This window comes from Saimiri boliviensis, chromosome 14, assembly GCF_048565385.1.
Source record: "Saimiri boliviensis isolate mSaiBol1 chromosome 14, mSaiBol1.pri, whole genome shotgun sequence".
Classification (NCBI taxonomy): domain Eukaryota; kingdom Metazoa; phylum Chordata; class Mammalia; order Primates; family Cebidae; genus Saimiri; species Saimiri boliviensis.
In genome coordinates, this window is record NC_133462.1 from 87924954 (window position 1) to 88757177 (window position 832224).

The following is an 832224-nucleotide window of genomic DNA, read 5'->3' on the forward strand; positions in this document are numbered from 1 at the left end:
TCTCGTGTGTGATCTGTCTCAGTGAACAAAGCCACTACTCATTCAGAAACCCAAGTTCATCTTTTGACGTGTTACTATCATAAACGCACACATTTGTCTGCCTTTTCTGTTAAAGTCGTAGTTCAGAACGCTCATTAATTCCTTTATTAACCTACTCATTGTTCTCATCTTCCAAGATTTGCTCTGCAACATAATTTTAAAATTTGAATCCAACTTTTTCTGAAACACAAATCTGCTCGTCTGAATTTCCTACTTAAAGCATTTTAGTAGCCACATAGACTAAGATATGTGGCCTCAAGATATTATCTAAAACTTTCATGTAGCTGACAGAGTCTTGAGTGGTGCCTCCTTACCCTCTGAGTATAGTCTCTTGACTTAACCTACCTTGAATTCCAGCCTCCAGCCAAACCAAAATCCCACTAGGCTAATTTTCTCTCAACTGTATGTCTTTCCACATGTTTTCCCTCACCTTGAAACATTCTCAACATTTGACTGATTTACTAATAATTGCATCTGAGTTGAGAAGGCACTTGTTCCAAGACATCTCTTGATACGGCTCTCCCCTGGCTCCTAGCATGTAACAGAGACTCACTACATATTTACTGATGAAGTCAAGTGAGGAGTGTTAACTACGCCAGATGCTTCAGGATACAAGCAGGTTGAAAAATGGAATGAAGTCCCTTGTTTGCTGGAAAAGGGTAGTGGTAAAAACTTCAGAGTAGTGTCAAGGAAGGAAGCAGAAAGGGAGGTTCAGTATAGATGAATTATAATGAAGACATTCCAGTAGCTCTATACTTGGAAGACTTTTCTGTCATTCAAGAAACCTTGTGCTGTGAGTTAAGAATTTGGATTTTTTTCCTTTGTTTCCAAGTAGAGAAATAAGACAATATTTTTTCAAAAGTACAGATGCGGGGTGCAAGAGAGTACATGAACAGCAGGAATCTCTGTGGAATACAGAAAAATGGATCATGCCTCATGTGTAGAGGGCAACCAACCCAGGATCCCACCTGTGAGGATGCACTGGGAACAGCTGTAGAGGATGCCACGCGATGTGGCAAACATTAGCCCGCCATACACAGGGCAGCGGGAGGAAGCAAACCACACTGGGCCAGCTACCTTCTGGGCCACGTCTGCACCTGCCGTGTCTCCAATGTCACTGACATGCAGGAACCCAGTGCCACCAAGAAAGCCAGGTTCTGGACTCGGAATGGTGGACAGGATGGAAAATGACCAGATACAGAAAGCGAGGAGAAGAAAAAGACCGTGAGCACCCTCTCAAGACACCTCTGCAAAACACATATCCAAAGCATGCGAGGAAAATTATTCAGGAGAAAGAATAAAGCAACTCAATAAACAGCAAGATGAATTCACCTATAAATAACAGGCCGGGCATGGTGGCTGACGCCGGTAATTCGAGCACTTTGGGAGGCCAAGTTCAGCGGATCACGAGGTCAAGAGATAGAGACCATCCTGGCTAACATGGTGAAACCTCATCTCTACTAAAAATACAAACATTAGCTGGGCGTGGGGGCATACACCTGTAGTCCCAGCTACTCGGGAGGCTGAGGCAAGAGAATCGCTTGAACCCGGGAGGCGGAGGTTGCAGTGAGCCAAGATCACACCACTGCACTCCAGCCTGGCAACAGAGCAAGACTCTGCCTCGAAAAAAATAAATAAAAATAAATAAATAAATAAATAATTTAAAAATGCAAATTACAGGGCAAACAAATAACTATATTTAGAATCTGCAAAGGAACTTGAAATATATAATCATTGAGACAGAAAAATATTATAAACTAAATGAATTCTAGATGGGCACAAATTAAGCAACAAGTGATTTGGAAGGTAGCGCCAAGCCATTTAGTGAGATCATGCAGCAGAGAGAGAAAATGTGTAAGAGAAGTTGTGTAAGAAACTTCTAAATGTGTAAGAAACTGTAAATGTGTAAGAGAAGTTAAAAGAGATACAGGATAAACTGAGAGACTCTGGTTAAAGAGGCATTCCATATGGAAAAACTAAAGGAAATAGTAGAAAAGCCAAATAATGGCTTGAAGAGAAAAAAATAGCTGAGAATTTTCTAAAGTTAAAGACATATCCTCCGTTTAACACCTATCAAGTGCCAGGCAGATAAATAGCAATACATTTGCACCAAGAAAGGTCAAAATGAATCTCCAGCTATGTAACGAGAAAATTTGAAAACTTCTCGAAAAGTCACTTTGGCTGGGTACAGTAGCTCATACCTGTAATCCCAGCACTTCGGGAGGCGGAGGTGGGCAGATCACCTGAGGTCAGGAATTCAAAACCAGCCTGGCCAACATGGTGAAACCTTGTCCCTACTTAGAACACAAAAGTTAGCCGGATGTGGTAGTGGGCGCTTGTAAACCCAGCTACCCGGGAGGCTGACACGGGAGAGTCTCTTGAACCTTGCGGGTGGAGGTTGCAGTGAGCTGAGATCATGCCATTGCACTCCAGCCTGGGTGACTGAGCAAGATTCCGTCTCAAGAAAGCAAGGAAAGAGAAAGAAAGAAAGAGAGAGAGAGAGGGAGAGAGAGAGAAAGAGAGAGAAAAGAGAAAGAGAACAAAAGAAAGAGAGAGAGAGAGAAAGAGAAAGAGAGAAAGAAGAGAAAGAGAACACAAGAAAGAAAGAGAAAGAGAGAAAGGACACATCACTTACAATGAAATGACAGTTATCCAGAAAGCAGATTTGTCTTCAGCAACAATGTATGTTAGAAAATAGTAACGTCTTTAAATTGTGGAAGGAAAGCAGTAAATTGAGACCATTATACCCACTTGAAATATCATTCGCATGGAAGGGGAGAGAGAGATTTTCAGACATACGAAAAGTACCAGAGGTTACTACCCCAAAGCTTCACTGAAGCATCTGCTGTGGGGCACATTTCAGCAAGGAAAAATGCAAACAAAATGAGTGCCTGGATTTAAGAAATCACAGAAACCATAGAAACGTGAAATAAAATCAACCCTAGAATGTAAACAGTAACAACTACAACTCATTTTTCGTGTTTACAAAGGGCATTAAAATTTTAGATAATAACACGGGTGTGAGAAATTCAGGGAATAATTCAAAATTGCTAAGGGGCATGTGTTATTCTCTTCATTCATTCCATTCAGCAAATATTTATAGAGTGGAAAATGTGTGCCAGTAAATGGTGTAGGCTTTGGGAGTCATGGACAAATAGAAAATGTCTTATCCTCATGGAACTTATGTTCTAATGAGGGAGACAAGCAATGATGTAAAATAATGTCAGGCAATATAATATTTAAGTAGGGTGACAAATAACTTATTCTTCAAACCAGAACACCATTGAGAGTAAAAGTGAGCCTACTATGCCCAGAAAATCTCCATAAATTGATACCACACCTAGTCAAACTCTTGTCGCCCTACATATAAGCACATGTGAGCTTTAAGTGTTATGAAGAGACATAGAAAGACCCTATCTCTTTAAAAACACAAACAAACCAAGGCCAAGTGCAGTGGCTCACAGCTGTAATCCTAGCACTTTGGGAGGCCAAGGCAAGAGGATCCCTTAAACCCAGGAGGCAAGCCTGGACAGCTTAGGGAAAGCCATTTCTATAAAATAATAATAATAATAGTCAGATGTGGTGGGACTTGCCTGTGGTCCTAGCTACTCGGGAGGCTGAGGTGGGAGGCTGACTCAAGCCCAGGAGGTGGAGGCTGCAGTGAGCTGTGATGATACCACTGTACTCCAGCCTAGGTGATAGGGTGACACTTTGTCCAAAAACAAAAGAAGGAGAAGACGGTGATGGTGAGTATGTTTCGAGTTTGTTACAAAAATATGAAAGTAAATATAGATTAAAATTTTAGGGATATTCATTAAAAGAATAAAAAGAATTAAAGAAATAAGAGAAAACTTTATCAAGTAAAGGTCAATCCAATCCAACTAAAAGCCAGAAAAGTAAGAAAAAACAAAGCAAAAAAAAAAAAAAAAAAAAAGTATGGTAAAAATAGAAGTGACTGTGGATGGTAGGTGAAAGAACTCAAGGGTAAGTGGAGGGGAAAAAAATGTTAGAAGCTCTGAAAATCCTGTGCCATCATTCCTTGAACGACACCAGCTGTCGTTAGCATTGCTACTTCCCAGCTAATCGGTGAACTTTTCCCACAAAACACATCTTTAGTTAAAGAATCAAAAGCAATAGGAAGGGGTTTAATGTTTTAAAGAGGTGTGAGAAAGAGGACATTTACCCGCTTCTCTCTCAAAAATCATTCCAAAGCAACAAGAAACAAAAATGCCTCATCTTTGATTTATCTTCAGTTAAAATTAGAGGTATCGAAAACCCAAGCCACAAGATATACAGATCTCCCAAATGTGCAGGTATGGAAAAGGCAGAGAGGATGTCCACGAAGACACATCTCAGACAAAGCAAGCAAAGCCTGTTTCTCCAAGGTGAAACCATCCCCTTGGGAGGTGTCTTCTCCATCTCCTGTGTTTGCAGTAATGGACCTCATTACTCATACCAGTTGGTATGAGACACTCCCCTGAATGTAGCTTACTATTTTTTTTACAGCAGGAAGGATGCCCACATGAGAAATCAGACTGACAAATCGTATTTGCAGGAAGATGTCTATCAATAAGACAAAGGTGAAGGAAGAGACCCCGGATTAGAATAGTAAATACTAGAACAAGACATGCTCTCCATCCTACTCCATAATGAAATATTTTCTAGCTTGAAACACAACCTTACTCTCTCCCCAACACAAACTATTCAATATTTGCAAATAACTGGCAAATAACATTAACACTGCTACCAAACTCACAAAGATTATTCAAGTGAGAATACTATAAGCCAACTTAGTGAGGGATAGCAGTGCAAAATACTAAACAGATTTAGCAAACATAAGAAGGACCATGGAGGAGTGGCGGTCATTCCTGGAAGGCTAGAATAAAATATGTGTATCGCCTCACATATTATGACATATATGTATTTAAGAATATGCATGTATGGAGAAAAAAATGATTTCCTCAAAATTCTAAAAAAATTATTTAAGTAATTTTTGAAGAAAAAACTCTGAATAACATAAATATGTCCTTAAATGATCAAATACCTCAAGGTAAAATCAGCCTGGGGCATACAGGGGAAGCTTTAGAACGATTTCTATTAAAAATCAGGGACAAGAGGCTGGGCACAGTGGCTCATGCCTGTAATCCCAGAACTTTGGGAGGCTGAGTCGGGTGTATCAGGAGGTCAGGAGTTCGAGACCAGGCTGAGCAATACAGTAAAACCCTGTTTCTACTAAAAATACAACAAATTCATGGTGGCACATGCCTGTAATCCCAGCTACTTGGGAGGCTGAGGCAAGAGAGTTTCTTGAACCCGGGAGGTGGAGGTTGCAGTGAGCTGAGATTGTGCTGTTGCACTCTAGCCTGGGCAAACAGAGCAAGACTCGGTCTCAAAAAAAAAAAAAAAAAAAAAAAAAAAAAAAAAAATAGGGACTCCATGTTTGGGTCCCCTTCCACGAACACTCCTTTCGTGGAAGCCGTCTTTCCCTCTCCTGGGTTTCCCCTCTGGAGTCCCCTTCCACACTCTCTCGTGGAAATCTGTCTTCACCTCCTAAACTCCATCTCTGTTCCCTTCCACTCAGTGTGGACGCTGCTTTCCTCTCCTGGATTCATCTTTCTGGACTTTCTGGATTCTCTTCCTCAGTGTGAGAGTTAGCTGTCCCTTTCTATCTCCTTCTCCTGTTTCTCTCTCTCTAAATAAAATCACTTTCTAAAAAAAAAAAAATAATAGGGACAAGATCAGGTTGCCTACTTTCACCTCCTATTTATCACTGTTCTGGCAATGAAACAAAAGGTATACAATAGAAAAGAATGAGGTAGAGCTTATTTTTATTTGCTGTTTATTAGATTCTGTACTCAAAAAATAAAATAATCAAACAACTATTAGAGATAATAATAGAATGACATAATCGACTAGACTAAAAATTAATATACAGATATCAAGAACCTTCACGTAAACAAACAATACCCAGTCAGAAGACAAAATTGGGAAACATCCCCACTTAAAATAGCAACCAAAAATTTCAGATAACATGGAATAAGTGTAATAAGAAATGTGTAAGATCTATATGAAAATGGCGGAGAGACTCACAAAAATAGAAAGCCACTGACAAGGCCAGTACTCCCTAAACAAACGACAAATTTAATATAAATTCAGTGCAAGCCAATACATTTAATGGGATCCAAATAAAAATACCAGGACGATGTTTCGTCAGGGGAAGAGGGAGGGTGAGCACTAAAGAAGTTTACTTCAAAGTTTGAACACAAAAATAAACAAGAACAGTCAAAGTTTGGGGGAGAAAAGACTAGCAGAAAGAGAAACTGGCCTAACGATATTTTTCACATGTTAGAAAGTGACAGTAGTGTCTGTAATAGCAAAACACTGGCAATGTCTAAATAATGAAGTAATATTTAGTCTTTAAGAGAGGAAAAACAGCCTGTGCGGCTACTCACGCCTGTAATCCCAGCACTCCGGGAGGCTGAGGTGGGGGATGACCGGAGGTCAGGAGTTCGAGACCAGTCTGGACAACATGGTGAAACCCGTGTCTACTAAAAATAAAATAAAAAAATTCACCGGGCATGGTTGTGGGCGCCTGTAGTCCTAGCTACTCGAGAGGCTGAGGCTGGAGAATCTCTTGAACCCAGGAGGCAGAGGTTGCAGTGAGCTGAGATCGCACCATTGCATTCCAGCCTGGGTGACAAGAGTGAAACTCCATCTCAGAAAAAAAAAAAAAAAAAAAAAGAAAAGAAAAGAAAAAACAGGCCCTGTAGGTACTGATGTAGATATACAACATTTTGTTAAGGGGAAAAAAAATCCATAAAATGTTTGTATCTTTGTCACTGGGGGAAAAAAATCAGGAAGGAAACAGTGTTCGTAGTGCATTCTCATTTATGAAAAAACGATGGTAGCATGATTACTGAATTTCTAGAAATTAACTTACATAGAATATCTCTGGAGTCATTGACAAGAAACTGATTATCAGTTGCTTCTGAAGAAGAAAAGCACATAGAATTTGGGATAGAGGAGAGAGAGCTTTAACTGTCATTTCCTTTAATTCTTTCGGATTTTGTATAACATGAAAAATCAGTCAATATAGAAATATTTTATAATTAATTTTGTGGAATTTATCTCATTTCAAATATCAAATGACACTCAGCTGGTCAATTCTGTTGAATCAAGGAGATAATACGCTTTGGGTGGTTTACATGTTCCCATGTCGCTATAGAAACTCTATCAGATGTCCTATCCAAGGAAGATCAGCAACTGATCAACAATTCTCACTCTAGACCACTACAGAGAGCTGTTCGTAAGGGTGGCAAGCCAATCCTAGTTCTCTGTTGCAAGAATGAAAAAAACGTCAGGGTTTTCTGTAGGCCACTGGCCACATTTTCTCCTATGGTGGTCTGATTGTTACAGCAACACTGGGCTTTTTATTTCACAATAGGCTCATTTTGGTGCTACTTATGCAAAACTCCCTTTCACTTCAATTTTGACGTTGCTTCATACTGCCCTCCTGGACTATGTAAATGTTTCTGATTTACAGCTCTAGTCCTGGCATGCTCTAAAGTTTTCCAGAGATGAACATCACTTTCTAATCTAGGCAATGGATCCTAGGACAATTTACACTTTACACGTTAATCAACAATGAGAATTATCTGTTGGCTTTGGATTTTTTGAAATCAAAAACTGGCAATATGCTTAAACATGTCCCAACAAGCCCTATGATAATGAAGTTCAATCAATCTAAATTGGGCCCTGTGATACTTCTTATTTCCTATCCATATATTTTACCTTATAAATGCTGTCTGTAATTTGTCAGCATACCCTTAAATTAGGGAGCTCATATTCTTCAAGCCAAGAGTGAATATCAAAAAAAAAAAAAAAAAGATGATTTAGTTTACAGAATTTCAGGATAAATCTAGAAATAGACCTCATCCACATAGTTTCTTCTAGCACAGGGAAAACCAGATGTGTGGTTCCGATGGTAACACAAATTGTATATTCTTTGGCTCCTCAAATAAAACAAAAATTAAAATATATATATACCATGGTGAAAAGAAAAACAGAAAGCAAGAAACTCCAGCTGTAAATATTTGGATAACTCTCAAACCTTTTTTCGCTAGCCTTTCAAACATCAAATTTAAAATTTCCAGCTTTGATTAGACACCCAATTCATAATTTGGTATCCAGTATCTCCTTCCCACAAATTAGCAATTGCAGCGTGTTAAGCGACCAGAATATGACAGGTAAAGGTGGTGGTTTAGAAGGTTTCATGTGTGCCTCGTTTATTAAACACACTCTCCTCACCTTCAGGAATGTGAGTTGAGGATGGGGTTCAGACCATCAGTGCGTCATCAGGAAGGTGTGGCATGGCTCCAAGAGCAGAGCAAGGAAGGTTGCCACCAGGAAGGTGAGGAGGAGCTGGAATGGTCTATGCTAACAGATACGCATGGGAGGAGGGGAAGTTTAGAAGCCTGTGCACAGCCAGAGGAAGGCACTGAAATGAAGGATCAAAAGGGTCCCACTTTCGTATCAGGCAATGGGCAGGCATTGTCCAAGGAATGCCTCATTTTCTCTGATGTTTCTTGGTCTCTGTACTCTTTAAAATTTTTTTCAATTGACAAATAATAATTGTACATATGTATGGGGCACATAGTGATGTAACATGTAGTATATGTTACATATATAGTATATAGTGATCGGATCAGGGTAATTAGCATGTCTATCATCTCAAATTTTTATTATTTCTTTGTGTTGGGAATATTTAATATCCTCCTTGTAGCTATTTAAAACATATATAACTATAACATATTATTGTTAACTTCCTATTCTTCTAAAGAAGCATTTTCTAAGGTTACTTGGCCCTGGGTTCCTCCACTGTTCCTATTAGAAGTCTCGTATATGGGCTGGGTGTGGTGGTTCACACCTGTAGTCCTAGCATTTTGGGAGGCTGAGATGGGCAAATCACTTGAGCCCAAGAGTTAAGACCAGCCTAGGCAACATAGTGAAATCCCATCTCTACAAAAAACAGAAAAATTAGCCAGGCATGGTGGCATGCACCTGTGGTCCCACCTACGCAGGAGGCTAAGGTGGGAGAATCACTTGAGCCCAGGAGGTTGATGCCGCAGTGAGCCGAGATTGTACTACTGTAGAGGACAGAGTGAGACTGTGTGTCAAAAGAGTGAGAGAGAGAGTTGGAGGAGATTTGACTGATTGGGACCGGAGCTGTGATCCCACCACTGCACTCCAGCCTGGGTGACAGAGCGAGACCCTGTCTCACAAACAAAACAAAAGTCTCATCTATGTTCATGGATTTAGTTACAATCTTTTTGCTTCAATATCAGTTTCTCCAGATCTAGCTGCTCGCATAAATTTCAGTCCTATTTCTCCAAACAGGGAAAAAGTTTCACTTAGAAATGTTTCGCTATCACCACAGACCCAACATCTACAAAAACCCACAGCAGTATCTCCTATGACCAGATCCTCGCTGATACCGGGCTCCCCACCTCTTGCACTAACATCCTTCTCTTTCGTCACCACATTCTGCGACCACTTCACATACTTGTCTCTTCTTTGATATCCAATTCTATTCCCTGGTCTGGTCCTAACCTTCAGTTTTTGTGTTGTTGCAAGAGCCCCGAGCTGGCCCATCTGGACCAGATTCTGTTCCCTCCAATCACCTTGCATGTTATGACTTGATCAAATCTATCCGTGATTTTCTATTTCCTTTGATGTCAGGTGGAACTTACTCTGCCTCTTTCAAGGCCTCCATGTTCTTTCTTCTCTGTCTCCTCCTTCCCCCAATGCTCCAGCCCCCAAGCCTACCACTAACCCACAGAGAAGGATGACTGTTATGGTGCTCTGCCAGATATCCTCTTCAGGGCTGATGCACCCATCCTATCTCACCTGGCTGCTGACCCTCACTGAAACTAACGGCTATAGATCCTCACTGAGATTGGCCCTTAGTGGCAATGCATGCCCTCTCTTAGGGATGGCTTGTTTGCAGTGACTGAGGGATGTGGGCTGCAAAAGCCTGTCTCTCTTTCTTCAATTTGGCACAACTCTAAAATGCTGCCTCCCAAACCAGCTCCCGAGTTCCCTACAGGATCAGACTAGTCCTCAGTTGTGACCTGATGGCTTTTCCTGCTGCACAGTTCTCATGTGCTTAAGGGTCTCTGTTCTGCAAGCATTCCCCAGTAAACCTCCTGCTCGGAACTGTGTCTCAGAGTTTGGAAAACCAATCTAAGGTAAACAGTTCCAGTTCCTAGAGAAGGATACTCTAACACGGGATTTGGAGAAAGCTCAGTCATTGGCCAGCTGCTGAGTATAGTCCCAGCATGCTGTAGCAATGCATCGTTAAAACTCTTCCCAGATGTAAATTAGGATGGGATGCTGGTAGGGGGACTCATTGGCTGATGCAATATTGATACAGGAACTAAAATAAAATTATTTAGACAGATAGTGAGGGTAAGAGAGTCCTTAATAAGTTTCCCTTTTAATAAAAAGCAGCCCCCAAATCATTTTTTTTCCTAACAAAGAGCAGCCTGAAAAATCAAGCTGTAGATGTAGAAAACCAAGCCAGAAGCTTGCACAGGTGAATGCCGGCAGCTGTGCCAATAGGAAAAGGCATCTGGGGGCCAAGCATGTTTCACATGGAGGCTCCATCTTCCCTTTTCTTTGTCACCTGTGCACAGTCAGGGAACAGGCAACGTGGTGACAGTCAGGTAGATAACCCGTTTGCATAATAAAAAATTAGGATGGTGCTAGCTTTTTGGCATGCTATGTAAATAGCACACCTAGTCCAACCAACGCTTTGCACCCTATGTAAATCAGACACTGCCTCCTCGAACTCATCTATAAAACCAACTGCATCTCTCTGCAAATGGGGAGATCAGCTCAGAATCCCCTCCCTCTGCACCAGGGAGCTTTTCTCTTTTGCCTTCTAAAGTACCATTCTTAAAACTCACTCTTTGTGCATCCACACCCTTGATTACCTTGGCGTGAGTCAGCAAACCTCAGGTATGACCCCAGACGAATGATGCTGCTTTGATATCTTCAGTGCTTAAAAGTTGTGAGGGGCGGTGTGATCATAAGGACTTTGGGATTGGATACCTACTTACAAGTGGCATTGATTTGTTGAAGAGTTAATAAAAGACTCAGGGTGATTAATCACTAATTCAAACAGAATGTGAAAGCCACAGATAAGGTCTCCTAGGCTGCATTCAATTAAGCCCTAGTCGTCTGCAGTCAGAAGAAGACTCAATTGTAAAAAGGAGCTCTCTTTCAGAGAATTTTGGATTCTCAGCTTCAGCAAGTCTCCTGTCCCAAGATTAGAACCCTGATAGGGAAATAGAACCCCTAAAACTGGGAGAGGAGTGCTTGGGTAGATGTAATTGGGACTCGGAAACTCCCCTGAACCTGCAAGGCTTGTTGTTGAGCTGGCCCATCTGGACCAAACTCGTCTCTGCTGGGGATCTGCTGCGTTGGCTAAGGGAGGAAACGCAGTATACCGTGAAGTCATAGCAGGATCCAGGAGAAGCAGCATGGGGATGTGTCCCAGGACTGCTGTATCAAGGAGGAAGAGCAGGACATTAAGTTGGATAATGCCTATCACCATGGGAGTAGCCTCCCGTGATTTGGGATTTAAGCCTATGGAAGAATCCCCCAGGGATGATGATAATAAGCTACTAGGATGATTCTTGAAGTGTCTCAAACACTCGGATTCACACTCCATGAAATAGAAATGTAGAAACTTCCGTGGTACGTGATGGATAAAAGCATCCTAAGGCTCAGAGAAGTGGGCATGCTAAAGCTAGAAAAACCAAACCACTCGCCAACTGTGTTCCCAGGAAAGTCTCTAGTTATGAAAGCTGTGATGCCTGTGCTTGTGAGAGACGTAGAAGCTCTAGTGCTCCGTAGTGCTGGCCTCTGTAGGCCAGGGATAATTGTCGGAAGAGATGCTGGTATAAAACTAGGTTCCCTGAAGGACACGAGAATAGCGAGTTCTCAAAAGAATGTGGGCCAGGTTGTAATGCTTAGCTTTCAGAAGTGGCCATGGTTATTGCAAAGAGGGGTAGGACTGTGGCAGCATCCGTGGACTCCCAACTTGATGGTCACTAGAATATGATGTTCCTGAAGGCAAGCTAGATGGGAGGTCCTGGGGGAGGGCAACAAGAGCATTGCTTAGTTTACACAGTCAAAATAAATCAATGAAGGAAAATTAGAGGCAAAGGGCAGAATCTCAATGAAAATCACAATCCCTTGTTCAATTTCCAGGTCAGATCCATTCTAAGTCAGACCCACTGGCTGAAGCAGTGGCTGATTCCTTATGAGCTGGCAATACCAGGGCAAATCTATTCATTTATTTCCCTACTTCTTAACCAAGGAGCTCAGGACCACTTTATTCAGGTAAACGTGGTTTGAGAGAGAAGAGGAATACTCCATTTTTGAGAATTATTGAACACTGGGTCTGAACTGACGCCAATACCTGGAGATCCATTGAACCACCATGGCTCCCTACTAATGTGGGCTCATGTAGAGTCTACTAGAGCCTCCGAGGTCTGGCTCTCAGTGGGCCCTCTGGTCCACAGACTAACCTGGTGCTCCTTTTCCTCATTTCCAAATACACAATTAGAAGGGACACTCTTGGTAGTTTGAAGAACCTTCACATTGATCCTTGAGTTCTTAGTTAAGAGCTATTGTAGTGGGAAATGACCAATGGAAGCCCCTGAAGCTGCTCCCACCCTAGAAAAAAGAGTACATCAAAAGTGATGCTGAATTCCGGAAGGAATGGGGGGAAATTAATGAGCCCCTCAAAGATTTCAATACTGTAGTACCCCTGGCTGTATTTCCATTTACTTCACTATGCTGGCTCCTGCAAAAATCAAATGGAGCATGGCAGGATGTTCCAGCAGTAGCCCCCGTTACATCTACTGCACTCAGTGTGATTTCTTCATGAAAGCAGATTAAAACCACTTCTAGAACTTTACCGGGCAAGTGTGTTTTCTGTCATGGCAATCGATGAGAGGACCAAAGGTAGCCTGCATTCCAATGGGATGGACAGTTTATGTCTCTGGTCTTGCCCCCAGACTATGTAAGTTATGATGCTATTTGTCAAAATGTAAACTGAAGGGACATTCTGTAAATCACTACACAGATTCCCCCTATGATTGACCTCATGTAATAGGACCTGATGAGAGGTATGGAGCAAGTTATGTTGGAGGACTTAGTAGGTACACACTCCATACACCTTAGAAAGTGGGTAATAAACCTTATAAAGATTCAGGAAACTGGCTGGGCACAGTGCTCGTGCCTGTAATCCCAGCACTTTGGGAGGCTGAGGTGGATGGATCATGAGGTCAGGAGTTTGAGACCAGCCTGCTCAACATGGTGAGACCCCATCTCTACTAAAAATTCAAAAATTAGCCGGGCATGATGGTGCACACCTGTAATCCCAGCTACTCAGGAGGCTGAGCCAGGAGAATCACTTGAACCTGAGAGGTGGAGGTTGCAGTGAGCCAAGACGCACCACTGCACTCCAGCCTGGGGTGGGGCGGGGAGAGAGAGAGAGAGAGAGAGAGAGAGAGAGAGAGAGGAGAGAGAGAGGAGAGAGAGAGAAAGAAGAAAGAGAGAAAGAGAAAGAAGGAAGGAAAGAAAGAGAGAGAAAGAGAAAGAAAAAGAAAGAAAAGGAGAGAAAGAAAGGAAGGAAGGAAGAAAGAAAAGAAAAGACAGACAAAGGAAAATTCAGGAAACTTCTGATTCTGGGTAAGATGCAGCAGACATTATTTTTTTCCTATTCCCTCCACTAAAATCTCCAGATAATATGTGTGTGTGTGTATATACACACAGTATATATACTATACACTATATATACACCATTCTTTACCTTTTTTCACACAATATATACACTATACACTATATATATATTGTGTTTATATACACACGCACACCCACATGTAACATGAAGCTCTAAAAGGTGGAGAAAAGCAGACAAACAAGGTAGAAAACTCGGGATTCAAGGAATAATGTGGCAGTGATTTCTCCGTTTTGTTTGTTTTGCCTTATATGCTAGACTAAATACTAGAGAAGTCAGTAACATCAAGAGATAAAAACAACAACAATAAAAATGGCACTGTTTCTCCTGTTTTGTTTTTGGTGAATTGAATGGGCATCTACTGTGTGTGAGAAGTTGTCGCAGTGGAATCAGGTGAAGGGGGTGCAAGGTTGGGGATTAAGGAGAACTCAGAAGATAACATGATGAATAAGACATTTTAGGCTGCTCTGCCTATGAAGTAGGCATTCTTTATTCCTTTGCTTTCTTAATAAACTTGCTTTCACTTAAAAAGTTCTAATTGCATTATTATTATTATTATTGCTCATGCAGACAATAATCAGTGGTGATAGCTCAATCATTAAATAAGCTTTCTGGGAATATATACATTCTAAATTGTTCACACAATAGCAAAAGTCATTTTCATTGATTTTATAACTTAAAAATCAGTTGGCCAACTTCAAAAACAAGTGGGTTGAAATATGTTAGCACACAGTGAACTAGTCTGTCCCATTTAATAAACTAAGATGAATTATCTACTAGGAAGTGGAGTTTAATTCCTTTGAAGTCTACACAGTGAATCAACCATGTGCAATTTGATTATGGATTTTATTTTTTATTGATAATTGAGTTTTCTTGAATGGCAGATTAAGTCAATTAATAGAAAAATGGAGACACTGTAAACTAAGAAATATTTAAATTAAGAAATGTTGGCACTCATGAGAAGTAAATGTGAAAATAAACAGAACTCAGGACAAGTGCGTCCCTGCTGTTGAGACTGACAGTGGACTTCCCTTCACAGCTGTTTCTCAAGGCTTCCTTGCCGAGTGTTTCTCATTCAGCCAGCATAGTGGGAATACTCTGCCGTCAGCTGGCAGGGATCTGGAAGAGGCTTGGAAGCTCCCAAAGACCAGGACTGGGTGCCACCTCCATCACTGCTTCTCCTTGGATGCCTGATTCTAATTTTCTTAGAAGATTCCAGACCCCAAAGGAGATTATGTGACATAAGCTAGGGGTTGAACTCACCATGGTTGAACAAAAACACTCTGAATGCACAGTGCTGCATTACGGCTCACTGAAACAAGTTAAAAATTCCCTCTTTTATGGCACATCACACCGGGATCACATAGAATCCTAGATTATCTTTATTTGTTCTATAATTTAATAGTATACCTATAAAATAATTACATTATACTTATAGCTTTTCTTCATTTATAAACAAAACAAAAAAATTAAATACAATGAGCCATTATAAGGTAAACTTTGTACATATGAGAACCCCCAGAAGGAGCTTCACACTACACCGCAGCATATCGTATTGCTTTCATTGCTACACCCACAATTGGGTTCAAAGAGAGTGTGCTCGTGTTTGCATTCTGTAAGTTCTTAGCTTAATCCCTCCCCTATCTGTATGGGTTTCATGTTAATAAATGATAGGGGTTGACTCTGCAGCTGGTCAGAGACTCTCCTCCACTCACCTCCCAATTCACCCCATTAGCCTCCATTACAATCACATAATTTTTCTTCCTTCACAGCTTTTCTGCTGCGTGTTCTGCCACTGAGTCTGACTTGAGGTTTTCTGCTAAATGCAAAAATCAATCCTGACCTTGAACACACTTCTCTACATTTTCTTCCCATCCTCAGATTCCAGCCCTCAAGGATTTCTTTTGATTTCTGCCTCCTGCGTTCAGGCTGTATATGCCCATTTACAAAACCAAGATCCCCTCTGCACCAGCACATTCTTGCTCAGGTCTCATGGTGTTGCAGAAATGACAGAAATGAAACTTGTTGTGCAGTGGCCTGAAACAGATTCACCAACCCAACCCACCCCAATCCTTGCTCTCCAAGTGAATGCCTCTAGATCCACCGTCACCACCCAGCGTCAGGAAGCTAAGTCCCCCCAGCAGCTTCCGAAAGGTCTCTCACATACTAGGGAATGGCCCCTCCACAGGAGCACTTCCTGGGGAAGCATCAGTGAAAGGTTTTCAAAGTGTACTGATTCCCACCAATGGCAGCTCATTCACATTTGTCAGATTCCATAAGCATTACTCACAGGGAAGCCTTCCAGGACAGCTGAGCAAACGGAACCAGAGGAAGTATAATTTGGTTGGAAAATAAGTTACGTCTACTTCCTTTCATCAAGAGACCACAACATAGAAAGTTACAATTCATTATAAAAACAAAAGGTGGCTGGACACGGTGGCTCATACCTGTAATTCCAGCACTTTGGGAGGCAGAGGTGGGTGGATCACGAGGTCAGGAGATCGAGACCATCCTGGACAACATGGTGAAACCTCGTCTCTACTAAAAATACAAAAATTAGCTGGGCGTGATGGCACGTGCCTGTAGTTCCAGCTTCTTGGGAGGCTGAGGCAGGATAATCGCTTGAACCAGTGAGCTGAGATCGTGCCATTGCACTCCATCCTGGGTGACAGAACAATAATCCGTCTCAAAAAAAAAAAAAAAAGGGACCTAATGTTTCTTCGTCTCCTTTGAAGTCTATTCTTTGAAAAGGAAGCATGTTGTTTTGGGCAGAACAGATCAGCTAGATTACTATTCTATATATTTTATTCCTTACTCCCTCCTATACCACAGAGCAACTCAACTCCTTATATTTTTAAATATCCCTTTCTCTTTCTCTTTCTTTTAACAGGAAATACTTTTTGCTTAGTGTCATGGCAGTGAGAATAGTATACCGTTTCAGCCCACGTATGCATATTCCGCATTAAAGGGGTTTTCGAGTTTCTGGTCATCAATTTCCCAATGAATGCTTCTCCCTGTACCTATCTATCCCAAACCAATTTCTACTTTGTGCTGCAATGCTTTAGTACCTTCAGTGAAATAAAATTCAAAGTAAAAAACACGACTCCGTCCATCTCCCTGCCCGATCTAAAATAGGTGCATGACAGTGAATTGCTGACCACCAGGCTTTTTTTTTTTTCTGAGTAAAACACCTTCTGGGCAGATCATCCCCTGCTCTCATCCTTACTCAGAATGGTGCTGCAAGACAGAGTCAAAATCTGTGAAATAATACATGAATAGGTCTATAATACTTTTAAAACAGCTCTTTACAATATACGGTCACTTGTAAAACCAGCGTTAATACAGAGACCTTTGTGTGTGTGATAACATTCTAATTGCAGCAATAATAGCATGCACACCAGAGTTCATCTTTAGTCCACAAATCGGGGGTGGGGATAGTGAGGAAGAAGAGGTGGTGGTGACGGAGGGTGGGGGAGAGTGTAGCCGCTGTGCTCAGGGTTCCCCGGGAAGCCCACTTCGGGATCCAGGCGGCTCGCGTTGTCTTCCTGGTACCGGTTTATTAGGAGACGCCCCCATCCCCGTACTTATTTATGGAGGTCGTACATATCCGCCTCACAGCAGCAACCGAGGGCAGCCTGCCGGTCACAGAGTGAGCGCCCCCAGCCCGAGGTCCAGGGGACCAGCAGGAGAGGTCTGAGGGGCAGCTCGGGAAAGTGCGGCATCCTCCACTTCGCGCGGGAGCCGGGCGGGCTGGCGTGCAGGGGGCGGGCAGGGAGATCCTCGCTTTTCCACATGGTGGAAACATCCCTGCGGGATCTGCAGCGCGCGACCTCGAAAGGTCCTCTGCGACTGCTGGCGGGGCGGGTGGCGGTTTCCAGCATTTGCCTTCGGGCCCGATCCGCCACCTGGTGTGGGAGGCGCGGGCGGGGCCCGGGGTCGGTCAGGAACGCGTCGGCGAAAGCGCCACTTGCGATCCACGTTGTGTGACAAGGACACCGTCAGCCCTAAGAGACGTGCTGGCTGCTGAGGGGGGCACCGGGCAGCGTGAGAGCGGGCTCGGAGGGCAGGGACGGAGGCGGCGGCGGCGGCGGCGGCCGGGCGCGCGGGGCTGCGCTGCGTGGGGCGCGGCGCTCACTGCTTGTCCGGGTCGCTCAGGTTCACGGACATGCATCGGCACTGCTTCACCTTCTGGATCTTCTTGAGTCGGAAGGGCGGGTCCAGGCCGGGGCACTCGAGCTCCACGAGGACGGAGGTGACGCGCTGGGGCTTGCAGAAGGCGCAGGACTGGAAGGACTCCTCCTCCTTCTTCACGTGCCGCGGGATGTAGAAGGAGTTGCACTGGCCGTAGCAGAAGCGGTTGAGGATGGTGCGGCTGCGGCAGCCCTCCTCGCTCACCGTCTGCCGCAGCGGCTGCGTCTTGCACCAGTCACTCTTGAGGTACTTGCGCTCGGTGACCACCAGGGCCTCCTGGCTGGAGGCCAGCACCTCCTTGATCTGGTGCTGCCATCTCTCCGAGTTGTTGCTGCTGCCGTCCTTGTAAGGCGAGGGGATGGCGCCCGCGGGCCGGTTCTTCCGGGCTTCCGCCACCTTCACCAGCACGGCCACCAGGAACAAGGACAGGGAAAGCTTCCAGAACATCCTGCAACGAGAAACGAGAGGGCTTGGCTGTGAAGGGCGGTAGAGGAAGGGAGCAGTCCTCTTTTTGACATGGTCTGGCTCTGCTGCCCAGGCTGGAGTGAGGTGGCACGTGGGTCGCTGCAGCCTCAAACTCCGGGATCCTCCTGCCTCAGCCTCCTGACTACAGGCATGCACCACCACGCTAATTGCTTTTTATTTTTTGTAGAGACGGATCTCCCCATGTTGCCCAGGCTGGTCTGGAACTCCAGGCCTCAAGTGCTCCTCTGCCTCAGCCTCCCAAACCCCTGGGATTACAGGCAAGAGCCACCACGTGGTTTTAATGCTGTATGGATTAGCAGTGACAGATGGGGCGTGGCTGACTGATGGCTGCCCAGGGGCAGCTGGAGGTGAAAAGGGATGAAATAGTACAAGTGTAGACAGCTAGGACTGCACCCCAAATAATGCCTGAAGGCCAGGTCAAGGACAAAATGGTCAGCAATGTGTGCAGTAAATGCAGTTAGAAAACACAGGCATGTCAAACAGTTACAGAATTACAAAGCGAGTGCTGTGAAGAGATATCTCAAGCCAGTTTGCAGAAGTACCAATAATAGTCAATACTTGACACTGTGTTTTACTATGTGCCAAGTGCTGTCCTAAGTGTACAGCTCATTTACATGTATGTCACATTTCATCCTAAAAATAGCCTTCTGTTGGAGGTGGTATTATTACCCCTAGTTTACAGTGAAGAAAACCAAGGCTAAGCCCTGCAGAAGTTGAGTCATTTACCTGAGGTCACACAACCACTGAACAATGGTCCAGGCTTTGAAACCAGCCATCTGCCTCCAGAGCCATCAAAGTTAACCAGTGGACGTGGATATGATTACAAAAGTTAGTAATACAAAGGAGAGAGAAGATGGGTGTGGTTCACAAGTTTCTTTAAAAATGAATATTAAAGATAGAACAGGATGGCTGGGGGAGGAGGCTCATGCCTGTAATCCCAGCACTTTGGGAGGCTGAGGCAGCTGGATCACGAGGTCAGGAGATTGAGACCATCCTGGACAACATGGTGAAACTCTGTCTCTACTAAAAATACAAAAATTAGCTGGGTGTGACAGCAAGTGCCTGTAATCCCAGCTACTTGGGAGGCGGAGTAAGGAGAGTGGCTTGAACCAGGGAGTCGGAGGTTGCAGTGAGTGGAGATTGCGCCACTGCATTCCATCCTGGGCGACTGAGTGAGGCTCCGCCTCAAAAAAAAAAAAAAAAAAAAGATAGAACTGGACATAGGCTAGAAAAATTAATAGCTGCATCTATATTATTACATATGAATAACATTAGCATTTAACATCTACACACAGATATTCAAATCATTCAAATGAGTCTCCTAATAGAAACCAATTCCCAGTTGTGAATTAAGAAATTTCCCAAGCCTGTATTAAAACTGCCTGATGACCATGCAAAGTGTCATCTCATTTGTATTAGAAGACTATGACACAAATTCAACAGGAAAGGGAATCAAAGAGAAATTATTCTTATTCTATCTAAAACGTGGCTTGCAGACGGCAAGCCGAAGTCTGACTGAAGTAAAAGACAGGCTTCAAAGTGTAATTCTCATATTTTTATGAGTAGCCCCAAGGAACACTAATATAGAGGACTCCCATCTATTTTTACACCTGCAGCTACCAATGCAGCTGTTATCAGCATCACCATCATCTTTATGTTTATTCATTTTCTCTCTCTGTTTTACCATCTCTAGGACTCCATGAATTCCCGCCCCCCAACTCGTTTTTTTGAGACGGAGTCTCACTCTGTTGCCCGGGCTGGAGTGCAGTGGCGTAATTTTGGCTCACTGATACCTCCACCTCCCAGGTTCAAGAGATTCTCCTGCCTTAGCCTCCTGAGTAGCTGGGATTACAGATGCCTGCCACCACACCCAGCTAATTTTTTTTGTCTTTTTATTAGAGACGAGATTTTACCCTATTGGCCAGACTGGTCTCGAACTCCTGACCTCGTGATTCACCCACCTCAGCCTCCCAAGGTGCTGGGATTACAGGTGTGCGTCACTGCGCCGAGCTAAGGCAACATTCTTACGGGGACAGACGAGCCCCTACAAGCTCTCCTCCCTCCCCCGCATCTCACCAGCCTCCTCCATCTCTCTCCCACTTGCTCACTCTGCTCCAGCCATACTGACCACCTATCTGTTTCTAGAATGAGCTTGGCATTAGACCCTTACCTTGTCTTTCTCCCAAATGTCTACTTGGCCTTCTTCCTCAGTCTTCAAATCTTTGCTCAGTTACCACCTCTGTAGCAAAGGCTTAACGTTACCTTCACCTCCATCCTGGACTTCACCATCTCCTCCTTCCCTGCTCTATCTTCCTCCAGGGTACTTATCATCTAATGAAACAGTATTTAATAACCACACCTTCTTTTTATTGTTGGACTTTTCTCCTGGGAACGTAAGGTCCGAGAGAGAAGGCCTCTGTTTTGTTCATTGCAGTGTCTCCTGCTCTCAAAACAGTGCCTGGTGTACAGCAGGCACTCAATAAATGTGTTGAAGCCAGCACAGTGGCTCACCCCTGTAATCACAGCACTTTGGGAGGCCAAGGTAGGCTGATCCCTTAACGTCAGGAGTTCAAGACCAGCCTGGCCAAAAGGGTGAAACCCTGTCTCTACTAAAATACAAAACAATTAGCCAGCTGTTGTCCTGTGGTCCCAGCTACTCAGGGGGCTGAGGCAGGAGAATCGCTTGAACCCAGGAGACAGAAGTTGCAGTGAGCCAAGATTGTGCCATTGCACTCCAGACTGGGCAACAAGAGTGAAACTCTGTCTCAAAAAAAAAAAAAAAGTGTTGAGTGAAATATGAATACCACGCATGTCATAGCCTTCAAACAGCTTGCAATTAGGAAGCTAGAGAAAGCATGCCAATGACTGCGTGACAAAGGTATATAGGAGCAACGGCCTGGGACCTCGTGGTGGTGATTCTGTGACCAATGACATCTGAATCACCTGCAGTACTTTAGAGTGCACATTCCTAGGCTTGAGAAGCCTTCTTTTTAAAAAAATTTTTAATGAAAATTTTTTTTTTTATTTTTAATTCTTGTAGGTACATAGTAGGTAAATATATTTATGGAGTACATGAGATCTTCTGATGCAGGCTCCAAAGCATTCTGAATCGGTAGTGTTGCCATGGGGTTTCAGATCTATATTTTAAAAAATTCTAATGGGATCCAGTGGCCACAAAGAAGAACAGTGAGGGTAAGAGGGAACAGCATCGGTTCTACCTGGAGAGGGAGCAGGAGCCTAGGAGGTCAGAAGGAAACGGGTCCCTTAAATCTGAATAGGATCCTCAGGGTGATGATATGGGCAAAACCACAGAGGCTTGGTAATGTCGATTCACTGGGCAAAGGGAGTAGAAAGGAGAAAAAAAGGAAGGTTTTTGCTTTTTGGGTTTTTTTTTTGCAAAAACATTTTACCCAACACAATTATTAAAATTTTAAGGCCTCATTTTCAAAGGGTTTTTCTCATGCCTCCTGAGTTCCACACATGAAATGTCATATGAAAATGGCCATACTTCCAGCTGGCTCACGGCTGGTGTCGAGTATTGGACTCGCTCGGCTTACATAGCTTATTATATTTGTGGAATGATTTGTGATCTCAATAGCCTCTTAAAAAGAAAGTCTTTTGGTTCCCTTTTAATAATTTCCGAAATTATTAACATTCTGAGTAAACACAACCAAGAGTTTGCAAGTCCCAGCCAGGAAAGATTGACAGAGTCAGTCTGGTCCTCAACTTGGAGTTCCAGTAACGGCTTCCATGCATGCTTGATACGCTCGAAAATGCTCGCTGTCCTTCAACAGGCCCTAGTTCTTGTCAGAGAGAACAGAGCTAAGACAGGTTCAGATCCATCTGGGGCAAAAGCCCTTACAGCCAGCAGTACTAGATGTCATGATGAACATGCATTCTTTGAGCTTAACGAACGTGTTTTCAAAACATCTGGCCATCATCCTTAGAAATTATGTCTCACAGGAACCCAAGAAGAAATGCAAACTTTCAATTTTCGAGAAGGGGGAAAGAGGCTGATGAGGCCTCCATGACTGGGGCCAAGGCGGTTTCTTCGCTTTTTCTTCTCCTACATCTCATTTCTTTTCTCCTTCACATACAGCAATAGTAACATGCCAGGGATCTAGCATCTCACTGTCAGACAGGGAAATAGACAAAGGTGTTTTGCCATGGTGACCCACAGTGAATGTGAAGCTGTATCCTCCTACTTCAGAGTCTGAAGGCAGTTAGTTGTGCCCACCACTGCTAACGGCACCGTCACTGCTGGCCCTTGGCTGTGCAGAGTTCAGCAAGGGAGAGAATGTGCTTGTCTCCGTCAGTTCACTAACCATCCCTGCACATGCATGTCAGTGGCCCCGCCAGGACCTGAATTTAGCACGTTATAGAGAGTCCTGCTCTGTTCTGAACCACTCTGCTACTCAGAAAAATGGCTGGCACACAATTAACCTCTCAGGAATGTTGCCACCACTGCCAGTAACGACAGCACGAGGATACTTCATTTTTTTCTCACATCTTGTATTTGGCTTGTATGAGAAGAAACTCATAAACAAATCCAGTTGGTTTTATTAACCATCTTTCTGGCCTGATCATGTTCTCAATTTGCAAGGGGTGCCAGGACCGTAAATGCTGATGGTCTAAGCAGACTGGGTTGGCCAAAGTTGGTTGTGCAAAGAGAGGTAGTGGGAGTACTTTCCTCAAGTGAACGCCCTTGGGCCTGGCCTCTGTAGATACCAGAATGACACAGGCCAAAGTGAGCTAGTATTTAGGTTAGGCAGCTAAAAAGTCCATCACAGGCCCCTTCTATCAGCCGCTCCTGAAAGAGTCAAGACCTGAAGAGGGGTTCTACAATAACAGCTTGAACAATAAAAGTTCCTGATTTCTAGGAAAGAACACAGTAGCGCTGAATCACCCTTCCTGACAGGTGAATGCAAGTGAACAATGGCTAAGGGTACAGCTAAGCTGATGAACTCACTCCCAGAATGGCCTTCTGGAGTTTTAGAAGTCAGATCAGGGTAGTCCTGGGCTGTGCAGGGGTTTAGTGGAGATGGGGTTTCACCATGTTGGCCAGGCTGGTCTCGAACTCATGCCCTCAAGTGATCCACCCACCTGTGTGGGAATGGTGACTGGGATGGGGCTGAAGCTTTTTCTGCAAGCTGAGAATTTGAGGGCATTCTTGGAAGGTTGACGGGAAGTCTCTCGGGCTGAATACTGATAGGTACCTCTGGGATAAATTTGCTCCCACCACCCAAGTGAAAAACGTCTCAGAACCAAACAAAAGTTCTCCAAAACAAAACTCCCCACAAGATTACACTTCAGAGGTCATCTTTATGATGTTTAGTACTGCCACAGCCTCAACTACTAAAGGCACTCCATTGATCACTTGGATTCTTAGGCTGGGAGGGTGGTGGTCTGACTTTTCAGTTAAACCTTTAGAGACACATGTCATTGTTTCTTGGCCCCGGGATCATTCTCGTAGCCAAAGATTGCTTGCTTGCTGAAACCACTTACCTCCAGCATCTGTAAACTATGGCTCACAGGCCAAACTCAACCTGAGGTCTGTTTTGTAAATAAGGTCGTGCTGGAACACGGCCACACCTACTGGTGTAGTTTATGGCTGCTTTGGCACTATAAAGGCAGAGTGACTGGTGGAGACATGACAAAAATGCCCAAGGTCTAAAATATTTACTTTTTTGGCCTTTTACGGAAACACTTTGCTAAGTCCTGCTCCAAGCATTTTCTATCCAATTCAATCTTTGCCTTCCCTTTAGTGTTGAACTCTTTTGCTGGAAAAGTAGCTTTCAATTTTAAAATTTCTAACTATGAAACATTTCAAACAGAGAGCAAAACAGAACGTGTAACTAACTGTAGGTACTTACCAGAAAGATGAAAAAAATATGGACATTTCCCATTTTTATTTTGCAATCTCTCTTTTTTTGAGATGGAGTCTCACTCACTCTGTCACTCAGGCTGAAGTGCAGTGGTGCGATCTTGGCTCACTGCAACCTCCGCCTCCTGGGTTCAAGCGGCTCTCTTGCCTCAGCCTCCCAAGCTAGAGCCTGGGACTACACGTGCACACCACTACACCCAGATAATTTTTGTATTTTTAGTAGAGACGGGGTTTCACCATATTGGCCAGGCTGGTCTTTAACTCCTGACCTTGTGATCCACCCACCTCAGCTTCCCAAAGTGCTGGGATTACAGGCGTAAGCCACCACGCCTGGTCTCTCTTTCAGTTTTGAAAATGTAATATAAGTAAAGATAAAATGCTCTCCTCCCATCTCTTCTCATCCCTCACTGAAATGACCAGCATCCTAAATTGACATTCATCATTCCCGTTGATGATTTTGTTGCTTATGTTCTGTGTATCAGAGTATGCTTTTGTGTGTGTGTGCATAATTTTTTTTTTTTTGAGACTCAATTTCACTCTTGTTGCCTAGTCTGGAGTGCAATGGAACCATCACGACTCACTGCAACCTCTGCCTCCTGGGTTCAAATGAGTCTCCTGCCTCACCCTCCTGAGTAGCTGGGATTACAGACACCCACCACCCAGCTAATTTTTTTGTGTTTTTAGTAGAGTCGGGGTTTCACTATGTTGGCCAGGCTGGTCTCAAACTCCTGGCCTCAAGTGATCCGTCCACCTCGGCCTCCCAAAATGATGGGATTACAAGCATGAGCCACAATGCCCAGTCAATAATCTTTACATAAATTATATCACACAAAAAATCTTTACATAAATCTAAACACAAAAATATGCACATGGAGATTTGTAGACGGAGCCTGTTTATCCCCACCGCTGAATATTAAAGCACAGCCTGTTCATTCAGCTTACGGAGGAAGAGTTGAGTTGCTTCTAGTTTTTCACTATTGCCAATAGTGCGGCACTGAACATTTTTGCATGTGTTTATTTGAGCCCATCTGTTAGAGTTTTTCTAGAGGAGACACCGGGCAGTGGAAATGCTGGGTCATAGGATATGTACAACTTGAGCTTGACTAAGTTGTGCTAAGTTGCTTTCCAAGTGCTTGTCCCAGTACCCTTTCCCCTGGGTAATACGTGAGTCCCTGTGGCTGCACGTATTTGCTGACTCTTGGTGTTACAGATTCATCACCTTTTGCCTACCAGAAACATGTGGGATGGCCTCTTATGATTACTTTCATTTACATCTCTCCGATTGTACATCAAGCTCAAATGCTGTGGCTGTGTGACTGAAAAGAAACTATTACAACTTACCCGAAGTGAGAGAAATTAAAATATGAGAAAAGGAAAAATAAGACGTTCTAACTATCAATCTTCTGAACTGTCATGAAAAGAATAGGAAGTGATTTGAAACTTCAAAGCAGAAAGACCAGGACATCCCACATGACTCAGAAGTTTGAAATCCAAATGGATTCACTTACTTTTCCAAGTGACAGTGCCTGAGTGGAACACTGACTATAATTTTGTTCCAGGAGAAGCTTACTTTTTCATCTGGAAAAATTAGAGTATGGTTTCTTAAAAAGGTTTTCAACCAGGGAAGAAATGATACTATCATTACTTACTTTGACTTCTGGACAGCAAATGCATCATTAGGGAATTTGTAATTAACGTTCTAAAAATCTTTGAAGAAACTGTTGGGATAAATTCAGGATAGGAAATGGGATGCTGAAGCAAGATGGCAGCAAAGCATTAGATTAAATAAGGAGATGAGTGAGGAAGCGCTTGGAAAGCTTTGAGTTTATACACACATGGGCTGCTTCTCTCTAGGTCACATTCAGTGGGAATGGGAGGGAAAACGTGGTTTCTGGGCCCCGAGCTGCCCATGCTGTGGCCTCTGTGACTCACTCCCAGGCTTTTCCAGGTTCTCCCCTGTAAAATGGCGTCAATGGCATTTGCCACCCTCTGTACCCTGTTGCTGTCAGGAGGAATGTGGCACTGAAATCACATCAAAATCCAAGAACCCTCTGAGCAAAAAGGATCATAAGTTTTATTTGAAAGAAAGGAAGAGGGCCAGGTGTGGTGGCTCACACCTGTAATCCCAGTATTGGGAGGCCAAGGTGAGCGGATCACCTGAGGTCAGGAGTTTGAGACCAGCCTGGGCAACGTGGAGAAACTCCGACTCACTAAAAATATGAAATTGGCTGGATGTGGTGACACATGCCTGTAATCCCAGTTACTCAGGAAGCTGAGGCAGGAGAATCACTTAAACCAGGGAGGCGGAAGTTGCAGTGAGCCGAGATTGTGCCACTGCACTCCAGCCTGGGCAACAAGAGTGAAACTCCCTTGGGAAAAAAAAAAAAAAAAAAAGAAGAAGGAAGAAATCATAAGCCACCCATTTGAATTTTACAGCCAGTGACATTGTTCTCTGCAGTCATTAGTGGCCACCTACATTTTTTTTTTTTTCAGATAAAGATTTTAGACTGCTGCCCGAAAGACCAGTCACGCTGCCATGATTCCACACTCCCCAGACCCCTTCTTCCACCTTCCTAGGACAGGATTCTGTGTCCAGGGAGAGCTAAAATAGCTGGCATCCACTTCCCTGGAAGCAGAGTGTAGATTTTCTGTCTATTTTCTGTATACATAAAAATTAGAGAGGCCTGTCTGAAATGCTTTCAACAAAATAAAAAACGTCCTGCCCTCGCAACCCACCAACTTCCTTGTTCATGCTTACTTCAACCTACTTCATTATACTTGCTGTATGATAATTTGTAGGAATGGTCAGAGAGCACATAGCAAAGCCTGGCAAAACTATCACTGTAACCCCTTTTTCCTCTGGAACTCATGAGAAAATATTTTTTATTATTTTGCTTCACCCCTTCAATATCTTTTTGTGATTTTTCTTTCTGTGATCTCCTTTTAAAGGTTGATGTTCCCCAATAATTTTTCCATAACCCCATCTTCTCATTTCTAATATTTCTACTAAGAATTTCATTCATGCCTATGGCTTCAACTAGCTCCCTGCTCAGTAGATCCTCTGCTCAGCTGCCTATCAAACATTCGCCAAATGTCCTGTAAGCACCTCAAATTCTATGTGTTCCAAATCTCATCATATCTGCCCGCTCATCTGCCCCTCCTCTGACAGATGCTATCCCAATGAACAGGACAGCATTGATCCTTTCACCTAAACCAGAAGGTTGAATCTGAACAGACTCTGCTCATTTACTTCCTGAGAGTCAAGATCTCCATTCTTCCTTACTAACAGAACCATAATTTTTTTGGTATTGGATTTCAAGTTCTTCATCGACCTTTCTACCCTCCATGGAGTTGAAAGTTGGTTGGTCCACACCAATTTGTTACTCCACTATCCCTGCAAGTGATTGATTTAGGCATGGGCAATAATGTAACTGTGAGGCAAGGTGCAGCCTCCTTGGAAAGATTTTTATTCCCTGATAAAAAGAGACATGCCAGGAGAAAGTACTGTTCAGCTTTTTATTGTGGTTAGGCAAGGATGTGATGGCTGAGGCTATGGTAGGTTCCATGGGTTGGGGGGTGGGGGGAAGCATGGGATAAAAGATCTTTGCAGGATAGAGCGCAAAATGGAAAGCAGCTGGATATTCTTGATGATGTTATTAAGTCACTGTACTCAGCAGCCCCAGAACTGCTTACCTCTGGACTTCGCGTTCGTGAATGAAATTCTTTAGTATTTAAATCACTTTTACATAGTTACTGGAGAGTATCCCACTTTATCTTCCCATATATTAAATCCATCAACAGGACGTCCTTTTCCTTCATGCCTCACTTCTTAATCCCACTGTTACCACTCTGGTTTAGATCCTCGTCATCTGAACATTGTGATCGTCTCGTCACTGGCCTCCCTTCTCCCTTCAGACTCACTCTCTCAAATCCATCTTCTCAACTCCTATCGGAGTGGACATTTTCACATGCAAATCTGTCTGTTATTCCTTCACATTAAACCCTTTAAAGATTTCTCATCACTTACAAACAAGTTCAAAGTCTTTGGCAAAAGGCACAGGCGTTCTGCATTCTTTGTCTTCTTCCAGTCCCATCAGATAGTATCCCTTCACCTCACACCTTGTGCTTGAAACACACAAAACTACGTGTTCTATCTACCACATGCAAGGCGGCTTTCCCCTTCCAAATAGCTGTTGCTTTAGTCTGAATTATTATTTCCCTGACCACTGTTAGTCACTTAGATTTCATTAAAATGCTATTTCCTTTGTGAAACCATGCATGTTTCCTGTGCTCTTTATTTTTGCCATTGTCATAACAGACTGCCTTAATACAGCCAATAGACACAGTGTAGCTATTGTCGGCATATTTTCTCTCCTACTGGAGTCTAAGGAATTGGAAGAGAAGGGTATTTAATCTTTGTTTCCAAGGTTGCTTAGAGTGTGTCTAGAGAATAATGTTGAATGTTTATGAATTTATGAATGAATGAAGGACTGGATGATTGAGCAGGTTTAACCTACACTGGTATAGATGCGATTTTTTTTCTATTTTTAGAAACTATAAAGAAGAGCTTGAAACTGGCTTAACTTCTCAGTAGGAGTGATACTTTCTGCATAAGCCTTTAATCACAATAATTCAATGTATATTTAGTTATCAAAATCAGAAGTGAACATAATTATTAAAAATAGAATGTTTTAAAAATGGAAAAAAAACTGTTCAGTAGTAATAATTTTTCCAGGTCCTTATTTTCCTTTTATTTCAAAGCGTTTTCTACTCCTCTTCGTTCCTTCAATCACTGGTCTAATATTCTTTATTGTCTCCCATCTTAACTACTACAGCAATTCTCCTGGGTAACTGATCTTCCTATCAGCATATGTCTAATCCCTGGGGGCTACACGTAGGCTTTCCGAGAGGTCTGTGTACAAGGGTAGTTTTAGGTGAATCACTATTGAAATCCTCAACTTCCATCTGTGCCTTCTCTTCCAAGAGATCTGTTTGAGGAAGTGCCTACAGTGGGGCAGACAGATTACCCTTTCCTGCCTCTCTTCTTTCACTTGACAGAAGAAAGAAGTGAGGCAGGAAACCCACTCTAACTGTGCGGTATCGCCTAAAATACAACAAAGGCTCTAGGGCACCAAGCAAAGGGACAATTCTAAATATCGTTATCCTCACTAAAAAATAAATGAATAATTAATTCCTTTTGCAAGTCAGGCTGTTTCCCATAATTTTCTTTAAATCCAAACTAAAGTAGAATCTAATGACATTAACATCAAAAATAATTTTTTGATAATGACTGCGGTTTGATTTTATTTCACATCTAAGTTTGAAGGATTTTAAGAAAGCAAGACATTGCTATTAAGAAAATACATTATATTATACGCTATTTATGTGACACATTTCCTTAGTATAGATTATATATGTAATAGATAATACAGTTTGGCTCTGTGTCCCCGTCCCAATCTTACGTCAAATTATAATCCCCAATGTTGAAGGTAAGACCTGGTGAGGAGGTATCTGGATCATGGGGGAAGTTTCTAATGGTTTAGCATCAGTGCCCTAGTGCTATGCTCATGGTAGAGATGTCACGAGATCTGTTTGTTTAAAAGTGTGTGGCACCTCCCCCATCTCTCTCTTCCTCCTGTTCTGGCTATGTGAGAAGTGCTGGCTCCCACTTCAACTTCTATCATGACTGTAAGCTTCCTGAGGCCTCCCCAGAAGCTGAGCAGATGGCCAGCATCATGCTTCCCAAGCAGCCTGCAGAACTGTGAGCCAGTTCAACCTCTTTTCTTTATACATTATCCATTCTCAGATCTATTTCTTTATAGCAGACGAATACAATATATATTGCATACATGATTCTACTATATAATCAGACACACACATAGTAGGGAATTTCTGCTGAGCCCTGCCTCTTTTTAGGAAAAAGACAATGAAAAACAATAATAAAAACACCTCCATTCATGGGGCATCTATTTCAGAAATAAAAATAATTGAAATTTACCTTTTTGTATTGAATAATTATTTACTAAATCTATAACATGTTTATGCTATTTTGTCTTCTTTTTTCAGTGTTGCTGGGTACATTTATGCTATTTTTACCAAATTCTGTCCTTCACTCTAATGTGTAATCAATCCAAAGATCCAAAAAAATTAATCCCCCAAATTTAAATACTTAAAACTGACCACAGAATCAAAATCAAAATCTACATGCATACTTTTTGTCACAGAAAAGAATGACAGGAAAAAAAGAAAGAAAGATAGAGTGAAAAGCCTTTTATACATAAAACCTATTAGAAAATAGTTCTATGGGTAGAATTACAATGAAATATAAATTAAGGAGAAAAAGAAATAGCATACAATTTCCTTTAAAGGAGTATTTCTACATGCATTTTTCTTAAAAAATGTATAATAGTGGGTATAAAATAGCAATGGTATTTATATTCCTCTGGAGACATTTTAAAACATGGTGTAACCATTTTATTTTAAAAGATTCAGTTTGCAATACTCTTTAAATAATATCCACTGCAAATTTTAGATGTCAATTAAAAAGTGTATAAGAGGTCATAGATTTAAAACTAAAAATGTTTGGCGAACAGTACACTGAAGTATATTAAAGCACGTTATTATATTATTATTATTTGCAAGCATGAGAATTGCATTAATGATTCTGGGCAAGAAGAATAAGTCATTCTTGAACTCTTTGATACATAAAAATTTTATGTCCACATGTAAATGTTATAAAGAAAGACCTCAGGCTTCATTCCTCTTCTACTCACTCACTCACGTCTCTTGAATTCTGCAGCCTCTCTTTCCTGACAGTTTTTCAAAACAGTCTATTAGCTAATGGGTCCACAGAGGACTGGAAAGTCCCATATTAAGTAGTTTAATTGAAACAAGAAGTTTGGTTTCGTCGGCGTAAAGTCTTACGCACCCTGCCTTTTTCAAGTTAGCTTTATTGACAACTGATGCTGAATTCAGACAAATTAGAGTGCAAATTCAAGGCTCTCGACCAAGGAAAACAAACATAATCAGAGACAACCAGGAGACTTAAAACATGCCAGTGGATATGGAGTTACGGAAAAAGTGAAGAAAAAAGTGTTGAAAATGTATTAAAAATGAATGCCAATACTCCATTTATAAGCCTATCACAGGCAGCACTTTTATTAAAGTTGTGCACATTAATTTATTCATTCACTCCTTTTACATGTTCCATGAACCTTCCTAAGGTTTGAGGTACAAAGAGGAACAAGACATTGACTTCATCCCTGGAATAAGACAAAGAAATAAAAAGGGACAATACACCTGGATATAGGAGGCTAGGGAATTGGCTGTTTGAGTAAGCCGGGAAAAACAGTGTGAGCCCCAGCTAAGCAACCATGGGGCTAGGGGTGAAGGAAACGTTTTAGATGTTTGGGCTTTAGCGTGTTGTAGCAATTAAGTGGACACAACAATGATGAAGTGGGATCTCTACGTAGCTGCTTCAGGCAACTGGATGATGGGGCTGGAGCTGGGGCTGGTATTCACCACGATAGAGACTATCAGAGGAAGAGCTGGTTTGGGTCAGGACAGGGGGCTTCTTTTCTTTTCATTTTTTGAGATGGAGTTTCGCTCTCATTGCCCAGGCTGGAGAGCAATGGCGCGATCTTGGCTCACTGCAATCTCTGCCTCCCCAGTTTAAGCAATTCTCCCGCCTCAGCCTCCAGAGTAGCTGGGATTATACAGGCATGCACCACCACACCTGGCAAATTTTGTATTTTTGGTAAAGATGGGGTTTCAGCCTGTTGGCCAGGCTGGTCTCAAACTCCTGATCTCAAGTGATCTGACTGCCTTGGCCTCCCAAAGTGCGGAGATTACAGGCATGAGCCACCAGGCCTGGCTGGAATACCAGCTTTTCAAGGAAGTAAGGAAATCTACAAAGGACGACGAGGAAAAGCAGGAATAGCAAAGACTATAACAAGCCAGATGAGGGAAAGGCCAAAAAGTCTTCATTAAATGGAGAGAGATCACCTTGATGGAAGAATTTCAGAGAAGGGGTGGGGTGGGAGGGAAACAAGGTTGCGGTGAGGAGGAACGGAAGGCAATGTGTACAGAATCCTGCTGACTATGCTTTAAAATGTTGCTGATAAACCGTAATTCATCTGTCCTTCCAAATATTTAACGATCTGCTCTAAATGAAGCACATGAAATAACTAGAGAGGATGGAGAGTGTTTTCTGAGCCACAGCATTGGGAACCCAAGACACTCCATCTTGAAAAGCTAAACATGATGAGATATGCGCTAAGCTGGTGCCTGGATTCAAAGTTCCCTGTACTTTTTCTGAGATTTTGCTTGTTTCTCAAATAATTAATCTTCTCCAAATACCTAACTTACTAGCTCCCTACAATGGAAAACTTCATCAGGGTAGAGACTGAGTGGGTTTTATTCACCACCGTATCCCTGGATTTTAGCACAGGCCCTGGACACATGTAGATGACCAATACATACTTACTGAATAAATGAAGACATACCTAATGTTTCAGAGAAACTATACATGTTGTATTTGCTAATATTCCAGCAGCCAGAATATAACTGATATTTGAGAAGGGGAAAGTCTGGGAGGTTAGAAGAAACATTCCTTGGCCTTTTTATTCTGGAAATAAAGCAAATGTAAGTGTGTCATTCATGCAGCAAGTATTTCCTGAGTGCACATGTGCTCATGATGTTTCGTGTCCACTCTGCCTTTTATAACTCTGTTTAGATCTTTCCTAGGATCAGCCTAATTATAAATAATGTAAATAAAAAGGACTTCTACTGAACTTTTGAAGTATTGGTAGAGAATGTTTTTTGTTAACATCAAACAGAACCAGTTATACCTTAAGCCAAGCTTATCAAGTATTTTTAAATACACTGTTTCCAAACACAAGTATTGGCACATTTTTCCAAAGAGCAAGTTTTATCAACAATCTATTACATGTATGCAACACAAATTCAATGAAGGACTCTCTTTTTCTTTTATAGCTGGATCTCAAACTTCATTATGAACACAACACACCTGGAAATGCAGATTCCAGGTCCATATACTTCCAGAATTCCCTGACTCAAGATCTGAGATGGGACCTGAGAACGGATATTTTTAATAAGCACCCCACGCTCTGAAAAATAAAGCCCAAATGATCTGTCTAAAATGTAATTATTTGGGCTCTGGTACATTACCCAGGGCAAAACCTCATTAATAAGGACGGGAGATTAATGCAGTGTTACACAGCAATCAGTGTTAGAGTTAATTGAAATTTAGATCTAACATCTCTTCTTTCTTTGAGCAATTTCCCTATGTTTAGAGTAGAGGACTTCTTTAATGATTTGTGACAGGAAGATGTGAGGGAGATGATTTGAAAGTAATTGTGATGTGTGTTTCCAATTAGGATGCCTTTCTTCTCGAGCCTGTAGCTGTGGTTTCTGCAGCACTATGGAGGGTAATGCTGAGAGAGGCCCCTGCACTGGGCCCAGGGTCTGAACCAGGGACCTGGCTCACTCCAGCTCACATGTAGTGAAGGTCAGCATGCATGTCCATGCAGAGGCCTGCCCAGGAACTAGCTCATTTGATTCTTATGACCTCCCTGCCGCTTTCTTTCCCCACTTTCTCATGAGGTTTGAATGGAAACTTAAGAAGCTGAAGAGAATCCATAGGCAGGTGAACTGTATGGTGGAAGGGGTCATGTAAGGAATTCTGCATATTCAGTATGAAGATGATCATATATGTATTTGGTGGAAGTAAGTACTGGAGAGGGTAGTGATGGGGTGTCAAGAAATCATGATCCCTGAGAATATTGCTGTCAAATATTTGAAGGACTGTCATGTGCAAGCTACTGGGCTACTCCAGAGCAAAGCTAAGGCCAATGAGCAGAGGGACAGGAAGAAGGATTCTTACTCAATGCAGCCATTTACAAAAATAGTTAGAGCTCTTTAAAAAGTGAATGGTATCTGGAATATGTAAATCCATAGGGACTGATTGCAGGTTAGTGATTGCCAGGGGCTGGGGGTAGAGGCAAAAAGGGAGCACAGCCCTTTAATTAGAACAGGGTTTCTTTTGCGCGCAATGAAAATGTTTTGGACTAGCTAGAGCTTGTGGTTGCAAAACTTTACAACACTTTTCGGTGCTAAAGGCTACTGAATTGTACACTTAAAATGGTTAGTGTTATGTTACATGAATTTCACTTCAATTAAAAGAAATGAATTAGCAGAGACATTAATTAAAATGGAGACTTTAAAATTCCACTTGTTTCAAAACCATTTGATGAACAAATTCGGTTTGCGGTTAACATCTAAATTAATACAAATCAAATATTGTTTTTTTTTTCTCTAAGAAAAGACATAAATGAAGTTTTTATGATTATTCTTCAAGGAAACAAAAAAGAGGCATCTGCATTAAGTAGAAAGTGACACTATGTATGATCCAAGTTAACTAGCTTTTCTTTTTAAAAAACTTAATCCTTTTCTCTTTAATTTTATTTTGGTTACAAAAATTATTTACTATTCGTAGACATTTTGGAGAATTTAGAAAACATTAATGACAGCTACAAGTAACTTTCAGTGACTATATAATCTAACACATATGTGTGTTCAAAGTATTTAATTCTTCTTCTATTTAGATTGTTTCCAGTTTTCAGGTTTTGGTTTTTGTTTCTTTCTTTTCTTTTCTTTTCTTTTTTGTTTTTTTTTGGTATCTTTAGTAGAGATGGGGTTTCCCTACATTGGCCAGGCTGGTCTTGAACTCCTGACCTCATGATCCACCCACCTCGGCCTCCCAAAGTGCTGGGATTACAGGTGTGAGTCACTGTGCCCAGTCGAGTTTAAATTTTCTTACTAAAGTTGTGCTAAATAATTTTTTTTTTCTTTTGAGACAGAGTCTCATTCTGTCACCCAGACTGGAGAGCAGTGGCACAATCTTGGCTCACTGCAACCTCCACCCCCTGGGTTCAAGCGATTCTCTAGCCTGAGCCTCCCCAGTACCTGGGACTACAGGCACGTACCACCATGCCTGGCTAATTTTTGTATTTTTAGTAGAGATGCGGTTTCACCATGCTGGCCAGGCTGGTCTTGAACTCCTGACCTCAGGTGATCTGCCTGCCTCAGCCTCCCAAAATGCTGGGATTACAGGTGTGAGCCACCGTGCCCAGCATCAGTTTTCAGTTTTACAAGTAATACTGTTTTGAACACTAGTATACATACATATTAATTTTGGATTGTTATAATAAGTTAGGTATCTAGAAGTAGCATTAGTTTCTTACTAAGAGACCTTGAACTCTAACATTTGATGAGTTTGAGTATAGCCAGCCTTCCATATCCACAGTTTCCACATCTGCCTATCAAAAATATTCAGGAAAAAAACCCAAACGATAAAAAATAATGCAAATAAATATACAGTAGAAATGCTATTTACATAGCAGTTATGTTGAATTATTATAAGTAACCTAGAGATGATTTAGAGTATACGGGAGAATATTCATAGGCTATGTTCATGTAAGCCTTTTATGAAAGGGACTTGAGGCCTGGTGCGGTGGCTCACACCTGTAATTCCGGCACTTTGGGAGGCCGAGACAGGTAGATCACCTGAGGTCAGGAGTTGGAGACCAGCCTGGCTGACATGGTGAAACCCCGACTCTACTGAAAATACAAAAAAATTAGCCAGGTGTGCTGATGGGCACCTATGATCCCAGCTACTCGGGAGGCTGAGGCAGTAGAATCGCTTGAACCTCGGAGGTGGAGGTTGCAGTGAGCTGAGATTATGCCACTGCACTCCAGCCTGGGCGACAAGAGTGAGACTCCATCAAAAAGAAAAAAAAAAAAGGGACTTTAGCATCCATGGATTTCGGTATACTTGGGGGATCCTGGAACCAATTCCTTTTAGACACCTAGGAATGACTTTATCTGTTTAGGGAATCAAGTGTCTGTGGTCCAGGGAACGATGGATGAGGTAGCTGCTGCAACCCCCATACCCCAATAAGAATAAGTGTGGAGACTGATACTTCAAAACTCCTGACCAGGCCAAGGAGCCAGCAGACCAGGCGGAAGCTAAGCAGAAGGAGGGAAAAGAACACGTGCTTCCCATCTTCTCTGCACACTTGTCAAATCAGTTTAATTGTAATGTTTGTTTGCTTGGGCAAATGGTTTTTAAGTATAATAGATTTATGTTGAAGATTCGGTTACTATTTCAATGCAAGGAAATAGTGAAGGACAAAGGAAAATTATTTAAGGGAGATTTTTTTTTTCTCTCAAGAAAAATGCAAGAGAATAATTTACTGGCAAATAATAAAGAATATATGTGACTAGCACGTCAGTATGAAAACTTCTAATAGTGTGTTAAATACCTATTAATAAAAGTCTCAGCATGAAGTGGGACAATATCCTTCAATATTAATGGAAAATATAAAATTTAAAAATAAAAAGTGACTTGTCTGGGTAACTCAGCACGGGCTAGTAGAATTATTCTAGAGTTCTAACTAAAATTCCACCTATTTTCCTACTACTGAGGCTCTTTTCTTCTTTTCACAATGAATTACTTATTCATCTTGATCAGTTTCTTAAAGTGAGGTTCTCAGACCATTAGTATAAACGTCACCAGAGATGGGGGATGAGGCAGATGGGGATCAGATCGTGCATGGTCTTATGGACTATGATAAAGTGTTTGGATTCTATTGTATGTTTGGTGAGAAGCCAAAACAGGATTTAGACTAGCAAAGTGACATCATCTAATTTTATGTCTTGGAAATTTAATTCTTACTGCTTTATAGAGAACAGAAGGTATATTGGTGAGAATGGAAGTGGAAGACCATTTAAGAATTACTGGAATAACCTACAAATGAAAAATGATAATGATTTGCATTAGGGTGGTAGTGGTGGAGAGAAAGAGACAGAAATGGCTTTAAGAGTGTTTCAGAAATAGTCCAGGTGCGGTGGCTCACGCCGGTAATCCCAGCACTCTGGGAGACTGAGGCAGGCGGATCACCTGAGGTCAGGAATTCAAGACCAGCCTGGCTAACATGGTGCAACCCCATCTCTATGAGAAATACAAAAATTAGCCAGGCATGGTGGTGCACACCTGTAATCCCAGCTACTTGGGAGGTTGAGGCAGGAGAATTGCTTGAAACTGAGAGGTGGAGGTTTCAGTGAGCTGAGATCATCATCGTACTCCAGCCTGGACAACAAGAGCGAGACTCCATCTCAATAAATAAAAAGAGTGTTCAGAAAGAAAAACAACGTGTTATAGAGGTGAGAGTAGAGCAAAGTTTCTGAAGTAAGCAAGACTAGAGGAAGAAGAGGTTTGGGGCAGAACTCAAGGGTTCAATTTTGGCCATGTTAAGTTTGAGATGTCTATTAAATGTACATTGGAAAAACTCAGGTTTTCTAAAGTTAGGTGAAAGGTGAAAGTGACATGTACACACTGGGGTAAAAACAAGGCTTAAAGTTAGGGATATGGATGAACATATTTAGACAGAAACTAGAGAAGAACAGAGGTAAGAAACAACTCTGTGGTCCTCCAGCCTTGAAAAGTACTATCAACTTTAACAAGAAGGCCGGGAGCAGTAGCTCACACCTGTAATCCCAGCACTTCAGGACACCAAAGCAGGAAGATGGCATGAGGCCAGGAGCCCAAGACCAGTTTGGGCAACATAATGAAACCCCATCTCTATTAAAAAAAAAAAAAAAAAAAAAAAAAAAAAAAGTAAAAAGTAGCTGGGCTTGGAGATGCACACCTGTATTCCCAGCTACTCAGGAGGCTGAGGCAGAAGGATAGTTTGAACCCAAGAGATGGAGGCTACAGTGAGCTCAGTCGCCACCGCACTCCAGCCTCTTCGCCTCTGCACTCCAGCCTGGGCTACAGGGCAAGAAAAACAAGAAACAGAACAAAACAAGGCAAAGCATACTTCAACAAGAACACTTTCAGTGGAAATGTTTTGAAAATGAAGCCACATTAAATAGGAAGGAGGTAAGGATGTAGAAACCATACCGATAAGCCAGACTTTTTGGAGGTTTTGTGAGCACATAGGACTGAAATCACAGCTGGAACGGGGTGGGGGATTGATAAGGTTAAGGAAGAGTTGTGGGTGATTTCAGTCCAAGTGATGCGCAAGTGTGCCATTAGGCTGGCTCTTCAATAAAACAACCACAAATGATTCTAACGAATCCTGTAAATCCTCAATACATACACTTTTACAAGTCTAATTAATGGGATATTAATTTCTTCCATTCATAGTTTTGATTATTTACTAAAAGATTTTTATTAAATGGACCTACCAGTCCGACTGCTTTTGCCTCACTTTCCCTCTCCATAGTTAAAATAATCTGTTACTTTCTTCCCCTTTAATGAGACCAAAGTACATCAGAATTAGATAATATCTCAGAAGTGCTTTAAGCCTCTTGGAGGTATTCAATATCAGGGAGTCTTTTATTATTTTTCCTCATTTACTCATTTCCTTTCTCTCTCTGGGAGGGCACTTCTGAGATTACATGAGGTTGGAATTTATGAGTAAAACAACACAAATACTTAACCCAAGCACTAGCACTTAAAGTAAAAGGGATAGGGGTCATTGCAAAATATTGTAAATTTGAGGACTAACAATTTGGTTTTGTGGGTTTTCCTCCTGAGGCTGTGTTCCAGAGAGGGCAATAAAGGGTAAAACTCATTAGAGCATCATTATCTTTTGTCTGAGGGAAACAATGTGTGGTTTCTGGGCAGCCCACTTGGTGTTTGCATTGGTCCTGGAAGTATTTCAAACCAACTATATTGTTTGAACAATTCTCCCTCTTGAACATAAAAAGGACCACCACTAAACCACAGAGTTGATGCTAAATTACTAGGTGATGACTCCTCTGGCTCCTAAAGGTTTCTAGATCTCAGTCATTGAAATCATGGATCTTTCTTCTAATGAGAAAGAGCTAAGCCTTTATGGTAGACCTCCCATGCAGTCCCCTGCCCCATGCCCCAAGTATACGCCGTGGACTTCTGAGAAGTTTGGTTTGGAATCAAGGTCATTGAGTTCTCTCCAACCCTGACTTTTTTTTTTTTTTTTTTTTTTTTTTTTTGAGACGGGGTCTTGTTATGTTGCCCAGGCTGGCCTTGAACTCCTGGGCTCAAGCAATGATCCCACCTCAGTATCCCCAGTAGGTAAGCCGAGTGGCATGTGCCATAGCATCAATTACTACTAAGAGTCAAGCATCATTCAACCTCGACTCTTAGTAGTAATTCTTGAGGAAGTGCAAAATGATCTCAGGTCAGATCTGCAAACTCACAACTATGAGCAACCGTATAACTGATGAATAGATCTGATGTTGAAAATTCAGTCTGTTTTCTCTTTATCAAAACAAGGCATTAAATGGATATTGATGATTTTATTTGTATTCTGTTGTTCCCTAAATTTATTTATCTGCCTTGGGGATTTCAATAGACCTTTCTTTTTGAATGATAGTATTAAAAGAGCATTTATGAGGAGACCTTAAAAACATATTTGGGGGCATCTGGGAAGAAAACTTTCATAGGGGCTTCCAGTAAGTAGAATATCATATACTGTGTCTCTCCAAAAGAATGTTACTTGATTTGCTGTTTCTCAGGTTGTAATCTCTTACCTAGATTTAAACAACAATGACAAAAATCACCTACCTCCTGGTTTATATTATTTCCCAATTATGAAATAATTTCAGGGTTTTAGAGACCTAGAAAATTCTAAGTGCCAGAAGAGTCATCACATAGCAGGTGAGCCTTAATTCTGAGCCAGAATTGTGGGTTTTCATTTTTGTTGTTACTATCATCAAGTGCCCAGTATGATCCAGTGATGTAACATATACTGGAAGATGGAGCTAGGCCCCCTAAGCTCCATCTCCAATATTTATCATTAGTGAACACTTCAGGAAGTCTTAAAATCTTGGGCCGGGTGCAGTGGCTCTTGCCTGTAATCCCAGCCCCTAAGGAGGCTGAGGCAGGCAGATCACGAGGTCATGAGATTGAGACCATTCTGGTAAACATGGTGAAGCCCTGTCTCTACTAAAAACACAAAAATTAGCTGCGTGTGGTGGCACATGCCTGTAGTCCCAGCTACTTGGGAGGCTGAGGCAGAAGAACTGCTTGAACTCGGGAGGTGGAGTTTGCAGTGAGCTGAGATTGCATCACTGCACTCCAGCCTGGGTGACAGAACAAGACTCCATCTCAAAAAAAAAAAAAGGCCGGGCGAGGTGGCTCACGATTGTAATCCCAGCACTTTGGGAGGCCGAGGCGGGTGGATCACGAGGTCAAGAGATGGAGACCATCCTGGTCAACATGGTGAAACGCCGTCTCTACTAAAATACAAAAATTAGCTGGGCATGGTGGCGCATGCCTGTAGTCCCAGCTACTCAGGAGGCTGAGGCAGGAGAATTGCTTGAACCTGGGAGCCAGAAGTTGCGGTGAGCAGAGATCGCGCCACTGCACTCCAGCCTGGGTAACAAGAGCGAAACTCCATCTCGAAAAAAAAAAAAAAATCTCTGTGTGCCAGAGTTCCCTCATCTATAAACTGGGGAAAATAATACAACTTGCTCATAATGTTATGGTGAAGATTAAATAAGTTAATACATACAAGGCTTTCATAATAAATACTTGTCCAAAAAAGAAAAACCATGAAGTCCCATTTTCCACGTGAGAAAACTGAGTTTCCACCATTATTAAGAACCAGAATTCAACCTTAATATTTTAAAAGTTCCAATGGGCACAGTGGCTCACGCTTATAATCCCAGCACTTTAGGAGGCCAAGGTGGGCAGATCATCTGAAGTTTGGAGTTCGAGTCCAACCTGGCCAACATGGTAAAACCCTGTCTCTAATAAAAATACAAAAATTAGCCGGGCATGGCAGCATGTGCCTGTAATCTCAATGACTTGGGAGGCTGAGGCAGGAGAATCACTTGAACCTGGGAGGAGGAGGTTGCAGTAAGCTGAGATCGTGCCACTGCACTCCAGTCTGGCGACAGAGCTAGATTCTGTCTCCAAAAAAAAAAAAAAAAAAAAATGTTTCTTGCTTTTCCCAAATATATCACAATGACTTCCCTTTACCTTTACTTATTTATAGTTTAACAATGTTTCTTTCCAATTGAATCATCTTAAGTATCTAAAGAAAACCACAAAATAACATTTAAAACTTGTAACAACCCATTGTTGGATCATCTTGAAATTCTTAGAAAATTTTGTACAAGGAGTCTCACATTTTTGTTTTCCACTGGGTCTTACAAATTATGGAGCTGGTCCTTTATGCAGTATTATTTATTTGAAAGTATCTCAAAAATACAAGAAGAACTGGACTTCTCAGCCCTCAGGATGGGAATTACAGTAGTGATGCTATGATAAACCGTAGTATGGATTCTTACTCCTTATTGGGCTAAGAGCTTCACTGAATAATATTTTAAGAAATGGCCCTGGTGTGGCATTTATAGCAGGTAGCTCCTTGCAAGTCACTGTTTGGATTGATTCTACTATCACAAGTTACTTCTAACTTCGCTAGTTTTCTTTTTCCTTTCTTTTTGCCACTTTTATTTTCTCATGTTTTGTTTCTATCCTGGTAACAGGACTTAGTCTTTATAACCACAATTTTCCAAAACTAAAATGGCCATATTTCCATTGATAAACCAAGCAGTAATACTAAGTTTCAAAAATTCTTTTTCGACTCTTGGTCAAGTTAGATATCAACATATGTAGTATTCACTTGACGTTTCTTTTAAAATGTGAAAGTGTATTTGCTTTGATAGAGATTAAATACTCTTTCCTCCTCCATCCTTTTATTTCTCAAGTTTTCTGAAACGAATCCTTATTGTCTGTCTAATCTGTACTGGGAATAGAAACATACATTTTGTTTGTTTTTTTTGAGAGCATCGTCAATTTATTGCTATCATCCACAAAAGATATATAAAGCAGAATAAAGAAGACTTAGCAATGGCGTAAGAAAAGGCTATCAAAACTGTAATCAGAAATTGCTCTCCCACTTATAAAAGCCAGCTCAAACTCACTTCTTCGGTATACATTTTTTGTGTATGAGTAAGCACATGGTAAGCAAATTACCCTAATTTGCTCTTAAAGCCTTTGAGTGTAGGAGTCATGTGTGAGAGTTGGGATGAGCCCTGGTGGTCAACTAGTCCATTCTCTTCAAACACAACTCCAAGATGCGAATTTGGGGGGACAATAACCACCTTGACCTTTACTTTCTCTTTTCACACAATGGTCATGGCTGAATGAGACTCTGGGACAGTGTGGACTCTGCTCATAGATAAGTAGCTTTGAGGAACAGGAATAAAATAGATGTTTCATGTGAGTGGTTTTTTTCTCTCTTTCATTCAGATTAGAAATTCACTAAGTGCAGAAACCTTTTTTTTTGTTTGTTTTGTTTTGAGAGTCTTACTCATTACCCAGGCTGGAGTACAGTGGTACAATCTCAGCTCATTACAACCTTGGCCTCCTGGGTTCAAGCAATTCTCCTGCCTCAGCCTCCCAAGTAGCTGGGACTACAGGTGCCCGCCATCACGCCTGGCTCATTTTTGTATTTTTAGTAGAGATGGGGTTTCACCATGTTGCCCAGGCTGGTCTTGAACTCCTGACCTCAAGTGATCCTCTTGCCTCTGCCTCCTAAAGTCCTGAGATTACAGATGTGAGCCACCATACTAGGCCAGGAATTAATTTTTTTTACATATGTTTATCTTTTTAAGGTTTTTTTTTTAAATTATATTTTGTCTTCTTGGGCAATAAAAAGCATTTTAGTTTTTGTTTGTTTATTTTTACAAAGTTTAGCTTAGAACCAACAATCTGGTTCAGTATCCCATCCTTTAATCATTTGTTTTTGTTTTTGTTTTGCTTTGTTTTGTTTTGCCTTGTTTTGTTTTGTTTTTTGGAAAAGCAGAAAGATAGAATCAAGTACCAAAATACACTCTTTGTATAACCATGGTTTAGGTGAAATCTGATTTTGATGCCATTAAATTCCATCTGGGAGTCCCCTGCTCTGTTCCATTCCCTCTGCTGTGAGTTACAAAGGCTATATATTTTCCTGGTTCTGTCTTGTGAACGATGGAAGCAGCTTATAGATGTCCACACACTAAGACATTAGTATGGTCTCTTTTTCCCCTGATATCTCACTGTTCTGTATTTTAAAAAATGAAACAGAAAGAGGCAGAAGGGCAAATGGGAAAATGTCAGGTGAAAACGACATCTGTTAGGATATTTTCTATTCACAGTAGAGAGCTTTCCTGGGATCTCCCATATTGTGCCTTAAAATGGTCAACTCTTTCTACCTGTAAGGCCACCAATATTTCATACACATGGGTGGCCACATATGTGATGTATTTTTTCTGTGTTTTTAAAATGTAGTTTCAAATGTAGGCCGAAGTCACTGGCTCATGCCCATAATCCCCGAACTTTGGGAGGCCACGGGAGCCCTGGATTTTGAGACCAGCCTGAGCAACATGGTGAAACTCCATCTCTAGAAAAAGACTTTTTAAAAAATTAGCTGTGCATGGTGGCAGACACCTGTAGTCCCAGCTACTCAGGAGACTGAGGTGGGAGGATGCTTGAGCCTGGGAGGTTGAGGTTTCGGTGAGCCATGATCACACCACTGCACTCCAGCCTGGATGACAGAGCAAGACCCTGTCTCAAAAAACAAACAAACCAAAAAAACTAAGACAATAACTGAAATTTCAAAGATAAAGCAATCAAAAAAGAGATTATACTGAAATGAAAAAGCAAATATAGAGCACAAACTTGAAATGTAACTGAGAAAGCCATGAATGATACTCTGGCAAAGTCCTACCCTGACAACAATGTGTTTGGCTTCTGGGACATTCAAGTCCCCATTGAATGCTCTACCTTGGCAAAGCAATTTTGGAACAGTGGAAATTAAAACAGAGAGAAGAGATTTAACAGTAAATGCAATTTTACCACCAACATCTAGGGGCAAATGGAGCTGGAGCCATTAATAATGAAAACGTACAGTAGATTGATAAAAATGATTCTAGGGAAGTATTTAAAGGTCCCTAGAGAATGTTATTGTTGTCAGGAATAAAAGGCACCTCTATGCTATCAGTTCCTTTTATAGGAATGTTTGCCCTTACCCCTGAAAAAACATTGACTTACACATTTGTAACTTTCAGTAATTTAGATTACAGTTTTCTCCGGGGTTTGCTAAGACCAAAACCTGTTTGGTCAGGTACAACACATTGCCATTTCATGCTCCTGTGTTGATCTCTTGTTTGGAGTTCCTTTCCAGGAAAGAACACTTCATCTCTCCTGAAACAACCAGTGTAGATGTCCTTGAGGTTTATTCGCAAAAGGACAGGGGGCCACAAAGGAAGAAAAATCACAAGCAAAATCAAAGGGTTTTCTTCACATCACCGTAAAAGACCTTTTTTAAAAAAGATTCAACCATGACTTTGACAATAAAAAAGAAGACAGTGCTATTTACGTATTTTTGAATTAATCACACATGTACATACAGGTACATAATTCAACAATTACAAAATGGAAGACAATGAACACTTTATACCCGTCCCTGACCCTTGGCTCAATAAGTATGTTTCAGGATTTTCTTTGAAATTTAAATTATTGTCTTAGGTTTTTTTTTTTTTTTTTTTTTTTTTGAGACAGGGTTTTGCTCTGTCATCCAGGATGGGGTGCAGTGGTGCCATCATGGCTCACTGAAACCTCAACCTCCAGGGCTCAAGCAATCTCCCCACTTCAGCCTCCTGAGTAACTGGGACTACAGGTGTGTGCCACCATGCCCAGTTAATTTCTTAAAAAATCTTTTTGTGATGTTTCTTTCTTTCTCTTCCTTCCTTCCTCCCTTCTTTCCTTCCTTACTTCCTTTCTTTTTTTTTTTTTTTTTTTTTTTTTGACAGAGTTTTTGCTCTTTCCCAGGCTGAAGTACAGTGACACGATCTTGGCTCACTGCAGTCTGTGCCTCCTGTGTTCAAGAAATTCTCCTGCCTCAGCATCCCAAGTAGCTGGGATTACATGTAGCATGTGCCACCAGGCCCAGTTAGTAACATATCAGTTTCTGATCATCACTCTAGAGCAGGGTTTCTCAACTTCAGCACAACTGATATTTTGGGCTGGACCATTCTGTGCTGTAGGGGGCTGTCAAGCGTACTGACAAATGTTAGTAGCATTCCTGGGTTCCTCCCTCCCTCTCCAGATGTGACACCAAAAATGTTCCCCAGACATTCCCAAATGTCCTGTGGAGACACATTTAACAGTATAATTAAAGAAAACTCCATACGAATACAAACGAGTGTTCTCATTGTTTTGCGGGGAGCTGCATCGCCATTAATTAAATGTACTGTAAGAGTTTATTTAATCAGTAACTTATTGATGATCCTTTAGTTTTGGGGTGTGTGTGTGTGTGTGTGTTATTTGCCACTACATGCAGGATTGCAATGAAAAATCTTACACATTGGTTACTTAGATACAAAAAAAATTACCTTTAATATAAACTCCTAGAAGAAAAATGGCTACGTCAAAGGCTACGTGTATTTATAATTTTGATAGCTATTTCCAGTCTTCCTTAGAGGCTATGGCAGTTTATATGCTTAGCAACAACATATTTTTGCCAACGTTGTGTGTTACTAGCATTTGGATTTTTGTCAGTCTCATAGGTGAAAGTTGAGGTCTCAGTGTCCGTTCAGTCTTCATTTCCACATTAAAAGACTAAGTAACTTTTGATTTATTTAATATCTATTCAGATACTGTCTGTTTAAACCCTTGTCTTTTATTCATTTTGATTTTTTTTTTTTTTTTTTTTTTTTTTGAGACAGAGTTTTGCTCTTATTACCCAGGCTGGAGTGCAATGGTGTGATCTTGGCGCTCTGCCTCCTGGGTTCAAGCCATTCTCCTGCCTCATGCTCCACCATGCCTGGCTAATTTTGTATTTTTTAGTAGAGACGGAGTTTCTCCATATTGGTCAGGCTGGTCTTGAACTCCAAACCTCAGGTGATGCACCCACCTCGACCTCCCAAAGTCCTGGGATTATTGGCATCAATCATCACGCCCGGCTGAATTTTTTTTTTTTTTTTTTAGAGACAGAATCTTGCTCTGTCACCCAGGCTGGAGTGTGGTGATACAATCACAGCTCACTGCAACCTCAAACTTCTGAGCTCAAGCAATCTTCCCACCTCAGCCTCCCAAGCAGCTAAAGCTATAGGCACATGCCATCATGCCCTGCTAATTTTTTATTTTTTGCAAAGGCAGAATCTTGCTATGTTGCCCAGGCTGGTATGAACTCCTCACCTCAAGTGATTCTCTCATTTCAGCCTTTCAAAGTGTTGGAATTAGAGGCATGGGCCACCATACCCGGCTCAATGAATTTTTTAGAAGTTATTTACATAGTATACTCTTTCTATTGCTATTTTTTAAATCCATTTCATTGTCTTTTGATTTGCCTATGAGATAGAATAGGGAGTTCAGAAAAAAAAAAAAAAAAAAAAAAAACATAGATACATATGGGAATTTAAGAAGTGACTTATGGTCGCATTTTGAGTAAGTGTGGAATTACAGCTTATACAATAAATGGTGTTTGGACAACTGACAAGTGATCTGTATAACATAAGGTTGGTTAATGGCTCACAGTACACCAGTACAAATGCCCCAAGGACCTAAGATGTAACTGAAAAGAAAAAGCATTAAAAGAAGCCATAGAAAAATTATTTCTTAAGATAATCTAGTTGTGGTAAAGGCCTTCCCAAGTATGAAATTTAAAAAAAAGCCATACTAGATTGAAATGTGTTTATTTTGTGATGACCTTTCTTTTGCACACTTTTTTCCTACCACGGTTTTCTGAACTATTTCCAAGACAAAAATAGACATATCAGCAGGGCCTCGGCCCCTTTAGCGTGAGCCCAAAGTGACCTCATGATAATGATGTTGAAGCAATGAGATTTAACAGCAAGGCCAGTTGTGGAAAGCCCACGAGCTCTGGGGTCAGGCAGGCCTAGTTCTCACCTCCTTTCCCAGCTACTGAGACACCATGACCTTGGGCAGTTCACATGTCCACTCTGAGCCTTAGTTTTCTCTACTTTGTCAGGAACCTCAGCAACATTCCATGTGAATATAAAGCACCTAGTGGGTGCAGGCCCTGAACAACTTGTACTCACTTCCTTTCTCTCCCTTCTCCCTTTCATTATTATCATTATTATTATTATTATTATTATTGAGACAGAGTCTCGCTCTGTTGCCAGGCTGGAGCGCAGTGGCATCATCTTGGCTCACTATAACTTCTGCCTCCTGGGTTCAAGTGATTCTCCTGCCTCAACCTCACGAGTAGCTGGGACTACAGGCACGTGCTACCACACCTGGCTAATTTTTGTATTTTTAGTAGAGACGGGATTTCACCATGTTGGCCAGGATGGTCTCGATCTCTTGACCTTGTGATCCGCCCACCTCAGCCTCCCAAAGTGCTGAGATTACAGCTGTGAGCCACTGCGCCCAGCCTCCCTTCTCCTTTTAACACTGGATTCTGTACGAGCTTCTGCCCATTTCCTGATTACATACTTACTGGGCAGGAAATGTCCTAATTTCTTTGCTTAAGATTTGTTAGCTGTGCCCCAGTGCTATGTCTCCATGTAGGGATTGTGCTGCTGGTAGGTCTATTGTTTCTTGTTTATTTTCTCTCTGGAGAGATAGGCAGCAGGCCTCAATGATGTTTCTTTTTTTTTTTCTTTTTTTTTTTTTTTTTTTTTTGAGACAGAGTTTTGCTCTTGTTACCCAGGCTGGAGTGCAATGGCGCGATCTCGGCTCACCGCAACCTCCACCTCCTGGGTTCAGGCAATTCTCCTGCCTCAGCCTCCAGAGTAGCTGGGATTACAGGCGCGCGCCACCATGCTCAGTTGATTTTTGGATTTTTAGTAGAGACGGGGTTTCACCATGTGGACCAGGATGGTCTCGATCTCTTGACCTCGTGATCCACCCGCCTCGGCCTCCCAAAGTGCTGGGATTATAGGCGTGAGCCACCGCGCCCGGCCAAGGATGGTTTTCCTAAGGCTCTCCTGGCTGTCAGCCTGGAGCCATGAGGGGCTTTTCTGGAATAAAGGGAAATGGCGAGGGCTCTGCCTCTGCATCCTGTAATCCTCCTGGATTTGTTTTCTATGGCAGCCATAGCAAAAGGCCACACGTTTAGGGCTTAAGACTACATACATGTAATTTCCTTTTTTGTTTTTTAACAGTGCTGCAGTGGTGCAGCAACAACCAGTCTCACCGCACCCTCCACCTCCCGGGGTCAAGCAGCTCTGGTGCCTCAGCCTCCTGAGTAGTTGGGATGACAGGCGTATGCCACCACACCTGGGTGATTTTTGTATTTTCAGTAGAGATGGGGTTTCACCCAATTGGCCACATTCATCCTGAACTCATGACCTCAAGTGATCCACCTGCCTTGGCCTCCCAAAGTGCTGGGTTTATAGGCATGAGCCACCTTGCCCAGCTAAAAGCTTACTATCTTACAGTTCTGTCGGTTAGAAATCTGATGTGGGTCTCACTGGGCTGGAATCAAGATATTAACAGGGATGTGTTTCCTTCTGGAAGTTCTAGGAGAGAATCATCTCCTTGCCTTTTCCTGCTTCTAGGAGTTGTGTACATTCATTGGCTCCTGGTATTCTTTCTCTGTCTTCAAAGCCAGGAACATTGCACCTCTCTGGCCATTCTTTTGCAACTACGTCTCCTTCTGACCACAGACAAGAAAGGTACTCCTCATGTGTTTATACGGAGCCCACCTAGATTACCCAGGATAATCTCCACATCTTGAGGTCCTTAACTTAATCACAACTACACAGTCTCTTTGGCCAGGTAAGGTGATATATTCACAGGTTACAAGGATTAGGATGTGAGCATCTTTGGAGGAGAGGATTATTTTGTCTGTCACACCTCTCTAACATGATTCGGGGACCCAGGTGGTGGGCAATTCATCCTGAGACATTAGGAGTCTATTTTATAATCACGTCATGACAATAGATACAATGGATGGGTAGTTTGGGGGTGATTATTTTGTCAAAATTAAGGCCTTTCTTACAAACACCCACACAAGCTTCACACACTGGTTTCCACAGAAATCAAAGCAGCTCAGTCTTCACTGTGCCGTCAACTCTAATCCAGCAAGCATTTAAAGCTGTGTTCTCCCCGGCTGGCTCAGACATCCAGCAGAGGCCTGGTACAGCTGCTAGCCTCGGTGCCATGGCCTAGATCAGGTTACTCCTGCCTTCTTCTCTAACTTGGCTTTCTCCCAAGAAGTACTGTGATTTAAATATTCTATTACTGATCTACCAGGCACTCTCTGACCCTCATCTGTCTTGGGGAGGCAATTCCAAATCTCCGTGCTTACGTGGACGTGCCTTCAAGAGCATCTAATAGACAGATGCACATTGTTCTTTCGCTGTTACAAGAAAAAAAAAATCTGTGCTCTAGTGAGAGTCCTTCAATATTTACACTCAGCAAAAAATGGAATTTGGATGTTGCCAGGCTAAAAATTGCATTTCTAAACTACTTTTCTGAGCATATGAAGAGATGGCCTGAGGACAGTGGCTGGAGAGAAACTTGAACCTCTAGGATGGGGTCAGTGATCTTGTTACCTTTTAACCCAATTAGCTGATGTTCTACTAGCTAAGCAATACTTACTAACAGCAATCTTCAAAACCCAGACTAGTGAGATGGTTGAGAAGTAAAGGAAGAGAAACAGAAAGAGCTAATGAGCAGGAAAGAGGAATTAAGTCCACGTGGGGCAGAGCCTACATCTTCAATGTCAGTAATTTGTATCCATGACATGTTGATTAATTCTGCTCTAAATCTGTTGGTATGTTTTCTACTTACCTCAGCAGCCCAGATATAAAATGCCATTAATTTGTGTTAAAGAAAGGGAAATTTAATCTTGATAGATTTTACAAGAGGCACAGTTGTTTATCATCATATATCACTCTGTATTTGTAACTTAAAACTATTTATAGGACTCACAGGGAGTCTCTAAAATAATACTGCATAAAGCTAATTAGGGCAATTTCATATCATTATAGTAGATTAGTATTAATTTTAGTGTCTTTGCTTTTGAACCAACTTCTTAGTGTGTACTCAGATTTTACAAAAAATACCTTGTTTAGGACAATCAAGGAGGACAGGGAGAAAAGAAAAATACTTTATAATTCTGTTTCTCTGCTGACACGAGAAAACATTTAGTGTGTTGTAAGAGGCCTGAGGATGGAGAGGGATAAGGGATACAGGTAGGAGTGACAGAAAAGACAGAGGGAAGAAGGAATGTGACTGAAACAAATTCTCCTTTATTTGATGTGCATTACACAGAATATAATGTTCACAATCTCTAATCTCCACCACAGTATGCAAGTGTGGTACTGTTACCCCTACTTTGTATATAAGCACAAAAAGTCTTTAATTACTTGTCTAAGGTCACACAGCCATGGTGATGTGAATACAAAAATTAATCTGTCTTATTTCTGTCTTTGCTTATTCCACCATGCAATATGTAAAATTACAAAACAAACAAAAAATGTTATGCCCTCATGATTGCATTCTGGTTTTTTAGTACCAGAGGAATATGAAATTATAGAAAGAAAATTTAAAAAGGATTAAGTAAAAAAAAAACAAACAAAAAAAAACCAGTTAACTTTCAGAGATACAGAAAATTTGGGTTAAAAAAACAACACTGGCCAGGTCTGGTGGCTCACGCCTGTAATCCCAGAACTTTCGGAGGCCAAGCCAGGCAGATCACCTGAGGTCAGGAGTTCGAGACCAGCCTGGCCAACATGGCAAAACCCCTTATCTACTAAAAAAAAAAAAAAAAAAAAAATTAGCCAGGTGTGGTGGCGGTCGCCTGTAATCCCTGCTACTTGGGAGGCTGAGGCAAGAGTTGCTTGAACCCAGGAGTCAAATGTTGCAGTGAGCTGAGATAGCACCATTTCACTCCAGCCTGGGCGACAGAGCAGGACTCCATCAAAAAGAGAGAGAAAAAAAAAAAACCCACTTATAATAGATAAGATAATCCTCAAAGCTAAGCTATGTGCCAGATACTGTGACACACATTATCTCATTTAACTCTCACAATACAATACAGTAATCTTATTCCTTTGTTATATTTGAAGAGACAGAGGGTCATAGACGTTTGAGTTCTATTTAAATATCCATCTGAGTATCAGATTTTACTTTTAAATAATGAAATTTCTTATAGGACTTTTTTTTTTTAACTATGCGAATTTCATGAAATAAGTGCTCGATGATGTTTATTACATTCATCCACTGAAACCCCAAATGGCCATGATTTCACTAGCCAGTCACTCATTATTCACCTGTCTCCAATGCCTAATATTTTAGAAACATTATTGGCCACAAGAAGGAAGTTGTATCTGGGTTGAAAAAAAACTATGTATGTGTGTGTATGTGTGTGTGTGTGTGTGTGTGTGTGTGTGCACGTGTGTGTGTGTGTATAAAATGGGAGGTACTATATATATATATGTATATATATTTTAAATGGGAGGTATTGTTTTCTGTGGATAAACCCATAAGCCACAAAACAACTGAATTGAATTATTTAATTATGTAAGTAATTAGTACCATGCCCACTCTCGCTGTGCTTGGTGAGTGGCTGAGACGAATCTGCACTTGAAAACGTATCTCACTGGCCCCTCAGCACAGGTCCAAGCGCTCTGGCTTCTCACTTGCAGGCTTACCAAAGCCTTGCCAGGGAAATGATGAACAGCCTGCCTGCTGGGGTTTTATGACTTTCTAGCCTTAGAACAGTCCTTTATATCCAAGTAGAGCTTTGGATTTAGCATCCAGCTTTGCCAAAGCCACATCAAGGAGAATCGCTTAACCTGAGCGGTTTTCCATCTGTCTCCTACATCCCCGAGAAAGGGCTCTCAGGGCTTTCTTGAAAAGAGCACTTGATGAGTCTCTATGTTCCGCAGCCAGAGTTGCCCTAAGGTGAAATACGATCAAAACTGTATGGATTGTATTTGCTTTATTATCTGAGGCTCACATGAAACTTCTAGCCTTCATTCAGTAGCTCTATAAAGGGTAGGAATTTTTCTCCAGGACTTTCTGGTGAGGCTGAGAAGACACGTGGATGAGATCTTAGGACGTTTGGACCCAACGATGTCATTGAAATCCATCTTGTGCTTTTTGATTGACTCATTTGGACCAGTGGATAGGCTTTTTTTTTTTTTAACTGCCTATGATTATGCTTTTTTTCTTATGATGTTTGTAAAACTGGTGATTGCACATTTGCAACAAAGAATTTAAGAAACGACAACAGGGAATGGGAAGTTGGAATCCGAATTAACAGAGATGATAACAGCTCATTGAACAAAATCTCGGTCTTCCCATATTGCCGTTCTCATGGCCTCAGTTCAAGAACCATCTCATTGTGAAATGACTTCCCAGAAGAATAACCTATGTGGGTATCTACTCTCCAGCAAACTAATAGAAATATACACCTGCTCTATCTATTATGGCAAGTAAAGAGATATGTCAGATGAATAAAAAAACAAAAACAGAAACAACTTAAGTTTGCTCAAAACTCTCTTAACCATGAAATTCTAAGATTAACAGAAAGTCCTACAAATACATTTTTTTTTTTTTTTTTTTTTTGAGACAGCGGCTTGCTCTGTCACCCAGGCTGGAGTGCAGTGGCATGATCTCGGCTGACTGCAACCTCCGCCTCCCGAGTTCAAGCAATTCCTGAGTAGCTAAGACTACAGGTACACGCCACCCTGCCCAGCTAAGGTTTTGTATTTTAGTAGAGATGGGGTTTCGCCATGTTGGCCAGGATGGTCTCGATCTCTTGACCTCATGATCTGCCTGCCTCAGCCTCCCAAAGTGCTGGGATTACAGATGAGCCACTGTGCCCGGCACAAATACGTTGTTAATGATTTTTTCGAATGGCAGTAGGGTGAGCATATTAGTTCTATAAATTGCCCCCAAATTTTCTGAGAGTAAATCCTTTGGTATTACACTCCCAAGTGATGTCAGTGTATCCTTAATCCCTTTAGATTCCCAGGTTTATTTCATATACTCTAGGACACTGACATTATCATTGCTGCTTGAATAAGAATGACTTATTTAATAAGCAAACAGTGGGAGGCCTTACTTTCGGCACTCGAGGACTTTGAAAAGGTATTCTTAGGTCATCGGTTATCCTGAAATTCTGGTTTGCATTTCAGCTCTATGTATGAAATATTGGGCTTGATGTCAGAAGACTAAGCTTCCAGTTTTAGATACTCATTGACCATTTGACAACATGACTGGGCACCCGGTTTTTCAAGAAAAGGGAGGAGCCCAACATTCCCTAAAACATCAGTCTCTGAATGCTAGCTTCGTGGTACAATAAGAAATTCTGTAACCATATAAATTAAGTCAACCAGGGTTAAAAAGAGCTATAGAAACCCCTTTTCTATTAGACTTAAATGTGACTAATGTGATATGTGAGTCTCTAAAAGAGAGTTATAATGCGCAGGATTTCCTGAATTCTCAGACAATGGAAACTGTGGAGAAATATCTCACTGGACTGTCATTACAAGCAGGGGACGTATTTTGGAACCTGCCAAACAAGGTGATTTCTAAGAGCCTTTACTGCTTTAAATTCTCCCATCATTTTTGGTTCACACACAAAAAAACAAGCTATTCTCCAGAAAACGTTCTACACACCTAGCTCTCAACATTCCTCTCTAAAATATATGACTCTATTTACTAGTATAAGGATCAAAGGGATCACATGTGGCTTCCATGAAAAGAAAGGTATCTTAAAATTGTAGTGCATAAAATATACAATTCAAAGGAAGCATTACATAGAGTTATAAATAACAGTTATCGTCACTAACCACTCTAACATAGGACCATCCCAAATGAAACCATTCTTTTAGAAAATAAAAACATCCATGGTCCATAAGGTAACGCAATGATAAACCACCAAAAAGTCCTGAGATTCTTTCTACACTAGCCATGTATGAAGAACTCCATGCCAAAGGCTATTCATTCTGTTGTATTTTTTCCTTGAATATAAAGGACAAAAATAGGGCCTCACAGTTTGAGAGGATCATTCACTTTGTCTAGGAATCAAATGCTTGTGAACAATAGCAAAAAGTGAAGGAAATAAATGGAAAATCACAATGCTTTCTTGAGCTAACTTCTGCAGTTTTTAAGAAATTCAAAAAAAAAAAAAAAGTCCAGGCACAGTGGCTCACGCCTGTAATCCCAACATGTTGGAGGCTGAGGTGGGCAGATCTCAAGGTCAAGAGTTCAAGACCAGCCTGGCCAACATGGCGAAACCCTGTCTCTACAAAAAAAAAAAAAAAAAAAGAAAAGAAAAAGAAAAAAAAAAGAAAGAAAGAAAAGAAATTACAGAGCAGAACTAAAGCATCCTACAAACTTTCAAATGATGACAGACATTTAGGAGCCTGTCTTATTAAAGGCTTTCTTTTATTACATCTTCAGTCAGATTTGGTGACAAATTGAGATCATTGAATTCATTACAAAAAACTCATGAAATTAAGAAACTCCCTTAACCAAGGAAGACTCATTTAGAAGATCCCATTGGGATTTCCATGAAAGGAAGAAACATTCTCAGCCATACAGCATTTTCTCCCTTTCTGGCACAAACTGATATTTTTATTTCATGCTCTCTCCATTGTGTTCACCTCTATTTATGTGGATTTTCTTTCTAACCCACTGGAGTATCTCAAACAAATTAGTGATATAATTAAAATTTTAAATATTTCTGGAAGATCACTTAATAGGGGAAAAGCAGCTAGACAGAAATGCTGGAATTAAACACGATCAGTGCTGCATGTCAGCCCTGGGAAATGTGACCGTCTCAAGTTAGGGTTTACGGTTGCTACAATTTTAATCAGATTTGCATGTAATAGCATTTCAGAATTTTCCACTGTGTGCTGCTTCTTTTCATTGGAAAAGAAAAGCTTCCCAAACAAAGGAAATTAAGAAATGGTATGTGGTATGTGGTAAGGCCACTGCTCTGCCCATTACCTGGAAGGCATCTGCCTGCTCCCTAACATGGACTCAGCTCTGAGTGTTCTCACCTTCCTTCCTTCCTTCCCTCCCTCCCTCCCTCCCTCCCTTTCTTCCTTCTTTATTTGCTTCCTTCCTTCTGTCCCTCCCTCCCACCTTCTCTTCTTCCTTTCTTCCTTCCTTCCCTCCCTCCCGGTCTTCTTCCTTCCCTCCCTCCCTCTCTCCTTCCTTCCTTCCTTCCTTCCTTCCTTCCCTCCTTCCCTCCCTCCCTCCCTCCCTCCTTCCTTCCTTCCCTCCCTCTCTCCTTCCTTCCTTCCTTTATTTCTCTCTCTCTCTCTTTCTTTCTTTCTTTCAGAGTTTCATCCTTGTTGCCCAGGCTGGAGTGCACTGGTGCCATCTCGGGTCACTGCACTCTCTGCCTCCCAGGTTCAAGCGATTCTCCTGCCTCAGCCTCCGGAGTAGCTCGGATTACAGATGCCTGCCATCACATCCTGCTAATTTTTTGTATTTTTAGTAGAGACAGGGTTTCACCATGTTGCCTGGCTGACCTTCGGTGATCCACCCACCTCAGCCTCCCAAAGTGCTGGGATTACAGGCGCGAGCCACCGTACCTGGCCTTAATAGTTTCTATTTTAAACCTCCCATATCAGTATTTTTTTTTTTACCTTCCATGAATTTTAGTAAAATAATTAGGCTAAGTTCCATAAAATATTTAAACATCCATGAATGCTTCCTGTCATAAAGATGAATAAAAGCTCTCATGGAAATGTGCTGGAGTTTGGAAAATATCTGGAATTTCTTTTCTGGGCAAAGGAGATGTGGAATGGTGCACCCATGCGGAATAGCTGAGGACCAAGGAGTCAGGCTTTCAGTGTGATTTTTATGAATACCTTGGGGTTTCATACTATGCTTGGATATGCCTTGAACCCTTCTGTGAGGGGTATTAATCACCAATCACAAACAATCAAATAAATGTAAAATTAAAGATTTCACCAGAACCAAGAAGTTTAAAATATTTGTGTGTTTTTTTCATTGTTGTTTTTGAGATGGAGTCTCACCATGTTACCCAGGCTGGTGTACAGTGGCACCATCTCAGCTCACTGCAACCTCTGCCTCCCCAATTCAAGCGATTATCCTGCCTTAGCCTCCCCTGTAGCTGGGATTACAAGCATCCACCACCATGCCTGGCTACTTTTTGTATTTTTAGTAGAGACAGGGTTTCACCATGTTGGCCAGGCTGGTCTCAAACTACTGACTTCAAGTGACCTGTCTCCCTTGACTTCCCAAAGTGCTGGGATTATAGGCATGAGCCATCCCATCTGGCCTTGAAATATTTGTCAACTGATGTATAAAATTCCAAATTTAGCTTAGAATAGGTGGCTAAGGATGTCTACAGGAGAAAAATTGGTATTATATAAAAGTACTCAAGGCATGATTAATACTTGGAGCTGAATCTGGAAAACTCTCCAATTGAGAAGCCCTTGGTATCTCATGCTAATGTTGTAGAACTCTATCCTGAAGAAATCAGGGAGTCCTTTGAGAGTTTTAAGCATAATATATTTATGTAATAAGGGAGTCCCAATGGAAGCAGTGAGGAGGACAAGGGGTCAAGGGGAGAAGGTGGCCCTGCATAGACGCAGGAAGAACTGACTGGCATCTAGCAGTACACACAGCCTCTCCCAAAGTCAAAGAAACAATCAACAACTGGGATATAGAGAAACAGTTGGATCTGAGAGATACTGGGAGGGTGGTGGGCAAAATAGAAAGGGTTTTGGTGGTTGAACACACACTGAGATACCATTGACTGTGCCTCCAGGGTTTCCAAGTTGGATGATAGAAGGTGACTGCTTCCATTATTGGGAAACTAGTCTATGGAAAGAGGGGCCAATTGTGAAGAGAGGCTCAGCTCAATTCAATCTCGAGTGTGTCATTTTTGAGTTGCCCGTGATGTTTAGTTCACATGAAAAAAGGTTACTCCTATTAAATATGCCATGTAAGACCTGGTGCTACTTTTAGATAACATGTATTTGCTGGAAAGGCGGAGTAGCAAACAGATAACTTCAATAGAATGTGGAAAATGCACCAAAATAGTTATGCATGGGCTAGTCCTGAAACTGCAATTAGCTTAACTTTATGGTGTTGAGTAAGGAAGCAGAGGCAAACCTAGAAAGGTCTTACAGAAGGTACAGATGATGGACAATTCAGGAAGAGACTGGTGGGGTATCTCAGGACAGCACGAGCAAAGAAATAGAGCATACAAAATGTGAGAAAAACAATCAGTTACACTGAAACATAAAAGGGAAGGCAGGGACAAGGTCATGGAGAAATCTACATATGTGCTACTCAATAGATTGGATTTTATGTCAATTACGAAGACGCATGGAAGGGTTTTGCTCTGAGAAGTGAGACTGCACATCTGCAGTTAAAAGAGTGCAATAGTATGGAAGATGAACAGAAATGAGGAAAAGCTAAAATGCAGGAGACTAGTTAGAAAGCTACTGCAATCACCCTGGTAGGAGAAAGAGACGGCCTGAACAAGGCATTGGTATATAGGTGGGAAGAAGAGACAGGAATGTGTTTAGGAAGTTAGAACCTCTGAGCTGGGAAAATTTGGTGAAGCCAGATACTTAGCTTCCAACTGAGGGAAGAAACACAGCAGGATGAGTGGGTGTTGAGATGAAGGGAGAGATGACCTGTCTGTTTCTGTACATTGCATCATGGAGGTACATCTGAGTACAGACACCTAGTAGTTATTACATAAATCTGAACTCCGAGAGAGGACTCTGTTTAAGATGATAGATTTGAGTCTATAACATAGAGCTATTAGTTAAATATAATTATAAAGACAATAAGAATAATAAAGCTATAAGCACTTACTAAGTACAAGCATTAATACTTTATATTACTGAGTATATCAATTAACAATCAGAGTTGATATGAACACTTCCCTTTACAGAAGTAATAATACTTAAAGAGATTATGCAACTTATCCACAGTTGTGTTATTAGTAAAAGTGAGTAGAGAGCTGAGCTTTGGTTAGGTTCTCAAAACCAGTTTGTTGTTGTTGTTGTTGTTGTTGTTTTTGAACTACAACATTTCTTTGAGTTTGTAAAGAAGAAAGATAGCACAAAGGAGAGATTGTAAAAAAAAAAAAAAAAAAAAAAAAAAAGAATGAGCACTCTTGGGAAAACAATGTTTCAAGGATGAATGTGAAAAAGAAATATTGCCTGTGTATGATGATGATGGTTCATGCCTATAATCCCAGCACTTCAGGAGGCCCAGGCACGAGGAATCTCTTGAGGTTAGGAGTTTGAGACCAGCTTGGCCAACTGCTGAAACCCGGTCTCTACTAAAAATACGAGAATTATTCAGGTGTCATGGCACATGCCGGTAATCCCAGCCACCCAGTAGGCTGAGGCAGGAGACAGAAGAATCGCTTGAACCTGGGAGGTGGAGGTTACAGCGAGCAGAGATCACGCTATTGTACTCCAGCCTGGATGATGGAGGGAGATTTGGTCTCAATGAATGAATGAATGATTGAAAGAATGAATAATGAATGAATGAATAAATAGAACTATCTATACCAGATACCTTGAGTAAAAAGAAAGAAAGCAAAGCCTAGTCAAGGCTCACATGAAAACCAACAGAAAGACAATTCCAAGAAGAAGGGAATGAGCCAGTGTCATCTGAGTCAAGTGGAGTAAGATAAAGACTCTGAGTTTGGGATGCATAGGATCTCAGTGAGAGCAGCTTTCACTGTAGCAGGTGTCACCAAAGCCAACTTGCAGGGAGCTGAAGACTGGTAAGCTCGAGAGGGACTGGAACCCGGAGTGCCTTCAATTTCAAGAAATTTGATTAAGAAGAAAAGACCTCCATTATGGTGGTTAGAAGGTAGGCAACTCCAGTGGAGTTAATGTATTATTCATTCGCTTGTTTATTTGGATGAGGTATGTTTAAATGTGTTTTTAGAGCTAAGGATGGAAACCCAACTTAAAATGTCAGGTTTAAATCATATGAGTAAGGAAACATAACAAATTCTGAAGTGAGGTCTGTAATTTGATGGGAAGGAAGGGCCATGCAGCCAAGCACACAGGTGGAGGTGCTGACCTTGAATTGGCCAATGGTTAATTTGTCTCTGACCCTAGAGAAAATGTGCAGGGATGGAAGAGTAAATTGGGATGAAGAGGGATGAGCAGTTGGTGTTTAGAACTGGGCAGTGTGATTTTATCAATCCAGGAGGGGGTTGGTCATTGTTCCTAGGATCAGGGAATATGACATGTCAAAAATATGGGTCAGGAGTTTAAGACAAAATGGCAGCTGGGGCTGTGGCTCTGGAAGCCATCTGTAGTTATGCTCATGAGGGTAAGATCTCTGAGGCATAATGCGAGATTTAAAAGGCGGCAAACATCGAATCTTGAAGAAAAGTGATATTTGGGCCGAACAGCAGATAACAAACCTTCAAAGAAGACAGGGGGCTTTGGGAGGAGGAGCACCACAGAGTCCAAGCACAGCAAGAATACTAAGCAACCAAATGCTGACCAAAGTGAGATGCCACATCATACTAAAGAAGATCACTGGGAATGATCAAGTAATTGCTAAGAGTTAGATATGTTTGTGAAAGCAGTTTTAGTTGTGCTGTAGTAAGATAAATTAAATGAAGATTTTTTTTTCCCCCAGAAGCCAGAATAGACCTTAGATATTCTAGTCTCCCTTCTTCCCTTCCTTTACCTTTCAAATTTTAAATTTAAAATGGAAGCTATTTGAATACATTTAAACACTGAGAGCAAAAAAAGAAATAAATGAACAAAAGCAAAGAATAGGCCAGGCGTGGTGGCTCACGCCTGTAATCCTAACACTTTGGGAGGCCAAGGCGGGTGGATCACCTGAGGTTGGGAGTTCAAGACCAGCCTGACCAACATTGAGAAACCCTATCTCTACTAAAAATACTAAATTAGCCGGGAGTGGTGGCACATGCCTGTAATCCCAGCTACTTGGGTGGCTGAAGCAGAAGAATCGCTTGAACCTGGAAGGCAGAGGTTGCAGTGAGCCAAGATTGTGCCATTGCACTCCAGCCTGGGCAACAAGAATGAAACTCTGTCTCAATAAAAAAAGAAAAAAATAAGAGAAATGTAAAAGTAGAGGAATGAAAGAAAATGCTGGACAAGATTAGATATCTTTCTTTGAGACAGAAAATAAGGAGAAAAATATCTTTAGTTGTGGAGGGAGATAAGGATTACGGAGGAGGGAATTTTTGCCTGGTAGCCTCTCTGTTCTCTGCAGTTGTCTATCCAGAGAACACAGAGATAGACACTTAAAAAGTGGAGTAGATGCAAGAAACAGCACTGACAAAAAAAAGTGGGGGAGGGAGGAGTTAATGTCTAAAGAAAAAAGAAAAGGAGGCTGGGCGCGGTGGCTCACACCTGTAGTCCTAGCACTTTGGGAGGCCAAGGCAGGCGGATCACCAGAGGTCAGGAGTTCAAGACCAGCCTGGCCAACCTGGTGAAACCCTGTCTCTACTAAAATATAAAAATTAGCCAGGTGTGGTGGTGTGCGCCTGTAATCCCAGCTACTCCGGAGGCAGAGACAGGAGAATTGCTTCAACCCGGGAGATGGTTGCAGTGAGCTGAGACCACACCACTGCACTCCAGCCTGGGTGGCTGAGCGAGATTCTGTCTCAAAAAAAAGCAACAAAAGCAGTTCAGTAACTTCTGCAAAAAGTGAGGGGCTATTACTCCATTATACAAATAAAAAAAAAGCAATCATATAAATCATGCAAAATATCCATCATTTGAATGATAACTTTCCTAATGTCCTGTAGAACCTTGCTTCGGATGTTGAACCCTGAAAATGACTGGCAGAATGCCAGGCCCATTTTAAAAACCTGAGTTTCGCTTTATTAAAACCAAAGAAATACTGAAGCTCATTCAAATTCATGTTTGAAACAATAGAATTCAAAGTAATGAAAATCAATAGAGGAACAATCAAAGTTGGATTGTCTAGAAAGCAAAATTTCTTGACCACATTGAACTTTTTCTCTTTTTTTTTTGAGATAGAGTCTTGCTCTGTTGCCCAGGCTGGAGTGCAATGGCGGGATCTTGGCTCACTGCAACCTCCGCCTCCTGGGTTCAAGTGATTCTCCTGCCTCACCCACCTGAGTAGCTGGGATTAGAGGCACCTGCCACACCTGGCTAATTTTTTGTATTTTTAATAGAGACATGGTTTCACCATGTTGATCAGGCTGGTCTTGAACTCCTGACCTCAGATAATCCACCTGCCTCAGCCTCCCAAAGAGCTAGGATTACAGGCATGAGCCACCACATCCAGGCTGACCACACTGATCCTAAATTTCATTACTTTTATCATCTATAAACTAACCTACAATGTTCAGGAGTTCAGATTACATGCACCCCTCAAATGCTATGATTGGTGGCTTTGTCTTGACTCACACTTTTTAGCCTCTTTAAACTTTCTTCTTATCTCCTTCATGACTGATTACTTCTCTAATACTGACAACTCTTTTAAGATAGAACTAATATAGAATATCTGTCTTCCTTGGCCTTGGTAACCTGGGAAAAAGGTTTAAAACAGCATGGAATCACCCAGTCATTTCACGTGCCTGCATCTGTATTAAAGACATGTAAAGCCTTTTTAGAAACCAGGTGCAATGGCTCACACCTGTCATACCAGCTGTTGGCAAGCAGAGGTGGATGAATCACTTGAGCTCAGGAGTTCAAGACCAGCCTGGGCAACATAGTGAGACCCTTATCGTTATATAAAAAAAAAAAATTAGTCAGGCATGGTGGTGTGCACCTATAGTCCCAGCGATGTGGGAGGCTGAGATGGGAGGCTCACTTGAGTTCAGGAGTCGAGGGTTGCAGTGAGCCAAGACTGTGTCACTGCCCTCTAGCCTGGGCAACATAGCCTGATATTCCACCCCCCCCACAACAAAAAATCTTTTTATAACTATGTTTGGTAAACTGTATGTACTTGGCTAATATTAGATATTTACAAAATATTAAATTGAGTGAAATACTATGTGTGGGTGTCTCTCCCAAAATGAATCAGAAACTTGGCACACTGGCTACAAATACTTTGAAATATCTCTCAAATGAACAATTTCTAGATATTGCATCTTAGAAATGAAATAACAGCATCAGATCATTGGCAGCCAAGTCATTTTCCCAAGTCCTGATGCCAAGCACATGGCAGACATCCACTATGGGTTGATGGAGATCAAAAGGGGCTGAGACACCACCTCATGCTTATAGAATTTCAGAATTAGAGACATTAGGAAAGGGAAAGTCAGCATCATTTGCCACGTCAAAGCCAAGCCTTGTGCACTAAGCAGCTTTTCCTCACTAACCAGGCGCCCGTCATTCCATCTCATTTGCCGTCCCCTATGGATTTCTTATAATAGCCCTACACATGCCAAATGGGTCAAAACCAAATGCCTCACTGCAGTAATAATGCCTGGCTTGGGGTCTTCCTGTTGGTAACAAGTCTCTTTGCTATGATGTGCCTAACCAGCCAGGGTTTGTCCCCTACTCAGAATCCACCACCTGAGCTTGCATGAGTGACCCATCTAAAATTAAAGAAAAGAGAAAATCATGTTTCCACTACTTTGAGATGAGGAGGGAGCCATACATCTCTTTCTTTTCCTGGACATCCCCTTCCCAAAGCCCTATTTTTTCTCCTGTTATTAGATTTTACTAATATTCTTTGATCATTCAGAACATGAGACTTCTTTTCTTTTCTTTTTTTTTTGAGACAGAGTCTCGCTCTGTTGCCCAGGCTGGACTGCAGTGGCACGATCTCGGCTCACTGCAACCTCCGCCTCCGGGGTTCAAGCATTCTCCTGCCTCAGCCTCCTCGGTAGCTGGGACTACAGGTATGTGCCACCACATCCAGCTAATTTTTTGTACTTTTAGTAGAGATGGGGTTTCACCATGTTAGCAAGGATGGTCTCTCATCTCCTGATCTCAAGAGCCACCTACCTCGGCCTCCTAATGTGCTGGGATTACAGGCGTGAGCCACCACGCCCAGCAGAGAACATCGGGCTTCTTAACAAAATAAATTTCTGAATTGAAACATAGTTTTACAAATGGATGAGCACTTCTAGGACTTTGAAAGACTCGAAATAACATATCCAGGCTCCCAGGAACACATAGTCCACATACACATGAAGAAGTGACTTGGCGCTAACAGTAGGTAGGAGAGGAAAAGGGCAATTGACTCCTCATGTTCAACTCTGGGTAACACGGATTTTAAACTGCAATGTTATTGTAAATTTTCCAGTAATCTACATCTCTGAATTGCAAATACTGGAAACCAATTCTGCCTTCCTGCTTCACACTGACAGCAACACTTTGCTTGCCCACATCTGAGACCTTGTGGCTTTTGATTCACTCCGTTGTTGATGCCTCCTTTTTTGTTTTCTCAAAATGTAAATATTTGTTCTGTCTGCATTCTAATTGCTAGTCTTGGTGCCTTATTGAGTATGAGGGCTGCGGTAACTCAGATGCCTCAGGAGCCCTTGCTACGTGCTGGGATTTTCTGTCTTATGACATTAGCTTGGCATAGCTGACAGCCACCCTGCTCCTATACCCCTGACTAAATTGCAGTTATGTCTTTAATTGAAACCCAGTATTATTTTATTCCTCTCTGCAGAGAGGAAACCCAGAACTATCATTCTGTACACACACCAAACCACAGGAGCCTGAGTGAGGGTCTGTAATGACAGGGCCTCCTACACAGCACATTTTCAAGCTTTCTACTAATTGCCTTAATTTTCTTTGTCTAGACTAACTTATTGCATTGAAGAGCTCCTTCTCCAAAAGGGGGCACAAAGGAGCATCGTAAGTCCTTCAATTGCTGCCAAGTGAAGAGGGGACAAAAACATGGCCAGGACCAAAAAAACAAACACCACAGGATCAGGGGATTTGTCCTTGAATGGGCTGTTTCCTAGGGCCCATTTTGATTTAAAACTGAACTGAGAGATTGTGTTCTAGTAAGACTGGAGTCACTACCAATAACAGCAGAGAACACAAACCACATAAGCCGAAAGAATGGTACTCCTTAAAAGAAGACAGTTACTAAGGAGGGAGATGGCCCTCATCAATCAGTTTGTCACCTCTCAGCATTCTGGGTCTTACCCAACAATGACAAGGACTCTCATATGTTTGTTTTTCTGTTTTTCTGCCTTTGTGGCATCTTCCTAGTTTGGCTTTCCAGATTGAAAGAATCTGGAAAACCCTGTAGAATACCCTGCCTTCTCTTTGGCTCACACCGATGGTGAATACTAAGAGAAATTTAATATCTTGGCCACGAACCCTTTTGAAACTTTCCTGGGATATAAGGGTGGGATCAGCTTGACTAACAGCAGGTTACATTTTCACCATTCTTAAAGGTCTGAGTCGAAAAGGAATGTTGATGCTTCCAGATTGCATGACCTCAGAACTAGGGAGAGGAACCCCACAGGGTCCATGGATTGACCCCGTGGATCAAAAGACCACAAGGCAAGGCTGGGCTCTCCTGGGCTGGAGCTGCCCTTCAGTTCGACATGCCAAAGGCTTGGGAACATTGGGACTGGCCCGGGGCCCGAGAAAAAAGGCCAAGAGCCCTTTGGTTGTGGGACATTCTCTTCAGCCAAATTCTCCAGTGCCTCCTGGCTAACTCACTTCCCACTTCTCTTCTGTTCACTATGTTACATTTTCTCCTGTACTTGCCATGTTCAAAGACTGATTGGTTTCCTAGAATATGATGACAGGTTTCATTTTACTGCTGTCTTTTGCATCAATTATGTTTCCTTTGATGGATACGCTTTTCTGTTTGGTTGCTCTAACTCTCAATGGGCCAAAAATTTCAAGGGTTTTTTTTCTCTTGGATTTTTTTTCATCTTTACACATTGTACATGGTAAGAATTTTTTTTTCTTTTTTCTTTTTTTTTTTTTTTTGGAGTAAGTATACTGATGAATTCTCAAAATGGGTATAAATTGAAGAACTGATGCAATGTATTCTTCCCAGCAAGGCAAGGAAGTAGCTTGGATTTCTGTTTCTAAATCTGAGGGAACCACTGAGACAAGGGACATAATGGGCCCAAAGTCCAGTTTGTGTCACTGGTCCTAGGTTGGGTGCAGAGAATCCAGAATGGGCAGTGCACAGCTGGCTGTGAGCAATGCCACCACTGTCCTTATCACTCATATCTCCATGTCTCTACTCTGGACTTCATTTCTGGGAGAGGAAATGATATATTGATGACATTAGTGGTTTTTAACTGGGTGTGGTTTTGTGCCTCAGGGGACATTTGTCAACATTTGGAGGCATTTTGGTCATCACCGTTGTGAGGGCTGCTACTGAAATCTAGAAGGCAGAGGCCAGGGAGGACGCTGAACATCCTGCAAGGCACCAGACAGTCCTCCACAACGAAACACCATCCTGCCCCTTGTCAACAGTGTCGATGTCGAGAAACCACTGTTTATATGTGCTACCTGATCACATCTCTCCAGACCTGTGGAATTCAGAGGCATCGCTCACAAATTTACAGTAATTGATTCAGCATTTTAATTTCTAAGGAGCTGATATATTTTTCTCATAAGGCTTGATCACGCTTTGGGTTTTTTTTTCACTCACTTCTGACAGAATTTGAATTATCTGATGGTTTGGCATAAGAAGATTATGAATCAAGCTCATCTGTTGTAAAGCTTTGCTATGCTTCCAATTTGAGACAAAGATACTGTAATGTTTTGTGCTTAGCAGGTGTTTATTTTGCAAGGTATCTCCACCTGGCCCTGCCCTTGAAACATGGGGATTATTACAATTCACTGTGAGATTTTGGAGGGAACATGCTAAACCATATCAGATAAGAAGTCTAGCAATTCCCAGAAAAAATTCAACTTAGTTGTAGGAATAAAGCATACCTTTAAAAAAAAAATTGATGTAAACACAAAGCATATCATCAAGCAACTTACTATATTAAACCTACCTTGACATTGACCTTTTATAGAAATTACAAAGTAATTATATTTCAAAAGAGATTGATATATAGGCCTAACACTATTTTTGAAACTTGGTGTCTTAAGAGAAATACCATTTGTAATGTGAAACTATTATAATTTTAAAAGTATATTATGTGTTTTTCAATGGAAACAAGAACAGAACTAAAGTGTGACTGTCCATATCTATGGGTTCAACATTCTTGGGTTCAACCAACCTCAGATTGAAAATATTCAGGAAAATTCCACAGTTATAAAAAGCAAAACTTGAGTTTGCTGTGTGTCAAGTACCTTGAATCCATGCAAATGAAGTGATGTACAGACACTGCATTATTAGGTATCATAAGTAATCTAGAGATGATTTAAAGTAGAAGAAAAACTGTGCTGTGCATAGGTTATAAGCAAATACTAGGCTATTTTATATGAAGGACTTGAGAATCTACTGATTTTGGTATCATTGAAAGATGAGATCCTGGAACCAATCCCTAATGGATACAAGGGACAAATGTATTCAAAATGCTCCAACTGTGTCTTGAAAAACTCTTTATATTCAATCAAGGTTATGTGATTTCTACTTATAAGAAAAATAATTTCATTCCTCTGTTTTTAGCCATTTTCGAAGCCATCCATACCTCTTCACACATCTCTTTCACTTCATTTCTTTTGTGATCTTTGGAGTTTCAAATTATGTGTTTTGTTTATTTGTTTGGTTTTCCTGAGATGGAGTCTTGCTCTGTCACCAGGCTGGAGTGCAGTGGCATGATCTCAGCTCACTGCAACATCTGCCTCCCGGGTTCAAGCAATTCTCTTGCCTCAGCCTCCTGAGTAGCTGGGATTACAGGCGCCCACCACTGCACCTCGCTAATGTTTTGTATTTTGGTAGAGATGGGTTTTCACCATGTTAGTCAGCTGCTCAAATGCTACTACTCTATTCTCTTCTCTATCTACAAAGCCAATTTTTTTTTTTTTTTTTGAGACGGAGTTTCACTCTCGTTACCCAGGCTGGAGTGCAATGGCGCGATCTCGGCTCACCGCAACCTCCGCCTCCTGGGTTCAGGCAATTCTCCTGCCTCAGCCTCCTGAGTAGCTGGGATTACAGGCACACGCCACCATGCCCAGCTAATTTTTAGTATTTTTAGTAGAGACGGGGTTTCACCATGTTGACCAGGATGGTTTCGATCTCTTGACCTCGTGATTCACCCGCCTCGGCCTCCCAAAGTGCTGGGATTACAGGCTTGAGCCACCGCGCCCGGCAAGCCAATGTTGTTTTATGTATAATCTACATAAATGTGTTACAAAGAACTCAACTACCAAACATCTCTGGATCTTCTCATTCCTCCAGTCTGTGAAAAGCTATACAACTCTCAAAGCTCAAAACTAAAGTTACCCATACTGGTTCATTTCATAAAGAGAAACAATAAGATCAGATGTTATTGTGATATTGTGAAATATGTATTTGGTCTTCCTCCTAGTTTCTTGATGCATAGCTCCTAAAATCCTTGGGCTCTCCAAAATGGTAAGCATCTTTTTGTCTGCTGATGCTGTCTGGTGGCTGGAGACTCCTGGATAGCTTCAGGATGGTGACTGGTCAGTGGAAAGACCACAGCAGGATTAGAGGGTTGGGACTCTCAGCCCCATCCTCCAACCACTGGAAAGAGGAGAGGGGCTGAGCGTTAAGTTGATCACCAATGACCAGGGACTTAATCAATCATGCTTATATAATTAACCCTCTGTAAAAGCCCCAAAAAGGGAGTCCCAAGAGCTTCCGGGTAGTTGGACATGTGGAGTTTCCTGGAAAGTGGTACCCAGAGAGGTCATGGAAGCTCCACGCCCCTTCCTGCATGCTTTGTCTTATGTGTCTCTATATCTATGTTCTTTAGAATAAACCAGCAAATGTAAGTAAAATGTTTCCCTGAGTTCTGTGTGCTGCTCTAGCAAAATTAGTTGAACCCAATTTATAAATGATGGGTCAGGAGCACAGGTAAGACGACACAGGGCTTATGCCTGGCATCAGAAATAGGGTATAGTCTTGTGGGATTGAGCCCTCACCCTGTGGGGTCTGATGCTATCTCCAGGTAGATAGTGTCAGAATTGAATTGAGTTAGAGGACACCCAGCTGGTGCTCACTGCAGAACTGACTGCTTGTTTGGTATGTGGGGAAAAGCCCCACACATCTGGTGTCAGAGTATAACACTCAGCAGGTGAATGAGAGTAGAATAGAAAGAGCGTATTTTGGTTGTTTTTTCCCTGTATCCTTGGAATTATATATCCCTATGGTGCATCCAGAGCATGCCTGTTTTGCACAAAATAAAAGAAAAAACCATAAGCTGGCTGGGCATGGTGGCTTAAGCCTGTAATTCCAGCACTTTGGGAGGCCGAGGCGGGGGAATCACGAGGTCAGGAGCTGAAGACCAGCCTGGCAAACGTGGCAAAACCCTATCTCTGCTAAAAACACAAAAACAAAATAAAATTAGCTGGGTGTAGTGGCGGGTGTCTGTAATCCCAGCTACTTGGTAGGCTGAGGCAGGAGAATCGCTTGAACCTGGGAGGTGGAGGTTGCAGTGAGCCGAGATCTCACCACTGCACTCCAGCCTGGGCAACAGAGTTAGACTCCATCTCAAAAACAAACAAACAAACAAACCCATAATTTGTTTCATTAACCAGGTAATGCATATTAGCTATTGTTTTAAGGATGATTAAATAATGTTTAATACAGAACGGATAAATTAACAACTGTTTATTTTCTTGCCAATTTATCCACAAACTCTAACAATTTCTCTAAGCAGAATTTGTTGCTGGCCAGGCATGGTGGCTCATGCCTGTAATCCCAGCATTTTGGGAAGCTGACCCAAGCGGATCTCTTGAGCCTAGAAGTTTGAGACGAGCCTGGCCAACACGGTGAAACCCCATCTCTACTAGAAAATACAACAAAAATTAGCCAGGTGTGATGGCACACACCTGTAATACCAGCTACTTGGAAGGCTGAGGCAGGAGAATCTCTCTTCAACCTGGGAGGTGGAGGTTGCAGTGAGCTGAGATCACGCTACTGCACTCCAGCCTGGTCAACAGAGTGAGACTCTGTCCAAAAAAAAAAAAAGAAAGAAAATTTTGTTGCTTAATCATTTGCATTAACCACTTTGTGTATGTCTCACAACTCCACTCACACCCAGTGCTAGAGGGTGGGAACACGCACATGTCACTACCAGTTCATCTCCTCAGGGCATGACTTTATCATATTATCTCTGTTTCCCCCACTTTCCTACATAGAGTTTTGCACATAACAAGCACTTTATTTGAAGTTGTTAGATTGAACTAAATTCTGTAGAGGTATGGACTACAGAGAAGCTTGCAAATGATACTAATTGTATCTGTATCTGAAAGATGTACCTCATTTTCAGAGTTTTTAAAATATACTGCAATGTGTTGACACTGTCCATGGTATCTTTTGGGAATGAGAGAGAAAATGAAATTTTTATTGATTGAAAGAGTTGTCAACACAGGCAAGGGTATTAAACCTTACTAAATGCTTTTAAGTAGCATCTTACATGTCAGTAACACAAAGAGGTAACTTGTTCTTCAAGGGCTTATAATTTAGTTTAAAAAAGAGAATGTTTTCATAATGTATAAAAATACATTGTAACAGGGGATATCACATGGAAATTGCCAGTTGAAGAGAACAGACGATTAGTGCTACAGGAATTCAGACAAGAGAGAAGACACTAAGACCGAGAACCTTGTAGGTGGCCAAATGAGGGATGTGTTGACTGGCCTGGCCTTAACAGGAAGAGAGGGATTTATAGCAAAGCCTACGCTAGATGGAGAAGGGTATTCTTGGCAAGAAGGGTGAAGGAATGCTTTGGAAGCTTGCATGTACATAGCACAATTACAAAAGAAAGTAGATGGGAGAAGAGTATTTTGACGTAAAATATGAATGAAAGTTAGAAAGATGGATGTGAAGAGGGAGTAGGGTAGAAAAGATGGGATTCAAACTTTCAAGAATCTCAAATGCCAGACAAAGAAGTCTGGATTTGATCTTCATAAATGCAAAGCTTTTTAGCACAGCATTGATGTGCTTGAAAAGGTGTCTTAACATTAATATAGTAGTTTAGGGGGAAATCTGGGAACAGAAAGATCCTTGGGAGAAAACGAAATCTCTCCACTCATATGTATTAGAAACCACCCCACAGAAGTCAGACATAAGCATAGAAAATGCTTACTAGCTGGCTATTGAATAGATAAGTAAATGCATGAGAGAATACTGAATACATTATCCCATGGGAGAAGAAAGAGAAAGGAAGATAGGAGTAATAAATCAGTGGAAAGAAATACTTGGCTGGGTGTGGTGGCTCACACCTATCATCCCAGCTCTTTGGGAGGCTGAGGTGTGCGGATCGTCTGAGCTCAGGGGTTCCAGACTAGCCTGGCCAACATAGTGAAACCCCATCTCTACTAAAAATTAAAAAAATAATAATAATAATAACCAGGCATGGTAGCATGCACCTGTAATCCCAGTTACTTGGGAGGCTGAGGCAGGAGAATCACTTAAATCCGGGAAGCACAGGTGGCAGTGAGCCAAGATTGTGTCACTGCACTCCAGCCTGGGGTACAGAACGAAACTCTGTCTCAGAAAAATAATAATAACAAGAAAATAAATAAATAAAAGGCATAAAAATAGGATCTCGGCTGCTCAATCTTACACGACTCTAAAATTTTCTTCTTAAACAACTCCCCATATCTTTTCCAATTCTTTAATTTCTTAGTCAACCATGTTCCTTAGAACTTTGCACATGGTTCTCTTATCATACTTAAGTATCGACTGTATTATTTTTGAGCAGAAAGATTTTGTTCAAAATCTTTAGGTTTGGGTTGATGGAACAATGATGTTTTCAATTATATCTATAAAGTATAAACTGCTTTTGGCTAAAAATATGAGTCCAGTTTAAGATAGTGACAGTTTGAAGTAATTACAGGACTTTTAGTAAGAGATATGTAATTGCAGATAAAGATGAAGAGTCAGTTCAAGACTGAGGATTTGGGAAAGGTGTTCTTTTGAGCCATGTAAATAGATGAAATTCCTGAGACAGAGAAAAGGGGAAGTGGGGGAGGCTGTGAATAATGAATGCCCTGGTTGAGGGAAAGAACGAGGGGGAAAGAATAAGAAAAATGAACAACCTTCATTTAGAAAGAAAATTTCAAGGTAAAAAGAGAACCAGGTCCGTGTAGAATCCTAGAAACTAAAGAAAGAAAGGGATTTTAGGAGAAGCTACTGAGTAATCCAGAAGAATAATGGCTAAACAGAAGATCTTTGGGTTTGGTATTTAAGAGCTCATTGGTAACCACTGAAAAAAGATCCAGTCAAGGAAGCACCCCAAGTCAGATCAGACTGTTAAGAAGTAAAGCAGGCCAGGAGCGATGGCTCACGCCTGTAATCCCAGCACTTTGGGAGGCTGAGGTGGGTGGATTACCTGAGGTCAGTAGTTCGAGACCAGTCTGACCGACATGGAGAAACCCCTGAACCCCTGTCTCTACTACTACTAAAAAAAAAAAAAAAAAAAAAAAAATTAGCCAGGCATGGTGGCTCATGCCTGTAATCCCAGCTACTTGAGAGGCTGAGGCAAGAGAATCACTTGAACCTGGGAGGCAGAGGTTGCAGTAATCCAAGATCACGCCATTGCATTCCAGCCTGGGCAACAAGATCAAAACTCTGTCTCAAAAAAAAAGAAGAAGCAGTAAAGCAAAAAGTGTGCAGATAGAGAACAGGAGTAGGGTGAAGATAATACATTAACTAATTGGTTAAACTAAAAAGAGATAAATCCCAGCAGAGCTAAGGAAAGGGACTTTTTGTTTTTAGATAGAAGGTTTGAGCAGATTTACAAGGTAAAACCCAATACAGAATCAAAGATTAAAGATAACAAAAAAAAAAAAAAAAGATACAAAAACCTGTGCAGTAGAAAGTGTAGAATTCAAGAGAAGCTGGGGATTCCATGGAAATGAGACATCTGGAAAGGCCTTGGTCTTGGAGAAGAGGAGCCACACCTTCTTCTCTGAGATAACACTGAAGAATGAGAGATCCATGAAGCACGGTGACCTTCTTGGAGACAGTGAGATAGATGGAGTTCTGAGTCACACAGAGGTGGGAAGGGGAGGGGCCAGATTTCCATGTATGACAAGCAATGTGGCCATCAGGAGTGGAATTGCCTAGAACAGACTCTGTAGGCAAGATAAGGAATGATTAAGGATGAATTAGAGCCATGAGGAGGGGATAGACAGTTCAGCTGGTTCCGGCCCCTGCTTCTACCATGAATGATGCAAGTACGAGTAGAAAAAAATGGAAGGAGAAGTCAAAAGCTTCTATTCTTTATTCGAGGGAATACCATGTCAGGGGTACTGATTATTAGGGGAACTCACCAGTTACTGAAACTCCCAGTTAACTCAGGTGGATTTACAGATCAATGATTTGTTAAAAAACAAACAAACTCGTGGCACCATTTCCTGCTTTTCTCCAGCAATGCTTGGAACACTGAGTGAATGTGAGTGTGACCCAGGACGGAAGATAGCATAACAAAGGTAAAATGATCAGATTCTGTGCAGGGATACTTGGGGAGTAGTGGGGAATTGAACAGGATGAAACATAGCATCAATTGTTCTGCATTAAAAATGACAGGTAGAAACAGAACTCTTAAGTGTCTTCAGTAGTCAATTTCTACTCTTTGATTTTCTTGCTTTATAATGACGTTTCCTTTTCTATATTCATAGTGGCTCCTGATCTGTTGGGTCAGTATGAAAAGATTTAAATAATATTTGTGTGACAGGTTGACTAATTCAAAATGTCTTTCATTGAATATTGCTATTGTGAATGATCAAAAGCAAACATTGTGCTGACATATGCCATAAATGGACATTTTTCAAACATCCCCAGCCTATATTCTTTAAAATACATCCTTCGTTATTTAGACAGATTGCAGTTACTATAGCAAAATCATGAAGATCGATTAGGATGGAAACTTGGAATTCAAAGGAATAATTTTGGAAAAATAATCTTTTATGGCCAAGAAGAACCCATTTAAAGTTTTCTATCGTGAGCTAAATATTTCTGGATGTTCTTAAATTTGATTTATTCTGTTGCAATCTGAAATTGAGCTGGTTTCTCGTCTTCCCCATGCTTTCTGTGGAGCTGATCCAAGCACAGAGTATACTTTAGCACTGGAATAGACTCTGCATTTGGACTTTCTCCATCAGGGTTCAAAGTAAGATGAAACACTGGTTCTTGGGAATGGAATGACTGTGGATCTCAAACCCCTGACATCTGAAAACAAAAACTGATTTGCGTGGAAAACTGAATTCAGTGAAAAATATGCATTTTCAGTACTGAGGTCTAGTTGTCATTAGGCTTACCTATCAAATAGGTTTACCTCTTTTTTTTTTTTTTTTTTTTTTTTTTTTAATATGGAATCTTGCTCTGTCGCCGAGGCTAGACTACAGTGGTACAATCCCGGCTCACTGCAACCTCTGCCTCCCAGATTCAAGAAATTCTCCTGCCTCAGCCTCCCCAGTATCTGGGACTACAGGCACATACCACCCTACTGAGCTCATTTTTGAATTTGTAGTAGAGATGGAGTTTCACATGTTGGCCAGGCTGGTCTCAAACTCCTGACCTAGACCTCCCGAAGTTAGGACTTCAGGCATGAGCCACCATGCCTAGTCTAGTTGACCTATTTTTTTTTTTTAGATTATCTATTTTTTAAATGAACTATTGAATGAGGTGAACTTAAAATGCGAGCACAAACAGGAATTTAAAAACTCACAGAAATAAGATTTTCTGTTTCTTTTCTTTCCTTTTGCCATCTTAAATGCTGAGTCCGGCTTTCGGTGAGGATGTTGAAGGTGAAAATGTGCTGAATTAATGGAGAGGGGAGGAGGAACCTCAGAAAGTCATGGTTTCTTAGAGGAAGAAAGGATCCTAGAGATTATGCCAACCTTCCTTACAAATATTATAGAAAGGGAAACTGTAACTTCTGCAAATAAGAGGGTGTGTCTAAGATTACACCTCATTTTAGTGAATAACTCAGGACTCTAAGCCAACACTCTCCATTGAATCACAGTGTCTCTCGTAAATTTCTCTTACTCTACATACTTCATATATTGGATGACCTTCCATAGAGAACAGAGATTTTTCTTGTAGCAGTAATACTATAATCCTTGGGTACAAGTGATAGTGAGATGATACCTAATTCAGTCCTCTGCCTTCAGCAATCAGCTAAATCAAAGACGCTCGACTAAAGGAATTTCTTACTGCTACCTTTGAAAGTCATGTTCAGTTTTTAGGGAGCTTTCATTTTCTACAACACACATTTCCCTCTATAGAAAGACAGTTTTGGCTGGGCACAGTGGCTTGTGCCTATAATCCCAGTGCTTTGGGAAGCTGAGGTGGGTGGGTGGGTCGCTTAAGGCCGGGAGTTTGAGACCAGCCTGGGCAACATAATGTGACGTGGTCTCTACAAAAAAATTAAAAAGTAAAAGAGTAAAAATTAGCCAGGCATGGTGGTACATGCTTGCAGTCCTAGCTACTTGGGAAACTGAAATGGGAGGACCGCTTGAGTCCAAGAGTTTGAGATTACAGAGAGCTGTACTCAGGCCACTGCACTCCAGTGGAGCAAGACCCTATCTCTAAAAATGTTTTACACTCAAAGGCAGTTTTTGCTGGAGCATGGAAAGCTTTAGGGCAGGTGTCAGGAGACTTGATCTTGTAGACCTGCTGTCTAGAACAGGCGTCCCCAAACTACGGCCCGCGAGCCGCATGCGGCCCCCTGAGGCCATTTATCCGGCCCCCCGCCGCACTTCAGGAAGGGGCAACTCTTTCATTGGTGGTCAGTGAGAGGAGCACAGTATGTGGCGGCCCTCCAACGGTCTGAGGGACAGTGAACTGGCCCCCTGTGTAAAAAGTTTGGGGATGCCTGGTCTAGAGACTGTGATGCAAGACTCGAACTTTCTGAACCTCAGATTCATTAGGTATAACTACAGAATAATAATGTCCTTCTAACCGATTTTGGTGCGGGGATGCATCTTAGAAGATGCTATAGTTGAAAGTTCTTGAAATATGCATACATAAGGTGATATAACATTAAAACATTCTAATTATTAAGCTCTTCTTCTCTTGTGTAGTGTTCCATAAATATTATGAGTAGTTGATCACATTCTAAATAACTGAAGGCTCTTAATCTCAATTTTTTTTTTTTTTTTTTTTTTTTTTTTTGAGACAGAGTCTTACTGTCACCCAGCCTGCAGTGCAGTGGTGTGATCTTGGTTCACTGCAACCTCTGCCTCCCAGGATCAAGCAATTCTCCTGCCTCAGCCTCCTGAGTAGCTAGAATTACAGGTGTGCCCCATCATGCTCAGCTAATTTTTGTATTTTTAGTAGAGACGGGGTTTCACCATGTTGGTCAGGCTGGTCTCAAACGCCTGACCTCGTGATTCCCCCGTCTTGGCCTCCCAAAGTGCTGGGATTACAGGTGTGAGCCACTGCACCCAGCCTCTTAATCTCATTTTAAGCCTTTCCTCTCTTTCTTTTATATTACTTGCCTTAAGTACCAGGAAAATATCTTAAGAAAGGAATTCAGTGGTATTTCTGTCAGAAACTCTGTATTGGAAATTGTATATGGCAACCTGATCTCAGCATGCTTTGATCAGGAGCATCAGGAGTCTGTCAGAAATCACAAAGACTTTGAAAGTAAACCCAGAATTAAAAGTGAGACAGCTGGTCTTTCCAGACATCAGGTGAAGCTACGCAAAGTCAGTGGGTTTTATCGAGAGTGTTAGCGTAAGTACAAGAAAGGTTTTTACAGCTTGACCATTCTACTGCTTACAAAAGGAAGCCAGCCTGAGTATGGAAAGCTAAGCTATCCTCCAACTCTCTTGCATGTGAGCTGTGTGCAGTTTTCAAGATCATGGGGCAAATAATATAGGCAATTTTTATTGCCATTTCCCTACTCCCTAGGAGTCAACTTACACAAATTTCTTTTGATATCCTCACCCATGTTCCCTACGTACTCATCAACTTGTCAGATGCGTAAAAATCTCAACTCAACATGAAATATGGATGTTGACACAATCTGACGGGTCTCCACATTTAATTAGGCACAAGATTCCAATTAACAATCAGAGAAGCTCCCACACTTTATTAACACTTCATGTTTAACACAGTGTTAGGTCTCAGGTTTGCCATTGCTTATTTATATAACAACTACTTCTAAGACCCATTGAAATGAAACATAACGCAGGGAAATATAAAGAAATCCTGTGAATGCATGTATAAATAATCCAAAGTAGAATTCATATTTCTCAATGGATAACATCTGAACTCTTATCTTTACAGTTCGGTTATCTTAATTCTCCTCATACATTTCCATGGAAAACACAGATTTATGGCGAATGAGAATCTGATTTAGAATACACAGACCAAGGGGGGAAAAAAGTGAAAGTGAAAAGTAAATCCTAGGTATGTATGGATGAAATCTCTAGTCAAGAGTGGGCCATCAGCTGTGACTGGTTGAGGGCTTGTCCGTGTTCTGCGACCTCAGCAAAGCCTCCAGCTTCTGGAGTTGCTTGGATCACCAACTCCTGACTTGGATGCTAGATGCATTAGGATATTGCCTTCCTCTTTGCATCATTTTGTTTTCCTCTTTTATGATTTGTTTATTAATAAAGACAAGGTCTCTAGGCTGGGCTCAGTAGCTCACACCTGTAATCCCAGCACTGAAAGGCCGAGGCGGATGAATCACCTGAGCTCAGGAGTTGGAGACCAGCCTGGCCAACATGGTGAAACCCGATCTCTACTAACAATACAAAAATTAGCCAGGCATGGTGGGGAGCATCTGTAATCCCAGCTACTTGGGAGGCTGAGGCAGGAGAATTGCTTGAACGCTGGAGACAGGTTGCAGTGAGCTGAGACAGCACCATTGCACTCTTGCCTGGGTGACAAGAATAAAATCCCATCTCAAAAAACAAAACAAAACAGTAAGGATGATGTCTCACTATGTTGCCCAAATATTTATTATTTGGAGCCTTCATTATTTGGCTGGAAGTGGTAGCTTCCAAACCTAGTCGAACTAATCAAAGTAAGCAATGATTTTTCATGAGTAGATGTTGACATGAACCAACACATTTTCACAGGCAGAGTACCAGCAATTATTAAATTGTACCTTGAAAATTGCAAGTTTTATATTGTCACAAAATAAACAGAACTGGGATTTACATTTCACAATTTGCGCAATGGTTTTCAGGTATTCTTAACAGTTTTTATCTCATTCTGACAATTACAACATGTTTTCTTTCTTTGGGAATTTCAGTTAGCATATCTCCTTCCTTCCCTACTTCTCCTCATTAGATATGCTGATGTTAAGAATCTTTTGTAATTTAACAATTGTGACCATATTCTGGGAGGCCTTATTTTGTAATATTGAAGAATGAAGGATCTGGAGGCAGACAGACCTCAGTTTAAGTCCTGCTTTTATTCTTACTAATTAAATGACCTTGGGGAAGTTATTCTGCCTCCTTGGGCTTGGTTTTCACATCTGTAATACTGGATTATTGTAAGGGTTGAACATAGTTAATATACATAAAACCTTTAGCACAGGCCCTGGTGCAAAGTATAAGGCCAAAAAGCATTAGTTATGTTTATTGACAATGTGGAAACGAATGCGTAGATTTGGTTTCTAAAATTGGTGTCAATAATTCAAATATTTGTAAAAAATAAAACTGTGGCCAGGCGCGGTGATAATCCCAACATTTTGGGAGGCCAAGGTGGGCAGATCACCTGAGGTCAGGAGTTCAAGACCCAGCCTGACCAACGTGGAGAAACCCTGTCTGTACAAAAAATACAAAAGTATCCCGATGTAGTGGCGCATGTCTGTAATCCCAGCTACTCAGGAGGCTGAGGCAGGAGAATCACTTAAACCTGGGAGGTGGAGGTGGGCTGTAGCGTGACATTGCACTCCAGCCTGGGCAACAAGAGCAAAACTCAGTCTCAAAAAAAAAAAAAAAAAAAAAAAAAAATGTGTTTAGGACCAAGTTAAATCAGAGCCGAATCAGACGAAATGAAAGTATAGCAGTGATCAGTGTGCCTTCTTACGTCTTACGGCCTCTGAGGACCAAGATGAAAACTGTGCATTAGCTAGTATTGAGTGTTCACGCTGGGGAATGTTGGTATCGTGCATATTTTGGATGTAGATGATATAGTTAAGAGAAATTTATCAGGAGATCAAGAGATAAGTGAAAAATGGGCCTTCAATAATTTGAGAGTTTAAAAAATTTGTACTGGAAAGATATTTAAAGTATGTTATCCATTAGCCACTCACCCCAACTATCCTTGGAGAATAGCATGATTGGAAACAGATGCAAAAACTGCAGTCAATTCACAATTCCCACAGAGTAGGCAGATTTTAATTGCCAGGATATTTTAGTCACCTTTGATTTAATAGCCTTTGGCTCTTATCTTCCCTTTTGAATTTGGTTTTGTAAGATATGACAAAAATTAGCTTTCTAACACCTCTTCACAGTTTTTAAGAGTTTCTAGTAGAGCATATCCTAATAATGTGGACTCAGTAAATACTGAAAATAATGAGAGATTGCTGTTAGTCATTATTTATTATAACACTCCATTTCTCTCTGTTATTAGATTCCAATACCCTCAAGTAGCTTTATAAAGAGTATTCACCTATGCCGGGCACAGTGGAACGCAGGACACCAGTTAAAAGTGAGGCCATGTGCTAAGGTAATTGAGTGAACATTTGAACAGTGAAATCCCCAGACTTCCTCCCCAACTCAGCCCCCAGAACTCTGCAGCTAGGCGTATACTCCCAAGCCAAGATAGGATGAGCCTTCCTTGGGAAATCTACTAGCACCGTGAGGGGATAAAAAGGCCTAATGATACTGGCTTTGGAGCCTTCCCAAATAAAGAGCCAAATTAGATCACTCTGCAGTGCATTCCACAATCAGGAAGTCTACTTATTAGTCTTGCCCTTCAAGTACAATTTTGAGTGCTCTAATTTTGAATACAAGCCACAAACTGCCAGGCATCAATCGGCAAACATCTGAGGAAATCCTCTAAGATTAGAGACAAAGCCTCGAGCAAGCTAACCAAAAGGCAAAACAACTCAAAGAGAAGAGAAATATTCAGGCAGAAAAAAACTTCAAAATCTTACAAGAGATAAGAGAAGCATTGTTCCTAGGAGAAAAGAGAAGATGATTCTAAGAAAGCATTTTTCAGAGAATAAGAGCTCTTTGAAATTAAAAAATAAAATGCAAGAAATAAAAATAACAAAAATTGGAAGATAAACTTGAAGAAATTTCCCTAAAGTAAAACAAAATGACAAAAATACAAAATAAGAGAAAAATGCTTTTTTTTTTTTTTGAGATAGAGTCTCACTCTGTTGCCAGGTTGAAATGCAGTGGTGCAATCTCAGCTCACTGCAACTTCTGCCTCCCGGGTTCAAGCAATTCTTCTGCCTCAGCCTCCTGAGTAGCTCGGATTACAGGTGCACGCCACCTTGCCCGTGTATGGCTAATTTTTTATATTTTAAGTACAGACAGGGTTTCACCATGTTGGCCATGATGGTCTCGATCTCCTGACTTGTGATCCACCCACCTTGGCCTCCCAAAGTGCCGGGATTACAGGCATGAGCCACTGTGCCCGGCCCGAAAAATGCTTTTTTAAAAAGTAAAGTACCAGTGCAAAAGCTCCAATATCTGATTAAAAGAAATCACGGGAGGAGAGACCTGAGAAAGCAGCAAGGACGAAATCATCAAATAAAATGCGTAGGTGCTAAAGACTGCACCAATATCCAGATAGCAAACTGGAATACGGTCCCAAAGCACACTGTTACTAATTTTCAGTAGTGGGGTCAAGAAGAAGATCCCAATTTTTTTTTTCTGAAAAAGAAAACAAACCACCACCAAAATAGTTTTTGTACAGAGCACCAAGAATGAAAACAGCATGGGTCCTCTCAACAGCCATACTGAAAGCAGAAGACAACAGAGCAAGGACTTTAAATTTCGGAAGTAAAATGATTTTAAAACGGAAATTCTCTTTCAAATTACTAAATCTATGTTTTTTGTCTATTCATTTACAATGCGTTAATCCACATATTTTTAGGCATATACAATTTTTGGAAGTCTAATCTTCCATGTACCTTTCTGGGGAAGCTACTAGAGTGTGTCGCAACAAACTAAGGAGGAAAACAATAAAGGGAATGACAAGGGACCAGCACCAGGGGGTGAGTCCCGGTGAAGAGATCCAAGATGGCCGCCACACAGCTGCCTGGAGAGCAACCACCCAAGACCAAAGTAAGAGAACAGCTAATGCGATTAAAATATCACCAGCAGATTATGCAAGTAAGGGAAAGTTTGAGGCTGAAAAAAAGGTCAGTAGCAAGAAAATGAAAAGTATAAATCAGGAGAAAACAAAAAAATGAGCAAGAAAAATTGATAACTGCGCAAGATGATTTTATTGTGAATCGGGCATCCATCGTTATAATAATGTACGCAGTTAAATTTTATTTAACTGAAATGCTGGTTTGGGGAGAATGAGGACACGGGGAGGGTTTGGAAAAGGAGAGTGGCTGGTTTAGGGACCAGGAGGTGAAAGGGAGCTCAATTCTCATCTTCCACGTGGGGAGTGAGTAGATAGCATGCTAACAATTGCAAAATTAAGACTTCACAACATAGGTGGGTTATGAACTTAGGTGTATTAAAAGATTTAGAGGAAAATACCCCAAGAATCAGCTGGAAACTTTGATAGTAATGGCTTTTGGAGGCTGAAAATTTGAGGGTGGCTTGGCAGCTGAGAGTGATCCAATTTCTTTGTCGAGTTTTGTAGAAAGTTTGCCTCCAAACTATGCAAAAACAATTTTGATAATTTTTTTAAATATTGAAAAGAAAAAAGCCTGCAAAGCATATATGACATTGAAATTAAATAAATAGAATTAAAAGGGAAATATATGACTTAAAAATGGCAGACAGAGGAAGCTTAGCAAATTCTGAGTTATAACTGCACTATTTATAATCAGTGAGCTTCACTGTTAATCGGAAGATAAAAGGAGTACCTGAAACATGGAAATAGCCTTCCCTGGATGCCCTATAACTGGTTAGACCAGCAGTTCTCAAACTTGTTAGCATCAGAATCCATTTTGCCCTTAAAAAAATTAATAAGGACCCCAAAGAAGTTTAGTTTCTGTTGATTCTATCATATTAGGAATGAAAAGTGAAAACAATTTTAAATATGTATTATCTATTTTAAAATAATGATAATAAACTCATTACATTTTATGAAAAGAAACTATATTTTCCAAAACAACAAAAATATGAGTGAGAAGAGTAGATTTTTTTTTTTTTAACCCTTTGGCAAGTCTCTTACATCTGGATTCCCTGTCTCTGCATTCAATCTGCTATGTTGTTATTTTGGTTGAAATATACAAAGGAAATTTGGCCTCCTACATATAAGATTATGATCTTCCCTTTCTGCATAATTATTGTGGGTATTCTTTGTTAGTTCACCAAAACTTGACATAAAAAAGTTTCTTATGGGTTAATTAAAATGTGGCAATGAAAACTATATTAATGAATTTCTTAAACTCTGTTACATTGAAATTCATTGGTCTACAGTGCACTTGGAATGGATCTTTTACTTTACGCATGATTTTATAACCTCACACATTGACTTAATGAATTGTGCAGATCTATAGAATGTTGACACATCTATTGTACACTACATACTTTTTTAAATCAGTCATTAGTATCACCTCCAATCTCATCATAAAGTCTTTTTTTTTTTTTTTTTTTTTTTTTTTGAGACAGAGTCTTGCTCTGTTGCCCAATCTGCAGGGCAATGGAGCAATCTCAGCTCACTGCAGCCTCCACCTCCCAGGTTCATGAAATTCTCCTGACTCAGCCTCCCAAGCTACAGGCACCCACCATCATGCCTGGCTAATTTTTGTATTTTTAGTAGAGACAGGATTTTGCCATGTTGGCTAGCCTGGTCTTGAACTACCCGCCTCGGCCTCCCAAAGTGCTGGGATTGCAAGCATGATCCACTGCTCCCAGACAAAAAGTCTGTAAGTATTTACAAGCTGACAAATTACTGGTGGCAAACAAATATTTCCAAAATTCTAATATTTTCCTAATTTGCAAATATTTTCAGTTGCTTTCCTCAAAGTGATAGCTTCATTTTGTTAAATTTTGAGAACGTTTCTTCCAGATACTCATATTGGACTAATTGTAGTTTGACATTTTAATAAAAATGTTCCATGAAACATGGTGTTCAATGGTGCCTCAATATGTTCAATTCAAACAATGGCACAGGCACCTTTATCTTGAAACAGGCATGGTGCCTCAGCATGCAGCAGGAGTGCTTTATGCAGTGAGTCACAGTAAACATCAAAAAGACATCTGAGTCACTGGATGCCGGTAGTCCCAGCTACTTAAGAGGATGAAGAGGTGGGAGGATCCCTTGAGTCCAAGAGTTCAAGACCAGCCTAGGCAACATAGTGAGACGTCACCTAATTTATTATTATTATTAAAAAGAGACACCTACTCAAAGGTTAAAATTTAATAAGGTTAAGAATTTTTATTGCTGTATGGAGAACATTCTTTTTTTTTTTTTTTTTTTTGAGACAGAGTCTCACTCCGTCACCAGGAGCCAGGCTGGAGTGCAGTGATACGACCTCAGCTCACTGCAACCTCTGCCTTCCAGGTTCAAGCAGTCCTCCTGCCTCAGCCTCCCAAGTAGCTGGGACTACAGGCGTGCACCATCACCCCCCAGCTAATTTTTTTGTATTTTTGGTAGAGACGGGTTTCACCATGTTGGCCAGGATGGTCTCAATCTCTTGACCTCGTGATCCACCCACCTCGGCCTCCCAATGGAGAATATTCTTAAGCGAAACTTAAGAACAATTTTTTTTTCCTGCCATTGCCTGACAAAATAATATGACAACCAGTACAGGTGGGTAACACTGTCGCCATGGGTGCTCAGTTGCCAGCAGCTGTCCCCATTCCTGCTTTTGTGCTATCCAGGTTTATGGCAAAAGGACAAATAAAATACTATCATGATATTGTGGACACCCAGAAAAGTCTTAGGACTTTTTCTGGGCTACAATGTAAGCTCCTGGAGAGGTCAGATTGATTCTCACTTTTTGTTTCTGTAGGACTGTGTTTAGCACATCGTAGGTGGTCAAAAAGTAAAATGAATTGGACCAAACTGAATGAAGAGGACAGTTAAAGTGAAAGTTACTTGAGTGGGGAAGACAGTGGGTAAATTAATAAGAATACAAGGAAAGAGGTGGACCCTCAATAAACAAATTAAAATTTTTGTATGGATCTTACTGTGTTTACTATTTTCTTTTAAACCTCTTCCCTCCAATTCTTTTTCCCCTAACTGGCACCATAATAGCACACAGAATGAAACAGCACAAAGCCCAGCCTTGTATTCAAGCCTTTCTCATCCAGCTAAAGCCAATGTCTAGCCATACCTTCTCCTCCTTGTTCCCAAATTAATTGTCTGGCTCTGTATAAATATCTGGTGATCCAGTCTGCCCACCAGTAATACGCTTTCACTATTTCATGGCTACTCTTTTTTTTTTCCTTGCCTTTAACATCCGCCTAAAATGCAAACATTTCCATGATGTATCTTCTGGTGACCCAACCCCTAGTGATATATCCCATCTATGGCCAACTATTTAAGAACATTTAGGTCACATGACTTAACCCTTTGTAAATAGACAAGCATTAACTGCTTGCTAATTGTCTAATGTGAGATAATCTTATTTCCCGAGATTTCAAGTCACTAGAGTGTGGAAATTTCCTTTTTCAAGGTGAGACTAAGAGGTAAGGAAACAGATTCTACTTGTGGTTTGTGAACCACTAAGTACTATGTAATCTGTCATCATTTATTTTTCCTGCATACCCCATGGTGTTTAATATGGCACAGCCTCACTGGAAGTCTTTAATAAATACTTGTGGATTAATTGAATGCAGAAAGCTAGGGCTGTTATTTGGGAGAAAGATCACCCACAAGGGAGTTAAAAGACATGAAGGATTTTATGTGGGAAGTTTGAACAGAGCAAAGCCAAATAAAATTTGCTGAATTCCAATTTTTCAATTAATTTCCACTGCATTTTATTTGTCCAATCTAACAGACCCAGGCAAAATGTGGCACTCTAACAGAGAATACAGTTAAAAAGAAGACCTTTTGGTTCCATAAATAAGCTACTTCATATTACATCGCTCTTTTAAGAATAATGAAATTAAATTTTCCCAGAATCAATCATTTTAATGCCTTGATAAGATGCTTTCATGGGAAGAATTATTTGAGACCTTTGCTGAAATCTTAGGAAATTTTGTCATTAGTCACGCAAAATAATCCTGTGCACACGCACAAAACTAGGCCAGGCACAATGGTTCACGCCTGTAATCCCAGCACTTTGGGAGGCTAACGCAGGTGGATCACGAGGTCAGAAGTTTGACATCAGCCTGGCCAATATGGTGAAACCTTGTCTCTATTAAAAATACGAAAATTAACTGGACGTGGTGGGGGGGCGGCACCTGTAGTCCCAGCTACTCAGGAGGCTGATGCAGAAGAATCGCTTGAACTCGGGAGGCAAAGGTTGCAATGAGCCAAGATTGCACCACTGCACTCCAGCCTGGGCAATAGAGCGAGACTCCGTCTCAAAACAATCAATCAAACAAAAAACCTGCCATAGGAACTGCAACATGGAAATATCTATTGTCTACTTATTATCCGTCAGATATATGGATAGTATTTATTTAATCCTCCCAACAAACCTCCAACAGAGATGTTCTTATTTCCATTTAGAGAAAAAGTAACTGACACTTAGAAAGAGTAAGAAGCTTTTCCAAAATTACAGAACCTTCAAACTGAGGATTCAGCATTGGGAACTAGAGTCGTCTGAATCTGAAAGCCATCCTCTTTCCTCTTCACCTTGTAAAGCCAGTTCTTGTTTCAACAAGACGTCAAATAAGTAGCCTGATGAAGAATTGACTAAGTGCATTACAAGCTACTATCTGAATATTAAATAATATGCAATGCTGCTTCTTGTTAGTTCAAAGATTCTTTACACAAAGGGGAAGAAATGAAACATTTTTGGGATGAAGTGTGTGTTTGGGGTGATAGTGGTTATTTGGAGGGCAGATGATGCAATTGCCTGCTTGTTGCTGACTCAGAAATGTAGAGAAATGGTAACTACAAACAGATGGCCTCAGGGCTCCATTCCTTTTGAAAACTCTATGACCCAGATTCGACAAATCTACGGTCGTGGCACTGGACGTCCTTTCACTGCAGTCCTTTTGCCTTGTCATCCTAACAAAATGACCGAAATGTAAAAATGACAGGGTCGCTTGTGAACTTCACTAGCAGTCCTGCCTCTGTGCCATTTTGTGCTCTCAGGGTTACGATTCTTACACCAACAGGTGGTGTCAGAAATCAAAACCTAATCCTCCAGCGGCTGCCTTGGTGTTCAGTTTCACCTTTCACTGAAGGTGTAATCCACGCCATTAGTTTAATATTTCTCTGTGGGAAAGACACCAAGAGACATGATCTTGGAGAATGTCCTGGGATTTCCAATATCTCCAGAGGAAATTATTTATATTTGACATGGATTTTTCTCTGTAGCATTTACTATATAGAAATTCGGGACAGTACAGAATTTCTGCGTGTGTGTATGTGTGTGTGTGTGTGTTTATGTGTATATGTGTGTGTGTATACCTGTGTGTATGTGTCTGTGTGTGTCTGTGTGTGTGTGTATGTGTATGTCTGTGTGTATGTGTATGTGTGTGCCTGTGTGTATGTCTGTGTGTATGTGTATATGTGTGTGCATGTGTATATGTCTGTGTGTCTGTATGTGTGTATGTGTGTCTGTATGTATGTGTGTGTGTGTGCACAGGAACATATTTGTTTTTAACTCAGTGTCTCTTTACAAACTCATTGCAGTGTGCTTAAAAAAAAAAAAAAAAAAAGAAGACTTGTGACGAGAGAATGCAATGCTCCTTAGGCTGAGTTCATGGTGGATGGACTTCTGTCTGTTTGTTACTGCATATGGAAGGGCAAGACGTTGGCAAAAGTTGCTGTATGAATACATTCTGTAACACAATGGCATAACAAATTGATTTAGACAAGAAGAGAATAGCTGAGGATGGAAAGAATGTTCCAAGCCCAGCTATTAATCCAAGTATGGGATAGGGTTGCTACCTTTTGTCTGGGTTTCCCAGGAGGTTTAGTCAAGGGCACCCGTCCATGTGAACCTTAAGTGGTCTCCATAGCAACTGCTTAGGTGGTCAGGGACTGAGTCAGTGGATGGAGCTAAGAGGGCTGGGTAGACCTGGGATCCTGGGGCACTTTGTGAATCTCTGTGCTAGCAGGACCACATATCTAGGTGACATCCTCCAGTCCATCTCCCCATTCTCACCCACTTGTTTCCTTTAACCTTCCTTTTTATGTTCCTGGTTAAATAAAACCTATAGGTAGACATGTACTCAATGGCCTTTGAACTTTTCGTGTTTAGGGGTGTATTAAAGGCAAGATCCCCATAAGTGCCCAATGTTACAGGTTTTTTTTAAAGTTACCTGTTTAGACCTGGCCCAGTGGCTCACACCTGTAACCCCAGCACTTTGGGAGGCCAAAGTGGAAGGATCACTTGAACCCAGGAGTTCAAGGCCAGCCTGGACAATATAATGAGACCGTAGCTCTAGAAAAAATTTAAAAATTGGCTGGGCATGGTGTAACAGCTTCTTGGGAGACTGAGGCAGGAGGACCCCTTGAACCCAGAATGGGAAGGCTGTAATAAGCTGTGAACATGAAACTGCACTCCAGCCTGGGTGACACAGTGAAACCCGGTCTCAAAAGTAAATCAATAGGGCTGGGTGTGGTGGCTCACGCCTGTAATTCCAAAACTTTGGGACACTCAGGTAGGTAGATCACTTGAGGTCAGGAGTTTGAGACCAGCCTGGGAAACATGGTGAAATCCCATCTCTACCAAAAATTACAAAAATCAGCCAGGCACAGTGGCATGCGCCTGTAGTCCCAGCTACTCAGGAGGCTGAGGCCGGAGGCTGAGGCAGGAGGCTTGCTTGAGCCTGGGAGGTGGAGGTTGCAATGAGCTGAGATTGTGCCATTGCACTCCAGCCTGAGTGATAGAGCAAGACCCTGTCTAAAAAACAAAAACAAACAATTAAAATAAATAAATAAATAATAGGCTGGGATCGGTGGCTCACACCTGTAATCCCAACACTTTGGGAGGCTGAGGCGAGTGGATCACGAGGTCAAGAGATCTAGACCATCTTGGCCAACATGATGAAACGCCAATTCTATTAAAAATACAAACATTAGCTGGGTGTGGTGGCGCACGCCTATAGTGCCAGCTACTCGGGAGGCTGAGGGAGGAAAATCACTTGAACTCGGGAAGTGGAGGTTGTAGTGAGCTGAGATTGCACCACTGTACTCCAGCCTGGAGAACAGAGCAAGACTCCATTTCAAAAAATAAAATAAAATAAATAATAAAGTTACTTGTCGAAGAGAGATGATTGATTTTAAGTTGTTCCAGTCTTAACTTCCGCCAGGTTCCCTCCCTTACTTTTCTCATAGGTGGGGTTAGGAGAAAGCTAATGAAGCATCACCTCAGGTACTCCAGGACCGGACAATACATGCACGTGGCATATTGTTCTGTAACAACTGCAATAGTAAGGTATATTAACTGCAATAGATTAATACTGAATGTCTTCCCATTCCCATTTGCCTTTCTGCAGTTTCCCTTGCATCCGCCAGGTGGCACTGGTGTGGCCACAGACATATTTTGTGCTTTTCATCTCAGGGAGACTCGACTTGGAGCTACGTTTTGTTTGCATTGGGTACGATGTATTTATGTAGTTTATAGCTGCTCCTGTTTATGGATAACTCAGTCTTCCAGGACTGGAATGCTTTTCAGGAATACTGTGTTGACTTTCTTTTTGTAAGAGTTCCATATTCGAAATTTGGGATTGTGTTCCTTAAGGAGAACTTTCAAACTGGGTATGTTTTAGGTTCCAGCAAACCTGGATCTGCCCTTAAATTTCTTTTGTGTCTCTGATATTTACCTTATGTGAATATTTTATTTTACATGGATATGGGATATCTTATTGTTGAATGTGTGATTGTGCATTTGGAGATTACCTTTACGGCACTTTCTATCATTATTACACATTTTTCATTAGGTCAGGACAAAGTTCTATTCAAGAGTTATTCACGGTTGTATTCTCTAATGTCATATCTTCATTTACATATGAAATGGTAACATCAAATTAGCAATATAAATTCTTAAAATTAAGAGCACACTGAATTTGCCAAAATTTGAGTGTAATATTTTTTCAATGTACTTCATAAATTGATGTGAAGAAGGCTTCAGATAATAAATAATATTTTACAAATGGTTTTATAAGCTATGTTTTTATCAACTGCAGTAACTATCATCAATTAAACCAGTGATTTAGGGAATTCATACCTTTACTTTGATATGTTGGATACATTCACTCCAAATAAGTATTTAAGAAGTTATTCCTGGCCAGGCCAGTGGCTCATGCCTGTAATCCTAGTACTTTGGTAGGCCAAGATGGGTGGATTGCCTGAGCTCAGGAGTTTGAGACCAGCCTGGGCAACATGGCGAAACCCTATGTCTACCAAAAATACAAAAAATTAGCTGAGCGTGGTGGCAGGTGCTTGTAGTCCCAGCTACTCGGGAGGCTGAGGCAGGAGAATTGCTTGAACCCAGGAGGCAGAGGTTGCAGTGAGCCAAGATCATGCCACTGCACTCTAGCCTGTGTGAAAATGAGACTCCATCTCCAAAAAAAAAAAAAAAAGAAGTTATTCCTATTTATTGTGTCTTCATTAAACTCAGTTATTTTACACTTTAGGGTAGAGTCATGTTTAACTAAGAAGAGACCCCTGAATCGTCATGTACAATTTTTTTTTGCAGTGGTTTGCATTAGGGTCACAGACAAACGCTAAATCATTTAACCTCTGAGCTTTTGTGTTTTTCTTTGAAACCAGGGATCTTTATTTCCTCTGTGTGATACTTGTACCATTAAGCTTTAAATTACTGTTTAAAATGCTGAGACAGATAAATATATAAAATCTTTCAAAAAGAAAATGTTGACTAGTTTTATTACAGGTTACAAATTAAATTGAGGACCTCTGTTTCTGGCCAAAGTGGAGTAAAGGCATTTAAGTTATGCTTTTACCTGAAGCAGCTAAAACCAATGCCAAAACCCAGACTGAACCAGAACAAACCAGACAAAATATTTGAAACCATGGCTTTCAAGACACCAAACACCAGGAAAGAACAATGATCTCTGGAAGATGGAAAACAAAGTGAACCTTATGATTGCCCCCGCTTACTGCTTTGAGAGAGTTTCTAGGTTGCATTACAGGAAGCGGAAACTCAGGTGGAGCCTGACAAACTTCAGAGTTGAGGAGATGAAACCAACTCTGAAGAGATCAAGGCAGCTGGAGTTCTCAGGACAGAATTTGTGAGATGAGAGAGAGCTGCAGCGATCTTCAGAAAGCCTTCCTCTGGTATTCAGCTGAATCTGACCAAAGAATGTATATGAGGAAACTACTCAATGCCAGGAAAAGAAATAATCAAATGGATTAGAAACTTCGAAGGATCAAAACATTTTCATGTAATTTAACTGATCCTGAGAACAAAACTCAAGAATATTTAAGGGTTACAAAAAATATTCAGTACCCAACAGAGTAAAATTCACAATATCTGGCATCCAATCACAAATGTCCAGGCATGCATAAACAAACAAACAAACAAAAAAACAAAACAAAAACCAACAAAAACCCCAAAAAACAAAAAACAAAACAAAACAAAAACCCAGGAAAGTATGAACCATAGTAAAGAGACAAAGCAATAGATCAAAATGAAATAAGAACCAACAGAAATGATAAAATTAGCATAGCACTACATGAAAAGTTATTATAATGATATTCCATTTATTCAGAAAGTTGAGACATGGAAAATATTAAAAGATGCAAACTTCCAAAGACGAAAACTGTAATAGCTGAGATTGAAAATACACTGGATGGGATTAATAGGAGACTATGTGTTGCAAAATAAAAGTTTAATAAACTTGAAGACATAGCAACAGAAACTATTTAAAAAGAAAAACAGAGAAAAAACTTTTAAAAATACAAAGATCATCGTGAGATGTGGGATAACTTCATTTGGCCTGATATATGTATAACTGAAATCCCCAAAGGAATAGGGGAAGAAAATAATTGAAAAAACAATAGCCTGCTATTTCCAAATTTGGTAAAAATTATAAACCAACAGATCCAAGAATCCCAATAAATCTCAAACACAAGAAAATGAAGCACATCACATCAAGAAACACCATCATTGAACTGCTCAAAATCAGTGACAAAAAATAAATCATGAAAGTAGCAAGATTTAAAAAAACATTATATACAGAGAAATAAAGACAAAAGTAAATTTTTCTTTGAAAAAATTACAATAAAATAATGTCTTTAAAGTATTGAAAGAAAAAAACGCTACAAACCTAGAATTCAATACTCAACAAAATGATTTTTCTAGAAATAAAGCTATATATATATATGTATCTTTTCATGTATATAAAAACCAAAAGAATTCATCAATAGTAGGTTAACACAATAAGAAATGTTAAAGGCAATCCTTCAAGTCGAAAAGAAATGCTATTAGGTAAAAATGTACATCGGTACAGAGGGATGCAGAGCAACAGAGATGGTAACAAGTGAGTAAATCTGGAAGTCCTTTCCTTACTATTTGAATTACTTTAAAAGATAACTGCCTATTTAAATAAAAACAAGCCAGATGCATTGGCTGAAGCCTGTAATCCCAGCACTTTGGGAGGTCGAGGCAGGCAGATCACTTGAGGCCAGGAGTTTGAGACCAGCCTGGTCAACATGGCAAAACACTGTCTCTACTAAAAATATAAAAATTAGCCAGGTGTGGTTGGGTATGCCTATAACCCCAGCTACTTGGGAGGCTGAGGTATGAGAATCGCTTGAACCTGGGAGGTAGAGGTTGCAGTGAGCTGTGATGGATCACATCACTGCACTCCAGCCTGTTGACAGAGTGAGAGCCTGTCTCAAAAAAATAAATAAAAATAATGTATTGTAGCATTTATAACATATATATAAATACAATATATGACAATAATCATGTGAAGGCCAGAAGGGAAGAAATGAAAGTGTACTTCTTTGAGGGCTCTTATATTATACATAGAGTTGTATACCATTGCTTGAAGATAGACTATAATAAGTTTAAAATATGCACAATAAATTTTAAAGCAAAGACTAAAATAATAACGAAGAGTTTTATAGCAATGTGCCAACAAAGGAGATAAATAGGATTCATAAAAAAATTCTCCATCCAAAGAAGACAGATGATGAAGTAAAGCAGAAAAAAGAAGAGATGGAAAAAATATGAAGTAAATTGTAGGATAATAGACTTATTCCTAACTATATCAATAATCACATTAATTGTAAATGGCCTAAAAAAAGATATTTCTAGATTGGATTAAGAAAAGCATATACCATCTATAATAAATACACTCTGAATATAAAAACTAAAATAGGTAAAAAGTAAACAGATGAAAAACAGTATACCATAGCTAATCAAAAAAGCTAGAGAGGCACCTCGCCTTTCTTTCTTGATTGAAAGCAAGCTAGATGAAGGAGTAACATATTGTCTATATTCTCAAACGAATGACCCAATTGTCTATGCAGGAAATCTAACGGAATTTATAAAAAGATACTAGAAATAACATATAAATGTAGCAAGGCTGCAGGATAAAAGGTCAATATGTAAACAGAATTGTACTTTCATATACTAGAAACAAACATTTGGAAGTAAAAATTTAGAAACCAGCCAGGCACAGTAGCTTGCACTTGTAATTCCAGCTACTTAAGAGGCTGAGGCAGGAGGATTGCTTGAGCCCAGAAGTTTGAGGCTGCAGTGAATTAGGATTGTGCCTCTTCTGCACTCCAGCCTGAGTGATGGAGTGAAACCTCTTGAATTAAAAAAAAAAAAAAAAAAAGCAAGATCATTTAACAATTGCAACAGAAATATGAAACGCTTTTGAAGAAAACTAGAAAACTGACAAAAGATAAACAAATACACCCGCTAAGAACTACAGATTATTGCTGAGAGAAATTAAAGAAGACTTAAATAAATGGAGAGAGACATATCTCGTTCATGATCTGAAACATTCAGTATTGTTAAGATATCAGTTCTCCCCAGATGGATCTACCGATTTGATTCCATTTCAGTAAAAATTCTAGCAGTGCTTCTGTAGATGTTCACAAGATGATTCTAAAATTCATGTGAAAAAAATAGAATAGCCAAAAACTATTTTGAAAAAGAATAACAAAATGGATAGTCTTAACACTGCCTGATTAAAACTTCTTAAAAGACTACTGTAAACAAGAAATGTTTAATTAGTGTCAAGATATATACATTAATCAAAGAAAAAGAACAGTTTGCCCAGAAGTAGAACTACACATACCTAGACCACTGATTTTTGACAAAAATGTAAAGGTAATTTGTTAGAGAAAGGATAATCTAGCCAACAAATGGTATTGGAACAACTGGCTATCCATACATGGGGAAAAAAATATGCACTTTGATCCATACCTCATATCACATACAAAAATTTACTCATGATGGATAAGAGACATAAATGTAAAACTTAAAAATATAAAACTCGGCCAGGCACAGTGGCTCAAGCCTGTAAATCCAGCACTCTGGGAGGCCGAGATGGGTGGATCACGAGGTCAAGAGATCCAGACCATCCTGGTCAACATAGGGAAACCCCGTCTCCACTAAAAATACAAAAAATTAGCTGGGCATGGTGGCGCGTGCCTGTAATCCCAGCTACTTAGGAGGCTGAGGCAAGAGAATTGCCTGAACCCAGGAGGTGGAGGTTGCAGTGAGCCGAGATCACGCCATTGCACTCCAGCCTGGGTTACAAGAGTGAAACTCCGTCTCGAAAAATATATATATATATATATATATATATATATATATATATATATATATCTCATAAGAAAAAGAAAGGAAAGGTTTGCAACCCCTATATACCCAAAGCACAAACTATTTAAAAAAAAGATAAATTAGATTTTATCAAAATTTATAACAATGTGGAAATGGACTAATACACATAGTTTATTGCATGTCAATTATGCCTCACTAAAATTTTTTAAAATGCAGGAGAAACGTACGTTGATTCTGTATTGGGCTGTTGTTTGCCTCCTGCTGGATTTCTACTGTTTTTACAATTCATTTGAATATATCTTCTATTCTGTGGATGCTTTAAGTAATTGATGTATAAACAGAGATACTTATTTGATTTTCATAGGTATTAAATTTTTTTTCATGGAAAGCTAGGTTGTTAGGTTCATGCTACTGTCTTTTTAAAACAAAATTAACTAGAATATGGAAGGTTGTGAACAAGTTTCAGAAAGTTGAGGAAACTAGCAAAAAACCAGTATGGCCCCACCCCCCTCGTTTTTTTTTTTTTTTTTTTTTTTTTTTTTTGAGACAGAGTCTCACACTGTCACCCAGGCTGGAGTGCAGTGGTACAATCTCGGCTCACTGCAACCTCTGCCCACAACAACCTCTGGCTCCCAGGTTCAAGCAATTCTGTCTCAGCCTCCCAAGTAGCTGGGATTATAGGCATGCACCACCATGCCAGGCTAATTTTTGTATTTTTAGTAGCTATGAGGTTCCATCATGTTGGCCAGGCTGATCTCAAACTCCTGATCTCAGGTGATCCACCTGCCTCAGACTTCCAAAGAGCTGGGATTACAGGGATTACAGCCACCACACCCAGCCACCCCTTTTCATAAACGGACTGAGACACTTATTGTCCACACATGACAATATGATAATGTTCATATGTAGACAATAAGAGCACCAATCAAATTGTGTTATGCGCAGAGGGTCTTTAAAGTGAGGAGGGAACTCATTTGGTACAGACAATCTTCTATTAGTTTCACTACTTTGTTCATTACCCCCAATAAAGTCATTCCAAAAATGATGGTGTCAGGCGAATATGATCTAAGTAATCAGGCATTTGTAGGCCGTGCCATGAATACTTCTACCATCATAACAATGTTAAATTCCTTTCTCTCTTATTACATTCATCATCACTGTACTGAGCTTAGGGCTGCTTACCTGTGGACTGTAATGAACAGAGACTGCCTCTGTGACTCAGGCAGTAAACAGGGTATACATGAGAGAACTGGCATATCCAGGTTAAATACCTGCATATTGCAATCATACATGATTTCAGCATTTGGAACACTTTAAAAGTATCTTTGATAAGAATGATTTTCATATTGAACTAGTATGTCTATAACATAAACAACCAGACATGTTTTTCATCTCAAATTCATGTGTAGTTTTTCTACTTCATGTAAAAAAACCTTCCAGTTTTATTCCATAATATTCTAACTACATTCAACTTAACAAAGAACATTTCCTACAACAGGTAAAATCAACTGGTAGAAATAACACCAGTCACAAAGGGAAGTCTATAAATCTAGGTTTATTCTAAAAGATTGGATGACCTTGAACAAATTTCATTATCTGTAAAACAAGAAGTGTTTGAATTGGATGATTTCTAAGATGCCTAACAAATCAAAAATGTCCGATTGGAACTACGCTATAGAAAAAGACAGTGGGCCCAATGGCTCACGCCTGTAATCCCAGCATTTTGGGAGGACAAGGCCGGCGGACCACCTGAGGTCAGGAATTCGATACCAGCCTGGTCAACATGGTGAAACACTGTCTCAACTAAAGATACAAAAAAAAATTAGCCAGGTATGGTGGCAGGTGCCTGTAATCCCAGCTACTGGAGAGGCTGGGGCAGGAGAATCCCTTGTACCCAGGAGGCAGAGGTTGCAGTGAGCAGAGATTGCGCCACTGCACTGCAGCCTGGGCAAGAAGAGTGAAACTCCATCTCAAAGAAGAAAGAAAGAAAGAGAAAGAAAGAAAGAAAGAAAAAGAAAGAGAGAGAAAGAGAGAGAGAAGGAAGGAAGAAAGGGAAAGAAGGAAGGAAGGAAGGAAGGAAGGAAGGAAGGAAGGAAGGAAGGAAGGAAGGAAGGAAGGAAGGACAGACCTGGGTCAATTTCGTATCTGGCATGTATGGTAATTCCTGCCTTATGATAGGCTTTTCACGGGTGTTCAGTGGACCGTCAAATGGCATTACCAGTCACTTCCTAGCATTCAAATCGAGGAAATAGAAACTGCTGATTTTTTTTCTTTTTTGAGCACCAAGGAAATAAAGAAGCCGAACACCAGAGCTGGGCTGTCCATCAGTTCTCCCATTTCAGAGACATTCTGACTGCCAGGACCAGCCACCTATGTCAGTCAGCATGACCACTTGGAATTGACCAATTCCAGCAGGGAGTCTGATTACACCCACAGGGCCTCATGAGGATTTTGGCACCTTTCAATCCAAGATGTAATTGACACTGAACGAATGAAAAATAAGCATCTTCTTCCCCTTCTCTTGTGGTCTTCTCCAGCTTTAATTATAGCTGGAATAGTCCAACAGATTTATTAGGTCAAAGGAAGCCCAGCTTTTTTTAATACTAAAAAGATATGTTTGTGTCTGAATATTCAGACAAATCCTTTACATCGCCCATGGTTTGCAAAAGTGATAGAAGGGATTAGTGATAGCTAATCATGGAATCAAATTTATCCCACTGGTGTGTTTCCTTCATTTTAATCACCTCTAAAGTGATACTGTAAACATGTATTCCTGGAACAGTAATGAAAGTCGTTGTCATTACTTGACAGGTAAGACACAGAACAACTTTTCTAAGTCTTACTTGTTTGCATGCTATGAAATTAGACAAACCACCAGTAACTCAAATTACTTTAGAGAGTACAAAGTCTTCCCCATCTGCTAACAAATTATGTCCCTATGTCAACGGAGGGGAAACATTATCCATAACTAGTCCATTTTGTCCCCTGCTGGACTTCAAGCTAATGATTATAGAGAGTTAAAACCAAACTATTTTCTTTCAGTTGTGAGGTACGCATCGTCCATAAATTCTTGTTCCTTATAGATAATGCTCTATTTTTCTTAGTGGATTGGTTGTTTGGGAAACCACCAGTTCAACGGTTTTGATGGAATCGCCTAAATATTTCAGGCAAGCGGCTGACTGAAGTGGCCAGTGCCAGTGGTTGAATGGTTATTGGCTTAGCACTCATTTTACCTGCTTGTTAGAAAGGAATATGCAGAGAGACACTCTGAAAAGGGATGATCATTGTGATAATGCAGCCCAAACTAACTCTCCACTGGTTTTACAGGTAAAATAAAATGTCTTCCTTACTTGAATAATAAACTCTTTAATCTTATAGTAGAATTATTCACTGGCCTACGGAATTAAAACTATGAAAATAATGCTAAATACAGCTGAGTCTGGAATAAGGCCAAGTGAGGCAGTGGGCTTCAATTCAAATTTTAAGTGACGGCAAAAAGTACTCAGTAATTAAGATAAATAATACTAATAAAATATTTTAAAAAGAAACAGCAAGTCAATTAGAAAAAAAAAAAATTGTGATGAATGAAACCCCAAAATTGAGCCAGGTACGGTAGCTCACGCCTGTAATTCCAGTATTTTGGGAGGCCAAAGAGGGAGGATCGCTTGACCTCAGGAGTTTGAGACCAGCCTGGGCAACAAATGAAACCTCTTCTCTCTCTTTTTTTTTTTTCCCCCAACTATTAAAAACATAAATATAAAAAAAAATCATAATGCAAATAAGGACACAATCAGTATTACCCATTTTTTTTCTTTTGCTCAGGCTCCATATGTAGAACTCTACACAGCATTATTGCTGCCAGTGTCTTTACTTAAAATTTTGATATTTTGTTCACCATGGATTTTTTTAGATTTTATTTATTATCTTTACTACTTAGGTTCAGACACCCTCTTAAGCCTTATGCCAGAGGCGCTCTGGTCTCGCCCTGGCTTCCTGCAATCTTGATGCTTAATTTGAGGTATAAAATTCCAAAGTCACACAACCAATACTTGGTGAAGTCTGGATTTAACACCAGTCCTCAGGAGGCCTTCCTTTGAGGACTGTACTATTAATGCTTTCCAAGTGGCTGTGGAATCTAACAGCTCTGAAAGACATTGCTTTGTTCCTTTCCAGCCTGGGACCTTCCATAACCTGAGTTGCGGGTAGAGGATGGAAACCCTGTGCTAAGGGGTCTCAGAGCTGGGATTCAACTTTGACAGGGATCCAGGAATGAGTTAAGGGCTTTACATAAGAGATAGGCTTAAAATTTCTTTTTTGTTGGATGGTATTCAGTTTTAAAACGACCTCCCTACTCCTTAGAAAAGAAATTTAAAAATGAGTAATGCAAAAAGGTATCATCTAAGAACTAAGTTCTCAGAAAAGAACCTACTGGTAATATCAAAATAACTTCTCTCATGTGGCACATGTGCTTTGCTTACATGACCTTGCCTGTTTATTTATGTGATGCAATGAAGTTCTGAGACACATGTGTACATCATAGAACAGAAAAGGGTGCTTTTCCTCTAAGAAGGGACAGAAGGAGGAGACGATTGATAAAAGTAAGGATGTTTGTTTGCAGAAAAGAAGAGGAAGATTAGGCATTTGCAGATGGGTGAAGTATACTTAAAGGAGCTCTTGCTAATTAGCCTAGAACTCAGCAAAGTAGGACCCCAGAATTACTGGTGGAGAGGTGGGGGTGTCAAGGGTGTGGAAGAAGAGGGCAAACATGAGTGAATGATTTTGGAATAGTCTTTGTGATCAGTATGCCCTGTAATCAGCAAGATATGGACACAGACAGGAATTCTCTAAAATGTAACGATATATATTGGCAGAAAAGTCCAAAATTAAAGTAATATTTTGATCCTTATGCTGCTACCCAGCTCCCTAATCTGTCCTTAATGTGCCTTCTCTTTTGTTTTGTTTAACTGTGATAGTATTCACCGCTCAGCCTTAGCTGGTAGTGGTATCAGAGTACATGTTGGTTCTACCTCTTCTTTTAGCTTTCACAGCCAAAAGCACCAAGTCTTGACCCTTTTAATTCTAGACTGAAAGTTGCAAAGCCAAATAGTTCTCAAGAATCAGGCTGGTAAACCAGGCTGAGTTGCGGGAGGGAGGGGAAGGGCACTGTGTAAGGGTAACTCTCATCTTTCATTTAATGTGTTGTTGCATTTATATGCTTAATAGGTTGTTCATTCCAAATACATTGTAGCAAGATTTGCTTTTTAATTTAGTTGATTTTTTTTTTTTTTTTTTTTTTTTTTTGAGAGGGAGTCTCACTCTGATGCCCAAGCTGGAATGCAATGGTGCAATCTTGGTTCATTGCAACTCCGCTTCCCAGGTTCAAACAATTCTCATGTCTCAGCCTCCTGAGTAGCTGTGATTACAGGCACCCACCACCACACCTGGCTATTTTTTGTATTTATAGTAGAGACAAGGTTGCACCATGTTGGCTAGGCTGGTCTCGAACTCCTGACCTCAACTGATCAGTCCACCTCAGCCTCCCGAAGTGCTGGGATTACAGGCATGAGCCACCGCGCCCAGCGCAAGATTCACTTTTTAATAAAGCTTACACAGAAGAAGAATCAAGAACAACATCAGAGCTTGGGTACTGTGTGCTGTGCTGAAAAAAAAAAAAAAAAAAAAAAAAGAGGAAAGAACAGAATCTTATCTGTTAAATCACAGAATGCTATCAATGGTAAAACCCAAGAAAGAAAAGATATGGACCCAAAATAAGAAGAAAGATTAATCAAACTGCTATCCATTCTGTGAAAGTACTTTAAAAATATTCTTTCCAACTTTCTCCTACGGCAAACAACCACATATCTTGCAGAAAATGAATTCTCTGGAGAATACAAGCAACAAAGAAAATCTGTGAGCTCAATGATGTACACCAGCTGATTCATCGAGATAGCATAATGTCTTAATTAGGAATTTGAATTTATAGATAATTCAGTTTAATGTACTAGGGCCAGCAATAGAATTGTCTATGTTTTCTTTGCACCTTGGTTTGCTGCTCCACCTCCTTTCTCTCAAATGTAGCCTCTTACTAATCTTTTTATTTTTTATTTTTATTTTACTAAGGGGATCTTCCTTCTCTCTCTTGATGAAGCTTCCTGGTTTTGCTTAGAGAGTGTCAGGAAGTTTTTGTGACAGCTGGTCATGTTACTAGCATCACCAGTCCATATTTCCTGTTCAGATTTCAATCAAGCCACAAACCCTTGAGAATCGTAGCTTTGGTTTGGTTTGGCTACAAAACTTTTTTTTAAGAAACCATGAAACCACACAAGGAGTCCATAATCCCAAAAGCCGCCAAACAACCCTGGCTGATCTAGTTAGTACTCTAGTGGAAAATGGGGCAGGGGGCAGTCAGATAACATAATTCTAATGAAAATATTCAGAAAACTAAAACTTATAAACTTAACTCTTTGTTTGGAGTAAAAACAGCCAAATATTGGGGCCTGATAGACACTATGTCAGAAATTAACACAATTTGCTCTTTAAATTTCAGATACTCCAATTAGAATGAAATTAAACTCAATGAGTTTAAACTCTGAGTTGAGGTTTATTAATGTCTGCCAGTTCTTTTTGCATTAGTTTACAATATTTTAGATTTAAAACAACTGCATAATTAATACTGCAGAAAACAGTATATGATAAGAACTTACTTGGGAAGTTTTTTTTAATCTTGTTTCCAGTGTATATTTCTTAGTAAAGTGCTACATGTGTTTCTTACCATTATTTAAAAAACAGATCAATGAGATTCATATTTGTAACATTTACGCAAATTTTCCAAATTATTATTTGTCTCTACTTCCAGTGAGTGCCAAAGTAAGTCTTGGATCTTTATATTTTCTTTTACCAAGTCATGCAAAGCAAGGATCTCTTATTTGACTGAGCTTTAAAAACATTTCTGGCCGTGTCAAGATCAAAATAAATAGAAGTTCCATTCCTGAAAACTAACATGGGATTGAGTCGACCATAAAAGTGATGTTGTCGCAACTTATTTCAACAAAGAAAAAGTCCTCAAATTAAAAACATGTTTCTTCTGTCATGTGTCATATAAGAAAAAAAATGGAAAACAAGGAAACCTTAGTGTGTTCCTAATTTAGATTCTTCTTCTTTACTATAAACATAACCTTCTTCAACAATGACACACACCAATATGTTGTGCCACTCTTGAGAACTGAGGACATGTCTTTTTTCAGTTTGGGTTCTCACCATTTGGACATTAAAAAATGAAGTTATGGCTGGGTGCAGTGGCTCACGCCTTTAATCCTAGCACTTTGGGAAGCCGAGGCGGGTGGATGACGAGGTCAAGAGATCGAGACCAACCTGGTCAACATGGTGAAACCCCGTCTCTACTAAAAATATAAAACATTAGCTGGGCATAGTGGCACGTGCCTGTAATCCCAGCCACTCAGGAGGCTGAGGCAGGAGAATTGCCTGAACCCAGGAGGCAGAGGTTGCGGTGAGCCGAGATCGTGCCATTGCACTCCAGCCTGGGTAACAAGAGTGAAATTCCATCTCAAAAAAAAAAAAAAAAAAAATGAAGTTACAGATGTGTTTAAGAGTGACTGATGATGGAAGGTGGGTCTGCTATTTACATTCATGTTTTCTGAACACAGTTTTGGTCTTAACTTGCAAACCTCAACTTGGAAAGTATCAAGAAACGTATTTCTTTGGGAAATTATTACAGTTTGGGAAGTTAGTCTTAATGTCAAGTTGAAGATGTTTTGATTAATTCACAAATGAGTAAATTGACTAGTTCACAGTATTAGCGATTTTTAAATCATAACTTATGGTTACTTACATGTATCGTCTGAATGAAATATTTTATAATTTTAGCCAGTAGGTTTATGGAAATTCACAGTGAAAAGAAATCAAGCTCAGACACATCTATGTGAGCGAATCTATATTCCTAGATAACTAAACTACATAAATCACTCATTATAGACAAAATATCTTAGAGTTCAAAGTCATCCTTTCTTGAGACCAGTTTATTAATTCTTGTAGGTATGTGGCATTAAACCCAAAGAGTAAGAAGCTGAAGATGGATCAGAGGGCTGTAAGGTGTGGAGGCAATAGGATTACTGTTTTCTGTTTGTTTGTTTGAGACTGAGTCTCACTCTGTTGCCCAGGCTGGAGTACAGTGGTGCAATCTCAGCTCACTGCAACCTCCGCCTCCTGGGTTCAAGCTGCTATTCTCCTCCTGCTTCAGCCTCCCGAGTAGCTGGGAGTACAGGTGCCCACCACCACACCTGGCTACTTTCTGTATTTTTAGTAAGAAGGAGTTTCTCCACATTGGCAAGGCTGGTCTTGAACTCCTGACTTCAAGTGATCTACCCACCTTGGCCTCCCAAAGTACTAGTATTACAGGTGTGAGCCACCATACCCAGCCACAGCTTACTCTTTTTTATGGCTTCTTCACTACAAGATCTTCTGTAAGGCAATTCTTTTTTAGTTTGCTCATCAAAAAAATGGGCATAGGCTGGGCGTGGTGGCTCAAGTCTGTAATCCCAGCACTTTGTGAGGCAGAGGTGGGCGAATCACTTGAGGTCAGAAGTTCAAGACCAGCCTGGCCAACATGGTGAAATCCTGTCTCTACTAAAAATACCAAAATTAGCCAGGCGTGGTGGTGGGTGCCTGTAATCCCATCTACTTGGAAGGCTAAGGCAGGAAAATCACTTGAACCCAGGAGGCAGAGCCAGATTGCACCACTGCATTTCAGTCTGGGCAACAGAGCAACACCCTGTCTGGGGGGTAGGGGGGTGGGTGGAAAGGCCGGGCATGGTGGCTCTTGCCTATAATCCCAGTATTTCAGGGGGCTGAGGCGTGTGGATCATGAGGTCAACAGTTCAAGACCACCCTGGCCAAGACCCAACTCTACTAAAAATACAAATAAATAAAAATAAAAATAGAAAAAAAATGCAAATTTCAAGACTCTTCAATAGAGCCTAATGAATAAGACGCCCTAGAGCAGAAATTGGGAATGTGCATTTTGGAACAGATGCAGGTGGGTCAGTGAATCTGATATCCTGCATGATGAGAAGGATTGGAATTGAAAGGAAATATCTTTTCATTCAGGTAGGGATCCTTGCGCTGTTTGGCATTTTCTAGGTCAGAAGATTCTTTCTCTTTTCCCTTCAGACACTCATTGTCAGGTCCTTCTCCTTAAACCTTTAGGGCAGGGGTCCCCAAACTTTTTTTACACAGTGGGCCAGTTCACTGTCCCTCAGACCGTTGGAGGGCCAGACTATGCAAGGTGTGACACCCTTCACAGCCAGCGCTGCTGCCTCCACTATCCCAGACAGCGGTATACAGTGTCACAGGCCCAGGACCACCTCCAGTGCTGTAAACAGGGATGGCGGTGATCAGCCTGTGACACTGTGTATACAGCGTCCTGGACATCTGCAGCAGCGGTGGGCCTCTTCTGTGGGAAGCCCACTGCTGCATGTTTCCCCTATTATAAGACACCTCCTAAATAAGACAGCCCCTGTCTTTTGGGGGTAAAATTAATATAAGACAGGGTCTTATAACAGGGGAAACATGGTGTATAGTAATGTGGGGGGAGACTTTTGGGCAAAGGGAGGTTATAGGAGCCATTATGTTGTTGTACATTTAGGGGAGTATGGGGGCCATTGTACTGTGTAGTAATGGTTATAGTGCTTTGCCTTTCTTCCTACTTCTGCTGTTATTTCACACTGCTTCCGGTGATGTGGGGAGCCACAGCCGCAGACCGCTTCCGGAGCTGTGACGCATGTGTCCCGCGTCACCGGAAGTAGTACTGTACATGAGCAATGCCATGCTTTGCGGCGCCGCCACATACAGTACTCCAGGAGCACAGGATGTGGATGCATCCTCTGCTCCTCTCACTGACCACCAATGGAAGAGGTGCCCCTTCCTGGAGTGCAGCGGGGGCCGGATAAATGGCCTCAGGGGCCCACATGTGTAGTTTGGGGACCCCTGCTTTAGGGTATGGGAGATGAGCTCCCCAGGCCACATCTGTCAGATTCTACATGGCAGTTACATTCCATACCCATTCTCCCTGTCACCAGTGTCATGGGGAAGCTTGGAGATTTGTGGAGAAGTCTAGAAGGTTGTGGTGAAGCCGTGGAAGGTTGTAACATCAGCTTTGCAGTAGAATCCCCGACTCTCCCCAGAACTGATTAATTAATCTTTAAAATTTGTCATTTCATTTAACAAATATTTGAGGGCAAATATGTACTGGAAGGAGCACAGATTTGGAGTCAGGAGAGAGAGAGTGGCATTATGCAAAACACCTCCTCAGTCTTATTCTCTGATTCTTTTTTTTTGAAACGGAGCCTCGCTCTGTCACCCAGGCTGGAGTGCAGTGGTACAATCTCAGCTCACTGCAACCTCCGACTCCCTGGTTCAAGCAATTCTCCTGCCTCTGCCTCCCGAGTAGCTGGGATTACAGGCACACACCACCGTGCCCAGTTAATTTTTGTATTTTTAGTAGAGACGGGGTTTCACCATGTTGGCCAGGATGGTCTCGATCTCGTGACCTCATGATTCGTCCACCTCAGCCTCCCAAAGTGCTGGGATTACAGGCGTGAGCCACCACGCCCAGCTCTGATTCTTTGTATATTACAATGAGATAATAATCATTCCTGGTAGAGGTGAAGATAAAGGGAGAGTCTTAGTGAAGACACTTTGTAAACCATAAGAGAGCAAGCATTCTTATATTCATGTTCAACACGCTGTGACAGGTGGAACGCAAAGGTGTTTAGTTCACTTCTCTACTGAATTTGCAGTCTCATAAGGGTGTGAACATCTGCATGAGTGACTGCAATGTGAATATCATGGGATTGGATAAAATGCTCAGAGAATACCAACGGATTCTGCCTGGGGTCATCAGGAAAGGTTCATCACAGAGCATGAAGGCACAGCATTTGGGCTTTGAAGTGTGATGGATTTCAATTGGTAAGGCTCAAACAACAGGGCATTCCTGGGGGAGAGAAGGATATGAGGAGTGGTATTCAGCTTAAAAGATGGAAGACATGCTTGGCAAAATATACATAAGTAACTTTGCTCGTGATTCTTGCGTGGGGCAGTATGAGAGAGCAGATATTCGAGTGGAGTGGCTGGTGTCAGCCATACATATGTGTTTGTCCTCTGCAATATGCACATAAATCTAAAACCAGAACACCTGTAGAAATGTAGAATCCTTTTCTGGATGCTGAAAATTGGAGCAACTTTAAAACATGATAAAAAGTGCATGTCTGGCTGGGTGCAGTGGCTCATGTCTGTAATCCCAGTACTTTGGGAGGTCAAGGCAGGCAGATCGCTTGAGCCCAGGAGTTCAAGACCAGCCTGGGCAACATTAGGGAGATCTTGTTTCTATTTAAATAAAAAACATAAATCCAAATTTTTAAAAGTGCATGTTATTCCTAAAGTATTTCACAGTAGCATGTACACAAAGATGAAACATGAATAACTGCTAGGCTTTTGTTAAATTTCTGTTCTTAACCAGTTTATAACAACAATGGTTTGAACTTTCATAAGCTTTTCTCTTCATACCAATAATCAACTAATATTTTCACTTGCTGACATGCCTCATCAAGGTATGAGTTCTTGTTTAAACAATTGATGACTTGCTTTTACAAAAAGTTTACGGAGACATTTGACTAAACTTGTTAATTACTACTGGTACCTTCTGTGCAACATTTCGTCATAACATATACAATATATTCTTCCTTCCTTCCTGACAGGGTCTCACTCTGTCACCCAGGTTGGAGTGCACCCAGTGGAGTACTCACAGTAACCTTGAACTCCTGGGCTCAAGCAATCCTCCTGCCTCAGCCTCTCAAGTAGCTTGAGACTATAGACATACCACCACACCTAACTATATTTTTATTTTTTGAAGAGATGGTGTCTCACTATTTTGCCCAGGCTGATCTTAAACTCCTCACCTCAAGCAGTCCTCCTGCCTTAGACTCCCCAGGTGCTGGGATTACAGGCATGCACCACCATGCCCAGCCTAGATATCCAACATATTGCCGATTTAATATGAACATTTGTGTTTAATAAATTGTAATAATGGAGGGTGTAGCCTGTTCATTAAGAGCATAAACTCTAGAAACAGCCTAAGTTTGTAACCCAGCTCTGCCATTCAAGTGCCTGTGTGATCTTGAGCCATTACTTAGCCTCTCTGTCTCAGTTACCATCTGTAAAAATCAGCTGCTAGTACTCATCTTACATGGTGGTTATGAAGGTTAGCAGGGCCGGATATGTGGTAAACTCTCAATAGATTGTAGCTCCTTTTAAGTTTGAATATTTTAAGTTAGAATAACACCTATCTTAATATTTAGATGGGGTTTTATAACTTTGTAACAAAATCATTAAAATCAAAATGAGTAACTTTCAGTTAATTTATATGGCTGGGCATGGTGGCTCACAACTGTAATCCCAGCACTTTTGGAGGCCGAGGCAGGTGATTGCCTGAGCTCAGGAGTTCACTGCCAGCCTGGGCAACACAGTGAAACCCTGTCTCTACTAAAATACAATTAGCCAGGCGTGCTGGAATGCACCTATAGTCCCAGCTACTCGGGAGGCTGAGACAGGAGAATCACTTGAACCAGGCAGGTGGAGGTTGCAGTGAACAGAGATTGCGCCATTGCACTCCAGCCTGGGCAACAAGAGCAAAACTCTGTCTCAAAAGAGAGAGAGAGAGAGAGAGAGAGAGAGAGAGAGAGAGAGAGAGAGAGAAGAGAGAGAAATTTGTTATACATTTTTCTTCTCATTGATCCAATAAGCAACATTTTTTTTTTAAGTACATACCTTTTAGATTCTAAAAGACAAATAAAATATTGGAAAATTTACTTCTCAGAAAACTATTTCTGGATTCCATGGCTGATTTTACTTTTTTCATTTTAGATTTGCCCTACTGAAATCCCTTATATTTTCTTTCTCTTCTTTACCACACCTTCTTATTTTGATGGTAATGACAATCTTCTTTTATGGATTTTAGGATTCTGTTTTGCCTGGGTGAGTCCTAAAAAAATCATTCCTTGTATCTGTCTGCACAATGCCTTGTAATCTGTAATTACATTAAATCATCATTTGAAAGTACAGTTTCTGGAATGCGACACTTTGGAAATAATCCTTAACTGTAGAAAATGTTGCTTATGTGGCATAATATACACTAATCTCAAGGAGGAAAAAAGGGGCAAAAAAAAATACCCAGCCCCGGGAAACATCTAAATTACCCAACCACATAAACATGCAGACGTTACTTAGAAAAAATACAAAGATGTGACAAATAGCTAATGACTAATGAACAACCTACTTAAATAATTAAACTTTGCTACTAGAAACTTTCCATTCATGTAACAGCACCAAGTGAATCTGATGTCAGTGCCTTTTTTCAAGGCAGTGCTGCATTCAGCCAGCTGGACTTGTCTTCGGCCATTTGCTCTGATGACCAAATATGCTCTATCTAAATTCTGGTTTCTAAATCACCTTCTTCTCTTCCCTTTCTCCCACCTTCTCCCTTCATCTTGCTCATCTCTATTTTATTCTGTGTTATATCTATTTCTGAAATTAGCCTCTGCCAGTTGAATCCTTTAGGTTTATGCCTGTAATGCCAGCACTTTGGGAGGCTGAGGTGGGTGGATCACCTGAGGTCAGAAGTTTGAGACCTGCCTGAACAACATGGTGAAACCCTGTCTCCACTAAAAATACAAAAATTAGCCAGGTGTGGTGGTGGGTTTCTCTAATCCCAGCTACTCTGGAGACTGAGGCAGGAGAATCGCTTGAACCCAGGAGGCAGAGGTTACAGTGAGCTGAGATCGTGCCACTGCACTCCAGCCTGGGCGACAGAGTGAAACTGTCTCAAAAATAAAATAAAATAAAATAATAAAAAAGTTTAAAAGAAATTAGTGGGGCATAGTGGTGTGCACCTGTGGTCCTAACCCTAGCTACTTGGGAGGGTGGGGAAGGAGGATTGTTTAAGCCCAGGAGGACGAGGCTGCAGTGAGCCACAATTTCACCATTACCCTCTAGCTTGGGTGACAGAGTGACACCCTGCCTCAAAATAAACAAATAAAAAGCAATGCAGTACACCAACTATTTACATAGCATTTACACTGTATTAGTGTCGTAAGTATCCTAGAGATGATTTAAAGTATATGGGAGGAAGCTCATAGGTCACATGAAAATACAACACCATTTTCTATCAGGAGTGTGAGCATCCTCTGATCTTGGTATTCACAGAAGACGTGGAAACGATCCCTGACAGAAGCTAGGGATGACTGTGCTGCTATCCTTTCTGTGCACCCCTTGCCATTTTTAGGATTTCCCTTCTGTTTTAGGGGAAAAAAAAAAAAAAGGAGCAGTTTACTACAGAGAGGATGATGTTAAAATAAAGGTCTTGGTCCCAGTCCTGTTGTAAGACCTTTACCTTGAAAATTCAGGCTCCTTATCAACCGGTGAAGAGAGACTCTTTAAGTTTGTAGTGAGATTCAGTTTAGGCAATGTAGGTAAAAGTGCTTTGTGAGCATAAGCCACGTGTCAGGGCCAAGACTAGGGTGAAAGAAGGAAGGTACGTAGGCGGCAGCGTTGAGGGAGGCGCCCCTCTCAGGACCTGTGACTATTACGGTCATCTGCAACTCAGCTGGGACCATGGGTTAAAATATGGCATTAAATAAATTAAATACCCTATTTCTCTGACGGGAGATGTACTTAACACAGACTGCAGTCTTGGGATTACAGAAATAAAGTTCCGATTGGGTGCGGTGGCTCACACCTGTAATCTTAGCACTTTGGGAGGCCAAGGTGGGAGGATCACTTGAGGTCCAGAGTTCAAGGCCAGCCTGGCCAACATAGTGGAACCCTGTCAGTACTATAAAGAAAAAAATTAGCCGGGTGTGGTGGTGGGCGCCTGTAATCTCAGCTACTCAGGAAGCTGAGGCAGGAGAATCACTTGAACTTGGGAGGCGGAGGTTGTACTGAGCTGGGGTCATGCCACTGGACTCCAGCCTGGGTGACAGAGCAAGACTCTATCTCAAAAAAAAAAAAGAAAGAAAGAAAGAAAGAAAGTTCCAACCTGGTGGTGGGTCCCCTCAAAAGTTCACATGGAGACATGGTAACCTACTCAACCCACAAAGGCCAATCCTTGGTTTAAAGAACACTGAGTTAAGACCATGAAAGAAGGAAGCTTGTGCATTTAAAAAGAACTTGCATCCAATGAGTTCTTTCTCAGAATGATTTTCCCACTTGGGCCCTCAAAAGAATTATTAGAAATCTTACTACATTTAATTCAGAACCCATGATAGAACAACAACAAAAAAAGACAAAACTCATATACAGAGCAGAAAAGCCCCTTTGGTGACTTACTCTAGAAACTATTATGCTTCACAAGCAAAAATTAAAAAAAAAAAATCTCTCTGCCTCAACATAAGATTAAAACAAAGATTACTACATAGTGACAAAGCTAAATCACCTCCGGAGGATGGAGTTACTTGCTCACTAATGACTGTCATCTGCCAAGAACGAGTATGCTATTAATACTTGCAAAGCTCCCCGGACTAGAAATCCATTGCCAGCAAAAGTACAAGTCCATTTTATTCCAGGTAATTAATCTAATTTGACTTCCTCCTGATCACTACTTAGCAGAAATGGATGCTGACTCCTTTCTCTGTGAAGACCAAATAGAGCTTTAGAGAGACTTCTCACTGAGTGACCTTAAAGGAATCGTTCTCCATCTTGCTCATGCTGCTTCTGGGTTTAGTGAATTCTCCAAGTGCAGAAGCTTGTCCAGGACTAAGCTTCTTAGCAGAGAAGAGACCCAGTAGTTGATGCTGGTGTGAAAGGAAGGAAGTGGACCCTGGGAGAAGAACTGAGGAGAGACAGGTGAACCAGGCTCCCAACCCCAGCAGAAAACAACAAATAACCAAACTCCATGTACCCATGATATTTGTATACAGAGAATACAGAATAGCAGTCAATCAGGTTTCACCCTCTTACCTCAGTTACTTCCTTCAAAGAGAGCTGCAAAAGGGTTTATCTCACTATAAATACAACAGTTCTTAAAGAATGAAGTTCAAAAGTGTTGATTTCGGTTTTTTACCCAAACTCTACTTACGGTAACTTTGGCAAAGAAACTCCATGTTTAAAGATGCCTATTAGGGATTCTAGTTAGTTCTGTTTTTCTACTGAAAGTGAATTAAACTGGAAAAATGAGAGACCGCAGAAGAGCAAGGAAAGAACTTAATATACATGTCACCAAAGCAACCAGGAGAGAATTCTTGGAAATATATATGATATACATTGTAGACATTTCTGGATCAAATTGACTTTACCCTCACGAAGGCCTTATTTGACTGATCCTACTCTTGGGTCTGATTATTTTTTTCCTGTTCTGAAGTTAAGTCTTTGTAAATCATATGGATCAATTAGAGAAAGATGAGAAAATACAGATCAGCAGAAAATTAAAATCACGGAGAAGCCTACCACCCAAAGGTAACCCTGTTGAAATACGCACTGCCTATATAAATGTGTACTTCCAGATTTTAGGCATATTTATATAGACTTTTAAAAAATTATAACTTGCATTTTCTCCTTTCTTTCCTTCCTTCCTTTTCTCTCTTTTTCTTTCTCTCTCTTTCTCTCTTTCTTTTTCTTCTCTCTGTCTCTCTCTTTTTTTTTGATGGACTCTCACTCTTGTCTCCCAGGCTGGAGGGCAGTGGTGTGATCTTGGCTCACTGCAACCTCAATTTCCCAGGTTCAGGCAGTTCTCACGCCTCAGCCTCCCAAGTAGCTAGGACTACAGGCATAAGCCACCATGCCTGGCTAATTTTTGTATTTTTAGTAGAGACAGAGTTTTGCCATGTTGCCCAGGCTGGTCTTGAACTCCTGGGCTCAGGTGACCATCCGCCTCAGCCTCCCAAAGTGCTAGGATTACAGGTGTGAGCTACTGTGCCCAGCCACTTTCCCTTTCATGAGCATTTTTTCATGTAAATAACTTTAATATATTATTCTCATTAGCTGCATGATGTTACATTGTATAGATATAATTTATGCATTGATTAGGTAGAAATATACTATAATAAATGACTCTCTTAACTATACAGATAGACCACACAATGCTTAATTTTATTTTTTTTAATGGGCAAGAACACCCTACCTATACTAGATTTTGAACCCACTCAGGTAGTGCTATCTCTTGTCTTTGGCCTCATCTGTAGGTCTGTTGGGGCGCATGTTATGAGAGCTCTGCCCTATTCCCTCCAGCCCCTTACCATTTCTGTGCCCTCCAGCCTGGCTGTCAAGGACCTGCACCATCCCCCCTGATGGAAAACTGCTGTGAAACTGCCCATGGAACCCGCACTGCCTGCAGGCACAGGGAGCTGGAAGCGCCTGGGAGTTCATGTCCTCACAGGGGCACGTCTTAACCAATGTTTGGCAGACGTGGAGTATAAATACCTCAGTTTTGTTACCTCTCGGCAGGGACGATTCTGAGGTGTATGTTTTGTACTGTTTTTCAGTGTTTTCACATTGCATTAACAGCCATTTGCCTATTGAGATTACTGGCTTAGAATGCACTTTTGGCCGGGCGCAGTAGCTCATGCCTGTAATCCCAACACTTTGGAAGGCTGAAGTGGGCAGATCACCTGAGGTCAGGAGATCGAGACCACCCTGGTTAACTTGGTGAAACCCCATCTATGCTAAAAATACAAAAATTAGCCAGGAAAGGTGGCAGGTACCTGTAATCCCAGCTACTCGAGAAGCTGAGGCAGATGAATGGCTTGAACCTGGGAGGTGGAGGTTGCGGTGAGCCAAGATCATGCCACTGTATTCCAGCCTGGGCAATAGAGTGAGACTCCATATCAAAAAAAAAAAAAAAAAAAAAAAAAGTAGCGCCTCAACCAGAACCTACGTTTTTTTGACCAGACAATTGTACCTCTACAAAATAACATTAAGATGTCAAAAGTGAAGTTGAGTTGAGATGAATATGCTGCTTGAATTAAGTTTAGCAAGACTTAACCTTAAAATATAGTCTTTGAAGCATTTTCAAAGCATAGTTATTTGTTTTAATAAGCATGTTTCCGGCTAGGCTTGGTGGCTCAAACCTACAATCCCAGCACTTTCAGTGGCTGAGGCAGGAGGATCCCCTGAGACCAGGAGTTCAAGACCAGCCTGGACAACATAATGAGACTCACATATCTATACATATTAAAATTAAAATTAAAAATTAGCTGCACTGGGAGACATGAACCTGTGGTTCCAGCTACTCGAGAGACTGCGGTGGGAGGATTGCTTGCACCCTGGAGGATGAGGTTGTAGTGAGCTGTGACCAGGCCACTGCATATCCACCTAAGTGACAGAGCAAGTCCCTATCTCTTTAATTTAATTTTAAAATGAAATTAACTTAAATTTCAAAATTGTTTCTTTCCTCATCCTACTCTTCACCTTTCATTGCCTTATGTTTCTTTCTCAGAATCTCTTCTACTTTCTTTGATATCTAGGGATGCCTTGCTCCTGCGAGAACAATGGGATCTCCTATGAGATCTGATCATTGGCACCCAGCTGAACTTGAGCAGGTTGTACTCATGAGGGAAGGTGATGTGCATAAATAGGTATAGTTCAAGGCAGAGTGCGGTAAGCACTCTAAGAGAGGTGTGAAGTCCTTTGGGAGGACAGAGGAAGGAAAGGAAAATTCTGGCAGAGAGAGAAAGGGAAGGCTTGCTGGAACAGGTGGCCTTTAAGCTGGATCTGCACAGATGGGTAGGATTTCAACAGGCGGATGCTGGGCTTGGGGAGGAGGACAAAGGAGCAGCATGAGCCTAGAAAAACGCGGTACGTATTCAAGTGGAGGGGGCAATTGGCTCACAGGGCACATGCGGGGAGGCAGAGGGGATGTGTGTACAGTGAGAGGGAGAAGGACCCTCTCCTCAGGGCCTGGTAATTTCCATTTTCTTTGAACAGTGATCTGTGAGCAGGAAAACATCATAACTACATCTGCATTTTTTTTTTTTTTTTTTTTTGAGACAGAGTCTCGCTGTGTCCCCCAGGCTGGAGTGCAATGGCGTGATCTCAGCTCACCGCAACCTCTGCCTTTCAGGTTCAAGCAATTCTCCTGCCTCAGTTTCCTGAGTAGCTGGGATTACAGGTATGTGCCAGCACACCCAGCTAATTTTTGTATTTTTAGTAGAGACGGGGTTTCACCATATTGGTCTGGCTGGTCTCAAACTCCTGACCTTGTGATCCACCTGCTTCAGCCTCCCAAAGTGCTGGGATTACAGGTGTGAGCCACCATGCTATATTTTAAGAACCACGTCTGTATTTTAAGAACATTTATTTGAAGATGCACTTACTTTGTTATTAGATGCTATTCACTGTGCTGTGTTCAGCCGTGCTTTTAATGTAGAATAACATTCACATAGAATAACATCAGAGCTCTTTACCCTGGCTATGGGCCTGCAGTATCTTGATAGCTTGCTAGTTTTTGCACCTCAAATTGTTCCACTGTCATTTGCACACTAAGTTCTGAGCACAAGTATCTTCTAGGAGTCTCCAGAAAACACCTGGTCCTGTTCTTTCTGGGTTTGAGGATTTCTTTTTCTGCTTTCTTTTTTTTTCTTTTTTTTTTTTTTTGAGATGGAGTTTTGTTCTTGTCACACAGGCTGGAGTGCAATGGTGCGATGTCAGCTCACTGCAACCTCTGCCGCCCAAGTTCAAGCAATTCTCCTGCCTCAGCCCCCCACCTAGCTGGGATTATGGGCATGCGCCACCACCCCCAGCTAATTTTGGAGTTTTAGTAGAGACAGAGTTTCACCATGCTGGTCATGCTGGTCCCGAACTGCTGAACTCAGGTGATCCACACCCACTTTGGCCTCCCAAAGTGCTGGAATTACAGGCATGAGCCACTGCGCCCGGCCTTAGCTTGAGGATTTTGTGATTGTTCTTCTCCAAGTCTCATAACCGGCTTCTTAACTGCCTTCTTCTTAACTGACGTTTCCTCAAGGGAAATTTCCCTCTCCACCAAATCAGAAGAAACACACTGTTTTCTGCGCAGCAACTAACACAATTTTTATTATTTCCTTGTTCACTTTTCACTCTCTGCCACTGTGATTGGCTCCATGAAGGCATGAATCATACGGTTATGATCCTCCAGGGTAGCCCCAGAGCTTGACAGATTGACTAACATATGCAAGGGACTCAATAAGTGTTTACTGAAGGAACATATCGAATGAAGCGGAATTAATGTTGTTAGAAAACTGAAAAGAGGTTACGTTGCTTAGAGATACACCCAAATAAATTATTCAGCATTTGATGACGGAGGCTGGTGTTGAGGGAGCCCACGTGTACAGAAGAGCTGTGACTTTGGTATTCTGTCCTCATTCGTGTTAAGTCAATGCTCATGTTCAGGTGGAATTTCCTCTTGGTACATTTGTTTCTTCTTGCCCACATCTCCCTCTTTCAACTTTTCTGGCCTTTATTTCAACTAAGTGCTAGGTTTGGGAATTTTCCTAATGATCTGGAAATGGATTGCTCTTTCACAGATGGCCATGGATTGGGTTGCCCAAGACCTGGTCATAAGTCATGACTTGCTGAAAAGTCAGGGAGTTTTTTGAAGTGGAAGGGGCCTTTGGAGGTCATCCAGCAGCTTTTGAAACAGCTCCAGCAGCCGAGCTAGTAGGCCCAGTACCTTCCCTGGCAATCTGGTTTTCTGATTTACTACAAGGTATGGAGCTGTTTATGATGCTTTTGATAGAAAATAAATGGCTCTTAATTCTACCGTAGGATGAACTTCATATTTGAAAGGTTTGAATAGGTTTTTCAGACCACGGTTCTACAATTGGCTATAAAATTTTACAGTCTTCTTCCAAGAATATAAAAGTCTGTGATGGGAGCCTCCACTCCAGGCTACAATTGGAAGAATTCTAAAGGCTCAGGCTATACAGCTGAGAGACACTCCATCTTGGGATTGGAACTAAAAATACATTTAACAAAAGAGTCAATGTAGACAGGTAGGAAAATTTGCTTTGAGATTACTTCTAAAATTTAATTTCACCTGGAAGGTGAATAAAATATTGCTAGTTAGCACATCTCATGATTTTTAGAGTGAAATGCAATCAGACCTGTAAGACACAATTCATTTGTAAGGCAAGTTTATATGTAAAGAGACTGTCTTATAACTTTTTATTTTGCCAGTGGACACACCAAGATACCATCAAACAGTGGCCTTTTGGGTAATTGGGGGAAATAATAGTTTTCAAAAATATTTGTGCCGAAAAATATTTAAATGTTAAGAAAGCCATTAAAATGTTCCTTTTTAGTTATCTTCAGAATTCACTTAGTCCAGCATTTGATAACCTCTGACAAATAAGGTTTTCTGAAGGCTTTCTTGACGTATTCTTTGGCTGGATGCTTAACAGAGAGTCTACATTCCTGACAAGTGATAGAAACCACTTGCTAGGCCCCTGGGCCGGTCGCAGTGGCTCATGCCTGTAATCCCAGCACTTTTGGAAGCTGAGGCAGGCGGATCACGAGGTCAAGAGATCGAGACCATCCTGGCCAATATGGTGAAACCCCATCTCTACTAAAAATACCAAAAAAATTAGCTGGGTGTGGTGGCGCACACCTGTAGTCCTAGCTACTCAGCAGGCTGAGGCAGGAGGATTGCCTGAACCCAGGGGGCAGAAGTTGCAGTGAGCCGAGATCCTGTCACTGCACTGCAGCCCGGCAACAAAGACTCCATCTCAAAAAAAAAAAAAAAAAGAAAAGAAAAAGAAAAGAAAGAAACCATGTCCTAGGGGCCATACAACTCTGCACGTGATCATGTATTTATGTGTCTCAAAAATGTTGTCAACTTGGGGCCCTTTTCTGCTCTCTATCGCGGAGACAGGCAGCCTTCAATACACAGGTTCCACGTCTGCCACTTACATACTGTGTTACAGGGGAGAAAACTGCTCCCCTGGCCCATGCACCAGCCCGTGAGGTTTGGACTGGGCCTGGAATGTCTCCACTCTGCCTCTTTGCTCCCTGATGAAAGTCTTGGTAATCTTTAAGGCCCATGTCAAATGTCGTCTCCTTTATAAAGCTTTCCCTCCTCTTGTGCTCCCCATGTATGACAGAAAGGGGGAAAAGGCTGCTTTGCAATCCACTGTCACTTGGCTCCTATCTCTACCATGACATTTATCTTAGTGTCCTGTGCAGGGAATCAGCAAAGCACGCAGCTATGAGCCCAGGCCTTCAGATCCCACACACTGACTCCTGAATCTTGTTTCCACAAGTTATGAGTTGGGAGACCAGTTATTTGTTGGAAGACCAACATATAAATTCCCTCTCAGAGTCTCAGTATCCTGATTTAAAAACCCAGCACAGGCCAGGCACAGTGGCTCATGCCTGTAATCCCAGCACTTTGGGAGGCCAAGGTGGGCGGATCACGGGGTCAGGAGTTTGAGACCAGCCTGGCCAACAAGGCGAAACCCTATCTCTATTAAAAATACAAAAAATTAGCCAGGCATGGTGGCACGTGCCTATAATCCAAGCGACTCGGGAGGCTGAGGCAGAGAATGGCTTGAACCCGGGAGGCAGAGGTTGCAGTGAGCCGAGATCGCGCCGCTGCACTCCAGCCTGGCGGGTGACAGAGTGAGACTGTCTCAAAAACAAAACAAAACAAAACAAAACAAACAAAAACCTGTTGAGGACGTTACTGTACTGAATAGTATAAGGAAACAGTAACACAGTGGTAGACATTAGTGTGATAGGAATTTTTCAGCTCCATTATAGTCTTACGGGACCATGTCATATATGCAGTTTGTCTTGACCAAAATGTCGTTACGTGGCACACGACTGTATAATGCATATAAACAAGGCAATCTAACACCCAGTGAGTGAGCCCGTAGAAAAAGTGAAGCGTGTGCTTTCTCCACTGGCTCTCAGGGCTCCTCTTCTTCAGTCCTTTTGCTCTCTTGAGGCTGCGCCTCCTCCCCTCCGTCTGCACCCTTGCTTTGTGTCCCTCTTCCTGTGCAGCCCTTGGCAACCCAGAGCTCTTTGGGTCAATCTTCAAATATCCCAGGAGTATTTTGCTTTTCCAGTAATAATGCAAATTATAGAATGGAAGGTGTTATTCTGTAAAAAGGGAATTTCAGGGGTGAGCAAAGTCACTGGGAAGGCAATCCGAGAATGAGGATGATGCCCTGGAACCCATCTGGGAGCACCACATTGAGTGGACAGAAAGCCCGGGCTTTGGAGCCAGGCTGAGGTGGGTCTGAATTCTGTCTCGCTGCTTTTGACACTGGATCTCTGAACCTTCATTTGTTTGAAAAAGGATAATAATAATACCTGGCTTACCCTGAGAATTGAATGAGACTGTGTTTATAAAACACCTAATAATATGCCCAGGTCTTCTGCTAGTGTGAAGATTAAGAGAAAGTTTTGGAGGCAGGCAGAGAAAGAGCCTAACTTTTCCTCAATGGGAAGTGACCGGATGATCTGGTTTCTGGAGAACAGGGATGACAATGCTCTTCTCACAGGATTGTTGCTAAGGCCTAAATGCACCAGAAGATTTATTTGCATCCTTGGCATATAAGAAATCCTAAATAAGGTGTGATGACTATAATATCAGTTCTTAGAGTAGAACACTTGCCGAGCGCAGTGGCTCACACCTGTAAACCCAGCACTTTGGGAGGCTGAGGCAGGTGGATCATCTGAGGTCAGGAGTTTAAGATCAGTCTAACCAAGCTGGTGAAACCCTATCTCTACTAAAAATACAAAAATCCAGTCTCGTGCAGTGGTTCATGCCTGTAATCTCAGCACTTTGAGAGGCCAAGATAGGGATCACCTGAGGTTGGGAGTTTGAGACCAACCTGACCAACATGGAGAAACCCCATCTCTACTAAAAATACAAACTTAGCTGGACTTGGTTGGTACATGCCTGTAAACCCAGCTACTCAAGGGGCTGAGGTAGGAGAATCGCTTGAACCCAGGAGGCAGGGGTTGTGGTGAGCCAGGATCATGCCATTGCACTGCAGCTTGGGCAACAAGAGTGAAACTCCATCTCAAAAAAAAAAAAAGAAATACAAAAATTAGCCGGGTGTGGTGGTGCGCACCTGTATTTCCAGCTATTCAGGAGGCTGAGGCAGGAGAAACGCTTGAACCCAGGAGGCGGAGGTTGCCGTGAGCAGAGATTGTGCTATCGCACTCAAGCCTGGACAAGAGTGAAATTCTGTCTAAAAAAAAAAAAAAAACAAGGTGACTCAATCTATTTTTAATGTCATCTCAGGCTGTTGAGAGCAGTTTAGAGCATTCCAGGTAAGCCTATGAAGCAGGATTTCAATTCAGTTGCCGTTAGTCACGTAGACATACCCAAAATTATGCTCTGATAGCAAAAAAAAAAACATTTGGTTATCTCCTTGTGCATATTTGGGGGACAGAAAAACAACGGATCTGACCTTTTGATAGTCACTTTCTCCATCCTGCATTCTGGCCAGTGCACAAGTAAATAAAAGCTGGGAACTATGGGCCTGCTCTGCCCTTCTTTCTCATGAACTAAAATCAGCCAATGCCAGATATGAAACCAGAAACAGAGTATTACTACTCTTCCGTGGCACATTCCCTTCCTAGGATCATATTTTTCCGAAGAACTACACCTGAATGTGACTTGCTTGGATTCCAATAATCCTTTTTAATGACCGTGGTTATGATCCTTTAGAAAAAAAAAAAAAAAAAAAAGCCAGGAATAAGCCCACTGCCTCTGGTATGCAGCAAAGCCCAGAAGCCAGGGCTGTCAGAGCACGGGTTGCCGAGGGGCACTTCTGAGCTACCAGCAAGCAGATCAGTGGGATGTTTAGATGCCACAAACTGTATGCCTGTCCTTATCGTTCCAGAAGCTGGGAAGAGACTTCACAGCAGAGCTGCTATGCTGTCACGACAACAAAACGAAGCTGCTAAGAAGATGATGTGAGAGCTTGGAAGTGCTAAGAAAAACAAGCACACCGTCTCTTCTACTATGACATGGGCTCCAGAATGCCTGCTGAGGAAAACCAGTGTTTCAAATGTCCGTTTCTGCCTTGCTCCTGTCTCACTTTGCATGGAGGTCACTCTTAATATTGAATGTGGCTGTTTGTTTACATGTTTGTCTCTCCTAGTGACCTGGGAGCCTCTGGGAGGCAAGGACTAGATCTTAACTCTTTTTTACATTCCCAACGCCTGGCACATTATAGAAACTCAATAAATATTTGTCAAATATACACAAATCAGAGCTCTGATGAAATAGGACTAAAGTTCTAGGCAGATGGCTGATTTGTTGGTATTATCTGTGTCTTTGTTATATTTTAAAAATTAACAGATCCTTTCTTTCAAATCTCCGTGTCTAAGTTACTCCTTTTTTTCATGCACCCCCAAAACGTCTTCTGAGCAACTCTCCCTCTGCCAGCTACTGAGGGGGTTACACAGATGGAAAAAATCTTTTCCCTTCCTTCGGTGAGATTACTGAGTGTGTCATGAGCTACACTCTATATATTCAGAAGCCACCCTAATAAATATTTTTGGATTTATTTGATAGTTCTGGCTGTCATTTGAAACAGAAAATCAGTTCAACACCACTGCAGTTAGTATCGACTAAACGGCTCCAAACCTCAATTGGCCAATGTTTTAATCATATGGAGACAATTTGAATTTTACTGCCTTCAAGAAACAATGGGAATATTTAATGCAAAAATTAGGAATGCATACTGGTTTTCACAGTGCAGCCTGATAATTATGAAAGCACACTTTCTTGTTGTTATTGAAGGGACTTTTGGTAGCCAAACTATTGTTCTGGTGTGTGGTTTGTCTGAAGACCCCAATGGCCTCTCTGCCTTTGATCTTTTGAATGTCTGAAGTTGTGGGATTTTGCATGCTACACTGATAATCTGGGAAAATGTACAATCACTATAAAAGGAAATTTTTCTATTAGTCCAAGAGTAATCATTTCTAGCAAAACCACCTGACAGAAACATGTGGGTGCATATCACCCTTATGAAGACCAAAGATATTTTTACAACTGAGGATTGTTTTCTTCCCTTTGTACAAATCCATATGGTGCCTATTCAGACATCAGTCATCAGCAATGCGGTCTCATTCAACCCCAAGAATAGAGCTCAGAAGTTTTGCTCCAAATTTGGATAAAAAGAACTTGGTATTAGGGTAAGTTTTTTAAAATCTTCCCTGGCCTAATTACTCAGTCAGTGGCATGTGAACTCAACTGGAGTAGAATGGCAAGCATAAGTGAGCAGCCATGGAATATGGCTCTTCTGCCCTGGGCAGGGCATACTCTGCTTGATCTACACCATGCACTGTGCTGCTGTTTCTTCTGGAGTCAAATGTCTGCTTATCTCTTTAAAGGATAATACTTGGCCCCATTGTGAACAGTACATCTGGCTACTGACTCTCATAGTGCTCTCAAAATACCATGGGTAAGAGTGGCTACATTTTATCCATTCACTTATCCATCCAGCCAGCCAGCCATCCATCCACTGATTCATCCAATAAAGATTAACTGGCTGGACATGGTGGCTCATGCCTGTAATTTCAGCACTTTGGGACACTGAGGCAGGTGGATCACTTGAGGTCGGGAGTTTGAGACCAGCTTGGCCAACGTGGTGAAACCCCATATCTACTAAAAACAAAATTAGCCAGGTGTGGTGGCACGCGCCTGTAGTCCCAGCTACTTGGGAGGCTGAGGCAGGAGAACTGCTTGAATCCAGGAAGCGGAGGTTGCGGTGAGCCAAGATCATGCCACTGCCCTTCAGCCTGGGCAACATAGTGAGACTCTGTCTCAAAAAACAAAAAACAAAACAAAACAAAAACCAGCAAGTGAGGGCTGTGTCTACTACTTATTGGGAAGTCTGTCATCCCAGGTGGCTGCCTGGTTGTGTGCATGTGCGGTTCTAGACATAAAAAAGGGGTGAGTGAGCAGAGGAAGAGTTGTGCCAATGTGATCTGCCTAAAAAAGAACAGGATGTTTTCCTCCAGGGAGTAACTTTTCTCTGATAAACCAAAGGGAAAAAGTTCTGGATAGACAGACTCATTTCTGTCCCTGAGTCCTGTCCAGAGGCTGCATTTGTTGGTTAAAGCTCTAAGTATGACCAAATAAACCAGTCCAAATGGGGTATTTGGACTAGAAGAAATACCGGTTTGGGGAAGGAGAAAAACCTGAGCACATATATCACAGAGAAGATCCATTCTAACTCCCCACCAACCTTTTGGTCCAGACAGAAGGGAAGAAGAGTCACAGCTATTACTTCGATAAGCCAAAATGTACCACAACACTTGAAAACCTGGGAAGGGTGGTCAATGGCCATAGCTGCTACTTAATCCATCACACCAGGTGAAGGCATCATTGGACTTCTAGAAATGATTAAGGCTATTTCAATGGACCCTAACTTTGGAGTGTCCAAGCTCCAGGATAATTTAGTAGTGCAGTGAGCACTAGGGAAAAATAATCCTAAAGAAACAACAGCAAACTTCGTTGCATTTATATGAAGTCCTTCTATTGCCCCCAAAGCAAATGATTTCTCCCCCATCCTGGCACACAACCTGCAGCTGTACCTTGGACCTTTGTGAAATCTGTCTTGCAACACCTCATGTACTGTTGATTTAGGCTCAGCCTCATGGTGGAGGCTCAAATGGGAGCATGGTGTAGTAGAAAGAAGGGTAGACTGGGAATGAGGAAACCCGGGTTCTAGTGCTAATTTGACAACAAACTACTTTGCAGTCTTAAAACCCACAACTTTGGCCAGGTGCGGTGGCTCATGCCTGTAATCCCAGCACTTTGGGAGGCCGAGGTGGGTGGATCATGAGGTCAGGAGATCAAGACCACCCTGGCTAACACAGTGAAACCCCATCTCTACTAAACAAACAAACAAAAAAAATTAGCCCAGTGTGGTGGCACGTGCCTGTAGTCCCAGCTACTCAGGAGGCTGAGGCAGAAGAATCGCTTGAACTCAGGAGGTGGAGGTTGCAGCGAGCCAAGATCGTGCCATTGCACTCCAGCGGGTGACAGAGTGAGACTCCATCTCAAAAAAACACACAAAAAAACACACACCACTTTTTTGGGCTGTCACTTCCTTAGGTATAAAATGAGGAATTATACCACTTTTTCCTTGTATCTTGGAAACTCTTCAGTTGGAAGGCATCAAACATGTAACATATATCATGGAGTGGAGAAAGTAGAAAGAAAATTGTGAAAAGTGGCACAGTGTGATTTTCCCAGACCTTTACAGCAGCCCTCAGAACATCTTCCCCGGAAATAACACTTCACTAAGCCAACACTCAGAGTACCTATGTGTCCATGTCTTTACCAGTTCTATCCAGTTTTTACCTTGTGTTTTTATTTTGTTTTATTTTATTTTATTATTTTTTGAGATGGAGTCTCACTCTGTCGCCCAGGCTAGAGTTCAGTGACACGATCTCAGCTCACTGCTACCTCTACCTCCCAGGTTCAAGTGATTATCCTGCCTCAGCCTCCCAAGTAGCTGAGACTACAGGCGTGTGTCACCACGCCTGGCTAATGTTTGTATTTTTTAGTGGAGACGAGGTTTCACCATGTTAGCCAGGATGGTCTCAATCTCCTGACCTTGTGATCTGCCCATCTAGGCCTCCCAGAGTGCTGGGATTATAGGCCTGAGCCACCATGCCTGGCATTTTTTTTTTTTTTTTTTGAGACAGAGTTTCACTCTTTTCACCCAGGCTAGAGTGCATGGCTCACTGCAACCCCCACTTCCTGGGTTCAAGCAATTCTCCTACCTCAGCCTCCTGAGTAACTGGGATTACAAGCGCCCGTCACCACACCCGGCTAATTTTGGTATTTTTAGTAGAAACGAGGGTTCACCATGTTGGCCAGGCTGGTCTCAAACTCCTGACCTTAGGTGATCCACTGGCCTCTGCCTCTCAAAGTGCTAGGATTAAAGGTGTGACCCACAATGCCCAGCCATGTTTTTATTGTTGACATGCATGTCTTGCCTTCCCCCTGAGCTATTAGCTTCTTGAAAATGTGGTCCATCTTTTGATCTCCTGCTATTTCTAGCTCTGGTTCCATAAATACTTGTTGAATGAATCTACGGCTTTGTTAAGAGTGCTTGATTAGCTCTTCCTCCAAATAATTATTATTTCTTTCCATTTCAAAGATAAAATTGAGGCCTAAATATTTCAATTTATTTATCTCAGTTCACAAAATTGGATTTGAAGCCTCAATTTCAAAGCAGTAACAGTAATAAACTGTTCTTTCAGCAACCTTCGCAGATAACATTCTGAAGACCTTTGCTTCTCAGCCCCAATCCACTAATATCAACAGTCTGCAAAATAATAATAATAATAATAATTGAGTTTTTATGCCCAAGAAAAAAGCATTATCTCACATAATTCTTTTCTTTCTTTCTTTTTTTTTTTTGTGAGATGGAGTCTTACACTGTCGCCCAGGATGGAGTCCAATGGCATGATCTCGGCTCACTGCAACCTCTGCCTCCCAGGTTCAAGGGATTCTCTTGCCTCAGCCTCCTGAGTAGCTGGGACTACAGGTGCCCGCCCCCATGCCTGGCTAATCTTTGTAATTCAGTAGAGACTGGATTTCACTATGCTGGTCAGGATCACCCCGCTCTGAGTGTGACTTCCCACCCAACACAACCTACCTGGAGTCTTATGCCTGTGTCTCCAGTTTGAAACCTAAGTTAATGTGAGGAGACAGAGCCAAAGTTATTCCAAGGCAATGCTTTGGAGTTGTGTAACGAAATGGCAATGAGTGAATGTTCTTTGGCATTCTAAGTCCTCAGTCTGGATGCTTATTTAGTCTCTAGGAAGAGGCTGTATGAAGTTAGGAAATTTACTGGACCTCAGTGAGCTTCAGTTCTTTGTTGGTAAAATGTGGACAACAGCATTTACCTTAAAAAGATGTTATAAAAACTTATTAAGATATTGTGTGTTAGGCTGAGCACAGCGGCTCACACCTATAATCCCAGCACTTTGGGAGGTCAAGGCGGGCAGATCACCTGAGGTCAGGAGTTCAAGACCAGCCTGGTCAACATGGTGAAACTCCATCTGTACTAAAAATACAAAAATTAGCCAGATGTGGCAGCAGGCACTTGTAATTCCAGCTACTCAGGAGGCTGAGGCAGGAGAATTGCCTGAACCCAGGAGGCAGAGGTTGCAGTGAGCTGAGATAATGCTACTACACTCCAGCCTAGGAGACAGAGCAAGAATCCGTCTCAAAAATAATTAAAAAAAAAAAGATATTGTGTGTTAAAATATCTGGAACATATAGTAAATGCTCAATAAATCCTACCCTGCCCACCTCCCTACACTTCCTTTCAGCTAAAACAGTACCTTCTAAAACTAGTTCCATAACCTTAGGAGAATGAAGGACACTTGTAGGAATATCTGGCATCTTTAATACAGAGAAGTTCTCAGCTTAGGTCCCAAATAAAATACTTTACCTCCCTAGAAATTTTCAGAGCCTGTCTAGGCCCCAGCAATCCTAAAAGATTTTTGCTGTCAATACTTGCATTAAGCAGAACAGGAGAGAGGTTCCTTGTCTTACCATTAACCCAATTCTTTTTTGAGGTTTGTATTTGGGTACTTGGCGGCCCAGAATTTAACATCATGACCCCATCCCATGATACTTAAGCTGTGTAAAGTCAGAAGTAGTCTTTCTTATATGTTTAGTTATTTATTTATTTATTTTGAGACAGAGTTTCACTCTTGTTGCCTAGGTTGGAGTCGGACAACCAACCTTCGCCTCCTGGGTTCGAGCCTGGCCAATGTATTTATTTATTTTTTTGTAATGGGTCCATTGGTTCTGTAACAATAGTGACCTCTACAGGGCCATTTATTCATTCATTCACCAAACACTAAGCATTGTGATTCCCTGTAATATACCAGATAAAAATAATTGTGATTCCTTAAAGAGCTCACATCACAGCAGAAGAGAAAAGAGCATGAAAAGAGAATTCCAATGTGGTGGGGAGTTGTCAGTGGGAACTCAAGCAGATAGGCTCTGACTCCAGGGCACAGCCACCTCTGATCGTCAACTGTGGCCTTCAGCCATTCAATCTACTCATCCAACAAGTATGTACTGGTGCTTGAAACCATCCAGTTTCAAATACAAAGATCCGTGGCATGAGGTATGCCTTCAGGGACTCTTCCCTCTTTATAGAAACCATCTAGCTCAAACTAGAGCAAATTCCAGTAGAGGAAAGAGATAACATCTCCTTTCTCGCCTTTCCATTTATCTTGAGCCTAAAGAGTCTCAGTGTTGGGTTTTACCATCAAGGCCCACTCCATATCAGATGCATGACTCCTCTCCCATCAATCTCTCCTCTATCTCCCCTCCATTTCCCCTCTATCTCCCCTCCATCTCCCCTCCATCTCCCATCCATCTCCCCCTCCATCTCCCATCCGTCTCTCACCCATCTCCCCTCTATCTCTCCTCCATCTCCCATCCATCTCCCCATCCATCTCCCATCCATCTCCCCCTCCATCTCCCATCCATCTCCCATCCATCTCCCCCTCCATCTCCCCCTCCATCTCCCCTCCATCTCCTCCATCTCCCACCCATCTCCCACCCATCTCCCCTTTATCTCCCCTCCATCTCCCATGCATCTCCCCCTCCATCTCCCCTCCATCTCCCACCCATCTACCATCCATCTCCCATCCATCTCCCCCTCCAGCACAAGCTTTATTGGCTCACATGGTGACCCATTCCATTTAAGACAACTGAAGGTGTTAGAAAGATTGGCATCAAATTTATGGCCCTACTGCATGAGATTTTCTACTTTATTCCCCATGAACCCCCTTAAAGTCTAATGAAACCTAATGACTCCTTTTCAGAATAATGTTTTTAAATTGAGAAAGTAGGCTGAGGGGTGGTGCCTCATGCCGGTAATTCCAGGACTTTGAGAGGCTGAGGTAGGCGGATCACCTGAGGTCAGGAATTCGAGACCAGCCTGACTAACATGGAGAAACCCTGTCTCTACTAAAAATGCAAAATTAGCCGGGCGTGGTGGCATGTGCCTGTAATCCCAGCTGCTCAGGAGGCTGAAGCAGGAGAATCGCTTGAACCTGGGGGGTGGAGTTGGCAGTGAGCCAAGATTGCACCATTGCACCCAGCCTAGGCAACAAGAGTGAAACTCTATCTCAAAAAAATAAATAAATAAAAATAAAATAATGAAATGAAATAAAATCAGAAAGTATACAATATTACAAGGGAAATGCTTATATATACATATACATATGCTACTGTATTAGTCTATTTGCACTGCTATAAGGAATGCCTGAGGAGACTGGGTAATTTATAAAGAAAAGAGGTTTATTTGGCTCACAGTTCTGCAGGTGTATAAGAAGCATAGAGCTGGCATCTGCTTGGCTCTTAGTGAGGGTTTTAGGAAGCATCCACTCATGGCAAGAGGTTCAGGGGAGGCAGGGGTGTCACATGGTGAGAGAGAGAGCAGGAGAGAGAGAAGGGAGGTGCCAGGCTCTTTTTAGAGAATGAGCTTTCGAGTAAACTAATTGAGGGAGAACTCAATTATTACTGTGGGGTAATTCATCAAGCCATTCATGAGGGATGAACCACCAGGATCAAAACACCTCCCACCAGGCCCTACCTCCAATATCAGGGTCACATTTCAACATGTGATGTGGAGGGGACAAATATCCCAACTATATCAGCTTTATACAAGTATATGTGTGTGTGTCTGTATGTTTGTGTGTGTGTATATATATATATAAAATCTTACTTTTATATATGTGTGTGTGTGTATATATATATATAAAATCTTATTCTTTTATATATGTGTGTGTATATATATATATATAAAATCTTACTCTTTTATATGTGTGTGTGTGTATATATATATAATCTTACTCTTTCATATATGTGTGTGTATATATATAATCTTACTTTTATATGTGTGTGTATATATATAATCTTACTCTTTTATATATGTGTGCATGTGTATATATATATATAATCTTACTCTTTTATATATGTGTGTGGTATATATATATAATCTTACTCTTTTATATGTGTGTGTGTGTATATATATATAATCTTACTCTTTTATATATGTGTGTGTGTATATATATATAATCTTACTCTTTTATATGTGTGTGTATATATATATCATCTTACTCTTTTATATATGTGTGTGTGTATATATATATAATATTACTCTTTTATATATGTGTGTGTATATATATAGACACACACACATATATACACACACACACATATATATACACACACACACACACACACATAAAAGAGTATAATGTACAATTGTATGGTCTTCTTTACAAGGCACTAAATAATGAGATCTAGAAGCAGGTATGAGGACTTCATAATTTTGAAGTAGTGTTAAGTACTAGATAAGTGTAAGTGATATTATGAGACATTGGTATCAACAGTACATGCTATGAAAATAATTCTGATTTCTTTTTTTTTTTTTTTTTTTTTTTTTGAGACGGAGTTTTTGCTCTTGTTACCCAGGCTGGAGTGCAATGGCGCGATCTCGGCTCACCGCAACCTCTGCCTCCTGGGCTCAGGCAATTCTCCTGCCTCAGCCTCCTAAGTAGCTGGGATTACAGGCACGCGCCACCATGCCCAGCTAGTTTTTTGTATTTTTAGTAGAGACGGGGTTTCACCATGTTGACCAGGATGGTCTCGATCTCTCGACCTTGTGATCCACCCGCCTCAGCCTCCCAAAGTGCTGGGATTACAGGCTTGAGCCACCGCGCCGGCAATAATTCTGATTTCTATTGGTGGCAGAGCAATGGCTCCATTAATAGTTTGTTACAATCATAACTAAAAAGAAGGTGATAGTTCAGTTACAGGTAAGTGGAAATCAAGATGCAAATTTTTTTTTCATCAGATTTCAGATTCTCCTCCATTCTTACAGAACGCCAAAGTATGCTGGGCATGGTGGCTCCCACCTATAATCCCAGCGCTCTTCAAGGCCAAGGCAGGAGGTTTGCTTGAACTCAGGAGTTCGGGACCAGCTTGCGAAATGTGGTGAGACCCCATCTCTACAAAAAATTTAAAAATGAGCCAGGCATGGTGGCACATGCCTCTAGTCTCAGCTACATGGGGGGATCACTTGAGCCTGGGGGGCTGAAGCTGTAGTAAGTCAAGATCATGCCACTGCACCACCGCACTCCAGCCTGGGCAACTGAGTGAGACCTTGCCTCAAAAAACAAACAGACATACTCACCAAGGTAAAGTATCCTTACAGAGATGTTTTAAAAACCTTACCTCTGAAAACCACATAGAACAAATTAGTCCTCTTAAAAACTCTCCTGCGTCTCCTAAATTAAGACTTCTGATCCAAAACTGACAGTGTTTCCAGAATTTTCAGTAACCTCATTTTCTTCTGCTTGAGCAAGAATGTTTTGATTTCCAAACAGAAGCGATGAGCCCAGAAATTTAGCATGCATTCCACGTTGTTAAGACCAGCCCATCCCAGGGGAATGAAAGATAAATTTGCAGGAACACCTTGGCATTCGCTAATAATAACTAAATAAATAAATAAGTTTTCTTTCACTTGGGAAAACAAAATCTGTCAAAATGGCTGCCTTAGTATTTTAATGTCTGAGCAGTAATTTTAAAAAAATAATTGATTTTTAATGACATTTTAATTTTCTCACAGAAATGATCATTTTAAACAGGAGTCGATAACACAGAGGATAAATAACATAAGACAAAAAGAAAAAAAAAGTTCCCAGGACAAAAGACTGAGCTTGTCATTTGCTTGGCCTGTGGTAGATGCGTGTGTTTAGAGTTTTTGAGGACTGTATCTTTCCGCAGATAAGCAGCCGTCTCTGAGCCTAGCTCTAAATTAGCTGCAGCTGGAACTCAAGAGTCAAATAGAAAATAGTTCCTTAAGCATCAGTTTTGTGCAGAGAAATAAAAAGAGGAACAAGAAATAGCATCTGCCCTGAGGAGGGCTTGAAAGTAGTGACAGAAGGAAACATGTTACAAAAATAGTTACACAAGGAAGACTAAAACCATATCATATTCCAGCGGAAAAAATATCTGAAATGATGTAAAGAAAACAATTGAGCTATCACAATGAATAGACCGATGTTGTCAAATGGCTTTTTTGTTAGTAAGGCCAAAACAATGCCACAGTTTTTCAGAGGAGCCTGGCTATAATGCCCAGCAAACACCATTGTAATTATTAGGTTATTCTTGGTCATTCATACTAGTATTGAGCTGTTTAACGTACCTTATCTGTCTTCTTCACTATTATACCCTATAATCTTGCATAGTTATCTTCTCAGTACTTATAAGTGAATGAGGGCACAACATGCTACAGAAAGTATGGAAGAGGTGGGGTTGAAATAATTTTGTTGTTGTTGTTGTTGTTTTGTTTTGAGACTGTCTTGCTCTGTCATTCAGGCTGGAGTGCAGTGGCACGATTTTGGCTCACTGCAACCTCCACCTCCCAGTTTCAAGTGATTCTCCTGCCTCAGCCTCCCAGGTAGCTGGGATTACAGGTGTGCACCCTCATGCCTGACTAATTCTGTGTTTTTAGTACAGATGGGATTTCACCATGTTGGCCACCCTGGTCTCGAACTCCCGACCTCAAGTGATCCACCCACCTCGGCCTCCCAAAGTGCTGAGATTACAGGCGTGAGCCACCGGGCCTGGCTGGATTGCAACAGTTCTAGAGCATGCTTGATTGTGCCACTTTTTGAAAGCTCTAAGTCTTAGTACTGTCATCTGTAAATGAGGATACCACTATTAGCCAAGATTTTTGTAAAGCGTATATGATAACCATAAAATATTTAGCAAATAGTCATTCTTTAACAACTGTCAGCTATTTCATGGAAGGAAGCATGTAGAACTGATGTTTACAGCTGGAATGAAGCCCAGTGATCCACTTCCGCCTTCTCATTGTAAAGCGGAAACTCCAGAGAGACTGTAGACTTCCCCTAAGGATGTGAAAAATGGAAACAGGTGCAAACCCAGGTCTCCTGAGTTTCTTAGGTTAATGCTTTTTTTTATTTCATAATTACCAGATAACTCTCTTCTAGGTCAAAAATGTCTTAATACTGTTTGACCCTCTGAAACAAAGTGATGCTTCTTGTCTGTTTCCTTAAAAGTTCACATTCGCTGAGTTCACAGAAATGACATCTTAAGTGTATTTTCCATACCACTGATCAAAAGTTGAAGTCTTAAATATGTATGTTTGAGGGTCAGGCATGGTGGCTCAGGCCTGTAATCCCAGCACTTTGGGAGGCTGAAGCGGGTGGATCACGAGGTCAGGAGTTCAAGACTAGCCTGGACAACACGGTGAAACCTCGTCTGTACTAAAAATACAAAAAATAGCCAGGAATGGTGGCTCATGCCTATAATCCCAGCACTTTGGGAGGCCGAGGCCGGCAGATCACCTGAGGTTAGGACTTTGAGACTAGCCTGGCCAACACAGTGAAATCCCGCCTCTACTAAAAACACAAAAATTAGCTGAGCGTGGTGGCAGGAGGTGCCTGTAATCCTAGCTACTCGGGAAGCTGAGGCAGGAGAATCGCTTGAACCTGGGGGAGTGGAGGTTGCAATGAGCCGAGATCGTGCCATTGCACTCTAGCCTGGGTGACAGAGCGAGACTCCATCTCAAAAAAATTAAAAAATAAAAAACAGCCGGACGTGATGGCAGGCATCTGTAATTTCAGCTACTCAGGAGGCTGAGGCAGGGGAATGGCTTGTACCTGGGAGGCTGAGGTTGCGGTGAGTGGAGATCGTGTCACTGCCCTCCAGCCCGGGCCACAGAGCAAGTCTTCGTGGGAAAGAACAAAACAAAACAAAGTATGTATGTGTGAAGATACATGTTTCTGTATTGCTCCAAATTTTCATAAGGAACAATGAAAGGTGGTCTCTGCAGGTCTTTGGGATGGTTCTCCCAAACACTGAGCACGCTCTTAGCAGAGAAGTGAAAGTTTACAGAGATCTACTTTGCTCTCAAGCAGTGGGCCTGAGGGTGAATATTTTTCATCTGTGTATATTCTATTAGATGGATGATAAACATCTGATCACATACACTCCTGTGGACCTGAAAGGAAATCAATCAATATTCCATCATGACTGAAATCATATATGTAAATTCAATCATTTAGTGATGAGCTAGTGCTATAGAAGACGTCTGTGGTTACTGTTTTTGCATATGTGAATAACTGGCAGGAATTCTATGCAAGAGGGTATGAAATAAACACAAGAATGTATGCGAAGGACAGGAATTAAATGCAAGAATGTATGTGAAAATATAATGTAAAGGACTATCCTAGTAAAAGCAACTATACTGTTTATAATTATTACCTTGTAATTATACAAAGGGACTCAATAGATATCTGTTAAACACACGCCTGTAGGACTGACTGACTCAAGGAATGTTCTCAGCTATCAGATGTTATGATTCTAAGAAATTCTCGGCCAGGTGCAGTGGCTCATGCCTGTCATCCCAGCACTTTGGGAGGCCGAGACAGGCAAATCACTTGAGGTCAGGAGTTAAAGATCAGCCTGACCAACATGGTGAAACCTCATCTCTACTAAAAATACAAAAATTCGCTGGGTGTGGTGGTGGCACCTGCAATTCCAGCTACTCTGGAGGCTGAGGCAGGAGAATCGCTTGAAACTCCGGGGGGGATTACAGTGGGCTGAGACTGCGCCACTGCACTCGAGCCTGGGCGAAGGGCTGGAACTCCGTCTCAAAAGAAAGAGAGAAAAGAAAAACGAAATTCTCTTAATCATTAAAACTTAAAGACGATAAACTCCTAGGACTGTGGTGAAGACCGAATTAAATAATATGTGGGATGTGTCTACCCTCATCTGGTACATGGTATGCATTCAACAAATGTAGGAACACTTTTAATTTTTAAAAATTATTAAGAAGGTGGTTTGAAATGCTGTTGAGATTTAGATTCCTAGCAAGGGCAGGAAAATCTCATTATAGAGCTGCTGGATTTTTATTAACTATTAAGTATAATGTCGCACATGTACCAACTGTCCCAAAACATAGCTACTATAATCAGAAAATATAATACATATCCAGGGTTCGTGTTATAGCGGCATAAAAGCAGAGAGAGGCGGCAGTTCTCCATAGATGATAAGATCAGCTTCCTCTCAGCCTTCAGAGTCTCAGCTGTAGGACCCGGTTGAATAATATTTTTAACGCAGACAACGTTTGTACTAGACAAAGCCAACTTAGCATTTCATAGGAGCTGGTCAAGTGTTCCCCTGAGCAGTGTTCTCTTTTTCCCTGCTCTTCTGCTGCTTAAATAAATTATAAAGAGAAGAATTTTAGCATGGAATGGCTACTAATCCATAACATGAAAGTTGTGTTTCAGAGTATTTGTGTTCTTGGCCTCACGTCCTCCAAAAACTGTCCTTTAAGAGAACTTTTCTACAAGTCATATATTTCTTTTGTTTCTAAATTGCTTGCATTCATAATGCAGACATGGTTTCTTAGTGAAACACACCCTTCTAGTGTGTCTTTTTGTTTGTTTGTTTTTAAGACAGAGTCTTGCTCTGTCACCCAGGCTGGAGTGCAATGGCGTGATCTTGGCTCACTGCAACATTTGCCTCTTGGGTTCAAGCAATTGTCCTGTCTCAGCCTCCGGAGTAGCTGGGACTACAGGCTTATGCCACCACGCCCGGCTAATTTTTTGTATTTTTAGTAGAGACGGGGTTTCACCGTGTTGGCCAGGCTGGCCTCCATCTTTGCGATGAGGGTTGTGGCATATGCCAGAATCTTACCCCTCCTGTTGTATCTCTCAGTCAGGTAAGCACCTTCAAAGAGATTTCTCCTTCAGCTATTACAGTTTTTTCCATTGGAAAGTAATCTGCAAAAGAGAGGTGGAACCTGGGGTTTCTCTGACTATATTAAAATAATTGGGATGTGCTACATTAAAATCTGCAAAAGAGACTCTTGGCCTTAGACTTTAGGTAATAAATCTTACAACTCCTCCCCACACACCTGCCTCTAGGACTTATTTTCCCCCTCATTTGTTACTACACTACTATTACAGTATTGTGTTTGATTCCATGGAGACCCTGGAATAATCTCTCATACTCATCCATGCTTACCTTGCATCAAAGCACTGTGTAGTTCTAGATAGTACATGGGAGTGCAGCAGAGGCTCATCTGGCTGAAAATGGAGGGGACAAACAGTGACCTCCCTGTTCCTCCTAGATACCAAGGAATCTTGACTTTGTCCTTGTAAAAACCCTTTGCTTTGATTCAAGGCCACCACACCTCCCAGCAGAGTATGGCGGCACCAGAGAGAAGTGGAGATCAGCACTTTGTGTGTGTCTATGAGCACACATATGCACACAAGCAGCTGAGACCTCGATGGGCATCCTCCTGAGCCTCCTGGAATCCTTCACAGCACAAGGGGCAGAATCACTCTTTCTCGACACAGATGTCTTTACAGTCTTGCCTAATGAGTCCACCCCCAGCTCAACATCTCCTTTTTTTTTTTTTTTTTTTTTTTTTTTTTTTTTTTTGAGATGGAGTCTCATTCTGTCGCCAGGCTAGAGTGCAGTGGCACAATCTCAGCTCACAGCAACCTCCAACTTCCTGGTTCAAGAGATTCTCCTGCCTCAGCCTCTCAAGTAGCTGAGATTACAGGCATGCACCACCATACCCAGCTAATTTTTGTATTTTTAGTAGAGACAGGGTTTCACCATGTTGGCCAGGCTGGTCTCAGTCTCCTGACCTCATGATCTGCCCGCCTTGGACTCCCAAGGAAAGAGAAGGCAGAAGAGATGTTGGGGTCAGGTATGGTGGCTCATGCCTTCCGAAGGATTACAGGCATGAGCCACCGCACCCGGCCCCAACATCCCTTTTGCCTTCTCTCTCCGGAGTAGCCACAGTTTCTTCCTCCAGACTGCTTTTACTCTGGCCTTCTCAGATGTTGTTTAAAAAGTTCCCCTCTGAATTTCCTCCTAGATCCCTCATATTTAGTAGTGAACTGTGCAGCAGCTGAACCAAAGACCCAAAGAGACAAGGATGCCCGTGAAGCTAACATCTCCAACCTAGCGAAATTATGATGAACCATTCAGAAGTCCTCGCTGCCAGTCACAGGACACCCACTTTAAGAGGGACTATTCTCTCTTCTATGTGCAATTATATTTTGCCCCTGGAAAATGACTCATCTCTGATGGCAGCAACTACACAAGGAAACAGCAGATGAGCCATGAGTTTTAAAACGTTTTAACTGGCTGGGCATGGTAGCTCACACTTGTTAATAATCCTAGCACTTTGGGAAGCCAAGACAACTGGGTTTGAGACAGAGAGTTCGAGACCAGCCTGGGCAATGTGGTGAAACCCTGTCTCAACAACAAATACAAAAATTAGCCAGGCATGGTGGTATGAGCATGTGGTCACAGCTACTGGAGAAGTTGAGATGGGAAGATCCCTTGAGACCAGGAAGTCAAGGCTGCAGTGAGCTGAGATTGCACCACTGCACTCCAGCCTGAATGACAGAGTGAGACCCTGTCTCAAAAAAAAAAAAAAAAAAAAAAAAAAAAAGACTAGATTTACAATGGACTAGTCTTAATCATTTTTAAAATTCTAAGAGGTGGATACACAATTCTAATTTTTTAAGCATATGTCTTTAGATTCTGGGTACAATCAAGAGAAGCTAATCCAGCTGTTTTGCTTTGAAACCAAATTTGCTAGGATTCTGATTGTCAATGGACAGAATCGATCCCGTGGCCCTGAACTTGTATTTGAGACATGCTTAAAACAAAGCCTGGGTCTACGGACGAAGCAGCTCATAAACATTTTCCCTGGAGAAACAACTTGAGAAATCCCATTCCTTCTGGTCCCCTTTTCCTTGCATTCTCTTTGCTTTCTCTCACCCGTCACCTAACAGAGTAAAGATCAAGACTGCTTGAATAGGTTCAAAGGGCAAAGCTAACTAAAAGAAAGGGAAATTGGGTTTCCTGTGAAACATGCTGCTGCTTTTCTGATTTTGCCATGTGACACCGATTCTGGAGGCCAAAATAGAAACAAACTCTTCTGGATGGTGTACCTTTACTAAGACTCTAGAGTTGGCTCTCCAAAGGGAAGAGGGCACTTCAAGTTGGAGAGACATTTTTTAGCCATTTGGAGACGGGAGTCTTCCTCATGGTCAAGGGGAGGGATCAAATAATTTTTTTGGAGTTTGCATGCTGCCCTCTCCTGGCCTGTATAGACAGGAGTGTTACAGTACATCAAATGTATTTCTTTTAATTCCATACCTGTGTGTGAGATACCTAAGAACACATGAGAGTTTATTTAAAATATTTAGGATGTCTTATCACAAATGTATATTTGAAGCAAATTAGAGGAAATAAATTCATTTTCCTTTGGCTCCTGGATTTATACCGAAGCATGTCAATCTTTTGATTATTATTTTATTATTATTTTTTTGACTGAGTCTCGCTCTGTCGCCCAGGCTGGAGTGCAGTGGAGTGATCTTGCCTCACTGCAACCTCCGCCTCCTGGGTTCAAGCAATTCTCCTGCCTCAGCCTCCTGAGTAGCTGGGACTACAGGCACTTGCCACCACGCCCAGCCAATTTCGTATTTTTAGTAGAGACAGGGTTTCACCGTGTTGACCAGAATGGTAGCGTGTCGATCTTTATATCATCTCACTCTATACCCTGTGGCTACCACCCTCTCATTTTCCATCCCCTTAACTTCTATGTGGCTCTGGGACTCTGTTCTGCAAATCAGTGCTCCAGTACTGTCTGGGTCCCATCAACATGCTGGCCACTTAAAGACATCTTTCCAACTAGAAGTGGTGGCAATGGGAAATTTACAGAAGTCACTGGTCAGTGTTGAGTCTGACATGTAATCAAAATTAATTCTACATATTATTAGGTCTATTATATCTAATATTATTAGAAACGAACTATCAAGAAGCAGCTAATCCAAGAAGTCGATGGCATCATAGGTCTAATTTTTAGTTGAACACCTTGTCCTTCAAAACGATTTGTCTTTTTTTTGTGGGTGCTTTGTGTGACCCGTTTTAAGCCCAATGCTAGGCACGTTTTCTCTGGTTGAAATAATTCTTTTTTTTTCCCCTCGATATTTAAAGGAACCTGATACCGAGCACATGTCTGCAACCTGGCACATCGCACAGGGGTGACTGCCGTAGCAACACCGAAGTACAAATGTGGCTGAACTAATCTGTCGTGTACCTGTGCCTTTGCGTTCCTCAGTATCTGCCTTTGACCCAGACAGGCCAATCCTCTCCATATCAATGAGAACTGAGAGTCTAATACCATTCCTTTGCATTTGAAAAAGAGGTGTTTACTTTAAAGAGATTTAAAGGCATGTACTTTGTTTAAACTTTACCAAACATATAACTCGAGGGTATGTGAAACTCTGGCTGGCTCTACTAAAATTCATAGAGAATGCTTGCTTGGGTGGCGCATATACTAAAACTGGAAGGATACAGAGAAGATTAGCATGGCCCCTGAGCAAAGATGACATGCAAATTCATGAAGCATTCAATATTTAAAAAAAAAAATCAAGCAGTGCTTTTAGAAGAAAAGATACAAAACAAAGAAGAAAAAAGAGAATGACTTGATTACCTCTCTCAATGAAAAACGATAGCACAAAACAATAATCACAGCATTATTTATATCTATCTTTGAAAAGCCTTCAGTGTCTCCTAGTCTATTCAAAGTGAATATAATCAGTCTCACACTCACAAAGTTGCTACCAACATGCCCAACATTACCTTAGACTTTGAAAATTAAGAGGGAAATAGGTACCAATTTATTGCAGCTCTTTTATTTATAAAAGATTGACAGATGCTCACAATCAGACAAAATAATCCTTAACTACTAATAGAATTTGGTTGGGTCGATTAATTTATATTTATTTGAACAGCGAAATTCTTTACAGTTTCTTTCTGATGTAAAAGGAAAAAAAAAACTCATCTCTAAAATCAAAATGCCTTCTCCTATATTTAGTATTCACTTGCCATGTCTATACTTTAACCCATTTTTTTTTTAAAAAAAAAAAACCCTATTAAATCATTCAGATCAATCAATGCGCAAAAACTATGAAGTTTTCTGACTCCATGTAGAACTAAGCATGCCTTTCCTTTAATGAAAGAACACGTTCATCTGATAGAAAAAACAACAAACAAACAAAAAAGGTCAATGTAACTTCTCCACTGTGATATAAAACACAAATACCTTTCTTATAACTTTCTTATCTTCCTTGGTCAGGCACCTGCCTTGGGACAAGGACTACCTTGAGAACTAGGCACTACTGAATGTTGAGTTGATTGTGAATTATCGGTGGGTAAATAGCCCTCTTCCACCGGGAAGGTAACGTATGCGATTACCCCTGCACCTGCTGCAGAGCCATTCCCTGGCTGAATTGGAGTCCCAATTTCTTCCACTGCAGAAAAAGCGTTTTTCGTAGGGATTCAGAGACACATGAATACCAGCCAGCACTTGAAGACTGCAAGGCAAGACCAATCTTTTAACTGAGACTTTGTGCAGTTCCCTCTGGCTTTTCCCGGGAAGGACTGAACTCATTAAGCAATGCTAATTTAATCACGAGTAATCAACAGCAGGGGAAAGTTATATAACCATCTTTAAAATTTCAAATCAAAGGCGATAAAATCTCAGGAAATAGATTTTTTTTAACAAAACTCACACCTTGAAATAAAAAAAGAAAAAAATAGGTAGAAGTCTGAGTTTTAGGATGAAACCAAATAAAATAAAAAATCAATATTTTCTTACAAATATCACATCTACTAGATGGTTCTAATTAATGACTTTTTAATGTAGCAACACATAAGATCCTGAAACTGATCGTGCCTGGCATGCAGAATACAAATGCACTTTTAAGCTGGTAAGATAATGTAGAAATAAATCAGGTACACAGGAAGGATCACTGACAATCACTAAAAAACATCTACCACCCTTCTCTCTTTTTCTCCTTCAACCACAGCATAGTGATACAGTGATATTCCACTCATAAGGTTAGTGCACCTTGGCCATATGCTTTTAAAACCAAAACTATGCTGAAGTCCACAGTGGTTCCTATTCCTCTAGGGAGGATATCAACCTAGAGGTAGGTTGAGAAATGTTCATAGCCTGCTTTCTAACCATCAGATGGTGTTTGACTCCCCATAGTCATAATTAGAATGGCGGTCACCGAGAGGTATTTTATTGGTTGCATGACAACATATTGATATTGAGGTGATTTAAAAGAGAAAGAAAGAGAGATCACGGTCAAGTTTGAAGGTCCTTACTTTCCACCCACGCATAATTCAATAGGTGAATAAACCGTGTGGCCCCCAAGCACACGCCAACAGCTTTAATTCCCCGTGGGGGAGCCGGCGAGACACCCGCTCCGTGCTTTCCACCCCGGCCAGCCACGGAACAACAATGTCAGTTTCATTCTAAGTGCCTCGTGAAGGCAGAAATCAGAAACCGTGTCTGTGTCACATTAGCCGTGACAAGCCGCGTACCTGCAATGACGTGGTGGAAGCTTCGTCCTCGAGTCCCTTCTCTCTCTCTCTCTCCCTCTCCCTCTGCCTCCTCTGAGCTCTATAGTCCACAGCTGGGTCTAAGTTTGGCCTCCCGCTGCCGCTTTCCGTTCGACCGCAGCCGGGCTGCAGCAGACGCCCATACGAGAAGCGCGCCGGCTGGGGGTGCAGGAGAGGCGAGCGCGCGCCCCGCGCCGCGCGGTCCCAGGCTGGCTGCTCCTGCAGATGTGAGAGGAGCCCGGAGACTTAGCTCTGAATCCCCTCGGCGCTGCACGGGGATATTATGACAGTCTGGGATTTCTATTGGCTCTGAACGCCAAACAAATCACACTAGCCACCCCCCTTCTCTGTTTCACTCCGCGCTTGTTTCTCATCTAACCCGCAAACATTGCAGCCACACACACTTCAGTCGCTTGCAATGTTTCTCTTTTCCTCCTTCCAGTCAGTGGATTTACAACCCTGTGGTCAGCTCTAACATTTTTTTTTTAGCAGATTTCCAATGCTAACCTTCTTGTTTATATACAGAAATTCTCCCTCCATCCCTTAAACCAGAAAAAGAAAGAAAGAAAGAAAACACTCATTCCCTTCAGATCTTCTTCTTTTTGTTGATGGGTTTGCAATGTGATGAATGTAGAAAGCCTGTCTGTGATACGCCTGACATTCTCACACACACACATACACGTGCTCTTACACACACACACACACACACACACACAGAGCAGGCTCCTTTTGTTTGGAGTAATTGAAGCCAGTGAAATAAAATGCAAGTTGAGCCTAATAACCTAAGTGAGAGCTTAACTAATAAAATCTTGAATGAATTCACTGCAAAACACCAATTGCTTGAGTTTGTTTTCTGTTCCAAATAGTACTTTGGTCATTATTATCCTGATTTTTGTTTACTGAACGCAGAGGTTTCTAATGCAAATCAGACTCTTCAACATCCAGAAAACATAAAACAGTGACGCCAGACCAATTCTTGTGCTCCATGGACTTGGTGTGGCGTATCAGAAGCGTATTGTCATGCCTGTATGCTTTCTCTTTTTATTATTTTTTGAACTTCTCACCGCTGATCATCTCAGGACTGCGACTTTCTTAGTGGGATTCAGTAGCCAAAGGAGATAATTCAGACTCTGCTGATAGAGGTTCCTGGATGAAAATTTTTAGTCTGTATGTGTCAATAGAGATAAACCTTTGGCCCCTTGGTAGGGAAAGGGCCCAAGAAAAATCTGAGATCTTACAAATTTGGCTGGGAAAATTCAGAATAAAATAAAGTTTCACTGTGTCTTATAAAACAGACCCTCCCTTAGACTTTTCCCCAAAATCAATTTCACTGGTGCTTATGGAAATTTTAATGACAGTTATTCTTGACAAGAAGCCATTGCTTCTGAAATCACTGAGCTCTGTTTTGATTTTTGACTTGAATTTTTTTTTTTGCAGTGTTATCCCTTTTGTATACTATTTGTTATTTGATATTCCAGCTCCAACTCAACTCAGCATGCTGTGTTGCAAATTCACAGGAAATAACAATTAGTTCTTGAAATATATCATCACCAAGCAGACTACCTGCCTTCTTTTCTTACGTGCGCACATTCCAGGAATTGTGAAATACAGCCTTATTTTCAGAATGGGCCAGCCTGAAATCAGCTGAAATTGACAAAGGAAATACAAAACAAAACCACATTTGGCTGTTGGTTCCTGCTAACCACAGTCTAACCTCAAATGGCACATCCTTATTACTTTAACAACTCCAGCTCATTCCCTTTCTTTAAGTAGGCAGTTTAAAAAAATAATGCTGTCATAAATCTTTGAATGTGTAGAGTGTATTTCTCCTAAAGATCTCAACAGTCTCAGAAGGAAAGGAGTTATAAGTACGATACTCCAGATTTTCCAGGTGGAGAAACAAAGTGGGAGAATGATAAAGTGACTTGCTGAAGGCAGACAGCAAATAGAGCTGGGAGAGTGGATGACTGCCCTATTTGTTTCATACAAACTATTTGACTCAAAGGAAAGCGAGGGGTTAACACAGCAGACTCTCATTCCTGCCTGCCTTTGCACACAAGAGCTAACAATTCATGAAATCATAACAACTTGGTAAACAGTCATTTCACATGTTATTTCAGAACAGGTCATGATATTTTCAGGTAAGTTACCAATAATTTGCCATAGAATTGCCTTTATAGAAAAGAGAAAAACAGTGACTGATAAAAACGACAAGCAGACCATTATATTTCCTGCTTGTTATTTTCAGGGCTTATTACAGCTCTTCATATCCTTGGAAAGACAGTGTAAGTAAAATTATGGATGACTTAAAGTCATAAATATATCTTAAACTTCATGTTAGATAATAATTCAAGCCCTCTGTCCTTCAGTTAGTGAAGAGCAAAACTGGATGATTCAAAGGACATCTCCTATACCCAATCAGTTGTGTGGTTAAGGGAAAATAAATCATCAGTATTTATTCTTCTACATTTAGTCTTCCAGTCATTTTGCTACCTTTAAAACAGTTTTTCAAAGATATTTCTTAAATCCTTTATAAGTGACACAGACGTTGGTAATAATAAAAACACTTGCATCGCATCATACACAGCAAGTGGACAGCCACGAATATTCATGACAGGACATCATTTTCTTTTCCACTTATTCACCCACATTAGGATCATCCTGCTTAGTTCAGTGTGGCACTTTTTACGAGAGACATTCACAAATTGGCATGTATCCAGAGGATTTGATAAGACGATGATTCTGAATATTATAATTTATAAGAGATGCAGGACAGAATCAGGCATCTTTTCTTGGAGCAGGCACTGAGGTGAAAATGATAACGTTTTCAAATAGTAAATGTAAAAGAAGAATGTTTAATTCCTCCTAAAAGGAGGAAGAAGAATGATGAATAATAATTAACTTAATGAATAATAAGTTAAAAACAGGGATGAATAATATGTTTATTATTCATATAATGCTTAAAATGTATTCTCATTTTTATAAATATTTTCTTTCTTGATTTTTTTTAAAACAATGCTGTGAGGAATATAGGATAAATGCTACTAGACTAATGACATAGATTAAAGAAGTTTCTATAGTAAAATCGCCCTGATGTAGTCATAGTTACAATGCCAGAGGATGGGAATAAGTTGAAATGGATTCTGAACCCACTGCTGTTCTGGAGAGAAAATAAGGGTGGACAAAAGTCAGGATAGCAAAAGACCTCTCAAAATTAAAGCTTTTGGAAATTGGAAGAATTTCCTGGCAAATTGATGATTTGCAGATTTTTATATAGGTCACTGAAGTAGTCAAGAAAAAGGCCCAAAATCCTTTGGAGAGATTATAAAGGCATTGTTATAAAGGTCAGACTAGGTAACCTAGAGTTTGCTTCAGCTCGAAATCAACTTTGATGCTATTATTGGCCTCTAAAATATTACAGAATAATTTGTAATGTTATTGAATAATTTTCAGAGTATGTCACTAAATTTTTAAGAAGATTATAATTATGATCTACGTTTATTTCCAAACTATAGATGACTACAGATGGTCTTTTACCCTTCTTTTGACATATCTGTGTGTTTTATGATGAATACGTATAATTTATAAGAAAAAAAGTAAAAATGAAAAAGTAGAAGAGCTTATAATTCTTCCTCTACTATACAAAGATACAAGATTTCTATATGACTAGTTTGCTGAAGACTGACATTGCATTCCCAGTGTGATAAGCACAAGATCACATTCTTGATCTTGTCTGTACTTGCTCATTTGTTTTCTTTCTAACCTAGGTTGGACGCCATTCTAATGCTAATGTTTTCCCCTTGGTTATCTCTTTATTTATCTTAATAGCTTCCTTTTAACCTATGCATTTATTGATAAATCCATAAATGCTTGTTTCGTCCTTTTATATCTATACTTCTTTCTTAGATTCTCATAGTTTACATTTTAAATTGTTACAATGATTTTGATGCATGAAGTTTGCAATTTCTTCAGTTTACTGGTTATTAAATACTTATTCCTCCATCATATAAAAACCTTTATTTCCTAGAAAGTCATAAACTTTGTTTATTAATGCTGTATATTTACATCAAAACCTCAAAATGATTCACTGATACGTATGAATCTACACTCTGATGGTTCACAAATTTCAACTGCTCATATGTATTAAATAACATTTCTCTCTCTGTGCCACAGCAATTCTATCCAGAATATATGACTGATTTATAAGAGTTTTATAGTAAAACATATAGCTCTCACTGTGTCGCAGAATAAACTTCTTGTCCATGAGAGAGCCATCTGTCATGTTTGTGTCACCCCAGTGGAGCAGAGAGCACAACCCACAGATGAGCTGCGGAAATTAATAGAAAAGGGAACGACCATGTATTCAGCTCAATCCCTATATTTTCCCTTAAGACCCAGGGAGCAGGTGGTTGTGGGTTTTTTGATTCATTAGCCCATGCTTATTAGATGTCAGCAAGGCCTCTGCGCTGTACTCTTAGTTCTGAGATATGGATGGGAAGAGGTGAAGAGGGCAAAGTGAGAGTGAAGAGAAGGCAGAGCCACTTTGACCTGTGTGTGATTATGACATAATCTAAGCGGTGAACACAGAAAATGGTTAAAATAAGATTCAGGTTGACAAATGTAGCTGAAGGAATGGCCAGAATGGCTTCATCGTGGCGCCTGCTACTTCCATAGCTCTTTCCCAGACCAGATAGCCCAAAGAGGAAGGAGACCTAGGTAGCTTAGCAGTATCACATTCATCTGCCCCTACGGCTACAGACACCAGGCTAGGAGAGCACATTAGATTCAAAGGGAGCCAATCTGTCACCCATGCAGAGATAATGGTCGTTGGCTGTCGATCAGATTTCCTTTTTGGAGGAGCTTGAACTAGGCCTATCTATCTATCTATCATCTATCTATCTATCTATCATGTATCTATCTATCATCTATCTATCATCTCTCTATCATCTATCTATCGCCTTGAACTAGGGCTATTATCTATCTATCTATCTATCATCTATCTGTCTGTCATCTATCTATCTATCGCCTTGAACTAGGGCTATTATCTATCTATCATCTATCTATCATCTATCTATCTATCTATCTACCTACCTACCTACCACTTTGAACTAGGCCTATCTATCTATACCTAGTATATGCTCTCATCTCTGATTTTCTAAGTTTATGTTATTGCTATCAACTGACAAAGTTAGATAGATACACAGAGAGGCAGAAAGCTGTCTTTCTATAGATAGATAGAGATGATAGATAACTATAGATAGTTATCTATAGTGATAGAAATTGATAGATAACTATCTATAGCTCTCTCTCTCTATCTGTATCTAACTTTGTCCAGTGATAGCAATAACGTAAGCTTAAAGAGTCAGAAAATCAGAGATGAGAGAGTATACTAGTTATGGTCATGGTTATGATAGGTGTCTATGAAGATCTAACAGACATCTAATGTATGTCTTGCATATGAGCAAGAGAAGATGAAGTGCAGTTGTTTAATCTTTCTTAGCTTCTACGGGCCCTGCCTATGTTTCCTTTGTGTCTGTATGCATCCAGACCAAATCTCTCAGTGTTTGAGGTCAGTTGGGTGACGTTCTCCTCTTTGAAGACTACATAAGGGAAAAAGTCTAGTAGAAAATCAAAGCAGGTCCCATAATTTAAGAAGTTTGAAAATGGGCCTCAGGCTAAGTTTCAGATGATTAACACTATTTTACTTTATTTTTTTGAGACGGAATTTCACTCTGTTGCCCAGGCTGAAGTGCAGTGGTGTGATCTCGGCTCACCGCAACCTCTGCCTCCTGGGTTCAAGTGATTCTCCTGCCTCAGTCTCCCGAGTAGCTGTGATTATAGCTATGCGCCACCGTGCCTGGCTAATTTTATATTTTTAGTAGAGATGGGATTTCACTGTGTTGGTCAGGCTGGTCTCAAACTCCTGACCTCAGGTGATCCAGCTGCCTTGGCCTCTCAAACTGCTGGGATTACAGGCGTTAGCCACCGCACCCAGCAGATGAACACTATTGTACTGTAGTTCACGATGTCAACACTGAGTTTGAACCCTGTGTCACTTACTGCTTGGATATCCTTGCTTTTTTTTTTTTTCTGGGATTTCAGTTTTGGGGTATATAAAATAGAGTTTACATGTCTACAATGTAAATTCCAGGAGGATTAAATTACTTTTTGGTTTAGAAGGATTACACAGTGTCTGGTCCAGAGAAAATACTTTGTAAAATTCAGGGTACAAGCTCAATAGAGCAGGCATTTCACGTGCTGGAAGTAGCAAAGGCTGCTGAAACTCACTGACCAGCATTTGAATGTGGAGGGAACAGAGTCTAAGCTGTTCAAGACGGTTTGGGGGACTGTCCTCTCTGGGATTGTTCTGGGCACCCATAGAGTAGAATACTGATTTGACTTTTAGAAATAAGTCCAGATCATTCAGAGCTATTTATCACTGGGGAGACGAGACTGGCTATTTCCATTTTAGAGTAGCATTAAAGCAATGTGGCCAGGCACGGTGGCTCACACCTGTAATCCTGGCACTTTGGGAGGTTGAGGTGGGAGTATCACGAGGTCAAGAGATTAAGAGCATCCTGGCCAACATGGTGAAACCCGCTGTCCACTAAAAAAATACAAAAATTAGCTGGGTGTGGTGGCATGAGCCTGTAGTCCCAGCTACTCGGGAGGCTGAGGCAGGAGAATTGCTTGAACCCAGGAGGTGGAGGTTGCAGTGAGCCGAGATCGAGCCACTGCACCCTAGCCTGGTGACAGAGCAAGATTCTGTCTTAAAATAAAATAATTAAAGCAATGTAATATATGAAGTCTCTAAGGTCTCTAAGGGCAGAAAGTGTATCTCATTTGATTTTTTTCTAAACAGTGCTTACCACTCACTATTCTTGGTACATAGCTGGCACTCAGTAGAGGTTAGTTGAATAACAATTTACAAATTAATTTATAAAAAGCCCGGGCGTGATGGTTTAGGTCTGTAATCCCAGCACCGAGGAGGGTGGATCAAGAGGTTAGAAGATCGAGACCATCCTGGTGAACCTGGTGAAACCCTGTCTCTACTAAAAATACAAAATAAATTAGCCTGGCATGGGGCACATCTCTGTTGTCCCAGCAATTAGGGAGGCCGAGGCAGGAGAATTGCTTGTGCCCAGGAGGTGGAGGTTGTAGTGAGCACCAATGTACTCCAGACTGAGCAACAGAGTAAGACTCTGTTTCAAAAAAAAAAAAAGAAAGAATTAACTACCGGGTGAGATGACTCATGCCTGTAATCTCAACACTTTGGGAGGTTGAGGCAGGCAGATCACTTGAGGTCAGGAGTTTGTGAACAGCTTAACCAACATGGGGAAACCACATCTCTACTAAAAATAGAAAAATTAGCCAGGTGTGGTGGCAGGTGCCTGTAATCCCAGCTATTTGGGAGGCTGAGGCAGGAGAATTGAGTGAACTCGGGAGGTGGAGGTTGCAGTGAGCCAAGATCATGCCACTGTACTCCAGCCTGGGTGACAGAGATAGACTACATCTCAACTAAAAACAAAATAACTGATTGGTGAATTTATTAAAGGAAAGATGATTTCCTTATGTGGATTGTAAACTGGCATAGAGTATAATTTTAAAGAAGGAATCCCAGTCTGTTTTATCCAATAGAAATATTGTTTGAATTAAATGTTTCATGGTGGCCGATTGTATTATTGCCCAAAATATTCACTTCCCTGCCCACAAGACCCATTCCTAAGAAAGGATAATATATGTCTACTCTCCTGGCTGAGGCTTGGTAATTTGGCTTATTGTAGCCATTAGAGTATGTCCAAAAGTTCTATGTGTGCTTCCAAAACAAAGCTTTAAAAGTCATTGTGTGGTCTACCACTTCTTTTTTTTCTCTTCCAGAAAACAGTCGGTGGTTCCCTGAATAAGGACGGCAGAAACAGAGCCACAGGTGATGGGAGGCAGACACGTCCCATGGATGAGAGGTAAGACCTAGCTGTCATAAGCCACAGGGATTTGGCGTCACCTCTTGACTGTAACACAATGCAATCGAAACTGACAGATGCTATACATTTCTGCAGTCACTTTTTTGGAGACCAGAGCTCTTTTTTCATTTCTTTTTTGAGATGGACTCTCCCTCTCGTCCCCCAGGCTGGAGTGCAATGGCACGATCTTGGCTCACCACAACCTCTGCCTCCCGGGTTCAAACAATTCTCCTGCCTCGGCCTCCTGAGTAGCTGGGACTATAGGCCTATGCTACCATGCCAGGCTAATTTTGCATTTTTAGTAGAGATGGGGTTTCTCCATGTTGGTCAGGCTGGTCTTGAATTCCTGACCTCAGGTGATCCGCCTGCTTCAGCCTCCCAAAGTACTCGAATTACAGGTGTGGCCCACCGCACCCAGCCTGAGACCAGAACTCTTACGCATAGATAAGATCCAGCACATTTGTTAATAGATACATGTACATTTATCTTAGTTCTACTGGATATTGTATAATTGTATATGCTATGTTGTGAAACTCCCATCCAAAAAACTAACAAAAAGTTTCAGGGTTGGCTCCTAACTTCCTTTGGTTCCCAGTTTGTCTTCAACCCAGTGCATATTCTCTCTGAATATAAAGTTCTTAAGAACCCATGAATCACTTGGTGACTATGACCAAGGCTCACTTCCCAACTGGTGGCCACAAAGGACAAGGTGTGGGAGATACAGGAAGCAGCCCGTGATTGACTGGCATGTTGCCTGATGCTACAGAAGATCCATTGATCACATCTCAAAGCAGTTTCTGGAGAAGCAGGAAGAATTTAAAATGCTCTGCAGAAATTATTTTCAGCATTTGTGCTTTTAAAGAATAGGACCTATTAATTTTTCATTGATCTTGTTAATCATGGCAATACACAGTGCCATTATTTCTTGAACTCTGGTTCAGGTTATTTACAAAATAGGTCAGGTCACCCCTTTCCAGCCCAGAGCCAAAATTAAAATAAAACAATCCTCACTCACACAAGCTTCTGTTCTCCCCCGCACCCATTCCTGCCATCTGGAAGGACCCGAAGCAAACGTTCCTGATATATTTAGAAAGGAACAAAAGTTAGGATGGAACAGCATTTGACCTCTGTCTTGTATTAATGTGAATCTTAGGCTGCCTTGCATGCACTTCCGAAAGTGACATATCTCCCTTCAGGATCAGTGACAGGGAGACAGCTGGCTGGCCTCAGAACGAGCTCAGCCCCATAAGGACTGCAGGGCTGCCCTGTCAGAAAAGCAACGGTGAGGGGCTCCTTCCCAGCTGATGCCTTTGTGGAGACTTCCTCATCAAGTCGTTACATAGCCAGGGTTGTGGAGTCACATATCCATGGGGATTTGGTAACAATGAGATTCTGTCATGTGAGGCTCATGAATTCAGGAATTCATGAATATTGAAGAAATGCACATGGCTCACTGCAAGAAAATATCGATTAAACTTCTTTACCCAAATGTCAGCATACTGGAGTTAATAAAGTGAATGAAATTGATAGGTAATGTTGATCTCTAACTCAGGCAGTAGAATTAGTCCCTGGGTGGGTAAATAAATCAAAGTTAGTTGAAGCACCTGATGTCCTTATGAATGGCTCTAAAGTCAGTCTATTCTTTGGTTTCACATTATCAAGAAGACTCTTTAAGATTTATTTCTTTATCTATGTATATGTATAATGTATTTATTGGAAATCACTTTTTTTTTTTTTTTTTTTTTTTTTTTGAGACAGAGGCTCACTCTGTTGAGTGCAGTGGTGGGATCTTGGCTCACCGCAACCTCTGCTTCCCAGGTCAAGTGATTCTCCTGCCTCAGCCTCCAGAGTAGCTGGAACTACAGGCACATGCCACCATGCCAGGATAATTTTTTGTATTTTTGGTAGAGATGGGGTTTCACTGTATTAGCCAAGATGGTCTCGATCTCCTGACTCAGGTGATCCCCCTGCCTCAGCTTCCCAAAGTGCTGGGATTACAGGTGTGAGCCACCACGCCCAGCTGAAAATCACTTTTAAAAGATGCAAAACAGAGTGAAGCTTGCTATGAGACCCTGAAGTCTTCATATAAATTGTACAAGCCCTAGCACCTTGGTTCTTTGCAATTCTGAGTGGTCATACCACTCCTCACCTTCTTCAACCAGAAGAAAACATTCCAGATATTTTGCAAGCTTCACCTCATTCCCAGACAGACTTTCCTATATATTTCAGGCCTTAGCGATCTCACTTCATATGTCCTATCTTTTGGCATTACCTCATTTTAAAATGTTTGCTATTACATAAACATAATATTAACATCCAACTCTGCCTGCCTTATTAGCCCGACATACCATGACCTTGGGAGGCTGTGGTCTCATGTGCCAGGTGGAGTGTTTAAGACACAAATTGATGAGTTATTCCCTAAGTATTATGTCTACCAGCTGCCATCAGATGTAGAATACCAGCAACACTAAGACAGCTCCAGAAACTCCAAAGCTAGAGTTTCATGCTCTAGCTTCCTTTGGCCTATTGTACTTTCTTTAGTATATGAATTTCCTAATTCATATACTAAATGAATATACTATGTGCTAGTGCCATAACAAAATACATATCACAAACGGAGTGCCTCAGTTGGGGGGATTGGGGAGGGATAGCATTAGGAGAAATACCTAATGTAGATGACAGGGGGATGGATGCACAAACCATCATGGCACATGTATACCGATGTAATAAACCTGCACATTCTGCACATGTACCCCAGAACCTAAAGTAGAATTAAAAAAATTAATAAATGCTGTCACAGAAAAACAAACCAAAACACAGAAACTGATTCTCACAAAGTTCCAAAGGCTAGAAGCCCATAATCAAAGAACTGGCGGGGCAGCACTCCCTCTGACATCTTAGGGGAAGCTCCCTTTGCCTCTTCTGGGCTTTGGGTGGTGGCTGCAAGTCCTTGGCATTTGCGTCTTGCAGCGGCAGGGTTCCAGTCTGTGTGGTCACATGCCATTCTCCTCTCTGCGTATTTCTATCTTCTTTTCTTCTTACAAGGAGGCCAATTTTATTAGATTAGGGTTCACTCTACTGACCTCATTTTAACTTGATTATATTTGCAAAGACCTTCTTTCTCTTTTTCTTTTTTTTTTTTTTTTGACGGAGTTTCGCTCTTGTTACCCAGGCTGGAGTGCAATGGCACGATCTCGGCTCACCGCAACCTCCGCCTCCTGGGTTCAGGCAATTCTCCTGCCTCAGCCTCCTGAGTAGCTGGGATTACAGGCACGCGCCACCATGCCCAGCTAATTTTTTTGTATTTTTAGTAGAGACGGGGTTTCACCATGTTGACCAGGATGGTCTCGATCTCTTGACCTCGTGATCCACCTGCCTTGGCCTCCCAAAGTGCTGGGATTACAGGCTTGAGCCACCGCGCCCGGCCCTTCTTTCTTTCTTTCTTTGTTTTTTTGAGACAGAGTTTCGCCCTTTTCACCATGCTGGCACGTGGTGGTGCGATCTCCGCTCCCTGCAACCTCCTACTCCTGGGTTCAAGTGATTCTCCTGCCTCAGCCTCTTGAGCAGCTGAGATTACAGGCACCTGCCAGTTTTTGTATTTTTTTAGTAGAGATGGGGTTTCAGCAGGTTGGCCGGGCTGGTCTGGAGCTGCTGACCTCGTGATCCGCCCATCTCAGCCTCCCGAAGTACTGGGATTACAGGCCTGAGCCACTGGGCCAGGCTCAATGACCCTATTTCTAAATCAGTTCTCATGCAGAGAAGCAAGGAATTAGAATCTCAACATGGCCAGGGGTGGTGGAACACGACCCTCTCACTTGTACTCCCTAAGACTGACCCTTTAAAAGAGGCCAGGATTTTCTAGTTGGGGAGCTCAGTTCTTGAGACGCGAGTCTGCTGAAACTCTCTGCTGAATAAAAAGCCACTTCCTTCACCAATCTGCTGTCCGAGAGGTTTTGTCTGCAGCGTGTCCTGCCACACTGTAATCCCAGCACTTTTTGGGAGACTGAGGCAGGAGGACCACTTGAAGCCAAGAGTTCAGGATCAGCCTGGGCAACAAAGCAAGACCCTGTCTTTACCAAAAATTTAAAATAATTTAAGAGGCTGCAGTGGCAGGTGTCTGTAGTCCCACTACTTTGTGGCTGAGGTAGAAGGACCCCTGGAGCCTATGAGCCCAAGATTTTGAGGCTGCAGTGAGCTACGATCATAACAATGCGCTCCAGCCTGGACAACGGTGAGACCCTGTTTCTAAAAAAAACTGATCAAACAAATTAAGAACAAGAGGAAAAAGAAAGGAAGAAAGAAAAAAGAGAGAGGAAGGAAAGAAGGAAAAAGAAAGAAAGAAAAAGAAAAGGAAGGAAGAAGGGAAGGAAGGAGAGAGAGAAAAAAAGAAAATGTGGGCACTGAGTATTTAGACAGAACGTGGAAGTAAGGAACAGGCAGAATGGCTTGACTGGGCCGGTGGGGTGGCTCAGCACTTTGGGAGGCTGAGGCGGCTAATCACTTGAGGTCAGGAGTCAGAGACACCCTGGCCAACACTGTAAAACCCTGTCTCTACTAAAAATACAAAAAATTAGCCAGGCATAGTGGTGCATGTCTGTAATCCTAGCTACTGGAGAGGCTGAGGCAGGAGAATCACTGAACTCAGGAGACAGAGGTTGCACTAAGCCAAGATCACTCCACTGCCCTCCAGCCTGGGCAACAGAGGGAGACTCCATCTAAAAAAATGAAAAGAAATGGCTTGACGGGTTGTAGTGAGGTATTTGTCTTACTTAGACAGGGCCTGATAAGTTGGTTGCCTTTCCCTGGCTGAAGTTCGGCACTTGTGTTTGGCTGAGACTCTTGCCGTCTGCTATATTCCTAAATTAGGTTTGCAGTTTGTTTATGTTCTAAATTAGGTTGCACTTTGTTACCTAGGAACTGAAGGTACACGTTCAGCCTCATGCCAGATTACATAGCCACAATCCCACCACCACATGCATCCCTTATCTGAAATGCTTGGGACCTGAAGTATTTTGAATTTCAATTTATTTTTCCTGGATTTTGGAATACTTGAGCATCCCTAGTTCGAAAATCTGAAAGCTAAAGGGATCCAATGAGTATTTTATTTGAGTATGTTAGTGCTCAAAAACATTTTGCATTTAAGATGTTTGCATTAGGGATCTTCAACCTCTACTATCATGTTAGTATTTCCTTTTCAGTCAGTTCTTCCTTTTTGTTTTTGTTTTTTTCTTTGTCTGCTTAATTGAGATCATCTACATGTAAATTTCCTATTGCTTATTTAATAGTATATCTGAAATTTTAATAAATTATTTATAAATTATTTAATGACTATATACTATTCCAGATTGTAGATACATTTAACCAACCCCTCTTATTAGACATTTCAATTATTGTCAGAGATGAAGTATTGTAGCCAAAGATGTAAATAAATTCATTATGTAAAAGCATCTGGGCCGGGCGCGGTGGCTCAAGCCTGTAATCCCAGCACTTTGGGAGGCCGAGGCGGGTGGATCACGAGGTCGAGAGATCGAGACCATCCTGGTCAACATGGTGAAACCCCGTCTCTACTAAAAATACAAAAAATTAGCTGGGCATGGTGGCGCGTGCCTGTAATCCCAGCTACTCAGGAGGCTGAGGCAGGAGAATTGCTTGAACCCAGGAGGCGGAGGTTGCGGTGAGCCGAGATCGCGCCATTGCACTCCAGCCTGGGTAACAAGAGCGAAACTCCCTCTCAAAAAAAAAAAAAAAAAAAAAGCATCTGTATATTCTGAATATTTTCAAAACTAAGACCAGGCATGGTGGCCCACATTTATATTCCCAGTACTTTGGAAGGCCAAGGTGGGAGGATTGCTTGAGTTTAGGAGTTCAAGACCAGCCTGGGCAACATAGCAAGTAGGGAGACCCTATCTCTATTTAAAAAAAAAAAAATCTTGATGTGGTGGCATGCACCTGTGGCCCCAGATATTCATTAGACTGAGGTGGGAAGATTCGTTGAGCCCGGGAAGTCGAGGCTGCAGTGAGCCATGATCATGCCACTGCACTTCAGCCCAGGAAACAGAGGGAGAGGAGACCCTGTCTCCAGAAAAAAAAAAAAAAAAAAAAAAAAAAAAAAGATAAATTATGAGAGATGGCCCTAGAGTTTTAGATATTCGACTTTTATATAATACTAATTTTCTCATGTCGACATCCTTAGCCACCTATTCTAAGCTAAATTTGGAATTTTATACAGCAATTGACAAATATTTCAAGACTGGATGTGATGGCTCATGCCTGTAATCCCAGCACTTTGGGAAGTCAAGGGAGACAGATCACTTGACGTTGGTAGTTTGAGACCAGCCTAGCCAACATGGTGAAACCCTGTCTCTACTAAAAATACAAAAATTAGCCAGTCATGGTGGTACATGCCTGTAGTCCCAGCTACTCAAGAGGCTGAGGCAGGAGAATCGCTTGAAATGGGGAGGCAGAGGTTGCAGTGAGCTGAGATCCTGCCACCGTACACCGGCCTGGGTAGCACAGTAAGACCCCATCTCAAAAACAACAACAAAAAACCCACTCAAATATTTCAAGCTTCTTGGTTCTGGTGAAATCTTCTTTAATTTTACATTTTTTTGATTGTTTATGATTGGTGATTAATACCCCTCACACAAGGGTTCAAGGCCTATCCAAGCATAGTATGAAACCCCAAGGTATTCATAAAAATCACACTGAAAGCCTGACTCCTTGATCCTCAGCTATTCCACATGGGTGCACCATTCCACATCTCCTTTGCCCAGAAAAGAAATTCCAGATATTTTCCAAACTCCAGCGTATTTCCATGAGAGCTTTTATTCATCTTTATGACAGGAAGCATTCATGGATGTTTAAATATTTTATGGAACTTAGCCTAATTATTTTACTAAAATTCATGGAAGGTAAAAAAAATACTGATATGGGAGGTAGAAAATAGAAATTATTAAGGCCAGGTACGGTGGCTCGCACCTGTAATCCCAGCACTTTGGGAGGCTGAGGCGGGTGGATCACCGAAGGTCAGCCAGGCAACATGGTAAAACCCTGTCTCTACTAAAAATACAAAAAATTAGCCAGGCATGGTGGCACGCGCCTGTAATCCCAGCTGCTAGGGAGGCTGAGGCACAAGAATCTCTTGAATCAGGGAGGTAGAGGTTGCAGTGAGCTGAGGTGGTACCACTGCACACTCCAGCCTGGGCAACAAGGGTGAAACTCTGTAAGAACGAAAGAACGAAAGAACGAAAGAACGAAAGAACGAAAGAAAGAAAGAAAGAAAAGAAAGAAGGAAGGAAGGAAGGAAGGAAGAAAGAAGAAAGAAAGAAAGAAAGAGGAAGGAAGGAAGGAAATAGAAATTATTAAATATAGCCAAACTGCCTAAGATACAAATTAATGAGTTATTCCCTAAGTATTATGTCTATAAGCAATTTTTACCTCTTATTCTGATCCTTATCATATTTCAGTTATTTGACTTTGTGCTTAATAATAAAAACTAAAATCAACAGATGTGTGAAATGCAGAAAATACATTGTAAAAAACGTATCTGAAAAGTGAGGTGTAATTTAGGGATACTACATCATTTTAGCAATCTGATAATAGAAACCTCCTCTTAGAACTATTTATTAGCAGCTGGGCATGGTGGTTCACACGTGTAATCCCAGCACTTTGGGAGGCCGAGGCGGGTGGATCACAAGGTCAGGAGTTCAAGACCAGCTTGGCCAAGATGGTGAAATCCCGTATCTACTAAAAATACATAAAAATCAGCCAGACGTGGTGGCTGGTGCCTGTACCAGCTACTCAGGAGGCTAAAGCAGAGAATTGCTTGAACCTGGCAGGCAGAGGTTGCAGTGAGCCAAGATCGCACTACTGCACTCCAGCCAGGGCAACAGAGCAAGATGACTTCATCTCAAAAAACAACAACAACAACAAAAAAACTATTTATTAGCATGGTGCCCTGTAGCCTGTCTGCCTCACGATTACCTGGGGTGCTTTCCAAGAATGTAAATTTCTCTGCCACAACAGAGATAAGGGCTGGAACCAGAAATCGTATTTAAAGAAATTCCTCAGACGAACCTTAGCCACTTTAAAATTTGAAAACAACTGCCCTTATTTTTCTAGGGTTCAGTCTTTACATGTTTGGCTTTTGAGTGGATTTTCAGAAACATGTGATAGATCAAGGGATGTATATGGTACATAGCACTATTAAAGGCTATTCATATACAGCTCCAAATCACTTGAAAATGTGTTTTCCCACATTCCATCATATATGAGAAGCCCAGTAATAACATTTATTGAAATGGAAGCTTCCTCATTCGCCCAAGTTAGGATTTGTTGTTGTTTTTGTTATAGTTTTTTCGCATTTTTAATGAGAATGCCTTGACAATTAAGTGTGCGTGTTTCAAAGAAAAACAATGACTATGTTTTGCCAATAGATTTGCTTATCATTTCCTCTTGCCATCAACTCTCGCATCCCCGAGGAGTGACAGCGTGGATGCTGAGGTTCAGATGCACACTCTAGGCTGGGCGTGGTGGCTCCTGCCTGTATTCCCAGTACTTTGGGAGGCCGAGGCCGGTGGATCACCTGAGGTCAGGAGTTTGAAACCAGCCTGGCCAACGTGGTGAAACCTGGTCTCTACTAAAAATACAAAAATTAGGCAGGTGTGGTGGTGGATGCCTGTAATCCCGGCTACTCTGGAGGCAGAGGCAGGAGAATCGCTTGAACCTGGGAGGTCCAGGTTGCAGTGAGCCAAGATCATACCACTGCACTCCAGCCTGGGCAAGAAGAGAGAAACTCTGTATCAAAAAAAAAAAAAAAAAAAAAAATCAGATGCACTCTCTAACACCCCAAGGGAAGACCCTGGGCAAGCTGCCCCAGGTTAGCTGTTTGCATCAGCATACTGGAGCGTTTTCTGCAAACTTTATCTTGGCCATCTGTTTGCTATCTGCAAACTGTTTATTTACTGTTTATTTCTGTATACTCTACTCCTTTAACTTTTAAGATCTTAGTATTTTTCCCGAATCTGAGAAGCAGCTCTTTTTTTTTCTGAGACAGGGTCTCACTCTATCACCCAGGCTGGAAAGAGAGCAGTGGTCTATCATAGCTCGCTGCAGCCTAGAGCTCCTGGGCTCCAGAAATCCTCCCACTCAGACTCCTGAGTAGCTGGGGCTACAGGCGCATGCCACCATGCCCAGCTAATATTTTTATTTTTGTAGAAACAAGGTCTCATTATGTTGCCCAGTCTGGTCTCAAACTCCAGGGCTCAAGTGATCCTCCTGCCTTGGCCTCCCAAAGTGCTGGGATTACAGGCGTCAACCATCATTCCTGGCCATACAGCAGCTCTTTATATCATAGTATTAACTTTTTGCCACATGTATTATATTTTCCCAGTATACTGCTTCTCTATAAATTTACTTACGCTGAATTGAAAAGACAGCATTCAGGTTTTAAAGTGTATGTTGTCAATATATTGCTATTTTTCTTTGTTGTTTATTTCATTGTTTTACAATTTGGAATCAATTTCTCATCCAGTATTGAAATCAATTTAAGCCTATATTTTCTTCTATTTACTATTTTAATTATAATGTTTAACAATTTAATAAAAGTAATTTATTATGGTAAAGTAGATTTTAAGTAATATTTAGTGTAATGTTGAATGAATTTGGCCAGCCGTGGTAGCTCATGCTTGTAATCCCAGCACTTTGGGATGCCAAGGTGGGTGGATCACCTGAGGTCAAGAATTCAAGACCAGCCTGGCCAACATGGTGAAACCCCCATCTCTACTAAAAATACAAAAAATTAGCTGGGCATGGTGGTGCATGCCTATAATCCCAGCTACTCGGGAGCCTGAAGCAGAAGAATCACTTGAACCTGAGAGGCAGAGGTTGCAGACAGTCAAGATCACGCCATTGTACTCCTGGGTGACAAGAGCAAAACTCCGTCTCAAAAACAACAACAACAAAAAAAATTAATGAATTTAATTTAGGTGAAATGTATTTTGTAACTTAGTATAAGGTAATAGTGTTGTATCATGAATGATACTTCACCACTGATTTATAGTCGATTAGGTTTTGTTTTCATTAGTTATCATTTATTATAAAAGAGAGATATGGAAATTATTTACATGATGAAAAATTTCAGAACTTCAGTGGAATGGGCAGCTTCACGTTGATGCCATTTCAGTAGTGACTTATTTCAGTCTATGTACTTTCCAAGAATGTCACCATCTCTAAATAGGAAATAATCCTTGTCATCTAGAACTACTTTGGTGCCTCCATATTCTGGGAAAACTTTATCTCCAACTCTCACGCTGACTGGTTGAATCTCTCCACCCTTTCCTTTAGAACCTGATCCAACAGCGACTGCTGTTGCTTGCAGTACTTTTCCTTGAGTTTTTCTGGAAGCATAATGCCTCCTTTGGTTACAGTTTCAGCAGAACTCCTTTCAACCAATACTCGGTCAAAGAGTGGAAGAAACTTTCTAAACGCCTGTCCTGCCACGACTCCCTCCGCCTCAGACTCCTACTCTGCTCAGACACAGCATCGCAAGGAGAGCCGATCAGATTTTTATGTATGTGGTAGATTACGTATAGAGTACATAAAAATGTGTAAAAACGATCTAACTTTACAAATAGATAGATAGGTAGTTTTCCTGCTTTAATTAGCCCTTATCTAACAAAATACTGGTCCTGATCCCATGGGTCATGAGGACTTAACATTATTTTTTGTTGTTGTTTTTTTGAGAAAAAACCCCAATAAATTGTAAAGAAAATCTTGACATTTTCACAGTAATGAATTTCAAGGTAGACTGAATTATATCAGGAAACTTCAAATTTATACTTTATCTTACAAATAGTGAAACAAAGATTCACTCGGTCAATTATGAACTATAGCTAGAATTCTGAGTCTCTGAGTCCTAGTCTAGTGATCCAGGCTGTTTTTTGTTTGTTTGTTTGTTTGTTTTTGAGATGGAGTTTCACTCTTGTTGCCCAGGCTGGAGTACAATGGCACAATCTCAGCTTACTGCAATGTTTGCCTCCTGGGTTCAAGAGATTCTCCTGTCTCAGCCTCCTAAGCAGGTGAAATTATGTTTTTTGAGACAGAGTCTCGCTCTGTTGCCCAGGCTGGAGGGCAAAGGTGCTATCTCATCTCACTGCAACCTCCTGGGTTCAAGTGATTCTCCTGCCTCAGCCTCCTGAGTAGCTGGGATTACAGGCACCTGCCACCATGCCCGAATAATTTTTGTATTTTTTTAGTAGAGACTGGATTTCACCATGTTGGTCAGGCTGGTCTCAAACTGCTGACCTTGGGATCCACCTGCCTCGGCCTCCCAGAGTGCTGGGATTATAGGCTTGAGCCATCGCACCCGGCCTCTTGCAGTTATTACCCTGTTACTATGAAGGTGACAGAACAGCCGAGACGAAGTGTTAGGCCCAGGAGGCTCCAGTGGGCTCTCGAGGGCCAATCCTGGTGCTGGGTGGCATCAGAAGCAACCAATGGAGAGAGGCCCAAGCATGCCAGGAAGCTCCCTGATGCTTCTTGGTTGGAGAACAGGAAGATGAGGTAGCAGAGGCACTCCTCTCCCGTTTTTCAGTAGTTGTCAGTCTTTCAGTGGATCATGACCCCGTTTGAGAGTCTTTTAAAATGTATAGACCTTGACTTGGCACGGTGGCTCACACCTGTAATCCCAGCACTTTGGGAGGATGAGGTGGGCAGATCATCCGAGGTCAGGAGTTTGAGACCAACCTGGCCAATGTGGAGAAACCCTGTCTCTACTAAAGATACAAACATTAGCTGGGTGTGGTGGCGGGCATCTGTAATCCCAGCTACTCGGGAGGATGAGGCACTAGAATTGCTTGAACCCAGGAGCCTGGGCAACAAGAGTGAAACTCTGTATTAAAAAAAAAATGTACAGACTTCAGGTGAGCATGGTGGCTCACACCTGTCATCCCAGCAATTTGGGATGCCAAGGTGGGAAGATAGCTTGAGCCCAGGAGACTGTGATCAGCCTGAGCAACATACGGAGACCCCGTTTCTACAGACAAACACAATGTATAGACCTGCACTGTTCAATATGTTAGCCACTAGCCACATGTGGCTCTAGGGCACTCGAATTGTGGTGGATCCAAATTGAGCTGCGCTGTAAGTGTAAGATACACGGCTCATTTCAAAGACCACATATGGGGGGATGAAAAGGGGATGTAGGCCGGGCGCGGTGGTTCACGCCTGTAATCCCAAGTTTGGGAGCCTGAGGCAGACGGATCACGAGGTTAGGAGATCGAGACCATCCTGGCCAATATGGTGAAACCCCGTCTCTACTAAACATACACACACACACACAAACACCCACACACACACACACACACATATTAGCCGAGTGTGGTGGTGTGTGCCTGTAGTCCCAGCTATTCAGGAGGCTGAGGCAGTAGAATCACTTGAACCCGGGAGGCAGAGGTTGCAGTGAGCAGAGATTGCTCCACTGCACTCTGGCCTGGTGACAGAGAGAAACTCCGTCTGAAAAAAAAAAAAAAAAAGAATGAGAAATAAATTATTAATTTTTAAAATATTGATTGAATGTTGAAATGATAATGTTTTGAATATGTTGGGTTAAATAAATTATTTAAATATTATTACAAATTTATTTCATCTATTTCCTTTTTTCTTTTTTTTTAAGACAGAATCTTCCTCTGTCATCCAGGCTGGAGTGCAGTGGTACAATCTCTGCTCACTGCAACCTCTACCTCCCGGGTTCAAGTGATTCTCCTGCCTCAGCCTCCATAGTACAGGCACCCACCACCATGCCTGGCTAATTTTTTGTATTATTAGTAGAGACGAGAATTTACCATGTTGGCCAGGCTGGTCTTAAACTCCTGGCCTCAAGTGATTCACCCACCTCAGCCTCTCAAAGTGCTGGGATTACAAGCATGAGCCACCACGCCCGGCTACGTTTCCTTTGATTTTTAAAGTAGCTACCAGAGGTTTAAAACTACTTGTGTGGCACATGTTTTTGTTGGACAGTGTCAGCACAGACTCTTTCTTCAGATACACACACAGTCACATACACAACTTACATTTATATCTAATTGTTCGTGCCCATGACTTTATTCGAAATTGTTGGAATGCAGGTAGAAAACCATAGCTCTCATCTGTTCTCCAGAAAACTTTCTGACAGATTGTTCAAAAAACAAATATCAAACTTTCACAACTGTTGCTTAAAATTTTGAATGAATACCTCATTGCCAAAACGAGGTATAAATTTCTGCAACATTATATTCAGAGCTCTTCTCAACATGACTCTAATTTACTTTGCCAGCCTTCTTTCCTGACACGTCCTGACCACACACACGCATCTGTTCTCTGGCTTCTCCAAACAATTTGACCTCCTCTCAAACAGGCACACACACAGCTTCCGCCCTTTCCTCATCCTCTTCTCTCAGCCTAGGTATGCCCTCTTCCAATTTTTCACCTGTCTAAATCCTCCTCATTCAACAAGGCCCTGTTCAAATATCATTTCCTCTGTTAATCCCTTTCTGTCATCAAAGATTGAATTGATTTCTCCTCTCTGGTTTGTCCCAAGGCAGTTTGCTCAGATTACAGTTATATCCATTTATTTCATATTGCAGTGAAATATACACATGCATGCGGGTACTTCACATAGACGCATACGCTTGTCTTCCATACTCCAATATGAACGCTTTTATGCAATGACCTTATATGTCTTATTTTTGCTTCTCCAGTGCCTTGTATATGATGGGCACACCAGAAAAGTTTGTTCGCTGAATTTTTAAAAAAAAGAAATTGTAGAGAAAAGATAACACATTAGATTCCTAGATAAATTAATGAAAACCTAGGCTATGTCAATAGAATAGTAGAATTGGAAAAAGGGAGAATTAAAGGAGATTGTGTCATGATTTGGATAGAGGAAACAAGAGAAACAGGGCCCAAAAGTCCTTCGGTACCCACGACGGGAATGAATGGTGGTACTGGAAATGGGAGGAGATGGGAAGAGCATTGCTGAGAAGGTCAAGATGGAGTGGGCGAAGGCAGGTGTGGAGTTCTGCTGGGTGTCAGGTGACAGCAAGGCAGACAGAAGAGGTCCCTGCAGGTACAAAACATGTGAGTCTGGGGATTGAGTGACATTGAGAGATATTTGTTCAAAATTTGTGTATGATGTCCTGGGAGATGAACTCAAGAAAGAGAACATGTGGAACAAAAGAAGGGTATTGAAGCCAGAGACTTGGGTGATAACACTTAAGGGTTGGAAGGAAAAAGTAAACCCAACAAATAAGATAAAGACAGCAAAATCAGAGGGAGAATTTTGTAAATTGTACCTAGAATTCTAATTATAAAGAATCCTGGAGGCCGGGCATGGCGGTTCACACCTGTAATCCCAGCACTTTGGGAGGCTGGGGTGGGCAGATCACAAGGTCAAGAGATCGAGACCATCCTGGCCAACATGGTGGAAGCCCATCTCTACAAAAAAAAATACAAAAATTAGCTGGGTGTGGTGGTACACACCTGTAATCCCAGCTACTTGGGAGGCTGAGGCAGGAGAATCACTTGAACCCGGGAGGCGGAGTTTGCAGTGAGCTGAGATCGTGCCACTGCACTCCAGTCTGGTGACAGCAAGACTCCGTCTCAAAAACAAACAACAACAACAACAAAACCCCCCCCCCAAAAAAAAAACGGAAAAAAAAAAAGAGCCAGGCATGGTGGCTCACACCTGTAATCCCAGCACTTTGCGAGGCTGAGGCAGGTGGATCACCAAGTCGGGAGTTCGAGGCCAACCTGACCAACATGGAGAAACCCTATCTGTACTAAAAATACAAAATTAGCCAGGCATGGTGGTGCACACCTGTAATCCCAGCTACTTGGGAGGCTGAGCCTGGGAGGCGGAGGTTGCGGTGAGCCAAGATTGTGCCATTGCACTCCAGCCTGGGCAACAAGAGCAAGACTCTGCCTCAAAAAAAAAAAAAAAAAATCCTGGAAATTCCAGTTTTTACCCTTTCATCCCTTGAAATACTGAGTTGGCTGGATGTACAAGGGGAAAAATGTATACCAAATGCCAATTGATCTTATCCAGTGTTTTGGAATTAAGAGGTTACATTTGGCCCACACGAGAGAGCAGTTTTCGTAAGGTGGGAAGATGAAAAAGCAGGTTGAATAGGTAAGAGATGAAGGGTAAAAAGGAAGAGAAACACTAAGGGTAGTCTGTCCTTTTGCAAAGGTCGCATCCTTTTCTTGAAAAATCTATAGAATCTAAGGATTAGGAACACAGCCTATGGATTTCAGTCTCAGCTATGCTACCGATTAACTGTGTGATTACAAGGGAGTGTGGCAAGCGCTTTGATTCTCCGTTTTCTTATATGTAAAGTGAGAATAACAATACTGCCTGTAGGATTTACTGTGAGCGTGGATTGATTCAATCCAAGCTTAGTGCTCAGAACAATACTTGGCAGCTTGCAACATATAAGGGAGTTTCTGCTCTTATCAATTTTGCTCCATGCCTTTTTGAGCAGACATCCCTGGTTAAGCATTGATTTGATTTTTTTTTTTTTTTTTTTTTTTTTTTTTTTTTTATAGATGGAGTCTCGCTCTGTCCCCAGGCTGGAGTACAGTGGCTCTCTGCTCACTATAACTTTCACCTCCCTGGTTCAAGCAATTCTCCTGCCTCAGCCTCCTGAGTAGCTGGGACTACAGGTGTGCGCCATCACACCTGGCTAATTTTTGTGTTTTTCGTAGAGACGAGGTTTCACCATGTTGCCCAAGATGGTCTCCGTCTCTTGACCTTGTGATCTGCCCCCCTCGGCCTCCCCCAAGTGCTGGGATTACAGGCGTGAACCACCTCACCCAGCCCCGATTTCAAAATTTGGTGTCGTATAAGTTTTATCTTCATTCGGTGAGGTGTGGTGAGGTGTTGTGTTGGTTGTATTGGTTTGCTGGGGCTGCCATAACAAAGCACCACAGCTGAGTGGCTTAAGCAACAGAATTGGCTTTTTCACAATTCTGGAGGCTAAAATCCGAGATCACAGTGTCAGCAGGGTTGGTTTCTTCTGAGGCCCCTCTCCTTGACCTGTATGTACATGGTCATCTGCTTCTTGGGTCCTGACGGGGTCTTTTCTTCTGTGTCTCTCGGAGTTCTAACCTCCTCTTCATGTAAAGACATCAGTAATATTGGATTAGAGCCCTAATAATCTCATTATAACTTCATTACCTCTTTAAAGACCCAATCCGCCAAAATGGTCATATTCTGGGGTGCTAGGGGTGAGGATTTCAACATACAAATTTTTGCAGTTCATCCCATGACAGGTTTTTTGTTGTTGTTGTTGTTTTTGAGACAGAGTATCACTCTGTTGCCCCAGCTGGAGTGCAGGGGCATGAGCTCAGTTTACTGCAGCCTCTGCCTCCCAGGTTCAAGTAATTCTTCTGCCTCAGCCTCCTGAGTAGCTGGGATTACAGGCGCCCACCACCGTGCCTGGCTGATTTTTGTATTTTGGTAGAGATGGAATTTCACCATGTTGGCCAGGCTGGTCTCAAGCTCCTGACCTAAAGTGATCTGCCTGACATGGCCTCCCAAAATGCCTGGATTATAGGCATGAGCCATCTCACCTAGTCCCATGACAGGTGTTTTTTGACCAAAAAAAAATGCACCCTGTTTATATTTTATTCTGTAAAAAGGCAAATTTTGAAGCATGTTAAACGACTAAAAGTTTTCATTGGAAGAAGAACTCAGAAACTCAGAGTGGTGAAACAGAATTGCTTAAGTTTAGGGTTTTTTTGTTGTTGTCTGTTTGTTTGTTTATCTGTTTTGAGACAGAGTCGTCCTCTGTCACCCAGGCTGGAGTACAGTGGCGCAATCTTGGCTCACTACAACCTCCGCCTCCTCAGTTCAAGCGTTTCTCCTGCCTCAGCCTCCTCAGTAGCTGGGATTGCAGGCACCTGCCACCATGCCCAGCTAATTTTTTGTATCTTTAGTAGAGACAGAGTTTCACTGTTTTGGCCAGGCTGGTCTCCAACTCCTGACCTCGTGATCCACCTGCCTCGGCCTCCCAAAGTGCTGGGATTACAGGCGTGAGCCACTGCACCTGGCCACTTGCTTAGGTTTAGAGACTAATGAGTGGTAAGGGATTCTGCTGAGTTCTAACCCAACATTCTTCTCTCCTTCCCCCCATTCCTCAGCACTACTTCTGCATGTCATTCTAAGTCTGCATGCCTTCTGGCGATTGGATGCTTTATTGAATAGTGCTGTTATTTCCCTGGGGCTGAAAGGCAGAGGCATAGGCAGTTTTACAAGAGACTGAAAAATACAACAATGACACAAAAGGGTGGGGTCGTCCCACTAGGACTGCTTGCTACTGTGTGCTTGCTTCAAATCTCCACCAACTCCTCGTAAAACCTGGGACTGGAATTCTCCAGGCCCCACAGCCGCTATCACAGCTGCCTGTACCACACATGTGCCTCCCTGATGTGGCAAGGGTGGCCATATGCGGCTTATTAATAAACTTTCTCTGTCTTACAGATTGCGTCGAAGATGCCAGATTTCCCCAACGACTGTGTTTGCTGGACTCTCCCTCATCAAGTCTCGGGTAGCTATAAACACAGCCATCTCTGATTCCTTCTTAATGACTGGAGGTAAAAGATTCTGCTGTCATGCATTTATTTTAAACAGGTGATCTATTACTACAAGGGATTAAATTAAACAACACTGTTGTATCACTTCAATAAGGTTTGGCTGTGTCCCCACCCAAATCTCATCTTGAATTATAGCTCCCATCATTCCCACGTGTTGTGGGAGGGACCCAGTGGCTGGTAATTGAATCATGGGGGCAGTTTTCCTCATGCTGTTCTTGTGGTAGTGAATAAGTCTCTTGAGATCTGATGGTTTGCTAAGGGGAAAGCCCTTCCTCTTGGCCCTCATTCTCTCTTGTCTGCTACCACGTTAAGATGGGCCTTTCACCTTCCGCCATGATTGTAAGGCCTCCCCAGCCATTTGGAACTGTGAGTCCATTAAAACTCTTTTTGTTTGTTTGTTTGTTTGTTTGTTTGTTTTTTGAGGCAGAGTCTCACTCTGTTGCCTAGACTGGAGTACAATGGCAATATCTCGGCTCACTGCAACCTCTGCCTCCTGCCTCAGCCTTTTGAGTAGCTGGGATTAAAGGCATCCACCACCACATCTGGCTAATTTTTTATATTTTTGTTAGAGATGGGGTTTCACCATGTTGATCAGCCTGGTCTTGAACTCCTGATCTCAGGTGATCCCCCCACCTCGGCCTCCTAAAGTGCTAGGATTACAGGTATGAACCACCACACCAGGCCTAAAATTCTTTTTCAGATGTCTCATCCATTTTCCTAGCTCATCCTTATTATATGAATGGGTTTGATATTTCTTTCCCATTTTTGCCATGCTCTTTTTATTATTATGAAACAATTCTGGCATATAAAAAGTATAGAGAACAGTATAATTAGTAAGCATGTACCCATAGCCTGCATTACACATAGTTAAAACATAGTTACAAAACATAATCAAAACCCAGAAGTTTCTATGCACAATCCCCTAAACTTCTCCCAGGCCATAGATCTAAAAAATCCTACACACCTTTATTCCACCTTAAAATGAAAATTTTGGCTGGACCTTACCATTTGGACAAAACTTCAGAATGGTAGTTCTGTTTGGGAGCTAATAAAGGAAAAAGGCAATGAATAAAGGATAGAAAAATTTACAGCTGGGCCTCAAACGCTGAAAATTTTGTGTTTTTCTAATTAGGATTGTTCGTCTATCCATTAGCTCCGAGAGAAAATGGCAGCCACCATTTTTCTCTCATCCACAATAATCAGATCGATGGTTTTCAAACTCTATTCCCTGACCCCTTAGTAAATCATGAAATCAATTTGGCAGATTAGGACCAGCAAGATTAAAAGTAACAAAGCACGCTGGGTGCAGTGACTCTTGCCTGTAATCCCAGCACTTCGGGAGGCCGAGGCGGGCAGATCACCTGAGGTCAGGAGTTCAAGCTGAGCATGATGGGGCACACCTGTAATTCTAGCTACTCAGGAGGCCGAGGCAGGAGAATCGCTTGATCCTGGGAGGCAGAGGTTGCAGTGAACCAAGATCACACCACTGCACTGCAGGCTGGGTGACAGTAAGACTCTGTCTCAAAAAGAAAAAAAAAAAAAAAATTGAGATTAAGAGCCCTCAGTTATTTAGAATGTAATCAACTACTCATAATATTTATGGAACACTACACAAGAGAAAAAGAGCTTAATAATTAGAATGTTTTTTTTCTTTTTTTTTTTTTTTTTTTGAGACAGAGTTTTGCTCTTGTTACCCAGGCTGGAGTGCAATGGTGTAATCTCAGTTCACCACAACCTCTGCCTCCTGGGTTCAGGCAATTCTCCTGCCTCAGCCTCCTGAGTAACTGGGATTACAGGCACGCGCCACCATGCCCCGCTAATGTTTTGTATTTTTAGTAGAGACAGGGTTTCACCATGTTGACCAGGATGGTCTCCATCTCTTGACCTCGTGATTCACCCGCCTTGGCCTCCCAAAGTGCTGGGATTACAGGCTTGAGCCACCGCGCCCTGCTGCTTGAGTCTTATTTATCCTTGTGTTCTCAATCCCTCCTATTGCCCAGTGATTTTCAAAGCCACATGCATAAAGTCAGCATTTCATTAAAGGTGTTTCAAGGATACCCGAAATTGTGTTTTAATCAGGTGTGGTAAGGCATGCTGACGTGGAAATGACTGTCACGAAGGAAGAAGTTATTTGTACTCACGGATCCCTGAAAGCAGGGGCTATGACACAGCACGCAGGGCCACATGGGAAAGCGCTGGGGTCTGTGGAGATGCAGAGGGAGCGAGAGGTAAATAGGGGCAAGAGTCTTTACTGTGGTTCTGCAGGAAGGAACAGGCTAGGCAGGGTAAGCAGGCTAAGCAGGTTTAGGGTTAGCAGCTAGTTTGAGTAATTTCAGTGGGCCTTGGGGTTAGGGGAGATGCCCCTAGTTTTGGTATCTGGTCCTGAGGTCAACAGGACACATGGTAGATAGTGGCCCTGAGTGTGAGGGCTTTGCGAGAGGTGAGGCAAGAGGGAGGAAGGAGATGGTTTGGAGTCTGGGCTCTGGATTGACCAGTTTGCATATGCAAGAGGTGCTGCAAGGCAAATTGTTCCTACCTCTAGGAATTGGCTAGCCCTGAGAGGGGGCCTCTTTCTAGGGTCAGCAAGGCCCCAGGATGTTCAAGCATCAAACATACGGAAAAGAATCGCTTGACGCCAGGAGTTCGAGACCAGCCTGGGCAACACAGTAAGGCCCCCCACCTACTCAAAAAATAAAAACTAAAAAAAAAGTAAGATTAAAACAGTTTTTGAAGTGGAGATAGAGTATCTGATTGATACAGTTATTCTGTGCAAGTTCTGTTGTGAGGCACAAAGTAGAATATTTGCCCATAATTCATATTCTCTCTCTCTCTCCTTTTCCTCCTTATATGCCTAGTTTGGAGCTTGGTATGTAACGGGTATTCAGAAATGTTCGATTTTCTTCCCCTTACATTTAAATATCATAATTTTGGCCAAGTGCAATGGCTTATGCCCGTAATCCCAGCACTTGGGGAGGCTGAGGTGAGCGGATCACTTGAGGTTAAGAGTTCGAGACTGGCTTGGACAACATGCTGAAACCCTGTCACTAGTAAAAATACAAAAATTAGCCAGGTGTGGTGGCACATGCTCGTAATCCCAGCTACTTAGGAGGCTGAGGCATGAGAATCGCTTGAACCTGAGATGCAGGTTGCGGTGAGTCAAGATCACACCATTGCACTTTGACCTGTGCAACAGAGTGAGACTTTATCTCAATAATCATAATAATTTTGAATTAGTAGATATAAACTAAAGTAGTTTCTATGTGAAAGTGGACTCATTAGAACGTAACTTTTCATCAAACCAAAATATGTCATATTAAACGACTATCTTTGCCCATGTGGAAATGAGCATCTCTGGCACACTAAAGCAAAGGAAGTATGGTAATAGTGGATTATATATATCAGAGTTGTCGGGTAAAAATATAGAATGCCCAATTAAATTTGAATTTCAGGTAAACGACAAAAATGTTTATATATGTCCCAAATATTGCATAAGGCATACTCAGACTAGAAAGATATTTGTTGTTTTCTTGAAATTTATATTTAACTGGACATTCTGTGCTTTTATTTACTGACACCTTAATGTGGTGGGCAGAATTCTAAAAGTAGACCCCCAGGAGTCCCTATGCTAATCTCTGGAGCCTGTGAATTTGGGAAGCACCCTGCTGGAGAGGCCACGGCATAGCTGTGGGGAGGCTCAGGCTTCAGTTTTTCCATGCCCACCATTTGCCCCTTTGTCTTTGATGGAGTTTCACCAAGTTGGCCATGCCGGTCTCGAACTCCCGACCTCACGTGATCCTCTGGCCTCGGCCTCCCCAAGTGTACTTTGACCAGCAGGGCATGTAGGTGCCCATGCTCCCCATCCTACATGTTCCCAGGTTCTGTCCCACGGCGCAGGCGATGGTCTCCTTCTGAGCTCTGTGTCCACCCCCCGCCCCGCCCCACCCCGGCCTAGTTCTCCAGCATCTGCTCACAGGTTCGAGCCACATCACTGAGCCTGAGGCGAGCATAGCCCACTGGCTTCAGAGCCATCTGACAGTCCTTCCTCAAAGAGCAGCTGGAGCCCTCATGGGGCTGCCCTGTGGCCACCCGGGTGAGGTGGCGGATCCGGGCTGACAGCTCCGCCTCCACGTGTTGCATGGAAGCGGTGAAGGCCGCCGCCTGCAGCTCTAGAAGCCGCTGGTTGGTTTTTGCCTTGGACAATTCTAGGATCACCGTACCTGCATTCTGAAGGATGGCGCTGATTTCCCGTTCGATGTCTTCCAGGGCGCGTAGTCGCTCGTGCGCCAGGCTGTAGGTAGCCATTGTCACTCGGGGAATCCTCCTCAGGAGTTTCCCCTGAGAAACGCAACGCTTGTTCCGGAAGTGGCTGTCCGGAAGTGGCTGTCCGGAAGTGGCTGTACGGAAGTGGCTGTACGGAAGTGGCTGTACGGAAGTGGCTGTTGGTGTGCGCCTGCGCAGAGGGCCTCATCGTTGCTTTAAAGCTAAATGACAGACCAAATTGCTCCCATCCTTAGCCTGGCCAATGCCCAGTGGGTTCAGCCAGCCTGTGAGCTAGCAGCAAGGTGGAATCCGCCGTACTAGACTTCTCTCACTGTTAAGATCTTTGCAAAGGTGTTTACACTAGAGGGCTACTTGGGCTGGCCCAGGGACCCACACTGCTCAGAGATGATGGAGATTGAGCCAGGTCGGGTGGCCATCCACACGGGCCACCCAAGTGGCTCCTCAGAAGGAGGTTCACACCATTTACCCCACCCAGCTCCCTTTAATTCCACAGGAAAATTCCCCCTTACTTCCAAGATCAGGTCCATGATCCAGGGAGTCAATATCCAATTTTCTCTGTGCTTTCTTTGACCTAGTAGTTAAAAATCATAAGCTCAGCCGGGCGCGGTGGCTCAAGCCTGTAATCCCAGCACTTTGGGAGGCCGAGGCGGGTGGATCATGAGGTCAAGAGATCGAGACCATCCAGGTCAACATGGTGAAACCCCGTCTCTACTAAAATACAAAAAATTAGCTGGGCATGGTGGCATGTGCCTGTAATCCCAGCTACTCAGGAGGCTGAGGCAGGAGAATTGCCTGAACCCAGGAGGCGGAGGTTGTGGTGAGCCGAGATCGCGCCATTGCACTCCAGCCTGGGTAACAAGAGCGAAACTCCGTCTCAAAAAAAAAAAAAAAAAAAAAAAAAAAATCATAAGCTCTAGAGGCAGATAAACTTAGGTTTCCTGGTTCTAGAGTTAACTGCCTCTCTAACTTTCAACAAGTTGTTTAATTTCTCTACACCTCAGTTTCCACATCTGTAAAACGAATTATAACCAAATTCACAGTGTATTGTAAGAATTAATTAATGTAGGTAAGGCGTGGCAGCTCAGACCTGTAATCCCAGCACTTTGGGATGCTGAGGTGAATGAATCATTTGAGGCCAAAAGTTCAAGAACAGCCTGGCCAACACGGGGAAACCCCATCTCTACTAAAAACATAAAAATCAGCCGGGCGTGGTGGTATGTGCCTGTAGTCCCAGCCACTCGGGAGGCTGAGGTAGGAGAATCGCTTCAACCTGGGGGATAGAGGTTGCAGCGAGCCAAGGTCATACCACTGCACTTCAGTCTGGGAGGCAGGGCAAAATCCCATCTCAAAAAATTATGAAATAATGTATAAATGCGGTCAGCCTCATGCCTGGCATGTGTTACATTTTTAATAATTGCCACCCAATATCATTGATGTGATCATTACTTTGTTGTGTTGTTATTGTGTTCCTTGATCTTTCTTTCCTATAAGGCTATGAGCAGCTTTGGAGAGCAGGGACCATATTTTATTTCTATTAATTTTCCTGAATATCTACCATGATGTCTGGCACATAATAAATGCTCCATAATTGTTTGTTGAATGAATGGATCGATGAATCAGCAATTGCTTTGAAGTATCCCTGCTGGAAAATATGTTTCTATGCTTAAAAAAAAAAAAGAAAGAAAGAAAAAGTATGCAATGGGTTTGGGGTAAGGCCAGAGGTTTTTCTTTCATGTAGGTCTGAGACAATTGTTAGCATCCTTGTGAACTTGGAGAGAGAGAACTGGATGACATACCTTCCAGAGATAGCACATTAGGTGTCAGAAAGCCAGCTGTGCTTCATTCTTATCCCTATGTAGTTTTTAAAAAAACAATTAATCAGCTGTACAACTACCCTGTCCGACGTCTTGCCTTGTCTCTGCTCATCGTCTGTTTCCCTAATTTATCCCCACCACCAAAGCAAGAAGACTGATCTTAAACTCATGGCTCTGTGGACCTGCCAACATGGAGTTAGTTCACATTTTGCCTGAGGTGTTATAGCCATGTGGATTCACTTGAACAACAGGAAAGCCAAAACCATTCCCAAAGGATTCTAGAAATGACTTTTGGAAGCACATTTAAAAAATTCCCAAATGGATGTGCCCGGAGTAAGAAAAGCCTACAAACAAGTATAATCACCTTCAAAGTGAAAATCTCTCCTATCTCAATTGCATTCTTGAGGGGTTGGTGTTTCCAAGTGTCTGCTAAGACCCCCTACATTTTGTGTGTATTATCACATCTCTAAATATTTAAGCACAATTCTCTATCTAAAAATGTTCCACATTTGCCGTGGAAACCCTCCAGTGTTTCTAAATTCACATGTACTCTTTGTGTGTGTGTGTGTGTGTGTGTGTGTGTGTGTGTGTGTGTGTCAGACTCTCACTCTGTCACCCAGGCTGGAGTGCAGTGGTGTGATCTCAGCTCATTGTAATGTCCATCTCTCAGGTTCAAGTAATTCTCTTGCCTCAGCCTCCCAAGTAGCTGGGATTACAGGCACACACCACCACACCCGGCTAATTTTTTGTATTTTTAATAGAGATGGGGTTTCACCATGGTGCCCATGCCAGTCTTGAAATGCCAGCCTCAGACAATCTGCCTGCCTCAGCCTCCCAAAGTGCTGGGATTACAGGCATGAGCCACTGCGCCCAGCCCACATGCACTCTATGAGGAGAGGGTCCTACATTACTATCCTCAGAAAGGAGTGAGTTTGCATGTGTACACACACGTGTGTGTGAGGTGGGAAGCTAGAGCTTATGGGTGGATTATCAAAAGATTTCACAGATTCTAGAAGCAGGTCACGCATCTCGTGATCTTCATGCTGGAAAGATTTGTTTGGTTCCTGAAAAACCCATCACCTATGCTTAAAGGGATATTCGCTCACCAAATATCCATTGAGCACTGCTCTACACAGGACTCTGATAAACATTCTAGAAAATAAAGAAGCCACCGGATAGGTAAGAGTCCAGTTGAGTATAATTATCCAAAGTACAAGAAAAGGCAGAAATGATGCTGGTTATAGCGTTGAATAGAGAGTGATTATTTCTGGCTTGAAAGATCTGGAAAGGCTTCAGAAGGAAGTGAAAGTTGAACTCAGTCTTGAAGAATGGGTAGTTTTATCATTAGTGGAGGAGGAGGGATATGGTGGAAGAACATTCCCAGAAGGTAGATCAAGAAAGAACAAAGGGCAGAGCTGGCAGGTGACTCAGGGATACACTCAGGCCTGTTTGTTCCAAGCAGAGCTTCTACATTGGGAAGTAACAGGAGGAAATTTGCAAAGTGGACATGAGTGTCTAGGAAAGGACCATAAAGGCCGTAGTACTAAACAGGACTCATTAGTTTGTGGTGTGTAAAAATAAAATTAATTAATAATGACTTAGTATCCTTCAGGAAAACAAAACAGAAACTCTCAAGCTTTAGGAAAGTAAGGGGAGGGGGGACTCACTTAGCTTGGAAACACATAGAGGCAGTTCAAGGTATCAAGACAACCCTAAGAGAGGGTGTAATAGGGGCCAGTGTGGTGGCTTACGCCTGATCCCAGCACTTTTGGAGGCCGAGTGGGTGGCAGGCAGATCATGAGGTCAGGAGTTCAAGACAAGACTGGTCAACATAGTGAAACCCTGTCTCTACTGAAAATACAAAAATTAGCCAGGTATGGTGGCACGCACCTGTAGTCCCAGCTACTCAGGAGGCTGAGACAAGAAATCACCTGTACCCATGAGGCGGAGGTTGCAGCGAGCCCAGACCATGCTATTGCACTCCAGCCTCGATGACAAAGTGAAATGGAAAGGAAAAAAAGAGAAAGAGAGAAAAAGAGAGAGAGAGAGGGTGTAACAGGGGTTCAGTGGCTCTAATGCTCCCTACTCTCATCTATTTCTTTAACTTTCTTCTGTTTGGTTATTTGTATTCTCTTTTAATACACCAAGTCTTTGCCTGTAGCCCCAACTTTTAAATTTAATTTAATTTTTTATATTTTATTATTTTATGTTTTATTTGAGACAAAGTTTCACTAAGTTGCCCAGCCTTGTCTCAAACTCCCGAGCTCAAGCAATCCTCCCACCTTGGCCCCCCAAAGTGCTGTAACTATAGGTATAAGTCACCTCACCAGACAGTCCCAATTCCATAGTCCGCTATTAGAGTGATTTCAGAGGCAAAATTGCCTCTTGCACAGCTCCAAACAAAAAATACAAGGGTGGAGTTCTGATTGCTGTGGCTTCAGTCACGTGACCACCCTACTTGAATCACATGACAATGGGATAGGGGCATTATTATGTGATTGGTCAACCCTGTGTCACACGCCTACTCTGTGAGCCAGGAGAAAGCTTTGTGGTTAGGTGGGTGCAATAACCACCAGCCTTCATTGCACCATGCTAAGAGTTTTATTCTTTCATGAATTAATTCACTCCTTCACATAGTCATTTCTTCAGTTTTTTTCTTTTGAAAAAGGGTCTCCTCTGTTGCCCAGGCTGGAACATAATGGCACAATATGGCTCACTGCAGCCTTGAACTCCCAGGATAAAGGAATCCTTCACCTCAGCCTCCTGAGTAGCTGGGACCACAGGTGTGTGACACCACACTGGCTAATTTTTGTATTTTTGGGAGAGACCAGGTTTCTCCCTATTGCCCAGGCTGGTCTTGAACTTCTCAGCTCTTACCTTGGCCTCCCAAAGTGCTGGGATTACAGGTTTGAGCCACCACACCCAGCCTAACTTTCATCTTATAGACAATGGAAAATTATTAAAAGATTTTTCGGGGGCTGGGCGCGGTGGCTCAAGCCTGTAATCCCAGCACTTTGGGAGGCCGAGGCGGGTGGATCACGAGGTCAAGAGATCGAGACCAGCCTGGTCAACATAGTGAAACCCCGTCTCTACTAAAAATATAAAAAATTAGCTGGGCATGGTGGCACGTGCCTGTAATCCCAGCTACTCAGGAGGCTGAGGCAGGAGAATTGCCTGATCCCAGGAGGCGGAGGTTGCGGTCAGCCGAGATCACGCCATTGCACTCCAGCCTGGGTAACAAGAGCGAAACTCTGTCTCAAAAAAAAAAAAAAAAAAAAAAAAAAGATTTTTCCGGGCTGGGCGAGGTGGCTCACGCTTGTAATCCCAGCACTTTGGGTGGCCGAGGCAGGCGGATCACCTGAGGTTGGGAGTTGGAGACCAGCCTGACCAACATGGAGAGACCCTGTCTCTACTAAAAATACAAAATTAGCCAGGCATGGTGGCACATACCTAGTCCCAGCTATTTGGGAGGCTGAGGCAGGAGAATCGCTTGAACCCAGAAGGCAGAGGTTGCAGTGCGCAGAGATTGTGCCATTGCACTCCAGCCTGAACAACAAGAGTGAAATTCTGTCAAAAAAAGAAAGAAAGAAAAGAAAAAAGACTTTTTATCTAGTAAGTAACAGAGATTGTAGCAGTCTCCAGGATGCATTAGAATGGAGAAGAAAGCCACATGACAACCACACAAAACGTGAGGAAGCCTGAATCAAGGTAGGACAGGGAGGGAAGGAAGGAGGCGATGAACTAGGTGCTGAGAGGTGGATTATCACCTCATGAAATGGCCCAATCGCCCTGTCTTCAGTGAAGGTCCCATGTATTCCGTAAGATTACTGGGGCCTTGGCTGAACTTCAAAATTTTTTTTTCTTTTTTGCTTAGTGTCTCTTGCCTAGAACTCCAAAATTTGACCTCTGCACTAAGCTGTTTTAGTATCCAAAACATGACACAGTGAGGAATGGAAAGTGTTTTATACAAGAACTTTTTAAAATGTCCATGAATGTCTAATGCAGTGTACAGACTCATCAAATGTCAGCAAATTCGTGATGACCTTGTAGCCAGAACACCCATCTCCTGTCCCCATGCCAGGAATAGGCACAATTCTGGCTGGACTTTACCCAGCAGCGTAAGTGTAAGCTGAAATTCACCACCCTCAGTATGCCCACAATCAAGGATTTTGAGTTGTACTTGAGACGAGGCCAATACGATGGTGGAAATGTTAGGGAAACAGGAACGTAGGAGAGCCAGGGTGACATCATTTTCAAATCAAGTCCATCTTAAAACTAGCAAGGCACATTCCTTGCCAGTCACGACCTGTGGTCATAACATGTTTACCACCACGGAAACAGCTTAATCACGCCTGCAAGGACAAACTCCTATGACAACAAAATGTCCAGATGTCCCGATATTGCATAACAATGTATGCTTTTAAGGTGACTGTAGTTATGCTTTTGATGTTACTTACGCACTAAAATGCCAAGGATAACTTTCTTTAAATCAACAAAGTAATAAATGTTTTCATGGCGTCAGCCCATCCGTGTGTAGATACAACTTAGCTTAGCTTTTACATAGATAAGATCCCTATATAAGAATAGTTTAAAACAAAGATGGTGCATTCCTTATCTTGCTTTCTGAGGACACTCTCACTCTGTAACTGAGTAGCTTTCAATAAACTATCTCTTCTCGCTATACTCTGCAGCTCACTTTGAATTCCTTCCTGCAAAAGATTCACGAACTTGAGGCCTGAATTGGAACCCTTTTTCCCAATTGGAATGTTTCCTCTAGATACAGGCATTTCCTTTATGAGGAAAGAAATCCTTTTATAGCTTAAAGCTTAGGAAAGTGAATGTCTGTAAGGTAGTTTCCTTCAGTTTTTGTTCATGTCACTAGAGAATGACATGATTGGGAGGTGAAGGCTTTCTCCTGAGTTTTCTGCAAAAAGAAAAGGTTTGTTACCATTTGCAATGGTGAAAGTCCCACTAGCTACGTGACTGGGCGAGTCACTTCACTGCTCCAGGGTACAAACATCTCTTACGTAAAATAAGCATCTCTGGGCAGGTTGACCGTATAATTAACTTTCTAGAGTGAAAGCCGGTACCTTTGAAATTACACCAAGACAACAGGCCTAAACTGGGGCTATCTGGAAAAACTGGAACATATGGTCATCTCTCTCTAGGAAGTTTTGAAGCTCTAAAGCGATATGGTTCTCAGGTTCATTGTCTGCACCCAAATCTCTTCCTTGGAATGGTCTTGATGTTATAAACTGTCCTCTGGGCAGGATGAGCTTATTGTGTTTTAAGGACTAGTTTAACTTAGTGGCAATGCTCATCTCTCCCTTAGCTACAGCAGAGGCACATACTCGGGTTTGGGTTGCTGCTGGGGAATAGTCAGCTCTGCCATGTCTTATCTGAGTAAAATCAAACTCCAGACGTAATCTCCCACAAGGGCTGATATTCAGATCCTGAGAGAGAATAATTTTTCTCCACAACTGGAGACCTGGGTGATCATGAGCCAGTTCTAATACTTTTCTATTCTAGGAGTGATCTTCACTGAGCATAGAGGCTGACACCTGCAATTCCATCATTTTGGGGGCTGAGGTGGGAGGATTGCTTGAGCCCAGGAGTTTGAGACCAGCCCTAGCAACACAGGGAGACTTTGTATCAAAAAAAAAAAAAAGGTCATCTAAAATATCAAAATAGCCAGGCGTGGTGGCTCAAGCCTATAATCCCAGCACTTTGGGAGGCCGAGGCGGGTGGATCACGAGGTCAAGAGATCGAGACCATCCTGGTCAACATAGTGAAACCCTGTCTCAACTAAAAATACAAAAAATTAGCTGGGCATGGTGGCACGTGCCTGTAATCCCAGCTACTCAGGAGGCTGAGGCAGGAGAATTGCCAGAACCCAGGAGGCGGAGGTTGCGGTGAGCCGAGATCGAGCCATTGCACTCCAGCCTGGGTAACAAGAGCAAAACTCCGTCTCAAAAAAAAAGAAAAGAAAAGAAAGAAAATATCAAAATTAAAGAAAAAAAAGTGTTTAAAAAGATTGTAGTAAAGTCTGGCTGGGTGCAGTGGTTTGTGCCTATAATCCCAGCACTTTGGGAGGCCGAGGCAAGTGGATCATGAGGTCAGGAGATCAAGACCATTCTGGTTAACATAGTGAAACTCTGTCTCTGCTAAAAATACAAAAAAATTAGCTAGGCATGTTGGCATGTTCCTATAGTCCCAGCTACTCAGGAGGCTGAGGCAGGAGAATAGCTTTGAACCCAGGAGGCAGATGTTGCAGGGAGCTGAGATCGCGCCACTGCACTCCAGCCTGGCAACAGAGTGAGACTCCATCTCAAAAAAAAAAAATTGTTGTAAAGACTGGTGTGAATTGTGTGCATATATCGCTGTCTTTTAATTGTGACAATGATAATAACCACAATTTAATAATTGTGGTTATTATCCATTATTTGGTTATTATCTATGATAATAACCATGATTTTTGCTCTCCCTATGGCAAGAATCATGTTTCCCACTGGAGGAATTATGGAAGAATCCTATGAGCAGCCGTCTTTTTTACCTGCATGTTGACGGCAGGAGCTGCAATTTTCAAGTTAGGGCTAACATATTTCACTTATTAATACATTCATTCAGCAAATACTTTATGATTATAAACTATGCACCAAACATTGGGTGGGAGACCCTGAATGAAGTGGGAAATACAAGTGAAATAAGTGGTCAAGACTGGGCGTGGTGGCTCACGCCTGTAATCCCAGCACTTCAGGAAGCTGAGGCCGGCTGATCACCTGAGGTCGAGAAATGGAGACCATCCTGGCTAATAGGGTGAAACTCTATCTCTACTAAAAATACAAAAATTAGGTGGGCGTGGTGGCACATGCCTGTAATCCCAGCTGCTTGGGAGGTTGAGGTAGGAGAATCCCTAGAACTCGGTAGGTGGAGGTTGCGGTAAGCTGAGATCACGCCATTGCACTCCAGCCTGGGTGAAACTATGTCTCAAAAAAAAAAAAAAAAAAAAAAAAATTGAGTAGTTGATCGATAATCACAATATAACATTATAATTGGTGGAATAGAAATCTCAACAAAACACTAAAGGAACACATATTTTGTGAGATAGTTTATTTCTGTCTTTAAATAGTTTTCTTGTCTACATCATTTAAAATGACCTCAATTCATGAAAATGCAGGGATATAATTAACCACCTGGCCATCCATTTCTACCGTGCTTTACAACCCAGAGGAGTTGGGTAAGATTGAATTTCTTGTTGGTGGTACTGGATTGACAGGCAATGTAGTCACACCAAAGTGACATCATATACGTGTGAATCTCATCTTGCTGGAAAGAATCTCAGTCTCATCCATACTTTGTGTCTCTTTTCATTTATTTTATTTATTTCCTTCTCTGTTTGTTCAAACACACACTTAGTCAGACATCGGGTGCCTTTCTGGGACACATTTTCATCCGTCCTTATTCACTGTTTCACACGCTTGCTGTCCCGAGCACATTCACACCCCTATCACTCATGCTGTCGAAGTCTCTTCCACACTGGATTTCTCACTCTTAAATACACATGACCTCAAGTCTGTAATTTCCTACAGATGCTCTCTGTCCCAGGAGACAGATTCTCTCTCCTCTGAGCACAGGGCTATTCTCCAACAGTCTCGCTTTCAAAGGCACACACCCACATCTGCAGGCACTCACGCTTTTGTCGACAGCCCCTCCCACACCTCAGGCGTCTCACTGGTGATCGGAGTAGGGACAGGAGACAGGATGGGTGGAGGAGATACCAGTAAGTCATCTGTCCTCCACCCACATTTTCTTTCTTAATTTGTTTTCTTGAATTTCTTCCTTCCTTTCTGGTAAGCAGGGAGAGGACTTGCTGAGTAGCACCGTAGGACTCTTTCCAAGTGTCATTGTGGTGCTAAGGATGAGTGAAGGGGAGAAGGTGTCTCTTAGAGGGTATCATTGGAGGAGGCAGAGAAACATTTCACTGTCCCCAAAGAGAAAGACCAGTCTCCCTAAACAGCTACTCTTTAAGAATTCTTATCACTGCGCCATTTTGTTGACATAAGGCACTGTGTCGCTATGAAACACTAGCAGAGAAAACATATCAAATTATTTGAAAGCCTAAACATTTTAGGCTTTGAAGGCCATAGGATCTCCGCTGCAACTTCTCAATTTGGCCATTATAGAGTGAAAGCAGCCATAGAGAATATATAAATCAATGTGTGTGGCTGTGTTCCAATAAAACTTTATCTGTAATGCTCTCATTTTTCTTCAGAATGAATAATTTTTATTTTTGCCATTTACTAAAAGTTTCCATGAAGAGGAACAGTCTGAGCTGGTAACCAAATTTTTTGAGGTCTTGCTTAGGCAGGGATAATACAATTTTTTTTTTTTTTTAAAGCTTTATTTGCCAGGCACAGTGGCTCACGCCAGTAATCCCAGCACTTTGGGAGGCTGAGGTGGGCGGATCACGTAAGGTCCAGAGTTCGAGACCAGCCTCTGGTGAAACCCTGTCTCTACTAAAAATACAAAAATTAGCCAGGTGAGGTGACGGGACCCTGTAATACCAGCTACTTGGGCGGCTGAGGCAGGAGAATCACTTGAACCTGGGAGGTGGAGGTTGCAGTGAGCCGAGATCACCTCAATGTTCTCCAGCCTGGGGAACAAGAGTGAAACTACGGCAAAAAAAAAAAAAAAAAAAAAAAAAAAAAAAGACACCCAAAAAACAAAGAAAAAAGTAAACTTTATTTATAAAAAAGGCAATGGGCTGAATTTGGACCACGGTCTCTCGTTTGCAGACTCCCAATCTATGTAAATAACATCCCGTTTTGCTCTATTTTTTTTTTCTCTTTTTTTGTGTTTATCATTTAACTTGAAAATGGCAAGATAACTTTTTCGTCAATTTTGGAAGATTTATTTATGATGGCCAGACATAAAAAACTGGATATATACTTCGAAAACAAAATACTCTTTTGGTGACCCTAGGTAAGAGATCATTGTCTGACAAGGTCCCGTGACACCTGTCGCGGCTGCCTCCAGGGGCCGGGGTGCAATGAGTGCCAGGGTTCCGCTGCCGGCTGCCAGAGACACTTGGTATAACAGACCCAGGGGCTCTTTGGGGCCCGGGGAGGCAGAGGTGCCCGCGACAACCAGAAAATTTCAGGAGACAGGCTGATGCGCTAGGCGGGAGAGGAAGAGGCAGCGGCCCTGAGCGGCCCGGGAATGTGGTGAGCGTGGTATTTGTAGACCTGTCAAGCCCAGTGAGCCGTAGAGTCAGGGACAGTATTGTCCACCTGACCCCATGCCTTGGGGGTGGACCTGGAAGGTGCCTGTGAAGCCTTCCTAGCATGCTCCACCTGCCATGTGCATGTGAGCAAAGACCACCTGGACCTTCTGCCTCCTGCTGAAGAGAGGGAAGACAGCCTGCTAGACGTGGCCTCCCTCCTCCAGGCGAGCTCGCTGCTGGGCTGGCAGATTGTGCTGACCGCGGAGCAGGAAGGGGCAGAATTCACCCTGTGTGGACTGCCATGTCCCCAAGCTCCACTGACATGGACAGCTGGGCCTTCCCGGATTGTCATAACCCCAGGGTCAAGACTGAAAGAACAGCCAAGTGTCAGCCCAGCCCAGCTCAGAGCACATACAGACCGGAGAGAGAACAAAAGACTCCAAGAAGGACAAACTCTCCTCCTTGAGAGAGATCCCATGTCCAAGCTCTGGTGGGGATAGGGCTCTTAGTGGGGTGGCTTTCCCCAAACCCCTGAGAATAGAGTAGAGTCAGATTGGAGCTGCAGTAAAACTATGCCATGGGCTTCAAAAAAAAAAAAAAAAAAAAAAAAAAAAGAAGAGAGAGAGAGACATTATTTTCTAGAGTATGTAGTGACTATCACGTGACAGGAACAAATAAACAACTTACCCAGGTATGAGCCGCAGTTGTGTTTTCACCAGAATCAGGCTGCTGCTTCTTAGGTAGGCAACTCTTCTGAAAGAAGCTAACGTGCCGTGGGAACGTGCCCCAGGACAGACGAGTGGGGATGCTGGCAGTGGGTGAGACGTTCACTGCTCATGTTCAAAGCAAGGCTGAGGAACAACTAAAAGTCTAGTTCTGACTCTAGCAATCGATGGTCCAATTAAGGTTTTTAATTTTTTTCTGCTCCAGGAAAATGTCATCTGAAAGTGTCTGCTTCTTGAGCCAACTAGCTCTGGGATACAGAGACCGACACTAGAGAAGAAAGGCACTAGAGATACACAGTATGGGTAGTTTCAGATTTGCGTGTTGTTCCACCCTGTTAAATTTATTTTGCTCTTGAAATGCTATTTAAGTTTGGTAACCATTTTTAAATAATAGAATAGAGGGAACTCTTACAATGAATTGGCTAGATACATGCATCATGACATATTTCAATAATATATTGTTAAATGAATGAGAAAAGCAGACTGCAGAGAAGTCGTTATAGGAAAATCCTGTATTTGTGTATGTCTGTGTGCACATATTTAGACACACATACACATTTGCCTAGAAAAACGTTCATGGAAATACATGCAAATTTTGAACAGGGATCATTTCTGGGCAGCATGGGAGTCTACTTTCTCCTTAACCGTTTTGCTTTCTCTCTTTCTCTTCCTCTACATGAACAAGTATTAGAATTTTAATTCAAAAGGGCAATGAGGATTTTTCCATTTAAAGTATTTGTGAAAAGTTTAGCAGTTATGACTTCGATTCTAAAAGGAGGAATTAGCCATATGTTGAGACTAGGGAAAAGAACGTCTTACTGTTCCGTGTCCTCTTTGCCATTTCTGCATGGGTTGTTTGGAGTACAGCACATTTTCTTTCTCTTTTTTTTTTTTGACATGGAGTCTTACTCTGTCGCCCAGGTGCTGGAATGCAGTGGCATGATCTGGGCTCACTGCAACCTCTGCCTCCTGGGTTCAAGCGATTTTCCTGCCTCAGCCTCCTGAGTAGCTGTGATCACAGGTCTGCACCACCACAACCGGCTAATTTTTGTATTTTTAGTAGATACAGGGTTTCGCCATGTTGGTCAGGCTTGTCTTGCATCCTGACCTTGTGATACCCCTGCCTCGACATCTCAAAGTACTAGAACTACAGGTGTGAGCCACTGTGCCTGGCCTCTTTCTTTCCTTTTTTATTTCTTCCTTTATTTTTTTTTTTCGAGATGGAGTCTCACTCTGTCGCCAGCCTGTAGTGCAGTGGAATGATCTCAGCTCACTGCAACCTCCGCCTCCCAGGTTCCAGTGATTCTCCTGCCTCAGCCTCCCGAGTAGCTGGGACTACAGGCACGTGCCACCATACCGGGCTAATTTTTTGTATTTTTAGTAGAGGCAGGATTTCACCGTGTTAGCCAGGATGGTCTGGATCTCCTGACCTCGTGATCCACCCACCTTGTCCTCCCGAAGTGCTGGAATTACAGGCGTGAGCCACCGCGCCCTGCCAGGAGTACAGCAGATTTTCAATGACGATTCAAAAAGTGTGTTTTATCAAGCAAAATGATAACTTTCTCCTTGCAGTATACATTAGCTGTGAATGAACAGGTGACTCATCATATTAAGTAGAAAAAAGATAGATTTTGAAAGCAGTGTCCTGTGCAGTTTTAGGTAAATCACTTAACCTTTCTGAAAGCCGGCTTCCTCATTTCTGTAACAGTATTAATAACACATACCTTCCAAATGTATGAGGATTGAATGACAGTATATGTAAAACACCTACCAGAGCTTGACATATGGTAAATGCTAAAAAAAAGTTACTTTCTTTCCCATTCTCACTTCTTTTTTTTTCTCCTCCAGCAACAGCTTTCCCAAACAAGAAGCAGCAGCCCTGGGTTCTGCTGCCATTTCAATAAGTCCCATGGCGTATTCTTCTCCACATCATAAGCCATTTGCCTTCGCTTTCTTTTTCTGAGAAGGCAAATACCCAGACGGCAAGAATATACTGGAGCAGGAAACAGATGGCAATCAGTCTGTGCTTTGAATGGCCAATATAACTTTATTTTAAAATGAAACTCTAGAAATAACATTTGAAATAATCCAGTTACTCTTGATAATATCATCTTCGAAAAGGAAACGAGTCAGGGAGGTCTTACTTTAAATCCAAAATTTGGCTTACTGTATGTAATAGCATTTCCCCATTATTTCCCAGTTTCTCACTGAATCACCACCCCCTGGCCAGGCTCTCCTATACCCAAAAGACTGCCAAGATTTTATTAAGTCCTGTTTCTTTCGATCAATGAAAGATTGCCATTTTGATGGGTGCGTATTTCCTGATTCTTTGTTTTCTACGTGTCACTGTCTTACGGTGTGCGTCGACATGTTATATCTCCCTACCAGGGATGGTGGGACTTTAATTGTAGATGTAAGGGTTATTGCCGAGTTTAAAATGAGGAAACTGAGGCCAATATAAGAAAATTAAATGCCAATTTATTCAGCTCCCTGGCGAGGTTCTAAGGTCCGGGGAAAGGGGGTCAGAGAAGTCGCGCTGACTTCTTGGGGTGGGGGTTTTTTATGGCTAGGAGGAAAGAGCAGCAGCTGGGTGCTCTGACTGGGTCCAGGGGAGCGGGATTGGGACGGGGCGGCCGCTATTGGTTGGCGGGTTGGCGGGTGGGTTCAAGAGCCGGCTAGGGTTGCATTAGCCAGAGCCTTCCAGGGGCGCCATGCGCAGAGCTAGGTGCCCATTGCAGTCAGGTGCCGGGTGCAGAGTCAGGTGCTGAGAGCAGAGGTGGGTGTGTCCGGCTCCCCAGCGAAGCAACCAGCTTTACAGTAGATAAAGGTATTATTACCAATTACGTGATTTTTCTTTTTCTTTCCCTTTTTTTTTTTTTCCTTTTTCTTTCTTTTTTTTTTTTCAGATGGAGTTTCGCTCTTGTTGCCCAGGCTGGAGTGCAATGGTGAGATCTTGGCTCACTGCAACTCCCGCCTCCCAGGTTAAAGCAATTCTCCTGCCTTGGACCCGAGTAGCTGGGATTGCAGACATGTGCCACCACGTCCGGCTAATTTTGTATTTTTAGTAGAGATGGGGTTTCTCCATGTTGGTTAGGCTGACCTCGAACTCCCAACTTCAGGTGATCCGCCCACCTTGGCCTCCAAAGTGCTGGGATTACAGGCGTGAGCCACCACACCCTCCAAATGGTCCTGTGAGCTCCCTGAGGGCATATAGTGTTTTATTATGCCACTGAAGTGTGTTACAGAGATTGAAGGACTGTGGACTAAATAGGCACTTGTTGAATCAATGAGTTAGTAAATGAATTAATTCATGGGTAGTCTATTAATTATCTATTGCTTCAAAACAAATTAACTCAAAGCTTAAAGGGATACAACAACAAACGTTTATTATCTCCAATAGTTTCTGTGAGTCAGGAATTCAGGAGGAGCTTAGCTGGGTGGTTCTGCTTCAGGGTGTTCCTGGGAGTTTGTAGTCGAGCTGTCAACTGGGGCTTCAGTAAACTGGGGGTTTGGCTGGACTGGAGCATCCCATTGCAAGCTCACTTGGATGGCTCTCGGCAGGAGGCTTCCGTTCATTTCCACAGTGGTACTCATGTCATGGCAGCTGGCTTCCCCCAAGTAAGCGATCTGAGAGACAAAGAGAAAGTGCCGTCATGAGCAAGCCGTGGTGTCTCTTTTTTTGAGATGGAGTTTCCTCTTGTTGCTGGAGTGCAATGGTGTGATCTCAGCTCACTGCTAACTCCACCTCCTGGGTTCAAGCGTTTCTCCTGCCTCAGCCTCCTGAGTAGCTGGGATTACAGGCATGCACCATCATGCCTGGCTAGATGTGTATTTTCAGTAGAGACGAGGTTTTACCATGTTAGGCTGGTCGCCAACTCCTGACCCCAGGTGGCCCACCCACATTGGCCTCCCAAAGCGCTGGGATTACAGGCATAAGCCACCGTGCTGGGCTCATGGTGTCTCTTATAACTTAATTTCAGAAGGGACATGTCATCACTTCTGCTGTGTTCTCTTGGATACACTGACCGACCCTGGCCCAATGTGGAAGGAAAGTTACGCAGGGTGTGAGTATCAGGAAGTGGAGACCATTGAGGGTCATGTTGGAGGCTGGTGACTGCCGGCAAGTGTTCTCTTAAGTAATATTCTCTTTTATCTACTTATAAGGACATTTCTGCTCATACGTGAGTTATTCAAAGAATGAACAAGAGCGAATCATGCAGGGTCTGGACAAAGCATCTCTAATTACTGGAAATTATGTTATTTATTTATTTTAAAGAGACAGGGTCACGCTATGTTGCCCAGGCTGGAGTGCGGTGGCTATTCACAGGTGAAATCCCACTACTGATCAGCACAGGAGTTTTGACCTGCTCCATTTCTGACCTGGGCTGGCTCACTCCTCCTTAGGCAACCTGGTGGGCCCCCGCTCCCAAGAGGTCACCATATTGATGCCAAACATAGTGCAGACTGATCAGCATAGCACACTACAGCCCAGAACTCCTGGACTCAAGTGGTCCTCCCACCTCAGCCTCCCGAGTAGCTGGGACTACAGGCAGGCACCACTGCGCCCAGCTGGAAATTATTTATTTAGTTATTTATTTTAGACAGTCTTGCTCTGTTGCCCAGGCTGGAGTTCAGCAGTGCCATCTCAGCTTATGCTGCAGCCTCCCGGGTAGCTGGGACCACAGACATGTGCCACCATACCTGGCTAATTTTTGTATTTGAGGTAGGGTTTCATTATGTTGGCCAGGCTGGTCTGGAACTCCTGACTTCAAGTGATCCGCCCACCTTGGCCTCCCAAGGTGCTGGGATTACAGGCATGAGACTCCCTACCTGGTCTTTTTATTGTATAATTAATGAGAAAAGTGTGGTGTGTGTGCGTGTGTGTGTGTGTGTGTGTGTGAGAGAGAGAGAGAGAGAGAGAGAGAGAGAGAGAGAGAGAGAATTTTCTTAGTGAGGGAGATTAGAAGAGGGAAAGACACATTTCTATTTGCAGTATTGATTTAGCAGCACTGGATGGTTGGTCCAACAATGAGATACTTATTTATTTATTTATTTATTTATTTATTTATTTTTTGAGACGGAGTTTCGCTCTTGTTACCCAGGCTGGAGTGCAATGGTGCGATCTCGGCTCACCGCAACCTCCGCCTCCTGGGTTCAGGCAATTCTCCTGCCTCAGCCTCCTGAGTGGCTGGGATTACAGGCACACGCCACCATGCCCAGCTAATTTTTAGTATTTTTAGTAGAGACGGGGTTTCACCATGTTGACCAGGATGGTCTCGATCTCTCGACCTCGTGATCCACCCGCCTCGGCCTCCCAAAGTGCTTTCCCACGTTTTGCTGGACTTTCACTTTCTCTAGTCTCACTTTCCCTGTAGGGCTTATCTTTATCTTTCCAATCCCTTCCTTAATAGCTCTTAAATCTCATCACTCAGTGAGATAATAAATGTCTTCAATTCGATATGGGTGAATCTTCCCACATGAGAAGGTTTGCATAAATATCTCAAAGTGTTTTATTTTTCTGAACAATCCTAGATTTTGGGGGAAAAAAATCTCAGTTCATTTATCAGGTAGTTTCTCTCAACTCAAAAACCTCTGGTTATTTTAGAGAAAACAATTCATTTATCCATCTGATTAATTTACACATTCAGTGACCCAGATTTTTAAAAAATCAGTATTATCTGATAACCACAAATTCAAGAACTTTTTAAAAGATTTATAATGAATGATTCTTTACAGTAGATATAAATAATTCCTTAATATGTAAGCTGATTGTCTTCTACTATAATGTTCATATATATATATATATTTGTTGTTGTTGCTGTTGTTGGAGAAGGAATCTCACTCTGTCGCTCAGGCTGAAATGCAGTGGGGTGATCTTGGCTCACTGCAACCTCCGTCTCCTGGATTCAAGTGATTCTCCTGTCTTAGCCTCCCAACTAGCTGGGACTACAGGTGCACACTGCCATGCCTGGCTAATTTTTTGTATTTTTTTTTTTTTTTTTTTTTTTTGGTAGAGACAGAATTTTACCACGCTGGCCAGGCTGGTCTTGAACTTCTGAGCTCAGGAAATCCACCCGCCTCGGCCTTCCAAAATTCTGGAATTACAGGCGTGAGCCACTGCACCCGGCCATCGTTCATTTATAAACACTGTATCGACCAAGGCAGTGTTTCTGGTAGGATCTAGGAAAACAAAAATGAATAAGGCATGATTTTTCTTTTCTTTATGGAGTATCCCTTTCCTTTCTTCTTCCATGGCCTTTTAAAATACACATTTCTCCTCATTTGCTCACAAGGTAGATCTGAAAAAATGTACCAGAACAAGTATCATTTAAAATTATTAGTTTTTAAATCGAGTGTGTTTCTGATGCTTGGAAAAGTCTCAATCTGCAGCTCCACCACACACTTCAATTCTTATGTACGTTTCAGGGATGGGCTTAGAGGTTGATTTCTCCCTGGCTAGATGCGCGTTTCTCATGCCTCACATTTCTAACAAGGGGCGACGCTCTCCACTCCCAGAAGAGAATGATATTTTTCATTCAGATGCTTTCTCTGTTCCTTGCTGGCTTCCCTCCCCAAGGGAAGTAACTTAGCTGGTTGAAAACTCAGGGTTAAGGATGAGTGAGTGTGCACCTCTCCAACTTTGGCTTTCCCTGTGTTGCTGACCACCCACGTGCTACACCTGTTCTGGATTTCTGCTTTCTTCAGGCAACAAGCCCAGCGCAGGGAGCACTAATTGTTTAGCATCTCTGTTTCCACTGAGTGAGTAAATGTAATTTGTGATGAGCAGGAGTTGGAAGTCATTTTGCCTTTGGGTCCAAGCCACTTTCTCTGAACCATCTCAGCAACAAAGCTGACATGTTGAAACCTAATTGATTTTTGTGTCTGTTTTTCAATGGGTCCTGAACACACTAGAGAAACCCAGGTTCCATTAGATCATTTGGTTACACACTCTCATTACATCCCAAGTCTTCATGACTCTCCTTTCCCCATTCATTTTCCTGTCCTTCTGCTATTCCCATTACACACATGTTGCATCTTTTGAAATTGTCCCAGATGGGCGCAGTGGCTCACACCTGTAATCCCAGCACTTTCGGAGGCTGGGGTGGGTGGATCACCTGAGGTCACAAGTTTGAGACCAGCCTGCCCAACATGGTGAAACCCCATCTCTACTAAAAATACAAACAATTAGCCAGGCATGGTGGCAGGCACCTGTAATCCCAGCTACTTGGGAGGCAGAGGCAGAAGAATCGCCTGAACCTGGGAGGCAGAGGTTGCAGTGAGTCGAGATTGTGCCATTGTACTCCAGCCTGGGCAACAAGAATGAAACTGTTTCAAAAAAAATAAATAAATAGAAAAGAGAAAAGAAGCAAGAGCATAACATGGAGGTCAAAACACAAAGGTAATCAGTCTACAAGGACCACATTTTGGCTCTAAAATTTCCAATACTAACTCCTAAAAGGGGAGCCTGATTAATCCCAAACTTCGTAATTAATAATCAGAATAAAACACATCAAATACTCTGAAGAAAACCACTACAAACATCCCTAAAAGACCGGAATGAAATGTCTGCCCGAGATTATCCTGAAGATTGTCCAGTGTGATATAGCGAATCACACTGCAGCATCATTTTTAGCATCAGTGTGCTGATTCAGACCTCAGAACACTCTTCTGACACACCTCGCTCTCATTGGTGGTCTCGCATAAACTGAAATTCAGTTCGTGCAGTTCAGGCCATGGTGATACAGCTCAGAATCCTTATCTTCTGGCAAGCCTGCCTCCATAAAGGGGTGAATTTCAGAGAAACTAGAGAAATGATTGAGCGTGTAGTCTTAAAACTACATGTCTATCCTGAAAATTGCTTCTCTCCACAGTTGTTTATAGATGTGTGAGCTGAGATGGCTCAGGAGTGAGCTGAAATCAATGAGGCAGTACCTAGTGACTAGTGACAAGACAGTGGTCCTGTATTCCTCACCTTATGTGCGTGTCATTTGCCACCACCCCTGTGGAGAGCCACCTCTACACACTTATTCTATTTTATTAAATTTCTTGTGGGCTTTTCGGCCTCCAATCTGTCTGACATATTCCTCCTGATGAGCCTCACAAAACCTCCCTTGATTATGTCTTCCTGTTTATAGTGCTCAAGTAGTCTCCCTGTTGCTTGAATAATAAAACTCGCAAATCTTGCCAGGAGCCGTGGCATCTGCCTGTAGTCCCAGCTACTCAGGAGGCTGAGGCAGGAGGATCGCTTGAGCCCAGGAGGCAGGGGTTGCACTGAGCCAAGATTGTGCCATTGCACTCCAGCCTGGGTGACAGCGTGAGACTCCTTCTCAAAAATAATAAATAAATAAATAAAGCTTATATCAGCAGATGTCCCTCTTCATTCTTCGTTTTGACACTGTATAACTCTTTTCCTAATGTGTAATTCACAATGTCATTTGTTTGTCTACTTATTACATCTTTCTCCTATAGATTGTGAATGTCAAAAGGTAGCTTATGAGAAAGTTTAGTTCAGTGACTGAATAACAGATATCATGCATGCTCTTAAATTAAAATGTTGAAATTGTTTTTATTAAGTATCGCAACTCCTCTGTGCCTAGCCCAGTATGACACATAGATGATGACTGGGAGTAAAGATGATTGTTGAATTTAGTTGACTGTGTGGCTTGTCATGCTTCATGATTTGTAAAACTCTTGAGGGCAGCAGTGGCACCTTTTTAAAAAAGTGTTTTATTTTGAGACAGGATCTTGTTCTGTCACCCAGGCGCGAATACAGTGGTGTGATCTTAGCTCACCGCAACCTTGAACTCTGGGGCTCAAGCGATGCTTCTGCCTCAGCCTTCCGAATAGGTAGGACTATAGGCGCACACCACCACACCCACCTGATTTTTAATTTGTTTTAGAGATGGAGTCTCACTATGTTGCCAGGGCTGGTCTCGAACTCCTACCCTCAGACAGTACTCCCTCCTGGGCCTTCCAAAGTGTTGAGATTACAGGTGTGAGCCACCGCACCCACCCAGTGATACTTTTTTTTTTTTTTTAAGATGTAGTTTTGCTCTTTGTTGCCCAGGCTCGAGGGCAGCAGCATGATGCACCCTCCGCTTCCCAGGGTTCAAGCGATTCTCCTGCCTCAGCCTCCTGAGTAGCTGGAATTACAGGTGCCCACCACCATTCCTGGCTAATTTTTTTGTATATTTAGTAGAGACAGAGTTTTGCCATGTTGGCCAGGCTGGTCTTGAATTCCTGATCCTCCTGCCTTGGCCTCCCAAAGTGCTGGAATTACAGGCATGAGCCACAACGCACAGCCCCCAGTGGTATTTTTATGCTGTTCTATATGACACAACTTTCGCAAAATGGCACACATTATAGTGCATATTATTTTTATAGAATCAATGGCTAGAACATTGGATTATGGAAGATACTTAGCTTTTATATCTTCTGGGAAACTAGTAGATAAAATACATATAATTGAAATTACGATATTTTAGGACAGATTTTCACAGTGAGTAATTATGCTATCACATATAATAAAAGCAACAACTTATGCACTATAAATATGAGGTGTGTTTATAGAATACTGTATTTTTTTTTTGACAATTACATTCGTTTGCAATGTTGTCAGACCAGTTATCCTCATTTACTTCTAAAAGGAGCATGTTGTTATTTCTACTCTCTCTTTTCTGGGATCCAGTGAGTATTATACTTATTGGTTATTTATGCCACACCCACAAAAGTATTTATATAAAAGATGTAAGCCGGGCATAGTGGCATCTCACGCCTGTAATCCCAACACTTTAGGAGGCTGAGGTAGGTGGATCACAAGTTCAGGAGTTTGAGACCAGCCTGGTCAACATGGTGAAACTCTGTCTCTACTAAAAATACAAAAATTAGCTGGGCATGGTGGTGGACACCTATAATCTCCGCTACTCAGGAGGCTGAGGCAGGAGAATCACTTGAAAATCGGAAGGTGGAGGTTGGCGTGAGCTGAGATCATGCCACTGCACTCCAGCCTGGGCAACAAAAGCAAAATTCCATCTCAAAAAACAAAAAAAAAAAAAAAACAAAACAACAACAACAACAACAACAACAAAATGGTGTTATTTTGGTTATTACAAGGTCCAAATTGGAATACCAGCATGGTTAGTAGATCAGTAAAATGATTTATTGGAAAGAGCTTTGCCTTGAGCTTATGACTGAAGTAGTTTTAAGTTGTGGCTTCACTATAGACACATTTTGATTTTGGTTTTCAGGTGAAGCGTGCAATTTTGTTACATGCATAGATTTTAATATCGTCAAGTCAGGGCTTTTAAGGTATCCATCATGCAAATAACACATCAACTAATGTCTCACAATCTTCCCGCTTCCACTCCTTCACCCTTCAGGGTCTCCATCATCATTCTGCTCTCTACGCGCACCTGTACACATTTTTTTAGCACCCACTTAGGAGTGAGAACAAGTGATGTTTGACTTTCTGTTCCTGGCTTGTTTCACTTAAGATAATGAGCTCCAGTTCCCTCCATGTTGCTGCAAAAGACATGATTCCATTCTTTTTTATGGCTGGATAGCATTCCATTGTGTATATATACCACATTTTCTTTATCTATTCATCTGTTGATGGATATTTATTGTAAATAGTGCTGTGATAAACAAGGGAATATAGATGTTTCTTTCATATACAGAATTCCTTTATTTTGTATGTATGTCCAGCAGTGGGATGTATGAATCCCTTGGAAGTTCTATTTTGAGGATTTTTTTTTTTTTTTTTGAGACGAGTCTTGTTCTGTTTCCAGGCTGGAGTGCAGTGGCACGATCTCGGCTCACTGCAACCTCCATCTCCCAGGTTCCAGTGATTCTTCTGCCTCAGCCTCCCAAATAGCTGGGATTGTAGGTGTGCGCCACCACACCCAGCTAATTTATATATATATATATATATATATATATATATATATATTTTTTTTTTTTTTTTTTTTTTTTTTTAAAGGCAGGGTTTCACCATGTTGGTCAGGCTGGTCTTGAACTCCCGACCTCAGGTGATCTGCCCACCTTGGCCTCCAAAGTGCTTGGGTTACAGGTGTGAGCCACCATGTCCAGCCTAATTTTTATATTTTTAGTAGAGATGGGGTTTCACCAAGTTGGCCAGGATGGTCTCAGTCTCCTGACCTCATGATCCACCCACCTCAGCCTCCCAAAGTGCTGGGATTACAGGTGTGAGCCACGGTGCGTGGCCTATTTTGAGTTTTTTGAGGAATCTCCATACTGTTTGACCATAATGGCTATACTATTTACATTTCCACTGACAGTGTATAAGAGTTCCTGTTTCTCCACATCCTCATTGGCATTTGCTATTTTTTGTCTTTTTGGTAACAGCCATTTTTAAATGGGGTGAGATGACATCTTATTGTGATTTTGATTTGCATTTCTCTTATCAGCGATGTTGAGCATTTATTCACATACTTGTTGGCCATTTTTATGTCTTCTTTTAAGAAATGTCTATTCAAATCCTTTGCTCACTTTTTACTTTTCTATTGTTTTTGGTTTTATTTCAGAAGTTTTTGGAGGTACAGATGGTTTTGATTACATGGGTAAGTTCTTTTAGTGATGATTTCTGAGATTTTAGTGCACCAGTCAACCAGGCAGTGCATAAATGCACCCTATATATAGTCTTTTATCCCTCCCCTCCCTTCCCCAGAGTCCCTGAAGTTCATTATATGAATCTTATTTCTTTACATCCTCATTGCTTAGCTCCAACTTATAAGTGAGAACATTCAATATTTGGTTTTCCATTCCTGAGTTACTCCTCTTAGAATGATGACCTCTAGCTCCATCCAACTTGCTGCGAAAGACATTATTTTATTCTTTTTAATGGCTGGGTAATATTCCATGGTGTATATAAACCACATTTTCTTTACGTATTTATTGGTTGATGGGCACTTAGGGTGGTTCCATACCTTTGCAATTTTGAATTATGCCACTATAAACATGCATGTGCAAGTGTTGTTTTCATATAATGAATTATTTTCCTTTGGGTACATACCCAGTAGTGCAATTCAGATTGAATGGTTGTTTTACTTTTGGTTCTTAAAGGAATCTCCATACTGTTTTCCATAGTTTTGTTTTGTTTTGTTTTGTTTGTTTTTTGTTTTTTGAGATGGAGTTTTGCTCTTGTTGCCCAGGCTGGAGTGCAGTGGTGTGATCTCGGCTTACCACAACCTCTGCCTCCCAGGTTTGAGCGATTCTCCTGCCTCAGCCTCCTGAGTAGCTGGGATTACAGGTGTGAGCCATCGTTCCGGGCCAAATGATTAGAGTAGTAGGTAAAAAACAAACAAACAAACAAAAAAACATCACCTCTGTTTTCATGTCTAGTGGACTCCATTCTTGGCCCATAAATGCACATGGAGCAATGGTTTGATCTGCAAACTAAAAATCTGCTTGATTTTTTTTTAAAAAATAAAAAGCTCTTTGTCAGGGGACTATTATTAAAAATAGTCAGCAAGCATTAGATGCGTGGTTCAAGCTCTAGTCAGTCAAGTAAAGTAATTTTCAGTCACTTGTCTAGCGGTTAAGCCAGGAGATGGTAAATATTTATAGGTTTATCCAGGGGTGCCAGTGAACAGAGTGCCTGGACTGCCTTTTAGAGCAAATAAATAAGAATCTCTGGTGGTTTAAACCAGTCCAGTATTTCTCAGCCAGCTTCTCTCCTCTTCACAGTGATTATATACCACTCATTTCCAACCACATTTTGATTGTTCTGCTGTTAAATTATAACAATTAATTTACAGGGAACAAGAGTTGTTTTTTTTTCTCCTGACCACATGTTTAGCTTATATGAGCCATTGTGTTTATACCATTTTTTGCTCCTTACTTTGCTTATTTTATCCCAATAGGTCACCACAATGTTTGCTTTTGTTCATTAAGCTTTTTGAACATCATTCAAAACATTGTAACAGACAAACATTTAAACAGTAGAATATATACACTGATCAAGTCATTTCATCTGAGATCAAATATCTAACTCTCAAGAGACTTGAATTTGAGAGACAATGGATTTTATGAGATTCTGAGAACTCAAGAGTTTAACTTCCTGTTTAAATACTTCATTGATTATGTTAATAAAATCATGCCTGTTGCAAGGCTATTATAATCAGCTCTCTTGTTTATTTTATTTTTTTAAAGTTTATGTGTGAGTCTTCAATACTAATCCTACAATTTTACAGCTGCGAGTGATCTAAGAATTCATCTTTCTAGTCCAAACTTCTTATTTTACAGATAAGGAAACCAAAGTTCTGGGAGGTTGTAAGAAGTAGGGACTGTTAGCGATCATGTGGTATGTTTTTCCAAGATGAATCTCTTAGCTTTTCTGATAACATTTAAGTCTTTGGCTTCATGAGTACTGGGTTAATCATTTCAAAACAATGGGGGATGGAGAGGAAATGTTATTAATATATATCTTTAAAAGTCCCTAAAGCATGATGTTTAACCTTCTTTTGGTCATAAATCCCTTTAAGAATCTGTTGGAAACTCAAACTCTCTTGATTAAAAAAAAAGCTCACATACACTCAGAAATTCACAATCCATTTTGTAGAATCCATAGACTCCTGAACCCTTAATTCTAGATTCCTTTATGTGTTAACAATATTTATCAGAACAATGTTGCCTAATTATATTTCTATATTTGAATCAATTTAGATAATCAATAACATTTGAAGTAATGTGGTAGTTATTCAATAAAGAATATGATTTATTGAATACATAAAGATGTATGAATATTATGAAGATAATTACAATTGTTACAAATAACTGGCTTACAATAAGAGTAAAATTAACTCACTCTGCAAAATATTATTTTTGATTCCTATTACACCACTGTCAACACTGTCAAAAATAATGCAACTTTTCCTATTAATTTTTTTTTCTTTTTTTGTGGGGGAACAGAGTCTCTCTTCATTGCCCAGGCTTGAGTGCAGTAGCATGATCTTGACTCATTGCAACCTCTGCCTCCTGGGTTCAAGTGATTCTATTGCCTCAGCCTCCCAAGTAGCTGGGATTACAGGTGCATGCCACCACGGCTGGGTAAGTTTTTATATTTTTAGTAGAGATGAGGTTTCACCATGTTGCCCAGGCTGGTCTCGAACTCCTGACCTCAATGATCTGCCTGCCTTGGCCTCCCAAAGTGCCAGGATTATAGGCGTGAGCCACTGCATCCAGCCAATTGGTTTTTTGTTTGTTTGTTTGTTTTTAAGCAGAGTCTCTCTCTGTCACCCCAGGCTGGGGTGGAGTAACACTATCTCAGTTCACTGCCACCTCCTCCTCCTGGATTCAAGTGATTCTCCTGCCTTAGCCACCCAAGTAGCTGGAATCACAGACATGCACCACCATGTCCGGCTAATTTTTGTATCCTTAGTAGAGACGGGGTTTTATCATGTTGACCAGGCTGGTCTTGAACTCCTGAGCTCAAGTGATCTGTCCGCCTTGGCCTCTCAAAGTGCTGGGATTACAGGTGTGAGCCACTGCACCTGGCTCTCTTTCTTATCAATGTGAATTCACTCATGTAAACAGGTTTTGTTTGACATAATGGGATGCTTTATAGATAACACAGAATATAGATTCAGGAGATTCCCTATCTGAATCAGGAGATTCCTTATCTCAGATACATATCTGAGAAATTTCAATAGCAGATGCTGCTGACCAACACTTAGGGATAGGAGAGCAACCCTAGATCAGAGCGATGTGTGTCATCCGATCCTCAGTAGCTAAAATGAAACTGTTACCAGGTTGTGAGGAGACTTCTTTTGAGGTTGGGAGGCTGGCTTGAATTTCTCATAGTGAGGCTATTTCTATCAAGTTTGCATTGATCAAATATTTGTGCTTCAAATATCAGCTGTGGTATTGTCAGGGCAGTTATAAGGGAACATATTCACACTTAAAGACAGGGAGAGAGGGCCAGTCGTAGTGGTGGTTCATACCTGCAATCTCAGCACTTTGGGAGGCCGAGGCGAGCCGATCATCTGAGGTCAGGAGTTCAAGACTGGCCTGACCAACATGGTGAAACCCCATCTCCACTAAAAATACAAAAATTAGCTGGGTGCCATGGTGGGCACCTATAATCCCAGCAACGCAGGAGGCTGAGGCAGAAAAATTGCTTGAACCCAGGAGGTAGAGTTTGCAGTTAGCTGAGATTGTGCCACTGCACTCTTCAGCCTTGGCAACAGAGCGAGACTGTGTCAACTGAAAAAAAAAAAAAAAAAAAAAAAAAAAGGCAGAGAGGCTTTAGGTTAAAAGGACCTATATTAGCAGTCTCTAATCCAGCTGTTCCTGATGGTCATCCCATCAAGATACCAAAGAAGAGGTAAAAATTAGCATACAAGAAAAAATACAATTCTGGATGAAATTGCTACCTGAAAAATAAACTACATTAAATTAATTGAAAAATGCTTAATTAAAACATGCATCTGAGAGGCCGAGGAAGGTGGATCACTTGAGGCTAGGAGTTTGGGATCAGCCTGGCCAACATGGTAAAATCCCGTCTCTACTAAAAACACAAAAAATCAGCTGGGCATGGTGACACATGCCTGTAGTCCCAGCTACTCAAGAGGCTGAGGCACAAGAATTGCTTGAACCCAGAAGGTAGAGGTTTCAGTGAGCTGAGATCACGCCATTACACTCCAGCCTGGGTGACAGAGCAAGACCCCAGTCACTGCATTTCAACCTGGGTGACAGAGTGTGACTCTGCCTCAAAAAAATAAATAAAAATAAAAGGTATGCAGATGCTAGAGTTATTCCACCAAAACAGACCAAGACTGATTGCCTGAAATTAGGGTGGGAAAAATTTTATCTCTCTTTATTAAAAACAATTTATTTATTTATTTGTTTGTTTGAAATAGAGTCTTGCTCTGTCACCCATGGCTGTGATTTCGGCTCACTGCAACCTCGGCCTCCGGAGTTCAAGCTTATTCTCCTGCCTCAGCCTCTTGAGTAGCTGGGACTACAGCTGTGCACTACCAAGTCCGGCTAATTTTTGTTTTTTTTTTTTTAGTAGAGATGGGGTTTCACCATGTTGGTCGGTCTTGAACTCCTAACCTTCTGCTCTGCCCACCTCGGCCTCCCAACCCTGTTAGGATTACAGGCATGAGCCTCCGTGCCTGGCCTAATTTATTTTTTAAATGGACACATTGTAATTATATATATATATAAGGTACAACTTGATGTTTTGATACATATATATGATGTATGATGATCAGATTAGGGTATTTAGTATGTTCATCATCTCATGCATTTATCATTCCTTTGTGGTGAGAACGTTCAAAAGCCTCTCTTCTGGCAAATTGGTAATATGCTGTCTCTTCTCTCAGTGCTTTTCTCCCTACGCCCGACCAGGGACTCTCAGAGGAAAAGCAGGCAGAAAGATGAAGGCAGAGGAGACGTCCGTGCATTAGGTTGCCTTATAGGGGCAGGCCTCCCATGCAAAGAACAAGAAATAGATGAAGGAAAATGTTGATGGATGTCCTTGTTGAGAATGATGGTTGTTAAGTACTTAGTATTTTCTCAGGTCACCAGGCAATGCATTAGAAGATCCGCTGTCATCCCAGCTGAGTGAAAGTTTTCCAGAGTTTGGAGATGGTTGAGAAATTTTCACGTCAGTCCACCTTCCCTCAATAAATAGGAAAAGTGGATTCAAAGTCAGCATGAATCGAATGAGCCGAGTCATCCAGGCAGCCCGCTGACTTCGAAGTGGTGAGAGGTTTTGTCATTCTAGAGTTAAGGGGGAAAGAAAGGGAGGGATATGTGATAAAGTGCTTCAGAGCCAGGGATCGGCACTATTAGCATCTTACAGAATTTGAATCAGAGCCCACCTCTGAACGGGCCTTACTCTAGGTCCAGGAAAAGTTTTTGAAAAACTGCTGAACAGTTTGGCAGAGTGTAAGAAAATACAACCTGTATGTAACAGAAGCAGAAAGCCATAAGGAGTGAGTGATTTAAAATGAGCAGTTGCAGGTTAAGATTAAAAAGCTACGTGAGAGTACTAAGAGAGACAAGAAACTGAAGGTCCAATATTGGATTGAAATCTATATTGCAGCTAGAAAGACAGAAACGAGACTCCAGAGAAACAAATCAATGACGTAGAGGACAAGTTTTTCCCTTCCATGAGGCAGAGAAAAAGCAAATGGGCCAGGCGGTGGTGGCGCATGCCTGTAATCCCAGAAGTTTGGGAGGCTGAGGTGGGCAGATCACTTGAGGTCAGGATTTCGAGACCAGCGTGACCAACATGGAAAAACCCCATCTCTACTAAAAATACAAAATCACCCAGGTGTGGTGGCACCCACCTGTAATCCCAGCTACTGGGGAGGCTGCGGCAGGAGAATCGCTTAAACCCGGGAGGCAGAGGTTGTGGTGAGCCGAGATTCACCACTGCACCCCAGCCTGGGCAACAAGACCAAAACTCCATCTCATAAATAAATAAATAAATAAATAAATAAATAAATAAAGGACCGGACACGATGGCTCATGCCTGTAATCCCAGCACTTCGGGAGGCCAAAGCGGGGTGGGCAGATTGTCTGAGGTCCAGCCAGTAGTTGTTGACCAGCCTGGCCAACGTGGTGATAGCAAAGACAATACTAAACAAAAAGAGCAAAGCTAGAGATATCACGTTACCCAACTATACTACAAGGCTATATTATAGTATATAATATGGTATATATAATATATAACTATACTACAAGGCTATATTATAGTATATAACATAGTATATATAATATATAACTATACTACAAGGCTATACTATAGTATATAACATAGTATATATAATATATAACTATACTACAAGGCTATACTATAGTATATAACATAGTATATATAATATATAACTATATTACAAGGCTATACTATAGTATATAACATAGTATATATAATATATAACTATACTACAAGGCTATACTATAGTATATAACATAGTATATATAATATATAACTATACTACAAGGCTATACTATAGTATATAACATAGTATATATAATATATAACTATACTACAAGGCTATACTATAGTATATAACATAGTATATATAATATATAACTATACTACAAGGCTATATTATAGTATATAACATAGTATATATAATATATAACTATACTACAAGGCTATATTATAGTATATAACATAGTATATATAATATATAACTATACTACAAGGTTATATTATAGTATGTAATATATTGATACTATATTGTAGTATCAAACTCTACTCCAAGGCTACACTAACCAAGACAGCACGGTATTGGTACAAAAACAGACACATAGACCAATGGAACAGAACAGAGAACCCAGAAATAAGACTGAACACCTACAACCATCTGATCTTTGGCAAAGCTGACAAAGATGAGCAATGGGAAAAGGAGTCTCTATTGATTCTCTATTTAATAAATGGTGCTAGGAGAACTGGCTAGGCATATGCAGAAAACTGAATCTGGACTCTTTCCTTAAACCATATACAAAAATCAACTCAAGATGGATTAAAAAGACTTAAATGTAAAACCCAAAACTACAAAAACCCTAGAAGAAAACATAGGCACTACCATTCGGGACATAGGCATGGGCAAAGGTTTCATGGTGAAGATGCCAAAATCAATGGCAACAAAAGCAAAAATTGACAAATGGGATCTAAAAGAACGTCTGCACAGCAAAAGAAATATCACCAGAGTAAACAGACAACATGCAGAATGAGAGAAACTTTTTACAATCTACCCATCTGACAAAGGTCTAATATCCAACATCCACAAGGAACTTAAACTTACAAGAAAAAAAAACAACTCCATTAAAAAGTCAGCAAAAATCATAAACAGACACTTCTCAAAAGGAGACATACAGGCAGCCAGCACACATTCCAAAAGAAGCTCAACGTCATTGATCGTTAGAGAAATGCAAATCAAAACCACAGTGAGGAACCGTCTCGCACTAGTAAGAATGGCTAGTGTCAAAACAAAACAAAATAGATGCTGGTACTTGTGGAGAAAAAAGAAGGCTTTTACACTGTTGGTGAGAGTGTAAATTAGTTCAACCATTGTGGAAGACAGCGTGGCGATTCCTCAAAGACCTAGAGGCAGAAATATGTTTGACTCAGCAATCCCATCACTGGGTATATATCCAAAGGAATATAAGTCATTTTATTATAAAGATTCATACATGCATGTGTTCATTGCAACACCACTCACGATAGCAAAGACGTAGAATCAACCTAAATACCCATCAATGATAGACTGGAAAAAGAAAATGTGGCACATATATGCAATGAAATACTATACAGCTGCGAGTGATGGAGAGGCTGGATTCCTTTGATGACCTGATGCAGCACACGCACATCCAGCCCTGGTACCTGCGGGTGGAGAGGGCCATCATCGAGGCCTCCCCAGCGCACTGAGTGTCTCCATGAGCAGCAGGGGGAAGGCAGTGGAAGATGCCAGCTGCCAGGGCCTGGGGCCACTGGGCCAGCGCCTGGCAATACTGGTGGGGGCAGGATCATTCTGGCTCTTGTCCGCCCACCCCCCTACCCCTCTTGCTTCTAACACAGGGCACCTGCTGGGGCCCAGGGGACGAGTTCCAGCCCTGCCCCTGCCCTGGGCCGGACCTTCCCTGTCCTGGCCTCGCTACTCTGCCGCCTGTCTCCCAGGCCCTCAGTGGCTGTCCCGTGGCTACATCCTGTGGGTGGGGGCCCTGGCAGGACAGCAGGACAGTTCATTTTTGGTGGAATCCCATCACTGGGTTTCCCTGGTTCCCACTCTTCCCAAGCCTCCTGGGACTGGGACACGTTTGCAATAAAGGAAAGGTTTGTGGCCCCTGTCACAGCAGGCAACGCTTGTAAAAAAAAAAAAAAAAAAAAACGAAAAGAAAAGAAATACTATACAGTCATAAAAAGAAATAAGGTCATGTCCTATGCAAGGACAAGGATTCTTAGCAAACTGAGGCAGGAACAGAAAATCAAATGTCGCATGAACACATGGATGCACATGGAAAGGGAGCAACACGCACTGGGGCCTGTCAAGGTTGAGGGTGGAAGGAGGGAGAGCATGAGGAAGAATAGCCAATGGATGCTGGGCTTAATACCTAGGTAATGGGATGATCTCTGCGGCGAATCACCGTGGCACATGTTTAACTATGTAACAAGCCTGCATGTCCTGCACATGTAACCCTGAACTTAAATAAAAGCAGGAAATAAAATAAATAAAAGTAAAATTTAAAATTAAAACATTCATTTTCAAAATGCTCTTTCTTATTCTTTTATAACGGGAAAAAAATTTTTTTTTGTTTGAGACGGACTTTCGCTCTTGTTGCCCAGGCTGGAGTGCAATGGTGCAATCTCAGCTCACTGCAACCTCCGCCTCCCAGGTTCAAGTGATTCTTGTGCCTCAGCCTCACAAGTAGCTGGGACTATAGGCATGCGCCCCCAAGCCTAGTCAATTTTTTGTATTTTTAGTAGAGACGGCGTTTCTCTATGTTGGTCAGACTGATCTAGAACTCCCGACCTCAGGTGATCCGCCCACCTTAGCCTCCCAAAGTGCTGTGATTACAGGCATGACCCACCGTGCTCGGTCATATAACAAGAAATTTTAAAACAAATTTACAATGTCTTAAATGTGCTTCATTTGCCCCCTTCCGCACCCCCCACCAAAAAAAACCACAACAAATAGCCAAACCTGTGTAGGCCTGTGTTTTATTGTTTGATTTTTTTTTTTTTTTTTTTTTTTTTTAAATTAAGTCCAAACTCTTAGGATTCCTGTGGGCCTGTTTTGTATTTGAAATCTCTGTTTTGGCAAAAGCACTAGATTTCTTGGAGGAATACTGGGGCCTGTTGTGAGCAACAATCTTTGTCAGAGATTCTGTGATTGGCACCCTGAGTCTTCAAATAGGAGATTGTTATGATATTTGTAGTACCATTTAGTCTTTCCAATTCAAGAAACCTACTAGAGTTGAAGTCCCGTAATACTGTGACTTTTCTTTTTTTACATATACATATCATGGCAATGCTGCCCTGTGGTTTCATTGGGTTGTAGGCAGTTCACTATTTGCACTTACGAGAAACAACTTGATGTTCCTTTTTCTTCTTTGAGAGGGAGTCTCACTCTGTTGCCCAGGCTGGTGTGCAGTGGTGCAATCTCGGCTCACTGCAACCTCCATGTCCTGGGTTCAAGTAATTCTCCTGCCTCAGCCTCCTGAGTAGCTGGGATTACAGGAGCTTGCCATCATGCCCAGATAATTTTTGTATTTTTAGTAGAGATGGGGTTTCACTATGTTCATCAAGCTGGTCTTGAACTCCTGACCTTGTGATCCACCCACCCCCGCCTCCCAAAATGCTGGGATTATAGGTGTGAGCCACCGCACCCGGCCCACAACTGGATGTTTCAAGGTATGTCAGGCTATTCTCAGACATGCTATAAGCATGAGAATGTGTCCAGATTTTTGGTTTGTGTTTTTCAACATCAGTGGCCTAAAATTGGACTTGTGTTAACATAATTAATCTCTATATATGTGGAATAAGAATTGTCATATTATGTTCGAACAATAACTCTTCTCATCTCAAAGTTAGCAATACTAAAGATTGCCTTGGGGTCTTTTTGTCAAATTCATTTGTTTTTCTAGTGTTATATAGAACTGATGAACTTGACTATTGAGTCCAGCTTTCTCCCTTCATTGAGAACAAATTGATTAAAATGTCTGTGTTTGTATTTGCGTCACTGGAATTTATGCTGCCAAAGAATAACTAATGCTTTTCAGTATTGAGAGAGAAAGAGAGAGAGAGAAAGAAACTGAGTGTGGAGCTGTCAAACTTGTACGTACCCTTGACCTCACTGTTCCCATTTTCTTTTTGTTTTCTCTTGAGATGAAGTTTCGCTCTTGTTGCCCAGGCTGAAGTGCAGTGATGCGATCTCAGCTCATCACAACCTCCGCCTCCCGGGTTCAAACAATTCTCCTGCCTCAGCCTCCCAAGTAGCTTGAATTACAGGCATGCACCACCATGTCCTGCTAATTTTTGTATTTTTAGTAGAGACGGGGTTTCTCCGTGTTGGCCAGGCTGGTTTCACACTCCCAACCTCAGGTGATCTGCCCACCTCAGCCTCCGAAAGTGTTGGGATTACAGGCATGAGCCACAGTGCCCGGCCAACTCTTCTCGTTTTCTAAGGTGATGGTGTGTTCGCTGAAAGCTGATTATGCTGTAGGTGGGAGGGAGGGCAGTTACAAGCTGTTAAGAGAAGTCCTGTATACCGGTTAGTATTTTTGTCTAATTGAAATAATGGTACATAACATACACCCCCCCGAATCAGTACCTTAAAGCCACATAAATTATTTCTGCAGGGCATGCTGGTTGGCTCTGGTGACTCTGCTGTTTGTGGCTGAGCTCATTCATGAATTTGCGGGAAGGCTTGAGTTTCTTGGTTTAGCTGGGGCACAGCGGGGCAGTTCTGCTTTAAGCTGTAGGACTGAGGATTGGTCAGGAAATTGTTCCACATGTTTCTCATCCTTCTGGGAGCAGCAGGCCAACTAGGCAAGCTCTTCCGACGGCACAGCAAGAGACCGAGAAGGCTGCAGAGCCAAGCAAATGCATCTGAAGTCCCTGCTTGCCACGTGTCTGCTAATATCCCCAAAGCCAAAGAAAGCCACAAGGCCAGACTCAAGGCCAAGAAGGAAGGGAAGCAGCTTTCTCCCGTAGTAGTTAGAAGCCTAGGAGAGGGAGAACTTTTGGAACAAGAATTGAATCTGTGACACTTTGGTAGGTTTAAATGTTGGTTGAAGAAACTACTTCTGCCAGGCCTGGTGGCTCACGCCTGTAATTCCAGCACTTTGGGAGGCCAAGACAGGTGGATCACCTGAGGTTAGGTGTTCGAGACCAGCCTGGTCAATATGGTGAAACTCTGTGTCTACTAAAAATACAAAAATTAGCCGGGCGCGATTGCACATGCCTGTAATCCCAGCTACTCGGGAGGCTGAGGCAGGAGAATCACTTGAACCCAGGAGGCGGAGGTTGCAGTGAGCCGAGATTGTGCCACTGCACCCCAGCTTGGGCGATGGAGTGAGACTCCATTTCAAAATAAAAAAAAAAAGAAGAAATTACTTCTAGCCATGATGACATGGCTTCTATCAAACTTTATATCAAACTAATTCCCATATTGGGAACTACTATAAGATCTGGATAAAATTAAAAAGAAAACACTGGCCAGGTTCAGTGGCTCACGCCTGTAATCCCAGCACTTTGGTAGGCCGAGGCAGTCAGATCACTTGAGATCAGGAGTTTGAGACCAGCCTGGACAACATGGTGAAACCCTGTCTCTACTAAAAATACAAAAATTAGCCAGTCATGATGCCGCATGCCTGTAATCCCAGCTACTCTGGAGGGTGAGAGAGGAGAATCACTTGAACCCAGGAGGCAGAGGTTGCAGTGAGCCAAGATTGTGCCACTACACTCCAGCCTAGGTGACAGAGTGAGATCCTATCTCAAAAAAAAAAAAGAAGAATATTAAAAGAATGATAATGAAAAATGATGCATAATGTGTGGGATGCACCCGAAGGCCTACAGTAAAATATAAATGCACATTTTTGAAAAAAAAAATCTAAAAAATGTCTAATATTCATCAAATAAGCTAGGAAAAGGATAGCAAATTAAACCCAAAGAAAAATAGGAAATGAAATAATCCCAACAGCAGATACCAAACAGAAAACATAATAAAAAGAAAATCCATAAAGCCAAAGTTGAGTTTGAAAATTCTAATAAGATATAAATTACTAGAAAAACTGATATCATAAACATAGAAAAACACAAATTGACAAATCCTGCATATATTAAAGCAGTTAATAAGAGAATCTAATGAGTAACTTACACCAGAATTTAAAGAGTTATTGTCAAATGGACACAATTCTGCAAACAAAAAGGGTAATTAGTAAAATCAAAATAAGAAGAAAAATAAAATCTGACAAAGCTTTCCACAAACTACTGTCATTCCCTCCCGCCAAAAAATTCTAGGCCCAGATATTTTTACTCATCAATTCTTCCAACATTAAAGGAAGAATCTCCTCCAGTTAGTAGAAAATGTGGGTATGCTTCTCTTTTTCTATGAGCTAGTGAAGATGAATAGACATGAGAAAGGTTTCTAAGGTGTTATTAATATTCTCCATCTTGATCTGGGAGGTGATTTCACAGGGGTATTCACTTTGTGAAGTTTACTGAGCTCCTGGCCAGGTGCGGTGGCTCATGCATGTAATCCCAGCACTTCAGGAGGCCAAGGTGAGCGGATCACCTGAGGTTGGGAGTTCAAGACCAGCCTGACCAACATGGAGAAACCTCATCTCTACTAAAAATACAAAATTAGCTGGGTGTGGTGGCACATGCCTGTAATTCCAGCTTCTTGGGAGGCTGAGGCAGGAGAATCGCTTGAAGCTGGGAGGCCGAGGTTGTGGTGAACTGAGATTGTGCCATTGCTCTCCAGCCTGGGCAACAACATGGAAACTCTGTCTTAAAAAAAAAAAAAAAAAAAAAAAAAAAAAAAAAAGCCGGGTGCGGTGGCTCAAGCCTGTAATCCCAGCACTTTGGGAGGCCGAGGTGGGTGGATCACGAGGTCAAGAGATCGAGACCATCCTGGTCAACATGGTGAAACCCCGTCTCTACTAAAAATACAAAAAATTAGCTGGGCATGGTGGCGCGTGCCTGTAATCCCAGCTACTCAGGAGGCTGAGGCAGGAGAATTGCCTGAACCCAGGAGGCGGAGGTTGCGGTGAGCCGAGATCATGCCATTGCACTCCAGCCTGGGTAACAAGAGCGAAACTCCGTCTCAAAAAATAAAAACAAAACAAAAAACAAAACAAAACTAAACAAAAAAATTTACTGAGCTCTGTTTTGCACTTAAAATTTGTGTACTTTGTGTGAGTCATATTTCAATCAAATTTTGCCAAGATATGAGTAATATAGGATAAAATTATATATAATTTCATGTATATATATGAATACATAACATTTTTATGTATTATGTATATATATATACATGTAATATGATTATATATGTGTGTGTATATATAACATATAGCAACATATATCTGTACCTATAGGTATAAAATATTATTTTAATGTGTTTTTTAAATATTTTATACACACACACACACACACACACACACACACACACATAATGGCCTTTTTTTTTTTTTTTTGAGATGGAGTTTCGCTCTTGTTACCCAGGCTGGAGTGCAATGGCGCGATCTTGGCTCACCGCAACCTCTGCCTCCTGGGTTCAGGCAATTCTCCTGCCTCAGCCTCCTGAGTAGCTGGGATTACAGGCACGCGCCACCATGCCCAGCTAATGTTTTTTGTATTTTTAGTAGAGATGGGGTTTCACCATGTTGACCAGGATGGTCTGGATCTCTTGACCTCATGATCCACCCACCTCGGCCTCCCAAAATGCTGGGATTACAGGCTTGAGCCACCGTGCCCGGCCTCCTTTTTTTTTTTTTTTTTTTTTGAGACAGAGTTTTGCTCTTGTTTCCCAGACTGAAGTGCCAACAGTGGGATCTCGGCTCACCACATCCTCACCTCCCAGGTTCAAGTGATTCTCCTGCCTCAGCCTCCTGAGTAGCTGGGATTAGAGGCCACCACGCCCAGCTAATTTTGTACTTTTAGTAGAGACAGGGTTTCTCTGTGTTGGTCAGGATGATCTCAAACTCCCTACCTCAGGTGATCCACCCACTCAGCCTCCCAAAGTTCCAGGATTACAGGCGTGAGCCACTGCACCTGGAATAATCATAATGTGCTTATAAATAGTAGCAGAGCCATTTTTTTTTCTCATGCTACTTCAAAAGATGTGATTTTTATTTCCTTATATGACGTCACTGCTAAATTAAGGGCAGGTCCCTAAATTACATATATAAATATATAATTATTATTTTTTTAGAAATAGAGTCGAAGTCCCGCTATGTTGCCCAAGCTGGCCTCAAACTCCTGGCCTCAAGTAATCCTCCTACCCTGGCCTCCCAAAGGGCTGGGATTACAGGTGTGACTCACCATGCCCAGGCCAGTCCCTTAATTTGAAAGTGCAATTCTTCCCATAGTCATCAGATGATATGATTACTACCACACCTGTACATCACGTTATCCTCTAGAAATGTTTCTTGATTATAGTCTGAATATAAAAATTGGATCCTATATTCTTAGGCATAACTGGAATCAGCGAAGAATACGGATGCCATTTCACTTACCCATGTCATCCATATCCACGTGCAGATCAGCTCAGGTGTTGGTAATGACCATTGTGTTAACAGGAGCTCCAACATAAGTGCCAGTAACAATCAACATACAGGACTGTACATAAAAACAAATTGTTCATGCAACAAACTTTACGGGAACACAAAAGAATTACAGGAATTGTTTCTTATCGTCAAACGCATCACTGTCCTTTGAAATCAAGGGGTTTATTGTTTAATACCTGAACTGTTTATTTACCTGTCTAAAAAGCAGGTCACAGTTTTGTTTTATTTTTTGTAGTTTTGCCAAGCAACTTAGGGTCACTAAATTTCTTAAGTACAGATCACCCTCTCTAAAGAAGGCAGGGCAAAGCAGCCTCTCTCTAACACACAAAGGACATTCCCAGCTAAAATGATGCTCTCGTTACACTTTGGAATGAAACAAAACGTAAAACAAGAGTCTCTATTCTGAAGGTGGTATACACACTTGGAATTCAGATCAAATGTGTGAGCTATTTATATCTCTTCTGATAAACTGAATTTTTCACAATTTTGAATCTAATACTTTCCTTGGGTGGTACAAAGAGAAAAGACTGGGAAATATCTTAACTGGCAGTCAGAACAAGTCTCTGAATTGGTCTGAAGGCCATGTTTTTTTCTATATCCGGCCAAACAAAATATTTGCTTTTGCGTGCAAGCAAGCCACATCAAATCCCAGCCATCCAGATCTACCATGCTGCCTGCAGTTAGCCTTTGTCCTTAGTTTTAACTCCACAGAGTGTCAAGGAAACAGACATAACTCTTTTGATCTCAGTTTTAACATGAAATCTATGCCCACAGAACGGCACTGTCGAATTTGTGTTATTAGCTGTTCTGACTCTATTCACCAATCTACAAATGATAAACATTCCGACTTTGTTTCCTTTCTTGTGTCAAAAAGCTTTCCCCAAGTAGCATTTACATTGAAATCTGGAAATGTGGCTAAAAGTCTGTGTGTGTTTGTGTGTGTGTGTGTGTGTCTGTGACTGTGACTGTGTGTGTGTTTCTGTATGTGTGTGTATCTGTGACTATGTGTGTGTTTCTGTGTGTGTGTGTTTCTGTGTGTGTGTGTTACTGTGTGTGTTTCTGTGTGTGTGTTTCTGTGTGTGTGTGTGACTGTGTGTGTGTTTCTGTGTGTGTGTTTCTGTATGTGTGTGTATCTGTGACTATGTGTGTGTTTCTGTGCGTGTGTTTCTGTGTGTGTGTGTGACTGTGTGTGTGTGTTTCTGTGTGTGTGTGTGTCTGCGACTATGTGTGTATTTCTGTGTGTGTGTTTCTGTGTGTGTGTGTGTGTGTGTGTTTGACAGGGTCTTGCTCTGTCACCCAGGCTGGAGTGCAGAGGTCCTTTGAGGCTCACTGTAGCCTCGAACTCCTGGGCTCAAGTGATCCTCAGCCTCCCAGTAGTCTTTGTAGACAGTCCGATGGAGTCTCATGGCACAGAAGATTAATTAAACAATGTCTTTTAATTTTAATAAATTTTTGCAATTCCTCCTCCTGTCCAAAAAAAAAGCCTCATTCAACCACAGTAAGGAAAAGATGACAGGATTGTCCAGCGGCATTTCTACTTGACTTTGTTGTATAGTCATTTAGGGTGAGGAAACTTGGAGAATCAAACTGTTGGTGTTAACTTGGTTAAGCTTATCATTTTAGGGAACTCCATTCTGATCTTTAGTAAGGAAACCGATCTGTCCACGGGGAACTCATTCATAGGAGAGACAATAATGCCAACTTGAGCATTAATTGCCTAATGTTCCGAGCTCAGGCCCATTCCCTTTTGGTTCTGAGGTTTTGACTGATCTGTACATTCTGGCTTTCAGTAAAGGCCTGTCACAGCAGAAAGACGGAAAAAGGATGCTGAGTATGAGGTCAGTTATAAACTAAGGGGCTCTCCAGGCTTGTGCTGGTTTGCCATGAAATTTGCATCTTGTAAAAACTGGATCTGTGCTCTAGGCACAACAGATGCTTCATATTTGCCAAATAAAGTTTCGGTACCTCTGCGTCTTGTTCACTGACGTTCTGTGATGCGTAGCTCTTCCCTGACTGTAAGCCACAGCGCCCTTCCTGTTCCGACTGTCATCTTAAAGTAACTGGAACTCGCTGGCTTCAGAAATGGTATTTTTTTTTTCTTCTGCTTCAGGAACGTGATCAGATGAGATCATTCCTATAGCAAAATAGGATTGAGAAATATTTTAGAGGCTGGGAGATATTGCTTCATGCCACACCAGGTAACTGTCTTAAATAAAAGACATAAGAAAGACACAATGATGTGATGCTTTTCCAAGATCTTAACGACTTAAATGAATGCAACTAATAAGTAGAGATGGAAGAAAAATGTCCGTGTGTTTACATGTCAGTTTACACGTTCTTGGTATGTCATTGTAATCTCTTCGATTTTTTTGTTGTTGTTTTTGTTTTTTTGAGATAGAGTCTCGCTCTGTCCAGGCTGCAGTGCAGTGGTGCAATCTCAGCTCACTGCAACCTCCGCCTCTTGCGTTCAAGTGATTCTTTTGCCTCAACTTCCCAAGTAGCTGGGACTACAGGCGCACACCACCATGCGCAGCTAATTTTTTTATTTTTAGTAGAGATGGGGTTTCACCATGTTGGCCAGGATGGTCTTGATTTCTTGACTTCATGATCTGCCCATCTCAGCTTTTCAATGTGTTGGGATTACAGGCCACACCACCACACCCAGCCCCAGATATTTTACTCATCCATATTTTTCCTTTGAGGTAGGATGGGAAAGAAATTATTCACCATGACTACTATTTCTTTAGGACACAGTTAATCACCTTCCCTCACCAATAAACTTGCGTCACACTACGTTCTCAAGGTTTGCAAAACTCATTACCAAACAAACAAAAAAAGATGAAAAACAAAACAAAGGCAGAAACTCTATTCTGTATAAGAGTTACTCACCTGTCATACATGCAAAATAATTATTACAGTCTTCCCGACGCCCAAGATGACAAAAGGAAAGAAAACCAAGGGGAAGAAGGTGGCTCCGGCCCCTGCTGTCGTGAAGAAGCAGGAGGCCAAGAAAGTGGTGAATCCACTATTTGAGAAAAGGCCGAAAAATTTTGGAATTGGACAAGACGTCCAGCCCAAAAGAGACCTCACCTGCTTTGTGAAATGGCCCCGCTATATCAGGTTGCAGCGACAAAGAGCCATCCTCTATAAGCGGCTGAAAGTGCCCCCTGCAATTAACCAGTTCACCCAGGCCCTGGACCGCCAAACAGCTACTCAGCTGCTTAAGCTGGCCCACAAGTATAGAACAGAGACGAAGAAAGAAAAGAAGCAGAGGCTGTTGGCCCGGGCCGAGAAGAAAGCGGCTGGCAAAGGGGACGTCCCCACTAAGAGACCACCTGTCCTTCGAGCAGGAGTTAACACCATCACCACCTTGGTGGAGAACAAGAAAGCTCAGCTGGTGGTGATAGCCCACGACGTGGACCCTATTGAGCTCGTTGTCTTCTTGCCTGCCCTGTGTCATAAAATGGGAGTCCCTTACTGCATTATCAAGGGGAAGGCAAGACTGGGACGTCTGGTCCACAGGAAGACCTGCACCACTGTTGCCTTCACACACGTGAACCGGAAGACAAAGGTGCTTTGGCTAAGCTGGTGGAAGCTATCCGCACCAACTATAATGATAGATATGATGAGATCCGCCGTCACTGGGGAGGCAATGTCCTGGGTCCCAAGTCTGTGGCTCGCATCGCCAAGCTTGAAAAGGCAAAGGCTAAAGAACTGGCCACAAAACTGGGTTAAATTGTAAATTTTTTTTGTAAAAAATAATACAAATTTTCCTTCAAAAAAATAATTATTACAAGTGAAATTTAATGAACAAAATGGAAAATCATGCATTTATATTTGGGGGAAGAGAATGCATAGCTTTCTCAAGGCAATTCAATGCTCCCGAAAGGTTAAAAGCCACTGCAACTCCAACTGCTTTTTCTTCAGACACCTCCAATCTCCATTTTCCATGTAAAGTATTGAAGCTTTTGGCTTCTGCTGCTTGCCTACACTGGAATCTTTTCCTTTTATTCTCCAAGTTATCAAAATAAAGGGATCATGTTGTTCTACGTTTCTTGTTATTCTTGTCTATGTCTGGGTAACTTTCAGAAAAGCAGAAATGCGTGTCTGGCCTCTCATCTGACTCTTCTGGGGCTGGCAGAGCACTGTCTGCCCTTCCCACTTGTTAACAGGATTTTCTTCTTCTTAAATCTTACCTGTTTCTGGGAAGCTTTAAAATATTCACTTTTCCCCTTCTCTTTCAAATCTCCCCAGCTTCCCTAGCTCAAGGGGATTCATGCAAATTTTGTGTTCTCTGGGAGATGCCTGCTGGTAGATTTTGAAAACTTCTCGGCTTTTATCCTCCCATTGTGAAATACAGTGATAATTTCAGGCTTATCTTAAAGGGTGGTTTGTTTTCATAATTCACTTCAGTTGTGGAAGCGGAATATCTTTTAATGTAGAAAACATTAAATGTATGGAGAATTTGCTCGGCAGCTCCAGAGAAGTTTTTAGGATGTCAGTAATTGGAATTGCTATATTCCATCTACTAAAGAAAGATCCAGTCTCCTTAATCTATCCCCCGACTTTGATTACATCAGACCACAAAGCCACCCAGGTAGCCGACAGCCTGGCCAGATTCGCCAAATGTATACTCGATTGAGCCAAAGATACCAGCCGAGGGCCACCCATGGTTTTCTCACCAGATCCCCTCCGAGATGATTTGTCAACAATTGGGCAAGAGGACAATGGACTGGGATAAATTTCAAACTTTGAAATTAAGATTTTTCAAAGCATTTTAAAAGCATTTTGAAGGACTGTAATGAAACATCTCTCGGCGACTGTAAATTTTTCTCTTTTTTTTCTTTTTTGCCAGTAGGTTCACATTTTGAATTGATAAAAATTGGTATGATGAGTGTGATTTCACAATTTATGTATTAGAGTAGATGGAGATTAATTGTTTAGCTAATCCTATTCATCTTCCTAATCAGTTAATGTTTGCTAGTGGGAAACCAGAGGCAGCCAAACGGCTCACTTACCAACGAGGCAGGGCAGAAAAGTTGCTTAAGAGAAGGTTCTTGCTTACTCCCATGTTCTGCTAAAACTTTAAGTGACTGTGAACCCCTTAACTTTGCTCCACTTGAAAATACATTTGAGGTAGGGCATGGTGGCTCGTGCCTGTAATCCCAGTGTTTTGGGAGGCTGAGGTAGGCGGATCACCTGAGGTCAGGAGTTCAAGACCAGCCTGGCCAACATGGTGAAACCCCATCTCTACTAAAAATACAAAAAAATTAGCTGGGTGTGGTGGTGGGCGCCTACAATCCCCGCTACTTGGGAGGCTGAGGCAGGAGAATGGCTTGAACCCGGGAGGCGGAGGTTGCAGTGAGCCAAGATCATGCCATTGCACTCCAGCCTGGGGGACAGAGTGAAACTCTGTCTCAAAGAAAAAGAAAAAAAATACAAAAATTAGTTGGGTGTGATGGCATGTGCCTACGATCCCAGCTCCTTGGGATGTTGAGGTGGGAGAATTGCTTAAGCTCTTGAGCCCAAGAGGTCGAGGCTGCGGTGAGCTGTTAGTGTGCCACTGAACTCCAGCCTAGACAACAGAGCGAGACCCTGTCTCAAAAAAAAAAAAAAAAAAAAAAAAAAAAAAAAAAAAAGAAAAAAAAAAAAGAAAGAAAGAAAGAAAAAGAAAACATATGTGAGAGTTTTTCTCAAGCCCAGTGTTCTTTCTATGAACAAAGCCAACATTTGGAAACCTATTGGCCAGGTTTTTGGTAAGATGATTGCCCGATTTCTAAGAAGAGACAGCCAAAGATAGTCAAGGCTGACTGCATGCAAGTCTGAACTCCGTGTCAGTGAATCATCTGGGAGAATGTAAAACTTATAAATGCCGTTCAGTATTGAAGTTACTTTAATAACCTTGAACTCAGGAAGTTAAGTGTTAGGACCTGTGATCCTAATTTCTGATAGGGCTGATTTCATGAAAAATATAAACGTAGATAACCCAGCTTTGTAATATTTGACCACAAAACTGAATGATCAGCATAAGTACAACTTGCTGGTTATGAAAAATAAACCCGGTTAACAACCTGTTAAATTATGGAAAACACAAAAGAACAAATGTACCTTTTAGGTTTTAGCACAAAGGTGAAAGAATACAAGTTATCTAGTACGTCAAGAAGATAAGACCAAAGACCTCACCTCGCACCCTCTGTTCCTGTTAAGTCACTGGAAATCCAAACCTAATCAAATCCCCAAATCCCAACATCACTGACAGTGCTTATGGCTTACTGACTTCAACATAGATAAATGGCCCCATTAATGTCAGGGTAGTTACGTTTGTCTGAAGAATATATGTCTGTATTTTAAATTGCATTATCCAGCTTATCCATGGGATAAGAGTTGTTTACCTTTGCAAATTCCAGGCTTCTGAGCTGAACTAAACAGGGCAAGTTTAAAGGCAGGAGCTCAGAGCAGTCCATAGCCTTTTGACAGCTCTGATGTGATCTGCCAAGTCTGAATTGGTAAAATCCAGGCTTTTATCTCTCAGCACCACGCAGTTCACCCTCAGGTCTTTTCTGCTACCTGCAGCCCCGGTGAAGCCCCTACAAAGCTGGAAGCTGCAAAGTGGATGGAATAATTCTGCAAAGTATTGGTGTGGTGTTGGATTAGCATTCACAGATGTGCATCCAAGGAATTGCTCAACAGCCCAGGGAGGCCAAAGAAGATCTGCCACGACATCAATGCCACGCCTGACTAGGTCACTACAGGCTTGAGTCCAGTTCAGTCTGTCCAGCCAAGCCCCAGCTTTCTCTCCTCCTCTCGCTTCCAGTTTGCTGTGCTTTTGTGAAATGAGGTGTCTCTTTATCACCGGGCAGGCCACAAAGGTAGAGACGGAACAAGAGATGGAGGACAGGGGACTCTAACAAATCAGCATCCATCTTTGCCTCCAGTCAACCAGCCTCGGGCTGGCTTGAAAACGTTGCTGATCAAGGTTTGAAAAGTGCAGCAGCTGCTTGCTGCCATCTGCTGTACTTTCTGTTGCTAGCAAGCATGGGACCACGGCTGGCTGCAAAACAGGAAAAAATGGAAATGTGATGGAAGCAAGAGATTGGCAGCCTCCTCTCTACCCAGGAACCCCCCACAACAATGCAGCTATTGATTCATGTCTCTACAGCGGCCACCTTTTCCACTGTGTGAAGGAACCACAGTGATTTTTTCGGATGTAGAATATATTTTCCTTTATACTAAGGTGATTATGTCTTCCTTATTGTAACTATGGAGGGAAAAATTGTGTGTGCAAATAAATACAGATTCGGCTTAATGGAATTTAAGTTGTCTGCCCACTTGAACTACTTATTGATCTTGAACTATTTCTGGATAAAGATTAGATCAAAATAGAGGGTAAAGAATTACTGGTATGGCCAGGCTTGGTGGCTCGCACCTGTAATCCTAGCCCTTTGGGAATCCTAGCACTGAGGTGGGTGTATCACATAAGGTCAGGAGTTTGAAACCAGCCTGGCCAACATGGTGAAACCGTACTAAAAATGCAGAAAAATGAAAAATCTCTACTAAAAATACAGAAAAATTAGCTGGATGTGGTGGCTTGCACCTGTAGTCCCAGCTACTCAGGAGGCTGAGGCACAAGAATCACTTGAACCTGGGAGACAGAGGTTGCAGTGAGCCGAGATCGTGCCTCTGCACTCCAGCCTGGGTGACTTTCTAGAGAAACCATCACATTCTCCTTTTCTTCCAATAGCTCAATGTCTTTATTTTTGCTCATTATTAGATTCCTTAAGTAATCCTACTTCCTTCTGGTGAACTAACTTCCAGATGCCCACTGTAATGTGTCTTCCAGTACCAACGCTCAGATGAAATGCATGAAATGAAATTCACCCATGGTCTACTTAGCTCTTGACTTGGAATTAGTCATCTTGGACTTATTCCAAATCTAATTTCTGAAACAACATCTGTTGCTTGTCTCCTCAAAACTCTGATTTCTTCCTTATTTCCTTTATTGGCCTTTTCACTTTTTTCCCCTTCCTACTAATTTTGGAAATTCAAAAGGAAGGCTCAATTTTTAAAAATTCTAATTGTAGGTAATAGGAATAAATCTGAGCTTGGGCACGAGTAATTTGTTTTTCTAACTCAGAGCTTGTTTTGCCTTTTCTATTCATTTATTTGGTTTCAATCATAATGACTTTGCTAGTGACATCCATAGAACAATCTTAATTTTGCCCCTCTCATTCTTGGATTTCTCACTTCCTAGCACTGTTCCGTGAGATAGAGACCTTTTATCCCATAACATATGTAACATAAACAATACAAATTGTTTAAGAGAGACTACAGAGTAAGTTGAAGAAAATAACCATGCATTGGTGACATCTGACCTTTGGGAAATCATGATTTGTATGACATTTAGTGTCAGGTTAACATCCTCTGGCCACATACCCAGTATCTAGCAGCATCTGGCAGGACACTTTTAAAAGAATCATACCATTTTTCGATGTTTAACTTATGGTGAGGATATGTTCTTTTTATTCTCAGTCTCCCATAGGATGGTATAAAATATTTCTCTCACTGCATGTGGCCGTCTACCCCCTGAAAGTTCATTGGTGGCTTGCCAATAATAAATAGGCACATTGAAGACAAGATACTAGTAACCTAATGGGCAATTGATCTGTCTGTAAAAGCTGGTAGGCAGTGTTATGGAGTAGAAATGAGAAAACTATGCTGGGATTGGCAGGTTCCTGCAATGTGTGTACTTAGTGATAAGAAGGTGTAGCATGTGCCCTGAACTACACGTCCACTTGTATTCAATAATGTACGTCTTTAAAGACAATCTTTGGAAAGCGCACATGGGGTTTCTGCTTCTTTCAAAGAGTGCCAGCAGCATAATAGGGACTGATGGGAATAGAATGATAAAATCAAAACAGCTTTTACTTCCTTTGTGAAACTTTTCCTTACTACAGCCACGTCACAGTACAAACAATTTCTCATTCTTCTGCGCCCTCACAGTACTCCGTATAGACTTCCGCTGTGGATGTGTAATAACTGTTGAACTCTTTGCTTTCATACTTCTCTTACAATTTGACTGGAAACTCATGGAGACGAGAGACTGTTTCTGTCATTATATATTTTCAGATCCTATTAACTTGCATATAGCAGATGCTTACTACATGTCCACTGAATTAATCAATTAATGGTTTCCAATCTTAAACTAGATGGGCAGAAAAGATTCAAACACAGAAATTATAAGGATAGCAACAATATGTGTCCAATTCTGTAGACAGTGTGTGTCAAGATTGGAACCCCAAGATAAGTACTATTGTATTTTCGTCCCCTGTCTAAAGGTCACTGAATCTTTCAGCAAGAAGGAACAAACTGGTCTAATATCTTTATTCCACAGAAAGAATAAGAAAGTCATGTAAATTTATTGCTTCTTAAGTGCTACATGTTCACTGCATAGTTATTCTTTATAAAGTTTAAAAGACTCATCCAAGATAAACAGATGCTTTATCTATTTAGAGTTAGCACTAAAATTTCCTCATGCTTCAAAAATTACATGCACTTTTCATGTTGCTAATTATGTACTTGCAACGTGATATTTATCGTGGCTTTTCCTCTATGATTTGTTCTTTATGTATTGTGTGAAGTGTGAATACATGTCATCATTACTTAAAATAATCAATTATTAACTAATCATTAATTAAAATTGTGTTTTTTATTAAATTAAAAATAATAAAATTATTGCTATGACATTCATTGACATAAAATAATAATAATAATTTACCTTACATAGGGCTTATGTATCACCATGTGCCAGGTACTCTTCTAAATGTTACACATATATTAATTTTTTTTTTTTGAGACGGAGTTTCACTCTTGTGACCCAGGCTGGAGTGCAGTGGCGTGATCTCGGCTCACCGCAACCTCCACCTCCTGGGTTCAGGCAATTCTCCTGCCTCAGCCTCCTGAGTAGCTGGGACTACAGGCATGCGCCACCATGCCCAGCTAATTTTTTGTGTTTTTAGTAGAGCAGGGTTTCACCATGTTGACCAGGATGGTCTCGATCTCTTGACCACGTGATCCACCCGCCTTGGCCTCCCAAAGTGCTAGGATTACAGGCTTGAGCCACCGCGCCCGGCCACACATATATTAATTTATTTAATCCTCCTAGTAACCACTCAAATATATAAAGGTGAGGAAACTGAGGCACAGGGCAGTTATGTGAATTGGACAATACAGCAATCTCATAAATGTCAGAGGAGGATTTGAATCTAAATCATCTCATTCTGGAACCCAAATAATTGACTCCTAGGTTGTACTTTCCCTCAAATCAGACATAGTTTTCACCATCAAAATGAAGAAGGTGGTACATAAATGAACACCGCACAAGGCAACACGTCCTGAAGTTTAGATATTCGGTAAGTCAGAGGATGGAATAAACAGGTAATATTCATTAGGCCTCTAAAGGTGGCCACGGACCAGCGTGTATGCACGGCCATTCATGAAACTCGCAGGGTGATGACACCCAGCACTTGACCACTCTCACTGGAGTCCGCACCCTGATCTCCTCTCGCGCTTCACCAGGCTTGGTGTTGAAATGTCACTTGATCCTGAAAGAAATGCTACCTGTTATGTGTGCCCTTTAGTCTCTGCCATACAGATTCACGTTCACTAGTAAAGGGCTCTGGCACTTGGAAACAAGGGGAAATTAGCCTGTTTCTATTCCTCTCCGGATGTCTCTATTTGTGTTTCTCTACCCATTATTGCGCCATTTTCAAAACTGCCAGCATATCACAGTGATTAAGAAGTCTTCTTGTAATCCCAGCACTTTGGGAGGCCGAGGCGGGTGGATCACGAGGTCAAGAGATCGAGACCATCCCGGTCAACATAGTGAAACCCCGTCTCTACTAAAAATACAAAAAATTAGCTGGGCATGGTGGCACATGCCTGTAATCCCAGCTACTCAGGAGGCTGAGGCAGGAGAATTGCCTGAACCCAGGAGGCGGAGGTTGCGGTGAGCCGAGATCGTGCCATTGCACTCCAGCCTGGGTAACAAGAGCGAAACTCTGTCTCAAAAAAAAAAAAAAAAAAAAAAAGAAGTCTTCTTGGCAGGAGATTGATCAATATTTATAGGATTTGATTTAGTGTACATTGAATTTAGCAACAATACTAATGTATTCTAACACATCTTAGAATTATTCTGTAATGTAGTTGAGGCCCTGGTAATCTATTTACCATGAGGTTGCTTTGAAACGTGTCCCTGAATTCTCCCACCAGGTGATGCCATTGTCAATTTTCCCTTCATTTGAATTCGCTTAGTGGAAACTGTAATTCCCTATCAGTGCAGTCAGCTGGGAGTTTTTAAAAAAGAGAAACTGTAATTCCATGAACACTTGAAATGTATCAGTGAAATGACTATGTAACACAACTGCACCTGTGTTGAAAGAACAACGACACGTTATTGAAAAAAGCATTATTTGCTTGCTTGTTCTTCTTCTGTTCTCTGTCCATCCCTGAGTGGAACTGTGCCAGCGGCAAGGTTGGGTTAAAGAGACTGGCCTTGTAGAAGCTGGGCTAAATGTATTCTAGATAGATGAGCTAAACTAAGAGTTAATATTGATATAAGGAATCAAGGCATCCCATAGCAGACACGGTATGCTGATGTTAAACCCAATGTAGCACTTAACCAAACTATCAGATTAAATTAATTTATAACTCTAATTTTGCATTTTACAATAACATAGCATCATGATATAATGGAGGGGCCTTGTAAATCTTTCTTAGAAATGCTACTCAGAGGCTACAGGGCTTTGAATACATTATTTAACCTCATTGTACATTATTTCCCTTTCCATCAGCCAAAGGTGTCGGTAAGGGATGATTTCTGAGGATTCTACTAGCTCTCAGATTATGTGTCAAAGGACATGAGGTGTTTAATAAAGCATTCAGAGTGAAATACTAGGGCAATTATGTTTTTGTTTTGTTTTTGAGATGCAGTCTCACTCTGTTGCCCAGGGTGGAGTATAATGGCATGATCTCAGCTCACTGCAACCTCTGCCTCCCAGGTTCAAGCGATTCTCCTGCCTCAGCCTCCTCAGTAGCTGGGATTACAGGTGCACATCACCATGCCCAGATAATTTTTGTATTTTTAGCGTAGATGGGGTTTCACCATGTTGGTCAGGCTGGTCTTGAACTGCTGACCTCATGATCTACCCACCTTGGCCTCCCAAAGTGCTGGGATTACAGGCATGAACCACTGTGCCTGGCCTTAATATTAGAAAATTTTAAGTACTCTGTTAAAGACCAATAAATCAGCCAAGCACGGTGGTTCACACCTGTAATCCCAGCACTTTGGAGGCCAAGACAGGCAGATTACAAGGTCAGGAGTTGGAGACCAGCTTGGCCAACATGGTGAAACGCTGTCTCTACTAAAAAAATACAAAAATTAGCTGGCCATGGCAGTGTGTGCTTGTAATCCCAGCTACTCAAGAGGCTGAGCCAGGAGAATTGCTTGAACCAGGGAGGTGGAGATTTCAGTGAGCCGAGATTACACCACTGCACTCTAGCCTGGGCGACAGAGTCACACTGTCTCAGAAAAACAAAACAAAACAACATAAAACAAACAATAAATCAGACAGTAGGGATATTGTGACTCATTTTCAGCAATCCAACAAGTAATCGAGGTGACAGAGTGATAGTAGCACAACTGTGATTCAAACAAACCTGGGTTTAAGCCCCATTCTGCCACTTTCTGACTGCGTGAACTTAGACACTGAATTTCATATTCCTGAGCCACAGACTCCTCTATAAAATAGAGTGAGTCCCTTATGCAATTCTATCGCCATGTATATTGAATAAAGGATACACGCACAGCCCTTAACACGTATGGATCTGACATATAATTAATTCCAAATAAATGACTGTTTCTTTTTTCTCAGAAGCCTTTGGGCAAATTATTCTTCTTACAAATGTAGCCAATTATACAGTCATCAACAAAGAGTCCATATCATTGGTTTTATTTCTAATGACTGGAAAACATTCTCTCAAGATTTAGGTATTCATGACTTTTGGTTAAGCAATGAATCCCATGACATCTGAACCCAGCAAGGTATAATGAACACAAAGCAGAAAACTGTTACATAAAGAACATCATATGGATTAGTTTTATTCAAATTTGTTTTTAAATATTTTATAATGAAAAATTAAAGAAATAGAAATATTCAGATACTACAACAAACACTTAGATACCCACCACTAGTGCTCTACACTGACACTTTAAGATATTTTAATATATTTTCTTCTTCACATTTTTATCTATCTCCTTCTCTCTCCATCTATAGGGTGGGGACTTACTGTTCAATTAAAGTAAGTGGCCAGGTGCGGTGGCTCACACCTGTAATCCCAGTGCTTTGGGAGGTCGAGGTGGGTGAATCACATGATGTTGAGAGTTTGAGACCAGCCTGACCAACACAGAGAAACCCCGTCTCTACTAAAAATACAAAATTAGCCAGGCGTGGTGGCAGATGCCTGTAATCTCAGCTGCTCGGGAGGCTGAGGCAGGAGAATCACTTGAACCCGGGAGGTGGAGATTGTGATGAGCCAAGATTGTGCCATTGCACGCCAGCATGGGCAACAAGAGCGAAACTCCGTCTCAAAATAAATAAATAAACAAAGTAAGTTTACTTTTGTCGAAATCCTAAGAACAAAAATAATAATAACTATTAGGTTGGTGCAAACGTAATTGTGGTTTTTGCCATTGAAAGTAATAGCAGAAACAACAATTACTTTTGCACCAAACTATTAAAAATATGCTTCTCCCAAGAACGAGACGAAAGAGTTGGCAAGTTTTCAAAACTCTTTGAAAGTAATAATGAGATGCTCAATGTTTCATAAAATTTGTAAAGTTTTTTAACCTCTCTGGTAACTACAATACATAGTAGGATAGTGGATAGTGAGAATTGCAGAACTGAATGACATTGTAAAACTAGAGGGCTTAGCAGTCACAGCATAGTACACATGTGTGTCTTATTTTTCTAACTTGGGAATCGAGCTAATTAATTACATACTTTGGATTCTATAAAAATTATCTCTAAAAAGTATTCTTGTATAAACTGGAAATATCATCTTCCAAATGACATATTTTGACACTTACATAATACAAATATTGGGTGAAATGATCTTCTGGGAAAGCCTTTCTCTGCCAAGTTCAGGTCCAAAGGGTTCTTTCTGTTCAATTATCCTATTGTAACCCTTTGCAATGAGTGCAGCTAATGAAAATTCCAATGGGCTTTCTGTTAAGATGTATACATGGAACGCTCCACATTTCAGTTCGTTATATTTTAAAAACCTGGCTTTTCAGCCTCCCTGGTACTCCCTTGAGTCAAACATCCAAGGGCATTTTTTATTTTAGTTAAAACTGTCTTTGTGCACACATTGTTTCCATATGATATTTCTTGTCTTGTCTTTCCTTTCCTTCCCTCCCTCCCTCCCTCCCTCCCTCTCTCCTTCCTTCCTTCCTTCCTTCCTTCCTTCCCTCCCTCTCTCCTTCCTTCCTTCCTTCCTTCCCTCCCTCCCTCCGTCCCTCTCTCCTTCCTTCCTTCCTTCCTTCCCACCCTCCCTCCCTCCCTCTCTCCTTCCTTCCTTCCTTCCTTCCTTCCCTCCCTCCCTCCCTCTCTCCTTCCTTCCTTCCTTCCTTCCTTCCCTCCCTCTCTTCTTCCTTCCTTCCTTCCTTCCCTCCCTCCCTCTCTCCTTCCTTCCTTCCTTCCTTCCTTCCTTCCTTCCCTCCCTCCCTCTCTCCTTCCTTCCTTCCCTCCCTCCCTCCCTCTCTCCTTCCTTCCTTCCTTCCTTCCCTCCCTCCCTCCCTCTCTCCTTCCTTCCTTCCTTCCTTCCCTCCCTCCCTCTCTCCTTCCTTCCTTCCTTCCCTCCCTCTCTCCTTCCTTCCTTCCTTCCTTCCTTCCTTCCCTCCCTCCCTCCCTCCCTCTCTCCTTCCTTCCTTCCTTCCCTCCCTCCCTCCCTCCCTCCCTCTCTCCTTCCTTCCTTCCTTCCTTCCTTCCTTCCTTCCTTCCTTCTTTTCCTGCTTTGTTGCCCAGGCTGGAGTGCAATGGCACAATCCTGGCTCACTGCAACCTCTGCCTCCCAGGTTCAGGCAATTCTCCCTGCCTCAGCCTCCCGAGCATCTGGGATTACAGGCATGTGCTACCACACCCAACTAATTTTTGTATTTTTAGTAGAGACAGGGTTTCATCATGCTGGCCTTGAGCTCCTGACCTCAGGCGATCCGCCTGCCTCAGACTCCCAGAGTGCCGGGATTACAGGTGTGAGCCACCACGCCTGGCCCTAAACGATATTTCTATGCTAGCTCTGCTCATCTACAAGTAAAATCTTCTGGGATCTGAGCCTTGCTCCAGCTAGTTTTAATTTCATTAGATGCACTCTTCTCTTTCTCATCACAGTGCCACTGACTATTCCTTGCTTCCTTGCTCTCTCAGAAGTCTCTGCCATGGTGAAGTGTGGCCTCTGTTTCTCCAGAAAATGCTCATCCAACATTGTTTTCCTTTGATTGTTTTCATTGTTTGCCTTCGGTGGGAAGATATTCTGTTGCAGTAGAAATAATAACACAGGCTTTTGAGTCAGTTACTCAAAAATGTCCACTGTGTTCTTGCAGAGTGTCAGGCACTGTCCGGGGAGCTTGGGTTACAGGAGTAACCATGCCTTGCCCTCATGAAGCTTACTTTTATTCAAGTGGGAGAATTAAGAAGGGTGTAAAAAATGGCTAAAATAGACTGGGCTGGGTGGCTCACGCCTGTAATCCCAACACTTTGGGAGGCCAAGGTGGGCAATCACAAGGTCAAGAGATTGAGACCATTCTGGCCAGCATGGTGGAACCCCTACTAAAAATACAAAAATTAGCTGGGTATAGTACATGCCTCTAGCCCCAGCTACTCAGGAAGCTGAGGCAGGAGACTCACTTGAACCCAGGAGGTGGAGGTTGCAGTGAGCCGAGATCACGCCACTACACTCCAGCCTGATGACAGAGTGAGACTCCACCTCAAAAACAAGAAAAGAAAAGTTGCTAAGATAATTTTTGGTGCTAATAACTGCAGTGAAGGTGGTAAAGCAATGTGAGGAGGAAACTCTTCAGGATAGCTGGAGAGGCATCTTAGAAAAGCTAACATTAGAATTTTTGCGGAATGATGAGAAAATGCAGTTGTGGGAACGTCTGGGAAAAGCACTTGGCAAACGTTGAGGAGGGATAACAGTAGTCAAGTGTCTTATGAAGGTAATGTGGACTCCAGTGCACAGGGTAGAGAGGCTGGCCTTAGACAGGAGCGGGGAGGCTTATTCCTCTGCAGCAGGAGGTCAGACAGGTGTGGTACTGACTGTGGTTTAAGGGACTGGATAATGTTACAATGGAGGTCTTCTGGATGAAGTATGAGATGTGGCCAACATCTGACAGTAGGGAGCGGAGGTTCTGGAGATTTGAGAAGAGACCGGGGAAGCATGGAAGGATTATATGACTTTGTTGAATTCCTGTTTCATACTTGTGGTTTTACATTTGAAAGGTATTCAGTTATCCTGGTTGAGTAACTTTTCTCAGACTATTTTCAGCTGGTCTGGGGAGGATATGGAGTAAATAATATTTGGGAATTCTAGACAAATGTGATTGTGGGAAGGAGAACCAACCTAAGAAAATGATGTTTATAAGATAATGGTTTTCGAGCTGTATCATGGAAGCTAGGCTGGGTAAGGAGGGAAGGGAAGAAACACTTGGGGTGATAAATAGCAAAAACAGTGGTAGAGCAAATGGACTAGAGTGATCAATGCAGGAGGATATTTGATACAGGGTGAGAACTAGAGTAAATTAGCTGAAATGAGTGGAGAGTGATGTTTACGCATGGGCTTTTTCTTTTCTTTCCTTTTTTTTTTTTTTTTTGAGACAGAGTCTCACTCTGCATCATTCTGACCAAGCTGGTTTTGAACTCCTGACCTCAGGTGATCTGCCTACCACGGCTTCCCAAAGTGTTGGGATTAGAGGCATGAGCCACTACACATGGCCTTGAGAAAGTTCTTTATCTTTTTTGTGCACTAATTCCTGTTAGTGGAAAATAATTATATGCCTCGGAGCCTGTTGTATTGACAGAAAGAGTAGATAAGAGAGTATCTATAAATTTAAGGGTACATAATTAATATCTGAAAATGTTTATTTTTATACATGTGTATAAAGATGTATAAATGCATATAATAATGAAATATAAATTGTTGAATTTAAAAATGAATAGTAATCACTGGCCACCAAAGTGCATGCAGTGATTTCTTCTTCTTCTTTTTTTTTTAAATTGAGATAGAGTTGCCCAGGCTGGAGTGCGATAGCACGATCTCAGCTCACTGCAACCTCCACCTCCCAGGTTCATGCGATTCTCCTACCTCGGCCTCCCAAGTAGCTGGGATTACAGGCGCCCACCACCACACCTGGCTAATGAAGTGCAGTGATTTCTAAGGTGAAATGACAGAGTTGGTATTTTCTTTCCCAGTGGCACAGATAATAGGTTTCTTTGATATATAAAGTAATGTATGTGCCAGAAGTAGAAATAGAAAAATACTTCATGACCAAAATGCCAAAAGCAATGGCAACAAAAGCCAAAATAGACAAATGGGACCTAATCAAACTCCACAGCTTCTGCACGGCAAAAGAAACAGTCAGTAGAGTGAATCGGCAACCAACAGAATGGGAAAAAATTTTTGCAGCCTACCCATCTGACAAGGGGCTGATATCCAGAATTTACAAAGAACTAAAGCAGATCTACAAGAAAAAAACAAACAAGCTTATTCAAAAATGGGCGAAGGATATCAACAGATACTTTACAAAAGAAGACATACAGGAGGCCAACAAACATATGAAAAAATGCTCATCATCACTGGTCATCAGAGAAATGCAAATCAAAACCACATTGAGATACCATCTCACACCAGTTAGAATGGCGATTAAAAAATCGGGAAACAACAGATGCTGGAGAGGATGTGGAGAAATAGGAACACTTTTACACTGTTGGTGGGAATGTAAATTAATTCAACCATTGTGGAAGACAGTGTGGCGATTCCTCAAGGACCTAAAAATAGAAATCCCATTTGACCCAGCAATCCCATTACTGGGTATATATCCAAAGGATTATAAATCATTCTACTACAAGGACACGTGCACACAAATGTTCATTGCAGCACTGTTTACAATAGCAAAGACCTGGAACCAACCCAAATGCCCAACGATGATAGACTGGATAGGGAAAATGTGGTACATATACACCATGGAATATTACGCAGCCATCAAAAACGATGAGTTCACGTCCTTTATAGGGACATGGATGAACCTGGAAACCATCATTCTCAGCAAACTGACACAAGAGCAGAAAATCAAACACCGTATATTCTCACTCATAGGTGGGTGTTGAACAATGAGAACACATGGACACAGGGAGGGGAGCACTACACACTGGGGTCCGTTGGGGGGAAATGGGGGAGGGGCGGGGGGGTGGGGAGTTGGGAAGAGATAGCATGGGGAGAAATGACAGATACAGGTGAGGGGACGGAAGGCAGCAAACCACACTGCCAAGTGTGTACCTATGCAACAATCTTGCATGTTCATCACATGTACCCCAAAACCTAAAATGCAATAAAAAAAATAAATAAATTTAAAAAAAAAGAAAAATACTCATACTTTCCAACAAAGTAACAACCAACAAGTTAGCATGAAGATGGAAATGGAGATCAAATAACTCAGAAAATAAGGAAAGGAGTAAATACAGAAAAATCAGAATCCTGGGAAAATTCATGGAAAAACAGACCATTAATGGCAAAAGAAAAGAAGGGAGGTGATGCATACTGCAAAAGGAGGAGATCGCAAAACAGTCTGGCACAATGAGACGAGAAAGCATGTCTAAGAAAAATGGAATGAGGCCAGCAGAGACCGGACTCATGAAGTAAAAACTGCTGGAACAGGATAATTGGGTAAGAATAGGGTTCAGAACAAGGATCAGAGGTAAAAACACAATTTAAAATATGGTGCTAATAGAATAAACTGCCTTAACGGTGGAAAATTAAAATGTTTAAAAAACGTAGACCATCAAGGTTTTTTTTTTAACATTTTTCTTTTTTAAAGAAATTTCTGGAGCCCCACTGAGGATGTACCTGGATGAAAAGTTAGATGCAGCGCTATCATCCACAACCATTGTTGCTGTTTGATGTTTGGACTCTCTTGAGGTCAGAGAGTTTCATAAATTTTTAAATTTTAGTTTGATAATTTGGATGTAATTCGAGTATTGGGAATTACTTTAGATCAAGTTTGCCTGTTCTTATTTAATCTAGTTGCCAATGATTTCAAAGGTCCTTGACTGCCAAGAGAAGATGCCAGCACATTTTTCCTGGCTTGGCCCTTTCAGAGTTTATCCCTCTTTATAGACATAATCTTGGAGGGAGCCAAGCACAGCAGAGAGCCACATCTCTTTGCTCTCCCCCATGCAATATTTAATCACTGGACTTACTGAAATCACTAGACGAACTTACTGCAGCCAAGATCCAGAGATGGATGGCTGCTCCAAAGGCTAGTGCTTTGAAACTGTTTTTTTTACATGATGTCAGAAAGCGTTTTGACTAATGGTGGATTCTTAGGAGGGCATTCATTCCAGACTCTTTACAGTTCTTTACCTAATTTCCCCTCATCTTTCAAGTCTCAGTTTAAGTGTCACTTTATCCAGGAAGACTTGTCTGATCCCCCTCGGCTAAGTTAGGACCACCTGTTTTACCCTTTCTTAGCAGCCTGCTTTCTTAGTAATACACATATTCTTATAATTAACTTACTCAGTTTAGAAATTCCCAGCCCAATTATAAGCTCAACCGTAAGATGCATAGTATCAGATTCTGTGACTTGGTCAATGCTGAAACCCCAGTACCTAACACATCTGACTGGCAGATGTTCAGTCCTTAATAAGTATTGATTTAATGTATGAATTAGTAAATGAGTGAGCAACTAAATGAATAGAATCAGAAGAAAGATTTGGTAGTGTTATGAATTACACGGAAAATCTTCCAAGTCCTTTTAAGCACTCCCTGGAAGTGCTGTGAAGCTAATGAAATAGGAATATATGTCAGTCTTGCAAATGGGGAAGTAGTTAAATGACCCTATATTTATGTGGATCATATACTTCCTACCTTTGCAAAAAGGAAAATGTTTATTTCACAGAATTTACGTCAGTTCATTAGAATATATGATGACTGTAAAGCTATCTATGTTCACTTTTGTTTGACTTCCAACATAAGTAAATCTCATATCAGTTCCTCACGATTGATTTCTCATTTTCTTTTCTTTTCTTTCTTTCTTTCTTTTTTTTTTTTCTCAGATGGAGTCTCACTCTGTTGCTCAGGGTGGAGTGCAATGACACCATTCCAGCTCACTGCAACCTCCACCTCCCAGGTTCAAGTGATTCTCCTGCCTCAGCCTCTCAAGGAGCTGGGATTACAGGCGCCTGCCACCATGCCCGGCTAATTTTGTATTTTTAGCAGAGATGGGGTTTCACCATATTAGCCAGGCTGATCTTGAACTCCCAACCTCAGGTGATCTGCCCACCTCAGCCTCCCAAAGTGCTGGGATGATAGGCGTGAGCCACCGTGCCCGACCTGATTTCTCACTTTCTAAGTTTAGTTTGATGTTAGGTCAGGTATGCTGCCTTTTAACCAGCACACAACGAAAAGATGGCTGAACTTTCATAAATCCCAAAAGATACTGAGGACCTTTCGGATTGATACAAAGGACCAAGGTTTAGGATACTTAGATATAGCCAGAGTTTATTCAGTGAAGCTTCTTTGAACATGAACAGAAGAGAAAACTGAAGAGACTGAGAATAGTCATTGTTATCACCCAAACCAGGCAACCAATTATATTGCCTGGAAATCCCAGCAGATGCTAGAAGTTTTAGTCACAAATAAATATCTGAATATCTGTTGGAAACCATCAGCTTGACTGTGGAATGAAGTCCTTAGCTCAGTGTACCAGATCTTTCTCAGTATCCTTAAAACTTACCTTAGAACTTATCTTCGGAGAGCGATCCAAGATGGCTGATCACTAGCAGCTCGGGATTGTAGCTCCCAGTGAAAACGCAAAGAGCGAGAGGACGCCACACCTTCACATGAATTCTTGTTGCTCACGCACCAGGAGATTCCCAGCGGAGGAGCCCCACGGGTCGCCAGCGCGACTCTTGTGACCGGCGAGGCGGTTTTGCTGGCGCCTCGGAGCGTCGGTTCTTGGTGCAGAGTCAGAAAAGCACCATCAATCTTAATGCCGCTGATTTAGTCGGAGCAGTGGGTTGCTCAGATTTCGGCGCTGAGAATCAATAAGTTAGACGTCCACTCAGAAACCCAATTACAAAGACGGTAATTATAAAGACCACAGATGGATAAATCTACAACGAAGGGAAGAAAACAGTCAAGAAAGGCTGAGAATACCCAAGATCAGAACGCCTCTTCCGCAGCAGGGCATCCCAGTTCCTCATCAGCAACGAAACAAGGCTTGATGGAGAACGAGTGTGTTCCAATTACAGAAGCAGGCTTCAAAACGTGGATAATAAGAAACTTCTGTGAATTAAAAGAACTTGTTCTAACACAATCTAAAGAAACTAAGAACTTTGAAAAAAGGTTTGACGAAATGTTAACAAGAATACAAAATTTAGAGAGGAAAATAAGTGAATTGATGGAGCTGAGAAACACAATACGAGAACTACGTGAAGTATGCACAAGTTTTAACAGCCGAATTGATCAAGCAGAAGAAAGGATATCAGAGGTCAAAGACCAACTCAATGAAATAAAACTAGAAGACAAGATTAGAGAAAAAAGGATAAAAAGGAACAAGCAAAGTCTCCAAGAAATATGGGACTATGTGAAAAGACCTAATCTATGCTTGATAGGTGTACCTGAATGTGACGAAGAGAATGAATCCAAGCTGGAAAATATGCTTCAGGATATTATTCAGGAAAATTTTCCCAACTTAGTAAGGCAGGATAATATTCAACTCCAGGTAATACAGAGAACACCACAAAGATATTCCTCAAGAAGAGCAACTCCAAGGCACATAATCGTCAGATTCACCAGGGTTGAAATGAAGGAGAAAATACTAAGGGCAGCCAGAGAGAAAGGTCAGGTTACCCACAAAGGGAAACCTATCAGACTTACAGCAGATCTCTCAGCAGAAACCCTACAAGCCAGAATAGAGTGGGGACCAATATTCAGCATCCTTAAAGAAAAGAACTTTCAACCCAGAATTTCACATCCAGCCAAACTAAGCTTCATAAGTGAAGGAAAAATAAAGTTTTTTGTGAACAAGCAAGGATTCAGAGAATTCATCACCACCAGGCCTGCTCCTCAAGAGCTTCTGAAAGAACCACTACACATAGAAAGGAACAAACAGTATCAGCCTTTTAAAAAAATACCAAAAAGTAAAGAACATCAATACAATGAAGAATTTACATCAACTAATGGGCAAAACAGCCAGCTAATATTAAGGATATTCATTCAAGGATACACAAAGACTCAAAACAAGGGATAGAGAGAGACTTACCAACCAACCAGAGAGCAAAAATAAATAAATAAAAAGCAGAAGTTACAATTTTTGCCTCTGATAAAATAGTATTTAAAGCAACAAAGATCAAAAGAAGCAAAGAAGGACATTATATCATGATAAAAGAATCAATGCAACAACAAGAAGAGTTAAAGGTCCTAAATATATATGCACCCAATACAGGAATACCAAGACATACAAGACTTATAAAGAGACTTAGACTCCCACACAATAATAGTGGGAGACTTCAACATTAATATTAGACAGAGCAATGAGACAGAAAATTAACAATGATATCCAGGACTTGAACTTAGATCTGGAACAAGTAAACGTAATTAACATTTATAGAACTCTCCACTTTACACAAAATATATACTCTTATCAGTACCACACCATATCAACTTAGAAGTTTAAACGAAATATTGGTTAGCTCCTTGTTCGTTACTCTCTTCCCTCATTTTTTTTCATGTCTCCATTATTAATGATAATTATAGGCATACCCATATTTAGACTGCATTCTAGCCCGGGCAACAAAGCAATACCCCCATTCTCTCTCCCTCTTCCTCTTTCTCTTTCTTCCTCTTCTTTATTCTTTTTCTTATTATTCTTTTTCTTAAAAAAAAAAAGATTGTAGAACTTATCTTCTCATAATCAGCTTGTACCTTTCAAGCATCCTGCAGTAAGATCAACACAACACACACTTCTCTATTCCGAGTCTTTGCAAGAACTCTTCATTTTCCCTTACAAATTATTTTTGCAATATCCTGCTCTCCAGAGAAACCCATCAGCCTTTAAGATCCATACTGAAAGCCTGGGTGCTGAGAAAAGGGTCATTCTATGATTATTGGAGAGGTGCAGTTTTCATTGGTTTATGCAGGATGTGACATATTGACAGAGAGGACAGGGTACTGCAAATGGATAATCAATGAAATGACGAGACAAGAACCAAGGTCCATGCAGAATGAGAAGCAACTGGAGCAGAGAGCACATGTTGAATGCTCAACTACAGAGGAACTGTTGTTTAGTTTTGAGATGGAGTTTCGCTCTTTTTGCCCACGCTGGAGTGCAATGGATGCAATGGCAATGGTTGCTTATCACAACGTCTGCCTTCCGGGTTCAAGCAATTCTCTTGCCTCAGCCTCCCTAGTAGCTGGGATTACAGGCAGCTAGGGAGCCCAGCTAATTTTTTTGTATGTTTAGTAGAGACAGGGTTTCACTATGTTGGCCAGACTGGTCTCGAACTCCTGAACTCAGCCTCCCAAAGTACTGGAATTACAGGCGTGAGCCACCATGACTGGATCTAGTAACAACACTTCTTAACAAACAGACAAATTGGGCTGGGCGTGGTGGCTCAAGGCTGTAATCCCAGCACTTTGGGAGGCCGAGGCAGGTGGATCACAAGGTCAAGAGATCGAGACCATCCTGGTCAACATGGTGAAACCCCGTCTCTACTAAAAATACAAAAAATTAGCTGGGCATGGTGGCGCGTGCCTGTAATCCCAGCTACTCAGGAGGCTGAGGCAGGAGAATTGCCTGAACCCAGGAGGCAGAGGTTGCGGTGAGCCGAGATCGCGCCATTGCACTCCAGCCTGGGTAACAAGAGCGAAACTCCGTGTCACAAAAAAACAAAACAAACCAAAAAAACCAGACAAATTGAAAAACAAAACAAAACAAAACAAAACTGACCCCATACTGGAGTGACATACCCTAATTAGAGATCTTTCTTGGCACTCTAAGCATTGACTAGTAATGCCTTGAGGTACTTAAAAGTGCAATAGGCAGGGACTTATAGTTAAAAAAAAAAAAAAAAAAGTCTTGCCCCTTACTCCCTGGAAAGTCAGTGGCAACTTTCCAGAATGGCAACCTCAGGATCCCTCATGGTACTGAATCACCAAGTACATAAACTTTCTAGATTTAAACCCCAAACCGACAGATCACCCCTTAAAAATCCATAGCAGTAAGTCTGAGAAGAGGTGTGTGTTACCTGCACACCTTCCTCGCCTCTCTCTGGCCTTATTGCACAAACCCCAATTTTATCTCCTGGATATGAGAGAGGGATTCAGGGGTCTCATTCAAGGCTAGTCCTGTGGATTGCAAGTCTTTAGTGAAAGCATGACTGAGAGATGTTGGTGTCTGCATGGACAGCTGGGTACAAGTTGTCACATATCAAGCAATGAATTTAAGTTGTTATTGGGAAACGGATTCTCTATCTCCAAGACCAAAGTAAATTGTGTTCACAAAATCAGAAAATCCCCTAAGTCAACTATTAAACCCATCTCTAGGGGAAGAAGTTATCCAGGATAAGGTAATTCTGTTTTGGAAGTTTTTCTATCCTTGGAATAGACATGCAAGGAAAGCTTCACGTATCTTCACTTGATGGTGTCTTGAATAAAATGAACAAAAAACAGACATAATTTTTAGAAGGCAAAATTTCCATTCCATTCCTTTCCAGACAGGCTTTTACTAAAAACATTGATCATGAAGGCACCAGCCTTAGTTTTCTAAACTTCAGAATTTAAAATAAACAACTATCAGTCTCCTCTCTGTCTCTCTTTTTACCCTTCCTACTGAAGAAAGTTAAATAGCACATTCTTTCCCACTAAACCAGAAGCAACATAACACAGAAATTCTACTCACAGCTTTAAAATAAATTACTGGATACAAAAATAACAATAACAATCCTTTGGTTCAGCCAACCAATCAAATGTTTTGCATGATTAAAACATGCACACTGCCAAATCCCAGATTTAAAAGAAACATTTAGATGCTATTAGAGTTTCCATTTCATAAAGTAAATCCAGTATACTAGCTTTTATCTTCAGCAACTGAAGCTTTTCTCAACAGCCATTACTATGGATCTGTGCAGAGTCAGCCTCTCATCATTTCATGACTAAATTATTGTTTTTTTCATTCCAGTCTGGAGTCCTGTCCCCAATCTTTCATCTTTTCCATTTTTTTTTTAAGAGACAAGATCTCTCTATGTTGCTCAGGCTGATTTTGAACTCCTGGGCTCAAGGAATCCTCCCGCTCAGCCTCGTAAGTAGCTGGGACTACAGGTCCATAGCACCGGCCCTGGTTCCACTTCCACTCTGAGTTTGGTTAATCAATACAGAACAATGGCTACCTACCTTCAATTTCGTGAAGTCTGGACGTGAAGGCTCCTCATTCTCTACTACTCATGCTGCTGAACCTTCTCGCTCCGTGCCTCCAGTCCCCACACCTTCCTGTCCCCACACCAGTGCCCTTTCACATATCTAGGGCTCAATCACCTACACACTCTTGCTCCTGTCTTTCTCTGGTCCACCACGTCTTTCATGCTCAGGTGTGCTCTGCCTCTACTTTGAAGCCATCCCTGGGAAAGAAAGAGGTTCTGTTAACTTATTTCTTACTTCTTTTGCAATTGTTATGAATTCCTTTTTTCTTATATTTTATTCAATGTCCATACTTTTCTTCTCTCTTATGGTCACTTTATGCTTATGTTTGCCACATGAATTAGGTTCTAAAAGTTTTTGATTTTTAGTTTTTGTGGGTACATGGTAGGCACGTATATTTAAGGGGTATATGAGTTGTTTTGACAGGCATGTAATTCGTGATGATCACATCATGGAGAATGGGGTATCCATCCCTCAAGCATTTATCCTTTGTGTTACAAACAATCCAATTATTCTCTTTTAGTTATTTTAAAAATGTTTTTAAATTTTAATTTTTTTTTCTTTGAGACTGAGTCTTGCTCTGTCGCCAGGCTGGAGTGCAGTGACTCCATCTCGGCTCACTGCAACTTCTGCCTCCCAATTTCAAACAGTTCTCCTGCCTCAGTCTCCTGAGTAGCTGAGACTACAGGCATGCCACCATGTTCAGTTACTTTTTGTGTTTTTAGTAGAGACGGAGTTTCACCACATTGGTCAGGATGGTCTCGATCTTTGGACTTTGTGATCCACCTGCCTCAGCCTCCCAAAGTGCTGGGATTATAGGACTGGGCCACTGTGCCCGGCCTTATGATGTAATATTCTAAAAGATTATCAACATCTCTTCATTTTCTACCATATTTCTTGCTAATATGTGGAACTTTGTGGACTATGTGGAAACAGGAAAATATAGGACAGGTATCACTGTGTTAAAAAGCTTGGATAGAAACCATTGGTTGGGCTGGTGTGGTGGCTCGTGCCTGTAATCCCAGCACTTTGGGACGCAGAGGCGGGTGGATCACTTGAAGTCGAGAATTTGAGACCATCCTGGTCTACATGGTGAAACCATGATCTCTTGACCTTGTGATCTGCCCACCTTGGCTTCCCAAAGTGCTGGGATTACAGGTGTGAGCCACCACGCTGGGCCTCTTTTAGTTATTCTTAAACGTACCATTAAATTATTATTGACTACAGTCACCCTGCTGTGCTATCAAATAGCAGGTCTTATTCATTCTTTCTAACTATATGTTTTGTATCCATTAACCTTCTCTACCTCCCCCTTTACCTCCACCCCTCTTCCTAGTCTCTGATAACAATTAAGAGATGTATTGATTTCAAAATAGTTTTTTTTCCCCTAAATATATGTTATACATATAAATTGCTTGATTCACTCTGGCTCAGCAGCGACGTCCGAAGCTCTTCTATGTCATTATTCTCAAACTTCACTGACCGACATCCAGGAACACCACAGATTAATTTTTCTCATCTCTCTTTTCCTGTCATTCTCTAAAACAAATTGTAATAAGACACATCAGATAAAAAGGAAGCAAACAACACACAGTGGAAATACTGAGGAGGAGGTGAGCTTTCCGCATTGCATGTCCTAGGATAAAGTAATCCACAAATATTGAGCTATAACAACAAACCTTAGTCATCAGCGCATTTTCCATGTTCTGATCTTCTGGAGAAGAGATTCCCACCCCCAACAGCTCTCAGGTGGTTTTGGTGATCATTCATGTTCGCCTCACCCTCTCTCCCGGCCAGATGTGTCCTTCCTGCCTGCCGTGCCCAGCCCCTCCATCACAGCACCCTGATCTGTAGACTTCTGCTGTGCGCAGTGCTCTTTGCTGTTTGTTCGTGGGCTTCACTTCCAGCATTCTCTGACCCTTCTCACTCTAAGGGCAGGCATATGGGGCTTTTGAGAGACTTTTCACTGTACGCTTGAAAGGTAGTCAAGCATGGTGTCAACTGAGAGTGAGTTAAGCATTCTACACAGTCAACTTGGATAACTGACAAAGAATCTATTAGATCTGGATTTTTTTTTTCCAGAAGTTTGGGGAACCACAAAATATACTTTTATATTGAGAGGCAGGAACAGAAAAGAAAGCTGCCCCAATGGTGGGCCTCATTTAGTGTCAGCTTCTTGTTCCATAGGGTTAAGAAAGATTTTGAGGAAATAAAAGTTGTTTGGAAAAACCCCGGTGTCGTTGTTTTTCACATTGTGATGGGTAGAAAGGATGAAGTGTGAAGGCCCCTCCCCCCCTCCATCCTATCTTAAATTATGTTCTGGAACCCTCATTTCATTCCTGGAGAAAGTGCCATTTTCATTCCTGCTTCCTGGCATTGCTGGTGGCCACATAGCGACAGAGTACGACAAACAAGAAGATGGGCACGCCGAGCAGGCTGGCCAAGATGGCAGCACAGCGCGTCCCTGATCGACCTGATCAGCTTGGTGGGGCTCCGATGCTGTCTGCGCACAAGCTCTTGATCTAGACCGACCTTCCTTCCTTCCTTCTTTTTTGTTGTTCAGATGGAGTCTTGCTCTGTCACCCAGGCTGGAGTACCGTGGCATGATCATGGCTCACTGCAACCTCCGCCTCACAGGTTCAAGTGATTCTCCTGCCTCAGGCTCCCAAGTAGCTGGTATTACAGGCCTGTGCCACCACACCCTACTAATTTTTTTATTTTTAGTAGAGACAGGGTTTCACCATGTTGGCCAGGCTGGTCTCGAACTCCTGACCTCATGATCTGCCCGCCTCGGCCTTCCAAAGTGCTGGAATTACAGGTGTGAGACGCCGCACCCAGTCTTGATCTAGATTTTCCTACCAGTCTCTCTGTCACCTGGATGATACCAAATAATTGTGTCAACATCAACTTGACTTTGGGAGGCACAACACTAGATACATAGAGAGATTCTAGTCTAGTAGCAAATCCCACTGCTTTTCTCCAAATCAGATCAGCTTCTCTGTCCATTTGCAGGCTGTACTATTTCACCTATGTGCCAGTATCACCTTGAAGACATCATGATTTCCCATCCTTCCTATTAGTTTGTTAATTCTGGAAAACTAAAGGAAAGGCAGTCTTCGCTGAGAAAATTCTCACACTCTCTCCCTGGTCCTCCCAAAACCCATACTAATGAACCTTTGTACAAGCTGCTTTTAATCATACTTCTCCCATTCCAAGCTTGCTTTATCACTTCCTTTTGTCCCTCAAACAACTGTTAATTCCAAACTTTCACCAGAAAACATTCGGGTCAAATAAAAGATGTGATTACTTATTCTCATGCACTCTCATCCTGGTTCAATACATGCTAGGCTTGCATCGTTCTTTTCATTCCATAAACTTTTTTTGCTTGATAGAATTCAGGTGTAGCATTTTTAAATTTTGCTTTGTAATGCATTTATGGATTTCATAGGGAATTCATCTGTTTAAATATCAGTTCCCTCTCTTAGGTTATGGTTACACCAATCTCCCTAGCAAAAAGGTATGCTATAATAAATCTTGAAAAACTACTAGGCAGGGTGTGGTGGCTCACACCTATAATCCCAGCATTTTGGGAGGCCGAGGTGGGTGGATCACAAGGTCAGGAGTTCGAGACCAGCCTGACCAACATGGTGAAACTCTGACTCTACTAAAAATACCAAAATAAGCCAGGTGTGGTGCTGTGTGCCTATAATCCCAGCTACTCGGGAGGCTGAGGCAGGAGAATCACTGGAACCCGGGAGGCAGAGGTTTCAGTGAGCTGAGATTATGCCACTGCACTCCAGCCTCTGCAAGAGAGCAAGACTTTGTCTCAAAAACAAAACAAAACAAAACAAAACAAAATAACAACAACAAAATACTACTAAGTCCCAGGCCACTGTACTGGCTGCTTATATGTATGAATTATCCCCTTGGTTTCCATTGAATGGGACTATGCTCTTTTTTTTTTGAGTCATGGTCTCAAAAAAAGACAGAAAGGAGAATGAACATATATGTATATATTTTAAGGTGGGGGTCTCCCTATGTTGCCCAGGCTGGTCTCTAACTCCTGGTCTCAAGGAATCCCCTGCCTCAGCCTTCCAAGTAGCTGAGACTACAGGCGCCCAGCTTTTCTCAGTTTGTTTCGTACTCCTCACTGCTTTAAAGCAAAAGACAGAAAGGAGAATGCACAGAGAAATAGGCCTCAATTTCACAAGGGCCAGTCACCCTCAGAGCCCCTGTCTTTGCGTTTCAAGGCTAACAGAGAAATCGTTTTCCCCACAGCCTTTGTAAATAGAATCATTTACGTCTTGTTCACCTTTCAACGTGTCTTTCTTCTTCCTTTGCCTCTGCCTTCTCCCCCACTATCCTATTAACTTTTTTCTCTAAAGTTGATCATAAGACTTTGCGTCTTGGTCTTACGACGGAAGTCACATCAATTCCAAGCACAGCAAGCAGGCTCCCAGCCTTTTCCCAAGGGGAGGCTGTCAGAAGCAAGGCAGTCTACCTAGGAGAGCAGCACACAAGGGGAAGCCAATATTTCAGCCCTGGAGGGGCAGGAGCTTTGGCTCCAAGGTGATGGATGGTGGATCCACAGGCTGCTGAACAACATGGAGCTGGGTGGAGATTGCGCTTCACTGATTGGACATGGCACTTTGCATGTTCCAGCTGGACATTCACTCTCCCCTTCTTTTGCCATTGAAGCCAGTGATGAATGGTGGCATCCAGGGATTTGATGGCTATGCAATGCTCTGCTCTGTGGTCTCCGGGGAAACTGGTGCCAGTTCAATTAATCCATCACATGACATTGAGCCTCTGTGAGGCACTTGGAACTGAGCTAGGCACACTGGGGAAGGGAAGATACAAAAGAGGCAAATGATGTCATCTCTAACTTTCTTTTCTTGTCTTTTTTTCAAAGGGAGTCTCGCTCTGTCGACCAGGCTGGAGTGCAGTGGCGTGATCTTGGCTCACTGCAATCTCTCTCTCCCAGGTTCAAGCAATTCTCCTGCCTCAGCCTCCAAGTATCTGGGCTAATAGGCATGCAACACCATTCCTGGCTAATTTTTGTAATTTTAGTAGAGACGGGGTTTCACCATGTTGACCAGGCTGGTCTTGAACACCTAACCTCAGGTGATCCACCTGCCTCAGCCTCCCAGAGTGCTGGGATTACAGGCGTGAGCCACTGTGCCTGGCGTCATCTTGAACTTTCAAGATTACGATACAGACTAGAGACAATATATTAAAATTCTGTGATATGTAGCAGACACTCAGTAAAAGAGAGTTTGAAAATCTCAATGGTATATATGTGAACTAGGCTTATTCACTCTTTAGATACAGAGGGAAATATTGCTATGTGCCCTACAAAATGTGCAGGAAGAAAAAGAGGTGAAAGGGTGGGAACTAAATTTCACTTCCCAGGCACGGTGGTTGCAGCGAGCTGAGATCGTGCCACTGCACTCCAGCCTAAGAGATAGAGCAAGACTCCATCTCAAAAAAAAAAAAAAAAAAAAAGAAAAGACAAAGAAAATCTTATTCCAGATAGTCCAATGGGTAAACAACAGGCAAGTGGGAAGGAGGGCTGACAGAATTGCTTTCAGCCAACAGGAATATTTGGGATCATAGGCTTCAAAGTTGAATACAATTGGCTTCCAGATTGTGTCTAAATTACTCTCTGAGGCTCTGTTTCCTCATCTGTGAAAGAGGCAGTAACCAAACCTCACAGTGCTGTGGGGAAAATTAAACGAAATAAAGGCTGCCAGGGTAGCCCATTGCCTGCTAAGCTGTGATTCCTCTAACAGGAACACAATCCAGGAGTGAAAGAGGGAAGAGACGAAGGCCAGTTTAAGACACAGCACTTATAAAAATACCGAGACCTGTGTTCAAGAGCTCACATGTTGATACTTCATTGGGTGGTGGTGGGCAATCACCTCCCTCAGGATCAGTTTCTCACTCTGAAAAATATGGGATTAGTCTCCCAGGGATTATCCTATCGGGCAGTGTCCTTTTCAGCTCCAACCTTCGGAGATTCTTCAAGCTGATGTCATCATCCCCAAAATTCTCCCCTCCAGCTGGGTGTAGATGGGGTTCTGGGGGAATCATTGGAACATTTCAGAAATTGCAAGACTTCACTGATCTCCTGACTCCAATGAGTATTTAGTTCTGTTTTCCTGAGGAGAAGAAAACACTACAGTCTTTCCTAATGTCCTCACATTCTGCTGTGTGACCAGGCAAGCGTTATTATTATTATTCTTTGCTGTCTCTGCATATTATTAAACTGGAGCCAAATTCAACTTGGCATTTCCAGAAAAAGAGTTTCAGAAATGCAGACTGCTTTGGGATGTAAGACTTTTATGCAAATATAAAACATTATTATATTTCAAAACTTAAAATACTTTGGTCTCCAGGAGAGAAAGAAGCTTATTTTCAGATGCCCAATTCAGTGTTTACTTAATAAGTAAGTGCTTAATAGTTGTGAGGCAGATTCTTTAACCCCTCCCTTTCTGTATAACAGTAGGAAGTTGGGTGACGACTCTAAATCAATCTTCCTGAGATTTTGGTGGTGAATGAAAACAGAATTTCTTTCCTTCCCTCCCTCCCTCCCTCCCTCTTTCCTTCCTTCCTTCCTTCCTTCCTTCCTTCCTTCCTTCCTTCCTTCCCCCCTCTCTTTCTTTCTTTCACATTTTGGCTCTTGTCACCCAGGCTGGAGTGCAGTGGCATGATTTTGGCTCACTGCAAACTTGGCCTCCCAGGTTCAAGTGATTATTCCACCTCAGCCTCCTGAGCAGCTGGGATTACAGGCATGAGGCACCATGCCCGGCTAATTTTTGTATTTTTAATAGACACAGGGTTTCGCCATGTTAGCCAGGCTGGTCTCGAACTCCTGATCGCAGGTGATCTGCCCACCTTGGCCTCCCAAAGTTCTGGGATTACAGGTGTGAGCCACCATGCCAACCAGAATTAACTTTTTCTAGCAGCTGGTTGTGAGGAGCAAGCTTCCATTTAATGGCCTCAAGGTAAAGCTAATTATGGAATAGGGAGGGGGAGATGCCTAAGAGCTGTGTCCTACCTGTTACCATACCAACCACCATATCATCTTCTTTTCCTCTTCTTCCCCATCAACTCTATGGAAGAGCTTCTTGATTTATGTTGCCAAACCTCCAGAAACATTGTGGCAGAGTCCATGAACCTGGAGAAGACCAACTTTTTCCTTGAGAAAGTTGGAGAATGAAACAACAATTAAATTAAGAGAAAGCAGGAAATTTCATATGTCCTTTGAGATGCTCCCAAAAGATTCATGCTCATCACTAATGCATACAGCTGGACTCAGTGTGTGAGTGCAGAGGGGAAATGGAGGGAGGTTTGCATAAGCCCTGAAAAGTGGGCTTGGGTTTAAAATTTGGTACAAAATAAAAATGTACCTTGGAGTATCTCAGTCTGAGCTGGTGGTCTCATGTAACACAAAAAGTTATTTTTAAGCCAGGCACTGGGGCTCACACATGTAATCCCAGCACTTAAAGGCTGAGGCAGGCGAAATACAAGATCATGAGATCGAGACCATCCTGGCTAACATGGTGAAACCCTGTCTCTACTAAAAATATAAAGATTAGCTGGGTGTGGTGGTGTGCGCCTGTAGTCCCAGATATGGGGGAGGCTGAGGCAGGAGAAACATTTGAACCCGGGAGGTGGAGGTTGCCGTGAGCCGAGATCACACCACTGTACTCCAGCCTGGGCAACAGAGAAAGACTCTGTCAAAAAAAAAAAAGTTCATTTTTAAATAACATTTATTAATATATTTAATTAGTAAATTTTTTAAAATAGTGAACCTCACGCTGTTGCCAAGGTTGAAACGCAGTAGTGCCGTCTCAGTTCACTGCAACCTCTGCCTCCCAGATTCAAATGATCCTCTTGTTTCAGCCTCCCAAGTAGTTGCGATTACAGGTGCATGTCATCACACTCAGCTAATTTTTGTATTTTCAGTAGAAACGGGGTTCACCATGTTGGCCAGGCTGGTCTCAAACTCCTGACCTCAGATGATCTGCCTGCCTCCACCTCCCAAGGTGTTAGGATTACAGGCATGAGACACCACATTCAGCCTATTTCAGTAATTTTGAAAGTAATATAGATTCATTATAGAAGGCTTCTATGAAACAGAAAAACAAAAACAAAAAGGCACTGTGCAATCCTGACATCTCGAAATAACATTTCATTGATAGGCTTCTGATAGACACATATATTTCAGATTATGATTAGATAATAATTTAGATATAACCCATATATTTAATATATGTTTAAATTTACATTTTCCTTTTTTTTTTTGAGATGGAGTCTTGCTTTGTAGCCTAGGCCTGAGTGCGGTGGTATGATCTGAGCTCACTGCAACCTCCACCTCCTGGGTTCAAGCCACTCTTCTGCTTCAGTCTCCTGAATAGATGGATTACAGGTGCCGGCCACCATGTCTGGCTAATTTTTTTTTTTTTTTTTTTTTTTGTATTTTTAGTAGAGACTGGATTTCACCACATTGGCCAGGCTGGTTTTGAATTCCTAACCTCAAATGATCCACCCGTTTGGCCTCCCAAAGTGCTAGAATTACAGGCATAAGCCACCGCACCCAGCTCTTTTTTCTATTTTGTATTCTACTATAACAAACGTAGTAATAAATTGTAAACATTTACCCAGATACCAAACATTCTACTGTGATGTGGTAAGCAGCTTTTTCTGTAAAGGCACACAAAATTAATATTTTTGGCTTTTCGAGCCACAAGGTTAGCCACAACCAGTCAACTCTGCTGTCATTTTGAGAAAACGATCACAGATAATATGTAAATGAGTGAGCTTGGCTGCATTCCAATAAAATTATACTTACAAAAACAGGCAGCGGGACAGATTTGATCCTTCTAGTAAAATATCATTTTAGATGACAGCATAATATTTTACTTTGTGGATGTACACTAATAAAAAGAAAAAACTCATAATCCCCTATTGTTGAGTGCTAGACTTTTTCAGCATAGCAGCATGTTCATTTTTGTAAATAACGTCTTCCGTGTGTCTAGAAAATTCTTTCCTTAGAAAGGAAGCGTAATGTTTTGGCATAGGGACGGTGCAGAACGCTTCTGATACACTCTGAAAGAGTGTCCTTCAAAAAGGCTAGGATGCCTTTCCTGTTGGAAGAGAACAGTTTTGTGGAAGCCCAGGAGTCACAGGAAGCAGAGCTTTGATGAAAAGAAAGAGACTCACTACGACACAACCAAAGAGATCAACGACAGAAATGGCAGTAAAGCTCACCAGCTGTGTCACTTTTGCTGCAAATATTTATTTGCGATTTTTTTTTAAAATGTGGGAAGCTTGCAAGTTTTATTTAGCCAAATTAATCAGTCTTTTTCTTCATTGAATCGTGTTAAGAAAGTTGACCCCAATATGAAAACATCTTCTCTTATACTTTCTTCAAATGCTCTTTAGTTTTAGTTTTCTTTTCTTTCTCTCTTCCTTTTTTTTTTTTTTTTTTTTTTGAGACAGAGTCTCACTCTGTTGGCACAGTCATGGCTCACTGCAGCCTTGAACTCCTGCGGCTCAGGCAATCCTCCTGCCTCAGCCTCCTGAGGAGCTGGGACTGCAGGCACGTGCCACCACGCTGGACCTAGTTTTCATTTCTACATTAAAAATGTTACTGCATCTGCAGTTTACTTTGCGGCTGATGTTAAAGTCAGATTTTTTTCTTTCTTCCTGTTCTCTCTCTTTCCTTCCTTCTTTCTCAACTTCTCCTTTTCCTCCTTTTCTCATTTTCATTCCTTTCTTTCTTTCCTCTTCTCTAATAGCCAGTAATTACACAACCAATGATTGGATAATTCCTACTTTTTCTATGGCTAAGGAATGCCATTTGCTATGATCTGAATATTTGTGTCTCTCCAAAATTCACAGGATGAAACCTAACCCTCAAGGTGATGGCATTAAGAGATGGGGCCTTTGGGAGGTGATTAGTGCCCTTATGAAATGCTTGAGAGAGCCTGTTTGCCCTTTCTGCCCCGTAAGCATGCACAGAAGGCACTATCTATGAGGACTGTGTCCCCACCAGACACTCATCTTTTGGAGCCTTGATCTTGGACTTACTTCCCTCCAGAACTATGAGAAAACAGATTTCTGTTTTTATAAATTACCCAATCTAAAGTATATTATTATGGCAGCCTGGAATGAATGAAGATCCCACCTTTATGATTTAACAGGATGTTAGATATACATGGGTCTGTTTCTGAGCTACTCATGCTATTTCATTAATTTCTGCCTGTATCAGCATCAGTCCAATACTGAATACTGTCTTGATAATTATGGCTTTATTTATGTCTTAATATATATCAATCTGCCTTTTTGTAAGTTTCCATGATTTTTTTTTTTTTTTTTTTTTTTTTTTTTTTTTAATGAGACGGAGTTTCGCTCTTGTTACCCAGGCTGGAGTGCAATGGCGCGATCTCGGCTCACCGCAACCTCCGCCTCGTGGGTTCAGGCAATTCTCCTGCCTCAGCCTCCTGAGTAGCTGGGATTACAGGCACGCACCACCATGCCCAGCTAATGTTTTGTATTTTTAGTAGAGACGGGGTTTCACCATGTTGACCAGGATGGTCTCGATCTCTCGACCTCGTGATCCACCCGCCTCGGCCTCCCAAAGTGCTGGGATTACAGGCTTGAGCCACCGCGCCCGGCAGTTTCCATGATTATCTTCAGGAACTCATTCTCCTGGAGTCTGGGCAAAATTAGGTGTAAAAAGATATTCAGACTTTTACAATAATTGTATTGATTTATAGATGGGTTAGGGAAGGTCCCCCATATTTCCAGTACTAATTCATTATCTCTAATATATAGTATGGCTCTTCATTTATGAATGTTATCTTTTAGGAAATATACTTAATAAATGTATTTTATGTTACGTTGTTCTTATTTAATAAACATTTTTATTTCTAGAAGTTGTTCATAGTTTTTACACTTATTCACAAGAATTTGGTATTTTTTGTTATGCTTGTGAATTGTGTCACCTTGTCTTTTATGTTTTATTTATTTTTTCATTGTAGCAGCTGTAAAGAGAAAAATCACTGAGGTTTTAGCATATTTTTGTAATTAGCCAGCTTACCAAACCCTCTATTATTTATTGTAATAATATTTTAGCTGATTTTCATGGGCACTCTGTTACATTTCACTTCCTTTTGCATATGAATATTTTCATTTTTTCGCATTGTATTATGACATGATTTTCAGCAAAATATTAAGGTAGTAATATCAAGAATTCTTCTATTCTTCCTTATGCACTGAGGTTGGCTCTATTAATTTTGCCATTCAATGTAAGCTTGGCTATTATTTAATTCAGATATGCTTTATCACATTAAGAAAGTATCCTTTTGTTATGGTTTATGAAGATATATTTTAGAATTATGAGCGATTATTGAATTTAATCAAAAGAGTTTTTTCATCTTGCAAACTGAGCATATGATTTGTCTGCTTTGATTTATTGATGTGATGGAAAATAGGCATACGTTAAATCATATTGAACCATCATTGTGTTTTTCATTAAATTACACTTGCATTTTTTATTGTAGTACCTAATCCAGGTGTTTGCATCTATGTTCATAAGAAATGCACAGTTCTTGAACATTGTAATAAAGTTAAAATGCCTTTTGCTTCTACTATATTAAGTGAAAAAAAGCAGACTGTAGGATTATTTATCTATTTATTGTATGATTCCATTTTCCTTTTTAAAAAAATCCCTATAACATGAATATATATGCCTAAGTCTGGGAAGAAGTGGGGAAGGATGCATATCAAACCATTAATTTTGCTTACCTGGAGCTAAGAGAGAATTAGAAAGTAAAAGGGGGAATTTACTCAGGTATTTCATAATTGTTTGAATTGAATGAATATGTGACTTTGTGTATTACTTCTATAATAAAAAGCAGAACATATTTATTTAAGAAGAATAAAATTAAATAAAAAACTCACAACAACTTCATTTCTCCCCACTGAAGTATCCCAAATTCAGTTTTATTCTGGCACTTCTTGCTAAAAAAAAATTTAAAAACTTATTTTCTGTTAATCCAAGCCTCCAATATAGGTGGTATTGCCATCGTTTTACAAGACAAGAAAATGAACTGTTTTGTGTCTCTAACTATAGGTGTTACTGGCATTTGTGTTCAAGGTTTGCCCATTGCAAAGCTGCTTTCTGCCATTCCACACTGCCAAGATGGTCCTGCTGGGTTTCTCTCCACTGTATGTAAGCCAGATGTTGTTTCTATTAACTTTCTACGACTATCTTAGGTCTTCCTGTTTTATCTGTCTTTAACACCGTGGTCTAATGGTTTCAATCAAACAATCACATCCAGCGCTATTTCACATATAAAGGACAGAACATTAGTAATCCTTTGCCTTCAAGACATATAAAAAAAGCAGAATATCTACCCCAATAACAGTAACTAAATTATAAAGGTTTTCATATCCCTTCTCTTTTACCGATCCCTGTTTTCTGAGACAGAAGGGATAACTCTGAACTGTGAGGGATTCCCATTCTTTCCCCCAACCTGCTCACTCTTTCTCCTGCTGCACAACTCCCAGGCTTTCCAGTGTGACCCTCCTGAATTGCTTTGACCTCACACTACCCTCATTTGTTCCCTGGAGTATTGCCTTAGATCTGCAGATCACTTTGATTACTTCCACATCTGGGATAACCATGACCATGTGCAGAATTACCCAGCAGGACTTAGGAGACTGAGTAGTCAGAAGAATCATCCCTACTAAGAACAACATCTGGAGAGAATTAAGAGAAGATACTTTCTATTGAGAATCCTTTGGAAATATATTTATGATGTAGAGACAGACACTAGCACACAGACAGAAGCGGATGTCCTTTCTCTCTGGAAGGCTGAGGAAGAGTGATACATCTTCAGATTTGTGAAGTAATTATGCTCCATAAACATAAATGCCTGGCAATTTCCCGAATCAACAAGGGATTTTCTCACAGTCTTGTTTGGAAGCAGGCGTCGTCTCCAATAGAAATGAACTTTTCTGACGCCATGTGTTTGAACAAATAAAGATTTTATAAAAAGGAGAGGGGAAGTGGGCCACGCTTTCCTCAGTTGGATCATTGAACATCTCCAACTATTTTTCCAAAGCTTTGGGTTTGGACAAAGCCAAAATTCGCTTTGCCAAATATTTTTCCCTTAATTTTTAAATCCATGTGCATTAACGAAAATTTAATCCATATGTTTCTGATTCATTTACACTTAACTCAACAAAATATCATTTTGTTAGAGTCATTTGGCTCTCTCACTAAGACAGGAGTCCTCTTTGCAACACACAAATACACACATACACACACATGTAGATTACATGAGCACACACACACATTTTTCGTTCTTTAGACTCCAGAGTCACTTTCTGTCTCTAAACCCACATCTAAATGGCTGTGTCTTAGTAAATCACGAGCATTTAATTGCATTTTGTTGCCCAATTACATTTAGACTTAAATAAATAAATGACTATGCAATTAAAAAATACACACATCTTCTGATTTCGAATGAATCATTTCAGGATTCTACACGCATTAGGTGTTTATCTTGACTATGGGTGATTGTCTCCTTTAAGGAGCTGATGTCAGCCAGCTCAATTTTCTATGGTACTTCAGTGCAACATACAATAAATATTGCATTAATTTCTAAAAACTGAATTACAAGCAGTTCAGAGACCAATGATGATAATAAAGATATAAGAAAATGCAGATCAGGCTGGTCTTGAACTCAGACCTCAGGTGATCCACCCACCTCAGCCTCCAAAGTGATGAAATTACAGGTATGAGCCACTACAACCGGCCAGAATGTATTCTTAGGATGTAACCAAGTATATGAGGAAAAGCATCTCTGTGGAAACTGGGTTTGAGGGAAGGTGGGTTATGTACACGAAGGCACAGAATTCTGGGAGGTGGTGGGAAGGTTTTGTTATCTTTTAAAACCTAAGCAAGAAGAAATGATTTGCTTGCAGCCCTAGACCATGGTAAACATTTCAGTACAATTCCTAACATTAAGGTTGGACAGTAGCTGGGCGCGGTGGCTCACGCCTGTAATCCCAACAGTTTGGAAGGCCAAGAAAGGAGAATAGTTTAAGGCCAACCTGGGCCACATGGTAAGACTGTGTCTCTACAAAAATAAATGTTAAAATGAACCAACATGGTGGCACCTGTCTATAGTTCCAACTACCTAGGAGGCCAAGGCGGGAGATTGCTTGAGTCCCGGAGTTCAAGGGTGCAGTGAGACCTGCCCTGCCCTATAGCCTGGGCGACAGAATGAGATCATGTTTAAAAAAAAAAAAAAAAAAGAAAAGAAAGAAAGAAAGAAAGAAAAGAAAAGAAAAGAAAAAAAGAGTTGGCAAATAAAATATTAGAATGTTTTTGTTTGTTTGTTTGTTCGTTTGTCTGTTGCTCAGGCTGGAGTTCACTGACGCTATCTCGGCTCACTGCAACCTCTGCCTCCCGGGTTCAAGAGATTCTTGTGCATCAGCCTCCCTAGTAGCTGGTACTACGAGCACACACCACCATGCCCGGCTAATTTTTGTATTTTTAGTAAAGACGGCATTTCACCATGTTGACCAGGCTGGTCTCAGGTGATCCGCCCACCTCAGGTGATCCGCCTGACCTCAGGTGATCCGCCTGACCTCAGGTGATCCGCCCACCTCAGCCCCCCAGACTGCTGCTATTACAAGCATGAGCCACTGTGCCAGGCCAGAATGCATTCTTTCCTTCTCTTTTCTTTCTTTCTTTCTTTTTTTTAAGAAAGAAAGAGAAAGCGAAAGGAGGAGAGAGAACAGGAGTCTAGCTCTATTGCCCAGGCTGGAATGCAATCTAAAAATAGGTATTAAAAACCTCTTTTATGCCAATAATTGTGCTTAACAAGGGAGACAGGAAGGAATAGGGGAAGAAAATAACAAACAGCCAACCAATATTTCATTGAAGTCTGTGAAGTGCTATGCAAATACTGAAGAGTGATTTACTTCCAATTACGTGGTCACTTAATAGGTGTAATATGATACTGAGGAAAATGTATGTTCTGTGGACCTGGAGTGAAGAATTCTATAAATATTCGCTGAGTTTTCTTGTTCCAGGTCTGAGTTCAAATCGTAGATGTCCTTGTTAATTTTCTGTCTCACTGATCCGTCGAATATTAACAATGTGGTGTCAAAGCCTCCCGCTATTGTTGTGCGGGAGTCCAAGTCTCTATAAATCATTAAGAACTTGTCTTATGTATCTGGGTCTTCCTATACTGGGTGCATATATATTTATGGTCATTGACTCCTGTTGTTGCATTGATCCTTTTACCACTATGTAATGTCCTTCTTTGTTTCTTTTAGTCTTTGTTACTATTAAAGTCTATTTTGTCAGAGACAAAGTTACAGCTTTCTTTTCTTTTCTTTTCTTTTTGCTCTCCATTTGACTGGTAAGTCTTCCACCAACCCTTTGTTTTGAGTCTTTGTGTGTCCTTGCTTATGAGATGGATCTGGATACCGTGAACCTATGGCTTTTGACTTTTTATTCAATTTGCCTGTCTGTGTCTTTGATTGGGGCATTTAATCCATTTAAATTTAGGATTAATATTGATATTTGTGAGTTTAATATTGTTATTTAATGCTAGCTGCCTATTTTGCCCATTAGTTGATATAGATTTTTCATTATGGAGATACCCTTTACCTTTTGGTAAGTTTTTGGGATGACTGATACTGGTTGTTCCTTTCTGTGTATAATGCTTCTTTCAGAAGCTCTTGTAAAGCAGGCCTGGTGGTGATGAAATCTCTGAGTGCTTGCTTGTTCACAAAAAATTTTATTTTTCCTTCATTTATGAAGCTTAATTTGGCTGGATATGAGATTCTGGGTTGAAAATTCTTTTCTCTGAGGATATTAAATGTTGACCCCCACTCTCTTCTAGTTTGTAGTGTTTCAGCTGAGAGATCTGCTATGAGTCTGATAGGCTTCCCTTTATGGGTAACCTGACCTTTCTCTCTAGCTGCCTTTAGAATTTTCTCCTTTATTTCAACCCTGGTGAATCTAATGATTATGTGTCTTGGGGTTGCTCAACTTGAGGAATATATTTGTGGTGTTCTCTGTATTACCTGAAGTTGAGTATTTTCCTGCCTTACTAGGTTAGGAAAGTTTTCCTGAATAATAGCCTGAAGAATATTTTCCAGGTTGGATTCATTCTCTTCATAACATTCAGGTACACCTATCAAACGTAAATTAGGTCTTTTCACATAGTCCCACATTTCTTGGAGACTTCGCTCATTCCTTTTTACTCTTTCTTTAATCTTGTCTTTTCATTTCATTTCATTATGTTGGTCTTCGACCTCTGATATCCTTTCTTCTGCTTGATCAATTCGACCTTAAAACCTGTGCATACTTCACGGAGTTCTTGTATTGTATTCTTCAGTTCCATTAATTCACTTATATTCCTCTCTAGATTGTCTATTCTTGTTAGGATTTCATCAAACCTTTTTTCAAAGTTCTTAGTTTCTTTGCATTGGGTTAGAACATGTTCTTTTAACTCACAGAAGTTTCTTATTATCCACCTTCTGAAGCCTAGATATGTTAATGGAATTCACTCGTTCTCCATCAGGCCTTGTTCCCTTGTTGATGAGGAACTGTGATCACCTGTAGAGGGAGAGGCATTCTGATTTTGAGTATTCTCAGCCTTTTTACACTGGTTTCTTCCATCACTGTAAATTTATCCACCTGTTGTCTCTGTAATTACCGACTTTCAAATTAGGTCTCTGAGTGGACGTCCGACTTGTTGATTCCCAGTGCTGGAATCTGAGCAACCCACTGCACCTGCCAAAACAGCGGTGTTGAGATTCATGGTGCTTTTCTGCCCGGGAATCTCGGGTCTGGCTTCCTTCTTGAGTCCCTTTTTCAATCAGCTGAATAGCTGACTCTGCCTTCCTGGAGCGCCAAACGTCGACCAAAAGGGGACCCAGTCCCGTTTACTCTGCACCGAGAACCGCCGCGCCGGCCACAAGAGTCGCGCTGGCGACCTGTGGGGCTCCTCCGCTGGGAATCTCCTGGTCCGTGAGTAACACAAATTTGTCTGAAAGTGTGGCGTCCTCTCGTTCTCTGCGCTTTCACTGGGAGCTACAATCCTGAGCTGCTAGTGATCAGCCATCTTGGATCTCTCTCTCAGAATGTATTCTTAAGAGATGTAACAAAGTTTGTGAGGTTACCTAACAATATGTGTCAAAGGCGTTGGACAAATTCCAGGACCTCAGAAGGCCTATTCTCATCTGATATGTATTTTTAATTAGCCTCATTCTCTTATACGGCAGATGGATTTTGGAGTTGCAGTTAAGAGGGCAGAAGAGGGCTTAACTAGTTTCCTAGGTGGGAGAATGATGACCTTTACTGTTGTTTTTTTCTTTTTTTAGAGATAGGTTCTCGCTCGTCACCCTGGCTGGGGTGTAGCAACATAATCATGGCTCATTACAGCCTTGACCTCCTGGGCTCAAGCAATCCTCCCTCCTTGGCTTCTCAAAGTACTGAGATTACAGGTGTGGGTTACCACACCCTGCCCCATGGCAACCAGGAGAGGTTTGGTCGGCTCAGCTATCATGTTTTGCAAATCCATATTGGAAGAAACAGTCTGTGAGGGTGACAACATCTTTTACAAAAGGATGCATATTTCCTATCGTTAACATGACGTCATCATTTGTTTTCCCTCACTTCTTCATGATCACTATTTTTCTCTTCTCAGGGAAACGTCAATGGTTTAATTGTAGTTTTCTAATTCGCCAGCAGGTAATTTTCCTTCCTGAAGCTGCCTTTTCACTGTAGACGATTTTGTCAGACTCTAACAGATTTTACTTTTTTGAACGTTTGTAAGTTTTTCTTGGTAATTATTTCCAAATGAAATTACACTAGTTTAATTTTGCTTAGGATGAGATACTATTCATATTTCTCTTCTTTGAAAGCTTTGAAACAGAGTACTATATAATTGGCTTTATAAACCATGTACATTTAATAGCCAATTAGATTAATATCAAATCTGTTTCTGGAAAAAAAAGGAATCTGGTAATGGTTTGATTTCACCAAACTACTTTGTATATTTTGATTTTCTTTAAAAAATCCTATTTCCTGAAGTTTAAGTTTTGCAAGTTTTTTTTTGCTCCATTTAATTGAAACCACTATTTTCAAGGGAAATGGAATTAAAGAAAGATAAAATTTTCTCACTCAGTGGAAAGTTGTATTATGTGAATAACACAGATTATCCAATGATATAATTTTACCCTTATTTTTAGTATGTGTAATTTTGTTTGAAGCCATAGCATCCCCAAATCCTATCTTTCTTAAAGCAGAGATAAAGAATTCAAAACATTCAGTCTTAGTTTGCTTGCTTGTTTGTTTTTTTAAGATGGAATTTCACTCTTGTTGCCCAGGCTGGCGTGCAGAGGCACGATCTCGGCTCACTGCAATCTCTGCCTCTGGGCTCAAGCGATTCTTCTGCCTCAGCCTCCTGAGTAGCTGGGATTACAAGCATGTGCCATCAAGACTGGCTAACTTTTATATTCTTAGTAGAGATGGGGTTTCACCATGTTGGCCAGTCTAGTTTCAAACTCCTGACCTCAGATGATTCACCCACCTCGGCCTCCCAAAGTGCTGGGTTTATAGGCATTAGCCACTGCACCTGGCTTAATTCAAGGTTTTATACTTGGTTCTATTCTATTGATCTACTGTTATATCTGTTTTACATACTTGCCAAATATTAATTTAGTTATCATTACAAAACTTACAGCAATTACGTATTGAGTTATTATCCTTTCAAAATATCTTTTCAAGTTCATTCCTAAGTCCAAGACAGACTGATTCGACTTCACACGTTTATAATTTAGTAAACATTGGGTTCTACTGTTGTTTCACTGAAGAATTTTTTTGTGGCTCATACTTTCAGGAAATATTAGTTGAGCATTTGACTAGGTGCCAGGCACTGTTTTAGGCGGAGGAGAAACAGAGCAGAAGAACTCCTTGGTTTCATGGATTTTACATTCTATTGAGCTCCAAAGCCAGGCACAGTGGCTCACAACTGTAATCTCACTACTTTGGGAGGCCAAGGCAGGAGGATTGCTTAAGCCCAGGAGTTTGAGACCAGCCTGGGTAACATAGTGAGATTCCATCTCTACAAAAAATTTAAAAATAAAATTTAGCCAGGCACGGTGGTGTGTGCCTGTTGTTCCAGCTACTAGGGAGGCTGAGATGGGAGGATTGCTTGAGCCAGTAAGGTGGCGACTGCAGTGAGCAAAGATTGTGCCACTGCACTCCAGCCTGGGAGACAGAATGAGATCCTGTTTCCAAAATAAATACACAATTGGACAATAAATAAATTCTATAGCATATCATAGTTCTTACAGAGAAAAATAAAACAGGGAAAGAAGGAAACTAAATGCAAAGGGTGGAGAGCAGAGGCTTGCTGTACAGCAGACAAGGAAGGCCTCACTGATATACTGAGATGGGGAAGACTGCCGAAGAAGGAAGCAGGCTGCAGTGAAGGTTGTCAAGGTCATAAGCCCAAGGCTGGCCAAGGCCAAGGCCTTGTTTGGCTGGTCTTGCTGGTAAAGATATGATGAGCCATTTTTAGATTTGCACAGCTTATTAAATACACAGGTAGTGAACAGAGACGTAAGGGAAAGAGACCAGTCCCCCGGTTCTTGTCTCACACACCAGAATAATGACCCAAAACAAAAGGGACTGGCTGATGGCAGCAGGAATGTTGCCTCTTTGTTACTGAGGGGCCAATACTTGACTACAGTACATGGCCTCTGCAGCTCTCTTCTGAGGGTGGTTGGCAGGAAGCCCCACACTTCATCAGAACTAGAGAGCCCATGAGAACCTGTCTTCTGATAGCCTCCAAGGGAAGACACGGAGACAAGTGAGGGATGGTCTCATAGCTGTAACTTGTAGACCTTCCATCCTCATGTGTTCTGGGGAAACCAAAACTCAGATTTAGCTATGGTTCAAGCCTTCACCTACATGATGGATTCTGATAGCTGCAAAGTCAACATGGTGCAGCTGTTGCCCTATGAGAATCAAGAGTATGCATTTTGGATATGTTAGACATCCACATGGACAGTTGAGATTGGGATTTAGGGCTGGAATTGTGGGGAGTTTAGCCAGGAATTCATACATTTGACTCTTAGTGGATGTACATTTATTTTTTTAAAAGATGGGGCCTCACTATGCTGTCCCAACTATACTCGGAACTCCTGGGCTCAAGCAATCCTCTCACCTCAGCCTCCTAGGACTACAGGCACACACCACCATATGCAGCTTGAATACATACTTTAAATGAAAACCAGGAAACTTGGCTGGGCCTAGTGGGTCACACCTGTAGTCCCAGCATTTTAGGAGGCCAAGGTGGGAGGATTGCTTGAGCCCAGGAGTTTGAGACCAGACTGGACAACAAAACAAGTCCTTGTCTCTAAAAAATAATTTAAAAAATATTAGCCAGGTGTGGTGGCACGGGACTGTGGTGCCAGCTACCTAGGAGGCTGAGGTGGGAGGATTGCTTGAACCCAGAAGGTTGAGGCTGCAGTGGGCCACGATGGTGCCACCGAATTCCAGCCTGGGCAACAGAGCAAGATGCTGTCTCAAAAGAAAAGAAGGACGGAGAAGAGAAAAGAAAAAAGCCGGAAAACTTGATGATGTAGATCACCTAGGAATGAAACAGAAGGGAAGTGCTCAGTTCAAGCTTATTCACTAATTTTTATGAAATCAATGACACATTTACTTTCCTTATCGAAGGATATAAAGCAGGATAAGACTCAAGCTGCCTTGATTCTGCATATCTTAAATATTAGCTAGCAAAAGTAAGAATTAAAAGAACTTAGAATGCATAAAATGAAACATGAAGAAGGAAACACAAGGTGAAAAAAAAAAGTGTTAAGATCCTTTGTAGAAAGCAGGGGAAACTGGGGAGAAGTGGGAAGATAAAAAAGATGAACCATCTGCAAAAATCCAGACCATCCCTTTACACTGCTCTGTCACTGTGAAGGGGAAGAACGGATTACACCACATGGGAATTTTTCAATTTATCTTACTTTCTTCAAAGTATCTTTTTCCATCATTTAGTCAGGGCCACGGTCAGACATGCATGCCCCCAGAATAAAGGAATCCTAGGTACTTTAAAACAATTAACAGAAAAAAAAAAAAAAAGAAAATCATTTTAAAAACATCTCCAAGGAAAACAAATATATCTAGAGAAATATATTTTACATTTCTATTCCCCTCTCCTGAAAAGTTATTAGAATGCAAAACTTCTGACCCTGGGGTTTTAATTTCTATTCTCCACTCAAGTTGGAAGTTGAATGAAGTTAAATGGTGATTAGAATGGAAAACCTTCCCAGCTCTAGCTCTTCTGAGGGAGCATATGGGCACAGAAAGTTCAGAGAGGTGGCCGGGTGTGGTGGCTCACGCCTGTAATCCCAGCACTTTGGGAGGCTGAGGCAGGTGGATCACCTGAGGTTGGGAGTTCGAGACCAGCCTGACCAACATGGAGAAACCCGGTTTCTACTAAAAATACAAAATTAGCTGGGCATGGTGGTGCATGCCTGTAATCCCAGCTACTCGGGAGGCTGAGGCAGGAGAATTGCTTGAATCTGTGAGGCGGAGGTTACAGTGAGCTGAGATTGCACCATTGCACTCCAGCTTGGGCAACAAGAGCAAAACTCCATCAAAGCAATTGATTTTTTAACAGACACCTTGAAGGACCCTAACTATAATCCTGTTCACCCGCTTTAGGCATAAAATAAAACTTGTATCTACTTACATGGATATTTTCAAAGGGTCAGTCCCAGGTGTTACCCATTTTATTGGAGCAATGTCAGTGCTTTCACTGTTGTGGCTGTTGTTGCCACGTGGTCTTGTTAAAACCATCTCTGGCAGCCTGGCAGAGTCATTGTCCCCTAGGTTAGGCTGCAGATGACCTCATTATGAAGTCATCAAGACTTGGCTTTCTAGGGTGCAGAGGCCTGACTGCAGCCAAAAGCCGTGGGTGTGTTCTGACACTATTGGGCCAGCAATGAATTCTCAGCATGTCGCAGATGAAGAAGCCCCTTCCTATTGGTACTAAACTTGGTTGACATTGCTCATTGACCACATGCCTGGGCTTCCAAACCTAGCATATCTGGTTACCCGGTTCTTTGAGCACGTAGACTTCAATCTTTGTCTACAATGTACCACACGGAGAGTCAGGTGCTCCCCACCACCCAGAGTCCAACTCTTGGGTAAAGCAACATTAGACAAGGCCTTAGACAAAAAGAAATCCGAGGCCAGGCGCGGTGGCTCACGCCTATAATCCCAGCACTTTGGGAGGCCGAGGTGGGTGGATCACGAGGTCAAGAGATCGAGACCATCCTGGCCAACAGGTGAAACCCCGTCTCTACTAAAAATACTAAAAATTAGCTGGGCATGGTGGCACGTGCCTGTAATCCCAGCTACTCGGGAGGCTGAGGCAGGAGAATTGCTTGAACCCAGGAGGCGGAGGTTGCGGTGAGCCGAGATCGCGCCATTGCACTCCAGCCTGGGTAACAAGAGCGAAACTCCGTCTCAAAAAAAAAAAAAAAAAAAAAAAAGAAATCTGATCCCGGGCCTGTCCGTTTCCTGCTCAACATTTCTTTCAAGGACAAGTGGCCCAGCGTTAAATGACCAATGATTGCTGTAAGCAGTGAGAGTATGCCAGCTTTATGAATTTCTGTCACCTGCCCCTGCAGGCACCTCATGCATGTACATCACCGTCCACTTTCTTCCTTGTTTTCATGCATAGGAACATTTTCTATGTCACTTACTTGGTGTGTTTTTGGGTCCCGTTGCCCCTAGAATCCTGATACTGGCTCAATTATAGTAGGGGTATCTGACACTGACTCATTTATGCTAGGGTGTCCGACACAGACAAGGGATCTGGAAGCTCTGGGTAAGTGCCTAGACTACTGGAGGATTCAGAGGAGTTCTTCCAGAGACTGTGAGCTGCAAACTGAATAACGCCATAAGACATTTAGAGTGACATAAAAGTTAGCCTACAAAGTGGTGCAAAGGCCAGCCATGGTCATTGCCGGGGCTCTGTAATCTCCAAATTTAAAAATCTTTGAGCAGGTCACTGAATTTCTAAAGGCTGAGTTTAGGTTGGAAAGACACCTAAACCACTGTCCTTGGTTGAAAGGCGTCTCCAAGAGTGAAAGTCTGGCGGTATCAAACTTTCAAGCTATCTATGTCTGCTGAAAATTTGCCCTCTGACTAGAAAATGGGGTTTTGGAGGGAGTAAAAATCTCTTCAATTGCCGTTTCTAGTCTAATGTAATTGCCAGCTGGAAATTATAACATTCTAAGGGAAAAACAAAAGCAAACACGAAACAGGATCAAAGGGAGTCCAACATGATTCACTCACACACACCAGCTGAATAGCAAAAACGCTCAAGAACTCTGTATGAATGCTTTTTAAAAAATTTGCCTCTGGCTGGACACGTTGGCTCACTCCTGTAATCCCAGCACTTTGCGAGGCTGAGGCGGGTGGATCACCTGAGGTCAGGAGTTCGGGACGAGCCTGGCTAACATGGTGAAACCCCATTTCTACTAAAAATAGAAAAAATTAACTTGGTATGGTGGTGTGTGCCTGTAGTCCCAGCTACCCAGGAGGTTGAGGGAGGAGAATCACCTGAACCCGGGAGGCAGAGGTTGCGATGAGCAGAGATCACGCCACTGCACTCCAGCTTGGGCAACAAGAGCAAGACTCTGTCTCAAATAAATAAATTAAATAAATAAATAATTTGTCTTCAATGTATGGATGAATATGATGTCATAATGGTTTGTCAATTCAAAGCAGATAAATTGCTTTTGCCCTCTGCCTCTGCCTGTTCAATAATAGAGACAATATAGCATGTGGCTTAGTTGGAATGTAAAAGTTCTAGGATAGGCCAGGCACTGTGGCTTACTTCTGTAACCCTAGCACTTTGGGAGGCCAAGGCGGGAGGATTGCTTGAGCCCGGGAGTTCAAGGCCAGCCTGGGTAACATGGCGAAACCCCGTCTCTACAAAAAATTAGCTAGGCATGCTGGTGTGCACCTGTGGCCTCAGCTACATGGAAGACTGAGGTGGGAGTATCACTTGAGCCCAGGAGGTTGAGGCTGCAGTGAGCTTTGATTGTGCCACTGCCCTCCAGGCTGGGCAGCAGAGGGAGACCCTGACTAACGCTAAAAAAAAAACACACAAAAAAACCAAAAAACCAACGGATCTAGGATAGTGGTTTGGCTCTACCAAGTCTTGTTTATAAAAATGTGGGCAACTCAGCAAGTCACTTTGCTCCTTAGTTTCATCATTGATAAAGTGAGGATTATAATACTTATTTTACAAAGTTTCAGGAAAAACAGCAAGGTATGAAGCATTTAGTGTAAGACCCCTCATATAGCATCATGTCAAATAGCTATTATTGTGATTATCATTAAGAAACGTGCAAATATTCACTGCCTCAGACTTATTCTTTTTTCTGTCTCCCTTTCCCTTGTGAAGTGACCGCTCAGAACCCCCGGCTCTCGGTCTACCTGAATTATGTTATCTTAACATAGACAGGTGCAACAAACATCTGAGTAGCTTGCATAATAATTTCCATTCTTCCCTTTTTAACCCAGTCTTACTGACTCCGACAGTCAGAAGTACATTTACAATAGCTATACAATACTTGCATCACAATTCACTTGAATAAAGGACAATCCGTCTCCTTTAGCTACCTTAGAAGCACCAGTTGACCACTAGATGGCAGGCTTGTTAAATGGTTAGGAATGTGTTAAACCATTACCCTTAGGACTTGAAAACCATTTTTTTTTTTCCTTTTTTTTTTTTTTTTTGAGACAGGGTCTCACTCTGCTGCCCAGGTTAGACTGCGGTGATGCAATTACGGCTCACTGCAGCCTCGACTTTCATTTTGGAAGAAAATTCACCAGACACCATGTAAGCCTGGCCATGACAATACTCCGTATTTAATCCTCACTTAGTTACAGTGTGAAATTTTACAGCCAAAATGTCTGCATCAGCTTCATAAGGCGGGAAGCTTACAAATTCCCCTCTTAGGTTATGAGACTCATCAACCTCATCAACACAGGCAGGTGCCCCTACATCCAGTACATCGTCAGTGACACTGGAGAAGAAGTATGAGTCTCTCACTTCCATGAGAGTTTCTTCCCTACTACGGCTCTCACAGCTCTCTGGCATCTGTTTCTGCTGTGGTTTTGAACAACACAATGTGCTAACTGCTGTTGTCTCAAAGCACTTTCTCAGGACCTCTTCACCAGAATATATCCAGCATTCGAGCAGCGCTTCAACGTTATCTGGAGTGAAGAGAGCTTCTGGGATTTCACCAGCCTCATGTCCCCTCCAGAGGTATGTTTTGCTTTCCCATCAGAATCCAGATTTCAAATAGAGATTTTAGGTAACCTTTGTTTTCCTTCTCTTCAAGGGTTAGAGGTAGGATGTCCTCCTCTGACCCTTCACCCACGTCTTCACTGGAGTGCTGAGCCTTGCTGTTGCTGGTTTCTTTACGTTTTTGTTCCTGTTCGGAAGTTTCATCACCATTCTTTCATTCGTTTACTGTGTCTACTACGTGGGTTGTTCAGATGATTGGTAAGCTCAGAGACTGTTGGTATTGCATTATGGCCAAGAACCGTCCTGTAAGGACGTCTCAAAATGTCTGGCCCATCATCGATCATGTTTATTTAGCTGATCAGGTGTTTTATCTTCTAAGTCTGCTCTCCAGCAATTCAACCACTTCTGGCTAGGGCCGGATGCGTGCTCTTCCAAACGCAGTTGGGGGCAGTGCGTGGCCCGCCGGCCTCCTCAAAGTAATCAGCCCGCCCCCGTCGGGACCAGAGAAGGCAGCCATGCTTTCTGACGCAGGGGAGGGGCGGGCGGCGACAGGGGCCAGGAGGGGCGCCACCGTCTGAGGCTGGCTGGGGACGCGGCTCCACAGCGCTGTGAGCGGCCGGGAGGACTCACTGCGCCACCGCTGCTGCTGGTGCATCTCCTGCCGGCCAGGGCCGCTGCCGCCTCCTTCCCACCCTGCCTGTGAATCAATTTTTAAATCAAGAAGTATTTATGTCTTCCCAGCCTCTAATGACCTTTTTGAAAATGAAGTTGCAAACACATTGCACATTTCAGCTCCAGAAAAACTCCCCCAAATATCTGAGGGCATGTGCAAGCTTTTCTTCTAATCTGATTTCTAAATGGAAGCATCTTATATTTGATACATTATTTGATGCCTTTTAAAAAATGAGTTCTAGAGCATATTTTCCATAAAAATATACAAATATGTGGTTGTACAGTAAAATGCATAAGATACCTATTTGTGTATATGTGTGTATATAATACATGAATGTAGTTCCTCTCTATTCTTTTTCTTTAAATTCTTCATTATCACGTACCACTTCTTAAAATGGTGTAGGGGATGGATTGATAGCTTTGGCTGTTTCTGGCTGGTGTTTTAGAGGGCTACTAAAATGTGGAAAGAGGTAGTCACAGACAACAGTAAACCAACTAGATATTCAATGTGCTCTTTCAAATGTGTATTTAAGGACACAAAATCTTCTGTGTGGAGACAGTGCATGTAGGTGGACTAAATTCATGCTAGCCGCTAAGACTTGCCTCTCTCAGTAGACCAAAATTATTCATAAACCATCATGTAAAGAGAAGTGAGCAGTCAACCAGGAGACCCAAGGGCACAGCTGCGAGTCCTGAGTAGCGAGATCAAGTCTCACACTGCTCATTACGAAGAGGGAGAGTTTCTGCCTTCATTTATTTTAGGATGCAGCTTAGTAAGGTTGCTGGCCATATTTCTGTTACTTTGATTCAAGCAGAAAATCTTGTCCAGATCCACAGAACACATTACTGTAACATCGCTAAGAGGAGAATTGGGTCAATGAAATTTAGAGGATCAAAATAGCTCCGTACTGTGAGAGTAGAAACTCTGGTTTATTGGAGGGTAACTTTTTTTGACAGTTTCAAAGTTTAAAAAAAAAAAAGCCTTAAAACCAACTTTATTAAATAGAAACTTTAGAGATTTTTTTTTATTCTATGCCTTAGAGATCAAATGGTTTCAGGGTGGGGTGGGAGGCAAATGCCAAGGGCTTACTGAACTGCGTGGAACTCCAAAACTCTTCTGTGCTTCTCCTGAAAGACCCTTGCTTTGCATCTGAGTCTCATCTAGACCACGTTAAATGGAGTCATTAGGCTATTTAAATGTTTTATGTATTTGAACTCAGAAACTAATTTTTTTTTATTAGGAATTCCTGACTTGGGGATACTTGCCTGAGGGTTTCTCTTTTTCGTATGATTGAAAATGCCAGTAAGTATGAATTTTTCCATAATTTGGAATTGCCAGGGATGATGGACTTCTAAGGACTGAAATAACCAATCGTATTTGTGCAAGGCTCATTGTTTAAATACCATATTATTCTTATAGGATTACTGTTTTCCTTAAAATAATGTTTCTGCTAACTAGAGTTTTAATCTAACTTCAGTGCTGTCTGTCCAAGACTGTCCTGTTTTTAAGGGAGAAAGTCTATCAATTTAATTTATTTGCATTTTATAGATTTAAAAAAAAACTCAGCATATAATTAAATCTCTCCTATACTGTTTGCAGTGTTTAGATTATAGCTTATATATAAATTTCTCCTATCAAATTTCTTCCATTTTGTGACAGTTTTATTAACTAACCAACAGACTCCACTGCTGATTTATCACCAGTAATAGTCAATTTTTTGAGAATTTAAATTTACCCACAGCAAGTAACAGCCATTAGTAACTTGATCTCTTTTTTAAATAACCAGAGCCTTGGTGTAGGTGAAAGCAAACAGATCAGGCCCATCTCTGGGCTGGGTAACTTTTTTTTTGTCACTGATCCCACCCTTAAAGTGAGTTAGGTTATTTACTTGGGGTCCACAGATGAGCTATGGGGATTAGTCTGTGAATGTCCTAAAATTCAGTACCACTGTGAGTGTATGTGGATTTTCACCCAATTTTTATCAAAAGACATTTGTGGTATAATGGATAGGTGGGCAGTGGAGTGGGTCCTGCAGTGAGACTGCCTGGATTTATATGCTGAGGGGGTTTCTGAGTGCTATCCCAAATATGGTACCTTGACATATTGAATATTTTAAGCTGAAGAAATTTGAGAAATGGCAGGTTCAGGAGGACTCTCTGGCTTTCCCTTGAAGCAGGTCATAAGAGCCTCCTGTGAGAGACACTCTCCCTATACCCAGAAAAATGGACCATTCGTCTCCCTGAAGACGAATCTGAGAGGAATCTGAAGGAACAGGCCTTGCTCAGTTTCCCCCAGCTTACCACCCATAGTGCCTACCCCTCTGCCTTAGCACATTTTCCCATGACTTTTCCTCAAACCTAGGTCAAAAAAACACTCAGGTTTAATCCTTTTTAATGTATTCATTTCTTTACGAAGTCTCTTATGTCATGTAATATTTCTATTACATACATTTGTATGCTTTTCTCTTGTCTGTCTTTTGTTACAGAGCCACAGCTGAGAACTTAGAAGGGAAGCAACAAAAGAGCTTTTTCCTCTCCTATAATCCCAGTCCACTACTTAGGTAGGTGACTTCAAACAAGTTACTTCTTTCTGCCTCAGTGTTCTCAAAATTGCAGAAATGATCTTATAGGACTGCTATGACGATTAAATGTGAGAATTCTGTGGCCATGGAAAACTCTCAATGAAGTGGCAGGCACTTACTAAGCAGTCAGTAAATTTTACTAATTACATCACACAGTTGGCCTTCCGTATCCATGGGTTCTGTATCTTTAGATTCAAGCAACCTTGGATGGAAAATATTTGAAAAAAGTCAACAATAAAAATAGCAATACAACAATTAAATTTATATTAATTAAAAATATAACCACTATATAGCATTTAGGTTATATTAGATATTATAATAATAATGTAGAGATTATTTAGCATATGGGAGGATTTATGTAGGTGGTATGCAAATACTACGCCAGTTTTTATTAGTGACATGAGCATCTGTGGATTTCGGTATCTGAGGCGGTCTAGGAACCAATTTTCCAGGGATACCAAGAGGTGACTGTATTCTCAAAATAATCTGTAACCTCCAAAAAGTTAAGAGGCACTGGCCTATGATATTTTTAGAACTGTGTTTTAAAGAACAAATCAGTACTTGATTTAATAAGTCACAACTCAAGCCTAATTAGAACAGAAATACTAATTTGCAAAACATACAGATGCATATTCATCATGAGGCAGAAAGGCCTTATAAATAGCTTTGAAAATGTGGAAGGTCAATTTGCATTGTTCTTCCATGTGAGAAAAAGAATCTACCAAGTCTCAGGTAAGCCTCCAAAAAATTATTATCTTCTGTACTATCCAAGCTTGTCTTGAAACCCTGAAATAAATTTCAAGGTGACAACCTAAATTTAACTCTGCAGTTAAGTCCAACCCCCTCTGCGGTTGTGGGTTGTGGATTTCTCAGCATTATTGTCATTTTTTATTATTTTTTTTAGTTAGCATGGAAGTCAAAAGTTACGAAAGCAATGAGATTCTGCATCTTTTAATGAAAGATAAAACAACAATATAAACATACACAAATTTACAGAGAAAGGATCAGCTTTAATACATTTGGAGTAAAAGGTGTTTCCTCTTTAAATATGGTATAAAAATAAATGCAAGAAACATTAACGGAGAATGTACAGACAACAGACAAAGAGTGTGTTTCTGACTGTGGATACATTGGTGAAATGAAACTTTCTGTGCTAATTTATTGTTTAATAAATGTGAAGCCATATGTATAGTTATTGATAAATGCTTTTTTCTTTTATAATTCTTCCAGTTTGTGACTGACTGAATTTTCAGTGAACTGTGTGTCTAGCAGAAGCTTGAGAGAGAGAGAGAGGAGAGAGAGAGAGAGAGAGAGAGAGAGAGAGAGAGAGAGAGAGAGAGAGAGAGAGAAGGCAAAAAGAAAAGGTTTTACTTCACTTGAACTTGTTAAAAAGGAAAAGACACAGATCCAGCAGAGTAGAAGGAGAAAGAAAGCAGACAACGGTTTGGAATGGAGGCATCGAGATGGTAAAGAGTCCGCTGGAGATGGAATGTACACACAAAAATAACAATTTAGGTCCTTTGCTCATGCAACATCTTGGTCTAATGTCCTCTGCTCCAGGTCACAACAGCGAGCTACAAGGTATGTGCAGTGATTCCAGTCTGCATCCATGCTACAAATGATCCGTTTAGTAAGACTGAACAAGGCTCGTTAACCTCTTTGACGTGAGAGATTTCCCCTGAGAAAATACATAAAATAAGAAAAAAAAAAAACAAAGAAAATCAAGCATGATCACTGAAAACCTGCTTAGTAGTTGCAACTATTTATTGTAACTGGTTTTTGTGTAAGGGTCAAAACTGAACCCTTTAAGTCCATCTTAGTTCAAACTTCATGACCAACCTGCCTTCCCCTCTCCCTCTACCGACACATCAAACAAAACTATCCCCTCTCCCTCCACCGACACATCAAACAAAACTATCCCCCCTCCCTCCACCCTCCTACCCACCCAAGTCCTTCCGCCCCACTGCAAACAGACTGATGGTTTCACAGCACAGATTAGCAAATCATAAAACATATCCATAAATGTTCCATCAAGGCTTGGCAATGAAGCAACACCTAGGTTCCCAACTGGTTATAAACACGTCACAACAAATCTCAGTAAGCTGCTCTGAAAGGTAACAGTGGGAGTGCATTCTTGTTCAGTGGTGGAAATCAATGTCACATTTATAAATATCTAGAACTGTAGAAGGTATGTATGATTTAATTAAATAACCTGCAGTTTTTGAGGGTGTGATTCATGAAACTTAAAACGGAATCTGTCCCCTATCCCACGTAATAATGGAGTAAAAAGTGCCAAATATACATCCGAAGATAAACCTCTATTTGCTCCCTGCTTCCAGCTGTTGATGTCTTCCTGTCCTTTCCCACCTGACTTCTTCCAACCCTAATCCAAGAAAAAATCTCATCTATTCTGATTCCACATATCATATGGTTGCATAAAGGACATATTTATGTTTTAGAAATCTTGTAAGTCAGCACCGTTCCTGTTAATTACGAGTACTCTGGAGAGAGAAGAAAATTTGAAATGTTTGATTGGAATACAAAACTGGTGGGTTTGGTTCCATCTCTTATTTTTTATGTTCTATTACAAAAATACGCAGGCCAGTTATTTAATGGATTTTTGTATATCTCAGAAGATAAAAGAATAAGTAAAAATAAAAAACTGGAAAAATATGTATTAGTAATAAATTGCAGTCATAGCAATAGTCTTGATTTGCTACCTGAAGTGGCTCAGTTTTAGAAAGGGGTCAGTGGTGCTGGGAGACACATCATCTCTCATGGCCACTGTCTTAGTTTCTTTGGGCTGCTATAACAGAAAACCATAGATGAAGTGGCTTATAAACAACAGAAATTTATTTCTTATAGTCTCAAGGCTGGGAAGTCCAAGATCTGGAAACTTACAGATTCTTTGTCTAGTGAGGGCCTTCTTGATTAATCAATGATGCATTCTCTTGTGTCCTCAGATAATGGAAGAAAGAAATAAGCTCCCTGGGACCTATTTAATAAAGGTTCCTATTCATAAGTGCTTCATATTCATGATCTAATTACCTTCCAAAGGCCCTGCCTCATAATACTGTCACCTTAGAGGTTAGTATTTAACGCGAATTTGAGCGGGGAGGGGAACAAATAGTTCATAGCAGCCACGTTTTGGGAAAAGAATAACACGTTTAAGAAAAGATAAGTAATTCCATAACCAACCTTTCTTTACACACCGTATATTTACTGATAAGGCCCTTTGGCCGACACGAACAGCAGCAATGAAAATCATGCACCATTTTCTTTTAGTTTTTTCTTAATTGGGAAAAAGAGTCCTCAACTTAGCTTTCAGCAACTGGGAGTAGAAGATATCAAAGTTTAATGTTGGTATTTCCCAGTAGGCTTACGTTTATTCACTTTATTGGAGAAACAGCAGTAAGAGATATCATAGTTTATTAACAAGAGACTGCTTCATAAACAAAATATGCACTCCTGCCTGCTCTGGTCTGAATGTTATTTCCCCTCAAAGCCCATGTGTTGAAAACCTACTCCCCAGTATGATGCTATGAGGAGGTGGGGGCTTTGGGAAGTGATCAGGTATGGGGGTGTGGCTCTCACTAATGGGATTAGTGCTCTTTTTTACTTTTATTTTTTTGTGACAGAGTCTCATTCTGTCGCCCAGCTGGAGTGCAGTGGTGCAATCTCGTTTACTGCAACCTCCGCCTCCTGGGTTCAAGCAATTCTCCTGCCTCAGTTTCCTGAATATCTGGGCTTACAGGCATGCACCACTATGCCTGGCTAATTTTTTGCATTTTTAGTAGAGATAGGGCCATGTTGGCCAGGCTGGTCTTGAACCCCTGACCTCAGGTGATCCGACCACCTTGAACTCCCAAAGTGCTGGGATTACAGACATGCTCTTATAAAAGAGGCCCAATAAAGCTTGCTTGCCTCTCCCACTATGTAAGGGTACAGTAAGAAAATGGCTTTCTATGAACCAGGAAGAGGGCCCTCACTGAACACGGAATCTGCCAGCATCTTGATCTTGGACTTCTCAGCTTCTAGAACTGTGAGAGAAATTAATTTTGATTATAAGCTATCCACCCGGTTTACGGCATTTTGTTATAGCTGACTATAAAGGACTGAAATGCTGCCCCTACTTCTATGCCTACTTCCTCATCTGTAAAATGAGGATAATAATAGCATTTACTTTCAAATCTTGTTCTGAAGACTGATACAACTAAATTGCTTAAAACTATTCATGGCTCACTTTATGCACTCAGTTTACGTTGGCTATTACCGTATTATACTATGGTTATAATTATTAGTACTAGCACTATATGCTGTTTTCATTAGGATACCCAAATCCAGAGTCACTATTCGGACTGTGAGAAGGACAGAAAGTTACAAACAAATTGAAAGCTAAAATCATACTGCTTTTCTACCTGAATCCTGGGCAATAAATTAATCAAATGATGTTAAAATAAAAAATATTTAGTTCTTAAATACAATGCTATTTCCCGTGTTTACTACTGTAGTCTCTATGCTATGAATAGAATTGTATACACATGTGCATATATACCTATTCTGAGACTGAATAATTTATCTTTAAAAAGTGCTTACTCAGCTGGGCATGGTGGCTCATGCCTGTAATTCCAGCACTTTGGGAGGCTAAGGCAGGCAGATCCCTTGAGGCCAGGAGTTCAAGACCAGCCGGACCAACATGGTGGAGCCCCATCTCTACTAAAAATAGAAAAATCAGCTGCATGTGGCGGGGCACATCTGCGGTCTCAGCTATTTGGGAGGCTGAGGTGGGGGAATCATTTAAACCCGGGAGGCGGAGGTTGCAGTGAGTGGAGATCAGGCCACTGAATTCCAGCCTGGGCCACAGAGTGGGACTGTCTCAAAAAAAAAAAAAAAAAAAAAGTGCTCACTCTTTGTGGGATAAAGGCAGGTACGCATCAGTCAGTAAATGTTGGTTGAGGCACAGGAATAAATTTGTAGACAGTGGAAGACTAGGGTAAAGTTCCTAATATAAAACTGTTTCTTTTAAAACCACAGATGAATGTGATTTGGTTTAAAATTCTAGGAAAAAAAGTGAACTAGTTATATTGAAATTGGAAGCCATTTGAAAATCAGATACAGTCATTTTTAAAATTTGGACAATGAACTCTACTGTTGCCTTTATCCATTTAATAAAAAGAAACATGGTTCTCTTTCTACATGGTTTTGTTTGTTTTTATTTTTTCAAATATCCTCAAATCCTCAAAGCTACTGGTACTTGACCTGGTATGGACTTCATTAAAAATTGGATATGATACGAGTTAAGCCTGACAAGCTCTTGTCCCAGGAAATAATTAAAAAACACTTTTTCATAGAAGCCCATAGAGAAATATAGGCCCACAGTAAACCCAGAGCTTTGTGATATTAGCATAACAATGGGCAGAAATGAGACAAGTATATTTTAACAATAAAACTCTGGGTGGGCTGGGTGCCATGGGAGGCTGAGGTGAGCGGATCACCTGAGGTCAGGAGTTTGTGACCATTCTGGCCAACACGGTGAAACTCCGTCTCTACTAAAAATACAAAAATTAGCCAGGTGTGGTGGCACGTGCCTGTAGTTCCAGCTACTCGGGAGGCTGAGGCAGGGAAAACTCCTCCTACCAGGGAGGCGGAGGTTGCCGTGAAACGGGATCTCACCACTGCACTCATCCTGGGTGAGAGAGGGAGACTGTCTCAAAAAACAAACCAACCTCTGTGTGTGGCATAGATTTATCAAATGTGCAATAAGGATATTTGTTTTGTATACTGAGATGACTAAAAGGCAAACCAGGGTACAACTAACAGTTAAAAGATCTTAAGTGCAGCATTGAGGTCAAAGCAGACAGCATGAATGCCCAATAGGCCATCTGGATTGGAAGATTTCCATCACTCGGATCTATTTGCAAACCATGTGCAAATCCTGCTTTATTCACATACTAGAAAGGAAAATGCATAAGCCCTACTCCAGGGCACACGAAAAACGATTGTGTGTGTGCTTCTCTACTGCAATGTATGAAGTTAAGAAGAACGTGGGTCACTTCCAGGGAAGTACACACGGTACGGTATTTGCATGTCAGCCATTTTGTGACAATTATTTTCAGTGCAGTCCCTTGGATGCTGCATGGAACCAGCCCCTGCCAACGATCTTTTCCTAATTTTTCCAAATGGAAGAATCTGAGAAATAGTTTTTTCATTTTTAAAATTTTTGAGATAGAGTCTTGCTCTATCACCCAGGCTGCGGTGTGACCATGACTCACTGCAGCTTCAACCTCCCAGGCTCAAGTGATCCTCCTGCCTCTACCTCCTGAGTAGCTGAGACCACAGGTATGCACCACCATGCCTCGCCGATTTTTTATTTTTAGTAGAGATGAGGTCTCATTAGGTTGTCCAGTCTGATCTCAAACTCCTGGGCTCAAGTGATCCTCCCACTTCAGTCTCCCAAAGTGCTGGGATTACACGTATGAGCCACTGTACCTGGCCAAATCTGAGAAATTTTTATAGCTAAGTTTTAAACTCTTAATTCCAGAAATTAAAAAGGCTAAGAAACCCTCATCAATAGCACGTTTTAAAAACCAAGTTGCTTACAATAACGCAATCATTCTATGTGAATAATATTTATTTTTAATCCCATGATTACATGTTATGTGATTTAAATATTCCTGTCAGAGTCTAAGGGAAACAGATTGCAAAAATCTATAGAGAAAGATGAATATACTCAGAACATAACAAAAACTCAAGATCCTAGGAGATTTTGTGATATCTAGTTAACGACAATATGCTAGAAAAAGAAGCATATAATCAGTTTCAGGACAAAATAAAGCAGAGACTTCAGCTGGCAAGGAAGTGAATAGAGAGCATCATCCTAGTCTGTAATACAATAATCATATAAACAAAGAGTTCTCCAGCGTGTCACAGTCAAACTTCCCCTCCACCAAACCAATTCCTTTCTGTCCTCAATGGTTTGTAGAGACTTTGTTATAATCAGGGGAAACACCCTCAAAACAAAAATAACCTATGTATTTGCCCTTAACTTTTCCTAGTGAACTATCAAAGGCATACATTTTACCTAACTTTAAAAAAATCATTCCTGGCCCGGGTGCAGTGGCTCACACTTGTAATCCCAGTACTTTGGGAGGCTGGGGTGGGTGGATCACTTGAGGTCAGGAGTTCCAGACCAGCCTGGCTAACACGGCGAAACAGTCTCTACTTAAAAAAAAAAAAAAAAAAAAAATAGCATGGTGTTGCATGCCTGTAATCCCAGCTACTCAGGAGGCTGAGACAGGAGAATTGCTTGAACCCAGGAGTCGGAGGCTCCTAAGCCAAGATTGTGCCACTGCATTCCAGCCTGGGCGACAGAGGGAGACTTTGTCTCAAAAAAAAAAAAAAAAACCACAACACATTCTTGGTCTTAAAGTAGCAACAGGAAGTTGATGATAAGGAGCCCTGAGAGCCTGGGGCATTAGGGAGATGGAAGCAAATTCCTACATTCCTCTCCTGCAATCCTTTCTTCACAAAGTAAGTAGAGAGAAGCTACGTTTGCTTGAGTGACTAAGCCCACTTATTTTACTGCTGTCACAGTATGGCTGGGCTCAGTGGCTCACTCCTGTAATCCCAGCACTTTGGGAGATCAAGGTGGGCAGATCACCTGAGGTCAGGAGTTCACGACCAGCCTGGCCAACATGGTGAAACCCTGTCTCTATTAAAAAAAAAAAAAAAAAAAAAATACAAAATTAGCCGAGTGTCATGGCAGGCACCTGTAATCCCAGCTACTCGGCAGGCTGAGGCAGGAGAATCACTTGAACCCAGGAGGCGGAGGTTGCAGTGAGCTGAGATTGCACCATTGCACTCCGGTCTGGGCAACAAGAGCAAAACAACATCTCAAAAAAAAAAAAAAAAAAAAGAAAATCAGTAGTCTCTTCCAGTCTACAGGACACTGAAGAGATTGAGCAGAAATAAAGGGCAGATTTTTAGAGGGTGTCCACGAAACAGCTTACAGAGAAGAGAGTTCTCAACGTCTTTTAGATTTTTTTTTTTTTTGAAAAACAATTTAACCTCCATTGCTATCCTTTTACAATTCCTGCTTGTTTGTCGTCAACCATTGCCTCTGAGTCTCTGCCATATGCGGATGTAGACTCGGACGTATATTCTTGAGTGCCTTGCAGGCTGCAGAGACTATGGGGAGGGACTGGGAATAAGAAAGGTAAAATCTTGTCATTGCCTTTCCACTGGTTTATGTGATCCAACTGTCTGGCCAGATGCTCCACCCCACAGCCATGTTAATAAAAAGAGCTGACCATATGATGGCAAAATGAGATGCTACTGGACCAGAGACAGGGAGGGCTTCTAGGAGTCTGAGCTAAAGGATGTTATCCATTTGTTATTTTACTCTCATTTTGAAAATTGTCGCTGGGCATGGTGGCTCACGCCTGTAATTCCAGCACTTTGGGAGGCCAACACCAGAGGATCTTGAGATCAGGAGTTCGAGACCAGCCTGACCAGTATGGTGAAACCCTGTCTCTACTAAAAATAGAAAAATTAGCTGGGTGTGGTGGCATATGCATGTAGCTCCAGCTACTTGGGAGGCTGAGGCAGAATTGCTTGGACCTGGAAGGCGGACGTTGCAGTGAGCTGAGACTGCGCCACTGCATGCCAGCCCGGGCGACAGACCGAGATTCTGTCTCAAAAAAAAAAAAAAAAAAAAGCCCTTTTTTCCACTTATTGAACCAGGGATAAGGAGTGCTTTTAGCAGAGTCTAAACTAAGGGATGCTAGATGTTTGTTATTTTACTCTCATGTTGAAAATGCCTCTGTTTCACTTACAAATATAAACATCTTTGCCTGGATTTCAAAATCCTTCACTATCTGTGTTCTGTGGCCTTTCAACCTCTTTACAGTTACCCACAAAGTGGTTCTTTGGCTGATCTTTGCACCTCCTGCTGTCTCAGCTAGTCACCTGTCTGTGCGTGTCCTGTTCAGACTCTACTCACTCTTCAAAGATGAACTTCTTATCTATGTCCTTGCTGAAGCGTTCTAACTACCCCTAAACTCTGCCTGTTCCCTCTCTGAATTCTTCTTGCTTGTTGAATCTGCATTAGTGCTTTTCTATGCCTTCCTATATGATTTTGTAAGTCACCCAGACTGATGAAGTAATAACAGATAGCTGTTAAACATTACCATGATCGCAGTCTCCAAATAAGTACTTGATTATTTGCATGACGAAGCTCCTTGGCTGCAAATCTCATTATGGGAATGAACTTCTAGAAATCAGGGTAATGAGATTCCAAGGTCTTGGGAGAAGTAACTTTTAATTTGGGGGAGGCAAGGCACGGTGGAGAGAGGGATGGGGGTCATTGGTCACATCCTAATTGTTAACAGATTGACTAATCGAATCTGAATCTTTTCAAGTAGGCAGGTGTTAAGAAGAAATTGAAGCTAGGCTAGGTGTTTGGGAAGCTCTTCCACGATTTAAATGAAACCAGTTCTCCCAAGTAAACTTACAAGTGAGTTTACTGAAACGCAGTGACAAATTTTTACAAAACTGTGGAGAGTAGGTGAGTTCCTAGGATGTTAAAGATAAGCTCAAATTCTTGAGATTTAAGATGGAAAGGAAAAGGGAAAGAGGATTCTATAGTTAGTTTTAAAACCGTCATACTTAATGCTGAACGCTGCAAAAAATTCTAGTATTACGTACTAGTCATACTAGAGATAGCTTATGAACACACACACATTTAAGTACTGATCATTAGCTTCCTATGAGAATTGAGAAAGAATAGGTATAGACAAAAATTTTCATTTTCTTAGTAAAAATATTTTTCCATAATAAAAGCAGCACGTGTTCACTAAAGAAAATGAAGAAAACAGAAAAACAGAAAAGAAATAAGTATTAATTGAAATATGATCACTTACTTTCTACTATGTCCTTCTAACTTTTTATACACAGATACATGTTTAAAAATTTTTTTTTTACAAAACTGAACTTATACTGTGCACGGTACTCATGAGCAACATGTATATTAAAGAGATTACATTTTGTTCAATTACTCATGTTATGAATGTTTCTTCTAAAATAATATTGTTTTACCAACTAAATGCATTGTTGGTAAGGAAATAAATTTAGAGAGTTGCAACCAAAATTGAGAAAAAAATAGGCACATAATACATTTTAAAATTTCAGATTGCATTGCACATAAGGGAATGTATTGTTTGTTATCTTATTTCAGTTCTATGCATATATAAACACACACAAATACAGTTTATACAATAACCATATATATGTACACACACATATACAAACACACACAAACACATACATATAACGTGTTGGTCAAATGCAGCTAATCTGGGCACACTGCTCATGGCTTAGCCCTGCTCTGTAAGGAACAGTAGAAACATTAATATTTTTTTACAAATGTGTCAAATACGGGTATCATTAAAATATGAAAGCCACTGCTTTAAAATTTAATTTTTAATATTTGTATAATTTTCCAACAGTAGATATGTCTTGATAAATTTAAGAAATTCACAATTAACTATACTTTCAGATTGTGTTCCATATTTGACAATTATATGATGCAACAAATATTTTTTATATGTGAGAACATCTGGATTTTCAAAGGATTAAATCACTAGAAGTTGAATTACTGATTCAAAGTGAGAGATTTTTGAGCCTTTTGGCAGATCCTGTCAAATTCTATTCCAGAAAAGTGGTAATAATTCATACTTTTATGAAGAGTATACGAGATCACCTATATTATAATGCTAGATCACCCTTTCTAATGCTAGATATGATATTAACCAAAAAATCTATTTAGAGGAAAAAGTGATTTTGCTGCTTTCTGAATTGTACTTGGCTATTAATAACAGTAGGTTTTCTTTTTTGCCTTCTCATATGTGGATTTGCTATTTGTATTTCTTTTGTTAAAACTGCCTAAGTCCTTTCCTCATTGATGTAATGGAGTGTTGCTCTTACGGAATTTTATGTTTGCAAGGAACTCCCTGTAGACCCTATGTTAAATTTTTGTCTGTCATAGAGATGCTCATTTATTCATTTTGAAAAGGAGTTACCAGATTTGAGGACAGGAACTTGCTTTAAACAAAAGATCTTCGGCTAAGTAAGGCATGCAGCAGTATTTGCAGTATCTCTGTGACTGAAAAAGAGAAATATGTGCTTCATAACTAAACAACAATAACCTTCAAGGTGTGCTTTTAGGACAGTGGAATTCTGTCTTCCTCCTGTTCCTTATGGCATTTTAATCAGTAATTTGGATGATTCAACTGATGAAATTCTGATAATATGTATGTATGATCTATATACGATAACCTTGGTTAAAAGACTGAGTAACAAAGAAATACTTCAAAAATTATGTAAAGTTATAAAAATGAGCTATAATTAACAAGATAAATTTAGTAGAAAGAAGGGTAAAGGGCCAGGCGCAGTGGCTCACGCCTGTAATCCCAGCACTTTGGGAGGCTGAGGCGGGCAGATCACGAGGTCAAGAGATCGAGACCATCCTGGCCAACATAGTGAAACCCCGTCTCTACTAAAAATACAAAAATTAGCTGGGTGTGGTGGCGTGCACCTGTAGTCCCAGCTACTCGGGAGGCTGAGACAGGAAAATTGCTTGAACCCGGGAGGCAGAGGTTGCAATGAGCCAAGATTGCACCACTGCACTCCAGCCTGGCACCTGTCGACAGAGTGAGACTGTCTCAAAAAAAAAAAAAAAAAAAAGAAAAAAAAGAAGGGTAAAGAACCAATGTACACTAAAGTGAATAAGTAAACAATGAACAAAGAATGACAAATGACAAAATTATGGAGATGTAATCTCAGCACATGAGAAAAAACAATCTAATTTTTAAAATATTTTATTTTAAGCCCCAAATGACATTATATACTGCTCTGGTTAGGAACTACAGTGGGAAAGTTGATGCAATTTTCAGGTTAGATTTTAAAAGTCATAGTATACAAAGCCAAGGAGGGGATACTCCCACTTTATGCTGGCTGGGTCACATCTCAAATATTATGTTTGGTTACGATTAGGAGGCCTATTGATGATCTGGAGCATATGTACAAAGCGAGCAATCAGGATAATGAAACAACAGGAAATTATTAAATGAGAAAACATTAGAGGCTCACTTTCGCAATGTGTCACTAAGATTTCATTTGCTAGTCACACTTAAGACATCTTTACTTTATCAAGTCTTTTTGTGTTCAGGCTAGTTTTCACAGAAATATCTTTTTCTTTTTAGACTCAAATTTCAACAGCTTTATTTTAATAAAGTGCTTAAATGCAATATGCAATAAATTTAATTATAAACAGCTATGGGAACAAACACAATGGACTCTTACACCATATAATTCAGTGGGTGGTGGCAGACACGTGAGGACATAACTGGAGAGCGGCCTCTCAGCTGTGACATTCCTGTGCTCTTCACATTCACCATGGAGAAGGCGGGGAACACTGGTATGTCTAGGGCACTGGTTTTCAAAGTGTGGTCTTAAAATCAGGAGGGTCAGTGTCACTGAGAATTGGTTAAAAATGAAATTCTTGAATTGGATTCCATCAGAAAATGATTTAAGCAGACTTTCTGAAACATAGAGTCCAGCACTCTGTGTTATAATGAGCATCAGGTGATTCTGATGCTCCTCAAGTGAGAACCATGGATGTTTAGAAAGGAGAGGTCAGCTGGGAATGCTTCTATTTGCGTGATAAATTTTAACCTGTATGGTTTGGGGATGCTTATAGCCAATGCAGAGCAGAGAAGAAGAATAATTCTAACGTAATCAGAGATGAGGTTACAGAATCTGCATTTGCCAAGTCCCTGGTGATTCTGAGGCATGGTTAGTTGAACCACACTTAGAAAAATAATGAAGGAAGCCAGACTTGGTGGCTCATGCCTGTAATCTCAGCACTTTGGGAGGCCGAGGTGGGTGGCTCACTTGAGGTCAGGTGTTTGAGACTAGCCTTGCCAGCATGGTGAAATCTCCTCTCTACTAAAAACACAAAAATTAGCCGGGTGTAGTGGTGCATGCCTGTAATTCTATGGGAGGCTGAAGCAGGAGAATCACTTGAGTCCAGGAGGCGGAGGTTCCAGTTAGCCGAGATCATACTGCTGCACTCCAGCCCAGGTGACAGAGTGAGACTCCGTTGAAAAAAAAAAAAAAAAAAAAAAAGAAAAATAATGAAGTAGAGTTTTCTTTTCTTTTTTTAATTTATAAACTTGTTTTTTATAGAGAACAGGCCTATTTTGTTGGCCAGGCTGGTCTTGAACTCCTGGCGTTAAGTGATGCTCTGTCTCTCTCACCTGCAGTGCCAGCTGCCCCACTATTTAGTAGACAGGCCACTTGCTTAGGCCTCTTCCTCTCCCTGCCTACTCTGCACTGCTTTAAAAAAAAACTATCATCATTTACATTAAGGAAGTAAGTGGAAAGCCAGATGTGTTCACTGAACAGTTAACTTGCATAAGCAGAATGAACCAGCTTAGGCACACATGTTAGTAGTATCCCCAGAGCAGTAATTTGTGTTCATATCTGTCCTCTTGCAAAGTGTAAGCTTCCTATGAGCAGGGGCTTTGTCTTAGCTATCCATTCTGAGAACAGAGCCTGGCAAACAGTAGCTTCCCAATAACTGTTTTCTTTGTTGTTGTTGTTGGATAAAAGAATCTAGTAGTGCCTGAATACACGGGTGCCCTTGGGTTGTAAATTATCATACAGAGCCCCCAGGCTGGTCTCTGGCTGAGGTCTCATAGCTACTGGCATAAACCCAAGACTTCATATTTATTGGAAGAGTACTGTGGGAAATGTGCTTTGGGAACAGTACTTTGGGAAACGCTATAGACACTTATGTCCCTGGCATATGTAGCTGCAGGGAGGACATTTCCCACTTGCGGGGAGTGTGTACTCAGCAGTCCAACAACATTCCTTAGGAACCTCAGGGCTGCCCTGGACACTCTGTGACAAAAACTCATGATACAATTCAGGGCTCATAGAACTCAAGCAGCAACTTAAGAACTAACGATGTTACCAGGGGAAAAATGAAGATATATTGGCTGAACTAAATTAGGCTACATGGTCTGACACACTGCCCACCGATCGATTTACATCATGCTGCAGCGAAACGAAAATTGTTTTCTCAGGCAAGTCATCATCACCCCCAGTTTCAATAAAATAAGATGGATAGCCATATCTGCCAGCTACAGAATGACAAATGAGATGGTTTCAGGTCCACAGCAGAAGAAAGAAGAGAAAATAGTTCATCTTTGAGCAGACTTACTTCATGTACTTGCTGGTAATATCTACGGTGGGGAAACTCAACGACCAGTTTATAAATTATTTTCACTGAAGGTGTAGTAGGAATTTTTTTTTTTAAGACGGCATCTCGCTCTGTTGCCCAGGCTGGAGTGCAATGGCACAATCTCAGCTCACTGCAACCTCCGCCTCCCAGGTTCAAACAATTCTCCTTCCTCAGCCTACTGAGTAGGCGGCATCATAGGCAGGCGCCGCCACCACACCCGCCTAATATTTTTGTACTTTCAGTAGAGACAGGGTTTCACCATAATGGCCAGGCTGGTCTTGAACTCCTGACCTTGTCATCTGCCGGCCTCAACCTCCCAGAATGCTGGGATAACAGGCGTGAGCTACCGCGCCTGGCTGTAGTAGGCATTTTTCAGCAGAGTTTACCTATATTAGTGTATCTGTAATCCCAAGCAACAAAACCCATAACACTCAACCACAAAAGAATGTGTACAAAGTCTTTCTTTAAGATAAATTCACAGAGGCGGAGATATAAAATCAAAACTTCCTTCTCATAAGTTCCCAGTCTGCTTGTGTCCTATGATGAATGTTTTGCAAAGCCGATAACCTGATGTATTATGACAGTGTTTATGTAAATTGAGGGTCTGACTCATGCCTTGGAGCCCTTACCATGCCTACAACTTCATTAGTATACACATAACCTAAAAAATGACCTTTCTGAATACTCTAAGATTCTCTCTGCTTTATTGTGGTAGAAACTGATATCAAGAGAAGTGAAAGTAAGGACAGTCAAGTTGTCTTTTCTAAGCACAAAAGAGTATCACACAACCCGACACTTGGTCAAAACGGAATACAGGTTGATGAATGAATGATTTAGAAACTAGTATAATGGTATATAATAACAATGATATAAATGTAGCAGATGCCACCAGGTCAGTTTTCTTTATTGGTATTACTTATGGGGAAAAAAATCCAGTGGCAAGTTTATACGTTTTCTTTTTAGGTGTTCCAGGACCCTTTCCAAAACAGCCTATTTACACTAACGTGCGTGTAGGTCCAATTATAAAGTTCAAAGTGCTCAGCCAGGAGTGACATGGCTCAACCCCGAACAGAACCAAGGTCCAGCCCAAACGTGCCAGGAATGGGCAGCTGAGGGACCGCCCAAGAGGATTTGACACTGTACGACCCTGCTCCTAACCTGGCTCCATAGCTGGGCTGGGGCTGTGTTTCCCAAACGTGGCATCCGTATTATTCACAGTTTAACACTGCATGCAGAGGGTAGTAGTTCCCAGCTTAACAGTCTTGGTGGCTATTAGGATGGAGGGAAATTTCACACTAGATTTTACATTTAATAAAAACCAAGTTAAAAATCATTTGACCGGCTGGACGTGGTGGCTCAGGCTTGTAATCCCAGCACTTTGGGAGGCCGAGGTGGGTCGATCACGAGGTCAAGAGATCGAGACCATCCTGGTCAACAAGGTGAAACCCTGTCTCTACTAAAAATACAAAAATTAGCTGGGCATGGTGGGGCGTGCCTATAGTCCCAGGTACTCGGGAGGCTGAGGCATGGGAATCCTCAGGAGGTGGAGAGGTTGCAGTGAGTCGAGATAGTGCCATTGCACTCCAGCCTGGGTAACAAGAGCGAAACTCCATCTCAAAAAAAAAAAAAAAAAAAAATCATTTGACCAGGGTCTGGAAACCATCCTTAGAGTCTTCAACAGTGTTTTAAATTAAACAATGTAAGTTTCCCAAAAAGTAGCTACAGTTCTTCACTGACTAAAGACTAATTGGTAATGGAGGTCTGTTATTAATGGGTAACACACTGGTTTTGGAAATCAGGAATACAACATCTGATTCCCACCTTCCAGAATATGTTATTTTTCCCTCTAGTGTATGCTCTTGCATTAAGGAAAAAATAAAGATACAAAACAGAGAAAAAGAGACAGATAGCTCTTCTCTTGTAAATTTACATTCCATTTAAGTAAGCAGTTCAATGTTTTATGAAAAGAAAATCAATATATAACTTGGATTTTATCATACTATAACCTATAAAAGCAATGAATAAATACATAAGCAACAACCTAAATGCCCATTAATAGATGATAAGACAAATTATAGGGCATATCCATTCTAAGGAATTTTGCGTGGTTAATAAGTAGAATCTTGTAGGAGAATAGCCAATTATTTGGAAGAATTTACAATGCATTTTAAGCGAATAAAGAATGTTTCAAAAGAATATTTAAATATAATTAAATTCTTAAATATTTACATTTATTAATATACTTTCATATTAATAAATGCTAATTGTAGCTATGTCTGGGTAGAGAGAGTGGTCTAGAGGTGAAGAAACAGAGGTTCAGCAGTTTAAATGCTTTTTTGAAAATTGTTATTATAATTATTATTATTTTTGTAGAGACAGGGTCTCGCCATGTTGCCCAGGTTGGTCTTGAACACTTGGACTAGAGCCATCCTCCTGCCTCAGCCTCCCAAAGTGCTGGGATTACAGGCATGAGCCACTGCGCCCAGCCTTAAATAATTTTTTAAAATTCACATGGCAAGAAAACATAGGACTAGGTTTCAAACCCGAACAGAAACACATCAAATTCCTTCGCCCAGGCTCTTTTGACCATGTTACCACTTATATAATCTGAATCAGGTTGTATTAACCAGTGATTCCATAGTGGGCTTAGAGAAATCATTTAATTTTATGTAACCAAAGGAACATTCTAAAAAAAACTAATAAGCATTGTATCCTCTCCGTTTTAAATTTCAAAAAAGAGGATTTATATTTACATTTTCTCCTATCAACATTTAAACAATTGAGTTACAAAGTTAAAAACAGATTTGGGCCAGGCACAGTGACTCATACCTGTAATCCCAGTACTTTGACAGTCCGAGGTGGCAGATCACTTGTGGTCAGGAGTTCGAGACAACCCTGACCAACATGATGAAACCTCGTCTCAACTCAAAACACACAAAAATAGCCCAGTGTGTTGGCGGGTGCCTGTAGTCCCAGCTACTCAGGAGGCTGAGGCCAGAGAATTGCTTGAACTAGGGAGGTGGAGGTTGCAGTGAGCCGAGACTGAACCACTGCACTGCAGCCTGGGTGACAAGAGTGAAATTGTGTCTCAACAACAACAACAACAACAACAACAACAAAACAGATTTGATCCTAAAGATCAACTGACTTCAGAGCCAACGCACTCCTGTTAAAGTTCTCTCACGGAGTCTCCACCATTTCTTGTCATTCCCTGCAGTCTCCAGTACACAGTTAGTGCTCAATGCACTAACATCAATACACCAGGACAGACGGGATCGGACGGGCAAGGAGGCATCATCTCGTTTCTATTGCTTCTTCTTTTCTTATTTTTTTTGAGACGGAGTTTCACTCTTGTTACCCAGGCTGGAGTGCAATGGCGTGATCTCGGCTCACCGCAACCTCCACCTCCTGGGTTCAGGCAATTCTCCTGCCTCAGCCTCCTGGGTAGCTGGGATTACAGGCACGCGTTACCATGCCCAGCTAATGTTTTGTATTTTTAGTAGAGACGGGGTTTCACCATGTTGACCAGGATGGTCTCGATCTCTGGGGTTTCACCATGTTGACCAGGATGGTCTTGACCTCGTGATCCACCCGCCTTGGCTTCCCAAAGTGCTGGGATTACAGGCTTGAGCCACCGTGCCTGGCTTCTATTGATTCTTTTAAAGCCTCTACAGACAATTGTCTTCATTAAGAGAGGGTAAAAATATTTCCCAAAAGAGATTAGATTAGGTGAATCCCTGGGCGGTCAACATTAATACTCCCTAATATTCATTTTCACTTCACTACTTTTGTAGCCGAGAGTCAGGCTGATGTAACTTCCACTTCACGCAAAGTAAAGACAGGAGGTGAGTCACACAGTTGGCATTGATTGTGAATCTTGATTGAAGGTATGGCTGATCAGTCATCCTACCCTGTTTTCCCTTGTTTCCTATCTGTCCCTCTTTAACGTCTGTGTCGCAGCCAAACGTTATGGTTTTTCTTATCTTACCATCTTTTTTTTTTTTTTTTTTTTTTTGAGACAGAGTTTCGCTCTTGTTACCCAGGCTGGAGTGCAATGGCACGATCTCGGCTCACCGCAACCTCCGCCTCCTGGCTTCAGGCAATTCTCCTGCCTCAGCCTCCTGAGTGGCTGGGATTACAGGCACACGCCACCATGCCCAGCTAATTTTTAGTATTTTTAGTAGAGACGGGGTTTCACCATGTTGACCAGGATGGTCTTGAACTCTCGACCTCGTGATCCACCCGCCTTGGCCTCCCAAAGTGCTGGGATTACAGGCTTGAGCCACCGCGCCCGGCGATGCTATGATATTTTAATGGTTGAAAAAGTGGTGTCAGATTTGATGATGGTGATGAAGAAAATAATTTTCATAATTCTTAAAGCATATGAACTTTATCGAAAGAGAATAAAGTCAACTTAATAAGAATAACATTTAAAGGTAAGAAAGGACAGAGTAACCCTTGAAAACCAACCTTAAGAGACTTCTCTGACAGCAAGAAAAATAAAGACAGACAAGAGTAAACAAGAAATGAAAAGGAGCTTTCTTGAGACAGCAAACCACAATGAGGACATTACACAAATGTGAGTTATTTTTATCCTACCCATTTTAGGATTAATGAAAAGAATGAGAGTAATCTATAAAGAGTAATGGATTTAAAGTAAAAAAAAAGCTTGCTTCCAGTTCTGGCTATAACACTCAACAGCTGAGATACGGCAAAGGTGAGCTCACCTCACACTCCCCCATTTGTCTGTCTGTGAAAAGGAGGTGATACCTGCCTGCCTGCCTCCCGGGATTGTTGTGCATGCGAACAATGACCAGAACAACAACAAAACAAACAAAAAGGAAGCCATATTTTTTGGACAAGTGAAAGTGCAATGCAATCCTCAGATGTTTATTATAATTTTTCTCTAAAGTGCCAGTAACTGTTTATGAGTCTGGGTAACTAACAAAAGCTCCCTGGAATGGCTGACCAGCAAAATATTTTTGTCTCTGGGGTGAAACAAAAACAACAATGCCATTTTTCTAACCTCGGTTATAAAAACCCTAGTCTGGAACATGTAAACCAACTTACTAAAATAGGCACGAATTGGAAATGGATTCAGACTGGGGAGGAGGGTATCATCAGGTGTCAAGATTTATTTATTTTTTGTCAGTTGGGAGAATGTCAAAGAGCAGGGTGGATCCGTGGAAATAGCAACAGGGAACAAAATACATTTGGAGTCAGTCCCAGCTCCTTCACTAACTATGTGACTCTGAAAAAAATTATGCACCTCCTTTGACTTTTCAAATTTCTTACCTATAAAATGGGTAAAATAATGGGTATAATAATACCTACCTTACAGAGTCAGCCTATGGATGAAATTAAATTAGATAATACTATAAGTGCCCAGTGCAGAGCCTGGTACATGGCAGATATTCAATGAATGTGAGTTGTTAACTCATTTTCCCCCATTATTTTCCTAGACTACATACTTGTTTAGTAAATTTAAGAAATTCTATTTATTTCTTGGATACTGTTGACCATGTAACCTCCCTGTATGTCCTCGAGCAACCTGTGTAGAAGATTCCTTTAAAATCTTTACACAAATTCCGTCTTTACTCCATTAAGTCTATCTGATCATAATAAAAATCACTCATTCTTTATCTTATGTTAAATTGTTTTATTGAACCTATAAAGATGCTTCATAAAATTTAGGATGTAAAGACCAAGGATGCTTGATGCAGCTGCTGACCCTTAAGTTATAAAACATGGAACACTAAACCAAGGGGAAATTCAGAGACCCTTTCTAATTTCCTTACTCCATTTATTCAGAATAACACCCAAATAAAAGTACTAAGTAACAAAGATCACATTTTATTTTTCTGTATGGAAAAGGATTCATGCTAAACAACAGTGTCTGAAAATCTGAAAATTATTCTGGTTTGTGTGTGGGTATGGAAGGTACTTGTTTTCCTTCAATAATTCCATTTTTTTAAACCTCTCTTTAAGAAGGTGGTTGCTCTTCTTAGTCTACTGAAATTCTACAAATCCAGTTAAATATTACTTCTGGGAATTCTCAGATTCCATACTGGCCCTCCCTCATCACCCTAACACCCGATAGAAATTGTTTATCTTTCCCTTGTACCTCCTAAAATTTTGTTTATACCACTGGGTACCGTTGCAATCAAGCTCTATCCAGGATGTCCAACCTTTTGGCTTTCCTAGGCCACATTGCAAGAGGAATTATCTTGGACCACACATAAGATATACTGACACTAATGATAGCTGATAGTCTTAAAAAAAAGGTCTGTGTATAATTTTTATAATATCCACCACCACAGATAAGCAAAAAAGTCCTTGCATTCAAAGGGTTGGACATGGCTGCAAGTCTATGCTTTCTACATGGTCCCAAGACATAGCCCACGGTTTAGAATAGAGGTGGCATTTGGGTGAATTTTGATCGAAGGTGTGGATGAACAGTCCTCCCTTCCCTTTATTTCCTATTGGTCGTTCCTTGAAGTTTGCAGTGTGAGACTATATGGTGCTATTTTAAGAGTCTGTCAAGTGGGTTAGATATGACGTTGGAAGAAAGACAACCATTTGACTTCCCCTTTCCCTCTTCCCCAGCTTGCATCACTATTTTAAATTATATCACAGAAATTTTCCATTAGAATTTCGAGACCATACATTCTGTCAGCATTATGTTTGAAAAGGATTAATTTGAAATGCTTCTTAAACAATACACAGAGTATCTTACAATATCTGATAGTCACCTTCTCCGGCAAAATCTTGGAGAATTTTTTGACATTGTCCTTATTACCCCATGGTGGCTTATGAGGCATGCTTCAGAAAATTCTGTATTAAAGAACAGAGGTTCCAATCGCGCCAACCAAAATTTTGGATACAATGTGATTAATTCCTGGAGTCTGTCATTCTCCATCCCTTTAATTGATGCAATCACATTCAATGTTCACAGGAATAGATACTGTTCACAGGAATATATACTGTTCTTTCAAATACTCTGTGTATTGTTGCAATGGTAATTCACAAGTAGAACTGAATAACATTCCCACCACAAGGATCCTTGAAGGAAACTGAAAACAAAAGCCATATCTTTGTTGAATCCAGTTGGCTCACATTTCCACACACATAACTCCACTGAACTGGCCATCACAGCAAAAGCCACAACACACACATACAGCAGCATGGAGCTAACCACACAGCTCAACAGACAATGCAGACAAACTTGAGTATAAACCAAGATTTTTCTACCTCTTTTCATAACAGGTTAGAGCTGGCCCTCAGTGTTGGTGTACAGTTTTTATGGCATGGGAAAATAGGGATGTTTCTGCCCTATAAAAATAAATGTGTTGAAGGCTTTAGTTTGAGCTTACACAATGTCAGAAAGTTCCAAAGCTACTGGCACAATACAAAAAAAAAAAAAAAAAAAAAAAAGAGTCTTACAAACAAATATATATCATCAAAACACATGGCAAGATACTGAGAAAACACTGGTAGAGAAAACTAGTTTTCTCGGATGACTTATGCAACAGTTTTCAGCACCTTCCTGAAAAATAAGGAATAAGAAAGGCAGGCTAGTGGGTCTTTGGTGGGGCATAACTTGTCACCAACCACCGCTCATATAAAATCTTTAATTTTAAACTGCTCAGTAGATCATTTTTTCTCTGCAGAAGTAAAAAGCATACAACTCTCACTGTTCTTAATCTTTTAAGTCTCAGGAAGGGCTAAGGGAAAGAGCATAGAAATGCATGCACTATTTTTAATAAAGGAATATAAGGAATAAAAATAAAAATATAAAGAATAATTATTATTCCTTCCTTTTATATATCGTAATATAAACTTCCTTCCAAACTTTAGTTCTGTACAGATACTTGTTCTTCTATAACACCCTCTTCTACTCTGGAAAGGGATGCGACAGAAAGTTAAGTAGGAAACAGGAAGTTCTGAATTTGAATAAAAGAAATGCTTTTGCTGTTATCAAGAAATCAAGGTGGGCATCAGGGCTAGAAATAGGGAAATTGGAAAAATTTCACTGGACTTAATGATTCATAATTCCTCAAAAAAAAAATAAAACTTACCACATTCTGTGCAAATTTTTCAAAAGATGTTCTGCGATCCATAGAGTTTCCAGACTTAACGTGTGTGGGGTAGGATAGGGTGAAGGGAAATAAGGGAAGGTTGAAAACAAAAAAAGAAAGCAAGGAAAACAGAGCAGAAAAAGACAGGATAATGAAATGATGCAACACCAAATCCATGTTCTAAATCAGAGGGCCCACGGAGGTAGGAGAGCCGTCAAGGGAGGCTTCTTCTCAAAGCACATGGGGCTCTGCTTTCATTAATGCTAACGCCAAAAACTTTCCTTGTACAAACGAAATGGAGTGATTCAAGCAAAATCAAATTAAGCTGAAATGAAGTAGATATGTGAAGCCTTTATAGTGACATTTGCAAAGCCTAAATACTTAAAAGTCTGGCAGCATATCCTCAGAGTATCCTCAAAACTTTTATCAGAAAAAAATTTCTGTTGACAACATAATTAATTCTATAGAGCATTAATGTCTAACAGAACTTTCCAAAAGGATGGAAATTTCATTCTACGCTGTCCAATACAGAAGCCTCTAGCTGTGGTCCTTGAGCACTTGAAATTTGGCTGGAACTTTATATAATTTTAATTAGCTAAGATGTAAGCAGTCTCATGTGGCTAGTGACTGCCGTAGTGGATAGTGTTACTAAAAGCATCCATTTCCAGTTGTAAAGGCTTTTAAAAACCTTATTAGCCTACATGATAATCATGAATTACACAAAATTACAATTTAAACTCAGAATTTCAAGAAGGTATATGAACTATTTTAAGATAAAAAAATGATGTTGATATTGATGTCCAGATTTTCTCTTCCCTGTTATATTGATTACATAAGGAGTTACGAACAAGAGACATTGATTATTAACATTATTGAATAGTGAGGTCTACTATGATGCTCCTATAATCTGCTTTGCTACCATTCTGGGTATAAAATTCACCTAAGGGATATTAAGTGATTCAGGATAAATGCCAAATGAAAATATTCAGAAGCAAACATTCCTATATTTCGTCATCTATTATTGAAAAAGGTGAGTCTACTTTCAGTTATGAGTTCTGTGGTTCAAAACATACCTTCTAGCTTACTAAACAAAGAAACCCCTCTTAAGTTTTCGACCTAATGACATCGTTACTCTCTTTTCTTTATTGTAATTTTGATTCCATGAAACTAGGCATACAGAAGACTAACATGAAACATGAAAACAGCTTCTAATAAATTTTGCAAAGCATGAACATCTGCAGAAACAAACAAACAGAAAGTAATACAGTAAACAATAAACAAACAAAAACAAAAACAACTTAAATGGCCCTTATAAAATGCAAAGGTTTGGGGGAGGGTCTCGGAGTATGTTCACTTACCATTAGTCCAATACTCAGGATTCAGCAGAGGTAATTACTCCAAATAATTATAACTGAGAACCAGGTCAAGAGAAAACAACTCACAAAAATACAATACCTTTTTCTTTGCCTGTAGAAGCTCCTGATAGGCACTGGATCTTATAAAACGTGGGTATGAATCACTTTTCATCAGTTTGTAAATGTGCTCCTAGAAAGAAATAATGGTTGAGGTGCTTCTTTATTATTTCTTGGGAAAAGTAATAATAGAGACCAAATCTAGTAGCAGCTAAAAATAGTAACAGTAATAACAATGCTGGTTAGAATACAGGACATTTAGATCTTCAAATTCATTATCTCATTCATGGATCATTGTTTAAACTGGTTTAGGAGCTACTGAGGAAGGAAATCACATCCAGTCATTTAAAAAAAAGGAATTTGGTTAACAAGATGTTGTAAAATAACTTCAGATCAAGTTACTGACTTATATAGATCACTAGAGAATATAACTAAATTCGCTGTCTCTTAAAATTACTCTAGGCCTGAAGTCGGTAATGTGAAGTCAGACTGAGTAATCATTCTGGATGCCTTTGGCTTCTACATTTACTGGGAGGGTGCCAACTGCCCAGATAAATAAAATCATCTCTTTGATACAAACTGCATGGAAAATTGTCTTCCACACCCACTTTGGGTCAGAGCACAAGTCCCAAAATAAATTTTGTGATATTTAATTGCTAAATCTCCAAATTTGTGTGCTTTTTTATTACTTACTCAGTGACAGCTTAGGTAAATACTGGATCATTCACCCCTAAGAAGTTTGCAAAATTCTGTTTTGATGATGAATTTTGGTAGACAAAGAAGTCAAAGAAAGAAAAAAGGTACTCATTCAATTCAGTCTGGACCCAATCCAGGGAGATTCTACTCTCGTCTACTGCAGCTCAGGGAGCTTACATGTGCCTTGATCTTCCTAGTCTAGTGAATATCAGTTAGGTGTAGAGCTTCAAACTAGTGGAGAGTATTCTGGATGTCCCAATTTTTTTTTGTTGTTGTTGTTGCTTGAAGAAAATATGTTTTTTTTTTTTTTCTTTTTTCTTTTTTTATGAGACGGAGTCTTGTTCTGTTGCCAGGCTGGAGTGTAGTGGCATGATCTTGGCTCATTGCAACCTCCAGCTCCCAGGTTCAAGCAATTCTCCTGCTTCAGCTTCCTGAGTAGCTGGAATTACAGGCACCCGCCAGCATGCCTGGCTAAATTTTTGTATTTTTAGTAGGGACAGGGGTTCACCATGTTGGCCTGCCTGGTCTTGAACACCTGACCTCAGGTGATCCACCTGCTTCAGCCTCCCAAAGTGCTGGGATTACAGGCGTGAGCCACTGCACCTGGCACTAGAAAATATGTTTTAAAAAATGACTCCAGTTCTCTGGCCTTAAACATAACAGCATTCATTTGAAGTTACTCTAAACCTATTTAAAGACATTCAGGATTAAGTCTCAAGACCTAGCCCAAGGGTGAATCTTCAAAGAATTTTTTAAGTTTGGAACTATATGGGAATTTGTGTGAAAAGTAGGCAAATGGCTGGCTTTGGAGTTAAGCATTCTGAGATTCAGATCCTACCCTGCTCAAGAACTACCACTTACAAATAGGATACATTTAGGCCAACGTTTTCATCTCTCTGATCCTTAATTTTCTAATCTAAAAAATAGTATTGTTGTGATGATTAAAGGAATAATAAATGTGTAGCGAAGCATGGGGTGTTCATAGTAAGTGCTCAAATATACTTGGGTATACGACAGGTACTCTTTTTAAGTGCTTTCCGGTATTAGGTAATTTAACCCTTACACAGCATCTATGGGATTGGTAACCATTGTGCCCATTTTACAAGATGAAGAAATTTTGAGGGATGGAGAAGTGGTCACAGAGCAGAGCTGAAATCAGAACCCAGGCAATTTACCTTAAGATAGGATTTCTTTTAAAACCATACACACACACACACACACACACACACACACACAACTAGAATTAAATATCTGAGCTTAACTGAAAAATCTAGGGCCAAGTGGTAATGTTTTCTATAGACAACATATTTTTTCTTTAAGAAAAGAGGATCCTATTAGAAAAGAATATTTTTAAATGACACAAATAACAACAACAACAAAAAGTTCTTTTTTAAATCTCAGGAAGGACATTCCAAACATTTTACACATTACTGGCTCTACAAAGATGCTTGACATTTTATCTTGGACAGAAGGAAAGAAAAATCAGCAGAGAAGTGAGCAATAGGGCCAGAATTTCTGGCCTGCTCTCTGTCATGTGTCTCTCTAGAGTGTAATTATTTCTACATCGGAGACCATGGCTGAACCACATGTGATGGGTATCCAGCTAGCTGCTAAAATCCTTGTTCGTTTTCTACACAGTTGCTGATTTTTTTAAATGAAAGCCAAGGAGAAATATATTTTCTATAGAGAGTAGAAATAAGAAAGGATATTTGTGTTATCTCATTCTTCGTCTTCTGTATTTTATTTTAGTAATGTGTGTGTGTGTTTTTAAAGGTACTTTTTAGAATTAATATTCTTCTCCAAAAGAAGTTTAAGAAATTATAAAGTATGCAGGTTCTGATTTAAAAACCAACTTCAACACATCATTAGGGAGAGGGTACAGTGACTAATGTCTGCAATTCCAGCACTTTGAGAGGCTAAGGTGAAAGGACTGCTTGAGCCCAGGAGTTGGAGACCAGCCCGGGCAACATAGGGAGACCCACCTTCTCTCTACAAAACATATAAAAAAATTAGCCAGGCATGGTGGTGCATGCCTGTGGTCCCAGCTACTTGGGAGACTGAGGTGGGAGGATTGTTTAAGCCTGGGAGGTCTCAGCTATAGTGAGCCACGATCATGCCACTGTACTCCAGCCTGGGTAACAACGAGAGACCCTGTTTCCAAAAATAAAATAAAACATATATTTTAAAAACCACATTATTAGGAAACACTATCCCCTCGTTACAAGTTTATTTTTCTTCTTGAGTATCAATATTTTTTGAGAGACAGCAGAAATTCAAGTTGTTTCTACGAAGGGAATTAAGATCCAGTTTGAGAAAAGATTATTAAAAATTTGTCTTAGGAAGTTAGAATCAGTTTTCTTTTTTTTCTTTTTGTAGGCTAAAAAATTAACTTGAAAAATTAATAAATATCAGAATTTACTATTTGATTTTTTCACCACAGACAAAACTGGTTTGAGGTTGACAAAAGTTTAAACTAATTCAGTTTGAATAATTTATAATAATGAATAATTAGGAATGTCAGAGTCAGAATCTCTATATTGAAGATGCCTTAAAGATGATAAATCTTTAAAAAATATATTAATTTTTTTTTTTACTTAGATGGGGTCATCACAATAAGTGAGTGTTTGCTCACTTACTGGGGGACAAACAGAGTAGAAAATGAAGTAAAAGTTTTCAAATATTTCATATATGCCCCTTCACATAAAAATATTCAAACTTAGAAAATATTCCCAGGCTTGGCCAGGTGCAGTCACTCACGCCTGCAATCCCAGCGCTTTGGTAGGCCTGGGCGGGCAGATCACGAGGTCCAGAGATTGAGACCATCCTGGTCAACAAGGTGAAACCTGGTCTCTACTAAAAATACAAAAATTAGCTGGGCATGGTGGCCCATGCCTGTAATCCCAGCTACTCGGGAGGCTGAGGCAAGAGAATCACTTGAATCCAGGAGGCAGAGGTTGCAGTGAGCGGAGATCGTGCCACTGCACTCCAGCCTGGTGACAGAGTGAGACTCTGTCTCAAAAAAAAAAAAACAAGAAAAACTAAAAGAAAATATTCCCAGGCTTTAAGAAATTATTCAGTTTAATGTGTCTCTGTTCCTTCCTAGATCAGTGAGAGTTATTTTACAGTTATCTAAATTGAAAATCTTAGAAACAGCTGCCATTTATAATGAAAATAAAATGGATATATCCAACTATCAACTTCTCAGAAGCACGTCTGTGATGTGAGGCCCACCATGCACCCACCTGAGCATCTTCAAATGTGTATCGTCCAGGTTCCTTTACGTTCTGTGTGGTTTTGTCATAACTCTTCGAATCCAAGTTAATGGCACTGGGGGCTCCGGGAGCCAGAAATTCTTGCCATATTTCCTGAACTCTTGAGGGCACTTCTTTAATAGGCCTTTTTTTCAGGTCCTCCACTGCCAGCCAGAATCTATGCAAAATGTGAGATCCGGTGTTTACTCTGACGGCCCATCATCTGAAAATTCTTGTGACATTTATGGATCATGCAGTTCGTCGTGATGACTCCCAGCAAACTCACTTTCTCTGAGGGCTTCCAATATCAGAGTGGTACTCACTTATTTTTTCCTAGCAGTTGTATTCAAAGGTATAACCTTCTTTTGAAGGAATTATTAAAGACGATCTCTTCTAAGTGTTCATTGTTAAAAGCAGATCTGCCAGAGCTCTGCATGACTAATTTTACCCAAGGAAAGTGGCATTGCCAACTGTTTACTGAAAATGAGGAGGGGTCTGAAGGGCATTAAGGGTGCGGGGACATGGGCATCCAATCGTTTCTTGGATCTTCTGTTCATTTGAGCAATGAGGGCTCATAGGGAGAGGCTTTTCTGTTCTAGCTGGTAAGGAAGTTACAAAGAAGCTTTGCTGGAGTTAAAAGAGACCTGGACATAGATCAGAAAATGCCCTGGCTGGGAAAATAAGAACAATTAATGAATGTCAAGCTAATTTAACTGAGAGAGGTATGGAATGACCGAAGCAGCAGGCTTTCACATGTAATCACTGGAAAAGTTTAAATGTGTAGAGGCATCATTGCAATTCAGAAGCCACTGAATAATATACACGGACTCACTTCTGAATATAAACTTACTGATAGCATATGTAAACTGAAAAAACCTGGGTGTGTGTTTTGGTTAATAATAGTAAGTGGCAAAGTCTAGCGAGAAGGCGCCACATGGTATTAACGGGTTACATTTCTTCAGTGTTTTGCTCTAGGTTAGAGCTTACTAGTTAGATCTCCAGAAATACTGTTTAAAAGATAAATGGGTATATCATAATTTGTTAATAGAAACAAACACCATACGTGAAAAAGGAACTGCTAGGACTGTGTTATCCTCCCTCGGCACTTACTGCTCTAACAGTGAAGGAAGTCAGCCACAGAGACAGGAAACTTCGGGCTCCAGAGTCTTAAGAGGCACAGGTAAACAGCAGTACCTTCGCTACTACTAAGCTTTAACTTGAGCATTAATAAATAATCAGAAATCAGTAACAAAGCACGTGAGTTAAAATTAGAATATCAACTACCACTCGGTCTAGTGATTTCTGAGTTTTCATTTCCAGGTTTTGTTTTCTTATAGATATGTGTAACAGAGGATAATCTAACTTGGACAATGCCTTCCACAGGAAACTAACACCATGGCTTTTAGAAAGGAAGGCTCAAGACCATTCCCTCTTAAAACACAGATTTAGACACTGTGCACTCTAATAGGAATCCTATGCGTAATCCGAGGGAGCAGAAGTGTTGAAATTAATAAATGCTCAGTCAAGTTCATGCCAGCACACTTTGAACACATAAATCAAAACAAACTCTCTGTCCCCAAAGAATGAGTAAAGATAAACCATTTAGGCCAGACACAGTGGCGAACGCCTGTAATCCCAGCACTTTGAGAGGCTGAGGTGGGCAGAGGTCAACAGATCGAGATCATCCTGGCCACCATGATGAAACTCTGACTCTACTAAAAATACAACAACAACAAAAAAAATCAGCGGGCGTGATGGTGCACACTTGTAATCCCAGGTACTCAGGAGACCGAGGCAGGAGAATCACTTGAACTCGGGAGGCAGAGGTTGCAGTGAGCCAAGATTGCGCTACCACACTCCACCCTGGTGATAGAGACTCCATCCCCAACAACCCCCCAAAAATATAAACCATTTAAATGACCATACTAGGAAGCACATGAATGGCTCTCTAGGAAGAGAACAAACTAGACATTCAGGGAATGCCAAGCAGGAAAAAAGCTCCTCTGCTGGGGCAAGTGCTGGACTGGAAAAGAAGGATCTAGAAAAAGCTGTAATAAATCCAGTGACATCTGAAACGGGCCTGGAAATAAGCATCAAATATAAAAGGGCTGTGGGTTAATAACCACACCTACACTGATACGTAGGTGCAGGCACTGCTCTAAGTGATCCACCTCTGTTAACTCATTTAAACCCCCAGTAACTCTGTAACGCTGGTTCTATTATCTCCCCCATTTTAGAGAGGAGGAGACTGAGCATATGAAGATTAAGCTGCTTATTTAAGTTTGTTCAGTATTAGTGTCATAGCTGAGGTTTGCCCCCAGAAAATCTGCAGCAGATGACATGCTCACAGCTATCATCATCACTGCCTTTCTTACTCGCACCATGACTGTAATTATTGTAATAGCTTAGCAGAATGGAGGAGCTGGGTGCAGTGGCATGCACCTGCGGTTCCAGCTACTCAGGAGGCTGAGGTGGGAGGATCACTTGAGTCCAGGAGTTCAAGGCTGCGGTGAGCTATGACAGTGCCACTGAACTGCAGCCTGGGTATCAAAGAAAGATCCCACCTCTCTTAAAAAAAATCCCATATCCTTTATTTCATGGTAGCTGGAACCTAAGAAAGTATCTTTAATGTCTTTGATTCTTGATTTCCTCATCAGTAAAATGGGATGATAGATAGTGCTTATTTCACTGGGTTTCCATTGGATTAATTGGTTTCCATTGGACTAGTTGATTTAATTAATTCCGTTAACTTAAACTAATGATATAAATTATATAGAAGACACTGAAAAGCACCTGGCATATTTGTAGGCACTCAAAGATAAAAACTCATATCACTACATTTTCTTAGCACTTGCTCTATGCTATATGTTTTGCCTGAAAAAATGGATATGGGAAATACATTTTAGAATTTCAAAGAGCAGAAGGTGTATCTGAAGCATAAGTAGTTACCGAGAAGCAGTGTTTCTTATTTTTCTCCTGTCCTAACATTTCAAAGAAATGCTCAGATGAGTGACACACTCTCACTGCACGGAGAGTTATTTTATTTTAAGAGCTATTCACAACTCTGTTGGCCACTGGACCGTTTTGCCTCCTTCAGTGTATGACACGAAGCAGAGTAGGGCTCAGATTTGGGGAGCAGGGGACAGCAGCTTGGTACTGGTTTGTAGAAAACCAAGAATGCCACTTACTTGCAATCTGACCTCCTTAGCCATACTTTCTCAGCTTACCCTTCTCAGCCATACTTTTCTCATCTAAAAAATGGGGTACTATTTACATTTCATGTTTGTTTTGATGGTTACACGTGTGATGATCAGAAATAATGAATGCAAAATATAACATAGTATACTTAAAAGTAGTAAATAGAAAATATATTCTGATGTCTTGTAGGTATTCAAGAATTAATCTAATCTACATCTTTCATTTATCTACCTGTCTATACGTCCTAAGGAAACATAGGATAGGCATACAGTAGATACTCAAATATATATATGTATATATTATGTGTGTGTATATGTAATGTGTGTATATACATAAGATAGTACAGCATTGAATGACTAAGAAACAATTAAAGCTTAAACTAGAAATTGGCAGTAATTCAATTCATGCTTTGAAACCTAGAATCCACATGCTATTCTCTTTTTCTAAACGCATTTTCTGTCTCCCCGTTTTACCTGTTTATCTCCTCCCCATTGTGCAGCCCTCAGCCTAGAAGTGATTTCTCTCAGTATCCCTCTGCGGATCTCTAACTCTGGATTAGGCATCCTCTGTGCTTCTCCCACCTAAACACCCATGATATTGTGCTGTGATTTGTTTTCTTGTCTTTATCCACCAATTGGCTGTAATTTTAATGAGAGAAAGAGATGCCTTTATTTGGCTAGGTGAGGCTGGTAAGGCTTACTACTTGTTTATTTACTCATCATGATGCAAATGAGATCAGCATATTTTCAAAAACTTAGAGAATGAGAGGAAAACCCATCTCCCCAGCCACTAAAATGCCTAAAGTATTCTTTATCTCTGCTTTATTTTTAACGTGTTATGTATTCATTTATTTATTTGTTGAGACACAGTCTTGCTCTGTTGCCCAGGCTGGAATGCGGTGGTGTAATCTCAGCTCACTGCAACCTCTACTTCCTGGGTTTAAGTGATTCTCATTCCTTAGCCTCCCCAGTAGCTGGGACTACAGGTGTGTGCCACCATGCCCAGTTAATTTTTGCTTTCATTTCTTGTAGAGATGGAGTTTGCCATGTTGGCCAGGCTGGTCTCAAATTCCTGGCCTCAAGAGATCCATCTGCCTCGGTTCCCAGAGTGCTGGGATTATAGGCATGAGCCCCGACGCCTAGCCTATTAATGCATTCTTGCACCTGACAATGTGACCTCAATATAGAAAATATTATTAGTAGGCTCAGTAAATAACTTTAGCAACTTTAGCAGCAAGATCTTGCAAAAGCCCAGGCAGGAAGGGTTCCCATAAATTGTAAGAATAGGAAGCTGCATGCCCGCAATCCATGCTAGGCACACAAGGAGAGTTAAACCCCTCCAGGTTCTGTCTGCGGTCATCTTGCTCCATCCATGTGACAGGTGGCAGCATCCTACATCTTTCTGAATGGTTTGGGGTTGCTACCTGTCAAATCTCCTGAAAAGAATGTGACAATGCCTGGCACTACTTAGTTCCAATGAAAATAAATGAATGCTGAGACCTTTTGGCAAATGAAGTTTACAGGACTGCGTAAGTCACGGAAAAGTAAAAATTGGGCATCGGGTTTCAAAAGAACAATGAATGAAAGAGCTCATGGGAAAACAGTCTTACATAGTGGAAAGTTATCGCTCACTTCAATGATGTTAAATCGAGCTATTAAAATCCACGCTAATGTCTTATATTAAAAAATGCAATTTTCAGATCCTCCTTATGTTAGCTAATTTTAAAAATATATAAGGATGATGTTGACAACAGATGGGCAGGATGGCTGTCCCTGTCTCACAAACGGCTCAATGCTGTGCTGCTTTCAATTGCCCCGTGGCTATTATTTAAATGTGCAAAGAGAATGAGACAGCCCAATAGTTTGCTTTCAACTTATTGGATATAGCTGCCCGGTCTCTTCTCTAACTCTCTTGAGAGGCGATATACAGAGATAAGCAACACTGACAAAGAGGTGATATTTTAATGGAACTTCATAAATGTTACTGGCCAGTCTCCATTTTGCCAAACATGGTTCTCTGTACTACATTTCTTTACAGAGTGCATTTCAAAGTCACCAAATTTGTATAGTTAAAACCTCTGGAGACACAGAGACAGTGTAAAAATAAGTTATAAGAAATGGATATGCCGGGCAGCCTTTGCTTTGCTCATCTTTTTCTCCTTCATTAGGTGACAGAAATTCAGTGGGTTCATAACATCATTATGTTGGTGGAAGAAGAATCGAGCTATTACCTACAAAATAATCCGACACATCACAGACAGTATTTCCCTGGTGTATACGATCCAAGCAATGTGTCTTACCTTAAATTTTCTGAGCTGAATTCTGACTCTAGAAATTTAAGGAACTGTTCTCTCCCAACTGGGTCTTTCAATGCCTCGTCCATGCCAAAACCCCATCGTTTTACCCTCTGCTGGCTCGGTTCTTTGCTATAGAAGATAAACAAAGGCAAATACATTCCTTTCATTAGAATTCCCATTTTTTTGTTACTACATTCCCCTTCAAAGTCATGTGTGCCTTGAAGTTCTCATCTTTAACTTATCTTTCAAAAAATATATCTCTGATTAATGGCTCTGCATGAAGCCATGGCGTATGTTAGCATTAATAATAAAGTCCAACTTATTTTTTAAAATATATATTTCATTGCACTTTAGGCTTTGGGGTACATGTGAAGAACATGCAGGATTGTTGCATAGGTACATACACGGCAATGTGGTTTGCTGCCTCCATCCCCATCACCTATATTTGGCATTTCTCCCCATGCTATCCCTCCCCAACTCCCCACTCCCCACTGTCCCTCCCCTAGTCCACCCCAATAGACCTCAGTGTGTGATGCTCCCCTCCCTGTGTCCATTTGTTCTCATTGTTCAACACCCACCTATGAGTGAGAACATGCGGTATTTGATTTTTTGTTCTTGTGTCAGTTTGCTGAGAATGATGGTTTCCAGGTTCATCCATGTCCCTACAAAGGACACAAACTCATCATTTTTTATGGCTGCATGGTATTCCATGGTGTATATGTGCCACATTTTCCTTGGCCAGTCTATCCTCGATAGGCATTTGGGTTGGTTCCAAGTCTTTGCTATTGTAAACAGTGCTGTAATGAACATACGTGTGCATGTGTCTCTATAATAGAATGATTTATAATCCTTTGGACATATATTCAGTAATGGGATTGCTGGGTCAAATGGAACTTCTATTTCTAGGTTCTTGAGGAATCGCCACACTGTCTTCCACAATGGTTGAACTAATTTACACTCCCACCAACAGTGTAAAAGTGTTCCTATTTCTCCACATCCTCTCCAGCATCTGTTGTATCCAGATTTTTTAATGATCGCCATTCTAACTGGTGTGAGATGGTATCTCAGTGTGGTTTTGATTTGCATTTCTCTAATGACCAGTGATGATGAACATTTTTTCATATGTTTGTTGGCCTCATATATGTCTTCTTTTGAAAACTGTCTGTTCATATTCTTCACTCACTTTTGAATGGGTTTGTTTTTTTTTTTTGTAAATCTGTTTTAGTTCTTTGTAAATTCTGGATATTAGCCCTTTGTCAGATGTGTACATTGCAAAAATTTTTTCCCATTCTGTTGGTTGCTGGTCACTCTAATGACTAGTTCTTTTGCCGTGCAGAAGCTGTGGAGTTTAATTAGATCCCATTTGTCTGTTTTGGCTTTTGTTGCCAATGCTGTTGGTGTTTTGGTCGTGAAGTCCTTGCCTACACCTATGTCCTCAATGGTTTTGCCTAGGTTTTCTTCTAGGGTTTTTATGGTGTTAGGTCTTATGTTTAAGTCTTTAATCCATCTGGAGTTAATTTTAGTGTATGGTGTCAGGAAGGGGTCCAGTTTCTGCTTTCTGCACATGGCTAGCCAGTTTTCCCAACACCATTTATTAAATAGGGAATCCTTTCCCGACTGCTTGTTTTTGTCAGGTTTGTCAGAGATCAGATGGTTGTAGATATGTGGGTTTGCCTCTGAGTCCTCTGTTCTGTTCCATTGGTCTGTATCTATGTTTTGGTACCAGTACCACACTGTTTTGATTACTGTAGCCTTGTAGTGTAGTTAGAAGTCTGGTAGTGTGATGCCTCCAGCTTTGTTCTTTTTACTCAGAATTGACTTGGCTATGCGGGCTCTCTTTTGGTTCCATATGAAATTTAAGGTAGTTTTTTCCAGTTCTGTGAAGAGGGTCATAGGTAGCTTGATGGGGATAGCACTGAATCTATAAATTACTTTGGGAAGTATGGCCCTTTTCACAACATTGATTCTTCCTAACCATGAGTATGGAATGTTTTTCCATCTGTTTGTGTCCTCTCTTACTTCCTTGAGCAGTGGTTTGTAGTTCTCCTTAAAGAGATCCTTTACATCCTTTGTTAGTTGTATTCCTAGGTATTTTATTCTCCTTGTAGCAATTGTGAATGGCATTTCATTCTTGATTTGCCTCTCTATTTGTCTGTATTGGTGTATAGGAATGCCTGTGATTTTTACACATTGATTTGGTATCCTGAGACTTTGATGAAGTTGCTTATCAGTTTAACGAGATTTTGGGCTGAGATAATGAGGTCTTCTAAATATACAATCATGTTGTCTGCAAATAAGAGACAATTTGACTTCCTCCTTTCCTAATTGAATACCTTTTATTTCTTTTTCTTGCCTGAGTGCTCTGGCTAGAACTTCCAACACTATATTGAATAGGAGTGGTGAGAGAGGGCATCCTTGTCTAGTGCCAGATGTCAAAGGGAATGCTTCCAGTTTTTGCTCATTCAATATGCTATTAGCTGTGGGTTTGTTGTATATAGCTTTTACATTTCATTGATACCTAGTTTATTGAGAGTTTTTAGCATAAAGGCTGTTGAATTTTGTCAAAGGCCTTCTCTTTATCTGTTGAGATAATCATGTGGTTTTTGTCTTTGGTTCTGTTTGTGTGTGTGTGTGTGTGTGTGTGTGTGTGTGTGTGCGCACGTGTTTTTTAGATGGAGTCTCACACTGTTGCCCAGGCTGGAGGGCAATGGCGAAATCTTGGTTCACTGCAAACTTTGCCTCCCAGGTTTATGTAATTCTCTTGCCTCAGCCTCCAGAGTAGCTGGGATTACAGGCACACATCACCACACCCAGCTAATTTTTTTATATTTTCAGCAGAGACAGGGTTTCACTATGTGGGCCAGACTGGTCTCAAACTCCTGACTTCATGATCTGCCCACCCCAGCTTCCCAAAGTGCTGGATTACAGGTGTGAGCCACTTCGCGCAGCCGATAAACTCTAACATCTATTGAGCATTATATGCTAAGTGCTTTACACAAATTCTCTTTTAGTTTTTGCTAGTCACTTTATAAGATAGGCATTATTAATCTCGTTATTTTATAGATGAGGAAAGAGAGGCACAGAGTTATCACTTGCCAATGTCAGGCAAGTAATAAGGGGCAAAGATCCAGATGTTCTGACCCCAGTGCATACTCTGTCTCTCTTTCTTTTTTTTTTGAGATGGAATTTCACTCTTGTTGCCCAGGCTAGAGTGCAATGGCATCATCTTGATTCACTGCAACCTCTGCCTCCAGGGTTCAAGCAATTCTCCTACCTCAGCCTCCCTCCCAAATAGCTGGGATTACTGGCACCTGCCACCATACCCGGTCACTTTTTATATTTTTAATAGAGATGAGATTTTAGCACATTGGCCAGGCTAGTCTCGAACTCCTGGTCTCAGGTGATCCACCCACCTCAGCCTGCCAGAGTGTTGGGATTACAGGTGTGTAATCCCACATCGCTTAACCACTATACCACACAGTGTCAGAAAGGTATGTTGTACCAGGAAAAATGCATTGGTAACCAAAAGTCTCAATACTAGTTTATGATTCTGGTGTCAACTAAATCTGTGACCTAATCCTAGCTGAGTCACAACATTTTGGGGTTCTGGCTTTCTCATCTATAAAATCTTTAACTTGTGGATGAAGAGTTCTGGGCATGTCCAGTGTTCAAGATTCATTTCGATGCAAAAGAAAGAGATAGTCCAGAAATGCAATCTAGAGAACTGCTAGAAGTATGAGAGTACTAATCTTCTCTTTGTAAAGGGATATGCCATGATATTTTTATGACCCTGCTAAGACTGATATTTTCATGACCCTGTCACTAGACAAACTGGACACCCTCTCACATGTGCACAAATCTGCATGGAAAAGTACTAAAGTTTTAGACTTGGACTTGTGTACTTTATTTCCCCTTTCTAGTGTATTAAGAAATGACATGCAGTTTAATTTGCCAAAAGCAATGCTTGTATTCTGGCAGCAACATGCTACTTCTATTACATAGTAAAGTGAATACCAGAACTACAAAGGCAGGAGGTGTAAGTGAATTTTTATTGGGAAGGGAGGTTGTCAACTTAAACAGCAGCAATAAAGAGTGAATAAGGAAACTCCCTGTTGCCACAGATTTACATGACCTCCTTATGTGACACAGGAGGCATTTCAATTTGTTACCCCTAGCCAGAAATGGCAAGTGCTTTTCCACTCGGTCTAATACTTCTGGATTCCTACTAAAAAGGAATACATAAAGAGCATGGAAAAGTTGCTTATTGAAGGAAACCCCTGTAATTCATGACCCTGTAATTCTTCCCCTATATAGCTCATGAAAAAAACTAGGGAGTCCTCAGTGGTACTTTGCTTTTCTTAGGAAGTAAGTGTCATGCCAGTTTCTCTTACAGTGTTTTTGGTAAGCCCATTTGTTTTGAAATTGAATTTATAAACACATACTTGTGTTGGGCTTAAGTATGTATGGCTTTAGCATTCATTTTACTTGAATACATGAGCCTTTACGGCTATGTGGATTTTTCAGGAAGATAACAGCAATGAGCCAAATTTCAGGAACTGAAAATCCTAACTCTGACTAATGCATCCTGAAACTCCTGCACCTCAATTTTGGGACGGTCTTTCCAGCAATGCAAATCTTAATGCAAAAACAAATGTCTAAGGTTCAAGAGCCATTATCTTGAATAAGAATGCTAGATATGGGCCAGTGTAGACCAAGAACAAAATTACATTCACAATTAGCCAACAACAAAACCTTTCTCATTTCACGCAGACTCTGAAATAAAGCAACATATTTGCAAGAAAGATAAAGTGCCACCTACCTTGCTTCAAGCTCCCAGAAAGTGGTATCATCAGACAGCCATGGGTTAGAAGGGTCAGGTGGCAAAAGAAACGGGTCGTATTCTAAATACTGTTCCGTGTAACTTAGTAGACTAGGGAGAAAAAGACATTTCCACGTTCTTTAGTTTTCTGACTGGGGTTGCAGCCAATCCAAAGCAAGGGAAAGAATATAAACATGCGGGCCCAAGGAATCCTTGCTCACTCATAGAATGAAATCCAATGGCAATCTTCACATTTCAATAACTCGGATGTAACAACTGATTGTGCTTCCTGGCAGACAAATGTGGCTAAAGATTCCATCCCTCCCCAGGCCTAAGCCGTAGAAATCAACATCCCTTGGTTAACACGAAGCACTACGGAAGAGGTCAGTGTGTGAAGGGCAGTACCAACAGTTAGTTCCCATCTTTGGTTATCAGCCCACCCACAGCAGAACAGATTCTGGCCGACTTAGAGAAGAGCTTCAAAGGGAAATTTTGTTGAAAGTATTTACAGGAATTATGCAAAGTGAGAACAACTTATACATTTTTAAAATGAATAGACAAATTCTAAAAAGGGAGAAGGGAACGAAGTTGGAGAGGTAGGATTTGGCAATGCCCAAAAGTGACGAATATGAATGCCATTAAGAATAGATGTCAATGAAGAAAAGGAAAATATCTAAAATTTGAGTTTCATTCATATTCTGAAGTCAGGCAGTAACAGAGTCAATTGTTACTGTTAAAATAAGTTTACACAGAGGCTCCAAGATACCAAAATGTAATGAATAAATGGAAAGTTTCACGTCTTCCAGCAGGAGTGAAAAAGGCTAGACTGCAGAATCATCTTCCATATCCGATTCTTGGTTGCACAAGGATTAGATGTCTGGGCATTTAACACAATTATAATCACCCTGTCATTTAAACTACATCAAAAGAGTTCTTTGAAAGTTTTCTATGTGCAGAAAGGAAAACAGTATTACATTTACTTACATGATTCCAATTGTTTGTCTTGACTCCTGTCCCAACAGTCCTCTTTCATTTTTAAACACTTTTAATTGTCATGCAAAATTTTAAAATTTATATAGACATCTTGAAATACTCACCTGTCAGCGACTTTTGACATTTTTAACCGATGTCTGTCTAACTGTATTTGCCAGTATTTTATCTGAAAAGAGGGTTAGAGAAGTAGATACGTAAGTAATGACATTTTCACAATTTTCCACTCTAAATCATGATAGACCGGGCAATTCTGAACAAGAGTATATTCTAGGTCAGTACAATTTCAAAGCTGCTTAAAAAATAAAAGCAGAGCGCTCTTAGAAAGTTGAAAAAATGAAATGTCTGAATGTGAACACTATTGATATCACTTTAGAACAGCAATGAGTTTGACCATTCTGCCTACTTTAACAAAATGTCAATTTATTTTAAAATTGTAGAGATTTTGCTGGGTGCAGTGGCTCACGCCTGTAATCCCAGCACTTTGGGAGGTTGCGGTGGGTGAATCGCTTGAGGCCAGGAATTCAAGACCAGCCTGGTCAACATAGCGAGACCCCGTCTGTAAAAAAATATACAAAAATTAGCCAGGTATAGTGGTACAGCTGCTGTAGTCCCAGCTACTTTGGGGGCCGAGGCAGGAGGATCGCTTGGGCCCTTGAAGCAGAGGTTGCAGTGAGCCAAGATCACACCACTGCACTCCAGCCTGGGTGGTAGAGAAAGACTGTCTCAAAAAAATAAAAAATACAATTGTAGAGATTTTAAACAGTAGTTCATGGTGTTTACTTAAACATTCGTTCTAAATTAGTTATTACTAAATCCAGAATCATACTTCCCTCCAAATTTAGAAAATAAATGTATTTGTTACTATAATTTAAAAATAAATCCTATCTCCTAATACCAAGGAAGCATCAATGATATGTGTTTTGAGAATAATTTTATCAGCAATTCATGACAAATACTCACATGGAATAATCACACACAGAAAACCTTAATAAAAAACTCCCTGAATGACTTTTCCTTCGATTATTATAAATATACTAGAAAAGTATATATTACACTCTTGATAAACCATATGATAATAAAATATTAGAGGAAAGGAGTCAAAATGAGAATAAAGCCCCATGACTGAACTAATCAAGAAATTTAAACTATTATTTGATTTGAGACACTGGAGTTTGCTTTGAAATATTACTTGGAGCCATCACTATGGATCAAATGCTTAAGAAACGTAGTGTATACCATGACTCCATGACTGTACATCAGTGCTGATAAGAGAAAACTTCAAGAGGTAGAGAGAAATCAGCACTGCAGAGAGCAAGAATAAGCACTCATGTGAAGAAAATGTCATATCATTGGATATGGGAAATGTGGCACTCAACGTTCGCAACCTCTTGTCTCCTTACACTTTAAAACAGAGTTCTGGGGCACAAAGTAACTGCTGATGACGCGGTCATCTACCAATCAGCACATGTGATTTTTACAGTTGGCTAGAGGAAAAAGGATTTGGGTAAATACAGAGAGAGGGGTTCTGAAAACCATTCCCATGTGTTGATACATTTTCAAGTAATTGGAATTCTTAAAATTAGAAAATTTTATTATTTTTTAACTGCAGATCTTCCATATGAAACAGTCAATCATACAAATAACCTTAAAAATAGCCATGGTTAACATTTACCGTCTGGTCTTCACAGCTATTACTCTGTAAACCTTGAACAGGTCACCTCATAGGTTGACTCACCTGTTGCTGTAACTCATCTTCTGTTGGAGGTTTAGTCTCTGGTGTGGGTGTGTGGGTAGGACTGTGGCTTCTAATATCATTTTGTAAACCATAGACAGACTATATTAAAATGAAAAAATAAACATTTTAGGACAAAATACCATTTATAGTCACAGACGTTCTAAAAAGTAACTGTATCATAAATTCAGTAAGGTCACTCAAAAATTAGTTGATTAAGCTTCTTATCAAAATTCAAAAGGCACTATTTATATTTACCATAGCAATCTACAATATCATATGCATATAAAATACAAGTACAGCTCTGAAAAAATATATAGTTAGATTATTAACTTTGACAGAATAATTGACGATACGTAGAGAGCAGGGGGAGTGTGATAAAATTTGAGAGCAGGCTGGGATACGAAGTTGGAGAATGTCAACACTAACTAATCTTTCACAAGCACTGATTTAAGAAAATAGAGAGCTGGATATAAAATAGAATAGAAATGTGATAACCCAAAAGAATTGAAAACTAACTTGATTTTTTTTACATAGGAATGAAATGGGGGCACTGAGGAGAAGGAGAAGTCAAGAATTCTATTGCTGATTTGATTTCTGAAGGTGCAAGGGAAGACATCAGGGTATTCCTACTCTCCATACCAACAGTGGGTTATTTCCTTCACAATACTGGTCTTGCCATCGGGTGCCTTTGTAAACATCAGTGACCCCAGAGGCTTCAGGCATCTTTGGAATTCCCTTGTACTTTTCTATGAACTTGTCAAAAGGTCAGACTTACTACTCAGGAAGACTCTTTTTTGAGAAAGGCCCATTGCTTAGTAAGTATAAATAAAGATCTGGTGACTAAAGGGATAAAAAACTATTTGTAACTCAGAGTGAGACATCTCACATGTCAACTCAAGGAAGAGGCCAAATTATTTTTTCTTGAATATCAAAAGTATTTTTCCTTTAAAATAAAGAATTTAATGTGTGTTATTGAGCACTTTACTCTTGTTATGACATGTAATCACAGGAAATATTATTATAGTTCACTCCCAAAGAAATGAACAGTAGCTCTCCTGGCTAACAGCAGTATCTGTTTCCAAAGATTAAGCATGGTCCATGGGTTCCACTTCCTGAGCAGCCGCAGTATAAAGACTGAGGCCAACCACACAGCTGCAAAGAGGCGCTACGGAGACAGCCTAGTTATGGCGGAGGCAAGGGCGGCTTCCAGAGGCCACCGGCTGGCCTCTGCCATTTCTGTCTATGGTTTGTCATCCCACAGTGTGGCCCGCTCTGCAGACACAGAGCTGTGGACCCCTCGGAGGGGGCTGAGACAGCTTGCTGATTGCTGTCAAGTTATCCGCTTGGCAATTACAAGCACCAATCACTTAAACTCTCTTTGTGATATGTCATGGGCTGAGCTGTGTCTCTTCCCGCAAATTCTTAGGTTGAACCCTATTTCCCACTGTAGCTATATTTGCAGATGGGGCCTGTAAAGAGAAAGGGAAGTTTAAGTGGGTTTACAGGGTGGGACCGAATACAGTGAAACTGGTGTCCTTTTAAGAAAAGGAGGAGACACCAGGGTGGAAGTTCTGTGTGTTGTTCTGTCTGTCTCTGTGCACACCACAGGAAGAGCCACTGAGTATGCAAGAAGGCGGCGGCCATCCCCAAGCCAGGAAGAGACACTCCACAGGAGCTGAACTTGCCACCACCCTGACATTGGACTTGTAGTCCCCATTACTATGGGATAATACATTCCTACTGCTTAAGCCACCTAGTTTGTGATATTTTATTAAGGCAGCCTCAGCAGACTACATAAAGCTTAACAAAATCATCTACCTATGTACATGTACAGACATTTGTCTCCTTGCTCCGTATCGGTGCCCTCATGAGACCACGGACTGGGGAGCAGGGCCCTGACTGTCCCATTTACTGTGGAGCGCCCGAAGCCCAGGGTATGTCTGGCATGGGGTAGCAAAATTAATTTTGCTGATTGAATGGATCATTACAGTTCCTAAACAACTATAAGCTCAAGCGTCAGTGTTGCTAATTCGAAGAAAACACATCAGTATGCGGCTTGAGTCTTATAACGTTCCATGTAAAATAACATTATCATCTGCGAAGATTCTAGCAAATTGAACACTTCTGACTGTGAGAAGTTATATTTATCAAAAGGTGAGAAAACCAGGGTTCTTCATCCGTGGAAGTAAGGGTATACCTGCTACCTGCTGTCGGACTTTTAAAGACTTCTGTTTTCTTCCGGCAAATGTTAGCGCTAGACTCTGTGGTGAGGCCCTGTTGTTCTGTCGTTATTGATTCACAAGAAATGAGATGTTATCGAGACGAAGAGCTAGATCTCAATGATCCTGTTTCTTTACAATATTTCACTTTGCAGTGGCTCGTGAGCTTTTCATCATTAAGTGAGGGGTGATGGTATATGAAGGTATGTGACGGCATTGTAAACGAATCGTTCTCAAACGTTCAGAAGAAGGGTGCAGGTGAAACATGAGAAAGATGATCAATGCTGAATATGGTGCTGAAAAGAGAGTATCAATGATGTCCTTATTGTGTGTAAGTGCTATCTTGTTAATCCACGTGCTTTCTCTTCTGAATCACAGCGTGTCTGAGTTAGTGTCTGTTGGGGGAAATAGGACATCCGATTCAGTATTTTGAAGAGTAACTTCACTATTCAGAAAGCGGATAGAGGTGGCTTAATGCACTTTTTGGTGAGCTGATAGCATTTTTGAATCTTGTTCTGCAAAAATAGTTCTTGGTGCCCTCAGGATGTGCTGTCAGCCAGGATCAAAGCAACTGAGTAAGGCCAGCCACAAGAGAGACAGACCAGGCAGGCTTGCTTCCGTCCGGGTCTGCCTCTCAGAGAGTTCCGAGGGCAGAAGCATTTGCACACCACATCTGGATTGGTTTTGGGGTGCTTCGCTGCGGCTTCTTTATCCTAACATCAAGGTAAACTGCCTTAAAAGAAAGAAAACGTACTTGGAGCAGTTGGGGGCCTTTGAACATGATGCTGGGTTTCTAGGGATGGAAGAAAAAGGCCACACAAAAGACTGGAAAAAAAAAAATTGGGTGCTTACCGCACAGACACAGACTCTGGAAAACACGATGGTAAGGAAATACTAAGGAAACAGCTGCAGAAAAGAAGACCTTGAAGTTTGTGGAATGCAGAAATCCAGCAGCACCAATCCATGAGCTGTGTCCTCAAACAGACTACTACAGGCCAGAAATTCTTGTGTACATCAAGTTGTTTTATGGAATGAATAACAATGCCTTCTAGCTGTCTGCGTTCCTTTAAAAAATATGTAGAAACGACTGCCATACATTTTTAAAGGGTTACGTAAAGTGTCACTGAATTCGGGGTAGCTTCCCCCGCACGCCCCACAGATAGTCTCTCAGATAACAAACACGGTCTTACGGTTGGGTCACAAAATCCCCGTGTTAAGAGGGGGCCCTGCACTCTTTCTGTGATTAAGTATCTTTTAGAGGTCCCTGCTTTCCTTGGGTTTTAAAATGCCCTTCTCGCATCACTGTCAGGGTTTCTGAGGAAATCTCCATTTTCTTTTCCTCCTCTTCTGGGCTCTGAAGGACACACCCTTCTCTGGGAGAGGAGAGGGCTCCTTCACGTCCTGTCCCTCTCCTGTGCTCGGTCAGTACCACTGCTCTGTCTTCAGACCCTGGTGTGCTTGAGAATCGGGATGGGGCAGTCCTGAGGAGGGGAGGGCTGTGGAAGGCCGGGAAGAGTGGCGAAGATACTCCATAACATGGGAAGAAAGTGTTTTGATGGCTGACGAACTGTAAACAAGGCAATTCATCACCAAGATCAGCACAACAAATGTCCTTTTTACCTTCCGTGTTTTGTGGGGGTTTCTCATTCTGGATGACTTCTTAATGTCCACTTCAGTAGTATTTACACATCCAGGCTGGAAATGGAAAAACAGAGAGACAAATGAACCTTTGGATGTGAAATTTCTGACCAGGACAATCATTAATGACTCGCTCTCTGGAGCCCAAGCAAATGCTACAATGATACGAATCAAAGGCAGTGTTTCCCAGATGGCCACAGCCAGTCCAGTCCTATCAGCAGTGGCCAGTCCTAAAAGACATAATAATACCCCTTAACTCTTCACACTTAAAAGCCTTCAAATGCCATCCTCAAATAACTCCCAGAGAAACAAGAAAAAGCAGTACTTGTGTTGCATATGTGGAAGTGGCATCAATATTTATAGCAACAAACCCGAAAGACAGAGTGGGGGTGTCCCCAGACAAACGGGCCAATACCCTCTGCTGGTATCTGCAGACAGCCTCTTATGGAGTGCTCTCTTTATAAAAAGTGAAGCTGGGCCAGGCGCGGTGGCTCACGTCTGTAATCCCAGCACTTTGGGAGATTGAGGCGGGCAGATCACCTGAGGTCAGGAGTTCAAGACCAGCCTGGCCAACATGGTGAAACCCCGTCTCTACTAAAAACACAAAAAATTAGCCAGGTGTGGTGGTGGGCGCCTGTAATCCCAGCTACCCGAGAGGCTGAGGCAGGTGATTCGCTTGAACCTGGGAGGTGGAGGTTGTAGTGACCTGAGATTGTACCACTGCATTCCAGCCTCGGTAACAAGAGTGAAATTCCATTTCAAAAGAAACAAAAAAGTGAGGCTGCTTTTAGATGACTGGCTGGCTTTTCTCCAGTTGGAAAACTAAAATGCCATCTAGTTGAGCCAGCTCAACTTTCAGAATGAACTGTTTTAGAGGGATTATGAAACCCAGTGACTAGGAATCTTTGTTTTCCATAGACAGTATATGCAATGGAGTTCACGGTCAAAGTGTTGGGATTACAGTGGAAGATGGAGAAAGGTAAATCAGATACCATGCTGCTTCTGATAAATTCCTGACCTTCCTTTTCCTTAAGGGCAGGTGAACCCCTTTAGAATAGGGGAGCTGGAGACATACAGGCAGCCTGCTGTCAGCTTCCTGACCACCCCAGGAATCTCATCTTGTCAGATTTATTGTTCTGTTGTACAGAAACAAATAGCTGCCACCTTCTTGTATATTTGGATGAGAAGAGGGAAGGAGGGGGGAAGAAGAGAAGATGGGAGGGTATATGAATCAAGAAACAGAGAAGACAGGAGATAAAAAGATAGCAGCTTAAATCTAGGAAGGGCTTAGACATCACACATCCTTTAGAAGTGATCAGAAGTTAGAGGCCACATGAACTGTGTTTTCTTTACTTTTGGTGCAGGATTTAAGAATTTTTCGTATTAGTAAAAAACATCAAGTTGCATGTCTCTGTTCAATTTCTCTATTTCTTCCCACAGATTCCAAGAACATTAAAGCATTAGATGTTTCTAGAAGTGACTCCAGAGAAAATGTGAATGTGGAAAAGTCTTCTGTGGAGTTGGGATGGGGTTGGGATGGAAGGGCAAGAAGGCAGAGCTCATGTGATGGCAGACTCAGGTGTTCACTGCAGTAACAGGAATCAGCTCACTGTGTAATGAGGACATAGGGCACTTTCCTTAAAGAACTGTCTCCTGCTAGCATAGCCATTAGGACAAAACTCCACCAGAATATTGTAACGGATAAGGAAGTAAATGAGGAAAACATTTTTTCCTTTTCTTTTGTAGAATATGTATATACTACACATACATACACACACACTGTCCTACAAATATTAAATAAATTACGAGTTTGGTTTGCGTATCTATTCAGGAATAGAAATAACTGGTTCAGCAAAGTGGTCAGCTTGGCAGTACAGGAGGGAGGAAGGGCACCCAGTTGGGTGGAACTAATTTCCTAAGTGACACTAAACATTTCACTTAAACTCTCCAGCATCTGGTTGCTGAATATCTGATATTCTGATTTAATTTTTTATGGTTGGTCTAGGCATTTTTCTTTGTTTGTTTGTTTGAGATGGAGTCTCGCTTTTGTCATCCTGGCTGGAATGCAATGGTGTGATCTCGGCTCCCTGCAACCTCTACCTCCTGGGTTCAAGTGATTCTCCTCCCTCCGTCTCCTGAGTAGCTGGGATTACAGGCACATGCCACCATGCTGAACTAATTTTTTGTGTGTGTGTTTTTTTTTTTTTTTTTTTGAGACGGAGTTTCGCTCTTGTTACCCAGGCTGGAGTGCGATGGCGCGATCTCGGCTCACCGCAACCTCCGCCTCCTGGGTTCAGGCAATTCTCCTGCCTCAGCCTCCTGAGTAGCTGGGATTACAGGCACACGCCACCATGCCCAGCTAATTTTCTGTATTTTTAGTAGAGATAGGGTTTCACCATGTTGACCAGGATGGTCTTGATCTCCTGACCTAGTGATCCACCTGCCTTGGCCTCCCAAAGTGCTGGGATAACAGGCGTAAGCCACCACGCCCGGCCTCTCTCTCATTTTTAAAGAGCCAAGTATGATAAGAAACATCATGGAGATTTTCTTCTATATGTTAAGAGGTGGGAAAAATTAGGATATAAGATCCAGGAAAATGAAAGCATGTTTCTAATGACCCAGAGAAAAAGAAAGGTAAAGGTAAGATACTGAACTCAGCAGGTGCCTCATTTTTCTCCTCTGTGGAAGAAACTCCAAGAAGGAGAGGTAAGAGGGAGGGTTAAAAATCCCAGACAAGTATGAGGAAGCCTGTGAGGTAGTTAGTCCCATGCCCCTAAGAAAAGCACTACAAGTGATGAATCTTATATCACATGTGTGTTAGCAAGAAAGATGAGCTTAAGACAATGCTTCCCAATCCTCTTATATGGCCGTCAAGGCATCTGGAATTTGTTACATGCCATAGTAGTAAAAGGCACAGAAGATCTAAGACTAGTGGGTGGATGAGAGCCTGAGGCTGGGACAAAGCCCGAAGTGTGCAAGGATTTTATGCTGGAAGCAGATGTCTGAAACAGAGACCTCAGCAGTGAGTCCCAGGTGATGAGATGCTACTTGTTGCAGCTGTCCTGGGAGCAGCCCATGCCAAGCTGTCTACAGCAGAAATTGACAAGGACCTGGAAGATGTTTTGGGGATGCTTGGCCCTCGTGCCCCACTGCACAAGATTGTAAAAACAAAACCTCGAGACCCCAAACTCCCATCCCAAACCAATCTTGGATAGCAGCAGAGAAAGGCCAAGAAAACTGAAAGTGTGATCATTTATCCACAAATGAGAGAGTCATCTAAACCAACTATTTCAATCATGGCAGCATGCAGAGCACATGCATTGAAACCCATCCTTCAAATAGGTTTCGGAGAAAAACATGTCGATTAGAGAAAATACAGAAACTGTATTTTCTTTACACATCTGAGAAGGCTGAACTCATTTGAACTGTAAAACTCCTTCCATAACGAGCTAGGGTTCCAAATCAATTTTACTTCACGCCAGGCAGCATAATTAACAAATGGCCTTGGAAACTGTGGCAAGCACGGCAGGCATAAAGTGAAAAGATCCCCTCCCCAGAGGAACATCTCCAACTGGCAGGCCTAAAGGGAATTAAAAGTTTCATCCTCACATTTATAAGATGATGGCCTTTTAAATTTGATTAATGAACCATTAGCCTACATCTGAAATTCCCACTTGTGCCAATTATTAACACCATTAATCAGCAAATTAATAAAAAGCAATGATTTTAAAAGTCAATGTTTAATATTAGAGACTGAACTGTAAGGTATGTTTTATAACCCGGCTCCCATCTCCCCAAAATAAAATCTGCCTGTTCAAAAATTGTTACTAATGACTAAATGCTAAAATTAGTAAGCTGGATGGGGGATGCTTGTCTAAGGCCCTGTAATTTCTAAGGAGACTTGTGGGACAGTTACTGGTTCAACAGATCTGTGATATCTAAGTCAACCAGGAAATTTGTGAAGATTAAAAAAGCCTAGAGGCCCAAAGTTGTCTGGTATACTTCTGAAAAAGGTTATGACCCAGTGCTGAAAACCCCTGAATAACTGCTTTCATAAGTCATGCACTGCGGTAAGTGAAATATGGCAATAATTTTTCTTTAATCCTCTTATTTGTTCAATGAATATTTCTTTCTGCATCTAATTGTCGGATCTTGTGACAAATGGTGAGATGCAGAAATGAAGGCATGAGCCATACCTCAGTAACTTCCCGATACAGGAAGAATGACAGATACATGAATAATCAGAATATGGGAGCACAATGACTAAGTGGAAGTTGGCACAGAGCGTTATACAACAACAGAACATTTCAGACATCCATTCTTATGCACGGCCTGTTGGGTCTCCTCAACATGGCAAACGATATTCCTTTAAACATTGTTTTTAAGCATTTGTTCAATCCCAATAAGATCATGTTGTCTTAGGTTATTTTTAAAAAGTCAATTTTCTTTTCAATGCATATATAACAGGTACCACTAGCTGGCACTAGATCTACATGAAATTCATAAATTTGGTTTCTGTAGAATGAAACATATCTCTCTTCCCAATAAGATATAAATAACATTACCATTACCAAGTAGACTTTCCATTAAAATGTTCAAATATATACTATTTGCTGGATACAGTAGTAAGTACTAGTATTGTTGGATATAAGGAATAATAAAGTGCTATTTACATCAGCCTGGAAGAGAATTGTGTTATTTCTAGAGATTCAAAGACGAATTTCTTTTCAACTGAACTAAGCTGAGCTATAACATTATTACAATGTTATTTATTATTTATTATAAAGAAGGATTTAACATTATGGAACCTTTTTTTTTTTTTTTTTTTTTTTTTGAGACAGAATCTTGTTCTGACACCAGGCTGGACTGCAATGGCACGATCTTGGCTCACTGCAACCTCTGACTCCCTGGTTAAAACAATTCTCCTGCCTCAGCCTCCCGAGTAGCTGGGATTACAGGCATGTGCCACCACACCCAGCTAATTTTTGCATTTTTAGTAGAAATGGGGTTTCACATGTTGGCCAGGATGGTGTTGATCTCCTGACCTCGTGATCCACCTGCCTTGGCCTCCCAAAGTGCTGGGATTACAGGTGTGAGCCACTGCACCCGGCAGTAACCTATTATTGAGGGAGTAAAGGAGCACATCATTGAGAAATATTGGTATCATAATGTTTCGTGACTGTCCTCATGGTGTGTAAAAGAGAAGCTGGAATTCATGGTTTTGTTACTGACATTTTATTTAAAAGCGTCTAAGTGCCATTTACCTCCTTTCATGGCATAGTACATTTTTGTTAGTTACAGCAGAAGGCATACTTGTGTTCAGGACAACTCTCCAAAATTATGGCGATGGGTGACAGTGAGAGAGAGGAATACAGAAGAGCTGTCCTGAAGTTCAGTCGCTGCAACTGATGGGTACCTGGGAAAACAACGTCCTAGATGACACGTGAGTGGAGGATTAGGAATGCACTGTCAACTAGAGCTGATACCAAGATATCAAGTACACTCTAGAGATGCTTAAAAAACCATGATTCTGGGAAAAATTAAAGTTTTGAATATGCATAGTTCCCCCTTATCCTCAGGGGATATGTTTTACTACTCTCCACCCCCATAAAATAGATGCCTGAAACCAGGGATAGTACCAAACCCTATATATACTGTGTTTCTATGTATGCAGGCTCATCATAAAGTTTAGCTTATAAATTAGGAACAGTAAGAAATTAACAACAGCTACTATTAATAAAATAGAAAAGTTATAACAATATGCCAGCATCACCATGCTTGGGCTTTGGGGTCATTCTGAAGTAAAGTAAGGGTGACCTGAACACAAGCATTGTGGCACCAGGACAGTCGATCTCATAACCAAGAAGGCTACCAGGTACCACAGACAGCGTGAATCTGCTGGGCAAAGGGATGACTCATGTTTCAGGTGGGGCAGGATGGGACAGACAAGATTTCATTGTGCTACTCAGAATGGCACGAAATTGCAAACTTATGCATTGTTTCTTGAATTTTCCATTAATTACTTTTGGACTGCAGTTGACTATGGGTAACTGAAACTGCAGAGTGAAACCACACATAAGGGTGATCTACTACTGTATTTAGATGGTCCCTGACTCACAACAGCTCAACTTAAAATTTTTCACCCTTACTATGAGTTTATTAGAGTATTGAATGCATTTTTGACTTATAATATTTTTGGCTTCAATGGTTTTATTGGGACATAACCCCACTGTAAGTCAAGGAGCATCTGTATATATCATTATCAATTCAAATAGAAGTAAATGAATGATAAAGTCACCTCTTTGTAATACAGTACAAGCTTTAAAAATTGCATGCATGACCCATTGTACCCCAATAAAAATGACCCCTTATTCTTACATGAAGCAATTACAGATTTTAAAATTATAGATTGTAAAGTGTTCAATCTCAGGACTTTTTTTTTTTTTTTTTTGAGATAGGGTCTGGTTCTGTGGCCCAGGCTGGAGTGCAGTGGTGCAATCACAGCTCACTATAGCCTCGACTTCCTGGGCTCAAGCCATCCTCCTGTCTCAGCCTCCTAAGTAGCTGGAACTACAGGTGACTGCCACTACACCTGGATCATATTTTAACTAGAGACAGGGTCTTGGTATGTTGCCCAGGCTGGTCTCAAACTCCTGGCCTCTAGCAGTCCTCCCGTATCAGCCTCCCAAAGCTCTGGTATTACGGGTGTGACCCACTGTGCCTCGCCAGGATTCTTTTTTTAAAGATCCAATTCAAGCTTTTCTTCATTTTCTCACGGAGCTGTCACTGGATCCAGCCTCTGATTCTTTCAGCCTTCCTCCTCCTGACCCATCTACTTACTAAGTCCTACACACAAACTGAAGGAAGTTGTTTGAGGAAATCGCCCCAGGTTTCTTCCATTCACTCTCCTCTATAGTATTTACTCATTTAATTCCTATTGGGTCTCATTTGCTAGCTACAGATTCTTGGGTATGAGATCCTGCTTCAATGTATTCTATAAATGAACTCCACACGTCCAAGGGGCAGAAAGAAAGGGAATCATACGAAGTCAGCCTGGAGCTGTGGAAAGTGGTCAGGTTGGGTAGAAATCAGAGACCACGGTAAGGACTTTGGTTTACTTCTAAACATAATTGGAAGCCACTAGATAGTTTTAAACAGGAGAGTGACTTCATATCATTTATTTTGAAAAATTCATTCAGACCCTACACTACACACACACACACACACGCACATACACAAACTCAAAATGAATCACGGATCTAAATGTAAAATGCAAAACTATAAAACTTTAAGAAAATAACAGGAGAACATCTAGGTGACTTTGAGTTGGGTGATGACTTTTTAGACACAACATCAAAGGCACAATACATGAAAGAAATAATTGATAACTTGGATTTCATTAAAATTAAAAACTTCTGTTCTATGAAAAATACTGTCAAGAGAATGAGTAGATAGGCCACAAACTGGAAAACAAATATGCAAGGTTATTATCCAAAATAAGTAAAGAACTCTTAGAATCCAACAAGAAGAAAATACCACAACCCAATTAAAATATGGACAAATGATCTGAGCAGGCACCTCACCAAGGAAAATAAGCAGATGGCAAATACATGTATAAAAAGATGTTCCACTTTGTATGTCATTGGGAAAATGCACATTTAAACAATAATGAGATACCACTACTCAGCTATTAGAATTGCCAAAATCGAGAACACTGAAAATACCAATTGTTGGCAAGAATGTGGAGCAACACAGATTCTCATTCATTGCCAGTGGGAATGCAAAATGGTTCAGCCACTTTGCAAGACAGTTTGGCAGTTTCTTACAAAACACTCTAACCATTCGATCCAGCAATCATGCTCATTGGCATTTACCCAAATTGAGTCGAAAACTTATGTTCACACAAAAACCTGTACATGGATGTTTATAGCAGCTTTATTCACAATTGCCAAAACTTTAAAGCAACCAAGATGTCCTTTAGTAGGTGAATGTATAAACTGTGGTACATCCAGACAATGGAATATTATTCAGCATTAAAAAGAAATGAGCTAATAAGCCACAAAAAGACACTTTAAATGCATATTACTAAGTGAAAGAAGCCAATCTGAAAAACCTACAGATTGTACGATTCCAACCATATGACATTCTGGAAAAGGCAAAACTAGGGAGACAAATAGTTTTGCTCTTTCCAGATCAGCAGTTGCCACAAGTTGGGAATAAACAGGCCCAGAACAGAGAATTTTTAGGGTAGTGAAACTATTTTATATGATACTACAATAGTCATCTCACAGTTGTCAATACCCATAGAATGTACAACATCAAGAGTGAACTCTAATGTAAATTAGAGAGTGCAGGTGATAATGTTGTATCAATGTAGGTTAATTGATAATAGAAAAGGTACCACTTTGGTGTGGGAAGTTGATAATAAGGGTGGCTGTGGGCGGGGAGGGGGTGTTGCTGGGGAACTCAGTACTTTCCACTCAATTTCTCTGTGAACTGAAAACTGCTCTAAAAAAATAAATTTGATTAAAAACCAAGCAAACAAACAACTCGTTCAAGAGTAGTGAGTACTCTGAGAGCGGATTATCAGGGTGGGAACAGGGCAAAGCAGAAGCAAGGGGTCCAGTTTGAAGGTTATTCATCATCCAGGCAAGAGATTACGGTGATGTGCATTTGCGTGTCGTCAGCGCTAGAGATGGTGTGAAGTGGTTGCATCTGGGATGCATTTTGAAGCTATAATCAACACGTCTTGCTGATGGGTTGCATCTGGGGGCACGCTGAGGACAAGAGAACAGCCAAGGATGACTCCTATGCCATCTGCTGAGATGGGAAAGCCTGTGAAAAGAAGAGAGGAATCCAAAACGATTCCTGGGTTGTATTTACATACACAGTTTGTATTTACTGACGTCTCCAAATGGAATGCAGCCTTTTATGTAGTTGCTATCAAGATCACGAATCAGAGCACTTCCAACACAAATGCCTGTGTAATCATTTGCCCTTGGCCTGTCCTTTTGTGCCACTGCGATTTTGCGTTATCATTGATGGTATGAACATATCATTTAATCTGCAACATTAAAATATGATGATCGATTACTGAGAATCGGGTGGGGCTGTCTCTTGTTACTCAGTGTCTCTGCTATACTTTCCTAAATTCTTCTGTAGTCCTATCACATTCTATTAATCTGCTCTAGTTGAAATCAGGCCGCTTCAGCCTCACATCTAGGAACTTCAGTGATAGTCCCTTTTTACAGACTAGGAATTGTTTTGCAGGTAACATTCTCAAAGAGCAACCAAGAGGACTCTAATCAGTACATTTGCCAATAACTTCTTTGTTGTCACTGGGATTAACTGCGTTCAGCTTTAAAACACTTAAAATGTTACCAGCTAGAGATGCTTTCAAATAATAATAATAATAAAAAAAATCACTGGGTAGAAGCTGCCATAATTATCCTTAAAATAGGGGCTCCTCCAGGAAGAAACAAAAGATCTGAGGCAAGTGAGCACGGACACTTCTCTGTGACACTGGCCTGCTGGGCCCACATGAGTAATTGATCTCCCTCCCTTGCTATGATTATTTCCCTACAAAAAGCTGGCTGCAGTGTGAGGACATGCAAAGACTTTTCCATTGGAGGAGAAAAAAAGGCCCTCTTAGACTGGAGACTGAACATGTGTGCTCCAACTTATCCTATGTCCTGGGTTGGCATACAGGGCACTTTTATACCCATAACTGAAGTGGCATTTTGATTCACATGATACTGTTCCTCTGGTATTTCATGGGTGGGAGGGTGAGCAGCAACACAGAATTTTGGGATTCCTGGTCCATGGGCTGAGATGGGCCATCAAACACCTTAAACATTTTTACTTTAACTCTTAACATATTTTTTGAATGCAGAAATTAAGACATGAAACCTAGGCTGTGTCTCTGCTGACAACATAAATGTCCCCAATGGAAAAGTGAAGTGTCAAAAAATAGAAAAATGAACTAGCTACTGAACTGGAGAAAACAATCTGGAATTTTGTACACAGTGCTATTGTTAGTACTGGTGACAACAGTATGCTCTAAAGGCTAAAGAGAACCAAATTAAAACTTAGTATAGCATAAATAACTCACAGTAAGTTCAAAGGCTTATAATAATTTCTACAACAGGTAGCAATGTGACAACTTGAAAATAATAAGTTCGCGAAAATCATCACATATCAGAATTAACCTTGAATTGTAATAGCTGCCTTGACTTCAATAGCTTTGAATTACAAAGGATATGGGAGGGTTCTAAATCACGTTTCCAAATAGAAAAGGAGCGTACCTCCCTGTGTTAGTCTCTTCAGACTTCTATAACAAAATGCCATAAACCAGGTGGCTTATAAACAACAGACATTTATTTCTCACAGTTCTGGAGGCTGGGAAGTCCAAGATCAAGGCACTGAAACATTTTGTGTTGGGTGAGGGTCACTTTTTAGGTCATAGAAGGTTTTTTCTTACTGTTTCCTCACATGGTGGAAGCCATAAGAGGTTTCTCTTGGCTTCTTCAATAAGGCCACTAGTCCCATTCAGGAGGAAAAGACCTTCATGACCTAATCACCTTCCAAAGATCTTACCTCCTAATACCATCACTTTGGAGGTTAGGATTTCAACACATGAATTTGGGGAAGACACAGACATTCAGACCAGAGATTTCCCTTTACAGGACACATACACACAGAAAGGCCATAACACAAACCTCAGTGTAGCAAAATCTCTGTAAAGAAGATTAATTTCAAAGATCTACTTTATTGCATTCGACTTGGTTTCCAAAAAGAGAAAAGATTTAGTGCTATTAGAAAAGAGAGTTTTATATAAAGTTCTTTTCTAGATTTTATATTTATTGCTAGGAGCCAAAATTTTATTTTATTTTCACTTCTAGGGGAAAAAAAATTTTTAAAGTAATTCCCATGCATCCCCGAATTCTTACATAACCATATCCAAAACAACAGTCTTTCCTTGATGATTTGAGGTCATGATTATTTGAGGACAAGATTTACTTTGCTGTCTTTAAGACAGCAATGCCTGTGAGGCCAGAGGATCCCACTCCTAACGCCTTTTGAACTTTTATGTGATTTTATGTGTTTTTGGTTCCCTGCCTTACCCGAGTTAGCTGTCACTGTTGCTGCTCTCAGCATCCTTGACTCCAGCACACCCCACCATTCTCTAATTTGTTGCTCGGTTCTGATGTGGATCAGGAAACTGTACAAATGCCCTTTTGCCACAGGGTTTCACATTTTAGCAAACGAACCGATCAAAGTACAGGAGTTAGGGTGTGGGAGGTTAAACAGCTACTTTGGTTAAGACTTTTTGAGTTTATTTCTTGGCTGGGTTTTAGACAGAATTAGTCTTGGGGATATGTGAGGTAAGAAAAAGTCTAAAAACTGTAACAAATAAAATGTGGACAAGGTCTCAGGATACCTTTAGGAAAACTTACCAGTACATAAGGGGGTCAGAAGCAGATGACATCAAACATTTATCTGGAGTTGTAGGAAAGAGGATGGCATCCAGTTTGAGAGCTAGAATCTTGTTTTGTGCTCAGAGGGGTGGGAAGAAAAGCTAGCTGAGGCGAGGGGCAGCCTTCTAAGGTTGCATCTCTCCAGATCCCGAGTGAACAATGATGCACTCTCTTGTCTACACCCAGATTCTTTTGGAAAAAGCCTGCCAGATTCAGTGCTAATTTTGGTTTAGTTTCCCAAAAAAGGATAAAGTGTGCAAGCCAGAACTCTTAGTTTCTCTCCCCTCCTACCTATTCTTTTCTTGGTTTTCTTCCTTTCAGTGAGTGTCTCCAACCATCCATCAAGAAGCTCAAGCCATCGCCAAGGAGTATCACTGAGTCCTCTTTCCCCTCACTTCCCACACTTGACTAATCAGCGCACCTTGCAAACTGTACCTCCAGATAAACCTGGGATCTACTGGCTTCTCTCCACCCTCACTGCTACCACCCTGCTCCAACCTGCCATCACCTCCCACCTGGACTCTCAAAACAGCCTTCTTATTTGTTCTAATTCCTTTCTTGCTTTCTCCTCCCTTTCCCCAAGTTATTTTATACACAGTAGCCAGCGTTACCTTTTTAAACTACAGCAACATCACGTCACTCTCCTCTTCAAACCTCCAAAGCGTTCTCATCACACTTAAGATAAAAGGCAAACACCTTGCCGTGTTCTACAAGGTGCTGTACTTGGCCCCTCTCTGCTCTTGCTCGCTGCCTTCCAGCCTCACTGGCCTCCTTCCTGTACCGGTTCCTTGTCTCTGAACTAGCTGCTACTTCCTTCTCCAAACACTGTGTAGTCCCTCTCGTTCACACCACCTTGCCTTTATTTTTATCATAGCACTCACCTCCACCTGGAGGGTTTTGCACATGATACGTGTTTGTTTACTCTGTCTTTCACCACTGAAAGGTAAACTCCTCAAATACAGGGACTTTCTATGTCATGTTTAGTATCTGTCACTGGCATCTGAAATTTCCTGGTACCTAGTAGACATTCAATAAATGTTATTGAATGAATGAATGAATGAATGACTGAATGTGAAAGACTTTTTGAACACTACCCATCTATTAAAAATACAAAATGAGTTTTATTTTCTGCTTGTTGGTGTGTACGTGTGTGTGTGCATTTGTGTGTGCTTGAGAATGTTGGTATCTACAACTTAACCTCTTGGCCAACTGGTCATCATCTCTCATTATTATCACACATTTACTTAACAAGAAACAAATACTCCAATTCCCAGGCTTGCAAGAACCATTTCTAGTGCAGAGAAATTTAGCTCAAATGTTTTTTTCCTGTGCAATGTAATTAGCCCATCAGTTGATAAGTGTAAATAGCTGATAGCAGATTGCTTCCAGATTTGAAGGGGGTTAAGTAATTAAAAAGCAGGAAGACACTGAGAACTTACAAAGGCTCAGTTTTAGAGAAGTCAAGATGAAAATAGAGCAAGCCTCTTTGTCCTTGCCTTTGTAATTTGTTTAAAGTGGTTTCCATCTTGACCTACAAATATCCAAGGACAAACGAAAGCTGGGCCCCCGTGCATTTTCTTTGCCTGGGTGTGCAAAGGCACAGCAGAGTTTAGACAACATCTCTGAGCCATATTAGGCAACCAGCAATTCTGCTGAGGTATGTTATAAAGCTGAAGGTTAAAACCCCATGTGAGAAAAATCTGGATTCAAGATATAAGAAAAATTAAAGATAATAATGGCTGTCCTCTCACGCAGTACTTCAACATTTTCAACTATAGCCATCATCTGAGTTTCATAAGAATTCTCTCAACTATATAGATTGGTCACCATGAACCTAGTTTTCACTGAAGCATATCAAAGACGCATGCCTTGGAAGATAATATAAATATTATCTGGTCTAACCTAGCATCCAATTCATGATTTCTTCTGGAAACTTCTATGACAACAGCCATTCAATCTTAGCTCAGATGCTTGTTGCATAGCTTCCCCTAAAATAGCTACATCTGCATCACACTTGAAAGAAAATTTTTGAATCAGTCACTTATTTAAAGGGCCATGCCATTTAAAATAATGTTAATAATCGTACACAAAAGAAGACAACATGATGGCAAAATAGTTAAGATTCTTGGGACAGTAGCAACTTCTTTAAGCCTGGGTGTCACTTCTTTCAGAGCGAGTGGAATAAAAATAGTTCCAACCTCCTTGATGTATGAAATACTGCATATAAAAGGGCTCAGCAGAGTTCTTAACACCCAGAATATGCACAGCACATGTTATTTTCCCTCAGTATTATTAGCAGTATAATTTGATATAAATAAAATAATCCCATAGAAGCAAGGGATTGGGTCTTCTATGCTTTCAGATTATGTTTGTCAGGATTGATTTTTATTTTTTGAGACAGAGTCCCACTCTGTTGCCCAAGCTGGAGTGCAGTGGTGAGATCTTGGCTCACTGCAACCTCCACCTCCGGCGTTCAAGTGATTCTCCTGCCTCAGCTTCCTGAGTACCCGGGATTATTGGCATGTGCTACCACGCCCAGCTAATTTTTATATTTTTAGTAGAGATGGGGTTTCACCATTTTGGCCAGGCTGGTCTTGAACTCCTGACCTCAGGTGATCCACCTGCTTTGGCCTCCCAAAGTGCTGAGATTCAGGCGTTAGCCACCATGCCTGGCTGTTTGTCAGGATTTGAGGAAGTTGCTAATTAAAAATAAAGTTGAACTGTCCTGAATGGAGGAAAAGCAAAAAGCTAATAAACTTTAGTAATTTTAGACCAAATACCAGATTTAATTTTAAAAGAGTAAGCATTTTTTGGGGGGAATAAATATAGGGTGAGGGTGGAGGCAAGAATGTAAAACTTAGTTCACTTCAAAGTTCTTCTGATAAATCAAGCCAGACCAATAAACTGGAGTTCCATTTTTTTTTCTTTCTTTTTTTTTTTTGAGTTCAATTTTCTTAATGGCAGTTTTCTTCTTTTTTTTTTTTTTTCTCAAAGAGGCTAATTGCTGACATTTGAAAATATGTGGCAGGGTTCATGCCTATAATCCCAGCACTTTGGGAGGCTGAGGTGGGTGTATCACCTAAGGTCAGGAGTTTGAGACCAGTCTGACCAACATGGCGAAACCCTATCTCTACTAAAAAAAAAGTACAAAAAAGTAGCTGGGGGTGGTGCTGGGCACCTGTAATCACAGCTACTTGGAAGGCTGAGGCAGGAGAATCACTTGAACCTGGGGACAAAGGTTGCAGTGAGCCGAGATTGCGCCTTTGTGACCAGCCTGGGCGATAAGAGCAAAACTCCGTCTCAAAAAAAAAAAAAAAAAAAAAAAAAAAAAAAAAAAAAAAAAAAAAAAAAAGAAAGAAAGAAAAGAAAAAGAAAAAGAAAACATGTAAAGACAAATATATTTTTTCTTTTTTCTTTTTCTTTTTCTTTTTTTTTTTTTTTGACAGGGCCTTGCTCTGTGAGGCTGGAGTGCAGTAGTATGATCTCGGCTCACTGAAACTTCAATTTCCCAGGCTCAGGTGATTCTCCTGCCTCAGCGTCCCAAGGAGCCGAGACTACAGGTGTGCACCACCGTGCCTGGCTGATTTCTGTACTGTTTCTAGAGATGGGGTTTTGCTATGTTGCTCAGGCTGGTCTTCAACACCTGACCTCAAGTGATCCTCCTGCCGTGGCCTCCCAAGGTGCCAGGATTACTGGCATGAACTACTATGCCCAGCCTGAGCTTGGCATACATATCTTTATGTTGAGTTTTCTGTTAAAGAAATGTAATTTGTTTTGAAAAAATTTAGTTATTGATTGTGAGGATGTATATGAAATTACTGTGAGGGATATAGCAGTATAGCAGAGCTGAGGAGAAATCTAGAGTATTCTGTATTTGAGAGAAAGTTGTTTTTTTAAAATTAATCTAGATTGTTTTTAGTTTCAATTGTTTTTCTAAGGAAAGAGAAAATTCATTTGAATAAGATAGCTGATGTCCTACTAAGAGAAGACAGCCTATCTTTTCTTTTTTCTTTTTAAAAATTACAATTTGGGTATGGAAAAAGCAAATGAATAGAAAAAGTCCAGCCCAAGTAATGACTGCTCTGTATGAAATCAGAATCCATGCTGGTCCTGTCAGGGTTTTGGCAGATTGAGCCCATGTTGTCAGCTCAGCCAGCCCCTCAAAGACTGTGCACCTGCATGCCTGAGTGTGTCTGTACACAGTCTAAACCTCTTAATTTGCTTTGATTTGATTCCAAACCTAAGAAAAGGATTGCAAAAGTGGTTTAAAGAACTCCCATAGACTCTTTATCCAGGTTCCCCAACTGTTAACAGTTTGCTCCATTTTCTCTCCTTCCTTGTCTATATTTAAGAGATTATCTAGTGACCCTTTCTACCGGCAAACAGAACTTCAGCTATAGTAGGAATGGCCCAAAATGCTGATTTCTCAATAGAGTATCAGGGCTAAATGTTGCCCTTCCCCGCCCCCCTCAACACCTGCCCAGACACCCACAACTATGCAAGATACCATCAGTACTTGAGATCAATACTCTCCTCTATCCACTTCCCTGAAAGTTAGCTGTTGGCTTTCAAGACCTTCCTGCTAGCATCACCCCAATCCCTATCCACATCCTTATCATTTCAGAAGGAACAGGACAGAAATCTGGGCTTATCATTTTGAAAAGTCGCCAATCCACAAGCAATAGAAGCACCAACTTAATAATAGGGGAAGCAGTTTTTATTCTCATTCTACCCATGGCTCACATAAATAGCATCAGATATTACATAATAATAGGACACTGTATCTACAAATCTATTCAGGGATAGAAAGAGCAGACAGAAGATCAAAGATATAGCCAGGAAGCAAAAAAGAACAGTTTCACTCATAGCGGCTTGTGATAGCCAGATTGTCAAAATATTTTTCAATCCAAAGGAACAGATGGGAATAATAGACAGAAATGCTGTTCCAGTTTCAGAGCACAAAAGAAATATTTAAATTTGGATGAACACATTTTGAATTTTCTAAAACAGTTCAAGGTATCAGTAATGAGATCACGGACTATAAATAGAAAAGGCAGCATCATGAGTATGGGCTGATTTGACCTTAAGGACAAAAAACTTGCACAATTCCTATTGATTTCAACCTAATTTGTTTCTCATGAACACCACAAAACTGACGATGCCAAAGATTAAAATAGGTGTATCACTGATATCTTCCAAGGGGAATATTAGGGAAAATATTAGGGCTCTGCTATAACTTAAGCTCCAAATGAATGCATGAAATTCTGCACGTGGGTTGCACATCAGTTACAAAATTAAAAAGCAACCTCCTTGCAATCTATAGAATACTATACCTGCTGGCTCAAACCCAGAAGTAGACATGAACATTTCTAAGGAATATTCATACCAGTTGCATTTACATGACACCTTCCATGCTGTGACTCCTTTGCAGCAGCCTAGCAGGGCTGAGAACATGTAGCCGCCTCTTGGAGATGTTGGGACAACGGACATATACTGCCCTTTGCCTGCCTCAGAGTTCAAGTAGACATGCAAGGTGCAGTAGACCATCGAACACATGAGAAACTCAATTAATCATTTCACTACATTTCCCTAATAGGAAATAAAAAACAAGCACAAAGCCGGTCCTGGTGCAATATAATATCTTGCTGTGCATTATTAATCAACAAAGATTGCATCTTGTGCAATAGACATCGCATGGGGCTTTGGAACAAATGCTAGGTTTTTAGTCATAATTAGGGATTTGGCTCATAAACATATCAAAGCCAACAAAAACCAATCTTGCTTTCTCTTATGTATAAATTAAGGAAAATAGTTACCTACCCTACAAAGTCTTTGTAAAGAATAAGTGGTATAATGAGTCTAAAAAGCTTTTGCCGTCAGAAACCGCTATACAGGTTTTAATCAATGTTATTATTGTCATTGATAGTAATCCACATTCATTCTTGTTCTCTTACATTTTGTAGGAAGGAAATAAAGGTGGCATGCATTTATCATATGTTTTATTGTAATGTAATCTGAACAGAGAAACAGCTGGGACAGCTAAGGGTCAATGCTGGAAATTGACAAGCTTCTTGGTAACTGACAAAGTCCTGTTGGCTCGTCTCTGGCCACTTGTGTCTTGGTTGGTTCAAATATTGGAGCCCCGTAGGGGAAAAAATGTGTGCTTTTGAAACTAAGTCAGTGTGCACTTAACGTTAGGCAAAAGGGTATGGCAGGAATGAGGGGAATCAAGAATTATTAATTTACTCATGAAGTCAAAATCTATCCATTGAGTGTCCACTGTGTTTCTGGTACTTGACTGAGGTCTGAATACAGAGTCAGGGACCAGTGAAGCCTTGTCTCTGTCTTCTTACAGGGAACAGCTACTACCACATATTTACCAACTTAATCCCAGCATAAAAATCAGTTGTAGAAGGTGCTTTCATGTTCATCTCAAAAGTTTTAGTTTTCTCAATATTATGATAGAGATGATTAGCTCTGCTTAAATACAACGGAAGTTAACCTAAAATATAATGTGAGTGGTGAGAAACATCCTTTATTTTAGGAGGGAGATTTGGCAAAGAAATCATGAGCCACAGCTGTGAGAAGCATACAGGGATTATCCCCTTATCCTTGATCTAAGGCTTTGCGCCTCTTCCTCCTGCTTAAACGTGGTTCCAACAGCGTCTAAGGGTTCCTTTATGCTAGGGCTTGACCTAGTTTTATTTTTTCCACCACCCTTTCCAATTCTGTTTTCCCAGATTCTCCTGTGGTAGGTACCCTTCATAACAGTCCCTACAGACCTCCTCCTGGTATTCTCACTCTGTGCAATCCCCTCCCACACTGCATCAGGGTTGGCTTGTGCAACGAATAAACTATGACAGAAGTGATGACATACTACTTAGGAGATTAGGCTATTAAAAAAGAGGTTTTGACATGGGGTCTCTTTCTATTTCGGGATGACATGGTGGAAACTGTGTCTCGGACACCCTTATGGAGAGGTACGCGTGGCCAGGAACTGAAGCTGCCTGCCAACTGTCATGTGAATGAACTGAGCCATCAGCCCCTTCCTATGTCCATAGCCTTGGCTGACAGCTTGATTGATGCCTCATGAAAGAACCTGAGCCTGCATCACCAGGAAAACCACTGCAGGATTCCTAACTCTTAATAGCTATGTAAAATAGTGAATGTTTGTTGTTTTATGCTGCTAAGTTTTGGGACAGTTTGTTACATGGCAATAGCTAACTAATATACTTAACCTTCAAACGTCAGCTGCAACTCCTCTGATCCCCAAAAGTCTTTTTCTGATCCCCAGGTCATCACTATCTCCTCACCTTTTTATACTCCCTTCCTCACTGCCTCCTCATCTCCTTTCAAAAGCATGATTGTCAAAATAACTTCAGCTACCAATTACTGAACAGGGACTGTGTGCCAGGTATCATCCTAAGCAATGTACATACAGTATTTCCCTGTGTTCTCAAGGGTCCTATAGAGTAAGTATGGATTTTTCCCATTTCAAATGAGAAGTCTGACACTTGGAGACTTTTAGTAAAATCTCACTCAAGAAAGAAGTTGGTGTTTGAGCCAAATCTTTTTAGCTGCAGCTGCATTCCTTGAACACCACATCACATAAAACTGTCATAGCTGTGCTGGTTCCCTTTAAGCCTCTGTATCTGAGACAGGGAAAATGTAAATGGAGAGAAGCCACCACGTGTAGAGCTTGCGTGCAGTGGCAGGAGTGAGAATAGAAGTGATAATTTTTATGTAATCCATCATTTGGGCATGTAGCTCAAGATACAATGTTGTCCTCCCCAGCTTCTGTCTCATTGGATATCTTTAGATTAAAGAAATAACATAAATTCTGCAGGAGGCTTTTCTAAATCATGGAAGAGGTATGCCAAAAAATGAATAACATTACCATTCTTTATAGTAAAGTTCTGTGTTCTTATAGAAATCAATAAGAAGCCTAGTACAAGCCAATTTCACCTTTGAATATGCATGTCAAAATTCTAAATTAACATAAACAAACAGAATCCAATGTCACATCAAGAAAATATCACAACATGACACAATGGGGTTTATTTATTCTGGGATTTCAAGGATTACTCAACATTAGGAAACCTATTCACAGAATTCACATATTACTAACAGATGTAAGGACAAAAAGTATAAAAAGCTTTAGAAAATAGTTTATCAACCATTTCTACTTGTAAAAGCAAATACACTACAACAGTGGTTCTCTTTCAGGGGTTCTGCAAAATCAAAATTATTTCCATAAAGATACAAAGACATCACTGCCTTGTTCTCAAGCATATATGGTAGACTTTCCCAGATACTGTGATGACATGTATATAGCAAAAGAATTGAATGAAGAAAGAGCTAGGTGAAGGCAGCTGCCTTCTAGTAAGCTTAAGATGAAAGTGATTTGCAAAAGTATAAAACAGTTCCACTCTTTCCACTAATTTTCCTTTGGAAAATGTGCCAATTATTCATTAAAACTATGCTGATTATGATATTAAGTGATTGGTTTCCTATTGTTATCTTACATGAAAAAATAAATATTTAAAAATGCCTTGGTTTTACTGTTGAGTCTGATAAATAGATAAAACCTGTATTAGCAAAGATACTTCAGGACACACAATAGTTTTTAGGAGTGAAAAAGAATAATAAGACCAAAAAAGGCCCTTTTCAAATTTTCAGAATTTGAAAATGATAGATAGCTGTGTAAGACACAAATTTAAGGTTCAGTTTCTTAATTCTATATATAGTTTTTTAAAAAAAGATACAACAGAAAAGGAAATCCCATTTATAACAAGAGAGTTTTTAAAAAAAGAAACCTAAGAAGAAATTCATGAAATATGCTCAAGAAAGATCTAAGATGCTCCTGAATAACACAGAAATCGGTTAGAACAAATGCACAGAATGACTCAGCTTCAAAAAAAACTCCATTCTCCCAAGTTTTCTATAAATTTATAACATTCAAATGCCAAAATGTGTTATTTTCTGGTGCTAGACAATTGATTCCAAGGATCATACAGCAAAATAACTAGGAAAAAACCTTAAAATGAAGAGCAACAAGTGAAAGAGGTATTGGGACTGGGAGGGTCTAGACTGATGAGACATAAAACATACTAAGATCCAAACAGTCATGGATGGAAGGTGCTATCTCCAACCCAGATGATGCCTTTGAACCATTCTGTTGCCTGTGTGAGGAACTCATCATCCGTTTCCTAGTACAGGACTCTCTAGCACATTTCAATTATAATTCCCTAAGTCTTCTGTCCTTCCTTTCATCCTATTTATTTCACGCTACCATGTGGCGTGAGATTTCCAGAGAGGCATATTTCTTAAAAAGACCCATTCTACTTTGCCTTTAATTACATTTGTCTCATCAACAAGCTATCCCCTTCATTTTTCTTGGTTTATTATAAGTTCTGGTTATTCATCTTAATGACTTTCCTTTATGATCTGTCATGTTAACCTCAGGATCTGGCTTTGAGCAGCATCCTGAGTTAGAGGAAGGACTCCTAAACTGCAATTCAGAACACCTGGGTTCATCCCTGGTTCCTCTAAAACAAAGACAAATCCTAGGGGGAAATAAAACAAAACTCAGTCTCTCTACACTTCCATTTCCTTATTTATGAAATGAGGATAAAATTAATGCTAACTGATAGGGTTTAGATATTTGTCCCCTCCAAATCTCATGTTGAAATGAAATCCCCAGTGTTGGCAGGGGGGTGCAGTGGAAGGTGTTTAGTTCATGTGGGTGGATCCCTCATGAATGGCTTAGCGCCCTTCCCTTGGTGATGAGTGAGTTCACAAGAGGTCTGGTTGTTTAAAAGTGTGTGGTGCCTCCCCCTGCCCCCTTGCTCCTGCTCTCACCATGTGACGTGCCAGCTGGCCCCTTGGCCTTCCACTATGATTGTAAGCTACCTTAGGCCTCTCCAGAAGCAGATACTGGAGCCATAGCTCCTTTCTGGAGCTATTTCAGAGAAATGTCACATACACATTTTTGAGCCTGAACAAAGACAGTTTGATAGAGACAACTTAGATGATTGCTTTCACTATGTGAAAATCACACCCTGGTCTCACCAAATACCATATCACTGGCTAAAAGAGAATCAGAAATTAATTGCACATGCAAAATCACAGACTCTGATCATGGGAAAAGACAGTCTATCAAGGAGCAGGCTTCACTCTTGATAATGTAACTAGAGTTTAAATCCCAAACTTTTTTCCCTCCCTCTTGGTCGTCTATTCCCAGTTTGCCTAATAGCATATAAATCTGTATCCAATTTAAAATGTGAATTCAGAAAAAGGTGTTATGCACCATCTCTTTTTATTAAGTTGGTCGGAATACGATGGTCTCAAATTTCAATCTGAGTTCCTTTAATCAATAACCCTCCACTTTCACCCTCTCATAATGTGAAGCACTGAATAGTAGGGGAGAAGGTCCAAGTAATGACTCAGGAGAGGAGACACCATGCCTCGTCTGGACTTTCCAGATGGCAGAGATCTCCCTGCCATGTGATGCCACCCACTGGACAATCAGAAGGACAAAAACAGTTTTCATTAAGACAAAATCTGCCTCCTTTTATCCGAAGCAAAACAGGCTAATTTTACCCCTTTTTCCAATGACAGCTGCTTAAATACTTGAAGACAGATGAGTAACAGCATCTAACTTCTCTGCCTTAAGCTTAATTTTTCATATCCTCTCACTTTCATACTTCACATCCCCTTCCCGCCCCACACTGGTTATTCTGTTCACTCTGCTCAAAAGATGGGCAGAGTTTCTGCATGTTATCCCCAGTAGGCAGTGCCTGGGATGGGATACCATATACCTTATGTGTTCTGACTATTTCCAGGCACAGCAGAAGCATGCCTACCTTCATCTTGGATGTTATGGGTCAACCATGAGGATTTAAGAATATTTTATCCATGAATTTTCAGAGTACATACGTGACACCTTCTCTTTATAGAAAATTAAAATTGCTTACAATATCAAATATCCCAGAATAGTTACAATTAATATTCAGTATATTCTTTCCTGTTAGGTATCTATTTTTTATAAACAAAATTGGAATCATATTACACATGATTTTATATTTACATAATTTTTTTCTTTTTCTTCTTCTTTCTCCTTTTTTTTTTTTTTTTTTTTTTTTTTTTTTTGAGACATGATCTCACTCTATCACCCAGGCTAGAATGCAATGGCATGGTCACAGCTCACTGTGGTTTTATTTCACATTTCATCATGGTTTTTCTCCACACCTTTCTAATTCTTTAAAATTCTTCTTTTGAGTTATACAGTATACTATCTTGTGGGTATATCTTATTTAACCCCCCCAATAAGTTGAATAATTATGCCATTTCAAATTTTAGCTACCCCATGTTTAACCACTCTAATTTTATTGTATAGCTTGGGGCAAGATATTCTACTTGTGAAAAAGATTTTAACTTTTTAATTCATATTGTTAAGTTAATTTTTATACAAATAATACCAATGTACACACCCACCATAGAACTTAGAAACACTTGTCTTTCTAGCATTCTTGTCAGGATTGCATACAATTAATTTAAAATTTTAAAATAGAATATATTGAAAAAATTGTCATCTCTTTGTCTTAACTTGCTTTTTTATGAATAGAAAGATTGAATTCTTTTCCCAATTTTTAATAGCCATTTATATATTTTCTTTTATACATGGTCAGTTTAAGCCTTTTATCTATTTTATGTGAAATCACAGTATTTCTGAGTTGTTACATTATTGTATACATTCAGAATCTCAAAATGTATTTATCTTGCTCCAAGTATTTTCAGAGATTATCTCTATCCTTTCAATTATATTTTCAAACATAAAAATGATTTGTTTTTCTTTAAAAAAAAAAAAAAAGACAGGGTTTCACCATGTTGGCCAGGCTAGTCTTGAACTCCTGACCTCAGGTGATCCGCCTGCCTCGGCCTTCCAAAGTGCTGAGAATACAGGCGTGAGCCACCATGCCCGGCCAAAAATGATTTCTTAATAAAATTTATTAGCTGCTAATTTTGTGATTTATTCTGCTGCCTTTATGCATGAAAAGTTCTCTAGATCCTAACATTAGCTCAATGAGCTCAATGTAAACCTCTATTTATCAACAGCTATGTTCATAGCTCTACTACAGATCTTACCACAGTATTTGCAAAATAATTATTCATTTAAGCCTCTGTTCTACTTATTCTGGACTCTGAGTATCTTAGACGCTGGGGCAGTATTTCTCATCTTTTTGTCTTTAGCCTTTAGTGTGGCAAACTATAAATGTTGGTTGAAAGATATGCTAAATGAATAAGTCAATAATGTAATGCGCAGATTTTTTTTTCAGTGAAAATCAAAGAAATTTACCACTTTACTTCCCTTATTCTGTTTTTTTCTTGTCAAACTATTGTATGAATAGTGTAGTTAGAAAAATGTATTCCACAGGGGCAATGAAATGTTATCATATACTTGTTTGCTTAAAGTACATAATTAATATATAATCAATGCCTCAGAACAACGGGGGGGGCGGTGTCCACACAACAGCAGTGCAACTAATCCTTAAAAAGGGAAGTCTGAATTTTTAGGATTCTCCAAACAAATATTTTTCACGTATTCATTCTCATCCAGGAGAAATCACTGGCAGGATTTTCCATTCATGAAGAGAAAAATATTTCTCCTGTGAGGCATTAGTATCATTTTTTAGAGAAAAAAAAAATACCTGAGTCATTTTTGTGGGACTCTGCTGCTTTTTAAATCACCTTGATCGTGTCAAGAATGAACCTAGCCAATAAAACAAAAAAGCCAAGCACACTGAATAAAATAGGGAACCAATACGTGGCTTTGTATTTTACTTCAAGGTCTTGTCTATACCGCATACAAAGATACACAATGAAAGAACCATCAGCTTTTCCATATAGATGGACCTGATGTTAGGGAAATAAAATTCACTTTTATCTGCTCATATCACCACATGATACTGTTTTGTTCTTGTGGTTAGAGATTTTGTTGAGTTCATTATTCTCTCCTATGATGTGACCTCTGTTTCACTTAGTAAAAAATTTCTATCTCTATTTTTTTGTGAAGTCATGGACTTTATTTTTGAGTAGTTTAGGTTTATAGAAAAGTGTAACATAGAGTACAGAGAATTCCCATATGTCCCCTCATCCCACCCCAAAGTCCCCTGTATTAACATTTTATATTGATGTGGTACATTTGATTCAGTTGTTGAGCCAATATTGATACATTAATAGTAATTAAAATCCAGAGCTTAAATTGGGGTTGACTCTTGGTGCTATATGTGTTTCATAGGCTGTGACAAATGTATAATAATATGTATCCACCATTCAGGTATCTTATAAAATATTTTCACTGTCCTAAAAATCTGTGCTCTCCCTCTTCATCACTCCCTGCTTTCCTTTCAATCCCTCCTCTTTTTCCTGTCTCTGTCGTTTTGCCTTTTCCAAAATGTCGTAGAGTTGGAACCATATGATATCTAGCCTTCCAAGTCTGGTGTCTTTCAACTAGTACTATGCATTTAAGGTTCCTCCATGTCTTTTTGTGGCTTGATAGCCCATCCCTTTCTATCACTGAGAAACATTCTGATATGGTTTGGCTGTGTCCCTGCCCAAATCTCATCTTGAATTGTAGTTCCCATAATCCTCACGTGTTGTGGGAGGGATCTGGTGCGAGGCAATTGAATTATGGGGGTGGTTATCTCCACTTTTTTCTCATGACAGTGAGTGCTCATGAGAGCTGATGGTTTTAAAGGGGCTTCCCCTACTTTGCTCTGTACTTCTTCTTGCTACCACTATGTGAACAAGGACATGTTTGCCATGATTGTAAGTTTCCTGAGACCTCTCCAACCATGCTGAACTGTGAGTCAATTAAACCTGTTTCTTTTATAAATTATGCAGTCTTGGGTATGTCTTTTTTAGCAGCATGAGAACCGACTAATACATATTCCATTGTAAGAATACAGCACAGTTACCTCTTGAAGGACATCAAGATTGTTTCCAATTTTTTGGCAATTATGAATAAAGTTACCAGAAACATTTGTAGGTTTTTGTGCAGACAGAACTTTTCTACTCATTGGGGTATATCAAGGAGTGTGAATGCTATATCACATAGTAACGGTTCATTTAGTTTTATGGGAAACTCTCAAATTGTCTTTCAAAGTAGCCGTACCATTTTGCATTTCCACCAGCAGAGGACGAGAGTTCCTGATGCTCCACATCCTCACCAGCATTGGATGTTTTGGATTCTAGTCATGCTAATAGGTGTGCAAAGGTATCTCACTGTTGTTTTAATTTAGCCCTAATGACATGTGATGTTGAGCGTCTTTTTGCCCTTTGTGTATGTTCTTTGGTGCAGTGTCTGTTCAGATCTTTTGTCCATTTTAAATTGGCTATTTTATTATCAAATTGGCTGTTTTATTATTCCCTTTGGCTACTGGTCATTGGCTGACATAATAAAAACTCTGCTGGTGGAGTGTGCACAATAGGACGGTCTCTTAGATATGCACGTCTTCTTGTTGGGGGTGGTATGCAATACCAGGCACCAGGCCATACCAGATTAAGCCCTCTGGACAGTTTGAGATACTCTCTGGTATTTTCTTACACATGGTCAAGGATTCTAGATTGCTCAGGCAGCAAAAATTTGGTGTTAACAGATCCTGTCTAGAAGACACTTAAATTTTACAATGAATACTACAGGGTACCAAGAGTATTTCATTACAGCCACAGTTAGGACAAACTATGAAGAAGAAACTGAGCTATAGAAATACCTATTCAACTTTAACTCTGGGATACAGGATTTAGGGTCTAAATATATTAGGATTGATTATGACAGCTGCAGAATTCATTTCTAGGGACAAATGTAAAAGTATAGACATTCTTGGAAATTATCATGATATTGCTGTTTTTCTCTATACCACTTTTCCTTGAGGGGGCCAAGTTACCTTAGAAAGTTCTTGTCATTGCTTAGTTAACACCACAGCCAGCAAACAGAGATATACAGCTTATGTGTTTGGCTGAAGAAACAGCACTAGGTGCTCCCTTAGGAGAAACTTTCTGTTAATGTCCCTGTCATCATCACCTTTGTCAATTGACAGTAAGGACTCAAAATGCTAAGAACAAGATAAACACCAGCACCTGTATGGCAGACATGGCCTTTGGACAAGTATCAGCACTTCACAAGTGCCTGAAGTCACTTAAACATGTTTAAATTTTCAAAATGCCAAGAAGTATTACCTCTAAAGTAATACAAGAAGTTATAATGTAAGAAAAAGAAATACACCATGGAATATTATGCAGCCATCAAAAACGATGAGTTCACGTCCTTTGTAGGGACATGGATGAACCTGGAAACCATAATTCTCAGCAAACAGACACAAGAGCAGAAAATCAAACACCGTATATTCTCACTCATAGGCGGGTGTTGAACAATGAGAACACATGGACACAGGGAGGGGAGTACTACACACTAGGGTCCGTTGGGGGGAAATGGGGGAGGGGCGGGGGGTGGGGAGGTGGGAAGAGATAGCATGGGGAGAAATGACAGATGCAGGTGAGGGGACGGAAGGCAGCAAACCACACTGCCATGTGTGTACCTATGCAACAATCTTGCATGTTCGTCACATGTACCCCAAAACCTAAAATGCAATAAAAAAAAAAAGAAAGAAATGGTTGAAGGTAGGGTTGGTTTAGGTGAATGCCATTCTCAGAGGCACATGACAACCCGAAGCTCTATTTTCCTCTAGAAAATAAGTGATGACAAAGTAGAGCATGTCCTTTTCATTGCAAGTGATAGAAAGGCCCTTATCAACATCTTCAAGTTCAACAAGGGAGATGGCGCCAATAGCTTCTGGGTGGTTTCTGCCTCCAGACCCCACTTGGGATGACTTTCTAGTTGGAAGCCTAGTGAAGGATGTGGTGGAGGCCTCTTAGATAACACTCATATTTGCTGCTTGCTGACTGGAGATATGAAAGACTAGGGCCCGACTTGCCCTGGATAGAGGGTAACAGAGCAAGACCTAATCTCAAAAAAAAAAAAAAAAAGGAACGAGAAGAAAAAAGTACAGGGCACAGTGGCTCACACCTGTAATCTACAACTTTGGGAGGCCTAGGTGGGCAGCTCACTTGTGTTCTGGAGTTCGAGACAACCCTGGACAATATGGCACAATTTCTCTCTCCCAACAATACAAAAATTAGCCAGGTGTGGTGATGTGCACCTGTGGTCCCAGCTATTTAGGAGGATGAGGTGGGAGGATCGCTTGAACCCAGTAGGTTGAGGCTGCAATGAGCTGTGACCACACCACTGCCGGGTGACAGAGCAAGACCTAATCTCAAAATAACAACAACCAAAAAAAAAAAAAAAAAAAGAAGAAGAAGAAAAGAGCTGTGCATATTGGTTCATGCCTGTAACCCAGTACATTGGGAGGCTGAGGCAGGCAGATCACTTGAGTTCAGGAATTCAAGAGCAGACTGGACAAATGGCAAAACCCCATCTCTACCAAAAATATAAAAAATTAGCCCAGCGTGGTGGTGTGAACCTACCATCCCAGCTATTCAAGAAGTTGAGGTGGGAGGATTGGTTGAGTCCAGAAACTTGAGGCTGCTGCAAGCCCAGGCCTCCAACAAAGGCACACAAAAAGCTTAGGCAATGGAGTAGGGGGGTGTTTGAGGTGGGGCCAGCTGTCATCTCTGTGCGCATGAGCGTCTCAGAGCATAAAGCAGACGGGGGCGGTGCAGAGGAGCCGGCGTGGTGTAGTCCTCTTGGGTTGCCAGGAGGATCCAGGCCACGAAAGTTGAACGAGGCTAGCGATGCGCCCCCCAGATGTCCAGGGAACAACGTGAATAAGCATAGGAACATAATGTATTGACTCGTTTCTGGAGGTTGCTTAAAACAAACAAAATAAAAGTCCTCCTTAATGTCCTTGCAACAGCTATGCACATAACCTCATAATCCTTTTTCTCCATGAACAGTGAAACTCAAACTGAATTTTGAGTAGCAAAGCAAGTTAATTCTCAATTCTAATCTTTTCAGAATTCAAAAGAGAGAAAATTCAACATGGCATTTAACAATTGCATTGCTATCTGAAGCTGAAATATGTACGTATATAAACAAACCTTTGGAGACTTTCTATTTTGGTCTGACTCTGAAGGTAGTTGAGGATAAAATTGTACGGTATCCTTATCAATCTTGATTTGTCTTTCATGCTCTGAACCTATTATTTATTCTAATTATAGTTAAATAAATATTATTTGCTAGTGCCTTGTCTGCATTTAAATAAATCTACAGAAGAAAACAATATAGCATTCAAAATAGAAAGAAATATTTGAGGTTGTCCTATAGTTGCTGGTAACCATTGTTCAATTTCATCTACAAAGTTTTCTGGTGTTAATTAAGAATATTCATTAATGTTACTCTGAGGCACACAGTTTAACATTAATAAGGAAGAAAGCCAGCTAAATTATTACATGCAGCTCCAATGTTATGTCATTAAAAGTATGGGCTGATTTGAATTTCAGCCATAGGAATGTTAGTTAGTGAAAGTCAACAACCAAAGCAGGTAGGACACCGTGGCTCATGCCTATAATCCCAGAACTTTGGGACGCTGAGGCAGGCGGATTGCTTGAGCTCAGGAGTTTGAGACCAGCCTGGGCACCATGGTGAAACCCTATCTCTATCAAAAATGCAAAAAATTAGCCAGGCATGGTGGCACATGCCTATTGTCCCAGCTACTTGGGAGGCTGAGGCGGGAGGATGGCTTGAACCTGGAAGGCAAAGGTTGCGGTGAGCCAAGATCATGCCACTGCACTCCAGTCTGGGCCACAGAGCTAGATCCCATCTCAACTGCCCCACCCCCCAACAAAGAAAAAACGAGAAAGAAAGAAGGAAGGAAGGAAGGAAAAGAAAGAGAGAGAAAGAAAGAGAGAGAAAGAAAGGAAAATCAGAGCAGGAATAACATTCGGACTGACACCTTTACTATAAAGCTAGAAAAAGGTAAGCAATAAAACATGAAAAACTGTTTTGTTGCAGTGTTTTTTCTTTCAAATGTATACAGAAGCAGCAGGCACCTCAAATACCAAGACAGTAGGCAAGCGATGTCACGGTGGAAAAATGTATGGTTTTATAAATCAAGTCTGGTGCTGTCCAGGTCTACTCATCCTACCCCAAAGTGGCAATCTTTTCTTAACGAATTCACCACGGTACTGTGGGCCACACCTGGGGTCACTGCAGTCTTTCTCTAACTTTGGTAGGGCACCCCTCACTTCCCACGGATGGAGAAGATGGATTCAGGATGGGAGTGTGATGCTTGCTTACCACAGGCCTGTGCACATCCCAGAACGCTCTCTCTTGGCTGTCAAGGATCTTCCTTTCAATCTTGTCTCTCTTCTTGTCCACCCTGTCAACACGGTAACAATGGACAGCATTTAGTGTTAAAGGTAGTGCCTTTCTGGACAAAAGGCCACAACTTGAACAAATCTTCCAAAAGACTCACAAGGACTCACTTTGCTTGTGCTTCTGCTTGCATGAAAATGAACTCCCACTTCCGGGCAAATGCTCTCTGCAGCCTGGCCAGGCTCTCCTGAAAAACACACCTCAGGTGAAGACATTCGGGTGTTCATCTTCACTGCTCTCTTCTAGCTTAGTTATCACTTGTATTTGTCAAGGAAACAGACAGAGAATCTCTAAAGTACAAGTGTACTGTGGTTCTGAATGATAAGTCATGCTCCCTGAATTCAGCTCATCTTCGTATTGGCAGTCTTAGAGGAAGTAGAAAAACCTAATACAAATATGAATTTTTTGAATTACTGACTTTGGAGAACAGGACTAAAAATCCAGTATGTATCTGCAAAATACTAAAATTACCTGGCCCGTAAGGAGGTGCTCTAGATGAACCCATTGGCTTTTTCTGTATCTACTTTGTAGAGGAACAGAACAGCAATATACTCCTACTACAAATGCAATCAGTTTATTCAGTTCCTGACAGTAAATGTAACACCCTGGCAGCCCACAACCTATTCCTACACAGTGCTTTGAATTCAGTAAACCGAAACATAGCAACCATCTGCACAAATGACATCAGCTTACTTTTATCTGCTGATGATCACCATCAGCAGATAAAATTTTGGCAAAACCCACTCTTTCCCAGGGTAGATGGTCTTTAATCCTCAGAGTTTGAGTATCTTCACTATCTATGTATCTGACATTTCAACAGTTAAGTTGATTTTAGAAAATAAGATATGCTTCCCTCTTAGAGTTTATGTTTTTAGGGTTTTGACACATGCAGTGAGAAGGAAGAGAGGAAGTAAGCAAACAGGGACTCATGAACATAGAGTGCTGCCAGATCCCTGGAAATCTGACCCTTCAGATCCATGAATGAGGCTGGGCACAGTAGCTCACGCCTACAATCTCAGCAATTTGGGAGGCCGTGGTGGGTAGATCAACTGAGGTCGAGAGTTCAAGACCAGCCTGGCCAACACGGTGAAACTCAGTCTCTACTAAAAGTACAAAAATTAGCCGGGCATAGTGGCGCATGCTTGTAGATCCAGCTACTCGGGAGGCTGAGGCAGGAGAGTCGCCTGAACCTAGGAGGCAAAAAGTTGCAGTGAGCTGAGATCACGCCACTGCACTCCAGTCTAGGTGACAAGAGCGAAATTCCATCTCAACAGAAAGAAAAAAACAAGAAGAGGGCCAGCGCGGTGGCTCCCAGCACTTTGGGAGGCCAAGGCAAGTGGATCACGAGGTCAGGAGTTCGAGACCAGCCTGGCCACTATGGTAAAATCCCACCTCTACTAAAAATACAAAATTAGCTGGGTGTGGTGGTGCATGCCTGTAATCCCAGCTACTCAAGAGGCTGACGCAGAAGAATTGCCGGAACCCAGGAGATGCGAGGTTGCAGTGAGCCAAGATCGTGCCACTGCACTCCAGCAGCCTGGGTGACAGAGTGAGACTCCATCTCCAAAAAAAAAAAGAAAAAGAAAAAAGATCCATGAATGGAGAGTTAACAGCCTGCCAGCCTGCCCAGAAAAGCCCGTGGGCCTTACTGCTGTGCATTCTACGACAGTCTTTCCCAGAAGGTCCTTGGTACTTACAGCTTCGTAGTCTGCGAGCTCCAGCCGTGCCTTGTTTTGCATTGTTCTCTTGCACAGGTAAACAGCTGAAAGAAAAAAAATCAATAATTTCTTGCCTGCTTATCAACACCATGGCGCTGTGAGTACAAGTACAGCATCGTAAATCAAGACGCTGGCACCACTGTCCCACATGGCAATTTTCAATCATTTTCTTAGACAAAGAATAATGAGGTAATAACATTACTATTGAAATTAAAGCACTGTGCCATTTATGGTATCTTAAAAAAATAAATAAGCTAAGAAACTTGGTAACTTTCTTTTTTTAGAGACGGTCTTACTCTGTCACCCAGGTTGGAGTAAGTGCTGGGTAAGATCCTTGTTCACTGCAGCCACAAACCCCTAGGATCAAGTGATCCTTTCTCCTCAGCCTCCTGAGGAGCTGTGATTATAGGTGCGAGCCACCAAGCCTAGCTAATTTTATTACTATTATTATTTGTAGACAGGCTTCTCGCTTTGTTGCCCTGGCTGGTCTTGACCTCCTGAGGTCAACTGATCCTTTTACCTTGCCCTCTCAAAGTGCTGATATCAGACGCATGAGCCACCGTGCCTGGACTATTTATAAAATGTTTATTAAATGGTCATCACCGTTTTTAGCATCTTCGACAAATAAGGGGAGAAAATAAAACCTTTTAAAAGAGTCACCAAAGGAATTTAAAAATCCATATATATAAACAAAATCGTTTTGCAAAAAGGAAATGATGAATGAGTGGCACATTCAGTGGTTCCCAGATTCCACTGTCAACTGAAAGCCTTTGTTCGTGTACACTGAAGGCCTCCTGGCATCTTCTTTGCTTCATTTCAGAAGAGCCAATCTTCCATTGTTCTGTCACTAGGAGGAGGATATGACATCTTACCAACCTTCCATAGAATTTCTTTTTTCCTGAGGATTCAGTGGCCTGGGCTACCATGCAAAGCCCGTCTGGGAAGCAGATGTATAGAACAGTGACGACAGTGTTTCAATTGAGCAAATTTCTTGAATTATTTCAAGGTATTCTAGTGACCCCCACGGCAACCTCAAGACAGTCACAGCCCTCTGGTAGAGTCCTAATTGCCAGAATATTTTTGTCATTGCTCTCCACTCAATAGGTATGATATTTGAGTCTCATGAAACTCATGATAAATTATATCTGTCCCAGATGCTGAGTAAAGGCATTGGATGAGGATTGTAAGGTGACCTCTATGAGGCTGCCTTGGAAATATCGCCTTTGCATTACACTGCACCACCCTTAGTTTTGGATAACGATGTCCAGCTGGTATCATTAAGGAAACACCCAACACAGAAAATTTGAGATCAGTGCAAACAGGGATACTATTTACTCAAGTTCTCTAAGGTTTCCTGTATGAAAGTTAAAGCAAAGGAGACAGGCAACCACAGAATGATGCTGACATTCCTACAAACGCTAAGAACCCTGTGATTAGTATTAGAACACATCTTTCTATTTTTTTTTTTTTGAGACAGAGTCTCGCTCTGTTGCCCAGGCTGGAGTGTTACGGCATGGTTTGGGCTCACTGCAAAATCCGCCTCCTGGGTTCAAGCGCTTCTCCTGCCTCAGTTTCCTGAGTAGCTGGGATTATAGGCACCTGTCACCATGCCTGGCTAATTTTTTAAATTTTTAGTGGAGATGGAGTTTCACTATGTTCGCTAGGCTGGTCTCAAACTTCTGACCTCATAATCCACTCAACTTGGCCTCCCAAAACTCTGGGATTACAGGCGTGAGTCACGGCGCTGGGTCAGAACACCTCTTTCTGATAATTTTATTGTTCTACTAATATTAGTAATTATTAAAAGTTAAACTTCAAAAACAAAAGTGACATGACATGTTCATTTCCTTATTGGTTGTAACTGACACTCATTCCCGAAGGACCTTGTACTGTAGAGGCCACTGTGACTTGAATAAAATATCTAAAATGTTCTAAGCAGTTGTAAAAGAAATTGGAGCGTATGTGAGATACCCTGAGGGTGTCTCTTTGTGAGAGAAAGATCAAATCTTCTTAAACATCTAATTGAATAATTTCAGCTTTCCTGCGGAATTACCTCTAACGAAACTTCAAGCCCCAGCTATGCCTTCCATCAATCACCCCTCCTGTGCCCTCCTGCATTGGCTTCTCCTTGCTTTATTGGTTCTGCCCATCCAATCTTTGTTCTTCGCAAAATCAGCTCCCTCTGGGGAAATGTTTCTCACCATTAAGTACACTAATGCATTAAAGCAAGAGTGGGACAATTTTATTTTTTACATGACTGCTCACAAAGACATTATGCATCCTGTAATACCGGTGTCCTATGATGTGATTTTCTTTAATTCTCTAGGGAAGAAAATGAAGGTGTGGGCAGACAGTGCCAGGCATAAAGTAGTGGTGTCACATATAGTTGTTGAATGAGTGAATTAAAAAATGAAAGAATAGGATAGCTTCAGAAGGAGCTATTTTGAGGTCAAACCAACTTAAGTGATAAAATCTCCCTAAATGTCTACTTGATTCTTTGGCATAAAGAAAGACAAGAAGCTGGGCATGGTGGCTCGCTTCTGTAGTCTCAGCTACACTTGGGAGGCTGAGGAAGGAGGATCATTTGAGACCAGTAGTTCGAGGTTGCAGTGAGCTATGATTGCACCACTGTACTCCAGACTGGCCAACAGAGCGAGACTCTGTCTCTTAAAAAAATAAAAAAAGAGGAAAAAGGTACAACTCTGAGTTAACAGTGTAGAGAATCATCTGGTTACTGTTGAAGACAGAGCAGATATGCTCTTTACTGGAGAGGACCAGACCTCATCAATCTAGTCCAGATACAGTTGATGGATGTTGATAGGTACAGATAATACTTTTTATTCTTTATCGACAAAGAGTACTAGCATTGGTCAAGATGTGGATGAAGCAGAAGGTCCAAGTAGATCAAAGAGGATTCCAACTCAGGAAATTTCCCAGTTCATTCAAGATTGACTACGCAGTTATGCATAGTCAAAAACTATAGCTCAGGCCAAGGTTTTTGTGCCAATCCTAATTATTGAGGCACTGAACATGCTCTGTGTGGTGCTATATAATAGACCCAGGCCCAGATCCAAAAGAGTGAATCTTTTTTAACATAACCCTGAATATTTCCTGCTGTGACAAAATACTGAAAATATCAACTAATGATGCCATTTCTGGGGTTCTATTTAAAATGCTTTCTATTATTGAAAATTTCAATACCAAGTTTAAATATATCTCCTTGCAGTAGTTTTCTGGGAGATCATAAGGAGACAATCTGGAAGACTTAGGAGGTCAAACAAGTAATTTAACAGGAGGCTATGCCACTCAGTGGGAGAAAGTTTAGGAAGGCCGGAAGTGCCACTCCGGCTACAAATGCTGCAGAGATAAGGCATAGATTTTGACCCAAATGCAACGTAGAACTTAGATGGAAAAGTCAACGTTTCTGGATCACATCTTTGAGTAGAAACTGAATAGAAAGTAAGTGCTGACATCAGGTCTTCCCCTTTAATCTAATAAAGCTCTAGAGAAGCTGGAGAGGTCGCTTAGACAGACACTGATGGCCATGACGAAAGTGTAAAGGCACATCACACAGGCCAACGAGAAAATCTCTAAGCCCCAGTATCAAAAGGTGGAAAGAACAGGAATATCTCATTCACCAAGACTAGAACTACAAAACTCTAATAAATATTTCTAAATTACCCAACTTACAACCCAGGTAATCCAATTAACTTACATTGTCATGCCATTCTACTTTCTTTTTTTAATCACTTAATGTTTAGTTTGTGGCTAATTCTTCCCTTGTTCCTGAATTTTAAAGTCAGGCAGTTTGTACAACCTCGGCTCTCACGCTTGGGTAATTCAAAGAGTCCCAAGTTATTTGAGAGGCAGTTGGGTCATGAGGGTGGAGCCTTCCTTCAGGAGATTAGTGCACTTATTAATAGACTCGAAGGAGCTGGTTCACCCTTCCACTACGTGAGGACACAGTGAAACGGTGCCGTCCATGCACCAGAAAGTGGGCCCTCCCCAGACATCAAATCGGTTGACATTTTAATCTTGGACTTTCCAACCTCTAGAATTATGAGAAATAAACATTTGCTGTTTATAAACAAAACAAAACAAAAGGGTACCAAGTTACTATTATTATTATTTTGAGACCGAGTCTCGCTCTGTCTCCCAGACTAGAGTGCAGTGGCATGATCTCGGCTCACTGCAAGCTCTACCTCCTGGGTTCAAGCAATTCTCCTGCCTCGGCCTCCTGAGAAGCTGGGATTACAGGCACCTGCCACCACGCCCGGCTAATTTTTGTATTTTTAGTTGAGACAGGGTTTTACCATATTGGCCAGGCTGGTCTTGAACTCCTGAGCTCAGCTGATCCACCCAGCTCGGCCTCCCAAAGTTCTGGGATTACAGGCATGAGCCACCATGTCTGGCCGGTTACCAAGTTATTAACGAGAATGTTCATCTCAAGTAATGATCAAATAATCATGCAGCTTGAGGGTGAGAAGAAGTGTTAATGACTTTTTTCTCTCCTCCCCAACTCCTTCTGTGATTCCTGCCAAGAACCATGAACTGAGGACTAATCTTCCAGGGGCTGGAGTATAGGAGAGGAATGGGCAACACTGACTTTCTTATAATATTTTTCATTGAAATAGAACTTCATTATATTTGATGGAGAATTTGAATTTCATTGTTGAGATCATTAAATCTGGTGTGTAACAAAAATAAATATGTGCTTCACAGGAGCTTTCCTTTATTTTTATTTTAAAATTCTAAAAATAGTTTATTTATATTTTTCGTGGACAAACGAAAAATTGCACATATTTATGTTGTACTATGTGATATTTTGATATGGGCTACACCCTTTGGAATGACTAAATCAAGCTAATTAACATTTTCATCACTTTACACTCTTACCACTTTTTGTGATGAGAACTTTAAAAATGTACTCTGGATGGGTGTGGTGGCTCATGCCTGTAATCCCAGCACTTTGGGAGGCTGAGGCTGGCGGTTCACTTGAGCTCAGGAGTTCAAGATCAGCCTGGCCAACATAGTAAAAACTAATCTCTACTAAAAATACAAAAATTAGATGAGAGTCGTGGCAGGTGCCTGTAATCCCAGCTACTTTGAAGGCTGAGGCAGGAGAATTGCTTGAATCCGGGAGGTGGAGGTTGCAGTGAACTGAGATCATGTCATTGCACTCCAGCCTGGTGACAAAGCAAAACTGTCTAAAAAAAAAAATCTATTCTCTAGACAATTTTCAAGTATTAATGGTAACTATCATCATCCTGCTACACATCAGTCTTCCAGAATTTAGTCTTCTAACTGAAACTTTGCACCCTTTAACCCCTTTAACCAGTATGTCCCCACTCCCTGCTCCCAGCCCCTGGTAACCACCATTCTACTCTCTGCTTCTGTGAGATAAACTGTTTTTTAGATTCCACACGAGTGACATCATGCAGTATTTGTCGTTCAGTGCCTGACTTATTTCACTTAACATAATGTCCTCCAGGTGCATCATGTTGCTGCTAACGACAGGATTTTTCTCCATTTTTTAAAGGCTGAATCGTATTTCACTGTGTATATATCCCACTGTGTATATATCCCCCATTCACCTGCTGGTGGACCCTTGGGTTGGTTCCGTATCTTGGCTATTGTGAGTAATGCTGCAATGAATGTGGAAGTTCAGGTATTGCTTCAAAATACGGATTTTATTTTCTCTGGATAGATATCCAGAATGGGAACGGCTGGATCCTACGGTAGTTCTGTGTTTCATTATTTGAGGAACCTCTGTAGTTTTCCATAATGGCCGTACGAACTGACATTGCCACCAACAACAGTGTCCCAGGGTCCTGTTTTCCCTACATCCTCCCCAACGCTTGTTACCTTTCATCTTTTAGATCGAAGCCGTTCTTACAAGTGTGAGGCGATATCTCATTGTGGTTTTGATTCACATTTCCCTGATGATCTGGTGACAGGGAGTGCCTTTTCATATACCTGTTGGCCATTTGTAGGTCTTCTTCTGAAAAATGTCTACGTAGGTCCTTTGCTCACTATTTGACTGGCTTCTTCATCTTCCTGCTTCACTGATACCACTACGGTGATCTAGCTTCTAGGCTCTGGACTTGGCAAAAGCTTAAAGCTCCTTATGATTTTTATGGTACTTTTAGCTTCTCTCCATGATGCTGTTTTTTCCCTCTACTCTGCCATGTAGGACAGGACTGTCTCACACAGGGTTTAGAGGATGCCTAAGAGAAACATTTCCACATTTGATTTTTTGCCTTAAAAGAAGGCTGCAGAACATAGCCACCTCCCTTTCAACTCTTCCACCCATAGCTAGACAGCCTGCCTCTTGCCCTTCAAAATCCCGCGGCCTGCAACTCTGTGGTCTATTGTGTTCCCAGGAGTCCGTGACTCCCATCAAGCACTCTCAGCAGCCCCTTGAAGTCTCGCGTCAGGAGTGAGATGAGGGGCAGTCACCCCTGGCTCCATCCACTTAGGCTCCGAACATCCTATGAACTACAGAATCAGCCTTCGAGCCAATGTCTTGCCCTTAGACCCTCGATGTGAGCAGAAAGCAATTCCTAAGATCATTCTTAGGTCCATGAAACACAGCCCTTTCACACCTGATCTTGACCCACTTAACACTTCGGCTGGGTTTCCGTGTTAACATCCTGTTACAGAAACCATTTTCCACTCAGCAAAACAGCAGAGTGTTTAAAGGGGAATAATCCATCCCGGCAAAAGAAAAAAAAAAAAAGAGTGAACGAGAGCTGCTGGTGGGCAAATAAATAGGGAAAAATCTCGTTGGAAAGGGTTTGAGAGTGAGTAATAAAGCTTTAAGACATTCATGGCCATAGGCTGGGTGTGGTGGCTCATGCCTTCATTCCTAGTATTTTGGGAGCTGAGGCAGGCAGACTGCTTGAGCTCAGGAGGTTAAGACCAGCTTGTGTAACATGGTGAAACCCCATCTCTACTAAAATACAAAAAGTTAGCTAGGCATGCTGGTGCACACCTGTAATCCCTACTACTTGGGAGACTGTGGCAGGAGAATCGCTTAAACCCAGGAGGTAGAGGTTGCAGTGAGCTGAGATTAGGCCACTGCACTCCAGCCTGGGCAATGGTTGAATGAGACTTTGTTTCCAAGACACCCCCCCAAAAACTCAATGGCCATAATTCTAGGACTTGCTTTTCTAGGAGTATTACCCAAGGGAATAACAGGAAAGCTGGAGGCCTAAGCAGCCACCATATTAAATATGGAAACACACAGGAAATAGCAAGAAAATCACGAATATCTGTGCAACAAGATACAAGATCATCATTCAAAATGATGTGTACAAATTGTTCTACCTAAATAGCTGAAATAATTTGATTTTTAAAATCCTTAATTCCTTATTGTAAAAGTCTAGAAAATATATGTAAAGTAAAAAATACACAGTAAATATAAATACATAAAATAAAAAAGTATTTAATATATAAACTATATATTTATATATAGCTATATATATATTTATATATTTTTTACCTTATATATAAATATACAAGTTAAAATATATACAGAAAAATATATAAAGTAAAAAATCATTATAATATCATTTGTCATTATTTGGTATATATTCTTGATTTTTTTCTTATATAGATCTGCTAATATACATATGAATATCTATTTATATATAAAATCTATGTGCATATATTTAAGTGCGTTCAAAACTGGACCACACATGCTGTATTACAAACTTTTTTCTTTACTAGTATATTGTGGCTCATTTTTCATATCAGTAAGTGCTGGTCTATAATATTTTTTAAAAAATTATTTCATGGTAATCCAGTGCTGAGATGCAATATAATTAATTTAAATGAGCTCTTACTATTGGACATTTGGGTGATAGCCATTATTTTGCTATTATATACTCATGTAAACATATTTGCATGTATGCATATGTATCTTTATTTGTTTTTTGGAATTACCAGTTTCCTGAAAGTGTTAGTGCTGAGTCAGGGGGCATGCACCATTCAGGCTTCATGATGCTTATAACCAAATTTCAGAAAGTTTAGACATAAGCATATCTCAGCTGCTTTTTTTTTTTGGAGACAGAGTCTCACTCTTGACCAGGCTGGAGTGCAATGGTGCAATCTTGGCTTACTGCAACCTCTGCCTCCTGGGTTCAAGCGATTCTCCTGCCTCAGCCTTCTGAGTAGCTGAGATTACAGGTGCTCACCACCAATCACACCCAGCTAATTTGGTATTTTAGTAGAGATGGGGTTTCACCATGTTGGCCAGGCTGGTGTTGAACTCCTGACCTCAGGTGATCCACCCGCCTTGGCCTCCCAAAGTGCTGGGATCACAGGCATGAGCCACCTTGCCTAGCCTCAGATGCTTTTTAATTATAGAGTCTATTTTCAGCAAAGCCAGCAGAGTTATTCTGTTAAGACCAGATAGTCAGTGTACTCAAACCCTCCCTTTTATTAACTCCCTCCCATCTCATCTCTCTCTAGGAAAAGCCACGGTCCTTGCTTTCCCATTAAGTGACCCTCTGGATTTATTTCTCATTCGTCTTCTACCCTGCCTGAGCCTCATACTAGATGTCTCATTATGTCTTCTCTCCTCTCTGTCTCTGGAGAGCCCTGCCCCAGAGCTGAACTGAATTATCTCCAGAATATCTCCCCCTTCTCCACCCAGCCCCTTTCCTAGTTTTTCTCAACACAACTTTTCATCTCCTAACGTACAACTTCTGCATTCATTATGTAGTTAACTTCCTAGGTTTCTTAGTTTTCTCTACCTATTCTGCTTCCCTCCAGTGACCCGCTAGAACGTCAGCTCCACTAGTTCAGAGTTCTGCCCATTTTGTTCACCAATCAAACCCCATGCCTAAAAGAGCAGCTGGCACATAGCAGATGCTCAAAACATAGTTGGCGAATGAAAACATTTGTCTACTGTGGTCAAGTGAGATTTTGTGTTTTCTTTTCTTTTTTTTTTTTGCTTTGGTTGAATTTGCTGATTTTTCTATTGGGAGATTTAACTTTTTAAAATTAGACTTAAGGCCCATTAATATATTAGAGATGAAAACTAATGTTAGGTATATATGTAGGCAATATGTTTTTTCCCCAGCGTTTTGAAGAAAGGTTTATTAAACAATGCAGACAATATTCAACAGTACATGGTCTGCAATCTGCCTTTTTTTTCAATTAAAGTAACATTACTGAGATTTACACAGGTTACTACTAGAGATGTAGCTTATTTCTCCTAATTGCTGTGGTCTATCCTATGAATGTACCTCATACTGATTAGTCACATTCCTGTTACTAAATATGCAAGTTATTTTTCCTTTTTCTATTACAAAGAATGATCCAGTGAAAGTTTATCTAAGCATATATCCCTAGAAATGGTATCAAAAGGTTGTGATGATAGGTACAGTTTGACTTTTATGACACTCGCTGCCAAAATTATCCCATAATACTCATCCAGTAACGTACGAATATTCTCACCTTCATTCCAGACTTGAATTTTTGTCAATCTGGCTTGAGAGAGGTGTGTTAAAGTCTAACACTTTCTTAGATTTGCATCTGTTTTCTTTTTTCTCCAACAGTTTTCATATCACAGATTTTAATTTCAAAAATGTCTATGAATCAGTTGTCACCTTCATGAATATGGCTCAACTGAATATACCTTGGATTATTTTTTACTTGATCAATATTGCGACTTCAAATTGTATTTTCTACATATATTTGCCTGGCCTATCTTTGCCTCATCATTTATTTTAAATGAGTGTGTTTTACTTCTCTTTCTTCTGGAAAGATACTTGCGGATTTTATTTAGGATTGAACCTAAAGACGTGTTATTTGTACCGACAAATTTTAAAATCCCATTCGTTTTCGAAAGTTACATTTGGTGCATCTTTTCTCAAGTCTTCGTAGCTCTCTCTGTCTCTGACAGCATTTCTTTTGTTTTCTACCTTTTGTTAGATGGAGTGAGTTTTCTTTAATTCCTGCTGTTATAATTGGAAAGTGACAAAATTTATTACCATTCCATTAGTGGCCATTCTCAGATCTTTGTACAAATGCTTAAATATGTATTTCTTGAATTTTAACCTCAGAAATTAAACACTGCTTATTATTGCTTCCCTCCATAAATGATGGAGAAATTAGCATATCTTCACTCCCTCCAGTCTTTCCAACTTTTTTAATTACTAGAATTTATCATAAACTCTGTCATAGTTTTAAAAATTAATTATAGCATTCACATTCCATTCAGAAAATATTTTTGTCACAATTATTTAGATTCTGCAGGGCATGCAGAGAAAATTGGTGTCTTGGAAAATTAAAGCCAGAAAACTTTGTCTTGGAACAGTGTTTTCTTTTCTTTTTTTTTTTTTAAGTCTAAATTTGCTGAAATTATTTTATCAGGTCTCAGATGTTCCAAAATTGGGCATTTTCTATCTTATTTTATTTCATTTTATTATTTTATTTCAGACAGTGTCATCCTCTGTCACCCAGACTGGAGTATAGTGTGGTGCAACCATGGTTCACTGTAGCCTTGACCTCCTGGGCTTAAGTAATCCTCCTGCCTCAGCCTCCTGAATAGCCAAGACCCATAGCCACATGCCACCATGCCTGGCTAATTAAAAAAATTTTTTTTTGTAGAGGTGGGGTCTCGCCATATTGCCCAGGCTGATTCTGAACTCCTGGGCTCAAGCAGTTCTCCTGCTTTGGCCTCCCAAAGTGCTGGGATTGCAGGCATGGGCCATCGCTCCTAGCTCTAATTTTAAGTTACTCTTATTTCTGGTCTTTGGAGTTTGTTTGCTCATTTATGAGGGAGGCTGCTGCACTGGTGAAGTTGAAATAGAGACACATGTTATTAATCTTGGGTTTCCCATTACAGCTGTTGACCCGCAACTGCAACAATTCTTCAAGGCCACTGCACTGCTCTTCTCCCAGTGTCTCCCCTCTACCCTCGAGCTTGCTCCCCAGCGTCTGAGAGAACGTGTGCTGCTCTATAAACTGAGGTCATGAACAAGGCTTTCTCTTCCGGTACCACGTTCAAGCCTAGGAACCCTTGCCGTATGGGGTAAGCCTTCTGTCCTCCCAGGACCCACTCATTTCCAGCCCTAATGTATCAATAGGAAATTCCTATTGGAGTTGGTCAGAATTCCATCCAAGGCTAATTTCTCGAGAAAGTCTAACACCACCATGTCCCTTCCATTTGGCTAAATTCTATTAATCCCAGAGAAATGTTAATTTTTCAAATAAGTAGTGTGTGGTACCATTCTAATTTTCCCTCTCTTCTAATCATTCCTTCTCCTCTGGTTTTGCTTCTTTTTACTCTTTGCAGGAAGAGGGAAGAAAAAACTTTGGTAAACTTCTGGAAAATATGGTGTATTACTCAATTGTTATTTATAACATCTACCCTAAGACTCAAATATATTTTATAATAATATTTATGCTGAATAAACATATATTTAGAACCACAATGATTTTTGGATTTTAAAAAAACATATACTGCAATTATTCTTACTTTCACGTTAAAGAAAAAGATAATTATGTTCTTTAAAAACAGAATTTTCAAAATAATTCTTCAAATAAAGGTATTTTAAATTTAATGTTAATGGAGTACTTTAAAATCTAACATTCCTTTGAAGAGTGAGACATTAGCAATGCACTTCTTTTTTTTTTTTTTTTTTGAGACGGAGTTTCGCTCTTGTTACCCAGGCTGGAGTGCAATGGCGCGATCTCGGCTCACCGCAACCTCCACCTCCTGGGTTCAGGCAATTCTCCTGCTTCAGCCTCCTGCGTAGCTGGGATTACAGGCACGCGCCACCATGCCTAGCTAATTTTTGTATTTTTAGTAGAGATGGGGTTTCACTATGTTTACCAGGATGGTCTCGATCTCTTGACCTCATGATCCACCCGCCTCGGCCTCCCAAAGTGCTGGGATTACAGGCTTGAGACACCGCGCCCGGCCCAGCAATGCACTTCTAAGAGTGAAAAAGTGAAGAATAATTTGGAGAATTTTATTTTTAAAATTTATTATTCAACAGCAACTAAAATATTTACTAACTGCAAGGGAAACTGAATCTTAAAAAACAACTAGAGATAATATTATAAAAATTATTTTTAATTATTTAATTTTCTTACACACATTAATACTGAAGATTGTGCTGTCATAAAGTAAGAGTTGACTATTATAGGGAATCATATACCTTGATAAAAGAAGATGTACTAAGATAGGAAAGGTGTACTATGAAAATTGAGCACCTGGACTGTAAACATCTTTTTTATTTGTTTGTTTTTTGAGACAGAGTCTTAGCTGTCACCCAGGCTGGAGTGCAATGACGCAATCTCGGCTTACTGCAACCTCTACCTCCTGGTTTCAAGCGATTCTCCAGCCTCAGCCTCTCGAGTAGCTGGAATTACAGGCACGGACAGCCCTGCCTAGCTCATTTTTGTGTTTTTAGTAGAGACAGGGTTTTGCCATGTTGACCAGGCTGGTCTCGAAACCCTGGGCTCAAGTGATCCACCTGCCTTGGCCTCCCAAACTGCTGGGATTACAAGCATGAGCCACCATGCCCGGCCAAGGCAAATCTTTAAATACCCTCCTGGGAGGTGGTGTCCTTAAGGAGAAAGAATTCCTTTACCATAGCTCTGGAATAATGGCCAGGAACTATTAATATAAAAAGAATTAGACCTATAAATTTCCGTTTCTCCCGAAGGAAAGGAAAATGTCATTTAATGATTCTACCATGAGTTTGCTTATGATTCAGCAAACTCATAAGCAGAGTTTTATGATTCGGCTCTACCATAAGGTGGTTACGTGTACTATCCAGAGCTTTAAATTAATAATTAAGGAAAGAAGCTGTTGTCCTCTTTATTTAATTGATGGTAATGATGAAACCCAGACTGCCCAAGTCCTCTCTCGGAATAGTGTGTCGGCAATTCAGGGGTTCTTGGGTCTCAGTGGTCATAGATACGACACACAAAATGTGAAGGTAGTGGTAATAAACGAAACAATCCCACCCTGGTCTCAGTGCTGAAAAGGGAGAAATACGTTTCTGTTCTTGGAGAATTGTTTTCTACAAGGGTCCATTTTTCTTCATTTCTGAGAATGCCACTCCTCTAAGAACTGCTAACGTCATTCTAAATGTTTACTGGTAGAATTCAGCTCTCTGTACGTTCACCTCTAAACTACATTACAGATTGTATGTTACCTTCACTTCCACTGCTTAAATTGGTGAAGAAACAAAATAAAGCCATTTAATTTATCCTTTCATTGTAAATATAACGTCACTAGAACAAATCTAAAAAGTGTGGTTACTCATCTCACGTTCATGAGTTTTGGCAACTTGTAAGTCCTTCAAGTGTGGCAGATACTTCCTTCTTCCCAAATGTACTTTCTTCATCTCCTTTAAACCTTACATCAAATCCTCATTATTTGCTAATGCCCTGTTTGGAAATTGCCTACTTACTAAAATTTATTTGTAGCCCTCAAATCAATCACTCATGGAGCTTTCAGGGTTATTCATGGCCATTCATAGAGTGACAAAATCTTATCACTTGAGAGTCACATGACCAGCTGATGTCAAACAAGGCAATGCTCAGCCTCCTGTTCCAGCTCTCATTCTGTAAACAAATGTCTTTTCTGCGGGACATGTAGCACCACATTTTTTTGCATGTGTGGTTTTGGTTGATAATATTGCTATTTAAAATGACCCCTGGGCATGGTGGCTCACGCCTGTAATCCCAGCACTTTGGGAGGCCGAGGCAGGAGGATCACCTGAGGTCAGGAGTTCAAGACCAGCCTGGCCAATATGGTGAAACCCCATCTCTATTAAAAATGCAAAAATTAGCCAGGCATGGTGGTAGACACCTATAATCCCACCTACTTGGAAATCGCTTGAACCCAGGAGGTGGAGATTGCAGGGAGCCAAGACTGTGCCATTGCACTCCAGCATGGGTGACAAAAGTGAAACTCTGTGTCAAAAAAAAAAAGGGGGGCCTGAGAGTAGTACTAAAGTCTTGTCTAGTGTTTCCTAAGCACAGAAGGCTGCGATGTGCCTTACAGAAAAATTAACGTGTTTAATAAGCTTCACTGAGACATGAGTTATAGTGCTGTTGGCTGTGAGCTCAGTATTAATGAATCAACAATATACATTAAATACGATGTCTTTAAACAGAAACAAATATGCATGAAGATTGTGTTGATCAATTGACAAAAACAATGTGACCAGAGGCTTGCAGGAAACTTATCCTTATTTCCCCCTGGAGCAATGGTTCAGTATTCCCCAATTCAGCATTCAAGGCAACTTTATACTCTGGATAAAAGGAATCAAATATTTGTTTGCGTCTTATTCCTTCTGTTGGAGAACACTGATTAAAATGAATGATTTTGTATACTGCAGGGCTACAGTAACCAAAACAGCATGGTATTGGTACAAAAACAGGCACGCACATAGACCAATGGAACAGAATAGAGAGCCCAGAAATAAGGGGAAACTCCTCCAACCATCTGATCTTTGACAAAGCTGACAAAAACAAGCAATGGGGAAAAGATTTCCTATTCAGTAAACGGTGCAGGATAACTGGTTAGCCATATGCAGAAGATTGAAGCTAGACCTCTTCCTTACACCATATATAATACTCAACTCGAGATGTATTAAAGACTCAAATTTCAAACCCAAACTATAAAAACCCTGGAAGGCAACCTAGGCAATACCATCCTGGACACAGGAATGGGCAGAGATTTTATGGCAAAGACACCAAAAGCAATTGCAACAAAAGCAAAAATTGACAAACGGTATCTTATTAAACTTAAGAGCTTCTGCACAGCAGAAGAAACTACCAACAGAGTAAAGAGACAACCTACAGAATTGGAGAAAAAATGTGCAAACTATGCATCTGACAAAGGTCTAATATCCAGCATCTATAAGGAACTTAAACCAATCTACAAAAGCAAAACAAACCACCCCATTAAATATCGTGCAAAGGACATGAGCAAATACTTTTTAATAGAAGAGATACATATGACCAACAATCACATGAAAAAAAGCTCAACATCACTTATCATCAGAGAAATGCAAATCAAAACCACAATGACATACCATCTCACAGCAGTCAGAATGGCTATTACTAAAAAGTCAAAAAATAACAGATGCTGACGAGGCTGCAGAGAAGAGAGAACACTGGTACACTGTTGGTGGGAGTGTACATGGTTCAACAGTAGTGGAAAGCAGTATGGTAACTTCTCAAAGAGCTAAAAACAGAACTACCATTTGACCCAGCAATCCCATTACTGGGAATATACTCAGAGGAACAGAAATCATTCTCTAATAAAGACACATGCATGCGAATGTTCACTGTAGTACTATTTACAACAGCAAAGACATGGAATCAGCCTAAATGCCCATCAGTGACAGATCGGATAAAGAAAATTTGGTGCAGGTACACCATGGAATGTGACGCAGCCATAAAAAAGAATGAGATCACATCTTTTGAGGGAACATGGGTGGAGCTGGAGGCCATTATCCTTAGTAAACTCATGCAGGAACAGAAAACCAAATATCACACGTCCTCACTTATAAGTGGGAGTGAAATGATGAGAACTCATGAACACAAAGAAGGGAAAAACAGACACCAGGGCCTACTTGAGGGTGGAGGGCAGGAGGAGAGAGGAGCAAAAAAACATAACTATTGGGTACTAGGCTTAGTACCTGGGTGATGAAATGATCTGTACAACGAACCTCTGTGACATGAGTTTATCTGTATAACAAACCTGCACACATACCCTCAAACCTAAGATAAAAGTTCTAAAAAAGGATGTTTTCTATAACGATGACATGTACAAAACTCTCAGGTTCTATAACACCTAACTTCATTCTTTCATAGGTAACGTTATTTGCTCTTTTGCTTACGTATTATTTTTAAACCAATGCAATATCTATTTTAAAAAATGTAATAGAATAAGAAATACCATAATCTAACTACTGTGATCATTATAATTCTGAGCCACTGTTCCAAGCAAAATGGTTAAAATATTTTCATGTAAATCTCCCATAATACTAGATTAAGGGTTCTTAATTTCTTTCTTATTTTAAATGTATCAACCAAAGTGACGGGTTCTGAGAGTTTGCACATTTTTAGAGTACCACAATAATCCATCCAGTGAAACATGACACCCCATGGATAAGCCCAGGGGATCCGTGTAACTTTCAAAGGAATGTTCTGTTGTTCAAATATGTGTTCATTCTGCATGTTCTCACTCATAAGTGGGTGTTGAACAATGAGAACACATGGACACAGGGAGGGGACCATCACACACTGGGGTCTGTTGTGAGTTGGATGCAAGGGGAGGGATAACAGGGGGTGGGGAGATCAGAGAGGGAAAACATTAGGAGAAATACCCAGTGCGGATGATGAGGAGATGGAGGAAGCAAACCACCATGGCATGTGTATACCTATGTGACAATCCTGCAAGATTTCCACATGTACCCCAGAACTTAAAGTAAAATTTAAAAAAATGTGTTCATTGAATCTGGACTAAAAGAATTGTGTTTGAATTATTTGTTGAATAATTTGACAAATGAGACACTGACATAACTGTGTCCAACCCTGTGGTATGTCACTTAATAAAGTAACTGTATACAAAAATGTATAGAAATATAAAATTCAGACCAACATTGCTGGTCTCCTAATTCCTTGTGTTAAATGGAGGAAACAAGTAAGCAGGTAAACAACAATGAATTTTAATATTTTGTTATACATTTTACAGGTAAGTGAATAACCACCATGACTCAGCAATACAAATTTAATGTGTCAGACACTTCCAGATACATTATCTCCTTTGAACTTCAGAGTAGCAGTGTGAGTTAAGAAAAACCATACATTTAATTGATTGCTTTCTTATGAGACGTGAAATGTAAGGCTTGGAATGGAAAAGGGTTTCGTGAACATTTTTAGAGCTAGAAAGGGACAAAGCCAGGGCTGGAATAGAGGCTTTAGGGCAAGAAGATCCGAGAAGACCCCAGAGACTCTGAGAGGATGGGAGGATCTTATCTTCAATGAGTAAGATACTGGCCTAGGGGTGCTAGTTTGTGGGTTTCAGTCCTCACACTGCTTTCTTATTTAGTGTTCATCTAAGTTAATTAAATCAGAGTATGTATAATACATCATATAATTATATGCTAACGGTTCCCTTAGCATCTCTTATGTTTCTCTTACGTACTTTGCTTGTACTCTCTTCTGAGGCCCCTAGCAATCATGTGTCCTTTTAGAATATAAAATTAAAACCAAGTATTCTAAATTGTTTTCATCATTTGGAAATTTCGATGTATTTTTGACATCTTAAAATTACATCCCTTAAAATTTCTTTAGGGGTTCTAGAACAAGGACTATTTTTTTGTATGCTCACTTGATTGAAATTTCAAGCTACGGAAATAAGTGATCAATATTATTCTCCCAAGCCAAGAGCCCTGCAGGGCAAGCATAAAACTCCTCAATGAAATTCAGAAATAGTCATCTAAAATGTTGCTTTTCACAGCTCTACATTTTTTTTTCTCTTCCTATTGTTGAGCCTAAAGCTGCCTTCTTACATATTTTAGGATGGGCCTAGCGGTCTCTCCATACATAACAAACTGGAAGCTAAGTGTGTGTGTAAACAGACTGTAACCTACTCTTGTACCAATCACCGAGTTTCAGTCAATCAAAAGCAGCTCACTGTTTAAACTGTATTAAATAAGGAAAATGTCAAGCTCAACCAATCTGGCTGCGTGTTCCGCACTCTGTTTTCTGTAAGCCTTGTTCGCTTTTCTGTCCATAAATCTTTTTCAACCACAGTCTCTCTGAACCTATTCTGGTTTGGGGCTGCCTGATTTGGAAATCATTCTTTGTTTAATTAAACTCCGTTAAATTATTTATCTAAGATTTTTCTTTGAACTATCAATTTGAGTATAGATAATCAGTGTCTTTAGAGCTAAATATTTTGCCACTGGATCATGTAAATTTCAAGAATCAAGGATCTTCACTCATTTATTCACTTATTCATTCATTCAATACATCTTTTTGAATATCTAGTTAAGTGATACATGTCGTCTGAGGAACTGGGAACACTAAGGTATTTAAGATGTAGTTCTTGAATTCCCAACAGGATCACTCCAATGAAAGAGACAGCTGACTGATCCAGTCTTCATGACCACCATCTACTCTGGGGTCAGTGAAAGTCAATGAAGGCTTTCCTAAACTGGCAATATGGTTGTTGAGTGTTAAAGATCCGAGAGTGTTAAGCTAGCCATAAACTTTCTACATGCCTCAGCTTTTCTTTGATTATCTTGTCCACTGCATTATCAAGACAAATCCATTAATACGAATAGTTGCAATAAAGAAATCTTTAAGAAAACAATTTAGCTTTTAAGTGAAGAAGCAGGTGAGATTTTATATGGAAGACTCAGCAGGAGTTAATTTTCTTTCTCTTCCCTGATCCATTTAGCTTATGTTAAACCAGGCGTATTTCTCCCATAGTATTTAAAAAACAAATATTTAACCACATTTCTCTGAAAATTATTTAGGAATAGGTCTTAATATCCTTCTATTTTGAAATGATATGAGATCCTTCCCTTAATAAAACATCTTCATGGTGCTTAGAAAGACTGCATTTAAAAAAAAAAAAAAAAAACTCCAAAACTTGAGAATATACCAGTCCCTTAAATCTACAGTTCCACTAATCAACTTATAAAGTTCTCTGAATACTCACAGGGGAAAATGAAACCCAGTTCTACTGTGCAATTTCCATTGCAATTTCTTCCTTGAAATTTTTAATTATTTTGAGTGGTATAATAAGTTATTAAGCATATGAGATTTAAGAGCTTTTGGTAACTGATACATTATTGTTGTCTATCATTTTAATTCCACTTTGATTTAAACTCCAAAATTAATCATTTTAAACAATCAATGCTTATTTGGGTATTGATCAAGTTCTTTTTTCCAAACTGCTTCTCAAAATAGATTCCCTTTTTCTTGGTTTAATTTTCTTCTTATAGAAGGCTATCTTTAGTAGATCTCTTAGTGATGGTCTGTAAATGGGAAACTCTTCCAATATTGGTTGCCAAATTCAAATAATCTGGCTATACAATTTTAGGTTAACTAGTATTTTCTCTCAGTGCCTTGAAACTATTCTTCATTTCTGACCTTCATAAGTGCTTATACAATTTTGAAGATAGGATATATATTTATTCCTTTGCTCCTTTAAAATCCTCCTTTATAAAAGTAAAATCTCTTTTTCCTTGCGTTTCTTCAGTTTGGGGAAGTATGTCTATTGGTAGTCTTTAAATTTTCACCAGCTGTAACTAGCCATCAGTCTATTTCAGAATTTGAGAATTCATGTCCTTGTTCAGTTCTAAAAACTACCTCAACTATGATTTCAGTAAATACTGATGTTTCTTCTGCTCTCCTACTGAAACCCACTACCGTGTTTTCTTCTGGGTCTAACAGCCTTTTTCTCTATGCCTTTTAATCTCTCTTCCATATTTTCCATCTCCTTATACAGCTGTGCAGCATTCTAGATCCATCTTCAAATTTACTTGTTCATTGAGGTTTTAATTATAATGACCATATTTATTTGTATAATATTTGTATTATTACAAGGTCTCTTTGGTTGTTTATCAAATCTTCCTGGAATTTTTCCTGATTTTTTTTCTAATATTATCTAGCTTTCTTATATCATTTTTTGTGGGTAATTTTATATCATTTTAATGGTCTAAAATATTATTTAGATTATTATTATTATTATTATTATTATTATTATTATTATTTGAGAGGGAGTCTCACTCTGTCAGGCTGGAGTGCAATGGCATGATCTCTGCTCACTGCAGGCTCTGCCTCCTGGGTTCGAGCGATTCTCCTGTCTCAGCCTCCCGAGTAGCTAGGACTATAGGCATGTGCCACCACAAAAATTAGCCAGGCTACTTTTTTTTTAGTAGAAACAGGGTTTTACCACATTGGACAGGCTGGTCTCGAACTCTGATACAACTAGCAATGTGTTCTTACGTTTTTAGCCACTATTTCTTTGAGTCTAAAGAAATAGGGCATTTGTTTAGTTCCGACAACCCTTTATGTTAAGGGCCAATAGAGTCATCAAAATGTTTTTCTCTCCAGATTTTATTCATCAGAAATGCTGCTTTCCCTCAGGAAGTAGTCCCACAAAATGGTTTCCATAAATTCAATCAATTGGTAAGACAGAAGATCTCAGCTGAAAACTATTTCAAATGCAAACTACGAAAACCATCAGGGAGGTAGAAATCTAATATTTCTTGTCAACTATATAGAAAAGTATGTCTTTGTAAACAATTCAATTTAAACTACAAAAAACTACAAATAAGCCATTACAATCTTTAGATGTGTCTCTACTTACTTCAGAACCTTTGCTGTGAGGAGCTAATCTCATGCTAATATTTTGCTAAAGATGGTGAAATAAAATGTTAATTTAAAATAAATATATTTTATTTGGCTACCATTGTTATTTTTTTTTTTCCTGGAGTATACTATCATTGTATTTCTTTGCATCTTTAACAGGGAAATTTTAGGACATGACTATATGCATGGCCTCTAGGTCACATTTTAAGCCACAAAACCAGAAAGACAAGATGTTTCTAATGTTTGACCTTGTCCCTTCTATGCAATTGTCACATATGCTCATACATTCTTATTTTTAAAAAATAAAGACAGACTTTCACTGTGTTGCCCAGGCTGGTCTTTAAATCAGACAAATGCAATTACTTGATTCCAAGATTGTCAATTACTGGTTTGTTTAAAATAGGGAGAAACCAGAAAATAAAACTAAACATTTGAATGACTTTGGGTTTGTGGGACATCTAAATGACAGAATATTATGCAACTATTAAAACAATGTTTTTGTAGAGAATTAAGTGATATTAGTAACTTTGCATAACAATATCAAGCAAAAAATAGGACATATAATTGTATTTTGAAGAAAAAGTAGCAAAATGCAACATACTATAATTTTAGAAATGCAAATAATTCTTAGGTTTAGGTTGTCTTGTATTACCTTGCATTTTCTTTTCATACTTTGAAAACTTTCTATAGGGAATAAATATTACTTTTACAATAAAAATGCGGCTGGGTACAGCGGCTCACGCTTGTAATCTTAGCACTGTGGGAGACTGAGGCAGGCAGATCACGACATCATGGGATCAAGACCATCCTGGCTAACACAGTGAAACCGCATATCTACTAAAAAAAAAAAAAACAAAAAACAATTAGCCAGGCGTGGTGGTGCGTGCCTGCAGTCCCAGTTGCTCGAGAGGCTGGGACAGGAGAATCACTTGAATCCAAAAGGTGGTGTTTGCAGTGAACCAAGATCATACCATTGTACTCGAGTCTAGGTGACAGAGTGATATTCCAGCTCCAAAAAAATAAGCAAGAAAAACATTGGTGTTCTGATAGCAAACTTTAAATAATCATAAAGGCAGAGTTAAAACTTTTCAAGATCAAAAATATTGGTGTTCTGATAGCAAACTTTAAATAATCATAAAGGCAGAGTTAAAACTTTTCAAGATCACGCTGTACAGAATTATGAGTGATAAGAACATGGGTTATGCAACAAAGAATGATCTGTCAAAAGGAGGAGGAAACAAATGTATCAAAGTGGGCCAGAAGATTTGCTCATCAGTGCTATCTGCTAGAACTTTCCATGAAAATGGAAATGTGGTATGTCTGTGCTGTCCAATATGGTAGCCGTTAGCCACATGTGGCTACACAGCACTTGAAATGTGACTAGGAGATGAAGGAACGGAATTTTCAATTTAAGTAATATTTAAATTTAAATAGTCACATGTAATTAATGGCCTCCCTGTTGGATAGTACAAATCTTCTTGGTCACTTAAGGTTTATTGTCTATTCATTAGTGGGAAGAATAATATATTTATATCAATGATATGTTAATTATATATTAAAAATAAGTAATTATACATAATTATAGTTGGCAGAACTGGCCTAGTTATTTTCCCTACAACAATGCTGATCTTCCCATGATGAGTCCAAGATTTTGCAACATTTGGCTTTAGCTATGGTTTGGATATCTGACCCCTCCAACCCTCAGGTTGAAATTTGATCCCCAATGATGGACATGGGGCGTAATGGGAGGTGTTTGGGTCATGGGCGCAGATCCCTCATGAATGGCTTTATGCCATCCTAGTGGTAATGAGTGAGTTCTCTTTTTAGCAACCACAGAGCTGGTTTTTAAAGAGAGCCTTGCTATTTCCCACCTCACTTGTACTTCCTCTCTTGCAATGTGATCTCTGCACAAGTCAGCTCTCACCTTCGACCTTGAGAGGACACAGCCTGAGGCCCTCACCAGAAGATGCTGGCACCATGCTTCTAATACAGCCTACAGAACTGTGAGCCAAATAAACCTCTTTTCTTTGTAAATTACCCAGTATCTGCTATTCCTTCATAGCAACACTAAATGAACTAAGACAGTTTTTAACTACAAAGGTGGCATCTGTTACTACTATTCATCCTCATCTTCATTCCAGGTGAGTAAATTTTCAGTTTTGGCTTCTCTTAGTTCCAAGATACAACAAAAGTCATTCTCTGTTTTGGGGAGGAGAGAGTCAGGATGAAGAAAAGAATAAAATTCATTGAAATTTTAAAATTAAGATAATTAAATAGATGAACTAAAAGTGAGTAATATAATACCTTCTCCCAGAAAAGATCAGGGCTGGGAGTATTATGGATCTTTGACATTTCTTAAAGTACATTTTGCTGCATGTTGTATGTGACCAATGTGTAACAGCTCATCTTCACACACACACACACACACTCATCCTCAGATGTGAGAATAAAATTAAATTATTTTCTTATGTAATTTTGGAGTAAGTTTATTTAGAGTCATACGTTTTGTATTTTTAATTGAAATATATGCTTGTCATCTTCAGTTTTATAAAAGGATAGCATTCATTCTCTCTCTCTTCCTTCCTCTGTCTCTCTCAACTTGCCCAAAGGGATTAATCAACAGAAATCTAAATTTTAGAAAACCTGTTTTAAAAGAGTATGTTTTTTCTCTATTTTGGGTTTTTTGGTATAAATAAAACTGTTTTTTCAATGGGTGTTGGGCAAAGAAGGTCTGGGAAAGTTTATATGAATTGCCAAGCATAGAATATTGATCGTTAGTCAATCAAGCTGGATGATACTGAACATTAGACTTAGTCCATAGAAGAATAATATAGGTATATGGATATAAACATATTTTTAAAATGTTGAATGAGGGACAATTCCAGTTTTTTTTTCAATTTCAGTTCACAATGCATAGTATTTTCAATGTTGCATGCATGGCTAAATATACAAACATCATAAATGATTCTATAAAAGCATTATAGGGTGCCTGCTCTTAAAAATTACCAGTAGCTAACACTTTTGTCAGTTCAGGGTACAAAAGAAATAAAAGACCAGAAGGTGCTAAAATGATCCATATCACTATGGTTGTAAATTTTGAAACTTACAATGCACACCTTAAAATCAGCTTAAAGTTTCCAAGGAAACCAATGAAGATATTTTAAGACAAGAAGAATATGATTTGCAAATCAAAATCCATGTACTTTAAGATTGTTGCCACAGCACTATGTGTTAATTGTTGCTTGCCCGTATTTTTTTAGAATGTCAGAAAAAATGTCTTAAGTTCCACGAATCCAGCAATAACTAAGACAGCAACCCTCATTTTCTTACCCGTCTGCTTTGTTAACATGATATATGTCAAACATAATGAAGAATATGTAAAGAGAACCTTGTTACCGACAAAGATCTTGTAATATCTTAAACAGAGAGAACAGAAAAACCAGAAAGTAGCAGCAGTAGGTAGACAGAAAGAGGCAGGGAGGAAACTACTGACTGAGTAACTATGTATGACTGGAAATCAGATCTCAAAATCAGATCCCATTTTACACCCAACTGTAACTGAGAAAACTGAAGCTCAAAAAAAGTTAAGTCATTGACACAAGGTATCAACTATTAAATGCTGAGCCAGGATAGGAAACCCAGTTAGTCTGATTCCAAAACTTATATTCTTATACAGCCTACCGTATTGTGAGCCAAATAAACCTCTTTTCTTTATAAATTATTCAGCGTCAGCTATCCCTGCATAGCAACACTAAATGAACTAAGATAGTTTTTAATTACAAAGGTGGCATCTGTTTCTACTCTGTACTCTCATCTTCCTTCCAGGTAAGTAAATTTTCAGTTTTTACTTCTCTTAGTTCCAAGGTACAACATTCCTTCAAAGCACAACACCTTTTAAAAGATACAACAACTTTTAAAGTAGCAAATGGTGCTACTTGGCTGGTGGATCAGACAGAAGGAATGGGAGAATGCAATGCACTCAGGGTACTCACTGGAAGTGCTGGAGTGTGGAGTTCAAGTCCTGAGAGAATGTATTCATGGACAAAGAAGTAGCCATCAGGGGAAAGGTCATGCTGGAGCTATGGTGAAGGTACAGGTTGTTTCTCGTCTCTATTCCTCTCCTTGACTATGACACAGACCAGGGATCTTACCTCTACTCCCGCCTTTGCATAAACAGAATGCCTTGCACATCACTAGGTGCGCAGTAAGTGTTTGTAATTGTGTATTTTAAAAAATTGGTCATGTCAGCTATGATATGAAGTTAATCAGTGAAAATGCTAGTTGGGACTTTGAATCTAGAGCTGCTAATTTCCCAGGTTCCCTCTGACACCATCCGTCAGGCGTTTAGGCTTCAGAGTGCACTCAGCAATTGGAAAGTAGTGTGCTGGTGACTCCGTTCCCAGACGTCCCCCTTAATACACTGAACTCTATAGAGCGTTTCATCTGGTGGTTTGAACCAAGAATTGGAATAGTCATTTGGGCAGAGGAATTCTAGGTCCTCCATATAACCTAAGCAAAGACATTTTTTTTTTCCAAGCTAGAAAAACATGCCTAAAACAGAAATAGGTCTAAGCAGTTTGTGTGAGCCTCGCCATTTTCACCTCCCTCCAGGGAATCCAACCTGCAGGACCACATTGGACCTTGACAAATAGCACAATGATGTTGGAGTACAATGTGTTATCACTGTTGCTTTTATTCTAACAGCTGGGAGCTGGCCAAAGCTTTGCAAAGAAACCAGAAAGCCACAGCAGGGCACTGGGCTGCCTTAGAAAAACATTTCTTGGCTCAAAGAGGAACCTCTTTATCAAGAACCTGACCCCTCAGACTTAGCAAAAAAGCATAGCTCAGGTCAATCACATAACACACAGCTTGACAAAATTTGTCCCATAACAACGCTAGAAATACAATGGTACAATATATTTGGTATACTTAAGAGCCTGAGAAAAGGTACAAGTGCTTAAGAATAAGTTATAGAAAATCTTTGTTAAATACTCTAAGGAAGGATTCAGGCATCTTCCTACTTATCCAACTTTTTAGTGTATTCTAAACTTGGCCGGGAAGGAGAGGTGTGATTGGCTTGGTGATTCCGGTAGCTCTCTGGTCCTTGGCTGCTTTACCTTTGCCTGAAACTGTTGAATGGGATGACTCCTTAGACTTCCTCCAGCTCTGACATTCCATGACTAAAGAAAGTCTAGGTTTAACACTAGCATTGACTTCCTGGGGCAACGGAGAGTTTTAATGTATGCAGTTGTCATGCCTGAAAAAATTTCAAAACATGGCTAGGGTTCCTCAGGTTTATTCTTCCTTGTTCAGGAGAATAAAATCACATATTTTAAATATACTAGTATAAAGCTTATAAGTAAAATAGTATAAATCTCCCTTCTGTTAAGAGAATGTAGAAATAAAATACTAAAGTTCCCCCACTCCTTCTTTGCTCAAGGAAAGATGAACTTAGATATGTGTTTCCTTTTAAGCAAGTTTTAATGAAAGAATTTTTTTGGCAGGTCACTTGAGCTTTAAAGCAGTATTGTTGTTTCAGAAATAGCACAAAAAGCTGTTCTCCAACAAGCAATGCAGCAAGGGTGGAATGTTTTCCACCTAGGGTGTTAGTGAAAGGCCCTGTCTCTGAATGTCCCATGTTGAGATAACTTCAATGTTCGATCAAAAACTAAATCTTATCCTATAATAAGTGAGCAATGTTCTGTTTGCCCTCATCCCTCATTATTAAGCAGTGAAAAGACAAGGCCTTTCCTGTTGACGCATTTGTCAACCAAGTTAAACACAGCATCTTGTCAGCCTAAACTGTTAGACTTCAGGAGATGGAATTTTCATGAAATAAGAGTGCTGATTCATAAAATACATGCCATTAGTTTTAATTTAAATTATAAATAATACTGTCCATGGTCTTCTTTTATTTTTTTAAATTTCCCTTCCATTCTTTGATTTTTAGAGTCTTCTTACAAAGTCAGAACAGTTTGTGTTTTTAGCATGGCCATCATGGTTAACTTTCTTTTTCTTTCTTTTTCTTTTGAGAGGGAGTCTTACTCTGTCACCCAGGCTGGAGTACAGTGGCATGACCTAGCCTCACCACAACCTCCGCCTCCCAGGTTCAAGCAATTCTCCTGCCTCAGCCTCCTGAGTAGTTGGGATTACAGGCATGCACCACCACGCCTGGCTAATTTTTAGTAGAAACGGGATTTCTCCATGTTGCTCAGGTTGGTTTCGAACTCCCGACCTCAGGTGATCTGTCTGCCTCAGCCTCCGAAAGTGCTGGGATTACAGGCCTGAGCCACCACGCCCAACCACTAAGTCATGTTTCTACCTAAAACGTACCCAGAGTAAGATAACACAGTCATGGAATCTTCTACCCTACCTAAATGTGTCATAACCAAACGTCTTTGAAACTCAACTCTAAATGATAGCATGGATAGAAAACTCTGATCCGATTTACAAGGCTGGCTTAAAGAGCACAAGGAGATACAGTTATGAAAGGGCTGGACTACAATAAAAGTCACAGGCCAATAGATCTATATAGTCAGGTTTTTGTCACGTAATTTATTAACTATGATAGAAACACAATTAAGAATATCACGTATTTCTCTGGCTCTTGACACAGTTGACTTAACCTTTTGCTGTCTAAAGACTTGAGGTTTCCTGTTCTGGGTGCTACGGGCAAATGCTCTAGCACTTGCATTTGGGATGCACAATTTCAACCACCGGCTTATCGGCGCAGCCACCTGTGTATTGCAATTGGCCATTAAATTAAACACGGAGCCACCAGGCTTTAGTCCAGTCACTTCAGGAAGCATATTTAGCATTGGTAGTTGTGCTTTATTAAAGGGTGGCAGATGTGCTCTTCTGTCCCTTCCGTTTATGGTTCTTCAGGAAAGTTCTGACATTTGGTTTTGTTTTGTGTTTGCTTTTGTATTTTATATCTTGTATTTATCCTTGAATGTATTTTGAACACTTTTTTAAGGAATGACACTCTTTTGTGTATCTATAGACATTTGCATGCTATACTGTTGTCAGGGTTCAGTTCCTCAAAAGCTCTTGCTTCTGTCAGGTGTGATGGACTCTATCCATCAAAGTTCTATGGAACATAGTTTGTATGTAAATCAACGTGGGGCATTTGGCCCTTGTAACCGGAGGACATTATGGTAGGTGAAATAAGCCAGAAGCAGAAAGTTAAACACCGCATGGTCTCACTCAGATGTGGAAGCTAAAACACAAAGTTGATCTTACAGAAGCAAAAAGTAGAACAGAGTAATCCAGAGGCCAGGCTAGGTAGGAGGAAAAGGGGTTAGGTAGAGATTTGTTAATGGATAGAAATTTAGAGCTATGTAGGAGGAATAAGTTCCAGTGTTCTGTAGCACTGTAACATGACTATAGTTAACAATAATATATGGTTTCAAAGAGCTAGAAAGAGGATACTGAATGTTCCCAACACAAAGAAATAATAGTGTTTGAGATAATGAATATGCTAATTACCCTAATCTAATCACCATACATTATATGTATTGCGACATCACTACATACCCTATACATATGTACACAATTGTTATGTGTCAATTAGGTTTTTTTTTTTTGAGACAGAATCTCACTTTGTTGCCCAGGCTGGAGTGCAGTGGTATGATCTCGGCTCACTGTAACCTCTGCTTCCCAGGTTCAAGGGGATTCTCATGCCTCAGCCTCCCGAGTGGCTGGAATTACAGGTGTGCACCACAATGCCCAACTAATTTTTGTATTTTTAGTACAGATAGGGTTTCACCTTGTTGGCTGGGCCAGGCAGTGATCTGTCTGCCTCAGACTCCCAAAGTGCTGGGATTACAGGCCTGAGCCACTGTGCTCGGCCAATTAAAAAAAAAAATTTTTTTTTAAAGAATTCTCTTGTTCATTCTTACTATATTCTGGGTACAAAGCTAAACATCTGTGCCAGATACATTGACTGCCTTTCTCTGTCTCAGTCTCTCTCCTTTCATCAAAGTTTCTCTTTAATTCCCAAATACATCCAACTCCCTTCCATACTGAACACCATACCACTACTCAGCATCATTTCTATCTTGCAAGCAAGTTTTTTCTCTGTCTCTTTTTCCCCTTATCTATCCATCCACCCATTCATCCATCCATCCACCCATCCATCCACCCATCCACCCACCCATCCATCCATCCATCCACCCATCCATCCATCCATCCACCCACCCACCCATCCATCCATCCATCCATCCACCCATCCATCCACCCATCCATCCATCCACCCATCCATCCACCCACCCATCCATCCATCCATCCATCCACCCATCCATCCATCCATCCATCCATCCATCCATCCATCTCTTTCTCTCACTTCATTGCCAAACATTTGGGAAAGCAGTCCAAGCGTACTGCTACCTGTGCTTCTTCATCTCTCATCCTCTCCCTGAAATCTGATCTCCCTAACACCTCTCATTTTCTCTCATTGGTTGTTCTTCTGGTGATTTCTTCTTAAATGTTTATGTTCTCTAGGTTTCAACTTGGGCCCTCTTTTTGTCTCAGTCCACATGTTCCCTCTGACTGATCTCATCTGAGACCACGGCTTTAACTATAACCTGACTCTAGTGACTCAAAAATCTTTCTGTCCAACACCAATCTCTTATCGTTACTTTAGAATGGAATAGCTCCTGCATATGGGGTGCCTATAGTTAAACATCCAGCTCTCTCTAAGTCTTGTAAACAGAGCAACGGTATGGAAATCCAACTGAAAAACACTCATGTCTACTGGACCAGGAATGTAAGGCAAGTCTGACAGAGTGAGGAAAGCATAAAAAGCAGTCAGAAACCTTGGGTTTCAATCCCGGCTCTACTGTTTTTAGTCATAGGGTAGGTCCTCTATCTATCTGACTGTGATTTTCACTTGTAGAGTATGGCTTACTGTACTTTAAAGATTTTCTATAAGGGATTAAATCAGATAATGTATTAAAGGTGTGATGTAAGCTGTTAAGTGTTACTCCAATTTCTGATATACTATTATTTAAAATGTAGTTTGACAAGCAGGAATAACATTTAAAATGAGATAAAAAGTAAAACCACCAGAAATACAAATATCAAATTAATTTGTCTCAGTAAATGAAATATATAATGGTTTTTGCACTTTAATATACATCTGGAAGAGCTTATTAATAAGCCAATGCTTGAGCTAGAGTCCCAAATTCAACTGGCTGGGAAAGAGGCCAGTAATCTGTACTTCAAAATCATCCCCATTGTTATAGGAAAGTCAGGGCCACACTCTGAGGAAGAGTGAAATATAATGTACTTGAGAGATGGCCAGTCCTCAAAATATTCCAGTGACTTGTAAAGGCTTCAGAACTAGTTCCTTCTTGGGAAGCACATTGCTTCTTCTGCTTAGTTCAAATTGTAACGAATTTCAAGGCTTCCAGTTTTGGGCTTTATACATAAAGCAATCACTTCTCCCTCACTCTCAACACATGCATACATAATTTTATATATACATACATATATATATATATATATATATATATATATATATATGCATATTCTGTTTTCATTAATGGAATTTTTTTCCTGTATACTATATATGAGTAATCATGTAAAGACACAAAATAACAGAGACATTAATTAGGCATCCTTGAATATCTATTGCTATCAATTATTTTCTATTTCTCATTTCATATCTTTGCTGATGGGTTTACATGAAAAGACTACAAGCCTGCATACTCATGGGGAGGAAGGTGCCAAACCAGAAACCAGCAGCACAGGTTGGTAGGAATTAAGGTCCACACACTTACTTCAGCATTTGGAGAGACAACCAGCAGAACACTTCCAAGCTGGTGGCTCAGCTAACATGTGAAGCTATTTTTAGTACAACAGAGAGCATTTCTAGAGATTGAGATTATAAATCAGGGATACATCCCAAACATATAAATATGATCTTAATTTTATTTTACAGATACCATGTTTTGGAATGTTTTACTTTCCATGTGAATATTTTGTATTTGATATGCATGCACGATACAAGTATGTATACGATATATTTCTATGCATATGCACTATCCATATACATGTATACCTGCATGTAAACATTTGTGCAAGAGAGAAAATCAGATGTTTTAGGCCTTGTATAAATAAGGTAAAAGCCAGACCTTTTAATGATTTATGCAATTCATCAGGAAGTTCTGTGATTTGAAATGATAAAAACTTGAAATATTTTAGAAAAGGACTAGAATACTTTGGAACATAATTTTCATTTTTAAGATGCCTTAAATATTTTAGTTTCTTTTAATAAATAGTCTTACACGATTAAGTTGGTTCTCACTGTTATATTAGGTAAATGGGTTTTGTTGTTCGTTTTTTATGAAAATTAGTTTATGGTGAATATTTGTTAAAAGATTGTAATACCAATACCACCCTATCTAACTATATCAGTAATAAAAAACAAATGCAATCAATATGGCTCTTTTTTATTAAGAAAGTTACATAAAAGTCCATCACTTCCACAAATTAGGAGACTAGATTACTGCAATTTGGTTGAATCACTGGATATTTTTAATGTTGCTTATTTTGTGCTTTAAAATTTCAGTTATCCCAGGGCATCTGTAATTTTGAATGATGATGGGATATTCCTGGTAAGATGTAATGTTTTATTTTTCTTCCTGGATCTATCACTGATCTTGTTCCAGGGCACATCAATTTAGAAACATTCATCGATTATGTTAGCTTTGAGAACAAATACTGGAACATTAACATGCTAATTTTGTTCTTTATAGATCGACAGCAGAATATGTATAAAGTTTAAAAACATGCAAGTCTTACTAGCATTCTGCTTAGATAAATACAATCTTATTTGATTTCTCTCTCCTTTTATCCATGCCCTGCCAATTGAGAGTGCCAGGTTTCTCTCCTTTCCTGTTCCACAGTGGCTCCAAAGCTAAAGGGAAACCAAGGGAAAAATAGCTGCCTCCAAAGAGACATTTTCCATGACACCAATGGTTGGATTTTAGACCCTTTCCAAAGCTCACTGGAAAGGGAGAACTCATGGAGAAGAAACAACCAACTTTAAGTCTCCCATTACTCTCAGAGGTTGACTTAGAGACTGTTCCATGTAGAAATACTGAAGGGGGTGTAATAAAGAAAGAAAAGGGGAAACTAAATAAATAAATAAATAAGAAAGCATAGTCATGCGTTGTTTATCCTTCTTTCCCTGGCAAAAATCTGCTCTCTGGAGTGTGCTCTGGCATTTAAGGAGCTTGGGAGTCATTCTCCCATCCAACCTCACACACATACACACAGACACACAGACACACACACACACGAAAAAGCTGAAGACGTAAAAACCAATAATTCTTCTTAGATCCCTCAGAAGATTGATGTCAGAGGGCCAATCATTGACCCCATGATTGGAGAAAAAGACAGAAACGTACAGAGAATCATGACCTAGTGTAACAGAAACCTTTGGGAAAAACAACCTTGGGATAGAAAACAAACTGCAAATGACTACTTGTTCAAGGCTCAACTTGGACTAAAAATTCCTCTGGGGATCAGGGAGCAGTTTTTGTTGTTGTTGTTGTTGTTTTGAGACAGAGTCTCACTCTGTCGCCAAGCCCCAGGCTGGAGTGCAGTGGCACAATCTCGGCTCACTGCAACCTCTGCCTCCAGGGTTCAAGCAATTCTCCTGTCTCAGACTCCCGAGTAACTGGGACTACAGGCGCACACCACCGTGCCCAGCTAATTTTGTACTTTTAGTAGAGACGGGCTTTTACCATGTTGGCCAGGATAGTCTTGATCTTGACCTCATGATCTGCCTGCCTCGGCCTCCCAAAATGCTGGGATCACAGGCTTGAGCCACCACGCCCGGCCCAGGGAGCAGTTTTAAGGAGGCTACCACACATTTGTGACTTTACTTCCAGAAGCTCTACTAGGTTTGCACAGTGAGGGTCAGGGGAAAATTTCCTGATGCTTCCAACAAGGGAGACGGAAAAAGTAACCATTCTGAGATATACCCAGATCACTCTGTTCTTCTTAACAAAGGTCTGTCTCAAGAGAAACAATATTTCCTGGAGCCCAACAGATTGAGATTATAGCAGAGCCTAAACTACCTAGGAGTAGGGAAATACCCAGCTTCAGCTCCCAGCTCCCTCTATCCTTCCTATTGCACCTAAAGAGGAAAAATCCCCAAAACCCAAGGAGCACTTGTGAAGATCACGGCCCAGGGATGGAGGCTCACTGTGGGGCTGAGTCCTAATCATAAGATCGTATAAAGCATCCCCTTCCCCTGCACCTCACCACAATACCAGCAGGGCTCCTGTATAATAACAGATGAATGTAATGGAAAGAAGAGCATGTCCCATACCCTATTTAAGGAGAAGTCTCTAGGAAAACCCAAAGACAATAGCAGAATAAAAACAAGGACATCAGAGGAGATATTAGCCTCTAAAGCCTGTAGCTACAGCAAACAGTAAACACAGCTCAATTCTTAGCCAGGTAAACATAAAGCCTCATACTAATGGCCTGTATGCCTCATTTCTTTTGTTTAGTACATATGGCTCATCCTACCGTCAACAACAACAATAATTTTAAGGCATACTAAAAGACAAAAAACATAGTTTGAAGAGTCCAGAGGAAGTATGAGCACCAGACTTAATATGGAAAAGATATGGGAATCATTGGACATGAAATTAAAAGGAACTCTGATTAAAATACAAGGGCTCTAATGGAAAAGTGAGCAACTTGTAAGAACAGATAAGTAATAAGCAGAGGGGGGAAACTAAGGAAAAATCAAAAGGAAATTCAAGAAATCAAAAACATTGTAGTAAAAATGAAGAGTGAAAAATTAGTTCATCAATAGACTGGACACGACTGAGGAAAGAATCAGTAGAGTTTGGACATGTGTCAACAGAAACTTCCAAAGCTGAAATACAAAGAGAAAAAAATATGTAATGAAAGAGAGGACATGTCAGGTGTAGTGGCTCACGCCTACAATCCCAGCACTTTGGGAGGCCAACGTGGGTAGATCACCTGAGGTCAAAAATTCAAGACCGGCCTGGCCAACATGATGAAATCCTGTCTACTAAAAATACAAAAGAATTAGCCAGACATGGTGGTGCATGCCTGTAATGTCAGCTATTAGGGAGGCTGATCATAAGAATTGCTTGAACTTGGGAGGCAGAGGTTGCAGTGAACCAAGATCACACCTGCACTTCAGCCTGGGTGATAGAGCAAGACACCGTCTCAAAATAAATAGATAAATAAATAAATAAATAATAAAAAGTGCGAGAGAGATGACAGAATGTCTAAGAACGGTGGGGTAATTATAATATAAAAGGTATAACATACATGTTACGGGAAAATTAGAGAAGAGAGAAAAGAACAGAAGACATATTTGAAGCAATAATAACGGAGATTTTCCCCAGTGAACAATAGATATTGCTATGAGCTTAATTGTGTCCTCCTGTTCCCCAAGCCTCAATTTATGCCAAAGCCCTAACTCCGGGTAACCTCAGAATGTGACTGCATTTAGAGATAAAGCCATTCAAGAGGTAATTAAGGTCACATGAGGTCGTAAGGGTGAGGGCCTAATCCAATAAGACCGGTGTCCTTCTAAGAGGAAGAGACTGAGGAGATGGGCCTATACAAGAAAAGGCTCTGTGGGGACATAGGGGAAGGTGGCCTTCTAAAAGCCAGGGAGAGAGCCTTAAGGGCAATCAGTCCTGCCAGTACCTTGTTCTTGGACTTTTGGCATCCAGAGCACTTCTCCCCTCACACTTCTTATGAGAAAGTACATTTCTATTGTTTAAGCCATAAAGTTTGTTCTATTTTGTCATGGTGGTTCCAGTAATTGAATCCACCAAGCCACACAACCAGGAAACTCAAACACCACCAAACAGGATAAATAGCGGAGCCACCACAGCATACCATATTTTAACTTCAGAGAACCAAACATGAAGAGAAACCTTGAAAGGAGCAAGGGTGGATGGGGTGAGGGAAACCTTATCTGGAGAGAAACAAAGATAATAACCACTTTGAACTTCTCATCAGAAACCATGCAAGCAAGAAGACAATGGGGCGATGCATTCAAAGTCTCTAAAGAAAAAACCCATTAACCTAGAATTCTATAGCTTGTGGAATTATCAAAAGTGAAGGAAAAATAAAGACTTTCTTAGACAAACAAAACTGAGAGAATTTGTTGACAGAAGACCTGCCTTGAAAAGAATGTTTAAAAACAGTTCTTCAGAAAAAGGGAGAGAATGATATAGGTTGAAACTGCATAAAGGAAGGAAGATGATTAGAGAAGGAATTAATGAGGCTCAAACAAAATTTCTTTTTAAAACATTTCTTAATTGATCGAATGGACAAAAATTTGATCAAAATGATACCAGCAACAATGGAATCAGTGACTATAGCCTAAAGGAAAGGAATGACAGCAATAGTCTTAGGAGACAAGAAGGAGAAAGTAGGAATACTCTGTTATCGGATGCTTGCATTATGTGTTAGAGTACAGTATTATCTACAAATGGACTTGGATTAGTTGTAAATGTATACTGCAAACTCTAGAAAAACCTTAACACATTTAAAAGGAATTATAATTGATACTGGGCAAAAAGAGAAAACAGAATCATATAAAATGTTCATTTAAAATTAGAAAAGGCAGAAAGAGACAGGAAGCCAAAAGGAAACTAACATAAAACAGTTATAAACATCAATGTAATAGTTAACAGATATTAAATCAACTATGTTAATCACTTCAAATGTGAATGATACACATCAAGTAAAAGACAGGGACTATCAGAGTGGATATAAAACAGAACCAACTATATTCTGTTTATAAGAAGCCTGCTTTAAATACAAAGACACAGACATATTAAAAGTTAAAGGATGAAAGATATGCCATGCTAACATTGATCAAAACAAAGCTAGATTAGATAAATTAATTTTAGACAAAGACTCTAGAAAAAAATTTCTAAATTTTCTAAAGTTCCTTTATTGCATAACAATAGCGGATTCAATTCCCCACAAAGACATAACAACCTTTAATGTGTATATACTTAACAACAGATCATGAAAATACTTGAAGTTAAAACTGACAGATTACAAAGAGAAATGAACAGTTACTATCATTGGAGGCTTCAATACACATATATCTGTGGTTGACAGATCTAGCAGGCAGAAAATCAGGAAGGACAGAGTCGAACTGAGCAGCACCATCAACGAGCTAAATTTAATGGCCATTTGGAGAATAATTAACGCAACAGCAGCAGAACCCATAATCATCTCAAGTTCTCAAGACACGCACCAAGACAGACCACATTCTGGGATATAAGCCACACTTTAAAAATGTAAAAGAGTCGAAATCTTTCAAAGCATGATCTCAAACAACAGGATTAAAGTAGAAATCAATAACAGAAAGAAAACTGGAAAATCTCAAAGTATCTAAAAATTAAACAGTACACTTCTCAATAACACTTCCTCAAAGAGGAAGTCTCAGGAGAAATTTTAAAGTATTTCAAGCTAAATGAAAATGAAAATACATGTTATCAAAATCCACAGGATGTAGTGAAAGCTTTCTGCCGGTGGACAGAAAGCATCCTCTGAAGAAGCATCCTTAAAGTCTCTCTTCTCCCTGCGATCACGTCTAAGTCAGAGTCTCCCAGAGAGCCCAACAGCTGAGGAAGTTCCTCATTGGAGGGCTGAGCTTTGAAACAGCCGATGAGAGCCTGGGGAGCCATTCTGAGCAATGGGAACGATCCCCGACGGTGTGGTAATGAGAGTCCCAAACACCAAGCGCTCCAGGAGCTTTGGGTTTGTCACACAGGCCACTGTGGAGGAGGTGGACGCAGCCATGAGTGCAAGGCCACACCGGCGGAAGGAAGAGTTGTGGCGCCAAACAGCTGTCTCACGAGAAGATTCTCAAAGACCAGGTGCCTGAGTCTTCCTGAAATCTCAATTCTGTTTCCTTGACTTATTTATTTTTGTTCTTTTGCCAATACCATGCTGCTGCTGCTTTGGGTACTTTAGATTTATAGCAAGTTTTGAAGTTCAGTGGTGTCAGCTCTCAGTCTTTGTATTTCTTCAGTGTTGTGTTACCTATCTGGGGTCTTTTGCTTTCCACTTAATTTTGGGAATCAGCTTGCCAATATCCTCAAAGTATGCTGGGATTTATATTGAGATTGCATTGAATTCACAGGTCAAGTGAATGGGCAAATTATAATATCTGAACAGAAATCTCAACAAAGAAGATACGCACCTGGCAAATATGCATATGAAATGGTATTCAGTATCATACGTTGAGAATTGTAAATTTAAATAACAATGAGACACCATATCTATTAAATGGCTAAAATCCAAAACAGTGAAAACACTAAATGCTGGTGACAATGTGGAGCAACAGGAACTTGCATTCATCGCTGGTAAAAATGCAAAACAGTATAGCCACTTTGGAAGACTGGGAGTTTCTTACAATGCTAAATATACTCCTACCATATGATCCACTCTCCTGGGTATTTGCTCAAATGAATTGGAAACTTACGTCTTCAAAAAAAAAAAAAAATCTGTACATGAAGGTTATAGCAGCTTCCTTCATAATTGCCATACGTGGAATCGATCAAGATGTTTTTCAATGGGTGACTGGATAAACTATGCTATATTCATACAATGGAATATTCAGTGATAAAAAGCCATGAAATATCCTTCCATGCAAAGGCATGGAGAAACTTTAACACATCTTTGTGTTAAATTGTGCTCTTAAGTGAAAGAAGAAAAGGCTCTACACTGTAGAATTCCAACTGTATGAGGTTCTGTAAAAGATAAAACTAGGGAGACAGTGAAAAGATAAGTGGTTGCCGGGGGTTAGGGTAAGGGGATGGAGAACTAGACAGAACACGGAGAATTTTTAGGGCAGTGAAACTCAATGTCGGATAAATGAAATTATACATTTCTGAAAACCCGCAGAATGTATAACACAAAGAATTAACCCTAATAAAAACTATGGATTTTTGTTCACAATTATGTATTAATGTTGGCTCATGAATTGTAACTAATGTACCGTATTGTGGTAAGTTTTTAATTATAGGGGAAAGTATAGGTGGCACTAAGGCATTTTATTGGAACTCTCTTCACATTTTGTTTAATTTTCTGTAAACCTTGAGCTTCTCTAAAAAGATGAAGTCTATTAATTTTTAAAACTTTGCTCCCTAGAACATGATCTTAGGAGCCACTAACACCTGGCTTCAAAAACAGACACAGCAGGGATGGATTCATTAAAAGTCAATGACAAAGGCTTGGAAAATTCTTCAGAGGACAATAAAACAGAACTGTAGAGGCCCTGTTAAGGCTCTTATAAAACAAGTGACTGTGTAAATTAAATGCCAAAGAGAATCCAGATGAAAAGTAAAACCACACAATTTGTGTTAATGGAATGGATACATTTGGAAACACTGCAATGTTTTAGATAAACTAATAAATAACGTCTACTTTTAGAAAAATGAAGTTCTTCTGTTTTCCCCAAAATCTTAAGTTCTCAGTCTTCTAATATTATACATAACAGAATTATAATTGCAGTATGCAGATATTTAAGGCACTGTTATTTTATCAGCTATTCAAGGTTCAAGGCACAGTCCTAAAGTCATATAGGCTATTAATTTGGTTTTGTTTTACGTGTTTATTTAAAAAATTCCCTTAAACTAGTTCACAGCGTATTTGATCTCTTTTGCTGATTATAAATTCCTTGTCATCTCTAACCCAAAACAAAGCTTTAGATACGGCAAGCTTTCTACCAATGGTAACTGATAACTTAAAATCTGTCCCTGAAGGAAAAATTACTGTTTATCCCAAGGCTGCTGTAATTATTTTATGTCAGCCTACAATTGCTGTGGTTGGACAACTAGAACACTTTCTTTCTGCTGGCCTCTTATTACCATATATGAAGGATTTATTAATTCTCAATATCCTTTTGTTATTCCTTTAGTATGGTTTTGGCAAGTGGAACTTCATCTTGTATAGCTGTTTAGGGGCACTACGAACCATCTCTCTCCCCGGATCTGAAAACCTTCACAACATACTAAAGAAAAGACAGGCTCTCGGCTGAATATTTACTGAGGCATAAATCATCACCCTACAAGATAATGTGATGTTTTGAATGATATTCATTGTTTCAATTAGAAGGTTCTTATGTTGGGAACTAATTTTTCTTTATGCAACTGTCCTATGTTGGTTTTGCCATATACACCAGAAAAATCTGTCTCTCCCCACCCCACACACATCTCTCCCTTCCATACTAAATACATATATTTTTTTCTGGCTAAATTTTCCTTGTCCTTAAAATTCTGTTCACTTAATGTGGTTGCCATGATCTTGACAAAATCTACATTGTCATTAAGGTCTTTTAAGATGGCCCAGCAACCAAATGTAATGTTAATTGTATTATACTAGGATGGGGTGAGTGACAGTCACTTCAGGTGTAAAATCTATGAAGGGTGTCAAAAAATTCAGGAATCAAAATAAATAACATGTTAATGCAACATTTGAAAAAATAAAAAATTAATCGAAATAAATAATATTTTAGTGCAGTATTTGGAAAAAAAATGCAAAACGTTCAAATGGACAAAATATCAAATGGACTAGGATTTGGGCATGATGGGTAAGATGAGTCATACAAATACAGGGGCAGCTCCTGTCTGTACTGGACATTTCAATTTCTTGGAGTTGAAATCCTATCTGGACATTAGAGATTCAACCCTTGAAAGGAGACAGCCTAAAGACATTGTTCCCTTTGTACTCATTTTTTAAAAAAATAATTTCGGCCGGGCACGGTGGCTCAAGCCTGTAATCCCAGCACTTTGGGAGGCTGAGGCAGGTGGATCACGAGGTCAAGAGATCGAGACCATCCTGGTCAACATGGTGAAACCCCGTCTCTACTAAAAATACAAAAAATTAGCTGGGTGTGGTGGCGCGTGCCTGTAATCCCAGCTACTCAGGAGGCTGAGGCAGGAGAATTGTCTGAACCCAGGAGGCGGAGGTTGCAGTGAGCCGAGATTGTGCCATTGCACTCCAGCCTAGGTAACAAGAGCGACACTCCGTCTCAAAAAAAAAAAAAAAATAATAATAATTTCAACTTTTGTTTTAGATTCAGTGGGTACATGTGTAGGTTTGTTACATGGGTATATTGCATGATGCTGAGGTTGGGGTATAAGTGATCCCAATGCCCAGGTAGTGAGCATAGTCTCTAATAGGTACTTTTTCAGCCTCTGTACTCCCCCATCATTCCCCGCAAGTAGTCCCTCTTGTCTGTTGTTCTTATCTTTATGTCCATGTCTACCCAATGTTTAGCTCCCTGTTATAAGTGAGAACATGTGGTATTTGGTTTTCTCTTCCTGTGTTAATTTGCTTACAATAATAGCCTCCAGCTATATTCATGTTGCTGCAAAGGACATAATTTCATTCTTTTTCATGGTTGTGTAGTATTCCATAGTGTGTGTGTGTGTGTGTGTGTGTATATATATATATATATATATATATATATATATATATAACATTTTCTTTATCCAATACACCATTGATGAGCAGCTAGGTTGATTTCATGTCTTTGCTGTTGTGAACAGCGCTGTGATAAACATACAAGTGTAGATTTCTTTTTGGTAGAATAATTTATTTTCCTTTGAATATATACCAGTAATGGGACTGCTGGGATAAATGGTAGTTCTATTTTTAGTTCTTTGAGAAATCTCCAGACAACTTTCCACAATGACTAAACTAATTTACATTCACATCAACAGAGTATAAACATCCTGTTTTCTCCATAGCCTTGCCAGCATCTGCTGTTTATTGACTTTTTAGTAATAGCCATTTTGACTGGTGTGAGATGGTATCTCATTGTGGGTTTGATTTACAGTTCTCTGATTCAGTAATGTGGAACAATTTCTCAAATGTTTGCTGCCTGCTTGTATGTCTTCTTTTGAGAAGTATCTGTTCATGTCCTTTGCCCACGTTTTAATGGGATTGTTTCTTGCTTGTTGCATTAAGTACCTTATAGATTTTTTTATATTAGACCTTTTTCAGATGCATAGTTTGCAAATATTTTCTCCCATTCTCTAGGTTGTGTGTTAATTCTGTTGACAGTTTCTTTTGCTGTGCAGAAACTCTTTAGTTTAATTAATTAGTTGAATTCAGTTTGGTCCCACTTGTCAACTTTGGTTTCTGTTGCAATTGCTTTTGAGGACCTAGTGATGAATTATTTGCCAAGGCCATTGTCCAGTATGGTATATCCTAGGTTTCTTCTAGGATATTTTTTTTCTATTTTGAGGTTTTATATTAAACTTTAATCCATCTTGAGTTCATTTTTGTGTATGGTACAAGGCAGGGGTCCAGCTTCATTCTTCTGCATGTGGCTAGCCAGTTATCCCAGAATCATTATTGAATAAGGGATCCTTTCTCCATTGCTTATTTTTGTTGACTCTTCCAAAGATCATATGGTTATAGGTGTGCAGTTTTATTTTTGGGCTCTCAATTCAGTTTCATTGGTTTACATTTCTGTTTTTGTAATGTGTACTAAAATGGTTTAATATGTACTAAAATGGTCATTTCTAGAACCATTTGTGTGCAATGTGTATGCCCAGAGGTACCAGTAAAAACTCTGCCTTGGTTTCTGTTTTAGTTTGCAACAACTGACACTGTCTCTACTTCTTACCAAAGCTCTCTTAAATCTTCCTGTGCCTTTTTCTCCAGCCCTCACTGCAAGTCCTTTGTGCCAGCTCTCTCTTGATGATGCAAATACATCTGGGGAAGCCCATTTCTGACTCCACTTTAGCTGGCTTAAATTAGAATGCTTTTACTTGCACATAAAATATCTGAAATATTATCCAACTTGATTTTCAAAGAATGGAGTTTATAAAGATATACACCTTTTAGTCCATATTGGCTTGTCTTAGTTATTGAACAGAATCAAAACATCCCATTTTCCTTTTCTTTTTTTTTCTTTTCTTTTCTTTTCTTTTTTCTGAGATGGAGTCTCACACTGTCTCCTGGGCTGGAGAGCAGTGGTGCAATCTCTGCTCACTGCAACCTCCACCTCCTGGGTTAAAGCGATTCTCCTGCCTCAGCCTCCTGAGGAGCTGGGATTACAGGCACCCACCACCATGCCGAGCTAATTTTGTGTATTTTTAGTAGAGACGGGGTTTTGCCATGTTGGCCAGGCTGGTCTCAAATTCCTGACCTCGGGATCCTCCACCTCAGCCTCCCAAAGTGCTGGGATTACAGGCATGAGCCTCCATGCCTGGCCAACATTCAATTTTTCTATAAAGCCAAGATAACTATGAAAAAGTGGTTTTTCATATCAACTGACCTATAGAGGCTTATGTTCAGCAGAACCTGCTTGGTTACAGTATGCTAATAAAGTGAAATAAACTCTTCTTCAACCTGCTTTATGCAACAAAGTCCCTCTGCCCTAAAGTTGTCTTAGAAAAGACAGCCTAGGTAGTTACTGTACTCTGGGCCTCACAGCTCAAGTACATCATGTGATCAATATCCTCTTTAAAAGCCAGGGATGATGTTTTATAAAAGTATTCTTTAAACAAATGGCAGCAGGAAATTCAAAATTGGATAATTCATATTGCTGCTACAATTTATTTGCAACTAAAAAGAAAAATCATAGAAAATGAAGCATTGTTGCCTGCAGGAGGTGTATAGTGTCTGAGATTATTGTTATTCTCTTCCTCCCATATTTCCCCCATATCCTCTTAATGGAATAATTATTTTATGCCTTACTTGTACGTAATTCAGGCAAGCTAAGCCAACCAATATGTTTCTTCAGAGGAAAAAAGACTAAACATAATAATTAAAGAGTAAGTTAGTTATGTAAGTAGCAAGTATTTCAGGGATGGGGAGACAGTGTAAGGGATGATCCCCTTGGAAATGGACACCAGTGGGTGGTAACGTGTGTGGGAAGAAGAGTGATTCCATCTTAGATGCTAACCCACCATGTTGACTCCTGACTAACACTGAGTCCGGGAATGCCTCCAAGATGTCTAGCTGATGATTTACTCTCTATGTAGAAACACCTATTTACTCTGAGTTTCACCTTTCCTCCAAAACAACCCTTGATATTGTTGCCCACATCCCCCGTGGCTGTGACACCCATAGCATTCTCTCAGCCACTCACTCATTCCTTCCAGAGCAAATGTGTTTTCCCCAGGATCTATAAAGCCTGAGTCTGGAAGGTTGTAGTGTGAAGGCCTACCTTTCTTTTGGTCACTCAAGACCACGCTTGTGTCTGTAAGTTCCCCCATAAATCAGCCTTTGCAAACAAACTGCATTTTTCTGTTCTGTTCTTTGGTTTCTTGGCTCCTTCTGCGTTTGGTGGACACTTTGCATATGTGGCCCTTTCAGGAAACAATGGAAAACTTACAACATTCAGCATTTTGGTGTCTACTTTAAGAGATGTTTTGTAAATGATTTGTTGTGTAGGTCATGACATTTCCTCAGGCTCACCATCGAAACATCAATCTATATAAAATGATAAAACATGAGCTTTAAATGTGAGGACTCTAACATATTTATGAAAGACACAACAGATGGGCAGGAAACACTGAGAATGGGAATTCGCTTTTCTTTTTTTAATTTTTTTTTTTTTTTTTTTTTTTAGATGGAGTCTCGCTCTGTTTCTCAGGCTGGAGTGCAGTGGTGTGATCTTGGCTCACTGCAACCTCCACCTTCCAGGTTCAAGCCATTCTCCTGCCCCAGCCTCCTGGGTAAGCTGAGATTACAGGAGTGTGCTACCACGCCTGGCTAATTTTTGTATTTTTAGTAGAGACAGAGTTTTGCCATGTTGGCCAGGATGGTCTCAAACTCCTGACCTGAGGTGATCCATCCATCTCAGCCTCTCAAAGTGTGCTGGGATTATAGGTGTGAGCCACCATGCTTGGCTGGGAATTTGCTCTTCGACAGAGAAAAGAGGCAGTGTATCTGCCAGGCAATAATAATGATGAGCATGAAATGCTAATTTCAGTGTACTGAGTATGTGAGAAGACCAATACTAGTTTCCTTAGGTGTATTAATTTGAATTATTTTAACAACTTTAGAAAGTCAGTATTATCATTTCTGTTTGAAGAGTGAGCAAACTGAGGCTCGGAAGTGTTGTATGCCTTGCCTAAAGTCACACGGTTGGTGTGTGGTTATGACAGTGTTTGTGGTCAGATCTGTCTAGCTCCAATGCCTGAGTTATTCTCTACGAGCTCCCTCTTAGCTGTTCCAGTGTTCCTACCCAAGAATTCTTTAGTGAGACGTCTAAAGAATATTAGAATAAAGTGAGTATATTCTTTAGTGAGATGGTCTCCAGGCATTATCCTAGGTTGAATAAAATGCTCCAAAACATTCTCCAACTCAGATCTACACATCAGTAGTTGCTTTTTAAAAATAACTTTTCTCCAAGGACCTCAGTTTTGAGGAATGTGTGCCCTGGGTGAAGAAACTGGCATTTTCACTACGGGAAAGAAATACTTTTGTCTCCATATTAGTTTTTCAGTATTGGTTTTTAGATTTTTTTTCATGAGTTATGTTAGTAGTTTTGACTCTTTTGACTGGCCATTCTTGGATGATCTACTAAATTCAGGTTTCTGAAATGACACACATGAGAGATAGCTTTATTGGTTTTCTATGAATTTTCTTGTTTTCTTCTTACAATTGTTTTGATATTGCTCCAGGAGCAATATCAAAGGAAGCCAAGCTGCTGTAAAGCTTCTCACTGCTTCTGTGTGTTATGCCAGCTCCTCTGCCTCAAACACTTGCCCTGCCTTCTCAACTGAAAAATCATTCCTCTTAAAATCTAGCTCAAATGCTACCAATTCTTTTGCAAAATCATTCTGGAAGCCCCCAGAGAAAGCCAACTTCTCATTCTTTTAAACATTCATATAATTTTGCATATGCCACTCTCCTATTCACTTAACACTCTATGGTAACTCCTTCTGGATAATTCTACTTTCCCATCTAGCCTATGAGCACCCCAACAGTGTCAATAAACTCAGTCATCTTTGCAAACCTACCATCTTCAACTGCACCTGGCACAGGAAGAGAATGCTCAATAAACACTTGTAGAAATGACATTTAAAAACCATACAATCTTGTCTTTGAAAACTAGCATTCAGGAAGATCTAAGATGAGTACTTAATAGGGGCTTTTTTTTTTCCTCCTTGAAGAGCTTGACTGAAATAATAGTTACTGAACCAAGTTTCTTCTGAGTTCACTGAACTTGATTTATTAGCATTGAATTTCCTCTTTTAGCTTTTTTATTTTTATTTTTGCTTATAATTGGCCTCTTTATGTTTATCATAACCCTCCACTTATAAATATCATAGGATGCTTCATAGAACAGTGAGAAAAGCGGACCCTTGGGAAGTCAAGGGACTTACCAAAAATCACACAGCTAAGTGGGAGAACTGAAGTAGAACTCTGGTTCTATGGGCCTCTGTTTTTGTTCTTTCTAGTAGGCCAGGTTGCTATGTAAAAATAATAATAACCCCTTTAAGCTTCTTTATAGCTCTTTAACCTATTCAGATGGTTTTCTTTAATAGTCGCAGAGGGCACCATACCACAGAAAAAGTTGTCATGAGATTTAGTGACTTTTCAAACAAAACCACTTATAAATTCAATGTGAGAAATATTGGTCCCATCCTGAAGAATTGTGCTTTCTTTTTCTCAATGAAAAAAGCAATAAAATGCAAGTACACACCATCTGGACACAGAGGCTGTCAATAATAAAATGAGGAGAAATGGCACTGACCATAATCTGTGTTTTCCGGCTCCCAACAATTTGATGGCCAAAAATAGGGTGTCTGTGGAATGAAAAGAAGTGGAACCAGGTTAGACAAAGAAAAAATTAGTGGAGCTTCTGGCTTGCAAATGCATTAACCTTCCACAATTCTCTATATTGGTTTGCTATGTGTTTTCTAATACAGAACACGTTCCAAGAGACACATTGTAAACTCTTTGTCTACGTTTCCTCTCCTGACCAATTGCTCAGTTTGTAAATATGTGTAGTACCAGCAAGCAGGTATTTAAAATGTCATTCATTTGGTGTAATTTTATACCAACTGACATAAAGGTAAAAAGGTCTGATTGTATTATTCAAACAAAAAGTATTCATCCACAGAGAGGATGAAATCCTCTGAAAGAGAATTATATTCAGCAAGACTCAGGATGAAATGTATTTAAATATAACAAATTGTTTTCTATAAATCATGTATCTCAACCAACCAACAAACTCTTTCTCTGAGATCTGACAATCATTTACCTGGCCCCATTAGTCATATAATGCAGTTCTCAGCATTGTCCAATGAGATTAAAATAACTTTTTACTCTCACTTTCAAAAACATTTCCCAAATTTTTCTTGTAATTAATTTCTACAATTTGGTAATACTACAGGGTGACTAGGGTCAATAGTAACTGAATTATAAATTTTAAAATAACTAAGAGTGTAACTGCATTGTTATAGCACAAAGGGTAAATGCTTGAGGGAATGGATACCTCATTCTCCATGACGTGATGACTTCAGATTGCATGCCTGTATCAGAACACCTGATGTATTCCATATATTCCATACACAAATATGACTAGGAGGTACCCACAAAAATTAAAATTTAAAAATTTTCAAAAAATTGAAAATTAAAATTTAATTAAAAATTAATTTTTAAATTAAAATTTAAGAACCCACAAAAAATAAATAAAAATAAAAACATTACAAAGACACTTGCTCTAAAGTTTTAAACTGCACATATCAGAGGTCCTTTTTTAAACTACTAGTGTCTTTTTTTTTTTAACTGCATTTTAGGTTTTGGGGTACATGTGAGGGACATGCAAGATTGTTGCACAGGTACACACATGGCAGTGTGGTTTGCTGCCTTCCTCCCTTTCACCTGTGTCTGGCATTTCTCCCCATGCTATCAGCGGGGTTGGGGGGAGGTGGTAGGGAGTTGGGGAGAGATAAACTACTGGTGTCTTAATTGAGTGGTTTAATCTAGAATAGGCAGAATTTGGATTCTGTAGAATTCTAGAAACTGATTTTCTAAACTACAAATAAAATGATTGATCGAGAAAAACTTTATTCTTATCATTAATATTTATATTTTCTAAAAGGACTTTTCTAGTCCTTCTAGCTGAACACACTCGACTCCTGACCATGAGGAAACCTGATGCACCTGTCTCCTCATCAACCCCTGTTCCCTGGAAGGATGAGAACTGCAGGACTCACTGTAACAGTGATGGCAAATATCAGTACTGTGGGCTTACTTCTATCTGTTAGCTAATTATATTAACTAGCCATGTGCAATGAACATATTTGGAGTAATCTCTGAGTACCTAATAATGTTCCCCTGTAGAAGAGAGACTCTACAGGAGAGAAAATGGGGAAATGGGAAGAACGGTTTGAATCTCTACAGAAAAGTCTTTCCAAACTAAGATGCCCCCCGCCACCACCATCACCCAGGGATTTTGACTTACCCTTCGTTTTTTTTCTTGGAAATTATAGTAGTAAAATAAAGAAGGCTACTAATAGTAGTTTTGTGAACATGAGAACAAAATCATCGTAGGAATTTTGAAGAAAGAAAAAAGATTGAACCACTAGACAAAGGAGAATAGTAAGACTTTATATGGGTCACCTTCATCACCCCAATCTCACTTGACTCCATGGGAGATGAAGCTTTGAGAATTTGATTTCTTAAAAATAAAATTGAATCCGGATTCTAGGGGAGCCCTAGGGGGACAAAGTAATTAAAACTTTGCTTTCACGTAGGGTGTTATTTTTTGAGATGCTTCTTATGGAGTGCACAATTCCCTTTCGGTTGTTTCTGTATTTTGGTGAGTATGTATGTTTATGTATAGGTACGTGTGCAGGCATATCTATTTATCTAACCTTCAAATATCTGTTCTATTCAGGCCAGTGAGACATATACTTTTTTCCTCAAAAGCACAAAAAATACTCTCAGCTGCATTCTTGTATTTTTCTTCATTCTTCATCATTTACTTCAGAGAGAATTTAATGACTGTAATATTAAAGAATAAAGCATTTTTTCCTTGAGATATTATATGGAAATGCCACTAAGCCAACATTATTCACCAATATTGGAAGACTTTTTCTAAGAAGCAATGTTTTGATTTGTAGTGAAAGATAATATAAGAGAATAACAAACTCTTATACTTTTTTGGAATTTAAATACATATTTTATAGTTCTCCATACATTAGGACATTTTAATGTATGAGTTTCTTGGCTTTTCAATATTGATTTCCTTAGCTAGGATGAAACTCATCTGAAACTGTTCAACTGTTATTCAATAATTGTTGGAGCATATGCTAATGTATTAAGAGTCACGAAAAAAGAGCTAAAGAATCACAGCAGATCTCAATTTCAATTAGCTAAGAGAGGATTCAACAATTGTGACTTTATGGTAAATTATAAGAATCACGATTAAGACATGTACTACAAATTTGAGACAAATATGTAAACTGCCATGCCTATGAAATCAAGATTTCTGTTTGTCTCAAATTTATGCTTTGAAGATGCTTTAGATTTTTTTTTTTTTTTTTTTTTTTTTTTAACTGAGTCTTGCTCTGTTGCCAGGCTGGAGTGCAGTGGCGCAATCCCGGCTCACTGAAACCTCCGTCTCCCAGGTTCAAGCAACTCTCCTGCCCCAGCCTCCAGAGTAGCTGGGACTACAGGTGCATGCCACTATGCCCAGCCATGTTGGCCAGGGTGGTCTCCATCTCTTGACCTAGTGATCCATCTGTCTCGGCCTCCCCAAGTGCTGGGATTACAGGTGTGAGCCACCTTGCCCAGCCTAGATTCATAATGATCTTTAGACTCCCAACCATTCACTGGAGGATTTGTAAACATGGCATCCAAAGTTTTCTATTTTAATTTATGATCTTAAAATATCCTTTCAAGTAGTTGAATTTCCCTTCAGTGTAATAAAGAACTTTCGCTGTTTGGAACCAAAATAAAAATAGAAGTGAACACCTTGAATGATACTGGGTTTTCTATTATTAGAGCGCTTCAAAAATGTCTTGGTAGACATTATAGTAGAAATTCAGTTACTTCTGACTTTTCTGGTGTTTAAAAAAATCTTGGTTTCAGAATTCTAATATTATTAGATTTACGAATGTGTTATATTTAGACACTATTTCAAATATGGATGCATCATCAAAATATGTAACATTTAATATTTATCATTAATGTAATTTTAATGTGCATATGTATATTTTATATCTGCCTATCTATCTCAGCACACTGAACTTGACAACTCTGTCTATCCCTAGTAGTTATGTAAGTTCATTAGTCATTTGTACTCATTCCCTTGCATTGTTCTAAAGCTCTTTTAAAAATTCTCTCCTTTTCTCCCGTGTGTATGGTGATCTCTTCCTTCATATGGCTTTTATTTTTTCCTGAGACTGAGTCTTGCTCTGCCACCTAGGCTGGAGTGCAGTGGCACAATCTCACCTCACTGCAACCTCAGCCTCCCAGGTTCAAGGTCTTCTCTTGCCTCAACCTCCTGAGTAGCTGAGGTTACAGGCACATATCATCAGGTCCAGCTAATTTTTTGTGTGTTCTTTTTTTTTTTTTTTTTTTTTTTCAGTAGAAATGGGGTTTCACTATGTGGGTCAGGCTGATCTCGTACTCCTAACTTCAAGTGATCAGTCCATCTTAACCTCCCAAAGTGCTGGGATTATAGACATAACCCACTGTGCCCAGCCTCATGTGGCATTTCAGACCCATGAATATGAATAAGACATGTAAACCCTGTCTGCCTTCTACTTTTTTTTTTCTGGGAATAGAGATTTCTTTTAAATATCAGAAAGCATTAGTCACATATAAACAATTTATTTGCTAATCATTAATAATTCCTAGTTATTAAAAATTTAACCTTGGGACCACAAGTTACTTTAATAATATGCTCTTTTAAGCTACCATTAGTTTAAGTTAAGCTGTTTAAAGAATAAAGCTCCATTAATGTAAAGATTTTGTGGGTTAAGTAATTTAACTATGTGCTTGAATACTTAGGTCAGTATCACCGTTTCAGGAGACAACTTTATTTCCTCCTAGCTCTTAAGTGTAAAAATGTCCTATGATTATTTGCCTTGGGAGAAATGAGTCCTAAGGAAGGAGCAGTAAGACTGTTCTATGAGGACATTAATCTTTGAGACGATTTTTTAAAGCAAACGATTAAAATAATTCCTCTTTGTTCTCGGTTTTCCCAAACAAATCTTAGGCACTCTGATTACTATTCAGTCATTTACGTAGATATAGAGCATTTAATAATACTTAGAACAAGTGAGAAGGTGGCTCCAAAGTCTGAAAGTTGGACCATGGAGAGAACCCACGGTCCACAGACCATGAAGAGAACCCTCCACGTTGGAAATAGGTTAGTGTTTGACATTCAGCATTTTATGTGCCTTAATTTTGCAGGCTAGAATCTGCTAGTCAGTTATTAATGAGCCATAATGCCTACTGAAATGTAGAGTACACTTTAGGTAAATTAATGTGAACTCAAGTGTCAAATACACTTACGATGACTGAAATTAGAGTCCACAATCATGACCTGAAAGAATGACAGCATCTGTGTCATTTGCAAATGACCTAGAATGACTCTTATCAGTTTGCATATTATCGGAGGTATCCTGTTGCAGTTGAGTGCACACACACTACATTTCATCATGTCAGTCTTCACAGACTTGTAGAAGAGCCTTGGATGCTGAAAGTTTGTATAATCAGCTGAATCCTATCTTGGAGCTTCAAGCATTCCCATTAAAAGTTACTTGGGATGCAGATGGTCTGGATCACAGGCAAGGGTCAGACTATAAGCCACGGACTTGTACTTCTCCACTTCCTTTATCTTTTCTTTTCTTTTTGAGGAGGAGTCTCCCACTGTCTCCCGGGCTGGAGTGCAATGGTGTGATCTTGGCTCACTGCAACCTCCCCCTCCTGGGTTGAAGTGATTCTCCTGCCTCAGCCTTCCGAGTAGCTGGGATTACAGGCGCCCTCCACCATGTCCAGCACTTTTTCGTATTTTTAGTAGAGACAGAGTTTCGCCATGTTGGCCAGGCTGGTCTCAAACTCCTGATCTTGTGATCCACCCACCTTAGCCTACCAAAGCACTAGGATTACAGGCGTGAGCCACTGCACCTGGCCCCTTTCTAGTAACTTAATGCAACTTACAGAGGAAGACTCTCCGGTCTTTCCGAATGCCATTAAGTCACTTTCTGAATTTCCCTTAAGCTTTTCATATAAAATAGAATTTCCATCATCACACATCATCTTGACTAAGGATACTTCATTTTTCTCTGTTTATTGCTTTTTATGTGTCTAGTTGAACATTAATCAGTTTCTAACTAGCCTAAGTCAAAGTAAAATAGGTCATAGTTTTTAAAAGTTCTGTTAAAAAGAAACCTAACTAGCAAACAAAATGCAGGCTTCTAGTTGACTGTTCAAGAACATTCCTGTTAAACTTACTTGAAACCGGTAAAAGGTGCCATCATCCTTGAGTGTGAGGACGTGATCTGAGATTGGGAAGAAGTAACCATGGGCAGCCATTAACGTTCCCAAATGGAGCGCCTCCACTGTTTCATGGAAACAAACAAAGAACATATAAAAAGCCTTTTACATTTATTCATTTATAAGAATGTAACATTACGTGTGGTTCCTTTAGACTGCATTCTTGGCTTCACTTCGAAAAAACTTTCACTGCTTGGAACCAACATAAAAATAGAAGTGAACACCTTGAATAATGTGTTTTCTATTATTAGAGCTCTTCAAATACGGACTGGCTAATGCCTTGGTAGACATTATAGTAAAAATTCAGTTACCTCTGACTTTTCTGGTGTTTTTAAAAATCTTGGTTTCAGAATTCTATTATTAGAATTACACATGTTATATTTAGACACTATTTTAAATATGGATTAAAAACCTGGCGTTGTGCTTTTTTTTCTTTTTCAGCCCTTTCACACAAGATACTAAGGTGGTTCTAGTTCCTGGTAGCAGCTGCCATGACCAATGTCATTCCATGACAACCAGCCCATGAGAAGTTAAAGTGAAGAAACGTTAAAATGGGAAGGCTTTTCTGAATCTGTAGAATCTGTCTCCTTCATTGTGAAGACATGTGTTGGCTCTGTGTTTAGACATTTATACTGCAATTTAAACTTTTTTAAAAAAGTTTTCATGGCTGGGCGCGGTGGCTCACACCTGTAATACCAGCATTTTGGGAGGCTGAGGTGGGCAGATCACGATGTCAGGAGTTTGAGACCAGCCTGGCCAACATGGTGACACTCAATCTCTACTAAAGACAAAAAGAAATTATCTGGGCTTAGTGGCACATGCCTGTAATCCCAGCCACTTGGAAGGCTGAGGCAGGAGAATCGCTTGAACCTGGAAGGTATAGGTTGCAGTCAGCCAAGATTGCACCATTGCACTCCAGCCTGGGCAACAGGGAGACACTCCGTCTCAAAAAAAAAAGTTTTCACTTGCCTCACTTTCTTCTCCATATCATAGCTATTTAGTACCATCAGTAATGTTTCTAGTGATATAGATCATTATTTTGTGATGCTAATAGGAAATGTTAAGGCATCAATGATGGGCCATGTATGCTGCACTATTGAATCTACAGACTGGTGATTGTAAAGATTGCTCTAGCTTTTACTATTCTATACAGTGTTCTAAGTATGGAGTAGAAGTGATTTATTGGACAATGGAAACATTATAGTCTGAAAGTAAGGCTGTAATACTCATACTATCGATAGCTGCCACCAATTTCTTCCCACAAAAGGGTTAATAAAATTTGATCAGTAGTTATTACTGCATTTGTGCAGAGATGACAAAGTTTTCTAACTTAACGTCTAGAAAATATGAAACTATGCAAAATACTTTTCTACTCCGACATAAAAATATATGTAGAGCCGTCTCCTGGTATCCTCAGGGGATTGGTTTCAGGACCCGCACAGATACCAAACTTCAAAGACGCTCAGGTTCCCCGGTTTGCCCTCCCACATCTGTGGATTTTTGATCACCGGTGGTTAAATCCACAGATGTGGGAGTCGTAAATAGAAAGGGCTCACTGCATGTAGAAAATACCAAAAAGTTTAGATTTATTTATCTGTTTATGTATCTTTATGTACAATTCATTTATAAATTTATTTCTGTTTTTTTTTTTTTTAACAAGAAACTAGGATTCTTACAGCAGTTCCAGGACTACATGAATCTGTATCTCCAGCCATCAGTCAGGGGGAGCTTTTACACCTCAGAAAGAACTCAGCAGCAACCTATGGTACAGCTAAGCATGAGAATCTCATCCTTCTCCTACCCCTCACACCTACATAACTCATAAATTGGTTGTAAAATTTTTATCTGTTGTGAGGTATTATGATGCCCCTTGAAATTGTTATCCAGCATCTTGTGAACATTTTAATTGATAACTTCTACCTCTGTTCTCTCCCTGCATTGTTCTTGCTGATAAAGAACACCTGCCAACCATTCTTCACTCTTTGCCCTGGCTTTGAAAGACTGTTATTAAGTGCTCCAGCCATAATCCAAACTCCCAATCAAGTCTCTCTCTGTATAGAATGTTGTTTTTCTACAAAGGAGCAATTTTTTTTCATCAGTTTTGTGTGTGTGTGTGTGTGTGTGTGTGTGTGTGTTTCCACCATTTCCACATCTTTTCAGTTCAAAGTCAAAGTCTTTTCAAAGCCTGCACTGCTCAGAGCAACATGCCTACCCATCCTTGTTAAAACTTTGGTGCCAGGGTGGCATTGTGAAAAGAACAAGAACTTTGAAGACACCCACTGTCTTCTGTTACTTTCATTCTCTGTGCCTCCTCCATCTCTTAATAAAGGTCATAAACCCACCAGGCAGGATTGACGTGAGAATGACATGAGCACAATTCTAATGAAATTGGAATCGCGCTTCCAGCCTAGTAGATACTCTGCATATGGTAGCTACTGTGTTTCATTATGTACACACAAAATAATTTTTACTTTTCTACAAAGCACTTTCAGAGAATCGACTTCCATACATTTACCTTCCACTAGGTTGAGTGAATATTTTCAACACAAGAAAATCATAAATGTTTGAAGTGATAAAGTGATAGATATGCTAATTATTTTGACTTGATAATTGCACATTCCATGTATTGAAATATTACTCTGTACCCTAAAAATATCTAACAAAAATTTAAAAAAACTATGGTGAGTCAGGGAACCTGACAGTCCAAAATAGCCATGTTCATCATCATCATATTACTCTTTTTTTTTTTTCTTTCTTTCCTTGACTGTCTATAAAATTTAAATGGTAAGAGGATCCATAAGGATGGCTGGCCCATAACAAATGAGCAGGTGCTTAGAGACCTGGTTAAAGTCTGAGTCCCAAGGTACCCCTGTGGATGAGTGAAGGACATGCAATGCCAAAATACCCAAGACTAATATATTGATTGTTTCGAGTTGAAAACACTGGAGAAATTGTGGTTTTAGAAAGGGATACCTGGCTTATCTCTTCCTATATGCAGCAAGCCATAAAGATTCCTCTGGGAGGGGTATCCTCCCTTGACTTGGGCAAGAAAACAGCTCTTGCCATCAGAGACTGGGAATTGGGGGCTGCAATGAACCTGAATAAATAAATTTAATGAGGCCAGGCACAGTGGCTTATGCCTGTAATCCCAGCACTTTGGGAAGCCAAGGCAGATGGATCACTTGAGGCCAGGAGTTCAAGACCACCCTGGCCAATGTGGGAAGCTCCACCTCTACTTTAAAAAAAAAAAAAATAGCTGGGCATGGTGGTGGGTGCCTGTAATCCCAGCTACTTGGGAGGCTGAGGCACGAGAATCACTTGAATTTGGGAGGTGGAAGTTGTAGTGAGTGGAGATCACACCATTGTACTCCAACCTGGGCAACAGGGTAAGACTCTGTCGCAAAAAAATACAATACAATAAAATAAAAAAATAAAAATTTAAAAATAAACTTAATGAAGTAACCCTTACTTTCCACTAGTTTTATACTCCTCATATATCCCCTAGTGATTCTGCTAGAAAATTTACTGCCTGTAGCCAGATTTTCTTTGTTCTGTCAGTTTTTTCTTAAATTTATTATTCTTTGTCTAACAAGTATAGAAGTGTCTTGCTTTGGCCGTTTCTTCAGATTTTACTCTCTTGTGAAGATCTTCATGTACATGTAAAACTAATAAAGTGTATGTGCTTTTCTCTTATTAATCTGCCTGGTGTCCATTTGATCTCCAGATCCACAGAAGAGCTTAGGGAGGTTGCAGGTGATCTCTGACTTCCTTATACCTGTCAGGGAATATTGGGTGGGGCAACATGTAACATCCTTTGCAGGACTTCAAAATCTGTCTTCTTACAGCCATCTTGATTATTTTAGTTCCAGCAGTCTGTGGCCTGGGAAGATAGTGTCAGCACACTTTCCCGGAAGAGGAATTAAGTTATGGCACATAAGGAAATCTGCAGAGTATAGAAACAAGAAGGAAAAACTGAGATGCCCAGAAAGATAGACAGTAAGAGGAGTCTCCGTGTTCTAAGCATAGGAAGGGGTGTGACTAAAATCAAGTCAAGAAACAACAAAAAGCAATTGGATGTCAAAGTGTTGATGAAGGTTAGAAAAATATAGTGAAAGTAAATATAGAGAAGCTACAAGAGAAGACAAGAAGTGAAGCATCATAAGAATATTCCTGGCTCCTGAATCTCATTAACTACAAACTTACAAATTACACACTTTTAGAGTGCAAAGGGTATGTTGGCAGGTGCTTCTTTAGTTAATACTACCATAATTAGACATTAATAAATGCTTGCAAATGAGAACTACAGTGAATTAGTAAAATTCACCCTCCTTTTTTGAGGTACAATATCTATTTTCATTTGATTTGATGATAAGAGGATTGACCTTCTAACAATGCTTATTAAATGGTTTTAAGGTTTTTGGTCAAATAGTAATCTAGAAATACTGAGATAATAATAGATATTATGTGTTCATTACCGGATCTCCAGAAAATACAGCTCCAAAGCAAGATAAATGCTTAGATGAAAAATCAGAAAGTTGGGGTGAATTTTCTCCTTCATTTAAGATGACAAGTTTAGCATTGAGCATATCCATGGCAAAAAAGCGACTGAATTGGCTGGGCGCAGTGGCTCAAGCCTGTAATCCCAGCACTTTGGGAGGCCGAGGCGGGTGGATCACAAGGTCAAGAGATTGAGACCACCCTGGTCAACGTGGTGAAACCCTGTCTCTACTAAAAATACAAAAAATTAGCTGGGCATGGTGGCGCGTGCCTGTAATCCCAGCTACTCAGGAGGCTGAGGCAGGAGAATTGCCTGAACCCAGGAGGCGGAGGTTGCGGTGAGCCGAGATCGCGCCATTGCACTCCAGCCTGGGTATCAAGAGCGAAACTCCGTCTCAAAAAAAAAAAAAGCAACTGAATCAATATTTGCTGAATCAATGAACAAGGATCTTTATTAGTAAATAAAACATCAAAAATATTAAAAACCTAACACTGCATTAAAAAAAAAAAACGGACTAATTATTGCATGCTATAAGTTGTTGAGGTGGGCTGTTGTAGCTATTTTGTTGTCAGAAAACAAAATAGTGATATCACCACAATAAACGCCAGTAAGAGGTCTTAGAGTGGACTTGGGGAGTATTCTCAAGATCAACTTGTTTATTGTTAGGGACAAACATGGTGACACGTGGTCCCACGGCTCCTAAATCTTAGCGCCACCTTAATTTAATAAGCATCCGTAAAAGCACTGACGATCTTGGAACAAAGTGTTGAAAGAGTTTAATGAGTAATCTATCAAGATCACTCTCCCAATAACGACACGCCAGATGGCTCGGCAGCCTCATGCTTCACCGCAAAATAATCGCTAATTAATCTTCTCGTACATGTGTTATCCTCTCCTCCACCCACACAGCTATAGTTCAACAATAAACCTACTAAAAAATTCCGGTTTATTTTTTGTTTGGATATTCAAGCCATGAGCAAACTGAGAAGCAAAAATCAATCTCCAAACACTTCTGATTAGGTGAACAGCCTAGAACAGCTTTGTTAAGCCTGATACCATCATACGATGACTTAACTCCGAACTCTAAAGGAATGGAATTATCAACATCGTCTGATAATAAAGAGAATTATCCACAGCATAATTTGCTTTTAACCACAATGACTTCAAAAAGTTAACAGGATAAGCCGGGCGTGGTGGCTCAAGCCTGTAATCCCAGCACTTTGGGAGGCTGAGGCGGGCGGATCACGAGGTCGAGAGATTGAGACCATCCTGGTCAACATGGTGAAACCCCGTCTCTACTAAAAATACAAAACATTAGCTGGGCATGGTGGTGCGTGCCTGTAATCCCAGCTACTCAGGAGGCTGAGGCAGGAGAATTGCCTGAACCCAGGAGGCGGAGGTTGCGGTGAGCCGAGATCGTGCCATTGCACTCCAGCCTGGGTAACAAGAGCGAAACTCTGTCTCAAAAAAAAAAAAAAAAAAAAGTTAACAGGATAAAGAAAACCATAGTATAAAAGGGGCTTGAGGAACTCCAATGGTGTAGTCGGGTAGTGCACAGTACTTATAAAAGAAGCTTGAGTTTTTGAGCACAAAGTACTCTATGTTTACAATGTAATTTTAATTTTAAAACTCAGTAATACTTTCCTTACCCAGAGGCTCAACTTCTTGCACCCTCTTCTTCTTCCAAATGCAGCTCATAATTTTGAAATGATTAAAAAAATGCCTCTAAGTCAAGAAAATGATAATTAAACATTTCCCTGAATCCTACATTTTATCATCATCGTATGCTATTTACTCTTATTTATGTGCATATATTAAATTTTTTTCTTTTTCAACACACAGCATATATATGATTAGTATGTGGGGAGAAAAAATTTAAAAGAAAGTCTAAAAAGAAAAAAAATGGCAGATGATTATATAAGGGAAAATAGAGACGCTAAAACGAAGACAAAGGCAAGTTACTTAATGATAATAACAGGACAATTCTGAGTCATACAAAGAAGATATGTCAGACTTGTTATTTTCTGTTTAAGAAGACCTGGAAGTGGTCATTTTAGAAACCCTTCAAAATATTATACTTTTTTTTTTTAGAACTGGCATTTGGAAAGGTAAGATTAGTCATGTGGAAAAATCTCATATGCAGAACATTTTATTCTCTGACAAAACCAAATAAAAATGGACTATTACCATATTTAGAAATTTCTGAAGTGAGTTTATTTTCTCAATAGTAGGAGTTAGTGAAAGAAGTATCTGGGCTTTCATCTTTTTTTAAAAAACATCATTTCATATAAGAAAAATCAAGTGCCACTTTCTCAACAGCAATCATAATTTGGGATAGGGAGAGTGACATGGAATAGACAAACTAAAATAGATTCTATTTGGAAGAAATAAAAACAGATTCATAATTTGTATCGACACTGAGTAATGCAATAGGAAATTCATATAAGTAAATGCTATTTCCAAAAAAGGAGCAGAGAACAAGATTCCGTCAAGTGTCAAATTCAGAAGCACTTAATCTAGTCTAAAAGCCAATGGGAAACACAAGTAGCTAGTGTTGATCTGAGCTTCCCAGTTATGTTAAATACTTTCAGTTCAAATCTATTTTAAATGCCCCAGGTGATCAAACCAGAGACTTGTGTGTGCTGAAGTTGAGTCTGCCCTGAAATGTATTTGTGTTTTTCCCTACAGCAAAGAACAATAACAAAGTCCTAAAGAAAGTATCATAGGTATAGCGACAGATAAACAAAGACAGAATGTTCTGCCCTCTAGGTTTACGGAACCATACCATGAATATCAGATGCCAATGAGAAACCTGCCTGGTTTAGAGGAGGACTGATATGAGGTCACCCTGAATCTGAGAGTATAAGAGTAACAGGGACAGAGAGAGCACGGGGACAGCAATCAGAATGGAGATGAATTCTTAGGGAAGCATAATATTTGCCCAGGACAAAAAAAAAAAAATCAACATTAAAATAATAAAGCAATTGACAGTGACAGCAACAGATAGTCATAAGTCAACGATCTTTTTTGCACACACAGAGTAGACCAGTCTAGTTGCCTAATGGCAGTTATGACATCTTAGACATTCTCCATATACAGAAAATCATGCTGAAATTTTAAAAAATGATCCATGTAACACTGGTGTGAATAACTGGTTTCAGATTCACATTATACAGTCTATATGATATTAGCACGTTTATTCCCCAGATTTAGATAGGTAGTTCCATCAGTCAATCCTTTAACAGGACTCTGTTATACTATATACACGGGTTAGGCACATACAATAGTATGCAGATGAGATTAAAATCATGTTTACTTCATCTAAGTACAGTGTGAGGAAACCATACCAACTGCAGGAGCCAGGGCAATAATAAATTACAGTGAAAACAACATTCCATCTGAAATTCAGTGTACATTCTGCAAAATTTCCGTTAGTTAATCTGGCTGAATGAGCTGGAAGAAAGCAAGGCACTGAATTAACTATTTAATAGGCAGGCAGAGGAGTTTCTGCAGCATGTGTTGCTTCAAATCAGAGAGAGCACACACTGCCAAACAAGCACCCGTGGGAACCATGGGAAAAAGCCTCCACTGCAAGTCACGGGACTTAAATTCTAATCCTAGTGTCTGTAACTATGTGTCATGAGTAAGTCACTTCCTTTGGTAAGAGTTTGGCATCTATAAATGCGGGGGGGATCCCTAAAGGCTTTAACTCTGAGTCCATGACAAGGCGTGCAGTCAAAACACCTGCTAGGCTGGGCACGGTGGCTCATGCTTGTAATCACAGCTCTTTGGGAGGCTGAGGCGGGCGGATCACCTGAGGTCGGGAGTTCGAGACCAGCCTGACTAACATGGAAAAACCCCGTCGCTACTAAAAATACAAAAAATTAGCTTGGCATGGTGGTGCATGCCTATAATCCCAGCTACTTGGGAGGTCAAGGTAGGAGAATCTCTTGAACCTGGGAGGTAGCGGTTGCGATGAGCTGAGATCATGCCATTGCACTCCAGCCTGGGCAACAACAGCGAAATTCCATCTCAAAAAAAATAAATACATAAAAGTAAAAAACTTGTGACAGAGCAGCCTCCATCCTTATTTTGCCTTTTTGTGTCAAAGCGAAACTGATTTCTCTTTATTTTTCAGACATTCTTGCCATTGCCCATGCCATGTCCCAATACTCTAACACAGAACAAAAACACAGCTCACTACGAAATATAAGAGCAGGTTTTAATTTCAGTTGCTTATAACTCAATCCTGACGATGCTCAAAGGTTGCTATAGTATAGACTTTTGTGGACACAGCAAAAGAATGTTCATTTCAAATAGGAACTGGTTTTATGCATGTGTTCTATTTATACATTTTCAAAAACTGGTTGTAAAAATGTACACATGCTTTGGAATCAGCCAGTAACACATCCCATGTGCCAAAATACCCTGAATGTATTTTGTCTGAAAATCAAATGTCATTCTGAGGAATAAGCATATTTTTTTCTCATAATACCTGTTAATGGTATCTCTGAAAAATCACTATTCCTTAATATTTGAACCATGATGAATGATAAGTCTAATTTCAAAGCCACAGCCTTGGTTACAGAAACAGTTACGGTGTTTATGGAATCTCCAAAAAAACCCAGATGGAATGTACTTTTATCTATATTTTGCAGAAACAAATGTTTGAATTCAGCAAAGCATATAGGATGTTTGCAACTTCTGAATAATCTTAACAGCACAGTATCATTTAAAAAAATCCTAGTTTAAGCACAGATATCTAACAACTTTTATTTTTTAAATCTCTGTGTATATATGTTATTTTATGTATATGTTGTGTACGTATGTGTATATGTTGTATGTGTTTTAGTAATGAAATTAATCTGAAAATAAGTAACTTCTAGGAATATCTAGATTCTAATACACAAGTATTCCATGGACATAATGGATAGAGACTATCTCAAAATTAGACTGGAAACTAGATATGGGTAAATTTGTTAAATAAGTTCTCTAAAACATTTTTCTATTCGCTGTTTTAAAATTACTATAATCTTGCATCAACAATTTGATTTTAAATACTGCAATTAAAATAACTACTGCATAACAATCACAGTAAGGCAGGTTCCGAATCCATAATGAGTAAATTCAGATGAGCTATTAAAAGTGTTAACAACTTCTCCAATATCCCCCCTCTTTTTTTCACCATTTTGCTTGCCAATTTCACTATTTTGTGTAATGAGCCAGAATTTAAATATCAGATTTTTTAAAGAATTAAAATCAGGCTGGGCGTGGTGGCTCACACCTGTATTCTCAGCATTTCGGGAGGCAAAATTGAGAGGACTGCTTGAAACAAGGAGTTTGAGACCAGCCTGGACAGAACAGTGAGACCCCATCTCTACAAAATGTTTCTTAAAAAATTAGCAGGGCAGCTGGGCACGGTGGCTCACATCTGCAGAATCCCATCACTTTAGGAGGCCGAGGTGGGAGGAGGCCGAGGTAGGCGGATCACGAGGTCAGGAGATCTAGACCATCCTAACACAGTGAAACCCTGTCTCTACTAAACATACAAAAAATTAGCCAGGCATGGTGGTGTGGGCCTATAATCCCAGCTACTCAGGAGGCTGAGGCAGGAGAATCCCTTGAACCCAGGAGGTGAAGATTGCAGTGAGCTGAGATCACGTCACTGTACTCCAGCCTGGGTGACAGAGAGAGACTCTGTCTCAAAAAAAAAAAAAAAAAAAAAAAAAAAAAAAAAATATATATATATATATATATATATATATATATAAAATATTTGTTATATATAAAATTTAAATTGTTACCAAAAGGGTATAAATGTGTTGGTATCCCTGTAAAGTAGTTAACCACCTGGAATTATTATTTATTTCCTCATTCTTCATTTGCTGGGAAGAAATGGCATTTTGCTTTAATTTGACTTAACTGGAGTCATACTGAATTTTAGCTAAAATGCACAGTCTTCTAATACACAGTATAAGAGAAAGAAAAGACATTTAAAGTTGGCAGGGAAGGTTTCACAAAAGGTAGGTTAGACTAGGAATGGAAAAATTTTAGACTGGTGGTCAAGAGGATGGTCCTTCAATTGCTCTCCAATTCTGCAAAAAATGCTCTTTTTTTCTTATTTTTTCACCTTTCACTTTTGATTGTTTCCTATGCTTATCTTATGTAATTAATTAATAGAAAATATTCCCTTTTTATTTTTCCAAATTCTCTGCTCCATTATTTACTCATACCAGGTTTCATTAATTTATACTATTAATCCTGATGTCTTCATCCATTCATCCATCATCCATCCACCCTCTGTTTCCCAACTAACACATAATTATTCACTGTCTGCTTGCTTTAAGTGCTTAACTATATGTCACAGATGTAAAAGACAATCTCTCTCCCTCTACCCTCAAGAGACTCACAATGCCGTGAAGTGTCCTGTGCTTTAAAAAGCCAACAATGGTCCGGGTGCGGTGGCTCACGTCTGTAATCCCAGCACTTTGGGAGGCTGAGGTGGGCAGATCACTCAAGGTTAGGAGTTCGAGACCAGCCTGGCCAACATGGTGAAACCTCATCTCTACTAAAAACACAAATATTAGCCGGGTATGGTGGTGCACCCCTGTAGTTCCAGCTAAGTCAGGAGGCTAAGACAGGAGAATCACTTGAACCCGGGAGATGGAGGTTGTAGTGAACCGAGACCCCACCATTGCATTCCAGCCTGGGCAACAAGAGCAAAACTCCATCTCAAAAAAAAAAAAAAAAAAAAAAAAAAAAAAAGGGAATGATGACTTCTGGTTTTAACTGAGACATCCATCCTTTTCAACAGAAGAAAACTGAACAAACTGAAAATCAACTATTTTTCCTGGACCATTCAGAGAAGTGAAATTGTAGGTAAAACCTCCATTCCAAAATCTGCACAGACAGGCTCATCCCGAGACCTCACCAAGATCTACTTACTTGAAGCAGAAGCTTTTGGATCCGTAAAATGATAGAAACATGAAAATGGCTCTTTTGACAAAGAACTTGAAGCTGAGTGTGAACTAGCTTGACAATGAGGAACTTGAGGGGCTCATAGTGTTGGTGGGGAATGCGGCGCTGCCTTAATGAGCTACACTTCCAGAAATCCCACCAGATTCTCACCGTGAAGATCCAAGAAAGATCCCCCATGGCTCTGGCAGAGGAGGGAAAAGTACTCATTGCGGAAAAACGCCCGGAGCTCTCTTTATAACAAAGGCCTATACCCCAAGGGTAAAGACATTGTCAGACGCTATTCTCACTAGGGAAAAGGCATTTCTCCAACCACAGTGTGCTCTAGACTTTATCTCTCACCTAAGGGAGGGGAAAAAGCAAACAACATTAGCAGCAATAAGAGTTTCTATAAAATAGTTTGGGGTAGCTACAGCTGGGAAAGGAAGATGATGGTGGAGACAGCAGATCTATACCAACACTTGCAAAGGTCATAGCTCCACGAGACAGACTCTCTGAAACGCTGAGATTTCATTGAAATATTACATAATTCTCTCACTCCCTAACAACTATCCACCATGCCCACAGGCTATTGTATAATAACAGATTACAGCTAAAGAGCTGTTAAGACACAAACATTCTCTGAGATGAAATACTTGGAGGAGGGAGCTCAAAGTCACAGAGGAATAAAAAGAAAAGGGCTAGAGGAATTTGAAGCTTCTGTCATTTATAGCCACAGCAAACATTAAACGTGGTCCAAGTACTAAACACGGTCCAAGTACTAAACCACAAATTAACACACTAAAGGCCTGGGTTCCCATTACCTAATACAAGATGTTCATCTTTCTCTCTCTCTCTCTCTCTCTCTCTCTCTCTGTCTCTTTTTCTCAGACAGGGGTTTTACTCTACTGTCCAGCTGGAGTGTAGTAGTGTGATCATGTCTCACTGCAGCCTCAATGTCCCAGGCTCCAGCAGTCCTCCCAACTCAGCCTTCCGAGTAGCTGAGACTACAGATACGTGCAACCACACCTGAGTAATTTTTTGTGTTTGTAGAGATGGGGTCTCACCACATTGCCCAGCATGGTCTTGAACTCCTGGCTTAAGCTGTCTGCCTGCCTTGGCCTACCAAAGTGCTGAGATTATAGGCATGAGCCACCATACCTAGCCATGTTCAGCTTTCAATGTGAAATTACAAGGCAGGCGAAAAAGTAAGAAAAACAGAGTATGAAGAGGCAAAACAATCAGGAGAACCAAATTCGGATCTGACATGGAAATTGAAATTATCAAACAGGAAGTTTAAATAATTGTAATTAATATTTTAAGGACTCTTAATAGAAAAAGTGCAAAACATGCAAGAGTAGATAAATAATGTAAGCAAAAGATTCTAAGAAAGAGATTCTAACAAAGAATCAAAATGAAGTGTTAGAAATAATAATATAAAAGAAAGAATACCTTGCTGGGTTCATTAGCAAGCTGCACAACTCTAAGGAAAGAATAGTGAGCAGTGAGCTTGAAGATTAATCAATAGAAACCTCAGAAACTGAAATTCAAAGAAAAAAAATAACAAGGGGAAACAAAACAACAACAAAAACATCCAGGACCTGCGGGACAACAGCTAAGGTGCAGCGAAACGTAATTGGAATACCAGGAGGAGAGAAAAAACAGTGCAGCGGAAGAAATACTGAAATAATAATGGCTGAAGACTTTCCAAAATTAATGACAACTGCCACACCACATTCAGAGAACAAGGAAAGTAAATAACCAAAAAATCTAACTCTACACAGATTTTATTCTAACCGCAGAAAATCAAAGAAAATAATCTTGAAAAAAGCCAGAAAAATAACCTTACCTATAGAGAAACAAAAATAGGAATGACAGGGCATTTCTCATCATAAACTATGCAGGCAAAAGAGAGAATGCAGTGAAATATTTACGTAAAGTGATGAAGGGAGGAAACTCACCAACCTAGAATTTTACATCAAGTGAAATTACCCTTCAAAAGTAGAGGAGAAATTAACATTTTCTCAGACAAACAAAAACTGAAAGAACACATTACCAGTGGGCCTGCCTTGCAAGAAATGTTAAAAAGAAGTTCTTCAGGGAGAGAAAAAACATATAGGTCAGAAACCTGTATGTATGTATGTGTGTGTGTGTGTGTGTGTGTGTGTGTGTGTGTGTATATATATATATATATATATATATATATAAAGAAAGAACATCAGGGGAAAAATAAAGGTAAAACAAAATCTTTTCTTATTCTTAGCTTATCTAAAATATAACTACTTGTTTAAAGTAATAACAGTAACAGCATTCAGTGATGATGACGTATGAATAAGCGAAATGAACAACAGCATTGTTGAAAGAAAGGGATGGATTGGGAATATTTTGTTGTAAGGTACCTTCATGGCATATGAACCAGTATAGTGTAATTTGAACACGGAGTTAGATTAGTCACAATGTATATTGTAAATTCTAGAACAATCACTAAAAATTTTAAAAAAAATCCACAATTATCAACAATCACCTTAAATACAATGGACTAAATACACCAATTAAAAAGCAGAGATTATCCAAGTGGATTAAAAAGAAAAAAACCTGACTATACTTGTATATAATAAACTAACTTTACATATAGAAACTCATATATGTTAAAAGAGGGAGTAAGACAGGGACAAAGATAGATCATGCTCACATTACTCAAAATATTTTGAAATAGTAGCTAATACAGAAGCAATATTAAGTTAAGACAAGGCGGACTTCATAACAAGCAAGGTTACCAGGGATAGTGGAAAGCATTATGTAAAAAGATCAATTCTTTAACAACAATAAATTAATTATGAAGAACAGTTTTCTTTGCAATCCTAAATGTGTAAGCACTTAACAATAGAATGTTAAGATACATACGGCAAAACTATATAGGAGTGAATGGAAAAAGAAACTCATTATTACAGTTACAAACTTCAATACCACCCTTTTATCAACTGTCAGACCAAAGAAGCAGCCAAAAATCATGAAGTCAGAATATAGTTGACCTGGAAAGTACTATCCATCACTCACTATAAAGTGACATTTATATAGTGCTCTATCCAACAACAGCAGAGTAGCATTATTCTAAAGCATACATGAAATATTCATCAAGATCAAACACATCTTGTGTCATAAATTAGATCTTAACAAATCTAAAAGAACAGAAATCATCCAAAGTATATTCTCAGATACAAAGGAATTAAACTAGAAATCCATAAAAGAAAGATAGCTCCAACTATTTGGAAATTAAACAACATAATCCTTGGTAACCCACAGGTCAAAGAAAATGTCTAAAGAGAAACTGCAAATTATTTTTAACTAAATTAATATGTAAGTACAGTTGATCAAAACAGGTGGGCTGCAGCAATGGAAGTGGTTACAGAGAATCTACAGCATTATTAAGCATTAATGCATTTATTTAAAAAGAGAAAGGTACAAAATTAACAACCTAAGATTATAGCTTAGCAACATGAAAACCTAAAGAAGAACAATTTAAACTTAGAGTAATTAGAACAAAAAAAAATATAATTACATCAGAAATCAATAAAATGGAGAATAGGAAAACAACAGAGAAAAATGAACAAAATTAAAAGCCAGTTCTTGTAAAAGGTCAACAAAACTGACAAAGTTCTGGCCAAACTATGTGAAAAAGAAAGAAGACTCGAATTACCAATATCAGAAATTAGAGAGTGGTCATCATTAAGGATCCATATAATTAAAAGATAAAAAAGGAGTACTATCAGCAATACTATGCCCACAAATTTGATAACTTAGATAAAAATTGGACAAATTACTTCAAAGATACAAACTACCAAAACTTACATAGGATAAAAGGTCGCCTGAATGGCTCTATTTCTAGTAAATTATTGATTCAATCAATAATTAATAACCACCCTCTCAAAAAAGCAATGGACACAGATAATTTTACTGGTGAATTTTATTAAACATTTAGGGAAGAGATGATATCATTTCTGCACAATGTCTTCCAGAAAATTGAAGCAGAGATATCCCTTCCTAGCTTATTCTAAAGCCAGCATTAACTTAATACTAAAACCAGATAAATTACAAGAAAGAAAAATGACAGACCATTTTCTCTTATTGACATAGAAACAAAAGTTCTTAACATATTATCAAGTGGAATTTAACAGTCAATAAAAAGAATTATACACCACAACCAAATGGACTTATTCCACATATGCAAGCCTGATGCAGCATTTGAAAATCAATTAATGTAATTCACCACAGGACAAGATAAAGATAAAAACTTATATGATCATATCTATTTGTGCCAAAAGAATCATTAGACAAAATCCAAAACTCATTCATGTAAAAGACAAGAAAACTCTTAGCAATCCAAGGTCAGAGGAGAACTTTCTCAGGATGAACCTGGAAACCATCATTCTCAGCAAACTGACACAAGAGCAGAAAATCAAACACCGTATATTCTCGCTCATAGGCGGGTGTTGAACAATGAGAACACATGGACACAGGGAGGGGAGCACTACACACTGGGGTCTGTTGGGGGGAAATGGGGGAGGGGCGGGGGGTGGGGAGGTGGGAGGAGATAGCATGGGGAGAAATGACAGATACAGGTGAGGGGACGGAAGGCAGCAAAGCACACTGCCATGTGTGTACCTATGCAACAATCTTGCATGTTCATCACATGTACCCCAAAACCTAAAATGCAATAAAAAAAAAAAAAAAAAAAAAAAAGAAAAAACGTTATACAGATTGGAAAAGAAAAAATAGTTTAAATTGTCTTTGTTTGCAGATGATATAATTGTCTATGCAGAAAATCCCAAAGAATCTACAAAAATACGCCTGAAATTTAAAAGGTAGAATATTGGGGCCAGGCACAGTGGCTCACACCTGCAATCCCAGCAGTTTGGGAGGCTGAGGCAAGTGGATCGCCTGAGGTCAGGAGTTTGAGACCAGCCTGGCCAACATGGAGAAACCCTGTCCCTACTGAAAAGACAAAATTAACTGGGTGTCATGGCACATGCCTGTTATCCCAGCTACTGGGGAGGCTGAGGCAGGAGAATCTTGCTTGATCATGGCACATGCCTGTTATCCCAGCTACTGGGGAGGCTGAGGCAGGAGAATCTTGCTGGAATCCGGGAGGTTTCAAGGCTGTGGTAAGCTGAGATGGCGCCATTGCACTCCAGTCTGGGTGACTAGAGCAAAAATCCATCTCAAAAAAAAAAAAAAAAAAAAAAGATAGCATATCAAGTTTATAGGATACAAGTTCAATAAATAAAAGTTAATTGCTCTCTTATTTACCAAAAATCAACAATTGGAACTTGAGTTTAACAATACCATTCACAATAGCAGCAAAATTTGAAATAGTGATAAATCACAATATATACACAATCTGGTGGTGGGGGGAACTACATAACACTGATTAAAGAAATAAAAGATTTAAAAATGGAGACAGTCCATGTTCATGGACTGGAACACTCAATGTTTTAAAGATGCCAGTTCATCACAGCTGAACTATAGATTCAATGTTATGCCAATCAAAATCACAGAAAACTATTTTATAGACACTGAAAAAATGATTGTGAAGTGCAAATAAAAGGAAAAAGATTGAGAATAAGCAACATAATAACGAAGGATAAAAACAAAGTTGAAATATCCACACTGATTTCAAAACTTAGTTTAAGGCTGTAGTAATCAAGACAGTGAGTACTGGCAAAAGAACAGATAAATATGTAAGTGCAGCAGAATAGAGAGTCCAGATATAGACCCACAGGGTCAACTGATCTTAGACAAAGGAGCAGAATCAATTCAATAGAGAGAGGACAGTGTTTCTCATCATTATTTGTTGTTTTAATACAACATAACCAATTGTTAGGTTAAAAAAAGGAAACCTGATCCTATACACAGGCTTTATAGTTTCGGCAACAGTTGACTCCAATTGGATTATAGACCTAAATGCAAAATGCAAAACCAGAAACCTACTAGAAGAAAACACAGGAGGGAATCTGTATAACCTTGTAGCCCATGATGAGTTGTTAGGTACTGCACCAAAGTCACTAGTGCGACACGACCCTATATACCATGATGAGTTTTTAGCTGTAGCACTAAAATTGAGAATTCCCAGTTTTCCAAAATCAGTCTTTTATAGCCCACATATACATGTGTATTTCATTCTTGCCAGAAGAGTGGAAACACTTGCACAAAGCTAACGCAATTGTCTTCATTTCATTTGACGCACACGCTCTCTACCTGTGGCTCCCTGATGTGTAAGCAAGGACTGGCAATGAGAGCAACGATGGGTTGCCCTATCTGCCTTTCCTGTGGAAGAGAAGCAGAAGCCAACTGACAGAGTTCCCAAGGCCAAAGATAAAACCGGTTCAGAAAAAAAATGAATTAAGTAATTTTATACTTTGAGATTATATCCCAAAGTACTAAAAAAAACCAACAAACCAAACAAACAAACAAAAAAAACCCCACTATGAGTTCATGCTGATGTAAATAAATAATTGAATAAATAAACAGAGACATCTTCCTTGACAAAGAATTCCACATAATTTACGTAGATACTTCACCCTGAATGAGGTGGAGAATAACACTCCATAATTAGTAACCTTTTATCCAAAAAATATGACATGATAAAGGGAAAAATATGAGTCACTTTACAATATATTTGACATCAACAATGACAACATGTTTATAGCGTACCCACTTAAATGTGTATTATTAACTCTAAGAAGCCACTCTAAAATGCTTATGGAGTATGACTCCATTTACATGACACTCTGAAAAAGGTAAAAAGAGATGGTAAAAGGATCAAAAGGATCCGTGGTTTTCTGATGTGATGGCAATAGCACTTTACTTCTGTGATTTTCCTCCCCTAAACCCATAACCTCACGAGAAAAAAAAAGTTAAACAAATCCTAATTCAGGGGCATTTTACAAAATAACCAAGCAGAACTCCTCAAAATGGTCAAAGCCATCAAAACAAGAAAAGTTTGAGAAACTACTAGCCTAGAGGAGCCTAAGGAGCTGTGTTGATTAATATTGAGTGTCAGCTTGATTGGATTGGATTGGATTGAAGGATGCAAAGTATTGTTCCTGGGTGTGTCTGTGAGAGTGTTGCCAGAGGAGATTAACATTTGAGGCATGGACTGGGAGAGGCAGACCCACCCTCAATCTGGGTGGGCACCATTCAGTTGGCTGCCAGTGTGGCCAGAAAAAGCAGGTGGAAGAAAGTGGAATGAGCTGACTTACTGAGTCTTCTGGCCTCCATCTTTCTCCTAGGCTGGATGCAACCTGCCCTCGAACATCAGACTACAGGTTCTTCAACTTTTGGACCCTTGGACCTACATAGTGCTTTGCCAGGGGCTCACAGGTCTTCGGCCACAGACAGAAAGCTGCATTGTCCGCTTCCCTACTTTTGAGGTTTTGGGACTCAGACTGAGCCACTATTGGCTTCCTTGCCCCTCAAGCTTGCAAATGGTCTATCGTGGGACTTCACCTTGTGATCGTGTGATTCAACTGTCCTTAATAAACTCTCTGCCATATATACATCTATCCTATTATACCTGTCCCTCTAGAGAACCCTGACTAATACCGGAGGCATGACAACTAAATCTAACGTGATGTCTTGGATGGAACCCTGGACAGCAAAAGGATATTATGTGAAAATAAAGGAGGTCAGAAAGTAATGACTTCAGTTAATATTAATGTATGTTAACTTCTTTCATATTAACTGACTTTGTTTGTTTTGTTTTGTTTTGTTTTGTTTTGTTTTTTTGAGATGGAGTCTCACTTTGTCGCCCAGGCTGGAGTGCAGTGGTGTGATCTCAGCTCACTGTGACCTCTGCCTGCCCAGGTTCAAGCAATTCTCATGCCTCAGCCTCCCTGATAGCTGGGATTACAGGTGCATGCCACCGCATCTGGCTAATTTTTTATTTTTTATTTTTAGTAGAGCCAATACCAATATTGGTTCATTCGTTATGACAAAGTATATCATACAAATGTAAGATGTCCAATAAGGAGGGAAATTGGGGGGTGCGATATATGGGAACTTTTTGTACTGTTTTGTGATTTTTCTGTAACTCTAAACCTATTCTAAAATGAGATTTTTAAAAAAAGGAGCAAATTACAATTAAAACATTACCCTACTGCAAAACCTGTAATGAAGGTCTGGGCAGGAACTCGAGGAAACAAATAGGCTGAAGAAGCCAGAGACTGTTTACAGAGCTGGTGGCCCTTCTCATGGAGACTTGAAGAATGAGGAGGGGTCCAATGAGGAAGGGGGCATTGAAAGGCAGAAGAAGGCACACAAAGTCACCTAGGCATGTGGTAGCTGGGCACCCCTGAAGTGCAGTTCATCTGGCAGAACTACAAGGTAGGAGAGCATCAGGCTGGAGAGGTACATAGGGCTGTGTCCTTCCTGAAAGTTTTTACTGGCACTTGCTTCTCTGAGAAGGTGGAATCTTTGTACAGGTTTAAGTTGCAAAGTGACAAAACAGTAAGAGCCTCATTTATTTCTGCTGTGTTCTGGATGCTCTGTTAGATTCTTCAGCTTTGTTATCCTTGGTCCTTATGAAGGATCCTTGTATTTACAAGGTTAGGGAGAGTTTGTTCTTTAAGAGATCATTCTCCAAATCTGGAGAAGAGATTGAAAGGTAACAGGTTGGAGGCTCTTTGGGGAAGGTAATCCACACATCTTTACATCCCTTCTTGTCTGTTGGCTTTAGTCAGTGTGCTTGAAAACAATTTCACCTGTTCCACGTCATAGAATTAGATACGCTTCGATTACAGTCTCTGCTTTCGTGCTTTCACCCAGCACACTCCTTGGTGATGCTCTGCAGGACAACTTTAATTCTTCCTCTGGAAAGAAGCTGCCCCTCTGTACTCACCGTACTCAAGCCCTGCCTCTACATTATGTATATACGCATTCTTCCAGTCACACTGGATCGCTTAGTGCTCTGGAGCAGGAGCGGGTGGCAATCTCCTCCTTACCTTACCTTTAATATTTACGTATATGTAAAAATGCCTCTTTCTTGCTCTTCTTTTTTTTTTTCTTGAGACGGAGTTTCGCTCTTGTTGCCCAGGCTGGAGTGCAATGGTGTGATCTTGGCTCACCACAACCTCCACCTCCTGGGTTCAGGTGATTCTCCTGCCTCAGCCTCCCGAGTAGCTGGGATTACAGGCATGCATCACCATGCCCAGCTAATTTTGTACTGTTAGTAGAAACGAGGTTTCTCCATGTTGGTTAGGCTGGTCTTGAACTCCTGTCTTCAGGTAAATTGCCTGCCTCGGCCTCCCAAGGTGCTGGGATTACAGGCGTGAGCCACTGCACATGGCCTTGCTCGTCTTCACTGGATATAATTCTGTCTAATTCCCTGGGTCCACCCAGATATAGTCCTCCCTCATGAGACTTTTTCTGGCCCCCTAGAGCAAGCTCTTCTTCCAATGAGACCCAAATGCCTGATATATTTTACTGTAGCTAATTGTATGGTGTTACTAGCCTTTCCTACTCTTTCATAAAGATCTTGAAAGACAGGCAGGCACCCTGCTTAAACTCCGTCTCCCTGGCCATGCACCTTTTACACTTGGTCTATGCAGAACTTATCATTTCAATTGAAAATAAGGTAAGAGAAAGTAAATTTAACTTTAGAAGAAAACACTTATTTCAGAGTGGTTCGTTGATACTTATAATAAATGCTCACTTTGCTTTGATACTGAATATGATTAAAATTTGCTTTATTTGGACTGACATAATTACTTTTGACTGCTGAATTAAAAGAATCAATGCCTTGATTTAAGCTGTGCAGCTAACAGTAACTCTAGGAATAAAAAAGAGGAAAATACGGTCATGCATCTCATGAATGAGAGATGTATCTTAGATGATTTCATCATTGTGCAAACTTCATGGAGTATACTTATACAAATCTAGATGGCACAGCCTACTATACAACTAGACTATATGATATAGTCTTTTGCTCCGAGGCTACAAAGCTGTGCAGCATGTGACTGTACTGAATGCTGTAGGCAACTGTAACACAGTGGTGTTTGTGTATCTCAGCATATCTAAACATAGAAAACGTAGTGCATTACTCTACACAGTTATCATAGTCACAATATCACCAGGCACTAGGAGACTGTCAGCTCCACTATAATCTCATGGGACCACTGGCATCCATGCTGTCCACTGCTGGCCAAAACATTGTTATGGGATACATGACTATATATAGTTTTTATGTAGGGATTTTACATTTATTTTCTATTTTAGAAAGTACACTGTTCACCATACCATCTTGAGAGTTTATTAAATTTCAAATACAAACCAGGATAAAAAATTTCAAATGTTATCTTCTCTATTTTTAATTAATGCCTAGTGAGAGCAGAAACACGATTTCAACCTACCAGTAATTTTAAAATACAAGTACACACTTAAATACATTTAGAGTGAAAAATGTCTAAAGCAGCCTGGGCATGGTGGCTCACGCCTGTATTCCCAGCACTTTGGGAGGCTGAGGTGGGCAGATCACCTGAGGTCAGGAGTTTGAGAGCAGCCTGGCCAAACATGGCAAAACCTCGTCTCTACTAAAAATACAAAAATTAGCTGGGCGTGGTGACACATGCCTACAGTCTCAGCTACCCTGGAGGCTAAGGCTTGAGTCTGAGGGGTGGTGACTGCAGTGAGTCGAAATCATGTCATAGCAGTCCAGCCTGGGTGATAGAGTGAAGGAGGGTCTGTCTCAAAAAAAAAAAAAAAAAAAAAAAAAAAAAAAAAAAAAAAGTCTAAAATACTGATTTGCTTTTCTTCTACCTCTTGTTTTGCTTTTTGGTAGGTCTTGCTTTGTCATCCAGGCTGGAGATCAGTGGTACAACTGTGGCTCACTTTAGTCTCAACTTCCTGGGTTCCAGCCATCCTCTCACCTCAGCCTCCCAAATATCTAGGTCTACTGGAGCACACACCACGCCGAATTAATTTTTGTATTTTTTATAGAGCTAGGGTTTCACCATGTCACAGGCTGGTCTTGAAGTCCTGAGCTCAAGTGATTTGCCCGCCATGGCCTTCCAAAGTGCTGGGATTACAGGCGTGAGCCACTGTGCCTGGGCTGATTTTTCTTTCTTTCTTTTTTTTTTTTTCAGAAGTCTTTGAACTGAACTTTAAAAGCCAAGTGGCCGGGCGTGGTGGCTCAAGCCTGTAATCCCAGCACTTTGGGAGGCCGAGGCGGGTGGATCACGAGGTCAAGAGATCCAGACCATCCTGGTCAACATGGTGAAACCCCGTCTCTACTAAAAAAACAATTAGCTGGGCATGGTGGCACGTGCCTGTAATCCTAGCTACTCAGGAGGCTGAGGCAGGAGAATTGCTTGAACTCAGAAGGCGGAGGTTGCGGTGAGCCGAGATTGCGCCATTGCACTCCAGCCTGGGTAACAAGAACAAAACTCCATCTCAGAAAAAAAAAAAAAAAAAAAAAAAAAAGCCAAGTGAAAAGCTCAGAAAATGAATGAAACCTGAGATGGGACTCATGGAACTTGAGTCCTTAGCCACCCTACTTAGATAACATTCGTTAACCTATGCACAATCCCTTAATTCTGCCAATGAAAAGCAATGCTGCATTTCCTCACAGCTGAAAACACTTTGAAAACAAAGTAACGATAATAAATTCCGAAAGTGAAAATTTACAAAAGCAATAAAACTTGAGACTTAACTTTCGTGGGGAAAAAAATGCAGGTATCGTATTTCACACTGAAAATGTTACTGATGAACTTCAGTCTAATTACAAAGCAATCGGAATGAAATAGCATGCCAAGTGCAGTTACGAATAAAGATAAGTTGGATACTAGAATCCGTTTTAATTAAGTAAAATCATGAAAGTGGGATAAAAAGACAAAAACTCTGAATAACAAATGGTTGATTCCAGAAATTTTTATTCAGATAATCAATAAGACAGCTAATTATTTGGATCATTTAGTTTTTATTGATTAAAATGATAAAAGTAATAAAAATTGTAAAGTAATGCCTATAAATGTAGCCAATTAGGACAAAAAGGAGCAAAGTTGCTGGAAGAAATAATGGCATCAAAGAAATTAAAATATCACCATCTCTTTCAGCTAAAGATTATGCAATGGTAGAAAGACACACTACAAAAGAGAAATGAGTTTCACATCAATATTGTGCTACCTTCTTTCATCTCCTCTGCCACCTCCTCCTCCTTATCAGATAATACAGTGATGTCAAGCACGGGAGCCAGGTTGAATACATAGATGAATAACATCAATATATCCACCTTAATAAGGTATTATCAATTGGGAGCTCAATTTAGCTTTAACGGGGGTCTTTTAAAACGTACTATTACTACACACTGGGGTCTGTTGGGGGAAAATAGGGGAGGGACAGCAGGGGGTGGGGAGGTGGGGAGAGATAGCATGGGGGGAAATGCCAGATATAGGTGAAGGGGAGGAAGGCAGCAAATCACACTGCCATGTGTCTACCTATGCAACAATCTTGCATGTTCTTCACATACACCCCCAAACCTAAAATGCAATAAAAAAGAAAAAAAAAAGTACTATTAATATGTGCATGTTTATTTTTACTTACTCCAAATGAAAACTGCTTTTCAAACTATTGAGGTGTCAAAATATACCAGAAATAAACCAGAAATGTGTGAAGCAATATGCAACCTACTGCCATACTCTAGCTAACTTTAAATTTCTAACAACCCCTACGAGATCGACAACAGCAATGCATAATGGGGAATGCATAATGGCTCATGGCATTTGGCACTAATATCTTTCTGAGGGTAACAGTTTATAGGAGGAAGAACATTTTCAAGGACCTTAAAAGGCAGCAGAGAATTCCACATTCAGAAGTTTTATCTATATTGATTCTGAGATTCCACATTCTATCTTTGATTGATGAATATGTTGTCCAAAACTTTTCACTTTACGCAAGCTCAGAGAGAAGAAAGTGAGAAAGGCAGGGAAAAAGGAAGAAAGGAAGGAGGGAAGAAGGAAAAGAAAAAAAGAAGTGAAGAAAAGAATCTGCCCTTAATCTTGTTACCTTTCCAAGTATACCTTATTGCAATTTGCTCCCCTTCCTTTTGGGTTCATGCCTCACGGAGGAGTATCACACACGTACGTTCCTGACTTCCAACTCCCAAGCCCTTCCTTAGTGCCGTGTGCTTGTCGTCTTTCCGCAAAAGTCTGCTGAGTCTGTCCTCTCACAGGTCACCAACGACTTCCTGGCAGAAAAGTTCTACCACTTCCTCACTCTCTCCCAGTCTTCTCTGCCTAAGCTATGGTGACTCACCCTTCCTGGAGCCCTCTGCTTGGCTGCTGCCACACTCTGTCTATTCCGCTATCTCTCTCTCTGGCTCCTGGCCTCATCTTCCCTACCTTTTGACTCCTCTCTCTATGGTTAAAAGTCTCTTAAAAATCTATCTCTGCTGTAGCTTCCTCTCTCCTTTGTTTCTTTCTATATTCTTTCTTCCTTGGCAAGCTCATCTAATTTAAAAGGTTTGCTTACCAAGTGTGTACCTCAGTCGTAATTTATTCAATGTACTGGAGAACAAAAGCCACTAGACAAGGTGCCAACTCTGTCTGTAAGAAGCCAGTAGCCTATTTGCTAGGTCAGTCTGACAAATCAACAGACACTTAACTGCACAGTCTAATTTAAACGGGGGAAATGTAGTGAGTTCTGGCAACACATTAAAGGAAGATCCAATCCAATCTTGGGAGCTCAAGGAGACTTCCTAGAGGAGTTGATATTTAATTCAAGTTCTAAATAAAAAGACAGGAGTATGAAGCAAGAGAAGGTTCCAAGCAAAGAAAGCAGCATATGCAAATTATTGCGATTAGGGATAGAATGTCATTTGAGAAACTGCCACCAGTTGGGTGGCTTGAAGACACAGTGTGGGTTGAAAAGTGATCTGAGCAGATGATGCGATGATATAAATATGACTATATCAAAAAGGGTTTTAAATTTAAGCTAAAACGTCTGTTTGGACTTTATCCTGAGGACAATGCGGGGATCTATTAGTTATTGAACTTCAGAAGAGACGTGATTAGATCTGAGATTTGGAAAGATCATTATAGATGCAGTGAAATGAATTTACGGGTGTAGGACAAGGGGAAAGGAATATGAGGTAGAATGGAGCGGCAGTTCCCAGTGGGATGTGTCTAGGGTTGGAATGAGAGAGACAGTGTGAATAGAGAGAAGTGGCTAGATCTGATATTTAGGAGGCAAAGTCTGCACAGATTTGGGGAAAGAAAAATAAGGTCCATTCAGATTTGTTCAATCTATGAGATGCCCATGAAAAATCCAAGTATAGATGTATAGCCCACAGAGAGTTGGTCAAGCTCAGCAGAGGGTCCGGAGGTACGTGTGCAGTGGGTATCATACCAACAGTGGGCAAAATAAGGAAGTGCATAAAGTGCGATGACCCAAGAAATAAGATATCCCACGCCGGGTCTCCAAAACCCTGACAGTTAAGAGGCAAATAGAGGAATCTGTGGACGACACTAAGAGGGAGGTTGATGAAGTTACAGCACAACAGGGAATAGAGTAATGGAAGATAAAAAACAGTGAAAAATGCTGCAGTGAGGTCAAATGAAGGACTGAGAAGCAATCATTGAATTTAGCAACAAGAAGAATATCAGCGATCGCAGCGAATAAAGTTTCAGTGTGTAAGTGGGGGATACACACCAGATTCCAGTGAACTGAGAAATGAACTTGAGAGAGAGGAATGACAGAGTGAATGCAGCTGAGTTTATGAAAATAGGAGAGACGTAGGAGAATAGCCAGAGAGATCATGAATCAATGTATGAGTGTATGACGATGGGAGAGAACTGTGGTGGGTAAGAAAATACAGATATGGCTGGATGGACATGGGGAGGGGGCATCACACACTGGGGTCTCTTGGGGGGAACTAGGGGAGGGACAGTGGCGGGCAGGGAGTTGGGGAGGGATAACCTGGGGAAAAATGGCAGATACAGGTGATGGGGATGGAGGCAGCAAACCACATTGCCATGTATGTACCTATGCAACAATCCTGCATGTTCTTCACATGTGCCCCAGAACCTAAAGGGCAATAAAATATACGTATGTATTTTAAAAAAAGATATAAAAGTGAAATATAAGGAGTGAAATGCTTGGCATGGTGGCTCATGCCTGTAATCCTGGCACTTTGGGAGGCCGAGGTGCGTGGATCACTTGAGGTCAGAAGTTCACGACCAGCCTGGCCAACATGGTGAAACCTTGTCTCTGTTAAAAATACAAAAAAAAAAAAAAATTAGCTGGGGGTGGTAGCAGGCACCTGTAGTCCCAGCTACTCAGAAGGCTGAGGCAGGAGAATCACTTGAACCCAGGAGGCAGAGGCTGCAGTGAGCCAAGATCGTGCCACTGCACTCTAGCCTGGGTGACAGAACCGTGACTCCATCTTAAAAAAAAAAAACAACAAAAAACGTGAAATATAAGGAATGAAATGCTGAGTATGGTGGCTCACACCTGTAATCCCAGCACTTTGGGAGGCTGACACAGGAGGATGGCTTGAAACCAGGAGTTTGAGATCAGCCTGAGCAATGTGGTGAAATCCCATATCTACAGAAAACACAAAAATTAGCTAGGCATGGTGATGTGTGCCTGTGGTCCCAGTTACTCAGGAGGCTGAGATGAGAGGATTGCTTGAGCCCAGGAGTTTGAGGCTGCAGTGAGCTGTGATTGCGCCACTGTACTTCAGTCTAGGTTACAGAGTGAGAACCTGTCTCAAAATAAAAATAAAGGATGAAATAACACTGAGGGATTGAGAGAGGATGGGGTGACAAGCACAGGGAAGCTCAACACAGACAGAAAGAGAAGCAAGAGTGGGTGCACACAGAGTCAAAGTGTACTTGTAAAGCAGAGGGAGTTAAAACATTAGAGAAATTTCCTCCTTGCTTTCTATTTCCTCTGAAAGGTTATGGTGGGATGTTGAGAATGACAGAGAATGTAGCATGTTAGTAGATAAAGTGGAGAAAGCTTTAAATCATCATCCACTGAACAGGAGATAGATCCGATTACAAAAATGATTGCCAAGAAGTCAGGAGGCCTGAGTGAGGTTGGGAACCATGACATCTTGGTAGCAATAATTTATAGCGTTGAGTCACTTTTCAATCATGACATGCACAATCTCAGATAGACACAGGAATATAGTAAGATTGATCCAGGATCGGAAACTCTCTTGGTGGATGCATTGGAAAACCAAGATGAGAGAAAATTGAGAGCATTTGTGAGTTGTAGTGTCTGATTGTTCTTACTGTTGGTGTAATGATTTCTTCAACATCACCCCTGCCCTAAGAGGGGCAGCGATGGGTTTATTAATCATCACTGCACCTCCAGTGCAAGGATGGGAACATTTTGTGTGTGCATTAACAATTTATTAAACGCATGATAGTCACATCTGCAAATCTGATTTCTGTTGTTACTATTTTATCACTCTACAATACTGCAGAGAGAATTTCTAGGTGATTTACCTCATGACCAATCAAAAAGTACCTATTATTAAAACTTAAGGCAAGACATTTTGACATCAGAGATGAAGGATATCAAATCTATTTTTAAAAGATGTCAGGAAAACAACATTCCTTTGTCTTTCCTGATACTCCATGCATGTTAAATACATTTCCCTCGCAGACTCTTGTTCTGTTCTCTTGGGTAAGAGTCTCACATGTGGTCTAAACCCCAGGCTCTTCCTTCTCTGTGGAACTTCATCAGATAAGTTGATGGTGACTAAAGATGTTTCAACGTCAAGTTAACGTTTCAACTTCAGGTTGAAAAGATTATTGCATTGAACTGTACTGTTTACCTTTGCTTCTCCTAAGAAAATATTTATACCCTGATTTTCTTATTCTAGTATGTTTGCTGCTTAACTCTTTAATGACATCAGTGCCTCTCAATGAACTCTCTCCTAGGTCTCTACTCTCCCCATTAATTGCAGTATATAATTCCACAGAGGCCCCATTATGATGCTGGAGGATTTCCACATAACTTGTATGATAGAGCCTAAGTGATACCTATGTTTCTGTCCAACTCTTTGAAATTTTGCACCTCCCTGCCAATTTGCTTGCATCTTTTTCTCTGACTTTGCATGCCTGAAACTGATTATTTGGTACACCTTCCAGGTACAGAGGTGTCTCCAACCATACGACATTATTTAAGTTTTAGTAGCCGGGTGCAGTGGCTCACCGTCTGTAATCCCAGCACTTTGGGAGGCCAAGGCGGGTAGATCACCTGAGGTCAGGAGTTCAACATCAGCCTGGCCAACATGGTGAAACCCTGACTCTACTAAAATACAAAAATTAGCTGGGCATGATGGCAGGTACCTGTAATCCCAGATACTCAGGAGGCTGAGACGGGAGAATCACTTGAACCCAGGAGACGATGGTTGCAGTGTGCAAAGATTGTGCCACTGCACTCCAGCCTGGGCAGCCGAGGGAGACTCAGTTTTAAAAACAAAACAAAACAAAACACAGTAACTTTTAGTAGCAGTTCCTTAAGACAAGTCCCCAGTATTTCCTTACATGAGTGAGTGCTCCTGTAAAGCGAGTGACTATTTGTCAAAATCTGCAGGAGACACAGGTGGAGAGTAAATAGGGCTTAGAAGTGGCTGCCATCAGCCCTTCCTTCCCAGCAGGCAGCAGCGTGGAGGGACCGGCAGCTGCCAGGCACTTCACGCTCCGCTGTTTTCTCCCATTTCTCTTGTAAAGGGCTCAGTGGAACAGCAGGGGTGTGATGACATGACTCCCAGTGATGGAAATCTTAGCTCCTGTTGGCTCTAGGCTGGATAGACAAGTGAAGACATTGGATAAAAATTCTTTTTAATAATTTGTTTCCATTTACAGTAGCACATTGGTGACCAAAAATGTATTAGGCTGCTATTGGACATCTGTTAGTAAATCAGGCATATTCATCTAATGTGAGGCCCCAGATGGGAGCTGGAAAGCATTAATAAAACATAGCAAATGTTCACAAAAAGGCAAGCACATGGAAATTTACCTATTGCAGAGGGAGGTGGGGCTCTCTGTCTTTAATGGCTGTTCACTGCATATCAGACTGAGCAGAAATATCTGAGTGGAGCAACTCTGGGATTTATGTGATGCAACCACCTTACATCTTTGTCTTCTCTCTTACTTTTCACAGGCATGAACCTGTCATTCTAGAAACACTAACCTACTCATTCTCCCTGAACTATATAAAAAATGTCTAGAAATGCTATTTTTCTAAACTGGAAGTAAATGATCTGACCTTGAATTTGTGATTTTTAAAAAAAGATTATCTGCAGGGTGTCATGATACTTTCCAGTGGCTTAAGTGTTTTGAAAAACTCTTGGGAAAAAATTAAAGTATAAACCAAAACAAATGATATTATTTGAGGTTTAGAGATACATTTCCAACAGAAGAATTTGTCTTTTTATGATTTCTGTGAATTCTTGCTATGACCTTGCTATTCCTTTGCTTGGGATTTCCAGAAGGCCACACCATCTCAGTCAGTAAATGGTGGTTTGTTTCTAACCGGAGCTACTATTTGTTTATAAGACTCATTTTCCATGGAATAAATGCAGCCTCTTCAGGATGATTCAGAACCTTTACAACATTTTCCTGTAGTTGGGCAACCTCTCTCCTTGCTTTAGATTCATCTAAACCTATGGATGATAGCTTTGGGAAGTTTCATTTTCTGTTTGTAACTTAACTTTTTCTGCATTATGAAGAGTCATGGGAAACTAGCGTTTCTCACTTTAACGTAAAACTCCACTTACAGCTTAAACTATGAATGTGGAAATGTCTCGTCCATTGTTCAGTAAAATGTGCAAGATGATTTCCCAAGATGATTTCTTGGGACATAAACATTAAAAAAATCTGTTTTTCATGTTAATATTCTCTTTGTTAAGTGTATTCAATTCAACAATATTTACTGTTTACCTAATATGTGCAAAACACTATACAGGAGTGAGAGGTTACACAAGGAACAAAGTCCTTCTACTTATAAAGCTCATATTCCAATGAATATCTGGTTCAGACTTTGGGAAGTGTCTTGAAGTCAGACCATGATGTGTCAGTGTGGGACAGCCCATGCCCCTATCAACAGGGGTAGTGTTTGTAATGTCAAGATATCCTTGGAAGTGGCCCGTCTTAAAATGTTCTTGGAAGAGGTCAATCTGAGAGTCAGATACAAGACTTTAGAAAATGTGGGTGAGAGTAAAATGAAGAAAACGATTACTCTTTTCTTCTTCCATTGAGCCCAGACTCTGGGCCTAAATATACCTAGAAGATTTCAGTGATATTGGCCACTGTCCCAAGACACGAGGAGAGCCTCAGAGAAGTAGCTTCTAAAGGACACAAGGCTAGATCTGGGCTGGGAAAGGGCCATAGTTATCCTGTGTGCTGTGTTTTTCTTCTTCTGTCCCTGGAGCTCAAGAAGATCTTGTGAAAAGTTAGAGCCTGAGAGATCACAGGGGTGGTCTGTGATGCGGTACAGACATGCATAATATCCCAGGAACAAGCAGTGCCCTTGGCTAGGGTCAAAGTGATCGTGCCAAGAAGTGGGAAATCTCAAAAACACAATGTGGCAAAGGTGTGGGTCTCACAGGCCTGCGGGGGCAAAGAAACGTGACAGACTGGCTCATGAGGGGGTCCAAGAAAATGATCAAGAATGGGGAGCAGGAAAGAAACTGAGTGGGGCCAGTTCCAACGGTAAAGCCAGAGTGAGCTCAGGCCTTCAAAGAAGTCTAGACAGACAGATGAGCTAGAATTTAGCCACACCTATCTCAGGGAGCTTTTTATGAGTGCTTTTTATTCTCTTATTTTTTCATGTTTCCTAAATTGCCTATATTAGAGTTATTGCTTTTAAAGAATCCAAAATGTTAGGCCTGGCACAGTAGCTCACGCCTGTAATCCCAGCACTTTGGGAGGCCGAGGTGGGTGGATGACAATGTCAGGAGTTCAAGACCAGCCTGACCAACATGATGAAACCCCGTCTCTACTAAAAATTCAAAAATTAGTGGTGCGTGGAGGTGCACACCTGTAGTCCCAGTTACTCGGGAGGCTGAGGCAGGAGAATTGCTTGAACCTGGGAGGCAGAGGTTTCAATGAGCTGAGATCATGCCACTGCACTCCAGACTGGGCAACAAAGCGAGACTCAGTCCCCCCCACCCAAAAAAAGAATCCAAAATGTTTTAAGAAAAATCTGTGCAGTGTAAGTAACTACATGTGACACTTGATTCCTGTCCCTAGGCAGGAGTTGCTGAAACATCTACCAACCAATATCCAATATCCCAGGAAGACCTGGTGGATCATTTCGTGAGGGCCAATGATTCACTGCCAGTGCTGCCAGAAGTGAGAATAAAAGAAAGTGTGCACCCGTCATTTCTCACGCCAGAAGCCCATGACTATCCAGACCACGCCTACGTCCACGGAGAAGCCCCAGCAGGGGAAGAATCAAATGTCATGTTTGCTAAAACAAATGAGTAAGCCTCAGTCCTTTGAAAACCTGACACTCCCTCTTCCTATGGGCATTCAGTAGAAGCAAAATGCTACTGATGCCTGGCAGATCCCGTCCAAAATTTGGCTTAAATCAAAAGTGTAGTTTTTACCAGAAAATGACACAAATCACAATCTGAGCATGTGCCTCCTGTGAAACAGAAATAATCAGAATTCAATGTGGTACACATAATGTACTCTAATGAGTCTCAAAGCCCAGGTATTAGTGAGCACAGCAGGAAGCAGGAATTCTGGAAAATTCAAGAGGCCCCAATCACTTGAATTTAATATAACTGCAAAATTTAAAAAAAAAAAAAAAGAAAAAAAGCATTTTAGTCTCATTAGACTTGCAGACTCCCTGACTTAAAGGGGAATTTTCAAACTTAGAAAATCACATCAGATGTTGTAATTGAGGTTCTTAGGCTTGATATTTTTTAAAGGGTGACCTTTTCCTGTCCAGCAGGAACCTGTATGTGTGATTTGGGACAAATGACAAAGAAGAGATGGGTATGTTCCCAGGATTGGGTTTAGGTTATAAAACGTCTATCAGTGCTCTTATCACAGTTTCTGTACTGCTGCCGTCAGCGTCTTCTATCATTACCAGCTGGGATAAAAGAAAATGCTTCATGAAATAAGACAGAGCAATCGAATAAGCAGCATTGTTCTCAACTCAAACACAGGAGGCGGAAAACCGAACTCATGCCTTGTCCGGGAAATAAGAAATACTGTGTTATCTTTAATAAAAGATAAAGGGGCCTGACTTTTCAGACAGCTCTTATGTAACTATCTATGGCCCCTTCTGGGTAACAGATATAATCGTGTATTTCTCTGTCATTTTCTCAGTGGCTATTCTGATGAATAGGCATATCCTTAGATGATCTCCTGTGCTCTAAGCCTTATTAGTTTTATCCAATGCTTTTCACTTTTCTTTCCTTCTATTTTTCTTTTCTTCTTTCCTTCTCCCTTTTTTAGGAAAGTTGCTATGTCCTATTTCTTTGCCAAACAAAATTCAAGTTGGCTTATAAAAGGAACATTTTTATGCAGAAAGGAAGGCACAGCTCTAAAAGAAGAAAAAAGCAAAGAGGCCAACCAGGTACTGGAAGAATCAGACAGTGCCACAGGCCAATTGTGCATGTTCACTTGGCCTGTATAGTAGTCTTCATTTCTGTTTTTCTAGTGGATAGTGCAGAAATATCAAGCTCTGCTGTAACAAGAGAGGTTCCTACATGTAATTACACACGTATTCAAATGCCCACTGAACCCTGGCCTCATTATGTTTGTTCAAGTTCTGCAAGATAAAAGACAGAAATTCTAATTAGCTTTCCAGCTGCCTTTAGTATTTTCCTTCATCACTGACAACTCTCATAAATAATACATATTTAAAAAGCCAATCAGGTAAAAATGAGAGAGGTCACAAAACTCTGGGACTGGCATTTATAGATGCATGTGCTGTCCAGCAAAAACCAAAACTGGAATTAGGACAGACAGATCACCTGCTGGTCTCTAACAGATGTAGCGTGTTGGTATAATGCTGACACACCAGGTATGAATCCCAGCTCTGCTCCTCAGCTTGCTGAGAGTCTCAGGGGCTTCATCCGTGAAGTGAAGTTTATATTCCTTGCCTAGGGCAGAAAGTGTTCATTCTTTTAAATAAAACGTATCTGAGTTTGAATACTGGTTATCTCTCCTATTGGCTCCACGATCTGAGACACTTTTAAAAGTACAGTCTACTTCTTCAAATTTTCTTTCCTTTTTCTTGGGGTTCAGAATAACAGATACTGAGTTCTCAAAATGATGTCCAGCACAGAGTTGATGCTCAGTAAATGTGAACTTTCTTGTCCCCTTCCTACTTACAAGAAAGCAATGAGAGGAAAACATCCAGCATGGTACCTAGGGCCACCCAACTGATGAATGCTCATGTACGATCGTTCTTTTTTGCTGCAACTGCGATATAGTGACAGAGCTGGGAAGCGAAGGCAGCCAGAAATTCAAACCCAAAAAAGCCTTTGTCAATGGGAAAGATGGCCTGAAATAATGGCATACTTCCTGGGGAAAATACCCCTTATTTTGGCAATGAAAACTTCAATGTATGGACTTCATGCAACTGGATAATTATACAAATCAATGAAAACAACAGTCACTTGTTCCATTACAAAATGCAATATTTAAATGCAAATACAAAACCAAAAACAAATGAGGTGGGGAGTAAAAGAAAAGAGTATGGCTACCTTCTAGGTTAAATAAGACAGTTGGTCCCAACAGGCTGGATGTGACTGGGCTGCACTCAATGGCACTGATTACTTTGAATGGCAGACATCACAGAGGAACATGTGCAGTTTTCACTTTCTGTACACTAAAGCATTCCCAAGGTGTGAGGGCCACCAAAAGAGAGGTTCCTGGTGTTATTAAATGTACAAGACATGCTGGGTACGGTGGCTCACACCTGTAATCCCAGCACTTTGGGAAACTGAGGTGGGCAAATTACTTCAGGTCAGGAGTTCAAGAACAGCCTGGCCAACATGGTGAAACCTTGTCTCTACCAAAATACAAAAATTAGCCGGGTGCGGTGGTGTGCCCCTATAATCCCAGTTACTCAGGAGGCTGAGGCAAGAGAATCACTTGAACACGGGTGGCGGAGGTTGCAGTAAGCCAAGATTGTGCAACTGCATTCTGATACCGTAATTTTGGTGGACCTTCTGTAGAATGAATGTCTGTAACCCCCCAAATTCATAAGGGGGTGATTGGGTAATGAGGGCATGGTGCTCATGAGTGAAATTAGTGCTTTTATAAAAGAGGCTTCAGAGAGCTCGTTCTCCCTTTCTGCCATGTAAAGCCACAGTGAGAAGACAGCCATCTATGAACCAGAAAGCAGAGCCTCAGCAAACACAAAGTCCACCAGCCACTTCACCTTGGACTTCCCAGCTTTCAAAACTGTGAGGAATAAACGCTTTTGTCGTTTGAGCCACTCGGTCTATTGCATTCTCTTATAGCACCCTGAATGAACATTGATAGAGTACCAACAAAACATAAGCAAAAATAAATTCCTGTCTTCTGAAGAAAAGCTCCTACTACACTGAAATGAACACACAAAGAAAACTATAGCTCTTGCTCATCTCACATGAAATCAGCATAACTACATGTAAGATTCCCTGTGTACACAACTGTGAAGCTCTGGCTGCAGTAGCCAGGCGGTGGGTTGAAGAGCAGGAACCCAAAGATAGGAGGACTTTGCTAGTTTCTTAAGTATTATTCATGGTATAAAACACACATTTTCAAGATAAATGTCTGGGTAATACCTACTATCTCGAAACTAGATCAAACCAATCAATCTTGTTTGATTTATACTTGATGGCTCCAAACTATGACTTCTTGCATAGTATCATCAGAGTGTTAAATATCTTCAGAAACCTAGAATGCTTTTATATAGTGATTTATTAGCACTGGATAATAAAGCAGTCATTTTTATTTATTTCATATTGACATGACGGCTTGCTCAATGGACAATAAAATACATATTTTTATAGGTTTGTAAGGGTCTTGGTGATTATTTGCAAGGGGTGTCTTAAATGCTTCTACCCCTTCCTTCTGCTGAAGGAAGACTGTTGTTTGAACCAATCTGAAGAGCAAACAGAAAAGATCTGTTTTTATTTACTTATAATACGCAAGTTGAAATACATAGGAAATTGCTCTAACAAAATGGTTTACCAAGAATGCAATAGGTAAATATAACACCAAATCCAAGGAAATGCATTACTTTATTCCAAAAGACATTATGTAATGTGCCTTTGGGTCAGTTAGGTCCATGCCTCTCTTATGGTTGCCAGCCATTTATGGAAAAGCAGAATCTGGGTCTGAAATAGTTGTTCAAAAAGGTGCAGGAGTCTGGTACAATGGCTCATACCTGTAATCCCAGCACTTTGAGAGGCCAAGGCAGGGAGATCACTTGAGACCAGAGTTTGAGGCCAGCCTGGGCAACACAGTGAGATCCCACCTCTAAAAAAAAAAAAAAATTAAAACCAATGATGTAAATAAGTAGACATCAGCCAAGTGTGGTGATGCATGCCTCCGGTCCCAGCTATTCAGGAAGCTTACGTGGCAGAATCACCTGGGCCTGGGAGGTCAAGGCTGCACAGAGTCATGACTGCGCCACTGCACTCCAGCCTGGACAGCAGAGCAAGCTCCCAATTGAAAAAAAAAAAAAAAAAAAAGAGCAGGAACACAGGGTAGAGGTTGTAGCCTACTGTGCTTTTATTTTGAGATTTTTGTGTGACTTTGGACATTCACAAGTTTCCCTCCTGTTAATATTCCAGTTGTAAATTGATAAGCTGTATGCCTGGCTACTTCATGATATTGATGTGATAATCAAATAAAGTAATCTAATTAAGGCCTGGCATAGTGGCTCATGCCTGTAATCCCAGAACTTTGGGAGGCTGAGGCAGGTGAATCACCTGAGGCCAGGAGTTTGAGGCCAACAGGGCCAGAAAGGTGAAACTCTGTGTCTACCAAAAATACCAAAATTAGCCAAGGATGGTGGTGCACACCTATAATCCCAGGTACTCGGGAGGCTGAGGCAGGAGAATCGCTTGAACCCGGGAGGTAGAAGTTGCAGTGAGCCAAGATGGTGCCACTGCACTCGAGCCTGGGTGACAAAGTAAGACTCCTTATCAAAAAAAAAAAGAAAAGAAAAGAAAAGAAATTTGATTAAAATGATTTGGAAACGCACAAAACACTTCGTAAGTCCAAAACATTATCAAAGATAACAGAAACATTCTTTACCATCTTAGTTCTGATGCACCCTCCTGTTCCTAGGGCTGTAATTTCATTGGCAGTTGAACTAAATTCGTGGGATACAAAGTCCATTTGTAATGGCGTTTTATTAAATTAATTAACAGCATTGAGAGCACTTTCTTCAGAAGACTTGTGGCAGGCTTGGGAAGCAAATGACAGACTCTATACAATGACGCGCACAATGGACTGATTTAATTAATTCACTGATAATTAAGTTACTTGATCCAGCTGTTTCTTGGTGTGTAAGCAAAACATCTGCCTTATTTGCCTGAATCTTGATTTCCACTGGTATTTTTAAAACAGATATTGCTTCTAGAGGAAAAAAATTTTGCAGCTATTTGTCATTAAGTTTGTATCCTAGGTAAATTATGTTTATCCTTGATCTTATTCTTCTATCTGCATTTTAAACCATTTGTTTATGCTCGGTTTAGTTTACACAAAAAACAATTCATTAAAATTTCTTTCTCTTCACTTTCTCACATCCATTTAAGAGAGCACAAACTGAATCACCAGTTACTGTAAGTCTGATGCCACTTCAGTGAACTCCCATTAGGAAAAAAAGTCCAGTGATTATTAAGAACTGATCGAACTTGGCACCTCACTTGACGGCTGGAGAGGATACACACGTGTCCTCTGCCATTTTGTTGCTTAGATTCAACTGAAATGATAAGACCAACATACGTAAAATAAAAACTAAAAGATAATTAAATTAAGTAACAGATGAAGTAGTATCAAATGCAAATATTCTTCCAGCTCACAGCGAAGAAATGCCGCTGCAAGCGGAATTACGGAAGAAAAGCTTCATGGAATAGGCCGTATTTGAAGACTGGTAAATTGTATGCATTAAAAAGATTCGGTTCAGTTAAATGTGCTTGCACATATTCAGAGTTTTCAAAACGTGGCCTATACAAAAATAAAATTAAGATTCTGGCCCACGTGCATGTTGATTCATTTAAGCATCACACAACATAGTATTGAAAGCACTTTTCAGAGAAAAAAAAAAAAAAAAAACAGCCTCCTAGCACTGGCTTTTTACAAGGGTATCCTCCGGGTTACAAATACAACATGAGTTTCTGTTTGTGTTACATGGTATTGACTTTTTAATTAATAAAAATACACTTAATAAAAGTATTAATTTTTTAAATCAAAAAATTAATTTGCCCCATACCTGTAACCAGTAAATGCTTGAATCAGGATTGAAACTCAAGCATTTCTGCAAAGCTCGGGACCCTCTTCAATGCCAGGGTTCCTCTCAGGGAGTGCTGAAAACTCAGGAAGCATGGGATGATGAAGAGAAGAAAAAAGGATGGAGCAAATGGCTTCCACTCAGAGGATACAGAAATGCATAATGCTTCTTGATATCTAGCAGTGATAGCAAGACTCACTTCAAACTGTAGCTGCTCATTAGGCTGAGGGTCTTAAAGGACCCTTCTCCTGGGTCAGCGTCACTCCATGAGTGTGGTATGAATGACTCTTACAGTGAGAGGCGGCCAGGGGCACAAATGAGCAAGGTGATATCAAGGAATTACTGCTATCTGTCTATAATTTTGTGAAGGATCCACACTTTCTTTTAAAGCTTTGTATTTTGATAAATTTGCTCAAAATATTAATCCATAATTAATATGACATGATATTAGACATAAAGCATGTTTACTAAGAAAACAATAAATCTGTTCAAGATGATATATTTTGCAAACCCAAACCAAAGGATAGTAGGACATATCACAGAAGGGCAGGTTTAAAAGGCAGAGAAAATACAAATGTAGAAGAGTGTTGCAGTAATGGCCCCCATTTGTTCACACACCCGTGTGTCCATGCAACGTAGAGTCCTTCCCTACAGTGGCTTTGGACTTGTCCATGGGATTTGTCTTAGTGGATGAGACAGTAGCGAACGTGACACACACAGAAACTCATGTTGTACTTGTAACCCTTGAATGCCATTGCAAGAAACCAGTGCTAGAGGCTGAAGAGTGAGGGAATGAAAAATATTTAGCTGACAGCTTACCAAGTGCCAGATATGCCAAAAAAATCTAAGAAAGCAGTGGAGTTACTTTCATGCAACTAAGAGTAAAATAGCAAAATAGCATAGGGCTGGCCGGGCGTGGTGGCTCACACCTGTAATCTCAGCACTTTGGGAGGCCTAGGCAGGCAGATCACGAGGACAAGCGATCGAGACCATGGTGAAACCCCGTCTCTACTAAAAAATACAAAAATTAGCTGGGCGTGTTGGCACCCACCTGTGGTCCCAGCTACTCGGGAAGCTGAGGCAGGAGAACTGCTTGAACACAGGAGGTGGAGGTTGCAGTGAGCCAAGATCGCGCCACTGCACTCCAGCCTGGCACCTGGCAACAGAGCAAGACTCTGTCTCAAAAAAAAAAAAAAAAAAAAAAAAGCACAGGGCTTTAGGAAGCACAGCACAGTTTCCTACTTTGAGGTCAGATTAGTTGCTGTGTCTCCAAAGTGAGCTTAGCTAATGCACAAAGTGTCATTAGATAGGAAGGGGCTCTGCCAATGGGAACATGGAACAACATGGAAGCCACGGGGTGGACTGTCAGCAGAAGACATGCATGGTGGATGGTATGCTTCCTAGTGGGTGCTGTGATGATTAACTTTATATGTCAACCTGGCTAGGCCACTGTACCCGGATATTTGGCCAAACACCAGTCTAGATATAGTTATGAAGGTATTTTTGGGTGAGATTAATATTTAGATTAGTAGACTGTGAGAAAGGAGATTACTCTCCACGATGTGGGTGGACCTCATCCCATCAGCTGAAGGCCTTAAGAGAAAAGAAAATAATTTTCTCCAAGAAAGAGGGAATTCTACCCCCAGACCTCCTTAAACATGAATTCATGCCTAGGTCTCCAGCCTGCTGCCCTGCTCTATGAATTTCAGATGTATCAGTTCTCATAATTGTGTGAGCCAATTCATTAAAATCTCTCTCTCTCTATCGATCTATCTATCTAGTGTATCTATCCGTCTACACACACACACACACACACACACACACAGAGTGCTTTGTCCTGTTTCTCTGGAGAACACTGACAAGCACAGATTTCAACAATGTGAATGTGTGTTCACCAAGGACTAAATTCTTTCTTTCAACCTCCTGCCATTATCCAATGATGGCTGCACATTAATTTTCCCCTAGAAAATCAAAGCAGCCATTTTATTTAATCTGTCAGCCGCAGTCCAATTGTAAGACTAATGCAATTTACTGTTTTGCATTTGTCTGTGTAAATATATATGTATGTACATAAAACACAAACACACACATGTAAATACACACCTTTTAGATTCTTAGTGCTACTATTGAAAGGTACAAATCAAAATATCAACTTCTGGCATGGCGGCAACATGAAGTTGAACTCTCAATGCCACAAACAAATAAATAACACAAATAAAAATCTGCATTGGCACTATAAATTAGGGCAGCACATGCTCTGAAATTCTAACCCATATGCCATATATGAGACCAGATTGCAACATTCTCCTGAGAGCGCACCACAGTACTAAGCAGAGAAGCCTCTAGGAGATTACTCATAAAACCCTCAATGCTGGGGTGAAAACAGCCGAATATATGTGAGAAGGCAGCACACCACTATGAATCCCATCCACTGCGATAGATCAATAGCACCCAAAGGCAGCTGCAGAGGAGCTGCACTAATCAAACCACTGCAGACATGGTTCTCTCCCCACAGGGAAGGGCAAACACCACAGAAGAAATCAGGCATGGCTATGTCTTGGAGGCAGCTTGGCAGTGGACAAGGTTGAATATAGGACAGAAATGTGTTCCAGTGAAATAAGTCCACCACACTCAGAGACAATATGTTACCATGATGACACCCTGAGGCAAGGATTACTCACAGGTCCACCTCACTCCCCACCATACTTAGTCTGTCAAAGAGCTAAGGTATTAATGTGAATTTATATTAACCAGTACTCCAAATTCAGTTGCAAAGTGGAGACAATCCCACTGACACATACATACATGAAGTAACCTAAGGCGAATCCATCCACCCTGTCAATAACTAAAGATCAGTCCTACATAGAGTCCTTCCTCAGAGATAAAGTAAATGATAAAAATTCACAAAACAAATTCATAAATATTTCTAAGACATGCAATGACATGAAGGTTTATAACAGTAGCTATATATACCTAAAATAGTCAACATAAATGGCATGATGTAATAAAATAATAGGTGAAACATAACTTACAAGAGAATTTTATGCTTAGATTCTATGATTAGAAGAAAACCTTCTACAGGAAGGTAGAAATAGAGAACTAGAAAAAATAAGAAAATGACGAAAGATTAAAGATGCAATAATAGATATATTCTCTATTAGCATCAGGAAGGGGCTGAATTGGCAGTGATGAAAATGAGAATTCATGCTATGATGTAGAAACCTAAAAACAATCTGGAATGGAGAAGAGAGGGTAAGCTAAAAAATGAATTTTAAATCAGAGAAAACAATAATTGGGATGTAGAATAGAGTGAAGTGTATCAGTCAATATTGTTTCCAAAGAGAAAATGAGAACAAATGAGCAGGCAAACAATTAGTCACAATTACTATAAAAATCCAAAAATATCTACAATTGCCAATCAATATTTTCTGAACTATTAGGTAAGAGATGTAGTAGTAGCTGCTTTGTACTATATGTAACACATGTTAAATCCTCAGTAAAGCACTAAATAGTAGACATTATCATTATAATATGCATTTTATAAATGAAGAAAATCAGCTTAAATAACAAAGCAGGAAGAAGTTATCATCACCTAGGAAAAACCTGAATCAACAGATTTAAATAATTTACCAAATTTGTAAAAACATCACTAAATAAGCAATGAAGTGGCAATGGCCCATTTATATTTTGAATTTCAAGGAAAGACAACATTACAGGTGTCTAAGCAGGATAAAAAATCAGTTTAAAAAAACAGCATGTGTATATATAGCAGTCCTCCCTTCTCTGCGGTTTCACTTTTTACAGTTTCACCTTCTGTCAACCTTGGTCTGAAAAGATTACAGTATTCTGAGAGACAGAGCAAGAGGCCACATTCATATAACTTTTATTCTAGTATATTGTTATAACTGTTTTATTAGTATTGTTAATCTCTTACTGTGCCTAATTTATAAATTGAACTTTATTAAAGATATGTATGTATAGTGAAAAACAGCCTATATAGGGTTTGGTACTATCTACAGCTTCAGGTATTCATTCACTGGGAGCCTTGGAGTACATTTGCCTTGAATAAGGGGAGACTACTGTATGTGCATGTGTGCATACTTAAAGGTATATACGTAAATAAATACACGTGCGTGTATGCAGTGACATAAGAATAATACATATCATATTTTACCAGAATTTTGAAGGCATGAATGTAATAAGTCAATAACTACAGATTTTAAAGAAGAAATTCTATCTCATCTACTTTATATCTAGGTAAGATATCCACATATGCATAGGCAACAAAACGTACTGCCGAATAATTAAAGGCTTTGGACAACTACATATAATCCTAACAAACTGCTGGGAGGAGTACTGTAGTTTTCCCATAAGTTAGTTAATATTTCTTTTTAAAAAAGATAATGTAGCAAAGAAATTACATTTTAAATTAGCATATATAAACCCACCATTTTAATATATGTAAACAATAACAAGTTAGTGTATTCAGGAAGAAAAGACTCATATATAAGAATAACATATAATACAATAACCAGAATTAAGCAGAGTAAGAAATGTGCAAAGTCTGTATTTTAAAAACCTTAAAACACTCCTGAAAGACCACATATCAAAATTGAAGACTTGAAAAGATAGGGTATATTCTTGATTAGAAGACTCAACTCTGTAACTGAGGTTGGGATTACAATAATGAGTAGGTCTGAGAAGCGGAAAAATCGGGATCCCATTTTGGTTGTGTTGAGTTTGATCTTTCAGGGAAGAGGTCATGAGGCATCGGATAAGTGAGTGTGGGGTCAGCACGAAAAGTTATGAATTGGAGCGTTCTCAACATCTGTCACTTAGCAATAGTGTGTGAATGTAGAGAGGAAAGGAACCTAGAATAGAATCCTGAACCTTCCAACATTTACGGATTAACTCGAGAGTGAAAAGCCACCACAGAAGACTGAGACCAAACCAAATGGCCAAGGAAAGAAAAGGAAAAGTATGAGTGTGATATTCTGGAAGCCAAAGACAGTCAATTTGTTCAAAGAGGGAATATTCCTCCTGTATTCCCAGTGCCTGGCCCATGGTAAGAATTCAATAAATATTTGTTAGATGAACGAAAGTATGAAAGGAGAAATGCAATTTTCCTAGAAAGATATCTTTTATAAAAGTATACTCACGAAGTAGAAGAAAAACATTTTAGACTAATTTTATATGGATTATACATATATGTAAATTTTAAAAAATCCTAAATTTTCACTAAAAGTTCAAATCCATCTGTATTCTAAAATAATAACAGAATATGACTGAATGTCTAATGGTACCAAAATCTCTGGTAAAATATTCAGCCAAAGGTGCCCTGAAATGCTGTAACAGAAATGAAAGTTATTACGTGCTCATTGATAAAATACTGAACACTAAGTGTGCAAATAATATAGACTCACTGGTCTTAAGTACGGTCCTAAAGATCATTGAGTCTTCTCCTCTTGTCTCTAAATGGGCCATCAGAACCTGCTCCCATACCCAGAATTCGTCTCTTCTTCCATCTTGCCACAAAACCCTCTTTCAGCAAATTACTGACTTCTAGAACATCAAACGATCCCTAGAGATCCTCAAATGACCACTTGGCTACCAGAGAGCACATAGGACAGAAACTAGGCATGGGTGTCTTTCTTATTTTTAAGCATCTTCAGGGAGTTGTTGATAAGAGTTAAAACTAGATGTAGCATTATAACTACTTGGTCTCCCTTCGTGAGCAGTTTCAAAAGGTATAATTCATTTCATATATGCAGCCAGTAATGTAATTTTCATAATATCAGCTACATTGTTAACCACATCAAATTGGGATCAGAATAGCCACCAGATTGATTCATTTTCCATGTGTACAATCTGTTGTATATTCAGAACAATCATTAATGCTTCTTAACTCTTCTTAAAACCAGTACAGAGCCTTGTATTTTGTCTAAGGTGAATTACTTCATTCAAACAAATAAATAAATCAGAAACTAATTTTTCAGCCTGTCATAAATATGACTAAAGATACATGTATGTTCCTTCCTGGACACATTTGACTTTATCTCTTTAAAACACCTTCTAATGAATTTAAAAACTTCCTGAAAGTATTGAGCAAGCAAATAAAATCAGTTTTCCACATATATTATAGCTAAAAGGAGATCACACATGTAAATTATAAACAATGATTGTTTCTTACCAGCTTATGGTATCTGTGAAGATTTTTCTGGTTTCTCAGATTTTAATGAAGTACACCTTTGGACTTGACCTTACCAAAAAAATACTCTTTTAAATCTATTTCATTCTCTGATCCAGTAGTTTCCTGATTAGCCAGGACTGTGTCCATCTATTTTTTTGCACTGAGATTATTTGTCTGGTCCTATAGTTTAAAAAAAAAAAAAAACACAAAAACAGGCAAGCCACGGAGGTGAGGCTAAAATGTGAACTTGGTAAGACTGCAGCTTCCTTTCCTATTAATTATCTCCCCTTCTCACCTGGTGATAATATGATGCTGGCAATAGCTGTTTTACCTTTACGTAATTGTTTTAGTACCATTTAACCTGCTCCACTGAGTATTTTAAAAGGTCATGTAGCATATGAGCTGGGGGTATAGATAGGCCTTTATGGAAAGAATCTGAGCTGCATCTTTTGATGGCATAGTTTTATAAAGTTAGCTTAAAACTAGAAAAAATTAAAACCTTGCATCTTCATGTACTGCTAATTATAAACCATTTTAAGGTGATAATCACCACAGGCAGGAGCGAAAGCCATGCAAAATTCCTCTCTATTGATGGAAGGGTGTGTTACATATGTCAGCATATTACTGACTTTTTCTGCAGTCACTGGAATCCCAGTTTTTCACAGCTATTATTTTTTGTTTTCTCAGAATCTTCCCTGAACAATGTGCACCTTCTTTGAGATAGAGACCCTCTGTTGCCCAGGCTGGAGTGCAGTGGTGCGATCTCGGCTCACTGCAACCTCTGCCTCCCGGGTTCAAGTGATTCTCTTGCCTCAGCCTCCCAGGATCTTATTTTCTTTCAATGACGTGAATTGTTGGCCATGTGTGAACGTTTTTACATGATATTTTTAAAAAGTCATTAAATGCTTTGCATATGTAGGAACTTGTACCAGGCAATGCAGAGTGTGAACTCATAGAAATTATTCCCTTACTTTGGAAATTAGTTTTCTGTTGTGGGATAGACATTATGTCCAACACGGTGAACAACTTTATGACTTAAACAGAGCATTTCTCTCTCTCTTTCTCTCTCTCTCTCTCTCACATACACATCATGTAGGCATGATAAAAAATCAGGATTACAAATAAAGTATAGATTTCATACTGCATTTAAGATGCAGTTAAGGCAAAATTATGTTAATGAGATGTGTCTGATAAAGGTAAAATTCATTAATTCATAAACACTTGCCATAAATTATATGAACAATTATTTTATGGACATGTACACAGTTGATCCAATCTAAATGATCACCAATGACCTGAATTAAATAATATATAATGCAGAATTAAGGATGTGAAAAATGGTAAAAATATGCTAACTTTTCGTTAAATATGTCTTGACTACAATAAAATTTATATAAATGTTAAAAGCACAGTTCAAATTGAATTCTAATTTTTCAGGAGGTTTGCTTGCATGGCATATTAAAACATCCCTGAGGAAACATATTTCTTAAAACCACAAAGAAAAAAGTTCTTGCAATGGGAAAATGATTGATTTACCTGGATCTTCTATAGTTAAGTTCTTTATCAACCATTGAACAATGTCTGAACCTAGAAAGAGAAAAAAAAAAACCACAAATAGATATGAACAGTTTGTTTATACATTTTAACTTTAACAATTCTCCACCTTTGGTGTTCATATTAGAAGGACCTTTTCTTTTTTTTTTTTATTGCATTTTAGGTTTTGGGGTACATGTGATGAACATGCAAGATTGTTGCTTAGGTACACACTTGGCAGTGTGGTTTGCTGCCTTCGGTCCCCTCACCTGTATCTGTCATTTCTCCCCATGCTATCTCTTCCCACCTCCCCACTCCCCCGCCCCTCCCCCATTTCCCCCCAACGGACCCCAGTGTGTAGTGCTCCCCTCCCTGTGTCCATGTGTTCTCATTGTTCAACACCTTTTCTAATTGTTACAATGACAAGTTAAGGATCTACCCTAGATGGAGTGCTGAAAACACAGAGTGTGAATACTTAGCTGTCTTTCAATAAACCAATGTGTAAACTAGTAAATTAATAAATATAAAATATTTAAATATAAATAAAATTTACTGTACTAGTAGAAAGTGACTTGTTTACTAAGTATTTATTAAGCATCTACTACATTTCAGGTACAAATCTTAGTATGGCATAATCGGTACTTTATAAGATGGTTACTGTCTCATTTCTGGTTGTACCCACCTCATTCTTGTATCTCCTTTCAAGCCAAACCGAATTTGCTTTTGGTTTTTGAGCCCTCCAATGTATTTCAAGCCTCTACGTCTCCATACAGTATTCTCCCTGACTGAAATGTCTTCCCACAATTTTTTTTTTTTTTTAAACATTGTCTCGCACTGTTGCCCAGGCTGTAGTGCAGTGGTGCAATCTCGGCTCACTGCGGCCTCTGCCTCCAGAGTTCAAGTTATTCTCCTGCCTCAGCCTCCAGAGTGGCTGGAATTACAGGCACCTGCCACCGTGCCCGGCTCATTTTTTTGTATTTTTAGTAGAGACGGGGGTTCACTATGTTGGCCAGGCTGGTCCCAAATGCCTGACCTTGAGATCCACCCACCTCAGCCTCCCAAAGTGTTGGGATTACAGGTGTGAGCCACCGCGCCTGGCCTGTCTTCCCACTATTTTTAAGATACTCAAGATCCACCGACATGCCAGAACTTTCCTTGCCCCTTCCCCTTGTCCACTGAGTGTCCGACACTGTCCATGAAGCCTTGCTAGAATCCACGTAGTCTTCTATTGCAGTGTTAATCACACCATGCCCCAGCTGTTATCTGATGAATGCCCCAAAGTAAGTACCTTGAAGCCGGGTGTCATATTCATCTTTGATTATCTGGAGTGTAGTAAGTGCTTAACAATGTGTGACCAATACAAAATATGAGTGACTATGTTTTAATTCATACAGAAGAGATGAGAGAGTCTGCAGAAAACATAATGTTTGAGCTAGACTCTGAAGAGTATACTTTTGTCTGTGAATAAGGGAGTAATTTAGTGGCTGAAGGGGTCTACATAAAAATTAAAAGATGGTTTATAATCCAAGGACACGTGCACACGAATGTTCATTGCAGCACTGTTTACAATAGCAAAGACCTGGAACCAACCCAAATGCCCAACGATGATAGACTGGATAGGGAAAATGTGGTACATATACACCATGGAATATTATGCAGCTATCAAAAACGACGAGTTCACGTCCTTTGTAGGGACATGGATGAACCTGGAAACCATCATTCTCAGCAAACTGACACAAGAGCAGAAAATCAAACACCGTATATTCTCACTCATAGGCGGGTGTTGAACAATGAGAACACATGGACACAGGGAGGGGAGCACTACACACTGGGGTCCATTGGGGGGAAATGGGGGAGGGGCGGGGGGGTGGGGAGGTGGGAAAAGATAGCATGGGAGAAATGACAGATACAGGTGAGGGGACGGAAGGCAGCAAACCACACTGCCATGTGTGTACCTATGCAACAATCTTGCATGTTCATCACATGTACCCCAAAACCTAAAATGCAATAAAAAAAAATTAAAAGATGGAAAAACAATAATAGAAATCATTTACTACACACTGTCTATATGTAAGTGCTGGGAATAATGCAAACTTTGGAGTCATAAAAGAGTGCACAGTATATTAGCAGGTCTTGAATTCTAGGCTAAAGATTAATTTTTTTTTCCATAAGGAAAGCAGAGAAAGAGACATGCAATATTTTTGAGCGGAAGAATGACATTACCAAAGTAAGTTTAGGGAATATGACTGGTAATATATGTGAAATGCCTTAGTCACAAAGAAGGCAAAGCAGTCAGCATGTCTGCTAGTTGCAACCCAAGATTGAAAGGAAAAGGTCTTAGTTCAGTGTACAAATGAACTCCTTAAAAATTACAGACTTGTTAGACTTTACGACTAAGTAGGTTTAAGGGTTACAAGTGGAGAGATTAAAAAATAAGTCAAGGTTTCTAGCCTAGAAGCATGGATGAATAGAATGGTAAAGATAAGAGCAGAAATAGGCGATTTACTGACTGCTTTGCTGGAGACATTCACTTCTATTTAAAATTAGTGCTGCTCCCCGCACTCCCGGGAGTCCTGCCCACAGACCCGGTTCCCACCCAACCTGGCATAGAGCCGCCCACAGAGCCGACTCTACAGAGCAAGATGACATGATTGTATATTTAGAAGACCCTATTGTCTCAGCCCAAAAATCTCCTTAAGATGATAAGCAACTTCAGCAAAGTCTCAGGATACAATATCAATATGCCAAAATCACAAGCATTCCTATACACCAATAACAGAGAAACAGAGAGCCAAATTATGAGTGAACTCCCATTCACAGTTGCTACAAAGAGAATAGAAGACTTAGGAATTTAACTAACAAAGGACATGAAGGACCTCTTCAAGGTAACTACAAAACACTGCTCAAGGAAATAAAAGAGGACTCAAACAGATGGAAAAACTTTCCATGTTCATAGTTAGGAAGAATCAGTATCATGAAAATGGCCATACTGCCCAAAGTAATTTATAGATTCAATGCTATCCCCATCAAACCCCATTGACCTTGTTCACCAAACTGGAAAAAATCACCTTAAACTTCATGTGTAAACAAAAAAGAGCCCAAATAGCCAAGACAATCCTAAGCAAAAAGAACAAAGCTGGAGGCATCATGCTACCTGACTTCAAACTATACTACAAGGCTACAGTAATCAAAACTGCATGGTACTGGTACCAAAACAGAGATATAGACCAATGGAACAGAACAGAGGCCTTGGAAGTAATGCCACACATCTACAACAATCTGATTTTGGCAAGCCAGACAAAAACGAGCAATGGGGAAAGGATTCCCTTTTTCTGTTTAATAAATAGTGTTGGAAAAACTGGCTAGCCATGTGCAAAAAGCTGAAACTGGACCCCTTCCTGACACCTTACACTAAAATTAACTCCAGATGGATTAAAGATTTAAACATAAGACCTAACACCATAAAAACCCTAGAAGAAATCCTAGGCAGTACCATTCAGGACATAGGCATAGGCAAGGACTTCATGACTAAAACACCAAAAGCAATGGCAACAAAAGCCAAAATAGACAAATGGGATCTAATTAAACTTAAGAGCTTCTGCACAGCAAAAGAAACTATCATTAGAGTGAACTGGCAACCAACAGAATGGGAAAAAATTTTTGCAAGCTACCCATCTGACAAAGGGTTAATACCCAGAATCTACAAAGAACTAAAACAAATATACAAGAAAAAAACAACCCCATCAAAAAGTGGACAAAGGATATGAACAGACACTTTTGAAAAGAAGACATTTATGTGGCCAACAAACATATGAAAAAATGCTTATCATCACTGCTCATTAGAGAAATGCAAATCAAAACCACATTGAGATACCATCTCACACCAGTTAGAATGACGATCATTAAAAAACCTGGAGCCAACAGATGCTGGAGAGGATGTGGAGAAATAGGAACACTTTTACACTGTTGGTGGGAGTGCAAATTAGTTCAACCATTGTGGAAGACAGTGTGGCGATTCCTCAAGGACCTAGCAGTAGAAATACTATTTGATCCAGCAATCACCTTACTGGGTAAATACCCAAAGGATTATAAATCGTTTTATTGTAAAGACACATGCACATGTATGTTCATTGTGGCACTGTTTACAATAGCAAAGACTTGGAACCAACTCAAATGCCCATTAAAAATAGACTGGATAAAGAAAATGTGGCACATATACACCATGGAATACTATGCAGCCATAAAAAGGATGAATTCATGTACTTTGTAGGGACATGGATGAATCTGGAAATGATCATTCACAGCAAACTGACACAAGAACAGAAAACCAGACAGTGCATGTTCTCACTCATAAGTGGGTATTGAACATTGAGAACACATGGACACAGGGAGAGGAACATCACATACTGGGGTCTGTTGGGGGTGGGGGTTAGGGGAGAGATAGCAGGGGGTGGGGAGATTGGGGAGGTATAACAGGAGAAATACCTAATGCAGGTGATGGGGGGATGGAGGCAGCAAACCACCATGGCATGTGTATACCTATGTCACAGTCCTGCAAGATCTGCACATGTACCCCAGAATTTAAAGTAAAATTAAAAAGAAAAGAAAAAAATAAGAATTTTTCTGCATATTAAAAATAAATAAATAAATAAATAAAATAAAATTGGTTTTCTGCATAATTCTTTTCTACATAAAATTGGAAAAACATATATGTGAATTATTTGCATACATAATAAATGGTTTCATAGCTGCCTGAATTGAATGAAACTTCAGTGTGAACCAAGATTCTATTTCAACCTCTCCTGGAAGCTGATTAGAGCTGCCGTCAACCCACCTCAGAGATTTTGCAAATTAATTACGTTAATATTGGCAAAATAATTCCAGCCGCTTGAATTAAATCAGTTCAAATTCAATTTAAGAATAAATCTGATTACTAAACTTGAAAATAAAGTCCCAAAAGTTATGAGAACATTCATACTCAATGTCACTTTCAATATGCATGCATTTAAAAAATAACCAAGTATTGACTTGAACTTGCGTTCTTTTATAGCTGTTCCTTTTACAGCTGCCATTGATTTAACGCATTTGGGAAGGCAGATTCATCCAGATTCTAAGGGAAGTTATACTAAAACAGCTGTGAAGGTCTAAAGGAAAGGAGATCATTCTCCAGAAGTCAGTTGACAGTGTCCTGGTGTTGTGTTCATCATCCTCATAGGCTAAGTTATCTTGAGGCATAATTTTCCCTTTGAAAAAGAAAAGGGGAACTCAGCTTTTCACATATATATGTAATGATCCTTGACCAATGTTGAATCCCAGATCCACAAATCTTCCGTACAATCCCCAGGCACCCTGCTCATTTTTCAGAGTTGAGCATCTATTTGAGGAACATATGTGAGCAGCCACTGGAAATTTTCCATTCTTTTGAAGACAGCCAAACATTCATTCCAGGACTATATATATATATTTTTTTTATTGTGAAAAATGACTTTAAAAATGCTCTTAGAGACTACATTTTTAAAAAAATATTCTATTCTGTTTTGCTTTCTTTCCTTTTTTCTTGCTTTTTTTTTTTTTTCTGAGCAGAAAGGAATACAAAGAAGCCTAATTTAAAAGTATGTTTAATTCAGAGAATAGAAAACTTTCTTCCTTAGCCTACTTATGAGTATTTCTGCCACAAGTGTATTCTCCGTTCAGCTCTGAAGGAGTCAATTTAATTGGACTTGAGCAACTGTTAGTGTCACCTAGCAGATGCTATAGTAGTTTTTTATTGTGTGACCACCCCAACATATTTATGGTTTTAGTCTGAAACATTATGGATTTTAAAATTGTTAAATTCATGCCGAAACTCACCACCTATGCTGCATCTGTAAGAGTAAGACCTCAACTCCTTGAAGAGATAGGTAGAGAGAGAAGGAGGCAAAAAAACCAGTATCTTGTTTATTTAGTGAAACGTGCTCTTACAGAGTCATCTTGAGAAGCATGGTTCAAATTTAACACGGGGCATTACAGCCAGAAGTCTAGTAGGAATGCCACCTTTACAGCAATTTCCCAGCTTTATAGTAAATAAATATAAATGGCTGGGTCTGCTAATTTTTTTTTACATATGATGTATATGTAGAATATGACAGTGTTCTATTTGTCTTGATTTTGGAGCCCTCAAGGTAACTTGTGGAGTTTTTTGAAATTCCACTTTGACTACAGCCTATGGAACATTTAGCCCTGGTCAGTGACCGTACTCTGATTTTGAATTCTTATAGGCATATATCACTTTTAGAGTTACAGAGCTTTGTGCTCCCTCTACTTAGCAGAAGGCGTAGAGGTTTTATTACCATCTAGTCCTAGCAGCATATTACTTAAAATGAAAACAAGCAAAAACAAACAAGCAGAATTCTTCCTCATCACATCGCTCATAGTTTTCTACCTGCGATACTGTTTCTTCCTTCCGTGACTTTGCTAATGCTATTCCATCTTTCTCTTTTTTCTGTGGTGAATCTCAACTGAGTCTACAAAATTCAATTCAAACATTACCTACTCCAGACGGCCTGTTCTGCCCACTCCACCCTATCTTACTAGGTAAAGTGTTTCTTATTTATGTTCTATTAATATCTTTATCATTCTTTTTACTTATCAATGGTCTTATCATCCTGTCTTTATTTTTCTCTGTCTTCCCCTTGGCACTATAATTTCCTTGACGGCCAAGAGTATGCATTATTCATCTTTGGATCCCAAACACCCAGACCAGTGCCTGACATGTAAAAGATGATCAGTAAATGTCAAAAGAATGGATGAGTAAATAGCAAGACTCCCCTTCCCTTATTCTATCTTGAGAGAGTTTAAAAAGAATGGTATCCCTCATGTAAAGGATATTCTACTGGAATGTAATTTCAACATCAGTATTATTAAACACCATGTTAAATTGATCTTAAACTTCAACAATATGTTCTCACCCATGCCATGGACCTGAATGGCAAACGTACTTCCTTACGTTGACCCTGCGGAGTGGAAAGGACTGAACCAGGCCTGTTCTAAGCCTGTCTTACTCCCACTACAGTCCACGCCCCCGCCCCCACAGATTAGCCCCCATCTTCAGCTACAGGTGTTGCCCACAGCTATTCACAAACTGAATCTGAATTAGAGGTTCGCAAAAATATTAAGCTTCCATGAAAAAAAATGCAAAATATTTGTAAATATAAGATATGAGGACTTTGTAAGCAAAATTCAGCTAAAGATATTAGTGAAAACTTTAGCTTTTAATCACCATAGAAGGTGCACAAATTAATCCTGAGGCAAAGACGCTGATCTTTGCAGTGTTCCTCTTTCAGGGAAATGGATAGGCTCTTTGCACTGCCCAGATACCTTTGCTGAAGGCTCAGAACCATAAAGACACAGTGCTGACAATACAAATATTGTTTATTTAGTGAACACCATAAATCATCCTCCATGTTTCTGATGTTGTAACTCTTCTCCTTCTCCTTCTTTTTTGACAGGGTCTCACTTCAGCTCACCCAGGTTCAACTTCCTAGGCTCAAGCAATGCCACCTGCCCCAACCTCCAAGAAGCTGGGATTACAGGTGCAAGCCACCATGCCTGGCATTTTAAAAAAAATTTTTAGAGCGATAGGGTTTCACTATATTGCCTGGACTCATCTTGAAATCCTGGCCTCAAGTGATCCTCCTGCTTCAGTCTCCCAAAGCACTGGGATTACATGTTGTGAGCAACCATGCTCAGCTAACGATTCTTAAAACCTCTCATTAAATAGAAGACCTTCTATTCACTAAAATTCATTTTTCCAACATTATTCTTGGTTCCTTGAAGTAGGCACAGTAAATGTTAATCATCATCAAATAGCATGTAATAAACAGCTATCGCATTTCTGTAGAAGTTTGGCTGAGGATCTGCAGTTTCAGGAACAAGAAAGAAAGATGGTGGAGCAAAGCAAATTAACTGATCTGTCAGTCCCTTGAGGGAAGAAATGACATCATCTCATGTTTCCACTATTCTCTTCAAAGTGCCTCAACACAGACCATCGTTAAATGTTTACTGAAGGTATGACTCACTGTTTATAGACATATACTCTATACAGAAAGGACTCAAAGTGCTGAAAAAGTCAGCTCTAGCGGTGTCTCCATCTATTATGTTATGACACTCCAGTGAATTTCTCATTATCTATTTTATTTATTTATTATACATTTTTATTTTTTGAGATGGAGTCTCGCTCTGTGACCCAGACTGGAATGCAGTGGCATGATCTTGGCTCACTGCAACCTCTACCTCCTGGGTTCAAGCTACTCTCTGGCTTCAGACTCCTGAGTAGCTGGGACTACAGGTGCATGCCACCATGCCCAGCTATTTTTGTTGTATTTTTAGTAGAGGTGGGGTTTCACTGTGTTAGCCAGGATGGTCTTGATCTCCTGACCTCGTGATCTGTCTGCCTCAACCTCCCAAAGTGCTGGGATTGCAGGCATGAGCCACTGTGCCTGGCCTCATTTATCATAATCACAGTTTGAAATGGGATCAAACTTATGATAAAAAGCTCTTCTTCTAATATTCCATAGCTAATAACACCCATGAAATCTCAAAGGTCAATGGAAACAAAATAATCAAAACAGATATGTTTCCTTTCAGTAAATCTGAGATACATTTAAAGCATTTGCCTGCAAGACTTTAAAAACGTTGTTTAGCAGTCATTTAAATGCATTTGCAGATGTCATGGCAAAAAGCTAATTATCTAGCTGATTGCATTTTCTTTCCATGTTCTGCTCTTTAGAATTCTACGCCCCTTGCTCTAAGTGCAGAGTCACAGAAAATGTGGGGTTTTGTTAATATAACCTAAATTTGCAAATCAACGGGATGGAAGCCCGATATGCACTGCAATTACTACTAGTGTGTTCCAGGAATAGGACAAGTAAAACGATATCTCCCTACCTTCTGGCAAGGTACAATGAAAACAAGTTAGAGCTCTGGGGTACAGCTCCTTGGCGCTTCCCTGAGCAGATATTTCATCCAGATCATGGGAATTTAGCTAGATTTTTAATCTTTGTTGTGTAAATTCCAGAAATCATAAAAATATCTCTTTAGACACTAAGCAGGCATTTTTGTCCCTTCGAAGCCTAAGAAGCTTTAAACACAGGCAGCAGAAACAGCGAAGCAGCTAAGACGACAATGGGGATAAAAGGTAATGGAGGTGACCCTCTGGATTGTTTCGGTCCTCTGCATACATACATACATACGTACGTACGTACATACATACATACATACATGAAAAACAACCTGCAAAGTTCCGAGTCATGTATACACCACCTCAACTAAGATACAAAACATTTCCTTTGTGGTAATAACTTAAACACCCTCCTGATCTGTTCACATCAAGGTTACCCTATGCCCTGACAGAAAAAAACTAAAATTCTGATTTCTATCACTGTGTTTTAGTTTTGCCTTTACTAAATGAAATCTCACAGTATGCACCTGCTAGTGTCTGACTTCTTTTGCTCAACACACCGCCTTTGGTAGTCGTCCATATCGATACCTGTATTACTGTTTCTTCTAGTTGCCGAGTCACTTCCACTGGATGAATATACTACAATTTGTATATGGATCTTTAATTTTTTCCAGTTTATGGCTATTGTAAAAAAAATGCTATGAACGTTCTTGCACAGACCTTATTATAGACTTATATTTTCATTTATTTTAGTAAATCCCTTCCATCTGCCTTTGTTAGACATAGAATGCAGTATTGCTAAGCCTTAAAAGTTAGAAGGTTAGAATTAAAAAAAAAAAAGTGGTAAAACTGGATCAATAATTGTCAATCTGATTTTTAAGTGGCCTCAATTATAATCTTCCCTTGTCGCTCACTTCAATTAGAAAATGAAGGTTAGCAAATACTGCATCAGTATATTGCCTCTATACATATACATTTATCTGTCTTTAAAGGTCCTTTCTCTTATTTTCTGTCAGACGTTGAGGAAAAGGTTTCTGTTCTCCTGCCCGAGGCAAATCCCTCTTCAGCTTATTTTCTGCCTCCCCTCAGGAGCTTGACTGTACTTTGCCCTCAAGTCTTTTTCCTATTTAAAAAAATGTCTATATCAAGCTCCCTAGACAAGAACATGGCACACATCTGGTGGACAAGAAATACAGAAATAATCCTATAAACAATTACATAAAGTGAAAAGTTCCGTAAAGGAAAACTGGAGGGAACAATGAAAGATGAAACAACAGATGTGATTTAGTTTGGAAACTCAAGAGACCTCTCTGAACACTTGGATAGAAAACACTGAACTACAGATGAAAGAGAGTTAGAGGTAAGGAAAGTGCTACGTGAGATAGAATAGAATCAGAATCCGAGTACAGTTGATGCTTGAACAACATGGCGTTGAACTACATGGCTTCCCTTAGATGTGGATTTTCTTCCACCTCTGCCACCAAAGACAGCAAGAGCAAACCTTCCTCTTCATCCCCCGCCCCCCAAAAAGAAAGAAATGTGATTATGGGGCCCGTGAATCATATGACAGACAGCTATAACCTAGGCAGCTGTAACCTTTGTTTCTCTGATTACAGATTAGTCTATTCTTTACTGACATTGTTTTGTAAAATGTAGTAAAGGATTTAAGGGTGTTACAACACAAGCTCTGAACGAAGAGCCCCCCCCCCCCCACCTCCGCCTCCACCCCTGGCCCAAATAGGCTTTGTATGAGCAACAAGGCTGTTTATTCACCCAGGTGCAATCAGGCTGAGTCTGAAAAGAGTTAGTGGAGGGTGGTGGGATAGGAATTGGTTTTGTAGGTTTGGGGTAGGCAGTAGAAAGTTGGAGAAGTTACAGTTTAGGGTGTTTTTTTGTAAGCTGGGAAGGGGTTGTAGGTTTGCAAGCTGGGAGGGGTTCTTAGGGTCTGGAGTCAACAAGGTTGACCAAGGTCGGTTACAAAGTCCAATGGCCTTGTCAGTGGAGGCCAGAATAAGAAACAATAGAAGAATGTCTCAGGTTAGCTGGGGGCCGTAGGGGTTGGTCATTCTTCCATTTTTCATGATTTTCTAATTCCAGAAGGCCCTCCAGAGGTGTACATGCGGGTCACGGGGGTCACCATAGTGTCAATGGCACTGTCAGTCAGCCTAAAAGACTTTACAAAGGGCACCAGAGAAGACCCCTTGCCTCTTCACTGTTGATCTTCATTATAGATTAACTTCCCTTTCACTTCTTTTACACAAAGACCGCATGACTATCGCACTATCTGGAACACTAAATATACTCTTTTAAATTGGAAAAGGAAAATAAAACAAGCTGTAACTAATCAAATTGCTGTAACTCATAAGCCAGCTTTGCATGGGAAATATTAAAATCCTGTTACATTTCTTCATTTTCTGCCTGCATAAGCAAGACCTTAACTTTTCAGCTTGGGAGCACTGACCCCATTCCTTTGGAGTCTCTGTTACCTAGATGACCATTCTCAGATTTGCACATGAATAAACATTTTAACTTGGATTCTGATTCTTTCATTTATTTCAGGTTGACAGGATGTAGGACGAGAATCTGGCAGATCTCGGATAAAGAGCAAAAAGAAGACAGAAGGTCCTTTGGGTCTCTGTGGTGAAGGAGTCTACAGTGATCTGAATTATGAAACTGCCCCATAGTCTTGGAAGTTAGGGCTCCAATAGGAGGTGTCATTCGGATTTCCTAGCCATTACTGAGTTGAAAACTGGTGGCATCAACTGGCACCCTGTGGATAAACACACAACTGTAAACCCAGATATTGGAAGTGAACACTTCTCTCACTGTTATGCTTGAATGGGCATATTAGAAGGCATACTGCGACCAGGCGTGGTGGCTCACACCTGTAATTCCAGTAGTTTGGGAGGCTGAGGCGGGTGGATCAGGAGGTCAGGAGTTCATGACCAGCTTGTCCAAGATGGTGAAACCCCCATTTCTACTAAAAGTACAAAAAAGAATTAGCTGGGCATGGTGGCATGTGCCTGTAATCCCAGCTACTTGGGAGGCTGAGGCACAAGAATCACTTGAACCCAGGAGGCAGAGGTTGCAGTGAGCCAAGATTGCGCCACTGCACTCCAGCCTGGGCAACAGAGTGAGATTCCGTCTCAAAAAAAAAAAAAAAAAAAAAAAAAAAGGCATACCGCAAATTGTTGGAAGGAGAGTCAACAATGAGGGATAGACTAGAAAGCAGAAGAAAGAAGAAACAGGTCAGAGGAATGTTCAGTAACACAGCACTTAGTTGAGATGCTTTTTGGGGTAGTACCTAGAAAGACGAGGGAAGAGACATGGTAAAACTTTCTGGGCTTGTATATCTAAAGGAAATGGCTCTTAAGTGATGTCCCTGTTGGTTCTGTGAATGAACACCTGATCATAATACCAGTCCACACTCTGGATGCTTGGGGTAGAGCCAAAGAATTAGAATTTCTCTATGGATTGACATTGTCAACATAATACACATGGATTTAAACAGTTCAGGCAAAAGCATTTAGCAACATATGCTTTTATGTCACTAAGGGAAATACACCAGGACAAAGTCCCAAATGGAGCAAGAGCTCTGCTCTATGATGATCTCGCCCTGACATGTTAAGCATTCACAAAGGAATAATTTCTGATTATTTGTAACACGCCAAGAATGAAACTACATTTTTGGATACTTTATTTTGCCCTCCTCCCTAGAGGCCAAGAAATTAAATTAAAGCCCACAGATCAAAAGCATAACTTCTTGGCTAAAAATGCAGCTACACATTAGTTAACATTCATAAGAGCAGCCCCTTTGCGGTTTTGTGACCTTCAGCCCATGAACCAATTTCCTGCTGATCCTATCAATGGGTCTCATTTGGGAATCGCAGCACCTACCATGTCAACAGGGAGAATATGCAGATGGTGGAAGAGGTGATAAGCTCCATCAAAGGCTTGATCCCCTCATCAGAAAGGCTGTCACCATTTTTTTTCCCACATGGGTTTTCCCCTCTGTCAATGTGGCCCTGTGCCTGGCAAATCTGCATAATGAGACAGTTTTCATAAATCATGTGCAATCGACACACAGATTTTTTTGGACCTCTAACCAAGACTTTATGTGCTTTATTTTAACTACACTGAATACATAACTCTAGTGAAATAAAAGGAAAGTTTGTCTCGAGCAGACAAAAGCCTTTAAAAGACGGCTGTAGGAGTATGCTTCCCCAGAGAGCTAATCTGTCTGGGTTAGGATAAGAAATAAAATGATTTTGTTTTTTAAATTTTTAAAAAGTTCTTGTGGTTGCAATATCCCACAAAATGCACTGTTGACTGCCTCGAATGGACAGCGCCTATTCTTCCAGGATGGGTTTGGGGATTGACAGGCAGAAGGACAGACGTGCTCCTTCCTTTCTGGCTGCAGGGGAGGAAACAGCCTCATGGAATGGAGACAGGAATGAGGCCACGGATGCTGGCCACGCTTGCTGGAGGAGGCGGAAGAGATCCAGAAAGTTCCTCTGGCCCTCTGAGTGTTAGATATGAAAACCCAAGCAAAAAGTAATATTTAAGTTGTCTGCTGGGGACTCTCCACAGTATGGATTGAGGGACCTTTAGATGATGGTGTCAAAGGCATTCAAATAAGAGTGACTCCATCTTGATCAGTGGCTAGGAAAAAATGAGACTGGGACTTGCTGGGCTGTGTTCTCACCAAGTTATGTATTCCTAGCCTTTAGGTGCTCTCTGTGAAGAAAACAGATTGATAGTATTTACTAAACAGACCCAGAATTAGGAGTATCCTGATATCCCCATATCCTAAGAACAGAAGCATTCCTAATTTTGCTTTAAAGATAATAATATCAAAAATGAAAAATAAATAAAAAAAGATAATATCAATTATTGCAAAATATAGTCATTATGAAAATTAATCCTGTATCGTAAACCCATGTAGCAGAACATATCTCCCCATGATATTTTTAAAAATACATATATAAACTCGTATTGTACCTAAGATGGATGTGTTCCTCCCCTTACTTTTGGGAACGCCCTGCTCTGTCTATGGAGTAGCTGTTCTTTTTTAATAAAGCTGTTCTTTCTTGATAAAGTTTCTTAATAAACTTTTGCTTTGCGTGGTGGTCTTGCCCTGAATTCTTTCTTGTGTGATATGCAAGAAGCCTCTCTTGGGGTCGGGGTCTGGATTGGGACTCCCGTCTGGTAACATCAGTAGCCAGTTATAGGCAACACTGGTAACGGGGTGATGGGAGGAAGAAGACCTTACATTGACTATACCCAGAGAACAGACCATGAGCTGTATCTATGCAGGAATATTGAGGACAGAATGCAACTAGGGCAGAGGGCAACTGTCAAAGACACGCTAGGACATGCCGTCTCAGCAAAGGTCAAGACTAGAGAACCAAATGAGGACTAGAAGCCAGGGAAAGGTCCAAGGTCCCTCATGCAAACGTACGAGGGCACACAACCTACCTCCCTTACACCAGAGTGCTGCGCAAGGAAAGGAAGGCAGAGGGAAAGTGATCTGGGAAGAAACGTTCCCCAGATGACAGTAAGTCACCAGACAGTGGCAGAATAACCAGGAAGTGTTCAGTTATACAAGACAGGCAAGAGTAAGCCAAATTCCCAAAATCTCTCATTATCCCCCTTCCTGACCCTTCATCAGTCAATACAATAGGGCTCATGAGGATGTTCAGGTCTATACAGAGAGGGGGACCAAAAATATGTCACCCCAAAATATACTTCTCTGGCATATTTCGAAATGGCTATTCCAAAAGGCTGCAGGCAGGAACAGCCTTGCGAAGCCGCCTTTTGTGCAGGAGATTTGCATCTGTAGAGAAAATCTACATTGGTGAAATAAACACCCAGGCTCTCTTTAAGTCCCCCTTAACCTGCTCTAGGAAAGATTAACTCACAGTAAAAAGAGACTAGAAGTCTGGGACTTTTAAAGGTCTAGGAGAGAAACTTTTACTACTGGCTGCCATCTGTTCTTTCTGATGGCTGGGCTGCTACCCCTGAGGTTTCATCTGCATAACAAGATAGCCTTTGCTTGCGATGTATTCCTCTCTCACTCTTTCCATAACCTGTGATGCCACCTCCATCCAGAAGCCCCCAGCCCCTACTCCTTCTGTAACCTCAGGATGGTATAAAAATGTCAGTCATCTGACCCTTCCATTTCTCTCTCTCTCTCTCTCTCTTTTTTTTTTTTTTTTTTTTTTTTTTTAGGTGGAGCCTTACTCTGTTGCCTAGGCTGGAGTGCAGTGGTGCAATCTTGGTTCTTTTCACCCTCCATCTCCCAGGTTCAAGTGATTCTTGTGCCTCAGCCTTCCCAGTAGCTAGGATTACAGGTGTGTGCCACCATTCCCTAGCAATTTTTGTATTTTTAGTAGAGATGAGGTTGCACCATGTTGGCCAGCCTGGTCTTGAACTCTTGACCTCAAGTTATCTGTCCACCTCAGTCTCCCAAAGGGCTGAGATTACAGGTGTGAGCCACCATGCCGGGTCTAAACCCCTCCTTTGAGTCTCACACTTTGTGTATGGCTTCTGTGTCCATATATATGCTAATACATTTGTACACTGAAATACTATGTCTTTCGTTCCAAAAGTGTCCCAGCTAAGAATTTACGAGGGTTGAGAAAAATTATATATGTTTTCTCCCCTTCAACGGAAATAAAAAGATCTACCCTCTGCTAGTTGTCGTGGTGTTGCTGAGGTCAATTTTAAACGAGCTGCGCTAGGGATCTGAAAGGGCCACTCCTCCATTTCATAGCTCAGAGAGCCTGACGGCTGCCTTCCCTCTGCTGGTGAGAAAATCAGCTCAGCAAATACGTCTCTTCCCACGCAGGCAAAGCAAAAGGAAATGACCCCTGTCAATGAAATTGAAAAGTTGTTACCTAAAAGGGGAGCAATGAGGATATTCCCTCTATCTCCGTTTTCTTAGTGTTATGCTACATAATTAAAATGACTCTACCATATCATGTTAGTGAAAGACATAATGACAGGAAGGGACAAAGCAAGGTAATGAAGAGTGAGCATATGAATAGGGCCTTTTGGCTTGATAATGTAATTAACCTTCTTTTTTTTTTTTTTTTTTGAGACGGAGTTTCGCTCTTGTTACCCAGGCTGGAGTGCAATGGCGCGATCTCGGCTCACCGCAACCTCTGCCTCCTGGGTTCGGGCAATTCTCCTGCCTCAGCCTCCTGAGTAGCTGGGACTACAGGCACGCGCCACCATGCCCAGATGATTTTTTGTATTTTTAGTAGAGACGGGGTTCCACCATGTTGACCAGGATGGTCTCGATCTCTTGACCTCGTGATCCACCCGCCTCGGCCTCCCAAAGTGCTGGGATTACAGGCTTGAGCCACCGCGCCCGGCCGTAATTAACCTTCTTAGATCCTACTCTCAGTAAAATTCCAAGAAGTAGAAGCTACAAGAATAATTTCCTTTCTGAGAAACCTTACTAGCAACAGGGCACTCACTTGAGAAACGGTGGTGATGGTGGACTCCTGATAAAAGACTTTAAAATATTGTTTCTAAAAAGGTCTGGGCTGTCAAATATCAGATGCACATGACCAAGCCTACATTTTCATCTCCTCCTCTTGATGAAAATAATTTCTCCTTTCTTTCACAACCTTTCATTTTCTACATTTTATTGAATGTGAAGTCTTAAAATGCAAAGACTAGACAGTCCCATGATCTATTGTATAAAATCCAAATCATCTTCACTAGAAGCTTTATGTCCACGCCTTCACTACATAAAACATGAGTCTGTCCAACAACCTGGCATTGGTTAGATAGCAACTCTAAGTATTTATGATATTATTCCTTTTAAGCAATGTTACCTAAAGGTCAAATTTTAAACACTGATGGTACAGACAGCACTTCATCAATTTTAAATACACAGGACCGACGCGTTCTACGTTACTTGTCTACAGGTATCTACGGAACCAAACTCTCCAGTCATTTTGACTGTGGCCCAGTGAGGTCACAGGACTGTTGAGATAGCAGAAATTACTGGACAGCCATGTAACTAACCACACAGTCATCCCCTAAACATGGAAACTGCTCAACTTATTTATTAATATCCTTTGAATAGGTATTATGTTCCAGGAAGCACCATGATACTTAGATGCCTACAATCACAAGAGGGAAGTAAAATATTCCCATAAGTAACTACAGTTAAAAGGTTCCATATAAGTGGTAGAAACCACTATGAAATTCTTGAGAACAAATAAATCATTCATTCCTGGATCTGGTGATCGGAAAAGGCATTTCAGTTGGCCATGAAGAACAGGCTGTTTTTTTGTCAGACTGAGAGATGAGACCTTTACATATAGAAAAGCATTCTCCCTCACTTACACGAAAGGAAAGATTTTTAATGGGATTGACAAGTCATCCAGTTCAGCCTAGATACAGGAAAACAGTGGGAGATAACACTAAAAAAGCTGCCAGGTTTCAGAAGACCCCTTCAGTCTCTGGTGTGTTTATGACTATTGAAACACAAATTGAAAATTTCTCCCATGCTCACATTCGCAATTAAGGTGCTTCCAAATCTAAAGTTTCACAGTTTCAAAAAGCCTAATTGTTTTCATCTCCAGGCTCTCAAAGAAAGTTCAAGATCTTCTAAACTAATCATTTGGAAGCTGAGAAATAGCTATAACTTTGAATGACAGATTTTTATTGTACCTGAAATTTCAAGTTTCATTATGTTGATCTTTCGTGTACTTTCTGGGCTTATGGTTCTGCTGCCGCTTAGAACAAAATATAATGCAGAAATTTCAATAAAATCTCTCATTCTCACAGTTCTTACCATTTTTTTCTTGGTTACTAAAGAATATGTTTTCAATTTCCCCAATTTGCTTAAATTTGCAATTTGTTAGTAATTTGCATAACTTAGAAATCTAATATATAAACCTTTAACCAATGGACCATTATAACTTGATTTCACAGAAGTATTTATAAACAAAGTACATGCTCAAAGCTTAATTTGCCTCCCCAAAAGTTTAGTCTTGTATATTTTAGAGTAAATGATTGGTCTTATGCTGATTGATGGTACCAAATAAACATCAACTTCGATTTTTTATTCCAAATTTAAAAAAATTTTGATATATTGTTTTTACCACTACTATCAAGTGAATTCATGTAAATTAATCTAAGAAATGTCAATGATACTTTTAGGATAATTTTATTTAGACATTGTATTCTTTGAAAAACTAAGTATATTTTCTTCCCAGTGATCAATATATTATCTATTATAAGAATCAGGTCAGATCAAAGTAAGGCATTCACTTTTTCTGATCTCCTACATGTTAGTTGTCTAAGTTGAATATTTACCAAGTTCTGTGGCTAGCACTGCAGAACTATACACATTAAGATAACTCCCATTTAAAAAATTCACTTTAAGATCTAGTGTGTAATTTAGTCAATCTATTTGTTTAGATTGCAACCAGGACTTAATTTGTTGTTTAATTCATAGGTTACTAGAAAAATGCTCACCTAAAAATGATTAACCTAGAATTTGACAGACTTAACTCATAAGGATATTGGCAGAAATCCTTTATGGGGTGTGAGGTAGGATGGGGTAACATGGATATGAAAAATGATGATTTGGAGCCTACCTCACATCAAACCAGGTTTAAGTTACTTAGAAAAAATTTTACAAAAAAACTCATAGCAACGTGTGAACAAATAAGAATATAAGTTCCAGAAAATTTAGGTGACTGTGTAATCTGGATCAATTTAGGGAGAAAACTGGGAACACAGTACTACAGTCTCTACCGTAACACATCTGTCATGTAGCAATTATCAGGCTTTAAATGTGAAGTGGGTTTTTTTTAGAGACAGCATATTGTGGTCTAATTTTTTAATGCAATCTGCCAATCTCTACCTTTATATAGCATGTTTATACTATTCACTTTAAATTGAATATGGCTATATTCAGATCAAAATCTACAATCTTTGCACTTGTTTTCTCCTCATTGCATTAGTTGTATATTTTCCTCCTCTTTTACTGCCTTCTGTTGTTTTACTTGAGCATTTAACACGATTCTATTTTATCTCCTCTTTTGGTGGCTAATTTATGCTGATTTTTATAACTTTTTAAGGAGTTGCCATAGGATCAACAATAGGTATTTTTAAATGATCTACATCTACCCTCAGATAACACTGGACTCATTTATTACAAGTACCCAAGTACCTAATAACAAAGACTCCCTAATTACTCTCTTCCCATGCAGCATTGCTGCCATTTAGTTCACCCAATACATTGCTACTCCTATTGCTTTATACAAACTTATATTTTAGATTAATTAAGTGGATCGCTTGAGGTCAAAAGTCCGAGACCAGCCTGGGCAACATGATGAAATCCCATCTCTACTAAAATACAAAAATTAGCTGGGCATGGTGGCACGCACCTGTAATCCCAGCTACCAGGGAGGCTGAAGCAGGAAAACTGCTTGAACCCAGGAGGTGGAGGCTGCAGTGAGCCAAGATCACACCACTGCACTCCAGCCTGAGCGACAGAGCAAGACTCAGAGTCGACATCACCACAAAAAATGTGAGAAAAAAACCCATTTCACTTTACCTTCACTTATGCCTTTTTTAATTTGCTTCTTTGTGTATATACAAGTTTAGTCTTTATTTCTCTGCCACATTTAAAACATGTTAGCTAGGCATAATTATACGCTGGCAGATTTTTCTTTGAATACTGCAAAGATTTTTCTCCATTCTCTTCTTGATTGCATAGTTTCTGATGAAAAGTCTTCTGTAATTCTTATGCATGTTCTATAGTTTAGGTGATTTCCAACCCCCTCTGGTTTTCTACAAGGTTTTATCTGTCTTGATATGTTATACTGTAGCTTAAATAGGATAAGCCTAAGTTTTTATGGTTTTGTTTTTAATTCTATTTACTCTTTTGGTCCTTTATGTTGTTTATTTTTTTTTTCATTAGAGCCTTTAACATGGTAATCATAGTTATATTTAAATTCTCTGTCTATTGATTCCAACATCTGTTTCATGTGTTAGTTGGGTTCTGATGACTGCTTTGTCTCTTTACTTTATTTATTTTTTGAGGTGGAGTCTCACTCTGCTGCCCAGGCTGGAGTGTAGTGGCATGATCTCAGCTCACTGCAACCTCCGTCTCCCAGGTTCAAGTGATTCACCTGCCTCTGACTCTGAAGTAGCTGTGAGTACAGTTGTGTACCACCATACCCAGCTATTTTTTTTTCCTTGTATTTTTAGTAGACATGGTGTTTTACCGTGTTGGCTAGGCTGTTCTCAAACTCCTAACCTCAAGTGATCTGCCTGCCTTGGCCTCCCAAAGTGCTGGTGTTACAGACATGAGCCACCACACCCAGCCTCTCTTTGTCTCTTTAGACTGTGTTTTTTCCTCACGTTTTTGCATGCCTTGTAATCTTGATTGAAAGCCAGGTATATTGTATCAGGTAGTAGGGACTGAGGTAAATATGCCTTTAGTATGAAGATCCTTATTAATCTAGCTAGCAGTTGGGTTATGTCTAATGTTTGTTGCAGCTATAGGTACCAGAGGCTTTAAATTCGTCTAGTGTTTTGTTTTTGTTTCTATTTTTTGTCTTTTTTCTTGATTTGGGGAAGTCAAGACTAGTACCAATTATTCTTGGTACTAGTCCTCAAGAATGTGTCATGCAGGTCTTTCAGCTATAATACATTGTTACCATACTGGAGGCTTACTGGTGCGAAGGTAGGGTGGAGCAGAGGTGGGGGACATTCTATGGTTTTCAGCGTAAGTCTCATTTCGTGGGACTTTTTCTTGGGGCTGTAGCCTTCACAGGTGTTTCTGTCCCCCACTCCTCAAGGGGTGGAGATTTTTTCCTTGACTGTCCCTACTTCCATTCCTGGCTTCTGTGTTCCCAGTCCATTTCCTGGATGTCATATGCCCTGATAATTAGGGTTCTTCTTTTTTCCTTAGGTGAGATATACTGAAGTGGGGCAGAATTCCACTTCACGAGCTGGAATAAGGTTTCAAAATTGCCCTCAGGAAAATGTATTCCCCTGGAGAGTAGGCCTTTGGTAGGGACAAAGTGTGGGACACATTCTCTTTTCTTTCCCTGCCAAGGCTATGAGGGGATTTTTCTCAGAGCCTAACCATGAAAATCTGGTGCTGGTTTTGAAGGGAAAGCATATAACATGTGAGGCTATCCCATGGCCAGGGGGCCCAGAGGGACTCACTCTAATGCTGGTCTGCCCTTAGCATCCAGAAATTCGTCACATTCACTATTTAAATGTTTCTACTAATTTATGGTATCTAGCATCTTCTATGGTGCTCCAGGCAAGCAATTCTTTCTGTACTGCATCTCTCTGAAGGAGTCTGTTGCTAAAGATTTTAAAGTGATATGTTGACCTATGACTTCAGTTCTCTGATGCGTAGAAGAAAAGCCATTGAATTTTGGTTTGTCCAGATTTTTCTTGTTGTAACAAAGACTTTTAAGTCATGATTCAAAACGAATGATGACTTCTAAGCTCTTTACATATTGGAAATAAAAGTGGAAGTCTCAACTCTTCTAATCTGTGAGAATCTTAGCAAGTTACTAAATCTCTATGAGCATTAGTTTTTTTCATCTGAAAAAAAATGGGTATAAAATGTATTACCTAATATAGTTGCTACAGAGGATCTTTTTTTTTTTTTTTTGAGACGGAGTCTCACTCTGTCGCCCAGGTTGGAGTGCAATGTCATGACCTCGGCTCACTACAACCTCTGCCTCCCAGGTTCAAGCATTTATCCTGCCTCAGCCTCTTGAGTAGCTGGGATTACAGGCGCCTGCCGCCACACCCGGCTAATTTTTATACTTCTAGTAGAGACAGGGTTTCATCATGTTGGTCAGGCTGGTCTCGATCTCCTGACCTCGTGATCTGCCCGCCTCAACCTCCCAAAGTGCTGGGATTACAGGCATGAGCTACCGCACCTGGCCAGGGAAAACTTCTAAAAGACATCTACCACAAAGCCTGGTATGAAGTGAGGGCTCAATCAGTGCTATCCCCACTGTCTAATACAACATGCATCCATTAGCTTCCTAGGGCTGTGGTAAAAATTATTGCAAACTTGGTGGCTTAAATAAACAGGAATTTATTCTCTCAGAGTTCTGGAGTCCAGTAGCCCAAAATCAAGGTGTTGACAGGGCCACACTCCCTTCAAAAGCTCTTGGGGAACACCCTCCTTGCCATTTCCAACTTCTAGTGGCTGTAGACATTCCCTCCGGTTGCATAACTCACATCTCTGCTGCAGTCTTCTCATGGCTTTCTCTGTCTTCTAAGATCTACAGCCCACCCAGATAATCTAGGGGACCTCATCTTGAGATCCTTAACTTAATTCCATCTGCAAAGATAGAGTTATCCAAAAAGGTCACATTCGCAGGTTCTCAGAATTAGGATAAGAACAGATTTTTTTTTTTTCTTTCTTGAGGTAAAAACCGTTCAACTTTCTATGATGCACTAGTTAAGTTAGCTGCTGGCTGAAACAAACTTATCAGTTTGGCCAAACAATTAATCTTAAAGTTCCAGATAAAGTTCCATATTGCCCTAGAAGAACAGAGAGTAGTGTTTTAATTTTTTTTGTGTCCAAAATAATAGATTCCACAATACAAGCATCAGGGCCAGATATTCAAGAAAACATGATCAACTGTATCAACTTAACTGTTTTTCCTTCAAGGAGATCACAATATTTTATCCACAGAAGCAAGCTGGGATCCTTCCTTTGAATAGGGAAGAAGCAAATAATATGGTTCTTATGTTGTAAATGGGAAATTAAGACAGAAGGATAATCCAGTTAATGTTTATGTTTTAATTAAAAATGCTGACAGAAAGACTCGTGACATCGGTAGAGCTTCTTGTGTTGTCAACATAGCTGCACTGCCTCATCTTCTTATTTTCTTTCTCAAATTTCAATCTCTAGAACCAAAGAAGCTCTATTTTGCATGCATCAGTAACAATGAGCAATTTCCACTTAGCTTTCCCCTTCTGTCACACAACAGCAGCTGTTTGTGAGTCCTCATCCTACTGCCATAAGCAGGTTTGCTGTTTTATTCCTCACTGACTCAGGGCACATGGAAGCGGTGGGGTGGAGGACTGGGTAAAAAGGACAGCAAGGAGACAAGAACATATCATTTCCAAACAAACAAAAAAGGTTGTTTCAAAAAAATCCAGCTGACTGTTTTTATTTCCAGTCTGTAATTCATTTTCAAAATGTTTGGATATAACACTTTGGCTTTGCTTCTGAGAATATAAGCGACATTTAGATAGCGAACACACTTCTGATTGATGCACAGCTACGGGCATATGGCACAGCTTACTGGAAACACAAATTCACAAGAATATATATCCAGATTCAGAATCAGAACCAGGTATTTGCTGACCGAGTGACATGCAGACAGTTTTAAATTCTCTATCTATAACTTTCAAGCCTATTCTGTGGTGGGGGCGGTCGAGGGGAGAAGGTGGAAGGGTAAACTGTTGGCTGGAATCTAATGCTTTTTATTTTATTTTATTTTTTGGGGGGATGGAGTTTCACTCTTGTTGTCCAGGCTGGGGAGTGATGGCGCGATCTCAGCTCACTGAAACCTTCAGCTCCCGGGTTCAAGCGATTGTCCTGCCTCAGCCTCCTGAGTAGCTAGGATTGCAGGCATGAGCCACCATGCCCGACTAATTTTGTATTTTTAGTAAGGATGGTGTTTCTTCATGTTGGTCAGGCTGATCTTGAACTCTCAACCTCAGGTGATCAGCCCACTTTGGCCTCCCAAAGAGCTGGGATTACAGGCATGAGCCACTATGCCCAGCCTGCCTTTTCTGTACTATTAAAACTCTACGTGAAAACATTCCTAATGGGTATCGTAATATATCACTTTTGTACCTTATAAAAACCTATTTACTTAGTTTCCTTTACTAAATAAGCATTAATCACTTGGGGTCTCACCTTGATAGCCCTGGATTCCTTGTCAACATAGGAGACTGTGTTCTGTTCAACCTGAGAAAAACGGTGGGAGAGGACCAGCAATTGAGCACCTGGCCCATCTAAAGTGTGTACGGGCAAGAGTGATATAGAAGGTGACCAGTTGTCTCCTGGGTTTTCTGATCATTGCATGTTCAGCTGTGCTGCTCAGACAGCAGATTTAAATGCAGTACAGGGTCCCACGATGACAATATTATCTAACATTGATTGAAAATTGATTATATACAAGGTGTTTATTCAAAATCTCATTATTCCTCACGATGGCTCTATGAGGTAGGCCTTTTCAATCTCACATCATGTATTAGAACCGCCTTTGCAAAAATTGTAACTGATAAAATTATTACGGTGAAAGAGATCTGACCTAACCAACTCGGTCTTGCTTTGAACCTCCAAGCTGTGTCCTCGTTCATTCCTGGGTGTAGGGTGAACTCACTTTGGGCGCAACTTAATTTAGTTTAATTTGGAAACATACAGTAACAGTCCTTTCCCACAACCAACCCTCTTTTTGACTGGGGACCAAACTGCCTTTGTAGTAGTAACATATTAGCCACAGACTAGAAATTGTGGTTTAGGAGTCACTGTGGTAAAGCCTGAGATCGGTGAGATATTTTGCAGAGTCTACATTCCAATGCACCAGCTGATGCTACCTAAATTGATAAACTGACTCATCTGGTCTTGTGGTCCCCACCTAGGAACTGACTCAGCACAAGAAGACAGCTTTGACTCCCTGTGATCTCATCTTTGACCTATCCAATCAGCACTCCCAATTTCTGATCCCCTACCCACCAAATTATCCCTAAAACCCTGCATTTTTGGGAAAATCGATTAGAATAATGCCATCTCCCACATGGCATGGCCAGCATCACACCATTTAAACTCTTTACTGTAATGCCATAGTCTTAGTGAGTCAATTCTGTTTGTGCAGTGGGTGGGAAGAACCCATTGGGCAGTTACAATATGATCAAAGTGAGGCTTAAAAGGTTAGGTAAGCCTAGGTGTGGTTGCTCACACCTGTAATCCCAGCACTTTGGGAGGCCGAGGTGGACGGATCACCTGAGGTCAGGAGTTCGAGACCAGCCTGGCCAACATGGTGAAATCCTGTCTCTACTAAAAATACAAAAAAAATTAACTGGGCATAGTGGTAGGCACCTGTAATCCCAGCTACTCAGGAGGCTGAGACAGGAGAATTGCTTGAACCGTGGAGGTGGAGGTTGCAGGAAGCTGAGATCATGCCATTGCACTCCAGCTTAGGTGACAGAGTGAGACTCCACCTCCGGAAAAAAACAAAGGTTAGGTAACTTGCTGGTGGCCTTACTAAGCCTCATTAACCTCCATGTTCTCTATCATGGAGCTACTACTAATAATAACTAATGACAACTATAGTTGTTATAATGATTAATTGGGTAAAATTGTGTAAAATAACTATGAGATGCAGTTGTTAAGATTAAATGAGTAAAATCGTGTAAAACGGGTAGAATGATGTAAAATAACAAGTATGAGATATAGTTGTCATAATGATTAAGTGGATAAAATCGTGTAAAATGCTGACCAAACCAGCCTCAACGTTTTCCTCCGCCTGACCAAACTTTCAGATCAGCTTCTGGACTCAGGCCCCTGACCTCCCTTGTTTTAGAGCATTTACTTTAGAAAACTTGATAATTGTAAATGTTCTCTCTTTAAAAAGGGTGTAAACCTTTTTAAAAAGTCTTTTGCCAGTTTTGCAACTCGGCACGGTCTTTCCCAAGGACCCTTCGTCTGAAAAGTAATCATCAATGAAGACGATGCCTCCTGGTCTCTCAGGGAGGGCACAGGCTTAACGTGCTCCAGGTTGTAAAACTACCTCCTGTCACAGAGATATGGGAAAATTAACTTTGTTTTGGGGTTAGGCCGATTGGCAAACATGGATGCCCTGTAATATGCCCCACTGCAGTTCTTAAAACTCTAAAAACTCTACCATCTTTTATTCCTTGAGCTCTGCCTGAATTCTGATTTTTCTTCCCTATTGCAATGGGCTTAAACGTCTTCCTTGGCCGTGAACAATGTGGAGTACCATTTTTGTTTTGAAAATGCTTTTTAATAACTATTTCACAGATGAGGAAACAGAAGCCCAAAGAAATAAGCTAATTTATCCATCACATGACTGGTAAAGCCAGGACAATATCCCAGGCAGTCTAGTTTTTAAGGTCATGTCTGAATCATTATACTTCAAAGGGAAATGAAAAATATTCACACAGTGATAAGGAGGCATGCGAAGTCTAGCACTTTCACTTAACAGGTGCTCAAAAGCTGGAAGCTGTGATAATGGAGAGGAAGAAGGAAAACAGGACTCAAGACAAGCAAATCCATTTGGACCCAGGCAGTACCTCTTAGTGATCCTGTATCTTTGGGAGATCACAGCAATAGTAGCTGAGACTTGGGCTGTGCTATTTCCCTGAACCGAATGGAAGTACAAGTGTTCTCACTGCTTAGGTGGGCTATGCACCCACTGCTGATTATCCAGCAGGAAGCACAAACATCTTTGAGGGATGATGAGCTAATATGCCAGTGACATTCTGGAACAATATCTCATTATGTTATTACTAAGGGCAAGAAAGAAATGTGAATTGACTCTTTTAAAGACAAATCAAATAGAAATGTCATTAAATAGACTTAGGGACGCCAAAAGGAAGAGTGAATTATGGAGCAGAAACTAACACACATATAGAGAACAAAGGAAATTGTGGAGAGAGATGCACATTGATGCTCAAAAGACACTGCAGATCATTGATCTGAAATGCTTATGTATTAATTTTAACTAGGGATAATTTAGGCCTGTTTTGTATTGTGCCCACATTAGAGAAGCAGATGTGATTTCCTCCCTCATCAACAACGAGAGTAAGTCAAAGAGATTGCTGATTGCAAATTAAAATGTTAATTTCTATCCATTTTAATTTTTGATAAATTTTTATTGAGAGCTACTAATTTTAGAAACTTTCAAGTACGGTAATAGCTTTCAGCCTATTGAGTCCCTGGGAATTTGCTTCTGGGGCCAACTGCTTTCTGCCTCCATTATGAAGAAACATTAAATGCTATCAGGAAGAGTGAAAGCCACCTTGGTAGAGAGTACAAATTTCAGTTTATGAAAGGCAAAGTATGTTAGGTTACATAATATGCTCTCCAGTACAAACAAGGAGTTGAGGGTACGAGCTTTCAAGGAAAGTAGAAATGCATAATGGTGTTGAAGAGGATAGGTCAGTGATTAGCAGAAGTAGTGGCAGCAACATCAGTACAGCGGCAGTAGCAGTAATTAGACGGTGCTATCTAAGCTTTACTGAATGCTTATTAAGTTCTTATGAAGGATCCATGGGGTTTATATGTATTAGGCATTTTAATCCTTACAAAAATTCTTTTAGATATTATCATTACCCCTGGCCTACAGCCAAGGAAAATAAAACAAAGAGAAGTTCAGTCACTTGTCCAAGGTCACAGAGCTGGGAAGCTGAGATTTGAAGCCACACAATGACCACCACCCCCATTAACTACTTAGCATGCCTACTTCCCATCAGCTGAGCAGGGAGCTTTTCATATTCCACATTGCTGAAAAGTGATGAAACTAAATTATGGGGAAGGAAAATTGTCTTGTGGCTTTATCTATGCCTCAAGAGCCAAAGAGATGAAACATGTACAAAAATGAGAAATTCTAGCAGCTTTTTTTTTAAGTGGAGGATATCACAGTTCCTAAGAACAAAACTATCACAGGAATCATTTTCAATGGATTCAGATACCTGATAAAGGTACTGAGGAGAAATACAGAATCCAAATGCTCAGATATCTAACAGGTAATTCACAAAATATGATTGATAATGGACTAACTTTCTGGAAGTTAGGGCAGGCCGGTGCTAAAACTGAATCATGATAGAATGATACATTCCCTCAGGCGAAATATAGTCTAATTCTTCATGCTGTTTGTGCAGTGCATAGGATTAATAGCACATGAGATAATATAGACATAATTCCTAAAGGCAGCAATACTAAACGTATATTGGCAAATTGTCTCTTTAATATATTATTTAACTTTTTCGTAGCACTCAACACAATGTGTATAATTAACTGAGCAATTATTTATTTAGTGTCTGCTTCCAGCATTTGAATACATGCTCTGCGTGGGCAACTACACATTTTTCTTATTATATTTTGCCTTCCCAGTGTCTAGCGGTATTCCTCACATACAGAGGGAACTCAATAACATTTGTTGACTGAATACATGTTAGGTTTTTTCTACATAATGCAGACTTGTTAATTTATTCTACTATTAATAATTGCATTGCTGGGTGCAGTGGCTCACACCTGTGTTTCCAGCACTTTGGGAAGCCCAGGCGGGTGGATCACCTGAGATCAAGAGTTTGAGATCAATCTAGTCCAACATGGTGACACCCATCTCTATTAAAAATATAAAAATTAGCTAGGTATGGTGGCACATGCCTGTAACTCCAGCTACTTGGGAGGCTGAGGCACAAGAATCGCTTGAACCTGGGAAGCAGAGGTTGCAGTGAGCCAAAATCATGCCACTGCACTTCAGCCTGGGTGACAGAGCGAGACTCCATCTCAAAAAAACAACAAAAAAAATTTATTGAGTGCCATCTATCTGCCAGGCACTACACTGGGCACTGGACAGCTAACAGTGAACCAGCCAGGCAGGACCACACTCTGGGGGCACTTATATTACAGTGAGAGAGAGAGAGAGAGAGAGAGAGAGAGAGAGAGAGAGAGAGACAGACAGACAGACAGACAGACAGACATAACCTTGACCAATCTATACATCAAATGTCTCAAAAAAAAAAAAAAAGGAGTTTGGAACTCATATTCAGTTTGTAGAAATAAATACAATTATAGCTTGTGCCTATCCAAAGCTTAATGTTGCAATGGTATGCCTGTTACACAGCGAGAGACGACAGAGTTAGAGACGAGACACACAGTGTACAGCCCTATGTCACTGGGTTCATGTCATCATTAGATTTTGTTGGAGAAAGAGACTGAGATGCTGGTGAAACAGGGAGGAGGAGAGCCAGGAGAGCACAGGATGAGAAAAGCCCATCAGAGTGTTTCAGCTGAGAGATGCTGCTCAAGAGGCAGGCAAGACACAGGCAGAGCGATGGAGATCAGTGAGGGCCCCGGCGGGCACAGGGACTGGAGCTGAGGGCACAGACACCCTTAGGATAGGCTGAGAAGCGAAGAACGAGTCAAGAAACACCAAATAATCAGAAACAATATTCTTATGTTTGAGGGACTCACCATCTCGGTAGTGAGGCAGGATGAGCCACATCATAGCGACATAAATCATGAAACCGACGTGATGATGACGGCCAGTGCCACCAAAGGCTCAAAGGGAAAGCGGACTGGGACAGCCAGAAAGGGCTTCTTCAAAAGATACTGGTTTTGTATTTCAAAGAAACTAGGAATAAGATGAATGGTGAGAGGAAGAATGGACGTTCCAGGCCAGAGACTGGACCAATGTAGGCAGGAAGGAGAAATCAATATGATTGAAGAGGTGAAAATCAAAGGGACAAAGAGATTTCTGGAGGCTGGTATGACAGGGTTGTAAGGTGAGGCTGCTGATGGAAAAAAGAAAGACACAAAAACAGAAACTAGAGGAAGTCATTCTACAAAGCAGTACAACTCCAAGTATTTCCTGACACAAAATTACCAGGGTGGGGTGGGGAAGTATCGATCTAGCAAAATCCACTGTGCCCACTTTCTTTTAGCTTCAGGCACAGACACCGATACTTATTTTCAGCACCCTTTTATAAAAACTATAATCCCACATAATGATATTCATTCGTTTTAAACATAACCCCTCAAAATCTAGCTTTTTAATTTAAAAAATCTGACATGGGACTTGGAATTGTGGTTATAGATGAGTTTGGTGAGAAGTCAAACATTTTGGAAATGAGTTTCCACACATCTGCTAAAGAACCTGTTGCCCTTTGAGCAGAATATTCTGAGTGCAGTGACGTGCAAAATAATAAATTTAATATTTTTAAGATTTCAAGATGAATGTTATACCATCTGAACAAGAATAAATATCATGATTATTCAACTGCCTTGCATCCCAGGGTCTTATTTACCATCAGCTTTCTCAGCATGCTGATCTATTTGCTGCTAAATTGAATATTTCTGCCTAAAGGAGATAACATGCTCTTACTGACAGCCTGTCCCTCAACTCCCGGATTTCACAACATCGATACACAAATGTACAATATAGAAATGGTTGCTTATGTGAATCAGATCTCATGTAAACAGCAGCTGCCAAAAAGACTGAATTCACCTGATCTTATTTCATTTCTCTTCTTATTTCATTTCTTTTTGGTGATATTTGCCTTTTTAAAAATAATCAGTTGTGGCAATAAGAGAAGCGGAGAGGCACAGAGAGCAGGCACTTCTTTATGCTGATGATGGTTCTGCAGTTTTCTCCTGAAGGCTTTCTAGAATGACGCACAACACATCATAGCTTCCGTGTTTATTCAAGATTATTTGATTAAACTATTACACTGAGAGTAAAGATGACTCTTTTTAGGTTGCCACTTTCTCACCGCTGCTTGGCAATTTATTTAAAGGAATAAGCTGGGTGTAGGTTGCACCCCCTGCTCTGTCAAAACCATGGCAAATACTATTGGCAATAAACAAGGCTTAGAAGTGTTTTTCTTTTTCTTTTACATCAGCCATGGACTGTTGAGATAAAATAGGCGCAGCCAAAACTGACTGACAAATCTGGATTTCTACCCTCCCACAGAGCTTGGAATAAAATGATTGAATTGCTTTGTTTTTTCCAGAACTTACAGCATATATATATATAAAATATATTTTATACACACACACACACACACACACCCTGCTTAGATGGCTCCACTTCCCATCCAACTGCTCAATCTCAAATCTAGAATTGCCTTGATCTGGCTCTCTTTTCCTGTTAATCTAAGAATCTTAAAACTTGGCCCATTCTCATCTCCCCTGTCACCATTCTAATCTAAGTCACCATCATCTCCCCCTGGACTATACCACTGCAATCTGGGAACCAATGGGTCTCCTGGTTTCCATTTTTCCTCCTCAATCTTTTATCCGTATGGCAGCCAAAATAATCATTTTAAAATACCCCTCCTAAACAAAAAATCCTCCCACATGGCAGTACAGATGGAAACTAACAGTCCAAGGCTATGATCAAGTGATGGTAGGGTCAACTGGGCCAGTCTAAGGACATCCCTTTGAAAGAAGCATAGGGAGTGACCCCACCCCCCAACACCCCAAACACAGAACACTCAACAAATCCTTTTAAAAAATTATTTGCATAAATTTAAGGGGTACAAGTACAGTTTTGTTACACGGATATATTGCATAGCGGTCAAGCTTGGGCTTTTAGTATAATCATCACACAAATTATACACATTGTACTTACTAAGTAATTTCTCATCTTTTACTCCCCTTCCTGCTTCCTCTCGCCCTTCTGAGTCTTCGATGTCTCTAAGTTCTATACTCTATGTCTTCACATTGTTTAGCTCCTACTTACAAGTGATGACATGTGGTGTTTGATTTATTATTTCTGAGTCATTTCACTTAAGACAATGGCCTCCAGTTACATCCATTTTTCTGTAAAATATATTATTTTATTATATATTTTTAGGGCCCAGCAGCATTCTGCTGTATATATTATAATATACCACCTTTTCTTTCTCCAGGCATCCCTTGATGGATGCTTAGGTTGATTACATATCTTTGCCACTGTGAACTGTGCTGTGATAAACATACAAATACAGGTATCATTTTTACATAGTAATCTCTTTTCCTTTGGGTAAATTCCCAGTAGTGGGATTGCTGGATGAAATGGTAGCTTTGTTTTTAGTACTTTGAAAAATCTCTATACTGTTTTCCATAGAAGTACTAATTTACATTCCCACCAACATTGTATAAATGTTCTTTTTCCCTACATCCTCGCCAACATCTCTTATTTTTTTTTTGACATTTTATAAAAGCCATTGAGAATGGTGTAAGATGATTATCTCCTTGTGATTTTAATTTGCATTTATCTGATAATTAGTGATGTTTAGCATTTTTTCACATGCTTCTTGGCCATTTTTATTTCTTCTTTTGAAAAATGTCTGTTTGTGCCCTCTGCCCACTTTTTAATGGGGATGTGTTTTCTTTGTCATGGTTGAGTTATTTGAGTTTCTCGTAGATCTCAGATATCAGTACTTTGTCACATAGTTTGCAAATACTCTGTCCTATTCTGCAGGCTGTCTGTTTACTCTGTTGATATTCTTTTTCTATGCAGAAGTTTCAATGAATCTCATTTGTCCAAAAATCATTTTTGTTACTTGTATATTTGAGGTCTTAATCATGAATTCTTTGCCTATGCCAATATCTAGAAGAGTTTTCCCTAGGTTTTCTTCTAGTATCTCTGTAGTTTTGGGTCTTACATTTAAGTCTTTAATCCATCTTGAGTTGACTTTTGCATATGGTGCATATTTTTGTAGTTATTGTAAATGGGATTAACTTCTTCATGGATTCTCAGCTTCATCGTTACTTGTATATGGAAATGCTACTGGTTTTTGCATATCGGTTTTGTGTTCCAACAACTTTACTGAATTCATTTATATAATCTAAGAGTCTTTTGGAAGAGTCTTTAGGTTTTATAGGTATAAGAGATAATCTGACTTCCTCTTTTCCAATTTGGGTGCATTTTACTTTTTTTTTCTCTTGCCTGATTGCTCTGGCTAGGACTTGTAGTATTACATTGATGAATTCTTCTTATGGAAAAGTGGAAGTTCTGCTATATCAAAAGAAAAGGGGGCTGGATGTGGTAGCTCACGCCTCTATCCCAGGAATTTGGGAGATGGGGCAGATCACTTGAGGTCAGGAGTTTGAGACCAGCCTGGCCAACGATGGTGAAACCCCTTTTCTACTAAAAATACAAAAAATTAACTGGGCATGGTGGTGCAACCTATAGTCCCACCTACTCAGGAGGCTAAGGCAAAAGAATCTCTTGAACCCAAGAGATGGAGGTTGCAGTGAGTGGAGATTGCACCACTGTACTCCAGCCTAGAGTGACTCCATCTTAAAAAAAAAAAAAAAAAAGCTCAGGGTGGGGGAAGAAACATTCCATAGGCAAAACAATAAATCTCTATTAGGTATTCATGATGAAAATCTCATTGGTCCAAAATGAAATGAAAAATATAAAAATGATATATTGAATTTTTTATGAAGCTAAATAGGCTTAATTTTTAAATGTTTATTTTTAACTGCCCTTTACCATTTGTTTTGTTTTGGTGATAAAATGTCCCTTCATTTAATACATTACAGTGATATCAGTTTACAGTTATCTTATTACGTCTTTACTTGGCAAAATAAGGTTAACAACTTTAGGAGAGTTTCCTAATATATTGTTTAAATGTATTTGTTCACAATATCCAAACTTTTGGAATCCTTAATCTAGAGCACATATTTCCAAAATGCAACCTAAATTGCAACTGGAATTGCTTACAAGAAAGAAGGGTGGGAGAAGCCTACTGTCAAATATGCTCAGGATGCTAAGATAAGAAACTTACAAAAAAAAGGAACCTTACCACAGGACTTCTCACAGCCTCAAACACGCTAATTTACATGGTGAATGTCCAAAAGAAGATACAGTATACAGCATATCCCACAATTATTTAAACAAGAAACTCTCCACAAAGAATCACCTTAAAGCAGTTGTCCCCAAACTTTTTACACAGGGGGCCAGTTCACTGTCCCTCAGACCATTGGAGGGCCGCCACATACTGTGTTCCTCTCACCGACCACCAGTGAAAGAGGTGCCCCTTCCTGAAGTGCGGCGGGGGGCCGGATAAATGGCCTCAGGGGGCCGGCCGCAGGCGGCCTGCAGGTTGTAGTTTGGGGACGCCTGTCTTAGAGACTTGTCCTGGGAAGTGTTAATCTAGAGACTCACAAAACACTTCATCACATATTGGATATTGGCTGGTAAATATAAATGCATAATTACACTTCTGTAGAAAGAAAAATCCAAGACATAAAAGAAATATAGATGATAATTCAGAGATTTGTGCCACGTCATTCTGGACTACAGCCTTAGTATTTTCAACATACTCATTTCTTAGATTGGTCTGTATATTTATGAAAGAATAAGCCCCATACTTATGCTTAGATTTTCCCAAATGACTTTGAAATGTCAAGCCACTGTATGAATTTGAAATGGCATCTTTAGACCTTTGCTGAAGTTATGTTACTGTTGCCAGAGTAACTAACAAGTATCACAGGGCAGGGGAAGGCAGAAAAATATCTTCTCAAGTATCAAGCACTGAATAAAGCAAGAGGCTTAAATGGAACAGGATGTTACAAAGCTATTGTTCCTGTACCTGTAAATCAGAGGTAACAAGGTCCATTTGATGACAGAGTCATGAGATAGCTGCACAGCCTCTCTTCACAGGGAAACAATAAATACTTTTAAAATACCAAATAATACTACACTTTTTCCTCTAAAAGTATGCTGGTTACATAACAGAATGCAAGTAGATTTATAATTAGCACTTGTTTATAGATGTCTTATACTGTGTCATGTGTGGAGGGGCAAAGAGGTTCTGATGTATTCATTCAGATAGTTATCAAGGCCATATGAAGAAGTGAGAGAGCCATCATACTAATGTGAAATAGACTGAACAATAGGAAATTTACAACCAGCACAAGGATGAATCAGTTTATGTGTATTACATTGTTGACAGAAAATTATTTTGATAGAATGCAGCAAAACTTATTTAGGAAGTTAGAAGCATCTGTCCTATTCTCTTCTGCTAACCTTCTACTTCTCATGTTTAAGATTAATAGATAATTAGGGTAGAATGGATGCTCTTTCAAGACAGAAAGCGCTCAACAGGAGAGATTGTGAAGGATTTTTCATGCTGTGGACTCAGGATGCAAGAGGGGCTGTAGGTCTCAGGATACAATGAGAAGAGGCATCATCCTTTTTGGGGGTAAAGTTTGGCAGTACGAAGCTAGAATAGCAAGATTAAGGTTAGCAAGATTAACTGCAAGAATACAGGGATCAGGAAGTCTGAAGCTCAAAATGCTCTGAAATCAAGTGAAATGACGTAAAGAGAATATCTAAGTTCATTTCTATAATTTATAGGCTGGTTAAAATACGGAAGAAAGCAGGGATGCAAAATTTCTCCAGGTATATAAATAGTATAAGGAACCAAAAAAAAAAAAAAAAAAGTACTCTGAGATAATTTCAAGGAAACATCTACAGGAATTCAGAAAAGGGAACATCATTTCTGGTTGGGACAATTATGAAACTTTCAGAACTGGGATATACTCAAAATACACTCAAATAATTATGTTGTCGGCTTTCTCAATGACATCTCTCAGAGTGGCTGAGAATTCAAAGGTGTGTCAAAAATTTTACTAAATTTTGTGGCCAAATCAACTTATTTGATCAATACTGCCATTACCATCACCATCACCATTACCACCCCAACGCCAGGATCACCATCTTTACTACTGCCCCTTCCATGCTTATCAGCACCACTATCACCATCACTACCTATACCAGGCGTCCCCGAACTTTTTACACAGGGGGCCAGTTCACTGTCCCTCAGACCGTTGGAGGGCCGCCACATACTGTGCTCCTCTCACTGACCACCAATGAAAGAGGTGCCCCTTCCTGAAGTGTGGCGGGGGGCCGGATAAATGGCCTCAGGGGGCCGCATGCGGCCCGTGGGCCGTAGTTTGGGGACGCCTGACCTACACACTTATTTCCATCATCACCACCATCTCCGTCACCATGACCATCATCAACACCATCATCACTACAGCTAGCATTTATTGAATGCTCACTGTATGCTTAACATCATTCTAACCTGTTTATATGAATAACTATTTAAATATAAGCTTTCTTCAAAATTCCAGGTGAAATGCTCTTTTCTCTGGATATGTCCCACTTCCTTGTGTTATCTTCCCTTCAATGAAATTTTCTCATTCTCTGTAAAGTTCTTTAATGGAAAAATCACTTTCCACATTACACTATAGATATAAGTCATTTATTTACCTTCTTCAAGGACAAATTGTGCCTGATTCCACTTCAAGCCTCTCAAAGTACCCAACCCATTCCTTACTACTAATTGCTCAATAAACTTATTTGTGTTAATGAACAAATAAAAAGATAATTCCTGCTGGGTGCAATGGCTCATGCCTGCAATTCCAGAACTTTAGGAGGCCGAGGGGGGTTGGCAGGAGGGTGGAGTGGTGTGGATCACGAGGTCAGGAGATCAAGACCATCTTGGCTAACATGGTGAAACCCTGTCTCTACTAAAAAATACAAAAAATTAGCCAGGCTGACTTTCTCAGTCTTCTCCTCCCTGTCACTGACTCAGCTCTGTAGTACCGATTCCGTACTCGGAGTTTCTAAAGAGTTTTTAATTTCAGTGATGGCAATTACTTTCTCTTCAGTTTCTTTCCTTAATATGGCTAGCTCCCCTTAAAATGAATTCACTTACATTATCGTCTCATCTTTGATCTCTTCATTCAGAACATTAGATGACACACTTTAAATTTTATTAAATTCCTCCATGTTGGAAAACACTTGTCTAAAATTTTCTTCGAATTCCTTGAGTTTGCGTTCCTCCAAAATGTGTTATTGAACTAATCTTTTGCATGCTAGACTTTTTTTCTTTCACTCTTGGGATACCTTCTCTTTTGCATAAATTTAACATAGACAACATATTTTATGTCTAGGTATCTCTGTATTTATTTATTTATTTATTTATTTATTTATTTATTTATTTTTGAGACAGAGTCTCACTGTGTTACCCAGGCTGAGTGCAGTGGCACGATCTCAGCTCACTGCAACTGCCGCCTCCCAGTTCAAGAGATTCTCCTGCCTCAGCCTTCCGAGTAGCTGGGATTACAGGTGCCTGCAACCGTGCCTGGCTAATTTTTGCATTTTTAGTAGAGACAGGGTTTTGCTATGTTGGCCAGGCTGGTCTCAAACTCCCGATCTCATGTGATCCTCCTGTCTCAGACTCCCAAAGTGCTGGGATTACAGGTATGAGCCACCACGCCCAGCCTGTCTAGGTATCTTTGAGGAGTGAACACTATTGTATGTAGGCTTGCCTTTTGCTCAAACATAAAGTGGGTGGCTTCTCCTTGTAACTCCTTGTTTTCCCGTACCTTGCTTGAAAAATCTCATGTGAACAGTACCTGGAAGGATCCCTGTGGTTTCTGTTCTCTTTAAAGTATTTCACGAGGGAGGTTGTCAGGGAAGGCAAAGGGACCTGATGTTCTATTCAGGGCATTCTATGTCTTCTCTCCCCTTCCTCCATTGGTCTGAATCCCTAGTAACATGGGCCAGCTCCACAAAATTGAAGGTGGGCCCTGGTCTGTGGAAAGTACCTTTGGGATTTTGACTTTTTTTTTCCTCTTTAGAGTAGGGCTGTTATACTTCTTGTGAGATCCTTGTGGTTTATGAGTTTAGAGTTGCTGCTTTGTTTTTGTTTTTGTTTTTCATATTTCCTGCCAAGCATTTTCTTTTCTGCTGAGATTTGAGGTAGAGCCATTTTTCAAAAAATTTCAACTTTTATTTCAGGTTCAGTAATACATGTGCAAGTTTGTTACATGGGTATATTGCATAGCACTGAGGACTGGAGTACAAATGATCCCGTCAACCAGGGAGTAAACATAGTACCTAATAGGCAGGTTTTCAGCTCCGACCCCCCTCCCTCCCTTATCTAGTCATTCCCAGTGTCTACTGTTCCCATCTTTATGCCCATGTGTTCTGCAGGTACAGCTCCCACTTCCAGAAAACCAAATACCACATGTTCTCACTTGTGAGTAGAGCCATTGATCCTCAAAGATTTGTCTACTTACTTCGTTGGCTAAAGGGGAAAAGTGGCCATACTTTTGGTATCATTATAGTGAAGGCCTTAAAAAGCCATTTAACTTTGTGGGGAACAAGAACTTCAAGTGAGTTACTCCATATCTGTTTTGAACTGCCGACACCTCCATTCTTGGTCTTTCTTTCTTTTTTTTTTTTTTTTTTTTTTTTGAGATGAAGTCTCACTCTGTTGCCCAGGCTGGAGTGCAGTGGCACCATCTCAATCCCATTGCAACCTCTGCCTCCCAGGTTCACGCGATTCTCCTGCCTCAGCCTCTGTAGTAGCTGGAACTACAGGTACGTGCCACCATGCCCAGCTAATTTTTGTAATTTTAGTAGAGATGGGGTTTAACCATGTTGGCCAGGATGATCTTGATCTCTTGACCTCATGATCTGCCCCCTTTGGCCTCCTAAAGTGCCAGGATTACAGGCATGAGCCACTGCCCTTGACCTCAAGTTTAGAGTATACCAGTGATGATGAGTATCTGAATATATGTGACTCTCTCATGGGTAGGAAAACACTCTACCAATCTTTGCACTCCAGGTGCTATGTGTACAGATAAATTCTCCCTTAAAGGGTAATTTGAATGCCCAGTACCTCATCTGTAGACAGAAGATGTTTCTGCTTATCCTTAGCCACTTAGGCTTTTTCTCTTCTTCAATCTAGCAATTTCCTATACATGAAATGTACACCAGCCAGTAGTGCAATTTTAATTCATAAATGTTTTACTGCCCATAGAACCCCAGATGAGCTCATGAGGGGCTTAGAGTGAAATGAAATACCAACGGTCCTCCTCCAAAGGCTCGTTCTGCCAACAGCAGCAAATTCTGCGAGCAGTTCATGAATCCCAAGTCTGAGAGACCAGTCTCAGATTCACCTAATTGCAGGGGGCTACAGTGACTTAAAGCCTGCATTTATTATCTTAATTACCTTTTGGTCAGGGCAAAAGGAGATGTTACACAGACAACCAGTTGCTTTGAGGTTTGCGCTGAATCCGCCTTCTCCCAGGTTGCTCCCAGCCAATGAGGAAGCACAGCTCAATTATTAAAATGGGCTATTTCTGGGAAATACAGGGCACTCTCACAGTGATTTTAGCTTCCTAATTTCCCCCACAGCTTTGCTGAAATTTTCCTCAAGCTGTGCACAAATCTTAGACACTTCCATTCAACTCCCCTTTTTGCCTCCTTCTTTCTCTTTCCCCGCTTCCTGTCATCTTTCTTTCCCTCCCTACTTTCTTCTCGTGTTCACCTGGGGTTAGAACTGCACAATCATCTGTTGAACATGCTGAAACGTGCTTTTATTACAATACAGTTCAAATGCTTCAGCATCTACATTATATCCTTTATTATACTCTCTAATGTACTTCAGCATTATGAAATACAACGTAACGTACTTCAATAGGAAACTACCTTCAAATGTCACTATTAGGACTTCCTTCATTGAAAGGAAATGCTGTCCTATCAGCAAGTAAACTCAATACACGTGAATATTCATGCCATTGCAAGCTACACACTATTCAAATCTTCTCTGTCAAATAATTGTTTACAATTTTTTTTTTTTTTTTTTGAGATGGAGTCTTGCTCTGTTGCCCAGGCTAGAGTGCAGTGGTGCAATCTTGGCTCACTGCAACGTCCGCCTCCCAGATTCAAGTGATTCTCCTCTCTCAGCCTCCCGAATAGCTGGAATTACAGGTGCCTGCCACCATGCCCAGCTAAAAGTTGTATTTTTTTGCAGAAACGAGGTTTCACCATGTTGGCCAGGTGGATCTGGAACTCCTGACCTCAGGTAATCTGCCCGACTCAGCCTCCCAAAGTGCTGGGATTACGGGCGTGAGCCACCGGACCTGGCCTGTTGACAATTCTTAATTGCTTGTCAGTGGTGTACATGGGCATTATTATCAAGTTTAAAAGGAAAGGGTCTAGAAATAGTTCCCTCGACTCAGGACAAAAGTGTCCCAGTGTTGTCACTTGTTTCTGCTTTAGATCCCCCCATCTATGTTCATAACCCTGGCACATGATCAATGATCTGGAAACCAGGCTCAGCCTCCCCCAGCGAGGCACAGAAATAAAATATAAAGGTAAGCTCAATCCCAAATCTAAGACCGCCTAAGAAATATTAAGAATTGGAAAAAATAAATATTCTTTTATAAAGAGTGAAATGAACGTGTTTTCTTCATATTTCCCCCACCGCTAACCTTTAGTTGCAGCCTGCATAAACCTGGGGAGAGAAGCCCTCCATCAGTGCTGGGCCTCCCAGCCTCTCATCCGCAGGCCACGGTATCACTATGACTATATTATTACTAATAATACTATGTGGCGACTCACTTTTCTATTCCAACTCTCTGGAAGAAATTAAATAAATCTATTTTATTTAATACATAAATCAGGGCGGTAGTGTTCTCACACACCAATTAAGAAGCCCAGGGAAAATACTGCTGCTCTCCCTCAAAAGGGTGACGTACGGAAAGTTTTCTGTTTCCCTGGCTTTTCATCCCATTGTTATGCACAGTATGAGGGTATGAGATTTGTAGGGTTATCATGACAATGTGCCACAAACTGGGTGACTTAAAACAACAGATATTTGGCCAGGTGTGGTGGCTCACGCCTGTAATTCCAGCACTTTGGGAGGCCAAGGCGTGTGAGACTGAGACCAGCCTGGCCAACATGGTGAAACCCCCGTCTCTACTAAAAATACAAAAAAATTAGCTGGGCATGGTGGTGGGTGCCTGTAATCCCAGCTACTCAGGAGCCTGAGGCAGAAGAATCACTTGAATCCGGGAGGTGGAGGTTGCAGTGAGCTGAGATCACACCACTGCACACCAGCCTGGTGACAGAGTGAGACTTTATCTCAGAAAACAAACAAACCAAACAACAACAGCAACAACGAACAGATATTTATTGCCTCATGGTTCTGGAGGTTACACGTGTGAGACCAATGTGTCAACAGGAGCACCCTGCCTCTGAAATCTGCAAGGGAGATCTCCCTGCCTCTTCCTGGACTCACGCGGTTTGCTGACAATCGCTGAGGCTCTGGCTTGGTGCTGCAGCACTTGAGTCTCTCCCTTCATCGTCACATGGTGCTCTTCCCTCTTCTGTCTGTGTCTTTGCCTCCTTTTTGAATAAGGACACCTAGCTTATCGTGTTGTGGTCCACCCCAGTGAGCTCGTCTTAAATTTGTGACATCTTCAAAGATCCTACCTCCAAGCAAGGCCACATTCACAAGTACTCGGGGTTAGATCTTTTAACATATCTTTTGTGGGGACCAATTTAACCCATAGCACTAAGATTGAAAAACCGGCACCATTGACTTAAATATATTGGAGTATATTAGTGAAAACCTGGTTTTGGTACCTTTTACGCTAAATTGGACATTACTGATGTTATCTCATACACCCAGAGTTCCAAGTTGTCTCCATGAATTCTTATCTAATAACATAAATGCATTAGACACACCCAAAAAAACTTTGTTTCCTTTGAAAATCCTTGACCTCTGTAGTATATTTGAAGATGAAAGAACTATGTTGTCAACTCAAATCTTTAGAGACCTTATAGTCCTCATCCTTTTGCTTTTTTTGTTTTGTTTTGAGACAGAGTCTCCACTGTCACCCAGGCTGCAGTGCAGCGGCACAATCTCGGCTCACTGCAACCTCTGCCTTCCGGGTTCAAGCAACTATCCTGTCTAAGCCTCTTGAGTAGCTGGTATTATAGGTGCCACACCTGGCTAATTTTTTGTATTTTTAGTAGAGACGGGGTTTCACCGTGTTCCCCAGACTGGTCTCGAATGCCTGACCTCAGGCAGTCTACCCACCTCGGCCTCCCAAAGTGCTAGGATTACAGGCGTGAGACACCACGACCGGCTAGTCCTCATTCTTTTGTTAAACTTTCCTCATGACTTTGCTATAGTGGGTAATCAAGAGAAAGGGCTTTCCCCTACCTTAACCACAGTTGCCTGTGGACAAGTTTTATAATGTATTCAAATGCTGCAGGTTTCTCAGCTTGACCATAAATAAGATGCCAATGGGTGCACTGGACAAACTGTTGGTGCAGACCCACCAGGAACTAAGGGATCTTCCTGTAAGAAATTCTTGCAAGGAAAGACTGGCACCATGGACTCAAACAGAAATCAAGCTTTGGGCTTGTAAAAGCTGAGGAGCTGCTGAACATCTCAATAAGTTTAATGGATCTGCTTTGTCTCCAGGCCCTTGGGACATGCGTGGAATCTGTGGTAGTGGGAGTGGGTCACACTGTACTAACCTATAAAGGCTACAGCTACTTTAAAAACACCAAGAGATGCTCTATAAGACAATAAAACATAGAAAATACTTATTATTTGAGTGCCCCCAGCACTCTTCTCAAACCTGGGCAAGACCTACACTTTGTAGCACCTTTCCTAGCATCCTCTAGCTATAGCCTTCTGCAGGCATTAAAAGTTCTACGTAGCTGAAAGGCTGTGTCTACCTAGCATCTCTGCCCCCAACTCTAGGACACATTCTTGGAATCCAGAAACTTCCTTCCCTAAAGAACATGATCTCCTTATAAAGAATCTCCAGGTCCCTTCCCCAGGTTTTTTATCCTGAAAACAGATGGCTCAGCCAGTGGGTATATATCAGGCTCGAAGGATACCTGAGGGGTGGCTATTAGTGAGGATGGTGTGCATGGAGCTCGGGCATGCAGACTGGAGCAACTGTACACTTACCCATGAGGCTGCTGGGCATGCAAGGAAAATCCACAGGAGGAAAGGGAAACAGGAGTGGGCTAGAGGCTGGGGGCAAGGACAGGAGGCTGGCTCTCCCGGGCCACCATGTTCCATCATGGGACACAGAGGAGTCCAAGAATTCCAAATATGAATCTGGTTTTTCTTGTAATTATGAAGGTAGTCTTGTCAAAGAGGGAAGATGGAATGTATGTTATTGAACAGTTTCTTAGCTTGGTTCATAACTCTGAAGTACAAGCGACCCTTGAACCACATGGGTTTGAACTGCACAGGTCCAGTTATCCCTGGATCTTCTCCCACCTCTGCCACTCCTGAGATGGGGCAACGCCAACACCTCTTCCTCCTCCTCCTCTTTCTCTTCCTCCTTCTCCTTAGCCTACTCAACATGAAAATGAAGAGGATTAGAGCCGGGCGTGGTGGCTCACGCCTGTAATCCCAGCACTTTGGGAGGCTGAGGTGGGCAGATCACAAGGTCAGGAGTTTGAGATCAGCCTGGCCAATGTGATGAAACGCTGTCTCTACTAAAAATACAAAAATTAGCTGGGCGTGGTGGCACACACCTGTATTCCTAGCTACTGAGGAGGCTGAGGCAGGAGAACTGCTTGAACCCAGGAGGCGGAGGTTGCAATGAGCCGAGACTGTGCCATTGCACTCCAGCCTGGGTGACAGAGCGAGACTCCATTAAAAAAAAAAAAAAAAAGAAAGAAAGAAAATGAAGAGGATTAAAACCGTTATGATGATCCACTTTTACTTAATGGACAGTAAATATATCTTCTCTTCCTTATGATTTTCTTAATTTTATTTTTTCTAGTTTACTTTATTGGGAGAATATAGTATTTGATACATTTATAAAATGCATGTCAATCAAATGTTTATATTATTGGTAAGGCTTCTGTTCCACAGTAACTTAATTAGTAGCTAAGTTTTTCGGGAGCCAAAATTTATATGCAGATTTTTGATGGTGAGGGAGGCTGGCACTTCTAACCCCCACATTGTTCAAGGGTCAACCGTAAAAGCCTAGGTTATAAGGGTCTCTACTTGTACTCTTGCCCTACAAATGTTAGGAGCAGGTCTGGGTGCCTGTCCATCAAAGTATATTTCCAGAGACCAAGTGGGTGGGAGGCAGCAGCTGCAGATCCAAGGAGGCACAATGGAAGCTCCATGAAGTTATGTTACTTATCTGCCTGAAACCTTCATTCTGCCTTGTCATGGAAACTGGCATATTCATGGGTTCTGGGGATTAGGAAACAGACATTTTGGAGGGTGATTATTCTGTCTACTACAGGCTGTAATCACCTGCAACTTGGTTATGGAAACTCATTTAGATGCTTTATCGGGTAGCAGTGATTCAAATGAATTACACTCTGTAGTTTCCTTGAAAGGAACCCTGGAAAAACAGATTGGAGAAGCTAACCAGTTAATAATAAAGCACAGACTTCATGTCCTAGCTTTTTCCCTTGACTTCTTTATTTGGTCAAATAATCTCAATCTCTCTCTCTCTCTCTCTCTCTCTCTCTCTCTCTCCCCCCCCCCGCCCACCCCTTTTATCTCTCCTCTTCTCCTCTCTTTTCTTTCCCTTGCTTAACAACTGATTCACATGGTTTAAATAACTTCTGTGGGTAGAGAGAACTTGAAGTACAAAAACTAAACAGATTTTCTAAGTCACACAAAAAAATCTGAGAACCAAGATGCATGCCTTTGCTTTCCGAATAACAGATAATGGCTAACTTGCATTGAGCGTTTCTCTGTCGAAGATACTATACTAAGCATTTGACATGTGTTATCTTACTCATTTCTTCTAATTGCCTTATTAAGTGGGTGCTATAACTATTACTATCTCATCTCACAGATGAGAAAACTGAAGCTTGAAGAGGTTAAATAACTTTTCCACAACCATACACGTATTATGTGGAGCAGCCAGTCCTCAAACCCAGACTCCAGATTTTGCACAGAGCCCCTTCACCACTATGACTGTATCTAGGAATCTATGCTAAGCTTCCCCAGGGATGTAAACACCTTCCATAAACATATTATACACAGCAGGCATGACCACAGCTTGTTCAAATAAGTTGAACATTTTCCAAGAGCATAACATGTATTGGGCCCCATATTCAATGCTAGGGACACAAATCTTTCCTGGGGAAAATGGAAATAGAAAACGTTAATGCAGCAAGTGAAGTGCTATGGGAGAAGGCATTACAGACGCCCAGCAGAAGGGGACAAGCGATCAAGGTTTTTAGGAGAAAACAAACAGGCTAGGAGGGGAGCATTAAAACACTCGAGGTGGACTTTAATGGACCAGATGAAGAAGGCAGGGAAGGTCTTTCCAGTCAGGGATAAGAGCAATGTCAAGGCCAAGCAGTTCAGGAAGGCACGGCCCATGCATAGCGCCATGGATCCATTTACACTACACCCTACTACTCTGAACTCTTTGCCACAACACAATCTGGAATGCTGTATGCCTTACCCTAACCTTCTCTATTTCTATAAAAAGCAAAATCACTCCTCTCCTCTGATGTTCCATGTCAAGGTTGAAAAACCACCTACTGTATTTTAAAATGTTCTGAGTTGATTTAGTCTTAAGGATTCTCTAATAAGCCTGATATAATTCTTAACAATTCTGCTCCCCCTCCCCAGCCAAAGTATTGAACTAATAGCTATTCCCTGATGCAAAGCAATTTTCTCGGAGGAAATGATCTTAGAATTTTTCTGCAGAGTGTGGATGCTTCTTTTTTTTGACAGAACACTGATTTTTGAAAATGAATAGAAAGCAGCTGTATAGCTGAGCTTAAATGTAGCCTAATCATGTCATCTGTCTGCCAGAACAAGATAATTTTTCACCCTAATTCTCACCATCCTCTGCTTGATTTGAAAGACACCTACATATACTTGACTAAATTCTGTGTGTTTTGAAAATGTATACTGTTTCTTCCTAAAGGAATATGAATTTGGAAGAGGAATCCCTTGTCATAAAGCAACCACACTGAAAATATCTCTTGATATATATTTAGACTTTCAGGAATAAAATGAAGATTGATGTCACAGTGAAGTGGTTCACCAGAATTCAGTAAAACTTCAGGCCAAGGAAACTTTGCAATCAAAAAAAATCTATCCAGCTCTTCTTGTTCTTAGATGTCCCTCCTCATTTTTTGGCCATGCTAAACAAAATCTCAACTGTTATCTCAAATATCTGACCAGAAGTTATTCTGAACAGACACCCATGCTGCAGGCAAGCAGGTCTGTGCAGACCTTGCACTCTTAATTGTGGCCTTGTAGATCTTTGCTTAATTTGCTTTAGTACATATTGTAAATACTGACCCTCGAAGTAGGAGACTTTTCCTAGAGTTTCTCCTTTGGAGGAGGAAAGTCAAAAAGCTAATTTTGGCAATCTGAAAATTTTCATCACTATTTATCAATGAAGAATATAGTAATTAGTAATTTTTTTTTTTTTTTAGGTGGCGTCTCACTGTGTCACCCAGGCTGGAGTGCAGTGGCACGATCTCAGCTCACTGCAACCTCTGCTTCCTGGGTTCAAGCGATTCTCCTGCCTCAGCCTCCTAAGTAGCTGGGACTACGGGCATGCACCACTATGCCCAGTACTTTTTAGTAGAAATGGGGTTTCACCATATTGGACAGGCTGGTCTCAAATTCCTGACCTCATGATCCACCTGCCTCGGCCTCCCAAAGTGCTGGGATTACAAGCGTGAGCCACTGCACTCAGCCACACATTTTAATAATATTACATTGTGTCGTTTGACTACTTGTTAATTTCAGATGGTGAATATATTTAAGTGATTTTACTTTCATAAATCTTACTTAGCAATAAGGTGCTCACTATTATCATCGTAAGATTTTTGGTGCAAAAAGTATATACGAGACATCTGATATGGTTTGGCTATGTCCCCACCCAAATTTCATCTTGAATTATAGCTCCCATAATTCCTACATGTTGTGGGAGAGACCTGGTTGGAGATCATCGAATCAAGGGGGCAGTTTCCCCCATACTGTTCCCATGGTAGTGAATAAATCTCATGAGAGCTAATGATTTTATAAGGGGTTTCCTTTTTCACTTGGTTCTCATTATCCCTTGTCTGCTGCCATGTAAGACGTGCCTTTTGCCTTCCACCATGATTGTGAGGCCTTCCCAGCTACGTAGAACGGTGAGTCCATTAAACCTTTTTTTCTTATAAATTACCCAGTCTCGGGTACATCTTTATCAGCAGCATGAGAATGGACTAATACAACATCTATTCCTTTGTGGTCAGGAGTGCTCCATGACCTATGGCTGTCACACCCAGTAAATATGCATTGAATTAATGGCATGACAGTAAGAAAAGAATTAGAATGGAGTTCTTGATTACACTAGATTTATGATGAAGTTAAGGAGATAACATATAACAGTGAGAATTCAGAAACTAACCCTTAGTTGCTTATTAAAGGCAACTAAGGGTTAAACTGTGATAGTTCAGCAGAGGAGGGGACCAGTGTGCAATGGAAGAATCAAAGGAGCTACATTGAGAGATGATTTTGTCTACACTGTAAATTCCATAACACAGAAGGCAGCCAAACGTCTGTGCATCTCCTTCTAAGACAGACTTTAAATGCTGGGGTTTCCCAGGATTTGATCTTCATTTCTCTTTTCATCTCCATCTGCGCTGTCTCCTTAGGTGATGGTATCCAGTTCCATGGAGCTCACAGAATGAATGATTCCGAGGTAATATCATGGATACCAAACCTTTGAGCACCGGATATAAAGATCCAACCACCCTACTTGCCAGCTCAACTTCCATATTTAATAAGTAATTCAAATGTATAACATGTCCAAAATAAAACTTTTATACCCTACTCCCTGCTCTGCTGCTTTCTCAGTCAACATCCATTAAGAATGCCCATATTCACTGAGGTGCTTAGACCAAATCCTAGGAATCACCTTTGACTCTTCCATTTTCCTTCTTGACCATATCTGGTTTGTTGGCAAATCCAAAAAGTCTTATCTTTTCCACTGTTTCCACCTTTGTATAAGCCAACATCCTCTTTCTCCTGACCAACAAGTAGTTATTTTTCTAAAACTTATATTATTACTCTACTTAAAACACTCCAGTGGTCTTCCAGTGATTTTCCAATACTAACGGAACAAAATCCAAACTTTCTTACTATGATTTGAAAGACACCAGTCTAGTAAATCAATAACTATTAATTATGCAGTTTGGTTGATCATGACAACATTAAAAAAACAGAGTAGAATAAAAATGCCACAGTGCACCATGTGCAGTTAAGTATTTTGTGATGCCTTTTAGTTTTAAATATTAAGGTGTAAAAGACAGGAAAAACCAACACCACTCAACACAGCACTATTGATACCAAATTCTCCAGCTGAATGTCCTTTCAGTTCTGACACTATCTACCTGGTGGTAGCCTCAGATCCCACAGGTTAATGGCTTAGCCCACAAGACAGCCCCCACTTCTGATGGCAATCACAAGTGCCAGGTTGTGACTTGGGCTTTTGACTAATGGGTTACAAATTGGAGTTCCTACAACATTCTTCTCAGGTTTGATCAGCTTGCTAGTGCTGCTCACAGAATTCAGGAAAATGCTTTCACTTATGGTTATCCATTATTATAAAGGATATTACAAAGGAAAGACGAACAGCCTAATGTAAGAGATGCATAGGGTGAGACGTGCAGGAAGGGGCATGGAGTTTCCATGGCCTCCCCAAGCATGCCACTACCCAGGAACCTCCACATACTCAGCTCTCTAGGAGCTGCCCAAACTCAGTCATTTTGGATTTTTATGGAGGCTTCATTAGGCTTGATTGATTATATACCCCAGAAGTGGGGAGTTGAGATGAAAGTTCTAACTCTCTAATCACTTCTTCATTTCCCTGGAAACCAGTCCCCATCCTGAGGTTATCCAGGAGCCCCCAGCCACCGGTCATCTCCTTAGTACACAAAAAGACCCTTGTCACTCTGGAGATTCCAAGAGTTTTAGGAGCTGTGTGCCTGAAAACAAGAGGAAGGCCAAACATATTTATCTTACTACAAATTACCATATTAAGTTAGGTTATGTGTATATCTGTTTGCAACACAAAACATTTTTCTTTTTTTATTAACATTTTTCTTTATGTATAACATGCATACAGAAATATATGTACAAAACATTTATAAAATGCTTGATGAATTTTTTTTATTATACTTTAAGTTCTGGGGTACATGTGCAGACCTTGCAGGATTGTTACATAGGTATACACATGCCATGGTGGTTTGCTACATCCATCCCCCCGTTACCTACATTAGATAATTTTCCTAATGTTATCCCTCTCCAATCTCCCCAACCCTGCTGCCCCTCCCCAGCTCCCCACCCACCAACTGCCCCCAGCGTGTGATGCGCCTCTCCCTGTGTTCATGTGTTCTCATTGTTTAACACACACTTATGAGTGAGAACATGTGGTGTTTGGTTTTCTGTTCTTGTGTCAGTTTGCTGAGAATGACGGTTTCAGATTCATCACATCCCTGCAAAGAACATGAACTCATCCTTCTTTATGACTGCCTAGTATTCCATGGTGTATACATGCCACCTTTTCTTTATCCAGTCTATCATTGATAGGCATTTGGGTTGGTTCCAAGTCTTTGCTATTGTGAACAGTGCCACAATGAACATACGTGTGCATGTGTCTTTATAATAGAATGATTTATAACCCTTTGGGTATATACCCAGTAATGGGATTGCTGGCTCAAATGGTATTTCTATTTCTAGATCCTTGAGGAATCGCCACACTATCTTCCACAACGGTTGAACTAATTTACACTCCCACCAACAGTGTAAAAGTGTTCCTATGTTTTTTCTTAATTTGAGTTATGTTCACAAAATGTTTGCAAGCCCCTGACCTGTATGATCTGGCCCATGACTACCTCTCTGATCTTTATAAAACCAAACTATATCTTGATCACTGTGCTACAGCCTCACTAACATTCACTCCAGCCCTCAAGCAGACAAGCTCATCCCCACTCAGGACCTTCGCATACACTATTCTTTCTTCTTGGAAGAATTTATCTTTAGATATTTCATATGTATGCTTCTTTCTTACCATTCATATTTAAATTCAAGTATTATCTTCTGCTAGGCATCTTATCTTGAAAGTAACACCTTCCTTACTGTGCCTCTCACCGTGGCTATCCTATCACCCTGTTTAAGCTTCTTCTTACCCCTATACCCATCTCATCTCATTTACATTTGTGTGTGTGTCTTTATTTTCTACTTATTTCTATTAGAATGTAAGACTAATGTACATTTTTGTGCAGTGTACATTGCACACACTGTACACTGCACACGGGTTCAAGGACCACATCTCTCTGGCTTATTGCTGTATCTTCAGTGCAAAGAAAAATGTTTATCACACAACAGGTGCTCAGTAAGCATTTGTTGAATGAATAATGAAAACTGAAACTGTAATTCTCCTCTGCGGAGGTATAATGGGAAATCTTTGGTGTCTCCTGGGCTTCTCAGGACCCCATGTAGAAAAGTCAAAGCTGTGGAATTAGTATTCCAAACTCCTCCCTTTGGCTTTGTGTTCAGTCCAAGAGGCCATTTATTTCAGCACATTAAACTGTTAATTATGGAGTCTGGCTTCTCCTTTCTTTATGTGGAAAGAATAAATAGTTATTACGAAATAGTCATTTAATAGGCAGTGGTTTCTTTCAGGGCAACCATTATTAAAATTGCACAAACATATACATAAATAAAGCCATTTATTAAAAATTAGGACAGACTGACTTAATGGATTCCACTTTTCTTCTACTCACTGGCATGGGTACTACCTGCTTGGAATACAGAGTCCTTTTTTGCTCTTCTTCTCACTTTATTTCCTAACTCTTGCCAATATGCATGCCACTGATATGGTTAATATAACTTTTTCATTTATTTATGCTAATTTATTTCCAAGACAGTTTTTTTTTTTCTGGCATTACTGATTTAGTTAATAGTATTTAAAACACAAAGTGTATATATATATATAAATATATATATATATATATATTTTTTAATCTGGGGAGAGTTAGCCAAATTGATAATTTTGTATTACATATGCTGTATGAGTATGGCTTTCTCTGAATTTTCACTGAAGACCGATAGAACACAGTTTGTTAAGAAATAGGAACACCAGACTAGAAGTCAGTTATTTGATGTTTGAGTCCTACCTCTCACCTTCACCAGCTGAAATATTTGGATACATCATTTAAATTCCCTGAGCCTTGGATTTCTCATTTGTACAATTAGAGGGCCAGTTTAGGCTTTTAAAATTCCTGTTATTTATTCAGACTTATTGCATTCCAAGCATTATTATAAATTAATTCTCAGTTGATCTTTGCAAAAAATTTACAAAGTTCGTATTATTATTTCTCTCATTTCACATATGAGGTGAATAAGGCAGAGAGAGAATAAATAATACACATTGTGGTGGAGATGGTTTGAATCTAGGTAGTCTAACCCCAGAATTCACACTCTTATTCACCTATCTTACTGTAGGAGCTCTGTTCCTATTCAGCTCTAAGAGTTAAATTACAAAAAATTAGCCAGGTATAGAGGTATAGTGGCAGGCACCTGCAGTCTCAGCTACTCAGGAGGCTGAGGCAGGAGAATTGCTTGAACCCGGGAGGTGGAGGTTGCAGTGAGCCAAGAACACACCACCGCACTCCAGCCTGGGCGACAGAGCAAGACTCCATCTCAAGAAAAAAAAAAAAAAAAAAAGTTAAATTTATAGGTTGTGAATCCTTGGATCTCCCGTTGTTACAGTAGGTATCTAGTCAGGCATCAGCAGGGCCTGAGGCTTCCCCTCACCCGACTATGACTGTCAGGCAACCATCAGGTGATGGCCATACAGTTGTCACGCTGCCTCTCTAAAATAGTAATTCATCGCAGCTGGCACCAGGAAAAGCAGATTCCCTATAGGTAGAAAAAAAACCACCTGAAACTGGTGATCATCAGTTTCCTGATAAGATCTCAGGAACTGGGCAAGTGGACTCAAACACGTGCGTTAAGAGGCAAAATGGCACTTTCCCAGGTATAGGCCCCACTGGAGGCGTTCCACCAGTAAAGGGAAGAATCGTCAGGTGCGCATGCGTAAACTCCAGCAACTGCACTGCGCATGCTCACCTCCCAAGTGCTAGCAGGCTACTGGGTATGTGGGCAGCTCACCCCAGGGGAAGAAACAAGGGAAAAGGAACGCAAGACACCAGACACGTGCCGGCATAGAAAACCCTACATCCAAGGCCAAACAGGGCACCTGTCCTCCAGAATGCCCTCTTGGCCCTCTTCCAGGTGTAGTTGACTTTCTTTTCATTCCTGCTCTAAAGCTTTGTAATAAACATTCACTGCTGCTCTAAAACTTGCCTCAGATTCTTCTTCCGCCTTATGCCCCTCAGTGGAATTCTTTCTTCTGAGGAGGCAAGAATTTTTGCTGCGAACCTGTAGAATTCACTGCCAGGAACTCAGGTACCTACCACCACTAACATATTTTGTTGCCATGTGACTTGGATAATTTTCACCTCTAAAAATGTTAGCTTGTCTGTATACTTATTTCATTTTTCCAGCAGGCTGGAAACTACTTAAGCATAAAGACTATGCCTGTCTTTGAATAATCTGGGACAATTAGCTCCATGCCTTGCATGCAATAGGTATTCAATATTTACTTTTTAAATGGGAGGAGTTGAAATGCAACAGTTTTTAGCTTAACCAAGTGAAATCTAAGGTCCTTGCTGAGAGTCTGTGATTCAGGCATTGACTGAATACTCTTCTGGAAGGAACTGACTGTCTGTACAGATTCACCTCTGATTTGCTCCTTAACTCACGGCAATCTGGTTTTCAGCCCCACTGATGCCACTGACTCTGCTTGCCAAAGTCAACAACAAACTTTAAAAGGCATTTCTCATCCTAATTTATCATATCTCCTGAGAACATCTAATATTGTTAACTGTCCCCTCTTCCTTAAAGCACTCATTTCCTTTCAACTGGGTAGCACCATGCTCCTGACTTCTCTCCATCCATCTCTCAGGGTGCTATCTTTGGTCTTCATTTTAGGATCTGCTTTCCCTACCTGTATCTACAATGTGGGGATCCCTCAAGGGTCCATCACTGGACTTCTCCCCTCACTTTACAAGCTGTATTTCTTGGGCCTTACCATCCATACACCACGGATTTTAAAATCTATAGTTCCAGCCCGGATCTTTCTCTTGAGCTTCAGACTTGGTATCGTGGTACAAAGTGACAACTTACTATAAAATACTTCCATATAAACAGTATGATATGTGTAGAGTGGATTAGTCAGCATTTGAAACATCTAAATCTGGAGTCCACACTCTAGGAACGAATAGGAATTTACAGTACCTAATCAGGGATCCATATTCAAAACTGCCTGATACTTTAAGAGTCTCTCCCAGCAGGCTGAATTAGAAAGCAACGTTAGACACAATTTTTTGTTTGTAGATGAGTGGCACATGAACTATACGTTTGGCTATATGAAGGAGGTGTAAAGACCCAGGAAGCCCAGCAGGCTATGCCTTTGAGGCACCACACGAAGCCTGGCTTCCTGGTTCTGTGTCTCTCTCTTCACGAAGAATTCTGCTGCCTGTGGTTGACTGGTCCCACCACACATGAAGCTCAAGTCTCAGTGTATCTTGAACACCTATTGGATAGCACCTTACACACCAAGTTCAGCAGGTTCAAAATGGGACTGATCCTCTTTGCACAAAATTGATCCTCCTTCTATGTTCCATTTACATAGTAAATGGATCTACACTCACTCAACGGGCCAAGCCAGAAATCTGGACATTAGTCTTAGATTCTCCTATTCTCATCATAGCCAGTCAGTCAATTACCAAATTCCATCAACATCGTTGCCTAAATCCCTCTCAAATTCAACCATTTCTCTGTCACTCCATGGGTACTTCCCAAACCTAGACCACCAGCTCCTCTCTCCTGGGTTACTGCAACACCCTGTCCCCAGGCGGACCCCTTTTACTCTCTTCTCTGTACATCAGCCAGAGTGACTCAGGAAATGGAAATCTGTAGTTTAATTATTAATATATTATAATTACAGGAAACTAAGGATTATGGAGAAAATATCTAGCAACTATTAAATGGCATAGATACTAACAAGTCAAAATAAATGCCAACCCACTTACAATGAAAAATTATAAACCACCGCTTTAAACAAGCCAGGTTATTGCTGCAATTATGCAAACTTTGTTTTGTACATAAGGCATATCACTGTTAACCTGTTTCCTTTATACCAAATAGTGCTTGATAGACGGCAGGCTCTTGTTGAACAAATGAAAGAGTATGAATGGGGAAAAAAATTCAATTAATCAACCTTCCCCCGCCCCCACTTCCACTCCCAGTTTTCGTCTTAAGGATTGGAGTATGCCTCAAACCAAGAAACTGAGAAGTTTCCTTAAATCCTATTGATTGATATCCTGGACTTACAGCAACCAACTTCCTGATTTTCTACCAGGGTTTAGTTAACTTTATATAGAATATCATATTCGATGTATTATAGCTATAAGGTTAATGATAGTTATAGGGGTCAGTTAAACATCTCACAGGGCCAATACTGTGTGTCACTTAGCAGTATGATGCATCTTGGCCTAGGGATTTCCAACCTTGGCCTGGGGATCTGCAGGAGACAAGACCACCTCAGCACAGATGCAATTCTCATAAACCTTAAAACAAAGCTTAACGTTACAAGAATAGCTTAAATTCCCTTTGTGAAAGTAACACCTTGTAACTGACCCTGATGGAATACAGGCATAAGGAAAGGGGAAGAATCCCCAAAACTTAAAAATGGTCTCTGGATAGAAACCCTCCTGATCAATAGGACATCTGCCCCTCAGCCTGTACCAGGCTCATGCCACCAGCCTGGTCCCACCATCTGTCTTGTAAGGGCTCTGCCAAGAATAAACTGCAAGAGCATCAGATGGTGCCTAAGACTCAGCTTTGATGGGAATCGAACCAATGGAAAGAAGTTTCCACTAGAGAAGGTGGTTACCTAGAGTCAGCCAAGACACCCAAGACTGACAGTACAGCTCAACGAATGTTCATTGACAATCTCTTGCAATTACAATGATGAATGAGTCATGCCCTCTTTCTCTTGTAAAGGTCACTGTATTTTGGTGTAAATAAACATGAATTTGAGTCATTTAAGTACATACATGTTGAAGCTGTGGTATCCAAAGGAAGACTAAACTCATATTTAGGATATCAGCATAGCAGGACACTGAGGACATCAAAACAAATTTAGAAGAGTTTGACAGAATTGATATTAAAAAAAAAAAACAACAACAAAACACTGCCGGGCGCAGTGGCTCAAGCCTGTAATCCCAGCACTTTGGGAGGCTGAGGCGGGTGGATCACAAGGTCAAGAGATCGAGACCATCCTGGCCAACATGGTGAAACCCCGTTTGTACTAAAAATACAAAAAATTAGCTGGGCATGGTGGTGCGTGCCTGTAATCCCAGATACTCAGGAGGCTGAGGCAGGAGAATTGCCTGAAGCCAGGAGGCGGAGGTTGCGGTGAGCCGAGATCGTGCCATTGCACTCCAGCCTGGGTAACAAGAGCGAAACTCCGTCTCAAAAAACAAACAAACAAACAAAACAAAACAAAACAAAACAAATCACCAATGGACAATTTCAGAGCTTTATGGACTCCTTACCCTTATGGTAAAATTTAATATGATTTTTATAATGTGGGGTTACACAATAGTTTGGTGTCCCCAATAAAAGGGGCCTCTTAAATCTTAATCCATTCCTAATAAGCATTAAAATAGATACATAAATAGGATGCTTGGGAGCATATGGGAAGACAATTAAATAGGCTGAGGCAGGGGAGAGTAAGGGATAGGAAAGAAGAAGGCAGTGTCTAAGGGAATGATGTCTGAGCTAAGTCTTGAGGGGCAAATTAATCAGGTGAAGGTTTGGGAGGCTAGGTATACTGTCCCTCTGGTGGGACTCACTCACCACTCTGAGCTAGACCTCCCAATATTTTCAGCTAGCCTAGACCGTCACCTGTTAACTTTCTATTATTTATGAAATCTGCCACATTGAACTTTCACTCTCTGTGAAATTCTGAGTCTTTCCCTCCTAAGTGGACTACCCAGCTCCAAGCTCCATGCTTGGTCGTAACCTAGCATTCAAGAATCGTAGCATCTTTGTTCTATTCCAATAAGGCTCATCCGCTCACGGTTTCTAGTTGTTTTTCCTTCAGTGATTACCTACACTTCCATTAGTCATTAAACAAATGGCAGCTGGCATCATCACCAACTTCGAAACCTTATTCAAAAGTGATCTTCTATAGGAAATCTTTCCCAGTGGTTATATACTCACATAGAAATGGCTTCTTTCTACCGGGTGCAGTGGCTCATGCCTGTAATCCCAGCATGTTGAGAGGCCGAGGCGGGCGGATCACGAGGTCAAGAGATCAAGACCATCGTGGCCAACATGGTGAAACCTCATCTCTACTAAAAATACAAAAAATTAGCCAGGTGTGGTGGTGTGTGCCTGTAGTCCCAGCTACTTAGGAGGCTGAGGCAGGAGGATTGCTTGAACCCGGGAGGCAGAAGTTGCAGTGAGCTGAGATCGCACCACTGTACTCCAGTGTGACGACAGTGAGACTCCGTCTCAAAAAACAGAAAAGGGGCTTCCTTCTCATGAAAAGTGACCAATGCACATCGTTCGGTATTGTGTATTCATATATATTTATCCATTAAAAATAGAGATCTGTATGGCAAGTCACATAAGGGCGATTTAACCAAGACTGCAAACTTCTCAGCTGACCACATCCCATCTCCCTTTGCTTCACATCGTGCTGCTATCCCCTCGAATACGTGGCCGGCCAACACCCACACTGTATAGTCACAAAGATTCATCAAATCCTCACTTCGTTTTTATTTAACCTTATTCCCTAACAATTTCTCACCAACATCAGATTACCGGTAAAAACTTGATCAGATAGACTGAGGTACAGGAAACACAAATTATTTGAATCTCTCAACGGAAGTTAACGGTTTTGAAGAATTAGAGCATTTCATATGGGAGCGATGTCAAAATAGATGACCTAAAACTGAAGTCGTTTTCCCCAGACTCTGCAGTTACTGAATTGACTCCTAAAGCTGCTCATATTTTCCAGCTATTTCTGAAAAGAAAAATAAACAAATGCAATCTCTCCCCTTTTTTCCCCCCTAAAGGTCTTCGTATCCCTATAAATACTAAGGTGCTATTTCACATAGTGTGTTCCTTAACCCACACATCCTGTGAGATGCTCTAAACATGGCTTCTTGGGTGAAATAACTTTGGGAAACACTGTAGAATAAAGCCCAGGTTTGAAAATTCACAATGAACAGTAGCGTATTAAAGACCATAGTACTTCAGCACAGAGCCTAGTTTTACTGTTAACTTTTCCTTTCACAAGGGTATTTGAGCACAGATCAAGTTTCCCCCTCCTGCAATATTATCAACACCGCTCCGTACAAAGGTGAGTTGGAAAGAGCCATGCTACCCCTCCACTGGACTCACCCCCACACGAATGTAAGTGTTTTGTGGTCGGAGGCATTCATTTCAACCCTAGATAGTAATTCAGTGGAGCAGAGTTTTTTGATGTTTGCTTTGTTTGGTGGCAGAAAACAAGCACAAGGTAGACAGCTCTTCAATAATAGTCCTTTACTTGCATGAAGCTAGCATGGATTATTCCAACTTTTATAATGACAGTAGTTACCACTGGGATGCAAAATAAGATTAAAAAAAAAAAAAAAAGGAATTCTAAGGAGCAGGAGCATTCGCTTTGCACTACAGTGCTGTAGTCTAAGCGGACATTCCATTACTGGGTTGATGGTGAATACAAAGTGGAGGGTCTATCACCACACACACTTACTCAACATTCTCCTCTGAAAAAGGCAGTACATGTCTTGTTTTTGGCTTGGATGAAGGCCTATCAACCGTCAGGAGAAGTACCGGCTTCCACACAGAGATTCAGAGCAGAATTACAGCTTCTCAGCATGTGAATCCCAAGAGGCAGGTGACTTAGTCAATAGGCCCCAAGGCAGCTATTTTAAACATGGGGCCTGTTCTCTTTAAAGGTACAGGATTTATTTTTTTGAGGGCCATTTAAAATGTCCTGCTTTCACCAGCCTTTGATTTCAACTCACGTATTGTGTCTTGTCCTATTTTCCAACATGTAACAATTCCTTGAAATTATAATACTCACCCATCCATCATTTGGCAAACATTATTGACAGCCTGTTATGGACCAAGTACTGTTCTGTTTTTTTATTGCATGTAAAAATTGATGGTGATATTATAATGAATGAAATAAGCATTTGTTTTTGCAATCCAAGTACAATTTACCTGTACTGAAGCATCTAGAGGATCTTGTCAGTAAACCAAGGCCCCTGCTACATGAAAGAAAGAAAACAAGAGAAAGGTGCTGTGCTTTTTATAGGTCAGTGTTTTTCACAAAACATCTATATTGGAATCCCTAAAGGTGCCTGTTTAAAATGCAGATTCTGCTGGGTGTGGTGGCTCCCATCAGTAATCCTGTCACTTTGGGAGGCCGAGGCGGAAGGATTGCTTGAGTCCAGGAATTGGAGACCAGCCTGAGCAAGATAGGGAGATCCTGTCTCAGTAATAATAATAATAATAATAACAATAATAATAAATCAGCCAGGCATGCTAGCTCACGCCTATAGTCCTAGCTACTTGGGAGGCTGAAGTAGGAGGATCTGCTTGAACCCAGATGGTCGAGGCTGTAGTGAGCTGCGATTGCACCAGTACATTCACATCCAGTAACACGTTGAGGTCCTGTCTCAAAAACAACAACAACAAAAACAAACATTTGGCCGGGTGAGGTGGCTAATGCCTGTAATCCCAGCACTTTGGGAGGCCAAGTCGGGAGGATGGCTTGAGCCCAGAAGTTCCAGACCAGTTGGGCAACATAAGACCTCATTTAAAAAAAAAAAGAAAGAAAAAAATGTCAGGACCCAGGAATCTGCATCTTTACCAGAATTCTGGATGTTATTTGTGCATCCATAGTGCCATATTCATCCCTTTCATGAAGGAGGAGAAAAAAAAGGGCACACATTCTCTTCAGTAGAAACACCTCCACATTCATGTCTTTTATTTACTGGGTTTCCTGTATGATGTCTTCAAACAAAAAGATGCAAGAAAAATATCACTTCTTTTAAGTGTAGCATCATTAGAAAGTCACATATAAGAGACTCTTTAGCCACCCTGTCATCGTATTTTAAAAGTGGCCCAGCAGAGAATCCATGGGTTTTAGAATCGGGAAGATATACCTCTACCACTTACTAGTTATGTAAACTAGGCAAGATAATTTGTGTGAGTCTTGATTTTCTCAGCCATAAAATGAGGGCAATAGCATGAAATACTGATAAGACAGTCGGATTAAAAGATTTATGGATAAACACCTGGAAAGGATTGGGCTTACTCACACTGGGTACTCCCCAAAATTTACTCCTCACCCCTTCTAGATTCTGCCAACTATTATAACGTAGCTATATAAAAATTATTTCCATGTGTTTTCTTAAATGCTATTCTTAAGACATTGGCCTTTATGTTGTAGATAACTTGATGCCAGGTTGAAGTTCAATATTTAGGTTAACACATTATGTTTCTATTTTAAACCAGTGGGAGTCATGTAAATCACCATATTTCTTTTCAGCTTAAATTATCAGAAAATTTAGATGCAAAATTAATGTGCAAGTTAAAAAATTTCTTCTCTCTATATTATTTATAGTTATTTTTAAAAACAAATCATTCATTTACTTGTTCAACAAATCATTTTGGCCATCCAAGAAATTTATTGAGAGGGTCTATCATCAGGCAGAAGAGCTAAGTCTTACTGTCTGCATGTAAATACACTTTATTTGTTAACTGAGTGATGATAGACAAGTTATTATATAGCCTCAAACTCCTCAAGTGTTAAATTAGGCTAATAATAGTATCTCACAAGAATGTCATGGAGATTACATAAATCATATACTTAGAGCAATACCTGGCATTTGGTATGCACTTGAGCAATGTTATTTAGTCTTATTTACCAAAGAATACTCACTGAAGATGCATGCTAAAAAAGCATCTTGAAAAGGTAAAGAGGATATAAACTTACCTAAGTGGAAGTAAGTGTAATATAAAGTATATCTTATAAATGAATAATGGCATAAATGAAATTCTCATTTATCTCAGCTTTTGCAAGAAAACTCAACTACCAACATTATGTGATTTTGATTTGCTATCACTCCTAACTCTATTTTCACTCTCCAGGAAGCTGTTCCTCCTTTCTCCTCATTGAATCTGTCTATGTGTAAGAATAGATGGGCAACCAGAAATGTGTGCTCAATGATACGTGGATACAGACGTCTGAAGCATCGAGTCCATTCTAAGATGGTCCCCCCTCAAAGGGATCATGCTCTGATCTCCACAGCATAAGCAACGCAAATAAGAAACCATACAGTTCCAGGACTTGCATTAAATGGTTAGTTGAAGATTTCAATTTCTGTTTGCTTCTCCTTAGCCATATTCCAGGTTCATTACCATTAAAAATAAAACCTGTAATCTTGACTTAATATATACAGTTAGCAACACTGTGAGCTCGACCTATCTTTCTTAAGTTCTTGCAGATTTCTAAGAACACTCTTCTCTCTAGATGACCCCAACTACCGACACTCTTTCCTCTTGCTCCTCAAATTATAATCACCGTCACATCTAAGACCCACTAAAAGACACTCACTGAAGCTTTTAAATTAAGGTACTTGACTGACTTAGAAATGGAAACCACAAAACCAATCTATTTAGATGCATTTGTACAGAACATTCCTAGATGTTCAGGTAACACCGACCTACTTGACCCTTTGGCTCACTATGTAAGGAAATAAGATAGAATCTTCAAACAAACTTGGTTGTCAAGAAGTTTCTGGGACCAGGAAAACAAATGATTCATTTACAGTTTCCCTCTGGGCCTGAAATACAGCATCAAGAGGTTTGAATTTTCCAAAGGGCTTAACGGCTAATTCGCTGTGTGAAGTTGCCCATCGTGTGTCCGTAAGCCTAAACATTCCCAGTTCTCAAAAAAAGCTGTAATAGTTAGATGAAGCAAAAGAAATGCTCTCTACTATGTGTTTGGGACTTGTCTCTTTTGTGGCCTCCTTTTAACTTCTATTACAACACTTACAACATTCTGCTATGAAGATCAACTCTCTCCTCCCCACTACAATGGAAACTTTTGAAGTATAAGGACTGAACCTGACTTAACTCTGTACTCTACGATCCTCGCTTGACATGTAGCAGACTCTCAATCAATCATCAATGTTTGTCAGATAAGTGGGCTGGTAAGAAGATCACAGAGAGCTATCTTTCCCGGGCTTTAAACAACTCTATACACAGCTAATAGAACATTCATGTAAAATGCACAAACCTACTGAACAATGATTTTCTTGGAATAATGCCTGCAAATAGATTAATTATTACAGGTATAATTTTAATTAGAACCATAAAAATGTATGTTTTCTAAGAAGTTCTGGGCCTAATAGTTTAGATGCATAAGGATTTCCTCCCATCTGAATGTACACAGAGTATGGGATGGGCTGAGTCCAAGAAAATGAAATCATAAAACCAAAGTCCTACCTTTAAATTTTTAAAAAGCAACAAGACAGAATGGAATGGATGACTGAAACACGTAAGTTTTCCTGCTGACCACAAGCACCCTAGCAGTCAGAAGTGGAATGAAAGCTAATAACACAATACTTGGCTGCATTAATTCGGTGGGTCAGTATTTGTATCGGGGAGAGTAAACTTTGCTTTTGGGTTCTATCCATAAATTGTGTGTGTGTGTGTGTGTGTATGTATGTGTCTGTGTGTGTGTCTGTGTGTGTGTGTACGTGTCTGTGTGTGTGTGTGTGTGTGTCTGTGTGTGTGTATAATATTACTTGTATAGTCATGTTTTAAAGACCCGTATTTGGTTGCACTAAACAATCAACGCTAGGGAAATATGGATCTTGTGAGTTTCCCTTAGCTTCTTCTCCTTATTCTGCTCTATGATAGCTCATAACCACAGCTAAAACATCCTGAGCACCTTCCATCAGCAGTCAGGTACTACAGTAATACATTACCTGTATTAACTCATTTAAGATTTACAACAACTACTATCACTCTCTTTATTGCAGATGAGGAAACAGAAGCACCATAAAACTAGGGAACCAGTCCAAGTTCAAAAACCGTATGAATGGAGGAGCTGAGTTTGATCAAGAGAGTACGGCTTCTGCGTCTGAATCCTGATCCCTGTCCCACATCATCTTTTCTCCAGAAAGAGTCAGAAATGGAAGCAGAGGACAGTGGTGTACTTTATTTTAAAGTCTTGGCGAGTGGAGAAAGATGTTTAAAATACAGATATAGCTTAGATGTTGATATAGTTTGGATGTTGTCCCTGCTGAAATCTCATGATGAAATATGCACCCCAGTGGTACAGGTGGGGCCTGGTGGGAGGTGAGTGGCTCATGGGGGTGGATTTCTCATGAGTGGTTTAGCACCATCCCCTTATTACTGTCTTTGCAATTGGAAGAGAGTTCTCACGAGATTTGGTTGTTTAAAAGTGTATAGCACCTCCCTGTTCTCTTGCTCCTGCTTTTCACCTGTGTATGTCTGCTCTCCTCCACCTTTTTTTTTTTTAAAGACAGAGTTTCACTCTTGTTGCCCAGGCTGGAGTGCAATGCCACGATCTCAGCTCAATGCAACCTTCCCCTCCCGGGTTCAAGAGATTCTCCTGCCTCAGCCTCCCAAGTAGCTGGGATTACAGGCATGCATCACCACATCTGGCTAATTTTGTATTTTTAGTAGAGATGGGATTCTCCATGTTGGTCAGGCTGGTTTCGAACTCCCAACCTCAAGTGATCTGCCCACCTTGGCCTCCCAAAGTGCTGGGATTGCAGGTGTGAGCCACCGCACTCATCTGTCTGTTCCCCTTTTGCCTTCTGCCATGACTGGAAGCTCCCTGAAGCCTCCCCAGAAGCAGATGTCTCCATGCTTCCTCTACAGCCTGCAGAACTGTGAGCCAATTAAACCTCTCTTCTTTACAAATCACTCAGTCTTGGGTATTTCTTTAGAGCAAAAATGTCCTGCAGAGATGTGGATACATTTTTCCCCCCATTCTTGGCTACTATCATGTTCTTTAAGTATCAGAGATACACAGGTGTTTTCAAACTAGTGGTATATTTTTGTACAAGTAAGACATTAGTAATTGATTCTCACTTATTCCATTTCTCCAGAGATACAATGCGGACACATCCCTAATTTAAAAGCATTTTCCCACCTGTCGGTGGGTACCTTGAGAAGCTGCAAGATACTCCAATACCTCAGAGCAATAAGAGAAACGGGGGAAAATTTGCTAATATAAATTTATAAGTGGAACCATTTACATCTTGTTAAGTCTTCCCTATTTAAGTCAATAAAAGAAAAATAAAAGCATTATTGAATAACAATCATAATGAGAACAAATTATACAGTGATGTCAATCTCCTTGGTAAGGGTGGATAGGAGTATATCACCTTTCTCATTTATTTAGTTTTTCATATGTGGCTTTTTGTACTACTGAAATGGTAAACCATCCATGAGGGTGTGGCTGAAAGAGATGTTTAGTTCATGTACAAAAATGCAGGAGAAGCACACACTAGTCCCTCGCTGACATATTTCTGAAACATCAGAAAATGTTATAATCAAAACTACTGTTGATTGGAACAGGATAGCAGAAAATTGAATCAAAAGCAAATGAAAGAAGAAAAACAATCAAATTCTCTATTTTCTTTTTCTTTCTTTCTTTCTTCTTTTTTTTTTTTTTTTTTTTTTTGGAGATGGAGTCTTGCTCTGTTGCCCAGGCTAGAGAGCAGTGGTGTGATCTTGGCTCACTGGCAACCTCCACCTCCTGGGTTCAAACAATTCTCCTGCCTCAGCCTCCTGAGTAGCTGGGATTGCAGGTGCATGCCACCACACCCAGCTAATTTTTTTGTGTGTTTTTAGCAGAGATGGAGTTTCACCATGTTTATCGGGCTGGTCTTGAGTTCCTGACCTCGTGAACTACCCACCTTGGCCTCCCGAAGTGCAGGAATCACAAGCATGAGTCACCACACCCAACAGAGTCTCTATTAAGAAGAACTTATGTATCATGAATTCCTTATATTTTCCTGGGCACTTTATTTGATCATTTAATACTTGTGGCAATGTTGTAAGAAAGCTATTGGTATCCTCATTTTACTGATTAGAAAATTGGATTTTAGACACTATAGGTGCCCAATGTCACACACAGGCAGGTTTCAAAGAGGTTCAGATGACAAAGCCTCTGCCTTTGATGACACCTCATCTAAGAGGGACAGCGGTCACCTGCTCACAGGGAGATGATCCACACTTGTGCTCTGATGCCAAGTGTCAGATGGGACAGAGGTGAAGAGGGATATAACATCTGGAAACATGAGTAGAAGAAAGTTCACCAGGAGCTTCAGAGCTGATCACTTTCATGAAAGACAAATGGATGGGTAACTTGCTGATAGCTTGCAGTGCTATTCCAGATAGGCTGGTAACCCAAATAACTTGTGGAATTCTCCACAGCTGGGAAGAAATGTTAAAAAAAAAAAAAAAAAAAAAAAAAAAGGCAGCAGCCAAGAAGTCATTTGACTGTGCTGAACAAAATCAGTTCTTTCATGACCTTTCACTTTTGGAAGCTGGGGAATCAGTGGTTTCCTAATGTTCATCCAGCAATTGTTTTCTGGCCTCACTGCACAAGCGCTTTCTAAGTTCACCTTGACATAAAGGTGACCTTACAAAATGCTTTGCAAAGTTGGGAGAATGTTGCATTCCACATGGTTGTGAATACCGTAGAAAGAGCTTCTTGAGGTGCTGGTTAGGGCTGGGTGGAGCTACGCCTGAGACAGATGATAGCTACACTGCAGCCCCAGCCACCCTGCCCATGGACGCAACAGCAAACCCAGAGACCACGCAGGGAGGCTGGGGATGAGCCAAATTCAAATCAGGCCTGGGATTCGGCAAGCCACTATATAAGAATGTGACAGCCCAACAGAAGGCCAGGTTTGGGCAGCCAGCCGTCAAGCGCAATGTGGGAGGCTCCCTGTCTGGAACAGAAAATGGGAGAGAATCCCCCATTAGAACATGACTCAAAGAGATCAGTGACGGGCATAAAAATACATCCATTGCTTCTCAGAAATTGTGCCAAGAGGACTAGGTTTTTAATACAAGCAAACACCAAGAAAGAGAGTAGGAAGAGCATGATTGCCCTTCTTTTTCTGACATTTACTAAACCTGTAGCAAACACTAAACCTGTATTTTCTAACTATTTTTGTGGCAGGTAGCCTTTTCTTTAAAAACTTAGCATTCTCTAGTACTTTTACTTTTTTTCCGTCTCTATAGAGATTTCACCTTAGTTTATGGCTGGAGAAACTCACTCTTCATTTAATTTTCCTATCTGCCTTGCTGGGCAGGTGGTTTTAGACTGAACTGATTATATTTTAGGTAACAGGGTATTTCTCAGTGCCAGCATGTCTTGCTGGGTATTTTGAGATTCATCAAAAATAAAATGAAAAGGAATCCATTCACCTTTCATGGCAGTAATTTTGTAGACATTCTGTGGTCTCTGTTAGGGACTGACCTGGAAAAGTTAGATTAGCCTTAAAAAATGTAGAAACTGGTTTAACAAATTCCTCAATTCCTATCTTTATGCCTTAGAGAACATGCGTGAGTTCAAATATTATCACAAATAAGTAAAAATAGGCCAGTCCTATGTTTAAGTGTTTTTTTAAATTTACTAGCAGTGATACTTTCGTCAAAACAATTTTTATTCTCTGATCTATAGTCATTTTACCGTAAAATGAAGATAAAATCAGCCCTGCTCATCTCACAAATCTTTCGAAAGACTCCAGTAAAACACTGTGTAGAATCTTTGTTAAAGCCTTAGGCGCTTAGTTAATTTTAAGGTATAATTTTACTAAGAATATTGTACTTTCATAAGTACATATCAAGTCATGATGTTTCTTAAATTCCTATGTACTCCTTAATTCCCTTATCTGATTAAGCTCACCAGAAAGATGCAAACAGCAATTAATAATCAAGTCAAGTCAAGAAGTATAGGATGAATGTTAAAGTTTGAATTCTGACCCTTACTCTCTAATGTTTATTAAATCACATTACCAAACATGTCCATTCACAGATGAACATGAGACCATACCACCTACCCCATTGCATGCAAAGAGAGGGAAGGAAAGAAAGACGGAAAGAAAAGCAAGGAAGGAAGGGAGGAAGGGAGGAAGGGAGGAAAGGGAGGGAAGGGAGGGAAGGGGAGGAGAGCGGAGGGGAGGGGAGGGGAGGGAAGCAAGGGAAGGAAGGAGGGACTCCTGAGCCCAGGAGTTCGAGGCTGTGGTGAGCTATGATCACACTATTGCACTCCAGCCCGACAGAAAACAGAATGAGACCCTGTCTAAAAACAAAAACAAAAACAAAAAACAAGAAACAATGAAAAGGAAAGAATGTGCTAGATGATAGTGGTTAATTAGAATTTTATTTTGTCTTACTGAATAATTTCTTCTCACTTTCAAATTTACTAGAGTAAGTTGGAGTTATTTTTTCAGAAACGGAGAGAGCTAGAAAGCGATCTTTATGATATTCCTCTTTACAGAACAACTAAGTAATCTAACCGGTAAATCTACCTTGAAAGACATCTGACAGACACATAGCACATCTGATGAGTTAAGCCAGGTGGAGGTAAAAGCTAAATTTTTTCCTTCAAATACCACAGCACTAGAAATTTCTTGAAGACCTTGAGTGGTAGATGTAGGGGATGGCCTGGCTCATTTATCACAGGCATCTCCTTGTTGAGAGCTGGGTCGTAGCTCTATCCTTTCTGCTAAGGCAATTACTGCTCTTCTGTCACTTCCCCTATTCCAAAAAAAAAAAAATTCACATCTTTCATTCATTGTTTCCTTCTGTCTTGTTCTCCTTGTCCTTGTGGATTACCACCTTTTGAACATTTCTTTATTATGACTTCTGTGTGTCTGCGGAAGAATGGGAAACACTCTGTTGGCCAGTCTTCCAACTGTAATGAGAAATTCCTAGTGGATTTGGATGGACTATGCTTCCTTTTTGTATCCTAGGTGCACTTCACAGAACCTGACTCTAGAAGGTACTCAGAAGGAAATCATAATTGAAGAGGTGGCTAGATATAACAAATGTGCATTTTGACCACAAAGTTAGATTAACTAGTTTGTTCAGCAACCATTTTCAGAGCATGGTATTCTATACTAGGACCTCTGACACTGGATGCAAGGGTAGATAAAACACAATTCTTATTCTTCATTGTCAATAATGTAAAGAAACTCCCTTGGAATGGAGTGAATCTGCAAAATTTCAGTGGGAACAAGAGCATGCATTACCCAGGCTCATAGCCCAGTCTTTCTAGAATCTGAGAGGAAGAAAAAGTCACAGAAACCTGCTTACAGTCATATCATTAAGAAGTTAATGGACAACACCCTGTGGAATTAATTCACCTTTCAATATCTATTATAAATGCCATGTTCCTTCTTTGAATCCCTGCAATTGTGGTAAGCCAAGTTTATGCCATATCTTAGTGATAAAAGCAGAGACGTCTTTCTGTCTTTGTCTCTTCTCTCTCTTTTTTTTTTTTTTTTTTTTTTTTAGACAGACTTGCTTTATTGCCCAGGCTGGAGTGCAGTGGCACGATTTTGGCTCACTGCAACCTCCGCCTCCCAGGTTCAAGTGATTCTCATGCCTCAGCCTCTTGAGTAGCTGGGATTACAGGTATGTGCCACTACGCCTAGCTAATATTGGTATTTTTAATAGAGATGGGGTTTTGTCATGTTGGCCAGGCTTGCAAACTACTGACCTGAAGTGATCCACCCATCTCAGCCTCCCAAAGTGCTGGGGTTACAGGCATAAGCCATTACGGTCTCCTGTCTCTTAGTTTGTTTTTATTTTAAGAAGAAAGATGGAGCTTTGTTTTTTGCCACCCAAAGAAATAGAAGTATGCAACTTTAAAAGAAAATTTTCAGTCAAGGACAAAAAAAATAAAAATAAGCACACTGATGTCAGATACAAAGAATCCCTTAAAAATAGGTGAGGATTGAAGAAGACAGAAGAGTACTTCAGAGGGATCCATTACGTAAAACTCAGTTATGAGAAACCCAAGTTAAACTAAAGGAAGTGGGAATTTAATGTCTCAGTAGCTGTAAAGCTGGAGCCAGATGTTCAAATGCTATTGTTAACCTTCTCTCTTCTGTACTGGCTTCACTTTCAGAAAAAAAATTCATTCTCAGGTTTACACCTAACAGCTTAGTAATCCAGGCAGAGAGATTCTCTTTCCCCAACATTTCTAGTGAAATTACTGGCCACAAGTCTCTGGCTTGCCAAACCTGAGCCACAGTCCGCCCCCTCCCCCTCACTCCAGAGGACTGGGTTGCCCTGCTCAAACCATGTGAACCGAGAGTCAGGTCAGGTGGTTACACAAAGAAAATCCAAGGAAATGGTGCCAGGAAAAGGGATGAGGTCTTTTTTTTTTTTTTTTTTTTTTTTTTTTGATGGAGTCTCGCTCTGAAGCCAGGCTAGAGTGCAGTGGCACAATCTCAGCTCACTGCAGCTGCAACCTCTGCCACCCGGGTTCAAGCAATTCTCCCGCTTCAGCCTCCAGAGTAGCAGGGAATACAGATGTCCACCATCACGTCCAGCCAATTTTTGTATTTTCAGTAGAGACAGGATTTCACCATGTTGGTCAGGCCAGTCTCAAACTCCTGACCTCAGGATTCACCTGCGTCAGCCTCCCAAAGTGCGGGATTAAAGGTGTGAGTCACCATGCACAGCTGGGAGGCTTTTAAGCCAGTAAATGCAATAGTTACAATTAATACTGGCCTTGGAGTTTTGGCTGCATCACCACTTAACAAAATACATAATAATTATATTTGAAATAAGCCAAATTGCTTAGCACAGAGGGCTCGTTTGGAGTGTAGCTATTTTTAAATTATTTACCGAGCTTCCCACTGCATTTGCCCCCAGCAACTCTTAGCATCCACCTCTTGCTGAAAGGCCACCTGACCAGAAAGGTTAAGAGAAATATCCAGTAGCCTCTACAGAAAGAGTGGAGTATTTATTTTTAGTGTTATAATATTTGATCTTCAATGCTTTCAGCCTGGAATGACTTCAGTGAGATTTGTACATTTAAAGGCTGCCAAAAAAAAGAAGGGGAAAAAGTCAAATATTAAAGAAAATCTCACTTGCATCCAAAAGTGGAAGATTCTTTAAACTTTTAAAGAAAATGTTAGTTCTATTTTTAGCTCACTTTTGGGTTTTCTAAGGCTTAAGGCTAAGATAAGGAGAAATAGGTCAAGCAACAAAAAACTTGAAAACGAGAATATTTTATACTTGGGAATCATGAACCTTTTGTTAACCTTAACCCTTTTTTGATGAGGAGAAAAAGAGAGAGAAAGGGGACTCTTCTACAAGCAATCCAGGGCTCGGTCATCTCAGAATTTTCCGTATACAGGATCGGGGTGTCCAATATTTCAGCTTCTCTGAGCCACACTGGAAGAAGAAGAATTGTCTTGGGCCACCCATAAATCACACTACTACTAACGATAGCTGATAAGCTAAAAAAAAATCACGCAAAAAAGTTTCATGTTTTAAGAAAGTTTACGAGTTTGTGCTGGGCCACATTCAAAGCCATTCTGGGCCACATGCAGCCCATGGGCCATGGGTGGGACAAGCTTTCCCTCGTTTTTCTAAAAGAAAATTTGTTGTGAAAGAGAGAGGTCAGTAAAACCTTTCCACAATTTCATGGGGATGTCTGGGTTATGAAATTGTCCTACTAGGAAGAGCTACCAAGGTGGCTCATCACCTTAAGGTGCTGCTGTCTGTGAAGTGAAAGTGACCAGGTGCTTTACATCAAGTTTACACCCAGATTTGCTTTCCAAAGTTTTCAAACCATCAGTACGACTCCTTTTGAATATAACGTCTACGTTGACTCTTGGAGTGATACATCATCACCCTACTCTACTCCAAGTTCATTGAAATTGGCAACTTTCAGGTTCCAACTTGCAATGTCTTAACACTCCAGGCCTCCCTAAGATGCCACTGAACACAGGGCAGCCCACCTAGAGGACCCCATAGAGAGACCACGGAACATGAGAGTCAGCTGTACCTGGCATGACATATGCAAAGTGGCTTATTCCGTTTGATTCAGGTTTTACGTTTCTCTAATTGAGCCCCTTCTAGGATGCTAGCCATTTCTTTCTCTCTCTCTCTCTCTCTCTTTTCCTGAATGAGTCCTTCACTGGCTAACCCAGCCCTCCTGATGGCTTCCCTTCACTCTGCATTTAATAATAGACTGTCTTACATTCCTCCCTAATTAGTTCAAATTAAAAGTCTGCTCTCACATGTGGAATTTTAGTATGACTATGATAAATAGGGCGTGGTACCTCACTCAGAGCAATCTCTAAACAGAGGATCCAAAGCTAGATACACAGCATTCTCTCATAGCATTTGGTTTGAATCAATATCAAAGTTTAAATGACCAGGGATATTAATAAAAGGGGTAAGAATTTGTTGCTCCTATCAGTAAGAATTAGACCTAAAATCACACTAGTGATCTTTGGACTTAATTTAGTTCATTTAGATACAAACTGAGTGTATAGTTTCTGTTTAAAGGAAGAGTATTTTGTCTTTGATCACCGGTGCACCCAATGGTCAATTGATTTCTGTTTTCATTCTGATATTTCTTTGCTTATTAGATTCTTTCATATGAGAATCAAGCCCTCTGCAATAAGCAGTGGGAAAAATTTTACTCAGTGAGGGAACACCAATGTCTCAAGAGAAAGACTGTAGCTTTCAAAGTGGTCATTTTTGTTCACATGGTAAAACCTGACTGTGTCAATAATTCCCCAAATCTTCAGTTGAGAAAAGAGGTCATGTTCTACATTAATTCCAGATGACAAGCTAGAGAAACAAAACAAAAAGTCTAACCTTATAACTTCCCTTTTCTGCCTCTCCCTAGTCAAAACAAACCCTCTTATACCAACTATTCTTTTTGATCACTTGAGTGCTTTGCACAGGGTAAAAGTAGGACTACCTCAGAATAATAATTTTACACAGGATTTTTGTAAGAAAAGGTTTCAAGATAATACATTTAAAAATAAATAACTAGCCCAAATATTTCTCCATAACAAAATGTGACAAAAGGAAGTTAGAACAAAATTTTAATTTACACAGACAGTAAAACTGTTTCCCTGCAAACAAGCTGGGCAGTCATGCAAATTGATAAGGGTTCACAGAAATCTGACACCAAGAATAAGGAATGAATGAAAGACACAAAAATGGCTAAACGGATACAAATATGCTCTGTGTGATCAATAATAAGTCTTCAAATCATGGTATTTAGAGAGAAGGGATGGACATACTGCCGTGGAATTCTGGGCACGCCCAAGTCTGGCCTGGATTCTGGAAATATTGGATCTTTTTGTTTCCCTCTCTGCTGTTCAGGGACAGAAGAAGGGGAGGAAAAAGGGATCATGGGCCAGTGTACTCGGCTCAGGAATGGGGCCTCTGGAAGGCACAAGGGCCAGGGATATTCACACTTCTTCAGCCCTCCAGCTACTGTTCTCTGTTTTTGTTCCATTTTCACACTGTTGTCCTTCAGCACAGCTCAGTATGCTGTTTGCCTCTCCTCTACTGACAGCTACTCTCTGCTAAATAAGCATGCCACTTGCTCCCTGAGTAAAGTAAAAAAACTCTGTTGCTTATAAATAATTGAATCTCCAAAGAAAGAAAGAAAACAAAGCTTCTTAATCACCATCCATGCCACCCCTACCCTGAGAAGTCTTTTACTGGGCTGATTTCTCTGTAAAGAGCATTTTCCAAACTAAGTGCAGAATGAAGCAAAAACCAGGAAAGAAGTCAGGTGATGTTATGACGTCACATGGTGCTGAGTTACAGGGTGGAAAGAACCAGAAACACACAGCACTGACTTACTGGGCAGAGAAATATAGATCCCATGTATATATAATATTGTATACCATATATGAATATATTTAATTATATATAATATACATCTCCATGGCCTGTGCTTCTATGCAATCAAATTGTTGTGAATGCACACAGGGGCACATATAAAAATATTATAGTATAGAAATAATATGATATGTGTTATTTAGATGGAGGGAGACCAGAGGAGCACAGACTACGGAAATATGAATATGCAATACATATAAAAACATATATTTCTGTGATATGTGCTGCTGGTCTGTGTGTATGTGTTTGTGTGTGTGTGTGTGTGTGTATGCAGATCACGAAAATAGTATATATATGTATATAGCATTTAAATATATTACATAATATGTGGTCAATGGTCCTAGATATCTATATACACACAACGCATACCCACATACACAAACATATAAATTATATGCGTATATACATACAAGTACATATATATATATCCTATTCTGGTAGCACTGTTGCTGTTGTTTAGATTCGGGGAATATGTGTGCAGGCAGTCTGTATTCTTTATTCTTCCTTGTTCCAAATATATGAGATTAACCTAGAGTCAAATATTGGCGCTATTACTAACAGTAACACTTGGAACAAGTTATTTAACTTCTCTTTACCTATAAGACTACAAATATATAAATTCATACATTCAAGAATACTTACTAAATGCTGGTACAGCATAAGCAATCAATAAATGCTGGTAATTTCTGATAGCAGTTACAACCAAAACACATTCACAATCATATATGCATCAGAGCCAGGGCTGCTGTTTAAAATATAATGTTCTCATTTGCAACATGAGAAACGGCAAGAAAATCCAGGCCAGTTACCACAGTATGATCTCTTTCCACTATTCAGACAGAGGAATACTTACATTCAAGTGAGAATATCCAATCTTCTAAAAATTAACTGTCAACCAAATAATAAAATTTAAATAGAGAGTGTTTGGGGAGCTCTGGAGGAATTTGAAACTTGGATTTAATTTCCTGGCTCTTCATCCTGAAATGCATCTAAGCTAGTAACAGACAGCAAAGCCATGTTGCCATCTTTCTAGTGTTCCCTGCTGAGATAAAAGCAACGTACGGTACCGGATGCCAACAGAGCAAATAATTAAACTGAGTGCTCTTTCTACAGCCAATGAATCGGAAAGTGAATCATGTTGTGGACGCACCTGAGTGCTGTGGACATCAGCTGTCCTATGAGAAGTCATTAACATTTGCTGAATGTCTCCTGTGTGCCAAATACTGAGTACTACAGAGGATGCAAATTGAAATGAGAGATGATTCTCGTACTCCAGGTGCTTAAAGCTGCTATTAAGAATCATATCCTATATCTATCGAGAAAAAAATGTCAGGTAAGGTAAATTCCATGAAGAACAGAGTGCTAGGAAAATGCAAGAAAAGGAATGATTAATGCAAGCTAGCTTGGGGATGGGGACTATGATGAGGGCAAGGCTAAGGACAGGGACAGTTCTCTCTCCTGGAATTATCAGGAGGTAAAACTTTGGAGCCCTTCGACTGGTGTTCAAAGAAAAAGAGGCATGAGGAGAAAATCAAATGATGTCATCAGAATAAAAAGGCAGTGCAAAATAGTATATTACGCATGCACCTTGACTGTGCTGTGCGATAATTCAGTATTTTACAAAAACACATCCTGACTAGCAATTCAGTCATCAAGGTTTATTTATTCTTGAGGATAATGAAGGTGTTAGTGTCATCCTCACTAAATGTCTGTCTCTGGGGTTAATTTCAAACTCCTCTCAAAAGAAAGCTAATGCATTAATTCAAAGAAAGCAAGCCACTCCCACCATCACCCCATAGGCTTAAAAAATATATATTTTTTATTTTTAGCAACCTACAATCTCCAGGATTTAAAAAAAAAAAAAAATCTCGCCAATGAACAGAATTAAACTTCTCAGGTCTGTTGCTTTAAAGAATAGCCAATATTTGTGAGAAACAATTTCCAGAGAGAAGATGACTACAAAATAAAATTTAGCACATCTGCCTAAGTTAAATTTCCCAAAACAAATTTGCAGTAATGCCTCTGACTTTGACGATTTCATTCTTTCAGTAACAGTCCAGATGGTATCCACTGAATATTGATATCATCATCATAGAAAAAAATAGCTAAGAAAGTCAAAATGAATTTAAGACAAAAATTAATATCGAAAGATAATGATCTTAAATTTAAAGGATTAGGTGTGAAAAGACCAATGAACAAGTCTTTTATCTTTCTAGAAGACTTCAGTTTGATATGTACAGTCATTTGTTGTGAGGAATAAAACAAAAGACATTAGACATTAAAGAGCATAAAAGGCTATAAGGCACCTTGAGAATGTAGAAAATAATTATTATTTAATGAAAGTGATAGCTAAGAATTCAAAAAATACCTTTTGACTATCTGATAAGAAAACCTGTGTCAGATTCTATCGTATATCTAATGTAAGTAATTTTTTGGCCTTGCAACAGATTAACTACCTAGTAGGTAAGAAAATATCTAAACCTGGGTCTAATCCAAGCCTCTGGAAGTGGTAAGAAAGTCATTAATAATAATGGTAAAAATATAATAGGCTGGGCGTGGTGGCTCATGCCTGTAATCCCAGCACTTTGGGAGGCTGATGTGGGCGGATCGCGAGGTCAGGAGGTTGAGACCATCCTGGCCAACAGGGTGAAAACTGTCTCTACTAAAAATACAAAATATGGCATGTGCTTGTAATCCCAGCTACTCGAAAGGCTGCAGCAGGAGAATCGCTTGAACCCGGCAGGCAGAGGTTGCAGTGAGCCAAGATTGCGCACTGCCCTCCAGCCTAGAGACAGAGAGAGACTCTGCCTAAAAAAATAATAATAATAATGGTAAAAACGGTAATAATCTATTCAGTTATTGCTCACCTTCTATGTGCTTCATACACCAGTTAGAAATACTGAATTGTCCAGTGACAACTCCATCAAAAAATGAGGATAAAGTCCAAATATACCATTTTTTCTTGTTCATCTTTTATGTATGCATTGTCCAGAGTCACTTAACTCTTTTTGAACGACATGTATTTCTAACACATGACTGGTAACAAGTTCTACCTTTTAACTACCTATGTTAAGTAAATTACTAATACCTCTTTTATGCCTGAAAGCTGCCTTTTCCAGGAAAACCTTCTTATGAAACCCTCTCAGGCTCTGCAAAGTCTGCCTTGAGACTGGATTTAAAAATAACATAAAACGGTCCTAATTTAATTTATGGTCTGAGGAATCCACATTCATGCGTTTTTGAAAATGAGGAGGATTGTTTTCTGTTTCTGTCCGGAACCCTCCCACCTCACTCAAGACCTTGCCTGGTCTTATTGATCAAAGCAGCACATTGGGGCAGTGACTCTAGGGACTAGCCGTTCTGTGACCCTCGGTCCCTTTAATGGGCCTCAGCTGTTAGTGCTGAACCCACCCTCCCGAAAGTCACCTTTGCATTGTTTTTCATAAATGTATTATTTTCTATGTAGTTCAATTGGATCTCTCTCAATAACTTTCCGTTCTTCACATATCTCAATGTTCTCATCTTTTTTTCTTTCTTGGCTTAGATCTCCACTTTTTAGTACAGTCTGACATAATCTGCAAGTTTGAAAATTCCAGATGCCTATAAAGATAACATTTAAATGCTAACTTAGATAAAATTCAACACCAGCTGGGATTACCCAGACTTTCAGAAAGTTGTTTGTTTATGCGTGCACTATGTTTACTGCCTTTTATGTTGCTCCTTAGCCCTGCCAAAATAGTCCCACACACTGCCATGGAGAGTTCTATTTGGGGTAGAAATGTATTAGCGGTTTGGGAAAACACTAAAGTACATCGATTTTCCCTTTCCTCAAAGTCAAGAAACAAAGTTACGATCTTAGTAAAGTTCAATATTTCTTCATAGACTCTTGGCTCTGAAAGGATCACATGGGAGTCCCATGTAGGGATAAGAGAATAGGAAGTTCATTCCTATGGTTCTTGGAGTAATTTCCAGAGAGTCCTTAAGGATAGGCAGATAGTGTTCTGCAGGCACAGTGATACCTGTCACTGAAAAATGTGCATTTTGGTCCATCATTGATGATCTACTGTTGAGCACAGTTTACAATCTTAAGTAAAATAATCCATCTCCAAAGATTTATTTACAGCTTTTGGCCACACAGCAATAAAATGATTTGGTTGTATTGAGAAGAATCTCCCTTTACTGAAGCCATCACAGGGAGAAGGTGTGGTGCTCTAGATCAGGCGTCCCCAAACTTTTTACACAGGGGGCCAATTCACTGTCCCTCAGACCATTGGAGGGCCGCCACATACTGTGCTCCTCTCACTGACCACCAATGAAAGAGGTGCCCCTTCCTGAAGTGCGGCGGGGGGCCGGATAAATGGCCTCAGGGGGCCACAGGCGGCCCGCGGGCCGTAGTTTGGGGACGCCTGCTCTAGTTAAAGGATAATGTAATAGAACCATTCCAGTAAATCAGTACAGTTGGGAGTCAGAGAGAAGGCTTCTTTGTAGACTTTGATAGACATATTTATGTATTTGGAAATAATTTTCCCTTCATGGAATAGAGTTATTTGTATGACAAAGGATTCAGCTAAGTTTGGGAATAAGTCTATATACCTGAGCTACTTGTGTAGAAATATGTCAAGGTCATTATTATAATTCACACAATAAGTCAATGGAAGCTGTGAAGGTCTAAGTTTTCAATTTCCCACTCTAAAATCACCTCCAGTCCCAGTAATATTCACTCCAAATATAAAACAGCAAACTCACATGTTCAAAAAGCACTATACAGAAGCAGCACACAATTGGCAGCTATCTAGGAAGAGAAAACAGTCCCTGGGACTAGGATACATGGCTACAAAAAAAGCTAAAGGAAAAATCAAAGCATTTAGATATTTTCAGTCTTGTAATGTTCCTTTGAACATTCTAGTGAAAATAAGTCAGAGGTTGCTTTTCATCTTGGTCATATCACATGGATCTAACCACATTTTAAAACAAACCATTTCTCTAATCAGTATGATGGTTACTAGAGACTGGGAAGGATGGGGAGGATGAAGTGAAGTTGGTTAATGGGCACAAAAGTACAGTTAGATAGAAGGAATAAGTTCTAGTATTCAATAGTGTGTTACCAAAATTATAGTTAACAATAATTGTTGCATATTTCAAAATAGTTAAAAGAGAAGAACTGTAATGTTCCTGACATAAAGAAAAGATAAATGTTTGAGGAGACAGATATTGTAATTACCCTAATTTGATCATTACACACTATATATATGTAACAGTATGTCACATGTACTGCCAAAATGTGTACAATTATGATATAAGATAAATTATATGAGAACTTTGTCATTCCCCAGTAGGATTTAGCTATTAGAAAAAGAATTATGTTAGGCTGGGTGCAGTGGCTCATGCCTATAATCCCAGCACTTTGGGAGGTCAAGGTAGGCGGATCATTTGAGATCAGGAGTTGAAGACAAGCCTGACCAACATAGTGAAACCCTGTCTCTACCAAAAATACAAAAATTGCCAGGTGTGGCATGCTTTTAATCACAGCTACTTGGGAGGCTGAGGCATAAGGACTGCTTGAACCCAGGAGGAGGGAGGTTGCAGTAAGACAAGATTGTGCCACTGCACTCCAGCCTGGGTGACAGAGTGAGACTCTGTCTCAAAAATATAAAATGAAACAAAACAAAACAAAACAAAACAAAACAAAAAGAAAAAGTAGTGTGTCAGAGCTCAAGTAGCTGAGATTAGCATTCTTGACTATTTCTAACTACTTCAAGGTGCTATTTTACAATAAGAAAAGAGTAACAACCAATAGGGAATGTAGAATCTATTGTAGCAAAGTTAATTGAAGTGTCTATTTGACTATGCAGCATCTCACTTTCTCCTGTTCCTCAGTTTGATTGGCTATGAAGTTATTATGTGCAAGTTGTTTAGTTACTCAGTTCTGTCCGAGAGGGTGTGTGAAAGAGACGGAAAAGAAAGGACTAGCTTTTTGCAAATGGTCATGTTTCTTGCAGATCTAGTTAACATTTCCCTGTTTTCTGCAAGAATTACTTTTTTCCTAATTAAGCTTTAGGAACTGCCAATATTTTTAGTATACTTTTTCTTTCTTATTTATTTATACATTACCTGTTTGTATCTTGAATTTTCTTTGGGATGTTATAAAAGAAAAATATTGCAATCATAATTTCTGATACGATGTTTCATAACTGTTTTCAAAAGGAATCTATTTCTCTCTAAATTTCTATGGAACCCATCTGAGTCATTCCTATGATGAATGAAAAAAAAGTCTCACAATTAGTTGTCAGTTTCAGGAAGGAGTCTCTTACTAGAGTCTTAGAAGTATCTTAGAACTACCTAGGCAGTCTTAAAGGCTTCACAGAAAAATATTCTGCCTTACTTAGTCTTATCTTCTTCCAACTGACTATAAATATAAGCAGGCTAAGTCATATAAAGTTTCTTAAAAGTTGTTCTCAAAAACAATTAAATGCAGGCTACATCCTTAGTAAAACTTGCATTGGCCCAGTCCATTTTACCAAGCTTGCTCCTTCTTACCTGTACGACTGTCCATATGACAAGTTTAAGCCTACATTAAATAATCATCCTTCCCTGACACTGAGACATATTCATACAACCCTTAGAGGGATAAGGAGTAACAGGCAGGATCTATTCAAATTGTTACATTTAAGGTCAACTTGATTTTAAAGCTCATATATTGCTCAGTTTTCGTAAATGGCTGAAAACAAGTCATCACAGGAACTATTTACTGTTAGAGGAACAAAATAATAAAATATGAATAATTCTTCCATATCTAATGATATTAAATATAAAGGTTCCTATGTCTGTGCAATTGAAGTCATCATGTCACTAATTAAGGGTTCCCTTGTTATCAAACTTGCTAAGAGGAATAGAAGAGTGCAGGGGGAAAAAATAACAAGAGTGAGCTCTAGAGAATTAGACACTCTTATGAATTAAGACTTAAGGTCAGTCACGTTCATATGACATTTGTACCACTAGACAACTCCTCTGACAGCAAATTTTGCTCTTGCCAGTTGGTGATAATCCTTTGTTAAGACAGCATGTTAAAAGCAACCAAATCAGTTGAAGAATAGAAGTCAAATTTCAACAGAAGAGGGCAAAGAGACTCCATGCCTTAATTATCAACATTTTTATGATGAAGAACCTTCTTAAACTAATGAAAGATACATGACAGAAACAGATGAAACACAGGACTGGCTGATAAGAACTCCCTATTAATTTCTGACCATTTTCTTCCCTATTAACAGTGCTTGATGATCTGGAGTGAACACCTGCCTTTTTGGCTCCTGCCAATTAGTTCAGGAAGTTCCATCTTCAAACACATTCAATGACCTGATTTAATAGGGGCCTTTTTATTTGATTGCTGCCAACAGGCAGTCCTACACACTTTTATAATCACAGTGGGCTGCTTTACAAGCAGGTCAAATTCAAGTTTAATGAAAACCTACACCATTACAAGGAATTGAGAAGGGAATTCTGGTTTCTTTTCTGCTGTGGCTTACATTGGAAGCATAGTTACTTTGCAATGAATCCATGCAGGAGAATGGAACTCATCCAAAGGAGAAAGCCTCATTTTTCTCCATGCTACAATAGTTGAATTAATGAGTATCAAGACCATGAGAACATTTCGTAGCATCCTGCTGGTAAGTATGTTTCATTTTTAGCTAGGTTAATATGGATAGGTTGCCGGCAGTGGTGGTGGGTATTTCCAGAGCTATTACCTGAGGTTTAACCAAACATCGGTTTTAAGCTTGTACATCATGAACACAGAAACAGTTTCTCCCTTTTTTTTATTTTATTTTATTTTTTTGAGATAGAGTCCCTCTGTCACCCCACCTGAAGTGCAGTAGGGCAATCTTGGCTCACTGCAACCTCCGCCTCCCTGGTTGAAGCAATTCTCCTGCCTCAATATTCCGAGTAGCTGGGATTATAGGCACGAATCACTATACCCGGCTAATTTTTTATACTTTTTAGTAGAGACGGGGTTTTGCCATGTTGGCCAGGCTGGTCTTGAACTCCTCACCTCAGGTGATACACCCGCCTCAGGCTCCCAAACTGCTGGGATTACAGGCGTAAGCCACCACACCCAGCCTCCCTCACACTTTTTAATGCACCAGTCATGGCCCATTTTGAATGAGGCAGACGGTGGAAGGCTTGGACTTCATGTGCTCACTGGTTCTCTTCTTTAAGACTCAAAACCACTGGAGTCCTATCCACTGAGTGCCAGATCTCAAGACACAGCACAGCAGCATTACTGGTTACTTACAAGAGGTCATCATGGTTCTCCAGAATTTCTTCCCTTGAGCCTGCTTCCCTCACTGCTCCAAGTGAACTAAACCAAAGGGCCTGCTGGCCAGGAGCTAACAGCAAGCACACAGAAACTGTGGGCTCTGTGCTCCCCTTGGTGTTTCTGTTTCAGAAACCCATCATCTTTAGCGACTTGATTTTCTCCTTCCATACAAAACTCCACAAGGACTCTCATGTATTCATTCATTTCAAATATTTGGGTCAATAAACCCCCATAAATTTCAGACCTTTATATCCAACAGTTTCCAGGACACCGCATCTGGTTGTTCTATGTACACTGCCTTAAACTGAACATATCAGAAACTTATCAGGCCTTCATCATTCCCCCCAGGAAGAAAGAAAGGAAGAGAGAATCTCTTGTGCTTTCCAATGTGAAAGGGATAGTGGTGATTCATTGTCAAAGTCATTGTCATTGGTGTCATTGTTGGTAGTGCCTTCTCTTTTAACTCACCTGCCCTCTCAGTTTCCAGTACCACCACCCCTAATCCTCCCACTGAATTAGAATTGAGGTCCTGAGTCCTGAACGTCTCCCAGGCATTCTCTTTTTTCTTAAATCTCACTGGCCTGCCTTGGCTCAAGCCTTCATAATCTCTGCTCTGGACTACAGTCACAGTCCCCAGCCTTGTCACGCTTATCTACAATCTCATGGTTATCCTCTACATATTTTTTCCCCCAGAGGGATCTGTTTGGAATCAAAGAATGCCATTTCCCTGCTCAGAATTTTGTCAATGGCTCTTTCTTTACTCTTTTCAGGGTGAAATTTGAACTCCTCCAGATCCTGATTGTTGCCTTCTGCCTCCCTCTCTGGAGTCATGTCTCTGCACCCTCCAAACAGGTCATCCTGCGCCAAGGTCACCCTTCAATGTCTGGAGCTCCCAGAGCTCATCAGACCCTTCCACACCTGCAAGCTCTTGCAAAAGTGCTCCTCTTTTACCTGGCAAAGTCAGACTCATGGTTTTTAAGGGAGCTCTGATGCCACCAACTGCAAGAAAAGCCTCTGGCCCCAGAAGCCTCATTCCACACACTCCTGCAGCCTTCTGGGTTTACTTCTATTGTGGAAATTGTCATCTCGCTTTATTGATTTGCCTCTCTCCTCCCTAGACCGTGATCCCCTCGAGGACAGACAGCATGTCTTCATTCTCTGTATCACTAGGCCTGACAAAATGCTCACACACAGCAGGCTCCTGAGACACGTTTAATTTATTTGTAACAAATAGAATTCTACAGATCCTGAGGTACAGCGGACTTCAGAGAAACCAAGGGAGTAATGCCTAGGTTCCTACTCCTGTGATTTATACTGTGAATAAAATAATTTCAGAGAAGTTCCTTTATTCACCTGAACAATATTTAAAGGGCAAAAAAATCAACAAAAGTTCATTTCAAAAATTCAAATAATTTACATTAGTTGATAAAGCCATACAATCACAAAAGTGACCATATGAATGCAAATATTCCTTCTAAAAAGTGTAATTATGATTCACCCTTCTAACAAATATTTGATGAACACCTCCGATCTTAGATGTTCCTGATGGTGCTGGGGTTAGCGGAGTTGGCACATGGAAGCTTCCTGTAGTTTATACATCATCTGGAAGGCGATTAATCAAACACTACTTAGCGTTCATGAGTTCATAGTCATAAAATGGAGGAAAATACTCTGAAAGAAAAGAGTGTGGTTTTGTAAAACCATATGAGGCTGGGTGTGGTGGCTCATAGCTATAATCCCAGCACTTTGGGAGACTGAGGTGGGCAGATCACTTGAAGTCAGGAGTTCAAGATCAGCCCGGACAACATGGTGAAACCCCATCTGTACTAAAAATACAAAAATTAGCTGGGTGTGGTGGCACACACCTGTAATCCCAGCTACTCAGGAGGCTGAGGCAGGAGAATCACTTGAACCTGGGAGGCAGAAGTTGCAGTGAGCTGAGATCACAAGACTGCACTCGAGCCTGAGCTACAAAGCAAGACTCCATCTCAAAGAAAAACAAAAAAACAAAAAAACAAAAAAATCCACATATATGTACACACACACACACACATATGCTAAAATAATATATACATATATGGAAGGAAAATGGCTTAGGCCTAAGGTGAGTGGGTCTTGACTGGGCATGGGGAAAAGGAAGGGAAGCTGTTAAGATGGAGGAAAAAGCGAGCAGTGAAAAGTCTCCACGACCAGAGTGGATGTGGAAAAGTAACCTCTATAGCTAGAATCAAGAGAGCAAGGGAGGAAGTGATACCAGATGAGGTCGAGAGGCAGGGAGGGACTGAACCATGATGCTGCTTAAGGATGAAGGGGATCAGAACATGCCACCTTTTTGGCATATTGATTATTCTGAAGTAAAGGCAATTGAGAAACAATGCATTAAGGACTTCCACCTTTCCCTTTTCTGCTTAAAAGCAGGACATAGGTAAATGTGTGTGTGTGTGTGTGTGTGTGTGTGTGTGTGTGTACCCTTGCCAAACCCCAAAAACAAGAGGCTAAAATGCAACCCAGTCAGAGCCAAGAAATCATATTTTAACCATGAACGTCCCAACAGCTACCCCTTGATTGAATGTAATTTTCCTAAAAATCTTACGGTCCTCCTCCCAAATTAATCCTCTGTTTTGAATAATAAATATAATAACTAAACTTCCACCCTAATACTAATATAATACCTTGAGCATATCCCTCTGAAAATGTTATGTGTTTCTCTGGTTAATCTGTCTTTGTTGTCTGAATTAGTAAGAACCACACACAGACCATAAGAGAGAACATGAAAAGTTTTTTTTTCTTCTATAGGGATCTTGTTTGGAACTTTGGTCTTAATGCTAAAATATAGAAGATGGATTTTAACTGGACAGATTTGCAGTTTGAAAATAGTAATGTGGCTGTCCTTTGGAGAAAGACAGGATGAGGTGTGGAGTGAATGTGGAGACTAGTTGGGAACTGAAGAGACAGTTCAGGTGAGTGAGATCCTACTTTGCAGTAGAGAAATACAAGGGTAAATGGTACAAGCTAAGCTGACGGCACCCGTGGATGGAACAGATATGAGAAAAGGAGGATGAGAAGAGTCAAGGTGACTCCAGCATTTCTGACATGTGCAATTTTTACTGAGGCAGAAAACAGGGAAGGGGCCGAGGATAGGACAATGAATCTTACTTAGGACATGTTCCGTTTGAGACTTCTTTGAGATACCCAAGTGGAAATACTGTATACAAAGTTGAATTTACTGGAGTTCGGAGAAAAGGTCTGAAGTAGAAACATACATTTGGAAACACTTAATTAAAGCCACCATGGCACTGCCTTGAGAAAAAAAATACAGTGAGATTTCCATTGATGTGTTGCTATTCCAACTACCTTGTAAATAGTCTAGTTTATTACTCTCTTATCCTATTAATCGTTCTTCCACTCTTTCTCCTTCACTGGGTTCTCAGAATTATAAAATTTATGCAGAAAGCAAACTTGGAGATCATCACATATAATCTTGAAATTTTACAGGTGAAATAACTAGAGTGGGTTACTCAAGGTCATGTTGCTCCTTAGAGGTAAAATGGAGACAGAAGCTCAGGTGTGTTTGATGAGTACTCCATAGGGTTACATCTGGAACAGAAGCATGTTTGGAGATGAATGTAAGAGTCCTCGGTACCCAGAATCCTACCAATTCTGATGTCTGTGTGTTTGTCATGATACAACAACACAGTACATCATGTGAAGGACAACGCACATGGGGTTACCCATGGGGTGGTGAGAAAGAGAATGGGATTTTGCCTCAGACTAACCATGGTTTACATATCAGTAAACTGTTCAAAATGGGGCCAAAAGCTTGAACTCTTTGACCCTCTGTTTCCTTCTCTAGGAGATGGAGATTTGAAACAATAATTACCTTGAAGTGTTGAAAGCAATAAAACTAATGTATTTAAAGCCACTAACCACATAGTAGGTTTCCAAATTACTAACTAATATTTTTCTCCAAAGTAAATAAAAACAATAGATGTCATCAAAATAGTAAAACTGGCTGGGCGCAATAGCTCGCATCTGTAATCTTGACACTTTGGGAGGAAGACACAGGAGGATCCCTTGAGAGCAGGAGTTTGAGAGTAGCCTGGGCAATGTAGTGAGACCCTATCACTGCAAAAAATTTAAAAATTAGCCAGATGTGGTGGCACATGCCTGTAGTCTCAGCTACTCTAGAGGTTGAGGCAGGAAGATGGCTTGAGCCCAGGAATTTGAGGCTGGGGTGAGCCATGACTGAGCCACTGTGCTCCAGCTTGACTGAGACCCTGCCTCAAACCAACCAACCAAAAACCCAACTTTATTACTGAAAGAATCTCAAGGGCTCATTCAAACTATTTAAACATTAAAATATTGTTTAAAATATTAAAATATTAAAAAACAATTATTCTGGTCATCAGGGTTTAAAGCCTATTTATTATATAACGTACCTAAAATTTATAAAGCACCCATGATTATGAATCAATACATCTATATCCAAATAGTATTTGATATTATTGTAATGTAATATACTTTTTAGAATAGAGCACACAAAAAACCACGCACTATTTCAACACCTTGTTAAGCAACACTATTTCAACCTGTGTTGTCAAGTTTTAATTCATTAAAATATGCCTGTAGCCAAGGTAAATGGTATAGTTTAAAATAGTATCACAAATGGAGCAACTATCTTACAAATTTAAAATTAATCATTTCTTCTTTTATTCATAATTTTTTATGCTTCATCTGGATTTGTATCTCTATTCTTCTAAATTTAGAGTTTTAAGTACAAAGGATTTTTAGCTGGTATGAGTGTCATAGTTTGCTTTACCAAGGATGTTCAGATAAGAAGATGCATAAACACTGTAAGTTACAGGATATGAATTCTAGGGAAATAGCTATCATGCGAGAATAAGACTTAAAAATTTCATTTACAGAAATTCTTCGGCAAAATCTGCAAAAATATTTTTAGCTATATAGTTATTTTTTTCAATTTGAAGACATAATGGTGTAAATACTGACTGAGCACTTTTATGAAACTCTCAGGCAATAATATTTGAACTTCATCTTTTATTTTATATTGTGATAGAGTGCTTGTTCAAAGCCAAGATGTATCCCCACTTGAATGGGGAGGATTCTGGGCAAAACCACTCTTTAACACAAAGTAGACACTTCTCAGATGCCTCTTCAGGATTTATTCCTTACCTGCCTTCAAAACATGACTTGAAGCAATTTACAATATAGCCCCATCCCACAACAAAATTAAAAGAACAACAATAAAAGATAGAAAAAAACAATTAGAAGACAAAGAAAGTAAATATGTCAGTGATGAATCACATGAGAAAAAGTAAGAATGAAACATTAAATTTAGCAATTAACTTCTTGGCAACTACAGAAAAAAAGGAAAAGAAAAATATAGGTTATATATTACCATTTTTTTTTAAGTCAAGTTTACCTTCAAAGACACAATTTTCTTAGTGGTTTATTATAAAATACATTTATTTCATTGATTTTTTTTCATTAGAAACTTAGAGAACATGAAAGAAATGTCTTTTAGTACAACTTTGCAGAAGTCACAAAATAAGATACAAATAATCATCTATCTGCCTGCTCTAAAGGTTTTGATACCATTATGCTCAAACCTTAAAGGTTTTGTTTTTTTGGTTGTTTTTTTTTTTTTTTTGGTAGTTAAGGACAGACAATTCAAGATCTTTGTTGAAGATGAGATTATATAAAGTGATAGTATGTAAACAGTTCTGGTCCTACAACTGGCTTTTTTAACCTCTGCTAAAGGGACTTACCTTGGTTCATCATACCAGTTAAACATTTACTGCCAATGAATATGTAACCTATTTCCCCAGCAATGCCAAAATACTAGCCCTCAAAACCCAGTAGAGTTACTGAATATAGTGAGTATTGGATCAATGTTCATTGAATTGAATTAAAAACATAAAGAAAAACATAGCATGCACCTAATAACCAGCAGGTCACCAATCCTGTATTTTAAAAATCAGCTTAAAAATGCAGATTTCTACAATCTGAGCTATTTGATCAGGAGGAAAAAATAAAGTAAAATAAAAACAAAAATTCTAGATTCCCTGGTTCCATCTCAGCACTAATGAATTACCATATCTGCAGTTTGTGTTTGGAATCTGCATTCCTAAGAACTTCCCCAGTGAATTTGTTCCAGCCATACTCCAGCAGCATTAGATCAATCCCAATATTCTCCTTTTATGATATTTTTTAATGTGCACTCTTTTTTTGTGGCAACTGTAAGTACTTTGTGTCCAATATGTGTGCTATGGGGGATGAGTCCTAAGTATAATTAGAAGAAATATTGAGATGGGAAAAGTTTAAACTAGAAAAGGAAAGTCGAAGTTGAAAATATAGTGAAACAAAAGGTAGATGTTACTGTGGAGGACTGAAGGAGCTGAGAAAACCAGAAGGAAGTTTGTGCAGATTACAGGACCGTGCCTGCAAGACGGTGCCTGGGGATTGGGGCAGGAGCTGCAAAGCTACCAGGACCCCAGTACTCTCTGCTTCTCCTTCCTGACATGTTTTACTATTTTCAACTGCAGACAAGCTTCCTTTGCTGCCCTCTGCATGGAGTCACTATTTTACCCTGCCTCAGTGCCAGATACACACACACACACACACACACACACACACACACACACATACACTTCACCAAAGTTCTGGGAATCTCAATAGAATCCCAGGAGAGAGAGTTGTTAGCCATATTCTGGTCAGTGTACATACACCGCTGATCTCATTCCTTGGCCCTGAGACATCAGCTCACATACGACCTACGGAGCTGCCTGAGCTAACTCTGCACCTGAGAAGGTACTTCTGGAGAAAAAGGCAATGCTGTGATTGGATCCACTCAAGGACATTTCTCATCTCAGAATTCAAGGAACTGGCATAGAGGAATTATCCAAAGATATTTTCCCATGGTTTTGGGACTATGGAAACTAGGAGGTTGAAATAAACAACTCCAAAACCAAAAAAAAAGAGGGAGAGAGAGAGAGAGAAAAGTCTTAGCTATTAAAAAAAAAAAAGAGGGAGAGAGAGAGAGAGAGAAGTCTTAGCTATTTTACTGGACAAAATGCACTTAGCAGGAAAAACAAAAACAAAACACGAACCCTATTATTAGATTGATTCTATTTGTCATAACATTCTTTGACATGATTCTGGGTCTGGATCGCAGATGTTGCAGGGGGGATTGGGTTATATTGTCACTTTGTCAGCACAGCTGTTTTCACTTGAGGTGAATATGGGCATTACCTGGCCACCATGACCTATATTTTCCTTTGAAGCATGGGAGTTGTCCAGTGGAGTTGGATAGTGTCCATTCCTCCAAAAAGCTGTTGAAAGCTATCAATCTTAGGGGCAACAGAGACCCTCAGCTTGGGAGAAAAGGAAGGAGAAAGAACTAGATTCTTCTTCTTAACTGCTTTTTTCTTCCCCAAGTAAAATTAAAAAAAAAAAAAAAGTCATTAGATAGATTGGGGTGGCCTTGTTTGACACCATACTGCAGAGACGATTAGAGCCCTTCAGAGAAAGACTGGCAGAAGCAAGACGGTCAGTGATCCCAGAGCCCTCAATAAAACAAGCATGCTCCCAGAGCTGCCCAGCTTCTGTGGGTGCACTTTAAGGCAATACGTCTTAAGCTTTCGTATTCAATGTGAAGTACATCTGGGAATGGGTCCAGATACTGCATTTTCTTTTAAAATTAACAAATAATAATTGCACATATTAATGGGGTACATAGTGATATTTTGACACAAATAATGTATGATGGCTAGGCACAGTGGCTCATGCCTATAATCCCAGCCTTTGGGAGGCAAGGCAGGAAGATCGCTTGAGCCCAGGAGTTCAAGACTAGCCTGGGAAACATGGTGAGATCTTGTCTCTACCAAAAAATATATATATATATTTTTTAATCAGCCAGGTGTGGTGGCACGTGTGTGTGGTTCCAGCTACTTGGGATGCTGAGGTAGGAGTATCACTTGAGCCCAGGAGGGCGAGGCTGCCATGTTTGTACCACTGCACTCCAGCCTGAGTGACAGAGCAAGACTATGTCAAAAAACAAAACAAAACAAAAAACAAGAAACAAATAATGTATGGTGGTAATAAACGTTTGAGAAATGATAAACAATTTAACATCTTTGAGTAATCAACATATCCATCATCTTAAATACTTATCATTTATTTCCGTTAGGACCGTTCAATGTCTTCCTAGCTATCTGAAGCTACATAATATATTATTGTTAACTACAGTCTTTATTCAGTGGCATAGAACGCTGGAACAATCTGGCTGGGATTTTGCATTCTTGAACACATCTCTCCCTGTAAGTTTCCAAGTGATTCTGATACTAATGGTCCGTGGAAGTAATAAGCCTTTAAGGAGCACAGATTGGTAACATGGGAAAATTAGATAAACAACATTTGAGATCCTTCCTTCCCTATGGAACGGTTCATAGCACGGACTGACTCCGGTCCACGACTGCCTTGCCCTCCTTTCACATATCACAGGCCTTCACAACTGGTTTCTGGTTCTACGAAGGGCCATGAAGCTAGCGGATTCCTTGTTTCATTAGAAGCTCTGCAGTGGACCATGAAGCATGCTCAGGGAGAGAAGGGAAAGCTGAAAGAACTGGGAAAGCCAGCAGTCGGCTGCAAGCTGGGCCACAAAAGAACAGAAGAATTAACGATCCCCAGGGATTAGAAGAAATATCTGGGGAGGGATATTACTCGAAAAGACTGAAAACTTCTAGTAAAGTGGATGGAGCCTGAAGACATTATAACTTGGGAATATAAAGAAGCTGATAAGTGCTAGACATAATACTAGATACATCAACTAAATCCACAACAAAGCATCTAATTGAACCTATGAGGCAGAAAGCACCCCCAAAGTTTCCAGGGAACAAAAAATGATTACTTGGATCTAATTACATTAATCTATAAAATGTCATTGATATTTTCTTTTAATAGCTACCAATGTTATTTTATATCAGTAAACATTAAAACAATTATCAGAGATTCCCAGGTTAATTTTCAATCTATATGTCCAATCTTATTTTTCTATTAAAATCTTAATGTTGTCAACCAAGAATTCTTCCAACAGCTTGCTGTTGAGACATTGCTATCTGAAGAACTCAAACAAAAATTTTAGACTCCAATAGAGTGAATATCTCAAATGTGTAGCCAAGCTTAATCAGAGGAGCAAGCCTTTTTTGTTTAGCCTATGTATTTTCATAATTCCCGAATTAGAATGCTTCTAAATAGGCTGTGCACAGTTAAACTGACCATAATTCCCAGTGCAGGTTGGCCACACAGTGCATTTATCTGACTGAATTCTAAAGGAGATGAGTTCATCCCTTTCATTAGCTCATCAGTATATGAGTAACATTTTTATATATGTGCTTAGATGTAAAGTGAACTCTCTGAGTCCTTGACTCAATGGAGTATGAGGTTCAGCTAGAGATATAGGACATATACAAAATAACTCTAAGACAAAGTGGAGCATAAGAACTGCTTTAAGAGATGCAAAAATCCAAGGTCTTTGAGGGCACAGAGACAAAAGGTTGAGGACAGTTTTCACCAGAGCTCTCTGAACTGACGACTGAAGAATGGATGGAATTTAACAGTCAGAATGGCCTTTACATGGGACGGTGAGAGAGGAGAGACGGATCGAAGCCGCAGATGTGAAAAATACAAGGCATCATTAAGAAAAAGCAAGAAACTGGAACAAAGCGGGAGTGAGAGGGAGTAACAGGGAAAAAAGAGGACATATTTTGTTAGAGCAAAATGTCATTCCACGGTAGCTCTCGGCTCTCAAACTCCAGCACGGAGGCCTGTTTCCCTGTTATTCCTGTCCTGGTCTCCGCCTTCTTCCCAGGCTTGGCAGCCTCCTGATCACGAATCTTCCCTTGATCCCGGTCATGAGGAAGCAGCCCACAACCCTTGTACAGGAATCCCATCAAGCACCCTTCCCACCCACACTCAGCATCAGCCGCCTTTTCTCACTCCTCTCTGCTGAGGCATTGGGCTGTCTGATCTCACCTCCTCCCTAAGCTGTGCTAGGCCATGCCCCAGCACAACCCAGGTCCCAAAACCGGGGCTTTCACTGCCTCCTGGAGTCAGAGCACAGATGTTTAACTTATGACTCATCATTGTGTCTTGGGTTTCTATAGTCACTGCCAATCAAACCCGTGGGGGTTCCCCACTTTGGATAATGATTCCTTTATCTCTCAGTCTCTCCATTTAAAAATAAACCAACAGAAAAAACAAATCCATTGGTCTAGGTCTTTTATCCTGCATGCCCCCCATTCACCAAACCCCCATGCTTTTTTTCTCTATTCCTTCAGCCCTTGGATATCAGGACCAGGCACCCAAACTACACCTGCCAAAGACTTACCCTTGTCACGGTGGCTATTGCCCTTATGGAATGCCAGTTTATTCTGAGTATTTTCATCACAACATCCTCTATAAAAAATTTAAATGTCTCCATATTTCCCCTTTTATCAGAATTAGATTCTTTTGGCTAGCTTTCAAAGACCCTTATAACCTGACCCAAGTTCTCTGCCGTTCGGTCACTGTTGAGTTCTGTGAACACAGCTGGTGGTTGCTGTGTTTGAAAGATGAGACTCTTTCTCATCTTTCAAACAGCTCACCACTGCTCTGCAGAAACCCCTTCCTGACTCCCCATCAGTCAGGAAAAAGAAATCATTGATTTTTTTTCACCCTCCTAATCTCCATATAAAACCTTCATAACATTGGCTTTTACACATCTTTATTTATTTCAATATTGTTTTACTTCACATTTGTTCATTCTGCCCTTACAAACTAACCTACAGCAGGGTCATGATTTTTGGTGTTTTGTTCACTGTCATTTCAAATGTTTCACATGATGATAAACAGGTCATGGGCATTTTGTAAGTAGTTATCGAATAATGGATTAGAGAGAGAGTTTCAACCGTGAACAGCTGCGATCAGTTTTAAATAGTTATCTAAGAGTTACAGGAAAAAATAGAGCTATGCTCCACGCAGACTTACCAGAGAAAACGCTAGGTATCTTGGAAAGAAAGCTTTTGACCGTGCGAATAGGAATTCCATTTTTTTCATCTTGCATTCGTGCGATGACGTCTTCCATCTAAACAACAATAATATAATTAAAACCTTTATGAATTTGAACTTTTTTGAAAAAAATCAGCTCTCGTAACAATTTTGTATTTCAGTTTTGCCCAACTAAGAATAATGCCATATTCTTGCCTTTCTAGTTTTTGCCACATTAACAGTTTAAGTTCTGTTAAAAAGAGATGGAGGAAACGGCAAGAAAAATGGCCATGTTAGAGTCCATTAGGCTACCAATAGGAACTGTGTGCTTTGAATATTGCCTTTCTCCTGACTTCATGTACTTTGCTTATAAAGGTTAAGCTGAAAGAGTGTTTATTTCTCAAGTCTTTAGAAACCATTGTCATAGCAAAGTCATGCTTCATTAACGTTACCTCTACTGAAGTCAGTGCAAAAGAAAGTAGAGCCTTAAAAGCATCTGCTTGAATTGCTTCTTCAAGCAAGAGATTTTCCATGAATTTGTTTTACAATAAAGCTCTAAAACCTGCCTAGAAATCCAGGACTGATTGCCAGCAACTATTACATCTCTTGCCCAGGTACTTACTGAAGTGTGTTATGAAACACACACACATACACACTCTCATGCACATGCACACATGCATGTGCACATATTTTCCATACATGCACACATATACGCACAGCGGTACACATACACATACATGTACACACACACACACACACACACACACACATATATATATACAATAAAATTAATGTAGTACCACAGGCTTCTGCCCATTTACTAGATTCCACTTTATCTTTGTTTCCATCTTGTTAGTACACTCTTTTACTTTTACAAATTGCTCACAGTTCTAAAGTCCTGTGCTTCATAAAGCCAATGCAGAATTTTAGTTGTGAAGAGCATTAATTCATTCAAATCATAGCCACAGACTTTCCTCATATGCTTCTAAACCTGTGAGATGCGTAGACACACAAACACACACAAGTTGTAGTATGGGACTTAAAATCCATTCATCCATTTATTCATTTCACAATCACTGATCATTAACTCTAGACCAGATATACTACTGGGCACTGTGGATATAAAAATGCAAACAATACAGTTCCTACTCTCAAAAACTTCAGTCCATAGTGACAACCAAGGTGAAATCTGAGTAAAGTATGTAGTTTAGCTAATAGTGCTGTACCAATGTTAATATCTTGTTTGATAATTATGCTATGGTTATGTAAGATATTAACATTAAGGGAAGCTGAGTAAAGGGTATATGGGAATTCTGCTATCTTTATACCTTTTCTGTATGTCCAAAATCATTTCAAAGTAAAAAGTTAAAAAAAAAAAATCACAGTCTAAACTTTGTATTAATGAATCACCAAATTTCCATCAACACAGCTTTACAATGGTTTTCAGCTAAGAAATCTAATGTGCTTGGTATCAACAGATGTATTACGATGACAAATAACTAGGGATGTGGAAAGAATGGGTTTTAATGAAACACAGATTTGTATTTGACTTTTAACTCTTCTAATTATTATCTATGTTCTTTGAGTAAGTTAAATAACCTCTCTAAGACTCCATTTTCTGATCCATAAAATGGTGATAATAACACTTATAATAATTCCTTGCTACTGTTTTTCATGGGACTGCACTGGGCCTAGGGTGAGGTAAAGTATTTTAAGGGCAAATGACACAACATATATAAAGCCTAGTACATGTATAGAACAATAAATATTAGATCGAATGTCCGTGAACACTCATGATATCTGGGGATGCTTATTCTCCATCTCATGTTTTGTTTCATGAGGAAGGAGCACCATTACCCTAATCTGCCTGCCTGTCTGTCCCCCCTAATTTACTCCACAGGAGCTGAGCTGACTTATCGGACAGAAGAGCTGGGAATGAGAAACTGGCCAGCAGGGCCCATTCTTCTCTTGGCTAGAAGCCCACATCCAACTCAGCTGATGAAGAGATGCCTGCCCTAGTAGGTAAGTCTACTCAGGATTGTGTTTGAGGATTAACGTTGACTTGTGCACATTCTTCCATAATACCTGTATCAGCACTCAGGGTGACATTATGACCCCTACGTGCCTGTCTTTATGGTTGTGGTTCTCAGTTGGTTCAGAATTCAAGTATAAAAAGATGCAGCTGGGTGCTATGGCTCATGCCTGTAATCCCAGAAATTTGTAAGGCCAAGGTGGGCAGATCACCTGAGGTTGAGAGTTCCAGACCAGTCTTGCCAACATGATGAAACTCCATCTCTAATAAAAATACAAAAATTAGCCAGGTGTAGTGGCACGCACCTGAAATCCCAGCTACTTGAGAGGCTGAGTCAGGAGAATCACCTGAACCCCAGAGGCAGAGGTTGTAGTGAGCTGAGATTGTACCACTGCACTCCAGCCTGGGAGACAGAGTGAGACTTCGTCTTAAAAAAAAGATGCTTTTATCAGGCCTCTAAAAGACACCAACAATAACCAAATTTCAAATAGCCTACTTCTCATGTAATAAAGATCTCTCATGACTTTTTGTTACTATTTGCTCAAGACTGACCTGCCACAGTGTACAGAAATGCAGAATAAGCTGCTTTGTCCTGCCCCATGTCAGCCTCTAAACCCTTGTATTATCTGCTTAATGGTTTAAAGCAGGCTGGATTAGAGGGACATGGAAACCTCTCTGACTCCCACTTTGGTCTCAGCACCTAGAGATGCGGCAAGAGCCACCTCTGGTTGGGGCCGAACTGACGTGCAGAACTATGGGCGGCAGTATTTTCTTTGTATAGTCTCATCCCCTCTCAGTTCATTGGATCCCAAAGGAGTGAGAATAGGAGGCTGGAGAGTAAAAGTGATTTCTGTGGCTGTATTTCAAAATCTTCCATTTTTCTGAGTCATAATTTCCACAATAGAAAAAAGTTTTAACTTAAGTAAAAATAGGATTGGTGTTCTAGACTGAAAATGTGATAATGCACGTGCATTCAGCTGTTTGTATCTTTTTTCAGACATGATTTATCCATGATCTTTGCCATAGCCTAGAATGAGACAAACACAAACGAAAGAAAACAACAAAACAGCAAATGAAAAAACAAAGACATATACAAAAAACCAAAACCCTGCTTTCTAAAAGTTAAAATCTTAGAAGAACAAAAAATAAAATTCTAGCCCTCAAATGACTGAAGGGTTCCCCTGTTGACTGAAGGGACCCCAGGGAAACCCTGGAAGCTAAGTTCATGGCCATGATAGAATGCGGGTTGGGGCACACCTCGCTGTACCCCTCCCTCACTAACCACCATCAGGCTTTCTTCTCCAAGGGCTAAGCAGAAACCGACCCTTTTGAAAGATTCAACACTGATAATGTCCATTAACGACTTATCTTCCCAGTGTAGAACACAGCTAAAATGAGATTACGCATTCCTTCACTCCTGCTCAAGATGTCTGCTCCCTCCATTCCCTTTTTCTTCAAATGTTCACGTTATCTTACGTAAAACGTAAACGTACAGGGCCCTAATTAAAGTCTCACAAGTATGTAATCATTCCTCTCACTGTTGCCTTTTGCTTTTTAAGGAAGATGCGTAACTACTAAACGTTCTGAGAACCTCTTTGGGAAAAACAGCCACACAGGCATCCATAACTTGTCCTCAAGCTGGCTCAGTAAGCCTCAGTGATTGAGATTTATGTCCCAATCACTCATTTCGGTTGTCACAGTCACCAAGGTCACATAATAAAACACATCCATCTTATCCACTGACGTTTCCTTAAGCATTCACTCACAGTCTACTAATTTTGATATTAGGCATGACTTCAGCATGCTTGGTGGTCTGTTTTCTTATTAGCAAGAGCAATTGGATGAGAAAAAAATGCTAAAAGGAGGCAAAAAACATAGAGCAAGTTAGTTAGACAGTAAGAAGTATGAAAGATCGTAAAAAACAACTCCAATAAATATGAAAACATTTGAGACACTTTAAGGCCAAAAGACTCAGGTACCTCAAGTCTCTCTCATATATATGTGTCTATCTCTGTGTGTATGTGTATATATGTGTATATATGGGCATGTATATATACATACACACAAGTATATATGTGTGTATATATACATATGTATATGTGTGTATATATTCATGCATACACCTATATATATGTGCATGTCACACATACACACACATGCATATATTCATTAAAATGCCACTGAGTTGTGTGTTTTCACTTCATAAGCCTGTTTCTGAGGGTGAGGAAACTGAACATGCGGGAAGAGGACACTGGACTGTGGACATGGACAGAGCAGCTGGCATGCCTTGGGTCACCAGGGATTTTTCTGAGGGCTATTTTCTTTACTTTTAAAATAAAAAGTTTGAAGCAGGTGATCTGTAAGATTTCTTCTAGCTACAAAATTATTTAAGTCTGGAAATAATCATCAGCATTTAGAAGTAGGTAAGTTTCCACATTAAGTCAAAGAGCCAGTTCCCTGTTAGAGACAAATAGATGAAGCTATTAAATTAAACAAGGCCAGGCCAGGCATGGTGGCCCAGATTAGACCAGTCATCTCAGCACTTTGGGAGGCCGATGCAAGAGGATGACTTGAGCTTAGGAGTTTGAGACCAGCTTGGGCAACATGGCAAAACTCCCTCTCTACAAAAAAAATACAAAAATTAACTGGGCGTGGAGGCAGGCACCTGTGATCCCAGCTACTCAGGAGGTTGAGGTGAGAGGATCTCTTGAGCCTGGAAGGTCAGGGCTGCAGTGAGCTGTGGTCCTGCCATTGCATTGCAGCCTGGGCTACAGAGTGAGACTCTGTCTTAAAATAAATAAAATGAAATAATAAATCAAACAAGAGTGTACACAAATGAATTTGTTTCCAAAGTTTCAATACCAACTATAGTTATTGAAAGCATGCACGTAGGTCCGTTAGACCTGAGTCTGAATCCTGACTGTGCTACTTACAAGCCATCTAAACAGATGAGTTAATTTAATACTCAAAGATTCAGTTAACTCATCTGTAAAACAGAAATAATGATAAATTGTATACATCTTATCAAGGGTGAGAATTAGTGAGACAATGCTAATTAGATGTTTGCTATACTATAATGCCACCATCATCATCATCAACAACATAATTTTCTTCCCTCATCACTGTACTAAGAAGATACAGGCCTTTTTTCTTTTATAATTCAGCTGGCAAAGATGCTATAGTTAAGTGCAAATATTTAGTGCAAGCGTCCCCAAACTACAGCCCGCGGGCCGCATGCGGCCCCCTGAGGCCATTTATCCGGCCCCCCGCCGCACTTCAGGAAGGGGCACCTCTTTCATTGGTGGTCAGTGAGAGGAGCACAGTATGTGGCGGCCCTCCAACGGTCTGAGAGACAGTGAACTGGCCCCCTGTGTAAAAAGTCTGGGGACGCCTGATTTAGTAGATGCTATAAACTGTCAACCAATAAGCAGTGAGAGATGCCTATACATAAGCTCTGTCTTTGCTTTCCTGTAGAAAACTGAGTTCATCTTGGCCCCTGAAAAACAGGGGATTTGACTGGGAGAAATGTCAGGGAAAATATTTGTGCATATATGCAAAGAATATGTAAGCTATGAAAAAAATCATCCTTAAAGAGGAAATAAAATTGCATTCACTTTTAACAAAATGAGAATGTCCTTGCTTGCTCTCATCTTAATAAATCTGCCTCTTGAAGTTATTTGGAAGATTAAAAAATGAATTAAATTGATTGCTCTTGGCAAGACTCAAATTTTTAATGCAAACTGATTCACAATTTGTGATAAAAGTAAAAGGTAACTGTATTTTGCAAAGTAGTTTTGATAGTATCTGTTGCTGAATTCATTCAAAACTTTCTTATGCTTGTGTTACAGACCCCTCTATATTTCATTAACTAGTAAAACTGTTTTTCCTTAGATATAAACTTCTGGAGGAAAAAATTCTTACCTTACTCATCTTTGCATTGCTACTATATAAAGTACCTGGTCCATAATGGAGGCTCACTTTAAAAAGAGGAGAGGGGATTGGTGCATTTTTGTTTAAGGCATATGTTTGTTTTTTCTGAGAACCTCAAGCAAAAGTGGAAGTTAATTTAAGATTTAATCTTGAGATGTTTGTTAAGTTTTTTTTCTTTGTATCTAACTTTTGTGAAAGAATACATTATTAGCATCAGAAATAGTGACACGGAATAGCTAAATGAAGTGCAGTTTAAAACACTCTTATCCCTCTTATTCTTTTTGCTTTAATGCAGGGATTCTTCAGCTTACTTGTTAGAGGAATTTCTTCCTTTAACGCAAGAGAGTAAATCAGTGGCTGTTTATGAGGCTGTCTTCTTGTTTGCAGATGTGACACTCAAGTTCATTGCCATGTGTAAGCCCTCAAGATGAAAAGCACTATTGAACTTCAACACCCTGCTCTTTTCCCAGGAATTCATAATTAGCATTTCCTTTGGAATAGTTTAGATGTCACTTCAAGCTTATAATATATTTCAAACACAGCTCAGGTTAAACAGTCCCCGCCCGCACACTTGGCGGAATGAAAGAAGGAGCATATTATGCAGGTATATCTTCTTTGAAGAGAGTTAGTAATTATTCAAGAAGGGCCGCCAGACAGGGCTCCCACATATTGATGAAAACAAAATCACTGCCTTGAAGTCTTTCCAGTTCTCTAATGCCCTAAACAATTACGGGAGTTTAATTAAATTAACTTGTAGCTATATTTGCCAGCACTTTTCCACAATATCATTATTATTGATTTCATTAAGCCAATAGCTTTACAGAGACACCTTGACTGTAGGCAAAACACGTGTGTGAAGTAAAGCTAAAACGTTTTGTACTCTATAGTTCTGAAAAAGAAATGAATCAATCAAAATTTCAAAAGAAGTTTTCCAACTTTGCATTATAACCACCATTAAGCACAGGCATTTGGAGATGTGAATGGGAGCCTAAATGGGCTTCTTGAGTGGGTTTTTTCTATGTGTACATCCTTTCGAATTATGGTGTGTACTGTCATTTTAAGTGCTAGCTATGAAAATAGGAGAAATGATCACTAAAGTGTTTCTTGGATTTCTTGGGGAATTAGGTGGTGGCAGGTTTTCATAATTTAAATCCGCCTATAATTATTTTTACTTCAGGAAGCCTTTCTAATGAAGAAAATCATTTGCACTTCTTAATTCATGAGTAAAAGCAGAGAAAGTAGAGTCAGTCTCTAATGAAAGTTAAATAAGAATAATGAGATTAAAATTTGGAAGACAAACTGTTTTCTGCTGCAATAATTCATTAAAGTTGCTTCTAATGGATACAATTTTCCCCCATGTTACAGTTGATTGCAGTATCTTAACTCAGAATTAATTACTCTTTTCATATAAAAAAAGCTGCCATTTTTCATGAATAAGTATAACTAAAAATAGAAACTAGTAAAATCTTATTGCATGTAAATCTGTCCTAGTTCATCTTAAATACAGATTTATTTATTTAAAAAACAGTAACTCGTTCAGGCCCAGTGGCTCAAGCCTGTAATCCCAGCACCTTGGGAGGCGGAGGCCGACGGATCACCTGAGGTCAGAAGTTCGAGACCAGCATAGCCAAATTGGTGAAATTCTGTCTCTACTAAAAATACAAAAAAAATTAGTCACATGTAGTGATGGGTGCCTATAATCCCACCTACTCAGGAGGCTGAAGCAGGAGAATCCCTTGATCCCGGGATGCGGAGGTTGCCGTGAGCTGAGATTGCGCTACTGCACTCCGGCCTGGGTGACAGAGGCGAGACCCCATCTCAAAAAAACCAAACCAAAACAAAACAAAAACCACACACAAATTTGAAAGCTTAGATTAGAAATTTGAAAGCTTAGAAGCTTAGAAATTTTATCCTTTTGTGATTTTGCAGAAATAAAATACATGTATTTTTTTCTAATTTATAGATTTTCTTTCAAATAAAACATTTCTCTCGTTCATCTCAAGAAACATAACTTCTACTAAAAATAAACAAACATAAATAAACAATTATGCTCATTGTATTTGCCGGGGTTACTTGGGTTGCAAGTGACAGAGTCTTAAATTGTCATGAACAAAGAAATGTGTTGTAAGTACTGGATGTCTGCTGTAACTCGAAGACGGGAACATGAGTGGGTCTCACAGGCAGCCCGCCTTTGAGACATGCTCACTGCCTCCTCCACTCTGCTCCTGTGGTGATTTCACTTTTTATTCTCGGCCCAGAGTCTTCGTTCTTCAATGCACAGAACAGCAAAAATGGCTGCCCTTACAGCATGAGCATTATAGTTTGTAAAATTAAATAATTCAAACTTAAAGCTGCTGCAACTTTAAATCATTTGAGCTTTAAGAAAAATGTGGCTATATGGCCCGAGTCACAGAGCATGCAGCTGCAACTTCTCCGATTACAGATTACAGTCCATCTCTCTTCTGCTATAGATGATTATTAGGAAAGGCTGAAAGGTGCCAGAAATAAGAGTCCATTACCCCTCCTTATAAAATGTTGAATCAGTCTTCCTTGGAATGTAGTAAACTAGAACCAATCAAATTCCTGTAACATGATGTAAGAATTGGTGTTGTATGAAAAATGCTGCAACTCTGTTACATTTCACTGTCTCTGCCTGTGTAAGTGAAACCTTACCTTCCACACTTGGAAGCACTGACCCCATTCTTTTGGAATCTTTGTCACCCAGGTGGTGACAGCCTCAAACTTTGTGCTCAAATAAAATCTAGACTTAATCATATTTTCTGAAACTCATTATTTAAAGTTGACAAGTTTATATAAACCCAATGAGAAATTCCTTCTCTAATTTCCATATCTGAATTTTGGGGCCAAAACTTTGATATATAACACTGGAGGTGGAGTTGGAAGGGGTGCTGGGCAGAAAAATCCAAGATGTTTGTTAACACCTTATTCAATATGCAAACCCGCTGAACGATACAAGATTATATAGCAGAAAAAAAGTGTAAGAAAAGCAATCTCAAAAAATAAGAGTGGAGGATTGCTGAATAATGAGGAAGAGCCGAAAGGGCATCACGGAGGTTCCTGCCTGTAACCCCAGCACTTTGGGAGGCCAAGGTGGGCGGATTCCTTGAGGTCAGGAGTTCGAGATCAGCCTGGCCAATATGGTGAAATCCCACCTCTATTAAAAATACAAAACCTAGCCAGGTGTGTTGGTGTGGCTCTGTAGTCCCAGCTACTCAGGAGGCTGAGGCTGGAGAATCACTTGAACCCAGGAGGCAGAGGTGGCAGTGAGCCGAGATTCTGCCACTGCACCCTAGCCTGGGTGACAGAGCAAGAATACGTCGCAAAAAAAGAAAAAAAAAAAAAAGCCAAAGACAAAAATTGACGCAGAAAAGGATGGTGGACAGACAAGCCAAACAACTGAATGAGTCTTCACAGACATGGAAGGCAGAAAAAGGAAGTAGCATGGCCAAATAATTCACCTGGTTAATTACATATAAGTCCCTGGTTAATTACATTGTACCCTTTGGCTATGATAGGTCTTTGCCGCTGAGGTAGAAAATGCCAAGGGTGCTAAATGTGTGTGACAGAGTAACTTAGGTTTCCAGATTTCTTTTGTGTTCCTAGGAGGTATGAATTCTTTAACTCTCAAAAGGAGCCTCATGGCTAATTTTTATTGCAGTCAAAATTCAAACAGGAGAGTTCTCAATGTCCCCTGAACTGTTTGTGAAATTAGATGGCAACCAACGAGCAGTGATTAGCAAGTACTGGGGTATGTTTGTGTTTACATCAAGCTTTAAAAGGACCTTGAAATATGTATTCAACAAATATTTCCTGAGTGTATGAATGCTACTTCAACATGGACAGGGCACCATAGCCACTGTTTGAATGAAAAAATTAATACCACACAGTTGTTGCTCTGAACAGAGTGGTTATAATCTGTTTGGTGTAAAGGTAGGATTGGCAGAAAAATCTTTTCTTCCACAATTTGTCATGTAGCACTATTTAAGAAATGTTGGTCACCTTGAAGCACATTTTGGGAAATCTCTGATCTTTTCGGCCATCTAAAATTTCTCTGTTATAGTCTGAATGTCTGTGTCCCCTCCAAATTCGTATGTTGAAATTCTAACCCTCAACATGATGGTATTGGGAGGCCAGGCCTTTGGGAGTGATTAGATCACAAGACAGAGTCCTCATGAATGAGAGTACTGACTATACAACAGGCCCCAGAGAGATTTCTAACGTTGTCTACCATGTGAGGACATAGCAAGAAGGTGCCATCTATACATCAGGAAACAGGCTTTACCAGACACCAAATCTACTGATGTCTTGATCTTGAACTTCCCAGCCTCCAGAAATGTGAGAAATAAATTTCTATTGTTTAAGTTACCCCGTATGCAGAGTTTTGTTATGGCAGCTTGAGTGGACTAATATACCCTCTTTCGTTAGATCTATTAACATTTCTTGGGTGTTTTTCCTGTTTTTAAAATTATTCAGTATATGCAGACAAACAACAGGATACCAGATAGGATGATTACACCTCTGTCATGAGGTTTAATGAGATTAAACCTCATTGTAAACTGAGTCACAGCCCATGTTTTAGTCTCCATCTACTTTCTCCAGTTCAAATTTCCAGTCTAACATTCAACATACTCTTCACCACTGTTCCACTCGATCCAACATCCATCTCCATTACAAAAAAGATGGTCAATGTTTAATTTTTAAGAGCACCATCGATCAGACCCTTGGCATCTGTTAGAGTGGCTGCTTTGTAAAGTACCATGACTGCCATTTATATCTCCAGAAAGATTGGAAAATCTACTGCAGTGACTACAAGGCTTCACGGGAAAGGTAAGATTAAGCTGATCCTAGAGGGTAGGCAGGATAGAGAGCTATAAAGGAAAGGAGGAGGCAGAGCATGTGAATACTTTAATCAATTGCTTCATCTTTGGCGTCAAGATGGGAATGAGTAAGACTCTTGCATAGAATAATGAATTCTGTCAGAATGCTTCTCCTTTTGCCTCTCCAACTTGACAATTTGAACCTCTCTGGAAGGTATCTCTGCAGTTGTTCTCAAACACATCTCTACCTTTGCTATCACCTTAGTTCATATACTGCCTGCTTGAAATTCTCTCTTGAATGAGCTCATTACCTCCTGATCCCATTTGAGGGATTGAGGATTCACATCAGTTTGCTCAAGTAGTAAATCCAAGAATTAACTTGGAAACATGTATAAATATTTCATCTACTGTCTAAAACTTTCATTGTCCTGACTACCCCATGAATTTTCTGTAAGCTAAATGATCACTCAAATTTCTCCACCGTAGGATGCCAAACTGTCATTCTGGCCTTATGATTTGCGCTCTCCAACTATACCTCATGCGGCCAACATGCTCAGCAATTCTTTTGCCTGCCTCACCTTCTCACACACTCTTCCAAGTGCCCCTTGCGCCCTTCCCTTTTCCATCTATGCCTGTGTAAATTCAGTTATACTTCAAGGATCACTCCACATTTTAATTTCCTATTGACATCTGTCTTTATCCCTTCCCTTATATCGCTCTCATGCCAATTGAATACAATCATAGTCCTTCTTAAACTCCTTGAGATCTCTATTTTTAAATTGTTTAACCTCCTTACTTTACATGGCTTATATATAAGTTATTTATCAACATAAATATTCCCTTTAGATTATGAAGACTTTGGTAATTTCCAATGGCACAATCACTTTCTCTCTCACTTTCTCTCTCTCTCTCTCTCTCTCTCTCTCTCTCTCTCTCTCTCTCTCTCCCCCTCGCTCTCTCTCTCAACAACCCTTTGGGTCCACAATATTTATGGAGCGGTAAGCTCACTGTGCCTCCAGGACCCCTTTCCCCATTCTTATGGGTTAGAGTGGCCAAGAACCTATGAGCTTTGGGAGCTGGGTACACCCCTCTCCCCCTTACAATAGTTCTGTATAGAGCACATGCTCATACAATTGTCTGCCCCACTTGGTATTTGTAAGGGGAAGCTGGTCGAGGCCAGGTAGGTGGTTCATGTTGTAATCGCAGTGCTTTGGAAAGCTGAGGCAGAAGGATTGCTTGAGGCCAGGAGTTTGAGACCAGTCTGGACAACATACCAAGACCCTCCCTCTCTACAAGAAAAATAAAAAAATGAAAGTGTAAAACAACTTGGTTCTCTGATGGCCACTGAGCATCACAGACCCGTTTCCAGATACCTCTGTTACAGATATTCTCCCTCCAACACCTTCACGCAACTCCAGGACTAATGGTGGAAAGAACAGCGATATGCATGCTTATTTCCATCCTACTCCTACACTGCAAACCGGAGAATAAGACCGATATGCGCTATGATCTAAAAGCATCTCCGTTATTCCCATAAATGGATTGAGAACAATAAACATAATCGCTGGTGAAAACAAGGCTCTCTCATCATGCGTTTCACGATGCAGAGCCTAGAACACTGCAGAGTATGAACTGAGAGAACTGCTCTTCTCTCAGTTCTTTCAAGGTTGGTACAGGACTAGTGGCATTCCAAATGCATAGGAGAAAGAGAGAGAGAGAAAGAGAGAGAGAGAGAGAGAAGAGAGAGAGAGAGAGAGAGAGAGAGAGAGAGAGAGAGAGAGAGAGAGAACAGCTCCCACGCTGTTATGGGAGGGGAACCCAGAAGAGCGGGAAATCCATTTCTGCAGCTGCTGAATCTGACCTTTTTCTCTGTGTGACACTCTTGGTTTACTTATTTTGTACAATGTTTTTTAAATTTCCAGTTCCTAGAATTCCTTTGAGATCAATGAGTAAACTGTAGAAGGGCAAAAGGAAAAGATTTCTACTTTAATTGTACCTTTGCTAGTGTTGCTGATTCAAGGCACTACAATGTGAAGACAGATTTTATTTTTCAGAAGTATTTGAACAGTAATACCAATCTTTCTAACCCACTGAATGGTTAAAGCAGGGAAAATTCAATGTGACTTTTCTGATTTGCCCTTTTGTATGGGGATTTGGAAAAAACATCTCCTTCTTGCTGGTCCCTCTATGAAAGGTTCTGCACAGGACCTAGTTTCAACTATTCATTCATTCCACTCTGCTCTCAAGAGAGAAATTGGAATGAATGGTGTACTAAATCAAACAAAATCTCAAGGCACAGTAGGTCCAGGGCTTGGCACACAAACATATAACTTCTAGTCCAATAACTGGCTCTTTTATATCCACTATAAATTTGCTTTCCTCAGGAGAGCCAAGAAAATCAGAATGTCTAGTTGCTTTCTTCCTGACAGCAATTCTCAATGATCCTATGAGGAAATGAATAAAAAATTTAAAACATGCCTTACTTATGACTAGGTATCTGTGACTATTCACTTATGGCTAGAACACAAACATCAGAAGGTCATGGCAGTGATGTTGAATTATTTAAAACTATTTCCCCGTTTCGTAAGTGTTAAAGTCTCACAGAGACACCTAGATAGTTTGAAATGCCCTCCACTGAAAGCCGACAATTTCTATGTGTTTCCACCAGCCAAGAGGACCCCATAGAGCTTTGCTTTCTATAGCTGAAATAATAAAAAACAATAGCTTTGTTTTTTATTGTTTTAAAGAAAAAATAAAAATACTGACTATATTTTTAGAACTGCAGCTGCTCCCTTAACATTTTGATACTTGCATGGATAAACAACTTTGAGAACTTCTAGTGGAAAGAGTATGGTCTTTGTTCCCTAGCAAAGCCACGTGCAAATCTCAGGTCTGTCATTTGATGAATGATGTCAGGAAAATAATTTAGCCTCTCTGGGCTGGGTCTTTGTACTCCTTCCCGATAACATGAGAATGCTACTTCCTTAATAAAACACGTACTTTATAGCATCTGTTCCCCTTCTTCCCTCCTGTGCAAACTCTGAGATGACACTATTTCTGAGAGTGCAACATTTGAAAATGTGGTGTCTTTTCTCTGTAGCCATTATGACTTTCTCTATTCCCCTCTTATGACACCCGCTCTATTACATTATAGTCATATATATATATATATATGTCTTATTTCTTCTGTTCTCTTTCACTGAAAGTTTCCTCAGGTTAAATATTAGTTTAATCACATCTGTATTCTGAACAATACCTTTTGCGAGACTGGATATACAGAGACAATAGTTAGACCCCATATGAGCACACAACTCTGACCCACAGCCCCTCCAACCAGCCTGGGAAGCCAAACCACAAGCTCAGCAGCAGTACGTCAGACCAAAACTGTCAAGACTCAGGCAATGACAACCAGCTGCCCTAATTTTTGCCTCTGCTTATAACTCTAGACAAACCAGAGAAGGCTAGACACTCCCCAATCTAGTCATGTAAGATATTCACTTTCAGCTTCCCCATGCAACAACCTCCAATCAGAGCTTGCTCTCTTATCTCTCTCTGTCTCTTTCTCAGTCTCTCTCTCTCTCTCTCTCTCTCTCTCTCTCTCTCTCTCTCTCTCTCTGTGTGTGTGTGTGTCTGTCTGTCTTTTTATTATAAAGCTTTCCCATTCCTCTGCCTGCATTTGAGTCTTTGCTAGACACAAGTGGTGGTGGATGATTCTCTTGTTACAGCAAGAGCTGAAAACATATCCTTTCTTTTTTTCATTTTGGTGACCTCCATTTATTTCTGCACTTTAAAAAATAATTCCTGGCCGGGCGCGGTGGCTCAAGCCTGTAATCCCAGCACTTTGGGAGGCCGAGGTGGGTGGATCACAAAGTCAAGAGATCGAGACCATCCTGGTCAACATGGTGAAACCCCGTCTCTACTAAAAATACAAAAAAAATAGCTGGGCATGGTGGTGCGTGCCTGTAATCCCAGCTACTCAGGAGGCTGAGGCAGGAGAATTGCCTGAACCCAGGAGGCGGAGGTTGCGGTGAGCCGAGATCGCGCCATTGCACTCCAGCCTGGGTAACAAGAGCGAAACTCCGTCTCAAAAAAAAAAAAAATAAATAATTCCTGTACATCTCACTACATTCCCAAGAAGAATTTAGGGTAAATCCTTACCCAAAATCATCTGTTATAGTAGCAAAGTTCCCTTCCAGTTCTAATACTCTATGACTGATAGATGTTGAGGTCAAATAAAATGCTGATTAGGTAACTTGTTGAACAACTTTTTAGAAATAGACTATGCCTGTGTATAAGAATTCTCAAAATAAGTAATTCAAAATCTAAACTGTTGAAACTTTATCTTATTTTGAGCCCTAAAAGAATATGATTATGGGGCCTGAGCCATGTGATGGGCAGCTGTAACCTTTGTTTTTGTGATTATAGATTAGCCTTCTTCCTATATTGTTTTGTAAAATGTTACAAATGACTTAAGGGTACCAAGGAAGGCCCCTTCCCTCTACACTGTTGATCTTCATTATAGGTTGACTTTCTTCTTACCTGTGTCACACAAGGACTATATGACTATCACATTGTCTAAGAATGCTGAATATACCTTTAAATTGGAAAGAAAATAGAAACAAGCTTTACAGAAAAGAAAACAAACTATAACCAAGCATGACATTGCTGTAACCCATAAACCAGCCTTCTATAGAAATCGCTGTAATCCTGTTCAATTTGTTTTCTGCCTAAATAAGCAAGACCTCAACATTTTACTTCTGAGCACTGACCCCATTTCTCTGGAGTCTATTTTCCGATGGCCATTCCCACCTTTTCACTGGAATAAGCTCTTTAAAACAAGATCTGATCCTTGCAGTTATTTCAGGTTGACAGAATGGTTTATGCTGAACCTCTGAATTATGATGTTGGTTTAAATTTTTATACCTTACAAGTTCTCAAAGACCAAATTAAACTCCCACCACATCATACCCAGCAATATTATACTGCCGAGTTAAGAGCCATGATTTCTTTCAGGAGACGTTTATCCTTCTGCTAAATACCAGTTCATTTTTTTCAAAAATCCACTTTTTGTGGGCACTGAACACTCAGACTTCTCAACAGGGGAAGAAACGACTGTCCCCCCACTGTATGTGTATTGATATGTAACATAACATGGGGCAAATGGCTTGAGCCTGGCTTCTCTTGCTCTTCTTGCAGCCCTGGTCCCCTGTTTGGGATCTGTTTCTCTTTTAGAGTACAAAGATTCTTTACCCTGCTTCTTGAAAGGCCATCCTTGTGTCTTTCTAGTTTGTGTGAGGGATGAATTGACATGGACAAAAGTGACTATGACCTATGCAGAAAATCCGTGAACTGAGTAAGTAGCCATACGAATCCAAATCTTATGTGACGTATCGATATGACTTGGATTTGCGTCCCCACCTAAATCTCATGTTGAACTGGAGGAGGGCCTGGTCAGGGGTGACTGGATCATGGGAACAGATTTCCCCCTTGCTGTACTTACGATAGTGAGTGAAGTGGCACAAGATCTGATGGTTGAAAAGTGTATGGCACTTCCCACAACCCTCTTGCTCTCTCCCGTCACCATGTGAAGAAGGTGCTTGCCTTCTGCCATGACTGTAAGTTTCCTGAGGCCTCCCAGTCATACTTCCTGTGAAGCCTGTGAAACTGTGAGTCAATTAAATTTCTTTTCTTCATAAGATACCCAGTCTGAGGTAGTTCTTTATAGCAGTATGAGAATGGACTGACACACCTATACTTAGACTACTCTAAAACTTGCATTACAAATGCAATTTTAGAAATTTTTATCTTGGGAAATCTTAAATAGATATGAAAATAAACAGAATATATTGACCTAAGATACTCACCACCCACCTGTAAAAATCTTCAGTTTATTATGCCAATTTATGTTTTAAAAGGAATACTAACTCTCTTTATGAAAAGTATTCCTAAGGAAAACACACCATAAACTGTTTTTTCTATGAGTGTAAATCTCTCATGTATTATGAGGTTGGTCTCTCCCAGCAGGCTCTGGCTGCTGGCTTCCCAACCTCTCGTAACGCTGTAGATACCTGTGGCACCAGATCTGGCTTTCCTTAATGCCTTTCTAATGTCTTTATTTCCTATGAGACTCCAAACTCATGAAAAAAAAGAGGGTAAGAGACAATAGTTCACATACTAATAAAGTAAATTTGACCTCTACTTTTATATATATTCTTTTTTAATTCTTATTTTTTAATTGACAAATAATAATTGTACCTAGTCACGGGGTACACAGTGATGTTTCAATACATGTAATGTATCGTGATCAGGATAATTAGCATATCCATCATCTAAAACATTCATCAGTTTTTTTGCATTGGAAATGTTCAGTATCCTCTTTCTAGTTATTTGAAATTACATAATAAATGTTATTGTTAACTATAGTCATCTGACAGTGGTATAGAACACTATAACTTATTTTTCCTTATATACATCATTTTACTCCTAACAACCATGTAATATAGATAATGCAACTATTATTAATTCCTTTTTAGAGATAACAGAGCTAGGGTTCTGAGAATTAAACCTATAGATTGAAGGTTACACAGTTGGTAAGAAGGGGACCCTCTGTGAGGTAGTATACAGAGGCATACTTGCAAAGCATTACAGTGGAATATTATATCTCAAAAAAACACTGAAAAATGCATGTCAGCTTACTTTTAAAATAAAATATAAATGTCCTTGAACACAGTCTCCTTTCAGGGGAAATTTGAGCAAAAGACATCTCATACTGACTATGTTCCATTTGATTGAACACAATGATACAATTCTTTACATTTCAACCACGACACTGAAATGCTCTTACTTCAATTTCTGATTGTTCCTGTGCATTCTCTGGGAACTGCTACCTGGAATGATGGGATTTTTTTCAACTATGCAGAACCTACATCATTTAATCCATATGGCAGTTATTGAAATAAACTTTTAATAATTCTGAATACCTCACTAAAGTAGCTAGTATTTATTGTGAATCTACTATAGAAATGTTGAATGCCTATTGTGGATTGTGAGATGATGACAGGAAAGGAGGTCAGAAATGACTTCCCCCGAGAGAGATCTTTGATTTGTGCTTCGAACACTGAGTGCAAATCAGATACACTGAGTGGAGGGACTTAAGCAGAACTGCAGCAGTGAGAAAACTCCTGGTAATCTGACGGAAGCAGATTGTCTGCAGAGTGATCTCTGTAGGATAAAGTGGAAGACCATAATGTACAGGCTTCAGTGAAAATAAAATGTGAATGACAAAGAAGAAACTACCCTAGAAAAAGTAAAGCTGCAATATAATTCATATCAGCTTAATCTCAGATCAGTGTGGAGAAGCCGAGAGAGACATAAATCAGAAAAATCAGACAACAGCACTGGGGACAATAACCAGTGATGCCCAGAATCAAGATAAGCACGAAGTCAGAATCCAGGCACAGGCTGGACTAACACAATCCTTTTCTGTGAAAGCTGTCAAACTTTTTATAGCAATCTACACTAAAATAAACATGTCGCATCATAACCCAGCACATACGTGTGCACTCCTACATACACAGATTTAATTGAAACAAATGTTTTACAAAACAATAGGTATTCTTTCTATGGTAGTGAAATCTACTATTTTTATTCTATTACATTAAACAAAAATTAAATTATGAGTTACAACCTTCTTAAATGTTTTCACAACCCAAAATTGGAACATGATTCAACCAGCAGTTTGTAAGACATTATTCTATTGGGTATATTCCATGAGGAAATAAACATATGCAAGAAATTTCCATCCTTAAGATCCACCCAATTAAACAATTAAACCAGCCAACTCCCAGTCCTCCTCTGGCAACCATCTTATCTCATTTTATTTAAAGCCAGATCTCTTGTCTTCCACAACAAGCTGTCTAACCTCATAGCTCTAAAATTTTTCATCTCGGGATGCCTTTACACTTTAAAAAATTATTGAGAATTCCAAAGAGGTTTTTTTTTAAAAAAAAAAAAAAAAAAGAAAGAAAGAAAGAAAGAAATCAAATAGGCTGTACCCACTAATATTTACCAGTTTTGACTAAAAAGAAAACTATCATTTGACCCAGCAATCCTACTACTGGGTGTTTACCCAAGGAAATCATTTTATAATATAAAAAAAGACACTTGCACTCATAGGTTCATCACAGCACTACTTACAATAGCAAAGTCATAGAACTAACTTAAGTGTCCATCAACAGTTGACTGAATAAAGAAAATGTGGTATATAAACATCATAGAATACTACGCAGTCATTAGAAAAAGAACGAAATTATGTCCTTTGCAGGAACATGGAGGAAAGGGGCCATCATCCTAAGTGAATTAGCTTAGAAACGGAAAACCAAATACTTTTTGTTCTCACTTATAAGTGAGAGCTCAACAATGGGTACACATAGACATAAAGATAAAAATATAACAGACACTGAGGACTCCAAAAGGGAGGGGAGGAGGCTGAGGGTTGAAAAATTACCAATCAAATACAATGTTCACTCTTTGAGCCATGGCTACACTAGAAGCCTATTCTCATCAGTATACGATACACCCATTTAACAAACATGCACATGCCTCCCCTTAGTGTAAAATAAAATTAAATTTAAATTAATTAAAAATTAGAAGTTTACCAGCCTTGAAATAAATTAAAATAATCAGTAAAAATATATATTATTTCATTAAAGTTACAAAAATAAGTACATTACATGGTAACATGAATATTTATCACAAATAACTATACTTCTCAAAACCTTGGGTAAGAGGAATGACATTATTTTACAGTTTTGCAAGTCTCTTCAAGGTTTGGCTTGGAAGACAGCTGGATTTTCACATCTATTTCTGCATTCATCAATTCCAACATGTTGTTCTGGTTGAGGAAAATCCAGCCTTGCACAGAAATTGCTTTGAAAAGGAAGGGATTTTTAGTAACCTTGTCAGACAATTCATGATACTCTTCTCTGCTACTAGACCAAAACTCCACAAGCAGTAGTCAATGATTAGCTGAGATGTAGAATCTGAAACTTTTAACAATGAACTTTTCATACCCCTACTGTATTAAAATTCTGTCGCCTATTTTGGACTTTGAATGGATCTTTTCACCCAGGAATGGCATGTACTGATGACAGAAAATACTGATTCACTGAGTTACGCAGATCTCTTAAATGCTGACACAATTCATCATACAATATCCAAAATGACATTTGTTAATATCACCACTGATACACTGAGAAAAGTCTTTTGCTATTGGGAAGCTCCCAGGCTCATCGTGACAATTATAAGCTTTCCAAAATTATAACTTTCACTCAAGAGTTTGTTATTGGCAACTAATACTGTCAGTTGTTTTCCTTGAAATGACAGGCTTATCTTTTTTTTCCATTAAAAAAAGTATGCCAAATATTCATGTCTAAAATAGCAGAGCTTGTCTTTCAATTATTCTTTCAAGTAACAATGACTAGCTCAGTTTGCAACTCAAATAATAGCACACCACACTTTCGTATGCAGCTTGATCTCTTCAAAGCCATCGTCCACACTGTGGTCTGAGTGGTGTGTTGTAAGCAAATCTCCTCATTTTTCTCTCTTATTGCAAATACTTTGTTTTTCTATTTTGTCTTTAGGATAAAGTTCTAAGTACTTGGCATACTATGAGGCCCTCCCCATCCTCAATGCAATCCCCAACCTTCCCACAATGGAGTTTTTAATCATTTTCCCAAGTGAGCCATCCTCATGCCTCCAAGGCATGGTCTGCTTACCTGGTGAAAATGGGTTTATCTTGCAAGACTCCGCTCAAGTTCAGTGGCTTTGAGGAGCCTTTTCTCACACACCTTGCTCTCAGGCTGGAATGCAGTGGCACGAACACAGTTCATAGCAGCCTGGAACTCCAGGGTTCAGGCAATCTTCCCACCTCAGCCTCGCAATTAGCTGGGACTACAGTCATATGTCAACATGACCGGCTAATGTTTATCTTTTGTAGAGATGGAATCTTGCTATGTTGCCCAGGATGGTCTCAAACCCCTGGGCTCCAGTGATCCACCTGCCTCAGCTTCCTGAAGTACTGGGATGACAGGCGTGAGCCATCGCACCTGGTCTAAACTGTGAAATTCTTATGTGTGGAAACTGTGTACCGTACAGAGATCTTTTGACTAGCACAAATATGTGTCCAAAATGATCTCAGGCCTAGGAAAGCCAAGGCCTGTAGATAGAGAGGAAAATAGGGAAAATGGCTGACAAGGATCGGGTCACTCCTGATGGCACAGCAGCAAGCTCTGGAGTTGGTGTCCATAGTTTAGGAAACGGAGGAGAGAGCGCTCAGAGTGGAGGTGCGCGAGTGAGACACATTTTAAATAGGTTAAGTGAGCCTGCTTCAAGCTACAAATGGGACTTTGGACAAAGACTCAAGGTGAGGACTCCATACCTATATTTTGCCCCCAGAAAGGCTTGGCTCCAGGTCTAGTAGGTTAACTCTCCATGAATACCTCCCTGGATTGTGATCTCACTGCAGGTAGCATTCCTTATTCCATGACTCCTCTTGCCTGGGCTCCTGACTCTAAAGATTGCTTCACAGATTTCAACAGTCAACAGACGACACCAGGAAAAGTAATTCAGAGGCCAAATTGTTTGTAAAATACTGGGTGAAAAAAAGGATTAGACAGACGTCAAAACCCTTTTAGGGGTTTTACTTTTCTAACGTGCACCAAATATCTCTAAAAGGGAACTGTGGTTTGCAGTGTTTCCAAAACAGCATAGCTACAGAACCATGTTTTGAAGGAGAATTTCAAGGGCTAAGGCTTAGTGGAATACACCTGGGAGAGACCTTGTGGCATCCATGGGGCTAGGTTGAGTGATGAAGGTTCAACCAAAAGAAAAGAACAAAAACAAAGTCTCTAAAGAGCAGCAACAATAAAATCATCACTTGAAAACTGTTTGAATAGGTACTTTATAATTGATGTGGACTTACAGAAAAGGGGACCAGCTAAGCTCGACTTTCCAGTATAATATGTCTGGGAGTCAGGGGGAAATGATAGAGAGGGTTGTCTGGAAGCTTATAGGAGAATATATTACTCTAAATTTCTTAAAATTTCTTATCATGATAAACTTGCAATTTTGAGGTTTGGAGAATTTATATATATATATATATATATATATATATATATAGACACACATATACATACATCTGGTCTATCCACCTGCATTGCAATTGTTAATTCTTTTTCTTTTTCAATTTTTTTTTTTTTTTTTTTGAGACAGGGTTTCACTTTGTTACCCAGGCTAGAATGCAGTGGCAAGAGCAGCCTCAACCAACCCGCTCAAGCAGATGATTCTCCTACCTCAGCCTCCCTAGTAGCTGGGACCACAGGTGTGTGCCACCACACCTGGCTAACTTTTAAATTTTTGTAGAGATGGAGTCTTTGCTGCTCAAACTGGTTTTGAACTCCTGGGCTTAAGCAATTCTCCCGTCTTGGCCTCCAAAAATGCTGGGATTACAGGCATGAGTCACTGTGCCTGGCCTTAATTCTTTTTCTGAAGGTAATTTTTAAGTTCTGTTCTGAGATTGCGTTATTATTCTTATACATGGCTTTTTTTTTTTAATGCAAATGCAGCTGCCACCTTCAGTGAATTTGTTCAGTAGGTTCACACAAAAGTAATTCAACCCTTGGCACTTCATTCATCCTGCTGGCAAGCTGAAGGAGTAGACAGTGAAAAATTAAATGAATATGGGATCTGTAGTTAGAATTTATACCTCTTCTATTCAGCATTCTCACTGCTCTCCGCCATCAGGATGCCTAGTTTATACTACAGATGCTCCTCGACTTATGTCCTGAGAAACTCATCATAAGCTGAAAATATTGTAAGTAAAAATGCAATTAATACACCTAACCAGCTGGGCACGACGGCTCACGCCTGTAATCCCAGCACTTTCGGAGGCCAAAGCTGGTGGATCACCTGAGGTCAGGAGTTTGAGACCAGCCTGATTAACATGGTAAAACCCCATCTCTACTAAATACAAAAAATTGGTGGGTGTGGTGGTGCATACCTGTAACCCCAGCTGCTTGGGAGGCTGAGGCAGAATTACTTGAGCCTGGGAGGCGGAGACTGCAGTGAGTTGAGATCGTGTCATTGCACTCCAGCTTGGGCAACAAGAGCAAAACTCCATCTCAAAAAAAAAAAAAAAAAAAAAAAAAAAAAAAAAAAAAAAAAAAAAAAAATACACCTAACCTAGCAAACATCATAACTTAGCTTAGTCTTACCTTAACTGTGCTCAGAGCACTTATATTAGCCTAAAGTTTGACCAAATAATCTAGACAAAGCCTTTTTAATAATAAAGTGTTCAATGTCCCATGTAATTTATTGAATACTATGCAGAAAGTGAAAAACACGGTGATGGTACGGGTCATCAAAATACGGTTTCTACTGAATGTGTATCTCTTTCACACCACGGTAATTGAAAAATTCGAAGTCAAACCACATTAAGTTGGGGACCATCTGTAAACATTAGATGCTTGATAAGCGATCGTCAGACAGATGAATAAATGGAAACAAGTTCCTGCTTTTGTGCAGTCACAGAGACCTCTGGAATTCAACATAGCTACTCTCACAAGTGCACATGAACCCTAGAGGACATAAACAGGGGTGGTGCTGATCAGGGCTTTTTAGTGACTTGCCCCAGAGCCTGTCCTGCTGGAACCCCCAGGTCCTTAGCTTCAGCAACACCCCTGGCTCTGAGGCCTTTAGTCTAAATGGATCAACAGCTCCCTCTTCTTCATCATTCATTCATTATTTAATCAGCCTACAATTCTATCTACCTCACCAAGGCCTCCCCAAACCAGCTGCTCCTTCTATCCAGTTCAGGCAGTTACGGGTGGAGGACTCAGAGACAATGCCACTATTCCCACCATTCTAATGATGACCCACACCCTGGCAAGTGGATTCTCCCTAATAAACAATCAATCAAAGGCTCAGGGGTAAGAAAAGAGAGCATGGCTTTAGGTTTTGGCATCAAATAAGCCCAGGATGATGCTTAACCCAGAACGATGCAGACTTATGTCCCACTCTTGGTAGCATGGGACTGGGCATCCCCCACCATGATGTCCACCCCTACCTGACCCCTGGAAAAGGAGTAGAATGTGTTCCCCTTGGGGGAAGCTTGACCTCAAGAGGAAAAAAGGTGGACCAAACATACTCAGATATTTTTCTGAAAGTTATTGATGAAATGAATCACTCCACATTTCCCATGTCAACAGTTAATAAAGGGGAGGGGATAAACCAAGGATGTGCTTAGAGTATCCCTCTTATGAAGAACCAGGGTGGGCATGGTAGCTCAAGTCTCTAATTCCAGCTCTTCAGGAGGCTGAGGCAGGAGGGCTACTTGAGACCAGAGTTTAGGACCAGCCTGGACAACATTAGTGCGATCCTATCTCTAGTAAAATGAAATTAAAAAATTAGCCAGACATAGTGGTGCACACCTATAGTCCCAGAAACTTGGGAGGCTGAGGTGGAAGGATCACTTGAGCCTAGGAGGTTGAGGCTGCAGTGAACTACACTGCATCGCTGAAACTCCAGTCTGGATGATAGAGTGAGACCTAGTTTCTCTGAAAAAAAAAAAAAAAAATTAAAAAGAAAGAAAAAAATAACCAGAAAATGCATTTTTCTTTTCCTCTATCTACCTTTCTAAAAGCATTAGTCAACAGATAGAAGGGTGGTTTCGAGGATAGCCCTATTCTCTCTTACGGCTGGGATAGAGGGTTAGGGGTGACATTCAAAGGAAAACCAAGTAATAGAAGGCAGTTCTATTAAAACTGCAGAGGCATTAGATGGAGGCCAGCAGTAATGCTTTAGGATCCATCTGGGCTTCCTGCAGAGTGTTGTCCGCTGGGGCCTGATCATGGCAGGAGATGCCCAGTGCATGGGGTCCATTTGGTCACCAGTAGAAACAGGAAGGCCCCCTGGGAGCTGAGCCAATTGTGTGGGCACGTGAGACACACCTCGGGACCTTCCAGGAAAGCTAGAGAAGTAGGGACAGGACACTGCGGGGGCTGCAGGTAGGCAGAGGCAAAGGCCAGGAACCTGGATTGTTACTCATCGATTGAGTTTCTCTGGACTAACAAACTGCTAAGGCCTGAAGAAACTTAGTTATATAAAGAAGTGTGAGGCCGCCCTCAGAGACAAAAGCATTTGCTCCCTCCCAAGACATCAGGTGGAAAATGCTACTTGGGATGGCAAATTGTTTTGTGTCGTCATGCCTTTTCACTTCCTGAGCTCTAATCTAGATACCAGCTGGGGACTCCGTGTCCTCATGGTGAATGCAGGATTGCTTTGGCCCTCCCACTGGACAGCGTAAAGAAGTCTTAAGCCTCTGGAGATTTGTGGTCATTCTTTTCATGGCTCAGCTCTATCCACACAGGTGGGTATTTTCTGTGCTCGCCACACAGAGTCCAAACTCAGTTCTTCCACCAGTCTCCATAACGATGCTACCCGCTCGAAGCGTTTTATGAGGTTTCCCAGAATTCATGTAATATTTAAGGGAATAACAATGAGAGGCCTAGATCTCACTGCACAGTATTCAATTTCTCTAGGTTTTTTCCCCCTTTTTCTTCCGGCCATGCAGATACCCGACATGCGCGCGCGCACACACACATACACACACACACACTGAACTCATCTTCCCTTCGATCCACAGAAAACTAAGCATTCCTCCACTGCTGTCCCACAGATCAGCATTCCCTCCCACTCAGCTTTCAGCTTCTATCCTAAACCGGCTCTGCAAGGAATTTTCCCAACAAAGGCACTTCTCTAGTTAGAAAAAAATCATCATAACAGTTGCTAAAAAAATTAAAACGCTCTTTCTTCCTAAACTAATTTAGACACATAGTAGGTGCTTAGAAAACACTAAGTGTGTGAATATTTATTGCTCTATGTAAGGTCCTCTTCAGGGTGACCCTGCACAGAAGCAGCCTGGGGCTGAGATACTCCCTATCTACTTTATAAAGGGTAAGGGAAGGCATACGTTAAATCCCTTTTTCTACCTAGATCGTATTTCCTCTTAGGAACTGAACGTGCTTTCAGACATTATTTCCGTAATCCTTGCAGCTCCTCCCTATGAGAGGAAAAAACGCCCTTATCTCCAGTGCACAGATGGAGCCCAGAAAGATGTAAGTTAAGTGACTTCCGAGGTTGCCCACAGGCAGCACGGAGCAGAAGCCAAGCTGGGGCCTGGAGTCCTGGTGACCCCATTCTAGGGTTAGGAGATGCCTTACAAAGAGTTTTCCAACGTGGCTGCTTTTGCTCTCTGATATGTGAATAATCCAGGTTTCCCATCTATATTTATTGAGCTACGGTAGTAGGGGCACGGGAGTTCAAGCAACAGGCTCTAGAGAAAGCCTGCTGGGGGAAAACACACAGCTCTGCTACTCTCTGGTTTCTGATCTCAGGCAAGTTACTCAGCTGTTGTCTCAGCCTCAGCCTCTGAAAAATAAATGTGCTAAATAGCAACTGTATCCTTCTCACAGAGTTATTATGAGGATTAAATGAGTTTACCTCTTGTACCTCCAGCCCCCCAAATGCCCACTAGAGAGCTTAGGAAGGTGCCTGGTATACAGAAATGCTACATAAATGTTAGAGACAATTATTTCTCCTTTTCAAATTGTGCATTCTTTATTTAGCAACCTTAAGTTGATTTCTCCTTTTTTTTTTTTTTTTCCGGTCTAGGTGACAGCATTGCCTAACTATAGAAACCAACCTTGTAGAGTCCTAAGCATTTACAGAAATCTAATATATTACCATACTATTGTTCACTTCTTTCTTTCTCCCTTCCCTTCCCTTCCCATGCCTCCCTTCTTCTCCTCCCCTCCCCTTCCCTGCTCCTCTTCCATCTCCCTCTTCCCCTGCCCTCCCTTCCCTTCCCCTCACCTCCCTTCCTTCCAGAAATACCTTCCAAGTGCCTACTATGTGAAAGGTACAGTAGAAAAGGTAATTTAGAAGACACATTTGGCCTTATGGTCTAAGGAGAATATGCACATAAACCTTTCTATTTCAACTCAATGTTAAGGTAATATCATAGAGAGAATCCAAAAGAAGGAATATCTAATTCTGCTTGATAGTATCAGGAAAGTCTTACCTGAGGAGGTAACATCATAACTGAGTCTTGAAGTATAAATAGGCGTATAAATAGGATTTATTCTGCCAAATAAAGAATCCTTGAAATGCTTGGGCAATTGTTTTATAATACATACTTTCTAAGCTCACATACAACGGTTATCAAAAGTAACCATATATTAGTCATAAAGCATGTCTCAACACATTTTAAGGATTGAAGTTATAGAGAAAGCACAATTCTATTAAGCTAAAAATAAACTACTACATCAGTCAATAATCCCCACTCAACAGCCATTTAAAAATAACTTTCCATTTTGTCAATTGAAATTAATAGAAGTAAAAGTTTAAATCATGTTAACTACAAATATTAGTATATAGGTAGATATATTTGATGTAAAAACACAGTTTTGGAGATTGTTCTCTACAAATGATTGAGCATATTTCAAAAATGTATGAAGATGATAAATTTCAACCAAAAATAACACTGAGCTTTTAAAAGTATAGTTGAAGAAAAAAAAAAGGTCTAGTTGAATAGATTTGAAGAGGAAATACAGAGTATATTATCTAAAAAGTTCAGAAAATGGCCAGGTGCGGTGGCTCCTGCCTATAATCCCAGAACTTTGGAAGGCCAAGGCAAGCAAACCATTTGACTTCAGGAGTTTGAGACCAGCCTGGCACCATGGTGAAACCCTGTCTCTACTAAAAATACAAAAATTTGCCAGGCATGGTGGCGGCGTGTGCCTGTAGTCCTAGCTACTGAGGAGGCTGAGGCTCGAGAATCGCTTGAGCCTGGGGCAGAGGTTGCAGCAAGCTGAGATCATGCCACTGCACTCCAGCCTGGGTGACAGAGCCAGACTCTATCTCCAAATAAATAAATAAATAAATTTTAAAAGTTCATAAAATATTTTATAATGTCAAAAACATAAATTACACAATATATGTACACATGTAAGTATATATAAATAATTTACATCTCTATAAAATATTATAAAGCAATTTCTTCTTTTTTTGCTTATTATTCTGCAGGTTCAAATAGCATTTAAATTGAGTATTTAAATGAAATTTCCTACTTATTTATCTGAAGAGGTTTTTTTCTTTTTTTGCTTATTATTCTGTAGGTTCAAATCGCATTTAAATTGAGTATTTAAATGCTATTTGAACCTACAGAATAAGCAAAAAAAGAAAAAAACCTCTTCAGATAAATAAGTAGGAAATTTCATATAAAAGGGTGATAACTCTAAAGATATTTTAGCCATTTCCATACCTCATAATAATATGCACCCTTGGGGCCAGAAAGGAAGCAAATTAAATACCAGTTGAACAGCTGAATTGATTGTTATATTGCTATTCCTTCTCAAAAATGGTAACAGAAGGACAGCTACTATTTATACACAATTGACATGGAGGAGAGGGGTAATTAAACATAACTTTAGATCATTTCTCCAAATTATACTTCTCTAACATTTTGAAAAAGTTTTAAAAATAGAAGTGATAGAAATAAAGGTGAGCTTCTTACCCTCAGTCTCCATGCTAAGTAACATCTAAAGTCACTATAAGATTTTCTTACAAAATGCCATACATGACCTTGCATGTTCAAGTGTACCACTGGGGGATATTGGCTACTAGAAACAAACAAACAATTAAAAAACAAAAAACAAAAAACAAAAAACAGAACTGGAAACACTTCAAGTAGTAAAAGGTCTTTTGCTTGATTTTTAAATTTCACAAAATGAAAAAAAGTCCCAAGGCAGGATGATTTCAGATTTGGTGAAATCAGATTCTTTCTCTATTTCGACTCTGTTTCATCAGTATGTGACCTTGCCGGCCACATTATCACATTGTCACATGCCTGTGCCCAAAGGCAAAAACGGGGTCAACCTCTTACTTTTCCTTTCTTTACGTAGCAGAAAAGTGCTGCCAGCGCCCTCACAGAAGAAATCTCTTTAGGTCACATCAGCTAAAATTGGGATAAGTATATTTTATAAGCCAATCACTGGCAGAAAGAATAAAACAGACATAATCAACCCCCCAAAGAGCAGTAGTTTGCAAACCTCAGTGGGCACTACAGTTACTTGGAGAGTTTATTAAAACAGATTTCTGGGCTCCACCTGGAAATCAGTAGGTATAGGATGGGGCCCACGAGTTTGTATTTCCAAAAAGCTTACAGGTGCTGTGGGTGCTGCTCGTCCTTCTACAACCCCCCTGCATGCACTGCCCTAAAGCACGTGAGAGCATGTCAGCAAAAGGCTGGGGGAGGTGACTCAGGTAATCAACCAAAGTGCATCCTAGATCTAATATCATTTTTAAATTGCTTTTCAAGACTTCCTATTACATCAAATTAAAGACGTAACTGAGTGTCTTCTGAGTATTTTAGAATTGCAAATTTTGATATTCTATCATCACTATGCCCCACCTCTCCGAAGCTCTTACTAGGGCAAGGATATAGTGAGAGAGTTTCTGGCCCTGCTAAGCATCGCATCCTTCATAGCCAATGTGTCAGTGTAAATGGAGCTATTAAACTTTTATGTGTTATGAAAATTGTTTGGATAACTTTGAAAAGGAGAAAAAATGGAAATGGAGGTTAGAAATTTTTTAGCCCAGCAAGAGCCCACTTGGTAACCACTTCTAGACAAAAAGCCCAAAAATAGTATACTTCAACAGATGCTCCTTTAATTTTCCAGAGATTAATCTGAGAGTTAATTATCTATTTTAAGTGATTAACATCAATTAAAAAAAAAATACCCACTAGATTCTGACCCGATGCTTTTAATTGTATGATGGACCATTGTTCATTTCCACTTTTTAAGAACTAGGATGATTTGGACACATTAAAAAACGTCCTGGAATGAATTTGCTATTCTGGTTGGCAACATTTGAGGAAGTAACTATGGCCACAAATCCTTTAGGTAGCTTCAATTGTCCATGTCTATTACTGAGAAGAGGGACAAAAAGAAAAATGCTAGGGTAAAATTCAGTCATGACTTCGTGCCAAAAAAAGTATATCTGAGTTGACAACTCTAAAATCTTTTTCTCGGTAAGTACAAGAACTACTGATAACAAACAGTGGAAAACATACTGAATTAAAACACAAAGTATCTAAATTTTACAGGTCACTTAACTTCCCTGAGCATTGCTTTCCTCATCTGAACCATTAAGGGTTAGATTTGGTGTCTGGGTTTTTCTTTCAGTTCTCCTTTTATTTTTTTAAACTATACTTTAAGTTCTGGGGTACATGTGCAGAACGTGCAGGTTTGTTATACAGGTATACATGTGCCGTGGTGGTTTGCTGCATTCATCACCCCATCATCTACATTAGGTACTTGTCCTAATGCTATCCCTCCCCTAATCCCCACTTCCTGCTATCCCTCCCCTAGCCCCCAACCCCGCCAGGCCCTGGTGTATGATTTTCCCGTCCCTATATCATGCATTCTCACTGTTCAACACCCACTTATGAGTGAGAACATGTGGTGTTTGGTTTTCTGTTCTTGTGTCAGTTATGCTGAGAATGATGGTTTCCAGCTTCATCCATATCCCTGCAAAGGACATAAACGCATCCTTTTTAATGGATGCATAGTATTCCATGGTGTATATGTGCTACATTTTCCCTGTCCAGTCTATCATTGATGGGCATTTGGGTTGGTTCCAAGTCTTTGCTATTGTGAACAGTGCCGCAATAAACATAGATATGTATGTGTCTTTATAATAGAATGATTTATAATCATTTGGATATATACTCAGCAATGGGATTGCTGGGTCAAACGGTACTTCTATTTCTAGATCCCTGAGGAATCGCCACACTGTCTTCCACAGTGGTTGAACTAATTTACCCTCCCACTAACAGTGTAAAAGTGTTCCTGTTTCTCCACATCCTCTCGAGCATCTGTTGTCTCCTAATTTTTTAATGATCGCCATTCTAACTGGCATGAGATGGTATCTCAATGTAGTTTTGATCTGCATTTCTCTATGTCTCTTGCAGATATAATCTAAAGGTGGCAACTCCTTTCTCTGTCCCATTCATCTTTGATGATATGTCTTAATTGCAATTAAATGCAAAATAGTAGGAAAAAGGTTTAATTACAGAAGAAAACAAGAGTCCAGATAATTCTACCCTAGAAAAATTGGCTGTAACATCATGATGATGGCAGCAATTTAGAAAGCAACATTAACTTTGTTACAGAGATTTATTTAATGCCAGTTTGAAGAATGACGTCTTTATGCTGATGACATGATTCATGTTTTTTAAATGAGAAAAACATATTTTTCTCCATTAGACTTTACTCTCTGTACCTTAAAAATAAAAATACCTTCCCAGTGTCATACATGAGTCTTGCTGATTCTCAAATTAAAAACACAGCACATCAGAAAAAAAAAAAAAAAAGGCAAACAACTATTTAGAAATGTAAGGGAATTTGAATGTCTCGTAAAAACAGATAGCTGGACCCAACTTCCATAGTAGGACTATGTAGGGCCTGAAAATTTGCATTTTTAACAATTTCTAGGGCTACACTGGCTGATGTTGCTGGTTGGGAACACATTAGGAGAATTACCATTTCCTTAAGACTGGTAAAAATTGGTGCGTATAAGAAAGAGATTCTTTTTAGATATATGTTTGGGAGTTGGTTGCAAAGTAGAAAAGTATTTAAGAAGCAAAACTAAGACACCTGAACTGTTAAGAATTTACCAGAATTTTATCTCATAACATTGCAGCCTTCACTGTCTTCTTTCCTTTTTCCAAATCAAAACCTTGCAAATGTACAAGCTGGAACTGATTATGCAAAATAGCTGATGTTACTTCACTGATTAAAAAAAAAAAGAAAAGAAAAGAAAGCAATAAACTTTGGCTCCTTTACAAGCTGCCCATAATAAAATGCAGAGGAAATATTTATTAATCAAGCAGAGACTGAAAGGCATTTCGCTAATGGTCTGCCTCATCACATCAGCATGAATCACATTATACATCCTGTTAAGAAGAGATGCTGCTTAAAAATACAGAAAACTAAATGTGGCATTATCATCCATCCCAACTGGAAAATGTGATGAATTGGTCTTAATAAAGAGAAAGAGTGGCAGTCTATTAGTGTGGTATGTCTTGCAAAGGACTGCCAGGATCCAAGAACCAAGGATTCTGATCACTTTTTCATTAATGAGAGGCTCCCATAAACACCATTTAATCCTCTTTGGAATCCTGAGGGCAATTTTATACTTGCACTTCTGCAGCATACACAGAGATCATTAAAATGTAAAAGAACTGGCTGGGGAGGCCCAGTAACTTTTTTAGGTGGCCATGCATAAGAATTTTGTTAGAATGTAAGATGGATTTGATTGAATGGTTCTCCCATTTCCACATGGAGAGTGAAGCCCAGAGAATTGTTTAAACATGTATCCACTCAATATTCATTTTTTTTTTTTTTGAGACTGCGTTTCGCTCTTGTTGCCCACGCTGGAGTGTAATGGCTTGACCTCAGCTCACCACAACCTCCACCTATTCGGTTCAAGTGATTCTCCTGCCTCAGCCTCCCGAGTAACTTGGATTGCAGGCATGTGCCACCATGCCCGACTAATTTTGTACTTTTAGTAGAGACCAGGTTTCTTCATGTTGGTTAGGCTGGTCTCAAACTCCCGACCTTGGGTGATCTGCCCACCTCAGCTTCCCAAAGTGCTGGAACTACAGGTGTGAGCCACTGTGCAAGGCCAATATTCATTTACAGAATACCTATGCTGGGCCAGAGGTGCTATGAGTGGGAATGAAAGAATGGGTGTGACAGACAAGACCCTGGTCCCCATGCAGTTTACGTATATATCAGTAATTAACAAGAACTAAAACACCTGGCAAAGAGTAACGCTTCCATCAATGTTTGTTTAAATTAAAGGGAAAGAACTAATCCCACAACGAAATAATCAAATACAGTTGTCACAAGTGCAGGACCCCATGAAAGCCCATGATGCATATTTAGGAGAAGAGGCACTTTCATTTTGGGGCTGGATACATTAGCCTCAATTTTCACAAAATACATGGAATCTCAAAGTTACAAAATGAGTTTTACTGTGAAAGTCTGTCAATAATTCAACTTATTAATATTAGAATACATTTTCTACAGAAAATATTCTGGAAAATAGTGATATAATTGTATTGTGGTACATTGTAAAAATTACAATACAATTAAAATGTTTTTAATTTACATTCATAAAGAATAGAAATCAGTATAATAAATAAAAGGGAAAAATAAAACCATTTTTACATAAAATTGAATATAAACAGAAATAAATGAAATCAACTACACATCAGATTGATAATCACAGAGAAAAAAATAATTATTTCAAATAATTTTTGAAAACAGTTTTTTGACCCATTTTAGTGGGATGTATAAGTCTAAGGGCAAAAACAAATAGGTCTGAAAACATACCTTAAATTTATTAATGGGTTTGTTAGTAGTAATACTGATATTCTAATTTTGAGACAACATTATACATTAAAAAACTAAAGAGATATGTGGATAATATTAGCCACCATGATTTTGTTTAAGGGAAAGGAGATAAAAATATTTAAAAAAAGAAACCAAGAAAATGAACACTCATAATATTAATTTTCTCCCTATGTTTTGTAATATTAAGTTTGAATTGAAAAATACAGTGTGAACCAAAGATTATAAACATAATTTCCTTTAGGGTTTCTACCAAAAGGGTTGAGAAACATTGACACGGTAGTAACAAGCATATTTAGTTACCTGGTCCTGATTTCTAAATAACATTCCTTCCCAGAAATGATAAACAAACAAACAAAAAAACCAGTTACTACCAAGTCTAGGTTTGGTCAAGGTGAGCTGGTCGCAATTTGTTATGCCAAAGACTAATTTAAATCAAACTATATCAAAGGAATCAAAAACTAGCTTCAAAAAGCATTCATGAGTTCACAATAAAAAAGAGGGAGAAAGAGAGAGAGGAAGGACGAGAGAAAGAGAGAGAAAAAGAGAGAGAGAGAGAGAATGAATGAGATGCAGTCAAGAAAGCAAAGCATTAAGCCCACAGCATCATCTATCCTTGCCAAAATGTCTATCCTGGATCTAATAAAGCCTCCCATCCTGCACTGTTCAGTATGGTCGCCATTAGTCACATGTGACTATTCAGATTTAAATTTAGGATAATTTAAGTAAGTTAGAATTTATCTTTCTCTATCATCTTAGTCCTCTCACATAAGGCTGGTGGCTACTGTATTGGCCACTGCCAATGATGTGAACACAGCCGCCTACACAGCAAGATCTGTTGGGCAGTGCTGCTCTAAACCTAACTTCCAAATTATATGGAAACCAAGAAACCAAGTAAAATGACACTATAGGAAAACCATATGACAAATACAGAATGACATGAGACTTCTACTAGATTGTGTGTGTGTGCGTGTGTGTGTGTGTGTGTGTGTGTGTGGTGTTTGAACACCAACATACGTATAAAAAACGCAACTATTATTTTATACTATAAAGATGTAAAAGATGTAACAATTAAATGTAATGTGAGAATCTTGACTGAATACTGAATTAGGAGGAAATCTGGAGAAATCTGAGAATAGAATGGATATTAGATGACTATCCCCACATCTACTCTTCAGAAGCAGAAGTCACTCTTGTGTTTCTAAAAAGCCCACAAGGGAAAGTGCCCTACTTTTTCCCAGAGAGGGGAGGGGCTTGCAGGAAATGAATGGAAGAGAGTTGAAGCAGAGCGCTGAGAAGGCAGAAAGATTTACCACAATTAGAAATGAAAAGGAGTTTCACTAGATCCTTACCATTTCCAAGATGCCTCTTCTATCTTTCTGCAACTCTTTTTTTTATTCTTTTTTTTCTTTTTGAGATGGAGTCTTGCTCTGTGGCCAGGCTGGAGTGCAGTGGCACGATCTTGGCTTACCACAAGCTCCGCCTCCAGGGTTCAAGCAATTCTCCTGTGTCAGCCTCCTAACTAGCTGGGACTACAGCCACATGCCATCATGCCTGGCTAACTTTTGTATTTTTAGTAGAGACAGGGTTTCACTATGTTGGCCAGGCTGGTCTCAAACTCCTGACCTCATGATCCATCTACCTCAGCCTCTCAAAGTACTGGGATTACAGGCGTGAGTCACTGCAACTCTTTTTTGAGGGAATAATGGCACTCCTTTTACCTAGGGAGAAAGGATCCTAAACTCGGGGGATCCCAGGTTTGGCAAAGACTTCCGTGGAAAAGAGCTGAGTAATGATTGAGAGGTGGTCAAAAATTCCACTGGCCTATTTCTAGGAATCATTGTGGGAGGTGCATGTAAGCAGAGCTAAAAGTCACTGACTGACTGTTGCAACTTGATGAATTTCAGGTCACATAAAGATGGTTCAGCACAAGAATCTCCACCTGTATATTCCATATGAAATGCCCAAACTGGACACCCCATTCCTTTTCAGTGGTCCATAAAATACATAAGCACCCTCCCTACATACGAAGTAAGGTTTCAGAAAACCAAATAGAGGGCAGTGGAAAACAGTCTCACCATCTGAAGGAGACTCAACAGTGCTAAACATCCACATATGTCATTCTGTTTTAATTGGCTTTTAAATAAAACTATGTGTGTGTATGTTTTCTCGTGACTGAAATTGCCTTTGCAAAAGTTGTATTAGTGAGAAAATTATAATAGTAACTTCAGCTAACCCAACCCCCACCTTGCCTTACCCTTAATTCTTCCTGGGCTCTTGGGCCCAGCTGACTTTGGAAACACTTAGGCTACAGTGTACGTGACAACAGGCCTTATCCAAAACTCAACCACTTTTGTAAAGCTAATAATAGGAGGCCATCAGCCTGAGTTCTGCTAATGCAGACATGATTCCGGGGATTGTAAGATATGTAACTTCGCCCATTTCTCTTGCAAACAACAGCACTATTATAGATGGGCCTATTGAGATCTCTTTCCAGATTTTTGCACATCTGACACCCATGGCTCCATCTGGACCAACAACCCCACTCCTGTGGCCCAACACAGAAGTGATTTGGCCTTGCAGGAGGACAGCTTCAGCCCCTGGTGATTTCATCTCTGCCCCAACCAATCGGCAGGAAGCACCTGTTACCTGGCCAGCCCCACCCTTTCCCCAAAACTGCCCCTGAAAAACCTCTAACCAAAGAGCTTTAAGCAAGATGATGAAGATGATCTGAGTGGGAAGTCCATCTCCCATGTGGTATGGCCGGCCTTGTGTCTATTAAACTCTCCATTACAATGCCAGTGGCTTTTTTTTTTTTTTTAGACGGAGTTGCTAAGGCTGGAGTGCAACGGCGGGAAGGCAGCTCACTGTAACCTCTGCCTTCCGGGTTCTAGCAATTCTCCTGCCTCCACCACCTGACCAGTGGCCTTTCTTTATGCAGTGGCAGGACAAATCCCTTGGGTGGTTACATGATAATGATAAAAACGCTAGTTTATTTTTCTAAAGAAAGACATATTAGAAAAATGAGAAAATTTGTTGACTGTGGACCAAAAAAAGACAAATAGTGTTACAAACAATATATGAGTCTTTTTAAGGGGAAATAAAGTGTGTCAAATAAGATCTGTCATCCACGAATTCCCTTCAGTAGCCAGTAAGTGAAGCTGTTTCGAGTGGGTGAGGGTAGATGGTGGAGGAAAGGTAAGTTTTGTTCAATTAGAAAACATGTATAGACAGACGTCTGCGATGTCAGACACTGTGCTAAACTCTAAAGGGTGTGAACAATGACTTCAGGAGCTTGATAACAATACTGATTTCAAAGCTCAGCTCCCAGAGATTCTGACAGAGCCTTTCCAAGGTGGGGTCCAGTAATCCCCACCTTGTAACACTGGTCTCCACCCTCTCCACAAGTAATCACAGTGGAGACTTTCATTGGACGGCACCTTGGGAAAACCTGCTCTCATAATTAGGAGGTAAGGGGAGATGTTCACGGCGTAGAGGGGAATCTGTCACTCCAGAGCACTCTCCTGCCAAGTGTGGCCACAGCACAGTCCCACCAATCCTGAGCTCCAGTCACAAAGCTCCTAGGCAGCACCCAAGAAAGGCCAGGTGATGGCAGAACAAAAGCATCTGGTAACCTGAAGATGGCTATCCTCTCTTTTGTAGAGAACAAAGAAAATGACGTGTTTTGTTCCCACCCTGATTTCATTTTCAGTTCTTTCAGAGACCACCTTAGTTCAGCTCAAGTGCGTTTGTGATTTCACATGTCAAAAAAAAAAAACTGCAGATGAGAACCATATTATTCTTGCTTAGTGTTTGCAATGCTTTGGCATCCAGGCTATGTTCCTTTGCATTAAAAGTGTGTAATTTTCATATGTTAGCGCTAGAAGGGCACCAAAGAAGCCATGAAGATGCACGTTCTGATCGTCTGTTGGTGGCCTGCCATCATCATTGGATGATGCCTATTGAAGCAAAGGCTAAATTCTATCATAAAACTAATTCTTAAACAATGTCTATTACATGCAGCTGCTGAAGGAAGACACTCCTAAGGGATGGATGGTCCCTGAGGGCTCTGTTCAGATACCAGGTCTTCAGGGAGTTTATCCTTATTCTTTCCTAGTCCTTCCTCTCCCCCCGCAACTCTAGGATATATGCTTTCCAATGCAGTACTATCAAAGACCATTTTATTCACATTTCTTTTTCCTTTTCTTTCTTTCCTGCTGTGCACTCCTTGAGGGAAATGTACGTTTCCCAGGTCTTTGCATTTCTAAGGCTTCAGTCAAAAAGTGACACAGAGTCTACATTAAACAGCTTTAATGAATTATAACCAAACTAAAAACATTAAACCTATTATTAATGATTTAAGATGTGTAGAATGTTATTGATATCTTTATTTATTGTGTTCTTTTTATTGTTGTTTCAGGGAATATAAATACATAAGAGCTTATCTATGGTGTTTAGGACTTTGAGCTCCCAAATTTTATATTCATTATCAGATCCTAAATAGTCAACAGCCACAACTTCCATCACAGGCCAACTCAGGCTGTCCCAGCAGGCTGCTGGATGCCAGTCAGATTAGGCTCAGTTCTAGATGCAGTATGTGCTGGAGCTGGCACACACCTGCCCAAAAGAGCTGGCATTTAAATTTTCAGAAATTATGTGAGAAGCTGTTAAACAATTAATAGCTTGAAACTGGCAATGGTAGGAGTATCTATGCCACAGCAACTGGCAAATACTACAAATAATACCACTGCTTCTAACGGGTTGCAAAAGACGGTGCTTACATGCTACCCAAAAGGAACTTGAATGCCATTATGGGAAAAGATCATATGAATAAGCACAAAGAAATCAGGAAATAACAGCTGGGCCCTGTGGCTCATGCCTGTAATCCCAGTACTTTGGGAGGCTGAGGCAAGAGGATCACTTTAGGTCGGGAGTTCAGGACCAGCCTAGTCAACACTACAAAATCCTATCTCTACAAAAAATACAAAAATTAACCAGGTGTGGTGGCTTTAATCCCAGCTACTTGGGAGGCTGAGACCAGATAATCACTTGAACCCAGGAGGCAAAGGTTATAGTGAGCTGAGATCATGCCACTGCACTCCAACCTGGGGAACAGAGCAACACTCCATCTCAAAAAATATTAATAAGTAAATAAATAAGGAATAAAAACTAAACCATCATCAAGCCCTAAATTTAATACAATCCAGAGCCAACAGTTATAACACAGATAAGTGATACAGGTGTCAGAAATGGGAGATGTCACAGTCAACCCAAATTATGGGGGGACCTTCAGACAGGAGATGGAGAGAACACAGGAAAGAAAGAAGGAGAGGAATGTGTTCAGGTTCAGGAACCAGCTGAACTCAGTTGGACATGTGGAGCCATGCATTGCACACGTGTATAAGGGAGAGCAAAGAGGGCAACACAAATATACACAGCAGGCAACACCCGGGAGAGTCCAATGCACACATGCCTGGCTTCTGTGGAACTCGGCTACTAGAAGGACCACATCTGTTGTCTTGGTCCAGCAGTAGCAGAGCCTCGGATTCTTAGAGTTTGAGAATTAAGGGGATTGCACAGGTGGTACCTCCTCTATGTCACCTATAGCCTCTGTTTAAAAAGTCATCTTGACCCTTTCCTCTTATGGTTAGAAGTTCTCTTCAAATTATTTCTTTAAAAGCTTTGGGGGCTATTTCTATTTTTGTTAAAAGCTGTGCATGTTTTTCCTCATTAGATATGCCTTAAAAAAAAAACAAATCTCCATAATCCAGATTAAAGCTAAACAAACGCACCAGGCATTAAGCAAAGTACAAACCCCAGGCTTTTCTTTCTGTAATACATGACACAAAACAATCGGTAACACTCAACTGCAGGACCAGGAAGGGAGATACTATCAAAAATTTTAAATGTCTCAAAATTCTGTCTCAGCAGATTGGCCTTTTCTGGACATTTCATATAAATGGAATCTGGCTTCTTATACGTGGCAGAATTTTTTTTGGTTCATCCATGTTTTAGCATGTGTCAGTAGATTATTCACTTCCTCATCCACACCCATCTTCCTCCCTTCCTTCTCCTCTCCCTCCCTCCCCCCTTCCTCTCTTTCTCCCTATCCTCCCTCCCTCCTTCGCTCCTCTCTTCCTTCTCCTCTCCCTCCCTTCCTCCCTTCCTCTTTCTCTCATTCCTCCCTCCCTTCCTCCTCCTTTCCTCCCTTCCTTCTCCTCTCTCTCCCTTCCTCCCTCCCTTTCTCTTTCTTCCCTCCCTCCCCCTCCTTCCTTCCTTCCTTCCATTTATTCTTCTTCTATTCTCCCTTTCCTAGATAGCACTCCACTGTATGAATGTATGACACTTTGTTTATCCATTTACCAGTTGTGACAAATATAAGGGCTGTTTCCACTTTAGAAATAACTGTCAATGATGCTTTAGTTAACATGAATGGGCTATTCTTTGGATAGAAATACGTTTTTACTTCCTTTGGGTAAATAGTGGATATTTGGAATTGGAATTGTTGGGCCAAATGTTACGTTTTTAAGAAACTGCCAAACCATTCTCCAGAATGGCTGCACCACGTCACATTCTCATCAGCAAGTGGGAAGGGGTCTTACTTCACATACTGGCCAACATTCCTTACTGTCTGTCTTTTTTATTATAAGAATTGTTCTGAGTGTTTATTTGTATCTCACTGTGGTCTGGATGTGCATTTCCCTAATGACGACTGATGCTCATCATCTCTTCATGCATTTATGCCATGCTTTCTAATAAAGAATTCATTTCCAAATGCATTCATTTGACTATTGTCAACTAATCTTTTCTTGTCACTGTAAATCCCCAACTTAGAAGAAACTCTTCTTCTTAAGAGTATTGTCTCAGTGTCTATAATCATCACCTTGGTGTCAGTCTGCATAGATTCTTTCAGAGAATGGCACCCAATAATTGTCCTGTTTCTGTGTGCTACCCTTTTATGTGAATAGCCCTGCAAGGAAGAACCTGCTAGATGTTCTTGCTGGCCCTCCAGACCTGCTCTTCCCTCTTGTCTCCCCTTATCTGTGCTCTGGAGGCTGACTCTGTACCAGGATCACTTGTGTCTGGCTTCTGAGGGAGACATAGGCAGGAAGAGAGCAGCATCAAAGAGCATTTTTCCTCTGCTCCCTCACTAGGGGTGCAGTTTAGAAGCAGCCATTACCTTTTCCTTCCTAGTTTTTAGTTCTGGCCAAGCAGACCCTTTCCAGGGGTTGAATACCCTTGAAAGGTCCTACCAAGAGCTCCCTCCTCTCTCACCTTCAGGCTTAAATGTGTCAAATAAGATCTATCATCCTATCTATCACAGGCCAACTCAGGCTGTCCCAGCAGGCTGCTGGATGCCAGTAAGAGTAGGATCAATTCTGGATGCAGTATGTGCTGGAGCTGGCACACACCTGCTCAAAATGCAGAGATGGTAAGGGCTGCTTTGGATGACTGGTCACTTTTTCTTCTCCACTTACTGATGGTTCCCTTAACCTTCTCAATCCTTCTGGAGAGAGCTTCTTTTTAATTATCTATTTATTTAAATAGAATAAAGATAGCATCTCACTTTGTTGCCCAGGCTGATCTCAAACTCCTGGACTCAACTGACGCTCCCACCTTGGCCCGCCGAGTAGCTAGAACTATGGGCAAGTGCCACCATGCCTCTCTAATTTTTTATTTTTTAGTAGAGACAGGGTCTTCCTACTTCCCTATGTGATCCAAGCTGGTCTTGAACTCCTGGGCTCAAGCAATCCTCCTGCCTTGGCCTCTCAAAGTGCCGAGATTACAGGTATAAGCCACCATGCCCAGGCCAGACAGAGCATCTTTAACTCTCATTTTTTGAGTGTGTCTTCTTGTTTTTGCTGGAACTCTGATTGATACACAGGATAAGCAAAACTCCTTTCTAAAACCCAAGACCAGCACTTTTGTGCATAAAACAAAAGATTAGTGATAACGATTAACTTAAATCAGTTTCTTCAGACATACTTGACACAACTTTACCCATTTGCGCCTGTTAACCTCTGATCTTAAAGCATTTGGGGCTTTTCACAAGGACTTGTCACCCTCTACCTTGTTTTCAACTCACTTACAGTAGGAGAAAATTCCTACCACCTTCACCCCAAAAAGCATAAAAATGTAAACGCTTCTTCCAGTTTCCCTAAAGTCATCTGAGAAGCTCCCCCAACCCAGAGGAGTGCAATTACTCTAAGAGCCTGTCCATACAGATGCTTTTTAAAAGAGATGTTCTTTATTCAGATGGGAATTATGAACTGCTAACTGTCTAAGTTCTCTACTGACTGGGAGAAAAAGATGAGGAGTGAGGGGAAGAAAGAAAGAAAGAGCCATGTAAAGCCTCCTAAGAGGGCAAGACCGGGAGGAAACAGCCATGACGCAGTTCAAATCTACCTAGCGGAGCAGGGACAGGGACCTGGTAATCCCCAAGTGCTGTAACTGTCACAAATGCCACACTCAAATGGAAATCCCTGGGCTACTAGAGACTCACTGTATTAGGACATTCTCACACTGCTACGAAGAAATACCTGAGGCTGGGTAATTTTAAAAGGAAAGAGGTTTAATTGATTCATGATTCTGCATTGCTGGGAAGGCCTCAGGAAACTTACAGTCATGGTGGAATACAAAGGAGAAGCGGGGCCCCTTCTTCCCAGGGTGGCAGGATGGAGTGAGTGCAAGAGAAGGGGGAAAACCCCTTATAGAACCATCGAATCTCTTGAAAATGTACTATCACAAGAACAGCATGGTGGTGACTAGCCCCATGATTCAATTACCCCCCATAGGGTCCCTCACACAACACGTGGGATTATGGGAACTAAAATTCAAGATAAAATTTGGGTGGGGACACAGCCAAACCACATCATTAAGCCCCTGGCCCCTCGCAAACCTCACGTCCTCACATTCAAAACCAATCATGCCTTCCCAACAGTCCCCCAAAGTCTTAACTCATTTCAGCATTAACTCAAAAGTCCACAGTCGAAAGTCTGATCTAAGATAAGGCAGGTCCCTTCCACCTATGAGCCTGTAAAATCAAAAGCAGGCTAGTGACTTCCTAGATACAACGAGGGTACAGGCATTGGATATATACAGTCATTCCAGACAGGAGAAATTGGCCAAAACAAAGGGGCCACAGGACCCATGCAAGTCCAAAATCCAGCAGGGCAGTCAAATCTTAAAGCTCCAAAATGTTCTCCTTTGAATCCATGTCTCACATCTAGGTCATGCTGATGCAAGAGGTGGGTTCCCATGGTCTTGGGCAGCTCTACCTCAGTGGCTTTACAGGGTACTGCCTCCCTCCCGGCTGCTTTCATGGACTGGCACTGTCTGCAGATTTTCCAGGTGCACAGTGCAAACTGTCAGTGGATCTGCCTTTCTGAGGTCTGAAGGATGGTGGCTCTCTTCTCACATCTCTGGAAGTACCCCATTAGGGACTCTGTGTGGGGGCTCTGACCCTACATTTCCCTTTCATACTGCCCTAGCAGGGGTTCTCCATGAGAGCCCCAGCCCTGCATAGACTCCTGCCTGGACATCCAGGCATTTCCATACATCTTCTAAAACCTAGGCAGAGGTTCCCAAACCTCAATTCTTGACTTTTGTGCACTCTCAGGCTCAACACCAAGTGAAAGATGTCAAGGCTTAAGGCTTTAACCCTCTAAAGCACTGGACAAAGTACTAAGGGTACAATGTTCATGAGCTAAAGAGGCTTTGGCTGCTGTGTATTTGAGCGAATGATAATAATAATAATGATTTGGATTATACAATGAAGAGAGAAGATGAAATTGTTCCGACTTATTTGAGAATATAAACTATAATGATCAATAAAATTATATTTGGTGCAGTATATAACCCATTTATAGAGATGTATATTTTCACTCTGTGTTAATTTGCAGAGATATTTGAGAAGAAATGTCTGTATGGTAAAAATATTAAAATAGAATTATTTCAATCTCAGTTTTGCCCTAGGCCCCAAGTCCTTATTTATCAGGGTTTGAAAACAAGATAACCAGACGAAGAAACTTTATGACTGAGTCCCTCAGTCATCTGGAGGATATAAATCTGATATGCATATTAAGCATTCAAAATGGTGGGATTAGAAATTAAAATAAGGCTTATTTGGATAAATGGTTCTATAAACCCCCTCCCACAGAGAGTAGGGGGGAGTTTGCCTCTCATCTCCATCCTAGAGAAAGAATTTAGACATCTTGATATGTAGCCCCTGGGGTTTGGAAACTGTATTAGTCAGTGTTCTCCAGAGAGACTGAACCAATACAATACAGATATAGATGTAGATACAGATAGATGAGAGGGAATGGAGTCACACAATTACAGAGGTTGAGACATCCCACTATAGGTCTTCTGCAAACTGGAGAACCAGGAAGGCCAGGAGAGTGGCTCGGTCCAAGTCTGAAAGCCTGAGAATCAAGAAAGCTAATGCAGTGGCTCTCAGACTGAGGCCAAAGGCACACGAACCTGAGGGCTGCAGTTGCAAGCCCTGGAGTCCAGAGGCCAGAAAACCTGGAATTCTGATGGCCAAGCTCAGGAGAAGAAGGGCATCCCAGGTCCAAAAGAGAAAGTGAGCAAGAATCTGCCCTCCCTCCAACTTTTTCTTCTACCCAGGCCCCTAACTGTTTGGATTGTGCCTGTTAACATCAGGGTGGATCCTCCCCACTCAGTCTACTGGCGCACGTGCCAATCTCCTACAGAAACACCTCACAGATATGCCCAGAAACAATCTTTCCCTAGCCATCTAAGCATCCCTCAATCTAGTCAAGTTGACACCTACAATTAGCTATCATGCACACTGATACCTGACTTGTGCTGTAACATCTGTGCAAAGGGAGACGGTAGCTGATACTCAGTTCTGATGGTGGCCTAGAAAGAGGGGAGCAACCTGCCCCCCAGAGAGTCAGAGCAAAGAAAGCCCAAGTTCCTTACACTCTGCCCAGGAAGCCTGTCAGCCATGCATGGAGACTCCAGCAGAAGGAAAATGCAGGGGTGCCACCTGCATGTGGGGGGTGAAGGGCTGAAGAAGGGATAGTAAACCACCAGGAGAGGAGAAACATTCAACTCTGTCAAACACATGGCAGATAGGAAATGTAAGGTGAACTGAAGCAAGGAACTCTTTTAGGTATGCACACCAGGCTGCCACAGCACTTGGATTACATCTAATGGGTTGACTCCATTTCCATCATATTGCTATTCTGGTAAGTGAGAAGATGCACTATAATATAAAGTGTGCATTAGAAGAGTCAGGGAAATAGGAAGTAGAATTCTTCTTCAATTAAAGCACTTAATCACAGAGGGAGAAATAAATGTTCACATTGGCATCCATTGATATCATGAATGGAATACGAGCTCCGTGGTACCACGTGCTTCCTCTCTTGTAGGACATGGACAGAGCCACTTTGGTAAACTATGCCCATGGTAGGTTCACTTCATCAACAAAGCTAGTCCAGAACATTCTATGCTTTTGCTTCTTACAACCTGATGCTTGGCCACTTAAGCAGCATTCTCAATGTTTTCAATGAGTGACAACGAACAAAAGAAGACAAAATAAGCCCATAATTCTAGCTCATTAGCAGCCAAGGAAAAAAGATCTTTGAGCAAGCCAATGTTCTGAGGAGAAAGGGGGAATAATGAGCTAGATACCAATGCCATGTTTGATACTTTTAACTGTAACTCTGGAATAACAGCAAAAACCCATCCGGGTTTAAAAATATGTACAAAACACCTTATTGTAATAAAACCTTATGCTTATTATTTTAAAATAGGAAAATACAGGTAGTGTATGTTTTGCATCACTGTTGAAAATATGATCATTCATTGAAGAAAGAGCAGAGGTATCTTACTCTTTCAAGTTATTCGACAATAACTGAGAACTTCATCAATATCAATTGCTATTTTCCATCACTAAATGCAACGCATTCCTGAAGCCCATTGAACACTCTGGAATATAGTGTGCATAGGTCTTGGTGACCCAGTTATAGCCAGCAATAGTCAGTCATGTACCTCGTCACATACTTCTGACTCTCCATGATGTGGCGAAATGGTAAGAGGATACCATTTGGACTCCTGTGTTCAATGGAGCAACGTGGTCAGTTCTGGCCAATAAGCTGTGAATGGAAGATACGTGCTGCTTCTGCAGAGTATTTCATATATGTGTGGGTGTGAGGACACTCTCCTGCTCCTCCCATGGTGGGCAGCAAGGTCCCAGGGGCTCAGCACCCTAAGGTGCAGTGCTCCCATTTGCCAGAGTCAGCCATGTGGCATGAGTGAGGAAGAAAACTTTGTTTCAAGCCCCTGAGATTCAGGGGATATTTGTTACCACCTGTTAATCTACTCTGACTGATACAAAGGTCTTACTGTCACTGGCTGATCAGATCACTTACTGAATATGCCTGGACTGCAACTCAGTGCCCATTTTTATTTATAAAGATCTATGAGTTGTTCTATGATTGGAACTTGGAGTAATTTAAGCAATACATTATCTGTACAAGCATCATGAAGAATAAACATTGACTGATAACGAATAGTCACTGTGGATTTGCACATAAACCCACAGGTGGATTCTGTTCACTTTGTAAGATAGAAGTTAGATATATTTGTCAGGCTGATGATTGAGGATGGGAGCATCATGGAGAGACCCATCAGAGGTGCTGATACCTGCCATGAGGGCACAGCATTTGTGCAGGCACTGAGAGACCAAAGGTATTGCCTTCAAGCTGTATGCAATGCCATCAATCCACTTTAACATTAGTAATCATTGTTGAGCATTTTACATGAGCATATTATAACATCTATCGTGAGGTGCTGAAGAGTTTGGTGAAGAAGAGCGTTATAGAGGTTATACACATGAGTTCAGATGACTTGAAAAAATAAAAGTGGTTAGATTTACAAAGGCATGGAAGGAAAATGCGTAAAGGGAAATACTCTGCACTGCTCCTCCCGGAAGACCTTCCCCAACAGAGGGGAGCTTGCTTTAGTCTGGGGCCACCTGTGTCAGGGCAGGTAGGCCCATCTCTCTGGGTGTTCAGCATTGGATAACACATTTACCTGCAGATCTAAACCACATCCTGCAGCGTAGCCTTTTTCAGTAATAATGGTGGAAAGTTAATCTTCTTGGCCTTACTGCTCTGTTCTGTGTTTCAATTTGTCCAGAATATGGGCCGGGGAGCAGGTGGTGTTTACTGTGTCTTCAAATACAGAAGGGAAAGTCCTAGCAGAGAAACCAGTCTTAGTCTGAGACGGGAAGGAAGGCAGAAACAGGATTTGGAAGTGAGGAGGGTAGGAAGTACTCCAGGATCCAGAACTGTGGCACAAAATCAAGGACTAAATGCTTACTGTCTATATTTTGAGTTCTGTAAAGTGCTTTCACATACATGATAAAAATGTATAAGGACACCGATGGTCAGTGTAAATCCTGTGCTCTCTTCTGTGTCAAACCCTGGCGGCCCTGGACTCCTAGTGAAGGAGACAGACATGAGTCCTGCTTTCGTGGTGACATTCTAGTGGGGAAGTTAGGAAGCAAGCAGTATGTACAGAAGCTATTTTCAGATACTGATCAGTGCCACGAATAAAAATAAAGGAGAGTATGGAGACCAGATAGTAAAGGCTCGCTCTTTTTGGCATTTGGTTAGGTCTGGTCTGCATAGATAGGTCTTTCAGCAGAGTCCTAACTGCAAGGAGACAAAGTGCCCCTAGGGGAACTAGAAGCGAAGAATCTCAGGCAGAGAGAAAGGCAACTGTACAGACCCTGAGGGGAAACGCATTTGGTTGTGGAGGAGGCCAGTGTGGCCCCAGTGGATTAGGAGGGGTGAGGCCAGCGGAACAAAGTGAAAACAGACAAGTAGCAGCTGGAGGAGGACCCTACGTCCAAGGTCAGGGACTTTGAAAGGAAAGAAAAGGCCAGCAAAGCCAGCGCTGTGCCCAGCAAAGGCGAAGTGATTAGAACACTCTAAGCTGCACATCTCGCCACGTCTTCTCACAAGGCTATCAGGATTAAGCGATTCCTGGCCAAGAAATTAAAGCAAAATCGTCCCATTCCCCAGTAGATTCAGATGAAAACTGGTAATGAAATCAGGTTCAACTCAAAAAGGACACATTGGAGAAGAACCAAGTTGGGTCTATAAGAATCGCACATGAGATGGCACAGATATTTATGCTGACTGAAGGTCACAATCATGTTACCGTATCAAGCTGAAAATGCCACCAGTATCTGGAGAATTTTGGACAGCGTTTCCTCTCTGGATCTGTTATGAACACGTTGGTTGGCTGGGTTCAGTAATAAATATGTGAGACGAAAAGAAGGAAAGAAGGAGAGAAAGAAAGAGAGAGAGGAAAAAAAAGAGAGAGAGAAAGAAAGAAAAAGAAAGGAAGGAAGGAAGGAGGGAAGGAGGGAAGGAGGGAGGGAGGGAAGGAGGGAGGGAGGGAGGGAGGGAGGGAGGGAAGGAAGGAAGGAAGGAAGGAAGGAAGGAAGGAAATGAATCTGCTGCTGGGTTAGGGTGTCTCCCCGAATGTCAGGAAAATGGGCCAGAGGTCGTTAAAATATCGCAGGTGTGAGATAATTAGAACCTAGCCTTGGGCAGTTATTACAGGTGCTAAAATCTGAAAACTCACACTGAGGTCAAGTTGGCAGAGCTGGCAGACATACTGGATGACAAGGGCAAAAAGGAGAGAGAAATGACAGACAATTCAGGGTCACAGGCTGGCTTTCACTGTCAGTGACGGTAGACATGGGAGGGGAGGCCATCTAACAAATGATCACGTCTAGAGGATGTGTAGTCAACAGTGACAACAACTTGCAAAATAATACACTGCTCCAAGAGCCAATTTTTAAAAAAGAATGTCATGCAGACATGAAAAAGAAAATCAAGAAAAGGGACCATACTACAAACTCACTATTCTCAAGATAAACTGAAAAAGGCAGATTTCACACTTAGTAATGGGGATAAAAATAAACACTTTCGATGGGTTAATATCGCAATACAATCAATCTGATGATGTGTCTTTATTTTATTTATTATTTTCTGAGACAGGGTCTCACTCGGTTGCTCAGGCTGAAGTACAGTGGCAACCTCTAGCTCCAAGTCCAAGCAACTCTCCCAGCTCAGCTTCCCAAGTACCTGGGATTACAGGTACACACCCCCATGCTCAGCTACTTTTTTAACTTTTTGTAGATATGGGTTTCATCATGTTGGCCAGGCTGGTGAACTTCTGACCTCAAGTGATCTGCCCGCCTCGGCCTCCCAAAGTATTGGGATTTATAGGCGTGAGCCACCTTGCCTGGCCAGATTATGAATCTTTAAAAAATGAAAATGAAGACCTGCATAAATTAGTATGATGGAAGAAGAAAAGACCTATGACATCTTTTATCTTTTTTAGAGAACAACGGAAGGCCAAGAGATTTGAGAACTAAAAGAAAGTCCTGAGAAGCACATTGTTCAAAATTTATGCTCATTTGAAAAAAAAAAAAAAAAAAGAAAAGAAATGACCAAGGCTGCATAGTTAATCATGCAAGCTAAACCCAAATTGAGCACCTTTTAAATGAGGCTGTCAAAGATAAATATGTTTGGGGTAAAATTACTTCCCCAGTCTCAAAACGAGATTTTCAGTAGCCTTTTTTTAAAATATGGAAAACAAACATACATGAAGAAACTGCATTTTACAACTGAATGCTGGGTTTCAAGTACAGTGATTTCTAAAATCTCATATTTAGATACTGTTTTGTAGAATAGGCCAAATGAGTAATAGACTGAGAATCAGAAATCCTCCCTTTGAGCTGTCTCTTCTTCTCCGTAGGTCTCAAGTACTTTTTAGTCCTTTCTATATGACTAAATAAAATTATAGTAACTACCACAGGGGTTATGATTCCTAGTCAGACATCATTCATAGTTAGTCCTACAAACAAATTATGTCAAGTGTTAGGCACTGTGATAGGTTCTATAATATTAGAGTTCCTAAATTTACACACACACACACACACACACACACACACACACACACGAGATAGATAATAGAAAGATAGCATGGGGAGAAATGACAGATACAGGTGAGGGGACGGAAGGCAGCAAACCACACTGCCAAGTGTGTACCTATGCAACAATCTTGCATGTTCATCACATGTACCCCAAAACCTAAAATGCAATAAAAAAAAAGAAAGATAGATGATTGATTGACAGACAGACAGACAGACAGACAGACAGATGCTAGGCTGGGTGTGGTGGCTCACACTTGTAATCTCAATTTGGGAGCCTGAAGCCGAAGGATTGTTTGAGCCCAGGAGTTCAAGATTGACTGGGCACCAAACCAAGATTCTGTCTCTATAAGAAAACAAAAAGAGAAATTAGCTGGACATGGTAATGCACACATGTGGTCCCAGATACTTTGAAGGCTGAGGCAAGAGGATCATGTGAGCCCAGGAGGTCAAGGCAGCAGTAAGCCATGATTGTGCCACTGCACTCCAACCTGGGCAACAGAGAGATACCCTGTCTCAGAAAAGAAAAAAAAAAGAAAAAAAGATACATGCTAGATAGATGATAGATGGAAAGGGGAGGGGAGAGGAGGGGAAGGATGGGGAGGGGAGGGGAGAGAGCGAGAAAGGTAGTGAGAGAGTGAGGGAGGGAGGAAAAATAGAAAGAAAAATCCCTTTATTGAAGACTTGTAGGTCAGATCTCAAAGAGCAGCCAGGAGACAGCCTTCAGCTGTCAACTACATCAGGGATTGACCCAGCTGCAGAGAGCTGCCTCATACAAGGTCACAGCCCTTCCTCGGTGACTCACAATCAACTGACACAATCAATAAAACCTGTCTGTCTTGACTCAAGTTGACACAGTTCTGAAGAACCATCCTGACTGTGGAGTTCCCTGTGAGGTCTCTGTGGTTGGGCCTGCATTGCAGCCCCATTTCTCCCCTCCTCACCACTGTTTCCTCTCTTCCCTGCCAGATGTCATTACCAAGGATCCTTTTTAATTAGCATCCTATATTCCAGACTCTATCCATAGTCTGCTTCCTATACATACAGGCATGCATACACGCATATGCGTTGAGTGTACACATATATTTTAAAAATCTGTAGCAAGAGTAAGCATGTTATTTAGTCAGTCAGCTGTTAAAACTTTCACTTTCTCCAGTTGTCTGGTGGAACTTAAAAAAAAAAAGACTTTCACTTTTATTGGTACAATTCATATCAATGTGCCACTGTAGCTCTTGGAAGAGAAGGAAGAGACAGCTGATATGGAACAAACCCCAGACAAGTTCCACTCTGCTCCTGCTGAAAGCCCTTGTCCTTTGCTTCTACCTACCTCCAGGAGCACGGGCTGGTGTCAGCTCCTGACATGTGATGTCAGGGATCACGTGAGCCCAGGAGGTCAAGGCTGCAGTAAGCCATGATTGTACCACTGCATTCCAACCTGGGCAACAGAGAAAGACCCTGTCTCAGAAAAAAAAAAAAAAATAGATGCTAGAGAGATGCTAGTGGAAAGAGGGAAAGGGAGGGGAGAAGAAGGGAGGGAAGGGAAGAGGTAGGGAGGGGAGGAGAGGGAAGGGAAGTCTTCCTATATATACAGGAAGCAGACTATGGTTGCAGCTTGGAATATGGGATGCTAATTAAAAACAGGCTGACGCCCTGACCTGTTTCAGTAAACAGGAAGAGGACCTCAGGCTGGGAAACCTTTGGAATAGGCAAGGGGTCCTTCTACATAGCCTCCCCTCCATGACTCACAGTGGCGTTCCTTGGTTTGCTATCTGTGGTCAACCACCTGCTGCCAAAATTGATTCTCACACCAGAAGGTGGTGTAGTGTCATCTACACTTAAGTAAAAATTCATCTCAAAGGAACAGATGCTTCTCTTCCATGCAGCCTGAACACAGACCTATCAGATTCAGACAGCTGTTAGAGATGCAGAGGCCATCATCTCTGCTAGGGGTCAACAAACACTGACTATGGGCCAAATCTGGCCTGCCACCAGATTTCGTTTGGCCCACAAGCTAAGAATGTTTTCAGGCTTTTCAGTGGTTGAAAAAAAAAATAGAAAGCATATTCCATAATATGTGAAAATTATATAAAATTTAGTTTTTTGTGTCCGTAAATAAACTTATATTAGGACATAGTCATGCTCGTTCATTTACTCATTGTCTATAGCTGCTTTTGATTCACAATAGCAGAGTTGGGAAGTTGTGACAGACACAAAGCCAAATATGTTTACTATCTGGTCCTCTGCAGAAAATCTTTGCCAACAACAGAGCTATGTGATTTAGGGTTACACAATGCAATATCACACATCTGCTTATTGGTGAACATCCAATGTGTGGATATTCACATAGATACGCTTGTTACCTATACATGTCTGTAAGTATCTAGCCTCTCATTAAACACTGAACACCTTCCACGTAAGTGCACAATGACTAAGAGCCTCCAGTTTATGCTCAAACACAAGCACTATCTTTCGTCACATCTTTTTTGTTCCAAATATCTAAAGACAGAACTGGAAAAATAACACTTGTCAAGTAAGTGTAGCCACATTAATGTTAAATAGATGAATCTTTATTAAATGGATGGATCTTTTAATACACAAGCAACAGAGAAATATGCCAGCAATGATAATACTTGATTTAGTATTTAGTATTTAGACCCCTAGCAGAGATGATGGTCTCTGCATCTAGAATAGCTGTCTGAATTTACCTGTCTATCTGATTACCTATGTTCAGGATGCATGGAAGAGAAGCATCTGTTCCTTTGAGACAAAGTATTTAGTATTTAGTGAAGGGTATTTTAGATCTACCCCAAACTCAGGTAGAAAACATTTCCCTGACCTTTTCCCTACCAGTTCCAGAATTTTAATTCATCCCAGGGAGTCAGAGGCTTTGACACAATAGCACTTATTCTTCAGATGCTTAAAACTTTATGGTCAAAAATATCAAAAGACTAGAAATGTGATTTTCAATCCCAAAAGCCACATTAAAGTTCAATTAAACAAAAATGCCTGGGGTGTTTACAGGCACTGAAAATCATAAACATCAATTTTATTACAAATCTACCCAGGAAACCACCTATCTGTCTTTCCATCCAACAATTTGTTTCTGCAATATGTCTCAAAATAACACCCAAGAGCTTATGCCAATTCCTATTTTTCAAGATATACTGAGCTTTGTCAAGTTCACAAACTTCATAAACTTCACAAACTCCATCCAGTGTTCACAAAGGAATAATATTTTTTATCTTTTATATTGTTTATGAACACATAGTTCATTTTTACTGTATCAATTGCTTGTCTGAGAAGTTACAATGCTTCCTTTTCTGCTTATTCTAGCTTAAAAGTCTTTCAAAATTTAATCTTACCTGATCCTTTCAGTATTACATTCTACATTACACAACCAATTTCACTGTCTCTCACCCACCTGTCTCACTACACACTAAAGCACTTACTCTTCATTAGCTCCATGTCCCTTTTATGTGCTGTTCTTTCTACAAAGAAATCCCTTTTCTCCTCTTTTGGAAAAACACCTACTCTTCCTTCTAGAACAACCTAAATGAAGGAACTTTCCAATTTCCCCAGGCAGAAATAGCCATTTCATCTATCCATCGATCCATCCATCCATCCACCCACCGACTAACTAATTTAACCCTTAATGAACAAACATATTCAGCATATATTGCATACTCAAAAATGTATAAAAAATTAGCTATTTCAGTTTGGTTTATAAGGACACTGAGATATCAGCAAAGTGTTATGGGACCAGAGAAGAAGAAAATGGAAGAAAGACATCAAAGTCAAACTGGAAGTAGGCCAGTTTGGAAAGCATTTCCCAGAGGAGGTGATACTGAGTTAAGTACACACAGGACAAGAATTATGCAGCCAGGTGGATGAGGGATGGGAAGATAAGAAAGGGAGAGGGTGTTCTAAGCCAAAAAACACAGCAGGTAAGAAACTGGGGCACCACCGAAAAGTCAAATCAATATGGCAGAAAGAAAACCTGCTCCTTGGGCCATTTTATCATACGTTTGGTAGTGCACTTAGAATCTTATATTATCATCATAATACAGGCTTGAGGTTCCTGCTGTAGATAATATGAATTTGATCTTCTTCTCCTTTTTTATTTTAGAGACGGAGTCTTGCTCTGTCACCCAGGCTGGAGTGCAGTGGCGTGATGTCGGCTCCCTGCAACCTCCACCTCCCGGGTTCCAGTGATTCTCCTGCTCAGCCTCCTGAGTAGGTGGGACTACAGGCACGCACCACTGTGCCCAGCTAATTTTTGTATTTTTAGTAGAGATGAGATTTCACCATGTTGGCCAGGATGGTCTCAATCTCTTGACCTCATGATCCACCTGCCTCAGCCGGATTACAGGTATGAGCCACCGTGCTCAGCCTCTTCTACCTTTTATTACCTGTCAGAAATAAGATTTTAATCTGGAAATATCTGGGGCTAAGTGTTGTCTTGAAGGAACTGTGGAAAATAAATATTCCATTACACTTGCTGTATCATCCTGTGATACAGACTCAGCCCGTGGATCAACAAAATGCCTTTGTACTCAACAGTCCAAGGAGTTCTGGGTAGGTTCTCACCTTCTTGACAAAATTCACGTCAGACACTGTATCACAGATATTATTCCATTCCTCTTCCAAGTGAGAGAAAATGAGTGACTCATTCCCTGAACCGTGTGTGGAACAAGGTGAAACAAGCAGCAATGAAGAACTGGCTGCAGAAAGTATGTTTGGATTTTGTGACATCCACGCTTACAAAGCTCAGAGTCAGTTTTCTGTATTGGCTCTTTCCCTGTATTATCAATTGTACCCTTAGCACAAGAACTGTTTCATCATGGCAACCAACCAATTCAGAATTCAAATGGCGATTAGCCAATTTCGTATCTACATTACCCTGGAGTTACGGAGAAGTTGCATATTTTAGGGCACTGTTCCAACTTATTAAATTAAATGTAGTTATTGAAAGTTGATTCATCTTTTCCTGACCTTATTAAACCATCCAGGCCTTGTCATCTACAGCAGGACTTTGCGAAGTGGACTCCTGTTGCTTGCTGCATTTTGCTGGTGTGAGATTAGAAGGAGTATGGTGGATAATGTATTTTGAATTTGGTCAGTCATGATTTATTAGGTCACTACAAAAGTGATCGTGGTTTCTGCCACTAAAAAACCATGATCAGCTGGGCGTGGTGGCTCATGCCTGTAATCCCAGCACGTTGGGAGGCTGGGGCGGGAAGATCACGAGGTCAGGAGTTCGAGACCAGCACAGCAACATGGTGAAACCCCATCTCTACTAAAAAATACAAAAATTAGCTGGGTGTGGTGGCACATATCTGTAACCCCAGCTACTCAGGAGGTTGAGGCAGAAGAATCGCTAGAACCTGGAAAGCAGAGGTTGTAGTGAGCTGAGATCCCGCCATTGCACTTCAACATTGGAGACAGAGCGAGGAAGAGAAAAACAAACCATGATCACTTTTGCACCGTACCAACCTAATAACACCCAAACCACCTGTAGAAAAGATCAAGGAATCTTCAAATCAAATGCCTTCTTTCATGAGGAGTTTTAAAATAGAAATTACATCATTCCAAGATTCTGTCTGCATATGCAGTTGTATCAGAAAAACTCAAATGTAATTTTCAAGGGAACTTAGCCAGGAGAAAGGACCATAGTGATCAATGTATCTGTAAGTAGCCATCAGAGAATCCTGTGAGTTCTTACACAGACCCAGGAGGACCACTGCATCAGACAGATGCAAAATTTCCGTTCAGATCTGGTCAGCACTCTTCACCTAGCTGGTGTTCTTAAGGGATGATTACAAATGTTTGCACAATGGCAGTCTATGACACTTTCATAGTAATAACTAATATTCAATTTAATGCTCACTTTCACAAATGCCAGGAAATATGCTAACGTGAGATGTACACCATCTCAGATAATCATAACTGTTCCATTGTTAAAGTAGGTAGCTAGGCAGACATGAGCAGGGCAGGAGAGCCTGTCAGGTGACCATTAGGTAATGGTCAGGCAGTTGTTAAACTGTTCCTCAAAAATAATAATTGATTGCAGCTGGTGCCAGAGAAAGACCAGCTCCCAATAAATAGAAAACACCTGAACTGGTGATCAGCGGCTTCCAGATAGGATCTCAGAAGCTGAGTGAGAGGCAAAATGGTGGCATGTAACTGGCTCATGACCTTCCTCTAGCACAGGCGTCCCCAAACTTTTTACACAGGGGGCCAGTTCACTGTCCCTCAGACCGTCGGAGAGCCATCACATACTGTGCTCCTCTCACTGACCACCAATGAAAGAGGTGCCCCTTCCTGAAGTGCGGCGGGGGGCCGGATAAATGGCCTCAGGGGGCCGCATGCTGCCCATGGGCCATAGTTTGGGAACGCCTGCTCTAGCATCACTCAACTGGTAAGGGAAGACCACCTCAAGTGAACATGGACACAACTTTAGCAAACGTGCTGTGCACGCGGCCCCTTCCAAGTGCCGCCAGGCTACTATGTATGCAGACAGCCTGCTCCAAGGGAAGAATCAGGGAGAAGAAATACAAACCCCAAAACCATGTCAATGTATAAGCCCCAGTCAAGGACTGGATGGGGCACTGGTTCTCTGAAGTCACCCACTTGGCCCTCTGGCAAGTTTACTTTGCTTCCTTTCATTCCTGCCCTAAAACTTTTTAATAAAACTCTGACTCCTGCTCTAAAACTTGCCTCTATCTCTCCCTCTACTTTAAACCCACTTCTACCCATTGGCCAAATTCTTTCCTTTGAAGAGGCGAGGATCGAATACAGGTTCTCCGCAGGTCACATGATCAAGTAGGCATTACCATTATTATTCCCATTTTACAGAAGGGAAAACTGAGTCTTAGAGTTACAGGTTTTCTTCCCCAAGTGCACACAGCTAATAAATAGAGGAGGGGAATATGAGGGAAGGCAGTCTGACTCTGGTTCTAAGCCACAGTTTTTAGTCTATTGAGAACTGTCACCACTGTTAAAGCCCAGGTCATATTTAGAATACAGATCCAGAGTTGGCACACTGGAAATGAAAGAGCCACTTTCAAAAATGTGTTGAAGATGGGAGTTAAATTGTGGTAGAATCTGCCACTACATAAACTTTATAATAGAAGCAGATATGTGTAAAGTCAGATTAAAGAGAGACAGGCTCCGTGGCCAGGAAGGCATAACCACTTGTGGCTTAACACAGCCAAGAGGTCAGAAAGGGGGTTAATTAGAGGGAGCCAGGAAACAGGGGGCCTGAAGCAAGCCTTGGTAGTGAGCTCCTAACTTTATCATGAAAAGATGATTTCACTCAGCCTGCTCAGTTCTAGGGCTAACAGTAGCTTTTTGTGGAGATTACTTCATAGCACTCCACTTTTCAAACACAGGGCAAAGGAAATAAAAATATTTCACCCCAAAACATCCCTCCTGGACATATTTTGAGATGGATGACCAGAGGGCCAGGAAATAGAAGTAGCCGTGCAAAGCTGTCTTTTGTGGAGGAATCTGCATCTGCAGAGAAAATCAGCACTGATGCAGCCAGGCTTTCTCAGAGGGCCTCCCCTGTCCTCTTCCAGATCTAGGAAAGAGTAACCGAGAGTCTGACACCTCTTTTTTTATTTTTTCTAAGACAGAGTCTTCCTCTGTCACCCAGGCTGGAGTGCAGCGGCACGATCTCAGCTCACTGCAACCTCTGCCTCCTGGGTTCAAGCGATTCTCCTGCCTCAGCCTCCCATGTCGCTGAGACTACAGGCATGTACCTCCACACCCAGCTAACTTTTTGTATTTTTGGAGAGACAGGGTTTCACCACGTGGGCCAGGCTGGTCTCGATCTTTTGATCTCGTGATTGGACCCCCTCGGCCTCCCAAAGTGCAGGGATCACAGGCATGAGTCACCTAGTCAGGCTGAGTCTGACACCTTTAAAGATCTGAAAGAAACATTTACCATCTATTCTTTCTGAGGACTGCTACCTGTGAGATTTCATGTACAGAACAAGTGACCTTTGCTAGCCAGGCCTCCTCTTATCTCCCTCCTATAATCACAACCTGTTTTGCCACAATCTAAGCCCCTATTCTTTCTGCAACCTCAAAATGGTACATAGTTCTGAAACCCATCGGGGAGCTGGAATAATCACTCTGTGGTTTTCCCCCATGGGCATGTTAATAAATTTGTCCACTTTCCCCCCAATGAATCTGCCTTTTGTCCTTTTTTTTTTTTTTTTAAGCACACCTTGAGAGGGCAAAAAGGAAGTTTTCTCTTGGCCCCTAAAAGAATAACCAACCTGCTTTCCTCTGATGTATTTTTTCTGCAGAGACAATTTGGACTGACTGAAAGACACACGTTTCTGGCACCCTTGCCAATCACTTTTTTTGCTGCAAATCAGTAAGTTCTGCTCTGCTTTAGAGCAGAGCTGGGATGATATGATTATGACCTGGGATAATGCGTATTTCCATGCTGAGGGACGGGATGACTCTCGGTGTATGAACCAAATCAGGTGTCTGAGTCTACCAGGTCAGGCCAGGCCCTGGAGCACTGCAGGCTGACCACCATAAAACCACCGTCACTCACTCCTAGAGAAGAAGACAATCCAGCCCCTGGCAGCCCCAGGCACTCCCCGTCTTGCCTCCCATTCAAAATTTCTGAAATCAATTCAAATCAAATCGGAACTTTAATTTGAACAAGCCAAAATAGTTATCTTGAAGGTAACTGATTTTTTTTTTCTTTTCCCAATGACTTCACTATTATCTTTGTAGTGTTTGCTGGAGGCTTACCATTCTTTAAATAAAATATCATTTTGTCAGATACCAGTTACACGTGAACTGGACAAGAGAAAATCAAAGAGTACTGGCTCCTTTGGAAATTTAAACACAATGGTCAATTCCAGTCATAACAATCCTTCCTGTGTGCTGACGGGTAGAAGAATAAAGAGCCCAGGAGGACTTTGAACCATACACTCAATGGGATCTCTTTACCAGAATGACAGGCTCCCGGTTCTCAGTGCAGCCAGACACACCAGACGTCACTAACTATTAAAGCAACATGTTACAGCAAATGAGTGCACACTGCTTTGAAAATGTTAAGCATACAATAATGCTTGGTACTTTCCATTTTTCAGAAGCTTGACTTTCCAGAAATATTTGCCATAATTTTCTGAAGTTTTAAGGAATCATCTCTACTGAACTCATAATGATAACCTATTAATGATATATGTTTATTTACCAGCCTTTATTAGATTCTTATCATTGTCTTCTCACATAAGAAAAAAAATGTTTTATAAAGAAAAAGGACATAAAGCAAAAATAATATAAGCATCCATGACCAAGAGAATACAGGTTGAAGGTATAAATAATGATGAATGACGCAGGGGACTTAAAACAGTGAAGGCCGAGCTCGGCGGTTCACATCTGTAATCCCAGCACTTTGGGAGGTGGGGGTGGGTAGATCATCTGAGGTCAGGAGTTTGAGATCAGCCTGACTGACGTGGTAAAACCCCATCTGTACTAAAAATACAAAAAACTAGCCTGGCGTGGTGGCACATGCCTGTAATTCCAGCTACTCAGGAGGCTGAGGCAGGAGAATCACTTGAACCCAGGAGGCGGAAGTTGCAGTGACCCGAGGTTGTGCCATTGCACTCCAGCCTGGGTGACAGAGTGAAACTCCATCTCAAAAAAAAAAAAAAAAAAAAGAGTAGAGGGACACTTTAGTGTAAGGGGGTCTGAAGCACATGTAGTTAAGAAATGCAACATACAAAATTGAGTAGATGGCATGGATAGTCACTTTAAGATGTGTCTAAGAGCACATCGCAATCCTTGGACCTTAGGAATTACACTTCATATCTTGTTTTCATTTTGGTAAAAATTCTCTGTTGGTGGGCCTGTTGATGAAAAGAGTCAAACTCTGTAAAAACATTTGAAGAGATTCATTCTGAGCCATGTCCTGAGAACATGTGCCCAAGTTGGTCTGGGTACAGTTTGGTTTTATATACTTTAGGGAAGCATGAGACATCAATCAAATACATTTAAGAAATATATTGGTTTTGTTCAGAAAGGCGGGACAATTCAAAGTGGGGGCTTCCAGGCTGTAGGTAAATTTAAACATTTTCTGGTTGACAATTGGTTGAGTTTATCCGAAGAACTGGGATCAAAGGAAATGTTCAGATTAAGATAAACGATTGTGGAGACCAAGTTTTATTGTGCAGAGGAAGCTCTCAGAGAGCAGATTTCACAGAAAGCAGGTTCTAAAATGTTTCTCATCAGGCTTAAAAGGGTGCCTGGCTCTCGGCTGATTATCGCCTGGATCTGGAAAGGGGGAAAGAAAAACAAAGGGGAAAGGGAATTCTCCATAGAAGGTGGATTTTTCCCACAAGAGACTGCAGGGCAATTCCAAGGTATGGCAAGGAAATATATTGTTGGGAAAAACATTTTGATTTTTTTTCCCTTGCTATGCCGGAGTCAGACTGGAAAGTCAGTCACTATATAAAGGGCTAAATAAAACCCATCTGATGAGAATTTAGAGTTCATAGGGCATGATTCCCCAGGCCCCCTAGAACGAAATTTGGGCAAGTTTAAAAAAAAGAAAGAATTCAAGTTTAGTCCTCACTTCCCTCTCTTGGCCATAAAGCATTCCATGGAAAGCATATGCAGGCCAGTGGCAGCAGCATCTCCCACGGAGCTAGGAAGGCTCGTTCCCAGAGCTGTCTGACTTAACTACCTGGTAGGGTCCCATGGCGCTGCGGAGGCTTATTCTTAGAGTCCTCTGATTTGATGGTAATAGTTTTAAATATTAGCAATTTGGATAATGGAGGTCTGACCTGATGTAATAGATGGAGTCAGGCCGAGGATTGAGTCTAAGAAAAAACATCCTGGGTCAGATCTATTTTTTGAGCTATCGTGATCTGGGTTTTTAATTGTGCCTTTCCTTCTGCTCTATCTGGCATAACATTTATAAGAAATGTCTGATGCTAAACAGTAACATATCAAAAAGATAATGAAAATTTGGACATTAAAGGTTATAAGTAGAATCAGGGCAGTAAACAACCCAATCAGCCACACACACGCAAAAACCCCACATACATCATCATATTCTTTGATCAGACTTAATGTGTTTACCCTCCTTATGAAGGGTTATTTGAATCCTGTAAAAAATCTTATTTGGAAATTGTGGGATCAATATTACATTAGAATTTAATATATTTAATCTCTCCTATGGTGAATCTATCTCTGTAGGTACAGCAGCCTGAGGAGGGTATAAATTAAATGCGAGACACACCTGGTCCTCAGTGTTTAAATTGTTATAAACTTGTTAATAGTAGACAAATCCATTTTTCCCACCACTGTTGTATTGCACTATATACTGGTATTTGGGAGACAAAAGGTTTTCTCACAGGACAAGTCATATCCTTCTACAGTGACATTTTTTTCCTCGGCAGGACTCCCTAAGGTTGAGAGCCTTAAGAGTCATAAGACTGATAGCCAATTAATCATTCCAGGCCAGATAAGAGTCGACGTGGATAGGCATTTATAGTAACAGAAGTACTTAAAGTAAGATGTACTTAAAATTATTATTTTAAATTAAAAGGCCAACAGAAAAACCAAAAGAAAAAGTTACAAGACTGACTTATTTTAACTTCTATGTGTTGAGCCACTGTGAGCTTGGTTTTTGTTACAGACTTAAAGCAATGAGCTATAAAAAACAAAAGCATTGTTCCAAAAAATTCAAAAAATATAGAGATAGATTTATCTTCACAACTCATAATTGGGAGTATTATGCCCAGGAGGCTTTGTTACAAAATATTTTATCTTGTTAGTAAATATTTTCCTTTAATTTTACAACAAGCAAGACATTTTTATGGTTGAGGCGGATGCAGAAGTGACACAATAGTTTAGAAGACAACTAAACTTGTTTTACTAGCTGTTTGGGCATTTTTTGTACCCCCTTCTTGATTTGGAGGGTTTGATCGTGTCCTGATATTATCCCTCCAAGCTGGCCATTACAACCTTACATACCCACCTCTTCTGCCAGAGTCCCTGGGCCTAGAGGGAGGCAGCCTGTACAATTTTAGCAGCAAAACATTAGCAGTGAAACAAATCTGGGCCCAGTGGGATGCCAAATGAGGGAGATTCCTTTCCCTGGTCTTCAGAATACCATGATTTTGGTTTCCTTGGAAGTAAACCAAAAAGCGATAACTAATAGAGTTTGGCAATTTTAAGAGGAGTTTGTAAGTCGGAACAGAAAAAGGAAACTTTTCCATTAGGGCACCAACTATAAAAGAAAAAAAATTAAAATCTGGCACTTTCTAAAGGATTATTGTAGCCAAGAAATAATGCTTTAATCTGTACTCAAAAAATTAGGGCTGAAATCTAGTATTAAGTGTTATGCCTTACCCTTGAAACAATTTTTTTAGCTGCGCTTTTTATTAAAGAGATTATAGCAAGGCCAATTTGTGTGCAAGGTTAGTTTTAGGCTTATTATGTTTGCCTGGTTATTTGCATAAAATGCAACAAGAAACTAACTGGTTATATAGATTCCTTTTAGAGTTGATTTTGCTGAAACTGCCTAAAAATAGGCAAAGTTAGTTTCAGCCTCCAATTGTTTAAAAAAAAAAAACTATTATTGACTTATACAGACAACTATATTGCCATAAAATTACAATCTGAATTTTGGAGGACTCAGAAAGGTAAATTTGCTTACAAAAACATACTTTACCCAAGTAAATTAAAAAGATTTTCTTGACCCTTCTTTAACCAGAGCAGCAGCTTATACAAGATGTTTGCTTACCTTGGAAATGTCATTTGCTATAGAATTTAGCAGCTCCTCACAATTAGTACTAGAAAAGAGGCTCTCTGCTTATTAGGCAGCAAGATTTTATGTAAACCATTCTTATTTTATCATGGAACCTTTCGGGAAACATTATTTCCATTAGTATAGGGGTAGCTTCAGTTAATATTCCATAGCAAGACAGAAATGCCCCATCAAGTAGAACTTCTCCAGCTCAGTCGTTGTTACTGAAAAACACTCACAGTTTCTGCCATCGGCCCCAATAAAAGCTCCACACAAAAGGCTATGCAGTGGAGGACTTACATGAACAGATTTACATGTCTTTGGTTTCATAGCACTAGAAAGGGGAAAGCGCCCAATTAGATACAGTACCCATTTTCAAAAGACATTTAGGTAAAAGGGGTTACGACTACTGTTTAAACATCTTACATTTTATAATTTTATTAACTTGTATGTTTTCATGTTCTAGTCCCAGGAAGCTCTTTTTAACCCCAGACCATTTTACCTTTTCTGGTGAAAAGAGTTTGCTTCCCAACAGGGAGCTGAGTCTGTAAGACCTATGAGGGACAGTAGATTTCATAAAGCTCCTTAAACAGACCTATGATTCTGTGGGAGGAGCACCCATGTAAAAGGGGCTCCCTTAACCTTCAAATTTACTATGACCTGGGTAATAGACTTTATTTGGTGAGAGTGTTCCCAAACCAAACTGAGGGTTGGGCTGCTATTTCTTGCGGCCCAATAATGAGATGCAGATGAACTAGGAGAGGAAGAGAATTTTTGTTTTCTGCAATCAGTTACAGGGAGAACTCCTGGGAATTATTGCCAGACCAACTCAAAATTTCCAGAGCTTATATGTCTTCTAATCTATATGTCTATGTGTTAAGCGTGCATTAATCTAAAGACGTAACGTTAATTTCTTTTAATGTACAACTAAGGTCTGAGTGCTGAAGAAGATAGGGTCTTCTGCTGGAGCCTCAGGAAATTTACTTAATCTAAATTGGTCTGGGTGCTGCGGTGATTACCCTTATCTTGTCTCCTGCTAAATCATAAAGGTTTGGGAGAGTTCCTTTAGACCCCAATAAACTTGTTTCTGGAGGCCTGAGGAGTTTCTTCAAACCCCCCAATAGTTTCTTAACCAAAAATCTTTAATTTTTTAAGAAAGTGACATCCTTGGGGATCTTACTAACCTTGTTATGACTTACATAGACCATTCACAATGGTTAGACTCTCGTTTTTTGTGGGGTTTTTTTTTTCCCTGAGACGGAGTCTTGCCCTGCCACCCATCCTTGTGGATGTCACTTTTATAAAATTTTAACAAAAGCCTATTTTATGCTTCTACTATTTTAACTTTTAGTAAGCCAAATTTCCAGTGAGGAGGGGGAAAAGCTGAGGGGTTCAAACATGACTTTAAGATTTTTAAATTCCTGGAAAGTCTTGAGATTAAGTTTACCAAATAACTATTTACCAAAGATTACCAAGGTTATGTAAATTAAAAGGCATCTGAGCTAGCTTTTACCAGTCTGATAAGTACTTAAATTTTTTAAGTTACGTGATTAGAGCTCTTTTATGCAGTTTGGTAGTGAAATATCATTTCCACATCACTCATAGAAAGATAGAGATATAACAGGCATTCAGAATAAAAGCCATGTTCAAAAGATACTTTATTGGCCGGTTTTCAAAAACAATTTTTCTCCCTTACTTTAGATAAGTAGTAAAAGTTACAGGAGCCAGCAAAAGTTGAAGGAGAGAGCCATCATTTAAGGCCTTTTCAAAAGAGAAAGAGTGGCACTTTTAAGATATCAACCTGTAGAATGTTAAAGGAAACAGATGATAGAATTTTAAAATTTAAGAAATTGTTTTTTCTCCAATTATTTAGTGATGTTAGTGCATTTTTTAAATATTAAAGACCCATCTCTAGAAAGATTATGATTTTCTTTAATCATAGCCAACTGAATTATACAACCCCTTAAAAAATTCCCTTACTAACCTTATTATGACTTACACAGTCCATTCACAATGGTTAGACTCTGTTTTACCTTAAATGTCTCTGTTTCTTAAATAACCCAGTTATCTTATTTTAGGGCAGTAATTCACCACACAAGATTCTTTCTTATATAAAATTACTTTCCTTTTACCTTCCTTACCAAAAATACCTCTTTATAGCTTTAACTTTCTTTACATCTCTTATTTCCTGATTTCTTTACCTTGTTTTATGCATAACTCTTAAATAAGTTATGAATTAAAGATATTTTACCTTTTATAAGAATTTTTTTAAAGTTTTTCTACAATTCTTAAATTGGAAATTGCTCAGATAAACTGCCAGTATCAATTAATAACCTTAGATCCTAAATTATGACAAGTTTGTTTAAAAGCATTTATTTCATTACATTTACCTGATTAATTTAGTAGTTTACCTGGATTATTTATCAAAAAAACTGTGCTAGCAGATATTTAAAGCTAGTCTCCTAATTACCATTTTTATAGCTGATAAAATTTCAAGTACTTATGTAATAAAACTTATGGTTAAACTGAAGGGTATTTATACCAATAACCCAGTATTTATAATATATTTATAACATTTCATAAGCATATACAAGCAAAGATCATTCTATGGCTGGATTCTATAGTTGATACCCCTTATGGCAAACCTGACAGTACTGTGCGGGAATAAACATGAAGCTACTGGATCAATAGATGCAAACAAAATGCAAACAACTCTAAAGACATCGCTGATATTATTTTGGCAGTAATTTTAAACACGGCTTATTTGGTAATGGTTTTACTTAAGTCACGTGAACTTGAAAAAGCAGTTGACTAGTCTTTTAAGTATTTGATTTTAAACACTTTTATATTTTTAAGCCCATTATTTAGAGCTCTTTATATATTTTCGTAGTCAAAATGCTGTGTACACACACATATACGGATGTATTAGGCATGCCACTGGAAGCATATCACACAGATTGAAGACCTTCCTTTTTTCCCCACTTTGTTTTAAATCTTACCCTAGGCGGTTGTCAGCTAAATAGCCTTAAATTTGCATATCAAAGGCAACTCAGGTGAAAATCAGATAGTAACCTTACATCATAAGGTTAAGAGAAAGTAGGTGTGCTAGAGGGAAATTAAAATAAACTTAATTGCCAAATGAATTGGCGCACAAGCAAAGTCCCATAGCTATTACTTCAGTACTTAGCCATGAGACAAATACAAGTTTACCAGCTTGCAAAAAAAAAAATCATCCTTAGATAACGGTAGTTTCTATCTCAGTAGAAAAGTAACAGCAGATTTAAATCAGGCGAAAAGAAAACAGAACGTAGGAACTCTACAGTTCGCAGGCAGTCACTTTCCCTTGCTAGGCCAGAGGCGGATCTTTTCCTTAATGTAAATGTGCACAAAGTCCATATTACTTCCATCGTATAGAAACTCTGGCAAGTAGAGGTACCACAAAACCTACAGAGTGCCCAAAAGGGGGGTCATTCTCGTTGTTTTCTCCTTATTCTTAGATCTGTTTTGTTTGTTTCTTGAAAGGAGGAACTGAGCTGTAGCCTAGGGTTTTGTGTGTGGCCTGATGCGTGCTGCTTGTGGGCAGGCCTCCACACCGCACCGCGGAGTCATTTCCACCCTCTGTCTGTCTGTTTCTTGCTCCGGTCTGTGACCATCTGAGAGGGCTCAAAATGCTGGGTGAGGAGCCCTTCTGTGTGTTTCCTTTTTAAGTTAATTTTTGTTGAGGCTGTACCTGCAGGGCCACTGCACGCCGTGGGGGCTCAACCCCCACCCCAGACACTCTCACAAGGCCCCTGGTCACCCAGGGGTGCCTTTCAGCTGGGAGGAGCAAATGCACGTTCTCTCAAGAGCTGAAAAACCTCAGTCTCTCATTTATCTATGAAAAGAGCTGTTCTGTTCCTCAACCAAATGTGCACAAACTGAATCAAGACAATGTTTAGGAGAAAAAGCAATAGAGAATTTCCTTCAGAATGCATTCTGAACTAGAATTAGGACCCCTAGACAATCCTAGGAAAAAACCAGCTCAGAATAAACCAAGGACTGTAAACCAAAGGGTGGTCCCGGGCTCAGGAGGACTTACCAGTTCCACTGGAGGAGAAGCCGGAACACGGTGGGGCTTCAACGGGCCCCTGCTGGTACCTGAGCTCCGGTTTCAGGCTCCTCCCTCGGGGCCTGAGTCTTTTCTGAGGCCGGTGTTGGGCACTAGATTATTGTTGACAATTAAGAGTCAAACTCTGTAAAATACTTGAAGAGATTTGTTCTGAGCCAAATATGAGTGACCATGGCCCGTGGTGACACAACCTTCGGGAGGTCCTGAGAACACATGCCCGAGCTGGTCCAGGTACAGTTTGGTTTTGTATATTTTAGGGAGGCATGAGACATCAAATATATTTAAGAAATACATTAGTTTTGTTCAGAAAGGCACGACAAGCAGGGGCTTCCAGGCTATAGGTAAATTTAAACATTTTCTGACTGACAATCGGTTGGGTTTATCCGAAGACTTGGGATCAACGGAAATGCTCAGATTAAGATAAAGGGCTGTTGAGAGCAGGTTTTATTGTGCAGAGGAAGCTCCCAACAGACTTCAGAGAGAGCAGGTTGTAAGGTGTTTCTTATCAGACTTATAAGGGTGCCTGGCTCTTAGTTGATTTCTCCTGGATCTGGAAAGGAAGGCAGGAAACCAAAGGGGAAAGGGAATTCCCTACAAAATGTGGATTTTTCCCACAAGAGACTTTGCAGGGCAATTTGGCAAGGAAATATATTTTGGGGTGAAACATTCTGATTTTTTCCCTTGCTATGCCAAAGTCAGATTGGAAAGTAAGTCATAATATACAGGGTTAAATAAAACCCACCTGATGGGAATTTATGGTTTGTAGGACATGACTCCCAGGTCCCTTAGAAAGAAATTTGGTTAAGATTTTTAAAAAATCAGAGCTTAGTCCTCAGGAGCTACTGAAACCATTTTTGCAAAAATTATAACAGTAAGAAAATTATGACGGTGGCACAGCTCTGACCCAACCGACTCCATCTTGCTTGCACCCTCTGAGCCGTGCTTATTCATTCTTCAGCTTTGTGTAGGCTAAACTAACTTCAAGAAAAACTTGGTGTATTGTTTAACTTGGAAACAAAGGTGACAACAGCTCTTTCCTGAACACACCTCTTGCCTGGGGACCAGGCTGCCTTTGTAGGACCAGCAAATTAAGGCACAAGATTAGAAATTATAGGTTAACAGTCCTGCAGTGAAAGGTTGCAAGATTCTGAGCCTTCCCAATTTCTCTGGGGGTGAAATGTTTTTCAGACTCTGTACTTGATGGATCAGCTGGCGTCACCAAAATAGATAAACTGGCTCATCTGGTTTTGCGGTCCCCGCCGGAACTAAGTGAAAGGGGTCAGCTCGACTCCCTATGATTTCATCTCTGACCCAACTAGTCAGCACTCCCCACTCTCAGGCCCCGTACCCACCAAACTATGAAAACCCCTAGTTTCCAAATTTGACTTGAGTAATAAAAAAAAACTCTTGTCTCTTGTTCAGCTAGCTCTGCGTGAATTAAATTCCTTCTCCATTTCAATTACCCTGTCCTAATAAATCAGCTCTATCTGGGCAATGGGCAAAATAAACTCACAGGGTGGTTACACTATCATAGTGTTCAAGATATTTGTAAGTAGAAAAATCTATTTGTATAACATCCAAAGACTTCAAGCAACCTGAGTACTTCTCCTCTCTAAGTGATGGTTCTGGTGCTTCACCCTTTTTCCATCAGTAAGTAACATACATAATCATGTGCATTATTCTAGAAGGTAATGACTGTTTTGGGCAGAGGTCAGAAGCAGAAAGGAGCCTAATTACCATCCCAAATTACAGACAGTTCTCCTACATGTTCCAATATGAACCAAATCATACATGAAATAGTACTTCTGTCATAATTACCCAGGTACTTGTCATATTTCAAACATTCAGGTTAAAAACAATAGTTCGGTTGTAAAGCAAATAGTTAATGGAGTGTCTTGTAGGTCAGACTCAGATAAAACCAAAACAATGTTGGCCAAATATAATTCTTATTGATGATGGTGGTGGTAGTACTTTGTTTATTCAACTTTTAAAATTATTATTTGTTTTTGTGACACTCATAAAGCAATAATCTGAAACAAAACGATGTATCATGTGCTTGACACCATGAAGAAAGAAAATAACAGAATCAATAGCCTTGTTATTTCATTGCAATACCTGTTGGTGAAGATAAAGGGGAGCAGAAACTAAATGTTTTCAATAAGCAAAATAACTACTTTTAAATAATGAAGGAAAAGCCCAGTGGAATTCATGCACTTTGCTGAGACTCATTCTGCACTGTTTTTTTTTTTTTTCATCTTCCCTCATATTTATGACATCTCATCTAAGAAAACGTAAAATAAATCTTTGGATCATTCTTTTTCTCTCTTGATTCTTTGCAATAATTAGCAGTAACTTTTATAATACTTCATGCAAACCTCCATTACAGTGTTATTAACATTACAATCATTTGCTTCATGCCTGTCTCTCCCAACAGACTATATGCTCGCAGGGGGCTAGGACTGTCTCAATCTACTCCTCATATCCAACTTCAGTTCCTGATACACAGCACGTGTTCACTAATGTTTATTATGCAACACAATGACAGGTTGAAAACTCAGCTGTCTACAAGAGGGCCAGGCAAAACAAATTAATGAAAGCCAGGAATAAGATTAGGAATGGAGTGACTGTCCCTCTGAGAAGCTGTGTGGACAGAAACACATGAGAAGTGATTTTTTCTACTCTCTCACTCAACAACAATTAACACAGATCAGTTCTTTGACCTACTATATGGGAATTTCTCCCCACCAACAAGCAAGCCATCAATTTTGCAGCAGATGCAAGCTGGACGTCCTCTAATTCAGTTCAGTTCTGACACTACCTTCCTGGAAATGGCATCAGATCCCACAGGTTGAGGGCTCAGTCCCCAAGAATGCACCTTGCTTGTGATTGCAAGTCCCAGGTTGTCCCATCTGTGATTCTGACCAACCAACTGGAAATCAGGGATCCCATGATCCCCTGATTGAGTTCAATTAATTTGCTAGAGTGACCTTCTGAACCTAGGGAACACTTATGCTTACTGGTTTATTATAAAGGTTATTACGAAGGATACAGATGAAGAGATGCATGTGTGAGGTATGAGGGAAGGACTGTGGAGCTTCCGTGTCCTTCCTGAAAAGCCCCACCCTCCAGAAACCCCCACATGTTCAGCCATCCATGAACTCTCAGAACCCTATCCTTTTGGTTTTTCCTATGGAGGCTTCATTACATAAGCATGATTTATTAAACCTTTGGCCATTGGTGATCAACTCAACCTTCAGCCTCTCTCCCCTCCTTGGAAGTTGAGAGGTGGGGCTGAAAGTCCCAGACCTCCAAACATGCATTGGTCTTTACAGGGTCTGGTCCCCATCCTGAAGGTACCTAGGGACTGCCAGCCATCAGCCAACTCATTAGCATACAAAAAAAATCACTTTGGTGATTCTAAGAATTTTAGGAGTTGTATGTTAGGAAATGGGATCAAAGACCAAACAGACATTTGACAATATCACATGAGTCCTTGACCAAGCTAGACAGGCCAGGTCTGACAGACTGTTGCTAGCTTTACCTCATCTTTCAATTTTTCTAGAGAAGTCAGATATCTGAACATTAATGTGAAATTTTCCACATTTAAAAAATACCGCACAGGCCAACAAAACACATCCCTACTCAGATTCTGCACATGGGCCATCAGTTTACAACTGGCATGTGCTCATATGTACTTTGGACCAACAAATTCTAACATTGAGGCAACTTTTTTCTCAGTAATCTAAATTTAGGGAACAACTCTCAGAATTGCCCATAAGGTTTTACATAATCTGAACATCACTAGAGAACACCTATCCCAAATGACTATAACCATAATTGTAGAACTGAACTATGTCATTCACATGCTGTCATATCCATCACATTTCTAACCCATTCCAAGCAAATCCTCGGCTGATCCTGTGTAAGGTCTCACTCTTTCCTTACGTGCGTTCTTATCGTTTAATAAACTTACCTTGGCAAGGAGCTAGAAGACCTAGCTCTTGAGATCATAGCATGAGATGGAAACTAAATTGGTAGAGGACTTGATTCTTGGACGCAGCAGTTTATTTATTTAGTTAGTTAGTTAGTTATTTTTGAGGCAGAGTTTCACTCTTGTTGCCTAGGCTGGAATGCAATGTGCAAGCTCGGCTCACGGCAACCTCCACCTCCTGGGTTCAAGCGATTCTCCTGTCTCAGCCTCCCAAGTAGCTGGGATTACAGGCATGCGCCACCACGTCTAGCTAATTTTGTATTTTTAGTAAAGATGGGGTTTCTCCATGTTGGTCAGGCTGATCTCAAACTCCTGACCCAGGTGATCCTCCTGCCTTGGCTTCCCAAAGTGTTGGAATTATGGGCGTGAGCCACCATGCCCAGCCAGCAGTTTATGTTTTTAACCAACACTCAATTCCAGAAGTAGACTACAAGAGATAAGCAGCTTACACAAATACGTGTTTCTTAAACTACTGATTAAATAATTCATTTCCCAAATATTTAATGATCGTATACCATATTTCAGACTCTATGCTAGGGGTTGAGCATACAATATTGAAAAAGACAACTTTGTACCAAACCTTCAAAGGCTTTTACCCTTTGGGGTTCTCAAAATATGGCCCCTAGATCAGAAGCATCTGCAACAGCCACTGAGAAATTGTTAGAAACACAAATTCTTAGGCCCCACCTCAGAACCTCAGATCTACTGAATCTGAGAGTCTGGGAACTGAGGCCCAGCAATCTGCATCGTAATAAGCCCTCCAGGTGATTCCAATGCAAGCTCCTGTCTGAGAAACATCCTTCTGGAGAACAGCTGGAGGTGGGGAACAGGGGTAGAATTTAAATAAAAAACACAGGAGACTTATTTACACATAGTGGTCAAAAAAGCATCTCTTACTAGGTGACAGTTGAACCTGAAAAATAAAATGGAGTCCGTCCTTGAAGGATAGGAAGAAAAACAACAGGGTGAGTGGGGGAAAACCTTTCAGGGAGAAGCGGCACACTGCGATGACCTTGTGCAGACAGAGAAGTCGGCATACACAAAGAACTCATCAAAAGGCCCTTGCAAATAACAGAAACTGCAAATAAACAGTTTTGATTTTTTTTTTTCACAAGAGTCTTGAAGGCATGCAGTTTGAAGGCTTGGCTCCAAGATGTTTCCAGTTGCCCATGTTCCTTCCAGCTTCCATGACCGCACTACCCCAGGAGGACAGACCGGGCTCTTTGTCCAAGGTAATATTTGGGTAACTGACAGCAGGAAACAGGAAGGGGAAATATAAGAGGAGGATCAAAGAGAACAGCTGTTCCTATGAAAATGTCCTGGATGATGCCACATGACACATTCATTTATACCTCATTGGCCAGATCTTAGATGGTTCCACCTCATCTCAAGGAAGACTGGGAAATGTGGCATTTATCCCAGGTGGCATATGCTCAGTCAAAAGTCGGGGACTTTATTTACATTGAAAGGTGAAGAGAACCAGTACTGGAGGAAATTCAACAATCCGCTTCAGTCTTCCCCTGGCCAAATACTGGAGTGGTTGGAGCCCAACAAATGAGAAGAGAATGGAATGAGACTGAATCAGCTACTCTGGAGTAGGTCTGAGATGCAGAGACAGCAGGAAGTAAAAGGGTGCCCCTGACTGACAAGAGCTCTGAGACTGAGAATGGGGAAAAGTTCATGATTTCAGAAGGGAGGAAGTCACTCTGTAGCTGGCAGAGGCTGAGATAGGCAGGGACCCGGATCTTGGGTGTAAAAATTTCCAGAACGTGTCTTTAGCGATAGTTATTTGCAGACGAAATTATTGTGAATAATTCATCAGAAAACTTCTGAGTTTTTGAAAGACTGTATTAGCAAATAAACCACATTCCCAAGCTGCAGGACCCTGCCAGTCTTCAGACTGCTACAGAACCCTGAGACCTGAGGCTTACACTGACTATGCAGCCCCAAGAGCAGCATATCCTGCAACGTTCTCTTTTGTGTAAGGTCATGAATAATGTGCTAACAACAATCTCTTGAAGGGATAAGACAGAGCACACAAAGACAGTGAACGGTGGAATTCCTTCCAGAGGGCAGAATCAGGCCCCGTGGAATAAACTCCATATTCTCTACTGCCAGCAAAGGGAGTCTACTATTCCTCACCAGTAAAATGTGTTAATTGCTGTGAAATACTTTCTGGTCTGTGTTTCCCATTCTCTTCCTCTCCAAATGAGAGTTTTTATGACAGTTTCCTGTGCCACTGCTCCACTGAATATGGGGTAATACGGGGCATGGAGAACTTGTCTTTTAGTCTAAATTTCAGTCTAAATTATCAGTCACCAAAATAAGGAAAACAATACAAAGACCCAGGGGAGAGGATGTGAATGATACAGGCATACTGGACTTTAGTTTAGATGCAGTAACTGGTTGGATCTTCGGGCTCACCTTCTTTTGGGAGCAGGTGAGTGTGTCACATGTGGGGTGAAAAATAGAAACAAACATGTGTTTGGCCGGGAGCGGACTGAAGCGGATTGTTGAATTTCCTCTAGTACTTGTTCTCTTCACCTTTCAGTGTAAATAAAGTCCCCGACTTTTGACTGAGCATATGCCACCTGGGATAAATGCCACATTTCCCAGTCTTCCTTGAGATGAGGTGGAAACATCTAAGATCTGGCCAATGAGGTATAAATGAATGTGTCATGTGGCATCATCCAGGACATTTTCATAGGAACAGCTGTTCTCTTTGATCCTCCTTTTATATTTCTCCTTCCCCTTTCCTGCTGTCAGTTACCCAAATATTACCTTGGACAAAGAGCTGGGTCTGTCCTTCTGGGGTAGTGCGGTCATGGAAGCTGAAGGAAGATGGGCAACTGGAAACATCTTGGAGCCAAGCCTTCAAACTGCATGCCTTCAAGCCTCTTGTGAAAAAAAAATCAAAACTGTTTATTTGGAGTTTCTGTTATTTGCAAGTGACCTTATCTTAACCAATATAGACTCCTGGCCATTATAAGTACCTTAAATTTTACTCCAAATGCACTAGCAACCCATGAGAGGGTTTCAAGCACTGATCACATCAGGCTCTGCTGTGTACAATACTTTTAACTCTGCAAGGAATGATGAGAAAGAGGATGGGTGTGCAGGCCATGTGGGAAATGGCACTGGCAAATGTGGTGGGTTCAGGAGGGGTCAAGGGGGGGACATCTATGACAGGTTTTAGAGGTAACTGTATTTTTTTGATAAATTTGATGAGGTGATTGAAGAAAAGAAAAAAAAATCTATATTTCATGGATAATACAAGTGATACTTATTTTCATCAAGTTAGTTGATGAATTGAAATTTCTCTGGGAAATAGGAAATATATATGTGGCAGACACTCACAAGGGCGGCTCCCCGGATTCCCACCCCAGCATCAGTATCTTTGTGCAATCTCCTCCCCTCGAGTGTGTGCTGGAGCTGTGGCCTGCTTTCAACCAAGAGAATACGGCACACATGATGGGGCTATCACTCCCCTGATTATGTTATGTTGTATTACACAGGTTAGGGGATTTTGCAGATATTATTAGTGCCCCAATAGAGTTAATAAAAAGGAATAGATACTACATGGGCCAGATGTAATCAGGCCCTTGAAAAAGTATCTCTATTTCTCTCTCTCTCTCTCTCTCTCTCTCTCTCTCTCTCACACACACACACACACACACACACACACACACACACACACACACGGCAGGGGGGAGCAGAGAGAGAGAGAGAGAGAACTTGGCCAAGAGCCTAATGAACAAAGATAGAAGTCAGCTAATCCAGGTAACAGATACTCTCCCCATTGCACATTTGGAAGAAGCCAGCCACCAAGACTTCTACAGCTGCGTGGAAATGAACTGTGCCCACAGCCTGAAGAAGCTTGGAAGTGGACCCTTCCTATCAGAGCCTTCACATAAAAATGCCATCTTCATTTCAGCCCTGTAAAACCCTAAACAGAGGACCAAAACTGTCCCCAGACCCATGACCTCTTGACTCACAAAAACTGTGAAATAATAAACGGGTGTGGTTTTAAGTCACTAAAAAATTTGTGTTGATTTGTTCTGCAGCAGTCGGATAATATACATACATGTATACACATGTGTAATATGTTATATACATTCACATGTAAATGTCAATGCTGAAAACTGTATACATGTGTGTATGTGTATGTTCTTTACGTTTATACTCCTTAAGAAAATCAAGTCCTTTTTTCATCCACAATGCATGTGAATGTGACAATGTATGTGCCTGTAATGCAGGCTTCTTTAGGCTGTAACTGGAAGCAGAATATTGTTACTCTGACTTTACTAATGGCTAGCATAAGATCAGATCGTTTCTTAATTATCAAATTAGGAATTTACCCACTAAACAGAAGAATTTTGGCTGTGTTCCATATATGTACTTGTTTCTTTGTAAGAAATCGGTTATGTTTCTTCCCACGCATGTTCGTATGCGTGTGTGAGGGCACTTACAATGAGCATCCTCAATGCTTAGCAGGCTTCTCAACCAATCTATTTCTCACATTACCTCAACTGAGAACAGGTAGCTGCAACAATAAAAGAATATACTCAAATCTCAATGGGTCTCTTAGAGCCATCCCTGATGAAATCTCACAATGACACCTGGAGAGCCACCCCGGGCTCTCTTTTCCCACCAGCTGGCCGTCAGCATGGTGGGAAATCACCGAGGCAACTAATAGAGACAACAGCAGCATTTGCATATTCTGCTTTTGGAATTCTCTTGACATAATTCTTTTAAATTAACACGTCAAGTGTCATTTAGATTTTTCTGTGCAAGGTGTTCAAGTCACCACTCAGACTTTTGCTTTCCATTGTTTTCCAAAGATTTGAAATAACAAATAAACTTAATTTTCATTCATATGCCATTTTCTATTGCCTATATCCTTTTATTCATCAAATGGGTAACTCTTTGAAATTAAAAAAAATACACATTTTACAAGTGAAATCTGCATTAATTAACCCTGAGTACAATCACGATTTAATAAGTTTGGATTCTAGACAACTTCACAATCATCCTAAAGAGATACACATTAGCATCATATGGAGACAGAACAGAGAAAGAGGGCCTGCAAATATCTTATGTATTTATTTTTATAAACATATAGCAAAAACTTACTACAAATCTGAGGCACTGTGGTGGGTGTATAGTCTATGACCTCAAGGCTACCATGCTGTCATGGAACAGGCAGCCAGGCAGAGCAATGATGTAATTACAGACAAGGACTGGTGTGCAACAGGCTGCTGGAGGTCCGAGGGGAGCAGTGCAGAAAGTGACTCACTGGGCAGTAGGAAAGATTTCACTCCATTTAGCAGCACAAACAGAGAATCATTCCAGCTCCTGAGGTAAAAAATATTTGTGTTGCATTTTTGGTGAACCAATACTATTCTTAACAGGCTTTTATTTCTGTTTTATTCTTTAAACTCTATTGCATCCAAGCCTACAGAGAACTCAATAGTAGAAACAATAATATCATTTTAGAATAGTGAAATGTGATTGGTGATAGGAATAATAGGAAAAATCTAATTAGACAAGCAAAACACTCCTGAGTCATTTAATGTTTCAGTGTAGGAGCTATCAGTTCTATAAACTTTAATCATCTAGAAAACAATATTGCTTTACTGCACACTTTGTAATAATAGCCAGTGAATAACCTTACTTCATTAAAGTAAGGTTAAATTGTGTTCATCATGTTCTATTCAATAATAGAAGGAAAAATATATTTTAGAAATGTTTCTGTTAAATTGGTTATCTTTAAACACTACCTAAGTAGATGAACACTTCAAAATTTTATTCAATATGTCATTTTCTCATAATATTGGAAAAATAAAATGCTGACATACTGAAAAAAAAACCACATTACATTTAAATAGTTGATAGTGGTCTCCAAAGCTTTTTCCTAATTTCTCACCATAATTCCATAAGGGAGACATTATTTCCATTGTGTCACTGAAGCAACTGACGCATGGTCACTTAATCTTAGTCATGTAAGTCACTCAGCTCTTTTAACTCCTATAAATGCGCTTTTGTTTATCCATCAATTAACTGAATATTACTTCAATCAACTCATTTATTGAGCATTCATGACCCATGGCTTCATAAAATAAAATGACAGTTTAGGTATGCCTGTAAATCTACAATTATAGCGTGATTCAAAATTTCTCTGGAGGTGGATTTTATAACAAGTGAGTCCTAGAGGATTTAACTCACTTTACAATGAACTATTACCTGCCAATGAATTACATCAGGGAATATTTTGGGTATTTTGAGAGATAGATGGATTATTTCTGTACCCTATCCACCAGTGACACAGGTTCATGAAATGGGAAGAACTCCAGATTTCTCTCTATGGTCCTCAGATAATGAGACAGTTTAAACAACTTTGTAATTTTTTGTTAATCTCTCAGTTCAACAGGTAAAAACAAACAAAACAAAAAAAATCAAATCAGTCAGAGCCTACGCATCCTGTATAGAAACAGAAAGACTGACTCTGTTTCCTTCTTCAACGGGCTGTTTGATACTGTGTAGATTTAGTGTCTGTGCTTTTAAAATATTCCACTTAACCCTGAACGAAGAGCATTACTTTCACAATTTAATAAATGGAAAATTGTGGAAGAGAAGGGTGAAGTGAGCTGATTATGCTTAGATAAGCCCTTAGCAACACAGGATTTCTCTATCAGAGATTGAACGGGAAGCTGCTTTCCCATGATTCCTATTGTTTATGTGCTCACTCTGGGTTGTCAAGGTACTTGTTGATTTTGTCTTCTGTTTCCTAATTCTGCCAAGTTATTTATTTATTTATTTTTTAAAAAAGGCACAGCACACGTGGCAATATAAAACCCAGAGTTTTTCTTGGCATCACTGATTATGCTTTTGGATGAATGAACACACTGACCAGTAAGGATAAGAAAAATGCAAAAAAAAAAAAATTAAAATGGTAAAATAGGAGAAGTATTATGTTCGAGATTTGAAATAATTACAGTCACTCAGGAAAGGAAAAGCATCTTAAAATCTAATAGCTAACAGGAATAGGAGGGCAAAGAACAGTATGGAACAGCTACTGGAATTTGTTCCTTTTTTTAAACTCACAGACGAAAATAAGGTATCATTCATAGTTTAAGGCTACAGGGAGAGCAAATTGGACTCACATTAGAAAGAATTGTCCAGGTTTTGAACTGACAACCCGAAGACAAAACAAATCTGGTTGTGTATCTAAACTCAGCCTTGATTTTGATGTAGGTTAATATGTCTGTGACTCTGAAAACTTTAAATTGTTGCCATCTTTAACCCTTGAGAAATGAGTCATCTGTTTCTATCAAGTGGAAAAAGACAAAATCAGCAAGGAAGAAAATTTTATTTTCACAGTTCAGAGAGAATGCAGTAAGTAGTGGAGATGATTTACTGCTGGTAACTGTGTTACTATTTTTCTTGGAGTTTGAAACACTCTCTTAAAGAAAACAAAAGGCAAACAATTTTTTTTTTTTTTTTTTTTTAGACAGAGTTTCGCTCTTGTTACCCAGGCTGGAGTGCAGTGGTGCGAGGCTCACCACAACCTCCGCCTCCTGGGTTCAGGCAATTCTCCTGCCTCAGCCTCCTGAGTAGCTGGGATTACAGGCACGCGCCACCATGCCCAGCTACTTTTTTTTGTATTTTTAGTGGAGACGGGGTTTCACCATATTGACCAGGACAGTCTCGATCTATTGACCTCGTGATCCACCCGCCTCGGCCTCCCAAAGTGCTGGGATTACAGGCTTGAGCCACCGCGCCCGGCATAAGGCAAACAATTTTAAGAATATATGTAGAAATCAGGTTTTCTTTCTCTCATATTTTTGCAACAAGAGAGCGCCAAGGAATTTGCTTGGCATAACTCGTTGGTCCTAGAAAGGAATGCATAGAGCAGCTATTGCAATTTTTTAAAAAGACATGATTAGACTACCTTGGTATCTTCAATACATTTTCCAAATTATGTTCCATGTAACAAATAATTCATGATGAAAATTATTATCCTAATTTTTCAGATGCATAAACTGAAGTCCATAGGTTAAGTCACTGATTTCCAAGGTGAAGGACTAGCATGTGAGCCATACCCCGTAAATTCCACCCTCTGACCTCTACTCTAGCTCACTTCTTCCAGTGAATCTTCATACTTTGATTGCCCGCATTGTACTTTCTTTTCCTATAGAAATAAAGATGCCTGTCTTACTCAGATAATGGAGTTGTTATGAATATCAAATATCATAATATATGTAAACATGGTTTAGGAATTTAATAGTGAAGAGTTTTTATTGCAATGCATATAGAAAGCACAGTTGATTGGTCTGAAAGTGGTTGTCTGGGTTTAGATCAGCTACTTCAGTGATAATCTGGCAAGCACAGTGGCTCACACCTGTAATCCCAAAATGTTGGGAGGTCAAGGCAGGAGAATTACTTGAGCCCAGGAGTTCAAGTCCAGCCTGTGCAACACAGTGAGACCCTGGTTTTTACAGAAAAAATTAGCTGGGCATGGTACTGTGTGCCTGTAGCCCCAGCTACTCAGGAGGCTGAGGCAGGAGGACCACTTGAACCCAGGAATTTGAGGTTGCAATGAGCCGTGATAGCACCATTGCACTCCAGCCTGGCCAGGAGCAAGACCCTGTCTCTAAAAAAAAAAAAAAAGAAAGAAAGAAAGAAAAAGAAAAGTACTAACGTTTGCATCCACCAATTCCTGCCTTCCATAGTCAAGCTGGAGAATTCCAAAGATTTATAGTAAATCTTCTCTATATTCCCTTTCTTCTGGGACACACTCAGCTACCACGCCTAGCCATACTTTACCTACAGGAAGGATGAGTGAGGGAGCACCATTCCTGCTTCGTATTCCATTTTAACCTAATACCCATGATATACAGAGTTTGACCAAAGATGCAAATCATCCCCAAATGTGCTGACTTCCTGTTTAATGAGAAATACTGGACTTACTATCCACCTTGACGTCTGCTGGAGAGAAACCAATAAAAATATGAGCAATAACTCTTTTTCATGAATAGGTTGAAAACTTGCCCAAATTTTTCTTAGCAGTTCTAGGACGAGACCCAATTTTCTACTTACAGCCTTGCTTAAGGTAACAGATTAAGAAAATTAAAAATCAAATACTAAAGCAGCCCACCACCTTCAGTCCACCTCACAAACGCAGTTTCTATGTGTTACAATGAAAATCAGAATGCAAGAAACCTGAGGACAAGAAAACTTTCCTTTGTCTAATTAGTCAGAGGCTAATGCTCCTGTTCCCAATACCAGGTAAGAAATTGATTTGTTCAGATCCACAGAATTAGAACGAGGAGGCACTGACGCTGCTGAGAACTCAGTGTATTGCATATCATACCTAAAGCACATGTGTATTTTTAAAGATTTCAACTCAGTCATTCTATTTGCCAGGCACTGGGCTGTGAGCTTTCTATGAAGCATTTTAATTAATCTTAACAAACACTTTGTTATGTGGTGGCTTTCATTTTACACATGAGGAAACAGCCAGTGGATCCAAAGCTAGAATACATCTCAACACTGGGATGTATTTGCAAAAAGTTAGCAAAAAGTATGTACCTGGGGCAACTCCTTCTTTCTCCCCTATGACTTTGTGGTCAGTAGGAGAAGTACTTCTATGAGAGGTGGTCCTGTGAGTATATGATGAACACTTAGAAGCAAACTATAAAGTTCTTTTTAGTGTTTTCAGAAGGGAAAATGTTTCTAGACTCCAATTCACAGATAATGTTAGCAGGAAGATATATGAGAGCAGAGAAGGCATCTTTGTCTCCTATTACACATTAGAAGCATATAAGATTCTCTAGCATTTTTATATCATAACTGAAAGCAAAGCTCAGAAGACAGTGGTGGGAGATGAGTTTGCTGCTACAGTGCAGATACTTTTTTTTTTTTTTCTTTTTTTTGAGACGGAGTTTCGCTCTTGTTACCCAGGCTGGAGTGCAATGGCACCATCTCGGCTCACCGCAACCTCCGCCTCCTGGGTTCAGGCAATTCTCCTGCCTCAGCCTCCCGAGCAGCTGGGATTACAGGCACACGCCACCATGCCCAGCTGATTTTTTGTATTTTTAGTAGAGACGGGGTTTCACCATGTCGACCAGGATGGTCTCGAACTCTCGACCTCGTGATCCACCTGCCTCGGCCTCCCAAAGTGCTGGGATTAGAGGCTTGAGCCACCGCGCCCGGCCTACAGTGCAGATACTTTAGCCATCACAAATTTGGATGGGACTTGTCTGGCTCTGTGAGTGTCAGCTTCCTTGTTCAAGCCTCCATGAAGAGCCTCCCAGGACTCCATACATACAGAAGAGGTCAGCCACTCCAGAGGGAAGACCAGGCTTCAGTCCAAGGTGTATGAGTTTTCGCAGGCCTCAAGGTGCTTGGAGGCTACGAAGGGAAGTGGACATCTGTGTCAATGCCAGAATGCTAGCCAGACCATGATAAATACCATAAAAGGGCACCAGGGAAATACAAGCATTCACAGAAAGGAGTGTGCAAAGCCATGGCAGCAAGAAATCCACCCCAGAGCAGGGAGAGGGGCTTCAACTGTCACTCAGAGTTAAACCTGGATAAATCAGATGCTACAAAGACTGAACTTTATTTAGTGATGGCAGTGGCAATAGCTGGAGAGGAGGAAAAAGCATTGCAGAAAAAAAGAACAGCTACAATCAGATACATCAAGACAGGAACGTATGGGGAAGTGCAGAGGCCCACTTAGCTAAAAAGAATAGTGAATGAGTAAGAATGGCTAAAAATTTAAAGAGCAGTGATTCTTTTTGCAAGTAATTTACATGCAGTATCTTATTTAGTCTGTTACAAAGTTAGGTGCTATCAGTCTAAGGCAAGAACTATCACTATAGCCGTTTTACAAATAGGACCCCAGACTTACTGAGGTTAACTGGCCAACGTGCTCAGACAGTGCCAGAACTGATGCAGCCTGCATTCAGGTCCCCTTTGTAGATTATGACTTTCTTTAAAGTACAATGCGGGAGAAAAGGTTGTGAAGGGGAGTTGCGGCCAGAAGTCAAGAGCCTGTGAACATGATCCTAAGAAAGGATCGAGAAGCAAAGAAAGCCTTGAAAGTGTCGAACAGGTGTTAGACATGATCAGAGCTGAGCTTTGGAAAGACGGAAGCTACCCAGGACGTTGTTTTAAAACCTGAATTATGGCCAGGCACAGTGGCTCAAGTCTGTAATCCCAGAACTTTGGGAGGTGGAGGCGGGAGGATCACGATGTCAGGAGTTCAAAACCAGCCTCACCAACATGGTGAAACCCCATCTCTACTAAAAAAAAAGAAAAAAGAAAAAAAAAATCTGAGTTACTGGTTTGCTTCCTTGTTTAAGCACCCTCCTCCAGGATGAGGGGAAAGTGCTGATCGTTATTTCTGGGTCAGTATCTTCTGAGCCAGAATCTTCAAGCTCATTTCCCCACTCCTTCTAGACTCATTTTAGTTGCCTACAAGAGCCTGATAAAGTTTTCTAATTGGTTGAGGATCCTAAACACAGGAACAATAAACTTAAGTGTGAGATTTCAGCTCCATCAATGTCACAGGAAACAAGGCATGGGCTTATATTTTTACATAAAGCTGCTGCACCTAGGGGAGTCAAAGCTCATACATTCCATGGTCACCCCATTACAGGAAATGGTGGGCCCTGGATATGACTGACTGTAATATTAACTTGATGAGGAAACAGATCTGCTTTGAAGACTTATGACTTGAGGGAAAGATGAACAAACCAAAGACTGAGGCCTCACAGTGGGCTCCTCTGACAGCCTACCGCACTGCTTTCCTCTGCAGAAATACTGAGGTTGGACGTGAGGCATTCTTCAGCAAAAGGTCATTTCTGCCTTTCCAGCACTAAAATGGCCATGAGTGAAACTGACACGTCACCATCGCAACAAAGTGAAAAACTGAAGAGGACTCCCAAAGCCATACATGGAGCCAAACCATGTATGCAAGGAGTATCTACTGAGCACCCAGTACGTGCTCTGCTCGATTGACTCGGAAGAGAATCATGAACAATATGAGCAAGTACCCTGCCCTCAAAGGTCTTATATTCTAGTGCAAGAGGAAAAACACCCATAACAAGAAGAGCTAATAAAATGCCTGTGAAAGAAGCAAAATCAGATCAGGTCATAAAGTAACAGAGCAGTAGGCTACTCCACAGAGTCTGCCAAGGAAGGCCTCCCTGAAGAGGTGACGTGTGAGCAGACACCGGAGTGACGAGAAGCAGCCAGTGTGCAAAGGGCCAGGCAAGTTTCTGATGGAGAGAGTTCAGCAAGTATTCAGGCCTCAAGGCAGGGAATGCGTTTCCCAGGTTCAAAGGTAACAAGGAGCGGGAGCCTGGAGCTCAGAAGGGGATGGTGTGTACGACAGAAAATCAAAGTAAAGGGGGTCCCACTGGTCAGGTTTTCTAGGGCCATGTTTATAAATCTGGGTTTTATGGTACATATAAGAAGGCCCTTGAGGGTTATAGACAGTGATGTGATTAATGGTATTAATATTAATAAAATAGCACTGTGAATGATCAGTGCAGAATGGATGGCACAGAAGCAAATGTGAAGACAGAGAACCCTCAATTCAGTACTGCAGAGATGCAGGTGAAAAGGCCTGGTGGTATGGACTAAAGGTGGCAATTGGGGGGTAGACGAATGAGCAGATTCAAGATACGTTTTTGGAGACAAAGACAGTAAGACTTCCTAGCTGACTGAAAGGCAGGTGGGAAGGAAAGAAGAGAGAGTGATTAAAGCCAACTACTAGGTCTTAGTCTTAAGCGTAAACAATTGATTGGAGAGTGTTATTTGCTGAGTAGTTGGGGAAAGGTGAGGAGGAAAAGGAGGGTGGAGAAAAAGCCAGAGGTCCAGTTGCCTATGTCTGAGATGCTTACTGGTAAAAGGACAGAAATGTGAAATAGGTGGTTGGTGATGTCAGTCAATTATCTAGCACAGTAAAGGCATGGCGGCTCATTCCTGTAAACCCAGCATTTTGGAAGGCCAAAGCAGGAGGGCTGCTCAAGGCCAGGAGTTCAAGAAAAGCCTGGGCAATATAGTGAGACACTGTCTCTACAAAAAAACATAGAAAAAAATTAGTTGGGTGTGGTAACATGCATCTGTAGTCCCAGCTACTCAGGAGACTGAGGTAGGAGGATAACTTGAGCCCAGGAGTTTGAGACTGCAGTAAGCTATAATGGTCCCAACGCACTCCAGCCTGGACAACAAAGCAAGACCCTGTCTCTAAGAAAATTAAAAAGTAAAAAATAAAAAGAAAAGATTCTAGGAGACAGTTGAGATCGTTGAGGGTTAGAGATATAAATTTGGGAATGATAAAAATTTGGATGCTCATAAAGCCACAGAGCCAGCTGTGATCACTCAGGGAAGGATTAAGCAGAGAGAAACAACCAGGGCCCAAGAGCAAACCCAGGAAGTTCATTCCGCATAGAAAAAAATTAGTTGGGTATAGGTTGGAAGAAGTTGAACACCCAGTGACAGCCAAGAAAGTAGAAGGAAAACCAAAAGCGAGCAAGAACACAGAAGCCAAGAGAAGAAAGTGTTTCAGGAAGGAGGACGTGGTCAACAGGCAGAGAGAGGGATTAAAGCCAGTTACTAGGTGACATGTTTCCTAAGATAAAGGTAGGTTTGAACTCCTCCAAAGGTATCAGTTTCTTTTGTTTTTATATAGTTTCCAAGAACTACGTATCAGGTTTGATACGATACCAGAATCCTTTTAAAATGTAATCAGTTTATTTACTCAAGATATTTGGAATTATAGAAACACTTTATCAATTACCATTGGTGATTTCTGCAGCAGTTATAGATCCTGTTCTAAGACGGATATGCAGCCAAACTGTGCTATATACCTTCAATGTTCACTATGTAAGACACTAAAGGGCCTTCTACACTGTAGCCCAATCTAAAGATACATGCTACTTATCATCCTTCATGGTGCCTGCACTGGCTGTACTTCTGAACTATAAGCTCTGTCATGATGGGGATGTACCTGATATGTTCAATCTAAACAACAGTTTAATGTTTAGTAGTTTTGCTTTTTGTTTTTTGGTTTTTGTTTTTTGGTTTTTGGTTTTTTTTTTTGAGACAGAGTCTCGCTCTGCCACCTGGACTGGAGTGCAGTGGCGGAATACAGACTCCCTGCAACCTCCAGCTCCCAGGTTCGAGCAATTCTCCTGCCTCAGCCTCCCAAATAGCTGGGATTACAGGCATGCACCACCATGCCTTGCTAATTTTTATGTGTATTTTTAAGAGAGATGGGATTTCATTGTGTTGACCAGGTTTGTCTTGAATTCTTGACCTCAAGGGATCCATCTGCCTTGGCCTCCTAAAGTGCTGGGATTACAGGCATGAGCCACTACACAGATTTTTAAAACTTTGGCTGATAAAGTGATTTAATCATTAATTCATCGGCGTTAAGAGATTAGCCCTCCCATTTGAGGTGCTGAGAAAAGACAGCTGGCAACTAGGTGAAGTCTCGCAGGCAGGTATATAGAACATCTCCACTAAGCCACAGTCCAGCTCCAAGGACCCTTTGTTATTCATAATATGGACACATATTTAGTCCCCAAAAACACACGATTCATTACTGCAAAGATTCAGTGGACAACATATAACCTACAGTTTCACTCTGCACAATAACTGTAGAGGGAAATGTAATAACACCCAGTCAATCTAAAAAGCCTATTAGTCCAATTCTCCAAAAAATTCCATGAAAATATAACGTCACAGCCTGTTGACTTCCAAGAAATAATTTACCAAGAGTTTCCATTAACATGGTATGTTATTAGTACATTTTAGTTTTAGTGATAGGGTACTTAATAAATATACATAAGCTTATACACACACGAGGCACTTTGATAGGCATGGAAACATGTAAGACACACTTCCTGATCTTAAAGAGTCCTAAAATCTAGTTGGGTAGAAGCTTTTCATAACATGAAAAGCTAATTAATAGACACTGAAATGAGAAAAACAACATATTAGGAGGTGCTATAGAGTTAACAGCTATTGATGTGGGCCAGGTATGAGGTGGATATAAATCTTTAGTGAAATCTTTGATAAACACAGAAAGTGAGGGATATACAGAGTAATATAAAGTCTGTGTGTGTTTTGTTCTTCCTTAAAATAAAAATTATTGTATGTGAGAAACACACCTTGACACCTGTTTCTCATTGTATGGCAACCACAAAGAAGTACACTGCCCAAAAGTGGATCTCCAGAGAACAGCTTCCATGTGGGACAATGTTTCCAAACAGAGGGTACACTTTCTATCCCTGAAATTACTCTTCTATTGCAGTAACACGTCCTTTGACACACAGAATGGCATCGTAGAAAGAGCACTAGAGGAAGAATCAAAGGGTTTCTGGACTCCTGACTCTGCCATGAACTTGATGTGTGTCCTTGCCATGGATAGGACAGCAGAGTGTGGGAGTCAGAAGCTCTCCAGACATACCTGTCACTCACTATTTGTGTGACTGTTGAGGTGTGGCATTTCAGCTTTCTCAGACTTTATTTCATCATCTATAAATTGGGAAGAACAGTACTTCTGGAAACTTAAATGCATATTAGTAAGTGAAGAAAGCCACTCTGAAAAGGCTACATATTGTATGATTCCAACTATGCAACATTCAAATAAGGCAAAAATATGGAGACAATAAAATGATTAGGGGTTATCAGGGGTTAGAGGAGAGGGATGGAGAAGTAGGCAGAGCACAGAGGATTTTTAGGGCAATGAAACTACCTCGTGTGATTCTATAACTGAACACGTGTCAGTATAAATTTGCCCATACTGTAGAACGTGTAACACCAAGAGGGAACCCTCATGGAAACTATGGACCTTGGGTGATAATGATGCCTCTATGTAGGTTCATTAATTCGGAAAAAAAAAAAATGTACCTCTCTGGTGGAGTACATTGATAATGGGCGAGGTTATGTACATGCATGGATGGGGGAAATCCCTGCAATTTCTCCCAAATTTTATTGTGATCTTAAAATTGCTCTAAAAAATAAAATATATTTAAAACAATCATAAAACAATAGTACTTTGGCCATAGAGTAGTAATAACTAAATGAGATAAACAGGTAAAGGACAGCACAGCACCTGCTCAATAGTCGATGTTGAATAAATGCCAGCTATTACAACGATCTTGTTTCTTAGCCTATAGCAGATCAAAAGCTGCTGATTGAAATGAAAGGTCAGAGCTGCTAGAATAAGTTATACTGATGGTGGCCAGATGTTACAGGAGAATACAGAAGAATGCTAGGAAGGAAGCATCAGAACTGAGGAAATATTTCTTCCAAGACTATCCAGGGAGGGAGAAAACAATGGTCTCTCTCTTTTTTGTTTTAGACACTGGGTCTGGCTCTGTCACCCAGGCTGGAGTGCAGAGGCATGATTATGACTCACTCACTGCAGCCGCAACCTACTGGGCTCAAACAATCCTCCCACCTCAGCCTCCCAAGTAGCTGGGACTACAGGTGCACACCACTATGCCTAGCTAATTTTAAAAATTTTTCTGGAGAGACAGGGTCTTGCTTTGTTGCCCAGGTTAATCTGAAACTCCTGGCCTCAAGCAATCCCCTTGCCTCCACCTCCTAAAATGCTAGGATTATAGATGTGAGCCATTCCTGGCCTGCTCTTTCTCTTAACAGATCAGGAAGCACTAGTACACCACACAGTCACAGCCTATAGCATTGTGATATAAGAAAAGCAGGAACATTTGCCTAAGAAGGGCTGGGTTAGAATTCTTGCTCTCCATTGGCCCTGTACTAGTTTTGGGATGACTAAGTCCATTCATTCCCCTGAACTGGGTCCCTGCCATCACCAAGTACAACAGGCACAGCTCAGCTACTGTCCACTCCATCTTAGCAAACAGGACTAGGACCTTTCTTACCCAGACCATCCTGTTGTAAATAACTAAGCATGCCCCACAGGAATCCAAAGAATGAAAAATCATACTCCATTTGTTACAGCTGTGATAATCATTCTCTTTAACTCTAAAAATGGAGACAGTCAGTATGCACCTCACTAGGCAACTGAGAGAATTGAGTGAAGTCATGGCACACAAAGCATTTAGGACACATGCCTCCCAGCTCCATCAATGTTAGTGTGACTATGAATGTTTTCTAAATATAACTCACACGCTAAGGTGCCAGCATAGAGCTATACTTGCTACTATTCTGACCTTGGTATTGTGTCTCCATTTTGGAAATCGAGTACTCATCCTATTCCTGAGCCTTAGTTTTTCCTAACACAGCAACTCACACATTTTTTTAAAGAAGGAATGGAAAAATGCATACATACTATGCTCTAGTCTATATTTATTTGCTTTCATTTTGATAATCCTCTGGGTTCTGCAGTGTTCTTGCTAGTCCCTTATCTAGAGCCTGAAGCCCAGACTCAGAACAGAGTGTGGTGGCTGGGTTCTTCGCCTCATTAGAGGTCACCCAAATACGACTGTCATTGCTTGTACATACAAGTAGACCATGTCCCACTTCTCAATCCTTGAACTTCATTCATGTGATAAGATACCCTATGACACTATTTCTTCTGAAAATTTCAATTACTAGTTGTTTCCCTGCATCAATGACTACAGTATGGTTTGGTTGTGTGACTATCTGTGGCATTCAATTTCCACTACTGGCACCTGCAAAAGGCTTGGCTCAGTCACCACGTGCTCCATCTGAGCAGACAGGACTAGAACGTTTCTGGCCTGGCCCATGCTATTGCAGATAACTAAATAGGCCCTGTAGATACCCAAAGAACAACAAATCGTGCTCTGTCTCACAGCTGAGATGACCCCTGGAATTCAGCAGTCTAGATATATCAAGTAGACGGGTGGGGCAGGCCTACAAGAAGTCTATCTACATACACATGGTATTGAAAAGTCTCCTGTGCAGAAAAATCACTCTCAAAGAAAAAGGAGTCAAACTGGGTCAACTACTGGAAGAAAGAGACTCTATATATTAAAACAGTGGAACACACGGCAGGGCCACACGGGAACCATTTGGAAAAGTGAACAGTAGGGAGAGAGGAGCATTCTCTCTACTTCTGTATAGGCTTGGCACACGAAAGACATCAGAGAACCTGGCATCTCTTAGGCATTCAGACCAAAGCACATTGGTGGCATTATCATCAGGAGAGAGCAGCAGCTCAAAGAAGTGACAGCAGCACCCTCTTTAAGCAGATGGAGAGAACAGAAGTCCATGGGAGTAGAAAACTACACTTAAGAGAGTAGCAAGTAGCTTACATATGGACCCAGGAAGCAAAGGTGAGGCATTTTCATGCAACTATGCATCAATGAACAGAGAAAGGAAGACCATACCAGGAAAAGCAGAGAAAGAATGGATGTCACTTATTCAATGACTGGATTATTATTACATTCAGTGATAATAAGCATCAGAAAAAAATATACTGAGTGAAGTAGTCTAGGGATCATGACTCCACAATTATTAAGTGAGGTCAAGAGCCAATAAAAACATAATTACCTAACCACTCTGTTGATGATAGCAGAAAAATTATGTTCATTTATTCATCTATTCATCATTTTTAAATAACCCATAAGTACCTAACTGCATGTCAGGTTGCTACAACAAGCAATGTGGAAACAGATGATTAAGTTGTTCTTGGAAGATATCTCATAGGTATTCAAGTACAGCTTGAGCATCCCTAATTTGAAATTCCCAAATCTGAAATGCTCCAAAATCCAAAACTTTTTGAATTCTGACATGAGGCCACAAGTAGAAAGTTCCACAATCAGAACTTAACACAAACTTTATTTCCTGTTTCACACATAAGTACTTAACACAAACTTCAATTCCATTTATTTAGAATGTTGTATAAAATAATTTTCTGGCAATGTTATAAGACATTATGTAAAACATAATGCAAAACATAAGCAAATTTTTTGTTTAGATTTGGGCCCCATCCCCAAGAAATCTCATTATGAATATGCAAACATTCCAAAACCCCAAAAAACCTCAAATTCAAAACACTTTTGGTCCAAAGCATTTTGGATAACAGAGAGGCCACCTATACAATAGAATTTTGGGTTCCACAATAGAAATTTGTTCAAAGACATGAAAGCTTGAATTAATCTACTGAGGAAAAAGGCAGGTCACAGAAGTTTGACTGAGAAAGTAAACTTTGGATTAGACATTCTCAAGCAGAATAAAGGAGAAAGAAAATATTGTGGACGTGGACTTTTGCAAGAGGTTAGATTCTAAAGTATGTCCCCAAAAGAAAAATCAGGTAAAGTTTATTATTGTATATTCCTTAAATCATCCATGAAATATACATACATGAATTTGTGTATATAATCCTACAGGATTTTTATCATTAAAATTTGAGAACCATTAGTCAGGTCTAAAGACATCACAAAAAAACTGTGTCTACATGGTCTATGTATAAAGATCATTCTGCTTTTAAGAAAACTTCTTAAGAAATAAACAGAAATTCCTATTGTTTTTGTCTGAAGGATTTACTCTATTTTATTTTAATATGAAATCTCTATGACTACCTAAAAACAGAGCTTCAAAATGCATGAAGCAAAAACTGATAGAAATGAAAAGAGAAATAGAAAAATCCAAAGTGATGTCTGGAGATTTCCATTTCAACCACACTTTCTCTGTGGTTAACAGAACAAATAAAAAATAAGTATGGATACAGAAGACCTGAACAGCAGTATCAGTCAGCTGGACCCAACTGGTACCTATAGAATATTATGCTCAGCAGGAACAGGGTATACATTTTTTCAAGTGCTTTTAGAACTTTCGCCAAATTAGACCATATTCTGAGCTATAAAACAAGTTTTAACAAATCATGAAAACTAAAAATCATACAAATTATGTTTCCTGCCTGTAAGATAAGCAGCACTCAATTATAGAACAATAGCTGGAAGGTCCTCAAATGTTGTGAAATTTAGAAACATGCTTCTGAATAACCATAAGCCAAAGAAGAAGTCATGAAAAAAATTAGAAATTATTTTGAATTAAATAAATATGAAAACACAACATATTAATTATTGTGGTATGCATTCAAGACACAGCTTAGATGAAAAATAATACCACTAAATGCCTGAATTTTTAAAACAGCATCTAAGTTTCCATCTTAATAAACTAGAGAAAGAAAAACCAATTAAACCCAAACAAACAGAAGGAAAGAAATAACAAAGTTAAACGAAGACATCAATAAAATTGAAAGCAAAGAAACCAATGGGAAAATCAAAATCTGGTTTTTAGAAACGAACCATAAAATGACAAACTTCCAGCCAGACTGACAAAGATAAACAGAGAGAAGCTACAAATTACCAATATTAGAGAAAAAGGGGAAACATCACAAAGACTTCATTACATTTAAGGAATAATAAAGGAATGTCACAAACTAGAGACTTAACCACCCTGACTCACTCAAAACAATTTTATGCTCATTCAAAAACCTGTTTATGAAAGTTTATAGAGGCTTCATAATTTCCCAAATCTGAAAACAACCCCAATATCCTTGACCTGGCAAACAGATAAACACAGGTACATTCATAAAGTAAAATAGTTTTAAATTTTGATTAAGTCAAAACAACTGATGCCAAAGACCACTAGAAACAACACCTAAGATTATTTTTTTCTAGCATTTTAACCTGATTGCTGTGGCTCTTCTTCAAACTTCTTTTCCCCTAAATTACATTTCCTAACATAATTCTTACCCAGTACTAGCATACAGCTACGGCAATGGATTCCATGTTGGATAAGACAGAAATGTAAGCAGATGATAGGTCTTGTGGTCTTTTGTGTCAATTCTTCATTCGCCAAGTATCATGATTCACTTAACATTATTCAAACAGAAACTTAAGCTCCCTTAATAACAAATCCTATATACTTCTCCAGAATGCCAAAGGAGAATAGATTTTCTAGTTTAGAAATGAGAAAATTGTGACAAATCGTTTTTCAAGTACTGAAAAAGTTATAATCAGAGGAAAGGACCCAGTCTAAACTTCTGTGACTTTTTTTTAAAGAAGGAAAAAAAGGAAAGGCAGATGTTGTGAAGGAGTGAAAAGAGAAAAAGGGAGAATGTAATGTTACATAAAATCTCAATTTAGGATGAACATCCACTAAGATTCCACTGGAAATCAAGTACTTTCATCTCATTTCCCTAGAAATCCTGTGAGGCAGGCAACAGCTCTCCATATATAGATGAGGGAAATTAAGTTTAGACTGATAAATGACTCGTCCAATGCTAGATTGCCAGTAAAGTGAAAGAGGTTAAGATTTACACTCAGAATTAGAGATTATACCCTTTTTTTCAAGTGCCACTTATGGAAGAAAACTATCATTAAGTATCAGTATAAAAGAATTATTTTGAGGAAGGAAGGATCCTGAAAATTGTATTTGAGTTGTTTGGAATAATTGAAGTCTCATTTCAGCCTCAGTTCTATATGCAGCACAGTTCAATAAAGGCGAAATGCTAACTTTCTAATCTTTTAGCCTCATGGTTGTTGTCTCACTTAAGGGACACAGAATGCCTTTATAACGAAATTAACATTGACCAAGTATATGCTGCCATTTATTTCTCTTGCCTCATTTCCCAATAAAGGAACCTGAAAGTTACTTTCTGTGGCTATCTTCACCTTTAAGCATGTTTGTTTTATCTAATAAAGAAATCATTTAGCTTAATTCCATTACTGATTTTGGTGTTAGTCACAAGGTATAAGCTAACAAAGATCTGCTTCACTGATTACAACATTATCTGAAGATAAAAGTGGGCTAGGAAGGGAAGAAGGAGGGATGGATGAAGAGAGGATGGTGAATGGGTACAAATATAAAACTAGACAGAAGAAATAAGCTGTAGTGTCAGCACAGTAGGGTGATATTAGTTAACAATAATTTATCGCATATTTCAAAATATCTGGATTTGTAATATTCCCAACACAAAGAAATGATAAATGTTTGGGGAGCTGGATATCAAAATTACCATAACTTGATCATTACACATTATATGCATATATGAAAATATCACAGGTACCCTGTAAATATATACAATTATTACGTGTCAATAACGAAATAAGTTAGATTTTTATATAGCTTCTGTTATAGTCCTTTTTTTATCCTCACACACAAAAAAACGGACAAACTTTAAACAATTATACAGAACGTTTTCTACAAGAACGCAAAGATTAATAACCAATCTACTTTTCAAATAGTTGAGTGGGTTTTCAGAGAAAAACAGTATTTAATAAACATGAAATATGTGCAAAACTAAAAAGAGAAACTTAATTATAATTATATATTTCTTTTCAGCAGAGTGCTAAACTATAGTAATAGAAAAAATGTAATTTCTTCTTTTAAACCATGGACATTTTACTTACGAAATCTTATGAGCATAGGTTTATGAACTATCCTCACACATTTTGCTAGAAAAAAAAAACAAATGCTTGAGATTATAAATCGTGACAGAAATAAATAAAGCCACCTCGGTGACAGTTTTGGAACACTAAGAAAAAGTCCTAGGACTGTTATGAACTGACTTCTATGGTTCTGTGACATTGTTTTGTGACCTTAGGTAGTAAATTAGCCACTCCACAAATTTGTTTCTTATTTAGGAACAGAAGTAGTAAGAATTCCTTTCCTATTACGAGGTCAAGTAATTGTTGCCAAATTATCTGAGGAAATACACACAAAAATACACTGAATGCTTAGAAATTCAGCAGAACTTCAAACTATCAACCAAACAATATAACAGGACTGTTCCAGTTCCTCTACATTTTCACCAACATTTGGTCTTATCATTTTTTAATGCTTTTTGAATTGCCTAGGCTAGTGTGCAGTGGTGCAATCATAGCTCACTGCAGTCTCAAATTCTTGGGCTCAAGGGATCTTCTCACCTCAGCCTCCCAAGTAACTGAGATTAAGGCACCTGTCACCACACCTGGCTAACTTTATTTTGTTATTTTTATTTTAGAGACAGGGTCTTCCTGTTTTGCCCAGGCTGAACTATTTTTATTTTACTGTTCTGATAGCTAGGTATGTAGTGATGTGTCATTGTGATTTTAACTGATATTTCCCTAGGTGTTGGACATCTTCTTTTTATGTGCTTATTTGCTGTCTGTATAACTTTCGTAAAATGTTTCTTCATACCTTTGCCCTTGGCCTAATTGTTTGCATTCTTACTGTTTTTTTGAAAGTTCTATATCCTATGTTGTAAATACTAGTCCTTTATTGGATATGGGGTTTATAATTATTTTCTCCCTGTCTGCAGCTTGTCTTTTAATCCTTACTTAACAGAGTCTTTCATAGGATAAAAGGTTTTAATTTTGACAAAGTCCAATTTATTTACTTTTTCTTTTATAAAGCATACTTCTGGTATCAAGTCTTAGAGCTTGATACCTAGGCCTAGATTCTGAAGATGTTTTTCTTTTTCTTTACACTTTATATAGTTTTACATTTTATATTTAAGTCCATGCTCCATTTTGGGTTAATATATTTAAATTGTGAAACATAAGTTGAAGTTCATTTATTATATTCTGTGGACATTTAATTGTTCTAGTACCATTTGTTGAAAGGCGATGTTTCCTCCATTGAATTGCTTTTGAATCTTTGTCAAAAAATCAGTTGGTCATATTTGCATGGGTATACTTCCACACTATCTGTTGTGTTCCAACCCATCTATTCTGCTCCCCAGTGGATCTATGTGTCTGTTCCACTGATAATCTTGATACCATAGTGACATAATAAGTCTTGAAATCGGGCAGATTGATTTTTATCACATATGTTTTTCTTTTCAAAATTGTTTTACCTATTTTAGTTCCTTTGAATTTTCGTATGAATTTTTAAATAATCTCAATATTTATAAAAATTCTGCTCAGATTTTGACAAGAAATATGTTAAATCTGTATGTCACTTTGTAAAGAACTGACTTTACTGTATCGAGTCTCCAATCAGTAACAATTGCATTATGTCCATTAATTTATATTTTGTGTGATTCCTTTAATCAGTACTGTAGTTTTCAGCACACAAGCTCTGTACATTTTGTAAGATTTACACCTAAATATTTACTTAAAATTTTTCTGATTATTGCAAATGGTCTTAAATTTAAATTTTGATTTTCAGATGTTCATTGCTATGATAAAGAAATACAATAGGTTTTTGTATGTTTGTTTTACAACTTATGAATTTGCTGAACTTATATATTAGTTCTGTGGATATTTTTGTAGATTCTTTTCATTTTCTATATAGACAATTATTTAATCTGAAAATTGTAACAGTTTGATTTTTTTCCTTCCTGGCTTGTATGCCTTTTTTTCCCCTTGTCTTATTGCATTTTCAAGAACTTCCAGCCCTATTTTGAAAAAAAGTGGTGGGACCTGTTTCCAATCAAAGAAAAAAAGCTTTCAGTCTCTAGCCAGTAAGTGTAATATTAGCTGTAGTTTTCTTACAGAGGGGATAGATAATCTTTATTATGTTGTAAAAGTTCTCTGCTATTGCTATTTTTATTAGAATTTTTATCATATATGAGTATTTAATTTTGTTAAATGCTGTTTCTAAATTCATTGATATGATCATGTGAGTCTTCTCTTCTTTAGCCTGCTTATACAGTTAAACACATTGACTGATTTTCAAACAATGACTCATCCCGCATTTCTAGAAGAAATCCCACTTTATGATGTATAACTCTTTATATGTTGCTGAATTCTATTTGCTAATATTTTGTTAAAGATATTATTTATATTTAGGAGATAAATTGGCTTTTAGTTTCCTTTTTTGAATTGTCTTTGGTTTTAGCTCAAAGTAATACTACTTCATAAAATGAATTGAGAGGTGTTGTCTTCCACTCTTTTTTCTAGAAGAGATAATATACAACTGGTGTTAATTTTTCTTTAAGCTTTTGGTTGAATTCTCCAGTGAAATCATCCAGACCTAGATGCTTCTTTTTGGGGAGTTTTAGATCATACATTTAAGTTCCTTAATAGTCATAGGGCCATTCAAATTCTCTATTTTATGTCAGTTTGCTTGTAATTTGTTTGGAATTGGCCTATTTCATCTAAGTTGCCAAATTTATGTGTGCAGAGTTGTTCACATGCAGGGAGAGTTGCCTTATTACCATCAGGAGCAGAGATGTAAATTCAGTCTTCTTACTTGGCTTTCTCTGTCATCACCCTGGTGAGGGGTCGGTCATCTCACCAGATCCTCCTAAGGGTCAAAGTCTGGGTTTTCCATTCAGGCTTTGCTAACATGAGTAGCAGTGAAGTCACAGTTTTCTCTGTGGTGTTTGGCTGGAATAGGAAGGTTATTGTCTAAAAACGCTCCATCTTTTAGTCTGTCTCTTTCCTGATCATTTGGCTAGAGAAAACAGGTGTGTGTGTGTGTGTGTGTGTGTGTGTGTGTGTGTGTGTACACACACGCGTGCACACACGTGCCACATGTATGTGGTTTGCTGTGGGTTTGATTTGGCTTGGTTTTATTTTCTGTCTGTGTCTGTCGGCATTTCTGGGATCCTAGTTCTTCAGCTCTAAGAACTCACTGCCATGTGATTTTTCAGGTCCCAAGGACCCCAGCTCGAATGTTTCTTTTCTCCACTTTTCAGAGTCCTTTATGTACATTTTATGCAAAATGTTCAGAATTTTTACTTTGTATACACAGTTGTACTTAGTGGGATGAAAAGGAAAAGAATGTCTACTTCAGCTTCTAGAAACCAAAGTCATCCAGGGTTTAGTTTTAAATGAATTGATCGAAATGAACTTACGGTATATTAAATAGCCTAATCAAAACATGAATATCCATGAAACAAATTCCTTTTTGTGACATTTTCTCTTGGTGAATCAATCTGCTATTCCGCATCAGAAAAGAGCCACATGAGAGAAGAAGAAAATAGAAAACAGAAAATGAGGAGGACTTTCTGTTCTCCAATCTCACTTCATTCCCTGCCCAAGGCAAGTTCAGGACCCCCACATTACCAAGAGTTCAGGAAAATCCAAGGGCTGATGAATTCAACATCCATCTAGCCACTAGAAATATTTTTAAAATCACACACGTATACTGACTTAAAAATATATTTTAAGCACCCTCTTTTAAGTACTCTTAGGCTAAACACAATGGAGAAAATTAAGGTACAGAAGCATAGTCTCTTTCAGAAAACCCATGATATCTGTGTCCAAAGAACTGTAATAACAGGCGAGTTCTGAAGAATGATACAGAATGGGCCACACATCTCTAGGATAGGATTTAAACATATCATTTAAATATAACACAAACGTTTATGTTGGGAACTCTAAATTTTCCTTGTCTATGGCCTTCTTGCTTCCCTTTCTTACCACCTACAAGACCAGACTTAAGTAAACTCTTAAGCTAATTTTGAATCATTTGTCCTCCCTAAACCCATAATTACATGGCTAAGCCAATAATTATTCTAACCTAATTCTCCCTCAAAACCTCGTCCATTGCTTACTGTACCCAAAGATAGTCCTGAGTAACCCCCTGGATGTGGGTCTCAGATTCTCTTTACCACCCCCTGTGTTAGCACATGGAGCTGGCTCCTGTCATGTTTAGTCAGGTCCCTTAGAATGACAACTTCTAAAATCCTGGATCCTGAAAATTAGCTAGTGTGATTTCCAACTATTGTGTCTCCTACAGCTGGTATATCAATCGATTCATACTGCCTGAATTTATAATACCACATTTGGATTAGTGTTTAGTTGTTTAACACATAATCAGTAAGGATAAATTAAACACACATAGACAAATGAGCTACAGCAGTCTTCATCACACTTCTTCCGAAGGACCTAGACTACTCACACATTTTGAGAAGACTGGCTTTCATATCAAGCAGGGACAGGGTCTGGAAACAGGCAGTACACAAACACTACTGAAAACTTAAGTGTGTAAAGACTGAGACTTCTGCTACAGAAAGAGGAAAGAGTGAGACTTTCAGGTAAGATCAGCAAAGAAGGATTCTCTCTGCCACAAAACATCACCTTCTTTCCAAGAAACTCAGATAGCCTTTGAAATAATTTACTATAAATTTTTGCTCTAGAAGATGAAACATCTGAATGAATGTTTCTGGAATACACTTGGAACATGTGAATAAACCATGCCAGTTGATATGGAAGACAAATAAGACATTGCCAACATTACTTTCTAAGGAATTTCCTTGTCACCATTTAAATTGTTGATTTTCTACTCTTCTGTAGAAATCCCTAGTCCTGGATGAACGAAAGCACTGTCTACAGTCATTAGACAGCACAGTAAATACTAGTTTTTAATTTTTTTTTTTCACAGAAAAGCGATTTATTAGACACAGAGAGAAAGAAGAAGGGGCAGAGAAAGGAGGGGAACTCCCGCGCTGTCGTGGGAGGGGATAGTTTTTAATTTATTTTACCAACGCCAAACGTAAATTTTTTCTTCCTCTATTTCCTAATTTTCTCTTCTTAATTTTGTATATATTTTCATCATCATTTTCTCTTAGATTTTTATTCAGCTTTCTCTGAAACCCAACAAAAGCAAAAATTACACTGAGAAAAGACAAAACTTCACATCCCATATTCTACAGCTTGCTACTTCTGGGCACCAATGTACATTCAACTGAAACATAATTTTTTAAGAAGTTTATCAGTATAATAGACTCTTGGACTTGAATCATGAAGCCTAACAACTGGTGCTAAATCAGATGAAATTGTGAAGAAACGCCTGCTTTGTAGCTCTAATTAAAAGCTATCTTCTAACAAGTCAGTGATGGAGCCTCCAACTTTCTCATGCCTCTGGACATAATCTGTTCTCTAAACTCAGTAATGGAAATTTGAAATGAAGCCACTGACTTTCAGAAAATGAATAATCTAAAAAAAACTGCAAAGGCAAGTTTTGTTCTTTAACAAAAAATGAAGCTAACATCTGCTTGTGGGAGCAGAGATCACTTTATTTTGCACCAATTTCCTATTAAAAATAACTATAAAAGCTGAACAAAATTTACAAAACCCACCTGTCTAAAGTCATCAGAGAGTCCTCAAGGTAAAGAGGGGCTTCAGGGCAAACAATCTGAGAGAGGGAAGCCAAGAGATGTTCACCCCCAAAGCAGTTACTAAAGGCTTAGACTTGACTGGAGTATTTAAAATTTGCACTGAGGACCACACAAATTTGAGTTTAGAGCCTTCCAGGGAGAAAAAAATCCTTGGATAAAGACTATATCCATCTGGAATCTACAGGGCTTCACCCTGCAAGTAAGTGTAAACATAAAATACAACAGCCCTTAACAAAGATTTAAGAAAAGTTTTAGGTCCGTTCAATTCCTTAAAGGATTAAGGTGACTGGCATCTTACTTAGCTGCCTGATAAAGCAAATTGAAGTCCTACCTGGAGAAAAACATTCATTTAAGCCTCAAAATACCTTGCAAATTTTCATCGAAAATATATGACACTCAATGAAAACTTAATAGCATTTAAAAAAGATTTAACCAGCTAACAAAAGGGAAAGAAAACCAGACAGTGCACAAATATCTCTGAGAAATGCAGTTATTGTATTTATCTGATAGGAACTTCAAGATAATAGTGATAAAACTATTTAAAAGATTAAATAAGGTGACATAATTCAGTGAAGAACAAAAAATTATAAAAACAAAGAAAATATAAATTCTGGAACTGAAATTAAGAACTTTACAGGTAGCTATAACAATAGAAAGAATATACAGGACTATTTTAAAAAATTGTAAATTGGCATGTGGAAACTCAGAGTACCACCACATTCCCTTGCCCCTCCAACCTCTTGCTTCACAGTGGAGTTCCAGGACCCTAACTGCAGACAACCAAAACCCTCTTTCTAAAGCTCCCTTTCCTTCAGCTTCCATCACTCTAGACCTTCCTAGACCTTCCTGAACTTCATCCACTCTCCCTTGATTATTGTTTAGTTTAGTTTTTGTTCACCTTTGAATGCAGACATTTCCCAACTCTCCTCACTGCACTTTCTCATTCAATTCCTGGTTAGTCTCATGTGATCACTTCAATGTCATGACTTCCAAGTATAAATTCCAACCCTAATTTTTCTCAACTCCAGTCCAAGATTTTCAGTTACCTGCTGCTATCTTCATTTCAACTCCTGTTGGTAAATCAGTCCCAATCTGTTGAGAGAGAAATTAATCTTTCCTCCTCAGACCTTCTCCCTATGTTATATTCATTACTTTAATGACCACCTCTGGTCACCTATGTAAGACATCTTGGAATCATCAGCTTTCTCTGGTTCACTTTCCAATTCTTGTTAATTCTACCACCACAATGTCCTTTGAAATGCCCCTTTCCCTCTATGCCTGTCCCGCTTCTTTAATTCGGTTCATCTTCTGCCTGAGGGATTTCAAGAGTTTCCTGACTGATCTGCTACTCATGGATCTCATTTCTGCGATGCATTTTTCATTCTGTAATGGACTTCTTTTTCTAAAGGTATGTCAGATCATGACAATTTCCTGCTTTTAGTTATCCTGCACAAGAGCAGAATAAAGAACGAACTTTGCCTGTCAACCTGAAGGGACGCTTCCTTTCCAGAACCATCCACCATGAAATATCATCATACAAATTACACTGGAGCCTCATGAGAGTGCACTGTTCCTGAGTTTCCACAAATGCATGCTTTTCTCTCGAACTTTCTGCCTCTTCTATACTCACCAAAGTGGTATGTATTCTTAAGAGAAGTTTAATTTCTTCTCTGACCTTTGCCATCAGAATAAATCAGTCCTTCATTTCAAAACCAATAGCACTTCTTTAAAAATGCACATATAAGAACTTAAAAATAAAACTATCTTTGTCTACTTTGTGCTAAACATTCTAATAGGTACTTTACATGCTAGAATTCAATTAATCTTCATTAGTTTACTCTTCATAGCAATTTAATCCTCAAAGCAACTTTACATTTTAGAGATGAGAAACTTGGTCTAATTAAGACTGAACGATTCACCTGAGGTCTTACTGAAGTCAAGTAAATGTAGGAGCCATAGATATAACTGTATCTTCTACATAATAAAGATACAGTTATAAATTCTAATGGATTTTACAATTTTCGTATCTTTGTTATTGGTCACCAAAGTATGTAACATGCACAGTCGAGATAAGGAGGTTAATTGGAAACAGTTAAAACTTATTTTCCCGTAATGATGATCTGAAGGTCAAATCTTGCCCTTTCAAATGGCCAACAACCTAAACTTATAAAGTAAATGCCAAGTACTACCAAAAGTAAATATTATAGGAGTTGCCCAATGTTAGGTGAGAGTTTCAAGGAAACTTTAGAAAGAATGAGCTTGAAATGATGGTAGGAACATAGGTGTGTACAGAGGAGGAGGGATGGAACAATTTACGGTGAAATCTTCTTAGAAACAGCTCAGGAATCACAGTCAATACCCAAGGAGGTGGGTATTTCATTAGACAGAAAGGATCCCAGAGAAAGAAAAAGTTGTAGAAGAAAAGGCCAAACTGTTGCATTTGGTCACCCAGCTCTGGAGAATTATTTTCTCTTCCAGGTCACAGGGATGGCCTGGGGGGTAGATGAAATGTAGTGTGCAAGTTCTTAAAATGTGTATTGTGTATCATACATTTTAGATGGGTACTGCACAATTTTCTTAGTGAATAAAGAGGAAATTCAGTTAGCAAAAATTAAAGTTAAGATAACTCTAGCATTCTTTTCCCTTTCTCTCTGAAAAGGTAGTAATTGTGATGTCTGCCAATTTAGAATAGAAATGTTTAAAAACGAAAGAATTAAATTTAGAGAGTTCTCTTTAAAAGTCAGACAAATTTATCAACAAAAGAGAAGAAATCATTGTCTCCAGTGTCTTTTGGTTGTTTCTTTAGTCTTTTTATTTTCTGCAAAAAAAAAAAAAAAAAGAATGAGTCTATGAAAAGAAATGTTAATGACTGGAGTTTTCACTGATGGTTTAAATAGGCTTTATATAGAGCAGCAATTATGTGAGATAATATAGTTAAACAGCATCCATAATAAAATATTCCATTTGAGCACTTTAAAGTACTTTGGACTAAATCATATTTGAACATCTTACTATCAGAACTGTTGAGTTTAAAATAATACACACACACACACACACATATGTATGTATGTGTTTACTCATATAGTATATAAACACATAAAATTCAAGAATCAGTAACAGAATCCATAGAGCCCCTAAATTCATTTTAATTACTTTTTAACATCTTTCTTATTCATAAACTAATTAGCTTGTGGGGGAAAAAATTAATTAGCATTTGCAGGATATACTATCTTTTTTTTTTTTTTTTGAGACAGTCTTGTTCTGTTGCTCAGGCTGGAGTGCAGTGGCCTGATCTCAGCTCACTGAAGCCTCCGTCCCCCTGGTTCAAGAGATTCTCCTATCTCATCCTCCTGAGCAGCTGGGACTATAGGCACACACCACTACACTTGGCTAATTTTTGTATTTTTAGTAGAGACAGAGTTTTGCCATGTTGCCTAGTCTGGTCTTGAACTCCAGCCCTCAGGTGATTCACCCACCTCAGCCTCCCAAAGTTCTGGGATTACAGGTGTGAGCCACTGCTCCTGGCCAGGATATACTATCTTTATTCTTTTCCTAACTTTGACTTTCAAGATACTCCTATTTAGAATACTAATAAGGTCCCAGGTAATGAGAGAGAACAAAGGGTAAAGAGTCTTGGTAATTCCTAGGCTCGACAAATATTAATAGAACTATGGAGAGGTGTCAAGACAGCTGCCTTGTTAGAGCTTTGCAATTGGTTGCTCAAGCCAAAAATCTAGATAGTAATTTCTAGACAATGGTTTCATAAGTGCTTTTTATTTTTACATTTATGCCCCCATGTTTATCCCACTAACATTCAGTTGGCTCAGCCCTCAAAACACACCTGAAATCATCTATTTCTTGGTATCCCCATTATAATCATCCTGGTCCCAGACACCACTGTCTGTGGCCTGAACTAATACAACAGCTTCTTAACTGGTCTCCCTGTTGCCATCCGTACCCAGTTAAGGTCCATTTTCCCCATGATCGAAAGAATGAACTTTTAAATACTTAAACAGATGGCTTCATTCTTCTTTCAAAAGTTTCTCATTGGCTTCACATGGCCATCAGTAAGTTAGAAACTTTTTACACTGGCATACAACGTGAGAGGATGGAACTGCCATCCATGTGCCCAGTCATATTCTTTGTCACTGTCCTTTTCATGTACCATACTCCCAGATGCCCTTCTTCAGTCTCTCAAACACACCAATCCCATTTCCTCCTTAGGGCATTTGCACTAGCTCTCACATGATCTGAAACTCTCTTCCTGCTCACCTCTCCATGGTAATCCTAACTTAAATGTGACCCCCCCAGGCCATGTGACCACCCAATTTAACATAATTTTTCAGCCACATTACATGGCTCAACTTGAATTCTCTCCATAACACTTAGTGCTGTCTCAATTTACCTTCTTCCTTCTTCCCTCCTTCCCTCTTTCTCTTTCCTTCTTTCCTTCCTTCTTTCTTTCTCACTTTTCCCTTCTAAAGATCAAGAATCATGCATGCTTTGTTCATCACTGTGCCAGGTACGGAGTATGCACTTTAAAATGCACATATATATACAGTTACCTACATATAGTTTACATGTTGATATCCTACAGACAGATAGCTATGAAATCTGATTATTCATTCAGTGAAAGTTTACTAAACACCTATATATTCCAGGCATTGGAATATGAAACAGACAAGACTACTGTCTTCACGCATCCCACATTTAGCTCAGGGAGACAGAGAACTCAAAGGCAAATTAACAAACAAAAGAAAACTTCAGGCTGAAATAACTGCTGGGAATAAAATTTAAAAGGTAATATCACAGAGAGTTATAACGGGCTTGTTCGAAAGCTTCATTAGCCAAACCCACCAAAAGAATCAATTGAAATGTTCAAGTGGAATACATTTTACAATTTTAAAATGTCTTATTCTCCAAAATATTCCACACATTTCAAAGCAGTTGTTCATATACTACCTTTGAGTGGAAGGTCCACTAAATTGCTGCCACTGGAAAAAGAAAATAATGGTTTGATGCACAAAATTAAAACGCAGGCTGACACTTTCTGCTTTGGGGTTGTGTGTTGAAATGCTGACATCTTTGCCTTTTTTAAAAATAGAAAGAATAGTTAATCCTTGCACTGAGAATATGACATAATCCAAACCCCACAGCAAGCATCTCAGGCCCGTGTCTAAGCCACAGCCTGACCATAGAGTTGGCATGACTACGCCAGGCTTAGTAATGCATATGGACAGGAGGCATTTCAGAACCACACCAATTCTGCTGGCAAGAAAGATGGGAAAATGGCAGCCATTCTGTCCACTGCGCTTTGTGTGTGTGTTCTACCTGGCTGATTAAATTTCCTCCCAACACCTACCTACCTCAGATGTGTTGTCTAAGTGAAAATAAGCACTTCAATGAGCTTGTCTAATTTTAATCCTCAGGCCTTCCCAGTCTGCCCTGCCCCCATGTAATTACCTCCCTCATGACAAAGAGGAATATCCCAGGAGCAAATCCAGTGCAGTTTCCCTATGTCACCTGTGTCTCCCTCCCCAACTTCATGCCAGCATCAGAAACAAGAGTCCAAACATCCCCGACAACACAGAGAAGCTGTTAGAACAATCCCTGTGTTCTTTTCAACTTGCCGACGTGGCTGGCAAACAAAGAGAAGAAATCTTGAGAGATTATAAACACAATTAACAGAGAGATGCCCAGGCAAGGTAAGAGAACTCTTGGCTGTTTTAACTGCTTACTGGGTGCTATAAAAGCTTATCTAAGAGATGACCAAGGGATGGACAGAAACCTATCAGCGCTTAGGCAGAACAGATGCTCCACTGAAGGCAAGGACCACACCTTCATTAATGCTGCATCTGTCTGTGCAGAAACTATCTTCTCATGGATATAAGCTGATGATAGCAAATTCAGGTGGGCTATTTACTGGTGGAGCATCTGTTTCCAAAGAAAATTATTAAATCAGTGTCAACTCAGAGACATGTCCTTAGTGGTGTGCCGCCGGGCACTGTCTGAGGCACTGTCCTCTCTGCCACTTTCAACAGTGATAGGATATCCTGGGGCACGCAGATGACACACTTATCTATGTGTGATAGTGCTCAGCCTAGGGAACACAGAATGTATTGAAAATAGGGATCTGATTCAGATAAGCTGGCATAGTGGAAATTTAACAAGGTGATATTTAACAAACCCCAAACTTACCTTAAAAACCAAAACAAAACCCCCGTGAGAAAGGATGGGGAGAACGCAGTAAACATTTGTACAAATAAGACTTAGGAGTTTTAATTTACTACTAATAATAGTAATTAGAATAATGATAAGAGTAGGTAGCATTTATTGAGAGTTTATCATGTACCAAGCACTGTTCTACGTACCATTAGAAGCTGTGCATGGTGGCTTACATCTGTAATCCCAGCATTTTGGGAGGCTGAGGCAGGAGGATCACTTGAACCCAGGAGTTTGAGACCAGCCTGGGTAACACAGCAAGATCATTTATCTACAAAAAGTTTAAAAAATTAGCTGGGTGGGCTGGCATGCCCCTGTAGTCCCAGCTACTCAGGAGGCTGGGGTGGGAGGACTGCTTGAGCCTTGAAGAAAATTTAAGGCTAAGTCAATTATGGTAACCAAACTAATATCCTCTCACAAAGCCTCCATCTATACTTCTAAGTGTTTCAATTAAATTTAATAAATACTGGCCGAGTGTGGGGCTCACACCTGTAATCCCAGCACTTTGGGAGGCTGAGGAAGGTGGACCGATCACCTGAGGTCAGGAGTTCAAGACCAGTCTGTGCAACATGGTAAAAACCCATCTCTACTAAAAATACAAAAGTTAGCTGGGCTTGGTGGTGCGTTTCTATAATCCCAGCTACTCGGGAGACTGAGGCAGGAAGCGGAGGTTGCAGTGAGCTGAGATGATACCACTGCACTCCAGCTGGGCAACAAGCACGAGACTCCATCTCAAAAAAATAAAAACATAAATAATAAATATTTATTGACTTAGGTGCCAGGCTATCCAAAAGGTGGAATCATGCCTTATGTATGATCTTGCATCAAATGTTCTTCTGAATAGGAATAATTACTTTAAAACAATTGTCACCTATTATTTTGGAACATGCTACAAATAGATATTTCAGGAGTCCATTGGCATAAGGCAAAACAATAACTGTCTAAATCTCAACTTTCCACAAATTATCTTAATTTTGTTTTCAACAATTTCTAAACTTCTCTTGCATTGTTTTAAATAAATTTTCAGCATAGTGCATGTTCTGGGTCAATAAATTAACTGAATTAAAGATTATACTTTTTATTTTCTTGTATAAACTGATACAGCTAATTTTCCTTTTCTAAAGTTTATTTGAAGTATTTTTTGTTTTGGGTTTGTGTGCTGTTTGTTGTTCCTTCACTGATGTCATTTCCCCCCAAATTCAATTTTGACATTTTCCATTCATTTTTGTCACCTCACTATCTCCTCTACCCACCCTAGTTCATTGTCTGTCCCTGGGTGGGTCATCAAACTGCTAACAAAAGGACTTTAGGAACATTTTTCTATCAATTCTTCACTCTACCATCTTCTGAAAACATATATAATTGTCTAATTTTTAGGGAACAAACTACATGGTTTTGTTTTTTTTTGTTGTTGTTGTTTTTTTAGTTAAAACAATAATCCTTTCCAGTAGATACAAACATTTCCCAAATTTCAGAGGCAAAGAGAGGTCAAGCACTTGTCTAAGATCACACAGCAAACTGCAATTTGAACTCCAGACTCTGTGTATTTACTAACCAACCTATCTTCTACCCACTCAGACTCTATCATTAAATGAAAGGCAGGCATAGCGTAATATCAGTCAGATAAGAGTCTCAATATTATTTGGGAAACATGCCATTTTATTTCTGAAACAGCAGCTTCATTGTGAGGTTTAGAAGTCCCTGAGCTTTGTAACCACTGAAGACCCGCCGCCCTAGCTCATGCAGTAAACAACGCAAGGAGGTGGGGACTAAAGTCATTCCTTTAAGCGCCCTCTGTGCCTGACAAAAGAAGACATCACAAAAGACCTAGTATATAGTTGGTACTTATAAAGGTTTGCTGAATTGAGGCTAATTATCTAGCTGTGGCACCAGTCCTGTTTATAAAAAAACAGTCAAATCAATCTTCTACAAGGAATTGCACCAAGAGCACTTCGAAGTTTCCAAATGAAGTCTATATGTTTCATCAGACTTAAAAAAAAAAAGTCCAAGGCACTGATCTAATAAGGCATTACGGTATCATAGAAAGAAAACTAGACAAAGAGTTAAAACAAACAAACAAACAAATTTGAATCATGATCTGTCTCAATGCCTCAGCTTCCTGACCTGGGAAACAATTTTATTTCTCATAAGGTTCTAAAAAATCCAATATCCAATATAATAGTGTTAGGTGAAAAGCATTCTGTGTATGGTGACAAGTTATACAAGTATAAATACTCAGTATCTTTACTAATAATTACATTATTATTAATTGAATGAGTGTATTCACCCATTAATCATTAATTATCAATTCATTGTTAATCATGTGTATTATTATCACATGTATAATTGAATACATGTAATATACCTGCCTCAATGTACCCAATTATTAAGGTGTATTCATTATCATTCAGTTATATGTATAATAACTGAATAATAATAATGAATATACATGTAATAATTGGATACACTGAAGCAGGTGTATTTAATTATGTTTATAAATATTCCAACATCAGACATGGAATATTTGCCTCTTTGTCATTTAGTATAATCTGTATCACTAGTCAAGTGTTTGTATCCAAAAGCCAGGAGCAGGGTCGACATCGTGGATGTGTCACCTGAGCGGCCACACAGGGTTCCAAGCTTAGAGGGGCCTTGCGCTTGGTTTACTACTCTGCTGTTTCTATCTTAAAATTCCTACTAGTATTTGAACAAGGAGTTCTGCATTTTTATTTTGTGCTGTACCTCACAAGTTATGTAGCCAGGCCTGTGGTGTGAATAAAAGCTGAATCTGAAGCTGCCAGGGGTAGGAGAGCTGGAGGAAAAGGTGGGCTTATAGGAGGAAGTTCCCAGCTGTCTGCACAGGAAGGCAGTACTCAGTTACATCTGAGCGCAGCACTGAATTGGAATCTCAGGGACCTCAGGTATCATTCAGACCCATCTCTCATTTCAGTTGAACAAATCAGAGTCCCAGAATTTTGGCAACTTGCCCAAGGTGCCCAGCTCACCAGCGGTATGTTCTCCATATTTCATCTAATGACTGAATGGCCTGGCCTGGAACATAACTAAGGCTTACATGCTGCTGCAGAATTGCTTTGTGTTCCAGATCACAGATGTCTGTTTCATAATCAATACCTCCTACCACAACTCCAGTTAGATGGTAACTCTTTGACTTTTTCTCAAAGTGCCTGAAATCAGTCACAGAGAAAATGGACTGATCCTTTACATCAATCTGAGTCCCCTTGTGTATGTGTTTTGTTTTGTTTTGTTTTCTATTCATTCTCAGTGATTGCCAACCTGCTTGTGAAATGTATCTGAGAATAACCTTCAGACCGACACTGTGAGCTCTGCATTGCTGGTGCCGATTCTGAACACATTTGGGGTGTTGTGTCATCCCTCTATTAAAATGTTTCCAAAGGATGACGACTCACTGATAGATAATGTCTTGTTCACAAGCATGTCCTTGGGTAAGACACTCTGCAGTGTCATGATTGGCCGTAAATCTCACTGGCAGTAGCACAGCATATGAAATGCCTTCTGCTCCAGTCATTACTTTACGTTCACTGCAAACAAATCAGAACGAATTCTGAATTCAAGTCTCCTTTCCAGTTAGCTGACTCAGGCTGTCGGAACTTATGTAAAAGCGAACCAGATATGGCAGGAGGTGAAGTTGGCCATAGAACTGGAAACAGGAGAACGTCACTCAAGTCTGCTTGAGAACTAGTCAGCATCCCACCTGCTTGCTCAGTCACACTCAACGTCTCTATGGAACTTTTAGTGCTCTTTGTTGTATTCGTCGTTTAGTTGTAACCCTAGTGACTATGACGTCCATTCCTAACTTATCATAATTTACCTTGAATGAATATTAGACCACTTGATATATAATGTAAGAACTTCTTACAGTACAATTTGATGTACAGACTTCTCAATTCTTTTGTTGCAGCTGAAGTCTACTTCTACCTAGATTATAAACTCCACAATACATTGTCATTAATGTACATTATTAGGTATGAACACTCAGTTAATTTTCAATAATTTTTTAAAAAGAAAAATACTTTATTCTTTTTTGAGACACGGTCTCTCTCTGATGCCCAGGCTGAGTACAGCAGTGGTGTAATCACAGCTCCCTGCCGCCTTGACCTCCCAAGCTTAAGTGATCTTCCCACCTCAGCCCCCGAGTAGCTGAGGCCACAGGTGAGTGCCACCATGTCTGGCTATTTTCTTCTACTTTTAGTAAAGACAGGGTCTCACTATGTTACTCAGCCTGGTTTCAAACTCCTGGGCTCAAGCAAGGCTCCTGCCTGTGCCTCCCTAAGTGCTGGAATTACAGGTGTGAGCCACCATGCCCAGCAAGAAAAATAGCCTTTATATTTATCTATGTATCAACAATGTCTTTCACTTGCCTTTCAAGTAGATTTAATTTTCTATCATTTCCTTTCAGCCTGAAGACCTGCTCCTTGGGCATTTCTCATATCACAGACCTGTCAGCAACAAATTCTCTCAGTTTTTATTTATCTGAATTTTTTATTATGCCTTCATTTTAAAAACATTATCTCCTTTAATACAGAATTCAAGATTGACAAGGTATTTTTTTCAGCCCTAGACACTTAACATTCCATTGTTGCCTGGTCTCAATTATCCAATGATATGTCAATTGTACAAACTAGCTTAAACAATTCTTGTCATTTTTATTCAATATATAATGTTTCTTTCTTCTTTGGCTGACTTTAAATTTTTCTTTTAACCTTTGGACTTCAGCAGGTCTGCCTAGGTGCGGTTTTCTTTATATTTATTGACTGAGATTCTTGAATCTGTAAGTGACCGACTTAGAGCAAATTTGGAAATTTTTCAGCCAAAATTTCTTCAACTATTTTTTTTTTTTTCATTTTCTCTCCTCTCTTTGTCAAGGACTACAGACAGAAGTATGTCAGACCACTTGATACCATCCTTCAGATCACTGAGAATGTGTTCATTCTTAAAATCGTCTTTTCTCTTTGTGACTCATTTTAGGTCACTTTATTGACCTGTGAGCAAATAAACTGCTTTTTCTGTTGTGTCTGGTCTGCTGTTAATCTCATCCAGTGTATTCTTAAAGATTTCACCTATGACATATTTCAGTTCATAGATTTCCATTTGCTTAGTTTTTATATTTTTCTTATTTTTCCTTAAGTTCCCCATTTCTTTATCCTAACTAGGGATACTATTACTTTATCCATTATATCTATCTTTTCCTATGGATTCTTTATGTGCTTGTCATAGTTAATTTAAAGTACTTGTCTGCTAACTCCAAGATCAGAAATATTTCTATAAAATTATTTTTTCTTAACTATGTCTAAAACTTTTTAGTGTGCCTTGGTCAAAATAATTTTTTGTTGTATACTGGCATTGTGGATGATTCACTCTAAAATTTTAGAATCCACTGTCTTCCTTTGAAGAATACTGAGTCTTGTACTAGCAGACAATTAAATTATTGATGGATAACCCTATGTTGAGACTTGATACGTTTCATGAGGATATGTCTATTTTAGTTATGCCACTAGTTTTAGAGCAAATATCTCAGTCTTGATACATAATATTTATTCCACGGAGTGGCCTTTACAGGTTTTCAGTGAAAAGTTCAACATGGTTATCAACGCCCTCTAACTTGACAGGACTCAAACTTCAGACTCTGTCTCTTGGCACCAGAAGTAGCTGTTATCTCCGTTAGGCTCTTTCAGCCTTCTGACTGTTGGTTTCCTCTAGGACTCCTTGAATATTTCTCCAACAAATGAGCAGGTCAGGAATCAACCAAGGATTTGAGAAGACTTTTTACTTTCATATTTTCAACTCCTCCTTCTATGTCTCTCTCTTTTTGAGTATTTCTTCCCCCAATTTCCAGCTACTCTGGCTGTTCTAAACTTCTTTTCTGACACCTCAGGCAAATAGGATTTTTGTTTTGCCTCAGTTCTAGCCACCAGAGAGATATCATTTGGGAAGCGATCATAGGGGAAAACCATGTGAATCTTCATCAGTGTTGTTCTCTTGTTTGAAGCGTTATATGCCCTCAATTCCATCTGCGTTTGGTTGCTTTCAGTGACTTGAATTTTTTTTTTCTATTTTTCCCAGAGTTTATAACTGTTATCCGTAGAAGGCTTCATCTTATACAAGCATTCTACCATCTCCAAAACCAGTGTGTCTCCATTAGTTGAATTTGTAACCATGAGTGAACAAAATTAGACAAACCTCACTGAACCTCGATTAACATTGAAAAATAAGAATAAAAAGGGGAAATACGGTGTTTCATCTTATATACCTGATTTGATACTGGATGACTATAACTAAGTCTTCAAATAGGGTTCACGATGTGACTGTAAATCTAGCTCACTTTTAGAAAAACATTTCTACCAATTAAAACAGTATCCTATCAACATCAGTTATATTTGTGGGAAAAGGAATTGAGTTTTCTGGGGGAAAGGCCATTCTTTCTAAGAAATATATAGTTTTCTTTGCATTACTTTTCCTTCTTTATTCCCTATTCATGTTATGAACATGTCTATCCCAACCCTTTCTCTAGTCATATAATCCAGGTCTGACCACTAGGCCTTCTTCTCAATGTAACTGATTCAGAAATGAGTTTGTGGCCCAAATAAATGGAAAGAGATGCAATCCTGGGAATCTGAATGAAGTAATTGGTAAGATGAAGTTTTCTTTTCACTGAGGGAGACGGTAGAATATAAACTTGGAACTGATATGGCCATCTTGTCACCTCTTGAAGACAGACTGCCTAAGAATGAAAATCAATGCTGAGAAACATAGAATAGAGTCCCAACAATGTCAGTTAAACCTGAATCCAGCAACTCTGATAGCTATCCACGATTGCTTAGTTATTTGAACTGTTGCATTATTGTTAACTGCCCTATGACATTTTCAGCTCAGCTGGTGTTGTAGAATGAACATTTGTGTCCTCCCACAAATTCATATGTTGAAGTCCTAATCTCCAGCGTGGCTGTATTTGGAGATGGAGCTTCTAGGGAAGAAATGAAGGTTAAATGATGTCATAAGGGTGGGGCGCTGATCCAATAGGATTGGTTTCCTTATAGGAAGAGCCACTAGAGAGCTTTCTCTCTCTCTCCAGGCACACATATTGAGGAAAGGCCATATGAGGACGCAGTGAGTAGGTGGCCTGCTACAAGCCAGGAAGGGACCCCTCACCAGAAACAGAATTTTCTGGCTCCTTGACTATGGACTTCTAGCCTTCAGAACTGTGAGAAAATAAATGTCTGTTGTTGAAGCTACCCAACCTGTGGTTTTTGCTGTGGCAGCTGAGCAGACTAATTCAGTTGGGGTCACTTAAAACTACGAGTCTCCAGTCATCCAGGAAGCCTGAGTGCAAAGGCAGATTTGTATTGTGACCCTGTCACAGCAATTCACTCTACTGGCACAACTTCCCCTCAATTAAAACCCAAATGATTTCAAAACACCCCATAATAGGATCAGCAAGAGACTCCACCAAGACTGAAAATCCACGGTGCCAACAAAAGCCTTCTAAATGCATTTTTTAGACTTTCTTTTTACCTTTTCAACTGGCTCACTGGCAAAAATCAAGGTTCCAATTAAATGTAACAGGCTATCCAATCACACCATTGGCACCAATTACTCATTTAACTATGTATGTGTTAAGCGTAAGCTAACTGCCTTTCTCTCAAACCAGAGCCAATTCAGATCAGGACATTCATGAGCGTTTGAACTTGGCAAAGAGGGTAGCACTGAATATGACAATAAAAAATTCTCTTTTGCAGAATCTTTCAAGAGGTTTTCAATCAATTTTTGCAAGTTCCAAAACTCAAAGGAGCAAAGCTAACGATTTAGCTGGTATATTCCTTTCTAGATCTTGAAGCATTAATAAAAAGATAGACTTATTTGAGAATCAAATATCTGGTGAAACTATACATAAACATATATGTGTGTGCCAGTGTTCCTGTGTGTGCATGTGGATGTGTGTGGATGTGTGTGTGTATAATTGCATGATGTTCTTTCTCACCCTCAAATTTTGACAGATTTTAAGAACGAAGGGCACTGATGTGTTTCTTGCGAAAGAGCCTCAAGTATCTTTTTTCACCTCCCTTCCTTCCCTTTGTCCAGATGCAAATCTTTGTTTTAAGGGAAGTGGAATTTAGTATGTAAAATTTACTCTCATTGAGTTTCACCAAAATAGGAACCATATCTCTGGTCTTATATTATTATTCTCTGTAAAATACATGTCAAGCAGAGCCCCCAGTAGATGCTAAAAGCACTTCACATGCATCGTGAAGATGACGGCATTTCCCTAACATACTTTATAGTTAACACACAGTACCTAACAGAGAAAATCATTTTTGTGTGTTCAACTAAATATTCAAACTCACAGGACTACCATAAGTTGCATTTGATATTGGGTTCACTTGGAGAAATGGCTTTCACACTGGAGCCTATATCAGAATCACCTAGAGGGGCTGTTGAAACAGACTCCTGCTCTGGGTCCCTTCCCCTTCACCTGGGTTTCTCACTCTTTAGGCTTAAGTGTGTCAGGGGGCAGAATTAGAACGTTTAACACGTTTTCTGGGGGTGCTGCTGCTGAACTGGGGAACCACACTTTGAAAACCACTGGCTAAGAAGCTATAGGACAAGAGAGGCAGCTTGCTAGCAGGAAAGCATTAAGTGCTCTGCTTTCTAGGGGAGTTCTGCATTAGTTCACCCATTGTCAGGAGCTACAAGCTACCATAAAAACCGATGAGTTCCTATCCTTTGTAGGGACATGGATGAATCTGGAAACCACCATTCTCAGCAAACTGACACAACAACAGAAAACCAAACACCTATGAGTTCTCACTCATAGGCGGGTGTTGAACAATGAAAACACATAGGCACAGGGAGGGGAACATCACATACTGGGGTATGTTGGGGGGTGGGGGTTAGGGGAGGGACAGTGTGGGATGGGGAGGTTGGGGAAGAATAACACTGGGAGGAATGCCTGATATAGGTGATGGGGGGGATAGAGACAGCAAACCACTATGGCATGTGTGTACCTATGCAACAATCCTGCAAGATCTGTACATGTACCCCAGAACTTAAAGTACAGAAAAAAAAAAAAGCTACATGCCTCACATTTCTTGCAATAACTTCACAGACCTAGTAATATGGTTTGACTGTGTCCCCACCCAAATTTCATCTTGAATTCCCACATGTGGTAGGAGGGACCTGGTAGGAGGTAACTGAATCGTGGGGGCAGGTCTTCCCCATGCTGTTCTTGCGAGAGTAAGTCTCATGAGATCTGATAGTTTTAAAAAGAGCAGTTTTCCTTCACAAGCTCTCTCTCTTTGCCTGCTGCCAACCATGTAAGACATGACATGCTCCTCCTTGCCTTCCACCATGATTGTGACACTTCCTCAGCCACGTGGAACTGTAAGTCCATTAACCTCTTTCTTTTGTAAATTGCCCAGTCTCCGGTGTTTCTTTATCAGCAGTGTGCAAACGGACTGATAGGACTGATATACTTAGTTTCCAGGGACCCCACTAGAGATGTGCCTATTACCGGATTGCAGTCTGGAAAGGCCAGAATTATGGCTTCCTTTCATGTATTTACAGGTCGCTCAGTACAGGAATCAGGGGTCACTTTACAATGTTGCCTAGTGACAAAGTTGAACCATATCACCTTTATGTGTTTGCAGAGAAACAGAGCTAGAAAGATAAGGTCCAATTTTCATGCAGTAGGGGAAAGAATGCATTCCTTTGTTAAGCCTTTACTCACAAGGTACATATCTTTATTCATATTATGTCCCTATTTTAAAAGCTTAAGAAATGTAAAAATTATGTCAAAATGTCCTTGGTTTTTCATTCTTGGTTTAGCTGGCTTCTCAGAGTTGGAAGGATCATGCCAATCAAGGAAGTAGATGGCTTCCTTTGGGCTTCATCAAAACATCACCTAGATTCTAAATTGCTGTTTATATGATGCGCCGTTTCATCTCTGTCTGTGGTGCATGATACCACAGGATTTGCTAATCTCTAATCTAATTTGTAAATAGGAGGTAAATTTCTACCTCAGAGCTTCTATCATCTAGTTTTCTTCACTTGACTGCTATATGGTCTCCTTTGTTTTGTTATGTTGCTTACTTGCAAAGACCACGCAGAAAATCTATTTGTTATTTAAATAAATACCCAAATTTACAACTCCAGATTTTTACTCTGCTAATAAAATAAACTTTTAAAAGAAACCATCTTGGCCTAAATAAGAAATTCTTACTCTTGTTTCATAAACCTAGAGATCTTTAAAGAGTAATGCTTAACTGTGGTTGCATTGACTTAAAGATCTTTTTTAAAAATACTGATTCCTGAACCACACTGCAGGCCAATTAAATCACAGTCTCTAGAGAGACAGCGTCCAGGCACAGAATGTTCTTAAAGCTTCCCAGGTAATTCTAATGTGCAGACAGTGTTAAGAACCTTTGAAAGTAAAATCTATCCCTGAGAGAAGATTCCTTTTCCCTCCTCTCATCCTTCCTCCCCTTCTCCTTTTTTAAGTAAGAAAGGAAACACTGGGAAAGAAATCCTACGCTGTAATTATGTGGGTTGGTTACAGTTTTCTTTATGAACACTCCTGGGTTATGAGAAGAACTGCTGTAACCTTGGGGCAGGTAGATGCTTCCTATAATGACATGTAATTATTTGTATTATTAATACTTATTACAATCATATTAATAATTAAGGTTCTTTTGCAATAAAAAAGAGACTTGGGCCAGGCAGGTTGGCTCATGCCTATAATCCCATCACTTTGGGAGGCTGATGCAGGAAGACTGTCTGAGCCGAGAAGTTTGAGGCTGTAGCGACCCATGTTTGCACCACTGCACTCCAGCCTGGATGACAGAGAAAGAGCGTATCTCAGAAAGGAAAGGAAAGGGAAAAAAGAGGAGAGGAAGAAAGGGAGGGGAGGGGAGGGGAGGGAGGGAGGAAGGAGGGAAGAAGGGAAGGAGGGAAGGAGGGAAGGAGGAAAGAAAGATAAAAGAAAGAAAGAAAACATACATGAATCTAAGCTTAAAAATTCGAGAGACAAACATTAGGTTTTGCCCTTCAGTTTAAAAAAAAAAAAAAAAGAAGTCCACAAGTCTCTATCATTTAATAAGAGCAAATATTTATGTCTCTATGTCTTAAAAATGCAGATATGCCTAGATGCTCACCTACCTGTTTCCCTTCTTCCTGAGCATGTGCCTCAACACTTCCCAGCTTCCTTTGTCCGTGGATACCAGGATTTGACTGAGGGCTAGTCAGCAGAATAAGGGCAGATGTAAATGTCACATCCAGGTCTGGTCAACAAAGCCTACTCATACATGACTGTGATGGTTAATTTTATGTGTCATCTTGGCTGGATGATAATTCCCAAATATGTAGTTAAACATTATTCTGGACTTTTCTGTGAAGGTACTTTTGAATGAGATTAACATTCACATTGGTGGGCTTTGAGTAAAACAGATTGCCTACAAGAATGTGCCTCATCCAAGCAGTTGAAGGCCTGTATATACCAAAAGACTGACCTCCCCAAGCAAAAAGGAATTCTGTAGCAGATGGCCTTTGAACTTGAACTGAAACATCTACGCTTCTCAGAGTTTCCAAAGTTCTGGCCTGTTCTATAGATTATAGACTTGCTAGCGTCCATAAACATAAGCCAATTCCTTAAAATAAATCTTTATTTCTCTCTCCCTATTTTTACACACACACACACACACACACACACCTTACACTCACACAAATATACACACACGCACACGCACACACACATACACACATGCATTCTACTGGTTCTATTTTTCTGGAGAACTCTGACTAATACAATTACTTTTTAGGAAGAACTCTTAAGAATGAGGAAAGAATTTGGTTTCCTTTGTTGGAAATCCTCTTGCCAACCAGGAACATCCACATGGACTTACAATGAATGGAAAATAAACTTTCACTGTGTTAAGCTACTGAAATTCATGGTATTGACTGTTAGAGCCGCCAGCATTACTTGATCTAGCTAAAATAGCAGATGTTGAATGAGATGGTTGTTAATTTCCCTTCATTGTTGACATTCTAAAGCAGCAGTTCTCAAACTTAGCTGTGGATAAAAATAATCTTAAAGCTTTAAAAAAAATACTCATGGTTGGTCTTCACCCTGAAATTATGATATCATTGGTTTCTGAGGTATAGCCCAGGCACTGGAATCTCTAAATTCTCTCCAGGTGATTCTACTACGCCGATAAGTTGAACTACTGTTCTACAGGATGGCTGAGGCTAGACTTACAGGTTCATAGATAAGCAGAAGTCCCCAAACTATGGCCTGCGGGCCGCATGCGGCCCCCTGAGGCCATTTATCCGGCCCCCCACCGCACTTCAGGAAGGGGCACCTCTTTCATTGGTGGTCAGTGAAAGGAGCACAGTATGTGGCGGCCCTCCAACGGTCTGAGGGACAGTCAACTGGTCCCCTGTGTAAAAAGTTTGGGGACGCCTGGATAAGGGAAACCAAGAGGGTTCTGTTGGTAAAAGGCTTCATCTGGATGAATGGTGTGATTTGCTGGTCTCAAAGCAGAGCTCTTGAGCTATATAATTATTTATTATTAATAGTACCAAGAGAATACATGTATTATCTTACTATCTCGCTAAATTCTCACAACAAAACTGTTTCATAAATATTATGATTCTCATATTTTAAATGAGAAAACCAAAGCTCTCAAACTGCATAGTTAAAGTAACTTGCTCAAAGTCACACAGCTAAGGAGTAGAGCCCATGCTCCAAACTCTAAGCTGTAATACCTCCCATTAACTGAAAGAAAATGTCCTGATTAAAATAAGTCAGAATCACACTGCAAACTGCTACTCAGATACCTGAAATATTGCATTCAATTCCCAGAGCCCCAGTTTAAAGAATAAGATAGTAAAATTGTGTTCAGAGATGAACAAGTAGGTTGTTGGAAAGCCTGGCAAGGAAAACTAGGTGGAAGAAAAAGGGTTAGGTCCCAGAAAGGCAATGCTAAAAAAAAAAGAAGAAATGATTAAAGAGAACATAATAGTGCCTTCAAATATCGTAAAGGTTGTCACAAGAAAGAGGAATTAATCTGTTCTCCCTTTGTCCAGAGGATTAAATCAGGATCATAAATTAGATATTGCAAAAGAAAGAAAGAAAAAGAAAGTAAGTTCTGGTTAGTATAAAGAAGACATTCTAATAGAGCTTTTCTGAAAAGAACTAGTAGGGTTGCTACGAGAATTTAATGAGAAAATATGTTTTGTAAATGCATATAAAATACTGAGTATTTTTGTTGCCACTATTAATGTTGGTGAGCGTTCTATTCATTGAAATGTTCAGGTACATATTGAAATGGTGGTTCTGCAATTAGATGGTCATTAAGGTTCATTTTAATCCTAAGATTTTATCCTGACATATCTTGTGTTCCACTCCAAAAAAAAAAAAAAAAAAAAAAAAAAAAAAAAAAAAAAAGGTTTTATGAAATGCCTTGTTTAACAACTGGTGACCAAGTATAGACCATATATTTAAATAACAGTTTCCCAAGCCATTTAGCAGGATATGTAGTCTCCTTCTTCCCACCATAAAAGGTAAAGAAAATCTATGGCAATAATTTGGGCAACTGAAGACTTAATGGGATGCTAACTTTGAGATATTCACTTTACTTGAATATAAATATCACTAAACACATATAGTGGATAGAGTACTTCCTAAGACAGCATGAAAGCCCACGCCTATCCTCTTCAGCCCCTCCCATGGTCAATCATTCTGTTCAGTTGTTCAGTCTGCACTGTCTCATCCTCTCCACGGCAAGCTTTTCTGAACAGGGCCATGACAGTTTGGCATTCTCTCCACAGTACAGCATAGTGATTGCCACACCATAGATGCTCAACAAAAGTTTGATTTGGAGATGACCTAGACCATTAAAATGTTGTCTGTGGTACTGTACTCACAGCATGATAGATAACTAAGGAAAAATGTGCAAGAAAAAATGCTTTTTTCTTTCTTTTTTAAAATTTTTGTATAAATGTAAGGGGTACAAGTATAGTTTTGTTACATGGATATATTGCCTAGTGATGAAGTCTGGGTTTTCCGCGTCCCTGTTTCCCAAATAGTGTACATTGCACCCGTTAAGTAACTTCTCATTCCTTAGCCCCCTTCTACCTTCCCACTTTTCCAAGTCTCTAATGACTATTCTTCCACTCTCTGAATTCATATGAAAAAATTATTTCACTCCCATTTATAAGTGAAAACATGTGGTAGGAATAATACATGTTAGATACATCTCCATAATGAAAGTAAAAGAATTAGTCTTAAATTACTGAAAGAATGTATGCATTTCTCTAAAAATGCACATGTGACAAATATATCAACTCTCTTTAGGTCTAATATACCTGACCTCATTGCTGATAGCATAAGAGCTTCAAAAAAATTCTATACTTAGCTTTTTCTTCCGTAAAATGGGGCAGACATGCGAGGGTAGGGAGGACACCTTTCACGTTCACTGCTGTACCCCCAGCACTTGGTACGTAGTGTTTGCTCCACAAATACTGGCTGGATGAATGAGTGAATGAATGAATGAATGAATGAATGGGGAGGCTGTGGATGGGAAATGTTTAATTTGCCTTTTATAGAGATATTACAGGCCTTTGAGTGACTATGATATTCGCACCAAGCTTCTCTTTGAGCATATGACTTAGTAAGTATCTTAAAGTTCATGTTGACAGAGAGGGTGAAAGAATGAATACTTTCTTGAGCTTGGTTATTTCTAACTTGTTAGGTACAGTTATCAACAGTGATAACAGTCCAGCCTGAGTTGGATATAAACAAGAACAGTATGCCAGCTTTCAAATTGCAGTTTCTATGCTAAGTTGGCTCTGTTTTGCTGCCACTGAATAGAGTGTCATTTAGCAGTGGTGAGAGTAAGAAAAAGTTGATCCTTTGCTACTAAACAGTTGAGACCCACTCAAGGGAGCTGACATTTTCAATGCCACTTGCAAGTTGGGCTTGGCACCAGCAGAAAGTTTGCACACAATCAAGAGGGGACTGCTGCATCTGCAAAAGCAGTCCCTGTGGCTAGAGAGTAAACCAAGAATGATGGAGATGAGAGCACACAAATCCATAAAAATCCCCTAATATGCTCATTTGTAAAAGTAGAGAACAACACTGGCCAAAGAAAGATGTTCTCTTAGAAAAAGGAAACCGAAAAAAGAAAATCCATCTTACCCTCTAGGTGAAAAAGACAAATAAAATGTCTGCAGGAATATTAAATGCTTTCCAAAAGGTGCAAAACAAGGTAAGCTTCCTACTGTCATAGTATGCAACCCTGAGAAGAGGCTGGAGGAAGGAGCATGCTTTTCTATAAGCACTTGCTTCTACCATGCTGGAGAGAAGGCAAATCTCAATGGGTCTGGTGATTAGCATGACTGGAGAGAGAGATACCTCTATCTCAATCTAAAGGATTGGAAGTACTACACATTCTTCATTCATACAGTCCTTTTTTGAGCACCTGTTAGCAGCCAAGCAGTGTAGTAGAAAGGAGGAGACAATCAGTTAGCCAGACTACCCCTGCACTCACGGATCTTATACAGAAGCAGAGGTAAAAGACAATCAACATAGGTGTAGACAAGGACTTCACGACCAAAACACCAAAAGCATTGGCGACAAAAGCCAAAATAGACAAATGGGACCTAATCAAACTCCACAACTTCTGCACGGCAAAAGAAACAGACATTAGAGTGAATCGGCAACCAACAGAATGGGAAAAAATTTTTGCAGTCTACCCATCTGACAAAGGGCTGATATCCAGAATTTACAAAGAACTAAAACAGATTTACAAGAAAAAAAACAAACAAGCCCATTCATAAGTGGGCGAAGGATATGAACAGACGCTTTACAAAAGAAGACATACATGAGGCCAACAAACATATGAAAAAATGCTCATCATCACTGGTCATTAGAGAAATGCAAATCAAAACTACATTGAGATACCATCTCATGCCAGTTAGAATGGCGATCATTAAAAAAACTGGAGACAACAGATGCTGGAGAGGATGTGGAGAAATAGGAACACTTTTACACTGTTGGTGGGAGTGCAAATTAGTTCAGCCATTGTGGAAGACAGTTTGGTGATTCCTCAAGGGCCTAGAAATAGAAATTCCATTTGACCCAGCAATCCCATTACTGGGTATATATCCAAAGGATTATAAATTGTTCTACTATAAGGACACATGCACACGAATGTTCACTGCAGCACTGTTTACAATAGCAAGGACCTGGAACCAACCCAAATGTCCATCGATGATAGACTGGATACGGAAAATGTGACACATATACACCATGGAATATTATGCAGCCATCAAAAACGATGACTTTGTGTCCTTTGTAGGGACATGGATGAATCTGGAAATCATCATTCTCAGCAAACTGACACAAGAACAGAAAATCAAACACCACACGTTCTCACTCACAGGCGGGTGTTGAACAATGAGAACACATGGACATGGGGAGGGGAGCATCACACACTGGGGTCTGTTGGGGGAAAAAGAGGAGGGACAGCGTGGGGTGGGGATTTGGGGAGAGATAGCATGGGGAGAAATGCCAGATATAGGTGAAGGGGAGGAAGGCAGCAAATCATGCTGCCATGTGTGTACCTATGCAACAACTTTGCATGTTCTTCACATGTACCCCAAAACCGAAAATGCAATTTAAAAAAGGAAATAAATATTTTTTTAAAAAAAAAATCAACAATGGACTGATTATATTACAATTATGGTAAGTGTTAGAAGAAGAAATGGTACTAGGAATTTACATAATGGTGAAATCTGACCTACTTAATTCCATGAGCAGGTGACACCGAGCTGAACACTGATGCATAAACAGAAATTGACCAAAGGAAGCCATTGCTGCTACTGATAGGAATAAGAAATAACTACTTTCAAAACTCTTTACATTATCAAATTATTCTCCACACAGGTGTTTTTGGCTTTGCTTTTTTTAAATTCTGAAGTTTGAAGTTTCAGAAACCACAATGTAATTGAAATTAGGTCCCTTTTTTCTTCTCCCTCTGATGCCTTCATTACAAATTGTCATGATCTTTTTATGTTACTTATTTGGACCTTAAAATGCATAAGAATATGTGTGGTTTTTGCTTTCAGAAGGCAGAGTTGGGATCTGAAAGCAGCAATAATTATGAACTGACAATGTAACGGTTGGTGGGCTCTGATGATGAATTCCAAGGATCTTAAAATTCACTGATGTCAAGTGGGAAAAAGGAATCTACCATAGCAAAATAAAACCCATGTACAGGATACACCCACATGCACACCTGCATTGAGAGAATATGAGAGCTGTAGGGGGCTGTAGGATCCCAACCGTCTCATGTCTACAATGAGAGGTTCATAGAGATTAAAGTGATTGCACAGGTTGCCCAGCCTGGAAGCGACAAAAGCTGGAAGTGCTGCATATTGGAATGTCATGAAATCCATCTACAGGTAAAAAAAACCTATGGCAACAAATAGAGGGAGAGGTAAGGTCTGCTAGGTGGCAGGCAATTGATATGGAGCCTGAAAGCCCAGGACATAGTTTTATTTGCTTTCAAGAGCCTTAGCAGTGGCTCACACCTGTAATCCTGACACTTTGAGAGGCTCAGATGAGAGGACGGTTTGAATCCAGAAGTTCAAAGCCAGCCTGGGAGACACAGTGAGACTCTGTCTTTACAAAAAAAAAGAAAGAAAGAAAGAAAAAAAAAAAAGAACAATTAGCTGGGCATGGTGGTGCACACCTGCAGTTCCAGAGGCTGAGATGGGAGGATTGCTTGAACCCAGGAGGTTGAGGCTGCAGTGAGCCATGATTGCACCACTGCATTCCAGCCTAGGTAACACAGCAAGACCTTGTGTCACCTCAAAAAAAAAAAAAATCCTTAACAAACAGTAGTAATTCGATTAACCAGGTACCCTGAGGGAATATTCTATTTGCGGGGAGACTCCTTATCGTGTTTCACTTAGTGTTGTGGCAGATTGTGTTTTCTGAAGGTGCTCCCCTCAATATCTCTCATCCCACCAGCCTTTCTACAATGTGACCTTGCCATTCCTCCATCAAGAGGTGAACTCTATCTTGCTTCCCTCTTCAGATCTAGGCTACCTTATGAGTTTCTAGTAGTCAACAGAAGGTGGTAGGAGAAGTGGCACTTCTTGCTGGGCATGGTGGCTCATGCCCATAATCCCAGCACTTTGGGAGGCCGAGGTGGGCAGATCACAAGGTCAGGAGTTTGAGACCAGCCTGACCAACATGGTGAAACCCCGTCTCTACTAAAAATACAAAACTTAGCCAGGTGTGGTGGTGGGCACCTGTAATCCCAGCTACTTGAGACAGAAGAATAGCTTGAACCCAGGAGGCAGAGGTTGCAGTGAGCAGAGATTGCGCCACTACACTGCAGCCTGGGTGAGGGTGAGAATCTGTCTCAAAAAAAAAAAAAAAAAAAAAAAAGAAGTACCTCTCAACCTATGCCAGAAAAGCCATGGGGCTTGTGTTTGATTCTTCTGGGATGCTGGCTCTGGGAAATTCACTGACCACAGCAGCAGACTGATGCTGCTATTTCGAAAAGGCCACATGTTGATGCTCTAGTCTATAGTCCCAACATGTGAATGAAGAAAACACTGTAGAAGGGACCTCCTTCCAGCCATTTAAGTTTCCACCTGAGCCCCCAGAAATCATGGAGCAGAAATAATATGCCCTGTCTAAATTGCTAACACCCAGCAATGGTATGCATAATAAACTCACATAAACATAAATAAAATCCAGGAGGCTGAAAGGTGTTTGTTAGACAGAAAAAAAATGACTGAAATAAATGTTATATTATCTCTCTATAAAGGTTACTATAGGCATTGAGCCCGATGAACAGATAAGAAACCCAGGGTACAAAGAGATAAACCCAATTACGTGACAGAATCATAAATGGAATCTTATAAACACATCAATAAAATGACCATAAAAGTACATGTGAGGACACTGAGATCCAGAGAAAAATGACTTGAGTCCAGATGCGCAGTTAATAAAGGCAGATTCAGGAAAAGAATTTCGATTTCTTGAAGAATCCTGGAGTTGAAAGCGCTTTCCAAAATATTAGATCAAACATGGGTAGTTAAAAAAAAAAATCATGCTTTGGCATCAGATCTGGGCTAATTATATCCTGAGGTAAGTTTATTTTATGCCTGGGTGCCTCTATCTTTAAATAGAAAGAAAACAGAGAAAGAAAAATACGGATAAAGCAATGAAATGTGGAGAAGGTTTGTAGTTTAATAGGATCGTACTAATGTTAATTTCCTGATTTTGATCACTCAATGATGATATAAAATGCTAACAGCAGCAGCAGCTGAGTGAGGGGTAAATAGGAAACCTCTGGACTATTTTTGCAACTTTTTGTAAGTCTAATATTAGATCAAAACAAAAAATTAAAAAGAACAACAAAAAAAGGAAAAACCATACCTAACTTGCAGGGTTTTAAAAAACAATGCTGGAAATGCAATGCCTGGTACTTTAGAAAGATTTCAGATAAAATTTTCCTCTGCTTCCTCATCCCAACTTTCTGATAAAGCCAGAATAGATGGTCCACTGACTTCTGGTTCAGGCCTTACTCTCCAAGACAAAAGTCCCCACATACTATAGCTATACACTAGCACTTTGCAGCTAGAACACTTCTGAGAATGAATTTAGGAAGCAGACGATGGGAAACTTCCCACGGCAGTGAAATCTCTAAACCTCTTCTCTGACCTTTGAATTCTTGGCAGCCACAAGCTACGTTCTTGCCAAGAATCCTATGCCTGTGGCTTTCACGTCTCCTAGCCCTCAGTTAGAAGGTAGACTTCCTCCACACTCCAGTCATCCGATGCCATCTGTCTGAGGCCACGAGCTAGCTGAAAGCTCTCCGAAACTGCCTTCTAAAGCTAACTGAGCGTCTCTAAATATTTGAAGAGACACAAATGGGGCTGTACCAGAGATGGTTTAATAAAATATTGAAAGAGCTTTTTTCTAACGGTGTAGTAGTCCACTTCCTTCTTTCCTCCCTAGGGAAATATGAATCTTATCAGTTTATCATCTGAATTGAACTTGACTGGTCTGCGAAATCTGCCATACCGTCATGGGGAGAGTGAAGGAGAAATTTCCGGGAAACGATCAGAACTATTTTAAAATAACTTTGTGAGAACGTTCATAAAACTTATCTATGAAGATAAAGACTGAACATACAGAATAGCCATGGGCTTATCCTTCTACCTTAAAACCATAGAGATTAACTGTGCTAAAATGTATTTTTGAGGCTCTATAACAGGAAACAGATAACCTCTACAGGCCAGCGGGAAGGGCTACTGCACCACAGTCAGCCCCCAGCTTCAAGAGGATAAGTCTATCAGTTCACAAAACCAATAACTTCCGTCAATTTATGATTAAGGTTCTTTTTTCACTGAATTATTCTGTCCCTCTGATACTAACCTGACTTTTCTAAGCTTGTCTTATACTTGGAAATTCCTACTTAATGTAAGTCCATATAATCAGAAAACATGATTAATTTGGGGGCACAAAAACTAATTTTCATTTACTTATTTCTTTATTTGAGACAGAGTTTCACTCCATAGCCCAGGCTGAAGTGCAGTCATGTGATCTTGGCTCACTGAAACCTCCACCTTCAAGGTTCAAGTGATTCTTGTGCCTCAGCCTCCTGTGTAGCTGGGCCTACAGGCATGTGCCACCATGCCTGGCTAATTTTTGTACTTTTAGTACAGAGGAGGGTTTACCATGTTAGCCAGTCTAGTCTCCAACTCCTGACCTCAAGTGATCTGCCTGCCTCAGCCTCTCAAAGTGCTGGGATTACGGGCATGAGCACCCAGCTGGGGCCCAAAAACTAATTGTTCTACAAACAGTTGGTGGGTATGCCACAGGGCCCATCAACAATGGAGCCTACTTTGACTCACAGTTCTGTACTCTAAGTGAGCAAAGACAATAACCCCAAGGCCTACACAATGCCTGAGCATTTTCTGAATCATTAAGTATAATTAAATTACATTTAATAAAGCCATAGGGTTGAATATAGTTTATTTTAGTACGATGCCTTGAAAATTCATTATCTTTGGTTTTGTATGAATATCTCCTCATCAGAATCATACATCATTAAAACTCCTTATTTTCCAATCATACATACTAGATAAAGTAAGGTAGTTAGTTCTACAAACATCATCTATTCTTACTCATTTTCATTTCTTTATATTTTGGGATAAATTATTTCTCTCTCTTATACCTTTATTTAATCACTGTATTGTTTGTAAAAGTAGATTGGTCAGGTGCAGTGGCTCACACCTGTAATCCCAGCACTCTGGGAGGCCAAGGCGGGCATATTATGAGGTCAAGAGATCGAGACCATCCTGGCAAACATGGTGAAACCCCATCTATACTGAAAATACAAAAATTAGCTGGGTGTGGTGGAGTACACCTGCAGTCCCAGTTACTCGGGATGCTGAAGCAGGAGAATCGCTTGAACCGGGGAGGCGCAAGCTGCAGGTAGCTGAGATTGAGCCACTGTACTCTAGCCTGGTGACAGAGCAAGACTCCATCTCAGGAAAAAAAAAAAAAAAAAAAAAAAAAAAGTAGATCACATCTTACTGTATCCCTAAGATGTGAAATAACTCTTAGAAGCTATATTCTTGGTCTACACTATAAACAGTCACCTAATCAGCCTGCTCTGTTCTGGTTTTCAGTGATCCCCCAGGGTGAGCATGAATCCAAATGTGACCTTACCACTGAAGTTCCAAAAAATCATTAAGAGGAAGACACTTCACATTTATAAAGATGTTGTTACCATAAATAAATGTTTTATTAGAAGGAGGGGGGTACTATTAATTTTGATCAAATACACTGTCCTGTTTTATGTCGTCAAAAGCCATAAATAGATGCTCTCTCATTTTGTAAGATGGAAAAACAGCGGCAGAGTCCTCCCCTAGCTGGCTTCAAGGAACGTTTATGTCATCGTCTTGCCCAGTTTCACAGTATGTTATGTGAACAAATTAATCGACTAGAAGTCCCTTCAGATCTAGTTTCATCAAAGGCAACTCGAGAATATTTTGGCCTAAAGAAAAGCGGACCAGGGTAGAGCACTTAGGGAGGAGTGATGTCTAGACTAGTCAGAGGAACAGGAGGGAGTGTGACCACAACTAACAATTACCACAATCACAGGTAAAGCTTGAAAGATGAGGAAATATAAATGTATAAAGCACTAAGTCGGATCTTGATGTCCACTATGATGTCCCTCTCGGTAGACAAATTTGCTTTTTCCTTCTTAGAGCACCGTGAGGGGTCCAGAACCAATGTGGGGTCAGGCAAAGCGCCAGTTTCCATCTCAAGCTTCCTGCCTCCTTCCTACCTACAAGCACACCTGAGAGTGCAGCTGTCCTCATGGTCCCAGGACAGAACACTAGGGTGAAGGGGGCCTGGTACCAGCCTTCTCATGAAACTTCCAATAAGGGCCTGGGACTGTGGAGGATCAAGGGAACTATTGTATCTGCTTTCTATTCCTATAGATTTGTCTGTTCTGGCCATTTCATAGAAGTGTAATAACAAAATATATAATCTATTAAGTCTGACTTCTTTCACTTAGAATGTTTCTGAGGTTCCTTCACTTTGTAGCACACCATAGTTTGCTCCTTTTCGTTGCTGAATAATATTCTATTGTATGCATACGCCCACTTTCTTTAGTCATTCCCCACTCAACAGATATTTGGATTGTTTGTGTCTTTGGCGACTGTGAATAATTCTGCTATAAACATGCTAGTACATACACTGGGGTGGATATGTATTTTCAATGTAGCTTAGGTAATGCCTGAAGGATTCACTTTTCTCTACATCTTCACCAACATTCATCACTGCCTTTCTGATGATAGATTTTCCAGTGGATGTGAAGTGGTAAATCACTGTGGTCTTAACTTGTGCCTCCTTAATGACATGATATTGAGCATCTTTTCATGTGTTTATTTGCCATCTGTATGTCTTCACTGGATATCTGTTTAGGTCTTTTCTCACTGGTTTTTTTTTTTTTTTTTTTTTTAAGTTTTTGTTGTTGTTGTTGTTGTTGTTGTTTTCAGACATAGTTTCTCACTGTCACCCAGGATGGAGTGCAGTGGCACGATCTTGGCTCACCGCAACCTCCACCTCCTGGGCTGAGGTAATTCTCCTGCCTAGCCTCCAGAGTAGTCGCGATTACAGTTGCACACCATCACGCCTGGCTAATTTTTGTATTACTAGTAGAGACAGGGTTTCATCATGTTGTGCACGCTGGTCTAGAACTCCTGACCTCAAGTGATCCACCTGCCTGGCCTCTTTTCCCACTTTCTTATTAATTGTTCGTCTTACTGAGTTGTGTGATCTTTCTGTGTATTCAGAATACATGTCTTTATCAGATAAATGACATGCAAATATTTCCTCTCAAGATAGGGCTTAGCTGTTTTAACACTATCTTTTGAAGAGGGAAAGGTTTTAATTTTGACAAAGTCCAATTTGTCAATGTTTCTTTTATAGACTGTGGTTTTAGTGTTACATCTAAGAAATAATCGCCTAATTCAAAAATCATAAACATTATCAACTAGGTTATCTTTCAGGTATTTTATAAGTTTTGCTCCTATGCAAGGTCTATTATTCATTTTGAGGTAATTTTATGTACAGTGTAAGGGTAAGGTTTTAAATTAGCTGTTTTTGTTTATGGATATATAATTGCCCCGGCATTATTTGTTTAAAAAACAATCCTTACCCCCTTTGAATTGCCAAGGGCTATTTTTGGATAGCTTAATTCTGTTCCATTGTTGTGTATGTCTATTCTATCTGTCTATCTATCTCTATCTCTATCTCTATCTCTGCCTGTTTTTTGAGACACCAGAGTGCAGTGGTGACATTAAGTGATCCTCCCAGCCTTCTGAGTAGCTGGGACCACAGGCTTGAGACATGGTACTCAGCTAATTTTTAAATTTTTCTATCGAAAAGGAGCTGCATTTTGTTGCCCAGGCTGGTCTCAAACTCCTGGCCTCAAGCAATCCTCCTGTCTCAGCCTCACAAAGTGTTGAGATTACAGTGAGCCACTGCACTGGACTTATATGTCTATTCTTAAGCCCAAACCACATTGCCTGATAAATGTAGGCTGGTCATAAGTTTTGAAATGAGTGGTATGAATTCGTGAACTTTCTTGTTTTTCCAAGTTTGTTGGCTGTTGTAGGTCATTTCCATTTTCATATGTATTTTAGGAGCAGTTTGTCAATTTCTGGAAAAAATAATACCTGTGGGGACGTAGGTAAGGACTAATTTGAATCTACAGATTCACTGAAGAATGACAATCTTAACTATGCGGAATCTTCCTGTCTGTGAACACGTAGTCTCTCTCCATTTCTTTAGCTTTGATTCCTCACATCCATGTTTGTAGTTTTCAGTGTGTACTTTTTTTTTTTTTTTTTTTTTTTTGAGACGGAGTTTCGCTCTTGTTACCCAGGCTGGAGTGCAATGGCGCGATCTCGGCTCACCGCAACCTCCGCCTCCTGGGCTCAGGCAATTCTCCTGCCTCAGCCTCCTGAGTAGCTGGGATTACAGGCACACGCCACCATGCCCAGCTAATTTTTTGTATTTTTAGTAGAGACGGGGTTTCACCATGTTGACCAGGATGGTCTCGATCTCTTGACCTCGTGATCCACCCGCCTCGGCCTCCCAAAGTGCTAGGATTACAGGCTTGAGCCACCGAGCCCGGCCTTCCAGTGTGTACTTCTTGCACTTCTTTGGTTTCATTTATCCCTACGTGCTTTGTACTTTTTGATGCTATTTTTATTGTTAAATTGCCCACTGCCAGCATACAGGATTACAATTATTGTAGTTTTGTAGGTCATTGGCTTATATAAAATACAATCTTATCATCTTTTTACAGGAATCAGATGGTGTCATAAGACGGGTTCCGTAACATAGCCTCCACCTGCTACTCCAGAATCAATCCCCAGTATCCATAACTCAGAATGTATGTTTCTCTAGCAGTGAACTTTAAAAACTGATACATACTAGATGTACATATTTTCAGGCACATGATAATTTAATACATTTATGTAATCAAATCAGGGTAACTTGGATATCCATTACTTAATTATTTATCACTTCTTTATGCTAGGGATATTCAAATTATGATCTTCTAGTCATTCTGAAATGCATAATCAGCTAATATTAACGCTAATAACCTCATTGATTAGGGACATTCAAAGTATTATCTTCTAGGTATTTTGAAATGTATAATCAGCTAATATTAATGCTAATACCCTTACTGTTCTATCAAACACCAGGTCTTGTGTCTTCTTTCAAACTGTCTATCTGTACCCATTAATCAACTTCTCTTCCCTCCTCCCCACTATCATTCCCAGCCTCTGGCAGCCACCAAGCTACTCTCTATCTTCATGAGATCCACTTGCTAGCTCTCATATATTCTCACATATGAGTAAAAACATGTGATATTTGTCTTTCCGTGCCTGACTCACTTCACTTAACGTAATGACTTCTAGTTCTATCCATGTTGCTGCAAATGACAAGATTTCATTCTTTTTTTATGGCTGGAAAATATTCCATTGTATAAATCTACCACATTCTTCTTATCCTTTTACCCACTAATGAATACTTAGGTTGACTCCACATTTTGACTATTGTTGAGTACTGCTGCAAGAAATATGTGAGTGAAGATACCTCTTCAATATATTGGTGTTATTTCTTTGGGATATATACTTAGTAGTGGGATTGATGGATCACACGACAGTTCTATTTTTTAGTTTTTTTTTTAAAGGAAACTCCGTCCTGTTTTCCATAGTGGCTGTACTAATTTACACTCCTCCTGACAGTGTATGAGGGTTCCCTTTCTCCACGTCCTCACAGCCATCTGTTACTCCCTATCTTTTTTATTCTAACTGGGATGAGATTATATCTCACGTTGATTTTAATTTGCATTTCTTTAATCATTAGCACTGAACTTACAACAGTAACCTGCAACCTTCACGATGTTTTTTTACTTAGATTTAATTTAGATTTCAAGTCTAGGTTTACGCATTACCTCACTGTAGGTAATGCATGCTCGATTTCTCTCTACTTGCTGGGGAATGCTTGTGTGTTATTGTTATTTCTATACCGAATTTTAACTACTTACTTACAAGTTCATCTTGAGAAACCTGTGTCACCATGTACAGCAAAACCTGCTAGTTATTTATCAGTATCCATCTTCTCCTTCCAAAATAATAGAGCCCCTAATGTTTTGCTAGGCATAAAGCAAAAGAAATAAAGACCATATTTCCAGCCCCCCTCAGCCATTAGATGCAGTGGTATGATTATCTTGCATCTACTGAGAGAAGCTCATCAGGCAACTTCCAGAAACCCCCAAAAAACAGCCAATGCATACCTTTTTTTCTTTCTCTTCTTTTTTTTCCTCCTTCTTGCCAGTTAAACAAGATCTGCTAAATGAGGCTAGACCAGCCGTGCTGATTGGACAAAGTGAAGTGACTTTGGGAACAGAGACCCACACAGGGCAAAGCAACAGCAGGAGAGGAGCCTGGGTCTCCATTTCCCATGCTGGTCTGCCCGCTTCTGAGCCTTCCATGAGAAACACACACAGTTCTCCCTGCTTTCGGCTGCTGCTTCCTTGGGTCTCTATTAACTGCTGCCAAACTTAATCAAAAGGCATAGACACCACATCTTATTGCATCCTCAGTACCTGATGCTATGCCTAACACATCGTACTTCTTCATTGATATTTGCTAATTTACTGCAAAGGGATAGCAAAAGTTAAAAAAGAAAGAAAGAAAAAAGAAAGCTTCATGAGATATTACCTTCTAATCCATGCTGCTCCATATGGTTACCAGACCTCTTTCCAGGGTAATGAAATCATAACATTTTAGGCATACAATTTGGCCTTCAAAGGCCTCTCAGCTTTTTAAATCTAATTTCTATTCTAATTTACTCATCGTGATGTTAATAAGATGTTTGATTTTTCATGTAGAAGGAAAAGCAAATTTATACAATGATTCCATTGGATATTCAAGAGACAGAAGGCCTGTAATTGACTATAATAATAGAGCTCACAATATCATAAAACTGATCATAACAATGGGGTTCAAGCAATTAAACAATTTTGATTCTACAGATGAAAAAGCTGATGTTCAGAGAGGTGACACGACTAATTCCAGGCCACACAAACATTGAATGGCAGATCTGATGTCAGAACCCAGATAATCTGACTTCCAACTCAACTCTCAGAATCAGAGTGCCTTTGGTTGTCGAGAGGAAACTATCTAACATAAGCAAAAATCCTTTTAAAATCTTAGAATTTACAGGATCCAAAGCTTGGAACAGGCAGGAACCAGGCAGCTCTGTTCCTGCCTGGTTTCCATGGCAATATCAGCTACAGGGCTCATACTGATTTAGCAAACTCAATGAATGAATAAACTCCAACAATGGTTATCATTCTGTTTTCATTCTGATTGTAGAACACTTCTCTTTCTCTTTCTCTCTCTCTCTCTCTCTCTCCCTGCCCAATCCCTGTCCCACATCTCCAAACTCAAGTGGAACATTCCAGTTCTCCTGTCACACCTAAGTTTTGATAAAGAAGCAATATATAAGCTTGAACTAAACTCGAAACTAAGAAAGGTGATTGTGCAAACCAGAGAAGGAAGAAAGGAAAGTATTTTTTAAAATTAGCTAATAATCCAATTCTAAAATTCTAAAACCGAAAACAGAAGCTTAATGACTTTTTTCCATATTCCTAAAACACGTAAGAATTACATGTGACTTCTGGGAACACCTAATTCTTAATCCCAGGTCAGAATATTTAATTCAAAACTGATTTGTTTTGGGAACGTATCTGAGAAATAATAAAATGTAGGGTCTCAGCTCATATCCACCCTTGCTCAGATTAATGATCATTAAAAAATGGTTGTAGGCAGGCAATAGGGTCCGCTTGGCTGAGGACTTCGTGCATAGGACCATACACCATGAGCGGTGAGTTATTTCAAACTCCAGCTATGGGACAGGGAACTCCTTAGGAGTCCCCACCAGAACGTCTAGAGAAGCAAGTGTATTTAAGAAGCAAGTATATTTAAGAAACAAGTATATTTAAGAAGCATATTTTATGCACTTTTTAAAAAATTGGCTGGGTGCACTGGCTCACATCTGTAATCCCAGCACTTTGGGAGGCCAAAGCAGGTGGATCACAAATTCAGGAGGTCGAGACCAGCCTGCCCAACATGGTGAAATCTGTCTCTACTGAAAATACAAAAATTAGCCAGGTGCGGTGGCAGATGCCTGTAATCTCAGCTACTCAGGAGGCTGAGGCAGGAGAATGGCTTGAAACTGGAAGGCGGAGGTTGTCGTGAGCCGAGATTGCACCACTGCACTCCAGCCTGGGTGACAGAGCAAGACTCCGTCTCAAAAACAACAAAACAAAACAAAACAAAAAACTAGTCACAGAAATTGAGATTCCACCAAACTTCCTTGACAGGAGGGAATACACAAAAGACAAATTTAAGAAGTTTTATTGAAGGACTTAATTTTTTAAATTAAGCCATTTAATTAAAAAAAAAAAAAAAAAACAAAAAAAAACTGAGATTCTTAAAATAATGTTGAGAAGCACACCCTTCACCAGAAGAAAGGGGAGTATGGCCAGGGAACCAGAGCAGTCCCACCTGTCCATGGTTTATGCAGTGCATTTCTGAATACTGTCTTCCAGGAAACGTTAGGATAAGATAAAGCCTCCAGACACCACTGTTATCATTTGAGCCAGGAAAGCTGTCAATGTAGCTTTTTACTGTGTTCTAGAATCCTCTGGGAAAGAAATCTTTCCTTGGGTTCCTCTGAGAATTCCGCCTAAGGCAAGACCAGATTTACTGGGGTTTTGCAGATAACCTGAAATAAATAAGTCTCTCGGCATGAGTTTAAAACTCCATCCGCCAAGAGAGTCCCCGGGACTAAGCTCTGAAGCTGAGAGATCACTTGCTTCCTCTGCTCCTCTCTCCTAAGAATTCCTTCCCTCAAAGGCCTCGCAGGCTAGATTGGGAGGCAGACTCCAGAGAAAACAACAATGAGGCATGCAAAGTACTGTGGGGAAGTGTGGTGCAGGTACTGTAGAATCTCAGATTGGGAGTACCCAGGGCTGACCAACCGAGACATTCTTTTATACTGGGCATGCGTGTGTACATGCATATAGAAATTTGGGAAGGAGAAGAAAAAAAGAAATAAAAGGAAGCAATAGTGGCTGCAACTTCTGCCTACAGATACTATGACCTTGTATAGGTAATACTTTTGTGACTATCCCTTGGTCTTGCTTGCAACCCCCTATCTGAGTCCTGCTAACTGTGGACCAGCTACTTTGGAGCAAGCTATACTGTACCACCAAAACAGACCTCAACAACACCTTTATTACATACACAATTGCCTCAATAATTTTTATAAATACTATTTTTCTTTGTGGCAACTTTACTCACCCTCTCTTTTTTCTTTTAAATTTTTTAGAGGAGTATCACTCTGCCACCCAGAGCTGGAGTGCAGTGGTATAATTACAGCTCACTGTAGCCTCGAACTCATGGGGGCAAGAGATCCTCCTGCCTCAGCCTTCTAAGTAGCTAGGATTACACGTGTGTGCCACCAGGCCCAGCTACTAACCCTCTCTTAAATACAATCTAATAAATCTATTCAATGATCCAGGAAGAAATAATATGAAAATAAAAGAAAATTAAGAATTTCACAAAGCAAAGGTATGTATAACGTCTAGAAGCATCAAAGATGGAACGATAACATGGTAATGAGACACTAAAGAGCCTGGTGAACTTTCTGATTTGTTACAAAACACTTAAATATTTTCCTTCCATATTTATTTAATTGCCCAATAAGTCTCCAAATAGCGATTGCCTCTAACTCTCAAACCACATTGCCACACATTGGTTCCCTGGAACCTCTTTGGTTCTAATCTAGACGAAGGCATCTGCTAGTCGGCCTCCTGGCTTCCAAAGTGGATCCCATCAGCATGCTCTTCATCCAGCACGCAGAATAGTCTTTTGTCAATTACAAATCTCATTATGTCTCCCATTCACTCAAATTCTTAGATATCTTCCCCCAACAGCCTTGCAGGATAAAGTCCAAATATTTTAGCCCTCCATAATCTGACTCCTTTCTTGTTACTTGTTCAGTTTGGCTCGTATACTCTGGACAAATGAACTATGTCATATCCTAAACATGCCATGGTCTTGTGTGCCTCCATCCCTTCGTACTCCTTACCAGGGATGAACAGCCTTCCATTCCTAGTCTAGGTCTGTGGTTCTCAAGGTTCTCAAGGGAACAGCGGCAACATCCACAAACGGGACGTGTCAGAAATGCAGATGATGAGGCTTCATCTCAGATCTCCTGAGTAGGAAATTCTGGATAAGCGACCAGCAATCTGCAAATAAGGACTGTAGATCTTATACCACAGAAAAGCTAGGCAGTGTGCAAAGAACTAGCATGCCATCGATAACCTCTTTGCCTGCAGTTCAGCACGTATGCGGCAGAAGTGAAGATCATTAGGTCACTTGGTCAAGCTCTTAATAAAACAGAAGTGGCTCAAGGAGAATAAATGAATTACAAGCAGGGACCCCTGTAGCTTGAGGAGTCAGATAGACATTATAGAAACAGAGAATCTCAGTGTCTCAAGGGTCCAGGAGGTCAAACAGACCAATCTCGTCATGTCATAGAGGATGAACAGGAGGCCTGGAAAGGTGAAATGACTTCTCAGTGTGAGAGATGGCCAAGAGAACACTGAAACCAAAGTGTTTTAGAAGGAGAAAGCTGCATGGTAAAAACAACTGAGTCATCTAATGGCCACAGACACAGGCAAGTGCCTCGTTGGGCACCCAGACAGAATGAGAAGCATGGCATGTTTGCTTTTAATAACTCGGTGACTGATCCTGCGGTTTAGACACTCTGCTGATGGGTAGAAGCAACGTGTCAGTTAGACTCGTGGATCTGGCCAGCACTGGACGTAAGCAGGAGCTAAGTCTGATGGAGCTGTAAAGTTCATCCTTTAAAAATGGCCACAAACACTACACTTATAAATATGTATGTGGGTGGGTGTAGAAACATTACTTGTAAAAAATGAAACCTGTTAGATTAGATCACACTAGGTTGCCACGTGTAAGGTAGTGAACATGTGAAAGAGTAAACCTCACAGAAACGTGAGTCTGCTAAATGCAATGTGTATATGTTTGTGTTGTATGCATGTATTTTATCGTATACAATAGTTAGACATTCTATATATAATTAAAAATATAACTGTTATAACATTAAACTGAAATTATAATATGTTAATCATAACAGGAAACAATTAAATGACAGTGTTTTATGACATATAGTTTTAAATTATAATGTTATAAATATAGGTAAAGTGTTAGGATTTGGGAGGAAATATTAAAGTAAGTAAGCCACTGCCCCACTCCCTGAGCCTTTCTGCTCATGTTTTGTATCTCCTGAGGACTGGTGTTGGCCTCCCAGGCTTCAGGACAATCTAACATCGAGATGCCTTTTGGTTCTTCCTGACAGCTGCTGCTGTCTCTTCATCATAGTGAGTTCATTTGCCCTCCTCAGGAGGCCAGAGCTAATTAAGAAAAGGACAGCCCAGGCTCACCCTCCCAACACTCCTCATCAGCTAGAACGGCCTGTTGGCTGCCTTCCAGGTCTTCTGCAGTGAGACCCCCTGCTTTTCTCTAGAGAGAGGGGAAACCATCACTAGAAGGGCGGGGTCTCAGCACAGACTTACTTGCCCAACAGGAGAACATTTCCATTTGACAATTCCACTACAAGCAGCAGGCCTTCTTGGACCCCTTGCCCAACTTCTGGCCTTCTGATTCTAAGCAGAAGTTGTCATGTTTTTCTATAAATACTACCAGGTTGGTGCAAACGTTAATTGTGGTTTTTGCAATGAAAAGTAATGACAAAAACCACAATTACATTTGCACCAACCTACAATTAGCAATGCCTTAAAAAATAAATTTGGCTCAAGATTTCTTGGGGCATAAATTGTTTTGAGCTATTTTCTGTTTCATCTCCATGTTCCAGGGGCTTAAATACCATAGAGCAAAGCCAGCACGTGTCTGTGGAGCTGCCACCTTTCCAAGGAACCTGCTTTGGCCTTCACCTTCTGCCTCCTGGAAGTGTGTGATGATCCCATGGAATAGCAACCAGAGCTGTGCCACACTTCGCAAAACACCTTTGGGATTTTGTGACCTTAAAGTATTCTCTTCACCTAGAAGGTGGCATGAGCCTTAGGAGATTCCTACACTCCCAACTTTGCTACCAATGACTCAGATACAGAGACACATGTATATACGTGTATACATGTGTACATGTGTGTACATGTGTCTATGCATATTAATGGACCACCACTGGCCATGTTTCTATGAGGTCTTTTCTTTTACACGGTTACCACTTAAGAAGTAGCAGGTGAATCTAATCCATTTTGTTTTCTTACAAGTGACATTGTGTTTGCTTTTTGAAATTTCTGAACATTTGTAAAACCATTTGCTACTCTTTCACTCTCTTTTTTGTGATTTTTTTTTTAATTTTTATTTCCATAGGTTTTGGGAAATGGGAAGTGTTTGGTTACATGAGGAAGTTCTTCAGCAGCGATGTCTAAGATTTTAGGGCACCCATCACCCAAACAGTATACTCCATACCCAGTGTGTAGTCTTTTATCCCTCACCCTCCTCCCAACCTTTCCCAAGTCCCCAAAGTCAATTGTATCATTCTTTTGTCTTTGCTTCCTCATAGCGTGGCTTCCACTTTGATGTTTGGCTTTCCATTCCTAAGTTACTTCACTTAGAAATGGTCTCCAATCCCATCCAGGTTGCTGCAAATGCCATTATTCTGTTCCTTTCTATGGATGAGTAGTATTCTACGGGGTGTGTGTGTGTGTGTGTGTGTGTATTCTCTTTCCAAGTATGAATTGAAACACACCATGGAGTATATATATATATATGTATTATATAAATAAATTATGTATATATATAATATATATACGTATATATATTATATACACATTATATATATAATACATATATAATATATATTATATATATATAAATTTCTTTATCCACTTGCTTATTGATGGGCATTTGGGCTGGTTCCATATTTTTGCAGTTGTGAATTGTGCCACTATAAACATGTATGAGCAAGTATCTTTTCTGTATAATGATTTCTTTTCCTCTAGGTAGATACCAAGTAGTGGGACTGCTGAATCTAATGGTAGTTCTACTCTTAGTTCTTTAAGGAATCTCCACACTGTTTTCCATAGTGGTTGTACTAGTTTACATTCCCACCAGCAGTGTAGAAGTGTTCCCTTTTCACCACATCCCTGCCAAAAATTAATTTTAAATTTTTTGATTATGGCCACTCTTGCAGGAGTAAGGTGGTATCTCACGGTGGTTCTGATTTGTATTTCCCTGATCATTAGTGATGTTGAGCATTTTTTCGTATGTTTGTTGGCCATGTTTATATCTTCTTTTGATAATTGCCTATTCATGTCCTTAGTCTACTTGTTGATGAGATTGTTTTTTCTTGCTAATTTTTTGGAATTCCTTGTATATTCTGGATATTAGTCCTTTGTCAGATGCATGGATTATGAAGATTTTCTCCCACTCTCTGGGTTGTCTGTTTATACTGCTGATTATTTCTTTTGCAGGGTGAGTTTTTTAGCTTTGTTAAGTCCCATCTATTTATCTCTGTTTGTATTGCATTTGCTTTTGTTTTTTATGTGCATGTCTTTTGTTTTTCTCCTCTCCCACTCTTATTCCCCAACCCAACTTTGATTTCTCTCTTCATCCTCTAGAAAGTGAATTAACCAGAAGCGTGCACTTCACATTTTTTTTTTTTTTTTTTTTTTTTTTTTTTTTTTTTGAGATGGAGTTTCGCTCTTGTTACCCAGGCTGGAGTGCAATGGCACGATCTCGGCTCACCACAACCTCCGCCTCCTGGGTTCAGGCAATTCTCCTGCCTCAGCCTCCTGAGTAGCTGGGATTACAGGCACGTGCCACCATGCCCAGCTAATTTTTTGTATTTTTAGTAGAGACGGGGTTTCACCATGTTGACCAGGGTGGTCTCAATCTCTTGACCTTGTGATCCACCCGCCTCAGCCTCCCAAAGTGCTGGGATTACAGGCTTGAGCCACTGCGCCCGGCCCACATTTAAACTAAAGAAGCAGAATTGATGAGTGTCACCTGAACTACGTTGGATATTTCATGACACATTGCTTGTCAGATATTTAATCTTGACACCTCCTTTCCCTTCAGAGCCACTATGTCATTCACCAGGAATGAAGAATTCTTCCTTTATTACACAGAATTTTGTAGGCCATGGAAAGTAATCTGGATATTATTCTAAGTGCTACAGAAAACTATGCTTGAGTTTTGGGCAGAAGGCTGATATGATTTGAATTTCACTTAAAAACTCAGGCTTGTGGGATATAGAAGAATGGAAGCAAAGAGACCAGTAAGAGGATTTACTGCAAGAATGGCAGGGTCATATGATTATGGGGAAGAGAAATGGATGAATTTGGGATATATTTTGTGTGCAGCCCACAAGACAAAAATTAATGGCTTGCAAGGAGGGGAAAACAGGCATGAAGGGAAAGAGATGGATCAAAGAGGATTCACTGGTTTCTATTAGAGCAACCAAATCCTTGCAGCTGCCCTTTAACAAAACGGGGTACAGAGGGATAAAGGAAATTTGTAGAGAGAAGGAATCAAACATGCTGTTTTAGCCATATTTTGTTTCAGATACCTACTAAACACACAAACAGAAATGAAGGAAAGCAGTCACCTTATTTAAATAGGAAGGCAACAATCTGAAAGCCTTGTCATCCTGGAGCATCCAACAGAGAAAATTTCTATTGCAAGAAGTAAACACTTGATTTTGCCTTACAGACAGATGATTTTGTTAGCAAGAGAACATCTTTTTTTCAGAAGGACCATGAGGCATGCAAACAGATAGCAGAGATATTTTTGGGTGCACAGGTGTTAGAAGCTAAAAGTAATAGAGCAAAGTGATTTTTTAAAAAATCCTGTCTGGTAGGCAGTGAAATGCCTATATATTAGTTTCTTCAGAGCAAGACTCCCTTTCCAAGTACAAATTTACACTGACCTATCCAAGTACATATCACTACTTTCTTAGAAAATGTGTCTGTCTGTGATGACGGGTATGGATGAAGACTGGGTAAGCTATCTCAAAGGCAATCAGGAATTGATAGTCCCCTCAAAATCAAAAAATACCAGGAAAGGTATGTAAGGCACAGAGTCTACTTGAGAGTGAGATATAATTATAGAAGGGAAAAAAATCTGGACGGATAAAGTCTACCTGTGTGTTTCAACTTGTCATATATATACCAATGCTTCACTACTGAGGTGGTGAACCATGATAGAGCATGGTGGTGAAATTGAAATCCTGGGACCAGACAATGTCCCTATGGATAGAAGGTAAAATTACTTCCAAAGGAAGTAGATATTTTTACTGTTCACATTCCAATGGAAGGATTCATTCTAGTACTAATACGACGTTTAAGAAGGTATGTCTTAAACTAGAAAAAAATGAAGATGAAAAGAACCCATCTTCATCCTCCAAAGAGACTTAGAGGAGGCACAACTCTGGATTTGGAATGAGTAATATCTACCTGTGAGTAGACCTTTAGGGATAGGTAAAGTGGATTCTGCAACAAGACATTAGGCTAAAAGCTAAGGGTCTGAGTATGTTGACTTCACTAGTTACCATATCTAGTAGCTATTATAAATTGTTCTGTTTTTCTTTCTTCTGTTATTGAATATTTTGTAAATATTGTAGAATTAAGAGGCCCATGCTTGGAGGAAGCATCATGGGGGACTGCAGCAGCAGTCCAAAGGGAGCCATTCCAGGAAGTGAGGGATACAAGAACGCCAGCTGTGGCCCTTGGGCTGAACTGAGAGTGCTGGGTATCTAAGGAACACAGCAGCAAAGGAAGGAATTCATTTAACAGTTACCATCTCTAGAAGCACCAAGAAATACATGAAAAGAAAATTTTGCAAAATTACACTGCATTCAAGCAGGAGGAAGACTGGGATCATTGTACATCTGTTTCTTTCTTTCTTTTTGGTTTCAAGTTTTAATCAAACCTTGTATATAAGATTACTTTATTCCTGCATCTTCTCAATTGTTTCTTCCTTGTATTTGCCCTTTTCCTTTCCTACTTGGCGAGATTTGGCTTTCCATTCAATGATCTTTTCGTGGTCTTTGTCCAGTTTTAGCCTAGTGATAACCACCTGGCTGGGGTGAAAGCCTAGGTGGACAGTTGTGCCATTAGCCTTTTCATGCTGCACCCATTCAATGTAGATAACATACTTCTTCCGTAAACCTGGACTCCTCTGCCAATTTGCTGACCTTTATAGTATCCTCGTACAACCTGAACTTCATCATCCTTTCGGATGGGCATGGATCGCACGTTGTACTTGTGTCTCAGCTCTTTGGGAAGAAAGACACAATCTTCCTTCGAATGTGGGAAGGTGCATTGAAATGCTTCTTGTGATTCTTGCTTTGGTCAGAAGTTAACAAAGGGATTGAACTTCATTTTGGCCACTCCCGCTTTGGTGATGGCAGCAAAAGGGAAGAGCCATCTGTTTTTTCAAAGGGAATACGTCTCACACCTGTAATCCCAGCACTCTGGGAGGCCGAGGCAGGTGGATCACGAGGTCAAGAGATTGAAACCATCCTGGCCAACATGGTGAAACTCTGTCTCTACTAAAAAATACAAAAATTAGCTGCATGTGGTGGTGCATGCCTCTAGTCCCAGCTACTCAGGAGACTGAGGCAGGAGAATTGCTTGAACCTGGGAGGTGGAGGTTGCAGTAAGCCAAGACTGTACCACTGCACTCCAGTCTGGCGCCCGACGACAGAGCAAGACTCTGCCTCAAAAAAAAAAAAAAAAAAAAAAAAAAAAAAAAAAGAATATGTTCTCATTTTCTCTACAAAATGAGACACACCTGGAACATTTGCATGTCTCCTTCTGCAGGCTATAAGCTCTTTCAAAACAAGGACCTATCATGTCAGAAAGACTTAATAATTATTTCCAAATAAAAGAATAAGGGTATCCTTGAATCAAGCCTTTTAATTTGAATAACTCAATTTGTTTTACAGCAGCACCAAGTTGCACTTCCTAGTTTATATATTATGAATTCCAATGCTATTAATATTTGGAAGTAATGGCTTTTAAATGAGCCTCGAGTTGAAATAGTAGGAAGAAAGCAATTCTGTGTACATAAATTATTTAGTTGAAAGAGATGGTTGCGTGCTATCATTCTTTACCAATAGTGCCAGGGATAACTAGCCAAGAAGGGCCAAAAGGTGAGGCTTTGTAACAACTTTCTTAATATAATGCAATCATATAGGTGGTATGCATGGCCACCAAGAAGGAAAATCAGATTATAAGTAACCAGAATAACCTGGGGACTAACCAATGTTCCTTTTCTCAACTGAAAACAAAATAGGTATAGTGATGCTAAACCTCTAAACACCCTTACAAAAATTAATAAGAAAATAATTATAAGATACATGTCCTTACGATGGAATTAAAAATAAATGTATTAATGTCTTGTATCAGTAGATTTGTTTTATGACCCAACATATAGGCTTTCCTGATCAATGTTTCATGTACACATAAAATAAGTATGTAATTTGCAGTAATTTGGATGATGTAAATAACTGTTTATATGGTCAAGCTGATGGATAGTGTTTCTTGAGTTTTCTGTATCTTCACTAATGGTCCATTACTTGTTCTATAAATTACCGAAAGAAGAATGTTAAAACGTTCAAATATCTTTGTGAAGGTATATCTTTCTCTCTTTCTGTCAATTTTTGCTTTATGTATACTGAAGGTATGTCATTAACTGCATAAACATTTAAGATTGCTACCACTATGATTTTACCCTTTTTGTGTCTGATAAAACTTCTTGTCTTGAAGCCTATTTGATAATTATACAGCCACATGCACCTTCTTATGCTTAATGTTTGCAATTATGTGTATTTTTCCAAGAATTTACTTTCAATTTTTCAATTGGTGTGTGTCTTTATATCTAAATTATATATGTGCAGAATCTTACAGCTGGGTCCTGTTTATATATATATATATATATATATATATATATATATATATATATGTGTGTGTGTGTGTGTGTGTGTGTGTGTGTATAAAATCAAATAATCTCTGCCTTTTGGAAAAATATATTTTGTTCATTTACATTTAATGTAATTATTGAGATGACTGTGGTTAAGTCTCCCATCTTGCTGTTTGTTTTCTATTTGACATCTCTGATCTTTGTCACTTTGTCTCTGATTCTTCCGCATTTCCTGTATTCTTTTATGTGAAGTGGTATTTTTTAAAATTTTCCCATCTCTTCCATTGCATTTTAAGATACATCTCCTTGTATTTTTAAATTCATCCCTAGAATGAACATACACATCCTTAAATTGTCACAATCTATGTTGAGCACTAAAACTAAATCTTAGGGATTCAAACATGAGCAAGTCATATACCTGTTTTTCAGATGAGTAGAGAAGATAAACATGTAAATAATACAGCAAAACCTCTCATTATTCAGAGGGCCTTTCAGATGGCCACAAGGTCCAACTATATCATTCACTGAACTTGCTACAAATATGTCTTGGTTGTACAGATTATTTTTTCCTCCTGAGTCATTGGATTTCATATTTGTTTGAAAACATTTTGCCCTGTTTTTAACTAGATTGTATTGAGTCATTTATATAGTCTACATACAAATGCTTTGTTAGATATGTGTATTGAAAAGATTTTCTCCTAATCTATAGCTTGTATTTTCACCCTCTTCACAGAGTCTTCCCCAGGGCAAAAGTTTTTAATTTTCATGAAGTATAACTTACTGACTTTTTTGTTTATAGATTGTGCTTTTTATGCTACATGTAGGAAAACTTTGTCAAACCTAAGGACTCTAAGACTTTCTTCTATAGTTTTAAAGTTTTAGGTTTCTATTTTCAGTATATGACTCACTTTGAGTCTATTTTTACATGTGGTCTCTGGTAAGGGTCAAGATTTTTTTTTTTTTTTTTTTTTTTTTTTGCATATGACCTAATCGTTACAGCATAATTTGTTGAATAGATTTATCCTTTTCCCATTGAATTGTCCTAGCATTTTGTCAAAAGTCATTGTTCATATATGTGTCATCTATTTCTAGACTACTGTTCCCTTGAAATATTGGTCTATTTTTATGCCAATACTACACTATTTTGCTTACTTTATAAGAAGTCTTAAAATCATTAGTATAAATTCCTTAACTTTGACCTTCATTTTCAAAATTATTTTGGTAATTCCAGGCCTTTTTCAATATAAATTTTATAATAAATTTGTCAAATTCTACCAAAAAGCCTACTGAGATTTCAATTGAGATTGCAATCAATCTATAGATCTTTTGGAGGAGCACTGACTGCTAATAATATTGTCTCCTCTGAACATATGCATTCATTATGATCCAGCAATCTTTTTCTAGGTATGTCTTAGAAACTCTTGGACAAGTGAACAAGGAAATATACACAAGGATGCTTCTAGCACTGCTAGTTGTAACAGAAAGACAGCAGAACATTTTCCGTATCACTTGAGAAGATATAAAAATGGTGGCAGATTTATACAGAAAAAAATTTTGTAATTTCATATGGCAGTTAACAATGAATTGACTCATAAACATAACAGTTACATTTTTAAAAAGAAATATATACAGTACTATCCTATCAATGTTACATTAAGAAATATGCAAAACCAATGACATCTTGTTTGAGAAAGCAAATATATGTGTTAAGACTATACAGAAGAGTTAGGAAATTATAAATACAAAATTCATAATAAGATTCATACTGAGCTTTTTACTGGATGGGGAAGGCAATAAACTTGGAAAGGCCACAGAGTTGTATTTCTTAACCTTGATGGCGAGTGCACAGAATGCTATCAAAGTGTTATTCTATACAGCATACGTGTATTTTACATTATCCTATTTAATATAAATAATTTTTAAAAGGAAAGAGTACAGAATTTTATTGAGGGACAGGAACAAGAGTAAACTTAAATCTTACACTAGTGAAACTGGGCACAATTATTTACGGCTCAATTCTTGTGTCATTGAGTCTTCATTTATACCATTCCACTTTCAGCTTACAAACTGCACAACAGTGTATTGTATGAATACTGGGAGTCACCAATGCAAACCTGTTAATATTGTGGTGTTTTTTTGGACACTCACCTGCTACAAAGCAACTGAAGCACTTTAAAATGTGAGAATAAATGTTGCTGATTGCCAAAAAAAAAACACCAGGGAAAAACAGCACAGGCCACGCTCTCTTACTCCTCCCACTGGGTTTGCGGGCTTTCACTTGCATGAGCCATCCCTACTTAGGTAAGCACTGTGCCTTTATTGCAGTAGGCCTCTTGACAAATGACTGTTTAAGGAGTGTTTGCACACCTGTCAATGGTTCCTGTCATTTGTCAAGTAACAAATATAAAACCTGATAACAGGAAAAACCCTGTACAAACCAAGAAATACTGGCAGCATAAGAAGTTTAACACACAATAAGGCTAAGCCCTGTGGCTCTCTGGAAGCCCCCCCGAATACCAAGCGGTTCTGTTGTATTTGTTATTTATGTGTCTATTTCTTCTGCTCATTTAAAAAGTGGGGACTATGCCTTGCTCATCTTTAAATCCCTAACACTTAGCACTGGTGTTCAATAAGTGTCCTTGATTGATGGATACCCTGATATCTGTTGATCCCAAATAAAAACATGTGAAAGCCATCTTCCATGGTATATTTTCAAACCTTCTGTTTTTGCATTAAATAGTAAATCTTTTGAAAATATTTATATACTTTACAATATTTTGGAGGTATTACTGGAATAACTATTTGATACTGAGAAAATATTACCAATGGCATAGATACAAATTAACTCCTGGCTGCTTTTAATTAATTTTTGTGTTTGGTGTTAATGAAAAAGTACCTGAAGCCTTTAACTTTGAAGTCTGGGCTTCAAAGACCTGAATACTCCTACTTTACTGTTGTAGTTTAGAAAGAAAAGAAACTCTTCCAAAATGTCTTACTATTATGTACTCACTGTAGAGAAAACATGACTGTAAGAAAGAAGGTAAGAAAGAAAAGAGTGTGAGAGTTAAGTGCCTGCAGTCTGCCTGGAGCGAAGAAGGTCCTACCAGTTAAGGGCTTTGGGTTTTCTCAAGAATGTATATTCCAGGTGCAAACTTTTAGATCATTTGAAGGAAATCCTTTTGCCACTTGGAGGTAAATCACTTTAGAGCTTTGTAGCAGGGTGCCCGAAAGAGCCTTCTGGGAGTTAGTGAATTAGGGAGATTGTTTTGTTCACATAAAGCCACCATCAACTTAGTTTAAATTGTCTGTTATAAATGAGGTCACTCTGGACTGGCCCTAAAGATCTTTACTTCTGTACTTCTGTCTTCCATAGGACAAATGCTAAGTACTACATACCTCATCTCTTGGGTTGTTATTATTATAGTCTTGCATTCATGATTAATTCAGAAACAAATACTAATTATGGAAATAGAAAAAAAAAAAGAGTAAAATAGCTCTCAGAAGCCACACACAGATCCGCATGGCGGGGCTGCACAGCCTAGGAGCAAGCATGACTTACAGTGCCTCATAGCAGAGGTCAGGAAGAGGCCAGCTTTTGGCTTTCATTTTTTCTGTTTTTGAGATGGAGTCTCACTCTGTCACCCAGGCTGGAGTGCAATGGTGTGGCCTCGGCTCACTGCAACCTTCTCCTCCCAGGTTCAAGCGATTCTCCTGCCTCAACCTCCTGAGTAGCTGGGATTACAAGCATGTACCACCAAAAATTTTTGTATTTTTAGTAAAGATGGGGTTTCGCCATGTTGAACAGGCTGGTCTTGAACTCTTGACTTTAGGTAATCTGCTTGCCTTGGCCTCCCAAAGTGCTGGGATTATACACATGAGTCACCACACCTGGCCTTGGCTTTCTTTCTTGATGACTGTAAAAGCAACTGAAATGGATGATGAAAGAAAAGCTCACTACCATAAACCAGAGCCCATAGTTCTCAATAACTCACCTTGCCCCTGAGCTGACACAACAAATACATGTGATTTTCTTTCTCTGAGAAACATCATTATATTTGGGCAACATGTCACACACAGCCCAGTGTATTCTCGGTTTCCCAAGTAACCTCTAGAGAAATTCTATGAAGCGATGCCCTTTTTCCTGGAGGACCATAGAATTCAGAGGGAGAGGAGGCCTTGAGTTGAGCCTCTGCCTGAATGTTGCTAAGCCTCAGGACTCCCTCCACCTACATGTAACCACACTTAGCTTTTACAAATAAATTAAGAGTAAGTCTTCTGAGGGTAGGTATTATGGCATTTTCACCTCCTCTAGGTAGCAGCATTTGTAAGGAAGGGGAGGTTGCTTTGAATAGGCATGGGGGCAGAAGGCCTAGGCATTCACAAGAACCTTAGAAGGTTCTTGCTTCTCAGGTTTGCTGAGAAGTTAGAGTACTCATTCTCTGAAGATTCTAGACTTTCCAGATATTTGGGGAAAGCCTATGTAATACATAGTATCCTAAGTCAGAAATACATCTTGAGATAGAATTCTACAGTGATTATGTGTTTTCTTCCTAGTCTCAGCAGCCAAATATCAACTATAACTATCAAGAAGGTTTCTACCTATTCTTGATGCTATGTCTACACAGTTTATCTCCAGAATTGTTACGAACACAAACAATACTGTTGATAGACTAGATGAGAACGATTATCATTTCCCCAGTATTATCTACATGTAGCATGCTATTTATTAGTAGGAGATAAACAGAAGTATGGTGTTGGTCTATTTATGCATCTTCTCACTAAGAGAGGTGGAAAATAAAAGCCAGTGGGGATGGAAGACTGGTTTTGGTCTGGCTTAAATCTCCATGTTGTGGATTTTTATTCCATGTAGTTTGATGTAAATTTGTGCCCACTTCTTGCTCCTTGAGGGTTCCCTGGTGGCTAAAGATCTCTGTGACATGAAGCTCTTTTGGAGTATTCTGATGATAAAAGGGAGAGTTTCAATTCCATTTGACAGGAAGAGTTACTTCCCCCTTGAAGTGGAAATGAAAATGGATCCCTAACTGTGCAAAAGGCAATGATGAAATCCCTCTCCCTGTGACCCTCCATTAAATGCCAGTAGGCAGTAGAATTACTATTTGATACTTTATGCCTGTCAGCTGTACACATAGGCCAACCACACAATTCTCTCCTTCCATAATTCTGACTCACGGTGCATGGGCTTGAGAACAACGTTGAAAATCTCCTGCAGGGTTTCTGATTCTGTGTTTCCCTCCCTTTTCTCTGGTATTCAACTCATGATTTAGAAGCTAGAAGCTAGAAGTAGAGGAGGCTCTTTTTATTTCTGTCAAAGAGACCGAAAAGGAGCAGTCAGAGATAAATTAAGAAATCATGATTCTAGGAATCGAATGTCCCATTCTAAAAGAAACAGTGTTCAATGTAGGTAAGAAAGTGGGGAGGAGAGCAGTAAGCAGAGGTCATTGGTTTTGATGGTGACAGATACTGTTAAGAAATTAGTGGTAAACCCAAGCTGTAAAGGGGTTAGAAGAATTTGGGAGTAGTTTGAAGATGTGGCAAGGTCATGTTTGTGGACTATGGAATTCACAAAGAAGAAGAGATTTTCTTGAGCTACGATTTAGTCAGTTTGGCATGCTAGAATACCACAGACTGGTTAGCTTAAACAACAAAATTTATTTTTCATGGTTATGGAGGCTGGAAAGTCCAAGATCAAGGTGCCAGCATGGTTCTTTCTGGTTTGCAAATGGCATCTTCTTGAGGTGCCCTCACACGCTGGAGAGACAGAGAGCTCTGGTCCCTTCATCATCTTATAAGAACACCAATCCAATGACCTTATACAAACTCAACTATCTCCCAAAGGCCTTACCTCCAAATAATATCACCTCAGGGATAATGATTTCAACATACAAATTTTTGGGGAGACACAAACATTCAGTCCATAGAAAGATTATTTTTGAGGTTTTGGTTGTATGATTATCATGAGTAAGTTACAAGATGTCAACTATTTATTCTCAGAATAATGTTTTAACTGACTAAACTACAAATCCATAATGATACAGTAAAATCCACATTGTTTGGCATTTTGCCACCTGGAAAGTGCTAGAAATCAATATTTCTGACATTTCTCAAGGAATATTTAATTTATTCCTGAGGCTGATGCTAAAACTCACCAACTCTGTGCTGAAACACCCACTACATGGCATCATAGAATTTCAGAATTGGGTGAGCATCCCATCCAACCATCTCTCCTTTTACAGATGGAGAAACTTAGGCCTCATGGAGAACAGAAGATGAGTATTGAAGTTCTTTCTAACCCTTCAGATATATAATCTCAGAAACGAGCTTGCTAAAGTTCATACTATTCTTTTAAATAAGTGAACACCATCCTCTGATCCTGATTATGTCATTACTAGTGAGCAACTATTGTTTTTTAATTCATCTGGGTGACAAATGTGAAATAGTACAAGCAGATACTGCCATTTTTGAATCAGCTGAGTCTAATTTACGAGGTGTAAATAAATGCATTGTGAGTTTCTCCTGGGAATGAGAACCTATCTATAATGTTTCACCCCTGAAACCAGGTTCTGTAGAAGAGAGATTGGCACTAATCATCACCTAAAAACCTTCAAACTTATCAGTGACAGGTGTAGTTAGTGATACCCATGGCTTGTACACAATGTTGTTCAACCCGGACCAAATAGAATTCTAGGAACTGATTGTCCACGACAGGAAATCCTACCTAAACAAAAGGCATTCTAAGGTCAGACAGAAAAATGAGCAGGCCCTGAACTTGAGCAAACACAAGAACAACAACAATTGCTGCATTTACATCAAGTGAGGCAGGTAAAGAGAAACTGCCCAAAGCATTCAGGGAGCCCATAATCCTGGTTTAAGCAGACAGGGCTTGATTCCGGAGAGGTTTGCAATGTGCTTCCTTCTTTAGATAGAGGTGGAAAGAAAAGAGCTCTGAATTCATATTTTACTGGAAATATGGTGTTTCCTACCCTGATGTCCTTTTCTAAAACTCCCAAATGGGTGATCACTAAGGAAACATGCATTTCAAAACAGAACTTTGGTAATCCCCTTAGCAAGAGAAAACAGAAATTCTGACTGGGGCTACGAAATATATTTATAAAAATAATCTATGTTTCTTGAAATTTTGGGACACCAGAGGTAAAGAAAGAAATAGACTGAAAAGTCCTTGAAAAATGACAAACTAAAAAGAGGAGACATTTGGAACAGTAATAAAACTGCAATAGATCAGGTAAAGTTTCAAGATCTTTGAAGATACCAGTTAACTAACTGGGAATCCCTGTTCTATAATTCTATGCCCCCACCAATAAAAAAAAATTCATTTCAGCAAGAAAAAACCATCAATTTCCTATTTATGTAAGATGATATAGGAAATTATGGTGTCAATATTTTTAAATTAATGCATAATTTAATTAAAATTATACATTTTTAGAAAGCCTCTGGGTAGTTGTAAACATTTAAACTCTCTTTCAAAAGATCTCTTTGGAAATTATTAAAAAGACTTCTACGCTCTGAAAAAAAAATGTTTGTCAACATCTGTTATTATTTCAAAGAGTGTTCCTGCATAGAAAAGTACCAAACAGTTGATATCCACAGAAACACTTCACTGTCAATCACTGAGGGTGAGGATCCATTGTAACTGTGAGGTATTCCTGTTGGTCACTTATTTACAATTTCTTCAAGCGACTGTCATCATCAGCTCAGGTTGCCATAACAAGAATATCATAGACTGGGTGGCTTATACAACAAAAATGTATGTCTCCATAGTTTGGAAGGCTGGAAATCCAAGATCCAGCTGTTGCCATATCTGGCAGGGAGTGAGAGGCCCCTTCCTAGCTGGCCAAAGGCTGAATTCTCACTGTGTCTTCACATAGTGGAGAGCAGAGAGAGTGAGAAAAAGGTTTTGTGTCTCTTCTTATAAAGGCACTAATCCCAACTATGAGGGCTTCACTCTCATGACTTGTGTACCTCCCATAGATCCTAATTTCTCATATCATCTCATTTTAACACATGAGTTTTGGGGAGACACAAATGCTCAGTCCATAGCAAGAATATTTGTCAACTTCTCCCAAGGCCAAAACCCCAATTATTCTTAAACTACCACTCGAAATACACACACACACACACACACACACATACACACAAAACATGTCAATTTATTGAATTTCATAATTTATAATGTTTAGTTGTATGTGTGTGTATATGTTTAATTTAATATATACATTTAATTTATAATGTTTAATTGTATGTGTGTGTGTGCATAAGTATATGTGTGTGTGTGTGTGTATGTGTGTGTGTATATATAAATATATCCCCAATGCAATAATGTTAAGAAGTATGGCTTTAGGTGGTGAGTAGATCATAAAGGCTCTACACTTATGAATGGGATTAATTTTCTTATAAAAGGGTTTGGGGGAGTCTGTCAGAGAATACAGAAAGAGGTGCCATCCATGAAGCAGAGATCACACCCTCAACAGACACTGGCACCTTCATCTTGGACTCCCATCATCCAGGAATATGAGAAATAAATTCCTGTTGTTTAAAAATTATCCGGTTTCGGATACTTTGTTATAGCAGCCCAAATGGACTAAGACAGCAGTCTTAGAAGAGCAGTGTGTGTGTGTGTGTGTGTGTGAGTGTGTGTGTGTGTGTGTGTGTGTGTCTTTCCGGTATCTGAAACTGTATAATTTATAAATAAGAATTTATTTCTCATAGTCCTGGATGGTGGGAAGTCCAAGATCAAGGTGCCAGTGTCTGTTGAGGGTGTGATCTCTGCTTCATAGATGGCACCTCTTTCTGTATTCTCTGACAGACTCCCCTAAGCCCTTTTATAAGAAAATTAACCCCATTCATAAGGGCAAAGCCATTATGATCTACTCACCACCTAAGGTCCTACTTCTTAACATTATTGCATTGGGGACAAAGTTTCAATGTAAATTTTGGAGGGACATATTTAAACCATAGAAATTATTGTCTCCTAACAGACACTTTCGAATACTTTACAAAAAAATGAAACCAACTGAGATTGTGCCAAAATAAACCAGTCAATGAAATAAAACTTTGCAAAAAATTGCAATACTGTGCCCTGTACAGTCTTAGGTAACATGGGCCTCTGCCATCAAAATGTTTTAGTCTAATGTAAGGGGAAACAACACTCTTTCCTTTGGGAAACTAAATTCTATCCAAAGTGTGAGTAAAACATCAATTTTTAATTCAGAAGGCCAGTGGTAAGGAGATTCTTTCTCCACCTTCGCTTTTCCCACCCCTCATTCTCCTACCCTCCTTTCAGGCATGTACAAAGGAAAAAAAAAAATGTAGTCTATGTTGCCTCACAGACAAGGAACCAGAGGCACAGAAAACTGAAATGCTTCACTGTATTTCATGCAGAAAGTGTTTGCTAGAATTAGAATTCACTTTTCACTCTACTAGACCGAACATGAAATAAATAGAATATAGTTCCTTTATCACTGAGAAATTAAAAATCTGCAACACAATGCAGGTAGAATGATTGAAAATTAAGAATCTACAACACAATGCAGTAAGAATAATATAAATTGTATAAAAATACTTACATAGTATAAAGGTATTATAATATAGTATCTAGACACTATAAATTCCAATTTCCTAAAAATTTCGATCTCCCGAAAACCTTAAAGAAAAGTCTATTGACTACATAATGAGACTACCTCTGGTAATTCTTATATATAATATTATAGGTTAGCAAGAGAGTTATTTTTTTCCAGCATATTCATTTACATTTATGAAGGCTGGAAAGATTTCCCTTCTCTTATGGTAGTCGAATTAATTGCAGCACTTCCATAATCTCAGTGATACCATTTCCCTTGGGAAAATGAGGAAAAAGACCTAGATATAATGTAGATAAAACAAATTGACATGGAACGTGAGTGGGAGAGAAATGAGAAAACCATTTTAGACTAAAGATCTTATGCATTTCAAGAACGAGAAGTAATAGAGAATTTTTACTGGCAGAATTTATTGAATATCATAATTTATAATGTTTAAAGCTATTGGTGACCTTTTCCAAAGCAATTAATTCAGTTACACATTTCGCGGAGCTGTGCCCAGCTTCCGGGAGTCATGTATGCATACCAAGGTCTTTAAAGGAACAGAATCAAGTAGATAAAGGGAGGAAATCATAAAATGTAACATCCTTTCCCAGGTAGCCCCAGCTTGTTCTTATTCTAAGCTTCTATTAGCAAAGACCAAGGTCACACAAGGCAGACCACTTACAGGCCTAACAAGGAACAGACACCCTCATAGATTCTAATTGAACTGATTTGTGCTAGAAACTCCATGAATATCACTGAAGGCTGAATTTTAACAAGCAAAAATTCAGGAGGAAAAAAACTACTCAGATGATCTTCCATGGGAGCCAAAATACAAGGACAATTTTCTATACCAATGAACTCTGCCTAACAACGTGATAATTCACATTTCCAGAGTATTATGCTGCAGACTTCAAAGACTACAGACAGTTAGTCTAAAAGTTACACCTTTTCTTTTTATATGGAGTTTCACTCTTGTTGCCCAAGCTGGAGTGCAGTGGCGTGATATTGGCTCACTGCAACCTCCACCTCCTGGCTTCAAGCAGTTCTCTGCCTCAGCCTCCGGAGTAGCTGGGATTACAGGTGCCCAACACCATGCCTGGCTAAGTTTTGTATTTTTAGTAGATACGGGGTTTCACCATCTTGGTCAGGGTGGTCTTGAATTCCAGATGTCAGGCGATCCGCCTGCCTTGGCCTCCCAAAGTGATGGGATTACAGGCGTGAGCCACGATGCCCAGCCACACTTTTGTTTTTAAATCTCGTCATATAACTAGGAGTTCTATGCAGCAATGTCAACGATAGCAGGGGGCCATATTTCACAAGCAGGAAAATTATAGATACAGAGGTATGCGCCCCAGTCCCCGCCCCTCCCTTCCCCACACTGGCAAGGCCACCTTTCCCTTCTTTGCTCATTCCCCATACTTCCAGTAGCATAAATCCCAAATACTACTACAACTTTCTCATGTTCCAAAAAAATGACAAGCACATTAACATTCTGTTCAATTTTCTCTGGCAAATGTTTATCAAGCAGCAAATAATATGGCACTATATTAGCCATGTATTAATTACGCATTATCCTGTCTTCAAGAAGTTCACTAGTTAATGGACTTTTGGATGTGACATATAAAGGTAAGATAAGTATAAAGACCAAAAAGACACTGCAAAGAACAAAGGTAGAAAAATATTACATATTATTAAAATACTAATCTAACAGCAACAGCATGTTTTGATGCTCTAGAGTGAACATGTCCAGGACAAAGCATCCAGGACTTGGGGTCCCTGTGCCACCTGCATCTGTCACTGTATTAGTTCTCATGACACGTTCCAGCCTCAACTGATGCCACTCTAATTAACTGGCACAGTTTAAAATTATAAAATATTAGGACTGAAAGTGACCTTAGTGATCATCTAGGCTGATTTCTTCATTTTGGAATCTAGCCTAGAGATTAAAATGTTGGTTTTTATTCCCATAATTTGTTGACTAGGACCAGAATGAATGAAAGTCATTTACCTTCCAGTCCTATGTTCTTTAGCTACACCACACTGTCTGCCAACCATATGGAATTTGTCCTATATCCACCAAATTCTCACTGCTCTGTCTGCAGAAAGTCTTGCCTTCACCATGGAGCACTCCTAACCACTGTCTCCACTGATCTCACTTTTCTTTGAGCTTATACAACACTCACAGATTAAGCCACAATTGTCCTACCAATTACTTTATTGCTTCTCATAGGAAACTCTCCCAAGTACACAGTAGATCACTTGAAAATAGGGACTAATCCTCAATAGTGTTCTTCTGATCCTAGCTTCTGTTGTGCACAGTCAAGGCAGCTCTGAATACCTGCTCAGTGGTTGAACCATCATTTAATGTAGCCTCACCTCCATTTACTACATTGAGATATCAAATACCTGCTATTACATGAAAAAGCCATACCTGTCTTCAAACTGGCACACCTGCTTTACACAGAGTAGCCAATGTGTGCTTTAAAATTCTAAACAAATTTAACTCAGGTGAAGATAAGGAAAAAGAGTAAAGTGTGATTCCGTTGCCTTTTTTCAGGTATTTGTTTCTCAGTTTTTGTGCACAGACCTTGGATAAGGCATTTACCTTCAATGAATCTTGAACTCACCTCTACTACAAGGATAATGTTATCTATTTTACAAGTACACTTGTGTCGTGATTAAAGAAAACTGTGAATGGCAAAGAGCATACCACACTAATGCCCATTTTTTCCATCCGACTGCTCTATCCTCTAAACCTGCCCTTTGTCTCATTCTGCTAAACCCTGGGAAGGTGCTAGTAGATATCTAAGGAGGTGGTTAAAACAGGCTTAAGGTGAGACTCCTCCCTGAGACAGTTTTTTAAACAAAAGGCAATGTTTTTAACAAAGGCATCTTCAAACCTCAAAGGACTGCTGTTCTCATGGATTAGGACAGGCACTAGGGAAGAGAACCCCTGCCGGTGCCTCCTCAAGCCACACCCAGAAGCAGTGGGTGTGTCTTGGTAACTGGATGAGGCTGGAACAGAAGTGCATGCAGCTGGGACTAGAAGCCCTGTGTACTAGCTTCAGCTCTTGCTACATTTTAAGTTGCTTTTCTTAAAAATGAGGGCAATGATTTAGATGGCCACCCCAATCCTTTCCAGCTCTATCATCATATTCTACCCCTTTATGCCAAGAAGACAGATGCTAAATAAGGATCAGGAGCCATAATGTTAATTTTAACCAATGATACTAGAGATGAAGAAAACCATGATGATTAGTAAAGCAAGAAATAAAAAAGGCTATTTCTCCTCATTTTGTTATGCTTAGTTGCAGACAGAAAAATAAGGTAAATTTGCTGACTGAAATTAAAATAATGAATTGATGAGTAGCCCAGGAAAAACAGGGTTTTTTTTTTTCTTTTTTAAGAACAGGTGGAAAGAATTTTTTTAAAGTGAAATGAAATTTTTATCAACAAGAAGACATATTCTATATATATGTCCTCAAAGTCTGAATTTCAGACCCTCACATGCAAGGTTGAAACCATTCTAACCTACTCCATTCCCTACTCTCCCTTGCAAGGTCTTGGTGATTCACAGTGTCCCAGGTAAGGGAGAGAGAAGGCCCCTCTGTACGGGTCCCAAATACTGCAGAGGCTATAGAAGAGATCCATGTGCCTATAGCTAATACCCCATTGTTGTAGTTCTTAAAATACATAGGGTCCTAATTCAGCTGGTGGGGACCAAGCCATTCTGTGACATTTGGATGAGAAATGCAAAGTATCTCACTGTCAATCAAGTAATGAATATTTCATCTTGATAGCATCATATCCAAGGCAGCAACAGCTTTCAGCAAAAAAAAAAAAGATGCCAGAAGTTCATGAGCACTATCAATAATCTCAATAAGCCTCATGAGAGAGGTTGATTCATCTGTCCTTAATGCATGGCTCTGTGGGAAGAGAGGTATGTTTGTGAGCTTTGAAGCAAAATGGAAAATTAGCTTAACCTCTGAATCAATAGTTCAGAATTGTGGCTACATCTCACATTGTTACTGTTGTTCATAGCAACATAATTATAAAATCCCAGAGTTTAAAATGCGCCACTTATTCCCAAATGAAGACTCCCTAAGTCTTTAGTTCCCAATTTCTAAACAGAGATACTGCACTTCTTCATAAGAGCCATGGCTACAGGTAGTCTCTGCTTTTGGTGTTTGTTTTCATTTTACTACGAAAATATCACAATACCTCATTTATTTAAAATATTATCAGCTGGGTGTAATGGTTCAAGCTTATAATCCCAGCACTTTGAGAGACCAAGGTGGGTGGATCACCTGAGGTCAGGAGTTCAAGACCAGCCTGGCCAACATGGTGAAACCTCATCTCTACTAAAAATACAAACATTAGCCAGGTGTGGTGGCTCATGTCCGTAATCCCAGCATTTTGGGAGGCCAAGGCGGGCAGATCATGAGGTCCAGGAGTTGGACACTAGCCTGGCCAACATGGTAAAACCCCATCTCTACTAAAAATACAAAAATTAGCCAGGCGTGGTGGCAGGCACCTGTAATCCCAACTACTTGGAGATTGAAACAGGAGACTCGCTTGAATCTGGGAGGCAGAGGGTGCAGTGAGCTGAGACAGCGCCTCTGCATTCTAGCCTGGGCAACAGAATGAGACCCTGTCTCAAAAAAAAAAAAAAAAATCTATTTATTTATGAAAAACCTTGAAAGTCATGTTTTCAAGAATACTCTCTCTGGTCCTGACTAGCTATGTGACTATATTCAGGGCATTCAATAACCTCAGCTTCCTCAGCTATGAAATGAACTTATTCAGATGAACAATCACAAAGTTACCATTAAGCTACATGTTCTTTTAATGCTAAGTAGATCAGCAGTGGGTGCGGACTGACTCTGTCCCATGATGCAGTAAGAGATGGAAGGGCAAATGCAGTGGCTGGAGCAGAAAAGGATGAGGTAGGCATAAACACACAAACAGGTCAGGAGCTACAGGAAGGATGCTGTGGTATGAAGGCCTGAAATTACACCTCAATATCATATGTGCCTTGACATCGTGGAAAAACCAGGAGAGCCTCCAGTGGCCCAACTGCAGGTTTCTCTCCCCACAGGGCTCCCACAGATCCCATAGCCAAACAACCCTCCTTATTAAGACATGCAGGCACAGTTCCTGCTTTTCTCCGAGTGGCAGGCTTCAGTTTCCTTCCTGCCCATAGAATTATTCAAATAAGCCAGTCACATCATCCCATGGGAACCAGGGTTCACCTCAACCCCTTGTTACTACATACAAAGTCTGCCTCCCACATCCCCTGCTTGTTCACCATGCTCCCAAGTGCAGTCTCTATTTGGCTGCTCCTGGTACAGTGGTCTCCTCCTGCAGGCTGTGAATATGTGTGATTAATAAACCGCTGTCGATGTTATCTGTCCAGCGGCAGGTGCCATTTATTTGGCCATCTCCATAATACCTCCCTCCTTCAACCAACGGGATGAAGAGAAGGCAATCAAAACAAACTCATTCATAGGACAACTTAAAACACACAGTGGGTTCTGACTATACAGAAAGTAGTAAGGTAAATAGCATCCAAGTGAGTGCAGGGCAACAGAGACCAAGAAGATACAGACAGACGTTGTCCGTGGCCAGGTGAAGGACAACCACAGGAGGTGTAGGTAGCCAGGGGCAGTCTTACAAGATCAACATCTAACCATAGGATGCAGCCTCCAGGCAAGATGGCTGGGGCTGGGTACAGGGCTCCAAGGTTTGCATAGGTCAGACAAGTAAAATAAAGGAAGGAGTTGGACCAATTATCAAGACAAAGACTGAGCCATAGATACAAATGAGTCAATGGATGCTCAATCTAAGGAGAAAAAACAGAACTTTTATGACTCAGATTGAATCGTGGGATAAAATATTAGCAGCCAGGTCACCTTGATCTCAAGTTATATGAATAATAGACTACAGCAATTTGTATTTACTTCCCTTTTCCTCCTCCCTGTCTTTTAATATTCAAGACAAGCTTGTTTCCAGAGGCTGAATAGAACTGATCCGTCCAGGGAGTTTTCGAAGAGCTCAAGGGAATTGTGAGCCACGAAAAAAATCAGAATGAGGGCGACTTGCCATTCTCATCTCATTTTAATCATGTTATTGTTAAAAGGATTAACACCAAATTTTCAAGACTGTTATTCACCTATTTTTAAAACTGTTTTGCAGCTTCTCTGCATAGCTCTGGCATCACGTCAGGTTTTTGTGATTTTCAAAGTAATTGGGTGCCTCATTAAATCTGTTCACTAACCCCCCTAAGATCATGGAGTTGGGTTATTGTCAAGATCACACACTTATTCCATTCTTTAATTTTTGAAAGTGGCTTTTATCAGGATTATCTTGGCTCCGTAATTGGCCAAATCTCTCCATTCTTTTTCCTTTAATTTAAAAACTCTATCCAGTTCTTAGTCACTATTGAACACATTCATTTCTTGAGCTTTTCCATTTGGGGCCAGACCTATTTCACTTTTATCATCTTTCCTCAATGTATTTTATAAAGACTTCTGGGAGGTCTTCTGTATTCTTCCACACTTTGTAGAACTAAGATCCATATTTGAAATATTCATTCATTCAACTGACATTTATTTGTGGCACATCTAAAATTTGTTTAGCATTGGATAGAAACTTCAGGAACCTAGTGAAGAAAGTAGTTTTATTTTACAGAGTGTACAGACTCCTCCTGGATATAAAATGTGACCACAAAACCAAGACAGATTCTTTCTCTTCCATTCCTAAAGACCTCCTCATTCTGGTTCTAGGATTGTACTTATAAGACCAATCCTACAATTCAGACATTTGTCCTCTGTATGTACCATGATTAAGCAAGTAAAATCTGGGTCTGCCTGAGTTAAAACCTATACTCTACTAGTGCCACAAATCCAGAAATCATTCAGATTCGTTTTTTCTTTCCTGGAGACCTCTGCCTTTATCTCCAGGTGATACTGGCACTTGCTAGGCTGCATGCACGGCTGCTCCATACCTGTCCTCAGACGTGCCCTGAGATTGGGTGTCTTACTTCGGGATCCTAGCTTCATCTCTCTCAGTTTCTTCCCCTCCCCAGTGTCTTCCTCAAAACAGGAAGCATACAAAGTAGATTTAGTACTCCTGGCTTCCTGAAATGTCTTTGTTCCTTCCTCACCTTGTATGGAGGGCTCTGAGTAAGTGTAGAAGCCTAGTTTAGATGACTGCACCCAGATTACTCCATTGCTCTTCAGGACTCCAAAGGGACTGCTCCACTGCCTTCTAGGGTACCAGGATGCTGCAGAGAAGGTGGGGCCTATTCCTATTTCCATTCCTTTGTTTGGACCTATTTTTTCTCTTCGATGTTCTAAAAATCACAATAACTTGCCTTTTTCTCCTCTCTTTCAATTTTTTGTGCTGGCTACATGGCAGTCCTTTCCCTCTGGAGGTGCATATTCTTTGGTTGGGGGAATTATTCTTGCATTGTTTTCCACTGATTTTTTTCTCCTTTATTGTCTCTCTCTATATATAGAACTTCCAGCACTCACATGTTGGAGCCTCCCATTTTCTTATCTTTTTTCTCCTCTTGTCAATTTCTTTGACTCTTACTTTACTCTCCAGGCAATTTCAACTTTGTTGTTAAAATCTTGTATTTATTTTTTTAGCAAACATACTTTCAATTTCACATAGCACCATACTGTCCTCTGATTTCTCTCTTTAGCATAGACTCTATTGAATTTTCTGTTATCTCTCCAAGGATGTTAACTAGAGGTTAACATCCTTGGAGAGATATTTTTTGAAGTGTTCTTTTTTTCTATACTTTTTAATTCTCCTCTGTTTATACTTCTGAAAACTTAACTTCAGTTGGTTTATTTTAGAATATGCCTTTCCTTTTAGAGGTTGTTCTAAAATGTCTGATTCTAAAATGTTTCTAAAATTCTTTCTTGTCACTCATATTTAAAACAAAGCCATTATAAAGCTGACTGGACCGCTGTGCATACTAGGGCTCTTGCCAGCTGTGGACCTTACCGTTGGATGACTGGGCAGTGAGAGCTTTTTTATTAGGTCACCCCCAAAGTCACTGTCTAGGAGACTTTTCTGATTGCTTGTAGAAAAGAGCCGCCCAAGCCCTGTCTGCCATTCAGCATTCTGGGAGCAAAGCCGGGAAGAGAGCCGCGGCTTCCATAATTCAGTGCGTAGACTTCAGCGTCCTCTCCTGCATTTCAGTCCTGTCTCCTCACCCTAAACAGGGTTTCTCCATCTCGGCACTGTCCACATCCTGGGCTTTAGCCCTGTGGGAGACTGCCCTGGAGGATATTTAGCCGATCCCTGGCCTCTAACCACCACATGCCAGGAGCACCCTTGAGTTGTGACAACAAAAAACATCTCTAGATGTCGGCCAATGTTCCCTGGGGTGGGCTACCGCTCTACAGGGTGCTTGGGCTCCCTGAGGCCTGAGTTCTTCCAACAGTTTCTCCAGTTGCAAAGTTCTAAGCTCCTCCAGAAGCAAAGGGTAGGTGATGCTGCCTGAAGCTAGGAAATGTGACAGGGAAAGTGGGGGTGTAACAGTCACATACCAAGATCTTTCTGCAATTTTGCCTGGTGGTGTCCTTGCTGTCCGTGGTACCTAGAGCCCCCAGTCATCTGTCATTGTGGGACTAACAGTTGCTGCTCAATGACACCTGCAGGCACTGAGTTCAGCTTTGTCCCTCTGCTGGATCAGTTTGTACTCCTCCAACCCCTACATATTCCAAAAATGTGTGGACACCTCTAGCCTGCTCCTGACTCCTCACCGCTTCTCTGTTGACCTTGCCTTTTATGCCTTTTACTGGCATTTACTGTGGAAAGGGACAGAGAGAAGCCACATGCCCAATGCCCCGTGTTCAACTGGAAACCTGTACTGTGACTTTACAAATGTGGTTCCTCCTTTGTTTAGGTAAGTGTATAATGAATTTCTTATGGAGTTATTCTAAAGATTCTGATGAGCAATACAGAGTCATATTGATCACCTGTATCATTTTTTTTCTTCCCAACTCAGATCAACTATCTCATGTTCCCAGGAGATTCGTTTTAACAGATTAAGAAGTATGAACGAGTTGAGAGACTCGCGGGTCTCTTTTTAAAAAAATCTCTTTTGTAACCAGCCTAGAAGCCTGGGCTGAACATGATAGGAGGAGTGTGGAGGTGGCAAAGCTCTAGTCCAAGGCTCCCTTTTGTGGAAACGTGGGTAGACGCCTCCTGGCGGATGCCTACAGCAATACCCGGAGCATGCCAGCAAGTAAAAATAAACCTGGAAGAGCACTGGGTTCAAGCCCACATTCCATCCATCCCAGGGGGCCCTCGAGCAAGGCCTTCCACCGAGTCACATTTTTATCATAATAGAGTCTTCCAGGTGGTAAGAGTAGTAATACAACCATCACACAGCTTGCCAAAGTATTTTCCAAGAATAATTGCCAGAATTGTGTATTCAGCTTGTGTGTCCATATGCTACTGGTAAGATTTAGAAAGCATGGAAAAGGGATGAGAAAAGATTAAGTCAGGAAAATCGAAGGAGACAAATTGAAAAGGAAAGAAATTGAAAAAGAAAGAAAGGTGATTCCACTGATGAGTGGGCGATCTGCTACTCTTCGAACCATAAATACATTTCCCCTATCTAAATGCATCATAGATATTCTCAATTCAACGTATTGATTTTCCACAACCTAATCCATGCATTTTCAAGTGTAATTGTACACTGCTGCCAGAACAATACAAGAGCAAGTCCTTCAGCATCGTACATCAGTGTAGCTATTTAGGAGTGTGGACACAAAATTGGTTGGCAAACACAGGCCATTATGAGGCTGAACTAACTGTAGCCCTTTCTTTCTGAACCTCATTACTTTTGGCAGTGTCTCTATTGGTAAGTGAAATGAATTGGTTAGAACACAGGAGCAGACAGGTGTTTTTAAAAATAAACTCAGGGACCTGGAGTATCACAAAATCTTAGCTAATCCACCCCTTTTCTTTAGAACTCTGCTTAAGCCTCACCCCTCTGACAGACCTGGGGCCAGCTCTGCCCACCTCCACTGGCTCCATTTATTAATGTCGGCCCCTGCATCCCTGATCCTCTCACTAATTCTAAGCTTAGACTGGCTTTTCCTCTCCCACGGGGCCAATTCCTATTGAACTTCAGTGAAGCCAGGTAGAGTGGGGCTCTTGGTCTAGAACGCAAGCAAGCTCATGCCCTTGGCCTGCCTAACACTGTATTTTAAAATTGGACCCAAGAAACAATAGAAATACATTCCTTCCGTTTATCTTGAGATGCAGAAATACACTCTTTTAATGGTCTTGAGGTCATTTTGTTGCTTACATTGCAAATCCTACAAGGATGAAACTTTTATCCTAAATCTCGTTACTTAAACTTTTTTTTTTACCAAGACAAAATTTAAGCCGTACTCCCATGGCTGACACAAAAACTGAAGCAGTTTTCTCCATCCTGATGTCCTTGGAAATTGTACTTGTAATCTGGAGATCAAGTGTTTGTCTTAGCTTAAAGAAAATAAGCCCCAGTTGGAGCTCTAGTAAGTTTTCTTTTCTCTTTCCAGGGGAGGTTGTTGCCCTACGTCATGAGAAACACAGAGGAACTGACACGCAGAGTGACTATGAAGCAGTGTTCACAGAAATAAAACTCCCTGTGCAGACACATCACATCCCTTTTAACTTCTGCATGGCACCTATTTTAAGTATTGCTGCAGTGACTAAAGCATTCATCATTTCTGACCTGTGTGAAAGTGGGCCTGAGTATTTTCTATTGGTGGGAACTTATGTGGCTAAAATGTCTCCTTATAACGTGGAGCTAAAAAGTTCAAAATCCTGAACAGACCTTAGCACCTTTAAAGTATTACGTATTATGATCCTCACCCAAGAATGACCTCCAAGTGTCCTGACCTACTTGATGGGGGAGACTGATGTCACATGAGGACCAGTAAAAAAAAAAAAAAAAAAAAAAAATCTGTACTGAATTGAAATTTTTACGTCTCAAAATTTTTCTAGAAAAGCAAATCAAATGTGAAAATTGATCTGGATGCTCCATAGTTCAAACAATTCCCATTAAATGCACGAAGGCTCTCCAGTGGCTTCCCATAGCTGGCTTTGCCCAACACTCGACAATTCATTTTGTGTGTCAACGTGACTGTTTCACAGGAGTGCCCAGGTGTCTGGCTAAACATTACTTTTGTGTGTGTCTGTGAGGGGTTTTCTGGAAGAAATTAGCATTTGAATGGCGGATGGAATAAAGCAGTGCCTCCACTGTTGATCCAACCTGTTGAGGGCCTGAACAGAACAGAAAGAAGGAAGGAGGAAGGATTCTCTCTGCTGGAGTGCTTGAGCTAGGACACTGGCCTTGGAGTGGAATTTACACCAGCAACGTTTCTGGTTCTCACGACTTTGGAATCAGACTAATTACACCACCAACTTTCCTACCTCCAGCTTGCAGATGGCAGATTATGGGACTTCTCAACCTCCATAATCACGTAAACCAATTCTTTATTGTGTGTGTGTGTGTGTGTGTGTGTGCGTGCATGTGTGTGTGTGTACACACTATTGGTTCTGTTTCTCTGAAGAAGTATGACTACTAGAATTTCTTATAATGGCCTACCCAAGGGCACATATGATCTCACTCCTGCTGACCTCCCCAAATTATTTCCTAAAGCTTCTCCCTTCCCGGCTTCCTGCCGTCCTCAAACATGACAGGATTACTACCAATTTAAAGTTTTACACTTGTTTCTTCAGCCTACCGTGCCTTCAACTATATTTTATCGTGGCCTTTGATTTCTGCTCAAATTACAACATCTCATATGGGCTTTCCTTGAACAGCCAATCTGAAAAGAAGGTCCTAACATCATCTGTATCCAGTCTCTCCCTGGCTGTTTTCCAGTGGTTGAAGTTTTTAAGTTCTTAGCCACTATCTCTTCAAATACTTCTTTTTTCTCATCTCCATTCTTCTCTCCTCTAGACTCCAGTTACCTAATTATTTAGATCATTTGGTACTATCCTCAAGTCTCGAGTAGCCTATTTCATTTTTTCATCTTTTTCTCTCTATTTTACAATTTGGATAATTTCTATTCACTTGTTCAAATTTACTATTCCCTCCCTCTGCTATGTCATGTTTGCTATTAAGCCCATCAAAAAAAAAAAAATTCTCCATTTCTGATATTGTACTTTTTATTTCTGGCACAGCTATTTGATCCTTTATCATTTCTATCTTAGGATTTCCTTTACTTTCTTATGTTTTTATCATCCATTTTCTGCTGATCCTTTAACATATATTGTGTGTGTGTGTGTGTGTGTGTGTGTGTGTGTGTGTGTTTCTGTGTATGTCTGTGTGTAATCTGTCCAATAATTCCACCATCTGGTCCAGGTCTGGTCTGCTTCTATTGACTATTTTCTCTCTTGACTTTATGTTTTTGCACATAATACATCAATTTTTATTGTGATTCAGACATTGTAGGTAAAACATTATAACGGACTAAAGTAAATAATAATGAACTCCCCAAAAGGATATAATCCTTCCTCTCTCAGGGCTGAGTTAGATAATCTGCAGGTAAGATGGGTCTGAACTTAGCCCAGATTTAGCTAGACTCAGTTGACCACTAACTGTAAGTTTGAAGACATGATAGGACTTTCTTTTAAGCAAGGTTGGGTATCTGCATATTGCCAAGACTCTGAAAATATTGTTCTCCTTAACAGCCCACCCACCAAATTTCTAAGCTCTGAAAATATCTACTCGTCAGTCTATCAGTTAGCTTCTTTTGAGGGGGATGGAGTTATCAGGGAGGTGTTTTTATTTTGGTCCAGTACCACTTCTAGCTTTGTGTCCCTCCAAAGTAGTGCTCTCTCTGAGCAATACTGTCTGACTGCCAGCCTTTAGTTCTCTATGGTGTATTCTGTGAAGACCAATATTACTTTGGTAGAATTATTCTCAGCTTTCCTGCCCAACTACTGGCCCTCATAGGACTTCTGCAGTGTACTTAGTGCAGGCCTGAAACACCTCAGAGGGATTCTTTCCTCTCTCCTGCTCTATTCCTAGCCTTCAGCAGCCTTTTGCCTTGTCCTTTAAAAAAATGTCCCACATGCATCAGGGTAAATCAGTTCAGCAAACCTGTTCTGATTCCATCATTTGGCACTGTACCCCTGTGCATGTGGTGAAGGTCCCTGGAAAAGAGTGGGTAGAAAGATGCAGATTTTTTTTGTGTCTGGAGCTCCTGGAGATTCTAATCCTTCCTGCCAGCTCACAAGCAGCCGCCAAAAGTTGGGCTGGTGTCTCCTTACCTCTCTTTGTCTGTGGAATATTTTTCTTCTTCTATTAATCCACCAGGAAGAAAAGCAGCTGTGGATCTCTTCTCTCATGGAAATGGCTTGCTACTTTCTGGATTTTAGTTAATTGTCTGTCTCTCTTTGCATACTCAGCTCTGATGGGTTTGAAACATTAGAATATTGCAGGGTATCTGGCTTGATATTAAGGTTAGAGTGAAAGTGATAGTCTCTTATAACTTCCTACATCTATCCAGATAGCAAAGTTCCCACCACATCTTTTTCATCATCTGCACTGGTACCAGTACTCGGTAGTGACTCAATACATTTTGTTGGACATGTAAAAAGAGAACAGTGGCATTAACTAGACTCCTAATTGGTAGTATTAATCAGACACCTACCTGGAAAAAGATTAGTTAAACCTAAATATGCTCAGAATTTTTGAAGAGCCAAAGATCACACAAATAACAGAATTTTAAAAGTCATTTATAGTAATGCTGCCACTTGGACACAACTATGTATGTGGAACTAAAATATTATTTATTATGCTCTTATAATACTGATGTCTGTCTGGACTGTGCAGATGAAGAAAAAAATAATATAATCTATGCAGATATAATTGTGACATTCGCTGAGGGAGGAAAAGTAAACTCTAATGTATTTAAGTGGAAAACACACAAATTAAGTTTAAAAAATTTTTCATGGAAGACATAACTGGTTCATTATTCATGACTTTTCCAGGTTTAAAATGAATACAATTATATTAGTAGTAAAACCTCATTACTGCCCATGGAAATGCCCTGTGGTTACACTATTTCCTCCCAATCTCGTGATTGACTATGGAAAACTGCAAGTCTAGGTTTTCCCTGGTTCATATTAGGCTGAGAAATTAGCCTGAATTGTCAGTATCATCTCCCTTTTAAATATGTGCTTTCAGATAACATCATGACCGGAGGGCTGAGGAGATATTTCCTTATCCAGGATGGACTGATTATTCAAATTAACTTTGGCAGAGTAAACATGCCTCTGCATTATCTGAATAGCTACTCGGTTTTACTGACAGAAATGAGGAACAAGGGTCAGAACAGTCAGTGTGCTATGAGTGTACGCATGGCATCACATACCACAAGCAAGCCAGGCCGGCTCAGCAGAGCAAGTTTTGTGACATCCCTCCCCATAAAGACTGAATAACTGGCCCCCATTGCAGCTCTGGTTGAGGGGAAAATGGATTATTAAGAAAACACTTCAGATATGACCACAGCCACATATTAATAGCCACAGTCCAGCAATAATGCTCTGACCTGAGACTCACAAAACAGTGTTGAATACCTACTAATTTAGATTATGAGCTAAGAAAGTTGTCTGTTTTTTCACTCCAAGGAAAGGTAATATTTAGTAGGAACAGTTTGTTCAATGAGTCATTTCATCCATAAAAATACACACTATAGCACACCCCTCACAGGATACTTGTTCAGACGTTCATAGACTTGGTCGCCTTGGGAGTATGCCGGCTTCCTCTTTGCATCCCATGGTAGGCTCCTGTGAAATGATTCTTTAAAATCCTCTGTGATAGGAAACTTCAGTGACCCTTGAGAGCATCTCTCTCTCTCTCTCATAGCAATTAAGATCCAGTGGTAGATCTTTACCAATGGCCCCCAGAGGAGAAAACAGGAGTTAAGAACAGGCAGGATATTTATTCACATAAGCATGTCAGGAATTTTTTTTCTAATGATTCCACAGCGCCCTATTTTGAACAACTGGGAGAGAATCAAACAAGCTCTTTCAACAAGGCATGGTGCAAGCATCACCATTCCAGGAGACATTTTAGCCACAACTATTCACTCATCTCTAACCATCACTTGTATGGACATCAGTCAAAAATATACGGCAAACAAATAAATCAAACCAGTAAAAAGAAAGACGTATTTGTTAAGCAGAGGTCTAAAAGCTGAGGCGAAACCTACCAATAATTCTGATAAAAAATTTCGGCATTTATTTGGAGCTTTTAATGAATTGAAGTAGGTGCCTTATACAGGCTTATGTGGGTTAAATCACAGCTGTACAGTGCCATGCTAACAGATGAGATGGCTGTGTGATTGTATCATAGATACTAAGGGCATCCAATTATATTTATCACCCACCTCCTATTAAAGCTTTTTTCTGTTCTTAACTCTTGTGTTGGCAACATAGAGGTTACAGTGAGCTTTCTCCTAAAGAACCTGGAAATGACTGAAGTATGAGTCAGACTTTAAGAGATCAGCTCAGAATAGATCAGAGCTCAGAAGAATCTTGGGACCACGTTCGTCCAATGTCCTAATAAAGATCAACGGTCAAAATATTCTATCAAGGGTTCAGCCTAAACACAACTGGCATGGAGCAACTCTTGCCATTAGTACATTTAGCTCTAGATAAAGCCCGAGAGATTAATATGATTCTAGACAACCATTCACAGGCAGAGATATAGCTTTCTAGCCAAAAAGAAAAAATACAGTTCTTAAAGAAGAGTAGGAAATGGCTTAGAAGTGATAGTTTTATTTCCAATTCTCAACTCCCTGTGTCATTTTGCTAAATGGGTTTAAGGAGGAACTATGACAATCTGCTAAGATTTGCATACTCAAGCAACAGTATGAATCATTGCAAGCATCCACTGTTGTGGATTCATTTTAGCTTAGTCAATTGTCCAGACAATCAGTGTGTATTGAGCATCTTCTCCGATAAAAGTATTTTGAAGAAAAACAAAGAATGTAATGTTCCTTCTCTCCCAAGGGACTTAACATTTGCTACCTGGTATACAAGTATTTACATCTTAAAATAAAAAGCAGTGAATAAAATCAGAGAGCAAACCTAATGATGAATTTCCAGGCTCTAATAAAGAAGATATCTTGAATAAACACGTCTATTTTATTTCTATTCTTTTTTTTTTTTTTTTTTTTTTTTTTGAGACGGAGTTTCGCTCTTGTTACCCAGGCTGGAGTGCAATGGCGTGATCTCGGCTCACCGCAACCTCCGCCTCCTGGGTTCAGGCAATTCTCCTGCCTCAGCCTCCTGAGTAGCTGGGATTACAGGCGTGCGCCACCATGCCCAGCTGATTTTTTGTATTTTTAGTAGAGACGGGGTTTCACCATGTTGACCAGGATGGTCTGGATCTCTTGACCTCGTGATCCACCCGCCTCAGCCTCCCAAACTGCTGGGATTACAGGCTTGAGCCACCGCACCCGGCCTCTATTCATCTTTTTAATCTTAATAGTGTAGGTAACAGTTTTAAAAAAAAAAGAGACAGAGAAAGGGAGAGAGAAAAAAATGGACTGATTGATTCAGGTACCCTCCATACCTCTGTCCAGAGACAATCTCTATCATCAGTTTTTAAAATACATCCTAAGATACACATCTAAAATAGCATCCTACTGTTTTTTACTTAAAATATATTTTTACTTAAAACATATTCCATACCATTCCTGTTAGAGTTGCTATGTTTTTTAAATAGCTGTGTACTCTCCTATTGTACGCATTGCTCCAATTTCTTCTATTCCTGCTCTACATAATCCTGTTGAAATACCGAAGGTGGGGCTCATGTTTTTCATCTTGTTATGACCAATGAATTATTTATTTCAAGCTTTGAAGTAAATTTACTGCAATATATGTCTGCATTTTGATCACTGTGTAAAACACTTTTTGCACTCAAAATCAAGCATGCACCTTGAACAAGTCAGGGTGTCAGCATCGCCATCCCAGGGAATATTTTAGCTGCAACTTTGCACTCATCTCTAACCTCTACTTGTATGTACATTACTCAAAGAGATACAGCAACCAAAGAAATCAAACCAGTAAAAGAAAGATGTTTTTGTTTAGTAAAGGTCTAGTAGCTGAGGCAAAACCTATCAATAATTCTGAAAGAGATTCAGTCATTTATTTGAAACCTTTAATCAATCTTTTTGTTCTGAAAAGTTTTACTGAGTTGTATTTTTAGTTTTCTTCTCATTTTGCTATTTGATTCTCTTCTGCAGGAATAGCAAATATCTGTTTCTTGATTCACTTTGTCTTCCATATTTACCATTAAAAAAATCATTTGAACTCTTTGCTCATGTCATCTTTTGCTTGCTGTTCTAGACGCTGTCACAGCAACACTGCCCGCCATATTTTCAATAACCTTTAATTTTCCTTGGGTTATTTCCAAACAGGACTTTGTAACTGATTATTGTATTTTTTTTTCTACTTATTGCCTGAGCTTGATCAGCTCATGTTTCATCTTCTTCCATTTCTTCATCACATCTTCCATGACCTTTTATATACAGGGTTTAAGTTTTTGTTTTCTGGAAATTATTGCTTTCTTTAAAAAATGAACATAAGCCACTATTTTAAACACAGAGATTTTGCATTGGGAAGTTTTTTAGGTGCACGTTCTCTATCTGCCTTTTATTTTTGGTTTTTCGAATCCTTTCTACAGTACTTCCCTGCAGAACCAGTTCTGTGTTCTCCTCACCCTGCCCTACCACTCAGTTTATCACTGTCTTTGCAGGAAGTGAGCTGTTTCAGGAACGGCCGTTTACAGGTTGTTAGTGAGGTTCTTTGTGGTGCAGAGTTGGGTGAAGGCCGAGACAGGAGGTTCAACGGCAGATCCTCTTTCACCACCAAGCTCACAACTACAGCATGACTGTGTCATTTCTCATTCACACACATCCACTCAGTATCCCCTTTCCACCAGCCCACGCACCTCACGCTGCTCCCAACGACCATTTTGCCCCTCCTGTTGTGGCACCAGCATTAAAGATCTGTGTTCTGTTGGCTTTGTCTACGAACTGCCATGTGGCGCATCCTGACTCAACGTCTCTGCATACCTCCTTCTGATTTCTGTCACTGCACTTGTACACTCTCGTTCAGACATTCTTCTGGGATGGCACACGCCTTCCAGTTCCACGGCAAATGAATCTCATGTTTCCTGTTTCTAATATCCTTATTTTCTGAAGATAAGAATGGACGCAGCATCCCTTTACTCCACCATAAAAGGAATATATACCACAACTATTCATCTGGAGACTTCTACCCATATACAGACTTTCCCCACAGTGAAGTGCCCATGTTAAGTGGTTCCTTCGCCAGTGAAGACGATAGACAGTGTAAAAGGCACAACATCTCATAACTCCTTCATAATATAACTGAGCACAGTAATACACTGGAGAACATGGGGAAAAATTAGGAAAAAAGAGTTTACTTCTTTCAGTATCCAAGAGCGCTCTTACAGCATCATCTAGGCCTCAGAAAGAAGGGCAGAACTCAGTTACAGTGAAAAATGAATGTTGGTTCCCCTTGATTTTCCTGCTGTTTTTATGTTACTTGAGGGAAGGTAAAGAACAAATGTATTATGTGTAAACATGCTCAGTGTTGAAACTGTGACAAAAATGGTCTTCTAACAAAGATAACAATAACATCTGCTGAGCACCTAGCTACGCATTATGTACCTCTGTTGTGGGTATTTTTTGTATTAAAACTTTATTCTGACCTAACTATGGATGGGCATGCAGTCGTAAGACATGACACAGCGGGAGCCCTTGTAGTCTAGCCAACCTCTTCCAATGGTAACATCTTGCAAAAGTACAGTAAACTAGCACAACCAGGATGCTGACATTGGCAGAGTAACGACAGAACTTTTCCACTACTGCGTAGATCCCATTTACTGCCCTTTTTACCACCACATCTACCTTCCTCTACTTCATCCCCCACATCTGTCCTAAAAACCACTAATATTCTCCATTTCTATAATTTTGTCATTTCAGGAATTTTACATAAATTGAGAATTATAGGATACGTAAACTTTTGAGATTAGTTTTTTCACTCAGCCCAGTTTTTTTTAGAGATTCACCCAGGTTGCTGTGTGTATCAACAGTTTATCCCTTTCTGTGGCTGTGTGTTAATCTAGGGGATGGAGGTGTTACAGTGTGTTTAACCAATCCCCTGTGGAAGGATATCTGGGTTCTTTCCGGTTTGAGGTTTGTTGTGGGTTAAGTTGTGTGCCAAGAGTTTATGTGTTGAAGTCCTGATTCCCAGTTTATCTGAGAGATCACATCAGAGCACGATCTTATTTGGAAATAGAGTTGTTGCTTCTAGAATTAGCTGAGATGAAGTTATACTGTAGTTGGGTGCACCCCCAATCCAATGTGACTGGCGTCCATATAAAAAGTGGAAATTTGGAACACACAGGAAAAATGCCATATGAAAACGAAGGCAGAGATCAGGGTGCTGCACCCACAAGCCAAGGAATGCCAGTGATTGCCGGACCCCTCCAGAAACCAGAAGACAGGCATGGGACACATTCTTCCTCATAGCCTCAGAAACAGTCCTGCTGATACCTCAATCTCAGACTTCTAGTCTCCAAAACTGCGATATATTTCTGTTAATTAAGGCAGCCAGTCTGCTGTACTTTGTTTACAGTAGTTCTAGCAAATGAACACAGAACTGCTGCCAATAAAGCTGCCACACATTTGTGTACAAGTTTTTGTTTTTTGGTTTTGAGACAGGGTCTTGCTGTCACCATAAAGCAATGCAGTGACACGATTACAGCTCACTGCAACCTGGACCTCCCAAGCTAAAGCAATCCTCCTGCATCAGCCTCCTGAGTAGCCGGGACTACAGGTATACACCACCATGCTTGGCTCTTTTTCCTCTTTGATAGAGACAGGATTTCACTATGTTTCTCAGGCTGGTCTTGAACTCCTGGAGCCAAAGAATCTTCCTGCCTCAGCTTCCCAAAGTGCTGGGGCGGGGGGATTACAGGCATGAGCCACTGCACCTGGCATGTTTGCAAGTTTTTTTGTGGATATATGTCTTCAATTCTCTGGGATAAATGCCTAGGAGCACAAATGCTCGGAGGACAAAATGATAGCTGTAAGTTTACTTTTCTAAAAAACTGCCAAACTACAGTTGATCCTTGAAACACAAGGATTTAAACTATTCAGGTTCACTAATATGCAGATTTTTTTCAATAAATATACTGCAAAGTTTATTAGAGATTTGTGATAATTTGAAAACTCACAGGTGAACCACATAGTCTAGAAATACCAAAAAAAAATAAGAAAAAGTTAGGTATGTCATAAATGCATAAAACGTATGTAGATACCAGTCTGTTTTATCGCTACTTACCACAAAATATACACAACTCTATTATAAAGAGTTAAAATTTATCAGAACTTACCCACACAAACACTTACAGATGGCATGTGGTACCATTTTCAGTAAACAAACTTAAAGATGCAGTATTAAATTATAAATGCATAAAACTAACTGTACTACGTACTGTACCACTGTGATAACTGCGTAGCCACTTTCTGCTGCTATTGTGGTGAGCTCAAGTGTTGTGAGTATACACTTAAAACATGATTTAGCACACACACACAGTTCATCTCTCTGGTAAACTGCCTCTCACAGCAAAAAGTGATCTTTTCTGGTTCTTGTGTATTTTTCATCACGTTTAGTGCAATGTGTAAACTTTGAATAACACCATGGGACTCATACGAAATATCATGAGTGATGCTGGAAGTGCTCCCAAGAAGCAGAGAAAAGTCATGACATTACAAGAAAAATTTGAGTTGCTTGACATGGACCATAGATTGAGGCCTGCAGCTGCAGCTGCACAGCATTTCAAACAGACAATTCATCTTGTGAACAGCCAAAGTAAACTAAGGCACTGATATATACAGCATGGCACTTCTGTGCTTTTGTACTTTTAAGAAAAGTACATACGGTTATGTACATTTTCTTAAGATTTTCTTACTTTTTCTTTTCTCTAGCTTACTTTAAGAATATAATATGTATTATATACATACAAAATATGCTTTAATCAACTATTTATGTCATGAATCGCATTTAACTTACAAGTCAGCTTGGCGAGAATTGACAGCATCACTATGTTCTCATCCAGTCCATCACCATGGTACATCTCTCCATATATTTATATATTTAGTTCCATATCCATATATTTAGTTAAACATTCAACTACTTATGTTATCAGTAAAACTTCTGGTCTGTTAGTAAAGTTTTGTGAGTCAATAGTTATATTTTCTTTTGTATTCCCTCAGGGAGTACATGTGCAGGTTTATTACATGGATAAATTGTGTGCGCTGAGGTCTGGTATATGAATGATCCTGTCACCCAAGTAGTGAGCACAGTACCCAATCAGTAGATTTTCAACCCTTGTCTGTCTCCCATCCTCCTTCCCTAGAGGTCCCCAGTGCCCAGCGTCTATCATTCCCATCGTTAAATCCACGTGTACACAATGTTTAGCTTCCACTTATAAGGGAGAATATGCACTATTTTGTTTTCCGTTCCTGAATTAATTTGCTGAGGATAATGGCCTCCAGCTGCATCCATGTTGTTTAAAAAAAGACATGATTTCATTCTTTTTTATGGCTGCACCGTATTCCATAGTATGTATGTTCCACATTTTCTTTTTTTTTTTTTTTTTTGAGACGGAGTTTTGCTCGTTACCCAGGCTGGAGAGCAAAGGCGCGATCTCGGTTCACCACAACCTCCGCCTCCTGGGTTCAGGCAATTCTCCTGCCTCAGCCTCCTGAGTAGCTGGGATTACAGGCATGAGCCACCATGCCCAGCTAATGTTTTGTATTTTTAGTAGAGACGGGGTTTCACCATGTTGACCAGGATGGTCTCGATCTCTTGAACTCATGATCCACCCTCCTCGGCCTCCCAAAGTGCTGGGATTACATGCTTGAGCCACTGCGCCCGGCCCACATTTTCTTTATCTAATCCATTGTTCATGAGCAACTAGATCTATTCCCTGTCTTTGCTATTGTGATAATGTTGCAATGAACAAACATATATTTTCAACTGGTAGAGGTCAGCACCTCAGTCCCTGTTCTTTAAGGTCCAACTGTATTTTCCAGAGTACGTCTACCACTTTAGATTCTCACTAACAATGTATGAGTGATCTGGTTACTCTGTATCCTCCCCAGTATCTGCTGTTGTCACTATTTTATTATTATTATTTTTTGACCATTCTCATAAGTGTGTAGTGATTTCTTATCGCTGGTTTATCTTTCGTTTCCATAATGACTAATGATGTTGAACGTATTTTCGTGTATTTATTTGTCATCTGTTCTTGCAGGTAAAATGTCCCTTCACCTTCATCTATTTTCTAAAAGTTTTATAGTTTCACATTTTATATTTAAGTTCACAATCCATTTTCAGTTAATTTTTGTATAAGATGTGAAACTTATAAAAGGTTGAAGTTTATTTTTGTCCATGGACGTCCAATTGCTCCAGCACCATTTGTTGAACAGATTCTTTCTTCCATCAAATTTCTTCTGCACCTTTGCCAAATACTAGTTGGTAATATTTGTGTGAGTCTGTTTTTGGTTACTTTATTCTAGTCCACTGATCTGTGCCTCTGCCAATACCAGTTAACAGAGTAAGTCTTGAAATTGAGAAGACTGATTCTTTCAACTTTATTTTTGTGTTCTGAAAGAATTTAGCTATTCTATTTCCCCTGTCTTTCACTGTAAATTTTAGAATGCTCTTCTCTACATATACAACAAATCTTGCTAGGATTTTGGTAGGAATGGCATTAAACCTGTAGGTGAGCTTTGCGAGAACTGCCAGCATTACTATATTCTCATCCAATCCATGAACGTGGCATGTCTCCTCACAAATTTAGATTTTTTTTTTTATTTCTTTGATCACCACTATATAGTTCTAGTATGCAAGTCTTGTATATGTTTTGTTAGATATATAACTAACATTTCACTTTTAACTTTAGCAATTGTAAGTGGTATTGTATCTTTAATTTTAGTCTCCTCACATTCATTATGATAATAATAGAAATAAAATTGATTTTTGGATGTGTCTCTTACATTCTGTGACCTTGCTGGACTCATTCTTTAGTTCTAAGAGTTTTTATTTATATATTTCTTGGAATTTTCTACATAGAAAATCACGTCATCTACAAATAAGGATCTCTTCCTTTTTGATCTAAATGTGTTCTTTCTCTTTCTTACTTTATTTTACTGGCTAAAACCTCAAGTACTCTGTTGAAGAAAAGTGGTAAGGGTAGACATATTTGCCTTGTTCCCAACATTAGGGGGAAAGCATTCAGTCTTTAACCATTAATAATAATGCTAGCTGTAGTGTTTCTGTAAATGTTCTTTATTAAGTTGAAGAAGTTCACTTCTGTTCCAGTTTCTTGAGAGTTTTTATCATAATGGGTGTAACATTTTAACAAATGCTTTTGTATGGATTGATATGATCATGAGATTTTTCCTCTTTAGCTAAACAACTCCTTTGTTTCCTTTAATTAACATGTGTATAAAATTTCATTTTCCATCCTCAATTCCTTTGTGCTTACCATTATATTTGAAGTCAGTTCCTTACAGAAGTAGTACTGTTGCTTTAGTTTTTACATTATATATATATATATATATATATATATATATATATATATATATAATTTATGACAATCTATTAGTGTCATCATTTTACCAGTCTGAGTGAAGTACAGAAATCTTATCTTCCTTTCTGTCCTTTTACCCTGTCCTTTTTATAATATAGCTGTATTAAATATTTACTTTACATACATTTAGAGCCACATCAGACAGTGCTGTAGTGTGTGCTTCAACTATCAAATATATGTAGAAAACTCAAGAGGAGAAGGAAAGATCATTGTATTTAACCATACTTTAACTTACCATATTCTTTGTTCCTTTTTCATGTTCCAAGTTTCTGTCTTCTATCACTTTTTTTTTCTGTTTAGAGAATTTCATTCAGCCATTCTCTTACAGAAGGTCTCTTGGCAATATATTCTCAGTTGTCCTCCATTTGAGAATGTCTTGATATCTCTTTCAATCCGGAATAATATTTTTTCCTGGATATAGTTTTCTGACTTGTCATTTCTTCTCTTTTAGCACTTAAAAATGTGTCATTTTCTTCTGGCTTCCAGCGTTTCTGATGAAAAATCTAATTTTTCCTCCAGTAGGTAAGATGTCACTTTTTAATGAATGTTAAGATTTTTTTTTCTTTAATAGTCATAAGTTTAATTATGATGTGTTTGACATGAATTTCTTTGGGTTTATTCTATGTGAAGTTCACTCAGCTTCTTGAATCTATAGGTTTAAGTCTTTTGCCAAATTTGTAAATTTTTCGGTCATTATTTCTTTGAGTGTTTTTCTCTCCAACCTCTTTATTTTCTTCCTTACAGGACTCTAATGACATAAACGTTAGATCTTTCATTGTAGTCCCACAGAGTCTATTCATTTAATTTTAGTCTATTTCTTGTTTTTCAGATTGGGTAACTTCTATTGTTTTATCTTCCAGTTTACCAATTTTTTCCTATGCCTTCTTCATTCCACTGATGAGCCAATCCACCAAGCTCTTCCTTTGGATATTGTATTTTTCAGTTCTTAAACTTACATTTGGTTCTTTTTTGTATCTTATATTTCTTTGATAAGATTCTGTATTTTTTAACTGAGGCTTTCTATTTTCTCTTTTGTTTCAAGTGTGTTTGCATCGCTTATTTACTCATTTTTTTCATCTGCTTTAAAATCTTTGTCATAATTTTACCATCTTTGTTCATCCTAGTGTTGGCATCTACTGATGGTCTTTTCTCATTCTTTTTGAGATTTTCCTTGTTCTCCATGTAAGTGATGTTCAGGTGAAAACCAGACTTTTCTTGGTCATCTGTCATGAAACTTTGAAACTTATTTAAATCTTATGAATTAGTTGGCTTTTCTTAATACTCCTTTGGCAGGGAAGAGAAGAGAGAACCACCCCATGACTACCAGTTGGAGGTAGAAGTCTAGTTTTGCAACATGACCTCCAATACCACTTGGGAGTCGGGGGACTGTTTGGCGGGGGTGGTTGTTCTGGTTCCCTACCTGGTGTCCAATGACACCACAGTGGCGATGTCCTCCTTAACCTGGGCAACGGTTAAAGCCCTAACTCTCCACTAAGTAACACCCCAAGAACAGTGGTGAAAGTCCTGACTTTTCTCTGACAACACCCCAGCAGGCTGAGAAAGGGGCACCTTGCCAGGTGGAGGTTCAAGTCCAGCTATCGTCTCTACTGACATTGTGGTGGGGTAGTGAAGGAAGTGTCAATACCAGTGACAGGAACAAAAGTCCCAGCTCCCTACTTGGCCTCTCTGACATCACCCTGGTGAGAGTGCTAGGGGACTGACCCCATTATAGCCTGTGAAGGTAGAAGTCTAGCCTCCCCACTCAGCCTTTGCTGATATGGATGGGACTGAGGCCATAGTTTTTTTCTTTGGTGTTTGGCTGGAGTAAAGTGATTATTATCTAAAAGTCTTTCTATGCTGCCCTTTGCCCAGGGCTTTGACTAGAGAGACAAGGCTCTTGTTAGGGACTTGTCTTGTCTGTACCCATTGGCATTGCTGGGTTGTTAGTTTCTTCTACTCCAAATCTGGGATATGAGTGGAAAAAAGCACAGGGGACTCATTAGCATGTTATCCCTCATGTCCCGAGTCCCTAGCTAACCTGCCTTCTTCTCTTCATCTTTCATGGTCTTCCTAGGAGTATTTATTTTAATTAGAGGATCTAATGGGGAAGCTATGCCTACTCCATCTTCTTGGAAACAAGAGTCTGCCTTAGATACATTACACTTACTCATTTAATTCTCACAATAACTTTTTGAAGTAGAATTACTAATGTCTCAATTTTACATTTGAGGAAACTGACTTACAGAGAGGTTAAGTAGCTTGTCTATGGTGACATGCTACTAGTAGCAAAGCCAGGTTTCAAACCTAAGAGGTTAGGCTACGGAGTCAGTGCTTTCAAAGAGTATCTTAGAACTGTTTTCAAGTAGTAAATGTTTGCAACAAAGCTCTTTATTTGCCTTGGTTGGTCTCTCCCTGCAGGGCTGGACTCCTGATTGTTGCACAATAGTTGAGAACACCCCTGTGGAACACTGTCTTCAGGTTACATGCCCCACTTTTTTCCCGCTTCTTACCCACAAATACACACCTAGTTTTAAATGTACAGGGTTACAAGCATAAAAATAACCAATCATGATCAATCACATCCCTTATTTTTGAAAGTCCATCATGAGTGCTAATAATAACCTCAAAATGAGAGTCCTGCATGTAATCAAATTCCAGTGTTTATTAGTCATATCCTTTTGAATTCAACACTTTTTATTTTCTGCCAACTTCTTGCTGCATTATCTACAAGGTAATCACTCTTTCAAGGGTTCTTCTTTAAGTCACTACCATTCTCACAGCCTTTATCCCAAGTCACCTCCATCCTTTTCAGTAAAACTTCACCAATTCTGTAACGTTCTACTACACCAAAAGACAGAGAAGCACTGAGATGGAAACAGCCTTTACGGATCATTTTGCTGGTGAAAAGAGAACTAAGTGACTTGGACAATTTCATACTGCTTCTTTTTTAAATATATATACTTTAAATTCATGTGCAGATCGTACAGGTTTGTTACATAGGTACACATGTGCCATGGTGGTGGTTTGCTGCATCCATCATCCCATCATCTACATCAGGTATTTCTCCTAATGCTATCTCTCCCCAAACCCCCCACCCCCTGTCATTCCTCTGCTAGCCTCCCACCCCCCAGGCCCCGGTGTGTGATGTTCCCCTCCCTGTGTCCTTGTGTTCTCATTGTTCAACACCCACTTATGAGTGAGAACATGCAGGTTTGCTTTTCTGTTCTTGTGTCAGTTTGCTGAGAATAATGGTTTCTGAGTGGTAAACCTGAGACTAGAATACTACTACATACGACAACCTACACACTGACTCCCTTTTTCAGCGCTGATAAAGGGATGAGAGATTGTCTCTTACTATTACATATACAAGCTACTTCCATTCCTTCCATCCAAATCTAATTCAGAAACACAGCTAAGAATTCCCACTGTAAAAAAAAAAAAAAAAAAAAAAAGTGGGGATGGAGGAAGAGAGGGAGGTGAACAGTGTCATCCTACCCACATGCCTGGATGCACAAACTATCTGCCTGTCCTATAACAAAGAGACTGTATCAAACCTGCCTCAACAGGAATCAGTCTGATTCAACCTCTGACCTCCTCCTTCTCCTTTCCATCTGGCCCAAACTAGGATTTTTCTCTCAGGTCTTTTGAGTTTTCTGAATAAATGCCAGCACCCTGTGGCTTGCTGCTGCCAGCTCGACTACAGCGATTTTCCAGAAGTCTCTGGTTATGCCACATTGCTTAAGGAAGAGGAATATCATGAAAGTGACTTCATAGTCCCATGAACATGCATCCCATCTTATTCTGTTTGGTGGCCTACACCACATACTACAATCAACAAAGGGCATCTGATTTTCAAAGCCAAATCCCTGCAAAGACTCTGTCTGAATATATTTTCATGAAAGCCTGCACAATATAGATTTCTGTAAGTCATAATGAAATAATTGGTCCTTAAAGCTCAAAGTATAGCTGGCAGCAGTATTTAAAAAGCCCATGGACACTGACAAATGTAGACATCACAAAATTATTCTAAACTGATCAATGCTGAGAAAAGTCATGTTGTATCAGAAGTCTCAGCTCCAAAGGCACAGTCTCAGCCCTTTAACATAACGAATTTCAGTAAAAGTAGAAACCATTTCTGAGGGCATACATGACAAGTGGAAATGAGGTCATCAGTAGAGTTTACGACATTTAAATCCCTGTGGTACGGTTTGGCTGTGTCCCCATCCAAATCTCATCTTGAATTGTAGCTCCCATAATTCTCATGTGTTGTGGGAGGGACCCAGTGGGAGGTAACTGAATCATAGGAGCGGGTTTTTCCCATGCTGTTCTTGTGATAAGTCTCATGAGATATGATGGTTTTATAAAGTGAAGTTCCCCTACACGAGCTCTCTCGTCTGCTGTCATTTAAGACGTGACTTTGCTCCTCCTTTGCCTTCTGCCATGATTGTGAGGACTCCCCAGCCATGCGGAACTGTGAGTCAATTAAACCTCTTTGCTTTATAAATTACTCAACCTTGGGTAGGTCTTTATCAACAGTGTGAGAGTAGACTAATATGCCCTGGCTCTAGTTTTTCCAGTTTTATTTTTTTGTAACCCACAAGCTTTCCTGCCTTGTGTACTGGTCTTAGGCAAAGGAAGACCTCTCTGGTTATCCCTAATTCTAACGATACCTACTGCACACACACGTATGTACACACACATGCACACACACACACAGACACACACAAGCAGATGGACTTCTCCTAAGTAAGTATCATATACATTATGAGGAATCAGGATCTAACTCTTTTCTAAAGCAAATAACTTGCTTGGGCAAATGCAGTGGCCATATTTTCTAATAAAAAAATCAAAATACATGACAGCAGACAAATTATTTACAATGGAGGTAGACCTTATAACTTTCCTACTTTTGCTTGCTCACAGACAACCCTGGGCTCTGCAGCAGAGTAGTTTTCCCATCTGGGATGTCCGGGGATCACAGAAAAGATTCTTTTTCTTTCATGGTGTCCTAGAAAATTAGGGACACCTTTGTAGCAAATCATTTAACATTTTATTTGATGTAGAAACTTAGGACAAATAGTGAGAATTTCCACAACACAGAAATTGTGAGGTTTGGGCAATGTGGAAGAAATGAACACTGGCAGATCATATGTTTCATGTGGCCAAGTACTTGACGTTTCACCAGCCATAAGACTGGTAGCATCTTCATTTTACACATGTGACACAAAACGTGGGCTAAGCGAGGCAAAGCAGGTTGCCTGAGATCACATGGCTTGTAAATAAGAAGATTCAGGCTTCGAGTCCAGGTGTGTGCTACTCCAAAGCTTCTGTTCTTTCTCGTGTATCTAGCTCAGGCTCCTTTGTCTCTGAGAGGGTATGGAAACCAAGCGTGCCTATTCTTTTTCCTCAAAGAAGGCTTTCTGGAAGACACAAGTAGTCTGAAGAGTTCAGCAAGCCCTCCAAGTTCCACCCAGATCTGATACACATGCTGAAATATGGGTGCTGTTACTATACAACATCGTGAGTAAAGGGAATCTTCTCTCTGATCTCCAGACACCCCAGATGGGAAAAGCTGCTTTGCTGCAGAGCCCAAAGTTATCTGTCAGCAAACAAAAGTAAGGGAAGTCACAAGGTCTACTTCCATTTTCAAACTGAGGGTGCCTAATGATTGCAATCCTGTAAAGAAATAAATTCATTTCTGGAAAGTTGAAAATTGTCTTCATTGTGCCCTGCCCAAAGTCTCTGGTCAAGAAACTGAGGGCTCACAGAACAGAACTCCTCCTCAAACCCTAGCTCTTGTGTTCCACATTCAATCAGAGATTGTGGCCACAGGGATGTTCCCTGCCTGCTCCAGCTATCCGGCAGGAACTAAGCCTTCCTGGAATACAATTATCACAAGGCTGCCTCCCAGTGATGCATTCGTCCACCATCTAGCCTAAACAAACAATATGCCTGCTCAGGGATTATATAAACCCATGCAGTCTCTGCAAATGCCCAGGCCATTTGTGACTGCTGCTGCTGTTTTGGTTGTGCAAAGCTTAAAATGCAAAGTAAGTCACAATACTAACCTTTGCCTCCAGTAAAGAATGCTGTTATTGGAGCGGCCCCCATACCTGGGCCAATGCAGGTCAGCCTTTCAATCAGATGCTTGGCACACAAGCCTTCTGTGATCCAGCTCCTACCTGTCCATCACACCTCAGCATCTAACACTCTCTCTTCTTCAGTCAATTCAAAACTATTTGTAGGTCCCTAAGCACATTTTCCCCACTTTCTGCCCTGTAGACCTTCTAGCAAATGCCCACTCATTCTTCCAAATGTAGTCCAATTATCCAGTCATCTGGGAAACTCCCCTTGATCCACAAGCTTGACTCAGTGGCCTTCCCTTTGTGCTCCCTGAATAGCACGTTCAGGCCTCTCTCACAGTGCTCACCACATTTTATAGTAACAACTGATGTATCTCCTTTGTCCCCCCAACCACACATCAGGTTCTACATACCTTGAAGAGTTTTCTCATTCAATTGTATATGAGAATTTACAGAACTTACAATTCTGTAGCATAGTTGTTAAATGTTTCACCAAAAGGGACACCTGAGTCACTCACTGAACAAATATTTGCAAAGGAACACATGAGTTCCTGAGCACTGACTCTACGCTGAAGAAAGCCTCCTCGCTTCAATCTCTTGGGCACACGAGAGATCTCCTCACAGACTCTCAAACAATTGGTGCTTGAAGACAGGTGGGAAGTGATATAAGGGAAGAGAGAGGGAGACAGGTGGGAAGTGATATAAGGGAAGAGAGAGGGAGAGCATGGCTAACTGCTGCTACCTGAGTGAGAAGAGGAAAGACGGAGATAAGATCTAGCATAAGCACACTGTCCACAGCATCACCTGGTGCACTCATGTGGGAAGAGGAAAGTCTTGGTTCCATCACTCATTCTAGCTTGGAGTGAATCTTCTGTTGTATACTTTCTTATCTCTCTAACAGAGAGATCATTAGAACTGATGCAAAGGCTAAAGCAATACTACATCTTCTATCTCAGTATTTTTATATTCTTGTTAATGGCATATGTGCATGCAAATCTCCCTTTAAATTCAAATGTCACATTAGGGTTTACATGTACAGATGTTTGTAAATGAGAAGTCTGTAATTTAGGGAGTATATATGAAATAACGTCTCACCCAGAACTGCTATAGGCAAGATGATCAGAAGGAAAAACAGCAGGAGCTGATGCCAAAATGTGTGATTCAGATGATTTGGAAATTAAGTGCCATTCCAAAGAACATGTGCATATTTCCCTCAGACATAGTTTACTAGCTAACAGATTGAATTTTTAAAATATACAAATAACTTTTCTGACAAAAGCTCACCAAAATACAGCAATGACTGAGAAACTTAGCATGGTTATATGAGATCCACATAGCTCTCCCATCTTCCCACTATCTCAGAGTATGAAATAAAAATCATTTGTTTCATTTTTATGCTAAGTAGAAAGAAAACTGTGTCCTGTTCTCATTTCAACTTGGGTTTGCTTGCTTGATTAAATAAGAGAATGAACTCGCCTAGAATAATAAACAATCCTCTCAATTGCACATTAACGGAACACTAGCATAAATTAACAAAGCAGGGAGATCAGGGGGAAGTATAGCTAGAAGACTTTAAAACTGGTGGATCTGGGTATCAGTTTTGTCACTCTGTAGCTATGTAAGTTTGGATAAATTACATAAACTCTCCAAATCTCAATTTTCTCAACTGTCAATAGAGTTGACAGGAGGCATCTCATAAAACGGCTAGGTGGATTTCAACCTTGTCATTTACAACACCTGTAAGTACAAACTCTACTTTTTAATATGACATTACAACTTACAATATCTGTATGTATGTATGCAATTAACTATGATAAAATGGCTGCATAAAATGGCACCAATAAAGTGTCATGCACACAGCCTATGACAGAGTGAACACTCACATTTTGTGTCCACTTGTCCTACCTCTTTTCCTGATTTAAAGAATTTCTAGTGGGCAAATGATAAGAGACACTTTGATGTCCTTAAGGAGTTTAGACTGGTAAAGAGGAAAAAATAAACACGGACAATGCCAAGCAGGCTATACGTTTTGAGAGCAGAATAAATTCAGGAGATATAAGAACACAAGGGAGGAAGACCATGTCCCAAGTTCCCTTGGGACCTCAGGATTAACTTCATGAACAGACCATTTTAGACGGGTCTCACAGAATTGGTAGGGACCTTGTCAATGTGTGGTTTATATTTCTTAAGTAAGACTCACAGTTGAAATACATATGTAAACACAGGAAAAAATAGAAATTAAGGCAGATGATACTCTGATTTTTAAAACCTTAGAGAAATTTTCACTGGTCACCAACTTTTAGAGCTACATTGAGGATGACAACTGGGGTGGAAAATAGTATATTGTCTAAAATGGGGCAATGTTGCCTACTGAAGGGAAGGTAGGGGCAAGCCTTATCTCTCCCTTTCTGGCTCAGGGAATTCCCAACATTTTAGCCAAAGCACTAGGAGCTGTGTGTCTGTAGTACAATCACCAAGCAAGCCGGGAGCTGTGTCGTGGTCTCTTTAACTCATACTGTATCTTTCTACAGAGACTAATTCCCAAAAATAAAAAGAGAGAATGCAAAGGGGATCATTTAGAAAATAAACTATTCCCAGGAAAGGGACACAATCTCAACAAGCAATAGGGCAGCTTGTATAGTGTAGTGGGCTTTGGAGAAGAACCCTCGTAGCAGTGGAGCTTGGGAGTAGCGGTTTTCACATACAAAGTTACTTAGTCAGCCAGAGACAAATAAGGATAAAAGAGGATCCCATGAATCCCAACAGAAGAGTGCAGAACACAAGGCTAGACGCTATTCACCACACCACCTCCTAGGAAAACACTATGAACACTCAAGTTAACAGTGGGTAGATCCATGCACAAGCCATCTACTCTGCTATGGACAAGAAGCCTAATCTATCACAAACATTTCTCTTCCCCCACAAAATAAAGAGGAAATAAAGAGAAAGGAGGAAGGGAGGGAAGAAGGAACCCATGAGTCTTAAAAAGACAGCACAGACACAATGATCCTGAAAATTTAGAAGAAAAGTATAGCTCTTTAAAATTATTTACAACACAAACCAGAAGAGTTTAAATAAATTACAATGCATTCATATGTTTTGCAGATGTTCACTCGAGTTATCAAATAACATTAAACACATCAGAAAATTTTACAATGTGGTATGAAGTAAAAAAAGTTGGACACAAAACCTGCATATATTAGCTTTACAAAACTTTGCACGTGTTGGTGCATATAAAGTCATGAACTGCCTAACGCATTTCAGTCAATGATGGACCCTAGATATGACAATGGTTTCATAAGATTATAATGGAGCTGAAGATTTCCTATGGCTTAGTGATATTGTAGCTATCATAATGTCATAGCACGAGGTCAAGAGATCGAGACCATCCTGGTCAACATGGTGAAACCCCTTCTCTACTAAAAATACAAAAAATTAGCTGGGCATGGTGGCGTGTGCCTGTAATCCCAGCTACTCAGGAGGCTGAGGCAGGAGAATTGCCTGAACCCAGGAGGAGGAGGTTGCGGTGAGCCGAGATTGCACCATTGCACTCCAGCCTGGGTAACAAGAGCGAAACTTCGTCTCAAAAAATAAAATAAAATAAAATAAAAAAGAAAGGACCTTGCATGCCATATTCAGGAGCAGAGATTTTCTTCTGTCCACAGCACATACTTTGAATTAGAAAGGGTTGTGACTGGTCGCAGTGGCTGACGCCTGTAATCCCAGCAATTTGGGAGGCCAGGGTGGGCGGATCACGAGGTCAGGAGTTCAAGACCAGCCTGACCAACATGATGAAACTCCGTCTCTATTAAGAACACAAAAAGTAGCCGGGCATGGTGGGGCACACCTGCAATCCCAGCTACTCAGGAGGCGGAGGCAAGAGAATCGCCTGAACCCAGGAGGCAGAAGCTGCAGTGATCTGAGATCGCACCGTTGCACTCCGGCCTAGGCAACAAAGTGAGACTCCATCTAAAAAAAAAAGAAAGGACTGTTGTTGGAGCTGTCTTGTCTTTCTAGAGATTACTCCAACAAATAGCATTTAAAATAAATGGAATGGGGTGAGCAGCTACTGGCAGAGTCCAAGTGTCAGGCAGTGCCAGCCTGACCATGTGGTCTCAGTGACAAAAGAGAAGACACAGTAGATGTGGGTGTTGGGCCCAAGACTCAATCACTGGTTGAATATACACCTTCTGGGAAAGGACAGGACTGAAGAAGGCCTTGAAGGCTTGATTCTGGGTAATGAATCAGAGATCAACGTTAGTCATAAATGTTGGGAAAGAATATGTTTAGCTTTTTTTGAACATGTTGAGCTTAAAGCGTCCATGGAGTACCTTGAGAAGATTCTAACTGAGAATTTGCAACTTAAGAGGGAAGCATGGGCTGGCAGTATGGACTGTGGAATTATCTGTAGAGACAGAAGAGGTGGTCAGATAATAAAGGAGGAGACCAGGAGAGGAAGAGCAGGAGAGGGAGGAGGAGGAAGAAGGGATGCACACAGGACAGAAAGAGAAGATAGGAGAAGATACCGGAGGACCACAGGACAGAAGGGAAGTAGCCACTGGCACAGCCAGAAGCAGCAAACAGAAGGATAAGTGCATATCTCAGCACTGCAGAGGAGGAACCGAGCATCAGCAACAGAGTCACCCTCAGTGTGAAATGTTGTGCAAAGTTCAAAGAGGCTGCGTACTCACAGGTCGCTACTGGAAATAGTGATTAGGAGGTCAAGTGACATAAAACAATTTTAAGTAAAAAATAAAAAATAAAATCAACATATCCAATGTCATTGGAATAGACATGTTCCTGTGGGAACTACCACTTGAAAAACACATCTGGAGCCCAATACTAAGCATCAAGTCATTGCTCCTTTGTCCAGATGGACGGGAGACGTTCGTCTCTTGAGTGCTAACCGTTTGAGGCCATCACCACAGCAACCAACAGAGCAACTGTTGTACTTTTACTCTGCCCATCACTCACGACATTCCAGTCTGTGGCCTGCATGGAAATGAAGCTGTTCTTTCAGACACTGCTGTGTGGGACTCAGTCTGCTGCAGGTGCCTGTGAGCAGTGTCTGATTTGGGATATTTTCTATAATTACTGTAATGATGAAATCTGTCATGTGGTAAGGTAGCAGGCAGAAGAGACAAACTCATTCCTAGCTTCCCGAATTAAAAATAAATATTTATCAAGTCCAACTGAATTTGTTTTAATTAGTTGGTTTTTTTTTAAGTCACAATTTTAGCAACTCCTTTATCAAACTGACTCTTTTCCTTAATATTAAAGAGGAAATTTTTCACACCTAAAATATTCCTGTAAAGACAAACCTGCTGGGTCTTGTTCATATCCCCACTGGCCCCTAAAGAATATTTTATTTGTCTTACTCATGTCTCACCCCTTTCCAACGTGAATGCCATAAAGAAAGTGATCGTTGTGCATTTAATGGACTGCTATATCCCCAGAATTTAAATCAGTGTCTGGCTCATAGAATAAGTTCAATGGATGCTTGTGGAATGGATTTTTGAAAGAATGGATAGAAAGAAAAGGTACATTATGAGATTAAATCTTCAGAAGGATAGCAGCATCATTACAGAACCAGGTTAAGGTGAGTAGATTGAATATGAAGAAGATATGATGAGTGCTCCATCTATGTGGGAAGAAGATGTGAATTGCTGTAATGAGACATAGGAATATGTCATTAATCGGCTTTTTTTTATATCTAGCTTGGATGCAGCTTTGATTCTTCAGCATTACTGTAAGGGAATGGGGAGGGGCAAATCCACAATAAACTCTGGGATCCTACAAATTTCATTTCAAAAATTTATAAATTTAGTAGGCAAATAAGAGAGGCCATGTCACCAAGGGATCAGCGTCAGGTAAAAACCCAAGAGCATAATTGGCCAATGCTCAGAGAATGACATAATGAAGCTTGGGCTGCTGTAAGATCTACATGAAAACAATTTCAGTGCTGACCCATAGGTAGCTTTTGACGTTATAAACCCTCAAGTCTCCCATTAATCCAGTCTTCAATAACTGGCTGATTTAAGGAGTTATAGTATTTTTTAAAAACCCTAATCCTGAGAGGTAAGTATTCAATCCTTTTCAAAGAAACGTATCAAAGAAACTAAAATCAAACAACCTGTCTCGAAATGGCAGCATGTCCACACACCGACTTCAGTCTGAAGGCATCTAATGACCTGGACATTCTCTAGTATGTTGCGAAGTTTAATTACCACTAGGTCTAAACTAAACACCAAAACACAGGAGTGCTTCACTGAAAATGCCAAATCAATATATTAATACATTTTTTAAAAGTCAGTAAGAAACCACCAAAATCATTTATAAAAGGTAACTGAAGTGGCACAGCAAGATCTTCAAGCCAAGTCTCATTCAATTCCCATTGAATCTGCTACAAGAACCTGAAACGGTTCCCTTCAAAGGAAAAGTCAGTTCGACAGTGACCAATGAGATAGAAAAGAAGAATCACAAATAATGCCAAACTACTAAAACCCAGGATGATTTTTAAAAAATGAATCCCTTGATTGAGGGTTACCAGGGAAGACAGATATTAAATAGATAATCACAGAAAGAATTAATTAGAAACTAGGAGGAGACCAGTATTCCACGCCAAAGGAGTAGTCTGTGTGAAGACCTTGCTGGAGCTTGTATGATGTCTGAAAGACTGAAATAAATGCATTCATGTAAGTTGGGGTCTTCCTGACATCTACTAGCTCTTCAGATCCAGGCTTACATGTGACCACTTCAGGGAGAGCTTCCCTACTGTATCTTTTCAACTAAATCACACCTTCTGACACTTCTTTCCCTGACGGCACCTTCTACTGTTGCTTCATTGAACTCAATAAATTGTACTCTTGGGTATGATTATAGAGATGCTTAGTCTAAATGAACAACCAAGATACAACTTTAGAGAAAATTCTAGAGCCTACAGAGTACACCAGAGAAGCATCTCACAATTAATCCTCCCCCAAATAAGTCTTATTCTTTCTATACACGTCAAGCATTAAGTGAACACTTGAGCTGCCCAAGTCACAGGAAATCCAGGCTGGCCATTAATTGGCAGTTGCAATATCAGTAAAATCAAAGCTCTTCCAGCATCTCCAGAACTCTCATCATGTGCTCTTCCTAGAAGATTACATGGTCAGGGAGGAAAAAAAAGATTAGTGTCTAATGTTTTTTATTTTTTATTTTTTCACAGTACTTCGACTTAAGATTAGCTTCTAGGAAAAAAAAAAAAAAACAAATGTAGCAAGTTCAACTGAGCTGTGCCTGCTATGTCTGGAAACACATGTGCCGTCATATAATTTAGCACCTAAAGAGCAAGAGGCTGCAAAACTGCATCCCCAGGGAAGCCCAGAGCTGGCACAGCAATCTCTGCAGACATGAGGAACTCTGCTCACCCACTTTAATTTTAACTTTACTGTGTACAAGCTTAAATATAGAATCAATCACAAAGAAATAATATATATTTAAGCTGACACAGGGCTAACAAATCTGAGCCACTACAATTCTGAAAACTCTCAAGTTTCCCTTTCTCACTCTGACACTTCTAGGCTTGCTATTAGTCCTCATAATGTCCAGGAAGGTCCGCGTTTCCATTATTCCTTCCTGTTACCATACACTGACCATATCTTGTGCGCCTCCTGGATGATTCACACATTTTCTTCGCTCTAAAAATACCACAGTTCTAGTGCTAGAATAAATGTAGAGAACTTAAAAGTAAAGAAATGTTTTGAAGGTGAGATATGAAAAAGCCAACTATCTTGAACAATTCAAAGGACTTTCCTGGCAAATCTCATTTCTGAGAGCTTTGTATAGAAATTTCATCATCAGCTTCAGCTGCTATGGCAACTAGAATATTTTGTAAATGATTTGAAATGCCTATCACTACATATCCAGCATCTTTTGCAGGAAACAGAAAAGACTATGAAATCTAATCCACTGTAAATTTCAAAATACAGCATCAACTTTCATTTTTTTAATCTATGCTTCTATTTGCAAATCAATAGATAACAACTTGCTACAATCACATATAGGCATGACTGAGGAGTCTTTCATTTTAGTCCTTAACTTGTCACATTAAAGCATCTTTTAGGTACTCTCTTCCCAGTTTTATTAGGACTTAAAAAAAAAATAAGCTGGGCACAGTTGCCCATGCCTATAATCCCAGCCCTGTGGGAGGTCATGACGAGAAGACTGTTGGAGTTCAGGAGTTTGAGACCAGCCTAGGTAACATACAGATACCTTGTGTCTACCCCCCCAAAAAAAAAAAAAGAGAGAGAGAGAAAAGTAAAAATTAGCCAGGGGTGGTGGTACACACCTCACCTGTAGTACCAGCTACTCGGAAGGCTGAGGTGGAAAGATGCCTGAGCCCAGGAGTTCAAAGTTGCAGTGAGCCATGATTGCACCAATGCACTCCAACCTGGGTGATAGAGTAAGACCATGTTCAAAAAAAAAAGAAGACAATTTTTTGGGCAGTTTTAGGTTCACAGCAAAATTAAGTGGAAATTACACTTTCCATATACTCCTTGTCCCTCCCCCACCTTCCCCACTGTCAACACTCTGCATCCAAGCAGTACAATTATTACAATCAACAAAACCACACTGCCACATCATAATCACCCAAAGTTCATAGTTCACATTACGGTTCACTCTTGGTGTTATGTATTCGATGGGTTTGGACAAATTCATAATGACATATATCCACCACTAGGGTATTAAAAATCCTGTGTTCCATCTATTTACCCCTCCTACCCTCCTTAACCCTTGGCCACCACTAATCTTTTTAGTATCTCCATAGTTTTGCCTTTTCCAGAACATCAAGTAGTTGATAGCTCATTTCATTTTACCACTGAATAATATTCCATTGTCTGGAGGCACCACAGTTTATCTATTCACCCTCTAAAAGACTTGGTTGCCTCCAAGTTTTGGCAATTATGAACAAAGCTGTTGTAAACATTTGTGCACAGGTTTGTATGTGGATCCAACTCATTTGGGTTATACCGAGGATTGCAATGTTTTGACTGTACCGTAAGAGTATGTTTACTTTTGTAAGTAACTGCCAAATTTTCTTCCAAAGTAGCTGTACCATTTTGCACTTCCACCAACAATGAATGAGAGTAACTGCTGTGCTACATTCTTGCCAACATTCAGTGTTGTCAGTGTTTTGGATTTTGGCCACTTTAATAGGTGTTAATGGTATTTCATTGTTACTTTACTTTGTAATTCCCTAGTGACATATACGTTGAGCACCTTTCATATGCTTATTTACCAGGCCTTTCCTTTTATCAGATCTACGCCAAAGCCCAAGTCCCACTGAATATTGTGCAACAGAATAAAAACAAGCCCTTCAATGATCAGCTGACTGTGATTCAATCAATGAACCAGCCACGGTTTTCATATTCTACCCTGCAGAGCTACTATTCCTGGGTCACTGAAATAGCTAATAGCAAATAAATGCTGGAGGAACTTGCAAGCGGAATGCTGGAGCAACTTGCAAGTGGCTCAGTGGGTCCCTGATAGTTAATAGTTTTTATCATAGTCGAGACAGGAATTTGGACTCTGGTGCTACAGCTGGGTGTAAAAGCAAATCACTTAGCAGAAAGGCAAGGTAGGGCTGGGAGAGGGTGTTGTGAAGAGAACTGATCATACAGGTTTCCTATCTTAACAAAGTTCTGAGTTATAGACTCAATGCAAATAGGCAGTTAGTTCCACTTACGTACTTTTGAAAGATAGCAGTGGATATTAATGATAGTTACTGTGCTGGCTTAAAAATAAAGAAAAAGTAAAGAAGCCTAAGAAAAAAACATTTGCACATATGTGAGGTTTGAGGAAGTCATGAGATTATCATGTTAAAGACCTACCTACTTCACACATTTTTATCAGCACTCTATTATTACCTATATTTAGGTGACTCATGATTAAGTCACAATTACTAATTGTAGCAATTATAATCTGTTGTAACCCTCTTGATCTGTAAAAAAAAAAAAAAAAAAAAAAAAAAAAAAAAAAAAAAAAACCTGTTCTATTATTTAACAACCAAATTCGACAATAAACCTCAGCTGGTATATTATTTCAAGATTTTAAAACTTCAGACCATCTGTTTTTAAATGGTACAGTTGCTTAATTTCTCTGAACACATTTCATATTTTCTCAGGTAGATTCTTTTAGGAGTTTTTAACTGCTTTCACAGACTAATTTCCATTTCCACGTTTTTATGAAATAATTTACAAATGTATTTTCCTTTCCATTGCTTCTAACCCCACTGACTGGTTTTCTCTAACCTATGAGTAGAGAACATATAAATGGAGAAACACATTCAGGAAAACACAAATTCTGAACTCCACGTCATATTCAATCTCAGGTTTCTAGATGGAGTTTCATGTCATCAGTCATCCATGCCCTCAAGGGTTCAGGCATCAGAAACTGCCACTGCTGCTAATGAGCATGTTAGCTTTTTAGGGAAAGGATGCAGAGAATCGGAGAGACGTTTCCCCTCCCTGAGACACTTAGAAAAAGAATAGCATACTCTTATAGCTAGATGAGTTGTGAAGGTTTTCCAACGAACTACTCAAACTACTCTTCCCATCTTTTTTTTTTCTACAAAGGTTTTCTTATGCAGAGGAAGAGGGGGCTCAGTCCCTGGCAGCTGCTTTCCTCAGGGTGGTCGGGACACTGCACAGTTCTCTCGCTTTCCCTTGGTGAGGAAGTGTGCCCCCTGCCCTTTTGATGAACTTGAGGGCCTGTTCCTCCTGGGAGACCTTGATCAACTCCACAGCACACCGCTTGTATGGGACAAAGCCACACACCTCGGGGCATGTCCTGCACGATTTTGGTGTTTGCTGAGGTGCCCGCAGCCACGGATGTGCCTCGACTTCCTCACATTCTTGGTCACCTTATGGCCTTTGTGGAGGCCCATGGCCATGGGGTAGTGCAGAGCCATAGCTGCTGCTCTCCAGGGACCACAGCAAGGAACCCACCTTCTCTTCCGTATAAGGAAAAAGATGTAGAATGGTGAAGTGACTTTCTCTAAAGTAGAGAGTAGCCAGTATAAATGAATTTGGAAATGGTTTACAGGTGCTGAAGCATGGAATTCATATCAGAATAAAGAGAAGAGAGGTAAATGTATTTCCCAAGAAACCATAAGTGGCTATATTTTTTTCCTCTCTTCACACACACACACACACACATGTTCACACACATCCACACCTCCCATGCACACATGTACACACAACACATGCACTGTTACACTCACATGCACATATAAACACATGTTCTCACACATACACACACACCCTTACATACATACCCTCACATGCACATGTCCACATGCTTATACCTTCTCACATGAACATATACACACATCCTCACACACACACACCCTTACACACATACCTTCACATGCACATATGCACATGTCCACATGCTTATACCTTCTCACATGAACATATACACACGTCCTCACACATATACACCCTTACACACATACCCTCACATGCACATATGCACGTCCACACCCTTACACACATAAGCTCATATGAAGTATACACACATAACACACACAAATGCATACACCCTTACACCCTCACACACATACACATGTCCACACACATACCCCTTACACACACTTTAACATGCACATATACACACATGTCCACTCACACACATGCATATACCCTTACACACCCTTGCATGCCTATACACATATACATGTCTACACACATATGCACACACCCTTACACACATAGTCATATGTCCACATGCATACATGGACAAACCTTCACACATGCACACACCCTTTGAAGCACAAATACACACATGTGCACACAACAATGCACACTCTTACACCTATACACACACGCACACACCCTTGTACACATACCCCCCACATACATACACACATGTCCCCACACTCACATATGCACATGCCTTTACACACACAGCCTCACACAGGAACACACACCGTCTTGTGTGCCCACACACACACATACAAACACACACACATGCATATATATATATATATATATATATATATATATATATCCACTCACATACACACACAAAACCCTAGATACCTAGTTTGGAACAGAAGCAGTTAACTGGCAAAACATGTTATGTGACTGGTGTCCCAGGATTTTCTTTCAAAGCACACTAACAACCAGGTAATTAGATAGTTTGCAAGGGAGAAAGGCTGTAAAAATGAAAGAAAAGTACTTGGCAGGCAAATCAGTATTTGTTCACCTGTTGAATGTGTTTTGTTTGAATAGATTTTTTTGAAAGATTCTATTGTGTTTCCCATGGTTTAGATATTATTTTTCCAGCTTTGCTACAATTATGACCATAGAAAATGCTCCTGTTCCTATCCCATCTCTATTTGCAATTTAATGAATGAATCGTTTACAGAGAGGATCCTGAGACTGTCCAAAATACTATGAGTGGGTGCTGAAAGTGCACTCTTTCTACTCCCTCCTAACGAATTTAAACATGTTTGAAGAAAATCTTGCAAAATTCATGAGCCTATTAATAGTTCCACAATGAAGAAGAATCTAATAAGAGTTCGATGTAACCAACTGTCATGGCAGATAAATAATACATGTTATATTTTTAAAAACCAAGCTTTTTTGAGGGCATCAATTATCCTGGTACTTCCCACTTAGTAAAGGCAGTGAGTAGGCCTTTTAAATATATTTATCAATTCACCGAGAGATCTCAACAAGCTTTAGGTATTCATTCAAACCAACTAAAATACATGAGTATCCTTCCGAAAATTAAAATCTAGATAAAGAGAAGACATGGAGGTCCTTTCTATGGTGGTCCTTTCACTAGACCCTATTTATAAGTTAGGTCAAGACATAAATGCCTCTACCATGAAACAGAAATTCCACAGGAGTAAGGGCACTGTTTCTCTGATGTATTGCCCAGAACCTGCAGTATCTGACACAAAACAGATGCTCAATCAATACTGTTGAAGGAATGACTGAATGAATGGGATATCTTCCCAGAGAAGTGGTTAGTCCCAAGTTCCGTAACATTGAGTGGGTGTCCTCAGCCAAAGTCACAACACCTCAGGTACAGAAATAGGCGACAGTAAGGAAATATGCTTAAATAGGATTTCAGTTATATGTTGATACTCAGCTCTTCACTTCATTCCACTGACTGATTTCATTCTTATGATTTTGATACTTAAAATGTTTGTGCATATGGATGCAAACAGCCATACTCAGGTGAAATTAAGTATAACCCTGGATACAATTATCTTTATTCTTTTTTAAGGGCCCGTTTCAGGCAATTATGCCACTTAGTAACAGTGCCATTGCAGTTGCTAGGGAGATAAGGAGAATGTGAGGGAAGCAAGGGGCACACTGAGTGTTTTCTTTAGCCTGCAGTCCAGGGCACAGTGACCACAAGGGAGAAACAGGGACAGACTGTCCTCCCAATCAAATCCCTTGCAGTCCATTGAGTACTGAAGTAGTCATGATTATGTTTTGGTATTTAGCCTAGAACCACCAAAAATATCAGCCTAAAACGGCCCTATGCCAAATCCTTCCATGTTATTTAACTTGTCAATTGTTAGGAAGCATGGGGGCAATTTTGTGTTTTGACACGGATACGGATTAAGCACCTGGGTGCAGCATCTGCTTTGCAAGGTGACAGCAACAGGCCTGCCAGAGAACCAGAGCAAACTGTCTTTTACCAGCTGGTCTATTACCTGAGAGACCCAGAGAAGACTGTGCTCAGCTACGCACCTACTTCAGCGGGCGTGGGCTAGACCTAGCTGCTGCGGATTCTTTGGGGTTTCTATCATGGCCTGGATCCAAGTGCTCTTAATCTAGTAGATTTGACCATGACGCCGCCTGCTTTCTCCAGCATGCTCTCCAGGCCTGTCCATTGATTCATGCCGCAAGTACTTACAGTGAGTCTACTGTGTGGGGGCCTCATAGCTTAATGCACACAGAAAAGACACTTGGTTCAGCAAAGAAAAGAAAGGAGGATTCATTAAGAGAAAGCTAGCTAATACAGAATTTTTTCCCAAAAAAGCTGAAGTTTTAAAAAAATTGCACGAACTACCTCTTAGAACGTTCCTTTCTCTTCTTGCCCTCTGTCATTTTCTCTAAACCGAGAGCAGCGATCAGCTATGTGAGAGTGGCATTAATGAGTGAACACGTGGCAAAAGAGGAACGCAAAAACTGGTCATGGTATTTTCTTTGTATCTCTCACAATAATTTCTCCTGTAATATTCAAGGAATACAAGCAGTCTACAGAAAATGACAAGAATAAGGCTGGGTGGCTCAGGCCTGTACACTTAGCACTTTGGGAGGCCAAGGCCAGTGGATCACCTCAAGTCAGGAATTTGAGACCAGCCTGGCCAACATGGTAAAACCCTGACTCTACTAAAAATACAAAATTAGCCGAGCGTGGTGGTGTGCATCTGTGATCCCAGCTACTTGGGAGGCTGAGGCAGGAGAATCGCTGGAACCCGGGAGGCAGAGGGAGCAGGGAGCTGAGATCACACCACTGAACTCCAGCCTGGGCAACAAGGGTGAAACTCCGTCTCAAAAAAAAAAAAAAAAAAAAGAAGAGAAGAAAAAGAAAATGACAAGAATAAACAACATAAGGTGTCTATGAGAAACAGAAATCATCCGATTGGCCTGGCCATGTTGTAGGCTTCTGTAAACAGAGTTCACTACCAAAAGAAATTCTTTAAGTGCTATGGGATCTGGTGTTAAGATTTCAGGCATCTGACATTTGCCACTCGATACAGAAGACATAGACAATTAACCCATTTTTTAAAGTGTTACTAGAATGCTCTATGTAAACTTGGTAGAATGTAAAGGTCTGAGGAACACGGTGTTACAATGTTATACTTTGCAGTGCCTTTTCCTGTAAAGGAGTCCTGGTTTCTGAAAATGTAGGAAAGAGATGCAGATTGTGACATTTGCTTCTCTGGCATAGGAGGCAAGGCAAAATGCAAATGTTAGAATTAATCTCATTTTACAACATTGCACTTAACATGTGCATTGAAGTAGCACAGATTCAAGAATCACCACGATTGCCTTAGTTTAACAGCTTATGACACAGTGCCCAGATTCCTTTTAATTTAATTTAATTTGTCACACTGGCATAACTATCCTGAATAACTCTAGTGAGTGGCATTGTAACACTATGGTCAGTGCTATTCACAAGGTAGCATTTCAGAGCAGGATAAGAAAAGTGGCAGCTCAAAAACCACATTAATGTTGTTCTGTAAGCAATATTCCATTACAATAAGGTATATTTCCCAGGCAGACAACGTGTTTGCTACTTCTAGATGTCTAAAAGGTCATTTTTTCCCAATCAAACTTTCAATACAAGAAGACAGACAATAAACCAATACTTGTGGTCATTCTTTTCTTTATTAAAAAAAAGGCAAGAACTTAAGAAATTGACTCTAAGTAGCATCCTATCTTCTAATGTATTCAAGTCAATCATTTTCTGTTAAGTATATCTATCTTAGGAAACAGTGTATATGAAGACCTAGAGAAGAAGGGGTGTGTGTGTGTGTGTGTGTGTGTGTGTGTGTGGTGAGACAGAAAAAACATGCAACACAAGAAGACAGGAATATGTCTTTTTTTTTAATCAATGTATTGCCCACCACAGTCTTGAAAGTGATGAAAATCCAGAACGGTATGATGGGTATCATAAAATTACCAGACAGTCAATGACTGCCCATGCAAAGGAGCTTAGAGCAGTGACTGATGAGTGAATCATTCTCGGCCTTTAAATGCTTCTCTTACCAATTGAGAAATATCCTATTTCCTATTAGATTTGTTGTTAACCTGCAATTTTAAAATCCTTAATTTAAGATTCTTGTGTTGCTTTTTAAAATTCACTGTTTAATCAAAAACAGGTTCACTCTGCTTTGAGGAATATTTTTCCCCAAAGAAGGCTATGTAATGCGCATTGGCAAAGCAGTGGTCAAAGAAATTAGCCTCTCATCTTCATCCCTGAAGTTGGTGAAATGCAATGGAAGACAAAGGATTGGGTCTGACTAAGGTTCTCACATGGACTAATTTTTGACCAACAAGATTTTCATCTTCTGTCGTATTTTGATTCCTCACTTATAAAATATCTTCCTCAAAGCATTAATAAAAGTTTTAAATGAGATAAAAATGAAACTATCAGTTGAAAAGCATGGACAATTAAAAGCATTGCTACTGTTAGATATTTTGTTAGTACCTTTTGAAAACACAATTTGTTTTTCTATAACAACTAAGGTATTTCTAAAAATCACACACTACAGAAAATTGAGCAATAAAACCACAGAGCTTAAACGAAAAGAAACAGGTGCAACGCTCTAAAAAATTTACCTGTGACACATAAAAAACAAAGACAGGAACCTAATAAAAATGGTAGCACCGTGTTTCACTAGTTAATTGACTAAGTAATACACACATACCCCAATAGTTTTGTATTTTCAAGACAATACATGACTTCTATCTTGACAAAGACCTGAAAGTTGGCTCATGGAAGTGAGCACGGCAAGAGCTAAAGCCTGTGAGTTATTGAAAAGTGGTAGAAAATGGGTTGTCTGAAGTTGGAGAACTGTAATGCGAGATGGAGGTGGTATGCTCATATTCTGAGGCCTGAACTGTGAGGTAACTGGTAGATGTTTGAGAAATGGGCATTTTATGTATTTCTATAGGGCTCAATTCAGTTTTTTTCATTCACTCACAAATGAAATCATGCATAAACAATCATGAAATTCACATTGCATGAGAATTGCTCCCTAAGATACCAATTGTGTTGGAACAAATTTGTATTTTCAAATGAGCATTATAACAGAACTGATGGTATCATGAAATGTGTCCCCAAACTGGAAAACAAAATCCCAAAATAATTAAGTGAAAATTAGCTGGTTCTCTTTGCTCCTGCTACTTAAAGGGAATACATCCACAGAAGAAACATCTCAGCACAGCTCTGTGCTTCTCTCTTTTTATCAGCAAATAAATGAACATTTGATGGTCTGAAACCTTAAAGCCTTCAAACATGAATTTCATCACACCTCTGTCTTCCTAAGCATATTATCTGACCCTTACAAAGGACATTTGATTAGGATACTAGACCAATAACCAGCAGATTACCAAATATAGAGAGATTTTACTTTCATGCTGCAATCATTCAACAAATTTTCATACCCAATCTTGATTAACTCAGTAAACATTTATTGCACATTTGTTATGTGTCTGGCACCATTCCAGGCACTGGCGATGCACTGGAACGGAACACAAAAGGGAAACTGTCTTCATGCAACTTGCATTCTAGTGAGAGAAACAGACTACAAACAATGACACATTGATCCATATAACAGCCTTGTGCTCCCTTTAATGCACTTTGTAGATATTGCATTTTTTATAAACTGAAAGTGTGTGACAACCCTGCACTGAGCAAGACTCTCAGTGCCATTTTACCAACAGCAGGAGCTCACGCTGTGTCTCTGTGCCAAATTTTGGTAATTCTTCCAATAGTATTTCAAACTTTGCATTATTGTATCTGTTATGGTGATCTGTGATCAGTGATCTTTGATGTTACTATTGTAACTATTTTGGGATACCAAAAACCACACCCATTTAAAACAATGAACTTAATCCATGAAATGTTACATGTGTTCTGACTGCTCCACCAACCAGCCGTTTCCCCGTCTCTCTCCCTCTCCTCAGGCCTTTCTATTCCCTGAGACACAACAACATTAAATTTAGACAAATTAATAATGCTACCATGGCCTTTAAGTGTTCAGTAAAAGAGTCACATATTTCCCACTTTGAATTAAAAGCTAGAAGCATGAAGCTTAATGAGAAAGGCACGTAGAAAGCCAAGATAAGCCAACAGTCAGCCAAGTTGCAAATGCAAAGGAAAAGTTACTGAAGAAAATTTAAAGTGCTACTCCAATGAACACATGAATGATAAGAGAGTTAAACAGCCTTGTTGCTGATATGGAGAAAGTTTTTGTGGTCTGGATAGAAGATCTAACCAGCCACAAAACTCTCAAAAGCCAAACCCTAATCCAGAACAAAGCCCTAACTCTCTTCAATCCTATGAAGGCTGAGAGATGAGGAAGTCACAGAAGAAAATGTGATAGCTAGCAGAGGCTGTCAGTTCATGAGGTTTAAGGAAAGAAGTCATCTCTGTAATATAAAAGTACAAAGTGAAACAGCCAGTGCTGATGAAGAAGCTGCGGCAAGTGATTCAAAAGATCTAGCCAAGAGAACTGAGGAAGGTAGTTACACTAAGTAACAGATTTTCTATGTAGATGAAAAGATGCTATTTTGGACTTTCATAGCTAGAGAGGAGAAGCCATTGTCTGGCTTCAATGCTTCAAAGGACAGGCTGACTCTTTTTAGAGGCTAATGTGACTGGTGACTTTTAAGTTTATGCCAATGCTCATTAACCATTCCAAAAATCCTAGGACTCTTAAGATTTATGCTAAATCCACTCCACCTGTGCTCTATCAACAGCGCAACAAAGTCTGGACAATGCTCACAGTCACCCAAGAGCTCGGATAGAGATCTATAAAAAGATTAATGTTTTCATGCTAACACGACATCTACTCTGCAGCCCATGGATCAAGGAGTAATTCCTACTTTAAATCTTATAAGTTAAAAAAATACATTTTTTAAGTCTATACACAGACAGATGTATAAAAATATCTACCTATGTAGAGAGTGATTTCTCTGACGGATCTGGGCAAAGAAAAATGAAAACCTTCTAGAGGATTCGCCATTCTAAATGTCATTAAGAACTTTCATAATTCATGGGAAGAGCTCAAAATACCAATACTAACAGAAGTTTGCATGAAGTTGATTCCAACCCTCATGGATGACTTTGAGGAGTTCAAGGCTTTAGTGGTGAAAATAACTGCGGACATGGTAGAAATAGCAAGAGAACTCGAATTTTAAGTGGAGGTTGAAGACGTGACTAAATTGCTATAATCTCATGAAAAAACTTATATAGATGAGGACTTGCTTCCTATGGATGTGCAAAAAAAAAGTGGTTTCCTAAGATGGAACCTACTCCTAGTGAAGATGCTAAGAAGATTTTTGAAACGAAAAGAAAGGATTTAAAATATGACATAAACTTAGTTAATAAAACAGTAGTAGGGCTTGACAGAATTGACTTCAATTTTGAATGTCCTACTGTGGATAACATGCTCTCAAACAGCATAACATGCAACAGAGAAATCATCCATGAAAGAGTCAATCAGTGCAGCTAACTTCCTTGTCATTTAAGAAATTGTTATAGCCACTCCAGCCTTCAGCAACCACCACCCTAATCAGTCAACAGCCATCAACACTGAAGCAAGATCCTCCACCAGGAAAAAATTTGCTGAAGGCGCAAATAATTGTGAATAATTTTTAGCAATACAGAACTTCTAAGTTAAGGTATGTACATTGTTTTTTTAGCCATAATGTTCTTTGACATTTATTAGACTACAGAGTAGTATAAACTTAACATGCACTAAGAAACCAAAGAATTTGTGTGGCTCGCTTTATTGTGATGCTCATTTATTGAGGTGATCTGGACCCAAACCTGCAATACATCCAAGGTATGCCTCCAATACATAAAATATATATGATGTTATAAAGTAATAAATGTTATGATCAAAAGTAGAGAGCAAGGGAAATCAGAAAAATATAAATCCCTCCCTTGCAGGGGATTTGGTAAGAGAAGTAGAGCAGTGGTCAGACCCAGACACCATAGGGCTTCGTAGGTCAAAGGAAGGGGAATTCACGGACGGTTTTGTGTAGGCTGTAGCACGAGCACAGAAAGAGATCATTTTCACTGTACTGTGGGGAACAGACAGAAGGTAGAAACTATGAGGGCCACGTTGGAGGCCTTTGCAATAGTCTGCGCAAGAAATGATAGTGGTAGCAGTGGAAATGGTTTAAAGTGAGTAGAGTCATGATGTATTTTAAAGGTTGAGCCAGGGAAACTTGTTGATGTTGAATACAGAGTAAGAAAAAGGACGGCATCAAGAATAACTTCAAGGTTTTTTATTTAAACAATGAAATGGGGGTACCTTTTTGTTGTTGTTGTTTTGAAAGGCAGAAGATGGCAAGATCAGACTCGGGGTTGGGGGAGAGAGGAATGCCAGCAATCAAGGTAGTCTTAATAATAGCCAAAGATCAGCCGAAGAATAAAAAGGGAAGCTTCACTTTGAATTTTTTTTATTTATATGGTGGTCATTTTTTTGCGTGTAATTTACTTAAAGTGGCCCTCTTACATAACCTTGCATTTTCCCCAGCAGTGTTCTCCTGTCAACAACTGTCTGATGTCTGATAATAGCTAAGCCCTGCAGCTTTGAAATTTCAGAATGGGGAAAAGACACATCTAAAAAATTTAATGATTAAAAAAAGATAGTGATAACCAAGCCACTTTATTATGGTACTAAACACTTGAATGTAGTCTCTAATAGTATTGCTTTTTACTAATTTTAGCTAAATACATTCCATAATGCCAACAACTCCCACTTATTAATTTTCTTGCTCCAAGTTCTAACAGTTTTTGTGGAGTCTCTGGGATCTTCTCCATATAAGATCATATCATCTGTGAAAAGAGAGAATTTTCCTCCTTCTTTTCTGATTTGGATGCATTTTATTTGTTTTTCTTGCCTAATTGCCCTGGCCAGGACTTCTAGTGCTATGCTGAATAGAAGTGTCAACAGTAGGCATCCTTGTCTTTTTTCCGATCTTAGAGAAAAAGCTTTCAGTTTTTCACCATTGAGTATGATGTCAGCTGTGGCCTTTTCATATATAGCCTTTATTATCTTGAGGTAAATTCCTTCTACACATAGATTATTGAGAATTTTTATAATAAAAGGTTGTTGCATTTTATAAAATGCTTTCTTTGTATCTTTTGAGATGATTATGATTTTTTTCCCTTCATTCTGTTGATACGCTGAATCACATTAATTGATTAATTAACATCTCTGTTGCTGACATCATTAGATGTCTCTTTTTGGATTATCAAGGTTTCAGACTTCTGCTTTTTGGCCACTCATCAGTTGCTGCTGTTGGATGTATTTTTAGGCTCTAAATGTATCTTACAGGGACAATAATATCATCATCTCCTTTGCCAAAGCAGAAGATAACATTTGGCAGTAAACACTGAATCATATGCCACCCCAGTTCTCCTGAGACTTCCTTTCAAGGCCTTGGCTTTCCCAAACAAACAAAATCCTTTCTTGGGTATTCCACATGAAAACCATCTCCTGCCATCTTGGTGCCCCTCACTCACTTCACCTTCCCAATTGAGAGCTGAGCATAATACTCCATGAATAATACATTTGTCTATGTGTTATAGACCTATCCCCTGTCACTCAAGAGGCTGTAACCAAAGAGTAATCATTCTGATAAAAATGGGCAAGTAGAGACATATGTAGACAAAAAGTTAAAATTATTTGGTCAATATTGGAATTCAGCAATCACACACTAACAGAAGTATCTCAGTTTTTAAAATAATGATAAAATTATAGACATCATTAATAACCAAATCTTTAAAATAAGACTTGGTTGAAATGTATCAAGTAGATGACATCAAAGAGCTCTCCACTTTAAAAAGTCATTTCTTATATGTGATGTTACATTAAAGTATTTCATGTGCATATATGCCCTTACCAGCATCTAAAAGGCTTCTATCCTGAGAACTTTCAATGTGGAACTGTTGTTTTATAAGCAGAAATGATCAACATTTGTATTATTTTTTAATCATTATAAAGTTATAAATATTCAAATATTCAATTATTTGCTTCATTTACAAAAGGCTGTCTAGACTTAACCCTCTAAAAATGTGTGACACTTAACTTCCTGTTTAACGAAAAAGTAGATGATCAAATGAAAGACACTGAACCATCAATTACGCCTCAGGAAGACATGAGGATCATGTGTGATTTTTCAACCAGATTGTTAAAATGATTACGCAAACAACCCGAGCTGCAACCTGAAATCCATGCAAGTATGACTGCACCAGAGCCATTTCCTACCCTCTAGAGGCTGCAGTATGGTTGCCTCTGGCAGCTTTAACTTGGTTGGATAATATTTGATATTAAAAACCTCATGGTTATCAATAAATGTTAGCTTTCTTTTCTCTTTCTAAAATAAAAGCCATTAAATCATGATTTATTACAAAAATGTGACTTGACGTTGATGTTCCCATGTGGTGCATCCATGAAATGTGAACATGAAATGCTAATATAAGAAAACATACAAGAAAGCAAATTTTACTGTTAATGGTGCCTGTTAAATGTTGGCATAAAAATACTCTAAGAAAATACACCAAAATATTAATGGTGGTAGTACCTCTAAAAGGTGATGTTTCCAAGTTTCCATAATGATTGCAGAATACTCCTGGGAGTGAGAAATAAAACTTTATTAATAATATTATTATGTTATTATTATTTTTAGAGTCAGGGTCTCGCTTTGTCCTCCAGGCTGGAGTGCAGTGGCGCCCTCATTGTTCACCATAATGTCAAGACTCCTGGCCTTAAGTGATCTTCCTGCCTCAGCCTCCCAAAATGCTGAGATTACAGGCATGAACCATCATGCCTGGCCCAAAATTTTATTTTTTTAAATATAAATTTTAAAAAGATAACATAATCATATCTCACTTTATGCATTACAGATATTCCAGAAAATTTTTATAATTTAATTTTTGTTTTTAAAAAGTTTGAAAATGTCTAAAAGAAGCTAACTACTCTCCCAGTGTTTTCCCAACCATGCTGAATTACTTGTAGTTCCCTGGGGCATCATGCTAATTCCAACTCTGTGCCCTAACAGGTGCTGTTCCTGATATACTAAGCCCCTTCTCTACGTTCCTCATGTAACTATGAGTTTTCCTTCCAAGCCTTCTCCAGGAACACTTTGAGTTCTCCAACACAATATAAATGTTCATCCTTTTGAAAAAGCCCTCAGTGCATTCAACAGTAAGCACCATCACACTATAATAACTGTGGAAAGTGATTTAGCAAAGCACATTGCCTTCTGAATAAAGAGATGAATGAATGGATAAGCAACTCTGACATTTCCATAATTTAAACAAATGGTTGACTTTTTTGTTTTCTCTCACTTAAGTGACTGGCGGTTTGACTGGGGTGGTAAAAACAAACTAGGAGTCTTTACACCCTTAAAAGGGTGAGCATGATCTACACAAACTCAATCTATGCATTTAATTAAATAGTATTATTCAATAAGCATTAACTGATGGCATTGTAAGTGCCAGGTTTGGTGTTAGGCACTAGAACGTGGAAAGGAGGAGCAGTGCTTCTTTCCTCAACAAACTGAGACTAGTAAGAATGGTCAGGCAAAGCTACAGCTGCAATAGTGTTATAAGTGCTGTGTTGAAGCGTGCACTTTCTGCAGCAGGTGTGGGGTCTGGAGACAAGCCTTCTTGGTTCCAACAATATATTAAACTAAAATGTAGTTTTATTTACAATACATAGCACAATAGAGGTTGTACTGGACAATTGCCTAATATCATCAATGCAAATACCCAATGTTATGTGATTAGAATGGGCATAAAAAATAGCAAAACCTGCTGTTAACAATAGGTCCCACTGGAATATTGGAAGACACACTGATTGTCACTCACTATAGAAACTATAGAATTGGAAAAGATAATTTTATGAAGATTTTATAAATTTTTAAAACTGGTGTGAAAGTACTATTTTCCAAAATCAGTTTGTAGCTGGGGTGGGAGGAGTAGGTAGTATAAATTTCATCTTAAATTGTATCATGACAGAGAACTGTTCTTTTGGGTTCCATTGTTGTGGACTAACCAAGTCACGTTTTGATATCTCAACTTTAAACATTACTGCTCTTCCTATATTCCAAAGAAATAAACTGAAGAAATGAAATTATCTCTCTCTAGAAGAACCAATAAGCACAAGTAGTTTCTCATCCCCACAGCTTTCTGTTTTCAAGCAATTTGGAGTCCCCAGGTGGATTCAAACTCAATTCCCCTTCCACTTCACTCGGGCTCCATGCACTCCCACAGATACGAGGTTGGGTGAGCACATGAGACTCACTTTCCAAAGGCATACTGAAAAATCTCCATCCAGATTAAAATATTTTTTAGCTATTCCAACTTCCACATCTTTCAAACTTCTCTTTCTCAAACTATAGAACACTGTCATTTGTGCAGAACAACATGAAGATGGGAAGTTGTGGTCTTCACTTATGTCAGAATTAAGTCATATATTATGTATTTACCACCAACCTTAAAGAATGAACTGCACCTAGATCTAATAACCATAATTCTAAATAACTCCTATAATCTATGACATACACAGTAGGCAGACAGACTTCTAAAAATATAACTCAATCAGGGCTCAAAAATGTTGCCCTGATTGACAGTGTATAATTCTTGCTCATTAGTTGTGAAATGAAGCCCAAACCGCTGGTCTAGAATTCAAGCTCCTCGCAAACTGGCTCCAGTCTGTCTTCATTGTTGATTAACCACATTTCCCTTGCAAAATCTGTAATCCATCCCCCAAAGACTCTGTGCTGTTCTCTGAGCCTTCAGAGAACTCTTCCACTTCTGTGTCTGCCCTCTCACGGGTTTTCCCACTTGAATAACCTTCCTCCCATTTCACCTATTCAAAGCTAACTCATTAAAAGCCCTTCTCTCTGAAGCCTATCTAGATTATCTCATCTGAGAGCAATGTCTCTGTTCTCTACATTCTCACTCTGCTGGCATATATGTCTCTTGCCATCTCTACCATAACTTGTTCACCTTTATAACTCAGCTACCCCAACAGTTAGCACATAACAGATGTATAGTAACAAACCTATAAGTAAGTGGCTGAATCTTTTTACAAAATGATTCAGAAGGTATCTCAGAATTATTTCATTTCTCCACGTGGTCATACATACCCACTACCATTATTTGATGGATTAAGAGGTTGCAAGATATTAGTTAACTCTATATTCAACTCTAACTGATATTAAATGTTGTTTTAGCAAGTCAATCTCCAATGGCAGATTATCTGCCACCTGTTTGATTCTCATATAAAGAAAGAGTATATTAAAAATGTGACATTTGAAAATCCTACTTCCATAAGTTCAAGATAAGCAGAAGCTCAGCATATCTGCCACCCTGAATTCAATTATCTACTGCATGTGTTGCCTTCATGCATAAACTGGGCCTTGATGCTTAGCCACCCCTCAGAGATTCTTCAAGTTTCAACATCAGAAAATTATAGGCATAGAATGGTAAGTACAAACATGGCTACTACTGAGGATGTTACTTTGGAAATACTTTTAGATCATAGAGTACTTAACTGCTATACAGTCATATCACCAATAGGCTTACCTTTACTACAAGATTTTTTTTAAACAAAATGTAAAATACAGGTACTGTAATTCATGAATTCTGACATAAAGGACAAATAAAAGTAAGATCACGAGTATTGCTCAGACTTTCAATTTTTATACTGTAATCTAAGAATACTCTGAAGGACGGAAATCAAATTAGTAGGACTAGAAAATAAAATGATTTCTAAATTCTACTAACAGTAAGAAAACAGAAATATAAATCTTACTAAGGCAGAAAACAAAAAAACAAGAGATTTTCATTATTTAGTGTAATCATTTAAATATCATATTTATTTTCATACAGTACCAACTCACCAAACTGCTTTGATATTTTCCCTTAAAAGTAAGAGAGAAAACATGAAGCATCTGATTTTGTGATAATATAAAATATCCTGACTTTTGTGGTGGTTAAGTTTTTGTTTTTGTTTTTGTGGTGGTAAATGCCAATGAATATACCAAGTTCTGAATAATATGGAATATTTTAAATATCAATAGATGTTGTGACAATTTCTTTCACTTAAATTGTGATGTATTTTTGCAAGATACACAGTCTACCTCCTTTAAACTAGAGAGGTACCAGCCAGTGCCTGTGCCACCCACCACCCTTGTTGAAGGTGCAGACCTAAGAGAAGAAGGCTCACAAATGCACTCTTCACCTTCCTCCCTGACCCAGTTATAGGAATAAGAAGTGAATCTTCACTCAGAGTCAGCCAATGCACAGACTAGCCAGGGGCAAACCTCACCCAAGTAGAAAAGGATAAACTGGGTAATCAGATTTGAATCTCAAAAACCTGCATTAGGATATCAGAAGAATGAACTAGTGTAAGTCAGTGATATGAGCGAGTCCAAGAGATGAAGCAGAGGGGGAAAGCTTATCAGTGGGAAACAAGTAAACGAAGATGCCTGGAGAGAAACAGTGCTGCCAACAGAGAACAGATGTGAGAGCTGTCCAAGGTCCTGATTCCCTGAGGTTCTGATTCCAGTCAACCTGCAGGCTTACGCCTATCCTGAAATGTAACCCAGCTCCAATTCCACAGAGTCATAATGGATTTGGACAGACACAGAAGTCATAAAAACACAATGTAACGCACCGACAGGCCCCTGTGGCTAAAAGGCATAGGCAAACAGTAGTTTTTAAAAGCCCAGCTGCCTGAGCCTGAAGCCCAGCCCTGTCATTTATTACCTGTGTGGCCCTAAGCAAGTTATTTAGTCTCTCTTAGTCTCCAATTTCTCATGTTTAAAATGGATATAATAGCAATGCCTCAAAGGGTTATTATGAGAAACACATGAGATGATGAATGTGTAGTGGTTGGCACAGACAGCCTCCAATGTTAGATGATGATTATGAGCATGATGATGACAACAATGATAATAATTTCCTTTTCCACACTGGCAAAATAGCTCAATAGGGAAACAAATTAGCTTTAAATTTAAGCTAACTCTAGTTACTTATTACCAGCTTGTTCACTTAAAAAACAGGTAGACTATCATAGTTAAGATTTTAAACCTCAGATACATTGCCTTGGAGACAGTTGTGATGAAAGAAAAAAAATACATATAAAAGCAAAAACCAAAACAACTTTTTACTTAAAACCTAGATTCTTTACTTTTCTTTCTACCACCACAATTGATTCTAAATCTCATGTATAACCCATCTTCTCTGCAAAAGGTATAACTCATGCACTCATTACCCTCATGGAGATTTTATGAGAGTCTCATCATTGAACTTTCTGCCTTCTAATATGTGTACCCTTTTTGCATTATATCAGAAGAAAAACTTCTAATTCACAGTCACTCCTAATTAAATACATTTCTGGAACACACCACTGCCTTCTGAATAAAGACCAGATTTCCTTAGAATGACCATTGCAACTTTACACAATCTGATCTCAGTTCCTCGCTTCACCCCCTACCTATGCCCACCAGCTTTCCATGGTCCCTTTCTCATATCTACTCATTTTCTCTGGCTTTTTTCCTTGCCTAGGACCTTTTGTATGGGTCTGGATAAAAATATAAGTTTTTGGACTAAGTTTTAATGTTCAGTTCAAATGTTCCTTCTTAATAAAATGCCTCTTATCTTTATATTCTAACCTAATGATTTTATTTCCTTTGGTCAGAGTATTCTGTATTTCAATTAAAAGACATCACATTCTACTATGAAGTTATGGATACATCTTTCCAAAAACAGCAGTAGCTATATTTTAAATAAACAGTGATTTAAAAAAATAATAATTGTGAAGTTCATAAACAAGGTAACCCTGATATGGGAAAATTGTTGGTAATCATATTTGAAACTATTCTGTAGTATATATTTGAATTCCCCCATGTCCCCATCCACAGCCTGACTCTAATGATATAAAATAAAATCCAGTTGCTAAGGGGGAAAAACAATTATTTAAACAGCAAATATTTTCTCTATTTCAAAGCGAAAAACTCCTAATAAGTTGGTGTTCCTGAGCACAAAAAGATGAAATTAGATATAAGGAGGAGGCCCTGAAACCCTTTTCGATTAATTGTTATGAAGGATCACAGTGATCCAAACTAGCAGAGGTTCCTTGTGACTATTAGTTACATAGAGCTCATAAGTTAGGTACTGTGTTGTTGATTGAATCCGCAGTTTGGCTCTCCACAGTTATATAAAGCTGTAAATATAAAAATGCAAAATGACCGTAAGACAGTAAAAAGGGTATTTCTGCTGTTGATAGGAGAGTAGGCGGTAGGAAGAAAATGAAAGGACCTGAACAACCTCAAGGTATCTTTCATGTATGCCTAACAAGCTGCCAGCCACAGGTGCACACACTTAGACCTGCTTTCAAATAAACCTTCACTGACTCTGGCTTCACTTCTATAGGAAAGGAGCAGCATGTATCTGTTGGCAAGACATTCTCCCTCCATTCGGGTTACTGGCAACCTTTATATAGAGACCATTTGGCAGACGCCATGACATCATGCAGGGATTTTAGATCTGGTATTTGTTGTGCATGCATCTCTCATGTTTTAGAACAACATTCTGATCACAAACTACTCTCCTTTTTTTCAATGATCACCAAATATTGAGACACATACAGAGGGGAAAGGAGGAGGAGCAAGAGGAGGAAATGGAATCGAATATCTGTAAGTCTGTTATTAATATTTCTCACTTCTCCAGGCAAACAAGATGACTTGAAACAACCATTATCTTTTTCTTTTTTCTCACTATGCTCCTCTGCCTTCTACTCAAGAAGCCACACTGTTAAATAAACGAAAATACAGAGTGAATGGATCTACTGACAAAACAAAGTGAGCCCTTTGTTGCTTCCCCGGGAAAGTCATAATACTCTCCAAACTCAGTTTCTCCCCACTCCAGGATCTATACCCAAACAAAGGTGTCTCTAGGAACCTCATCTCCAGTTTCACCACTAGCTGCAAGACTGAGGGACAGAAGAAATCCCACAGCAGCCTCCTCCTGGGATCCTGGTTGTATTCGTACATCAGCTTCTTGGGAAAGCAAAGGACGACCACTGTTAACCTGGCTTTCTCTCAAGATCCTCCAGAAAGAACTGGATAAACCACAGGTTACCTTCCTGCTATAAATAACCTCTTCCTCATTTTTATACCAGCTTACTAAATGTAGAGAATCCTCCAGCTATATCACCTGCTTTCTTTGTTTCTCCATGTATCAGCAGGCCTGTCTACAACAGCATTTCCAAATTGTGTGTATATTTGCAGTCTGTATTTTACCTTGTTCTCTAAAAAATGTATTTGATATATACCTACATTATTATTTGTCTTGTTTTATCTCTTAAAAACATGGAAGGCCAATTAGAAAGACATACTAAATGTCAACAATTAGCAAATTTCAGAGAATCAAAAATAACTGTAGAAAAAGTAGAATCAAGCCAGGCATGGTGGATCACACTTGTAGTCCTAGCATTTTGGGAGGCAAAGCGGGGCAGACTGCTTGAGCCCTGGAGCTCAAGGCCAGCCTGGGTAACATGATGAAACCCCATCTGGCACATGCCTGTATTTCCAGCTACTCAGGAGAGTGACGTGTGAGGATCACTTGAGCCTTGGAGTTGGGGTTGCAGTGAGTTGCAATCATGCCACAGCTCTCCAGCCTGGGTGAAAGACTGAGACACTGGGTCAAAAAGGAAAGAAAAACATAAAGAGAGAGAGGAAAGAAGGAAGGAAGGAAGGAAGGAGGAAAGAAGAGAAGAAGGAAAGGAGGGAGGGAGGGAGGAAGGGAGGGCAGGAGGGCAGGAGGGAAGGAGGGAGGGAGGGAAAAAGCTAAGATCAATTCATAGGTACAGGCAGGTAATTAGAAATTAGAATACCTAATGTGTAGTCCCTTATACTCTGTTAGAAGCAGGCCATAGATATCAACTTCTGAACCTCCTGGTGTTTAAGGAAAAATGCAATTGATTATAGGAAATATAGCACCTGAAACAAACTTCATAAAACTTTATTATGGATGCTTTCATATTGCAATGATGAAGGCAATAAACTGAACAGCCTACAGAATAAAAACATGTTAGTATGGGATTCCTTTTTAAATAATACATAACAGGCAAGAAAAAAAACCAACAGTGTAAGTTTTCATAATTCAACCAAGTATAGGGACATCAGTTGTTACTTAAGTTCCATTATGTGTCATTACCGTAATGACAGAAGTAGCAGCATCAAGAACTAGATCCCCACAATACATATGTCTGACAGCCTGCACCATTCATTGGTAAATGTGATAAGAATGTGAAAAAAAATGCCACATTGATAATAGTTTTCATGTTGAAAAGAAAAGCAAAGCCATTACTCCAGAGCAAAAGTTAGAAATAATCAAGAATAAATGTACTTAGGTATGTTAAGGTCTTACAACTATATATTTACAGGCATTTTTTTTAACTCTTATTGTTGAAATTCCTACAAGAAAAATAGCTATAATTACAGATCTAAAACTCCTTACTATCATTTTTCCCAATAAAATATTTATGTTTAAAACTCAATTTTTGATAGAAAAAGGTTTCTTAGAGTATAGCTATCACATTATAGTACAGACTGTAAAATAAAGTAACCATATTTTCAAAGCAGGAATAACATATGGCTTGAAAAATAATACATGAATTTGGAAGTTTATTTTTATAAAAGAGTACAATTTATGTACATATTAAATTGCATTTGATTTTACATTTAATGGCTTTTTAGAACATTTTTATGAAGTCAGGATTGTCACAGAAAAATCTGGATTGTATATTTGACTAGAGGTGGATAATCTTAAGGACTGTTAAGAAAAAAAAAGTCTCACCCAAGTTTTTCATAGGAATCTATTCCTGGCCACATCTTTTTGATATGCGGTGAGGGATTGTATTTGGAGTTTTGGCTTTACCACTCGCTACTAACCTTGGACAAATCATTTAGCTTCTAGAAAGTTTTATCTCCACATGTGTAAAATAAAGGATGACCTGGTCCACTGCTTCCCCTACACTTTTGTGACTCTGTGGGCTTTTGAGAAGAACACTACTCACCTGCCAACTTTCAGCCATAGTACAGCTGCTTAGCTATAAGAAACTACTGGCCCAGCTCCACTTCTAACGTGGAATTCATATCTATCCTAGCAGACTTTAAATCAAATCTTTGTGCCAATGCAAACTCACATAACCCACTCTGTTGGCCAGCACTTTGACCTGGTTAATTTGACCTGTCTAAATTTTAACCTTCTGCCTGCTCACTCCTCTAATTTTCACCTTCCCATAACCAACTGGTATCATGGCTGTCTGTTTTCCTGTTTGACAGCTAGGCACTCCAGCATGCGTTTTTATCTCTTAGGCATGGCTACTATCTAGGATGCTTGCTTTAATACCTTATACTGTCTTCTTCTAACACACTTTCTTAAGTCTTACATCTCTATAGGAACATGTTAGAAAATGCTATCTTAACTTGTTACCCCTACCCCAAATGAATCTACAGTGGGGTGATTTATATTAGGAAAATACTCTGGAAACAAAGTTGATGCTCATGCAACTGGTCTACCAGGGGTAGTATGACTTTTTTTTTTTTTTTTCATTTTCTACAATACCTATGCACAAATTTGTATCTAGAAATCAACAATAAATGTGAAATCGAAGTCATTACAACTTATGTTCATAAATAATACTTTCTTTCATTTTCCTCATGGTCAACATAAAGGAGTGAAAATAACCATTGTTGTTATGCACTCAGTAGGTTTCCATCCAATAAAAAGCCTTCATATCTGTAAAATGCCACTAACATTCAATCTATCTTTCCTCATTTCCAACTTCGAGGTCTCATTTATCCCCTACTGACTTCAGGAGGCTGACTGAACTTGTATCCACACCAAAACCTTCCATACCCAAGATACTAGTGAGTTACAAACAACAATCGGTATCACGAGAGTTACAGAAACTTTTACATATTTACTCTAACAGGATACAAAGAAACTATGATTAGAAAAGTGAGAAAAGTCAGTTTGAGAAGGAATAAAAGCATTCTGTCAATGAAGATCAGAAAGTGTACAATAATCAGTTGGTTGCTTAAGGAGTTTAAAATTTCCAAGTGCTTTAGAGCCCAGTTATAGCTGCCTGGGAGTCTTCATAGATGAGATGTCCATTACTAATTTTAATGTTGATAGTAATAAAACCTGTCTCCTTCCAGCGTTATCCTACACAAAATAGTTCACTGCTTGTGATAGTGCAATGAAGAGCTACTCCTCTAAAAAGGGCTCGGTGATATCAGAATACCATATGTTCCCTTTAATGTTATTCCATAATGACCATAAAGTGCCTAATTGTCAAAAACCACTTAAGAAACAGGTTCTCTTGGGCCCTTAATTGCTGGATAATGTGGTGCTGTCCTCAGTACTGGGTAAAAGGAAGGTTTGTTTTGTTTTTGTTTTTAGCTCTAAGAACTTAGGTGAAATCCTGAAAAACATTTGACAAAAGTTTCGTGTGTGCTGCTGGTGGATGGATTACAGATATAAAACATACAAGATGGTGTATAACTAGGCTTTCCCACTGTATACCAGCAAGTGCTAATCAATAAGTCAATAAAAATTTGCTGGCAAGTTCTAACTCAAGTGAGGCCCCCCATAGCTCTCTCATCTGATATGATCTGCTTTAAGTGGTAGATGTCACACATCTGAGGGTGAAAGGGAGTATATCATATCATCTATCAGATTCAAAACACAACACGATGAAAAACCAAATTGAATTTAATAAAATGTAATTAAACAGATTTATACATAAAGCCAATATGTGGGTTTAAATAACCCATCACCAAAGTAGAACTTGAAGACAGTCCAGTCATACAGAAGCTTATCTAAAAAATAACCTAGAGTCTTCCTTTGACTGCAAGCTCAGTGTGACCTAAAAGTGTACATGGGATGATAAAACAGAGAAGCTCTTGAAAACACCCACACATTAGCAGAATAATAGTATCCAGAAAGTAAGTGGCAAAAGTTCCACTGTGCACTCTAATAGTCAAGCCACCTCTATAGTTGAATTTGTTTATGGGAACTCTCTTTCATCCTAGAATCTAAAGGCATATATTCTTCCATACCACACAGCAAAATAAAATCCTGTTTCTCAATAGACTCTGGGGACTCCAAGAGCAGGGAAGGAGATGTCAGGGGCAAGGGTTGTAAAACTACCTGCTGGATACTATGCTCACTATGTGAGTGATGTTTTCAATAAAAGCTCAAGCCACAGCATTATGCAATATACTCATGTAACAAACCTGCACATGTACCCCCTGAGTCTATTTCTACAAGCTCTGTTTGTATTTATATGCAGCAAACTTTTTCATTGATCCATTAGTACATCTCTATTTAGCTTGGCTTTTCCATGATTCCTATATTGAATATCTTCTTCAGTAGAATTTTCCTTCTACTTCTTTAAACTGTTTGCTCCAGCAAATGTCAAAAGCCAACTAAAGAGGCACTTAAAAGACAATGCCAGCTTCAGATCCTCTCTATCCAAAATGGAAGAAGGTCTAATTTAAGAAAGAGGGTATTTCCTCTCACTCACCCATGTGCTGTTGATTATTAAACTGAAAGTCACCACAAAGTCTGTAAAACCACTGAACTTCATGTTGAGGAAGAAAAAATGCTCATCAAAATTTACTGAGAATCTATTAAATTTAAAACACTGCAATATAATGATTGAGAGACTGGGCTTTAAAAAAATGTAGGTTTGAATCCTGGCTCTGCTACATGCAGCTTAGCCTTGGTGTGTTCCTTAACTTCTCCAAATCTGTGAGTAGTTTAAGGATTAAGTTATTAATACGTAGTATATGTAAAGTGCTTAGTACAATGACTCACATATGGTAAAGGGACAATACAGTTTCACTATTATTTTGCTGCCATTGGTATTATTACTTATTCACTTGCATACTGTGAGACAAAGTTTAGACTTGAGATTTCGCAATTGTGCTTGTTATTCTAGTTCTGTATTTACTTACTACTTACACCTAATGCACTTTCTTTAAAAGGAGGAGTGTAAACAAGCCCCTATTCAGGAGTAGAGCTCCAGGCAATTTCATTGTCAGCTGGAAATTTGACCAGCAATATTTCAGAGAGAAGCAAAATGAGCAATTCAGCTTCTATGCAGATATCCAGAGTTAGGGAGGCAGAAGGTGATTATTCATTCATTCATAGCAGAAAGATTTATAGTAATGCAGAAATGAAAAGTATCGGTGTCACTAGAAAAACATCAATAACATGCTGAGGGACTTCAGCAGGTGCAGGAGGACTTCTATTGGCCTGGGAATGTTTAACTTATTATGGACTAAGAACAGTCTAGTTTCTAGACTTATATTTTGGCTACTTCGACTGATGAATCTCCTTTCCACCCACTGCCCCCTCAGCCTCCCTTACAGTCTCTAAATTTTAATTAGATTGACTTTCAAACATTTATTCCAAAGAGTACTGTGTAGTTTTTCAAAGTAATCATGCAAGGAACAGTAATGGAAATTGTAAGCACAGGACTGAAGTGAAGCAAAGCAATAGCCAGTTAGGGGCTATCTAGAGGGGGGCGAAGGGTAATGGATCTGCAAACCACATTACGTGAGACATGATCACATGAAACAGAAACATTAATCCTGGAAAACAGAAGGCTTAGGGAAGCCATGATTGATGTTTTGGTATAGGTGACGCGATCTTGTGTAAAAGGAGATTAGATATCCTATGTAAATCCAGAAATGTAAATTAGAACCAGGGAGAAGAATGCCAGGAAAGTAGCTTTTATATTAACATAGGGAACTAATTTACCATGGTTTGAGGTGTCCAACCACGACTTCCTCCTGAGGATGTGGACTCTTTTCCTCTAAGAGAAGTCATACAGAGAGAGAAAATTCTGGCATGCGGGGGAGGGAGCAGCGAATGAGAAAACTTCCGCTGCCCCTTCACAGTCTAAGAGTCCATGAAGTATCTAAACCAACGCAACATTTCCTTTTTAGAGAAAACCTAATTAATTGTGGAAAGCTGTCTGAAAAATGTGATTGTGTTTTATAGCTCCTATTTGCATATCTGTAAGCAAACCAAAAGCAGAAACGTATTGGCAGCTTCACCTTCCTCAGTGACTTTAGTATTGTCAATACAGTAAAGCCTCCCCATTCTCCATGCAATTTGACATGAACATAAAGAAGGAAAAAAAAAAAAGTACAATTCCACCTTCAGAACCACGGAGGAGGGTGTCTGACATTATAGGAAAGCGATGAACAGGCCCATTTCCCAGCAACCTGTGTTTTCACTGCCACCCTGCAAGGGATGGGGAGTTTTATTTCAAAATGATGAACAGTGCTGTCTGAGCCCTCCACTCTGTATCAATTCACTCCCCACCTGGAGGGAAAGGGGGAATACAGACAAGGTCTTATTTTGTTTTTGAAGGGTCTTTCGCAGAGAGGAAATGCAGTCGTCCTAGTTTAGAACAGACTCAAAAGCAGATCAATAGAGAGCTAGAGTCAGGTGCTCCTTAAGGCATCTACTGCTACAATGTTGTCATCTGCTCCCCTTAGCTTTCCTATCACTTTCTTGAGCAACCCTGCTAGACTACCAGTTTTGGTAGAATAACACTCCATTGGCGAGATGGGGTTGTTAAAATGAGAGAAAGTTGACATGTGGAAACTGGCCATGGGGAATCCAGGGGTAACTGTGTCCCATTTGGGTCATTCCAATTTTTACTTCCAGTCTGTTAAAACTGGTATATTCAAAATGACATCTAGCTAAGGCCAGGGGGATAAGAATACTTCAGTTGGGACAAGAACTACTTTGTGAGTTAGGAAATTGGGTTCATGTTTCCAATGGTTATAATCTTGGCTAAATCTGTAACTGACATTCCTCATCTACCACACACAATGAGAACTGCTGTGAGGACTGAAAAGAAATAATACCTCTGAGAACACTTTGTAAAGTCTAAAACATTGTTTAAGTCTTATGAGATGGCACTTTTACTCTGCCTAATGGTCATGCTTTGACTGAAATCGCAACAATTTTACAGCAAATTAAGGGGATTTACTATATTTTCTTATTTTCATTAAGGATATTAAAACTATTTGTAAAGATAATATGATCTATTAGCAAGATAAGAGCAATTCTGAGCTTTAGATTTCTTTAGTATAAAACTTTTCTCTTTATTTTACATCTTAGTTGTCTCTTCTGAACAGAAAAAATGTTCCTTTGTATTTCCCTATGTTAATAAATTTCTGTTAAAGTTAGATGACTTCGTTACAAATAGCAATTAATATTATTGTAATAGTAATTATAATATTATAGCTGCATAACACTGTTTGGTTCTATGATGCTAAACAAACCAAACTGACATATTGATCTATATATCAAACTGATATATATGTATATATATACTACACACACACACACACACACACACACACACACACACACACATATATTTTCTTGAAAGTGTTTTAGTGCTCCATCCTTTCCCCCAAAAGGTAAACTAGATACTCAAATCTCTACCTAGGATAAGCAGATAATGAAGAAGAGGAGTAAAAGCTTTTCAGAATTCTTAGCTTCTGCACTGAAGTTACAAAGATTGTCCTTAATTGAAAAGTTAAAAATCTTCTTCTTATAAAGAGTAATCAAGATTTCACAAGACTGGTGGTTGAAATAGCAAGATTCATCCTCAGGCTTGCACTTTCTTGTTGCTGGAGAGCAACAGGGATGGGGAAACTCTCGGTACTAGAGTCTTGGGATTGGCTGGGTCATAAAGATCATTCCAGAACATGGGATTTTTTTATCATCTCAGAGATACTCCCCCCAGCCTCAAATGCTCAGGGCCTCTGAGCCAGTCCACTTCTCAGAAGAGGAAACCATCATTCCCAGCAAACTGGCACAAGAACAGATAACCAAACACTGCATGTTCTCACTCACAAGTGGAAGTTGAGCAATGAGAACACATGGACACAAGGAAGGGAACAATACACACCGGGGCCTGTCGGGGGGTGGGGAGCAAGGGGAGGGAGAGCAGGAGGTTGAGGAATAGGGGAGGGATAGCATTAGGAGAAATACCTAATGTAGATGACAGGTGATGGATACAGCAAACCACGACGGCACGTGTATACCTATGTAACAAACCTGCACGTTCTGCACATGTACCCCAGAATGTAAAGCATAATTAAAAATAGAAGAAGAAGAAGAAACCTACTATCCAGCAGGGGCCCCTTCCACAGCGAAAGGCTGTTAGTTAGAGAAAGCTCTTCTTACATTTCAGGACAATACAGTATGAAGTCACTATCCAGTAAAACTTATCCAAAACAGTAGTACCCACTCAATTCATGAAGTGCTCTTTCTATACTGTAGTTTTGTAAAATAACATAAAAACATCCATGGATTTTTCACTTTCCATTGAATGCAGTGGCCAATCCTTACCTTTACTAAAGAAATTGCAAGAAAAGAAATTAGAAAAAAAGAGCATCTCTTGGGAGAAGGTCCCATCACTAATTCTAGTTATAGAATCACTTCCAGGATAATTAATTGAGTTATGCAAACATTTTTTTAATAAACACAAACGTAGAATAAACCAAATATTTATTTCTGCAAGCATCATTAAATTATGACATATTAGAAGTCATTAACAATCCACAGGCAAGGGCACTGGGTTCTGCCAGTTTAATGTTCTAAACAATCAAAAATAATATCCGTGAGGCAATTAATTTCTTGCACATTGATTATTCCAATCACCACACTAAGTGGGGCTAAACCAAATAAAATTAAAACAGCAGAGTAAGACACTACAGAGTGGTCCCGCTTGTTAAAGGACAGTCTGTAACCTTGAGAGATGAATTCTATCTCCTAAGTTACTGGGGGAGAGCAGGAAGTTATTCCAGCACCCTAAATGGTATCTTGAAGACTTAGCACGATCCTTACATCCACTATACACATCCCTTTCACACACCGAGACACGTGCACATTTCACTATTTAAGAATTAAGACCCAACAGATTGTCCAAATCAAGCCCCTAGTAATAATGTGTAAAGTTAGGACTGGGATCTTCGAAATAAAGTCCTATGTGCTTTCCACTCTCTGAGTGATTAAATGGATGTTTAATGATCCTGGAATTGGAGCAAAAACAATTTCTATTAATTCAACAAGTTCTACAGCAAACTGCAAAACTGCCATGTTTCTCTGGATTTGAGGAACTGCTTATTAATAAAATATTAGTCAACCAATGTATCAAATCTGTTATTAAAATGTTATCCACAATTCTTTTTTTTTTTTTTTTTTTCTTTTTGAGACAAAGTCTTGCTCTTGTTGCTCAGACTGGAGTGCAATGGCGCAGTCTCAGCTCACAGCAACCTTCACCTCCCGGGTACAAGCAATTCTCCTGCCTCAGCCTTCCAAGTAGCTGGGATTACAGGCACAAGCCACCACAACAGGCTAATTTTGTATTTTTAGTAGAGATAGGGTTTCTCCATATTGGTCAGTCTGGTCTCAAACTCCTGATTTCAGGTGATCCGCCCACCTCAGCCTCCCAAAGTGCAGGGATTGCAGGGGTGAGCCACTGCACTCAGCCCAATGTTACCCACAATTCTAACCCTTTCTTCCTTCCTACGTTCTTCAGTCTGTCAGGCATTTATTAAATATCCACTACATTTGTCAAATGATATGTTAGATTCTACTGGAACACACGCAAGCCATAAAGAGATCCTGTTCTTAAAGAGCTCGAAAGATTTTAAAGCGCGTGTGCGCACACACACACACACACACACAGAGTGACACACACAGAGTGATGCTATTCATCAACCAGTTTTCCAGGGGCTGGAGGAGGAGCTTTGATTTATAGCATTTGCCAATTCCTCTGATATAAATACACCTACCATGGCTAATCCGAATTTTTCAACATCAGTGTGGGGTTGTACATTCAGGGAGATACACAGGGCTGTCTAAACTGGCTCTAGTGCACCACTACTGATAAACTACTGATGCGTGCGCGTGTGTGCATGCGTGCGTGTGTGTGAGCGTGCGTGCATGTGCGTGCGTGTGCATGTGTCTGCGTGCGCGTGCACGTGCGTGTGTGTGCGTGCGTGTGTGTGCAGTTCACTATATAAAAGAACCAATAAAATACTCTAGAGCTGTTATCTTAAGAGTCATGTGATTGTGATTGCCTCTTCTTCTTTTCCCTTTTTCTATAGCATCCAACATTTTTTAGAAAGAAGATTTTTTAAGATAAGTACTAGTAGCAAGATTCTTATCCCAGACTACTTTCTCTACATAGCCTTGGTATAACCAAAATTATCTGAGGAGTAGAGAGGCTAAAATATTTTGATGGCACATCAGATTAACTTTAGAGCCACATGTCCCGGTAGAACTAAGAAAGAAAATGCTATGCATAGTGTCCAACTTCAAAGAGGCTTCATCAGACTTCATTTAGCACTAAGCCTTTCTGAGCCCCACCTATGTAACCATACTACTACCTAGATTTTACAAAACATAATTGCAGAGCATGCCACCTCCACACATTCTTAATATTTTGAAATATCCAATCATAGGATGTATCTGGAAGAAGGGGAGGAAGTGGAAAGAGAAGGATAATCCCCAAAATATAGGAATCCAGACAGAAATATTACTGCTTCTGCAGAAACCCTAGGACAGGACTGAATGACTCACCACCTGTTTGGTTCTATGGTTAAATTTCAACAGCGTCTGCAGCTGTAACTCGTGCTTCGGCTTTCTTAACGCGCAGATGCACTTTGTTTTAGAACCAAACATCTTTGGCCCATTCCAGAAACTATTTTCTTTTCTTTCTTAGGACTATATAAATGATTAACCCTCTAATCTTCGAAGTTATTTATAATCATGTTTAATGTAAAGAGGTGGAAGTTTTGTGGAGGGAAAATAAAACGCCTTATTGCTTGCATAATGTTTTAACATTTATGAAGCACTTGCATCTAACTTATCACAGTTGTCACAATACTCCTCTCGAACAGTATCCCTGGCACCTTTATATGCAAAGGTAAAGAGGCTCACATTAAAAGACTCAAGTTCACAAGGCCACAGACTGGTAGCTCACCGCCTTAAACACATGGGCTTCAGATTCCATATTCCAGCCCAGCAGGGAAGTAGTTGGTATAGTTTAGAGAAAAAAACAAGACGTAGAGTTAGGCAAACTTAATTGCAAGTCCTGACACCATCATTTTCCACCTATGTGGTCTTCAGTAAAATCCTTCTACTTTCTGGGCCTCATTTTCATTTGTAGAATGGAGAGGTGATAACACACCTAAATGGACTGTTAGGAAAATCAAACTAAATAAAATTTGGTATGAAATGGGTTCTCAAAACATTCCTTTTCCCTTTTCTACCGTTCTCTACTCCACTGTTCACACCTCTTTTCCTTGTACCATCCTTAGTTCAAACACAGTCACTTTGTTTCTTGCCCTGACTCAAACGACCTCTCCAGCTGAACAACCAGAAGTTAAACAGTCATTTAACGGACAGTGTGTTCTGCTGGAATATTGCTGCAGCAAGAATTAGCCCACACATAATTGGGAAATCAGGGAATCACCACAGTCCAACATGGAAGTCCCACTGGTTCCTGCACAATTTTTCTTAGCACACTGTATGCTGTGCCACCAAGACACAGCATCTGAACACAAAGCACACACAGCTAGGAGGATGTACAAGTCATGCAGAGATACGGTACTGAACGTACTGCCCATCACACCATGTTCTTCCTCTTGGCTCCATTTCACTAAATGTACGGTTTCAAATGTTTATTTCAGATATTTGTGCAAAAGAGACAAGCAAACACTCAAGAAGGAGCCAGAACTATTTTATACTAAGCTTATCATTGCTCCTCCACCTGCAAATTCTGGCGCCAATGCCCCTCTGACCTCGTTTTCATAACTCAGGCAACACAGTACTTCCACACATACTCTTCTACCAACCTACCTTCCTCTTCAATTCTAAAGGTAAAGTCTTATATTTACTGAGTTATGTATTTGCAGGGACATTAACATGTTCTTATAATTGTGCTAGTATTTTTCATTAGCTTGCTAGTGTTTTGGTTAGGGCTTAATTATAACATTAAATGTTTTGAGTGTTTAAAATGTTTTGAGTGATCTGCTCCAATTCTATTTTCCTCAAAACATCAGTTATTTTTAGTGACTGACTTTTCAGAATGTGAGATTTTTAAAAGGAATACATGCATTGTAGGAACACTCATATTTTGCTCTGTGTGGATATTTTTTATATATTGAGGCACCACAAATTGATGTGCTTATTTGACTCTGTTAAAATCCGACTCAGGAGGACCCCATCTCCATGGTTAAGAATGTACAATTTCTCAGATAGTATGAAGGGGGGAAATTCATACTACTTTTCATAAATATGTTCAACCAAATAACTGTAAACAAAAAATGGAGTACCCAATAGAGTACGGAAATAAATCTATGCAGTACTGGCCTATCTCTACAACTGTAAGCAGCTTTTGCTTTATTATGTAAAAGGATTCCATTTTTAAATCAGCTAAACATCCAAGCAAGCAAAAGCATTACAAGAAAAGTGTCTTCAGCTACAGAACCTATCACATGAGGAACCAATTTCCAGGGTAAGAAAATAAGCTCAATATTTTTTAAAAATGTTTCCTCTTTGGCAGTATAACGAATCAGAACATTTTTATTTGCATTTATTCTTTGACATGGGCAAATGACAACCTTTCCAGGCTTTCACAGTGGAAAAATGGCAATTTTTAAAACTTGAATAACTATTTTTTAAACTTGAATATTTTATATTAAATATACATACCTATACACTGGAAATTATTTGTCAATCTGTTTGTCCTTCAGTCTTGGGATTGTACAGTTCTCTGATAAAGAATATCATCATCACTGTTTCTTTATCTCCAGTCGACTTTAGCAAATTGCCTTGCACATCATGCTTTTTTAAGTTCTGTAATACATGTGCAGGACCTGCTGGTTTGTTGCATAGGTAAACATGTGCCATGGTGGTTTGCCACACCTATCAACTCATCACCTAGGTAGTAAGCCCAGCATTCATAAGCTATTTATCCTGATGCTCTCTCTTCCAAAGCCCCGACAGGCCCTAATGTGTGTTGTTCCCCTCCCTGTGTCCATGTGTTCTCACTCTTCAGTCCCACTTATAAGAGAGAACAGGTAGTATTTAGTTTTCTGTTCCTGTGTTAGTGTGATGAGGCTGATGGCTTCCAGCTCTATCCAGGTCCCTGCATAGGGCATGATCTCATTCCTTTTTGTGGCTGCATAGTATTTCATGGTATATACATACTACATTTTCTTTATCTAGCCTATCATTGAAGAGCATTTGGGTTGATTCCATGTCTTTGCTATTGTGAATAGGCCTTGCATATAATAGTTATTCAATAAATGTTAAACATTAAGTTGAACCATATGCATAAATAATCAAAGTTAGAGTCTCGCTGTTAAGTTGTTTAAAGGAAACTACATTTATTCCTAGACAGCAAATAGACTGTTCTTAAAAGGAATTGTACGTAGTTGTTGAATTGGTTAAAATTTAGTTTGGTTGCAACTGAGAGAAAACACAGATTGTAATATCTTAAAGAAGGTATAAGCTAATTTTTCTGTAGCAGGTCAGAAATGGTAACTCTATAAACATCAGGGAACCATTGTTTTTCTACCATCATAAACTCCCAGCTTTTATCTCCTGGCCAAGATGATTGCATTCTAGCTAGCAAGAAAAAGAAAGGTATTTCTAGAGCACTTTCTGAATATTATATCCCAGCTGTTCACATCTCATTGACTGGAATATATTATCCAGCCATGCCTAGCTATGTAGGAGCCTGGGAGCTATAATCTTTATTCTGATGGCCATGTGCCTAGATAAATGGGGAGTGGTATTACTACAGAAAAAGAGGGGAAAATACCAAGGACGGAGGGGTTTATGAGAGTTTTATAAATTGACAATGAGCTTTGAGTCAAATCAATACAAAGCAAGTAAATCAATGTGTTTCTAATAAACTTTCAGGGCAAGACCATTACATGTGTTTTAAGGTTGTAGATAATTCTAGTTAATGAGGAGAGTTAGAACCTATTTCCAACAAATAAACAGCTTTTGTTGGAATCCATTCAAATTCCCATCCCCAGTGATCTATACTAAGACTTAATACCAAGGCACATCACATTGATTAAAAGAAATAGGAAGAGAATGCATAACTGCATGAGACCAATGTTTCAGGTGAAAGGAGAGAGCTTTTTGAAATAATCTTTTCATACAAAACTAAGTGAACAGTAACTTTTCTGGTTATAATCAAATATAACTCTCTTAACCCCAGAATAGAGGGAATGCTATACAGTTACTAATACTGTCCATACTTACGTGCACTGGGAATAAAAGATGGGAGACTAGACAAAGCCAAAGAAAGAAAATAATAATAAAATAACTCTGAGAGAGAATGGGCTATTCCTCAGAGCATTTATAAGATTCTTTAGGAGATATGGGTAACTTGCCCCATCCAAACACTCCAAATGCTGTTATTTCATAGATCTACAACAACTAAAACTGAATTTATTTTCACTGTACGATTATCTTAATATTTTTCTTAATTAAGCTTCATCACTATCATCACCCAGAAGGGTCAATTATTGAGGTTTTATTCTCATTAAAACCCTGAAAGATAAGGATGGAAAGACTAAGCAAAAGATAAGAGAAACATTCAGACAGAAAGGAGATAAAAGAAAAATAAATTAGAAGCAAAAGAAAACACTAGATATTGACTCAGAGAAATAGAGGGTGAATTTGAAGAAAAACGGAAGAAGTAAGAAAGTAAAGGAAAGAGAGATGAAGACAAGAACAAAAACATTAGTAACAGAAGGAGCCACATATAAAGAGAACAAAAGGCAAAGCGGAGATTTTAGCAGGGAGATAGAAATTCTCCTTCAGGACTGGGACTGCCATGAAGATCTTCCAATTTAACCAACATTTGGAGGACATCAAGCCCTATTTCTATGTGATCCTGGTTTTCCATATTAAAACACAAAAACTCATGGAGATATTCCACCCCAGTTATACAATCATGAAGCGGTAGAAATGGTTTGGTTTCTTATGTCATCGAATTTGATCCTTAGACCACCATTGTGAAGCAAAAATTATATCCCTACTTCCCATGGAGGCTCAGAGAAAAACTGATTTTTCCAAGATTATCTTGAACAATTTGAGTCCCAGGTCTGCAACTTACTAGATGTGTTGTGGAAAAGTCACTTAGCCTCCATGAAAGTCATCTGTATAGTGAAAATAATTCATAACAAGTGCACAGGTTTCCATATATAAATGGGAATATGTGTACATACATGTAAAAATACTTTGTAAAATGAAAAACATAATTTGTCATATTTGCTAAAACTAAAAGGTTCAGTGTAAAAGGCTATATGGAGTTTACATGCTGCTAATCCTTTAAACTATTAGAATCAAAAATAATGGAATAGGAGGAGGAAAAGGAAGGAAAAAGGGAAGGAAGGAAGGAAGGAGAGAGGGAAAGAGAAAGAGAGGGAAACAGACAAACCCAGTAACAATGGCTAACATTGTGCATTTATTGTGTGCCAGGCCCTGTGCTAAGTCTTTGCTCATTTAATCACTGCAGCAACTCTAAGAGGCAGGAATTGTTATTACTCCAGTTTGCAGATGGGAAAGTGAGCCATGGAGAGCCACTTGATCAATTCATAAAGCTGGTTAGTGAGAGAGCCTGGATTCAAATCCGCACAGTCAGGTACAAGCTCCGCCTCCCGAGTTCAAGTGATTCTCCTGCCTCAGCCTCCCAAGTAGCTGAAATTAACAGATGCACACCACCACACCCAGCTAATTTTGTAATTTTAATAGAGATGGGGTTTTGCCAGGCTGGTCTCAAACTCCTGACCTAAAGTGATCTGCCCACCTTGGCCTCCCATAGTGTTGGGATTACAGGTGTGAGCCACCGTGCCTGGCCTCTGATACTCTTCAATAATTATACTGCCTGGATATTAGTCAGCTAGAAATAACAGTCCTATGGGAAACAGTGAATATCATAAAAATCTCACTATAAAAGCAGAAATAGGAAAAATTAGGCCCATCAGCACACCAGCAGCTAAAAATATTATCTCCAGCCAGAGATTTACCACAAGCTATTTTAATGTACAGTGGCAATAAGGGAGATCTCAGCAAATGAAAGCAACATTAGTTGCTCTGATAAAGTCAAATGGGTGCTACAAGAAGGGAAAAAACTTCCATAAGATTATTTCAATTGCTAATGAAATTGCAAATTCGCTTTGGAGCTGAGTTCATCTTTCCCAGTGTATAGTGAGCTAATAAGTAAATGTAAAGCAATTATAAAATGTACAAAGACTTTAAAGACCTCCCCATTATCAAAAGCTAGCTTGGAAATTTAAGCAAAAACAACAGAATTTTGGTTAGATAGAAATCTTAATGGTTGTATGGTCCACTGGCCAAAGCCCTTCCTGACTGCTGACAATCCTATCTGCCTTTAAAAGCTGATAGATTGTCCAAAGAATACATATATATGTCAACAAGCACTTGAAAAGATGCTCCATCATTAGGGAAATGTGAATTAAAATCACCATGAGATACCAATTCACACCCATTAGGATGACTATTACCAAAGAAACAGAAAACAGCAAGTGTTGGCGAGCACATAGAGAAATTGGAGGCTCTGTGTACTGCTGCTGGAAATGTAAAACGGTGCAGCCACTATAGAAAATGGTAAGGCAGTTCCTCAAAAAATTAAAAGTACAATTACCACATGATCCAGCAATCCCATTTCTGGGTGTACATCAAAACAACTGATGGCAGAGACTCAAGACAGATACTTGTATATTTACGTTCACTGCACTATTATATACAATAGTCAGAGGTAGAAGTAACTCAGCTGCCTGTTGTTAAATGAATGAATAAACAAAATGCAGTAAATACAATCAAAGGAATATTATTCAGTCTTTAAAAAGGAGAAAATAAATCTGGCACATGTAAAACAACATGGATGAACCATGAGGACGCTGTAATAGGGAAATAAGCCAGTCGTAAATAATGCAAGTGAAATAAGCCAGTCAAAAAAGAATAAATACTGCATGTTCCTGCTTACGTGAGGTACCTAGAGCAGTTTATTTTATAGGGACAGAAAGTAAAATGGTGATTGTGATGGGGCTGGTGGGAGAATAGCAAATTATTGTCTAACAGGTACAGAGTTTCAGATTAGGAAGATTAAGTACTGGAGATGGATGGTGACGACAGCTGATGTGTACTTAATGCCACTGAACTGTGCATTTCAATATGGCTAAAATAGTACATTTTATTTTATATATATATATATATATACACACACACACACACACACACACACACACACACATATATATACACTTTTTTTTTTTTTTTTTTTTGAGACAGAGTCTTGCACTGTCACCCAGGCTGGTGTGTAGTCACCTAGGCTGGAGTCCAATGGTGCGATCTTGGCTCACTGCAACCACCGCCTCCCAGGTTCAAGTGATTCTCCTGCCTCAGCCTCCCGAGTAGCTGGAACTACAGGCATGCACCACCACACCCACCCGGCTAATTTTTGTATTTTTTTTTTAGTAGAGATGGGGTTTCACAATGTTGGCCAGGCTGGTCTCAAATGCCTGACCTCGTGATCCACCCACCTCAGCATCCCAAAGTGCTGGGATTACACGAGTGAGCCACTGCACCCGGCCCTATGTTATATATTTTTACCACAATAGAAAAAAAAGAAAAATTAAAGGACAATAGATTTGTATAAGTATGAAAAAAATTAAAGTACATTGAGTAAGATGTGTTACTATCCTAAGGCCCCAAGACAAATAATAGAGTAATTTTATTTACCTTTATCTTCTTTAAAGGTGCCTTATGTACATACTAAAAAATTTATATCCTAAATGATATATTTTCTGGTATTCACTTCAAAATAATCAACTGGGACATAGAGGAAGTAGGGAAGAGGAAACGAAATACAATTTACCTACAGTGAATCATTGCTGACACTATGTGATGGATGCATGAAGGTTCTCTATATTATTTTCTTCACTCTTGTATTTGTTTGAACTATGCCACAATGAAAATGTTTAAATACTGCTTTATGTTTACAATATAAAACAGTTTTAAACAAAAATATCAAGCCAATGAAGAAGAGCAAATTCTAAAATATGATGAAGAAAAATTTTTAAAGAAAACATTCCTTAGATGTCATCACTGCCATTTGTAGGGAAGTCCACGTCCCTTTTCTGGACATTTATAATGAACAGTTAACATACATTGAAGAACTGTTACTTATACAAGCTTGACATGCACTGTTCACGTAATACTAACAACAACCTGTGATTCTCACTCCCATTTTACAGATGTGGAAAATCAGACTCAAAAAGGTAAAGTAATTTGGTTCATGTTAAGTGCATGTTAACCCAGGCAATCTGGCTACAAGTCCTTCAGTTTACCAAGTATATTTCTTGAAATGCAAGGGTATTTTTTCTTCTTTCTTGCTAGCCAATTTAGACAGATTCATCAATCCTGAGTTGCCAGAATTAGAGAAGCCTGATTGAGAACCTAAGAAAGGAGATATTTTGTTTTTTAAGGGATATGATCAATACCTTTGCTTCATCTGTCCCGGTAAATCCCTGAGAGTTTCAGCCCTAGTTTAGCTCAATTTAGTTCATTCACTAAGCACCTACTAAGTGTAAGAGGCTGTTAAACCTTGGGCACTGTGCTAGGCACTTAGATACCCAGAGGAATATAAATTATTCTATTATAAAGACACATGCACACAAATGCTCACTGTAGCACAGTTCACAACAGGAAAGACATGGAATTTACCTAAATGCCCATTAATAACAGATTGGATAAAGAAAACTGTGGTACAAAGAACAAGATCATGTCTTTTGTGGGAACATGGAAGGAGCTGGAGGCCATTATCTTCAGCACACTAATGCAGAAACAGAAAACCAAATACTGCATGTTCTCGCTTATAAAACTAAATGATGAGAACACATGGACCCATAGAGGGGAGCAATACACACTGAGGCCTATCAGAGGGTGGAGGGTGGGAGAAAGGAGAGGATCAGGAAAAATAACTATTGGGTTATAACTAGGCTTAATACCTGGGTGATGAAATAATCTGTACAATAAACCCCGATGACATGAGTTTACCCGTATAACAAACCTGCACATGTACCCCAGAACCTAAAATAAAAGTTAAAAAAAAAAAGGTAGACAGTGAACTATGACATGATACTGTATTGAAAACTAAAATATAATCATAAAGGTGGAATACCAGAATTCCCTGACAATAGGTTTTCTAAAGGTAAAAACCACCATAGTGCCAGGTGCGGTGGCTCACGCCTGTAATCCCAGCACTTTGGGAGGCCGAGGTGGGTGGATCACAAGGTCAAGAGATCGAGACCATCCTGGTCACCATGGTGAAACCCCGTCTCTATTAAAAATACAAAAATTAGCTGGGCATGGTGGCGCGTGCCTGTAATCCCAGCTACTCAGGAAGCTGAGGCAGGAGAATTGCCTGAACCCAGGAGGCGGAGGTTGCGGTGAGCCAAGATCGCGCCATTGCACTCCAGCCTGGGTAACAAGAGCGAAACTCTGTCTCAAAAAAAAAAAAAAAAAAAAAAAAAACCCCACCATATTAACACGATTGTATATTTATCTGGAAATACCTACTTTTTTTTTTTTTTTTTTTTTTTTTTTGAGACAGAGTATTGCTCTGTTACCCAGGCTGGAATGCAGTGGCACAATCTCAGCTCACTGCAACCTTAGCCTTCCAGACTCAAGTGATTCTCATGCCTCAGCCTCCCGAGTAGCTGGGATTACAGGTACCTACTACCATGCTTGGCTAATTTTTGTATTTTTTAGTAGAGATGGGGTTTTACCATGTTGACCAGGATGGTCTTGATCTCTTGACCTCGTGATCTGCCTGCCTCGGCCTCCCAAAGTGCTGGGATTGCAGGCAAGAGCCACCGTGCCCAACCAGAAATATCTGTGTTTTTAACACCTATTTTTCCATTATAAAAGTGAGTAAAATGAATATTGCTCCTACTTAAAAGATAAATTCAATTAGATACTGTATTTTGCAATATAAACTGCAAGACCTACCATGGCATCCTGGAAAAGAAAAACATTCCAAATTCCAATTTCCGAATCAAAGAAACACAAATGACAATAAAAAATTAATACTTAAATGTTTCTGTTTTTCAGTTTGCAAAGTTTCGACATCAAACGTAAAACATACTGAAAATATGTGTTTCTATTACATTATGTGCTATCAGAGAGCAATAAAAATAAAATTTGATTAAAAAAAAAAGAACTGCCAACAGAAAATAGAGGTTAACATAATATTTATTTTAGAAACCAGAAAACCAAAAATAAATAACTTATATCACTCAGTTCTTCCTCTTTCATAGTGTTAATCACCGTATGACGAGTGGCTCGACATCTGTCTCTGCATTGGTAAAATAAGCTCCGTGATGCTTCAGACCTGTCTGCACTGTCCAAAACTCTATCTTTAACACTTACTACATACATAGCTGTTCCATACACAGCCAAGACCGAGTGCTTATGGAATGAACAGACTTGAGTTCCAAATTTCCCGTCCATTCATGTACTTATCTAGAGAGCAACTTTACTCGAGAGTAAAGAGGCGAAAGCAGGGACTTTGCACCAGGCATTCATTCCCTATTTTATTCTTGCATTCATGTCTCTATACAACCAGTATTCAAGGACACCTATTTTGTGCCATTGTTTCAGGTCCTGAGACACTGCAGTGAAAAACAGGTGTTTCCAGCCTCATAGAAGTCGACAGTTCTGCCGCTAATCTTGGGAGGTCACTCACTGAGCATAAGTTGGTTTCCGGTTTTCTTTTTTTTGTTTTTTTGTTTTTCTTTGTTTTTAGAAAAACTTAATACTAATGACCAATGTGGAAGATTATTTTAAAGAAAATGAGTCATACACACAACGGACCTGGCACATGGTAAGTAAACACTCAATAATTAATAATCAACCAAAAGCCCAAAAACAAAATACCAAATACAAAATTTAAAACAAGTGACAAATGACAATGATCTCCAGAGCAAAAGTACCTAGAAAAGTTCAAAGAGAAAAACACTGTAATAATATTAATTATGTGTTAATAGCCATATTCGTCTGAATCTGTTCTTTCTATATGGTACTAAATATTCTTCAAAATCGCTTGGTATACACCATCTTAAGCATTAACAGTCAAAAATGTCCATAGATTTTTAGAGAAAAAAAGTTCTACAAAACCAGTTTGGCTATTGGGAACTCTGTGTGGACAATGAAGGTCACGTAGATTTTGTATTGTTCTTGATCGTCTTCTAGCAATGAGCAAACGGGAAATCATGTCAACTAGGCTTCTAAATGACCCACGGCCACGGGGACACACAGCAAGCAGGGAAATACCTGGTCAGAAAGCATTTTACAAAGATGGCTTTTGCAAGGACACTAAGGGAAGTTGAGAAACCTGACCAGGCTTACATGGCATTTTTTTTTCCTATGAAAGTGCTTTATTAGGCAAAACTGCCTACTATAAAAATGCTTTAAAATGCAACAGGAGGAGATGTAAAGACACACAGAAGCACGTAGTAACACATGGCTATCAGAACATACTAAAGAATCCACACTGCTTCCCCCCTTTATCTAGAAAAGGTACTTAGCTATGCAGAGGTAAGGACAAATTCTCATCCAGCTCTTCTGACTCAGAGTCCTTTGACCCTTCATTACTATGATCTCCTCATGGGCTATCGTCTTCCTTTAAAAGTTCAGAGACACAGACGAGAGAAGGGAGCTTATAAAAAATAGATTCCTCTTATGCCTCAACTTGAAATTCTTGGAAAGGGCTCTAAATACTTTAAATCGCTTTTACCCAGAAGCTTCTGCTTTTTGCTCAGTCTTGACAGGAAATGGAGGGGCTACGATACATCTCGGAGATGCTATGAAATAGAGATGAACTGAAATACTTTCAATGTCAGCAAATTATCTGAGGCCCTATAAACACCCTGCACAGGACATTCATGGCACATGCAGGCTTTTGTCTTATTGAAAGACAACCGATGGGGGGGGACTTTCAAGATGGCCGCCTAAGAACAGCTCAGGACTTCAGCTCCCAGTGAAAGTGCAGAGGGTGAGTGGACGCCGCATTTCCAGACGAACTCTTATTGCCCACAGACCAGGAGATACCCAGGCAGAGGGGTCGCCAGCGTCACAGTCCCAGCCGGTGCGGCTGTTTTGGCCCCCGCGGGGCTGATTCCGCCCGCGCGGCTGCTGTGACCACTCCCTGTTGCTGCGGTTCTCCGTACAAAAACCACTGGTCTGGGAGCCCTCTTAGCTGGCGAGCAGAGCCTTGAGACGGCAGAATAGCCCATTCATCTGAAATAGCGAGCCAGGCCAGGAGATTCCTAGGCAAAAAATCCGCCAGGAGCCGGCGCCGCAGTTCGAGCCGACTCCGTGAGTCGCAGCACGGGAGATCCCGGCGCCTTTTCAACAAGCGACCGGAACGCGGGGTCGTTCAACTTAAAAGAAAAGACTCTGAGTCAGGGAGCCAGGTGATCAGGCTCGGTTGGTCCCACCCCTCCACCCCCAACAACAACGAAAACAAAAACAGTAATTGGAAACCCTCTGGGTTGAGCCCTTCAAACCAAGCACAGCTGAACCGGGACGGTCCGGCTCCGTGGGGGAGGGGCTTCCGCCATTACTGAGACTCTCCACCGCTACGGAGGCAGGCTGCCGTTGCCGAGGCAACCCGCCGTTGCCGAGGCAACCTGCCACAACAGAGAGAGTCCGCCATAACAGAGGCGGGGCCACCATTGCCCAGACAGTTCTAACTACGCCCATATAAAAAGGACTACAGGGAAGAGCTCAGGGCAGCTGGGCGGAGCCCACAGCAGCTCAGCAAAGCCCCTGCGGGCAGGCAGAGGCTAGGCGTGCTGCTAGCTGGGCGGGTCCGACCTGAAAAAAAAAAAAAATCAAAAAAGGCAGTAGTGCAACGGAAACTCATAAAGCTCCAACTCCCTGGGACAGAGACAGACAACAGGTGGATAAACCCACAAAAATGGGTAGAAACCAGCGTAAAAAGGATGAAAACTCCCGAAACCAGAACACCTCTCCTCCTAAAAGTGATCACAACTCCTCACCAGCAAGGGAACCAGACCGGATGGAGAAGGAGGGTGATGAAATGACAGAATCAGACTTCAGAAGATGGGTAGTAAGAAACTACAATGAGCTAAAAGAACATGTTCTAACCCACCGCAAAGAAAATAGGAACCTTGAAAAAAGATTGGACGAACTGCTGACGAGAATGGACAGCATAGAGAGGAGAATAAGTGAATTGATGGAGCTGAAAAACGCAACACGAGAACTTCGTGAAGCATGCACAAGCTTCAACAGCCGAATTGACCAAGCAGAAGAAAGGATATCAGAGGTCGAAGACCAACTCAATGAAATAAAAAGAGAAGGCAAGAACAGAGAAAAAAGCGCAAAAAGGAATGAACAAAATCTTCAAGAAATGTGGGACTATGTGAAAAGACCTAATCTACGTCTGATAGGTGTACCTGAATGTGATGAAGAGAATGAATCCAAGCTGGAAAATACTCTTCAGGATATTATCCAGGAAAACTTCCCCAACCTAGCAAGGCAGACCAATATTCAAATCCAGGAAATACAGAGAACACCACAGAGATATTCCTCAAGAAGAGCAACCCCAAGGCACATAATCGTCAGATTCACCAGGGTTGAAATGAAAGAGAAAATGCTAAGGGCAGCCAGAGAGAAAGGGCGGGTTACCCACAAAGGGAAGCCCATTAGACTCACAGCAGATCTCTCAGCAGAAACCCTACAAGCCAGAAGAGACTGGGGGCCAATATTCAACATCCTTAAAGAAAAGAACTTTCAACCCAGAATCTCCTATCCAGCCAAACTCAGCTTCATAAGTGAAGGAAAAATAAAATCCTTTGTGAACAAGCAAGCACTCAGAGATTTCGTCACAACCAAACCTGCTCTACAAGAACTCCTGAAAGAGGCTCTACACATATAAAGGAACAACCAGTACCAGCCACTCCAAAAACACACCAAATGGTAAAAAAGCAGCAACACAATCAAGAATCTGCATCAACTAACCAACAAAACAGCCAGGTAGCATCAAAATGACAGCATCAAATTCACACATAACAATACTATCCCTAAATGTCAATGGACTAAATGCCCCAATCAAAAGACACAGACTGGCAAATTGGATAAAAAGCCAAAACCCATCAGTGTGCTGTATCCAGGAAACCCATCTTACATGCAAGGATACACAAAGGCTCAAAATAAAGGGATGGAGGAAGATCTACCAAGCAAATGGAGAGCAAAAAAAGGCAGGAGTTGCAATTCTCATCTCTGATAAAATAGACTTTAAAGCAACAAAGATCAAAAGAGACAAAGAAGGACATTACATAATGGTAAAAGGATCACTGCAACAAGAAGAGCTAACGATCCTAAATATATATGCACCCAATACAGGAGCACCCAGATACATAAGGCAAGTTCTTAATGACTTACAAAGAGACTTAGACTCCCACACAATAATAGTGGGAGACTTTAACACCCCATTGTCAATATTAGACAGATCAACCAGACAGAAAATCAACAAGGATATCCAGGACCTGAACACAGACCTGGAACGAGCAAACCTAATAGACATTTACAGAACTCTCCACCCCAAATCCACAGAATATACATTCTTCTCAGCACCACATCACACCTACTCTAAAATTGACCATATAATTGGCAATAAATCACTCCTCAGCAAATGCGAAAGAACAGAAATCATAACAAACAGTCTCTCAGACCACAGTGCAATCGAGTTAGAACTCAGAATGCAGAAACTAACTCAGAACCGCACAGCTTCATGGAAACTGAACAACTTGCTCTTGAATGTCGACTGGATAAACAATGAAATGAAGGCAGAAATAAAGATGTTCTTCGAAACCAATGAGAACGAAGACACAACATACCAGAATCTCTGGGACACATTTAAAGCAGTCTCTAGAGGAAAATATATAGCAATGAGTGCCCACATGAGAAGAAAGGAGAGATCTAAAATTGACACCCTATCATCAAAATTGAAAGAGCTAGAGGAGCAAGATCAAAAAAACTCAAAACCTAGCAGAAGACAGGAAATAACTAAGATCAGAGCAGAACTGAAGGAAATAGAGACACAAAAAACTCTTCAAAAAATCAATAAATCCAGGAGCTGGTTTTTTGAAAAGATCAACAAAATAGACAGACCACTAGCCAGATTAATAAAAAAGAAAAGAGAGAATAACCAAATTGATGCAATAAAAAACGATAAAGGGGATATCACCACAGATTCCACAGAAATCCAAACCATCATCAGAGATTATTACAAACAACTCTATGCACATAAACTAGTAAACCTGGAAGAAATGGATAAATTCCTGGACACCTGCAACCTCCCAAGCCTAAACCTGGAAGAAGCCGAAACCCTGAATAGACCAATAACATGGTCTGAAGTCGAGGCAGCAATAAAGAGCCTACCACCCAAAAAAAGCCCAGGTCCAGATGGGTTCACAGCTGAATTCTACCAGACATACAAGGAGGAGCTGATACCATTCCTTCTGAAACTATTCCAGACAATCCAAAAAGAGGGAATCCTTCCCAAATCATTTTACGAGACAAACATCATCCTGATACCAAAACCCGGCAGAGACTCAACAAGAAAAGAAAATTTCAGGCCAATATCCATGATGAACATAGATGCAAAAATCTTCAATAAAATACTGGCAAACCGATTGCAACAGCATATCAAAAAGCTCATCCACCATGATCAAGTAGGATTCATCCCGGGGATGCAAGGCTGGTTCAACATACGCAAGTCCATAAACGTAATTCACCACATAAACAGAACCAAAGACAAAAACCACATGATTATCTCGATTGATGCAGAGAAGGCTTTTGACAAAATTCAACAACCCTTTATGCTAAAAACCCTCAATAAACTAGGTATTGACGGAACGTATCTCAAAACAATAAAAGCTATTTACGACAAACCAACAGCCAATATCATACTGAATAGGCAAAAACTGGAAGCATTCCCTTTGAAATCTGGCACTAGACAAGGATGCCCTCTCTCACCACTCCTATTCAATATAGTACTGGAAGTTCTAGCCAGAGCAATCAGGCAAGAAAAAGAAATAAAGGGTATCCAAATTGGAAAGGAGGAAATCAAATTGTCTCTATTTGCAGATGACATGATTGTATATCTGGAAGACCCCATCATCTCAGCCCAAAATCTCCTGAAACTGATAAACAACTTCAGCAAAGTCTCAGGATACAAAATCAACGTGCAAAAATCACAAGCATTCCTATACACCAGTAATAGACTTCAAGAGAGCCAAATCAAGAACGAACTGCCATTCACAATTGCTACAAAGAGAATAAAGTACCTAGGAATACAACTAACAAGGAACGTAAAGGACCTCTTCAAGGAGAACTACAAGCCATTGCTCAACGAAATAAGAGAGGATACAAACAGATGGAGAAACATTCCATGTTCATGGTTAGGAAGAATCAACATCGTGAAAATGGCCATACTGCCCAAAGTAATTTACAGATTCAATGCTATTCCCATCAAGCTACCAATGACCTTCTTCACAGAACTGGAAAAAAACACCTTAAACTTCATATGGAACCAAAAGAGAGCCCGCATAGCCAAGTCAATTCTAAGCAAAAAGAACAAAGCGGGAGGCATCACACTACCGGACTTCAAACTATACTACAAGGCTACAGTAATCAAAACAGCATGGTACTGGTACCAAAACAGAGATATAGACCAATGGAACAGAACAGAGGCCTCACAGGAAATACAACATACCCACAACCATCTGATCTTCGACAAACCTGACAAAAACAAGCAATGGGGAAAGGACTCCCTGTTTAATAAATGGTGTTGGGAAAACTGGCTAGCCATGTGCAGAAAGCAGAAACAGGACCCCTTCCTGACACCTTACACCAAAATTAACTCCAGATGGATTAAAGACTTAAACATCAGACCTAATACCATAAAAACCTTAGAAGAAAATCTAGGCAAAACCATTCAGGACATAGGTGTAGGCAAGGACTTCATGACCAAAACGCCAAAAGCAATGGCAACAAAAGCCAAAATAGACAAATGGGACCTAATCAAACTCCACAGCTTCTGCACGGCAAAAGAAACAGTCAGTAGAGTGAATCGGCAACCAACAGAATGGGAAAAAATTTTTGCAGTCTACCCATCTGACAAGGGGCTGATATCCAGAATTTACAAAGAACTAAAGCAGATCTACAAGAAAAAAACAAACAAGCCCATTCAAAAATGGGCAAAGGATATGAACAGATACTTTACAAAAGAAGACATACAGGAGGCCAACAAACATATGAAAAAATGCTCATCATCACTGGTCATCAGAGAAATGCAAATCAAAACCACATTGAGATACCATCTCACACCAGTTAGAATGGCGATCATTAAAAAATCGGGAAACAACAGATGCTGGAGAGGATGTGGAGAAATAGGAACACTTTTACACTGTTGGTGGGAATGTAAATTAATTCAACCATTGTGGAAGACAGTGTGGCGATTCCTCAAGGACCTAAAAATAGAAATCCCATTTGACCCAGCAATCCCATTACTGGGTATATATCCAAAGGATTATAAATCATTCTACTACAAGGACACGTGCACACGAATGTTCATTGCAGCACTGTTTACAATAGCAAAGACCTGGAACCAACCCAAATGCCCAACGATGATAGACTGGATAGGGAAAATGTGGTACATATACACCATGGAATATTATGCAGCCATCAAAAACGATGAGTTCACGTCCTTTATAGGGACATGGATGAACCTGGAAACCATCATTCTCAGCAAACTGACACAAGAGCAGAAAATCAAACACCGTATATTCTCACTCATAGGCGGGTGTTGAACAATGAGAACACATGGACACAGGGAGGGGAGCACTACACACTGAGGTCTGTTGGGGGGAAATGGGGGAGGGGCGGGGGGTGGGGAGGTGGGAAGAGATAGCACGGGGAGAAATGACAGATACAGGTGAGGGGACGGAAGGCAGCAAAGCACACTGCCATGTGTGTACCTATGCAACAATCTTGCATGTTCATCACATGTACCCCAAAACCTAAAATGCAATAAAAAAGAAAAAAAAAAAAAAAAAAAGAAAGACAACCGATGTCATCTGATGTTAGGAGAGCCACCTACTTCAGACCACTGAAAGTTTCAAAGAAAGGAAGTCATAAATGAAGTAAATATTCAGTGTCATATAGCACAATATCTACCCTTCCCTTACAAGGCCATGGTCTATGTTCTTCTTTTGAAACTTCTGTTGTATTCTTATTTTTAAAAAAGGCATTTGTTGAGCTCTACTTTGTTTTAAGCACCATATACAACTGCTGAGCTAAGTATAGCACATTCTTTTATTGCTTTTCTTGGACTTGATGCTATTTGTTCAGAGTCCTTTACTTCCTATCACTGTGCTGTCTAATCCAATGGCCACTAGCCACCAAGACTGTTTAAAGTTAAATTTGAGGTCAGAGGAAAAAAGCACCTAATCTATTTAGGGTGGTTGACTAGACATCCTGGTATAATTCACGATGTCCACGAAGCAACCAGGATGCTGATTATTCATTGACACTAAATTACAAACACAGTCTTAGCAAATTTATTGACAGAGAGAGAAAGAGAGCCAATAGAAAGACAAATAAAGACCTGAATTCAAGCTGTGTGACTTCAGACAAATCCTGTTACTTCTCTGATCCTAAATTTCATAATCTGCAAAATGAAAAAGTAGATAAACTCTGAGCTTCCTTTTGCCTCTGAAATTCCTGGATTCTAAGGCTTTATATAGTTTGCATAACATCCAAGTAACTGTGCAGGCTTCAAAGACATATAAGACAAGACTCCAAAAACGTTCCCATTAATGAGTAGAGGAAGCTAGCTAGATAGGGCTAGACAATGTAAGACAGGACATGGTAAGTATCATAAAAATAATATTACCAATGTGTCCTACAATCCACCTCTTTATCCTACCAGAAAAATATGCCTGGAGGTAGTGAAAATGTTCACCTTTCTTTATCAAAAAATATGGTAACATATGGTACCTCACCTGGCACATACTGGATGCTTAATAATTTTCATTAAGTAGTAGTAATAAGATAATAATGATAATATAATATTAATTTTAGTAGCAGGTATTACTAATATATCTGAGGTTCTATGCAAGACACTTTCCCCAGGCTATCTCATTTCATCATCAAACAGCCTTATGAAGAAAACACTAAAACAGTTTTTATTTTTCATCACTTTGTAGGTTAAAAAAAAAAAACAAACCTGCAGTGAAAGGAGTTAGGTCACTAACCCACAGCCACACAACTAAACCGTGGCAGAACTGAGATTTAAAACCAAGACTTCCCAATTCCAAGGCACATGCTTCCTCCATTTCCACCCCTTGTCATCTTCAGGAAACTTTTACTTGTTAATCACCAGAAAGCACCAAAGAAAGGAAGGCTCTCAAACTTTTTAAGAACCCAGCTAACTTCACAAAACTGCCATTTCCTGTATATTTTACCAGAAGACAAAATAACAATTTATCTTTATAGATAGGCCACTCAGCCCAAATATTTTCTAGTCTAGATCAGGTGCAATTTCAATGGAGTTCACGATTGTCTGGCAGGGTTCCAATGTCCCAAGACTTTTGTTAATTAGACACAAGACAAAGGGCATTAAAAGGAAGGCAAGTTAAATCTGCATTGCTGTGGGCAAATTGCAGAAAGAAGTGGGCCTTTGTTTCCTAAGGAACTGGGCACCCACTCTATCATTTACAATGATTTTATAATTAGGTTGATATTTTGTAGGCTAGAAGCCTGCACAACCCTGACGTTCATATGCCTCCTTATCACTGTCATGAAGTGGAAAGCAGGCGCCAATTATTTGTGTTGCTTGTTTTCCACAATCCTGTTTTCAAGGATACTTAACATTTAAGTCACTAAACTGTCCAAATTCAAAATATTTCCACTTTCTCTGCAGTGATCACATTCTGTCACCCACACTTCCTAAAAATATCCTGCTTTCCATCACTCACTAGAACCACAGAGGCTATTAGAAGGTAATGAAATCCCTCGAGGGCTTCTCTTATGCACATCTGCACTTTCCTCTGATCAATTAGATTCAGGGAGATTGGAAGTGGGAAATAAAAGAAATAAAATTCAGGCCACAAATCCTTATTGTAATCCCACAAATATCACTGACCAACAACAACTGGTGAGGAAAGAGCTCAACCCTGAAAGACTCTCCTGCTCTGAACTCAATGACTACCCAAAATTCATCATTAAATTATTACTCAGAAAATCCTTCTATCTACTTCTCATCAAGAAGTATCATCACGGGAATATCAATGACGGTCCTATCTTCTCTCAGGGCGCATGTCACTATGAGTATCACTGAGGAAAACACAGGTCTGAATATGTTTAGAGTAGACAACATCCCTTGGCTCAGAAAGTTTCTTTCAAATAATCTGATTTACAAAAGACCCTCCATTTAAAAATTTTTCAGAAATGGCAAGACTTCTGTCAGTGCCTGCCTCCCATATGAGCCCTTAATTTGGAAATCTGAGGGCTTACAAGGACAGTTCCTTTCATAATTATCTTTTATACACATTCCTTCTTTTTCTAGTGGGTCTTGTCGTCACTTGTACATATTCCTCACTCCGCTAACAGGTAGTAAACCCAGGCAGATTAAGAAAACTAAGGTTCGAAAATACTAAAGATCAACTAGGCATGGTGGTACACGCCTACAATGCCAGCTACTCAGAAGGCTGAAGCGGGAGGATCACCTGACCCCAAGAGTTTAAGACCAGCCTGGGCAACATAATGAGACTCCATCTTGAAAAAAAAGGAAAGTCAAATATTATTTTTCACAATGGGGATTTAAGCAAGAAATATCAACACCCTCAAGGTTGACCAGATGGGCAATCCTGTACTGACAAATCCACTGAGTTAATATAGAAAATGTCAGCTAGCTCACCACTAAGAGACTAGTAATGTCTGTGGCCCTGTCTCTTCCAAAGAAGAAATCAAGCCACTCCTCTTTCTGGTAAGTATGTCTCCTCTCACAGAGCAGACCGACTTTAGAAGTAGCTTTCAAAGACAATGTTTAGGTCAAGTCAATCAGCACAAATACTCTTCCTGGTTGGGTGACAGGTCTCATTGTGACTTCATATAAGAAAAGCCAGTAGTCTCGTCTTGCTCTTCAAGAATGGAACAGTCACAGCTGGGCGCTGTGGCTCTTACCAGTAATCTCAGCAGTTTGGGAGGCTGAGGCAGGAGGATCGCTTGAGCCCAGGAGTTCAAGACCAGCCTGGGCAACATAGTGAGACCCCATCTCTACAAAAACAAAAAACAAAAAACAAAATTAGGCAGGCATTGTGGCGCCCACCTGTAATCTCAGGTACCTGGGAGGCTGAGGTGGGAGGATAGCTTGAGCCCAGGAGTTCAAGGTTACGGTGAGTTATGATGGCACCACTGTACTACAGCCTGGTCAACAGAGCAAGACCCTGACTTAAAAAAAAAAAAAAAAAAAACCAGAATGGAGCAATCTTAACCCTAAAATAATAACCTGTTGCCAATACCACCACATGATACCATATTTGAAAGATTTATCCAGGTCCTGAGCTTCACAGGTAACAAGGCTGGCATCTATTCTCTTCTCCCAAAGACATTGCTTTCTCCTTTACAATAAATAAACAGTGCAAATTATGTCTTCAACCTTAAGTCTGAAAAGAAAAACTAAAAGCAAACAAATGCAAAGCAAGCAACTATATAAGGAAGAAGAGACAGGAGAGTAGAATGGAGAAGAGAACAGGAGTAGGAGAAAAATGAGGGGAAGGAGGAGGGAGGAACAGTGAACTTGATAAGTTTGCTATTTCCAAAGCCATGTTTACTGCAGTAAGATAATGAATGAGGAAAAACATTTTCATTTTCTTTTCTGACAGCTTGAGCATAAATGATTGCTGCAATAATATCAGAAAGTATTGGACACTTTGAGGAGTCTTGCTAGCGAGAAGCCAGCATTCCAGACAATTTGAAGCACTGGCCCCAAGGTGCCCCAGAGAGTTTGTTTTTCAAATGCAGGAATGTCAGCTGCTGGACTAAAAGTGATGTATACTGTCTAGTGGACAGCATGCTGGCCAGACACCAAATATGGAATGTCTCTCCCTGTACTCAGTTGTTCTTTACGGCCACTGCGGTTCCCACAATGGAGAGTTTTGTCCAAAGCCGTCCAAAACAGGGGGTATCAACACCAAATAACATTGAGTTCTGACTTGTCACCTCTACAGATTCTTCAAAAAGCTGATCTGAATCCAACACTTGTTGGAGCTAGTCAGGTCTCTTCTTAAGGAAGTTGATCACTTCTAGCTCTAATCCAGTTAAGGTCCTGCCTGAAGGAGGCCTAAAAAGTGCCAGGAATAAAAGCAGTCAAGTCTCATAATTTTATGTGCTTTTAAATAAGATGTCCTCAAGTACATAAAACAACATAACCATTGTAGTTTAATTACCTGCTTATGAAAAAGACAGCATTCTCAATAGAAGAACTGATAAGGCAAATACTTCGCCGGTACGTATTTTTAAAATGTGTCTCTGGCATCAGATGAACTCTACTGAGACTCCCTGTATTATGCCAAAAAGCTACTGGCCAACATCTGAGACTGACTTGCAAGCAGCAACCCTAATCTGGATCATGAAGCAGCGTTACTGTCACCTGTACCCTTCAATACGGTGACATCCACTCTACCTTAACAATCAGAGTTTTATCTACTGTACATTTTTTTCCATAAGATCCCTATGGACTTCTCCATGGAAAAAAAGGTCCCCAGAATTTTTCTGAAATTTGGAAAAACTCCTGTAATTTGTACAAGGATAATGAGAGAGACATCAAACACACACAAGAAATTCACACATCCCAGCTTTTCTCTGTGTTCCACTTTGGAAACCAATAGCCTATGAAGATAAAGTGGAAACAGCACATGCGTATCTTGCGTGTGTGCACATCATCAGAGTCATAAGCAATAAATAAACAGGAGGTGTCACGGGGAGGGAAACACCATGAATGCTGCAAGTTCAGAACACACTGTCAAGAGGTACGCTCCAACAGTGAAGTAGAAGGGGAAAACGAGCATGAGTCGCTAGAAGAGCAATTTCCCTATCCTTTCTCTCCACTGTTACTAAGCAATGTCCTATTGGAACTGAAGTCCTTTTCTAAGTCTTTGATGGACTTCCTGATTAACAAGCATTACAATCTAGTATTTATTCTTTTGGGAAGGTGGAGCAGTTGAAATATCCTAACACACATATTCAACCAAAACCCCTCTCCAATTATTTTGCTGTTCTTCACATTAAAAGTTGGCTCTACTGAGAATATATTGAATGGAAAGCCCATTTTAGATACAAAAAAATAGAAGCATAAAGGACACATGAAATTTGTGATGTCACAATCTATGTCTACACACAGACATAGACCGTTTGACCTGATAACTAGCAAATGACAAACAAGGACTCTGTGTCTCTTCATGCATTCTCTGATATTTATACATTGTTATTTCTATCACAAAGAAAAACAAAAAAAAATATGCTCAGAGAATACAAGAATAGACAGACAATCCACAGGTAAGCATTAAGAGTAAAATTCACTGAAAGGGGTTATTTTTTCCAATAATGATTTATCAGGAAAATCTTTCTTTGAAAAGTAAATTATATGTGATCACTAACCCTAAGCAAACAGCTAGGAAAGGAAGGGAAAAATGAGTAGCACAAGCTGTTCCAAGCTGACCTGACAAAATAATAATGCTTTAAAAATGAGGTAGTGCATTCTCTTCCTGAAATCATTACAGTCTGATAACTTAAAAGTAGAATTAATGGCGATTTGATGCTATACAACACTGTATAAACTCAAAATTGGCAACAGAGGCTCAGGTACACTAAACAGTCAAATACTATTTCTAAAATCTCTTATTTTATTCGTTCTCAAAATAACTGACCGAATGACAAACTAGTTGCTGCATATTTAGTTCATTTCTAATGAAGACAACTACTAGGTGTCCGATCCACTCAGTCCTTAATCTTTTAAAGGGAAACAGAGAGGGAATACAATTGTTTAACCTAACACAAATAGCTTACCACTATAATTTTCCAACCAAAAGACTAACTCTTCACATTGTATACACCCATAAAATAGAATTCAAAATTCTCACAGCTTGCATATTACAATATTCAGTCTTACCAAACAATACAAAATATTATGACTTCTTTAAAACCACCCAACTGCCCCCAAAGTATTTCTTTTCAAAACCAACTCTAAATAGAACAGACAAGTATTCAGTCATTTCAATCAACTTAAAAATACAATGCTAATAATTTAAATGCAATTGGATTATTTTCCTGATTTATACAGTTGGAATGCTTTAAGACTAATACAGACAACTGAGTCCTGAGTTACCTTTCCTATCATACTGTTTTATCTCAGGCACGTATAAATGCATTCATAGGTACACAACGTAGTACTGTTCACCAAGGCTAGAGAATAAAACAGTTAGCATTGTGCCGGGACACCCATGCATCTTCCCATTCAAGCCACAACAATATTCCTATGGATGGCTACATGGATGAAAAGTTTTGATTTAGTGCAGGTTAAAGTAGCACATAGTCTTTAATCTTTATTCATAAACAGCTCTGATCCTCTTGCTGAAAAATAAATAAATGCAAGCATCCTGAACTCTTCAATGGGTTCTAATTAAAACCTGTAACAATTTGGGGGTGTTTCAAAGCACGACTTCCTTTTTACCACTGTTAGTGGTGACTGAAGAAACCTTGCCCAATAAGCACTCCAGATAATACACTTCAAAAAATCATCTATACAATGCAATAAAAATGATTGGTGCAGAAAAATGCTGCATCCCTAATTTTAGTAAGATTGTTGATGATAACCTAAGCAACCACTCGAAAGCACATGAAATATTCAAATGCATATTTATTATGGTTGCTCAGTGTCTAAAAGTTTGTTGTCAATAGCACTGCTATAGAATCTACAAAGCTGTCAAATCTATCTGTGGCCAAAAAAAAAAAAAAAAAAAGCAACTCTGGAAGATAAATATTATTTAATGATTTAATAGACATATGGCACTAGAATATAAATACCTGTAAATATCCCAAATCATAAAAATAACAGAAAGTAAAAAAAATTTCGGCTAAGACAAAAAAGACTAGAATTGTTTAGTCAAGAGCAAAATTATTAAACCACATACATTTACACAGACACATTCTCTCTTGCCACAGAACTGCAAAGTGGTCTATTTTTATTTCTGAAATGTGATTTGCTTATGTAATTATTATAACCTAAATGTTTAGAGGGGAGTATAAGAAAAAGCTTCCAAAATTATTATGGATGCTATTAAATCATGTGTGTAACAACCAAAATATCTGGAATGCCCAAACTTCCTGTTATTGCTCATGACAGAATAATCTACGCAAAACCAGCAGGGAACATGTGAGGCCTCGTTTACTTCACTGTGTTTCTCCACATAGGCATCACTTGAGAATATCAAATCACTTTCACGTATATAGTACGTAATCATTGATGATCTGGGGAATCCACAAGGCCACAAAGTTGACACATACTCTGATCTAGAGGGAAAAATTCGAGAAAGCCAGAAGTTTCCTGTTTTCCAAGACACTGAAGACACGAAGACACGCTTACCTTTCTGTACACCAGCATGTTGGGTGATTCATCAGCCACCCCGTTGCTGGTCTGCCCATAATTATTCCCCTGCGCCATGTCACCCAAAACTTGGTCCACTCTCAGCTACAAGAATTATCAGTCTGCCCTGCAAAGGGTTAGAGAGACTTCTGTGAGATCCCAGTGGTAGCGCTTAAGGGACTCCCCTGATTCATCATCATCATTCACGGCACCCACCCCACACGGAGCGTTCTTACAAACTGAGGCTGGCTGGAGAAAGTGACACAGGACATGGATTTTTTAAAAAATGAGTTTACACGTACAATACCCTCAAGGAATTGTAAGAAATTACAGTCTTCCGGGTAGAAATAACCAATTGGTTATCACTGTAGCTGACTTCATTTTCTGGATACTCATTTTCAGAAGTGTTGGATGCTCACCTTAAACACTCATGGTTAGCATTTCCCTAGTACAGAGAGTTCTTTTCTCTCCCAATACTTGCATCTGCACTTGGTGATGTTTTCCCAAAAGGGCAGAAAGACAACACCGGGGAATGGGGGTGGGGGGCAGGGTGGCACACTTTCTCCTAGGTATCTGCCTAGCGTCCCCACATGCAGCAAGCACATCGGAGAGGCCCGTTGCCGGAGTCCTCCTCCAGCGCATGGGTTTCCTCTCTATTCCTCCGGGTCTCCCACACAGACCCAGAGTATATGCTTCGCCTCCTTCCACCTGACTGCGCTGCCAGCCACCACCGGCTGCTCTCCTTTCTCCCCACTTCGCTTCGGAAGTCAGGAGGTAATCCTGCCTGATTTTGACAAGAAGACACCGGAATTCGTCCCGGCCACGAGAACGAGCGGGAGGTCAAGACTGCAGGCAATTACCTGGGGCACCGTGGGTAAAAGCCTAAGTGCAGAAGCCTCCAGAGCCACCAGCCGAAGCACAGAGAAGGCAGACAAGCCCCAGCTCCGCCGGCTCGCTCTCCCGGCGGCGGCAAATGGCAGGCGCGCCTGTGCCCCGAGCCGCGGCGGCCGCCGGAGCCCGGCGGCAGTTTCAGCACCGCGGACCGCGGGGTGCGCGCGGCGCCCGTGAGCCCTGCCCCGGCGCGGGGGTCCCGGGGGCGGCCGCCCTGCACCCGCGGACGCTCCCGCTACGCAGAGCGAGGGCTGGGTGCGGGCCGGGGGCCGGGAGGGCTCTGGGGGGCGCTGCCTCCTCCCCGCCCGCCTCCCCTATTTACCTCCTCCGCCAAGGTCACGGCCCCGCGGCGGCTCCCCTCCCGGGCGGGCTGGGTGCGGGCGGTGTCAGCTGGCGGCGAGCGGAGCAGCGAGGCAGGGCAGCTTCATCACACTCGCGGCGGATGCGGATTCCGCGCCGCCCCGGCTCCCGCCGCTCGGGCGACCGCCACCCTCCCCGCGCCTGGCCTCGCCGCCGCCCGTGCACACGCGGCTCCAGCAGCCGCCACTCGCGCCCGCTCCCCTGGGCCGCCTCTCCGGCTCGCTCCCTCCTCCGCTGCTTCTCTCGGGGACTGGGACCCGCCGAGCGCGCGCGGGAGTCGAGACGCCCGGCCCGTGCGCGCGACTGGGAGGAGGGAGGAGGGAGGAGGGCCGGTCACGTGGGAGGGGGCGTCCGGAGGTGCCGGCTCGGATGTGTTTGGCTCGGCCGCCGCCACGCTCCCCGGGCCTCCCCGGCCTCGCGCCCCGCGGGAGGCTGCAGTCCTGCCCCCGGCGTGGCCCGCGCTGCCACACACCCCGCCCGCCCGCGCGTGTGTACGTGCGCCGGAGGCCTGGAGAGCCCGGAGTTTAACGCCCAGTGTAAGCCGGAAAGGGAGGAAGGCTTCGCGATGGAAGGGTGGGTGGTGGGCGGGTGGGTAATCGAGTGGACGGATGGATGAGTGGATGCGTGGATGGAGCCCCGTGAAACCCGAGGTTTCATCACGTGCCTAACGACTCCGCTGAAAGTCCTAGAGAAGCAGATAATATTATTATTATTATTATTATTATGCTCAAATAACAGAGTGGAGAGATACTGAGACATCCCAGTAGTGAAGGAAATGGCCAGGACCAAATGAATCATTCATCCCCGCTTGCCTGCGGCTTTCACAGCTTCTTCCTAAGTTGGAGAAATGGGAACTAATTTGAAAGCTGCCAACTGGGGGTGAAAATCTTGCCACTTGTGAAACTGAAGGAACATCCCCAAGGCCTGGCTTCTCCCTTTAACACAAGATGCTCAGAGGAACTTTCCTCTTCCTCACTGCCCTTGTCCACTAGCAGTTTTCAAAGAGGGTCTGAGGGGCTGATCCTCCTTCATATTGCTGCCACAAATTATTCTGCAAGGATTAAAACGACAGGAAGGAAACAAATCACTTTTGAGTTGGTGGTACTAAAGCAACCTGTGTTTCTGGCTTTCAGGGGAAGGGCTGGGCAGCTGTAAATCTAGTTTTCCTTCCTCTGCTGGACTAGGTGTGGAGGAGAGGGAGGGACAGAGGGAGAGGATAATCAAGGTCAGCCCTTCCTGACCCCCTGGTCTAGGCAGAATCAGCACTGCTACTGAAACAGGGGGCCGTGTGGACCAGTGTATTTCCCCAGCCCCATGCAGGTCTTGTCAGGTTTCTCTCAAGGAGCAAATATTTCTCTAATCTCCTTTTCCAAGTACTGCAGGAGAAATATTGTCCCAAACTGCACACACTCTGGTCTGACCTGTCTCCCACTGCATGCAAGGGTGTGTAAACTCCCCACATCTTTCCACTGTATCCTCTGGAACTTAGAATCTTCAGCAAAATCTGTTTTCAGCGTCTCTAAATATTTAACATTCTTGTTCTCCCCGAAATCTACTTCTCCTCCTTTCAGCCCCCTCTCTTCCTTTTTGCTCAGTCTACTCTTGAGACATTGATGTGACTTGAGTGACTTGGATTAATAAATTTGCAAATACTACTGGGCATGCTCACTCAGTTTGACCATTTTCCTCTAAAGAGAGAACCACCTGAAGGAATCAGGCTTTCTCCTTTGCATCTCTGGGTAAAGGTTCCACCCTCATAGAAATCTGTACCCAAGCACAGCACTGATGGATCATTCTCAACAGCAAACTAACAGAATAGAGCCAATTACACACACACACACACACACACACACACACACACACACACTACTTATACACACACACATATATAAAATATCTCTTGACATACTTTCCACTTATTGCCACCTTACTTTCCTGCTTCCCTTTATGCCAAAATCTTTCCATTCCATCTTGAACCTGTTCCATTTTGTTAAATAACCCCCATGGTGCTAAGCTGATGGTCAATTCTCAGCTGTCATAAAAATTGACGTTTCAGCATAAATAACCCTGGACATCACTCTCTATTATTTCTCTTTCTGTATTGCTGGCTGCTTTTACTCACCCTTATTGCTTGTTCTTATCTTTTTGACCCCCAAATTCTGAAATGTCTCGGATCTCTCATTGAGCCTCTTCTCTCAATTTACATGCACTTTACCTAAAGTGACCTAATTCAGGCTCATACATTTCAGTGTTTCATTACTTAACACTAATAACTTCCAAATGTGTATTTTTAACCTGTACCTATCCCCTGAAATCCAGTCTGTCAAGTGCTCACTTTACATCTCCACTTGGATATCTAATTTATGTCTGATTCAGCTTTCAGATAACAAAGATATTGCCACTGCCTTATATCCTAGGCATAGTATAGTTTGCTAGGGCATAGTAGATGCACAATAAACCTACATTAATGACATGAATGGATGTATCTAGTAAGAGAAGTCTGATACATTCTTTTGTATTTTTAATTGTTTGTTTGTTTGTTTTTTGAGACAGAGTCTTGCTCTGTGACCCAGGCTGGACACGCAGTGATGCAATCTTGGCTCACTGCAACCTCCACCTCCAGATTTAAGTGATTCTCCTGCCTCAGCCTCCTGAGTAGCTGGGATTACAGGTGTGTGCCACCATGCCTGGCCAATTTTTGTATTTTTAATAGAGGCAGTGTTTCACCATTTTGGCCAGGCTGGTCTTGAACTGCTGACCTCAGGTGATCCACCCACCTTGGCCTCCCAAAGTGCTGGGATTACAGGCATGAGCCACCGTATCCAGCCATGTATTTTGTAATGGATTTTCACATTATCTTATTTAATTCTTACTAATGATCCTATAGAGGTAGTTATAATAGTTATCTCCTTTACATCAACGCAACAATAGGGAAGGAGAGGATCAGAAAGGTTGGGTTAACTTCCCAATATAGCCAACATAGCCAAAAAGTGGCAGTGGTGGTTTGTAATCTATCAACTTCATTAGCTGGAACAAAGTTTCTCAGGATCCTCTTGCCTGTATGCATGTGAGTACTGTCATCCCAGAGAGGAATTTGTGCAAGATTTGGTAAACAGAGTGAAACAGACTCTATTCCGCTCTCAAGGTCTCTGTATTTGCTGTGATAATACATGCAGAGACCTGGAAGGGTTTGGCATATCCTGGCTCTCCCCAGCTTCACACCCAATCTCCCCAATTTCCAGCACAGCTGATCAACAGGAGCCACACACCCATCACCAGGGCCATGGATCCAAAGAGTCAGTAGCCAGGTAGACAAAAGCTTTTCACTGAGTATTCTTTCAGCTTTCTCTCAGTGTGCCCCTCCTGGATGCAGCAGGCCTTCCAGATTCCCCTGAAAGCTCTGACTTGCCCATCCACACAAGGGCCTCAGGGAATCCAATAGTGACTTTTCTCAGATCTGTGAATTCCTTCTTCTGGAAAATAACTTTCTCAACAATTGTGTAAGTTCTTACAATACATCCCTTATTCCATTATGTTCATAATGGTTCCACTTTTCTGAAAGACTGCCTGGCAGAGCTCAAATCCAAGTCTTCTGGGTTCTTTTCACTATTCCAGGAGAAATCCAACTTAGGTAGAGAGTATCTTGAAACAAATAGCCACATGTAAGTGAAAAACTGAATGACAGTGTATGAGCTACTGAAGGAGAGATTGACATTCAAATCGGGCTCTTCAAGGACAAGGAGAATATCTACTATATGAAGGGTGAAGGAGTTTCTATTCCAATGCAAAGGCAGGAAATGCTGAAACCCATTGGGAAAATCACTAGACATAAAAATGCCATGTATTGAATTTCTGCTATCTCTAACCATATTAAAAATAATCTTACCATAGCTGACAAAATTTACCCTATAAGGTATGTAAAGATACCACTGTCCTAGTTAAGAACCCTGGCCATGATCAGATAGATACCTTCTAAGTATCAAAGCCTTGACTCAAATATGCCTGTGTGTGACTGTAAAGCCCTGTGAAAAATTATGCACAAATGCCTCCTAGCAACAGTATGAGTTTAAAAAAAGCTAGCGTTCCCCCATCAAGGTACCTCTTATTCTGTTCTCTCCCTCATCTTCCATCCCTCCACACACCTGCCTCTCACCGTGCTCTCTGGGCAGTGATGACTCAAGATTGTTTGTGGCTAATTACTGTTGCCAAGCAAATATCAAGAAGGAAGATTCAAGAAATAGCGTATTTCACAATTTTCCACTGTTATTTGTTAAGCCTCATTAGACAACTCAGAATTTGTGTTACTGCGTATTGGAAACAAAATTATGTCTATCACCTTAATGTTTTGATGACTGATGTTTTTCAAATATAAACTTAGTGAATTAGACTAGACCACCTTCAAAAAATCCATCATAAAATTTAATGTGTTCTCTTTTGTGCTTGCTTTCTAGATAATGCGGATCTTTATGTTGTAAACAAGAAAAAAAAAAGAAAGTATGGATATTGTAGAGTGATTTCTTTTCGGTTTGGTTTTGTTTCTTTCTTTAAAAACCATGTGCATATGTGATTCCCAATCATTATATCCACAGCATTTTACTATTTTTCTTTTAAGCCTGTATTTTATGAATATTTTTGTCAAACAAATTAAATGGTGATAATACAGAACTTCAAAACAGCAGATAAAAAACCTGTTACCTCATCAAGGTAGCAGCCCAAATAAAGACATTTAAAGTTTTTTTTTAGCTTCAGTTTTTGTTTTTTTTTTACCTTGAGAAAAATAGCAATTTTTAACATTTTTTTTTGAAATTCAGGAAATAGTGTCTATTTTTACAAATCATTATGAGTACAGGAATTCCAAGTCTATTGATACAGACTTGCTTTTTCCTTCCTTTTTTCATTTAACAAAAACTTAGTCATGCATTTATTGTCCATGAAGCCTTCTCAGATTTCTATGAAGATCATAAAGAAATAAAACAGGTGAGTTTTGTCCTCAAGGAGCTCCCAGGCTCATTCAGAAAATAAGAGACCTTCCTTTCTCTCACAGCTCACGTGCAGTTCCATCAGCAAGTCCCACTGGATCTATGTAAAAACTGTATCCAGGTTGGGCATGGCTCACGCCTGTAGTCCCAACACTTTATGAAGCCCGGGCAGGCAGATCACAAGGTCAGGAGATGGAGACTATCTTAGCCAACATGGCAAAACCCTGTCTCTACTAAACTACAAAAAACTAGCCGGGCGTGGTGGCACGCACCTGTAGTCCCAGCTACTCAGGAGGCTGAGGCAAGGGAATCACTTGAACCCAGGAGGCAAAGGTTACAATGAGTCAAGATTGCACTCCAGCCTGGCGACAGAGCGAGACTCCATCTCTAAAACAAAACAAAACAAAACAAAACAAAACAAAACAAATTGTATCCAGCATCTGGTCACTTCTCAATATCTCCTGTTTCCTCCCTGCTTTGAGGCACCATTGAATCTCTCCTGGTTGAAGGCAGTGACCTTCTAAATGGTCTCTGCTTGCATCCCTTCCCATCTATGTCTGTTTTTCAAAATAGTTGCCAGAGTGACCATGGCCCTTCTCTACTTAAAATCCACCAAAACACCCCATGCTGCATAAATGGCAAGAAGCCTTTAAAATGCCAACGAGACCCTTCTTGAACACTCTGCTGCCGTATCTGACCTAGTCTGTGTTCCTTTACAGCCTGTTTGCTCTGTTCCAGCCACACTGCCCTCCTGGATTCTGTAAACATTCCAAGCATGCTGCCACCTCCAGGCATTAGCACTGCTTTGAATGCTCTTGTACCAACGGCATCCTCTCAGTGAGGGCTACTCTATCTACCTTATATAAAACTAGGTACCGTCCCTGTACTCCGCTTTCTCCTTACACTGATTTACTTGCCTTTCGGAGCATTTCTCTCCTTCTAACACACTGTACAATTTACCTACTATGTTTGATGTCTGTCTCCTCCTAGAAAAATTTGAGTTTCATAAGGTCAGACATTTTTCTTCTTCTGTTCACACTGCCATATCCTCAATGTCTGGAACAGAATCTGATATGTAGTAGGCATCCAGTAATTATGTGCTGATTTACTGGGTGAATGAGTCCATTAGCATGATTCTGTTTGAAACACTGGGTATACTAGAAGAACCCAGTCAACAACATGAACCAGAATGAATTAGCATCAAGTTCCCCTGTGGATGGAACTACTCCTCCAAGCTGTTTCCTATGTGTCATAATGGGAAAGACTAATTCCTCTTCCTAACACACACACCCACTTCACAGAGGAATGCTTTGAGACGTAATTAAATGGTAACATGGAGAAAGCATTTTGATTTTTTAAGAGAAGTACTTTATTAATTCGAGGCTTTTATTGTGTGAAAGAATTCTAAGCGACACAGGGGCAAGTACAGACATGAGAACAATGTTAAAGGGATTATGCTGTTCACAATACTACACTGGCATTTTAGGAGATAATTGATTTAAGATTGATATAAGCTGCATGAAAAAGAGCAAAATAGTTTGGGAAATCTTACCCCAAATGACAAGTTTTAAAGAAATATCTTCTTGTTTGTGATCAACTCTCAATTATTTACAGCACAATGCCCTCATTAATGAATTATTCTTCACTTTTACTATCCTTTCATCCATTTTGTGGCTGTTATTTCTGCTAATTAGAAATTCCATACTAATGTTAGAGAGTTGATAAAGAAAAAAAAAAGTAAAAACTAAGATTTGTCTTCATCATGAGTTTATTTCTCGCTCCTTCCAGTTGAAATGTTTAAATTCTGATCTTGAGTTTTTCCAAAATTACCTAATTTTAAAATGTCACGTACTTTTTAATTAATGAGTAAATTAATCAAGCACATATTATGAATGAGAAGTGGTATAATGTTTGTGAAGGAATACCAAAAATGTTGAGACTTCTTCCTGCCCTTTTGACATAATGGAACAACACTAGAGAAGGTGTCAAAATGTATGAGCTGTGGTCTGTCTCCACTGCTTAAAATCAAGGTAGCATTGGGCAAGTAATTTGACCATTTTAAGTCTCAGTTTCCTTAATCATAAAACGAAATGTATATAATCTGTCTTGTCTTGCTCTGCTGTGAAAATCTTTTTATTCCAAGGCAAATGAAGTATTTGGAAAGACGGTCTGGCAGTGGTCATGTTGTCCATATCAACAGATACAGCGGCCTAGAAATTAACCACCATTTCTGTGGAGCAGATATTGGGAGTAGCTGTAGCTACAATGATGGAAAACAGCCCATCCAGCAGGTAGCATGTGGTGTCCAGAGTGCAGAAACAGGCCAGGTGACTGGATCCGAATGACACCGTGAGATGAGGTAGACAGTGTGACCATAGGAGGGCAAGACATAGCAAGAACAGGCCACACCTGGGGCTCTTAACAGGCAGCTTATGGGAGCAGAGCTCCAGCAGCTGGATGACAAGAGTCATTACCCCTGAAGGTGAAAAACCACAGAGGAACTCATCTCCTATTTGGTTTCCAAATTACCAGCCAAGGAGGAGAGCCTAGATTGAAAATGATAGATGGCATAATTAGAATAATAAAATAAGAAAAATGAAGGGGATTACTCTCCAATTACAATGAAGAAATTGGGCTTTCGTGAACTGGATTGACTTTCTCCAGGTTACACACCGAGACACAATCAGAGCCAGGACCTGAACCCTAGTCTTTAGAATGAGATATGGTGTTCTTCACATAATACAAGAAGCAGCAACTCTCCAAGAGGCAACTGAGACCTCAAATAAGGGAAGAAACAGTAGAAGGGTGCTCGAGGCTGGTCATCACCAGAATCAGAGCAGTCCCAGCCATCGGCACTGAGAGAATTTGGAAATGAAATCCTTAGCAACTTTTAAAGCATGGTGGAGAAAAAAGATAGTAAAATAGAGCCAATTTGCCTGAAATGAGGGAGAATATGGATGTACAAACTGGATTGGTGCCTAGAACCCATCCACAGGAAAATTCTGTCATAGAATCCAACAAATGTTTACTGAGCTCCTGCACAATACCAAGCATCATGGTAGTCTTTGATGATGAATGAATGAACCTTTCCCATGGCAGAGGCAGGTAGGAGAGACAGATGTGTAAAGCACTGTAGTGCAGTGTGCTAAGTGAATGTGCATACAAAGTGTTAGGAAAGCATATTTCCCAAGAAAACGGGACATTTTGGCAGGGACTTTAAAAATTCATCGGGGATCTTCCGGATGGACTATGAGGAGGAAGAGTGCAACAGCATTTCAGGTGGGTGGAATAACGTGTCAAATCGCAGAAGCTTAAATAAAGGCAAAGGTTTGATGGACTGCAAAATTTGGGGATGGCTGATATCAAAAAGAGGAAGCAACATATGGGGATTGGAGGATGGAAACAAGGCTGGTCTACAACTTGTCGGCAGATTATGAAGAACCTACAGCCTACAGCCTGTGCTTTAACCAGTCAGTAAGTGGGTGAGTTTTAAACCCTTAAGGAGAAAAGTGGTGAATACTGAGCCACTGAATGTTCGCGGACCACACCTCATGCCAGACTAGCCTCGTTTCCTCTTTAAATATGGTCTCTAGACTGTCAAATGAGGGCTATATTAAGGCAATATATATTATTCAGCAAAGCATTTTGACAGAGACATTTCATTTTAGCTTTGAAAACATAGTGCTAAAACGGGCAGCTTGAGTAACAGTTCATTGGACTCATAACAGGCTGAGTGAGGCTGGCAAAAAGAGCACTGATGAACTCACCGGGGCACACTGGAAAGGAGAGCTCCATGAGGAAGACTCGGAGCACTGCCCTCAGAATGTCTCTGTCCTAGCTGGGCCTGGGCACAGTGAACTCAAGTGAGGGAACGAACAGCCCACTGGACCAGGACTCCAAGCCCACTTCTGTCGTGTTAGAGCTGTGTGATCTTAATCTCACTGTCAGTTTTCTTATTTTAAATATGTGGAAATAATAAAACCTACCTCACAGGACTGTCACGGGATCAAAGGTGATAATACCTCTTGGCCATCTAGCACAGTGTCTGTGGCACATTAAGAGGACATCTACAGAGGTTAGTTCCTTTCTTTCCTCAAGTTCTTGATAAAATAGCTGCAGCCGTACCTGAAGTAACTCTTTTTCTTTGAGACTACTAAAACAAAAATGCCTAGAGAACTTGGTTACCCAGAAATGCCAAATATCAGTACTCTCTGCCAATGGTGCCGAAATCACCATTAAAACGCTTTTCTGAATTTGGGACCACTTCTGAGTGATGCTGAGATGATTCACAGTGACATGTATAACGCTGGCCTCCTTTGGCCTCTTTAGGAGAAAGATATTAAATAAAAATGAGCAAAATTTCATTCATACCATTCTCCAGCAGAAATGCCACATTTAAGCTCGGTAATACATTACTTCTTTCCCTATGGCATATCCCAAGGGGGTCTTTAGCTCCATGTTCTGCAAGACTGTGCCTATCACCAAAAATCATGATGGGACACCATCCAGGACAACACACATTAAAGAGACGAGACAGACTGGACAGATGCAAAACATGAGGGGCTCCCAGGGACAGATTTGAAGAGACAGCAGGAGGCTCTTACAGCAAACTTGCTTAAAAAGCATCATCATCTTACCTTGCTCATGAGTTGAATTTAATTATGTTGTAATGCCACAGCTTTTTTTCATTTCTCTAATGCATTATCAAGGACAGTCAGAGCCATTTAGCAATCTATAGAGCCCTTCAGTGATCCGGAATTGAATAACGCCCGTTGGCATGGAGAGCCAGTTTGTAGTGAATGAAAATGGACCCTTTCAGCACTCCAGGTGAATAGAATAAGAGGTCTTCAAATTTCAAACAAAAACCCTCAGATGTTTATAATCTCATTCCTAGCATCGTTGAGAGAGCAGCAAAATCACCCACTGACCACTGACCCTTGATCAGTATGCAAGACGGCTGCTATAGTTTGGATACTTGTCATTCCCAAGGCTCATGTTGAAATCGCACCCCCGATGTTACAGGTGGGGCCTAATAGGAGGTGTTTGGGTCCTGGGGTCGAATCCCTCAGGAAAGGCCGACGCCCTCCCGGGTTAAGGGGATGACTGAGCTCTCTGTGAGTTTCCCCAGAGAGCTGGTTGTTAAGAGCCTGGACAACCTCCTTCCCTCTTACCCTGTGAAGTCCGCCCGCACCAGCGAAACGCCTCCTGCCCGGAGTGAAAGCAGCCCGAGGCCCTCCCCAGAAGCTGATTCCTACGCCATGCTTCCTGCATAGTCTGCAGAACCATGAACCAAAGAAACTGCCCCTTTTTTTTTTTTTTTTTTTTTTTTTTTAAACCAGAACATTGGCTGCTTGAGTCATGGCTGAAATTCTTACCATGCACTGGCCGCGGCAGCCGCTGCCCTCGTGGGCTGAGGTGGTGTTCCTCCACGGACTCCATGCTGGATCTGCCAGGTACAACCCCGAGGTGCCTCGGGTCACCAGTCCCGGCGGTGCTTCGTCTTCCAGCCTCGGCTCGCCGGTTATGCTTTCCCCTGCGCTCGGCGGGGTGGCCACATTTGCCACGGGTCAACGTCTGAGGGTGGCAGGCCTCAGAGCCACAGCCGGTGGAGAGGCTTTCCACACAACGACGCGCCCTTGACCATCCCGCTTCTGTGCAGACCCGAGAGCCCGCCCAAAAGCGGAGGCACTTCCGCTCTCTCAGGCTCGCAACTTCCGCTGGGGGAAGCACTTCCTGCCGAGCACATCCGGCGTTCTCAAGCCATAAACTTCTTTTCTAAAATAAATGATCCAGTCTCAGGTATTCCTTTATAGCAAGGTAAGGTGGATGAAGGAAGTGGGCCCTTTCTGTCACTGGATGCCCTCACGGTGACACTTGATTTTCTGGCCTTGACACATCCAGGAGTTACTTCTCTAACCAAGACATGGCTGTATATTTAAGCTATTTCTTCCAAGAGACGTGACTGGGCTAAATTTAAGACCTATAAATTAGAGGTAGAAAATGGGAAAATACAAGAGAAGCATAAATAATGGTAAGATCGTACTAGATAAGAGAAAGAGACAACATACACAAAACTAGGGAAAATTCTTTCAAAACAGGGAGGATAAGAATTCTACAAATTATCTGCATGAAGAACAGGGAAATAAAACATCTGAAGAAAAATAATAATGATAGTAAAATACACATGAAGAAGAAATTTATATATCTTGTGAAATGACTTTCTTTCAAGGATGAGTTGTCTAGCTATTTTAAGGAAACTTATTTTGGTACATTTTTCGATCCATGGATATTTTAATAAATACCACTTTGTCTTCTGAGGAAAAGGAAAAAAAGGAGTGAAGTTTTTTTTCTGTGGGCAGCAGCACAGGCCAAATCCTGGGGCCAAGAGAGCCCAGGTGCCGCTTGTGGGAGGCTCAAGTCCTGATGATTCAGGTCCAGCCCGTGGACGGCACGAGGCTGGTAGCGGCACCTGGCACACCTGGCCGGAATTTCCCAACTGCAAGCTTCCTTTGCCCCGCCCCCCTGCCTGGCCTGTTTAAGCTGTGAGCTCAGCAACAATAAACGAGACTTGATCAGACTTCTGTCTTGTCTCCATTCTTCGTGTCTCCTGCCCATCCAACCCCACTCCCTCCCTTCGGGCTCCTGTTGTTGTCCTGCAGGTCGGGACAGTTTGGCGCCCGAACAGGGACCCGAAGTAAGAGGGACACAGTGAGGGACGTCGTCGAAGCCAGCCGGATTGAAGGAAGAAATCCAGAGGCGGAGTCACCACGGGAACCTGCTGCGGCCTTGCTCTCTGGTAAGTGGACGACGATATTATGGGTCAGGAAATTAGTAAGCATGAGTTGTTTGTAGAAGAACTCAGCATAGCATTAAAGGCGCAAGGAGTAAAGGTGAAAGTAAACCGGTTAATTAAATATTTTGATTATATTAAGGATGTTTGTCCCTGGTTCCCTCAAGAAGGAACCATAGATCAAAGATGTTGGAAAAGAGTAGGGGACGCCCTAAAAGATTATTATGATGCTTTTGGGCTTCAAAAGGTCCCTGTAATTGCTTTTTCATACTGGAATCTAATAAATGAGGTCATTACCCGAAAACATGACGATCCAGTCATTGCTAATCTCATAACCCAGGGGGAAACTTGCCTGAGAGACTCATGTAAAAATTTGTCCGATAAAAGTCCCCCCTTTAAAGAAAATTCATTAGTTTTGGAAAAACCAGAACCCAAAGAGGGCAAGGAAAAAAGGTCAGGGGAAGCTGACTTAATGTCATTCAATAGCAACTCTGGTAAAGAGGAACAGAAACCCGCGGAGAGCGGTGGGTCTGTGTGCTCCTTAGAGAAATTTGCTGAACGTGTAGCCGCAGGCCTTAAACAAAAATTAGCTAACCCAAAATATCAAAAGAGGATTGTATGGCTAGCCAGTAGAGCCAATAATTCAGAGGACGAAGGCATTGATGAGGGTTGATTGGGACGATCTTGAGGGTGAAGCAGCTCGATACCAAAATTCTGATTGGCCGCCTGCCTCATTTCGGCCACTCCGTATGTGCCTCAGCCTTCAACTCCACCCAGGGACGACGCCAAGCCCTGAGGGTCTTCTATCTTTTTCCTTTTTAGGAGTCAACAACATGGTATTATTTATCCTGATTGCTTTCCCTCCTTGTCTTATTGTCTAATCGGTCCTGTTATACTCAGCAAACTCAGGAGCTTCTCAAGATCACAAATTGAGGCCATAAAGATGCAGCCCATTCAGGTCCATTACCACAGGCTGGAGATGGCAGACCTAGAGATGGAACTTGATACCTTTCCTCTCAGGTCACCCGGCGAGCTGAACCGGTTAGCCAATGACGGGCAACTGAGGAGCATGAGTAAGGACACTCCGCCTAAGATAAGGAGGAAAACGTTTTTCCCCTCCCCATGATGAATAAGGAGTCAATGTTCTCTCATGTGGGGTCCTCTGACCTAAGACAGGCACGGTTCCCATGGGCATAACTACCACTCAGCCTAATAAAATAAAAAAGGGGGACCTGTGGACAGCAGCACAGGCCAAATCCTGGGGCCAAGAGAGCCCAGGTGCCGCTTGTGGGAGGCTCAAGTCCTGATGATTCAGGTCCAGCCCGTGGACGGCACGAGGCTGGTAGCGGCACCTGGCACACCTGGCCGGAATTTCCCAACTGCAAGCTTCCTTTGCCCCGCCCCCCTGCCTGGCCTATTTAAGCTGTGAGCTCAGCAACAATAAACGAGACTTGATCAGACTCCTGTCTTTTCTCCATTCTTCGCGTCTCCTGCCCATCCATCCCCACTCCCTCCCTTTGGGCTCCTGTTGTTGTCCTGCAGGTCGGGACATTTTTCGTGTTAATTTCAGTTAATTTCTTAGTTCTGGTTGTTTCAAACATAAATATTCTCTATTATAACACCAGTGCACCCAATCCTTTTGAGGGAATCACAGAGAAAAGTGTATATGAGTCAATATTCCTATATAATTATGAATCATGCCCATCCCTCTAGTCTTGTTTCCAAACATAATTTGAGTGGTGCAAGAACAGAACTGGAACTGACACCCACAAGAAAAGAGCCAAATATATATAAGTTCTTAGTTTAGAAAAAGAAAAGCAAATGGCCTTAAAAATGTGTCCTACCTAATTCATAAATAGATTGAGTTTAAAACTACACTGACTATGGATTCAACACAATTCCTATCAAAATCCCAGACACCTTTTGGGGAGAAATTTGTAAGCTGATCTTAAATTCATATTGAAATTCAAGGGGCCCAGAATATCCAAAACAATCTTGAAAAAGAGAAACAAAGTTGGAGGACTCACACTTCCCTATTTTAACCTTACTACAAAGCTACAGAAATCAAGACAGCATGGCAATGGGATAAAGATAAACACATGGATGAAGGAATTAGAATTGAGAGTCCAAAACAAAACCTATATCTCTATGGCCAATTAATTTTTGGCCAGAGAATCATGACCGTTCACTGGGAAAAGAATGGTTTCTTCAACAAAGACAACTCACACAATGAAAGACAATGTTTCAAAATCATGTATCTGATAAAGGATTGCTATCAAGAATATACAAACAGTTGGGGTGTAATGGGTCACACCTGTATTCCCAGCACTTGGGGAGGCAGAGGCAGGTGGATCATTTGAGGTCAGGAGTTCAAGACCAGCCTGGCCAACATGGCAAAACTTTGTCTATACTAAAAATACAAAAATTAGCCGGGTGTGGTGACACATGCCTGTAATCCCAGCTACTTGGGAGCTGAGGCACAAGAATTGCTTGAACCTGGGAGGCACAGGTTGCAGTGAGCTGAGATGGTGCCATGGCACTCCAGCCTGGTCGACAGAGCAAGACTCTGTCTCAAAAAAGTACATAAATACATATACTTAGTTGTATATATATATGTAACTTTTACAATTAAACAATGAAAAGACAAATCAACTAAAAATTGAGGACTAGATAGTTGCCAAAGAGTCTATGTCAACGGCCAATAAACACATGGAAAGATATGAAAATGATTAGTGCTAGAGAAATGCAAATCAAAGCCACTATGAGATACAATTTTGCATCCTCTAGGATATCTGAAATTAAAAAGTATTGGTAAAGATGTGAAAAACTTGGAATCTTCATACATCGAAGGATTGTGAAATTGTGCTTCCACTTTGGATTACAGTGCAGTAGTTCTTCAAATTGTTAGACATAGAATTAACAAATGACTGAGAATTTCACGTCTAGGTATCTATCCAAGAGAAATGAAAGCATATGTCCACATAAACTTGTTTATGTATGTTCAGAGAAGCATTATTCATAGTAGCCAAAAAGTGTAAACAACTTGTGTCCATTGATTGATGAATGGAGAAATAAAATGTTGTATGTTCATATAATGAAAAATTAGTACCACAAAAGAATAAAATATTGATACATACCACAATAAGTTTCAATAAATGAACCTCGAAAACACTATGCAAAGTGAAAAAACCCATGATATATCATTTCAATTATGATGACATCTCCAGACTTGGCAGATCTATAGAGACAAAGGTAGATTCATGGCTGCTGCGGGATAGGGGGAGGGAGAATGAAAAAGGCTGTTATGAGTACAGGATTACTTTTGGACAGATGAAAATGTTCCATAATTATATTGTGATGGTTGCACAACACTGTGAGTATTCTAAAACCTACTGAGATGTACAGATTAAAAGGGTAAATTTTATAAGTGAATTACATGCCAACATAGCTGTTATTTAAAAACAAAATGAAATAATAAGAATGACAACATCGATACTATGTTATTTTCCACCAGACTGGAAGAGATTCAAAGCTGGGTAACACAGTGAGTTGGCAAAAACATGGTGAAATAAGCCCTTTCCCATACTGCTATTGGAGATGTGTATGGATACAATGTCTATAGAGGGGAAATTTGCAATATTTACCAAAATTAAATATTTGTCTTTGGAGCCAACAATTAATCTTCAAGGAATTCATTTTGCAGATAGCACTTGCATGTATGCAAAATGATATATATATGATATTACTCACTGCAGTAATATTTGTAATAGCAAAGTGCTAGAAATGATCAGAATGTCCATCAAAAGAGAACTGATTAGCTCTATCATAGACACCCATAAAATGAAATACCATAGAGTTATTTTTAAAAATTTAAGTGTTTATATACTAACATACAAATATCTCTAAGACATATTAAATAAAAACACAGTTTATAGTTTGTGAGCCCTTATTAAGTTAATAATAAGCATCATTAGACATCAAATATTCACTCCCCCAACTATACTGTGGGAGGAATATGCTTCTCTACCCCATTAACTCTTGACTGGGCCATGTGACCTGCTTTAAGCAATGAACGCCAGTAGAAATGAGAGTGTGCTAATTGCAAAGTAAGGATTTAGAAGCGGCATGTGTGTTTGCTAGTCCCTAGGGCACTCTCACCATCTGTTATGAGATGAGCATGACCACGTAGCTGCTGCTCCCTCAGTTGGGATCCTGGAAAAAACAGGTGGAATAGACCTGACTTGAACACAGCTGAGCCCAGCTGATTCCCACTGGACCCAGCCGAGCCACAGTCAATCCACAGACCCATGAGTAAAAGTGCCTTGGTATCAGCCATTGACATTGGAGCTCTTTATTGTCACAATAAAAGTTGTTACTAAAAAAGGGCATTAAAAGAATATATAAAATCTGTTTCCTTGTATAGTCATAACATACATTTGCAAAGCTACCCAAGAATCTAGTAACACAGGTAGCCCATAGGAAGGTGAATTGGGTAGCTGAGTGAGAGGGTGGCATGGAATATCCTTGCAGGACAGTTTTCCACATGTTTTATTGCAAATTATTAAATATGAGAGCAAATTATTTCTTCAAAAAATTATTCAACAAGGCATTATCTCTAGGAATTCTTCTGAATAAAATAGTGTTATCAATTTGAGTCACTCACAGCATATGGCAGAATTAGTTCAAGAAGCTATTAATAACATAAAATTAGGGAAAAACAAGAAGCTGGTGGAAGAGGTAGAAACTTATGCAGCCAACCGAGAGCTGGCATCACAGGCCAGGTGATACAGGGTGGAAAACTCCAAACACAGCCCTCTAGTTCCCAGCCTCTCCACCAAACACAAACCAGCTGTGTATCTTTTGGTAAGTGGTTTAACTACTTAGGGCCTACTATCTTCAATTGTTAAATAAATGGGAGTTTAAGAAAGTAGTTATCTCAAATTTTAAAATTCTATTGATAACTAAGTGATTGGAAATAAATGACCACAAAATTGATTTTAAGTAAGGTACGCAGAGCTGAAGTCAACCTACAAAATTTAAAAAGTATTTATCCCGTGGTCTAGTTGTAAGAAGATAATTTCACCAAGCTGTTTTCACAAGTTGAGGTATTTTTCCTGGAGTAATGATGAGTTTGCCTTTTTTTTTTTTTTTTACCTTCAGGTTTCCCAGAAACTATGGCAAAAATTACTAACAAAAAAAGGAAATCGATAGAAAACAATGGAACCAATGGAAACCGGTGGAATGTATGCATTTGATGCACTAGGTAGCAGCTGATAACGAGCTCTGAATGTTGGCATTGCTCCTTTTCTTTTTTATGAGACAGAGTCTCGCTCTGTGGCCCAAGCTGGAGTGCAGTGGTGTAATCTCAGCTCACTGCAACCTCCGTCTCCCAGGTTCAACTGATTCTCCTGCCTCAGCCTCCCAAATTGCTGGGATTACAGGCACGTGCCACCATGCCCAGCTAATTTTTGTATTTTTAGTAGAGACAGGGTTTCACCATATTGGTCAGGCTGGTCTCAAACTCCTGACCCCATGATCTGCCCTCCTTCCCTTCCCAAAGTGCTGGGATTACAGGCATGAGCCAACATGCCTGGCCTGGGATTGCTTCTGAGTAAGTTTTAGGCTTAGACATTCAGCAACAACAAAAATTTTACAATCCACAAATGGCCTTCAATCATGCTGAGGTCCCCCCACCAACCACCACTCCACTGGTCTGCAATAGCTCTCTCATTTACTCAGATCTTACAAGCCAGAAATGGTTTTTCTCAAGGCAATGGCATTAAAATCGGACATTAAGCTGACACCGAGACCTATTTTGGTCATTTAGGATTACACTTTTTCCTGGAGAAAGAAATCAGAGAAGAGTGTTTCCACTGGCAAATAGAAATGGAGGAGAAGCAAGAAACCATAAATTCACTTCTTCCTACCTAGGGGAAGGGAGACCAGGTGTCAGGCATGGCATCAAATCAGATCCATCTCCCACTCCCATGTGTCACCAAAAACACAAATTCTTAAGACCAACGAGCAAAGCTAGCCTTACATATACTTAGAGAAATTTGAAGGGCTACCGAGTACCAAAAATTTCATCATCCCAGAGGCTTTCCTTTGCACTACCTGATTTTTGAATGTCTGTATAAGATAAACACTCTTAAAAGGCATTACCTATGGAGAAGAAGGAAACCTAAGTGAGCTCTCCTAATGGGAGGCTTCTCTAGTTGGATTCTTGCCACTTCTCCAAAGTAACATTCTACTGCTACCCCCATGTCCCAAAGGACTCACTGGGATGAGGTCATTAACATTTCCTCCCTGACCCTTTACACTGCCTTGTGGGATCCCCTCCTCTATCCAGTCCAAAGCAGTTCTACACATTTAAACACTTATTCTTATCTTTAAAAGGTGTTTCATAATACGAGCAAAAATAATGAAGTTATCACAGGTTCTGAAGTTTTGTATCATTCATTTGGTGTTATTAAAATTTAACGTATTTTAATATCTATTCCATGTGTTATGTAGCTCTTTCTCTTTTCACTCAAAACAGTTTTCCTTGGACTCAGAATCTGAGATCACTTTCCTTTCTGAAGTCAGTGACTCCACCATTAAAGCCCAAGTGTGTTTTCTTGGTCCTTGGGAAGCATAAAGGCCTTCTTGAAAACGTCCTAGATGGACATTTTTCACTTCAAATAAGGATAACCTGGATTTCTGTGGCCACATCGGATAGAGTAGCTGGCAGTAGATTCATAGTCCCTATGAGAATTACTAGAAAAATGGAATAAAATTTTCAAAATAGTTAACAGCACGAGACAGTTGCCAAAGTGTCAGAGGCATTGGAAGAAGAGCAACTCCATCTTGAATAGGAGCTGGTTAAAATGAGGCTGAGACATACTGGGCTGCATTCCCAGATGGTTAAGGCATTCCAAGGCATAGAATGAGATAGGAGGTCACCACAAGATACAGATCATGAAGACCTTGCTGGTAAAACAGGTTGCAGTAAAGAAGCCGGCCCAAACCCACCAAAACCAAGATGGCAACAAGAGTGACCTCTGGTCATCCTCACTGCTACACTCACACTAGCACCATGACAGTTTACCATGGCAACTGCCATGGTAACTCTATGGTAACTGCTATGGCAACATCAGGATGCTACCCTATATGGTCTAAAAAGGGGAGTCATGAATAATCCACCTTGTTTAGCATGTAATCAAAAAATAATTACAAAAATGGGCAACCAGCAGCCCTCGAGGCTGCTCTGCCTACGGAGCAACAGTTCTTTTATTCATTTACTTTCTTAATAAACTTTCTTTCACTTTATGGACTCGCCTTAAATTCTTTCTTGCGCAAGATCCAAGAACCCTCTCTTGGGATCTGGATCAGGACCCTTTTCTGGTAACAAAATGAGCAAAGATTAAAGAAGCCAAGATTCTGGAGAGTAAAAAAAAACTGCAGAAAGGTAAGCTGATGTTTGGCAGCTTTACTTTACAACTGAGGACACTTTTCAACTCTATTTGCAAACTAAGAGGCTGAGAATGTGAACTTTTCCTAGGCAGAGGACCACAGCTGGAGGACAAAAGCCAGAGTGTGAGAATCTCACAGGACTAGAGAGATATAATTGGAAATTTGAGGAGGCAACATTCCAGTGAAAAAGGAAGAGCAGTGGGTTGATCCTGGGGGAGAGCCATTGTTCTCTCTTAGGAATCTGCCTGTTTCTGAAGCTGAATGACTTGGGAGGCTATACGCCTCAGCAGAAGGCATCCTAAATGCAAAGCATTGTTTTCTGCAGTCTCACTGTGATATTGAAATCAGAATTCCAGTTTAGGATTTGCTGAGGGTAAGACCCTCAGCGAACAGAAGAAAGCACCAACAATATATCCCAGAATTGTAGATGAACCAAAGAAAGACAGAGCTTTTCAAAAAGTAAAACATACATATGTGGGAAAAATAAATAAATAAAACATAGCTTTGATTCAGCACATCTTCTGGGGTTAAATTACAAGCCCCTCTGTATATGCCCAGCATAGAGATAAGATAATGCTGCTGGAGAAATATTAACTGGAGCCTCTACAGTTTTTTATATATAATGTCTACCTTTAAGGAAAAAAAATTTATTAAGCATGCCAGGACACAAAGACATATGACTGTAAGCCAGGAGAGGTGAAAAAGACAATAAACAGATTCAAAGGCAAATGAGATAGTAAATTAGCAAATAAGGATTTGAAAGTCACTATGATTTGCATGTGAAGAACATGAGCATATGGAGAAAACGGACTAAAAGATGAAGACTTTTCTCAGACGTTTGTAATTTATTTAAAAAATAATGTTTTATAACAGATAAAATAAAATAACTGAAATTAAGAATTTAAACAGGTATGTTAACAGCAGTTTTAACATGGCAGAAGGCAAGATTACTGAACTGGAAGACTTATCTAGAGAAAATTGATTAAAGCACTGAGAGGAAAATGAATAGGAAATACAGAAAAGAGTGGAAGATATTTGTGGATTACAATTTAAAAAAGGGATGGAAAAAGATATGCTATACTAAAACGAATCAAAAGAAAATTGAAGTAGCTGTATTAATTTCCGACAAAGCAGTTTTTGAAGCAAGGAACATTATCAGGGATAAAGGGAAGCATCACATAATGACAATCTTATGTTTTCTTCTCTTCTCCAAGAAGACATAACAATTCTTAATATACATGCACATAGCAAGAGAGGATAAAGCAGCATAAAAACAAAAAAACTGATAGAATAGCAAAGAGAAATAGGAAAATTTATGATTATAGTTGGCAACTTTCATATCCCTCTACCCATAAGTAACAGATCCAGCAGGCAGAAAATTAATAAGAATGGAGTTGAACCAAACAACATTATCGATCAACTGGCTCTAATTGATGTTTATAGAATATTTCATCGAATAACAGTGGAATACACATTCTTGTCAAGCTCACCAAAGCTTGAAACATTCACAAAGCAGATCACATTCACCAAAGTAGATCACATCCTGGTCCATAAAACATGCCTTCCCAAATTTAAAAGAATAGAAATTATCCAAAGCATTCTTTCAGACCACAGTGAAAACCAATAACAGAATGGGAGCTAGAAAAACCCAAAGTATTTGGAGGTTAAACAACTCACATATAAATAACACACGGGATAAAGAAAACCTTCAAGAGAAGTTTAAAAGTATTTTGGACTAAGTCAAAATGAAAGCATTTGTGGAATGCAGCAAAAGCAGGAATTAGAGAAAACTTATAGCACTAAATGTACATATTAGAAAAGAAGACCTAAAGATCATTATCTAAGTTTTCACTTTAGGAAATAAGAAAAAGGGGAGCAAATTAAATACGAAGTATGCAGAATAAATATCAAGGCAGAAATCAGTGAAATCAAAAATCGGAAATTAATAGAGAAAAACAGCAAAACCAAAGCTGGTTATTTAAAAACATCCGTAGAACTGAAAAACTTCTATCCAGGCTAACCACAAAAAGAAAGGACAAATTGCTAGTATCAGAAATGAAAGAAGGACCATCATTACTGATGCCACAAATATTTTAAAAAGATAATAAAGGAATGTTATGAACAACTAGGCCCACAAATAAAACAATTATTTGAAAGAAACAGTCTACTAAAACTTATACAAGAAGAAACAGATCATCTGAATAGGCCTGTATTCATTAATGAAGTTGAATCAAAAATATCTAAGCCTCCAAATAGAATTCACCAAGCCCAGATAGTTTCACCAGTAAATTCTACCAAATATTTAAAAAATAAATGCTATTGATTATCTACAATATAATAGAAGCAGAGGAATCCTTCCTAACTCAAGCTGTGAGACCAGCATTACTCAAGCATCAAAATAACACAAAGACATTGCAATAAAGGACAAGTAAAATAAATACAGAAATTCTTATTCAAATTGGGATATTTTAACAAGTTCCTTTCCATAAGTGCTAGAACTAAGAAATAAAATAATAGTAACAATATAGAAAATGTGAACATTACATGCTTCACATAAAGATAGCACTATACCCCAATATGAGAGAATACACATATTCATTTACCAATGCATGCCTCATCAGAAGGCAAGCCTTGACAAAATTCAAAAAATGGAAATAATTGAGATTATTTCTTTAATTGTTATACAATAAAGATAAAAATCATTTTTAAAAAGACAACCAGAAATCTCCAAATATTAAGAATATTAACACACTTCTAAATAACATATAATTCAAAAAAGAAATTAAAATGAATTATCAGAAATATTCTTAGTTTAACTTCAGTGAAAAATAGAACATGACAAAACTTGTGAGATAAAGCAGAAACAGTGCCTGGAGAAGGAAAATATATAGATTTAAATATATGTATCAGCAAAAAATAAAGCCAGAAAATAAATCATCTAAGAATTTATTACAATAAATAGAAAAAAAAAACAAATCAAAACAAATAATAAATAGGCTAGGTATGGTGGTTAAAGCCTATAATCTCAATACGTTGGGAAGCCAAGGTGGGAGGATCATTTGAGCCCAGGAGTTTGAGGCCAGCCTGGGCAACATGGCAAAAACCCATCTCTACAAAAAATACAAAACCTTAGCTGGGCATGGTGGCATGCTCCTGTGGTCCCAGCGACTTGGAAGGCCAAGGTGGGAGGATCACTTGAGCTGGAAGTTTAAGGCTACAGTGAGCCATGATTTCACCACTGCACTCCAGTCTGGGTGACAGAAAGAGACCATGTCTCAAAATTAATTAATATAAGAGCTAAAATCAATAAAATGAAATCCAATGTACAACAGAAAGAAAACACAATTCAAACTGCAGGGTTTGGACAGGCCCAGTGGCTCATGCCTGTAATTCCAGCACTTTGGGAGGCTGAGGCAGGAGGATTGCTCGAGGCCAGGAGTTTGAGACTAGCCTGGCCAACATGGCAAAACCCCATCTCTACTAAAAATACAGAAATTAACCAGGTGTCATGGTGCACACCTGTAGTCCCATCTACTTGGGAGACCGAGGCAGGAGAATCACTTGAACTGAGGAGGTGGAGGTTGCAATGAGATGAGATCCTGCCACTGTATTCCAGCCTTGGTGACAGAACAACACCATCTCAAAACAAAAAGAAAAGAAAAAAGAAAAAAAAAAAGCAGATAAATGAAACTGAAGAGCCTCTAGTAAGACTGATGCAAAAAAAAAAAGAAGAAGAAGAAGAGAGAGACAACATAAATTACCAATATCAAAGAAACATTACTACAGATCTTATAAACAATAAAATAATGGTATATTATTAACAACTTAAACCTAATAAATTTGACAATGAATTGAAAACAGTCCTTGGAAAAAAAAATAACAGCCACAATTATAAAGCCATTACTAAAATTGAAGTCATTATTAAGATTTTTCTTAGAAAACATATACAGATGTAGATGAGTTTATTGATGATGTTTTTCAAATATCCTTAAATATTCTATTAGTCCATTTTCATGCTGCTGATAAAGACATGCCTAAGACTGGGCAATTTACAAAAAAAAAAAAAAAAAGTTTAACTGGACTTACATTTCCATGTGGCTGGGGAAATCCTCAAAATCATGGCAGAAGACAAGGAGGAGCAAGTCACATCTTGCATGGATGGCAGCAGGAAAAGAGAGAGCTTATTCAGGGAGACTTCCATTTTTCAAAACCAACAGAACTTAAGAGACTTATGCACTATCATGAGAACAGCATAGGAAAGACCTGCCCTCATATTTAACTACCTCCCACCAGGTGCCTCCCACAACACTTGGGAATTCAAGATAAGATTTGTGTGGGGACACAGCCAAACCTTATCAAACATGGATATGTCATATTTAAGGTATAAATATAGATAGCCATAATAATTCCAGTCTCACACAAAACCTTTCAGAGAGTAGAATAAAAGGAAAATACCATTCCCCACTCCCACTTTTTTGGCATTAACTGAATACCAAAATCTGACAAGAACATTATTAGAAAAGAAAGTTAGAGTCAGTGTTTCTAATGGATAGATATGAAATCTTTTTTTTTTTTTTTCTTGAGATGGAGCCTCGCTTTGTCACCCAGCCTGCAGTGCAGCGGTGTGATCTCGGCTCACTGCAACCTCCACCTCCCAGGTTCAAGCAATTATCATGCCTCAGCCTCCTGAGTAGCTGGGATTACAGGCACCTGCCACAACGCGTGGCTAATTTTTTTGCATATTTAGTAGAGACAAGGTTTCACCATGTTGGCCAGGCTGATTTTGAACTCCTGACCTCTGGTGATTCACCTGCCATGGCCTCCCAAAGTGCTGGGATTACAGGTGTGAGCCATCACGCCCAGCCTAGATATTAAATCTTAAACAAAATAGGAAAATAAAGTCCAGTGATACAAAACAAAAATATATCACAAAAATACTGGGTTTATTACAGGAGGAATGTAATAAAAAGAAAAACTCAGCAAACTAGGAAGAGAAGGAATTTCCTTTAACCTGAAAAGATGTATCTACAAAAAATCTACAACAAGCATCATAATTAATTATGAAATATCAAAATATTTTCTTCTAAGATCAGGAGATGAAGACATTAGCCTTGCAAGAAAGGCCCAAGTCAAAGCAATAGCAACAAAAAGAAAAATATATGTAAGGATGAGAAAGGAAAGGATATGCCTCTCATTATGTACAATGTGGTAATATATATAAAATGTACAAATGAAACCATTAGAATTAATCAATACATTTAGCAATATATAACTTATACATATATTTACTTTGCTTCTGAGAGTTAAATGCTACACGTGGCCTCTGACTTTTCAGAATTCTGTCACATCCATTGATAGAAAGGAAGCCAATTCTGTAGCAGCATCTGCCACTCTCAACCCTGGCCTGCAGAAGAAAGCACCACCAAGGTTTGAAAAGACCCTGGTTCCTCCCCTCCTTCACCAGCACCTCTTTGATTGCCTTGGTGAAAGGAGCCGCCACTAAATCTCCCTGGGAAACTGCCAAGTGGTAGGTTTTGGGGTTTACGTACAAATCTATCCCAACACTCCACATTCATGAGCCATCTGACTCCTTCCTCAATCTTAGGCCAAGGAGATTCTGGCATCTCCATCCTATTAATTCTAGCCGATTGCCATGTCCAGGCTTCAAGTTGTTCCAACAAAATTGAAGACCCAGTTTCAGGCAGGTGTTCTAGTTTCATTTCACTAAGATGCCAAGCTCATGAATCTTCACCAGGTTTGTATCCTATACATGTGTCTTTCCAGAGCAAAATATTAAATCCCAAGCCATGGGTGAGTCTTTCCCATGTCAATAAACTTATCTCTATTTATCATGCTCCAGCATGCTCGCCCCACAAGTCTAATACCCTCAGCACATTCCCTTTCATACATATTCTCCCACTTCCTATTGGTATATGTTAGCCTTGCCCTGCAATTCCTTTGGCATATTTTGGCCACATTGTTCTGAAGCAGAGATTGTATTTCCTTGCTCAGGCCCTGCTAATGTTTGACCCTGTTTATTGGCCTGAAGTCAATGAGATGTAGAGAGAGTGGAACTTAGGACCTAACATCATATTGCAAGTGACCTCATTTATATCAGGTTTTGTACAGTTTCCAGGAAAGGAAAATCTATTCTTCTTTGGCAAGGGGAAGAAGCTGACTTTTCCTGCCAGAACGACTTGGAGAGATTTTTCTAGGTATAAGATCTGGGCTGCTCTTCCCAGTATCTCCATGCCAGGTCTCAGGGTTTACTATTTTCCCAGCAGGGCCTTGACTTTGACATAGGAAACCTGTCAAAGCTGTGCGTTCAGCCTCCTTTGCAACTCAGCCACACTTACAATCAGATTGTAAATCTGAAATTTCAGCAGAGCATGCCCTCAGGCTGCAGATGACAATACTTTCCTTTAAAGCTGCCACAGAAATCTCTAACCGTACAGTATTCCTTAAGTTGGCAGTTAAGTACTCTAGACTTACTGTTTTTTTATATTTTTGCAAGATCTTCAGCACTGTCAAAAATACCCCATATCGCAACTCTTACCATTATTCTTGACCTTACTATACTGACCTAGGGCAGTGCCCACTGGATCTCTCACATCCTCTGCTTTTGCCTGCACCTTGCCCAATTAAACGAATGTGAAAGCTGTAGTATTTATCACATTCTCTATGCCAGAGGGGTTTTGCCATCACACGTACTCCAGCTTTTTATTACCTTTAGACAGGTAGGAAAACCACTGTCAAAACCCCACTTGAGAATCTGCTTTCTGGAGCCATTCCTTGTACAAATTGTCATAATCTAAGTTCCCTGGAAAACAGAATCAAAGGCAAAAGCTGTCAGCTAAGGCTTTATTGAGGTAGGAGGCACAATCCAGGAATCCAGAATGAAGAGAAAAGAAAAATAGGGAACACAAAGACAAAGTTTTACACATCCAAGTTGGCTACAGCCTCCAGGAAAGGGCGGCTCTTTTGTTCTCTCACACGGGATGTCTCCAGTCGGAATGTTGGCATCACTGTGCCGTGAAACAGTCAGTAGTGAAGAAGAAAGGAAAATAGGTCTACTGGCTCCCTCCATCTTTTGTCTTTTATCAGTCAAATTTCACCACATGGAATGTTTACTTCACGTGTACCAGGATACAGGAGACTGTTGGGACAGCTAACCTTCCAGGGTGGCTCTTGAGGAGTCCAGAAGTGATGAGAGAAGCCAGAGCCACTATGACTACCACCATCATATACTCATTTACCAGGACACAATGTAGATGTCATCTATCGCAACTCTCTCTCTTCTGCATCTTCCACACCAAATTAATTTCTCTCTTCTGCATCTTCCACACCAAATTAATTTCTCTTTCAAACTTCTCTCTTCCTAATATTGCCACCCACTCCCTTTGCAGGGCTTCTCCTGCCTTAATTCAGTGTGAATTTTTTGCAATAAACAATGTAAGAATTACAACAGTCTCTTAACTGATTTTTTTTTCCTTGGTTCTTACTTCCAGCTACTCCATTCTGCAAATGGAGACACCACGGACGTAGGGTAGGTATTAAAAACACTCACTTTGCAGTCAGACTGCATTAAGTTTGGATCTAACTCCTTTTTGTCTGGGTGATTTTGATCAACTTAATTAACTTTCTTCCTTCAGTTTCCTGCTGCCTTTAGGATTCACCCATGGGAGTCTTAAAAGGATCTCTAAAGGGAGGGAACACAATCCATGACTAGATCCAGTTGTGAGATGACTGAGTAGCAAAGCATTTTAGGGGTAAAAATCTACATCAGGCGTGGTGGCTCACACCTGTAATCCCAGTACTTTGGGAGGTTGAGGTGGGTGGATCATGAGGTCAGGAGTTAGAGACCAGTCTGGCCAACATAGTGAAACCCCGTCTCTACTAAAAAAAAAATACAAAACATTAGCCAGGTGTGGTGGTGCATGCCTACTACTACTCGGGAGGCTGAGGCAGGAGAATCCAGTGAATCCGGGAGGTGGAAGTTGCAGTGAGCCGAGATTGTGCCATTGCACTCCAGCCTGGGCAATAGTGTAAGACTCTGTCTCAAAAAATAAAATAAAATAAAAATCTGATTTACATTGTTTTAATTTTGCTGTTTAATTTTGATGTTAGTCCCAGCCTTCTCTTGTGAAAGTTTAAAGGAAACCAGTCACACAGGCATTGTCTCTGCTGCAAAAAAAAGTGCTGCATTTTTTCAGTCTTTTCAAGTGATTAATAAGATCTTCCACTTCTGAGAGACACGTTCTCTCTGGAGCCTAGACATTACTGAGACGGGCCATTGGAAAAAAAAAATGGTGAATTCAGGCAAATCCAAATGCTTGCATCAACCTCCGATGCTGTCATTTGTGCCGTAAATGTCTGGCTCAGGAGGTGAAGAAATGGCAAGAACAAATGAAGGGTACTTTCAAAACTGAAGTCACTTTAGACTGCATTTTATTGAAGATGTTTGTGGGAGAAAAGCCATTTAAAAAGGCATATGTAGGAGCGAGGTAACTGCCTGGTCTTAACAAATGTGACAAATAGAATGGCTGGCACCAAGACTGTGTTGGGGAATGGCGTGATTTAGGATCAGACACTGACAAAGATGAAGGAATCCTAGAGGTCATGTAGACCAAAAGCTTCACATTACAGAGGAAATTGTCCCGGAGAACAAGAAAGCCAATGGTTCCCAGTTTAGCCATTTCTACTTACATTGCGTGTTAATTTCATAAGTCTGCCATAAGAAATGACTGCAAATGAGACGGTTTAAGACCACAGAAACTTGTTCTTGCACAGCTCTGGAACACAGAAGTCTGAAATCCTCGGTTAAATAGGGCCACACATTTTCTGGTCTTTAGGGAAAAACTCTGTTTTGCCTTTTGCAGCTTCTGGTGGTCCCAGGCCTTTCTTAGCTTGTGGCTGTGGCATCACTCCAGCCTCTGCCTTTGTCTTCACATGCCCTTCCCTTCTGCCTATTTCTCCGTGTCCTCTACTTCATCTTATAAGAACACCTCTCACTGGATTTGGGGCTCACCCTAAATCCTGGATGATTTCATCTTGAATCAAATCTGCAAATACCCTATTTCCAATTAGATCACACTCTAAGGTTTCAAGTGAACATAAATTTAGGCACACATTACTCAATCCACTACAAACCACATGGCTCCTCCTTAACACAAAGGGATCATTCCTGGGTCTGAGGGAGCAGGTAATGGATTCTGCGCCTCTCCCAATGCCTTAAATCATAATTGATGCATAGATGTTAAGAGTCAGACTGTCTGGATTCAAAGCTCATTGACCCTCAATAAATAAATCATTTCAAAGCTTCGGTTTTCTCAGTTACAAAATGGAGAAAACACAGCCCTCCTCATGGGAACCTCACCAGGAGGCAGCGAGAACAAGGTGAGATCATCCACATGGACCACTGAACCCAGCATGTGACCCATGACTAGGGCTCAATACATACTAGCTGCTCCAAATCAAAGCCAGCACAGATGCTTTAGAAGGCTTTGCATATCATACAAAATAAAATTCAATCATCCTCCAGGCTATGTTGGAAGCACCATATGGCAGCTAGATAATTATTCCCACCCAGGTCACTCCTTCTTTCTACCCCATCATGGCAAAAGCCCTGACCTGCATACCAATACTTCCAGTGGGGCTTGATTTGCAGGCTTCTACCTGAGCTGTCTGGCTATTGGCAGTTTTTCATACTGTCGGATTTAGCCAGATTCACATTAGGATGTTAAGCTTCAGTATCTAGATGAAGCAGAGATGAACAAAGACAAAGATGTCCAAGATAAATAACTCTAGAACCTGAGCTCGAAGAGCTGGTAGCTCTCAGGAAGCTTTCAAAGTCTCTGAACTAAGTGGCTGGGTCTCTTCTGAAAGGATAGCAGGGAAGGAGGCTGGGGTTAGGACCGGGAAGACAGAGGAAGCTGAGGGTGGACCCCGACAGTGGCAGCTGGCAGTCCAATCACAACATCTTAAGGAAAAGCACAAGGAGGCTCTGGGAAGGAGAAGTAAGGTGAGGGGGTACCTACTGAATCATGGGGTGAGAGGTATACCTGCTGCAGTGAACACTGTGGGGCGCTGCCTAGATCCCCCTTCACAGCCGAAGCACTCATTTCTCAAGCCCCTGGGGAATCAGCTCTCAGGGAATCTGCTTAGACTAAGGAGAGCCACCCAGCCCAAGATCACATGGCCTCCCTGGAAGCAGCTCACATCCAAAGTCTGGGCCAGGGGGAAAAGTATAAAGGCCTGGCCATAAGCAGGATACCCCCGAGGGGTCACTTCATCTCCAGAGCTCTTATGGCATCAGATATAACTCCATAACAAGCCTCAATTATCCCCTCCTCTTGCAGGTGTCAATATTGAGAACAGCTCAATAAAGCTCTTACATGCAAATTCCCATATCATCATGTTTGCCAGAAAACCCGTCCCAGACACCTACATTCACAAAATCCCTGAAAGAGGCTCTTCTATCAATCTCATTTTCTTGATGAGAAAATTGAGCTTCAGAGATCAAGCGACGTCCCCAAAGACATACAGCTGGTAAGTGGCAAAGTCGGATTTTAAACTCTAGTATTTGCGACCCCAAAGCCCATGGCACTTTCACTTTAATCTCTGCCTCCGTCAAATTAGTCACTAGCAATAAAGCAGAGATTAAGCATTCTCAGGATGAGAAAATAGAAACGCAACCAGAGCGTTATATGGGTGAGATCCCTTTTATGCTCTCCCTGGCTCACTTAAAGCCCTGTGATTATAGCTGTGGTTCTTTTCCTTGTTATCTCATTGGGCGCTGGTTACTAAATGTTTGTTTTCTTTTATTAGCCCACTGTATGCTTAGTAGGGGCTCGGGTTTCCTAGCTGTGTTTGCCTAGCTCCTTGTAAGCTTGAGCCATCTGTTCCTCTCAAGGTAGACTGGATGACATTTTTCCTCCAGAGATTTCCCTACTTCGTATTTTATAAGGGAAGCCAAACTAGCTGATTCGTTCATTGTCCTCTTTCTCTTCTTTCTCCTCCTCATCAATATGAAAACACTGAGAAGCAGCCTTAAGGAACAATGCCATGGCCATATCCATGCACTTGAAATTATGTCATGTTTGGATTGAGAACTATGATCAAAGTGAAGCAGTGGAAGTTTGCAGTTCATCAAACAGGATTTTTTGAGCCAAAAACCCACAAATGGGTTTCAGCACACTCGAGCTGCATAATCCTGGGTGAGTTATTAAACTGCTATCTGCAATTTTCTCACCTGTCAAATGGGGCTAATAATAGACTTATTATTTTGTGTGTGAGGATTTGCTGATCTATATATAATGGTTTTAGCACAGTGTTATAAAATAGCAAATACATACTTAAAGTTATCTATTAATGCATGGAAATCAGGTGAATCAAGTTGGGCTCTTCATGTACAAAATACTGTATGATGTTTAGAGCAATTCAACCTGAGATAAGCTGAGTTCCAGAGGCAGACAGTTCTGAGAGTTTCTGACATGAACATTGCAGACAGGCAAGATAAATCAATAGCATCCATTCCTTCCGAATATTAATATTATATTCCCTCAAAGGCTGTGACCTAGTTGGATTTCTTGAGACCTCTTCTCAGAGAGACAAGAACTTTGTTACTTAAATGATCAATCAAGATCAGCTTAAAAACAGCACCTGTAGTTTTGTGGTATACCAAACTCTGAATCCAAACGATTATTCATCAGGCAAGTCTAGAAAGAGCTTTCATTTTGGAGTTTAAGGACAAATTATTGAATTGGCCTTGGATATGGGCAACTGGTTGCTCAATTCAATAGGGCTGGCTGTGTAAACACACAACATGCCTTCAGGATGTTTGTCCAGGGTGGGATAAAAAGGGTAACCATTAATCCATCAATTCCTATCCCCCAGTGCTCAGATTTTTACCCTAAACCGTGGTAGCTCCTTGCACTTCCAAGTTGCATATCTATGGACACATTGTGATGGGGAGAAAGAAGTCTTGGGTCTGGACACATATAGAAAATGTATAAAGAAATTCTGCAAATTAATAAGTGAACATTAAACAACCCTACAGAAAATTGGGCTAAATACTTGAATAGGCATTTCACAAAAGGAGATATTTAAATGGCTAGTAATCATACGAAAAGGTGTTCATTGTTGCTTGTCATCATCAAAATGAAAATCAAAGCACAAGGAGATATGAATACACAACCACCAGAATGCCAAAATTAAAGACTGAAGAAGTTATATATTGGGGTGGATGGATGTAGAGCAACCGAAACTCTCCTATACTGGCAGTGGGGAGTGTAAATTGGTAAAATCTTTTTAGAAAACTGTTTGACCACATATTCTAAATTGCAACTATTCTATTACTATTCTAAATTGTGCCTATTTTATTACCCAGAAATTATATTTCTAAGTATGCAACCAAGAGAAATGCATATATAATTCACACAAAAAAACACATATAACAGTGTTTGTGGTAGGATTACTGTAATTGTCCTAAACTAGGTTTCTTGACCACAGCACTATTGACACATTGAATTGAATAATTTTTTGTTGTGGGGGATTTCCTGCTGCTTTATAGGATGATTAGCATTGTCTTGGCCTCTGTTCACTGGATTCCAGTAGCCTCTCTCACTCATTACAACCCAACATGTTTCCAGACGTTGCCCAATATCCCCTGGGGGCCAAAAAATCATCCCCAGTTGAAAACCATTGTCCTAATTTCAAAAGAATCCAAAAACCTATCAATGATAGCATGAAAAAATAATGGGAAGCATGTTCATTCATTGCAATATTATACAGCAGTGAAAATAAATAAATTAACGTTGTATTGTACAAAAGAAGCCGAACACAGTAGGGTTTATACTATAACGTTCTCACATGCAAAGGTCAAAAGCAAGTAAAATTGACCTCTGGCTACAGAAGTCAGAATGGTGGCAAACTTTTGGGGGAACAGTAGCTTGAAAGAGGCATGAAAGAGGCTTCAGGGATGTCAATCATGTTCTTAATCTCAATATTATATGCAAAATACCAATTGTAAAAGTTTTAGATCAATAGATTTAGTTTGTGAACTTTTCTGCATATATATTATATTTCAACCAAAAATGTTTCCCCAAAACAAGGCTGGGAATGGTGGCTCACACCTGTAATCCCCGCACTTTGGGTGGTCATGGCAAGCAGATCACTTGAGACCAGGAGTTCGAGACCAGCCTGGCCCAGATGATGAAACCTGGTCTCTACTAAAAATACAAAAATTAGCAGAGCATGGTGGGGCATGCCTGTAATCCCAGCTACTTGGGAGGCTGAGGCACAATAATTGTTTGAACCTGGGAGGTGGAGGCTGTAGTGAGCTGAGATCTCACGACTGCACTCCAGCCTGGGTGACAGAAAGAGAGTGTCTCAAAAAAAAAAAAAAAAATCCCCAAAACAGATGTTTTGTATAGTTTTATTAGTTTTCTACCAGAAAATTTTATATAGATGTAATCTCTGACACATTGCCAAAAATGGAAAGTTTATAGACAGCTGTTTTGTATTGAAATATGTTACTTTTTCTACTTTCCAAAATAGCATCTTGCTGCTTTCACTGAATATGATCTCAGTCTTAGTCTCCTTTGTTCCTGATCAGCAAACTACCTAAAGAAACCATCACAGCGATCTCAAATATCAGTTTTTCACTGTAACCCTTCCCTAAAGTTTTCTCTTCTGAAGAGTATCACAGACCGTATATTTTTCAAGTCAAAATGTGTTTTTTGGGAATATCACACAACGTTTGAGATAAGTAGTACGTTCCTAGGTCTCCATGACTGCACTAAAATAACTGATAAATTCTATCACCATTAAAGCTGGCTATGGTTCAGTTGCATTTGATATTTCAGGACCTGACTTGGTAAAATTCCGTGTACTTAGGACATAATTCCCATGTTTTGACCTTTCTACCTGTAGTTAGTTACATCCTGTGTGATGTCAGTCCTGTCAGAAAGCTGGTCTTTTTCAAAACATATTCTTCACAAAGCATTGTTCTCAAACATTAAGAACTATTCAAGCTGTTCTTTCAGTCTGAAAGTTCTCTCTAATATTTTGTTTTAGAGAAGCAATATATTCATTTGTCAGTGTTCACTGAACTAGTTAAGAAATAGTTAATTTATCAGTTCAAAGAGGAATGGAACACAAAGGGTATAAATTATGGACTTCCTATGAGGGGGTGGGGGAGAGAGAAGGCAGTAAAGTTGATGGGAAAGGTCATGGGGGCATTTCAGACCTTGTCCACAAATTTGTTGACATTGCTCTCATTGAAAGGTAGGGGCTATCTCTTCACATCATGAATCTGGGCTGATCTTAGTGACTAACTTGTATCAATAAAACGCAGTGGAAATGACTTCCGAGGTTGTGTGACTTTTCAGTGCCAAGTCAGAAAAAGTCCTACAGTGTCCTCCTGGTTCTCTTGAGATGCTGGCTGGGGAAGACCAGCCATCACGGATGATGTCTGACTATGCAGAGAACATCGGGCTGAAGAGGCAGCAGTTCTGTTGACAGTCCCAGCTGAGTTCCACCCGTCCTACAGTGCATCAGCTGCCAGCCACATGAGAGCACCATCTTGGATGGCCATTACAGTCAAGCCCTCAAATGACTGTAGTTGACATCTGACCACAACTACACAGGAAACTTCAAGCAAGAACAGCCTCACCTACCTCTTCTGGGAGACTTCAAGCAAAAACAGCCTCACCTACCTCTTCCAGAATTACTGACTCACAAAATTGTAAGGAAAATAAAATGGTTGTTTTAAGCTTCTACTTTGAGGGATAATTTATCATGTAATGATTGCAAGGTAGAACAATCATGCGTTTCTCCTAAAGATAATAGTTCTGTCTAGTTGGGCTCAACAAGCCTGTATTGAATTCTTACTACGTGTTATGCACTATAGAAGAAGTTGGAGATGCCAATATAATACAGCCACAGTCTCTTCCTGGTAGATGGTCAGTCATGTCGGGAATAGTTACAGCACAGTGCCATAACAGATGTAGTAGGAGTGGTATGTGTGAGAATCAGAGCTGAACAAATGAGGTGGTGATCAGTTATTTCTTAGAAGCGCTGATGTTCAGTGGCTTTGGAGTTGTTCTGCCCAGATTCAGATTGCAGCATAAATACTACTTAATGCTACCATCTTGTACATGTTACCTAATTTCTGAGCCTAATATTTCCTTCCCCTGGGAAGAGGTTTCCTTGGTGTAACACTCACTCCTTCCCAAAAAACGAAAAGTCCCTTCATTTAATTGGTGAGTTTGAGACATAAGGAAGGTGTGTGCTCCAGCCCCTCCCTCTTTCGTTTTTCTTTGAGTTCTGGCTGTTTGTGGGAGCCAGGAATTTCCGCTACTCTCTGCCACATGGTGACAGAGGTCTGCTGCTTTTGAGTCAGGGGTGGGAACTGCAGTGGACCAGCGTGATTTGTAAAGGTGTAAGTTGGTCTAACTCATTATTAGAAGGCCACAGATTTATGTCATATTATAAATAATAGCTTCTCAAAACTTGTATATGTTTCCCACAGATGCTTTTTATCCTCTCTCAGTTGGTTTAATTGATTCTCAGTTGGACAGGGAAGAAAATACTGTGTTCAGCATCCATCATGCTGAGCCCGAAATCTGAGAATGAAACTGAAATACCACATGGTGAGTCTACTTTAGGCCAAGATGCAGGAATTTAGACTTCAACGAGCACATAGCTTTGACCCTGACAACCTAGAGAGCCTACCTTGAGTCGCACAGCTCTTGCTTACAACTCGGTATTTATTTAGCTTTCAGCTGACCTTACCAAGGTATGTAGCTATGGGCTTTAGGCACAGCCATATGGGGATTTTTCACCTTGGTGGTTCACATCAGCTTATGGCAACTTTGTCCACAGTGAGCTGCTGTTTCTATAGAGACAGAGCTGTAAGCACTAGAGCTTTGGAAAACAGTACAAATGCCACAGGAGAAATACCGGGTGCTGTGGGGTGTTGGTCACCACAGCTTGACCTTAAACTAGGAGGTATGATTTTTTCTAAGCAGTTGTAGCTGAGGTAAGGATTCCATTTTAGGATACAGAGAACCATTCCATACTCACCCTGTTAAGGCATTGGTGGGCAAAAAAGAATAACTATTGCCTTTATATTTGAAGGCAGCTGAAGACACGAAGGAAAACTTGCCTTTAGATTATTCGCGTCAAACCTTGGCGGAAAGGGCTAAATCTACTGCCCATATTCAATCCTGTTTTTTGGTCCAAGGAGCAAATGGCAAATAGATAGCCTTGAATATACATAGCTCGTCCAAAGGCTACAGTTTTAAAATACTTGAAGAGTTGCTGAATGACTTTCAAGGAGGTGTAGTCATCTTAGGGGCATTCGGGTATTTTCTATGCTAAGATGGACCTGTGAGTTTTAGAGAAAGGGATGGATTAAAGCAGTCAGTTAAAGCATTACGGAAACAGTGGATTGGTTGTGAAAAGGAAAGAGAAACAGCAGGGCTGTCTCCCACTCCTGCAAGAAAAGGCGTAGCAGAAGGAAGCGCTACTTAGAGCCTGGGTTATTAAAGCAACACAGCAGAAAATTTGGTCCTCGTTATACTCCAGAACTTTGAAATCATCTACAGCAGCTGCTGAGCCATTTATCCTCCAGTGGAAATGAAAGAGAGGGGATGAGGAAAAGCTGTTGCTCAGGAAGTGGGATTCACAAACTTAAACAACTCCACACAGAGGAGAGTGGCCGCCGCATGTGACAAGTGACCAGAGACACCCCAACGAGGCCAGACTACTGAGCAGAGCCCACCCCCAGGTCAGCATTATGCCCCAAACCATGGGCTTCCAAAAGAAAAGGACAATGAAGACCTAGAGAATATGCAAAATAGTAATAGAAGCACTTCCAGTAAGACCTGGTTACTTGGTGGTAACCGTGGCAAATTGCTCAACTTTGCATAAACGTAGCCATGCCTCAAATGCTCCTCTCCCTGAGAGAGAAAAATGGCATGCACGGGGGTCTTCCTGTCCCAACCTCTGTCATGGTAAATGCACTGTACCAACATTGACTACTTGATGGGTAATTTCTTCTAACTCCCTTTAAATTGACCAGTTTGGACTCTACACAACTGGGATGTATGAAAAAGGCGACAAATGAAATTGTCTCTTTCCTCCACTGACCTTCTTTTCTTTAGAAACTGTTGAGCGTTTTCCCTGGTCTTTGACGACACTGAGAATGAAGTTCTCAGAAAATAACTTTGTCTGGATGAACTCGTCTCTGAATTGGGGGTTCTTGCTTCTAAATGTGGAGGTGTGCAGCAGAAGAGTGGACATCTGAGCTGCCTGCACTCAGGTCTTGGCTTGTTCCTAAGCCAGCTGAAGCATCTTAGGTGAATTCCTTGATTTCCAGGCTCCACGTTTTTTTTCATTGAAAAGGAGAATAACGCTATATAAAGAGTTAATGTAGTTGTAGTTAAATACATAGAAAAATGTCTAGAACAGAATTAGTGACTAGATATTACTACTAGTATTAGCATTTTGTCCTCTTTAATAAGTAGGTACGTTGAAAAGCTTATGTAAAACTAATATAGTTTCTGAGGCTTTAAAGCAGGCGTCCCCAGACTTCTTACACAGGGGGCCAGTTCACTGTCCCTCAGACCATTGGAGGGCTGCCACATACTGTGCTCCTCTCACTGACCACCAACAAAAGAGGTGCCCCTTCCTGAAGTGCGGCGGGGGGCCAGATAAATGGCCTCAGGGGGCCGCAGTTTGGGGACACCTGCTTTAAAGGATTGAGTTTAGTAAGAGACAAGTCGGCTTACAGCTGCTGACGCTGTCCCAACCTTGCCTGAACCTCCTCTAGCTGAGGCACAGCAGAATAAATAGTTGGGGAAAGGGGACTTTTGGCTTTTGTTTTCTTGTTTTTTCACTTATCAGGGCAAGGGAAACAAATCTATCAGCTTTAATTATGCCCTACAAATGTACTAATGGAAGGGAAGTTATATCCATATGTGAGACATCCCTTTGCTGACATTTTGTCATTAAAGTGTGATAGTGTTGTCATGCAGTCTCACTGCAGAACTGTGAAAGTCTGTTTGAGGACATGGCTGGATATGGGTTGGGATACCAGATAGAGCAGGGAATAGAATATAGAATACAGAATGAATTTTCTGCCTTAGAATGTGGGTTTAGAGTTAATTTGATTAACGATTTGTTCTGGTTCATTTCAGACTCCTTTGAAGTTAAATAATAAACTGTCCACCCATGAACCTAGGAGGATACACAAAGGGACAGTACTGAGAACAAAACTGTCCGAAAAAGCCACTGATTTTCTTCCTGGAGACGGTCATTCATACACTGAGTTTTTAAGTCTTGTGGGTTTAGAAAATACAAAGCTAGAGAGGTTAGTGAACGCAAGCTTCTGCTCTGCTTCTGGTGCCTCTCTCCCTGTGAAGGGAGCTCTGCAGTGAGTCACCTATGGCCTCTCACTCAGCAACCAAGGGTGGGGAGCATGGGGTGAAAACTGGGAATGTGTCATCTGGACACATGCTTATCTATTTCTCTTTGGATTGGGGCTGCCTAAGGAGCCACTTCTGCTGAATGTTCTGCCAGAATGTGAAAGCGACCACTCTGGAGATCCCCCAGTGCCTGTGACTGAGTAAGAAAATCTGCGCCGGGAGCAGTGGCTCATGCCTGTGATCCCAATGCTTTGGAAGGCCGAGGCAGGCAGATCACCTGAGGCCAGGAGTTCGAGACCAGCCTGGCCAACATGGTGAAACCCAGTCTCTACTAAAAACACAAAAATTAGCCGGGTGTGGTGGTCGGTGCCACTTGATAATCATAGCTTACCTCGGTTTGACAAGCTATATTCAAGAAGCCATAGGTGACTCACTGCGGAGCTCCCTTCACAGGGGGAGAGGCACCAGGAGCAGAGCAGAAGCTTGCGTTCACTAACCTCTCTAGCTTTGTATTTTCTAAACCCACAAGACTTCATAACTCAGTGTATGAATGACCATCTCCAGGAAGTGGCTTTTTAGGACAGTTTTGTTCTCAAAACTGCTGAGGCAGGAGAATCGCTTGATTCCCAGGAGGCAGAGGTTGCAGTGAGTGGAGATCACACCATTGCATTCCAGCCTGGGCAACAAGCGCAAAATTCCATCTCCAAAAAAGAAACAAGAAAGCCTGCTGGAGCCCCGGCCATGATGCCACATTACAGGCAGGACTCAGAAAGCTGGGGCAGTCAGTAACAGCTGAAGGACAAGAAGGCTATGTTCCAGCCAGCTCCTGGGGAACTTTCCTGAGAGCCACATTTAACAAGTTCTACGCCATGTCATTGACAACCCCTGGACACAAAGAAAGCTGGAAAATGGAGTCATTATGCTGAGCACAGTGACACCCCACATAAATGTGGGTTCTTGTTGGAGACTGTGGGAAAATAAACGTTGCTTAAGAAACCATAAGTCTCTGCCAGGGAGCCCTTAGCAGAAGCCTGAGGGAGGTTTTGACAGAGCTTTTCTTTTCCTCATAAAGAAGACAAGTTGCAGCCTGAAGAAAGCGCCTTGTCCTTTTCTCTCCTAGCTTTGAATGTAGATTGACACCAAGAGGTGGAATGGCCATCTTGCAACCCAAGGGAATGAGCATGGGGAGGAAGGATAAATGCCAAATAAGCCACAAAGGTTTCTGGTCTTGTCATTGCTGAGTCATTGAGCCAACACTAACAGCTACTTGCCTTCAATGATCTTGTGTGAAAAATCATTGGTGTATTAGTCTGTTCCTGCATGGCTATAAAGAACTACCTGAGACTGGGTAATTTATAGAGAAAAGAGGTTTAATTGGCTCACAGATCTGCAGGCTGTTACAGGAAGCCTAGGTGGGAAGGCATGGTGGAAGGCCAAGGGGAAAAACATCTGTCCTCCACGGCTAGAGCAGGAGGAAGAGAGAGAAGTGGGAGGAGCTACATGCTTTTAAACAAGCAGATCTCATGAGGGCTCACTCACTATTATGATGAGAGCAAGAGAGAAATCCATCACGCCCCCAGGCACCTCCTCCAACACTGGGGATTACAATTAGATATGAGATTTGGGTGAGGACACAAATCAAAATCATACCAACTGGAGTCACATGTTTTGCTGCCCTACAGGCAAATATATTCATAACTGATATAAATCTTAAATATTGGTCATTTGGTTTGGTTTTAGCTTCCTTTCTCCGTGTGTGTGTGTGTGTGTGTGTGTGTGTGTGTGTGTGTGTGTGTGATGTGGTGAAAGAATTAAAGCCTGTCATTTTTCTCACAGCAAAGATAGGAAGTTTGTGAGATAATGCCAATATAAGTTTTCCAAAGGATCAGAAAGATTTCTAGAATTCACTTAATCCATTTCCATGTCTATATTGTCTGCATTTTCTAAAGAAAATATTCTCTTCAGACATACTTCCCATCACTTCAAAGCTCTATACACAACCGGAGAGTTTTAGTACTTAATTAGCATCTTGCAGAATTATAACTCATTTCCCCTCTGTCCTGGCCTCAGTGAATAGGGTGAACAGATGTTCTACTTCCCCTGACAAAATCTGTTCACTCCTCAATGGCTATAATTAAGTGCCTCTTCAACCTTCTTGTCTGGGCACATTAATTCAATTTATTGAAATCTGGACCCTAGAGGACTAACACTTCCTAAACCTTTGGGTCACCACTGTTGCACCTCTCTGGACTCATTTCAAGGCCAGTATATGCTACTTCAGCAACTTTTCAGATGCCAGGAAGAAATATGAAAATAAAGACCCAAAATTGGAAGTGGGTCATCTCAAGCTCCTTTCCTGATAATCCAGCCTTGAAAATATTCCTCCCCCATCAACATTGCTGACAAGGTTAAATGTCTTATTTGTTTGAGGAAGTTCTAGCTATATGCTGAAATCATCTGAAGAACTTTTGGAGAATATTCATGCCTAGGCCTCATTCACAACAAGTTCGATTTCACTGGCCTAGAGCAGGGTTTCAGTATTGTTGTCCCATGGAGGTTTTCCAAATGCATCTAATGCACAGCCAGGCTTGAGAACCAGCAAGCTATTTCCTACGGCTATTCTTTAAATTTTATTATCTTCTGTCTCCATTTTGTTCCTACTCCATAAACCCTCTCACAAGCTCTTAGGAACTTGCTCTCCATGGCTTTACCCTGTCTGTCTACAAACGTGCTCACTTCTTCCCCACCTGTAACAAAATCTGCAAAGTAAACAACAAAAAAAAGTTAGCCTTCTGCCATGAAAGCCCCTCTAGCTAGCCTGTCTTTATTCTTTCACAACCAAGTGCTATGGCTTGAATGTTTCTCCCCTCCAAAGCTCATGTAGAAATTTAGCTTCCATTGTAGCAGTATTAAAAGGCGGAACCGTTAAGTGATTAGGCCATGTGGACCCTGCTGTCTTAATACCCTTTTAAAATGTGAGTTCAGCCCTGTGAGTTTAGCCCTCTTTTCTCTCTTTGCATTTTCATCTTCTGCCACGTGAAAACGAAGCTTTCGTCTCCTCTGGAGGATGCAGCGTTTGAGGCACTATCTTGGAGTCAGAGTTGGTCAAGACCTGCTGGTGTCTTGATCTTGGACTTCCCAGCCTCCAGAACTGTAAGCCAGTAAGCTTTTGTTGATTATAAATTACACAGTCTGTGATACTCCGTCACTAAGCTTCTGGAAAAGTCAACCTCCATACACTCTTTCTTCCTCTTTTATTCATTCCTCAATCCACCTGCCTTTTAAAATGTATCTTCCTATCCATGCTGAAAACTATTTCAATCATCAAGGTGCCAAGTCTAAAATTACTTCTTGTTTTTATTTTACTTCACTTCTCTGCAACTGTTGATATTATTGTCCACACTCTTCTTTCTAAAATACTTCCTTCTCTTGTCTTTAAAATATTACACTCTTTTTACCTGCCTGTCTCTCTCATTGGTTTGCTTTGCCAAACAACATTCAAAATGTTGGTGTACCCCAGGCACCGTACTAGTCTCCCTGTAAAATTTCTAAACACGCTCTCTGAGTAATCCCAATCTCCTCTCTTCAATCTTCTTGTTGATGTGTTACAAATCTATATATCTCAGCTCTAGCTTCCTGAGTTTCAGATCCATGCATCCAACTACTTTCTGGCATTCTAATATCTGGCAAGTACTTCATATTTGAGATATAAACAACATAATTGTTTTTTCCTCCTCACCAAACCTACCAGGTAGGTTTCACATAATCTTTCATTAATTCACATAATCTTTCATTAATTCCATTGTCTTTATTAATAGTACCACTAATTACCTAGAAACCCCAAGAATCACCTGCACCCTTCATTTGTGAACTTCTCCCATATGTTGGACACCAAGTCTCATTAATTCTGCTTCTAGAAGATCTCTTCAAATTTGCCTCCATTGCTCATGCCTTAGACCAATCTCTTAACTCAAAAATTTACATATATAATGGTCTCTAATTGGTCTGTAATCTATTTCCAAACAGATGCTAGAATTATCTTCATAACATAGAAATTTGATTACATTCAACCCAAAATAAAATACTTCAAATGATCTTTATCTTTTATAGTGCATCATTTATTCATTAATTCACTCATGAATTGTTGTAATTTAGTCTCCTCCTATCTCTTTATTTTCACCTTCTGCCCTTCTCCCAAGTGCCCTGAAGTTACTAGAGTTTTCTGAACAAATTCATGTCTCCTATCTTAGCACATTGTTATTCCATTGCTAGGAATGTCACCAACCAACATCTAACCCCTCCTTATCTTTTATGGATGATAAGCCCTCTCAGGGCTTTCTGATCTTTACTGTACTTACAGCCCTCTGCATAGTATCTGGAACATGGCAGGTACCTGCCAAGTATTTACTGCGTGATATCTTTTCTGTCTGCCTACATCCCACTTCAGGCAGAGTTAGATCTAATAGCTATGGTCTCATAGCAACATGTACATACAGCTATAATATAATAGTGTTCATCCCATTAGATTGTAAGTATTTGTTTATTTGTCTGAATCCCCTACTGAATGATGAGCTCTTTGATGGAAGAGGATGTGTTATGTTTGCTTTTGTATTCTTACCATTCAACAGTGTCTAATATATTGCAGATACTGCTGATTTTTTAGCAAGTTCATTAATACATTCATAGAAGTGATGAGATAGGTGAATTGAACTGAGAACTTAAAAACTTAAAGATCGTGCAACTTGCAAAATAGAAGAGATACACAGACATCAAACTATTTTTGTAATGTATATACCATAAGGCTTGAGTATATACATATTAGAAAGATGTAAATTGTTTTCAAAAAGAAAACTACAAGATAAATTTTCTTTTACATATAATGGGTGTGAAAATATATTTCCAACATTCTAACGATATATACCATCAATTCCTTTCTGTCTCTTATTTAGGGAGATAAATAAATAGTTTTATGACTCAATTTTGGCATATTTCTATGAAGTAAGTTGAACAAATAGTTTCTGGAGTCAGAATTCCAGGGTTTGAATTCCAGCTCTACGACTAGGCTTTTGGGAAAATCATTGAATCTGAGCTTTAGTTTACTCATTTGTAAATTTAGAGTTGTTTCCAGGGTCAAGTAAGATTATACACATACAACATTTAGAACAGGGCCAGATAGAATTAGAACTTGAGTCTCTGATTCGTAAGAGCAACAGCCTATTCCTATAAATCATAAATTACTTTACCTGTGACATAAGAGACATGTGACATATTGTTGACATTAAGAAACGGCCTCAGTTTTGGGGATCAAATGTATATTTATATAGAATTTACAGGTTTCATAAGAAATACACAAGTGGCTTATCCACCTGAAATTTGTAAACAGGTAACTGATGTAGTTCTAACTATGCTGTTGGGACTCTGTATTTGTACATCACCACTGATATCTGTGTGCTACCAGAGATTTGAGTTTTCTGTTCTGTCTCCTGATGAGCCCCTGACTGACAGAACATAAGCAGTCATTTGAATGTCATATAAATCACTAGGTTTGTCTCATTTTTATCATAAACAAATGAAGGAAAAGGGACCGTTGAACATTAGGATCCTGGAATTCTAGAAGTCGTCTTAGAGACTATGTCCTATAAAACTTCATTTGACAGATGAAAACATTGAGCATTTGAAAGGTTAGATAATTCCATCAAGATCACATGACTGGGAAGAAGGTTGGAATGAGTCTCTGGCTGGACTAAAAGGAATTCACATAAATGGATGAATTAACTAGACAAAGTGAGACTAAATTTGTCAGTGTTGCTGATAAGAAGGGGGTGCTTCTTAAAGCTTTGTGAGTAACCCCTCAGTTGCCTTCCTAAAGAGAAAGGCATTCCATTAGTATAAATAAAGGAAGAGAAGATGTATCTTGTACAGTATAGAGGATTTGTCAGGAGAACATTTTGTAAGGATAGAAGTTTGAGGTAATTAACAAGAAATACTAGATAAAGTGAGTAGAAAAATTAAGAATCAGTACATACGTGATCCCAGAATTGCTGTGGGATGGAGGTAGTCTTATTCACCTCTGCAGGATGTGAGCTGGTGGAGAGAAGAACTTCTCTTTTACGAAGAGAGTTAATGAAAGTTCTTTGTCTGAATACCATTGGTCCAAATTGGATAAGATGCTTATCCCTGAAGTAATCATCTTGCGAAGAACAGAATATAGTAGTTGCCTCAGCCTGTTTCATACACCTGATCCCGCAACTGGACAAGTTATAGATATTCTATAAGGTTTAGCTAGAAAGCAACAAGGAGTATTCTAGTTTACTGTATTTTAAGTTTAATGTAAATCAGCTGAGCTACTTACAGCCTGATCAGTCAACTGAAATATGATATAAGATGTTTTGAGGTTTTCATTTTACTTTCTCAAAGTAAGAGAGACCAAAACTTAATGTATAATGATTTAGTTAAACGATGGTAAATGCTTTCATTTCAATAACTGTGAAGAAATTATGAAAAGTGAACATTTTTAAAAATTGGAAAGACCCAGGCCATTCCAAATCTCTGATTAGCTCATCACCTACATTAGAGATTGAAAATGCATATGTCTACAAATGCCAGGAAGAGATCATAAAAGAATAAAGTATGTCTGGTATAAAAAATAATAAGTGGATAAAGACTAGGGCAAGCTGGAAATGAGATAGCCTGTTAGAATCACCTGGAAATAAAAGCCCAACATTGCCCAATATTTCAAATGTTTTCAAGAGATGACAAGGCCATACTTTAGGCACAATTATCTCAATTTTTAAATGTTGGTAATGAGAAAGTAAAAAATGGCCCTGCTGACAACCAGACAACAATGTTCCCAAAAGATTACAAATAATGCTCCAAACAACCCATAGATGAGGTCACTTCACAGCCATGTTTAGAGAAAGACACAGATAAGGCCACTCTGTGACACAAAAATGACTCAATATCCCCCTCTTCTGACTCACATCACCAGTGCGAGTGGACACTGCTTCTGTAACAATTATACCTCTAAATTCACTTTAATACTCTCACCTCCTAGATAAAACTCATTAAGATACCCAACCTCTGCATTGACCTACTCTTAGTATAAGTAAAGGAAGATATGATGTATTTTGGAAAGTATAAAGGGTTTCTCCCAAAAACATTTTGTAAAGATAGAAGTTTGGGGTGATTAACAAGAAATACTAGATAAAGTGAGTAGAAAAATTAAGAATCAGTACATGCGTGACCCCAGACTTGCTGTAGGAGGGAGATGGTCTGATTCACTGCCTACCTTCTTAGCAGTCTGAAATCTAATACTTGTCATGTCCTAATCCCTCCTCAAAATCATCTAACATAAGCCCAAACCCTGAAAGAAGAGCCCTTTTAAAAACTTCCTTCTGAAATGCTCCTGGGGTTTCCCCAAAGCAAGATCACTCTTTTCTGAAACAATATAAATAGAACTATTTTTTTTTCCACTACAGGTATGCTCCTGGTAGTCTCTGATCCATTGGCTTGACAGCAAATAATTTAAAAATTTTTTAAAAATACTGATCTCTGAGCTAGATCTAGGCTATAAACCTCCACCTTTTCATCTCGGTTAGGTGTGATGGCTAACTTTATGTATCAACTTGACTGGGCTATGGGGTGGCCAGATATTTGGGTGTGGCCTGTGAGTCTGTTTCTGCATGCAGTGAACATTTACAGTAGATGGAGTAAAGCAGATAGCCCTCCCTATGTGAATGGGCCTCATCCACTCTGTTGAGGGTTTGACTAGAACGAGAAAGTTGAGTATGAGGAAACTCCTTCTGACTAACTACCTTCAAGCTGGGACATTGGTTTTCTCCTGCTTTTAAACTTGAACTAAAACATTGGCTCTTCCCAGGTTTGGAAACTGTTGGGTTTCAGACAGAACTATGTCATAGGCTCCCTTGGCCCTCCAGCTTAATTGTGTGAGCCAATTTCTACAATAAATCTCAATCTCTCTCTCTCTCTCTCTCTCTCTCTCTATGTATATATGTGTATATATATATATATATATATATATATATACATACATACATATACATGTGTGTGTATCTATAATTCAAAATATTTTAACTTAATATTTTCATTAAATTTTAAAATATTCATATATATTTATATATTTATGACATATATATGACAGTTCTATGTCTACATTTATCTCCCTATATGTCTATATCCTACTGGTTCTGTTTCTCTAGAGAACTCTAGCTACTACAGGAGCAAAAGGGTGATGTAACATAAATGGGCAGATTTTTCCATTTTCTTACATCATTTTGTGTTTTCTTTCTCAGTAGATTGAAGGGGGATGGAAAATTACAAAATCCAGTGCATGCCACTTCAAGTAAAGGTTGTGATCATTTTTATTCGTGCCAGGAGGAAGGACTTTATTCTGCTTGATTTGAGCAAATCCATTATCGGAGCTTTCAATTTCAGGCATTCCAAATTTAGGTCCACTTGGGGCTTGGATGACTGCTATGTCTAAGAGGGCTCCTTTCTTTGCAATTTATTAAAATGCAAGAACAAAAATTAGGAAACATTAGAGAACCCAACAAAATGATTCAGATATTTATGTAGGGTAACTAAGATGCTATTGCTTTTCTTGACTAGAATTTTGCTATAGCTTCATCAAACAAAAAGAGACTCTATTCCTAATAGTGCATCTGGTCATCAGAAATGCAATTAGCAAATACAAAAATGTATAAAAGACAAATAAACGGCTTCCCAGGCTGAAAAGAGCCAAACACGTTTAACTGTGGGTGATTTTAGAGACCTGGATGATGGCTTCCCTGAATCCCTAAGCCTAACTTTCCTCTAATTTCCCAGAAATGAGAAACAAATGCATACCCAGACAGCTCCTCTGGACGGCAGGAACCCAAGCCTAAACCCAGATAGTTTATCGCTATGAATGACTGTTCTCATGCTTATTCAGTAAAGAGACAGAACAGGAGAACCATGATATGACCAGTAGAACATCAACTTAAACAGGCTTCTACACAGGATAACAGGAAGGTGAGGGACTTGTCCTTCTAAGTCTTCCATCTATGGTTGCCAACCTGCATTAAGGGATGCTTGCTAGAATGCAGCTGAGCTAAAGTAGAGTGCGTCTTGCTGGACAGAAATTCTAGTCTACCCTGAGGGTCTGTTAGCTAAGAGAGCACTACTACCCCATCCTTGGCCTTACTTATCCTTTTGACCATCGTTCCTGCCTTTAATTGCCATTTTGACCCCAGACACAGTCACATTCTTCTGCCCCCTCCTAGGCACCATACCCTCTACCTCCTAAACTTCACATTTGCCTCCTGGCTACCACACTGCCATCTCCAACAGTTCAATTACTGCTTCCCAAAACTAAGAATATTTGATCTTCTCTTTTCCATGACCTCTGATTTTACTTGGCAACCAAGCCACGGTTTGTTAAAATTTGATCACGAACAGTATTTACACAAAAACTCAACCTCAAGGAACTAAAAATGTTTTAGATGGCAAGGAATCTAGAAGTTGAGAGTCATTTCAGAGCTGATGAAACTGCTCAAGGAAGTCATCTCGAATCAGATTCCTTCTAGTTTGCTTCTCCTCCATCCTTAGAATGCGGCTTCAGTTTTAATGATCTCTGGGATGATTACTCTACGTCCAGGCACTGAATTTTAATTCCAGAACAGAAAAAAAATAAGAAGGAAAAGGAGAGAGAAAGGATGAAGGACAAATAGCAAATGCTACCTGGCTGCACTTAGTAATAATGCACCCATCCTGCTCCTTTTCAACCGTTATTTGATATTTAATTAGAAGCAATACTAACCCCTACTCAGAAAGGAGAACAATGGAAGTCACAGAGCAGAGACAGTGCCAGAGTTAACACCAAACATTGCCAGGCAGGAAAACTCAGGAATCCTGCGCTCTGTCAGAGGTGCCATCTTGGTTACCCATTCTGACATCCTTCCATCCTGCTTCTGGGGAGATTCTTCCTTGCCTGTTTTCATCCATGGCCACATATGAAATGGGTATTACAGAAAATCACTTCCTTTGAAGCCACAGATATTTTTGGCCCACTTCCTATTGATCTTAATTTGAGGTAAAGAATAACCATAGAGGTTTAACAATGACAGGCTCTTATTAGACTCTGGCAATACAATTCCCTCAAAAGTTTACAGAATTTCTAATGTTGGAATAATTTCTTAATTAATTTCATATGTGACCAAGATTTCACTTAGACGTGGTATTTAGCTGGAAGATTCCTTTCCTTTATCTTCTGATATGATTTGGCTGTGTCCCCACCCAAATATCATCTTAAATTGTAGCTCCCATAATCCCACATGTTGTAGGAGGGACCCCGTGAGAGGTAATTGAATCATAGGGGGAGGTTTTCCCATGTTGTTCTCATGGTAGTTAGTAAGTCTCATGATATCTGATGGTTTTTTAAAGGGGAGTTCCCCTGCTCACACTCTCTTTCCTACCACCATGTAAGATGTGACTTTGCTCCTCCCTTGCCTTCTGCCATGATTGTGAGGCCGCCCCAGCCATGTGGAACAGTGTGAGTCCATTAAATCTCCTTTTCTTGATAAATTACCCAGTCCCAGGTATGTCTTTTTTAGCAGCGTGAGAACAAACTAACACATCTACTGATCTCTGGGTTTTTCCCCGTCCTCTGTTCCATATCTTAATGGCCAATGCTTCGAGGTCATTCAAAGGAATGATGGAGAGATATCAAGTGTAATGCCAATGTGCATTTGTCTGAAGAACTCCTAAGAGCCTGGATGGAAACATCTTAAGTTATTGATCTATGAAGACTACAGACTTCCTGTCACTGTCCTTGCCTGCTCAGTTTAGTAGGAATAAATTTCTTTTCAAAACTCAGCAGTACCCAAAATATAGTATTCTCAGGGAACTTAGAATGCAGGCCATAGGTAAGGAGTATATCCCTCATTTCCATTTGCAGACTGGCTAACTCGAATCTAAGTTTACACCTCTCCTTCAGAAAAAAAAAAAAAAAAGATCTATAACCATATGCCAGGATTCTGCATTTTTTCCCACTACTTATCCTAATAGCAAAGCTGCCGAGGCACATGGTCTGTATCTCAAAGAACAGCAGGTGACAATCTGACCAAATGTTCGGCCACCGCATAAGAAGTCAGCAGATTTGCAGCCTGAGTTACCTGAGACCTCATTGTCCAAAGCTCCACCTCTTCCACTCAGCCAATTCCACATTTTAGGATCTTATTTGCTGCATCCCCTTTCAGGTACTAAATACTACTTCAGGTGCAATGCATTCAGCTGCAGCTACTAAGTAAATCTGCTGGAATACAGTCACCTATAACCCAGCTCACGGAAAGGTGCTTTGAATGCAGATTTGCCACTGATAATGCTGTCATTTCTTATACTGCAATCATGCCATCCTCCATGGAGAATAGCTTAGGCATGTGATCTAATTTATTCTTTATAATTCTGTTATGGGATATGAATATGATATAAATGGGTATATGATATGATAAGATATGGTTATATTATTATCCCCATTTTACTGATGAGTAAATAAATGTTACTAATACATAATTTTATCTATCAGTAAATTTACTGATAAATGTTACTAATACATAATTTTATCTATCAGTAAATTTACTGATAGATAAAATTATGTATTAGTAACATTTATCACAAGTATGTTTATTTTACACACACAAAAATGAACACAATTACAGAAAATGGGAAAGACATTAAGGAAATACAGTATCATCTAAAAGCTGTCCCTTTTATTGGAGGAAGTGGAAAAGTACAGCTTCTTTTTCTTTGCAGTGTGCCCTTGAGGAATGACAATGAATTTCTCCTTCTTTTCCTCTAGTTGATACAATGCACTGCCTTCAGTATCTGTGATACAGATTTTATATTCATAGAATCTTCAATGCCAACTCTGTTATCTTTCACCTTGCAGAGCTAATAGGAGTTAATAGTATATCCCAGGTACAACTATACCTCTCTCTAATACCTGTATCCCTAAAGAAGAGTGTGTCCATTATGAATATTTAAAGGTTTAAATCATATTTTTAAATGCTTAAGAAGATCTTGTTTCAAAGTATTCATTTATGAATCTTTTGGAAAAATGAATGATCAGTTATTGACTTATTACTTAAATGTAGATTCATATGTACTGGGTTTCTTGCATAAATATTTCAAATACATAAGCTAGTCCTGCAAGTTGGAATCCCAGTAGTGATGTTACAAGATCAGGATAAGCACAAAAGGTCACCAAGAGTGAAAGTCGACTCCAAGCAATAGTGAATCTAGATATGTAAATATTTCTAAAGTCTTCTTTCACCTATTCCTTAATACCAGTGCAGTAGGAGAGATAGTCAATACCCCTTTCATATTCAGTTCATTCTGCATGACCATGCTATAGGTTAAATAATTAACTAGAGTCCAATGACAAAGTTTCCAGTCGTGTGAGATTACCACTGGCTTTTCAGCTCTTTGAGCTCAGAGGATATGCCTGCCAATATTCATATCTTTTCTTTTTTCTTTTTCTTTCTTGTTTTTTTTTAGATATGTTTTTCTCTGTTGCCCAGACTGCCCTTGAACTCCTGAGCTCAAGCAATACTCTTACCTCAGCCTCACAAGTAGCTGGGACTGTAGATGTGTGTCACTATGCCTGGCTGATGTTCATACTTCAGTCCCCAGTGTGGTGATTTAAATGTAATGGGTGCTCATTAAATGTATCTTTAATTTATATTTAATAAATCTCAACAAGATTCATCATTTAAATAAGAGGGATAATAGCATCAAAGCCATACGTCTGCCTATTCAAGAGTAGAACATCTCTTATTTCACTCTCTGAATTCTAAGTTGGAGGAAAGGGAACCAGTACCATCAAAAGAGGACAAGAGAGAAAATTCTCAGATTTATTTGGAAAGTGATTCTATTCATCTTGTCTCAGATTCTGTAAGTGAAACTAGGTAAGTGAAAAGAAAGGAAAACAATGAATACAAGAGAATCGATCAGCAGGTATTGAAAGACTTTCATGTAACTAATGGCATCTGCTTAGAAAATATGAATTGGGCCCAAAGTGGTACTCTTTTTGGTCACTTATATAGGAATTAAAAGTTTTATGTGTAACCAAAAATGAAATCATTGGAGAAAACTCCATTTCTTAAGCTGAAATCTTTCCACGAGATGGAGAAAGAGAGATAGATGTACATCCAGGTAATCAAACTTAAAAGACAGGCTGACATTATAAATTGAGATTCCCCAATCAGAGGCCACACTTCTCTTTCCTAATTACTGTTTCTTTTCCTTGGGTCCTACATCCATCACTACATTAATTCTAGGCTTAACTTACAGCCAGCTCTTCTCAGCGGCCCATCTCAGCATAATGAACTCTTGCCATGATCTTGATCTTGTTAAATTCTCTCTAACCTTAACCTAATGAGATACAGTGAATGTGCACCCATAAATTAGACGTTCAGACCATCTCAGTCTATTCTCAATGCAGCAATCCTTTTAACTGAAGTCCATCACTCTTTGCTCCAGCACACTCTCTGCCTCCCATTTTAGTAAAGTAAAAGAAAAAGCCCTTTGAATGGCCTTCACCGGCCGGTGCCTTTGTATGACTCCCCTTCCTTCCCCAGCACACATGGCTCGCCCTCCTCCAGTCACACCAACGTCCTTAGAAATCTTCCACCAAGTCTTTGTTCAAATGACATCTTCTCAATCACCACTGTTCTTAGAAATAGAATCACCTCCTAACCCACATTCTTCTCTGCTCTCTTTTCTCCAGTCCATTCATCATCTTTCAATATACTATGCAATTTACTTTTTTATTATTGTGTTTATTGCTTATTTTCTATTCCTCTCACAGTAGAATGTGAGCTTTGCAGGTGTAGGGATTTCCACCATGTTTTTCATTGATGTATTCCAAATGCTTAGAAAAACGCCTGACATTTAGTTAGTAGTTACTCAATAGATATTTGTTGAGTAAATGAATGAGGAAAGGAAAGAATATGTTCAATATGTATTCTCATTTACTAAGTGGTAACAAAAATAACGTGAAACACAAGTTTAATTATATTTGCTTCTTTATACTTTGGACCACATGTCTATATATTAGAATTAAATGTTCTAATGAGGCACTGAGATAGGGAGGGAAGAAACAGGTTTGGGAATCAACTACAGTTATGTTCAAACTGTAGTTCTGCCAAAAAGTTAAGTCAATTTCGTGAGCTTCAGTTATCTCCTTTGTGAAATGGCAATGTTATAAGTATTCAATGAACAACAAGCACAGCTTTTGGTGCAACAGGTACATAACTGTGAGTGTCTCCTTTTCTCTTCCTCTCAGCCCTCATCAGACTCCAATTTGCAAAGCTCCATAGCGGATCCCTAAACCTCTCTATTGTACAGGAGACTGGGGGAAAGGTGAGGAAGCAGGTGTCAAATTTATTGATTTATTTTTATTTATTTATATATTTTTTGAGATGGAGTCTCATTCTGATACCCAGGCTCACTGCAACCTCCTCCACCTCCCAGGTTCAAGTGATTCTCCTGCCTCAGCCTCTGGAGTAGCTGGGATTACAAGCATGCACAACCACACCTGATGAATTTTTGTATTTTCAGTAGAGACAGGGTTTCACCATGTTGGTCAGGCTGGTCTTTAACTCCTGACCTCAAATGATCTGTCTACCTTGGCCTCCCAAAGTACTGGGATTAGAGGCTTGAGCCACCTCGTCCAGCCTCATATATCTTCTTAACCTTCCACCACACCTAGCTTCCCCCATTATTAACATTTTGCATGAGTGTGGTACATTTGTTACAATTGATGAGCCAAGATTGATGCATTATTATTAACTAAAATTTCATAGTTTACATTAGGGTTCACTCTTTGGGTTGCACATTTTATGTGTTCTGTCAATTACATAGTAACATGTATCTACCATTACAATATCATGCAAAATAGTTACAGAACAGTCATACTACTACAGGTGGATGTCCAGTTGTTCTAATAGATTGGGCATTTTGCTGAGTTTTGTTCTGAGAGGGACAGTTGTGGGAATGCTGACCGAATCTCATGTTGTAATTGTACAGGAGAAAAAATTGATTTTCTTCACAGAGAATTGATTTTCTCAAGGCCACTCAACTAATGCTAGATAAATTGAGACTAAACACTGATCTACAAAGCAGAATTTCAATTTTAATTTTTAATGGGGGCTCTCTTTTCAATGACCAATGTAATTGTGCATGTTGCCTGGCACCTTCTAAGTTAGAGGGTTTTTCCATACAAATTAAATAATCAGATGGTTATTTGGTGAAACAAAGCAGAGACTAAGAGAGTCTTGGAGGACATTTCATGTAGGTTGTGAGGTAACCTGAATATTTTTCCTACTTGACTATGTAGTCCACTTTTCTAGTAACATAAATTATTGTATCTCTTAGGGATGGTGTATATTTTTAGTCACTAGATACACACACACACACACACACACACACACACACACATACATGCACACACATACACTCTTTAATTTTCTTTGCCCTTAATTAAACGTATCACAATACCCATATATTGTTATAGTCTGAGGCATAACATCATTAATAGGTTAGCAGTTTATCTTACATTAGTCATTGTTAAAGCTGATAAATTCAACATTCAGTTCTAAGCTCCTGTTCCTTGACAGGTACTGAAAGAGGGGTGAGAATTTCACGAACACCTGAGCGTTTTTTGATAAATATTTCAGACATTCTCCCCAGCCTTTTATAAGCTTTTGGAAGCTTTCATAATTTTATCTTTTATAGAGAGTTAGTAGGTTTAATTTATATTGATTTTTCTGACATTGTACCTAAATTCCAGAAGTTACAACTATTTGGGGCCAGGTAATCAATACAGACTGTTGAGAGAAATAATTTAGTCTTTCCTGGGTTCAAACCACTTTCTCCAAATACATTATGAAGTCTATGCCTGCAATCCCAATGTCTTCTTATAGTGATTCTCTTTTTATGGGAAGCAGGTAATATAAAACATTGTAAAACCATTTCTCATTTATTCTATTCCATTTGAGATTTTTAAATAGGTGAAGCCAGAATTATGACTGGCTACTTCAGTGAGTGCACTGCCCTTTGATGAGCAGAATTCACCCAGGTTATCTTAAGATAGAGTAACTTAGCTTTGCAAAGTGAGACCTTGTCTCTCAGAGTGTAGCATTGAATTATTGCCTCTACTGACATCACCTGAGGGAGCTCATTACTTTTTCCAAAACCCAATTATCTTACCAGATCACAAAGTATTTTACTTTGTCATTAGATGTTTTGAATTACGGAAGTAAAATTTTCTATCATTTACAGACAAAATATGGAAAGGGTAAATAACCTAGAGAGAGAGAAATAGAACAGAATGTTTCTAAATTCATACTATTGACTGTAATAGAAGTTCAGAGAAAAAGAGTAAAAAATCACCAAATTAAAAGCAACCGGCTGGGCGCCAGTAGCTCATACCTGTAATCCCAGCACTTTGGGAGGCCGAGGCAGGTGGATTACATGGTCAGGAGATCGCCATTGTCCTGGCTAACACGGTGAAATCCTGTTTCTACTGAAAACACAGAAAATTAGCCAAGCATGGTGGGGAGCACCTGTAGTCCCAGCTACTCAGGAGGCTGAGGCAGCAGAATCATTTGCACCTGGGAGGCAAAGGTTGCAGTGACCCAAGATCACGCCACTGCACTCCAGCCTGAGCAACAAAGTGAGACTCCATCTCAAAAAAAAAAAAAAAAAGAAAGACGACACAAATATGAATTTCATCTCCAACCAATGAAGAAACTAAGAAATACAAATGTGTAAAGCATCAAGACAAAACCCTGCATATCAATAATGCTCAATCAAAATTTGTGAAATTGAATTGGGTTTGTTAATTCCTGGTTGATTTATCTAATGAGACACCTGAGGACTGACATTGTGCCACTTTAAAGAGAGGTAGTTACAGTTTAGACAGCAGAAGTGTGGAAAGTCAGGCTTATGTGTTTTTGTTGTTGTTTGTGTTTGAGACAGGATCTTACTCTGTCACCTAGGCTGGAGTGCAGTGGTGCGATTACAGCTCACTGCCGCCTCTAACACCTGAGCCCACTGATCCTCTGTCTCAGCCTCCCAAGTAGCTGGGATCACAGGTGTGTGCCATCATGCCTTTTTTTTTTTATTATTATTATTAAATATAGAGATGGGCTTTCACTATGTTGCCAGGCTGGTCTTGAACTCCTGGGCTCAAGCAATTCCTCTGCCTTAACTTACCAAAGTGCTGAGATGACAGGTGTGAGCCACTATGGCCAAGGCTTTTGTTTTATCAATTTTGTTTTAATATTAAATTCTAATAAACTTTTTCATTATGAAAATACTCAGGCATACATAAATGTAGAAATGGGCCCCTGTTGTAAACGAGCCAGCTTCAACAATTGTAGAAAAAAATGTCAATTTTGTTTCACCTCTTCTGCCTCAACCACTACCCCTTACTGGTTTCTTTTTTACAGCTTTATTGAGGTAGAATTTACATACCATAAAATTCACCCACTGCACTGCACAATTTAATGTGCAGTGCACATTAATTTATAAATTCTAGTAAATTTATAAAGTGCAGCCATCACAAAAATTTAATTTTAAAACATTTCTATCAATACACCTAAACGTTCCCCATATTCCTTTTGAGTTAATACCCTTTTTGACCTTATACCCAGGTCACCACTGATCTACCATCTCTCTATAGATTCGCCTTTTGGCGACATTTTATACAATCATACAATATTTCCTATTTTGCATATGGCTTCCTTAATTTAGCATGTATCTGAGGCTCATCATTTTTATGGCATGTATCAGTAGTTCTGTCCTTGCCAAATGTCTCATTGTCAGAGTATGCTAGATTTGTTTACCTAGTTAACTGTTGCTGTACATTTGTTTCCAATTTTGGGCTACTATAAGTAATGCTGCTAGAAACCTTACTGTCTTTTTTATTTATTTATTTACTTATTGCATTTTAGGTTTTGGGGTACATGTGAAGAACATGCAAGATTGTTGCTTAGGTACACACATACCTTATTGTCTCTTTGTGAAAAAGTACTTTCATTTCTCTTCTAGACACCTGGAAGTGGCATTACCGGGTCATTTTGATGGAGGCAGCCGCTGCCACCGCGCTGCAGGGGGGAAGCACAAGCGGTGGCTGCAGGAACGGCTGCAGGAGGCCGGGCGCGGTGACTCACGCCTGTAATCCAAGCACTTTGGAGGCCAAGGCGGGCGGATCGCCTGAGGTAGGGAGTTCAAGACCAGCCTGACCAACATGGTGAAACCTCGTCTTTATATTAAAAATAAATAAATAAAAATAAAGGAAAGGCTGCAGGAGCAGCGCTGGCGGCAGCGGGACCCCTGTGCCCTGCGTCCCCTGTGCCCCGCGTCCCCAAGGCAGCTGACTGCACCGCCCCCACCCCTGTGCGGCAGAGTGGATCCGCCCGGCGGGAGCCCCCACCACGCCCAGGCCGGGAGCCTTCTCCCCTCCGGACCCCCGCCACGTGTCACCGTTGTCGCCCGCCGCCGCTGCGGGGAGGGTGTAGGGAGCGGGCAGTCTCCGGAGCCCGCCGCCCTGGCTGAGCCCCCTGCCAGCGGGGTAGCGGGGCAGTCGGGCACGGAGCGGCGGGCCTCGAGGGGCCTCCTCGGTGAGCGGGGCCTGGGCAGTGGGCACTTGTACGTGGAGTGCGAGGGCCAGGACCCGGACGCGGAGCTGGGGCCCGGCTTCGGGACTCCGGACAGGAAGTGGGAGAGGCACCCGCTTCGGGGACCCAGCCAGTGGCAAGGCCACCAAGCCCACCCCGCCGATGGCGCCGGGTTCCTGCTCCTGGGGGAAGGCTGTGCGTGGGGCTGCCCGGGGCGCGTTCTTAGGTCTGCCAGGCATCGGAGTGATCAGTGATCGCCGAGCCTGGACCTGGGGCCATCAATCTACTCCAGAGGCATCCCCACTGGACAGGGCTGCGAGCAGGGTGAGGGGAAGCCCAGGACCACCCCTGAGTGGCGGGGACACAGGAAGAAGTTGTGGCGACATCCCTCCTGCCCCAGATGCCACCTGGGTGCAGTGAGGGCCTTGCAGCCCCTGCCGCAGGATGCGCTGAGACTTGGCCAGAGCTGCCTGAATGCTCCACCAAGCAGGTGGGAGCCCCACCCTTTCAGGTGTAGGACCCAGGAGTCTCTGCACTCTGCGCCTTTGGGGGCCCAGGAAGGCTCCCCGTGCCCTTGAAGGCTCATGGTTGTCTGCTCCCGTTGCCTAGCCTCTCCCCACTCCCAGTGCCTGCTTGGATCTTGGAACAGGGTTGAAGCTGAGCCCCAGCACTGACACAGCCTGGCCGGGTGTGTGCACACTCAGGGCAGTGCTGACATGCCAGTCCCCTGCCACCTCGGCCCCTTCTGGACCTTGAGCACCACAAGCATTGGGAGATGCCCAGATGGGGGCTGAGGGTGTCTTGGCACTGGCCTGCAGGTGTCCCTTGATAGCCTGGGAGCCTTGGACAGAGGCAGGAGGCGGACAGGCTCCTGGGTGGAAGGGGGCGGATATCCAGTGGAGGGAGAGCCTGAAGGCTGGGGGCCGGGCTGCCAGTCCCACCAGAGTGGAAACTTGTGCCTTTTCTGGACCTGACCATGGCCAGCCATGGACAAATCAGCACACACTTCCTCCCCTCTGAGGCCCATGAAAGCTGGCTCAGCCAGCGGAGAGCTGCCGACCACTGGTGGACAAGCTACAGAGAGGAGCTACCCTCTGCTGAGAAGTGAATATTTTTGGGGATGACCTGCCTGCAAAGAGGAGCTACCCTCTCTGCTGAGAGTTGAACACTCATCAAGATGACCTGCCCAGCAGAGAGAAGCTACTCTCTGCTAGGAGCTGAACATTCGTTAGAATACCCTGGCTGCAAAAAGGATCTACCTCCTGTGGGTCTCCTCTGAGCTGTTCTGTCCCTCAATAAAGCTCCTCTTCATCTCGCTCATCTGCTGTTTGCCTGCATACCTCATTCATCCTGGTTGCAGGACAAAAAATCAGGGCCTGCTGAATGGTCAGGCTAAAAGAGCTGTAACATGCTGCTGAGACATGCTCCTTGCTTGCCACCCTGTAGGTGAAGAGAAAGAGAGAGAGTTGCGGTCCTTCAGGAAGCCCAGACCTGGGAGTTCTCCAAGCCAGGGCTGTGACTCCCCCAAGCCAGGGCTGTGACTCCCCCAAGCCAGGGCTGTGACTCCCTCTTTGAGTCCCTGTGCTTCCTGGTGACTGCAAACTTTGAGGTGCCATCGTATTCCCTGCAGCCTCATGGTGTGCCTGGTCCAGCTGCAGCCTGGCAGAGACCCACCACCCCTACGGGCACCTGGAGCTGCCCCTCCCTGCTGGCATGTCTGACTACACAGTAGCCAGACCCCAGGCTGCCTCACAAACAACCCTCACTGGTCCACACCTGACTCATCCTTGGCAGGCATAGAATCCAGGCCAGTACCATGAGCAAGCACACCTGCCAGGCTGAGTGAGTAGAACAAGCCCAGCAGGCCAGAGTGAACCTCAGGCAAAGACACCACTGGCCCCATAGGTTTCTGGCCAGAAAAGCAACACCCCAAATATCCCGTAACAATAAGGTAAGATAACATCAAAGTTCTTAAGAAACGAATAAGCTGTTTTCCTCAAAGTAGTTGTACTGTTTTACAGCTGCCCATAAAATTTCATGTACTGCAGTGTTTTTCTTTACATTCAGCTAAACTATTTCCCAGTTCCTCTCAGGAATTCTTTTTTCACCAATGAGTTATTTTCTCTCTATTCTTGTATTTGTTTTCTAGGTGATTGATATGGTTTGGCTCTGTGTCCTCACCCAAATCTCATCTTGTAGCTGCCATAATTCCTATGTGTTATGGGAGAAACCCAGCAGGAGATGATGGAATCATGAGAGTAGGTCTTTCCCATGCTGTTCTCGTGACAGTAAATGGGTATTGCAAGATATGATAGTTTTAAAACTGGGAGTTTCTCTGCACAAGCTCTCTCTTTGCCTGCTGTCATCCACATAAGATGTGACTTGCTCCTCCTTGCCTTCCACCTTAGCCATGTGGAACTGTGAGTTCAATTAAACCTCTTTCTTTTGTAAATTGCCTAGTCTCAGGTATGTCTTTATCAGCAGCATGAAAATGGATTAATACATTAAATTGGTACCAATAGAGTGGGGCACTGCTGAAAAGATACCCCAAAATATTGAAGTGACTTTGGAACTGGGTAACAGGCAGAAGTTGGAACAGTTTGGCGGGCTCAGAAGAAGACAGGAAATGTGGGAAAGTTTGGAACTCCCTAGGGACTTGTTGAATGGCTTTAACCAAAATGCTGATAACCATATGGACAATGAAATTCAGGCTGAGGCAGTCTCAGATGGAGATGAGAAATTTGTTGAGAACTGGAACAAAGGTGACACTTGTTACGTTTTAGCAAAGAGACTGGCAGCATTTTGCCCCTGTCTTGGAGATTTGTAGAACTTTGAACTTCAGAGAGATGATTTAGGGTATCTGGCAGAAGAAATTTCTAAGCAGCAAAGCATTCAAGAGGTGACTTGGAAGATGTTAAAGGCCTGCAGTTTTAAAAGGGAAACAGAGCATAAAAGTTTGGGAAATTAGCAGCCTGGCAATGTGACAAAAAGACAAACAAACAAACAAACAAAAAAAAAACAATGCATCCATTGGTTCCCCAAAATGTTTGGAGAATATTTTCTTCTGGTATCAGTCAAGACAGGTCTGCTATATAGACAACTAACCATCAACTGTCATTCATACATCAGCAATAACTTAAGAGGAGCTTTGCTCCAAAACAAGAAAAGAAGTCAGCAGAGATTCTCTTTCGCACTCCTCAAAGTGTTGAAATATAACTCAGCACTAATCTGAAATATACCAAAGATCCTTCTAGTTAGACACATATTGTTACAGTCTCTCAACACTCACTTTCACAGCAAAGGAAATATGCAGGTGTAGAATTGCATTAGGATTAGAAACTTGCTTTTTAAAATTGTTTGTATAAATTTTGGGGGTACAAATGCAGCTTTGACATATGGATATATTGCACAGTGATGAAGTCTGGGCTTTTAGTATGTCCATCATCTGAATAAGACACATGGTATTCAGTAAGTAATTTCTCATCCCTCACTCCCTGCCCACCTGCCACTCTTGTGAGTCTCCATTGTCTATTATTCCACACTCTATGTTCACGTGTACACATTATTTAGGTCTCACTCACAAGTGAGAATATACAGAATTCGACTGTCTATTTCTGAGTTGTTTCAGTTAAGATAATGGCCTCCAGCTGCCTCCGTGTTACTGAAAAAAATGAGTCCATTCTTTTTATGGCTAAGTAATATTCCACAGTATGTACACACACACACACGCGCGTGCACACACACACACACACACACACCCCTCACATTTTTTGATCCAGTCATCCATTGATGGTTATGGACCCTTAAGGTGATACCATATCT

The 832224-nt window shown here is 40.2% G+C and overlaps 2 protein-coding genes, 2 non-coding genes and 4 pseudogenes across 8 annotated transcripts; 3 read left to right on the plus strand and 5 right to left on the minus strand.

The window, feature by feature from the left end:
• Positions 1 to 15216: 15216 nt before the first annotated feature.
• Positions 15217 to 138310, minus strand: GREM2 (gremlin 2, DAN family BMP antagonist). The gene is made up of 2 exons (XM_003935343.4): positions 137979 to 138310; positions 15217 to 18491 (listed from the first exon to the last, which is right to left on the minus strand). The coding sequence occupies exon 2, from the start codon at positions 18488 to 18490 to the stop codon at positions 17984 to 17986; it is 507 nt and encodes a 168-aa protein (XP_003935392.1). The 5' UTR covers position 18491; positions 137979 to 138310; the 3' UTR covers positions 15217 to 17983.
• On the plus strand, positions 135900 to 136004 carry LOC120362105 (U6 spliceosomal RNA). The gene has a single exon (XR_005578102.1). It is a non-coding gene; the product is annotated as a U6 spliceosomal RNA (small nuclear RNA).
• A 17842-nt stretch (positions 138311 to 156152) lies between the features above and the next one.
• Positions 156153 to 159248, minus strand: LOC101042198 (10 kDa heat shock protein, mitochondrial pseudogene; annotated as a pseudogene).
• An 8288-nt stretch (positions 159249 to 167536) lies between these two features.
• LOC101050788 (mediator of RNA polymerase II transcription subunit 11 pseudogene) lies at positions 167537 to 167919 on the minus strand (annotated as a pseudogene).
• Positions 167920 to 177935: 10016 nt separating this feature from the next.
• LOC120362102 (U5 spliceosomal RNA) lies at positions 177936 to 178055 on the plus strand. The gene has a single exon (XR_005578099.1). It is a non-coding gene; the product is annotated as a U5 spliceosomal RNA (small nuclear RNA).
• A 30782-nt stretch (positions 178056 to 208837) lies between these two features.
• Positions 208838 to 209638, plus strand: LOC101050464 (large ribosomal subunit protein eL8 pseudogene; annotated as a pseudogene).
• Positions 209639 to 256150: 46512 nt separating this feature from the next.
• LOC101041886 (52 kDa repressor of the inhibitor of the protein kinase-like) lies at positions 256151 to 260019 on the minus strand (annotated as a pseudogene).
• A 1209-nt stretch (positions 260020 to 261228) lies between these two features.
• RGS7 (regulator of G protein signaling 7) lies at positions 261229 to 783029 on the minus strand. 5 transcript variants are annotated; one of them, XM_074385390.1, is made up of 18 exons: positions 782425 to 783029; positions 770820 to 770946; positions 524075 to 524171; positions 433074 to 433124; positions 387373 to 387479; positions 381653 to 381704; positions 336502 to 336566; positions 334915 to 334991; positions 334727 to 334808; positions 304916 to 304990; positions 301077 to 301175; positions 299446 to 299507; positions 298349 to 298459; positions 293533 to 293658; positions 288027 to 288213; positions 284132 to 284221; positions 281850 to 281930; positions 261229 to 261971 (listed from the first exon to the last, which is right to left on the minus strand). In XM_074385390.1, the coding sequence occupies exons 2-17, from the start codon at positions 770895 to 770897 to the stop codon at positions 281856 to 281858; spliced, it is 1434 nt and encodes a 477-aa protein (XP_074241491.1). In that variant the 5' UTR covers positions 770898 to 770946; positions 782425 to 783029; the 3' UTR covers positions 261229 to 261971; positions 281850 to 281855. The 5 variants fall into 5 exon arrangements, with proteins under 5 accessions (XP_074241491.1, XP_039320238.1, XP_074241492.1 ...); XM_039464304.2 differs by lacking the exon at positions 782425 to 783029 and adding an exon at positions 772033 to 772486; XM_074385391.1 differs by lacking the exon at positions 782425 to 783029 and adding an exon at positions 771680 to 771834.
• Positions 783030 to 832224: the final 49195 nt, after the last annotated feature.

Excerpts from the sequence above, each read along its gene's own strand:
- GREM2 (XM_003935343.4), bottom strand. The coding sequence starts at position 18,490 with ATGTTCTGGAAGCTTTCCCTGTCCTTGTTCCTGGTGGCCGTGCTGGTG.
- RGS7 (XM_074385390.1), bottom strand. The coding sequence starts at position 770,897 with ATGGCGCAGGGGAATAATTATGGGCAGACCAGCAACGGGGTGGCTGAT. Across the intron at positions 524,172-770,819 it reads ACATGCTGGTGTACAGAAAG|ATGGAAGACGTCATCGCACG; the intron begins GTAAGCGTGTCT and ends ATTGTTGTTTAG. Across the intron at positions 293,659-298,348 it reads TTCTGGGAGCTTGAAGCAAG|CAAAGAACCGAGCCAGCAGA; the intron begins GTAGGTGGCACT and ends TATCTTCTATAG.